Source organism: Elephas maximus, chromosome 1, assembly GCF_024166365.1.
Source record: "Elephas maximus indicus isolate mEleMax1 chromosome 1, mEleMax1 primary haplotype, whole genome shotgun sequence".
Taxonomy (NCBI): domain Eukaryota; kingdom Metazoa; phylum Chordata; class Mammalia; order Proboscidea; family Elephantidae; genus Elephas; species Elephas maximus.
Window position 1 is genome coordinate 197,160,344 of NC_064819.1, and position 1,153,433 is coordinate 198,313,776.

At 37.3% G+C, this 1,153,433-nt stretch overlaps 2 protein-coding genes, 1 long non-coding RNA gene and 1 other non-coding gene across 8 annotated transcripts; 1 reads left to right on the forward strand and 3 right to left on the reverse strand.

Moving 5' to 3' along the window:
• Positions 1-176,387: 176,387 nt before the first annotated feature.
• LAMA2 (laminin subunit alpha 2) lies at positions 176,388-893,566 on the forward strand. 2 transcript variants are annotated; one of them, XM_049901052.1, is made up of 63 exons: positions 176,388-176,775; positions 347,714-347,884; positions 351,749-351,861; positions 395,419-395,661; positions 462,189-462,368; positions 469,508-469,597; positions 470,992-471,109; positions 476,583-476,761; positions 479,124-479,223; positions 499,106-499,266; positions 516,128-516,268; positions 519,670-519,843; positions 593,496-593,597; positions 596,627-596,838; positions 607,425-607,536; positions 613,127-613,240; positions 617,716-617,843; positions 634,050-634,136; positions 639,613-639,824; positions 643,611-643,717; positions 648,636-648,816; positions 652,260-652,396; positions 657,718-657,954; positions 660,124-660,267; positions 661,307-661,486; positions 661,595-661,783; positions 661,867-662,000; positions 666,430-666,547; positions 674,944-675,078; positions 692,602-692,726; positions 701,542-701,628; positions 706,243-706,436; positions 718,019-718,161; positions 722,498-722,596; positions 734,641-734,752; positions 741,037-741,199; positions 742,493-742,703; positions 753,798-753,914; positions 754,748-754,911; positions 756,939-757,077; positions 780,406-780,508; positions 803,459-803,575; positions 806,113-806,295; positions 810,773-810,927; positions 825,332-825,475; positions 826,470-826,603; positions 828,728-828,887; positions 833,169-833,293; positions 837,941-838,103; positions 838,968-839,112; positions 848,530-848,668; positions 855,006-855,126; positions 857,823-857,999; positions 861,556-861,704; positions 866,004-866,180; positions 866,421-866,589; positions 880,235-880,347; positions 880,674-880,863; positions 883,137-883,292; positions 885,796-885,949; positions 889,169-889,299; positions 891,237-891,459; positions 893,217-893,566. In XM_049901052.1, exons 1-63 carry the CDS (start codon positions 176,658-176,660, stop codon positions 893,372-893,374), a joined length of 9,357 nt encoding a protein of 3,118 aa, XP_049757009.1. In that variant the 5' UTR covers positions 176,388-176,657; the 3' UTR covers positions 893,375-893,566. The 2 variants fall into 2 exon arrangements, with proteins under 2 accessions (XP_049757009.1, XP_049757093.1); XM_049901136.1 differs by lacking the exon at positions 176,388-176,775 and adding an exon at positions 208,761-210,284.
• A 52,497-nt stretch (positions 893,567-946,063) lies between these two features.
• On the reverse strand, positions 946,064-965,483 carry LOC126085285 (uncharacterized). The gene is made up of 3 exons (XR_007519234.1): positions 963,316-965,483; positions 951,912-952,193; positions 946,064-949,982 (listed from the first exon to the last, which is right to left on the reverse strand). It is a non-coding gene; the product is annotated as an uncharacterized LOC126085285 (long non-coding RNA).
• A 120-nt stretch (positions 965,484-965,603) lies between these two features.
• ARHGAP18 (Rho GTPase activating protein 18) lies at positions 965,604-1,122,129 on the reverse strand. 4 transcript variants are annotated; one of them, XM_049900518.1, is made up of 15 exons: positions 1,065,552-1,065,687; positions 1,038,434-1,038,633; positions 1,034,941-1,035,176; positions 1,027,550-1,027,613; positions 1,021,462-1,021,640; positions 1,009,378-1,009,543; positions 1,007,102-1,007,193; positions 1,000,872-1,000,949; positions 994,403-994,562; positions 992,732-992,814; positions 987,809-988,015; positions 986,248-986,388; positions 972,357-972,481; positions 968,570-968,631; positions 965,604-967,146 (listed from the first exon to the last, which is right to left on the reverse strand). In XM_049900518.1, exons 2-15 carry the CDS (start codon positions 1,038,609-1,038,611, stop codon positions 967,055-967,057), a joined length of 1,863 nt encoding a protein of 620 aa, XP_049756475.1. In that variant the 5' UTR covers positions 1,038,612-1,038,633; positions 1,065,552-1,065,687; the 3' UTR covers positions 965,604-967,054. The 4 variants fall into 4 exon arrangements, with proteins under 4 accessions (XP_049756475.1, XP_049756493.1, XP_049756484.1 ...); XM_049900536.1 differs by lacking the exon at positions 1,065,552-1,065,687 and adding an exon at positions 1,064,147-1,064,821; XM_049900527.1 differs by lacking the exon at positions 1,065,552-1,065,687 and adding an exon at positions 1,051,846-1,052,263.
• Positions 973,813-973,972, reverse strand: LOC126057904 (small nucleolar RNA SNORA57). Its single transcript, XR_007512983.1, has one exon. It is a non-coding gene; the product is annotated as a small nucleolar RNA SNORA57 (small nucleolar RNA).
• Positions 1,122,130-1,153,433: the final 31,304 nt, after the last annotated feature.

Genomic DNA, 1,153,433 nt, shown 5'->3' on the forward strand with positions numbered 1-1,153,433 from the left:
TAAATATGGTGAATGGATACAACCCTGACACACACCTTTCCTGATTTTAAACCACAAAATATCTCCCTGTTCTGTTCAAGTGATTACCTCTTGGTCTACTTACAGGTTCCACATGAGCACAATTAAGTGTTCTGGAATTCCCATTCTTTGTAATATTATCCATAATTTGTTATGATTCACAAAGTTGACAGTCAAAAAACACAGGTAAACATCTTCCTGGTATTCTCTGCTTTCAGTCAAGATCCATCTGACATCAGCAATGATATCCCTTGTTCCACATTCTCTTTTAAATCCGTCTTGAATTTCTGGCCATTTCCTGTCAATGTGCTGCTGCAACCACTTTTGAATGATCTTCAGCAAAATTTTACTCGTGTGTGATATTAATAATATTGTTAAATAACTTCTGCATTCTGTTGGATTACCTTTCTTTGGAATGGGCACAAATATGAATCTCTTCCAGTTGGTTTTCGAGGTAGCTGTCTTCCAAATTTTTTGGCATAGGTATGTGAGCGCTTTCAGCACTGCATTCGTTTTTTGAAACATCTCAATTGGCATTCTGTTAATTCTTGGAGCCTTGTTTTTTGCCAATGCCTTCAGTGTACCTTAGACTTCTTCTGTCAGTACCATTGGTTGAAGATCAAAGACTACAGCCTTCAGTGTAGATTACACCTCAACATAAAGAAAACAAAAATCTTCACAACTGCACCGATACGCAACATCACGATAAATAGAAAAGACTGAAGTTCAATGCCCATGGAAGCATCAATCAAGAAATCAAATGACATGTTGCATTGGGCAAATTCTCTGCATAAAAAAACCTCTTTAAAGTGTTAAAAAGCAAAGATGTCATTCTATGGACTAAGGTGCGCCTGACCCAAGCCATGGTGTTTTCAATTGCCTCATATGCATGCGAAAGCGGGACAATGAATAAAGAAGACTGAAGAACTGATGCCTTTGAGTTATGGCGTTGGTGAAGAGTATTGAATATACCACCGATTGACAGAAGAATGAACAAATTTGTCTTGGAAGATGTACGGCCAGGATGCTCCTTAGAAGCAAGGGTGGTGAAACTTCTCTTACAAACTTTGGACATGTTGTCAGGAGGGACCAGTCCCTGGAGAAGGATATCATGCTTGGTAAAGCAGAGGATCAGCAAAAAAGGTGAAAACCCTCAACTAGATGGGTTGACATAGTGACTGCAACAATAGAATAAAACATGACAATTGTGAGGGTGATGCAGGACCAGGCCATGTTTCATTCTATTTTACATAGGGTCGCTATGAGTCAGAACTGACTCGATTAACAACAACACGTATACATTATATAAATATATACTTTTATACATAAAATATTTATATATCTATGTTACTGATTTTGCTTCTCTAGAGAACCTAGCCTAAGACACATGTCAATATGCTGAAAAAGAACTAAAACTCCATGTGGTCAAAAAACTTGTCAATATATAAATGCTTGTCATATATCCAGTAAATGGTAGACTCTGCATTTAAAGTGAGGCCTTTCTACTTCCAGGCTGCATGCATGTTGTATGGTTATAGCAACGTTCTTACTGTGTTTTATGATATAATAGGCTTTAGAAAAGGTGCTCTAGGCTCTTCAAATGCCCTTTCTCTTTCTCCAATTTTTCTCTTAAACACAGAATGTTTTCTATGTAGTAGAGTTTCTTTCTATCTTTTTTCATTTTTGTAAAAATACAGATAACACAGCATTTGCCAATTCAACATTTTTCACATGTACAATTCAATAAAACCAGTTACATCAATCATGTTGTGTAATCATCACCAAAATCTGTTTCCACATTTTCCATCCCCAAAAACAAAAACTTGATACTACCTAAACAATGATTTCCCTACCTGCCCCCCACCCCCGCCACCTTTCCTCATCCTTCCCACCTCTGGTAGCCACAATTAAACTCTGTTCTCTATATGTTTGCCTATTCTAGGTATTTCATATTAGTGAAATTATACAATGTTTGTCCTTTGTCTTTTACATATTTCACTCACCATAATGTTTTCAAGATACATCCGTATCATACCAGGTATCAGGATTTCATTTATTTTTATGGCAGAGTAGTATTCCATTGCATGTATATAACACATTTTGTTTATCCATTCATCTGTTGGTGGACATTTGGGTTGTTTCCACCTTTGGGCTATTGTGAATAGTGCCGCAATGAACATTAGTGTACGTGTACTTATTTTTGTTGCTGCTTTCAAGTCTTTTGAGAATATACCTAAAAGTGATATTGCTGGGTTCATATGGTAGTTCTATGTTTAACTTCTTGAGGAACTGCCAAACTGTCTTTCATGCAGCTGTACCATTTTGCAAGGAGCCCTGGTGGTACAGTGGTTAAGCATATCACTGCTAACTGAGAGGTTGAAGATTTGAACCCACTAGCCGGTCCATGGGAGAAAGATGTCGTAGTCTGCTTCCTTAAAGATTACAGCCTTGAAAACCCTATAGGGCAGTTCTACCCTGTCCTATAGGGTTGCTATGTGTCAGAATCAACTGGATGGCAACAGGTTTGGTTTTTTGGGGGTATCATTTTGCATTCCCACCAGCAATGGTTGAGGGTTCTGTAGTGGGGTTTCCTATATAAATATTTCACTTTTTAATTCTACTTGAAATAAATATTTAAAAACTACTTTACTATACCTTTTCTCAGGAACCAATTGCTCCAGTCCACCCAATCTTTGTCCATTCTTGCTGGGGTTTCTTGTGGGCCTCCTTGACCTCACAAAATAATTTAAAAAAGTTGAGTTGTTTGTAAGAGCAAACCCAGATACTCCCAAATCACTTAGTCCAATCCCTAGATTACGTCCTTCTGGAAAGTTTAACCATATCCTCAGCTTATAATTAAGCAATTCAGTTAATGATTTTACATATTTCCTACCTTGGCCTGAGAATTCACTCCTTGCCTAATTTATACAATATTTGTAAATATTTAAGTAAGAAATTAACCATAAAGGAAAAATAGATGTTTACCATATAAATTTAAAATATTGTTTCAAAATGTAAAGCAAAGTAAAATCAAAATGATAAATTGGAAAAAATTATTTTTAATATAAATGATAGAACTGGGTGAAATTTGTATTTGACACTTGATGCTTTTGTCTGTCCACTAATGCTTCTCCTTTTTGAACTAGCCTCACATCCTCTCTTCTTTTGAAGAGCTGCTCCCCCTCCCAACTTTGACAGCATGGTGGTCTCCATGTCTTTGGTCCCTCCCTGAAACCCCCAGTCGCAGGCGTTGGCTCTTGACACAGGCCTGTTCAGCCATAACACTCCTTTCCTCATGGCCATTGAAGTCCAATGGGATTCTCAAGGCAGGTCAATGTGCAAGTCTTCCTATTTTTATTTATTAGTAGAAGTGAGACGGTGGAAATGAATGTGGGTGTGGAACACAGAATATCTCTTTTGGCTCTTGGGTTGCTGAATTAGGATAATATAAATCTGGAATGGCCAGTTGCAATACTTTTCTTCCCAAAAGTATGAAAGAAACTCTTTGAAGTAAAAGAGAATGAGGACACTGGACAAGAGAATTCAAGACAAGACAGAGCTCTGGTGACATCGTTTGGATGCTGAAATTTAGTAATCCTTGAAATAAATGCTTTTAATGACCTTGAATGTTTTCCCTTTTATGAAACCGTAAGTTTTCTCTCTGTCATTTTCAACCTGAAGAGTCTCTTAATACATAAATATTTATTTCAGTCAATAAGAAAAATATAAACAACCTAAGAGAAGTAGACAAAATTATGAACAAGAAGAAATTAAAATGGGGCAGTTCTACTCCATCCTCTAGGGTCACTAGGAGCTGGAATTGACTCTCGACAGCAATGGGTTTTTTTTTTTTTTTTGGTTTATTCATGTGAAATATCAGAAACAAAATTCATCTATATAGGACTGGTTGCATAGATTATGGTATTCGCTGTTCAAAATTTCTGCAGCTATAAAAAAAATGAGGTAGGTTTAGATCTCTGTGAATAGGCATAAAATATATTTGTGTATACACGTATTTACATTAGAGAAATTCTAGCACGATATACATGAAAATGGATTCCTCTGGAGGTGAAATTATGACAGACTTTCATTTCTTTATGCATTTCTAAGTGTCAACCTTTTTTTCCAATGGGTTTGTATTATTTATAAAATCAGAACTTAAAAAATGAAGTTTTAAAAAATACCTTATTAGTAATCAAAGATATGCAAATTAAAACAACAGAGCATTACCATTATTGCCTTCCAAATTGTTAAAAAACATTTAAAGTGAAAAATATGCAAAGTGTTAGCAAAGGTGTGGAGACATAGGCGCTATCATATGGATGTTCTACTGACACCACTTTTTCAAGAAGGTAGTACTTTGACTTTGACTAGGTCAGCTATAACTCAGGCTAGCTTGTGGTTTGAGGCAATATTGCCCCCTGGAGGTCATTATTCTCTGGTCATACGAACTTTCCAACTTCTATTGGACTTGGAAATAGACACCAACTCCATGCATGGGGCATTGCCAGACCAGGTGCCAAACCAACACTCTGCCCACCCCCTTCCCTGTCTTTGTCATCTGAGAAAGAGGCCAGTGATATCAAAAGAGAGAATTATATCGTCAGAGGTCCAATGCTTGTGAAAGAACAGAGTCCTGAGAAGGAAAAGCTTTCTTGTTGGCTGACAAGTGAAAAAAGCATCAGTATTGAGCCACCCAGGCTTGGAAATGGCAGAGCTCATTGTGGGCAGCTCGGTAGCTATACAGAGGAGTAGGAGGACAGTGAGATTAGGACAGCTCACCAGGGTACTGCGGAACTGTTGATATTTCCCTCTGCTCCTCAAACTCAATATTGATGGGGGGAGTAATTAGGAGAGTGAAACTGGAAAACACCCAACTCCCTCGGAATTTGTGTTAGTTGTCACTCTAAATTAGACACACTTGTATTTACAAGCAAGGAGACCAGTGACAAAGAAGCACATATCAAGGGCCAAAAGGCATATCCATTGACCTAATAATCCCACATCTAGAAGTTCACCCTAAGGAAAAATACTTGTCATGTCCACAGATTCATGTCAAAGGATGATTATTACAAAAAGTAGAAATAATTTAAAAGTTCAACAGTAAGGGACTGCTTAAACATATTATCATATGATTAGATACTAGGAAACCTTAAGAATGATCTTAAACAAGAATGCATATGTCAAAGGGCAATGTTTAAAAATTTCATTAAATGAAAAAATCAATATGCAAAATCATACATATCGAACTGTAAGGAATTTAAAAAGCATCTATATATTCATATGATTGAAAGGCTACATGTACCAAAATGTTAACAGTTGTTATTCTGGATAGGTTGATTTTTTTTTTTTTAAGATTGATGTTTTCCTCCTTATATTTCTGAACATTTCTAAATTTTTTGTAATAAACATGAAATATTTACTCTAGAGAAGTACCACTTCTTGAATTGCAGGTGCAATTCAAATTCTTCCTCTTATGCAACTTTATCTGATTATTCTCACAATAATTTTTACTTGCTTCATTAAAAGTTAATAATTTTAGTCAGCCTAATACAGGTCTTTAATACTGTCCACTTTTATTTAATCACAAAGAACATAATGATATAAATCATATATTTTTTTTTTAACTGAGATTTTTTTTTTTTTATGCGATAGGTGTAGTTTGGGAAGTATCCTGTTCTGTAAAATACAGCTAATCTCACATTATCATTCCGTAGACTGTTTTTGTGAAGTAAATAAAATTGATTTATGGAAAAAGCTTTAGGAAGTGCTTGTCTCATAGCAAATACTCTATGATATTATCTACCATCATCATTAGTGTCATGTCTATTAGATTATTGTTTCCTCCTGTGTCTTTGATGCTTAGCAGTGGTCACGTATGCTTTGTAGTAAGTTAAATATTCAGTGTCCCTCCAATAAGTTGGGTAGATACCTCTGAGCAACATGGCTACCAGTCAACAACTTTTATTCCTCCTCTTTCTTAGAAAATGTGTTAAGTCTTCGACATCCAGATAAATCAAGTCTGTTACCAAAATCCATCTGAATACAGTGCTCTTAAATTCTGTTTGACTCTTCATTTGCCCTTGGTGAGATTTTAATCAGTAGTTGAAGGAAAATGCCATGTTCTTGGTAAAGTATTCTGAAATCTTTTTGATTTTTGCTCTTTTATAAGCTTGTTTCTTGACTTAATCGGACTGCTCAAATTCATTAACTAAGTAAACAAAGTAGTTATACATTCTACTCAGATTCACACTGTGAATAATATGGGATTAAGGAAGGAATGAGCAGATACAAAAGGCACAGATAACTACTTCATATTCACAGTAAAAGATTCTCACATCTACACTCATACCAAGGAAATGCAGAATAAGGATGAGCTTCAACTGTTATTCATCTTATAATATTTCAGCAGTGCAATATTTCTAAATAAGTACCACGGTAAATTCTTATGAATTCCTCTGACATCTTACTACGTGGAAATGAGTTGAAAATGAATATCTAAAGGTATCTTTTTTTTTAGATGAATGAAGATCCAAAATCATAGTTTGAAGGATGATTTTTGTATTTACTTATTTATCTGTTATTTATTTTGCAATTCTTCCCCATCAAAACAAAATGTATAAAGGTAAATGAATTTATTAAAATGCAAAACTATACTACTATGTAATTATTGGTCTATTGAACCATAGTATATAGGTAGGAAATATATAATTTTCAATAGAATAAGTTATTAACTCTGAAAATTTGTCATGAGAATTAGAATGACAGAAATTTTTCAGGGTATGAATTATTAAGAAAAATAAAGTAGCCCCTTGCTGTTGCCATGTTTATGAAGTGATATTTTTTGTTAAAGGCAATATTTAAATTGCAAAGTGAAGTGGGAAGCTCAATTTAAGCTGTTTATCCTAAGAATTCAGGACTTTTGACTCTCATGATTGCTGATCTAGCATCTTTTAAGAATCAAGAAGGACAGAGGAATTAGTCTTGGCATGTGAACTTCAAAGTTACTGGCCTACCCAAGCAAGGATAATCCTTATTCTCGGGCCATATATTAAAACTTGCTTACTGTTTTGTAATGAATAGTTGGTTAGGCTGCCAACTGGAACTAATATAGTGATATCTAGAAAACTCACTCAACCCAGTTTATTTGAAATTTAAACTTACCAAATTGAAAGTAAGTTTCACTGGAAACTTAACAAAATTTTTAAAAATAATGAATTGATTTTAACCATATTATAAAGTATATGCAAGTTTGATAGTAGTTCCAAAAATATGGTGGGTGAAATACCCTAAACAACCTTTTTAAACAAAATAATTACAATGCTATTTAGAATATTTAAAACTCTTTAAAATGTATTGTTGAATTTGCACAAAGGAAGTGAATTTGAAGAGGACAGACAAATGAAAGCAGGAAGCCTGATGGTGATTTTCACCTTGATCTTATCCTTGGAGGAGCTTATGAAGGATGGAGAATCTAAAAGGGGACACCAGCACAAAGCTGAGAAAATAGTGAGTAATGGTGAAGGGAAAAGAAACCACTATGCTGAAGGGGACAGAAAGAAAATTTTCCCGCCTCAACCTTTGTTTTAGATAGAAGGGAGAAAAAGTAATATGAGAATTCAGATCCATAAACCAGCCCTCAATTTGGTCTGGGGTACAAATTCACAATGTGTTTATCTAAAACACTCAAATGGGAAATTCAATTTAAAGTTGTTTAGGGTTGATGCTGCCAGATAATTTCCAAAAGCAAACATAGTTCCTCTTTGGAGGGATATAACTACAAACAGCCCCTCAAAGAATTCTCTCCAATCAAGTTCCTAGAAGCATGAAGAAAAAGTAAAAAATTACACACACAAACACACACACACACACAGATATAAAAGACCATATGAAAGAGCCAATAGAACAATAGATTTCACAATCAGATTCAACCCTTTAGACCTTGTTAGATATGAGTCTTAAAATAACTAGGGTACCTACAAAAAGTGAATACCTACAGAGTATAATTTCCAAAGAGGCAGGGGGATAAATGTAATGAAGAAAACCAAATTCCAAGCTCAAAGAATACAAGAAATTAGTAAAAGCAAAAAGAAACAGAAAAACAAACTGAATGACAATAAAAACACATGATAAAGTTGTACACTAAATCCAAACAGCAGTAATCATAATAAATATAAATGATTGAACCATACTTTATAGTTAACACAAAAATAATCAAATTAGAATAAAAATTAAAATACCTTATATGAAGAAGGAGCCATGGTGATGCAATGGTTAAGCCTTCTGCTGCTAACCAAAAGGTGGGTGGTTCTAACCCACCCAGTGGTCTGCAGGAGGAAATATGTGGGAACCTGTTCCTGTAAAGATAACAGCCTAGAAAACCCTATGGACAGTTCTATTCCATCACATTGGGTCACTATGAGTTGAAAATTGATTCCATGGCAACTAACAACAACAATTTATATGAGATAAACAATATGATAAAGATAAAAGTTAAAAGATGAGAAAATTATATGACTAAAAAAGTATTAAACCAAAGAAAGCTATGTTATCATCAGACAATATAGATTCTTAAGGCAGAAAACATTGTTAGATATGAAAAAAGATGCTAAATTTGATATAAAAATGAGTATATTGTAAGAATAAATGAAAAAACAAAGCACTATATTAGATTTTAACACCAATCTCTCCAGGATTTTGATAGTTCAAGAAGATAAAAAAAGACACAGAACATCAACAATTTTGATCTAATAAACACATATGGAATGATGCCTCAAAGGTACCTTGTGGACAACCACGTGGACAAACCCTGTTTTGAGAAGCTTATAATTCTCCACTGACCTTTACTACCTCTGTTATGTGTCTTTCCCATATCGATAAAGATCTATTGCTAGGCTTTCTAATCTGCATGTGTCTATGTTTTTGTTCTTAGCTGCCTTGAGTAGCTCCTGACTCGTGGTGACCACATACACCATAGGATTGGATCATTGTGATCTCATAGGGTTTTTGTTGGCCGGTTTTTTGGAAATAGATTGCCAGACCTTTCTTCTTAGTCATCTTAGTCTGGAAGCTCTGCTAAAACCTGTTCAGTATCGTAGCAACATGTAAGCCTCTACTGACAAACAGGTGGTGGCTCTGTTGGTGTGCACTGGCTGGGAAGCAAGCTTTGGTCTTCCACAAAGAAGGCAAAAATTCTACCATTGGGCCAACACTGCCCCTTTATTTTTCTCTGTCTGCATTGAAATCATAATGATGTAATTATTACAGATTTTAATTTAAATGTTGGTAAAGCAGTAAGCCTATCATGAGTTTTTTCTTCAAAATTTCATTGCCTGTTGATGGCGCAGTGGTTCAGACCTATGGTCACTAACCAAAAGTTTGGCAGTTCAAATCCACCAACTGCTCCCTGGAAACCCTACCGTGTCCTATACAGTCCACTTGATGCCAACAGGTTTGGTTCTTTATTTGGATTGGCGAATCATTGATTTTCCATATGAATTTTAGGATTAGAGAATCAAGTTCAATGAAATTGTGTCACAACTGTAATTGCTTGGAAATTATAGGCTACTTTTTGTTGTGGTAGCAAATAAAATGTCTTTTCTATTATACTTCATAATGGGAGATTACTGACATATAAAATATAGGGAAGCTTTTTTTTTTTTTTGGAATGCCTCTTGTTTTACCAATATGTTTATGGATTCTCTTAGGTTTTCTATTTGAACAATCATGTTTTCATTTTTTCTTCTATGGATTTGGCAGTAAAAAAAGTATTTTTGCTTAGCCTTGAATTAAAATAACTAACTACAATGTTAAATTCAAGTCTATAATTATTTAGTATTCTGGTCCCACTGCACATAACAATAAAGACCTTAGCCCATTGAATAATTACCTGACACTTGTCTATCCTGTTATTTTAGTTAGGACTTTTATTTTCTCCTCTTTTAAAACATAAACTTATTATCTTTAAAGTGTAGTTAATTAAATTTACTATGGTGTTTTATCAATTTCGGAAACCCTGGTGGCGTAGTGGTTAAGTGCTACAGCTGCTAACCAAGAGACTGGCAGTTCAAATCCCCCAGGCGCTCCTCGGAAACTCTATGGGGCAGTTCTACTTTGTCCTATAGGGTTGCTATGAGTCGGAATCGACTCGACAGCAGTGGGTTTTGGTTTTTATCAATTTCAATGCTCATCTTTTTTTTTCTTTCTATTTTCTCTACCTCCTTATTAATTTTTTAAATAATTTTTATTGTGCTTTAAGTGAAAGTTTACAGATCAAGTCAGTCTCTCACACAAAATTTCATATACACCTTGCTACATACTCCCAATTACTCTTCCGCTAATGAGACACCCCACTCTTTCCCTCCACTCTCTCTTTTCTCGTCCATTTCACCAGCTTCTAACCCCTTCTACCTTCTCATTTCCCCTCCAGGTAGGCGATGCCTACATAGTGTCAAGTGTCCACCTGATCCAATAAGCTCATTCCTCACCAGCAGCCCTCTCCAACCCATTGTCCAGTCCAATCCATGTCTGAAGAATTGGATTAGGGAATGGTTCCTGACCTGGGCCTACAGAAGGTCTGGGGGCCATGACCACCAGGGTCCTTCAGTCTCAGTCAGACCATTAAGTCTGGTCTTTTTATGAGAATTTGGGGTCTGCATCCTGCTGCTCTCCTGGTCCCTCAGCTGTTTTCTGTTGTGTCCCTTGTCAGGGCAGTCATCGGTTGCAGCTGGGCACCATCTAGTTCTTCTGGTCTCAGGATGATGTAGTCTCTAGTTCATGTGGCCCTTTCTCTCTCTTAGGCTCGTAATTACCTTGTGTCCTTGGAGTTCTTCATTCTCCCTTGCTCCAGGTGCGTTGAGACCAATTGATGCATCTTAGATGGCTGCTTGCTAGCGTTTAAGACCCCAGACGCCACTCTTTAGAGTGGGATGCAGAATGTTTTCTTAATAGATTTTATTATGCCAATTGACTTAGATGTCCCCTGAAACCATGGTCCCCAAACCCCTGCCCCTGCTACACTGGCCTTCGAAGCATTCAGTTTATTCAGGAAACTTCTTTGCTTTTGGTTAAGTCCAGTTGTGCTGACCTCCCCTGTATTGTGTGTTGTCTTTCCCTTCACCTAAAGTAGTTCTTATCTACCAACTAATTAGTGAATACCCCTCTCCCACCCTCTCTCTCTCCCCCCTCTCATAACCGCAAAAGACTGTCTTCTTCTTACTTTAAACTATTTCTCAAATTCTTATAATAGTGCTCTTATACAATATTTGTCCTTTTGCAACTGACTAATTTCACTCAGCATAAGGCCTTCCAGGTTCCTAGATATTATGAAATGTTTCACAGATTCCTCATTGTTCTTTATCAAAGCAGAGTATTCCATTGTGTGAATATACCCTTATTTATTTATCCTTTCATCCATTCATGGGCACCTTGGTTGCTTCCATCTTTTTGCTATTGTAAACAGTACTGCAATAAACATGAGTGTGCATGTATCTGTTTGTATAAAGGCTCTTATTTCTCTAGGATATATTCCAAGGTGTGGGATTGCTGGATCATATGGGAGTTCTATTTCTAGTTTTTTAAGGAAGCGCCGAATCGATTTCCAAAGTGGTTGTACCATTTTACATTCCCACCAGCAGTGTATAAGTGTTCCAGTCTCTCCACAACCTTTCGAACATTTATTATTTTGTATTTTTTGGATTAATGCCAGCCTTGTTGGAGTGAGGTGAAATCTCACTGTAGTTTTGATCTGCATTTCTCTAATGGCTAATGGTTGTGAGCATTTCCTCACGTACCTGTTAGCTACCTGAATGTCTTCTTTAGTGAAGTGTCTATTCTTGTCTTTTGCCCATTTTTTAATTGGGTTGTCTTTTTGTAGTTGAATTTTTGCAGTATCATGTAGATTTTAGAAATCAGGCGCTGATTGGAGATGTCATAGCTAAAAACTTTTTCCCAGTCTGTAGGTAGTCTTTTTACTCTTTTGGTGACGTCTTTGGCTGAGCATAGGTGTTTGATTTTTAGGAGCTCCCAGTTATCTAGTTTTTCTTCTGCATTCTTAATAATGTTTTGTATACTGTTCATGCCATATATTAGGGTTTCTAACGTTGTCCCTGTTTTTTCTTCCTTAATCTTTATCGTCTTAGGTTTTATATTTATGTCTTTGATCCATTTTGAGCTGGTTTTTGTGCATGGAGTGAGGTATGGGTCTTGTTCCATATTTTTTTTTGCAGGTGGATACCCAGTTATACCAGCACCATTTGTTAAAAAGACTGTCTTTCCCCCATTTAACTGTTTTGGGGCCTTTGTCAAATATTGACTGCTCATATGTGGATGGGTTTATGTCTGGATTCTCAATTTTGTTTCATTGGTCTGTGTATCTGTTGTTGTACCAGCACCTGGCTGTTTTGACTACTGTGGCGGTATAATAGGTTCTAAAATCAGGTAAACTAAGGCCTCCCACTTTGTTCTTCTTTTTCAGTAATGCCTTATTTATCCGGAGCCTCTTTCCCTTCCATATGAAGTTGATTTGTTTCTCCATCTCATTAAAGAATGTCATTGGGATTTGGATCGGAATTGTATTAAATGTGTAGATTGCTTTTGGTAGAATAGACATTTTTATGATGTTAAGTCTTCCTATCCATGAGCAAGGTACGTTTTTCCACTTATGTAAGTCTCTTTTGGTCTCTTGCAGAAGTGTACTGTAGTTTTCTTTGTTTAAGATTTTTACATTTCTGGTAGGATTTATTCCTAAGTATTTTATCTTCTTGGGGGCTACTGTAAATGATGTTGATTTGGTGATTTCCTCTTTGATGTTCTTTTTATTGGTGTAGAGGAATCCAACTGATTTTTGTATGTTTATCTTGTATCCTGATACTCTCCTGAACTCTTCTATTAGTTTCAGTAGTTTTCTAGAGGATTCCTGAGGGTTTTCTGTGTATAAGATCGTGTCATCTGCAAATAGAGATACTTTGACTTCTTCCTTGCCAATCTGGATGCCCTTTATTTCTTTATCTAGCCTAATTGCTCTGGTTAGGACCTCCAACACAATGTTGAATAAGAACGGTGATAAAGGGCATCCTTGCCTGATTCCTGATCTCAGTGGGAATGTTTTCAGACTCTTTCCATTTAGGGTGATGTTGGCTGTTGGCTTTGCATAAATGCCGTTTCTTATGTTGAGGAATTTTCCTTCTCTTCCTATTTTGCTGAGAGTTTTCATCATGAATGAGAGTTGAACTTTGTGAAATGCCTTTTCTGCATCAATTGACAAAATTATGTGATTCTTGCCTTTTGTTTTATTTATGTGGTGGATTGCATTAATCGTTTTTCTAATGGTGAACCATCCCTGCATACCTGGTATGAATCCCACTTGGTCATGGTGAATTATTTTTTTGATATGTTTTTGAATTCTATTGGCTAGAATTTTGTTGAGGATTTTGCATCTACTTTCATGAGGGATATAGGTCTATAATTTTCTTTTCTGTGGTGTCTTTACTGGGCTTTGGTATCAGGGATATGGTATCTTCATAGAATGAGCTTGGTAGTATTCTATTCTTTTCTATGCTCTGAAATACCTTTAGTAGTAGTGGTAACTCTTCTCTGAAAGTTTAGTAGCACTCTGCAGCGAAGCCGTCTGGACCAGGGCTTTTTTTTGTTCGGAGTTTTTTGATTACCTTTTCAATCTCTCCTTTTGTTATGGGTCTTTTTAGTTGTTCTACCACTGTGTTAGTTTAGGAAGGTACCGTTTTTCTAGGAATGCATCCATTTCTTCTAGGTTTTCAAATTTGTTAGAGTACAAATTTTCATAGTAATCTGATATGATTCTTTTAATTAGAATTAAAAGAATCTGTTGTAATATCACCCATCTCATTTCTTATTCGGGTTATTTGCTTCCTCTCCTGTTTTTGTTTTGTCAGTTTGGCCAGTGGTATATAGGTTTTGTTGATTGTTTCAAAGAACCAGCTTTTGGTCTTGTTAATTCTTGCATTTGTTTTTCTGTTTTCTATTTCATTTAGTTTAGCTCTAATTTTTATTATTTGTTTTCTTCTGGTGCCTGTGGGTTTCTTTTGTTGCTCTCTATTTGTTCAAATTGTAGGGATAATTCTTTGATTTTGGCCCTTTTTTCTTTTTGTTTGTGTGCTTTTATTGATATAAATTTTGTGAGCACCGCTTTTGCTGTGTCCCAAAGGTTCTGATAGGAAGTGTTTTCATTCTCATTGGATTCTATGAATTTCTTTATTCCATCCTTAATATCTTCTATAATCCAGTCTTTTTTGAGCAGGATATTGTTCAGTTTCCAAGTGTTTGATTTCTTTTTCCTGCTTTTCCTGTCATTGATTTCCACTTTTATGACCTCATGGTCAGAGAAGATGCTTTGTAATATTTCAATGTTTTGGATTTTGCTAAGGCTTGCTTTATGACCTAATATGTGGTCTATTCTACAGAATGTTCCATATGCACTAGAAAAGAAAGCATACTTCGTTGCTGTTGGGTGGAGTGTTCTGTATATGTCTATGAGGTGAGGTTGGTTGATTGTGGCATTTAGATCTTCCATGTCTTTATCGAGCTTCTTTCTGGATGTCCTATCCTTCACCGAAAGTGGTGTGTTAAAGGCTCCTACTATTATTGTGGCGCTGTCTATCTCACTTTTCAATGCTGATAGAGTTTGTTTTATGTATCTTACAGCCTTGTCATTGGGTACATAAATATTTAATATGGTTATATCTTCTTGGTGTATTGTCCCTTTAATCATTATATAGTGTCCTTCCTTATCCTTTCTGATGGATTTAACTTTAAAGTCTATTTTGTCAGAAATTAACGTTGCCACTCTTGCTCTTTTTTGGTTGTGGTTTGCTTGATCCTTTTTTTCCATCCTTTAAGTTTTAGTTTGTTTGTTTTTCTAAGTCTAAGGTGTGTCTGTTGTAGGCAGCATATAGACAGATCTTGTTTCTTAATCCATTCTGCCACTCTCTGTCTCTTTACTGGTGGATTTAGTCCATTTACGTTCAGGGTAATTATGGGTAGTTGTGAATTAAAAAAATTTTTTTTTCATGTCTTTTTTTGTGTGTTGTTGACAGTTTCTTTTTCCCATTTCATTTTATGTGCTGAGTAGATTATATATTGTCCTTTCCTCATATTTTTTGTTGATTTTGTTCCTGCTGAGTTTGTATTTTTCCCTTGTATTTTATTTTGATAAGTACAATAGTTTGTCTCCCTCGTGTTTACCTTATTATTACCCCCATTTTTCTAAATTTAAACCTAACTTTTATTTCTTTTTATCGCCGTATCTGCGCCTCCATATGGAAAGTGTATGATTACATTTCTTAGTCCCTCTTCATTATTTTAATGTCGTCTTCTTTTATGTAATAACATTGCTGTTACCCTGTTTGGAGCTTTTTTTAAAAAAAATTCTTGCTTTGTTTTTTTTGTATTTTCCTGTTCTAGTCTGGGTTGATACCTGATATTATTGATTTTCTAACCAAAGAGCTCCCTTTAGTATTTCTTGTAGATTTGGTTTGGTTTTTATGAATTCCTTAAACTTGTGTTCATCTGGAAATGTCTTAATTTCACCTTCATATTCAATAGACAGTTTTGATGGATATATGATTCTTTGCAGGCAATTTTTTTCTTTCAATTTTTTAAATATGTCATCCCATTGCCTTCCTGCCTGTTTTAGTCAATAGACAGTTTTGATGGATATATGATTCTTTGCAGGCAATTTTTTTCTTTCAATTTTTTAAATATGTCATCCCATTGCCTTCCTGCCTGCATGGTTTCTGGCAAGTAGTCCAAGCTTATTCTTCTTGGCTCTCCTTTGTAGGTGCCTTTTCGCATATCCCTCGCTACTCTTATAATTCTTTATTTATCTTTGGTTTTGGCAAGTTTGATTATATGTCTTGGTGACTTTCTTTTCAGATCTACCTTATGTGGAGTTCGATGAGCATCTTGGATAGATATCTTCTCATCTTTCACCATATCAGGGAAGTTTTCTGCCAACAAATCTTCAACAATTCTCTCTGTGTTTTCTGTTATCCCTCCCTGTTCTGGCACTCCAATCACTTGTAGGTTATTTCTGTTGATAGAGTCCCACATGATACTTAAGGTTTCTTCATTTTTTTAAATTCTTTTATCTGATTTTTCTTCAAATGTGTTAGTGCCAAGTGATTTATCTTTGAGTTCAGAAATTATAGCTTCTACTTGCTCAATTCTTGTCCTCTGACTTTCTATTGAGTTGTCTACTTCTGTAATTTTATTGTTTATCTTCTGAATTTCTGATTGCTGTCTGTCTATGGATTTTTCCAGCTTATTAAACTTTTCATTATGTTCCTGAATAATCTTTCTAATTTCTTCAGTTGCTTTATCTGTGTGTTCCTTGGCTTGTTCTGCATATTGTCTCATTTCTTTCCTGATGTCTTGAAGGGTTCTGTATATTAAACTTTTGTATTCTGCATCTGGTAATTCCAGGAATGCACTTCCATCTAGAAGATCCCTGGATTCTTTGTTTCGAGGGCCTGTTGAGGTGATCATGGTCTGTTTCTTTTTGTGACTTGATATTGACTATTGTCTCCGAGCCATTTATGAGTTATTGTATTAGTTTATGCTTGCTTACTGTGTCATAGCTTCTCGCTTTGTTTTGTTTTGGTATACTCCATACGGGTTGCTTGAGTGAGCTAGCTTGATTATTTTCACCTTTGGAGCTCTGATGTCCTGTCCCCAGATGGCTAGAGCTGTTTTCAGGTATATCAGTTTAGGAGTCCATTCAGTTTTCTTGTATGAATTCAGCTCAGGTTTCCAGGTAGGAAGTGTGTGGTACAAGGTCTGTCCTACAGTCTTAGAGGGGTAGGGGTGATTGGCATATATACCGTATCTGATTGCAGCAGGGGGTCATGCTGTGAACAAGTCAGGGGGCTGAGGACCGACCCCTGAGTGCCTCTGAGGAAAGCACATCCCTGTTCCCTAGAGCGTGCAGGTGGGTGGGTTCTGTAGATGGACCATGGGCACCCAAAGTTTTTGTTGTAAGGACTGGGAGGTACCAGTTATCTTTGGACCCCTGTTGTGGGTGGCTGGGTGACCTGAGTAGAGCTACCAGTCCTTAGGCCCCTGATGTGGGTAGGTGAGGACATTGTTTAATAGGCAAAGCAATTTCAAACATCAAACACCCACCTCTCCACCACACAGCTGAAATGGTTGGAGTCTGCGAACAAGGGCCTATTCTCCTGAAATAGGCCCACACAGGTCCATGCAGAATGGAAAGGTGCTCAACGTCCATGGACAGTTTCTGCCTGGACAGGAGCCGCTTCTGTCCTGTGCTCCCCCAGTTAGTGGAGCTAGGAAATTATCTTTTCCCCCAGTTGCAAATTTTTTACTTCCCCAAGGCCTGGAGGATGGCTCTACGTGCTCAATGGTGCCTATCTCAGGCCTAGGGAATTCAGCCGCTGAAGCCAGCTTTGGCGTGGGGGTGTTCATTAAAATATACTCAAGTACTTAGCTTTTGCAGAGAAAGCCATTCTTCTTAGGTTCCAGAGGTGTAAGTAGGCTGTGTGGCTGGATGCTTCTCCCTGAGGAAGGTGCAGCCAAATGGTAGTACCAGCCCAGCACCACCACGGCTCTGGGGATGGTGCCTGAGGGCTCCCCACAATTCAGGTCTGGTAACCCCTCTCTACTTCTGAATAGTCTCTCCCCCGCTTCCCCTCCCCCGCCCCTCAGTTCATTTTCTAAGCTTGCCTTTGAAGCTCAGGGCTCCCAGCTTGTCAGGGCTCCCAGCTTGTCACAAATATACTGTTTTCACTTGTTTTTTCAGGTCTTTGTTGTATAGAGGGCTTGCCGGAAATGTCTGTCTATTCCACCATCTTGGCTCTGCCTCCTTTGTTTTTTTTAAAGTAACGGGTTTAATTATTTTTTAGAGAATCGTTGCAAAATGACCTTAGATATTGCATATCTGGAAATGTATTTTGCCCTCACTCCTGAATTAGAGTCTGATCAAGTATAAATAGTGACACATTGATTAAGTGCTCAGCCGCTAACTGATTGGTTGGTGGTTTAATCCCACCAGTAGCTAGGTGGGAGGAAGATTTGGCAGTCTGTTTCTATAAAGATTACAGGCTTGGAAACCATATGGGGCAGTTTTACTCCATCCTATAGAGTCGCTATGAGTCAAAATCGACTTGACAGCAATGAGTTTTCAAGTATAAATTTATGTGGACAGTTTTTGCTCCCCTTTCATTTGTCCTTGGAATATAATTATTCCACAGAATTTTTAAATACGTTATTGCAAATTAGACGTCTGCCTTCAATCTGTTTGCCTTGTGTAAGTAATTTGTCTTTTTTGCATTGATATCTTTGAAGAGTGTCACTTTATCCTTGCTGCTGCTCTATGATATCAGTACTGTCTCTGTGTAAGCAAGTTTCCTACAAATCAGAATGTACTTTTCACCTGAGGACTCACGTTTTTCTTTAGATCTGGAGAATTCCCAAGTAATTTTCTCCTGAAACAGCAAATCTCTGCCATTGTTTCATATTAGGCAATTGCTTTAGCCTTTCAAGCCATCCTACATATTTCTTAACTGAACTGTCATATTTGTCTTTACTACTCTGAACTGAATTCTGGATGAATTTCTTCCTTATGTTCATCCTCCTAGCCATTCTTTGGTTATTCCCATTTTCATGCTAATCCTATATATTGCATTTTATTTCAAGGACTTTTTTTTCATTGTGTTATTAAATAGATAATTAAATGATCTTTATATTCATGTATTCTCACTTAATTTCTTTAGATTTTTGAATCTTGTAACTTGTTAAATTTGAAAGGAGCCATGCCTCTTTTTTTCTCTTGAAAATATTTAGCATATTTATTTAAAGTTCTTGCCCCCATTTTTTTAATGTAAAAACTTAATCAGAATATTAGGATTTAGTTCTAGTTGCCCACGGTGGTAACTTGCTTGATGATGGAGTTTTATTGGTTTCCTTTCATTCTTTTTTCCTCTCTTCTATACGTATCTACCTGGATCACTTCCCTAACAAACTACTTATATTCCAACACTTTTCTCTGGAATTGCTCCTAGGGGAATTCAAACTCAGATACTGTCTTAGGGTGGGCTTTCTAGAGAAGCAAAACCAGTGAAGCATATCTTTTTTTTTTTAATACATACATAAAAAACAGAGATTTATATCAAGGAAATGGCTCACACGGTTGTAGAGGGTGGTAAATTCCAAGTCCATGGCTCAGGTGTCAGGCGGGAGGCCTCTCCTGACTGAAGAAGCTGCAGGGGCTGACGAATCCATAGTTAGCAGGTAAGACAGCACACTACTGGCCCAAGTCCTAAGAACTGGAGGTCAGATGCTGATGAGCCAAATGAAGAATCCACAGCAAAGGAAAAGCTAGTTAGCTTTGCCAGAAAGTGCACATGTATTGGATGCAGGCCATACCTCCAAGGAAACTCCCTTTCAACTAAATGGCTACTCACAACATGAAGGGGATCACATTATATCAGATCTCATCATGGAAGTGATTATATCATTATACAACTGCCAAACTACATCAAAACTGCCAAACCACTGAGAATCATGGCCCACCCAAGTTGACACACAACTATAACCATCACAGATACCAACTGTCTGGTCTACATACTCCATTTCATTAGTGTTCATCCATTCCTATTTGCTCTGTAGCCATTATTGATACCATGTTTTATCTAACTCATCTGAATGTTTTAGTTTGCTCTCTATGCATGGACCTGCTTTTCCTACGTGCTGAACTATTCAACTACTTAAGAGAAGTAGTTTTTAATTTTTGTAAAAGATTCTAATATTCCAGCAAGATCATTTAGAAAATGTCTCCCTCACCTACTCCTAGGGAGCCCTACTGCTCCACTCTTTTGCACATTTTTTTCTCCTCTTTCAAAACAATGTAAACTGCTGACAAAATAAAAAACTGATTCACAGTATAGTCTTTGCAACTAATGTTGCAGTTTGGGAGTGGGCGCAGGAAAACCTTTAAATTTCTCTTCACAAATTGATTACAAGAGTTGGCTCATCTTTGTACCAGCAAAGGAACGACTGTATGATGTGTTTGGGGGCCAGAAAACTAGAAGACCTATTTGTTAGACTTGAGAGTTTAAGATTACAGTGGTAAATGATGTAGATGAAAGCTGGGTATATAGGGTCAGATGACAGTGGTGTCTTAAATCACCACTACGTCACCTTATTCTCTTGCTCCTCCTGCTCTTTTTCCCTTTGTATGTTGTTGTTTGGTGTCCTCCAGTCAGTTCCTACATACAATAGAACCAAGCCCTGCCCCCACACTGCACCATCCTCACAGTCATTGTTATGCTTGAGCTCATTGTTGCAGCCACTGTGTCAATCCATCTCATTAAGAGTCTTTCTCTTTTTCACTGACCCTCTACTCTACCAAGCGTGGTATCCTTCTCCAGGGACTGGTCCTTCCTGATAACATGTCCAAAGTATGTGAGTTGAAGTCTCATCATCCTTTATTCTAAGGAAAATTCTGGTTGTACTTCTTCCAAGACAGAATTGTTCATTCTTCTGGCAGTCCATGGAATATTCAATATTCTTTCCCACCACCATAATTCAATGGTATCAATTCTTCAGCCTCCCTTATTCATTGTCTAGCTTTTGCCTGTATACGAGGTTACCGAAAATACATGGCTTGAGCCAGGCACACCTTAATCCTCAAAGTGACATCTTTGCTTTTGAACACTTTAAAGAGGTCTTTTGCAGCAGATTTGCCAAGTGCAACATATCATTTGATTTCTTGACTGCTGCTTCCATGGGCGTTGATTGTGGATCCAAGTAAAACGAAATCCTTGACAACTTCAGTCTTTGTTTATCATGATGTTGTTATTCTTCCAGTTGTAAGCATTTTTGTTTTCTTTATGTTGAGGTGTAATTCATACTGAAGGCTGCAGTCTTGTCCTTCATCAATAAGTGTTTCAAGTTCTTTTCACTTTCAGCAAGCAGGATGTGTCATCTGCATATCGCAGGTTATTAATGAGTATTCCTTCAATCCTGATGCTGCATTCTTCTTCATGTAGTCCAGCTTCTCAGATTATTCGCACAGCATGCAGATTGAATAAGTATGCTGAAAGGGTACAACCCTGACACACATCTTTCCTGACTTTAAACTGCGCAGTATACCCTGAAGGCCTTTTCCTGAGATGGTTTGAATGACTGCCTCTTGATGTATGTACATGTTCCTCTTGAGCACAGTTAAGTGTTCTGGAATTCCCATTCTTCTCAATGTTATCCATAGTTTGTATTGATCCACACAGTCAAATACATTTGCACAGTCAATAAAACACAGGTAAACATCTTTCTTGTATTCTCTGCTTTCAGACAAGATCCAGCTGACATCAGCAATGATATACTTTTTTCAATGTCCCCTTCTGAATCCGGCTTGAATTTCTGGCAGCTCCCTGTTGTACTGCTGTATCTACTTTTGAATCCTCTTTAGCAAAATTTTACTAGTATGTGACATTAATGGTATTTTTTTGTAATTTTCACATTCTGCTGTATCACCTTTCTTTGGAATGGGCCCAAATATAGATCTCTTCCAGTTAGTGGGCCAGGTAGCTGTCCTCCAAATTTCTTGGCATAGATGAGTTAGCACATGCAGTGCTGCATTTGGTTGGTGAAACATCTTAATTGATAGTCCGTCAGTTCCTGGAGCCTTGTTTTTCACCAGTGCCTTCAGTGCAGCTTGAACCTCTTCCTTCAGTGCCATCGGTTCTTGATCAAATGCTACCTCCTAACATGGTTGAACATTGACCAATTCTTTTTGGTATAGTGACTCTGTATATTCCTTCCACCTTCTTTTGATGCTTCTTTTGTCATTCAATATTTCCCCCATAAAATCCTTCAATATTACAACTCGAGGCTTGAACTTTTTCTTTAGTTCTTTCAGCTTGAGAAATGCGAGCATGTTCTCCCTTTTGGTTTTCTAACTCCAGGTCTTTGCATGTTTCATTATAATACTTTACTTTGTCTTCTCAAGCTGCTCTTTGATATCTTCTGTTCAGATCTTTTATGTGATCATTTCTTCTGTTCACTTTAGCTCAACCTTCAAGAGCAAGTTTCAGAGTCCTTCTGATATTAATTTTGATCTTTTCTTTCTTTCCTGTCTTTTTAATGACCTCTAGCTTTCTTCATGTATGATGTCCTTGAGGTCATTCCATAACTTATCTGGTCTTCAGTCACTAGTATTTAATGCATCAATTATTTTCCTAATATGGTCTCTGAATTCAGATGGGATATACTGAAGGTCAAAATTTGGGTCTTGTGGGCTTGCTATAATTCCTTTGGCTTCAACTTGAACTTGCATACGAGCAATTGATGATCTGTTCCGTATTGAGTTGTGACTGATGATATTGAGCTTCTCCATCGTCTCTTCCTGCAGATGTAGTCAATTTGATTCCTGTGTATTCCATCTGGCTTAGTGTTGGTGAAAAAAGGTATTTCAGTGAAGAAGTTGTTGGTCTCACAAAATTCTATTACACAGTCTCTGACATTTTTTCTATCACCAAGGCCATATTTTCCAACTACTGATCCTTCTTCTTTGTTTCCAACTTTCACATTTCAATCACCAGTAATTATCAATGCTTCTTGATTACATATTTGACAATTTTAGACTGCAGAAGCTGGTAAAAATCTTCAATTTCTTCATCTTAGGCCCTAGTAGTTGGTGTGTAAATTTGAATAATAGTTATATTAACTGGTGTTCCTTATAGGCATATGGATATTATCCTATCATTGACAGCATTGTACTTCAGAGTAGATCTTGAAATGTTATTTTTGATGATGAACATGATGTCATTACTTTTCTGTTTGTCATTGCATGTGTTACCTGATGGAAACCTCAGGTTTTGCTCAGTGGGACTCATCACAGCCAATTAAAAAGCAGCCAAAGTAGAGATTAGAAAGGCAGCTTTATTTCATTGTGCAAGGAAAGGGACAGTCAGGGCTGGTGCCTTCAAGGCTGCTCAAGGATAAGGTTTAGGGAAGTCACTTTTATAGAGCTGACAAGCAGGGAGATCATGTGAATTACATCAGCAGCATTCTAAATCATGCCACACAGGCATAGTAGGGGTTACATACAACTTCATAGGATGTATGTTTAGCAAATCACAATTAAACTCCTCTTAGGGGTGGAAAAGTTAAAATATATGAGACACTTAATGAGCCAAGTCAACTCTAGGTCTCTTGAACTAGATTAAACTGACTTTCACTGGCTTAGTCACCCTGCCTGAAAAAAGAAATAGAAGTTCTAAGGTGTTATGTCTTTCTTGGTTCATGTCCACACTTGCTGTGGGATTTTTTCCAGTACCATAGCCTGCTGCCTTACTTGCATAGTAGACCATATGATTGTCCAATTCAGAATGGCCAACACCAGTTTATTTCACCTCACTAGTGCATTCCATTTCATTTTTGACAACTTCCTATTTTCCTGGATTCATATTTCATGCATTCCACTCTCCAGTTATTAATGGGTGTTTGCAGTTGTTTCTTCTCATTTTGAGTCATGCCACATCAGCAAATGAAGATCCTAAAATCTTAACTCCATCCACATCATTAAGTTCAACTCTACTTTGAGGAGGCGTCTCTTCCCCGGTCGTATTTTGAGTGCCTTCCAACCCGAGGGTCTCATCTTCTGGCATTATATCAGATAATGTTCCATTGCTATTCATAAGGTTTTCACTGGCCAATTTTTTCAGAAGAAGCCTGTAAAGTCCTTCTTCCTAGTCCGTCTTAGTCTGAAAGCTCTGGTGAAACCTCTCCCCTATGGATGACTCTGCTGGTATTTGAAATATAGGTGGCACAGTTTCCAGCATCACAGTATCATGCAAGCTATCACAGTATCACAAACTCCCAAAAAAAAAAAAAAAAAAAAAAACCCTGTGCCGATTCTGACTCACAGCGACCATATAGGACAGAGTAGAACAGCCCCATAGAGTTTCCAAGGAGTTCCTGGCAGATTCAAACTGCCGACCCTTTCGTTAGCAGCTGTAGCATTTAACCACCATGCCACCAGGGTTTCCTATCACATACTCACAGATATAATAATATAGTGATATAATAAATGATAAATCTTTATAAATGTACTTTAGATACATAACTAAGTTATTATAATACAACTGGCAAAGGATTTCTAGTTTCCTGTGTTTGTTTATTGTCTCCGTTGTTTCCGTTCTTAGAGCAGGCAGGTCAAACTGATTCCTGCCACAGTCAGAAGGCTAAAAACTGTCACAAACTGCTCTAGAAGGCAATTTAATCTCAATAATCATCTAGGCGAGTAGATGTCATTCAGAGACAAAGACACTGCCATGCAAATCTAAGAGCATTTAAACTCAACTCATTTTTAACCTTTCCCCAGTTAACAATAGAGAAATACTTATTCTGGGTACTAAACTTTGTAAAACAAAAGGAAATGATTTTCACAGCTATTGAGAAGAGCCACTGGAGTCACTTTGCTAGTTGTTGTTTCTTTTTATCTCTTTGAATTGGTTTATTGTTTCAGTTTATTTGTCCCTCATTCAGAGGCAATTTATACAGAACAGAGATTTTCATTTGCATATGCTGTTGAATTTGAACATGTTTCCTTGGAAACTTTGGTTGTCTGAAACAATTATTTATCTAAGCAAAATCTTTTCATCAAAAACAAGGTTTCCAAAGAATAAGAATACTTATAGTTTGCCCCAGATAAATCGCAAGTTAAAACTAAAATATTTTGACCCTGAGATTCATTGTGATTATCAGAACTTGATTATGTTCATCAACTACATTAAATAACTACAGATAAAAATGACTTTCCACAATATATATTAGGTTATACATTCTATTATTAGACAATAGTAGCCCTCTTACCCAGTGCAGGACTTGTAGGTGGAAAGTTGGCTGAAATATTTGTGTAAATTGGAATATCAGGGAAAAAAGACATCTATAACTTAAACTTTTTAAAAATTAAAACAAATTAATTTATATTCACGTGGTAGTCTTTTGGTGGAGGCATAAGACCTTTTCTTTGATGTGTCTGCTGAGAAGTGTTCTACATTTTCTTCCTTGTATAAACACATCCATAATGCATTCTTTGTGATTTCCAGCTTCGGTTTCTTAAATTTAGAATGAGAACACATGTATATGCAAGAAAGAAAAAAAATTGAGTATAAATACCTACTAAGTTTTTTTTCAAGTCTCCTGTCAACTTTTCATAGTTTTTTTTGCCCACATTTCATACAACAGAGAATATATCCTAGTGACTCAATGTTTACAGTCTCTCAAAGCATTTAACTTAGTTTACATAGCAAATTCATCATCAATCATATTTCATCAATTTGCATAACATTTAATTTAATTACATAATTATAGTAACAAGTACAACTGGCATAAACAGTTTAGGAAATTCAACTGAATCTTGGTAAGCATACAGCTCTACTGGTGGGAGCATTACTTTATTCACTCAAAATAATCTTCACTGAGCACTTATGTGCACCAGGCTCTGTGCTATGTCCTGGATACTTACGGCACTGACTAAAACACACAAGAATCCCTGCCATGTCCTGGATACTTACGGCAGTGACTAAAACACACAAGAATCCCTGCCACCATTGAGAGACAAACACACCCACCCACCCACACACACACAAATATAAGTAAAGAACTATAACCTTTCTGATGATGAATCAGGGTGCCCTCTGTCTGACTGCCCCCCAACATTCACATCATGCGTATGGTCCTTTTGCCTGTCTGAGGTCCCTGTTGTTGAAGTTAAAAACTATCACAAAAATCACTCCTAAGAATACTTGTTGGTGCAAACTGTTAAGTACTCAACTGCTAACCAAAAGTCTGGCAGTTCAAATACACCCAGAGGCTTTGCAGGAGGAAGATCTGGCAGTCTGATTCTGTAAAGGGTCAGTTGTGACTAGATAGCACCTAACAACAACAAACCCTTCCCACATTCAATGCATTCAAAGGGCTTTTCTCTGGTATTTACTATGGGAGGCTGAAAAAAGGTATGAGATTTGGCTGAAGACATGACCACGTTCTTTTCATTCACCTTTTCTATCAGCCATGAATTCTCTGACTTTGATAAAGGTATATATTCTGGCTGAAGATTTTTTACAGCACAAACTCTCTGAGCAGAGGTAGGACACTTAGAGAATGGAAGGTAACATTCAGAATGCAGTGGCCATCAGTCAACATTTTTATATTAGTAATGGAGAGAGTAACTTCCTCTTTAAGTTAGTCAAGAGGACAGATTCTTCCTTATATATTTGTTTTTACATTGTGGTCTTTGGACATAGGAATATAATTAAGCATGCTCTACTATCTTTTTTTCTAATTGTTAGGTGTCACGGGGTCGGTTCTGACACATAGTGACCCTACGTACAACAGAATGAAACTCTGCCTGGTACTGCACCATCCTAAATCGTTGCTGTGTTTGAACTCATTGTTGCAGCCGCTGTGTTAATCCATCTTTTGGAGGGTCTTCCTCTTTTTTTGCTGACTCTCTGTTTTACCAAGCACAACGTCCTTCTCCAGGGACTGGTCCCTCCTGATAACATGTCCAAAATACCTGAGATGAAGTCTTGCCATCCTCGCTTTTAGTGAACATTCTAGCTGTGCTTCTTCCAAGACAGATTTGTTCATTCTTCTGACAGTCTGTGGTACCTTCAATATTCTTCACCAGCACCATATTTCAAAAGCATCAGTTCTTCTTTGGTCTTCCTTATTCATTGCCTAGCTTTCTCATGCACATTAAAAAAAAAAAAAAACACATAAGGAGATGGAAAATACCATCACTTAGGTCAGGCACAACTTAGTCCTCAGAGTGAAATCTTTGCTTTTCAACACTTCAAAGAGGTCTTTTGCAGCAGATTTGCCCAATGAAATTCATCTTTTGATTTCTTGACTGCTGCTTCCATGGATGTTAATTGTGGATCCAATTAAAATGAAATCCTTGACAACTTCAATCTTTTCTCTGTTTATCATGATTTTGCTTATGGGTCCAGTTGTGAGGATTTTTGTTTTCTTTATGTTGAGGTATAATTTGTACTGAAGGCTGTAGTCTTTGATCTTCATCAGTAAGTGCTTCAAGTTCCCTTTGCTTCTAATTGGTACATTGAAAATGTTTTTCTCCCTGAAAATATAAACAAAGCTCTATTTTTCTTACTTTGATATTTTGTTATTGTTTTATCTAAAAAGTAATATTGTAATAATAGGGGTCGTGTTTACTTTTAACTGTTTTTGTCAATACCACAAATCAGCATTCCAAAACTTTTTTTTTTGTTTTTGATAACTTGTTTATTAAGTTCATTCTTTTTTTTCCTACCGAAGTATGTGATAGTACTACAGAAATAAGTCATAAAGAAATTTAGAAAAAAATTATGTTTGGTTTATTTTAGCCTGTAAAGAAAAGAAACAAAAGACTGCAGCTCTTTTCAAATAAATACAAACACTAAACATATACAATGTGATAAAGCGTCCGTCAGAACACTCCTACTGTGTCACTAAATAAAATACTATTTTAATTCTGAACTTTACCTCTTCCTTTGCCTTTACTAAAGCAAACATAACCGTAGTTTTCCTTTTGCTGTTGTCATTTCTTATGGAATGATTTTAAGCAGAAAATATTTTTGACAGCATTTTTAAGTTGAACCTAACCTTTCTATTCATTCACTATTCACTAAATATTTACTGTCAGGCACAATTGTAAGCATAGACAAATGATAAACAAATCATAAGAAATAAGTAGATTATATAGTATGTATGCAATAAAGCCCTATGGAAAAAGAAGCAGAACAAAGTAAGGAGGATTGGGGTGTTAGGGGAATGAGGGAGGCAGAGTAAGTTTCATTGGGAAGGTGATATTTGGGCAAAAACCTGAAAGAGGTAGAGGGTAAGTCCTGCAGGTACAGTGGGGAGTAGGAAGGAAGAGCGTATCAGTCAGAGGAAATGGCAATAACAAGCCCTTGAGGTAGAAGTGTGCCTGTAGTGATCAAGAATGATTACGAAGCCAGCGGCGGAAATTCAGAGACTGGAGTGAATAGAAGTCAGAGCAGTAGAAAGGTATGATCTGAAATTTTTTAAGGAACATTCTGGTTGCTGTGTTGAGAAAAAGTTATTTGTGGCCAAAGGAAAAAGTAGAAGGAACAGTTGGGAGGCTACTGAAATAAAACAGACTAGAGACGATGGTGGCTCAAATCCTGTTTTCTGCTTGGGAGCATCTTGGTATATTTCAAAGCAGAGATGTTAAAATTTATATTATTGTATTTTTTTAAAGAATTTATTTTCTTTGCACAGAATGTAAATCAGCTGTTGGAAGTAATATTAATAAAAACACTTCCATTAATGTTTTGTAATAATTCTATATAAAAAATTTATTACTTTCTTAACATTAAAACGTTCCAAACCTATTTGGTTTATACACACACACACACACACACACAATGATGTTTTTTGATGAGAGTAATGGATTAGAAATACAGTTCAGAGATTATACACTGATTGGTTTCTCCTATGGTCTATCATTTCTAAATGCCTTGAATATAACAATGTCTACTAAATATACAAATATTACAATGAATGTGAAATTTTAAAAGTAAACACCAATGTTAAGAGACTATATATACACACATACATATATATGATATACATATATATACTTGACACAAAGTTTATAGCTCAAGTTAATTTCTCATACAATAATTTATACACATATTGTTTTGTGATGTTAGTTGCAATCCCCACAATGTGATACCACACTCCCTCTTCCCACCCCAGGTTCCCTGTGTTCATTCAATCAGTTCCTGTCCATTCCTGCCTTCTCATCCAGCTTTTGGACAGGAGCTGCTTATTTAGTCTCTTATATGTGATTAAACTAAGAAGCGCACTCCTTATGTGTTTTATTTTTTGTTTTATAATCCTATCTAATCTTTGAAGAGTGGGCTTTGGGAATGTTTTCAGTTCTGGGTTAATAGAGAGTCTGGGGGCCATGCCTTCGGGGGTTCCTGCAGTCTCTGTTGACATTAAGTCTGGTCTTTTTATATGAATTTGAGTTCTACTCCACACTTTTCTCCTGCACCAGGGATTCTCTGTTGTGTTCCCTGTCAGGGCAGTCATTGGTGGTAGCCAGGAACCATCTAGTTCTTTTGGTCTCAGGCTGGCAGAGTCTCTGGTTCGTGTGGCCCTTTAGTCTCTTGGGCTAATATTTAACCTGCGTTTTGTTTTCTACATTCTCCTTTGCTCCAAGTGGGATGGGACCAATTGATGCATCTTAGACGGCTGTTTGCAAGCTTTTAAGATCCCAGACGCCACTCACCAACGTGGGATGCAGAATATTTTCTTAATAAACTTTCTTATGCCAGTTGACTTAGATGTACCCTAAAACTGTAGTCCCCAGACCCCAGCCCCAGCCACTCTGTCCCTCAAAGTGTTTGGATGTGTCTAGGAAATGTCTTAGTTCTGCTTTGGTCCAGTTGTGCTGATATCCCCTGTATTGTGTGTTGTCCTTCCGTTTATCAAAGTTTATCCTCGTCTACTGTCTAGTTCGTGATTTTCTCTCCCACTCCTTCCCCACCCTTATAACCAATAAAGAATGCTTTTTTCTGTGTTTAAACATTTTCTTGAATTCTTATAATAGCGGTCTCATACAATATTTGTCCTTTTGTGATTGATTTATTTCACTCAGCATAATGACTTCCAGATGTTTCCCGGATTTATCGTTGTTCTTTATCTTTGCATAGTATTCCACTGTATGCATGTACCATAATTTGTTTATTCATTCGTCAGTTGATGGGCATCTGGGTTGTTTCCATCTTTTTGCTATTGTGAATAGTGTTGCAATAAACATGGCTGTTCATACATCTATTTGTGTGACGGCTCTTATTTCTCTAGGATGTATTCCAAGGAGTGGGATTGCTGGATCGTATGGCTTTTCTATTTCTAGCTTTTTAAGGAAGTGCCAAATCGTTTTCCAAAGTGGTTGCACCATTTTACATTCCCATCAGCAGTACATAAATTTTCTAGCCTCTCCACAACCTCTCCAACATTTGCTATTTTTTGTTTTTGGATTAGTGCCAACATTGTTGGGGTGAGATGGTATCTCACTGTAGGTTTGATTTGCATTTCTCTAATGCCTAATGGTCATGAGCATTTCCTTATGTGTCTGTTAGCCACCTGAATGTCTTCTTTGGTGATGTGTCTGCTTATATCATTGCCCATTTTTTAAAAAAATTTTATTGTGCTTTAAGTGAAAGTTTATAAATCAAGTCAGTCTCTCATATAAAAATTTATATACAGCTTGCTATTTACTCCTAGTTGCTCTCACCCTAATGAGATAGCGTACTCCTTCCTTCCACCCTCTATTTTTGTGTCCATTCAGCCAGCTTCTGTCCCTCTCTGCCTTCTCATTTCCCCTCCAGACAGGAGCTGCCTACATAGTCTCATGTGTCTACTTGATCCAAGAAGCTCACTCCTCACCAGTATCATTTTCTATCCCATAGTCCAGTCCAATCCCTGTCTGAAGAGTTGGCTTTGGGAATAGTTCCTGTCTTAGGCTAACAGAAGGTCTGGGGACCATGACCTCTGGGGTCCATCTAGTCTCAGTCAGACCATTAAGTCTGGTCTTTTTATGAGAAATTGAGGTCTGCATCCCACTGCTCTCCTGCTCCCACAGGGGTTCTCTGTTGTGTTCCCTGTCAGGGCAGTCAGCAGTTATAGCTGGGCACCATCTAGTTCTTTTGGTCTCAGGCTGATGTAGTCTCTGGTTTATGTAGCCCTTTCTGTCTCTTGGGCTCGTAATTACCTTGTGTCTTTGGTGTTCTTCATTCTCCTTTGGTCCAGGTGGGTTGAGACCAGTTGATGCATCTTAAATGACTGCTTGCTAGTATTTAAGACCCCAAACACCACTCTCCACAGTGGCATGCAGAATGATTTCTTAATAGATTTTATTACACCAATTGACCTAGATGTCCCCTGAAACCATAGTTCCCAACCCCTGCCTCCCCCGCCCCCGCTACACTGGCGTTTATTGGCGTTTGGTTTATTCAGGAAACTTCTTTGCTTTTGGTTTAGTCCAGTTGTGCCGACCTCTCCTATATTGTGTGTTGTCTTTCCCTGCACCTAAAATAGTTCTTGTCTACTATCTAATTAGTGAATACCCCTCTCCCTCTCTCCCTTCCCACTCATAACCACCAAAGAATATTTTCTTCTCCGTTTAAACTATTTCTTGAGATTTAAAATAGTAGTCTCATACAATATTTGTCCTTTTGAAACTGACTAATTTCATTCAGCATAATGCCTTCCAGATTCCTCCATGTTATGAAATGTTTCACAGATTCATCATTATTCTTTATCGATGTGTAGTATTCCATTGTGTGAATGTACCATAATTTATTTATCCACTCATCTGTTGATGGGCACTTTGGTTGCTTCCATCTTTTTGCTATTGTAAACAGTGCTGAATGAACACGGGTGTGCATGTGTCTGATTGTGTAAAGGCTCTTATTTCCCTAGGGAGCGGGATTGCCTTTGCCCATTTTTAATTGGATTATTTCTCTTTTTGTTGTTAAGGGGTTGCAGTAGCTCGTAGATTTTAGAGATTAGACCCTTATTGGGTATGTTGTAGCCCAAAATTTTTTCCAAATCTGTAGATTCCATTTTGACTCTTCTGGTGAAGTCTTTGATGAGCAAAAGTGTTTGATTTTTTGGAGCTTCTAGTTATCTAGTTTTTCTTCTGGTGTTTGTGCATTGTTAGTTATGGTTTGTATACTATTTATGTCAGGTATTAGGGCTCCTAGCACCCCTATTTTTCTTCCATGATCTTTATCATTTTAGATTTTATATTTAGGTCTTTGATCCATTTTGAGTTAGTTTTTGTGTATAGTGTGAGGTATTGGTCCTGTTTCATTTTTTTGCACATGAATATCCACTTATTCCAGCACAATTTTTTAAAGAGACTTTTTCCCATGTAACAGACTTTGGGCCTTTGTCAAATAGCAGCTGTTCATAGGTGAAAGGATTTATATATGGGTTCTCAATTCTGTTTCACTGGTCTATGTATCTGTTGTACCAGTACCAGGCTGTTGTGACCATGGCAGTATAACAGGTTCTAAAATCTGTGTGAGGTCTCCCACTTTTTTTTTCTTCAGTAATGCTTTACGTACTGGGGCCTCTTCCCTTTCCATATAAAGATGGTGATTTGTTTCTCCATCTCCTCAAAAAAATAGCGCTGAAATTTGAATTGGGATTGTGTTGTATCTGGAAATTGCTTTGGGTAGAACTGACATTTTTACAATGTTGTGTCTTCTTATCCATGAGCATGATATGTTTTTCCACTTAATGAAGGTCTCGTTTGGTTTCTTGTAGTAGTGTTTTGTAGTTTTCTTTGTATAGATCTTTTATGTTTGGTTAGATTTATTCCTAAGTACTTTATCTTCTTGGGGGCTATTGTAAATGGTATTGATTTGGTGATTTCCTCTTCAACGTTCTCTGTTGGTGTAGAGGAACCAACTGATTTTTGTGTGTTTACCTTGTGTCCTGATACTTTGCAGAAATCTTCTATTAGTTCCAGTAGTTTTCTTGTGGATTCTTTGGGGTTTCCTGTGTATAAGAGCATATCATCTGAAAGTAGGGACACTTTTACTTCTTCCTTACCAATTTGGAGGCCCTTTATTTCTTTTTCTTGCCTTATTGCTCTGGCTAGGACCTTCAGCACAATGTTGCATAAGAGTGGTGATACAGTGCATCCATGTCTTATTTCTGTTTTCAAGAAGAATGTTTTCAATCTCTCTGTGTTTAGGATGATGTTGGCTGTTGGCTTTTGTATAAATGCCCTTTATTATGTAGAAGAATTTCCCTTCTATTCCTATTTTGCTGAGTGTTTTTTCAAGAATTGGTTTTGGACTTTGTCTAGTGCCTTTTCTGGATCAATTGCTAAGATTATGTGGTTCTTATCTTTTGTTTATGTGATGGATCACATCGATTGCTTTTCTAATGTTGAACCATCCCTGCATACCTGGAATGAACCCTACTTGGGCATGATGAATAATTTTTTTTAATATGCTGTTGAATTCTACTGGTTGAAGTTTTGTTGAGGATTTTTGGGTCTATGCTCATGAGGGATATTGGTCTGTAATTTTCTTCTTTTTTTTTTTTTTGGTGACTTACTTGGCTTTTGTATTTGAGTTATGCTGGCTTCATAGAATAAGTTCGGGAGTATTCCTTCCTTTTCTATGCTCTGAAATACCTTTGGTAGTACTGGTGCTAACTCTTCTCTGAAAGTTTGGTAGACTTCTCCAGTGAAGCCATCAGGGAGAGCTCTTTTGTGTAGGGAGTTTTTTAATTACCCCTTAAATCTCTTCTTTTGTTACGGATTTATTTAGTTTTTCTACCTGGTTTGTATTAGTTTAGCTACGTAGTGTGTTCCTAGAAATTTGTCCATTTCCTCTAGGTTTTCAAATTTGTTGGAGTACAGTTTTTCATAGTATTCTGTTATTACCCTTTTAATTTCTGTTGGGTTTGTTGGGATATCACCCATCTTATTTCTTATTTGGATTGTTTTCTTCCTTTCCTGTTTTTCTTTTGTCAGTTTGGCTAATGGCTTACCGATTTTGTTAATCTTTTCAAAGAACCAACTTTTGGTCTTGTTGACTCTTTCAATTGTTTTTCTATTCTCTGTTTTATTTATTGCTGCTCTAATCTTTATTGTTTTTTTTTTCTTCTGGTACCTGAGGGCTCCCTTTGCTGCTCTCTTTCTATTTGAGTTGTAGGGTTAACGTTTTGATTTTGGCCCTTTCTTCTTTTTGGATGCATGCATTTATTGCTATAAATTGACCTCAAAATCACTTCTTTTGTTGTATCCCAAAGCTTCTGGTAAGGTACATTTTCATTCTTATTTGATTTTATGAATTTCTTTATTTCCTTCCTTGATTTCTTCTACAACCCATCAGTTTTTGAGCAAGGTCTTCTTCAGATTCCATGTATTTGGTTTATTTTCTTTTATTGATTTCTACTTTTATGGCTTTACAGTCACAAAATATGCTTTTTAATATTTCAATGTTTTAGATTCTGTTAAGAATTGCTTTGTTGCCTAATATGTGGTCTATTCTGGAGAATGTTCCATGTGCATTGGGAAAAAAGTATACTTGGCTGCTGTTGGGTGGAGCGTTCAGTGTATGCCTATGAGATCAAGTTGGCTGATTGCGTGTCTTAGTTATCTAGTGCTGCCATAACAGAAGTACCACAAGTGGATGGCTTTAACGAAAAAATTTTATTTTCTTACAGTCGAGTAGGTTACAAGTCCAAATTCAGGGTGTCAGCTCCAGGGGAAGGCTTTCTGCTCTGTCAGCTCTGGAGGGAGTTCCTTGTCCTCAATCTTCCCCTGGCCAAGGAGCCTCTCAGGCACAGGGATGCTGTGTCCAAAGGACACCCTCTGCTGGTGCTGCTTTCTTGGTGGTGTAAGGTCCCCCACTCTCTGCTTGCTTCCTTTTCCTTTTATCGCTTGAGTGATAAAAGGTGGTACAGGCCCCACCCCAGGGAAACTCCCTTTACCTTGGATCAGAGAGGTGACCTGAGTAAGTGTGGTGTTGCAATCCTACCCTAATCCTCTCAACATAAAATTACAATCACAAAATGGAGGACAACCACACAGTACTGGGAATCATGGCCTAACCAAGTTAATGTACACATTTTTGGGGGAACATAATTTAATCTATGACATTGTGGCATATATATCTTTTGTGTCTTTATTGAGCTTCTTCCTGGATGTTCTGTCCACCAAAAGCAATGTGTTAAAGTCTCCTACTATTATTGAGGAACCACCTATTTCTCTTTTCAATGCTGTTAGAATTTGTTTTATGTATTTTGGAGCTCTGTTGTTGGGTGCATAAATATTTATTATGGTTCTACCCTCCTGGTGTATTGACCCTTTAATCATTTTGTGGTGTCTTTCCTTATCCTTTGTGGTAGATTTTGCTTTAAAGTCTATTTTGTCAGAGATCAATATTGCCACTCCTGCTCTTTTTTGATTGTTTGCTTGATATATTTTTTCCATCTTTTGAGTTTTAGTTTGTTTGTTTCTTTAAGTCTAAAAACAAAGTGTGACTCTCATAGGCAGCATATAGACAAATAATTATTGATAGGCATGAGTTTAGTGCTGTCATGTTGACTTTTTTTGTGGTGTTGACAGTTTCTTTGTTTAATTTTCTGGGCTGAGTTATTTTTCTTTATGTATTTTCTTTTCATCATTTTCATCATTGTTGATTTTGTGTTTGTTGAGTCTTTACGTTTTTCTTCGTTTTTATTTTGTTGGGAAGGTTTATTAGCTTCCTTTGTGGTTACCTTAAAATTTACCTTTGTTTTTCTAAGTTTAAACCAATCTTTTATTTCTCGATATCGTCTTAACTTCCTCACCATTTGGAAGTTCTGTGGCTACACTATCTATTCCCTTTTTGTTTTGACATTGTCATCATCTACATATTAATGTCTCTGGTTCCCTGTTTTCAGTCTTTTAGCTTGGATTATTTTTGCAACTTCCCTACATGGATTGATAACTGGTTGATATGTCCTGTGTTCTAGTCTTGGGTTGTTATCTGATATTTTTGGTTCTCTAGCTGATGGATTGCCTTAACCATTTCTTGTAATTTTGGTTTGGATTTTACAAATTCTCTTAACTTCTGTTTATCTGGAAATGACCAAATTTCACCATCATATTTGATAGAGAGTTTTGCTGGATATATACTTTTTGGTTGGCATTTTATTTTTTCCTCAAGGCTTTATATATGTCCTTCTATTGCCTTCTTGCCTGCATGGTTTCTGCTGAGTAGTCAGAGTTTAGTCTTATTGGTTCTCATTTGTAGGTGACTTTGTTTATCCCTAGCTTCTCTCATGAGTCTATCTTTGGTTTTGGCAAGTTTGATTATGATATGTTTTTGGAACTTACTTTTGAGATCCAACCTGTGTGGGGTTCATTGAGCTTCTTGGATAGATACAGTCTCATCTTTCATGATATCAGGGAAGTTTTCTGCCAGCAAATGTTCAACAATTCTGAGTTTTCTGTTATTCCCCCCTATTCTGGTACTCCAGTCACTCACAGGTTTTTCCTCTTGATAGTGCCCAACATAATTCTTAGGCTTTCTTCATTATTTAAATTCCTTTTTTTCTGATTTTTCCTCATATAAATTGGTGTCAAGGGATTTATTTTCAATCTCACTAATTCTGACTTCCATTGCCTCAATTCTACTCCTATGACCTTCTATTGAGTTATCTAATTCTGAAGTTTTATTGTAAATTTTTGGGATTTCTAGTTTCTGCTGTCTGTGTGGGTGGTTTCTAGCAGCCTGTTAAGTTTGTTGTTTTGTTCTTTTATTGTTTCCCTGAATTCCTCTATTGGTTTGTCTGTACGTTCCGTGGCTTGGTCTGAGTTTTGCATGATCTCCTTTGCTATCTGCAGCTGCTTCAACAGAAACACCACAAGTAGAAGGCTTCAACAAAGAGAAGTTTATTCTCTTATAGTTTAGTAGACTACAAGTCCAAATTCAGAGAGTCAACACTAGGGAAATCCTTCTCTCTCTGCTGGTTCTGGAGGAAGTTCCTTGCCATTAGTCTTCCCCCAGTTGAGGAGCTTCTCAGGCACAGGGACCTCTCTGCTCTCAGTGCTGTTTTTGTGGTAGTATGAAGTCCCCATGTCTCTCTGCTTGCTTCTCTCTTTCATATCTCAACAGAGATGGGCTTAAGACACTATCTAATCTTATAGATCTCATCAATATAAAAAAAAAATCAATATAACTGCCACTAATTCATCTCAGAAACATCATAGTGACAGGATTTACAACACATAGGGAAATTACATCAGATGACAAAATGGTAGACAATCATACAATACTGGGAATCATGACCTAGCCAAACTGACAGATATTTTTGTGAGATACAATTCAATCCATGACATTCCACCCTTTGACCCCCCCAAAATTCATGTCCTTGCCACATGTAAAACATATTGACTTCATCATATCATAGCAAAACTGTTAGCTCCAAGTCCAAAATCCAAAAATTCCTCTTCATGTGTGAAATCTAGAATACAAGTCATCTTCTTCCAAAGGTGTAATGGCAGAACAGGGACAAGCTAGGTATTTTTATTACAAATGGGAGAAACTGGAAGGAAAGAAGGGATAACAGGCACCAATCGAGTCAGCAGAATGCATTACTTTACCCCTCAATGCTTTGAAAATAATCTTCTGTTCTCTGATACAATTTACACAGTAACCCTGCCCTCAAGACTCTAGGTACTGGCCACACGCTATGGACTTTGAATGGAGACCCTTCAGCCCTGGGCTTTAGCTCCTTCTTCCAGGCCCAATGGGACTGCAACTCTGCTCCCTTGGCTTTAGGCGCACCATTCTCCTAGTCTATCTGAATGGTGACTCCATCCTTAGAAACACCAGAGGCCATGGCTCCACCCTTTTAAGACCTAGAGGTTGTGGCCATACTTTTTGAGACCAAGGAAGCTCAGCTTCCTGTGTTCCTTTGTCTCTTTAGCTTCTGTTTCCTGGTTCCTTGGTCTCTTGGCCCCTTAGCCCTCTCCACCTGCATCTCCTCTGCTGGGGCAAGTGTTCCAAATCTCAGTAGCTCCACTGATAAGTTCCTGGAGTCACCCCACTTTGCCAGTAAACTTTGCCTGGAAGACATTCAGCTCTCTTGGTCCATTGGTCGGCAAGCCCAGCTCCACTGATAAGTACCCAGAGACACCCCACTCCACCAAGAAGCCTCCTGTGCACAGGTACTCAGCTCTCTTGCTCTGTGGGTAGGCTCCAGTGCTGTCTCGAGCTGGTCTTCTAGTTCTGCTGCTGGTCCTCTGCTGCTGCTGGCTCTCATCTGCTGCCGGTTCTTTGCTGCTATGGGTTCTCACGGTCCGTGTCATCTCTGGTGTAACAGATTTCCTCATTTCCTTCTGAGTCCTCTAACCATTCACAGCTTCAAAACTGCTTCCACATTTTAGGTATCTGTTAGAGCAGCACCCTACTCCCAGTACCAAATTCTGTCTTGGTTATCTGGGGCTGCTATAATAGAAATACCACAAGTGGATAACTTCAACAAAGAGAAGTTTATTCTCTCACAGCCTAGTAGGCTACAAGTCTGAATACAGGGAGTCGAGTTCAGGGAAAGCTTTCTCTCTCTGTTGGCTCTGAAGGAAGTCTTTGTCATTAGTCTTCCCCTGGTCGAGGAGCTCCTCAGGCACAGGGACCTTGCGTCCAAAGGATATGCTCTGCTTTCATAGTGGTATGAAGTCCCCACATCTCTCTGCTTGCCTCTCTCTTTTGTATCTCAAAAGAGATTGGCTTACAACACCATCTAATCTTACAGATCTCATCCATATAACTGTTGCTAATTCATCTCATGAACATCATAGTTATAGAATTTACAACACATAGGGAAATCACATCAGGTGACAAAATGGTAGTCAGTCATACAATACTGGGAATCATGACCTAGCCAAGTTGACAGATATTTTTGTGGGATGCAATTCAATCCATGACAGTGGGGTTCATTGAGCTTCTTGGGTAGATATTATCTAGTCTTTCATAATATCAGGGAAGTTTTCTGCCAGTAAATCTTCAACAATTCTACCTGTGTTTTCTGTTATCCCCCACTACACTGGTACTCCAATCACTCACAGGCTTTTCCTCTTGATAGTGTCCCACATAATTCTTAGGCTTTCTTCATTTTTTTTTCTGATTTTTCCTCAGATAAATTGGTGTCAAGGTATTTATTTTCAATCTCACTAATTGTGACTTCAATTACCTCATTTTTGCTCCTATGACCTTTTATTGAATCACGTAATTTTTTAATTTTATTGTTAATCTTTTGGGTATCTTCTTGGTTTCTCTCAATGGTTCCTAGCAGCTTGTTAAATTTGTTATTTTGTTCTTTTATTGTTTTCCTGAATTCCTCTATTGCTTTGTCTGTGTGTTCCTTGGCTTGGTCTGAATTTTGTCTGATCTCCTTCCTCATGTTTTGGAGAGCTTTGTGTATTAGTCTTCTGAATTCTATCTTAGGTAATTCCATTGCCTTGTCTTTCTCCAGAAGATTTCCTGGTTCGTTATTTTGGTTGCTTGCTGGAGCCATCTTGACCTGCTTCTTTATGTGATTTGATATTGATTGTCATCTCTAAGCCATCAATTAAGAATAAAAACCCATTTCCATCGAGTTGATTGCAACTCATAGCAACCCTATAGAACAGAGTAGAACTACCCCATAGAGTTTCTAAGGAGCACATGGTAGATTTGAATTGCCAACATCTTGGGTAGGAGCTGTAGCACTTAACTACTATGCCACCAGGGTTTCCAAGCCATGAATACGTTATTATATTTATTTATTGTGTTTGTTTACTGCGTCTTAACTTTTCATTTTGTTTTCCACATAGGCTGAGCATGTGTGCTACTTTGGTTATTGGCATCTTTGAAGTTCTCATGTCCTGTCTGCAAGTGGTTAGAGCATCTGCTAGGTGTGTGAGCCCAGCAGTCTGTTCACTTTTCTTGTACAGGTGAAGCACAGGTGTCCAGGTCGTCAACCCCCTCATGTGTGGTGTAGACTCTCACCTACAGTCCTAGATGGGCAGAGTGTTTGGAGAAGGCAAAGGTATCTGGCTGCAGTAGGGGACTATGTGTGGACCAAGGTACTGGGTGTGGCTGGAGAGAATGTGAGGCACCACTTATTCTCAGATCCCTGTTATGGGTGGCGAGGTGGAGTAGGCTGTACTGCCAGCCCTCACACCCCTGATATGGGTGGGTGAGGTCCTTGCCTAAGAGGCAGGGTGGTGTCAAACGTCATGAATCTGCAGCTCCCCTTTGGCTGCTGCAGTAGAAAATGGGCTTCAGTTGTTTACCCTGCTGTTTTATGCTAATGAGAGCATGTGGTGTTGAATTGGCCAACACAGGTTTAGGCAGGAGTGAAGGGCGCTGGAAGTCTGTGGACCCCTTATGCCAGTGGCTGGAAGAAAGGACAGGGCCTCCTGACCTGCTCTTAGTTCCTGGCTTAGGGAGCGTGGTGTTTTGTAAGGTCACAAGACTGGCGTGTGTACGGATAGCCATGAGTTTTGGCTTATGGCACATGGCAATTGTTGAATATTGGTGTTGGAATGAAATGGGCTGGGAAGTGGATGAGAGGAAGGAAGCACTTCTCCAGTGTGAAACTCTGTGGGGAAGGGTTTTTTTTTTTATTTTATTTCAGTATTTATTTTCCTTGTGCTTAAAGTAAAAGTTTACAATTCTGGTCAGTTTCTCATACAAAAACTTATACACACATTGTTATGTGACTCTAGTTGCTCTCCCTACAAAGTGACAGCATACTTATTCTTTCCACCTTGTATTTCCCATGTCAAGTCAACCAGCTCCTGTCCCCCTCTGCCTTCTCATCTCACCCCCAGACAGGAGCTGCCCACATAGTCTCATGTGTCTACTTGAGCTAAGAAGCATATTCCTTACCAGTATCATTTTATGTCTTATAGTCCAGTCTAATCTTTATCTGAAGAGTTGGCTTTGGGGATGGTTTTAGTTTTGGGCTAACAGAGAGACTAGGGGCCATGACCTCTGGAGTCCCTCTAGTCTCAGCCAGACCATTAAGTCTGTTCTTTTTACTAGAATTTGAGGTCTGCATCCCACTTTTCTCCTGCTCCATCAGGGATTTTCTGTTGTGTTCCCTGTCAGGACAGTCATCGGTGGTAGCCAGGCACCATCTAGTTCTTCTGGTCTCAACCTAATGGAGTCTCTGGCTTATGTGGCTCTTTCTCTTGGGCCCATATTTTCCTTATGTCTTTGGTTTTCTTCATTCTCCTTTGATCCAGGTGGGTTGAGGCCGATTGATGCATCTTAGATGGCCGCTTGCTAGATTTTAAGATCCCAGACGCCACTCACCAATGTGGGATGCAGAAAACTTTTTTAATAAACTTTGTTATGCCATTTGACCTAGATGTCCCCTGAAACCATGGTCCCCAGACCCCTGCCCCTGCTCCTCTGTCCCTTGAAGTGTTTAGTTGTATTCAGGAAACTTCTTACCTTTTGGTTTAGTGTAGTTGTGCTGACTTCTCCTGTATTGTAAGTTGTCCTTTCCTTCACCTAAAATAATTCTTGTCTACTATCTAATTAGTGAATATCTCTCTTCCTCCCTCCCCACCCTCGTAACCATCAAAGAATGTTTTCTTCTGTGTTTAAACCTTTTCTTGAGTTCTTATAATAGTGGTCTTATGCGATATTTGTCCTTTTGCCACTAATTTCACTCAGCATAATGCCTCCCAGATTCCTCCATGTTATGAGATGTTTCACGGATTCATTGTTGTTCTTTATTGTTGCGTAGTATTCCACAGTGTGAATATATCATAATTTGTTTCTCCATTCTTCGGTTGATTGGCACTTAGGTTGTTTCTGCCTTTTTGCTATTGTGAACAGTACTGCAGTGAATATGGGCATGCATATATCTATTTGTGTGAGGGCTCTTGTTTCTCTAGGGTGTATTCCAAGGAGTGGAAATGCTGGATCATATGGTATTCTATTTCTAGCTTTCTAAGGAAGTGCCAAATTGGTTTCCAAAGTGGTTGTATCATGTTATATTCCCACCAGCAGTGTATAAGTGTTTCAGTCTCACCACAACCTCTCCAACATTTATTATTTTGTGTTTTTTGGATTAATGGTAGCCTTGTGAGATAGTATCCTATGTAGTTTTGATTTGCACTTCTCTAATTACTAACGATTGTGAGCATTTTGTCATGTATCTCTTAGCCGCCTGAATGTCTTCTCTTATGAAAGTGTCTGTTCATATCATTTGCCCATTTTTTAATTGGGTTATTTGTCTTTTCGTTGTTGAGGTTTTGCAGCATCTTGTAGATTTTAGAGATCAGGCACTGACTGAATTTGTCATAGCCAAAATTTTTTTCAGGAAAGGGGTCATTTTGCCCCCATGTGTTAGGTTAGATGCTTGCACTTAATTTTTGCAAGTCCAGCACCACTTCTACCCAGCTCCAGAGGCATGTGCAGACTAGTGCTGCCCAACCTCACCCAATGTGGTGGGACATGTCCTAAACACTACTGCCCACCTCAGCTTGCATGCACCAGCTGACCCAGCTGATAGGGTGCCAGCAACCTCATGGCTGGCACTTCTTTACTGCTGTTAAATTGTCTCTCCTTCGCTCTGCTGCTCAGTCGAACTCTTCAGCTTTGTCTTTGATGATCACAGATCCTACATTGTCTAATATAATCGATTCACTTGTTTTTTCAGGTCTTTGTTGTAAGAGGGATGACAGAAAGCATCTGACTTCTCTGCCATCTTGGCCCTGCCCTATTCCATCTTTTTAAATGGGCTTTTTCCTAAACTAGTAATAATTTTATGTCTTTTTTATACCCATTTATTTGAAATGTGGAGGCTGACATTTTGAAATATTCTCAGATGTGTCTTACTTTGTCTCTTTTCTCTAAGCACCAGTTCTGTTCAAAAATTGAGAAACAAATCAAGTATCACCAACTCATTTAACATTGTTGTCAAAGTCATTCAGCTTCACATATTGCTCCTCTCTAGATCTTTTGCTCCCAATTATGACAAGGTATCTAGTGGTTTTCCTTTCAGTCTCTTACCCTAATTTCTTTTTTAGCAGCTTATTTTCTTGCCAAACAATTGAAAGTTATGTCATAACTAATTTATTGTTTTTCTACTGACAAAGATATATTGAAAAAATTTAGGTGATAAGTTGTGATGTGACAGTGAAAAAGGCAGAAATGGAAATGATTTACAGGAATACAAGAACAGGGAGTAGATATACTGCAGTGGTAAAATTCAAGTCAGCTTTCCAGGTAGAAATCTGAATGCTCTGAACATCTTAATATCAGCCTGAGTAGGTCTCCTTATTGTTGAGTAAATATACATTAGAGGTTTCAAAGTTTCAGTATTGAAGCTTATTCTGGCAAAATCAGCATTCTCTTTATTGGAATTCATGTGGTTTCCCTAGATCTTCATGGACAATATAGTCTACAAATGATGATGAAAATGGGGAAAAAAGATCTCAATAAATATTCTCACTTCCTAATTTGGCTCAGTGCACTTAAAAACTTTTATGCTTTATTTAGATCAATTTCATTGTCATATTAAATACCACTCACAAATTTCTCTCTCCAGCTGGATCATTCATCTGAACATCATACTTGTGTATCTATCTGCCTAAAATTGATGTTCTAGGGCTGAAATTAAAAAACTTTATGAAGATCAGAAACAGCAGAAGACAAGATTCATTTGAAAATATCAAACTTGAATCCTTGAAAGAAAAAAAGCATTAGAGATGTGTGGGATACTTGGAAATTATCTACAGTTCCAGAGGAGAGAGAAAATGTGATAAAGACAACACTTGAATAGCTAATGGGCAAGAATTTTCTAAAACTAATGAAAGACTCAATGAATTCAGAAAACCTCTAGCAGGACAAATAAAAAGAAAATCATACCCAGGCACATCATAGCAAAACTGAAAACCAAAGACAAATGAATAATCTTAAAAGCAGCCAAAATAAAAAAGATATTTCATGTTCAAAGCCTGCTAGCTAATTTGATGGCAGTCAGATATCAATAGAAGACATCTTGAAATGCTAGACAAAAGAAATACCTCCCTGAGTTTTCTATCATGCAAAAGAATTCTTTAAAAATGTAGGCAAACTAATTAATGACATTTTTATCCATTGCCACTGAGTCAATTCTGATTCGTAGTGACCCTATAGGACCAAGTAGAACTGCCGCATAGGACATTTTTAGATAAACAAAAAGCGAGAACTCACCACTAACAGACCTGAATAGAAAGAAATACAGTACAGAATTCCTCAGACAGAAGTAAAATAATTCAAGATAAAAAAAAAAAAAATTTTTTTGATAGAAACATGGAAATTCAGAGGGTAAAGTAAATATGTAAGTAAATTCAAACATATATTGTTAATGTAAAACAAACAAAATAGTAATGATTTGTGGTATTTAAAATATGTGACGAATTGAAATACATGAGGATACAAAATTTGGTAGAGTGGCAAACTTAACCTCGTAGCCACTGCTTAGGGACAACCATCCTACTTAACAATAAAGTATTATCATTTTGAGAATGAGGCTTAGATTTTCAGAATTTTCCTTGATGATTCTTTTATCACTTCCAATCTTCATACAATTCTACCACCCAAATGAATCTTGTATGAATTCCTTCTGTTCAGGTACCTAGTGCTTCTTATCCGGACTGTTTCAAGAGACTCCTACCACAAAGAAATACTCTGTCCTGTCTCTTTCACTTTGCAAGTTCAATTTGTAAAGTTCATAGACATAATTTCCCTAAGACCTTATTAGAGTCTTATGATCTCTGTGCTTAGAAACGCATATCATTCACTCTACTTATAAAATAAAACTCAAATATTCCATTTTGGCATTCTTCATTATAATGTAACCTCAAATTATTTTCTTGCCTTGAATCCTGTTACCACCTACATACCACCAAACTGGTGTTTCCCTGTCTCAAAACAAAATTAGTTTTCCCCACCTACCTAACATATAAGGATCCCCAGTGATGTGACAGTTAAGTACTGGGCTGTGAACTGAAAGATCAGTGGTCCGAATCCACCAGTGGCTCCATGGGGAAAAAAACCTGGCAATCTTCTCCCGTAAAGATTACAGCCTAGGAAACCCTGTGGGACAGTTCTACTCTGTCATATAAGGTTTCTACGAGTTAGAATTGATTCATTAGCACATAGTAACAACACCTAACATATATTTTGCCCTTACTTTTCTATATTTATGCATTTAAAATATGCTGGTTTTTCAAAACTGATTAACTTGCCATGAAGACTTCTGTGACCACCCCAACTTGAAGTAATCATCTAATCTTGTTTGATTGTTTTACTACTGCTTTTTTTCTTATTATTGGATGTTTCAAACTCTGCCTTGGGAGGCGTATGATTAGTGAAAAGTGTGTTGTTGTTGTGCGCCATTGAGTCAATTCCAACTCATAGCAACATTATAGGATAGACTAGAACTGTCCCATGGGGTTTCCCAAGCTGTAATCCTTACAGGAACAGATTGCCAGGACTTTTCTCCTGAGGAGCCACTGGTGTGTTCTAACTGCCAACTTTTTGGTTAGCAGCTGAGCTCTTAACCTTTGTGCCACCAGAGCGCCTGTGGAAATAGTATCAGGTTTAGATTTGGACAGGCTCAGGTTGGCTACCTACCTTTTTCAGGGCACTTAATCATTCAGCAAATATTTAATAGTTAGAATCTGTATGGTTTTATACAAATCTCTCCCTGATCTTTCATCTTCTCTTCTGTAAAATGAAAATGACTGTACCTATTTCAAAAAGACTTTAAGAGGATTACATGAGATGAGCTATATATTACTAAGTACAATTTTTGTAGTATAGTAAGCACTTACTGAAGAGTAGTTATCATTATTGTAATCATTCAAATATTTGTCTTTTCATTCTTACCAAATAATGTTTCTTGAGGACAGGGCTTTTGTAGTATGTCTTGTACTCCTACCTATTGATGAAAATAATGCCTTTCTCAGTACAGGTGTGTTAGTTTGGTTAAAACTAGCTAGTGTAACGATAAAACTCCAAAAATGTCAGTAGATTTTCAAAATAGTCGTTATCAGAGGCATAACTAAGGCAAGGCAGATAAGGCACGTGCCCTGGGCACCACTTGAGAAGGGACAATAATGAACAGTTTCTATTGACTATCACAGTTTCCATCCCCAGCTGTGAGAGATCATTTAGCAATTTAAAACTAATTGCCATAGGTGCCATTTTCCATACCCAAAACAAACAAACAAAAAAACCCAATGCCGTTGAGTCGATTCCGACTCATAACAACCCTATAGGACAGAGTAGAACTGTGCAATAGAGTTTCCAAGGAGCACCTGGTGGATTCGAACTGCCAGTCTCTTGGTTAGCAGCCATAGCACTTAACCACTATGGCACCAGGATTTCCTTTCCATAGATAGCCTCCTGTTATTTTTTCCTCATGAAAGTCTGTGATCTTTCTTTCCAGCAGTAAGTTTTTCTCTATGTAGTATTGTAGGGAATGGTTTTACCGTCTTGTTGTCCAATCATTCTGCAGAGCTTTAGAGCCCCCTGCTTTGAATCACAGATAGGGGAAGTTCATGTGGATAAAGCAAACCCACTGGTGGAGGAAGATGTCCCTTGGTTAAATCTTGGTTTTATATTTAGGATGAAATCCTTGTTCCTTGTTTTCTGTGGCCTCTGGGTTATTCTTTCTTGTAAATTATCGTTCACGATAATCATATATAGTGATCATCAGTGTATGGTCTCATGGCATTTGAACAACCATTGCAACCCTCTAATTGCTGGTTCAAATTTGGGAGACTGAGGGTCTTTTACAGTTATAGGCTTTTTTGGTCAGCAAAAAAAAAAAAATTTTTTTTTTTTTTTATGGTATCCTTGGAATTATAATTCCTTCAAAAAATCTTAATAAGCTTCTGATTTATGTGCTTTCATTTAGTTCCATGTGTCAATAACCATACTCAAACTATAAGGGACAGTTTTACCAAATGTCTTGCCATTGCATGATATGAATCTTCATCTTTTTTCTTTTTGTTTCTGATCTGTATTAATTAAGATAATGTCAGATGCTGTAAAATTAACCATCAAAACATGCACAAAAAACCCCAAAATGTTAGTGGCTTTGTATAATTGAAGATAGTTTTTGCTCACATGGTAGTCCAACACAGATGATCTTGGTTGATGAGTAATCTTGTATCTAATGATTCAGTATCTCAGACTCCTTCCATTTTACGTCTTCACCATCCCTAAGGCCTTGAAGCCCTCTGTATTTACTGGCAGATAGGAAAAAAGAGTGTGAATAAGTTAAAGTTGTTTCTCAGTCTTGGGTGATATACATCACTTTGAATAACATTACATTGGTGTTCCTGTCTAAAGGTGGGAAAGGACTGGAATTGTAGACTTTGGGTGGACAGCTATATCCCAACAGAAACTCTTATATTACTGAAGAGAGACCATGAATTTTTGTTGGATACTTTACCAATTTTGTCATGAGGGCCTTTTTGAATAAATAATACAAGGATTTTAAATTTATAAATGCAGCTTACCTCTCATTACAATAACCCTATAACACATTCATAATTAAATAGACATGATGATGTTTCTGGGACATGGGAATGGAAATGTCATATTTTGTATACTATTATATAAAAATATTTAAGTTTAATCACTTATCTGGGGGTACATATTACTAAAATAATTTAGTAATTACTATGAGTCAGAAAAGAATCGAGAGTACTCAACAACAACAACATGTGGATTTTGTGTAAATTCTCCTTTAATTTGTCCATGTTGCTCTTAGGCGCCTTTGAGTTGGTTCCGACACATATCGATCCCATTTACAACTGAATGAAACATTGCCCCTTCCTGTGTGATCCTCACAATCTTGGCAATGTTTGAGCCCATTGTTGCAGCCAATGTGTCAGTCCATCTCACTGAGGGCCTTGCTCTTCTGCTTACCAAGCACGATGTCCTTCTGTAGGGACTGCTCCCTCCTGATAATATGTCCAACCTCACATCTAAGGAGCATTCTGACTGTACTTCTTCCAAGACAAGTTCGTTTGTTCTTCCTGTAGTCCATGGTATATTCATTCAATATTCTTCACTAACACTATAATTCAAAGGCAGTAATTCTTTGGTATTCTTACTCATTGTCAAGAATTTTCATGCATATGATGCTATTGAAAATACGATGGCTTGGGTCACGGACACTTTAGTCCTTAGAGTGACATCTTTACTTTTTAACATTTTAAAGAGGTCTTTTGCAGCAGATTTGCCCAGTGCAATATGTTTTTTGATTTCTTTACTGCTACTTGCATGGGTATTGATTGTGGATCCAAATAAAAAGAAATTCTTGACTTCAATCTTTTCTCCATTTATCATAATGTTGCTTATTGATCAGTTATGAGGATTTTTGTTTTCTTCATGTTGAGGTGTATCCATACTGAAGGAAGTAGTCTTTGCTCTTCACCAGTAAGGGCTTCAAGTCCTCTTCGCTTTCAGCAAGTAAGATTGTGTCATCTGGATATCGTACGTTGTTAATGAGTCTTCCTCCAATCGTGATGCCGTATTCTTCTTCATATGGGCCAGCTTCTCAAATTACTTGCTCAGCATACAGATTGAATAAGTATGGTAAAAAGTTCCAACCCTGCAGCACACCCTTCCAGACTTTAAACAAAGAAGTGACCCCTTTTTCTGTTTGAATGATTGCCTCTTGGTCTATGAACAGGTTCCACATGAGTGCAAATAAATGTTCTGAAATTCCATTCTTTGCAATGTTATCCATAATTTGTTACAACCCATACAGTTGAATACCTTTGCATAGTCATTAGAATACAGGTAAACATCTTCCTAGTATTCTCTACTTTCAGCCAAGATCCATTTGACATAAGCAATGATATCCCTCATTCTGTGTCCTCTTCTGGATCCAGATTGAATTTCTGGCAGTTACCTGTTGATATACTGCTGCAACCGTTTTTGAATTATTTTCAGCAAAATTTTACTTGTATGTAATATTAATGATATTGTTCGATAATTTCTATGATCTGTTGGATCACCTTTCTTGGGAATGGGCACAAATATGGATCTCTTCCAGATGGGTTGCCTGGTAGTTGTCTTCCAAATTTCTTGGCATAGTGAGCACTTCCAGCATTGCATCTGTTTGTTGAAACATCTCAACTGGTATACCTTCTTTTCCTGGAGTCTTGCTTTTTGCCAGTGCCTTCAAAAAAAAAAAAAAAAATTTTTTTTTTTTCAGTGCAACTTGGACTTCTTCCTTCAGTCCCATCAATTCTTGATTCTTTGCTATGTCCTGAAATGGATGAATGTCAAATAATTATTTTTGCTACAGTGACTGTGTATTTCTTCCATCTTCTTTTGATGCTTCCTGGATCATTCAATATCTTGCCCATAGAATCGTTCAATGTTGCGATTCCTGGCTTGAACTTTTTCTTCAGTTCTTTCGGCTTGAGAAATGTCGAGTGTGTTGTTTCCCTTTGGTTTCCTAACTCCAGGTTTTTGCACTTGTCATTATAATACTTTGTCTTCTTGAGCCACCTTTTGAATACTTCTTTTCAGTTCTTTTAGTTGGTCATTTCTTCCATTCGCTATAGCTACTCTATGTTCGAGGGCAAGTTTCAGAGTCTCTTCTGACATCCATTTTTGTCTTTTATTTCATGTATTTTTGGTGACCTTTCGCTTTCTTCGTGTATGATGTCCTTAATATCGTTCCACAACTTGTCTGGTCTTTGGTCATTAGTGTTCAGTGAATCAAATCTATTCTTGAGATGGTCTCTAAATTCAGGTGGGATATACTCAAGGTAGTACTTTGGCTCTTGTGGAATTGTTCTAATTTTTTTCAGCTTCAACATGAACTTGTATCTGAACAATTGATGGTCTGTTCCACAGTCAGCCCCTGGCCTTCTTCTAACTGATGATATTGAGCTTTTCAGTTATCTGCTTCCACAGATGTAGTCGATTTGATTCCTTTGTATTCCGTCTGGTGAGGCCCACGTGTATAGTCACCGTTTATGCTGTTGAAAAAACGTATTTTCAATGAGTAAATTGTTGGTCTCACAAAATTCTATCATGCAATCTCAGAAGTTGTTTCTAACACCAAGGCTATAGATTCCAACTATAGATCCACCTTTGTTTCCAACTTTCACTTTCCAATCACTAGTAATTATCAATGCATCTTGATTGCATATTTGATCAATTTTGGACTGCTGAAGTTGGTAAAAATCTTTAGTTTCTTCATCTTTGGCATTAGTGGCTTGTGCATAAACTGAACAATAGTTGTATTAACAGCTCTTCCTTGTAGGCATGCGGATATTATACTATCCCTGACAGTGTTGTACTTCAGGATCTATCTTGAAATGTTCTTTTTTAATATAATTTTTATTGTGCTTTAAGCAAAAATTTACAAATCAAGTCAGTCTCTTACATAAAAACTTATATAAACCTTGCTACATAATCCTAGTTACTCTCCCCCTAATGAGAAAGCCCTCTCTCTCCCTCCACTCTCTCTTTTCGTGTCCATTTTGCCAGCTTCTAACCCCCTCTACCCTCTCATCTCGCCTCCAGGCGGGAGATGCCAACATAGTCTCCAGTGTCCACCTGATCCAAGAAGCTCACTCCTCACCAGCATCCCTCTCCAACCCATTGTCCAGTCCAATCCATGTCTGAAGAGTTGGCCTCAGGAATGGTTCCTGTCCTGGGCCAACAGAAGGTCTGGGGGCCATGACCACCGGGGTCCTTCTAGTCTCAGTCAGACCATTAAGTCTGGTCTTTTTATGAGAATTTGAGGTCTGCATCCCACTGCTCTCTTGCTCTCTCAGGAGTTCTCTGTTGTGTTCCCTGTCAGGGCAGTCATTGGTTGTAGCCAGGCACCATCTAGTTCTTCTGGACTCAGGTTAATGTAGTCTCTGGTTCATGTGGCCCTTTCTGTCTCTTGGGCTCATAATTACCTTGTGTCCTTGGAGTTCTTCATTCTCCTTTGCTCCAGGTGCATTGAGACCAACTGATGCATCGTAGATGGTTGCTTGCTAGCGTTTAAGACCCCGGACGCCACTCTTCAAAGTGGGATGCAGAATGTTCTCTTAATAGATTTTGTTATGCCAATTGACTTAGATGTCCCTTGAAATCATGGTCCCCAAACCCCTGCCCCTGCTACACTGGCCTTCGAAGCATTCAGTTTATTCAGGAAACTTCTTTGCTTTTGGTTAAGTCCAGTTGTGCTGACCTCCCCTGTATTGTGTGTTGTCTTTCCCTTCACCTAAAGTAGTTCTTATCTACCAACTAATTAGTGAATACCCCTCTCCCATCCTTCCACCCTCCCCTCCTCATAACCACAAAAGAATGTTTTCTTCTCAGTTTATACTATTTCTTGAGTTCTTTAATAGTGGTCTTATACGATATTTGTCCTTTTGCAACTGACTAATTTCACTCAGCATAATGCCTTCCAGGTTTCTCCATGTTATGAAATGTTTCACAGATTCATCACTGTTTTTTATCGATGCGTAGTATTCCATTGTATGAATATACCATAATTTATTTATCCATTCTTCTATTGATGGGCACCTTGGTTGCTTCCATCTTTTTGCTATTGTAAACAGTGCTGCAATAAACATGGGAGTTCATATATCTGTTTGTGTAAAGGCTCTTATTTCTCTAGGATATATTCCAAGAAGTGGGATTGCTGGATCATATGGTAGTTCTACTTCTAGTTTTTAAGAAAGTGCCAAATCGATTTCCAAAGTGATTGTACCATTTTACATTCCCACCAGCAGTTTATAAGTGTTCCAATCTCTCCACAGCCTCTCCAACATTTATTCTTTTGCATTTTTTGGATTAATACCAGCCTTGTTGGAGTGAGATGAAATCTCATTGTAGTTTTGATCTGCATTTCTCTAATGGCTAATGATCGTGAACATTTGATCATATATCTGTTAGCTGCCTGAATGTCTTCTTTAGTGAAGTGTCTATTCATATCTTTTGCCCATTTTTTAATTGGGTTATTTGTCTTTTTGTAGTTGAGTTTTTGCAGTATCATGTAGATTTTAGAGATCAGGTGCTGATCAGAAATGTCATACCCAAAAACTTTTTCCCAGTCTTTAGGTAGTCTTTTTACTCCTTTGGTGAAGTCTTTGGATGAGCATAGGTGTTTGATTTTTAGGAGCTCCCAGTTATCTAGTTTTTCTTCTGCATTCTTAATAATGTTTTGTATACTGTTTATGCCATGGATTAGGGCTCCTAACGTTGGTCCTATTTTTTGTTCTGTGATCTTTATTGTTTTAGATTTTATATTTAGGTCTTTGATCCATTTTGAGCTCGTTTTTGTGCATGGAGTGAGGTATGGGTCTTGTTTCATTTTTTTGCAGATGGATATCCAGTTATGCCAGCACCATTTGTTAAAAAGGCTGTCTTTTCCCCCATTTAACTGTTTAGAGGCCTTTGTCAAATATCAAGTGCTCATATGTGGATGGATTCTCAATTCTGTTCCATTGGTCTATGTATCTGTTGTTGTATCAGCACCTCGCTGTTTTGACTACTGTGGCAGTATAATAGGTTCTAAAATCAGGTAAAGTAAGGCCTCCCACTTTGTTCTTCTTTTTCAGTAATGCCTTATTTATCCGGAGCCTCTTTCCCTTCCATGTGAAGTTGATTTGATTCTCCATCTCATTAAAGAATGTCATTGGGATTTGGATCAGAATTGCATTAAATGAATAGATCGCTTTTGGTAGAATAGACACTTTTATAATATTAAGTCTTCCCATCCATGAGCAAGGTACGTTTTTCCACTTATGTAAGTCTCTTTTGGTTTCTTGCAGAAGTGTACTGTAGTTTTCTTTGTATAAGTCTTTTACATTTCTGGTAAGATTTATTCCTAAGTATTTTATCTTCTTGGGGGTTACTGTAAATGGCATTGATTTGGTGATTTCCTCTTTGATGTTCTTTCTGCTTGTGTAGAGGAATCCAACTGATTTTTGTATGTTTATCTTGTATCCTGATGCTCTCCTGAACTCTTCTATTAGTTTCAGTAGTTTTCTAGAGGATTCCTGAGGGTTTTCTGTGTATAAGATCATGTCATCTGCAAATAGAGATACTTTGACTTCTTCCTTGCCAATCTGGATGCCCTTTATTTCTTTATCTAGCCTAATTGCTCTGTCTAGGACCTCCAACACAATGCTGAATAAGAACGGTGATAAAGGGCCTCCTTGCCTGGTTCCTGATCTCAGTGGGAATGTTTTCAGACTCTCTCCATTTAGGGTGATGTTGGCTGTTGGCTTTGCATAAATGCCCTTTATTACGTTGAGGAATTTTCCTTCTATTCTTATTTTGCTGAGAGTTTTCATCATGAATGAGTGTTGAACTTTGTCAAATGCCTTTTCTGCTTCAACTGATAAAATCATGTGATTCTTATCTTTCGTTTTATTTATGAGTGGATTACATTAATTGTTTTTCTAATGTTGAAACTTCTCTACATACCTGGTATGAATCCCACTTGGTCATGGTGAATTATTTTTTTGACATGTTGTTGAATTCTATTGGCTAGAATTTTTGAGGATTTTTGCATCTATGTTCATGAGGGATATAGGCCTATAATTTTCTTTTCTTGTTGTGTCTTTACCTAGTTTTGGTATCAGGGATATGGTGGCTTCATGGAATGAGTTTAGGAGTATTCCTTTCTTTTCTATGCTCTGAAATAACTTTAGTAGTAGTGGTGTTAACTCTTCTCTGAAAGTTTAGTAGAACTCTGCAGTGAAGCCTTCCAGACCAGAGGTTTTTTTTTGTTGGGAGTTTTTTGATTACCTTTGCAATCTCTTCTTTTGTTATGTGTCTGTTTAGTTGTTCTAACTCTGTTTATGTTAGTTTAGGTAGGTAGTGCGTTTCTAGGAATGCATCCATTTCTTCTAGGTTTGCAAATTTGTTAGAGTACAATTTATCATAGTAATCTGATATGATTCTTTTAATTTCATTTGGGTCTGTTGTAATATCACCCATCTCATTTCTTATTTGGGTTATTTGCTTCCTCTCCTGTTTTTCTTCTGTCAGTTTGGCCAGTGGTTTATCAATTTTGTTGATTTTTTCAGAGAAACAGCTTTTGGTCTTGTTAATTCTTTCAATTGTTTTTCTGTTTTCTATTTCGTTTAGTTCAGCTCTAATTTTTATTATTTGTTTTCTTCTGGTGTCTGTAGTTTTCTTTTGTTGCTCTCTTTCTATTTGTTCAAGTTGTGGGAATAATTCTTTGATTTTGGCCCTTTCTTCTTTTTGTATGTGTGCTTTTATTGATATAAATTGGCCTCTGAGCACCGCTTTTGCTCTGTCCCGAAGGTTCTGATAGGAAGTGTTTTCATTCTCATTGGATTCTCTGAATTTCTTTATAATCCAGTCTTTTTTGAGCAGGCTATTGTTCAGTTTCCAAGTGTTTGATTTCTTTTCTCTGCTTTTCCTGTTATTGATTTCCACTTTTATGGCCTCATGTTCAGAGAAGATGCTTTGTAATATTTCAATGTTTTGGATTTTGCTAAGGCTTGCTTTATGACCTAATATGTGGTCTATTATAGAGAATGTTCCATGTGCACTAGAAAAGAAAGTATACTTGGTTGCTGTTGGGTGGAGTGTTCTATTTATGTCTATGAGGTCAAGTTGGTTGATTGTGGCATTTAGATCTTCCGTGTCTTTATTGAGCTTCTTTTGGGGTGTCCTGTCCTTCACTGAAAGTGGTGTGTTGAAGTCTCCTACTATTATTGTGGAGCTATCTCACTCTTCAGTGCTGAGAGAGTTTGTTTTATGTATCTTGCAGCCTTGTCATTGGGTACATAAATATTTAATATGGTTATATCTTCTTGGTGTATTGTCCCTTTAATCATTATATAGTGTCCTTCCTTATCCTTTATGATGGGTTTAACTTTAAAGTCTATTTTGTCAGAAATTAATATTGCCACTCCTGCTCTTTTTTGATTGTTGTTTGCTTGGTATTTTTTTCCCATCCTTTGAGTTTTAGTTTGTGTCTCTACGTCTAACGTGTGTCTCTTGTAGGCAGTGTATAGACAGATCTTGTTTTTTTTAATCCATTCTGCCACTCTCTCTTTATTGGTGCATTTTGTCCATTTACATTCAGGGCAATTATGGATAGGTATGAATTTAGTGCTATCATTTTGATATATTTTTTTTTGTGTGTTGTTGACAGTTTCTTTTTCCCACTTAGTTTTATGTGCTGAGTAGATTATATATCGTCCTTTCCTCATATTTTTTGTTGCTGATTTTTTTTCTCCTGAGTCTCTATTTTTTTCTTGTATTTTATTTTGATGAGTAGGACAGTTTGTCTCCTTTGTGGTTACCTTATTATTTACCCCTATTTTTCTAAATTTAAACCTAACTTATATTTCTTTGTATCGCCGTATCTTCCTCTTCATATGGAAGGTGTATGATTACATTTCTTAGTCCCTCTTTATTATTCTAATGTTGTCTTCTTTTATACAAAGCACTGGTGTTACCCTGTTTGGAGCTTTTTTTATAATCTTGCTTTGTTTTTTTGGATTTCCCTGTCTGGGTTGACTTCTGGTTGCTTTGCCCACTGTTCTAGCCTTGGGTTGATACTTGAATTATTGATTTTCTAACCAAAGAACTCCCTTTAGTATTTCTTTTAGTTTTTTTTTTAATCAAATTCCCTAAACTTGTGTTTATTTGGAAATGTCTTAATTTCAGCTTCTTATTTAAGAGACAGTTTTGCTGGATATATGATTCTTGGCAGGCAATTTTTTTCCTTCAATATTTCAAATATGTCATCCCATTGCCTTCCTGCCTCCATGGTTTCTGCCAAGTGGTCTGAGCTTTTTCTTATTCGCTCTCCTTTGTAGGTAATTTTCGTGTGTCCCTCACAGCTCTTATAATTCTCTCTTTATCTTTGGTTTTGGCAAGTTTGATTATAATATGTCTTGGTGACTTTCTTTTCAGTTCTACCTTATGTGGAGTTTGATGAGCATCTTGGATAGATATCTTCTCATCTTATACCATATCAGGGAAGTTTTCTGCCAACAAATCTTCGACAACTCTCTCTATATTTTCTGTTACCCCTCCCTGTTCTGGTTCTCCAGTCGGTCATAGGTTATTTCTCTTGATAGAGTCCCACATGATTCTTAAGATTTCTTCATTTTTTAAAATTCTTTTATCTGATTTTTCTCCAAATGTATTAGTGCGAAGTGATTTATCTTCAAGTTCAGAAATTCTAGCTTCTACTTGCTCAATTCTGGTCCTCTGACTTTCTATTGAGTTGTCTACTTCTGTCATTTTATTGTTAATCTTCTGAATTTCTGGTTGCTGCCTGTCTATGGATTTTTCCAGCTTATTAAGCTTTTCATTATGTTCCTGAATAATCTTTCTAATTTCTTCAATTGCTTTCTCTGTGTGTTCCTTGCTTCATTCCGCATATTGCCTCTTTTCCTTCCTGATATCAAGGGTTCTGTATATTAAACGTTTGTATTCTGGCTCTGGTAATTCCAGGAATGCACTTCTGTCTAGAAGATCCCTGGATTCTTTGTTTTGAGAGCCTGTTGAGGTGATCATGGCCTGTTTCTTCATGTGACTTGATATTGACTGTTGTCTCTGAGCCATCTATAAGTTATTGTATTAGTTTATGCTTGTTTACTGTGTCGTAGCTTCTTGCTTTGTTTTGTTTCCGTATACCCTATATATTTATTTTTATATATATGGGTTGCTTGATTGAGCTAGCTTGATTATTTTTGCCTTTGAAACTCTGATGTCCCAACCCCAGATGGCTAGAGCAGTTATCAGGTACATCAGTCTAGGAGTCCATTCAGTTTTCTTGTATGAATTCAGCTCAGGTTTCCAGGTAGCTGATCATCAAGTATGTGGTACGGGCTTTGTCCTACAGTCTTAGAGGGGCAAGGGTGATTGGCGTATATACCGGTATCTGACTGTAGCAGGGGGTCATGCTCTGAACAAGGCAGGGGGCTGAGAGCCAACCCCCGAGTGTCTCTGAGAAAAGCTCGTCCCTGTTCCCTAGAGCATGCTGGCGGGTCGGTTCTGCAGGAGGACCATGGGCACCCAAAGTTTTTGCTTGTAAGGACTGGGAGGTACCAGTTATCTTTGGACCCCTGTCATGGGTGGCTGGGTGACCTGAGTGGAGCTACCAGTCCTTAGATCCCTGATGTGGATAGGTGAGGACCTTGTTTAATGGGCAAAGTAATGTCAAATGTCAAACACCCACCTCTCTGCCGCAAAGCTGAAATGGTTGGAGTCAGCCAACAAGGGCCTATTCTCCTGAAATAGGCCCACACAGGTCCATGCAGAAGGGAAAGGTCCTCAGGACCACGGATGGCTTATACCTGGGCAGGAGCTGCTTCTTTCCTGAACTCCCCTAGTTAGTGGAGCTAGCAAATTTTCTTTTCCCCCCAAATTCAAATTTTTTCTTTCCCCAAGGCCTGAAGGATGGCTCTAGGTGCTCAACAGTGCCTATCTCAGTCCCAGGGAATTCAGCCATGAAAGCCAGTTTGCGGAGGGAGGGGGGTGCATTAAAATATACACAAGTACTTAGTTTTTGCCAAAAACATCGTTCTCCTCAGGTTTTGGAGGTGTGAGTAGGCTGTGTGGCTGGCTGCTTCTCCCTGAGGAAACTGCAGCCAAACAGTAGTGCTAGCCTGCCACCGCTGCTGCTCGGGGAGTGGTGCCTGAGGGTTCCCTGCGATTCAGGTCCAGTAACTCTTCTCCGCCTCTGAATGGTCTCTTCCTCCCCTTCTGCCTCAGTTTGTTTTCTAAGCTTGCCTTTGAAGCTCAGTGCTCCCAGCCTGTCACAAATATACTCCTTTAACTTGTTTTTTCAGGTCTTTTTTGTAAAGAGGGCTTCCCGGAAGTGTCTGTCTATTCTACCATCTTGGCTCTGCCTCTCGAAATGTTCTTTTTGAGGATGAATGCAATGCCATTCCTTTTAATTTGCGATTCTTGGCATAGTGGATCATATTACTGTCCAATTTAAGATTGCCAATACCAGCCCATTTCTGCTCATTAATGCCTAGGACATCAATCTTTATGTGCTTGAAAAAATGGCACAGAGGAAGGTGTCCGACCTCTAACTTCACCAAGGGGAAAAAGAACCAAGATCAGCAGCCCAAGGCTGATTCTTATGAGGTGGAGTTCAGACATGCCTCCTCTATGCACCATCTTTACCAATTCTGACACTAACAGTCCCTTCTGCAGCGCTCTCTACTTCTCTTTTGGGTTCTATAATTCATTGCAATGGCCACACAGAACTCACAGACACTATTCACAATTACGGGGTTTATTAGGGAATTAACAGGTTACAATTCAGGTTCAAGAACGCTCAGGATACAGTTTTTCCATCAGGACAGCATCTCCCTAGCCATACTCGCAGGCACGCCTCTCCCTGGCCCTAGGCCTCTGCCCAAAGGCACTCAGCTTTCTTGTTCCATGGGCTGGGAAGCCCACCTCATTGTCTTCTGCTACTGGGTCTATCCTGCTTGGTATCTGCTGCCAGGTCTCTGGTGCTGGGTCTCTGCTGCCACTGCTCACTGCCTTCAGTGTTACAGCTTGCTGTCTTCTGAGTTCAGGAGCTTCTTCGTGCAGGAATCTCAGGCCCAAAAGATGTGCTGGCTTTTGGCTGTTTTTTCTTGTTGGTGGTGGAGCCTTCTCTTTTCCCACCTCTGAGATGGCTCATTTCAAGCCCAGTGGGATGGCAAAACTGACCAATTCCTTTGATGAGCCACAATTACACTAACACACAGTCCTACCCAATCACTTTGGTGGGAGTTACAAGACCATAGCTAGAAATGCCATGTAAAAGTGATCCATCACACCACAGAATTCCATTTCATTTTTGATGTCTTCTAATTTCCTAGATTCATACTTCATGCATTCTGTGTTCTAATTATCAATGGATATTTGTAGGTGTTTCTTACCATGTTGAGTCTTTTCACATCAGCAAATGAAGGTCCTGAAAGCTTTACTCCATCCACATCATTAAGGACGGCTCTACTTTGAGAAGGCAACTCCTCAGTAATATTCTGAGTGCATTACAACCTGAGGGGCTCATCTTCTGGCACAATATCAGACAATGTTCCACTGCTATTTATAAGGTTTTACAGGCCAGTTTTTTAAAAAGTGGATTGCTAGGTCCTTCCTGGTCTGTCTTAACCTGGAAGCTCTGCTGAGACCTGTCCACCACAGGTGACCCTACTGGTATTTGAAATACAGGTGGCATAGCTTCCATCAGCACAGCAACATGCAAGTGACCACAGTAGGACAAACTGACAGAGGAATGGTGGAATGCCGCCATAGATAGAAGTAAACTCCTAAAATTATACCAACCTTAGAGATTTATAGTATCCTTTCAAAAATCACTCCTGCCAAACATGGGGAGGGGAAGTTTAAAACAAATAAAAGTGTTCATATTTAAAGACACTGTGCTGAAATACTTACTCTAATGCCCACATATCTCTAATTTAACGGTGGAAGGAATGTCTTAGGCTATGTTCTCTAGAGAAGCAAAATCAGTAAAGTCTATAAATATCTACATGTTGTTGTTGTTGTTAGGTGCCATCGAGTTTGTACCAGCTCAGAGCTACTTCTTGGATGACAGAACGAAACACTGTCTGGTCCTGCACCATCCTCATGATCCTCGTTATACTTGAGCCCAGTGTTGTAGTCACTGTCAATCCATCTTTTTGGAGGTCTTCCTCTTTTTCACTGGCTCTCTATTTTACCAAGCATAATGTCCTTCTCCAGGGACTGATCCCTCCTGAGAGCATGTCCAAAGTATGTGAGATGAAGTCTCACCATCCTTGCTTCTAAGGAGCATTCTGTCTGTATTTCTTCCAAGACAAAATATCTATATAGAGAGATTCATATCAAGGAAATGGCTCACAACATTGTAGAGGCAGTAACATCCCAAGTACGTGGGTCAGGCTGGAGGCATCTCCTGCTTCATGTAGCCACAGGGGCTAGCAAACCCAAGATTGGCAGGTCAGACAGCAGGACTCTTGCTCACAGGCTGCACAGACCAGCAAATCCCAAGATCAGCAGACAAAATGGCAGGTAAGCTGCTAGCTTGAGTCCCAAGAACTGGAGGTCAGATGAACAGGAGCCTGATGCAGTATCCAGTGCAAGTAAAACCCTGCTATCCTCACCAGAGAGTCCACCTATATTGGATGCAGGTCACATCCCCAAGGAAACTCTCTTTCAACTGATTGGCTACTCACAGCAGGTCCCATCATGGGGGTGATCACATTATATCAGCTCTCATCATGGAAGTGATTACATCATCATAGGACTGTCAAACTATATCATAACTGTCAAATCACTGAGAATTATGGTCCATCCAAGTTGACACATAACCTTAATGGTCACAAGAAACAAATGATAATTATAGTCCTCTCATTTGAACCCTAAGTCCTTACCTCCAGAGGAGGGAGGTAAGTGTTTTGACAATGTAAATTCTAACTCACAAGCTGCTTCACTTATTTGAGATACATGCTGCAGTATCAACACCAAGTAATTGAACAACATATTTTGTGAGATGCAGTAACAATATAACACATAAAAATGTGTCATGTAGTATTAAACCTAAATTAAATGCTTCTTTTGATTATTATATAAACCATGTATATGGAAGTATCTTAATTTTTTTAGGTCTTTAATTTATAAATAGCAACATTTAAAACAATTACTTTCTTCTATGGGTATGTTTATCTGCAACTCAGAATCAAATGAAATGGCAGTTTCAAAACTGCTCTATCTGATATACTAAGCTTATGCCTTCTATTAGTTTGATGAACCTATTTAGATTTAATGAAAACCTCTCACCAGTTATCCAATTTTCAGCATCCTCATTCAATTAGTGTTGAAAAATTGTGTCTATAAAGCATCGGATTAATTCACTTAAGTTCCTGTACAAAAGGCACCTTCCAGTTTGACACAATAAAGTTACCATTCAAATGTTTTAAACATTATATTAAATGATAATTAGATCTGATCATATATCTATTGAATTTTTATTGCAGTTCATTTTGTCCTTGATTTATTATTGAATGTAGTATTTGCATTTTTTTGCCTCCTAACAGATGAATTATTTTCAACTTTAAAGTAATCAGGAAAAATGCAACCAACCTGTTGATTTTTTTCTGTTTGGTACAGAATTTTATTTGAATTTCACAGTGAAGTTTGTCTTAATGAATGAGGTAGATGAAGACCTGTGTTTCTTATTTTGCCTTCATGGTCAACACTGGAAAATTTAATATACACATTTCATTGCAACAACAGGGAAACTGGTCTTTATAAAATTTGTAAATTAGTTGAGAGCGACAACTATGTCTTAGATATATTTCATATGTAGACTCTAGTTAAGCAGACCTGTAGCTGTGTCTAAAGAGGCCAGTGTCAGGTAAAAAATCTCATACTTCGCAAGAACCAGAGAGATGGATGAGAAACTGCCTCGTGGCAACCTCTCACAAAATCAATCTCCTCCTGATCATCGGCTATCTTTCTACTTATTTAAGGTTTCTTTAACTTCTCTCATAAAAGTTTTGTGGTTCCCACTGTACAATACTTTCATATCTTACCTTAAATTTCTTCCCAAGTATTCTGTGTTCTTCAATGCTAACATAAAAGGCATTTTAAACAATTCCCTTTCACAATTGTTTGTTGCTAATATAAAGAAATAAAATTAATTTTTATATTGGCTTTTTATTTTATGATCTTGCTAAATTCACTTATTCATTCTTGTAGTTTATTTTGTAAATTGTTTAAATTTTGTATGTAATGATGTAGTTTGTGAATAAGCGTAGTTTACTTCCTGTTTTCATATCTTTATTCCTTTATTTCTTTATTTTCTTGACTTATTGCACTTCCGTAGAAGTGTTGAATGTGGGAGTCTCTGCCTTGTTTCGTGTATTAAATAAAAAGCATTCGGTAATTTACTTATGCAGCTGTAGTTTTATTGTAGATGTCTTTTATTAGATTTTATTTGCTTTTAAATTTGTTGTCAGTTGTGGATTTTAGGATTATTCTGACCTGATCGAATGGATTAAAGTCTGATCCCTCCTCATCATTATTCTGAACAAAGTTTGTATAAATTCAGATTAAATGTTTGATGAAATTCACCATTTAAATCATCCAAGCCTGGAATTTTTCTCATGGGAATAATATTAATTTTTCTCTTTAATTAATATTAAATGTATCTTTAGTAGAAACAAAATTTAAAATTGCCGTTCCTTGCATCAATTTTGGTAAATCATGTTTTTCAGTGAATTTTCATCTCATCTAAAATGTTCAGTTTACTGACAAAAAGTTGTTTGTCATAATATCGTTGTCTTTTTCATGTCTAAAGGATCTATATAATACCACTTTTTCTTTAACAATATTGATAACTATTCTCTCTTTTGATCATTCTCACTAGGGGTATGTTTCTTACTTTCTTTTTCAGACAAATAATGTTCAGCTTTGTGGGTTCTTCCTATTGTATTTTTTTCTCTGTTTGATTTATACTCTTTATTATTTCCTCTTTTTTCTTTTATTTTAGGTTTAATTTGTTCTTCATTTTGTAGCTACTAAGATGAAAGCATATATATTCTTTTAAACTTGTATTCTCTATTACAAGCTTTTAAAGCTATAAATATCCATCTGATTATCACTTTGGTGCATCATATAAATTTTGATATGTAGCACTTCAATTATTATTCAGTTTTAAATATTATTCTCATTCAGATCTCATTTATTCTTTCATCATAAATCATTTTAAGCATGTTGCTTATTTCCAAACGTTTAGATATTTTCTAGATTCATATTTGTCATTGATCCTAATTTAATTCATTTGAGGTTCAAAGAACAAAATTGTCTGTACTCTGACTATTCTTAGCAGTTTATGGAAACTTGTTTTATGGCCCAGATCATGGTCTATCTTGATGAATCTCCCAGGTACACTTGAAAAGAATGCAGTCTTCAGTTGTTGTTGTAGTGTTCTCTAAATGTTCATTTTATCAAGTTAGTTGATAATGTTCAAATATTTTTTAACTTTACTGAATTTTTTGTGTAACTGTTTTATTAAGTCCTGAATGGATAATGTTAAAATCTATAACCATACATGAGCATTTGTCTGTTTCTTGCTTTAATTATGTCAATTATTACTTCATGTGTTTTGACATTTTATTATTAGGTGCAAATATGCTTAAGTTTATTATGTCTGTTTATCATTAACCTATTTATCATTATGAAGGAATCCCAACCTCTGAGAGGCACAGTTAAGAACTCAACTGCTAACTGAAAAGTTGGCAGTTCGAACCCATCTAGAGACGCCTCAGAAAAAGTCCTGCTAACCTGCTTCCAAAAGGTCAGAGCCATTGAAAACCCTGTGGAATGTAGTTCTACTGTGCAACACATGGGGTCTCCATGAGTCAGAATTGACTCCACCACAACTGTTTTATCATTATGAAAGGTCTCATTTATATTTGTCAGTACTGTTGTCTTGACATCTACATTATCTCAGACAGCCACACCTGCTTTCTTATTACTATTTGTATATCTTTTCCCAATATTTTATTGTAGCCTATCCATGTCTTTATATTATATGTGTCTTTTTTAAAGAGCATGTCTCAGTTATCTAGTGCTGCTATAACAGAAACATGCAAGTGGATGACTTTAACAAATAGACATTTATTCTTTTGAAGTCTAGGAGGCTAGAAGTCCAAATTCGGGGTGCCAGTTCTAGGGGAAGTCTTTCTTTCTCTGTCAGCTCTGGGGGAAGGTCTTTGTCATCAATCTTCCCCTGGTCCAGGGACTTCTCAGTGCAGGGATCCCAGGTCCAAAAGGCCACTCTGCTCCCTGCTGTGCTTCCTAGGTGATAAGAAGTCCCCCTGTCTCTATGCTCCCTTCTCTCTTTTATATCTCAAAAGAGATTGACTCAAGATATAATCTAATCTTATAAATTGAGTCCTGCCTCATTAACATAAAAAATCCATTAACATAACTGCCTCTAATCCTGTCTCATTAACATCATAGTCACACAATGTTGAGAATCATGGCCTAGTCAAGTTGATATACATTTTGGGGGGACACAATTCAATCCATAACAGAGCATATAGATCAATGTTTTGAAATCCAGTCTGGCCATTTCTTCTTTTAATCAGAATGTTTAGTTCATTTACATTTCATTTAACTAGTAATGGAGTTGGGTTACAGGCTAACCTCTTTCTTCCCCACCCCTCTTTTTATTTCATTTGTTCTTTGTCCCTTTGTTTCTCCTTCCTTGACAGCCTTTGGATTAATTTCTTCTTTTAGCTTTTTAATTAGTCCTTTGTTTTCTTTATTTTTGGTGGTTTCTCCAGAAATCACAATGTGCACATTTAATTTACCCAGTCCCCTTTATCAATGTTATACCGCTTAACCATAAGGTCGCTATGAGTCAGAATTGACTCGACGGCAACAGGTTTTTAACCATATGCTAGATTAATTAAGTCCATTTAATATCCCATTCATTGTGCTATTGTTTTTATATATTTTACTTCTATATATTAATAAATTCATGGTATATCCTTACTAGTTTTTGGTTTAAATAGTCTGTTTTCTTTTAAAAAATTAAACAAAAATATTGTTTTATATTTTTCATATATATATATATATATATAATTTCTAAGGATTTTTTTCATTCTGGTAGTTACTCGTTCCCATTAAGCATTATTTCTTTAAAGATTGACAAAACACTGTTTACAATTTTTTGTAAATCAGTTGTGTTTCTAATGAATTCTAATAGCTATTTAAAAAATTATGAAATGTGTTTATTTCACCTTCATTTTTGAAGTATATTTTCCCTGAATATGAAAATTTGGGCTAACAGTTTTCCTCCTTGGCACTTTACATATGTTGTTTAGCTGTCTTCTCATTTCCATTGTTTCTGATGGGAAGTCAGTTACTTTTGTTATTGTCCTTTTCTTCTACTGAGGTTTTTTAAAGACTTTCTAATTATCTTTGTTTCTCAGGAATTTGATTATGAAGTACCTAAGTCTAGTTTTCTTTATATCATACTGCTTGTGGTTTGCTGAAGTTCTGGCATCTATGTATGACGTGTTTCATCAAATTTGGTTAAAAAAAAACTATTATTTATTCAAATATTTTTTTCCTGCTCTAATCTCTTTTCTTCCTCTGGAACTTAAAATACACCTGTGTTATACTACCACTTGATATTGTCCCAATGATCATGTTCTTTATAATTTTTTATACTTTTAGTTTCTGCCCTTCATGATGAATAATTTCTGTGCACTTCACTTCAAGTTCATTGGTTTGTTTTCAGTGACTAATCTGTTCTTAAGTTCCATATGCACACAAACACATAAACATATAATGAATATTTAAATTTCAGATATAGTATTTGTCATTTCTAGAATTCTCATGTTTCTTTTTTTGGGGGGGGGGTTTCATTTCTCCTGAAATTCCTTTTGTCTTCACCTATTATATAGGTCTCTTTCTGCAAATTCTTTAACTTACTTAATATACTTGTTTTAATATTCTGTCTGTTAATTCAAAAATATGAATCATCTGTGGGTCTGTTTCTGTTAACTTTTAATTCTTGAGTATGTGTCACATTTTCTGCTTTCTAACATATCTCACAGTTACTATTTAATTTTAAATGTTGTGTTCCTTTCTCAGAGTGTGTAGGCTTAGTGGCTAAGATGAAGGACTTATCATTCAAATTCTACCAAAGTTTCAGTTGAGCTACTTTTGGGCCACAGTTTTCGTAAGTTGTTTTTTTTTCTTTCTTTTTTAAATCACTGTTGCATTCAATTCCTCCAAGGCTCTAGGAACCTTGCACTCCAGAAGGCCTATAGTGGACTGGATGAATTCTGTTTCATGCCCATCTTCTACTGCTACTCTAGCAAAATTCAGGGAGTTATGGATAAAATTCTCAGGCAGATTCATTTATTTTTACATCTGGAGTCCTTCCAGATTTTAATCCACCCTGCTAGCCCACTCATTTTATAAATGCTAGACTGGTTTATCCTCATTCCTGTAGAATTTTTCTAAGACAGGCCCACTTATTGCCCACCAGGACCCAGACTAGACATGTGCCTCCAGGAATGAAAGCTGTCCTGGCTTTCCGCTCCTTTATGCAACTTCCTGGGATTTTGTTCCTCAAGACTTTCACTATTCACTAAATTTTAGTAGCCCCACAAAATGTTATTTATATGCTTTTATTATTTATCACACTAAATTTTAGTAGCCCCACAAAATGTTATTTACATGCTTTTATTATTTATCTCATTGCTACCATGAAGTCAATTTTTTTTTTTTTTTTTTTTTTTTGCATCCTTGTACATTCAGGAAAACCCTGGTGGCGTAGTGGTTAAGTGCTATGGCTGCTAACCAAAGGGTCGGCAGTTCGAATCCCCCAGGCACTCCATAGAAACTCTATGGGGCAGTTCTACTCTGTCCTATAGGGTTGCTCTGAGTTGGAATCGACTTGACGACACTGGGTTTGGTTTGGTTTTTTTGTACACTCAGCTCAAATGCAGAAGTTCTGTCAACTATCAGATTCTTCTGTTTGTGCTTTTGTGGAAACACAGAATTATCCCTGTTGTCTCTCTTTGTTGACAGGCCAATTTTTTTCCTGTTGTTGTTAGGTGCCGTTGAGTTGGTTCTGACTCATAGCTACCCTATAAGACAGACTAGAACTATAGGATTTCCAAGGAGCGACTGGTGAATTTGAACTGCTGAACTTTTGGTTAGTAGCTAAGCTCTTAACCATTACACCACCAGGGCTACTCAATCCTTTTACTAAAGGTATAACCCTACAAGAATCCCAGTTATGTGTATGTCCGGGATCTTGTCTCTTGTTTTCCATTTGCCCCTTATAGTCCAAGCCTCTAGTTCATTGGAATCCACAAATATCTCATGAATAGCCATGATTAGGTTTTAGCATACAATGCAGGTTGTCAGAAATTTCCCTTTTCCTTTCTTTTCTTTGTCTTCTAAGGAGCCCTGGCTGACACAGTGGTTAAGCACTCAGCTGCTAAATGAAAGATCAATGGTTTGAAGCTACCAGCCACTCCATGGAAGGAAGATGTGGTAGCCTGCTTCCATAAAGATTTTTAGCCTTGGAAACCCTACGGGGCAGTTTTACTCCACCACATAGTGACCCCTGTAGAAGTCTCTTCTCTTTAAGTGAGCTAAATACTGCTCATAAAAGGTTGTTTGCTACATTTTATCCAGCATTGTTAGGTGCTCTGTGGCAAGACAATATCTGTGCCTTGTTGACAGAAACATGAATCACTTCTTAAGGCTTCAAATAGCTTTCAACCTCTCAACCATCCAATTTGGAACTACTCTTTTTCTTCTTCCGAAATCCTTTAGCACTTTTCAGTTCTGCATTTAAGTCATCAATCATGTTCTGTGCTATAGCATTACTAATTTGCATGCTTTTCCTTACTGTGCTACAAGAATGAGAGTTCCATGAAGAATTGAAATTTCTTATATTCTTTATATCATGTTTAGAGTCTATATAGTGTATCGTACATGCTATGCACTCAATGGAAGAACTGACGTATGAAGAGTGTGATAATGTGAATGACCTTCTACAGAGAAGAGGCAAATTCTTGTTTGTGGGCAAGGTAAAATTCTGTAGACTTTTATTAATTTAGTTGTAGATACAGATAAGAACAAATCTAAAGGCAAGAAGACAATGGTCCTTTTCTCAAAGCAATTACCCTAAAGCTATAGTGTCTTCACATTTAAGGCTGCCAGATTTAACAATTAATAATAATGATGATAATACAGAACATTTGGTTAAACTTGAATTTTAGGTAACCAATGAATACATTTTTAGAATAAGTGTAACCCAAATGGAAACCCTGGTGGTGTAGTGGTTAAGAGCTACGGCTGCTAACCAAAAGTTTGAATCCACCAGATGCTCCCTGAAAACCCTATGGGGCAGTTCTACTCCGTCCTATATGGTTGCTATGAGTCAGAATTGACTAAATGGCAATAGGTTTGGTTTTTTTGGTTATAGTCCAAACATTGTATTAGTCATTTTTTATCTGAGATTGAAATTTAACTAGGTGTTCTGTATTTTATCTGGCAACTCTATTCACACTGCAACTTGAATGTTCAGAGTCTCCATTGTTGAATACTTTCCAGACTTACATTTCTTGGACTATATCACATACTCAGGTATTTCTCTCTGAACCTCCACTTCCCTCATTAGGATAACTTCCTCCATACTCTTCCTGTTTTTCAAGATGACAATTAGCAAATTGACAAAATTAAGCTGGGTTTGCATGTGAATAATGGTGTCTTAATCCTGGAATTCACAACTTTTACATAACGTGAACTTTTCAAGTCACTGTAATAATAAATAGGAGATTCCATTAAAGGAAAATGCAAACCAGATAAAAAAGAATATTTCCAAAAAATGAGAAAGAAGCTTGTTGCTATTAAAACAATCCACTAGCATTGTAATGATCAGGACCCAGTGGCACTAAAGGAAGAAGTCCAAGCACTGAAGGCACTGGTAAAAAACAAGGCTCCAGGAATTGATGGAATTCCAACTGAGATGTGTTTAACAAACGGATGCAGCTCCAGAAGTGTTCACTTGTCTATGCCAAGAAATTTGGAAGACAGTTACCTGGCCAACCAACTGGAAGCAATCCATATTTATGTCTATTCCCAAGAAAGGTGATCCAACCGAATGAAGAAATTATCAATTGATAATTGATATTGATATCACACACAAATAAAATTTTGCTGAACCTCATTCAAAAGTGGCTGCAACAATATATCGTCAGGGAACTGCCAGAAATTCAAGCCAGAGTCAGAAGAGGATGTGGAACCAGGGATATCATAGCTGATGTCAGATCAATCCTGGCTGAAAGCAGAGAATACCGGAAAGATGTTTACCTGTGTTTTATTGACTATGCAAAGGCTTTCAGCTCTGTGAATCATAACAAATTACAGATAATATTGTGAAGAATGGGAATTTTAGAACACTTAATTTTGCTCATGAGGAACCTGTACATGGATCAACAGGCAGTTGTTTGAACAGAACAAGGGGAGAACAAGGCATGGTTTAAAGTCAGGAAAGGTGTGTGTCAGGGTTATATCCTTTGACCATACCTATTCAATCTGTATGCTGAGCAAATAATCCGAGAAGCTGGACTATATGAAGAAGATCGTGGCATCAGGATTGGAGGAAGACTCATTAACAACTGGCATTATGCAGATGACACAGTCTTGCTTGCTCAAAGCGAAAAGAACTTGAAGCACTTCTGATGAAGATTAAAGACTACTACAGCCTTCAGTATGGGATTACACTTCAACATAAAGAAAACAAAAATCCTCACAACTGGAGCAATAACCAACATCATGATAAGCGGAGAAAATACTGAAGTTGGAATTAATGGGCACGCTTTTGTTTATAAATTTAGATTTAAGGTACGCCTTGAGAGAATATTATTATTATAAGGGGGATAGAAAAAGGAATTTGTAGTGTTTTCAAGTATAATAAGATAAAAAATTATATTATTTTAGATACATATCTTATTTTTATTGGATAGTAGAGATTTTAATTTTAAATCATAGCATAGCAGAAACAATGGTTACATTAGATACAAGAAAATACTTACAATAACATAAATCAGGAAAATAGCTGAAAACTGCTCAATTTTCAGAGGAATGTCTATAATCATTTTTCTGGAATGGATATCTTCTTGATGAATCTGTAATTCTGTATAGCTAGAGCTGAAAATGTGTATTTTTCCTGTAGCCCTCAGCCATTTCCCCCCCTACTGAACACACTCAAGAGAAATAAGCAAATTCTATAGGTAACTGTGGCAAGCCACTGTGGTGGTTCCCCAAAGGGTGTGGTCTCAGAATCTTGGTGAGAGACCGGAGACTACAAAGAAGCATGTCGTTGTGAGTTGAATTGTGTCCCCCCAAAATATGTGTTGTAAATTCTAACCCCTACAATCATGAGGCAGCCCTGGAGGCATAATGGTTAAGAGCTCAGCTAAGAGCTTGGCTGCTAATCAAATGATCTACATTTTGAATCTATTACCTCTCCTTGGAAACCATATGGGGCAGTTCTATTCTGTTTTATGAGCCAGAATTGATAATTCCATTTGGGAATGGGTTTTCTTTGTTATGTTAATTAGGCAGGATTAATGTCGAGTGTGTTTTAAATCAATCTCTTTTGAGATATAAAAGAGCAGATTAAGCAAGCTAGCAAGCAAACAAGCAAAGATGAGGGACTATAGATGCCATGCCTACAAATAGAAGCTAAAAAGAGACAATGAACTCCTCCTAGAGCCAACAGAGAGAGAAGGTCTTCCCCTAGAGCCAAACCCATTGCCATCAAGTCAATTCTGACTCATAGCGACCCTACAGGACATAGTAGAACTGTCTGTCCCATAGGATTTCCAAAGAGCAGTTGGTGGATTTGAACTGCCGACCTTTTGGTTAGCGCCCATAACACCTAACCACTGCACTACCGGGGCTCCTCCCCTAAAACCAGTGCCCTGAATTTGGACTTCTAGCCTCCTAAACTGTAAGAAGATAAATTTATGTTGCTGAAGCCATGGATTTGTGATATTTTCTGTTATAGTAGCATTAGAAAACTAAGACACGTGAAATTTGGAAACCTCCCTCTTCCTCAAATTCTGATATCGTTTTCCCCTACTTAGGGTCTTGTAACAAATATAATTGCCTTTAAAATAAATAAATAAACAAATGAGGTAATTAAGGATCAGTTTCATCTAACAAGGTTCAGCAAATTAGGTGAGGAGCTAGAACTGGATCCCATGTCCCCATTTTCAAATAAGGTGCTTTCCTGATGAGTCTTACTAGTGTCTGGAATGCTTTATATTACCTTAGCTTTGTTAAATATAAAATTTTCACAATATTAAATTTGTGTATGAACTCACAAGCTTTATTTTTCAGTTCATGGACCAGAGAACATCTGATCTGGAAATCAGACAAGAGTTTCCAAGCACAATACAAAGTGGAAGGGCTTTAGTAAGCACAGACCCACAGCAACAAGGAAGCTATGCTGGACAAACTTTGAATTGGCTGGCGGGCCTTTTCTTCCCTTGTTTGCGATTAAGGGGAAATTTCAAACTAGGTTAAACTAAGAAGGCAAGCCTTAAGAAGCCCTGTTTCCAGAAGAGTCAATTGGTTACCTTGGATTTCGCCTCCTTGGAAGGTTAGGCATTTACAAGAAATAGAAACTCAGGTTTTGGTTTGTTGACCTGAGGCCCAGCACAAGTGATTTCTTTTGGGCATAGTATAGTCCGCTTAGCAGTTAACAAAAATTCTTGGATTTTTTTTACCTTTTTGGGGTTTTAAGTTGATTTCCCTTGACTTTAAAACAGAGAGTCTCCAGCAGATATACTCAAATGTGGATTGCCTGAGTTTTTCCTCCTTTGCTGCCTCCTGACAAAGTCAGAGGTATCAATATAGTTTTGCCAGCCTTTAAGCAGATTTTGTCTTCTTTTATTACTTTAGGATTTGGAACATGTTCTTAGAATGTCCAATCAAGGATGAAAAATGTCAGAGCTCTTGCCCTGATAACTAATTCTGATTAACTCATTCAACAAGTCCAGTTTATATTTCCATACTGTGGTTTCATTAATTTCATAGGTTCAGACACTACTCTAACTAGGAAGATAATCTTAGAGGACAGCAGACAGTGATGGTGCACACTGCGTCTCTGGTACTAAAGACACGTGGCTGAAAAGTCTTTGTTATACAGCTGCATCTGTCAATACCTGCTCATGGCACCTGCTTCTTGCATGAAACTTTGGGAGCTTCAATTCAGAAATAATCTGGTTAGATCAAAATTACACACTTCTGTTTTGTTCACATACTCTCTGTGTAAATTCTCCCCTGTCCCACCAATGCAGTTTCCGAGCTTTAAATATATTTTGATTTTTTGGAATGTCTTGAACTTTCTTTTTATCTACTAAATATGTATGTATATAAACTCTATCAGAGTTTTATTCTTTAGTAGAGATTCATTCATTCATTAAAAAAATATTCATTGAGTGCCTACTTTGACGTGCACGGTCCTAGGTCATAGAAACAATCAAAAAAAAAAAAAAAGTTGCCTTTGAGTCAATTCTGACTCATGGTGGCCCTGTGTGTGCAAAGTAGAACTACACTCCCCAGGGTTTTCAACCTTGTGACTTTTCAGAAACAGATCACCAGGCCTTTCTTCCAAGGCAACTCTGGATCGGTTCAAACCATCAACCTTTCAGTAACAGTCAAGCAGTTAACTGTGAGTGCCACTCAGGGACAAAGGAATCCATAAAACAAAACTTCCCTCTTGTAAAACTTACAGTTTGGTTGGAACTTGCAGTTTTACTGTCTGGTTGGGAAAGATTATACATACACACACATACATATATATATGATAAACCACCCACTGTTGTTGAGTCGATTCCGACTCATAGCGACCCTACAGGACAGAGTAGAACTGCCCCACAGAGTTTCCAAGGAGTGCCTGGTGGACTTGAACTCCCGACCTTTTGGTTAACAGCCGTAGCACTTAACCACTATGCCACCAGGGTTTCCATATATATATATAAATATATGTAAATATATATATATATTTACATATACATATATATATCATATATATATGATAGTAAGTGCTAATAAAAAATGTAGAGCAAAGTACAGGGACAGAATATCACAGGCGTGCTATTTTGGGTACGTAGGAAATGCCTTTCTGAGGAAGTAACATTTAAAGAGAGATACAGATGAAATGAAAGACTGAGTCATGGCAATGTCTGAGGAAGAGCATTTCAGGAAGAGGGAGAAGCTTGCTTTGCATGTTTGCAGCGTCACAAAGAAGGGACGTAGCTGACCCAACAGAGATGTAGCTGCAGCAGGAGCTGGAACAGAGAGGAGAGTGATAGGAGATGAGGTCAGACAAGTTGTTGGAGCCCAGTCTCCGTGGTACTTTGTAGGCCTTAATAAGGATTTTGAATTTTATTCTTTATAAGATTGGAATATATTGGAAAGTTTTGAGTCGAGGAAGGGTATGTGATATGCTTTATACGAAAAAAAAAAAAAAAAAAAAAACTAAGTGTGCCTGTGTGAAAAATAGGTTACAGGGGTACTAACATAGAAGCAGATGGAAGTGTTAGGAGGCTATTGAAATTGAAATAGTACAGGCTAGAAATTAAGATGTTTGGGCTTAAGTGGTTTCTGGAGAAGGGTCAGGAATGGTCAGAGTCTCTATATATTTAAAAGGTAGAACAAAGAGGATTTGCTGATGTTTGGATATAGAATGTTTGAGGAAGAAAAGCTAAGATGACTCCATGAATTTTGGCCCAAAAAACTGGAAGACTAGAAGTTGTCATTTTATTGAGAGGGAGAAATAATATTAGGCAAGCAATGATTCACAGTGTCTTCCGTAGTAATATAACAATCTCACTGGATATAAGTAAAAACTCCAAACCACTGAATTGGTTCAGTACCTCTTTATGTTGTTTCCTGTGTATTTTTCACACTTGCTAATGAAAGCCCAGGTTGGCAGCAGAGATAAAAATGATCGGTGGAGCTATTAGGGAAATATTCGCAGAGGCTAACGACTATCTTGCTTGACAGGCAGAAACAATGAGTACTTAAGTGGCTTTAGGGCCCAGGAGTGGCCTAAAAACCCTAGTTTAAAGGAATGTCAATCTTACTACCACCAGGCTAGAGTCCCTGACTTCCCTGTTTGCTACTTTTTAAGTAAGAGGGGTTTTCCATTTTGATTGGATTTTTAGTCAGTTCTAAATGTTTAAATGCTGAAAATTTAATGGTTCCTTTTTAATTAGCAGGAAAGGATTTGTTGCTTATTCAGTCAGTAAGAATAGAAAGAAGAAAATTTGGACCACTTAACAATATTGATACTTATAGGAGCCCTGGTGGTGCAGTGGTTATGAGCAGTTTGAATCCACCAGCCACTCCTTGGAAGCCCTATGGGGCAGTTCTACTCCGTCCTATAGGGTTGCTGTGAGTAGGAATCTACTCGACTGCAACAGGTTTATTGTTTTTTGGTTGGTGGCAGAGTAGTTAAGCTCTTGGTTGCTAATGAAAAGATTGGTGGTTCGAACCCACCAGTAGCGCCACGGAGAAAGCCGTGACAGTCGACTCCCCTACAGATTAAACCAAAAAAACCAAACCCATCATCGTCACATTGGTTCTGACTCATAATAACCCTATCGGACAGAGTAGAACTGCCCCATAGGGTTTCCAAGGCTATAATCTTTTTGGGAGGTGACCGGCTTGGATAGGTTCAAACAGCCAATCCTTCATTTAGAAGCTGACTACTTAACCACTGAGCCACCGGGGCTCCACTCTGCCACCAGGGCCCCTTTTGTAAAGATTACAGCCATAGAAACCTATGAGGCAGTTCTATTTTGCCCTAAAACCAAACCAAACCCACTGACGTGGAGGTGATTCCAACTCATAACAACACTGTCCTATAGGGTGGTTATTAGTCAGAATCTGCTCAATGGCAGTGGGTTTGGCTTTTGGTATCATACTGACAGAAAACTAATAATTAGACAAAAAATATAATTAGAAGCAGATACATAATAAAAAATTTCAAATAATATATAAATAATTCTTAAAAATTGTATAATGTACTGATTTTTTAATATACACTTTTCAATTTTTGTGTCTGCATTTCATAAAATTCAGAATTTTTTATTGATAAAAGGAAATACCTTTAAAAAGCAACCCAATTAAGCAGTACTTTTTAAAATACAACAGCGTACCATGATGCAAACAATTCCACTAATGACACAATATTTTGTGTACTGCATTAATATCCTACATGCTGGGTTCCTATAGCGATTTCTTTTTTTGTAAATAACAATGTTATGATCTCAGATATTTCAAACCAAATCTACAACTGATTCTAATAGGCCACAGAAACAAAAATTTCCAGGTTCCAAAAAATAGGTATATTTCCAAGAAAAGTTCTATTTTTTTTTTTAACCCTTTCAAGACTCAGTTATTTTCTGCTCTGAATTTTTTGCTGATACCATGTGTTTTCATTAATGGAAGCATGATGAATCATTGCGTGTTGTTGAATTTTTGGTAGGTAGTATGGATTTTTTTTTTTTTTTTTTTTGCTTCCTCCAAAAATCCTACCCTCTGAGTCCTGAGGGACATGTTTTGGTCCCCTAATCCTACCCCGGATGCCCCCTAGAGTCCAGAGGGACAAAGAATGTCCCAATGAAAAATTTTCAAAATTTCTATTTTTCCTGCCAAAAATACACACACCTCATACAACACCCTGTAGAAACAGTAGTTTGCTGCACATGCCTGTTTTTTCAGTTTCAAACAGTCATAAAACAGTCATAAAAGCATTGGTCTTGTGGGAAAAGCAGCTTCCCAATGAACCTGAGAGGCAGAAAAAGTGGGTGGGTAATGGTAAATCCCAATGGTCTGATTCCTGAAATACATGATACATAAACTGAGCATCACTTCTAATTCTTTGCCTCTCCTGAAAAAAAAAAAAAAGGACAGTGCTTATTCTGTCCCACAACACTCTTGTCAGTTATTAGAATTCTCCTCTTGTTGTTTACAAACCATTACTCTTCTAGCATCATACAATGCATCCTGCTTTTTTAAACCGTTACTATCCTCCCAAGCCACCTTCCTCATTTGTTTCATTAGCAGGGCTTTCTCAGTATTTTCCTCCCATTTACTGAAGATCTTAATACATGATTTACATTTTTCCACTTTATATTATATTCTCATCATCATCCCTGGTGACTGCAACAAACGTGTAATCTTTACACAATATTCTAACTTCTCAGTTCCTTGCCATCTTATGTCCATCCTTCTTCATTCCCTCAGTCATATAGTCATATCCAAGGTATTTTTAACACTCAAGACTTAACCACCTTAAAAATATTTAACTCAAAATCCCAATTCCTTCCACAGCCTCTTCCCGTGCTTTCTCATTCAGTTATTACAACTCTATCTTTCCTCTGCCTTCACTGGAATCTTCAATATTTGAACCCTCCAATTTTCCCTCTCGGCCTGCTCCTGACTTTATTTGTATCCTTATTTAGTGTAGATGTTTTAATATATTACTTCACTCTTTTTCTAGTATTTTCAATCCCATATCAAAATGCCCTCCCATCCTATCTTCCAGACAAAACCTGAGTGTTTTCATCAGGAATCCAGGTTGTAAGTAGCAGAAGCCACTCCAGATGATTAGAGCTGAAAAGATTTTATTGTAAGGATTTTTGGTAGCTCACAAGATAGGTGGGAAGAGAAGAGTAAAAGGCTCAGAAAATGGTCAGGCACCAAGGGATGCTCTTTAAAGAATTCACTAGCAAGATCAGGCCACAGGGACATCTAGTTAGGATGCTGTGATGGCTAATTTTGTGTGTCAACTTGGCTAGCTGTGGCACCCAGTTGCATGGTCAAATACTAGGCTAAATGTTGCTTCAAAGGTATTTTGATGATGTGATTAACATTTATAGGCAGTTGAATTTAAGTAAAGGAGGTTGTCCTTGATAATGTGGGTGGGCTTCATCCCATCAGTTGAGATCTTAAAAGCAAAAACAGAGATATCAGAAAGGAGAAGGGATTCTGCCTCAAGACTGTAATATATATATCTTGCTGGAGTTTCCAGCCTGTTCCCTGACCCATAGATTTTGGACTCAAGACTTCTGGAGTTCCCAGCCTATCAGCAGACCTATAGATTTTTAATTTGCCAGCCTCCACAATCGAGGGAGCCAATTTTTTGTAAATCAATCTCTGTCTCTCCTCATTCTTTTAATCTCTCTGTATATATGTGTTGGTTCTATCTCTTTGGAGAACTCAGACCAGTATGGATGGTAACACTGAAGCTACCAGCCCACTGACACTGTTACCTCTGAAGAGTGCTGCTGCAGAACAGCTGATACTGATACTGCTGGATTATCAAAGCTGCACTGCTGGTATGAATAGCCTCTAAACTGGATCTAAATATTTGCATCACTCTTTCAAGATTCAAAGTCTCAGGTAGGAGTTTATGTAAGACAGAACCTGGTTCAAATGCTTATACCCTTATTTTTGCACTGGAAAGTAGGAAGTTCTCTTTGCTTCATCTTCTTTAGTGGGAGGTGGGGCATTTTTCCCCAAATAGGTAACATGTTGGAAGTTAATTGGAAAAAACTTTTAGAAATGCCTGATATACAACCCTCATTAATCCAGTTGGCTTCCTCATTGCATCTATACATGAACACCGTTAGAGAAAAGTATATGGCCATGGAGATTGTATCATCATAAGTTCATACTCTTCAATCACAATTAGACCTTCAAAATTTTCTGAAGAATTCGTTCTATAGATTTCTAATCAAGGATCTTTTTTGTTCTCCAAAGCAGTTACTGCAATTTTTCTCAATCTTCTGACCCTTCCCCTTCCTTTCTTATTCTTAGTAGCTTCCATCATTGCCTTCTTTAGAGACAAAAAATAGAAGTTGAAAAAGAACTCCTTCAATTTCCTGTCACCATGCCGACAAATGCATCTTAGATTTCTGTAGGTTAGAAGTTCAAAGTGGGTCTCAACTGAGCTAAAGTCAGGATGGCAGCAGGGATGCATTCCCTTCTGGAGGCTCTAGGGAAGATTTCACTTCCTTGCCTTTTCCACCTTCTAGAGGCTGCCTGCATTCTTTGGCTTATGATCACCTTCCTCATCTTCAAAGTCAGCAATGGTGGGTCAAGTCCTTCTCACATCACTTCACTCTGACATCCTGTACTGTTTCCATCTTCCACTTTTGAGGTCCCTTTTGATTAAAGAGCCCTGCTGGCCCAGTGAACAGGGAGGAAGTAGCTCATTCACCTATGAATTGCAAGCTGATAACCAAAATGTCACTCTGTGGGAGAGGATGTGGCAGTCTGCTTCCATAAAGATTTACAGCCTTGAAAACCCTATGGGGCAGTTCTACTTTGTCTTATGGGGTCACTATGAGTCAAAACTGACTAGATGATGATAGGTTTTGATTACAATGGACACACTGGAATAATCCAGGATAATCTCCCCCTTGCAAAGTCCTTACCCATCTGCAAAGTTCCTTTTACCATGTAAGGTAATATATTCACTGATTCCATGGATTAGAAAGTGGATATCACTGCCTAGTACATACCTCAATTCCCCTGGTTGCCACTGGACTGATAATTATGGTCATTTATGAGAATTCTTCAGGGTAGTGGTTACAAGGAAAATGTGAACAGGAAGGAAATAGCTCATTCACCTATGAATTGCAAGACTTTTCTAATTAATATTGCAGATACTTGAGGAATAAATGTAAGAGCGCATTTTAAGGGTTTAGGCCAAGGAGGATAGATCATAACACTAGATTGGACTAATTTTTTGGAATGGATAAAATTACAAGTTATTCTAGATTTTATGTGTTAGCTTGAGAAGATGAAAATGGCTTTGTTTTGTTTATGACTGAAATTTTGATTGAAGAAGGTTATAGCCAGAACACCCCTAGCATAATGTAGAGGAAGGAATCTAAAGGCTAAAGAAATAGAAATACTGGAATATTTATCACGATGACCTGTGCATTTCCTATCCATTACATATTCTAAGAAGACCTAGAGGGCTCTGGCTTAACTAAGACATTGAGTACCAGTGTCCTTGAAAAGCTCTGCAGTGATTGTCTTCTATAGACCAGGCATGACCACTGGAGATGCTGCCAATAGGGATGATGGGACTCCAAAATGACAAAGGCCAAGCAATAGTGCTTAAAGCAACATCAAAGAATAAGTTTGACACATTTGCCATAATGATAATAAGGATGAGGTGGTAATCTGAATACTTTAACCCACAGGAATCCTTGGAGGTAGCTACTTAAAAAATATATACAGAAAAGATGTATTTAACTCATTAATGATGGAACCACCCAGATGGTAAAGCAGATTTAAAAACAAAAAACAAAAAACAACTATAGGATAGATAGAAGTATTTATAGCCAAGGAAAGAAAGAATTGCTAGAATAAGATTTCTAAATTACATACAAAAATTTTTAATTCCCTACAGGGTGATAAATAAGTGTCCAGGAATTGACAGAATTCCAATTGATATGTTTCAATAAACATATGCAGCACTGGAAGTGCTCACTCGTCCATGCCAAGAAATTTGGAAGACAGCTACATGGTCAAACAATTGTAAGAGATCCATATTTGTACCCATTTCAAAGAAAGGTGATACAACAGAATATGGAAATTATCAAACAATATCATTAATATCACACGCAAGTAAAATTTTGTGGAAGATCATTCAAAAGCTGTTGCAGGAGTACATCAGCAGGGAACTGCCAAAAATTCAAGCCAAATTTAGAACAAGACATGTAATGAGGGATATCATTGCTGATGGTCAGATGGATCCTGGCTGAAAGCAGAAAACACCAGAAAAATGTTTAACTGTGTTTTATCGACTATGCAAAGGCATTCAACTGCATGGATCATAACAAATTATGGATAACATTGCAAAGAATGGGAATTCCGGAACACATAATTGTGCTTATGAGGAACCTGTACTTAAGAACAAGAGGCAGTCGTTCAAACAGAGCAAGAGGATAGCTCATGGTTTAAAGTTAAGAAAGATTTGCGTCAGGGTTGTATCCTGTCACCATACTCACTCAATCTGTATCCTGTTCCTGAACTTGCTATTCTGTTCGTATGTCTGCTTGTACTAGGTAAATATCTATTAGTTTACCAATAGTGTCTTAGGCTGGATTCTGTAGAAAAGCAAAACCAGTAAAGTGTATAAATATATATAGAGAGAGAGAGATTTATATCAAGGAAATTTATATCAAGGAAATTGTAGAGGTTGGAATGTCCCGAGTCTGTGAATAAGGATAGAGGCTTCTCCTGATTCATGTAGCCGCAGGAGCTGGCTAACCACAGATCAACAGGTTGAAGAGCAGGGCTCTTGTTCACAGGCTGTGAAGATTGACAAATCCCAAGATCAGCAGGCAAGACCACAAGGCTTCTGATTCATGTAGCTGCAGGTACTGGAGAACACAAGATTGGCAGGTCAGAGAGCAGGGCTGTTGCTCACAAGCTGTGAAGATCTACGAATCCCAAGATAAGGGGGTAAGCTGCTAGCTCAAGCCCCAAGAGCCAGAGATCAGAACAGGAGGCACCTGCAGGATCCAGAGCAGGCAAAAGCTAGAATGTACACTTATATTCAGATGTAGGCCACTTGCCCAGGGAAATTCCCCGTTTGGCTTGTTGACTACTCACAGCAGATCCCATCATGGGGGTGATCACATATAAACATTGAGAATCATGGCCCAGCCAAGTTGACACACATTCTTAATTGTCACAAGCAGATTGAGAATATATTTTATTTTCATATGCTCCACCAGGAGGGGGAGCATATGACTAAAAAATAGTACCCCAAAGAAACTGTTTGTGGTAACAGAATAGATCTGTATCTTGGATGTCATGGTGGCTATGCAGATCTAAACGTGTAGTAAAATATTACAGAATTATACACAGGCATACAAAAAAGGATTACATGGAAAAAACTGGTGAAATTGGAGTAAGGTTTGCAGTCTATTTAAGTGTAAAGTGCTAATATTTATACCTAGTTTGGTCATTGTGTAATTCCCTCTAATTATTTTTCTTTTTAGTGATCGATTATGTATGATATGGTATGATGAAAAATGAAAATAGACTGTGTATATTTTCGGTTTTTAATATGTCATCTATAACATCTTTCTTCTTTCATTTAAAAATATAATTTAGTTTCACTTTGGTAAACCATAGGTCACACTGAATTTATTTGCTTATAAGGTATTAGAGTTGATGAAAGACAAGAAGAGATTAATTCTTATTAAACCAGTTTTAGTTTTTCTATGCTATGTTCATGATGAATGGATGACTGGTATATCATGTGTGAATGAACCAGTATATCTGAGCTATTAGTAAGGAAATTGGTATAAGTGCAAAGTGACATTAATAATGCTCAACTCAAATGTTAAATATAATGGTGAATATTTAAGATTTACAATCCTATATAAGGTATTGAGAATTTGATTTGATTCAATTTCATACCAATGAAAGTGTATTTTTGAAGATCAAGTAACTTATTGAGGATATTGAACTGATCTAAGTAAATAAAATAAACTTCAATAATAAGTAAAAATAAGTATGAGCTTTTAAAACTGAAGGTAATAAGATATAAATATATGAGAAATATATATATAAGCGACAGTTGAAATTAAGTTTGTAGAAAGAAATATAAGCATTAAAACATCATGTAAAAGCAGGAGGTATATTTGAAAGAAGACAAATTGCTCATTTGACTTTAGAAGAATTTAATCTTGTTCGTTCATAAATTCATCTATGATATAAATGTTTATTGAGTTTAGCAACTGCAGTATAACACACTACTCTGTGTTGGGAATATAAAATTACCTGAGATTTCTAACTTCCATGAAGTCACATGCAGATGTAGTGCATAAAATTCCTCTTTTTTCAACCTTTGGAAATATAATAAATGGGAACTGAATATAATGAAATGAGACTGATTTTTATAGCAGGAGTTTTGTATTTTGAACTACATTTCCCAAAGCAAATCCTGAGAATATCCTGTAGAATGATTTACGAAGACACAAAAGGTGTTATGGCTTAGTAAATGCATTATAATAAATACAAACTGTATCTTATGATATATATAGATTCAGTGCACATAAACATAATAATCTCTCTCACAAGTCCTATTGAAGAAATCTTCTTGGTATAATAATTCCCAGGCTTACTTGAAAAGTGTTTCAGTGTATTGGTTTGGTGCCCATAGTCTATAGTTGAAGAACCCAGCATCATATCCTTACTTTACCATTTACCAGCTATGTGACTATAATGGGTTGATTTAAAAAAACAAACCAAACCCAGTGCCGATGAGTCAATTCCTACTCATAGCGACCCTATAGGATAGAGTAGAACTGCCCCATAGAGTTTCCAAGGAGCACCTGGTGGATTTGAACTGCCGACCCTTTGGTTAGCAGCCATAGCACTTAACCAGTATGCCCCCAGAGTTTCCAATGGGTTGATTAGTGTTCACCAATCGTTCGTGTCCTCCCAGAACTTCAGAATGTGGCCTTAGTTGGAACATGGTTTTGGCGGATATAATTAGAGAAGGATCTCAAGATGAAATCACCCTGGATTTGGGATGGACCCTAAATCTGATGACTGGTATTCTTATAATAGAAAGGAGACGGAGATTTGAGACACACAGGGAAGAAGGTCATGAGAAGATGGAGGAAGAGAGTGGAGTTATGCTGCCATAAGCCAAAAAGTGCCAGGAGGGGGATCATATGACTGTAAAACAGTACCTCAAAGGAGCTCATTGTGGTTAACAGAATAGTTCCATATCTTGGATGTCATGGTGACTATGCAAATCTATATGTGTAGTAAAATATTAAAGAATTATTTTAGAGGCAAACAAAAAATGATTACATGGCAAAAATTGGTGAAACTGGGGTAAGGTTTGCAGTCTGTTCAAGTGCAATGTGCCAATATCTATATGCTACTTCAGTGTATGTACTGTGTAAGACCCTACTGCAGACAAACCTGGGTGATGGGCACATGAACTACCTATTCACTATTTTTTCAACTGATAGAGAGTCTATACTTTTTTCACAATAAAAAAAGATTCATATCTTTCGATAACATGGAGCCCTGGTGGCACAGTGCTTAAATGCTCGGCTGCTGATAGGTTGATGGTTCAAACCCACCAGCTGCTCCTCAGAAGAAAGATGTGGCAGCCTGCTTCCATAAAGATTACAGCCTTGAAAACCCTGTGGGGCAGTTCCACTCTGCCCTGTGGGGTTATTATTATTCAGAATTGACGAGACAGCAACAGGTTTTGCTTTTGTTTTGGATAAAATAAATAAAAATTTATAACTTTTGATAAAATGCTAATTTATTAAAATACAAATTAATTCAACTATTTCTGTGAGAGAATTTTTAACACATGATTCTTTGTTGTTTTTGATTGCAACCATTTTAAGGTTTGAATTGGCAAAAAAAAAAAAGTCAAACTAACTTAGTCTTTTCCATTACCAAATTAATTTAGTGGAAAAAACTCCCATAACACTTTCTGGAAGTGTGCCATATAATTGTGTTAGTTAAGCTCCTTTGGGTTGGAGGTAAACTTTTAGAATATGCTGATATGGGTTTATTTTAATTATAACAAGTATTCCCAAACCTTAATAGCCTGTGACTTAAAAAAATGGAGAGATTTAATTAAGTATAAACCATCAACCTCTGTCCTATCTGCCTAAGCAGAAATACACTCTGCTCAACTCATTCTCCAGGTTTTGTTTTGTTTTGTTTTTCCTGGAAGTGCTGAAAGGGTGTTTTAATTATGCCCAGAAACCAGTCTGTCAGCTGCAATAACCATGTGATATTTACGCTCTTCTTCAGGTCTTCTATTAGGATCCCCTAAGTTCAGACACCCTAATAACAGAACCCCTTAGAAAAGACTCACTGCTTCTAGTCATAAAAACTTCAAGGTCCCAAGATGTAGAACTATACAGGACTAGAGGGATGCTGTGTTCAGTGCAGATGTGGGAAGAATGGCCTTGTCACTCACTTTGGGCCATCCTTTGTGAGTATAGACACTGCTCTGCAGGACACATAGTCTTGTAACTTATAGGTGGCCGTTTTGGCAATTTAGTTATAATCTCTTGACTTGACTACTACACAGTTCTTTCAAAAGGATGGAGAAAATTATATCTCTTTACAAACACTTTTAGTTTTATTTTCCTGTTAAAGGGTAGTGGACTCAAAACTAAAAGAATCATTTTCTCAATCTTCCTGCTCTCACAAAGCTCCTGTCCATTATTAAAATTCTTCCTGCTTTCCTCTAGTTGGGAGAGTTACCTTGGATCTGTAGAAACTGATATCTGTGATATATAGAATTAGAGAAGGAGCCCTGGTGACACAATTGTTAAGTGTTCTACTATTAATCTAAAGGTTAGCAGTTTGAACCCACCAGCCGCAGCTCTGCAGGAGAAAAGACCTGGCAATCTGCTCCGGTAAAGATTACAGCCCAGGAAACCCTATGGGGAAGTTCTACTGTGTCCTGTAGGACCGCTATGAGCCAGAGTCAACTGGATGGCTCACAACAGCAACAACAACAGAACTAGAGAAAGCCTTTGTAGCATCATTATACCATCTCAGCCAGTCAAAAATGTCCTGTTTCATAAGAATGCATGGGAAGAAATGAGAATATGAACAGCAGCAGATCTAGGACTCATAGGCATTGCAACAAAGTGGTAGTCCTAGTCTAACAACTGTAACTCTAACAATGCACTCATATTGTTCTCTTAGAGGTGATCGTTCTGGAGTCTGGGACTTACTGGTAATCATTATGGTGAGTCAACAACGTTCTGTCTCACCATACAGGATCCGTGAGTCTAAAGACTCCCTCTCTCTCTCTGTGTCTGACATTCAAATGCCCTCAGAGAGAATTGGGATTGTTGACTTAATCACCTGTCATCCCAGTTTCACAGCACTCATCAGACAACTAACTATCCATTCGTGGGTCAGGCACCTACATCTGATCCAACCAACTATGGCAAACTGTTCTTAGCACTGTAGATGTGTTAGTTCTAAGGAGCATACATGTTCTTTATTATTATTTAATACTTGGGGCTGCCACAAGCTGGAATAGATGAGGAAGGCTCTTCCTCTGGAGTGGACAAAGAGAGCATGGCTCTGCCATGCCCTGAATTCAGACTTGTAGCCTCCTGAACTGTGAGACAATATATTTCTGTCCTTAAAGTGTCCCACTTTGTGATATTTTCTAGGCATCCCTAACCCCAAAACCAAACCCATTGCCGTCAAGTCAATTCTGACTCATGGCGACCCTACAGCACAGAGTAGAACCGCCCCATAGAGTTTCCAAGGAGCACCTGGTGCATCCCTAGGAAACTGAAACACAAGCAGACATATAATAAATATTTCTTGAATAAACTACTAAAAAACCCACTGCCGTCAAGTCGATTCCAACTCATAATGACCCTACAGGACAGGGTAGAACTGCCCCATAGAGTTTCCAGGGAGCACCTGGGGTATTCGAACTGCTGACCTTCTGGTTAGCAGCCATCATACTTAACCACTACGCCACCAGGGTTTTCTAAACTATTAAATGAATACACAAATCCTTTATCATATTTTACTTCGGGTAGAAGTGGGCAGGATGGAGTTGAAAATAGGCTAAATTTGGATGTTCGTGACATTTTGTTTTTCAAATTACATGAATTCATAATATAATAATATAATTTATGCTTATGTTTTCAACATCTTTCTACTTATACTGAATAGTTCATAAGTATGACTGTTTTCAATAACTCAAGTCTGCAGTAGAGTTTACCCACCTGCTCCCTTTTCTCATCATTTTTACTGAGTGATCTGGCCTTTCTCCAAGGCTCTCCTTTTAATGCCAGATTTCACCCAATTCAAGGTTGGCATAGTCATTCAATTTTATTCCAGGAAAGGCCTGTCCACTTCTTCTCCAGGCCAGCTGGCATCTTCTTAGAATCCTTTCCTGTATTCACAAGCTATCTCATGCTCCAGGCTCCCCTTGACTTGGCTTTTTCTCACAACACACCAGATTCTCTAATGAGGCAAAGGTTATTTGTCTTGGCTGGTAGTGGACATAATTCCTAGTTCTATTACAAAGCACCAGGCAGAAATTATTTAACTAGTAGAAAAAGATGCCATTTAGGGTGGCAAAAAATAAAAGGATGAAAATAAAGGGCAAAATCTTATTTCCATACTTTAGGTAAAAGTCTCTAAAACAGTATTCTCTTAAATAAATTGTAGTATTACTTTTAATTATTTATGTAAAACTATATTTTGGGACATGTTTCAAAGAATGCACACACACACATATATATAAAACAAAACAAAAATGAAACCCATTGCTGCCAAGTCAATTCCAATTCATTGTGACCCTACAGAACAGAGTAAAACGGCCCCATAGGGTTTCCAAGGAGCGGCTGGTGGATTCAAACTGCCGACCTTTTGGTTAGCAGCCAAGCTCTTCGCCACTGTGCCACCAGGGCTCTCTCTCTGTAAAAATATAGTTAAATGACTGAAAAGTATGTGTACAATAATGGTTTTTGAAAAATATAATTATTTTTCTCTGCATTTAATTTTTGGAGCCTTCTTGAAGATAGACTGGGTTTAATATTTGGATCATATTGCCTATTGTCATAAAATATTTGTTAAACACTGCTATGTGGGAAGTGCTGTACTTGATTTTGCGGGCACACAGGTCAGTAATGGACGTGTGGTCTCTGTCTTCATGCTATGTGTGAACAGATCTCTAGAAGGCAAGTTGTTGGTTCAGAGATGATCTACAAAATTTTGAGAGCATCTTCAATGTCTAAATATATTACATAATTTTTTTTCTAGTTTGCAGAAACTGTTACATTAATTAAAATTCAACTTCCTGTCTATTCTATTGGTTTAATATTTATCCTCTTTTTATCACATTCTCTCATCAGTATCTCTTGTATACCTTATTCCTTTATTTATTAGTGTTTTTTTTGTTAATTTGTTTGCTTTTTGTATACAATAACTTAACAAACACCAGTTAACTTAACACTCAGCTTAGAAACTAGAACATCTAAGAATGTGGTCCTTCGCATTTCTGCCCCTTAACTAACCTCATACCACCATGTGCCAATATTGTCCCAAATATGGATATTATATTGCTTTTAAAAATATGACTTAGTTATAGCTATGTATTCTTAAAAAGTATGTTTTATTTTAATTGTTGTAAACTTTATAAAAACATATTATGCAGTATTTTCATGTTTGAAACTTGTTTTCCTACTGAGTTTTAGATTGCTTATATTCATTTGTTGTGTATATGTAACTTTTTTTGCATTATTTGACATTATTGCATCTTGTGACTATACAATAATTGATTCATCCATTTTCCTGTTGGTGATCTTTTAGTTTGCTTTCAGACTTTTGTTATTACCAATAATGCTGATGTAAACATTTTGTATATATGTCCTGGCCTTTACAAGAGATTCTCTTTGGTATAAAAATATCTGAGTTAACTGTGAATTTTGTAAAAATTATTGGGAAAAATAGAAAAGTCCTAGACTTAATTTTGTTATTATATGAACTCATGTATCCCAAATTCTATTTATCCTGATGTATATGTTTGTGGAATATAATATTTATACTTTCCTGAAAGTTTATTTTTTAAGAAACCTCAAATTTGCTGCCCAAGGATTAAATTCAACCTGCACATGTTTTTGCTGCCAGCATTTAATTATTAGGATATAAAATACAAATTCTGATTTTTATCTCCTCTTGAAAAACAGAAAAATTTGGCAGCACTGAGCCTTTATTTCTGCACAAACACAATTAGCAAGAGCTGTGTAGTGACAGACAGTGGTATATCAGTTAAGAGGCTTAAGACCGTAGGTACCAGGATATCCAGCTAAAGGTGGATGGAAAAAAAGCAGTTTAATAATAAATCTAATTTAACTCCAGAGGTAGATGGCATTAGAAGTTCAGCTTATCTGTAATTTTTTTGGATTTCTCCACATGGCCACAAAATGACTCTGCAGCTGCAAGTGTTATATCCTCAAATGACAATGTCCAAAGCAGGTAGGAATAAAGTTGCTTTCCCCTCTATATGGAAGGACAATTTCCAGACTTCCCATCATGTTCCTTGATCAGGACTGTGGTATATGCCACGATCTAGCTGCAAGGGAGGCTGGGAAAGTGAATGTCTGAGATTTTTAATCCTTACAGTAGGAGGCAGGTTCTACCAGGCAGGAAGAAGAGACACATGTCATTTTCCATTGTTTCTTCATAGCCTACTTCACTGATATACATTTCCTTCAGGGCCCATGAAGGCATTTGGGATCCTCGCTCAACATAATCATTTATCAGATAGTTTTGAAACATCCTCAAGCTTATAAAATTTGAGCAACATTTTTAATTCGCCAGAGCATATAGCTGTTTCTCATTTCTATTGATATGCTCCTACTAAAAAGAGTGAATATCTTAAACATCTTTTGTGTAATACAATAGTAGGATTTCTCTCAGATCTCTATGAAAAGCAAAAAAACTAGCAACAAAAAGGAGTGGAGGATTTAGAATTTCAGGCATGTTTAAGATTATGAGCAAGTGAGTTGGTAATTATTTTCAGACATATATTGATACAAACTTTAAAACTGTATTAAAAGAATGTTTTGCTACAAATTATATACTAAAATAATGTTACAATGTGAAATAAGTTACAAGAAAGAAGACTTTAAACTTACAAGGTCTTGTGTTTTGTCGTCTTATTTTCAGAGATGAACCTGGTGCTCTTTTTCCTAAATAAAAAACATGTTACCTGCTTATCATGTTACTTCCCTCTGATGAGTAAAGCATCCATTTCTGTACAGATCAAGCATTTCTCATGTTCAGTTATAAAAGGTAAAGCAAGAGTCATGACCAGATTTGACAAATTGAGAGAAACTAGAGAGCATTGTCCAAATACCATTTTCCCATATGGTTGAGTACAGAAGGTTAAATAATTTGGAATAAATAAATCCACTGATATATGTGGAATATGTTTATATTATTCAAAATCTCTTCAATGATCTCTCTTACAGACTTTATTGAACATTATCCTTTTGCCCTAAACCTTATACAAATGCTTGATCTTGTATCTCCTTTTCACAAAGCAAAACTCACACTAAACATTTTTTCCCATGACCAGGTAGGTTTTAATCCCAGCTCAATACTTCCTGCAAGTAAGGAGCAGATAACTCACATTTGCTGCTCTTAAGGCTGGCTTTAAGCTTAATTTCTTAAGCTTGTTTTTGTAATTTATTACTTTACCACAAGGGTGCACTAATAAGCCCTCATAAACACAAGAAACAGCTATTTAATTTGCTATAACCCATTTACACAGAGCAGTAAAATGTTTCCATTGGATTCACTTAAAGGTTTTCATACTTACAGAACTTTTGTACATTGTTAGAGATATTGTGCATAGAGCAAAAAATATTCCCTTCACAAATAAATTACAAAAGACAGGCTGTCTTTTCAATAATTAATTATTAGGTCTTTACAAATGTTCCACAGATTGTTTCAGGCATGAAAATACATTTAGTCAAGGATTTTTTTTTTTTTAATTTCTTTGGTACTTGTAAGAAATAGTTTTTCTTTTTAAAAAGGATTTTTAATTACATGAGAGAAATAGTGTTGGGATTTTTAGCATCTATTATAATTATAAACTATGAAAACTTTAATACATTTTGTTAGCATTACACTAATTTTTCTTCATTGCTTGGATTGTTAAGTGAAATTGTGTTTTGGGCTTTTATAAGTCTAACATAAATCAAAAGACACTTCACATACTGCTTATAACAAGTTGGATTATTAAAGTAGATAACTTTTCACCAAACACACAAAAATACCAAGCCAATAACAGTGCCCAAACCTGCAAAAATAATACCACACTAAGTCTATACATAAGAAACACGTGACCTCTATGATCTCATTTGACAAAAAGTGGCAATCATTTTGCTTTTAGATAAAGCTTTGCAATTATTGACACATAGCCCTAGCACATCCTTTATTCTCCAGTGAGCATTTATTAACTGCCTATTGTATACCAGGAGTCACAGGGTGGTGCAAATGGTTAAGGAGCTCAGCAGCTAATCAGAAGGTTGGAGGCTCAAATCTACTCATAGGCACCTTGGAAGAAAGACCTGGTGATTTACTGCTGAAAAATCTACCATTGAAAATCCTATGGAGCACAGTTCTACTCTGACATGCATGGGTTCCGATGAATTGGAATCTACTCTATGGCAACTTTTTTTTTTTTTCTTACTGTATTGTTTTCCATCAACTGTGATAGATCCTGGGGGAATCAAGGATAAATAAAAACAGCAACAGCAAAGACCTCCTGGAAATCTTCACAACCTGTTAGGATGACAGGGGAGATAGAATTACTAGTGAGAAGCGTGAGAGGGCAAAGCCTTTTTCAATATCCTGGGAGAGTTTGCATTAGCAATAGTCAGAGTGGATTTACTTGCAAGGGACACTATCTCACGTTGTGTTTCTAGGTTGAGTAGTGAAAGGAGTGCTAGGATGAGAGGCAGAATGTCTAGGTTTTAATCCCAGCTCAATCAGTAATACCTTGGGAAGCTCAAAAATTTCTTCTCCTCTTCTGTACAATGTAGGAGTTAGAGTAAATGATCTTTCAATTTCCTTTGAGCTTTAGTATGCTATTATTCCACTTATGTCACTGCATAATTAAGAGATTTGGTCTACAAAAATGTGAAAGAAACTGAATTGCAAACTGAACATTTTATAGTAACAGGACAATAAATATATTGTGGGCTTTTAATTTTGAACATAAAGACATTATTCATTTTTACAGTTTAGTTCAGCAGTGGGCATCTTGCCAGTGTGATATGCACAAACAACCCCTTACATACAAAATAATTCCTTGAATACAACAGCTTTCCAGTCCATTGCTATTCATTACTGTAAATTTCTTGGTAGGCTAATTGTCTTGAAGGTGGAAAAATGTAGGATATTTACTGAAAAGAAATGGTATTTCATATTAAAGATTAAGTATTATAAAATTTTACTGTCTTTGGCCCTTATTTCCTGTCATACCTGCCACCATCTTTATTTTATATGTAAAAGAATTTTATAATGGAAAATGTCAGACATATAAAAAATGAGAGATAATGGTATAATAAATCCCCATGTATTCATACAGCTTTAAAAATTATCAACCTGTGGCCATTCTTCATTCCTGTAAGCCTTCCACCCCTAATTATTTTAAGGAAATCCTGGTATCATATCATGTCATCTGTAAATATAATCACAATACCATTATCACACTTCTAATAATTAACAGTAATTCCTTAATATCATCAAATATCCAGAGAGTGCTTAAATTTCTCAGAGTTTTTTATTTTCTTCCTTTTTAAATTTTTGATATAATCAGTATACAAATAAAGCCTAAGCATTGCATTTGTATGGTACAGGTTTATTAAGTCTCTTCTAATCTGTGGATTCCCTCTTCAAATTTTTCTCTCACACTTTGTCAAAGAAACAAGGTCATTTGTTGTGTAGAGTTTCCTAGTTTTTGCATTTGGCTGATTGTGTTTCTGTGGTGCCTGATAACCTGCAAGTTATGGATTGAATTGTGACCCCCCCCCCAAATTTTTGTGTCAACTTGGAGAGACCATGATTCCCAGTGTTGCGTGATTGTCTACTATCTTATTATCTGATATGATTTTCCTATGTGTTGTAAACCCTACTTCTATCATGTCAGTGAGGTGGGATTAGTGACATTTATGTTGTCATGGATTGAATTGTGTCCCCCCAAAATACCTGTTAACTTGGCTAGGTCATGGTTCCCAGTGTTGTATGTTTGTCTACCATTTTGTCATCTGATATGACTTCCCTTTGTTGTAAATCCTATCACTATGATGTAATGGATGTAATGAGATGGATTAGTGGCAGTTATAGTGATGAGATCTAAAAAATTAGGTAGTGCCTTAAGCCAATCTCTTTTGAGATATAAAAGAGAGAAGCCAGCAGAATGACATGGGGACCTCATATCACCAAGAAAGCAGTGCTGGGAGCAGAGTGTGTCCTTTGGACCCGAGGTTCCTTCACAGAGAAGCTCTTAGACCAGGGGAAGTCAAGGACCTTCCTTCAGAGTCAACAAAGAGAGAAAGCCTTCCCCTGGAGCTGATGCCCTGAATTTAGACTTTTAGCCTACTAGGCTGTGAGAAAAGACGTCTCTCTTTGTTAAAGCTATCTACTTGTGATACTTCTGTTATAACCACACTAGATGACTAAGACATACGTTAATGAGGCAAGATTCAATCTTCAAGATTAGATTGTGTCTTAAATCAATCTCTTTTGAGATATAAAAGAGAGAAGTGAGCAGAGAGAGAGGGGGACCTCATACCACCATGAACAAGAGCCAGGAGAATAGCATGTCCTTTGGACCTGGAGTCCCTGTGCTGAGACACTTCTAGACCAGGAGAAGACCGATGACAAGGACCATCCTCCAGAGCCCACAGAGGCAGAAAGTCTTTCCCTGGAGCAGGCACTCTAAATTCAGACTTCTAGCCTCCTAGACTGGGAGAGAATAAATTTCTTTTTGTTAAAGCCATCCACTTGTGCTATTTCTGTTACAGCAGCACTAGTTAAGTAAGACACTGCTCCTGTAAAGATTACAGCCTAGGAAATCCTATTGGGCACTTCTACTCTGTCCTGTAACACCAGTATGAGTTGGAATTGACTCAATGGCACACAACAACAACATTCATTTCTTAGAACTGTGATGGCAAATTACCACAAACTTGTCAGCTTATAATAATGGAAATTTATTCTTTCACAGTCTGGAGATCTGATATCCAAACTCAAGCTGTTGGCATGAACACACTCCCTCCAGAGGCTCTAGGGGAGACTTTTCCTTGCCTCTTTCAGCTTTTGGTGACTATTGGCATTCCTTGGGATTCCTTTTCCACATCTCTCCAATCTCTTGCTCCATAGTCTCATTGCTTACTACACTTCTGTCTGTTCTCTGTCAGCCTCTTACAAGGTTACTTGTCATTGAATGTGGGGCAGGGACAGATAATCCAGGCTGATCTCATTTTAAGACCTTTAACTTAATTCCATCTGCAAAGATCCTTTTTCCAAATAAAGTCACATTCACAGATTCCAGGGGTATGAAGTGGATATGTTTTGGGGACCAGTTTTGGTATACCGTAGTTGCTATGTTTCTGCCAAAATGCCAACAAAAACAAGTTAGTTTCTGTTCTTCCTCCTCATGTTACTGTTAGATGCTGTGAAGTTGTTTACAACTCATAGTGATCCTATGTACAACAGAATGGAACACTGCCCGATACTATGTGCTATCTTCATAATCGTTGCTATGTTCGAGCCCATTGTTGAAGCCACTGTATCAATCCATCTCATTAAGGGTCTTCCTCTTTTTCATTTACCCTCTACTTTATCAAGCATGGTGTCCTTCTCCAGGGAGTGGTCCCTCCTAATAATGTGACTTCAGTACATGGGAAGAAGTCTCTCCATCATCACTTCTAAGGAGTATTTTGGCTGTACTTCTTCCAAGACAGATTTGTTTGTTCTTTTGGCAGTCCATTAAATATTCAATATTCTTCGCCAACACCATAATTCAAAGGCATCGACTCTTCTTTAGCCTTCCTTATTTATTGTCCAGCTTTCTCATGCATATGAGGCAATTGAAAACACATGGCTTGGGTCAAGTGCACCTTAGCCCTCAAGGTGACATCTGTGCTTTTTAACACTTTCAAGAGGTCTTTTGCAGCAGATTTGCCCAATATAATACTCCATTTGGTTTCTTGACTGCTGCTTCCATGGCCGTTGGTTGTAGATTCAAGTGAAATGAAACCCTTGACAATTTCAATATTTTCTCTATTTATCATGATGTTGCTTATTGGTCCATTTATGAAGATTTTTGTTTTCTTTATGTTGAGGTGTATTTCATACTGAAGGTTGTAGTCTTTGATCTTCATCAGTAAGTGCTTCAAGTCCTCTTCACTTTCAGCAAACAAGGTTGTGTCACCTGTATGTTGCGGATTGTTAATGAGTCTTCCTTCAATCCTAATGTTGTGTTCTTCTTTGTATAGTCCAGCTTCTAGGAATATTTGCTCACCATATGCATTGAATAAGTATGCTGAGCAAATAATCCCAGAAGCTGGACTGTACGAAGAAGCACAAGGCATCAGGATCAGGATTGGAGGAAGACTTTATACATATTCTGTATAAAATAATTGTAGTGTATCTGTACTTTTAGAAAATATGGCTATTGTGATGATACCATTTTCTTTATAGCCACCATATAGTCTTAGTTCTACAGATAATTACTGCATTTTATGCAAATAACACACATCTTTTATGTTTGTTTAGCAACAGCATCCTCACCCCACAAGGTGTATTCATAAGTACCGATATACCATTTTTTTTATATGTTCCTGTGAAAAAAGTTAGCCTAGTGTGCTTATGAAAATACCTCATGGGGGGAGGGCATGGCTGGCAAACAAACGTAGAAGGTGTGTAGTATTCGTGCAAAAATACGGTATATACTTAAAGCTCACTCCAGACCTCCTTTTGATATCTTCCAATTTATTTTGATTGCCTGAAACTTGTTCCCTAATAGATTTCTCCAGAACTGCTTGTGGAAGCAATAGTGTCTGAGTCCTTGATGTTCCTAATTAATTTGTCTGGTAACTTTTATGCTTAAATGGAGTTTTCTTAACAATAAAATCATTAACTTACATTTTCTTTTATTGTTTTTCTCAAATATGTTTCTTTGTTGTCTTCTGGTATAAAGTGTTGCTGTCAAAATCTAATAACTATCCAATTTACTTTCCATTTTAAGTGTCTTGATATTTTCACCTAGCTTTTTTCTTTCTGTAAAAATCAGTATTTTTACTAAAATATATCCAGGTGCTCATTGTTCTGGATCATTTATTCATGTTTGCAGTGTGCCTTCCAATATATGCTTTTAAATTCTCTTCAGGAAAGTTTTTTGAATTGTAGTTTTTAGTATTTGTTCTGTTTCATGGTCTTAGTTTTTATACGTTGGATCTTGTCTTATCTTCTAGCTGTATCTATCATTTTCTTATGAATTTCCTTTTATTTCTGTCTTCATTTTAAGTATCAGCTTTTCCATTTTATTTTCTTCTTTCTTTTACAGCTTTTTTTATTGTGCTTTAGACAAAGGTTTATAGAGCAAATTAGTTTCTCATTAAGCAACTAGTACACAAATCGTTTTGTGACATTGGTTGCCAGCCACATGACATGTTAACACTCTCGCCTTTTCAGCTTTATGTTCCCGATTTCCATTTGTCCAGCTTTCCTGTCCCCTCCTGCCTTCTCATCTTTTTTCCTGAGCTGGTGTGCCCATTTAGTCTCATATATGTGGTTGCTCCTTTCCATTTTCTATTTATCTTGGGTCATTACTCATGCTGCTTATCTGTGCTTGTATATGTCCTTTCTAGTTTAATCATTATTTTTGAAGTAGTGATTTATTTTTAAGTTTTGTCAGCTCTCTTTTTAAATTATACTGTTTGTCCAGTTTATCTATTTATGAGTTTGTATTATTCTAATTTAAGCTGTTCATGCATAGCTCCTAGCATTTTATTAATTTCTTCAGACTCATTTTGAATGATTAGGTAATCGTTTTATAGGCATGTTTTTCTAGTGTGCCTTCATTGTGTATAGGAACATAAACTTTCTCCTTGTTCTCAGTTTTATTACAATATTTTTATCTGGGATTTGACTGGAGTCCTTTTACAATGCTCATGTTTAAGATGACTTTTTCTGCATTTTTAGGAGAGAAGAGTATGTCAGAATAAATTTCCAAGCATTCCAGAGCTTGGTGATCTGTGGGTTCCCAAGGTCTTGTGGCTATCCAAAGCTTATATGCCTTTTCTCTGCTTCCTCCTGCACATTTGGGTTTTGCTGTTGCAGTGACATACCTTTATTTATTAGCATTTTAAGGTTTGTGGAATTAGGAACCCTGGTGCTGCAATGGTCAAAGTACTGGACTGTTAACTGAAAGGTCGGCCAGAATGAAACCACCAGCAGCTTCACTATAAAGATTTACAACCTTAGAAACCCTGTGGGCTAACTATGAGTTGGAATCCACTTGACTGCAGTGGGTTTGGTGTTTTGGGGCAGAGGGGTTAACTTGTTAACTAGTATTGATGTAGAGGGTGTCCGTGGTTTTTGAATTTGCTATTCTCTGTGCCTTGTCTTTTTTTAAGGGAGCGTTGGGGAAGATTCAAAAACTAGATGACAGCTGCAGACATCTAATCCTCAACGTCTCATTTAAATTTTTATTTACAAATAAAAAATTAATTAAAGCTTTTTATTTAATCCATAATTTACATTTATATTATATACAAAAGTAGATATTTTAAGGAGCTAGCAAACAAATGGGGAACAATTACAACACTGAAACACATGGAAAATTGAGTAGTACGTAGATGCCTTAGAAGTTGAAACAAGAGAGCTCAATGAAAGTTTTATAATCAAGAAAGGCTTTCTTTGAACTACGAGTTGACATGAGACTAATGGATAGGATCTGATAAAACTGAAAAGAGCATGTTTCAGATATGGATCAAAGACCCAGAAGTGAGAGCATGCCTATCCAAATTGTCCTAAGAAGACATTTAGACTATGGTAGGTTTCAGGGAGTAATGGGGAAATGATTGGATCGGAATGAAGAGAGCTGGTTCTATTTACCTTGAAAGTCAAGCAGAAAGAGCTAGGCTACGTGAGAAAAGAAACTGAAAGCTGATCAAGGTTTTTGAGGTTTATTTATGTTAAAGTCAATTTTATGGAATTTAGTCTAGCAGAAAGGAGCCCTGGTGGCACAGTGGTTAAGTGCTTGGCTGCTAAATGAAAGGTCTGAGGTTTGAACCCATCAGTCATTCTTTGAAAGAACGATGTGGCAGCCTGCTTCTGTAATGATTTACAGCCTTGGAAACTCTATGGGGCAGTTCTATTCTGTCTTATAGGGTCACCATAAGTCAGAATCGACTCAACAGCAACTGGTTTGGTTTAGTCTAGCAGCAAAATGTTTTATGGATTCAGGTTAAAGTTAAAATTAGTATTTTTTTTACAGTCTACAGAATAGATTTACATTCTTTTTTTCAACACTTATGGAAATGAAGAAATGAAGACTTCTTTTCTTTTGATAATTTTCCAGGAGATTTGTACAACTACTGTCTCATTTACTTCCTGCAAAAATACCTTGATGTAGGGGAAAATTAGTCCAAAGGACTAATGGACCACAATTACCACAGCCTCCCGAAGACTGAGTTCAGTATAAATAGGTGGTGCCCGGCTACTACCACCCATTGCTTTGACAGGGATCACAATAGAGGGTCCCGAACAGAGCTGGAGAACAAAATTCTAACTCACAAAAAAAGAGCAGACAGAGACTGGAGAAACCCTGAGAGTATGGCCCCCAGACACCCTGTTAGCTCAGTAATGATGCCACTCCTGAGGTTCATCCTTCAGCCAAAGATTAGACAGGCCCATAAAACAAAATGAGACTAAAGGGGCACGCCAGCCCAGGGGCAAGGACTAGAAGGCAGTAGCGGACGGGAAAGCTGGTAATAGGGAAACCAAGGTCAAGAAGGGACAGTGTTGACGTGTTGTGGGGTTGGTAACCAATGTCACAAAATAATATGTGTATTAACTGTTTAATGAGAGGCTAGTTTGTTCTGTATGCTTTCATCTAAAGTAAAAAAAAAAAAAAAAAACTTGATGTATGTGTTAATATTCATGTCTTGAACAAATGACAAAATTGAGGTCCAGAGAGTTGAAATAACTTCTTAAAGGACATGTATTTGTTAATTATTAAAGTCAATATTTAAATTCAGATCTCTCTGGCTCCTAAATTCATACTCTTTCCACTATCCTGTTCTGCTTCAGAGGAAGTTGCTGTGTTTCAGAGATTTTATAAATATTTATTAGTGACATGGTAATGAGCTTGGAAAGGAAGGAATAGGCATGAGAGGTTTTGGGAAGGAGGAAAAATTAGTGGGGGAAATTCATTCTTTGGGGCCAGGAATTATATTTTGCTGACTTATTTTTGCATTTTTCTTTTTTTTTTTAATTCTCCCAGGTCTAACTTTGGAGCCCTGGTGGCACGGTGCTTAAGAACTCGTTTTCTAACCAAAAGATCAGCAGCAGTTCGAGTCCACCAGATGCTCCTTGGAAGCCCTATAAGTCAGTTCTACTCTGTCCTATAGGGCCACTCTGAGTTGGAATCAACTCATTGGCAACAAGTTTGATATAACTTTATTCTTTCTTTTAATTAATATTTTTAATTAATAGACTTTATTTTTAGAGCAGTTTTAGGCTTACAGAAAAAATTGAGCAGAAAGCACTCTTTCTTGCCCTGCCTACAGTTGTCCCTATTATTAATATCTTGCATTTCTGTGGTACAATAATAATGAACAACAATGAACAGTAATAATCTGCTCTTTGCAGATGACATAACCTTGCTTGCTGAAAGTGAAGAGGACTTGAAGACTTACTGATGGAGATCAAAGGCTACAACCTTCAGTATGAAATATACCTCAATATAAAGAGAAAAAAAAGACCCTCACAATTGGACCAATAGGCAACATCATGATAGATGGAGAAAAGATTGAAGTTGTCAAGGATTTCATTTTACTTGAATCCACAATCAGTGCCCATAGAAGCAGCAGTCAAGAAATCAAACAACACATTGCATTAGGCAAGTCTCCTGCAAAAGACCTCTTTAAAGTATTGAAAAGGAAAGATTTCACCTTGAAGGCTAAGATGTGCCTGACCCAAGCCATGATGTTTTCAATCGCCTCATATACATGCAAAAGCTGGGTGATGAATAAGGAAGACTGGAGAAGAATTGACACCTTCAAACAGGGGTGTTGGCAAAGAGTATTGAATATACTATGGACTGCCAAAAGAACAAACAAATCTGTCTTGGAAGAAGCACAGCCAGAATGTTCCTTAGAAGCAAGGATGGCAAGACTTTGTCTCACAGACTTTGGACATGTTATCAGAAGGATTCAGTCCCCAGAGAAGGACATCATGCTTGGTAGAGGTTCAGCAAAAAAGAGGAAGACCCTCAACAAGATAGACTGAAACAGTGGCTGCAACAATGGGCTCAAGCATAACAACAATTGTGAGGATGGTGCAGGACCAGGCAGTGTTTCGTTCTCTTGTACGTAGGGTCACTACGAGTCTGAATTAGCTTTACAGCACCTAACAACAAACAATATTGAACAAATAGTATATGTTGTTATGAACTAAAGTACATAGTTTATATTAGCATTATATTGTGTTGTACAATTCTATGGGTTTTGACAAATGTATAAAGTCATGTATCCACAATTGCAGTATCATGAAAAATAATTTCATTGCCCTAAATATTCTCTGTGCTCCACGTATTCATCTCTCCTGACTCCCCTCCTCTTAATCACTGCATTTGTACTGTCTCTATAGTTTTGATTTTTTCTAGGATGTCATATTGTTAGGATCATTCAGTACGTAGCTTTTTCAGACTGGCTTCTTTCACATAGCAATATGCATTTAAGGTCTCTCCTTGTCTCTTCATGGCTTTATAGCTCATATTTTTTATTGCTGAAAAACATTCCATTGATGGATGTACCACAATTTGTTTACCCATTCACCTTTTGAAGGACATCTTGGTTGCTTACAATTTTGGGCAATTATAAATAAAACTACTATAAATATTTACGTGCAGGTTTTTGTATAGATATACATTTTCAGTTCATTAGGGTAAGTACCTAGGGACTTGATTGCTGGATTATATGGTATACTTATGTTTAGTTTTATAGGAAACTGACAAACATCTTCCTAAATCACAGCACTGTTTAGCATTCCCACCAGCTATGAATTAATGAATGAGAGTTCCTATTGCCCCACATCCTTGCCAGTATTTGGAGTTGTCATTGTTTTGGATTTTAGCATTTCAAATATATAACTATTAGATTAAAAACCCATTACCGTCCAGTTGATTCTGACTCACAGTGACCCTATAGGACAGGGTAGAACTGCCCCATAGAGTTTCCCTGCCCTCCTGATATTCTCATCTTTGTTTTAAAGTAATTGTTGACCTTTTGGTTTCATACAGGCAATTTTTTTTTTCTTTTAAAGGAGCACAGTACTTATAGAAAATATTCATTATTTTTTGAGCCAATTTGTTATTTAGTTACAAGGTGACCTCAGGGGTTATTTTTGGTTCAAGGTTTGAAGAGTATCTCAGAGCAATAGTCTCTGGGAGTCCTCCAGCTTCAGCCACTCCAGTGGGTCTGGTTTTATTTTGTCTTCTTTTCTTCTTTTTAGATATTTGAGCAGCTGTTCCACATTTTTTCTCATTTTATCAGGATCCACCCATTGTGGCCCTGATTCTTAACAGTATCCTTTGGAGAACAATTTTTAATTTTAATGAGTTTCAATTTATCAACTTGTTCTTTCATGGGTTGTACTTTCTGTGTTGTATCTAAAAACTCATGGTCAAACTCAAGGTCACCTATATTTTTTCCAATGTTATCTTCTAAAAATTTTGTAGTTCTGCATTTTACATTTAGGTCTATGATCCAATTTGAGTTAATTTTTGTGAAAGGTATAAGGTCAGTGTCTAGATTCATTTTTTTGCATGCAAACATACTTTTGTTCCAGCATCATTCATTGAAAAGACTGTGTTTCTCCATTGAATTGTCTTAGCTCCTTTGTTAAAGATCAGTTACCCATATTCGTGTGGACACATATCTGAACCCTCTAGTCTGTTCCATTACTCTATTTACCTATTCTTTTGCCAGTCCCACACTGTCTTGATTACTGTAGCTTTATAGTTAGTCTTGAAGGTTGTGAAATGTCAGTCCTCTCACTTTGTTCTTCTTTGATATTGTGTTGATTATTCTGGGTCTTTTGCCTTTTCATAAAAATTTTACTTTGTCAATAGCCACAGTGTAACTTGCTGGGATTTTGACTGGGATTATGTTGAATCTGTAGATCTAGCTTGGAAGAACTGAGATTTTAACAATATTGAATCTTCCTGTATATGAGCATAGAATATCTCTTCATGCATTAAATTTGTTTTATAAATTTCTTCCAAATTTTATGGTTTTCTCATGTAGATTTGATACGTGTTTTGTTAGATTTACACATATGTATTTCTTTTCTTGGGAGGGGTTATTCATATAAATGGTGTGTTTCTAATTGCAGATTTCAATTGTTCATTGCTGGTATATAGGAAAGCAATTGATTTTTTTATGTTAACCTTGTATCCTGAAACCTTGCTATAATTGCTTATTCATTTGGGGATTTTTTATTGTTGTTGTTGCTTTTGTTCATTTTGACGGTTAATTTCATGAGCCAACTTGGCTAGGCCATAATTCTCAGTGGTTTGGCCAGATACTGGACTACTTGCTGTTCTATAATGTAACGTAATGCATTGCAATACATTGCAAAGTAACCCTTTTCCATAGTGTGATCAACCAATTAGCTGAAAGGGGAGCTTCCTTGGGTGTGTGGTCTGCCTCCTACATATAAATGGATATTCTGGCAGAGGTCACACTCTCTCTTGAAACTGCATTCTTCTTCTCACTTGACCTATGTATCTTGAAACAGAAGCCTGCAGAAGTCTCTGGCCTGCTACCTGATCTACAGATTTTGGACCTACCAGTTCTGCAATTGTGTAAGCCAATCCTTTGATGTAAATCTGTATCTCCACCTACTCCTATATCTATATCTAAATCACTATCTATATGTCTCACTGGTTTTGCTCCTCTAAAGAACCTAAGCTAAGTCATTGATTCTTCAGGAATTTCTGCATAGGCAATCATGTCATCTGAACGATGGTAGTTTTATTTCTTCCTTCTAAAGCTGTATACCTTTTATTTCCTTTTCTTGTCTTACTGTGTTATCTAGCACTTTCTAGTATCATGTTGAATAGGAGTGGTGAGAGTGAATATTCTTGTGGTTCTCAATCTTCGGAGAAAGCCTCTAGTTTTGCACCGTTAAGTATGATGTTAGCTGTAAGTTTTTGTGGGTGTTTTTTATCAAGTTGAGGGAGTTCTCTATTCTTATTTGAGAGTTTTTATCATGAATGGGTGTTATCTTGCTAATTTTGCACCTCCTGCACTCAGCATGTCATGTTGACACTTTAGCCTTTTCTTTATATTTTCATGGGAATGTGACAGAAGGCTATGCTGAAACTTATTATCAGTATTATGCAAGTCAAAATGGTGTTTCAGATACTTGTTTTCCCCTACTAGAGACAAAAAAGTGTTCAAAAAATCAATAGTATCTTGTTAAGTATTCACAGATTTAATTGTCCCATATATGAAAAGGAATCTTATTTTTCTAGCCATTTTTCTTAAGATAGTGGTCAATTATATCCTACTTATTGTAGGTCTGAAAGAAGTCTGACTATCTAATAGTTGAAAGTTTCAGAAGAAAATTGAGACACAGAAATGGAAAGCAGTAATAACTAGTTAAGTATTTCTTTTTGGAGAATAATATTTAGTCCAATAGCAATTCAATCATGCCATTTAACTCCACCATCTCTCAGGTTCTGGTTTGAGTTTTTTCTGTTTCTACATTTACAGTGGTTTTTTGGGCTCCTCTTAATTGCATCAAGTTATAAATAATGTACTGATGTTACTGTGTTATCTATACAAAACAGGGAAGTGAAAAAAGGGATTCTAATTACTGTGAAAACATGGTCAGAGTGTGGAATTTCTTGTATATAATATTTTAAGTTTCATTTTGTTTGAAAATATAAGCATTATGTTAAGAAAAATTGGAGAATACATATTTGAGTCACATGAATAGTTGTTGAATTGTTATTGTAGTTGTGACAGAGACTGCATGGTCCACAAAGCCTAAAATATTCACTATTTCATCCTTTACAGAAATGTGTGCTGACCTCTTCTAGCTCATTCTTCATACTGGCCCTGGTTATTCACTCTTGTCACCTCCCACTCATGCCGAAATTCTTACAAATCATAGTTGGCTTTGTACATGTTGTTACCTCCACCTGAAATATTCTTTACCCACCCTACCTCCCATCTCACTTGGTCACCTCTATTTTTATTCTTCAAACCCCAGCTGAGGTATTGTTTCCTTTAAAAAATCTTGCTAACCCTACAATCACATAGAGGTGCCTGACCCTGTCCTCTTATCAAGCTTCGTACATTTTCTAAAGTAAGAGTTAACACAGTGTAAACGATAGCTTCTAACTTTCTTTCCTGCAGGATGGTAAACTTGTATGAGGAAAGTATAATGTCTAAGTATTTTATTGGGCCTGGCACATAATAGCTGTTTAGCAAATAACAATTGAATGTGTTAACAAATAAATGACTGCTTTGGACCTAGATAACATGGTGAAAGAAAGCTTTTGTGAATATTACAGTGACACTGAGCATTGTTCTATTCCAAAAGAACTGTACGTCATTTCTCCTGGTTAGACTAGATTCTAATCTGAGACATGAAGTTCCAGTTCCCTGAGACTAACATTAAGAAAAAAAAAAAATTGAATCATGTTACAAAGATTTCTTCTATAAACATTTGTGAAATTAATAGATGACCTTCCAGGAGAGAGAGCGCTGATAGAATTCTGCCTAGAATATCACTGGAACTAGGATCTTCCAGCCCTATGATTTCACATTAAATGAAAATAAAAATCAGTCTATTGATCAATGTGCTAACATAGGCGGCACATTCCTTTGGCTCCCTTCCCAGACCAATCACTGACTTATTTTGTATTAAAAGGGCACATTATTATTTGCAGCCCAGCTTCTTCCTGTTTAAAGCAGTGAGACAATTGTTTTCTACATAATTCCTTAATGTGGTTGTTGATAGGACCAGCATCCCTGTAATATTTCAAAATAAAAATTAAGGGAGGTCTCCGCGTGTGCCTTCAAGTTACATGGAGGAAGAATTAGCACCATGGTACCTGGCTATTGGAAATGGGAATTGAGATCCGTGAGCAAAGTAAAGAAAGACAAGAAATTCCATTTCTGTCATATAAAGAACTATTGCAGTGATACTCCAAATACAGAAACCAAGTGAAGTTGCTTCAAAGTAAAAATAAAATTAGAAACTATTGTGAGATGGAAACTACCGTACGGCATTGACAAGTGAGGCAGATTTGCTGAAGTATTACCTGTGAAATTTAGAAATGCAATCTTGAATGCAAATGGTTGATTTAAATAGCCAGTTACCCAACCTAACCATCAAAAAATTTGACGGAGGACAGCTACACCGTGACTGATGGAGAGAGGACAAGATGGCTGGAATACTAAGTGCTCAGTAGTGCAGATTCAATACCATGGAAGCAACCCTGGGAAACTAGAAGGTACAGTAAAATGTGTAAACAATGAGGGGACAATATTTGAAGAGGAGAAAGAGACTCATTATTGGGATTTTTAAAAGTTAAAAGGGTGTTAGAAGTGCTGATTTTTAGATAAGGGTTTATGTCATAACCAAGTTTTGGAATATAAAGAAATATCAAAACTACATTGCAGTATATAGATTTTAAGTTGGTTAGAAAGAATACAAAGTGACATCAGTCATGTTGCCCCAGAAAAATAATGTTCTGAACACTTTCTCTATATTTTTTGCACATTGCATTTGGCCTCCACCTGTGCAGAAGAAAAGGTGATGAACAGAAGCTGCTATCATCCCTGCAAAACATTTTTGACTCAGCAGCTGAAAGTGACAGCTTAAGTTAGAAAAAACTGGTGGAGGTACAATTGGGTAAATAAGTCATTTTTTTTTTCTTTCAGAAGTTAGAGTACATAAACCAGAACCAGAAGTTTGCAAACCTTAAACCACCCAAATTTAGAGGAGAGGTAAGCAAAAACTGTTGACGTAGCCTGAAAAATAAAAAAAGATAGAAGAAAGAACACACAGTACGATTACTGGTGTTTCTTTGTTCTGAGTCATCTCTTAGCTTCCAGAGAGGAGGTAGAGATGTGATAGAAAGTAAGCAAAACAAGATCAACAAATTAAAAACCACCAGCAAAACCAAAACAGAGTGCAAAAAAAAAAAAAAAAATATATGAATAGTTGGTATAGAAAATTATTTGAGAGGGACTGAAATCTATCAATATGAATTAAGAAATCCTTTAACTAAAGACTCATGATATTAAAAAATATGTAGATATTTTTAATTGATTCGATAAAGTCGTTTTTTTTTTTGCAGGGAATGTGTCCTTAGAAGAAAAATAATAAGCTCTTTAGAGCTGGACTCAGGGCATTGATTTGTTAACTTTCAGATTCAGAAAATAATAATAGCTGGATTTTGAATTATGATATGTAGTAATAATGATAAAAAAAGATGTTAAAAGGTCTTTAGATATGATCTTTGTTACCTTGTGGCTTTGAAGAATGGAAACTTATTTCCTCACAGTTCTGGAGGCTGAAAGGCCAAATCAGGGTCTCAGTTGTGTTGATTCCTTCTGTGGGCCTCTCTCTGGTTTTTGGTGTCTGCTAGCAGTTCTTGGTGTTCCTTTACTTATAGACAGGTCTTTCCATGGTGTCTTCACCTTATTTCTGTCTCTGTGTCTATGCTGTGCTTTTTATAAGATGCCACTCAGAAGTGATTAGTTTTAAGACCTACCCTACTCTGGTATGGTCTCATTACAATAACAAAATAAAACCTCTATTTCTAAACATGATCGTATTTAAAGTACAAGGTTTAGGACTTCAACTCAACTTTTTGGAAAGCACAATTAAATCCATAACATATAGGAAAAAAATCCATGTGTCTAACACTATTCCTCCTAAATTGCCTGATGAGAGCATTGCTCTTAGGTGTCAAACAGCAGAACGATGTTCCAAGCATTTTGCTGGGCACTAGACACCTGGGCATTACAGTCATAGTCCTTGCAATTAGGAGCTTACTGTATAGTGAGAAAAATGCATGGCAAGAAAAAACTACACTACCCATGTTATAAGAGTTAAACTGAACAGGTGTACATGGTACAGTCCATGAAATATTAACAAAAGAGTACTTATATCTCAAATCCTCAGAATGGAGGCTTAATTTGTGGCGTAGAGGCCTTACCTGTTTTGTTCAAAACTGTACATCTCACTCCTAGATGAGACAATAGCACAAAATATTATTCAAAATGTTTTTAAAGAATGAAAAAAATTAAATCTGTCTTGTGTGTTTGGCTAAGTTTCAGAGTGAAGGATGTACATGAAATAATTCTTCAGAAAAGACAGAAACAAAAAGTCAATATACCCAGTGACACAGAAGCATAAAGCAGCTTGATTATCTATCTGGTCAACAGTCAATATGCCCAAATGGTTGCCAGCCTTGCAGGAGGAGATTGGTCTCTAAAGGGTGAAGAGCATGGAGTGAGGTCAGGGGACTTTTCAGATAGATTAGAAATGTGAAGGATATTGAAGATTAAATATGGAAGTTTGCTGAAATAATGTGGGAAGAAATCATTTGCCTGAAATTTCCTTCCTAAGGAAACTAATTGCAATGCCCTCTTAAGTCTGATTTAGGCAGAGTTTGAATGGGTACCCTAAACAGGGCAGAAAAATCTGTGAGACTTAAAGATGTCAGGAGAGTTTCTGAGGGGTGGGGTCTAGGTTTCCTCTGCCTCCGCACAGGGGCAGGCAAGGAGAAATAGCTGGACTGAGGCTACTCTACATCATAGTGTTAAGGCACTTTCTATGCGAGAATTTCCTTCTATTATCACCCAGTCTTTAATGGAAGTCATTTCAAAGTTATAACCTAGTCTCAGTTAACTATGTGATATTAAGAAAATATCTTGGGATACTCTCAGGGATATCTGAAGGACACTGCAATAAAGCCAGTGACGCCTTATGCAGTTGTAGTATGAATAAGACACTTAGCATATTGCTTGGGCATAAGAAGCACACATAAATATTAGTTGCCTTTAACTCCTTTGCCTCGTGACCTTGAATCACAAGCATTCTTTTTTCTCTCACCTAGCCTACATTAGCCAGCTTCCAATTCAGTGTTTGATCTTTCTTTTTTCCTCTGCAGATAACTTGTTCCTCTCCTCCCTGTACCCCATAATGCCTACACGTGTTCTCTCTAATAAGCATGTTACTCAACCCCATTAAGATCTGAAGATAATTGCAATCAGGATAGCTAGCTTCAATCTAATCCTTTGTGCCTATTTCCTATACATGAAATTGCCTTTCATTGTTGTTGTTTGGTGCCTTCGAGTCAGTTCTGACTCACAGTGCCCTATGTACAACAGAATGAAACACTGCCTGGTCCTGCACCATGTTCACAATCGTTAAGCTTCAGCCCATTGTTGCAGTCACTGTGTCAATCCATCTCATTGAGGGTCTTCCTCTTTTTCACTGACGCTCTACTTTACCTAGCATGATGTACTTTCTCCAGGGACTGATCTTTCCTGATAACACGTCCAAAGTATGTGAGACAAAGTCTGGCTATCCTTGCTTCTAAGGAGCATTCTGGCTGTGCTTCTTCCAAGACAGATTTGTTTGTTCTTTTGGCAGTCCATGGTATATTCAATATTCTTCGCCAACACCACCATTCGAAGGCGTCAGTTCTTCTTCAGTCTTCCTTATTCATTGTCCAGCTTTGGCATGCATATGAGGCTTGAGTCAGGTGCACCTTAGTCTTCAAGGTGACATCTTTGCTTTTCAACACTTTAAAGAGGTTCTTTGCAGTAAATTTGCCCAATACAATGCATCCTTTGATTTCTTGACTGCTGCTTCCATGGCTATTGATTGCAGATCCAAGTAAAATGAAATCCTTGACAACTTCAATTTTTTCTCCATCTATCATGATGTTGCTTATCGGTCCAGTTGTGAGGATTTTTGTTTTCTCTATGTTGAGATGTAAACCATACTGATGGCTGTGGTCTTTGATCTTCATCAGTAAGTGATTCAAATCCTTTTCACTTTCAGTAAGCAAGGTTGTGTCAGTTGCATTAATGAGTCTTCCTCCAATCCTGATGGCCTGTTCTTCTTCATATAATCCAGTTTCTCAGATTACTGGCTCAGCATACAGATTGAATAATTATGGTGAAATAATACAACCCTGACGTACACTTTTCCTGACTTTAAACCACACATTATCCCCGTGTTCTGTTTTAACGAATACCTCTTGATCTATGTACAGGTTTCTTATGAGCACAATTAAGTGTTCCAGAATTCCCATTCTTCCCAATGTTATCCATAATTTGTTATGATACACACAGATGAATACATTTGCATAGTCAATAAAACACACATAAACATCTTTCTGGTATTCTCTGCTTTCAGCTGGGAACCATCTGGCATCAGCAATGATATCCCCAGTCCCACGTCTTCTTCTGAATCCAGCTTGAATTTTGGGCAATCCCCTGTTGATGTACTGCTGCAGCCACTTTTGAATGATCTTCAGCAAAATTTTACTTCAGTGTGATATTAATGACATTGTTTGATAATTTCCACATTTGACTGGATCATCCTTCTTTAGAATAGGCAGAAATATGGATCACTTCCAGTCGGTTGGCCAGGAATCTGTCTTTCAAATTGCTTGGCATAGATGAGTGAGCACTTCCAGCACTGTATTCGTTTGTTGAAACATCTTAATTGGCATTCCATCAATTCCTGGAGCCTTGTTTTTCGCCAGTGCTTTCAGTGCAGCTTGAGCCTCTTCCTTCAGACCATCAGTTCCTGATCATATGCTACCTTCTGAAATGGTCGAATGTCAACCAATTCCTTTTGTAAAGTGACTGTGTATTCCTTCCATCTTCTTTTGATGCTTTTGCATTTTTTAATATTTTCCCTGTAGAATCCTTCAACGTGGCAACTCAAGGCTTGACTTTTTTCTTCAGTTCTTTCAGCTTGAGAAATACTTGAGCGTGTTTTTCCCTTTTGGTTTTCTAACTGCACGTCTTTGCACTTGTCATTATAATACTTTACTTTGTCTTCTCGAGCCACCCTTTGAAATCTTCTGCTCAGCTCTTATTTCATCATTTCTTCCATTTGCTTCAGCTACTCAACATTAAAGAGCAAGTTTCAGAGTCTTTTCTGACATCCGTTTTGATCTTTTCTTCCTTTCCTGTCTTTTTAATGACCTCTTGCTTTCTTCGTGCATTATGTCCTTGATGTCATTCCACAATTCATCTGGTCTTTGGTCATTAGTGCTTAACAAGTCAAATCTATTCTTGAGATGGTCTCTAAATTCAGGTGGAATATACTTAAGGTCGTACTTTGGCTCTTGTGAACTTGTTCTTATTTTCTTCAGCTTCAACTTGACCTTGCATATGCGCAGTTGATTGTCTGTTCTGAAGTTGGCCCCTGGCCTTTTTCCGACTGATGATATTGAGCTTTTTCATCATCTCTTTCCACAGATGTAGTCGATTTGATTCCTGTGTATTCCATCTGGCGAGGTCCATGTGTATAGTCACCATTTATGTTGGCAAAAAAAGGTATTTGGAATGGAAGAAGTCACTGGTCTTGCAAAATTCTATCATGCAATCTCCTGCATCGTTTCTATCACCAAGTCCATTATTTTCCAACTACCGATCCTTCTTCTTTGTTTTCAACTTTCTAATTCCAATCACGGGTAATTATGAGTGCACCCTGACTGCATGTTTGATCAATTTCAGACTGCAGAAGTTGGTAAAAATCTTCAATTTATTCATCTTTGGCCTCAGTGGTTGGTGAGTAAATTTGAATAATCGTCATAGTAACTGGTCTTCCTTGTAAGTGTATGGACATTATCCTATTACTGACACCATTGTACTTCAGGATAGATCTTGAAATGTTCTTTTTGACGATGAATGCAATGCCATTCCTCTTCAAGTTGTCATTCCCGGCATATTAGACCATATGATTGTCTGATTCAAAATGTCCAACACCAGTCCATTTCATCTCACTAATACCTGTGGTATTGATGTTTATGTGTTCCGTTTGAATTTTCACAATTTCCAGTTTTCCTAGATCTATACTTTTACATTCCATGTTCTGATTATTAATGGATGTTTGCAGTTGTTTCTTCTCAGTTTGAGTCACGCCACATCAGCAAATGTAGGTCTCGAAAGCTTGACTCCATCCATGTCATTAAGGTTGACCCTGCTTTAAGGAGGCAGCTCTTCCTCAGTCGTCTTTTGAGTGCCTTTGAACCTGAGGAACTCATCTTCTGGCTATATCAGACAATGTTCTGCTGCTATTCATAAGGTTTACCTGGCTAATTCTTTTCAGAAGTAGACTGCTAGGTCCTTCTTCCTAGTCTATCTTAGTCTGGAAGCTCAGCTGAAACCTGTCAGCCATGGGTGACCCTGCTGGTATTTGAATACTGGTGACATAGCTTCCAGCATCATAGTAGCACACAAAAACAAAAAAAACCAAAACACACAAACCCCCACAAATACAGCATACTGACAGACATGTGGAGGATATATATATATATATAATAGTATATTTTTCCAGTGTATACACGCACACCAAGAAGAAAACCAAACCTGTTGTCATCCATTCTGACTCATAGTGACCCTATAGAACAGAGTAGAACTGCCCCATGGATTTTCCAAGGAGCCCCTGGTAGATTCGAACTGCCAACCATAATTCCTAACCACTATGCCACCAGGGTTTCCATATATATACACAACCCAAAAACCCATTGCTGTCAAGTCAATTCTGACTCACAGCAACCCGATAGGACAGAGTAGAACTGCCCCATAGAGTTTCCAAGGAGCACCTGGTGGATTCGAACTGCTGATCTTTGGGTTAGCAGATGTAGCTGTTAACCATTATGCATATGTATATGTATGTATATTGGGCGAATTGTCACCATGAATAAAATTGGGGTTCTATCAGTAAAAAAAAAAATAGAAAATAGATATTGTGTAGACAGCTGGTAGTGTCTGCCAACAAAAAAAAAATCATTGTTTAAATTATTTTTTTCATTTGTTTGTATAAACATATTACCTAGGCAAATCCTAAGTCTGGATAGACTGGTGGCATAGCTTCCAGCATCACAGCAACACGCAAGCCTCCACAGTGCAATAAAATGACAGACACTTGGGGGTGCCTTTCATTAGGTCTCATCACATCCTATGTATCTCACATGTTCTACCTGGTCCATAAAGACACCTCCAACCCTATTTTGTTTGGGTTCAAACTACTGTTTCCTCTACCTTAGTAGGTCATTAGGTTTTAATGATTTTGTGTGTTAGTTATGATATAGTGGAGAGATTCCAAACTCCTTGAACATCAGTCATTATGTGTATTTCTATCCCTCACATGCTAAACGCAAAGCTAAGCCCATGAAAGATACTTAGAAAGGGCTTACTGACTTAAACAAAGGCTACATGTGGTGGAAGGTGGATTCCTGAGTCTCTGGACAGTACTAGCACATGTATATTTGCTAACAGGGAGTGGTTAGGTGATTAATCAGTGTTGGGAAGTGCCTCTTCTACTTCCCTTCCCTGTCAGGTGTCTTCACTACCTTTCTTTTGCCATTCTACTATTTCTTCTTCTGACATCAAAGATTTGCTCAGCTCTGCATCTTTGGGATCTTTATGAGTATAATATGACATGAGGTAAGCACGGAAAGAATTTGCTGCATATCACTGATTAAGAGATGTTTCTCGTCATGAGGTAATGTGATATGGCAAGCCCCTAATCACTGGAACTTTCTGGGTATATTATTGAATACAACAAAAATGGAACAGTTACACCATGCACATATGACTTTACAAATCTTATTCTCAGAATTGGTGAAGTAGTAACCATAAATAACTGCTTATATTTTGCTCTGTTATTTATAAATGTAACAACTAAGTATACATTTATCTCCAGTGTCTGGGTTAGTTCACTGGTTATCAAATATCCCAGGCTCTTTACAGTTATATAACTACAAGATGGAATAGTGTTTGAATGGTGCACAAAAAACATCTGTATAGAAAATTAGAACATTGACATAAAATTGTTATCCCTCTGAATATTTTCATATTCTTATCTCAGAGCCTTATGACTATATAATCTTGTAAGTTGTTCTAAACAGCAAATGGGAATCAAGTGCCAAATTAAATGGCTATTTCATTAATTCATCAATGGTAGTGTTTTTCTAACAGGTAACTTAGAATATTAGAAAAGGCAAAATGTGTTTTCAGTACTTGTTCTGTAGGCAGAGCTGAGGTTTTGCTTCTACTGACCATAACAGAAGTTTTCTCCTGGGTTGTGACAGAGGGGAAGACAGCCATTTTCTCTACGAATATCTGTGGTTGTTATTCCCAAGAGAAATTCCCTAAAGGCCCTCTTTCCAGTCATAAGCTTTCTCAGAGACAAAAAACTGTCTGTCAAAAGCCATGGAGAACTGTGAGCAAACAGTCTTTCCCTTTGGGCTTTTCCACAGTGCTTCAGGTCTAATGCTTCAGCTATGCCCCCTCAAAACACCTCAGTTGGTTCTTATTTGAAATTACATAGGGATATAAATTGTTAATACTAAAAAGGCTCTTTGGAAATACTTGGTGAGATCAATTCATTAGTGGCCAATATGTAGTGATTCAAATGTGAAAGCTGGACACAAAGAAGAAGGATTGGTAGTTGGAAAATATAGCCTTGGAAATAGAAACAATGCCAGAGATTGGATGATAGAATTTTGCAAGACCAATGACTTTTTCATTGTAAATATCTTTTTTAATCAACATAAACGGCAACTATAAACATGGAACTTACCAGATGGAATACACAGGAATCAAATCAACTACATCTGCGGAAAAAGACGATGGAAAAGCTTAATATCATCAGTCAGAACAAGGCCAGGGGCCAATTGTGGAACAGACCGTCAATTGCTCACATGCAAGTTCAAGTTGAAACTGAAGAAAACTACAGCAAGCCCATAAGAGCCAAAGTACGACCTTGAGTATATTCCCCCTGAATTTAGAGACCATCTCAAGAAGAGATTTGACACGTTGAACCCTAATGATAGGAGTGCAAGAACATCATACATGAAGAAAGCAAGAGATCATTAAAAAGACAGGAAAGAAGAAAAGACCAAAATGGATGTCAGAAGAGACTCTGAAACTTGCCCTTGAATGTTGAGTGGCTAAAGCAAAAAGAAGACATGACAAAGTAAAAGAACTGAACAGAAGACTTCAAAGGGTGACTGGAGAAGAGATAGTAAAGTAGAGTAATAACATGTACAAAGAGCTGGAGATAGAAAACCAAAAGGGAAGAACACACCTGACATTTCTCAAGTTGAAAGAACTGAAGAAACACTTCAAGCCTTGAGTTGCATTAGGGAAGGATTCTATGGGGAAAATATTAGACTATGCAGGAAGCATGAAAAGAATATACAGAGTCATTATACCATAAAGAATTAGTTGATGTTCATCCATTTCAAGAGGTAGCATATGATCAGAAACTGATGGTACTGAAGGAAGAAGTCCAAGCTGCACTGAAGGCTTTCGTGAAAAACAAAGCTCCAGGAATTGACGGAATATCAGTTGAGATGTTTCAACAAATGGATGCAGCACTGGAAGTGCTCACTCATCTATACCAAGAAATTTGGAAGACAGCTACCTGGCCAACTGACTGGAAGAGATCCATATTTATGCCTAGTCCCAAGAAAGGTGATCCAACAAACTGAGGACGTTACCAAACAATATCATTAATATCACACACAAGTAAAATTTTGCTGAAGATCATTCAAAAGCAGCTGCAGCAGTACATTGACGGGGACTTGCCAGAAATTCAGGCCGGATTCAGAAGAGGTCGTAGAACCAGGGATATCATTGCTGATGTCAGATGGAACTGGGCTGAAAGCAGAGAACACCAGAAGGATGTTTATCTGTGTTTTACTGACTATGCAAAGGCATAGTCATAACAAGTTATGGATAACAAGGATCATAACAAGTTATGGATAACTTTGGGAAGAATGGGAATTCCAGAACATTTAATTGTGCTCATGAAGAACCTGTACATAGATCAAGAGGCAGTTTTTCAGGCAGGAGATACTGCGTGGTTTAAAGTCAGGAAAGGTGAGCATCAGGGTTGTATTCTTTCACCATACTTATTCAACCCGTATGCTGAGCAAATAACCTGAGAAGCTGGACTATATGAAGAAGAACGGAGCATCGGGATTGGTGGAAGAGTCATTAACAACCTGCATTATGCAGATGACACAACCTTGCTTGCTGAAAGTGAGGAGGACTTGAAGCACTTACTGATGAAGACCAAAGACCACAGCCCTCAGTATGGATTGCACCTCAACATAAAGAAAACAAAAATCCTCACAACTGGGCCAATGAGCAACATTGTGATAAACGGAGAAAAGATTGAAGTTGTCAAGGATTTCATTTTAGTTGGATCCACAATCAACAGCCATGGAAGCAGCAGTCGAGAAATCAAATAGTGCATTGCATTGGGCAAATCTGCTGCAAAGGGCCTCTTTAAAGTGTTGAAAAGCAAAGATGTCACCTTGGAGACTAAGGTGCACCTGACCCAGGCCATGGTGTTTTCAATCACATCATATGCATGCAAAAGCTGGACAATGATTAAGGAAGACCAAAGAAGAATTGATGCCTTTGAATTGTGATGCTGGAGAAGAATATTGATTATACCATGGACTGCCAAAAGAACAAACAAATTTGTCTTGGAAGATATACAACCATAGTGTTCCTTAGAAGCAAGGATGGTGAGACTACATCTTACATACTTTGAACATGTTATCAGGAGAGATCAGTCCCTGGAGAATATCATCATTCTTGGTAAAGTACACAGTCAATGAAAAAGAAGAAGACCCTCAATGAGGTGGATTGACACAGTGGCTGCAAGGATGGGCTCAAGCACAACAATGATTGTTGGGCATGGCACAAGACTGGGCAATGGTTCGTTCTGTTGTACGTAGGGTTGCTATGAGTCAGAATCAATTTGACGTCACCTTTTTTTTTTTAACAACAGTATGCAGTCATTTGTTCTCTAAGTGTTATTTAAAGTTGACTAAGTATGATAAAGTGAGACAGAACCCTGGAAGGAAAAATATTCAATGCAATTAGACATAAGACTACTGTTTTTTTAATTGATTTTTTTTTTTTTTGGTGTTTTTACAATGGCGAATGTGATAAAGTGAGTTTTATGGGTGAGCTTTTTGTGTTTGCACTTACATGTGCTTTGTTACTGTTAATACAACAGTTAACTCTTCAATTCATTATGCACTGGTCCTTTGTTGAAGAAGTACTATCACACTGTCTTTTTCATGGCTGACTTCTTGTTTGTCAATTTATTTGAAAGGCAGAACAGAGCACTTTTTGAAATGGGGAACACAGTCTGAGAAACACGCTGGGACTGAAAATTTATTCTTTTGTCCTTTGTCTTTTTTAATCAGTCCTCAGGAGCTGGATCACACCAGCTTGCGTTAAGAGGCATCAGTAGCTAAACCTCCACCTAGCATTATTTCAGGAGCCTTCAGTCACTCTGCTGGCTTATGTACTTAAGGTTTTTGTTAGTCATTCTTTGAGAGCCCTGATAATCTTTTGCCTTGGCTGCTGCTTCTACTATCACTGAGAATCTCCTGAATGACTCTTAGTACAAGTCCACCATGTCTACCATTAAATATTAATTTGAACTTAATTTTCTCACCAATACAGTCTTCTCTCATCTCCAAACACTACCACACAGTATACTGAAAATACACATAGTTGGCAGAGATTTTCGTCATTGGTTTCAACGATGCATAATTTTTTTTCCTAGTGATTTCTGCATTTTCTCTTCATCTTTACCGTCCTTTCCCTTGAGTTTACAAAGAAAAGTAAAAATTAAATATAAGAATTTTTTTAAATCTTGTCCAAAAATGTGCTTTTGACAGCCATTGAGGTGGGCTGTTAAAATTTCTTTTCAGGAAAGAGCTTGCTGGTGAGCTGTAATTAGTACGGTGAGCTAACAGCCTATAGCCAAGGGTGCCTTCAGCATCAGTCCCAGCTTATGACTGAAGTCCATTCTATTCCCAAACAGCCCCTAGTCAATGACTGAGCATAGCATGGATACTGGTTCTGGCATTTCTGTCAAATACAGGACTCCACTAAGGAAAATCTATGCTCCAAACTCCTGTTGGTTTGACCGAGACTTGGTCGGATCTCTATGCCTATTGGAAGATCTCCCTGTCCAATTCTTCTTACCCCACTCCTTCTGTTTCATGAGCATCAGATTTTCATTTGCAGCCTCAAGCCTTTCCCTGCCAAATCCTACTTCATCCAACTTTTATCTTTTATAGGCATTACCCCTCAATAAAGCTGTTGACTTTCTATCTCTGCCTCAGAATCTGCTTCCCAGGAGACCCAAATAACCTAGTATATTAACTGGGTTGTTCAATATTTAAAAAAAATACACTGTAGTTTATAATCTCATTTTCCTCTTACTCTCCCCCAAGATGCATGACTTGAGATAAGGGTTTATGTTCAGGCAGCTTATTTTAACAGGTCATTCCAAGAAACAGGAGTGGGGTACTGGGCAGAGTGAAAAAGATAATTCAGGGTTACATACTGAGCTAATCACGGTGGACTACTGGGGCTCCATCCCACTAAAGATACTTTCAGAAGGCTGTTAAAATCCCTTTAAAATTGTCTGCTTGAGAAACAGAAAAAGGAGGCAATTTTTGTCAGGTCCTATTTGCCATCGGTCAAGGATTGTCCCTTGAGATATTAACTCCCCTGCACTGCTGGGCTTGAGAGGGTGAATGGATTCCAGTGGCAACCCAGCAATGTAGTACCAGATGCTCTTGCCAGCATGAGAGAGATTGGGGAGCAGCTGAAGCAAGATTTACACCAGTGCACAGCTCGTTGCTGCAATAATGGCTGGAATAAGCAGGTGGGTCAAGAGGTTGTGAGGTAGGGTCCAGGAGTTGTCCAATACGCACACCTTGAGCACCTTTAAATATTTCATTGCCACTTAGGTTACATTTTTTCCCATACGAAGGCCTTTAGGCAAATTAAAAAAAAAATTTTAAATCCGTTTCTTAAGAAAATATTGAAACGTACATAAAAGTATAAAGAATGATGTAATAGAGTCCTCAAGTATCAAGACTTAACAACTGTTAATGTTCTGCTACTTTTATTTCATCAATATCTTCCCTACATTATGTTTCTGGTATAAAAGCATTCATGTAATAAAAAATTACCAGTGAAGTTTGATTTCAGGGAGGCAATTTACCCATGAGAAAGAATTTTTAGATGTGTGTGTGTTGAAGTAGATTCTGATGTGTTTCTTTTGACAAGCCTAAATCAGTTAAAAATCATTGCTCACAAACTGTGTCACTTGGAGATGAAGAAAATAAAGAACAGTGAAAAGATATTTTCTTTGTTAGAGATAATTCTTTTTCACTATGCTATTTGAAGACTTATAAAAGTTCTTAAGCTGCTGAGAAGCATTCATCAAGTTACAGGTGACATAAAAAACATTTGGGATTCACATTGTGCTTAAATCTTTTCATACAATTATTAGGTGAGTAATTTTGCATTAACCAGAACTGCTAATAATGTTTGACAAATGCTAATAACAATGTATTGTCTAACTGCATATATTTTTTGAAAAACCACCCTAAATATTTTAAACAATACTTAAAAATTAATATATTTTTTTATATTTTATAATTAATTGTATCAATATATAAGTAGTGTAATAGTAATGAGTTTCTGTTAGTTATACTGCAAGATTTAGAATCCAAAAATGGAATGAAATGCTTTACATATCAATAAATATGAATTATTTTTAAAAATAACACCCTGAGGGTCTAATTCCATTTGTCTATGAGACAAGGCACTCTTCTTCCTACACACTTCTCCAAACTTGTTCATTTAATGTTGAGGCATGGGGTTTGTAGTGACTGCGAAGAAGTGGTTCTCAGTCTTTGGCCTGCATAAGAATTATGTGAAGGCCATGAAAACTCAGATAGCTGGGGCCGAGTCCCAGAGTTTCTGACTGAATAGGTGTGGGTTGAGTTTTGAAAATGTGGATTTCTAAGAAGTTCTTCAGTCATGTTGGTGCTGATGTTGATGGCCCAGAAACCATGCTTTAAGGACTCTATGGTAAAATATGTTTTAATTTAGTCATCGATTCACCTACTCAAAAAAAATTTACTTAAGTACCTACTATGTGCCAAAACTTGAAAATAAAAATGTAGAGAAGCGACATTGTATTTACTTGAGAAGCTGACTAAATGAGTGTCTAGGTTCAGTTTATACCATAAAATATTTGTCAGTGTTTAGCTTCTACCTGAAATTTTGTGTTTCCATGTCAATTTTTTTTACATCACTTAATTTTTTTTCTATATGAAGTAAATCAGTATTTTATTTAGCAAAAGAGCACAATTAAGCTCAAAGTTATATGTGATGGATCCAGTGTAAGCTACCTCACTGAATCTGAAAACAAGGTAGCCCTGAAGACCTTATTTTTGTTAATAATGCATCATAAACTCAGGAAAAATAATTAGGCCAGCATTAAAGAAATTGGTCAGTTGATCAACATGGATTTTTGTTAAAATATAAATTTGTCCTTTAATGATGAAACTCTCAATCAGTTATAATCATTCTTATTCCTCCAGAGCTCAGTATCATGGTAATTCCACAGCTGATGGAAGATATTTCTTCGGTCTGTGTGGAGGATGTGCCGTACTGGAACCTTTTTTTTTTTTTTTTGAGAAGGCTTCCACAGCAAGGTCTTGGCAATATTTCCAGAGTGACAAAATCTTTCTATCTTTAGAAAGAGTTGTACCATTTCAGAAAGTGCTAAGGTAGCTGGATAGAACTTAGATTCAATATATTTGAGTAGTATTTTCAAGACGTGTGAACATGGAATATATTGTGATAAAATGAATAAAACTTGTTAGAGTCATAGGAAATCACCAAATATTTATATACAATATACAAAGCACCAAAATTAGAAATAGGTGAAATATTTTTACCTAATTTTTCAAAATAGGTGGAACAATTTAAATATGAAGATTAATTTGATCAGTTTGCTCTGACCTGATCAACCTCCTCCCATCTCTGCTTAGTTTCTTGGATTTTGATTGGCAAGAAAATCTATCTTTTGAACAGTTTCTAAAACTTTATCTCCAAAAAATATTTCTAAGTTCAATCTAATTGAACATATAAATTCTGTAACATATTTCTTCCTTAGTGTATCAGTTACACAAAATATGCCACACTACTTGAAAAAATTAGCTTGCTTTGTAAAAACAAACAACAAAAAAAAAAACCTTGTTGCGGTCTAGTTGATTCCAACTCATAGCGACCCTATAGGACAGAGTAGAATTGCCTCATAGGGCTTCCAAGGAGCAGCTGGTGGATTTGAAGTGCCGACCTTCCGGTTAGCAGCAGAGCTCTTAACCACTGTACCACCAGGGCTTCAGCTTGCTTGCTTAATAGCTAGATTTAATTCTATTTGTATAATTGCTTGTTTCTCTTCTGCCTCTATATATATTTGTAGTAATTATTTTTTCTTTTCCTATATTTTAAACTGGAAAAGTACTGGTAACCTGGAAGAATTATTAAGTAGTTAATCCCATCAGCTTCAACTGAGAGTCCATGAATTTAAGCTATGGCTCCCTCCTTGCTAGCTGTTTACCTTGGGCAAGTTATTGAACTTCTATAAACTTTAATTCCTTCATTTGAAAAATGAGAAATAATGATAGTGCTTACCTCTTAGAATTATTATGAAGAATACATGAAAATGTATTCCCAACTGGTCAGCAATTTTAAAATTTAATTATTGTTATTATTTTTATTAGTGCATGTATATATATCATATTTTGTTGTTGTTAGGTGCCATCCATTCGGTTCTGACTCATAGTGACTCTATATATAACAGAAGGAAACATTGCTCGTTCTTGTGCTGTCCTCACAATCGATGCTATGTCTGAATCCATTGTTGCAACCACTGTGTCAATCCAGCTGGCTGAGGGTTTTCCCTTTTTCACTGACCCACTCCTTTACCAAACATGATGTCCTTCTCCAAGGATTTATCCCTCCTGATAACACGTCCAAAGTGAGACAAAGTCTTGCCATCCTCGTTTCTAAGCAGTATTCTGCCTGTACAGGTAGTCCTTGATTTACAAAGTATTTGAGTTAAGACAAACTCCACTTAACAAACTCTGGTTTTTTTTTTTTTTTTTTGTGCATGTTATCATCAGTGTTATATGCTACATAGAATGTTGTAGCTCATCATATGCTGATATTATCATTCTCAGAAGTTGACTCACAAAAGTTCAATGTTATGATTTACTGTTAAAACACTGGTGTATAGCAGGCTATGGTAATAATAATGAAAACTAAAAAAAAAATGGGATCAAATTGACAACAGCAACTGAGATAGGAACGCTAGTGGGTGGTGAATTTATGTTAATGGGGGAGGATCAACTCAGAAAAGGAGGGTGAGGACGGTTACATAACTCGAAGAATGTAATAAATGTTGCTAAATGGTACATGCAGAAACTGGTGAATTGGTGTATGTTTTGCTGTGTGTATTCTCAGCAACAACAAAATAAATAAAATCGTATAAAAATATTGTAAAAAATAACATATTTGACTTACGTCAGAACTGACTTATGATGGAGTTGTTGGAACAGAACCCCATCTTAAGGAGGTCCTACCTGCACTTCTTCCAACATATTTGACTTACGTCAGAACTGACTTATGATGGAGTTGTTGGAACAGAACCCCATCTTAAGGAGGTCCTACCTGCACTTCTTCCAACCGTGGTATATCATATAATATTATAGACACCTAAAATATCTAAAGCACATTATATATATTGCAACACCAGGGCTCCTCATAGACATCTAAAATATCTGAACATCTAAAGAATGATATACTTAGTTGTTTATAAGTATCAAATTTCTTTTTTTTTTTTTATTGTGTTTTAGGTGAAAGCTTACAGTGCAGATTAGTTTTTTATTCAAAAATTTATACATAAATTATTTTGTGACATTGTTTGCAGTCCCCACAATGTGTCAGCACTCTTCCCTTTTCCCTTTCCACCCTCAGTTCTCCTTGTTGATTTGTTCAGTTTTCCTCTCCCCTCCTGCCTTCTCATCTTTGCTTTTGTGCAGACGTGGCCCATTCGGTCTTGTGCACTTGACTAAACTAGGCAGCATGTTCCTCACACAGTATAGCTTGTTTTACAGGCCTGAATCTTTGGCTGAAAGGTGAACTTTGGGAGTGGCTTCAGTTCTGAGTTAACAGGTGTCCAGGGGCCATAGTCTTGGGGATTCCTCCAGTCACCATCAGACCAGTAAGTCTGGTCTTTTTGTGAATGTAAATTTTGTCCTATGTTTTTCACCTTGTCTGTCTAGGACCCTCTATTGTGATCCTGTCAGAGTGGTCAGTGGTGATAGCCAGGCACCATCTAGTTTTCTGAGCTCAGGCTGGTGAAGGTTGTTATTCAATTGGTCCATTAGTCATTTGGACGAATATTTTCCTTGTGTCATTGGTTTTCTTCATTCTCCTTTGCCCCAGACATGATGGAACCAATAGAAGTACCTTTGATGGCCGCTGGCAAGGTTTTTAGGCCCAAGACACTTACTCACCAAAGTAGGATGTAGAACATTTTCTTTGTGAACTATCCTATGGCCAATTGACCTAGATGTCCCCCAAGACCATGATTCCCAGCCCTCAGCCCCAGTAATTTAGTCCCTCAAGGTGTTTGGCTGTGTCTAGGAAACTTCCATGAATTTGCAACGGTCAAGTAGTGCTGCCTTCCCTTATATTGTGTGTTGTCTTTCCCTTTACAAAGTTATCTTGTCTACTAGTTAGTGATTTCCGCTCCCCAACTCTCTCCTCCCAGTAATCATCAAAAAAAATTTTTTTTTTTATCTGTGTGTCAGCTATCTAGTGCTGCTAGAACAGAAATATCACAAATGGATGGCTCTAACAAACAGAAATTTATTCTTGCACAGTCTAGGAAGCTAGAAGTTCTAATTCAGGGTGGCAGCTCCAGGGAAGGCTTTCTCTGTCAGCTCTGGGGGAAGATCCTTGTCATCAATCTTCCCCTAGTCTAGGAACTTCTCAGTGCAGGGACCCTGGGTCCAAAGGATGTGCTCCCCTCCTGGTCCTTTGTTCTTGGTAGCGTGGGGTCCCTCTATCTCCCTGCTCCCTTCTCTTTTTTATATCTCAAAAGAGACTGACTGAACATACAACTTAATCTTATAGATTTAGTCCTGCGTCATTAACATAATGGCCTCTAATCCTGACTCCTTAACATCATAGAGGTAGGGTTGACAACACATAGAAAAATCATATCAGATAACAAAATGGTGGACAATCACACAATGCTGAAATCATGGCATAACCAAGTTGACACACATTTTGGGGGGAAATGATTTAATCCTTAACACTGTGTGTAGACTTTTTCTTGGCTTTTTATAATAGTGGTCTCATGCAATATGTCCTTTTGTGTTTGATTTGTTTCACTCAGCATAATGCCCTTCAGAGTCACCCATGTTTTGAGGTGTTTCTCAGATTCATCATTGTATGGTATTCCATTGTGTATAAGTACTACAATTTGTTTATCCATTCATCTGTTGATGGGCACATAGGTCATTTCTATCTTCTTGCTGTTGTGAATAATGCTGTAATGAACATGGATTTGCATATGTCTATTTGTGTGATGGCTGTTATTTCTCTAGGATATATTCTTAGGAGAGGAATTGGTGGATCCTATGGTATTTAGGTTTTTAAGGAGGTGCCATACGTTTTTCCATACTGGTTGTAGTATTTTACATTCCCACCAGCAGTGCATAAGAGTACCAATCTTCCCGCAACCTGTCCAACATTTGTTATTTCCCCCCAAAATGTGTGTCAACTTGGTTATGCCATGATTTTAGTATTGTGTGATTGTCCACCATTTTGCTATCTGATATGATTTTTCTATATGTTGTCAACCCTACCTCTATGATGTTAACGAGTCCTGTGTTAATGACACAGGACTAAATCTATAAGATTAGGTTGTATGTTCAGTCAATCTCTTTTGACATATAAAAAAGAGAAGGGAGCAGGGAGATAGAGGGACCTCATGCCACCTATAATTTTGGGGTGAGATGGTATCTCACTGCAGTCGAAATTATGTTTACATTTTCATTTCTCAAATGACTAATGATCGCAAGCATTGCCTTATGTGTCTATTAGCTTCCTGAATGTCGTCCTTGGTGGAGTGTCTGTTCATATCCTTTGCCCATTTTTTAATTGGATTATTTATTCTTTTGTTTTTGAGGCATTGAAGTATTCTATAGATTTTAGAGATTAGATCAGCAGTTTGAATCCACCGGCCACTCCTTGAAAACCCAATGGGGTCCTATATGGCCACTCTGAGTTGAAATCCACTCAACAGCAATAGGTTTGGTTTTTGGTTTTAGTTGTTTTTTGTACGATTTCTAAATGTTTATTTATTTGATGTTTTGTTCTTTTATTATTTTCCTGAATTCTTCTATTGCTCTATCTGTGTTTTCCTTGATTTTGACTATGTTTTTTTGGTTCTGTCTGTGTTTTCCATGATTTTGCCTGTTTTTTCCTTGGTTTTCTTTGTGTTTTCCTTGGTCTCTTTTCTAATCTAGTGGAAAGCCCTTAACATTAGTCTTTTGAATTCCATACCAGGTAGTTTCACTGCCTTTTCTTCTACCAGGTCATTTGAGTCTTCATTTTGGTCACTTGCTGAAGCCATATCATCCTGCATTTTTTATATGTTTTGATATTTTCTGCTGTCTTTGAGACATTAACTTATTTTCTTTATTGATTGTATGTTCATTTCATATCATCATGCTTCTTTGTTCTGTTTTGATATATCAGGGTGGGCGGGCCAAGTGTGCTTTGCTGCTTGCTCATCTGTGAACACGATAACTCTCACTGCCTTGACTGGGTGGGCAAGGCAGCAGCAGGTATAGTGAGCCCACTTTGCTGTGCACTGGTTTGGAGTGGTGACTGAGGGTGGATTGAGTGGGAACTGTCTGCCTTCTCATGTTGATCCAGCTGTATGGTACTACTCATAGCCCCTTGCTAGAAAGGCTGGGGTGGCATATGGGGAGTGACATGGGCTCATTTCCCACTGTTCAGCAGCAGATTGAGTGATGAGAGTGGAGGGAGAGCACAGGCTCTGTGCGGAGGTGAGCCTGAGCTGGGGATGCTTTAACTGCAGTGGCACAGTGGAAAGAGGGAGGAGATGGTGTATGGGGCTAGATGAGGGGAAGAAAGAGAAGAAAAAAGGGTAACTGGGAGACAGGGGTGGGAGAGACCAGGGGGTCAATGGGAACAGGGAGAATGTGGCATATGGGGCTAGGTGACAGGGAGAAAGGAAAGGAACAAAGGAAAAAAGAAAAGAAAAAAATGGCATGGCAGAAGCCAGCGGTGGGGGCAAGGGGACCCTGGGTGGTAGCAGGCCAGTAGCTCTCTAGCTGAGTGATATGGTGTGGCTGGTAGGGAAGGGATGAGGGTGGCATATGGGCTAGGTGGGGGGTAGGGGGAGAAAGAAAAAGAAGAAAGGGAAAAAAATAGTTTGTCAGGAACGGGTGGGTGGGGGCGGGGCTGACCCAGGTGATGGTGGGCCAGTATCTTTCTAGCCTTGGAATGCAGCATGACTTATAAGGAAGGGGTGGGAGTGGCATTTGGGGTAGAAGGATGAGTGGTGGGAAAGCATGTTTCTCTGGTTATCTGGTGATCTGTCTCCTGCTGGGAGCTCCGTGAAGTTGTCTTCCTGTACTCCCTGTCTGGGGTCATTGTTAGATATAGATATGCACCTAGATGGCAACACTGTGCCGTGTTAGTTGTCAGGGAATTTCTACTCTGTCTTTCTCCTCATTCTCTGTTTTCCTTCAGTTTCTTCTTCCAGTCAGTGCTTAATCTAGTTGTTTATCCTTTCATTTGATACTTAGGGTTCCTGGATTGATGTTTGTATCTGTTTTACTTAGTTTTTTGGGTTTTCACTCCAGAGGGACAGCATGATGTGTCTGTCTAGGGTGCGATGTGGCTCTGCCTCAGTATTAAATTTCTTGATATTTGTATCATTGAATATTTTCAATCACAATAAAACAATGCAATATACAACGTTTTCATAGTTTATAATATCAACAACCAATGTATGATATTCCCAAGAATGGCAGTAAATTAAACATTTTAAAGACCTATGTTTCTCTGATACAGTTGTTATCTTTTAAAATAATTTATTACTAACAACTTTTGAGAGATGAGATTTTTAATATTAAATAGTTTTATTAATAACACTATACTATTAATAATTTTGTAAAAATATTAGATAGCTCTATTTAAAGACTTTTTAAATAGTTAAAACACATAATTACTTAAAAACTTAGGTGAAATTTTGGGGGAAAAAATGCTTTGAGTTGCCTCAAGTTAAATTCTAAGTTATTTTCACATATTGACATCTCCATCTCTTGTTTCCAACATAATTGAAGCAGGTAGTACATGTAATCTCCAGATGAAACAAAAATCATGTGGACTTCAACAACTCTAATATGCTTTTATGAGGAATTATTTCTGCTTCCATTTAGAGAATTGTTTCAAAAATGAAAGATAAATAATTACAGTAATTGATATTTTATATCTTACAACATAAAAATGATGCAGAGGTAAAGCCATTTGTGCCTAATGCCATATTTTAGAGGTGGAACCACTAGAGAAAGAAAATTCCAGAGCTCAGAAATCCATATACACAGTAAATATGTCTTGAATTTTCTACTACAGCAGAGGACGCTGTTGCAATATTGAAGAATTTTATGGGCAAAAATTGAACATCGCAGGGAGTATCAAAAGAAGATGGAAGGAATACACAGAGTCACTGCACTGAAAAGATTGGCTGATGTCCAAACATTTCAGGAGTTAGTATATGATCAAGAGCCGATGGTACTAAAGGAAAAATCCCAAGCTGCGCTGAAGGCACTGATGAAAAACAAGGCTCCAGAAATTGACAGAGTACCAACTGAGATGCTTCAACAAATAGATGCAATGCTGGAAGCACTCATTCGTCTATGCCAAGCAATTTGGAAGACAGCTACTTGGTCAATTTACTGGAAGGTATCCATATTGTGTCCATCCCAAAGAAAGGTGACCCAAGGAAATGAGAAAATCATCTAACAATATCATTAATGTTACACTCAAGTAAAATTTTGCTGAAGATAATTAAAAAATGATTGTAGCAGTACATTGACAGAGAACTGCCAGAAATTCAAGCCAGATTCAAAAGAGGATATGGAAAGAAGGATAACTTCGTTGATATCAGATGGATGCTGAAAGCAGAGAATACCAGAAAGATTTTTACCTATGTTTTATTGACTACGCAGAGACATTTGAATGGTTGGATCATAACAAATTATGGATAACATTGCAAGGAATGGGAATTTCAGAATACTTAATTGTGCTTCTGCAGAATCTGTACATAGACCAAGAGACAGAAGTTTGAAGAGAACAAAGGAATACTGTGTGGTTTAAAATCAGAAAAGATGTGCTTCAAGGCTGTATTCTTTCACCATACTTATTCAACCTGTATGCTAAACAAATAATTCAAGAAGCTGGACTATTTGAAGAAGAATGTGGCATCAACCTTACGTGCTGAAAGTGAAGAGGACTTGAAACACATTGATGAAGATGAAAGACTATAGCCTTCAGTGTGGATTACAACTCAGTATAAAGAAAACAAATATATCACAGTTGGACCAGTAAGCAACATGATAGATGGAGAAAAGATTGAAGTTGTCAAGGATTTCATTTTATTTGGATCCACAATCAGTGCTCATGGAAGCCACAGTCAAGAAATCAAATGACATATTGCATTGGGCAAATCTGCTGCAAGAGACCTCTTTAAAGTGTTAAAAAGCAAGGATATTATTTTGACGACTAAGATGTGCCTGACCCAAGCCACGGTATTTTCAGTCTTCTCAAATGGATGTGAAAGCTGGACAATGAATAAGGACGACCGAAGAAGAATTGGTGCCTTTGAATTATGGTGTTGGTAAAGAAAACTGAATATACCATGGAGTGCCAGAAGAAGAAACAAATCTGTCTTGGAAGAATTACAGCCAGAATGCTCCTTAGAAGCTAGAATGGTGAGACTTCTCTCAGTTAATCTGAGCATGTTATCAGAAGGGATCAATCCTGGAGAACGGCATCATGTTTGGTAAAATAGAAGGTCAGTGAAAGAAAGGGAGACCCTCAACAAGGTGTATTGACACAGTGGCTTAACAATGGGCCAAAACAGCCTACTTTGGAGTCCCTGAGTGGTACAGACAGTTAAACATACTCACCTACTAACTGAAAAGTTGGCAGTCTGAGTCCACCCAGAGTCACCTCAGAAAAAAATTCTGGTGAGTTAACCAAAAAATAAATAAATAAATAAACCCAAACCTCTTGCCATAGAGTGGAGTTCGACTCATAGTGAATGTATAGGACAGAGTAGAAATGCCCCATAAGGTTTACCATGGACTGGCTGGTGAATCCCAACTGCTGACCTTTTTTGGTTAGCAGCCTGAGCTCTTAACCACTGCACTACCAGGGCTCCTGAAAATTCAGCCATCAAAAATCTTACAAAACACAGTTCTGCTAAGAACACATAGTGTGTCCCTGAGACAGAGTTGACTCAACGGCAACCGGTTTTATGTAGGATATTGAATTTTTATATCTTTGGTGTAGAATACCAAAAAAAAAAAACCCAACAAAGAGTGGCTTAAATACTAGAGGATTTATTGGATTTCATACGTATATAAATCTGTAGGCATAGTGAGTTTCTGAGTTGGCTTTATTCAGCAACTTAATGGTATCCTCAAAGACCCAGTTTCTTCTTTTTTTCATTCTTCCTTCCATTGTCAACTTCATCTTGGAGCTTTCCTCATGAAGACAAAATAGTTTCAGTAGTTCCAGTCTTTATAACCACACTCTATGCCATTCAGAAAAAGGAGTGTTTCTTTCGTGGCATTCTAAGAGTCCTAAAATTCTTTACAGTTGCATCAGCTAAGGTCACTTGCATACTCCTAAACTAATCATTATGCAAGGGAATGAAAGTGTGCTTATGAGTTAGGTCAGTCAGGTATCACTCTCCTCAAATATAACTTCTCCCACAACATATAGCCTGCATGGTAGAATTATAGATACCCAAACTGAAATTAATACTGTTTTTAGTAAGGAGGAAGGAGTCAGTATATTCAGACTAAGCTACCAGCAAATCCATTAGAGACACTTTCATCAGTCAGCAGGAAGAATCACAAAAATCAGAGAAACGTAATCTTTGGATTTTTGTAAATATACAACACATCTTAAATCTATAAATGAATAAGAACATATCTATGGACATAACGGCAACAGCTTAATTTTTTTTTTTTTTCTCAAAATGAGCCCCTATTCCTGGAGGATTATTCATTTTCCTATCTAGGTCATTGAAACCCTGATGATGTAGTGGTTAAGTGCTACAGCTGCGAACCAAAGGGTCGGCAGTTCGAATCCGCCAGGTGCTCCTTGGAAACTCTATGGGGCAGTTCTACTCTGTCCTATAGGGTCGCTATGAGTCAGAATCGACTCAATGGCACTGGGGTGGGGGATCTAGATCATATAGTAGTTTATTGATCTGGAGAACCAAAAGTCTTAAATGACTGTGGCTATTGTATTGGCTAATGTGTTCTGAGTACATTATTGGTTATGGAAAATATATACTTGTTTTGAAAACATAACCCCTAGTAACTTAGCTCCTGATGGCAACTGGCAGACATTTGCCATGTGAATTCATTCCTCTTAATTCAGACACCTTTTCATCTGAAAGCATGAATAATATAGACATGAGAGGATTTATAAATCTAGTTGAATCCTAGAATGTTTTAAGAATGCTAGAGCTTAGTATACTTGCTCCTCACTTACTGACTATCTCGTTATCTGACATTTCACATTTACAACAAGAGTAAAAAATTTACTCTTCAACTATTTTGCCCATTAGTGATATACATCTTATGATAACGAATGCTGAGGTGTGAGGTGAGGGTAACACTGGCTGTGATGGTTAAGGTTATGTGTCAACTTGGCTGGTCCATGAGTCTCAGTTATGGAAGTTATGTAATGATGTAATTTGGAAGTTATGTAATGATGCAGTCATCCTCCATTTTGTGATCTGATGTGGTCATCCTCCAGTTTTGCATAATGACCTGATCTTTGGAACCTAACCATTTCAATAAATGAGGAGTGGGTACATAGTCTATAAAAGTTGTAAATCATTTTGTCTCCTATTTTTTGTGGAGCCAGCAGCAACTACACCTCTTATCTCCAACAGACCTCTAGGACTGACAACTGTGTCTGAAGAAGAAAGGAAAGTTCTATCTTTTTGGTTTAGTACAATCACTCTGGATGAGCTGAGGCAAAATTCCAGTTAAGACTGAGATTCAGAACACTAGGCCAATGTTTTGACACAAGCTCAGGATGGTTAGATGCCTTTTAAAAAGTTCAGAGATGCTTGAAGATCTTCTTTAAGGACTGAAAAGGTCAACTCTGTTTACAGTTCAACTGAATAAGACATAAAGATCTTCCCCAAACCTCTAAATGTTTCAGAGCTAAGATTTTTCAATTCTTTGTACATTTTTATCTACATGTGATGACCTACACTGAACAAATAAACATGAGTTTGGACTGTTTTTGAAGGAAAGAATTAGAAAGATTAGAAATATAAGAAGTTTAATTTATTTATTTAGTCTAGAAAATACTTCCGTGAAGGACTTCTTGATAGTTTGCCTATCTTCAGGTCAAATCATACTTAAAACTTTCTAGAAATGTTATAGTTCTAATATTTCTTAGGAGACGTGGCGGCTCAGTGGCTAAGAGTTCGGCTTCTACCCAAAAGTTGGCAGTTCAACTCTACCAGCAGCTCCTTAGAAACCCTATGGGGCAGTTCTACCCTGTCCTAACAGTTCATTATGAGTAGAAATCTACTCAATGGCAGTAATTTTCTTTTTTTTCGGGGAGGGGTGTCTAATATTTTTTAAAATCTTCCAGAAAAGCAGGCTCAGTGAACATTTCAATAGTAAAAGTATTGCATGCTATATGTGAAAGTGTTTCCTGCTTAATCAGGCTGTCCATGAGTTGATTTACATGAAGAAGATAAGGTTTGGAGGAAGCTTGTGGTTGGTTGAGGTAAGAGGGTGGAGTGGTGCAGATAAAAATCCAGGGACTTCACCAGAACCTACGCAGAGAGGAGTAGCAGCCAGAGGTTGAAAGAACTCCTTTTATAAAGAAGTCCATGAAAAAATGCAGGCACCAGCAATGTGGGCTCCGTGTTGGTTTAAAATGTCATGCACACATACGCACACAAGTGCACACACAAACGTGCATTCCATTTGTTTACTCTTTCTGAGAAACACAGCATGACTCAGACATGGTGAAGATGAAAGGTAATGCAGTATCCTTTAGCATTTTTGCAAACCTAGTGAATTTGTGGCTTTACAAACAACATGGCACGCTGCCCTTATCTGGAAATAATATTTCCTAGGAGGGAACAGATTGAAGTATCAGTGTGAGAGGTCATTCTCTGTTTGCCTTGGTAGATAGGAAACTTCAAGGAAATTCTGGACCAAGACCAGAGAGTTGTTTGTAAGCTCACATGAGACAAAACAACAAGGGATGGGGGACTTGGCAGGGGTGCTGAGTATTTTTCATGGACAAATGGAATCAAAATCCAGTAAATATTTGTGTTATTGCTGTTAACAAGATTGTTTCATATTGGTAATTCATGCAATACCCATCCGTTACTTAGCTCTATGATCTGAAAAAAATAAAATAAAAACAAATAAATTGAAGATAATTAGTGAGCTTTCATGGCAAAAAAAAATATACATTTATGCTATTATGTATTTCAAGAGGGCATCATTTCCCTCCTACATTGTTTTCGTATCAGTTATTTTTAACTTCAGTTGTCTAAAAAATAAAGGGTTACTTTTTTTTTTTTTAATTTAAAGGTTAGTTTGATCACCTGGGATATAGAGAATTAACTAAATAAAAAAGACCTAAATGCCCTCCTTTTTATTGTGGGAAACTAGCATTACATATGGAAACCTTTAAAGAGTAATTCCACAGATTGCCTAAAGTAGATTTCAGAAGTATTCACTAAGGAGAAGAACATGGAATGTCTTTGATGGGTCATGAAAATGACTTCTGTACAATGCCCTAATTACGATGTTTTTTGATGATTTTGTGGACAAATTGTATCAGCAAAGCAAATTTTGAGTGTGCAAATTATACAATATCCTTTCAATACATTCCTTGCTCTGCTTATGATAGAATATTGGTTTCAAGTAGTCAACAAAGAACCTTGTCTAGAACAACAGCTGTTGAAGTAAAATGGATCATATTTTCTGTGGAGTTTTTTTTTTTTTTTTTTGGGTTGGGGGGAGACATATAGCTTTAACAATTTTATTTTATTTGTAATAAAAATAGATTATTGAACTGAATAAAAATAGATTATTGAACTGAGTGTCAGAATCTGACTGGTTCTCTTGGCTCTGCGATTTGTCTTTTCTGACACTCATCGCCCCTTGACTCCATCAGTCTTGTTTTAGAATGGGCTTGACACAAGGTAAGAAAGTGTAAGGATCTCTTATTCAGTAGATTGAGGCTCAACATCATCACCATGACCACTAGCCCATCCCTCACCTTTTACTTTATTGATGAAAATTGGCATCCTGACTTGTTCCTGTTAGTAGGGCACATGGAGCAATAAAATAGGCTAATTATTTTTCATAAGTTCAAATCTGTCCTTTCTTCCAAACTCCCTGCCTCAGTATCACTGCTAACATTGGTGTCCAAGTAAGAAAGCTTGTCCTTGTCCTTTACTCTCTCCCTCAAATCTCATATTTACTTGTTCATAAAGTTTCTTGGTACATAATTTTTTGTTGTTAAAAATACGCGCAGCAGAACATACACTAATTTAACAATTTCTACATGCGCAGTTCATTGACACGGATCGCATTCTTTAAGTTGTGCAGCCATTCTCACTCTCCTTTTCCAAATTTTTTCTCTTTTATTAACATAAACTCACTGCCCCCAATCTTCCTACCTAAACTTTTGAGTTGATGTTGTCAATTTGATCCCATACAATTTTTAAAAGTGCATAATGATTAAGGAAGATATTATTTACAAGTTAAGCTAAACTGTTGTTTGGTTTTAAGAAGACTTCAGGGATACTTTTGGTTTAAGGTTTAAAGACTATCTCAGGGCAATACTTTTGGGGATTCATACAGCCTCCATGGCTCCAGAAGGTCTGAATTCCATGAGAATTTGAAATTTTGTTCATAAAGTTTTATTGCTTTCAAAAGTAGGTCTTATCTGTTCATCTCAACTATTATTTTCCTAGTCTAAGAATCCCATCATCTTTTGTCTGGTCATTTGTTATCGCCTCTTACTGGTTTCCATTGCTTCCAGATTTCCATTCATAATTTATCTTTGAAGTCACTCCCAGAAGAGTTGGAGTTAATATATGTGGTGGATCAGAGCCCTGACTCTGCAGCGAGTGCACTTGGGTTCAAATTCTGGCTTAACTAGAGTGAGTTGCTTAACCACTCTGTGCCTCAGTTTCCTATTCTATAATATGGAAATAATAATACCTATGTTGTGGATTTGTTCTGAGAATAGGAGAGAAAATATATGTGAGGCATTTAGAAGACAGCATTCCATGAATACTGTCATAAGACATGATTCTGATTTGAACCCTATGACGGCTGTCTTTGACCTATGGAGTGTATCTGTACCATAGCGTACAGGGATTTTCACAATGATCCCAGGCCACCTTTACAGGTTTGTCTCCACACTCCACAAATCCTTCACTCTATCTACAGTAAAATATATGCTATTTTGTAGATGCATACTGTATGCTCCACTTAACATATCTCCTCATTCTCTCTTCCTAGAAAGATTTTGCCTTGCTTATTGCCTGGGAGACCCCCATTTGTATTTCAAAGTCACACTCATATCCACCTCTTATTGTAGCTTTTTCTGACCCTCTCTACCATCTTAAAGTTCCTGGGTGGTGCAAGTGGCTTACGCCTGAACACTAAAGGTTGTCAGTTTGAACCCACCCAGTTGTGGCATGGAAGAAAGGCCTGGCAATCTGCTGCTACAAAATACAGTAGAGAAAGCCCTGTGGAGCTATTCTACTCTGTAACACATGGAGTTGCCAAAATCAACTCAATAGCAACCTTTCTTTTTTTTTTTCCCCCTACAGTATGAATAGCTTCTTGTAGTGAACATGGTTAATGTTTTACCCATATCTCCTAGGTTCTGTCCATCATTTCCACATACAACAGCCTTATTTCCAATGGCCATTTTTGGCTAATGGCAGCTTTTAGGATGTTTAACCCACTTTGCTATCCTGCTACTGAATCCATTTTATAAAATAAGAGTTGGGAGGAAGAGATAAAGTATAGAGGTGCCTGGGAATTAACATCCATCTCGGATATTAAATAATTACTAAATCTTGTGTTGATGCTATGTGGTGTGGAGCATGTATTTTGCTGGGATAATTCTGAGGTATGTGTTTTGCATTGTTTCCTGGATTTTCTTTCACTGTGATAGCTTAGCAATATATCCTTTACTGACTATCTTTCCTTCCTGAAAAAAAAACTTTTACATTTGAATTCTTGGCTCAGGATCTGCTGTTGGGAGAGCTCAAGTAACATACTCCTTCATCTGCATTTCCATAGCACTTTATACTTGTCCTCCCTATGTTACATAAAAAACAGAAAAAAACCAGTGCCATTGAGTCGATTCCGACTCATAGCGACCCTACAGGACAGAGTAGAACTGCCCCATAGAGTTTACAAGGAGTGTCTGGCGGATTCGAACTGCCCACCCTTTGGTTAGCAGCCGTAGCACTTAACCACTACGCCACCAGGGTTTCCCTATGTTACATAGAAGGGCTTTTTTTTAAAAAAAAAAAAAAAGAATATTTATTAGTATTTATACAGCCATCTCCTCTGACTGTGAGTTGCTCCAGCAAAGTGCCATATCTCATTTATCTTTGTATTTCTAGGGCCTTGGGATGAACTTGGCTCCTGATAGGCACGCAATAAATTGTTGGCTACTGAAATGAATTGGTCTTATTCTTTGTTTCATCTAAGTTTCTCATTCCTCTTTTAGCACTCTAATTCCTCTAGGACTGTGGAATATTCAACTGTCTTGACCGTAAACTTCACCTTCTTCGACTAGAATCTTGGCCCTTAAACCAAAACTCATGGATTTTGGTTTGTAGTTGATGACAGTTTTCTCCCCTTCCCCATTCTGCTTCTGTGCCTGGTTTTCCTTGACAGAAAAGGAAGGAAGAAAGAAATGAGAGAAGGAAAGTAATAAGGAAGTGAGAGAAAGAGAGGGAAATAAAGAAGAGAAGGAAGGAGTAAAATGAGAGAAAAAGAGAAGAAGGGAGGGAAGAAAAAGTAAAATGACATTAAAAAAATTGAAATGGAGAAGACTGTTGAGAACTCACATCAGATGCTGTTCCTCTTTTCAAAAAAATAGACGAGGAGATCAATTGCGGAGACAGAAGGAAGAAGATGTGGGCTTGAGTGGAATAGAAAAGGTTTGGAAAATCTGATGGGAAGAATAGGGTAGACAGATAATCAGTGATAGATCAGAGCTCCTGTAATACATCATGTCCTCTGCTAAACATGACTGAGGCCATTATATCTGACAAGTAATACGAATCTATTATCCTTTTATTCTAATTTTTTTTCTTTCTAACTCTTTGGCCAAATCACCCCAAAATGGATATAAATATTACCACTAATCTAAAAAAATAAAAGTAATAATCAAAAAAAAAAAAAAAAGAACAAACCAAACCCAGTGCCATCGCGTCGATTCCGAGTAATAATAAGATAACAAAAAATAAAACGTTAAACAAAATATTTAAGCCTTAAAAGTAAGGATTCCTTCATAACATAAAGATGCTACCTCTTCAAGAATCTATTATTTTGCTATACTGTTGTCTAGAAAAGGGAAAAGTACCTCTGGCAATATCACTTTCTTTATTATCTTTGCTGATGTTATCTAGAAAGTAAGATATTGAGTCATTGTCCCAAGTTAGAAGAAAAAAGATGCCTGCTGAGCTCTGCTTAGAAGTTTACAATATATTTTAAAGTAAGGTGTAATTTTATAACTAGAGTCTTCTGACCCAATTTCTCAATTCTAAGATCTTTTAGGCCCATGGCAAAAATCTTAATCTAATGAGGCAGATTTTAAATTCAATCACGATCTTACGTTCTTTTTCTTTCATATGACATTTCCTTAGCACCTCATCAGTTTTCTCCAAAAGATAAAGGAATATTACATGTCAAAATTGCTATACACTTTGGATTTTGTGAGAAGTTAATTATGTAGTTTTAAACAATGTACATAATGAATAAGAGGGTGCATTTGGCATCTGACTGACCTGAAATAGAATTTTTTCCTGCTACTTATTAGTTGTGACCTTGGAGAAGTTATTTAACTTCATTATGTTTTATTCTCCTCTCCAAAAATGGTGATAATGAAGACCTTGGAGTTGTAAAAACCAAATGAATAGATTCAAAGCTCATAAAACAGTCTCCAGCAATAGTAAGAACTTGATAAATGCTACCAATTTGCATTGAATATTTGCCTTTCTGATTACTTTTTGTTTGTTTTAAGCTATCCATTATATGGAGCACCTTACTGTATACAAAAAATTTCTCACTTAAAAACTTTGGGGGTGGGGTAGAGTTGGGGAGTCCTCTTTGACATATAGAAGTTGAAATGCTTATGATGCTTGCTTGTCTAGCCTCTCTCACACTTTGGAAACCAGGTGCACAGAGCTTTCACTTTGAATTATAAGATAGTGATTCAAAGAAATATACACAGAAATGAATTTGTTTGGCAGAAGACAGAGACAACTCTAAAAACAACAACCACTTTCTAGAGGCAGCAGCAGCAACAGTGCAACAGTGACATCCAGTTTCTCAGCAGAATTAATAGCGTATTCTGTGGCTTTGAATGTTTGTGTGGAAAACAATGGCATGAGGAGTGGCAAGTTTTAGAGTGTGATCCTGGCTGTTTTTCTGTCTGTGTGGTCTCTGTGTCTAGTTCTTCAACCCCCTTGTGATTTTTTTTCAATACATTCTTTTTTCCTTGAATCAATCAATGTCAATCTTTGTTACTATTGATAAAAATCTCTGACTGTTATAAAAATTAGGACCAGACATGTTTTCAAGTAACAAGCCTCAGGTAAAATGGGGACCAAGAGGGAGTTGGGGAATCTGGGATTTGTTAACTACCCTGAAGGCAGAAAAATTCTAGCTAATATTAGAGGATGGAACTTTGGTAGCCAATAGCCTGTGGTATCCAAACCACTAATTAAATTATACCCTGTGGTCACTCACTGCAAAATAACCATTTCAAGCAAGGCCCTTGAAAGCTACAGTGTAGAGTGAAGGATAATTCAAAGATATGGGGTGAGAGTTTTTTTTTTTTCCCCCTAACTGCTTGGGCATCTCAAAGAAATAGAGTGATTGGCTGAAATTCCAATATTCTTGGCCTAAGGCAGAGTCTAAAAAAAAAAAAAAAAAGAATTTCTATGTCCATTTTAAAAGAAAAAGAAGAAAAAAAAACTTATCTTTTTTGTATAGAGTTATGTTACTGAAAACTAAACATAAGTTTGAGTCTGTATTGCTAAGTTTTGTTGCGTGAATTCATTGCCTCATTAGTTTTCTTAGAGGAAAGTTAGAACACTGTGAAGGAGAAATTCATGAAGCCTCCTTGACCAAAGTAGAATGACTGAGCTAACGCGGACCCCTGCTGAATTCAGCAGAATCAAATTAGACTTTTAACAATCCCTGGCCTTTGGACTCCTTATTGGCTAGCAGCCGCTAGTAGTTAGGGAAATGTTTTCTCTGCGGTCAAGTCAAAATGCAGAAAGAACGTTCTTACGGGGGGGGGGGGCATCAGAGCCAATGCTTACCTTTCCCACAAGCCCCATCTAGACTTCCCCAAGAAATATTTTACATCAAATAAAACATTTTTATGGCCTATTCTGAAAAGTATGTATTTTAAACACCTCGTGACTATGATTATACTATCTGTGCCTGCACAAACTTCTGCAATTTTCCCCTATAACCAAAAGTTGTAACCCACCTATACACATGTATCCAATGGAAGTCTGTTTCCCACTTCATTTAACCCTCCATTTTGTGACCTCAGTTAAAGACTAGCCAATCAATGATTTTTGTTGTAACATCCTGTTTTCACTAGACTCACTAGTTTTCACTTGTGTGAATGGATGAAACCCACTCAAATGAGTCTTTAATGCTGAATAAATCCTCTGAACTTTTATTTCTAGGGTCTGAGTGACTTCTCTTGATGGCATCACTTATGGAGAAAAAATGGCCATGAAAATTGAAATTGAGATATTTGGACAATTTGAAGAGTCTCAGACCTCCAAAAACTTTCTGAGACTCCTTTGTCTCCTGAAAGGTGCTACCCATCCCTTTTTTAATGGCTGTGACTTTAAATGCTTTGCTTGGCTCACCTGAGGGAGTTACTTGTAGAAGGAAGTCAAATTCATGCTCCACCCCAATAAATTTTTCATCTCTAGATCAACGTGAAAAATTATATTCCAGCATGACCCAGGAGCACAATTAGAACATCAAACCTGAAGGCAGAAAAATTCTAGCTAATATTAAGGATGGAACTTTGTTAGCCAATAGCATGTGGTATCTACACCACTAATTAAAGTATCCCCTGTGGTCATTTACTATGAAATAGCCATTTCAAGCAAGACCCTTAAAAGCTACAGTGTAGAGTACCTGGTGGATTTGAACTGCCAACTTTTTGGTTAGCAGCCAAATGCTTAACCACTGCACCTCCAGGGCATATATATATATATATATGTATATATATATACACCAAACAAACCCATTGCCATTGAGTCAATTCTGACTCATAGCAACCCTATAGGACAGAGTAGAACTGCCCCATAGGGTTTCCAAGGAGTGCCTGGTGAATTCAAATTTCTGACCTTTTGGTTAGCAGCAGAACTCTTAACCACTACACCACCAGGGTTTCCTGCATGTGTGTGTGTGGTGGGGGGCGGGGGCGGTGTAAACTATATATATATCCATCTTTTTCGATATATATGATTGTCATTGTTGTTAGGTGCCATCAAGTCGGGTTCAATTCATAGTGACTTTATGTACAAGAGAACGAAACACTGCCCAGTGTGTTGATAAAAACTGGGAAGAGCGGAGGCTTAGGGAGGCGTGATCATTAAGGTTATGTGTCGACTTGGCTGGGCCATGACTCTCAGTAGTTTGGCAGTTATGATGTAGTTTGGCAGTAGTATAATGATATACTCACTTCCATGATGAGATCTGACATAATGTGATCCCCTTCATGATGGGATCTGTTGTGAGTAGCCAAACAGTTGAAAAGGAGTTTCCTTGGGGTTGTGGCCTGTATCCAATGTAGGTGGACTTTCTAGGAAGTCTTGCGGGCTTTTGCTTGCTCTGGGTCCTTCAGCTGATTACTGTTCATCTGACCTCCAGTTCTTGGGATTTAAGCTAGCACTCACTGGCCATCTTGCCTCCTGATCTTAGAATTCATCAGTCTTCACAGCCTGTTAACAAGAGTTCTGCTGTCTGACCTGCCAATCTTGGGTTCACCAGCCACTGCAGCTACATAAATCAGAAGAAGCCTCCAGCCTGACCCACTGACTTGGGATGTTCCAGCCTCTACAACTGTATGAGCTATTTCCTTGACATAAATCTCTTGCTATATATTTATATGCTTTATTGGTTTTGCTTCTCTAGGGAACCCAGCCTAAGACAGGATGCTAGATCATAAATGGAATTCTGACTCAAGTATACTTCCTACTATGCATAGATGAACCCATCTGTATTCACTAGAATTACATTTGCCTACAAGTGACAGAAACCCCAACTAGTGTGGTTTAAGCAAACAACCATTTGTGTTGAGCCTGTAAGAGGAAGTCTGGAGGTAAACATTTGTCAGTGAGTTCACAGGCTGCAGTGTCAGAGGCTATGGAATCAGTGTTTTCTTTGGTGGTCCCTCATGTGAAAAGATGACCACTGTAATTCCTGCCTCTACATTTGTGTTGAAGGCAGGATAATGTCAAGGAAAAAAGGCTACAGTTCCTACATATATCGCCTTTTATCAAAAGAGTAAACACTTTCCAAGAAATACAACTGACCCAACACAATTCTGCAAGGGATAAACTGGGAAAAGCTCTCTATGAATTATTGTGTGGACCTGGTTCCAGGTTACTTCTCTTCCTACCCCAACTCCTTTCATCTTCACCCCCAATTACATACAGGTACTTCAATTGGAGCTGTTAACTGATTCTACACAGTGAGTTTTCACCTACAGTATTGTTTGAAGAAAGGGCACCATTGCTCAAAGACTTTTTAAAAGCACTAGAAAGATCATGTTTAATGTCCATTCCGAATGTGAAATTTAATGGCTTGGTACTTAAAAACTCACGACTTATAACATCCTGCCAATTTTTTGAAATATGTGAAATATTTTGTTTTTATCAAAAATACTTGGTGAATTTCAGGGAAATTAAATAAACAGATTTTAAATTTGATCATAAATAAAATTTTAGAAGTTAATAATAGATAAGTACATTATATTTTAGAGTAAAATATAAAAGTAATTTTTTTCTTCTAAAGGTTGATATTGTAAAAGAGCTTTGAATCCCTATTCCACCACTTCTTAACAATGTGGACTAGACAATTTTATGAACCTTTTGTTCTTTGATTTTATCATCTGAAAAATGGAAATAATAATGGTATGTACTTCATGAGTATGGAAAAGGACATTTGAAAGCTTTTAGAAGAGTAGCTGGTGCCTAGTAAGCACTTGATACAATTTAGCTATTATTAAATGTGTTGCCTATATTGAAACGATCAACTCTCTATTACTTGTTTGACCACTGAACATTTGAATCATCAACTTATGCAACTTCAAAAAATAAAAATAAAAAACCATAGGACATCCAGAATAGCTTGAAGTAGAAACTCAAAAAGGAAAACAGATGGGCAATATCCAGAAAGAAAATTTTGCTCATATTACCCATCTGTTTCTCTCTGCCTGCATACTTTGCAGTAATATAAATTTTCAAACAGCCAAGTAATATAATCCTCACATCTAGTTTAATTTGTGTTTGTACCTCATTGGCTGCTGGAAAGGGAATGGTTAGATTCAGATTTGATGATAAAGCCACATAGTTCTCATGTTTATCTCATGAGAGGCGAAGCTGTACAAAAGATTAAAATTAGTAGGAGGCAATTATTCTCCTTATTAATCAATTCTAGATACATCTGGCAGCTTTTCTCTTGCAACACAAGCATTATTCAAGTAAAGGTGGTAGAGGCTCTTTTCAAAAGTGTTATTTTAATTGAAAGCATCAAGTCCTCTTCGGTAGGCCATAAACTTATTTGCCTAAGAATATGCCAAGATTAGTGTTTTTCATTTGAAAATTACATAGTTTTTTAAAATCACCACCATTATTTATTCTCTTATTAATTTAAAGCATGGTTATTCACAGTAAAAATAAATAAAAGCTTATTTGATTCAGGAATTAAAGAATAATAGATTTTCCTCCTAATGTGAAAAAAAGTGTTAGCTGCTTTCTATTAATAAATGGCCATTTATGTAGATCCCAATCAGAAATTAGATGGTTGTCTTTTTAAAGGCAGAACTAAAATAAGATCTCCTTATTTAGTAAGCAGATACTGGTTTTTACAAGCAGCCACTTAGGAATGACTACAGAAAAAAGGGTGTTTTCATTCCTTTAATCCAGAAGAGGAAGATAGGCTGAAGACTTTTTCTCTCCTCTCTCCTGGATGATTTTTGGTATCTGAAGGAATACGCTATGGTGTACCACAATCACAAATGACCTGAAATGTTAAATTCTTATAAGAGGAAATGTTTATATCTCACTTGCACTACATGTCACTCTAGGACTCAGGTTGATGGCATTGCATTACCTGGAACATTGCTAGTCCTCATATCAGAGAGGGAGAAAAGCATGGTGAAGCCCAAGAAAGTGACAGATACCACATTTCTTATTTCTCAGGCTAAAACAAGTCACATGGTGCCTTAGCTTTATAGTGCTGCTGTAACACAAATACTACAAGTACATGGCTTTAATGAAAAGAAACTTATTTTCTCACAGATCAGGAGGCTAGAAGTCAAATACACGTGCTGGCTTTAGGGGAAGGCTCTCCCTTTGTGATATCAGGGAAAGATCTTCGTCTCTTTCATCTGCTGGTTCTCGCTTCCTTGGTGATCTTAATGTAGCATCTATCTTCCCATTTGTCCTTGCTTCTGCGTTTAACCTGCTCTCTCTGTATCTCAAAAGTGACTGGTTTAAGACACACCCTACACTGATATAGTGTCCCTATGAGCCGCAATCACTCAAAAGCAATGAGCTTATTATTTTCCCCCCTACACTTATATGGCCTCATTAACATAACAAAGAAAATCCTATTCCCAAATGTGATTACATCCACGGGTTAGGATTTACAACACATATTTTTGGTTGCACAATTTAATCCAAAACACATGGCAAGCCTGAGTTTGGCTCTCAGTGAACACATTTGGCAATGCTCATCAAAAATATAGCTAGAGGTTACCTTGTCAAATCCCCTGAAAATCTGCCTCTTAAATGTGCAAATACCAAAAAAAAGAAAACGACAAAAAACCAACTAAGCCCAATGCTGTCAAGTCAATTTCAACTCATAGCGACCTTATAGGACAGAGTAGAACTGCCCCATATGGTTTCCCAGGAATGCCGGGTAGATTCAAACCACCAACCTTTATGGTTAGCAGCTGTAGCTCTTAACCACTTTGCCAACAAGAATTTCAGGTTGTGTTAGGTTGGTCATTTCTGTGGCGTGGGAAGAGGGAGAAAAGATGAAGGAAGAAATAATAGAGTAAAAATGACCTCTTTCCTGAGTATCGTCTATATTAAAAACCCACAACCAAACCTGTTGCCGTCAAGTTGATTCTGACTTATAGCAACCCTATAGGACAGTGTAGGACAGCCGCATAGGGTTTCCAAGGCTGCAATCTTTACAGAAGCAGACCGTCACATCTTTCTCTTACAGAGCATCTGGTAGGTTCAAACCACCGACCTTTCGGTTAGCAGCCAAGCACTTAACCACTGTACTGCCAGGGTTCTTTGTGTCATATGTAGCCATCCCAAAGTTACTCTGGTTAAGAGTGTTTGAGATTGAGTGTCCTGACATGAACACGGTACATGAATTTTGTAAAGGCAATTTGCTCTCTAAGTTAAAATTAAGAGGGTTCTGTCAAATCATTTTCTTTCTCAATACCAATACCTCTTTTGATGTAAGAATTCTTTCACTTAAAAATTTCTGCAGCATTTCCCTAGTTATAATGAATCTAGAAGTGCTTTGTAATTCTTTATATATTTCTTTTTATAATTTTTTCTTAATGCAGATTACGGAAACATTTTGATCTCAATTAAATTATGATATGATGTAAGGTAAAATAGTTTGGTAGGTTTTTTGGATTCTAAAGAGTGTTATTCAACATTTAAGATACGAATTTAAACCCCGTTTTCCTCCTTCAGAGAAGTGCTGATTCAGGGAACATTCTACGTTCTTAAACCTCTAAGGTGCGGTTAATGATGCATTTTATGTTTCGTATAAGGGCTTCAAGTTTATCCACTGCAGAAGTTACACAAAATTTTTTGAAATAAATTTCCTTTTAAAACTGTATAAACTGTTTTGTACTCTGTATAAATTTATATTAATAACTATTAGTTTGTTAGTTATGCTTTGAATTTCTTTTCTTCTTCTCTTCTGTGGTAGAATATCCATAATGATAAATGTAAATCTCCAGTCATTCTTCTTGTCTCCAGAAAAAGAGATTGGCTTCTCCTTTCCCCTGCCTTCTTGTTTCCACATGCAGGGATATCAGTTGGATTAACAGCTTTGGTCACTCTTAGTCTCTTCACTTTCTCTTCTTCATGGGAAACCAGTTACCAATGAGTCGATTTCAACTCATGACAGCCCTGTGTGTGTCAGAGCAGTACTGTGCTCCACAGGGTTTTCAATGGCTGATTTTTCAGAAACAGATTCCAAGTGTCTCTGAGTGGAATCAACCTCCAAACTTTTGGTTAGTAGCTAAGCCTGTTACCTGTTTGTACCACACAGGCTCCTCTTCTCCACGGGGAAAACAAACAAATAAAAAACCCAAACCTATTGCCATAGAGTCAATTCCGACTAATAGCGACCCTTTAGGGTGCTAGAATGGGCCCATAGGATTTTCAAGAAGCAGCTGAGAAATTTGAACTGCTGACCTTTTGGTTAGCAGGTGAAGACAACCACTGTGCCACCAGGGCTCCAGTTCTCCACGGGAGAAGGAGTAAATTATCTGGTTGAAAAACTGAGGCATGGGAATTGGGCATATGAAACTGAGGCTTTTTTGTCTTTGGTATTTGCCTGCCTGCTCAACTCTTCCAATCCGTAATAAATTTTATTTGAGTAGGACTTTGAGGGGAAGGAAGTGCTTATAGTTTCATAGAGTTGACTACAAGTGGGTGGATAAGTGTCTAACTCTGAATTTGTTTTTTGTTCTTTTTTTTTTGTAACTACATGCTTAAGCTACATTCTCCAACAGCCCTATCATGTATATTGATTTTTAAACTCCCTTTGCCTGACTTCTTTCCCTGTCTTTTAATTGATTCTGAATCCAGGCAAAGAAAAAATTTGTCCTCTTCAAACTCTAACAGTAAATCCCTCCTATAACTACTGTTCAGTGTCAAGGAGTAAAAATGTGTACTCTGTTAAAATAAAAGCAAAGAGATTTATTGAAGTTTCAGTGACCTAAGGTGTGAGCTCAAGTACATCAGAGAAATGAGTCTCACCTATATACATGACTCATCTCATAGGCATTATGTTAGTTTTCTGAGTAACCACATTATATGTAATTTCAGAAACATTTGATTGTTCCAATAATAATTACAACAAAATAAGTGTCATTAACCCAATTAGTAATATAGATCTAATCCAGGATCAGATCCTGGAAAGCAGCCAAGTAAAGATATCTAGGAAAGGGAATATTTGAAGCCAGGCAGCCTTTTGATGCACTTGTCTGATGTCTTGTTTGATTTCATCTGATGTGTCTACCCAAGTACCATAAGAAGTATTGGCAACTGCATATACTTTTCCTTGTTGTACTAAAATAATATCAAGAGCAGTTTTATGGTCTAAAACAACCATGGCAAGAGATTTTAGGGATTTTTGTTGGGCTTCAATGCTATCAGTGACTTCATTGGTTATTTGCAACATTGCAGCAGATGAAGTACGAATAGATTTTTTTCAAGTGCAGGGATACTAACAAGTGGTAGGATGCCTCAGAGGAATGACCATCCATCTCCAGGTCTGTCTAATATAAGTTTATTATCGGATCCTACAAGTTCTCTTTTGTATTTGGTAGGAACTTTTAAATTACTGGTTGGATGTGTGTTTTCATTATAAGAGCAGAGATTTAATGGGATTCTAAGAGCTCCCACCCTCATGTGTCTGTCAGTTTGTGGTACTGTGGGGTTTATGTGTTGCTGTGATTTTTTGTGTGTGTGTGTGTGATGCTGGAAGCTATGCCACTGGTATTCAAATACCAGAAAGGCCAAACATTATGAACAGGTTCCAGCTGAGCTTCCAGACTAAGACAGACCGAGCGGTCTACTACTGAAAAGAATTAGCCAGTGAAAACCTTATGAATAGCAGCAGGACATTGATGCTCTAGTGCCAGAAGATGAGCCTCTCAGGTTGGAAGTCACTCAAAATAAAAATGGAGAAGACCTGCCTCCTCAAAGTAGAGTCAATATTAATGACATGGATGGAGGACAGCTTTGGGGACCTTCATTTGCTGTTGTGGCACAACTCAAAATGAGAAGAAACAGCTACAAATATCCATTAATAATTGGAACATGGAACTTACGAAGTAATAATCTAGGAAAATTGGAAATCATCAAAAAAGAAATGGAACTCATAAACATCAATATCCTAGGCATTAGTGAGTGGAAATGGACTGGTATTGGCCATTTTGAATCAGACAATCATATGATATACTATGCTGGGAATAACAACTTGGAGAGGAATGGCATTGCATTCATCATTGAAAAGAACATTTCAAGATCTATCCTGAAGTACAACACTGTCAGTGATAAGATAATACCCATACGTCTGCAAGGAAGACCAGTTAACATGACTATTATTCAAATTTGCACACCAGCCACTAAAACCGAAGTTAAAGAAATTGAAGATTTTTATTAACTTCTGCAGTCTAAAATTGATTTAACATGTAGTCAGGATGCATTGATAACTACTGATGACTGCAATGCAAAAGTTGGAAACAAAAAAGAAGGATCAGCAGTTGGAAAATATAGCTTTGGTGATAAAAATGATGCTGGACATAGCATGAAAGAATTTTGCAAGACCAATGACTTCTTTATTGCAAATGCCCTTTTCAACAGCATAAATGGTGACTGTACACGTGGACCTCATCAGATGGAATACACAGGAATCAAATCAACCACATCTGTGGAAAGAGACGATGAAAAATCTCAGTATCATCAGTCAAAACAAGGCCAGGGGCCAACTGCAGAACAGACCATCAATTGCTCATATGCAAGCTCAAATTGAAACTGAAGAAAATTAGAACAAGTCCACGAGAGCCAAAGTACGACTTTGAATATATCCCACCTGAATTTAGAGACCATCTCAGCATTAGATTTGATGCCTTGAACACTAATAACTGAAGACCAGACAAGTTGTGAAATGACATCGAGGACATCATAAATGAAGAAAGCAAGAGGTCATTAAAAAGATAGGAAAGAAATAAAGGACGAAAAATGAAAGTCAGAAGAGACTCTGAAACTTGTTCTTGAATGTTGAGTAGCTAAAGGAAATGGAAGAAATGATGAAGTCAAAAAGCTGAACAGAAGATTTCAAAGGACAGTTCAAGAAGACAAACTGAAGTATTTTAATGAAATGTGCAAAGACCTGGAGATAGAAAACCAAAAGGGAAGAATACACTTGGCATTTCTCAAGCATAAGAGCTGAAGAACAAATTCAAGCCTCAAGCTGCAATACTGAAGTTTTCTGTGGGCAAAATGGAAACACTGGTGGTGTAGTGGTTAATAGCTACAGCTGCTAACTAAAGGGTCAGCAGTTCAAATCCACCAGGAACTCCTTGGGAACCATTTGGGTAGTTCTATTTGTCCTATAGGGTCAAAACCTCCCTTCTCCTTCCTGCCTACCTGCACCATGCACTGAACATCACACACTCAAGCAGCACAGGTATGGTCTACTGGAACCTGCCCTGCACTGATTCCTGGCCTGCCTTATTGGCCCTGGTACATGCTACAAACAGCCCATACCAGGCCTTCCCCTTCAGCTGGACCTGTCTTGCTGCACCATAGCTGAACAACTGGCCCTGCCCATTGCACAAGGAGGTGAAAATTGTCGTGCCCACAGATGAGCAAACAACAAAGAATGCACAGACTGCTTGCTTAGACATAACGTAATAAAACAAAAAACAGGATGAAAAAAACAGGATGAAACAAACAAATCTACAATCAATAAATGAAGAAAATAACTACTGAATGTCCCAAAGATAGCAGACAATATCAAAACATATATAAAAAAAAAGGACAGGATGGTTCCAGTAGGCAACCAAAATAAAACACCAGATAACTTTTAAGTAGAGGAAAAGACACTAGAACTACCTGATAGGGAATTCAAATCTCTAGTATTCAGTGCTTTTTTTTTTTTTATCCAAGAGTTGAAACAAAAAGCAGACAAAAATGAGGAAAAAATAGATAAATTCATGGACAAGGCAGACAAATTCATGAAAAATACATACAAAAAATGGAAGAATTCAGGAAAATAATACAGGAACAAAATGCCAAAATAAATTCAGAACTAGAAATCATACAAAAACAATTAGAAATCCAAAAGATAAACAAGATTTTAGAAATGGACAGTGTCACAGAAGGGCTGAGGAGCAGTTTTGAAACAATGGAAGACAGGATCAGCAAAATTGAAGACAAACACTTGGATATAACTCTGAGGAAAAATCAGAAAAAAGAACAAAGAAAAATGAAGAAACTCTGAGAATTATGTGGTATACAATCAAAAGCAAAAATCTCTGAGTGATTGGCGTTCCAGAACAGGGAGTGACAGAATGGATAAAAAAACAATTTATCAACATGCTGTCTACAAGAGGCATACCTTAGAAACAAAAATTTATAAAAAGCCAAAGGATGGAAAAAATATATCGAGCAAACAGCTACCACAAAAGAGCAGAAGTGGCAATACTAATCTCAGATAAAATAGACTTTAAAATAAGATACACCGTGAAAGACAAAGAAGGGCATTATATAATGATGTACCCATAATAAATATCTACAGACACGATGACAGGCTCCAAAATACATAAACACTAACAGCACTGAAAAGAGAAATTTATGGTTCCACAATAATAGTAGGAAACTTCAACACACCACTCTCAATAAAGGACAGAACATCTAGAAAGAAACTCAACAGAGATACAGAAGAGCTAAAGGGCACACTCAACCAACTTGACCTCATAGACATACATAGAACACTCCATCCAACAGCTGTAAAGGACACATTCTTTTCTAACACACATGGAATGTTCTCCAGAATGGACCACACCTTAGACCACAGAGCAACCCTCAACAAATCCAGAACATTGAGATAATACAAAGTATCTTTTCTGACCATAACACCATCAAGGCAGAAATCAACAACAGGAAAAGTAAGGGAAAAAAAATCAATTACATGGAAACTGAATAACACCCTGCTTAAATACCACTGGGTGATAGAAGAAATCAAAGATGGAATAAAAAAAATTCCTAGAATCAAATGAGAATGAAAACACATCATACCAAAACTTTGGGACACACCTAAGGCAGTGCTCAGAGGTCAATTTATAGCAGTAGATGCACACATCAAAAAAGAAGAAAGGGACAAAATCAACGTATTAGCTATAGAACTCAAACAAACAGAAAGAGAACAGCAAAAAAAAAAAAAAAAAAAAAAAAAAAACCCACAGGCACCAGAAGAAAGGAAATAATAAAGATCAGAGCAGAAATAAATGAAATTAGAGAATAGAAAAATAATAGAAAGAATCAACAAAACCAAAAGCTGGTTCTTTGAAAGCATTAACAAAATTCACAAACCACTGCCAAATTGCCAAATGAAAAACAAGAGAGGATGTAAATAATCCAAATGAAATGAAATGGGGGATATTACAACAAACTCAACTGAAACAAAAAGGATCATAAGAGTGTTAGGAAAAACTATACTCCAACAAATTTGAAAACTTGGAGGATACAGACAAATTTCTAGAAACACACTGCCTACCCAAACTAACACAAAATGATGTTGAAAATCTGAACTGACCAATAACAAGAGAAGAGATTGAAAAGGTAATAAAAACAACTCCCAACAACAATAACAACAACAAAAAACCCTGGCCCAGATGGCTTCACTGGAGAATTCTACCACACATTCAGAGAAGAACTTACACTAGTACTACTCAAACTATTTCAGAACATAGAAAAGGAAGTGATACTTCCAAATTCATTCTAGCCAGCATAACCCTGATACCAAAATCAGGCAAAGACACCATAAATAAGGGAAAATTACAGACCAATATCTCTCACGAATATAGATGCAAAAGGTCTCAACAGAATTCTAGCTAATAGAATTCAGCATCGTATCAAAAAAATAATACACCATGCCCAAGTAGGATTCATACAAGATATGCAAGAATGACTCAACATTAGAAAATCAATCAACATAAGCCACCACATATAAGTAAAAGAATCACATGATTATATCGATCCACACAGAAAAGGCATTTGATAAAGTCCAACACCCATTCCTGATAAAAGCTCTCAATAAAACGGGTATAGAAGGGAAATTTCTCAACATAATAAAGGACACCTATGCAAAACCAACAGCCAACATCATTCTTAATGAAGAGAGGCTGAAAACATTCCCCTTGAGAACAGGAACAAGACAAAGGTGCCCTTTATCACCACTCCTATTTAACATTGTGCTGAAAATTCTAGCTACAGGCAATAAGGCAAGAAAAAGAAATAAAGGGCATCCAAATTGGTAGTGAAGAAGTTAAACTGTCCCTATTTGCAGATGATATGGTACTACACACAGAAAACCCAAAAGACTTCAGGAGAAAACTGCTGGAACTAATAGAAAGATTAAGCAGAGGAGAAGGAAACAAGGTAAACATACAAAAATCATTTGGATTTCTATACACCAATAAAGAGAATAATGAAAAGGAAATCTGGAAAACAATACCATTTACAATAGAAAAAAAAATAGCCGCTAAAAAAATAAAATATTTAAGAATGAATCTAACCAGGGATGTACAAGACCTATACAAGGAAAACTACAAAACACTTCTGTAAGAAACCAAAATAGATTTACATAAATGGAAAAACTTAGCACGCTCTTGGATAGGGAGACTCAACATTGTGAAAATGACAGTTCTACCCAAAGCGATTTACAAATACAATGCAATCCTGATCCAAATACCAGCAACAATCTTTAAAAAGATGGAAAAACTAATCATTATCTTTATATGGAATGGGAAGAAGCCCCGGATAAGTAAAGCACTACTGAAGGAGAATAAAGTAGGAGAACTTGCACTACCTGACCTCAGAACCTACTATACAGCTACGGTAGTCAAAACAGCCTGGTACTGGTACAATGACAGATACTTTGACCAATGAAACAGAATTGAGAATGCAGATGTAAATCCATCCACCTAAGATCATGTGATCGTCAACAAGGACCCAAGCCCATTAAATGGGGAAAACACAATCTTTTCTTTTTTTTAAATCGTGCATTAAGTGAGAGTTTACAACTCAAGTCAGTTTCTCATACAAAAACTTACACACAGTGTTATGTGACCCTAGTTGCTCTCCCTACGAGGTGACAGCACACTCCTCCTCTCCACCCTGTATTTCCCATGTCCATTCAACCAGCTCCTGTCCTCTTCTGCTTCTCATCTCACCTCCATACAGGAGCTGCCCATTTAGTCTCATGTATCTGCTTGAGCCAAGAAGTGCACTCTTCACCAGTATCATTTTATGTCTTATAGTCCAGTCAAATCCTTGTCTGAAGAGTTGGCTTTGGGAACAGTTTTAGCTGTGGGCTAATAGAGAGCCTGCGGGCCATGTCTTCTGGGGTCCCTCCAGTGTCAGTCAGACTATAAAATCTGGTCTTTTTACTAGAATTTGAGTTCTGCCTCCCACTTTTCTCCCTCTGCATCAGAGACTCTCTGATTTTTTTCCCTGTCAGGGCAGTCATTGGTGGTGGCCAGCTACCATTTAGTTCTGCTGGTCTCAGGTTGGAGTCTCTGGTTTATGTGGCCATTTCTGTCTCTTGGCTCATATTATCCTTGTGTCTTTAGTGTTCTTCATTCTCCTTTGCTCCAGGTGGTTTGGGACCAATTGATGCATCTTAGATGGCTGCATGCTAGCTTTTAAGACCCTAGACGCCACTCAACAAAGTGGGAAGCAGAAAATTTTCTTAATAAACTGTGTTAAGCCAATTGACTTAGATGTCCCCTGAAACCGTGGGCCCCAGGCCTCCCACCCGTGCTACTCTCTCGTAGTGTTTGTTTGTATTCAGGAAACTTCTTAGCTTTTGCTTTAGTCCAGTTATGCTGAATTCAGCTCTATTGTCTGTTGTCCTTCCCTTCACTTGAAAAAATTCTCATCTACTCTATCTAGTTAGTGAATACCTCTCTCCCTTCCTCCCTACCCTTGTAACCATCAAAGAAAGTTTTCTTCCGTGTTTAAACCTTTTCTTGAGTTCTTACAAGAGTGGTCTTATACAATATTTGTCCTTTTGCGACTGACTAATTTCACTCAGCATAATGCCTTCCAGATTCATCCATGTTATGATATGTTTTGCAGATTTGTTGTTGTTATTTATCATTGCGTAGTATTCCATTGTGTGAATATACCATAATGTGTTTATCTATTCATATGATGATGTGCACCTAGATTATTTCCATCTTATTGCTATCATGAATAGTGCTGCAATGAACATGGGTTGTGCATATATCTAGTCTTGTGAGGGCTCTTATTTCTCTAGGATATGTTCCAAGGAGTGAGATTGCTGGATCATATGGTAGTAATATTTCTAACTTTTTAAGAAAGTGCCAAGGCGGCGTGGGACACAGCTGGTAGGAGAAGTCCCGGGGAGGCAGTGACTGATCTTGGAGCAGAAAGAGCAGCACCCGAGCCGGGGACCGTCCCGCAGGGATTTGGACTGGACGCAGCGGATTTTCTGGAAAAACTAGTTTCCCAATGATGGCTCGGAGACAACAATCCATATCAAACCACTTAAAGAAGCAGACCATGATAGCTTCTCCAACCCCCCAAACAAAAGAATCAAAATCTTTCCCAAATGAAGATACAATCTTGGAATTATCAGATACAGAATATAAAAAACTAATTTACAGAATGCTTAATGATATCACAAATGAAATTAGGATATCTGCAGAAAAAGCCAAGGAACACACTGATAAAACTGTTGAAGAACTCAAAAAGATTATTCAAGAACATACTGGAAAAATTAATAAGTTGCAAGAATCCATAGAGAGACAACATGTAGAAATCCAAAAGATTAACAATAAAATAACAGAATTAGACAACACACTAGGAAGTCAGAGGAGCAGACTCGAGCAATTAGAATGCAGACTGGGACATCTGGAGGACCAGGGAATCAACACCAACATAGCTGAAAAAAAATCAGATAAAAGAATTAAAAAAAATGAAGAAACCCTAAGAATTATGTGGGACTCTATCAAGAAGGATAACCTGCGGGTGATTGGAGTCCCAGAACAGGGAGGGGGGACAGAAAACACAGAGAAAATAGTTGAAGAACTCCTGACACAAAACTTCCCTGACATCATGAAAGACGAAAGGATAGCTATCCAAGATGCTCATCGAACCCCATTTAAGATTGATCCAAAAAGAAAAACACCAAGACATATTATCATCAAACTCGCCAAAACCAAAGATAAACAGAAAATTTTAAAAGCAGCCAGGGAGAAAAGAAAGGTTTCCTTCAAGGGAGAATCAATAAGAATATGTTCTGACTACTCAGCAGAAACCATGCAGGCAAGAAGGGAATGGGACGACATATACAGAACACTGAAGGAGAAAAACTGCCAACCAAGGATCATATATCCAGAAAAACTCTCTCTGAAATATGAAGGCGAAATTAAGATATTTACAGACAAACACAAGTTTAGAGAATTTGCAAAAACCAAACCAAAGCTACAAGAAATACTAAAGGATATTGTTTGGTCAGAGAACCAATAATATCAGATATCAGCACAACACAAGGTCACAAAACAGATCGTCCTGATATCAACTTAAATAGGGAAATCACAAAAACAAACAAATTAAGATTAATTAAAAAAAAAAATACACATAACAGGGAATCATGGAAGTCAATAGGTAAAAGATCACAATAATCAAAAAGAGGGACTAAATACAGGAGGCATTGAACTGCCATATGGAGAGTGATACAAGGCGATATAGAACAATACAAGTTAGGTTTTTACTTAGAAAAATAGGGGTAAATAATAAGGTAACCACAAAAAGGTATAACAACTCTATAACTCAAGATAAAAACCAAGAAAAACGTAACGACTCAACTAACATAAAGTCAAGCACTATGAAAATGAGGATCTCACAATTTACTAAGAAAAACGCCTCAGCACAAAAAAGTATGTGGAAAAATGAAATTGTCAACAACACACATAAAAAGGCATCAAAATGACAGCACTAAAAACTTATTTATCTATAATTACCCTGAATGTAAATGGACTAAATGCACCAATAAAGAGACAGAGAGTCACAGACTGGATAAAGAAACACGATCCATCTATATGCTGCCTACAAGAGACACACCTTAGACTTAGAGACACAAACAAACTAAAACTCAAAGGATGGAAAAAAGTATATCAAGCAAACAATAAGCAAAAAAGAAGAGGAGTAGCAATATTAATTTCTGACAAAATAGACTTTAGACTTAAATCCACCACAAAGGATAAAGAAGGACACCATATAATGATAAAAGGGACAATTGATCAGGAAGACATAACCATATTAAATATTTATGCACCCAATGACAGGGCTGCAAGATACATAAATCAAATTTTAACAGAATTGAAAAGCGAGGTAGATACCTCCACAATTATAGTAGGAGACTTCAACACACCACTTTCGGAGAAGGACAGGACATCCAGTAAGAAGCTCAACAGAGACACGGAAGATCTAATTACAACAATCAACCAACTTGACCTCATTGACTTATACAGAACTCTCCACCCAACTGCTGCAAAATATACTTTTTTTTCTAGCGCACATGGAACATTCTCTAGAATAGACCACATATTAGGTCATAAAACAAACCTTTGCAGAGTCCAAAACATGGAAATATTACAAAACATCTTCTCAGACCACAAGGCAATAAAACTAGAGATCAATAACAGAAAAACTAGGGAAAAGAAATCAAATACTTGGAAAATGAACAATACCCTCCTGAAAAAAGACTGGGTTATAGAAGACATCAAGGAGGGAATAAGGAAATTCATAGAAAGCAACGAGAATGAAAATACTTCCTCTCAAAACCTCTGGGACACAGCAAAAGCAGTCCTCAGAGGCCAATTTATATCAATAAATGCACACATACAAAAAGAAGAAAGAGCCAAAATCAGAGAACTGTCCCTACAACTCGAACAAATAGAAAGTGAGCAACAAAAGAATCCATCAGGCACCAGAAGAAAACAAATAATAAAAATTAGAGCTGAACTAAATGAATTAGAGAACAGAAAAACAATCGAAAGAATTAACAAAGCCAAAAGCTGGTTCTTTGAAAAAATTAACAAAATTGATAAACCATTGGCTAGACTGACTAAAGAAATACAGGAAAGGAAACAAATAACCCAAATAAGAAATGAGAAGGACCACATCACAACAGAACCAAATGAAATTAAAAGAATCATTTCAGATTATTATGAAAAATTGTACTCTAACAAATTTGAAAACCTAGAAGAAATGGATGAATTCTTGGAAAAACACTACCTACCTAAACTAACACATTCAGAAGTAGAACAACTAAATAGACCCATAACAAAAAAAGAGATTGAAACGATAATCAAAAAACTCCCAACAAAAAAAAGCCCTGGCCCAGATGGCTTCCTGCAGAGTTCTACCAAACTTTCAGAGAAGAGTTAACACCACTACTACTGAAGGTATTTCAAAGCATAGAAAAGGATGGAATACTACCCAACTCATTCTATGAAGCTACCATCTCCCTGATACCAAAACCAGGTAAAGACATTACAAAAAAAGAAAATTATAGACCTATATCCCTCATGAACATTGATGCAAAAATCCTCAACAAAATTCTAGCCAATAGAATCCAACAACACATCAAAAAAATAATTCACCCTGATCAAGTGGGCTTTATACCAGGTATGCAAGGCTGGTTTAATATCAGAAAAACTATTAATGTAATCCATCACATAAATAACACAAAAGACAAAAACCACATGATCTTATCAATTGATGCAGAAAAGGCATTTGACAAAGTCCAACACCCATTCATGATAAAAACTCTTACCAAAATAGGAATTGAAGGAAAATTCCTCAACATAATAAAGGGCATCTATGCAAAGCCAACAGCCAATATCACTCTAAATGGAGAGAACCTGAAAGCATTTCTCTTGAGAACGGGAACCAGACAAGGATGCCCTTTATCACCGCTCTTATTCAACATCGTGTTGGAAGTCTTAGCCAGGGTAATTAGGCTAGACAAAGAAATAAAAGGTATCCGGATTCGCAAGGAAGAAGTAAAGTTATCCCTATTTGCAGATGACATGATTATATACACAGAAAACCCTAAGGAATCCTCCAGAAAACTACTGAAACTAATAGAAGAGTTTGGCAGAGTCTCAGGTTATAAAATAAACATACAAAAATTACTTGGATTCCTCTACATCAACAAAAAGAACACCGAAGAGGAAATAACCAAATCAATACCATTCACAGTAGCCCCCAAGAAGATAAGATACTTAGGAATAAATCTTACCAAGGATATAAAAGACCTATACAAAGAAAACTACAAAGCTCTACTACAAGAAATTCAAAAGGACATACTTAAGTGGAAAAACATACCTTGCTCATGGATAGGAAGACTTAACATAGTAAAAATGTCTATTCTACCAAAAGCCATCTATACATTTAACGCACTTCCGATCCAAATTCCAATGTCATATTTGAAGGGGATAGAGAAACAAATCACCAATTTCATATGGAAGGGAAAGAAGCCCCGGATAAGCAAAGCACTACTGAAAAAGAAGAAGAAAGTGGGAGGCCTCACCTTACCTGACTTCAGAACCTATTATACAGCCACAGTAGTCAAAACAGCCTGGTATTGGTACAACAACAGACACATAGACCAATGGAACAGAATTGAGAACCCAGACATAGATCCATCCACGTATGAGCAGCTGATATTTGACAAAGGACCAGTGTCAATTAACTGGGGAAAAGATAGCCTTTTTAACAAATGGTGCTGGCATAACTGGATATCCATTTGCAAAAAAATGAAACAGGACCCATACCTCACACCATGCACAAAAACTAACTCCAAGTGGATCAAAGACCTAAACATAAAGACTAAAATGATAAAGATCATGGAAGAAAAAATTGGGACAACCCCAGGAACCCTAATACAAGGTATAAACAGAATACAAAACATTACCAAAAATGATGAAGAGAAACCAGATAACTGGGAGCTCCTAAAAATCAAACACCTATGCTCATCTAAAGACTTCACCAAAAGAGTAAAAAGACCACCTACAGATTGGGAAAGAATTTTCAGCTATGACATCTCCGACCAGCGCCTGATCTCTAAAATCTACATGATTCTGTCAAAACTCAACCACAAAAAGACAAACAACCCAATCAAGAAGTGGGCAAAGGATATGAACACACATTTCACTAAAGAAGATATTCAGGCAGCCAACAGATACATGAGAAAATGCTCTCGATCATTAGCCATTAGAGAAATGCAAATTAAAACTACGATGAGATTCCATCTCACACCGGCAAGGCTGGCATTAATCCAAAAAACACAAAAGAATAAATGTTGGAGAGGCTGCGGAGAGATTGGAACTCTCATACATTGCTGGTGGGAATGTAAAATGGTACAACCACTTTGGAAATCTATCTGGCGTTCTCTTAAACAGTTAGAAATAGAACTACCATACAACCCAGAAATCCCACTCCTAGGAATATACCCTAGAGATACAAGAGCCTTCATACAAACAGATATATGCACACCCATGTTTATTGCAGCTCTGTTTACAATAGCAAAAAGTTGGAAGCAACCAAGGTGTCCATCAACGGATGAATGGGTAAATAAATTGTGGTATATTCACACAATGGAATACTACGCATCGATAAAGAACAGTGACGAATCTCTGAAACATTTCATAACATGGAGGAACCTGGAAGGCATTATGCTGAGCGAAATTAGTCAGAGGCAAAAGGACAAATATTGTATAAGACCACTATTATAAGATCTTGAGAAATAGTAAACCTGAGAAGAACACATACTTTTGTGGTTACGAGGCGGGGAGGGAGGGAGGGTGGGAGAGGGTTTTTTATTGATTAATCAGTAGATAAGAACTGCTTTAGGTGAAGGGAAAGACAACACTCAATACATGGAAGGTCAGCTCAGTTGGACTGGACCAAAAGCAAAGAAGTTTCTGGGATAAAATGAATGCTTCAAAGGTCAGCGGAGCAAGCGCGGGGGTCTGGGGAACATGGTTTGCGGGGACTTCTAAGTCAATTGGCAAAATAATTCTATTATGAAATCATTCTGCATCCCACTTTGAAATGTGGCGTCTGGGGTCTTAAATGCTAACAAGAGGCCATCTAAGATGCAGCAATTGGTCTCAACCCACCTGGAGCAAAGGAAAATGAAGAACACCAAGCCCACACGGCAACTAAGAGCCCAAGAGACAGAAAGGGCCACATGAACCAGAGACCTACATCATCCTGAGACCAGAAGAACTAGTTGGTGCCTGGCCACAATCGATGACTGCCCTGACAGGGAGCACAGCAGAGGACCCCTGAGGGAGCAGGAGATCAGTGGGATGCAGACCCCAAATTCTCATAAAAAGACCAAACTTAATGGTCTGACTGAGACTAGAGGAATCCCGGCGGCCATGCTCTCCAGACCCTCTGTTGACACAGGACAGGAACCATCCCCGAAGACAACTCATCAGAAATGAAAGGGACTGGTCAGCGGGTGGGAGAGAGACGCTGATGAAGAGTGAGCTAATTATATCAGGTGGACACTTGAGATTGTGTTGGCAACTCTTGTCTGGAGGGGGGATGGGAGGATAGAGAGAGAGGGAAGCCGGCAAAATTGTCAAGAAAGGAGAGACTGAAAGGGCTGACTCAAGACGGGGAGAGTAAGTGGGAGTAGGGAGTGAGATGTATGTAAACTTATATGTGACAGACTGATTGGATTTGTAAACGTTCACTTGAAGCTTAATAAAAGTTATTAAAAAAAAAAAAAGTGCCAAATTGATTTCCAAAGTGCTTGTACCATTTTACATTAACACCAGCGGTGAATAAGTGTTCTAGTCTCTTTACAACCTCTCCAACGGTTATTATTTTGTGCTTTTTGGATTAATGCTTGCCTTGTTGGGGTGAGATGGTATATCATTGTATTTTTTATTTACATTTCTCTAATGGCTTATGGTTTGTTTAATGGCTAATGATTGTGAGCATTTCCTTATGTATCTGTTAGCCACCTGAATGTCTTCTTCAGTGAAGTGCTTGTTCATATCCTTTGCCCATTTATTAAATGTGTTATTTGTCTTTTTTTTTTTTGTTGAGGTTTTGCAGTATCTTGTAGGTTTTAGAGATTAGAAGTTTATCGGATTTGTCGTAGCCAAAATTTTTTTCCCATCTGCAGGTTGTCTTTTTACTCTTTTGGCGAAATTGTTTGATGAGCGTAAGTTTTTGATTTTTAGGAGCTTCCAGTTATCTAGTTCCTCTTCTGGTATTTGTGCATTGTTACTTATGGTTTATATTCTGTTTATGCCACGTATTAAGGCTCCTAGCATTGTCCCTATTTTTTTTTTCCATGATCTTTATTGTTTTAGATTTTGTATTTAGGTCTTTGATCCATTTTGAGTTCGTTTTTGTGTATGGTGTGATGTATGTATGGGTCTTGTTTCTTTTTTTGCAGATGGATATCCAGTTATGCCAGCACCATTCGTTAAAGAGACTGTCTTTTCCCAATTAATGTACTTTGGGCCTTTGTCAAATATCAGCTGCTCATAGGTGGATGATTTTACGTCTGGATTCTCAATTCTGTCCCACTGGTCTTTGTTTCTCTTGTTGTACCACTACCAGGCTGTTTTGACTACTGTGGCATATAATAAGTTTTAAAATCAGGTAGCATGAGGTCTCCCACTTTGTTCTTCTTCAGTAATGTTTTACTTACCTGGGGCCTCTTCCCTTTCCATATAAAGTTGGAGATTTGTTTCTCTATCGTTAAAAAATGTCATTGGAATCTGGATCAAGATTGCATTGTATCTGTCGATCTCTTTGGGTAGAACAGACATTTTCACAATGTTGAGTCTTCCTATCCAAGAGCAAGTTATGTTTTCCCACTAATGTAGGTCTCTTGGTTTTTTAAAGTAGTGTCTTGTAGTTTTCTTTGTATAGGTCTTTTACATCTCTGGTTAGGTTTATTCCTAAGTATTTTATCTTCTTGGGGGCTGTTGTAAATGGTATTCATTTGGTGATTTCCTCTTCAACATTCTCTTTGTTGGTGTGGAGAAATCTAACTGATTTTTGTGTGTTTATCTTGTATCCTGATACTTTGCTGAACTCTTGAACTACTTCCATTAGTTTTCTTGTGGATTCTTTAGGGTTTTTTTTTTTTTGTGTGTATAAGATCATATCATCTGCAAATAGAGATACTTTTACTTCTTCTTTACCAATTTAGATGCCCTTTATTTGTGTTTCTATCCTAATTTCTCAGCTAGGACCTCCAGCACAATGTTGAATAAGAGTGGTGATGAAGGGCATCCTTGTCTGGTTCCTGTTCTCAGGGGGAATGCTTTCAGACTCTCTTCATTTAGGATGATGTTGTCCTTTTTTGGCTTTGTATAATGCCCTTTATTATGTTGAGGAATTTTCCTTCTATTCCTATTTTGCTGAGAGTTTTTATCGTGAATGGGTGTTGGACTTTGTCAAATGTCTTTTCTGTGTCAGTTGAGAAGATCATGTCGTTCTTGTCTTATGTTTTATTTATATGATGGATTACATTGATTGTTTTTCTAATGTTGAACCATCCCTGCATACCTGGTATGAATCTACTTGGTCATGGTGAATTACTTTTCTGATATGTTGTTGAATTCTACTGGCTAGAATTTTGTTGAGGATTTTTACATCTAAGTTCACGAGAGATATTGGTCTGCAATTTTCTTTTTTTGTGGCGTCTTCACCTGGTTTTGTTATCAGGGATATGGTGGCTTCATAGAATGAGTTTGGGAGTATTCCATCTTTCTGTATGCTCTGAAATACCTTTAGTTGTAGTGGTGTTAACTCTTCTCTGAAAGTTTGGTAGAATTCCCCAGTGAAGCCATCAGGGCCAGAGCTTTGTGTTGTTGTTGTTGGAAGTTTTAAAATTACCTTTTCAATCTCTTATTTTGTTATAGGTTTATTTAGTTGTTCTACCTCTGTTTGTGTTAGTTTAGGTATGTATTCAGTTTCTAGAAATTTGTCAATTTCCTCTAGGTTTTCAAATTTGATGCAGTGCAATTTTTCATAGCATTCTGATATGATTTCAGTTGGGTCTGCTGTGATATCACTCATCTCATTTCTTCTGCAGGTTGTTTGCTTCCTCTCCTGTTTTTCTTTCCATTTGGTCAATGGTTAAATTGATTTTGCTGATCTTTTCAAAGAACCAGCTTTTGGTCTTGTTAACTCTTTCAATTGTTTTTCTATTCTCTGTTTCATTTAATTCTGCTCTAATTTTTATTATTTGCTTTCTTCTGGTGCCCGAGGGCTTCTCTTGCTGCTCTCTATTTGTTCAAGTCGTAGGGCTAATGCTTTGAATCTGGCCCTTTCTTCTTTTTGGATGTGTGAGATTTATTGCTTTAAATTGACCTTTGAGCACTGATATGTTTTCATTCTCATTGTATTCTGTGAATTTCTTTATTCCTTCCTTAATTTCTCTATAACCTAGTAGTTTTTGAGCAAGGTATTGTTAAGTTTCATGTGTTTTTTTTTTTTTTTTCTCCTTGCTGTTTCCGTTATTGATTCCTACTTTTATTGCTTTCTGGTCAGAAAAGATGCTTTGTAATATTTTGATGATTTGGATTTTGTTAAGGCTTGCTTTATGGCCTAACATGTGGTCTATTCTGGAGAATGTTACATGTGCATTGGAAAAGAAAGTGTACTTGGTTGCTGTTTGGTAGACTGTTCAGTATATGTCAATGAGGTCATGTTGGTTGACTGTGGCATTTAGATCTTCTATATCTTTATTGAGCTTACTTCTGGATGTTCTGTCCTTCACCTAAAGTGCTGTGTTGAAGTCTCTTATTGTAGAGCTGTCAATCTCACTTTTCAATGCTGTTAGAGTTTGTTTTATATATTTTGGAGCCCTGTCACTGGGTGCCTTAATATTTAATATGGTTATGTCCTCTGGTGAATTGACCCTTTAATCATTATAGGGTGTCCTTCCTTATTCTTTGTGGTGGATTTTACTTCAAAATCTATTTTGTCAAAAATTAATATTGCCACTCCTGCTCTTTTTTGATTGTTGATTGCTTGATATATATTTTTTCAATTCTTTAAGTATTAGTTTGTATCTTTAAGTCTAAGGCTTGTCTTTTGTAGGCAGCATATAGACAGATTTTGTTGATCCATTCTGCCACTCTCTGTCTCTTTATTGGTGCATTTATTCCATTTATGTTCAGCATAATTATCAATAGTTATGAGTTTCATGCTGTCATTTTGATGTCTTTTTTGTGTGTGTTGTTGACAGTATCTTTTTTCCACTTAATTTTCTGTGCTGAGTCTTCTTTACATATTTTCTTTTTGTCTTTTTCATTGTTTGTTGATTTTGTATTTGCTGAATCTTCATGTTTTTCTTGTTTTTCATTGATGTGCAGGGTTGTCAGTTTCCTTTGTTGTTACCTTAATATTTACCCCTATTTTTCTAAGTTTAAACCAGTCTTTTATTTCTTTATATCACCTTGCCTTCCTCTCCAAATGAATGATCTGTGACTACATTTTTAGTCCCTCTTTTTTGTTTTAATGCTGTCTTCTTTTACATAATGACATCTCTGTTTCCCTATTTTCAGTGTTTTAACTTGATTTATTTTTCCGATATCCCTATCTTGGTTCATATTTGCTTGCTCTGTCCTGTGTTCTTGTCTTGCGTTGTTTTCTGATGTTAATGATTTCCTAACTGGAGGACTCCTTTTAGTATTTCTTGTAACTTTGTTTTGGTTTTTGCAAATTCCCTAGACTTCTGTTTTCTGGAAATGTCCTAATTTTACCATCATATTTGAGAGGCAGTTTTGCTGGGTATATAATTCTTTGCTGGCAATTTTTTTTCCTTCAAGGCTTTATATACACCATTCCATTGCTTTCTTGCCTGGATGGTTTCTGCTGAGTAGTCTGAGCTTAGTCTTATTGATTCTCCTTTGTGGATGATTCTTAGTTTATCTCTAGCTACTCTCAAAATTCTCTCTTTATCTTTGGTTTTGGCAAGTTTGATTATAATATGTCTTGGTGACTTTCATTTGGGTTCTACCTTGTATGGGGTTCAATGAGCATCTTAGACAGATATCTTCTCATCTTTCACCATATCAGGGACATTGTCTGCCAACAAATCTTCAACAATTTTCTCTGTATTTTCTGTTATCCTTCCTGTACTGGAGCTCCAATCACTTGTAGGTTATTCCTCTTGATAGAGTCCCACATATTTCTTAGGATTTTTTCAGTTTTTTAAATTCATCTCTCTGATTTTTCCCCAAATAGGTTGGTGTCAAGTGCTTTTCTTCAATCTCAGTAATTCTGACTTCCATTGCCTCAATTCTGCTTCTACTAGTTTCTATTGAGTTGTCTAATTCTTAAATTTTATAATCTTCTGGATTTCTGTTTGCTGTCTCTCTATGGATTCTTGCAGCCTATTAAATTTGTCATGATGCTCTTCTCTAATCTTCTTAAGTTCCTCTATTGCTTTGTCTGTGTGTTCTTTGGCTTGTTCTGTGTTTTGCCTGATTTCCTCCCTAATTTCTTGAATAGTTCTGTATATTAATCTTTTGTACTCTAAAAAAAAAATTTGTACTCTACCTCCGGTAATTCCAAGAAGTTCTTTTCATCTGGAAAATTCCTTGAGTCTTTGTTTTGGTCACTTGCTGAAGCCCCTATTTTTCTAAGTTTAAACCAATCTTTTATTTGTTTATATCACCTTGACTTCCTCTCCATATGAAAGATCTATGACTACATTTTTTAGTCTACACTAACTCCTGAAGATAAGCTAGATAACTAAAAAAAAAAAAAAAAAAAACTAGGATCTTCTAAAATTTAAATACTGGTGCTCATCAAAAGACTTCACCAAAAGAGTAAAAAGAGAACCTACAGACTGGGGATAAAAATTTTGGCTATTATAAATCAGACAAAGTTCTAATCTCTAAAATCTATAAGAAAATCCAATACCTCTAAAACAAAAAGGCAAACAATCCTATTAAAAAAAATAGGCAAAGGAAATGAACAGAGACTTCACCAAAAAAGACATTCAAGCAGCCAACGGACTCATGAGGAGATGTTCTCGATCACTAGCCGTTATAGAAATGCAAATCAAAACCACAATAAGATACCATCTCACCCAGGTATTACTGATATGAATTAAAAAAAAGAAAAGAACAAATGTTGGAGAGGCTATGGGGAGATTGAAACTCTTATGCACTGCTGGTGGGAATGCAAAAGGATATAATCATTTCAAAAAATGATATGGTGCTTCCTTAGAAAGGTAGAAGTAGAAATACCATATGATCCAGCAATCCCACTCCTAGGAATATATCCTAGAGAAATAAGAGTCATCACATGAATGTGCACACCCATGTTCACTGCAGCATTGTTCACAATAGCAAAAAGATGGGAACAACCTAGATGCCCATCAACAGATGAATAGATAAACTATTGTACATACACACAATGGAGTATTACCCAATGATAAAGAACAATGGTGAATCTGCAAAGCATCTCATAATGTGAATGAATCTGGAGGGCATTATACTGAGTGAACTAAGTAAATCTCAAAAGAGACAAATATTGTATGACACCACTATTGAAAAGGTTTACATACAAAAAGAAACAATCTTTAATGGTTATGAGGGAGGTAAGAGTGGAGATGGAAAAACACTAAATAGACAATAGATAAGTGGTAACACTGGTGCAGGGTAAGACAGTACACAATACCGGGGAAACCAGCACAACCTGTACAAGACAAGGTCGTGGAAACTCCGTAGACACAGCCAAACTCCCTGAGGAAATGAATTGCTAGGCTGAGGGTTGTGGGGACCATGGTTTCAGGGAACATCTACCTCAATTGGCGTAACGGAGTTTATAAAGAAACTATTGTACATTCTACTTTGGTTAATAATGTCTGGGGCCTTAAAAGCCTGTGAGCTGCCATCTAAGATACTCCACTGGTCTCTCCCCTTTGGGAGCAAGGAAGAACGAAGAAAACTAAACATACAAAGGAAAGATTAGTCCAAAGGACTAATGGACCAAATCTACCACAGTGTCCACCAGCCTGAGTCCAGTACAGCTAGATGGTACCTGACTACCATGACTGCTCTGATGGGGATCACAACAGAGAGTCCCGGACAGAGCTGGAGAAAAAATGTAGAACAAAATTCTAACTCACAAAAAAGAGACCAGACTTACTGGCCTGACGGAGACTGGAAAAACCTGAAAGTATGGCCCGCAGACACGTTTTTAACCAAGTAATGAAGTCACTTTAGAAGCTTCACCCTTCAGCCAAAGATTAGACAGACCCATAAAACAAAACGAGACTAAAGGGGCATACCAGCCCAGGAGCAAGGACTAGAAGGCGGAAGGGGACAGGAAAACTAGTAATAGGGAGCCCAAGTTTGAGAAGGGAGAGTATTGAAAAGTGGTGGGGTTATTAACCAATGTCATAAAACAATATGTGTACTAACTATTTAATGAGAAACTATTTTGTTTTGTAAACCTTCATCCAAAGTACAACTAAAAAAAAAAAAGAAAGGACTTTGTGACTAAAGGGGGGTCTACAGGGACATTCCTTTTTGAAAACATTTTACCAAGATAGCATTTTTTTAGCAAACATTCCCTGAGAGTTTCTTCTTCAGATTTCTGATAAGAGGCTTGCTTCAAGGTCTCCCTTTTGAAACATTGTTTTCACATCCTTAGCTTAATCACAGAGAAAAACATTTCTGTAGTTGCACATTTAAGTCTGGTTACAAAAGTTAACAATTGCTGAGAAGTAGGCAAGGGCAAAAATAGAGTCAGGGCTCAGACCCAGGCCAGTCACTTTGACATAGTCAAAGCCCTCAATTTTGAAGCTATCGCACACAAGCATTTAGGGACAGATTAACCAGTAAGCATGGTACGCACAGGCTTACACTGGAGAATCCGTCCCTGTCTGTATTACTAACTCTTGTTCATTAGTATTAACTATTCTTCAACACTATTGTATTTAAATTTCCTGTTACTCCTTGCCAGGCATTGATTTGGAATTTCTGGAAAGGGGCTGGACATCTATATTTTCAAAGACCTCCACATATTTTTTAATGTACCCAAAAAACCCAGTGCTGTCGAGTCAATTCCGACTCATAGCGACCCTATAGGACAGAGTAGAACTGTGTAGTTCCAGGTAAATGAAGAGGTTGACCTATACTGGCTATATTTGTTGCATCTATTTTTTAAAGTTTGTGTTTGTGTTTTTATTTAATTTATTGTATTCCACACAATAAAACTTTGAATTTATTAATCAGGTTCATTTATCTCATTTTTTCTTTTTCAGTATGTGTCCCTTCTATCTTAAGACCTGAAATTTTTCTTGTAGATTTTTTAGTGTTTGCATTAAAATGGGTTACTTTAAAATCATTACATAAATAACCCATAAATACATTCACATTGTATAAAAATAGCTTTAAATTGTACAGTAAAACATGAAAATTCTTCATCAGTACCACTTCCATCCTTACGTGTAACCACTGGGAACATTTTAGTACACACAGAAGTAGATTCCTATTTCTAATTTTAACATAAAAATGCATATTGCTCAGTAACTTTTTAAACTTAATATATCTCCGTGAAATTTCAATGCCTATAGAGCTACCTCATTTTGATGATGGCACAGTATTCTATAAAACGGATAGATCATAATTTCTATAACCTTTTTCCAATTGGTAGATTTTTAGGTTTCCAACTATTTACAATTGCAAATACTTCTGCAATGATCATTATCCCTGTATTCACCTCTTTGTTCACTTGTGAAAGTACAGATACTATGTTTTTAAATGTTCCCGAAAAAAACTCTTGTTCTTCAAAATACCACAAGCACAATCACAAGGCACGAAACATGTTGGGGCAGGCTACTCAATAGCTATCCACCTTTGAAATCAGGGCACCAACATAAACAGAAATTGGTATGTGGGAGAATAACATGGAATGCCCAGGCAAGAGAATCTGTGTACAGTGGATGTAAAAACAAGTGGAAATGCTAAGAGTAGGGTTGATGATGTAAATAGAGTTTAAATAAAGTGGATCTCTGAGCTGAGTGGATGCCATTAAGGTGGACACAAGTGGCAGTGCAACCTGCCACAAAAAGAACACTACATAAGAATGAAGGTGATCCTTTATGGGGGGAAATTCAGGCGCAGTCACTCATTTAATAGACTTTATTTCTCAAGAGCAGTTTTAGGCTCACAGAAAAATTTTGCAAAATGTACAGAAGGTTCTCATATACCCCTTCTCCCCTCTGCACACAGTTTTTCTTATTTTTAACATATTGCTTTTGTGTGGCACATTTGTTGCAATTAATGAACCAATATTGATTGGTACCTTATTATTAACTAAAGCCCATAGCTTACAGTGGGGCTTATTCTTTGTGTTGTACAGTTTTATGGGTTTTGACACATGCATACTGTTTTGTATTCACCATTACATTACCACACAGAAGAGTTTTACTACCATAAAAATATCCTGTGTTCCACCTATTAATCGCCTGAACCTCTGGCAACCACTAATTTTTTTACTGTCTGTACGCAGTGGTTAAGTGTTCCACTACTAACCAAAAGGTTGGCAGTTCGAATCCACCAGCCACTCGTTGGAAACCCTATGGGTTCTACTCTGTCCGATAAGGTCGTTATGAGTTGGAATCCGCTTGAAGGTAACAGGATCTTTTTTTTTTGGTTTATAGTTTTAGGAGGAGCCTTGGTGGTGCAATGTTTAAGTGCTTGGCTGCTAACCGTAAGATCAGCAGTTCCAACTCACCAGCTGCTCTGTGGGAGAAAAGACCTGGTGATATGCTCCCACAAAAATTACAGTCTAGGAAACCCTATGGGGCAGTTCTTCTATGTCATATAGGGTCCACTGTTAGTTGTAATTGACTGGACGGCAAACAAGATAGTTTCAGGCACTCATTTTTAATTTTAGAAAAATAGAGCTGTAAGTTACTAGTGCGTGGACTTTTTTCTTCCATGCTGAAGATTATATTTCCACTCATGTTATTCCTTCTCCGCTTGTCTGGAAAAAAAAAATCATATATGAACCTATATAACTTCTGGGTTATATTTGCATCCTTTCCCATATTTATGAATTAACTATGAGTAATTCACATTTGGAACCTTGGTGGCATAGTGGTTAACAGCTCTGCTGCTAACCAAAAGGGCAGCAGTTGGAATCCACCAGCTGCTCCTTGGAAACCGTGTGAGGAAGTTCTACTGTGTCCTATAGGGTTGCTGTGAGTCGGAATGGACTCAATGGCAAGGGGTTTGGTTTGGTTTGTTTTTAATTCACATTTGAGAAACATGGGCTGAGATAAAACAGACTGTATTTATGAAGTACATGCTTCTAGGAGTAGAAAAACTGGGTCAAAGGCAATGCACATTTTAAATGTTGCAGATTTAGCTAAATATCTACCTAAAGAAAATAGTTTACCAACACAGGGTATGATAATATCTGTTTTCCTATGTTTTCACTGGCACTGGATTGGATTAACATTTACATTTTTGTTGTTGTTGTTCTACTTACTTCACCCATTACAGTGAAAATAGATACCGCATTTGCATTTCTGAGATTACTAGTGGACAAATTTTTATATCTTTTTTATTTTCCATTTCAATATCTGTTCTTGTGAACTATTGTTGATATTCTATTTTTATTTTTATATTGGATCATTTGCTTTCTTCTTAGTGGTTCACAGAAGCCTTTATAAAACAACATAGAAACCATGTGTCCATTAAATATTGTGAAAAAAATTTCCTCACAGCATTTTGCCTGTAATTTAACTTTGTATGTAATTTATTTCCACAAGATAAATTTAACCTCTTTATGTGGCCAGTTTTGCTAATTTTTCCCTTGTGGTTCTGAACTGTGTGACTTCGTTAGGAAGAACTTTCATACCACTATATTATCAACATAGACTCTTATATTTTCATCTACACTTTTCAAGTGCTTTTATATTGTTAAAATTTGAATCTACCAGGTATTTATTTTTATGTATAATATGCAGTAGTAATCTAATTTAATTTTTTTCTCAATCGATAGTCAAAAGTTTTAATGTCATTTGTTATTAGCTTATCATTTTATCAGTAATTCATGAAAAAATTTTTTTTTGTTTTTTTTTTACTTGTATATTTTAATATATGCTATTAAATAGATCTAGTTCCTATGGCTGCATTGTTGCCATACTATTGATGTTAAAAGGACTTAATGTCTCCTCTGGTTCTCTTTTTATTAAATCAAAATTTTGTTTGGGCTGTTTAAGCATTTTTCTTTTTCCTGGAAGAGTTTTAGAGTCAGCGTGTCATGTTTCATAAGTAATTCTTCTAGGATTGTAATTGGTATTGATAGCAATTTTAAGAAAAATTGATATATTTAGTATTTAATTTTTTCTTCGAAGAACTTTTCTGTGTCTCCATGCAGCAGATCTTCCTTTTCTCTCTTTTTTAAATTACTGTAAAAAGACTTAAAAAAAAAAAAAAACTCTTAGTATAGACTCAATGGCACCTAACAACAACAACAGCAATACACATGCCCTAGACCAATAAAAAATAAAATAAATGTCCACACTATGCCCCAAAGTCTTGTGTGTAGTTTTCAGCTTTAAGAACATCAGATGGGTAAGTGCTACAAATTTACAAAACACATAATTTAAAGGTTTAATTATTTAATTTCCTTTATACTTCCTTAGTTTTGAGAATATGAGTAACATATTTTTATTCAATGTTTGCCATTTTGAATCAGAAAGACTAAAACAAAATAAAAAAATTATGATTCATGAAACTAAATATATACACAGGAATTGTAAATAAATAAACTTTCAAATGATTTTTAGATAGTTTTATAGCATTTTTACTTCTGAAGTTATCAATGCTTAAAACTGCAACAAGAAATTTCTGGTTTCTGGTCCAACATATAGAGAGCTTGGAAGTCATCACTCTGCACTTAGAACAAGGAAAAAAAAAAAAAGATGAGACAAACTGAAATCAACAACTCTTATTTGATCCGACTTTGATCTCAACTTTGAGAGGTGAGGTCACAAGGTAAACTGCTACCCCCAAAACTGAAGAGAAAAACAGACAGATACAAAGAATCACAAATTACCAGGAGCAGAAGCCCACAGCTGAAGTCAGTACCAATAGAAACACTTTGTACTCTAGTTGATGAATGGCTGGAAGCTCAATGTAGACTAGCTTGAAAGTTAAAAATTCTGGAGAACCTGCTAATACCAGTACAAGAAAAAGACATTGCAAGAAAGGAGTAGTACCAACTACTATTTCTCATGGACATAGTTGCAAAAATCCTCAACAGAATACAGATTGGGAAGAAAGAAATACAACTGTTTGCAGATGACATGATTTTTTTATGTAGAAAATCTCAAAGAATTGACAAAAAAAGCCTCTTGTAACTAACAAGTGATTATAGCAAGGTTGCAGGGCACAAGTTTAATACACAAAAGTCAATTGTTCTCTTATACACCAGCGATGTGCATTTAGAATTTGAAATGAAAAGCACAACATTGTTAACTTTAGCACTAAAAAAAAAAAAACAAAAAACTTAGGTATAAATCCAACAAAGTATGTACTAGGCCTATATGAGGAAAATTCTTAAATTGTGATGAATGAGATCAAAGATCTAAATAAGTGGAGAAATACTCCATTTTTATGGGTAGGAAAGTTCAATATAGTTAAGATCTCAGTCCTCAACTTGATGTATAGATTCGACTCAATCCCAGTCGAGATCTCAGCAAATTACTTTGTGGATATAGACAAACTGATTCTAAAATGTATAAAGAAAGGCAAAAGACCAGATTAGCCACGTAATACTGAAGAAAAACAGAGTTGGGGGACTGACACTGCCTGACTTTAAGACTTATTATAAAGCTGCAATACTTAAAACAGTGTCGTATTTGTGAAAAATGCACAAATAGATCAATGGAACAGATGAGTGAGCTCAGAAACACCCACACAAATATACTCAGGTTGTCCCTGACCAAGAAGCAGTAGAAAGGATAGACTTTTTAACAGGTGGTGCTGGAAACCCACATATTAAGAAATTAATCTAGACATGACCTTATACCTTTAACAAAAATTAACTTAAAATGGATCATAGATCTAAACGTAAAATGCAAAACAATACATTTTCTAGAAGATAGCATAGGAGAAAATCTAGGTGTGCTTGAGCTTGGCAATAAGTTTTTAGATTAGTATGAAAAGTTTGTAGTAAGAAAATCCTGTTGGCTATACCTTCAAAAAGCGTCCCAAATCTGCTGTTTCTCTCCACCTCTCCTACTCTTCTGGATCAAGCCACCGCTTCAGGTTTTGGATTTTTGCAACAGCCTGCTAACTGATCACAGGAGACCTGGTGGTGCAGTGGTTAAGCACTCAACTGCTAATCGAAAGGTAGGCAGTTTGAACCCACTAGACACTCTGGGAGAAAGACATAGCAGTCGGCTTCTGTAAAGACTCCCAGCCTTGGATACACTGTGGGGCACTTTGTACCAACAGGGGTCCTCACATCTGCATTAGCTTCAGTTTATACACCACCCTAAATGCACATTGAAGGAGCCTTGGTGGCACAGTGGTTAAGTACTAGGCTGCTAGCTGAAAGGCTATTTAGCTGAGAAAAGATGTGGTTTAAAGATTTCACTAGGATACCTTATGGTGCAGTTCTACTCTGTCCTATGTATAGGGTTGTTATGTATTGAAGGAAACCCTGGTGGCATAGTGGTTAAGTGCTACTGCTGCTAACCAAAGGGTCTGCAGAGCTCCTTGGCAACTCTATGGGGCAGTTCTACTCTGTCCTATAGGGTCGCTATGAGTCGGAATCGACTCGACGGCACTGGGTTTGTTTTTTTTTTTTTTTTGGTTTATGTATTGAAATCGACTCTACCGCAAACAACCACAAATGCATATTCCCTGCATTCTACCTAGATGGCCCCAGGAGTGACTTGCTCTGCTCCCACAGCTCTGGAGCCAGGTTGTTGCTATGGCAGCTGAAGCTGTTTTAGATGGATAGGCCCAATGTTCCTGCCGCTTCTGGTCCCTTTTTAATGTTGGGCACAACTTGCCTCTTGTCTCCCGTTTTGGGTTTCCCCTTTTGACAGTGAGTTTCAAGATAGGGGCAGCTTCTCCCCATTAAGCGCTGGACCATGTACAAGTCCAAAGTGTTAGGGATGAACTACTGGTAAACTTTGACAAAAAGGGAATGAGAGTCAGTGAATAAATTCTCCCTTTTCCCTCCTTCTGCAGGCAGAGTAGCTGCATGTGAACTTTCTGAAAATGTTTCCTATAACCAAGCAATCAACTTAGCTGTGTCCAACTCAGTAATGCACCCTTATATTTGTTCTATCTCATTCCTTGCCATTTCTCTGGAATTCCTGCGTCCGTGTGATTGTACTCCCGATGAAATGGTAGCATTTGAGTATTAGTTTCAGGCTCTGTTTTATAGGAGACCATGACTAATACAAGTCTCTCTTAAAATGTCACCTTTTTCCCTGAGACCTATCCCAGTAATCCACTCCCAGTCCCCACCCCACATCTCTGTAACTTTGATCTATGTTTCCATTTGTTCCATTGCATTTATTATTTAACATAAAATTTACTTATTATGTCGATGTTTTTATTTTTCTCCTCCCAAATAAACATTTTAAAGCTATAGAAAAGTAGAGACCCTTGTCTGCTTTGCTCATAGCTGTATCCCCAGCACCTAGAACAATGCCTGGCACGTAGTAGGCCCTCAATAAATTTCAGTTGAATGAACTGAATGAATCATTGTCACTGCAATGAGTTTGAGCTTGTCTCTGCTTCTTTCTATTACAGATGTGGATTGAAAGGTCTGTGAAGGTCTGCTAAGGTGGCAGCATCTGAGGGGCTATCATTAACATCAAAGAAATCCTCTGGCTTTTTGTCTTCTGTACTGGGAGACAAGGCCTCTCTCTACTAAGTATCAAATGGTAGCTGAGTTCGCCCCAAAATATTTTTCTAAAGTACTAAATGGTCCTTAGAAGGCACTGAATTTAAGAATTAATTTTGAGGAACTCTATGATGTTGAATATTCCTATCCAAGATTACGGTATAACCCTCCATTTAAGTCTATTTTTATATTATTCAAATTTCTTGAAATATTATTTTATGCACAAATCTTATACATTTCTTGTTATAGTTATTTCAAGATAAGATTTTTCAAAATACACAAGTACTATTTCTTGTTTCGACAGTAATTTTGTATATGTCTTCCTGTACTTATTTTAAAAAATAAAATCTGTTTTACATATAATTATTAAATTTATTGAGAATTTTACGTATGGCGTTTAGTGAAAATCTAACTTGGTTTTATTTTCTCCAATTGCTTAGCCAATTGTCTAAACCTTTATAACTGAACATTTCTTTTTCTCCTCATCAGTTTATGATGGAAATGAGTATATATTAAATTATTGGTTATGCTCATGTTTGTTTCTAGGCTAGCTACGTCTCCCAATTATTCCCTCCACACTCATTCCTCATCTTCATAGAGAAATCCCCTTCACTGTGTGGTGTGTACATGGGATAACTATGAAATGCCTCCTTAAGAACTAAAAATAACCATCTGGCCATCTCCAATGGCAATTACCTCAACATATGCAAGCCACACCTGGCTGTCTTCCTGTATTTCCTATCTCAGTCATTAATGCTGCCAGACAGCCAGTTGCTCCAGTCAGAAACTTTAGCATAATCCTTAAATCTCCACATCCAGTTGGTTAACAGGTCTTGCTAATTCCCTCTCTCAAGCATTTCCAAAATATTTTCTCCCCCTGCTACTGACACTGTAACTGCTTCATCAGAGCTCTTTCCTTTGTCAGATATCAGATTAGATGTCACCTATTCAGAGAAAGTTTCCTGACACCCTATTTAAAGAAGTCTTCACCTTGTAGTCAATGGTCTATCACTTTATTTGGTTCCTCATAGGAATGCAATGATTCATTTAAAGCTTTTTACAAACAAATTTATTGTATGTTTTTCCACTAGAATGTAATTGTTATGACAACAAGGTCTTGTCTATCTTATTTTCTGTAGTAGCCATAGTGTCTAGGACAGTTTATAGTTCATAATTGTCGTTAGTTGCCATTGAGTTGAGTCTGACTTATGGCAACTCCACTTGTGCAGAGTAATCCTGCGCCATAGGGTTTCCAAGGCTGTGACCTTTTGAAGCCAGATTGCCAGGTCTGTCTTCTGTGGCACCTCTACTAGCCAACCTCTTGGCTAGTAGAATCAAACCAAAAAACCAAACCTGTTGCCGTCAAGTCGATTCCAACTCAGAGTGACGCTATAGGACAGAGTAGAACTGCCCCATAGGGTTTCCAAGGAGCACCTGGTGAATTCAAACTGCCATCCTTTTGGTTAGCAGCCATAGTCCTTAACCACTACACCACCAGGTTAGTAGTTGCATGCTTAAATATTTGTGTCACCCAGGGGATCCCCTAGTTCATAGTCAAAAAACCAAACCAAACCCATGACCATTGAGTCGATTCCAACTCATGTCATTGTTGTTGCTAGGTGCCATTGAGTCAGTTCCAACTTATAGCAACCCCATGTATAACAGAGTAAAACACCGCCTGGTCCTGTGCTATCCTCACAAACATTGTTATGCTTGAACCCATTGTTGCAGCCACTGTGTCAATCCATCTCATTGAGGGTCTCCCTCTTTTTCACTGACCCTCTATTTTCCCAAGCATGATGTCCTTCTCCAGGGACTGATCTCTCCTGGTAACATGTCCGAAGTACACAAGAGGTAGTCCCGTTATCCTGGCTTCTAAGGAGCATTTTGGCTGTACTTCTTCCAAGACAGATTTGTTCATTATTCTGGAATTCTGTGGAATATTCAATATTCTTCACCAACACCATAATTCAAAGGCATCAATTCTTCTTTGGTCTTCCTTATTCATTGTCCAACTTTTGAAGGCATATGTGGTGACTGAAAATACTATGGCTTGGGTCAGGTTCACCTTAGTCCTCAAAGTGACCTCTTTGCTTTTGAGCACTTTAAAGGGGTCTTTTGTGGCAAAAATTTTTTTTTTTTTTGTGGCAGATTTGCCCAATGCAATATGTCTTTTTATTTTTTGACTGCTACTTCGATGGGTGTTGATTGTGGATCCAAATAAAATGAAATTCTTGACAACTTCAATCTTTTCTCCATTTCTCATGAGGTTACTTATTGGTCTAGTTGTGAGGATTTTTGTTTTCTTTATGTTGAAGTGTAATCCATACTGAAGGCTGTAGTCTTTGATCTCCATCAGTAAATGCTTCATGTCCTCTTCACTTTCAGCAAGCAAGGTTGTGTCATCTGTACATCACAGGTTGTTAATGAGTCTTCCTCCAATCCTGATGCTACGTTCTTCTTCGAATAGCCCAGCTTCTCAGGTTATTTGCTCAGCACACAGGTTGATTATGATGAAAGGATACAACCCTGATGCACACCTTTCCTGACTTTAAACCATGCACTAGCCCCTTATTCTGTTCGAACAACTGTCTCTTGGTCTATGTACAGGTTCCCCATGAGCACAATTAAGTTTTCAGAATTCTTATTCTTTGCAATGTTATCCTTAATTTGTTATGATCCACACAGCTGAATGCCTTTGCATAGTCAATGAAACACAGGTAAATATCTTTCTGGTATTCTGTGCTTTCAGCCAATATCCATCAGACATCAGCAATGATATCCCACAATTCATATCCTCTTCTGAATCCGGCTTGAAATTTCTGGCAGTTCTCGCTGTCTGGTGCCATCTCCAGTATTACAGCTCTCTCATGTGTCTAAGAGGTTCTCAGAGCAGGGATCACGGATCCAAAAGATGTGCTCCGTTCCATATTCTTCTTGATGGTAGTGAGATCCATCTAAACTTTTGTACAATTAGCCCTTATGTAAGCCTACTTCTTGTCAATTTCAAGTCATGACCCTCCCATCAGACCATGAACCGACCAATCCCCTGGTAGGCCACAGTCACTTAATTTGCATAGTAATTGACCAATTCCTGCAAGGCCGATCAATTCTAATGGGTGGTTTTACGTACCCTATTTGCATAGTAGGCTGATGAATCCCTGTAGAATTGATAAAATAGACCAATCACAGGACAGGCTGTGGCCCAACCAATTATTTTTGGCAGAATTATAAACTCAAGGCCAGAAAGGCCATATATAAGAGAAACCTATTGCACTTTAGGGGTAATTTGTTATGCAGCAATAGATAACAGATTGAGAGCAATTTATAATATGTTAAATAGATTTGACAAAAGAATCTTCTCCAGAGTATATATTTAAGTCTTAGAAGTTAATGATATGATACACAAAGCAATTAAATAATTGGCAAAATATTTGAACAGCTATTTCAAAAAGAAGACATATAAATGCATATTAAGCTCATGAGAACATTTCCCCATCATCAGAGAAATGTAAATGACAACTCAAGTGAGATATCATTATGCAAACATTTGAGTGGCTAAAATTAAAAAAAGGCTGATAATATGAAGTGCATGCAAAAATGTGGAGCAACTGGACTGTTCATGTATTGCCAGAGGCATTATAAAATGATACGATCATACTGGAAAACAGTTTCACAGTTTCTTACACAGTTAATCAAATGCCTGCCAAACAAGGCAACAATATCATTCTCAGGAGATGAAAAATATAAACTCCATCCAGACAAATACTGCACTAAAATATGCACAGCAACTGTATTTTTAATAGCCCCAAACTGGAACAATCCAAATGCACGTCAACAGTTGGATGGATGAATAAATTGTGATATAGCCACTCATTCATACAGTGGAATACTATTTAGCAAAGAAAAGGAATGCACTACTGGTATAAAGCAACAATGTGGTGCCCCCCAAACACTATGCTGAATGAAAGAAGCTGGACACAGAAGAATATCTACTTCATTACTCAGTTTACGAGCAATTTGAGAACATTTAAAATGAATCTAGAGTGATAGAAATCAGATGAGTGGTTACCTGTTTCTGGGGGCACAGTTGGAGTACTTTCAGCCAAAAGGCAGAAAAAGAACTTTTGGGATGATAGGAATAGACTCTCTATTGATTAGTGTGATTGTTAGATGGGCATTCCTTTTTTTCAAAAGGTACCAAATGTGTGTATTTTTTGTTTGTAAATTGTACCATAATTAGCTGTATTTGGAAAAATTATACATAGCTCTGATAACATGGGTCTGTGTTTTAATTTTCATGAAGTTATTTTTATTTTGTTCCTGTGTTGAATCAAACGAGTTGACAGCAGAGATCATAGTTGTATTCCCAAAGCCTTTTATATAAAATAGGAAGCCCAGGCAATTGGAGTGACTCCACGAGGCTGGATTCAAATATTTATTATAAAAATTAATCTGTGTGTATAGAGGTGGGAAGGAGCAAAGGGAAGGGTGATAGGACAGTGGTATGTCTCAATACCATAGTTACCATTAGCAACTAAGCCACTCTCTTTTTGCTTTTCTAGTCATTTGAGTTGAGGTCTGATACAGTTGAGAGAAAGCAGTCACTCTGAGCATATAAGTAGATTCAGAAGCTTAACTTAGAAGGCCTCTCTGCTCTCAGAGGTGCCTAAAAAAACACTTGAAGCATAGCTAGAGAAAACTGAAAATACTAGAGATTCTACTTGACTGTTAACAGGAAGGGTGATGGTTCAAACCCACCCAGCAGATCCAGGGAAGAAAGACCTGCCCATCTGTTTCCGTAAACATTAAAACCCTATGGGGCAGTTCTACTCTGTCATATGGGGTCTCTGTGAGTCCAAAATTGACTCTACTGCACAGGGGAACAACAGCAATATATTGTAGAATTTACTATTGCTAATTATGATAATAAATTGTGTAGTATATAAGTATGCACACTTGGGCCAGACTCCATTTTGTGAATTTCCACAGGGGCTTGATTTGCGGTGTTTTCAAAGGTCGCCTTCTCTCCTCTGTCATGGTTTGGGATTCTTTGGAACTTCTCAAACACCCCAGACTTTGGGATGCTGTTGTCTCCAGTGTGCATTACCTGAATATACACTCCTGTACGCAGTTTTGCCAGGCTTTTGTCTGGTGGTACTTTTACCCAGCTCCGGTAAGTTCCTAGCTGAGACGCTTTACCACAAATAATGCTTTCCATGTGTTGGGATTTTGCAGATCAGGAGGCGCTTTCACATCAGTTACTGCCTTTTTACCCGAAAGAAGTTCAGCTAACAGATCAAGCCAAGGAGTGATCCTTTCTTAGAGGGAAGGAAGGCTATCGGATGGTCTTTTTCACCAAGGACCCTTTAAGGGCTTGTGCCTGGCCCTCAATGGGGCCGCATGCTTGGCAAGAGGGAGCGTGGGGGAGTGTCTCTTTTTACCCCCACCCTCAGGCGCAACTGAGCCAAAACCAGCGGGGGCTGTCTCCTCCTCTTCCCCAGCAGCTGCTGCTCACTGAGCTCAGAAGCCCAGGCCTGGGGACAGGAGGGCGGCAGCGGCTCCTTGGGCTCCTGAGAAGTGGATCTGCTCCCGGCCGCCACGATGCCAGGAGCCGCCGGGGGGCTACTCCTCTTGCTGCTCGCCGGGCTCGGGCGCCTCGGGGGCGGCCAGACACAGCGTGCGCAGCAGCAGAGGCAGCCACAGGCGCATCAGCAAAGAGGTACAGTCGAGGCACGGGCTCTTGGTTCCATCTTAGCAGGGCTTTGCGGCTCCTCGCTAGTGCCTTCTCTAGAAAGTTGCTGCCCGGGGACCGCTGTCTTGCCTTGCCCTTTGGGAGTGCGCTTTGGGGCCAGAAGGGCTACCCTTAATGCAAGTTCACTTTCAACTCCGTGAGTGGTGTGTGTGTGTGTGTGTGTATTGCTTGCCTACCCCAAAAGGAATTTGTTCATTGTTTATTCGTTTCTGAGAGGACTTGCTGTCACTATACGTCCTGCAAATAGATTTCTGAAGTCTTTCCAAGAAGCAAACTTTTTCAAATTAAAAAAAAAAAAAGTTTCTCCAAATCCAGAGGAAGGTTTCGCGTGCTATGGTTCTTAAAACTTTATGGAGGGCAGCTAATGAATCTTTTTCATTTTAAGGGGTGGGCTTTGTTTCTAATATAGTGTGGCACAGGAACTATTTTAACAAGATTTGTAAAGTAGTTAAGTGTGTAGATTTTTTTTTTTTCTCCCATGGGAACAGCGCTTCCAGCTTCACCTTCTCCTTCCCCACATCCTATGTCAAGTATCCTATTTTATTATAGTGAAATTTCTCCTCTCACTTCAATACAGACAAGACTTTTATATGGTTTGCATTTTAATTAAGACCACATTGACCAGAGAGACACTTAAAGGGAATTTGGAAAACAGTTGTAGTTAAGTGTAACTCAAATTATTCTTCTCAAAGCTCCTTAATGTTTATAGGCATATCATTTCTGAAACTCTTGGGAGACTTTGAAGAGTTATTTTATTATCATGAATTTTAAAAGAAACACACGTGCAGCGTTTTAAAACATGATTTGAAATAAAGTTTCTCAGCACACATTTCTGTAAGTTGGAAAACATATATCAAATTAAAAAAAAAATAAGACGCTACTTTAGATTTGGTTTCATATATCAACTTGCTTATCCTAGGAGTACCAAACTCTGAAAGTTAGCTTTTGAGTGTTTCAGTGAGGCGGAATCTGCTGAAGTTTTAAAATATACTTGTATTTCCAGTATTCTGTTAGGTTTTTTTCTAATAATCTAGCATTTTTCACAGTACTGTTTTTTTAAAAGTAGTAAAAATATACCCTAAGCTCATTGCTACCGTAATAACTGCCTGATTAAAATTCCTGGAATAAAAATGACCTTGAGTTCACTAAATAACTGTTTTCCTTCTATTTTTGCTTTTTCTTCTCTGTGAGGTAAAATGGGGTTGATGTGATTTAATTAATAGAATTTGTGAGGCAGTGATTGTGAGAACATCTCTGGCTGCTGATTTTTTAAAAATATTACTTTTAGATGTTAAATTTGCTCAGTGATATGATATATTTTAACAATACACAATACTCTAATACTGTTAGGCAGCTGAGAGTGAAGAGGGGCCAGGAGCAGTATAACTGATCATTTGAACAGAGGCTCAAAGCATGCAGACTAGGGATGAACTAGTTTCCTGAGAATTCTGTGTGTGTGTGTTGTGGTAAAAATAACAACGATTCCTATAGTCCAGCTGCAGGTTAGGTGAGTGCAGAAGAGAGGGGTTATACTGCCATCCTGTTGAGGAATCTCTTAGATATAATATACAACAAGGAATTCTATGCAAATTAACTATGATATAGTGTACTGTAGATTACTATATTTCTGTATTTTAGAATCTCCTGTAGTCTATTTTGTAGACCATTTACCATATACTGGAGATGGCTCAAGGACACGTGGTCAAAACCAGCTAATATTAAAAGTATACATAAAATATATTTTGTAATACCTTAAATTTGTAGAGTGCTTTATAATTTAAAAATGCCTTCTATGCATTATCTTATTTCACCTTCAGCTATTATTATTCATATTGGAAAGATTTAAAACCTGAGACTTGGAGTGGCTGTGACTTAAGTTCACGCAACTAATAAGAAATACCTTAATTTTCAGCCATGAAAATCACTTTCACTGTTGTTTATACTGAAGTTCCTTTATTTGTTTTTTTGCTTTTGTACCAAAGTTTCTTTCCATTTATTTCTTGAGGATATGCTTCCTTTTCAATGTTTCTCTGCTGAAACAAGCTCTCAGTGAAGGTCATTGAATATGGGTTTGACTGAAGAAGTGTTTTCTTGGCTGTCATCAACTTTGCTGTTTTTGATTTTCCCAGCACTGACCTTGCTGGTCAAGCACTAATCTTTTAGAAGGAGCTCTGTTTCTCTTGTAATATGGTGCCAATTTATTAGGAGTGCTGACACAAAGCAACCATTTTTAGAGGTTACAGTTGAGTTGAAAACGTAACTAGCTTTTTTGGTTTGGTTTTTATTTTTTCTTTAAAATCTTGTGTGTTTTATATAGAATATTGAATTGTAGTATGAATAGCATTGATTCAACAAGAATGAAATTCCAAGGGATTCTTTAACTAGATTTAAGAGTGATAAAAGAGGAGAATGATGTCGTCAAAGTGGTTTAGCATTTCAACAAGGCAGTGGATAAAATATTTTCTGATATACCTGGGAATAATATGTGGACGTTGAACTGTAGTGCTAGGTGCATTGCAACGGGTTGAAGAATCATTTTCAAGGAACACTGTCTGGTGGCTTAAGGTCACTCTGGAAAGAAGTCTGTAGGAGTGTGACAGAATTCCAGAATCTATTCAGGTGGCTAAGGTAGTTAATGACAGATTCAAGAATTTTAACGGTCTTTGTAGTCCAGATCAGGAACAGGATCTGTATGGAGTTTGTTTTATTCTTTGCATTCAGATATTAAACAATTCCACTTGTCTTCTTCTGTAAATTTGTTATACCCTTTTTTTATGTAGGAATGAGTGCAAAAGAAATACAGAATGAGAAAGACCAGTTTGAGTTGCAGCAATTTCAGTATGAACACGTAGTGTAACATGGCAACAGAAAAGTTAACTCACTCTCAAACAAAGCTTGCAGTAACAGAGGGGTCAATTGGGTAGACCACATTGTGGTGTTCCATTGCCAAATGGATGTGAATCCAGAGGAGGGGGAGAGAGTAGTTAATGGTTTGAAAGATTTTCAGAGGAGGAGTGTTCCAAGAGAAGCACTTTGATCTGGAGAAGGAAAGACTTAGGGAGAGGAAATCATGAGGTAGTTCAATTATTTGAAAGGGTTGCTATATGGAAGAGGAACTAAAATGTCTTTTCTAAAGGCTGAAGTGGGATCTATGAAATAATATGAAAAAGAGGAAGGCTTGAGTTCAATAAAATGGAAGGAAAGCTGCTCTCCACTCTCTGCCCTTCCCTCACTGTCCAGCCCTCCCCATGTTGAGCTGTTCTAAAATAACTGGGCTGTGTGTGAGCACTTCACATCTGAAAATGTTCACACAGTGATCAGATGTACGACTTGTTAGGGATGCTGTAATGTAGGATGCTTGTATTGAGAGGACTTTAAGGCTCATCAAGTCCTCTGTCCTTACTTCAAGTCAGAGATTCTAGTATTATATTCTTTTTTTTTTTTTGAGTCAGTACTTGTATTTAGATTTCTGAATTTGTAAAAAGTCAAAAAATATTAAATGCATATAAATGTGTTTTTTTAGATGCCTTCTGAGATTTAAAATAAAAACATAGTCTGAGAAAATCCTCACATATTTTTTGCAAGAATACTTTAAAAATTTGTATATAAGTTCCACATCACCATCAATTGCACAGTTCTGAAACATCCTGTGTTATAAAATGTGACAACAGTTTATAACTTATATGAGAACTTTTATTGTACTCATAAACTTGGAAAACTTTTTTCTGTAGCTACTTATGTAACTTGTTGGCTTGTTTATTAAACATTGATCTATGTTAGGTAAAAATTATTCATAACAGATAAAGTATATGGGTGAGAATAACAACATGTTGCAATACTGACTATATATGGTAGAATTTTAAAAAGCGGTACACATTTTATATTTTATTTTATTTTACTATCTTACCTATCAGTGTCTACAGATTGTTTGTCTATCCTTAAGATTTTTCTGTCTTAGGATTTCATGCAAAGTCATGAACAGAATCTGTATGAAGAGCTGCTGGGGATCATGAAAATATTATACATTGCTTTGCTAATTCTTCCTCGCCTCACTTCAGTTACACTAGTTCCTGAGATGAGGGCTAACCATCACCTACACTGTAATAATTCTTCAGTAGGTATAATTCTTTTGTAGATAAAGTTATTTTAAAACTCAAATAGATATCTCAAAATTTCTACCCAAATATGACTGTCGTCAAGAAAAAATGAGATTGTATTTTATGGGAGGAATTTAGTTAAACAGAGAGATGAATTTCTAAAGTAGTAAGATTTGAATTCTTAAACTTTGAAATCTAGTGCAATAGCAAGGACTCAAAAGAATTTACTTTTTGGTAGATTTCACATCTCAGTATTTTCTCAGTCCCCATTTATCTAAGGCAGAACCCTCTCCCTGTTTTCCCATTCATACATTTAATAAATACTGATTATTCACTGATAATGACTAATGTGCTAGACATTCCAGCTTGGACCCCTGAGATTGTGGCATTGTTACTTTTGGTCCAAACAGATTTAATAGTGGGTAATAGAGGATTTTTTTTTTTAAATAGAGGATAGAGGAAAAAAAAAAAAACTCGCTTAAATTTATGAGAACTTACATCTCTTTTCATAAGGAGCACAGCTCTGGACCACAATGGAAGGAGAAGAATTGGGGCCTATTGGGATCCAAAATAGGGAAACTGACCTCAACCTGTTTTATACATAACAAGGCTAGGAGGGTAGCTAGCTGTCTAAATTATAGAGTACAGAAGATACACCAAATGCAGATTTAATGAGTAGAGCATGACCAGAAGAGTTTCCAATAAGAGTGATAAAAAATTTTAAATAAAGATTGGTGACTCCAGGCCTCCTGTCCAAGTGTAGTAAATCCCTACCTAGCAGCAGAGACAGTGAAATAAATCAGGAAGAATAGGTTGGCAATGGCCACACAAATTGTTTAGCTTCCAGTCCAGAAGATTTGGGTTTAGGATTTGTGTATAGCCACAGTTTGGAACTGGGTTGCTAAGCAGGACATTAGGCAGAAGCCCAGTTGCAATGAATGAGAAAAAAGTGGAGACTAGAGAAAGACAAAATTAGATTGGCCCATGGTCCTCAAGACTTAACGCCAGGCTCACTGTATACCATACTGACAGACACAAGACCAATTCTGGGCTTTACCAGTTAGTTGGTAAGACTAAGTTAAATTGGTGGGGTTTGTCTTATGTGTATCAGAATGTGTAATAGAATACGGTTAATGAATAAAGCAGACAAAAAGTCCCGGGGCTGAGGAGAAGGGGGAAGAAATGAATAGGTGGACCTCAAGGCATGTTTAGGTCAGTGAAGCTATTCTGTATGATACTGTAATGGGGCCCAGATAACATCACACATTTGTTAATCCCATGGGACTGTACCATACAAAGAATGAACCCTAATATAAACTTTTTTCTACTGGCTGTTGAGTCAATTCCAACTTACGATGACGCGTGTGTATTAGAGTAGAACTGTACTCTATAGGGTTTTCAGTGGCTGATTTTTGAGAACTAGATTGCCAGAACTTTCTTCCAAGGCACCTCAGGGTGTACTTGAACTTCCAAACTTTCAGTTTTCAGCCATTTGCAGCACTTAGTGACCTCAATATAATTTATAGTCTTTAGTTAACATAATGTATCAGTCAGTGGTTCATTAATTGTGACAAATGTAGCACAGGAATAAATGATGTTAATAACAAGAGATACAGTATGCAGGGGAGCGAGGAGGTATATGGGAACTTTCTGTACTTCCTACACAATTTTTCTATAAACCTTAAACTCCATAAATGAGTTATTTTTGGGTGCCATCAAGTCAGTTTTGACTCATAGTGACCCCATGTACACAGATCAAAACACTGCCTGGTCCTGCACCATCCTCACAATCATTGCTATGTTTGAGCCCATTGCTGCAGCCACCTTGTCAATCCGTCTCCTTGAGGGTCTTCCTCTTTTTTGTTGACCCTCTATTTTAGCAAGCATGATGTCCTTCTCCAGGGATTGGTCCCTCCTGATAACATGTCCAAAGTACGTGAGACAAAGTCTCGCCATCCTTGCTTCTAAAGAGCATTCTGACTGTACTTCTTCCAAGACAGCTTTGTTCGTTCTTCTGAAAGTCCATGGTATATTCAATATTCTTCACTAACACCATAATTCAAAGGCACCAATTCTTATTTGGTCTTGCATATTCATTGTCCAGCTTTTGCAAGCATATGAGGCAATTGAAAATATTGTGGCTTGAGTCAGGTGCACCTTAGTCCTCAAGGTGACATCTTTGCTTTTGAACACTTTAAAGTGGTCTTTTGCAGAAGATATGCCCAGTGCAATACAATGTTTGATTTCTTGACGGCTGCTTCCATGGGTGTTGATTGTGGATCCAAGTAAAGTGAAATTCTTGACAACTTTGATCTTATCTCCATTTATGATGATGTTGCTTATTGGTCCAGTTGTGAGGATTTTTGTTTTCTGTATATTGAGGAATAATCCATACTGAGGGCTGTAGTCTTTGATCTTCACCAGAAAGTGTTTCAAGTCGTCTTCACTTTCAGCAAACAAGGTTGTGTCAATCTGCGGATCACAGGTTGTTAATGAGTCCTCCTCCAATCCTGATACCTAGTTCCTCTTCGTATAGTCCAGCTTCTCAGATTATTTGCTCAGTATACAAATTGAATAAGTATGGTGAAAGGATACAATGCTGACGCATACCTTTCCTGATTTGAAACTCCACAGTATCTTCTTGTTCTGTTTAAACAACTGCCTCTTGATCTATGTACAGGTTCCTCATGAGCACATTTAAGTGCTCTGGAATTCCCATTCTTTGCAACATTATCCATAATTTGTTATGATCCACACAGTCAAAGGCTTTTGCGTAGTCAATCAAACACAGGTGAACATCTTTCTGGTATTATCTGCCTTCAGCCAGGATCCATCTGACATCAGCAATGATATCCCTCATTCCACATATGCTTCTGAATCTGGCTTGAATTTCTGGCAGTTCCCTGTGGATGTACTGCAGCAGCTGGTTTTGAATAACCTCCAGCAAAATTTTACTTGGTCTGAAATTAATGACACTGTTCGATAATTTCCCTGTTCTCTTGGATCACCATTCTTTGGAATGGGCACAACTATGGATCTCTTCCAGTCCATTGGCCAGGTAGCTGTCTTCCAAATTTCTTGGCATAGATGAGTGAGCGCTTCCAGCATTGCATTCATTTGTTGAAACATCTCAATTGGTATTCCGTTAATTCCTGGAGGCTTGTTCTTTGTCAATGCCTTCAGTGCAGCTTGGACTTCTTCCTTCAATACCGTAGGTTCTTTGTCATGTGCTACGTACTGAAATTGTTGAACATCGACCAATTCTTTTTGGTACAGTGACTCTGTGTATTCTTTTCATCTTCTTTTGATGCTTCATGCGTCGTTCAATACTTTGTCCATAGAATCCTTCAATATTGCAACTTGAGGCTTGAATTTTTTCTTCAGTCTTTCAACTTGGTAAATGACAAGCATGTTCTTCCCTTTTGTTTTTCTATCTCCAGGTCTTTACACATTTCACTGTAATCTCTTACTTTGTCTTCTTGTGCTGCCCTTTGTTTAGCTCTTTTACTTCATCATTTCATCCAGTAGCTTTAGCTATCCTGTATCCAAGAGCATGTTTCAGAGTTTCTTCTACTAACATCTATCTTGGTCTTTTCTTTCTTTTTAATGCCCTTTTGCTTTCTTAATGTATGATGTCATCCTGCAACTCATCTGGTCTTTGGTCATTATTGTTCAACCTGTCAAACCTATTCTTGAGTTGGTCTCTAAATTTAGGTGGGTTATACTAAAAATAAAAAATGAAGTCTATTAACAAAATGCCTGCTTTTATACAACTTATTTTCTAGTCGGGCTTAAGGTAGGGAGACAGAGATATGATGAATATGTAAGGAATAAGTAATTATGCATTACCTATATGATAGAATATGTTGTGGATAAGTGTGCTGGACATACAAATCCATCAGAATAAGGGGAGTCAGGAGTTCTAGGAGTTGAAGGATGTTGGTTGCTATTTTAAATGGAGTGATAAAGGTTGATCTCATTGAGAAAGTCACACTTGAGCAAATACTTTAAGGTAGTGTCTGTGTTAGTCATACAGATACATGGTGGGAGAGTATTCTGTGCAGAGGGAATAGATTTGTAAGAGTCTAAGGCAAGAGCACTCAACTGGGTTTTTTTTTTTTTTTAAGGCAAGGGCACAATGAGAGATGCCAGAGAAGTAATGAGAGCCTGGATTACATGACATTGCTGGCTATTGTAAAATTTTGCCTTTTAGTTTGAGTGAGATGGGGAGGTATTGGAGAGTTTGAGCAGAGTTAGATAAAGGAACGAAATAATAGTTAATATGTCTTTTCTCAAGCAGACAGTAATCTAAGGGACTAGACCAATAGTCCAAAAATAAGTTTATTTTAGGTTCACTTCTTGCCCCAAATCTCTCATTCATAGAGTGAGTTTAAGTGATCGTAGATTCCAGAGAATTCTACCTGAACAATCTTATCATTATGAAGCTCAGATGCGTCTTACTGGCAATATTTTTCTTTTTGGCATCTCAATACTATTCCAATATTAAAAGTATATTAGTATCTCAAAATAACTCTGGCACAGGAAACTTCTACATTGACTTTTATTTTGCCCAGTGAACTTAGATATATGCCATAGATTTCTTAGAGTAATTTTAACTGGTGTACACTTTAAGATAAAGATAAGTTATTCACATTCCTACATGGATGTTTGTGTATTTTGGAGTTCTCTTTTTTATTATCCATTTTAAAATTAGAACTCAAGTTTAGATAGTATCGTTAAAAATGACAGAGTGATGTATTGACCTGATGACAGCTTTTATGAACTGAACTTTGAAATGTTACATATTTTTTAAATCAGAAACTTATAATATGATGTGTTTCAATTTTTGTAACTACTTTAAGGATCACTCTCAGTCCTGCAGTAAACTTTGGACTAAAGCAATGCAATTTTGTCCTAACTTAATTCTGTCATTTAGAACAAAAGTTTGGTGAAGAAAATTGCATAGCTTTCTCCTTCCTCCTTTCCTTCCTTCCTTCTTCCCTTTTCTCCTTCCCTTCTTCCCTCCCTCCTTTCTTCCCTTCCTTCTTTCCTTCTTCCCTTTCTAGCTCCTTCTTTCCTTCCCTCCCCTTATTCTTTCTATTATTTCTTCCGTTTTTCTTTTACCTTTAGTCTTCAGTTTGTGAATAAAATATGGTTTTAAAAGAGATGATTCTAACAAATACAACTTTTAAGAAGATACCTAAGGCAAACATTTTTCACTTAAATCTAAAGATGTTTGTTAAAGATAAATACGAGTAATAAAATAGCATTTGCTTTTTGTCATCTTGAATGTGGATTTTAATATGGGAGCTTATGCTATGTAGCTTTTTTTTTTTAAAGACACGTAACATTTAGAAAAAGAGCATGTAGGACAGTCTATTAGTGGGTTATTACTCATGACCCTGGGCTTCTGTGACAGGACTAATCTAGTTCAAATAACAAGGTAATCTATGCAAATTCAGGCTGATGAAAACCTAAGGAACTGTTCAGTGCCCAGCACTTAGAAAAGGCACCTTTTGCAATTCCAACAATGTCTCTCCATATATGGTCTTGTCAGTTGACCACTGAGCACCTCCACAGGGCTCTTCAGTTAACTGAGTCTTGAGAGAGTGCCAGGTGGTTTAGATTGCCTTAATAATATTTAGTGCATCGTGAGCATTAAGACACATTGATTTACATCGCAGAGCTGTTTAGTAGGTTAATGTAATTTTCCTCATTTCATAGAAGAAAAATAGGTGCCTAGCACCTTGTCAAGGACAAACAAACATTCCAATGGTAGTTTTAGAATTAGAAATTAGAATATAATCCTGCTCCTGATTTTATGGCTCATCTGTCATTTCTTTTGGAGTTTTAGGTCTTTATCTTTTAGAAAATATCTTCAAAAAATCACATCTACATTTCTGAGTTATGTTTGTAGGTCTAATTTGAAACTAGAGGTTTGTTTGTTATTATAGAAGAACAAGAAACAAAAGTAGTTTTTAAGGATCCTTTGTCGCATAAACAGACCGCACATCTATTACTTAAAGCTGTGCAGAAATTCAAAAGCACTCATTAAATTTAGTCTTAAATTCTTAGGATTTGGATTTCTAAATTTTGGACTATGAGTAATTACAGATTATTCATTGGCTTTTCTGAAGCCACCTTACAGAAGTTACTTCAGTAGCCTGGAAATGTAATGATTCTTATTATATAGTGAATTCCTTTAAAAAATATTTAATGACTAGAAGGCCCAAGAACCAACAAGTATTCCTGAAAATCATAGCAAAGATAATCTCAAAATTCCATTTTTTCCTGAAAAAATGTGAGCATCTTCATTGAAAGGTTTAAAGGGTTCCACTTGAAGTTGAACTTCCTAGGTAAGGCCAAAATTTTGCAACCCTCCCTAGATTTTGAGAGAATATGTATGCAGATGCATGTATTTATAGCAGCACTGTGTACATTGCATGTATGTACCATTTATATTTTACTACTTACAGTCCCTAATTCATACATTTTCTACTTGGTTTCTGTTTTCTTAAATTTTTATCAAAATCCTAGAATAAGGGAATCTAAAAATTGTGTTTCTAGAAAAGTCTAGTTTCCTTGATAAATGCTTAGGGACCACATAATAAATAGTAATTGGGATCATTATATTTCTCAGTCTGGTAGCTATACCATTTAAGCTGTAAGGTGTAACCCCTTTTAAGATACCTGTAACATATAAAGTCCTATTGTAAATGGAAAATAAGGCTAGTAGAATTTGCTATATCAAATAGCATTTTTCAAAAACCTATATATTTACCACAATTTTCTGGCTTATTGCCTACTGTGCATTTTTCTATTATTGAATGAAGCTGAAAGAATGAAGGAGAACATGAAACAATGAGATTGCCATTTTAGTTAGCTACCTTAGCTCATTGGTTTCTTGTGAGGGGGTATATAAAACAATGAATACAAGACAAGGAGCATCTTTTAGATCTTCAGTTAATATGAATTTTCAAAGTCTCTCAAGAATAATGAATTAAATATAAGAACTGTGTTAGTTCTAGAAGTTCTGTGGCTCAAAAAATCACATTTCTCTGGCACTGTGCCGTATATGAAATTCAGCTGAGGCCATTTGTGCAGAAATTTGCTTAAATACTTGAAAACTCAAATGAATGGATTCAGTTTAATTGGAATTGTGCAATAGTATTTTTAGTCTGAACTTCATGGCTTAACCTACAGTAAAAATTATGCCTTTAATTGCCCCATGCATTCCTGTGATTTGGAGTTAATGTTGAATATCAGAAAATGGATGGATTTAGAAAATGGCAGAAATTGGAATCATAATCAAGTCACTACTTAAGTAAAAGCAAAAACCTGAGTCAATAGAATTCAGTTTTCCTATCAGTAAAATAAGGTCCCTGGGTGTGCAAATGGCTTGCACTCAACTGCTAAGTGAAAAGTTGGTGGTTCGAACTTGCCCAATGGTGCCGTGGGAAAAAGACCTGCCAATTTTCTTCCCTAAAGGTTACAGCCAAGAAAACCTTGTGGAGCTCATTTCTACTCTGTAACACATGGGTTCTCTGTGAATCAGAATCCACTTGATAGCAACAGGGAAAACAGGGACTCAGTAAAATAGAATTAGGTTAGATAATGTATGTGGAAATATTTGGTAGCTAATCAGTTTTTTTTTTTTTTAATCAGTAGATAACTAGCTTGTTCCTCATTTCTCCTTTATCATTTGAGCATAAAGGTCAGAATTAATATTTCCAGTGTATATGGTGTTTGTCCCTTTTTTTAAGAAGAAGAAATTATTCTAAAAGTTTTGTTTTGCATTCAACCTAAGAGATTATAGATGGAGAATTGTTATCTCATTTGACAGAGGTTGAAAAATCTTGTCAAGGTCACACAACATGTCAGTAACAGAGATAGGAAGAAACCCAAGTTTCTATGATTGGCTAATAGTTATGTTAGTAGCTCAGTGTGAGAAGTGTTTTAAACAGACAACAGGATGGAAATTTTAGCAATACTTGGTAGCTATTTATATTTCAAATATGTTATATAAACCCATTGCTGTCGAGTTAATTCTGACTCATAGTGACCACTTTTTTCCTGTATAGGAATCTGCTGTTTTTGGTGGACATGCAATTATTAAGTATTGCTAAACTGTAATTTTTTAAGAATTTCTTTAACACATGTAATGTGTTTAGAACAATGCAAGGCACATAGTAAGTGTCCCATAAAGGTTAGTTTTTATTTTCAGCTTATGAAGCACATGTCCTCATTGCACCTGCCATTGTAGAGATGGCAATTCAGGATGTGTGATGCACAATGGAGACTGATGTCAGAATGTCCTTAAGTGAAAAGTCTTATTGGACTGTGTAAAAGCTCTCAATATAGACTGTTTACTTAGACTCTCCCTAATCACTAAGGTGAAAAAATAGTCTTAGAAGATATCACGTAGTAACAACCTGGATAGGGAGAATTTTTAGTGTGTCCATCTGTGTATTAAATATGGCAGATTTCTAAAAAACTGCCTCAGGAAGTCACACAGCCCCTAACAGAGCTCTAGGGAAATCTGCTTTCTCAACTTGGAAACATAGGATTTCTAAAACATTCCAGAAAAAGCACTTCCTGTAGGCCTTTTTGCTGTTCAAAAAGTTTCCATCATGCCTAACAGGTAATCTCCAACTATTTTGTTTTTCACTATGGTATGTTAGAGAAATCACTGCATTTTGTAATTGGAACTCCAGAATTTAAGTTTTGGCTCCAGCCCTTCCTAAAGATGTGACCTTAAACAATTGCTAACTCATTTAACTACTCTGAAACTCAATTTTCCATCTAAAAAAAGAAAATATAATGTTCAAATCTATCTATCTTATAGGGTTGTTATAAAGATTAAATGAAATATGTCAAACAAATACTAGTATTAATAATACTATTCATTATTATAACAAATGAGGGAGTTAGCCTTAGACATTGTTGATTTATGAAGTTTTTCTTTACTCCTTTCTTGATTCAGTGGCTCTTAGTACATTGTTTCTTTTGCATTTTCAAACACACATGGCATGTGGTACAAAGTATTTTTCCAGTAAACACATACACAATACTGCATCAGAACAAAAACTGGTGTGTGAAAATGTACTTCCATTCCCTACAAATAAATACCATATCTTAAATTTTAGTAAAATTATAAAAGTTAATCAGAATAGTCCAGTGGTTCTCAAATGTTTTGTGTCAAGGTTTTTTATAACTTTAAAAACAATTGAAACTTTGATTTTTGTTGGTTACATGTATTATTTTATTACAAGTTAAAATTGGGAAATTTAAAAATGTTTATTAATTAAAATAGCAATGTTGATAAAACAACATTGCTTTATGAATAATGATCATATAATCCAAAAAAAAATATATATATATATATAATGAGAAAAGTGGCATTGTTTTGTGTTTTTAAACCTCTTTAATGTCTGGCTTAATGGAAGAGAGCTGGATTTTCATCTCTGACTCTGTATTCAATGTATTATGACATGTTGTTTTGGTTTAAACATAAGAAGAAATATATAATAACATATACAGATATGTTGCTAGAAAAGGGAGAAGTATTTTAATGCCTTTTAAGATAGTTGTAAATATTATTCCTTGATACTGCACCAATACTCAATAAGTGGTAGTATTTTAAATATTTATTTCAATGTGATGTTTGAAACCATATCAATGTTCTTTTTTACTGTTATATTAAAATTCATTGGTCTTTCTTGTACTTCGAAAGATTTTAGTCATGTACAATGTTGTATGTTGATGCTATATCCTTGATTATTTGGAAAATATTATTTCACTGATCACCCAAATATTGACACATTTCATTTTAAAATATTTTCAAAAATTACATGTGCTGTATCACCACTGATCTAATCAGAAAGTCTGTAAATATCCATAGCTATCAACTTCACAGTGGCAGAAACAAATTGTCTAATTTTTTTGTTTTAATTTTCAAATTCAAATGTTATCATTGGCAGCAGATTTGCTGATTATTTTTATTAAAGTGATGGACTTGCTTTATTCACTTTCTAGAACATGTCTATTAAATACTTAAGTCTTAAACCATAGTTGGCTAGTCTTTTTTAAGAGTAAGAAGGGTATTCCATGAAAAATGTGGCTAGTTTAGCTTGCAACTCAAACAGTTGTACAAAGCGTTCTTTGTCAAATCAACCACCATTTTATAGTATGCGGTAGATATTAAAAAAAAAAGTACCCAAGGATCAAGATTTCATAAAATTAATCATTGTTCCTGCTTCATCAAGGATATTCTTATGTGAAACTAGGAGTTTTTGTTTGTTTTTTTTTATTTGTTTTTCTGCAGTGAGTATGTGGTGGTGAAGAGTACAAGGACTACCAGTAGAGTTTGGTGCCTCCCATCTTGATCTGTGCTAATATTACCCACCATTGCTTTTACACCATCAGTGTAACTGTCAACATAATGGAAGGCAAATAAATGACTTAGTCTTGTTGTGAAAAGAAGTTTGACTATTTGGACCCATTGATAGGGTCTTGAGGATGTCCAGGGATCTGTGGACAATATTTTGAGCACTAGAGGGTTAGGTTACAGTTGAGTTTTTTACCTCCTTCATCTTCGCTAATTCTTCAAGGACTACAGACATGTTAAGGTAAATTTTGTAATCAGAAAGAGCCAAAACCACGTTAGTTTTTATGCTAGACCTAGTCCAGGCCAGAGATACCATTTCCTTCAATGGACAAAAATCCAGAAAGAACTTCTCTGGGAAAAGTAGGGAATGGTTAAATCCAGCCAGGAACACTTATGGAAAATCAAAGTCTATGTCGTGGCATCTGTCCTACTTTCTTTCCTTTCAGTTGCCCAATCTAGAAATAGAAATAGTTGACTTGTTCAAAGTTAGAAATATTACGTTATCCCTAGTGGATTTAAAAAGTGAACCCATGACCAAGGATAATACAAAGGAACAATGCTAATATTTGGAATCCTAAATATTAGCAGTGAAGCTATCTAGGCCCTAGTTGAGCTCCTAAATTCACATCAGGAAAGGGCTGCCATGCTTTTCATGAAAAGAAACCTTGTTAGAAATACTGTATCTCTTGTGTTTCTCAGAATATGGAGATTCCTTCTTCTTCTTTTTTTTTTTAATTATCAGAGGATTTTTGCTTCTCAAAGTATTCTAAAGGTTTTGTAATATTCAGATCCCAAAACATGATCCTTTCCTCTGTGTCTGTCTCATCGCACACTGTTATGTGTATGTCAAATATAGATCTGATTTCTTTTTCTTGTTTTGTTATGAGATGCTGTCTAGAGATTTAAGGATCCACATTTTGACCAAAATTTCTCCGTAGAGTGGATCAGTCTCATGCTGCCCTGATAGCCAAGGCATTCAGATTTGTAGAGCTTGCTTATCAATTGCTGGTGTCTTAGGACATGAGTTGTGATGGAGTGTTTACAAACCAAGTAGATAAATTGCTCAGAATCATTTTAGTATCACAATTTAGAATGACTAAACTTTTGAGGTTCTTGTGTTTTGAGCCCAATATAACCTCTCCCTTTCCACTGTAATTTGTCTTTGTTCATCAGACTGGTTTTGTATTTTTCAGGATTTGTGTTTAAGAGACTTTCTTTTACACACACACACACACACACACACACACACACACATATATACATATATATGTAAATCATGTATTTATATATATATATCTATAAATTATAAAGGAAACCCTGGTGGCGTAGTGGTTAAGTGCTATGGCTGCCAACCAAAGGGTCGGCAGTTCAAATCCACCAGGCACTCCTTGGAAACTCTATGGGGCAGTTCTACTCTGTCCTATAGGGTCACTATGAGTCAGAATCAACTCGACAGCACTGGGCACTGGGTTATAAATTATAAAAAAAAAAATGTGTACATATGTGTGTGTGTGTATATATATATATAAACAATTTTTATGTTGTTAGGTGTCATAGAGTGGATTTTTGACTCATAGTGACCCTATGTTGCAGAGTACAACTGCTCCGTAGAGTTTCCTGGCTGTATCTTTATAGAAGATTGCCAAGTCTTTCTCCCACAGACCCGTGGTAGGTTAGAACCACTAACCTTTCTGTTAGCAGCTGAGTGCTTAACCATTGCACCACCAGGGCTCACTCCTTACTCATTCTCTACCTATCTATCTATCATCTATCTATGTATCCATCTATCCACCCATCTGACCATCTATTCTTCTGTTTTAGTTATAACAGAAATTCCACAAGACGATGGCTTTAACAAAGAGAAATTTATTCTTTCACACTGTAGTAGGCTACAAGTCCGAATTCAGGGCATCAGCTCCAGGGGAAGGCTTTCTCTCTCTTTTGGCTTGGAGGAAGGTCTTTGTCATCAATCTTCCTCTGGTTGAGGAGCTTCTCAGCACAGGGACTCCTGGTCTAAAGGATACACCATTCTACTGGCTCTTATTTCTTGGTGGTATGAGGTCCCCCCGTCTCTCTGCTCACTTCTCTTTTTTATATCTCAAAAGAGATTGGCTTAAATTGTAGAGTAATCTTGTAGATTGAGTCTACATAACTGTTGCTAATCCCATAGCATTAACATCATAGAGACAGGATTTATAACATGTAAGACAAGCACATCAGATGACAAGATGGTAGATAATCACACAATACTGGGAATCATGACCTAGTCAAGTTGACAGATATTTTGGGGGGACACAATTCAACCCAAGACACTATCTAGCTATTTTTTGGTTAAAAAGCATTCAGTTTTAGCCAAAGTGGACAGATAACTGTGGAATCCATGTCCTGCAAAGTCATGGCTGTGTGCAGTTTTAATGATACAACTAAGTCATCTGGACATTCAGCATAGTTTACCTTAAGCTGTTGTGACTCTTGAAAAATCATACAACACACTGGGGCTTTGCTTCCCCAATTCCAAGGAGACAGGGAGAGGTCAGTGGAGGCAAATCTTATTACATAATTCATTGATTGCATCTAGACAAAATAAAGGCTAAGAGTAGACAGCCAGAGCCTAAGTCATCACAATTTTCTAATTTTTTCATGACAGTCTACTCTAGAGGGGGTAGAGCTTTTGCTCTGAAGAAAATACTACCTTGTTTTTGTTAGGTGTTGTCCAGCAAGTTCCAACTCAGACTGACCCTATGTACTACAGAATGAAGCACTGCCTGGTCCTGGGCCATGCTAACAAGTGTTGTTATGCTTAAGACCATTGTTGCAGCTACTGTGTCAACTCATCTTGTTGAGGGTCTTCCTTTTTTTTGCTAATCCTGAACTTTACCAAGCATGATGTCCTTCTCCAGGGACTGATCCCTCCTTATAACATGTCCAAAGTATGTAAGACACGGTCACTCCATCCTTGCTTCTAAGGAATATTCTGGTTGTATTCTTCCAAGACAGATTTGTTAATTCTGTTGGCAGTCCATGTTATAGTCAATACTCTTTGTCAACACCACAATTCTAAGGTCTTCCTTATTCATTGTCCAGCTTTCGCATGCATATGAGGCGGTTGAAAACACCATGGCTTGGGTCAGGCTCACCTTAGTCTTCAAGGTGACATCTTTGCTTTTCAGCACTTTAAAGAGGTCTTTTGCAGCAGATTTACCCAACGTAATGTGTCTCTTGATGTCTTGACTGCTGCTTCCATGAGTGTTATTGTAAATCCAAGTAAAATGAAATCCTTGACAACTTCAGTCTTTTCTCCATTTATCATGATTTTGCTTATTGGTGCACTTGTGAGGACTTTTGTTTTCTTTATGTTGATGTGTAATCCATACTGAAGGCTGTGGTCTTTGATCTTTGACAGTAAGTGCTTCAAGTCCTCTTCACTTTCAGCAATCAAGGTTGTGTCATCTGCATAATGCAGGTCGTTAATGAGCCTTCCACCAATCCTGATGCCCAGTTCTGCATACAGTCCAGCTTCTCAGATTATTTGCTCAGCATACAGATTGAATAAGTATGGTGAAAGGCTACAACCCTGATGCACATCTTTCCTGACTTTAAACCACGCAGTATCCCCTTCTCCTGTTCAAACAACTGCCTCTTCATCTATGTACAGGTTCCTCATGAGCACAATTAAGTGTTCCGGAAATTCTCATTCTTCGCAATGTTATCCACAATATGTTATGATCCACACAGTCGAATGCCTTTGCGTTAACGATAAAACACAGGTAAACATCTTTCTGGTATCCTCTGCTTTCAGCCAGGATTCATCTGACATCAGCAATGACCTCCCTAGTTCCACATCCTCTTCTGAATCTGGCCTGAATTTCTGGCAGTCCCTTGTCCGTATATTGCTGCAGCTGTCCATATACTGCTTTTGAATGATATTTAGCAAAATTTTACTTGTGTGTGATATTAATGATATTGTTCAATAATTTCTGCTTTCGGTTGGATCACCTTTCTTGGGAATAGGCATAAATATGGATCTCTTCCAGTCAGTTGGCCAGGTAGCTGTCTTCCAAATCTCCTGGTGTAGACAAGTGAGCACTTCCAGTGCTACATCCATTTGTTGAAACATCTCAATTGATATTCTGTCAACTCCTGAAGCCTTGCTTTACCCCAATGCCTTCAGTGCAGCTTGGACTTCTTCTTTCAGTGCCATCAGTTCCTGATCATATGCTACCTCTTGAAATGGTTGAATTTTGACCAATTTTTTTTTTTTTTTTTGGTATAATGACTCTGTGTGTTTTTTCCTTTTTTTTCTGATGCTTCCTGCATAATTTAATATTTTACCCATGGAATGCTTCAGTATTGCAAGTTGAGGCTTGAATTTTTCTTCAGTTTTTTTCGTATTGAGAAATGCTGAGCATGTTGTTTGCTTTTGGTTTTCTCTCTCCAGATCTTTGCACATGTTAGTATAATACTTTGTCTTCTCAAACCACTCTTTGCAATTTTCAGTTCTTTTACTTCATCATTTCTTCCTTTTGCTTTAGCTACTCAATGTTTAAGAGCAAGTTTCAGAGTCTCTTCTACATCCATTTTGTTTTTTTCTTTCTTTCTTGTCTTTTTAATGACCTCTTCCTTTCTTCATGGATGATGCCCTTGATGTCATTCCACAACTCATCTGGTCTTCAGTCATCAGTGTCAATGTATCAAATCTATTCTTGAGATGGTCTCTAAATTCAGGTGGAACATGCGTACGGTGGTACTTTGGCTCTCATGGACTTGGTCCAGTTTTCTTCAATTTCACCTGAACTTGCATATGAGCTATTGATGGTCTGTTCCACAGTTAGCCCCTGGCCTTGGTTTGACTGATGATATTGAGCTTTTCCATTGCTTCTTTTCATAGATGTAGTCTATTTGATTCCTGTGTATTCCATCTGTTGAGGTCCACGTGTATACCATTTATTTCAGTGAAAAAAGGTACTTGCAATGACGAAGTCACTGGTCTTGTGAAATTCTGTCATGCTATTTCTGGCATCACTTCTGTCACCAAGGCCACATTTTCCAACTACCAATCCTTCTTTGTTTACAACTTTCACATTCCAATCACCAGTAATTATCAATGCATCCTGATTGCGTGTTCTATAAATTTCAGACTGCAGAAGCTGGTAAAATCTTCAATTTCTTCATCTGTGGCCTTAATGGTTGATGTGTAAATTTGAATAGTAGTCATATTAATTGGTCTTCCTTGTAGGTGTATAGATATTATCCTATCACTGACAGTGTTGTACTTCAGGATAGATCTTGAAATGTTCTTTTTGACCATGAATGAATGCAAAGCCATTCCTCTTCAAGTTGTCATTCCTGGCATAGTAGACCATATGACTGTCCTATTCAAAATGGCCAATACCAGTCCATTTCAGCTCACTAATGCCTAGAATATCAATGTTTATACATTCCATTTCATTTTTGATGATTTCCAATTTTCCTAGATTCATACTTCCTACAGTCCAGGTTCCAATTTCTAATGGATATTTGCAGTTGTTTCTTCTCATTTTGAGTTGTGCCACATCAGCAAATGAAAGTCCCAAAAGCTTGACTCCATCTACCCCATTAAGGTCAACTCTACTTTGAGGAGGCAGCTCTTAGTTGTCTTTTGAGTGCCTTTTAACCAGGGGGGAGCTCATCTTCCTGCATTTTATCAGCCTGTGTTCCACTGCTATTCTGGAGGTTTTCACTGGCTAATTCTTTTCAGAAGTAGCCTGCTGGGTCCTTCTTCCTAGTCTGTCTTAGTCTGGAAGCTCAGCTGAAACCTTTCCACCATGGGTGACCCTGTCGATATCTGAATATCAGTGGCATAGCTTCCAGCATCACAACAACACTTGAGCCCCCACAGTATGAGAAACTGACACACACATGTCAAATGCTACCTTAGCGGGTTTAAATCCTCCTAATGACTTCAGAACCTTTCAAGCCCTGTTGTTCTTGCAGTCAGCAGTCACATGAATCTCTGACATTACCTGGGATTGGGTTAAAACTGCCCAGCCTTTAGGGATGGGGCATATGGGTGTTGAGGGTGGACACAGGTCATTTAATGACTATCTAGTTGTGGCAAAAGGATGGCTAAAGACATTAACTCAATTAGTCATTAGTCATCGTCAGGTATGCTCACCACCAAAGTTGGAACTGAACTACTACAAAATGACTGCTTTGTTTTATATAAATAAATAAATAAATAAATAATTTAAGCAAAGGCGCGTATCTTTTTGTCAAGCAAATATCTTGTAGTAAGGTTCATGGTAACTCTCAGAGTAAAGAGTATCATCCAGATGGATGCACTTATGAGTTCCATGGATTATAATGGAAATTTTACTGGTTATATTGTTGATCAGCAGAAGCTGTAGTCCTTTTGCTGTGAATTTACATCTGAAGTCCAGCTAGTGTGTGCATTAAGCACAATACTTTTGAAGTCAGATTTTCTGAATTTGAATTCTAGAGTTACCCTTTGCTAGCTGAATGATGCTGGGCAAAATATTTAGCTCCTATTAATGCCGTTGCCCTCACCTCAAAAAGGATGATGATAAGAGTGTCTTAGAGGGTAGATGTAGGAATTAAATGGATTTAAGTGCTTAGTTGATATTGGCTTTTATTCTTATTAAGATGAGACTGGACTCATCATTCTAAGATTTTACAGTTAGTGGTGTTTTCAGCATGTCCAGCTAGAGCCATGACTTAAAATATAGTTTTAATATAATTAGATGTGGCCATGGGGTGGTCTAAATTGCCACTATCCTAGTTGCAGGTGGTAACAGGGCTACCCACTTCATGTCTTCATTTAGATGTCTACTAGGCCTCTAGAGCCTAACATTCCCAGTACCAAACACATTTCACTCCCTCCCTACTCTGCCATTCCTCAACTCTTCTACCTCTAGATTTTCTCAGCTCAGAAATGGTACCACCATCTATCCCTGAATCAAGTTAGACACTTAGAAGTTACCTTTAATTTCTCTCTTTCCTTCACCTGGCACATCTAAACTGTCAGCAAGTCCTTTTTATTTTAGGGGGGAAAAAAGATAAACTTAAAAAAAAAAAAAAACTACTTAGGCCTTCATAATGTGCCAAATAACTCATATACTGTGTCCTTCGATGTGATTTTTCCCTTGGAGTTATTATTAACAATCAAAATAATAATATAAAAAAATTAAAGAAATGCGTAATTCAAGAATCATTGTTCACGTATGTTCATCTCCTTATTTTAAGAATGGAACTCTACTGTAAAGTAAAGCTGTTCTTTCAGCAAGTAGGGGTTTTCTCTTATAGAAGAAAGATAGGACCTCTGAGAGCAGGAACTGGGTCTATTTTGTTACTGCTGTATCCTTATATACAAAAAAAAAAAAATTTATTTCTTTTTTCGTATCCTTATTGCATGGAACAGAGACTGATACATAAGGTGGTTTCAGTAAATATTGTATGTGTGGAATAAAAGGAAAGGAAGAGCTAACATTTACTCACAGGCATTGTATGGAGATGGTTAAGGTTCTGATGCCGTCAGAAGTAGGCAGTTAAAATTTCTATTGACGAATAGAAAAAATGGCCAAAGATTAAGAAGAATTTACAAGAACATGAAGGAAAAGGGTAAGGCTCATGAAATGTTGAAACATGATGATCTAATTAAATATTTAAATTTAAGTGATGAGTCTTAGAGTCTACTACCTATCATTTTAAGTATAATACTTCTAAGTATACACAGGAACTAATATTCAAAACTCCCTGCCTGTTTCTTCCTAGTCCTCCACACTTCCCAGACTCCTCCACACTCTCCATTTGGACAGGTTTTCCCTTTCGCTTTTTTTCGATTAATCTACTCTCACCCAGTTTTTGCCAAAAGACGGTTTCCCGCTCTGTGCCTCTGCTGTGGAGCCCTGGTGGTGCAGTGGTGAAGAGATTGGGTGCTAACAAAAAGGTCAGCAATTCAAATCTACCAGTTGCTCTTTGGAAACCCTATGGGGCAGTTCTACTCTGTCCTATAGGGTCTTTGCTGAAATATTTGAGTCCCCAAAACACCCTCCACCTTCCTCTGTATATCCTACTTGTGAACACCTTACCCATTCTTCTACTTTTGAAATGGGGTTAAAAATATTTTTCTTCCAGGTCCTTATTGATGAACCCACCTCTGTGTGAGCACTTCTGTCACTTTAACCCCACAAATCATTATATATAGTGTACAATTCTTCACCACGTTATGTACTTGAATTTCTTCACATTTTTTCTTGCTTTATTTGTGTGCTTATGTGGTAAGAGTGTGGAATAGGTGGTAGAATTTGTCTAAAAATAACATTTTTTTTAAATACTAATTGAAGCGCCCAGTGATTGAATTATATATGAACTCAATAGGCCATAACAACATTTTCAGTTGGGAATACCTAATGGAAATAGAAATGCGGCATGCTGCTTTAATTCTCATTCTCTTGGTATGTATTCTTCTTGGATAAAGAAACAGTAAAGTGATTGCAAAGACAATGTGACTCAAAAAAATGAAAAAACTCTACGGTCGGCTGTTGAATTATTAGCACACTAGCAATTTTCTTTCAGGTTAAATATTCTCCTGAGGCTGGGAATTAATATTAAATACTTTAAAAATTTCTGTTCAGCAATTAGCTGATATAACTTGCAGACAGACCAGATCCTATAAAGTACATGTCTACATTTAAGTAACTACATAACACAATCATTATGATTTCTGTGGAGAGATAAGATCTTGTTTGATGGTCTTAATTACAACCTCCTTTTCCACCATGTTGTTATCATATGCTGTACATTTACATAGCGTCTGGCATCTAGGATGTTTTATTGTTTCAGCACCATTTCCATCACTGTTCACAAAGTTTTAAATATTGTGGCATGTAAAGCAAAGCAGCACACTCATACATTTCGTGTAAAGGGAGGGGCATGCTTAAAATGAATGATTTAGACTGACAAAAATAAGAAGGGGCAGAAATAACATCCCAGATTTCTGATATCACAGACATAGATTTCAGTTCTATATAAATTCTTCTTTATAATACTGAACTCCTTAAAAAAAAAAAGGAGCCCCCTACTCGGAAAATTGCAGCATTGTAATATATTTAGAGATGGTAGGGCAATGGTTTTTGAAAACGGAATCTATAGATAATCTATGACATTTTTTTCAGTCAGTCAAAAAGATGATAGTTTTTCTTGTTCTCCAGAGGGAAACATCCTTTGTTTTATCAATGTATTTAAGGTCATTCTTACTCCTTTCTCCGCCTAATTAAAGTGTTTAAATCATTTTTATATTCTATTCATAAATATGAGCAAACAACTCAAAAGATGTACACTGATTATTTTATATTATCACACACATTTTTTTTGCCTTTCATGATTGATCTGCCTGTTGTTTGATATATTAGGAAATTATAAATTGAATTTATTGTAATTCATTCAGTAAAATACTGAAGTTAAAATCTAGCATGTTTATTTTGAATGTTCCCTTTCAGGTATATGAAAGACTTACAGTGAAATCATGGTTTCACCAAGATTTCTTTCTAATAAAACAGTCAATATTACTGGAATTGTGTTTTGCACATTACATTCCATTGACGTAATTTTAAACTTCCATTCTATTTCTCTATAAATGGAATTTCATTATATCTAACTCCACAGTAAATGGGTTCCAGTGTCACTGACATTTAGTAGAATTACAGATTTTAGTGTCTTTGTATATTTTGCATTAAAATGCATTATGTGTGCTTTCAACTCTGTTTCAAAGAAACTACTACTGATTTACATAGTCGTATAGAGGAATCCTGTTTAAGCTCCATTGCTTGATTTCATGGTGACTTTTTTTTCCCCCTTTCTGCAACCATTTGAAAATATTTCTTAATGTATTTGCAACTGTTGGATAAAAATGAGATAAAACTTATGGATTATAAATACGTGCCAATTTTCTCTCACAGTAAGTCTTTGTAATGTCTTTGTGGAATTTTAGCTGTCTCTCGAAACTTTCTTCTCTGCTATACTTTATTATCAAAGCCCTTGTCAAAAATTAAGTATTTTATGTAGTATTTAGAAGACTGAGCTTGAAGTATGTCTTTCATCTCAAGCTCGGGGGAGAAGGTTGATGAGAATAGGAATTTTTAAATGGATTACATGTTTCTGGGATTTGGTGGGAGAACTACTGCTTTGGAGTCTGAGAAAGGTGGGATTTAGGCTAAGGGAGGTGAGTTTTTGTTCTGAAAGGCCTGGTGCTTGCCTCTTTCCATTCCTAGAGGATCTTAGGAATAGATATCCAGCTGCAGGTAGGCCTGTTTTGGTTCGGAGGGGCCTTGAGAGTACCAGACCAAAGAAAAAATTGCTATAGAGGAGCCTTAATGCTTTCAGTCTAGAACCACATATTTTTTCAAGGGTCTGAGATCCAGGGATGACCAATGCTTAGGCCACATATACTCAGTCCACTCTGATGGAATGAATATTTTAAATTCACCCAGATCAAGATCACTCTCAAGATCAAGGTCTGTGCTTAGACCTCACCTCCTCCTCTTCTTTCTATTGTGGGATCTCTTTGCCTGGGAAGAAAAGGGTCGTGAAGTCAGTGACTACCTCACAAGACAGCTTTACATTTCATCATTATACCTCCCAGATCTTAGTTCTTCAGCTTGGTTTGGTGGCATCTCCTTTATAACATACAGTAATATATTTGGAATAGAAATGGCCTTGACAACAGTTTGAAGCATTTTTAATTCCATAATAAAGTGGTTCAGAGAATCATAGTCCTTTGCCTTTATTTCCCAAGACAAAAGTGTCTGGAGGTTGCATTTCCTACTGAGTTCCTTAGTGTTATTGCCAGGTCGAAAACTAGGCCTGTTAACATGAACATGTTGTTCTGTGTCTGGAAGCCAGAATATAATAAGCATTGTTAATTTAGTTAAGACAGCTGTTTAAGATTAGCCTTCTTGTATGTGTGGGAGTTAACAGAACAATGGCTCTTTCCCCAAGATGTGTATGCTTTTCCTTTGCTTATAGGCAAATTTTAAGCTGTATATTAATTAATCATTTAACAGAAATAATAAAATATATTTTTTAATGTTAGTTGGAAATTGGTTGAGCAGTACTCATCTGAATGGGGGTGTAAAGTCGTAGAAAGGGCAAGACCTCCAAAATCTTTCCATACTATGCTTTGTATTCTGAGGCATAGTTTTCAGCTAAAAAAAAAAAGCCAGAGAAAACAACCATATTTCCAAAATGGATCTCCATGGTGATCATTTTTTAGAGCCCTGGCCTAGCTGATGACTTGCAGATAAACCACTGGTGTTTTCTGATATGTATTTTGATAATTATTTAGATACCACATGTTTGTATAGATGCGTGTAATGAGATTTCTTTGGAAAACATAGTTTGAATATTCAGTTTAAACCTCTTATCTCCATTTAGCTTTCACAAACTTTATCCTTCTGTTCCATCGAAGGGGTAGTACCAATTATGTAAGGAATTTTATTTACCTTATTTCACCTCTTCCTGAGATACCTGAAAACTCGTATTAGTGCAGTTACCATCCTATAGACAAGGAAAGGAAGCTCTTCTGGACTATAAAATATTTACAATATGACAGAAAGGCATAATCTATTTTTTAAACATGTTTTTGAAGTATAATTTATATAAAGTAAAATTCATTTATAAATGTGAATCACTCATAAAATAGATGGCGTTTGACAAATGTATACACCCGTGTAACTACTACCTAATCCAGAAATAGAACACTTCCATCTTCCCAGAAGTTCCTGCTGGCCCTCCCATTACGCACCTTTCACCTCTTATCTGATTAGTTTTATCAGTTCTAGAATTTCTATATATGAATTACAAACCACATACTTTTCTGTTTCTGACTTTTTTTCATTCAGCGTAATGTCTGTAAAAATCATCCATGTTTTTGCACTAATCGGTATTTTGTTCCTCTTATTTGCCAGTGGTATTCCAATGTATGAATGTATCTCAATATTTTTTATACATTCACCTGTTGCTGATATATAGACTGTTTCTGGTTTTTAACTATTATGAATAAAGCTACTACATACAACTTGTGTGCAAGTTTTTTTTATGGCCATAAGTTTTCATTTCTCATTCATCTAAGAGTAGAATTCTTGTGTTGTATGATAAATATATGCTTGATTCTAAAAGCCACGGTCAGATTGTTTTCTAAAATGGTCGTATCATTTTACTTTTCCAAAACAATGGCATAATCATAATTGATATCTTTTCTTTCTACCTCTTCCTTTTTAATTTTCTTGGAAACTTAAAATAATAAAGATTAAACCACTTGTTTAATATGGTAAGATCTTAATTTTTAAGAACCTCTCTGGAAAATTTAAGATTTCCTTAACACTCTTCATAGTTATACAAAACAGAATAAATATATTTTGTTCAACTTTTAAAGTAAGCTATTAGTTACTTAGGTCCCTGGGTGAAGCAAACAGTTTGTGCTTAATTACTAACATAAAGGTTGAAGGTTCAAACCCACCCAACCACACTGCAGGAGAAAGGCCTGGCAATCTGCTTCCTTAAAGATTACAACCAAGAAAACCCTATGGAGCAGTTCTACTCTGTAACACCTGGGGTGCCATGAGTCAGAATTGACTCAACGGCAATAGGCTTGTTTCTTTTTTTTTTTAATTAGTCACTTAATAGCCAATTGTTTTATGTATTAGATAAAAAGAGACCCTGTTCTCTCCAAACAGGAGAAAGTATGAAAAAGAAAGAAAAAAAGAAAAGAAAAATGCCAGTTTATTCATTAAGTAAGAATGTGTGGAACATGTACTATTAGTAAGAAACTCTTTTCTATACTGTAGATAAAAAGATGAACAAAACATAATTTTCCCTCTAGAATTGTGTCAGTTGAGGAAAAAAAAGTATATGTGCACATACAAAGAGATTAATACAGGTGGTATGTAGAAAGAGCTCCAATGATGTTCTTAAAAATGTTTTTAGATTCACAGGAAGTAGAAAGATTTCCATCTCATATGAGTAACGACAGTTTCACAGAAGAGATGGAATTTGGGCCGAGCCTAACAGGAGAGAATAATTTTTATGGGGAGATTAGAAAAAGAGCAGTCAGGGAGAAGGAATGGTGGGTTATGGGGTGTGGCTGATTAGAGAGGTAAGTTAAAACAAGAGTGAAAAACTAGAAGAACAAAGGATGAAGGGACTCAGATTTAGTGTATGGATGAAGATTAGGTTGGTTATTAGTAAGGAAAGAGATGAGTTTGTGATGAGGGAATGGAAGCTCAAAATTACAATTTTGAAAACATTCATTCTGAGAGATTTTGAAAACTAGAGGTGTAGTCTGTTATTGAAATGGAGTGAACAGTTACTGGCCTTGATGAAGTCTAGAAGGTGTGAGAGAGCCTATCGCTAGATTAGCATTTTTAAGTACCTGGAGACTTATTAACTTTCAAATTTTAAATTTATTAGCAACTTTTCAAATTTGATTAATTTAGCCAAGGAAAAAGACACCACATCATTGATTTAACCAATTATTATAATGATTTGACTGTGCATCTTTTTCTCTAAAGAAGACATTTTTATGAAAAAAGATCAGTTTTACTGTACCCAGGTGTTTAGTTTTCTTAAAATAACAGTTGTTGTCAAGTAGTTTATGACTCTTGGCAGCTTCATGTATATCAGAGTCAGACTGGTCTGTAGGGTTTTTAATGACTGATTTTTTGGAAGTACGTCACCAGACCTTTCTTCTAAGCCACGGCTGGGTAGACTCAAAACTCCAACCTTTTTATTAGCAACCAAGGATTATTAGTTTCTTAGTGTTTGTTGCCTTAACAAAGTATCACAAATTGTGTGGCTTTAAGGACAGAAATTATCTCATGTTCTGGAGGCTGGGAGTCAGAAATCAAGATGTCAGCTATGTTGATTCCTTCTGAGCGTTCTGAGGGAGGATCTGTTTCTTGCCTCTCTCCTAGATTCTGGTAACTCCTGGCAATCTTGGTGTTCCTTGAATTATGACTCTGCATTCTTCAATCTTTCCCTTGTCACCTGACGGTCTTCCCTCTGTGTCTCCCTGTGTGTATGCTGTCCTCTTCTGCAAGGACACCATTCATATTTGGTTAGGACCCACCCTACTCCACAGCCTTCAGTATGGATTACACCTCAACATAAGGAAAAACAAAAATCCTTGCAACTGGACCAAGAAGGAACATCAGGATAAAGGGAGAAAAGATTGAAGTTGTCAAGAATTTCATTTTATTTGGATCTATAATCAACACCCATGGAAGCAGCCGTCAAGAAATCAAAAGACATTGCATTGGGCAAATCTGCTGCAAAAGACCTCTTTAAAGCGTTCAGAAGGAAAGATGTCACCTTGAAGACTATGGTGCACCTGACCCAAGCCATGGTGTTTTCAGTCACCTTTTATGGATGTGAAATCTGGATGATGAATAAGGAAGACAGAAGAAGTATTGTCATCTTTGAATTGTGGTGTTGGCAAAGAATACCAAATATACCACGGAGTGCCAAATAATGAACAAATCCGTCTTGGAAGAACTACAACCAGAATGCGCCTTAGAAGTAAGGATGACAAGACTACATCTCACATACTTTGGATGTGTTATCATGAGGGATCAGTCCCTGGAGAAGGACATCATACTTGGTAAAGTAGAGGGTCAGCAAAAAAGAGGAAGACCTTCAATGAGATGGATTGACACAGTGGCTGCAACAATGGGCTCAGGCATAACAACGATTGTGAGGATGGTGCAGGACTGGGCAGTGTTTCGTTGTGTTGTAGATAGGGTTGCTATGAGTCAGAATTGACTCTACAGCACCTAACAAAAACAACTACTACTCCAGTATGAGCTGGTGTTAACTAATATCATCTTCAAAGACCCTATTTCCAAACCAGCCACAGACACTGGTACAAGTGGTTAGGACCTCAGCATATCTTTTGGGGGGACACAATTCCATCCATTATGCCAGGCTTTGGTTATCACTTGTCATATGGGATAAACACTAGGATGAACTTATACTCTCTTTTCTTCACTCTTGTTTGGAAGAAGTTAATAATTTGATGTTACTAATCATAATTAACAAGAGATGCTTTAATATAAGATTTCTCCAAATGTTCTGCACTTGTAGCTTATTGCACCACAGTGACTAAGACTACTAAACTTTTACCTCTGGAATTTGATGTATGGACTTTGTCTACAGTATATTCTACAACTGCAGTATTAAAAGGATCAGAATTAATCTCTTAGAGAAGATTAGAGGGCGCTTAAGAGTAATGAAGTATTATCAAAATATATTAGGCATAAACATATTTGTATGTAATGGAATTACCTTAGCACATAGATAATATAAACTAAATGAGTTTATAATTGAGGTTGTGTGCAAGTGGGAAAGAAAATTCATCTGTTATGTGGAGTATATATGTTTTTAATACCACAGCCAAAGTCTTAGATATCTTTTGAGAGTAAGCATGGGTGCTGTTAAAATCCTTTAATAGGTGACAGCACGTGTAAGTTCCAGCTACATTTTCCACCCCTGGAGTTTTTTTGGCAGGAATTTGAGCCACTTTAGTATATTCTGGCTTCGTGGCAGATATTGGAACCAGTAGTCAAGAAATCCAAGGATGTTTTACATTGGGCAAATCTGCTGCAAAAGACCTCTTTAAAGTGTTAAAAAGCAAAGATGTCACTTTAAGGACTAAGTTATGCGTGACCCAAGCCATGATATTTTCAGTTGCCTCATATGCACGTGAAAGCTGGACAGTGAATAAGGAAGACCGAAGAATTGTTGCTTTTGAATTATGGTATTGGCAAAAAATATTGAATTATCAGGGGCTTCCAGAAGAAGGAACAAATCAGAATGTTCTTTAGAAGTGAGGATGGCAAGACTTCATCTCACATACTTTGGACATATTATCAGAAGGAATCAGTCCCTGGAGAAGGACTTCATGCTTGGTAAAGAAGAGGGTCAGCAACAAAGAGAAAGACCCTCAACGAGAGAAGATTGGCACAGTGGCTGCAACAGTGGGCTCAAACATAGCAACGATTGTGAGGATGGTGCGGGAGAAGGCAGTGTTTCATTCTGTTGTACATGGGGTCGCTATGAGCTGAATCTAACTTGAGGGCACCTAAAAACAACAGCAGACCAATATTAGAAAACTAAAAAAAAAAAGGGATTGTGGGGGAAAGAGAAAAAAAAAAAAGAAGAGATAAGCAAAGCTAACTTCCTCCTTATCCTGTTTTTTAAGATTGTTATCTAAAATATCTTTACCTTAATAACTGTGGGAAAATTGGGAAAGTGTTTTATTTCTATTTAAAAAATAGCTCTTTATGGCTCAAGTTTGCTTCAGTTCTTTTACTGTCACAACTTCCAAAAGCCACATGGTTTGAGGATGTTATGTTCATGTGATCCTTCGAACCAATGGTTTGTGCTCATTGGCTCCTTTATGTAATAGGGAGATGGATGTTACTTAAATAGTATTTAGGTGCATTTGATTTTGATCTTAAACACGTTGATGCATGTTTATTAGACAATGGGAATGCTGAAATCAGCAATCAAAATCTGAAGTGAACAACAAAGAAATAATACCTATGATAAAGAGCTGATCTGTGTAAGGATTAGTATGTAATCCTCTATAATAGATGTATTTAATCCTTGCTTTAAATTCAGCGTAGCTCCTGGGCCCAATACATACCAGTGTGTTCTCAAGCATGTCTAGTTTTAAAATATCTATGTTCATTTCAAAATAAAAGTTTGCTACTCTTTTGTCAAGTTGTACCACCTGGGTAGATACTGAAGGCAGTACTTATGGATATCCCTGTTTAGAAGAGCCTTACAAGAACTTTGTGAGATAAATGGAAAGTATATGTGCTAATCAGGTTTTTTTTTTTTTACTCAAATCTTAAACTGAAAATAATCCACTAAAACAGACATAGGTTAATCATTTTTAAGTTAAAGACTATTGAACCCAAATATACTTTAATTTATAACGTCTAAAGCATGTCCTTTTTTTTTTTTTAAAGCATGTCCTTAAATTCAGTACGATAGTCATATTGCATAGTATTTTTTTTAATTTATAAATTCAGTAGGATATTAATATATGGAACTCATTTTTATTTAACTTAAAATGTCAAAAACATTAGTTGCCCCTAAATGTATCTGTACCTAATATAAATTACCAATTTTGAGTAACAATTAGCAAGACCCAGTTATGAATAGCTATACTAGGAGTGAGTTGCTGGTAGACCTTACCAAGTGATAGAGATGAGGTTGAGATGGAAGGACAGTGGGTCTGATTTTGTATACTTTGGGTTCACATGTAACTTTGCCTTAATACCATTGCTATGTATTCAATATTTATCCAGGTTCTGAAAATCAACATGTATTTGCCTCTGTCTAAACATTTTGTAAACATTTCACTCAGGCATTCACATAAAAATGCAGACAAGCTAATGGAAAAAATATTGCTTTTCTTAAAAAAAAATATGTATACACACATACATATATACTACATATAAATTTTCCCCCTTTTAATTGTTAACTTGTTTTTTTAGATTAGTCTGTGGTTGCCTTTAAAGAGTTAAAAAGAGCACAGGGTAAGAACTAAGGAAGGAATGCTACCCTGAGCATTTCTGATCCTCTTAGTATTTTATGGAACAGTATGAGAGATGTCTTCCAATTGTGTAGGATAAGTACAGCCCACTGAACACTGCTTAATGGAAGTTTACTACAAGCCAGTTATAATGTCAAAAACATCAGAGCCTTTCCTATTTTCTATATTTGAATAATGATAAATGCCTTCATGCTGTGTGAAAACTATTGAAGTGTGCTTCTCTGCAGGTAAACTTTGCGGCGTCTTATATAACTCCGCTCTATGGAAGTATTACTTAAACAGTGTGAAATACATTGTCTGACAAGAATTGTATCACAATTTGGAATGATGTTTATGCAGGTGGGTAGGCTGCCAGTTATTCAGAGTTTTAAAAATGGACCTTTGAGGCCAAGATATAAAACCCAAGTCTTTATTTGGATATTTGTAGTGAAAACTGTAATTGTTCCTTGTGAGAGAATAATGTAAGCTCAGTTATTTGGCTGTAGTCCATCAAGTATATATGATGAGGGACAACTTGGCTGCTCTCTATTTCTTAAATACGATGTATAATATAATTAATTGGTCAGTTCTTTTAAAATACCTAAATATAATTTTCACTGAAATTTAATTGCATGTGTTCCTAATGCTTGGTTATCGACATGTTGGCCGTGGTTGTTTATTATCTGACTGCTGTGCCACCCTCCTTCTTTGCTGCAAGTCCCAGTTTGTCTCCATCAGTCTCCTATGGTGATGATAGTCTTGCTTCTCATGACAAGTTTCATGAGTGGCCTTATGGGCCCAGCTGGTCAGTATAATAGGTAACCAAAAAGCCTGATAAGCTAATTGGGATATTGGAATGGAGCAGCAAATTTTAAAGTCCTTGGCAAATTTTTGATAGACTTCAATTTTATTAATTCATATTTCCATTCATTGAGTTTGTCGGTGGTATAAAATAAATGTAATAATCACAGAAAATGCTAAATGTGGATAGTAATTATAGCAACTGAAGCCATTGGTATTTGGGTCACTGAGCTACAAATATATGAATCTATGACTAGCTATGTGGCTACTTGTGAACTGGAGTATGCAGTGCTCTCATAGTTGGACATGTCAATTGAGTACTATAAACTAAAAGATCTCACTACTCTGTTATGCTTTTGGAGAATAACTGGCATTTCAAGTCTTCCCTCCCTCATAGGTGTTTCGACTTTTTCCAATGATTACTTTTAAAAGGTATAATCTAGTTGCTTAGAGTCCCAAGGTTCTTTCCTATAGGGTGATGTTTCTCAAACATTGTGGACATTGGAAAGTCTGGAGGGCAACTTACAACTCTGAGAAGCTGTTTGGGTCATGGCAGCCGTGGCTTCAAGATCAGTCTATGAACTTAGGGCTAAAGGTGAGTCGTATCCTCCCTACCTAATTTCCTTTACGTTTGAAGTTTTACCAAACAAAATTGAAACCCATTGGCCCTTCAAGCTGGATCTTTCCTGTTTTAAAGGAAATGTTTTGGGTAGATCATGGTGCAGATGGTAAGAGTGGACTTGACAAGGTAGATTTTTGGGAAATGGAAGCTTTAAAAGCCCATAAAGCTTAAGATAAGTGAGGCTTGTTGCCTTTTCTGCTCCCCTGTTATCTTCACATTTGGATTTGCTATTCTCTCTTCTCTTCTCCTCCTCACCTGGTTCTTGTTCTTTTTTTCTTTCATTTTACTTGTTTTGGATGCCTTTCCATTTCCACAGTTACATAGTGGGCTAAGCTCCTCTTCTTGCTCCAAAATAAACCCTCTCCCCCGCCCAAAAAAAAAATAGAATGTGAAACTGTAGCCCATTCCTCTTTTTAAAAAATTAATTATTGAATCAGCATATGTTTGTTGTAGGAGAAATTAGAAAATCTAGGAAAAAGAGAACAAAAAGTCCCGTCATTTCACCACCAGAAATTGGTGGTGTGCCTTGAAAAGTTGTAATATGTACATAGAGAAGTGTATTTTACCTTATTTTTCGTAGCTGTTTAAAAGTTTGTTCCGTGATCTCAATTTAAAAAGGCATTTTATCTTTTACTTTCTCTCTTACACAAAAACTAAATTAAATTTTATTTGCTTTATATGTGGCCTATTAACCTCAATGGAGAAAGAGGCTCCCCTTGCTTACTTCAGAATTTATATATTATATTTAGTCCTTAAGGTGTGAGAAGAGCCTGACATCAGTACTAGTTCTTCAGCATGGAATTTTAATTCCACCACAACCCTATTAATGAATGTGTACAAAGTAATCTTGAGTGTTATTTTATTTTCTTACATCTATTATTCTCTTTGGAAACCGTGGTGGCATAGTAATTAAGTGCTACAGCTGCTAACCAAAAGGTCAGCAGTTCGAATCTACCACGCGCTCCTTGAAAACTGTATGGGGCAGTTCTACTCTGTCCTATAGGGTTGCTATGTGTTGGAATCGATGGCAGTGGGTTTATTTTTCTCTTTATTTTACTCTACCCCTATATTTGTCTTTTTTTGTTTTGGCCTTCTTACTATTCCTCATTTCTTCTCTTTATCCTCTTTCGTTCAAACTCCTTGTTGTAGAGTGGTATGGGTCAACCCATTGTGATAGATAGGTTAGAGTTTCATTATCATTTTTCTGTGAGTGAAAGGTTTGGAAGTAAGTACATGTTGTAATTATTTTCTCTAAATGATGATGTTCACCAAATAGTATTATTACTGTAAATTTCTAAACTTCTCTTTAAATTTGGTGAAGTTGGAATTCTGTATTAGATTTTAAAATATCAGAAACACACACTTGGTAGAATGAATGTCCATATATCTGCATTCTAGTAATGGTTATGTTTATCTGATAGCTTAATACATTTTATCATAAAAATCTACAAAAAGTTAAACTATCTGAAAAGGAGTTAGAATTAATAAAATAGAAATAAAGGAATGTTGGAAGCTAGAACTTTCATATTTATTGTCCCAAATTGAATTTATCATCTTCCTGTCCTGTACTAGCTCTCCTCCAATAAGCACTGTCTAGAAAAGCCATTACCACACAAGCCATTGTCCAACCAGAAACCTGGTAGCCTTCCTAATCCTTTATTTTCTTGATTTTTTTTATTATATCCAACAGTCACTTGTAACAAATATAATATTCACAGTATTGTGCAAAAAAACCCCATTAATTTCTAGGATGGAGCTTGGAGGACCTGAGTGGTGCAAATGGTTACTCTTCTTACTGCAAACCCAAAGGTTGGAGGCTCAAGTCCACCCAGAGATGCCCTGGAAGAAAGGCCTGGTGATCTGTTTCTGAAAAATCAGCCATTGAAAATCCTATGGAGCACAGCCCTACTCTGACACACATGAGGTTGCCCTGAGTCGAAATTGACTTGATTGGTAACTGGTATTAATATAGAAGTTAGCCTATGACTCCCAGTTGCCAGTTTCCCTAATACAAACAACTTAATCTAAATGTTTTCAGGTAATTTCAGTTCAATCTGGTAATTTTTAGGTCATTTTTCCAGTTAAAACCAAGTCAGTTCAAGGTGTGACCTGATACTCTTTCTCATTTTATAGAATCTGGGCGCAGGAGGGAACATACATAAAATCATTGTATCGGGACTGGGAAGTGTGCATTTTGGTCCTGGTTGAATGTATCAAAATTGGTAGTATACTGCTATTGCTTCAACTAGTGGAGATCAGAAATCTTTCCTGGTACACATTCAGTTTCCCCACAGTAAACTCAGCTGTCGCTTCAACCTTACCTTCCATCTGACATTGCTTTCTTCTGATGCTGGTCACTTTACGTTGCTCTCTGTTGGTCTCTAGCAAGTGAGATGACTTACATTTTGTTTCCTCAGTGATGGTTCCACAAGAGTTCTGGGTATTTTCTTCTGCCTCCTCTTTTGAGAATCATGAGGGAACTCATGGAGATTTTTGTTCTGGGTTGGTTCCCTGCTTGTGCCTATTTATGCATAAGCCATATACACTCAACTGTTCTCCTAATAACTAGAGGTAGCAATCTTGTTTAACCCTATGGGGCAGTTCGACTCTGCCCTCTCGGGTCACTGTGAGTCAGAATCGACGGTAACGGGTACTTTGTAAACTTTAAATCTGTTGCCGTTGAGTCCATTCCGACTCATAGCGACTCTATAGGACAGAGTAGAACTGACCCATATGGTTTCCAAAGAGCACTTGGTGGATTCGAACTGCTGACCTCTTGGTTAGCAACCGTAGCTCTTAACTGCTGCGCCACCAGGGTTTCCTTGTAAACTTCAGTGTACAATAATCTGTGTCAATCAATCTTGATAATAATAACACTCTTAACAACAACAGAAACACCAATATCATCCAACAATTATATAGTGGTTGATATTTGCCAAGTACTATTAGAAATGCTTGAAATATATTAACTCATTTAATTCTCAAAACAACACAATGATGTAGATAATACTGTTCCCATTTTGTAGGTGAGGAATCTGAGTCACAAAGACAAAGATTAAATGACTTGACAACAGTTACACTCAGTAAGTGGCTGACCCAGGTTATCTTAAAGTCTGCGCTCCTCATCTCGAAATCCTGAGGGGACCCCCATATGTTTGACGTTCCCCCTCCCATCTCTGTCAGCTCTTTTGTTCTCAGTGATCCAGGTACTAGGCTAGTTTAGGAATGCTGGTGGTAGATTGTGGAGGACCTTGTTCATTTTGAGAGTCAATTTTCTGCTTTAAAATATTCCAACTGTCTCTCACCTGAACTCGAACCTGTTTTATTTAGAAACCATAGATTTGGGATCTTCATTTGCTGGTCCTGTCCTCCTCACCCCCCAAACCCTGAGCCCCAGCAATAATGGATGCCCCCATATTCTAAGATTCAGCCAGTATTGGTCACATGGGAGAAAAACAGCACAGATCAGGTAATGTTTTAAATTGCTATTTTGCCTAGCACACACTGAGCAAAGAAGTAAAATCATCCTGTTTCTTGCAATCTAATAGTTGAAACTTACAAAACTTCCATTTCTGTAGGTAAAAAAACCAGTGAGTAGCAACAATTTCATATGGTTCAACCTGATACAACTTCATCAATTTCCTTGCAGGCTCACAACCATTACAGTTGTTCAGGCAACCATCATCTCACACCTAGAAGTCATCATAATGGTTTTTTAATGGATCTCCCTGCTTCCAATTTACCCTTCCCCCATTTGTTTGTTACACTTCAGCTAGAGCAAGTTTTATAAAATACAATAGTATGGAGCTACTCCTTTAGATAAATTGCTACAAATTGCATCCGATTGACCTTAGTATAAAATGCAAGCTTCATTTATGGGGTTTATAAGTCACGGAGCCATACATCCCAGTTAGTATCTGACAGCCCTGTTTACACCTGCTGCCCCAACATAATTATTAATGGTGTCCCCTTTTATTATCAGAAGTGGCCTGGTTTGGATGACGAATTATACGATCATCTCATTTATAAGGTAGTTCATGATCTGGCCTTTGCCTTTCTCTCCAGCCTCATGTCTCACCACATTTTACTTTTTAAATTATAATCTACGCTGTAGCCACTCTCAACTACCCTGGATTTATGGCACATGTCACATTCTCTCTCAGTTCTGATCTGGGGCTCATACTGTTGTTCCTGTCTCAAACATCCCTCTAGTAACATAATCAACTTATGCCAGTTGGTCAGGTTTGCATTTATATACTTCCTGCAGGAGGTGCTTCCAGGCCTCTAGACTAGTTTGAATTATCCTGTTTTCTGTATGCATATTTGAACCATACATCCCTAGTCCAACCCTCTTTCCACTTAACTATGTTTGTGTGTTAGCTTTTGTGCTTCTTCCTAAAGCCCAAGTTCTGGCAAGACAGGGCTCTCAGTTTATTTACAACCGTATCCTCAGTGCTTAATAAGTGCCTCTTACATAGATGGTACTAAACATAATACTTACTGAATAAATAAATAAGACAAAAAATAACTTTAAGGTGCTGTATTAGTTCCCCAGGCTTCCGTAACAAAGTTCCACCAAGTGGTTGGCTTATAAGAACCTAAGTTTATGGTCTCACGGTCTGGAGGCTAAAAGTCCAAAATTCGGGTGTTGGCCCTGTTTATTCTGTCTGAGGGCTCGGAGGAAGAATCTGTCCCATCTCTCTTGCCAAGCTTCTGATGATAGCCAGCTCTGCTTGGCATTACAATCTCTGCCTTTGTGTTTACATGGTATATAGTAAATATTTGTTATTCTTGTTACTACCGTGTCTCTCTGTCTCTACGTCTCTTCTCCTCGCCTATAAAGACACAGTTTGTATTGGATTAGGGCTCATTCTACTCCACTATGATCTTATATTAACTGATAACGTCTTCAAACACCCTATTTCTAAACAAGGCCATATTCACAGATACTTGGGTTAGCTCTTCAGCAATTCAATCTATACCCATTGTCTTTGCACTTTGACATCTGTCCTTGACCTGTTATGTTAGGAGAGAGAAATTGAGAGAGTATGAAGCACTAGTACAGGAGAGAACGAGAGAGACCAGAAGAAGACCAAGTCTTGAGTGTAAAGAAAAGAACAAAAAGAAAAACAACAACAACACAATGAGAGACTTTGAACACCTTCATTCTGCTTCTTTGAACAACTGTACCTTAGCAGGGACGCTTAAAAGCTTAAAACCCATTATATTTTATCTGCTGTGTTCAAACTTATTAGAACATCTTATATAGTATCATAATTATCAGTAGGTGTGGAAAGTAATGTTTGAATTTGAGGAAATATTGGACTAAGATAATCCCTCCTTTTTAAAGTTGGCAACAGCTAAGTTAAACAAAAACAAAATAATTTCTGAAATGGCGACTAAAAGTAAAAAAAAAAGTAAGAGCTGTTTAAATCCACTTTATAGCATTTACTTCCAGAAGTTGAAAGTGGGACACTGAAGTGGCATTTTTTTTGTCAGATATTTTAAAAGGGAGAAAGGTGCATCCAATGTATTGAATACAGAAAGAATGGAGATAGAAATGAGAGAATAATCAGATGAATAAGTATTTCAAATGTAAATTCTGTGATGTGCTTTCTTACTGATCTCAATCTAAGTCATAATTCTTTTAACAACTCAATAACTAATCTACTTTGCTAGTATGATCAGTGTAGGACATGCTTCGGGAACAGATAATCCCTGAAATCTCAATAGCTTAATACTAAAAACCAAACCAAACCAAAAGCTAGTAATTGCCATTGAGTCAGTTCTGGTTCACGACCACCCCATGTGTGTCAGAGTAGGACTCTGCTCCATAAAGTTTTCGGAAGTCGAATGCCAGGCCTTTCTTCTAAGGCACCTCTGAGTAGACTTGAACCTTCAACCTTTTGGTTAGCAGCTGAGTGTGTTAATCATTTGCATCACCCAGGGACTCCAACATAACACTTCATGCAATGTCCGATGTAGGTGCATCCTGTGATTCAGGATTTCTGGTTCCCCACCTCTTGTCATGTCTTCAGTTCAGCAAATGACTTCCATTGTTGCTGCAATAGAGGAAGAGAGGAGGATGGAAGTGGCACTTCAGAGCTTCATGCAGAATCTTACTTATTCCTCCCACATACATTTTTCTTGTCTGGAACTAGCCATATGGCCTCTCTTAGCTTCAAGAGGACTGGGTAAGTGTAGAAAGCACAAGGTTCCAGAACACTTAATTGTGCTCATGAGGAACCCGTACATAGACCAAGAGGCAGTCGTTTGAACAGAACAAAGGGATGCTGCGTGGTTTAAAGTCAGGAAAGGTGTGCATCAGGGTTGTATCCTTTCACCATACTTAATCTATATGCTGAGCAAATAATCTGAGAAGCTGGACGATGTAAAGAAGAATGGGGCATCGGGATTGGCGGAAGACATATTGACAACCTGAGTTATGCAGATGATACAATTTTGCTTCCAAAAAGTGAAGAGGACTTGAAGCATTTACTGATAAAGATCAAAGACCACAGCCTTCAGTATGGATTACACCTCAACATAAAGCAAACAAAAATCCTAACAACTGGACCAGTAAGTAACATGATAAATGGAGAAAGGTTTGAAGTTGTCAAGGATTTCATTTTACTTGGATTCACAATAAATGCCCATGGAAGCAGCAGTCAGGAAATCAAACAATGCATTGGGGAAATCTGTTGCAAAAGATCTCTTTAAAGTGTTAAAAAGCAAAGATGTCACTTTAAAGACTAAGGTGCACCTGACCCAAGCCATGGTGTTTTCAGTTGCCTCATGTGCATATGTATGCGAAAGCTGGACAATGAATAAGGAAGATAGAAGAAGAATTGACACCTTTGAATTATGGTGTTGGCAAAGAATATTGAATATACCATGGACTGCCAAAAGAAGGAACAGATGTGTCTTGGAAGAAATACAGCCAGAATGCTCCTTAGAAGCAAGGATGGCAATACTTCGTCTTACATTCTTTGGACATGTTATCAGGAGGGACCAGTCCCTGGAGAAAGACATTATGCTTGGGAAAGTGAGGGTCAGCAAAAAAGAGGAAAACCCTCAATGAGATGGACTGACAGTGCCTGCAACAAAAGGCTCAAGTATAAAAACGGTCATGAGGATGGCACAAGACCAGGCAGTGTTTCATTCTGTTGTACATAGGGTTACTATGAGTTGGAAGTGACTCAGTGGCACCTAACAACAACAACTATCTGTGCTTAGCCATAATGGCAAAAGAAAACATTCAAAAAAATCTATGAAAAATGTGTTATCTCCTCTAAGAATCTAGCTAAAAAATCCCAAAAAACCAAGCCCATTGCTGTTAAGTCAGTTCTGACTCATAGCAACCCTATAGGACAGAGTGGAACAGCCCTCATAGGGTTTCCAAGGCTGTACATCTTTATGGAAGCAGAAAGCCACATCTTTCTCCTGCACGAGTCTAGCTATTCCCCTTAATTTGATTTCTTTCTATCCCAGTGCTAGCCTTTTAAAAGCTTCTTTTCACACATATAAGTATCTCCATTAACATGGTGTTTCATTTGTCCTTATCAGAAATACTGACAACAGAAATTAACTTTTTCTCTTTCCAAAATCATTCTTTATTAAAATGTTCATTAATGTTCGATTCCAATGCGTTTGAACTACTTACAATGATGACAATGACTAAGAGGGAGAAGGAGAAAGATTCTGCACTGCAGTTTTTAAAGTAACCTGAAAGCTTTGTATTTTATGTATCATTTGAATTATCAATTAATAATTTAGAAAAGTGTACCTAAGATAAAAATCCCTCCCATGTAGCAAACTGAACCTGCACGCAGCATTCTTCCTAGTCCCTTCTATGAAAAACTTATACTCTTAGATGTTAGTAAAAGCTCAGTGCACAGATGGCTAGGGTGCCCCCACCTGCCCTGTAGAGTTGTAGGTGCAGCTCATGAAAGTGTTTCTTTCCCAGCAGGTACTTTACGTGAATCACTACCAGTGAACCACCCCTTCACACCAAGCCAGTTGAAATTACTCTTTATACAGTTACATCTTCTTTTAGAGGTAAGAATCATTTAACCAGAAAAAACAGCAGCAAGCCTTTTATGGAATACACTTGCTTGAGTCTCACAACATATTTTTAAGGTATTTATCTGTGTTCACAAAAATCATATAAAAATATATTTTGGTTGTAAAATATATAAGCATAGCATTCTCATTCCTAAAGCTCTACCCAGAGAAAACCACTTTCTTAATTCATCGATTATTGTTGTTAGGTGTCTTCAAGTCAATTCTGACTCATAGAGACCCCCCTGTGAGAGAAGTAGAACTGCATCATAATATTTTCTAGATTGTAAATCTCTATGGGAGCACGGTGCCAGATCTTTTCTTCCATGGAGCTGCTGGTGGGTTCGAACTGCCAACCTTTCGGTTACAGCTGTGAGCTTAGCTGTTGCTCCCCCAGGGCTCGCTCTTCAGTTATTAGGTCTGTGTATTTACATACATACATATTCTCATGTAGAAATACATGGCTTATTCTTTCAGTTAGGTTTTCACATAAATGTTTTCTTACTGCACGTCTTGTTCTGCTTGTCTGTCTTGGTTATCTAGTGCTGCTATAACAGAAGTACCACAAGTGGATGGCTTTAACAAACAGAAATTTATTCTCTCACAGCCTAGGAAGCTAGAAGTCCAAATTCAGGGCACCGGCTCCAGAGAAAGGCCTTCTTTCTCCGTTCTTTCTCTGTCAGCTCTGAGGAAAGGTCCTTGTCATCAATCTTGCCTTGGTCTAGGAGCTTCACGCAGGAACCCTGAGTCCAAAGGACACGCTGTGCTTCTGGCACTGCTTTCTTGGTGGTTTGAGGCCTCACTGTCTCTCTGCTCCCTTCTGTCTTTTATATCTCAAAAGAGATTGGTTTAAGACAAAACCTAATCTTCTAGATCGAATCCCGCCTCATTAACGTAACTGCCACTAATCCCATCTCATTAACATCACTGAGATAAGATTTACAACACAAAAAAATCACATCACATGACAAAATGGTGGACAATCACACAATACTGGGAATTGTAGCCTAGCCAAATTATATACATATTTTTCGGACACAATTCAGTCCATGACAATGTCCAACAATGTTTAAGTCCTGTTATTAGAAATGGGGCAGAGGCTTCTTGTTCCTTTCTCTGCCATGTTCTTCCTTGCCTTTTTTCTATTGGACTGAGACTCTCTATTGGTCCTTCACTAGTAAGCAAGTCTGACTGACTTTTTCATGGTCCAACTGATTTATAACTTATACTTCTATCATTTTTATATTATTTCTCATAAAATCTCCTCTTCTTGAAGATTGAATGTGGGTATATGTCAGAATTTATGTTTGTGTGTGTGTGTGTGTGAGGGCAGGTGGGGTGGAGTGTTGGGCTTCAAAGATGAAATAGCATCTTTTCACAACACTTCACGTTTCCTTAACTTTGAGTTTGTTCTGAATTTCTTTAAAAAGTTTTTGATGGAGGGAACAGGGATTGGAGGACAAAGATGGACTCTCCTTTAGGTCTCGATTATCTTATTTCTTTTTGAACCTAGAGCAATCCAAAATTACAGTCAGATACTGCATACATAACCATTTTTTAATACTAATATTGTGCCTTGTTTAATAAAAGGTATTATAGGCCACATTTTGAATTTTTATGCTCCTTTTTCATTAATAATTCTTTCTCTAAGATAAGTTCCCCACTTTTGGAGTAGATAAAGACCACATAGAAATATTCAGTATAGTGGTAAAACCCAGAGTTGAAAAGATGTTTTAGTATTCAGCAGATACAATGTTGTAGTTTTCTTGGTAGGGCTGTGAGACAAATCCCAGTGCACTTAAGCTCTGCTAACAAAGACAAAATGAAATGGAGAATTAAGTGGCTATATGCTGAATCTGATTAAAGTTGACATCCAGCTTGAATACATTCATCTTCTAAGTATAGTTTTGAGTATAAATCATTAACTAAGCTTAAGATGGTGAAGTTGAGAGCAGAAGGACACAAAGACCTGGTAGATTTTAATGGACTGAGAATGTTCTATGGTTATTGAAATAGAAGTGTGAAATGGGCTCCATAGCTGATATTTGTATGTCACTAATATTAAAGTGGTGAAAGAATTCTCTATGGAATTGCACATGCCATCTTTCTGGTCAACACACCAACCCCCCTCCTCTCACCTCACTCCTCTAGAGCAGTGGTCTTCAAACTCTTTTCTTGGTAAAAAAATACATTTAAACTGTGACCGGGTCCTCCCCGCCTCCCCATATCACTCTCTCTCTAGCATACACACACATGTCTGCACACATGTACACACACGGAATGTGTGTTGATTGACTAATTGATCACTTTACCTCAGTAGGCAAGTAAAAAGTTTCTGTGAGCTGAAATCTTTGTTCAGGATATATGCTTGAAAATCTTCATAAAGGATTCACCTTAGTCAGCCTTTACCAAAAGTTCATGCCTGTACATGATAAGGCAAAGGGAAAAGAAATCTCTCTTTAAAAAAAATAATAATTTTATCTTTTTTATTGTGCTTTAGATAAAGGGGGCCCTGGTGGTACCGTGGTTAAGTGTTTGGCTGCTAACCGAAAGGTCAGCAGTTCGAATCCACCAGCCACTCCTTGGAAACCCTGTGGAGCAATTCTACTCTGTCCTATAGGGTCCTTATGAGTTAGAATCGACTCAATGGAAATGGGTTTGATTTTTTTTTTTTTTGGTGAAGGTTTACAGAGCAAATTAGTTTCTCATTAACAACTAATACACATATTGTATTATGGCATTGGTTGCCAAACCTGCAATGCCTCAGCACTCTCTCATTCTTGACCTTGGGTTCCTCGTTTCCATTCTTCGAGTTTTCCTGTCCCCTCCTGCCCCCTTGTCCTTGCCCCTGGGCTGGTGTGCCCATTTAGTCTTGTCTATGTGGTTAACCTATTTGTATTATTATTTGTTGAATGGGCCTGCCTAATCTTTGGCTGAAAGGTGAACATCAGGAGTGACTTCAGTACTGAATTAAATGGTGTCCAGGGGCCATGCTCTCGGGTGTCTCTAGTCTCCATCAGACCAGTAAGTCTGGTCGTTTTTTGTGAGTTTGAATTTTGTTCTACATTTTTCTCCAGCTCTGTCTGGGACCCTCTATTTTGACCCCTGTCGGAGCAGTTGGTGGTCACAGCCACACTCGATCTAGTTATTTTGGACTCAGCCTATTGAAGGCTGTAGAACTTGTGGTCCATCAGTCATTTGGACTAATATTTCCCTTGTGTCTTTGGTTTTCTTCATTCTCCCTTATTTCAGAATGGGAGAGGGGGAGGGTGGTGCAGGGGAACCAGTGATGTATCTTAGATGGTTGCTTACAAGCTTTTAAGACCCCAGTACTACTCACCAAAGTAGAATGTAGAACATGTTCTTTATAAACTGTGTTATGCCAGTTAAGGTAGATGTCCCCCTCTCTTTTTAAAAACTCAAAAATTGTTATAATGCTTTGCAGAGGATCATCTTTAAATATGTACTTCTTAATTATTCTAATGGAGATCAACAGTCTTCACTTTTATTTATACTCTGACCTTTTAGGAGTGAGATACAAAAGCATTAAGACTGTATTAACAAAAGACTCCGGAAGGATTCACAATTCGTAACTATTACCCATTTTAATACTTACAAAATAGTTGTGTCCCTTATTCCTGTTGTAATTTCTAATCTACATTATTTTTGCCATCAGTATTTTATTTTTTTCTAGGACTATGAAGCCAGTAAAATAAAATCAGCATTCTCTCTATTGGCTCAAAAATATGACCAGGTCAATCATGATGTGAAATTTGGAATTTCATCTAAGCCCATAGATTAGAATATTACTTTTATGTCAAGGACTCCAAAATCTCTTACTTCCCTACTTGACCTCTTGTGGAGCTTGAGCTCCTAATTTTCAACTGTTCCTTGGGTATGTTTACTCATATGTCCTTGCCAGTACTTATTTGGCAGGACTTATGGAGTAACAGTCTAAATAGAGCAAGAACATTCTCTCTTTGACTTAATCCATTTTTGCTGCACCACCCTGGAAATTCACTCTTTTTACTCTTCTTTCCAAATTTCTGCTAAGGGCACCATCAGTCTTCCAGGCATAAAGCCTTATAGTCATACTAGATCCTTTTCTTTCCTCCCATTTTATATCAATTGACAAAACCTTGATTCTATTTCTACAGTATGTCTTATATTCTCTTATTTCTTTCCATTCCTACCTCTTACAGGTTCATTACCTTTCACCTGAACTATTACAACCACTCTTTGGGGTAGTCATTGGTGCTATTCATGGATATTTTCGGTTCTCCTTCTGGTCATATAGTAGGATTGTACTTGTCCACCCACTGAAGTTAGACATAGTCGATGACATGGTCAATGCAATATGAACAGAAGTGATATACGTTACTTTTAGACTGAGTACTTTAAAAGCCAGTTTGCAGTTCACCATGGTTTGAAGACATGATCTTTCAGATGGGTATCTGAGTGAGGAAGATATGGATGAGTGCCCCCCATGGACCCAAGATGCAGCTGGAACAGGAACAAGAAATAAGTCTTTGTTGGTTTAGTCTACTGAAACTTTTGTATTTGGGTTTATGCAATATCCTAGCCATCCTAGCCTGCCCTGACTGATTGCTATTTTGTGCCATCAAATCAGTTCCTACTGATAGCAACTTAATAGGACAGAATAGAACTGCGCCATAGAATTTCCTAGGCTGTAATGTTTATGGAAGAAGATCACCAGCCTTTTCTCCAGTGAAGCTGCTGGTGGGTTCAAATTGTCAACTTTTCAGTTAGCTGCCATGGGTTTAACGACTGCACCATCAGGGCTCCTCTCTCTGACTGATATAACCCTTTAAATGATTTTTCTACTCAGTCTCTTCCCCTTCCAGTTATTTTATATTACTATCATGTTAATCTTCCTAAATTACAAAACTAAATATATTAGTTTCTTACTAAAATCTTTCAGTATTACCCTTTTGTCTTAACTCTGGATTTCAAGACCTTCACAGTGTGTTTCTCAACTTCCTTTTCAAATAATCCTTGCTGTATCTCTACATGTATACACTTTAAATGTTTTCTGCCTCTTTTGCTTTTCTATTCCTATGATCCAGGATATCCTCCCGCCTTCTAGTACCATTTGTTGAAATGCTACCTATTCCTTAGTAACAATTCAAACACCACTGTCTTTATGAGGTCTTTTCTGTACTCTTGCGTAAAGGGAAAAGAGACATCTTCTTCCTCTAAACATCCAAAGGATTTTGAATCTCTATATTTCTCATCACACTTTGCAATATAGTTGCAATAATGAGTAGGTTTCTAGCTTCTTTCAAGTAGGAAATGGTCTTCTTTCATCTCCACATTATTGCAGATTCCCTTGCATAGTACTTAGTAGATGTCTACAAGTTGAATAAATGAATGAATAAATGTAATTAAGGTTACATTTGATTTTAAAACTGCCACTTGCTTTTTGGAATCCATTTGGTTATTGGTAACTACAATAAGACAAGTGCTTTCAATGAAATATTTTTTAAGCTAAAAAATGTAAATTTTGTGGCAGTCATTTTCTTTCAAATGATATTTAAAAAAAAAATATTTTCCTAAGATCCATTTTGGACTTTATTCCTTTCTCTGAATTGAATTTTAAGCATTTCTTTGTGGCTTCAGTTTTTAAAAATATTTAAACAAATAATTACATTAGAGAACTGGTATTTTCCAACTGTTACTTTCAAAGTGGTGCACTTGGACTTTTATTGTAGAATCGGTTCCTAAACTTTTCTTTCTAGATCTATTATATTGTTTTAAAAAATAACAGTAGTTCATTGAATTTTTTTTTCTCAAGCTGCTTTATATGCACCAACCATTACTTTCTGGGTAATATAAGCACCTAGGTCAATGAATATTCTTCTACAGTAGCCTAACCTTTATTTTTAAAAGAAACAAAAAACTTTTTATTCTACAAAGTCATACTTAAATTAACTCTGTCTTTTACTGTGAAAGCAATCATCACACTAATAGCCGAAAGAAGAAAATTAGGGCATTCTTCATCACTCATTGCAACACATTGCCTCTTCTTTCGTGAGCACTTTAGTGATGCTCCCACAAGTGGAACTCTACATTGTTGACCGCACTTTTGCTAATGTGAAATCTTCAGTAGGAGTGACCTGGTCTCATGCAAATCTCTCTGTAGTTGTTCTTTCTTTCAGTACTAACCAATCACTCAACAAGTATTTATTGAGAGCTTACTGATGTTTGGGTCCTAAACTATTGCTAAGAAGAATACTAAGTATGAGTTATAATACTTGCCTCAAGAGTTTATGTTTAAGGCAAGACTTACATATATAAAGAGAAATGTAAGAGTGAATGCTTGCATTCTAAATTGCACTATATAGGTTATGAGTGGAAAGAACTGACAAAGAGGAGAAATCAGTATGGGAAGTGTACAATACAGGAGAGCTGTCCTTGGACAGGATATCAGAAGGTGAGAGTTGATGACTGCTTATGAAATCAGGTGATAATGTATCTATCTAGTCCTGTAGTTAGGATCTCTGGCTCCAAAGCCAGGATGCCTGGTTAATAATTATAGCCCCACCACTTATAAGCTGTGTGACTTTAGGCAAGTCACTTAAACTCTTTCTGCCTCAGTTCCCTTATCAGCAAAAGTGGGAATGAGGGTGATAATAATACTCATATGAACACCTATATCACTGAGCTTTTGTGAGAATAAAATGAGTTAGAAGGTAGAAAATAGTTAAGACAGTGTGTGACATATAGTAAGTATTTGTTATTCTTATTATTACTAGTCCTTGGGTGGCACAAATGGTTAAGCACTTATCTGCTAACTAAAAGATGGCAATTCAAATCCACTCAGAGGCACCTCAGAAGAAAGTCCTGGTGATCTACTTCTGAAAGATCACAGCCTTTTGAGCACAGTTCTACTCTGAAACACATGGGGTGACCATGAGTTAGAATCAACTGGACAGCAGCTGTTTTCTTTTTGTTTGTTGATTACTGGTCATGTATAATTTCATTTGGTCTTCACAACAATCCTATAAAGAAAGTTCTTTTGTCTCATATTTTAGATAAAGAAGCACTTGGAGATGTTACAGTAGTTGATTTCAGTTACCACTTAGTATATAGAGAAGTGGGTATGCAAATGTGACTTTTTCAAATCTTAGATCCTGAGCACTTAATCACGACATCTGCCTTCCCAGGTAAGTATGATCATGTACTGCACCTGAGTTCCATGGGATTGTGTTGGTAGTACAATATGACCTGGAAGGGCATATTTAGAGATGCAGAATTTATTGTAAATATTAATGAGAGGTGTAAAGTATTTATATGGGTGCCTAATTATGTATTCCGGAAAGGAAGACATCAAGAGCAAGAACATGGAATAAGCATGGAGCTTTTAAGATAACAAGTCTGAGCAGAGGTTTGCTTTGGGTGATGGTGGAAAATAAGGATTGGTGGAGTGGAACAAGTTGAATGGAAAGCCTTCACAGTCAGGGAGAATAATTTAGATTAAATTAATTTAATTCAAACTTTCAAAAAACACTGACTGAATGTCTACAAGTTACCAGCCATAATGTAAAGTGCTGAGGAAATAGAGGTAATTAGAATGAGATAGGAGAGATTTATTGTGAGCTCTTAAAAAGTAAAGTTCATGATCAAAGTTTGAATTAGGAAGATTAATCTGAAAGCTTTGAAAAATGGACCTGGAAAGGGAAGGAGGTTTGTGGAATGAATGAAATTGAATAAAGTAGCCCGCTTTTGTTTAGGAAATATTCTGTGCATCATTGTTTACTTTGGTTTCCTTGACTGTGAAATTTGACTATTCTTTGGTTTATTTAAATTCAGATGAAAATATTTTTAAAATATATTTTGAAGAATCAAAAGCAAAAAAAATAAATGACATGTTGGACGAGTAGATGAGCTTAGAACTAAAAAGATAAAGGAGACATGAAGTATATAAGTGAGAAACATGATAATGAGTTTCATTAACAAGACTTATCATTAAGTACAAACATATTCTCATGTGGTAGAGGGCAGTTTTAGTCTCTGTCCCCAGTGGGTTGTTACCTACTGACAGTGATTTTTTGGATGCATGATGGAGCTAGAGGTCATCACATAACTCACTTACAACTCTGTCACTGAGAAGTTCACAGGTAGAAGATGAAGTGGACAGTGTTGGCCTCTGTTAATCTTAGCTTGAAAAGAGCATCTCTAGAGAACACCATCTAAATTTAGCTACGTTCAAAATGCTTCATCCCAAAAGAACAACAGAAAATGATCTCATTAAAATAAGCTTAGAAAACAATTCCAAGATATGTGATTAAAAGCAAACCAAACAACTGAAACACAAATAGTGTGACCTTCTCTTGACATCTGCTTTCACAGATCAACTTATTCAAGTTCTGCTTTGGGCATTAAGCTTTGTTCATTGCCATAACTTTTGTGGTTATTCACCCATCCCATCTACTATTTTTCCCCCTCTATTTTTTATTGAGTTCTTTCAGGAGAAGCTTGAAAGAAATCTTTATAAACAAAGGCTTTCACTCAACTGTTTTTTAAAGTAACAGTATGTCTACAATATAATTTAAAAGTGCCTGTTCCATCGTCACTTAAGTTACTGCTTATTGAAATTTAACTCAAGACAAGAAAAACAGCTTTTTTACGGTTAGCTTAAAAGGAAAAGCAAGAAGATGGACAGTAGCCAGAAATCCTGAATAAATTATTATAATTTTTATTTAATTTTTAAAGTTATGAGTCAATTCATTTTCTCTCTCTGTGTGTGTGTCTCTAAACAGTGTTGTCATAGAGATTGAAATATTTTTTTCAGTTGCGCATATTGGGAATAGCAGATTTCTACCTCTAGAGTGATGCTTCTGTAGAATAAAATCAGAGTCTAGTTAGGGAAGATATGTCTTAAAGGGATTGTTAACACATAGATGACATTTTAAAATCACTTTTTTTTTTTTTTACCATTGTATTATGAAGCATACTGAGCAATTTTCAGTTCCATTGGTAACTGCCTTAGTTGCAGTTAAGCCAAAGTACTTTTTGAAGAAAGCTCTCTTGGGATGGCAGGGCTAACTGCAAGGTATGGGAGATTATGGGCTATTCTAGACCTGTAGGAAATGTTCTTGCTAAGACTGCCCTCTTGACAGAGAGGAACACCATCTGCACAAGCTGTCCTCGGTTTGGTATATAGAGCTCTCATTGTCATTCAGTTCTACAAATTCTGATTTTTTTTTTTTTAAATCCTTTGTAACAAAAACTATTTATTTATTTATTAAGGTATCTAAGTTTTATTTCCCCCGTGCATCTGTCAGTTTGTCTTACTCTGGGAGCTTGTGTGTTGCTGTGATGCTGGAAGCTATGCCACCAGTATTCAAATACCAGCAGTATCACCCATGGCGGACAGATTTCAGCTGAGCTTCCAGACTAAGACAGGCAAGGAATAAAGACTTGGCAGTCTACTTATGAAAAGAATTGGCCAGTGAAAATGTTATGAATGGCAGTGGAACATTGTCTGATATAGTACTAGAAGATGAGTCCCCCAGGTTGGAAGGCACTCAAAAGATGACTGGGGAAGAGCTGCCTCCTCAAAGTAGAGTTGACCTTAATGACATGGATGGAGTCAAGCTTTTGGGACCTTTGTTTGCTAATGTGGCACAACTCAAAATGAGAAGAATCAGCTGCAAACATCCATTGATAATTGAACATGGAATGTAAGAAGTATGAATCTAGGAAAATTGGAAATTGTCAGAAATGAAATGGAATGCATAAACATGGATATCGTAGGCACTTGTGAGCTGAAATGGACTGGTATTGGCCATTTTGAATCGGACAATCATATGGTCTATTATGCCGGGAATGACAGCTTGAACAAGAATGACGTTGTGTTCATCATCAAAAAGAACATTTCAAGATTGATCTATCCTGAAGTACAATGCTATCAGTGATAGGATAATATCCATACACCTACAGGAAAGACCAGTTAATACCACTGTTATTCAAATTTGCACACCAATCACTGAGGCCAAAGATAAAGAAATTGAAGATTTTTACCAGCTTCTGCAGTCTGAAATTGATAGAACATGCAATCAGAATGCATTGATAATTACTGATGGTTGGAATGCGAAAGTTGGAAACAAAGAACAAAGATCAGTAATTGGAAAATATGGCCTTGGTGATAGAAATGATGGCGGAGATCAAATGATAAACTTTTGCAAGACCAGTGACTTCTTCATTGCCAATGCCTTTTTTCATGAACATAAATGGTGACTGGCCAGATGGAATACACAGAAATCAATTCAACCATACCTGTGGAAAGAGATGATAGAAAAGCTCCATATCATCGGTCAGAACAAGACCAGTGTCCTGCTGCGGAACAGACCATCAGTTGCTCAGATGCAACTTCAAGTTTAAACTGAAGAAAATTAGAACTAGTCCACAAGAGCCAAAGTACAACCTTGAGCATATCCCACCTAAATTTGGAGACCACCTCAAGAATAGATTTGACACATTGAACACTAATGACTGAAGACCAGACGAGTTGTGGAATGACATCAAGGACATCATACATGAAGAAAGCAAAAGATCGTTAAAAAGACAGAAAAGAAAGAAAAGACCAAAATGAGTGTCAGAAGAGACTCTGAAACTTGCTCTTGAACATCAAGTAGTTAAAACAAAAGGAAGAAATGATGAAGTAAAAGAACTGAACGGAAGATTTCAAAGGGTGGCTCGTTAAGACAAAGTAAAATATTATAGTGACATGTGCAAAGAGCTGGAAATAGAAAGCCAAAAGGGAAGAATACACTCAGCATTTCTCAAGCTGAAAGAACTGAAAAAAAAATTCAAGCCTTGAGTTGCAATAATGAAGGAATTTTCAGGGAAAATATTAAACGACGCAGGAATCATCAAAAGAAGATGGAAGGAATAATACACAGAGTCCCTGTACCAAAAAAGAGTTGGTTGATGCTCAGCCATTTCAGGAAGTAGCATATGATCAAGAACCTATGGTACTGAAGGAAAAGGTCCAAAGCTGCACTGAAGGCATTGGCGAAAAACAAGGCTTCAGGAATTGACAGAATGCCAGTTGAGATGTTTCAACAAATGGATGTCGCGCTTGAAGCATGCCCTCATCTATGCCAAGAAATTTGGGAAACAGCTACCTGGCCAACCAGCTGGAAGAGATCCATATTTATGACTATTCCAAAGAAAGGTGATCCAACCAAATGCAGAAATTATCAAACAATATCATTAATATCACATGCAAGGAAAATTCTGCTGAAGATCATTCAAAAGCAGCTGCAGCAGTACATCCACAGGGAACTGCCAGAAATTCAAGCCAGATTCAGAAGAGGAGGCAAAACCAGGGATATCATTGCTGACGTCAGATAGATCCTGGCCGAAAGCAGAGAATACTAGAAAGACCTTTACCTGTGTTTAATTGACTATCAAAGGCATTCGACTGTGTGGATCTTAACAAATTACGGATGACACTGTAAAGAATGGGAATTCTAGAACACGTAATTTCGTTCCTGAGGAACCTATACATAGATCAAGAGGCAGTCATTTGAACAGAACAAGGGGATACTGCACGGTTTAAAGTCAGGAAAGGTGTGCATCAGGGTTGTATCTTTTCACCATATTTATTCAATCCATATGCTGAGCAAATAATCCAAGAAGCTGGACTATATGAAGAGGAACAGGGCATCAGAACTGGAGGAAGACTCATTTACAGCCTGCGTTATGCAGATAACACAACCTTGCTTGCTGAAAGTAAAGAGGACTTGAAGCACTCACTGATGAGGATAAAAGACGACTGCCTTCAATATAGATTACATCTCATCTTAGAGAAAACAAAAATCCTCACAACTGGACCAATAAGCAACATCATGATAAATGGAGAAAAGATTGATGTTTTCAGGAATTTTATTTTACTTGGATCTGTAATCAATGTCCATGGAAGCAGCAGTCAACAAATCAAAGGAGGCATTGTGTTGGGCAAATCTGCTGCAAAAGATCTCTTTAAAGTGTTAAAAAGTAAAGATGTCACTTTAAGGACTAAGGTGCACCTGACCCAAACCATGATGTTTTCAATCACCTCATATGCAGATGAAAGCTGAACAATGTATAAGGAAGACTGAAGAATCGATGACTTTGAATTATAGTGTTGGCGAAGAATATTGAATATACTGTGGACTGCTGAAAGAACGAATAAATCTGTCATGGAAAAAGTACAGCCAGAATCCTCCTTGGAAGCAAGGGAGACTTCGTCTCACATACTTTGGCCATGTTATCAGGAAGGATCAGTCCGTGGAAAAGGACATCATGCTTGGTGAAGTAGAGGATCATTGAAAAAGAGAAAGACCCTCAATGAGATGGATTGACACAGTGGCTGCAACAATGAGCTCAAGCATAACAACGATTGTGAGGATGGCGCAGGATCGGGCAGTGTTTCGTTCTGTCGTACGTAGTCTCGCTATGAGTTGGTACTGACTCAGTGGCACCTAACAACAATAAGAACAACAACGTTAGATGCTGGAGGTCTAAGTATGTGATTTCAGCCCTCGAGAATCTTAGTTTATTGGGAAGACAACATAACAAATACATGTTCCTGAAATTACAGCTTGAATATTCAGAAGGCAGTTGCATCTATGTTTGGAAGATGTTTGTAGATGTTGAATTTTACAATGTAAAATCTGGGTATACCTTTTGGCTGGTAAAAGTATCACTCTTTTATATTAATATTTTATGTTAGTTGTTGTTTCGTGCTGTTGAGTTGGTTCTGACTCATAGTGACCCTATATGACAGAACAGAACTGCCTGATAGGGTTTCAGAGGCTGTAATCTTTATGGGAACAGATTGCCAAGTCTTTTCTCCCATGGAGCTGCTGGTGGGTTTGAACCACTGACCTTTCAGTTACTAGCTAAGCACTTAACCATTGCACCACCAGGCCTCCTTTTTATATTAATAATAATAATTATTATTAAAGTCTATAGTTATCTTCTATATATCATCCTAGATACTTGATTTATTCTTGAAATTATATAAGATAGGAGTCTTCTTTTTGTCAGTCTTTGCTTGCAAGTGATAGAAATCCAAATTTAGTTCCCGTTGACTCCTCCATTAATTTGTCCGTGGAAGTTCAAAGGCTAGCTGAGTTAGGCATCAATTGACCAAGAGTTGCAATCACATTATCAGAACTCTTTCCCTCTTGCCTCTCAGCTTTACTGTTTTTTGTCTTTATTTTCATTGGGCTCTCTCCACAAGGTGGCTAATATGGCTATCAGTCTGTTTTAGGATTCCAATATTTGTTTGTCAGTTTGTTATACTGTGATGGCTTGTGTGTTATGGTGATGCTGGAAGTTATGCCACCCTGTATTTCAATACTACCAGAGTAACCCATTATGGACAGGTTTCAGTGGAGTTTCCAGACTAATACAGACTAGAAGAAAGGTTTGGTGGTCTATTTCTGAAGATAAGCCAACATACTATTCAAGATAGTGTTGAAAGATGAGCCCCTAGGCTGTAAGTCACTCAAAATACACAGTGGGCGCAACAATTGACTTGAGCATACCAATGATAGTGAAGATGGTGCAGGACTGTATAACATTTTGTTTTGTTGTACATGGGGTCCGCATGAGTCAGAGCTTACGCCACAGCACCTAGCAGCAAGAGCTCTAGGGTTATGGGCCCCTGACACTTTAAATCTCAGAAAGACTTCTTAATGCTTAAGGTTCCCATTAATCTCTGAAAAAAGGGCTTTGGCCCTGTATGAATTACGTGCACAACCATGTGTTCACAGGGTCAGGGTATGTTGGCTAGCATGGGTTGCATTTCTGTATCAGAGAGGCGAATTTATCTGACCTGCATTCTACAGCTAGCGAATGAAACTGGGATTGGAATCTATGCTCCTTTCAAACTACCACTTCTACTTGGGGTACTCGCCAATTAAAACTGCTTCCTGGTTGTTTCTAACTCACCATCCTCACTTTTAAGTAAAAGTAGTAAAAATATCTTCTTGCAAATAAATTAATTCTTATATATAGTGAATTCCATTAGTAGGTCTCTTTAGGGAAGAAAACCATAGTTTGCAAAAAATGCTACCGTACTGTTTATTATTTAATGCTGTGTGGATTCCAGCTTAATTGAGAGCCTGTGTGATTCTCTTTCCATCCTCCAGAAATGTCCTTTCTAAGAAAACCTGTGTCTGTAGTATGTATGCATGTTTTTGCATATAAATGGGTGTGCGTTTAAATGTGTGTGTGTTAGTGTGTGTGCATGCATGTATAGTTTGTGTGTGTGAGGTAAGGTGAAGAGAGAACATGAGTGTGTGGTTTTAGCTTGTCAGTGTACTGTGATGATTTTGTTGTTCATTTCTTTTTCTAACTGATAAAAGGACAATTTTAGCTGTGATGTTTAAAGGACATGAACTTTTTTCCCTCTGTCTACTAAGGGCAATTTTATTTTATTTTTTATTGAACTTTAGATGAAGGTTTATAGAACAAACTAGTTTCTCATCAAACGGTTAGTACACACATTGTTGTATGACATTGGTCAACAAGCCAAAGACATGTCAGCACTGTCCCTTCTCAACCCTGGGTTCCCTATTACGAGCTTTCCTGTTCCCTCCTACCTTCCAGTCCCTGCCCCAGGGCTGGTGCGCCCCTTTAGTCTTGTTTTGTTCCATGGCCTGTTCAATCTTTGATTGAAGGATGAACCTCAGGAATGGCCTCATTACTAAGCTGAAAGGGTGTCCGGGGGCCATACTTTTTGGGGTTTCTCCAGTCTCTGTTAGGCCAGCAAGTCTGATCTTTCTTTGTGTGTTAGAATTTTGTTCTACGTTTTTCTCCAGCTCTGTCCTGAACCCTCTGTTGTGATTCCTGTCAGAGCAGTCAGTGGTGGTAGCTGGGCACTCTCTAGTTGTACTGGACTGAGTCTGGTGGAGGCTGTGGTAGATGTGGTCCACTGGCCCTTTGGACTAGTCTTTCCCTTGTATCTTTAGTTTTTTTCATTATTCCTCGCTCCTGAAGAAGTGAGACCAGTGGAGTATCCTAGATGGCTGCTCACAGGCTTTTAAGACCCCAGACGCTACTGAACGAAGTAGAATGTAGAACATTTTCTTTATAAACTGTGTTATGCCAGTTGAGCTAGATGTTCCCTGAGACCATGGTTCCCACAGCCCTTACCTGAGCAACTCAGTCCCTCAGGGAGTTTAGATTTGTCTATGAAGCTACCATGGCCTTGTCTTGTACAGGCTGTGCTGGCTTCCCCAGTATTGTGCACTGTCCTACCTACTACTAAGGGCAATTTTAAAAGAAGCTAATTTCTCACCAAAATGACAAACCTGTCAAGTGCATTTGCATTATTCTTGGTATATTTTATTGGCAGTGTCCTTGAAATACTGATTTTTTTTTCCCTTAAATCTTCAAAAAGTTTAGGGAGTATATTATATCCTGCAGATTTTTGTTGTTGTTGTGCTAAATTTTGTGTTTCATCTCTTCCTCTGCTTCAGTTCCATAGGGGTGTTAGTGTTAGGTTGAGATTGTTTGAGAGTGGTCTTGAGTCTGGAAATTTGTCTCCTTGACCAGTGGATTCTTTCCTAATTATTAAAGATGTAGCATGCATGTCGAAGAAGGTGTTTGTTTTGAGGGTCAGTGTGTTGCATTATTAACAGAACATATCTTTCAGAGAAAGAAAATACAAACTTTATATGCCTTATAATATTACTCTTAAAGATGGCCATCATTTTAGCTGTTATAAAACAGAAAGAAAACATCATGGAACACTAAAATCCGTAGTCACAGTAGCATACCACTAAATAGAGTGAAGGCATGAACATTTAAATTAGATTTTTTTTTTTAAGCTATATTATCTCAGGAAGAAATTGCAAACTCTGGAAATTATTTCGTGTCTTAGTGAAAGAAGGTTCTGGCTTTTATAGCTCTTTTGAAGGAATAACTGCATCAGCAGAAGATTGCTAACAGTTCATATTTTATTTTATTTAACATTTTTTAAATGCACAGCGGCTGTTTTTATGGGGTTGGGGTTTGTTGGCATTTTTGCATTACTGATTCCTTGATTTGGTTTTTACTATCAGTGCTGACCTGTCATGTAGGATAAATCTACACTGACACAGAGCACTATTATGCTCAAGTACATAGTCAGATATAATGCATTTGAATGAAAAAAAATCAAAATCATAGTGGAGGGCTCTACTTAAGAGCTTTTGAAACAATCCTATGGTTTAAGGCAGAGAAGTAATTCTGTCATCAAAAATAGATTACATGAGATGAGTTTGTGCAGGTACCATCTTAATTTTTGTTATCATTGTAAGTACTCTCCTTACATGTATTTAAATTTCAACAGTATTAATGGGCATTCTTCTGTGTGTCAGTAGAAGGATATTATGATTTCTAAGCCAGATAAGCCTTTAAGACACAGGACTGAGCAAGAAAAGTGCTAAGGTAAGAATCATTCCTCACAAAGATATGCTAAATAAAGTTATTATTAGGAAGTTTCACAGAGTTTTTTTTCACAGTATTAAGAGCTACTGTGTTTAGAAAGAAAAGATTCGATCTAAACATTGTATTTGTTCCATTAATGTAGTGATAAATCTTGAGTTTATTTTGTGTAAGAACTGGGGAATAATACCAGCAAAAGCTTATAATTAAGAACGAGAAAATGACATGAACTCTATATATATAATATATGAATTTTCTTAATAGCTACTATTAGTTAGGAACAATTCTTATTCCTATTCAGAAGAAGACACAGAAGCACATAAAAGTTAAGTAACTTCCCTGAGGCCTCGCAGCTGATAAGTTGCAGATCAAGATTTGGACAGATATAGAAAGGCCCTAGAAGGTGCGCCCTTAACCACTAGCCTGTATTGCCAGAGCAAAGGAACTATAAAGAGATAACAAGTTTTAGCTATAAATTCCTTTGTCAAAATGTAAAAACAAATAGTCAAAACATGTGGAATCACTCAAAATTGGTAATTTTTTTTTAAATCATTAATAAGGAAAAAAATCAGTAGTTTCATCATTATGTTACTTTTAGCACTCCAATTATGGATATTTGAATACAATTTGGGTTTCTAAATTTGTTTTTTATGAAAATAATATTAAATAAATCCACCATCTATCTATTGTATCTACCTTTGCGGGTTTTTCAAATTTGAGGAACATACATAGAGCTAGCTATAGAAACTTTGAAGGATTAAACATTTTTAGCATTAACTTGAGCCATTAATTACAAAGGTCAGCAGTTCGAATCCACCAGCCACTCCTTAGAGACCCTATAGGGCAGCTGTACTCTGTCCTATAGGGATACTATGAGTTGGAATCGATGGAAATAGGTTAATTACAAAAACATTTTAAATGCCTCTGTTTCTTGGATGAGAGCCACACACACTCAGGGTAAGATGTTGGTAGGATAGTGGATCAGTATATCTAAATGTGTAAAAAATTCAGTAGAACATACTTTCTGGACAAAAAGCAAAATAAAGACTCAGCTGATTGAAACACCTGAATTCATATGACTTAATAACTCTAAATTATACTTTTATTTTTATAATACTCTTTCTCGAGATGCCCTTTGAAATCTTCAGTTCTTTTGCTTCATCAATTCTTCCTTTTGCCTTAGCTGCTCAATGATCAAGAGCAAGTTTTAGAGTCTCCTCTAACATCCATCTAGGTCTTTTCTTTCTTTCCTGTCTTTTCAGTGACCTCTTGCTTTCTTCATGTTTGATGGCCTTGATGTCATTCCACAACTCCTCTGGTCTTTGGTCACTAGTGTTCAATGCGTCAAATCTATTCTTGAGATGGTCTCTAAATTCAGGTGGGATATACTCAAGGTCATATTTTGGCTTTCGTGGACTTGCCCTGATTTTCTTCAGCTTCAGCTTGAACTTGCATATGAGCAGTTGATGGTCTGTTCCACATTTGGCCCCTGGCCTTGTTCTGACTGATGATATTGAGCTTTTCCATCATCTCTTTCCACAGATGTAGTCAATTCGATTTCTCCATGTTCCATCTCATGAGGTCCATGTGTATAGTTGCCGTTTATGTTGTGAAAGAAGGTATTTGCAGTGAAGAAGTTGTTGGTCTTTTAAAATTCTATCATTCGATCTCTGGCATTGTTTCTATCACCAAGGCTATGTTTTCCAACTACTGATCCTTCTTCTTTGTTTCCAACTTTCGCATTCCAAAAGGGAAGAACACGCTCAGTGTTTCTCAAGCTGAAAGAACTGAAGAAAAAATTCAAGCCTCAAGTTGCAATAGTGAAGGATTCCATGGGGAAAATATTAAATGATGCAGGAAGCATCAAAAGAAGATGGAAGGAATACACAGTCATTATACCAAAAAGAATTAGTTGATGTTCAACCATTTCAAGAGGTGGCATATGATCAGGAACCGATGGTACTGAAGGAAGAAGTCCAAGCTGCTCTGAAGGCATTGGCGAAAAACAAGGCTCCAGGAATTGATGGAATATCAATTGAGACGTTTCAACAAACAGATGCAGTGCTGGAGGTGCTCACTCGTCTATGCCAAGAAATATGGAAGACAGCTTCCTGGCCAACTGACTGGAAGAGATCCATATTTATGCCTATTCTTGAGAAGGGTGATCCAACTGAATGCAGAAATTATTGAACAATATCATACACAAGCAAAATTTTGCTGAAGATCATTCAAAAATGGCTGCAGTGGTATATCGATAGGGAGCTGCCAGAAATTCAGGCTGGTTTCAGAAAAGGATGTGGAACCAGGGATATCATTGCTGATGTCAGATGGATCCTGGCTGAAAGCAGAGAATACCAGAAGGATGTTTACCTGTGTTTTATTGACTATGCAAAGGCATTCGACTGTGTGGATCATAACAAATTATGGATAACATTGTGAAGAATGGGAATTCCAGAACACTTAACGGTGCTCATGAGCAACCTTTACATAGATCAAGAGGCAGTTGTTCGGACAGAACAAGGGGATACTGATTGGTTTAAAGTCAGGAAGGGTGTGCGTCAGGGTTGTATTCTTTTACCATGCCTATTTAATCTTTTTTTTTTATTTAATCTGTATGCTGAGCAAATAATCCGAGAAGCTGGACTACATGAAGAAGAACGGGGCATCAGGATTGGAGGAAGACTTATTAACAACCTGCGTTATGCAGATGACACAACCTTGCTTGCTGAAAGTGAAGAGGACTTGAAACATTTACTAATGAAGATCAAAGACCACAGCCTTCAGTATGGATTGCTCTTCAACATAATGAAAACAAAAATCCTCACAACTGGACCAATGAACAACATCATGATAAATGGAGAAAAGATTGAAGTTGTCAAGGCTTTAATTTTACTTGGATCCACAATCAACAGCCATAGAAGCAGCAGTCAAGAAATCAAAAGACGCATTGCATTGGGTCAATCTGCTGCAAAGGACCTCTTCAAAGTGTTGAAGAGCAAAGATGTCACCGTGAAGACTAAGGTTTGCCTGACCCAAGCCATGGTATTTTCAATCGCATCATATGCATGTGAAAGCTGGACAATGAGTAAGGAAGACTGAAGAACAATTGACATCTTTGAATTGTGGCGTTGGCAAAGAATATTGAATATACCATGGACTGCCAAAGGAACGAACAAATCTGTCATGGAAGAAGTGCAGCCAGAATGCTCCTTAGAGGCAAGGATGTCGAGACTGCGTCTTATATACTTTGGACCTTTTGTCAGGAGAGATCAGCCTCTGGAGAAGGACATCATGCGTGGCACAAAGTACAGGGTCAGCGGAAAAGAGGAAGACCCTCAACAAGGTGGATTGACACGGTGGCTGCAACAATGAGCTCAAGCATAACAATGATTGTAAGGATTGTGCAGGACTGAGCAGTGTTCGTTCTGCTGTGCATAGGGTCACTATGAGTGAGAACTGACTCGACGGCACCTAACAACAACAGCAACAATAACTCCAATATTATCATAAATATAACTGGTACTTTTCTGGAAAAAAATTCACACAATTCACAATGTGGGAAGCAATTATCATAAAAGATACGTAAAACCCAAAGAGACATTCAACACAATTGTCTATCAACAGATGAAAGAAATATAATGTACAATATACATGGAATTGAATATTATTCAGGATAAAAAAATGAAGTTGTGATACATGCTATGACATGGATGAACCTTGAAAATATTATGCTGAGTGAAATAATTCAGACACAAAATGGTAAATATTGTATGATCCCACTTACATGAACAGGCAAATGTGTAGAGACCAATGTTTATTAGTGGGGACTGGACTGGGAAATGCCATTGAGTCGATCCGTATTCATGGTGACAGGGTAGAACTGCCCCATAGAGTTTCCAAGGAGTGGCTGGTGGATTTGAACTGCCAAACTTTTGGTTAGCAGCTGTAGCTCTTAACCACTTCACCATCAGGGGTCCACCAAGATTGGGAGGGAGGGGAGATTGGAGAAGTACTACCTAAGGGGTACTGATTTTCTGTTAAGGGTGATGAAAAAGTTTAGAAATGGATAGTGGTGGAGATCACACAACATGGTGAACGTAATTAATGTTACTGAATTGTACCTGTAAAAATGGCTGAATTTGCAAATGTTTTGCTATATATATTTCACTACAATAAAATTAAAAAAAAGTGTGTATATATATATGCCATGGGGTATGTAAAGCCACCACATGAACATGGCATGTTTTCTTGGGCCATCGGTTTTACTCTAGGGTAATTTGAAACAATATTTTATATTAAAATAAGCATATTGTAGAGTAGAATAAAATTTATTTCAATTTTTAAAAGATCCAGCCTGACTCTTTCAAGAAATTTCACCGTCATTGTGGCTGTCAAATTGGGCCTATAGCACCAGACTCCAGGGGATATCCATTCATTCACCTCTGCCTTTAGGGAAATTTTGAAGAAGAAGCTTGAGAAGCGCTGAGTTACTGCAGCTTTCCATAGTTAATTCTATTTGGAGTGTGGTAGTAAATTTTTGATAGTTATTATGAGCCCAAGAGTGAAGGTGAAACACAGTGTTTGATATTATTATGTGCCTTTGTGATCTTTGTTAACCAAATAGGATCAATAGATGAATAGTCTTGTTCATCAAAAAGAAACTAAACAGCACTTAATATATAATAAATACACATCAAATTTAGATAATATTTTACATAGCATAAGACTGAACAAAAATATGTGTCCAGTAATTTTTTCATCTTGGCAATTATTACTTTCTTTAATGGTTTTTACTTTCGTTTCTCTGCCTATAAAGATAGCTCACCTGTTCCAATTATTATCATCTACTGCTTTGATTCTGTTTGTCATAGTACAAATTCATGTTCAGTTCTCAAAAAGTATTTCAAGAGGTCACAAAGAAGGGAATTTTTATTTAAAAAAAGAACACTGAAATTGAGTGATGGTGTGGATGGATTTTATGTGTGACTGAGCTTGTGTAGAGTGAAGAGAAATTCAGAATAGAAAGTTCTGTAGCCACACTGGATGGCAATATCAATGCAATACAATTAGAGTTTACTTTTTTTTTTTGTCCATCCAGGAAGTGATCATTCTTTGACGGGGCCACAGTTCCTTCAGGCCACTCTTCTGTTTTTGATTGTGGCACCAAAAGACTTACCAGGAGGAAAGTATGATTTGTTTTCATAATGTCATATTATCAAATTATGGATGTTTCCCCAAACATTCATTCAAATTAAGAATGTTTGAGTGTCTGTTATGTGCAAGGCACCAGGCTAATTGCTGTGGTTGGATAGAAGGATGTTTGGACTCCAGTAATATTCTTGAGAATAGTTTTTCTTTTATTCTGTCAGTTTTTAAACCAGTGAGTCCTATGTGTTTAATACTTCAAATTCCTTTCTGTCTTAAGTTTACCTAGCCCAGACATTAAGGGGCTATTTCTAGTACTCAGAGGAGTTTGGTATTTGTTGTTAGGTGCCGTCTTGTCAGTTCTAACTCATAGAGGTCCTATGTACAACAGAGGGAAACACTGCCTGGTCCTGTGCCATCCTCAAATCATTGCTATTTTTGAGCCCATTGTTGCAGCCACTGTGTCATTTCATCTCATTGAGGGTTACTCTCTTTTTCGGTGACCTTCCACATTACCAAGCATGATGTCATCCTCCAGGGACTGGTTCCTCCTGGTAACATGTTCAAAGTGCATGAGACAAAGTCTCACCATCCTCCCTTCTAAGGAGCAATCTGGCTGTACTTCTTGCAAGACAGATTTGCTCATTCTTCTGGCAGTCCATGTTATATTCAATGTTCTGCACCAGCACCATAATCCAAAGGCATTAATTCTTCTCCAGTCTTCCTTATTCATTGTCTAGCTTTCGCATGCTTATGAGGTGATTGAAAGTACCGTGAATTGGATCAGACACACCATAGTCTTCAAAGTGACATCTTTGCTTTTGAACACTTTAAAGAGGTCTTTCACAGCAGATTTGCCCAATGAAATAGGTCATTTGATTTCTTGACTGCTGCTTCCATGGATGTTGATTGTGAATACAAGTAGAATGAAATCCTTGACAACTGCAGTCTTTTCTCTGTTTATCATGATGTTACTTATTGTTCCGTTTGTGAGAATTTTTTTCTTTATGTTGAGGTGTAATCAATACTGAAGCCTGCCCATGTTTTTTGTACTTACATCATCCTATAGATTTCAAATGTATATATTCCCATGTTTTTGCCTTTTGTTTGTTGCAAAAAAATCTTTTCAGAGTGGAATATTTATCTTTTTTTTTTTTTATTAACTTTTATTGAGCTTCAAGTGAACGTTTACAAATCAAGTCAGTCTGTCACATATAAGTTTATATACATCTTACTCCTTACTCCCACTTGCTCTCCCCCTAATGAGTCAGCCCTTCCAGTCTCTCCTTTCGTGACAATTTTGCCAGCTTCCAACTCTCTCTATCCTCCCATCCCCACTCCAGACAGGAGATGCCAACACAGTCTCAAGTGTCCACCTGATATAATTAGCTCACTCTTCTTCAGCATCTCTCTCCTACCCACTGTCCAGTCCCTTTCATGTCTGATGAGTTGTCTTCGGGGATGGTTCCTGTCCTGTGCCAACAGAAGGTTTGGGGACCATGCCCGCCGGGATTCCTCTAGTCTCAGTCAGACCATTAAGTATGGTCTTTTTATGAGAATTTGACGTCTGCATCCCACTGATCTTCTGCTCCCTCAGGGGTCCTCTGCTGTGCTCCCTGTCAGGGCAGTCATCGATTGTGGCCGGGCACCAACTAGTTCTTCTGGTCTCAGGATAATGTAGGTCTCTGGTTCATGTGGCACTTTCTGTCTCTTGGGCTCATAGTTATCGTGTGACCTTGGTGTTCTTCATTCTCCTTTGATCCAGGTGGGTTGAGACCAATTGATGCATCTTAGATGGCCGCTTGTTAGCATTTAAGACCCCAGACGCCACATTTCAAAGTGGGATGCAGAATGTTTTCATAACAGAATTATTTTGCCAATTGACTTAGAAGTCCCCTTAGAGCATGGTTCCCAAACCCCCGCCCTTGCTCCGCTGACCTTTGAAGCATTCATTTTATCCCGGAAACTTCTTTGCTTTTGGTCCATTCCAATTGGGCTGACCTTCCATGTATTGCGTGTTGTCCGTCGCTTCACCTAAAGCAGTTCTTATCTACTAATTAATCAGTAAAAAACCCTCCCTCCCTCCCTCCCTCCCTCCCTGCCTCGTAACCACAAAAGTATGTGTTCTTCTCAGTTTATACTATTTCTCAAGATCTTATAATAGTGGTCTTATACAATGTTTGTTCTTTTGCCTCTGACTGATTTCGCTCAGCATAATGCCTTCCAAGTTCCTCCGTGTTATGAAATGTTTCACAGATTCGTCACTGTTCTTTATCGATGCGTAGTATTCCATTGTGTGAATATACCACAATTTATTTACCCATTCATCCGTTGATGGACACCTTGGTTGCTTCCAACTTTTTGCTATTGTAAACAGTGCTGCAGTAAACATGGGTGTGCATATATCTGTTTGTGTGAAGGCTCTTGTTTCTCTAGGGTATATTCCCAGGAGTGGGATTTCTGGGTTGTATGGTAGTTCTAACTGTTTAAGATAATGCCAGATAGATTTCCAAAGAGGTTGTACCATTTTACATTCCCACCAGTAGTGTATAAGAGTTCCAATCTCTCCGCAGCCTCTCCAACATTTATTATTTTGTGTTTTTTGGATTAATGCCAGCCTTGTTGGAGTGAGATGGAATCTCATCGTAGTTTTAATTTGCATTTCTCTAATGGCTAATGATCGAGAGCATTTTCTCATGTGTCTGTTAGCTGCCTGAATATCTTCTTTAGTGAAGTGTGTGTTCATTTCCTTTGCCCACTTCTTGATTGGGTTGTTGTCTTTTTGTGGTTGAGTTTTGACAGAATCATGTAGATTTTAGAGATCAGTCGCTGGTCAGAGATGTCATAGCTGAAAATTCTTTCCCAGTCTGTAGGTGGTCTTTTTACTCTTTTGGTGAAGTCTTTAGATGAGCATAGGTGTTTGATTTTTAGGAGCTCCCAGTTATCGGGTTTCTCTTGATCATTTTTGGTAATGTTTTGTATTCTGTTTATGCCTTGTATTAGGGCTCCTAGGGTTGTCACTATTTTTTCTTCCATGATCTTTATCGTTTTAGTCTTTTATGTTTAGGTCTTTGATCCACTTGGAGTTAGTTTTTGTGCTTGGTGCGAGGTATGGGTCCTGTTTCATTTTTTTGCAAATGGATATCCAATTATGCCAACACCATTTGTTAAAAAGACTATCTTTTCCCCAATTAACTGACACTGGGCCTTTGTCAAATATCAGGTGCTCATATGTGGTTGGATTTATATCTGGGTTCTCAATTCTGTTCCACTGGTCTATGTGCCTGTTGTTGTACCAGTACCAGGCTGTTTTGACTACTGTGGCTGTATAATAGGTTCTGAAATCAGGTAGAGTGAGGCCTCCCACTTTCTTCTTCTTTTTCAGTAATGCTTTACTTATCCGGGGCTTCTTTCCCTTCCATATGAAGTTGGTGATTTGTTTCTCCATCACCTTAAAAAATGTCATTGGAATTTGGATCGGAAGTGCATTGTATGTATAGATGGCTTTGGGTAGAATAGACATTTTTCCTATGTTAAGTCTTCCTATCCATGAGCAAGGTATGTTTTTCCACTTAAGTAGGTCCTTTTTAATTTCTTGTAGTGGAGCTTTGTAGTTTTGTTTGTATAGGTCTTTTACATCCTTGGTAAGATTTATTCCTAAGTATTTTATCTTCTTGGGGGCTACTGTGAATGGCATTGATTTGGTTATTTCCTCTTCGATGTTCTTTTTGTTGATGTAGAGGAATCCAAGTGATTTTTGTATGTTTATCTTATAACCTGAGACTCTGCCAAACTCTTCTATTAGTTTCAGTAGTTTTCTGGAGGATTCCTTAGGGTTTTCTGTGTATAAGATCATGTCATCTGCAAATAGAGGTAATTTTACTTCCTCCTTGCCAATCCGGATGCCCTTTATTTCTTTGTCTAGCCTAATTGCCCTGGCTAGGACTTCCAGCACGATGTTGAATAAGAGCGGTGATAAAGGGCATCCTTGTCTGGTTCCCGTTCTCAAGGGAAATGTTTTCAGGTTCTCTCCATTTAGAGTGATATTGGCTGTTGGCTTTGCATAGATGCCCTTTATTATGTTGAGGAATTTTCCTTCAATTCCTACTTTGGTGAGAGTTTTTATCATAAAAGGGTGTTGAACTTTGTCAAATGCCTTTTCTGCATCAATTGATAAGATCATGTGGTTTTTGTCTTTTGTTTTATTTATGTGGTGGATTACATTATTGTTTTTTCTGATATTAAACCACCCTTGCATACCTGGTATAAATCCCACTTGATCGTGGTGAATTATTTTTTTGATATGTTGTTGAATTCTATTGGCTAGAATTTTGTTGAGGATTTTTGCATCTATGTTCATGAGGGATATAGGTCTGTAATTTTCTTTTTTTGTAATGTCTTTACCTGGTTTTGGTATCAGGGAGATGGTGGCTTCATAGAATGAGTTGGGTAGTATTCCGTCATTTTCTATGGTTTGAAATACCTTTAGTAGTAGTGGTGTTAACTCTTCTCTGAAAGTTTGGTAGAACTCTGCAGTGAAGCCGTCCGGGCCAGGGCTTTTTTTTGTTGGGAGTTTTTTGATTACCGTTTCAATCTCTTTTTTTGTTATGGGTCTATTTAGTTGTTCTACTTCTGAATGTGTTAGTTTAGGTAGGTAGTGTTTTTCCAGGAATTCATCCATTTGTTCTAGGTTTGCAAATTTGTTAGAGTACAATTTTTCATAATAATCTGATATGCTTCTTTTAATTTCAGTTGGGTCTGTTGTGATGTGGCCCTTCTCGTTTCTTATTTGGGTTATTTGTTTCCTTTCCTGTATTTCTTTAGTCAGTCTAGCCAATGGTTTATCAATTTTGTTAATTTTTTCAAAGAACCAGCTTTTGGCTTTGTTAATTCTTTCAATTGTTTTTCTGTTCTCTAATTCATTTAGTTCAGCTCTAATTTTTATTGTTTTCTTCTGGTGCCTGATGGATTCTTTTGTTGCTCACTTTCTATTTGTTCAAGTTGTAGGGACAGTTCTCTGATTTTGGCTCTTTCTTCTTTTTGTATGTGTGCATTTATCGATATAAATTGACCTCTGAGCACAGCTTTTGCTGTGTCCCAGAGGTTTTGATAGGAAGTATTTTCATTCTCGTTGCATTCTGTGAATTTCCTTATTCCCTCCTTGATGTCTTCTATAACCCAGTCTTTTTTCAGGAGGGTATTGTTCATTTTCCAAGTATTTGATTTCTTTTCCCTAGTCTTTCTGTTATTGATTTCTAGTTTTATTGCCTTGTGGTCTGAGAAGATGCTTTGTAATATTTTGATGTTTTGGATTCTGGAAAGGTTTGTTTTATGACCTAATATGTGGTCTATTCTAGAGAATGTTCCATGTGCGCTGGAAAAAAAAGTATACTTTGCAGCAGTTGGGTGGAGAGTTCTGTATAAGTCAATGAGGTCAAGTTGGTTGATTGTTGTACTTAGGTCTTCCGTGTCTCTATTGAGCTTCTTACTGGATGTCCTGTCCTTCTCCGAAAGTGGTGTGTTGAAGTCTCCTACTATAATTGTGGAGGTGTCTATCTCACTTTTCAGTTCTGTTAAAATTTGATTTATGTATCTTGCAGCCCTGTCATTGGGTGCATAAATATGGAATGTTTATCTTTTAAAATTAGTTCCATGATAGCAGCTCCATTGCAGTAATTACCCTTGCCTTTCTTTCTCTGAACCTTCCATTAGGCCATATCTTCTCAAAAACATTGTTGTGAATGGTAATTTTTTTTTCATAACAAGTATAGAATAATAGTCTCCACCTTTTTTTTTTTTTAGTTTTATTGTGCTTTAGGTGAAAGTTTACAGTGCGAATTAGTTTCTCATTCAAAAATTTATACACGAATTGTTTCGTGACGTTCGTTGCACTCCTTACAATGTGTTAGCACTGTCCCCATTTCCCTTTACATCTTGGGTTCTCCATGTCCATTTGTCCAGTTTTCTTGTCCCTTTCTGCCTTCTTGTCTTTGCTTTTGGGCAGGCATTGCCCATTTGGTCTCATATACTTGATTGTACTAAGAAGGACGTTCCTCACGTGTTGTTTGTTTTATAGGCCTGTTTAATCTTTGGCTGAAAGATAGGCTTTGGGGGTGGCTTCAGTTCTGAGGTAGCAGGGTGTCTGGGAGCCATAATCTTAGGGGTTCCTCCAGTCTCTATCAGACCAGTAAGACTGGTCTTTTTTGTGAATTTGAATTTTGTTCTACATTTTTCTCCCTCTCTGTCTGGGACCCTCTATTGTGATCCCTGTCAGAGCAGTTGATGGTGGTAGCTGGGCACCATCTAGTTCTTCTGGGCTTAGGCTGGTGGAGGCTGTAGTTCATGTGGTCCGTTAGTCCTTGGGACTAATATTTTCCTTGTGTTTTTGTTTTTCTTCACTCTCCTTTGCTCCAAACATGATGGGACCAATAGATGTATATTAGATGGCGTCTTGAAAGCTTTTAAGACCCCAGATGCTACTCACCAAAGTAGGATGTAGAAATATTCTTTATGAACTATGTTATGCAAATTGACTTAGATGTTCCCAAGACCATGGTCCCCAGACCTCAGCCCCAGTAACTCAGTCCCTCAGGTGTTTTAATGTGTATGGGAAGCTTCTATGACTTTGCCTTGGTCAAGTTGTGCTGCCTTTCTCTATTTTGTGTATTGTCTTTCCCTTTACCAAAGTTAACACTTGTCTACTACCTACTAAGTGATTTCCCCTCCCTACTGCTCCCCTCCCTTGTAACCATCAGTGATTTTTTTTCCTCTGGGTAACCTTTTCTTGGGTTTTTGTAATAGTGATCTCATGCAATATTTGTCCTTTTGTGATTGATTTATTTCACTCAGCATAATGCCCTCCAGATTCATCCATGTTGTGAGATATTTCCCAGACTCATCTTTATTTTTTATCATTGCATAGTATTCCTTTGTACGTATGTACCATAGTTTATCTATTCATCTGTTGATGGACACTTAGATTGTTTCCATATTTTTGCTATTGTGAATAATATTGCAGTGAACATGGGTGTGCATATGTCTATTCCTGTAATGGATCTTTTTTCCCTAGGATATATTCCTGGGAGTGGGATTGATAGATCATAAGGTATTTCTAGCTTTTTAAGGAAACACCATATCGTTTTCCAAAATGATTGCACAACTTTGCATTCCCACCAGCAGTGCATAAGAGTTCCAGTCTCCCTGCAGTGTCTCCAACATTTGTTACTTTCTGTTTTTTGATTCTTGCCAGTAATGTCAAGGTGAGATTATATCTCATTGTAGTTTTGATTTGCATTTCTCTAATGGCTAGTGATCGCAAGCATTTACTCATGTGTCTGTTAGCAACCTGAATGTCTTCTTTGGTGAATTGTCTGTTCATATCCTTTGCACATTTTTTGATTGGATTGTCTTTTTGTTTTAGAGGTGTTGGATTTTCCTGTAGATTTTAGAGATTAAACCTTTGTTGGATATGCCATTACAAAATTTTTTCCCAGTCTGTAGGTTCTCTTTTTACTCTTTTGGTGAAGTCTCTTGATGAGCATAAATGTTTAATTTTTAGAAGATTTCAGTTATCTAGCTTATCATCTAGTGATGGTGTATTTTTAGTTTTGGTTTGTATCCTATTTATGCCATGTATTAGGGCCTCTAGAATTGACCTTATGTTTTCTTCTGTGATATTTATACATGTTGGTTTTATATTTAGGTCTTTGATCCATTTCGAATTAATTTTTGTGTATGGTGTGATGGATGGGTCCTATTTCATTTTTTCACAGATGAACATCCAGTTTTGCCAGTACCATTTGTTAAAAAGACTGTCTTTTTCCCACTTAATAGCTGCGGTCCTTTGTCAAAGGTAAACTTACCGTAGGTGGATGGATTTATATCTGGGTTCTGGATTCTGTTCCACTGGTCTATGTGTCTGTTGTTGTACCAGTACTAGGCTGTTTTGAGTACAGTAGCTGTATAGTAGGTTCTGAGATCAGGAAATGTGAGTCCTTCTACTTCGTTCTTTTTCTTTAATAACGCTTTTCTTATCTGAGGCCTCTTTCTTTTCCATATAAGTTGGTGATTAGTTTTCCATCTTGTTAAAGAATGTTGTTGGTATTTGGATTGGGATTGGATTATATCTGTAAATCACTTTAAGTAGAATTGACATTTTCACAATGTTGAGTCTTCCTATCCATGATCATGGTATGTTTTTCCATTTATGTAGGTGTCTTTTGATTTCTTTCTATAGTGTTTTGTAATTTTATTTGTATAGGTCTTTTAGGTCCCTGGTTAGATTTATTCCTAAGTATTTTGTCTTTTTAGGGGCTATTGTAAATGGTATTGTTTTCCTGATTTCCTTTTTGAAGATCTCTTTGTTGCTGTGTAGGAATACAACTGATTTTTGTATGTTGATCTTGTATCTTGCTACTCTGCTGAATCTATTAGTTCCAGTAGTTTTGTGTATGTGTGTGTGTGTGTGTGTGTGTAATCTTCGGGGTTTTCTAGGTATAGGATCGTATCATCTGCAAATAGGGATAGTTATCAGCAGGGGTTCTAACCAAAATGAACTGGTTTGAAGCCCTGATTTTACTATCAAGAAGAGCTGCATCATCTGCAAAATTGAGGTTTCACTTGAAAATCATCTTATCCCATACCAAAAACAAACCAAAGGCATTACCGTCGAGTGGATTCTGACTCATAGTGAATTGATAGGACAGAGTAGAACTGCCCCAATAGGGTTTCCAAGGAGTGGCTCTTGGATTTGAACTGCTGAGCTTTTGGTTAGCTGTTGAGCTCTTAACCACTTCATTACTAGGGCTCCTCTTAGCCCATAGAGAGGATAATTCACCTCACCTTGAATAGATTCTTTTTATACCATCCCTATTTTCTGTGTCTAATCCACTTATTACCTATTACTAATCTACTTATTACTTTTTAAAATTGCCACATATTTCTTTTTTCTTATTACAAACTATTGTATATTTATACTAAAATTTGGAACATTCATACAGACAGAAATAAGTAATCCCACAAGTCAAAAATAATGTTTGCTAGTATTTAGCGTATAATTTTTTTTTCTTGGCAAATACAAGTATTTGGGATTACCCTTTACCCACCATTATAAGCATGCATTTCTTTCTTTGTGGCTTTCTGTCTGTCATCCAGTGGTATCACTATGAGTGTTCGAGGGGTATGGACCACACTGAGTGACACTGTCAGAGGGGGTGACACCAAAATGACTGCCTATAAAATTTTTGTGCAGTGTTTCAGCAGAAATTCATTTTTTTTTTAATAAAAAATATCCCTGGCGTTAGTTATAACAATTTTTTTTTTTTGCAAGCCAGGTTACACGTATCAGTATACCTATACAGTTAAAATCTTTGCTAATTTACTTTTTGAAACTTCTAATATGCTGTAGTCAGAGCTGTCATTATTACCCAATTACAGCAATGCTTCAAATCATGTGGTTTCATATGTATACTCCCTGCAAGCGTTTTTTTTTGTTGTTGCTCCTGCCGGTGTTTTTATAGTTGCTGATTTTGTCAAATTTTCTCGTGTTTTAGCTACAATATTGTGGTAATTAGCATGGGGGGGGTGACATCATGAGTTACCACACTGGGTGACACCAACCCTGGTGATACCACTGCTATCATCTACCTTCTTTTATTACTTGAGCGTGACTTGTATTCCCTGATTACCTAGCCATCTTGTAGAATTGCCAGTTAAGTTTTTTGTATGTTTAAGTATTATAATAATTAAACAATGTATCAATGCTCCCCTTCCCAAATTTACCTCTAGTTCTTCCCATTGTTACATAATTGCCAAGAGGCTTCAGAAGGATCATGGTTTGAGAGTTTTCACTTCACTTAGGTTATTTTCTTGTATTTTTTAAAGAAGGAATTCATCTTATTCCACGGAAAACTTGAAAAAAAATGACCTATTTGTTATTAAACAATCTATTCTTATTGTCAGTACAATGTTTCTTAATTACTATGGTTATTCACGCTCTTTGGTTTTAATTTTTCAGCAACTGGTCATCTTAATCTGCAGTATAGATTCTTCTATGACTTCCAAATGGTACTATGAAAGTCTCTCAGCTTTTTAATGGAAACTTATTAAAACTTTCATTTAGATGTTTAATGCATATTACTTTTTCTAAATTCACGATGAAGGCAGAAAATATGACACCTAAATACTGATGGTATTTATTAGATTATTAAGAAATAAAATATTACATGCACTGTCAAAACTCACTGTGTGCTATCTCATCATATTCCTCCTCCTACCTTCCTCCCCGAGAGAACCAGTTGTATTTTATAATTTGTGATCTTGAATGATTTTTAACTAATTTCTATGCTGTCTATATTTTTTTCTGCAGCTTTACCATCATCATCATCTTTAACCTAGAAATAATAGATACTATTGATGTGCTCTGCATTTAATCATCACCTTCCTCTTGCCCCAGCAAGTTCTAGGATGTATTTTAAAGGAGGTTATGTATTTTGTATCTTGACTAAGTTTGTTTGTATCTAAGTAATACCAGTTAGGAGCCCTGGTTGTGCAAACTAAGTGCTCCGCTGCTAACCAGAAGGTTGGCAGTGCAAACCCTCCCAGTGACTCTTTGGGAGAAAGACCTGGCAATCTATTTTGGTAAAGATCACAGCCAAGAAAACTCTATGAGGGCAGTTCTGTTGTGTCACATGGGGTCGCTATGAGTAAAAATAAACTCGGTGGCACCTAACAACAGCAGGCAACAAATATATTTTTTATCTTGATTCAGTTTATTTATAGCTACGTAATTCCAGTTGAAGAATGAAATAATAATGAAAAGCTCCTAACAAAAAAAAAAAAAATCACAATTCGTCCACTTCCCTTCATTCCCAGGGGCATGACTGATCTATTTAAGCTGATTCTTCTAGAATTTACCTCCAGATTTTTAAATAATGTATTCAACATGCTATATCTTGAGTTTTAAATTTTAGACATTATCATTCTCTTCCTATTAAGGAAGACAAAGATTGAGCTCTTATGCCCACTCTCATACATATTTCCTCTCCACATCCTCTAACATATATTTATATTTTAAAATAAATATTTAATGTTAACATTATTAAAACTATATGGCTGTTATTCACACTGATCTTTATGGTGCACTATGCCTACCTTTTTTTCCTTATACATGTTTTCCTAGCATTAATAATTGCCTTGTTTCTTTATTTTCTTAGTTTGCTATCCCAGAAAACCCAGTGCCGTCAAGTCGATTCCGACTCATAGTGACCCTATAGGACAGAGTAGAACTGCCACATAGAGTTTCCAAGGAGCACCTGGTGGATTCAAAATCAACCAAAAAACTAAAAACCAAACTGGCTGCCATGAATTCGATTCCAACTCATAGTAACCTGATAGGGTTTCCAGAAGCAAACTGCCACATCTTTCTTTCATGGAGCGGCTGGTGTATTCGAACTCCCAATCTTTTGGTTAGCAGTAGAGCACTTTAACCACTGTGTTAAAAAAAAAAAAAAAAAGTTACCAGGGCCCTAATCCTTGATTCTAAATCATGCTTTGTGACAGAGTTGTAAAACTCTCCTCAATATGTTCAGTCACATGAGGTTGTTGAAAACAACCCTCCTGGAGCCTTCACTCCTGCGTTTTCATGAATAACATCATTTTGTGGATAGCTTCATAAGAAACAATGAATGAAAGGTATATTCTTTTACAACTTGAATGTACACAACTATCTTAATTCTCTCCACTTTAAAATATTAAGTGGTTATAGAGTTCTAGGTTGGGAATAATTTCTCAGAATTTTGAAGGTATAGTTCGTAGTCCCCTCTGCTTCCCTCTGCACTCACATCATTCCAGCCACCCTGCTCTTTTAAGGTAAATTTGTTATTGGGTCCCTCCCTCTGCCCTCCCTAATCTGCTCTCTACCCCCTGTAAATCTTTATGAAAGCAGACTGCCACATCTATCTTCTGCAAAGTGGCATGTGGATTGGTTGAAACCGCTGACCTTTTGGTTAGCATCCTGGCGCTTAACTACTGCGTCACTAGGGTTCCTTAGTCTTGATCCCTAGTGTTCTGCAATTTGATGATGATATGCTTTGTGCTATGAATTTTTTGAACCTTGAAACTCATATCCTTCTGTTCATGGATTTAAATTTTTATTATTAATTTTAAACAATGTATTATTTCTTTATGAAACTTTTTAGTTTGATATTGTATTTCATACTCTAAATTTTTAACTTTTCTCTAATATTTTGATTTCCCTTTTCTTTTTTGTTCCTTTTTTTTTCTGAGAGACTTCTTCACCTTTACCTTCCAACCAGTCCATTGATTTTTTACAATAATTTCATTCTTAATAACTCTCTTGTGCTTTGAATGCCCTTTTAAAAATTATCATCTTGTTCTTGTTTCATGGGTACCGTATATTTTCCTTGTTCCCAGAGGTTATTATATTTCTTTTAGCGTTTTTAAATCTTTGCCTTTGCTTCCTCTCAGTTCCTTTTTTTTTTCTACCTCTCTGCATTGGTTTCTGTCTTTCATGGGGGCATCTTTCCTAAAATGTCTGGGGATTTTGGGCTGTCCAGTCATTATTTGGCTTAAGCACTAAAATAGTTAGAGCTATAGGTGTCAGAAAAGTTTGTTAACTCACTAGAGTGTGATCATGTTGTCATTTAATTGAGAGATCCCCAAATGCCTTGTCTCTAAACCACTTTTCTAGACAGAAGTTTGCCAATGTTTTGTCTTCTAGCATTACTAATGGGAATGGGATAAGGGTTGCAACGATCACACTGTTCAGTGTGTAGATTTTCATGTTTTTGTTTTCAATGTGGAACCTACTCTCATCCCCATCCTCCACTGCATGGGACTTCCCTGTCTCTGGAGACTTTCTGGTTCAGTTTCTCCGGAGAATAAATCCTCAGTCTCCTATCATGTCAGCAATAGGGTAGTAGCAAGACTTTTTGAGGTTCATGAGGACTTCTGGGTGTCTAAATTATTTTGCAGAGATTTCGCAGATGCAGTCATTACTTCTGCCTTTTAAGTTATCTAGTGCCTCTAGTTTCAGAAACTCTCTGGGGCTCAGCAGCTGAAACTAGCCCTCTTCTTGCTATGGTTTCCTCCTGCTCCTTTAGACATATACCCCCTGACCTCTCTGGTGTCTCGTTTTGGGTTAATTACCATTCATTCTTTCCACTTTCTTTCCATCCTCTGTAAATCTGTTGACATTTCTCTTCTGCTGCCATCTCTGTTATTTACTGGCTATATGTATCTTTATTACTTTGCTCTCAATTTAGAAGGCTTTTTGGGTATAAACTGGTGTCTGTCGAGTCCACTCTGATTCATGGCAACCCCATGTGTATTAGAACAGAACCGTGTTCTATAGGGTTTTCAATTTTTCTTCAGAAGTAGATCACCAGGCCTTTCTAACAGGGTGCCTCTGGGTGGACTCAAAATTCCAACGTTTTCGTTAGCAGTTATATATGTCAACTATTTGTGCTACCCAGGTTCTTAACCAAAAACCCGTTGCTGTTGAGTCAATTCTGACTTATAGTGACCCTATAGGACAGAGTAGAACTGCCCCATAGGGTTTCCAAGGAGCACCTGTTGGATTTGAACTGCTGGCCTTTTGGTTAACAGCTGAGCTCTTAACCACTACACCACCAGGGTTTCCACCCAGGGTCTTAATAGTATTTAAATATGCATTCACAGCCATCTTTAACTGAAGTTCCAGGTATGGGTACTTTAGTGTGAAACACAAACAGAGTATGATATTACTTCCATTCCTCTACATTTGGAGTCTATACTTTCAATCATATTTTACATACTAATAATGTTAAACTGCTTATTTAATTTTGTGTGTATTACATTGACACAGAGAAGTATATGGTGACTTAACAGGTTTTTCAGCTGCATAAGTACTGTGAAGAGGATGTTTATAAAATTTTCTTCATCTCTAGAGTGACAAAAACAGTGAAAACATAGTACAATTACATTAAAAATTTTGTTAAAAGTTAATTAATAGCAATAAATTAATGAAATCTCTCTTTAGGCATATACTTATCAGTACACAGGGCCCTGTTATGGATTGAATTGTGTCCTCCCCCAAAAATGTGTGTCAGTTTGACTAGTCCCTAATTCCCAGTACTGTGTGATTGTCTACTATTTTGTCATGTGAGGTGATTTTCCTATGTGTTGTAAATCCTACCTCTATGATGTTAATGAGGCAGAATTACTTTAAAAAAAAATACATGGTTGGGTTGGGGGAAGAAGATTGATCAGGGAAAGAGATGGCTTTGTTTTGAAACAGTTCTTTTACTAACTAGTAATTTTGGTTTTCAAATTATGAACACAGATAACCATAGGACTAAATGGTCTTTAAAGTCCCCTTCTTCCTGTTGTCCCTTCCTTTCTGTGCATTTGCTTTTCTTCCCTTTATGATACTGATATGATTGTTGTTGTCAACCTGCTCACATTTCAGAGGTGAAAATGATGGTGCAAATAGGAGTTGGATGGGAGACAAACATACCAATAAATATATACTATATGTTCATATTACTACTATAAAAATGTATGTAAAAAATGCTGTAGCAATATTGACTATTTTCTTAATAATCTTATTTCTTACCTAGTAAGTAGTTAGCACTTCTAATCGTGGAGATGTACTTCATGTAGTGTCTCACATGACTGAGAACCTTCTACAACACTGTCCAGTCCCGCGCCATCCTCACAATTGTTACTTTGCCTGAGAGCATTGTTGCAGCCACTGTATCCATCTATCTCATTAATGGTCTTCCTCTTTTTCACTGGCCCTCTACCAAGCATGATGTCCTTCTCCAGGGACTGGCCCCTCCTGACAAAATGTCCAAAGTATGTGAGACGAAATCTTGCCATGCTCGCTTCTAAGGAGCATTCTGGCTGTATTTCTTCCATGACAGCTTTGTTCGTTCTTTTGGCAGTCCATGGTATATTCAATACTCTTCACCAACACTATGATTCAGAATCATCAGTTCTTCTTCGGTCTTCATTATTCATTGTCCAGCTTTCGCATGCATTTGAAGCAGTTGAAAATACCATGGTTTGGGTCAGGCATGCCTTAGTCCTCAAGGTGACATCTTTGCTTTTCAACACTTTAAAGAGGTCCTTTGCAGCAAATTTGCCCAGTCCAACACGTCGTTTGATTTCTCGACTGCTGCGTCCGTGGACATTGAATGTGGATCCAAGTAAAATGAAATCCATTTTACATATACTAACTAGCTTCATCATTTTGGCCCTTGTATGTGTGCTTTTCTCGTGGCCAAAATGTCTGCAAATTATCAGTAAACACTGACAAAAGCTTAAAATCAGGCAAGCTATTACATTTTAGCTGACAAAAAATTCAGTGAAATACTACCTGTGTGAAGCACTGAGAAATTCATCACATGAATAGTCAAAATTATAGCACAAGGAGAATGTAACCCACTTGGGAGACACACTTTCAATGTTCTTCCAGGTTAATTTAAACCAATGTGCAGATATTTTATATAATTCGTGCTTAGTATCCCAGAAGGTTGTGCCTTCCTTTTGAGCTTTGAATGTGCTGATCACCTTTCATAAACCAGGGCATTCAGTGTACTTTAAAAAATAAATTTTTTCTTTGGAGATAAGTGGTGGGAAAGAGAAATCATTAATAACTGGAGTGTAGGATTGTTGATTGAAAGGATATCAAGTGAGTAGAATGCCCTCTGTTTTTAAAATGGAAGCAATCTCTATTATTACTAAAAGAATCTGCATTTTATGTGATACCTGACATGGAAAAGGAAGGCTTGGTGAGTAGTCAATGATGTTGAACTTGTTGCATTTTCCAACTGACTTGTTTCTCTTATAAAAGCAGTGTTTTAGTGAAATTGTGTTTGTTTTTCTTTCTGATGGGCTCTAATTGAAGTTTGAAGGTTCATTACACAGTGCCTGGGAATATGTTGTCAAATACAATCACCTCTCCCTTAGTGCATGTTGGCATAATTTTACAGGACAGGGGACCCCAGAGCACTCTGTTGTCATCTTATTTAGCTCTAATTTCATTCATCATGTATGGAGTATCTACAGTGTTTAGAATTTCTACTTTCAAATGTCAGTACACTGAAGCGAATGTTAAAGAACGGGCTCGAATGAAAAGTAGATGAACATTGACACTCAAACAATACTTTATATGCTAAATCTTATGTTTCCTTCAATTATGTTGAAATAATTCAACTTTAAATGCTTCATGGATGATTCATCTGAAATTCAAAAAACATACTACTGCATCAAAGTCATCTTCATTTAGGTTTAATAAGAAAAATAAAAGTCGAAAAAGTTGGCTGTTATTATACACACACTTTTCATGTAGGAGGACATTTCCGATTTTATTTGGGAAATTGAATATATGGCTGGTGGCTTTGCCCAGTAAATGAGTCTACTTCAGTCTGAGGACTGTTTTTATTAACAAATTTTATAAACTGGCTTGGTAGTTTCCAGCTTTGTGGCAAGGACAATCTATCATAATAAACCTGTAACATAAATGTACAGGATACATCCTTGTTTCAAGAGTCTGTAAGGAGTCCCCTCATGAACAATTTATACGAGAGGATCATAAAATGAAGTTCAGCAGTAGCACAAGCAACTGCAGTGAATGGTGTGTTGTTAAGTTACTTTAAACCGTGAAAAAAATACACTTTCAAGGATTTATTAATATAACTCCAAATATATATGTATATGAATAACAATTGAAAGGAAGAGCTTATATTTTTTAGAAGTGCTGAGCCGACCAGTTTATTAGAAAAATAAATAAAGCAAGGCAGTGATCTCTGTTCTGAGTGAAATATTTTGCTCTGTTTGACATCTGGGTGCAAGGAGTGATGGGCCAATGTCATTTTATTTTACTCTGGTGCAAATTTGATGAAATTTTTTTAAAGACTAGCTTGCATTTTAGAAAGCCTTAACTCTGTTATATTATGTTGTTGCTGTTGTTAGGTGGCGTCGAGTCGGTTCTGACTCATAGTGACCCTGTGCACAGCAGAACGAAACACTGCCTGGTCCTGAGCCATCCTTACAATCATTGTTATGCTTGAGGTCATTGTTGCAGCCACTGTGTCAATCCACCTCACTGAGGGTCTTCCTCTTTTCCACTGACCCTGTACTCTGCCAAGCATGTTGTCCTCCTCCAGAGACTGATCCCTCCTGACAACATGTCCAAAGTATGTAAGACGCAGTCTCACCATCCTTGCCTCTAAGGAGCATTCTGGTTGTACTTCTTCTAAGACAGACTTGTTCATTCTTTTGGCAGTCCATGGTATATTCAGTATTCTTTGCCAACACCACAATTCAAAGGCGTCAGTTCTTCTTTGGTCTTCCTTATTCATTGTCCAGTTTTCACATGCGTATGATGCGATTGAAAATACCATGGCTTGGGTCAGGAGCACCTTAGTCTTCAAGGTGTCATCTTTGCTCTTCAATGCTTTAAAGAGGCCATTTGCAGCAGATTTACCCAGTGCAATGCGTCTTTTGATTTCTTGACTGCTGCTTCTATGGCTGTTGATTGTGGATCCAAGTAAAATTAAATCCTGGAAAACTTCAATCTTTTCTCTGTTTATCATGATGTTGTTCATTGGTACAGTTGTGAGGATTTTTGTTTTCTTTATGTTGAAGTGCAATCAATACTGAAGGCTGTGGTCTTTGATCTTCATTAGTAAGTGCTTCAAGTCCTCTTCACTTTCAGCAAGCAAGGTTGTATCATCTGCATAACGCAGGTTGTTATTGAGTCTTCCTCCAATCCTGATGCCCCGTTCTTCTTCATATAGCCCAGCTTCTTGTATTATTTGCTCAGCATACAGATTGAATAGGTATGGTGAAAGAATACAAACCTGACGCACACCTTTCCTGACTTTAAACCAATCAGTATCCCCTTGTTCTGTCTGAATAACTGCCTCTTGATCTAGGTAAAGGTTCCTCATGAGCACAATTAAGTGTTCTGGAAACTAGAAGAAAATTGACCTGAGGATATGAATCATAATTTGATAACATGGTCATCAACCTAACTATTCTATTTATTTAATTATTCTAAATAGATAGCATAGCAAATGGCAATTGAGATTTGTCAATTTTTTATTTAACCCATCTTATTTCTTATTTGAATCATTATTCTCCTTTCTTCTCACAGGGACTATAGTTCTGAAAAGGAAATGAGAAGTAAATTAAGGTGTATAGATTTTTGAGTCCTGGTGTTTGTAAACAAACAATCATCAATGAAATTATAATTTTGTGCTACTTAAAAGCCATTTTTAAGCACTTTAAAAATACCTCCTATAAGTTATGTTTTTTAATAACGGGCTGCTAACTAAAACGTTGGCAGTTCGAACCCACTCAGGGGCTTCTCAGGAGAAAGACCTGGTGATCTGCCCCTACAAAGATTACAGCCTAGGAAGCCCTATGGGGCAGTTCTACTCTATCGTATGAGGTCACTATTAGTCAGAATCAACTCAATGGAAATGGGTTTGAAAGGGGGAATTTAAATGTCTTCCAACATTATCACCCCTTCAGACAGCAATATTTGAATACTTCCTAAGTCATATTTTAATCTAGTTTTCCCTTTCGTAAGTGTAGTTGTTGTTAGGTACTGTCTAGTCATAGCAACTCTATACGTACAACAGAATGAAACACTGCCCAGTCCTGTGCCATCCTCATAATTGTTGCTATACTTGAGCCCATCGTTGCAGCTACTGGGTCAGTTCATCTCCTTGAGGGTCTTTCTCACCTTCACGGACCTTCTACTTTTCCAAGCATGATGTCCTTCTCCAGAGACTGGCCCATCCTGATAACATGTCCAAAGTACATGAGACAAAATCTCACCATCCTGGCTTTAAGGAGCATTCTGGTGGTCCTCTTCCAAGAGAGATGTGTTCATTCTTCTGGCAATCCATGGTATATATATTCTTCTTCAACACCGTAATTCAAAGCATCAATTCTTCTTCAGTCTTTCTTATTTATTGTCCATCTTTCGCATGCATATGAGGCGATTGAAAATACCATCACTTGGGTCAGACACATCATAGTCCTCAAAGTAACATCTTTGCTTTTTTACGGTTGAAAGAGGTCTATTGCAACAGATTTGCCCAATGCGATACCACATTTGATTTCTTGACTACTGCTTTCATGGGTGTTGATTGTGGATCTAAGTAAAATGAAATCCTTGACAACTTCAATATTTTCTCCATTTATCATGATGTTGGAAACCCTGGTGGTGTAGTGGTTAAGTGCTACAGCTGCTAACCAAGAGGTCGGCAGTTCAAATCTGCCAGGCGCTCCTTTGAAACTCTATAGGGAAGTTCTACTCTGTCCTGTAGGGTCACTATGAATCAGAATTGACTCGACGGCAGTGGGTTTGGTTTTTTTTTTTGGTATCATGATGTTGCTTATTGGTCCAGTTGTGAGGATTTTTGTTTTCTTTTTTTTTTTTTTTTATGTTGAGGTGTACTCCGTACTGGATGCCCTGATAACACAGTGGTTAAGTGTTTGGCTGCTAACCAAAGAGGCTGACAGTTTGAATATAGTGGCCATTCCTTGGAAACACTATGGGGCAGTTCTACTCTGCCCTATAGGATCACTATGAGTCAGAATTGACTTGATGGCAACAGGTTTTATTTTCTTTTTGGTTACTCCATACTGAAGGCTGTAGTTGTTGATTCTCATCAGTATTTCAGGTCTTCTTCACTTTCAGCAGGCAAGGTTGTATCATTTGTATATTACAGGTTGTTAATGAGTCTTCTTCCAATCCTGATGCCATGTTCTTTTTCATATAGTCCAGCTTCTTCAATTATTTGCTCATGATACAGACTGAATTACTATGGTGAAAGGATACAACATTGACACACAGCTGTCCTGATTTTAAACCACTCAGTATCCCCTTGTTCTGTCTGAATGACTGCCTCTTGGTCTGTGTATGAGTTCCTCATAAGCACAATTAAGTGTTCTGGAATTCTCATTCTTTGTAACGTTATCCATAATTTGTTATGATCCACTCAGTCACATGTCTTTGCATAGTAAATAAAACACCGGTAAACATCTTTCTGGTATTCTCTGCTTTCAGACAAGATCCATTTCACGTCACAAATGATATCCCTCATTCCACATTCTCTTCTCAATCTGACTTGAATTTCTGGTAGCTCCCTATCTATGTACAGCTGCAATTGCCTTTGAATTACCTTCAGCAAAATTTTACTTGTGTGTGATATTAATGATATTGTTCAATAATTTCCACATTTTGTTGGTTCACCTTTCTTTGGAATGAGCACAAATATAGATCTCTTCTAGTTGCTTGGCCAGGTAGCTGTTTTCCAAATTTCTTGGCATAGACTATTGAGAACCTCCAGCACTGCATCTGTTTGCTGAAACATCTCAATTGGTATTCCTTCAGTTCTTGGAGCTTTGCTTTTTGTCAGTGCCTTCGGTGCAGCTTGGATTTCTTCCTTCGATACTCTTGGTTCTTGATCATATACTACCTCCCGAAATGGGTGAACACCAACCAATTCTTTTTGATTCAGTGACTGTATATTCTTTTCTTCTTCTCTTGATGCTTTCTGCCTTGTTCAATATTTTGCCCATCAAAAAAACCAAACCCACTGCCGTCAAGTTGATTCTGACTCATAGCAACCCTACAGAACAGAGTAGAACTGCCCCATAGGATTTCCAAGGAGCACCTGGTGGATTAAAACTGCCAACCTTTGATTAACAGCTAAGCACTTAACCACTATGCCACCAGGGTTTCCATTTTGCCCATAGAATCCTTCGATATTGGAACTTGAGGCTTGAATTTTTTCTTTGGTCCTTTCAGTTTGAGAAATGCCAAGTGTGTTTTTTCTCTTTTGGTTTTCTAACTGCAGGTCTTTGCACATCTCATTATAATACTTTGTCTTCTCAAGCTGCCCTTTGAAATCTTCTGTTCAACTCTTTTACTTCATCGTTTCTTCTTTTTGCTTTAGTTACTGGATGTTCAAGAGGAAGTTTCAGAGCCTCTTCTGACATCCATTTTGATCTTTTCTTTTTTCCCTCTCTTTTTAATGACTTCTTGCTTTTTTCATGTATGATGTCTTTGATGTCGTTCCATAATTTGTCTAATTTGTCTAGTCTTTGGTTATTAGTGTTCAGCACATCAAATCTGTACTTGAGATGGCCTCTAAATTCAGGTGGCATATACTCAAGGTCGTACTTTGGCTCTCGAGGACTTGTTCTAATTTTCTTCAGATTCAACTTGCACTTGCATATGAGCAATTGATGGCCTGTTCCATAGTTGGCCCCTGGCCTTGTTCTGACTGATGATAATTAAGCCTTTCGATTGTCTTCTTCCCACAGATGTAGTCGATTCGATTTCTGTGTATTCCACCTGGTGGGTCCATTTGTATAGTCACCGTTTATACTGTTGAAAAAAAAGATGTTTCCAATGAATAAGTTGTTGGTCTTGCAAAATTCTATTATTTGATTTCCCACATCGTTTCTGACCTTGTTGTTAGCAGCTAACAACAACAACAAGGTCAGAATTAGATAAAAACTATTACCTTTTCAGTTTGTAAGACTTCAGTGGGTTCAATCTAGTATCTGAAACAGAAATGCTTTGATATAATTTTTTCCTAACCAATGGTCTAAGAAATTGCTCACAATTTTAAAATGATACTAGCTATACACTCTGTGTTTGTGTAAGTGTAGAGGCTCAATGTTTGTTTTCAAGCTTTCAATATCTGAATTAAATTATTTTTAGGAAATACAAGTTACTTCTGTGATTTCTTTCTGTGGACATCTCCTTGAGGTCTATTCTGTTGTTCTAGGTTAATATACGGCCCTTCCACTTAAAAAACAAATAAATAAATAAGATAATACATGAGAATGGACCAAGGCTGGAAACAAAAGAAAAATAATTTAAACTGAAGGGCCTTTCCTGAGCAAAGCCTCAGAGAATGTGCCAGCTCTTCCTAAGAAAAGCATTGTATACAAAGGCCACATTTAGCTGTTTGAATAGATTGAAAATTCCTTATTATTTGGGTAAATGATTCAATTGTTGTCTCAATGCTAAATATTTATGAAAAGTATCTATTCACTTACATAATCTTTTTTAAAATGAGGTAAAATAAGGAAGAAGTAGGCAAATGTGCTGAGAAATCTCTTCTTTCCCAAATGGTTAATTCTGTATTCTTTCGAAAGAGCAAAAATCAGCTGAGCAAATAAGGCTTTTGGAATAATGAGAGTACTATACCCAAGAAAACTATCCTTTTGTTTTTAATCAAGAAGAGATTAATTAAATTTCACTTTAGATGTATCCCATAAAAACATTTCAAGGGCACAGTTCTTTCTCATTACACAATTAGTGAAGGTTCACATTTCAATGATTAACTCAAATGGAGGTGGGAAAATGTGATCACAAACTTTATGCAATTGTTAGAAAAACCTACATAAGATCCTTGTGAATACAGACTGTGGACATGCCCAGGAGCCAAAAGGCTCAATTCGTTTTTGCTGTTACAAAGCTTCAGGCCCAGGCTCTTTGCGCTGAGACAGAGAACAGCATCAGGGAAGATTTGGCTACCACTTGTGGCCTGCGAGATTTGCCCAACTTCCAATGGACCCAAATCCATTGACGCTCTCGACTCTTCCTGTTATTGTGTGCCATCAAGTGGATTCTGATTTATGACGGCCCCATATGACAGAGTAGAACTGCCCCATACGATTTTGTAGGCTGTAGTCTTTATGGAAGTAGATCACCATGCCTTTTTTCCGTGGAGCCACTGGGTAGGTTTGAACTGCCAACTTTTCTCTTAGCAGCTGAGCATTTAACCATTGTACCACTAGGGCTCCCTTGAATATTCTGAAAGACATACAAATTAAGACATGGATTAAAAAGAGATATACAAATAAAATTTAAAGGCAAAAGAAAACAAGAAAATGTTTTAAGAAATGCAGTTTTTGTGTGCTGTCAGTTATGACTCAGAGTGACCCCATGTGTCAGAATAGAACTGCCCCATATGGTTTTCTAGACTGTAATATTTATGGGAGCAGATTGCTAGGTTTTTTCTCCCATGGAGTGGCTTGTAGATCTTTCTGTTAGCAGTCCAGCACTTAACCATTAAAACGTATCACAGAAAAACACAAAAACCAGTTAATATAGATTATTTTATTAAATATTTATTGAATAAAATATTTATTCCAGGCACTGTTAGATTGGCCTTATGTTCTTTTTATGAGCACCAACTTGCTATCTGTCAGCTTCAGGAGATGCATCTCTGACCTCCCATAACACTAGGTATAATTTCTGTTCGACATTGTACTAAAAGCCCTGGTGGCACAGTGGTTAATTACTCAGCTGCTAACTGAAGGTAGTCAGTGTGAACCCACCAGCTGCTTCCCGGGAGAAAGATGTGGCAGTCTGCTTCTGTAAAGATTACAACCTTGGAAACTCTATGGGACAGTTCTCCCTATCCTATAGGGTTGCCGTGAGTTGGAATCGACTCGATGACAATGGGTTTGACATTGTACTGAGGGAACCATCAGAATCTCTATTGACCAATAGCTGTTGAGTATGTTTGTCAGGCATTTTAAAACTACTCCACCCTTAACAAAGAAGTGTGGGGGATTCCTGCCAACCAGGAACAGGAGGTTTGCAGGGCTCCCAGGAGGAAGGGATTGAGTAAGACCAGTTTTGCTCTAAGTGCCTCAAGGACTCAATTCTCTCCCCATAAAAGCACAGATTTACCACTTAAAAACCAAGCCTGTTGCCGTGGAGTTGATTTGGATTCATGGAGACCCTATAGGATAGAGTAGAACTGCCCCATAGGGTTTCCAAGTAGCAGCTGGTGGATTTGAACTGTCTACATTTTGGTTACCAGTTGAGCTCTTAACCACTGCGCCACCAGAATCCCTTAGTGGGTGATAAATATTTGAATCTGAGCTTTGCATCCCAAGCCATTTCCAAGTTATTAATTTCTAAAGGGCACAAGATTCCCTTCCCTGGGTCAACCGTTGCACAAGGATAGGATCCTAGCCCTAGTGCCTGCATTATTTTTCCCTTCAGCGCCAACTGTGCTGGTCAACTTTGCTCTTTAAAGATTTGCATTAAGTAAATCAATCATTCTAATTTGTTTTTCTACAGATGAAAATGGGTTTATTCAAGCAAACAAAAGGACATAAATGTGAGACAACTATTAAGGAAGAGCTCTCCCTCCAGAGTGGTGAGCAGCTGCTGTGCTGGCTGTGCTCTGGAAAGTCTTTACAATCACAGAAACGTAGCCTTAGTGACACTGATGTCCCGGATGTATTTGTTTGTTCCGAAGAATATGGCTTAGTGAATGCATTGTGGTCTAAAGTGTGATGGTTTCATTCATTCACTTATTACTTGTTCATTAATCCCTCCATTTATTCAACAAAGATTTTTGAGCTCCAATTATGTGTTCGGAGCCCCTGGGTGGTGCAGATGGTTAATACGCTCGGCTGTTAACTGAAGGATTGAAGGTTCCAGTTCACCCGGAGGCACCTTGGAAGATAGGCGATCTACTTCCAAAACCTCAGCCATTGTCAAAAATCCTATGGAACACTGTTTACTCTGACACACGTGAGGTTGACATGAGTGCGAATTGACTCAATGGCAAGTCATTTTTTTTTTTTTTTAATTATATGTTAGGCACTGTCCTAAGCAGTGGGAAGAGAATAGTGAACAAATCTCCATTCTCATGATGTTTTCATTTTAGTGGGATTGGGAACAGGAAAAGAGACAATGAATCAGGAAACAAATAAATCAACAAGATAATTTCATATAGTGATCACGATTGGAAGAAAATAAAACAGGTACGATGGCACTAGTTTTTTTTTTTTTTTAATGCTAGAGCGTGTGGGGTAGGGGCATTTCTAAAGAGGTGATGTCTTAGTCCAATTGAAGGACTTTCCAGCCACAGAAAGTTTTTAGATACAGATTTTTTCAGATGGACAGAAGAACGCAAAGATCCTAAGATGGAAATGAACTTCACATGTGGGAACGAACTTGTAACATTTGAGGAACAGAAATAAAGCCAGTAAAGCTGCAATATTGTGAGCCAAGGAAAGGGTGGTGTCAGGTAAAAGTCAGAAAACAGATAGGAGCTGGGTCATGGAGGGCCTTGTAAACTGTGCTGCTTTGCTTGAGTTTTATTCTAAGTGCATGGGACACCCATTAGATGATTTTTGAATAGAGAAGTGACATTATTTTAAAACTTCTTTAATCCTATCTCACTCTGGCTGCTGTTTAGAAAATGAACTGTAGGAACACAGGAGTTTGAATTAGGCAAAAATACTAGTCAAAGCCTCCACAGAAGACTTGGCCAAGCTGAATTTTTATGATTCCCAAACTCTGAAAAGAGTCCACTAGGATTTCTTCCTCAGTTTCCTCTTATTTGTTATGGGCCAAGACTCTTGAGCTGATAAATTTTGGGACCGACTACACTCTTAGTTCTGGACGACCCCTTTGCTAGTAGTAAAAGGTTTATTTAACCAGAGGGAAGATGAACAGAGGGGGTATCTTTTTAAAAAAATAAAGAAACAAAAAAACAAACAAAACCTTCTTTTCTGGTCCCCACAGAATGGAAATAGCACTTTATAACAGTTACATTTATACAATTTGCCATAAGTTTTGAAATCTTGTATTATTCACTGACGTTACAATTTCCAAAAGAAGTTCACCTGAATTCCCACAGCTGAGAATAGGTTTAAGCTATGATGTTACTACTTCCTGTGTAGTTTTAAATACTTGGGTTAGTATTTCCTTTTACTTTGAAGCATATTAATATATGCATATAGATGCTGTAACAGCAACTTCACTATTTGTATAAAAGTAGGAAAATGAAAAGTGCTATACAAACGGAGGGTATCACATGCTTTGGGAATAACTGGTATTCCTATACAAGTGGGCTCAGGTCTGATGGTGAGGCCTAGAGCTGGTGTTGCAGTTATTTTTGGGTCTGAAATGAAAAAATAAACATATGTACTAGGCAACTAAATATGGATAGAAATCAGTGGGCATAAGTTTACTACAGGATTAAACTAATTGAGTGAAATTGAGAATTTGGCTATTAGGGGAAAATATATTTTTCTTTAAAATTTTTGAGTAATTTTATTGAAGAAAACTAAAAATCAGTGGCATTATACGCTGGTAAATGACCTAGTTTAATTCTTATAAAAATTGAAATAATCCTCTATAAACCCTAGGTCGTATTTTAGCCACAGGTCTTTTTGTTTTGTCTTGTTTAATCAAAAATTCTTGGAATAATGCAAACTTACAGTGACTTTTATTATGCTACAAGGTATGTTTTAAACATTTGGTTTAAATAAAACACGATGGAGTCTGGATGCAAAGCACAGAGCCGGAAATTAAAGTGTGAAGACTCTTAAAAGTTCTTTCACTTTTAATTGTTTTCTTCTATATTACATGAGCTACCAATGTTAAGAGCCTGTAAGAGTTTTTTCAGCTGCGTTTGATTTTCCAACACCCTGTGGGAATAGTTAGGAAGAAGACTTATTTGAGGCTTTATAACTGAAATCGGATAGGGTTCAAAGGTTGAACATATATAAACAGACTTTAATTATAAATAATTTAAAAAATTGCTCTCAAACTTTCCCCTAAAAGTTATTCCTGAGTTTCCTCAAATAAACTTCTGTTACAAAATAAAAAATTCAGTTGTGGTGTATCACATTCTTATTCTGTTAATTTGTTTTCCGTAACTTGTCAGGATGTTGTTTCTTAAAGTGTGTTTTTGATTAATGACAGAATTGCCATCATTTAAGTTGGTCATTCCGTCTTTGTTTGTGTACGCTAGCTGTTTTTTGTGAAATCAGTTTAGATCTAATTTGGAATGATTACAACCTGTAACTATGAGCATGGATAGCTAAATGTACATCTGCTAATTAGGAATGGTAGCTTCCTTTTGCATGTCTCTTGAACCAGCATTCATTTAGGATTAAACCAAGAAAACAAACCAGTCTGTGAAGGTGATTCTGACTCATGGCAACCCCATGTGTGTCAGAGTAGAACTGTGCTCCATAGGGTTTTCAATGCCTTATTTTAAGAAGTAGATCACCAGACCTTTTTTCCCTGAGGTGCCTCTGGGTCGACTTGAATCTTTAATTGTTTGGTTAGCAACATTAAACATTTGCATCTCCTAGGCTCTCCTTTGGAAACTCTGGTGGCCTGGTGGTTAAGTGCTACAGCTGCTAATCAAAAGATGGGCAGTTTGAATCTACCAGATAGTCCTTGAAAACTCTATGGGGCAGTTCTACTCTGTCCTGTAGGGTCACTAGGAGCCGGAATCGACTCGACAGCAATGGGTTTGGTTTGGTTTGGTTTTGGTTAGGCTCTCCTTCATTTATGGTTAAAAAAAAAAAACCCAAACCCACTTCCTTCAAGTCTATTCTGACTCATAGCAATTCTATAGGACAGAGTAGAACTGCCCCATAGGGTTTACAAGGCTGTAAATCTTTACAGAAGCAGACTGCCACATCTTTCTCCCATGAATCAGCTGGTGGGCTTGAAGTGCTGACCTTTTGGTTAGCAGCCAAGCACTTTAACCACTGTGCCACCAGGAATCCTTCATTTAGGTTAGAGCTGGTTTTTTTGGTGGCCATGTGGGAAGGTTAAAAAAGGAGTCAAAACTATTCTTTTCCCCTCCTAGTGTGTGGCATTATCTTCTGTTCTGCCCCAGTCTCTCAGTTAACTCAAGAGGGTTGAGCTGCCCATGACTCTGACAATCAAGAAGAAGCCATCTCCTTTGTCCTCCTGTGCCTGGCACAGGAAAGGCACAGTGAAGACTTAGGAAAAATGTTTATTTTCTCACATATTAAAAACATTTCAAAGCATGTTATTATGTTACTAATATTTATAATTTAATATGTGTTATGGGTTGAATTGTGTTCCCCCCAAAATCTGTGTTGAAGTCCTAAGCCCTGTAACTGTGAATGTGACCTTCTTTGGGGAAATAGGATTTGTCTTTGCAGATGTTATCAGTTAATGAAGTCATACCTGACTAGGGTAGGACCTAATCCTAATCTCTTCTGAGTGGCATTTTATAAAAGAGAAGGATGGAGAGGAAAACAGGGTCACAAATGGGGAAGACAGCATGTGAGGGTCTGTCTACAAGCCAAGGAACACCAAGAGACACCTGGGGCTTCTAGAAACTGAAGGAGCCCACAGAGAAGAAGCATAGCCCTGCTGGTGCCCTGATTCAGGCTTCTAGCCTCCAGAATAATGAGAAAATAAACTTCTGTTCTTCAGAGCTACACACTTTGTGGTATTGTGTTATGGCAGCCCTAGAAAATCAAGACAACATGATACCTATATTGATAGGTATTGATAATTTCAAACTGAGAACATTATTTTTTCAAGTAATTATGAAGTTTTTTTTGTTTGTTTTTTAATGTTCTTAGTATTGTAGTAGGTATAAATGAAGTAGGTACCTGCCTCCAAGAAAGTGTATAATCTTATTAGGGTCAAAGTTAAGAAATGAGTGTTGTCACAAGAAAAAAAAGATTTAATGCCAATACAGAGAGCTTAGGCAAGTAGGTGATGTGAAAATATAGAAGAGAATGAGTAATCAGAGAGAGCTTTCTCGAAGCGGTGGGACTTGAGCTGGGACTCAGAGGGTGTGTTGGAATTAAATACGAGAGATTAGAGAGAAAACAGGCAGATCTTCCAGGTCGAATGTCTTAGGTTGTTATGCCTAGAAGCAGAGGCTGTGGCAAGGAATTTAGTGTAAATAATTTATTGGGAGAGTGCTCTAAGGACAAATCTATGAGAGAGTGAGGGAAGCAGTATGGGATAGTGGAAGAAACTAAGCAAAAGTATGATTGTAGGGGAAGGTAAAACTCAACTTACTCATGGAGAAATCTGGGAAGAAAATTGTACCACAGAAGTGGTTCCCCATTGAGACACAGGGTGCTGGGTTTTGTAGCAGTCAGTCATTGGCTTTAGGTCAAGAGGGCAGTGGGAGGCACAAGTGAAGTAACTTGCGAGGTGGCTCTCTTTCACAGGTGCCAATTCTCTGGAATGCCACAGCTGCAAGACATGAGTAGCCAGCCCTTGCCACAGCTGAGAGATGGGTACTCAGGCTTATTAAGGGGATCAGGGTACAGCAACAGTTGTTCTGCCCTACAAAATAAATGTTAGGAGCATAGAATACTCAGTGTGAGAGAAGAGACCAGCCTGGTGGAAGTATTCATTAATGTAGATCCATCAAGACTTCTAATTAATTGGTATTACTTTATTAACTGTTAGATATTGCAACTTTATTGTTGTTGATTTATGACTTAGGAGACCCTATATGTTAGGGTAGAACTGCTCCATAGGGTTTCCTTGTAATCTTTAGGGAAGCAGATTGCCAGGCCTGTTTCTTCTGTGGTGACACTTGGGTGGGTTCGAAACGCCAACCTTTTGGTTACCAGGCAAGCGTAAACTGCACCACCCAGGACCTTTGGAGATTGCAACTTTATTTATTCTGAAACAACGACACTGTTTTAAAAACAGTCTTTTGTGAAATATCCATTCCATTCTCTTCCTCAGATGCAGGTACAGTTTATTGGTTAAGAGCACTAGATTTGGAGTCAAGCTAAACCCTGGTATTGTCTCTTACTGTATATGTGGCTTTACAAAAGTTACTTAGCCACACCAAGCTTCAAAGTCTCATCTGTATTATGTGGGTTCTAATGTCTGTCTCATGCTTGTTGGGAGCATTAAATGCAATAATTCATGTAAAGTATTGAATGCAGTGCCTGGTGCATTGTTGTTGTTGTTAGGTGCCGTCTAGTCAGCTCCGACTCACAGCAACCCTATATAGAACAGAATGAAATACTGCCCTGTCCTGTGCTGTCCTCACAATCGTTGTTATGCTCGAGCCCATTGTTGCCTGGTACATAGTAAATGTTAAATAAATGGCATATATCACCTCACCTCACTAGCAAGGAGTAAAATTTTTATTCTTTCAATATAAGATGTTTGGGGCCATTGTTGATGCTTTTCTGGAGATAATTGACAGGCCTGGGACTAGGACGAGGTGAGTGGATTGCCTAGGGCACGCTTGCACTTTGCAAGCACCCGAGAGTAAGTACTTTCTTAAATTTTGTGCCTCAGGTATCACATTCCCTTCACCAGTGAAAAATAAATCTTTATGCAGAATTAGGAAAAAAAAATTTGATATTTGAAAAAGATGGTTTATAGAAATGTTAGCGTATCCATAAAATCTAGTATAAAGGAAAATCTATTAATAGTGCAATGATTTTAGTAATACCTAGAGAATGTCTCTCATTCCAAGTGAACTCTGTGTGTCTTGTAATGACTTTTCAATTACTATGAAAAGTATGAACATTGTCTTAATTATCATATTGGTTTTTTGATGTAGTTTTAATATCTTTTTATTCTTGAAATGTAAGATTTAAACTGAATGGCAACTCTGCGAGAGTTGGAAAGACATAGAAATAATGAATTATAAATTAATCAACCTGCATATTAATTTAAAAGCAGTTTCTAGCAAATTACTGTATTGTAATGGGAAAGAAAAGTTTCTTTTTCTAAGACTGGTGATTCAACAATTGCTGCCCTAATAGCTGATGTCGTTTTTTATGTGGAGCTATCCTAAATCAAAGCCATTGTAAGATGCCACAGGCCACTTAATAGCTTGGCTCCTGTGCTAATGAGCCCAGGACATTAGAGCTCGTTTGAGAGCGGAATTCATGATTCCTTTACTGTGCAGTACTCCCACCTCCGGCTTTGGCTCAAAGACAGAACCACACACAGCGAAGGACACTGAGAATAAGAGTTTGACATTCTTTATAATTTTTCTTCTACCATGATCATGTTGTAATCCTTGATCAAAAAGAATGAGAAAATTATTGAAAAAACTAAAAGCTTGATTTAAAATGCTTTGCCTTTTTCTTTCCTTGACATTTTCTTCAGAACACCTTTCTTTAGAAACTCCACTGGTGATTAAAATATTGCAACGGTGTTTATGACACAATTTTTAATATTTTCTTTTAACTATATGCCTCTCTAGCTATATGATTTAATATTTAGTTAATTGTCCTTATTGTTGTTGTGTGCCATCAAGTCAATTCTGACTCATAGTGACCCTACAGGACAAAGCAGAACTGCACCCTAGGCTGTAAACTATGCAGGAGCAAATCACCAGGTCTTTTCTCCTTAATTATAAAAGTTTGCTGGGCGTCTTCACGGGAAACTGGACAAAGAAGGAGAAAAGAAGAGATGGGTGGAGGAGAGATAACAAGCCCCCTTTTTCAATCTACCGAAGGGGGTTCAGATTGGCAGAAGAGCTGAAAGTTAACGTCACAGAGACAAGGGACTATTTAAGTATAGGGTTAAGACCCCATAAATAAATAGCTAAGACAGATCTTCACAAATACTTAGCCACCATAGGAGTGGTTAGAGTTGTTGCTTTGAGGATAACAATGCTATGGGACTTTTAGCCTATGCCCCTTCCATAAGGGATCCTGTAAATTGCTTCTAGCACAAATGCAAATTCACATTTCAAACAAACACATTTCCCTCCTCAATTGCTTTTCAAGTTTTGCATATTAACAGTGACCTAGAGCACCATTTAAAAGTCCTAAATATATCATGCAGTGGCTAGCCTAATCAAGCTAAGTAGCTGGACACCTTCATGCTCTGCACAGCATGTCAGCTGGCCTTTTGTGTAAGTCAGGGTACTCCGTTTATGCCCAGTTAACCAGGTGACCCTCTAAGTGCTTTATCAAGCACAGACTTGACTATCACAGGGGTTACATACACTAGGGACAAAAAGTATCCTTGCATCTCACAGAAAGAATTTCTTGAAATCACAGAAAGTTTCCTATTATTTGCTAATATTCAATTTCTACCAAAAGACAAGCCTCCATGTTGTGTGAGAAAAGTCAATCCTGGAGGTATACAGGATCTTGGGCTCCAGAACTCTTGCCTATTAGGGTATACAGTGGCATGCCAGGAGATAGGAAAAACTAGAATAAACAGTACTGTCTTATGGCACATCAATTTTACTTAATGATTTTGATGGCAAGGGGTGGGTAAGAAAAACACTGTTTTGCATTAAAATATATTTAAACATATCATGGGATAGAACTGAAACATGTAGTTTTCAGATAAATCCCAAAATGTTAATGTATATCCTGGGGTACTAGGTTGGGTAAGTGGTTAGGTATTACACTCAGATTTCTGACTTGGTTAAGAGAAATGACAGACTTGGAGAGGAAATAAGTTTTCTGTTGGATTTGTTTTTTTTTTTTCTTCATTTTCAGTGCTTGATAGACAATCATTTGCAAGTGTCTAGGAGGCAGCTGCTATTTAGAGTCAAAGCTCCGGAGGCAACTCTAGCTGCTGGTATGATTTGGGAATTTTCAACATCTAAATACTCACTGGAACCCAGGGGAGTGAGTGATATTGCCCAGAACAAATTTGCAGAGTGAAAAGAAGGGGTAGAATGAATGCTGAAAAAAACCAACATGGGAGTGGAAGAGATGATTTGCTTGAAGGTGTACTCACCATTTAAATTTTTCTCTTTGAAAGAAACATCATAACAGCAGAAGGAATTCAGTTTCTTTAACATTTCAGGCTTTTTAAGAAGTGTTAACTCATTAATAAAGAGTGTAAGATGTAAATAATGTTGACATTCTTGAGGAATGTATCTTGGGGCCTTCAAATCTGTAAATATCCTTTTGGTTCACACTAATCCCAAGAAATTCTGTGAAGCTTAGATTCATGATTCTGTGTTACCAAGTGGAAAAAAAAAAACAAAAAACCCAGGTATAGCAAAATTATAGCGCCTGTGAAACTGTTAGCCTTGGGACTCAATGACAGCACATGGTCAAAGGTTACCTCTGTTCTCCAAATTGAGGTTCCCAGACTAATGAAGCAAGCTACTGTGTTCCACTGAATAGAAGATACTGTCGAGATTTGTCCATCTTCTCTCACCTTTGGATATTTTCACCGATGCATTTTATTCTGGTATCTGTCTGTCAGAACTATTTAACTCTGCTGCTATAAGGGAAAAGTAGCCGCAGGCAACGTATATGTAAGTGGGTGTAGCCATGTTCCAATAAAACTTTATTTACAAAAGTCAGGCACAAGGAGTAGCTTGCAGATCCCCTCTTTAATCAATCCTAAAATTAATGCTATACTTCCAAGTTTCTCCATTTGAACTTGGAGAGGGATGCTTTGGGGACTTTAGCAGTGCACCGTCAGCAAGCATTATGTACTTTATACGTTGAAAATCGGGTTAGGAAAAAAAAAATTGAACTTCTTTGATTTTCCTTTGAAATATTGTCGCAAGAAGAAAGCAGCAGGCTGGTTCCTCTGCCAACAGGAAGAACATAAAAGACAAAATGAAATGCCAGAAACTGAATTACTGGAGGGAATGAGTGCTAAGAAAATGTTAAAAAGGCCTCTTGAAAAGCGAGGATCACAAGGGAGGTGAATTTGTTCAAAGCACACATTAACTCGCCTCTTCCAAGAACAAACTGTATTACAAGGCTCTGCTCCAGCTTGTCTGATGTACAGCACCTGGGGTCTCCACAGACAACAGACTCTGTACTTGAAATGTATTGAGTTTAGTGCTCAGGCTGTAGAGAATGATGCACTGCATAAAGGTGTTCAGATGAAATCTGGAAAAACTAAAGAGCCTTTGAAAAAGTGTGTTTTGCCCCCACTTGTAATCATGGTACTTACTTTGAGTAATTTCTTGAAACTTTTTAAGGCTGAAGTGATCAGTTTGTAAAATTAGTGTCAAAATCACATAGTATGTATATTTAAAGGATTTTGAAATTATAACGCTGTATGCAACTATATCATATTTATGCAACTTGAAGAAGCTGTTTCACTCAGGATGGGCAAAGTTAGGCTGCAGGTACAAACAACCGCAAAATATCAGTGGCTGTGAAAATCAATTTTTTTTTTTCACTCACGGTATATGTTCATCATAGTCCTAATAGAATCAGCAGCAGTGTCTACTAATTATAGTCCCTGATACGCTCATGCTAATGAATCAGTCACTATCTCAATGTTGTCAGTAGCCAGGATAGAAGACATAGCTCTGGGGCAATTAAATATTTTAAGTTTAAATTTTTTCTACAATGCACTGACCAGAACTAATCAATTAGTCCCACCCACCAATATTCGGCCAGGATATGCAGCCCTAACATGTGCCCAGAAGGTGGAAAGTTGGGAATACTTGGCAAACAGCACTAAAGACTACTACAGGCAGCTTTATATTTCCTTGTATGATTGTGCCTGTGTATAATTGCACCTGGATGGCACTAACAGTTAAGCACTCAACTACTAGCTGAAAGCTTGGGAATTTGCATCCACCCAGAGGCGCCTTGGAAGACCCATAAAACCTGTTGCCATCAAGTTGATTCTGACTCATAGAGATCTTTTAGAATAGGAATTGATTTGACAGCAATGGGTATAGAGCTGTCCCGTAGGGTTTCCAAAGCTGTAAATCTTTATGAAAGCAGACTGCCACATCTTTCTCCCATGGAGCAGCTGGTGGGTTTGAACTGCCAACCTTTGGGTTGGCAGCCCAGCACTTAACCACTGCACTACCAGGGCTCCTCACCTTAGAAGATGGGTCCCGCTATGTGCCTCCAAAAGATCACAGCCTTGAAAACTGTATGGAGCAGTTCTACTCTGCACACGTGGGGTCACCGTGAGTTGGAATAGACTCAACAGCAACTGACAACAGCAATAATCTGTTTGCCTAGATTAGGAGTAACATAAGAGCAGAAGATGTGATTGTTTTTGATCATGGTTTTCCCCGCTCTGTATCTAAAATAGTGCCTGGCATGAGGAGAGACTCATTATTTGTTGAGTGGATGAAGCTATCTGTCTAGTCTAGCATTTGATGCAACACTCAAGCCATGCAAGATAATCTCCCTTTCTTGTCTTCAGGATCTTCAGGAATATACATTCCATTCAGTGTTACCCTTTGAAATAGTTGTAAAAATTGCTGTTGGAAATTACAGCCAGAAAATGTGTCTTTAAAACTTTCATTCCGTTCAGAAGGAGCTGAAATATTATGGAGATGCTGTGCAGTTAAGCTTGAGGTTTTACTCTATTGGTTCATATTAATCAAGGTGAGTCTGCTGTGATAAACAATCCCTAGAAATCAGGGCAGTTTAACGCAAGAATTTTTTTACTTCTCTCTCAGGCTGAAAATATTCCCCCTGAGGACAGGAACAAGATAAGGATGCCCTTTATCATCACTATTATTTAACATTGTGCTGGTAGTCCTGGCTAAAACAATAAGGCAAGAAAAAGAAAGAAAGGGCACCCAAATTGGTAAGGAAGAAGTAAAACTATCCCCATTTGTGGATGATGTGATAGTATGGATAGAGAACACAAAGGACTTCACGAGAAAACTAGTGGAACTAATAGAAAGATTCAGCAGAGTAGCAGGATACAAGGTAAATACACAAAAATCAGTTGAATTCCTATACACCAACAGTGAGAACTACAGAAAGAAATCGGGAAAGCAATACCATTTACAATAGCCCCTAAAAAAAGAAAATACTTAGGAATAAGGGACATAAAAGACCTATACAAAGAAAACTACAAAACTCTACTGCAAGAAACCAAATGAGACCTACATAAATGGAAAAAAATACCATGCTCATGGATAGATAGACTGAACATTGTGAACATGTCAATTCTAACCAAAACAGTCTACAAATACAATGCAATTTTGATACAAATACCAACAACATTCTTTAAAGAGACAGAAAAACTAATTATTAACTTTATATGGAAAGGAGAGAGGCCCTGGATAAGGAAAGCACTATCAAAGAAAAAGAACAAAGTAGGAAGACTCTCACTACCTAACCTCAGAATCTGCTCTACAGCTACCATAGTCAAAACAGCTTGGTTCTGGTACAATGACAGACACATTGACCAATGAAACAGAATTGAGAACCCAGATGTAAATCCATCCACCTACAGTCACTTGATCTTCAACAAAGGCCCAAAGTCCATTAAATGGGGAAAAGACAGTCTTTTTAACAAATGGTGCTGGCAAAACTGGATATCCATCTGTAAAAAAGTGAAACAGGACCCATATCTTACACCATATGTAAAAACTAATTCAAAGTGCCTCAAAGACCTAAACATAAAACCAAAAACTATAAAGATCATAGAAGAAAAAACAGAGTCAACACTAGAGGCCCTAATACACAACATAAATAGCATACAAACCATAACTAACAATACACAAATACCAGAAGATAAGTTAAATAACTGGGATATTCTAAAAGTTAAACATTTATGCTCATCAAAAGACTTCACCAAAAGAATAAAAAAAACGTACAGACTAGGAAAAAAATTTTGACTATGACAGATTCAACGAAGCCCTAATTTCTAAAATCTATAGGAAAATCCAACACCTCTGTAGCAAAAAGACAAATAGTCCAATTAAAAAATGGGCAAAGGGTATGAACAGACACCTCACCAAAGAAGACGTTCAGGCAACTAACAGATACATGAGGAAATGCTTGGGATCACTAACCATTAGAGAAATGCAAATCAAAATTACAATGAGATACCATCTCATCCTGACATTACTGGCAGGAATCAAAGAAACAGAAAATAACAAATGTTGGAGAGGCTCTGGGGAGCTTAGAACTCTTAAGCAACGCTAGTGGAAATGCAAAATGGTATAACCATTTTGAAAAATGATACAGTGTTTCCTTAAAAAGCTAGAAATAGAAATACCTTATGACCAGCAATCCCACTCCTAGGAATATGTCCTAGAGAAATATGAGCCATCACAGGAATAGACCTATGCACACCCATGTTCATGGCAGGATTATTCACAATAGCAAGAAGATGAAAACAACCTAAGTGCCCATCAACAGATGATTGGATAAACAAACTATGGTACATACACACAATGGAATATTATGCAACAATAAAGAATTTGGAAACATCTCACAACATAAATGAATCTGGAGGGCATGCTGAGTGTAATAAGACAATCACAAAAGGACAAATACTGTATGAGACCACTATTATAAAAACTCATGGAAAGGTTTACACACAGAAGGAAACAATCTTTGATAGCTACTAGGGAGGAGAGTGGTGGGGAGAAAAAAATGCTAACTAGACAATAGATTTTTTAGACAATAGATAAGTGGTAACTTTGGTGAAGGGTAAAACAGTACACAATTCTGGGGGAGTCAGCACAGTTTGACCAAGGCAAGGCCATGGAAGCTTCATAGACACATCCAAACTCCTTGAAGGACTGAATTACTGGGTTGAGGGCTGGGGACCATAGTCTTTGGGGACATCTAGCTCAATTGGAATAACATTTTTTTTTTTTTTTTTTTTTAAAGTTCTACATCTTACTTTGGTGAGTAGTGTCTGGGCTCTTAAAAGCTTATGAGAGGCCAACTAAGATACACTACTGGTCCCACCCCATCTGGAGCAAGGAAGAATAAAGAAACCACAGACACAAGGGAAAGATCTGCCCAAAGAAATAATGCACCACAACTACCATAGCCTCCACCAGACTGAGTCCATCACAACTAGATGGTGCTCTGCTACTACCACTGACTGCTCTGATAGGGATCCCAGTAGAGGGCCCCAGACAGAGCTGGAGAAAAGTGTAGAACAAAATTCTAACTCACAAAAAAGGACCAGACTTACTGGTCTGACAGAGACTGGAGAAACTCCAAGAGTATGGCCCCTGGACACCCTTTTAACTCAGTACGGAAGTCACTCCTGAGGTTCACCCTTTAGCCAAAGATTAGACAGGCCCATAAAACAAAATGAGACTAAAGGAGCACACAAGCTCAGGGACAGGGACGACAAGGCAGGAGGAGACAGGAAAGCTGGTAACAGGAAATCCAAGGTTGAGAAGGGGAGTGTGTTGACTTGTCATGGGGTTGGAAATCAGTGTCACAAAATAATATGTGTATTGTTTAATGAGAAACTAATTTGCTCTGTAAACCTTCATCTAAAGTACAATAAAAAATAAAATAGGGACAATTAAATACGTAGGTAAAAAAAAAGTCAAAATAACAGAACTTAGAGGCAAGTCTTAATGATACAGTTTAGTCTTAGTAAAGGCTAAGATAAATTGCTCTGTAGCTGGCTGGAGGAAAAAAAAAGTTTACCTCTCTCTCATATTCCTTGTTCAACTTGTGTTGTTAGAGAAATGGGAAAACGGTCTCTGCTCTATATAGCCACATTAGGGCTGTGGCTAATAGGCACTCCACTGTATGGAACATTGCTGGCCATTCCTCTCCAGAGGAAGAGACAACTGGAGGTCGCACACCAGCTCTTCCTGCCTTGGCCAGGGAAATGACAAACACCACTTCTCCTCACAGTTCATTGGCCAGAACCAGTCGCATGGCCTCACCTTATGCAAAGGATCTGGGTGATGTGGGAGACCAGAAGGAGTGTATGGAGGGCACTGCTTTTTCCACCAGCCAGATATTCTAGACAGAATGAACTGAACAGCCTAAATGTTTATATGTTGAGATACGCAAAGGAGCCCCTTTGCGACTATGGATACGGAAATTACTAGTAAGCAAAGATATGTTGATATCATCAGGGTAAGTATAGCTCAGTCATAGCTTTCAGAAACAATCGTTGTAACTGATTTGATGATTAAACAATACAAAAAGTATCAAAGAAGTAAAAGCTTGCACTTGAGTCAAGTCTGGGCCCAATAAATGTAAGCTGTTACTGCTGTTGTAAGAACAAAACAACAAAGGATATATTAGCCTACTCCTAGGAGAAGTGTTTTATGAATTGGTATTAAAAATAATTTCTCATATCAAATAGAAGAACAGTGCAAGAGAAAAATGGTTCTTTTACTTTTCTAGATTGGTATCATACTTGGTGTAGGTTTTTAAATATGCCGGCTATTGTGTAAATACCTCAACTTTCTGCACTATGTACTGCTTGAAATGACAATACTCCACAGATCTGAATAGTCTTCATATTAATGGCTGTTAGCAGAATGTGTATACTGAATCTTTACAGAGTATACATGTTAACATCCACAGAAGACAGGAGGTTCTTTCTCTTTGGAATTTAATTTTCTGTGTGAAAAAGAAATCCCATTCTTTTTTTGAAGGACAGTTCTCATGGAACGATGGGTCATATTAGGTTAAATTGAGGAAACTCATGTTTATTGAGCTGTCCAGATAATCTGCTAAAGGAATTTCAGATCTATAAATAAATAAGCTTATTTTTCTATGGTGCCAGAGAAATAATGAGACTTTTATATAAAAATATTTCTACCAGCTGAAATATCATGATTGTTATTCTAATATTCCCTCTACAAATACGTAGTGAACTGTGTGTCTGTTTTAGAAAATTGGGGTTTTTTTTTTTTTTTTTCTTCTCAAGCACTACTTTTAACAAGAAAAAAAAATTGATTTTAATGTGCATATCTTAAGATTTCTTTGGATCAATACTAATAAAATGAAAATAAATCTGGGATATCAATCACTGGACAAATGTGCAATTTTTGCCTGAATTTGAGCCTAACTCAATGTAAGATAACATTTGGAAGGTCTTAGTACTCATCTTCCTAGTTATGATTATAATTGGTACTTATCCCAAACCACGCAATGTACTCTTCTCCTGAATTTCTCTGTTCATCTGGATGCGCAAGTTGGAAACCTGAGAGACGTCCTCTCATCCTTTCTGTCCCTCACTGTCACATATAATTACTCCTGTATATTTTAGTTCCTAAAGACTTGATTCCCTCCCCTTTGCCCTACTACCTTTACCTGACTTCACGTCATCATCCCTTTTCAACTAGCCCATGGTAAGATACCTATTTGGTCTCTCTGCAGTGATATTTCTATAATTTACATCTGATGATTAAAGATCTTGGCTGGTTCCCTGTCACTCAAGATAAAGATCAAACTCCTGAGAGCTGGATATACTTCTTTCAGCATCTCACCTTTACCTACCCTTCTGTTCTCAACTCTCACTAATGCTCCACCCACAGTCTGAATCTGGGCCATTAAAATGATTTTCAATTCCTCCCAAATAAATTTTTGTCTCTTGCTTGCTTTGTAAATACCATTCTTATTGCCTTCAACACTGAAATACAACCCTCAGCTCCCAGCATCAACTTCCACACATCTCTTAACTGCCAGTGTTCCTTCCTTTGAGAAGCTGTTTTCTAGTGTCCAGTCAGTTAAGCACCTAGCTCCTCTGCTCTCATACCATATAATCTATTCGCCCAACATGACATTAGTCACACACTGTCAAAATTGCTGTTTTTCTTGCTTGTCTCCTTCACTGCATTGTAAGTTCCTTGAGGGTAGGAGCTGTGAATTCTTTATTAGGTTTTTTATACTAGAAAATTAAAAAAAAAAATACAATAAAAAGAAATGATAAATACCCACGTTTATATCCTCTCAAAATAACAACTTCTGATATTTTGTCTTGTTTATTTATTTTTTTTAACCAAAGAAATAAAACATGACCAACCTTTATCCTAAATCCCACTTCATTTCTGTTTTTCTCAGAGGCAAATATCATCATGGGTTTGTTGTCATTTTCTTCTCCAATAAAAATACACTTTCACACATATTATATATCTGTAGCCAATATATTGTACTTTGTAATTTTTTTCAAATTTTAAGTGGTTTCATACCTTCCTTAACATATACTGCTCTTTGGTTTATCATTTTTATTTTTTTATTGTCAATATGCATACATCTCAAAAACATATTATTTAGTGAAAATGTCAAGAGGAGAATGTTACATAAAGTTTAATTTTTATCAATTTAAAATTAAAGTGATGTATCATGGTTACTTTCATTTACTTTTTTGACTAGTAATGAAAGTGAACTTTTTTCCATTGACTGTTGAGATGTCCTGGACTCTGAATTTCCTGTAAATTCTTTTTTTTTTTTTTCCAGAGAACAAAAGACCACATGCCTGCACGCTGGGGGAAGTAGGAATATTCTAGAATGCATAGGAAGGTATTGCAGTTAGTACTCACTTTAATGTGGTAGAGTGGTAGAAAGAGAAGATGAGGAGGCAAATGCCAGGAATACCATAATGGATTGTATTTGCCTTGCTAAGAGGCTTGGACTTTCTACTCCAGTGAGTGAAATTTATTGATGGACTCTTTTTTTTTTTTTTTTTAATCTAGGGAGCAACTGCATCAAAGTTGAGTTTTAAAGAATCAGCTTGTGAAGGATGCTTTGGAGGTACAGGTGGTAGGGAGAAGAAGATTTGGAGTAGGGAAATGACCAAAAATACTGCAGTAGCCTGGAAAAGAACAGTAATGGTCTGAAATGAGCAGAGGGACTGAAGATGGAGAGAAGTGGACATGCTTGACACTTATTTGGGAAATTGAATTTTAGGAACTTGGATTGTGCCAAGGGTAAATAAAGCTAGGCGTTATATGCATGATATTATTTTCCTTCATTGAACTGAAAATTAAATCAATTGGACTGTATTAAATGTTGCTCTGTGTTCATTATATCCTCAGTGCTAGAAATAGGAAATATAAAATGGATACAATGGATACCTATACATGACTGGAGCCCTGGTGGCACAGTGGTTAAGAGCTCAGCTGTTAACCAAAAGGTCAGCAGTTTGAAGCTACCAGCCACTCCTTGGGAATCCTATGAGGCAGTTCTACTCTTTCCTATAAAGTTGCCATGAGCCGGAATCGACTCAATAGCAATGAGTTTGTTTTTGGTATACATGACTACCTGCATAGAGTGTTTTTATGCTTGTAAATCTCACTCTCTTCTGTCATTCAGTCCTTCTGATTTCCCCAGGTACTAGATATGATTCCATCACTGAATATTTTGTTTCAATTTGTTTCTTGGGTGGTCCTGGTGCAGTTCCAAACTACAGTTGACTGTCCACATCCGAGGTTCCTCATCCTTGGATTCAACCAAGGGTGGATGGAAAATATTCAGAAAAAACTGTTATGTTGTTACTAACATGTACAATGCAGTTAGGCCTACAATAGTTGCATGTATACTGAACATGTACAGACTTCTTTTTCTTGTCCTTATTTCCTGAACAATATAACAAATATATACATAGTATTTACATTGTATAAGGTATTATAAGTAATCTAGAGATGATTTAAATTATGTGGGAGAATGCTCATAGGTTATATGCGATACTATGCCATTTTATATAAGAGAATTGAGCATCTGGGGATTTTAGTATCCACCAGTCCCTCACGCATATCGAGGGATGACGGTACAGGCAAATTCTCATTTTTCATCTGACTTCGTCTTTTTCTGCACGTGTCCTTGTTGTGCACTAGTCACTATGTAACCATTCGACTAACGCCTCCTCATTTATGGCAGATGTTTGAAAACTTAACTTTCTCATTAAGGACCCATTCTTATGAATTTAAACATGAAAATCATTAGAGACAAGTATCCAGATGTGAACTCCCTCAGATACTCTCCTTTTCACCTCCACTACTAATTTTCTCTGCTTAAAACATTACCATAATTCAACTTTCTGTGTACCTATAAAGAAATTGCTGTGTTGTACAAATTCTGCAGAATTAAATTACAAGTTTCCCATACTAAAAGGCGTTTTTCTATGAAACAAAGTTTCTTTTTAGAAAAGAGAATATAATTTTTTTTTTTTTGCAATGGGGAAGGGAGACATTTCTCACCAATCTTACTGTTTTCCATTTGAATTTCTCTGTAGTTTAATTTTGGTATTTACTTGGATAGTCAGACCAGGTTTAGTTAAATTTTACTCCATTCCTTGGTTTTCCTGGGGGAGTACCTGTGACTGTAAGTGTCTGTATTACAAAACAACATAAATTGTACATATATACCTTGGGAATCACTTGACAGCATTAAATCTATGTAATAAATAAAATAAAGTTTCATGAATATTTCACAGTTTACGACAAAGTACCACATTTTTTGTTCTTCTGTGTAAATCTTCTACAATTTAATTAGTTGTTAGGACTAAAATACATGATTTTTATTATGCATTCAAAGGCTGTATTACTTTTTATTCCTTTGATATAAACCATAATATAGTGACAGCTTTTTAAAAACTCTTGTTCGTAGCCTGCCTCATTCTTTTCAGATTTATATCCATGATGAGCATGGTCCTGAATGTGGAATGGGTCTCTGTGAAGGAAAGTGGGTCAGAGGGTTGCTTGTGCAGATTGGGGAGAAACTGATAGCTTTCTGGGTTCTTTTGAAGGGTGCTGCTTTAAAATCTGAATTAGTCAAGCTTTACAGTGCTGTTACTAGCCTGAACACGTCAAACTATCGTGCAATTTAAACTATTCAGTGCTTATGGCAAAATTCACTTCTTTTGATATTGAGGCAGGAGTAGTTTATTTTATTGTAAGGCCAAGCAAAAGTAGAGACAAGAAAGTTGTATGATTTTTTTTTTTTGGGGGGGGGTTGACTATCCTTACACGAGAATTTTGACACGTTTAATATCTAGAAATGGCAACAAAATCACAAACAAATACAACAAAGAAAAATTCCATTTGAGGCCCACTTAAGAATCTGGTATTAATCTTCCAACAATTTTAAAATGTTTCCTTATTATGGAGAATTTTGAACATGTAAAAAATACGGAATATAGTATAAGGAACTCCTCAAATACACATTGCTCAGCTTCAGCAATTACCTGCTTGTCGTCTAAGGGAGTTTTAATTATATTCTATCGAAGGAAACCTGCCGGGCCAGCACAAGAGTAAGGCCTTGGAATAATGTGCAGGACAGATGCCACTGTTGGCAAGAGAAGGGCTGGTGGGTAGAGAGCCCAGGCCCACGGAAGTACTACCTGGACAATTAAAGTCAGTTATTGGGATTCTTATAGGTTGTTTTACAATTTGACTAAAATAATTTTTTTTTTAATTTAACTCTATGAAATTATAGGACCAAGAGAAATTTATTTCTTCATTTTTATTTTCCAAGCTTGGTGGAGATTAAAATTCATCTGAGATGGGCCAAATGCATTAATACCAGAACATTTGATTTAGAAAACTCAGAAATTTCTTCAGGCTAAAATTGTTCATTTAAACAAGTCTATTGGATTCAACTCAGATTAATAGGCTACTGAATAAAAAAGAAATTGTCCCTTCTTGGATAATTAAATGAAAAAGAGGACAAAATAATTATTTAGTAGAGTTCTATGTGTGTATGTGTGTGTATGTATGAATTGTTGTTAATGCTCTAGAGTGGGTTTCCACTCATAGTGACCCTGTGTTCTACAGAACAAAACACTGCCTAGTCCTGCACCACCCTCACAATCGTTGCCATGTTTGAGCCCATTGTTGCAGCCATGATGTCAATCCATCACTTTTAAGGTCTTCCTCTTTTTGCTGACTCTATGCCTTACCAGGAATGATGTCCTTCTCCAGGGACTGGTTCAGTCGTGATGATTCCTGTTTTCTTTTCTTTGAGGTGTACTCCATACTAAAGGCAGTCTTTGATCTTCATCAGTAAGTGGTTCAAGTCTTCACTTTTCAGCAAGCAAGATTGTGTCATGTGCATATCACAGGTTGTTAATGAGTCTTTCACCAATCCTGATGCCATAGTCCTCTTCATATAGTCCAGCTTCTCAGATTATTTGCTCAGATTGAATAAATATGGCAAAAGGATACAACCCTGATACACACCTTTCCTGATTTAAAGCATGCAGTATCCTCTTGTTCTGTTCAAACAACTGCCTCTTGGTCTATGTACAGGTTCTGCATAAGCACAATTAAGTATTCTGAAATTCCCATTCTTTGCAATATTATCCATAATTTGTTATGATCCACACAGTTGAATGCCTTTGCATAGTCAATAAAACACGGGTAAACACTTTTCTGGCATTCTCTGCTTTCAGCCAAGATCCCTTTGACATCAGCAATGATATCTCTAGTTCCACATCCTCTTCTGAATCCATCTTGAATTCATGGAAGTTCCCTGTGGATGTACTGCTGCAACCATTTTTGAATTATCTTCAGCAAAATTTTACTTTTGTGTGATATTAATGATATCGGTTGATAATTTCCATATTCTGTTTATACGCCTTTCTTTGGAATGGGCACAAGTATGTATGTCTTCCAATCAGTTGGCCACGTAGCTGTCTTTCAAATTTCTTGGCATAGACGAGTTAGCACCTCCAGCATTGCATCCCTTTGTTGAAATACCTCAGTTGGTATTCTGTCAATTACTGGAGCCTTGTTTTTTGCCAATGCCTGCAGTGCAACTTGGACTTCTTCTTTCAATACCATCAGTTCTTGATCATAGCTATTTCCTGAAATAGTTGAACATTAACCATTCTTTTTGGTACAGTGACACTGTGTATTCCTTCCATCTTCTTTGGATGCTTACTGCATCATTCAATATTTTGGCCATAAAATCCTTCAGTATTGCAACTTGAGGCTTGAATATTTTCTTCAGTTCCTTCAGCTTGAGAAATTCTGAGCGTGTTCTTTCCTTTTGGTTTTCTAACTCCAGATGTTTGCACATTTCATTATAATACTTTACTTCGAACATTTCATTATAATACTTTATTTTGAATATGTATGTACATATTGAGTTTCTAGAGTAGCAAAAGATTTTTTGTCTTCAATAAAACATTCTATAAATAATGCTAATGGTAGTGGTATGTGGCATAGGGTATTTAAAAATAATGGTTGTCTAGAAGATGTCATGATTATGTTTGAGTATAGCTTCTCTCATTCTCTTATACTCAGTGGAAAGCATTTATTGAGATTACTGAAAATGAGGTTCTATCTTTCAAAGTTCTGACAACTGAATTTAGAGTAAAAAATGCACACATGAAATATTTATTCTTTGAATTTATAAAAAAAACTATAGTGTGAAGATTGGGTTATGCAGAGAAGTTAAATCATGTTTGCTGCTCATATCATATTCTCAGTTTGTAAAGCATAAGTTTAAGAAATAGCATTTGAATTCCCTGCATAGATTATGAAGGTATAGACTTTTGGATCTGTGTTGAAATTTCAATCTGCATTTTCTATCTGAGCTACTAGAAAGGAAGACACTTACCTCTCAGTGTCTCAGGTTCTCCATCTGTAAAATGGAAATAATAATACCTGCTATGCAGAGATGTCTTAAGGAATAGAGGTAATACATATAAAGGGTCTAGCACATAGTTGGTGCTCACAAATTGTAACATTGTTTTTCATTTCACCCCAGGCTTTGTTGATATTTATGTAAGTCAATTTTGTAGATAATTTCCTCAATAAAATTAAGAACAATTATAAATGTAAATAGTTTCAAATGCTTTCTGATTCTTTATTGTGGCCACGGTTAAAAACAAAGCCAAACCTAAAATTCTAGTGTCAGCCAGGAGCTCTTATATAGCTTCATTTTAGAAGACTGTTTATCAGTCACCAGAAGCATACACCATGTGGTTAGCTTTTTCTGTTTTTCAGGTCCTCGGCCTGTGCTATTTCATCAAAAAAATATTATTCTCTTTTGTATTGCTTATTGGTTCCCTGAAGGAAGCAATTATTTCAATTATTGATTATGGTTTAAATGGGGACCCATTTTATTCTAACTCATAGGAATAAAGCAACAGCAAATGGAATGCCTGTGAAGCATCTCATAAATGTATACCTAACAAAGAAGACATACATCTTCAAATATGAATATTTATGTAGAGCCTGGCTTGCTGCTTGAGCTTCTAACAAGTTGTTCTGTGTTTCAACTTCCTATTATAACAGATTCTGCAAATGGAAGCTCTGGGCCAACAGCTAGAGGTAATAGCACCCTATAGAGTTTTGTGTCTGGGAAGAAGTGGACTTCTTTGTGGTTAGGGGATTACATATTTATTATTTTGCCTTAAGCCAAGTACATGGTAAAAACTAGTTTGTATTTTTTGTTTTGTTTTCAAGTAGGCCAGGTTCACTCTTAGTTATCTTGCCCTAATCAAAGGGTTCATTGTTTGTCGAAAAGCTTTAATCTGAAATCCTTTCACTGTGTGTATGTATTTACCTAGAACAAATACGCTAAACATTTTTTAATTGAGTTGTAAGTGATGCCTTGTCAGTACATAAATCTCAGGATGCTGTATATGTCTTAGTATGTGTAAAGAGGATATTTTAATCACACGGATTTCTGTATTTAAAGGTTGAAAAAAATCACTGTCTTGAGCTAAGAATCCAGGTGTTTTTAAAATTATACTTCTAATCACTATAAAGAAAACCCTGGTGATGTGTCTTTAGTGTTGAATGTAAAATTGTGGTCTAATTAGTTCAAACAACTATGAACACAAAGATGATTATTTAACTTGGATTTTGATTCAAAAAGTAAGTTCTAAGGACTTGGTGTATTGTGCAATCTATCTCATACAGGAGGAAAAATCACATTCTTGTGATGGTTTCTCCCCTGAGAACAGCATACTGCTGAGAAGTTTATTTTATTCTCCCAAGATTTGCTTCCTTTTTTTTTCCTAGAATGACGAGCGGTTTACAAATAGAAATTTGTATCAACTGACACAGTCCTTTTTCCTTCTATTGTTGATCTCAAAACTGTTCTGCATTCCTAAAATACGAAATACTATTTTTTTTGGTACAGCTAGTGCTCTCAAAAATGTAAATGGAGAAAGCCCTTCAGCCTATTACGGAACCAGAAACATCTTCACATTTGCTTTTCAAATTTTTCCAAGTAAAATACAGCCAGGTTTGTAACATCACATAAAATCCCATTTTAGAGCTTTTCACAATGAATTGTGGCAGATAAAGCAACTGCTTCTTATATTAAACAGTGAAGCCGGAAGCATGATTTTAAAGAGCTAGTTCTGTTTTGTTAGGATTCAGAAAATCTGACATGCTTGCTAACTTTTTTAAGCAGCTCTATAAGTGAAACTCATGGTTTGCTATAAAGTGTGTTGTAGGAAAAATATAGTGAGATTGAAATTATATGTCTAATTAAATGATGAGATATTCAGGCAAAAGGACCATTCAAGTGAAAATTTTTATAAATACATCATATGTACTCTTAGTGCCGGTGCATGTATTTAATTCCCAGTGAACTGAAAATCCTAGAAGTTGTCTTGTTTGAGTATTAACTTGGGAAATAAATTCATAGCCTAGTAATTTACTTTTATATTCACAGGATTTTAAATCAGAGCATAGATCTGACACTGTGTTTTATGGCCAGGACACACTTATTTGTGAATTATTTAAGCCTTATTATATTTTTTTATTATATTATATTATAGCATATAGTACTGAAGAGCCCTGGTGGTACAGTGGTTAAGCACTTGGCCGCTAACCAAAAGGAAGGCTACTCCAATTCACCAGCCACTGCCCAGGAGAAAGATGTAACAGCCTGCTTCCATAAAGACTCCAGCCTTCCGAAACCCTGTGGGGCAGTTCTGCTCTGTCCTACAGGGACGCTATGAGTTGGCACATATTTAGTGGCAATGGGTTTGGTTCGGGTTTTTTATAGGATAATTAATATGATCACCTGTTAAGTTTCAATACAATTATAGAACCTTGGCATTTATAGATTTAACATTCACAGTTCCAATTCAGTTTCAGACATATGTGAGTAGTCTCAAAGGTGTGTTAAATCCTTTGAAATTTGAAAGGACAGGAATTGTGTTCTCACTCTGGTCATGGGTAGCCAGTGAGTGAGCCCAGATGACTACCCAGCATGAACATCACAATATGTTCTCTGTTTTATAGTAACCAGTTACTGTTGAGTTGATTCTGACTCATGGTGACCCCGTGTGTGTCAGAGTTGAGCTGTGCTCCATGGTCATGGTGTTTTGGAAGTAGATTGTCAGGCCTTTCTTTTGAGGTGCCTCTGGGTAGACTTGAACCTCCAACCTTTTGCTGAGCAGCCAAGTACATTCATTGTTTGTGCTACCCAGGAGATCTAGGTGCCTTGCAGTAACTTTTATGAAATAATAAAAACTTATTTCATAGTAGGAGCTGGTCTTTAACGTCCTTTATGATTTTTACGTGAAGGTCTCAAGATATATCTACCAAGAATATTATAGTTTTATCAAAGTTAAATTCCTTATTCTGTGGTAAGATCATTTCAGTAGAAGGAGCCTTGCATTAAGTAAGACATGCTGCAAATTAGCACTTTGTGATTAAAAACCTTTTCCCAGTCATGATCTCTGGGTATAGGGCCCAAGCATTGGCATTTAAAGATAACTCCTATGTATACACACACATACACACACAGAAACACATAATGTTTTCACACTTAAATTTGAATAGCATATCTATGTTTCATAGTATCCAAATACCTTCACTGTATAGTTGGGAAAATGAATTCATGACTAGCTAAGTCAGGGTTGGAAGATGCCTGCTGTGAATTTATTTTGTACTGTGACATTTCAGTTTTCCCACAAGGCTTTATCCTTTCTGTCTTCACTTCTAATTGATAGCTTTTTTTGTAGGTTCTTCACATGCATCATCTTGTTGAATCTACTGGCATGAAGATCCCCCCCTCCCCGCAAAAAAATAAAAAAACAAACCCATTGCCCTTGAGCTGATTCTGACTCACAGAGACCCTATAGGACAGAGTAGAACTGCCCCACAGAGTTTACAAGGAGTACGTGGTGGATTCAAACTCTGACCTTTTAGTTAGCAGACGTAACTCTTAAACACTACCCCACCAGGGTTTCTAGAAAGGTATAATATTAATAAGCTGTAACAATGCTGAGACAGTGTTAAACTAAGGCCTAATTCTCAGTTATGTTTTTTTATCCAACAGAAGAGTGGAAATTCCATTTAATATAAGTGGATCTTTTTTTTTTTTAAGTGAAAATATTTTGGATATCTTATGCCAAATACATCACATATTCTGTATAATTTCCCTACCTATCAGTGAGAACCATCCCTGAGATACACTGCAACACCATTCTGTGGATGAAATCACTTAACCCCAGCAGTGCCACAGATTATTTATTTTAAATGACAACCACATTTCCGTGTACATGTACCAATCATACCCAAAACTTTCTGACTGCAAAGCTCAGAAGAAAGTGATAAAGCACTCTCTTTTCCATATGAAGACATTACTGACTAGCAGAAACTGGAAAAATATCTACAAAGAACTTAGATATAGTGTAGATAGATCCTGACTTAACAATGAGTGAACAGTTACTTCTCACGAATTTCGGTAACATCGTCATGACAGTGGTTCATAGTGCCTTTGTGTTGCTAGGCAACCCAAAGGGGGATGGGGAATTTAAACTCAAATTTACTTATATATGTTTGATTTTATACTAGTATGTTGAGAGTGTATTATGCACATTATTACACGTTATTTGTAGATTTCTATCCTACCTTTTGTGTGCGCTACTCAGTATATACATGAAAGACACTGGCTGAATCCCTGTTTCCTTTTTCTAAAAATTTACGTGGCCCTAAGATATGCATTGCTGTGGTTGACTGTTGTGACTACGTGAAAGAAGATATGTAGGCTTTATTGATGCAGAAAGAATAGCTTTTAAAAAAAAACATAATCTATACAATATGTGTCTCTGTGGGTGTGTGTGTGTGAGAAAGAGAGGGTGGGAAAAAGAGAGTGCAGTGCTTCTGAAACAAAGCTTCCAAAGAAAGGAATAGTCTGTTAGTTCCACCTGCTTCTTGTCGTTTTAATGACTATAATTAATGGAAGCCAAAGAAATATTAACAGAGCCCTTAAATCCCTGGAGATATTGTATGTTAAAAATGTGGATATTTGAATTAAAGGCTAGCCATCTTGAGCTTTTTTAAACCATACATATGATGTTTAAGAAACTAGTAGCATCATAGTTTAAAATGAGAGTATTATACTTGATAATGGAGTGGTTTAAGAGTTAAACGTTATGTCAATGCCATAAGCCAGAGAATTAAATATTTATAACAAAGAGCTTTATGGAATGATGTATGATGGATTGTGACAGCTAAAACTACTGAAAAATTATGGCCTGAATCAAAAGACTGCATTATAAATCTTGTGGGATGATTACACACCTGTAATTTTGTGAGGAGCCCTGGTGGCACAGTGGTTAAGCACTCGGCTGCTAACCGAAAAATTGGCAGTTCGAACCCACCAGCTATGAGAGAAGGATGTTACAGTCTGCTTCTGTAAAAAATATTACAGCCTTGGAAACCCTATGGGGCAGTTCTACTCTGTCTTATAGAGTCGCTCTGAGTCAGAATGGGCTTGATAGCAGTGGGTCAGTGGGTAATTTTGTGAAGGAAAATCACTGTATCAGTCAGGGTTCTCCAGAGAAGTAGAACACACACACAAATATACATACATGTTGTTAGGTGCCGTGGAGTCTGTTCCCACACACAGCAGCCCCATGGAAAACAGAACGAAACACTGCTTGGTCCTGCGCTATTCTCACGGTCGTTATGCTTGAGCCCATTATTAAAGCCACCTTGTTAATCCATCTTACTGAGGGTCTTCCTGTCTTTCTCTGGCCCTCCACCTTATCAAGCATGATGCTGTTCTCCAGGGATTGATCTCTCCTGACAACATGTTCAAAGTACCTGAGGCTAGTATCGCCATCCTTCCTCATAATGAGTATTCAGGTTGTCCTTCTTCCAAGACAGATTTGTTCATTCTTTTGGCAGTTCATGGTATGTTCAATATTCTTCCCTAACAGCACAATTCAAAGGAGTCAATTCTTCCATCTTCCTTATTCATTGTCCAGCTTTTGCATGCACATCACGCAATTGAAAACACAATGGCTTGGGTCAGGCATGCCTTAGTCTTAAAGGTGACATCTTTCCTTTTCAACACTTTAAAGAGGTCTTTTTGGCAGTTTTGCCCAACGCAATGAGTCTTCTGATATATACATAGACACATATATATGAATATGAATTATACGTTCATGTATTTATATATTAATTATTTTTATTTCAAGGAATTGGCTCATTCTGTTGTGGGGGCTGGCAAGTTCTAAATTTGTTGGCAGACAAGTTTGAATCTATATAGCAGGCTGGCAGGCTGAAAACTCAGGCAGGAGCTAATGATAACGTTCATTAGGCTAACTTTCTCTCTAGGAAACCTCAGTTTTTGCTCGTAAGGCCTTCCGGCTGATTGAATAAGGCCCACCCACATTATTGAGTGTCATCTTCTTAACTTAAAGTCAGCTGATTGTTAAGCTTTGTCATATTTACAAAATATTTTCACAGCAACACCTAGATTAGTGTTTGAATAGATAACAGTACTATAGCCTAGTTTGAACTGACACTTATAGCTAACCATCACAATCAGTATCTTCTATTTCAAGGAGGACTTTGATGATTATTTTGGGGTCTACATCTTTGTATTAACTTAGTCAATTTTCAGCTATCTATATATGATTCAAATCTGTGAGTGAGGATATGTTTAGTGTGTGATACTGAGATTATGGCACTATTACTGATTGGTAGGTCAGAGTTTATAATCTCCAAATATAACATGCAAATCGATATGTGGGAATGCTAAAGGGATAGAATCTGATGTATTTAAAATATGATACGTTTTGAATTTCTTATGGGAGTTTGGATCAATATTTAGTAATTTTATTTATTTATTTGTTTCTTTTGTTTGCATTATCCTTATTTGATTGAACCTATATATTTCATCTTGTGAAACTCAAGGTTAAATTAAATATGTTTTACTGTATATTTTATTATGATTATGATTATTATTAAGTAGTTCTTAATACAGGAATTGCAGTCATATATCCAAAATGATTTTCTACCTTGTAGAAATTTAGAGATAATGAAACATGAGCCTATAGATTTGGTTTTCTAGGCAGAGATAATTATGAACCTATAAAAATGTATCATATTGAATAATATGGTCAATAGAATGTTCTTGTGGGTGAAAATTCTAATGAATAAAGTCACATGACATACCTGTTTAACATGGATTCTATCATATTTAGCAGAATATCGTTTATACCTGGTGGTTAAAAAAGATTTCCACAGGAGGAGGGTTAAAGATGTTGATAAGAACCAGATATTTAGTACAGAAATCTCCTGATTCCTTAGATTTGTGACTCTACGGTGATACATTTAATTACTTAGTGATCTGTGAATCTCAAAATTCATTGTAAATGTTGTGGTATAATTGTTTGCTTTTTTGTGATTTAAGAATTTAATTTCAATTCTTCTATATATGAGTTTCTGGGTTCTATCTTTCTTGCTACTCTGAATTCATTTTTTTTTTAATTAAGTTCAAATAGCATTCTGCATATTATGTTTTTAACCCATATTTGACTGATTCATTTTTCTTTTTAATTAATGAGCTTTTATGTACATAAAGGCAGTTTTTGCATAGATAAGCATTTATGTGGCTTAATTTCTCTTATTTAAATAAAACAAAATAAAAGCATAATTTGCAGACTTGGTGTATACTGATTTGGGGGAGTATGGATAGTTAAATGGAGCCCTGGTGGCACAGTGGTTAAGAGCTGTGGCTGCTAACCAAAAGTTTGGCAGTTCAAATCCACTGGCTACTCCTTGGAAACCCTATGGAGCAGTTCTGCTCTGTCCTATAAGGTCAATATAGGGTTGCTATGAGTCAGAATTGCCTCTACGGCAACAGGTTTGGATAGTTAAATAAATACAGAATATTTTTCTTTACTATTTTTAGATTTTTGAGAGGTATGCACTCTCTTACTTCCCTTTCTTTTATTCATTCTGTTTAATGCTCATGAATTCATTCTTTGCTGAGAATATAAACAAGCAGATGAGGCCTTTGTCCTCATGGAGCTTAGAAATCGAATGCTGAAGACAGAATGTAAGCAAATTAACAATATAATTACATATTGTGGTAAGTTCTATGAAGGAAATAAACAAGGCAATGCAATAGAAAGTAGCTGTGTCAGTTTCATTTTAAATGAAATGGTCAGAAAATGCTTTGTGTGGAGGCTGCATTGCAACTGAGACAAGAAGGATGAGAAAAAGCCTGGCATGTAAAGAGTTGGGGAAATAACACATCGGGCCAAGTGACAAAAAAAGTAGAAAGGCACAATGGAAAGAAAGAATTTGGTGAATTCAAGAAATAGAATGGCAGTGTGGCTAGAGTGAAGTGAAGGAGGGGAAGGATTCTATGAGTCAAGGCCGGAGAGGTAAATAGGAGTTTATACCTTTGAAATGAAGTTCAGAATTTTCCAGGAGTGATAGGAAGCTGTTGGTTTGTTTTTTCAGCAATTGAGTGAAACAGTTATTTTAGACAGTAGAGAAAAGGTGTTGAGGAGATTCACAATGAAATGATTTTAATGATGGATCATGGAATCATTAAGCCAGAAAAGGGGAAATGAAAGCAGGGAGAAAGTGACAGATGGGAGAAATAAATGTTGGGGGTCAATCAATTTGAGGACCATGAATTTTTGTAGTAGGGTATGAGAGTAAGTGGCCGAAAGGATGGTATGGTGTAGTGAATGCCATGTCTGGAGAGAAGCCATGAGAATGGATGCCTAAGATGAGAGGGGTAGGAGGTCAATGAAGTCAAGGACCTGAACTCTGGATAAGTCACATAAGTAGATTTAGCAGTTTAGCAGTTATACAAGGAGAGGAAGAAAGCAAGATGGTGAACAAAAAATCAGTCTTTTGTGAACGACCAGAAGGTGGTTTTATGGAAGCAATGGGAAATGTGATAGGTGGTATGAGAGAAGCTTCACATAAACTGAGATTTTCAAAGAAAAAAGGAAAGGAACTGATGCAGAGGTAGCAGCAAAGAGGAGCAAGGTAGAGCTGTATCTTACTTCTAGAGCTTGAAAAGCTTTTAGAAAATCAAGGTTTTTTTTAGAAAATTAAGTTTCTAAATCAGAGCTATGAAGATAGTTGTCATTTTCTTTCAAATTATGGCCTAATATTCACTGACTTGCACCTATATGTATTTCTTGCAATTTAGCAAGGTTGTATTTCTATGATGGCAGGGATTGTGTTTGTTTTGTGGACCATCAAATCACCAGAGCCTAACTTGTTGCCTTCTCAGCAAATATATGTTGACTTAAATTAATTGAATACATTGTTAAATCAATTTCTTGTTTTTCTGATTTTACTTTGCAAATTAAGGACAATACACTGTTACTATTTTCTGGCTTGATTTCTGATTCTTATACACTCATATTTTGACACTTTTTAATTATTATAAAATGGCAAATACTAGTAATTAATATCTTATTGACACTTTATAATATTCTATTAACTAGCATTTAGCACCTTCCTCCACTAAAGACATCTCATGGCATATTTATAGTTAGTGCTTGTTAACACTATCGTATTCTGGTTTCAATTTATGTGATCCAAATTTTCAAGTAAACTCTCAGGGAAGTATCAGATTCTTCACTAACACTCCAAATATTCATAAAACATCTGTTGAGTCTTCAGATAATTACTTTGGAAAGAAAAACATACTGGAATAAAATTTCTACCAATTATAAAGTATTTTATCTTGAATAAAAATTTCTATTGGTTATTATTATGCTACCCTTTTGAATGTGAAAATGCTTAGGTTTCTTTCCCAGAGTTTATTTTCGGCCACTGAGGTTAAATTTTTATAAGGGATTGATTTTAAACCCTCCTTTTCTCCTTCCTTCTTTTTATTGATTTTTTTCTATAAATTCATAGTTTCATAGGCTATGGGGTGGATGATGATTTCTTCATCCTTAGGTCACCTTACTTTATTACCCTAAAATTAAAAATATGTATATTTGCTAATGTTATCTGTCATTCTTTTTTATTAAAAAAAAATGAAGATAAAAGTGCTTATTTTTTAGCATCTTAATACTGGTATTTTGCCAAATTGATCATTATCAGTAATTTTTTTTTATTTCTCTTTACTTTAAAAAATCTCCAATAATTTGATAGTAATTGTTCAATTTTAATCAAATTCAAGATCTTAGGCTGATCACAGAGAGACTAATGAATTGTTGAGGGAGTGAGTCACATTATTTTCATATTTGAAAAGTTATTCAATTATTATAAAGCTCTACAGATTGATCCAATGTCAACTCCAATATTATTGTCATTATAATTTTTGGTTTAGAGAGATAGCGTTTTGTCTTTTTTTTCTCCTATTTTTTCTTCTTGAGATTTATTGTATTTAGAAGAAAAATATATAAGTTTGATATAATTATCTTTATTTCTTGGTAAAATGACTAAGGTTGAAAAGTGCCCATCACTCTCCCTCATGGCAAAACCTACTGCTAGGGAGTTTGCCACAAAGGTTAGATCAGTATCAAATAAATTCAGAATGTGGATTGCAGATGCTGCACGCTAGAAAGGAGTCAGCTTGTTAAGTCTTTTAAATGTGGGATTCTATAATCCGGACCAAGTGACTTACCATTTGATGTTTATTATCATTTGTTGGAAATGGCATTGTTCTATACATATCAATTTCATAGAATTTTTAAAAAAAATTTTATTGTGCTTTAAGTGAAAGTTTGCAAATCAAGTCAGTCTCTCACACAAAAACCCATATACACCTTGCTACAAACTCCCAACTACTCTCTCCCTAATGAGACAGCCCGCTCTCTCCCCCTACTCTCTCTTTTTATGTCCATTTCGCCAGCTTCTAAACCCCTCCACCTTCTCATCTCCCCTCCAGGCAGTAGATGCCTACACAGTCTCAAGTGTCGACCTGATCCAAGAAGCTCCCTCCTCACCAGCATCCCTCTCCAACCCATTGTCCAGTCCAATCCATGTCTGAAGAGTTGGCTTCGGGAATGGTTCCTCTCCTGGGCCAACGGAAGATCTGGGGGTCATGACCACTGGGGTCCTTCTAGTCTCAGACCATTAAGTCAGGTTTTTAAAAAATAAAATTTTTTTTTTTTTATGAGAATTTGGGGTCTGCATCCCACTGCTCTCCTGCTCCCTCAGGGGTTCTCTGTTGTGTTCCCTGTCAGGGCAATCATCGGTTGTAGCTGGGCACCATCTAGTTCTTTTGGTCTCAGGATGATGTAGTCTCTGGTTCATGTGGCCCTTTCTGTCTCTTGGGCTCGTAATCGCCTTATGCCCTTGGTGTTCTTCATTCTCCTTTGATTCAGGTGGGCTGAGACCAATTGATGCATCTTAGATGACTGCTTTGCTAGTGTTTAAGACCCCAGACACCACTCTTCAAAGTGGGATTTCATAGAATTTTAAAGTGAAATTTAAGTGTTTTTTTTTGTTTGGGTAGAGTTTTTTTCTGTCCAAATCTATTTGTATCAATAGATTTTTATTAAAAAGTGGGGAGGAATCTTAATTTTTTTTTAATCTAATTTAAACACACTTGCCTCAGTGTTTTTGTAGGAACTAGGCAAGAAGACCCCTCATCTCTTCCCCTATATTCCTGATGTTGGTGAATGGCATCCCGTTAACTCATCTATCCACATCGCAAGCCACACCATGGAGCCTTCCTTCAATTTTCACCCGCTCAGTCACTGAGTCTTGTAGGGGCTGCCTCAGTCTTTCTCATATCCATCTGCTTCTTTCCAATCCTACAGCCAGTACCTTCTTTCAGAATCTCAGTATTTCTTCATTTAATTTCTGAACAGCCTCCTAAGTTAGTCATATGCGACCCTCTTCTCATTCTTCCCATTCACATTATTCTTTTCCTCAATACTTTTCTAGGGATCCCCATGGTCTCAAATTTAAAATTTTCATAACACCTGCATACACTTCCTAAGCTTGTCACCGCTACCCAGTCAAGCCTAATCTTTGACACTTCTCCCATTGACATAAAACCAGGTGAAATTGTGCACTACAGATCAGTAAGCAAGCACAATTCAACCCATGCACAAAGCAGTGTGTACCATGCTTACTGGCTAATCTGTGTACCTGCATTGACTCACTGTATTACGGTCCTGCTGAACTATTTGCTGTTCCTGTGCAGTGTATTTGCATGTTTTCTCACAGGTTATTACTTCTTCCTCTTTTTTCCTGTTCTTCCCATTATTTGCTGTAATTTTCTGTGACACTCTAACCCCAAACAACAGCCTCCTTGTGCTCACAGAGGTCTTTGTACTTATATAATTTACCACTTGGTATTGACCCTGAAGGTTTTAATGCCTGTATCCCATGTGACTCCTGAGCAGCTGTAACCAAAGAGGCTCAGGGGAAGCAATATGGAAGGAAGGGGGGCAAGGAGACCTGTCTTGAGGTTCCTTTGGCTGAGCAATGTTTTGCTTAGATTATATTTAGTTGAGGTGGGGTTAGAGAGGTTTACAGAGATTATTTGGGAGAGAGGAGGTATGAGGGACCCTAAGCGTTCCTTTGCACCACCACTGCTATTTAATGTAAAGGGACTCCTAGAAGAGAGGAACTGTGTCTGCCATCTGTGTGTTCCCAAGCATGACATAGTGTTTGACAAATAGATTATATGCCTGGTACATGTTGTTGTTAGGTGCCCTCGAGTCAGTTCTGACTCAGCAAAACACTGCCCAATCTGCAACACCCTCACAGTCATTGCTATGTTTGAGCCCACTGTTGCAGCCACTGTGTCAATCCATCTCATTGAGTGTCTTCCTCTCTTTTGCTAACCCTCTACTTTACCAAGCATGATGTCCTTCTCCAGGGACTAGTCTCTCCTAATAATGTGTCCAAAGTACGTGAGATGAAGTCTTGCCATCCTCACATCCAAGGAGCATTCTGGCTGTACTTTTTCCAAGACAGATTTGTTCATTCAACATCCTTCACCAACACCATAATTCAAAGGCATCAATTCTTCTTTGGTCTTCCTTATTCATTGTCCAGCTTTTGCATGCATATAAGATGATTGAAAATTTTATAGCTTGGATCAGGCTCAACTTAGTCCTCAAAGTGACATCTTTGCTTTTTAACACTTTAAAGAGGCCTCTTGCAACAGACTTGCCCAATGCAATACGTCATTTGATTTCTTGACTGCTGTTTCCATGGATGTTGATTGTGGATCCAAGTAAAATGAAATTCTTGACAACTTCAGTCTTTTCTCTGTTTATCATGATATTGCTTATTGGTCCAATTGTGAGGATTTTTGTTTTCTCTATGTTAAGGTGTAATCCATACTGAAGACTGTGGTCTTTGATCTTCATAAGTAAGTGCTTCAAGCCATCTTTGCTTTCAGCAAGCAAGGTTGTAGCATCCGTATATGGCAGGTTGTTAATGAGTCTTCCTCCAATCCTGATGCCATGTTCTTTTTCAAATAGTCTGGCTTCTTGGATTATTTGCTCAGCATACAGATTGAATAACTATGGTGAAAGGATACAACTCTGGTGCACATCTTTCCTGATTTTAAACCACACAGTAACCCTTGTTCTGTTCGAACAGCTGCCTCTTGGTCTATGTACAGGTCACATAATTAAGTGTTCTGGAATTCCCATTCTTTGTGATGTTACCCATAATTTGTTATGATCCACACAGTCAAATAACTTTGCATAGTCAGTAAAACACAGGTAAACATCTTTCTGGTATTCTCTGTTTTCAGCTAAGATCCATCTGACATCAGCAATGATACTCCTTGTTCCACATCCTCTACTGAATCTGGCTTGAATTTCTGGCAGTTCCCTGTCTATGTGCTGTTACAACCACTTTTGAATTGTGCCTGGTACATACTAGGTTCTTAACAAATATTATAAATGGAGAATTCTAGATGCTATTTTTTTATACATGTATCCATATTAAACTCCTTTCAAAAAGTAAATCCTCTGTCTCATTGAAAACTATTGAAAATATACTTCTTTTCTGAAAGAAATGTCTTATCCTTGTGATTTGATTAAGATGTGTGGATTCAGATAGGATTGATTCAAAGAGTTGCCATGTAAATATAAATATTCCATGAGCAACTGGTCTAATATTCTATTCACTAAAGAAGATTTAGTAAATAAATTGCCCTCTTTGGTCAATATTTTCTGACTGAGAAATAAGTCAGCAATATTAAAATCCTGCTTTCCCCAGTTTAGGCTGCCATTCTTTTTCTAAGAACTGTTACACATCAAACATACCTAAATTGCCTTTCTGAAATACAGGAACACCAGTGTATTGTCAGCAAAGTAGTCTGTGTTGATTAATTTGTCTTTGGGGTGTAGTTGATTCATCAGATGATAGAGATACTGCTGGCTTTTCTTGCAACCTGCTATGGAATGTGGGCTTTATTGGCTTCCCAGCAGCGACACTGACACAAACTGTCAGATTTTATGGGCAATTTTAGACTTAATGAAATACATCCTCAAAAAACTTCCTTCACCATTGTAGTAGCTGTATGATTTGAGAGAAAAGAATCAACACAACACAGGATAATTCAGGACTGAAATCATAGAAGACAATGGCAGCATACTTATTTTGCTCTTGTACATGGTGTCATTAGCTACTCAATGGGATACTGATGCTGCCTCGGGGGCTGGTATTAATCTTTGTGCCAAAGCTTGCAGAAACTCTGGGTGCACTCACTGACGTAAGCATTGCTGTCCATCTTTTTGATTTCAAGATTATTCCTTTGGGGTGTAAGGTAACACCAGGCTGCTGGACTTTTAAAGAAACTCAAAGTTAGTGAAGATAAGAGATGTTCATTTTCTTCCAGAAGTGAAAATTAAGAGTACAAAGCCCCATGTTATTACACAAGAGAAAGTAGTCTTGTCCCTGTTAAGTACTTTGTATCCATTATCTAATTTAATCATAGCCTGTGAGAGTAGAAATGCTTTTACTCATATTTTACCAATGAGTGACTAAGTAATCTGCTCTTATTTGACCCAGATCTACCTGTATCCAAAGGACATATTCTTAATTAGTAGCCTATAAAGTCTCCCACTCCTACTAAATCTCTTCTCTTTATTAAGTCTTGTTGTTTTTGTTAGGTGCAGTCGAGTTGGTTCCGACTCATAGAGATCCTATGTACAACAGAACCAAACACTCTCTGGTCCTGTGCCATCCTCACAATTATTGCTATGCTTGAGCCCATTGCTGGAGCCACTGTGTCAACCCATTTCATTGAGGGTCTTCCTCTTTTTTGCTGACCCTCTACCATTATTAAGTCTAGATGCAAAAAAAAAAAAATCCATATTTCTACAAGCAAAGAACTGTTGACAAAATGTATTTATATTCAAGAACATCCAGTTCTTTCATCTTTTTTTCCCACCTCTTTAAATATTCCTGAAATGGTGGTAGAGTCAGGATTTGCATATTGGTGCCAGGACCTTTGGAAGATAAGAGATTATTTTTCAGAATCGCTTCCAGAAATTTTCCAAATGATTCCAAATTTTCCAAATGATTCATAAAGAGTCAACTTAATCTTCTGGAAAATGTTTTAGGAACCACAAATACATAGTGTACCCAGCATGTGGCATGTTTATTATAGCAGTGTGGTCTGTGATTTTTCTTTTAGCATGCATAATCTAAAGATTACATAGAAATGGTTGATTTTAGCACTTCTAGTTATAAAACAAATACTTTTTTAGAGGAGAATATTTTTGTTCATATAAAACATAATAGCAACTCTAACAAATATAATTAATCTGTTGAGAAAGACATCAGACCATTAGGATCTTACCTGGTGGGGATGAGGAAATAATCCTTTTCCTTGAGTGTTTTTGAAGTAAAATGAAGATGTAATTAATATTAAAAAACAAACAAATGCTCATAAAATATTTGAGCTATTATGTGGATAAGCTCTCTTCTCTCACAGAATCCAATCTCTCAAGTATTAACAATTTTCCCTGCCAAGTACTTTGGAAGTGTGGTTCAGATTCTCTAAAAACTGAGGGTTGTGATGGGTTTTCCCAAAACCTCACAATCTTGATAAATATTTCATATTTTCTTCTAATTAGGATGACCATTTTTAAAAGTCACAACCTACTTAATCAAAAAAATCCAGGCTGAAAGTCAAAATTTGAATGGGTCTTCAGAAAAATGAAGAAATAATTAAAATAAAAATTATGGAGTCATTAATCAAATATTTGACCTTTTGTGGTTTCTCAAGTGACCATCTTCAAAAAGATAGAAGTAATTAGAAGGAAAAGGCAGAGGATAAAAACAGCTTCAATTGCCTCGATATAGATCTGTAAATTACAAATGAGCACTTTTTAAAATTTAAATCCTTGAGTATGGTATCTCAGATGCCGATTTAGTTCTTTTTATACATAACACGGTTAGTACTGCCTCCCAGCTGTGTTCCATTTTCAGATGACCTTCCCTATAAGTTTTATATGTAACTCATAGAAGTCCTGGCTCTGGAGAATAATTATCATGATGGAAAGAGAGTGCTTCTTGATTTTACAGTGGAGTCCTGTTTCCCACCTCTGTTTTTGAAGGATATTAAAGGTAAGATTAAAAATGCTTCAGTTGTTCAGCTTGCCTGATTGTAACAGTGAAGGAGACAAAACTGATTCTAGCTTATGGCTGAGTATTTCAGTGTTATTCAACAGCACCTGTTGGCTGGCAGCTGTTGGGGATTATTGCAGGTTTCTTTGTCAGGAACAGTGTGGCAACAATGATGAATCAGATATAAACTGGCTGCTGAAGGGGTTTGTTTAAAAGATTTAAAAGTCTTTGTATAGTCAAAGCTCTTAATTCTAAGCAGTGAGCTAGAATGAACTTGCGTATATCTTGGGACCAACTTAATATTTGCTAAATCTAGGTAATGATCATACATGCGTGGAAGCTGGTAACCTCTTTCCCCAGAAATACAGCAACACAGAAAGACTCCCTAACAAACATGCACAAAATAATAGAAGGGTACATTTTTCATTGTTTTTTTTTTTTTTTTTTAAATCTTTGATTTAGGTGAAATAGAGGATACAGCTCTGATAATTAGAATTTCATATGGCAAATGTTCACATACGTAGTGGATTTGAAGAAATCGCTTTTCACTTTCCTAGTATACAGTGACACATCTTACATTGAGGCAAACTAGGGAGAAACATTCACGGGGGGAAAGAATGGGGAGGAGAGAAATGTAGCTTATTATTTTATTATTTGCCATGGCAATATATACTTTATACAATTCATTGCTGGTTGCCTAAATGTCAACCCTAGTGGCATAGTGCTTAAGTACTACAGCTGCTAACCAAGAGGTCAGCAGTTCAAATCCACCAGGTGCTCCTTGGAAACTCTGTGGGGCAGTTTTACTCTGTCCTATAGGGTCACTATAAGTCGGAATCGACTCAGTGGCAATGGGTTTGGTTGCCTAAGTATGTGTTTAACCTGAGGTAAAAATCTCAAAATTTCAGAAGACGATTTGGGGATTCCGTGGGTGATGTGAGTGGTCTAGAGCTAAAGCAAGTGCCATATGACTTTGTATTTGTTATATTTATTACGTACACATATGCATCTACATATTACGCATATATCCATATTTAAGGGTTTATTTTTCATATTCAGTTTTTATTTGTGAGAAAAGCAGATTTATTCTTAATCTCATTTATCTTTGTGGAGAATAGCCCACCTTACTCATTTTACCAGCTATTCTTCTATAATACACACTAGCTCTTCCTCTCACCTCTTTCCTTCTCTTTCTTTGTGTCCTGTCACTAATAGAGCCTTCAGTTCCTAAAACACACAATGACCTCTTTCTGAAGAGTAACTGAAATTAACCGCATACATGATTTTGGTGGTAAACCTTGGAGCCACCACAGTCATTTATAGTGCCAAGTTATCAGGGTTTTTGGTGACAGTAGGTAACGAATGCTACATAAACTCCTTATGTGGAAAAAAAAAAAAAATCAGCTGATAGTTCTATTTAGAAGCCTTGCACCCACCCCATATCCTTTGGATATTTATGAAATTTCTGTTATTTGTCCTTTGTCTTTTCAAGCATTCATACAGGTTAGGCTCTACCTGTAGAGCTCTTACTCTCTGTACGCGTGGCTTGTCCATCACAGAGTCTTTTTAAACGTTAATGGTTACAACACTGTGCTCAGCATCAAGGCTGAGCAAAGAAAAGACCTCCCCAGAGATTACTCTTAAAATCTTCCATTCTGAGCACACCTGTTTCTCCCTGCTGCTGATTACTCCAGGATTTTCAGGGTCAGTAGGAATGCTTTTCAACAAATTCGGTTTCTTTTTTAAATTATTTTTGGTTGCTTTTTTCCGTGTGTGTGGTAATTCATTTTAAGTGGTAAAAAAAAAAAAAAAAAAAAGGGATTGAAATAGTGGATATGTAGAATTCTGAATGTCCTGAGGGTTTTTTTAAATCATACTAATTATTTTTCATAAATTTTATCTGGTCACACATACAAAAACTATAAAAACAAGAATATTATTAGCTTTGCTGGATAACAGAAAATTTATTAAAAGGGGACAAATGTGGCATTAGGCTCCTCTACTACTGCTTTTATTTGACCTTTTGCTGTCTTCTACCCAGAACCCAACTGCAAACTTCCAGGATTAATTTTAGTCATTTTATGCAATTCTATACTGTACTTTGTCTTTCTGCAAAGTGAAGATAATATTATAGTTCAAAACTCAGCCATCCACAACATTTAGGGAAAGTGTTTTTTATTATTTTTAGCAGGAACATGTAAAATGTCTTTAGCTGTATTTTGCACTTGTCTGAATTCTTAAACATAGAATTGTTGTTGTTCTTAGGTGCCGTCAAGTCGGCTCTGGCTCATAGTGACCCTATGCACAACAGAACGAAACACTGCCCGGTCATGTGCCATCCTTCCAATCGTTGTTATGCTTGAGCTCATTGTTGCAGCCACTGTGTCAATCCACCTTGTTGAGGGTCTTCCTCTTTTCCGCTGACCCTGCACTCTGCCAAGCATGATGTCCTTCTCCAGAGACTGATCCCTCCCGACAACATGTCCAAAGTATGAAAGACGCAGTCTCACTGTCCTTGTCTCTAAGAAGCATTCTGGTTGTACTTCTTCCAAGACAGATTTATTCGTTCTTCTGGCAGTCCAAGGTGTATTCAGTATTCTTCACCAACACCACAATTCAAAGGCGTCAATTCTTATTCGGTCTTCCTTCTTCTTTGACCAGCTTTCACGTGCATATGATCCAACTGAAAATACCATGGCTTGGGTCAGGTGTACCTTAGTCTTCAAGGTGACGTCTTTGATTTTCAACACTTTAAAGATCTTTTGATTTCTTGACTACTGCTTCTTGTGTGTTGATTGTGGATCCAAGTAAAATGAAATCCTTGACAACTTCAGTCTTTTCTCTGTTTATCATGATGTTGCTCATTGGTCCAGTTGTGAGGATTTTTGTTTTCTTTATGTTGAGGTGTAATCCATACTGAAGGCTGCGGTCTCTGATCTTCATTAGTAAGTGCTTCAAGTCCTCTTCACTTTCAGCAAGCAAGGTTGTGTCATCTGCATAACACAGGTTGTTAATGAGTCTTCCTCCAAACCTGTTGCCCCATTCTTCTTCATATAGTCCAGCTTCTCGGATTATTTGCTCAGCATACAGATTGAATAGGTATGGTAAAAGAATACAACCTTGGCCCGCACCTTTCCTGACTTTAAACCAATCAGTATCCCCTTGTTCTGTCTGAACAACTGCCTCTTGATCTAGGTAAAAGTTCCTCATGTGCACAATTAAGTGTTCTGGAATTCCCATTCTTCAAGTGTTATACATAATTTGTTATGATCCACACAGTCAAATGCCTTTGCATAGTCCATAAAACACAGGTAAACATCCTTCTGGTATTCTCTACTTTCAGCCAGGATCCTTCAGACATCAGCAGTGATATCCCTGGTTCCACGTCCTCTTCTGAAACCGGCCTGAATTTCTGGCAGTTCCCTGTCGATATACTGCTGCAGCCATTTTTGAATGATCTTCAGCAAAATTTTGCTTGCGTGTGATATTAATGATGTTGTTGTTAGGTGCCGTCTAGTCGGCTCCGACTCATAGCGACCCTATGCACAACAGAACGAAACACTGCCCGGTCCTGCACCATCCTTCCAATCATTGTTGTGCTTGAGCTCATTGTTGCAGCCACTGTGTCAATCCACCTTGTAGAGGGTCTTCCATTTTTCTGCTGACCCTGTACTCTGCCAAACATGATGTCCTTCTCCAGGGACTGGTCCCTTCTGACAACATGTCCAAACTATGTAAGACGCAGTCTCGCCATCCTTACCTCTAAGGAGCATTCTCGCCGCACTTCCTCCAAGACAGATTTGTTCGTTCTTTTGGCAGTCCATGGTATATTCAATATTCTTTGCCAACACTGCAATTCAAAGGTGTCAACTCTTCTTCAGTCTTCCTTATTCATTGTCCAGCTTTCACATGCATATGATGTGATTGAAAATACCATGGCTTGGGTCAGGCCCACCTTAGTCTTCAGGATAACATCTTTGCTCGTCAACACTTTGAAGAGGTCCTTTGCACCAGATTTGCCCTATGCAATGCGTCTTTTGATTTCTTGACTGCTGCTTCCATGGCTGTTGATTGTAGATCCAAGTAAAATGAAATCTTTGACAACTTCAGTCTTTTCTCCGTTTATCATGATGTTGCTCATTGGTCCAGTTTTAGGATTTTTGTTTTCTTTATGTTGAGGTACATGTAATCCATACTGAAGGCTGTGGTCTTTGATCTTCATTAGTAAGTGCTTCAAGTCCTCTTCACTTTCGGCAAGCAAGGTTGTGTCATCTGCATAATGCAGGTTGTTAATGAGTCTTCCTCCAATCCTGATGCCCCATTCTTCTTCATACAGACCAGCTTCTCGTATTATTTGCTCAGCATACGGATTAAATAGGTATGGTGAAAGAATACAACCCTGACGCACACCTTTCCTGACTTTAAACCTTGTTCTGTCTGAACAACTGCCTCTTGATCTATGTAAAGGTTCCTCATGAACACAATTAAGTGTTCTGGAATTCCCATTCTTCTCAGTGTTATCTATAGTTTGTTATGATCCATACAGTCGAATGCCTTTGTATAGTCAGTAAAACACAGGTAAACATCCTTCTGGTATTCTCTGCTTTCAGCCAGGATCCATCTGACATCAGCAATGATATCCCTGGTTCCACATCCTCTTCTGAAACCAGACTGAATTTCTGGCAGTTCCCTGTCGATATACTGCTGCAGCCATTTTTTAATGATCTTCAGCAAAATTTGCTTGTGTGTGATATTAATGATATTGTCGTATAATTTCCACATTTGGTTGGATCACCTTTCTTGGGAATAGGCATAAATATGGATCTCTTCTAGTCAGTTGGCCAGGAAGCTGTCTTCCATATTTCTTGGCATAGACGAGTGAGCACCTCCAGCGCTGCATCTGTTTGTTGAAACATCTCAGTTGATATTCCATCAATTCCTGGAGCCTTGTTTTACGCGAATGCCTTCAGAGCAGCTTGGACTTCTTCCTTCAGTACCGTCGGTCCCTGATCATATGCCATCTCTTGAAATGGTTGAATATCGACTAATTCTTTTTGGTGTAATGACTCTGTGTATTCCTTCCATCTTCTTTTGATGCTTCCTGCATCATTTAATATTTTCCCCATGGAATCCTTCACTATTGGAACTCGAGGCTTGAATTTTTTCTTCAGTTCTTTCACCTTGAGAAACGCCGAGCATGTTCTTCCCTTTTGGTTTTCCATCTCCAGCTTTTTGCACATGTCTTTATAGTACTTTACTTTGTCTTCTCGAGAGGCCCTTTGAAATCTTCTGTTAGGTTCTTTGACTTCATGAATTCTTCCTTTTGCTTTAGCTGCTCGACACTCAAGAGCAAGTTTCAGAGTCTCCTCTGGCATCCATCTTGGTCTTTTCTTTCTTTCCTGTCTTTTCAGTGACCTCTTGCTTTCTTCATGGGTGATGTCCTTGATGTCATTCCACAACTCATCTGGTCTTCGGTCACTAGTGTTCAGTGTGTCAAATCTATTCTTGAGATGGTCTCTAAATTCAGGTGGGATATACTCAAGGTCATATTTTGGCTCTCGTGGACTTGCTCTGATTTTCTTCAGTTTCAGCTTGAACTTGCATATGAGCAATTGATGGTCTATTCCACAGTCAGCCCCTGGCCTTGTTCTGACTGATGATATTGAGCTTTTCCATTGTCTCTTTCCATAGATGTAGTCAATTTGATTTCTGTGTGTTCCATCTGGCGAGGTCCATGTGTATAGTCACCATTTATGTTGTTGAAAGAAGGTATTTGCAATGAAGAACTCGTTGGTCTTGCAAAATTCTACCATTCAATCTCTGGCATTGTTTCTATCACCAAGGCCATGTTTTCCAACTACTGATCCTTCTTCTTTGTTTCCAACTTTTGCATTAAAATCACCAGTAATTATCAATGCATCTTGATTGCATGTTGGATCAATATCAGGCTGCAGCAGCTGATAAAAATCTTCTACTTCCTCATCTTTGGCCCTAGTGATTGGTGCGTATATTTGAATAATAGTAGTATTAACTAGTGTTCCCTGTAGGGGTATGGATATTATCCTACCACTGACAGCATTGTACTTCAGGATAGATTTTGATATGTTCTTTTTGACGATGAATGCAACACGATTCCTCTTCAAGTTGTCATTCCCAGCATAGTAGACTATATGATTATCTGATTCAAAATGGCCAATACCAGTCCATTTCAGTTCATTGATGCCTAGGATATTGATGTTTATGCATTCCATTTCATTTTTCATGATTTCTAATTTTCCTAGATTCATACTTCGTACATTCCAGGTTCCGATTTTTAATGGATGTTTACAGCCGTTTCTTCTCATTTTGTGTCATGCCACATCAGCAAATGAAGGTCCCTAAAGCTTTACTCCATCTGCGTCATTAAGGTCGACTCTACTTTGAGGAGACAGCTCTTCGCCAGTTGCCTTTTGAGTACCTTCTAACCTGGGGGGCTCATCTTCCAGCACTGTATCAGACGATGTTCCTCTGCTATTCATAAGGTTTTCACTGGCTAATGCTTTTCAGAAGTAGACCTCTGGGTCCTTCTTCCTAGTCTGTTTTAGTCTGGAAGCTCAGCTGAAACCTGTCCTCCATGGGTGACCCTGCTGGTATCTGAATACCGGTGGCATAGCTTCCAGCATCACAGCAACACACGAGCCCCCACAGTATGACAAACTGACAGGCACACAGGGGATACATAGAATATACATAATAATTTTATCTATTTTTGTGAATTCTCCTGTCTTAGGTTGGGTTCTCTAGAGAAGCAAAAACCAGTATATAAATACATAGAGAGAGAGGTTTACATCAAGGAAATGGCTCATTTGAATGTAGAGGCTGGAATGTTCCAATTCTGTGGGTCAGAATAGAGGCTTCACCTGATTTTATATAGCCGCAGGGTCTGGTAAATCCAAGATCGGCAGGTCAGAGAGCAGGGCTCTTGCTTACAGGCTGTGAAGATCTATGAATCCCAAGATCAGCAGGCAAGATCAGAGATAAGCTACTAGCTCAAGTCCCAAGAATTGGAGGTTAGACGAACAGGAACCAGAGGCAGGATCTGGAGCAAGCAAAAGCCCAAGAGCCTTGCCAGAATGTCCACTTATATTCATTGGAGGCTACACACTCAAGGAGACTCCCTTTCAACTAATTTGCTTCTCACAGCAGATCCCATCACGGAAGTGATCACATTATGTCACATCTCATCACGGAATGGATTACAACATCATATGACTGCCAAACCTCTGAGAATCGTAGCCCAGCCAAGTTGATACACAACCTTAACCATCACATCGCCATTATTATAATTGCAGCTCTGATTTGAATACAGTGATAAACTATGTCCTGTTAAGTTATTCAAAACCGTTTGCTATCTGCAAAGAATTCCAAACTCTTATACTGTAATCACCCTTAATTTTCTTTTTAAAAACTGCTGTAATTAGGAATTAACATTATAAAGCTCATTGTAACTATTTAATAAAATGTTTTTTCCTGTGGATGAAGTGCACATTTATTTTGGATATTTAGAAGACATTTGTGTCTTTGTTTTGGCCTACTTCCTTTTTCTTGACTATTTACTTGAAATGGCCAGTTGTAATTTTAATGTAAGTCTCTCAAACATACTGAAGTTGCCCTATCGATAAAGGCTTTTTGTTGTAGCAGAGTGATGCTTGCTCACTGAAGGAAAAGAATAAACTTTATAGATTTTTGGTTCATCCAGGTGATGGTTCATAAAAAAAAAAGGTGTTCCATTGACAAAAGTTAGTTATATGCTTTAGCTTATTAAATGGATTAAAGGACAATGAAAAGAAAAACATTTTAAAATCTGCTATTCTTGACCTTCACTAATTATGTTTTTGCCTATGGGATTTTGGATTTATTTATATTAGAATTAGTGACACATACACCATTCATGTGTAATAAAAGATAAAATGTTTATCTTAAAAAGGGAAGTGCTGTAATTTTCCTTTAACATAGTTATACTCACTCTTTAAAGAATGGCTGAATTTCCATCTCTTCTTGAAGCATAACTTATTTCCATCAGTAAGTGAAATCCACTTTTCACTTTTAAAGATAAATATATATAGAAAATGTTAACAGTTATTGAACATAGGTATCATTTGAGCTTACCTCTCGGCTTTTCTATATGATTTTTAATTTTTAATTTAAATATTTGAAAAAATATTATAATTTGGTAATAAATGACTGGGTGATCTATTAAGATGACCAGGAGAGATCCGATAGATGAAACCAGCATGACATGTTGTAGGAGCTGAAAGAATGCTGGTGTGACTGGAGTATAGAAGACAGACTACATGTGGAAGCTTGACCTTTGATCCAAAGAAAGAGTATAGTTTTATCTATAGCAACAGGAAAGAAGGCAGAGAGTATGGTACAGATGCTGGTAGGTTGGTATATTGTTCTTGAAAATGAGGAAGTTTCTATCTAATTGCTTCTAGTTCCTCAAAAGAATATGAGGCAAGGCCATCAGTGAAGAGTAAGGCAGGGGAGAGAGGCATGTAGTAGATTTGGATAGCAAGGAGAAGGTACAGATTTTTCATCTATACTCAAAACTCTCAAAACTCAGTGCCGTTGAGTCGATTCCGACTCATAGCTACCCTAGAGGACAGAGTAGAACTGCCCCATAGAGTTTCCAAGGAGCACCTGGCAGATTTGAACTGCCGACCCTTTGGTTAGCAGCTGTAGTACTTAACCACTACACCACCAGGGTCATCTATGCTGCCTTTCCTCTTATGTTTGGATCCTGTGTATTTTTTTTTTTTTTACATTTCCCTGGAGGACTTCGCAAAACCTGTACTTTCCCCACATTAGTTTCAGGCAGATCTAGACAGGTCTAGTTCTAGATTCTTCCCTTTCATTGTATTTCTTGCAAACGTATTTATTGAATGTCAGTTTGTTGGGTACCAGAAGCTACATTTAATCATTCTAAGCCTTAATTTTTTATTGTCCCATCATCTAGATTTCATCTGCATCATGAGAAGTCATGTAAACATGACTTCACATGGCCCATTAAGAATACCAAGATTCTTAAAAGTTATACATTCTGTTATGGATTGAATTGTGTCCCCCAAAATGTGTTTCAGCTTGGCTAGGCCACAATTCTCAGTATTGTGTGACTGTCTACCATTTTGTTATCTGATGTGATATTCCTATGTGTTGTAAATCCTACCTTTATGATATTAATGAGGCAGGATTAGAGGCAGTTATGTTAATGAGGCAGGAATCATCTGCAAGATTAGGTTGTATCTTAAGTCAGTCTCTTTTGAGATATAAAAGAAACAAGCAGAGAGACAGGGACCTCATACCACCAGGAAAGTAGTGCCAGGAGAAGAGATCGTCCTTTGGCCCCAGAGTCCCTGTGCTGAGAAGCTCCTAGAGCAGGGGAAGATTGATGAGAAGGACCTTCTTCCAGAGCCGACAGAGAGAGTAAGCCTTCCCCTGGAGCTGACACCCCGAATTCAGACTTTTAGCCTCCTAGACTGTGAGAGAATAAATTTCTGTTAAAGCTGTCCACTTGTGGTATTTCTGTTATAGCAGCACTAGATAACTAAGACACCTTCTCTGTATAAAGCAGAAGAAAACTGTCCTTCATTCTGTGCAGGGTGCTACATTGTGGTTTCGTTTATTGATGAACATAATTGAAAAAAATGTACATCTTTAAGTTTGCGTTTTCAATTCAGGTTAAATATCCTTTACTCCATAACTCTTTTTAATCGAATAGACATGTATTCAAATCCCAGCTCCCCCACTTACCAGATATGTGTTGTTGTTATTGTTGTTAGGTGCCATCCAGTCGATTCCAACTCAGAGCTATCCTTTGTACAACAGAGTGAAACACTGCCCGTTCCTGCGCCATCCTCATAATCATTGCTGTGTTTGAGCTCGTTGTTGCAGCCACTGTGTTAATCCATCTCATTGAGTGTCTTCCTCTTTCACTGACCCTCTTCTTTACCAAGCATGATATGCTTTTCCAGAGACTGTTCCCTCCTGATAACATGTTCAAAGTACATTAAATGAAGTCTTGCCATCCTTGCTTCTAAGGCACATTCTGGCTGTATGGGAATATTATTTAACCTCCCATCTTTAAAACAAAGAATAGAAAATCTAACTAATAATAGAGATGATAACATGATTATAAAAAAATAAGAATATAAGGATTATGAAATAATAAATGCTCAGTATGATCATTAGACTTTCATCAAGCATGAGTGTATCAGTTATTATATTCCGGCAGGAAAAGGTATCTAGCCAAATACTTTGAACTGTAACTCAGAAATCTATTCTGATTATGTAAACTTTAAAGTAGCCAGTTGATGCTTTTTAAAATAAGTGAGAACACTTTTATCTGAAGTGAGTTAAATATAGATCATTTATTAGTAAAAATGTAAATGAATTACCAAAAGGATACAAGCAGTATTAATATTACTTTGGAGCTGGAAAATAAACAAATGATATCAGTTGGGTGCATTTTAAAAATCACCATTTTTGTTTTGTGTTTTTTTGGCTTTTGACTGTAGTGGGAATTTGGATTGGAGACAATAGGAACTGTGATGTATGATGTATAAGAGCGCTTCCAACTGAGGAAAACCACCACTCTTGTCTGTGCTTCAATCAGCAGGAGGTTCTCTTTTAGTTTGTTTAGAAGAACTAGGGCCTGTCATCTGCATAGCATACAATATTTGACTGGAGATTTTCTTTTGCCCTTTGTCATTTAAATGCCCAATGCCACAGAAATTTCTGTCTAGCTGGAGAACAGCTGAAGATATCATTTATGACAATTTTAACAATAAAGCCAAATAAAATTTTAAACTATTACACATAAGAGACCAAGGACCATTATCTGAATACCAAACAGAGCTAAATCATTGTCTGTGATTCAGATTAGACACACACAGAAATAAATTTAAAACACTTTGGAGAACAGTTTGGCATTAACTACTGAAGTTAATGTATGCATTCTCTATGAACCTGCAGTTCAACTTGTAGGCATGTACCCAACAAAATGAGTGCATCTGTGCACCAAGACACACGTCAAGAGTGCTCATACAAGCAGTATTAATATTACTTTGGAGCTGGAAAATAAACAAATGACATCAATTTAGCATGAATAGGTACTTTGCGGTATAGTCACATATGGTATGTGAAATTCTTCAAGCAATAAAAATGAACAACTCCTACACGCAACAGCATGGGTGACTCCTGTAACATAATGTTAACTGGAAGAAATTTTCCCAACAAGAATACGTACTGCATGATTCCATCTATATAAGATTCTAAAACTCAACTACAGTTTCAGAAGTCAGGATAATAATTATCTTTAGGGAGGGTGAGGAATCTTCAGTTTGGGAAACGTTTTCTTTCTTGACCTGGAGGTTTTTATTTGTGATAATACACTGAGCTATAAATTTATGTTTATACATTTTTCTGTCTATAAATATTGTATACCAATTTTTAAAAATTTTTTAAAAAGAGAAAAAAGTCTTAGGAAATGATAATAATAATAAAACCCTGATTTTCTCTTTACTGGGGTGCATAACTAGGTTATGTACAAGCCATGTATGAAGTGTGTTATGTGAATGTTAAAATATGCTGAATAAGCATTTCAGCATTACCATGTAGACTTGCTTATGGAACAGAAAGCAGGTATAGGTTTAGCTACATTTTATTTAGCCACTAAAAGAAAGAATTAAAGTGAAAATCGTATTTTTAAAAATAAATTATCTTCAGGTATATTAACTGTAACGTAAATTTAACACAAGTGATTATTTTAAATGTTTTGTAACTCAGGGATTGTTGAATCTATCTTGGTTTTCATCATCCAGTTCAACAATTCATTTCAATTTTGGATTAAGACATTTTATTTTGCTCCTACACTATGAGAGTCATTAATGTTTTTATAAATAAATGCTCCAGACCCTGCCTCTCAGTTAGAAAATTTTATTCGTAAGAAGTAATATTGATTTTAGCAAGTAAGCAGAGAAAAATCACTTATGTAAATCTATAGATTACTTATCTGCTGCTGAAAAATCGCATTATGAAAGGTGAAAGACTTGCATTACATCCCTGGCATATGACAGCTGATCTTTGGCAACATGAAGTCTAGCAAAAATTTATTATTCGGCAGTACATTACTTTCAAAAATTTATTTTTCACATTTCCTCGGGGTGTGTCATAAAAAAGGTGATGTTAAAGATGATACTAATGCTACTAGGGTCGCTATGAGTTGGAATTGACTCGATGCCACAAAACAACATCAACAACAATACTAGGCATGAAAGAAGCCCTGGTGACAGAAACAGTACAGTGCCTGGTTGCTAACCAAAAAGTTGGTGGTTCCAACTTACCCGGCCACTCCATGAGACAAAGATCTGGCAATCAGCTTCCATAAAAATTACAGCCAAGAAAACCCTATGGAGCAGTTCTGCTCTGTCACATGGGGTCGCTATGCGTGGAAAACGACTTGACAGTCCCTAGCAACAACATCAATACTGGGCATAGGAGTCCCTGGGTGGTGAAAACGGTTAAGCGCTCAGCTAGTAACTGAGAGGTTGGTGGTTCAAACCCACCTAGAGCCGCCTTGGAAGACAGGCCTGGTGATCTGCTTCGAAAAAGTCACAGCCTTAAAAACCCTACGCTGCACAGTTCTACTCTAGCATACATGGGTTGCCACGAGTCAGAATCAACTTGATGGTAATATCATGTGATTTGAGATTTTTTTTTAAAGGCTCTTTCTACTTTGCATGGAAGAAATATATTAAGAATTTTTTTTTTTTTGGTCATAGCTAGTTGTATTGAACAAGAATAAAAGAGAGGAGAAGTGTTAAACATTTTAAAATGTTTTTGTTATTTCAAGTTGGAATTGACTGTGAAATACTGTCATACTGAGTAAGAAATTTTCATTTAAGGAACAAAAATGAAGTATTTTAGAAGGCTTAATAAAAGAGTGGGCATGATGATCTTGTATGCTGCTTTAAGAGGCATATGCAGTAATTCTAAGGGGATTGAAAATCAGGAAAATAATTTGAAGGTAAACTTGTGTATATGAGAAGAATCAGCAAAGGTGACTCAAGTCTTAAAAATGAAAAATTATCAAGACTTGTTAAAAGTGATATAAAAGTAAAACATTGGTGAGATTATTATGAATTTTTTTTAGTTTTTTTAAATATAAAAATAATACAAATACAAGTTAAATAGCACTAAGAAGCTTGAGATAAAAAACAAAAACACTTTTATCCCATCCATCTACAATTCCCAGTCATGTTCCTCTTAGGTAACTAATGTTAACACTTTTGGCTGTTCCTTCTGATATTTCTAAATAATATGCTTCTATTTCTGTTTCTCAATTTGTTGATTTTAAATATTATAAATTGACATTCTATTTTTACAAATCACAATTTAGCTTTCTTATACCACATCATCTCTTCCAATCCTTCCAATATAATTACATCACAATTTTGGTCAAATAATAAGTGTACACCTTTTATCATGATATAAACATTATCTGATGTTAAACTATCTACTATTCCATGTTTACATTTCCTGTCTTGAGAGCTTATTTTTTGTTTGTTTTTCCTGGACTTCCAATTACTTCTTTCACTATTTGCCAATATTGTATCCCTTTTTCCCGTCACAAATATTTCAATATATTAGTTACTCTTAATAGTACCACTTTTTTTTTTTTTTTTAAGCCTAAAGCGCTCTGTGTTCTGTCTGAATTTGGATTGATTGCTCCCTAGGTCTGCTGCACTGCTTTCCTACATCATTTTCACCTTGTCAAGGAGCCCATGTCTTCCTCTTTCTTGGTTTACTTCCTCATTTTACTGGAGCATACTCTTTAAAAATTTATTAAGAATTGTTGCATGGGCAGTAAATTTTCTAAGTTCTTCTAGGTTTAATTTGTTTTGTTTTAGAATATGGTAGATCTTTTGAATCTATGCACTTATTACTTCACAAGAGTCCCTTGGTAGCACAAACAGTTAAGCACTTGACTATAAGCCAAATGGTTGGCAGCTCAAATCCACTCAGAGGTGTCTTGGGAGATAGACCTGGAGATCTGCTCCTGAAAAGCCATAGCCTTGAAAACCTTATGCAGCAGCTCTACTTTGCACACATGGGGTCACCAGGAGTTGGAATCAACTCAGCAGCAACTAGCAACCACAGATTCTTCACATTGGGTCATTTCTTGGGTTGTTATTGTTTTTTAATATAAATACATTCTCTCCAGTTTCTCCTTTCTGTCTTTTAGGAATTTCTATTAGTCAAATTTGGCCTTCTTGTATTGATGACCTATGTTATCTTTTCACTCATAGCTTTAATCTCTTTCTCTTGTTTCTCTTTTCTAGGCAACGTCTTCAAATTTATCTTCCATAACTTCTATTGAGATTTTATTTTAGAAATATTTATACTACTCATTCTTCATATAATCCTACTATAGTTTCTCTCCTTGACTCTCTGAGAATATTAATTAGAAATTGTTTTTAAAAATGATATTGTCAGTACTTTGTATTATGTTTTATCTTCCAGATATCTTTTTTTTTTCCTGTTTATGATGGTTATTTTGTCCATGAGGACTCTTTGCTCAAGTTTCTACATATTCTTTACTCCTTATTAACATTTAGCTTAGCCATTATAAAATTTTGATAGCGTTTATTCATGAGGTAAGGGCTTGTGTGAGGCTTTATATCAGAGTGATTAGGTAAAGAGAGAGCTGTTTGGCTGTTTAGCTGTTTTGCTAAATTCATGCACATTTAGCATCAAGTGCATGAATGTGGAAATTTTTCTGCAATTCTGTAAGAATCACATTTTCCAGAGAGAAAACTTCCATCCTGTACCTGTGGTAGAGGTGGCTACAAGAATTATAGGGCCACAGATATATTTGGCCACAGGTGGAAGAAGTTATTAAGAAAAGTTTCCATTACTTTTGTGAAATCTTGTCTCAATCATATCATAAGTTTTATTTCACATAATTGATTTGTTGAAGAAAACTTTGCAGTCTTAATTCTTCAGTAACTCTTTGAACTTTCTTTTGGATTTTCATTTCAATGTATACTCACTGGTTGCCGTCAAGTTGATTCCGACTCATGGTGACCCTAGAGGACAGAATAGAACTACTCCATAGGGTTTCCAAGCTGGAAATGTTTATAGAAGCAGACTGCCACATCTTTCTCCCATGGAGTGGCCAATGGGTTCAAATTGCTGACCTTTTGGTTAGCAGCCAAGTGCTTAACCACTGCACCACCAGGGCTCCTTATTTCAATGTATAAAACCAAAAACCAAACCCATTGTTGTTGTCAATTCCGGCTCATGACAACCCTGTAGGACAGAATAGAACTGCCCGATAGGATTTGGTTTGAACTGCCAGCCTTTTGGTTAGCAGCCAAGTTCTTAACCACTGTGCCACCAGGGCTCCGTTTCAATGGATAGTAGGTTTAAATCCCAGTGTTTGAGAAAAGGCCCAATTTTTGAATCACACATCACTTGCTTGTAGTAGATCCTGGTCGCTAATCACAATAACTCATACACGAGGCAAAATGTTGACTTGTTTTGCCCATAATACCTATTTATTTCAAAATTAAGCTATTTACTTTTCCCATGTATTCAATTTCCCCTATTAATCAACTTCTAACCTATGTTATTTTTTCTTATATGTACATAAACGAAAATAATTTTGAAAAGGCAAATTATTCTGATGATAAAATAAGATTTTCATGGATTTCAAATAGAATGGAGGCTGGTAGAATTAGTTGTATGTTTTATCTAATATAGCTTATTGCTTGGAAGTTATAAAGAAAATGCCCATAATTCCGGAAACAAATTTAAAAAGTTTTTTTCAAGGGCTAAAAAGCCCTCTCCAGTTTTTTTTTTTTTCTCCATTTGCTGCAAACCTTATATGTATAGGTATATATATGTTTGTGTGTGTGTGTATATATATATATATAAATGGAAAGGAGAGAGAGAGAAATCAGTTATTTCTATAGCGATAAGAATTAGCAGCTTTAGAGAGAAAAGTTAGAAAGAATGCCCTGAGCATCCCTTTGAATAGCTCAGGCAAGAACAGGTGCTATTATCCCAGGAGGAAACTGTAAGTGACTTTGTGTAATTGGAAGTGTGTCCTGCCCTGATAAGAACTTGTGGATAAGGATACAGGAGACTAGTAAATAGCCAAATGGAAGAAAGCCAGAAAGGCTTGCTGTATTCTTCCACTTAAGTATATATCATTTCTTTAGGGACTGAAGGTTTTACAAAGAGATGAGAACTAATTTGGGATGCTACTTACCTCTCTTTCGGAAACAAAAGCCTCCTCTAGAATGTAGTTTTAAATAGGCCATGGACCAAAAACAGGCCATGAGGCATGTCAGCCAGCTTTATGAACTTCAAGATTCTAGGGAATTTTGTCCAATGGACAGTTCTCTAGTGCTTTAAACAACATTAGAAAGGGAACAGCAGTAAAAAATCAACCATGCTAGTAAACAGCTCTTCTGCAGAAGATTACTGAGTGGTTAAACTTTTTTAAGTGATTGTTGTTTTGTTGGTTGGATAGTTTACTGTGGATATTTGCTTGCTTCCTTGCTCACCGATTTTTAGTAAATAAATCTTGACAAGGCCAAGAAAAGAAAATATTCTTTCAGAAGACTTTAAGATAACATCATACATCTTGGGGATTTTTTAAGATTAAGATTCTGTTCTGTTTTATTTAAAAGGAATGTTACAATGCACGCATTTTTGCTTATTCCACGTTTTTGCTTATTCATGAAACTCAGAAGAAATTCTGCTCATTGACAAGTGCTCAGTGTGTATTTATCACCACACTAAACCCTCATTTGCACCAAAATTAAGTGTTCAGTTATATGGATATTATAAATTCATTCTTAGTTGTAAACTTTTTTTGATGCTTAAGGAATGGTACTTTGATTACTCTTAGCCCAATTGTTTAGCAAAAATATTACTTTGATGTACAATGTCAGGATGTTCTTATATTTTGATAAATGTGGACAAAATCAATAGGTAGATGCATGAATGAAGAGTGCCCAGATAAAATCATGGTATTTCAAAAGGTTTTCCTAACTTAACTTACAGCTGTAGACTTTTCCTTTCAATAAAGAGAGAAAGCAGTTTTCATAACTAGAGAGTACCTACTCCACTTTCTATTCAAAGAGTACTTATTTGCAAGAAGTAGAATAATAACCCAACAAAATAAATAGAACTGTTAACTTCAAAGCACTATGGTACTCAAAAGTTCTGTGAATTTTAGAAATTATTTAGGGTTTCCCCTTTACATATTTGGGGACACTACTTGCATCTACCTGCCATGTTATATAGATAGATTCTTTCAGTTTGAATATTTCCCACATCAGAGTCTACTCTGTCCATTATCTTTCTTCTCTCTTAGTTATATTTTTAATATACCACTGTATTAGCTCTTTCCCTTCAGCATTTCACATGCTTAATTCTCCCACTCTTTTAAAGGTAAAACAAACAAAAACTTATGTACCACGCCTCCATCGCATCCGCGTCTATGCCTGCTGCTTGCTCTTCCTCATATTCATTCACTCCTCATCCATCAACAATCTGTATTCAGTTTCCATCTCTTTATAAACTGTTTTCATTAAGGTCACCAATAAGCCCTTAATTTATGAATCCAAGGAAGAATTTTCTCTGTCTTTGAGTTCTCTGCAGCATTTAACAGTTGTGAGAACTCATTCTTAGAGAGCTTTTTCCATTGACTGCTGAGACAATGCTTTCCTTTAATTTTCTGTTCTCTTTGGTTTGTCCTTTTGGGTAACCTTCACTGGTTCTTCTGTATAATCCTTAAATGTACAGAATCTTCTGAGTTCTATACTGCTTCTCTTTATCTGTTCCATTGTGTCTGTCTGTTGTCTGCATGCTCTTCTATGGTATCCATTCCAGGTGTATACTGGAGACTCCCAGGTTTCAACCTTCAGCCTGCCCTGTTGCTCTTTCTATATTCCATACCTCAGTTCTAGTGAAGAAACCTGGGGAACATTCTTGGGTCCCCCTTCTCTCTTATACCCACATTTATTGAATTATTAAATCTCATTGATTTTACTTTTTAATATCTCTTATATTGTTTCTCTTTCTTTATACCTATTGTCAGTTCTCATCAGCCATGGTTATATCTTGACCATATTGCAGAAACCACACCCCAATTTTCTATCTTCTGCCTAGTTTTACCACCTCCACTCAGCCCACACCTCATCTTCTTTCCTTTTTATGTTCTTCGTATCATTTATCATTTGTATAATAAGTTTAATTTTACTTGTGTGCTTATAAGTCTTAGTTTTTTGTAACCTTTTTAAGTAGCAATCCTAAATGCATATTAGTTTTGCATATCACAGTACTTGTTTAAAGTACTCAATATATATGTGTATATAGTTATATATATATATATATGTATATATTTGAGAATAGATAGACAAGTAAAGACTGCTGCTAAGCCAGATGATTATAATTAAATGAGCAGTGGGGCATAAAGAAGAGTTAAAGTCATTGAGGTTGGAGTTGCTTTAGCAACATTCTGGGAGAAGTTCTCTGTTTCTTCTTTGCATTTGTTAAAGTTAATGTGTAATAAAAATATGGATACCCTTGAGTGGAGCAAATGGTTAAGTACTTGAAAACTAGCTGAAAGGCTGGCTGTCCAAACCTACCCAGAGGCACCTCAGGAGACAGGCCTGGCAATCTGCCTCTGAAAGGTTACAGCCTTGAAAACCCTATGAGTGGTTCTACCCTGCACACATGTAGTTGCCATGAGTCAAAATTGACTTGCTGATGGTTAACAACAACAATTCAGAAATTTAACATAGAACTTAAATACAACCTCAGTGTTGGGTCTATTTAAATACTATGTTATGTATCCAAAAAAACCAAACCAAACCCAGTGCCGTCAAGTCGATTCCAACTCATAGCGACCCTATAGGACAGAGTAGAATTGCCCCGTAGAGTTTCCAAGGAGTGCCCGGTGGATGCGAACTGCCAGCCATTTGGTTAGCAGCTGTAGCACTTAACCACTACGCCACTTATGTATGTATAAATGTGAAAAAAATTAGGAAGCATGATCAAATTATTTGATAAATTCTTGAGGAAATATGTTATTATCCAAGGAAAAGTTTCAACCCAGTCACTGTTCAGCTGCAGATGAGTCTAGACAAATTAACTTTATGCTATAAGAGTAATAATATGTCTAGATATCATCCCATTTTTTTTTATTATGCAGAAATGTGCTTAATGTTGATCCAAATAAAAGATCAAGGACTATGAGAAAGATTTTCTTATGACTTCAGAAAATTAAAAAAAAAATAATTTAAAGCTAAATAAGTTTGTGGGTCATAATTTATTGAAATTAATCTTGAAGCAATAGCAGTTCTCCTATACACATAATAAGTGTCCATATCTGAGTGAGTCAAGCAGAGAGTGTAATTTAGGTTGAATTATAGGGAAAAGAGATAATTGAGTTATTCTGAAATGTGAAAAGTTTAGTGAAATATGAACCTCTGCTATTTTTTTACATAAATTAAACCTTCCACTTTCAATTATAAAAAATAAATCTTTTTTTTCTCAATCCCTTCTTGTTGTCATCCATACAGAGTAAGTAAATTTCAGAAAAACATGCAAGTATTTCATATCCATTGTCCTTACATCTAAAAGAGTATGCGTTTGGACACATTCTACTGTTGCAAAAAAATAAAAACTTAAATCTTGATTTTGTGCTTGTATTGAGGATTTTAAAAAAATATTAGAGCATGGCTATTGTTCTTTAGCAAAAGTGGAAATATCCCATTTTGTTTTAATATAGCTGTGAGCACCCTTTTCACCAATAGCTTTGTTAGTAGGTCAAGGAGAAATCATACCTAAATAGATGGGTCCGTGGAGAAAAGAGACCAAGCATATCAGAATTAAAATTAGATTGAAAAAATTTAAATCAAGGAAACCACTTTTGGCTTCCTCTGTATGATGTGCAAATTCATGCATTTTAATGGGAAATGGGAAATTTCATAGCCGCTGAACGGCGATGATGTGAGCTTTCTGGTCAGGGTGGATGCAAGGTGCAATATACTTGTGGTAGCTTTTGCTCATTTAAGGAAATTATGTTTGAAACATTCTGACTACATTATGGAGCCACGAGAAAATGTACAGTGATTTGTTTTTAGTGGAACAAAGTACTTGCTCTTTTTCAGCCCAGAATCATTTTCCAATCTTGCTCCACTTAACAAGCAGTGCAGACTGAGTCACAGAAATGTATTTGTTGTGCATATACCTGCATGCAAGCACTGTCATGCGTGAGGGTTTACTAACCTTCTGTGTATTCCTCTGTGCCTGTCAAACTTAGCCATCCATTGAAATGTGGGTTATGTCTGAATATTCATTTCTCTCATCAGTCAAATGCCCTTCACTTACGCTATACGTACAGACTGTTTTATAGATGTGTTCAGGATTTCATAGTTAATTTGATATGGAATAGACTAGAAGGCTGTGTGAAATCAAAATCAGGATATTAATTATTTTTCAATCATTCAGAATAAAATAAGTACTTGACCAGTTTTAAGAAGTATCTATGATAATTAAGAACATTTATACTATCCCAGCTAAATTTGTTGAATATTGATTTTGCGAGTTAAAGTATATAACATTTTTATTAAAATAAATATATTATCAAGTTGCAAGTGGCACAGTGGTAAAAAAAAATTTTATTCTAAGAGAGTTGCATAAATGTTCACAAAAATTGAATCTAACTGCAAAGATGAATGCGATATCTACACATTTACAAAGAAATGCCAAGAATAAAGCTGTTTACAAGCAATTAGTGTATATATGCGTTCTTAGAGAAAGGAGAATGGATCGTGAGTGGGTGTGCATTAACTCCATCAGACGTAAGGGTTCCCCTGCCCAAATAACTCCATTCATGTAAGCAATACACTCCCTGCAAATCGGGTTTCTGCTTCCAGCTGTTTTCTAATGTTGGAAAGTTAAACACTAGGATTTGAAATAGTTATGGGGACACAGACTTTCCTGTCAGGGATTCTAGCAGATGCTGATATAATTTAATATTCGTGGAAGACAGAGCAAATTTAGAATAGCATCAAAATGATTTTGCAGAATTTTTAAGCCAGATGTCCCTTGGCATTTACAAGAAAGAAGTCTACTGTGTACGAAGTTGCATATTTTCGTGTGCAAGTTCTCAGCCATGGTAAGTCATTGGTGTTTTGACAGCCATCTGCTCAGACCTTACTTCTGCTATTCAGCCATAGCTAAAATTGAACATTTTTTGAAATGGAAAATTCCAGGTAGTTTTGATTATAAAAGAACAAATCTAGTACTTAAACAAAAATATATGTATTTTTTCCTTAGTGATAAGCTCTGAATTGAAATATAATGCCTTATAAATAACTGCACAATAAATAAGTTCTTTGAGAACAGAGACCTCACCATCTTCCCTATTGAGTTTGTTCTAACTGTGTGGAAGACTCACAGCTAGACACCAAGGGAGTTACAGAAAAGAGTAACTCCACAGTGACTAGACAAGCCAGCCTTGTCTTGTACACAACAAGCACTCAGTAAATACTTGCTGAATGAACGAATGAATCAATATGTTAGAATACACACATAATAGCTTGTTTACTCGTAGAAAATTTCACCCAACAATTGACAGGCTTTAATATGTGCAAGTGCTTGTGTGTGTGTTTGTGTATATGAAATACGTGTTTATATACTGTAAGTGAATGAAAGTGTGTTTGACTATAGATCTACCAATATGCTAGTCATTCAGGAGATTCAAAAGAAGTATACAACATTGTTTCTAACATCATGAGTATATCCACATAAAAAGAAATAAGAAAATATTTTTAAAAAATAGATTGTGTGATATAGATTAATTGATAAAGGACAGGAAGCGGTGGGAATTTTTATTTTTTAAACAAGAGGATTAATTTTGAGCTGATCTTGAAGGAAACATAAACGTTAGACTCAGAGAATTATTAAGGCAAAATAACACAACCAAGGTGAGGTGGGTAGGGGGTTGGTGTGTTCAAAGTAAGATATAGTGGAAACTATTTGACTAGAACATGGAATTTTAATTGAGAATAATAAGGAATAAATTTATAATAAAATTAGGTAGTGAAAATAGATTAGACTGAGATTATGAAATACTTGAGATGTCTACACGAAGCGTTTATGTTTAGTTTAAGAATAAAGTGAGAACTCTTAGATATTACTGAGCAGGGCAGGAATATGAGGAAAGTGGACTTCTTTGGAGCTTAATCTGACAACAATGTACAGGAAGAGACTTGATGCGGAGGGAACTAATCAGAATTTATAATAATAATCTCTGATTTTAAGGAATGAAGAATGATAGAGAATAATGTGAATGTAAAACATACTTTGAAAAACAATAGCTAAGACTTAATGTCGGGAAAATAAAAGAGAAGGACTTGTCTCAGATAACTGTAAGACAATGTAGAAGTCCTCCCATTTAAATGATAAACTATTTGTGTAGTTCTCTAAAGTATAAGTTTTTCTGATTCGTATTGAAAACCAGCCTTTTATGTTGTATTCATACATTCCTTGATTCATTTATCAAGTATTTCTTGAGCACTTTCACGGGCCAGGCATTACATTAAGCAGATTTATTACTGAGAAAGGCTTACAATTTAGTATAGAGAAATAGAGACAATAAACAAATATTATGAGTGTCTAAAAATTTTAAGTTTCTCAAATCCATGTATCAGTTTCATAAACATGAATTTCAAGCCTGCTACGTTACTGAAAGGGTATGCAAAAGAATTATATATCCAAAAAAAAGAAAAAAAAATCCATAGTTTACTGGGTATGTCTGTTGCAGCCAAGAAAATATGTATTTTTCTGGAAATGTTTAAATCTCTTGTTTCGACATGCTTGGAATCAGTTAATGTTTTCAGTTTTGTGAGTGAATAAATCTACATACTGACACATGTCATTCAGTAAGTTGAGCTACTTGAGTTTTTGATAAGTTTTGGAGCCTGAGGAAATCAGCTAGGGTCTTTAAGTTTAATATTCTTATCTGTGTCTAAACTTAATCTCTTGGTATAGCTATCAACTTGTTATTAATATTTTCAATAAATGAATTGTCTTTTGAAATATTTCATGTGGCTAGTAACTTCTAGAAACCCTGGTGGTGTAGTGGTTAAGTGCTATGGCTGCTAACCAAGAGGTCAGCAGTTCGAATCTGCCAGGCGCTTCTTGGAAACCCTATGGGGCAGTTCTACTCTGTTCTATAGGGTCGCTATAAGTCGGAATCGACTCGATGGCAGTGGGTGTTTTGGTTTTTTAGTAACTTCTAGCCACAAACTAATCTGGTGGCAATCGTGAGATTCAACACCAATAAGAAAATATAACCAACCTTTGGCTGTCTACACATGACTGACTCTACCAAATATACTATGTATTTCACTTCCGAAATAATCTTTGGATATATTATCTCAATATGAATTAGATGGTACAGCATATTGTTAAATCACCCAGTAGTACAAAAATAGGTAAAATGTGATTAAAGATACAAGGAGAAAGGAATAAGGGAAACAGGCAGATACAACTCAGAAGTTTCATGTAGAAAACTACAGAGCAGTTTTCTTTGGAGGCAAAAATCTCGTGACACTAAAACATGATGATGAACAAATTATGTGCAAGTGTGGAGAAAAAATAGCTTTTGATACCACGTGATCTGAGAGCTCATTATGCATCCACATGAAAAGCCCTAACTACCATGCAATTATAATAAAAAAAGAGTATAAATAAGGGTGTGCCATGCGTGATAGCATATAAAAACTCACAAGTGGATGGCATTTTAATGGTGTAATACACTCGTGAAAGCAACCTGATTAGGAATATTTAATTGCATTACAATTATATAGACATCTTCTGTATCATCTTTCAATCAAGAATGTTTCATTTTGACTGTCTTACTAATTGTGAGACCTATACTCCAAATATGCATCTTCCCTCCTTCACCTCCAGTAGTGCATCCTAGATCCAGCCAGCTTCACCTGTCAACCTGAGTGCCAAGCCAAGCGGGATTGGGAACTGGGTAGGGTGCAAAATACCCATTGAAAAACAAACCCATTGCTGTTGACTTGATTCTGACTCATAGCAACCCTATAGGACAGAGTAGAACTGCTCCATAGGGTTTCCAGGGAGCGGCTAGTGGATTCCAACTGCAGCCTGAGCTATTAACCACCGTGCCACCAGGGCTCCACTGGTGATCCAATATGGACAGCTAGTAACCACGCAAAGTGATAACTAGATATATTCCTCTCTTCTCTAATTATATCCCAAACTTACTGACTCCAGTGAAGGTAAAACATTTTGTAAAAATTTGGAAATTCTTGAAATGGCATTTATTCTAGGAAAGTCTAAAGAAAATTAGAAAATTTAAAGATGAATGAAGTTATGAAAAGACATAAAGCTGGTGATTATGAGTGATTTCCTTAATGCCTGCTAAAAGTCAGAGAAAAGAGACATGCCCCTATGTATATATATGAGCTGTGAGAAAAGCTGGGGGAAAAACCTCATAACATTTTGAAAGCAGTTTTTCAGACATTTTCTGAATTTGAATATCTTACTTTGATTTTTAGGAATGGCTTGGTCACTTCTTCCTTAGACCTCTAGGGCAATCAATTGTAGATCCTTATTGGCTCTACTCATTGATTCCAGTGTGCCTGCAGTCTGAAAGCCACTTCCGCCTCCAGGCTGCAAAACAGAGTTCTTCCCTTAGGAAGTAGGTGATTCAATATCAGAAACTTTCTCTAAAACACTTATCTTTAATTTTATCATCTCCAAGCTGAGATCCCTGATACTTGCATAGGCAGCTAAGGTAAAGCTAAGATAAGCTGAATCTGGTCTCTCTGAATTTGTGTCCACCTTTACCTTAGCTGGAAACCCTTGTGGCACAGTGGTTAAGTGCTACCACTGCTAACCAAAGGGTCGGCAGTTTGAATCCACCAGGTGCTCCTTGGAAACTCTACGGGGCAGTTCTACTGTGTCCTATAGGGTCACTATGAGTTGGAATTGACTCAGTGGCACTAGGTTTGGTTTTTTTGGTTTTGCCTTAGCTAAACTCTTAGCTGGACCTCTGGTCAAACTCACTTTAAATATTTGTGAAACGTTCTCCTTGCTGACTTTCTATCAATTTTATTTATTATTCCCAGTATGGAAATAATTCTCATAAAAATTATGCGGAAGGCACATAAGCGTGTGAAGGCAGGGTCTTACCTATGTTGTTAAAAAAAAAAAAATCCAAAACCATTGCTGTCAAGTCGATTCCGACTCATAGCGACCCTATAGGACAGAGTAGAACTGCCCCATAAAATTTCCAAGGAGCACTCAGTGGATTCGAACTGCAGTCTTTTTGGTTAGCGGCTTTAGCACTTAACCACTACAACACCAGGGTTTCCTGTGTTGTTGACTCATGTGTAATAACAACCTACTTGAGCACCTTTTCAACTGGAGAAATTTAATGACTATGTGTTGTGTATACTATAAGGAGCACTAAGACTGGATTTGAGACACCCAAGTTAAATATTTAGGAGATCATCTATCATTACTGTTCTTCCATTTCCTTCTCTATAAAATTGAGCCAAATAATGTCTATCTCATCTTAGAGGTTTGTTGTGAGAATCAAAAGATAAGTGAAAATAGTTTGTAAACTTCTGTGCAACATATTTACTGTAATCAGTAAACTACATCACTCACATAAACATTACTACACCATGTGACCAAAAAAAAAAAAGTTCATGTCTTTCTTGTTTTGGTTTTGTTTGCATGTTTTAGAAGACCAGATAAACTAGAATGAATATACTCCATGCAGAATTTTAAAAAAGGAGTTAAAACTGTAGTGACTTGAATCACATAATCTTTGAAGTCATTCCCTAATTTTATGAATATTTATTAAGCACCTATTTTATGTCAATAACTCTAGTTGTCCCTGAGAATAATACTAATAATAATAATGAATCACGGACACGGCCTTCAAGGAACTTAGAATTTAGTGGTCAGAAAATGTGGTTTAAAGGCAAAAATGAAATTGTGACAAAAAAACTCATTCTACCTGAGAGCTTATACGTGTTTTGTAAATGAAGAGGATTATTAGCAACACTATGCTAAATGACTGCAAAATGCTGATGTTTAGTTCAAGTATTTACAAGAGGGAACAGAATATCTGTGAGTTTTCCTGCATATTTACGTGTGTGTTCAAACAGCTGCTAGAGAACAAAGCGTTTTGCTATAAATACTCTCAAATCTCACTTCCAGAAAACTTTGTCTATAAAACAAGTTATTTCCATAGATACACTGAAGCTGCATAGAATTTGCTTTTAAAGCATAAAATAGGATTAGATGCTTGAGTCAGCTGTGAAGTATTTTTTTCATTCAACTCACATTCTAATTCTTCACCCTGTGGATCAGGCTGAGGCCTGGTACACTTTGAAAGTGATAATGCAATTTAAAACATGCAGAAGCAACCCAGTGGGGAGCATAACTTTAACATTATATTTTCCAGAGCTTCCCATGTGTACCTTCCAGTGAAATTTTTTTGGGCGGTGGGGAGGATAGACTGGGAAATACATCAATCCATCATTCTAACTCCTCATGTGTCAACCAAACCAACCTTATTCCAGAGAGAAGTGAACGTGTTTCACAACAAAATGTAAACAAAGTTTTATTTCTTTTCCAAGATGGAAGATGAAAAACTACATAGAGACTAGGGGTTTGGGTTTAGGGAGCTAAGTTACACAAAAACTTTAAGAAAGTTGATTTTAACCATTGACGTTAAAATTATCTCTATGCTGCCCAGTCACTAAAGCAAAGAAGGAAAAAAGAAAAAAAAATATAGCTGTGTTTCTATTGTATGTTGTTTTTCTTGTGTTCCGCTTTCTTTGTTTTTTTGACAAAAGGGAGTTTACTACTTCTTTAGAACAGGCATACAATTTATACACTAAATTCTGAGATGACTTCCTCATTTGAGAATAATTTTCAGCACCATCGTGTGCCCAGCCCTGTACTAGGCTCCGAGAATACAGTGGTATTCTTCCATCATGAAGCTTATGTTCTAGCAAGGAGGATGGACCTTGGGTAAATAACCACCATTTAAAAGTACATATTGTAAACAGTGCTATACAGAAAAAGTAAGACATGATTAAGGATCATAGTGGGAGACCTGTTCAGAGAGAATTAGGAAGGCCTCAGAGAAGTGAGACTTAAGGAAGAGATACTATGAAAGATAAAAAGGTGTAAAGAGTGGAGAAAAAGTGAGAGCAGAAATTTCTAGGCAACGTCTCGAGGAAGGAAACATCGTAGCCTTGTTCAGAAACTGACTAAAGTCAGCATTCTTTGAATATGGCAGGAGGATATTGAAAACCAGGAAGATAATTTCGAATTTTAATTTAGACACAATCTGAATCCATTGAAAAGTTTTTAGAGGTGTGACCTGAATCAGATTTGCATTTTTTTAATTTATTTTGTTTTTGTTGTTGAGAAAATACACAGCAAAACATAAACCAATTCACCTATTTCTACATGTACAATTCAGTGACATTGATTACATTCTTCAAGTTGTACAACCATTCTCACCCTCCTTTTCTGAGCTGTCCTCCCCCATTAACATAAACTCATTGCCCCCTATGGTTTCTATCTAATCTTTGGAGTTGCTGTTGACCCTTCGTTCCCATATAGATTTGCATTTTAAGAAAATCCATTTTGTGAAAAATGGATTGAAGAAAGGCAAAGGGTAATCAGGAGTCCATTTTAAAGGCTGTTGCAGAAGTCCAGATGTTAAAATGCTTGTGATTTGGCTCAGAGTATTGTCAGTGATGATGGAGAGAAATGGGTGGAACTGAGGTTTATCTTGGAGTTAGTGATGGAGTGGTGTCTGCAGTGGCTATCCGGTTTCTGCATGAAACACTGGGTGGGTAAATTACAGTTGGAGCTAGAGAGAATCAGATTCAGGAGTGGAGTACTGAAAAATCACTAGCTCTGTTCTGGATAGGTTAAGTTTGAGATGATTTTGAGACATCTAAGTGGCGGTGTCAATGAGACATTTGAGTAAATAGGTCTGGAGCTTCAGAAAAATATCTGGCCTGCAGATACAACCTGGGAGTTGTTGACTATACAGATGGTGTGTAAATGGCTCGAAAGTGGATGAAATTTTCTGAAGAGAAGAATGAAATAAAAAAAGATCTAGGATTAAGGCCTGAGGAATTCTAATTAAAAACAAACAAAACAAAGAACACAGAAACAAGCTGCTGTCAAGTCAATTCTGACTCATGGCAACCCCAGCGTGTCAGAGTAGAAATGTGCTTCATAGGGATTTCAGTGGCTAATTTTTCAGAGGTAGATTGCCAGGCATTTCTTTTGAGGTTCTCCTGCATGGGCTCGAACTTCCAACCTTTTGGTTAGCAGCTAAAGGCGTTAACTCTGCACCACTTAGAGACAAGTAACTCTAATACTTACCAATAAAAATAAATAAAAAATATAGAAGTAAATGAATGTAACTTTTCATTTTATCCAGGCTTTTTTATCAGGGGAAGCAGGATGTAGGGCAGCATTTTTTATGTTTTTAATCATTAGAGGTAAGATTAGTCCGGCAGTCCTTCAAGAGTAGGACCCACAGGGCAACTGTATATTTCCTGATGCAGTATATTCTTCACTGGTATGTAAGCCCCTTCTGATATTGTTTGAGGAATGTAAATATAAGCTCATGGTCCTAGTTATGTGATGTTACGGGGGTATCAATTCCTTTTGAGATTTATCATTTATTTTCATCTTTTGGATTGTTAACCGTAGACATAGGCACAAAGTTGTCAGTTTATTTTCTCTATTACAGACACCTTTGTTGTGGGATCATTGCCAATTCAAGGCTCTAAATTTAATTTTCAGTTACATAAAAGTGTTTTACATTTTCTCCCCTTTGTCTTTTTTACTTCTCATTTTGAGTTTGCATACAGACCTGCCAAAGAGACACTTAGTTTATAGGCTCAGTTTGGAAGCCAAGCGGAAGAGAGCACATACTGAACATATGTTCTGCTGATACTGATGAAGTGAGGTTGGAAGAGGCTTTGAAGCAGTCTATTTCTTCCCAACTACCACCCCCTCAATGAATATTTTGGCTACGCTCCTGCTACCCACTAAACCCACTGCCATCGAGTCGATTCCACACTCCTGCTAGAATATTCTAAATAAGTACCCCAGCTACGATAGTGATTTTGTATCCCAATGGTTCTAAAAACCTTCAGGGTGATTCAAATTGCTCTACAAGTAGAACATAATAAAACCAAACAGAGCACTGGGTGGATTCTAGTTTTAGTAGTGGCATTGGATAAGATTTCCGTGCATGTTGCAAGGACTGGAAATTTTGTGACCAAGCAGTGCCCACCAGAGAACAAGTGCTCAATAGATGATGAAAGCAGACAGGAAGGGGGAGCTATATCTTGGGGAGATAGATTTGAATTTAAATAATCTATTCAATCTAGCCTTAGAGATGATATTTTGCTAAATTATGCACACATGCACACACGCACACACACACACACACACACACACATACATGAGCCCTGGTGGCACAGTGGCTAAGAACTTGGCTGCTAACCAAAAGGTCAGTTGTTCAAATCCACCAACCACTCGTTGGAAACCCTACTGGGCAGTTCTACTCTGTCCTATGGAGCCATCATAAGCCAGAATCAACTCGACTGCAATGAGTTTAGTTTATAAAAATGAACCATCATGTCCTTCACAGCATACCTTTAGTATTCCTACCAGAAATATGAGTTATAATTATAATAGCATTTATTTTCTTACATATGTCTAAATTTTAGGTCACTGTAAATTTATAATTCAATGCCATCTTAATAAAATGAATGATGCACTTCATCAGGAATTTAAAATAATCCTATAGTGCTTTGCTGGGCCAAGTGGATAAGACAACATTTTAGTTCAGAGTGTATTTCCTTTGGAATACCTGCTACATAATGTAAATGTGGACGTTCTATAAGCAATTCCTGCTAAGAGCCGCTGGAGTATGGTACATCTGTTTAATTTTTCTTGAAAATAAAAATATGTACATTTTTTCTTAGTTATGGAAGAAAGATAGGAAATAATTTTTTTTAACTAATTCCACAGAGGAATTCTCTGATTAAAAAAAAAAAAAAAATGACAGGAGAGCATATGTCTTAGTCATTTAGTGCTGCCATAGCAGAAATACCACAAGTGGATGGCTTTAACAAAGAGAAATTTATTTACTCACAGTAAAAAAGTAGGCTAAAAGTCCAAATTCAGGGTGTCCGCTCCAGGGGAAGGCTTTCTCTCTCTGTGGGCTCTGGAGGAAGATCCTTGTTCCTCAATCTTCCCCTGGTTGAGGAGCTTCTCAGGTGCAGGGACCCCAGGTCCAAAACTCTGCTCCTGGTGCTGCTTTCTTGGTGGTATGAGTTCCCCAGCTCTCTGCTTGCTCCCCTTTCCTTTTATCTTTTGTAAGATAAAAGGTGGTGCGGGCCATGCCCTAGGGAAACTCCCTTTACATTGGATCAGGGCTGTGACCTGGTAGGGGTGTTACAATCACACCCTAATCCTCTTTAACGTAAAATTACAATCACAAAATGGAGGACAACCACACAACATGGCCCAGCCAGATTGATACACACATTTTTGCGGGGACATAATTCAATCCATGGCACCATATCAAAGCAGAAGCCTCCAAATTAACTTTTTTGTCTTTGAATGTGCAAAGGGCAGAACGAAGTAACGGTACAAAACAAATTTGCAAGGCCTGTGAACATTCCTGAGAACTGGTGTGTGTGCTCTGCTCTCCTTGATTTTTTTTGCTTCTGAACAAGTGGATTTGGCTTTATTTATTTATTTACTTTTCCCAGCTTACAAGCATTGTTGTGTCTGGACAGCTATTAGTTCAAATTGAACTGATTTTCCAGTTCTATAAAGCTCTTCATCTGCATCGTGGATCAAGTACATTAAGTTACTGCCTGCGGTGCACAGTTGGAAATCATTCTCTTCGGCAGCATTCTGTTTTGTCTCATTTTTATTTTATATCCAATGTTCCTATACACTCACATAGCTCAGACTTTCAACAGACAAATATCTTCTATTCTTCCTTGACTCTTCTTAGAACATTTTAAATTGGCATGCTCTCTTTTGTCAGTTAAATACCGAATCACTTGCAAACAGCTCTGTTTGCTTGCATGAATATTTTTAAAAATGCTCCACAGACCTAGAAGATTGAAATGGAATGTTGGAAACATTCAAGCACAGTTTCCTCTAATTCTCTTGAGAGGGGAGAGGTGTTTGGCATGAACTAGCAAGAGAAATATTGTGTACCGAGACCATGATAACAGAAAGAAAGAGAGAGAGTGGGTGGAAGTAGAGATTGGCAATATATCGCTGTAAACAGTGTAGAAAGATTTTTTTTTAAGTTATTAAAAATTGAATGTATTGAAGAGAGTTATTTCATTGGCTGAATGATTTTTCCGTGTTAGGCCTCCAAGTTATCAGTTACATTAATGGTGATCTTCATAAGCCTGAGTATATTTCCTAACAAAAATTATTATTTGAGACATGAAAATGCATACTTATATGTATATGTGTGTATGTCTATACTGCTATATAAATATGTTTTAGTATCTTTGAGCACTAATAAGAAAAAATAAATATAATAATATGTGAGGAGCAGGCAGTGAAGACAGCTGCTTTTCAACATTCATTGTTGTGATTAGTGTCACTATTATTTTATGATATGCTAGTGTCCCTGGGTGGCTCAAGCAATTTGTAATTGGCTGCTAGCATGAAGATGGGTGGTTTGAACCCACCCAGTGGTGCCACAGAAAAAGAAAGCCTGGCTATCTCCTTCCACAAAGATTAAAGCCAACAAAACCCTATGGAACAGTTTCTACTCTTGGGTCTCCATGTTTTTGTGTGTGTGTGTGTGGGTGTTCCTTCATATTTTATCCTGTAGATGTTTAAATGAAGCAACTGCCTTCATTTTTTTCAGTTGTAATAAAGCTGCTGCCTTTTGATCTTCCTATCTTTGCTCTATGTGTTTATGTGTATGCATGTGTGTGGATATGGTAGTGTGTAGACGTAGATACACCTTCTCCTCACTTATATACTGTCAAATTAGCTGACATTTCATGTTTATGACAATAGTAAAAAATCTACTCTCCTACAATTTTGTGCATTAATGAAGTATGCCTCACAGTAACAAACACTGAAGTGCAAGGTGAGAGTAACCCTGGCTTTGATGGTTAGGTTATGTGTCACCTTGCCTGGGCCATGATTCTCAGTGGTTTGGCAGTTATGTAATGATGTAATTTGCCATTTATGTAATGATGTAGTCATCCTCCATTTTATGATGTGATGTGGTCATCCTCCATTTTTGCATAATACCAATTTTGCATGATGACCTGGTGTTTGGAACCTAACCATATTGATAAGTGAGGAGGGGGTATTTGATCTTTATATTAATCTAGATTCTTGGTCACAAGCGACAGAAACCACTAATATTATTTAAATTAAGCAGAACTTTATCTGAAATATATCACATAGCTCATAGAATTGAAGGAAAGATTTGAGAACCAGCCTCAAGTGATGATAAACATCAGGGTCATTCCTAGGTTTTAGTACATGAACAATTTAGGCACAGCCCCTTTACAGCCGTGCTATCAGTTTCCCCTCCCCCTGGTACTGCTGTTCCTGCCACTGTAATGATCTTGCCTTCCTTGTCTCCCCTGTCATTGCTTCACATGCTCAAGATTCAGAATCCAGGGCTAAAGTCATGTGCACACATCCTAAATCCTTAAGGGCAGGGAGAAGGAAAATCTCCCCCATTTCTGATTCCTTGGTGAGAGGTAGGACACTGCATGCCATAAGTACTAAACGCAATGCCAATTATGCAAGAAAAGAAATGGAGGCTGGGTGTTGAACTGCAAGAAAGGACAAAAGTCTACTACATTTTTCAAATAGGTTAGATTTTTCTTTGAACTATTTCACTGAGCTGTAATACCAAAACTCAGAATCTATACTTCCACTAAATCAAGGGTTTGATTAGCTTAATAACCTTTGTTTGCCAAATTGTCTTTCCAGAAAGATTGTATTAGTACATATATTTATTCCTACTGAATAAATTTGAATCTGAGTGCTGTTATATGCCAGCTAGTGTTAGTTATTAGGAAACCAGGAGTGCAAATGATGCTATCTCTGTATTCAATAATTTTATACACTAGATATCCACTGTAAAGATATTAAAGTTAACAGTATGATGAGGCATCTAATAAAATATCAATGAAGTACCAAGAAGGAAACAACTAATTTTGTATAGCAGAGTCAGGAAACACTTTCAGAGAGCAAGAGATATTTGAGCTGAGTCATGAAAGATGAAGAGATGACTATGTAACAAAAAGAACACTTTCTATGTAGGAAGGACAGGATAATGTCATGACAAAGAGCTTCCAAAGCACCTGATACATTTGCAAAGAGTAAGATGTCAGGACATTGTACATGTAGGAAAGCATGGAGGAGTATGGTAACAGATGAGTTAAGAGAGGTATATAGGCCGCTGATTATAAATGTTCAGATTACTGAGGAGTTTGGCCTACCATGCTGTAGGCAACAGGGAACTCACAAAGGTCTTTAAGCAAGAAGGTTACGCTATTGATTTAATTTTAGGAGGATAATTTCAGTGGCAGTGCAGAAGATCAGTGGGCATGGAGTCGAGGCAGGAAGATTAGTAGAGTCTCCTTGCAATAGATGTAAGATAAGAATAAACTGGTCTACTCCAATTCATGGTGACCCCATGTGTGTCAGAGTAGAACTGTACTCCATAGCGTTTTCAAATGCCTGATTTTTCAGAGGTAGATCACCAGGCTTTTTGTCTGAGGCACCTTTGGGTAGACTGGAACCTCTAACCTTTCATTTAGTAGTCGAGCGTTAACGATTTGCAGCACCCAAGGACTCCCTATCTGTATACATCTACCCATAAACTTATATTTTTTGATGTAGCACAAACTTCATCCCTAAACATTTCATCATAAATATCAGTAACTAGAGTTCAATATTGGTTTACTTTTTTTTTTTTTTAAGGTAAAACCTACAGTGAAGTATACAAATACTCACTGAGTATAACATTCACTCACTGAGTGTAACATTGAGTGACTTTTAACGAATGTTGTTGCTGTTAGGTGCCATCGAGTTGGTTCTGATTCACAGCAACCCCATGTACAACAGAAAGAAACACTGCCCGGCCCTGCACCATCCTCACAATCGTTGTTATACTTCAGCCCATTGTTGCAGCCACTGTGTCAGTCCATCTTGTTGAGGGTCTTACTCTTTTTTGTTGACCCTCTACTTTACCAAGCATGATGTCCTTCTCCAGGGACTGATCCCATCTGACATGTCTGAAGTATGTGAGACGTCATCTTGCCATCCTTGCTTCTGAGGATCATTCTGGTCATACTTCTTCCAAGACAGATCTGTTTGTTCTTTTGGCAGTCCATGGTATATCCAGTATTCTTCTCCAATACCACAATTCAAAGGCGTCAATTCTTCGGTCTTCTTTATTCATCGTCCAGCTTTCGGATGCATAAGAGACTACTGAAAACACCAATTTGAAATTGAAAATACGAATTACTATCAAGCATAATAATCCCAGAAATTTCCTTTATACCTCTTCCTAGTCAGTCCCCACCCTCAATCCTCCAGAGGCGACCATTCTTCCTGTTTTATTTTCTCCATAGATTAGGTTTGCCAAATCTAAGAGTCCATATAAATGAATAATAGAGTATCTATTCTTGTGTAAAGTTTCTATTACACCAATTAACATAAAACCTAAGAACCTTGTAAATATATATATCATTATCCACCCACCTACACTATTCCTTTGTTATTGTTGTCCCATGCATTACATTTATATGTATTGGAAATACCACAAAGCATTATTTTAATTTTTGCTTTTAACATTCACATTTATTTTGAAGCACTTAAGAGGACAAAAAAAAATCTATTGATTTTTCTTCAAGTTCATCTATACTTTCTTTTGTCTTCTGCAATTGTATTTTTCTTAATCTCATGCAGTAAATTGCTTTTATTCCAGATATTGTACTTTTCAGGTCTAGAATTTACACTGAGTATTTTATGTGATTTCTATTTCTCTGCTGAGATTTTCTATTTTTCTTTTCATTACACACATATGTCTTTGTGGTATGCTTGAACATAATTTTATAAAGCTGCTTTAAAATATTTGTATGCTAATTCCAACATCTAAGGTGCCTTGGAAGAAGTACAGCCAGAATGCTCCTTAGAAACAAGGATGGCAAGACTTCATCTCACATACTTTGGACGTGTTATTAGGAAGGACCGGTCCCTGGAGAAGAACACCATGTTTGGTAAACTAGAGGGTCAGTAAAAAAGAGGAAAACCCTCAAAGAGATGGATTGACACAGTGGCTACAGCAATGGTTGCAAGCATAACAACAATCCTGAGGATGGTGCAGGATGGAGCAGTATTTCGTACTGTTGTACATGGGGTCACTATGAGTCTGAATGGACTTGATGGCGCCTAACAACAACAACAAATTTCAACATCTGGTCCACCTCAGTATTATTCTCAATTGATTGCTGTTTCTCTTAAGTATGGGTTACATTTTATTGTTGCTTTTTATGTCTGGTGTTTGCTTTTTTTTTTTTTTTTTAATTCTATTTGAATATTCTCAGTGATATATTGTAGAAACTCTGGATTCTGTTACCATCCTCTGGAGAACTAACCAAAAAACCTGTTGCCCTTGAGTCGTTTCGGACTCATAGCAACCCTACAGGACAAAGTAGAACTGCCCCATAGGGTTTCCAAGGAGCACCTGGTGGATTCGAACTGCTGACGTTTTGGTTAGCAGCTGAACCCTTAACTACTATGCCACCAAGGTTTTCCTCTGGAAAGCAGTGACTCACTTTTCTTTTTTGTTATATCAGTTAGTTAACTTGGCTGGATTCAAACTCCAGACTCTTGTCTTCGCTGTGGAGTGCAGCATCAGTAATCTCTACTCAGTTCATTAAGCCCTTGCTGGGGTGCTTGGAGTCTGCCTAGGGATGTGTAGGTCTAGGATCAGTGAAAGATTTGGACAGTTTGTAAACGGATTTGGAAACTCCCTTTCTATGGCTCTCTCTTTTCCAGTATTTTTCCCCTGACTTTACAATTGCTGTGGTTACCCTCAGTTCCATTCTCTGATTCTTCAAGCCAGTAAAACTGTGGGTTTCTATTTTAATTTCATCCATTCCATATGATGCAGTCTGGGGCTCATCTAGGGTATTTTTTTTCTTTCTTCTAAGCATACCCAACCCTCACGGCTTACCATTTTTTCTTGTTCTCTAGTGTCTTCAGGTATGTGTTTTTAATATTATGTCCAGAGTTAATAGCCGTTTTTTTTTTTTTTCTGGGTTTGAGTGTCTTCAGGTATGTGTTTTTAATATTATGTCCAGAGTTAATAGCTGTAGGAAGTTTGGTTCAATAAGATCTACTCCAAAACTACTAAAAATAGACCTGGTATTATATATAATTTTAGATAATATATACTTTAAAAAATGCTTCTGCCACTTAAAACTAGAATGTGGGGTTTTCAGAATGAAGATCATCAAAATCATGCAAACACGTATGAATCTACCACGTTATCTGAGCGAGCAAATATAGAAAAAAACGTAGCCAAATAAAAATAGTAAAAAATTTGATGAATTTTCTAAATGTTTGTCATATCATTGCAGAATGTATTTTTCACATGAAATAGACTCAGCCTTTTTCTTTATTTTCTATTTACCAAAATTATTATTACCAGATATATTATCCTATATATACCATATATTCTAAACTCTAATAAAATCTACACAGATGTTTAAAAAAAGTATTGTTTTTTGTTCAGACTTTGTTCCTTGTAACCACAAATCTAACTGAATTTATTTAGTCTAAACCAAAACCAAATCAAACCCTTTGCTGTCGAGTCGATTCTGACTCGTAGTGACCCTATAGGACAGGGTAGAACTCCCCCAAAGGGTTGCCAAGGAGAGCCTGGTGGATTTGAACTGCCAACCTTTTGGTTAGCAGCTGAACTCTTAACCACTACGCCACCAAGGTTTCCTTGTGTAGTCTAGGTACTATTAAAAAATATCAGTCACAATTATATGGATATTGACCACTAGCTTTTATGTCAGTAACATTACAATTAAGAGGCTGTAAGTCAATACTCTATAAAAGCTCATCAGCTATTTGCAGTTCATTTACACTTGCAATGTTTATTTTGTTGTTTTTGTTAGGTGCCTTCAAGTCACTACCAATTCACTGTTACACTGTGTACAACAGAATGAAACACTGCCTACTCCTGTGCCATACTCACAATCATTGCTATGTTTGAGCCCACTATTGTAGCCACTGTGTCAATCCATCTTATTGAGGAACTTCCTCTTTTTTGCAACCCTGTCTTTAACCAAGCATGATGTTCTTTTCCAGTCATGATTCCCTCCTGATAATACGTCCAAAGTATGTGAAATGAAGTCTCTCCATCCTTGCTTCTAAGGAGCACGCTGACTACATTTCTTCCAAGAGAGACTTGTTGGTTCTTCTAGCAGTCTGTGGTATATTCAGTATTCTTCCCCAATACCAGGAAACCCTGGTGGCATAGTGGTTAAGTGCTACTTCTGCTTACCAAGAGGTCAGCGGTTCGAATCCGCCAGGTGCTCCTTGGAAACTCTATGGGGCAGTTCTACTTTGTCCTACAGAGTCACTGTGAGTCGGAATCGACTCGATGGTATTGGGTTTGGTTTGGTTGGTTTCCCCAATACCATAATTCAAAGGCATCAGTTCATCTTCAGTTTTCATTATTCGTTGCCCTACTTTCGAATGGATATATGAGGCAATTGAAAATACCATGGCTTGGGTCAGGTGCACTTTAATCCTCGAGGTGACATCTTTGCTTTTCAACACTTTAAAGTGGCCTTTTACAGTGCATTTGGCCAATACAATACATCCTTTGATTTCTTGATTGATACTTCCATGGGTGTTGATTGTGGATCCAAGTAAATATAAAATCCTTGACAACGTCAATATTTTCTTCATTTATCACGATGTTGTTTAAAGGTCCAGTGGTGAGAATTTTTGTTTTCTTTGTGTTGAGGTGAAATTCATACTGCAGGCAGTAGTCTTCAACCTTTATCAGTAAGTTCTTCAAGTCCTCTTCAATTTCAGCAAGCAAGGTTGTGTCATCTTCATATCACAGGTTCTTAATGAGTCTTCCTCCAATCCTGATGCCCTGTTCTTCATATAATCCGGTTTCTCAGATTATGTGTTCAGCATTAAAAAAAAAAAAAAAATCAACATAGAGGTTGAATAAGTACGGTAAAAGAATAAAACCTTGATGCTCCCCTTTCCTGATTTTAAACTGTGCAGTATCCCCTTATTCTGGTTGAACAACTGCTTCTTGATCTATGTACAGGTTCCCTTTGATCACAATTAAGTGCTCTGGAATTCCCATTATTCCCAATGTTATCCATAATTTGTTGTGTCCCACATAGTTGAATGCCTTTGCATAGTCAATAAAACACAGGTAAACATCTTTCTGATATTCTCTGCTTTCAGCCAAGATCCATCAGACATCAGCAGTGGTATCCCTGGTTCCTTGTCCTCTTCTGAATTCAGCTTGAATTTCTGCAGTTCTCTGTCAGTGCACTGCTACAACTCTTTTTGAATTATCTGCACCAAAATTTTTCTTGGGTGTTATATAAATGATGCTGTTTGATAATTTCTGCATTCTGTTGAAACAATTTTCTGTGGAATGGGTACACATATGTACCTCTTCCAGTTGGTTGACCAGGTAGCTGTCTTCCAAATTTCTTGGCATAGACAAGTGAATGCTTCCAGAAGTGCATCCATTTGTGGAAACATTTCAACTGGTATTCCGTTAATTCCTGGAGCTGTGTTTTTGTCTGATGCCTTCAGTGCAGCTTGGACTTTTTTCTTCAGTACCATCGGTTCTTGGTCATATGCTACCTCCTGAAATGGTTGAAATTGACCAATTATTTTTGGTTCAATAACTCTTTGTATTCCTTCCATATTCTTTTGATGCTTCCTGCATCATTTAAGATTTTCCCTATAAAATTGCAACACAAGGCTTGAATTTTTTCTTTAGTTTTTTCAGCTTGAGAAATGCCTAGTGTGTTCTTCCTTTTTGGCTTTCTAACTCCAGGTCTTTGTACATTTCATTATAACACTTGACTTTGCCTTCTCGAGCTTCCCTTTGAAATCTGCTGTTCAGTTCTTTTACTTCATCATTTCCTCCATTCACTTTAGCTGTTCTACATTCAAGAGCAAGTTTCAGAGTCTCTTCTGACATCCATTTTGGCCTTTCCTTTCTTTCCCATCTTTTTAATGACTTTTCACTTTTTTTCATGTGTGATGTCCTTGATGTCTTTCTGCAATTTGTCTGATCTTTGGTTATTAGCATACAATGCGTCAAATCTATTCTTTTTTAATCGTGCTTTAAGTGAAAGTTTACAGAGCAAATTCTTTTCTCATTAAACAGTTATTACACATATTGTTTTGTGACATTGGTTGCCAGCCCCATGATGTGTCAGCCTTCCTGTCTCCTCTTGCCTTCTTGTGCTTGTCTCTGGGCTGCTGTGCCCACTTAGTCTTGTATACATGGTTGAGCTATGTGTGCTATTGTTTGCTTTATAGGCCTGTCTATTCTTTACATGGCTTGTAAATTCTAGTGGGATATGCACAAGTTCTTATTTGGGCTCTTGTGGACTTGTTTTAATTTGCTTCAGCTTCAATTTGAACTTACATATGAACAATTGATGATGTGTTCTGCAGTTGTTCCCTAGCCTTATTCTGAATGATAATATTGAGCTTCTCCATTGTCTCTTTCCTCAGCCGTAGTCGATTTGATTTCCATATTTTCCATCTGGTGAGGTCTGTGTGTACAGTTGCCATTTGTGTCGTTTAACCAAGGTATTTGCAATGAAGACGTTGTTGGTCTTGCAAAATTCTGTCATGCCATCTCTGAAGTCATTTCTATCACCAAGGTCATATTTTCCAACTACTGACCTTCTTTGTTTCCAGCTTTCACATTCCAATCACCAGTAATTACCAATACATCTTGATTGCATGTTTCATCAATTTCAAACTGCAGAAGTTGATAAAAAGCTTAAATTTCTTCAATTTTGGCATTATTGGTTGGTGTGTAAATTTGAAAAATCACCATATTAGCTGGTCTTCCGTGTAGACATATGGATATTGTTCTATCACTGATAGTGTTAAACTTCAGGATACATCTTGGAGTGTTCTTTTTGACAATGAGTTTGATGCTGTTCCTCTTCAATTTGTCATTCCCAGCATTGTAGACCGTATAATTTTCTGATTCAAAATGACCAATACCAGTCCATTTTAGCTCACTAATGCCTGGTAACCCTGGTGGTGTAGTGGTTAAGAGCTATGGCTGCTAACCAAAAGGTCAGCAGTTTGAATCCACCAGGCACTCCTTGAAACCAAATAGGGCAGTTCATTGATCTTCAAGTGTTCCTTTTCATTTTTGATGACTTCCAATTTTCCTTGATTTATACTTTGTACATTCCTTTCCATTACATTATATAGTGTTTACATAATCTTATATCATGTAATGTTTACATAATTTTAATCAAATATCACATTTAATTGAGCAATAAATATTGTACTAAATATTATAATGTAAACATTACATTGTATAGTGTTTACATCATCTTAATCAAATATCCCATATTGAATATGACAGTAAATATTGTTCTGCTACTGTTGAAGGGGAATAAACAGGTATATTCTAGTACACTAACATTTAATGAAAATGGTCTGTAATCTATAATACAACACACTGAAGAGTCAGTAAAAGTTCAGATACAGATGAACTTTTCAAAATGATCATTAGTAATTAATTGGGGACTTTCCTGACCAATGTACTTTACTAATTTTAAAAAATAAACAACAAAACAATTGATACAATTTTAAAAAAGGACTGTTCTCTGACCACAAAGCATGGTAATTAAACTGTGAAAAGATCAATTTTGAGCACCAGATCAATAAATGTAACAGAAACAAAGTGATGGAAAGAAGTGAAAGATAATAAATGTATATTTTATTAATATCTTTATAGGCAGCAAACTCAATGAAGCAATAGTGGGGTGATGATTTGGTAAATTAGTTCCTTTATTAAATATATAAATTGATAATCTTTGTTGAGGACTAGGTTCTGGCTCTTCTTCATGCCTAAAAAAGGCATGAATCTTCTGAGTTCAAGAGTTGAGTTTAGATGTTAGTTATAAATCTTACTAATTCATAGTTTTGTGAAAATTGTTTATCTTCTCTGAGCTGCAATTTCTTTGTTAAATGGAACTAAAATCTACACAAGGGGCCTACTGGGCATTAAATAATATGAAGAATATGAAATAAGTTTGGAATCAATGCAACTTCCAAACCTATAGTCTTGTTGTGTTGTTGTTGTTGCCATCGAGTCAATTCCAACTCATGGTGACCCCATGCATTATGGAGTAGAACAGCTCCATAAGGTTTTTTTTTACTGCAACCTTAATGGAAGCAGATTGCCAGGACTTTTCTCCTGTGGTACCACTGAATAGGTTTGATCTGCTCACCTCTAGGTTAGCAGTCAAGCACAAACTGTTTGTACCACCTAGGGACCTAGTCCTTTTATAGTTAGGTCATTTTGCTCATAATCCATTCATTTTATTCTGTGGGTAAATTCAGATGTAATTCAGTTATATATTTTCTGTACATACAATGTAGAGTAAAATAAGTTCACCAGAGATCTTCACATATTGATACCCTGCTATGATTACTCAGGCCTGGAACGGTACAAGTGTGGCTGGTTCAAATCACATCCCACAGAGCTGCAGCAAAGCAGGGCATGGGGAGACTTACCCAGATCTGTAAAACAAAACCCAAGGTGAGGGTCAGAACTAGGCCAGAGGTCGAGAAAGTGTCAAAGATCACTGAATGAAACTGAAAATGTTCTGGGGCAGTTTTTGAGATGTTCACCTGTGTCTGAGATGGCTTTGCTTGAAGGGTTTGGAAAGAGCTTGACTACTTAATCTCATTCTAAAATTGATCTTTTCACAATTTAATTACCTTGCTTTATGATCAGGGAACAGTTCTTTTTTAAAATTGTATCAATTGCTTTGCTGTTTATTTTTTAAAATTAGTAAAGTATATTGGTCAGGAAAGTCCCCAATTAATTGCTAATGATCATTTTGAAAAGTTCATCTGTGTCTGAACTTTTACTGACTCTTCAGTGTGTTGTATTATAGATTATAGACTATTTTTCATTAAATGTTAATTAGGCTATGCCTGTTTATTCCCCTTCAACAGCATCAGAACAATATTTACTGTCATATTCAATGTGGGATGTTTGATTAAGATGATGTAAACACTATATAATGTGATGTTTACATTATAATATTTAGTACAATATATATTGCAGAAGGATGAGAGGTAGAGTTGTGACCTCTTAAAAAGATGTCCAGCACGTATTTTCCTTCTTAAATTTTTTGATATTATAATGAAAAAAAATACAATAAAACAAATTACTAATAGTAACCAATCAGTAGTTGCGTAGGCCTATATATGAATTATTATGTATACTCCATGTATGTAATCTATCTCTATTTCTATATCTGTATAGCTATGTAACTTTGCAGGTTAGAACCATTACAAATTCAAGTACTCTGCTAGTCACTCAACGTCGACACAAGCTTTCAGGGTAAAATCCATACCACATACTGTTCACTCTGCCTATTTTGTTGGCTTTTTTTCTTCTCTTTTTTCCCTACCTGATAAACTTCTGTTTATCTTTCAAGATTCAGCCTAAGACCACTTCCCACAATAAGCCTATCTTAACAGTCTTTTCATCCCCCAAATCTTTTATGCTCTCTGGCATATTTTGAGCATGTCTGCATGTGCTCAAAACGTATTTGCTGAAAGAATAATTGTATAGCTAAATACAAAATGCTGATGAATATCACAAGAGAAAGATACACAGACAGGCCTTATTTATTTAATCATATATTATTTACCAACTTAGAGAATAAAATGTCTAAGGTAGAGGGATAATTCTCTGGAAACAATTTAATTATTTTTAAATGTGTAACCTGACAAATTTTGCAAATTGTTTGAAGTATTTTAGAATAAGCCCTGTATACATAGACTTGATTAAAATAATAATAAAAAAAGATACTAGCCTTGTATAGTACTTTACGCCTTATAAAACACTTTACATTTTCTCATTAAATAAAAATAGTTTTATGAGTGGCTAATGTTTTTCTAACCAGTAATCATATATCACATCAGCAGAATGTCTCAGAGCTGGGGGCCACAGAACATAGAAACAAAGGGGGAGGTAAATTTATCAGGAAGAATGAATGGGATAGTGACTGCAATTTAGTAAAAAAAAAAAAGCTCTGGGAAAAGAGGCAAAAATGGAAACCTAGAATACCATAACTATTAGCAGGAGAAAAGTGCAAGGCAGGGTAATTAATGAGGGGCCGGACTGGAGCGACAATATTAGAGGGAATTTAGGGACTGATAAGGCTGGGGAGGAAGAAAGAGAGAAAAGATTGTGCACAGCTTTTTGGAGACCCTGAGAGTGACTGAGACAAGAGATGAGGTGTTGCTTGGTCTTATGAATCTACTTACTCCTTTGACATTTTTGAGATTGATTTCAATCAAGATTTAAATCTTTTTTTTTTTTTAACTTTCTGTGTGATTGTTTCTTTCAATGCAAGTTTAAGGTCAACCAGGTTCACAAATTAGCATTAGACTTATGTAGGTTTCATATAAGATTGGAGAGACTCTGCGGTGTAGTGGTTAAGAGGGTAGATTCTGGAGCCATACTACTTGAGTTCAAAGTACAGCTCTGTGACTTGCTAGCCATGTGTAAGCTACTGAACATCTCTTTATTTTCTTAATAAAATAGGAATAATAGTAGCATGTAACTGATATGGGTTTTGTGAATTGCAAATTAGTCAATGCAAATAAAAACTGACAGAATAGTGCTTGGTACCTTATAAACATTCAGTAGTGTTGGCTGTTATTGTCATCATCATTACCCAAATGATAGAGAAGAATGTTTCATGAGGCCAACCTTGGTTATTCATTCACTAACTTAGCATATGCTAAGTTCCCAGGATAAGGCAGAATGCCTATATGAACTCAAAACTCTAGGGATCTCAGTAAAAGATGAAGACATATGATCTGGTCAGTGAAGAGCTTTCTGTCAGAGGCTGAATTGATACAGAACTACTTGGCACAAGTATAGAATTCAGACAACTTATACTATTAGCATGTTCCTGGGACAAATCCTGACCCACCCGCTGCCGTCGAGTTAATTCTGACTCATAGCGACCCTATAGGACAGAGTAGAACTGCCTTGTAGAGTTTCCAAGGAGCACCTGGAGGATTCGAACTGCTCACCTTTTGGTTAGCAGCTGTAGCACTTAACCGCTATGCTACCAGGGTTTCCACAAATTGTGACAAATTATCTATATTCTCAAGTATACTTTCTCCAAAGGAAAGTGTCAGTTAATTAAAGAGTGGTTTCTAATGAGTGACTATATTGTCAATGAAGAGAGATCTATACAATACAAATACTAGATGTATAAAGCAGAACTGAAGTTAAGTTATGGAAGGTAAACAGACTGAGTTGGGTTCTCATATGCAATGAAAAGCCTAAGCAGAAATGGCTTCTGAGATTGTGTTTAAGCAAGTCAAACACTTTCAGTTAATGTAAGAAATAATTTGTGCTATGTGATCACGAACTACTGTGATAACTTGTTTCCAGTGAGATGTTGCTGTATAATAGGGCTTTGTAGCACAGAGAGCAGTGAAGAATGGTTTTCCAAAATCTTTTATCATTCTCTATCTTCTCCAGTCTAGATATATAAAGGAATTGTAACAATCATTCATGCTAAAGGGTTATTGGAACATAAACATAACCATGAAAAACACAGTTTTGAAAGAACTTTACAGGTGATTGTAGTTTATTACATGACATAAAGGACTGAAATGGAAGATGGAGGTAGTTCTTTGAAAGCTGCTTTAGATTTTTTGCCAATAATGTGAATACAGAATTTTTTAAATTGTGTAGTAGTGACAAGACCTTTCTAATTAATTATAGAGGGTTAAAAGAAAAAAGATAGCCTTAGATTCCAGATTTAATATTCGGTAAAGAAGTGTTCTTTTGAAAACACATGCTAGTTATGTATTCTACTGTATTGTCATGTATTCAATTATTACTGATCATTTCATTTTGAATTAGTTGGATGCTGTGAGAAATATCATACCTTAATTGCATTTTAAGATACACCAGAATCATGCCACTTTGTTCTGGACCACACGTATTCACTTGTCTGTCTTTTTTAGGTTTATTTCCTGCTGTGCTGAATCTTGCTTCTAATGCTGTCATCAGCACCAATGCAACATGCGGAGAAAAAGGACCTGAAATGTACTGCAAATTGGTAGAACATGTCCCTGGACAGCCTGTGAGGAACCCTCAATGTCGAATCTGCAATCAAAACAGCAGCAATCCCTACCGTATGTATTTTAGTTTATGTGGTGTTGGGTTCGTTAGAGAAGAAGATGAAGCCTGATGGGAGAGACTGCCATTGGTTCAGGGATTAGTGGCTTTTTGATTTCACAGAGAATGTGAGAAATCCTGCAGGCATGGAAATGATGCGGGGGGAGGAGGTGGGTTAGTGGTTGAGACTGTGTGGACATGCATTTAAGATGAATTGGGCAGAGGGGAGGAATTAAAGAGAGATATAAAGTTTTACTTTGTCTTACAGGGTCGCTATGAGTCAGAATCGACTCGACAGCACTGGGTTTTATAAAGTTTATATATGTTATATATAATTATGTATATTATATTATATATGATTTCCTGCCTCTGCAAGTAGAAAGTTAGAGCAAACCAGACTTGGAACACAGAAAATTAAAGGACTATTCAAAGCAGTAAACTCAAGGGCTGAACTTTGTGGTGCATATAAATGATATGGAATCTCTGAGAAGGAAAACATCAGTGGGAACTGAAGTAGCAAGGGAAAGTTCCAAGAAGGTGGTTAGACTTAGCTGAGCATTAAAAAAACTGATTTGCCTGAAATAAGAGGGAAGACATTTCAGGAAAGGAGAGAAAGAAAGGAAATGTGTAAAAAGTCATAGAGACAGAATGGAAGGAAGATGTAAGGGTTAGAGTGGAAAACAATTGAATGGGTGACTCTTGGTTGGAAAATGGATGAGACACATTTGCCAAAAAGAGTCAAAGAGCTACATGGTTGTTTATCCTCTTCTGAGTTCTCTATTCAGGGTCTCTTGTATCTCAGTGGAAGGCACCCATATTTAGGCATCCCACCCAGGTTTTGACATTGAGATGAAAAGTAAATAAATTGTTTTAGTAAAGCAAGATGCATAAGAGGTATGCTCTGTATTTTGCCATTTTTATTTAATATGCTTTTCTAAAACTTGTGGCAGCCCAGATTTTCTTCGTGTGTTTTATTTATTTATTTATTTACTCATCTCCATTACATTTTAGAATCATGTTTTGAACAAGAAGTTTAGACAGGGTAATACTCCACAAGAATAAAAACCTGGCAAGAAACCACATGAATATGTTTTAGTGAGAGTTGGAGCAACAGACAATAAAATCCTATAAATTCAGTGAACTCCTAGATAAAGCTAGAAGCCTGTACCTCATTACCACACAAAGATTAAACCTGAACTTCCTGTTAAAAACCAGCAGCTGGAAGATGTTTACTTCATCACCGATTTCCCTGTCAATCTTCAGATGCAGTTAGTCCTTGGGTTGACTTGTATAGTGATCCCTGTTGAGGATGTTCTAAGTTTTTCTCTCTTATTAAGTAAGGGAACTATGCCAATTCGTCAGTATTTGCAAATTAATTGTGATTAAACTTTCATAATGGGGATTATGGTTAATTGTTGATGCATCTCCCAACCCTCCTTTTCATGACTAATTCTCATATCAATTTGACCTGAGGTAGTAGATATCAAAATTTCCATTTAGACAGCTTTCCTCTCAATTACCTAAGAGCCAGAAATTTGATTTGGAAATGTGGCTTGTGTGCATGTTTTTCTATCATATATTACATGGTCTGTAAGGAAGATTCAGGAGGATGTTTGGAGAATGTTTCCTGTGATATTTATTTCTCTTCAGAACCAATGCCAGCAATATTTCATTAATGGTACCAATTCCTAATGTGCTAATTTCAGCACCCACTCACACCCCCAAGTGCATTTATTTGGTATTTAGTTATGGTTCTGGTATTTGGTGGTGCTATAGGGACCTTGATACCTTCCCTAGCTTTGACAGACTAGTGGTAATTATCAAATATACCCAGCAATTTTTATTTTTCATTAATGAGACAGGAAGCCTGATCTCAGTGGACTGCTAATGTGATATCATTTGGTACAAAACCAAATCTACCCAGCCGTTTAGTTAAATAATCACCAGCAAAAATGGAATATTGTCCAGTCCTGTATACCCACAATCCTCTAAGTAACTCAGACATAAACATTTACATTTTCAGTTAAACGGGCTACAGCTGACTCTATTTTTAATTGAATTAATATTAATAAAAATGCTCAAAATTGGAAATTTTAAATAATATTTAAATTACATTTAATATAAATTTAATTTTTAGTCCAGATTTTTCTTTATAAGATGATTTTGCTTTACTATGGTGCTGCAAGGATATACATAGCCCTTCATATTACGTCTCTTCATATTCCAAATTTTATGCTTTTTCATTGCCATTATATTTAGAAGAATGCTTAGATTACTACATTATATAGGCAAATTAAGAGTCCATGGTTCCTCATACTGATGTGATTCGTTCATTATTTGAGGTATTTCTTCAATTTACAAAAGGATTGCTTCCTAATCTAAAAGGTTATTCATAGCCATTCAAAGTAAGTGTTAGGAATGTTTCCAAGACTGACACCCCAAAGCATACTTAATCCAAAATGAACAGAAGAGTACCAGGGAAGCTACCTCCAATTTTCTTTTTTTTACATTTATACGGACAAGCATGCTGACTTCCAAGTGGGTTGTTGAGAACTTAATTATCCTTATTGCAGTCCCAGAAATAGAGATGAGAACATCAATAACCTCTCATCTCTGCCACCCTCACCTACTCATGAGCTGGGCGTATTTAGAGGAGGAGTAAAGAAGCAGAACTCGTATTCCTTGAAAAACTAGAAGCAAAAATTTTGGACAAGAACCAGTAATTGCGAACCCAAATAGAATGAGGGCTTTGACAGCACAGGGGTAATGACTATTGTTATGAGACCTGAAAAAACCAAACCCGTTGCTGTCGAGACAGGTGAAGCTAAATTGGAGGAGATGAGGAAATCTGTGAGGTTTAAGGATTATAAGAAGAGGAAAGGGAGCCAGAAGACAGGAGTGTGGGGTAGCATTGATTGTTTACACCTCCTTTTTTGTTTTATCTCCAATCACCTTTTAATTTTCACTCCACAGGAAATCCTCGTGGCTTAGTGGTTAAGTGCTATGGCTGCTAACCAAAGGGTCAGCAGTTCGAATCTGCCAGGCGCTCCTTGAAAACTCTGTGGGACAGCTCTACTTTGTCCTTTAGGGTCGCTATGAGTTGGAATTGATTGAACGGCACAGGGTTTGGTTTTTGGTTTGGTTAGGCTCTAGTTTTATCCATCTGGAGTAAAAGTGAGGGAAGATCTGTGTTTGATTGGCAGTTTTATGTGCCATCCTCTCCCTGCTTGTCGTTAGTGTCCAGACTCCTCCATTGAGTAGGGAATAGGAAAATATTGGATGGAAAGTTTGGGGTGTCTTTCACTATAATTTTAAATAGTAATATAACAGTGGCAAGTTAAGGACTGGTTGCAAAAGGATGGATTTGACAGCATTTTATATTAAAAACAGATTATATATTGGATTGCTCAGGTCTCAGTAATAATGAATGTGCTAGAAGGACAAATCTTCAAGTACCTTTCACCACAATTCAGGATTTTAGTGTTTCAGTTAACAAAGTTGATGGCATCCTAGAGTTGCCTCTCATTGTTTCTTTGAATGACTGACATATCAATTAGATTTCAGTATGATTTTTTCACACTTAATATCTATAGTTATGTTTAAAGTTGCCAATTTTAGTTGATTCCCAGAGCGCTATGCAGCCTCTTCTCTTACAGACTAAGCATTTTACCATTTTACTCTTCCTTACACAGTGCCATGAAAAAGTTATCATTCAATAGATTCTATTGAAAATAGAAATTGCTGTCTTTTTATATTATTTTGGTATGCACATGATGATCATTTTAACCTAGTTTTCCTTTTTTTTTAAAAAAAGAAACAGCTATAAAATTTAGTAATATGACCTTTTCTCTATCTTTCACGTGCTGTTGATGACTCCACAGAGAGACACCCGATTACAAATGCGATTGATGGAAAGAACACTTGGTGGCAGAGCCCCAGTATTAAGAATGGAATTGAATACCATTACGTGACAATTACACTGGATTTACAGCAGGTATGGTGCTGCTTTCTTTTCCTTTTCCACTTTTGAAGTTAAATCTTGGATTTGCTATTTGTTTAGTTAGTAGTTCTTGGGTGAAAGGATATCCTACCTTATCACCTCCCATTATTTTCTTGATCAATGAACAAAAGGGCCTATTCATCTAGTACATTGCCATTTTTAAAAAAGGTATTTGGCATTAATTTCTAAAGCACAAATAAAATGAATCTACATGAAGGGTTTAGTGCTGAATTAGGAACTGAGTCTGTTTTGATTAATTAGACTTAATGATGCGAATATGCATCAATATGATTTTGCATAAAGAAAATGTAATAGTGCCATTTTTAACTTTTAAAGGAAGACAGTGCTCCCACTCTGCTGATAGTGTGTGTACTTAAAGGTTTTTGGATAACAAGGCTCTTGAGTAAATTGCCGCTCATTACTGGGGGGTTGAGCAAACTGTGACAGTTGATTCTTAAATTAAACTCGGTCCACTAAACGAGGTAACAAGCCTCGTAGTTGTACAAAATTGACGTTGGAAGTTGTTAGAGGTTGTGTTGTATAGGCCTGGTTACAGGGGCGGATTAACCAGTAAGCACGGTATGCACTGACTTACAGTAAGTGAGTTATGTACGTGTTTAATTGTGTTTACTTACTCATCTGTAGTACACAGTTTCACCTGGGTTCCACCACTTCATCAGCCATATTGCTTATTGGGTAATCCACTATTCCCCTGGTTGCCTTCTACTCTTAATTTCTTTCTTCTTTCAGTTCACAGTATTCAGATCAGGCTGAAGTTAATAATTAAGAATCAACGTCACCCCAAATTATTTTAGCTTGTAAATAAGAAGGAAGGTAGAAAAACGGTCCTTTATTTTACTGTTATTAGAAACACAAAGACATTTTTAATTGACTGAAGGCTGGGACTGGAAACGTTGGATTTAGATGGCCTCTTTCACTTAGCCTGTTTCTCTCACTCTCTGAAACCAAGGTAGGAAAGATGCTCAGCTGCTCTTCCTTAGCCCAGTATGGAGATAGAGTAGCAAGGAAGTTTGGGATTAATACGGGGGTGGGGTGGGGGATGGTAATAATACTTAACAGCTGATACTATACATTGTCAAGATTATGGTTTCCACAGCTGGCCATTTCGTAGGGAAGCACCAGCCAGTGGGGGTTAGTCCCATTCTCAGGGGGCCAGATAGGCACCAGGCATTTCCATAATGGTGACATTGCTCCCATCAGGAGTACCACTTCCTTCCTCCAGAGTCTGAGCCCACTTTGACCAAGGCTGCACACATTCAGGCTGGCTAGTGGACCAGCAGGCCAGTGAGTCTGAGGACAGACCCTACTTCTACCCATTTAGAATTCTTCAGCACCTGCACAACTGGATGGGAGCAGGGGATTTCTGGCATATAGCAACTGCATGTCAGCCCTCAGTTAATAACATTTCCCAAGAAGTCTCAGTCCTGTGCCTGGGAATGGCAGGACAAACTACCACACTGAGAAATCATGTTTTAGGTCATGAATTCCCTGGGGACACTAGACCCAAAAGGGACTTCATTTCCCTAGTGAAGATAGCTAGTTCTTTACGGGTCACAGCATTCTCCCACTTCGATGTAATCATTGAAAGTCAGCCTTCCCCATCAAAAGTGAGTCTGTTGCTCAGTGCCTAGGGCTATCTCCTGGAACAGGGAGTCAATAAATAGTGATCGAGTGTTCTGGTTTACTCTCCACTTATTCTTTTAGACCACACAGGGAGCAAGACAGTCAATTACTGATACAATTTGCGCAGATCATTTACACTACTCTTTGAGCCTAGCCACAAATTTATCTTGTTATCAAACATAACCTCTTTTTCACTTCTAATTTATAAATGGATAGTGCAATCACAAGGTTTTCCTAAATCATTTCTATGCAATTTCCCTACCATCATTAATTCAGCAGGTCACAGAATTTACCTGCAAGCCCATTTATCAATGAAACCATTTATATTCTTCTAAGTTTCCATTGTATCCCCGTGCATCCATTCCAACAGTGTAGATCTGGAGCAGCACAGTAAAACCAATAAAAAATAAAGATAAAGATAAAATCTTTAAAGAAATCAGAGAAAAGTTTCTTCAAAAGACAATAGATGGTTATCTTCTCTGCATAACCAATGGAATCCTAAAGACAATAAAATGTGCTAAAGGAAAATAACTGCAAACCTAGAATTCTATATCCAATAAAAATGTCATTTGAGAATGGAGATGAATTCTGTAATACAGCTAATTACCAACAGGCCCTGTTAGTGATGAATTTACATATTAGTCTTGAAAACTTTCAAAATGCTAAGAGTTGTTGATGGTTTCCCTGTATTCTCGGAAGTCATCTCCTCAATGTGGCTTCTTCTACTCTCACAGCAGGGAGAGGTGTTACCATTTTAGGAGCTCTGGTAGTACAGTTTTGGGTAGTACAGTACTTAAGCATATGGCTGCTAATTGAAAGGTCTGCAATTCAAACCCACCAGCTGCTCCGAGGGAGAAGGATGAGGCAGTCTGCTTCCATAAAGATTTATAGCCTTAGAGACCTGATGGGGAAGTTCTACTCCTGTGTGTAGAATTTCTGTGAGTTGGAATAAATTTGGAATAAACTTGATGACAAAAGGCATCTTAAAGTTACGTGAATTTGTTTCTCCTGTTCTCTCTTCTTTCCATTTTGTTTAATAGTCTTAAAATGGGTGAAAACTTCTAAGATAGCTTTTATAGTAAGCGGTAGAAGCTGTGTTTATAACCCATATCTACTTGACTGCAAAGTCTGGAATACACCAAATGGAAGTGGTAAGGCAGATATGACCTGAAGAATTTCCGGGATATTCCCACACTTATCTACTCTCAGCCCTCTCCTATATTCTGCAAATCAACCTACTGTGAGTTCAACAGAATGGGAACATAAATAATCTATAAATGGAAGAAACCCTTATTTCCACTTGTTTCACAACTTTAATTTATTTAATGATTTTAATAAGGAGGACTCTTGGCCCAATGGTTAAGTGCTTGGTTGCTAACCAAATGGTCAGTGGGAGAAAAGACCAGGAGACCTGCCCTTTAAAGATCATTGTTGTTGTTAGGTGCTGTCTTAGTCATCTAGTGCTGCTATAACAGAAATACCACAAGTGGATGACTTCAATAAACAGAAGTTTATTCTCTCACAGTCTAGTAGGCTAACAGTCCGAATTCAGGGCATCAGCTCCAGGGGAAGCCTTTCTCTCTCTGTGGGCTCTGGAGGAAAGTCCTTGTCATTAATCTTCCCCTGGTCTAGGAGCTTCTCAACTTAGGGACCTTGGGTCCAAAGGTTGCGTGCTCCTGGCTATACTTTCTTGTTGGTATGAGATCCCCATGTCTCTCTGCTTGCTTCTCTCTTCTATATCTCAGATGAGATTGGCTCAAGACACAATCGAGTCTCATAGATTGAATCCTGCCTCATTAACTTCTGATAATCCCATCTCATCAAGGTTATGGAAATAGGATTTATAACATATAGGAAATCACATCAGATGACAAAATGGTAGACAATCACGCAGTACTGGAAATCATGGCCTAGCCAAATTAATACACATATTTTGGAGGAACAGAATTCAGTCCATGACAGGTACCATCTAGTGGGTTCTTACTCATAGCGACTCTATGTACAACAGAACAAAACACTCCCTTGTCCTATGCTATGCTCACAATCCCATTGTTGCAACTACTGTGTCAATCCATCTACCAAGCATGATGTCCTTCTCCAGGGACTGGTGCCTCCTGACCACATGTCCAATGTATGTGAGAGGTAGTCTCGCCATCCTCACTTCCAAAAAAGCACACTGGCCGTACTTACGCAACATAGACTTGGCCGTTCTTCTGGCAGTCTATGGTATATTCAGCATTCTTTGCCGACACAGTAATTCAAAGGCATCAGTTCTTCTTTGGTCTCCCTTATCCGTTGTCCAGCTTTTGAGTGCATATGAGGCTATTGAAAGTATCATGGCTTGGGTCAGGAGCACCTCAGTCCTCAGAGTAACATCTTTGCTTTTTAACACTTTAAAGAGATCTTTTAGAACAGAGTTGCCCAATACAATATGTCATTTAATTTCTTAAGTGCTGCTTCCATGGGCATTTATTGTGGATCCAAGTAAAACGAAACCCTTGACAACTTCAGTCTTTTCTCCGTTTATCATGATGTTGCTTATTGGTCCAGTTGTGAGGATTTTTTTCTTTTATTGTGCTTTAGGTGAAAGTTTGCAGCTCAAGTTAATTTCTCATAAAAAACTGTATACCCACATTGTTATGTGACCCTAGTTGCTACCCTTATAATGTGACAGCACGCTCCTCCTTTCTACTCTGAAATTCCCGTGTCCATTCAACCAGATTCAGTCCCTTTCTGCCTTCTCATCTTGCCTCCAGACAGGACCTTTCCATTTAGTCTCATGTATCTACTTGACCTAAGAAGCACACTTTTCACGAGTATTCTTTTATGTCTTAAGATTTTTGTTTCCTTTATGTTGAAGTGTAATCCCTTCTGAAGGCTATAGTCTTTGATCTTCATCAGTAAGTGCTTCAAGTCCTTTTCACTTTCAGGAAGCGAGGTTGTGTCATCTGCATATTGCAGATTATTAATGAGCCTTTCACCAATCCTTATGCCACGTTCTTGTTCATATAATTCAGCTTCTCAGGTTATTTGCTCAGGATACAGATTGAATAAGTATGGTGAAAAGATATAACCCTGATGGACATCTTTCTAGATTTTAAACCATGCAGTATCCCCTTGTTCTAGTTGGTTTTTACTCATAGCAACCTTATGTACAACAGAACAAAACACTGCCTGGTCCTGTTCTATCCTCACAATCATTGCTATGTTTGAGCCCATTGTTGCAACCACTGTGTCAATCCATCTCATTGAGGGTCTTCCTCTTTTTCATCGACCATCTACCAAGCATGATGTCCTTCTCTAGGGACTGGTGCCTCCTGACCACATATCCAATGTATGTGAGATGTAGTCTCGCCATTCTCACTTCCAGAAAAGCACACTGGCTGTACTTACCCAACATAGATTTGGCAGTTCTTCTGGCAGACCGTCTTTTGGTCTATGTACAGGTTGCACATGAGCACAATTAAGTGTTCTGGAATTCCTACTCTTCTCAATGCTATCCATAATTTGTTATGATCCACAAATGCCTTTGCATAGTCAATAAAACACTGGTAAACATCTTTCTGGTTTTCTCTGCTTTCAGCCAAGATCCATCTGACATAGGCAATGATATCCCTCATTCCATGTCTGCCTCCGAATCTGGCTTGAATTTCTGGCAGTTTCCTATCAATGTACTGCTGCAAGCATTTTTGAATTGTCTTCAGCAAAATTTTACTAGCCTGTGATGTTAATGGAGCCCTGGTGGCGCAGTGGTTAAGAGCTAAGGCTGCTAACCAAAAGTTCAGCGGTTTGAATCCACCAACCAGTCCTTAGAAACGCTATAGGGCAGTTCTACTCTGTTACATAGGGTCACTATGAGTCAAAATGGGTTGGACAGCAATGGGTTTGGTTTGGGTTTTTTGGTGATGTTAATGATATTGTTGCATACTTTCTGCATTCTGTTGGATCACCTTTTTTGGAATGAGCTAAATATGGATCGCTTCCAGTCGGTTAGCTAAGTAGCTGTCTTCCAAATTTCTTGGCATAGATGAGTGAATACCTCCATTACTGTATCCAATTGTTGAAACATCTCAATTGGTATTCTGTCAATTTCTGGAGCCTCAGTTTTTGCCAGTGCCTTTGGTGCAGCTTGGACTTCTTCCTTCAGTACCACTGGTTCTTGATCATATGCTGCCTCCTGAAATGGTTGACAGTTGACCAGTTCTTCTTGGTGCAGTGACTCTGTGTATTCCTTCTGCCTTCTTTTGATGTTTCCTGTGTCATTAAATATTTTCCGTAGAATTCTTCAATATTGAAGAACTGAATTTTTTCTTCAGTAGTTTCAGCTTGAGAAAAGACGAGTGTGTTCTTCCCTTTTGGTTTTTTAACTCCAGATCTTTGCACTTTTCATTATAATGCTTTACTTTGTCTTCTTGAGCTGCCTTTTGAAATCTTCTGGTCAGTCCTTTTACTTCATCATTTCTTCCATTCAGTTTAGCTACTCTACGTTCAAGAGCAAATTACAGAGTCTCCTCTCACATCTGTTTTGGTCTTTCTTTCTTTCCTGATTTTTAATGAACTTTTCCTTTCTTCATATATGATGTCTTTGATATCATCTCATTACTCATCTGGCCTCTGGTTATTAGTATTCAATGCATCAAATCTATCATTGAGATGGTCTCCAAATTCAGGTGGGATATATCTAAGTTTGTATTATGGCTCTTGTGGACTTATTTTAATTTTCTTCAGCTTCAAATTATATTTGCATATGAGCAATTGATTATCTTTTCCACAGTTGCCCCCTGGCCTTATTCTGACTGATGATATTGAGCTTTTCCATAGTCTCTTTCCACAGATGTAGTTGATTTGATTGCTGTGTTTTCTACTTGGTCCATGTGTATAGTTAATTTATGTTGTTGAAAAAACGTATTTGCAATGAATCAATCATTGGTCTTGCAAAATTCTTTCGTGCAATCTCCAGTGTTGTTTCTATCACCAAGGCCATATTTTCCAACTTCAAACCCTTCTTTGTTTCCAACTTTCACATTACAATCAGCAGTAATTATCAATGCATATTGATTGCATGTTTGATCAGTTTCAAACTGCAGAAGTTGGTAAAAATCTTCAATTTCCTCGTCTTTGGCCTTAGTGGTTGGCGTGTGATTTTGAACAATAGTTGTGTTAACTGGTCTTCCCTGTAGGTGTATGGGTACTATCCTATCACCGCCATCATTATACTTCAGGGTAGACCTTGAAATGTTCCTTTTGATGGTGAACATTAGGACATTCCTCTTCAATTTGTCATTCCCGGCATACTAGACCATATGATTTTGTGATTCAGAATGGCCGATACCAATTCATTTTAGCTCACCAATGCCTAGGATATCGATTTTTATGTGTTCTTTTTCATTTTTGATGACTTCCAATTTTCTTAGATTCATACTATTTACATTCTACGTTCCTATTATTAATGGATGTGTGCATCTGTTTCTTCTTATTTTGAGTCATACCATATTAACAAATGAAGGACCTGAAAACTTTATTCCATTCACGTCATTAAAGTTGACTGTCCTCTGAGGAGCCAGCTCTTCCCCGACCTGAGGGGCTTATCTTCCAACACTGTCTCAGACAATGTTCACTGGTCAATAGTTTCAGAAATTGAGTGCTAGGCCCTTCTTCCTAGCCTGTCTTAATCTGGAAGCTTTGCTGAAATCTGTCTGCCATGGGCACCCTACTGGTATTTAAAATATCGGTGGTGTAGCTTTCAGTATTACAAGAACACACATATCACCACAGTAGGACAAAGTGACAGACGTGTGTTGGCTATGAAGATTAAGCCTAGGAAATGCTAGGACAGCTCTCCTGTGTCCTGTAGGGTCTCTATGAGTCAGAATTGACTCAACTGCACATAACAACAGCAACAATGATTTTAATAATGTAAAAACTTAAGTAGATTTTATAATGAGGTTTGGGATGGAATTTCTCAGACAGAAGGGACTTCAGATCTCTCTGTAGTTCCTGAGTAACAAACTGTGGGACATGTTCATAGTACTTATTCAGCTAAAGAGCAAAACTACAGGTAAGCATATTTCAGTGCACTGGCAACACAGACAATGAGGACACCTGTATTATTTCATTTATTTCTCATATTAATTCAATGAGGCAACTAGTGTTATTATCGCTATTTAATAGCTGAAGAACAGTGAGGCTTAGACAAGTTCAGTGATTTGGCCTCATTTACATAGCTTATTAAGGGCAGAGCTATGATTTCAACCTGATCAGTGTGAATCCATACCCCAGACTCTTAACCACTACACAGCATTATTTCCTGAACTGTGATCTGAAGACCTAGCTTAAGTAGTGCATGAGAATTTTATATATAATATTTTCAATCATCTGTACGTTGTTCAGGTTCAAGAAACACCACATTGTGCTCTCCAGGCTTCTACAGAATATCATCAACATCTGTTTCATCATAAAATGGACCAAGTCTCTCATTTTCTAGTATACTCTATTCTGCCTCTCAAATGTTTTTTTCTACTTACACCATGAAAGATTAATAGGTTATTCAGCACAATATGAAATATTATTCAGTTAGGAATCAAGGGCAGTAGTTACAATAAATAGGTGACTATCACTAAATGTTTATGATGGATTCAATAGAGTTTTGATCATTTATTAGTTCTTTTTATTTTGTGATGTATGAATTTCAACAAGTGTCTGTAATTTTGTTGATATATACCTGGCTTCTCTTTAGAAACTCTTATAATAAATTAGCCTTTTAAGTAATTGGCTTTCCTTTATTAAATCATTAGAGATTTCACTGCGTTATTTCTTTTATATTTTAATATCCAAGGTAAGCACTATAAAAAATATAACAATTTATTTACAAGAAAGTAGACGCTTATTTTATAATAGATTATTTTTAGACTTTATTACTAAGGGATTATTAACTTTTCCCAATTCAGCTATTTACTCACAGCATATGTGGAGTAAATGATTTAATCATGCTGTGCCCCAACTTGTAGATTAGCAAAATAAATATTATAGTAGCATGGAAATATCTGAAATAAAGGTAATAGCAATATAACAGCTGAACTCCATCTGGCAATTCAGGCCACTATAAGAACGTTGTATCAGAATAACCTTGAAGAGAAGCTTAACTGTTTCCAGTGGTGTGTGTGCAAAAACCCAGTAAAATGGCAAAGAAAAAATACAGCAATTTAAAAGACAATAATAGAGACTTGGAGGTTAATAAACGGTTTAGAACATTCTGTTAGCCCTCCTTCCACCAGATTTTCACCACAAAATATGTTATGATGCCTGACCTCATTTTTTTTTTTTCCCCAATCTGACCATTTTCTTAGGCACATTCTTTTGTTTAGGGAGAAACTGATTGGTTGGTGGGGTAAAGCACAGAAGGGCAGCATTTTGATAGACTCTGTAAACATATTCTGAGTTCATATATATTCCTGGATAATCCAGGTACGTTATGGAATTAGTTATGCTTATGTGTACGTTCACCTTCACCTCAATCTACAATTCACTTTCTCTTCCTAGTCTATCCCCCAAAACTAAAAATACATTTATTAAAAAACTTTGTCTTATAGCTACAGAGATCACATTCCATGTGTTTTTGACCTAAATATTTTATCCATTACCCTTATAGGGACATATTTAGTGAGACCGGTTAATAGTTTAATGTGGGAGGTATGATTTGGAAGAAGCTGGGATTAGCATTTCTATTTAAAAATCAAAGAACCTGAGTAATGTAAAAAGCACTGGGCTGCAAGCTGCAAGGTTAGATGTTCAAGTACACCCAGAAGTGCCTTGGAAGAAAGGTCTGTGATCTACTTTTGAAAAAACATCCACTGAGAACCCTGTGGAGCACAGTTCTACTGTGACACACATGGAATCACTATGAGTCTAAATTGACTTGATGGCAACTGTAAAAAAAAAAAAATACTGATATACTTTTAAGAATCTATGTAAATATCATAGAAGAAATTTTTTCTAAGCTTCGAACCATGATGTAATGATTGAACCTGCACAATAATAATACTTCATATATTCCAGTTTTTTTTTAATGAATTTTACTTAAAAGTATTAAGGGTAACAAATTTTCAGTCTTGAAGGAAGGTCTTTATTCTTTCATATCAACCTTTTTTTCACATTTTCTTCTTTATCATTCTTATTAAAAGGCTGTATTGTTTTACAGATTAGAGAGCATGATTAGCTCTGCCATATTAAAAAATGAAAAGAAGTATTTTTTTTATGAACTTTTATTAAGCTTCAAGTGAACGTTTACAAATCCAATCAGTCTGTCACATATAAGTTTACATACATCTCACTCCCTACTCCCACTTGCTCTCTCCCTCTTGACTCAGCCCTTTCAGTCTCTCCTTTCGTGACAATTTTGCCGGCTTCTCTCTCTCTCTATCCTCCTATCCCCCCTCCAGACAAGAGTTGCCAACACAATCTCAAGTGTCCACCTGATATAATTAGCTCACTCTTCATCAGCGTCTCTCTCCCACCCGCTGACCAGTCCCTTTCATGTCTGATGAGTTGTCTTCGGGGATGGTTCCTGTCCTGTGCCAACAGAAGGTCTGGGGACCATGGCCGCCGGAATTCCTCTAGTCTCAGTCAGACCATTAAGTATGGTCTTTTTATGAGAATTTGGGGTCTGTATCCCACTGATCTCCTGCTCCCTCAGGTGTCCTCTGCTGTGCTCCCTGTCAGGGCAGTCATCTATTGTGGCCGGGCACCAACTAGTTCTTCTGGTCTCAGGATGATGTAGGTCTCTGGTTCATGTGGCCCTTTCTGTCTCTTGGGCTCTTAGTTGTCGTGTGACCTTGGTGTTCTTCATTTTCCTTTGCTCCAGGTGGGTTGAGACCAATTGCTGCATCTTAGATGGCCTCTTGTTAGCATTTAAGACCCCAGACACCGCATTTCAAAGTGGGATGCAGAATGATTTCATAAAAGAATTATTTGGCCAATTGACTTAGAAGTCCCCTCAAACCATGTTCCCCAGACCCCCGCCCTTGCTCCGCTGACCTTTGAAGCATTCATTTTATCCCGGAAACTTCTTTGCTTTTGGTCCAGTCCAATTGAGCTGACCTTCCATGTATTGAGTGTTGTCTTTCCCTTCACCTAAAGCAGTTCTTATCTACTGATTAATCAATAAAAAACCCTCTCCCACCCTCCCTCCCTCCCCCCTTCGTAACCACAAATGTATGTGTTCTTCTCAGGTTTACTATTTCTCAAGATCTTATAATAGTGGTCTTATACAATATTTGTCCTTCTGCCTCTGACTCATTTCGCTCAGCATAATGCCTTCCAGATTCCTCCATGTTATGAAATGTTTCAGAGATTCGTCACTGTTCTTTATCGATGCGTAGTATTCCATTGTGTGAATATACCACAATTTATTTACCCATTCATCCGTTGATGGACACCTTGGTTGCTTCCAGCTTTTTGCTATTGTAAACAGAGCTGCAATAAACATGGGTGTGCATATATCTGTTTGTGTGAAGGCTCTTGTATCTCTAGGGTATATTCCGAGGAGTGGGATTTCTGGGTTGTATGGTAGTTCTATTTCTAACTGTTTAAGATAACGTCAGATAGATTTCCAAAGTGGTTGTACCATTTTACATTCCCACCAGCAGTGTATGAGAGTTCCAATCTCTCCGCAGCCTCTCCAACATTTATTATTTTGTGTTTTTTGGATTAACGCAAACCTTGTTGGAGTGAGATGGAATCTCATCGTAGTTTTAATTTGCATTTCTCTAATGGCTAATGATCGAGAGCATTTTCTCATGTATCTGTTGGCTGCCTGAATATCTTCTTTAGTGAAATGTGTGTTCATATCCTTTGCCCACTGCTTGATTGGGTTGTTTGTCTTTTTGTGATTGAGTTTTGACAGAATCATGTAGATTTTAGAGATCAGGCGCTGGTCGGAGATGTCATAGCTGAAAATTCTTTCCCAGTCTGTAGGTGGTCTTTTTACTCTTTTGGTGAAGTCTTTAGATGAGCATAGGTGTTTGATTTTTAGGAGCTCCCAGTTATCGGGTTTCTCTTCATCATTTTTGGTAATGTTTTGTATTCTGTTTATGCCTTGTATTAGGGCTGCTAGGGTTGTCCCTATTTTTTCTTCCATGATCTTTATCGTTTTAGTCTTTATGTTTAGGTCTTTGATCCACTTGGAGTTAGTTTTTGTGCATGGTGTAAGGTATGGGTCCTGTTTCATTTTTTTGCAAATGGATATCCAGTTATGCCAGCACCATTTGTTAAAAAGGCTATCTTTTCCCCAATTAATTGACACTGGTCCTTTGTCAAATATCAGCTGCTCATATGTGGATGGATCTATGTCTGGGTTCTCAATTCTGTTCCATTGGTCTCTGTGCCTGTTGTTGTACCACTACCAGGCTGTTTTGACTACTGTGGCTGTATAATAGGTTCTGAATTTAGGTAGAGTGAGGCCTCCCACTTTCTTCTTCTTTTTCAGTAGTGCTTTGCTTATCCGGGGCTTCTTTCCCTTCCATATGAAATTGGTGATTTGTTTCTCTATCCCCTTCAAATATGACATTGGAATTTGGATTGGAAGTGCGTTAAATGTATAGATGGCTTTTGGTAGAATAGACATTTTTACTATGTTAAGTCTTCCTATCCATGAGTAAGGTATGTTTTTCCACTTAAGTATGTCCTTTTGAATTTCTTGTAGTAGAGCTTTGTAGTTTTCTTTGTATAGGTCTTTTACATCCTTGGTAAGATTTATTCCTAAGTATCTTATCTTCTTGGGGGCTACTGTGAATGGTATTGATTTGGTTATTTCCTCTTCGGTGTTCTTTTTGTTGATGTAGAGGAATCCAAGTGATTTTTGTATGTTTATTTTATAACCTGAGACTCTGCCAAACTCTTCTATTAGTTTCAGTAGTTTTCTGGAGGATTCCTTAGGGTTTTCTGTGTATATAATCATGTCATCTGCAAATAGTGATAACTTTACTTCCTCCTTGCCAATCCGGATACCTTTTATTTCTTTGTCTAGCCTGATTGCCCTGGCTAGGACTTCCAGCACGATGTTGAATAAGAGCGGTGATAAAGGGCATCCTTGTCTGGTTCCCGTTCTCAAGGGAAATGCTTTCAGGTTCTCTCCATTTAGAGTGATGTTGGCTGTTGGCTTTGCATAGATGCCCTTTATTATGTTGAGGAATTTTCCTTCAATTCCTACTTTGGTGAGAGTTTTTATCATAAAAGGGTGTTGAACTTTGTCAAATGCCTTTTCTGCATCAATTGATAAGATCATGTGGTTTTTGTCTTTTGTTTTATTTATGTGATGGATTACATTAATGGTTTTTCTGATATTAAACCAGCCTTGCATACCTGGTATAAATCCCACTTGATCATGGTGAATTATTTTTTTGATGTGTTGTTGGATTCTATTGGCTAGAATTTTATTGAGGATTTTTGCATCTATGTTCATGAGGGATATAGGTCTATAATTTTCTTTTTTTGTAATGTCTTTACCTGGTTTTGGTATCAGGGAGATGGTGGCTTCATAGAATGAGTTGGGTAGTATTCCGTCATTTTCTATGCTTTGGAATACCTTCAGAAGTAGTGGTGTTAACTCTTCTCTGAAAGTTTGGTAGAACTCTGCAGTGAAGCCGTCCGGGCCAGGGCTTTTTTTTGTTGGGAGTTTTTTGATTATTGTTTCAATCTCTTTTTTTGTTATGGGTCTATTTAGTTGTTCTACTTCTGAATGTGTTAGTTTAGGTAGGTAGTGTTTTTCCAGGAATTCATCCATTTCTTCTAGGTTTTCAAATTTGTTAGAGTACAATTTTTCATAATAATCTGAAATGATCCTTTTAATTTCATTTGGTTCTGTTGTGATGTGGTCCTTCTCGTTTCTTATTCGGGTTATTTGTTTCCTTTCCTGTATTTCTTTAGTCAGTCTAGCCAATGGTTTATCAATTTTGTTAATTTTTTCAAAGAACCAGCTTTTGGCTTTGTTAATTCTTTCAATTGTTTTTCTGTTCTCTAATTCATTTAGTTCAGCTCTAATTTTTATTATTTGTTTTCTTCGGGTGCCTGATGGATTCTTTTGTTGCTCACTTTCCATTTGTTCAAGTTGTCGGGACAGTTCTCTGATTTTGGCTCTTTCTTCTTTTTGTATGTGTGCATTTATCGATATAAATTGGCCTCTGAGCACTGCTTTTGCTGTGTCCCAGAGGTTTTGATAGGAAGTATTTTCATTCTCGTTGCATTCTATGAATTTCCTTATTCCCTCCTTGATGTCTTCTATAACCCAGTCTTTTTTCAGGAGGGTATTGTTCATTTTCCAAGTATTTGATTTCTTTTCCCTAGTTTTTCTGTTATTGATTTCTAGTTTTATTGCCTTGTGGTCTGAGAAGATGCTTTGTAATATTTCGATGTTTTGGACTCTGCAAAGGTTTGTTTTATGACCTAATATGTGGTCTATTCTAGAGAATGTTCCATGTGCGCTAGAAAAAAAAGTATATTTTGCAGCAGTTGGGTGGAGAGTTCTGTATAAGTCAATGAGGTCAAGTTGGTTGATTGTTGTAATTAGATCTTCCTTGTCTCTATTGAGCTTCTTACTGGATGTCCTGTCCTTCTCCGAAAGTGGTGTGTTGAAGTCTCCTACTATAATTGTGGAGGTGTCTATCTCACTTTTCAGTTCTGTTAAAATTTGATTTATGTATCTTGCAGCCCTGTCATTGGGTGCATAAATATTTAATATGGTTATGTCTTCCTGATCAATTGTTCCTTTTATCATAGTGTCCTTCTTTATCCTTTGTGGTGGATTTAAGTCTAAAGTCTATTTTGTCAGAAATTAATATTGCTACTCCTCTTCTTTTTTGCTTATTGTTTGCTTGATATATTTTTTTCCATCCTTTGAGTTTTAGTTTGTTTGTGTCTCTAAGTCTAAGGTGTGTCTCTTGTAGGCAGCATATAGATGGATCGTGTTCCTTTATCCAGTCTGTGACTCTCTGTCTCTTTATTGGTGCATTTAGTCCATTTACATTCAGCGTAATTATAGATGAATAAGTTTTTAGTGCTGTCATTTTGATGCCTTTTTATGTGTGTTGTTGACAATTTCATTTTTCCACATACTTTTTTGTGCTGAGGCGTTTTTCTTAGTAAATTGTGAGATCCTCATTTTCATAGTGTTTGACTTTATGTTAGTTGAGTCGTTAGTTTTTCTTGGCTTTTATCTTGAGTTATAGAGTTGTTATACCTTTTTGTGGTTACCTTATTATTTACCCCTATTTTTCTAAGTAAAAACCTAACTTGTATTGTTCTATATCGCCTTGTATCACTCTCCATCTGGCAGTTCAACGCCTCCTGTATTTAGTCCCTCTTTTTGATTATTGTGATCTTTTACCTATTGACCTCCATGATTCCCTGTTATGTGTATTTTTTTTTTAATTAATCTTAATTTGTTTGTTTTTGTGATTTCTCTATTTGAGTTGATATCAGGACGTTCTGTTTTGTGACCTTGTGTTGTGCTGATATCTGATATTATTGGTTCTCTGACCAAACAATATCCTTTAGTATTTCTTGTAGCTTTGGTTTGGTTTTTGCAAATTCTCTAAACTTGTGTTTGTCTGTAAATATCTTAATTTCGCCTTCATATTTCAGAGAGAGTTTTGGTGCATACATGATCCTTGGCTGGCAGTTTTTCTCCTTCAGTGTTCTGTATATGTCGTCCCATTCCCTTCTTGCCTGCATGATTTCTGCTGAGTAGTCTGAACTTATTCTTATTGATTCTCCCTTGAAGGAAACCTTTCTTTTCTCCCTGGCTGCTTTTAAAATTTTCTGTTTATCTTTGGTTTTGGTGAGTTTGATGATAATATGTCTTGGTGTTTTTCTTTTTGGATCAATCTTAGATGGGGTTCGATGAGCATCCTGGATAGATATCCTTTCGTCTTTCATGATGTCAGGGAAGTTTTGTGTCAGGAGTTCTTCAACTATTTTCTCTGTGTTTTCTGTCCCCCCTCCCTGTTCTGGGACTCCAATCACCCGCAGGTTATCCTTCTTGATAGAGTCCCACATGATTCTTAGGGTTTCTTCATTTTTTTTAATTCTTTTATCTGATTTTTTTTCAGCTATGTTGGTGTCGATTCCCTGGTCCTCCAGATGTCCCAGTCTGCATTCTAATTGCTCGAGTCTGCTCCTCTGACTTCCTATTGCGTTGTCTAATTCTGTAATTTTATTGTTAATCTTTTGGATTTCTACATGTTGTCTCTCTATGGATTCTTGCAACTTATTAATTTTTCCAGTATGTTCTTGAATAATCTTTTTGAGTTCTTCAACAGTTTTATCAGTGTGTTCCTTGGCTTTTTCTGCAGATATCCTAATTTCATTTGTGATGTCTTGAAGCATTCTGTAAATTAGTTTTTTATATTCTGTATCTGATAATTCCAGGCTTGTATTTTCATTTGGGAAAGATTTTGATTCTTTTGTTTGGGGGGTTGGAGAAGCTGTCACGGTCTGCCTCTTTAAGTGGTTTGATATGGATTGTTGTCTCCGAGCCATCACTGGGAAACTAGTTTTTCCAGAAAATCCGCTAAAAAAAAATGCAGTCAGACCCCTATCAGAGTTCTCCCTCTGGCTCAGGCTATTTGGATGTTAATGAAGCCGCCTTGGGAGGGTGGAGGAGGGAACAGAGAGATAGGAGAGTAGCACCTCAGAATATAGCCAGAGTTGCTTGTCTTGCTTGGAATGACTATTATATCTGAGATTCCCGTGGGGCGTGTCGCCTATGTGTGCTGGCTGTGTGGAGATTGCCCCCAGGGGGTCTGGCCCGCTGGTGTCACTGTCAGATCCTCCGCTTCCAGCCCCAGGCCCAGCGTCAAGGCTCCCCTACTGGGACCTTGCACTCTTGACTCCAAAATCAGTCGCTGCCTCCTGGGGACTTCTCGTCCCTCCAGCCGCGTTGCCGTTCCGCCTCCGAGAACCAGTTGGGCCCCCTCCCGGGGTTAGTTCAGGTGGGTGGAGCAGCTCCCCGAAAAAAGTATTTTATAATTAATAATTTCACAGGGAGAAAGGAGTATAAACAATATCCCTACCTTTAATACTTCATTATCTAGGCAATGAAAGAAGAGAAATACACAAAATGCACTTATAAAAAAGCCGTACAAGGTTTAAATAGCCCCTGTTCAATATATTTTATATAACACAGTCTTATTTGATGTAAAGGTTTCCTCCTGGAGATAGGTCTCTCTATAAAGGCATTAGCCCATGTCATGGGGATTAGGTATTTATTTCCCTGTAGCCTCACTAGATGGTGAGTTCTTGAAGGCAAAGGTCTCTAACTATTTCTACCCATCATAGGTTCAGATTTTTCCTACTATGTATGTTTTACTTATTTAAGTTGTATGTTTTACTCTTTCTTACTAAATGCAAATTTCATGAAGGTGGAGATATTTGTCTGTTCTTGTTTTTTAGTTGTAGCATTTTAAGTACTTAGAATAATGCCCAGTATGTAGAATGCACCCAATAAATGTTTAGTGAATGAGTAAATGATTGAGTGAATGAGCAATGAAAAACATCATTCCATAATTTAATAATATTACAAAAAATGAGAATTAAACAAATTCCTATGTAATCTTGTGATGTTTCTAAGGATGGAATACATTGTGCGTTTTTTTTTTTTTAATTTATGGAATTTCTTTCAAGTGTCAGCTGGAATAGCATTAAGTAAATTTTCTCATAATCTCTTTAAACATGATCTGAACATCACTCATATTTGTCTCTGTATGACTTTACCACATTTATAACTTTATTTATGAAAAGGAAATTTGAATTTAACTTTTTTTTTTGTAACAGAGAAGTCTGAGACTATAATTTTTTTTTTTTACTGATTATTTTATTAATTCCTTGACAAAAGATAAGGACGTATAGGAAAAAAAAAATTCTATGTCTAAAACAAGAGTTTAGACACAGAATTTTACATATTTGGATATACAATGCAGATAAATTAAATTCTAACAACATCATGAAAATACAAACATCGTGGCAATACAAATTCTATTTCAAATAGCGTCAAGATGACTGCCTTGGAAAATTCTTCTGGAAGCCAGGGAACAAACTAGAGAATTGCTTCTCTAAAACAGACACAAGAATACAGGGGGGACAGATCTGTTAAAGCTCTGTGGGAAAAGATCTGTTAAAATTTTAAATTCATACTAATTCTGTTATGGAATGTCTGAATAGGACTGCCTAAAATAGATTGAATGTGGGCAATTTTCACAGCTGTCTGATGATTTCCACACATAAAACACAACTGCATTTCATTATTTTGATGAAATATTGTGCATTCTCCAATTTTATTCTTGGAGTCTAAATTTTCACACATACACACACAGAGAAATCTTTTATTAAGATTTTTTTTCTTTTCTTTGATGTAAGATGTTTACCACAATGAACCTAGGAGTGATTTTATTTGTATAAATACTGCTTGGGATTTTAAAGCTGCTGCATTCTCTGGATTGATGTCTCTTACCAGGTTTGGAAAATTCCCTGCCAATATTTTCTCAAGTATTGTTACCATCCATTCTTTCTCTTCTCTATGTCTGGGAGGACTTCTTTTACACATATACTGGAGTTTTCACCATGTCTAGTATATATTTTATGATTTTCTTTATTTTCCTTTTCTCTCCCTCTCCCTCCAGTCTTCATCAGGTGACCTGTCTTTCAGCATACTAATGCTTTCTTCTGCTGGATGCAATCTCCTATTAAACACATTTACTGAATTCTTAATTCCAATCATTATATTTTTCAGTTCTAAAATTTCCATTTGATACCATTTTTTATATATTCTGGATGAAATTCCCCATTTTATCATATTAATTACAGTTATGTAAAGTTCTGTGTCTGATGACTGTAACATTTGAAACACCCATGAGTCGGTTTCTAATGTCTTTTTTCTCTTTTTTAGATTACTGATTCATGGCAAGCCTAATAGTTTTGAATTAAATAATGCATTGTGTATGAAAAACTGTAGAAAATCTGTATGAAGTTATTTTTCTCTTAAAAGGATTCATTTTTATTTTGGCAAGAATTAGAGTAATGCCAAATTGCCTTGATTCAAACAGCAATTAATAAGTTTATGTCTTTCCTTCAGATTTCTGCTTCTGGTCTGCCCTTATCCCTAGTGGTAGTTCTTCAGCATTCCCAACAGAAAACCTGTGTCTTTCCTTCTTGGCTGACCCTGAACTCCAAACATTGTGTTCTCAGATCTGTTTTTTTTTGTTGTTGTTGTTAGGTGCCATCTTGTACGTTCTGGCTCATAGTGACTCTATGTGCAACAGAATGAAACACCACCCAGTCCTGTGCCATCCTCACAATCATTTTTATGTTTGAGCCCATTGTTGAAGCCACTGTGTGAATTCATTTCCTTGAGGGTCTTCCTCGTTTTCACTGACTTCCTCACTTCCAAGAAGCATCTGGCAGTACTTCTTCCAAGACAGACTTGGTTATTCTTGTGGCAGCCTTTGGTATATTCAATATTCTTTGCCAACACCATAATTCAAAGGCATCAATTCTTCAGTCTTCCGTATTCATTGTCCAACTTCCACATGCATATGAAGCGAGTGAAAATATCATGACTTGGGTCAGGTGTACCTTAGTCCTCAAGGTTACGTCTTTGCTTTTCAACAATAGAAAGAGGTCTTTTGCAGCAGATTTGCCCAATGCAATGCATCTTTTGATTTCTTGACTGTTGCTTCCATGGGTGTTGATTGTGGATCCAAGTAAAATGAAATCCTTAACAACTTCAGTATTTTATCATGATGTTGCTTATTGGTCCAGTTGTGAGGACTTTTTTTTTTTTTTTTTAATGTTGGGATGTAATCCATACTTAATCTGAAGTTTAGGGGAGAGACTAAAACTGGCAATATAAATTTGGATATCACTGGCAAAGACATTGTCTCTAATACTATGACTGTCCTTAAGATCACCTAAAAAAGGATAGCATTCAAAGGATGGCCTACAGTGTAATCCTAGGCATTTCTCATTTAGAGGGTGTATGGAGAGGGAAGTTGTTGTTAGTTGCTGTTGAGTCCAAATCATGGTGACCCCATGTGCAGAATAGAACTGCACTCCATAGGGTTTCCAAGGCTATCATCTTTCAGAAGCTGATCACCAAGCCTTGTTTCCAAGGTGCTTCTGGGTGAGTTTGAGCCACCAACCTCTTTGTTAGTAGTCCAGCTCTTAACCATTTGTGCCACCCAGGGACTTGTGGAGCAAAGGAGTAGAAAGTTGAAATCAGAGAAGCCATCATAAAATATACCAGGAGGAAGGGAGTGGTCACCTGTGGCAATGCTGTTAGTGAGAGAAACAAGTTAAACCATTCATATATTGAAAATATCAGAACATAGAAAAACACGTATTGAACTTCAATGAGTGATGATATTTTTAAAAACTCTTTTGTTAAAGGCGAATATCTATACATATTGATATTTAATTTGTACGTTTCCACCACAGCAACACCTACCAGTGTTCAGTTTATTTATTTAAACACACAAATGTTGATTGTGCACTTTTTAAGGTAAGGTAACAACCAATAAAACTGTAAAGAAGAAAAAAACAGAGGCAATAGAAGATTATAGCATTCTTTCTTATTAGGTTGCATCTAAATATTAAAAATAATATATTCCTTTGTCAAAATACCTCAGCTATGTTTGTTTTTACAAGTATTTTAATGTGGCTTTTCAGGCAAGTTTGCTGTAGGAAGGTCGTAGTAGATTAATCTCAAATTAGCTGAAACAATGAAGACAACGGAAAGAAAAATCAGCTTAGCAATACAATACAACCAAAAAAACCATTCCAAAACACTAATAGCTGCCTGTCAGCACTGGGTCATTCTGATTATGCTAATAAGCCAGGCTGGAAAACAAAGATGAGTAATCTTCAAAATACACAGTAATTAATTTAGCTGTCTGGCTTCATAGCATTTACTATTTCTCTACTAAAATCTTGCATTTCTGGATTAGAGTGCATGATTTTTGGTATAATACTATTTAAATACAATTTCAATTTCTGCTTTATTGTCATCATCACTGCCACACTCTTAATTAAGTCACTTCAGTTGATAAGCTTTTCCATTCATCAACCTTGAGAGTAACTTGTTTAATTAATGATTCTGGAAATAGGGTGATGTTGATAAAATTAGATGCAAAAATAAAGAAATAGAGTAAGAAAAAAAGAGAAGGGATAATTTTTTTCCCTAATTTTGGAATCTACTCAAGAAAATTAAGTAGTGACAAAATAGATTTCACTCTAAAGCTAGACACATTTTATTGTAGAATAGTACACATAACTGAGACTTCAACTAATATTTTTTTTGTGTGACTAGATAATACCTTAATATTAGCATAACTTCATCTTCCATTATTAGATTTCAGGTGGCCCTGCTACCATTTTATATATGTGTCTAGATAAACATGGGTATGTACTTAAGCACAGAGGAGAAGATATGAGGTGTGTTATTCTATGTGGTTATGAGTCGGAATCGACTCGACAGCAGTGGGTTTTTTTTATGTGATATAGAGTGCCCCATGTAATATGCAAAACACCTCTTTAAGGTATTAAAAATCAAAGATGTCACCCTGAGGACTAAGGTGTGCCTGATGGAAGCCATAGTATTTTCAGTTGCTTCATACGCATGTGAAAATTTTTCATATGCATGTGAAAGCTGGACAGTGAATAAGGAAGACTATAGAAGAATTGATGCCTTTGAATTACAGTGCTGGTGAAGAATACTGAACACACCATGGACTGCCAGAAGAACAAACAAATCTGTCTTGGAAGAAGTACAGCCAGAATGCTACTTAGAAACAAGGATAGTGAGACTTTGTCTTGCTTATTTTGGACATGTTATCAGGCGGTACCAGTCCCTGGAGAAGGACATCATGCTTGGTGAAGTAGAAGGTCAGTGAAAAAAGGAAGATGAGATGGAATGACAGAGTGACCCAACAATGGACTGAAACGTAGCAACAATTGTGAGGACTGGACGGTGTTTTGTTCTGTTATACATGGAGTCGCTGTGAGTCAGAACTGACTCAACAGCACCTAACAACAACAACATGTAATATATGGCTCCTAGTGGCACAAATGGTTAAGCACTTGGCTGCTAACCAAAAGGTTGGTGGTTCAAACCCATGCAGATCTGCCCTAGAAGAAAGGCCTAGTGATCTGCTTTTGAAAGGTCACATTTATGAAAGCTCTCCAGAGCACCGTTCTACTCTGATATATATGGGATCACCATGAGTCAAAATCGACTCTGTGGCAACTTTGTTTTTTATGGTTTGGTTGTAATATATAAAACCCATTGCCCTCAAGTCAATAGGACAGAGTATATCTGCCTCATGAGGTTTCCAAGGAGCAGCTGGTAAATTCAAACTGCCAACCTTTTGATTAGCAGCCGAACGCTTAACCACTGCACCACAAGGGCTCCAGGAGCCTATGTATCTTTCTTTTAAGAGAACCTCATAAAACGTAACCCACTGAGTACATTCTGACTCATAGTGACCCTATAGGACAGAGTAGAAGTGCCCCATATTGTTTCCAAGGCTCTAATGTTTACAGAAACATAATGCCACATCTTTCTGCTGCAGAGCAGCTGGTGGGTTAACAGCGGAGTACTTAACCACTGTACCACCACAACTTCTTAGAGAACCTCATCAAAAAAACCCAAACGTGTTGCCATCGAATCGATTCCTACTCATAGAGACCTTATAGGACAGAGTAGAAGTGCTCCATAGGGTTTCCAAGTCTGTAATCTTTATAGAAGCAGACTGCCACATCTTTCTCCCACAGTGCAGAAGGTGGGTTCAAACTGCCAACCTTTGAGATAGCGGCCAAGCACTAAACCACTGTACCACCGGGGCTCAGAGAACCTCATAGGGGTTCCCAATTCACCACTGAAACAGTTCCCACTTCTTAGATTGCCTTTTGACATGTAAGAAAGATCCTTTTGACAAGCTGTTGTTTTTATCTACATCACTGCACTCTCTGACATCAACATTTTTCACTTTCTTTACAAAGAAACCTTATGTTCCTCAGTTACTCTGTTAAAGATTTTCATTTTCTTCTCAACCCAAACAGTGTTTAACAGCCTGGACCTCATTTGCACTTATGGTCAGTATCTCAGAGTATGCTGTTATTCACATTTTTAGTCATAGTTCTCTAATCTTTCTTGATTTGATTTTGGCATATTCTGAATCATATGTAATAACTTTTGGACCATATGCTGTTGGGGAGAATAGCTGTGAAGCGTGCTCATGTAAAATTCGAGACTCTTGAAACATGACAGATACAGGCATTCTGTTAAAGAAAGTTAAATCCTGGACACTTGCTCAGCTTGCTGAAATGTGTCATCAAGGAAAGACTCATGATAACTCAAAAATAGTCAGTCAGAAACTATTTTATTTGTTATTTGTATAAATTATGGCTTATAAAATTATATTATAAACCATTTTATAATATGATATGTGAGAGTACTAATGTCTGGAATTACAACAGAGATATTTTTGTCTCTGAAGAGTTACCACTGGCACTTTTTGAAAGCCTACTTTGCCCTAGACATTGGGTGAGATATTTTGCATAAATCATCTTATGGAATTTTTTCAACTCTACAAGATGCTACTACAAATAAGAAAATTTTGTGTCAGAGAAATTAAGCCACTTGCTCAAAACGTTGTAGTTGGCAATCAAGAGCCCAGATTCTAACCCATTTTCTCTGCCTGCAGGGCCTGCACTGTATATCCCAAAGGTGGTTTTGTTGTTGGGTGCCATGGAGTCAGTTCTGACTCATAGTGACCCTATGTAAAACAGAACTAAACACTGCTGGGTCCTGTGCCATCCTCACAATTGTTGCTATGCTTGAGCCCATTATTGCAGCCACTGTGTCAATCTATCTCATTGAGGATCTTCCTCTTTTTCACTGACCCTTTGCTTTACGAAGCATGATACTTCAAAGATATATTTATGCAACTTAATTCCTGACTTAAACCTTAAAATAAGAATAGTATCAGGCTTTCTGGGTTTATGATGGTTAAGGTTATATATCAACTTGCCTAGGCCATGATTCTCAGTGGTTTGGCAGGTGTCATAGTCATCTAGTGCTGCCATAACAGAAATAACACAAAATGGATGGCTTTAAAACCCAGTGCCGATGGCTTTAACAAAGAGAAATTTATTTTCTCAGAGTCTAGTAGGCTACAAATCCAAATTCAGGGTATTGGCTCAAGGGAAGGCTTTCTCTCTCTCTGTCAGCTCTGGAAGAAGGTCCTTGTCCTTAATCTTCGCCTGGTTGAGGAGCTTCTCAGACTCAGGGACCCCAGGTCTGAAGGACGTGCTCTGCTCCTGGTGCCGCTTTCTTGTTGGTATGAGGTCCCCAACTCTCTGCTTTCTTCCCTTTCCTTTTATCCCTTGAGAGATAAAAGGTGGTATGGGCACACCCCAGGGAAACTCCCTTTACATTGAATCAGGAAGGCGACCTGAGTAAGGATGGTGTTACAATCCCACCCTTATCCTCTCGACATAAAATTACAATCACAAAATGGAGGACAACCACACCATACTGGTAATCATGGCCTAACCAAGTTGATGCACACATTTTTGGGGGGACATAATTCAATCCATGACAGCAGGTATTATGTAATCATTCTACATTTTATGGTCTGATATGAGCAGCTGATCATTTCAAAGGGAAGTTTCCTTGGGGGTATGACCTGCATCCAATGTATATGGATGTTATGGCAAAGCTTGTTTTCTCTCGATCCTGCATCCAATGCATCGTTCTCTCACCTCTGGCTCTTGGGACTTGAGCCAGCAGCCTGCTGCCTGACCTCCAGATTTTGGGATTCACCAGCTTGCATAGCCCCATGAGCCAAGAACCTGACACTTGACCCATGAATTTGGGCCTTGTCAGCCTCCAAAACTGTGTAAGCCATTTCCTTGAAATCTCTCTCTTGCTCTCTCTCTCTTTCGCTGTCTCTCTACACACAAACACACATATTTGATACTACTCTACAATTTTGTCAGAGTGAGACATATAAGGAGGCTGGTTGGTTGGTTCTAATTCCACTAGACAAAGGGGTAAAAGAAAGGGATGAGCTCAAAGCTTCAGAGTCACAGCTCAAGTGTTGCATACAAGACCTGAAAGTTGCCAACTTGTGTCCTGAAGAAAGCATTATTTCTTATAGTAACAGAGCTGATACTGCTGAAAACCAAGCCCAGAGTCTTACTGTAAGATTGCTTGAATCACAACACCAATTGATTCCTAACCTCAAATGGTGTCTGAAGTTAAAGCGAGGGCATTGATAGGGAAGAAATGGGATCCTAAAACTTGGGATGGGGACATATGGGCAGATAACCAGGAATCTGTGGACATTGAACCCCTAAATTCCATTGAATCACCCCTGCCAACAGAACCAGTCCTCTTAAACCCAGTGCCATCGAGTCAATTCTGACTCATAGCGACCCTATAGGACAGAGTAGAACTGCCCCATAGAGTTTCCAAGGAGTGCTGGGTGGATTTGAACTGCCGACCCTTTGGTTAGCAGCCGTAGCACTTAACCACTACGCCACCAGAGTTTCCACCAGTCCTCTTATTCCCATCTAAAGACTCCATCTTTGCTAAACCACCCTACCCAGTAAAACCATTATCCCTTCCACCAATATCTGAAAAGATTAACCCAGTTGTACCTAAAGAGTCTTTGTTTGAGATATCACCTGGGGCAGCAACTAGGGAATTGCCTGAGTCATGGCCTGTGGCAGATGCCTTACAAGACAGTGTTGAATATCCCTAGGATCCACCACTACCACTACCCATTTTTGCTGAATTTTCCCATCTCTGAAATTTCTTCTGTGTTATTATGACATTACTTTCTTAATATATCTCTCTCTTCTCTATAATTAGATTATACAAATTATTCACTGCTCAGTAGTAGTATAAATTGCTATTCCAATCCCCGAGACTTTTTAGTGATCTAAATATTTTAAACATCCAATAAAGTTAGGATGTAACATGTTACTTCTCCAGTAGGAGGCCACTTTCAAGTTTCCGAAAGGGTTCAGTTTCAATTAAAAAAAAAAAGTATATTTTTCTGTTGATCACGTAATTTGGGGGTCCTTTTTTTATCTTGATTTATTTTTTGTGATTTCCCTATCTGAGTTGGCATCTGATTGCTCTGTCCAGTGTTCTAGTCTTGGGTTGATATCTGATATATTATTGGTTTTCTAACCAGAGAACTCCCCTCAGTGTTTCTTGTAGTTTTGGTTTGGTTTTTACAAATTCCCTAAACTTCTGTTTATCTGGAAATGTCCTAATTTCACCTTCATATTTGAGAGACAGTTTTGCTGGATATATGATTCTTGGCTGGCAATTTTTTTCCTTCAGTGCTTTGTATAAGTCATTCCATTGCCTTCTTGCCTGCATGGTTTCTGCCAAGTAGTCCAAGTTTATTCTTACTGACTCACCTTTGTAGATGACTTTCTTTTATCCCTAGCTGCTCTTAAAATTCTCTCTTTATCTTTGGTTTTGGCAAGTTTGATTATAATATGTCTTGGTGACTTTTTTTTAAGATCTACCTTATGTGGAGTTCAATGAGCATCTTGGATAGATAGCTTCTCATCTGTCACGATATCAGGGAAGTTTTCTGCCAACAAATCTTCAATAATTCTCTCTGTATTTTCTGTTATCCTTCCCTGTTCTGTTAGTCAAATCACTCGTAGATTATTTCTCTTGGTAGAATCCCACATGATTCTTAGGGTTTCTCCATTTTTTAAATTCTTTTATCTGATTTTTCTTCAAATATATTGGTACCAAGTGCTTTATCTTCAATCCAACCAATTCTGCCTTCCACTTGCTCAATTCTGCTCCCCTGACTTTCTATTGAGTTGTCTAATTCTGTAATTTTTTTCTTAATCTTCTGAATTTCTGATTGCTGTCTCTCTATGGATTCTTGCAGCTTATTAAATTTTTCATTATGGTCTTGAATAACCCTTTGAATTTCTTCAACTGCTTTATCTGTGTGTTCCTTGGCTTGTTCTGCGTATTGTCTGATCTCCTTCCTGATCTTGTTTCTGATGTCTTAAAGAGTTCTGTATATTAATGTTTTGTATTCTGCATCTGGTAATTCCAGGAATACACCTTCATCCAGAAGATCCTTTGATTCTTTGTTTTGAGAGCTTGTTGAAGCAATCGTAGTCTGCTTCCTTATGTAATTTGATATTGACTTTTGTCTCTGTGCCATCTGTTATCATATTAGTTTATTTTATGTTTGCTTACTGTATCCTAGCTTCTTGATTTGTTTTGTTTTGATATGTCCAAATAGGTTGCTTGAGTGAGCTAGCTTGATTATTTTTGCCTTTGAAGCTCTAACGTCCTGTCACCAGATGGCTAGAGCTGTTATCAGGTATATGAGTGTAGGAGTCCATTCAGTTTTCTTGTATGGATTCATCTCAGGTGTCTAGGTAGCTGATCATCAATTGTGTGGTACAGGCTCTGTCCTACAGTCTTAGAGGGACAGGGGTGATTGGTATAGATACCAGTATCTGGTTGCAGCAGGGGGTCATGCTCTGAACGAGGAGGGGGCTGTCAACCATCCCCCGAGTGTCTCTTAGGAAAGCGCGTCCCTGTTACCTAGAGCACACAGGTGGGTGGGTTCTGCAGACAGACCTTGGGTACCCAGTACTTTTGGTTGTAAGGACTGGGAGATACCAGTTATCACTGGACACCTGTTGCGGGTGGCTGGGTGACCTGAGTGGAGCCACCAGTCCTTAGGCCCCTGAGGACCCTGTTAAATAGGCAAAGCAGCGTCAAACATCAAATACCCACCTCTCCACTGCACAGCTGAAACAGTTGCAGTCTGCCAACAAGGGCCTAGCCTCTTGAAATAGGCCCACACAGGTCCGTGCAGGGGGAAAGGTATTCAAAGTCATCGGATTGTTTATGCCTGGACAGAAGCCGCTTCTGTCCTGAGCTCCCCAGGTTAGTGGAGCTGGAGGATTATCTTTCCCCAGTTGTGAATTTATTTCTTCTCCAAGGCCGGGAGAATGGTGCAGAATGTGCAACAAGACCTATTTCAGGCCTGGGGAAATCGACAGCCAATGAAGCTGGCTTCGGGGCTCGGAGCGTGGTAAAATATACACAAGTACTTAGCTTTTGCCGAGAGCAACATTCTTCTCTGGTTCTGGAGGTGTGAGTAGGCTGTGTCTCCCTGAGGAAACTGTGGGTGAACACTATCACCAGCCCACCACAGCCTGGGGGTTCCCAGTGATTCAAGTCTAGCAATTCCTCTCCACTTCTGAACCATCTCTCCCTCTCCCTGCTGTGCAGTCTGCTTTCTAACTTTTCCTTTGATGTTCAGAACTTCTAGCTTGTCATAAATGTAATAGTTTCATTTGTTTTTTCAGGTCTTTGTTGTAAGAGGGTTCACTGGAAACGTCTAACTACTCCGCCATCTTGGCTCTGCCTCCTCCACATTTTGCTTTTTTCAGTGTGGTTTAAATTTATTACTCCATTTATTTTATTTTTTAACCATTTGGTTTTTCCATTGCTACTTTTTTATTGATTGTTTTTCCCATATAAATCTTGATATTTTTACTTACGTTTGATAAGAAGCATGGGTATATTTGTTTTTGTTAGGTGTCATAGAGTCGATTCCAACTCATAGCAATCCTATGTATGACAGAACAAAACACAGCCCACTACTGCACCATCCTCATGATCATTATTATGCTTGAAACCATTGTTGCCGTCACTGTGTAAATCCATCTCATTGAGGGTCTTCCTCTTTTTCACTGACCCTCTGTTGCTAAGCATGATGTCCTTCTCCAGGGATGATCCCCCCTGATAACATGTCCAAAGTATGTGTGATAAAGTCTCACCATCCTTGCTTCTAAGGAGCAGTCTGGCTGTACTTCTTTCAAGACAGATTTGTTCATTATTTTGGCAATCCATGGTATATTCAATATTCTTCACTGACCACCACAATTCAAAAGTGTCAGTTCTTCTCTCTTGCTTATGCATTGTCTAACTTTCACATGCGTATGAGTTGACTAAATAATCTGGCTTGAATTTCTGGAAGTTCCCTGGTGATATACAGCTGCAGCCAATTTTGAATGATCTTCAGCAAAATTTTACTTTCATACGATATTAATGATATTGTTCGATATTTTCTGCATTCTCATTGGATCACGTTAGGGTGACAGGAAATTTAGGGGGCAGTCAATTTATGTCAGTGGGGGAGGAACAACTCAGAAAAACAGAATGAGAATGGTTACACAACTTGAAGAATGAGATAAATGTCTCTAAATGATACATATAGAAAGTGTTGAGTTGGTGTATGTTTTAGTGTGATATTCTCAAGAACAACAACAACAAAATAAATAAAATTTAAAAGAAATTAGTGAAACTATTTGGGAAAGGATATTGAGAAAGGTGCCACAACTTGAAGAATGTAAATAATGTCACTGGATTGTACATATAAAAATTGTTAAGTTGATGTATGTTTTGCTGTGTATATCTTTACCCTCCCCCCAAAAAATTAATTCATGAAAATAAAACTTCCTAAATATACCCATATAAATAAATAGAGAAAAGATTGAAGTTGTCAAGGGTTTCATTTTACTTGGATCCACAATCAATGCCCGTGGAAACAGCAGTCAAGAAATCAAAAGACATTGCGTTGGGCAAATATGCTGCAAAAGGCCTGTTTAAAGTGTCATAAAGCAAAGATGTCACCTTGAGGGCTAAGGTGTACCTGACCCGAGCCTTGGTGTCTTCAGTTGCCTCATATGAATGCAAAAGTTGGATGATGAATACAGAAGAACAAAGAAGAATTGAAACCTTTGAATTGTGGTATTGGTGAAGAATATTGAGTATGCCATGGATTGCCAAAAGAACAAACAAGTCTGTCTTAGAAGTACAGCCAGAATGCTCCTAAGAAGCAAGGATAGCGAGACATTGTCTCATATACTTTGGACATGCAATCAGGAGGGACCAGTCCCTGGAGAAGGACATCATGCTTGGTAAAGTGGAGGGTCAGCAAAAAAGAGGAAGACCCTCAATGAGATGGACTGACACAATGGCTGCACCAGTGGGCTCAAGCATAACAGTAATTTGTGAGGATGGTGCAGGACCCAGCAATGTTTCGTTTTGTTGTACTTAGGGTTGCTATGAGTCGGAAGCAACTCGATGGCACCTAACAACAACAAAGGTTTCTCTCTAATTTTTGAAGTTGCTTGTGTCAATTTGATCCATATAAATCATTCTTAAAAGAGCATAATGCTCAAAGCAGACAGTTTTGGCTAGTAGGACTAAACTATTGTTTGGTTTTAAGAATACTTCAGGGGATATTTTTGGTTTAAAGATTATCTCAGGGCAGTAATTTCAGGAGGTCATCCAACCTTCATGGCTCCAGGAAGTCTGGAGTCCATCACTAATTATTTTTAATGTAGATTTTTTTTTTAATCTTATAAGAGTTAGTTAACAGCACTAATATTTCAGTTTATTTGCTTCCAGTTCTCTTCTACATGCACGCATGCACATACTCATTCACACTTTAAACTGGTAGCATATTGTAGATAAATTTTTATAGCTTTTTTTTAAACTTGATATTAAGTTGTGAGCATTTTTCTCCTTGTAGTTGCTTAGTCTTTTGAATTTGGTTATTTAAAAATTAAGTTGCAAACATACGGTTTTATATACTATTTTCCTGCTACCAGACCTTCTTGCGCTTATGGATTCCCTATAATGCAAGAGTAATGTAAGTAAGACAATGGAGCTAGCAGAATCTGAAGAAACACTGTTGCCTTTATGGCACCTGCCAGTATCATGAAGGCCAGCAATATATTTCTAACCAAGTAATAAATTTCTATAAATAAATTAATTAAAAAATATTCTACAGTTACATCATTTTTAATCCTTTTTCTTCATTCTGTATTTATTACAATAATAAAAATCAAACAAAAAAATGAATATCAATAGGGATAGATGGGAGTGGAATCCATGTGGACTTCACCCTGAATTAGAATATATTTATCCAATAATCTAGTTTCTATTTCTCTCTCCTTTCTCGGTCTGCTAAAAGTTCCAAAGTAAATCTAGATTCTCTTGCCAACTTGATGTCCAATTGTATTCCCTTTTTCAAGATTATATAAAATGCATTATTGCTTAGTATTGCTACCAATTAGAATAACTAATAATGAATGCTTACTATGAGCCAGAAACTGTTCTAGACATTTCATTTGTATTATTCTTTGTAATCTTCATAACTTTATAAAGGAAGCGTATTATTATATTCTTTGTCTAGATGGATAATTTGAAGCACAGAAAGGTTAAGAAACTTGCCCAAGTGGCAGAGCCCATTTAATGCTACATTGCATCTGTCTCTCAACCAACAAACTGCATTTGAATGTCTAATGGAGCATTGCAAACTTTACAGATGAAAACCAGGAATCTTGATTTCCTTTTCCAAAACACACCTCTCTCAGTGATAAATAGCACCAGTCTTAATCCAGTTGTTCAGGCAAACGAGTACACAGAAACCCCTGTGGATTATCCTTGATTATTCTTTTTTCCTTATGACCCTTATCCAAGTACTACAAGATTCTACTTTCAAAATATATTATGAATCAGACCATGTCAAGAATATCTAAAATTCAAATTATGACCTTCTTTTGTTTTATATTCTGATTTTAAAGTTTATGACCTCGACACGCAAAGAATTCTACTCAAGAATTGAAGTAGTTGTATTGCTATTCTTCACTTCTGTTGGTGATGATACTTGATAGTGTATTGAACTGAACAGGCAAACAATTGAAGAAGAGTCTCCTCTACAGAAGTTAGAGTCTACCCACAGGTGCCTCAGAAGAAAAGCCTGGTAATCTACTTAAAAAAAAATCCTTTGAAAGCCCTATGGAGCAGAGCTCCACTCTGATACACATGGGTCACCATGAGTCAGACTCAACAACAGTTTTTTTTTTTTCTTTGTAGTAGTAGTCAATAAAACTAGTCAAGAAACTTCATGGATTTTGTTTTGTGCCTACCAACAACAAAAAAGTAGAGATTTGAAGACGTTTGGTTTGAGGTAGAGCTTAATTTCATATTGGTGAGACATTACTTTTATTTCCCAAAGATACATTGTTCTTTAAGGTTTATTTCCTTACTTTGTGATGAAATGTTCTATTGCTTAGTGATTTAGGAATCAGAATTTGGTGACAACATTTTGTTGTACTTTAAGTGTATGTAGGTTTAAATGTGTGTAGTATTTCTCTAGTGAAGGTTTTTACATAAGTTAATCATGTTAAGGCTTACTGAATGCTCACAGCAGGACACTTGGCACTACAAAAAGTATCCAAAATCAATTTTTTTTTTTTTCTGAGCAACTATAAACATGGCCGTATGTCACACTCATAGTTTGTTGAGTTGGAAAACTTCCAATTTTAGAAATTGTTATGTCACTTTTTAAGCTTTTTGTTTGTTTGGCCTTCTGTACCATAAGTCCTGGTTTGATGAAACTAGGCAGTCTTCAGATTCCTTACTGGTGGGATTCAAACAAAGGGCTTTTTACTCTGGTGGAATTAGTTAGGCATACATGGAGAGTCTTTGAAAGTTTGAGCAGTCAGTCAAACTTGCTAACAGAGCGAAATGCTTATTCGTGAAGACAGCATAGAGGAATCAGTGGTGCTCTCTAAGTGTAGTCGCTGTGTGCTACGGGCCCTTTCAGAGCCTTAGAAATCTAGCTCTCAGCACTTCATAAGTCAGTTTTGAGTTAACATCACCAAAGTTACAATATGATTATGTGAATTTCTAACTCATAAAGAATCAGGAGAGATCTAGGCAGAATACAAAGAGCAAAGAAATTGTAGGGTGGTTGTTGTAATAACTTTTTCATATGTCCTCTTAAAATTTTAGCCTTTTAGAAATACTTGTGATAACTTTTTGGCACTCAGTGTTCAGAAAATGTCTGTATAGTTATATAAGTGTCATCTCCCATCCTTATTTTTAAATTTCAGCTGAAATGACATCAGGCTCTACAGCTTTCTCATTTTTCATTTCATTTACACTCTTCACACTTCATTGGTGGGTGAGGTCATCTCTTTAAAATTTGGAGTAAAGGCCAAAACCTTGGCAGAATGGTCCATTTTGCAAACTTTCATTTCAGGAGGAGAATATATGATTTAGAAAATATTTAAGATTGTTATCTTGGTAGAATTCCCTCTCTGACAATGACAAGGGAGGAGCCATCTGTACTTACTGATGTTGTGTGGAGGGTGGGTAGATTCACCCTTCTAGGTCCTCGTAGAAATCTTTGATGTAGTCATTGAGTCCCTTAAATCACCTCAGAGGTGACAATCCATTTTGATCAATTACTCAATTGAATTTAAAAAATAATTGATCATGTATTATATAAGGAATTTGCTAGATATTTTTTAAGTATTCTGTACTTTCCCCCGCACTGTTGCCATCGAGTTGATTCCAACTCATATTGACCTGGTAAGAGGAGAACAAAATTGCTTCCTTACAAAGCAAAATAAAATAGTTGTAAGAGATGTTCACTTGTTACTTTGAAATATAAAACCGGCACATGAGAATTTGGCCAGGGTTAGAAATTAAGATGTAGAAGAGATCTTTATAAAAAAGTTAGTGGAAGTAATCATAGACATAGAAGGTATTATTAAGCAAAAAACAAAAGTTGACAAACTGGATCTAAAAACTTGCTCCATAACTTACTAGTCATGTGAAGTAGAACAAGTTACCTAATGTATTGATTTTCTATTGCTGCCATAAAAAATCGCCATAAACTTGGTGCCTTAAAGCAACACACGTTTATTGTCTTGCCACTCTATAGGTTAGAAGTTTGACATGGATGTCACTGAACTAAAATCCATGTGTGGGTATGATTGCATTCCCTTCTGGAGGCTCTAGGGGAGACTCCGCTTCCATGTCTTTTCCAAGTTCTACAGGTTGTCCACATTCCTTGGCTTATGGCCCCACACTTCATCTTCAAAGCCAGTAATGTCAGGTTGAGTCCTTCTTTCTCTGCATCTCCCTCTCCCATTGTTAAGAACATTTGTGATTACATTTAGGGCCCATCCAGATAATCCAGGATAATCTCCCCATTTCAAATTCTGTAGTTTAGTCATATCTGCAAAATCCTTGTTACCATGTAAGGTAATATACCCAGAGATTTCAAGGATTAAGATGTGGACATCTTTGCAGGGGGGTGAGAGGGGCTTTATTCTGTATAGGGAGCCCTGGCGGTACAGTGGTTAAAGTGCTCAGCTGCTAACCGAAAGGTTGACAGTTCAAACCCACCAGCTGCTCCATGGGGGAAAGAAGTGGCAATCTGCTTCTGTAAGGATTTCAGCCTTGGAAACCTTGTGGGGCAGTTCTGCTCTGTCCTGTAGGGTTGTTATGAGTTGGAATCGACTCTACAGCAATGGATTTATTCTGTCTAGCCTCTCTTTTCGATTTCCTAATTACCTATGTCAGACAGTTCCTGTTAGTAGAAATGAGCTTTTGGACAATGAAGTAGCTGTCAGAAAGTATACCAGTATACCATACACCAGTTTCTGTCAAGCCGATTCTGACTCATGGTGACCCAATGTGTGTCACAGTAGAACTGTACTCCACAGGGTTTTCAGTGACTGAATTTTCAGAAGTAGATCACCAGGGCTTTCTTCCAAAATGTCTCTAGGTGGACTTGAACCACCAACCTCTTGATTTTCAACCAGGAGCATTAACTGTTTGCACCACCCAGTGACTAGTACTATAAAAAAAAAAAAAAAAACACCCATTGCCGTGGAATCGATTCTTACTCATAGTGACCCTGTAGGACAGAGTAGAACTGCTCCATAGAGTTTCCAAGGAGCGCTGGTGGATTTGAACACTGACCTTTTGGTTAGTAGCTGTAGCTCTTAACCGCTATGCCACCAGGGTTTCCAGGGTCCTATAGTAGATGCTAAATAAAATGCCATTTTCCCCAGGGAAAAGACATTTAAGAAATAGGACAGACCATTGGGACATACTATTTTTAGGGAACTTAGATTGAGAAGAGTTAGAGCAGGAATACCCATAGAGGGCTTAGAGAGAAAATTAGGTTAGTGTTGTCTTCTGAGCACCCCTTCTGTCTTTACTTTCTCCTCTCCTATTGTTTATATTTTAGGCAAAGAACTAAATTAAGAACTTTTTTTTTTCTTTATGCAAATCCTTACATTATAAGTAAATATTATCTTTCAAAAATGGAAAAGCATGTCAGAAAGGGATAGGACAGCATAGTAAAAATCTATGGAGACCTCCAAGAAAGCGAGGATGGAGAAGAAGAATATGTATTTTCCAACCAGGTCACTGGTGGCTGTTCCTAGGGTGATTACAGTGGCATGGTGGGATGGTGCATAGCTGCAGGGGGTTAAATAGTGAAAAGTGATAAACAACGGAAGGTACAGACTATTCTTAAGAAAGTCCTTGGAGAAGGGCAAGATAGTGGGCTAATACATAATCACGAAAATAACTGAAGCAATTTCAGTGATACTAGCTAAAATAGAATAAGTGTTAAGTGACTGATCTGTTGAAAGAATTCATGAACCAAGATCAGAAAGTCTCATTCTGTCTTTGATTTGTTATTCTACAAATGTTAACATTATATTTCTACCTTTTTTCATCACTACAAATCTTTGCTATTGTTCTTCAAATGCTTTGAGCTAGAGTGATTGATTCATGTCTGTATTGTCATAAATTGGGGAACTTGTAGGTTCTTCTAGCCCTGGTAACTTAGAAGCACAAAAACAAAAACAACGCTGGGTATATCTCCAGGGTGAATGATTTTTAGAAGGCAAGCTTTGAACTATCACATTGCTGATTGTCTGTGATTCACACCAATATTGTGCTCTCTGATGGCTTCATTGAACAGACTGTCATGTTCTACGTGGGACTCAGCCTAACTGCCCTTTTACCAGTAGCTGGTGTGAAAGCCATGCTGTGCCAATGACTTGTTCACAGAAGGCAGGTCAATCTTTTGAAACCATAGATTGTTTCAAACAAGAGAGAAATATGTGAGAAGAGAGTAGGTGTCAAGGGCAGTGCTAAAGAGAAAGAAAATGCTTGCCTGACTTTTACCTGCAGCTAACATTGTTAAAAGTGATAGTAATTTGATGAAGCATGGAGTGCTAAATTCATTAACAAGCTGAGGGAGAACCTAATTCATTTCAATTTGGATTACATTTGCTTGGGTTACTACTTTTCTTAAAACTGGACTAAAATTTTGATACCTTCTGGGCCAACAATGCCCTTTAGAGTTGATAATTAATTCGAAGGAATTATGAACACATATTTCTCGAGTTTAGAATACAGTGTAGTCTCAGTTTGAGGCGGAGTTAACCATTCATCAAGATAATTAGGAAAATACATTAAATGTTTGCTCTGTAAGAGCAAGCACTAACTTACCAGTAGTTGTAATATTATTACATGGAAGACAATTATTTATTAAAATGAGCTGTAGTAGCAATCATTTTTATTCTCATTGTGAAAATTTGGAAACATACGCAGAAGTATAGAGAAAAGTACCTGGATTCGGATGTACGCAAAACCCACTTCAGGAATGAAATAATGGTCCTTCTGCATCAGCTCTGCAGTCGTCAGTATCTACCTACCCTCCATCCTCAATTATTTTCAGGCAAATCTTGTATGTATCATTTTTTCCATAAATATTTTATTATGTATCTCTGAAGGATAAGGCTTTTTTTTTTTTCTTCCTAAACAAAACCATTGTCATACCTAAAAATTACAACTACTCCTATTTTTAATATTAACATATAACCAGTTAGTGTTCAGATTTTTCCCAATTTCTTTGATCTGGCTTTATACCAGTTGGTTGATAAAATCAGGATGCATATGGAATTACGTATTACATTTCTTTGACATACTTCTTAATGCGCTCTTAATCTATAACCTCATTATTTTTTATTGCCTTGAAGTTTATTTTTTGAAAGAAAAGAAGAACATTTTTGTCCAATTGAGGTTGTCATATTCTTGATTTTGCTAATTGTATCCCTGTGGTACTGTTTAATATGCTCCAATGTTACTGTATTTTCTGAAAACCGATAGTTAAATTTAGAGACTTGCTCTGACTCAGGTTCACGTTTTTTGGCATGAATACTTCATAGATGATGCTATGTGCTTCCATCACAATGCAGAGAATATCCGGGTCTCCCTTCTGGGGATACTAGTTGCCGCTGAGGAGCATTGCCTACATCCACCATTTTAATAGGTAAATAGTAAACAGCGTTGTTTTTGTTGCCATGGGTTTGGCTCCAACTCATAGTGACCTTATGTATAACAGAATGAAACGGTGCCTGGTCCTGCACCATCTTCGTGATCTTTGACATGTTTCAGCCCATTATTGTTGTTATTGAGTCAATCCATTTTATTGAGGGCTTCCCTCATTTTTGCTGATCCTCTACTTTACCAAACATGATGTCCTTTTATAGTGATTGGTCTTTCCTGAAGATGCGCCCAAAGTAAGCAAAAGTCTTGCCATCCTCGTTTCTAAGGCACATTCAGTTGTATTTCTTCTAGGACTCATTTGTCGATTCTTTTGGCAGTCTACAAGATATTCAATATTCTTCCACAACACCATAATTCAAATACATCAATTCGTCTTCTATGTTCTTATTTCATTATCCAGCTATCACGTGCGTATGAGGCGATTGAAAAGACCGTAGCTTGGGTCAGGCACACTTTAGTCATCAAAGAGACATTTTTGCTTTTTAGGACTTCAGAGAGATCTTTTGTGGAAGATTTTCCCATTGCAATTCACCATTTGATTTCTTGACTGCTGCTTTTGAGGGTGTTGATTGTTGATCCAAGTAGAATAAATCCTTCACAACTTCATTTTTTTCCTCCATTTATCATAATCTTTCTTATTGGTCCAGTCTTGAGCATTTTTTTGCTGTTGTTGTTAGTGTTCAGGTATAATCCACACTGAAGGCTGTGTAGTCTTTGACCTTCATCAGTAAATGCTTCAAGTTGTCTTAATCTTAGGCAAGCAAGGTTGTGTCATCTGCACATCACAGGTTACTAATGAGTCTTCCTCCAATCCTGATGCTGCGTTTTGCGTATAGTCTGGTTTCTTGGACTATTTGTTCGGCATACAGATTGGATAAGTATGGTTAAAGGATACAAACCTGTCACACACTTTTTTGAATATTGAAGTAGGCAGTATTCCCATGTTCTGTTCCTGTGACCGCCTTTTGATCCATGTGTAGATTCTTCATGAGCACAGTTAAGTGTAAACAATTAAAATTTTTCCATATTGCTTTTTTCATTTAACATTGTATCCCTCCATTCATTGCTCTTCCATTTCAAGGCTTTCCTGGCTATTCTTGGTTGTTACTCCTTCAAATTAACTTTATAGTCAATGTGTCTCACTCTAGTAGTGCTATAAGGTTTTCTTGGCTGCAGTCTTTATGGAAGCAGACTACCAAGCCTTTCTTCTGTGGCACTGCTGGGTGAGTTCAAACCCACAACCTTTGCACTACTCAGGGACTTTTAACTGTGTCCAGTGGTACTCAAATAATCAGTACAATCTCTGAAAAACAATACTGACTGTTTGCATTTTTCCTAATCTGTGATTCTTTTGAGAACAGAGGAACTGGGATAAATTTAGTTCCTCAGAATCATAGCAAAGAATAGTATTTTTGAAAAATCCAGACACAACAATGCATGTCCTAAAAAATCTGGTTTGTTAAATTTATCCGCATGGGTTAGAGGTGAGCTATAATACTTAGCCCCAGGGTAATGTTTGGAGTGGCCAAAGCTCCTAGCTTTCTTACCTCAGCTCACGAGGACTCTCTCTTTTACTCAAGTGCTGTACAAATATCATTTTATAGCAGCCATGAAGTGAAAAACTTGAGAAGCATAGCTCTACGTGACTGTCATTGTATGTTATTCGTTACTTGGGGAATGAAGCATTCTTTAGAAAGGCCTATTTTCCAACTCCAGCCAAAATGAGAGCAAGTTCTTAATACTGTGCTTGTGACAAAGGGAACATCCACTTTAATGCTTCATCAATGAAGTAAAATAAAAAAAAAAAAAATTGAAGTAATTACATGATATTTGCTAGGTGAGTAACGATGGGATATGAAATAGAAAGTTTCATGTGTTACAGTACAATGTAAAACATTTTATATTAGCTCAAAAGTGATTTTGGAATTTTGGATGTTTTTTTTTATTTGTTTGTTTTGGGTATCAAATTTATAAAAAGTACCCTCCAACAGAAAAATGTCTGGGCATCATGTGTTGATATCTTAGGTTCATTGAAGTCTTGCTGTTGTTGTTAGGTGCTGTTGCGTCAGTTACCTCTTGTAGAGACCCTATGTACAACAGAACAAAATACTGCCCAGTCCTGCATCATCTTCACAGTTGTTGCTATGTTTGAGCCCATTGTTGCAGGCACTGTGTCAATCCATCTCATTGAGGGTCTTCCTCTTTTTCACTGACCGTCTACTCTACCAAGTATGATGTCTTTCTCCAGGGACTGGTCCCTCTTGATCACTTGTCCAAAATACATGAGATGAAGTCTCACCATTCTTGCTTCCAAGAAGCACTCTGGCTGTATTTCTTCCAAGACAGGCTTGTTTGTTCTTCCGGCATTCCATGGTATATTCAGCATTCTTTGCCAACACCATAATTCAATGGCATCAATTCTTCTTCAGTCTTCTTTGGGAGTTCATTGTCCAGCTTTCACATGCCTATGAGGTGATTGAAAATACCATAGCTTGGGCCAGGCGTACCTTAGCCCTCAAATTTGCTGACATCTTTGCTTTTTAGCACATTAAAGAGGTCTTTTGCAGCAGATTTGCCCAATGTAATGTGTCATTTGATTTCTTGACTGCTGCTTCCATGGACATTCATTGTAGATCCACGTAAAATAAAATCCTTGACAATTTCAATATTTTCTCTATTTATAATGAAGTTGCTTATTGGTCCAGTTGTAAGGAATTTTGTTTTCTTTATGTTGAGGTGTAATCCATACTGAGGACTGTGTAATCTTTGATCTTCATCAGTAAGCCCTTCAAGTTCTCTTCACTTTCAGCAAGCAGGGTCAAAGCCTAGCAATCAGCATTTTAGTACTTCTTTTAAAGGGGTGTTTACTTTGTTGCATACTACTACAAATTGGGGTTTTATTCATCTGAAAATAAGGTTTTAGAACTTTTATTGAAAACACAAGGCATAATTAAAAAAAAAAAAGAAGCATAGACACATTAGATAATTTTTCCATTAGGTCCATTAAATTTTTGTAGTACTTAGAAAATTACTGTTAAAATTTTCACATTTTCTGAAGCCTACTCTTCACTGTGTATTTTAATAATGCTGTTTACTACATTTTAAAAAGTTTACTCAAAATACTACAGGCTAAGTAATTTAATTTTTCATGGAATGTGAAAGAATCCATAGAAAATAAAGAGAGGGATATTGTTTTGGGAAGAAATTCCTGTAAGATTCTCTAAGACAGTGACTACTTTTCCATGTCACTTAATGCTGGCTGTTCTACTGAATTATACAAAGAGTCTGTGAGGTTTCTAGTACAACTTCTGTCATGGATTTCATCTATTATTCCAGAACCTACATAGTAGTTCCTATGTTATAAATTCACACTGTAGCTCCAAGAGAATTTGGCCTCTTCCTATGTTTGCTGCTTCCTAAAGAAAGTTCTTTACCCATAACCTCAGTGTATCTTAATTTTTCTTACTGAGTACAAGTGATTTTCAGTGTACTTTTATTTCTCCTTTTGTTTTCTATCTTTTAAAAAATCTGTGTATTTTTTTTTCTAGAAGGAAAGATGCTAATTTAGAATTATTTGGATTCTTTCTATATTATATAATGTTTTATGTATATTATCTCATTGTCTCTTCCATGATTTTGGCTTTGGAAAAAAAAAGACTGAGAACCAGAGAACAAAAGAGTTTAAGTAACTTTCTCAGCTCATAGAGACATGGTAAGATGAACACCCAAGCAATGTAGTCTTTATTTCCTGCGAGTGACTAAGTATTATCAAAATTTGGAAATACACCAGCATCGTCTGGGATTCAAACTCCAACAAACAAAAAAGACCTGTGTTAAGCTAATAGGAGTAACATGGAAACATGTGACAGTGAAGATTGGGTTATTCAACTAAATCTAATAAACATTGAAGGAGCACTATTTCAAAAGAATTGTAGCATCTTTAAAGATATAAAAGCTATGGTCCCTGCCCTCTAAGAGCTCACAATTTAGTTTTTCGTATTCTTTATCATTTTATAGGCCTTGTCAGGAATACTTTAGGATTATCAGTAATTAGAAACAGAGTGTTTCATATTTTACAGTAGAGAGAATGCTGTCTTTGTGTTACCAGATTAATCGATCAATATATTTCTCAGTGAATTTCTTTATCAAGAAGTTCCATGTGGGTAAGAGGATCACAGAATTTTGAATATAAAATGTCTAAAAGGCATAATTGCTTATAAATAACATCTAAAAATGCAGGAATAGCCAATATTTTAAATAAAGATAGTATATTCCATCTTACTCCTACTCTTGTCCTTTCTCTAATATTTGAGTTTAATTTTCATTTATTTAAAAAATAATTTTATTAAAGCATAGGACACATTTATTTTAATTCAAAGAATATAACAGGGTACTGGAAAAAAAATAAACCCCTCCTGCTCTTTTCCTGGCTCCTCATCTCCAAACCCTAGAGGTAAGAGCTTTAATCCTTTCATGTGTATCCTTTCCATATGTCTAAGCATATTCAAATATATATATATATATATGCACCTAGCTAGACATGTGTATATATCTACATTTATACTTATATTTGTACTTTGTAAATATAAATTCATTAATATTTTACTCCAGGAGTGATATTTAATAAGACAGAATGGTGAAAGCCCAGACCAGGCAGAACAGATGTCTTTTGACTGTTCCTCACTATACCAGGGTTAACCACATGGTCTCAGGGAAAGGAGGTATTTGGGCAGCAGAGATTTACCAACAGGTACAAAAGCATTTCAGTATTTTAACTACTCATTTCTTCCACCTGTGCCTCCCGGCCAAATACCAGCCCTGTTTTCAGTCATTTAATGGCTGATGATTTTCCCCTCACTACACTCAAGTCTGCCCGCATTCTAGTGAAGATTTCAAAGGACCACCATTAGGGCCATCTGTGTTATGCCCCTTCTGTGCCAACTTTTCATATTTTTAAATTGAGTCCCTTAGAATTTACGTAGATACCAGTACATTAGCCAGTTGCCTTTGAGTAGATTCCGACTCATGTGCATCAAAGTGGAACTTTGCTCCATAGGATTTTCAGTGACTGATACTGTACACATATGCATGAAGATCCCATGTCAAAACTGTGAAAGTAATACAGTTTACTTACAGCACCTTCCTTTCTTGATTCCTGCTATGGCCAAAAGGTCCTTTAATCACATCATAATGGACCTGTCCTCCCAGATGTGCCTGTTCATGGACCCCCAACTACCCAGGGCTTATTTATAGCTGTCAAACTTCCCATATCTAATAACATTTAGTAATCAGTAACATATATTGCTTTATTAGTCTACTTTTCATGTTCCTCATGGAAGGAAAGGACTTTGTTTAAACTAGTACATACATATATGTATACATACATATATATGTGTGTGTATATATATATTTTATCTAGAATATTGCACATAAATGTCACTTCATAATGTCTGTGCATCATTCTTAGTCACTAATGACTTTTGGACTTCCGTGGCTAAAGACACACATATGCGCTATCACAAAACATCCAGGATATTTCTTTTTCATGACTTCAAATTCTATGTAAATTCAAACATAGAGGATTGTCATATTTCCCTCAATTGCAACTCTGCTGACTTATAGTAACTTGTTGCCCCTTTCTTCATTTCTCTTTCTTTTCACGTTTACCTCTTGTCTGGCTCAAGACAGAAAATCTTCATTTTCATTTAATATGTTCTAATTTCTGTCAGTTGTCTGGATATCATTCTAATTTCTTTCTCTATTATTTTCTATTTTGGGACATAGAAGAGTTAACACTTATTGAGCATTTACTTCCAAGAGCTGTGCCGGATGTATTATTTAATCTAAACTCTCTTCAGTAGTGTACTCATTATTGACCTTAATTTGCTGAAAAAGGGAGGTAGTAGTTGGAAATGTAAATAACCTGCCCAGAGTAGTATAAATCCTGGAATCATAATTTGAACCCATGACTGTGCCTCCAAAGCTCCATTTACCGCATTGAATCCATCTAAATGGTATAATTTTTACGAGGATTAAAGTGATATAGGAAACCCTGGTGGTGTAGTGGTCAAGAGCTACCGCTGCTAATGAAAAGGTCGGCAGTTCAAATCTGTCAGGCACTCCTTGGAAACCCTATGGGGGCAGTTCTACTCTGTTCTGTAGGGTCGCTACAAGTCGGAATCGACTCGACGGTAATGGGTTTGGGTTTTTTTGTAAGTGATATAAATAAATTTGATTTCTAAACTATCAAGCTCTATCCACACATGGAATTTCTACCTCATATTTTATAGTCTTTTTTTTTTTTTAACAGAGTAGGGTGAAAAAATTGGTATGGAATAAATGTTTTAGGTGATAATGGAACTTTAAAAATCAGGTTAAACTATGTCAAGGAGTTGTTAGAGAATTAAAGTGCAGTCTTAACCCATTTCTTTAAAGTCGTGGCTGTCAATATGAAACATCTCTTTTTAGCAAAAAATTGACTGTATTTTAGAGATCAAACAAGGCTAGAGAATAGTCTGAAATAAAATCTACTGTAGTATTTAGCCTTATAGTTGATGGACAATGGCAAGAATACTCTGGAATTAAAATTTGTTGTTGTTATTCTTCCCCAGGTGTTCCAGATTGCATATGTGATTGTGAAAGCGGCTAACTCCCCTCGGCCTGGAAACTGGATCTTGGAACGCTCTCTTGATGACGTTGAATACAAGCCATGGCAGTATCATGCTGTGACTGACTCGGAGTGCCTAACCCTCTACAATATACATCCCCGCACAGGGCCACCGTCATATGCCAAGGACGATGAGGTCATCTGCACTTCGTTTTATTCCAAGATACACCCTTTAGAAAATGGAGAGGTAAGATGAGAAAACTCACCCTAAGTACATTTGAGATGGCAAAATAGGCCTGTCAGACAGATTGAATATATCAGTAATTAATGTCAGGGAGAGTTTGAAATAGGATTTAGTGTAAGTACATTTAAATGAGTTATTAAATAAAAAAGAAAAACCCAAGGTGATTAGAATTTTAACTACCTTCATCAGATATGTGTCTCCTATCTCCAATAAAGATCAGAGAAGAGGAAATGGGTTTAAGTCGGAAAGTCAATGATTAATTTTACATATAAGGAAGATTTCCTGACAATTGGGTTTGTTAATGATTAGAGAAGGGTTGGAGACCTTACAGGAAGCCAAAGCTTTAGATTTGTGGGTACTCTGGTCTGAGGATGTAGATGAAAATTTGTAAAGAAATACACTCCACACAAAGGATCCCAATAAAAGTTACCTGCAAGAAATTGGTCAGTCTTTGAATGATGTTCTGCTGTCACCACGTAGGGTTACCGTGGGATACATTCCCTTTTGGTCAGGCTTTGCTGAGTAGTCATGTGTAGTAAACCCCAGGTCTCAATTATATGCAATCTGTATTATATACTTATTTCAAATGTGTTTTGTTTCTCTGTAGCATCTTTTATCCTGTGGCTAAGAGTTTAGATGCGTTCATTGGTTTTATGCCACAGACTCAAAACATGGCTTCACCTCTTACCAGCTGTGCGATCTTGAGCTAGGTATTTAAATTATCTATGCCTTGGTGTCCTTTCCCATAAATATGGGAACAGTAACAATAATTATTATCTCAATAGTTATTCCTGATTGTCAAGAAGATTAAATGAGTTATTATATTTAAAGAACATAGACCAGGGCTGACACAAAATGCTTTGTACATATTAACTACAGTTGATCCTAATTATATGAAGATTTCATTTTTGCAAATTTGCCTACTTGCCAAAATGTATTTGTTATCCCAAAATCAACACACACAGTGATTTCAGTCATTCGTGGGCATGCACAGAGTGGTGAAAACTTTGTGTTGCCCAGCATGCACGTTCCCCAGCTGAGGTCAAACAAGGTGATGGCTGACTTCTTGTTTCAGCTCTCATATTGTAAACAAGCTTCCTTTTTGTGTTCTATTTACTGCCATGCTTTTCACATTTTTGTGCTTTTTGTTGGTGATGTCTCTGTTTTAAATGGCCCTTAAACATAGTGCTGAAGTACTGTTCAGTGTCTCTAAGCTCAAGAAGGCTATGATATACCTCACGGAGAAAATATGTGTGTTAGATAAGTTCGAGCGCTGTTTACCACGAGTTCAGTGTTACTGAATCAACAATACAGTATATCCAGAAAGAGGAAGAGGAAATTCACCAATCTGTTTGTGAGGCTGCTCTGAAAAGTGCTAATGTATGGTGAAGCTATGGAAAAGATGAGAAAGTCAATAAACGTGTGGATTCATGAGATGATGACAGGTTTAAAAAGCATAGTGGACGGCATTGTTGTGAGGGTGAAAGGCCAACAAATTTACGGTCATGTTACTCAGTATTGGAAAATTTTAAACCCTTCTTGGCTAGTGTTTTATTATAAAGAAATACTGTGTGTAATTAATTATCTGTAAGAAATAGACGTTAAATAAAGTATCTTTAAACAGAAACACACAGAAAACAAGGTTATGTTTTGATTGGTTGATGAAAATGTTTTGACCAGAGTCTCACAAGAACTTAACCCTGTATCTCCCCAGGATCAGTGGTGCAGTGTTCACTAATTCAGTGTGCACTGTGACTTTATAGAACATACCTGCCACGAAGGTGGAGAGTCGACCATATTGACTGTATTTGTTGTTGCTGCTGTTTTTGTTGCTATTTTGCTATTTTTGTACCCTAACCTTGACTTTGTGGCTCTCTTGGATTCTGTAGTACCTCTTTATTATGTTTCTACAACCTGTCTCCCTTGAGTATATGTGCTCTAGCTCTTCTCATCCTACCTGCTTATGTACATCTCTCTTTATACTCACCTGATATTCTCTCCTCATTAACCCACACATCTGAAGCTAGAATCATCTTTTATGTTAACATTTTAAGAAAACCTGTATTCATATTCTATGATGCCCACCATGTCCCATTTAGGGATATTTCTTTAAACACTATGGAGAGAAAGTTAGGTTTTGGACATAAATCTATCAGATTCCATTTTGACAACTCTTAGTCTATGAATGTATACCATTGCCTCACTATATTTCAAATCCAACATTCAAAAATACAGTTTTGGGAAAAATAATTCCAAATGGTATGCTCAGCAGAGATCTCAATCTGCCAAATGACAAAGAGTCAAATGCAGTGAGTCAAACAGCTGTTCCACCTGCTTTATGCCCAGAGGCATCCAATTCCTGGCCAGATTGGCGTGAGGATATGAGAGTAGGGAGGGAATGCAGAGAGAATATATTTGAGTTGAATGTTTATAATTTTTCTCCTGGTCCCAGTGTTTACCCAGGACTAATAATTATCTAATATTTTTAAAGCTATCCTTTATCTTTTAAAAAAAAGGTCCAATTCAGAAATTTATATTGCTTAAAGTAATATAAATATATATGGAGAATATAAAGTGTATGTTACATGCAAATCACCAATTCATACTCTCCCTACAATGATAGTGGTTCTTCATTCTTTAGACTACACTAACCTACCAACATGGAACAAGCAGAAGTATGTGTGTGTTTGTTGTTTAACTGGCTATATTGTTTTCATTTCTAGACAACATTCACTAAAAGGAAACCCTGGTGGTGTAGTGTTTAAGTGCTGCGGCTGCTAACCAAGAGTCGGCAGTTCAAATCCACCAGGTATTCCTTGGAAACTCTATCAGGCAGTTCTACTCTGTCCTATAGGGTCGCTATGAGTCGGAATCGACTCGACGGCAGTGGGTTTGGTTTGGTTTTGGTTTTCACTAAAAACAATGAATTGATGGTGACTATTAAGAACAACTTTTTCAACTTTCTCTGTGACGTGTTTTCTTATGTCTGTCTCTCCTAGGGAAATGGAAGAGTGAGGACCAGTAAGTAATTCAAAATATTTAGAAGTAGAATGATAGGATTTACGAATAAGAATTAAATTCAAAACTCTCCAAGGCTATCACTTTGCTTTATATAGCTTATTTATAGAACATATCATTGAGAATAGTACTAGAATAAACAGATCCCAGAGAAGATTAGTGGTATTCTCCAAGTCTCCCAGCTCAACAGGTAAGAGCCCTGATCGCCAGGTAATGCTGCTTCTACTACTCTGGAAAGACTGGAAGTTGATAGTTTGAATTGATAGCGAAGTTTCTAATTGCTAAACTCAAAATGGTTTAGAGGAGCCATAGTGATGCTGAACCTAGTATAAGTAGAAAGAGTCGCAATTCTGAAACATCACGATATAGAATAATGTATATGGAATTAGGAATCAGAAGACCTGTGTTATAGTTCTGGTGCTTTTCTTGGTGTGACCATGGTCAAGTCACATAATCTATCTGAAATTGAATTTCCTTAATACATTAATCAGTATTATAGTTGAATTGTACAAAAGCATCTTTCATTTCTCAAGTAATGTAGCTTTAGATATCACCAACAATATAACATTTGGGAATATTGTAAAAGTTTGCGGTGCTTGTTTCCAATATTTTCTAGGCAAGTGACTATAAAATAAATCTCATTAATTTCGAACTGATGTACTTTTGTACTGCACCTGAAATATATTTATTAGGTGTTTATGTCCAAAACTTCCCAGAAAAGTGACATTCAAGTAAGAGAAACAAACATATAAGCTAGCTAGTACAACATATTTTAAGTGCTACAGCCAAAATGTATATGAAAAAACCACTCCTGTTGAGTCGATTCTGACTCGTAGTGACCATGTAGGGCAGAGTAAAACTGCCCCACAGGGTTTCCAAGGCTGTAATGTTTACAGAAGTAGATTGCCACATCTTTCTCCTGAAGAGCAGCTGGTGGGTTCCAGCAGTCGTCCTTTAGATTAGCAACCAAGCACTTAATCACTGTGCCACCAGAGTGTAATAACCCTCCTGGGTGAGTGGAAGAAGCCACATTGCAGAGATCAGGGAAACCATCAACAACTCTTAGTATCTCAAAAGTTTTAAGACTAATATGTAAATTAATCTCCAATAAGGCCTATGGGTTAAACTGGGTGTATTACAGAATTCATCTCCATTCTGAAAGGATATTTTTATTGGGTATAGAATTCTAGGTTTCCAATTATTTTCTTTTAGCACATTTTATTGTCTTCAAGGTTCCAATTGTCCTTTGAAGTACCTTTTATCTGATTTCCTTAAAAAAAAGATCTGTGTTTTTTTAGTATATAATTTTAGTATGATGCTCCAGATCTACACTGTCCAATACAATGGCCTCTAGCCATATGTGGTTATTTAAATATAACTTTAAATTAAATTAAAATTTAGTTACCCTGTTGAATTAGCCACATCTCAAGTGCTCAGTAACCATATGCGTCTAGCAGCTGCTACACTGGACTGTGCAAAATAGAACATTTCCATCATTCCAGAAAATTTTATTGGTCAGTGCTCTAGATTATACTGTTTTTTTTTTTCTTAAAATTTTTATTGTGCTTTAAGTGAAAGTTTACAAATCAAGTCAGTCTCTCATACAAAAATTTGTATACACCTTGCTATATACTCCTAATTGCTCTCCCCCTAGTGAGACAGTCTGCTCCCTCCCTCCACTCTCTCTTTTCAAGTCCATTCCTCCAGCTTCTGACGCCCTCTGCCCTCTTATCTCCCTTCCAGATAGGAGATGCAGCATAGTTCAATAGTCTCAAGTGTCTGTTTAATCCAAGAAGCTCATTCTTCCCCAGCATCTTTTTTCTATCCCATCGTCCAGCCCAATCCCTGTCTGAAGAGTTGGCTTTGGGAATGGTTCCTGTCTTGAGCTAACAGAAGGTCTGGGGACCATGACCACCGGGGTCCTTCTAGCCTCAGTCAGACCATTAAGTCTGGTCTTTTTATGAGAGCTTGGAGTCTGCATCTCACTGCTCTCCTGCTTCCTTAGGGGTTCTCTGTTGTTTCCCCTGTCAGGGCAGTCATCGGTTGTAGCCAGGCATCACCTAGTTCTTCTGGTCTCATGCTGATATAGTCTCTGGTAAATGTGGCCCTTTCTGCCTCTTGGGCTCATAATTACCTTGTGGCCTTGGTGTTCTTCATTCTCCTTTGCACCAGGTGGGTTGAGACCAATTGATGCATCTTAGATGGCCGCTTGCTAGCATTTAAGACCTCAGATGCCACTCTCCAAAGTGGGATGCAGAATGTTTTCTTAATAGATTTTATTATGCCAGTTGACTTAGATGTCCCCTGAAACCTGGGTCTCCAAACCCCAGCCCCTGTTATGCTGGCCTTCAAAGCATTCAGTTTATTCAGGAAACTTCTTTGCTTTTGGTTTAGTCCAGTTGTGCTGACCTCCCCTGTATTGTGTGTTGTCTTTCCCTTCACCTAAAGTAGTTCTCATCTACTATCTAATTAGTGAATACCCCTCTACCTCCCTCCCTCCTTGCTCCCTCTCTTGACCATCAAAGAATATTTTCTCCTCTGTTTAAACTGTTTTTCGAGTTCTTATAATAGTGGTCTTATACAATATTTGTCCTTTTGCAACTGACTAATTTCACTCAGCATAATGCCTTCCAGGTTCATCCATGTTATGTTTCACAGATTCATCACTGTTCTTTATCGATGTGTAGTATTCCATTGTATGAATATACATATATCTGTTGATGAGCACCTTGGTTGCATCCGTGTTTTTGCTATTGTAAACAGTGCTGCAATGAACATGGGTGTGAATTTATCTGTTCATGTAAAGGCTCTTATTTCTCTAGGATATATTCCAAGGAGTGGGATTGCTGGATCGTATGGTAGTTCTATTTCTAACTTTTTAAGGAAGCCCCAAATGGATTTCCAAAGTGGTTGTACCATTTTACATTCCTACCAGCAGTTTCAGTCTCTCCACAACCTCTCCAACATTTATTATTTTGTGTTTTTTGGATTAATTCCAGCCTTGTTGGAGTGAGATGGAATCTCATTGTAGTTATGATTGTTGTTTGCTTGATATATTTTTTTTCCATCAGTTGAGTTTTAGTTTGTTTTTGTCTCTAAGGTGTGTCTCTTGTAGGCAGCATATAGACGGATTGTATTTTTTTTTTTTTTAATCCATTCTGCCACTCTCTGTCTCTTTATTGGTGCATTTACTCCATTTACATTCAGAGTAATTATGGGGGAGGTATGAATTTAGTGCTATCATTTTGATGCCTTTTTTTGTGTGTTGTTGACAGTTTCTTTTTCCCACTTAATTTTATGTACTGAGTAGAGTATCTTTATATGTTGTCTTTTCCTCATATTTGTTTTTGATTTTGTTTCTGCTGAGTCTCTATTTTTTCCTTGTATTTTCTTTTGATGTGTAAGATAGTTTGTCTCCCTTGTGGTTACCTTATTATTTACTCCTATTTTTCTAAATTTAAACCTAACTTTTATTTCTTTATATCACCTTGTTTTCCTCTCCATATGAAAGTTCTATGACTACATTTCTCAGTCCCTCTTTATTGTTTTAATGTTGTCTTCTTTTATATAATGCATCACTAATTCCCTGTTTTGAGCATTTTTTAATCTTGATTTATTTTTGTGATTTCCTTGTCTAGGTTGACATCTAGTTGCTCTGCCCAGTGTTCTAGTCTTGGGTTGATACCTGATATTATTGATTTCCTAGCCAAAAAACTCCCTGTAGTTTTTCTTGTAGTTTTGATTTAGTTTTTACAAATTCCCTAAACTTGTGTTTATCTGGGAATTTTCCTAATTTGACCTTCATATTTGAGAGACAGTTTTGCTGGATGTGTGATTCTTGGCTGGCAATTTTTTCCCTTCAGTTTTTTATGTAAGTCATCCCATTGCCTTCTAGCCTGCATGGTTTCTGTCAAGTAGTCCAAGCTTATTCTTATTGACTCTCCTTTGTAGGTGACTTTTCATTTATCCCTAGCTGCTCTTAAAATTCTCTCTTTGTCTTTGGTTTTGGCAAGTTTGCTTACATGTCTTGGTGACTTTCTTGTAAAATCTACCTTATGTGGAGTTCGATGAGCATCTTGGATAGATATCTTCTCATCTTTCATGATATCAGGGAAGGTTTCTGCCAACAAATCTTCAACAATTCTCTCTGTATTTCTGTTATCCTTCCCTGTTCTGGTACTCCAATCACTTGTAGGTTATTTCTTTTGATAGAATCCCACATGATTCTTTAGGTTTCTCCATTTTTTTTAATTCTTTTATCTGATTTTTCTTCAAATATATTAGCGCCAAGTTCTTTATCTTCAAGTTCAGTAATTCTGCCTTCCACTCACTCAAATCTGCTCCTCTGACTTTCTACTGATTTGTCTAATTCTGTAATTTTATTGTTAATCTTCTGAATTTCTGATTGCTGTCTCCTTATGGATTTTCCCGGCTTATTAAATTTTTCATTATGTTCCTGAATAACCTTTTTAATTTCTTCAACTTCTTTATCTGTGTGTTCCTTGGCTTGTTCTGCATATTGGCTCATTTCCTTCCTGATGTCTTAAAGGGTTCTGTAGATTAATCTTTTGTATCCTGCCTCTGTTAATTCCACTTTCATCTAGAAGATCTCTTGACTCTTTGTTTTGCCAGCTTGTTGAGGTGATCATGGTCTGTTTCTTTATGTGACTTTATATTGACTGTTTTCTCTGAGCCATCTATAAGTTTCCGTATTAGTTTAGTTTATGTTTGCTTACTGTGTCTTAGCTTCTTGCTTTGTTTTGTTTTGACATCCCCATATGGGTAGCTTAAGTGAGCTAGCTTGATTATTTTCGCCTTTGGAGCTCTGTCATCCTATCCCCAGATGGCTAGAGCTGTTATCAGGTATATCAGTCTAGGAGTCCATTAGCTTTTCTTGTATGAATTCAGCTCAGGTAGCTGATCATCAAGTGTGTGGTACAGGCTCTGTCCTATAGTCTTAGAGGGGCAGGGGTGATTAGTGTAGGTACCGGCATCTGCTTGCAGTAGGGGATCACACTCTGAACAAGGCAGGGGGCTCAGAATCATCCCCCCAAGTGCCTCTAAGGAAAGTGTGTCCCTCTTCTGTAGAGCATACATGTGGGTGCGTTCTGCAGATGGCACCCAATGTTTTTGGTTGTAAGGACTGGAAGGTAACAGTTATCCTTGGGCCCCTGTCATGGGTGGCTGGGTGACCTGAGTGGAGCCACCAGCCCTTAGGCCCCTGACATGGGTAGGTGAGGAGCCTGTTTTAGGCAAAGCAGTGTCAAACATCAAACACCCACCTCTCCACTGCACAGCTGAAACAGTTGTAGTCTGCCAGCAAAGGCCTATTCTCCTGAAATAGGCCCATACAAGTCCATGCAGGAGGGAAAGGTATTCAAAGTCCACTGACCATTTATGCCTGGACAGGAACCGCTTCTGTCCTGAGCTCTCCTGGCTAGTGGAGCTGGCAAGTTATGTTTTCCCCCAATTGCAAATTTATTCCTTCTCCAAGGCCAGGAGGATGGCTCTAGGCACTCAACACGGCCTATCTCAGGCCCATGGAAATCAACAGCTGCTGAAGCTGGCTAAGGAGCGGAAAGCGTGGTAAAATATACACAAGTACTTAGCTTTTGCTGAGAGCACTGTTCTTATCTGGTTCTGGAGGTGTGAGTAGGCTGTGTGGCTGGCTGCTTCTCCCTGAGGAAAATGCAGCTGAACACTAGTATCCACCTGCCACAGCTGCTCCTGGGAATGGTGCCTGAGGACTCCCTGTGATTCAGGTCCGGTAACTCCTCTCCACTTCTGAACCGTCTCTTCCTCCCCCGCTGCTCAGTTTGTTTTCTAATTTTGCCTTTGATGTTCAGGGCTCCTAGCTTTTCATAAATATACTGTTTTCACTTGCTGTTTTGGGTCTTTGTTGTAAGAAGTCTCTCTGGAAACCTCTGTCTATTCTGCCATCTTGGCCTCGCCTCCCTGTTTTATTTTCTTGATTGGAATTTATTTGGTTTGCTAGATATGCAGAGCCTTTCATGAGTTCAGGAAATAATTCAGCCAGTAACTCTCTAAATAATGTTTCTTCCCTCATTCTCTCTCCTTTATTTCTCCCATTAAAAGAGTTTGGAACTTCTTACTGTTTTCCCTATGTATCTTACCCTTTCTTTTGCAGAAGTTTTCACCCTTTTGGCTTTCTGTTCTTCAGTCTAGATATTTTGTTCTGGCTTACATCCAGTTCACTCATTCTCTCTCTATGTAAAATATGATAAAATTGCTGAAACCATATAGAATTCTTATTTCTAATTTCTAGACCTTCTTATTAATTCATTTCCAAATTGAAGTTGAGTTTCTAGTTTTATATTGAAATTTTCAGTATTTTTCATCTTGTCGAACCTATGATAAGAATTATTTTAGAGTTTTTGTCTGATAATCCTAGTATCTGAACTTTTGGGTATGTTTTATTACCTGTTTCTTCTGCCAGTTCTTTTTTACAAAGTCTTATATTCTCATACGCCTGATTATCTTTCTGTGCTGGGTTGTGTTTGAAAAAGTATTTGTAGAAATAACTTGAGGCTTAGGATGATATTATCTTTAGCTTGTATGGATTTTCCTATGCTTCTGCCAGGTAATGCCCATCTGGTAATCTTTATAAAATTTCAGGGATTCACATTTCTGGGACTCTCAGATGACTCAAAACTGTGCTGTATCCCAAAGCTGTTGTTGTCATTAGTTGCCATTGAGCCAATTTTGACACATGGTGATCCCATGTGAGTCGATTTTGACTCCTGGTGACCCCCAGAGTATAACTGCCACATAGGATTTTCTAGGTTGTAAACTTTATGCAAGCAGGTCACCAGGTCTTTCTCCCGCAGAGCAGCTGGGTGGGTTTGAACTGTCAACTTGCAGTTAGCAGCCAACTGCTTAATGGTCGCACCACGAGGACCCCTTTAATTTTAATTCACACTCGTACCTAGGCTACCTGTCTTTGAAGTTCAATCAAAGTGTGTGAGTTTTACTAAAGTCACCACCCATGCAGGTCCTAGAATCCTATTTTTGTCCTCCTTAAGTGACAGCAAGGCTGTCAAAAGTGCTGTTGCATCTGTCTGCCATGTCTCCTGGACAGACAAATATCCACAGGACAAAAGCTGTCATAATGCATAGATCACCTCTCTAGATGTCTGCCTTCTCCTTGACATTGAGCAGTTTTTGTTTTTTTTTTAATTATCTTGAGAGCTCTCAGATGACTTCAAACAGGAGATTTTTTAAATAAATTTTATACCACTTTAGGTGAAAGTTTACAGCATAAATGTGTTTCTCATTTAAAAATTTATACACAAATTATTTTGTGACATTGGTCACAATTCCCACAATGTGTCAGCACGCTCCCCTTTTCCCTTTTTACCCCTAGCTCCCCATGTCCATTCATCTAGTTTTCCTGTCCCTTCCTGCCTTCTTGTCTTTGCTTTTGGGCAGCCGTTGCCCATTTGGTCTTGTATACTTGATTAAACTAAGAAACATGTTCACCATGTGTGTCATTGTTTGTTTTATAAAAAAAATATAGGCCTGTTTAGTCTTTGGCTGAAAGGTGGCCTTCAGGAGTGGCTTCAGTTCTGAGTTAGCAGGGTATCCAAGGGCCATATTGTAGGTGGTTCCTCCAGTCTCTGTCAGACCAGTAAGTCTGGTCTTTTCTTGTGAATTTGAATTTCATTTTACATTTTTCTCCTACTCTGTCCAGGACCCTCTATTTTGATCTTGTCAGAGCTGTACGTGGTGGTAACTGGGCACCATCTGGTTCTTTTGGGCTTTTGCTGTTGGAGGTTGTGATTCCTGTGGTTCATTATCAAACAGGAGTTTTTATATATTTTGTCTAGGTTTTCTCTAGTTGTCAATATTGGGAGTCTTGGCCCAAATTATGTAATCTAGTACAAACAGAGGAAACCCTGGTGGTGTAGTGGTTAAGTGCTACAGCTGCTAACCAAAGGGTCGGCAGTTCAAATCTGCCAGACGCTCTGGGTTTGGGTTTAGTACAAACAGAAGCAATGTTTCATATGCATTTTAAAAACCTTTTTGCTTTGAAATCATTTTAAATTTACATAAAACTTCTAAGAGTGGTACAGAGTATCTCCATATCCCTTGACCCAGCTTCCCCTAAGGTTAAAATTTTACATAATCACATTGCGTTTGCCCAAACTAAGAAATTAATATTAGTGCATTACTATTAACTAAACCACAGACTTTATTCAGATTTCATTAGTTTTATCACTAACTTCTTTTTTTCTCTTCTAGGATCTAATTCAGTACATTGCATTTAGTCATCAAGTCTCCTTAGTTTCCTCTGGTCTGTGACAGTTCCTTAGTATTCCTTTTTTTTGAAATTACATTGATCATTTTAAGAGTACTAGTCTGACAGCACAGTGTTTAAGAGCTCGGCTGCTAACCAAACAAGTCGGCAGTTCAAGTATACTAGCTACTCCTTGGAAACTCTATGGGGCAGTTCTACCCTGTCTTATAGGGTCACTATGGGTCAGAATCGACTCAATGGCAGTGGGTAGTATTCTGTAGCATATTCCTGAATTTGGGTTTCCCTGATGTTTTCTAATGATTAGAGGGAATGTCTGAGTTTTTGGGATACCACAGAGGTGGCGTCACTCATGTTTATTTTTCTATGCACAACTCTTTTGTGTATTTCCAACTACTGATCCTTCTTTTTTGTTTCCCACTTTCATATTCCAGTCATCAGAAATTATCAATGAATCTTAATTGCATGTTTGATCATTTCCAGACTGCAGCATTTCATAAAAATCTTCAATTTCTTCATCTTTGGCATTTGTGGTTGGTGCATAAATTTTAATAATAGTTGTATTAACTTCCTTGTAGGTGTATGAATACCATCCTATCACTGACAGCATTGTATTTCAGGATAGATCTTGAAATGTTCTTTATAGTGATAAACACAATGCTGTTCCTCTTTATCATTCCTGGCATGGTAGACCATATGACTGTCAGATTTAAATGGCCCATACCAGTACACTTCAGCTCACTAATGCCTAAGATATCGATCTTTAAGTGTTCCATTTCATGTTTGACAACTTCCAATTTTCCTTGATTCGTACTTTCTACATTCCACATTCTAATTAGTAATGGATGTATACAGCTGTTCCTTCTCATTTTGAGTCATCCCATAGCAGCAAATAGAGGTCCTTTTCTCCATCCATGTCATTAAGGTCAAGTCTACTCTGAGGAGCCAGCTTTTTCCCTGTTGTTTATGAGGGCCTTCCAATAGGAGGGGCTCATCTTCCAGCACTGTATCGGACAGTGTTCTGTTGTTTTCCATAAGGTTTTTACTGGCTAATTTTCAGAGGCAGATTGCCAGGTCTTTTAGTCTGGAAGCTCTGATGAAACCTGTCCACCATGTGTGACCCTACTGGTGTTTGAGATACCAGTGACATAGCTTTCAGCATCGTAGCAACATGCAAGCCACCACAGTGCAATACGCTGACAGATTATTTTTGACTAACCAGTGGATAATCATTTGCTTTCAGACCTTCATAATATCTTTTAAATAGAAATTTAAGTCAGCTAATAAGAGAAATGAAAGTAGAGCATTTTTAAGGGCATCTGTGAAATAAGACATTCTGAAATAAACATGTCTCAATTATAACACAGTAATTAAGTAATAATTATGTTTCAGGGGTAGAACATAAATAAAAATTAGACTCCCTTGCAATAACATAAAATCTACTTACTCCAAAGTTTGTTACATTGTCACTTTTTAAGAGAATTTTGGAGACAAATCCAAAACTTTTGAACATTCTACAATGTTATATTTCAGGTGATGTCCAGAAGTGTACCATTTTAGAACTGAGAGGTACCTTAGATAAATCCCTCATTTATACATCCTGACGCTGGACTTCAGCCTCTTTACCAAACTCCAGTAGTGCCGTCCGTCCATGTCATTGAAGAATGTCTAGCCTTTCCTTCTGATCTCTTGCACCCTAACAGTATCACATCTTTGCTTATTTCTTCAGCATTATTTGTTGATCCTGCCACCCCCTCACCCTCTTTCTTCCGCCATCTGGCACAGCCCTTCTACTCCCCTTCATTGCACATTACCTGCCACTAGCCAATAAATATTAATCATGTGGGTTCAAGAGATGTTGCTCTTCAGTCTAGAATCCTGGGCTTCTACCTGAAGGGAGAAGAGGAGCTCACTCTGAGCTATGACATAATTATAGAGTATCAGGTCTCAGGGCCTAGCAAAGAATGGATAAATGGAGGACTGATAGTATGATATTACATGTATGTTATCCATGCTAGAAACAGAAGGAGGCTTTGAGCAAAAACCTTAAAAGGGTTTCATTTTAGAAATGTAATTTTGTATGATCTATGTCAATTTTTTTTCTTTTTTTTTTTTTTATGTCAGGACAGGGCTCAACAGGAAGCCTGATTTGCCCTGCTCTCAGAGAATGGTACCCAGCTCCCTAATAGGAGTTCAGAGTGTGAAAGCATCATACTGCAGAGGTCTTCATTATTTTGAGGCATCCAAAGGGAACAGCTCTGTAGGAGCAGCTACATGGAGATGCTTCTCCAGTAGCAGCACAGGGAGTCAACTGCATCAAGAGCTACTGTTATAGCCCAAGTGCTGCCTCTGCTAAATGCAGTTGCCCCAGGTAGGATTGAGAACTGCCAGCAAGACCTGCCACTTGGAGGCACCACTGAGAGCTATGGATAGAGCCATGGTTCTTCCCAAACTTGGTTTTACTTGGAAATCACTGGAGAGCGAGTAAAAGACTTTTTATGTTTTATTTCTGGAACCAGAGCTTTTAATTGAGTTGATTTGGGAGGGGCTTAGAAAGTCATACCTATATTTTTATATTATAAATAGGTAATCTTTGTGATTCTGATGCCCCTGCTCCTGGCTTATTATTCAGATACGTCCACTGTCCTCAAACCCACGAGGGAGAAAGCTAGAAGACCAATTATTTAGGGAAAGAGCATCAATCATTCTAACTACCTCTAACTGAAAAGACTTAACAGTTTTTTTTTTTTTTTTTTTTTTTAATCAGGAAGCGTGATAGGCTTTGATGGACAGAAACTCTGGTTGTGTTTGAGTAAATAAACTTTGAGCTATAACTAGGTTGTCAAACTTATGATTGAAGAGGTGGCAGAGAGTGGAGAATTGTGTCAATAATATTGAGAAGGATGGGGTTGTACAGATGGCACTGCTTTAGGGGCCCTAGAGTTCAAATGGCAATACATGCTTTTCCATTATGTGAGATTCTCACCTTTCTGTTACTGGGATTATTAGTTTTAATTCATTTAGGTTGTCACTAACTACTGACATGGTTACCATAGAGATCTTTGCTTCAGTTCCCCATACAGAGACCTTCAGTTATTTACATAAGATTTCCTCTCCTTACTACAACCCTTCCTACTCTCTTGGACTGCAACTCAGACGGAAGGTAGATTACTTTGATTCTGCTTTTGAAACATGGCAAGCTTGCATAAAACCCCCTAGAGAAACCATCATTAATTCTTGAACACACATTTTTTTTTTGTATACTGTGTAGAGCTTTGATATTATTTTGATTTCCTATGTGACAGAATTTTATATATAAAGACAGAATATTTTTCTTTCTGTTTTCATCACCTGGCATTTTGGTGATTCTTAGAATTGCAAATACTTGAGAAACAAATCCAACACTATACTGGAATATGTTTCAGAGACTCTCCTTTGATGTAATATTGTTAAGGATATAGCATGATTGCATGTGTTAGTTTGTATTGAAATAAGGAAATGGAAATTAGAAACTAGCCTTGGAGTTGCTTCTTTAGGGAGAAGCAGCAGGGTATTATTAATTCCTATCAATTATAAACAGAGATTTAGGGACATAATTGTTAGAGATTCAGACTTTCTCTCTCTAGAAATAATTTGCACATTGATCGACATGGGGCCAATCAGTACCTGGAGCAAATGCATGAAAGTGCCTTATTATAATGAGGTTTTCACGGTATCCTCCAAAAAACTAAATGTTTTCACTTCAGTTGAAGTACACAAAGCACTTGCAACATTTTGGAATTACAGACCTGGAATAAATAATTCATTTAAAGCATTTATATTTTTGCATTTGAAAACTATACCTTTGTAATAAAATAAAAATAAACTTAAGATGATTCTTATTCCTCCTGTCTTAGTTATCTAGTGCTGCTATAACAGAAATACCACAAATCGATGGCTTTAACAAAGACAAATTTATTCTTTCACAGGGTAGGAGGCTAAAGTCTGAATTTGGGGTGCCAGCTTCAGGGGAAGGCTTTCTCTTCCTGTTGGGTCTGAGGGAAGATCCTTGTCATCAATCTTCCCCTGGCCTAGCAGTTTCTCAGTGCAGGGATCCCAGGTCCAAAGGATGTGCTCTACTCCCACTGCTTCTTTCTTGGTGGTATGAGGTCCTTCTTTTCTTTGCTCCATTCTCTTTTTTATAACACAAAAGAGATTGACTCAAGATACCATCTGATCCTGTAAATTAAGTCCTGCCTCATTGACATAACTGCCTCTAATCCTGCCTCACTGACATCACAGAGGTTAAGATTTACAACAAATAGGAAAATTATAGCAGATTGGAAAATGGAGGACAACGCACAATACTGGGAATCATAGCCTAGCCAAGTTGACGCACACTATAAGGGGACACAATTCAATTCGTAACACTTCCTTTCTGTTAACCAGTTTATAACTGTTGTTAAAAACTGTCAAATCAGCTGACTCATAGCAACCCTATGTATAATGGAAGTTGCCAGTCATGCTCCATCCTCCCAATCCTTGCTATACTTGAGCCCGTTGTTGTAGCTACAGTAGTGTCAATCCATCTCATTGAAGGCCTTCTTCTTTTTCATTGACACTCTGCTTTACCAAGCATGATAATCCTTCTTCAGAGAGTGATCCTTCCTGACAACATGTCTAAATTACATGAGATGAAGCCTCGCCATCCTTACTTCTAAGGAGCATTTTGGCTGTTCTTCTTCCAAGATAGATTTGTTCGTTTATAACTACCTTCCCTCCCCAAAATAAATGTGTTTAGAAAGTATCAGCAAATTCTTGTTAAACTAATACAGTATTGTTGAGAAACAAAGACGGCAAAAGAAACTAAATGGGAATGGAATCTGAAGATGATAACACAAAAATTTAAGCGACCTAGTTCTCTAGAGCTATGGAATAATGTCTACCAGGATCTAATAAAATGGAGCAGAAGGGTCAGTTTCTGTTAAGCTGTTTAAAGAAGTCCAGAGCTGTAGAAGACTGAAGGATACAGCATGTGGAAGTTTCCAGTATTCACGAGATTTGGCTTTCAGATAATGCTCTGCCACTTATTAACCACAGAAACTTAGACAGAGGGTTTAACTAATCCTGCCCTGACCAGTTCACATTGCTATAGTGAATATTGAATTATGCAATTTCTGGCAACAGATGCCCTTTGTAACCTACTAAATATGGTGGCAAATTTTCTGGGTTTAATTGCTAGCACTGTCTTAAACCCATGCAAAATAGTGGAATGAGTGATCTGGCTTCGCTGGGATGAGAGTAGGGGCATGGAAGGGGTAGACTCAGGCCATACTGTTCTGTGAGATCAGTGCTAGGGGTGTCAGGAATTACTCAACAAGACAGAGAGAATAAACAAAGCCAAAAACTGCGAGCCTGCTGAAGTGCAAAGGGCCAGAAGGAACCAGTGAGAGCCTCGGGTGCTGAAGTGGGCTTAGTCCAGGCCAGGAAGGTAATTAATAATAATTTTTTGAACATTTACTTTATGGCAGGCACTGTCCTAATGGTTTTACCAGTATAAACTTTTGTGTACTAATAGTCTTCCCATTTTTACAGCTGAGAAAAATGTGGTACAGAAAAGTCAAGTACCAACTGGTAATTTCTGGAGCTGTAATTTGAACTCAGGTGTTAGGCTTCCAGAGCTCCAGCTGAGTACAGGTCAAAAGTTTTCTTCTGTGTCGGAAGATTTCTTCAGGAAAACTTTCTGGGCACCGTAAGCCCAGAAGTCTCCACCCCACCCCCAGCAGTCCCTGTTTTGACTATCCTAACATCTTTGAGTTTATAGGGCTTTTAAAGCAAATTAATTTTCTTACGTTTTTTCTTTTTCATAGGTAAACTACTTCCTTTTTAAATCTAGTTAATTTTGTAAACTTCACTCTAACCCTTATTTCATATACTCTTTATCCTGTTTTAGGAGTTTTATGTTAGTACATTCACATTTTTCAGATTTCTTTTTCCTTCTCAAACTTTATCCTTGTAAATAATTTTTACTTCTTTCATAGAGTCTTTGTTTTTATAAATTTTGTTTTTGCTTCTGGAATTTTATGGGTTCCAGTTGTGCTTGTTATTGTTGTTGTTAGGTGTCGTTGAGTCGGTTCCGACTCCTAGTGACCCTATGTACCACAGAACAAAACACTGCCCGGTCCTGCGACATGCTCACTATCGTTGTTAATGCTTCAGCCCATTGTTGCAGCCACTGTGTCAGTCCACCTCTTTGAGGGTCTTCCTCTTTTCCGCTGACCCTGTACTATGCCAAGCATGATGTCCTTCTTCAGGGACTGATCCCTCCTGACAACATGTCCAAAGTATGTAAGACGCAGTCTCGACATCCTTGCTTCTAAAGAGCCTTGTGGTTGTACTTCTTCGAAGACAGATTTGTTCGTTCTTTTGGCGGTCCGTGGTATACTCATATTCTCAATATATTCAGTGTTATTTGCCAACACCACAATTCAAAGCCTTTAGTTCTTCTTTGGTCTTCCTTATTCATTGTCCAGCTTTTGCACACATATGATGTGACTGCAAATACCATGGCTTGGGTCAGGCACACCTTAGTCTTCAAGGTGACATCTTTGCTTTTCAACACTTTAAAGAGGTCCTTTGTAGCAGATTTGCCCAATGCAATGCGTCTTTTGATTTTTTGACTGCTGCTTCCATGGCTTTTGATTATTGATCTAAGGAAAATGAAATCCTTGATGACTTCAATCTTTTCTCCACTTATCACAATGTTGCCTATTGGTCCAGTTGTGAAGATTTCTGTTTTCTTAATGTTGAGGTGTAATCCATTCTAAAGGTTGTGGTCTTTGATCTTCATGGGTAAGGGCCTCAAGTCCTCTTCCCTTTCAGCAAGCAAGGTTGTGTCACCTGCATATCTCAGGTTGTTAATGAGTCGTCCTCCAATTGTAATGACCCTTTCTTCTTCATATAGTCCAGCTTCTCAGATTATTTGCTGAGCATACAGATTGAATAAGCATGGTCAAAGGATACAACCCTGACACATACCTTTCCTGACCTTTAAGCCATGCAGTATCCCCTTGTTCTGTCCAAACAACCGCCTCTTGATCTGTGTACAGGTTCCTCAAAAGCGCAATTAAGTGTTCTGGAATTCCCCTTCTTTGCAATGTTATTCATAATTTGTTATGATCCGCACAGTGGAAGCCTTAGCATAGTCAATAAAACACAAGTAAACGTCCGTCTGGTATGCTCTGCATTCAGCCAGGATCCATCTGACATCAGCAGTGATATCCCTGGTTCCATGTCCTCTTCTGAATCTGGCCTCAATCTCTGGCAGTTCCCTGCTGATATACTGCTGCCACTTTTGAATGATCTTCAGCAAAATTTTGCTTGCCAGTGATGTTAATGATATTGTCTGATAATTTCTGCATTCGGTTAGATCACCTTTCTTGGGACTAGGCATAAATATGGATCTCTTCCAGTTGGTTGGCCAGGTAGCTGTCTTCCACATTTCTTGGCATAGACGAGCAAGTAATTCCAGCACTGCATCCATTTGTTGAAACATGTCAGTTGATATTCTCTCAATTCCTGGAGCCTGGTTTTTTGCCAGTGCCTTCAGTGCAGCTTGGACTTCTTTCTTCAGTACTGTCAGTTCCTGATCATATGCTACCTCTTGAAATGTTTGAACATCAACCAATTCTTTTTGATATAATGGCTCTGTGTATTAGTTCCATCTTCTTTTTTTATATATATATAATTTTTATTGTGCTTTAAGTGAAAGTTAACAAATCAAGTCAGTCTCTCACACAAAAACCCATATACACCTTGCTACACACTCCTGATTACTCTCTCCCTCCACTTTCTCTTTTTGTGTCCATTTCACCACCTTCTAAACCCCTCTACCCTCTCGTCTCCCCTCCAGGCAGGAGATGCCAACATAGTCTCAAGTGTCTACCTGATCCAAGAAGCTCACTCCTCACCAGCATCCCTCTCCAACACACTGTCCAGTCCAATCCATGCCTGAAGAGTTGGCTTTGGGAATGGTTCCTGTCCTGGAGCAACAGAAGGTCTGGGGGCCATGACCACCGGGGTCCTTCTAGTCTCAGTCAGACCATTAAGTCTGGTCTTATGAGAATTTGGGGTCTGCATCCCACTGCTCTCCTGCTCCCTCAGGGGTTCTCTGTTGTGTTCCCTGTCAGGGCAGTCGTCGGTTGTAACCAGGCACCATCTAGTTCTTCTGGTCTCAGGATGATGTAGTCTCTGGTTCATGTGGCCCTGTCTTTCTCTTGGGCTCGTAATCGCCTTTATATCCTTGGAGTTCTTCGTTCTCCTTTGATCCAGGTGGGTTGAGACCCATTGATGCATCTTAGATGGCTGCTTGCTAGTGTTTAAGACCCCAGGAGCCACTCTTCAAAGTGGGATGCAGAATGTTTTCTTAATAGATTTTATTATGCCAATTGACTTAGATGTCCCCTGAAACCATGGTCCTCAGCCCCCTGCCCCTGCTACACTGGCCTTTGAAGCATTCAGTTTATTCAGGAAACTTCTTTGCTTTTGGTTTAGTCCAATTGTGCTGACCTCCCCTGTATTGTGTGCTGTCTTTCCCTTCACCTAAAGTAGTTCCTATCTACTATGTAATTATTGAATGCCCCTCTCCCACTCTCCTCCCCACCCCCCCATCAAAACCACAAAAGAATGTTTTCTTCTCAGTTTAAACCATTTCTCAAGTTCTTATAATAGTGTTCTTATACAATATTTCTCCTGTTGCAACTAATTTCACTCAGCATAATGCCTTCCAGGTTCCTCCATGTTATGAAATGTTTCACAGATTCCTCACTGTTCCTTATTGATGCATAGTATTCCATTTGGGTTTTAGTATTCCATTGTATGAATATACCATAATTTATTTATCTATTCATCCATTGATGGGCACCTTGGTTGCTTCCATCTTTTTGCTATTGTAAACAGTGCTGCGATAAATGTGAGTGTGCATGTATCTGTTTGTGTAAAGGCTCTTATTTCTCTAGAATATATTCCAAGGAGTGGGATTGCTGAATCGTATGGTAGTTCTATTTCTAGCTTTTTAAGGAAGTACCAAATCGATTTCCAAAGTGGTTGTACCATTTTACATTCCCACCAGCAGTGTATAAGTGTTCCAATATCTCCACAGCTTCTCCAACATTATTTTGTGTTTTTTGGATTAATGCCAGCCTTGTTAAAAAAAAAAAAAATTTTTTTTTTTTTGTTGGAGTGAGGTGAAATCTCATTGTAGTTTTGATCTGCATTTCTCTAATGGCTAATGATCGTGAACATTTCCTCATATATCTGTTAGCTACCTGAATGTCTTCTTTAGTGAAGTGTCTATTCATATCTTTAGCACATTTTTAATTGGGTTATTTGTCTTTTTGCATTTGAGTTTTTGCAGTATCATGTAGATTTTAGAGATCAGGCGCTGATCAGAAATGTCATAGCTAAAAACTTTTTCCCAGTCTATAGGTAGTCTTTTTACTCTTTTGGTGAAGTCTTTGGATGAGCATAGGTGTTTGATTTTTAGGAGCTCCCAGTTATCTAGTTTTTCTTCTGCGTTTTTAATAGTGTTTTGTATACTGTTTATGCCATGTATCAGGGCTCCTAACGTCCCTATTTTTCTTCCATGATCTTTATTGTTTTAGATTTTATATTTAGGTCGTTGATCCATTTTGAGTTAGTTTTTGCTCATGGAGTGAGGTATGGGTCTTGTTTCATTTTTTTTGCAGATGGATATCCAGTTATGCCAGCACCATTTGTTAAAAAGACTGTCTTTTCCACATTTAACTGTTTGGGGGCCTTTGTCAAATATCAACTGCTCATATGTGGATGGATTTATGTCTGGATTCTCAATTCTGTTCCATTGGTCCATGTATCTTTTGTTGTACCAGTACCAGGCTGTTTTGACTACTGTGGCAGTATAATAGGTTCTAAAATTAGGTAAAGTAAGGCCTTCTGTTTTTTTCTTCTTTTTCAGTAATGCCTTATTTATCCGGGGCCTCTATCCCTTTCATATGAAGTTGTTGATTTTTTTCTCCATCTCGTTAAACAATGTCCTCGGGATTTGGATTGGAATTGCATTAAATGTATAGATCGCTTTTGGTAGAATAGACATTTTTATAATGTTAAGTCTTCCTATCCACAAGCAAGGTATGGTCTTCTGCTTATGTAAGTCTCTTCGTTTCTTGCAGAAGTGTACTGTAGTTTTCTCTGTATAAGTCTTTTACATTTCTGGTAAGATTTATTCCTAACTATTTTATCTTCTTGGGGGCTACTGTACATGACATTGATTTGGTGATTTCCTCTTTGATGTTCTTTTTGTTGGTGTAGAAGAATCCAACTGATTTTTGTATCTTTATCTTGTATCTCGATGCTCTGCTGAAGTCTTCTATTAGTTTCAGTAGTTTTCTGGAGGATTCCTTAGGGTTTTCCATGTATAAGATCATGTAATCTGCAAATAGAGATACTTTTACTTCTTCCTTGCCTATCTGGATGCTCTTCATTTCTTTATCTAGCCTAGTTGCTCTGGCTAGGACTTCCAGCACCATGTTGAATAAGAGTGGTGATAAAGGTCATCCTTGTCTGGTTCCTGATCTCAATGGGAATGTTTTCAGGCTCTCTCCATTTAGGGTGATGTTGGCTGTTGGCTTTGTATAAATGCCCTTTATTATGTTGAGGAATTTTCCTTCTATTCCTATTTTGCTGAGAGTTTTTATCATGAACGAGTGTTGAACTTTGTCAAATGCCTTTTCTGCATCAATTGATAAAATCATGTGATTCTTGTCTTTTGTTTTATTTATGCGGTAAAAAAAAAAATTACATTAATTGTTTTTCTAATGTTGAACCATCCCTGCGTACCTGGTATGAATCCCACTTGGTCCTGGTGAATTATTTTTTTGGTATGTTGTTGAATTCTATTGGCTAGAATTTTATTGAGGATTTTTGCATCTACATTCATGAGGGATATAGGTCTGTAATTTTCTTTTCTTGTGGTGTCATAGTGGTTAAGTGCTACGGCTGCTAACCAAAGTATCCACAGTTCAAATCCACTAGGTGCTCTGTGGAAACTTTATGGGGCAGTTCTACTCTGTCCTATAGGATCGCTATAAGTTGGAATCGACTTGACGACACTGGGTTTGGTTTTTGTTTTTGTTTTTTTTGGTGTGGTGTCTTTACCTGGTTTTGGTATCAGGGATATGGTGGCTTCATAGAATGAGTTTGTCAGTATTCCGTCCTTTTCTGTGCTCTGAAATACCTTTAGTAGTAGTGGTGTTAACTCTTCTCAGAAAGTTTGGTAGAACTCTGCAGTGAAGCCGTCTGGACCAGGGCTTTTTTTTGTTGGGAGTTTGTTCATTACTTTTGCAATCTCTTCTTTTGTTATGGGTCTATTTAATTGTTCTTTGTGTTAGTTCAGGTAGGTAGTGTGTTTCTAGGAATTCATCCATTTCTTCTAGGTTTTCAAATTTATTTGAGTATAGTTTTTCATAGTAATCTGATATGATTCTTTTAATTTCAGTTGGGTCTGTTGTAATATCACCCAGCTCATTTCTTATTCGGGTTATTTGCTTCCTCTTCTGTTTTTCTTTTGTTGGTTTGGCCAGTGGTTTATCAATTTTGTTGAGTTTTTCAAAAAACCATCTTTTGGTCTTGTTAATTCTTTCAATTGTTTTTCTGTTTTCTATTTCATTTAGTTCAGCTCTAATTATTATTATTTGTTTTCTTCTGGTGCCTGTGTTTTTTTTTTGTTGTTGTTGTTGCTCTCTTTCTATTTGTTCACGTTATAGTGATAATTCTTTGATTTTGGCCCTTTCTTTTTGGACGTGTGCATTTATTGATATAAATTGGCCTTTGAGCACCGCTTTGCTGTGTCCCAAAGGTTCTGATAGGAAGCGTTTTCATTCTCATTGACTTCTCTGAATTTCTTTATTCCACCCTTAATATCTTCTATAATCCAGTTTTTTTTTTGAGCAGGGTATTGTTCAGTTGCCAAGTGTTTGACTTCTTTTCCTTGCTTTTCCTGTTATTGATTTCTACTTTTATGGCCTTATGGTCAGAGCAGGTGCTTTGTAATATTTCAATGTTTTGGATTCTGCTAACGCTTGCTTTATGACCTAATATGTGGTCTATTCTAGAGGATGTTCCATGTGCACTAGAAAAGAAAGTTTACTTGGTTGCTGTTGGGTGGAGTGTTCTGTATATGTCGACGAGGTCAAGTTGGTTGACCGTAGCATTTAGATCTTCCGTGTCTTTATTGAGCTTCTTTCTGGATGTCCTATCCTTCACCGGAAGTGGTGTATTGAAGTCTCCTACAATTATTGTGGAGCTGTCTATCTCACTTTTCAATGCTGATAGAGTTTGTTTTATATATCTTGCAGCCGTGACACTGGGTGCATAAATGTTTAATATGGTCGTGTCTTCTTAGTGTATTGTCCCTTTAATCATTATATAGTGTCCTTCCTTATCCTTTCTGATGGATTCAACTTTAAAGTCTATTTTGTCAGAAATTAATATTGCCACTCCTGCTCTTTTTTGATTGTTGTTTGCTTGATATATTTTTTTTCCATTCTTTGAGTTTTTGTTTGTGTCTCTAAGTCTAAGATGTGTCTCTTGTAGGCAGCATATAGACAGATCTTGTTTTTTGATCCATTCTGCCACTCCCTGTCTCTTTATTGGTGCATTTAGTCCACTTACATTCAGGGTAATTATGGATAAGTATGAATTTAGTGCTGTCATTTTGGTGTTTTTTTTTGTGTGTTGACCGTTTCTTTTTCCCACTTGACTTTATGTGCTGAGTAGATTTTCTTTATATATTGTCCTTTCCTCATATTTGTTGTTGTTGATTTGTTTCTGCTGAGTTTGTATCTTTCCTTGTATTTTATTTTGATGAATAGGATAGTTTGTCTCCTTTGTGGTTACCTTATGATTTACCCCTATATTTCCAAATTTAAAACTAACTTTTATTTCTTTGTATCACCATAACTTCCTCTCCATATGGAAGGTGTATGATCATATTTCTTAGTCCCTCTTTATTATTTTAATGTCATCTTCTCTTATATAATAACATCACTGTTACCCTGTGTTGGTCATTTTTTTTTTTTTATAATCTTCATTTTTTTTGGATTTCCCTGCCTGGGTTGACTTCTGGTTGCTCTGCCCAGTTTTCTAGTTTTGGGTTGATACCTGATATTATTGATTTTTCTAACCAAAGAAGTGTCTTTAGTATTTCTTGTAGTTTTGGTTTGGTTTTTATGAATTCCCTCAACCTGTGTTTATCTGGAAATGTCTTAATTTCACCTTCATATTTAAGAGACAGTTTTGGTGGATATATGATTCTTGGCAGGCAATTTTTTTCCTTCAGTTTTTTAAATATGTCATCCCATTGCCTTCTTGCCTGCATGGTTTCTGTTGAGTAGTCTGAGCCTATTCTTATTGGCTCTCCTTTGTAGGTGACTTTTCTTTTATCCCTTGCTGCTCTTATAATTGTCTCTTTATCTTTGGTTTTGGCAAGCTTGATGATAATATGTCTTGGTGACTTTCTTTTCAGATCTACCTTATGCGGAGTTTGATGAGCATCTTGGATAGATATCTTCCCATCTTTGAGAATATTAGGGAAGTTTTCGGCCAACAAATCTTCAACAATTTTCTGTTATCCCTCCCTGTTCTGGTACTCCAATCGGTCATAGGTTATTTCTCTTGATAGAGTCCCACATGATTCTTAAGTTTTCTTCATTTTTTTAAATTCTTTTATCTGATTTTTCTTCAAATATATTAGTGCCAAGTGATTTATCTTCAAGTTCAGAAATCCTAGCTTCTACTTGCTCAATTCTGCTCTTCTGACTTTTTATTGAGTTATCTAATTCTGTAATTTTATTGTTAATCTTCTGAATTTCTGATTGTTCTCTGTCTATGGAATTTTCCAGCTTAATAAACTTTTCATTATGTTCCTGAATAATCTTTCTGATTTCTTCAGTTGCTTTTTCTGTGTGTTCCTTGGCTTGTTCTGTGTATTGCCTCATTTCCTTCCTGATGTCTTGAAGTGTTCTGTATATTAAACTTTTGTATTCTGCATCTGGCAATTCCAGGAATGCACTTTCATCTCAAAGATCCCTGGTTTTTTTGTTTTGACAGCTTGTTGAGGTGATCATGGTCTGTTTCTTTATGTGATTTGATATTGACTGTTGTCTCTGAGCCATGTAGAAGTTATTGTATTAGTTTATGCTCACTTACTGTGTTGTAGCTGCTTGCTCTGTTTTGTTTTGGTATACCCCTATGGGGTGCTTGAGTGAGCTAGCTTGATTATTTTCACCTTTGGAGCTCTGGTGTCCTGTCCCCAGCTAGCTAGAGCTGTTATCAGGCATATCAGTCTAGGAGTCCATTCAGTTTTCTTGTATGAATTGAGCTCAGGTTTCTAGGTAGCTGATATCAAGCGTGTGGTACAGGCTCTGTCCTACAGTCTTAGAGGGGCAGAGGTAATTGGCGTATATATCGGTATCTGATTGCAGCAGGGGGTTACGCTCTGAACAAGGTAGGGGGCTGAGAACTGACCTCTGAGTGTCTCTGAGGAGAGTGCATCCCTGTTCCCTAGATCGTGCAGGTGTGTGGGTTCTGTAGATGGACCATGGGTACCCAAAGTTTTTTGTTGTAAGGACTGGTAGGTACCAGTAATCTTTGGTCCCCTGTTGTGGGTGGATGGGTGACCTGAGTGGAGCCAGCAGTCCTTAGGTCACTGATATGGGTAGGTGAGGACCTTGTTTAATAGGCAAAGCAATGTCAAACATCAAACACCCACCTTTCCACCACACGGCTGAAATGGTTGAGTTTGCCAACAAGGAACTATTCTCCCAAAATAGGCCCACACATGTCCATGCAGAAGGGAAAGATGCTCAAGGTCCACAGACATTTTATCCCTGGACAGGAGTTGCTTCTGTCCTGAGCTCACCCAGTTATTGGAGCTAAGAGATTACCTTTTCTCCCGAGGTGTAAATTTTTTCCTCCCCCAAGGGCAGGAAGATGGCTCTAGGTGCACACCAGGGTCAATCTCAGGCCCAGGGAATCAGCCACTGAAGCTGGTTTGTGGGTGGGGTGAGCAGGCTAAAATATATGCTAGTACCTAGCTTTTGCCAATGGCGCCGTTCTCCGCAAGTTTCGGAGGTGTGAGTGGGCTGTGTGGCTGGCCGCTTCTCCCTGAGGAAACTGCGGCTGAATGCTAGTACCAGCCTGCCGCTGCCGCTGCTCCAGGAATGGTACCTGAGGGCTCCCCATGATTCAGGTCCGGTGACTCCTCTCCACTTCTGAATGGTCTCTTCCTCCCCCTGCCCCTCTGTTCATTGTCTAAGCTTGCCTCTCAGGGCTCCCAGCTTGTCACAAATATACTTGTTTCACTTGTTTTTTCAGGTCTTTGTTGTAAAGAGGGCTTGACGGAAGTGCCTGTCTATTCCACCATTTTGGCTGCACCCTCCCTTCTGTCTTCTTTTGATGCTTCCTGCATTGTTTAATATTTTCCCTGTAGAATCCTTCACTATTACAACTCAAGCCCTGAATTTTTTCTTCAGTTCTTTCAGCTTGAGAAATGCCAGGCATGATATGCCCTTTTGGTTTTCCATCTCAAGCTCTTTGCACATGTCATTATACTACTTTATTTTGCCTTCTCGAGTTGCCATTTGAAATCTTCTGTTCAAATCTTTTACTTTGTCATTTCTTCCTTTCGTTTTTTAGCTACTCATTGTTCTAGAGCAACTTGCAGAATGTCTTTTGACATCCATTTTGGTCTTTTCTTTCTTTCCTGTCTTTTTAATGACCACTTGCTTTCTTCATGTATGATGCCCTTGATGTCATTCCACAACTCATCTGGTGCTCGGCCATTAGCATTTAATGCATCAGAATTATTTTTGAGATGGTCTCTGAATTCAGGTGGGATATACTCATGGTCATACTTTGGCTCTTGTCAACTTGTACTGATTTTCTTCAACTTCAACTCGCATATGAGCAGTTGATGGCCTGTTCCACAGTCGACACCTGGCCTTGTTCTGACTGATAATATCGAGCTTTTCCGTTGTCTCTTCCCACAGACGTAGTCGATTTGATTCCTGTGTATTCCATCTGGCAAGGTCTATGTGCATAGTGCCGTTTATGTTTATGGAAATAGGTATTTGAAAGAAGTTGTTGGTCTTGCAAAATTCTATCATGCGATTTCTGGCATCGCTTCTATCACCAAGGCCATATTTTCCAACTACGTATCCTTCTTTTTTGTTTCCAACTTTAGTGGAAAAATCACAAGTAATTATCAATGCATCTTGATTGCGTGTTCCATCAATTTCAGACTGCAAAAGTTGGTTAAAATCTTCAATTTCTTCATCTCTGGCCTTAGTGATTGGTGGGTAAATTTGAGTAATAGTCGTATTAACTGGTTTTCCTTGTAGGCTTGTGGATATTATTCTATCATTGACGGAGTTGTACTTCAGGGTAGATCTTGAAATACTCTTTTTGATGGTGAATGCAGCACCATTCCTCTTCAAGTTGTCATTCTCAATATAGTAGATCATATGGTTGTTCAAAATGGCCAGTACCAGTCCATTTCAGCTCACTGATGCTTAGGATATTGATCTTTATGCATTCAATTCCATTTTTGACTATTTCCAATTTTCCTTGATTCATACCTCATACGTTCCACATTCCACATGGATGTTTGTAGCAGTTTCTTCTCACCTTGAGTCATGCCATATCAGCAAATGAAGGTCCTGAAAGCTTGACTCCATCCATGTCGTTAAGGTCAGCTCTACTTTGAGGAAGCAGCTCTTCCTCAGTCATCTTTTGAGTCCCTTCCAACCTTGGGGGCTTATCTTCTGGCACTATATCAGACAGTGTTTCACTGCTATTCATAAGGTTTTCACTGACTAATTCTTTTCAGAAGTAGACTGCTGGGTCCTTCTTCCTAGTCCATCTTAGTCTGGAAGTTCAGCTGAAACCCATCTGCCATGGGTGACCTTGCTGGTATCTGAATACAAGTGGCATAGCTTCCAACATCACAGCAACATGCAAAACCCACAGTAGGACAAACTGACAGACAAGTGGGACCCAATTCTGCTAAGTATCAAAATTTTTCATTTCTCCTTTAATTTAATTTTTTTGAAATGTTTTTACTTCTCAATTAACTTTCTCTCCATATTTTATTCTAGCTTAAATTTTAAACCATTTTTACCAGATTTTTAATCATTTTATTTTATCTTGTATTTTTATTTTCTAAGTATTACCATATGTCTAGTGTTTTATTATTTTTATTCATTGCTTTCACATGATCTGCAGATGTGGTCATAAAGACCAGAGTGAGGCTAACCCGCACAGAGTCCCTCATCAGTAGCCCTTCCCTTTTGGTAGCCTTTCCCTTTCAGTTGTCTCCAAAAGAGCTCTCCCTAAACTTACAGATTCTCTTCAAGGATGAACCCTAAGACACAGAAGATTCACTGACCAACGCTTCTTCCCAATGTAAAAATATTAATTTATGTACATGACTGTTAAAGCTTTATTTTTTTTTTTATTACCCAGGTTCCTTAGATATGTAAGTCCTCTAAATTTCCCACTGTATAAAACAGTTGAATATAAAGCAACTATTTTAAATAGATAAAGAGGGTAAATTGGAGAAGGATCTTAGAAGTACATATGTGATTTGATTTTAATACGAATCAGATTTCAGTAGACTCTGTAGAAGCTCTGTAGTTTTTAGAGACTGTTTTCTTGTTTTAATTTGTATCCAATATGTGCATTAGCTATAAGATTTACCTTCTTTTCAGGCATGGTTATGGGATGAGTCTTCTATTATATCAGTGTCCCAGGGGCACATATGAAATAGGCCAGTGAATATTGAGTGTTGTTAGTTGCCATCCAGGAGATTCCAACTCATGGCCACCAGAAAAATGGAGTCGGAAAAGATTTTTTTAACAGGAGAGTCTAAATGGGTTACTTTTATAAATTAACAATAGAAGCCCTATTGGGTAGCTCAAGTATACTTAGAACTACAGAATTCTCAAGAATTATATGTATGTGTATATATATATATATATATTTATATACCAAAAAACTCATCATCAAGTCAATTCCGACTCATAGTGACCCTATAGGACAGGGTAGAACTGCCGCATAGGGTTTCTAAGAAGTGGCTGGCGAATTCAAACTGCCCACCTTTTGGTTAGCAGCCAAGCTCTTAACCACCGTGCCACCAGGGTTCTATGTTTGTATGTGTGTGTGTGTATATACATACATATAATGTATATATTATATGTATATATTTCATTTCTTGACCACAGCTTTAATGCCCCACCAAGAACCCCTGACTCTCATTTCTTTATCCATCTCTGCCTCTCTGCAAGGGAGAATATACTGCCGTGCCAGACAGACTTGAGACCCTTTAAAATAACATGATTTAGGTTTAAAGTAAATTTCTCAAATACCCTGATAAATAAATAAATCCTTTTCTGAAGGCTTTAAGTATGACTATTAATATCATTAACAAAATTATATTTTTGGAAAATAGTTACCGACTGTATGTATGTAGTAAGAAAGGCTGGGAAAACCAGAGTTTTAAATGACTTCTAAGGGATTTATTTCTCTAAGCTGTAGATGATTGTATCAAACAGAGATACGGAAATTCCTCACGTTACAATTTTATTAAAAATGTTAATTAAAGCACCAGGCAAATACATTTTTTGTTTCTTCAACACTTTTATATAATTTTATTTATTTAAATTATGGCTCATGCTAATTCTTTTTAATTGTTATTTTAATTATTAATTAGTTAAAATTTTTTTTTTTTTTTACTTAGGTAAAATTCTGTCTGGAGTGAATTGGCAACATCTACCCCACTGTTGAAAGAGACAGCCACCTATACCCTTAAATTTGCTAAGCTAGTAATCTTTTAGGCCTCCATTCAAAATTATGTCAGTTTTTATTTAATAATGAATTTCAGGTTTCTTTTTTTTTTTTGGCATGAGGATCAGTCAGTATGTTGTCATACACTTCACTCTTTGTCATTACTAAAATCACTATCATCTTTTAAGGAAATCCTTAAAGGATCAAATAAGACAATACTATATAGAATCTTCATTTATTGTAACTTATACATCTGATAGGGCTTTTCTCACTCATAAGTATTCTAGAGTAAAACACACAAACATTTAAATATGCTAGTGACTTATAGAAGAATAGCAAGAAAGTTGGGTAAAACAAGTTCTACTTCTTAGAGTCATTGTGACTTATCATAGCAAAAGCTCATGGTAAAAGTCTCTGACTTGGAATCATATACACTGTTTATCAGTAATCTGGATCCAAATTGGAAGGTGAATTGAGAGCACAAAATTATGAAGCAGAACAATATTTGTCATCTATGAAAACAGGTAAAAAAAAAAAAAAAAAAGAACAATTAAATGCACTCGATGATATAAAAAGCATTTAAGACCATTGAAGTCATCATGTGGTTTTTAAAATCAAGTCTGAAGTTCTCAGGAAACATCCCGTGATCAGATAGCAGGTCATGACAGATTTGATGGTGCCGTATCAGTTTTATTTCAAAATTACTAAAATAGAGACTAAACTCTTCAGTTAATATGTGAACCCCAAGGGAAGGAAGAAGATTAATGGGCTAACTTTTGTCATTGTTATTAATAATACTGGAAATAACCATTATGACCGTGGTGCTTTGTAAGTTACAAATCATGTTTCCATACATTGGCCCAGTTGATCCTCACCACAGCCTTGAAGACATGAAGCTGAAATTTTTGTTATCCTCATTTTATAGTTGGAAGTTAAGTAACTTGCTTGAGGACACTTAGCTGGTAAATTTTCAATGATAATTTCTGGCCCCAATTCTGTCTAAATTTTCTGATTGAAAATCTTGTAATCACCCCAATTTATAAAATGAACCCTGAGGTCCAAGAAGCCATCTTCTAAATTCGTACCTACTATTGGTCACAAGAACTGAAGAAAAAATTCAAGCCCTGAGTTGCAAAATTGAAGGATTTTATGGGCAAAATATTGAATGATTCAGGGAATATCAAAAGAAGATGGGAGGAATATACAGAGTCACTGTACCATAAAGAATTAGTCAATGTTCAACTATTTCAGGAGGTATCATATGATCAAGAACTGATAGTACTGAAGGAAGAAGCCTAAGCTAAACTGAAGGCATTGACAAAAAACAAAGCTCCAGATATTGACAGAATACCATTGAGACATTTCAACAAAAAGATGCAACACTGGAAGTGCTCACTCGTGTATGCGAACAAATTTGGAAGACAACCAACTGGAAGAGGTCCATATGTGTGCCCATTCCAAAAAACGGTGATCCAAAAGAATGCAGAAGTTATCAAGCAATATCATTAACATTACACACAAGTAAAATTTCACTGAAGATAATTCAAAAGTGGTTGCAGCAGTACATCAAGAAACTGCCAAAAATTCAAGCCAGAGTCAGAAGAGGACATGGAGTGGGGAATATCATAGCTGATGTCAGATGGACCTTGGCTGAAAGCAGAAAATACTAGAAAGATGTTTACCTGTGTTTTATTGACTATGCAAAGGCATTCGACTGTGTGGATCATAACAAATTTTAGATAACATTGGGAAGAACAGTTTAAAATCTGGAAAGGTGTGCATCAGAGTTGCATCCTTTCACCATACTTATTCAATCTGTATGCTAAGGAAATAATCTGAGAAGCTGGGCTGTATAAAGAAGAACACACATCAGGATTGGTGGAAGACTCATTAACAAGCTTGCTTGCTGAAAGCAAAGACGACTTGCAGCACTATACCTTTCAGTATGGATTACACTGCAACATGAAGAAACCAGTAATCCTCACAACTGGACCAATAAGCAACATCATAATAAATGGAGAAAATATTGAAGTTATCAAGGATTTCATTTTACTTGGATCCATAATCAATACCAATAGAAGCAGCAGTCAAGAAATCAAATGATGTATTGAATTGGGCAAATCTGCTGCAAAAGACCTCTTTAAAGTGTTGAAAAGCAAAGATGTCACTTTGAGTACTAAGTTGTACCTGACCCAGCCCACGGTATTTTAAATCGTCTCGTATGAATGTGAAAACTGGACAATAAATAAGGAAGACTGAAGAAGAATTGATGCTTTTGAGTTATGGTGTTGGTGAAGAATATTGAATATATCATGGACTGACAGAAGAACAAACAAATCTATCTTGGAAGACGCACAGCCAGAATGTTGCTTAGAAGTGAGGATGGTGAGACTTTGCCTTACATACTTTGGACACATTATCAGGAGGAGCTGGTTCCTGGACAAGGACATCATGTCTGGTAGAAAGTCAGTGAAAAAGAGGAGGACCTTCAACAAGATGGATTGACACAGTGGCAGCAACAATGGACTCAAACATGGCAATGATTGTGAGGATGTCACAGTACTGGGCAGTGTTTCATTCTGATGTACATAGGGTGGCTATGAGTCAGAACTGACTTGACAGCACCTGACACCAAGGCAAGAGTTTGTGTGACATTATGTGGATCATTAAATGCCATACACCATGTCTGCTGGAAAAACCCTGAGGGCTTGTCAGTTAATCAGCCTCACGTAAGAAAGATAATGTACTATTACCTTTATTGCAGAGGTATACTTGAAAATATAACAAAGGATCAACAAGCTATTAAAATAAGCTTTTGATCCTTAGGGAATCTTTTTCAACACTAGAGCTATTATCAAAAGTCCTTGAGACAAGTAACCCAGGAGTCAAATGGTTATGATTACACTTTACAAGCAAACTTAAAAAGATACCAGGTGCTGATTTACCAGGGCCTCTGCTATAAAATGATAACTGGAGAAAAATCTACTGCAAAGCATTTCAGCCTGAGGATGTGTACTGTTTTGCACCGTGGCAGACCAACATGCAGTCAAATATTTTCACTGGAAATACACAAATGAATAACTTTTGCTGAATTCTTCTACCTGGGATCATATAACACATACAATTTAAATTCTCATCACAGGTGGCAAAAATCCTGTGATACTCATTTTGCAAAGGAGAATAGCAACCCTGGCTAGATTACAAGTTAGAAAATTATATTTCCTTTGTGTAATTTGTTCTTTGGCTTCATTCAGTAGTAAGAATTATTTGTTTTCTTATTCAATTGATAAGTGCCTTCTAAAACCAAACTTAGTATTAGACTGAGTCATATTAAATTGCCAATACTTGATTATTTCTAGCAAAGAAAAATGGCAATTTCATATGCTTCAAACTAATATATGCGAATGCATGCATAGATATACTTGGAGAAATTTAAAGTGTCTTAAACATAACCTTAGCTATACACAATATTTTAGCAAAAGCACCAAAGGGAAATGAAGTGTCTTTGTTGAAATGATAATTTATAAAACCATGCTAGTTATTTTGTAACAGCCTTTCCCTTACTGTGTTAGTGATATGCTAAATATTGATGAGTCATACTGCATTTGCTTCTTAACTTTTTGGGGTAGGGGAAATAGCAAATAACATTTTGGTATGAATAATCTGACATTCCATGGGGTGCCATGGGGAGCTATGTGGATGTATATTGGTCACTAAAGTTAAGGCTGGGATCTGTGTTGTTTTGGTTCATACAATGGAAACCATGTATATGTATGTCTGCATTTCTACCTAGACATATTCCAGTGCCCTTATACATGCAGCATAATCGCATGTGTGGATGTTAGTTGTGTCAGGAGTGACCACAACCACCTTCTTAGAGGCACTACATAAATTGTAAAGCTGACATCCAACTTAGAGAAGAAGTCATACACTTTTCTCCTAAGGCTAAATTGCCTTATTGCAAGACTATTGGTGGAAAAAAAAAAAAAGAGAACAAAACTTTACTGCCTTTTTTAAAGAAAAAATATTTGCCTTCTTCCTTATCTCCACACTTTTCCCTTCTATCAGTGGATGAGATATATTATGCCCTTCTTTCCTACTATCTGTTATGTTACATTCATTTATCTTATAACAAGATAATCTTTGATGTTGAATTAGCTACAGTGGAGCAGCTCACACACTAAACACTACTAAGTAAATGGATTGCCAAAGAGATAGCACAGCAAATATGGATGGGATACAGTTTCAATTCATTAAATCCAAAAAAACCAAACTTGTTGCTGTTGACTTGATTCCAACTCATAGCGACCCTATAGGACAGAGTAGAACTGCCCCATAGGGTTCCCAACGGGTGCCTGGTGGATTCGAACTGCCAACCTTTTGGTTAGCAGCTGTAGCTCTTAACCACTATGCCACTAGTTCATTAAAAAAAAAAAAAAAAAATCGTCGTCGAGTCAATTTCAACTCATTAGCAACCCTATAGGACACAGTAGAACTGCCCCATAGAGTTTCCAAGGAGCGCCTTGTGGATTCGAACAGCTGACCTTTTGGTTAGCAGCTTTAGCACTTCACCACTACGCCACCAGGGTTTCCACCAATTCATTAGTATTTGGTATCATGGATAATAATATAAAATACTAATATTTGTTACTAATATTACAGATATTATGCCATGAGTTTATACACACAATAAATAGTCCTCAACTTTTAATTTTTTTTTTTTTTTTTTTCTCATTTGACACATATTGAGAACTTCCTATGTGGCCAACACTGTTAGGTGCTGAGGATAAGCGATGAAATATATCAGGGACAATATTTCAGAGTCTGGGAGTAGGTGGTAAAGGCATTTCTAGTAGAAGGAAGTTTCGGTTACAGGAAGAAAGAGAGACACAGAGAGAGAGAGAGAAAAGCAATGAATCATCTGGGAAACTGCGTGGTTGACCCATAAAAAAAACATGGGAGGGAGTGACGGCAGACGGGTTGTGTTCTTAATGATCACTTTGACTCACCATGATTATTTCGGCTACTGAAGATGTGAATAAATTGAGCAGAGAGGCTGCTGTACTGGGCTGTAAAACAGTTTCAGAGTGAGCAAATTTAATTTTAAACTTAAATTTAGAAAGGAAAAAAAAACCTATCTTGCAGAAGTTTGTCAGAGAAACAGATTTTAGGGGAGCAGATTTCTCTCCCTGTATAATAATTATGGCTACGTGCTTGTTAAAATAAAAATAAGAATATTTATCAGCATAGGGACAGAAAATATTTTAGGTTCATGCTATAGTTTATAAAAAGTGTCCTGTTTTATAATTCTTTTCCAATGTTGTTGTTGCTGTTTGGTGCTGTCAACTCAGTTCTGACTCATAGTGACCCCATGTACAACAGAACGAAACACTGTCTAGTTCTGCACTATGCTCACAATCATTGCTATGTTTGAGCCGGTTGTTGCAGCCACTGTTTCAGTTCATCTCGTTGAGGGTCTTCCTTTCTTTTGGTGGCTCTCTACTTTACCAAGCATGATGTCCTTCTTCAGGGACTGGTCCCTCCTGACAAATGGCCAAAGTATGTGAAACAAAGTCTCGTATAATGTGGAATTCGCTTTTTAGCATGAGGGACTCTATTACTAGGGTTGCAGTGTTTCACCACTCATTTTTTCCCAGAGTTTTGATAAGTATTTCCACTGAGGCTTTTAATTAACCTTTAGTAATTCCCAGTACAAGCATGGGATAATATATGACTTCAAAGTTACTGTCACAGAGAAACCAGTCCAGTCTGCAGAAGATAGGTAGAGTTTTATTTGCTAGCACTCTATGCTAAATGAAGCACACAAATTTTTCTTGAGACAATGGCCAGCTAAAAGCATCAGAGCACTGATGGAAACCAAATATAAAGAGAAAAGTCAAAAGGAAAGCAACCGGTTTTGTCTTCAGCACTTCCATTGTGTTGTCTAGGTGCTGTGACATTGTTTCCACTAGTTAATTCAGTTAAGCTTGTGATGCTTGCTAACAAGGCCAAGCTACTTACACAGGTCATTTAAATAAAGGCAGAAAAAACTCTGTGACCATGGATTAAGAGCATCAAAATTTGGGCAGAGGCCTGTGAATGGTGCTTTCAGGAAGATAAATCATTTAGATAGTAGCAAAATGAGGAGAAATGGTATTCTGGGCAATATAATGTATTGACATCCTTCTTTCTACTCACAGAGCCACTCTGCTAAAATTTGCCAAGACTCGCTAGTGTCTTTGAGGGACACCATAGAGGGGAGTCCAGGGACATCAGTTACCCTTAGCTCTGTTCTGGTAAAAGCCCTGCATTAGGACTGAGAGGAGAAAGGGTTCCGGACATTTTTATCCCTATCATTGGAAAAATAGAACAGTTGGTGCCTAACTTTTTTTTCTGAAAATGCACAGGTAATTTTTCAGCTGAATGAGATTTTTATCAAAAGAAGAAACAAAGGCAGAATGGGAAGAAGGAGCTATGTCAGTTCTTCCAATGATACTAACATTTGTTTTAAAATAATAAAAGAAACAGTATCTCCAGGAACTTTAGACTCCAAAATTGGAGGCAAATCAAATAATAATAAATAGGATATTCATATAACCCCCCCCCCGAAATTAGGGGACTTTTACAGCATAAGATAAATGCAAATCAAGGTTGAAAAGATATAAAATAATTAGGTCAAGGGCAATCAGTAAACTATATGCTGAGCAGAACAATGCTTTGATATTCTGTTCTGGAAAGAAGATTTGAAGTTTTTTTGAAAAATAACATCACTACAACTCTGTCCAGAACTCACAGCTGCAGAAACAGAAATAAACAAGTCATCCCATTAAAAGACTGCCAGGTTGAAGAACAACGAAAAACTCAAAACTAAATGACATTCTTTTTTGTTCCCATTGATATCATTATAGGTCATCCAATTCTCTAAGGAAGACTACAAAAGGATGTCTTGAGATAGAAATACAAATGACTTGCTTGTTTATTTGTTTTTAAATCAAGCAATAAGAATAAGGATTAGATACAAGATGTTTTCTGTATTTGCTGTTAAAAATATGTCTCTCTGTTTTACGTGTAGTCATTTCACAAACAGCCAGGGCCATTTACTAGGCGTTGCTAAAAGCTATTGAGTGCCTTTAGTCACAGGGAGAGGACCATGACTTACTTTTTTACATTCCCCCATGTATGTGTAAGGCCTTCCATGTTGTTGTGGTTGTTGTTAGGTGTCATGGAGTCTGCACCATTTTATGGTGACCCTATGCAAATAGAATCAGATTGTTTTGACCCATCAGGTTTTCATTGGCTGATTTTTTGGAAACACATAGCCAGACATTTCTTCCTAGCCTGTCTTAGTCTGGAAGCTGTGCTGAAACCTGTTCAATATCACAGCAGCATGCAAGCCTCCACTGACGGACAGGTGGTTGATGTGCATTGGCCAGGAATCTAACCCGGGCCTCCCATACGGAAGGCGACGACTCCACCACTGAACCACCAGTGCCCTCAAGGCCTTACATGCAGGCAGCCAAATGAGATCATTCATGCTTGGGAGTAAAATGTGTTACTTGACGTATTTAGCTTGACTCTCCATCAATAGACCTGCTAACTTTAAAATATCTATTACGTTTGCGACAGGAAATTAACAGCTTAGAATTTTATAGAATATGCATGGTGGCATGTATTTATGTGCTAGAGCCAAACCAAACTCCCAGGGAAGTCAAGAACGAATGGCAACCTGTTATTTTGAATTCAAACTTAAATATTCACGTAAGGATACGAATAGACAAAAATTATTTTTATGACAAATATTGTTATTTTGTGACTCTCATCTCCTGGATACCTAGGAGATCTATTCTTCAATCCAAAAACAAGTATGCAAAATGTTACAGGGGCCAAGGAATGTTGCCTCAAAGAGTGTGTTTTAATTACTCAAACCAGGAAACATTTAATTTTGCAACCTTATTCCATCATTTAGGGAGTGCTTTCCACATGTGTGTACCAAAAAGACAATGAAATAATCTCCTGTAACTTAGCGAAAAATCGGGTTGGTGTCCCACTTTGAAATTAATTTCCAGTTTGATTTTCTTTTGTCTCTGGTGTTCTGTATGATCCTTATGAAGCATCTGGCTAATTTTATGTTAACATCTGGAACTGAGAATTTTTTATTTGTCTGATGCGTGTAGAATACTGCTGTAAGAAATATATTTTCCCAGCTGCTAATTCATTTCAGAGAGACATGGTTAAGTGAGTGTAACAGCCTCTAAAACTCCTTGGGAAACAGAAAGCATGTTCAATACGAAGTCTTGTCAGTCTGTTTTCTCTCCTACTTGCTTTTCCCATGGCAGAAATGGTTGAGATCTGTATAGAAGGAAGAATTCAGAATGTAACAGGTGGTGGTATCATTGAGTGCAAGACCCTTTGAAATGAGGCCTGGCTTGGAATCCCAGTCTGGCAGTCAGTAGCTGTGTAACCTTGGGCAGCTCTTTGAAGTTCAGTTTCCTTATCTCAAAATGGGGAAGTATAAATATGTGTCTCCCAAAATTGGTCGTATTAAATGAGATGATTTATGTAAATTATCTGGCTCACTATGGGAACTCAGTCAATGGTAGCTATTATTATCCTGTGTTTCAGTCTATTTCAGAATGCAACTTGCAGTTTCTATTTTTCCTGACCTCCTAGAGCTTTCGTGTTTGCAGTCAGCAGCTTGGCTGTTTGTTCCTTTTCCCAGAGTAGAAGGTTTTTAGAACTGAGACTGAATCTTGTCTTTTAAAACTTGAGTCTGAGTAGAATGAACAGGAAAGAGTTAAGCTTGCTACAGACATTAGAGAGGAAGCCAGAGAATTTCCTTCCTGAGCTTCTGTAGAAAAGTAACTTGAACTTCCAGGCAGAGCTTCAGCATTCACATACTAAAATAAAGCCTACAAACACAAGCGATTGTGGTGGTGGAATGAAAAGAGCCCCACGTCCATTATAATGAATGCGAAGTTGTTCAAAATGATTTTGGAGTTGGTTGTTTTTATATCCATGACTTGTTTGTCAGCCTTTAAATGACTTTATTTGTAAAAAAAAAAAAAAAATTCCCCTTCAAAAGGTGACATTTTATTACAATGAGGTAGTCAGAGGAACGTACTGAAAGTCCTGAACACACCTCTGAACGGTTCTAAAATGTCTTAAGTGTTGTGGGAAAATGTGTAGAGCCAAGGTGATTAATGTGAAGGATTTTCTTTTAGTTTGCTTGACATAAAAATGTATATGGTAAGGTATATATAACATCGAGTTTGCCATTTCAGCCATTTTTAAGTGTACGATTCAGTGGTATTAATTACATTCACAATGTTGTGCACCCATCATCATTATTTGTTTCCAGTTCTTTTTCATCACCCCAAACAGAAACTCTGTATACATTAAGCAACAAATCCCCAACTTTCCACAGCCCCTGGTAACTGCTAATCTACTTTCTGTCTCTATGAATTTACCTATTTTTGGTATTTCATATAAGTGGAATCATACAAGTCCTTTTTTGTTTGGCTTATTTTCAGGGTTCATGCACGTGGTAGCATGTATCAGAACTTCATCTTTTTTATGACTGAATAATATTCCATCGTATGTAAATATACCACATTTTATTTGTCTGCTTATCTGTCGATGGACACTTGAGTTGTTTCTGCCCTTTTGCTATTGTGAATAATACTGCTGTGGTTTACAAATACCTGTTTGAGTCCCTGCTGTCAATTTTTTGGGAGTTCTATACCTAGGAGTAAAATTGCTGGGTCATTGCTTTAGTTGTGTGGTTTTTTATATCTTTGTTAAAAATTAGCCACTTCATTTTATATTCACAGATTAAAAGGCAGTTTTCCCCAAAGAAGCATGGGCTAAGAGTGCCAAAGAAATGATTTTATAGCATGTATTTCACTATTTATTCTGAAAACTCAATATTGAAAATATGATTTTTCCTGTGCTCTTAGGCCATTTTAAAGAAATTGAAGGATTGCAGATTGTTAATTTTTCATTGTTTTGTACTTACTAGGATTGGTGCTGGATAACACTCATAGTAAATGAGTAAATGAATGAGTAGATAACATGATAAAGGAATTAATTACCATTGTTTGTTAAGGAGATGTCCCTTTTTATACCTCCACTTATTTATAAGACAAGTGTCAAAAACTGGCACTTGTAACAAAATACAAATTTAAAGGGACAACAAAAAATGAAAATTTAACTGCACAAAAAGTATTGAAGAGAAATGCCTTTCTGTTGCTCATCTGGGTTGCATTAGTTATTGCAGTTGCACTCTTAATTTGATTCAGAATTTCTAGACAATGAGGGCAAACAAGGATAATGTTAAATTATATAGTGTCCTTGTCTGACAAAGGAGAATTTCCGAGTTTTCAGGACAAATATTTCCCTGGCAGTGAATTCTCCCAGCAATGTTTAATGTAGACCCTACATAATGACTTTAGATAGCAAAAACTACAAAAAGTATAAGGTTTCTAACCGTAACTAGAATAGAGGGCAATATTACTAGTTTATTTCTACCGCATAAGAAAGCTAAGGACAAATCTTAAATTTGTCACTCAGTAATGGTGTAGGTGTCTCTGAGGAACTAAGATAATACGATCCAATGCCATAATTTTCTGACAGTGTAACTTAACTCAAGAAGGAGCCCTGGGAATGAATGGTTAGTGTGTCCTTTTGCTCAGGAAAGTCCTCTCAAGGTTGAATTATTTGACAGAGTCTTAAGATGAATATTCTGTGTTGCTGGGTACTCACTTGTGTGATCAGCATACAGATTGTACTCCTACCCAAGTGAAGAGCCAGCCCACTCCCACAAAGAAATACTGTGTTAGATGGCCTATGGTTACAGTTAATGTTTTTTCCCCAACACACACTTTGAACAATATTAACTAATATTTGTTGATCACTTGCCATGTTCCAGCTACCATTCTCAGTGCTCTCATCTCCTGATTCATCAAAATTTCATAATGACTCCACGCAGTTGGTATTATTATTGTTCCCATTTTATGAGTGAGGAAACTGATGCGCAATATTAACTTCCCTGGGATTATACAGCTTGTAAGTGGCAGAGCCAGGATTTGAACCCAGAGTGATGCTACAGCCTGATTCTTAGCCACAGAGATGAACTTTCCCTCAACTTGCTTACGAATTTGTATTAGCACATGGACAATATGAAATGGATACTTTAAACTGTTTCATGTAATATGGAAGGAATACTGATTTGAATAGTAATAATGGGAAGAACAACTAAAATCCACTTGCCTTAATCTTGAAGGAACATCAATGTGTCCCCCTGCTTAAATATCTGATTATGGAGTCAGTTGCGTTGTGAACAGCAGGTCAAGATGGAGAAAGTAAAAATATACCGGAAATAGATGAGTGAATGAATGAACCTATTCCATGGCAACATCCTGGAAAAGAAAGTTCTTACAGAAGTGTTTGTGTCAAATGGAAAGTGCACAAGATTGGAAGTAAAAAGCAGAAATAAAAACAGAGTTTGATTCCTAAATCTACCACTCATAATCTCTACAACTTCATAGTATCTGCTTCTCTGTAACCTCATGTGTGCCTTCTTGGTTTAAAGTTCTTGTATCTACCTTCCAACTTTGTTATGATACCAAATAAGACACGGTATGCATCATGCCTTTTGCACATTCTAAAGCAATTTAGAAGTGCACAGCATGCAGACATACTTGTCATAGATGATAGACATGCATCCAATTAATGTAAAAGCTGTACCAAGTTATTTTAGTTCAGTTAAAAAAGACAAGTAGCTTAGCTATAGGCCCATTTCAAGGCATTTAAAATTGGAATTTCATCTGTTATAAATCTGTTTCTAACTATTCTGATATGATCTTTGAGAAAACTTTGATATACTAGAATCTATGCCAAGAGTATATAGAAGCAGAAACTCTCTAAGTATCAAAGACTGATGAAAAATCTCTGAAAGCTGTGAAAAGTGCTTTGTAGCTTTCAACTCTTTCTCTGAAAAATGAAAGAAGTGAAACAGGGACCAGTAGTGTCAGAGATGGGTTCTTTGGTCCTTTCAGGTGATGTGAGAGTGAGGGACTGTTATGGATTGAATTGTGTCCCTCCAAAATGTGTGTCAACTTGCCTAGGCCAGGATTCCCAGTATTGTGTGATTGTCCACCATTTTGTTATCTGATGTGAGTTTCCTAGGTATTGGAAATCCTACTTCTATGATGTTAATGAGGCAAGATTAGAGACAGTTATGTTAGTGTGTCAGGACTCCATCTACATGATTAGGTTGTATTTTGAGTCAATCGTTTTTTAGATATAAAAGAGACAAGTTGGCGGAGAGACAGAGGAATCCTATGCCACCAAGAAAGCAGTGCCAAGAGCAGTGCATGTCCTTTGAACCCAGGATTCCTGTGCTGAGAAACTTTAGACTAGGGGAAGATCGATGACAAGGACCTTTGCCCAGAGCCAACAGAGAGCAAAAGCCTTCCTCTGGAGCTGGCACCCTGAATTCAGACTACTAGCTTCAGCACTGTGAGAGACTAAATCTCTGTTAAAGCCATCCACTTGAGGTATTTCTGTTACGGCAGCACTAGATAACTAAGACAGGGACATATTGTGAAAATTGCTTTAGGGCACAAAACGTGGTATAACATATTTAAAGTTTTGGATAAATATTTTTAAAATGCCATTAAATAAATAGTACAAAATAATATTAAGTAATAAAGAAGAGTTCTCTCTTCTCCCCTGTTCTTTCCACTGCTAACAAATATTAGCATTTCAGGATATATCTTTTCAGATATTTTCTATGCATATACAAACTTGGATATATAAAAGTATATTATATTTTTTTTACACAAATGAATCTACATTGTGTTTCTACTTGATTTTTCGCTATTATGGTACTTTTTTTTTCTTTTTCAAGTTTTCCGTAGATTTAGCTTGTTGTTGTTGCTTTTTTAACTGGTGCATAGTATTCTATTAAATTGTAGATATACTATAATTTATTTAATCATTTCCTGACTGATGGTCCTTTAAGATATTTTCAACTTTTCATGACTATAAGCGATGCTGTGATAGACATCTTGTACAAATATATTTATGCTCCTTTATGAATATATCTTTAAATACGCCTGGTAAGAGGAATCGCTAGGTCAAATGACATATACATGTTTTTATTTTGACAAGCACTGGCACAGAATTGAATGAATAACTAATAATTAAATAACCAATAATTAAATATGTCTGGGGCCACAGTGGTTACCAGCTACGACTGTTGACCAAAAAGCCGGCAGCTGGAATCTATCAGCCACTCCTTGGAAACCCTGTGGGGCAATTCTACTCTCTCCTAAAGGGTTGCTTTGAGTCAGAATCAATTCAACAAGCAAAGGCTTGGTTTTTTGGTTTTTAGGGACTATAGAAGCTTTCATTGTTTTAATTAGAAAATTATCTATCACTTATATTGGTTTTAGTTATACCTGTGATATGGCCAATATAAGAAACTTTTAAGTATAATTTCTAGTCCTTGTATACTAATGCCAAAAAGGGAAGTTTTATCTATAATCAGAAACTGTAAGGTCCACAAGAGAAACGAATATGTCAAGAACATTTTTAATGTTGTCAGTGCAGGATTAGTATATTCCAGCCTGATTCCCTCAGATACATATTTCGATGTGTTCAAAAAAATCAAAAGAAATTATTAAACTATCCAAAATTCCATGCAGTTTAGAGTGATGATGCTATAATGTAAGGTTGAAGATTTAGTCTTAAATGTTTTGGAATTTCTGAACAGTTAGTGGAAATCCATAACATAATCATTTGTAATTTTTTAAAATACATCATTAACAACATCCAAAAGGAAAAGCCAAATTCAAATGAAGTTAAATGAAAAGCTTTGTTCTATGGAACATTGCCACACGCAAAAATTGGCATGATTGGACTGTAATACATTTCTGAACTTACAGGGTTTTATGAGGATCAGACTAAGTAAAATGTATAATTTCTTGTAAATAAAAATGTTTTGCAATTTCAAATTCAAAATTAAGAAAACAGAAATCATTCACAGTGCTTAAAAAAAGATTGATTAACCCATTGCTGTCATCAATTCCGACTTCATAGCGACCCTATAGGACAGAGTAGAACTGCTCAATGGGTTTTCCTAGACTGTAATCTTTAAGGGAACAGATTCCAGGCTTTTTTTACTTCCCCATAAAGCCTCTGGTGGGTTCAAAATGCTGACCTTTCAGTTAGCAGCCGAGCGCTTAACCACTGTGCCATCAGGGTTCCTTGGCTATTGATTAGTACACCATAAAACATCTGGAGTTTAGATATGATTTGTATGGCTTTAGAATTCAGACCTTTCCCTGCCAGTGACTTTATTTCTGTTCTGCCTCTGATGCTATTTTGTTTAAAGCCTTGCTCACTTATCTACCCTGTATCGACGTACCATTCTATGACTTTTCAGCGTGTCTCTTTCCATTTGTCTGAAAAATCTTAAAGGGAATTAATATCCTCAAAATTCTACAGAGTCTTTTGCTATTGCATTTGCTAAGACTTGAAGCTAAGGCAAAATAAATGCAGGGAAATGTAGACGTGACTACCGCAGAAGAATCCAAATGTGCCTAATGTCTTCTCAGGCTACTTCCTTGAGCCTTTAATAAAATATAACTTCTGAATGGCAAGGATATTTGTAAGCCACATGAATCAGTATGCAGCTTCAGCTGGACTTTTCAAGGAGACTTTTTGAATGCTGAAATGATTAACAATACCTGAAGCCAAATTGCACAGAACAGTGTGGTGTGGTAATAGTGGGTGGGAATATATATTAGTCTAGAGGCCCCTACTAAGCACAAGACAAAGACCTCCTTCTCATTGTCTCTCACTGATGGTGGGCCTGGGACTTATTTGCAGAAATAATTATTTACAGAACACTTATAAAAATAAATGAATCAACCTCTTCACTGTGCCTGTTCCGTTTGAGGATGTTTGTCTTCTAGGCTGTTAAATTGGGAGATTTAGCAGTTTAATGAGAATAATATTTACTATTTCTTTGAGGACCTCATAGCTTTCTGCAAATATGCTTTCAATTTTTAATACAAACCCTCTTGATGCTCTTGTTTACCGTTGTATTTTGATTTAATTTGAATATTTTAATTTAGTATGAGCCATTCTGGTGAATTAACAGCTTTCCATTCAACTTGTATCTAGTGATATCTTAGGTTGCTGTGTGTTTTCCATGGTACATCTGCTATGCCAAAGATCTCCCGGAATTTTACGTATCAAAACTAGCAAAGCTTAATGACACCTGAAATAACAGCTGGAAGCTATAGAAGAAAAAAAAGGTGCTAATAAATAACCTCAAATCTGGAAATTATATGCTTTTTAAGGAAAATCTTCTCATTAGTGATGCTCTAGATTAGCCCTTCTAATACCATTATACATGGATTTTAAGAATTTAATTATATTGATAGCCTCTGAAAAGTTTAGAAAACCCAACACCCAAAAAGATCAAAGAAATTATAAGGCAATAGCAAATTGTAAACAACATATTTTGAAATTAAAATGAACCAGAGTCAGTGTTCTGAAATGTTGAACAATTAAAGATTTCTGAGTTGCCTAAACTCTCAACTCTCCTGAAATACAGGAAAGTTGAGATATAGGGAACATTTACTGCCTAGTTGATTCTGGCTCATGGTAACCTAATGTGCGTCAGAGTAGAGATGTGCTCCATAGTGTTTTTAATGGTTATATTTTTGGAAGTAGATCACCTGGCCTTTCTTCTGAGTCTATAGGTTAGCAGTTGAATCGTAACCATTTGCACCCAGGGACTCCTGGAGATGTCTCTTAATTATGGCTTCACTGCCTGATCCAATATGCAAAAAAACAAATTTGTAATGATTACTAATGATTGTGATTTCTATTGCTGAAATTATGGTTAACCCTTAAAATTATGTGGGGAAAAAAATCACTAAATCTTATTTTAGTATTTTCCAACTTAAACAGAATTTATAAGCTCTCTAGGCAAATTAAGTTCTACCTATGTGTGTAGCTAAATGTTCTGTGAACAATGTAGGCTTAAATCTATGTAAATCTTCCATCATATCAACAGAAAATTTGTAAATAATTAATAAGATACTAACGGAAAATGGATTTAATTTTCTAATATCACTTATAAATCAACATTTATAAAGTGGATTTTGAAAGGTCTTATATTGGAATTTGGAAACCTGGTAGCATATTGGTTAAGAGCTACGGCTGCTAACCAAAAGGTTGGCAGTTTGAATCCACCAGGTGCTCCTTGGAAACTCTATGGGGCAGTTCTCATCTGTCCTATAGGGTCACTGTGAGTCAGCATCAACTTGATAGCAGTGGGTTTGGATTTTGTTTTTTTGTATCAGAATTTATTTCTTGTACACCCGATGTTTCTTCCTGAGATAGCTCCAGTATAAACTTCCACGTCTTCCCTGCGTTACTGGATTTCATTCTAGGGAGCTTCAGTGTGTAAATTTGCTCGTTATCTCAAACCTAGACATACTAATACTTGTGGTCCAAAATGAAAACTCAGAGAAAAATGACTCAAAAAGCCCTCATACTGTTTGCTTCACACCCTGGGGAATCTATGGGAGGCTGTATCACTAGACAGAGCACTGAGAAGCAGAATTATATTCAAACTTTACTACCCAATTTCTCCCAAATAGAGCTTATGTTAACATTTGTAATTTGTGTTTTGTGGGAACTGAACAAAGAGATTGAGACCTAAATTCAGATAACCTTTGCAAATGGCTGTAGATTTTGAAACCAGAGGCACTGATTGTCTTTGTCCCAGACCATCTTTTTAAAGGTGTTTGTAGAGTCAACAAGCTGGAAAAGTAGAAAAAGGGTCTCCCTTTGAAGCAAAGGGCAGATGTGCTTACAAACGTGGAAGATAGAAACTGTACCTCCCACCAGAGCAGGGGCAGGTGTGCTTACCGCCCATTATAAAGGATTTGGGTACCCTAAAGGAAGGGTTTCTTTTCTCTAGCACAGCCACTGAGAATGCAGTTGTCTGCTGACCTTCTCTGTATCTTCCTGGGGAAGTGGCACTCAGGGCTCTGGCACCAAATATGCTGATGTTCACGCTGCTTCCTGGGCTGTGAGTCATGAAGTCCTTTTTCTCTGATGTAGAAATCTCATATGTTCTACCAGCATCCATGAAACAGTGGCAGGCTAACTTGTTAGTTTACTAAGGGAGTAAAAGCTCAGATTCCTTACAGTTCTTTTTTTTTCTTACAATTTTATTGAGATATATTTCACCTGCCATAAAATTCACACATTTAAAGTGTACAGCTCAATGATTGTTAGTGTATTCACATAACTGTTCAACCATCACAACAATGTAATTGTAAAACATTTTCAGCATTCCAAAAAGACACCGATACACATTAGCAGTCGTTCCTTCTTCCCACTTCCTCTGCCCTCCTCATCCTAAGATTAAAGCATAGGAGAGAAGGGTGGAAGCTAGAGACCAGTTAAAAGGCTTTTGCAGTAATTCAGGGGATAAATTATGGTGGCTTAAAGCATGGTGGCTGCAGTGAAGGTGATGAGAAGCAGCTGAATATAAGATGTATTTTTAAAGTAGAGCCAATAGGATTTCCGGACAGATTGGCTCTGCCAAGTGGATTTGCTGATGGATTTTCCACAAGGTGTGAGAGAATGAGATGAGTAAAGGATGAGTCCATGGTTTTTTGGCTTGAACAACTGGAAGGATTGAGTTCCCATTAAGTGGGTTGGGGAAGACTGTAGGTGAAGCGTGTTTTGACAGGAAAGAGTAGGAATTCAATTTTGGATATATTAAGCTTGAGATGTCTATTAGACATTGTGGAGACGTTGATTAGCAGTAAGATGTAATAATCTAGAGTTCAGGTGAGAAATACTACTTAAATATATGAATTTGAGAATATCTAACATAAAGATGGTGTTTAAAGTCAGCAGACTGAATGAGATCCCAAGGAAGTTCATGAAGACCAAAAAGAGAAAGAGTCCTAGAACTGAGCCCTGGGGCACTGCAACCTTTGGAGGTCAGAGAGATGAGGTAAAACCTGTAAAATCAAAGAACAAATACACATAGTTTGGGGCAAAGAAATTTCTTGCAAGAACATTGCAAGCATTACATATTCTCTTTGTTGAAGGATGTGAAAATAATCTTTTAGGAAATGTGCCCTCAGACTTTGGTATGATTTATACAATAAGCAACTGACAATTTGCTAATCCCATTTGTTTCCTAAGACAAAGAAAGTGTTATTAAATAAACAGTGTCAGGGAAAGGGGCTCCAGGCCCGTAAAGAGGAATTTAATCATAGTTTTTCAGGAAAGGTATAGAGAAGCCTAAGTTTCTAATACATAAACTTATGTATATTATTTTATGTCTTTCAGGATCCATATTACAAATTATCATATGAGATCAGAAATATCATATAATCAAGGACCTAACACAATTTGGGTTCACAAGGTGCATTCTTGAAATAAAATCTGAAGGTTAACCTCTGGATGTAGAGACCTGCTCTGAAGGAATTTAATAACATATTATATTCAGGAGCCCTGGTGGAGCAGTAGTTGAGAGCTCGGCTGCTAACAAAAAGGTCAGCCATTAGACTCCACCAACCACTCTTTGGAAACCCTATGGGGCAGTTTGTTCAACTGTCTTCTATAGGGTCACTGTAAGTCAGAATTGACTGAAAGGCAATGAGGTTTTTTTATACAAAATTAAGGAGTTTCTAGGCAGTATAAACAATTAAGTGCTTCACTACTAACTGAAAAATTGGCAGTTCAAACCCGTCCAGAGGCGTCTCGGAAGAAAGGCCCGTTGATCTGCTTCTGAAAGATCACAGCCTTGAAAACCCTATAGAGTGCACTTCTACTCTGTAACACATGGGATCGCCATGAGTTGGGATTGACTATACTGCAACCGGTTATTCAAAATTAGGTTTCAATTCTGGCTTTTCTTTGTATTTTGTAAAACACTGAAAAATATTTATTGATAAGTGAAATTTTGTTTATGATATCTTAAAAGTCTTGCCAAGTAGAAACGAATGAAGCTGTCACCACTTCTTTCACACTAGAGTTCTCTCTAATATCGTGTTACAGAACTCAAGAAAGATTTTGTTTTTATGTAAAAGTAAGGTGGTGTCTTACGTGATGCCAAACATCTGGGTGGAACTGAAAAAATATGGTTAGTCATCGATGTTTATTACTATCTGGGTATTTGATGTCAGGAAATGATAAATTATAATTAACATTTCAGTCTGTCAAACAGATGTTCATTGAAATACAAACACAACCTTATTCCACAGACTGAAAGGGCATTTTAGATGGCCCACCTGATGATAATTATACCCCTGTGTCTCAAAGTGAAAGGGAAACACATTCAGTTTACTTAATCCAGTCAATGATTTGTAAAGATATAGTATGTTATTTTGTAAATATGATAAAATATGATAGTATACTAAAATGATAATGTGTTGAAATTTAACTGTTGTGTTTTAATGATATTAATAACTGAAGACAGCAGTATAGGCAGAATCATAAGTTATACTTAAAATCAAGCATGCTTCATATTTTTGCCAGGTGCTTTTTTTTTTTTTTTGGTGGAGGGGAGGGGAACTCTTGGTCTTCTTTTTTTATAATTGACATCAACATAGTAAAACCCTTTCCATAAAAAAAAAAAAATACTTTCCATAGGGACTAATTATTGGTCTTATATGGACTTGAAGGATGTGATTTCACATAAGTGAAAATATTTCTTTGGTAAACTAACCCCTTGGTTGCCAGTCTCTTCCTCAAACTAATATTTCCAACAGCTCCCTCTAGTTGGTTCTTAAGGAATACTCAGGCTAAGAGTAGACTTGGAATTCTGGGTGGTGGAAGAAATAGGTAGGCAGGTTCTACTATCTATAGCATTTTTAGCTTGAATTTTCTATTCTGTTCGTGACCTGTTTTCCTTTTTTTTTTGTTGTTTAATAACTTTTATTTTTGGAATTGTCTTCCTCCTACAACTTAAAGAAAATTTCAGTAGTAATGAAAAACATAGGAGTAAAAACAAAAGGAGCCCCAGTGGCGCAATGGTTAAGCTCTTGGCTGCTAACAGAAAGGTCAGAGGTTTGAACCTACCAGCAGTTCCACAACAGAAAAGACCTGGTGATCTGCTCCTATAAAGATTACAGCCTAGTTCTTCTCTGTCCTATAGTGTTACCATGAGTTGGAATCAACTCAACAGCACATAACAACAACAACTACAACAATAAGATGGTTATAGAAATAGGAATATTGTTATAAATGGAGCACCCCAAAATAATTCTTCTGCAAGGGCTATACTCATTTGGATGTATAAATACACATATAAATTTAATGATGTTTATTTTAAAATCGCTTCTTAGTTTGTTGACCCTCCAACATACCTGTATTTTTACTTGAGGAAGAAATAGGATTTTTGGTGGTATATGTGTACTTCTACACAGATCGTTTAAATTGATGATGATGTTAATGTCATAAGAGAATATTGTCTTCTGTCTTTGTCAGTGTCATTGTGTCGTTTCTCAGACATACAACTGGGAGGAAATAGGGATATATAAACATAAGGGAGGGAATCAGGTAAAGACAGTGACGAATGCCTTTGGAATTAAGAAGTTATTTTATTAAAAACAAAACAAAAAATGCCACAGAGACTCCGTAAAGGAATTTAAAAGAAGCAGGGATATAGATGTGGCATTTAAGAGGAATGATTATTTCAGTTGAAGTACCTCATTGGAGAACAGTAAAGTCATGAGATATTCCAATGAAAGGGCTCAGTTATGACAGAGAAAGAGTTAGAAACAGAGAGATAGAAAAAGTAAGTTTTCAGGAATGAAGTCAAAGAAGGGACTGAATATTTAGATCAGATTTTCAGAAAAACCCATAACAAAACCCAACTCATACCAATGCCAGTCATAGACCTGAGGGTTTTCCAAATCAGCTTTCTAGGGTTACACTCAGTTCCTTGTATATAAAGGTGGGCCAAGCTTGGAGTGTGGCTATTGTGGTCCCTGGCCCTGTGCTATGGGATGAGATGATTTGGTTAAGAGAAGTCTGTCCGTCGTATCTCCACATAGGTAATAGAGCCCTTTGGGGGTGCCTCTAAACAAGATTGTAGAGATTCACACTTCTATTTCTCAAAAGCCTACCATGCCTAGACATCTAATATGGGAATACATCTTCTATTAAGAGGTCTGTGTCTGTATTAGCACCTCATCAGATAGAGACATTGAAGATGGTAGTGGTGCTAATAGTGGTGAGACACGGGAGTCCTAGAGGAAAGCTACAGGGAAGCCTGAGATGGAAGAGAAAAAGTAATTTTTAGAAATGGAGATATTGGAAGCATCGCATTCCAGACAGTGAAATTCACTGTTGTTTTTGCTCTTAGTTGCTGTCGAGTCAGTCCTGACTCATGGTGATCCCATGTGTGCAGAGTAGAACTGCTCTGTAGGATTTCAAGGCTGTGACCTTTTGGAAGCAGATCGCTAGGTCTGTCTTCCAAGGCACCTCTGGGTGGGTTCAAACTGCCAGCCTTTCAGCAAGTGGTCGAGCACTTAACTGTTTGTGCTACCTGGGGACTAGGCGAATACTTATAGGACTTAACACCTCTTTTTTCAAGGAACCAAGTTCTCAGTTTTTAGGACTACAAAAACATTAGATAGTTGTACATATGCTTATATTCATTTTTCATAGATGTCATTGTTATAAAGAGCCCTGGTGGCACAGTGGTTAAGACCTACGGCTGCTAACCGAAAGGCCGGTAGTTCGAATCTACCAGCTGCTCCTTGGAAACTCTTTGGGGCCGTTCTACTCTGTCCTACGGTGCTGGTATGAGTCGGAATCAACTTGACGACGGCAACAAATTTCGCTGTTACAAGCTATCTCAATGAAGTGATTCACCTTACCTTCTTATTTTAGAAATAAGCACTGTTTGTGAGAAAAAGAAATGAGACAGTTTTGTTGCCCTTTCTTATTGGAGCCAGTTTGGAATGAAAACAAACAAAAAATCTTAAGCCCAACAGCAACATTGTAACAATTTTCCTAATTTTACTCCTTTTCTCTTTACTAAGATGAACAGTTGTAGTTTTGTCATTAATAGAAAAGGGAACAGTGTCTAAACAGTCTATTATAAATTCTTCTGGGAAAGCATATTACAAATAACTGAAAACAAACCTGATTCTGTGAACTTGGCAGTGAATGTATAACAGAAAGCAATTCGGCCCTGGCCCCTGGATGATTGATTAAACATTTTCTTCCCTTTACCTTCCATTCATGCTGTGTTTATCAAGAGGAAAGAGAAAAGATATGTTAGGAAACAAAGTCCACTTTAGACTAATAACTTACAGTAGTAATCAACGACCTCTAAGTGGTTGTTTATTCATTTTTCTCAGGTTTTAATGTTCCTAAATATTAACTATTCTACATGGGTTTCTGCAGAAGACGAGGCCCTGGCTTCATCATATTCCCAAGCCCCACCAGCTAAGCAACGACACGAGATGTATCTGAGCTTTTTTGAGGGCACATTCCTGCAGCTTCCTGTGGACAGTTATTAGTCTGAATTCAGTAAAGAAACAAGAACTCTGTGTACTCAGTAAATCTACGGAAAACTTCATCTCCTAGCTTGTGTGGGAGGAGAGGTCCCTGTGAGCATGCTGTTTCTTTGAAAGGACTAGAAATCTGTTGGTTCTGTACAGATGTCGAAAGCACCCAGAGCCAACATCCTACAAACCTAGTAAATAAATAATTATGATCCAACCCTATACAAGATAATGGTGGGAATCTGAACTTAGAATATTCTTGACATATATCGTATTTGTTGTTATTCTATAAAAACTCCAGAAAACCCGCTTCTATAAGCATGTAAAATTAACACCAAACCTCCTCAATGAAACACTATTTTAATGCCTTGATGTTTTTGAGAAATATCTAGTGTACATCACAGTGATGAGCTGCAAAACTAGTGCCTCCAACGATATTTGAAGTATGAATTTGAATTTAATGAGGGCCCTTTCTCAACTCTCACTCTTATTTTTTTTTTTCTTTCTCTTCTCAAAAACAACTACTCAGATGTCAACAACTCTATAACCTCCTATTCCTGCAGCCCTTGTACTAGTACTTGGTTGTCTACTCTGAGTTCAGCCCCTAAAGTTGTTGTGTCAGTGGTTAAGAACATAGGCCATCCCCAGAACAATAGCCCCAGCATAGATCTAGAGGGAGTTTGGACCAGGAAGTCTTCTAATACTACTTTCTCTTAAATGCTGTTGGGAAATTGAATCCGGATAAGGAAGCAAACACAGGAGCATGTCCTCCCTCTCTCTCTCTCTCTCTCGTTCTGTCTTTCTCTCCTTGATGCTCAGCCTCTTTAACATTTCCAGAATCACCTCTCTATCATGGGTGGGAACTCGTCACTGCTGCTCGTGTTGTCTGAGGCTGTCCAGGTTGGTAAAAGGTGACTACTGTAACAGTCAATTGTATAATTTTTCTTATTTGCTCAGGAATAACAATAACAAGTAACAATAGTTTTTTTCTGTGTGGTAGGCATTGTTCTAATCATTTCACACTTGATGTCACACAATAACAACAACAACAATCCATCAGGTAGCTTTATAAAGTATTATTATTATTATCTGCCTTTACAGAGGATACTGAGGCACAGAATGATTAAATTGTCCAAGGTCACACAGGCAGTAAATGGCACAGCCACTCTGAACCCAAGTAGCCTGTCTCTAAAGTGTATGCTCTTAAACATTCTGAATATACACACAAACGCACACTCACACACACAATTATACAAAGCTCCGGGCACATTAAAAAAAAAAAAAATGAAAAGACCAAACCCACTGCTGTCGAGTTGATTCTGACTTACAGTGGCCCTTTTTATAGGACAGAGTAGAACTGCCCCATAGAGTTTCCAAGGAGTGCCTGGTGGGTTTGAACTGCTAACCTTTTGGTTAGCAGCCGTAGCACTTAACCACTACACCACCAGGCACTACATAGGTGTAGATTTGGCTACATAGGTGTAGCCAAAATCTGAGACACATACATGTAAGAACAGATTTACAGGATTACATGTACTCACTGGTACCCAGATTTATAAACTTACTGAAATGAAAGCTCATTAGTTGTGCAAATATAAAATTTCATTTTGGGGAAAAAAAAACACAAACATTTTCAAAAGTATTTTTTTACTCCTCGTACAATGGAAAATCATAAGACTGGAGCAAGGAGACCTATAGTTTCTTCTTCAAAAGCTAGTCCAGGAGACATGGAGTTACAGTACACAGATATTAGATCAGCTGTAGAAGTACAGTTTTACTATAAAGATGCAATGAAATGACACAGGACAAGAGTAAAAAATAAAAAAGAGGGTGTGGAAAAGAAGTAAAGACATGGAAGGAGGCACTAAAAATTAAAAATGAGCAAAAGGTGACAAATGAAGGGAATATTCAAAGAATGAGCCTGTCCCTGTGTTGGCAAGAGTAGGGAGTTGGTAGACAAGTGTCAGAGGGTGGGGTTATATGGACAGTCACCCTAGGGACCCTAGTTTGTCAATCTACATATAATGTTAGGGATATTAGAAATATAGCTAGCCTATGAGATGTGTTTGGAAACCCTGGTGGCATGGTGGTTAAGAGCTATGCCCGCTAACCAGGTGCTCCTTGGAAACCCTATGGGGCAGTTCTACTCTGTCCTGTAGGGTTGCTATGAGTCAGAATTGACTCAACAGCAATGGGTTTGTTTCTTTGGTTTATGAGACATGTTCAGTCTTGGGGAGCTCTTGTCTATTATCAAACCTTTTTCTAAATATTACTATGACTCCATAATTTAAATTCTCTAACATTTTAGGGTTTGAGGTTGAACCTTTCCAAACACTAGATCAGTTGGGATTTCCAACAGCCACACTAAAGTGATGCTTCTATGCAAATGGGAAAACTTCAAAATAAGGTATCTACACAGATTTTTATTTAGATACTTGCAAAATCCACCTCTCCCTCCGAAAGAAAGAAATTCTCTCTGAGGCTCCCTTGAGACAAAGAATGAGAGATGGATTTTTTTTTTTTTTTTTATGAGTACACGTCTAGGTTTTGTTCCAATAGAATGACACAGAATCTGGCCCTGTATTTAGACCTCCTGCTCCAAGATTTTATTTTAATTCTAAACAAGTGTTCCCACATGGGGACTGAAAACAAAACAGGAAAATGTTGCTTAAGTTTTCCTTTGTGCTGTTATTATATGTCTTTCAAGTGTACTGATTGCCCTGTCCTACCGATGTAGGTCATTGTACTCTCCATTGCTTTTTTTCCTCTTCAGGACTTTTTCTAACAGCTCTCCACATTAGGGAAGGACATGTTAGTCTTATACATATTTTTGATATTAACATATTATTTTCCCCTTCTCCCTAAAATTTGAGGGTTTTAGTACTTTTTGTTTAGTAGAATTTACCATAAACTACAAATTCTTTTTTTGCACACCATTATTTTAGTTACTAAAATACTTAAGTACTAAAACTGTTGTAACCAATTTTGTGTATTATACTCTTAGTAAGACTTCAGGGCTGGTGGTTCTTTTCTGTGTAGTTGATTGCTTAGCTCTTGATTCATAAACATATTCTAGTTGTGGTTTTGATCAGTATGTAGGATCACCAAGAGGGTCTACTAATACAGATCCATGCCAGGAGGCATTATCAAGTCTGGAAGTAACCCTTGGCTTAGTGATCCTTAATGCTCTCATCTTTCTCACACCTTACCCCTTCCCAGAAGGCCAAGACCCCTTCTGATCTGGTGATTAGTCCTGAGTTGTGATTTGGAGTATGGTAAGCAGTCTATCTTAGGAAGTCTAGAACGGATGGAAATGCTTGGATAAATCTGACCCAAATTCATGAAGAAAATCCAAAAGCTGGGGAAGTCAAAGACTAAAGATAATTCCAGAGGAGCAAGAGCAGGACAATAAACAGGAAACGGAGTTAAATTACCAGAGTAAGCCATAGCCAGGGTGAGAATGGAAGCAAGTCAGGAGAAAGGAATGGAGGAAGGGGTACATGAAATAGGAACCGTGGTAAAGTTTCTGTCACTAGAAATCTTCAAATAGTGCCTAGCACACCACTATTATTTATTCAACAAATGCTCTGTGAGGTAGTGTAGTGATGAGATGAGAACAGCCCAAAAAGTCTGTCTAAAACTGAAACACATCCTAGCTATATGAACTCAGCCATGTTTCTTAAAATTTCAATGTCTATTTTCTCTTGGAAAAGCAGAAATAAATATAGCACCTACTTCACGACGTTGTTGTAGGCACTAAAATGAGTTAATACTATATGAGTTATTACGTTCAGCTCGCCCATAAGCGTGTCTAGCACCTAGTAAGTCTTCAATAAGAACAGACATTGTTTTGATGTGCAAGGTCTTGTGTATCGTAGAGGATTTTCTGAAATAAGTATGGACTTGGAATAGATGACTAATAATTCTATTGTCTTAGGCTGTCTCTGGTTGAAGCGCACCAAAAACAAAATTTGGAGCAATGCAAATGTTTGAAGAGAGTGAGTGAACTTTCCTTTTGGTGATTTTCCCACATGGCATGCTCTGAAGCTGCTTCTGTGAGATTCTTTCCTGGTTCTGAATTTCAGATTAGGGCTGTACCCCTTAGCATGCCATGACGGCATGAAAGTTTAGCAATGACATCTGCATTTGATAAAAATTTCAATGAGAAGTTACCCCAAAAGACTAAGAAAACATGTTTTGACAATTCTTCTTTTACCTAGGTGTTATATACTTTATCATATTATATACTTTAGAATGTAGATATTAAATACTTTAACTGGAAAAAAAGAAAAACACAATGATAAAAAAAGTTTCAACTTGGCATATTTTTTATTATTATTTGAAGAAATTTAAAAATGTAGGTAAAATGAGCTCTTGTGTGTCAAGCTCCTTTCAGAACAAAAATGGGGTGAGGGTTGAGTTTTGCATTTAATAATGTTTTTCTCTCTTTAAAAATTTCCAGCACTTGGTTGTCATTCTATAAGGGTTTTATTCATCATGACCAAAGGGAATGATAACCAGATCTTCCATTCAATTATGCTGGATTATTGATCACCCATCTGGGCATGTTTCAGATGAAAATAACCTAAGTCCATCTTGAACAAGGAGCTTAGAAATCAATGCTTTGCTGGATTGTTTTGAGTTGTATGAGGCAAGAGCACCAGAAGCTTTTTGAAAAGGAGCATACCAATTTTGAGACTTTGAGGAAATTGAAACTCCTAAAGCAGCTGAGACTTTGCTTCTATTTTCTGACTGTTCTAAAAAACTTAGCCCTCCTATGTGTTAAGTAGTTCCACAGGAGTTAGAAAGCACTGCCACATGAAACCTGCTGTTGGTACAAAGAAATGGTGCAACTAAGTCTGATGTAAAATAAAAGACAAAGAGAAAACAAATCTATATTTACTTAAATTAGAATTTACATGCATGCTAGCCATTTAAGACTTTGTCCAGTAGAGAAGTTATAGAAACGTTTGAGGCACGTTATTTTAACTAGCTTCAGTAGGAGGAAAAAAAAAACAAAAACTACAGACTTTGGATGACAAATACACTTTGAAAAGCAGATTTTTTTATTATGCTGCAGTTTATTAGTCATTATTGCTTTGACAATGAAGAATCTGTTTAAATATCTTATGGAAGGCAAAGCTGTCATCAAGGTGTGACAAATGCAAGAATTTTGATTCTAAAGAACAGGGGAAAAGCAATTTAAATTTCAGGAACAATTGGAACCAAGTAGGTGTCAAAAGCAAAAATATTGTCTTCTGGGAGAGTGAAAGATCTGTTAAGACTAAACCCGAGGGGTAGAGTTGTTGTTGATAGAGCCATATATTGCTAAACAGTTCATTAAGCTGACATTTCCTCGTATTCTTGGAGTAGATTAGTTAAGGAAATTAAGGACATGCTACAGTCCTTGACATTTTATGTATTAAAGCATTACTTTTCAAGCAACTGAGCAGTCAGCCATGTTTCAGCAGTTGCTTTAGTTGGGCTGGTAAACTTCTGATAATAGTTGGATAGTTATTAAAGATGTTCCAAACTAATTACAGTGCATTGCACTCTACATAAAAATAAGGTCTTTTTAGTTCTGTTTAGTAGGAATACTGTGGCACCTGAAGGGATGCATCCTTTTATACAAGTATACCCCATTATTTTTCTCTTGAGATGGGCTCTGCTTGTGTTTTAAATAATTTTTAGTTGCTTATCCAAATATCGAGGCTACAGAGATACCCATATAATGTCCTTTTACAAGTACTAAAACCTTTGCAGCTATAGAGAGATTTATTTGATTATGGAAAAAAAATGTTAAAATTCATGATGTACTTCCTATACATGGAATTAAAAATATAGACAAAATATTGACCCTATAGGACAGAGTAGAACTGCCCCATAGGGTTTCCAAGGAGCGTCTGGTGGATTCAAACTGCGGACCTTTTGGTTAGCAGCCATAGCACTTAACCACTATGTCACCAGGGTTTTCACTTAAAATATATACAAAAAAAAATACAAAGTCACTTTTAAAGGTTTTACAGAATATGCAAAGTATGAATCTTTTATTGAGGAATGAGTTAATTAATTAGTTACTGGGAATCTACCATGTGTTACTCATGTTAAGTACTGAGGCTATATGTAGATGAGACAACTTTCCTACCCTCATTGAATTTATAGTCTAATAACAAATACTAGCAAATAAACAGGCAATGGTAATAGAGGAGAGACACGGGAACTTGGAGAAATCATAGCATGAGCTCTTAGATATAGCCTGAAGGTATTTCTGAAAGGTAGGAATTTTCATCTCAGCTGAAACCTGAAAGATGTGTAAAGTATATCCCTGCAATGGGAAGCACTGGGGAGACAGAGAATGTGCTTGATGAAGAGACACAGAGATGAGACAGACCATGGACAAAAGGAAAAGTGAAAATGATTCAGTGACCTGGAAAATTGTAGACATCCAATAAATATTTTTCCATGAATGAGCAGCTGATGAGTGAATGAGAAATATTGGAACATGAAGAAGGGAACCAGAGATAAAGCTTGAGAGATAAATGTATTATTTAAGTCATCAGAGTACCTCATTTTTAGGAATTGCAAATGCAGTTTTTGGATTGATAAAAATAATTATAAAAATGATAGTTGTCACAGAAAATGGTAAAATATGGAAGGGAAAGGAAAATGGAAACTTCAAGTAAACTGTTCCTGATCTAACTGGAAATGATGGACTGGAAAAGATTGATTCCCTAATTTCCCAGTTGGTCAATAAGGCAGTAAAGAATCTTAAAAGATAGATAAATGTCTCATCCTAAATGTTTAAATATTAAATTTTTTATTGTCTCATAATATCTTGGTCATCTAGTGCTGCTATAACAGAAATACCACAAGTGAATGGCTTTAACAGAGAGAAATTTATTCTCTCACAGTCTAGGAGGCAGAAGTCTGAATTCAGGGTGCCACCTTCAGAAGAAGCCTTTTTGTCTACATCGGCTGTGGCGGAAGGTCCTTGTCATCAATCTTCCCCAGTCAAGGAGTTTCTCAGCACAGGGACCCCAGGTCCAAAGGGCGCACTATTCTCCTGGCTCTTGTTTCTTGGTGGTATGAGGTCCCCATGTCTCTCTGCTCACTTCTCTCTTTTATATCTCAAAAGAGATTGGCTTAAAACATGACCTAGTCTTATAGATTGAGTCCTGCCTCATTAACATAACTGTCACTAATCCCAGCTCATTAACATCATATAGATAGGATTTACAACACATCAGAAAATCATAACAGATGACAAAATGGTGGACAACCACACAATACTGGAAATCATGGGCTAGCCAAGTTGATATACCTTTTTTGGGGGGGACACAATTCAATCCATAACACATATTATAAATGACATATTATGCAACTTTCATTGTTTACCCAATATAATTTTACTACTCATGCATTTATTGTCCCATATATTTATGTATTTTCACATTTTTATAACATTTAAAAAATCTTAGTATTGCATTGATTTAAAGGCTTTTAAAAGTGCAGTAAAACCTTTCTGAAAATGTGAAGTTATATTTTAATTACTATTTAGTTACCTATAATAAAATTAGTGGCAATCCCTAAAGATAGTAATCAAAATAAAGATAGTAATACACTTAGTAAAAACTTTTTTTCTAGAAATCAGGTACCCTATAACCTTTAATTAGCCTTGTTGATAGTTGTTGAATGCCCATAGGGTTAAAGCAGTGTACTCTATAATTCTAATATATTTTATTGTTTTTTCATTGATTCTTTTGTAAATAATGGTATATCAAATTTATGGGTTGGGCAATGATAGTTAGGAGATGATATGACCAAAGAAGGAACTAACCAGTGGATAAGGCCCACTTATGCCTCCATTTCTTATGTAATTCTCCTCAGCTGAAAATTATCTGTCAAAATGAAATTGATATAATAGAAAATAAAGTTAATTAACATTTAACGAATATTAACAAACATAGTAGGATTGAATATAAGGAAATCATGGATCAAAGCTGGTAATTTCCTAATATTCACTAAATCATCTTCACTCAGAATGCTTGGGTGGAAGATGATATGAATGATTACTAAATTTAATTTCATTTTTTGAAACTAGCACACTCAAAAATTTACTTATAGGCTAACAGAAAAAATCTTGTCAATTATTCTGTGAAATTCTTTTTAGATAGAAGGCTATTTGAATTCATTAAATATTTCACTTAATTTTTACCAGACACTGTCCTGTTGCTGGGAATTGTATCAGTGAACAAAACAGATAAAAATTCCTGAAGTCTTGGGGCTTATGTTCCAGTCGGTAGAGAGAAACAATAAAAAAGGTAAATAAGTTAAGTCATATTAGTTATATGTTGTAAGGCAAGTATAACATCAACTACGGAGAAAAATGAAGCAGTTAACAGGAAATGAGTGCCAGGGTAGCATTTATACTATGAATAGATAGTCATGAAAGAACTCGCTGAAAAGCCATCATCTAAGCAAGGCTTGAAGGAGATGAGGAAGTGAGCATGTGATATCTGGGAGGAAAACATTTCAGTCAGTGAAACCCCAAGTCAAAAACCCTGACGTAAAAGCCTGTCTGCATGTTCTAACTAAGATGGCTGCCTGGCTGGAGCAGTGTAAATGACGGTGAGATTAGGAAAAGAACCTGAAAAGTAATTGTTCTTATGGCACTGGTGGTAGAGGTTACAGATGATTTAGGTTTTCATAGTTCATTGTAAAGATTTTGGGTTTTATCAGGAGTGGGATAGAACAGCACTGGAAGGTTTTAAGGAAGAGGGTGACATGAAATATTTAAATATTTTAAGTATTTAGCTGTTGTGTTGAAAATAAACCCTAGGGATGTAAGGGTGGTAGCAGAAAGACTCATTAGGAGGCTATTGTAGTGACCCAGGTGGACTATGATGAAAGCTTGAGCCAAGATGGTTTTAGTGCAGGTTGTGAGAAGTGGTTGGATGCTGGGTAAATTTTGAAGGTTGAGTCAAGAGGATTTGTAGACAGATTGGATGTAGAATGAAATAAAATCAGAGGAGTCAAGCATGACTCCAAATTGTTGGTCTTGAGTATTTGGAAGGATGAAATTGCTATTTAGTGAGATTGAAACACTGGGGGGCTGAAGAGCAGGACCTTAGTTTGAGATGTTTTAGATGCCTACTAGATGTTGTTGCTGTTGTTAGGTGCCGTCAAGTTGACCCCTATGTACCAGAGAACAGAACACTGTCCAGTTCTGCGCCATCCTCACAATCATTGTTATGCTTGAGCCCATTGTTGCAGCCACTGTGTCAATCCATCTTGTTGAGGGTCTTTCTCTTTTCTGTTCACCCTGTACTTTACCAAGCATGATGTCCCTCTCCAGGGACTGACCCCTATGACAACCTAGTCAAGTAAATTTATCAAGTAGGCAGTTTTACATTCTGATCTTGAGGGGAGATAACAGGCCTAGGGATTTAAGTGTAGAAAACATCAGTATAGATGGCATTTAAAGCCATGAGCTTTGATGGTATCACTAAGAGATAAGTGTAGATAGAGAAGAAAAGGAGGCCAAGGGCTGAGCAGCGGTGGACTACAATATTAGAAAGTTAGGGAGGAGCGAAGTTGTAGCAAAGGCGATCATGAAGAGGTAGCCAATAAGATAGGAGGAAAACAGACAGTGTGGTACCCTGGAAGCCAATGAAGTTATCAACTGTTTCAGATGTTGCATATAAATCAAGTAAGGTGAAGACTGAGAATTGGTCATATAGTTACTTATGGGATGGACCTTGGTGACCTTCCCAAGAGCAGTTTCAGTAGATTGGAGAGAGCTCAGCAGAATAAGAGCCCAGTGGAGTAGACCAAAAGATTCCTAAAGGCTAGCCAGAGACAAAGCCAAAACCTTTGTCCTTTGATAGAAAGACAATGATAAACTTTTATGTTGTCCCTTGTCCTCGCTATTTCTGGTATACACTTTTTCATACAGCCCATCCCTCTATTCCTAATATACAGTTTTTCCACAGATTAAAATTAAAGTGATTAGGTTCAGCTTTCAAAGCTATCATCATAATTTAACTTTCTCTCTTTTTTTTTTTCTTTGAAATAATATATTAAGCATGATTGGATTTAAGAGAGCCCCAGATATCTCAGCCACTCATGTGTATAGAAGTTCTTTGGCCACACATAGAGGTAATTAATCTCCTCCTACATATATGGATTTTATTGTTCCGTCTCCTGGGGTCAACGTACTTTCAAGGTATTAGACCTATCTCATAGGTAGGCTCTCAAAGACTGATAATTCAAGTGAGATTTTTTAAATGTTTTAAAAGAACAGCAACTTGTCAACTCCACCCACTTCTACTATTCATTTCAAAGTTTCTGGTACTGTTAACACTCGTTAAGCAGCCGTCATTCTTCCATAGATCCATTCACTCAATGAACTTCTATCACTGGGGTAGGTATTAGGACTGTAGCTCAGGAATCTAAAGCAGTTGTAGTTATATAAATATAAAAGCATAATAATAAGATGCAATTGTCCACACTAGAAATATTATTTGCTGCATAAACTATTTTTTAACTGCATTCTAATAACAAAAAAATACCATGACATTACAGAAGTCTTCTTTATGTACAAGGGAAATACGATTTGCACAGTATGCTTGCACAAAACAAGTTATTTGGGTGAGTAGAGTGTTATATTGATTTACATATTTGGTCACAGAAAGGAATCTCATGAGGGTTCCCCTCCCCCCCCCCACTTTATCTGTTGTGAAAGCTCGTTTCAGAAAAGGGGGTATTTTTGAAAATCTAAAAAAAAAAAAAAAAAAAACAACAGATCAGTAAGCATAGGCTGATATCTTCAGTTGGAATGATTTCCTGTGACAGCATGAGCCAACACCCACCAACATGTGTATAATGAAAACATGTCAGAAGACAATAGACTGCCACAGTTTTCCCAGGGCCTCACAGCAAGCCAGTGGTGGGCTTGGGGGCTGACACTTTTCATCTTCCTTGAAGATAGACACCCCCCAGTTGTCACCCCATAGGAAATCAGGAAGTATGCTAACTATCCAGTGGACTTGGAATTAAACAGCATTGTGCCAGTGGAAATATTCTATCCAATGTTATGATTTATTTTGAAGGAGAGTGGAAAAAAAAAAAAAGATGGAAGGAAGCTGCATACAACATGGCCAAACAGCTGGCTGGTTTTATATCACAGAAACAGCTTGGGACTAACTATACTCGAAAGATCTGTTGGCAGAGTAGCTTGATGAAAATACCAAAGCTGTGAAGAGCAGTGTTCTTTTTCTGAACCCTTTATATAACCAGCGTATAGTTTATTAACCTAAATGAGAACATGTGCACCATTTTTTAAAGTTCCTACCTGTTTTTTTACTTGTTTAAATGGAGAACTTACTGATTCCGTACATAGCACAAGTGTGGTTCACCATGGCATGAATACCCAATAAGCCTTAATAATTCAGAAACTTTAATCCTTGACATGTAAAGATTTCCTACTCTCTTTCAAATAGTATTTTGTTGGGCCTGTCAAAGGAGAACCTGATAAGACAGAAATTTAAGCATGGATTCAAAATTAATCTCTAAGGGAAACAATTTAATTGGTTCATGCATTTATTTATTCATTTTTTTAACATTTAATTGATACCTCCTTAAGCAAAAGAGACAGTTTAATTTTAAACATATTTCTATCTCACATGCTAGATGCCAGACTACGGATTATATAAGATCTGCTTTGCTCTTTTAGAATTTCCTTTATTAAAGAGTATACAGTATTTGGAGATTCCATATTTTAGGAGACTGCATTCTATCATCCCAAAATGTGTTAATTAAATGAGTTTATTCTTTACTAAGTATCCAAGATAGATTTAATTAGCTGGGAAATTTCGTATTTTTATAATGAGGCATTTTAAGTCTATTCTTTGTGATGCCAGAATCAGCTTCTCGTTTCAAAGTTGGCCATATTTCTCTACTGACTTAAATAGTTTATTGGCACTCAGTTTGTAAAATGCTCTCTGGGGTTATCTAAGTGCAGGATTTTAGGAATGGAAATATGTACTGTGGCTTCTCCTGTCAAAAAATGTAATTAACACACATGATATATCCTCTTGCGAAAGTGGGTAAAACTTTCCAGTGAGTCTCTTCAAACCACAGGCTCCCCAGGCACACCAGTGGCTGCCCGTGTGTCTCCCTCCCCAGCACAGGACTTCTCACTTCTTGCACACACACGCTAATGTCGCGTGTGTGTGTGTGTTTTCAGTTCAAAATCTACTATTCAATTCCTATTTCTTTAACAATTTTGATTTTATTTAATGTGTTGCATAATAATCTATTTACAAGTTACAAAAAAGTGTGTACTATTTTCTGTAAATGTATATTTACCTCTTCTTTTTTTTTTTTAATGGCTGCACATGAGCCACTATCTAGTCATATAATTTATTTAGCCAGTCCTATGTTGATGAATATGAAGGTTGTTTCCAGTCTCTTGTTATTAGAAGAAAAATCCTGTAAGAATAACTTATACATTTGTATATTTACATAAATTGAATATGTCTGTAGAATAAGTTCCCAGAAGTACTTTTGTTGGGTTAAAAATTCCACGTGTTTGTAATTTTGATAGTTATTGCTAAATTGACTTCCATAGGGGTTTGTGCCATTTGACACTCCCACCTCTAAGTGTGTGAGAATGTCTTTTCCCCCTCAGTCTTGCCGTCAGAGAGTATTACCAATATTTGAGAACTTGAAAAAATGGAAAAAAGGACATCACTGTTGTTTTAGAGAACACTTCTCTGATTATGAAGTTTAGTATCAATTTTTTAACAACTATATTACCTTTTTTTTGAACTGTCTTCGTATCTTTTGTCCATTTTGGTGTTATTTTGCTGGTCTTTTTTCTTACTGATTTATAGGAGTTCTTTAAGTATTAGAGAAGACTCTTTTACTTGTGACAGGAGATTTTTTTTATTGTTTGTTATTTTATCAAACACTTTATACCTCATTAGAATGTTCTGTTCTTGTGAAATCCCTGTGAGAGCATGTGGGCCTGGTACTACTCTCCAGGGGTAGTTCCTTGGTATTTGATATCCTGTTTACATGGAAAATGGTATGATTACATTTTATCATCTGGTATCAATTGTGTTAAATTATTTTCCTATAGAATTAGCCATCTCATCCATGTTTTAATGTATTTTTACAGAGGGTATTTTTCAGAGTGGCTTATACCCTTGGTAAATTTTTATTGTCTTGATCTATCAATTATTTTTAAAAAGCCTATTGAAAAATCTATGATTGTAGATTTGTCTAGTTTTCCTTGTAATGCTACCAATTTTTTATCTTTATATTTTAAGGCTATATAATTAAATGCTTTCAAGTTGAAAATCTTTTTAAGTTCTTGATGGGTTTCTGATTTTGTCTATAATTTTGTAACATTTTTTAAAACCAAATTTTGTGGTTTCCCATTAGCTATATATCAGATTCTTAAATATTTAGGGCACAATTATTTTCAAAAAAAGAGTGATCGGAAATCCTAGGAAGGTGAAATTGATAAAAGTACCTTGGAGCAGAGGAATATGGGTAGTTATAGTATATAGACAATACCTAAGATGTAAACAGTTGAATTGCAAAGACAAGTATCAGACGTCCATAAAATGCCTCAATTATTTCATTGCATTCCAGCCAGTAAACATGAGCCTGTATCTGCCTAACTAATTGGAAAAAGGGAAGCTTACCTTTTTTTTTTCTCCAAGGAAAAAAATCAAATTAAAAACACTCATTTATTTAATTTTGGTTAATTTAATTGTTAAATTGTTTTTCACATTATTTAGATTCACATCTCTTTGATCAATGGAAGACCAAGTGCTGATGACCCTTCTCCTGAACTGCTGGAATTTACCTCAGCTCGCTATATTCGCCTGAGATTTCAGAGGGTCCGCACCTTGAATGCTGATTTGATGATGTTTGCCCACAAAGACCCAAGAGAAATTGACCCCATTGTCACAAGAAGAGTAAGTTATGATAATCACTTTGGCACTTGTGAGTGAAATTACACCCATCATTTTCACTGTTGGTTAAAGGGTAAAAGAATTTAAAAAGAAGATTTCTGTAAGCGATCTGTGGAAGTACGTATTGTCAAAGACTTTAAAATTAGACCTTGGTTCAGACCTAAGCTCCGCCACTAATTAGGTATGTAACAGTTGTCAAAGTTTTTAACATTTTTAAATTTCAATTTCTTCCTTGTAACAATGAGGTATAATAATTTTATTTTTGAGAATGAAATTAGATAGTTTCTGGTGCTTGAGGTGATCACTACTACCATACAAGTGACTTCGAGGAGTTACTACTGAAGTGCGGGAGCTTGAAACATTTTTGGCCATAACCTACACAAAAATACATGTTATATCTTAGCCCACTGCATACGCATGTGCACACATACACAGAGAGAGAGAGAGAGAAACGTAAAGAGAGATGTCTTAAATTTTAAGATACGTGCAATCAGCTGGTGATCTTGTGGAAATACATACCCTGATTCAGCAGGTGTAGGGCAGGGCAGGGATCCTGCACTTCTGCAATTCCCAAAAGATGTTGGTGCTGTCCGTCTGCGGACCATTTTGGTTTTATGCCCCATTAATGAGTTACAACCCATAGTTTGAAATAGAGCTGTTCTAGGGGAAAACTGATTCTATATACTGTTGTATTTTCCATTACAAATAGATTATCAGAAGAAAAAAAGGTTTAAGCTTATTTTCAGTATATCTTTGAAATGAGGAAGTAGCTAACCTAAGCTCTATTTTCCAGTTGTTTTTGTTGTTAGGTGCCATTGAGTTGGTTCCAATTCATAGTGACCCACTGTACAACAGAATGAAACAGTGCCCAATCCTGTGCCATCCTCACAATTGTTGCTATGTTTGAGCCTGTTGTTGCAGCCACTGTGTCAATCCATCTTGTTGAGGGTCTTCCTCTTTTTCACTGACGCTCTACTTTACAAAGCATGATGTCCTTTTCCAGGGATGGTTCCTCTTGATAACATGTCCAAAGAAACTAGCAAGAAACAAATTTTCTTCCAGGGAGCACTCTGGCTGTATTTCTTCCAAGACAGACTTCTTTATTTTTCTGGCAGTCCAAGGTATATTCAATATTCTTTGCCAACACCAAAATTCAAAAGCATCAATTCTTCTTCAGTCTTTCTTATTCATTGTTCAGCTTTTGCATACATATGAGGTCATTGAAATACATGGCTTGGATCAGGTACACCTTACTCCTCAAAGTGACATCTTTGCTTTTTAGCACTTTTAAGAGGTCTTTTGTAGCAGATTTGTCCAATACGGTACATAGTTTGATTTCCTGACTGCTGCTTCCATGAGCATTGATTGTGGATCCAAGTAACATGAAATCCTTGACAACTTCAATCTTTTCTCTGTTTATCATGATGTTGCTTATTGGTCCAGTTGATCTTCATTACTAAGTGCTTCAAGTCCTCTTTGCTTTCAGCAAGCAAGGTTGTGTCATCTGCATATCGCAGGTTGTTAATGAGTCTTCCTCCAATCCTCATGCCACATTCTTCTTTATATAGTCCAGTTTCTCAGATTATTTGCTCAGCACACAGACTGAATAAGTATGGTGAAAGGATACAACCCTGACGCACAGGTTTCCTAAATTTAAACCACTCAATATCCCCTTGTTCTATTCCAACAACTGCCTGTTTGTCTATGTACAGGTTGCACGGGAACACAATTAAATGTTCTGGAATTCCCATTCTTTGCAATGTTATCCATAAATTGTTATGATCCACACAGTCTAAGGTGATTGCATAGTTAATAAAACACAGGGAAACATCTTTCTGGTATTCTCTGCTTTCAGTAGTGACATGAAATTTGTGGGAGTATGATGTAGATGATCAGCCCAGGTTCCTATGAGTGATAGTTCTGTTTCCTTCATGGTCATGAGTCAGGAGACAATTCAACAACAGCTAAAAACAACAGCCTTACTCCCCACCACCGTATTCACTGGCTCACATCACCTTCCACATATACTACTACACACCAAGAAATTACCAAGAGATTCAGTTGGGTCATAAAGCCATAAAGCAAATCCGTGCCAACACAATATCTACCGGATAGTGAAAAGTGTACTTGGGAAAGAGGATTGTAGGGAGAAACTAAGATTGTGTGTCAAAGCACTTAGTTATAGAGTGATCCTACTAAGTTCAGACCAGACCACTACCACCAAATGCCAAATTGCTGAACTAGTAAGCTAAATATTGAAGGGCAGCCCTTCTCAAGGTTTCTGAATACCGCTTGCATGTTTTCTCTCCTCATTATTTAACTCTCCCACAACTAACCTCTTCATTATCACAAAATACAAATTTTAGTTATCCCCATGGAACATATGCCAGATGTTTTAATGCCATGGATTTTCTGATCTTGAAACAATCTTACCCTGTATTATATTTCAGCATATTGTAGATAGTCTCATGCAGAAGTAATCATTATTTTATAGCAATGCTTTAGATTCTTTGCTTGTTTAAAAAAAATCACTTTTAATTCTAATTTTGGCATGACTTTAAAAATATACTGTGGAAGGCTAAATAATATTGAAGTGAAATTTAATTTTTCCTGACAGTATATCAGAGGAAAAAAAAATCAATGGCAATAAATACTATTCCTTTTTTCATCTTTTACAGAAGACAGAAGTGGGGGCTGGGGTGTACATCTGTTATTTATGACTGCATGTACATGAGCCTATAAGACAGTGCAATAGAATTCAACATATAAACGTATTTTTGAAAGTACTTAAGTTCACTAAATAGTCCATGTAAATTTAAATACATATCTTCATGATCCAAAAGTGAAACATTATACAATTCATATACAAAATGGATTTCCCAGTTTTAAAAGCATCTACAAAAACTACTGTATCAGCTTTCTGAACAACTCACTGTATATGTATTTATATTATTAACTGATGAAGTTAAAAGCAGATTTTTACATTACCTAAACCTTCTAGCTAGTTCTACTAGTTCAAGGTATAGCAAATAAGATAATGTAAGAAAAAAACAGGTTTTAAAGGGCACTGTATCTAAACAACAAAAAAAGTAAAAATAAAGGGAGAGAGGGAAAGGAAAAAGGGAATTTGTAGTCAGGAAACTCAGATGTTTGAACCTACTTAACCTTGCTAAATCAGTGATTTTCATTTGTGTAAAGTGGAATAATAGAGCTATCTACCACGAAGGTAGTTATTTGGATTCATACGCAAATATGAGCTGCTCCAACAATTATAAAATTTCATACACATATTAATTAGAATTTTAAAAAATAGTACGGTTCTGTAATTATAAATAATCATTAAAAATAGCTGGGTAGATTAAAGTAATTAGGAACATAGTACTGCATTAACTACAGACAGGAAGGTAATTGCATAGACATTTTAACTAATAATGAAGAAAAAAAGCATGTGTACTGAACATCTTGTTTATTCCTCACATTACTTTAAATCAAACTTTCAGCTACTTTTTGTTTCCTTTTTATATGATTAAGGAATGTATTGTTATGAGCAGCTTTTAATAATTGGTTGATTCTTTTTGAATTCATCAAGCAAAACAGTCTGCATGTGATTTGGGAATATTGAGGTGCTTATATTGATGTTACTAGGTGCCTTCAAGTCAGTTCCAATTCACAGCGACCCTATGTACAGCAGAGCAAAACACTGCTCAGTCCTGTGCCATCCTCACAATTATTGTCATGCTTGAGCCCATCGTTGCAGCTACTGTGTCAATCCATCTTGTTGAGGGTCTTCCGCTTTTTTGCTGACTTTGCCAAGCGTAATGTCCTTCTCCAGAGAATGATCCCTCCTGATAACATGTCAAAAGCACGTGAAATAAAGCCTCACCATCCTTACTTCTAAGAAACATTCTGGCTGTACTTCTTCCAGGACAGATTTGTTTGTTCTTCTGGCAGTCCATGGTATATTCAGTATTCTTAACCAACACTGTAATCCAAATACATCTATTATTTTCAGTCTCCCTTACTCACTGTCCAGCTTTCACATGCACATGAGGCAGTTGAAAACACCATGGCTTGAGTCAGACGTACCTTAGTCCTCAAAGTGACAACTTTGACTTTAAACAATTTAAAGAGGTCTTTTGAAGCAGATTTTCCCAAAGCTATATGTCTTTGATTCCTTAACTGCTGCTTCCATGGGCATTGATTGTGGTTCCAAGTAAAACGAAATCCTTGACAACTTCAGTATTTTCTGCATTTATCATGAAGTTGCTTATTGGTCCCAATGTGAGGATTTTTGTTTTCTTTTCTTTTATGTTGAGGTACAATCCATACTGAAGGCTGTGGTCTTTGGTCTTTATCAGTAAATGTCTTAAGTCCTCTTTGCTTTCAGCAAGCAAGGTTTTGTCACCTCATACAACAGGTTCCACATGAGCACAACTAAGTGTTCTGGAATTCCCATTCCTTGCAGTGTTATCCATAATTTGTTATGATGCACACAGTCGAATGCCTTTGCATAGTCAATAAAACACAGGTAAACATCTTTCTGGTTTTCTCTGCTTTCAGCCAAGATCCATCTGACATCAGCAGTGATAGCCCTTGTTCCATGTCCTCTTCCAAATCTGACTTGAATTTCTGATATTTCCCTGTCATGTACTGCTGCAGCTGCTTTTGAATGATCTTCAGGAAAATTTTATTTGTGTGTGATATTATTCGGTAATTTCCACGTTCCATTGGATCACCTTTCTTTGGAATAGGCACAAGTATAAATTTCTTCCAGATGGTTGGCCAGGTAGTTGTCTTTCAAATTTTTTGGCATAGATGAGGGAGCTCTTCCAGCATTGCATTCGTTTGTTGAAACATTTCAATTGGCATTTTATCAATTCCTGTAGCTTTGTTTTTCACCAATGCCTTCAGTGCAGCCTAGACTTCTTCCCTCAATACCATTGGTTCTTTATTATATGCTACCTCTTGGAATGGTTGAATGTTGACCAATTCTTTTTGGTACAGTGAATCTGTGTATTCTTTTCATCTTCTTTTGAAGTTACCTGTGTCATTCAATATTTTGCCCATAGAATCCTTGAATATTGCAACTTGAAGCTCGGATTTTTTCTTTAGTTCTTTCAGTTTAAGAAATGCTGAGTGCATTCTTCCTTTTGGTTTTCTAACTCCAGATCTTTGCACATTTCATTATAATACTTTGTCTTCTTGAGCCACCCTTTGAAATCTTATGTTCATCTTTTTAATTCATCATTTCTTCCTTTTTCTTTAGCTACTCTACATTCAAGAGCAAGTTTCTGAGTCTCTCCTGACATTGATTTCATTCTTTTCTTTATTTCCTGTTTTGTTAATGACCTTTTATTTTCTTCATGTATGATGTCCTTGGTGTCATTTGGCAACTCATCACGTCTTCGGTCATTAGTGTTTGTTGCATCAAATCTATTCTTGAGATGGTCTCTAAATTCAGGTGGGATAACTCAAGGTTGTACTTTGGCTCTCTTGAACTTGTTTTAGGTTTTTTCAGCTTCAAGTTGAACTTGTACATGCACAATTGATGGTCTGTTCTGCAATTGGCCCCTGGTCTTGTTCGGAGTGATGATATTGAGCTTTTCCATCATCTCTTTCCTCAGACATAATTGATTCGATTACTGCATATTCCATTTGGCAAGATTCACGTGTATAGTCACCATTTATGTTGTTGAAAAAAGATATTTCCAATGAATAGGCAATTGGTCTTGCAAAATTCTTTCATGAGATTTCCTGCAGTTTTCTATCACCAAGGTCATATTTTCCAACTCTGGTCCTCCTTCTTTATTCCCAGCTTTCACTTTCCAATCAGCATTAATTATCAGTGCATCTTGATTGTATGCTTGATAACTTCAGACTGCAGGAGTTGGTAAAATTCTTCAGTTTCTTCATCTTTGGCATTAGCAGTTGGTATGTAAATTTGAATAATAGTCGTTTTAACTGGTCTTGTAGGTGTGTATTGTCCTATCACTGACAGTGTTGTAGTTCAGAATAGATCTAGAAATGTTATTTTTATGGTGAATGTGACTCCATTTCTCTTCATTTTTTCATTTCCAGCATAATACACCACTTGTCTGTCAGTTTGTTCTACTGTAGTTGTTTGCATGTTGCTATGTTGCTGGAATCTATGGCACTGATATTTCAAATACCAGCAGGGTCACCCATGGTGGGCAGGTGTTAGTAGAGCTCCCAGACTGAGACAGACTAGGAAGAAGGACCTGGTAGTCTACATCTGAAAAATTGACCAATGAAAACCTTATGAGTAGCAGTGGAACATTGGTCTAATATATTGCTGGAAGATGAGCTCCTCAGGTTGGAAAGCAATCATAATACAACTGGGGAAGAGCTGCCTCCTCAAAGTAGAGTAGAAATTAATGGTGTGGTTAGGGTAAAGGTTTCAGGACCTTCTTTTGCTGATGGGTCATGACTCAAAATGAGAGGAAACAGCTGAAAACATCCATTAGTAATTGGAACATGAAATGTATGAAGTATGAATCAAGGAAAATTGGAAATTGTCAAAAATGAAATGGAATGCTTAAAGGTTGTTACCCTAGGCATCAGTGAGCTGAAATGGACTGTTACTGGCCATTTTGAATCAGACAATCATATGGTCTACTATGCCAGGAATGAGGTTCCTGTAATGACAATAAAAAGATTTTCTTTGAAGGTACTAAGTAAGACAACTTTTATGAAGAATTATAGCCCTTGGCCCCAGATAAAAACTACTGTCAATAACAGGTGCTGTCTGTCCAATCGAAACTTCTAAAATGCCCACCTATCATAACATAAATTATTGGGCTCAAACGTAACAACAATTGTGAGGAAGGCACAGGACCAGACATCATTTCCTTCAGTTGTGCATAGAGTCACTATAAGTCAAAACCAACTTGACAGCACCTAACAACAGCAACAACATATATTATCCTTTCTTTGGCCTACTATTATCATACTAGGAGTGACTGCATCAGTTTTGCAAAGTGCTAAATTTCTTCGAAGAACACAGACTTGCTTCAAACTAAGGGTAAAAAAGAGTATAAAGTGTTTTAACTGACCATTTCTCTTTTTTTACTTTCATCTTGGAGTCTTCGTAACAGGATTTTTCTCTGGATTGCTTTTTGCAGTATTACTACTCCATCAAGGATATTTCGGTCGGAGGGATGTGCATCTGCTATGGTCATGCCAGGGCTTGTCCGCTTGATCCAGAGACAAATGTATGTATATTTATAGGATGCTTACACGAAACGCAGCCTTGAACTGTAAAATGCTTCATGTGAGGCTTTGCTGACAGGAAACGCTGTGAATGGGTGTCAGCTCCGTACTTCAACAGTGTAACAGAAGGCTGCGCCAGGGTGAAATAGAGCTGGCAGTTAGAATGATAGACTTTAAAGTCAGCCATCACGGTATCAGAAAACAGATTAGTGTTTTTTCTAAAAAGGTTCCAGACTGGTCTATTTATTTTGAAACTTCTGTAGCTATGACAGCCTGCTATATGATTTAGCTTTAGAGAATGCTTACCATCACTCAACCTGGCCATTTCTTTAAAAATTTTAATAAAAAAAATTAATGCAAAATAATGAAAATGGACATGGAAGGAAATACATAATGGCCATGAAACAGGATGCTGAGGTAGGGCAGGGGCAATAGGGAATGGGGCGGAAGAAAATATTCAAGAGAGAGTTGAAATTGCCAGGCCAGAAAATGCTGGAATGCTTTCAGGAAGAATTTTTCATTAATGCCAATGTATTATGTGAATATAACCTAAAAGAAGAAGACGAATGAGTGTCTATTTTTTTCAATCATAAACAACCTGGTGAAGTATAAAATCATCTACTGTGGAGTAGATGGAAGAAGTATATTGAATAGTAAGATCATTGAACGTAGGTTGCGCTATGAGTTTTTTTTTTTTTTTTCTCTACCAAAAGTGTAACACAAATGATATTACATTCAAAGCTAGTTTTCTGACTAATGGATTACAGTGTTATTTCCCAGGGAAGTTTCAAATACCCCGGTGTATTTGGAGGGGCAAGGTTCTAGTGCTGCTTTCTGCAGGGCATCGCAGCTCTCTATCAATTGTATTGATGGGCAATATTTCCCAAGCTTAGAGAGTCCACAGGAAGCTTAGGAGGGTCAGGTCCATGCAGCACACACAGACAGGAGGTTTAGTCCTGGGGGACATTTAGTTTCTATTCCACCTGTGCACCTCCATGCCTAGGAATCAGCTCCCTTCTTTGTTTACACGACCTAAAATGTTAATAATACTTTGAGGGAAGCCTTAAAATAAGACACATCCAGAAAACCTTCATATCCGAGGCATCAGAGAAGGAGAATCTAGCCTTCAACAGCAATCCTAATTGGGCTCCATGTTGTATTCCAAGCCTAAGCTCAGTGATTCCAGAACCAGCCTGGATCTCCCTAGGCTGGTGCTGGTCACATATACCAGCCCCAAGGCTGGAACCACTTTCTTCCCAGACCAACAAGAATTTTTACATAGTGGTACATAGTCTAGAGGTTTTTCTTTTTTCTTCACACTAAATTTAAGGGAAAGATCCTCATTTATGGTTTTATGTATTGCTAAAATTATGCCTTTCCCTCCCTCTTTGACTAGAAATCCCGTTGTGAATGTGAGCATAATACATGTGGTGATAGCTGTGATCAGTGCTGTCCAGGATTCCATCAAAAACCTTGGAGAGCTGGGACTTTTCTAACTAAAACTGAATGTGAAGGTATGTTCTTGAGAAGTCATAGAATATGTAATTCCTTCCTTCCTTTGAAACATATATTTTAAATATATTGTGATTTTAAGAAAATTCATATTTCTGATATATACGTTTTATCTGAGGCAATAGTTTGTCGATTATTTTTTTCTGTTATCTTCATTAATGAACTTTTCAAAGTTTTTTTTTTTTTGAAAAATGTTTGCCAAACACCTATGAATTTACCACTGTGTTAGGATTGTGAGAAATAGATAAAAAAAAAAAAATTAGTATACACTTTTTGTCATCATAGAGAAACTGAAGCTTATAGCAAAATATGTATATAGACTAATAGAAATGTAAATAAACCTTCAGCAAAGCAGAGACTAACCTTCTAAACACATAGGTTTATAAAATGGTTCTAACACCAGTGTTAGCTCCAGCTCCTTCTGTCTACTCCCTTAGCAACCCCCTACCCTACTCCCTCTCTTAGTAAATAGATCTGCACACTCATCATCAAATAAAGGGAGAAAAGTAAGAGGTGAGAGATTATACCGTACTTGTTAGAGTCCATTTATTATCTGAAAAACAAAGAATACTGTGATTCATTACCTACCCATTGCCATTGAGTTGATTCTGACTTATAGCAACCCTAGACAACAGAGTAGAACTGCCCTATAGGGTTTCCAAAGAATGGCTGGTGGATTCAAACTGCTGACCTTTTAGTTAGCAGCTGAACTCTTAACTGTTGCACCACCAGGGCTCCATGATTCATTAGTCATACTTACTAAAGGACGGCGTTTGAGAGCAATAGCTGGGAAATTGAAAAGGTGACAAAGAAGGCAAGAAATAAAATTTGTGGAAAATGAATACTTTTTATAATAATAAGCATTAATATTTTAAACACACAGCTTCATATTAGTAACAACTGTATAGAACTACTAATATTAGGAGTGACATCAATGACAACTGTTATCATTGAACTATACTGTAACAATTTATTGGACAGAAACAACTGAGAAAAAACCAGTAGTGAAAATAGTAAGAAAACTGTTTCTGCAAATGTGACAACAAATACTTATTTATACTTTAAATTATTTACTTTCGAAGACAACCCATGTCTAGTTGTCCTAAAGGGAAATACTCAAGGAGTGTAGCAGATGATTTTATAGCCCAGTAGTGCCAAATGGCTTTACATGGTGACAAGGATGCTGGAGAAATGTCTGTTTCTGGTGATCTCCTCAGGCCAAGAAATGACCAAAAAACAGAAGCTTGTGCTGAGCTATAGACTCAGTGTAGTACGAAGCCCAATACAGTTGAATTCAGATATTCATGTTTTAATGAATCAGCCCTAACCAAATTTTTTTTTCAGTTCAATAAATATATATCGCCTCCAAAAAAGGTTTGGTAGACATTTCAAACTAATACGAATTCTATGCATTTATTGACTAACAAATTAATTCAAATAATATGTATACCTATCACATGTCAGACATGATACGTCTTTAAAACGATTATAGCAAACTTTGATCATAAAATATTTCCCACTATGAAATATGTTTGTTTGTTTTTTACATTTAAGATTCTGATACACTATCAATGTCTTGTCTCTTCATTTTCTGGATCTTCTTCCTTAGCTTTTTGGCTTGGGTCTGCCTGCTTATAGAGAGATTTTGGTTTGGAAATCTCCCATCACTACGGGACATAGCTGGAGGTTGGGCCACCACTACCCACTGCTGTAGGAGACTATTAGAAGCTAAACCTTTATGTTCTTCAATGCCCCTCGCCCTCATCTTGCCAAAATCTCAGGTGCTTAGCAACTTCTCACACAGAGAGCAGATATTCATTCCGAACAATGCATTTAAATCAAATGCCACCCAGGGGTATTTGCTCTCAAATCTCTGTAAATTTTAATTAAATTTCTCTTCTGCATGTAGAATATCAGCAATCACAGTGAAAGAGGCATTTGAAGGTAGGGGTGCTTCCTGTTGCTTCTGACATTATATCAGACAGTTATAATTTTGAATACACAAGCAGCAGTGTAAGTGGATCTCTAAAATCCTTCACCACCCTCCACTTGGGTACATATTTTAACACAGAGAACAAAAAGACAGATGGAGCTTGTTAGCAACAGGGGTGGACTAAGATAAGGGAGAGGAGATTTTTCACTTGCTATTATGACATTTTAAAAATAGTGGGATTATGAAGTATTTTCTTTATTTCTTTACAGGGCAGAGAAGAGATTGTATTTCCAAATTGAAAAATAAACATTTAAAATACAGAATTAAAGATGGGGACTTAACCATAAAATTGTATATAAATATTATGATTTTGGCAACGTGTGCATTTCTAAAAGCTTATGTGAGAATTTTCCTTTCCAGGTTGAATTGCACTCCAATCACCTTAATTTTTAGAAAAATCCTTCTGTGACATGACAAATCCCTCTGTAAAATGACTAGTCACCTTAATTCATTTGAGTTTAATTTGGATTGTCATCAATCCAGCTTAGTTAAAGGAAGTTATATCTCCAAAGAGCAAAGCATATTCATTCCATTACTAAGCCTTTACTAAAGAACAGTTTCCTATCGTGTGTCTTGTATGTCCTGTGAAATGGCAAACTGCTAATGACAGAGCAAAAAGTGGCTGTTGTGATCAGGTGTCACTCGTGTCATCTGAGGCTATCCAAGTAGAGCTGTACAGAGAGCAGGCCCCATAGACAACAACCAGTGCTGCAGGCTGAGGGTCCTTGCTGCGTGGAGTTTGATAGGAATGCTTTTCTAACATCAGTATTTTACCAGCATTAGCGCATGGCTATAAATATTATTAGTAAAACTAACTCTAAATAGTGTGAGATTAAGTTTGTATTACTTTATATTTCCCTCTACTTACACTGACAGTAGAAATTTTGACTGTTTCTTACAATATATTTTTACATCAGGGTTTTTAAGAATTCCTGCGTATTGTCCTAAAGATAAAACTACTTATACACCTGTTGTTGTCGAGTTGATTCCAACTCATAGCAACCCTATTGGAAGAGTAGAACTGCCCCATAGGGTTTCCAAGGAGCTGCTGGTGGATTCAAGCTGCTGATTTTTTGGTTAGCAGCCTATCTCAACCACTGTGCCACCAGGGCTCCAATACTGCTTATAACTCCTAGTAATTTATACTTATTATTATGTGTTTCCTAGAATAAAGTTTGAAAACTCTCCAATAATATAGAAAACTATTATATTCTAAATCAAAAGTCAATAGATTGGGGAACGTATTTGCAACAAATATGACAAGACTATAACATCCTTGCTATATTAATAGAACTTACAAATCAAAAAGAAAAAAGATCAATAACCTTTAAATGATGTTCAAAACAGGCATTTCTGAGCAAAAAAAAAAAAAAAGACTTATAACCATACAAAAATATTATCACACTTATAATTAGGAGTTGTTGAGTGGTACAAACAGTTAAGTGAGCCAAAAATTTCCAATCCACCCAAAGTGCCTCAAAAGACAGGCCTGGCAATCTGCCTTGAAACCCTATGGAGCAGCTCTAGTCTGCATACTTGGGGCCTCTAATGAGTCATAATCAACTCAATGGCAGCAAACAAGAACTACAAGAAGTCATAATTAAGGTAAAAAACAATTAAAACTACTAAAATTGCTATTTTTAACTTATCGAAGTGTTCACTCATTCAACAAATACTTAAATGCTTTCTATGTTGAAGAACTGGTGTCTTTAGGTGGGCGGTGCAAAGGTTAACATGCTTGGCTACTGACTGAAATGTTAGAGGGTTGGGCCCATCCAGAGGCACTTTGGAGAAAAGCCCTGGCGATCTACTTGGGAAAAGTTAGTCATTGAAAACCCTGTGGAACACATTCTACTCTGACATACATGGATGGGCTCCTATGACTTGGAATCAGTTCAATGGCAACTAGTTTATTTGTTAATTACTATTGACCACCTCGTGTTTCAAAGGGAAACTGACCCTTAGCGAAATTAAGAAGTTGGCCAAATCACATAAGTACCAAGTAACAAGGAGGAGAAGCCCTGTCCGCGCAGTGGTTAAGTGCTCTTCTGCTAACGAAAAGACTGGTGGTTTGAACCAACCAGCTGCTGGTCTGTGGGAGAAAGATGTGGCAGTCTGCTTCTGTAAAGACTTACAGCCTTGGAAAGTCTATGGGAAAGTTCTACTCTGTCCCGTAGGGTTGCTATGAGTCGGAATCAACTCGATGGCAATGGGTTTTTTGTTTTAACGGAAAGGACACTCAAATCCAAGACTGGTGCAAATGAGCATGATCTTAGCCACTAAGTAAACCAGTTCTCATTTTGTCCTGATTATTTGACATCTATCATACATCTGGCCTCCCTGGTTGGTACTGATAGTTAAGGCACTTGGCTACTAACCAAAAGGTTGGTGGTTTGATGAGTCCACCTAGAAATTCCTTATAGATGACTCGTAAGAAAGTCCTAGTGTCTACTTCCCTCAAAAAATGAACCATTGAAAGCCCTATAGAGCACAGTTACACTTTGACACTATGAGGGTCACTATGAGTTAAAATCTAGTCTACTGCAAATGGTTTACCATACATTTATCTCCCTCATCAGGCAAAACATGAAGGGATGTAGAAACAGTTAGTAGTACTGACTGTGGAGCTTGATTTCAGAATTTCCTTCCCAATATTTATTATGTTACCCTGCACAAGTTACTTCACTTCTCTGTGCCTTAGGTTCCTACTATGTAAGAAAAGTTAATAACTAACCCATAGAGCTATTTTGAGGATTAATGGTAATATAAAACACTTAGAACAAAGCCCAGCATAAAAAAGAAAACAATAAAAAAGTTTTTGTTGTTATTAGTAGTAAAAGAGGGGCGACTGTAGCCTACACATTTTTACCCATAGGATCTAACATAGAGATTTATGTGGAGTCACAGGGTGGTGCTGAAGGCTGGCAGTTGGAACCTGCTTAGAGGCATCTAGGAAGTAAGGCCTGGCAAGCTGCTTCTAAAAGGTCACAGCCTTGAAAACTCCATGGAGTACAATTCTATTCTGAATAAACACAGTGTTGCTGTGACTTTCAATTGACTCAGTGGCAGTTAACAACAAGGACAGCAATTATTTATTACAGATTATTTGGGTATTAATCACTTAGTGCCACTGTTCAATAATTTTTGCTTAGGTTTGTCGTAATTGGAAATTATAGGTTGAATCATATGAAATTGGAATCTTCTTAGTCAAAATCAGTCAGATATTGTCAATTTTACATGATTCAACTGCATTTGGATTATTTCGAGTTGCATGAGGAGGTGTGAATTTAGTAACGCATCCAATAAATCCAAACACTTTGTAGAAACTTCTGTAGTGATTGATATCATATATGTGCGTGTGTGGTAAATATAATGTAGTTTGCCATATAGTATAAAACCTATTCATGTATAACAGAAAATAATTTTTAAATATATCTGAAACCTGGAATGAATGTTTACTAATTTATTTTGCCCTGATGCAGCATGCAATTGCCATGGGAAAGCTGAAGAATGCTATTATGATGAAAATGTTGCCAGAAGAAATCTGAGTTTAAATATACGTGGAAAGTACCTTGGAGGGGGTGTGTGCATTAATTGTACCCAAAACACTGCCGGCATAAACTGTGAGACATGTATTGATGGCTTCTTCAGACCCAAAGGGGTAAAGTCTGCTCTTTCTTTTATGAAGTGGTATTATAGCTTTTTCATACAGAGATGTAATATACAGAAAATTATTTTGATAGCTTCTCTAATAAGTTGAACTTCAAATTCCAAAAGGTGACTAGCAGCTTTTTCCCAGCTGAAACTGATCTAAATCTTTGAGAATGTGATATAAACATTTCTATCAGTAGAGAAAGTTCCCTTGTGTTTTATTCCAGTCAATTCCTCCCTCCACAGTCAAAAATGGTTCTGATTTTCAGAACATAATTTAGTTTTGCATGTTAGTGAACTTCATAAAAATGAAATCATACAGTACATACTCTTTTGTGTCTTCCTTCTTTCACTTAGCATATATTTTGAGATTTATTCATGTTGTATGTATGAGTAGTTAGCTCTTTTTTATATACATATATTGCTAAATAGAATTTCATTGCATTAATATACCATAATTTTTCATTCTTTTTGCTGGTGATGGACGTTTGGATTGCTTACAGTTTGGGTCTAACTCCCACATACAATTCTATACAAGTCTTTTTGTGGTCATGTTTTCATTTTTCTTTTATAAATACCTGGGAGTGGAATCCTTACAAAAAAAATCAGCCATTGAAAACTCTCTGGAGCCCAGGATAGTGCACGACTGGGCAGTGTTTTGTTCCGTCATACATAGGGTCACTGTGAGTTGGGACTGACTCCACGGCACCTAACAACCTCAAGAAGTACACCAGATTTATTCTGCTTTTGAAGATTGTTTCAGTTCTTTGTGCTCAGAATCAACTTGTCAATTTCAAGAAATTGCATTTAGGATTGTCATACAGAATCTACAGACAAATGGCAAGAGAACTGACATCTTAATAATATTGACCCTTCCAATCAATGAGCATATAATATCTCTCCATTTATTTATATCTTCCTAAATTATTCACAGCAGTGTTTTCAGTGTAGCGATCTTACATGCTGTTTGTTAAATTTAATCCTCAGTATTTTGCACCATTTAAAGAGATATTCTTAAAAATAACTAATTATTTGCTACTATAATATAGAAATAGTTTTTATATAATGACTTTGTATCACATATCCATACAATTTTCACTTATTAGTTTTAGTAGTTTTAAACTACATTCCTTAGAAGCTTACACACTAATCATGTTGTCTGCAAATAAATTCAAGTTTCTTCCTTCTTTATGTTAATATTAAATAAAAATGGGCAGAGCAAATGTTATTTGTTTTATTCTCAATCTTAAAAGTAAATGTAATATTTCACCATTTAGTATTATGTGAGCTGTAGATTTTTCAGAGATACCTTATATCAGATTCAGGAAGTTCCCTACTATTTCTGTATTGCAGAGAGTTTTTATAATACTGAAGTATTGAGTTTTGTGAAATGCTTTATTAAAAAAAAAATACACCTACTAAAATGAACATAGGGGTTTTCTCCTTTATCCTGTTAATGTGATGCATTTAAACTGATGGATTCTGTAATATTAAATCAACCCCGCATGCCTGAGATAAACCCCTTAGTTATAAAATATTATCTTTTTAATCAATTTGATGATTCAGTTTATTATTTAAGGATTTTTGTTCTTTTCATAAGGAATATTGGTCTGTAATTTTAGTTTCTTGAGACATCTTTGTCAGGTTTTTGTGTTGGAGTATAGTAGCCTCAAAAATTAATTTTGAAATGCTAGTTCTTCCTCAATTTTTTAAAAGAATTTTTGTAATGTTGGAATTAAATATTTAAAAAATGTTCAACAGAAATCCCTGGTGAAACTATTTAGGCCTCTAATTTTTATTTTCAGAAGGGCTTTGATAATTAATTCAATTTTAATACATATAAGGCTAGATAAGTTTTGCTTTTTTTCGAGTCAGTTTTGCTACATTGTGTTTTTAAAAGAGGTTATCCATCTAAATTATCAAATTTATTAGCATAACATTTTTAATGTCTTTGTTATTTTTTAAAATCCTGTAGTATCTATACCCGTTTAATTCTAAAATTGTTAATATTTGTTATTTTCTATTTTATTGATAACTCATAATAGAGATTGATCAATTTGATGAATCTATTAAAAAGATGTTTGCCTTTTTTATTATTATGTCTGTATTCTATTTTTTTTTTTTTAACCTGCCTTGGGTTTAAATTACCTGTTCTTTTGCTGCATTGTTTTTGTTTGTTTGCAAATCTGATAAACTCTTAGAAAAAATGGATTTTTAAGTTGCAAATACACAGTTTTTATATTATGAATTTTACAAAAATAATGTATCATTATGTATTATTAAAATTAATTGGTCCTTAAAATTTTTCAGAATAGAAAAATATTAGCGTTTTTAATACCCTTGATTAAAAGCATTTTAAAATTTCTTCTTAGGTGTCTCCAAAGTATCCAAGACCATGTCAGCCATGTCATTGTGATCCAACTGGTTCCTTAAATGAAGTCTGTGTCAAGGATGAGAAACATGCTCGACGAGGTGAGAGAGGCACTGTTCTGACAAAAGGAGAGCTGAAAGCAAAATACGATTATTTTCAGGAGAAAAATTTATAATAAATTTCATTTACATGATAAATTCGTTCTTAAATCTATTGGTGTTCCTCCAGGAGACAGTTTTTTAGTCATCTAAGTGATTAATTGTGTGTTTTACTATAATGCTGTAAAAGCAAGCGTTGAATCATTTGTTTGCAGAAGGCATGTATGTATGTATGTATATTTAGGTCTATATATGTATCTTCTGGTCAATCACAAGTATGTGGTATATGTATTTTTTAATGTCTTTTGCTGTTTGTTAGGTTGGTTTCTAGTGTGAAATGACAGCATTCACTGAGGGCTGTGTGTGCTGCAGTGGGCAGAATGAATAGAGGAGATCATATAGTAAGGAAGAAGTATAGACAATAATGTAGGTAGAAAGAAGTGTTTAAAGGACTAAAAAAAAAAAAAAAAGCTAATAGCAATGAGTTAATGCTGGAAAAAAGGCTGAAATTGATTTAAGCCAAATACTTTGAGGAATGAGATTCATGATAACTCCAAATACAGAGACATCAAATGCCAACATAACTCCCTGATGTAAAATGTTGGGAGCTACTTCCAGGGTAGTTGCTTGCCAAATTTAAGTGTAAAATTCATTCATAGAATGTATCTGGAACTGTTACTTTTTATCTCTAAGAGTGGATTCTTCTGTACTTTGGAAAGATTAAAACAAATCAGGCTACAATGTACGTTTCTTCCCTTCAATGACTTTAGAATTAAAAGACTAGCAATGTCTTTTAACTTACTTACTTTCTTGATAAAACTGTAGGATTATCAATTTGAGCCTCAGGGTCAAAAATCTTGAAATATATATATATAAAGATATATTTCAGTATTCAAATATTACATTACCTAAGGTCATTATTCTTTTTATGGCCCCATTTCTTTTTTAGAGGAACAACAGTCATGTTATTTTCTGTAATGTCACTTAACTCCCCCTTTTTAAAATGATAACTGTATTATCAGTCAAAAGTTAGAAAAAATTGAAAATAGAAAAGTGGCTCTACAACATAGTGGCAATTCAGCAGAGGTACCACTATTAACATTTTTGTGGATTTTTATTATAATACATAAATAACTTTTTAATTTTGTTCCTTTAAATTTTCCATAATGAATCTTTCCCCATATCTTTTTTACCAAGTTTCTCTGCAAATCTGATTTTAGTAGCTGTTATAATATGTCATTATATGGGTATAGCATAATTTATTTTCCCCCTTAACTTTATAGTGGCTTTAACATTATTTCTAGTTTTTGTTTATAGTTATCAATGCTTTAATGGAGATCTTTTTGTAACAATATTTTTAATTAGTATAAAACAATACATAGTAAAATAAAATTTAACATTAAAGAGGGAATAAAATAGTTCCTTTCTCCCTAATCAATTCCAGTCCCATTTCCATATTTAACCATATTGGACCTTTAGTTTTATTCAGTTCTTTAGGGATTTACCTCCAATATCTCAATAATATTCTCATCAATATTTTTTACTTTATCAACATTAAATATTGCCTAATGACTCTTCCTTTTTGAATGGCAAAAAATGTTACATTAATACCACTTCCTTCCTCTTCTCTATCATCCATCTCAACATTCTTATTAACTATTTCTTCTATGGCATTTTTATTGTGTTAAACAGGAACCTTAAATATCTGTTTCATGACCTATTAAATTTGGACTGTATCTCTTAAGGTTCTACTGGGCATGATGAGAAAAAGACCATCCCTAACCTCCCCTCTGATCTTCCAATTGACTTAGCAATGTCTATCTATTGTGTCTTTACATTTTCAAAGATTGTAACAGTTATATTTGGTTCTGAATCAATAATTAATTCTTCTAATTTTAAATTTAATATTCAAGATTTACAATATTATGATAAAATATACACTATTCAGTATAAAGAAGATTTCAAGATCCTTCCTGAAGTACAACGCTGTCAGTGATAGGATAATATCCGTAGATCTACAAGGAAGAAGACTTGAAGCACTTACTGATGACAATCAAAGACTACAGCCTTCAGTATGGATAACACCTCAATATAAAGAAAACAAAAATCCTCACAACTGGACCAATAAGCAACATCATGATAAACGGAGAAAAGACTGAAGTTGTCAAAGATTATTTTGCTTAGATCCACAATCAACACCCATGGAAGCAGCAGTAAAGAGGTAAGAGATGCATTGCATTGAGCAAATCTGCTGCAAAAGACCTCTTAAAATTGTTAAAAAGCAAAGATGTCACTTTGAGGATTTAAGTGCCCCTGACTGAAGCCATGGTGTTTTCAATTGCCTCATATGCATGCAGAAGCTGAACAATGAATAAGGAAGACCAAAGAAGAAGTGACGCTTTTGAATGATGGTGTTGGCAAAGAATATAGAATATAAAATGGACTGCCAAAAGAACAAACACATCTTTCGTGGAAGAAGTACAACCAGAATGCTTCTTAGAAGCAAGTGAGACTTCATCTCATATACCGTGGACACGTTTTCAGGAGGGACTAGTCCCTGGAGAAGGACATCATGCTTGGTAAACTAGAGAGCCAGTGAAAAAGAGGACGACCCTCAATGAGATGGATTGACACCGTTGCTGCAACAATGGCCTCAGGCATAACAACACGCATGAGGATGGTGCAGGACTGGGCAGTGTTTCATTCTGTTGTACTTAGGGTCTCTATGATTTGGAACCGACTTGATGGCACCTAACAACAACACAAGGAAGACCAATTAATAGACTATTATTTAAATTTACACACCAGCCACTAATACCAAAGATGAAGAAACGGAAGATTTTTACCAACTTCTGCAGTCTCAAAATTGAGCAAACATGCACTCAGGATGCACTGATAATTACTGGTGACTGGAATGCAAAAGTGGGAAACAAAGAAGAAAGATTACTAGTTGGAAAATATGGCCTTCTTGATAGAAAGGAGGCCGGAGATCACATGAGAGTGTTTTGCAAGTCTAACAGCCTATTCTTTGGATATACTGTTTTTCAACAACAAAAATGGTGACTATATGCCTGGACCTTCCAGGTAGAATACACAGGAATCAAATCGACTACACCTGTGGAAAGAGACTTTGGGGAAGCATAGTATTATCAATCAGAACAAGGCTGGGGGCAGACTGTGAAACAGACCATCAATTACTCTTATGCAAGTTCAAGTTGAAGCTAAAGAAAATTAAAACAAGTCCACAAGAGCCAAAGTACAACCTTGAGAATATTCCACCTGAATTTAAAAAACATCTCGATAATTGATTTGACATACTAAAGAGTAAGGAACGGAGATCAGTTGAGATGTAGGATGACATCAAGGACATTATACACAAAGCGAAAGGCCATTAAAAAGACAAGAAAGAAAGAAAAGACTGAAATGGATATCAGAAGAGACTCTGAAACATGCTCTTGTGTGTAGAGTAGCGAAAGTGAGGAGAAGAAATGATGAAGTAAAAGAACTGAACAGAAGATTTCAAAGGGCAGCTCAAGAAGACAAGGTAAAGTATAATGAAATGTTCAAAGACCTGGAGTTAGAAAACCAAAAGGAAGGACACAATCAGCATTTCTTAAGCTGAAAGAACTGCATAAAAAATTCAGGTCTCAAGTTGCAACACTGAGGATTCTATGTGCAGTAATGAACAATTCAGGAAGCATCAAAAGAATATGGAAGGAATACACAGAGTCACTATACCAAAAAGAACTGGATGATATTCAACTGTTTCAGGAGGTAGCATATGATCAAGAACTAATGGTACTGAAGGAAGAAGTCAAAGCTGCACTGAAGACATTGGCGAAGAACAAGGCTCCAGGAATTGATGGTATAACAATTGATATGTTTCAACAAACGGATGCAGCTCTGGAAGTGCTCACTCATCTATGCCCAAGAAATTTAGAAGACAGCTACCTGGTCAGCTGAGTGCAAGAGATACGTATTTATGCCTATTCCCAAGAAAAGTGATCCAGCTGAATTCATAAATTATCAAAAAAAAATCATTAGTATCACACACAAGTAAAATTTTGCTGAAGATCATTCAAAAGCAGTTGCAGCAGTACCTCAACAGGGAACTGCCAGAAGTTTAAGCCAGATTCAGAAGAGGACCTGGAACGCAGTCAGATAGATCCCGGCTGAAAATACTAGGAAGATGTTTACCTGTGTTTCATCGACTATGCAAAGGCGTTTGACTGTGTGTATCATAACAAATTATGGATAACCTTTTGAAGAATGGGAATTCCAGAACACTTAACTGTGCTCATAAAGAACCTGTACATAGATCAGTTTGAACAGAACAAGGAGAAACTGCGTGGTTTAAAGTCAGGAAAGGTTTGCGTCAGTGTGGTATCCTTTCACCATACGTGTTTAATCTGTGTGTTGACCAGATAATCCGAGAAGCTAGGCTATATGAAGACTGCTGCACCAGGATTAGAGGAAGACTCATTCACAACCTGTGCTATGCAGATGACACAACCGTGTTTGCAAAAAGTAAAGAGGACTTGAAGCACTTACTGATGAAGATCAAAGACTACAGCCTTCAGTATAGATTACACCTCAACATAAAAAAAAACAAAATTCCTTACAACTGGACCAATAAGCAGCATCATGATAAATGGGGAAAAGATTGAAGTTGTCAAGGATTTCTTTCTACTTGGATCTACAATCAACCCCCATGGAAGCAGCAGTCAGGAAATCAAACGACACATTGCACAGGCAAATCTGCTGCAAAAGACTTCCCTAAAGTGTTAAAAGGCAAAGATGTCACTTTAAGGGCTAAGGTAGGCCTGACGGAAGCCATGGTATTTTCAATTACCTTATATGCATGGGAAAGCTGGACAATGAAATAAGATCAAAGAAAAATTGATGTATTAAATTATGGTGTTGGTGGAGAATATTGAATATACAAAGGACTGCCAGAAAAATGAACAAATATGTCTTGGAGGAAGTACAGCCAGGATAGGCTTTAGAAGCAAGGCTGGTGAGACTTCGTCTCGTGTATTTTGGACATGTTATCAGAAGAGACCAGTCCCCGGAGAAGGACATCATGCTTGGTAAATAGAGGGTCAGGGAAAAAGAGAAAGACACTTAATGAGATGGACTGACACAGTGGCTGCAACTTTGGGCTCAAACATAGCAAAGATTGTGAGGATGGCGTAGGACCAAGCATTGTTTCGTTTTGTTGTACCTAGGGTCGCTATGAGTCTGAATGTGCTGGAAGGAACCTAACAACAACAATAACCTTGTTTATGAGAATTTCTGATATATAGAACTTTAAAATTTTTATGTAACCAGCTATCACAAATCAGATAACGTTCTTTAGCTATAATAATGACACTGTGCTAATTATCATATATATATTAATATTTTCTTATTGTATTTATTTCAGGCCTTTGTAATTCTAAATCTCATTGTAAGATAAGGCAAACACATTTATTTTCTTGGTTTCTATGATTCATTTTATTATATTTAATTCCTAATCCATCTGAGATTTATGTAGGTATATTTTATAAGGAGAGTTTCTAACTGTATTTTGTTTTTCCAAATGGTTAATTTTCCCAACTCCACAAGTTACCCTCCCTTCCCAGTGGTTTGTGATGTTTCTTTTAATCTACATTAAGTTTTAATTTATATATTTATTATTGTATTTTAGGGATATATATTATTTCTAGTGATCTATCTTTAACCTGTAGTAGTTCTACTATGTTTTAATTGTATTAACTTTGTAAAACATTGAAATACCAGTTAAAGCAAGAACCTATCCAGTTATCTTTGTTTAATTTTGATTGTTTGAAGTATTCTTGCCTGTTTTTATTTCCAAATAAATTTTAGAATTGCTTCTTTTTTTCCAAAATCTCATTGAGATGCATCACAAATTGAATTGTGTCCCCCAAAAGTATGTGTCAACTTGGCTAGGCCATGATTCCCAGTATAGTGTGGTTGTCTTCCATTTTGTGATCTGATGTAATTATCCTCCATTCTGTGCTGTGTTGTAAATCCTAGCCTCTATACCTGTGGTTGAAACCCTGGTGGCACAGTGTTAAGAGTTTGGCTGCTGATCAAAAGGTCAAAAGTTCGAATCCATCCGCCACTCCTTGGAAACCCTATAGGGCAGTTCTAATCTATCCTATAGGGTTACTGTGAATTGGAATTGACTCAACAGCAATGGATTTGGTTTTTGTGTATGCCTGTGGTTATAATCCCATTTGTGAATGGGTTGTGTTCGTTACGTAAATGAGACAGAATTAGGTTATGTTAATGAGGATTAGGTTATGAATTTATATTAATGAGGCAGGATTAGGGTGTATTTTGAGTCAATCTCTTTTGAGATATAAAAGAGATTAAACAATCACACCAGAAAGCAGAAACAGCAAGATTGAAGACCGCCCAAGAAAAAAAGCTCAGAGACAAGCACCTTCCTCCAGAGCCACAAGAGAGAGAGAGCCTTCCTTTAGAGCTGGTGTCCTGAATTCAGACTTCTAGTCACCTAAACTTGGAAGAATAAATCTCTGTCAGTTAAAGCCATCCATTTGTGGTATTTCTGTCACAGCAGCACTAGATAGCTAAGAAATGTCGTTGGGATTTCATAATACCTGAAAATTAATTTGGTAATAAGTAGCATCTATATAATTTAGACTTTCCAGACAGTAATATGGGGGATAGAGTTCTCCATTTTTTTTTTTTTTTTTTCTGTAGCTTGCATATAGTTTTCTTTAAAAGTACCTACATATTTCAGGTTAGGTTATTCTTATTCCAGATTGATTTTACTTGCAAGCTTGCTAGTTTGATATTTAATGCTTCTTTTTTGCAGATTTTATTTAACACATTTTCATTAGTGTATCCGTTTAATTTAGTTGTGTAGTATTTTTTATGTAGCTATTTTTTTTTTTTTACCTAGTTTTCAATTCCAATATTATACAGTTGGCTCATTTTTTAAAAAAGATATACAATCATATTGTTTGCAAATAATAATGGCTTATACTCTTGCGTTCTCAGAATTATACCTCATAAAGTTACTGTCTGGTTGTAGTTTCCATATATTCACAAATAATTTTCCATCTTAGTCACAACGTCATCCACCATTTTATATTTTCTGGGTACTATACAGCAATAAAAATGATTAAATTATAGGTGGACAAATGAACTAGGTTGCCTCTTAATGACATAATAGGAAAGTGAGAAAAGACAAAAAAGAGTAATTTTTTTAACAGATACATGCCAATGTTTAAACTACAAAGAACAGTAAACAGAACGTTCTGGGTGGTAGTTATCTCTGGGGGAGGCATGGGGAGAGTGAGGCTTCAAGAGTCCTGGTTGTATTATCTCTCTTAAGCCAGGTGATCGATACAGTAAGCACATGTAGTTTACAAATAGCTGTTAGTATGTATGATACATGAAAAAATATATCTTAAAAAATAACTCTTAAAATATTATCTGACAGTAAAAGATGAAGAAAAGCATCCCACAAAATTCTGCCTGGTAAATTTTAATAGTCTCTTTTTCCTTCATCTGTATTTATTTTTTCTGCTAATTCAATTCAAGAATTGTTTTCTTATGTGTTTCATAATTGTATGTGTGTATTTTTTCTACTTTAGCCCTGCAGGAGCACTGAGCTTTCATGTGGTTCTCTGCTACTACCTCTTAACTTGTGCAGGACCTAGGATTTGTCTTTGTTCCATAAAACCAATGTACCATACTCTAGTCTAATTCATCAGAATTTGGCTGTTAGCTCCATGAAAGACAACAGTTTAAGAGTTGGCTGACCTCCCTAGAACTGCATTTTCTTGTAGCTTCGGATCTCCAGGGACTTTCTTTACTTTTTATTAGCAAAACCAATTTTTCTCTCACTCTTTCTCTCCATCCATTCATCCATCTGTCCATCCATTTGGGTTTTTTTTTATACTGCATCTTGAAGTGTTCTGAAAAGAGGTGTTCTTTAGCTGTCTAAACCCAGAAACACAGTGCTGTTGAGTTCACAGTATTTCCAAAAACAAAAATTACGATGGTCATTGTTTATTGCATGGAGTATTTCTACATTAAGTCTCAATTTCTAGAGATTTTTACATCAGAAATGAATGTTAAATTTGTCGAATAATTTTGCAAACTTTATTGAAATTTTCAGATTTTTTTCCATTTGATCCTGCAACTATACATCAAATGATATGTTGAAAAATGTATTTATTAATATTAAATATTATTTATATTACCAGAATAAATTCTACTTGGTCATTATGGAAGGCACTTTCAATGTACTTTAGAATTCAGTTGGTGTTTATTTTATTTGGGATTTTCTCATCTGGAATCAAAAGTTAAATTGGTGTGACTCTGATACTTGCTACCTCTGCTACCTTGGCAAGCAACTTAATTTCTCCATGCCTTGGTCTTTTCTTCTGTGAAATGGGAAAAAATAATAGCCCTACTTCATGGAGATGTTTTTAGTATCTGCTGTGTTAATTAACTTCTAGGGTGCAATACTTATATAATGCCTAGGACAACATAAGTATTGTGCTATAAGTGTTAGCTGTTATTATGTTTATTTTGAACTACCTTTATAAAGATTCTTGGAGCCCTGGTGACACAGTGGTTAAGCTTTACAGCTACCAACCAAAAGGTCAGCAGTTCGAATCCACCAGCCGCTCCTTAGAAACTCTATGGGGCAGTTCTACTCTGTCCTATAGGGTCGCTAGGTGTCAGAATCAACTCGATGGCAACAGATTTTTTTTTTTTTTTTTTTGGTAAGATTATGATATCAGGCTTCTAAACTGAATCACATAGCTCTCTATTTTTTATATGTCCCATAAGAGTTTTAAACTTTTAATATACTCTGTAAAAATTAACTGGTACTAAAACATTTTTGGGGGGTAGTTCTTTGCTAATTTTTCCTCCTTTAATATCCGGATTATCTTTGTTTAAGTCTTTCTTATTTGGTTACTTTTTTTTCAGATCTTTTTGTGTATGTGTGTGTGTTCATTTTTTTGTCATTTTTATAATTACATGAATTAACATTTAATTCATTTATAAAAAAAAAAAAGGTCATATAATAAAGAAGTATTTAAACATACAAGTTTGGTTTTGACCACATTGCTAAGTTCCATTCTCACTGCTAGTATTTTAGTTTAGGAAACTACTTAATTTGCAACTGATGTCTTGATTTCCTCTTTTCCCGATCAGTTATTAAGAAAGGATGTTTATTATTAATTTTAGAGTAGTTGAATTTTTTAATAAAATTTATTATGTTTTATATTCATAATTTATTTTATTTCTAATTTTGTGAAATTTTATAAAAATGTAGTGATTTATGTTAAGAGAATAAGTCTTCAATAATTTCTGCTTTGAGAAATTGAACATTTTCTGGATTAGTCAAGTAAATATCTATGTTTATATAAAAAAAAACTAGTGCAAAAAAAAAACTAGTGCCATCGTTTATATAGCACTATATATATAATTTTTTTATATAGCACTAATATATAATTCAATTTTACTGGATTATTCAAGTTTCTGCCTTTTTTCTAATTTATCTGTAAGTATTTTGTGTGGTGAGATTGTCGTCCTTAATCATTGATTTTGGGATAATATTTCTTTGATTTCCAACACTTTTTGTTGGCTATATATTTTTGTAATTATAATTTGTACTTATTTGGAGCATAAATGATAAAACTGTTATGAGTTTTTTTTTTATTTTACCTTTATTAATATATAATGACAGCTTCTCCTATTGAGTCCACATTCTACTGTGGCCATAATGATGATGCATCTGCTTTTCCTTTCTGTTTGCCTTCTAATTTGCATTCACCAGTTGTTGTTTTTAATACTTTTAGTTATTTTGTGTGTCTCTCACACGTCACATGTTCATGTTTTTAATAACAACATTATGACTATTTAACTCTTTTGTATATGTATAGTATGTATGCTTGACACTATTTCTGTCATTTTGTTTTATGCTTTCTCAATATTAAGCTTTTGCTTTTTGCCTCCCCTTTTCCTTTTGTGAGTGGCCCATATTTTATTGATTTGTTCTTACCTTTTTCCAGATTTAAAAAAAAAAAAAAGCCCTGTTGCCATTGAGTCGATTCAGACTCATAGTGACCTAGAGGACAGAGTAGAGCTGCCCCATAGGGATTCCAGGGAGTGGTTGGTGGATTCGAACTGCTGACCATTTGGTTAGCAGCCATAGCTCTTAACCACTGTACCACCAGGGCTCTTTTTCCAGATTAAGATTAGCAAGCCGATAATTTGAATTCATTCCTACTGCATTTAGTTACTATTTTGCTGATTCAAAGACAAGAATAAACATTTTTAATGTATTTTTCTGTTAAAAAAAAAATGGAAATGTACACTACTTTCATTTCCTTGCACTGTTTCTTCTTATCCCCAAAATATATGCACATCCCCTGCAAACACCTTTTGTCTTTTCTTTAGTAATACTGCCAGTGATGTAGTACTTGGATTATTGTTGTTAAATTGTTGTCTTCAGTAATATATTTTCACTACCAATGCTCTTTTCTTTCTTTTATTGTGCTTTAGGTGAAAGTTTACGGCTCAAGTTATTTTCTCATACAAAAACTTGTACACATACTGTTATGTGACTTTAGTTGCTATCCCTATAATGTGACAGCACACTCCCCCTTTCTACCCTGGATTTCCCACATTCAGTCAACCGGCTCCTACCCTTCCTGCCTTCTCATCTAGCCTCTAGACAGGAGCTGCCCATTTAGTCTCATATATCTACTTGAACTAAGAAGCATACTATTCATGAGTATTATTTTATGTTTTATAGTCCAGCCTGGTCTTTGTCTGCAGAGTTGGCTTTGGGAATGATTTTAGTTCTGGGTTAACAGAAAGTCCAGGGGCCATGTCTTCTGGGGTTCCTCTAGGCTCAGTCAGACCATTAAGTCTGGTCTTTTTACGTGAATTTGAGTTCTGCATCCCACTTTTCTGCTGCTCTGTCAGGGACTCTCTGTTTTGTTCCCTGTCACTGCAGTTATTGGTGGTAGCCAGGCACCACCTAGCTCTTTTGGCCTCAGGCTGATGGAGTCCCTGGTTTTGTGGCCCTTTTGTATCTTGGGCTAAATATTTTCCTTGTCTTTGGTATTCTTCATTCTCTTTTGCTCCAGGTGAGTTGGAACCAATCGATGCATCTTAGGTGGCCGCTTGCTGGCTTTTAAGATCCCAGACGCCACTCACCAAAGTGGGATGCAGAACATTTTCTTAATAAATTTTGTTATGCCAATTGACCTAGATGTCCCCCAAAACCATGGTCCCTAGACCCATGCCCCTGATACTCTGTCCCTCTAAGTGTTTGGTTGTGTTCAGGAAACTTCTTAGCTTTTGGTTTAGTCCAGTTGTGCTGACTTCCCCTCTGTTGTGTGTTTTCCTTCCCTTCCCCTAAGATAATTCTTGGCTACTATCTAGTTAGTGAATTCTGCCATCCTTCTCTCCCCACCCTCATAACCATCAAAGAATGTTTTCTTCTGTGTTTAAACCTTTTCTTAAGTTCTTATAATAGTAATCTCATACAATATTTGTCCTTTCGTGACTAATTTTACTCAGCATAATGCCTTCCAGAGCTGTCCATCTTGTGAGATGTTTCTCAGATTCCTCATTGTTGTCATTGCGTAGTATTCCATTGTGTGAATATACCGTAATTGATGCATTCATCCATTGATGGGCACCAAGGCTGTTTCCACCCTTTTGCTATTGTGAACAGTGCTGCAGTGAACGTGGGTGTGCATATATCTATTCCTGTGATGGCTGTTATTTCTCTAGGATATATTCCAAGGAGTGGGATTACTGGATGGTATGGTACTTCTATTTCTAGTGTTTTAAAAAGGAAGTGCCAAATTGATTTCCAAAGGGGTTGTACCATTTTACATTTCCACCAGCAGGGTACAACCTCTCCATAACCTCTCCAGCATTTATTATTTTGTGTTTTTTGGATGAATGCTAGCCTTGTTGGGGTGAGATGGTATCCCACTGTAGTTTTGATATGCATTTCTCTAATGGCTAATGACCATGAACATTTCCTCATGTATCTGTTAGCCACCTGAATGTCTTTTTGGTGAAATATCTGTTAATATCTTTTACCCATTTTTTAATTAGGTTATTTGTCTTTTTGTTGTTGAGATGTTACAGTATCTTATAGAATTTAGAGACTTGACCCTGATTGGACATGTCATAGCCAAAATTTTTTTTCCCAGTCTGTAGGTTGTCTTTTTACTCTTTTGGTGAAGTCTTTTGAAAAGCATAAGTGTTTGATTTTTAGGACCTCCCAGTTATCTAGTTTCTCTGCTGGTGTTTGTGCATTGTTAGTTATGGTTTGTATTCTGTTTATGGCATGTATTAGGGCTCCTAGCATTGTCTCTATTTTTTATTCCATGATCTTTGTCATTTTAGATTTTATATTTAGGTCTTTGATCTATTTTGAGTTAGATTTTGTGCATGGTGTGAGGTACGGGTCTTGTTTCATTTTCTCAAGGATGGATATCCAGTTATGCCAGCACCATTTGTTAAAGAGGGTGTCTTTTCCTCATTTAAAGGACTTTGGGCCTTTGTCAAATATCAGCTGCTCATAAAAAAAAATGCTCATAGGTGGATGAATTTACTTCTGAATTCTCAGTTCTGTTCCATTGGTCTATGTATCTGTTGCTGTACCAGTACCAGGCTGTTTGACTACCATGGTGATACAAAAGGCTCTAAAATCAGGTAGTGTGCGGCCTCCTACTTTGTACTTCTTCAGTAATGTTTTACTTATCTGCCCTTTCCACATGAAGTTGGTGATTTGTTTCCCCAACTCAATAAAAAATGTCTTTGGAAATTGGATCGGGATTGCATTGTATCTGTAGATCGCATTGGGTAGAATTGATATTTTCACAATACTGAGTCTTTCTGTCTATGAACAAGGTATATTTTTCCACTTATGTAGGTTTCTTTTGGTTTCTTGTAGTAGTGTCTTGTAGTTTTCTTTGTATAGATCTTTTACGTCTATGGGTAGATTTGTTGTTGTTGTTGTTAGGTGCTGTCGAGTCGGTTAGATTTAATCCTAAGTATTTTATCTTCTTGGGGGCTATTGTAATTGGTATTGATTTGGTGATTTCCTCTTAGAAGTTCTCTTTGTTGGTGTAGAAGAATCCAACTGATTTTTGTATGTTTATCTTGTATCCTGATACTTCATTGAAATCTATTAGTTCCAGTAGTTTTCTTGTGGATTCTTTGAGGTTTTCTGTGCGTAAGGTCATATCATCTGCAAATTGTTATTGTTGTTGTTAGGTGCTGTCCAGTGCATGGCTGGTTCCAATGCATAGTGACCCTATGTGCTACAGAACAAAACACTGCCCAGTCCTGCGCCATGCTCACAATTGTTAAGCTTGAGCCCATTGTTGCAGCTATCGTCTGCAGATAGGGATACTTTTACTTCTTCCTCACCAATTTGTATGCCCTTTATTTCTTTTTGTTGCCTAATTGCTCTGTCTAGGACCTCCAGCACAATGTTGAGTAAGAGTGGTGAAAAATGGCATCCTTGTCCAGTTCCCGTCCTCAAGGAAATACTTTCAGACTTTCTTAATTTAGGATGATGTTGGCTGTTGGCTTTGTATAAATGCCCTTTATTATGTTGAGGAATTTCCCTTCTATTCCTATTTTGCTAAGAGTATTTATCATGAATGGGTGTTAGACATTGTCAAATGCATTTCTGCATCAATTGATGAAATCATGTGGTTCTTGTCTTTTGCTTTATTTATATGATGGTTCACATTGATTGTTTTCCTAATGTTGAACCATCCCTGCATACCTGGTATGAATCCCACTTGGTCATGGCGAGTTATTTTTTTTTGATGTGTTGAATTCTATTGGCTAGAATTTTTTTGACAGTTTTTTGCATCTAAGTTCATGAGGGATATTGGTCTGTAATTTTCTTTTTTTGTGGTGTCTTTACTGGTTTCATAGAATGAGTTCAGGAGTATTTTTCTATCTTTTCTATGCTCTGAAATACCTTTAGTAGTAGTGGTGTTAACTCTTCTCAGAAAGTTTGCTAGAATTGTCCAGTGAACCTGTCAGGGCCAGGGCTTTTTTTTGCCGTTGTTGTTGTTGGGCGTTTTTTAATTACCTCTTCACTCTCTTTTTTGTTACAGGTTTATTTAGTTGTTCTACCTCTGTTTGTGTTAGTTTAGGTAGATAGTGTGTTTCTAGAAATTTGTCCATTTCCTCTAGGCTTTCAAATTTGTTCGAGTGCAATTTTTCATAGTAATCTGATGTGATTCTTTTAATTTCAGTTGGGTCTGTTGTGATATCACCCATCTCATTTCTTATTTGGGCTATTTGTTCCCTCTCCTGTTTTTCTTTTGTCAGTTTGGCCAATGATTTATTGATTTTGTTGATTTTTTCAAAGAACCAGCTTTTGGTCTTGTTAACTTTTTCAATTGTTTTTCTATTCTCTATTTCATTTATTTCTGATCTGATTTTTATTATTTCTTGTGGGCTTCTTTTGCTGCTCTCTTTTTATTTGTTTGAATTATATGACTAATGTTTTCATTTTGGCCCTTTCTTCTTTTTGGATTGTGTGTTGCTATAAACTGACTTCTGAGCACTGCTTTTGCTGTGTCCCAAAGGTTCTAGCAGGATGTGTTTTCATTTTCATTTGATTCTGTAAATTTCTTTATTCTTTCCTTGATTTATTCTATAACCCAGTAGTTTTTGTCCAATGTGTTGTTCAGTGTCCATATATTTGATTTTTTTCCTTGCTTTTTCTGCTATTGATTTCTACTTTTATGGCTTTGTGGTCAGAAAAGATGCTTTGTAATATTTTAGTTTTTTGTATTTTGTTAAGGCTTGCTATGTGGTCTATTCTGGAGAATGTTCTATGTGCGTTGGAAAAGAAAGTATACTTGGCTGATGTTGGATGGAGTGCTCTGTATATATCTATGAGGTCAAGCTGGTTGATTGTAGCATTTAGATCTTCTGTGTCTTTATTGAGATTCTTTCTAGATGTTCTGTCCTTCACTGAAAGTGGTATGTTGAAGTCTCCTACTATTATTGTAGAGCTGTTTCTCTTTTCAGTGCTGTTAGAGTTCGTTTTATGTATTTTGGAGCCGTGTTGCTGGTTGCCTAAATATTTATTAAGGTTGTGTCTTCCTGGCATATTGACATTTTCGTCATTATATAGTGTACCTCCTTATTCTTGGTGGTGAATTTTGCTTTAAAGTCTATTTTGTCAGAGATTAATATTGCCACTCCCTCTGTCTTTTGATTGCTGTTTGCTTGGTATTATTTTTCCCACTCATTGGGTTTTATATTGTTTGTGTCTTTGAGTCTAAGGTGTATCTTTTTTAGGCAGCATATAGAGAGATCGTGTTTTTTTATCCATTTGCCACTTTCTGTCTCTTTGCTGGTGCATTTAGTCCATTTACATTCAGTGTAATTATAGACAGGTATGAGGTTAGTGTTGTCATTTTGATGTACTTTTTGTGAGGTGCTGACAGTTTCTTTGTTCCACTTAATTTTCTGTGCTGAGTCGTTTTTCTTTATGTATTTTCACCTTTTTTAATTGCTGATTTTGTATTTGCTGAGTCTATGTTTTTCTTGTTTTTTATTTTGATGTATAGGATTGTTAGTTTCCTTCATGGTTAATTTAATATTTGCCTCTGTTTTTCTAAGTTTAACCAATCTTTTATTTCTTGATATCGCCTTGACTTCTTCTCCATATGAAAGACCTATGACTACCTTATTTAGTGGGTCTTTTTTGTTTTAATGTTGTCATCTTTCACATATTTAGGTCTCTGTTTCCCTATTTTTAGTGTTTTAGCTTTTATTTTTTTTTATGACTTCCCTATCTGGGTTGATATCTGGCTGGTTCTGTCTTGTGTTCTAGTCTTGGATTGTTATCTGATGTTATTGATTTTCTAACCAGAGGGCTCCCTTGAGTATTTCTTGAAATTTTTGTTTGTTTTTACAAATTCCCTAAACTTCTATTTGTCTGGAAATACCCTAATTTCACCATCATATTTGAGAAACAGTTTTGCTCTCTATATATAAAATCTTTGGCTGGTTATTTTTTTTTTTTTTCCTTAAAGGCTTTATATATTTCATCCCATTGCCTTCTTGCCTGCAAGATTTCTGCTGAGTAGTCCGAGCTTAGTTTTGTTGACTCTCCTTTGTAGGTGACTTTTTGTTTATCCCTAGTTGCTCTTAAAATTCTCTTTATCTTTGGTTTTGGCAAGTTTGGTAAAATGTCTAGTTGTCTTTCTTCTGGGATCTACCCTGTGTGGGTTTTGATGAGCTTCTTGGATAGATATCCTCTCATCTTTCATGATATCAGGGAAGTTTTCTGACAACAAATCTTAAACAATTCTCTCTGTATTTTCTGTTATCTCCCCCCTCCCCCCATTCTGGTATTCCAGTCCCTCCTAGGTTATTCCTCTTGATAGAGTCCTATATAATTCTTAGGGTTTTTTCTTTTTTTTTATTCTTTTATCTGATTTTTTCTTCAAATAAGTTGGTGTCAAGTGCTTTGTCTTCAGTCTCACTAATTCTGACTTCCATTGCCTCAGTTCTACTTCTATGACTTTCTATTGAGTTGTCTAATTCTGAATTTTTTTTGTTAATCTTTTGGATTTCTGTTTGCTGTCTATCTATGAATTCTTGCATTCTTTTAAATTTGTCGTTATGCTCTTGTATAACCTTCTTAAGATCCTCTGTCGCTTTTTCTGTGTATTTCTTGGCTTGCTCTGTGTTTTGCATCCAGGGGGTTTGTTTGTTCTTTGTTTTGGTCACTTGCTGAAGCCATCATGGTCTGTCTCTTTATGTGACCTGATACTGACTGTTGTTTCCTAGACATCAATAAGTTATTATATTTATTAATGTTATGTTTCCTTTCTGTGTCCTAGCTGATTATATGAGCTACTTTGATTATTGGTGTCTTTGAAGCTCTCATGTCCTGTCACCAGGTGGTCAGCTTTGTTACTAGGTATGTGAACACAGGAGTCCATTTACTTTTCTTGTGTGGATTCAGCTCAGGTGTCCAAATTGTTGATCACTGAGTGTGTGGAGCAGGCTCTCACCTACAGTCCTAGATATGCAGGGGTGATTGGAATACGCACAAGTATTTGACTGTAGTAGGAGTCCATATGCTGATCAAGGCAGGGGGCTGACACCTGCCCTTGAGTGATTAGGTGGAAGACATATCCCTGTTCCCCACAGCGTGTAGGTGGGTGGGTTTTTCAGCTGAACTTTGGCCACCCAATGCTGTTGGATGTAAGGACTGGGATGCACCATTTGTTCTTGGAACCCTGTCACGGTTGGCTAGGTGGAGTGGGTGGAGCCACCAGTCCTCAGACCCCTGGTGTGTGTAGTTGAGGACCCTGCTTAATGGGCAGGGCAGTGTCAAATGTCTCCCATCTGCCACGAGGGCTGCAGCTGAAAATAGGCTTCGGGAACATACCCTCTTTACTGTGCTAATGACGGCCTACACTGTTGAAATCGCCCCACATAGATCTAGGTAGGAGTGAAAGGCATTCACTGTCCATGGACTCCTTATACCTGTGTCTAGGCAAAGAAGCTGTGCCTGTCCTGATTTCCCAGCTTAGAAGAGCTGGCAGCCTATTTTTTCCTGTTTGTTAATGTGCTCCCTCTCCAAAGCCAGGAGAATGGCTCAGGGTACATGACAGGTCCTACATCCACCCCATTTGGGCTCAGCAATCACTGAAGCCAGACCAGGACACAGAGCAGAGTGGGGAGGGGGTAGGTTAATGAGAGATAGGTACTTCCCAAAGGGGGGAAGGTTTTTTTGATCCATGCAGTAGGTTAGATGCTTGTACTTAGATTTCGTTGATCCAGCACCACTTCTCCCTGGTTCTGGATGCCTGAGCAGTCTCCCTGCTGCTTGATTTCTCCTGACATGGAAAATGCATCCTGAGTGCTACTGCTTACCTCAGGCTGCAAGCACCTGCTAATCCAGCCTGCCCAGTGCCTGCCAGATCAGGTCTGGGAAATCCTCTCTTCTTCTGAACTGTTGCTCCCTCCCCTGCCACTCAGTCTACTCCTCAACTTTTCCTTTGATGTTCAGGGCTCCTTGTTGTTGTTGTTGTTAGGTGCCGTCTAGTCAGTTCTGACTCATAGCAGCTCTATGCACAACAGAACAAAACACTGCCCAGTCCTGCGCCATCCTTACAATCGTTGTTATGCTTGAGCTCATTGTTGTAACCACTGTGTCAACCCACTTCGTTGAGGGTCTTCCTCCTTTCCACTGACCCTGTACTTTGCCAAGCATGATGTCCTTCTCCAGGGACTGATTCCTCCTGACAACATGTCCAAAGTATGTAAGATGCAGTTTCGCCATCCTTGCTTCTAAGGAGCATTCTGGTTGTACTTCTTCTAAGACAGATTTATTTGTTCTTTCGGCAGTCCATGATATATTCAATATTCTTCACCAACACAATTCAAAGGCATCAATTCTTCCTCGGTCTTTCTTATTCATTGTCCAGCTTTGACATGCATATGATGCGACTGAAAATACCATGGCTCGGGTCAGGTGCACCTTAGCCTTCAAGGTGACATCTTTGCTCTTCAACACTTTAAAGAGGTCCTTTGCAGCAGATTTACCCAATGCAATGTGTCTTTTGATTTCTTGACTGCTGCTTCCATGGCTGTTGATTGTGAATCCAAGTAAAATGAAATCCTTGACAATTTCAATCTTTTCTCCATTCATCGTGATGTTGCTCATTGGTCCAGTTGTGAGGATCTTCATTTTCTTTATGTTGAGGTGCAATCCATACTGAAGGCTGTGGTCTTTGATCTTCATTAGTAAGTGCTTCAAGTCCTCTTCACTTTCAGCAAGCAAGGTTGTGTCATCTGCATAACACAGGTTGTTAATGAGTCTTCCTCCAATCCCGATGCCCCATTCTTCTTCATATAGTCCAGCTTCTCGGATTATTTGTTCAGCATACAGATTAAATAGGTATGGTGAAAGAATACAACCCTGACGCACACCTTTCCTGACTTTAAACCAATCAGTATCCCCTGGTTCTGTCCGAACAACTGCCTCTTGATCTATGTAAAGGTTCCTCATGAGCACAATTAAGTGTCCTGGAATTCCCATTCTTCGCAATGTTGTCCATAATTTGTTATGATCCACACAGTCAAATGCCTTTGCATAGTCAATAAAACACAGGTAAACATCCTTCTGCTATTCTCTGCTTTCAGCCTGGATCCATCTGACATCAGCAATGATATCCCTGGTTCCATATCCTCTTCTGAAATCAGCCTGAATTTCTGGCAGTTCCCTGTCAATATACTGCTGGAGCCGTTTTTGAATGATCTTTAGCAGAATTCAGGGTTCCTAGATTGTCATATATAATCAATTCACTTGTTTTTTTGGGTCTTTATTGTAAAAGGTACCGCAGGAAATGTCTGACTACTCCACCATCTTGGTCCTGCCTTTGCTCTTTTTCATCTCTGTTCATCTGGGGAGACAGGCTTATTTCATGAGCCTCCATGTATTCATACGTTATTGCTTATTTTTTTTCCAATCCAGCATCATCAGTGTTAGAATTTATGGAATTTCTTCCTTGATCATTGTTTAACAGTTTTATGTAGCCTTAGTTTTGGTAATATTTTCTCTTTTCTTTTTCCTTTTTAAAATATTTTTAAAGTTGCTCAGAAGATTCTGTGTTAGCAAATGGTAGCCAACTTCTAATTAAGCCCTATTCTTTTTCAGTTTTAACTTTTGTTTACTAAAGTGCATGTTATATCTAATTTTTATGGCAAAATAGATTTTTAAAGGTTATTTTTGTTATAATTTTTGGAACTAAAGCATGTATGTGTTTTTAAAAATTTTGATATGTGTTCGGTCTTTTCCTAGGTCTGGCACCTGGATCCTGTCATTGCAAAAGTGGCTTTGGAGGGGTAAGCTGTGATCGATGTGCCAGGGGTTACACTGGCTACCCCAGTTGCCAATCCTGCAACTGCAGTGGCATAGGAAGCAGAAATGAGGACCCTTGTTTTGGACCCTGTAACTGCAAGGTACATTGTTTATTCTAGTAATGTCCTACTGCCAAGACAGAAGGTCATTTTCTTTGACTTCTCTGTTATGTTTGCTGACATTAAGCAATTGTAACAACTGTAAATATTCACTATCGACCTGACATTCCTATAAGTGTCTTTTAAATGGCTACCAGGTTCATTGCAGCAAGACATTTATAAGTCACCTACCATTTGTCTAAACACCTATGCATACACAGAAGAGAAGTCAGCTTTAGAGTCTCTTTTATTTTATAGCAGAAACATTTTTTCCATTACTAGTCTAGTCTATGAAATTAAAAACATATGGCACTAAATATAACAACACTTTAAAACTACAGCATACTAAAATCTACTACAGCATTGCATCTCATCCTGAAAATATTTATGTCAAGTGTCTCATTCTGGATTTTTAAATAATCTGATATTTGGGACTAGGTAGATATTCAAATACTCACCATGTTTAAACTTTTCTGTTTATCGAAAATGTAAAAAGCCCCAGTGGAGTTGATTCAAGTCTCAATATTTCCTCCCAAGACTACTTTTAGATATTCAACTTTATTTGTTGTGTGCACTCAACTAATAGCTCATCATGTTAACAGCAAGTGGTGGATTATACCTGCAGCTTATACATACAGAGGAAACATAGAAACATTAGCAAGTTCTAAGACTGACCTCCTTTTGCTGTGCTAAATCAGTCCCGTAACATTCTGATCAAACAGTGTGCAACTAAATTTACTGAGAAAATAAGCAATTTATTGAAGAAGCTAGCATGCCATACTGATGTGGAAATGGATGTTACTTCTTTTTTTTTTCCCCCTTTATTCTCATTGGTGGATAGAATCTTATTAAGAGTCCTTCCATTATTAATATTTTAATCTTAGCTAGGTGGCTATAAAGTATTATATGCTTACAGTTGTTATATGTGTGTATAAACAAACATTAAACCATCATGAATTGTAAATATTGGTATTATGGTTGTGTATTAATTGGAATAATACCTGAAATAACAAGCTAAATATTATTATATTTCTATAACAGGGATATGCTCTATCAGGAGTAATTCAGGTACCTACCTTATAGTATTGAAAAATATAAAACTTTTGTCTAAACAAACAGGCATAAAGTCAGCAATCCCTTGGTAAAGAGTTCTCGTGTGCTGTAATATAGTACATTTCTAAATCTAGCACTTTTCATTCTAATATTATCTGAAAAGAAAAAAAAAATTGGTCTACAAGACCAAGTCTTTTTTTCACTCTGTAAGTGATTGCCTGTTTAAGGACAACTACTCTTCTTCATCCTGTATGTCTTTTGGGGCATGCTGTAGACTCTGGAAGCTCTGGTGGCATAGTGGTTAAGTGCAATGGCCGCTTAACCAAAAAAGGTCAGCAGTTTGAATCTACTATGTACTCCTTGGAAACCCTATGGGGCAGTTCTGCTCTGTCCTATAGGGTCACTATGAGTCAAAATTTACTCGATGGCAATGTTTTTTTTTTCTTTTCTTTTCTTTTTTTAATAGGATCTTAGGTCATCCTTTCTTATGTTAACAAAACATATCCTGTGTGTGTTTTATTATATCTCCAAAACTCCACAGAAATCTCTAACCTTTACCATTTGATCAAATAAAAGACAGGCAAAGCTAAGCTTAAAATGGAGGAGAAACTTTTGAATATCTGGTATATTGGAAATCAAATTGGAAAAAAAGTTTTTATACATGTAACATTCACAGAACAGAGATGCCTCGTATTTGCAAGGAAAGAGTAACAAATCAGTGAGAGAGGCAAGATTCATTTTGTTCATTTTCACTGGTAAATATAGCAAGAAAGGCTAGAACAAGATTGCTTCAACCATCAACAGCTCTGAGGGAAGCTGCTTGAGCTACTTACTGTGTGTTTTCTGCCTGACTGAATATTGTGCCCAGAGTGATTGTGATCCTAATAAGAAAAGTGCCTCCCTCAAAGACACTTGAAGCATACGAAGACAATTAAAACACAACAATAAATAACAATTAAGAAATCAAAAAAGGGAATGAAAAATTAAATGAATAGCATCATTGAAAGAGTTGCCTTTATGTGATATTTTAAATTGACCTCTATAAACTTTTATACAGTAAATGTTTTTTGAAGACAGAAAGCAAGTTTCATTAAAGTTCGTCATAGTTTCTGAAATCACAAATTGCGTGCATATAACGTATTATATCACAATATGTGAGGTATGAAATTTATTACAATTGTATATATAGTTTCTTGTTTATTAGAAGAATAAATAGCCTGGAATTACAACAAAAAAATTTAATTTAAATACTGAAAAGACATTTATAAATAAGAAAATGCAGTAAGTCATTCTGTTTAACAAAGCCATGATTTGACATAGGTGTTTGAAACATTATTATTATAAAAAGCAGGGATGAACATGCTATTTAGCAAGAATGATTTTATTGAGAAGATGATATTAAAGAATTAAATTCAAATGAAATGATAGATTTTGGGCTGAATAGAAGAATATATGCTTATATGTCCATTCAGAGTAAATTACTTAAAATTTTTTTTTTTAAATATCAGGAATATAAATTACATGTAAATTTTTTTATATAAGTGTTCATCTCCAAAATGAATATTATTATAAACATTTGTGCATTAATTCCCTTATATTGTATTACATAATAAATATTCATAACTTCCGTTAGAAATTTCTTCATTTACTGAAATGCATAGGCATTTTAAGGAAGGCTTTTATTATGAAGTCTTGGACCAACATTTACTTCTATTGTAAATTTCCAATATTTACATTCTGATAAGATGCTGTAGTGAGCTGATGTGGGCACTTTTCCGATTTCTTTCATTTTACTTTTGTCATATCCAGCATTTATTATATGCTGGATAAAACATAGAAGATAAATTTATAAACATTCCAATTCAGAAAAGAAAGGGAAATTCCTAGATATCATAACAAAGAGGGAAATCTAAGCATAAACTGAAAAAAAGTAGGGTTGTAGAGTGGAGGTGGGGGTGGGGTGGTAACCAGTTGTCCTAATACAGCAACTAAAGTTTGAGATGTTAATGCCCTCAGTAGGATTTAAAGCTAGAATTTAAATCCATAGAGAGAAATTGGGACTGAACTCACTTAAACTGATTGTTGTTGTGTGCCATCGAATCTGATTCATAGCAACAACATAAAACAGAGTAGAAGTGCCCCTTAGGGTTTCCTAGGATGATGGGTTAGAACCACTGACAGGCCGGTTAGCAGCCCAGCGCTTAGCCATTGTGCCACTAGTACTCCTTCACTTAAGTTTAGACTCCTGAAATGCTCCCTGACTTTCAATAGTAGACTAGAAAAGTCTCACCTCCAAGTCTGGAAGGGCAGCTAGAAAACTTACTCTTTACTTTGGGGGTCAGGGTGATGAAATATTAGTGTTTTGTGTCACATGGGTATGAAATGAATTTTATTCTCCCTTTATGCTGGAATTTGCAATCATGTTTAATGGCTATGTTAGATCCATGATGGCATGGACCCTATATATTTCCTTCATCATTTCACAGTAAGTAGTAACAGTGACTCATACATAAGAAAGAAGGAAGGAAGAAAACCAAGAATCTATGAAGCTTTCACAGTTGCTTGCCCTATCTGATTCCTGTTTCTAAATCTATGAAATAGTAATATTACATCTTTCCTATCTAACTCTCAATAGCTGTAATCATAACAGTGAAGCCCCATTCAACTATAAAGCGTAATCATAAATAGCTTCTGGATTACACTTTGTTTATTTATATTGCTTTTCACAGGTAGAAATACATTCCCATTCTTTTTCCCCAGTAGGATATTTATAGGGAGTGCTAACATTTCTGTTGGTCTTCCATTTTCCTTCTCTTTTTCCATTTATGTACAGTAATGGTCATCTTCTTAACTATTTAGGCTTGAACAAAAAATCAAATCTATAAAACCAAAAAACCAAAACCATTGCCATTGAGTTGATTCTGACTCATAGTGACCCTGTAGGAAGAGCAGAACTGCCCCATTGGGTCTCCAAGGAGCCACTGGTGGATTGAAACTGCTGACCTTTTGATTAACGGCCAAGCTCTTAACCACTGTACCACCAGAGCTCTGTTTCTACACAGGGTCTTCAATTCATATTCAATACTGAGTATTATAAATGTTAAATTTTTAGCATGAGAAGTACACACAGTTTATCTTTTGCAACAGCTACAGTTGTTAAAATGATATTATGTTAAGCAATGTTTTGTGTTGAAAACTAAGCTTGTGAAAGCAAAAACTAATTTTCATTTAATTTCTCCTCTCTCTATATATTTCTTTCTCTCTCCTTTTGTCTCTCCTACCAATTATTTATTTTCTGCCCAAGTCAAGATACTTGGAACAATATCTTTAAAGAGTAAGCACTCAACGAATACTGTGAATTACCTAAATATCCTGCCCTTTCTTAACTTTAATACTAGTATGCGTTAGAATGAAGGTCATAACAGAGAAAAACTTGTAATTGACTACAAGCACCCATAAAACTGAGCATGACTGTAAAACGCCTGAAGGAATTATCGCAAAAAAACTAACTCAAATGTCACTGGAGATAGTTCTGGTAACATTGTCAACAGAATTCCCAGTTGACTAACAATCACGGTTAAACATGTACTGCTGAAGTTGTACCTAATTTATAATAAGGTAGCTTCATGAGAAAGAATTCAAGGAAACTATTGTGACTATTTCTCTAGAGAGAGACTGTACTGAGGAAACTATAGGAAAAAGAAAATTGGTGTCAATCCAACAGCATCTGACTTCAAGAAACCAAAAATAAAAGAACTTAGTAAGGCTTTTCTAATTTAACTTTGTTTTGAGGGGAAGAGAGTACCAAGAGAAAAAAGGACAGCCATTATAAATATTTTTGTAAGATGGGTCATGACATATTTGACTAGACACTTAGCTAAATATATTCATTACAAATATGTGTCTAAAGCACACAGTTCTCTTAGGGGTGAAAATTGGTTCTGGTAGGGCAAAAACATCATACTCTTTATGTATAAAGCAAACATATTCATAAAATTATACAAAATTTCACGGTAGAAATGATTATGAGAAAAACAACTTAAAGTGGTTCCTTAGGGGCATGATAATGAAAAGTGGGTTGAGAAACTGATCTAAAGTGCAGCAACACTTTAATATCACAGCATGTGAGAGCATGAAGACATTCATTATATGGATTAATAATTGACAATGGAAAAGTAATTGACTATTATTAGTTTTTATTTAATTTTGGTTAATATAATGAATTAGAGCAATGGTTTTAAAATAAACAATAAAAACAGAATATTTGACTTTAAGAAAATATGGTGATATACAGGAATATTAATCTCTAAAGTGAAAGTCTGGAGCATTCTGAAAATTACCCTATTTCATAGGCTTAGGTGTGAACATTATCATCACATTTGTAAATTAGAAGAATCACTAATGGGCTCTCAACAAATAAAACATTAAAATGAATTTACTGGATTGCAGAAGCTACCCAGTTGAAATGCTGAGAGAGTACACTAGACTTCATTTTGTTGAGATAAACAGTTAAAACAAGGTTTTAAAAATAAAACCATTAAATTATATGTTAAATCTTTTAATGTTAATCAGTACAGAGAAGTGATGGACTATTATCTAAAGAAAAGAGAAATTTCATAAATATAAAATAAATTCACGCTGTAAGTTCTGAACTCTCACCATCATGTTTAGGTGTTTAGGATCAATTATATTTTCATCTGTGCTTTAGAGACTGAGTTGGGTGGTAAGAAGGTAGAAGGTATGATCTCTGCCTTCCAGAAACTTATAAAAGGCAAGATAAAGTCAGTTCTGATTCACAGTGACCCTGTGTACCACTAAATGAAACACTGCCTTGTACTGCACCACCCTCACAATCATTGGTATGCTTGAGGGATTTTTTTTTTTCCTCTACCCTCTACTTTACCAAGCATGATGCCCTTCTCTAGGGACTGGTCCTTCCTGGTAACATATCCAGTGTATGTGAGATGAAGTCTCATCATCCTTGCTTCTAAGGAGCATTCTGGTTGTACTTCTTCCAAGACAGATTTGTTCATTCTGGTAGTCCATGGTATATTCAATAGTCTTCGTCAACAGCATAATTCAGAGGCATCAATTCTTCTTAGGTTTTCTTTATCCTTTGTTCAGCTTTCACAGGCGTGTGAGGCAATTGAAAACACTTTGGCTTGGGTCAGGTGCACCTTAGTCTACAAGGTGACATCTTTGCTTTTTAACACTTTAAAGAGGTCTTTTGCAGCAGATTTGGCCAATGCAACGTGTCATTTGATTTTCTGACTACTGCTTCCATGGGTGTTGATTGTAGATCCAAGTAAAATGAAATCCTTGACAACTTCAATCTTTTCTCCATTTATTGTGATGTTGCTTATTGGCCCAGTTGTGAGGATTTTTGTTTTCTTTTTGTTGAATGCAGTCTATACTGAAGGGTGTAGTCTTTGATCTTCATCAGTAAGTCCTTCAAATTCACTTGATTTTCAGCAAGCAAGATTGTGTCCTCCGCATACCGAAGGTTGTTAATAAATCTTCATCCAATCTTGATGCCGTGTTCTTCTTTTTATAGTCCAGCTTCTTGGATTATTTGCTCAGCATGCAGATTGAATAAGTATGGTGAAAGGATGCAACACTGATGCACACCTTTCCTGACTTTAAACCATGCAGTATCCCCTTGTTCTGTTCAAAAGGCTGAGTACAATTAAGTGTTCTGGAATTCCCATTCTTCCCAATGTTATCCATAATTTATTATGATCCACACATTTGAATGCCTTTGCATAATCAATCAAACACAGGTAAACATCTTTCTGATATTCTCTGCTTTCAGTCAAGATGCATCTAACATCAGCTATGATATCCCTTGTTCCATGTCCTCTTCTGAATCCAGCTTAAATTTCTTGGAGTTCCTTGTATTATATTTGTATTATACTTACTTAAGATACTTCTCTTACTTCCTTTGCTATAAGCCTCTTAAGGGCATTTTTGTACTCCTTCCTGCATCTCATATAATGCCTTGTTTATCATAGCTCAGCTATGATTTGATGAGTGAATGAGCAACATAGAGAAAAAAATAATAAAAAGTAAATATAATAATGTGAAGAGCATTTATTCTTAATTTGATAGTGATAGAAAAAGAAATTAATTTTCTCAAGGAGCTCACCCAGAAAGCAGATGGTTTATTTTCAAGCTGGATATTGAAATTTTAAATCCTGGACCATTCATATCAAGGTATCTTCCAAGAATGAATAAGACGTACAATCAAAGGTTGATTCATGGATGACAGTAGTTGATGGGTCAGAGAACAGTTTTGAAAAGCGATTATTCACCTGGGAAGCCACAGAAAGAATTGGTATCCAGACTGCCAAGATTATGTCGATTTGTAAACTAACAGAAGGTGGGTAACATTTGTTTCAGTGAAGGTACACATAAAAATCCTGGAGCACTATACTTCTTTGTTTTGAATTGTACCACTCTAAAATATATAAAATATACCCACTGCCGTCATAAAATTATAATGTTTTCTAGCTTTAAAACCAAATGAAAAACAAAGGAAACATTTGAAACGCAATCCTCTAAGGAAGGAATTGCTTACATATAAGCACTTCGATACGGACTCTCCCAAGGGAGGTTGACAAGGATGGATTACCCAATAAGCAAGGTATGCATGCGTTTACTTGAGCTTACTTATTAATCTGTAGTGTACAGTTCCACCTGTTTTTCAGCATATCAAAGATGTGGTGAAACCCTGGTGAAATTGTGCACCACGAATAGTAAGTAAACACAAGGTAAACCTGTGTATACCTTGCTTACTGTAAGCCACGCATACCTTGCTTACTGGTTTATCTGCCCCTTGCAGGCTGAAAAAGAAAAGAGCAAGTAGAATCTGATCTGCCTAGCTAGTTCTCTACATGTTAAACTACGTCCAGAAAGCAGAGTTCTAGTGAGCTACATGTATTTTCTCCTTCTTCCCTCCAGTCTCAAAAGACTCATTAACTTAGTCATAAGGACAGATAAAAAGCATATGTTATATTTATTGTATTTACTAATCAGTTGCCATTGAATTGATTCTGATTCATGGCAAATTCATGTATGTCAGAGTAGAACTGTGCTCCATAGAGTTTTCAATGGTTAATTTTTTTTTTTCTTGGAAGTAGATTTCCAGGCCTTTCTTCTGAGGTGCCTATAGGTGGACTCCAACCTTTTGGTTGGCAGCCAACTGCGTTAACAGTCTGCACCACTGAGAGACTTGGTTGTAGTTTAATATTAGTCTGTAGCAGAGCCTGAGAAAAACCAGAACCCAGAACTTTTAGATTGACTTAATCTAGCTAGCACTTACGGATGAAGATCAAAGACTACAGCCTTCAGTATAGAGTACACTTCAACTAAAGAAAACAAAAATCTTTAACACTGAACCAATAAGCAATGCCATGATAGATGGAGAAAAGATTGAGGTTGTCAAGGATTTCATTTTACTTGGATCCACAATCAATGCTTATGGTGGCAGCAGTCAAGAAATCAAGGAACATATTGCATTGGGCAAATCTGCTGCAAAAGATCTCTTTAAAGTGTAAAAAGCAAATATGACACCAAATTTGAGGACTAAGGGTTACGTGACCCAAGCCATTGTATTTTCAATTGTTTCATATGCATGTGAAAGCTGAACAATGAATAAAGAAGACTGAAGAAGAACTGATGCCTTTGAATTGTGATGTTGGCAAAGAATATTGAATATACTGTGGACTGCCAGAAGAATGAACAAATCTGTCTTGGAAGAAGTACACCCAGAATCCTCCTTAGAAGCAAGGACGACGAGACTTTATCTCATGTATTTTGGGCATGTTATCAGAAGGGACCAGTCCCTAGAGAAGGGCATCAAGCATGGTAAAGTAGAGGATCAGTGAAAAAAAGGAAGACCCTCTATGAGATGGATTGTCAACAGTGGCTGCAACAATGGGCTCAAACATAGGAACACCTTTGGGAATGAAGCAGGACCTGACAGCGTTTTTGTTGTACATGGGGCCACTACGAGTTGAAACTGACTCGACGGCACCTAACAACAACAGCAACACCAATAAAACTGTGGTATAGTCTCAGAGCTAAAATGTAGTACCCTAGAAATTCAAAGTTGTGGCATTAAGCTGGCATGCTGTGCAAATTTATGTAAGGTCTATGAAAATGTCAAAGAGATGATAATTACTTGTGTCTAGGGTTGAAGTGAATGGGAACTGGGGAGGAAGAACATGTTAACTTGAGGACCTATAACAGGTCTAAATTATTTTGGCTCAAAGATCTGTCACCATAAGCAAAGCAGAACTACCAGTTGGTTAACCTATTTTTATAGGTGTAAACATCCTATCATTGTTTCTATGGTAATGAAAGTTTTCTCTGTTGCAATCTCACACATTTCATGTAGTACATTTTACCTACTACTTACAATTTAATTGCTTCAAGTAGAGTTCTCTTGGTTTATCTCTTGATGAATAACCTTTAGTCACTTACAAATTCCTTCAGGACTAGGTCTATATCTTAGGGTAACCATACAGGTTCATTATCTGAGGGGTAAGGCTCTGGATCTCAAGCACCATGTTAAGTGCCTAACAGATAGAACACATTCAATACATATTTTTGAAAGAATAAATAATGAATGAACTTTCTAATTTGAAATGTTCTTATTCCCAATATCTGTGCGAACATAGGCCCCTTTCTCTATCTCTGCCAATAGGTTGAATTTTTATCCCATGCTTCAAGACTTAGGTCAAATTCCTCTCCTGCCGTAAAGTTTCCTGAGTCTTTATAACAAGAATTAGTTCATCCTCTTCTGTTACCGTAATTCATTTTATTTCTGAGATGTACTTATCCTATTCTACCTTGCATTATAGTTGATTATGAATGTGCCATTTTACCCAAGTAGTTCTTGGCTTTTAAATAGAGATATTGACCCATCCATTTTTGTTTAATTCTCTAGAATTCTGATCCTAATGTGTTGCATAATGTTATTAAATGAAATTGAATATTGCAATTATTCAACATAATTTTTTCAAGGTCATATTACAAGGCTAAAATGCAGTTAAGGAAAATAACTGATGTTTAAAATTTTCTAATTGTTGAATTCAGTACGAATATCACAAAAGTGGTATTAGAAGCTTTCAAATTAGAGCAAATGAATAGTAGATTAGACCAACCACATTAGAACACAGTGTACAGCTGTCCTGTGTCCTCAATGGGATAAGCTAAATTATAATTATAGATATATTTCATCTTTCCAGCCTGTGTACTCTTCCAAAGATGCTCTCAACTTCAGTAGTTTGGGGATTTGTTTGTCACCATAGGTCTGAAATGAGTGTGATTAGTTTTGCTGAAATTTATCATCTCAAAATATATGAAATCTACCTTAAAAATAAAAACTAGCAAGAAGGTTAATGGCAATACTTCAATTTGTTTACATATCAGGATGCTAAAGTTTAACAAATGAAACAAGGAAGAGGTTGAGGTTGTAAATTCATCATAGTGACAAAAATTAAGACTCAAAAAGAAAGAAAGGGCTTTTCAAACTAATTATTTTCTGGGATAAAAAGGTAACTTCTTTGTTTATTCTAACAATTTCTTTGCACTCCATTTTCTCTCTTTTTATTTTCTACATTTCCCTACATGATTTCAGATTTTACCATTCCTATCTAATGTCCAATCTTGGTTTATTTACAAATGTTTTTATTAAACATCCACTATTTTTATGTGCATACCCCCACATGTCTGTCAGTTTGTCATACTGCATGGCTTGTGTGTTTCTGTGATGCTGAAAGCTATGCCACTGGTATTTCAAATACCAGCAGGGTCACTCATGGTGGACAGGTTTCAGCTGAGTGACCAGACTTAGACAGACTAGGAAGAAGGTCCTGGCAGTCTATTTTTGAATAGCATCAGAACATTGTCTGATATAGTGCCAGAAGATGAGCACCTCAGGTTGGAAGGTGCTCAAAATACAACTGCAGAAGAGCTGCCTCCTCAAAGAAGAGTTGACCTTAATGACATGGATGGAGTCAAGCTTTCAGGACCTTCATTTGCTGATGTGGCACAACTCAAGGGGAGAAGATACAGCTGTAAACTTCCATTAATAATGGGAGCATGGGATGTACAAAGTATGAATCCAGGAAAATTGGAAACAGTCAAAAATGAAATGGAAGGCATAAACTTTGATATCCTAGGCACTAGTGAGCTGAAATGGACTGGTATTAACCACTTTGAATTGAACAGTCCTGAGGTATACTATGCCAAGAGTGACAAATTGAAGAGGAATGGCATCACATTCATTGTCAAAAAGAAAATTTCAAGACCTATTCTGAAGTACAATGTTGTCAGTCATAGGATAATATCTATACACCTACAAGGAAGACCAGTTAATAGAACTATTCTCCAAATTTATACACCAAACACTAATGCCAATGATGAGGAAATTGAAGATTTTTACCAACTTCTATAGTCTGAAATTGATCAAACATGCAATCAAGATGCATTGATAATTACTGATGATTGGAATATGAAAGTTGGACACAAAGAAGAAGGATCAGTAGTTGGAAAATATGGCCTTATTAATAGAAAGGATGCCAGAGATAGCATTGTAGCATTCTGCAAGACCAACAACTTTTTCATTGCAAATGATTTTTTTCTTTCAACAAAATAAACAGCGATTATACACATGAACCTCACCAGATGAAATACACAGGAATCAAATCGACTACGTCTGTGGAGAAAGAAAATGGAGAAGCTCAATATCATCAGTCAGAACAAGGCCAGGGGCCGACTGTGGAACAGACCATCAACTGCTCATATGCAAGTTGAAGTTGAAGAAAATCAGAACAAGTCCATGAGAGCAAAAGTATGACCTTGAGTATATCCCACCTGAATTTAGAGACCATCTCAAGAATAAATTTGACCCATCGAACACTAATGACCAAAGACCAGATGAGTTGTGAAATTACATCAAGGGCATCATACGTAAAGAAAGCAAGAGGTCATTGAAGAGAAAGAAAAGACCAAAATGAATGTCAGGGGAGACTCAGAAGCTTGCTTTTGTACATAGAATAGCTAAAGCAGAAGGAAGAAATGATGAAGTAAGAGAGTTAAACAGAAGATTTCAAAGGGCAGCTCGAGAAGATAAAGTAAAGTATTATAATGAAGTGTGCAAAGACCTAGAGATAGAAAACCAAAAGGGAAGAACACACTCAGCATTTCTCAGGCTGAAAGAACTGAAGAAAAAATTCAAGCCTTGAGTTACAATTTTGAAGAGTTCTACAGGGAAAATATTAAACGATGCAGGAAGCATCAAAAGGCAGATGGAAGGAATACACAGAGTCACGTACAAAAAAGAATTGGTTGATTGTCAATGATTTCAGAAGGTAGCATATGATCAAGAGCCAATGGTACTGAAGGAGGAGGTCCAAGCTGCACTGAAGACATTGGTAAAAAACTAGGATGCAGGAATTAATGGAGCACCAACTGAGGTATTTCAACAAATGGATGTAGTGCTGAAAGTACTCACTCATCTATGCCAAGAAACTTGGAAGAGAGCTACCTGGCCAACTGACTGGAGGAGATCCATATTTTTGTCCATTCCAATGAAAGGTGGTCCAACAGAATGTGGAAGTTACCGAACAATATCATTAATATCACCAAACCAAAAGCAAACCTGTTGCCGTTGAGTCAATTCCCACTCATAGTGACCCTATAAGTTTCCAAGGAGCACCTGGTGGATTTGAACTGCCAACCTTTTGGTTAGTAGCCATAGCTCTTAACAACCGCACCACCAGGGTATCACACGCAAGTAAAATTTTGCTGAAGATCATTCAAAAGCAACTTTAGCGGTACAGCAACCAGGAACTGCCAGAAATTCAAGCTGGATTCAGATGAGGACATGGAACTAGGAATATCATTGCTGATGTGAGATGGATCTTGGCTGAAAGCAGAGAATTCCAGAAAGATGTTGTTGTAGTCATCTAGTGCTACTATAACAGAAATACCATAAGTGAATGACTTTAACAAAGAGAAATTTATTTTTTCACAGTAAAGTAGGCTAAAATTCCAAATTCAGGGAGTCAGCTTTAGGGGAAGACTTTCTTTGTGTCAGCCTTCTCATAAATCTTCCCCCGGACTGGGAGCTTGTCTTTGCAGGAACCCTGAGTCCAAAGGGTGCACTCTGCTCCCATTGCTTCTTTCTTGGTGGTCTGAGGTCCCCTCCTCTACTCACTTCCCTTTCCTTTTTATCTCTTGAGAGATAAAAGGTGGTGCAGCCCATGCCCCAGGGAAACTCCCTTTATATTGGATCAGGGATGTGACCTGGGTAAGGGTGGTATTATAATCCCACCCTAATTCTCTTTTAACATAAAATTACAATCACAAAATGGAGGACAACTACACAATACTGGGAATTGACATATTTTGAGGGGACACAATTCAATCCATGACAATGTTTACCTGTGTTTTATTGACTATGCAAAGGCATTTGACTATATGGATCATAATAAATTATGGATAACATTGCAAAGAATGGGAATTCCAGAACACTTAATTCTTCTCATGAGGTATCTGTACATAGACCAAGAGACAATAGTTCAAACAGAAAAAGGGAATGCTGAGTGGTTTAAAATCAGGAAAGGTGTGTGTCAGCGTTGTATCCTTTTATCGTATTTATTTAATCCTTATGCTGAGCAAATACTCCAAGAAAGTCGACTATATGAAGAAAAACAAGGCAACCGGGTTTGGAAGAAGTCTCATGAACAACCTGCGCAATATGCAGATGACACAACCTTTGTTGCTGAAAGTGAAGATGACTCGAAGCACTTACTGATGAAGATTAAAGACCACAGCCTTTAGTTTGGATTACATCTCAATGCAAAGAAAACAAAAATCCTCACAACTGGACCAGTAAACAACATCATGATCGATGGAGAAAAGATTGAAATTGTCAAGGATTTCTTTACTTGTATCCACAGTCAACACCCATGGAAGCAGCAGTCAGGAAATCAAAAGACACTGCAATGGACAAATCTGCTGCAAAAGACCTCTTTAAAGTGTTAAGAAGCAAAGATGTCAAGTTAAGGACTAAAATGCACCCGATCCAAGCCATGTTGTTTTCAAGTGCCTCATATGCATGCGAAAGCTGGACAATGAATAAGGAAGATGGAAGAATTGATGTCTTTGAATGATGGTGTTGGTGAAGAATACTGAATATACCATGGACTGCCAGAAGAACGAACAAATCTGTCTTGGAAGAAATACAGCCAGAATGCTCCTTAGAAGCAAAGATGGTAAGACTTCGTCTCACATACTTTAGACATGTTATCAGGAGGAATCAGTCCCTGAAGGAGGACATCATGCTTGGCAAATTAGAGTGTCAGGGAAAAAGAGGAAGACCCTTAATGAGATGAATTGAAACAGTGGCTGCAACAATGGGCTTAGGCTTATCAATGATTGTAAGGATGTTGCAGGACTGGGCTGTGTTTCGTTCTGTTGTACATAGGGTCTCTATGGGTCGGAATCAACTAGAAGTCACCTAATAGCAACAACATGTGTGTAGTGGAGGCCTGGTTGCACAGTGGTTAAATGTTCAGCTGCTAACCAAAATGTCAGCAGTTTGAATCCACCAGCTGCCCCTTGGAAACCCTGTGGGGAGGTTCTACTCTTTCCGTAGGGTCATATGAGTCAGAATTGACTTGATAACAATCACTTTATGTGCATAGCACTTGGCTATGCATGAAAAAACATAATCAGCAGGAGAATTGTTTAATTTTAACAAAATTTTATGAAGCTAGTGGTCAATGTGGTTGTTCCTGGAACCTTGCTTGTTTCTGGGACTGTAAAGATAAGTAAGAGAAAGTTTCTACCTCAGAATAGATTGTGGTATAGTTGGAGATACCATTTTTAGAAAAAAATAGCTATTTTGTGTGTATATGTGTGTGGGGGGGGGTGGTGGTTATAATAGAGCAATGTATAAAGAGGCTTTGGGAACACCGTTGAGACAGTTCTCTAAGGAAGAGGAAAGCTTCATAAATGAAGAAATAAGGGAATTCAAAGGAAGAGGGGAAATGTGGACCCAATGCATATTAAGGGAATACTGAGAATCAGTTTTGTGGAAAGCAGGGAGTCATCATTTAGCTGTTATTAGATAGGATTAGCCATTCTCTAAATTGAGAGTTTACACCCTTCCCAGGTTTTCATTATAGTCAGCTTTCATTGTCCTGAGTTCACATTATAGGCCCACCCATAAACAAATAATTTTTATGTATATCGAAGTAGAATTAATGAAACCAATCTAAGGGGCAGTTACCAAATTAAAATTATTTTTTCCTATGATATTACTATATGATTGACTGGCTATAGCACTGTGTTAAAGGAAACACTGTAAAAGTTAACCAGGAAAAACGTTTATCCTTTTCTACTTAGCCTGAGCAGGGAGGTGCTGTAAGTATTTGCCCCCGTTTCTCTGCCTGTCACGTTCCTAGGCTTACCTCATATGTACGTATTTTAAATGTTAAGGTGAAAAGAATTTTACAGTCTGTATAATATCAATATTCTATTGTACATTCATGTATTAATTTCATGTTTTTAGTTTTATCATATGTATATGGTCTAAGATTAGGTACTTAACAAAGATTTAATGAAGACTCTGTTAATCAATAGTGAACTAAACTGACCACATTTTAGTCAGTCTGATTTGTTAGCTTTATCATGACATTTACTCTACGCTTGTGACATAGATGAAGTTCATCAAAATTGCTACTTTCAATACAACAGATTACCAACCAAAATTATTTCCCACTAATCTGGTTAGGAAGAAGGTAGTTTAATGAGAAGTTTTTGAGCTGTCATTATACTTTAACTATGGTTGTTGAGACGGTAAAAGGAAGATTGGACAGTGAATATTTTCCTTATCCCTTTCAGGAATGGCAAAACCAAAAATATAACCAAAAACCAAAAACCAAACCCAGTGCCACTGAGTTGATTCCGACCCTTAGCAACTGTATAGGATGGAGTAGAACTGCCCCATAGAATTTCAGTATATATAACCCCAAAAAAACCCAACCCAGTGCCATCGAGTCGATTCCAACTCATAGCGTCATAGCTACCACTTATTTTAGTACCTCTGGGATTCATTGGGAAACCCTGGTGGTGTAGTGGTTAAGAGCTGCGGTGCTAACCAAAAGGTCTGCAGTTCGAATCCATTATGAGTAGGAATCGACTAATATGAATGGGTCACTCTGAGTCGGAATCAACTCGACAGCAGTGAATTTGATTTTTGTTTTTGGGGCTCATTGGGAAGTCCCTGTCCCACTGACAGTATGTGCTCCTGGCAGGCAGAGCTCTCTCTCTGTATATATAGATATAGATATATATGTATGTATATATCTATATATAACAGTTTGCAAGGGAAAAAACAGAAGTGTGCCACAGATTACTGTTTTTACAGGGTGTTGTATGAGGTGGTCCTAAGTCATTGAATTTTTGGTAGGAAAAACGTGAATTTTGAAAATTTTTATTTGGTACTGGACTCTGGGGGTGGAATTTGTGTTCACAAGGGGTACACATATGTACCTCCAGACTCTGAGGGTACAATTTGTGGAATGAAGCATAAAGCAAAAATCATGCTACCTACCCAAAATTCAGATACATTCAATGATTCAACACGCCCTCCATTATTGAAAACATATAATATCACAAAAATTAAAAGAAAAAGCTAATTGAGTCATGAAAGGGCTAAGCAGAAATCAATGTGGAAAACTCTTAATTTTGAAGGGTACCTCTGTTTGTTTCTAACATACTTCTGTATTTGCAGGAGAACGTTGAAGGTGGAGACTGCAGTAGTTGCAAACCTGGCTTCTTCAATTTGCAAGAGGATAACCGTAAAGGCTGTGATGAGTGTTTCTGTTCAGGGGTTTCAAACAGATGTCAGAGTTCCTACTGGACCTACAGCAATGTAAGCAACAGCTTTTAACTTTGTGCACTGCTTCATGGGTCTTTTTGCTGCTGTTGTCATTTTCTTTTGAAGAAGTTAAAAGAATTTTTTTTTTTCTTGCCTTGACGATCTACTCAAAGTTGGCACAAAGAAGTGATGGAATGTTCTTTCACATGCTATTTGTGTATCTGTGCTCAAAGCTTGTAAGGTTTTATCCATGACAATGTGTTGTCTGGAATCTCTTAGAATATTTAGACACTGTAGGGTCCCTATAGTCTGAATCAATACTACAGCAACAAATTTGGTTTGGGTTTAGAATATGTAATGTCCATGATCAAGATGTGAAACAGTAATGAAATTAATATTGTTTTGACCTCAAGGGGAGATGTTTCAATAGAAAAAACATGAAATTGCTGTTTGAAGAATTCCATTTCTCATTTCACTGCTGATGATTGCACACAGGTTAAGAAAAAGCTTTTCATCTATCTATGTAATGCATAGCGCACATCAGTTTCTTCTTACAATTTGAAGTCTCATGAGCTCTTTCATTGTTAAATGGGTCCTAAATTCGAATAATATCTTCATTCTTAATTGATTTGAAATTTTCCAAATTACTTAAACTATTTAATAGCTACTGGGACTTTCTTAAGGAGCCCTGGTGGTGCAATAGTTAAAGTAGTCTACTGCTAACCAAAAAAAGTCGTCAGTTTGAACAGACCTACCACACTGTGGGAGAAAGATATGGCAGTCTGGTTCCATAAAGATTTATAGCCTTGGAAACCCTATAGGGTTGCTATGAGTCAAAATCAACCCAAAGGCAATGGGTTTGGTTTGTGACTTTCTTACTATAGCATAAAGATGTTTACCTTTCTCCAGCCACTCCCCACTCCCTTTTCACTTTGAGCAAAGTATGAGAGGCAAATGGGACCTCTGGGGAATTTCAAATACATTCTGTGGCTGGAACTTAAGACTGCCAAGTGGCAGATGCATGCTAGAGAAAGAGGAGCCCAGAGGAGGAATGAGAAACCATACCCTATATGGCTGAGGATGCTAAGAAGTCGGAATCTTATTCTTGGAGAGTCATTTAAGGATTTTAAGCAGGGGAGTGAGTGACATGAGTAGATTTATGTTTACAAAGATTTCTATTTGAATAAACTGTCTTGCAAAATGTCTCCCTTTCAACTTTAGTCAGCTAACTAATTCTTACAAAAAAAAAATTCTTACACAATTATAAAATATTTTTCTTTGGCTATGTGGCTTTTAAACCCAGTCTGAAGCTTACAGGTAGTTTCTCACTGTATTCTCAGGCTATTATCTAAATTTGAATCTATATAGACTTTACCAAATGTGTTGCTTTTAGAACCAACTTCATAGAATCGATGAATGGACATCTAACCTGCTGATTCTCAGCCTACCCTATAGACTGTTCCATTAATACTTCAAAGTGTCATAGGTAGTAAATGGCAGAGCTGGCGCTCAAGCCTTAGCCCTCAGAAACTTCAGGCTACTAATTTTTGCATTTCAATAAGTCTTCTGGAAAGAATTCCCCTGAATATCACCAGACTTTCTTAGAATGCCTGAAGGGTGAAGTTGAGAAGAAAAGAGGAGTAAGGAATATATTACTTTATGTCTGTTTTCCAACATTTCATACTGGAGAAAATTATCAGAATGGCTATAACCCTACCCCATTCTGTACCTCTCCTGTTCCTTTTTAACCTGGTCTCTTTTTCTCACCTGACCAGGGCAGTTTCCCCAAAAAACCAAACCTGTTACAGTCGAATTGATTCCAACTCATAGTGACCCTATAGGACAGAGGAGAACTGTACCACAGGGTTTCCAAGGCTGTAACCTTTACTGAAGCAGATTGCCACATCTTTTTCCTGCAGAGTGGCTGGTAGGTTTAAACCACCAACCTCTCAGTTGGCAGCCAAGCACTTAACCACTTCCCCACCATTGCTCCTTAGAGCAGTTCCAGTGATTCCAAAACTTTGAAAGGTACGAAATCAACTAACTTCTGCGTAACATAAACACATCATGGACTGCCCAATAACATTTGCTGGCCAATAGTATTTATCAAGGGGCAAATTTATCAAAATAAAAGTAACAATTTATCACTTGAAATTGGTATAAAATCAGTGTCCCAGATAGTTGAAGTTTTTTTTTTTCAGATCTTTTTTCTATTTTCTCTGTAAGTTTTACTTTTCACTTTAACAGAAGTACTGTTCACCGTTATCCTTGCATATTTCTCCTGCAGATTTTATCCTTAACTCTGCCCATTTTAAAAGAAATTCTAAAAATATTTCAGACACATTATCATCATTACCATTCTGCTCCCACCATCCACAAGACCAGGCAACTAACTAGTATGCCTCTGCTAACTCCAAACCTGACTAACCAGTGTTTTGTCCCGACCGGGTGGGACAGTTTAAGTTAGATTTGTAGCTGCATGTCTGACCTGGGCTGGAGTGTAAAGATGGGACGGCAAATACTATTGTATTCCTTTATTCCTCCTTTAAAGCTCCTTCCTTTTTCTGGGCCAGGGATATAACCTATGGGTCCCCACCGCACTTTTGACCCAGTAGGAAAGATTAGGTAAAGGATCGTAAACTGCGGCCATAGCAACAGCCTAGTGCATTCAATTGTCCTTAAGCTTCAAAATTCAAATTTAAAAAAGTGGGAAGGAAGGAAATACTAAATGAAAAGCTATCTGTCAGGCACTTACATCTTTTCTTTCTCTGCTTTATAAATACATATGTAACAACTTTGGAAAATTTTTCATAAGCAAAACTACAAATGTAATGAAAAATATGAAATTCAACTGGATGAGAAATTGTATAATTTTACAACCATTTTGTAACTTTGAATACATTTCTTTTTAAAGTGGTATTTGGAACCACATATTTAAAAAAAAAAATCATTGGATCAAGAAAAACAGATTATTATATTAAAAAAACCCACTGCTATGGAGTCCATTCTGACTCACTGCAACCCTGCAGGATAGAGCAGAACTGCCCCATAGGGTTTCCAAAGCCGTAAATCTTTACCGTGGCAGTGAGCTGCCAACATTTTGGTTAACATCCTGGAGCACTTCAACCACTGTGCCACTAAGACTCCAGATTATTAGGGTTGCTCTAAGTTGGAATCACTTGACCACAACGAGTCTAGTTTTGGGTTTTTATTCAAACTCCTAGTTATAGCAGAGGAAAAAACAAAACAAAACAATGGGAGCTTGTATGAATACATATGCTAAGTTTAATGATATTTTCAACTCATATTTTCCTAACTTGTCTTTTTTTTTTTTTCTCCCCCAAAAGGGGCACCATAAGGAACATGAAAGAGAAAGGAAGCTGATGTCTTTTTTTCCCTCTGCCCCCAACCCCCCACCCTCGCCCCCAACTAATGATGATTCTGTTTTCTTTAAGATACAAGACATGAGTGGCTGGTACCTGACTGACATCTCTGGCCGCATCCGAGTGGCTCCGCAGCAGGACGACTTTGATGCACCCCAACAGACCAGTATCAATAATGCAGAGGCCAGACTAAGGTTGCCACAGAGCTACTACTGGAGTGCCCCAGCTCCCTATCTGGGAAACAAAGTAAGTCCATAGTTACTTGCTTCTTGGAACTTTAAGTGACAAATAATGAAAACAGTTTTTATTCAGTATTTTTTTTTTTAAAGAAAAATTAAATCAAATACACACTACTGTACAGTATTGTCAGAATCAGCTGATCAGAACCAGTTTGGCGTTTCTCCTGTGTTCCGAGGAAGTTCAGGGCCTGGCCCCACTAGTAAAGATACTTGATATAATCTGTCTTTTATGTAAACTTTTTGAATGAATGAATAAATTAATATAGCCTCTAGGGTATTTGGTGAGACAGATTATGGATACAGCAAGAAACTGTGTTGTGTTTGCTTGAAGTACCAGTTTTTCTAGACTTGCCTGTGGTGGTATACTTACTGAAGTTTTCCTCATCGGTTCCTATTTCTTTTCAAAACTGATATTCAAGAGAGCTACTTTTTCTTCTGCCTTGTCTGACTGGTAAATGGAATTGAAAATTATTACATAACTAATTTAATCTCTGCCATAAAACATAGGTAAACAACATATTTCCCAGAACTTAGAAAGTGAACCATCCTAAAAGCAGTGCCAGACTGAAAGCACGTTTGTTTTGAAGCCCACTCCCAGATATAGAAAAACATAACACAGATAAACAAATGCAACAGCTTCAGAAATGCCGGCTTCCCGCCACCTCCCCCCCGCCCCCGCCATCTTCTCTTGTGGATTAACTCTGTCTAGGAAGGTGCCTTTTTTAGAATTTTCTTTTATTTTAGTTTGTCCAATAAATTTTCAGAAGCAAAATTTAGTTTATTAACTCTAAATGTGAATACTTGCTTGTCCTGTGAGGATTAATACCTTATCATCTGATAGTTAAATTAATTACCTAATCAGATAACAGAAAAAAAAAAAACTTAGTAAATTGATGGAATTTAAAGCCTAGTTTTCATCTATAAAAATAAAATGTTACTTTCTTTAAAGAAACCTTCACTGACAAATAAAAATGCATTTTCAGTTAGTGGTTTTCTTGCATGGCATGTGAGTATTAATACTGAAAAACTTAATAGTTCATATGTACTCAGTGAATAGGAACTGGCAGTTTTAGCTGATTGAAATGTTTTCACCTCATGGCCAGCTTCTTATTTTTAACAGGCTTCTAAATGCTGTTATGAAAAAATATGTAAACAAATAAAACACGTTTTCAATGAATATGTATTTTAAAGAGACAGCGTATGTTGCATAAAATTCAATAGCTGTAATAAAAATCTAACTAAACTTTTATTTGCAAAGCACTTTATGACAAGAAGTAATTTTGCTCTTTTATATTTAGGAACCTCCTGTACTCCCAATAAGAATAAAATAGCACATAAGACTTCAATAAGACTGTTTAAAATTGAAAGGGGGAAAAATGTTAATTTTTCTTTTTTTTTACTGTTCTGAGGAGTTCAGAGAAGAGCCTTGAGTCAAAATTGGATTAGTTGCAGAGCTCTTATTATTCTTTTGTGAAATTTATTTAAGAATACCTATTAAAACTTTTTTTTTTGCCATGTTTTTTCATCATTTCTTCTTTGGTTATATGGTTTTTCCTACTGTTGGCTGAAAATCAACCCAACAGAAGGAAAGCAAGCATATGGGATATTAAATAGCATCAGAGCAAAGAATTTGGACATTCTGTTCGTAGTTATTGGTTCCCAAAGATAACTTCCCTTATCCTGGCTGACCTGTTTCTTATAATCGCCCACAATGAAACACTTCATATTCCCCAACAGATCATTTTCACATCAGAAAGCTGTGCTTGTCTGTGCTCTAGTTTCCATTCAGTGAACAAAATAATGGTAACAGGGTGTGCAAAGTGTTTGAATATGGAAGACATTTTTTAATGTAATATGGAAGCCCTTGGTGGTTTACTGTCAGACATCTCAGTATGAAGGAAACAATTTGCCTTAATAACTGAACCATATAAATTTTTGATACTACAATAATACGGCAAGCTCTCACAAATTACTGCCGTACATCTTAACTGTCATGTCGCATCACGTAAATTATAGTCATGATGACATGCTTAGCTTGGTTGATTTAATATCTTGCTAAGGAAATGGAAAATTGTAGGCCCTTGTTTGTAAATTCAATAAAGCCACTTTTCTAAATAGTTGAGCCTAAATTCTTTACCAGTAATTGCTGTTAGAATCAGAGCCATTGCCAGCAACTGACAGAAGTAGTACATCAAGATACTAGTGCATCTGCTTACATACTGAACTACGTTTATATCCATCACCTAGAGGCTATGGGTACACGATCCCTCTCCTGCTTTTTTACTGTTAATTTTTAGGTTGAAAAAAAATACTTATGAGATGCTAATAGTGTTTCCAAATATTTGTATACCCAGTTTTCAAACATTTTCCAAGTAGCTAGGTTATAAGGCTACATGTAACAGGAGAATGACGTACTATGCTGCTTCTATTCTAATGAGGATACCACATGCCTACCCTTCCTTTTAGGACCTAATACCAAATAAGAAAAGGGCTCCCACTTGCAACACACTTAGATCAAATAACAGAGAGTTCTGCCTGATCATCATAAAACTGAAGAATACTAGCTACTTTAGCAAAGGAGTACTCTTTATCCTATGAAGCATTATTATTTATTGCAATTCCTCTTTGGAGTAATGAGATATAAATAAGTGATCATAAATGTGTGTAGATAGTGCATGGGATCTAGAAAAACTTAGCACATTTTTAGCACATATTGCCTGTTTGCAGAATTCTCATAATCTCAACTATGAATTAATTCCTCAATAACAATTTCAAAAAACATTTTTTTTTCCATACACGAGTGAATATGTGGCACAATTGGTGCATTAAGTGCTAATATCATCCCCACCCCTCATTCTAGATAGTCAATGAGAATTTATTCAAGCACTCATGGGGCTATGCTCGACAGCATTTCATTTTCAAAATGCTTGGCAAATATAAATGCTTAGTTTTAGGGTATTTTTAAAATCATGGGACTAGGCCGGAGTAGAATGAGCTAGAGGACAGAATCCGGCTGGTTTGCTATAGACTTTAGCTCTTCAGAAACAGTTTGGGAATTTCAGAGTTGGGATAATTTACTGCTTTAGTAAACTAAGTGCTGTGGGAACATTGCAACAGTCATTTACTTAGGATTACCCCAGTGGTCTGAAATAGTGCAGCTTCCAAAAGCAATTCTCTTTGCATTGTAAAGTTCCAGGGGATCTGGCTGGCCCTGTCTCCTGTGCCCACATTACTATTAAGGTTTGAAATTTAGTCTCTGAGCACTAGTAAATTAATCCTATGTGATGTTTTATTTACCAAACAATGTGTATTTTCCATATCATGCTGTCTTTTTCTGTTCCTAACTTAGAGGAGCTCTTAAATTGTTTCACGTAGGTGCCAGGAATGCCTACAGCCTCCCTTAAGATGCACATTATGATATTCTGCTGACATAATAGCATCTGTCCTCTAAAAGTCATCTTTGGTAAACTTCTTGGATGTGGTTGCTTGACTTTCGGTTCTACCTCACAGATCCCAAATTCAAAGTGTGAATTTGAAGGAAGAGGCTGCTGTTTGAGATTTGCAGGACAGGGTAGCACTTGCCACATAAAAGGAGGCTCAAAAATACAAAAAAAAAAAAAAATGCTGCTGTTTAGGTTGCTCAGAAATGATCCTTGAGGTTGGATTTATGTAAGAGTTCAAAGATTATGTCAATCTTGTTAAAAAAAAAAAAAAAGGTAAACACCTGCTAACACACAAGATTCAGTCTCTTTTAAGCAGCATAATTTGTACTTGTGACTTCTTCCTCCATCTTTCTCACAATGATTCCAAAGTGAAGTTCAGTACCCTCTCATCCATCCTTAACTTCCTCCAATTTAAGTGTGGATTAGATGGCTTAATTATGAAGGTCATATGTATGTGGAGAATGGCATGGCCATAAAAGTGAATAGGGTAAATTAAGTGTGGCTAAGTTTTTATTCCATACATCCGATCCCATCCAAAAAAAAAAGATTTGGTAATGGAGCAGTACCAAGAAGATTTGCTACCTAGAGTAAACCAAATGAATTATTAGTGGTAAATGAGAAAATAAATATTAAAAACAAGATATGCCACGGACTCATTAGTCATGGTAGAATCTGCTTTGTAAAACTACTCCATCTATGCGGATTCACACTCAAATATAAAAATCGGTCAGTCTTACATACCCGTGGCATAACATTATCTTGATATTTTCCCTAATTAGATTTTTAAAGGACTAATTTTGATATTTCAAATTATTATATAAACAAACATTTTAATACTCATATGTGCTTACAATGTCTTATACATTATAAATGTAATAAGCTTTGGTTATGGCATAATTTTTTTAAAAAAACAAATCCTGAGAGAAAATTTTATACAACGAATACATGAAGTTCTATTTTAAGTTTGCGTGTTTTGTTAATCGTTCTGTAACCATTCTGCTAGGTTCTAGGGTTAAAACTATGACTGAGTTGAGGTCCAATATTAACTGGCAGCCAGTGAAGAAAGCATTATCATGCTATTTCTGAACCTAAAATGGCCAAACTGTCCTATATGTTCTGGCCTTTTTGTTTACAAATTGTTTTGGGTAGTGGAAGAAGAGCAAGAAAATGGAGAAATATGAGAAAGAGTGTTGTTAGTTTTCTTGTTTCAGTTTAAAATTTAATTGGATTTTTTATACAGCCCTAGACATGAGGTGAAGATGATAAATTGAAAACAAATGAACAAAAACTAATTCCAACCAGTAGCCATACAAAAATTAATTTCTTCCCTATCAGGAAACATTTCCATAATAGGGACCATCAGAATTTTCAAACAACATATTCTCTCTCATGTGAACCTGATTAGAAGATATAATATGAGCACTATTCCTTATTTTTTTAAAGTGTCATTCTAAACATGTCCTTTTTTTTTTTTTTTTTAAGTATCTACAATGGTAATAAGGATAGGAACCAAAGAGGGTAAGAATTACAAGTCATTTTTACTTTTTATTTTAAAATTTTAAGTGTTTAAAAATCCAGTGAATATTTCCTCAAGTAGAACTGGGGGGAAAAAAAAGACAATGTATTACGATATCATAATGACCTTAAGGAAGAAAAATATCTCTTAAAGAAGACAAAAACTAAAAACAATAAAAGAACAGACCAACCACAAATACTACATTAAAATTAAGACTTGTTTAACAAAACACAGTGCAAAGAAAGCAAAAAAAAAAAAAAAACCTAAACTAGAAGATGTTTGAAAAACTTAGAATGACTAAGAATTCATATTCATAACGTGTAAAACTCCTATAAATCAGTAAGAAAATGCCAACACAATAAAAAAAAGAACAGGAAAAAAAAAAAAAAACACAGCATGCAACATGAACATGCTTTTCAGAGGCTTAATAACGTAAATGGTCCTTAAATTAATAGAAAGGTATAAACTCTTTGAAAATTAAAGAGTAGAGAAATACCAACTATTGACAAGGATCTACACCAATAATTATGTCCATCCACTGCTTGGAGGAGGGAAACAGATAAGCCAGTCCAATTACTTTAAAAAAGAGTTTGTTCTTATCTGGTAATAAACCAAAATTTTGATACCCATAAATACCTATTATTGTTAGAATAGATGATATAATAGGGACTGAATTTGTTCCCTGCCTTTGCCTTAAACAACTAGATAACTGGACAGAATACGTGACACATAGTTTTCAGATATACACATTGGACAACAGAAAGAGCAGTAGTATGATCCTTGAGGGCAGGAAAAAAGAAAAAAAAAAAAAAAGCAGGGGCATCCTTAGTATTGCACCAAATTACTGCCTCTATTCAGATTGCAGACTACAGCAGCGGGAAGATAAGCCTAAGCAGTGCCCAGTAGCCTTGCTGGGTTTAGGAGACAGAGATTGGTGCTCTGGGTACTAAAATGTGTAGAGAAGAGTTCCAGAGATGAGGGACCTGTACAAAGAGAGCTCAGATATCTTCAGAGGGGTCTCTTTATATTTTTGATTAAGTATAAATCTGGGTATTATTGAGAGGCCTGGGAAAAGACTCCATAAAAGAAGGCAGAAGAGTTCCCAGAGCTGAGAGCTTATAATAGGATATATTCCCAGCATTCAAAGTGGGTATACCTGATAATATCTTAATTTACACACCTAACAAAATTAAAAAAAAAAAAAACTTGAAAGGATCCATTTTATGACAAGAACTTATGTGCACCAATAAATAAATAAATAAATAAAAATAAGTCTATAATGCTTTAAAGATTAAAACAAACTCCAACCAAAAATTTAAATGACAATAGAAATACCCGGCATCCAATAAAAAATTGTTACTCAAGCAAGGAAGCAGAAAAATATGAATCATAATCAGGAGAAAAATCAAACAATATAAACAGACACAGAAATGACAGAGATAGTAGAACAAGTACACAAGCATGCTCAAACAGTTGTTTTTAATAATCTCCATAAACTAGAGGAAAAAAATAATCTCTGTAAGCTAGAGGAAAACATGAATATGATGAGGTGAGAAATATGAAGCAAGGAGAGGGGACAGGAAAAACAAAGCTGGTGAACAGAATATCGGAGAACTGTGAGTGTAATCCCAGAGGGAAAAGAGGCAAGTGGAGACAGGGAAAAAAAACAAAAAACAAAAAATATATATGTATATAAAGGAACCACTGTATATAAACTCAAATTGCTAAAATTTTTAAACCCAACCAGAAAAAAAAAAGACACATTACATATAGTGGAATAATGACAGCCAATTTCGTGCTGAAAACAATGTAAACTAGAAGACAATGGAGCCACATCTTTTAAAATACTAAAGAAGAAAAACTGTTAACCTAGAATTCTATATCCAGCACAAATATTGTTCAGAACCAAAGATAAAGAAGAATTTTCAGACATACAAAAGATAAAAAAGTCATCCCCAGGAGGTGGGGCCAAGACGGCAGAATAGTCAGATGTTTCCTTTGGTCCTTCTTACAACAAAGACCCCCAAAACAAGTGAATTGATTATATATGGGAAGGTCATAGATAAAGTCGAGAAGTTGGACTGAGCGGCAGAGGGGAGGGAAAAACAGTTCAGAAGTAGTGAGGATTTGCCAGACCTGCCCTGGCCAGCACCCTGCGGCTGGATTGGCTGGCATGCGCAGGCTGAGGCAAGAAGTAGCGCTTCGGACACGTTTTCCACATCAGGAGAAACAGATGGTGGAGAGTCTACACAAGACTCCAGAGCCAGGGAGAAGTGGCGCTGGGTCTGCAAAAGTTAAGTACAAGCATCTAACCTATTGCTCAGGATCAAAATAACCCTTTTCCCTCTGAAAAATGCCTCTGTCTTCCTTCACCTGCCCCCTCTGCACTCTACTCCAGTCCTGGTCTGGCTTCAGCAATTGATGCACCCAGTTGGCCAGAAGTGGGACACTTAGCGTGCACCTGAGCCAGTCTCCCAGCTTTGGAAAGGGAAAAGCAAATAAACAAACAAACAGGAAATAAGAATCTGCCAGCTCCCTTAAGCCAGGACCTTAGGGCAGGCACTGCCGCTTTGCATAGGCACAGGTATAAGGGTCCGTGGACTTTGAATGCCTTTCACCCCTGCCTAGACCCATGTGGGCCTATTTCAGTAGTGTAGGCCCTCATTAGTATAGTACAACAGGGTACCTGAAGCCTATTTTAAACCACAACATCTAAGGGGGAGTGGCAGATTCATGACATTTGACACCACCCAGCCCATTAAGCAGGGTCCTCACCTACCCATATCAGGGGCCTGAGGACTGATGGCTCCACCCACTCTACCTAGCCACCCATGACAGGGATCTGAAAATGAGCATCCCCTCCCAGTCTTAAAGCCAACAGTATTGACTGTCCAAAGTCAATACCTGCCTACGCGCTGTAGGGAACAGGGACATGCCTTTACCCCAGGCAGTCAGGGGCAGTCATCAGCCCCCTACCTTGCTCAGCATATAATCCCCTACTGCAGCCAGATGACTGTGCCTGCTCCAGTCACCCCTACATAGCCCTACCTGTCTAGAACTGTAGGTGAGAGCCTGTAGCACACAGTGACCAACGACCTGGACACCTGAGCCAAATGCACACAAGAAAAAATAGACTCCTAGAATTGCATACCTAGTAGCAGCTCTAACCACCTGGTAACAGGATGTCAGAGCTTCAAAGACACCAGTAATCAAAGCAGCTCACATGACAAGCCTATTTGGACATACCAAAACAAAACAAGACAAGAAACTAGGACACAGTAAGCAAACATAAAATAAATAAATATAATAACTTACTGATGGCGCGGAAACAACAGTAAATATCAAATCATATAAAAAGGCAGACCATGATGGCCTCAGCAAACAACCAAACAAAGAGCCAGGAAAACTCCCAGAGGAAGAGAAAGTCTTGGAATTACCAGATGTAGAATTCAAAGGATTAATATACAGAGCTGTATAAGAGATCTTTTTTTATAAGACATCAGGAAGGAGATCAGGCAAAATGGAGACCAAGCCAAGGAACACACAGACAAAGCAGTAGAGAAATTTAAGAAGGTTATATAAGAGCATAATGACATATTTATCAGGCTGGAAGAATCCATAGAAAGGCAGAAACAGAAATCCAAAAGATTAACAATAAAATTTCAGAATTGGACAACTCAATAGAAAGTCATAGGAGCAGAATTGAGGCAATGAAAGTCAGGATTAGTGACATTGAAGGTAAAGCACTTGGCAGCAATTTAGTTGAGGAAAAATCATATAAAAGAATTAAAAAAAAAAAAGAAAAAACCCTAAGAATTATGTGGGACTCTATGAAGAGGAATAACCTACAAGTGATTGAATACTAAAAGGCAGCAGGGGGGATAACAGAAAATACAGAGAGAATTGTTGAAGATTTGTCAGCAGAAATATTCCTTGATATTGTGAAAGACAAGAAGATTTCTATCCAAGAAGCTCATCAAACCCCACACAGGGTAGATCCAAAAAGAAAGTCACCAAGATATGTTATAATCAAACTTGCCAAAAGCAGAGATAAGGGAGAGAATTTTAATAGCAGCTAGGGATAAATGAAAAGTCACTTACAAGGAAGTGTCAATAAAACTAGGCTCTGACTATTCCACAGAAACCGTGCAGGCAAGAAGGCGATGGGATGACATATATAAAGTCTTAAGGAAAAAGATTGCCATCCATGAATTACATATCCAGCAAAACTATCTCTCAAATATGAGGGCGAGATTAGGGCATTTCCAGATAAACAGAAGTTAAGGGAATCTGTAAAAACCAAACCAAGATTACAAGAAATACTAAAGGGAGTCTTCCGTTTAGGGAATCAGCAGTATCAGATTACAACCCAAGACAAGAACACAGGACAGAACAACCAGGTATCAACTCAGACAGGGAAGTCACAAAAGTAAGTGAAAACTAAAAATGCTGCAAATACGGAAAGAGAGACATCAATATGTAAAAGATGACAACATTAAAACAAAAAAGAGGGACAAAATAGTGTAGTCATAGAACTTTCATATGGAGAGGAAGTTAAGGCAATATCAATAAAAAAAAGATTGATTTAAACTTAGAAAAATAGAGGTAAATTTTAAGGTAACCACAAAGGAAACTAATGATCCTAAACATCAAAATAAAAAACAAGAAAAGCATAAAGACTCAGCAAATACAAAATCAACAACAATGAAAACGATGAAAATAAAATAAAGAAAAATGATTCAGCACAGAAAATTAAGTGAAACAATGAAACTATCAACACCACACAAAAAAATGGGTCAAAATGACAGCACTAAACTCATACCTATCTATAATTACACCAAATGTAAATGAACTAAATGCACCAATAAAGAGACAGAGAATGGCAGAATGGATAGAAAAATACGATCTGTCTATATGCTTCCTATAAGATCCACATCGTAGAGTCAGTGACACAAACAAACCAAAACTGAAAGGATGGAAAAAAATATATCAAGGAAACAATCAAAAAAAAGCAATATTAATCCACCACAAAGGATAAGGAAGGACACTATCTAATGATTAAAGGGTCGATACGCCAGGAGGCCATAACAATAATAAATACTTATGCACCCAAAGACAGGGCTCCAAAATACATTAAAAAAAAAAGAAAAGAAAACTCCACCAGCGTTGAAAATAGTCCGCTCCACAATGGTAGTAGGAGACTTCAACACATCACTTTCAGTGAAGGGCAGGACATCCAGAAAGAATCTCAATAAAGACATGGAAGATCTAAATGCTGCAGTTAACCAACTTGATCTCATAGACATATACAGAACACTGCGCCCAACAGCAGCCAAGTATACTTTCTTTTCCAGTGCACATGGAACATTCTCTAAAAGAGACCAAATAGGCCAAAAAGCAAGCCTTAAAGGAATGCAAAACATTGAAATATTACAAAGCATCTTCTCTGACCATAAAGCCATAAAAGTAGAAATGAGTAACAGAAAAAGCAAAGAAAAAAATCAAATACATGGAAACTGAGCAACACCTTCTTCAAAAGCTACTGGAATTAATGACAGAATAAAGAAGTTCATAGAATCAAATGAGAATGAGAACACATCCTACCAGAACCTTTGGGACACAGCAAAAGCAGTGCTCAGAGGTCAATTTATAGAAATAAATGCACACATCCAAAAAGAAGAAAGGGCCAAAATCAAAACATTAACCCTACAACTTAAACAAATAGAAAGAGAGGAGCAAAAGGGGGCCATGTGCACCGGAAAAATGGAAATAATAAAAACTAGAGCAAAATAAATGAAATAGAGGATAGAAAAACATTTGCAAGAGTTAACAAGACCAAAAGCTGGTTCTTTGAAAAGATCAACAAAATCAATAAACCACTGGCCAAACTGACAAAAGAAAAACAGGAGAGGAAACAAATAACCCAGATAAGAAATGAAGTGAGTGATATCACAACAGACCCAACTGAGATTAAAAGAGCCATAACAGAATACTATGAAAAATTGTATTCTAACAAATTTGAAAACCTAGAAGAAATGGACAAATTTCTAGAAACTACCTAGCTAACAAAAACAGAGGTAGAAAAACTAAATTAACCTATAACTAAAGAAGAGATTGAAGAGGTGATTAGAAAACTCCCAACAACAACAACAACAAAAAACCCTTGGTCTGGACTACTTCACTGGAATATTCTACCAAACTTTCAGAGAAAAGTTAAACCACTATTACTAAAGGTATTTCAGAGCATAGAAAAGGATGACATACTCCCAAACACATTCTATAAAACCAGCATAACCCTGATACCAAAACCAGGTAAAGACACCGTGAGATGAAAAGTACAGACCAGTATCCCTCATGAACATAGATGCAGCAATCCTCAACAAAATTCTAGCCAATAGAATTCAACAACCCAGGAAAAATTCCCAAAAAATAATTCACCATGACCAAGTGGGATTCATACCAGGTATGCAGGGATGGTTCAACATTAGAAAAACAATGTAATCCATCACATAAATAAAACAAAAGATAAGAACCACATGATCTTATCAATTGATGCAGAAAAGACATTTGACAAAGTCCAACACCCATTCATGATAAAAACTTTCGGAAAAATAGGAATACAAGGGAAATTCCTGAACATAATGAAGGGCACTTATACAGAGCCAACAGCCAGCATCATCCTAAATGGAGAAAGTCTAAAGATATTCTCCTTGAGAATAGAAACCAGACAAGGTGCCGGAAGTCCTAGCCAGAGCATTTAGGCAAGAAAAAGAAATAAAGGCTATCCAAATTGATAAGAAAAAAGTAAAAGTATCCGTATTTGCAGATGATATGATCTTATACACAGAAAACCCCAAAGAATCCACAAAAAAAGTACTGGAACTAATAGAAGATTTCACTAAATGCCTGGATACAAGATAAACATACAAAAATCAGTTGGATTCCTCTACACCAACAAAGAGAATGTCAAAGAGGAAATCACCAAATCATTACCATTTACAATAGCCCCCAAGAAGATAAAATACTTAGGAATAAATCTAACCAGAGATGTAAAAGACCTATGCAAAGAAAACTACAAAACACTACTGCAAGAAACCAAAAGGGACTGTGTAAGTGGAAAAACATCTTGCTTATATATAGGAAGACTCAACATTGTGAAAATGTCAGTTCTGCCCAAAGTGAACTACAGATACAATGCAATCCCGATCCAAATTCCAATGACATTTTTTAATGAGATGGAGAAACAAATCACCAGCTTTATATGGAAAGGAAAGAGGCCCTGGATAAGTAATGCATTACTGAAGAAGAAAAACAAAGTGGAAGGCCTTACACTAACTGATTTTGGAACCCATTGAACTACCATGGTAGTCAAAACAGCCTGGTACTGGTACAACAATAGATACATAGACCAATGGAACAGAATTGAGAATCCAGACATAAATCCATCCACCTATGAGCAGCTGATATTAGACAAAGGCCCAAAGTCCATTAAATGGGGAAAAGACAGTGTATTTAACGAATGGTGATGGCATAACTGGATATCCATTCTGCAAAAAAATGAAACAGGACCCATACCTCACACCATGCAGAAAAACTAACTCAAAATGGATCAAAGACCTAAATATAAAATCTAAAATGATAAGAATCATGGTAGAAAAAATAGGGACAATGCTAGAAGTTCCTAAAAATCGAACACTTATGCTCATCAGAAGGCTTCACTGAAAGAATAAAAAGACAACCTACAGACTGGGGAAAAATTTTTGGCTACAACATACCCGATCAGAGTCTAACCTCTAAAATCTATAAGATACTGCAAAACCTCAACAACAAAAAGACAAATAACCCAATTTTAAAAAATGGGCAACAGATATGAACAGATGGTTCACTGAAGAAGACATTCTGGTGGCTGACAGATACATGAGGAAATGCTCATGATCATTAGCCAATAGAGCAGTACAAATCAAAACTACAATGAGATACAATCTCACCCCAACAAGACTAGGATTAATAAAAAAAAAAAAATAGTAATAAATGTTAGAGAGGTTGTGGAGAGACTGGAACAACTATATGCTGCTGGTGGGAATGTGAAATGGTACGACCACTTCGGAAATCGATATGGCACTTCTTTGAAAAGTTGAAAATGGAAGTACCATATGAACCAGTAATCCCACTCCTTGGAATATATCCTAGAGAAATAAAAACTGTCACACAAATAGATACATGCACACCCATGTTCATTGCAGCACTGTTCACAGTAGCAAAAAGATGGACACAACCTAGGTGCCCATAAACAGATGAATGGATAAACATACATACAATGGAATGCTATGCAACCACAAAGAACAATGAAGAAACTGAGAAACATCTCACAACATGGATGAATCTGGAAGGCATTATGCTGAGTGAAATTAGTCACAGAAGGACAAATATTGTGTGGGATTAACATTATAAGGACTCAGAAAAGGTTTAAACACAGAAGAAAACATTCTTTGATGGTTATGAGGGGTGGGGAGGGAGGGAGAGGTGAATTCACTAACTAGATAATAGACAAGAATTACCTTAGGTGAAGGAAAGGACAACACACAATACAGGGGAAGTCCACACAACTAGACTAAACCAAAAGCTAAGAAGTTTCCTGAACACATCCGAACACTTTGAGGGACGACATAGCAGGGGCTAACATCTGGGGACCACGGTATTGGGGACATCTAGATCAATTGGCATAACAAAGTTTATTAAGAATATGTTCTGCATCCCACTTTGGTGAATGATGTCTGGGGTCTTAAAAGCTTGTGAGCAGCCATCTAAGATGCATCAATTGGTTCCAACCCACCTGGAGCAAAGGAGAATGAACAATACCAAAGACACAAGGAAAATAGTAGCCTAAGAGACCAAAGGGCCACATAAACCAGAGACTCTATCAGACTGAGACCAGAAGAACTAGATGATGCCCAGCTATCACCAATGACCGCCCTGACAGGGAAGACAACAGAGAGTCCCTGATGGAGCAGGAGAAATGTGGTGCAGAACTCAAATTCATGTAAATAGACCAGACTTAATGGTCTGACTGAGACTGGAGGAACCCTTGAAGCCACAGCACCTGAATGTTCCGTTAACTGAGAACTAAAACCATTCCCGAAGCCTGCTCCTCAGAAAAAGATTAGACAGGCTTATAAAACATAAAATAATACTCATGAAAACAGCGCTTCTTAGTTCAAGTAGATACGCAAGACCAAATGGGCAGCTGCTATCCGAAGGCAGGATGAGAAGGCAGAAAGGGACAGGAGCTGGTTGGATGGACACAAGAAATCTGGGGTAGGAAAGGGGAGTGTGTGGTCACATTATAGGGATTACAGCTAGTGTCACATAACAATGTGTGTATTATTTTTTGTGTGATAAATTAACTTGAGTTTTAAACTTTCATCTAAAGCACAATAAAAATAAAATAAAGTCATTCCCAGCAGATCTACAATACAAGAAACATTACAGGAAGTCCTTCATGCAAAAAGAAAATTATAACTGATTGCAATATAAATACGCACAAGAGAATAATGAGTACCAGAAATAGTAAATATGTGAGAAAGTATAAAATATTTTTACTTGATAAATATTTTCAAAGATAATCAATTTTTAAAACAAAATAAAATATTTTGGGTTTTATATCAGAGTAAAATATATAACATCAACAGCAGAAAAGTAGAAAGGGGCAAAATAGAAGCATGCTTTTGTAAGATTCTTATGTCATATATGAAGAATATCTTGAGGATAGTGATAAGGATGTGTATTGTAAAGTGTACAATTGCTTGTCAAAAATAAAAATAATTTAAAAAATAAAACTTGTCTTCAAGTTGATTCCAGCTCAAAGTGATCCTATAGATGGAGTAGAACTGCCCCCATAGGGTTTCCAAGGCTGTAAATGTTTATGGAAGCAAACTGCCACATCTCTCTCCCACGGAGTGGCTAACAGGTTGGAACCACTGACCTTTTGGTTAGGAGTCTAACACTTTAGCCACTGCACAACCAGGACTCCTCAAAAATAAATAAAAATAAATATTGTTAATAAAAAACAATAATGGAGATAAAAAGTAATCATAAAAATTGTTAGTCAAAAAGAAGGAAAGGAAGAAGAAAAAAAAAAAGCAAGATGGTAGACGTACACATGACCATAGTGATAATTACATTAAATGTAGATGACTTACATACTTCTAATAAAAGGGAAACATCGTCACACTGATAAAAAAAAAGCAAGATTCAACTATATACTCTCTACAAGTAACCTCAGTTAAAGTAAAAATGTAGATAGTTTAAAAGTAAAAGGAGGAAAACATAGAAGAATCCTGTACGTAATAAAAAGAATCATGAGCTGGCTATGTTAATATTAGAAGAGTCTAGTACAAGGATTATTAATGGAATAACGAATGTCAATTAATAATGAAGGGTCAGTTCATTAAGAGAAAATAAAACCAAACCAAACTTGTTGCCATCGAGTCAGTTCTGACTCATAGTGACCCTATAGGACAGAGTAGAACTGCCTCATGGGGTTTCCAAGGAGGAGCTGGTGGATTTGAACTGTTGATGTTTTAGTTAGCAGTCGAGCTCTTACTACTGTACCACCAGGGCTCCAAGAGAATACAACATTCCCAGACATGAGCCCTGGTGGCACAAGAGTTAAGACTACGGCTGCTAACGGAAAGATTAGCGGCTCCTTGGAAACCTAATGAGGCAGTTCTACTCTGTCCTATAGGGTCACTACGCATTGGAATTGACTTAATGGCAAAGATTTTTTTTTTTTTTTTTAATAGAAGAGCTTGGAAATAAATACTGATATAACTTTTAAAAAGGTATAAATTGACAGTTATATTTGAGATGTCAATACTTATCAATAACTGATAACACAAGTAGAAAATCAATAAGAATAAGAAAACACTACCAACCTACATAACCTGATATTCAAAGACTATCCCATCCAACAACAGCAAATTATACATTATTTTCATGTGTGCTTGGAGTACTCAACAAGATAGATCATATTCTGGGCCGCAAACCACATTTAATATATTAGGATTAAAGTCACACACAAAAAAGTAAGTTCTCTGATAACAACATAATTAAACTAGAAATAAGTAGTGAGGAGTTATCTGGAACAGAGTCCAAATATTTGGAAATTAAATAGCACCCTTACAAATAACTGTGGAGAAAAAAAAATTCACAAGAGAAATTAGACCGTATTTTGAATGGAATGAAAATGAAAACACAGCTTATCAAAATCTGTGATGTGTAACTAAAAAGGAGGGCTTAAATGAAAATTTATGGAACCAAATGCTTGTACTAAAATTAAAAAAAAGGGCCTTACGTCAAGAGTCTAGGCATCCATCAAAACACTCAACAAAAGGAAGAGCAAAGTAAACTCAGAGTAAATACAATAAATGAAAAAAAAATAAGATAAAACCAGAAGTCAATGAAATAGAATAATAAAAATAGAGAAAAATCAATAAAAACAAAAGCTTTTTTAAAAAAATTTCATAAAAATTAATAAACTTCTTGTCAAAATAATCCGAAAGGAAAAAAGAGACACATACCACCAACATCAGGAATTAAAGGCATGTACATCATTACATTATTATGGATTCCACAGCCATTAAAAGGATAATAAGGAAATATTATGAAAAATTCTATGCCAATAAATTCTTCAATTTAGGTGAAACACGTATTCTTTTGAACACAAAAACTAACACGCTCACTCAGAAGCAGTAAATAACCTTAATAGGTATAATTTATTAAATATATTGAATTTGTAGTTATAAACCTTCTCCTCAAAGGAACTCCAGACCCAGATGACTTCACTGTCAAGACTGCCAAGTAGTTAAGGAAAGAATAATACCAATTCTACAGAAATTCTTCCCGAACATAGAAGAGAAAAGAAGACTTCTGAACTCATATTGTGAAGTCATTATAACCTTCATCCCAAAACGATGAATTATAAATACAACAAAGACATTAGAAGAAAAGCAAACTAAGACTAATATTCCTATGAATGTAGGTGCTATAATCCTTAACAAATGAAATCCAGCAATATATCTAAAGGATAATTCATTATGACCATGAGGAATTCATCCCAGAAATGGAAGATTGGTTTAATGTACAAAAATGAATCAGTGTAACTTATTTTATTAACAGGCTATGAAAGAAAATCTGTATGATCATTAAAAAAAACAAAAAATATACATATAATTAATGAAATTCAGCACCCGTTGATGATACAAGCTCTCAGCAAACTAAAAACTGAGTAGAACTTCCTCAGTCTAGAGAGACCATCAACGAAATATCTATAGCTAACATCAGACTTTAATTATGAAACACTGAATTCCCTCTCCCTAAGTTTGGGGAAAAAAAGCCAGGGTATCCACTCCCACCATGTTTATCCAACAATACAATGGTATTCCCAACCAATGCAATGAGACAAATATTTAATCCTTGTACAGATTGTAAATGAAGAAGTAATGTTGTCTTTGTTTGAAAATGACATGATCATCAGTGTAGAAAATTCTAAGAACTACTAGAATTAATAAGTGACTTCAATAAGGCCACACAATACAAGATCACTATTCAAGAACGAATTGTATTTTTATGTATAGCAATAAAATTTGAGAACCGTGATTACAAGAACAATCTTTTTTAATAGCATCAAAATGTGAACTGTTAAATGATTAGTGTAACAAAATATGAGCAATACTTGAATACTAAACACTAGGAAATATTGCTGATACTTAAATAATTGGGAGATACTATGCTTCTATATTGGAAGAGTCAATATTAAGATATGAATTTTCCCTAAATTGATCTGTTTAGATTCAGTGCCATCCCAGCAGGTATATTTTGTAGAAATTGACAAGGTTATTCTCAAACTTATATGAAAAAGCATAGCACATAGAAATAGAGAAAACAGCTTTGAATGTGAACGCATTTGAAGGACTGAAGTATCTACTTTTAAGCCTTATTATAAGAAATCCAGACACTGTGGTAATGGTGTAAAGATAGGCATATAGATCAATGGACCAGAATAGACAGACCAGAAATAGTACCACTCACATGTGGTCAATCAGTTTTTAACAAAGGTGTTAAAGTAAGGTAGTCCCTGACTTACGACAGAGTCCCTTTCCAACGACTCCATTGTGAATCGATTCTGACAGAAGTTGAAGACCTCGATTCTGACAGAAGTTGAAGACCTCATTTTTTTTTTTCCTTTGGCTTTCATTATTATTGCCTTTTATTATCAGTATCTTTATAAATCCAATCTTTATTTGTCTTTGGGCTTGGAAAATTACATATAAACTTATAGATATATTTTAATACATATATACATGCATAAAAAATTACATAAATCATAAAAGTTTACTCTGATGTTGAAGAAGAATTGGACGAAGTTGACATTTTATCAGTTGTGGTGATAAGTCCACTTGTGGAAGGTCCAGGATCATCTGGATTATCCCTGGGAATGGGGATGGCGTTTCTAGTCAGAAAATTAATGAGAGTTGTCAGTATGGTCCTTCCAATTTTTTCTTCATATATTTCATGGTAACATCTCACTGTGTCCTGAACCTACCTGTTGCCTTGAGTAAAGCAATCAGAGTTTGGGTCCCAAGGTTTCAAAAAACTGAAGCCTCTGGTTTAGTTTAGAAGAACCTTCAGCTAATCCTTTCACTGTAAAATTTTTTGACAGCTTTGCTCCTTCCTCTTCCTCATTATTTCTTTCTTCTTCAGCATTTCTTTCTTCTTCAAATTCCCTTAAGTCCTGATATGGGCCTTCCCCTATTTCATTATCTGTGAACTGATCAACATCGGCAATATCAAATTCGAAATTCAGCTTTCTGGCCATATGGATGATTTTTCCACTGATCTCTTCCATCATATTATCCTGATTAAATGCTTGGAGAGTGTTTCACATAGCTAAGCAAGTCATCACAGCCGCTGGGTACATGCACAGTTCAGTTGCCATATGTCATTAGTGTTGAACATTGCCCAGCTTTCTATCTGTTCTGACTCCTAACGCAGACACTGACTTCATTGGAGACCAGGCTGTAGCCTGCTTCATGGCATTGTTTTGAACAGCAAATCATAAAATCGAACATCTGTGAATGAATAACTGAGAATGATAACATCAGCAAACATTGTATGTGGTACATATTACTAACAATAACCAAAAAAAAAAAAAAAATCCATTGCCATTGAGTCAATTCTGACTCACAGTGACCCTATGGCACAGAGTAGAGCTGCCCCACAGGGTTTCCAAGGAGCACCTGGTGGATTCAAACTGCCGACCTTTTAGTTGACAGCCGTAGCTCTTAACCACTACATGACCAGGGTTTCCATTACTAACAATAAGATGTTAAAAAAATAAAAATGAAGAGTCGTAGGTGTGGTAATTTGAATACGTTGTAAGTTGGGGACTTGTTCTTACTGTTGTTAGGTGCCATCAAGCAGGTTCTCACTCGTAGCAACCCTGTGTACAACAGGATGAAACACTGCCCGATCCTGCACCATCCTCACAATCGTTGTCATGCTTGATCCCATCAATGCAGCCACTATGTCAATCCATCTCGTTGAGGGTCTTCCTCATTTTAGCTGACCCTCTACTTTACCAAGCATAATGTCATTCTCCAGGTACTGATGCCTCCTGATAACATGTCCAAAGTACATGAGACAAAGTATCTGCATCCTTGCTTCTAAGGAGCAATCTGGCTGTACTTCTTCCAAGAAAGATTTGTTCATTTCTTTGGTAAACCATGTTATATTTGATATTCTTTGCCAGCACCACAGTTCAAAGGCTTCAGTTCTTCACTGGTCTTTCATATACACTGTCTATATTTTGCATGCATATGAGGTGACTGAAAGCACCATGGCTTGGGTTAGGTGCACCTTAGTCTTCAAGGTGACATATTTGCCTTTTAACACTTTAGATTAGTCAGAGACTACCTGTAATTAAATGTGGATGAGTAGCCTTTTTAACGAAAAGTACTGAAACTATTGGATATACATGTTTAAAAGTATGAAACTTGATTCTTATATCATACACAGAAATTATCTTGAAATGGATATGTAAAAGTTAAATTAAAAACAAAAAACAAAAAAAACCCAAAAGCAAAAATTGGAAAGGCAAGCCACAAATTAGGAGAAAATATTTTCAAAATATATATCTCAGAAATGATTTTTTTTCCACAATACTTAGAGAACATATACAATATTGAAAAGGCAAATCTATTTTATCTATTTAAATGAATAGATTTTTTAACTGGTTTTGTTTATCTTCAATGGCAACAGGTTTTCATGAAATAAAGTATACCAATGACAAGTACGTAAAAATGATGCTCAAAATTATTATTCAGTAGGACTAAGGTAAATTAAAACCATATTGGGATGCCGCACACACCCAGTAGAAGGACTAAAATTTAAAAGACTGATAATACTGAGTGTTGACTAGGATGTGGAATAACAGTACATCTCAAATTGTACAGCCACTTTGGAAGCAGTTTTGCAGGTTTTCTAAAAATAAAATTAAACATACATTTACCATACAAAACAACAATTGCCTTTCTAGATATTTACTCAGGGAAATGAAAGCATATGTTCACAAAAAGATCTGTTCTCAAATGTTGCCCCAAACAGAAACACAAACCAAATCAAAAAAATCAACTGGTAAATGGATAAACAAATTGGGTTATATTCATGTGATGAAATGCTACCTAGCAATTGAAAGGGAAAAAAAAAAAAATTTTTTTTTTTTTTTAATTACTGATATGACAACATGTATGCATTATGCTAAATGATAGAGTCAAACTCAGAGGACTACGTATTATATGATTCCAAGTGTATGGAATTCTAGAAAAGATAAAACTATAGTGACAGAAAACAAATCAGGGTTGGTTTCCTGGGACCAAATGGTTCTGGGGAAAGGACTGACTGACTGCAAAGGGGCACGAAAGCATTTTGGGGGAAATGAGAATGGTTTAAATCATGATTTGTTGGAGTGGTTACATGACTATACATTTGTAAAGGGAAGGTAGAAAGTAGAATGAAGTAGAAGGGGAGAGAGAATAATTAGTTGATAGGAAAAGTACCCTGGAAATAGGAAGGCAGTGGAATTCAGGACAGAGGATTTATGTAAAATAGAACAATTTCTCTCTTAATGGAGTAGTAAAGGAAGTAAATATGGACACAAGAGCATTTAATTTCTTTTCTTTTTTTTAAATAAGAGGATAGAAAGTTGAGGATTTCCAGTGGATGGACTTCCCACACCCCCAATGGTGTGGGGACAAAAAAAATTGTACAACCTGGATTCAAATCCTAGCTCTGCTACGTTAATATATAACTATTGTCTTATGTTTAAATATGAGCTCTAGTTTGCTTATGTGTTGTAAGAGTAAGATGGCATTAAGTTTATTGTGAAGATTGAACAATATAATAAATGAAAAGCCCTAATGGAGCAGTTCTACTGTGTCCTATAGGGTTGCTGTGAGTAGGAATCAACTCGATGGCAATGAGTTTATTTTTTTATTTGTTTTATTGGGATTAACATCTGAGGGAGAAGGGAAGAAAGGAGTATTGGTTGGACAGAGGGAGATATTGGACTATTGTGAGGCAGTCACAACAAGACCTCAGTCAACTCCATGGGAGTTCTGAAGCTGACATAGTCCCTTAGAGTTATCCTGAGATGGGGTGAGGCGCCAGGCCTTTTCATTTCCTATTGACTAGTCATTTTTTTTTTAGTCATTGGATATAGGTTTTCCTGGGAAGAGGGCAAATCCTTGGAGAAGATGACTGTCTTCAGTTAAGGGCAATTCCTAGAGTGGGTTGACAACTGAAGGCTGTAAGTTGGCAGTGCTCCTAGGAGCTGGGGGAGTAGTGCCTACAGTTCTGAAGTGGGCATATCTGGGAAGAACAGCATCATGTCCACTACAAACACGTGCTTAGTAATACATTTTGAATGCTTAAAAAGCATCTAACACAGAGGTGCTCAGAAGATGTTAACTATTATTATTCTTTCATCACTTCTTATCATGCCCGTGGTTCAAGCTGCATTCATTGTCTGGTCCTCGTAACATATGATGGTCTTACCAATTTTGGCAAAGACACTGATGGAAAAATATTATAGAATTTAGTTGTTCATGTTTGTCATCTGGCTATAATGGAAACTTTTCTTGGGAAACGCTTATTTCCCGTTGCATTGTATGGTGGCTGACTGTACGATGTTCAATTACAGTTGTCGATTAATGTAGAATAACCAAAGCCATGCTGAAAATTGAATTGGCATCTGTTTGCACTTACAACTGTGGCAGATTCTACAGTATTCGGGGACATTTTCTGAAACCAGAAAATGAACAAATGAAATCAGATATGAAAAAAACTTTGTTATTAGGTGAAAAAGTTGAGATCCTATACTATCAGGAGATATGATATGCCCAGTTCTAATGTATTAAGAATGGCATCTCAGCCTTTCACTTTGCTCAGTCTATTCACTATATCTTTTTAAGATTTGAAGGTTTAATGTAACCTACTCATTGAACATATATAAAATTAACGAATCTAAGTGTCAGATATTTGGAGTGTACCTCTTGAGTTCTTTTGATGGTGATTGTAAGGGTTCTCCAAAAATGTGGTATTTGTGGCGTTCATTTTAAAGCCAGTCATTTTCTTTTATAAAAAAATATAGCAGGGCCTTAATTTGGCTATTTAATTTAATATACAAATTTCACCGAAGTATATATCATCATGTAAATTCATCCTCAATTATATAAACTAAGAAATTTCCAAAATTACAATTTTGAGACAGTTGATACACTTCTACTTTATAGCTGCAGGATATTGATGATATTTATTAAATTTACTTTTCTAATCAGTTACTGATGGGCAATAATCCCAAATCCCCTTAAACGTCCAGATTCTCAGTGAGGCAGAGTTCATAAGATATTTATCATTTCATTTTCTTGGTAAAAGATATGAAGAAATACATGTTAGTTCTATTTTGTCACCTTTAAGATAAAGTACGAAACACTCTGCAGGTATCTCAAAAAGCTACCTAACTGATATTAACTGTTTCACTTTGCAGCAAAGCTGTCATTTAAGTCACATAATCTACTTATTGCTAAAATTAACTTTCAGTGATTGTCCCTTTTTTTAGTGATATTTTTCCTTACCACCTATGGATGCTATGTTAGACAGCAACAAATAGGCAGGGGATAAACTTTCCATTAACAAGTGTCTTTTATTGATATAAAGATTACCTCAAATATAAATTATTGTGGCATACAACTACAGAAAACACAATGCAACTGGCAGTTTATTGAACACGTTCTGCGTGCTAAGGACATTTCTTAGTGCTTTGCACAAATCTGAGGAGGTGCTGGCACTCTCATTTTGCAGGCAGGGAAAGTGAGACTCAGATAGATTAAGGCATGTATCTAAGATCACAAAGCTAATAAGATAGAGATCCAGCATTTAAGTTAGGCCTGTGAAAAGCACAAGGACCAAAGCACTAATTAAATGTAATCACAAAAATAATGGAATCAGGGCATCTCCTTGCTTAAATAAAAAAAAAAAAAAAATTAATTAATTCTCATGGAAATGAAGAAAAATAATAAAATATTAATTCTTTTTATAACCTCATAATTTTCATTCTTGTTATAATTCATAGCAAACAGAGGAAATCTTTTCATACTTTTTATAATTCATAGCAAACAAAATCTCTCTAAACTCTAAAGAGCTTCTAGAATTGATAAGAAAAAAGCCAACACTCTGATAGAAAAATAGGCAACAGACATGAACAAACTATTTACAGAAAACAAAATACATATGGCTCTTAAATATACGAAACAATGTTCCACCTGACTCATAAGATGATAACTATAATGAGAATTCATTTATCATCTATCATATATCAAAGACAATAAGATTGAAAGCACATTCTGTTACTGAATACAAGGATCCCATAATTTGGTGGTAGGGATACACATTGATGCAATGTCAGAAATTATTAATTTAGAAATTTTCCACAAAAATTACAAATGCGCATATTCTTTCACCCTCTAATTTCTTTTACAGAAATCTATTCCTCAGGTATATATAAACATATGTGAAATGACATATATGCAAAGTTATTCATCCCAGAGTTATTTGTGATATTCACAAAAGTATCTACCAATGAGAGCCTGATTAAGTGAACTTCGGTACATCCATACAATCAAATACTATAAAGCTATAAAGAAAGAGGAAGCCCTTTGATGCTATTGTGGAATAACACAAGATATATTGTTATATGAAGTGATTAAACCTAGAACTAGAACAGTGTGGGTGTTTGTGTGTGTGTGTATATATATATATATCACCATCATTTGTGTAAAAATTGAGAAAACATATTTATATTTGTAATTACAAGATTGCTATTTAAAGTCAAATCTAGCATTTGAATTGAGATGAGTTTGCCTCAAAACCCCTCTTCTACTGCCCCATTCTAGAATGGAATACTTTCGAGGTTATAGAACAAGAAATTTTAGCTAGAAGAGTCTTTATTTTTATTTCTACTTTGATCTATAACAAGCTGACTTATTTTCTATCTCAAACATTGTTTTAAAAATGATTTCTTGTGGTGCAATCACTCAATAAGCATTAAGTGCCCAAGTCTATAAGCTAAAAATTGGTTGACATGCTTAATTAACCCCAGAGATTCAAATAGAATGCTTATCTTTCTAGAGAGTTTCAGTAAGTTATGTTGTCGTCACAGAGTCTGTTGGAGAAGCCTCAAGCTTACATTTTAATTCCTGAGTTCTTCTCATAACTTCTAAGAGTCAAGGCAGATGCTCTGTTAGCTTATTTTTTCTAAAGCTCTCCCTCAATTACCTGGGTCTGAGATTCCAAGCAGTTAAAATCAGACATTCGCCACATTGCAAAAGGAGCTATGTGATAGGACCCCAATTTGAAATGTGATGAATTATTAAACAGGTAGTTTGTTGGGTGATTGAAAATTACCTGCAAAAGAGTGCTTATCTCCTTGAGGCACATCGAAAGCTAATGGAATTGAGCCAATTAGACTGACTGTCTCTTCAATGAGTTGTGACCTATCAATGGTAATAGCTTATTATGATGATAAATGAACCCATCTCTCAAACTGAAGCCTGAGTACACACTTCAACAGTTTTCTAGAATCCTGAGGCCATTACCTTTCAACTTCAGATCGACAGCTGTGACAGCCACAGGAGCGGAAACCATGGATGACTAGACAAAGATGATTGTTTTACTCAGATGAATATATTTACAGCTATTTCCAAAGAAATGGGCCCTCCTCATACCCAAAATATTTACCATGAGATATTCTCTACGTTAGGAAACGGAACCCCTTCCTGGCTCCATTGTTCTGAGGTAACTGAGAGGGTTTTGTTATATTGTTTTTAAGAATTTTTTTTTTTTTGGTTGTTTTTTGCCAATCTTAAATTTCTCATTCTAATTGACCTTCTGGTTGAGGAAAATTTCAGACTAAAAAATATTTGTTTACACTGAATATGTTTCTACTGTACAAACAAGGGTTTTTTTTTTCTTTTTTTTCTTAATAATTTATTTTATTTTAATAAATTCCAGAGTTGATGCAGGTTGGGAAACCCCTCAGAGACCCCTTTTTGTTTGTGAGGAAGTTTCATAAAGAACAGTAATTTAAGTCCTGTAAGTGTAAATACTTGTGGATTTTTTTTTTTTTTTGCTTTGTTTTGTTTTATAAGGAAATAACAAATTCCTTTAAGTAGTTACTGAAGTTTTATAATTTCCTTATTCTGCAATAATGATGTCTTTGGCTTTAGGAAAATTAGGAGAAAAAGGATATTTGTATTCCAGAATGAACCCTTCTAATTCCTAATAAGTGTTAGATATTTCCAAAAATAGTCCTAGAAAACCTATTGATCAAGTAAAGCTGAGTTTGTTCTTGATAGATACTTAGTATTGTCTTAGAAGGGAATGGTCGGAGGAGGATATTTATAGGCTTTTTTAGGGGAAGGATTGAGTGATTTCCGGGGGAGGGAGGGATTAAACCATAGCGGACAGGTTGGGGTTGGGCAGTGTTTATGACAAAATAGCTTTGAGTTTGTCTGCAGAGCAAGGCAAAGGTCTTGAACCAGTTCTTGAAAAGCATGCAATTAGTCTGATAAGTAAGCTAGTTTAGTTGGATCAGAGTCATACAGGAACAAGGTTTTTCTGAAGCTTTTTGCAGCATCGTTAAAAATAGGATTAGAAATTATGCTTGCATCCAGCATTGTTTAACATGGGAATGGGGAATTGAGCTGGTTTTATTTCTTACAGGCAATAGCTGTGTGATCATAGTTAAATGACTTGGTCTTTTGTGCCACTGTTTTCTAATCTGCAAGTGTAGGTAATATTAATGACTCCTTCATAGAGGTTTTTTTTTTTTTTTTGAGATTAGATGAATTAATGCATGTAAAGACTCAAGACAGTGCATGATAAGTAATAAACACTCAGTGCTAACTATTATTGTTAACTCCAACTGGGCCTACTTTAAGATCACATTATTTTGCTGAAACCTTAGAAAGACTCCCACAAACACACACCAAAAAGAAAGAAAAACAAAACAGAAAGAAATGAAAAAAAGAAAAAGAATATTCTCACTTATATTTAATTTTTAGTGTATTTTGATTAAGAAAGTAACTGTCAATCAGGATCTCTCTCTTATAGTCCAAATCCAGCAGGAGGTGGTCTAGTTGGGGAGTAAATGCCTTTTCTCAGTTATCGTCTGGGGCTGAGTTAGAAGTGATCATTGGTCTCAATGATCTGGCAATAAGTCCCTTATAATGAAACGCAACTGGAAATAAACCACAGGCAAAAAGTTTTGCAGGCCATCAAAGGTCCCTAGACCTTTTACTGCCTTAGGCTTATTTTTACTCATCTCAGGGGTGAGGAGGGAAGAGAAAGGAGTTGTTCTTATATCAGATAATTTTAAATTCATATCTGTTGGTTTTATATAAATTAAACTGCTTTATTTTGCTTGTCCTTTCAAAACATGTGTAGAGACAAAATTTAATTTTGTCAATATCTAATCTCAATTCTGCTCTTGATGAGAAATTCTTTTGAAAATGTAAGCTGGAAACAATAGGGCAATTGAATGTATTTCACCAGCTAGCAGCTATTTAGAGGTTGAAAAGTGGCATAAGTGTTTAGAACAAGAAGTACTTTTCTTTATGCCAAGCTTGGGGATTTTGTGGCTGGTGAAAGATATTTAGGCTAAGGAAAACATGAACTATTTGGGGAATTAAACTCATGTCAGCTTAATCCCATAAGATTTAGCATGGGCAACCAAGGTTGGACTCCATATCCTTGACTCATGTGGTACAATATGCTTATTTAGAGGAGGCAAGTCAGGTTAAGGAGGTTAGTAGAACCATTAAACTAGCTCCTTCTTTCAAAATCTAGTTAGAGGTACAATACTGTCTCTCTGAAGTGATGTTTAGGCCAATCTGTACCAGAATCATATGGAGTCTTTATTAAAAATGGAGATTACTGACCCTTCCTCTGGATTCATTTAGTCAAAAGATCTGCAGAAATGTGTGGAAATCTCCATTTTTAACAATTTCCCAAAATGATTCTTCACACATAAAATTTTGAGCACCATTCTTTTGTCTGAATTCAGAGGTTGACTTTCTTATCCAATAGTTTAGCCTGTGCAAAAAAAAAACAAAAAAAACCCCTTTTAAGCTACCACACACACACACACACACACACACAGCCCAACAACTTGTAGATCTAAATCTATTTTTCAGTCTCATTACAAACAGAAAAACACATATACAAACACACATTTACATAGGAAAAAAACCTTAGCAGCTTTTTGTTTTGTTTTGTTTTAGTAGGAATTGTAAAATCCACTGTCATTAATATCTGGAATGAGAAAGAAAAGACACTTGGCAAACCACAGTACCACCTGGGGATGGGTGTCAGGTTCAGATTCTAGATGAGGTGCCAACTCTCCCTGAATATGGTTTTGTAGTGTTTTTACACAAGCAAGATCTTTGACTTCACTGGGCTTCAATTCCTCACCTGTAAAGTTGGTAGCTTAAAATGTCTTGCGGTAGAACCTGTTTTTCAAACAAAATTTTTCTCAAAACACCAAAACAACCAACCAACCAACAACCACAGCTAAAAACAACTGCAAGAAAAATGGTTCAAGTGTTCCACAGACAAGAGCTGGTTACAGAGGGAAACAGGGCAGATGCTGGTTACAATGGATGGCAGGACTAGTTTTGGTTAAAGTGAGTCATAGGCCTGTTGCTGGTTCAAGCAGATGATAGGGCTGGTGACAGGGCTAGTTTTGTTTCAGATGTGAGGCAGGACTGATTCTCATTACAGGGCGGGACAGGTCTGGTGTCTGTTCCGTCTTTACAGGAATGGTCCTGGTTACAGTGGGAGACAGGGCTTGGAGCTCTGCCTGCCGTATCTCCCCACGGCCTCATCTGTGGTTCTCCCTTAAGCAACCTAGGTTTTGGAGAAACATGGTATAACAGACTAGGTATATTAGAAAGTCACCCACAGTTTCAAAAATTTGTGTTTTTAACACCAAATAGAATCATGCAATCAGATGATTATTGGCAATGAAATAATAACTCTAATTAAAGAATATAAATGATGGTAAAGTAACTACATGACTCCATTTGAAAAGAAAAACTTTTACTTAGCTGAGCTGATATCCATAACCAGATGTGTTGATGATATATATACAAGCCCAGCTGTTGAAATGTGGGATAAATGAGAGCAAAAGCAGCTAAAATGATTCAAAACACTGAATAATTGTTTAGGTTTCATCATTTCATACCTAGATTAGGAAAAAAAATCTTTCTTTCTACCTCTAGCCTTCTCACTCTAATACTTCATTCACATACTTGACAGAGGACAGTCTTTATAAAGCTCAAATCTGATTACCTTAGTTCCCTATTTCAACTCCCGATATGTTAAGGTAACAATGAAAACTCTGAGGCTATTCGGATTTTTACCTCCCTTTTCCCACCTCCAGAAGGAACTGTGTCTTACAGCCATTAATATGCTCATAGATATCTCATGTTCTCTCATGCCTTCCTGTCTTTGCACATGTTCCTTCTGTCTAGGATTCGCTTCTACCTTTTTCCTGAGTGACTTCCTTCTATTCATCCTTCAAAATACAGATCAAGCATTGACTTTATCAGGAATCTTTTCTGACCACCCCAACCCCCGACACTGCTGAGTTAGGCCCTTTCTTGTATTCTTCCTGGAGACATCTCACCCCGCAACATAGAGAAATATTCCTTTCTGACCCTCTCTCTAAACTGAGTTCCTGGATGGTTGCAGCTGGATTCTGCTCATTTTTGTTTTCTACATCCTAGCAAATTGTTTTGGATAGCTTAGGTAGAGAGCTAGATAGATGGCAGCTGTCAAGTTGACTCCAGCTCATGGTAACATTATGTTCAACAGAATAAAATGTTGCCTGGCTCTCTGTTGCCCTCACAGTCACCAGCATTGCTGCAAGCTATTGTACCAATCTATCTCAACAAGAGTTTTTCTTGTTCTTGTTGGCCCTCTACTTCACCAACCATGATGTCGTCCTCTAGTTGTTGATCCCTCTGCTTTTCTTCATAGTTTGTCTCAGTCTGGAATTCCAGTGAAACCTGTTCACCATGTATTTGAAATACAGGCAGCATGGCTTCCAGAATCACACCAACACATAAACCCTACAGTACAACAGACTGACAGATGGTTAGACGTCATAAACAAAACCAAACCCACTACTGTCAAGTTGATTCTGACTCATAAAATGCTATAGGAGCTTAATAATTCCTGGTGTGTGAAGGAATGGATGCTCTGTGTGAACAGTAATTATTTCTGTTTCCAGAGAAGATGAACAAGAGAAAATATAGGTAGAACCATCCTAAATGAAAATTTTTTGAAACCTTAGAAAAAGTACTTGGCTAAAATTTATTCAGAAATGCCTGTATTTCCTAAGGATTAAAACAAAACAAAACTTCTGGGATCATTTAAGGCCACATCTGTTCAGAGCCAGGGGGATGGTCTGAACAGTTTGCCAAATTCTTTTGTAGTCGTCAAATTTTATGAGCCTGAGCAACATTGTTTGGGTAAAACTCTTGTTTTTTTGTGGATTAGGAGAAAGTTAAGACAGTAAGGATATTTACATAGAAACAAAGAATTTTAAAGCTGGAAAGAATTAGAGTAATATTCTATATAGAATATAGAATTCTACATTTTCATACTGTGTTCTGAGTGGTCCTCCCATGCTTGGGAAGAAGTAAGATGGAGCAGGCAGAGCCGCCCTTTCTATCTTACACTAGGGTATTTTCACCTGCTCTGCATGTTGGGAGTCCATGGAATGGAATGTAGAAACTGAGACCTGAGAGACTTAAGTCACTTGGACAAAGATATACAGTTTCTTCAGAGAGCAAACTAATACAGGATTTTTGGTCTCCTGACTTCCACTACAGATCTGTTTCTATTTTTCTATGCAAAACATAATAAAATAGTAGGCTAATTTATTTTATGGTCAGGGTAGGCTAAAGTTGGGGTACTTGTCAAACATCAATTTAGAGTTCATGCTATCAAATTTAAGAAGTTGGTTAACTAAGCTTAACTTGCTTTTACTTAGGAAGCAGCTTTCTTTTAAGATAATAAAATAAACAGATAAAATAGTATTTGGTCAGCTGTGGCTTTTAATTTAAATGTATTTAGTGTCATTTAGTCTTCTGGATTCCAAAATATTCTCCACTAGAAAGCACTTGAAATATTTATGTTGATGTTGTAGGTCTGGCTGTCTTTCTATTGCTCAGTGTTCCCTGTGTTATCCGTGCCGTGACTCTGCTTTGGCAGTACATATTCTACAATAAACATGGTAGTTTTACGATCTAAAAAAATTTAGAAGAAGCAACAAATATGGGATAGGCCATTTTTCTTTAAACAGTTGGAATCAAATGACTTAGAAATTGACTATGCTGCTCTAGCTAAGAGGAATATCTTGAAAATTCTCTGTTTGCTCCTGAGAGCTGTAACCTAAACATCTCAAGGCTTTGGGTAAAATAGCCAGTAGCCAGTTGGAATCAAGTTGAATCAACCCCAGTTCATGGAGCCCCCGTTTATGTCAGTAGAACTGTGCTCCGTAGGGTTTTCAGTAGCTGATTTTTTAGAAGTGGATCACCAGGCCTTTCTTCCAAGGAAGCTTTGGTTGTACTACAACCTCCAACTTTTTGGTTAGCAGCATTAACCATTTCTACCACCCAGGGACTCTTATGGATAAAACACTTCTTACAAACATCCTAGTAAGGCTTATGGCCTAAGTGACTGAATGGGACCTAAAGAGGTGAATCAATATCAGAGTTTTGGGTTCCCAGTGGATTTATAAAGGGCTATGTACAGTATGTTAGCCGCAGCTCTAACCCAATATCAAACCTTCTGACTTAGACCTCTTCCCCATATCCAGCGGGGTAATTCTCCTCAGTGAGAAGTAACAAGGGGCAATGCTTTACCACTCTATGCCACAATAAAGGCTTTCTGGAGAATGTAGAATGCTGAGGGATATATATTTCTTCCCAGCCAGTGAACACTGTATATTATCCTATCAATGAGGGAGTCAAATAGAACTGATCTTGTTTCTAGAACCTTACATTTACCAGATGTGAGATATTGGAAAAATTCCTTGACCTCATATGATTGACCTCATACCCTCAGTTATTTTATCTATAAAATGGAAACTGCAAAAGCCACTTCACAGAGTTATTCTGATGGCTTAATTAAAAGAGACAACACATAAAACATCTGCTATATAAGAGGAACTAGATAATTATTAGCCCCCTTGCTATCCATTTATATTTCCAAAATAACTTGATTTGGTATCCAAGATTATATGATAGATTCCAGTAGTTGTTGTTGTTGTTAGGTATAGTCAAGTTGGTTCTAACTATAGAGACCCCATGCACAACAAAACTAAACACTGGCTAGTCCTGCGCCATCCTCACTATCGTTGTTATGCTTGAGCCCATTGTTGCAGCCCCTGTGTCAATTCATCTCATTAAGAGTCTTCCTCTTCTTCGCTGACCCTCTACTTCACCAAGCAAGCATGATGTCATTCTCCAGGGACTGATTCCTCCTGATAACTTGTCCAAAGTATGTGAGAGTAGTCTCACCATCCTTGCTTCTAAGGAGCTTTCTGGTTGTACTTCTTCCAGGACAGATTTGTTCTTTTTTTTTTTTTGGCAGTTCATGGTATATTCAATATCCTTCGCCAACACCATGATTCAAAGGCATCAGTTTTTCTTCGGTCTTCGTTATTCATGGTCCAGCTTTCACATGAATATGAAGCTATTGAAAACACAATGGCTTGGGTCAGGTGCACCTTAGACCTCAAGGTGACATCTTTTCTTTTTAACCCTTTAAAGAGGTCTTTTTCAGAAGATTTTCCCAGTGCAATATACGTTTTGATTTCTTGACTCCTGCTTCTGTGGGTATTGATTGTGGATCCAAGTGAAATGAAATCCTTGATAACTTCAGTCTTTTCTCCATTTATCATGATGTTGCTTATGGGTCCAGTTGTGAGGATTTTTGTTTTCTTTATGTTGAGGTATAACCCATACTGAAGGCTGTGGTCTCTGATCTTCATCAGTGTTTCAAGTCCTCTTCACTTTCAGCATGCAAGGTTGTGTCATCTGCATAATGCAGATTGTTAATAAGTCTTCCGCCAATCCTAATGCCTCATTCTTTTTCATGTACTCCAGCTTCCCAGGTTATTTGCTGAGCAAAAAGATTGAATACGTACGGTGAAAGGATACAACCCTGATGCACACCTTTCCTGAGTTTAAACCACACAGTATCTCCTTGTTTTGTTTGAACGACTGCCTCTTGATCTGTGTACCGGTTCCTCATGAGCAGAATTAAGTGTTCTGGAATTCCCATTTTTCACAATGTTATCCAAAATTTGTTATGATCCACACAGTCAGATGCTTTGCATAGTCAATAAAACACAGATAAACACCTTTTTGGTATTCTCTGCTTTCAACCAGGATTTACCTGACATCAGCAGTAATATACCTGGTTCCATGTCCTCTTCTGAATACAGCTTGAAATTCTGGCTTTAGCTGTTTGAAGTTACATATATATATACTTAGTACTTAATCATATTTATTAAGCAGGAGTTACCATTTATTATTAAAAATTCATAGGTAAGACCTCAAAAACTAACATATATCTTAATGGTAGTATATTGATGAAAGTATCCATGTATAGTAGATATTTAGAAGTCCCTGGGTGGCGCAAATGGGTAAGTGCTCAACTATGAGCTGAAAGGTTGGCAATTCAAACACACCCAGAGGTCCCTCAGAAGTCAGGCCTGGTGATCTGCTTCCAAAAGGTCACGGCCTTGAGAACCCTATGCAGTATACTCTGCACACATAGCGTCATCATGAGTCAGAATCTACTCAACAACAACTAGTGATGAGAACAAATAGTAGATATTTGCCAATTTTTTATCCCTCCAAGAATCTTTGATAATATGCTAGTTTTCATGAGTTTGTGTTTATATCCTAATAATGCCCAAAAGCATGTTTGTCAAAACATATGGACCTAAAAAGATACACTTAGTCATAAGCCTCCAAGCACCCAGGATATACATGATTTATAGGAATGCTTTTGGGGGGTGAATATCAGAACTCCATATACCTATCTTATTGAACCTAAAAAATAAGAAAGAATATGAAGGCTCATGTCATATTCAGTGTGTGGATTGACACTAGCCTACTCACTTGGTTCTTGTGTGCCTTGGTCAGGTTCTCCAGAGAAACAGAACCAGAACCAGTGATTGATATAAATATATACAGGCATGTACATATATGTACATATATATATACATACATATATACAGAGAGAGAGAAAATGGGAGGGAGGGAGGGAGAGATTGATTTATCTCAAGACACTGGTTCACACTATTGTAGAGGGCTGGCAAGTCCTAAATCCAATGGTCAGGTGACAAGTACAGTAAAAGTGTTTTGGAAAAATGTCTACTTATAGTCCGGAGGCAGAACACACCCAAGGGAAACTCCCTTTTTGGCTCTTAAGGTCTTCAGTTGTTTGAGGTCTGCCCACACTATGGAAGGTAATCTATTTTACTTGTGGTCAATTGACTTAATCAAATATAATTACTTTATAACAGCAACTAGACTAGCATTTTACCAAACAACTAGCCTAACCTAGCTGACACCAAAAATTAACCATCATGTGGAGGAAATACAGGGATTTACAATGTGGTAGGGGTTACAGTGTTTACCTCCTTGTTTTTAGCTTTTAACATGTTATGAAATATTTTACTTTTTTTGGCCAGCTGAATTGATTTATGGATTATATCACCTAGCTTTTCACTAAATAAAGCCTCACAAAATAAATATGTGGGTTTAGTATAGATAGTATTGACAATGCAAGTACAAGCATAAAAAGAAAAAAACCCAGGGCTGTCGAGTCAATTCCAACTCATAGCGACCCTATAGGACAGAGTAGAGCTGCCCCATAGAGTTTCCACGGGGTGCCTGGCGGATTCAAACTGCCAACCCTTTGTTTAGCAGCTGTAGCACTTAACCACTATGCCACCAGGGTTTCCAGTACAAGCACAGAGTACAAAAAATACTAATTCTTAACCACTACTCCTATTAAGAGTTTTACCCTAGTCCCAAAATGAGGTGAAAGTATGACAACCTTAAGCCTGAGAAGATGTTGGTCAATGAGTGAGAAATTAAATGCCTTGTAAAGGCAGGTTTATTATGGAGAAACCATTTCAAAAGCAGTTGTTCAGAAAGCTCCCATCGTTTTATTATTTTGTAACTGAAATTATTGTGAACCTATCAACCGTGAATACTTTTTTTCCTGCACATTTGGAACTAGAGAACAGAATTATCTAACCTAATTTTTAAAATCTTCTGAACACAAAGTTTCAGTGAGCTTTGGACCTTTTTATTAAAAATATTAAAATGACACATTTTTCTAGATAATTTTCAAGTACAACCAGTTAACATCAGGACATTTATTAGCCACATTTCAATAAGAATCTCAGGATAATTGGTGAAGAGTATTGAAAAGTGAGTATCATAATTTAGTGTGCTCAAACAATGATATAATTCTTTTTTTTTTTTTTTTTTCCTTTTCTGGTATTTCTTGTCAGGTGTAAAACCAGTAATGCTGAGAAACAAACTGTATCTGGAATCAGAACTTCCAATTTCAATACTTAGTAACATCACTAAGTATTAAACCAAGATTCTCAAAAACGGACAAGAATATTCAGTTGCCTTGCTCTTTCTAAAAAAAAAAAAAAAGACAGTAATATATTATTGTATACATACGCCCGTTGCCGTTGAGTTGATTCTGACTCATGGCAATCCTATAGGACAGTGTAGAACTGCCCAAAGGGTTTCCAAGGAGTGGCTGGTAGATTCTAACTGGTGATCTTTTGGTTAGTAGCCAAGCTCTTAACCACTGCGCACCAGGGCTCCCCATATATATATATATGTTGTTGTTAGGTGCTGTCAACCACTCCATCAGATTTCCTAGGCTGTAATCTTTACAGGAGCAAATCATCAGGTCTTTCTTCCACAGAGCCACTGGGTGAGTTCAAACTGCCAGCCTTTCAGTTAGCACCTGAGCACTTAATGGTTTGTAACACCAGGGCTAGATATAGATATAGATGATATAGGTATAGAGACAGAGACGTAGAGATTATCTATCCATCTACAGAAAGAAAGTACGTTTATATGCTGTCAAAATAGTTTTACTGATAAGATTGTAAAATTAAAAGTCTAGCAACCCCCCAATTCTAGGTTTTTGAGTAATGCAGTAAATACAGCTCTAAGAAAAAATGAATACATGAAGTTTACCTTTCATGGATAATTAGCATCTTCCTCCAGATGCTATTTTCTCTCACTCTCCTGATGGTTATCTAGCTATCTGCTATTACTTTTAATTAATCCCTTATAAAGTGCTCAAGATAGACACTTAAGGAAATAACCACTGCAAAATTAATTGCATTTAAGAAGCGCATTTGATCAGCTTATTTATTCATTCATTACACATATACTAATAGACACCCAGCCTCTGAGCAGTGAATAAAACCAGACAAAAAACCTGCCCTCATGGAACTTACCTTCTGGTGAGAAGACAGAAAATAGATAAATAGCTAATACGTATACTATGTAAAAAAATGATAAATGCTAAGGAGAAAATAGAGTAGGGAAAGGAATAGATGGAGTGCTGGTGGATACATGGTTTTGTAATTTTAAATAGAATATTTAGTTTAAAAAAAAACTAAAGGTGATACAGGTGCAAGCTATGTGGTTATCTGGGGGAAGAGATTCTTATGGCAAGAAAAAAGCAAGTTCAAATGTCTTAAGACATGAATGTGTCTGACATGTTTATGGAACATCAAGGCAGGGTAGATGTCATGGACTGAATTACATACCCCCAAAAATGTGTGTATCAACTTGGTTAGGCCATGATTCCCAGTATTGTGTGGTTGTCCTCCATTTTGTGATTGTAATTTTATGTTGAAGGATTAGAGTGGGATTGTAACACCACCCTTACTCAAGTCACCTCCCTGATCCAAGGTAAAGGGAGTTTCCCTGGGGTGTGGCCTGCCTCATCTTTTATCTCTGAAGAGATAAAAGGAAAGGGAAGCAAGCAGAGAGTTGGACACCTCATACCACCAAGAAAGCAGCACTAGGAGCAGAGTGCGTCCTTTGGATCCAGGGTCTCCGTGCCTGAGAAGCTCCTTGACCATGGGAAGATTGAGGACAGGGACCTTCTTCCAGAGCCAACAGAGAGAGAAAGACTTTCTCTGGAGCTGACGCCTTGAATTTGAACTTTCAGCCTACTTTACTGTGAGGAAAAAAATTTTCTCTTTGTTAAAGTTATCCACTTGTGGTAAATCTGTTATGGCAGCACTGGATAACTAAGACAGTAGTGTAGAAGGAGACAGGATGGGAACGGGCAAATATTGTAAGTCTTTGGCCCATTGTAGAGTCTGCATTTTTTTCACAGTGAAATTAGAAGCCACTGGAGGGTTCTGAGCAGAGTAGCGTAATGATTTGACTTATGTTCTAACAAGACGAATGTGACTGTTATGTTGAGAATAGACTAAAAGGGAACAAGGGAAGAAGGGCAACCAGTTAAGAGACTTTGCAATCATCCAGTCAGTAGATTTTATGGCTTAGACTAGAGAAGTGGCAGTGGCAGTGGTGAAGAGAGGCTTGATTCTGGATATATTTTGAATGTGAAGCTAAAAAAATGTGCTGACAGATTGGATGTGAAACATGAAAGAGAGATAGAATCAAGGATGATTTCAAGGTTGTGGGCCTGAGTAACTGAAAGAATGGAGTTACCATTTACTGAGGTGGGGAAGACTGAAGGAAGAGCATATTTTGGAAGGAATATCAGGAGCTCAGATTTGGATGATGCCTATTAGACATCCAGGTGGAGATGTTAACGTGATAGTTGTCATTCAAGTCTAAAGTTCAGTGACGGGGAAATCTGTACTGAAGATAAAATTTTTAAATCATCAATTTATCTGTCATTTAAAGCCAGGAGATTGTCTTAGTTTTTTTAGGGCTGCCATGGCAGCAGCAACAACAACAACAAAATAAAACAAATGGCTGACTTTAAAGAACCGGAATATATTGTCTCACCGTGTTGGAGGTTAGAAGTCCGAATTGGGGAATTGACTCTAGGGGAGGGTCCATCTTTATCGGTAGCCCTGGGTATTCCTTGGCATTGCTTTGTTGCTTGTAGATGTATCATCACATGGTGTCTGTCTTATGTGCCTCTCCATGTCTGTTTTACCTTTTTATTAAGACACCACTCAGAACGGATTAGGTTTAGAATTAGGTTTAGGACCCATCCTACTCGGGTATGATCTCATTAACCTAACAGACAAAAACTCTATTTCGAAACAAGGTCATATTTAAAAGTACAGAGGTTAGGACTTCCACACATATCTTGGGAGGGGTGGGGTCACAATTCAATCCATATCACTAACCAAATGAGTAAAGATAGACAAGATCAGAGGTCTGAGGATTGAGCTCTATGGCACTCCAACATTTATAAGTTAGGAAAATTAACCTGAAAGAAGATATTTAGTGGCAGAAAGGTAGAAGGAAAACCAGGAGAGTGGTAAATGTAAACCAATGGAGTTAATCAAGAATGATCAACTTTGTCAAATTCTATTGATGGGTCAAGTAGGAGAAGAAATAAAAATTGTACATTGGATTTAGCAATAGATGTTCCTGATGACCTTGATGACCGCATTTTCGCTAGAGTGATGGGGCCAAATGGAGTGAATTTAAAAGAAAATAAGAGTTAAGGACATGAAGACAGCAAGTAAGGATCCCTCTTTCTAGGGAGAGTATATGAACAGAGATGCTTTCAAGTGGGTTGACGTGCTGCTGGGTCCTATAGAAGTACTCTTCTGTTGAGCTTCATTTTCCTAGAGAAATAGAGAATAGATATGAGGATATTGGAGGACGTCTTTGGAGTTTTGAGAAGAAAGGGGAAAGTATGAAATAGCCTTCTAAGAGCATGGGAGAAAGACTGGACTGGGCAACATCGAGTATCTCCTTGAGGTTAGTAATTATGAATTTGAAGCAAAGTCAATCAACAGGCAACCAGGTGGATGTATTTCTTTAGACAAGTCCAGCTCAAAAGTTGCAGGTGCAGAGAAGGTGGAGAGTTGAATTTAACTAGGGTCGTGATTTAGCTGGGAAGGTACAATGAAACTAGAGATGGAAAGAAAGTTGAGAGTATATGCAAATGAGAGATTAAAAAGACTGACCCTGGAATTTAAGCTGTGATGGAAAAGCCTCAGGCTGTAACAGTTCCCCATTCTTCCCTCCTGCTAAAATGGCTTTGGCATTTTAGCAAACATGTCTTTCTTGTATGGGACTATACATTCATTACAGAATATTTAGAATCCTTGGCCCCCAGGTACTAAGTACCAGTAGCATTTTAGCAAAAATTAAAGGAACAGCATGTATTCTTTGACAGTATTTGACCCCATTGCATTTTCTTCTTTCTTGAAATGAAATTTTTTTCTACATACCCCCCAAAGCAAGACTAGTTTATGTAACATTAAAATACTTATGCAAACATAGAAACCAATCCAATCATGCAACTGTTATGTCCAGTACAAAATATGACAACAAAGAAAAAACAAAACAAAAAACAAATCCTTTGCTGTCGAGTCAATTCCAACTCATAGCGACCCTATAGGACAGAGTGAAACTGCCCCATAGGGTTTCTAAGGAGTGCCTGGTGGATTCAAACTGTGGACCTTTTGGTTAGCAGCCATAACTCTTAGCCACTAGGCCACCAGGGTTTCCAGTAACAAGGAAAGCATTGGTTAAATATTTGCAGTTATAATTAATTGAGCACAAGAATTTCTACCATTTCAACACTTGTTTTATTTCTTCGATATATTAAAAACAGCAGTAACTGAAATGTATTGCATATTCATATGTATATCTGGCATGCACTGAGTGTTCATATTTATACCTGGCACAATGCTAACTGGTTTACCTGAGTTATCTGATATGGTCCTCATATGATGTTGTGAAGTATGTATTATCATTATCCCCATTATATAGCAAACAGTATTAAAATGTGCTCGTTACTTGGAGAATGGTTAAAGAGAATGTTTTATAATATTACAGTATGGTTGCTCACTTTTCATCCATATATGCTGACATTGAATAGTTTCAGGCTGCTCCGGCAGCACTGTCAGAATCCACCCTTTTTCTAGATATAAACACACTGTATTCCTTTGTCCTTTAGTTCTTCCAAATGTTCATGCACTTTTCCCTGTTTCTTTTAACATGGATGATTAAAATTTCAGGCTTGAGTTTTGTTTTGTTTTTTAATAAAAAACAAGCCGGTGGAACACATGTTGAGTGTACCTTGATCATAAAATGATTCAATTGTTCAAAGAAAATTTTCTGCTTCCAAAATGGTGTGGGAAACCCTGGTGGCGTAGTGTTTAAGAGTTCAGCTGCTAACCAAAAAGGTGGACAGTTTGAATCCACCAGGTGCTCCTTGGAAATCCTATGTGGCAGTTCTACTCTGTCCTATAGCATCACAATGAGTTGGAATCAACTCGATGTCAGTGTTCTTTTATTTATTTATTGTATATCCTTGTGTCTCCATCATAAATGTATCAACATAATATATATGAAATTCCAAATGCGTTGCAAAAAAGGGTCTAGAAATAATGGTGGTCACTTGGGTTCTCTTGATTAAGATTGCATCATACAACATTCCTCACTTTCTAGTCAATAACCTGAAAAATATAGCTATTTAAAGAAGACCTTTGTTTGGCATTTGGCAGAGTGTTATCATCATACAGAATATGTGCAATACGGTCCTAATTTGTGTCTCTATGTGCTAGGCTTAGAAAAGTTACCTTAATTTTTATTGAATTTAGTTTGGAGTTTAGCACTTAGTTTTGACATGATTTATATTCTAAGGAAATTTCAGCTTCTTCCTACTTGAAACTCAGCGAAATGACGTTGGATAGACAGAGAAAGGTGTATGCTCTTTTTATAGCAGTGTCTGTTAGGGCTATAGTCCTGTTTTAAAAGCTTGTCAGAATTTTCAGTGTAAGCTTTTCTGTTCTGAGCGTTATGATTTAATCTTCTAACTTCTTTTGCTCCCTGAAAACTGGACAGCCATTCTGTATCCCAGAAAAAAATCCATATATGCAAGCTCTTGTTTCTTTCTCCATACCTACCCTTCCCCAAATGTTTGGACTTTAATATTTCAAAAGTTTAATCACAGCAACTGATTACAAATTGGAATTCTGGATCTGTTTTTGGAACTGGTGGCTAATAATTCATTCAGGAATTTTTTTATATTGGTTTAAGTGTAGGCTGGATAATTACTTCCTAAAAATGGTTGTGTAGTAGTTAAGATTTTGGCTGTTAACCAAAAGGTCAGCAGTTTGAATCATCAGCTGCTCTTGGAAACCCTATAGGACAGTTCTACTCTGAGTCAGAGTCAACTCGATAACAATGGGTTTTGGTTTTAAAAAATGTCCATGCTCTATCCTCAGAGCCTGTCAGTATATTAACATGTATAGCAAAATAGACTTTGCTGAGGTGATTAAGGTTAAGGACTTTGAAATGAAGAGATTATCCTGGCTTATCCAAGTGGGCCGAATCCAAACATGAGCCCTTAAAAGTGGAAGAAGGCAGGGGAGGGGGTCAGAGAGGAGTGACAATGGAAGAAGAGGCAGGAGAGATTTGAAGTATGAAAGAAACTTAACACCTCATTCCTGGTTAAGAAAATGGTGATCCACAAGCCAAAGAATATGGGTTAGCAATGTGGGCTAGAGGTTAGGAATGGGCCTTAAGGGGTAACCAGCAAAGAAATAAAGACTGCATGTCTGTCACAAAAATCTGTAACAACCTGAATGAGCAAGCAAACAGATTTTTCCCTACAGCCTCCAGAAAGGAACAGAGCCCTGCGGACATGATTTTAGCTCAGTGAGACCCATGTCAGACTTAACATCTACAGAGCTATGAGATCATAAATGTGTTTTGCTTTAAGCTGCTAAGTTTGAGGTAATGTTTTATGGCCTTAATAGGAAATTAATATCATAATATAGATGCTTCAGTCTTTGGACAGAAGGAGATGGGAAGTATTTTGTGTACAAAATTGGAAGGAAATAACAAAATGAAAAGTATCTGTGGAGAAGATGTCATGGTATTTGACAACTTTCCCCTTCTCTCTTTTTCTGAGAGTCTGAAAAGCTGATTTGAAGCCTGTCAGTAGAGAAAAATGTGGAGGACAGAAAATGGAGGGGATATTTTGTTGAAAAAACGTTAAGACAAATTGTGACAGAGGATAAAGGAAAGACTGATCTTCCCCCAGCTCTAACAAGAGCAGGCTGATACTTGGAGGGTTAAGGACAACTGTGGATGGAGCTGGGTTCCCACTAAGTGAAGCGACTGCTGAGCAGCGAAAAGATGTCTTGATGAGTGGCAGGAATAGATTTGCTTTGGAGATGTAAGGGCTCCTTACTGGACATCAGTGTGAGACTTCATTTTTATCCATAGGTTTGTGAGACCTGGGGACATGTGCATTATGTAAAAATATTATGTTTATAGTTAGGCAAGTCTCAAGTTATTCATGAGGAGTATTCGTGTCCAAATATTCAACCATTTTAAATGGTGGCTACAAAATGCCACAAATACACATGAGAACCAAAACAGTGACTCATTCATCATCATAATTTTTCCAATCTAATTGTTTGTAGTTATGTGAAAGCATCTCAGAGGGCACTGGGTTTTGTGACTTTTCTGAGTAATTTACTTTTATCACAGAGTCAGGATGTTAAAAATATAACAAAATCAGAAGATAAGATGAAAAAGAATGTAATAAGAATATTTCTTCTCCCATACACATGTTATAGTGTAGTTAGCTTTTTGTAATAAGAAATCCATTAGCATAAAAACAGTTTAAATTGAATTAGTAAATTTTATTAAAGCAACAAAATGCTTATTTGGGAAGATCCATTTTATGAAAAACTGTAAAATCAAAACTACATTTTTTTAATTAAACCTTATTAATGCTTTTTTTTTTTAATGCAAATAAGTCAAAGTAAATTTGTTCACTGTTAATTGTATATGTACTGTTTATACTATTTGGAAAATTTAATTACAGGGATGATGTTTTAAATATTCAGTTGATAAACCACCTTGGTATTAGGGAACATAAAACTGATAATCTACTGTTTTTTTTTTTAATAATTTTTATTGTGCTTTAAGTGAATGATTACAAATCAAGCCAGTCACATATGAGCTTATATGCACCATACTCCCACTTACTCTTCCCCTAATGAGTCAGCCCGCTCCCTCCTTCCAGTCTCTCCTTTCGTGACAATTTTGCCAGTTTCTAACCCTCTCTACCCTCCTATCTCCCCTCCAGGCAGGACATGCCAACACAGTCTCAAGTGTCCACCTGATACAAGTAGCTCACTCTTCATCAGCATCTCTCTCCAACCCATTGTCCAGTCCCTTCCATGTCTGATGAGTTGTCTTCGGGAGTGGTTCCTGTCCTGAGCCAACAGAAGGTTTGGGGACCATTACCGCCGGGATTCCTCTAGTCTCAGTCAGACCATTAAAAAAAAAAAAAGACCATTAAGCCTGGTCTTTTTATGAGAATTTGGGGTCTTCATCCCACTGATCTCCTGCTCCCTCAGGGGTTCTCTGTTGTGCTCCCTGTCGGGGCAGTCATCGGTTGTGGCCGGGCACCATCTAGTTCTTCTGGTCTCAGGATGATGTAAGTCTCTGGTTCATGTGGCCCTTTCAGTCTCTTGGGCTCATAGTTATCGTGTGACCTTGATGTTCTTCATTCTCCTTTGATCCAGGTGGGTTGAGACCAATTGATGCATCTTAGATGGCCGCTTGTTAGCATTTAAGACCCCAGACGCCACATTTCAAAGTGGGATGCAGAATGTATTCATAATAGAATTATTTTGCCAATTGACTTAGAAGTCCCCTTAAGCCATAGTCCCCAAACCCCCACCCTTGCTCCACTGACCTTTGAAGCATTCAGTTTATCCCGGAAACTTCTTTGCTTTTGGTCCAGTCCAGTTGAGCTGACCTTCTGTGTATTGAGTATTGTCCTTCCCTTCACCTAAAGTAGTTCCTTCCCTTCACCTAAAGTAGTTCTTATCTACTAACTAATCAGTAAATAACCCTCTCCCACCCTTCCTCCCTCCCCCCCTCATAACCACAAAAGTATGTGTTCTTCTCAGTTTATACTATTTCTCAAGATCTTATAATAGTGGTCTTTTACAATATTTGTCTTTTTGCCTCTGACTAATTTCACTCAGCATAATGCCTTCCAGGTTCCTCCATGTTATGAAATATTTCACAGATTCGTCACTGTTCTTTATCGATGCGTAGTATTCCATTGTGTGAATATACCATAATTTATTTAACCATTCCTCCGTTGATGGACACCTTGGTTGCTTCCAACTTTTTGCTATTGTAAACAGAGCTGCAATAAACATGGGTGTGCATATATCCGTTCGTGTAAAGGCTGTTATTTCTCTAGGGTATATTCTGAGGAGTGGGATTTCTGGGTTGTATGGTAGTTCTATTTCTAACTTTTTAAGAAAACTCCAGGTAGATTTCCAAAGTGGTTGTACCATTTTACATTCCCACCAGCAGTGTATAAGAGTTCCAATCTCTCCGCAGCCTCTCCAACATTTATTGTTTTGTGTTTTTTGGATTAATGCCAGCCTTGTTGGAGTGAGATGGAATCTCATCGTAGTTTTAATGTGCATTTCTCTAATGGCTAATGATCGAGAGCATTTTCTCATGTATCTGTTAGCTGCCTGAATGTCTTCTTTAGTGAAGTGTGTGTTCATATCCTTTGCCCACTTTTTGATTGGGTTGTTTGTCTTTTTGTGGTTGAGTTTTGACAGAATCATATAGATTTTAGAGATCAGGCGCTGGTCGGAGATGTCATAGCTGAAAATTCTTTCCCAGTCTCTAGGTGGTCTTTTTACTCTTTTGGTGAAGTCTTTAGATGAGCATAGGTGTTTGATTTTTAGGAGCTCCCAGTTATCTGGTTTCTCTTCGTCATTTTTGATAATGTTTTGTATTCTGTTTATGCCTTGTGTTAGGGCTCCTAACGTCCCTATTTTTTCTTCCATGATCTTTATCGTTTTAGTCTTTATGTTTAGGTGTTTGATCCACTTGGAGTTAGTTTTTGTGCATGGTGTGAGGTATGGGTCCTGTTTCATTTTTTTTCAAATGGATATCAAGTTATGCCAGCACCATTTGTTAAAAAGACTATCTTTTCCCCAATTAACTGACACTGGGCCTTTGTCAAATATCAGCTGCTCATATGTGGATGGATTTATATCTGGGTTCTCAATTCTATTCCACTGGTCTATGTGCCTGTTGTTGTACCAGTACCAGGCTGTTCTGACTACTGTGGCTGTATAATAGGTTCTGAAATCAGGTAGGGTGAGGCCTCCTACTTTCTTCTTCTTTTTCAGTAATGCTTTACTTGTCCGAGGCTTCTTTCCCTTCCCTATGAAGTTGGTGATTTGTTTCTCTATCACCTTAAAAAATGTCATTGGAATTTGGATCGAAAGTGCATTGTGTGTATAGATGGCTTTTGGTAGGATAGACATTTTTACTATGTTAAGTCTTCCTATCCATGAGCAAGGTATGTTTTTCCACTTATGTAGATCCTTTTTAGTATCTTGCAGTAGTACTTTGTAGTTTTCTTTGTATAGGTCTTTTACATCTTTGGTAAGATTCATTCCTAAGTATTTTATCTTCTTGGGGGCTACTGTGAATGGTATTGATTTGGTTATTTCCTCTTTGATGTTCTTTTTGTTGGTGTAGAAGAATCCAAGTGATTTTTGTATGTTTATCTTATAACCTGAGACTCTGCCAAACTCTTCTATTGGTTTCAGTAGTTTTCTAGAGGATTCCTTAGGGTTTTCTGTGTATAAGATCATGTCATCTGCAAATAGAGATAATTTTACTTCCTCCTTGCCAATCTGGATTCCGTTTATTTCTTTGTCTAGCCTAATTGCTCTGGCTAGGACCTCTAGCACAATGTTGAATAAGAGTGGTGATAAAGGGCATCCTTGTCTGGTTCCCGTTCTCAAAGGAAATGCTTTCAGGCTTTCTCTATTTAGAGTGATGTTGGCTGTTGGCTTTGTATAGATGCCCTTTATTATGTTGAGGAATTTTCCTTCAATTCCAATTTTGCTGAGAGTTTTTATCATAAATGGGTGTTGGACTTTGTCAAATGCCTTTTCTGCATCAATTGATAAGATCATGTGGTTTTTGTCCTTTGTTTTATTTATATGGTGGATTACATTAATGGTTTTTCTAATATTAAACCAGCCTTGCATAAAAAAAAAAAAAATTTTTTTTTTTTTTTTAAATCCCACTTGGTCGTGGTGGATTATTTTTCTGATATGTTGTTGAATTCTATTGGCTAGAATTTTGTTGAGGATTTTTGCATCTACGTTCATGAGGGATATAGGTCTGTAATTTTCTTTTTTTGTAATGTCTTTACCTGGTTTTGGTATCAGGGAGATGGTGGCTTCATAGAATGAGTTGGGTAGTATTCCGTCATTTTCTATGGTTTGAAATACCTTTAGTAGTAGTGGTGTTAACTCTTCTCTGAAAGTTTGGTAGAACTCTGTAGTGAAGCCATCCGGGCCAGGGCTTTTTTTTGTTGGGAGTTTTTGATTACCTTTTCAATCTCTTTTTTGTTATGGGTCTATTTAGTTGTTCTACTTCTGATTGTGTTAGTTTATGTAGGTAGTGTTTTTCTAGGAATTCATCCATTTCTTCTAGGTTTGCAAATTTGTCAGAGTACAATTTTTCATAATAATCTGATATGATTCTTTTAATTTCAGTTGGGTCTGTTGTGTTGTGGCCCATCTCATTTCTTATTCGGGTTATTTGTTTCCTTTCCTGTATTTCTTTAGTCAGTCTGAAAAATGGTTTATCAATTTTGTTAATTTTTTTGAAGAACCAGCTTTTGGCTTTCTTAATTCTTTCACTTGTTTTTGTGTTCTCTAATTCATTTAGTTCAGCTCTAATTTTTATTCTTTGCTTTCTTCCGGTGCCTGATGGATTCTTTTGTTGCTCGCTTTCTATTTGTTGGAGTTGCAGGGACAGTTCTCTGATTTTGGCTCTTTCTTCGTTATGTATGTGTGCATTTATCGATATAAATTGACCTCTGAGCACTGCTTTTGCTGTGTCCCAGAGGTTTTGATAGGAATTGTTTTCATTCTCATTGCATTCCATGAATTTCTTTATTCCCGCCTTAATGTCTTCTATAACCCAGTCTTTTTTCAGCAGGGTATTGTTCAGTTTCCAAGTATTTGATTTCTTTTCCCTAATTTTTCTGTTATTGATTTCCACTTTTATGGCCTTGTGGTCTGAGAAGATGCTTTGTAATATTTCAATGTTTTGGATTCTGTAAAGGTTTGTTTTATGACCCAATATGTGGTCTATTCTAGAGAATGTTCCATGTGCGCTAGAAAAAAAAAGTGTACTCTGCAGCTGTTGGGTGGAGTGTTCTGTATAAGTCTGTGAGGTCAAGTTGGTTGATTGTAACAATTAGGTCTTTTGTGTCTCTACTGAGCTTCTTACTGGATGTCCTGTCCTTCTCCGAAACTGGTGTGTTGAAGTCTCCTACTATAATTATGGAGGTGTCTATCTCACTTTTCAGTTCTGTTAAAGTTTGTTTTATGTATCTTGCAGCCCTGTCATTGGGTGCATAAATATTTAATATGGTTATATCTTCCTGGTCTATTGTCCCTTTAATCAGTATGTAGTTTCCTTCTTTATCCTTTGTGGTGGATTTAACTTTAAGGTCTATTTTGTCAGGAATTAATATTGCCACTCCTGCTCTTTTTTGCTTGTTTTTTGCTTGATATATTTTTTTTCCATCCTTTGAGTTTTAGTTTGTTTGTGTCTCTAAGTCTAAGGTGTGTCTCTTGTAGGCAGCATATAGATGGATCATGTTTCTTTATCCAGTCTGAGACTCTCTGTCTCTTCATTGGTGCATTTAGTCCATTTACATTCAGCGTGATTATAGATAAGTATGTGTTTAGTGTTGTCATTTTGATGCCTTTTTGTGTGTGTTGTTGAAGATTTCATTTTTCCACTTACTTTTTTGTGCTGAGACTTTTTCTTTGTAAATTTTGTGTTCCTCATTATCATAGTAGTTGAATTTATGTTTGCTGAGTCATTATGTTTTTCTTGGTTTTTATTTTGAGTTATGGAGTTGTTATACCTCTTTGTGGTTATCTTAATATTTACCCCTATTTTTCTAAGTAAAAACCTAACTTGTATTGTCCTATATCGCCTTGTATCCCTCTCCATATGGCAGTTCTATGCCACGTGTATTTAGTCCCTCTTTTTGACTATTGTGGTCTTTTACATATTGACTTAAATGATTCCCTGTTTTGAGCATTTTTTTTCTTTTTAAAATTAATCTTAATTTGTTATTGTGATTTCCCTATTTGAGTTGATATCAGGGTGTTTTGTTCTGTGACCTTTTTTTGTGCTGGTATCTGATATTACTGGTTTTCTGGCCAAACAATTTCTTTTAGTATTTCTTGTAGCTTTGGTTTGTTTTTTGCAAATTCTCTAAGCTTGTGTTTATCTGTAAATGTCTTAATTTCGCCTTCATATTTCAGAGAGAGTTTTGCTGGATATATGATCCTTGGCTGGCAGTTTTTCTCCTTCAGTGCTCTATATATGTCATCCCACTGCCTTCTTGCCTGCATGGTTTCTGCTAAGTAGTCTGAACTTATTCTTATTGATTCTTCTTTGTAGGAGACCTTTCTTTTATCCCTGACTGCTTTTAAAATTTTCTTTTTATCTCTGGTTTTGGCAAGTTTGATGATATGTCTTGTTGATTTTCTTTTTGGATCAATGTTATATGGGGTTCAATGAGCATCTTGGATAGATATCCTTTTGTCTTTCATGATGTCAGGGAAGTTTTCTGCCAACAGATCTTCAACTATTCTCTCTGTATTTTCTGTTATCCCTCCCTGTTCTGAGACTCCAATCACATGCAAGTTATTCTTCTTGATAGAGTCCCACATTATTTTTAGGGTTTCTTCATTTTTTAAAATTCTTTTATCTGATTTTTTTTTTCAGCTATATTGGTGTCAATTCCCTTGTCCTCCAGATCCCCCACTCTGCATTCCAGTTGTTCGAGTCTGCTCCTCTGACTTCCTATTGAGTTGTCTAATTCTGTAATTTTACTGTTAATCTTTTGGATTTCTGAATGCTGTCTATGGATTCTTGCAGCTTATTAATTTTTGCACTATGTTCTTGAATAATCTTTTTGATTTCTTCAACTGCTTTATCAGTGTGTTCCTTGGCTTTTTCTGTAGATTGCCTTATTTCATTTCTGAGGTCATCCCTGATGTCTTGAAGCATTCCGTAAATTAGTTTTTTTATATTCTGCATCTGGTAATTCCAGGATTGTATCTTCATTTGGGAAAGATTTTGATTCTTTAGTTTGGGGAGTTTTAGAAGCAATCATGCTCTGCTTCTTTATGTGGTTTTATATCGACTGCTGTCTCCGAGCCATCTCTAAGATATTGTAGTGATTTGTTTTATATTTGCTCCCTGAATCTCATCTTCTTTTGTTTTCTTTCAATATACGTAGATGGGCTACTAGATTGCGCTGTCTTGATTGTTGTAGCCCTTGAATCACTTTTGTACTATTACCAGCTGGTTTGGGCTGTTACCGGATATATAAGCCTAAGAGTCCGTTCACTATTCTTGAGTAGAATCTGATTTGGGGTCATCAAGTGTGTGGTGCAGACTGTCACCTATCCACCTAGAGGAGTAGTGGTGATAGTTGTGTGCACCAGATTCTAGTAGCAGCAGGGTCTCACACCCCGGTGGGGGCAGGATGCTGACAGGCTTCCCCCAAGTGCCAGTTCGGTAGGTGTGTCTCTATTCCTAAAGCACTTTGGTGGGTGTGCTCTGCAGCTGTACCTTAGGCCCCCAATGCAAGTACCTCTACAGATTGGTAGGTGTCACCCTCCTTAGACCCCCAAGGCAGGAGGCTAGGTGTTCTGGGGGGAGCTTCAGCCCTCAGTTCCCTGTTGTGGGTCAGTGAGGGCTCTGTTGAATATGCAGAGTTATCAGACCTGGGAAACTTGTCCTTCCAATAATCTGCTAAAACAGTTACAGTCAGATCCCTATCAGAATTGCCTTTGCATTATAATAGCGACCTTGTTCCCTGTAGGGATGAAAGCCCAAGACTGTGGATCACATATGCTTGGCTGTAGCTGGTTCTGTATTTTTAGTCCAATTAGGGAAGGATTTTTGGTCCCTGGTTTTTTTTTTTTTTTTTTTTGTAGCTGCTTCTGTCAGGCCAGGAGAATGGGTTAGGGGAAGACTAAAACCAAAAAAAAAAAAAAAAAGGAAAAACTGCAGCACACTTCACTCTTTGGCTCAGGAAATTCCAATGTTAATGAAGCTGCCTGGGAAGGGGAGGGGTGGGATCAGATAGATAGGAGGGAGTAGCACCCCGGAATATAGACAAAGTTTCTTATCCTGTTTGGTGATGACTGTTTTATCTGAGATTCCCGAGGGGTGTGTAGCCTGTGTGCATTGGCTGGGTCAAGATTGCCCCCGAGGATCAGGCCCGCGTCCCGTGTTTGTGCTGTCTCAGAAAGCTGTGGTCAGTTCCTCTGCTCCCAGTCCAAAGCCCAGCGCCAAGGTTCCCTGGCTGGGACTCGCCCTCCAGGCTCCAAAATCAGTCACTGCCTCTTGGTGACTTCTCCTCCTGTCAGCCCCGTCGCTGCGCTGCCTCCGTGCACTGGCTGGACTTCCCCCGAGGTCACTTCTGGGGGCTAGGGCTGCAACCCCTGTTTGCACTATCTCTGGATGCCGTGCTCAGCTCCCCTGTGCCCAGTCCAAAGCCCGGTGCCAAGGTTTTCTGACTGGGATGCTGGCTCCAGGCTCCGAAAGCAGTCTTTGCTTCCCCATGGTTGTTCGTTCTCAGTCTCTGTCACTCAGGTCAACTCTTTAAATCTGTGTTTGATGGTCAGCGTTCATAGATTGTCATTTATGTGATCGATTCACTTGTTTTTCCGAGTCTTTGTTGCAAGAGGGATCCGAGGTAGTTTCTACCTAGTCAGCCATCTTGGCCCCAGCCCTGTTTTTTTTTTTTTTTTTAATGGACTCAACCAAGTTCATTTAAGTAGCATATTACAAATTGAAGCCACTGAGGTTGAATGAATGGAATATAGTGATTTAAGTTAATCTTATTTTTTTCTAATTTATCTTAGACGTTAATGTTTGATTTAAATGAATTGGAAATGAAATGTTAAACACATTTCTAAAATGTTAAAGAAGGTAATTTCATAATTCAGACTTTAATAAGAGCTTTGTTGGTCCATTTGAGCATGTATGTTCACATTGACTTGAATGATAAGCAGGAAACATCCAGTGACCAAAAAGCTTGGAGCTAATCTAACTGGTACAAAATAAATATTAAGTATTTCAGTGTTTAGAGTTTATAGACAAAAATAATTGGTTTTTACCAATTATTTTGCTACTAGAATGTCCACAGCTTTGTTTTGTTTTTACCAAGCCTTGGCAAGGAGCCAATGGGCTCTACTAAAATGACTCAAAGACCCTCAGTGTCCTGCTTTCATGCCTCGCTTGCTGTGTGTGATCAGCACCTCTCCAAAAAAGCAAGCTTTGTTTTGCCCGGGTGTATTGTCATCTCTTCCATCACCGGACACAGCCATCAGGCTATTCTTTCTGCCTTGAAAGAAGGAAAAAAGAAAAAGTTTTTGTGAGTTGCACCAAAATAGAAACACATCATTTCTCTTTGCTATACTCTTAAATATATACTTGCTTTGCATATGCCCAAGTTTAAAACCAAAATATGCTTATTGAATTACCTAATAATAACTAAAATTATAACAGAATTTTATTTGGTCTAGAAAAATGACCAAATTTTTTGAATGTCATATGTATAAAATATTAGAAAAAGTTAATAATATGATGTGTGTGCTTGCCTAATGATTATGATATACATTAACATTTCTTCAGTTCTCATTAACTAAATGTAATGTAACTATAAAAATGTCTATTATGGCATTAATTTGCTAAAAATGTATTATGTAACTTACCTTGCATAAAGAATACTTAGCTTGGGTGTTCTTTTCTCTCTTAATAAAAGTCAATTTAAAGTATGTTGCCAGAGTTAATCTCTTTTCTAGAATAAGTGAAATTCCCAGTTTATCTTATATCATTTAATTATTTTATTCTTAATTTATTAATTTGAATAAATTACATGATTTTATGGGAAGGAACTATTTTCTTCTTAGTATATTTTGTTAGAATTAGCTGCTAATTAGGTACGTGTCTAATTTGTCTGTAGCTATGAAACTATTCACACCATTAGTTCCCCCAGTATTTTCTTGTTTTAGTTAAAAACTATGATAATAGATCATATATTTATTCTTCATTATTTTGTCACTTCATTACTTTAGTTCTTTCTTCAGTACTTTATTATTGATATGCAAGCAAACAATTATAATAGTGGTAGGCTTCAACTCATGACTAAATCTTTGAAAAGTACAGAGATAGAATTTTAAAAATTAGCAAATAAAACATGGAAGATAAAAAGTTATGAAAAACATTTTAATAAAGTTGTTAGTTTTATATTCATATATAAGATCTATTCCTATGGAATATTTTAAAAACTAATAAACCAATGTCATGGCAGGTCACATGAGCACATGCATTCACACACACACCTTTCAAAAATTCTAAAACCAAAAAATATTCAGGTACCATTCTCTGAGTATGGAATGATGAAAAAAAAAAAAAATGAAGCAAGTATAAATTAGAAATAAAAATGCAATACGTTAATTAATAAAATGACCACTTAAAATCCCAAGAACATGCAGTACAATAGCTTTTTGGCTACAACTATACCTAATTTAGAAAGCTACAACTATACATAATTAATGGATGTTTGTAGCTGTTTCTTCTCATCGTGCTCATGAGGAACCTTTACATAGATCAAGAGGCAGTTGTTCAGACAGAACAAGGGGATACTGATTCTTTTAAAGTCAGGAAAGGTGTGGGCCAGGGTTGTATTCTTTTACCATACCTATTTAATCTGTATGCTGAGCAAATAATTGAAGAAGCTGGACTATATGAACAAGAACAGGGCATCAAGATTGGAGGAAGACTCTTTAACAACCTGCATTATGCAGATGACACAACCTTGCTTGCTGAAAGTGAAGAGGGCTTGAAGCACTTACTAATGAAGATCAAAGACCACAGCCTTCAGTTTGGATCACATCTCAACATAAAGAAAACAAAAATCCTCACAACTGGACCAATGAGCAACATCATGATAAACGGAGAAAAGATCAAAGTTGTCAAGGATTTCATTTTACTTGGATCCACAATCAACAGCCATGGAAGCAGCAGTCAAGAAATCAAAAGATGCATTGCATTGGGCAAATCTGCTGCAAAGGACCTCTTCAAAGTGTTGAAGAGCAAAGACGTCACCCTGAAGACTAAGGTGAGCCTGACCCCTGCCATGGTATTTTCAATTGCATCATATGCACGTGAAAGCTGGACAATGAATATGGAAGACCGAAGAAGAGTTGACGCCCTTGAATTGTGGTGTTGGTGAAGAATATTGAATATACCATGGACTGCCAAAAGAACGAACAAATCTGTCTTGGAAGAATCGCGGCCAGAATGCTCCTTAGAGGCAAGGATGGCGAGACTGTGTCTTACATACTTTGGACATATTGTCAGGAGGGATGAGTCCCTGGAGAAGGACATCATGCTTGGCAGAGTACAGGGTCAGTGGAAAAGAGGAAGACCCTCAACGAGGTGGATTGACACAGTGGCTGCAACAATGAGCTCAAGCATAACAATGATTGTAAGGATGGCACAGGACCGGGCAGTGTTTTGTTCTGTTGTGCATAGGGTTGCTGTGAGATGGAACCGACTCGACGGCACCTAACAACAACAACAACAACACAACTATACATAATTTAGAAAATAAAAAAAGTATTGTAAAGTTAAACCTCTAGGATGTGACCAAAGAAGTAAATCCAAATTCTACATGCTTTCTTTAAAAAGAAAAGACATTTTAGAAAGAGGAAAAGGAGGAGAAATAAGAGAAATCCTTACAATCATTATTCAATTCAGGAATTTAGAAAAATGTTAAACAATACTCGTCACACTCTTTGTGACTATTGACCATGACCTCTTGCTTCTCCTCCCTGCAAAGCAGTTATTCTGTTTATCTCTATTTTTAAGCCTATCAATTTTTAAAATGTGATTTACTTGTTCAATAGATTTTAACAAATGAATGAATAAAATTAAAGAAAATAAATAAATAGATTTGACCAAAAATATGTTCTGGTGCAAAAGCATGCTATTTTGTGTCCGCAAAAATAATATATGAAAAGACTGAATAATTATAGGTAGGTCCCAAAGAAAGATCATTTTCTGGAAAGCAAATCTACAGAGCAGTATATCTTTTGATTGCTGGTAGCTGAACTTCCCAAACTAGCTAGTGTACTCAGTATCATTTGGGAGAAAAATAAAACCTAAGAGTGTTCCAGTTATTTACTGCTGAGTACCAGTCCCCCTCAAAATTAGCTGTTGTAAAACACTTATTTTCATATGTTCACACATTCTGTGAGTCAGCAATTTGGACAGGGCACTGTAAGGAAGTCTTGTCTTTGCTCCATGATATCTAAAGTCTTAGCCAGGCACACTCGAATGGAAGTAAAACCCAAAAAACCAAACCCAGTGCCATCGAGTTGATTCCGACTCATAGCGACCCTATAAGACAGAGTAGAACTGCCCCATAAAGTTTCCAAGAAGCGCCTGGTGGATTCAAACTGCTGACCTTTTGTTTAGCAGCTGTAGCACTTAACCACTACGCTACCAGGGTTTCCAAATGGAAGTAAGTGAATCAAATATCTGGAGGCTTCTTCATTTACACATCTGGTGTCTAGACTGAATAATTCAAAGGCTGGTCTTAGCTAGGACTGGCAACCAGCATACCATATATGAACTATCTATGTAGCTTGGGCTTTCTCTAAGGCCAAGGGTAGTTGTGCTTCCTTCATGGAAATTCAGGACTCCAATAGAGTACATAACCAGGAAACAAGACAAAAACTTCATGGCCTTTTATGACCATCGCTCCGAAGTTGCAGAGCGTCAATACCACAGTATTCCATTGGCCCAAGTAGTTATAAGTCTATCCCATTACGAGAGAAAGGCCAAAGATGCAAATAATACTCACCGGGATAAGTATCAAATCATTTGTGACCACGTTCTAAGACCACCATGACAAAATTAAATAGAACAGAAAACATGTATCAATGAACATATGTAGAGATATAGAACCCAGAGTCGAGACCCTAGTTACCTGTTGTTATTTCAAATCGGCCTTGGGCAGCCCATGTTTTTTTAAAGATAAATTAAGTGGCTTGGGGCTTAAAAAAACCTACAGTGTTTTGATAGTTGAGGAAATAAATGTAATCAGTACGGTTTTCAGTCAACTTCTTGATAAATGATTACTTTCAGCAACATATAAAAAGTAATATTTGGCAGTAGATTCTAAAGTAATGGGAGGTTATTCGTATTATGAAAATAATGCTTATTTTTCATTGAATAAATGACTATTAAAGATCAGATGGTATTCGTGAAAGTAGGTTTTCTTTATTAGTCTTGCTCAGTGAATTTTAAAGGAATTTCTAGTATTATAAAGTTAAATCAGTTGCTTCTAAGAATTGCATGAGTGGCCTAATTGATTTGATTTGGGAAAGAGATAAAAGTTAGTATCTCTGTGTTTTAGCAGTTAGTGCGGATTAACTCAAGGAGATGTTTCCATTCTTCTCCCTCATTTGGAGAAGCTGCTGTTAAATGGACCAGAAAGCTTCCGGAGCTTTGAATTAGAAAACACTGTCTTTGCTCTTGCTATTTACAAAGTATATGAGAAAATGCACATTTAATTGGAAATATTTTTGCGTTAGTCTTTAGTAGCTGGAGATCGTGTTCTGTTTTAACTAATAACGCAGATCCCATGCTTTTTTCACATCCCAAGCTCTAAATTGTATCACAATAAGAAAAAATGATGAAGAGCCTGAAAAATCAATGGGACATAAAAGCTTTTGATTATGACCTTGAGATTGCCATTTGGTATTTATGGTGTTAAATTAATGTGCCTTCTTTTAAACAGAGAAACAGCTGGTCTGTGTGGGAGGGATGTTCAGTTATGGCTGAGGAGAAAGGGAAACAATTGAAACTAAAAAAAAAAAAGAAAAAAAAACTTTAGAAATAGCATTTAAAATAAAGTAAAAAATATATATATACTACAAAATCCAATGCAGTATGCCAAAGCTTGCAGAGTATGTAAAGTTGCCCCTTCCCCCCAGAAGAATACAATTGCTGTGCTGGTATGAAAGCATATGAGGAAAATAAGTGTCCAAAGCTGCATAAATATTTGCATCCCCGTGAGAGTGTGATAAAGTGTGTGTTTCATGTTGTGATTGATACAACTGCTTTCACACCCCACTTTGAACTCTTAGCAGAAACTTTGTAGTGTCCTGAGGGCCCGTCTGCCTTTGTATGGCAGGAACTCTGTTTTCTTAGAAAATAGTAAAGAACACTGTTGGTACTCCCTTTGTTCTAAAAAGGTACCTACAGTTTATGGGAACTGGGGAACTTAGTAGAAAAAAAAAAATCACAAACTTCCTCATATGCCTCCTAAGAAATACTCTGCTTTACCTTCAAACTACAGGTAAAGTTTCCTTTTCTTTCCTTCTTTTTTTTTTTTTTTTCTTTCAACTGGAAACTCCACAGACTAACATACTGATAATATATGTGTGATGAAATTTGCGGACTCTGGTGAGGCTACTTTATTCTAATGATTTATATGCTGAAATTAAAAAAGGTATACAGTGAAGGCAAATCTGAAATGCAGTATATTATGTATTCATTAAAGCAATGGTTTTTGCATATTAGAGAATTTCCCTAATGAAACAAACATCTTGAACACTTAATTGAAGCTCTAAATTCTCTAACTTAAATGGCATCGCATTGCCGTTGCCATTTAAGTTAGAGAATTTTAGAATGAAAGGTGTCAAAAAATAAAAGTCTACATATTTGTAGTCTCCAAAATATGTTAACAAGTATTATTTCATATGAAACTTAAAATAATACATTGAAGTATGTAGGACAGTTATTGAAACTTGCACAGAAGACGTGATGATTTTAAGGCTCACAAAGGTAATTAATGTCTTTGAAGTCATATTTCCATGAACTACTCAAACCGACACATTCCACATTTTCTTTTTGGTTTTGTCCTTAAAAAAAAGTTTTTGAAGTTACACAGCTGGTCTAAGGCAGCCCAGGCTAACACTCAGATCTCCTGACTTTCTTTTCATTATGTTTTCTGTAGTATCTGTATTCCAGGAACCTCTCTGAATACATGTAAGAGCCCTTTATAAAAACACATTTTCTGATCGGTTGCGAGTGACATTTTGCAGATGCAAAAACCACAAATATTTCACTTAACTCAGATATCTAGATAGCAATGCTGATTCTTCCTATTTGAATCATTTCATTTTAGAAAATAAATTTAAGCATAAATTGTTGTTGTCATTAGGTGCCATCGAGTCAGCTGTGACTCATAGCGACCCTATGTACTACAGAAGGGAACACTGCCCTATACTGTACCATCCTCACAACCATTATTATGCTTGAGCCCATTGTTGCAGCCACTATGTCAGTCCATCTCCTTGAGGGTTTTCCTCTTTTTTGCTGACTCTCTACAAAGCACAATGTCCTTCTCAGGGATTGATCCCTCCTGATAACATGTCCAAAGTATGTGAGACAAAGTCTCAACATCCTCACTTCTAAGGAGCATCCTGGATGTACTTCTTCCAAGACAGATTTGTTCATTCCATGGTATATTCAGTATTCTTCACCAACACCATAATTCAAAGGCATCAATTCTTTTTTAGTCTTCCTTATTCATTGCCCAGCTTTCACACGCATATGAGGCAATTGAAAACACCACGGCTTGGGTCTGATACACCTTAGTCCTTAAAGTGATGTCTTTGCTTTTTATCACTTTAAAGAGGTCTTTTGCAGCAGATTAGCCCAGTGCAGGAAACCTGGCGCCATAGTGGGTAACTACAGCTCTTAACCAAAATGTTGGCAGCTGAAATCCACCAGGCATTTCTTAGAATCTCCATGGGCAGTTCTACTCTGTCCTATAGGGTCGCTATGAGTCAGAATTGACTCAACAGCAATGGGTTTGGTTTTGGGTTTTGCCCAATGCAATGTGTTTTTTGATTTCTTGACTGTTGTTTCCATGCGTGTTGATTGTGGATCCAAGTAAAATGAAATCCTTGACAACTTCAGTCTCTTCTCTGCTTATCATGATTTTGCTTACTGGTCCAGTTGTGAGGATTTTTGTTTTCTTTATACTAAGGTGTAATCCATACTGAAGGCTGTAGCCTTTGATCTTTGCCAATAAATGCTTCAAGTCTTTTTCACCTTCAGCAAGGTTGTGTCATCTGCATATCACAGGTTGTTAACGAGTCTTTCTCCAATCCTGCTGCCCTGTTTTTCTTCATATAGTCCACCTTCTTGAATTATTTGCTCAGCGTACAGATTGAATAAATATGGTGAAAGCATACAACCCTGACACATACCTTTCCTACTTAAAACCATCCGATATCCCCTTGTTCTGTTAGAATGACTGCCTCATACTCTATTGGTGAAAGGATTAGGGAAACAAGTACTCTTATGCATGGTGATAGAGTGTATAAAATACATGGGATCAATTTGGCAACATATCAAAATTACGGGTGCATATACATTTTGACACAGCAATTCCAGCTCTAGAAATGTATCATATAGTTATACTTGAACATAGTGGCTATAGCTATGCATATGCTTATTCATTGTAACAATATTTGTAGTAGAAAAAAGACAGAAAGCAACCTTATGTCCATCAATAGGAATTGATAATAGACATAATAACAATGATAATGATGGAGCTAACATTTATGCTAAAATGCCAGTCACTCTGCAATGTGGCTTTGCATATATTTTAACTCATTTAATTGTACCCTAGTTTTTTATCCATTCATCTGTTGATGGGTACTTAGGTTGTTTCCATCTTTTTGTTATTGTGAATAATTCTGCAATGGTACTTTCATTCCTTTGTAGACAAAAAGCAATCTATGCTTCCGAGTTAAATTAATATACCTAAGGTCTCATAGTAAATATATGGACTAAGATTAGAGTGTGGTTCAGTTTCATTATGAATCACATGATCCATGCATGACAGACACGTGAATATGCGAGAATGTGTGAGTGTATATTTTTGTGTGTATATTCTGTGTATGCATATTTGTGTGTTGAGGAGGAATGGTTAAAAAGGTAAACATAAATCAAGACTGCATCTCAATCTTGCTAAATTAGTGATGTAGCCTTGAACAACTTAGCCTCTTAGAGCTTCAATCTGCTCATCTATAAAATATAGTGATAACAACAAGAACAAACACCTACATAAACAGATCTTTATAAATTAAATAAAATGATGTGAGTACTTTTTAAATTCTAAGTTCCCTGCAAATGTTAGCTCTGATTATGTATGGCTCAGTTCTATTAGTTTTGGAGGCCTACCATATTTTTTATGTTATCTGTATCTTTTAAACAAGTGGTGTATGTTTTCATTTTTAAACTTAAGAAATTCAGATCATACTGATTTGTTGCAGTAATATGGCAGTGAGAGAATCTTGTTCAAGACAGGTACAAATTTTGAAATTTGTTTCACATAATGGCAGCAATAACAAGAGCAATGATAACAGCTAACCTGTATTAAATATTTAAAAACTGTTGATGGTTACTCTAGATTGTTGAATCTTCGCAACAACCCTGTGAAGTAGCTACTGTTGTATCATTTCTGTTTTCCAGATGAAGATTTGAGACAAAGAGAGATTATGTAATTTAGTGTAGTCGCACCAGCTGAACAATCATACCTGCAAGGCTGAGTGTTTTACCCAGAGATTTAGGTCTACAGCCTGTATTCTTTTCAGCTATGCTATACTGTCTCTCTGACCCTGTTTGTATAAACAGTTTTCTCTTAATGAAATTTATTGTTTTGTCCTCTATGTGCTTTGTCTTTAAAATCACAGTCACAGAGCAGGAAGCCATTGTATATAAAGCTAATTACATACTTTGAACATATTCTTGTGTTTTACAGTAAGATTAGGTAAAAGACTACAGCGTTCAGTTTGGATTACACCTGACCAGAAAGAAAACAAAAATCCTTCCAACTGGACCAATAAACAACATCATGTTAAAAGGCAAAGAAATTGAAGTTGTCAAGGATATCATTTTACCTGGATCCATAATCAATGCCCATGGAAGCAGCAGCCAAGAAATCAAATGACTTATTGCATTGGGCAAATCTGCCACAAAAGACCTCTTTAAAGTTTTAAAAAGCAAAGATGTCACTTTGAGGACTAAGGTGTGCCTCATCCAAGCCTTAGTCTTTTCAGTTACTTCATATATATGTGAAATCTGGGCAATGAAAAAGGAACCCTTAAGAAGAATCAGTGCATTTGAATTGTGATGTTGGCGAAGAATATTGAATGTACCATGGATTGCCAGAAGAAGGAACAAATCTCAAATCTACTGTGGAGGAAATACAGCCAGAATGTTCTTTAGAAATGAGGATGATGAGACTTTGTCTTGCTCACTTTGGACATATCATCAGGAAAGGTCAATTGCTGGAGAAAGACATCATGCTTAGTAAAGCAGAGAATCAATGAAAAAAGAGAGACACTCAATGAAATGGATTGAAATAGTGGCAACAGTGGGCCCAGACATAGCAACAATTGAGAGGATGGCACAGGAATGGGCAACGTTTCCTTCTGTTATACATAAAGTCACTATGAGTCTGAGCTGACTTGACACCATCTAGCAACAACAGTAGAAACTGCAAAGGATTAACCCTAATATTTACACAACCAACTGTTAATAAGTTAGCTGTAAAACTAGCATCCTGGCCTTGTGAGTTTCCCAGTGAGATCATCTAGTCCAGCCTCTCAGCAGATGTAGGAAATCCTTATCCATTACCCCAGACTTGTGGACCTCTATTCATACATCTTCAGGGATATGGATACCCTATGAGTTAGTTCATTCCACTTTCAACAATTTTAGATATTAGAAGTTAATTCTTACACAGGATTAAAAAATACCATCTTGATACTTCCTTACGTAGATTTTATTTCTGTCCTATGAACAGAGCAAGTTTTCTTCCTATTATAAGACCTTCAAATGTTTGAAGAAAACAATCATGTTTTCCCTTAGTCTTCTCTTTTTAAGCTTTAATACTCCCATTTCCTTCCTACACCTCTTGTTTGGCTTTTAGAGCCATCAACATCTTGGTCACACCTCTTCGGATGAACTTCAGTTTGTCAACTGCTCTCTTAAATGGTGGTGTCAAGAATTGATCACGACAGTCTGAATGTGTTCTGACTAGGGAAGATTGCAGTTGGATCATTGCCTCCTATAATCTGTACACTAGGTGTCTTCTTAATGTAGAAAGTATTGAGTTTGCCAATATATCAGAACATACTGAAAATGTATTTATGGCTCATAAAATATCTATTAGTGGGTGCTCAAATTTATTCCATGATCCTAGCACACAGAAGCTGATGAAAAGTAATGCAGTATAGTTGATTTATGTGTGTAAATGTCTAAATGACTTAAATATTGATTTTTCCCCTTCAACTGTAGGTTGAACTTCCTAAATGCTAAAGGTTCTTTATTTTAAAACAAATTCATTTGTGGTTTGCCAGTCAGCAGCACAGTAAGCTCCCATAGTATGACTGAATCACCAAAAAGCTCAAACAGACATATTTCTTTTGATCTGTGTTTAGGACTGATAAAAAGAAGAATAGAGAAACCAGTAAAGACATATTTTAAAAACAACTGCAAGGTACCTCATAGGGGTAGAACAAATTTGTCCATTTTTTTTATACTATATATATGTATATATATAAATACATTGCAATGATACACGGTTTTGAGTTTGATTAAAATTCAGCAAATATTTATGCACGATCTACTATCTGTAATATGCTTATGAAAAGTACCATAGAGAGACATAAAAGCATGAGTAAGATCTGAATCTTGCCATCACTATGATATCTCTAGGAAACACTAAGATTTCAAAGTGCATTTAGAATCATAGAATAAATATTGTCATTAGGTTTTTAATATTAAGTGTTTATGGTATTTTAATTTTGAAAACTCTCCTTATTAAAACTGTATGACTGACAGCGTTTGTTGAATACATAGTATGCTAGATACCAGGTGAGGAGCTTTATGAGTATTTTCTTATTTCATGCTCAGAAGTTTGTAATTCAATATACGTAATTCAGCTTATTTTAGTGGAAGTTAAATGAGGATCTGTAAGCATAAATAACTTTCCCAAGAGTCAAACAGCACTTAAAGGCAGAACCAGAATCCAAATCCAGAGCTGAAAATTTTCCAGGAATGGGCTTGATCTTTCCAGGACTGGGAGGGGAGGGGAGTGATTTATAAATGACTCCTATATTGATAGACAAGTTGTGTTAGGTAACTAACAAGTTGTGTTAGGAAACACAACTCTTTGCCTGTTCGTTCTGCAGAAGGGCATTGGAATGTATTTTATAAGCCTATTGATTCTTCTCTGGGGTGTGACTTCTTTTCCATTGCACCTTTGAGGATCCTATCTTCTAAAATTCACGACCATCTTCTACTGGTGTCATAAAGAGTCATCTGCAGAGTTCACAAATGAGTGACGAGAGAAAGGGGAATAGTGATAGATCAATAACATTGAGCATCAAATTAAAATAGTAGTCTAAAAGGCTGGTGTTTTGGCTTTTGTGGGAAATAAGTTGACTGATATTCAAAATACCTTCTATCTAAATTATGTAACCTGATATTAATTGAACTCATTTTAAACATACAATATTTCAGGCCATACTCTGTGTTACTGCATTGAGGATTACATTTGGGCAAGATGAAAACTTGTTTTCTATTTCTTGTCCCTCCTTTACAATAAAGAGGAAAAGAGCTGTACAATAGCTGTGCACTGTGCAAGGCAGTGAATATCCTCAAACAGTGAGAAAAAGGTTAACTAAAATTCTCATTCAAATAGAAAATAGCAATGCTTGTATCTCATTTTTGCAGTGTTGTCATGAATTTTCCGTAAAGACTGTAAACTTTGTTTTTATGCACTTGACAGTTATGTGAAAATAAGAAGTCTGTTTCTCTTTAACTTAATGGAGCTTGGATTAAAATGTGTCCTGTTATTTTAATCAGCATCTATGTTGTATATCATGGAAAATATAGTTTTCCATTTTCCTGGCATTTTTTTTTGAAAAAAATTTAAGCCCTATTCAATTAAAAAAAAAAATTTGTATATATAAAATCATAATTTATGGTTTATTTGATTAGATGAATGTTTAGTTATGAATTGCATGTATATTTCTGTTGTATTGAATATTTACACAAAAATTAATCCAGCCCATAAAAAGACTACTAGTGGAACATTCCATCCAAGCATGAGTAAGTAAACAGAAGACAAACAGCTGTTGCAAAGACCCTGTTTTTCAAGTCTGGGCCTGATAACACAAAGCAGTTTAGAGAAGAATTTGGCTGCTACCATTTATCCACATCTGCTGATACGGCACTGTTTCAACTCAGTACTTGATCAGTATATGTCAAAGCAGGGAGTAGTTTTCTAAGCCAGAAAACTTACAGTAAACATTCAATACTAATTTATTGTGTAGAATATAGCCTTTCTCACATTTCATCATCTTTAAAATGTTAAGCAAATCTATTCATAGGGTGTGTCTTGGTTATCTAGTTATGCTATAACAGAAATACTACAAATGGATGGCTTTAATAAAGAGAAATTTATTTTCTCGCATCCTAGGAAATTAGAAGTCCTAATTCAGGGCGCCAGCTCCAGGGTAATGCTTTCTCTCTTGTCGGCTCTGGGTGAAGGTCCTTGTCATCAATCTTTCCCTGGTTGTGGCGCTTCTTGGCACAGGGACCCCGGGCCCAAAGGATGCACTATACTTCTTGTGCTGCTTTCTTGGTGGTATGAGGTCCCCATTTCTCTGCTCACTTCTCTCTTTTATATCTCAAAAGAGATCGGCTCAAGACACCATCCAAATCTTATAGATTGAGTCCTGCTTCATTAACATAACTGCCAATAATCACATCTCATCAGCGTCGTAAAGACAGGACTACAACACATTGGAAAATCACATCAAAATCAATAATACTGGGAATCATGGCCTAACCAAATTGATACACATATTTTGGGGGGGGCACAATTCAATCCATGATGCAGTGTTTATATTTTTATGTGCCCCCAAATAGATTTAAGTGTTTGCAGAAGATATGTGAAATAGGAAAAAAAAAAAAAAAAAAAGAATTTGTTGTACTTTAAAATTTGGCCTTTCTTCCTCTTGACTTCTTGTTACATGTGAATCACTAATTGGTTTTCATTTGCAAACAAAAAGCATTATTAACTGATCAGACCCCTACAATTCCATTTGCTTTGAATCATAACTGACTATAAAAAAATTTGGCTTCTGGAATTTCAGAACACTTAAATGTGCTCATAATGAACCTGTATATAGATCAAGAGGCTGTTCTTCCAATAGAACAAGGGGATACTGCATGGTTTAAAGTCAGGAAAGATGTGTGTCAGGGTTGTATCCTTTTACCACACTTATTCAGTCTGTATGCTGAGCAAATAATCCAAGAAGCTGTACTATATGAAGAAGAATGTGTCATCAGGATTGGAGGAAGACTCATTAACAACCATCGATATGCAGATGACACACCTTGCTGGCTGAAAATGAAGAGAATTCAATGCACTAACTGGTGAAGATCAAAGACTATGGCTTTGGTATGGATAACAGTTTAACATAAAGAAAACAAAAATCCTTACAAAGGAACCAATAAGCAACATCATGACAGATGGAGAAAACATTGAAGTTTCAAACAATTTCATTTTACTTGGACCCACAATCAATGCTCATGGAAGTAGCAGTCAAGAAATCAAAAAGTGCATTGCATTGGGCAAATCTGCTGCAAAAGACCTCTTTAAATTTTCAAAGCAAAGATGTTACTTTGAGGACTAAGGTCCACCTGGCCCAAGCTGTGGTATTTTGTGCTGCCTCATATGCATGCAAAAGTGGGACGATAAATAGGGAAGTCTGAAGAAGAATTCATACACTTGAATTATTGTGTTGGTGAAGAATATTAAATATACTGTGGACTGCCAGAAGAACAAACAGATTTGTCATGGGAGAAGTATAGCCAGAATGATCCTTAGAAGTGGATGGCAAGACTTCAACTGACGTGCTTTGGACATGTTATCAGAAGGGACCAGTCCCTGGAGAAGGACATCATGCTTGGTAAAGTAGAGGGTTAGCGGAAAAGAGAAAGACCCTCAACAAGATGAATTGACACAGTGGCTGCAACAACAGGCTCAAACATAGCAACGATTGTGAGGGTGGCACTGGGCCAGGCAGTGTTTTGTTGAGTTGTGCTAAAGGCCACTATGAGTCATAACTGACTTGATGACACCTAACAAAACAACATAATTCGGTTCTACTTCATTACACAGAAATCTTATGTTAAAGATAGATTAGCTTTATTCAGGTGAATAAAAAATTAAGTGAATAACAGTTGTATGGGGAACTCATATTGGCCCCTCAATTCCTCTAGATATATGCCTATCACAATTACTTTTTTCTCTCTGTTAATCTAAACACTAAAATGAATATTCCTTATCATTACTAACAAGAAGCATTGTGTGTAATTATTGAGTAGGAGGTAGGTTGTCAGAATTTGGAGAGTTATGGTGAAATGTGGGAAGAATGAATATGGTTGAGGAGTTCCGTGAGCAGTTTAAGGATTGGGCTGCAAGGATATTGATCAGTCAATCAGCGTTACAGTTAGGGAATCTCTGATGAGCTGCCACAGAGCTCTGTCCTTGACCCTGTCACATTCTTAGTTGTCATGACTGCTTTGGATACTTGTGCAGTTTAGATGACACCAAATATGGAGGATTGCAAAGCTATCTTCTCAGGATGGACTAATTATAGTGGCCACATCCAGCAGGAAAGAATTCCAAACTCAGATGTTTCCCCAAGCCAATTCTAATAGTTGCACATGTGAAAAGGACTTAGTTATTGTTGTTTAAAATAAATACTATCAAAACTGTGCTGTGGTTACCTAAAAAAAGGAGAAAGAAAAGGAAGACATAGGTAAAGGAAAGGAAAGAAGGCAGGAAAAGCAGGTAGAAAGAAAGGAAAGTAGAAAGGGAGGACTGAAGGCGGGCAAGAAGACAGGCAGGATACTTCCTCAAAAACTGTCATCTTTGTATCCTCTGCACTACACAGCCTGGTCTCTTGCCTTCCAAACCAATTTTTTAAAATCCATTGTCTCTGCTCGTCACTCACAACTCCCAGTCCATTTTCTATGCCTTAAAGACAACGTAACGTTAATACCTCTCATGTAAATTTAGTGTGTACTCTAACTCAGTATCTCCTTCTGTCTGTTCTATTTAACAATTATCAAGCTTTTAAGAAGAGAAACATGCTTCTATCTTTGTGTTATAAGTGTATGGTTGAGCATAACAAAACCTGAAGTGGAGTACTGTTTCAGTGTTAAAAGAGAGCTCTGTGAATAAAAAAAAGATGCATTAATAAACACTTTCATGGGAGAGATCCCTTTTCAGAGTCTAAGGCTCTGGGGCTTTGGAATTCAGAAAGAAGAATCGCTTGCCCTGTTTGTAATTCCAAATTGAAATTGACAGATATGTTTGATTTATCTGCTCAGTATCAAAAGCCTTTTTCTCAGTGGATTTTAGTGTTATTCCTCCTGAAATATTTGTACTAGTAAGCAAAAGCAAATATTAGGTTTTACACACCATTTAGTGAAATAAGAGTGATGATAATCTGACAAAATCAGAGGACCAAATATTCCAGGCTTACATATAAAAAACTTTTCCCCTCCAGATATTTTATCCTCAATAGGGTACCCATCCTTCACTCCGCAATTCCTATTTCTTGACTTGGGGGGCAGGGGGAAGAGGCATAAGTACAAGTAGCCTAATACTAAATAGTTTTGTAAAGCTTAGTTTTATGAATTACCTTTAGCCTTTTCCACTCACGAGGGAAAACTTTCCTGCCTCATTAAACCTTTAATGTCATCTGCTGCATACACACTACATTATTATGTATGACATGAGGTTATATATTGCATAGTAACTGTAATGTTACTTGCAAACAATCTGTTTTGTTCCGCTGAAGGTAGAATTAAAACAGGTACTCATGGGCAACAGCTATTTGTATTGTTCTTTTATTAATGGGGTGAATTTGAGGATCAGGAAAGTGAAGGGCCCGGTACCTGCACCATCTCCAAGAATGGATGGGTGCTTTTCCCTTCCCTTGCAGTGCCTTCTCAATTTGATCTCAGAATCTCTCTGAAGAGAATTTCTCTGAATAAATGTGGATAAAGAGGCAAAAAGTCAGGCCTTTTGGGACCCTTATGGAATGGACTACTTTCACTAAATTCATCTTCTCTTTTTATCAGTAAATATAAGAATTGCCTCAAATTGAACTAAAATTGTACTTTCTTCTACCTGGGAAAAACTGTATTCCTCTATCCAGTGAGAGATAATAGTTTAGTTTCTACAAAACAGGAGGATATAGAATGTTCTATTGGCTGTGCATACAATGCTCTGTAAAATTACAGAAATCAAAATTTTCCCCATAATGGACTAACTCGAAAGTTTCAAAAATAAAATTAATAATTGAGTTGCAAGGTAGGAGATTGTTAGAAATTAAAATCATTCGCTGGATGCGTAACTTACCAATAGCATGTTACATGTTGTTAGAACCCAAATTTTTCCTTGGTTGCCACTGACTTCAATAGATTTTGGGGGTATCACTTAAAAACTTTTTCCACAGTATTCTGACTAGAGAGATACCAGCCAGGCAAAGAAAGAAAAGCAAGATTGGAATGGTTGGACGCTTGTAGGGATGAAAATTCCAGCAGAAAAAATAAGCAAATATAAGTAGCAAAAATAATAGATATTAAGGGAGCCCAGAAAAGAGGTTTCCAAAATTTCATAGTTTATAGTACTTTACCCCCCAAAAAACTCACTGTTATCAAGTCAATTCTGACTCACAGTGACCCTACAGGCCAGGGAAGAACTTCCCCATAGGGTTTCCAAAGAGTGGCTGGTGGACTTGAACTGCTGACCTTTTGGTTCACAGCTAAGCTCTTAACCACGGAGCCACCAGGGCTCCTTATAGTGCTTTAGTTTCTTCTTAATTTTTTCGCAGTGCTTCCTAGACCAAGTGACATATCCAACAGTACATTTATTAAGTAATTATGCTCAAACAAATTAATAATATTTATTTTCTAACAACTTAGTAACTATTTGAAAACATAATGCCTATAAGTATAAATTTAAAGACAAAATAATATTTTATTTCCTTCTTAAATAGCCACAATTACTTCCTAATAGGATCTGTGTGTCTGTTGGGCAGCATACCCTCTCTCTAACCTTAGAGTCACTTTGGATAACACTACCCTTATTTCTTGTTCTCCACTGAGTCTTGTGCAATGCTTGCTTTTTATCACAGCAACCACTGAAAACCCTGCTTAACAAGGATATTATGTGACCAAAAATACAAGTAAACAAAAACATAATTTGTGAACTACCCTGAGCTAGATGTTCATGCAGTGTCCAACAAATATCCAGTATTACTCTTTTCTTTAAACATTTAAAATATTATGTGGCACCTATGTGTTTTGTTTTTTTTTTATGTGAGTTTGGCACCTCTGTACAGATTGTTAACATAGGCCTAGTTTGATCCTGGAGGGTATTGAAACCACATAGAAACTTTAATAATCTTATATAGCCCAGAGTTATTGGAGGTTCCACATTAAGAAAGTGCAAAAATGCAAGTAATAGTTAAGCTTCTCCCAAGAAGAACACTGAAGGCAGAGAAAGAAATTCAGATGCTTCAAGAGCACTTAGTAAGTTTGATGTGGCGGTGGATAAGGAAAGTTAGACAAAAAACATTGCAAGAGATTAGGATTGCTTGCAAATCTGATATAAGGGATAAAGGGAATACAATATTACATTGAACCTAAGTTTTCCCATTTCAAATAGAGAAATAAAGCAACTGGCTTGACTCAATCATGAAAGTTAGGAAAAGGATCAAGTTTAAGATCTGGGAAGATCCAGATATTGAGGTTAATTTGGGACAAGTTGAGTGTTCGAGACATTATTACACAAATACTCAACAGGGAATAGAGCACAGGACTGAGGATGTAGATTGAAGAACCAATTGTAAATGTAGTTGGACCCATGAGAGAGCAACGAGTTTTCTAAAATAGTCGATATGAATGGGTAATAAAAAGAGACGGAGAATAGAGCCTTAGAGACATCCAAACAGGATGGAAGGAAAGGGGGGTGGAATATATATATTTATATTCCGACTCACAGTGACCCTATAAGACAGAGTAGAACTGCCCCATAGGGTTTCCAAGAAGCGGCTAAGGGATTATGTATGTGTGTATATATATATATATATAATATATGTATAAACAAGGCAGAGGTATGACCATGACAGAGAAAGTTCAGTGGAACAGAAGCCAAGGGAGATAAGAGTCATAAGTAGTATGGTATGTCATGTACTGATTAAGAATAAAACTGATCGAAAGGGCCATTAGTGGTTGCTAGATAGAGCTTATAAATGACCTTTCTAGAAACACTTTTTAATGGAGTGCAAAAGGTGAAAGACAGGTTGCAGGAGATAAAATAGGAAAAGGTGGCTAGGTAGGAATAAAGAAAAGAACATAATGCTCATGTCTCAAAATTTGACAGTGAGATGAATAACTAATCATAAATAATAGCTAGAGGAGACAATAAAGTCAATTGATGATTGACAGCCCTGTGCGCTTTTGATTTGATGGAGAGAGGAAAGATTGGGACACAGAAGGAAATATGGGACAGTGGGGAAACAAGGACATAGAGGAGCCAAGTAAAGGTGGCATCTGGAATACGGAGGAGTAGTTAGATGGAAGAGAGGCAGATAATTCTTAATCTAAAGCTATAGGAAAGGACAATTTATACTCTGAATATAATCAAAGCTTTTTACCCCCCAAAACCCAATATCCCTCAGAAAAAAAGTGTTGTCTTACAATTAGCTCATTACAAAGTCTCTCATATTATAGGACATTGTCTTTGGGAAAGAGTCATTAGCTGGAAGCATCATGGAATGCTTGCTTTTATTGATTACAAAGAGATTACTTTATGAAATTGAAGGAAAAATGAAGCAAAGGAATTAAACAGAAAATATGGAATTATTCTTAGGGATTAAACCTCTAAATATCTTAAGCAACCCTTTTCAGAACTCACTTAAGTAACCGACTAAGTCGTTATGCAGAGGTAGTCATAAATACACACCTTTAGGATGAATACAAAAGACTATAATCCTAATATTATAAACATGGGTACTTGTGATTTGGGAAAAAAAAACATCGGATAACAGAATCCTGCACATTTTAAAAATAGGGCAGAGTAGAACTACCTCATAGGGTTTCCAAGAGGCAGCTGGTAGATTTGAACTGCTGACCTTTGGTTAGCAGCCAAGTTCTTAACCACTGTGCCACCAAGGCTCCAACAGAATCATGCACATTTTAAAAATGGTCCTTTTTCCATAGTCTCAGGGAACATCTAGCTCAATTGGTGTAACATAGTTTATAAAGAAAATATTCTACATTCTACTTTGGTGACTAGCATCTGGGGTCTTAAAAGCCTGTGAGCAGCCTTCTAGGATACTCCACTGGTCTCACCCCTTTAGGAGCAAAGAATAATGAAGAAACCTAAAGACACAAGGGAAAGATTAGTCCAAAGGACTAATGGACCACCTTTACCACAGCCTCCACCAGGCTGGGTCCAGTGCAACTAGATGGTACAAGGCCGCCATCACTGACTGCCCTGACGGGGATCACAATAGAGGGTCCTGGACAGAACTGGAGAAAATGTAGAACAAAATTCTAACTCAGAAAGAAAGACCAGACTTGCTGGCCTGACAGACTGGAGAAACCCTAAGAGTATGGCCCCCAGACACCCTTTCAGCTCTGTAATGAGGTCACTCCTGAGGTTTGCCCTTTAGCCAAAGAATGAACAGGCCCATGGAACAAAACAAGACTAAAGGGGCACACCAGCCCTGGGGCAGGGACTGGAAGGTAAGAGGGAATAGGAAAGCTGGTAATAGGGAACCCAGGGTTGAGAATGGAGAATGTTGACATGTTGTGGGATTGTTAACCAACGTCATACAACAATGTATATACTAACTGTTTGATGAGAAACTAATTTGCTCTGTAAACCATTTCAAGTTCAATAAAAATTTTTAAAAATCATCTTTTTTTCACACAACCTGGGAGTAAAATTGATTTACTCAGGTAAGTAGAGCAATCAAACAATGGTTCTAATGGTGTCAAAGAATGACTATCAAAGATTTATGAAAGAGTTGGAAAAATCTTTTTCGTGAAATGTAAGAGTAAAAAAAAAGTAATTCATCATCAGCATTATTATTAGCCCTCAGGAGACTGGGTTGAATTAATTCTACTCCCTTGTTCATGTTTTCTTTTTTTTTTATTATTGTCATTGACCTACATAAGGCTCCTCTCTTGTTCTGTATGTTTATTCGTTCATTTTTTCCACATTCCCACCTCTCATTTCTGTTCCATGTAATATTACTTTATACGCTATGCGATTTTATACCTATTGTAAATAGGGTCGCTATGAGTCGGAATCAACTTGACAGCACTGGGTTTGGTTTGGTTTTGGTAAACAGGCATGTGTTTGATAAATACATTACTGAAACAAATATTAGAAGTGAACATTTTTTAATTTCATTTGTAGTCTTAAAAGTTTAGATATTCAAATTATACATACATTTATTCCTTTTATTGCTAAACTGAGATAAAAAAAAAAAGAAAAAGCACCTTTAATTCAAATTTCCTTGTATTTAGGTACATGTAGCAATTTTTTTAAGAAGCCCTGGTGGCACCTGGTAAAAGTAATCTGCTTCCATATAGATTTACAGCCTCAAAAACCCTATGGGGTTGCTAAGAGTCAAAATCAACTTGAGGGCAGTGAGTTTGGTGGTGCAGTGGTTAAGAGCTCGAATGCTAACCAAAGTTTGGCAGTTTAAACACACCAGCAGCTCCTAGGGAGAAAAGACCTGGTGATCTGCCCCTGTAAAGATTATACAGACTAGGAAACCTATGGGGCAGTTTTATGAGTCAGAATCGACTCGATGGCACGCAATACAACAACAACAACAACATGGTAATTTTTAAAATTAAGAAATTAAGAATTAATTGGATTTGATCTTTTCCTTTCTTTTAATGGAAACATATTTCAGAAAAATAATGACATATACACATTTTAAATAGCCAAAATATCTTTGGCGGTGCAAAATCTTTGGAATGCTATAGACCCATTCTCAATGTCCTTCTCTAACTCAATCCCTACCTCTCCCTCAACATTTTTATTAATTTAGAAAATTCTAAATAGATAGTCCCCTTTAAGATATATAAAATACTCTTTCTTTCTGACTTTCTAGACTTGTCTTATTGAGAAAACATTTAGCTGATTTGAACTCTGTGAAATTTCAGATGCTTATCTTAATAGAACCAAAAACCTTTTACATAGGTTTACCCTTCATTACTCACAATAATGCCAAATGCTATAGCCCAGGGAGATATTTATTATTTTATATATGAAAAGACATTAGAGTAGGGCTGTTTCTCAGTGGAGCAGGGGAATAAAAGTTTTCTGAGTTTTAGTTCCTTACAGAGCTCCATGTAATGAGCTCTTGTAAGGCATTGTGGAGCTGCAATTTAAAAATCCTGTTTAATAAGCCGTAACAAACTGTGTGCCATTCCCCAAGGAACAACTCTGAGAGGAATCGGGGTTCCTCCTGCTCCACCCAGTGCATGGCCAGGAATTGCCTCCTGATCAGGGTCTGCCTTTAAAGGACACAGGGAGCCAACTGCTGCGAAGCTGGGTCTCCGCATGTCAGCATGCAGGAAACAGAATACAGATCATCTTTGTTTTATGAATATCTTTATTTACAGTGTTGCAGTGGAATTAAAAAAAAAAAAAAGGACAGCACCATTCACATTGAATCTGTCACTCAGAGTCCTAATTCTGATTCCTGTTCTATAAATGATCTTGTTTTCAGATTTTTTTTTTTTCCTACAAGGTTACTGTCAATGACAAAGTATGTAAACCTCAAGCATACATTGCATCATGTCTGGTATGCATCTTAGGTAAGGAAAATATTTACTTAATGAAAAGAGAATAATAACATCCATTCAAACTAAGTTTTTTGAGTGCACAGGGGAAGTATACCTTCCTTGGCGGTTTTGATTAAATTTTATCAGAATATAAAATTGCTGCTACGCTTTTTATTTGACTGACAGTATGTCCCCGCTTACCTTATGGTCTATGTAAAGTGCCCGTCAAATGGAGTGATGTCTTTTTTGAAAGCATGCAGGCCCACAGAAAGTCAGTGACCCTCAGGGATGGGTAAAAATCTCCCAATTTTGACACAGATCCTTCTCTGTTTGTAAAACTCAAACTATAGACTAGGGAAATGACAGGAGGGGCTGTGTTTAGTTTCATGGAACTTAACCTATTTCAACAAGACTGCAATACTGGGGGAAATAATACATGAATTTATATTTGTGTCAGGCTTGCAGTTGATGGGTAAGGTTTGTAAAAAGTTACTCCTAAAGAAATGCCTATCATTTCAACTCCGTACTCTAGTGATTTCTGTTTCATCCAAATGCCATCCTCTGGAATACTAAAATTATTTTAGAATAGTAAGTAAAATGTGATTGAATAGCCCATCTCCTATCCTCTAATAACTATGTGTCTCCTCTCTTCTAGCTCACAGCAGCTGGAGGACAATTGACATTCACCATATCATATGACCTAGAAGAAGAGGAAGAAGATACAGAACGTACACTCCAGCTTATGATTATCTTGGAGGTACAGTATGGAGAATGTCATTTCTGTTGGCTACGTTATACCCTTATGTTACTTGAGGTCACTCATGCTACCTTCTACCTGTGTGGATTTGATATTGATTTACATACTACTAAAGAAAAACATACCTCAGGAATGTTCTTTTACTTATGCCAGTCTTATATTTCCCTCTGAGACATATCTAGAAGACTCAGCTTATTCATTGGGTTTCCAATGATAAAGGACAATATTAGGCAAGGCTTAGAGTTTAAATTGAAAACATAATGGCCATGTTTCCAAGACAATAAGTTTGATGAAATTGTCTGGGAAAATTCTGATTTACATAATTATATTTTTCCATCTCCCTTTACTCCAAGTAAATTTTATTGTACATTTCCTTGTTTGAATTGGACAGAAGTAAATGAAAAAGGAAACTTATGTATTAAAAAAAAAAATAGTTAAATCTTGACTTTAAAATTTTAATTTAGGTAAGAAAGATGTAAAAGAAACTGCTCTCAGAATCTGGGGGACCATAGGCAATTCCAAAATGCTGGAAACCTAAAGTTGCCTTAGAGAACCTTTCCCTCTCCTTCCTGTAACCTTCCTTTCTAATAATGCATGTCCCACCTGCCCCCCACCCCACACACACTCACAGGCTTACACACGTTTGCACATTTATGATACGAAATTGTTAGGTGCTGATTTGTTGCCAGACTCTATTTGTCTTTGTGCATGTGACTCAGTGTGTGATAATAATCAGCATGAATCTAGCCCCCCAAATATGGAGATTTATCCAGTGTCCACCTTCCCACTTTTCCATCCTCATTACCAGCTGCCCTTTTGGCACTCACTCTCTCTCTGACTCTTGTCACCCAGAGCTAGTTCGGAGAGCACAAGTTAAAAAAAGCCTCTTCTTCAGACTGCCAAATAGGCAGACATCAGCCACAAATTTGGAGTCTACATAACACCTCAACCTTCTGATCTTCTGGTCACAAATTTGGAGCTGGTTTCCCACTACCCTTTCAGGATTCCAGCCACAAGCTTGGGAATCCACACTATACCCTTACTTTTCTGACCTATTGGTTCCTACTGCCCCTTTGGGTTCTATAGTTCACTGGAATGACTCACAGAATTCACAGAGAGAATACCATACTTATTATTACAGAGTTAGTATAAACAAAAAGAATACAAATGAAGAAATGCATAGGCTGAGGTCTGGGAGAGCTCCCAATATGAAGTTTCATTTTCCAAGAGACATGATACACTTCCAAGAGCAGATGTTCTCATCAATCAGGAAGCTCCCTGAGCCTCCATGTTCAGGGTTTTTATTGGCCAGTCCTGAGTGATGGGCTAAATTATACCCCCTGAGACTAGTTGATATTGGCCTTCCAGGTGAGTCTTTTCTGGCCTGGTCAACTTTCACTTACCAGCACAAATTCTTAGATGTGGCCTGAAAGTCCAGACCAAGGCACCCTAACTACTCCAATAGTTATTTCTCTAGAGCCAAGACAAAAGCCTCCTTGCTAAAGGTAAAACTAGGACCTTTACCCAAAAATGAGTGACAATATTCTTTCCATAAAATGAATATTTGCAGTATTGGATGAAGTAAGTGGTCTGGATTTTATATATAAAATAAATAAATGATTTGAAACTAGAATTATAACTAGATTCTTCTGAAAAGAAAAGGGTTCTCTAAACAGAAAATATAGAGAACTTATATACAGGCAGTCCTTGGGTTATGAATGTCCAGTTTACATACAACCTATAGTTACAAACCAACCCCTGTAAAGCCTATTATATTAAAAATTTGAGGTACATACTGTGGTTTGTAATAACAAACAACTGTTACTTTGCAACACGCATCAAAACATTATCATTATTGTATTATTATGTTAAAGATACTTTAGTGTATCTGGAAGTGTTCCTTTAATGTCTTTTATGCAAAGAGAGGTACACTATGTACTATATACTAAGACAAGTATTTGACTAACTGACATAAAATACAATAATTGTCCTTATATACAAATTTGACTTAAAGACAGATTTAGGAATGGAACTTATCGTAATCTGGGGACTGCCTGTATTATAAATATGAATGAATGAAAAGGGATGACCTAAAGATGATAGATCAGTCGATATGCTCCTTCTTATGATGCCATTATCCTCTTGTGAACATTAGACTACAGGGTTTTTACTGTTGATTTTTTGTGTGTGTGTTTATGGCTTGTTTTTGTATTGCTACCCTATAGAAAAATTCTTTAAAACAATAGCTGAAAACATTTTTCTAAGTTTTCTTCCTTATTGTCTGTGCAACCCACAAACAGATTTGAAATATGCAATTTTTGACTACTTATGTAAAATCAAGGTGTTCGTAATCACATATATGCTTATGAGCAGCTGGGTATGTACTATCTTAGTTAATTGAGGAAGCAAGGACATGCATAACCAAAAAGCTTATACTTTGTAATGCATTTGGTTAAGGCTGATATTTAAGTTACACTGCCTTGCCTTCATAAAACAAACCAACCCACTGCTGTCAAGTTGATTCTGAGTCATAGTGACCCTATAGGACAGGGTAGAACTGCCCCATTGGGTATCCAAGGAGCAGCTGCTGGATTCAAACCGCCAAGCTTTTGGTTAGCAGTAGAGCTCTTAACCACTGTACCACCAGGGCTCCAAACCCACTGCCGTCGAGTCAGTTCCGACTCATGGCAACTCTACAGGACAGAATAGAACTGCCCCATAGGGTTTCCAAGACTGTAATCTTTATGGTAGTAGACTGTCACACCTTTCTTCTGTGGAGCAGCTGGTGAGTTTGAACCGCTGACCTTCTGGTTAGCAGCCAACCTGCTTTAACCACTGTACCACCGGGTTTCCCTTCATATATACGAGAAATATGCTGTATGACAAGGGAAGCCAGCCTGAAATTAAAAGCCTACTGAGAATATAAATACAGATACTGAGAAGCTTTCTGTATAAGATATTAATGCTTTTACCCTTTTGTACCCTCTTTTCACAGTTTGACCCCTTTATGTCTTCTTTTCATTCTTTAGGGAAATGGCTTACGCATCAGCACAGCCCAAGATGAGGTGTACCTGCTACCATCTGAAGAACATATTAATGTTCTGTCACTTAAAGAAGAATTATTTACCATACATGGCACAAATGTCCCAGTCACCAGAAAAGAATTTATGTCAGTGCTTGCGAATTTAAAGAGACTCCTCATACAAACCACATACAGCCTTGGGATGGATGCCATCTTCAGGTAAAATCAATAACTGCATCTCCCGTTGTCCACACCTTTGCTTCTGGCAACCATGCATGTGTCGGGAGGGTGAATTTGAAGCTCTCTGGGTCAGCAGTTCGAATCCACCGGGCGCTCCTTAGAAACTCTATGGGGCAGTTCTGCTCTGTCTTACAGTGTCGCTATGAGTTGGAATCAACTAGACGGCACTGGGTTTGGGTTTTTGGTTTTAGGGTGGCTATAGGTTTTTTTGTTTTTTTTTTTTTTAAATAGGAAACTCTCATGGCGTAGTGGTTAAGTGGTATGGCTGCTAATCAAAGGGTTGGCAGTTCGAATCTGCCAGGTGCTCCTTGGAAATTCTCTGGGGCAGTTCTACTCTGTCCTATATGGTCACTATGAGTTGGAATTGACTTGATGGCACTGGGTTTGATTTTGGGGTTAGGGTGGCTATGAGTTGGAATTGACTCGAAGGCAATGGGTTTGTTTTTTTTTTTTTTTTTCCTGGTTTAGTGTTATCGTCAAGTAGTACATGGAAGTGAAGCACTAGTTTACTGAAAGATGCTTCTGTTAAAGCTTGAAAGTTTTAAATACCCAGAATAAATTTGTGTTGGCCTTCTGATAGTATCAATGATTCCTTTGCAGTTCTGCAGAACACGTGATAAATGTTGATGCCTATGCTGAGCCTGGTGGTGCAGTGGTTAAGAGCTACAGCTGCTAACCAAAAGGTCGGCAGTTGAAATCCACTAGCCACTCCTTGGAAACTCTATGGGTCAGTTCAACTCTGTCCTATAGGGTTGCTAGGAGTCAGAATTGTCTCTACAACAACTTTTTTTCTTTTGCTGAGCCTTAGTAACATAAACGTTAAGTGCTTGAACGCTAACTGAAAGGTTGGCGGTTCAAAACTACCCGGTGACTCTGTGGTAGAAAGACCTGGTGATCTGCTTCTGTAAAGATCACAGCCAAGAAAAGCCTACAGGCAGCTCTGCTCTGTCACACGGAGTCACTGTCAGTCAGAATTGACTCAATGGCACCTAACCACAACATGTTGAGAAATGCTGTATGGGCAAATAAAGCCCCCTTTATGGCTCATACAGTGGGAAAATAGAGATATGATTTCAGGGTAGTTATATTTGGAAGGTGGTTTAAAAAAATATTCTTTCCATTAATTAATTAACTAGTTTCTACATAGTAATATACAGTTTGTAATAAGAAATTAAAAAAAATTTTTTTTAATAAGAAATAAAGAATCTTTAAATAACCACAAATATCTTTATAAAACTCTCTAAGGCTACACTGGCTAGCATGGTGTAAAGGTAAGTGTGTGAGCTTTGAGCAAGACCTGACTTGAATTTCAAGATTGTTGCTTATTATACGTGTGACCTTCAGCCAATGATTAGTCCTTGTGGAACCTTGATTTCTTCACATGTAAAGTGGAAATAATAATGTCTGTCTTTCAGGGTCATTGTGAAAATAACGTGATAATTATGTAAAATGCTCATTACCTAGAACACTTTTATAAGTTAGTTCCTTTTTATTCTCCATTCTTTTTTCTTTAAAGAGAGAACTTCTTGAACCAAATAGTCCCATATCTGAATGACTGCAGGTTGCCATCCTTTCCATTTTTAAAATAATGTCATTTTTTTCTGACAACGTTTTTACTTCAGCTATGTCCAAGTGAGCTCTTTTCCCTTCTCCTTTTCTACCCTAATAATAAAAACAATAAAAGTATCATGGCATCTTCATTCTAAATCATATTGAGTTAGATGGTCAAATATACCCAAAACCGACAACTTGACTTTCTCATAATCAAAACAGTGTCTCTCAGTATTGGTTCACCTACAGAAAGATTTTTTAATGCTGATCCCTGCCCCCTGTGATTTGCCTGAGCTGCTTAGTTTGTCTTTCACTTGTAATATTTCAACTAAATGTAATCATCATTATCATCTCCCAAAGGTGGGAACTGCATTCAAAAACAGGTCCATTGCCAAGCAATGTACTTCTTTTGCACAGGCAATTCTGATAGAAGCTGGGTTAAAATGCCATGAAGATGAGAAGCAGCACTTAGGAATTAATTATGTTTTTTTTTTCCCATTTAGTAAATAGAGATTGTCATGATGTTTAAACAGTGCAAAGGAGATGAATCCTCTAGCTTTCAAAATGAGTGACAACTAAATTGACAAAAAGTAGCTAGGGGCTTATTTATTTTTGGCAGCATTGCTTCTCAGACTAGTTAGTCCAAAGGCTTTTCCTCCTGATTTATGTCGGGCAATTTCACTGTCTACCCATCTTAAAATCATTGGTTTCATTTGAAGTCTTCTGCAGCTTCCCCATTACATGAGTGACATGTTCACCGAGGGTGGTTATGTGAACAGACACAAGAGCTAATCCAAGTAGGTGGCTCATTTTTGCTGCCTGCATTATCTAGAGAATGTGGCTCAAGAAGTAAAAGCCGGTGTCAGATCTGAAACTCTTATGCACTTCAGGCGAGGTGAAAATCAGCATGAATCCAGAGTTAGTAACCTTTTTTATATTTTATTTATCTATGATCTACTGGTAGATTGAGTCATATTTGTAAAACATCACTTGAATTGATTTCAACTTGTCTTGCTCAGTAGGCTTCTGACTTGGTATACAGTCTGTGTGCAAGCACAAGTAAATTGAAGCTATTTTAACAAAAAAAAATTCATGCTTAGATTTATTTAAGGAAGATTTACTTCCATGGAAGTTGCTTCAGCAAAGGGGCTTAGAGCCTCCTGTAACATGATTTGATGGAATTGCACAGTGCAACGATTACTGGATTGGAGGTTAAGGATTTTGACCTCTGTTTGCAACTCAGTTATTTAATAGTGGTAAACATAAGTATGGCTTTGACCTCTTTGGACTTATCTCTTATTCTGTAAAATAAAGATGAGGACAACTGCCTTGCCAACCTCAAGAGGTCACTGTGAATTGGAATTAGAAGTCTGCAGAAGCACTTTGCTAATGACAAATCACCACACAAATATGAAGCGTTTCTATCCAACTTGCATCATTCCAAGGAATAACATTTTTTCCAAGTACCTTTAAGACTTGGAGAAATCTAGAAGAGGGCACATACTGATGATTCCTCAACCGTGACAGTTTTTGCTGCCATTATTTTCTCAGAATGCTGTGAGCCCAGACAATAAAATTAATTAATTTCTTTTTCATCATCCACATTGGTCAGATGAAGATAAAAATAGCAAACTTTTTCTTCTCTGTTTAAGAATGCAGGCGAAATCAACTTAACCTCGCTGCCCATCTTTATCCTCTACATTTTCTAAACCTTAGATTTCTTAACATTGATTTTTAACTCAAGCAAGGAGACTATTCAGCTTTTTTAAAACATCTATTAGATAAACAACTCTGCGCGAAGTATGTTTTTTCTTGTACCTTCTAGTAGACATTTGTGCAGTTGACCAAATTTTTCCTTCTTCCCTGATACTGCATTTCCCTAACATTCGAGGGTAAGTATGGTCATGTGATTTGTTTTGGCCAATGTAATGTGAGCAGAAGAGATGTGTGATTTTTCTGGGGAAAAGCACTGAATTGCCAGTGTGAGGCACTCTGGCATTTTTTGAACTACGAGAAGATCAAAGCAGTCTGAATGCTGGCAACACATGGAACTCAGCTGCCCTGGGCAGTCACCCAGACTGGAGGAGATTTTACATGACAAGCTTTAGTTTTAGTTTTTCACATTATTATTAATTGTAAAATGTTTTATTATAGAAAATATTAAACATAAACAAAAGTAGAGAAAAATGGCATAATTAGCCCTCAAGTACCCATCAGCCAGCTTCAACAGTTATCAACTCAGGAATAATTTCATTTCATATACATTCTCACCTACTTTCCACCCCATGCCAAATTGCCTTGAAATATAGCCCAGATATCATTTAATTCATCTGTAAATATTCCAGAAACCCTGGTGGCGTAGGGGTTAAGAGTTCAGCTGCTGACTAAAAGCTAGCGGTTCAAATTCACCAGGCACTCCTTGGGAACCCTACAGGGTAGTTCTATTCTGTCCTATATGGTCGCTACGAGTTGGAATCAGCTCAGTGGCATTGGGTTTGGTTTTTGGTTTTTGGTTTTTCATAAATATTTAAGTTTGTAGCTCTGAAATGTAGAGAGTCCTTTTGCAAATGTAACCGTTATCACCTGAAAATTAATTTTTCATATTGTTTGATTTTTTTTAACCATACAATACACAAGGCAAAGAACTTTGGTGTGTTATAAATGCCATTCATTTGCTTTATCAACTTTCTTGATAAAATATTTGAAAAGCTTCCTTTATTATAAATGGTTTCTAGTGTGATTTTTTTTCCTCATTGACAACACATTTTTGTCTTTTAACTATGAGTTTTAATACAAGTGATTGCCGTTCTGAGGAAATACATACTTTTAGTATTTTCAGCTTGAATGAATCAAAGTTTATGTCACTACTAATACTAAGCCATTCATTTTTTGTTGTTGAAATGATTATTTTTTAACCCACAGGTAAAAATTTAAGGAAATGAAGACAAATGTATATGATATTAGTTTGTTTCATTTTGTTTAGTTTTAAAAAAAAGAAAGCCATTGCCGTCCAGTCAATCCTGAATCATATCAACCCTATAGGACAGAGTAGAACTGCCCCACAGGGTTTCCGGGAAGCGTCTGGTGGATTGAGCCTATCAGCCTTTTGGTTAGCAGCCAAGCTTTTAACCACTGTGCCACCAGAGCTTGTTTAGTTCAAACCAAAAAAAAAAAGACCAAACCCAGTGCCATCGAGTCGATTCCAACTCATAGCAACCCTACAGGACAGAGTAGAGCTGCCCCGTATAGTTTCCAAGGAGCGCCTGGTGGATTCAAACTGCCGACCCTTTGGTTAGCAGCCACAGCACTTAAACACTATGCCACCAGGGTTTCCTTGTTTAGTTCAGCTACTGAGAATTTGGAGTTGTTTGTTACCACAGCATAAGTGAGCGCATCCTGACTTTTGCCTATTTACTCTGAAACATATCCGTGTGTCTTTATTGCTTGAAAATAAATACAGAATATTTTCAAGACATAAGGAGACTTCTGGAGCAAATTTGGATTTTTCGTATCAAAAAAGATTACACAGAATTACATAAATTATCTAGAAAAACTCAACAGCAAAATCTTTTAATAATCATAGAAGTCATGTTGTTAGGTGCGGAGTAGGCATCTATCTTTTGTAATTAATGATATAAATAACCACATTTCAAAGAAATTATACCAATGTGGAAACTTAAAAATATTTTTTAAAGATAAGGGCTTAGAAAGATTTATACAACTGGCTTGGCATCAGACTGTTGGTAAAAGATGCAGCCAGATGTTAACCCATAGGTGTTTCCTTATCATTATTGTAAACTACCTCCCAATGCTATTCTGTTAAGTATTGGATTTATTCATTCAGCAAACATTTACCAAGCATCTTCCATGAATATCATTTTAAGTCTCAGTTTCCTCTTCTATAAAATGGCAGGAACAATATCAAAATTTCAAGATTGAAGTGAAGGTTAAATAAGAAAACAATCCACATAAAGCACCTTATGTATTATCTAGCATGTACTGGGAGGCAAGATGATTACTGGTTTGGAGTCACACTTAGGTTTCAGTCTGTGCTCCGTCAATTGCTAACTGTGATATCTTAGACAAGAGCCTTTGCTACTCTGAGTTTCTTCGTTTGTAAATGTGGGTATGAATGGCTACTGTATTAGGTTCATGGATACTTAAATGAGATATAATGTTTGTCAAGCCCCCATTATAGTGCAGAGAAGATAGTAGATACTCAGTAAGCAGTAATTATTATGATTTGATAGTCTTAGGCTAAGCAACAAGGATACAGAGGTGGGTACATGATCACTTAATTCAAGGAGATCGTAGTCCAGTAGGAAAGCCAGCCGTGCACATCTGCGACAGCATAATAAATAGTACAAGTGTGCACAATGTACGTTGATAGAAATAAGGAGGAAGAGATGAACTCTTATATTAATGTTTAATATATTTTTGATGAATGGCAGCAACATTATCAGAATCTGTCAGTTGTTTTCCTTACTTGTTGTGGGATTGAAAATGCTTACAGAAAGTGTCTAGCTCTTTCCCAGATGGCTCACTCACACACTGACTTGCCACTCAATTATTCTGTTGCCTTTTTAGGAATGCTGTAATAATTGTCAGGCTACTCTATGAAAGGTACTTTCCAGGAATTCAAAAAGACAGAGGCCAGAGGTAGTTCTGAGTCATCATCTTATGTTCTGAAAACAAAACATAACATGTTTCTATGGTGGCTACTCCCAAGTAACGTTCTTTTAAGTAGAATGAAAGAGAGGTCTTCAGTGTGAAAGAAGGATAGAAGAAGAATTATTTAAAAGAGTATGAAGGTTAAAGTATTAAAATGTCTTTGTTGTTTTACAGTACATCTTTGCTTTTTAGTGTAGTATAGCCTATATAACTCTGGTGGAAAATATGTTAAACAAATAGATTGAAAAGAATCTCCAAGTCAAGAGGAGGACAATGTTTCCAATAGGGTTGTGATATTTTCCATGGTAGCTGACATGACTTTCTCTTTTTCTCTTCATGGATCATTTTATCTGTATTTTCAAGTCGTACTAACAGTGAGAAACAGCTAAAACATTTGACTTAGTTCACAAATCTTTGATAGTCCATGCATCTCCAAAATCCAGTACTTTATTACTGCCAGCATTATGTATTTAAATGAATGCAGCCTGGTATCAAGAAAGGAAAATGACCATATTGAAGGGGGGGAAAAAGTAAACTGCTGCCTTCTTCATGAGTGACACTTAAACTGTTAAACGCATTAAAATCCCATTTAACAAATAGCAAAACCTAATGAACATTGGGCCTGCTCAGTGAATACTAATGTAGAATATTACTAGGAAAGATGCTTGAGTGTTGAAATTTCTCATAGCTCAAAATGGTTACACAGACTAGGGAGAGGAACATCTGTTGTTCAAAAGACAAATGAAATGTGGGAGTTTGCTGAAAATGTTTTTGTTTTGGAATCTTTATTTTTTAAATCATTCCCTCTTTAATTGCTTATTCTTCTGTTTTATTTTGAAAAATTCAAATACTCTTTCTTTAAGTTTTGCTTATCAAACTTAATACTGAAAATGCTAGGATTGTATCTACATACAGTTGACAGGCCTGCTTTTTTGTAAATTGTGACTGTGTGTTATATTATAATCACCTAGTAGATCAACCATGAAATCATCTAATTCTACAATTAAAATGATCAGAAATACAGGCTCATCATGTGACAGTTCATTAATTCAGGTCGTTAGATGGCACAAGACATTCAGGTGAACTCTGACCTCTGCCCTTGACTCCTAACTTTGTAACATTTCTTAATTTATTTTCTGTATCCAATCAAACAAGTAATTTGTCTTAAACTTATCTGATTTTATTCATCTGAAATGTGGATGCCAGCCGCTAGTGTATCATTTGTCATGGAGTATGTTAGCCATTGTTTATAATGTAACTACATTCCTTTCATCTGTTCATTCATTCATTCACTCATTTATTTAGTCTTATATCTATGTATCCCTCTATCCATCCCTCCCTCCATCCCTCCATCCCTCCCTCCATCCCTCCCTCCCTCCCTCCCTCCCTCCCTCCATCCCTCCCTCCATCCCTCCCTCCATCCCTCCCTCCATCCCTCCATCCCTCCCTCCATCCCTCCCTCCATCCATCCATCCAACCATCCATCCATCCATCCATCCATCCATCCATCCATCCATCCATCCATCCATCCATCCATCCATGTATTTTAGGAAAGTGCATTAAATATATATTGAGACATTTATGACACCTCAGAGTCTCTATTCTCAAGGAATGGCTCATAAGCTCAGGTCAGCATAAGCAAATGCTATGCTTAGTTTAGTAACTCTTTGAAACCCTATGTTGCATTAAGAAGAATTGTCAGTAGCGGTGCAACTCTTCGTGTACAAGTTTACTTGGCGGTGCTGAGGGAGGAGTGAAGAAAGGATTAGTTAGAGATTTTCAAATGATATGTGTACCCTTAACACTGTAAAAATAGTGATTTTTTAATACCTACCAGTCTAGGACATTCTGCCAGGTGGCACAAGCTGTACCCCCAGAGAAGAAAACATTTAAGAAAGTGTGGTTGAGTAACCTATAGATAATGGTGATCATCCTTAGAGAGCGCCAGCTAGCACTCAGCACCTGTAATGATTATACCCAACTGCGTATTTTATGAGATTTTAAGCCAGCTTTCCTTTTCTGCTGCTTCTTGATCTTGTATGAACTCATACATATTCCAAGGTGTTATCAAGGGTCTAAGGTTAGTAAAGTGGGGGTGAAAGCAATAAAGATTTCAAAAACTTGTTGCTAAAATGCGTACAACTTCGTTAAAAATTGTGACTTTTCTGAAAGACATAAAATGATACTGGTGAGGAGTGAGCTTCTTAGCTCAAGTACACACGTGAGACTATGTGGGCAGCTCCTGTCTGGAGGCAAGATGAGAAGGCAGAGGGGGACAGGAGCTAGTTGAATGGACATGGGAAGTACAGGGTGGAGAGAAGGAGTGTGCTGTCACATTATAGGGAGAGCAGCTAGGGTCACATAACAACATGTGTAAAAGTTTTGTATGAGAAACTAACTTGAATTGTAAACTTTCACTTAAAACACAATAAAAAAAGAAAATATATGTATAAAAATCATCACTTTTCCAGATACATTTTAACCTCATTATGAGCCCATTTGCTGTGTTCTCCAGATTGATTACAACATAGATTCCCAAATCTGGCAAGCAATTTGCTAAATGTGAATCAGTGATCAATAAAAATCTACCACCTCTCTTGAGAAAGGAACTCAAAACATATGCCCTAGGAAAAGTCAGTTACACCTTTCTCACAGTTAAAGGATGGCATATCGTGAGTTATAAAGGTCTATCAATCATTAAAAAATTAATTATTATTGAGTCAATAGCAGTCATTTCATTTTGTGTTCTTGTTTTAATACATCAAAATGATTTTTTTTAAAAAGCCAGTTTTTTAGAAGACAAACAGTATTTCTTCCACTACTCATCATATTTATCTTTTTTGACAGTTAACGAAAATATGTTAGTAAGATGTGTACCTAATAATTGCCTACTATATTTTTTTGATGTATTATACATTATATCAAGAACTGTACATTCTTCAGTTTCTTTAATCCTTTAATCAAGGTTTGGATTAATGGATTATAAGATTATCTACATAATCCCACTAACCCACTGCCGTCGAGTCAATTCCGACTATGAATGATCTACATAATAGAGGCTTAATATATGTGACATAAATGAGATTAAGTAATTTTTCCTAGGTTATATGACTAGTATCAGAAACAGGGTATGAATCCTAGTCTGACTCCTGAGTATGTGTTCTTAACAATGAAGCTTGTAAAATTGTCTTTAAAAATATATTAGGAAAGGTCAGTAAGACTTCTATAGCATTTAATTTGTGAATTCATATTGAGTTTGCAAGATCTTTTGAGAACAAGTACATGTCTTAAAAAGAAAGAATCAGCATATATGTGTACACACACACACAAACATACATACATATATCTGACATATGTAACCAATGGGTTAATTCAATTCTGACTCATAGCAACCCTATAGGACACAGTAGAACTGCCATGTAGGGTTTCCAAGGAGTGGCTGGTGGATTCGAATGGCTGACCTTTTGGTTAACAGCCGTAGCACTTAACCACTGTGCCACCAGGGCTCCAGTATATGTAGTAGAATTTTTTTTCCAATTTTCAATTTGGCCAAACCAATTTTTTCTAGAATATTAAAATGTATGAATAAAAAGAAAAGATCAGATCCTATACACACACATGCACGCACACACATACACGCACACACATACATATATCCAAATTATGTAACAGCATTTGTCTCCTATTTTCAATTTGGCCAAACCAGAGTTTTCTAAAATACTGAGTTACGTGAAATCACTCTGCTGAAGACCCCAGATTTTATAGACCTACAAATAAAATGAAATCCAGAGATACAGAGAACAATGAATTTAATTAAGGCCAAAAAACGTAAGAGAATTAGTTCTCAGTAATTCAACTGATTATCTGAGAAAGTTTTGCTTGTACTTGCCTGCATGCAGGTTTGTCTCTGAGACAAAGAAACAAAAATAATTTCTATTTTTCTTTCAGTTTAAAAGTTCAGATGGAATATTGTTTCCTGCTTTTCTAGTGTAAATGTTAAAAGAAATCAAGCAACCATGGGGTATTTTCTGTTATAAAAATCCCTTCAACTATATAGCTGCCCATCTGTCTTCAAAAATGGAAGTCAAAAACATAGACTAGAACCAAGTGATTGGCCAAAACATTCATATGTTTTCAGCATGTGATGGTGGTGGGTGGCTGTGACCACTTTTAACTGAGCAGGCTTTCTTTACCTAATGTAATGAGTGACCAGAGCGTCACTCATTCATTAGTTTACTTTTTATACAGATATTTTGCTGATATTTATAGCTTTGTTACTACATAGTTATGTAATACGTAAGAGCTTATTTACATTTTACCGTCTCTTTTTCCCTCTGTCCCAGGTTGAGTTCTGTTATCCTTGAATCCGCTGTTCCCTATCCTACTGACGGAAGCATTGCAGCAGCTGTGGAAGTTTGTCAGTGTCCACCAGGGTATAGTGGTTCCTCTTGTGAAGTAAGTTTGCAAGAATGTATCCTCAGTGCATTTTAAGTTCCTTCAACCTTGTTTTCAATATGTTGTTGTATTGTTGCTGGGTTCTGTGGAGTTGGTTCCAACATACAGGGACTCTGTGCACAACAGAGTGAAACACTGACCAGTCCTGTGCCATCCTCCCAGTCATTGCTATGTTTGAGTTCATTTTTGCAGCCACTTGTCAATTGACCTCATTGAGAGTCTTCCTATTTTTCACTGATCCTCTACTTTACCAAGCATGATGTCCTTCTCCAGGGACTGGTCTCTCCTGTTAATATGTACAAAGTAAGCGAGATGAAGTATCACTGTCCTCACTTCTAACCAGCTTTCTGGCTGTGCTTCTTCCAAGACAGATTTGTTCGTTCTTCTGACAGTCCACAGTATAGTCAATATTCTTTGCCAAGACCATAATTCAAAGACATTAGTTCTTCTTAGGTCTTCCTTATTCATTGGTTTTCAATATCCTGTTCTAAAAAGACTTTAGTTTTCCCATCAATGATTACACCGATGATAGTATATCATTAAAGAAGAAACTGGAAGTTTTGCCAAAAAGTTACAGCTTTTGAATAAAGTGTTAACCACATTATGTCTTGAAATTATTTTTTTTTAGATGTCTTGCCTTAATATAACAGAAAAATTTGTTCCCATAACTGTCTGTGTTTAGAATCTAGATATTAAGCTGTTTGTTGGTATCTCAATATTATAGGTTTATAATTAGATGAATGTCTTTTAATTAATACCACTCTGTCATTTTAAGGTAATAATTTATACTTACTTCTGTATTTTTTTTTCTGTATATTTTATTTTAGGTGATTTAAAAACTGGTTTTGCTTGAAACCTGGTCAAAAGATGTAAACAACATTTCTCTGATAGAGGGCGTGGCTTGCAGATAAATAGGAGCTTAAATTCTTCAAAAGCGGTGCCTTTGAGGAATCATTTGAGTGCTCCAAGATGTTCCACTTCAGAACACTACGGCATTATGCCATTTGTAGAAATACTCCAGGCATTGCTATGTCAGTTCTCTTGTACTTGAAAATAATGCATGCTGCGAGAGGATATGCAGGGCTTAGAGTCAGATTCGTGACAAATGTGTTTTTGTTAACTGGACTCAGGTTCACCAATCTAGATATAAAACTAAATGTAATTCATTGTGCTTGCTTATCCAAAATTCATGTAGAAGAGAAAAAAAATAATCCTGGGTATGGACTACCTACGCCAAACCTGATTTGATTTTACATGTAGTGCCATATTTGATGAAACATATTTTTTTATTAAGAGCCTTGTGGTTTTGATTTTAAACCAGGAAACTCCCTTTGAGCCTTTAAGTTCCTATTTCAACTGAAATAATAAATACCTTGATTCTACTCCTGCTTTCATACTTATTCCTACATTAGTTATTCTTAGCTCTCTTCATCATCTTTGACACGAGCTCTGAGTGTGTGCCCATTGAATATAAAACTGTCCTAATATTAGAAATATTTAATTAGCTGTGCTTATTTTTGCTTCCTTCTTTTCTTCAAAGATATTTATTGAGAATCTTTGATAAATTCTGCACTAGATGTTGAGGGAAGTATCAAAAAATATACAGCATAATCCCTGTCCCTAAAGAGCTAACAATCTGGTGAGGGAGACAGAATACCTATGAAAAATTAAATCACAGCACTATGTAATTAAGGGACCAGTAATTTTTTTTTTTTTTAAGTGGTACCAAACATAAGTGCCATTATCATTCAAAGGAGTGAGCTGTTCCAGTGGAGAGCCATGTCACGGAAAGTATGCCGTAGTGGAGAAATCTCAAACTGGATGCTAAGTAATGGCAATGATTAGACAGGAGATAATAAAAGAGAAGCACGCAAATGTGAAAAAGAATTGTAACAGAAAAGCGGAGATGGGATAATGGAATCATCCTGTAGCTGTCATACGATAATTGTTTGATAAACAAACTTACTTTGAAACCTGTAAAAGAACTTTATCAAATCAGGAAACAACGAATTCTGGAACTCCGGAGTTTCTCTCTGATTTCTTCACTACTTCTCACTCTAATAACCCCTGCTTTCCTTTATCAAAACTTCTTACCCTAGACTCACTGTTCTCCAATTCTATCTTTCCTGATTTCATTTGCTTTCTTTATTGAGCTTGGTTCATAAGGTCAGTCACTAGGTGGCTTAGTTTTTACTAATATTCTGGCATCTCTTAAAAGCTGAATAAACTCTAATGACAGTTAATGTCTTAATTCTAAGTGGCTGAGAACATCTAGCTGAAAACAGACTAAATGACCCAGTTATAAAGCCATTCTCTTTTACTTCATTTGGGCCACAATACTGGTTCTTTTGATTTTTCCTTTTCCTCGTTTGTACTTAACTTCTTGTAATTCTCTCCACAGTTAATCTTTTAAATATTTTTCTTACTTTCAGAGTACCGTCATAATTCATTTCACTTAACAGGTGGTTCAAGTGGGGAAGTGAAAGCAAAGTGAGGGGCTAAAAAATAAAAGAAAAAGAAAATGGTTCAATCAAAATCTCCATTTTCTCGTCTATATGATGGAAATAATATTAACCACCTCAGAAAGTGTTCATGTTTTCATTTAGCTAAGAAGTATTTGATGAGCATGATCTTTGTGACTACTAAGATTCTAGGCAGGTCTGTGAGTTACACAAAAGGCTTATATTCGACTACTAACCTAAAAGCTGGTGGTTTAAATCCAACCCAGTGCCATTGCAGAAGAATGGCCTGGTGATCCGCTTCCATAAAGATTACAGCCAAGAAAACCCTGTGAATCCACTGGCCCAAATGTTGATGGGGGGTCGGACAAGATGTAATCATAGAACTGTACATTGGATTTGGCTTCTTGGTGTTTGATGACACTGACAAGAGCAGTTTTAATAGTGTGGTGGTGACATAAGACAGATTAAAATGGTATGAAGTGTGAAAGGAAGTGAGGAAGGAAAGAAAGCATACAGTCACTTCTTTTAGAGTAGTTTTATTGGCAAGAAAAACAGGTAACTGAAATGTGATATTAAGGGAGTATTTTCGTTGTTTTTCTGCTTAGTTTATTTTTGATGAGAGATACTAGATCACATACATATATACACACACATGCATATATATATATGTACACACACATATTGTGCTGATAGTAATGACCCAATAGAAATACATTTATTACTGATGCAACAATAGGAGAATATTGGGAAGACAGCAGATAATGGAATTCAGATTACGAGCCTAGTGGTATTTCTTTGAAAGGAGAAAAATATCTTTACACACAGACATTGTTTAAGAGGGAAATATGACAAAGATGCTTGGAATATGAATATGCTTATGCACTCAGTAACTGAATGATGGAACTTGCCTTCTGATGGCTTTCATTTTCTCTTTGACTAATGAAATGAACCACCACCTCTCAGTGTGTCACTCTGGTGGCTTGTGTGTTGCTATGATGCTGGAAGCTATGCCACCAGTATTTCAGTATCAGCAGGGCCATCTGTGATGGACAGATTTCAGCCAAGCTTCCATACAATGACTTGGAAAAAAGGCCAGGAAGTCTACTTCTGAAAATTAGCCAATAAAACCATGAATCACAATAGGATATTGTCTTATGTAGCACTGGAAGATGAGCTTCCTAGATTTGAAAGCACTGAAAATATGCAGTGGCTGCAACAATGGACTCAAGCATACCAACGATTGTGAAGCTGGTGCAGGACCTGACAACATTTTATTCTGTGGTATACATGGGGTCATCATGAGATGAAGCAAACTTGATGGTAACTAACAACTACAAATGAGATGAAATCATTGGCTGAGATGTGTAAGGAGTTGGAAAGTTTGAGGAAAGAGGATATGGGATGAATAATTCACTTGCAGAGTGTGAAATCGTATTAAGGAAAACTCCATGAATATGTGCTACGAAAAGAGATGACTTCTATAAATGAATTTAGGGTGGCAAAAATTTTAACGGAAAGAATTTATTAGAAAGAGATAGAAAATCTACACCTTTTGTGCACAGCCAAATTAAGAGGAAAGTTGCTATTGCTTTCCTTTCAGATATGAAGTCTCAGCACATTCCTTTTTATGTGTTTGTTACTGATGTTCCAATTTAAGGCTCCCCATATCCTGAGGCAGGAGGAACATTTTCAACAATACACAACACAATTCTATATACTTTATTACTTCAGTGGTTTCTCTCGTGTTTCCATTTTCAACTGAAAAAGAAGCCCTTTCATGATATATTTTGTTGTACTTAACCATCCAGAAATATAGTATATAACCTAAAAAAAGTGATTTTAACTTGAGAAGGAGCAAAGCCCCTAGAGGACAGCAACATTTTCCTGGCACATATTTGTCATTCCCAATCAGTTTGGAAAACTTGATTAAGAGTGACAGAGGACTAAGAGCAGGCACTAACGCACAAGTAATCTAAGACACAAACATCCTGTCTTAATCAGAATTCCTTTTTTATAGAAGAAAGAATTTCACATTTTAAATTTGGGGTGATGAATATGGGCAAAGTTATGTAGTAGCATAATGCCATAAAATGAAATTTTATGGGACTGTGTGATAAATGAATCATAAATTATTTCGTGAAATTTGAGAAAGCATAATAGCATGCAGGAAATTTAGAATGAAAAATATGAATTATGTACACTTAGGCATCAGCCATTTATAAGGTCAAACGTAAGATCAGAGTGCTGCCTTTCTTTGAAACAAGTTCAGAGATTTTGTATCAATGATAGAATTAAGGGCAGTTGTTAGCTACTGTCCTATCAGCCCCAGAATGATGGGGACTCCGTGCACGAGGACATGAAATGCTAACTGGTCCTGTGCCATCCTCATGATAGTTTATGCATCAGTTGTAAATCGGACCTTTATGATCCCGAGGATTTTCATTGGCTGTTTTTCAGAAGCAGATTAACAGGGCTTTCCTCCTAGTCTGTCTTAGTCTGGAAGCTCTCCTGAAACCTGTTCAGTGTCATAGTAAAACACAAGCCTCCACTGACAGATGGGTGGTGACTGCACGTTCAGTTCATTGATTGGGAATTGACCCCAAGCCTCCCACATGGCAGGCGAGAATTCTGTCACTGAATCACCACTGCCCCCATTCAGCACAGCTAGTACCTAAGAAAGGGAGCGTATGCCAGAGAATCAAAATAGCTTGGGCTGATGTTGGGTACTCTCTTCGGCAAAGATTTTCTCAAGAGTGTGTGTGTTTGCTGCTTTTTTTTCAGTACTTTTTCTACTATTTTCCCAACTGTGCTTTTTGCTTTGACTGTCATATTTCAACTCTTTATATCTCTGCTTTATTTTACCATTTCAGAAGAGAAACCAAGCTAATGCTTCCTCTAATCTCATGCCTGCCAGTAATGCTAAGGTCAGTACAAAGCCCCAGTGTCAGGAAGAATAGCTCTGTAGCAACGTTTCAATAATGTCAACTCTTTGACAACAACATTTGCTGAGTTTTCTAGCTACGTTATCCTTTTTTATCCCAAAATGAAGCAAACAAACAAAAAAACACACTTTTTTTTTCTTCTTTTTTTAATCCCTAAGGCTGATAGAAACATCATTTTTCTTTCAGTCTTGTTGGCCTCGGCATAGACGAGTTAACGGCACGATTTTTGGTGGCATCTGCGAGCCATGTCAATGCTTTGGTCATGCAGAGTCCTGTGACGACGTCACTGCAGAATGCCTGGTAAGTGTTTTCACCTTTGGGAATGCTAATTGACGAGGCTGAAATCAGTTCAACAGACCTTGCAATTCACTTACTACCTTTGAGATCTTAAGCATTTGAATCAAGAAGTGATTTGACAGAGATCTTTATGTTGAACTGAGTTGGAAGCTGAGAATGCCCTTTCATATGTGAGCTCCCTGACAAACAAGTATTTAGGACGTGTTTATTCATATTAGTCTAAGAAATGAATTAGAATCAGATACATCATTATAAGCTTGAGTAATCACTGGGGTATGTATCTATCATGAATATATATGGTTTTGCTCCCTTCCATAAAACTATGAAAAATAGACTACACTTCTTGAAAGGAAAATAATTTGTGTCTTCATAATACGAAAAGTGTAAAATATAACATTTGTAATACACATCGGTCAATTTTATTCACATTAAAAATGAGAGCATACTGGGTGATTTTTATTTAAGAATTTGAGCATTTAACTAAATGCAAAGCTTTGCAAGTAGATTTAAAATAATAAATACATCCACTACGTATTCACTAGAGTTGCTTATTTCCTCTACAATCGTCTCTAATTTTAAGGGGGACAAAAAGCTCTACAAAGGGCAGAACACTTCCTATCCCATTAAGAAGCCTTTGGATTGGTGAATTACGCTGAATAGACCATTCTGATTAACTCAAGGGCATTTTAGTTTTATATTGTCTGACATGGCATGAAGCTTGAAACAACAGTTCTCGTTTCATTAGCCTTGCAGAAACACAATTTGAAACAGTGCCAATCTAGGAGGATATCATACTCTAATTTCCCTGCAGAATTTAAGGCAGACTCTGTTATCTTTATTTCTTAATGTTCTTTCTTTCTCTTACTCATTTTTTTTTTTTTTTCCTTTTTCGTCTACTAAAAGCTTCTGGGAAAAGACCAAAATGAAAATTCAAGACCTTCTCTTTCAGTGTAATTTGGTATTTAGGTTTATTGATGCTCTTTCTGTTTTCTCTGTATAGGATTTTGTTTAATTTCATTGCAATGCAAAGCATGATAACCTTAATTCATGGATCAGTAGATTTTTCAAATGGCATTTTTATGAATAGAAAGACTAAGTGATTTTTATTTTAAATTATACCATGAGTCTTTTAAAATGTACCTTGGGAAAAATATTAAGTAAAACACTTTGCTAATAATATGCAATGGGAAATATTCAGCCGAACATTAATATGGATTTGCTCAGCTTGAACCTAAAAATACAAAATAAATATGCTGTGATAACCCATAACCTGTTGCTGTGCAGTGGATTCCAACTCATAGCAACCCTATAGGACAGAGTAGAGCGACTGGTAGATTTGAACTGCTGACCTTTTTGGTTAACGGCTGTAGCACTTAATCACTGTGCCCCAATAGTAGTCTCTCATATTGAATTAATTAGAATTAAATCAATATCGTGCTGATTATCCAGTTGAATATTTGATATTTCTAAGAATGAAGCCATTTTAAAAGTAAAAGTTTTTTTCTAGGATAATTTTGGGAGAAAGCAAGGAGGAAACTGTGATACCTGAGGCCTTTTTAATAGTGAACATAGCTTATTATTGACTATTTCGTGGACAGGGAGGTAGGAGTCCACATCCACCTTCCCATAACAGGGAGAATCTTGAGGAAACCACAGAGAACTCAGTGATAGAGACAGAATCTGGTGTTCCCTGGGTTTTCCATTGTAGCTGGTAGATAGGTGATCACGTAGGATATTTTTTGCAAATGTTCAAACGTCCTTTATCTGAATGGTATTTATAACTATGTGCCAGTATCCAGCGTTGAACAAACTGATTCTGATATGATTCACAAAGAAAAAATGTTTAAATTTTTTACACTACAGGATTTTTTGCTTTTCCCTTGAACCAGCATTTTGCCTTCCTTTTTATTCTTCATGTTATTTTTTTCCACCCAGCATTAATCAGAAAATTTATGAATAAACCTTTTTACCTTGGTTGCCTTTAAAATATGATTAGAAATCAAATGAAATATTTTTTGACATCAAATAAAAATCTGAATCTGCGCTGTAGTATGTATTTACAGGAAGATCATCTTAACTCCCATTTTGAAGTGACCCAGGGAACTTTCAAAGCCACCTTGGAAATTGCACAGTTGTTCCTTCTCATTGTTCTTGTGATATGTGATGCAAACAGACATTTGGAAACACTTAACCAGTCCCTCAGAGTGGACTTTCATCTTTTTCAGTTTTGATTTATGTTTCATTGGTTTTCTAATGCCATGTTAAAGTTTCATTTGCAAAAAGCGTGAATTTTAAGATTATTTTGATTATTTCCATTTAATGAAATGACATGCAGAAAATGTAAGAAAATAAAGTGTTGTTTCTCTTTTGGTTCAGTGGCTAAAGAAAAACAGGGTCTCTGAGTTTTAGAAATACCTTTTCCGACATGGTTATAGTGTAATCAATTTATGAGCCTCTATTTTAAATACCTTCAGTCTTTGGAGATGTAATTTAGATTATGCCAAAATAACAATATGCAAAGAATTTTGCAAAAAAAAGAAATTCTTTGATTATAACTAACTTTTTTTTGGGTAAACTTGGAACCTGAAAGAAGCAATATGAAAATCAAAGGAAAAGTTTTCTTCATACTGATTTGTATTTGCATGGTTTATCCCAATATACATGGAAACCCTGGTGGCATAGTGGTTAAGAGCGATGGCTGCTAACCAAGAGGTTGGCAGTTCGAATCCACCAGGAGCTTCTTGGAAACTCTAGGGAGAGGTTCTCTGTTCTACAGGGTCGCTTTAAGTCGGTAATCAACTCAACTGCAGTGGGTTTGGTTTTTGGTTTTATCCCAATATACCATGTTGTTTAGACAATTTGTAGTAGTCAAGCTAACCATTATGCTGCCTTTGAACCTAATTTGCTAAAGGAATTTGAGAGACATTTTAAAATAACTTGAAGAAAAACTTATTTTCAAGTATCATCAGATATTACTGAAGTGCCTATTAATTAATAGTTGATGAAATGGTATGAGATTTTGGAATATGGAAACTTTATAAACCATTGACTTTAGTTCCCTAATTTTACAGACTGTAGATCAAACGGGAGGCTTAGAGAGTTAAATGACTTGATTATAATTCAAATATCTTCTACTCAGTAAAGAATTTTCCCTCCCAAAGAGCCTTTACAAACCATATTAAAAAATATGTCTATATTTGTATATTTTAAAATAGATTTACTATATTTAATTGAAATTTAACTTCTTTAAAGATATATTGAACTAAATAGTAATTCAAAACTTTTATTAGCTTAGGCTGGTATCCCGAAAGTCATCCAGATGAATACATTCTTACTCTATATTTATAGTGAATTTGTATTTATTAACTTTCTCCACAAATTTGGTTACTGCCCATAGAAATAAAATTTGTGTACCCCTGAGTTCTGCTGAACTCTTTGCAACATGGCAAAAATGCAATTTTATATACTTATTAAATTAAAAAGTGTATTTCTCATAACGAACCATACTATATTATTTTAATAGGAATTAGATGTATTTCACTATGCCACTGAGCTTGCAGTTATGTCTGTATGATGCAAAAACATCATAAAAATCTATCAAGTTGTGCTATCAGAAGCTTTACAGACAATTCCGCTGCTTGAAAAATGGCACCGTTCCATCTTTATGCCGGTTTTCCTGAGTTTTGTGAACACAGCCTGAGTTGATTCATATGAAGAAATCAAGACTTACCAGTAATTTCATTTTGCTTCTGTATTTTTTAAAAAGACATAGGTCTTTTCATAAAATAGTAATGGGCAATAAAATGCCATTTCGATTTTCTTTTAAATGAGGAAAATTGTTGTATACCTTGTGGTTTCATTATATGTTGGTACATGGCTTTCAATTTTTTCAATTTTCTCAATGTTTAATTATGAGTCAAGCAAAACCTTCACAGGTATAATATATTAGTGTATTGTCAAAACCATCAGGGTGCAACAAGGTCACCATTAATGTCTGAGTTAAAAGGGTGATAATCCCAAAGGGTTTGTATGATTAGCCACCATCATCATGAAATCAGCAGTTTTAAGCAGAACAATTGATTTTACCTAGAATCATCTACAATTTCCACTGAACATATGTTATTAGGGTCCCATGACTACACACACACACACATACACACACACAATCATATTATTTTCACTGAGAAAAAAAAATTAAAAACTAAAGAACAAAGGAGATAAGATTTGCAAGTGGCAACAATATATAATGAATTTAAGTCATCTTTTCGTAAGTATGTATATGCTGAAACTAACATGTAGTTTATGAGCTAGATAATAAGTTAACTTTCCATGCTATTTCTCTGCTGTAAAATTGGCCATTTAATATGGAGAAATTGTTCTTCCTGGCAGGCAGCAGACTGACTTTCTAGACCAATTTTTGCAGCATATTGATGCTTGAGACCAAAATGATGAGCTCTGATGTGCATTTTTTTCCTCAGAATTGTAAAGACCACACAAGTGGCCCATACTGCAATGAATGTCTTCCTGGTTTCTATGGTGATCCTACTAAAGGTACCTCTGAAGACTGTCAGCCCTGCGCCTGTCCTCTCAATATCCCATCTAATAAGTGAGTAACAAACTTACCTCTTTAATCACTTTGACATCCACTTCTGCAAATGTACTTTTGATATACAGCATACTGTTTTTCTTGTCACATGTACATAAATAGTAAACACATACATGAATTTCTCAGGAGGGTAGTATGAGTTTTTCTAAACGAAATATTTAAAGTTATGCTATTTGTTCTGCAGAACTATAATATTTTAATTCCAGTTTTGGTGATTTAATATCTAAATGAGAGAACTCAAATAGAAATTCTTAAACTAGTCCCAAAGAAAGACATAATTTTGGAAACACAAACATATGCATACAAACACCTTAAAGGAGCGATAAAAAGACCGCTGATTTAAAATGCTGGTCATTTGGGTCATAGTCTTACATTTCTTATTTGTGAATCTTGGGTGAGTCTCAATCTCTCCAAAGGTAAAATAAAGGAATTGATCTAGCTAAGCTTTCAGTACCTGTCCTTTCCCTTATTTGTAACAGTTTATATATTAATATGTGTGGAATTACAATCTTAATTTACATAAACATTTTTGAACTTGAAAAAGTTTAATGCAAATGTCATACAATTTTTCTAGTCATCCAATTTTGTTTCTAGTTGTTTTCCTAGAGTAATAACCTCTTGGAGCAGATTTTTTTTTTTTTTAATTGTGCTTCAAGTGGAATTTTACAATTCAAGTCAATTTCTCATACAAAAACTTATACACATATTGTTATGTGACCCTAGTTGCTCTCCCTAAAATGTGACAACACACTCCTCCTCTCCACCTGGTATTACCTGTGTCCATTCAACCAGCTCCTGCCCCCTCTGCCTTGTCACCTTGCCTCCGGACAGGAGCTGCCCATTTAGTCTCATTTGTCTACTTGAGCTAAGAACACTCCTCACCAGTATCACTTTATGACTTACAGTCCAGTCTAATCTTTGCCTGAAGAGCTGGCTTCGAGAATAGTTTTAGTTTTGAGCTAACGGAGAGCTTGGGAGTCATGTCCTCTGGTGTCCCTCCAGTCACAATCAGACCAGTAAGCCTGGTCTTTTTACATGAATTTGAGTTCTGCACCCCACTTTTCTCCTGCTTCATCAGGGACCCTCTGTTTTGTTCCCTGTCAGGACAGTCGTTGGTGGTAGCCAGGCACCATTAGTTCCTCCTGTCTTAGGCTGATGGAGTCTCTGGTTTATGTGGCCCTTTCTGTCTCTTGGGCTCATAGTTTACTTGTGTCTTTGGTGTTCTTCCTTCTCCTTTGCTCCAGGTGGGTTGGGACCAATTGATGCATCCTAGATGGCCACTTACTAGCTTTTAAGACCCCAGACACCACTCACCAAAGTGGAATGCAGAACATTTTCTTAATAAGTTTTGTTATGCAAATTGACCTATATAACCCCTGAAACCATGGTCCCCAGACCCCTGCCCCTACTACACCATCCCTCAAAGTGTTTGGTTGTATTCAGGAAACTTCTTAGTTTTTGACTTAGTCCAGTTTTTGGAGTAGATTTAAAAGAAAAAAAAAAAAAATACTTTGTCAATTCCTCTTATCTTTTAGGAGAATGCTGTATTCCAGCTGTGCAGATTCAAATTCCAGCAGGGTGGCCATCCCTAAGTAAATAACTAAGAACTATCTTGAAACAAAAAAAAAAAATTTTAATTGGGATATATTATATTGAGCCCAAATCAACATGTTTTACTACTAAACAATTTTAAATAACTATACTTTTAAATAAAAGGGATTTTTTTTTTCCTTCAAAGAGCCCTATTAAAATTAAGGTTAATTCATAATAAAATCCATATTATATTAGGCAACTTCTACCTATTTTCTGGAAACCCTGGTGGCATAGTGGTTAAGAGCTATGGCTACTAACCAAAAGGTCAGCAGTTCAAATCCACCAGGTGCTCCTTTGGAACTCTATGGGGCAGTTCTACTCTGTCCTTTAGGGTCACTATGGTCGGAATCAGCTTGACGGCAATGGGTTTTTTACAGGAGCTTTTATTTTATTTTATTTTATTTTATTTTATTTTATTTTATTTTATTTTATTTTATTTTATTTTATTTTATTTTCTAAATGCTTTCATAATACTTGCAGAGCAGAAATTTTTAATAAAATCTGTCAGCTGTGGTCTTTCAATGTGAACGTGTGATCAACTAGATCATATTCCAGGTCTTACCTGAGATGCTGCTAGTGAAAATGATCTTTTGTTAGTACATTCAAATGAATACTACAAACTAAAGATTTTGATATTTATTCTTTCATTAAATTTAAAAATTTTTGTTGAAATGGTGGTTTTTACTCTTCAACCCATATGAATTCGCTTTCCTCCAACCCCAAACCAACTCAGAATTTTCCACCTTAGTCATTGTTCCCTTCCCACCATCTGACTATCAATTGGTCGTTCTGGGGTGGTTTGCATTTTGCTGTGATATCAGAAGCTTTGCCACCAGTATTTCAAATACCAGCAGGGTGACACGTGGTAGACAAGTTTCAGCTGAACTTCCAGACTAAGACACACTAGGAAAAAGGACCTGGTAGTCTAGTGGGAAAAAATGGCCAGTTAAAACCTTATGAATAGCAGAGGAACATTGTCTGATATTGTGCTGGAAGATGAGCCCATCAGGTTGGAAGTCACTGAGAATATGACTGGGGAAGAGATGCCTCCTCAAAGTAGAATCAAACTTAATGACGGGGATGGAATCAGGCTTTTGGGGGCCTTCATTTGCTGAGGTGGCATGACTCAAAATGAGAAGAAACAGCTGCAGATATCCATTAATAATCGGAATGTGGACTGTACAAAGTATGTATCTAGAAAAATTGGAAGTCATCAAAAATAAAATGCATAAACATCAATATCCTGGTCATTAGTGAGCTGAAATGGACTGGTATTGGCCATTTTGAATCAGGCAATCACATAGTCTACTATGCCCAGAATGACAAGTTGAAGAGGAATGGTGTTGCATTCATTGCAAAAAGAACATTGCAAGATCTATCCTGAAGTACAATGCTGTCAGTGATAGGAGAATATCCTTACACCTACAAGGAAGATCAGTTAATACAAATATTATTCAAATTTATGCACCAACCAATAAGCAGAAAGATGAAGAAATTGAAGATTTTACTAACTTCTGCAGTCTGAAATTGATTAAACATGCATTGATAATTGCTGGCGATTGAAATGCAAAAGATGGAAACAAAGAAGAAGGATCAGTAGTTAGAAAATATGGCCTTGGTGATAGAAACGATGCTGGGGATTCCATGATAAAATTTTGCATGGCCAATGACTTTTTCATTGCAAATACATTTTCTCAACAACATAAGTGGTGACTATACATGTGGACCTCACCAGATGGCATACACGTGAGTCAAATCAACTACATCTGTGAAAAGAGATGATGGAAAAGCTCAGTATCATCAGTCAGAACAAGGCCAGGGGCCGACAGTGGAACACAGCACCAATTGCCCATACGCAAGTTCAGTTTGAAGTTGAAGAAAATCAGAACAAGTCCTTGAGAGCCAAAGTATGACCTTGAGTATATCCCACCTGAATTTATAGACCATCTCAAGAATAGACTTGATGCATTGAACACTAATGACCAAAGACCAAACGTGTTGTGGAATGGCATCAAGGACTTGATACAAGAAGAAAGCAAAAGGTCATTAAAAAGACAGGAAAGAAAAAAAAGCCCAAAATGGATGTCAGAAGAGACTCTGGAAGTTACTTTTGAACATAGAGTAGCTAAAGTGAAGGAATGATGAAGAATGAGAGCTGAACATAAGATTTCAAAGGTTGGCTCAAGAAGACAAAGTATTATAATGAAATGTGCAAAGACCTGGAGTTAGAAAACCAAAAGGGAAGAACATGCCAGGCATTTCTTAAGCTGAAAGGATGGAAGAAAAAATCAAGCCTCGAGTTGCAATACTGAGGGATTCTATGGGGAAAATATTAAACGAGGCAAAAAGCATCAATAGAAAATGGAAGGAAAACACAGAGTCACTGCACCAAAAAGAATTGGCCAACATTCAACCATTTCAGGAGGTAGCATGTGATCAAGAAGTGATGGTACTGAAGGAAGAGATCCAAGCTGTACTGAAGGCACTGGTGAAAAACAAGGCTCCAGGGGGCGGAGCCAAGATGGCGGACTAGGCAGACGCTACCTCGGATCCCTCTTACAACAAAGACACGGAAAAACAAGTGAATCGATCACATACATAACAATCTACGAACCCTGAACAACAAACACAGATTTAGAGACGGAGAACGAACTAATACGGGGAAGCAGCGATTGTTTCCAGAGCCTGGAGCCAGTGTACCAGTCAGGTACGGCACAAGCACAGAGACCTGCTCCACCCCCCTGAACTAACCCCGGGAGGGGGACTAGCCGGTTCCACGGGCGGCGTGGGACGCAGCCGTTAGGAGAAGTCCACGGGAGGCAGTGACTGATCTTGGAGCAGAAAGAGCAGCATCCGAGCCGGGGAACCGTCCCGCAGGGATTTGGACTGCACGCAGGTACGCCATAAACACGGAGAGTTGCTCCACCCCCTGAACTAACCCCGGGAAGGTGACCAGCCGGGTCGCGCGGGCGGCGTAGGACGCAGCCGGTAGGAGAAGTCCCCGGGAGGCAGCGACTGGTATTGGAGCGGGGAGAACAGCGTTCCAGCCGGGACACTCGGTCGCGGCACAAGCACGGGGAGCTACTCCACCCATCTGAACTAACCCCGGGAGGGGGCCCACCTGGTTCACGGGGGCGGCACGGCCACGTGGCTGGAGGGACGAGAAGTCCCCGGGAGGCAGCGACTGATTTTGGAGTCGAGAGTGCACCGTCCCAGTAGGGGAGCCTTGACGCTGGGCGTGGGGCTGGAAGCGGAGGATCTGACCGTGACTCCAGCGGGCCAGACCCCCTGGGGGCAATCTCCACACAGCCAGCACACATAGGCGACGCGCCCGCGGGAATCTCAGATATAATAGTCATTCCAAGCAAGACAAGCAACTCTGGCTATATTCTGAGGTGCTACTCTCCTATCTCTCTGTTCCCTCCCCCACCCTCCCCAGGCGGCTTCATTAACATCTGAATAGCCTGAGCCAGAGGGAGAACTCTGATAGGGATCTGACTGCTGTTTTTTTTTAGCGGATTTTCTGGAAAAACTAGTTTCCCAGTGATGGCTCGGAGACAACAATCCATATCAAACCACTTAAAGAAGCAGACCGTGACAGCTTCTCCAACCCCCCAAACAAAAGAATCAAAATCTTTCCCAAATGAAGATACAATTTTGGAATTATCAGATACAGAATATAAAAAACTAATTTACAGAATGCTTAATGATATCACAAATGAAATTAGGATATCTGCAGAAAAAGCCAAGGAACACACTGATAAAACTGTTGAAGAACTCAAAAAGATTATTCAAGAACATACTGGAAAAATTAATAAGTTGCAAGAATCCATAGAGAGACAACATGTAGAAATCCAAAAGATTAACAATAAAATAACAGAATTAGACAACACACTAGGAAGTCAGAGGAGCAGACTCGAGCAATTAGAATGCAGACTGGGACATCTGGAGGACCAGGGAATCAACACCAACATAGCTGAAAAAAAATCAGATAAAAGAATTAAAAAAAATGAAGAAACCCTAAGAATTATGTGGGACTCTATCAAGAAGGATAACCTGCGGGTGATTGGAGTCCCAGAACAGGGAGGGGGGACAGAAAACACAGAGAAAATAGTTGAAGAACTTCTGACAGAAAACTTCCCTGACATCATGAAAGACGAAAGGATATCTATCCAAGATGCTCATCGAACCCCATTTAAGATTGATACAAAAAGAAAAACACCAAGACATATTATCATCAAACTCACCAAAACCAAAGATAAACAGAAAATTTTAAAAGCAGCCAGGGAGAAAAGAAAGGTTTCCTTCAAGGGAGAATCAGTAAGAATATGTTCTGACTACTCAGCAGAAACCATGCAGGCAAGAAGGGAATGGGACCACATATACAGAACACTGAAGGAGAAAAACTGCCAACCAAGGATCATATATCCAGCAAAACTCTCTCTGAAATATGAAGGCGAAATTAAGATATTTACAGACAAACACAAGTTTAGAGAATTTGCAAAAACCAAACCAAAGCTACAAGAAATACTAAAGGATATTGTTTGGTCAGAGAACCAATAATATCAGATATCAGCACAACACAAGGTCACAAAACAGAACATCCTGATATCAACTCAAATAGGGAAATCACAAAAACAAACAAATTAAGATTAATTAAAAAAAAAAATACACATAACAGGGAATCATGGAAGTCAATAGGTAAAAGATCACAATAATCAAAAAGAGGGACTAAATACAGGAGGCATTGAACTGCCGTATGGAGAGTGATACAAGGCGATATAGAACAATACAAGTTAGGTTTTTACTTAGAAAAATAGGGGTATATAATGAGGTAACCACAAAAAGGTATAACAACTCTATAACTCAAGACAAAAACCAAGAAAAACGTAACGACTCAACTAACATAAAGTCAAACACTATGAAAGTGAGGATCTCACAATTTACTAAGAAAAACGCCTCAGCACAAAAAAGTATGTGGAAAAATGAAATTGTCAACAACACACATAAAAAGGCATCAAAATGACAGCACTAAAAACTTATTTATCTATAATTACCCTGAATGTAAATGGACTAAATGCACCAATAAAGAGACAGAGAGTCACAGACTGGATAAAGAAACACGATCCATCTATATGCTGCCTACAAGAGACACACCTTAGACTTAGAGACACAAACAAACTAAAACTCAAAGGATGGAAAAACAAGGCTCCAGGAATTGATGGAATACCAATTGAGATGTTTCAGCAAACAGATGCCGCAATGGTGCACTCAGCACTCATCTGTGCCAAGAAATTTGGAAGACAGCTACCTTGCCAACAGACTGGAAGAGATCCATATTTGTATGCATTCCAAAGAAAGGTGATCCAATAGAATGTGGAAATTATCAAACAATATCATTAATATCACACACAAGTAAAATTTTGCTGAAGATCATTCAAAAGTGGTTGCAGTGGTACTACAGGAAACTACCAGAAATTCAAGCTGCATTCAGAAGAAGACATAGAACAAGGGATATCATTGCTGATGTCAGATGGATCCTGGCTGAAAGCAGAGAATACCAGGAAGATGTTTACCTGTGTTTTGTTGATTATGCAAAGGCATTTGACTGTGTGGAACATAACAAATTATGGATAACACTGTGAAGAATGGGAATTCCAGAACACTTAATTGTACTCATGAGGAACCTGTGCACAGACCAAGAGGCAATCATTCAAACAGAACAAGGGGATACTTCATGGTTTAAAATCAAGAAAGATGTGTGTCAGGGTTATGTCCTTTCACCATACTTATTCAATCGGTATACTGAGCAAATAATCCAATAAGCAACATCATGATAAATGGAGAAAATATTGAACTTGTTAAGGATTTCATTTTACTGGATCCATAATCAACGCCCATGGAAGTAGCAGTCAAGAAATCAAATGGTGCATTGCATCGGGCACATCTTCTGCAAAAGACCTCTTTAAAGTGTTAAAAAGTAAAGATGTCACTGTAAGGACTAAGGTGCATCTGACCCCAGCCATGGAGTTTTCAATTGCCTCGTATGCATGTGAAAGCTGAACCATGAATAAGGAAGACAGAAGAAGAATTGACACCTTTGAATTATGGTGTTGGTGAAGACTACTAAATATACCATGGATTTTTTACTACTGAATATACTAAGAAGAGCTAACAATTCTGTCTTGGAAGAAGTACAGTCAGACTACGTCTCACATACTTTGGACATGTTATTAGGAGGGATCAGTCCCTGGAGAAGGACATCACGCTTGATAAAGTAGAGGGTCAGCGAAAGAGAGGAAGACCCTTAATGAGATGGTTTGACACAGTGGCTGAAACAATGAACTCAAGCATAACAATGATTGTGAGGATGGTGCAGGACCTGGCAGCATTTGGTTATGTTGTACATAGAGTCACTATAAATGGGAACGAACTTGACGACTCCTAACAACAACAGTCATTGTTCAGAGAGGAAGGGAAAGAACTTATATACAGTAAAAGCATACTCCTGTAAATAGGCATCCCAGTGCCGTCGAGTCAATTCCGACTCATAGCATAAGCATAGGACTAAGTATATTTGATATAATTTTACCTTTAAAAACAACCCAGTAAAGTAGGTTATTACCTCCATTTTACTGATTTTTCCAAGTGAAAAAATAGCATTATAGGGTCAATTCTGGAGCTATATTGCCTTGATTTATATATAGCAGCATGACCTTTAGCAATTTACTTAAACCATCTGTTCCTTAGCTTTCTCACTAGTATTTGTGATTGTAGAACCTTTCCATCAGGTTACTGTGAGGATGATATAAATTAAGATACATAATATAAAACAGTGATCAGAGAAGATGAGCCCAATACAAGGACCGATTGTTATTAAGTAACTTGCCTAGTCAATCTACAGTCTATAAAGGCCATCTAAAAGAAAAAAAAAAAAAAACACACACACACAAAGCATTTTAGGTGACAACACTAAAAGCAGTTAACTGATCTACCAGATAAGTGAAGTCCCTAACAAGGCCTTGAAGAAGAGGGAAATGGGTGTAATGTATAATTAGAGGTCAGACCATTTTCAGAGCCTAGGGCAGGAGCTTTGATGGGCACCAAATGAAGATCTTTTGGCAACCAAAAGTATCAAAGAAGAGGACAAAGCCAAGAGGGAAACACAACAAAATAATGAATAAAAAACAAAAAAATTAAATTAATTCCCTCATAATGAATGCATAGTCAGACCGATATTAGCCATAACCTGACAGCAAGACTTGCTCAGGTGCACATGTGAAGGGTTAACTGACCCCTGGATGACCTCATTCACTGTAGCTGAAAGGAAGTCTCAGTAACCATCAACACATCACAAAAGGTGTGACTCTTGATTTCACCAAGGAAAGTAGACGGATTACATCTACTCTTATTTACATTGCATCATATGCATTAGCACAGTTGCCCACCCAGTAGAGTAACCATACATTTTACCATGTGAATTCTAGCCTAATACATTTTTAGAACTAGGTAATTAATTGGATGTGTGGACATTATGGATTCACTTTCCAGTGTGACCAACATTACTATAAAGATAGAGGAGCCATTAGGGAGAGAACTTTGCTTGGGTAATTACAGGCATCCGTGACCCATTGACTCATCCTTGTGTCTATGTTTACTGTGCTTTCACTTTGATAACGGCTTCTAACTGAAAGAAAAAAGGAAGTCAGCAAGCATTGAAACATCATCTATCAGTGCCAAAAAGATTGTGGTCCCAGTGTCCAGTGTTGATGTACCTAAAATATACGTACTCCAATTTGATGCAGTTATGCTGATCTTGCTTTTTTAAAAGAAAGATGCTCAGTAATAACAATATCAATTACAATGAGTATTTAAAGATGCTTCAGTTTCCAAGGTGCTTTCCTTACATTATTTAATATTATCCTTATCAGTAAAACCGGTAATAGTTTATGACCTGTTTTACTTTCCAGATCTAAATGTAGCATTTTCATAAGTAGAGAGAGGGGACAGTGATAATGCACTTATAAATCCTAGATGTTTTGTGTTTACAGGTATAAAGTCTTTTAAATTTATGAAAACATAGAAAATTATCATAGTTTAAGTGCTCAGTCATGATGGGAAAAATCCATTTTAATCTAAAAACTTGAAATGTTTTTTGAAAAAAATCATTGAACAGTGAGACACATAAAGAACTAGAGAAACTATCAACCATTTAAAAAAAGAAACTTAAAAAACATTATTTCTGTTGTAAACTGAGTTAGAAACTTTGAATATTCACATATAGTCAAGAAGTGGAATTAGAATTTTCACAGGTTATTCAGAAAGAAGAGCTAAAGGTTGCTGCAACCTTCATCTAGAAGTGTATGGCTTAGTGATAAGTTTGCCTTGGTGATTTATCTATTTAATCCTTGGTCATAAATCTTATAGATCACAAGCATTTTGGCTGCAAATTTCTTAAATAATATTGCTAAATAAATCAAATGTGTAGAGAGATAGAGATAGATTGGTATAATTATTATGATGTATGAATACAGACAAGCATATAATATTTAAGTTATATATATATATCAACTTTGTCAAACATTTACAGTGTCGACTGTTTGCTTGGCTTTCTCATCTTGCTGATGTATATATTCTAGCTATATATTGTAACTAGGTAGTGAAATTCACCTCTGGAGAAGCAAATACAATTGTAAATGTTTCAAATGTTTTAGATTCATTAATTTTTGGCCTCAAACAGCTTATAGCTTAAATAGGGCATAAAGCCGACACATGAATTTCTGCCCTTGAACACTTAGAATGTGCTTGGATAGATAGTATTATTGAAATGTTACAATTTTATCAGTTGTATAACAATAGAAATATTCTTGGTGTAAGACTGGTTAGCAAGTAAACCTTCAATAAATTCTGTCAACAGCATTGTAAATACTACTTCTTTACATGGGACAGGAATCCTAAAACTTAACTTTTGGAAAAAGAGAACACTTGTACAGCTGACTTTGGGGCTCACTCAAAGGGTCACATTGAATTACTGTTAATATTAATACTTAGAGAAATATAACTATTCTAAGGCAAAAGATAAATATGAAGAAACATTTAATACAACAATATTCTTTAAAAATCATAGTACTTTAGATATCTTAGAGTAATTTCCTACCATTGTTTTAGGTCCACACGGGTGATTACAATGAATCTTATTGATCCCGTATATCAAAGAGGAAAACTGAAGTCCAGAGAAATTAAATGGCTTGATTGTGATCGTACGGCTTGCTTGAGGCAGAACCAATATTAGAATCTATGTATTCTGATTCACCTCTCTGTGCTTCTTCCACTGGGACTATAGAAATAAAACTACAGAGATATTGAAAAGAACCAAAAAAAAACAAACAAAAAATAAATAGTAATAATAGAACTTAGTAGACAAACTGTAGATATTCAGTGTTAAAATGAGTCTAGAGTTTGGCAAGTTATGCTAACCCAGATCTCAGAGACTAGAGCATGGTGAGATAGTGTAAACTGGATTATTTAACTTTCACTAAATGACTTAAACCCTGGCAGTGTAGTGGTTAAGAGCTACGGCTGCTAACCAAAAGGTCGGAAGCTCGAATCCACCAGGTGCTCCTTGGAAACCCTATGGGGCAATTCTACTCTCTTACAGGGTCGCTGCACGTCAGAATTGACTAGACAGTGACGGGTAACAGGGTAAATGCCTTAAACATTAAATAAATTCACATGGTGTTGATAGTTGCCAATGAGTTGACATCGACTCATTGCAATCCCATGTGTGCAGAGTAGAGCTGCTCCATAAGGTTTACAAGGCTATGACCTTTTGGAAGCAGATCACCGAGCCTGTCTCCCAAGGCACTTCTGAGTGGGCTCGAACTGCCAAATTTTCAGCTAGTGGTCAAGTACTTAATCATTTGCACCATTCAGAAACTCCCAAATCCACATACCCTGGTAAAAATTCTAAAATATTACTAAATTTTAGCTATAATTTACTGTTGCAGCATGCTGAGTATTCGCCTTCATACTTTTTAAGTATGAAAAGGCTTTTCATATTATCCCCATTTTGCAAATGGGAAATTCAGGTTTAATTTTAGAAAAATATACACAGTCAGAAAAAACCCATTTAATTACAAAATCCACTTGCAGACATTTAAATCAGATTTCATAGTATTCGAGGATAATTAAAGAAATAATGTTTTTCCTTAATGAGTGTCCTATGAATAAGTAGAGAAGAGACTGAACTGAAGAAGGAAACACAGAGAAAGTTCAGAAATTTATGTGTCCCAAGCCAAAATCATGAAGTAAAAGTTTTTACTTCATTTTTATGCTTCTCTTTTCAGTCCTCTCCCCCTTTAATAGTTATTCTTGGGCATCCTTATTATCCTTAATGGTTAAGTGTTACAGCTGCTAACCAAAAGGTCGGCAGTTCAAATCTACCAGGTGCTCCTTGGAAACTCAGTGGGGCAGTTCTACTCTATCCTGTAGGGTCACTATGAGTCATAATTGACTTGATGGCAATGGGTATAGCTTTCTCACTGACATTTAGCAGCAACTCACCTGTTTTAGCTTCTCTTTCCCTACCCCATGTGCCCAACGTAACTGTTAGTTAAAAGAAATTCTGCTCCCCTATTATATATGCAAATACCCTGATCTGTCTAACCCTAATGATTTTTTTTTTTTAATGATGGAAATTTTTTGCCTGTGACTAGAGGAGTGGTTGTTTCATATCAAACCAAGAGGTAATTCAGCATTTTGTATCCCAAATACATGAGAATTAAAGAAATATAAAATACTTTCACACAATTACTTAATATGTGTTTCATTTTATCTTAAGGGTATTGGAATAGCCATACATGGGACCACTTTATGTTAAGACTGAATTTGAGGATGCACACGTCTTATTATCAGTAATTATTGAACTACTATTGAACAATTGATTTGCTTTTAGCTTTTGAGTTCTCTGAATCATTTACCTGTTATTTCCTCTTACATTGGCTGCAACAAAGCCCAAGGCCCTATGCTGACCCACTGCTATCAAATGAACTTACTTTACAACATGTGTTTTGCACTCTGAATAAACCCTTGACTTCATCTTTTTTTTTCTTTTTAGTGTTATTTTCTCTTAGCATTATTGAATCAGTTTTACCTTAATGTATATATTTATTAATAAGAAACCTGTTGCCGTTGAGTCGATTCTGACTCATAGCGACCCCATAGGACAGAGTAGAACTGTCCCATAGGGTTTCCAACGAGAAGCTGGTAGATTCGAACTCCCAACCTTTTGGTTAGCAGCCAAGCTCTTAACCACTGCACCACCAGGGCCCCGTATTTACTGATAAGTTGAATTAAATTATTTTTGTAACAAAACTAATTTTATCTGTGTGTATATATTCATATACCTATCTATATATATTCATATACATATTTACATGCATACGTATATTCTCATACATACATAATTACACATGCACACATATATAAATGGATCAGTATACATATTAAAATATATTTTCTACCATTTAAAGGGACTATTTCCATGTGCAGATTCTTACTATTTTTTTTTTCCAGCAGTAACTTCTTTTTCTTTCCCCTGTTTGTGAAAATACGTGCTGTTCTTGGATTTCTTGTGTCCTATGTGGCATTGGGTAGATAATCCGGAAGGAGAACATTCTCTCTGATGGTGCGGAGCTGACCCATTAGAGTTAAATGACATGATCTTGGAATCACTTGAAGTCAATGGTGTTCTCAAGTTCTCTCTTCCTGTCATAGGACAGCTAGCTTCATGTTTTGGCCAAATTCAGAGACAAGTCATTACATTTGCCAATTGAAATTTCGTAGACATTTCTCAATGTGCATGTTTATTTCCCATTCTAATTTTACTGTTGTTGAATGCCATCTTCTGCCAAGGGTATAACTGCAGTTGCAGCTATAAGGAAGTGAATCTTTATGTCATTAAAGAATGTTGAAGCACAAATACAGACATTTTATGAGTAGGTTTTATTTAGATGCATCAGATCAAGTATTTTTAGTAATAAAAGCTTCAAGTTGCTTAATTCCTACTAGTGGACTTAAAGACATTTTTGGATGTAGGGGGTGTATCAGATTACAAATCAGAAATCCTGTATCCCATTCAAAACTTTGCTAGTATATAACTTTGGACAAGGAAAATGGTGCCCACCCCAAACAGCTCATAGTATTATTGTGAAAATGAGATGGAATTATTTGTAAAAATACTCTGAGATTGTAAAGAGCTAGTCAAATCTAATGCATTCTTATTCCTTAATTTTTCCTGAAAAAAGTATTGATTTTTGTCAGTGAGCACATTTTACTTTATTTCTGCCATTTCTAATTGACTCGTGAGTATATTTAAGAATTTGATTTCTATTTTTATAAATGGAGTTAAAGTGTCAAGAGCCTTGTCAACCACATTTGATGTGACTTATGGTAAATTGACTTAGGATTTAGAATAATAATAATAATTATCATTGTTTTCTTTCAGTTACTGTTGTCCCACAGCGATGGGAAACCCCATGTTTTCAGTTGGAGTCACTTTCTCCATAGATGATGAGATAGTTCTAGAATGCCACTTTGTGAAGACATACATGTACTTTCGATATTTGTCAAATAGATATATTAAATTCAGTCTTCTCTTTTTGCATCTGAAAAGAATAGCAAATAACTGGATGAAGATGGGGGAAAACATCCTGTTTCTATTCATTTTTACATGTGCCTATTTTTTTATTCTCTTCAGTAAGGAGCCCTGGGGATGCAGTGGTTAAGCACTCAGCTGCTAACTGAAAAATGGGAGGTTTGAACCCACCAGTAGCTCTGCAGGAGAAAGATGTGGCAGTCTGCTTACATAAAGACTTACAGCCTTGAAAGTCCTATGGGGCAGCTCTACTCTGCTTTACAAGCTTGCTATGAGTTGGAATCAACTCAGTGGCACACAAAAACAACAACATTCTCTTCAGTGCATTCACCCTGCTGCCAGGAAAATCCCCCACAGTGAGTCCCTTTGGGTCATGGGTTCCAAGGCCAGGTGTGCCTTGGCTTTGTTGCTAGTGGCAGCCACCAGAAGCCCCTAAACATGGAAACTTTTATCTGGAAAATAGTTGTAAGTTCAAAATATCCCCAGCCATGCTTTTTCTCCTTGCCCCACTAGTTCATTTAGATTTTCCACTGAGTTGAGATGTTTAAAATAATGGACCTAGTTGGTTCTAATCACTTTCTACTATCAAAAAGTAAGAATCGTTAAATCTTTGCATGAGTTACTAAGCCAGGGGAATATTATTCAAAATTAGCACACGTGATCTGACTTGTACAAAAGCTAAGAAAATATTTCAGAGTCACCTAGTGTCAGGAGCAGAATGAGATCAGGACTAGAAGTACTTAATTTGTTGTTCCCTCCTTAATTCATTTAGCCATCAAGCAAGCCCCTACTGAATTGTCCTGTCATATATAATAGAAAATAAATCTATTTAGGGAAAACATAATGGGAGAAAGAGTAATTGGGGGCATTTTCTTTTAAAATGGTGGAGCAGCAGATCTCACAGAATTCAAATTGTCGATGGCTCTTTGGAGAGCCAGCAGATGACCATATTACAATGTGTCAGTCTCATGGTAAGGTTCAGACAGGAAAGGCGTCTCTCACAAGACAAAGCAGTATGACCAGAATTGAACATGTTGTTGAAATCTTAAGCTACTGCATAATTACTCCGCAGGTTCTGACTTGGTGTTAACTCTCTTAACTCAAACCCGAACTGGAGATATGTGCAAAGAGACAGACAATTTTGACACATGCCAAATAATCAAACCCATTGCCTTTGAGTCAATTCTGACTCATAGGGATCTTATAAGACAGTAGAACTGCCCTCAGAGGGTTTCCAAGGAGCAGCTGGTAGATTCAAATTGTCAGCCTTTTGGTTAGCAGCCAAGCACTTAACCATTCCACCATCAGGGCTCCAAAATACTCCAGAGGTATGAAATGGCAAGGTGTTTTGGTTTATTTTGTTTATTGTAAGTTTAGGCAGAGTATGCACACTTGATCTCTTCTGGAAGCTTTTCCAAGGATTCATCAGCATAACTGGTATGCTTATGAGTACACACATGCCTGCACACACCCAGCCATGGTAGTGGTACTTACTGCAAGTCGGGATGCCCCACCTCCGCTGTCACCACCAGTACCATGTACTGAGTGTTCCAGAATCTCTAACAAATTGCTCTGGGCTGCTTTGAGCTCAGAGGGATTTGGCTACTACACAGAAAGTATGTAAGGCTATGTCTGGCCAGACCTGGGGAATCCCTAAAAAGCAACTGTACGTTTCCACTTGTTACTGATGATCAACGACCCAGAACAGTCAAAAGTCAGTTAATAACATGTCACAGGAATATAGCTCTCCACTGGGCTATCTTTACGTCTGCAGAAATAGCAGTGTCATTTCATCCTCTATTGGCCAGATTCTAATGTCTCTCTGTGAGACGAGAATGACCAGCCTGTACACTTTTGTCACAGCAGTGCTGGTGAAAGAGAAATGAAAATATGCTGCTAATGACTTTGTGTACGTGCTTCTTCCTTGTCCCTGTTGTCACCCAACAACATCAACATAGCTTTAGCCCGACGTGCCATTTAGACCGGAGTCTTGGATTGATCTGTGATGAATGCCCTGTCGGGTACACAGGCCCACGCTGTGAAAGGTAAGCATGCACTCCACTGTCTTTCAAAATGATTTCTACCTTGGGACTTATAAAAGCATTATCATCCTCTGCACTACCCCAGAAAAGCTGCCACACTAGTGAGGTGAAATAAAGTTTCTCACCATACTTGTCAAACAAATCCATTATATTTTTGTAGTTTATTTATTCTGTAGAAATTGCTCTATAAATCTCCATTCACCTAAAGAATATTTGATTAATGTTTTAATTTTAAAGGTTAAGCATTAACCTACAATCTTTTTAGAAAGTATTGCTCAAGTGGAAAGTCAGGGGCTTTAAGATTTATCTTACTGTCTATGTTGGCACCATTTATTTTTCATAATTAGCTTTTGTCCTTAAAATGTGGCTTAAATGTATAGTTCATAGTTCAGCAAGTGGTCCATAATTTACCTTTAATATATTTGAAAATAGAAACAAAATGTAATTTATTATCATGATTTATATTCTCTTCTAATCACTTCTCAGCCAATATATCCCTGTAGATTTTACTAGATTGCTTTGCAGTGGAACCGTGGATATTAGTTTATGTAATTTGTGTGCTTATTTTTCCTCCTGAAATGTTTTTGAAGAAATGGTTCTTCTCTATATTAAGTGTCAGTATGAAAATGCTACTAACTTCCCCTTGATATCTTTGCCAAACATGACAAGCTTTGCTTTACCACTGAAAATAGTTGCCTTTGCTGCCACTGCTGTGGAAGCGGAGGAAGTGACCTGCTTTCGCCCATCATCACCAAGGCTAACCCTGCAGGAGTCTATTTATGCCTATCCACTCCTGTGTTCTTGGCAGACCTCACCCCGTTTCACCCAGGGTGCATAAAATTAATGAAGCAGGAGCCAATCCCCCAGAGAGAATTTAGCTAGCAGCCAGTTGTCTTCGAACCAAGTGCCAATGACAGTTTCTAACAGCAACAAGTACTATTTGTGAGTATGACAGCCTCTGTAAATTAGTATGGAAGAACAGAACTGGAATAAGTAGGATTTATTTGCAGTGAAACACATGGAGAAATGGGAGGTCTTTAACTGTGTTAAAGAGAGAGAGAGAGAAAGAATGGAGAAGGTGTATTTTACTACTTACTATAATGGGAGAACGTATAATTGCCAAGACAGATTTACATCAAATGCCTCATCCCCCAGCTCACTACAGGCAACCCTTTTTTTTTTTAAGCAAGTAGAAAATGACAACTGCTCTGTCATACAAGGCCATTAAATCTGCTTATCTAGGTGAGCATAGTCTCTGATGCATTTATATCGTTTTGCTTCATGCCCTGTATTTTCTGTACATGTTAGACAATAGTTTGTGAACCATCTACAGTTCAGTATCCTACATTTTATTAAACAAACATCTGTTTAGCAACTACCACGTGCTAGTCATGGAGCTGGATGTCAGATATAAGCAGAAGCATCATATCATCCTTGCCCTCAAGTAGCTCACATCTTTATTTAAAGTGGGTGAGAATGGTCACGTGAATTCTGGAGAGAATCTTAATCTGAATAATAAAAATCACAAAGGAAGGGAACACCTGACAGAAGCACAATTTACTGTCTAAAATCCTTATTAATCTAGTTAAGAAGAAGATGGAAACATGCATCTGCAGTTTAGCAAATGGCACATCGTATCTCCAAGTCAAATTTTTCAATAACAAATTACCTTAAACTATTAATATAGAGAAGACGATGCTATATTTTGCTAGCCAGTATTTGGATTAGAGCTTTCCAGGAATATTTAGGATTCATCATTTCTCTACGTTTATATGACCCAAAAAGTCCATAAGATGGATCCAAAATATTAGGAGAAACATTTTTTGGATTTGTATGTCGAAGTAGAAGAAAGGGAGAATGTTCAGGGTAAGGAAAAGACACTGGGTTACATTGAAAAATCTTGTCGTCAAAACTATTCTAAGTCATTTGTGGAACCAGTTTATGTGTCTCACACAGATTCAGCATTTTAGAAACTAAGGCAGGTAAATGTTGCAGCTGACTAGTTGTAAAATAAATCATTCCTGTATATAAAGCAGGAAAATATAAAACAAATAAATAAATAATCCAAGGCAAGGCTTTCCAAACTGTAAATGTTCCTAGAATAATGAATTCTGTGAGAATTCCTTGAGAAGTTTGAGAAGTCCTTATTGTCATGTTAATAGTTCTAACATGTCCAGTAATACAATACGTGCAATGTGTTAACTTAGCCTTTCCTAAACTTATATGACCATAAATTTAAATTCCCTGTTTCTCTTAGGTAGCACGTATATCAGACTATAGGGCAGGTGAGCGGTGGCTAGACCTTAGAATCATAATCTCAGTCAAATTTAAGTTTTTTTTTTTTTCCTTTTCTCCTACTACCCTGGCTGGAATCAAAGCTCTACCAAACGTACCTAATACCAAAGTGTGTGTGCATGTGCGTGTGTGTGTATTGAGAGGACAAATGGTTGGGTCAACTAGTCCTGAGCCATTTATCCAAGCATGTTTCTGCTTACATATTTCTTTCTTCTGTCCTACTAATAACCTCTCCCTTCAGACCTATCAACTCTCTCCACTACCTTCATAGCAGGCTTAGGGATACAGGAATCATTTTGCTTCATTCATTCCACACTGAGATCCTATAGCTATACTCTCCTCACTTCTCCTGCATTGGTTTGCTAGGTTGGCTAACAAATTACCAGAAACTGACTGGTATAAACCAGCAAAACTTTATTCTCTCTAATTCTGGAGAATGAAAGTTCAAAGGGAAAATGGAAACACGCTGTCGGCAGAACCATGCTCCCTCTGACAGTTCTAGGAAAGAGCCCTTCCTTGCCTTTTCCTAGCCTCCGGTTGCTGGCAATCCTTGGCGTTCCTTCACTTGAAGCTGCATCACTCCAATTTCTGTCTCTGTCTTGACACGGCTGGCGTCCCTCTTGTGTGTCCGTGTAGAACACAGGTTTTAGAACGTAGCTACAGATTTTAGCCAAAAGTTGATGAAAAGACAATTGATCAAATGAGATAAAAATCCCATCAATGTTGTTGCTTCCTTTTCTTCCCGCTGTTCCCCTACTCTGTCATTTTCTTTTGCTCTCTTCTTCTAATATTGTTCCTAAATTATCAGTAGCAACCAACATGTAATATAATTACGTGTGTTATCTGGAGTCCCATTTACGTTTAAGGTGTCACTTTATAAAATATGACAACTTGATTTGAAAAAAGTTAAGAATTGTGGCAAAGAACTTTGATTTTGCTTTATCAAAATGTTTATCTCTAGCAAGGAATTCATTTAACTATCTATTTAAACTGTCTTTATTCTGCCTTCCACATGAAAATGAGATGGCTTGAAATTTCAAATTGCAATTGGTTTTTGGTAGAGTGAAAAATCTGAGGCAGTAGAAAGGTCGAAAGGACTCTGATATATACTCATTTTTTTAAATTTCAAATGAAATGTTTTCATAAGTTTCTAAGAATATTATTTTATGGTATAAATGCATGCACACACATACACCAGGAATAAAACCTGAATGTATGGTAGAGAATGGTACTTCCAGTAAAGTGGCATATGAATTATCTATCGTGTATATTCACAAGTTTTCATATGTCCTACAACAAAAATAAAAGACACATGCCTCTTCAGTTTCTCCCCAAACTTTTTTTTTCCTGTAATGTATGAGAATTTTGGCCTGTATTAATTAGTATTTATGTTAAGAAAAACTCCCAGAGCTTGTTACATAATGCCATCTCTCCTGAGGGCGATAAGTCATTTTGAAGAAAGTGAGCTGAAAATAATGGGTTTTCGTTGGCTATAATAATGATCATTTTATGTCTTCATTCCAGTGGAGCAAAATCTCAGCTCCTAGTGGTAAACAAAATGAGATGTGGATATACATGTACGTGATCATAAGTCCTGAGTATCAAATAAGGCAAGAAGGATTGGGTGAAAATTCAAAAGGATATTCTTATTATCTATTGAATACTGCTTCTGAAAGTATTGTGGGGGAACTTGATGCATTAAAATGTTAGTTCATATTTTATGATAGAGAATTAACAAGCAATTCTATTTGTGAGCGACATTATGCTTCCAAGTAATATTATAGAAATGTCTTCACAATTTTGTAACATGTTTTGTGAATATAATTAAAATCTCCTCATTGAAAAAATTATGATAAAAGCTTAAGCCTATGAGGTTATTATGGCACCTACAAATTTTCCAGAAAAGTTAGAATAATCACTTTATCTGTCCAAAATTTGTGGCTTTGACATATAATTGTGATGTTATAGAAGTTTCTCCAAAATAATGTACCGAATTTAAACCATTTCTATTTTAAATGGTAGACAGCATGTCTCAAACCAGTGACTTCCATACCTGTGACTACATGAAAATAAAAGTAGTTTACTACTTGAGGGAATTATATCCCCCCATGTTGTTTTTGTTTCCCTTCAGTTTTGACCCCTCCTGCAAAAGACTTTGTATTCTGATAAGATGGTAGAGATGACAGAGCTAGGCTGACTATAAGACTTTAGATACCCTGTTTTATTTCTCTGTTGGCAAGTATGGCTTAATATGAAGCATGAACAAATGCAACTGAAAGAGAAGACTGACCAGAATATAAATAGGTGCTGCCTATAAGGGTGCATTTTTATACGGGCACATCTATACATTGGTCACTTTGAGTGTCATTTTAAAACATAACATTGACTCAAGGAAAATTTGACACTATAATTTTTTAAATCTCCTCTGCCATGCCTTAAAAATGAATGAACTTCTTATGTTTCAATATTATGCAAAATAGTATTTGGTCATTAAGAAAAAGAAAAGACCAAGAGTTTGCTAATATGGGGTTGTGGGCACAATGGTACAATTAAACAATGGCATATTACCTCAATATGCTGGCATACTTTCTCCAGCTTCCCACTAGTAAAGACTCTTCAGTGAAAATCTGCAGAGATATTATTTTGGTGAGGACTCAGATAATAATGAGAATATTTTTGAGTCATAATTTTCTATTTAATAAATTCAGAAGTCTCACTACTGAATTTTCTTGTGAGCCTGTTTCCTTATAACAAGCTCTTGCTGCAACAACAACAAAAAAGAATGAACTTTACATATTTGTACAGAAAACACCCAATTGGAGTGGATCCTTATGATGTGTTGTACTACAAAGGCTTTCCAACATGGGCCTGGATTCCTCCCGAGTGTCAGGAGCAGATTTCTTATTATGCTTCAGTCTCATCTTGAGTGCCAGTGACAAGATTTCTCTTTTTTTTTCTCCTGGCTGAAATCTAATTACTAAAGGGGCTGGCAGGATTTCATCTTGTATCTACGCTGCAGTTTTCGGGAAAAAAAAAAGAAAAAAATTTTTTTTAATCACCTTGCATTTGAGAAAAGGAACCCTTAAAAGAAAAACCTAGCATCTTGGGAGATGGGTAATGTGAAGAGTCTGTAAACATTGTCAACGATGGATCTCGTGACCTTCCCCCTAATTTTTCACCTTAGGTGTGCAGAAGGCTATTTTGGTCAACCATCTATACCTGGAGGATCATGTCAGCCATGCCAATGCAATGACAACCTTGACTTCTCCATCCCTGGCAGCTGTGACAGCTTGTCTGGCTCCTGTCTGATATGTAAACCAGGTACAACAGGCCACTATTGCGAGCTCTGTGCCGATGGATATTTTGGAGACGCGGTTGATGCAAAGAACTGTCAGCGTAAGTCCTGAACTATTGATGCCCCTGACAGAATTGATGAATTTTACCTCAAAGTAGGTGACGAGCTCTTGAGTGGGGACTGAAGAGTAGGAAATTATGCATAATACATATATGATAGATGCATAGCATAAATACAGAGTCTGCATATTCTAAAATATTTCTTGACAATGGCTAATAGACTAAATCCTCTGAAAATTACTGCCTTGCTGAAGTGTTTTTCAAAGGATACATATTGGAATGGAGATTTTAAAATGAATTTTATGACCATAGCAAGAAGAAAAATTGGAAATTAGGTAGGCCCCATTTTCACTTTTCTGTTTATCTCAACTCCAAACCTTTCTTTGAAATAAATTTATTTGCCCATACCTGTCAGTGGGCGATAATGGGTTATGCCTTCATATGTGCGCTTCGCATTCTTGTATTTCATAACAGGTGTAAACATCCTGTCTATAATTTCACATACTGACATTTATATATTGTTGAGTGATTAATCTTCACCTTAGGACTATTCATAGAATACTACTTCTGTGCTTTCTTTCTATAAAATTAGCTACCATACAGCTTTGTCAGTATTAGTAGATTCCACCCCTCATGTTCACCCTCTTAGCTGTATTTTTCAGTGTTCCATAGAATTGATAAATCCTTTATACTAGTGATAATACAATATGTAAAGGAGATCTTGTCATGGAAAGTCTAATGGAATGCAAGTCCACATTAGCACACAGTGAGTTGGAATCGACTCGACAGCAGTGGGTTTGGTTTTGGTTTTGGCCGTATACCACCACCACCAGACCATCTACTGTTGTTATCTCTAGTCAAATTAGTTTATGAGACCACCCAACAGTTTATTTCTGCCAATGTCATTAAGTAAGAAGAGGCTCTCTAAAGCATCCAGTTCTATCCCAGGACCTGCAGAATTGTGGAAACTGTTAAAAATGTAGTCTCTCTTATAGTCTCTGCTGTAAGCACCAAACATCTGGTAGGATACCACATTTCAATAAGAGGACAGGAAGTTGAGTGCCAGGTTTTTTGTTTGTTTTATTTTATTTATTTTTGTCATTTAAAAATGACTTTGTTGAATCAAAAACAAAACACTCAAGGTCTGTGTTCAGCCATGGGATCTCTCAGGAATAATTCCTGTCTATTAATTCCTGTAAATCAATACATTTTTAAAAGCAAAGTTTCCAACAGGCTCAGAAGTGCTTTTTGAACACCGTAGCACCTGCGTAAAATCATAGGGAGCTTAAGAAACTCTTTCACTCAAATAGCTCATTCAGAAGTGACCCTAGGCAAGATACTTAACCTCACTAAGACTCAGTTTTCTCATCTACAAAAAAGATCATTAATTTTCTGTGAGGATTTAAGGACCTAGCACATAGCAAGTACCCAGTAAGCCTCCTATTACCTGAGGATACTCATCCATGGTAGCTGTATTGGTAGTAGTACTTGTAATAATCATGAGTATCAAGGTTCAGTAATTCTAGGGCCGTGTGAATCATAACATGGCCTCTTTCTCAGTTTTCCGATGAACATCTCCATAAAAATTGAGGAGATAGTTCCACACATTTTATTATGGTGAACTGGTGATCTGTGGCATAAAGTCATAAGAACATGTGGAAGAATGTGTGAAACATTTTTTAAACCAATATCAGTTTTTATAACATTTAAATAAAATTTAGAAATATAAGAAACATATTTATTATTAATTATATATTTTTTCTATATTTATAATAGCTGTTCTATGCATAGGTGGTAAGCTCTCAGAAAAGAAAATTCATAAAATAATCTATTATTTTAGTTGCCTTTAGGTTTGTTCATTAAAAGTATACCACCACAAAGAAATATGGTTTGCTGTATAAATTTATGCATATTGTTTGTGCCATACTTTTAAACTTAAAATGCCACTAAGGTAATTCTATATTACTTTTTGCCAATATTGCATTCATTAATTGCCATGATATTTATGGTAAATTTAATATTATATCTGCTACTTTAAGAAAAAGTGACTTCTAAATTCTAAATTATTTAAGAATTCTAAAACGTATGTGTAGTATGCATAAGAAACTTTCATAAAGTAAAACAAAAAAACTTGTCGCAGTCAAGTCAATTCTGACTCATAGTGACCCTATAGGACAGAGCAGAACTGCCCCATAGGGTTCCAAGGAGCGCCTGGTGGATTCGAACTGCCGACCTGTTGGTTAGCAGCCAAGCTTTTAACCATTGCGTCACTAGGGCTCCCATAAAGTACATACAAAAATTCTAGTTTCCAAATACAAATGTATATTTTTAAAAAAAAATCTTTTTTTTGCCTTTTCTCACACCCCAGCTATAAACTAACTACCCTTAGGCTGTCACCTGAGAAAAACGTCTGAGTGCTCTAAGGCAAGTTCTCAATGGCCAATGCATTGGCATCAAGTTAGCAGTCACTAAAGGCCAAAATTTCCTGCAAGAAAAATCGATCAGTTTTTCAAAAAACAGAAAAAGAAAGTGAAACCTGGATCCAGATGAACAGAAGAATAGGATAGGCTGAAGGAGTAGTTATTTATAGTGTATTTATAAGCTGTGGCCAAATCAAAATATTCAGACATTATACAAAAATTACCAAAGCCATCTATGAATAGTCTAAACCCCTATGTCATCTCTCCCTTATATTTTTATTCTGGTATTAATATAAGTATAACCAAAAAAAAAAAAAAAAAAGCCCATTGCTGTTGAGTTGACTCCAACTCATAGCAACCCTATAGGACAGAGTAGAAGTGCCCCATAGAGTTTCCATGGAGTGGCTGGTGGATTCGAATTCCAGACCCTTTGGTTAGCAGCTGTAACACTTCACCACTACGCCACCAGGGTTTCCAACGTACCACTAAAAATACACTTGTAGAGTACAGGGCAAGCCATTAATTACTGTTCTCTTTAAAAAAAAAAAAAATTTTTTTTTTTTTTTTTTGTGAACAGGGCACTTAAGTTTTAGGCTGATTTGTTGTATTTCAGAATAACATTAGACAACTTCACCACAGAAAAATGACAAAAAGATTTCTTAAACTGCATATAGTTTCTATCTTTGGAGATTATATATAATTTTTTTTTAAATAAGAGTTTTTCCCCCCTCAAATTATAATGCTATTTACCTATTACACTAGAAAATATGTATTGTTTAACTTATATACTTTTCTAATTTTAAAGGTATATATAGTTATTTGGCCTCAAGCTCATTTTTTTGAACTTAAAACAAAAACTGGTACATAGTAAATAATCATTCAGGTGAAGAAATTAATTAATATGTTGCTTGAATAATGGTGATATTAATATTATGCTATGGGTTCTATTAATTTGGATAATTTCTCAAAATTATAATTTCAATGTAATTATAATATTTAATATTTTACTCCATTCTATCTATGAAGAAGTGTAACAGCTTGAGGAGTGATAGAAAGGGCAGGGGACTGGTTTTCTAGACTCAGCTATATCACCTACTATTCATGTAGCTTTGTATAAATTACGGCTGATTTGAGCTACACTGTCCTCATTCTCAAAACTGGAATCATGATGATATTAATATTTCCATAGCATATGACGTGCCAGACATGGTGCTAAAACTTTCAGTGAATTATAACTATGGCTTGTAGAGTTGTTGTTAAGGATCAAATGATATAACACGTAACACAGCATTTAGCAAAGCAGAAAACATAGCTGTGAATGTTGTATTTCGAGAATGCTATTATTTAACAAGCCTTCTAAGATGATTAGGAAGTTTTTCCTGACCACAGATCACTGCCCTCTTTGCAGCCTGTCACTGTAACGTCAACGGCTCCTTCTCCGAGGTTTGCCACGCTCGGACAGGGCAGTGTGAATGCAGACCCAATGTGCAGGGATGGAAGTGCAATGAGTGCAAGGTATGGATGGAGGAGGCGCTGACCCGGAAGTGTTTCCTCCTTGAGATATTTTAATGGCTGTCAGTGGCATGTTTTATATGCCTTAGTGTATTGAAAGAAGAGTAAAAAATTATCTAACTTTACATGTGAAATTACTGTCATCGGCGAAAATTTTTTCAAATTAGAACAAAATTTGCCACATGTTATCATTTGACCTTCATCCTATATTTCCCTGAGAATGAATTCGTATAATATTTGCTGTAAGTCAGATGTTTCTGAAATTACAGCAAAAATGCCATTCTACAGAGAATAAGCACCCTTTGCTTTTATATGTTTGGTAGAATACAATGTTTCTCCTTTTGCTTTTAGCAAGCATGTTCTTCTACTTCTATCCTTTAAAAATTAGTTTCAAAGAGTATTTTACTTAATAAAAGTTTTTGTAAAGAAACCAACGGAGGTATTTTTTTAGATACATCATTTTGCTAAAATGAAATATTTAATTAAACTATGTTGCCCTTCATAGAAGTGATGGATTTGCACTTGCCCTTTCATTTAAATAAGTGTTATTGGTGATAAGGATTGTTAAGGAGAAGCAACAATTTCTTAGATGTTAAACTAGCCTTTCTGTAGGCAAATTTGAAAATATCAGTTCCTGTCTCTTGAATAATACCTTATGCTCTCATTTTTTTTTTTTTTTCATTTTGTTTTCCTGTTGGCTTTGAAAGGCCAACATGTGGTGGGACCCAGAAAAGCGATTCTGTGTGTTATGTGACTGCGATCCCGTTGGCTCTGTGTCACCGCAATGTGACCTGACAGGACAATGTGCCTGTAGATCAGGCTTCGTAGGCAAACTGTGCAACCTCAGCAGGCAGGTGCACCGACAGAAGGAGCAGCCACAGAGAACTCAACGAGTGCTGGGGTCTCCTCAGAGGTGGGGTTTCCACAGCTCCAGCGGGTGCCCACGGGGAGCCTATCGGGCCCCGGCTCCGGTAATCCCAGAGGCACTGCATGGCTCATGCCTCAGCATGTTGTGCTCAGTGTGTGGCGGCTGACGTTCCCTGGTGGCATTTTACCAAATGACAGTTGCTAAGTGTGCAAATAGCAAATGCAAAAATTAGACTCTCTCTGATTGAAGCCTTGCCTTTTAAAAATAACTCTCCATATGCTTTAAAGGTTATTCAGTTTCATAGGTTCATGAAAGTTTCAGTTACCCATTGATTTATATAAATCAAAGGAAAATTTATTTGTTGGAACATATATTTTTAGAAGTGGAAGGGTTTTCAAGCATTATTTGCAGCAAACTCGTTTATATGAAAGAATAAATGAAGGGAAGTCTGGCAAAGAAAGTGACTTGCCCAAGGTAATTCAGCCCGTTGCTCACAGCTGATTTTGTGCATTTTTTCCTTTCTTCATTCCATTTTTCTTCACCATTTAGACATTGTCCACATATTTTATATTCTCACGTTACTGCCTGGCATTTCATCATATTTAATGATTTGATACATTTCCACATCATAATTTTGCTCCTGTATACAACAAATAGGGCCCTGGTGGCACAGTGGTTAAGAGCTTGGCTGCTAACCAAAAGGTCCGAAGTTCAAATTCACTAGCCGCTCCTTAAAAACCCTATGGGAACCTCCAGGGCAAAAAAAAAAAAAAAAAACCAACTCTGTGGGGCCAGTTCTACTCTGTCCTATAGGGTTCCTATGAGTCGGAATCAATTTGAAGGCAACGGGTTTTTTGTTTTGTTTTTGGTTTATATAATAAACACAAAAAACACATTTTCATACACCATAAAAATGTACAACATACATGAAGTTAAAAAAAAAAGACAAAAACCAAACCTGTTGCCATCTGGTCAATTCCAACTCATTGAGCAGGAAGGTTCTAGTTCCTTGTAATATCAGTCATTGGCTGGAATAAGCATGACCTGGTTTGTGCTCCTGTGGTGAACCTGAAGAGATGAAACTAGGTTGTTAATCATCTACCCTCCCACTGCAGGTTCTCTTGCAGGGAAATCTGTTGAGGTATCTCCAGGGGTGTTTCAGAGTAGTAGTGGGAACAGCGCATAAGACATGCACATGGAAAGTTCTTAGTAAATATTAGGTATTATTACTATTGTTATTACTATTGTTATTAAATGAAAATATTTTAAAATCGTTTGTTTCTCTTAAAACAACAAATGAACTTAAGGTAAAAGAAAGGGCAGTAACTGATCAAAGCATCTCCAAAGTATGAAATTAGCAGAAAATAAACCCCCTCGTTCATGCCCGTTTCCTACTTTGCACAAAGCAATGTTTTGTCCTGACACTTTTTTTATCCCAAGGAAGTATCTTTAATAAAGGCCACACAGACTTTGAAGCCAGGCTGTCTGATTTAGAATTCTGACTCCACAACTGACTGGGTGACCTTAGGCAACTCACTTACCCTTTCTGAGCCTCAAATGGTGGTGATAATAATGCCTGTCACAGGGTTTTCTTCAGGATTAAATGAGTTCATATTTGTAAAGGGCTTTAGAACAGTGCTTCGCATACAGTAAGCACTATATAAGTGCTAGTTATTATTATTACTCTGAGTAAGAAGAATTTCCTACTGAGACTTGACTGGCACTAATACCTCATTAATATCAGTTAATCTCAGTTACTGACAAGGGATGTTTGCTCCTTAAATTTATTTACCAAGTGTGTTTTCCATAGCCTTGGAAATAAATTTTTGAATACCAAATATATTAAAATTTTGATATTTCTGTAGTATTTAGTTTGTTGTGACCAGCTTTTAAAACTACATTATTTAAATACTTGAAAAGTATGGTAGAGACATTTCTTCTTATGTACTTCCTTACATAATTTGCTTTGGATTTTTTTTTTTAATGATAACTATGACTTAGAAGCTCCTTTAGTATTTTCTTGGTTGATACATTTTATATATGCATATATATTTATGCATTATACATATATTCTAAGTGAAGAAAATCTAGGAAATAAAGACTAATGTAAAGTAGATATCTGCTACTCAGATTAAAAGTTTTAACACATGTTCTAGTCACTTTTCTATGATATATGTTTCAATTTTGTGTCTATGTGGGATTTTTGTTTTTATAGGTATGTAATTAGAATCATAGTATGTAATTGGAATCATAGCACATATATGATTTTGTATCCTGCTTCTAAAAGTTTTACTTAATGCTATATCCTAAACATATTCGTATCATTAAAACAGCTTCAAAACAGGATTTTAATGATTATATATCATTTCATAGCATGAATGCATCATAACTTATTCAACTTATAATTATAACATTGACCATGGAAGTGTCCCTACAGTTTCTGTGATAAATAATGCTGCAACGGCCATGCATGTGTGTTAACCTTTGTCCCAGTTTCTAACTATTTCCCCAGGACAGGCATCTGGAATTTTACATTGATTTCCATTATATAAATAAAAATGCTTTATTTTTTTATTTTGCTTTATGCAGTTGAATTTAATTTCAAAATAATGTATTACAGCATTTGTTACAATACTTATACAATTTCTTATTTTATCATATAATGAAATCTGGATTAGAATTAGAAATAAAAATGAGTCAGCAGTAAATGTAAAGACTGAATGATTCTAAAACTCCATCAAACCATTTACTTAAAGGAAATAAAACTATTATTAGCTATGGTCATTTTAAAAGCCTAGTTTTGAGTGTGATTTTGTTTTCTATCATTTATGTTGGATAATTAACACGAATGGCAACAGCACAGAATGAGGCTTATTCGGTTCTCTTTGGGTGGTTCCCATTAGGAGGCAAGATTTATTTTTACCATGAAGTAATTATTAAGTCTAATTTTCCAAAATAGGAATTATTTTTTACAAAGAAGTAATTATTAAGACTAATTTTTCGGATTAAAATATCATAATAATGTGACATACTTTCTATTTAAAAAGACCTACTTTACATAGAATATAAGCTTTTCATTGTTCTTCTAGGAGTGATTTTTAATCCATCAGCATTTTTAAACATAGTCACTCTAGGCCTGATAATATGTATTGCAAGAGACTCAGCCCAAGCTAGTCATGCAGACCTGACTATAGCTTGTTACAAACATATACATAAGAGGAAGTCATAAGAGAATGAAAGTTTCCCTTCACCTCTCTCAATCTGGTGCTTTATACACTTTCTCACAAATCAGCTTGCATTGTTAGCAATAAGCTCCTCAAAAACTAGATGTTTGTGTAACCAATTGTTTTGTCAGTGTAGGCGTAACCTGTGAGTTACATTTATAATGTGATTCCTATGATGGCAGCTAGAATTATTTATAGATATATGGCAAAAAGTAGATAAAATATAAGGGGAAAATAAATTTTAATTTTAAGCTGCTGGTCAATAATATTGAGAACATTTTTACCAAGTAGAAAAAGTTAATATGATCTGAAAGTAATCAGTTCAGATAATTAGGGATGAAGCAAGTAAATTTTTCAAATAAAACTGGGATTACCACCCCATAGATTATTTCCAAGTTGCTGATAGAACCTTGGGAAGTATAGGGAAATGCTGGTGAAAATCTAACAGAAGGAAAGATAGTGCCCTACTTCTGTCATTAGCCCCAATGGGATTTTAAAGTAATTGAACGCTTCTTTGGTGGCCCAGTGGTTAACGGCTACCACTGCTAACCAAAAGGTTGGCAGTTCAAATCTACTGGACACCCCTTGGAAGCCCTTTGTCCTGTAGGGTTGCTTTGAGTCAGAACTGACTCGAGGGCAATGAGTTTTTTTGGACATACTAGAAAAGTCCATTATATTAAGTGACAACCCAACTGTAATAACTTCAAAGAAGAACCCTGATAACCCATAGATTCTTCTTTTTCTGCCTGATCTTTTGGTGCTGTGCATTGTATTTTATTGCTAATTAATTAATTTAAATGTAATTTGTCTCCGTTGTCTTCTACGCCAGCCTGAAACTTTCGGCCTACAGTCAGCAAGGGGGTGTGTGCCCTGCAACTGTAATTCCTTCGGGTCTAAATCTTTTGATTGTGAAGAGAATGGACAATGCTGGTGCCAGCCTGGAGTAACAGGAAAGAAATGTGACCGTTGTGCCCATGGCTATTTCAAATTCCAAGAAGGAGGATGCACAGGTCTGTAAATAAGACTTAACTCCTATGTACTTGTCCTCTGGGTTGGTGTCTTGTCTTCTGTAACAGTTTGTTCTTCATAGTTCCCAGAGGCTAAAGGAAGTGCACATTGGCAACAAATGTATGATACAAAATATTCAACTAGATAAGTAATTATATACTTAATAATTCAAATTAATTAACAAATGTAATACATTGCAATTTGAAATGTTGTTGTTATGTGCTGTTGAGTTGATTCCAACTCATAGTGACCCAATAGGACAAAGTAGAACTGCTCCATAGGGCTTCCAAGGAGCAGCTGGTAGATTTGAACTGCCAACATTCTGGTTAGCAGCCAAGCTCTTAATCACTCTGCTACCAGGGCTCCAGCAACTTGAAATAGTGCCTTGTAAGTGGGTTTTTTGGTTTTGAAGTAACTGTGGTTGCAAGTAATAAAAAACTGATAAAAAGCCTCAGCAAATCCCGATTTGTGTCCCTTCCTGACTATGACCTCGATTCAGCCAGTCCCTCAAGGTGGCTACAGCTTAAAAGTCAAATATTCCTTTTTTTCTGGGTGCTAAAGCTAACTTGGAAAACCTGGTGGCATAGTGGTTAAGTGCTACAGCTGCTAACCAAAAAGGTCAGCAGTTTGCATCCACCAGAAGCTCCTTGGAAACTATGGGGCAGTTGTACTCTGTCCTATAAGGTCACTATGGATCAGAATTGACTCAATAGCAATGGTGTTTGTGTGTTTGTTTGTTTGCTTGCTTGCTTGTTTGCTTGTTTGTTTTTAAAGCTTTCTTTAGCTCTACTCCTAAGCTATTACAGTTAAATTTTTCCCTTTCCTTTTGGGGAAAAAAAAAAAAAATTGGGATAAGGAAAACAGAAGTTTTTTGTTTTTCTAGTTAAAAAAATGTTTTCATCTATTTTCAGGAGCATTGAAAACTGTGATGTTCTGAGAGAGAAACAGGTTGGCTCTAGATAGTTTTTAGTTCATGAGAAAATGCAGGCAAGGGGGTCTCCAACCATGATTGCCTTAAGCAGTATTTTCATATGTCTAGCCCCAGCCTTCCCATAAATATTGACTGAAGAAAATAAGAAATAGCACACTATAGATGGAATAAAGATTGAATGTTAACCTTAATTTATATGCTGCTAACTTAGAACTGAAAGCCCTGGTGTCATAGTGGTTAAGTGCTACAGCTGCTAACCAAAAAGCTGGTAGCTCGAATCCACCAGGTGCTCCTTGGAAGCTCCATGGGGCAATTCTACTTTGTGGTATAGGGTCACTATGAGTTGGAATTGACTCGACAGCAATGAGTTTCACTTAGAGCTGGCCCTTATTCCTACAATCACTAAGTTGAATGTGACCTTTGCTTACTAAACTCACTGATTCAGCCTTGATAATTCTCCTGTACCCTCAGCAACATGATAAACACTTGATAAGATTTTAAGACATTGTTGTCGACTATTGTAGCATAAAAAAAAAAAAAAAAATTTATTGTAGCAAATTTATGTCAGAAACAGCAGGAATAACGCTTAAAATTACTTGAAGAGCCAGTACTACTCAGATATTCTCAAGAACTTTAGCTATACTTTTTATCATAAAGTCACATTACAAATTATTCTACATGTCGTAAACGTAGATCCTCACGGAATCCATTTGTAATCGTCAATATCTTATATATTAAAAAATTTTAAAGCTGCATTTTAAAATATACTCTGTTCTGTTCTTTAAACCAAATTCTCACTAACATTTTCACTTAATGTGAATTAATGAGATGGAACTTTATATTCAAATAATATCCACTACAAGAAATTAATTAATGAGATGGAACTTTATATTCAAATAATATCCACTACAAGAAATTATAAATGGGGCCAAAATATTATTTAAAATTATGAAATGGTGATAACGTGTGGACTTAGTAAGCATTCTAACCCATAGAAACAGAACAGGAAAAAAAAAAAAAAGCATGAAACAAGCAGAATAGCGTAGTTGAGGCCATGACTTGAGACAGACGACCTGGATTTATCTAGTGGCTCCACCAGGAAGTGGTTATGTCGCCTTGACTGGTTGACTTAGCCTTGCTATCCCACTGCAAAATGCATCTATTAAATTACGTATCTACTGCATATGGTTTGGTGAGAATTAGTTTAATTAATGGCTATAATATTTTTAAAATAGCACTTGGCACATAAGTGTTATGTAAGTGTTTATCGTTATTTCTGTATGAGTATTATTAATCCTAGTAAACATTCTATCTTTTGGCAGGGAGAAACTAGCTAATTAATCAGATCTTTTTCCCATTTGGTATTATAATTCCAGTGAAAAACTATTCAGAGAATTTCTATTCGTGAGTAATGATTTGAACTCTCTTAAGACATAAGCCATTCTTCAACACATAAATTTAAATATAAAGTTAACTATTTTTTCTTCTTAATGAATGGTACATATAAAATAAATCCTTTGACTTAAAATTAGCAATGACAATAGTAGTAACAAAAACAACAATTACTAACATTTATTTAGTGCCAATTTTTTATTATGTGTCAAGCATTGTGTTAAACATTTTTCACAGCTGGTATGGAATGCTGTGAGCAGTGATAACTGTGATCCCTTAAAAAGCTAACTTAATCAAATATCCTAATGTATTCAGTTAAAACGATTTAATCATTATATACCAATCAAAAGGTCTATAGCTTAGTAGCTTGGTCAGTTGTAATGAATAAGTGAAATACACTCTTTATCTTGGATGATCTTGACTATCTCTTCGAACCTTACCTTTGCATCCTTTGAGGAAATGCAGTGAATAATGATGAATTTTGCCCTCTTCATGTGTCACAACATATCAAAGTAAATGAAGAAGGTATTGGAAAGAAATAAGGCAGGTGGTAAATAAAACTCAACAGATATCTTTCATATACTGGTGGTGTCTATAACCTATTTTTAAATATTTGCAAAACTAGATTATCCTGATGTGTGGCATTTGTGATTACATCCATGATATTGTAATTTAAGAAACCTATTAAGCTTATTGACTTTTTGTTGCAAATAAGGGCCATCCACAGGCAGGAAAAGTTAGTCTATATAGCATAGAGACTTTAGTAATGAACTTAAACATAGAAACAAAATTTTAACTTTCTAGCACCTAGGTAATACAATTAGCATGGAATCTGATACACTGGTCTTTCTTTTCCTAAACGTATCTGAAAAACTGGAAATGCTTTAACTTTTGAACTCATTAAATTAAATACAACATGCATCTACTGAACAACTCCTTTGAGAAATACACTGTACTATGATATAAAAGATGAATGAACTTAGTTTTTTATTTTCAAGGAGTCTTAAACGTAGTGTGGAAAATAAGATAACACAAACCTCCACAATAATATTTTATGTCAAATGTTGCTTTTTTTTTTTTTTTTTTTTGCTCTTCTTTGTTCTCCCCTTTCCACCGGTGAAGCTTGTGACTGTGCTCATCTGGGTAATAATTGTGACCCCAAGACTGGTCGATGCATTTGCCCTCCCAATACTGTTGGAGAGAAATGTTCTAAATGCGTACCCAACACCTGGGGCTACAGCATTATCAGTGGATGTAAGGTAAGTAATCAACTTTATTTCTCCTGGTAAGACTTTAAAGTTCTCTGCTGGCAGAGTTTTGCAGTTGGACATCACAGAACTCAAATTATATTACACCATCGTATAAAACTATGAATATCATGTGATTGTAGTAGAATTATGTCCATCTTTCTTTGAGATCTGGGAATTTTTTCAGTTTAGAGTTTTCCAATGTTTTTTCCCCCAACTTCATGGAATTTCATCTCGTACATTCACACATTAGTACTCAGCTAAAAACTCAAAAGAACCTGTCTGCCAACTTCTGGAGTTCTGTCTATGTGCAAAGCCCTCCATTTTAGACACAAATTCTCTTTGCCCCGTAAATTCTAGCTACCTCAGCCTCTCCAAACTTCACTGTCTGACTCTCCACTCAGCTGTAGTGCTGGGTCTTGTTCCAGTTCTTCCACTCTGAGTTGCAACCTAGAAACAGCCCCCATTTGCAACTTTGTTTCTCTTTAGTCAGAAATCACAGTCCTGTGCTTCCTAATATCCTGCCTCTGAAAACTGTTGTTATTTTTAAAATTTACTCCATTATTTATATTTATTTGGTTTACCATTTTTTATGGCAGGAGAGAAATTATTCTAGGAGCTAATTCTTCACTGACAGAAGAGAAACAGATATTTAGCTTTTCAACATCCTGAGTGTAGGGTACCTCTGGGACACTTGCCTAGCAGGAAATTAGAAATGTGGAATTAGAGTTCAGCAAGGATGTTTGTGTTAGAAATTTATATACATTGATCATATGTAAGTAATTAGAATCCTCCGGGAATGTATAAATTTCAAAAAAAAGAGGGTCGAAATGGAGCACTTAAAAGATGGCCAAGGAATGAAGATCCTTCATGGAAAATTGAGAAGCAACAGCTTAAAAAAGAGCAGGTAAACCATGTAAGTGTTGTAAAATCTAAGGAGGAGAGAATGTTCAGAGGAAGAAACGCGTTTCAGTGCCAAATGCAGTGCCGAAGGCCAATAGGATTAGGGCTTAACTGTGTCCATTAAATTTATGAGCTTTAAATAAATCAGGGCATTGCTGATGTGAGAATCCTTCCAACTGATCATATTTGGCTGAGGAATATTGGAACGTGATGAGCAAATGTAGCCTCTTTGGACCCATGGTAATGCTCTTTAGAGATTCACACTAGTTTTCTCTGCTTATCATATACGAAACAGTAGAATCCAACCATTTTTACATGTCTGATAAAACATCTGAGTATGGTGATCTAGAAACCATGGAGGAGAGCAGGAATACCGGTGATAGGGCAAGTTCAGATATTTGACTAATTAGACATGTGATTAGAGAAAATGAAAACTAGAAGGACTCTCATTTTTTTGTCATCAGTGGCAGTATGGAGCTTGAAGTTCCACCCAGCAGTATTTTTAGAAACAAACAAAATTCCTCAAGATATTCAGTTTTTTAGTTGAAAAATGCCATAAGTTACTAGGGCTGACTTTTTAGATTTCCAACTTTGAAGCCAAATATCTCTCCTACTAATTTGACTCATGAATAAACATAAAGAAACTTAGGAGGCTTCCATTCTATCGTCAAAATCCTAGTCACATGGCCAAACTCTAATGAACTCCTAAAAGTGAAGCTGATGTCTAATTTTCATAATGTAAATCAGAATGGGATATAGAGCAAATTCCCCAAAACAAACAATCCCCCACAAAAAAGAAAAACCCTAATTATGTGCTTAACGTTGTTAGTTTTCCAAATCGTCGATTAAGCATTTATATTATTGAAGTTGATTAAAATGTCTTGGATTACTTTAAGCCACTGTTAAAAATCTAAATTTCTGAATAGCTAGACACTATGAACAATAAGAAAAATATTTATGAGCATATATTCTACTCTTTAAAAAACTAGGGTGACTATAATCTAAATGAACAGTGATTTGAGTGAGATTTATACCTTCCCTTTCTTTGTGTCATGGATAATTTCTCTGTGCTGAGCTCTGAGCACACACATCATTTGAGCTTTTATTGAAGTAGAATACAAAGCCTGCCATCCTGCACTAGCAGGGGAATAGTGCATAAATTCTCTATTGCTAAACAAACACTATGTCTAATTATGATTTAAGTTTTCATGTTGGTTATAGTGCTATCTAAACATATGGTTAATGGTCTCATTTATCTTTCACGATATCTTCCCAAGTAAACTTTCTGATATGGAAAGGTCCCAGTGTCTGTTTGTACCAACCATTCCTTAAGAATTAGTGCTTTGGTTTATGCAGTAAATTGTGGGACTGACATTACAAATTTTAGTTATTCAAAGGATGCCTGACAAGATTGTTTTTATTTATTACTTGATACCCTGGTAGTGTAGTGGTTAAGAGCTACGGTGCCAACCAAAAGGTCAGCAGTTTGAATCCACCAGGCACTTCTTGGAAAACCTATGGGGCAGTTCCACTCTGTTCTATGGGGTAACTATGAGTCAGAATCGACTAGAGAGCAACAGGTTTGGGTTTTTTTGGTTTGGTTTATAGTTTTCACAATGTATCATAGTTTTCATTTCTGATTATGGCCTATTTTGTTTGAGCCAATACATACTCAAAGTGATTGGCAAGGAAAATTTATTTAAGTAAATGAGTCAATAATTCTAATTTTGTAATCTTAATCTATATTTGATATTCTATAAGGAAGAGTTATTCGGGAGACAGCAGTGAGTTATTCCATACCTTAGAAGGTATGTCCACTTTTGTAATATAATAAATAATCATGTTTTGGATCTATGGGTTTAAAATAATTTCTAGCTAGCAACTCACACTTCAGTCTTTTTACTAGATATCAGTGAAGACAAAAAATACCAAACCTAAAAGCATCAAAAATTAAGCCTGACATTCATTTTAATATTAGAATGTAAGAAGACATTTCACCAAACATTTGAGCAGGAAAAAGTAGAGGAGAAACAGGTGGTCGTATATCACATCCTAGAAAGAGTAGTTCCATAAGTAAACTACTGTTGTTAGGAGCAGAAGCAAGAATACCCCTGGTAGTGGTGGATATAAGAATTAAGGTGAGTGGTAAAAGTGTGAGATATACAAAGTGAAATTCAGCCAGATTTGAATCTGGGAATTTGGCAAGTTACAGTACTGTGAGGATGGGGTTCCACAGAGCTTAGATCTGAGAGGGATAATAAGCAGCAACATAAAGAGTTGGGTTATGGGCAAACTACACGGAAAAAGTAAAAATAGAAATTTCTAAACAGGAAGATTAGAGTAGAAGTAATTGTTAGCTAGTAGAAGCCGATTAGTTGCTATAAAAGGGTATAAGAGGACTATAAGGGGCTCAGAAGTAACAGATGCAAAAGAACAACTATACCTCAAAGAAGGCTGTGGGAATGGATGTAAAGGAACTAAGGACTAGGAGAGGCCATTCCCCCCACCTCCCAATCTGAGATTCAGACCTCTTTGAAGAGGGCGTGGCTACCATAGGACCATACAGCCTAATGGTGGTAAAAATAAATAAATAAAACTTTCCAGAGTTTGTGGGTGGGTTCTGCTCTATAAATGCTGCCCACTGTTGTTGAAAGGTTTGAGTAGACTGGAGCTCTTTGGAAGCAACCTGTCATTGTCAAAGAGTACGTGCAGGCTAGAGCTACTCAGAAGCTGGCTATAAGTAGAGAGTGGCCTGAGGGCACAGATAGAATTTTTTCCTGGGTCACTGGGCTTCCATGCTAAATATTATAATAATAATAATAATGTAGAACTAGAACCCAGAAAGGAGGTGTCTTTCACCAATATGGCATTATTGGTCCTTCCAGGACCCTTTATCAACTAAGCCTAACATTCCATACCTGGCCATGGAGAAATGTTTATAGGGTCCAGCTACAATATCATGAAGTAGAGCGAGGAAGGGTAAATTTGGAACTAGGAGACAATGGATTCTTAACTGGCATACTTGGCCTCTGAAAACAGTGTATTTCAAGATCTTATATGACATTTTAGAAATCTACTTGGCATTTTCAGTAAATTACAAGAAGATATAAATTCTATCAATCAAGAACAGAAAGCCTTAAAAGGAGAATATGAGATGAATATAAGACTAACCAGAAATTCAAGATGAATGAGGTGAAATTAAGGAAAGGATTAAAAAGAAACTAAAATACACTAGTGTATTAAAAGAAACACCAGTGGTATATACATACAACAGAATTTTCACTCTATAAAATAGGAGCTATAAAATGAAGAACAAATTTGAAAGGAAAATAGAAGAAAGTTAAAGCAAAGTAAGATGATTACAGAAGACATTAGGACATTATAGATTTGGCAGTCAGACAAGAGGGATGTACTTTAAGAATTATAGATGTTTTTGAAGAAGAAAGTTGATAAATTAGAACAGAAGTAAAAATCAAAGACAAATTTGAAGAAATAGGACTGACTTAAAACAATTATGTTTCCAAAATGAAAGAACTCACCATGTTCCAGTAAATTAATGGGAAAAAAAGACCCACACTTGAACAAAATTCCAGCAAAAAATCAAATTACATAAATAACGAGGAAATCCTATGTATATCTGGGAAGAAGACATGCTTACCTGCAAAGCACCTCAAATCAGGCTTGTTGACAAAACAAAATGTCAAAAGACAACCTGTTAGATCTCACTTCTCCTGCAAATCCCCCCTGGTTTCTCCGTGTCTGGTTTGTACAACTTATATGTTCTCATAGCATCTTGCCTTCTCCTACCATACAATGCCTGTTACGGCGTATTCTATTTAGATATTTACTTGCCTCCCTCCACAAGACTCTAAGATATCTAAGTTTCAGTAAAACTGAAATGAAATAACAATGAGATGATATGGTAAAACTGACTTTGTCTGAAGTTCAATCTCTGAAGCAAAAAGTGATTGAAAAAACCCTTGGCTAAATCCTTACCAACACAAAAAGACAGAGAAAATACATTTTCTTTCTTCTGCACGTACCATTGTGGTTTCTGGACCATCATATGTTTTAGTAAAGTCAGGAACCAATTTTTATGTTATTCTCACTGATGTGTCCCAAGTTACTTAGACTAGAATAATGCAAAGCATATAATGGCCACATGATTAATATTTGTTTAATTAAAAACAAAAAAGCTCAGGTTGATTCTGACTTATAGCAACCCCACAGGATAGAGTGGAACTGTCCCATAGGGTTTCCAAGGAGTGGCTGGTGGATTCGAACTGCCGACCTTTCGGTTAGCAGCTAAACTCTTAACCACTGCACCATCAGGGCTCCATTTGTTTAGTAGAGGCCTAGAAGCACCAGAATGAAATTTTTAAGCTTACCAAATGGAATTGTGTTAATATATGCTATTTTATCTTCTTTAGGTTTGCAATTGCAGTTTGGTGGGATCTCTTGATATCCAGTGCAATATAAACACAGGCCAATGCAAATGTCATCCAAAATTCTCCGGTGCAAAATGTACAGAGTGCAAGCTAGGTCACTGGAATTACCCTCATTGCGACCTCTGTGACTGCTTCCTGCCTGGGACTGACGGCACGACCTGTGACACAGAGACTAAGAAATGTTCATGTAGCGATCAGACTGGCCAGTGTACATGCAAGGTACGTGCTGCCAGAACACAGCAAGGAAATTCCTACTTGATTCTGTGTTACTTGTTCTCTTTCAGCTTCATTCGGTGTTCATTATCCTTGCTTCCGTACGCTAAACCAACAGATAAACAATAATAAAGAAAAATTGTTGCTAGATACTGAGTTTTCATTGATACGTACTCATTGACATACAGCTAAGCACTGCTTTTCAAGAACTTATAGTCAACCAAACCCCAAAGTTTTTCCTAGTTCATAGAAATAGTGTATTTTCAATGGTAAAATGAAATTATTTCTCTATATATTTGCTTTGCTTAAACAAGAATAATCTGGAAAAAAAAAGACAGTTCTCAAGTGTCTGTCGTTAAGGAAATCACTGCTGAATAATGTTAGAAAGTTTTTTTAATTAATCTGCAGTCACTGTACGTGGAAAAATACATTTACTGCTGTGAAAATGCAGTAAAATTTCATCATTATAAACACTGACATTACAAACAGAGACTATCTGCAAATTTCAGCCTTCATTAATATTGCTAAATGATATAAAAAACAGCCAATTAAAAAGGATAAAAAGGAAGTTTTCTCCTTAGATATTTCTGAGAAAATCAATCCAGTATAAATGCGGTAAACACTGTATCAGAGGTATCTTTTCAAGATAAATTCTGTGTAAAAAAAGGATGGAGGAAATAGGAGGATAATATCTGGGTACTAGTAGTTAATGTAGTCTTGAAATTTAAGTAGATAGCAGTTTCTGCCATCAAGGAAGGGTGTCAGTTACAACAAAAGTACAATGCTGGCCTAGGGTGTATTATAGTTACAGCTACACATTCTATGTAACTGTGTGTGTGTGTATAAGGAGCTGGGTGGCACCAGTGGTTTGTAATTAGCTGTTAACCGAAAGGTTGTCAGTTTGAACCCACCCAGCGGCTCCACAGAAGAACAGGCCTGGAGACCTGCTTCCATAAAGATAACAGCGAAGAAAATCCTATGGAGCAGCTCTCTGTAACACACAGGGTCGCTGTGAGTCAGGCGCTGAGTTGGTGGCACAATTAACAAACAACGTGTGTTTGTGTGTACACATCAAAAAAAAAACCTAACCCGTTGCCGTCTAGTTGATCCCGACTCATAGCCACCCTACAGGACAGGATAGAACTGCCCCATAGAGTTTCCAAGGATCGCCTGGCAGGTTTGAACTGCCAACCTTTAGGTTAGCAGCTGTAGCACTTAACCACTATGCCACCAGGGTTTCCTGTATACACATATATCTATACATATATATCTATCAGCACCCTGGTGGTGCAGTGGTTAAGCCCTTGGCTGCTAACCGAAAGGTCAGCGGTTCGAACCCACTAGCCATTCCACAGAAGAAAGATGTGTCAGTCTGCTTTCTGTAAAGATTACAGCCTTGGAAACCCTATGGAGCAGTTCTGCTCTGCCCTACAGGGTCTCTATGAGTCGGAAACGACTCTACGGCAATGGGTTTTTTGGTTACACATCAATCTATCCATCTACTTATCTACCTATCTGTTACTATAACAGTTGTTGTTGTTAGATGCCGTCAGGTCAACTCCAACTCCTGGCGACCCCATGTGTGCAGAGTAGAACCACAGAGTTTTCAAGGCTGTGAACTTGCAGAAGCAGATCACCAGGCCTGACTTCTGAGGTGCCTCTGGGTGGTTCGAACTGCCAACCTTTTGGCTAATAGATGAGCCTTTAATTGTTTGTGCCACTCAGGGACTCTTTACAGTAACAATTACATAAATATATATTTTAACCTTCTGCCTGAGCTTTACAAGTTTGCCTGGCATCAGTCTAGGAATCAATGTTTTTATTTTGTTTCTGAAATTCTCATGAGTCGTTCATATTGCTCACATTAGAATTAAGCAATTCTATTGCTCACAGTAGAATTGTAGGAAATGCGCCACATAGATTTCAAAAACAATATACAATACCCTGGCAATATACTTGTTTATAAATAAAGCATTTCGTAGACCCATAAAAGCCTAACAATAAGATTAACTACATATGCCGTTTGAGATGTGAGTCTAATATTCAGTTTCTTGTGTTTTGCTTTGTTTTGTTTAATTAAAAAAAAAAAAGTGTGCTCCTGTTATTTCTTTTCAAGTTTATTTCCCTCATAACTTTGCCGTTATAAACTCCTGAGGCACTCTCGTCTGTCTTCAGATGAACGTGGAAGGTGTCCACTGTGACAGGTGCCGGCCTGGCAAATTTGGACTTGATGCCAAGAACCCACTTGGTTGCAGCAGCTGCTATTGCTTCAGTGCTACTTCTCAGTGCTCTGAAGCAAAAGGACTGATCCGTACGCGGGTGAGTAACGAACTACTGAGCCATGTAATGGTATAATGTCAGTTCCTGCTGGAGTCTTTTAGTCAGGCACTGAGGGGCAGAAGGAAATGGCAAAGCATTTAAGCAACCTTTTCCCCCGTACACGTGCAGAAATTGTAAAGGGGCCATCTGCCATTATGTGGTAGCAATAGATGCCTTTTTTATACTTCCTTAAAACTAGTTTTTTTATTGTTGATAAGATTGTTGTTGTTAAGTGCCGTTGAGTTGGTTCTAACTCATAGCAACCCTATGTACGACAGAATGAAACACTGCCTTGTCCGCACCGTCCTCACAATCATTGCTATCTTTGAGCCCATTGTTGCAGCCACTGTGTCAATCCATCTCACTATAAGATCTTCCTCTTTTTCACTGACCCTCTGCTTTACCAAGCAAGATGTCCTTCTCCAGGGACCAATCCCTCCTGATAACATGTCCAGAATTCGTGAGGTGAAATCTCCTCATCTTCACTTCTAAGAAGCATTCTGGTTATATTTCTTCCAAGACAGATGTGTTCATTCTTCTGGCAGTTCCTGGTATATTCGATATTCTTTGCCAGCACCATAATTCAAATGCATCAATTCTTCTTCGATCTTTTTTATTCATTGTCCAGCTTTCATGTACATATGAGGCAATTGAAAATAGATGCCAAGTGAAAAAAAAAGAAGGACTGTAAGGGAACCCTTATGCTTTGGGATGGGAAAAGGCTGCATTCTGAAGAGCAGGAGTACCAGGACATGAATGGAATTTTAGGGGGGAAAGCATGCTCGTTTTTTACCTTAATTTTCTATTAGTTCTTCCTACTTTTAGTTATTTTCAGTGACTCAGATTTTCACCAGATGTTATGATTTTCACAGTGCAAACATGCAGAAACATTTATCCATTGCCCTCACATGCCCAGTATGCATACGCTCTGTTTCTTATGAGAACAGTGTGGCAATAGGCATGCGGTTCATAACTTAGTTTTCAAGGAGTGCTCCCAAAGACTTGAACTTGGCCCCTGCTATGTCTTGACCCCATGCAGGTAACACTGAACCCTGAGCAGACCATTCTGCCACTTGTGGATGAGGCACTGCAGCACACAACTACCAAGGGTATTGCTTTTCAGCACCCAGAGATCGTTGCACACATGGGCCTGGTGAAACAAGATCTCCATTTAGAACCGTTTTATTGGAAACTTCCAGAACAATTTGAAGGAAAGAAGGTAAGAACAGGAACTTGAAAGCCACGTGAGAACAAAGTAAAATATGTTTCTGGGAGTATGTCATTTGGAGATTCAACTAACTCTTCACTCCTCATTGTATTTTGCTAGTTGATGGCCTATGGTGGCAAGCTCAAGTATGCAATCTATTTTGAGGCTCGGGAAGAAACAGGTTTCTCTACTTATAATCCTCAAGTTATCATTCGAGGTGGGACTCCTGCTCATGCTAGAATTATTGTCAGACACATGGCTGCTCCTCTAATTGGCCAATTGACAAGGCATGAAATTGAAATGACAGAGGTAAGGTTATTAGTTGTTTGGTGTAAGGATACCATTTAGTCTGCATTCAGTTTTGTCAGGGTGGTTTCTTTTCTTGTTAACAGAAAGAATGGAAATATTATGGTGATGATCCTCGAATCAGTAGGACTGTGACCCGAGAAGACTTCTTGGATGTACTGTACGATATTCATTATATTCTTATCAAGGCTACTTATGGGAATATCATGCGACAAAGCAGGTAACTACAATAAAAAAATCCAAGATAAGTTTTCATACTAGGGTCTATAAGCGAGATCAGTCAGCCAAGAAAGATTTAAGTGGTTGGTTTTAGAATTTGATGATAGAAGACAAGTCAAGGATTGCTTCCATGTCACGTAGTAGAAGTTACTGCCATTCATCAAGAGTAAAATACGATGAGAACGAGATTAGGGGAAAAGATATTGAATTCACCTTAGACATGGTGAGTTTAAAATGATAGTCAAAAACTTGGGTAATTGTATTCTATAAAAACCAAACCCCTTGCCGTTGAGTTGATTCCAACTCATTGCAATGCTATAGGACAGAGTAGAACTGCCCCATAGGGTTTCCAAGGAGCACCTGGTAGATTCGACCTGCTGACCTTTATGGTTACCAGCCGTAGCTCTTAACCACTATGCCACCAGGGTTTACAAACAGTATTTTATAGGACAGAGATAATTAACAATTATGCTATACATGGATGAACAAGGATACTGAGAAAGTGACCTCGCTCAGATCTCAGGGAACCAGGCAAAATCGTCTCCTCCAACCTTGAATAGTCTCATTTGTTCACCACAGTATGCCATACAATATTGTCATTTTCCATACAATATGATGGAAATCACTATGAAATATAGGTAGAAATAAAGTGTAAAACTGTGTAAAGAGGTCAAGGGTAGAGATCGCTATGTGGTGATCATCAACAGAGTTGAGGTAGCTGATGTTAAAGAAGTAGATGGGATCACCCAGGGAGATTACTAAGAAGAGAGTAGAGTACAGAGCATGAAGAACACCAATATTTAGTTAAAGACTGTTAAAGAAGAAATAGCAAAGGACATTAAAAAGAATACAGAAGAACAGTGAGGATGAATGTGGTTTCATGGAAGCCAAAGAATGAAAACACTTCAAGAAGGGAGTATTCAGTATTGTCATATGATCCAAAGATGCAAATTAAAATGAGACCTATTGAGCATGTCACTAGTACTATTCTTGTGACATTAATAATACCAGTTTCAGGGAAGTCCTGAGGAAGAAATAATCGCAAAGTTTTGAAGAATGAATGAAAAGGGAAGAACCTAATATTGTGAATATAGACTGTTATTTTCCAAGAATATAATTGTAAAGGAAGGAAGGAGATAGTGTCAAAAGTCAGGAGATGGTTTTTTAACTTGGAAGAGAAGGAAGCAGATTTACAGACCATGGAGAAAGGAATTAGTAACAAGGAAAACTTTAAAAATATAAAGAGAGAATAACTAATGAAGAAACTAGTAGACTTCAATATTGTGTTCATTCATGTGCTTTGAGTGGAAGGGGGGAACTCCTCCAATGAGATAAAATGAGGAAATATGCAGATGTAGGTAAGTTTGATACCATAAAGGCAGGAAGTTGAGTTGAATTCATACATACAGTCTAGTTTCTCTGTCATGTCTTATAAGAACATGCAATCAATATATATATTTTTAATGGTGTTATAAAATGAATTAGTAGACCAGGGCAGGAAAACAGAACAAAAAAAATCAGAATAATTCTCTTTGTGAAACTAATGAATATAACCAAAAAACCAAACCTTTTGCCACTGAGTCAATTCTGACTCATAGCGATCCTACAGGACAAAGTAGAACTGCCCACAGTATTTCCAAGGCTGTAATCTTTACTGAAACAGACTTCCACATCTTTCTCCTGCAGAGTGGCCTGTAGGTTTGAACTGCCGACCTTTTAATTAGCAGCCAAGTGCTTAACAACTGTGTCACCAGGGCTCCTAATGAATATAAACGTACCATATTTTAAATGTTTACACTGTACTACACACATAATAGATCAGAAAACTCTCTTATTTCATGTGGAAGATCCAGGTTGCTTCACTGATTGATTTAGGAACTTTGGGTAGAAGTAAAAATCAGTAACTAAAATTCACTTTCAAAACTGTATTTGTTTAGTTTCCTTCTCATATATAGTCACTTGTAATAGAAGTGACACATAAAAGATTACTTTTATATGAAATAACAAAGAAGTGTATACCAAAAAATGTGCTGTCAACCACATTGTTAATTATTTTAAAATATCAAATGTAAATCAGGTGGCAGAAGCCATAGCAAGCTTGCACTTCATAGAACAGGTAACTTTGTAATTATGCAAATATTATTATGCAACTTGTCCCATGCTGCAATAAGATTTTGGTGTACACAGAACATTTTGTTAGTAGAATTGATAGAAATTTTGTTATTCATTTTTCATTAATATTTTTTTCTCTTCTTCCTCTTTTTTCTCCATAAGTCTCTCATCACGTTATGTTATAAAAAAAAATATACCTCACTAAACATAATATCCTTGATTTCAGTGACCATATTTTGAAGCTTTAGAGTAAATAAGATGTATTTTACTTTTTTCTAAATTCAATAAGAACTAGAGTCATCATCTAACAATGATAAGAACAAAGAAGTCAGGGGCTCAACCCTTGATTTTGTAAGACAGTGTAATTGTGAGAAAGATAAATATATATATATATTTTAATTTTCCCCCAAAGTAATTTGGACATAACCTTGCTTCTTTATTTATTATTCAGTTATACATTTTAAATAATTTCAGAAGTAGACTTTAGGAGTTGTACATGTTATTTGAAATTCAGACTTTGTAAATTTTGTACTTTGTATGTTTTTGTCTTTGCTTTTGTCATCTGTTTATTTGAAGGAGATAACTTTTGCATTTCAGTATTCTTTTAAATAGAAGCCTGAGTTTGGTCAAATACTTGATTCAGGCAAAACTACTGCTGCCTAACCCCCTGAGAAAAATGGTGTATTACAGAAATATCTGCTGCTGTCACCCTTCATGTTTCACTTGCTTTTTTAAACACTTGCTGGTCTGTTGTGTGCATGCAAGGGTGGAAGAGGGAAAATGACACTGGTAACCCCCTGGGCTATAAAATAACAGGGAGATGCCAATGGAGTCAACTTGTCAAGAAACACCAAGTCACCTTCTGACTCCTACATGAAGTCCAGGGGAAAAGAAGAGCAGGGTCTTACAGAAGGGGAGTCGTTTGTTCATAGCTCACTATCATTACTTGGTCTGTAAGGAAAACCAAACCAAACCCATTCCCTTAGAGTCAATTCCGACTCATAGTGACCCTACAGGACAGAGTAGATCTGCCCCATAGAGTTTCCAAGGAGCGTCTGGTAACTTTGAACTGCCAGCCTTTGGGTTAGCAGCCATAGCATTTAACCACTAAGCCACCGAGATTACTATACTATAAAAGCAAAAAAAAAAAAAAAAAACCCATTGCCGTGGAGTTGATTCTGACTCATAGCAACCCTATAGGACAAAGTAGAACCGCCCTATGGAGTTTCCAAGGAGCGCCTGGTGGATTCAAACTGCTCACCTTTTGGTTAGCAGCTGTAGCACCTAACCACTGCACCGCCAGGGTTTCCTACTCTTAGGAAGGGAGAATAAAATTTGAATTTTAACTGAATGTGTGTTTCGTAAAGGCTGGCTGATCTGCAGAGTGCAGATGACAATGTCAGTGAAGCCAGAAAGCACATTCATAATTCAGTTTCAATAAAACCTACTTGTGCTTGTTATCAAGTTTGTGGATTAAACTCCTTAAGCTCCTGGAGGCACATCTTATTGAAGCGAGACTATTCATTGTCTCATTTAAAAGTTTATTTGCAGAACATTTTTGTGTTACCAGTCAGAAATGAAATAATCTGAGTTTATGGATTACATATATTTTTAATGTATAACTTCAAATTGATAAAAAGGGTGTCAACAATTTCCAAGTGAATAATTTCTTTTGTCAATTTTAAAGACCTTTCCACCAATAGGAAGGGTGAGTTAAGTTACTTGAAGGATTTATGTAATATAGTTAACAAAATACTAATTTGAAAGGTTTTATTTGCCTCAAAATAGATTGATATTATTAGATTATGTTCGTTACTTGTTTTCTAGATGGTTTTCTAAATTTCTTAAAAGGGCACTCTGACTGAAGAGAAAGAAAGTAGAGATGCTAGTAAATAAAGAGAAATTTCAGTAGTGACTATGGGAGATATCGAAGCAGGCAATAACCTTAGATTGTCTGTTTGAAATAATATAAAAGTCTAATTAATTGGCTGCGTTTACCCGAAGCCACTCACATTTCATAAAGTGAAAAAAAAAAATCTTATTATAAACTTCTCATCAGGACATCAGACATCTAATTTACTACAGTCTTATGACTTATGTGGATATTTTGCTAATGTGTAATCTCAACCTTTGGGGAAGCCAAGATGCGGTAATAAAATGTGGCATTTGAGTCCCTGAAATTTGGACAGTTTCAAAACAATACAACAAGCTTGAGGTTATTGACAAAAACTTGAGAAGTTTCTTTCTGTAGGACTGAGTGTTTGAGGTGATCTTAATCTACTGATACAATATTGTAAGTATATGCTCCATGTTTCCAGGATTTCTGAAATCTCAATGGAGGTAGCTGAAAAAGGACGCGTGACAGCAGTGACTCCTCGAGCTCACTTGATAGAAAAATGTGATTGTCCCCCGGGCTATTCTGGCTTGTCCTGTGAGGTAAGCTAATTCCCACAAAACTGCTTTACAATAAAATAAAAGCTCAACTCACTTAACAAGACAAATGAAAATACTCCCAGAACTAGGTTTGCTACAATCTACTTTCATGCGAACCCTTAGCCTGTTTTCTTTGATCTTCCTCACAGTGTGAAAGGCAGTAGGATGATATTATTGCTGACTAGTTGTAGGGATCATAGAAACCCTGGTGCCATAGTGGTTAAGAGCTACAGCTGCTAACCAAAAGGTCAGCAGTTTGAATCCACCAGGCACTCCTTGGAAACCCTATGGGGCAGTTCTACTCTGTCCAGTAGGGTCACTGTGAGCAGGAATCAACTCAATGGCAGTGGGTTTTTTTTTTTTTTTTTGGTTAGTAGGGATCATAACAGAAAAGAAATGTCTGACAAAAAATTAAAAGATTTGTAAAAACTTAGAACAATCAGAAAATAAGAATGGTTTTATAAGGCCCATTCACTGTAACTAATCTATTTCCATAGCACCACTTCTGAAGAATTAGAGATATGAAAACCACAGAGATTATGAGATAGGATTACACTAGAACCTGAATGAATGTTTTCATACTGAACATGTCAAAACTTATGCATAGTGAGCTGTTTCCTTCCAAATAGGCACCTGTGAAATATGTGTATTTATTACAACAGTGCTACTCTTATTCAGACATTACATTTTAAAAATTGCTTTTTTTTTATTTTATGGGATACTCTTTTGACTATTTCCAGAATTAGAAAATTTTCTTGACCTTTTTCTTCTGGAAATAGACTTAATTTCTACGAATATGAAATATTAATTGGATTAATAAGATACAGGGAAAGCTGGCATTTGAAATTAAACAGCCTAAGTTTGAATCCCAACTTCACCATATACTAGGGCTGAGACCTTGCACGGGTTACTAAACCTCCTTCAGCTTAAGCTAGAAAGTGTTCAAGCCCCTGAGGTACCCTGACAACACTTGTCTGTCTCCTGCAGAACCCACAGAACTCCTAGAGTCTGACAAATAAAACCTGGCATGAGAGGGGCGTCTGGTACCTTCTCCAGCCCTATAAAACAGATTCTTTCTCATTAGTCATAAGGATCTTTAAACCTAGGAAGACTAAATGAATTGTGAACATAACATAAAGCACTCATCACAATGCCTGGTGTGTAGTCAGTTGTCGTGGTGAATATTATTAAAGTGATCACTAGTTATATACCCATGTATTGATTTATTTATAAGTAATTTTATACATCTTATTTTATAAATAGGATTTCAGAAGTTTTATTAAGTATGGCACATGAGACAGGCAGTAATACTAGATCAACACTGAAGTAAAACTTAAAAACAGTGTAAATACGTTTCTGGAGAGGAAGCATGGCATAATGGAAGGAAAAAGGAGTTTGGTTTCAGTGAAAGCTCCCTAGCTCCACCACTTCGACAGGTTACTTAACTACGTGCCGAAGCCCGGGCTCTTCATCTACAGAATCATCATAAGGGATAATTTAAATTAAAAAATATGTGTGAAAGCCCCATTGTAAACTGAAGTGCCATTCAGTTTAGTTACCATCCTATGGGTTCCACATTGTTAGAAGACAGTTTTGTAAGAATAACTGCAAATATCTTGTGAAGCATCTTTGGCTTCATAGCCTTGTGTGTGATTGCTCTAAAAGACAATATTCATTAGAATGTGTTCACTTTGATCTAACCACTAATTAAATAAGTCACTTCATTATTAAATCATAACTCCTATATACTCCTGTAGACACCTACATATACATTTATACACACATCAATAAGTATATGTATATGTATGTGTATATGCACACTCCCAGATGAATATACGCATATGCAGTGTATATGTGAAAAGTGAGAGAGAGTTTGGCACATATTAAATATGCTGCCTTCCTAGTGAGCATGAAAGATTAAAAGATAAAAGACAGACAGAAAAAACTTGGTATTTTTCTAGATGTGAAATGAAATTTTCTTTATCCCAAGAATTGTCTTCCTATATGGTAAACTAACCATATGGCTTTAGTTAATCCCTTTAATTGCTATAAACCAAAAAAAAAAAACCCAATGCTGTTGAGTCAATTCTGTCTCACTGTGAAACAACCATATAGGACAGAGTAGAACTGCCCCATTTGGTTTCCAAGGAGAGACTCGTGGATTCGAACTGCCGACGTTTTGGTTAGCAGCGGAACTATTAACCACTACGCCACCAGTGTTTCATTTAATTGCAATAGGCCTTAGTTATTATATAGTTATTCAGTCTACAGAATGACTAGTTGGATTTTGAAGCTCTAAAATTCTCTGATTCTGCAATATTATTGTGTTATGGAAGATACTGCTTAAGAGCTCAGCAGCTAACCAAAGGCTGACAGTTCAAATCCACCAGCTGCTCCTTGGAATCTCCATGGGGCACTTCTGCTCTGTCCTACAGGGCTGCTATGAGTTGGAATTGGCTTGATGGCAATGGGTTAAATGGGTTATGGAAGATATTCAGTAAGTAATCAAAGTCGATCTTTAGAAATATTGGAGAAAGTTACTACAGCTATTTTATTCTCTATTCATTTAAAATAATACTGTTCACTTATGAACAATAAATATTAGTAAAGTAGAAAATTATTTTAACATGGTCTGCTTTTCATTCCAGACTTTAAATGTTTAAAACTCTTCTTATTGTGATCGATAGGCTTTTTAAATAGTATATTCTAGAACATGTTTTTGCATTAAGTTTTAAAAAAAATTAATTAAAATTACTAAACTTTATTTCCCATTAATTTTAGTAATTTATAATTTACATCTTATATGAAAACATAAATTAGCAAAAATAAAGCAAATATTAGATGAAAGAAATTGGGAATACATACAAATTATCGTCTACATTGGTGGCCTCACCTATGTTCTGTGAAATTCACTTAAGCTTCTATTTACTGACAATAATTACAGTGATATCTTAGTGGAGAGATTATGCAGATAAAGCCTGATCTCTTAGAATAGGCTACTTGATGTGTTCTCCACAACTCATTGCCTCTAGTCCATTACGCATCTTATTTATAATTCATCTTGATTCTAAAGTGTAATTACCCAGGCATAAAATCTAATCATCAAAGCAAGAGCTAAGGACAGTTTTGAAATAATAAATCCCATTCCAGTAACATATGCTTTGGGTCATGAATACCCAAAGCAATTCCTTTGCAATATTTTCACCAAATGTATGGTATTCTAGAGGCACCTGCGTTTATAAGCTATTCATTTCCTATTTTTACCCAAAATGTGGTAAGTAAACAAAATTAAGCACTAGTTACCATTAAAAATATAGCCAAGTGTGAAGATGCTTAGCCTGTTACCTGTAGCATCAGGGCACTACAGCCCTTTTCGTGGAAGATGTTAATTCTGCTGTATGCAGATTCTATTCTTATTTATAACTTTCTTTCTGAAACATGAAAAGTGTGCAGCATTGAATATGTGGCTCTCTGCAATAATAGCATGGAAGTCAGAAATTCACTGATAATCTCTAAGTCAAAATGGGATAGTTATAGTCTCTTCTCTAACCCTCTCTCCCACCATATCTTTTTTTTCCTCCCACTATTTTTTTTTAAATTTTAGTAGCACTTCTGGCTCATAGTTTCATGGCTGGTGTCTACTGGATCATCACTCAGAAGCTGTCACTTGGGTCATTAAAAATAATACCGTAAAATTCCCAAACAATATATACCTATTAAACAAAAAAAACCCAGTGCCGTCGAGTCAATTCCGACTCATATCAGCTCACAAAACCCAAAAAGCAAAATTGTAGAAAGAGACTTTTCTTCTTACACGTGAACAACTCTCAGGATACCCTTTACCACTTCTTTTATACATGTAACACCTAAAGGCTTTTTGTATATGTAAAAATAGAAGAACATGGCATGAGTAAGTGGCACACATTGTAATTCTGTTTCCCAAACATAAATACTGCTTAGAATAATCACAGTCGCCTTCGGTTTTTAGTTTGTCTTCAACGATTACAGCTAAAAAATTATCTGAGATGAAAGAAACCGTATTGATTTATCGCATGGCAAGCACTAAACATACATTATCTCATATAATCCTTACAACCACCCTATTAAAAAATGTACCATTTATTGAGTGCCTATTGTGTCTTACCCAATGCCAAGCATACAGTACTAACACCAGCACTGCTGGCTGTGTATTATGATCCCCATTTTACAGATGAGGAAATTGAGGCCCACACAGATTTAGAAATCTGCTTATGGTCATACATCTAGGAAGTAGCAGAACTTCAATTTGAACCCAGATAATTCTATTTTGGAAACCCTGGTGGTGTAGTGGTTAAGTGCTATGGCTGCTAACCAAAAGGTCAACAGTTCGAATCTACCAGGTGCTTCTTGGAAACTCTATGGGGCAGTTCTACTCTGTGCTATAGGGTCCCTGTGAGTCGGAATCGACTTGATGGCAATGGGTTTAGGTTTTTTTTTTTTTAAGTCTGTTTCAAAAAACCTAGATAAACTTTACACTTGACTATTATTTTTATACAACATTATGTTCTAGGTGAGGAAACTGAGGTCTATAGTCCTCAAAACCTGTACCAAATCATATATATTAAGTGGTGGAACAGGAATTAAACTCAGGCTTGCTTGATTGCAAAACCCATGCAAAGATACAAGATAGTGTTTTTATCGACTCCAGCACAAGTATCTATTTTTATTATTAAACTCTGAAGACAGAAAAACACAGGAGGGTATTAAATCTGCACATGGGGCGACTTAGCCCTTTACTCTTTTTGTCTCCTATTCCTTCTCTCCACCCATCTGCATTTTTGTGTGAATCTAATGTTTTGATGCAATACCATATTATGATATTAAAGAGGGAAGGAAAGTGAAGAAAATTGAGCTGTGAATAATTTCAGCAGATGGAAAGAAAATTTTCAAAAGTTTAAGTTAGGGAAAAAAAGGTAAGAGGAGCTCAGAAACACGTTTAATATTTATTTCTTTTTTTTAGTCATCCATTTTGCTCCCAAAAAGGTTTTAGTTGAGACTTAAATGAGCTACTATTATCCTTGCTCATTTGTTACCAACTCAGTGTAATCATTCCCATGAATTTTACCTCAGCCCACTGAGGGGAAAAACACCCAATCTTGAAAACTACCCTCAGTAAAAAAAAAAAAAAAAAGAGGAGGGGAGCAGAGAATAGATACAAAAGGATCCAAGAAAGGAGGAATTTAAAGTGGAATAAATAGGTAGGCCCTATTCCTGAAAAAAGAAAAAAAATCAAATGGAATAGATTCTTTTTCTTTGCTAACTCTTAGAAGTTCAAGCATCCATCAGGACACTTAAAAATAATCTGGAGTGTTAGAACTAAAAGAAGCTTTAGAAACCTTTCAAAGCAAGTGCTACTCTCTTTTGAGATGAGGAAACTGAGTCTCAAAGAGATTAAATTTCTTGCCTAGATTCCTCAGACAAAAATAACGTATGTAAAATCAAGGCTCCATAGTCAGCATTGTATGTTCATATGCCTTTTTCAAGACACACATTCATGGCAGAGAATGAGGAGTATGCCCATTATTTTGGCATACTTATTAACGTGGTAAACATACATTGACTGCATATTAGAACCTCCTAGACGTTTTCAAACAAACCCTGGCCCAACTCTCACCCAGTTAAATTAGAATCTCTGAGGAGGGAGCCCAAGTGTCAGTATTTTTAAAAGCTCCCCAGATGATGCTGTGTGCAGACAGGGTTGGGACCACTAGGGCACACCTGTAGGTTCTGCAGAGAGCTTCAGCTGGAGCTCCAGGCACAGGACTCCCATGAGGAGTCCTTTTCACTGTATCCTGCTGTCTTCCCAAGGAAAAACTGCAGTCATAGGAAATATTGGCTGTATGTTACAGTAAACTTCCCTTGTAGTGCCTACCTTTAAATTTCTGTCTATAACATTGAATTTCATAAGGCTCTTCAATTAAATGTGTTTTGTTTTGTTTTAACTTTATTCTTCTGAGACTTGTAAGCTTTGGGCTGAGAAATAAAGTGGACCCAGAAGCTCTCTCAATTTCTGTGATTTTTTCCACACGCTTAGACATTACCATCACCATCACACACACACCAAGTAAATATACCAGTAAGATAATAATAATTTCATAGGTATCCACGATGAAATTCAGGTAAAGAAAGTCCAGTTTTATTCAACAGTGAGCATGCTAAAGAATTGGAGCAACCCATATTGTGAAACACTCTTAAATATATCTTGAATGGTTTCCTCAATTATGCTTAAATAAGTTGCTCAGCCATAATTTCCAGACCTTATTCAGTAACAATGTTAAAAATGAACCTTAATTTTAAATAATATGAATACATTTATTAATATAGATGATAACATCTACCATAAGACAAATGAAACTCTAAATATTTTGAATACTACTTTTGGTTTCCTTATCAGCTTGCTCAAGGCTAGGGCATTATTAAATCTCATTAGAATTTCTTATGGGCTGTGATAAAAGCAGGGAAACTTAATTGAGTGCTTAATTGAGGTACTTAAGCATTATCCAAATCAAAATAAACAAGGAGAGTGCTGAGTATTGATCTTTTCTGTCTTTCTAAAGAACAGCTTTGCATATTCCACTCTGGACTAACCTAATCCAGAACCAAAAAAAAAAAAGCATGCAGGGGCATTAGGAAGTACTTATCCAATTTTTTTTTTTTTTCGATTAGCCCTGGTAGCATAGTGGTTAAGAGCTTGGCTGCTAACCAGAAGGTCAGCAGTTTGAATCCACCAGCCATTCCTTGGAAACCCTATGAGGCAGTTCTACTTGGTCCTATAGGGTCACTATGAGTCGGAATTGACTTGATGGCAATGGTTCTTTTTTTTTTTTTTTTTGTATTCAGCAATTTTCTTTCTTTAGTGAGAGCAAAATATCTTGTGAAGAAATGTACTAAGTGACTAAGGTGGTAAAACAGTCCCAGTACAGTCTTCAGTGAGATCTGAAAAACTGACCCCTACAGATAAGCACTGGGCTGCTAACTGAAGGGTTGCTGGTACAAACCCACCAGTCGCTCCCAGGAGGAAGATGTGGCAGACTGCTCCTGTAAAGATGGCCAAAACCAAAAACCAAACCCACTGGCACTGAGTCAATTTCAACTCAGAGCGACCCTATAGGGCAGAGTAGAACTGCCCCACAGGGTTTCCAAAGCTGTAATCTTTATGAAAGCAGACTGCCACATCTTTCTCCACGGAGCGGCTGGTGAGCTCGAACCACTGGCCTTTTGGTTAGTTAGCAGCCGAAAGCTTAACCACTACACCAACAGGGCTCCTTCTGTGAAGATTACTGCCTTAGGAACCGTACAGGGCAGCTCTACTTTTTCCTATAGGGTAGCTGTAGTAGACTGAATCAGCCCAATGGAAACTGTTTTTTTTGTTTTTTGTTTTTTTTCCTTAAACCTCTTCTTCGGAGTCCCTGGTGGCAGAAAGGTAGGTTTGAGTCTACCCAGAAGAGAGGCCTGGTGATCTACTTCTGGAAAATCAACTATTAAAAAAACCCTACGGAGCACAGTTATACTCTGACACACATGGGTCGCTGTGAGACACAATTAACTTCACGGCAACTGGTACCTCTTACTCCTAAGTCAGGAAACCTGATAAAGGCAACAACTTTGCTTCCTATGAATTGTGAGCCTGAAACAAGTCTGCCCTGATCCTTTGTACACAACTGTGGGCTTCCAGAAAGCCAAAGAGATATTTTTTGATACATTTACATAATAAACCACAATGACAATGGGAGTCTTGATTTTGAGTATGTCAGCTTTGCTAGCAGGTTTTGGGTTGCTCTCAGATTTTTATTAAAAAAAGTAAAAATCTAGTAGAATAAATCTTATTTGTGGCCTAACAGTCCGAAGGCATATAGAGCTGTTATTATTTTGAATTTCTTACTTTTATGGTCTAAATTATATCGATATAAATAATGTGACCATGACACTTTTTTTTATCAATTTAGCTTTTTGCTGTGTTTCACTGGGGATTCGCTAGTTATCCATCAAGCAGAGAAGCAGATTTTAGCTTGTCAAGCGCATTAAAACTCTCTCTTTGGTCCATATGACAGTTTTATTTAAAAACAAACCTCTTTTTCAAAAAAAAAGAAGACCATCGAAAGCTTTTCAGGCTAAGTTTTATATGCAAATAAAAGCTTTCCTTTGCAAAAGTGTGATTACAGAGTGCTGCCTGTGCTCGCCAGGGACTAGGCAGAAATACACACATTAGGCATCAAAATTGGCACTTGCATTTGTAAGTGGTATTGTCCTCAGCACAGGCGGGAGGAAAGAAGTCATTCTTTTCAAATGCTGAAGAATCCAAGTGTTGCTAAAGCAAGATTTCTGCCTTGGCTGTCTTAATTGGTTCTCTTTTCTTTCAGACATGCTTGCCAGGATTTTATCGACTGCCTTCTGAACTGGGTGGCCGCACCCCTGGACCAACCCTGGGCACCTGTGTTCCATGTCAGTGTAATGGACACAGCAGCCTATGTGACCCTGAAACGTCCAAATGCCAGGTATTCACCTGAGTCTGTCCTTTCCAAGGCCCATGTTGTTTCCCTCTACACAAGCTCAGCTACTGTTTGCAGAGGACAGCTAAACTGCAGGAAATATAACTTCTTGGATGAGTGAAATAAAATATGGAGGAAAAAAAGACATCTGCCACATTATACTTTTTAACAAGTTATTTCAAAGAGATAACCAGAAAAACTACTACTAATGTCAAGGAATAGAATATTAACAACATCTGAGAAGAGTACCGGAGGACACGACTATTTAAATATCACATGTATTGCCTCTCCCCAATTATAAACAAATATAAGCTTTTTATAAAAATTAAAAAAATATAGGAAACTATTAAGAAAAAGATAAAAACCACTGCCTTAGTTATCTACTGGTGCTAAAACAGAAATTCCACAAATGGATGGTTTTAACAAACAAATTTATTTTTGCAAGAGTCAGAATAGACTTAACGGCAACAGGTTTTTTGTTTTCTTTTAAGAGCTTAGAATTCCGAATTCAGGGTGCTAGCTTTAGAAGACTTTCTCTCTCTGTCAGCTCTAGGGGAAGGTCTCTCCTGAGCTTCTGTTCCTGGGTGATCTTTGTGTGGCTTGACATATGTCTACCCCATCTTGCTTACTCACTTGCGTCTTTAATCTCTTTTATATCTCAAAAGATATTGATTTAAGACACACCCTATACTAAATCTGTCTCATTAGCATAACAAAAACCAACCATTCACAAATGGGATTATAACCCAAGCAAGTTGTTGTTATCCTTAGGTACCTTCCATTCATGTCCAACTCATAGCAACCCATGCATAACAGAACAAAACACTGCCAAGCTCTGCGCCATCCTTACTATCATAGCTGTGTCTGAACCCATTATTATAGCCTTTGTGTCAATCCATCTCATTGAACGTCTTCCTCTTTTTCTCTGACCCTCTACTTTACCAAGTATGATGTTCTTCTCCAGGGACAGTCCCTTCTGATAACATGTCCAAAGTAAGTGAGGCAAAGTCTCACTGTCCTCCCTTCTAAGGATTATTCTAGCCGTACTTCTTCCATGACAGATTTGTTCATTCTTTCGGCAATTCATGGTATATTCAATATTCTTTGCCAACACTGTAATTCAAAGGCATCAATTCTTCAGTCTTCCTTTAATATTGTCCAGCTTTTGCATGCATATGAGGTGGTTGAGAGCACCATCACTTGGGTCAGGTGCACCTTTTTCTTCAAGGAGACACCTTTGCCTTTCAACAGTTTAAAGAGGTCTTTCATAGAAGATTTGCCCAATGCAATACATCCTTTGATTTCTTGACTGCTGTTTCCATGGGCATTGATTGTGGAGCCAAGTAATATGAAATCCTTGACAACCTCAATCTTTTCTCCATTTTTCATGATGTTGCTTATTGGTCCAGTTGTGAGGATTTTTGTTTTCTTTATGTTGAGATGTAATCCATACGGAAGGTTGAAGTCTTTGATCTTCATAGGTAAGTGCTTCAAGTCCTCTTCACTTTCAGCAAGCAAGGTTATATCATCTTCATATCGCAGGTTGTTAATGAGTCTTCCTCCAATGCTGATGTTGCATTCTTCTTCATATAGTCCAGCTTCTCAGATTATTTGCTCAGCATAAACAGTGAATAAGTATGGTGAAAGGATACAACATTGATGCACACCTTTCTTGCCTTTAAACTATTCAGTATTCCTTTGTTCTGTTTGAACAACTGCCTCTTGGTCTATGTACAGGTTCCACATGAGCACAATTAAGCGTTCTGGAATTCTCCTTCTTCACAATGTTATCTGTAATTTGTTATGATCCACATAGCCAAATGTCTTTGCATAGTCAATAAAACACAGGTAAACATCACTCTGGTATTCTCTGCTTTCAGCTGAGGTCCTTCTGACCTTAGCAATGATATCCCACATTCCACATCCTTTTCTGAATCCAGCTTGAATTTCTGGCAGTACCATGTCAATGTACTACTGCTGTAATCATTTTTAAATTATCTTTAGTGTCATTTTACTTGCTTTAGATATTAATGATACTGTTCAATAATTTCTGCATTCCTTTGGATCACCCTTCTTTGGAATGAATATGAATATGGATATCAATATATATTTTTGGAGGATACAATTCAGTCCACAACATTCAACTCTTTGCCCCCCCCCCCCCCCCATTTATGTCCTTGGCATCTGCAAAGCACATTCACTGGTCACATCATCCCAAAAGTCTTAAATCAACAAAAGTCCAAAATCTCATCTTCAGAATCATCTAAATCAAATATGATTGAGACATTAGGCATATTCCTTCCTGAGACAAAATACCTGCTCATCTGTGAACCAGTGAAATCTAGAATACAGGTTATCTACTTCCAGAGTAGAATGATGGAACAGGCACATGGTAGACATTTCCATTACGAATAGGAGAAATTGGAGGGAAAGAAGGGATAATGAGCACCAGGCAAGTCCAAAATCCAGCAGAATAATTTACATAGGCTCTCAAGGCTTGCAAATAATCCTCTGTTCTAGACCATCTGGGCAATGGCTCTGCACTCCAGACTCTCGGTGTTGGCCATACACTCAGGATTCTGGGTGGAGGCCCCTCAACCCTGGGCTTCAGCTTCACCTTCTAGGCCCAGTGGTATAGCAACTCTGCTCCCTTGGCTTTGGGGGTCCCCATTCTCCCAGCCCATCTGAGTAGTGATCCCACCCCGTTGGCCCCAGTAGGCTTCATTCTTCTGCCTCTTGGGCATGGCAGACCCACCCCCTCAGCTTTGAGTAGTGGCCCCATCCCCCTGTTGTTGTTGTTGTTAGGTGCCACTGAGTTGGTTCCGATTCATAAAGAACCCATGTACAGAATGAAACACTACCCAGCCCTGTGCCTTCCTCACAGTCATTGTTATGTTTGAGCCCCTTGTTACAGCCACTGTGTCAATCCATCTCATTGAAGGTCTTTCTCTTTTTCTGACCGTCTGCTTTACCAAGCATGGTATCTTTCTCCAGGGACTGGTCCCTATTGATAACATGTCCAAAATATGTGAGAGGAAGTCTTACCTTCCTTGCTTCTAAGAAGTATTCTGGGTATTCTTCCAAGTGAGATTTGTTTGTTCCTCTGACAGTCCATGCTGTAGTCAATAATCTTTGCCAACACCATAATTTAGAGGTATAGATTCTTCTCTGGTCTTCTTTATTCATCATCCAGCTTTCGCATGCATATGAGGTGACTGAAAATACCCTGGCTTAAGAGTCAGGTGCAACTTAGTCCTTAAAGTCCTTAATGGCAGCCCCACACTCAGGAATCAAGTTGGTCAAGATCTGACTCTTTGAAACTAGGAGAAAGTGGCCCAACCCTTTGAGATCCAGGAGACCCTGGCTCCACCCTTTGAAACCGAGAAGGCCCTGCTTCCCGTGATCCTTGGAATTGTTCTACTGATCTCTGAGCTGCTCCAGGGATGGTCCCTTTCTTTTCTTGGAGGACAACAGATATTGCTCCTTTAGCCTATTTCCTGACTGTAGAATTCCAAGAGGCAGACAATGTTCTTTCCTTTCATTCATTCATTTCATTTCAGTAAGTCTAAGCCAATGGGTTCTGCTATGGTAGTTGGTTAGATCCATCAGTCACAGGCTTAATCTTTTTAATAAAAGATTGTGTATCCACATCCTTGGTGAACATTCTAGGAGACATGTCCTTAGTTTGTATAACAGAATTTTCCATATCTTTAAGTTTAGTTTAGTTTTCATTTTGCACAGTTCTTTTTTAAGTCCATCTTTTTCCTCTCACATTTTACTATAAGCAGTAAAGAGAAACCACACACCCCGTTAAGATCTTGCTTCAAAATCTCCTCAGCCAGATATTCAAGTTCATCACTTACAAGTTCTACCTTCCATCAAACATTTGAACATAATTCAGACAAGTTCTTTTCCACTGCATAAAAAACATCACCCTTTCTCCATTGTCTGATCATATGTTTATCATTTTCTTCTAAAACCTCACCAGAAGCACATCTTTTTTAGTTGTGCTGTAGTTGAAAGTTTACAGCTGAAATTAATTTCCCATACAAAAATTCATACACATATTGTTATGTGACACTAGTTGCAATCCCTACAATGTGACAGCACACTCCCCCTTTCCACCCTGGGTTTCCCATGCCCATCCAACCAGCTCCTGTCCCTTTCTGCCTTCTCATCTTTCCTCTGGACAGGAGCCACCCTTTTGGTCTCATGTCTGCTTAAACTAAGAAGCACACTCTTCATGAGTATTATTTTATGTTTTATAGTCCAGTCTAGTCTTTGTCTGAAGAATGGGCTTCAGGAATGGTTTTAGTTCTAGGTTGACAGAGCATCTGGGGGTCATGGTTTCAAGGGTTCCTCCAGTCTCAGACCATTAAGTCTGGTCTTTTTACATGAATTTCAGTTCTGCACCCCATTTTTCTCCTGCTTCATCAGGGACTCTGTTTTGTTCCGTGTCAGGGCGGTCATTGGTGGTAACTAGGCACCATCTGGTTCTTGTCTCAGGCTGATAGAGTCTCTGGTTTATGTGGCCCTTTTTGCTCTTGGACTAATATTTTCCATGTGTCTTTGGTGTTCTTCATTCTTCTTTGCTCCAGGTGGGTTGGGATCAATTGATGCATCTTAGATGGCCATTCGCAAGCTTTTAAGACCTCAGACACCGCTCACCAAAGTGGGATGCAGAACTAGAAGTACATTTAATGTCCACATTTCCAGCAACATTCCGTTGCTTGTGCCATGTATATTCTCTAAGATGATAGAGACTTTCTTTATAGCTCTCCTCACTTCCTTCTAAGCCTTACCAGAATTGTCTTTGACATCCATAATTGTACCAACAGTCTCTTCAATCACCATAAGAAATTTAGGTTTCCCATGTTACCACTAATCCCCCAGACTCTAATCCCCACATAGCTCTAGACATCTTTGCTAACTACACCTCCCACATCTTCTGAAACCCTTCTATTGAACCTGTGGAGTTCACAGTCAGACATCAATGTAATTTCTCTGTTGCCTGAAACTTGACTCTTCCAGATAGACCTCCTCTCCCCCTGTAAGCCTCTCAAGTGGTAACTACTGTTTTCTCCCATAGTCTTCATCCCCCTGGCCCTGAAGATAGGGAAGTTGTCCTTGCTCCTCACTGCCACTTTCATATCATCCTTCTTCTCTCCTCCCTGAAAACACCCAGCCTAGATTCTCATGCCATTTTCCTTGTGCCCACTAAACCAGCTTGTTGATGTTGTCTACTAAACTGTCAGATTCAGGCATCTCATACCTTGAACATTTTTCCCCTGAATCATTGCCATTATCTCCAGCACTACTTCTATGATAATTCTTTGTTGTTTTAATAACTATAAAATTAGATCTTACATACCTTAATGCTCAGTTTCTTATCCCCACTCCATGATCATATCCTAGATCTTGTCATTACTAATAACTGCAACCGATCTATAATGTCAATTTTAAGTACTCAATTATTTGGCTACTGTTTTAGTTTCTAGTGCTGATGTAATGGAAATACCACAAGTGGGTGGTTTTAAAGTATAGAAATTTTTTTTCTCACAGTTTAGGAGGTTAGACGTTCAAATTCAGGGCACCAACTCAATCATTCTGGGGAGAGATCTCTTTCGGTTTCTCTAGACTCGGCATTTCTTGATTCCTCGGTGATTTTCATGTGGCATGTATCTTCCTCTCCATTTGGACTCACTTCTTTGTGCCTAATCTGCTCTTTTTATATCTCAAAAGTGAGTAGGCTTAAGATACACGCTACACTGACATGACCTCATTAACATAACAAAGAAGACCTTCTTCCCAAAATGGATTATATCCACAGGTATAGGGGTTAAGATTTACAACACATATTTTGAGGGACACAATTTAATCCATAACAGCCACTGTCTTAGTCCTCTAGTGCTGCTTAATAGGAATACCACAAGTGGATGGCTTTAACAAAGAGAAGTTTATTTCCTCACAGTAAAGTAGGCTAAAAGTCCAAATTCAGGGCTTCAGCTCCAGGGGAAGGCTTTCACTCTCTGTCCACCTTCTCATCAATCCTTCCCCAGACTAGGAGCTTCTCTGCACAGGGATTCTGGCTCCAAAGGACATGCTCTGCTCCTGGCACTGCTTTCTTGGTGATATGAGGTCCCCTTCTCTGCTCCCTTCCCTTTCCTTTTTATCTCTTATGAGAGGTAAAATGTTGTGCAAGCCACACCCCAAGGAAACTCCCTTTACATTGGATCAGGGATGTGACCTTCATAAGGATGTTACAGTCACACCATAATCCTCTTTAACATAAAATTACAATCACAAAATGGAGGACAACCACACAATACTGGGAATCATCACCCAGTCATGATTGATGCACACATTTTTGGGGGGACATAATTCAATCCATGACAGCTACCATCTCTTACCCTTCAATTCACTTCTTCTTGGTTGTTCATTTGGTTGTCAACATTTTAAATATTTTTGTTTATTGATTATTGATGCTCACATTCCTTCATTGTCATTCTCTTCCTCCTGTCTTGCTTTCTTAAACAGCTTGATATTCATGACATTCATTAATATCATTGCTTTATATAACCCTCATCTCCTTTACCACTTTCTTATTTATTTGTACTAATTTTACCCCAACTCTGGTTAAGTGCTGCTCTCTCTCTTCTCTACATCTGCATCTTCTAAGCTGAATGTGGCTTAAGAAAAACAGACAGCTACTCTGTCTAGTCTCACTTTGAATTCATGATCACTCACTTCAAATAGACCATTAGTGTTACTCTGTAATCTTACACCATTTCTCTAGCCCATTTCCTCTTCTTCATCCCTGGATGACTCTTCTGTAACTTTTGCTCACTCCTCAAACCCAAAATCTCTCCTCCCCTTTCCATCTTTACTCTCAGCTAATAGCACTGTATCTTATTTCATTGAGAAATTTTAAGCAATCAAAAGAGAACCAGCACAAGCTCCCACAACCACATGTACACCCACCTTTCTTCCTCTATGCCAGTTATGCTGACTGTTTCCATTACTTTGCATGAACTGTTTTTGTTTCTAGAATAGACTAAGTCTCCCACTTACACTCTAGATCCCACCCCTCTCTCTCATTCAAGTACACTACTCAGGCTATTGTCCCCTCCTCTCCTACATCATCACTTTTTATTTCTTCTTACACCTTAAAAGAAAAAAAAAAAAAAGACTTTTGATTCTGCTTCCTCTCTAAGTACTGCCTCATTCTTCTTCTATACAGTGAAGTGTTGTCTATACTCTGTCTATATGTTTTCTCCTTCAATTTGCTTGTGAATACTAAATTCAGGCTTTTACCTCTGCCACTATATTGAAACTAAATTTCAGCTATCAGCCTTCATCTTACTTGATTTATCAGCAGCATTTGACAGTGTGAATCATCTCATTCTTCTTGAAACTCTTTGTTCAGTATGCTTCCCAGGCCGTGGCATGATGAGGGTTTTCAAACTCAGTGGCTGCTCCTCCTCAGTCTTCTTTGCTTTGTCCTCCTTATTATCCTGACTTCTACGTAGGAGTGTTTCCAAGACTTAATCCTTGGAGAAATTTGCTTTTGTGACACAGTTGTTCTCATAGTGATCTCCCCCACTCACATGACTTTTAGTACTATGGTGAAATGGGTTCCTTTATGTGGCATTTTGCCTTGGTTATTTGGAAAAACACCTTGAGGGATTTTTCCCCTAAGTCCTGAGAAGTTACCTTTGCCCCAGTTTTCTATAGTAGAGGATTTGTTGTTTTTGTCCAGGTTGATTGACATTTCCCGGGTAAGCTGTAAACAACATGGTTTTGATACTTTTTGTCTGGTTCTGTGATTTGTGTGCACCTTACAGGGATTGGTCAATAGATTATGCAAATAAGGTGAGTTGTAGCTTATTATGCAAATAAATTGTCTATGGCCTACCAAGAATTGGTCAATTTGTGGTCCCTGCTGGGAGGGGCCATGCCTTGTAATTGACAAAAGTAGTTTTGTATATAAGCAACGAATCCCACAGAGGTTTTTCAGACAGAAAGAAGCAGGAAGAAAGATTAGAAGAAAAAAGAAGCAGAGAGAGAGGATGCAAGGAAGCTCCTAAAAGAGCTATAACACGGGTCAAGGGCTGTAACAGTAAAGTCAACAAGAGGCTTTGAAGGGGCCTAGTGGCAGAGCTGGTGGTGACAGATGGCAGGGCCACAAGGAACCTGCACTGAGGGGGCTGAGAGGAGCCTGTCCTGAGGGGGCCAAAAGGAGCCTGTCTTGAGGGGGCCAAGAGGAAGCCTGTCCTCAGGGGGCTGAGAAGAGCCCTGCACAGTCAAGAGGAGCTCAGAGAGCTGTCCTGCAGTGATTCCGATTTGTAGCCTGTTGATCCTGATCCTGAGTTGTACCATGTTCCTTAATAAGCCACTTACCAGTAAGTATGGTCCACGAGTTCTGTCTGGCCTTTGCAGTGGATTATCAAACCCAGAAAAGACTAGAGAATGCCGTGGGAGGGATTAATGATGCTAGAATTGGTAAAAAAGTTGGAGAGTGGAGTTATGTCTGACCTCTACCTCATGGGAATCAGCTTTGGGCTGATCTTGATTTGCATTATCCCCCCTGAAGTTGGATAGGTCCTGATGCTGTTACTATTTACTACCACGATTTCACAAATACCTATGCTGAGATCCTACAGTATTAGCCATTATTTTTATTATTTAATTTTAGATGTAATACTCCTGTTTTTCACATGGGGATATCAAAGTCTAAGCTAGCTGAAATAAAACTTCCTTAAGATCCCCATAGTTTGTAGAAATATTATTTTATCTCAACCACAATTTTTATTTTAAAAAGAAGATATAAAGCAAATCTCCATCATTGACCTGTCTTGCTGCCTGAAAACACCATCAGTATCTATGGTTAAACAATTAGCTCTATCTTCAGAAAATATATCAATTCATAACTATAGTCTACTGTGTTCAAGGTGTTTTATAAACCTTATCTTATTTAATGTTTTGGCTAATAGCCTAGCCAAAACAGGAATTATTAGTATCTTATTACAGCTCTAAAAATTAATGCTAAGAAAAATTGTAAGGAACATACAGAGTCTTGGCTAGAAAGTATTAGAATCAGATTTCAAATCTACTACAAAATGCTGTCTCAGACCTTGAGAGCAAGTAAACACATGCCTAGCTAGTTTAATGGGTTTGATTTTTAAGGCCCAGTTGAGTTATATTCTAGGGTACTAATAGAATATGTAAATATGATTGAGTCATATATGAAAAATATTTGAGAAATTGTGAGAATATGGAAACTCTTATAGTATGGAAAGCAGTGAAATGTCATTCCAGGTTTTATAAAACCTATAAAATGTAGGAAGCATTGATTTTGATCTCCAATAAGATTTAAAGATTGCTTATTTAACCAATATCTGTCAACTGTAGAAAAAAATAAACTATGCTTATTAGGAATTTGAATAGGCTCACTCACAATAGCTCATATCAAACTAATTGCTAGGGTTATTATATAACTACAACTGATAGCCAGATTTCCTGAATCACCAGTATATTATCAAATTCATCAGAAAGTGTAATGCATCTGTCTTGGTTATCTAGTGCTGCTATAACAGAAATACCACAAGTGGATGGCTTTAACAAAGAGAAATTTATTCTCTCACAGTCTAGTAGGCTAGAAGCCTGAATTCAGGGCATCAGCTCCAAGGGGAGACTTTCTGTCTGTGTTGGCTCTGGAAGAAGGTCCTTGTCATCAATATTCCCCAGATGAGGAGCTTCTCAGCTCAGGGACCCCAGGTCCAAAGAACCCCAGGTGCTTCTTTCTTGGTGGTATGAGGTCCCCCTGTCTTTCTGCTCACTTCTCTTTTTTATATCTCAAAAGAGATTGGCTCAAGACAAAATCCAATCTTGTAGATAGAGTCCTGCTTCATTAACATAACTGCCACTAATCCCATTTCATCAACATCATAGAGATAGGATTTACAACACACAACATGTAGGAACATCACATCGGATAATGAAATGGTGCACAGTCACACATACTGGGAATCATGGCCTAGCCAAGTTGATACACATATTTTTGGGGGACTCAGTTCAATCCATGACAGCATCCTACCTCAAATTCATCAAAGATAATAACAATGGCAACTATGTGTCCAACTCTGTGTATATACCAAGACTGGGACCGACTGCTGTAAATAGGTCATGACATTTGTCTGCACAATAAACTTATGAGGTATACAAGATTATTCCTACTTTTCCTGTTGATGAACTAATACTGAGAGAAATTAAATAATTTCTTTAAGTCATAAACCAGTAAGAATCAGAGCTATGATTCAAACCTTGCTTTGTTTAAATAGGCATTTGACAGAATGTTTCATGATATTCTCACAAACAAGGCTGAAAATATGGTCCAGATACAATCAGTTAATAAGTTTGATGAGTGTGTAACTTGTTGAACAACATGAACCAGAGTAAGACCTAGATATGTCTCTAATGATGAGACATAGGCTCTATGCCTGATCCTGTCATGTTCAAATCTTCATCCACGATTTGGAAGAGATCTACCAAACATTCAGATAACATAAACCTGGAAGTGATAGATACCCAATGCATTGGATGGTGGTCAAGAATGAAAGATATCCTGGCAGGTGGAACTATAAGCCACAATTAACAAGATAAAATGAATAGAAGAGGTTTTATATTTAGGTAGGCTCACTCTTCATTCATTCATTCACACTTTCACTCATTCATTCTGTGGCATTTGTTATTATTTCCAACACAGGCATTGTGAAATACAGTCAAAATATTTGAAAAGCACAGTTAGAGACTTAAAATCCACTGTATTTTAGGAGAAAATCTGATAAATGAAGACTGCTAAATGTTTAGCTTGAAAAAAGATGTTTAGTTTAAAAATGATTTGGTAAGCAATAGTATTATTTAAATATATGAGCACCTTCCCTGGGAAATGGGAATTAGTCTTATTTATCTAGCTTCAGAAGGCAGAGCTTGGGTCAGTGGCTGGAAATAAGAGTGAAACAAGTTTTCATTCGGCATATGGAGAAGTTAATGGCATAGTTGTACAAGATAAACATGATTGCTTTGCAAGAATTCATGCATTTAGCAATAATATCTCAAGGGAAGTGTGGAAGACATCCCTATAAAAAAAAGTTTAGGTCAAGTAACTTCTACCTTGAATGTAAGATACTGTAATATAAATGTTCTTTATTTGATTGTGGAGAAAGAATGTATACCACCAGTTTTCAAATATGCAAAAAATATATATAAATCTCATATATTCTAATCTATTATTGGAAAGATACTAGCATGTAACACTTTTCATAATATAATGAAACTTCTCATTAGGCATCCAAGATACCATTTTTTTTTTTTCTTTAAAAGTCAATTTCTATACAATTGAAAATATTATGTCCACTATTTCAAAGTAGACAGGAAAGTCATAAGAAAAGTCTATATTAAAAAATTTCCAAAAATAGCAATATGTTTTATGTGTTGTGTTTATGGGCTTAACTAAGACATTTGATTCAGTTAACTTAGTATATCAGCAGCCCTGTGAAAGATTGTATATCCAGAAAAGGCTAAAACATTTGTTTGCTCTGTGAAGAAATTATACAAGTTTATAAGAGGCAAAGTCCATATTTTTGAATCCTTGTGTTTTTAGTATTGATCAACATTATCTTTAAGTATTTTGATTCAGTTATTAATATTGCATTTATATTAGATAAAATAGTTCATTATGTAGTAGTTTTATTACAAAAGCAAAATGCTGACAATTTTTGTCCAAGATCTTGTGTATTTTTGGCACATGTTCATTTCTATAACTATATAAAAAATGTTTTAAAAACACTCCCCAGTTAACACTTACCCATCATTTGATACCTTGCCGAATGATTTGAGACTGAAATTTGTAGATAATTATTTTATCTTGGAACGATTATCTCCCATAAAGCTACTGTTAAATATGTAATGTCTATTCTATTGTGTAAATATGATGATTCCTTAGATGGTAGAATAAGGGATGATTAGGAGCCCTGGAAGGCAGAATGGTTAAATGTTTGGCTGCTAACTGAAAAGTTGGCAGTTCAAACTCAGCCAGCCACTCCACAGGGGAAAAAGCTTGGCAATCTGCGCCTGTAAAGATTACAGCCTAGGAAAAGCTATGGAGCAGTTCTACTCTATTATATAGGGACACTGTGAGTAGACTTGATGGCACACAATGAGGTACTTATATCAGTGTCAAAATATATCAGATCATCTTTCATTGCTATCCACTTTTCTGTAGTTATTAGACTTAAAACTCAGCCTATTTAATTTTAAGAAGTTGGACCAGTTTCACATACGCTGCTTAGAACTTGTGTTCATTCAGTCATTCAAAATATTGAATGTCTACAATGTTACATTCATTGTGTTGAGCTCCAAGGGAGATTTAATTCAGCCATAGGGCATCAAGAGATGTGTATCAGAGAAAAAAATAAAGCCTGTTGCTGTCGAGTCGATTCCAACTCAGAAATGAGAGTTGAAGTGAATTTGCGTTAGCCAGATTCGGTCTAGTTGCCGTGGAGTCAGTCTTGACTCATTGTGATGCCATGTGTGTTACAGTAGAACTGTGTTCCACAGGGTTTTCAATGGCTGATTTTTCAAAAGTAAATTACCAGGCTCTACTTTCAAGGAGCTCTGGTAGCACAATAGTTAAGAGCTTGGCTGCCAGCCAAAAATTTGGCAGTTCCAATCTACCAGCTGCTTGTTGGAAACCATATGGGGCAGTTCTGCTCTGTCCTGTAGGGTCACTATGAGTCAGAATCAACTCCAAGGCAATGGATTTTCTTTCAAAGCACCTCTGGGTGGACTTGAACCTCCAACCTTTTGCTTAGTAGGTGGGCATGTTAAGGGTTTGCACTGCCTTAGCCAGGTAAGAGGAAGAAAAAGCATTCCAGAACAAGGAATTTGTGTATGAAAAGTCCCAGAAATGAGAGAGAATTGCATATTCTGGGAATTTAAGACAGTCCAATATGGCTACAGCATACTGTGCTAATGAAACAGTGGCTGGAAGTAAGACTGGAGGGTTAACAGACCAGATTATGAGGGCCTTTTATGCCATGTGGTGGAGTTTGTGTTAATCCTGAGGGCAATGGGAAATGCGAGTAGGTATTTAAACAGAAGAATGGCATGGTTAGATATGTTCTATTGAATGATCACCATGGAGTTGGTGTGTGTGGAGATAGTGTGGAGATACTACTGCAAGAGAAAATTTGGAACCAGAAACTTTAAATAGGAGGCAGTTGTAATAATTCGGATAAAAGATAGTGGCCAGATAAAAATAGTAGCACTAAAGAAGTAAAAAAATAGAGTTTACTGGTTTGAAAGCTTAGGACCGTAGATTCATGGGACATCTCAGTCAATTGGCATATCATAGTCTATAAAGTTTATGTTCTACATCCCAGTTTAGTAAATAGTGTCTGGCATCTTAAAAGCTTGTGAGCAGCCATCTAAGATACAACTATTAGTCTCAACTCATCTGGAGCAAAAGAGAAAGAAGGAAACCAAAGACTCACAAAAGAAACCAGTCTATAGGACCAATTGCCTACACAAACTCTGCCCTTATCTATCAAGAGACTAGGAGAACTAGATGGTGCCTGGCTACCACTACCAACCATTCTGACTGGGGCCACAATAGATGATCCTGCATAGAATTGGAGAAAATTATAAAACAAAACTCAAAATCTTAAAAAAAAAGGCTAGACTTACTGGGCCAGCAGAGACCTGGGGAACCCCTGAGATTGTCACCCTGAGATACCCTTTAAACATTGAACTGAAACTACCCCTGGGGGTACCTTTCAACTAAATAACAGATTGGCTGATAAAATAAACAATATCACTTCTGAGCATTGTGCCTTATATATATATATATCATCTTTTGGAGACCTAGTGGTCAACATTTACCCTAAAGCAAAGATGAGAAGGTCAGGGAAGGCAGGAAAGGAAGAATAATGAAAACAGAATAACTAGAATGGAAATGAGAATGTGAAAGCAGTGTGGAAAATGTAACCAATATCACTGAAAAATATGTATAACCCCATATGTATAGAAATTGTCAAATGGGAACTTAATTTGCTGTTAACCCAACTGTTAAATGGGAGCCTAATAAGCAATGTGTGATAAATGGAGAAAATATGGAAGTTGTCAAGGATTTCAGTTTATTTGGAACCACAATCAACACCCATGGACCTAGCAGACAAGAAATCAAATGATGTATTGTTTTGGGCAAATCTGCTGCAAAAGACCTCTTTAAAGTGTTAAAAAGCAAAAATGTCACCCTGAGGCCTAAGGTGTGCCTGACCCAAACCATGGTATTTCCAATCACCTCACATGCATGTGAAAGCTGGACAATGAATAAGGAAGACTGAAGAATTGATGCCTTTGAATTATGGTGTTGGCAAAGAATATTGAATATACCATGAACCGCCAGAAGAATGAACAAATGCCCCTTAGAAACGAGGATGATGAGACTTCATCTCACATACTTTCAACATACTATCAGGAGGGACGAGTCCCTGGAGAAGGACATCATGCTCGGTAAAGTAGACAGTCAGTAGAAGGATTGACACAGTGGCTGCAACAGTGGGCTCAAACATAGCAACGATTGCATGGATGGCACAGGACCAGGCAGCATTTTGTTTTGTTGTACATGGGGCTACTGTGAGTTGGAACTAACTCAACGGCACCTAACAACAACAAATTGCTGTGTAAACTTTCACCAAAAACTCAATAAAATATTAAAAGTAATAATAAAAATGTTTTAAAGAAATAAAAAGTAATAGAATCTTGGGACATGGTGATGAAATAGATATCTGAGGTGAGAGAGGCACCTAAGTTGATAGCTTGGTTAGTTGACTAGGTGAATGATATTGATACATTACTATAGAATGTGTGGGAAGAAAAAAAGAAATGAGATCTAAGATGAAAATCAAGGACGCCAATGTAACTAAACACAAGAGAGACGTGTTCATGAAGGAGAATAAGAAAGAGTAGCCATAGAGGTATGAGAAAAAGCAACATACTGTACTATCAAAAAAAAAAAAAAAAAAAAAAACATGGGAAGAGAAGATTTCAAAGCAAGAGTAGCCAGAAATGTCAGCTGCTGTAGAAAATTCACATGACAACTGATTATTGTCAGTAAATTTTCATTAGCATCAAAAATTTTATGAATGAGCCTGGAATTACATTTCAATGGTAGAATCAGAAGACTGGGAGATGAGGAAGTAGAGACCAGAAATGTAGGCAATACTTTTGAAAAATTTTAGCAAAAACAGAATAGAAGTTGCCAAGAAACTTGAGATTCCAGAGCTTTTCTTTCTTTTTTTTTTTTTTTTTAAGATAGGAAATGCTTGCCTGACCTGGAATGGTAATGGGAATAAGCCAGCTAAGAGACACTGAAGATTCAGGAGAAAAGGAGACAGGAGGGCAAGGGGACCAGAGTAAAGAAAGAATAGATTTAGACAAAGGCCAAAACATTACCACTTTCCTGGGAAGGAAATAAATATTAATAGGATGGGATATAATGCAGGCAGGATAGTGAACGGTTTGGAACAGGGCTTTGAATTGGTTTGTTCCGGTTCGAACCTTTGCTGAGAATTTGCATTTCAACCCCAGATATACTGAATCACAATCTACAGTTTAACAAGATTCCCAGTGTTCCTTATGTGTGACAAATCTTGAGACCCAGGGCTCTACTAGTCATTCTCAGAATTGGTCCCTACCCAGCAGCATTAGCATCACCTGGGAACTTGTTAGAAATGGAAATTCTCAGCAGAGATTTGAGCCTGAAGGAACCAGTTCAAAGCCCTGCTTTGAAAAGAGGCTGAAGGAATATCTCAATGAGGGCTCTCCTTTCTCTGAAAATAGAGGGCAGTCATCTGCTGAGCATGAGGCAGAGAATGCAAAGCTTTGAGATTTGTCCCCGTCATATTGGAAAATTAGATCCATTTTACAGTGTTATAAAATGCGTTTGTAAACTACATATATATTTTCAAATATAGAACCAAAAATATAGAAAAGTCGGTGGTCTTAAATTCATTGTGAGAGTGTCATAATTTTACCCTAGATAATGGCATCAGATCTCGAAAACAATCAATAGAATTTCTAAAACAAAACAAAAAGAATAGTAAATCTCATGGCCATGTGGTGGAAGTGACTTCAATTACAGTTTATCATAAATGACAACACATACGACACCACACGCTGACCATTAGAGAACACAGGAAAAATAAATATGTACTTCTTGATTGATTGAATGAACCAAAGCCGGGCATATGGAAGGTCTCCCAAGTTCAACACAGAGCCTGCAGGTGGCTCTGTGGCTCCAGCTCAGTTGATCAGATCAGTTCACTAATATATATGTATCTATTTTGTTACTGGCTTTTTTGCTTTTCAACTTGTATTTTGATATTAAAAAAAAAAAACCAGTGCCGTCGAGCTTAGAAGTAAATCACACTCTGATGTCTCCAAATCCATTCTTATAAAATCAAGCTAAAGTATAACTCCAAATTCCCTCTGTTCCTTCCTTTTTCTCAACACCTAAAGCCAAGGATCAATTTTCCACTAAGTAATAATCCAGTATTTTTTCCTTGCTGCCCTGTTTCTTATTGATCATTTTTTTTTTCCTAAAGTGGAATTTTTCCTAAATAGGAAGATGCTATTTTATCTTTTCTCCCTCCACTGGCTTCCTCTCAGTGACTGTGTCCGTGCCTTGCATGCAGTACCTCATAAGCCCTTACAGCACGAATGATTGTTGTGTTAAATATTGCTCTACTGTATAAGAATTTTAATTTCTGAACTCTTTACACACTATTCTGAAACGGTTCTCATTTCAATATGGAAATGTCTTAAAGGCATATTACCTAAGTGCCTCTTATTATGCAAGTATAAAAAATAAAATAGTGACTTGAGATTGTTAATTTCAGATTGCTTCCTTTATGTCTTTAAAGAACTACCAACCCTTAGCTAGAGATGAAAACCATTTTTAATGTGGTAACTAGGCTGACCTTTTTTTAATTTATTTTCTTACTCTTATTGCCTCTTAAAACATTTATCCTTTTCACCTTGATTTGGTTTCCACTGATGGGCAGTGAGAAACGTGCTTAGGCTCCAGTGTTTTTCTCTCTCTTTTCTAGCACCTTGCAGATCTAAAACCCGGGATGAGATGAAGCATAAATTGTCAGATGATATACAAAATTTTAGAGATTCTTGAAAATCTACCCCCCAATTTATAGTAAAAGAAGAGTTCACATGGCAATTGATGTAGGAAAAAACAGAAACTTAATGTCAGTATAGCTACAATGACACAGTATTCCTTTCTTAAGTGAAATAGCTACTTTAAAAATATATGTATCAAAAACCTAGTCCTGTGTCAATGGCAAGGTGCGTGTGTGTTCATCCACTCATACTTAGGTAACTATATGATAAATTACATTCTGTATTTTATTAAATCAAAAACGAATGTTGTCTTCCCCCTTTTTTGTTTTTTTACAGAATTGTCAGCATCACACTGGTGGTGACTTCTGTGAACGTTGTGCCCTCGGATACTACGGAATTGTCAAAGGATCACCAAATGACTGTCGGCAATGTGCTTGCCCTCTGATTTCTTCCAGCAACAAGTAAGACTGAGAAATGTAACCATATTTTTCAGTCAGTAGCACCATCTGTCTGGCACTTGGCCTGTCTAAGATTTGGCTCTTTTTTTCCATATAAACAAAGTCTCAATTTAAAGATTATTTTTAACAACATAAAAACATGACAAAAATATAAAATGCTATATGGTTAATTTTTCTTTTAAAACCCTGTCTCAAGTCATAACTTATTAATTAACATATAAACCCCAATATTTACAGGAGATTTATAAAGTAAATTATATATGTACGTATATATGCATAATTTCATAAATACACTGGTCTTGGTTTGCATGTAGTTCTGCTCCATTCTTCAGCTATGAAGGACTGTTTGGGTTCATATTATGTCCCTTTTGTGCCTGTTGCCATTGATTGTTCATGTTTAATTTAACATTGATAAAAAATTATCAAGAAAATAATTGAAAAAATAGTGCAATGAAAGCAGCGTGGATTATTGTTCAGCTGCAAAATAAAGCAGTGTCTTTCCGAATCACAGCCCCTTTTCTGTTAAAATGGTCCAAGCTTGGTACCATGGAAACACAGCCATAAGGGGAAACCAAAGCTGGAATATTTTATATCAGTGCTGTCTGAACATTCTGCATTGGTTTATGTATTGATGAAAACCCCTAGGTGTTTTCATTTACCTTTTCACTAAGCTGGCTATACTTTCTGCTAAGAGATTTATAGACTTCAATTTCTACATGATTGGGCAGTTTTTCTCTAAGAGTTTGCTTTGAAAAGTATGTATAGCAATTTTTTCAGTATTAGAATCCTGGATACCTTGCCTTCAATATAAAAGAACCAGGAAGCAATTCAGGCAAAGTGACCTTCCCACCTGGTCCTGCTCAGGTTTCTTCTTCATCTTCAGCTTTGTATACGTTCTGAAAACATTTTAGACTAAATTATCTTCCTTTTCTCTGTAAGATCCTCTTTCTGTTAGCCAGAATTACATCCTTTTAGAGGGTGTCAAATGGAAATTTTTAGGTAAGTTGGATGTTGATGAGGAAAATAGACATCATGCTAATATGCTTCCAAACACTAACTGACATGTATATGCAAAAGAAATGATATTTTTTATCTTTCCTTCCCTAATCTCCATGTGATTCCCAGGTTTAAATAAGGGAATGCTATTTATTTGTTGTTTATTGAAACATGAACTATTTGGATAAGAAAAATTCAATAATTAATTACTAAGTCCTTGTTAGGTACATGGCACTGTACTAAAATCTACAGACAATATAAAAGATAAACCTACAATTTCTTGGAGAAGCTCACTTTCAAACTAGTATCTTAAAAGAAGTCACATAAAGAGAATTCAAAGTCATAAAATACCATACTTAATTTGGGAAGATCCAAGAACATATTGGAAGACATCATAGTATTTATAATAGTTCTTAAACAGTGGTTTGAAGTGTTTTCCTTGTGAAGATATGGAAATTATATGAACAAAAGCTTAGAAAACAGAAAAAAGGCAGATTTAGGAACTAGTAAGTAATAGAGAATGAAATTCAGATGGAATTTAATAATGGCAGATGACAATGATGGGGAGTATAGAGGGTGTATTATAGAAATCCTTGAATACCAGTCTAAGAATCTACCATTTCGTTTTCTACATAATGGGGAGCCACTAAAAGTTTTTATTTAAAAAAAAAAGAAGGAAACTTTAATGTGAAAACAGCCACGCTTAAAGAAAAACTATGATGATAGAATTTAGTATAATGAATTGAAATAGGCTGTGAAGAAAAGCAAAGAGACCAGTTAGAAGCCCTTGTGTAGGCAAGAGATAATTAGAACCTGAAGGCAGGTAATGGTAACAAGGTTGGAAATAATAGGATGCATGTGAGACAAATGTTCAATACAGCTCTACAAAACTGATGACTAATTAAATGTAAGAGGCGAGGGTCAGGTAAAAGTTGAAGACTGAGGTTTTTAGCTAGATTGCCCCTAAAAACGGTGGTGCCAATAACTGAAATAAGAAAACCCAGAGAGAGAGAGCTGCTGAAGAAGAAAGACAATTTATATTTCAAAAAGGATCAAACAGATATGAAAGGCCTATATGAATGAAAATATGCAAATAGCTCCAGGAAGTGGAAATCTGAAAACTGGAGCAGCAGACAAAGGAAGACATATGTTAATAGATGAATGAAAGCTTCATAAGATTTCCCAGGGTAACATTACCCAAGAAGAGCAAATAGAAGGAAAAATAGTGCTACCAAATTTAGAAAGCAAGAAGAAAAACAAGAATCAAGATAGGAGTAGTTGGGGAGGCAAGAGAACAGAGACAATGCTGAGTCACAGATACCAAGAGAGAGAAAGGTGACAGTGAACACGCATCAAATACTACAGAAAGCTCAAGGAAGTAAATACAGTGTCAACTAAATATGATGGTCATTTGAAAATCAATACTAGCAATGACATTAGGTTGCAAGGGTGTGAGTTTACAGGTTTAAGAAATTTCTAAGAACAAAGATAAAGTATTATCTTGATTGGCTAGCACAATCAGTAAAAGTGTGTGTTTCCATTTTTGTTTTATATGATTTTATATAATCTAAGTATAATATTATGCAAAAGATGCTGTAAAAATTAAAATTCCAAAGGCTCAAATTAAAGAGGCTAGTTCAGTGGCTTTCAAATTTTATTGATCACAAAACACTTGGAAGTAATACTTTCTTTTACATCATGATTTTATATTCAGAAACTTCTATGTTTATGTATCTGAATATATGTGCATTTATAAATATGTTTTATATAATATATACTATACACTGGGTTTTGCGTTATGTATAATATAATATATAAAATACATGTAATTGTGATAAGTTCTCAGGAAATGTACTGTTATGCTATGCATCTTCACTGTTACTTTTATTCAATTTTAGTTTCTTACTTTTTAAAGAAGAATTGCAATCACAACCCACTAAAATGATTTCATGACCAACTAAAATTTGGAATATACTGGGGCAATTAACAAAGCAAGACCTATTTGTGGTGAGAAGGATTAAGATGAGAAGTGAAGAAATCAGCAAGGGCAAAGAACAGAGGCACTTCTTCCTAAGATATATAAATACGGATTCTGAGGTATAGACGGAGGAGGCTGAGATATTTCACTTCAGTGACTAATCTTTCAGTCAATGAAAAGTCAGTGGTAAGGTTTGTTGAGTAATTATCAACTGACTTTGAGGCATTAGTTCAAGCCTTCATTATCTCTTACCAGAGCAAATGTGGTAAACTTCTTTAAATCATGACAGTGCAGCATTGCTCATATACCCTCAGGGGTTTGCCACTGCCTACAAAGGAAAGGGAGTCTGACCCTGAGTGATGTAAATGATTAGCTCACTGGACTGCTAACCAAAAGGGTGGAAGTTCTAGTCCACCCAGAAACACCTCAGAAGAAAGTCCTCACCATCTACTTCTGAAAAATCAGCCATTGAAAACCCAATGGAGCACAGTTCTACTTTGACATTCATAGGATTGCCATGAGTTAGAGTCAACTCCACAGCACCTGGTAATATCAAGGAAAGGTCAGACTTTTAGCAGGGTATAAAACTCTGCAGTCTGACACTTACCTACCTTTCCAAGCTAAATGACCTCAACACTCTTCTACAGTGATGCCGAGTTTAGAGTTACTTGCACCTCTCTAGTTGTGCTCAAAAGCCTTTGCTTATGTGTTCTGAGATAATTCCTCTAAAATCCAATCTATTTTTTAAAAGGCCCAACTTAAATAGTACCTCTGCCAAAAAAATCTTCCCTTAGCCTGGCATTTTTTTGTACTTTTAGTATACTATACATTTTACCTCATAACATTATTTCAATCAAATATTCTTTCAGAAATTGAACAGTTAGTAAACATCTACTCTTCCACAAGAGTGTAATAAAAGATATGTGTCCTGTGCTATATTTGCACATTCCTGTCCCTCACACAAAATTATAAATTTCTTAAGGCTAAACATAGTATCTTATTCTTTTATTCAATAACTCTATGCCAGGCATGGTTCTTCAAGTGAACAAAACAGTCCAAGTGTCCTGCCTTCTCAGAGCTTACACTTAATAAGACAGTAAGATGGTAAACAAATAGATATATAATATCAGGCAGAGACAAGTGCAACTAAGAAAAATAAAGCAGGCCAAGTGAATTTCGAGTGACTGAGGTACCATTTTAAATAGAGTGGTGAAGGAAGATCTCCACAAACAGGGGAGGTTTGTGCAGGGACTTGAATGCAGTATGAGCTGTGTGAATATCTGGAGGTAGAGCAAGTGCAGTGGCCCAGAGACAGGTCCATGCTTGGCCCATGCTTGGTAGACAGCAAAAGGCCAGAGTGTCTGGAGCAGAGTGAGTTAGAAGGTGGGTTGCAGTATATGAGACTAGGGTAATTCCAATGGCTAATTCATATCCTGAGGACAAAATATAATAGGAAGCCATTGGAAAACTTCAATCCAGAGGTCAGATAATGGATGATGGGATCTGACTTACGTCTTAAAAGCTCACTCTGGCTGTTGTATTGAAAGTAACCTGAAGCAAGGACAGGTAGAAGCAGAGACACTAGTTCCAAGCAAGAGAGGGAGCGGTTTGGTACAGGGTAATGCAGTGATGTTTGTGAGGGCATCACCAGAGGTATTTGAAGATGGAATATATGAGGAGCGTGAGAGAAGGGAGATAAAGTTGACTCCATGTTCTTTAGAAAAGCAAAGAGAAGAATAGAGTGACCATTGACTGGAATGAGAAAACTATAGAAGGGACTTCTTGGAGGTGTATATCTGGAGCTCAGTTTTAAATCTGTTAAATTTGAAATGTTTATTAGTTACTAGAGATTTGAGTATAAAATTAGATATCCAAGCCTGGAACTCAGATCAAGAGAAGGACTAAAGATGTAAATGAATGAGTTATCCAGGAGATATGATATTTAAAGCCTTTAGGACTAAATAGGATCATTTCAGAGTGAGGCGGGAAAGGAAGGGAGTGAGAAAGGAAAGGAAGGAAGAAGGAGAGAGGAGGAGTGGAGAAGAAGGGCTGGAAGACTGAGCCATGAAGCATATTAAGAGAACAAGGGCATGAGGTAAATCCAGCAAAGAAGAATTAGGAAAATTACTACAATGGAGTGGTATCCAGGTTGCCAGTTCATCCTGTAGTGCCCACAGGGGATGACACAGAGTAATAGAATATGAAATTTTGAAAATTCTGTTGAAGGGAGTTTGGAATAAGCAATGATAGAGAAATGTAAGAGATGGTCATCAAGAGAAAAGCACAAGGATTTCTGAGTGGTCCCACACACAATATGAGGATTGAGAGCAGATGAGAGAGTTGTGAACAGAAGGCATTAACTCTGACATCAAGCAAGATGTGACTCCTACTTTTCATAAGTCCTGTTATGTGGTATGGTCCCTGGATGGCACAAATAGTTTGCGCTCAACTACTAACCTAAAGGTTGGAGGTTCAAACCCATCCAGCAGTGACATGGAAAGAAAGCCTGTCAATCTGGTTTTATAAAGATTACAGCCAAGAAAAGCTATGGAACAGTTCTACTCTGTAACACATGGGGTCGCCATGAGTCAGAATCAACTTGATGGCAATGGATTTTGTTTTTGATTTGGTCATGTGAGATAAGTAAAAACACAATTTGTCATAATATCGTAATCATAAAAATTATGACTATCGAATATTCAGGGAAAAATACTGCATTTTTGTGCAATACTTTGAGATAGATATTTTACCATAAAGGATTGTAATTCAACTATGTAAGTGCTCAAGAGTTTCATTTAATATGTCTAGAATCTGTTTCCAAGGGCTTTTATATGTATATGTGTTTTTGTGAGTGTGTGGGGGAGGTGGTGCACACACTCAGCATAAGCTTTAAAGTGAAGAGCTAAAAACTTGGCAGAATGTGTCAATTATGTCTTTCTATTTTTATGAAAGCAAAAAATAAATTTGTTACATAATGAGTTTGTGAGTAGCATTTGTTCACATATTTTGCAAAGGCTAGAGTTCATTACTCATTCATGTACTATTGATTTAATACATTAGAAGACAGCTAAAGTACCATCCTCTACCACTTGTCTGTCAGTTTGTAGTACTGTGGGGGCATGTGTGTTGCTTTGATGCTGGAAGCTATGCCATTGATACTTCAGATACTAGCAGGATCAGCCATGGTGCACAGGTTTCAGCAAAACTTCCAGACTGGGAAGAAGGACATGGCCATCGACTTGTGAAAAAAATTGGCCAGTAAAAATCTTATGGATAGCAGCGGGAATTCCAGAACACTTAATTGTGCTCATGAGAAACCCGGACATAGACCAAGAGGCAGTTGTTAGAACAGCATAAGGGAATAATGCATGATTTAAAATCAGGAAAGGGGTACATCAGGGCTGTACCCTTTCACCATACCTATTCAGTCTTTATGCTGGGCAAATAATCTGAGAAACTGGACTGTGTGAAGAAGAGTACAGCTTCAGGATTGGAGGAAGACTCATTAACAACCTGCAGCATGCATGCAGATGACACTGCTTTGCTTGCTCAAAGTGAAGAGGACTTGAAGCACTTACTGATGAAAATCAAAGACTACAGCCTTCTGTATGGATTACACCTCAACATAAAGAAAACAAAAATCCTTGCAACTGGACCAATAAGCAATATCATGATAAACAGAGAAAAAATTGAACTTGTCAAGGATTTCATTTTACTTGGATCCACAGTCGACACCTATGGAAGCAGCAGTCAAGAAATTAAACAACAGATTTCAATGGGCAAATCTACTGCAAAAAAAAAAAAAAAAAAAGACCTCTTTAAAGTGTTAAAAAGCAAAAATATTACCTTGAGGACTAAGATGCACCTGACCAAGCCAAGGCTTTTCAATCAACCCATATGCATGTGAAAGCTGAACAATGAATACGGAAGACCAAAGAAGTACTGATGCCTTTGAAATTATGGTGGGGGTGAAGAATACTGAATATACCATGGACTGCCAAAAGAAGGAATAAATCTGTACTGGAAGTTTCCAAACACACTCAGAATACTCCTTAGAAGCGAGAATGGTTAAGACTTTGTTCCATGTAGTTTGGACACGTTACCAGGAGAGACAGTCCCTGGGGAAGGACATCATGCTTGGTAAAGTAAAGGGTCCTAATGGCACCTGACCAATAGGAGTTCTAAACCAAAAAAAAAAAAAAACAGTGCCGTTGAGTCGATTCCAACTCATAGCGACACTATAGGACAGGGTAGAACTGCCCCATAGAGTTTCCAAGGAGCGCCTGGCGGATTTGAACTGTCAACCCTTTGGTTAGCAGCCATAGCACTTAACCACTACACTACCAGGGTTTCCAGCCCTGGCTTATTCACCTTATTGCTTTTTTAGCATCAGCTGATTTAGCTGGACCAGCAAAAAGAAAAATGATTTTGAAAGCATTGCAACATTTTTCAACAAATATGTTTTTTTCTTCCTAAATTCCCAGTGCACCATGCAGTTTTATCCAGTGGGAATGCAGCCCTACGTACCTTTTAGAGAAGTCTGTAGCCACCCAAAACTACATGTTAGGTATAACTTCCAAGTCTTTCTAAGTCTATATTTTGTAAAGTGAGATAATCAGAAATCCAGGAGCAAGGCAGACTTATTGTGGTCTACCAGTATTGCAGTGAAGACACAAGGCAAGTTATCTAAGATTTAATTATTGGAAAAAACATAAAATAGACAGTAAATCTTATTCCTTTTCAAGTTAGAAAGCTTTTCATCTTTCTTTGCACTAAATCACATTACTCTGTGTTTACAGTAAAATGTAGTTTGAAATCTGATGTAAATTAGAAAAGTCACTCTTTTAAGTGAGATGTTTATTCACACTTCATGTGTTGAAATGCCGGTGGCAATTTGGCTGAATTTTCAGAAAAAAATTACATAGCTTTTATGCCACACCTTTTTTTTAAGCTGGAAGAAAAAAAAATTTTTTTTTATTCTACTATCAGACAAATGTTCGTTCTAATCATTTTTTTTAATGAGCAAAAAGCAGTATGTATTTTCTAGGTGTTTAATATTTTCATGACTGTCTTATACTTATAAAAATTCCAAATTTTAAGATGTTTAGTGTAATGCACTGTGAATATCTGAAAAACAAACCAATATTTATTTACTGGTTGTAAGTATTGAAAGTATTAACTCATTTATTTTCAGATAAATCTGTACATGGGAACTTTATACACAATATCCAACATTGATATTCTACCCTTCAATAAGAATGTTTTCAATAATTATATATATGGCATTTATGACCACCTATAAGAAGTCCTAATCACCTTGATAATGGATACTAAAAAAAAGAAAAAGACTGGTGCCACTGAGTTGATTCTAACTCATGGTGACCCCATGTGTTTCAGAATAGAACTTCACTCCATAGATTTTTCTATGACTGTAATCTTACGGAAATAGATCACCCGGGAGGTCTTTTTTCATGGCACCACTGGGTGGATCTGAACTGCCAGCTTTTTAGTAGCCAAGTGCAAACTATCTGCACCACCAGGGGACCTTCTGATGATGGATGTTGTTGTTAGGAGTTGTCAAGTCGATTTCAACTCATAGTGACCCCATATACTAAGTAGAATTGTCCCATAAGGTTTTCTAGGCTGTAATCTTTATGGGAGAAGATCAATGGGTCTTTATCCTACAGAGAAACTGGATGGGTTCCAACAGCCAACCTTTTGGTTAGCAACTGAGCACTTAACAGTTGCATCACTAGGGCTCCTTTATAATGGATGGGTATACCTAATTTCATAAAGAAATAGGTTAAATTTTTTTTTACAAAAAAATTTTTTTTTCTGATTTAGTTTCAGTCCTACTTGTGTCATGGAAGGCCTTGATGATTACCGCTGCAGTGCTTGTCCACGGGGATATGAAGGCCAGTACTGTGAAAGGTACGAATGGCAATGATACACAGAGATAATGCTACATAGAACGTAATGACACATAGAGATCATAAAAGGTCTCAAGAGAAAAGTTTTCATTATTTTCATAATTTCATTATTTTCATATCTCTAGTACTTTTAATTTTTTTTTTTAGTACTTTTAATTATATGGTTTCAAAACCATTTTTCTGTATTTAGACTTTCTGCAAAGAAAGATGTTGTTTGCTTCCATCTTATGTTTAGATTTTCAATGATTCCAAATCATTTCACAATTACCTAATTTATATTTTAGTGTGTGTGTATTCTTTCTCCTCACTTATCCACTATCTCATTATTTGACATTTCACATTTACGACAAAAGTAAAAAATCTACTCTGTGACTAATTTGCACATTAATGACGTACAACCGGAAGTAACAAAAGCAGAGTTACAAGGCGAGAATAATGCTGGCTTTGATGACTACGATCGTGTGTCAACTTGACTGGGCCCTGATTCTCAGTGGTTTGACAGTTATATAATGGCATAATTTGGCAGTTATGTAATGATGTATCTTGGCAGTTATATAATGATGGATTTGACAATTATGTAATGCTATAATTTGGCTGTTATGTAATGATGTGGCACAGTGATTAAGAGCTTGGCTGCTAACCAAAATGTCGACAGTTCAAATCCACTAGCCATGCCTTTGAAACCCTATGGGGCAGTTTTACTCTGTCCTATAGGGCTACAATGAGTTGGAATTGACTCAGCAGCAATGAGCTTTATGGGTAATGATGTAGTCATCCTCTATTTTGTGATCTGATGTGGTCATCCTCCATTTTTGCATAACACTGGTTTTGCATAATGACCAGGTCTTTGGAACCTAACCATGTTGATAAGTAAGGAGAGAGTATATATATAGTATATGTGTGTGTGTATACGTATATCTGTGTATGTATATTTATATATATATTTCTATAAGAACAAATAAATTAATTTCCAAAAGCTCATCTGTAGTTACCAATAGTAAAAAGCTGGTCACATAATTCTCATTCTAATTTATTGCTAAATACTGTGCTGCAATAACTGCATGAAAGCACAAAGGCACTACACTAGTAAGTGTATACATAATTCAGAATATGAATGTTTTCAAGAATTTTAGTGCAACCCAAAAAACAAAGTATTTGTTGTTCAGTTCTCCCTTTCAATAGGCAAGCAAAATTATTTACATGCTTCCTTTCACCATATTTCTTACAAATCTGATAATACATGTATTATAGCTATTAAATTGAATAATAAATTTAATACAAATGGTAAAATAAGGAATACATTTCCACACTATCTGCTAAGGGTACAAGTAATATCTTTCTGATCCATATTTTCTGCAAATAAGCATCCTGTATATTCAAACTTATCAAAACTCACTTTAGTATTTTTATATTGCCTCTATGTAACAGAGTAACATTAATTATTAAAATTATTAATAACACATGATGATGTTGTTGTTGTTAGGTGCCATCGAGTTGTTTCCGACTCATAGCAACCCTGTGTACCACAGAACGAAACGCTGCCCAGTCCTGCGCCATCCTCTTAATCATTGTTATGCTTGAACCCGTTGTTGCAGCCACTGTGTCAATCCATCAATCATTTGCACCACCAGGGCACCTTTTCCTCTCCCTGAGAAAGGCAAAAATGCCTGAGAATTTACCCCCCTTCCTCCGGTGACCCATAGCCATGACTTCCTAGTGTGGGAATACAAAAGTCCAGCTCCTTTGCCTCAAAGCAGAACAAATTCTGAGGTGTTATTTATGATTTAGAGCTCTCCTTGGAATCAGACTGAGGCTAGTACTTTACCTGAAATCACATCCTTGCTGGATTCTTTCTTTTCCATGTCCTGCTTAACCTATTTCTTTGTGGGATTTTCCTGGGTATACTTTCTTAAATAATGAGTGTCTTTGAAAATATAAACAATATTAATTTTATCATCACCCACTTAAGGCTCTTCTTTTGATACAACCATCAATGACTATATTAATAATGGCAAAAATTAAGTAAATAATAATAAAACCCAACTTTTGTACATTCCAATTCAATCATGGTCTCTATAAGCTTTCAAAGTATATTTCCAAATAACTCTGTATGTGGGCACTCTGAACACAATATCCAATACATCCATATATATATAATATTACATTTACAATGTCCATGCCAACAGAAATGAGCAGCAATTAAATAACCCAAAACAATACAAAATCCAAAATTATTTCCATTTGTCCTGGAGACATATATATATATTTTAATATTATATATATATATGTGGTATTGAGATTATATATTATTATGTGTATTTTTACAATATATATAAAAATCATATCTCCACCAGTGTGCTTTGGTATCTGTGTTTAGGCTAATATATATTTTGTGTCCTTATAAAAATGATTAAAAGCATCTCTGGACACCAAGGGGATTATATATAGTAATTTATGAAAAAAAGTGATGGTATAGCTACATTTAAATTAGAGTTACCACTATCAAAGAAAGCATGTATACATGAGAAAAGGCTGGAAGGGCGCATTGAAATGACAGTTATTACCTTAAGGCAGCATGATCACAGAAAATGTATTTTTTCTAATGTTCATTAACATTTAATCAATACGAGTTGACAGTTCGTATAGCATATAGATGAGGGCCCATACACTCTCAGTATGAACGGCTTGAATTGTTTTTGCAGTTCTCAAACGTTGTTACAGCCCTGCATTCATCCTCTCAAACAGATAAACCATCAGGTTATATTTCCCGGAAAAATTGCTTTTATTCAGGTAAATTAAAGCAAAGGTCTTGGTTAAATTTTTTATTTTAACCTCAAATAAATTTGTTCCAGTTCTGAGAGCTTCTTCAGTCATTTCAATCACCTCATGACCTGTCAAAACTCATCAGCCCTGGCCCAAAACTGCTAAAATGTCTTAAGTACCCCTGTAATGTAGAAACCTTCCCTATACTTTTTCTTAGTTACTCTTGTAATAAACCATTTGAGCATTTAAGCAATCTGAACCTACTTTAACAGAATTATTTTGCCTGCAAATTGAAGTATACTCATTTCCATTATTCTTTTATTGAGCATTTTCAATTTATATATACAAGCCTAATGTTACAAAGACTTCTCTTCCTTCTGTGCCCTTTCTCGCCATCACAGGGTGAATTACTGCCACAATTGTTGTTGTTCTTAGTTGCCACGGAGTTGATTCTGACTCATGGTGACCCCATGTGTGCAGAGTTGAACTGCTCCATTGGGTTTTCAGGGCTGTGACCTTTTGAAGCAGATCTCCAGGCCTGTCTTCCTAGGTGCCTCTGAATGGGTTCAAGCTGCCAACCTTTAGGCCAGTAAAATGCTTAAACTTGTGTGCCATCCAGGGACTCTCACAATTAGCCATGTAGATCCTAAGCTACTAAAAATGGTCCAGAATTATCTAGCCAATGTTTATAACTTTTGACCCCAGCTCCCTACTACTTATCAACTTCCTCCCATACTTATTTCCTGAACAAAAATTCTACCTGTTTGTTGTATTTAAGCTGAGCATATATATAGTTTATTGTCCTATACAGGACACTCTCAAGAGGAACAGGAAGCATTTTTATTTATTAAGCCAGGGCAGCAGATGAACTGGGACCGTCCTGGGAAAACCAGAACATATGGCCCTGTTAGCATCTTGTAAGTTATCAAACTTCCAGTATCATAACCCACTGCAGTCCGTACTTAGATGAAGGATGCGTGAATGGGTAGAGAAGCAGATGAGTACATTGTATTTTGGGTTAGTCCAATTGGATTTCTTTTTCTAGTTTCTCAAATCGGTGTTTTAATAATTTATTTGCATAACACTAACTTTCTCCCAGAGAAACACAATGAAAAGATCCATCTTGAGGAACATGTGGTAGAAAGGAAAAACTGACAGAATGAGATAGGAAGCCTGTCTTCTTGCCACTTATATCCATCTTTTTGTTCATTAGTAAAACTGAAGGATTGTATTATTTAGTCATTTCGATTTCTAAGATACATGAGTCTAGGAAAGCCCAGGAGTCAGTATGTAATTTTATTCATCACTAATGAAGGGGAAAAAAAAGAGGACTTTAATGAAAAATTTATGAACCAGAGCAATGGTTGGCAAACAGTGGACCGTGAGTCAAATTGGGCCATTGTCTTGAGTGCCCATATGGCACTCAAGCTAAAACATTTGAGTTTACAGGTGAAGGTTTATAACCAATTTGATGATACGAAACCCTAAAGTTGCACCTCAATTAATAAAGTTTTATAACTCAAAAATAATTTCTCTCTTCTCATATGTAGATTGACATTTACAAAATAATTTGTACTCATTTATTATATTTTGTATCCCATCAGTTAAAAATATATGTGAAAATTTGTTTTCTCTCCTTTCTATAAATACATGCATAATAGCCTTGATTTTGCCTCTTGGCTTGCAAAGACTAAAATATTTACTATCTGGCCCTTCAAGAAAAAAAAATTTGCTGACACTTGATCTATAGACTCTTGATAACATTTTTGTTTCATTCAAAACAAAACACCCACACAACATAGAAACACAGCTTGTCAGTAACCTCTTTTGCTTTGTTACTGTTTAAATCCAGGTGCACCCCTGGCTATACTGGAAGTCCAAGAAGCCCAGGAGGTTCCTGCCAAGAATGTGAGTGTGACCCCCATGGCTCACTTCCTGTCCCTTGTGACCCAGTCACAGGGCTCTGCACGTGCCGACCTGGAGCCACAGGGCAGAAGTGTGACGGCTGCAAGCACTGGCATGCGAGAGAGGGCATGGAGTGTGTTTGTACGTATACTAACTTAACTATCAGCTCTGGGGGCCTCGGTTCCACTTCTGTCTCATTTCCAATGAGAAAGAGTGGCTTTCTCTCTCTCCCTCTCTTTTTTGAAATAGCTAGTGCTACTCTTCATTCCTTCTGACACTGTCTGTCCACCTTCTGCTGTTCACCTGCTGTTCTTGTCTCCATCCTGAGAAAATCCACAGTATGCTTCAGTCAGTTCACTGAAGACCTACAACAAAGCTCCTGAAGGCATAGTTTATTTATTTATTTTTTTGTTCATCTCAGGGTTTGCAGTTTTGCCTACATTGCCTTTGTGACAGATTAAAGGTCCGAGTATAGTAATTTTTCTTAGAATCCTCCTGAATTTGTAATCAGCTGGACAGGCACTTTATACCTTCAATTACAATGGCCTTTTTGTTTTCCCAGCTCTTACAGAAATCTATGGGTCTACTGCTCTATAACTTTTCTTGGACTATAAAATCTAGAAGCAGCAAAAATGAACTCAAGTATTTTTATACACATGGATGATAAGTGAAGAACATTCTGCTCATTGATTTTATTGTTTCTGGATTCAGTAACGCCATGTGGAAAATGCATCAAATATCAGTAATTAAATATAATTCCTGGATCTTACATAAATTCTAATAAAAAATAGTTTATTTATAAATTTAGGGAGGAAGTGTTATACTATGGTATTCTTTTCCTTAAGGGAATTTATATTAGTTATCATAATTACCTTTAACAAATAAAAATGTAAAATATTTTAAAAAATATTTTAGGACCTTTTATTTCAACATTTGCCAATTTTAATGTATACATGTCAGTTTTTTTTTTGTTTCAGCATCATATGTGTATATAATTCTTAATAGCACTTTAATTAGAAAAATTTTTGTTACCTCTAAGCTAAGGCTGGCTAAAGAAATACACCATAAGTTAAGACCAAGTTTCTTTGGGAAAATCCAAAAACTCATTGCCATCGAGTTAATTCCAACTCTAAGAGTGATCCTATAGTCAAAGTAGAACTGCCCCATAGGAGAACTCCAAGGAATAGCTGGTAGATTCGAACTACTGGCCTCTTGGTTAACAGCCATAGCTCTTAACCACAGTGCCACCAGGGCTTCTTTGGGAAAACAGGTTTTATAAGTTATTTTTCTTTGTATTTTAATCACCTCTAACAATAAATGCATTGCACTTAATTGTTTTTTAAAGTCAAGGTTAATGAGAGAGATTAAATGTAACATTTAATATACATTATTATATTCAGTTATTGGTATATGCATATTCACTCTTCCCAACTATCATATTTTAAAAAAAAAATTTATTTTTTTTTAAAGAGATGGACTAATAAAGTAACCTAATTAGGCTTAATATTGCTTACAAGTTAAATTATTAATATGTATAAAAATATATATATATTTTTTTATACACATAACTGTATCATATGTAGGCACTTCTAATATTAACACTAATATACATGGTCCCTAAATTTTTAATCATTAATTTTAATGATTATTTAGTAGTAAACTTGAAATAAAAAGATCACATTTAATGTGAAACACAAAAATTAAATAATAAAACATCAAAATCTGAGACAATAAAATGGTGGGATAATTTTCCGAACATTTCTTTTTTAAAGAAAATTGTCCTTCTGCCCATCAATTTTAATTTTTCTTGAAATAGCAATCATGCTAATTTCATTTTCTGCTGATGGTCAATGCATTTTAAATAAATTTACTGTAAAAAAACTCATTTTTTTTCCTGTCATATATGTGAATTTCTAATACCCAGTTACCACAGGTGATAACTGGCAAAAGTGCCAGTCTTCTGGTTACGGTGTTAGAGCAGTCTTATTGTGTTCATGGGACGTTATTCTTGTCCGACAGGGCAATGTATTTCTAACGGCATCCATGCTATTCTTCACTTGCTGTGTCCTGGAAATTTTAATATTCTTCTGGAGGATTAAATAATAGTAATTTTTCTGCTATAAAAGGTGTTAAATTAAGGGAAAGTTTTTGATATCTAGACCTCTTTCTAAAGCATTTATAATTATTTTATAATTATGCTGTATAGATTTCTCTTATGCTGCTCTTGAGATATAGTGATTTTCACTTATTTCTTGAAATATTTTCTCTTTACCCCTTGTGAGGTTAAATGTGAGAATTATGCTTGTATGCTTTTCTTCTCATCTTACCCATTTTCTCATAATAGAACAATATGCATGGTTCTATTACGTTCACCTTTCCAGGACTCAGTTTCTACTCCTACTTTTGAAATGAGATAACAAAATGAGGCACAACTAGGTGAGGACACAACTCTGGCTTATCTTCAATTCTCTTTTTAATGTATTTCTATATCCTTAAACTAAATCAGAATTCATTCAAAGAATGAATTCACCTGGTGTGTTTGACCTGCAGGGCTTATTTTATCACAAGTGATCATAGTGGAATTTTATAAGGCCTGGAGGTGTGAGTGGGGGAAGGTAGCCTGGCTCAGGCCGGAGAGTGTATATATTGTAACAGAAATGTCTCTGGCGCTGGTTGTTAATGGTGCAGACTGTAGGAAATAAGATGTTTCTCCTATTAGATAAATATAAATTTTAACACTCAGTGTGGCAACATGTAGCTACACTTTTAATTTTACTCCCTTTAGTTAATTCTCTGGAGCCCTGGTGGTGCAGTGGTTAAGAGCTAAGGCTGCTAAACAAAAGGTCAGCAATTTGAATCCACCAGCCGCTCCTTGGAAGCCCTATGGGGCTGTTCTACTCTGTCCTACAGGGTTTTTACGAGCCAGAATCGACTCGACGGCAATGGCATTGGTTTAGTTTTGATTGGTTAATTCTCTAGGAAATACAATTTAATTTGACTCACATCATGGATTTGTATAAATATACCCATGCTCCCCCCCACCCCACACACACACAAAAAGTCTGAGAAAAGACCTAGGCATGATCATTGCATATCGTAAGTGAGTTGAGTATTGGTAGAAAGAACCTATCACTGTAACATTAGATTAAGTTCTTAATTTATTGAAGAAAGGATATAAAATTGTGCTGAAGGGATCTCACACAGAGCAAATAAAATAAATCATAGAAGAGCTTTCCTTGGCCACTAAATCCCTGAAAGATACTTGTAGCTTCCAGGGACAATAGCCAGTGAGCAAGGCAGGGTCTTACTGCATCCAACATGGTGAGTTTCGTACAGGACACAGGCCTTTTTTAAGTGGGGTTTTCATTACAATTGTGAAGAATTTACACACACACACACACATACTACATATATATATGCCCTTATTAGGAAATATTTATAGACACCGTAGTCTCTCATAATTAGCCAAATTCAACCCACCAAAGCCATCTTTATTCAGGGAAGAAAGCAGAGTTAATGCCTTGTTGCCCCTAAGAAATATAGGTGCCTGCCTTCAGATTGCAGGCACCTACACATAGTTTAACCACAATAGTAAGTTTTTGAGAGCTTACCATTTGCCAGCAGCCCTGATGGCACAGATACTGTGTTAAGCACCTTATCTACTGTTCTTGTAACACTCAAAACATCCATATATGTTATTATCTCCAATGTGTGATACAACTGAACTTACGTGGTTTAAGTCACTTTCCTAAGATATACAGTGATTTTTCTACAGAACCATGATTTGAACCTAGGTCTGTCTTGCAAATCTTATTTTCTTAACACCTATGCTGGCTGCCAATGCAATATGCAGAAAGCAAACTTGGTTTTGCCAGTATATTCAATGTGAACCAATGCAGTTCTTTATTCATTTACTTCTTCTGGGCTTTGTGCCTGTTTTACCTCTATGGAGAATAAAGATTAAATGGACTAAAAATAGAAAATGATAAATTTTAAATATGTATATAAGGTCAGTAGGAAACCCTGGTGGCATAGAGGTTAAGAGCTACAGCTGCTAACCAAAAAGTCGGCAGTTCGAATCCACCAGGCGTTCTTTGAAAACCCAATGGGACAGTTCTACTCTGTCCTTTAGGGTCACTATGAGTCGGAATCCACTAGACTGCAGGTTTTATAAGGTAAATAAGTATATTTTTTTTTTTTTTGTCTGCTAATCAATGAGGCTTTTTTCTTTAAGATTTAAACCATTATGATAGTCATGATAGTTTTTTATTCACCAGAGATTGTCCAGTGGAGTCCTGTTCTCTGTTAGGTAGAAGACACACTAGCTGGATACTCAGATTTCCTTCAAGGCCCTTTTGTTTTTTTTCTAATGGGAATTATTTGGGGCAGCTGTACAATGTGTTCTTCCCTTATGCATGTTGGTGAGTTTTGAATAGATATTTTAGGGGACTTCTCAAAAGCAGGACTTCTTATGAAGATAGGTTAATAAAAATGCACCCTCCTTTTTCAACCCTCATTCATAATTTACGTGTCATTTTATAAAATAAGGACAGCCACCTGCTTTTCAGAAATTTGAGAATGAGTAAGAAAGCAGTTATTTAAGGATAAAGTTTCGTATTGCGAAATACAAAACTTGGATTTGTTCATGTCCCATTTTCCGTAGACCTAATAGTTAACCCAGAAAATAAATGCACGTGATGTTTAAAATAGTTTGTGAGTAGCATAGTAAAATATATTACTCTCCGAGAACAGAATTAAAATTAGTAGCTGTTGGCACGATGTTACTCCTAAAAGAGTGCCTGAAATAGCATTTTATAAATACTAAATTGCTGGTTCATATTTTTAATCACTGTATATGAGGCATTAGGGATCTATCAGTTTCATTATTTATAGTCATATTTTTTTAACAGAACATATAAGATGGTGCTTTGTGTTCCAGTGTTGCTAAAGTGATCATGAAATGTGTGTGTATATATATATTTTTGTTGTTGTTGTTTGTTTTGTTTTTTAACTTGCAAGCCAAGATACACCCAGCCAAATGGTATAACTCACCTTGGCTCTGTGCAGTATTCACATTCCAGCCACTTGGTGAATCCTTAGGTCTAAACTTCCATCTTACCTTGATACTAAATTAGCAAAGATGCAATCAAGATTGTTGTTTTTAATAGACAGTTGCCTGCAAGAATTTTATCACAATAATGCAGAGGTCCTTTGATATTATCACTAGAATACTACTGCCCATTTATGATCAAAAATGACTACTAGTGGCAGTTATTGCTCCCCATTTATGAAAGCAGGGACAAAATAGTGGAATGTGGTTGATAGTTTTAAGGGAAACAGGCCTTTCTATGGTAAAGATGATGAAAAAATATCATTTAATCTTCAACTGCTATTTAAAGAGTTATGACCACTGGTTGGACATGTCATCACCCTCTATCTTAGCCCCCTAAATGTTGTCTTCTCTTTGCACCCCCTTATTCCCTAAGTACTAGTTTCTATTCAACAGCAGGTATGTAAGGCATAGTTGCCTAGGACTCTAAGATATGCCCTATTGTTCAAAGACAGGGTTCAAGGAACCCATAGAAGCAACTTCAGCTCACCCTGTCTGCACTTTCTCCTTATCTGTTTTGTTAGAAAAAGATGTTTGAATTACGTGTTGTCCACCTTCTTAGTGCAGGTCCAGGCAAACAATACTATGGTACAGTGAGCTGATTCAGAAATAATGTTCTTAGTTATTGGGGATCAGACAGTAAATCACACTAAGAAAGCTGCTCCGTTAGCAGATTAAGAAACAGCCAGGGTTTAAGAGTTAAACCAAACCCCCTCTACTTTTAGTTCAAAGAAATAGCAGGCCAAAAGGCCATTTTAATGGGTCTGAAAGCAATAATAATAATAATAATAATAATAAATAATTAATTTCTATTTATTTAAAATAATATAGACTAACTAAATCCATTTTCTAAACCCTAAATACATGTTCATATAAAAATTTCTTATTGAAGGCAAAAGGGGAAAGAGAGGAATTTAAAATCCAGACCTACAAAACTAACAATGGGATTCATGTAAAAGACTTAAAACACACACACACGGAGACATAAATTTTACCTTCTGTTAGAAATGTATATTTGCTCATTTTACCTCTGTGTGATTAAAGCAGACAATTTGTGTATCTTTACCTAAAATTGGTAAATAGTTTTGGCCTTTTCAAAAATATCCCGTGTCCTCATTGTGGCTTCAGCTTCTTTCTTTGGATGCAGCGCGGGAATTTTCAGTGCCAGTAAGCCAGTAGTTATCATGCATGGGGGACTCCAGTAGAAATGCACTATTTTGCACTAATTGCTAGCACAAAGATCCGTAATACGAGCTGCATGATTTGCCCCTTACGTGTGCCCAGCTATAACGATCTGAATTTAGCACTGCATTTGTTAATACCAGACACAAATCTATCCTGACACTTTTATAGGCAAAGCCTCGGAAACATTTAGTCATGGAAAATATAATCATAGTCTTGAAATATTTATTTTTGCTCCCATACATTTTAGGCAGGATATCACTTTACAACCTTATCTGGATTGCTGAAATGGGAGAATGGTATGGAAGGGTCTTTTGGGGGTCTTGATTATAAGATAAATGTTAATTTTCACTGAGCAGTTGCTGCACCCTTATCAAAGAACAGTTGTTTACATAATGTGAATATTGCACGTCTTTATACTCTTCACATCTTCCCTATCATAGTGCATTAAATTTGGTTTCAATTTGTATCTCATTTCCAGTGTTTGTTGCCAGACACTTCACACTTCTTGAGGGCAAATAAAAATAGATTCTGGTATAAGTAAAATATTTTGTGTCAAAATAAAATAGCAAATCATTAAGTAAAGGTCAAATTTACCTCACATATTTATCTTATAACTGCATGAACTAGGCTTCTTCAGAAGCTTTAAAAAAATCCCCATAGCTGTCATAATCATAAGTCTTTCTGACCAGTTTAGACAGATGTTAGCATATTACTTGGAGCATGCTATAAAATTTAGCTCTCACTTATGGAAATATACTTGTACTTTGTTCCCCAGAAAGCAAATGCAGAGACGTGGGATGATAATAGACCTTTGGACACAGAGACATAAAATGGAATCTATGAGTCTTTGAAAGAGCAATTAAATACACTTTCATTTCAACAACTGAAGATGAGGAACCAAAACAGATGGGCAGGGGGTAGAATAAATGAGAGAAAAATCAGTATTCATTATGCCTCTTGGCACTGTAGCTCACCAATTTATTCTGTAGTATATTACAGTAAATCAGATCTATTTCTGCATTCTGGTCTCTGGTTTATTCTTGTATGAAGTAAAAACTGAGAAAACTGTAGATATATTTCCCTGGAAATTTCTAGAACCATCATCAAGGAGCCTCTACCCAGGTCATTATCAACAAGTTGACTCAATTCTTTCTTGGAAATAGGTGGGATATAAATTATAGGAAAAGTAGAGGGAGGAGTAGTAAAGGATTCCTGGAGAACACACTGCCCTAAAAAAGTGTTGTGAGACTTCATATTACCAAGTATCTTTCAAAGTAAAAGATCTTCAAAGTGAAAAGAAAGCAAATTGCTTGCTTACATCCTGGGAACATCTGCCAAAACTATGTCTTCACTAGAAGTCAAGTGAAGTTTTATAAACAGTGCAGTACTTGGACTCTGTGGAGAAAAGACCCTTCATAGTCTTCATAATTTTTCATATAATTAAGAAGCGTTTCTAGTGCTTATTTTTTACCCTATGAGTTGCAACTTGAAAGTCTTCAATCTGAACATGCACTCTAAATCACACATGCAGAACTTGGGGGAAATCTGTCAGTTATCTATGGCTGCTACTCTGAAATTTAGAAGCTTAAAACAACTACTATGTATTTCTTTACAACTTAAAAGCTTGGTTGCTAAGCAAAAAAAGGTCGGCAGTTCGAATTCACCCACAGCTCTTTGGAAACCCTATGGGGCAATACTGCTCTGTTCTATAGGGTCACTATGAGTCGGAATCGACTCAACGGCAACAGGTTTGGGTTTGGGTCTTAGGCTGGCAATTGAGACTGGGCTCAGTTGGACAGGCCTTTTGTTGTCATGCCTGGGGGGCAGGGGGGTTCCAGATGGACTCATTCACATGGTGAGGCCTCAGCGGAACCTGCTTCTCTTTCTCTGCCACATGGCCACATGTGGTATCTAGACTGGGGTTGTTCACAAGGCAGTAGGGTTCCAAGAGCATGGAAGCAAAAACTGCAAAACCCCTTGAGACTGAGGCTCAAAAGTCATACAGTGTCCCTCTGCCACATTCTGTTGTCAGAGGAAGTCATAAGGCCAACTCAGATTCAAGGGAAAGGTAAATAAACTCTACCTCTTAGCGGGAGGATCAGCAAAGAGGTAACCTTTTTTAATCTACCCCAGAGAGTTAGCATTGGCTTTGTCAGATCAGTAACCCCACTGCATTCTTTCTTTCTTAATGTTTTGTATCTCTATTTTCTGTTCCTCCTTTCCAACCTCTCTTCCCAGGGTCAAAATTGAATTATCTCATGTGAGTACCATAGTCATCAGCTCCAGAACGCAGTCAGTCTCTGCCTTTTCCAATCACAAGCCAGTTTTCTTCCTCTGTCTCTAACCACTGCTTTTATCCTGTTACCCTGCTCCTCACACAGTTGTGTGGTTCTCCTTTGCCTGTCCTCATCAGATCACCTATCTCCTTCTCACATTCAGAAGTTTCCTGCTCAGTCAACTTCCTTCTCTCTTTCTCTCTCCTCTCCTCTTCTTCCAGCAATCTAACTTCCTGATCTTCTCACCATCTCAAGTACATGTGTATATTCCATGCTTGAATTTTTTTTTTTTTTTTTTTTTGCTTTTCTTTCACAAAGATAGTGTAAAAATATTTACTGTGCAAGACACTGCCTTAGGCACTGTGACAAAGGTGCTTTAGGTCCCTTCTCTAGTGAAGGACAAATAATAAATAAATAAGATTATAACAAATGGAGCCATGGTGGCGTAGTGGTTAAGAGCTCAGCTGCTAGCCTAAAGATTGGCAGTTTGAATCCACTGGTCACTCCTTGGGAACCCTATGGGGCAAACCAAAAAAAGAACCCAGCACCAGCTCTACTCTATCTTATAGGGTTGCTTTGAGTTGGAAATAATGGTTGTTTTTTTTGTTTGTTTATTATAAAAAATATAATTAAAAAACAATAAGGTAGCTCATGTGCACATGAGAAGATAACACAACAAAGGGAATGTGATAGTGACTGATGGGAACAGGTAAGTTCAGAGTCATCAGGACCTTCCCCTCTGATGAAGTAATATTTGCACTAAGACCAAAGTATCCAGGAGCCAGTGGGGTGAAGATGGGGGGTTAGTGTTTTAGACAGAAGAGACAACAAATGAAGCAGCCTTCTCCAAACTTTCCTTTAATATTGAACATTCCTAAAGTGCATCATCTGGTCTAGAGGTTCTAAACCCTGGCTGCGTAATCGAATCATCAGGAATTTTTTAAAAATACTGGTGCCTGTAGCCTATCACAGACCAATTAAATCAGATTCTCTGAAGGTCAGGAGGAGAAGGACCCAGGTACCTGTATTGTTTAAATTAGCATAAGATTCTAGTGTGAGCAGGTTGAGAACCTCTGATCTAGGGCAGTGCGTTCCAATCTGTGAAGTACACAGGAGATCTTACTAAAATGTAGATTCTGACTTAATAAATCTAGGGCAGGGCCCAAGATTATGTAAGTGATGCCAATAGTCTTTGCCCAGTTGCTACTCAAAGAGTGATCCCCAGACCAGCAGTATCATTGTTACCTGGTACTTGTAAAAAATGCATTTTCAGACCATACCTCAGACCTCTGGAATCAGAAGCTCTGTGTGCTTCAGTCATCTGTGATTTAACAGAATCCTCCAGGTGATTCCGATGCCTGCTAAAGTTTGAGAACCAGACTGTGGATGGGTTTTGGTGTTTAGACATGGTCAGTTTGGCACCTAATTGTGTTCTATGGTGTGTTTTCTATAATTGTTTCTTTTAAATAGGGATGCTGAAGCTTCTCAAGTACTGGGAGTGAACTAAGGATATGGGAATTAGAGAAGGAATAGCCACAATATTCTCTTCCTTTTACTTACTTTCTATTCAGAGCAAATTCTCCTTAATCCTGATCAGAAGAGTAAGAGAGTAAGAGGCTCGAGTTACAGATGTCAGCACCTCCCTCCAAAGCTTCTTTGTTCACTGGGCTACTAAAGCAGCCGGAGCTTGCAAAGCCCCTGCAGGTGACACTCTACAGTTGCAGGTGTCACCTGCAAGGAGCTGATTTATAAAAAGCTGTGCTGGGGACATTTAATCCCCATGAAGGGATATTGTAACTCACCTCTACTGCTGTTCTATCAAAAAGTCACCCTCTGAAGTACTTCTCTTTGTTTACAAGCTTTAGTTAATGGTTTTCTCTCCATTAGGCAGCACAGGGGAGTGCTACTTAGAGAAGAAATTGAATTCTTGCCAGTTTGGGGCATGATCCAAAGCCGTTCCAAATCTCAGTGTTTTCCGTCATGTATTTTCCTCCCTTCTAACACGCATATGGCTCTGAGACCTCCACCTGCAGAATATAAGAAATGGGAACTGTGTACATGGATGCCTATCAGAAGTATGGTGGTACATGCCCCTTGGCATGGAGAAGATCCAAAAAAAAACTTTTTTTTTTTTTTTTTAAGATAGAGCTCATTAATCCGGGATGCAAAACTGAAAAGTTTGGACTGAAGTCTATACATTTTTCATATCCTCCGAAGAACGAGTAGATTTCACTTTTAGAAACTGGACTCCTGTTTATGAGGTTAATCTCATCATGAAGAGACAGCAATCCATTTCCCAGTCCACCAACTCCGCCACCAGCCCCCACTTAGGCCCTCCACACTAAATTTGAATAGTTCTTTCTCTAATCATTGAAAAAAGGATAGGTCAGAAATTAGCACTTTTGGCTACTTGAGGAATGAAATTGTTCCCGGGCCTTAGCAATTATCCATAAGACTGGATTTGTGGGACTGCATCTAATCATGGGTAGTAAGGTGCTGGGAACTGAAGAGGAAAAGTTGGCAAGTACGTAAATAAATAAATAAATAAGCAAATATCATCATGAGAAAAAAAAAAAACTTAAATTATAAAGAAAAAAACTTTGTAGTTTTTACTTAAAAAAAAAAATCCTGCCCCATAAATGTTAAGTTAAAAAGCTACACAGTTTTTCGACATGTAATACATGAAGGATGTGGAGGGCAAATTACAACAGATACTCTACGGTGTAATGTAATGTAGCACTGCACATATTTGCATACATTTTCAGACTCTGAAACATTATTCACTCTTTGCTGGTTTCCTCTAGATTGCTCATGTGAAATATTTATCATCTGTTATATTTTAGGTATCCTCTTTCCCCCTGGTACTCCTGCAATACATTATTTTTTCACAAAATCTATTTGCTCCTCCTTGGTTTCTTGGTTGATATCATCATCCCTATTTCAGGTTCTGAGCAACAGGCATGTCTATTCTTCTGTTCTTTTCATCTTTTTTCAGCTGTCATTCATTTGATTGTGTTAATTATCTGAGACGAGTAGCATCATCTTTCACAGAAGTATACATGGACCATAAAATATTTCAGAGCTGAAGTCTTTGAACATCTGCCTGGGATGTTTAGCAGAAGTAAATATTCTTTGTCACTTTCCTTTCACAGTTTGTGGAGATGAGTGCACGGGCCTTCTTCTCGGTGACTTGGCTCGCCTGGAACAGATGGCCATGAGCATCAACCTCACTGGTCCGCTGCCTGCTCCCTATAAAATGCTGTACAGTCTCGAAAACACGACTCAAGAACTAAAGGTAGGTTGGTGCAGTAACAGCAAGAGCCAGGGGACAGAGTGACAGTTCTTTCCAAGCAGTATTGGCCATAATTGGTGAATGTTCTGTCCACTACCTCAAATCAAGGGAAGCAGCAGTTTCTTAACTGTCTCATTCAGTGTTTTTCAGATTTGAGAACTGTTTTTTAATACACAGTTTACTACTAAGGGACGAGAGTCTTATGCACCCCCTAGTGTTGACCTAAATTCATTTTATTATGTTACATAAATATGTACAAACATAAAACCAGGCATGAACTTCTCATACTTATAGCTCTTATAAAATCAGATGAATTAATCTTTAAAAACACCTATAAAACCAATAAAATTCAAATTAAAAACATTAATATAAAGCAACAGATGTTGTTTGCTGAAAGTAAATTGCTGCTTACAACAAGAATATGATACTAACTACTTCCACACAGGTTCCCTCATCAGCACGAGACACGTGGCACCTCAGTTCTCCCACCTTCCCACGATTTGAACTAGAGAGCCCTTTGCAACATGACATTTGACATGACATTTGACATCACTTGGCATGTTCATATGGCTTATATACCCAGTATGCCATGTGATCAAACACACGTGCACAGGTAGACACTGAGCTCAGGTGGCAACATTTATCTCTTAGGTGCCCACCCAGGGTTCCAGAAGTGCTTGCATTAATAAACAAGGTTATTATCAACATGAAAACACATCATTAAATTTTTGTATCAGAGCACTAGTAGACTCTTGAAAGTACTTTAACAAGTATCAATTTCAGAAGCACTACTCTAAAAAAATAGATACCACATTCAGTAGTTAATGGAATAGAGGAAAGGTTAAGGAAATTGCATCTATTTCACCTGATGAAAAATTTATGTGAGGTGGCTACTTATTTACTACCAGGCAGTTATCAGGTATTTATTGAGAAAGAATGCCAGTTATTGCACTTGGTACCCTGGTAGCTTCATGACTCCTATGAAATGGTCATTGTCTTAGAGAAGCAATAGTCAAGCAATTACCAAAAACCGCATACATAATTACCATGTGCTTTCTAAAAATTGGAACCATGGTACAATTCACAGACTGGAGAAACCATTCAGACTAACCAGGATACACACCACTAACAAGGGCGTAATATAACTTGGGACTTACAGGAAAGACAGACACCCTTTTCTTAGGCGGAGAAAAATGTGTGGGGACCAAAAGGAGAAATCTAAGATTTATTCGTTAGGGATTGGCAGACACTCTTATAGGGAACATGTTATTTAATCCTGACCATAGCCTTTGAGGTAAGTATTATATTCTCTATTCCCAGAAGAAGAAGCCAGTAATGATGATAGCAATAATAAGGAACATTTATTGGACACTCTGTGCTAGCTAAGCATGTGACTAAAGCCTTATGTGGATTATTGTCCATAAACTTACAGAAACTCCAATTAGAAAAGGAATATGGCATTATTCACGTTTTTCAGCTTGGGAAACTGAGGCACGGAGCACTTACATGTGAGGCACAAGGTCACATGGCTACTAAGTGAAGAGCTACAACTTACAAAGAGGCAGTACAACTTCAGGGCCTGTGGGAATGAAACTGCCTTTTGCAAAGTTCAGAGAGAAAAAATAACCTACCTGGGAATACCCAGCCAGCATGTAGTGAGGTCTCCCTGACCTACAGCCCATGCATGCTCTTGCCACTGAATCGTGCTTGAGAAAGCCACGAGCTGAGTCAGAGGTGTGAATTAGCCAGGCCTTTCTGGCAGACATTAGAATTCAAGCCTGCTAGTGAAAGATAAGACTGAAGACTTAAGTGGGGCAAGGTGATATGAAGAACAACTTTGAAAGCCAGGTAGAGGAATTGGAGTTTACCTTGTAGGCCCAGTATTCAGGGATGTGAAGAGTTTTAATAAATAAAATGCTGACCAGTTATTTTTTTTTGTTTGTGGAGGGAATACAAAAAAGACATTAAATTAGAAAAGGAAATATTTCAGTTGGATATAACAGATTAAAATAAACAAACATAAGAAATAGAGGATGCAGCACTTAAGGGCCTTATGGAAGAGTCTAGGAAGTTCTAGCCTGTGTACATCATCTAAGCTAATAGATTCAGTCATGCCTGAATCTTAAGAAAAAACAAGATCATTTTGATCAACGATTCCAAGATTTCTTGATTCTTTGATTTTTTTTTAAGTTCATTTGATATCTGGATAATTAAGATCCCGTATCAATATTTCAAAGCCCTAAGTAAGTTTTGTAACCTTCTTAAAGCTCAGTTCCTTTAACTGTGTCAATGCTCTCCAGGTTCCAACCAAAGACCACCAAGAACAAAGGTGATGGAACCGAGTTGGGTTTATTAATTCCTTGCAACAAGAGCACTGTACACCCTGGGGGATTGGGTGTCTCAATAAGAGGTGTTAGGAATAACATCTTAGAATATTTTGGTTGGTACCGGACAATTTTGGGTAAGGTTCAAGGTAGCAGGGGTTTTCTCTGAATAAGGTGTTATCAGGAAGTGGGGTTAATTCTCTGATTGTATATTCCAATGAATTTTATGTAGAAAGAGGAGAGAACAGAGGGAAGCCAAAGCTATGATTGGTGAGGAAGCACAGGAAATGAGGTGTTTTTTGTTTTTTGTTTTGGTGTTTTTGTTGTTTGTCAGAGGCCATGTTCTTGTTGTACTTAGACAGATTACAGTTTAGTTTTTTGTTTCATCCATCACTGTCACAGAATGACCTTGTCTAATGTTCGTGTCTTAGGCTGAGTTCTCTAAAGAAGCAAAACCAGTAAAGCATATAAATACACACAGAGAGATTAATATTAAGGAAATGGCTCACTTGGTTGTTGAGGCTGGAACATTCCAAGTCCATGAGACAGGCTGGAAGCTTCTCCTGATTCACGTAGCCAAAGGGGCTGGTGAACCCAAGACTGACAAGTCAGACAGCAGGGCTCTGACTCACAGGCTGCTGAAAACAACAGTTCCCAAGATCTGCAGGCAAGATGGCAGATAAGCTGCTGGCTTAAGTCCCAAGAACCAGAGGTCAGACAAACAGGAGCCAGCTGCAGGATCCACTGTGAGCAAAGGCCCATGAACCTTGCCAGAAAGTCCAACTATATTAGATGCTAGCCACATCCCCAAGGAAACTTCCTGTCAACTGATTGCCTACTCACAGTGCATCCCATCATGGCGGCGATCACATTATATCAGATTCTATCATGGAGGTGGTCACATCGTCATATGACTTCCAAACTACATCATAACTACTAAACCACTGAGAATCATAGCCCAGCCAAGGTGACACACAGCCTTAACAATCACAGTTGGAATTCCGTGAGATTATGTTCAGCAGAAGAAGACCGTTACCTAGCTGTGAATGCCAGACCAGCTCCTACAACAGTGAGGCCAGGCCAATTAGTTAGTGCCTGGCCAGATCCTGATGTCAGGGGCTGCTTTTCTCTTTTTTACTTGCAAACTGTGTGTCATGGATCGAATTATGCCCCCCAAAAATGTGTATCTCAACTTGGTTAGGCATGATTCCCAGTATTGTGTGGTTGTCCTCCATTTTGTGATTGTAATTTTATGTTGAGAGGATTAGGGTGGGATTGTAACACCAGCATTACTCAGGTCACCTCCCTGGTCCAAGCTAAAGGGAGTTTCCCTGGGGTGTGGCCTGCTTCACCTTTTATCTCTCAAGATAAAAGGAAAGGGGAGCAAGCAGAAAGAGTGCCTCCTTTGGACCCAAGGTCCCCTGCATGAAGAAGCTCCTAGTCCAGGGGAACATTGATGAGAAGGCTAACGAGAAAGGCTTTCCTTGGAGCTGACACCTTGAATTTGGACATTTGGCCTACTTTGCTGTGAAGAAATAAATTTCTCTTTGTTAAAGCCATCCACCTGTGGTATTTCTGTTATAGCAGCACTAGATAACCAAGACACTGTGTCTGTTGATTGGAATGCTAGGCTTAAAGAGTCAAACAGAAGAGTTACTCTTGACTCTACCCCTTATGAACTGTGTTCTTGTACAGATTTTTAACCCTCTTCCAACCACAGTTTTCTCCTAATAAAATGTAATAACATTTACCTCACAGAGCTATTGTAATAATTAAATGACAAAACAACACAAGACAAAAAAAAGCCTGGTATATAGTAATTTCTCAATAAATTATAGCTATTGTTATTATTTGCCTGAATATCCAGTATGTGCTCAATCTTAAAACAGTCTCTTTTCTTTGAAAAAAAGGTTAGGTTCTTTGTATATAAAGGAATAATATGTTCTGTTAAATGCACAGCCCTGTGGTCACTGTGAGGCCATTTACTAAACTCTATGGAACTGAATGTTTTTCAGCACTTGCTCTCACCTCAACGGGCCCCAGAAAGACTCATTCAGTTGGCAGAGGGCAATCTGAATACACTCGTGACAGAAATGAATGAGCTTCTGACCAGGGTAAGTTGGCAATATCATGAACCTTCTTAAAGTAGACAGGTAATACAAAGGAAATTACTTCAAAATTCTGAAAAGTAAGACTTGTTCTCCCTAATTCCCTATTTAGTGCATGAGATATATGAATTTGGACTTGCTACTTCTGCCTCAGTTGAAATCCTATAACTCAATACCACACAAAAGTTTGGGATACTTGGGGAAGTGTCAAGAACAAGGAATACGTATCACAATGACAGTATATTGTGAGAATATTATTCTGGAAGCATCCATGAGAAAGTTTTATTAACTTTGAATTCAAAAAGCACAGTTCTGATTATGTAAGAAATAGAAAACCAAGCCAAATCCATTGCCATGGAGTCAATTCCAACTCACAGCGACCCTATAGGAAAGAGAGGAAGGGTCGAATCACTAACTTTTCAGTTAGCAGCCGAGTGCTTAACCACTGTGACACCACGGCTCCTTAGGAAAAGAAAACCAGATGAAAATACTTGTAGTCTCCTTTATCTCATCTTGGCATTTTTGCATTTGTGTACAAATACAGCCCAAATCACTGTTCCTACCCAAAAGAGGAAGTAGTCTTAATTTGAAAACCCAAGGTATTTAACACATTTTTTAAAGCCAGAATTTAAAATTCATGTTGCATTCATCAGATTTTTTAGGAATCGGGATTTTAAAATTGTCAAAACTGCAAGGTTAAAGGTTCTTTCTTGCGGTTGGAGAATGAAAACAGCATAAAGTCCGCCATCTTGTGGCCAGAAAAATGAATGCACAGGGATTCTGGCCTGAGACTATCCATAAACTACTGCTGCTAGCCAAATGGTCAGTAGTTCGAATCCACCAGGCGCTCCTTGGAAACTATGGGGCAGTTCTACTCCGTCCTATAGGGTTGCTATAGTTGCAATCGACTCGACAGCAACAGGTTTGGTTTTTTTTTTTTTTTTGGACAAAGAATGTTGGAGCCGGAAGGTTATTTGGATTTTAAAGACAAGCTGCCTCAAGCTGTGACAATAAAATGAATTATCAATGTTCATACAGTTTGTGAAACAGAGGGACATGGCAGCAGGACTCAGGTTCCTGATTCCCACTGGCCCAGTACTTTTTCCACCCTAACCTGCTGCTGCTTTAGGAAGATTTCCACCGGGAAATCAAATGGCTCTGAGCACATAATGCTAAATAACTGCCCTGATGTTACGAATAGCATATTAAAGACTTTTTTAGAATCTCACACGAGCAATATAGAATGCACAGACACAGCTTGCTAAATAGACATTGAAATACTATGAGTGAATTTATCTCACGTTAATTTAATATTTAACAATTTTGTATTTGTTACATGAATACAAGTAAATACAAAGTTAGAAATTTTAAACCGATTACAACAGGGTAAACTCAGTTCACAAGCACATAGGATTTTCATCACATACAAAGCCCAAGCTAAATGTTAGCAGATGAAAACTATAAATAAGGCTCAATCTCTGACTTCAAGGAGCCTTCAATGCAGTGTTTGTGTATATCTGTGTATGGCGGAGGGGTGCACATTTGGGTGTGTGAATGATAAAATGAGATATTTGCATAAAAATACATATTATAAAGCAAAATGAATGTGCCTGAAAAAACATAAAAATGGAACAACTTAACTCTGGTTAAGGGTAATCAGGAAAAATTCCGTAGAATATGTGGCATTTCATCCATTTGATTAATACTATTGGAGTTTTGGAAACCCTGGTGGCATACTGGTTAAGAGGTACAGCTGCTAGCTAAAAGGTCAGCAATTCGAATCCACCACGTGCTCCTTGGAAACTCTATGGGGCAGTTCTACTCTTTTCTGTAGGGTCACTGTGAGTCAGAATCAATTCTATGGCAATGGGGTTGGTTTGGTTTTTGACTGGAATTTACCACGTTCTAGGCAATGTGGCCAACACCGGGGATATAGGCATAAGCAAAACCCACACAGGCTTTGCCCTCATTGAGTTTATTAGCATAATGATCTGCACTTAGAAACACAAGAAATATTTCACTATGAGAATCAGCTCTTAATTATGTCTTAGACTAAGCCCTTTCATCTTTCCAGAAGATTCTCCAATACTATTTTTAAGTAAACTTTTTTTTTATTTTGGAGCCCTGGTGGCACAGTGGTTAAGAGCTATGGCTGCTAACCAAAAGATCGGCAGTTTGAATCCACCAGCCACCCTTGGAAACCCTATTGGAGCAGTTCTGCTCTGTCCTATAGGGTTGCTATGAGTCAGAATTGACTCGACAACAATGGGTTTTTGTTTTTTTTTTTTTAGAATAGTTTTAGATTTGCAGAAAAGTTGCAAAGATAGTATGGAGAGTTCCTAGGTACTCCATACCTAGTTTCCTCTCTATTTTAATGTGGTGGATTTGTCACAACTAATGAACTAATATTGGTACATTATTATCATTAACTAAAGCCTATACTTTATTCAGATTTTCTCAGTTTTTACCTAATGTCTTTTGCTCTTATTCCAGGATCCCATCCAGGGTACCTCATTACATTAGTCTTCATGTCTCCTTTATTCAGATTTCCTCAGTTTTTACCTAATGTCTTTTGCTCTTATTCCAGGATCCCATCCAGGGTACCTCATTACATTAGTCTTCATGTCTCCTTACACTCCTCTAGACCATGAGTATTTCAAAGACTTCCCTTGTTTTTGATGACCTTGACAGTTTTGAGGAGTACTGTTCATGTGTTTTGTAGACTGTCCCTCAGTTGGGGTTTGTCCCATATTTTTCTCGTGATTAGATTAGAGTTATGGGTTTTTTGTGAGAAAGACCACAGAGATAAAATACCATCCTCATCATATCATGTCAAAGACACATTCGATCAGCATGACCTATCACTGTTGATGCTAACCTTGATCACCTGACTGAGGTAGAATTTGCCAGATTATTTTTCCACTGTCACTTTCCAATACCATTTTTATCTGCCCATTTTTCAGATTCTGTAACACAAAAAGTCTGGAAATAAGACTTCCCAAAGCAGAGAGCTCCTTTATGGGGTAAGGACAAGAAGGAACTGTAAATACTTATTAATTAGCCTTGTCCCTCTCACATTTTTAATTAGAAACATAATCGTCATGGAGCCCATACTCAAATCAATATGATCAATTATTTCTTGCACTGTAGTTCAGCTGTGTGATAAGCAAAAGGTGAATTGATCCACATGGACTCGTAACTAGAAGGCTAGATGACCTAAAGAGCCAATGATATTAGGCTAAGACCACCGATGCCTCTGTCTCATGGGTCATGAATGATCCTGCAATTGAAACCACATTACATGAAGTGATGTAGCAGTAGCTCACATCACCAGTATTACCTATGGCTATATATATATATTTTTTTATATTTAAATAGACAATGCCTTAGGCTCTGGTCACACGTTGGAATTACCCAGTATCAGGTCCTGCCCCTAAAGGTCATGATGTCATTGGTCTGAGGTGCATTCTGATCTGGGCATTAAGAGTTTCAAGAGCTCCCCAGATGATTCTAATGCTGGCGAAGGTTGAGAACTACTGGCAGCCCCAGGGTTACGAACGGGATCCATTCCTAAATGTGTCTTTAAGCTAGATTTGTGGGTAAGTTGGAATAGGTGCATATGGTTCTTAGTTAGCCTTACTTTAGTGCAAAAAAAGGCTCAAATTTGTCTCAACGATTTAAAAGCACATATGCAGCAAGTGAAAGCGATTGTGATGAAGAATTTATTGCAAGTAGGGGCTGGTTTAATTGTTTCAAAGTGAGGGCAAATTTACAAAACACTAAAGGGCAAGTGACCGAAAGTCGGACCTTTGCAACCAGGGGACTTATTGCACTTTGATCCTATAGTCACCTAATGGTTAAGGCTTAATGCTTTGATTGGTACTGCCGATCTTTGTGATGCTCCATTTTCTCTGCTTTGTTGACTGATGAGTTGCTTTACGACTAATACACCTTTCTTTAGATTTGTTAAAACATTCAGTAAGTGTCATCCAGCATAACAACTATAGGAACTGCCCTCTCTCCTTCAAGTGCTTTTATATTTTGTGCTCATTTTTTCATGGTGTGATCTAGTTCCCTAATATCCATTGGAGACCCTCGTTGGGTAGTGGTTAAGAGTACAGCTGCTAACCAAAAGTTGGCAGTTCGAATCTACCAGATGCTCCTTGGAAACCATATGGGGCAGTCCTACTCTGTCCTGTAGGTTTGCTGTGAGTTGGAATCAACTCGACGACAATGGGTTTAGTTTGGGTTTTTAACATCCATTGGTAAAGAGAATAATATACCTCCCAAGGACTGAACATTTTATATGCATTTTGATATATTTTAATGTGTACAGTTTAAGTAAGCAAAATATCACATAATCACATATCTCAATATATTTTGATTTATTGTTGCTTTATTTCCCCTGCTGGAATATAAATTCCTTGAATGTGGGAATTGTATTTAACATATCCGAATTTTCCTACAATAGGTATGCAATATTTTGATGCTTTTTGATAATGATGCCACATCCTTCTGTAGCTACTGTCCTTAGCTCCCTCTTCTGTATCACAGCAAATTTTAAAAAAAGAAAAATTGTAGATGTGTCTGCATTCATTTCTCACTCCACTATAATCTGGATTTTCACTCCTGTCCCACTGCTGAAACTATTTTTACCAAGACAACCTGAGACAAGCTAGTCACTAAATCCAACAGACTATTTTACTTGAACTCCCTGCAGTCATTGCTACTTTGTTGCTTCCTTCCTTTTGACACACTCTCCTCTCTTGGTGTCTCTCACAGAGCTCCATATTTTTCTCTGAATTCTCTGAGCTTTCATTCTCAGGCTCTTCTCCTGCGCACCCATTAAAAGCTGATGTTCTCTGGGGTTCAGTCCTCGCCCCACATCTCCTCTCATTCCTGACTTGCTTTACTCTCTCTGGGCTTCAATTGTCTTATATAAATTGATAATTCATAAATCTGTATTTTCAATACAGACCTCATTCTCATGTTTCAGTCCAATCTAACTTCCTGCTGGGCATCTCAAATTAAACTCATCACCTTGCTCTTAAAATCTACCCTTTCAGCTCTTTAGACATCTCAGTGATTTATCTTGCAGTATTTACCCAGTCTTCCAAAGTGGAAATCAGTGGACTGTCCTTTGCTCTACCCTCTGTTTTACTCCCCATCCAACTCTGTTCTTATCTATGGTCTCTCTGTCTAAGCCTTATCCAATCTCAACCAATTATTATTCAAATAGAAGACTTATCACATCACTCTTCTCATTAAAGTATTACAATGGCTGTCCATTTTGTGCAGAATGACATGTGATGCTCTTCCATCCTGATATGACCCCTGTGTAGCTTTCAGCCTCCGCTCCCCTCACACTCATGGTCTGGTTGTCTGAACCCCATGCATTGAACTCATAAACCAGAAACCTAGATAAACATCTCCTTAATGTCTCTTTCTTCCTCATTACCCTTCTGCTTTTCCAATCCATTCCCAAATACCGTGGGTTCTCCTTCTTTGCGCAGCTCTCATCTCCACTACCCCACCCTCATCTGATCTGCATAATCCCTACCCTAGGATTATCACATTATCTTTCTAACTAGTCTGTCTGTTTTTGCTCTTGTTCTCCTTCAAATTTGTTCTCTATAGCGTAACGAAAACCAGCTTCCGATATTCCACAAATTTGATTATGTCACCCCAATGCTTAAAATCTTCCCCTGATTTCTCATTGCTCTTCTGCGAAAAGCCAAAATCCTTCCCTTGGCCGCATCTTTCACCACTTGCATCCCTGCCCTCTGCACTCCAACCATATTATCCTTCAGTTTCTCTGCCCCATCATGGAGCCTTTTCACACATTTTTTCCTTCACCTTGAAAGTAATTCACCTGGCTTATTGTCAAACCTCAGCTTTGACTGCCTCATAACAGCCTTCTGTGACATTCCAGACATGCTGAGATTCCCTCAGTAATTGTCTCATACCACTGTTTGAATAATTTGTATGATCATGCGACTAATACTTCTCTACCCCACAAGACTATAAGCTCGAAAAAGGCAGATGGTGTGTCTGGTTTTGGTTTTGGTCATTATGATATCAGCAATTGCATGCACATAGTAGGTGTTCAATCAATATTTTTTGAATTAATTAGATGAGAATCATTTAAATAATAGCATTTGAACAACCAGATGAAGGGTAGAGAAACCCAAGATGAAAATAGATTTTGAATTTCTCTAAAATGCTTTAAAACCAGGCATATATTTACAATTATATTGAGCTGGATATTTTGCTGTCTTTGATAAACACTTCGTAACATTCTATATTCTGTAAGAGGAGAATGCTCAGTAATAGACTAAGCCATATAAAATACCAAAATTTAGCTTTCTTATTTATCTTTTCCTGCCTATTGAAAATCAGATTTAAATGGATATGAAGCATTTCCAAAATGATAAAGCTAATTTTTTAGATAATCTGGGTATTTACACTGTCTACAGTAGTGTCTACAGTGTAAACATTGTTTGTTGTTGTTGTTAGCTTCCATTGAGTCTACCCGACTCATGGTGACCCCATGCACAACGGAATGAAATGCTGTCTGGTCCTGCACCATTCTTATGATCGCTTGCCTATAGGACCATTGCAACCCATGGAATTTTCACTGGCTGATTTTTGGAAGTAGGTCCTCAGGCCTTTCTTCCTAGTCTGTCTTAGTCTGAAAGCTCCACTGAAACCTATTCAGCATCACAGCAGCGTGCAAGCCTCCACTGACAGGTGGGTGGGTGGTGGGTGTGCATGAGGGGCAGTGGCCAGAAATTAAATTTGGACCTTCCACATGGAAGGAGAGAGAGTTCTGTCACTGAACCACCAATGCTTCATAAACACTGTTTATACTTCTTTATAGCTTTTAAAGGATTTAAGTTGCCAACAATATTTTTGTTTATGTTGTTTTATTTTGAAAGAGAGAGAATATATAGCAAATCATATTTGTTTAGCTTGGACTTTTCAAAATTGATACCAGAAATATTTAGGGAGAAGTTTCACACAGAGCTGGCTCTTTATCATTCCATGGGTCAGTTGTCTGCTCCCTGTCTCTGTCTTTAAGGGTTGTCTGTCCTGATAGCTTACCTGAGGAATACTTTATTGCCACTTAGATATGCAGAACTGGCAGCATTTGAAGATGACCCTTGAGACTCTCATATAAATGATTAGATCTGAGATTTAATTTTAGCAGGAAACCGTATGAGTCTGAAAATGCAAAGATGGGTAGTAAAAGCATTGTTGTCTATTCAGTAGTTAGATTTGCTCCATTAGATTCCAGTTTTAACATAAAGAAAGTAGAAAATGAAAGACACTAGTGATATCCAACCAAGAAAATTATGTGCAGATTTCAAGAGGCACAGTGAGAATTGCTTGAGCTAAAGCAAAAAAGTAACAGCTACGTTGTTCAGAAGTAAATTAATGTGTGCCTAATGGTAATGCATGCAGCCTAGATATAAATACTCTAAAAAACAACAAAACACCCTCCTCAAAAAGAAAAAAAGAAAGAAAGAGACCTATTTGAGTGAACTTGAATGTAAAAAAAAAAAAGTAATCGAAGGTAAGAGAGATATGTACAAGGTATTGTAAGGAATTATTTGCAAAGAGACACCAGGAAGATTACAGAACAGAAGTAAAAGGATGTACAAATAAGAAAATCAAAGATAGAGAATGAAAGGAAGATTACAGAACATATTAGGATAAATGAAAAGACATTTGTCAAATACACAAAGAACAAGATTATAGTGAATTAGAGGGAGGATGACTAAAGGATGGACTTGGTAATTTAATAAAACATGGAAAGAGCCAAATTAAATCAGACAGATAGCTCATATCATGTACAGGTAATCCCGGACTTATGATATATTCCAGTTACGATGAAATGCACTTAGGACTGTCTTTTTTTTTGGGGGGGGAGGCACATTTTATCATTAGTAACATGTACTACATACAACGTTGCAGCACGTAAATTGCTGATGTTATCATTGTCATGCCAACCCCCAAAGACAAAGATCAGATTTTTAAAGATACAGATAATAAAAGGCAATAAAAATAAAAAGAAAAAACGAGGTATTCAACTTATGTCAGAACCAACTTAGGACACAGTCCTTGGAACGGAACTCTGTCATAAGTCAGGGACTACCTGTAGTATTTAGCATCTGTCTATAACATTATCAATAGTCTGTCCTAGGTGAAACTGGTGTTCGTGAATCTCATCCTTACAATGATACTGCTATCTATCACCACTGCCCATAGGTGAGAGTGCATTTGTCATAGGTTTCCTTTATGGAGTCCCTTATGAATGGTTTTGACAAGGGTGACTCTTCAAATGAATTATTGTGTAATGAGACATGCTTAAAAATATCTATATGATGTTCTCATATGGTATCTGAAATGCACAAATTTACTAAAGCCCGAGTTTATGCACCTAAAATATTACATAAGCTAGAACAATGTCCTTCTTACCCAGAATGCTCAACATTTTCATGTTTTGGATGTGAGTCAAACATAATTTAGTGTTTCGTTATCACAGAATGCAAAGCTGTGAGGCAGAACATTTGTGTTTTGTCCCCAATTCCCAGTATGTGTGAGTTCAGATAGGTCACTTAACTCTTCATACCTTCGTTTTCACCTGTTGTAAGAAGAATCATGCCCTGTATGTATTTCCAAGGCAGGAAGAATAAATGAGACACAAAGAGTGTTGTAGGTTTGTCTTCATACACATATCAATCTGGGGTACAGCTGAACCTGACTGTGTAACCCATCTTTTAGAGTGCAAATGCATATAAGCCAGTCCAATTATGTGTCTTTTCATACCAAGAACCTTGCATCTTCTCCTCTCCTAGAACTCAGGCAAGAGAGGAAGCTCTTCTCCTGGTATGTGCAGACAAAGGGGCATCTTCTTCCCTAGTAAGCATCATCAGTAAGTTGTCTCTGAAGAGTTCTGCCCACCTGCTACCCTCCGACCCCCATCGACATCCTACTTGGAGTTAATAAGTAGCCCAGTTTTGAGTTGCCATGAGGCCAGTAGCTAGAATACAGTGTGGCTGGGACTAGAGGTGCTCATCCCTAGCTCTCCTCCCAAGCATTTAGCTACAGCTCTTGAGTAAGGGCTTCCTATAAGGCTCTGCAAACTTTGCAGAAAATTACCCAGCCATCCACTTTCACTGACAAGCATAGCCCCAGCACATGATCAGTTTAAATGATATTGGAAAGGCATATGGAGAGACTTTTTTTTCTTTCCTTACAGAGGCTTTAGAACTCCAAAGGCATCGTTGGTTTGATGTTCATCACATTATGCAAACACAGAACATGTTTGACCACCTACAATTTGCCAGGCTCTATGCCTGGCACTTCGAAGAATAAACAGAAATAAGACATAACGCCAGCCTCCAAGGATGGAGATTAGATAGATATGGAGAAACACCTAACAAAGTGATTACCCATTACAGATATGAATGGTGGTAATGATAACTGTTTTGGAAAATTTAAAAACGGAAAGCGTGTGCTAGAATAGTCAAAGAGAAGGTGGAGTTGAATCTGAGTCTTGAAGGCTGGATTTATTTTGGATAACAGGAGAGCAATTAAGAAGCAATGATGTGAACAAAAGCTTTTCCTGAGAATGTTCAAGGAAGGGTGGGGAATAAGTAGGCAATAAAAGTGGTAATGAGATTGGCAAGATTAGTTAGGAAAATTGTTACTTAGTCATACACTTAACAACATTCATTGAATATATACTATATGGTAGGCGATGTACTAGGAGCTGGACATAAAGTGATAAACAAAACAGACCGAGTTCCCACCCTCTTGGAGCTTAACTTCTAGTCGGGGAGATAGCAAAAAAATCAACGCACAAATAAGCAATTCTAAAATGCATGCTGCTATGAAGGAAATGTTCTGCCATGGGTAGTGTGAGAACCTAGATAGGTGCCCTGGGAATGACCACACTAAGGAAGAGACACAAGCTGAAAGCTGACGGTTGACAAGGATTCAACCAGGTAAAGTGTCAAGAATGAGGTCATTCCAGGCAAAGGAAGGCTACAGGAAGGCCCAAGAAGGGAAGATTTTGGCATGTTTACTATATTAAAAGAGGACTGGGAAGGATAGGGTCTTAGGGATCACTTTTTTAACTTGTTTCTTGTCATGGGGCATTCAAGATTCATGACATCTTAATATTCAAGTGCTCATACAATCAGTGCTAATAGCAAACATTTGCTAGTGACGACTCTTAAAAACTACCAAATAAATCCCTATTGAAGGAGTAGAATACGAGTAGAAGAGAGTCAAGGCAATTAATATCATCTATATCATCCAGAATTTATAAGAGACAGTATTAATACATAATTTATAAGAGAAATGTATTAATATACCTTTACTTTCAATAAGTTAGATGCTTTGAGCTATTAACAAGAATTGGCAAATATGGAAATTTTGTACAGTATGACTTTATCCACTTACACAAACCAGAATTCTTGAGCTATTAACAAGGATTGATAAAATCATATGGCCTGGATATTAACATAAATTATGATCTTTTGGTACTGATAAAGTAAGAAATAAATTTTAAGTTCAAATTATAATGTACATTTTCTGTATAGCCAGGATACTAGTGCTGGTGTTATATGAATTCTTAAGATAACAGAAGATGACCATAACATAGATCAAGTCTCTTATAATGATGTTCATGTGATACGTGACAGTAGGAGTGGTACCATAGAGCACAATGTGTACGTATATACTACAAACTGTAAAGAGGAATTTTTTAAAAATTCCAATGGATTCTTAACCTTTCATGCTATAATTTGTGATGCTAACACTTGTGGGGTGAGAAATGATAATAGTTGAATATTATATTCTACTTTTTATGCAAGATCTCAAAAACTTGCATAAATTAAACCTCTTGCTGCCCTTGGGAAATCACAAAATGTGATACAATTCCTGTAGCATCTTCTTACCATGTTCTGTGCTGGCCAGACATTTAATTCTATTTAAAATCCATTTATGTATAAAAATAATTTCGGTTTTTCTGGGCATGTCCAGAATGTAAGCACTCTGGTACAAAGATTGTAGAGTATTAATCCTCTGCTAGTTTGGACATTATTCAAAATTATATTGACGCAGTTTGCAATTCTCTAATTTATTAGATGTAGTTAGAATATCTACATCTTTTTAATAAAAGAGAATAAGTCACTTATTAACATATATATACACATCAACAAATGAAGAACCCATTTCAATGTGCTTTAAACCTTGTAGTACTTTTTAAAACTTTTTAAACTGCATCTATCATTCTTAAATGACTATACACACATTAAATTGATTCCATTGTGTTAAATGGCATTTTCAATGTAAATTAAAGGCAAAATAGTATGAGGATACTTCTCAGGGGTGGGGTCTGTGTTTGGGCTCTGTTTTGTTGACAATGATATGTGGTTCTGTGATTGTCATCTTTCCTGGTAATGTCATATGGGAAAAGTTAGCATTTATTCTTTCTTAATGTTTCATTGGCATCTTTAAAGTGTTATAAAACAAGGATTTACTACTTAGTAGCTAAGCATTTCCCCGTCTTTGTTTCTTTAATTAATGTGTTGATCTAAAGTGAATCTATAGGATCAAGCTTATTGAGACAGACTGCCTCAAGAGATCGTTGCTGAACTCCATACTTTCTCAGTAAATAAAATAAGAGCAAAACTACAACATGAGGAGGCTGAAGAATCTATTAAAGACTTTTGGCAAGAGTACCTTAAAGATATTTCAAAAATAATTGTACTTTATCGGTTCTTCTATGCCATTGCATATAACAATGATTTTTAAAAGACCAAGTACAGCTCTCTGATTTCCATTTAATGGAAGAAGTAATAAAGTTTAATTGTATACTTGAGCACAGGGTGTCATTTCCAGTACATCTGATCAATAATTCATTGATTGCCTTTGGCTCAAAGTAATACTTGAAAGAAAATGTAGCCAGGGGGAGCTTATTTAGCTGTAGCTTCCTTATCCCTATTAATTACGCTTTTCTGCATTTGGATCATTAGGCTACCAAAGTGACAGCAGATGGCGAGCAAACTGGACAGGATGCTGAGAGGACCAACACGAGAGCAAAGTCTTTAGGAGAATTCATTAAGGAGCTCGTCCAGGATGCAGAAGGTATTGAAAAATCACCATTTAGTACTTATTTCTCCCAGCAGAAAAATAGAGAAAAGGATTGCACAGAACTAGAATTTCTCTTGTAAGAGATGGCATTTCTAGATTTGAGGGTTGGATTTTAAAAAGTATTTTGGTCAGGAAATCCAAGGATATTATCTGCCAAGAATCTACAACCTACAGTGTTGAGTTAGTGACAACAGTCAAAGAATTTGTAATCATAGGCTTCAAATAGTAGTAATTTGAAGGCATTCTCTTAGGAATGCTCCAATTCTTGAGGAACGGCTGTTGTGATTAAGTACTTAATGGACAACTTATGCTTTGCTATTGTTTTGATTCAAAACAATTTTTAAAATTTCTTAAAATCTAATTTTATCATTCCATTTGGTACATTAAATCAGCATTTTAATTTCTCATAATGATTTTGCTACTGGTTTTTAATGAACATCTGTTGCTTGGGATTTGGATTTGCTACCTTACCAGAAGCTGTACTGCATTTAGTCCACAATTCTCTTGAAGTTAATTCTTGGCATCTACCAATCTGATTTTCAAAAACAGTTGCAGCAATACATTAGCAGGGAACTGCCAGGAATTCAAGCTGGATTCAGAAGAGGACGTGAAATAAGGGATATCATTGCTGATGTCAGATGAATCCTGGGTAAAAGCAGAGAATACCAGAAAGATGTTTATCTGTGTTCTATTGTCTATGCAAAGGCATTTGACTGTATTGAGAATAAAAAAATTATGGCTAGCATTGCAATGAACAGGAATTCCAGAGAAACCCTGGTGGCATAGTGGTTAAGTGCTATGGCTGCTAACCAAAGGGTCAGCAGTTCAAATCCACCAGCTGCTCCTTGGAAACTCCATGGGGCAGTTCTACTCTGTCCTATAGGGTTGCTATGAGTCGGAATTGACTCAATGGCACTGGGTTTTGGTTTGGGGCACTTGTGCTCATGGGGAACCTGTACATAGACAAAGAGACAGTCATTTGAACAGAAAAAGGGGATACTCCGTGGTTTGAAGTTAAGGAAGGTGTGCGTCAGGGTTGTATCCTTTCACCATACTTATTCAATCTGTATGTCGGGTAAATAATCAGAGAAGCTCAACTATATGAAGAACAGGGCATCAGGACTGGAGGAAGATTCATTAACAACCTGCACTATACAGATGATACAACCTTGCTTGCTGAAAGCGAAGGGGACTTAAAGCACTTACTGACACAGATCAAAGACTACTGCCTTCTGTATGAATTGCACCATAACATAAAGAAAACAAAAAATCTTCAAAGCTGGACCAATAAGCAACATCATGATAAATGGAACAAATATTGAAGTTGTCAAGGATTTCATTTTACTTGGATCCACAATCATCCACCATGGAAGCAGCAGTCAAGAAATCAAATGGCGTATTGCATTGGGATAGTGCAAGATTGGGCAGTGTTTCGTTCTATTGTACATAGAGTTGCTATTAGTCAGAACCACCCTGATAACAGCTAACAGCAACAACAAACAGTCTGATTAAGAATCAAAGTGGAAGCCATTCTTGGATGAAAGCCCAGATTAAAAAACTCTTAAAGAAAACATATAATGCCAAAAAAAAAAAAATTGTTTCTTAAATACCTACTAATATTAGTAAAGAAAATTTTATAAATATTAAACATGCATGCATGTTTAGAAAGCAGGAAAAAGTATTTACTTTTTTTTTTTTTTTTGCCCAACAATGTTATGCATTTTACATACTTTGATTTGTAATATAGCCAAATGAATCAGGACTAGAGATAACCTTCAAGGCAGAGCCTAACTGGTAATTCTTAGTGATCACTGACCGAGGAGACAGAAGCTCCCAAAGGTTCCCTACCGCAAGAAACAATGAGTTTTGATTTGAGGCGTAACCTGAGGCAAGACCTCTCAGGATCTGAAACAGAAGTTAGCCCACCAGAAAAATCTCTGTTACTTTGTTGTGGCTTATCCTCTGCTAGACGCAGTTGTACTTTCCCTGATTTTATTTTCTATTAATGCTACTTGAAAATGCCAACAGCAAAACAATAAACTCCCATTGCAGTTAGATCAGCTTCGCTCTATCTGGAGGTATTCGTCTATACTCCAGTAACTTTCCTTTTCCTTACACCTCAAATCTCAAACACTGAACACTCAGCAGCCTGTCCTGGGGACTTATTTTTAAATTGTTAGAAACGAATATTGTTTTAATACATCACTGCTTTTACTTCCTTCTCTATACTGAGCCCTCCGCCTCCCACCACGGAACCATATTCATGGCCATCATGTTGGTACCTGAGTCTTCTTTTTACCATGTCAATAAGATTTTATTTCTGGGTACCTCAAGACTCTGGGTAGGGTCAGTTTGTGCACCACACGAAGACACTGGCAGAGCGGGCAGAATGAAGATGATAATAAACCCAGCCTTTGCTCACTGTTACGGTTGTCAGTCAACTTGGCTGGGCCATGATTCTCAGTGATATGGCAGTTATGTAATGATGTAGTTTGGAATAGTCACCCTCCATGATGTGATCTGATGTAATCAGCCAATCAGTTGTAAGGAGAGTTTCTTTAGGGGTGTGGTCTGCATCCAGTATATATATATGAACATTCTGGCAAAGCTCACTTGCTCTGGATCCTACATCTGGCTCGTCATCATCTGACCTCTGATTCTTGGGACTTGAGCCAGCTGCCTGCCTTCTGACCTGCCGATCTTGAGTTTGTCAACCCTAGCAGCTATGTGACTTAGAAGAGGCCTCCAACCTGATGCCTGACCCATGGACTTAGGATTTGCCAGCCTCTATAACCGTGTGAGCCCTTTCTTTGACCTAAATCAATCTCTGTCTCTCTCTTTCTCCTTCCTCTGTCTCCCTCCCTCTCTCTCTGTCTCTCTCGTATACATATATATACACACATATATATATATCTATATACATATATATGTATATATGCGTATATATGTATACACTTTCGTATATATATGTATGTATATATATATACGTATATACATACATATATATATGAAAGTGTATACATATATATACGTATATATACATATATATATACACTTCCCTGGTTTTGCTTCTCTAGAGAACCCAGCCTGAGACACTCACCAACCACAACCCCTGGCCTGTCCACCCAGAGAAAGGGCCTACCTCTCACAAAGGATATAGCCCATTCCCTGGTTGTGTATCAGTCAGTCGGGCAGCTGGTTGTGTTTGCCAAGATGGGGATCATGCTTCTAATTCACAAAGTGCCATGTGGGACATCGGTGATCCTGTACCTGAGGAAAATGGAAAGACTAATCACTATCTCCCACGAAGCAGCAACATAAATGATGACAAAGATGATAACCATGACCTTTATAAAAGAACTTCAGCAGAATGAATCCAACTGTTAAAATCTAATGAAAGTTTAAGTTTTGAACATGCCAGAACTAAACTAAATTCTCCATGAGACGTGTACGTGTGTTACAAGTTTGGCTCTTTAAAACAAAAAAGACAGAGAAAGAGAGAGAGACCTCATCAGAGACTTTAAGTAGGTTATGCAACATGTTCACATGTTTTTTTTCCTCTCAAAACTACCATAATGTTGGATAATCATCGGTCCTCTTAGGTTTTGTTAGTGGCAATAAATTACTGTGGGAAAAGTGAATGCTTCAGCCTGGTATTTGTCTATCTCAGTTTTATTTTTAGATAGATGAAATACTTTACTCATCCCATCTTCCATTATAAGTCATGGCCTCTTTATAGATAATCAATGTCTATTAATCTAAGGCATTCTTATCTCATCATAATTTTATGACATCTACTGTGCCATGACTCCTGATTAGATCATGAATAAGCTACGTTTTAGTCTATGCATTATTCAAATTAATGAGTGGACATATATAAATCCATTAGTGTGTGTCCTGACATAATAGGACTTAATAAATGCTAGACACCATTCTTTCCTGTGTCTCATGCCAGAGTAGTATTTGTTATTGCTAATAAATTTTACCCATGAGAGAATATTTTTTCCAGGTTCAGTATGAAAAACAGTTTTGTTTCTCTTAAGAAATTTATTTATTTTTTATTTTTTGGATGCTGTATACCTTTTAAGTACCCCTTTCATCTCCCCACTATTCATTGGCTAGAGACCTTTGGTGGTGCAAACACTTTATGCTTGGCTGCTAACCAAAAGGTTGGGGGTTCAAGTTCACCCACAGGCACATTGGGAGAAAGGCCTGGCAATCTACTTCTGAAAAATCAGACATTAAAAATCCTGTGGAGCACAGTCCTACTCTGACACACATGGGAGTGTCATGATTCGGAATCAACTCAAAGGCAGCTGGTTATGCGTTGGCTACTAAGAATGAGTGATGCAAATCGTTAAGTACCTGGTCAGCTACTAACCAAAAGTTTGGCAATTGAGTACACCCAGAGACACTGTGGAAGAAAGCCCTGGTGTTCTACTTTTGTAGGATTATAGACATTAAAAACCCTAGGAGTGAAGTCCTCCTCTGAAACACATTGGCTGGCCGTGAGTCCGAATCAGCTCCGTGTGTGCTGAGCATTACGGCGTGCCTCTGTCTAGTAATGCTCGCTCTGATCTGTACTAATTTTTACCTTTACCTTTATTTCCTTTTCTATTAATTTTACCTTGTTTTAAAGGTATTTTTAAAATACCTTAAATCTCCTTTGAAATGAGGTAAAAGTAGGTGATAATTAAATTCAATAGATGTATTTATTTGGTAATTATTTTCAATACTATGGAAAAGAAGACATAGTGAACTGACAGTGTATACCTACGAATAAAAGACTAAGTAATGCATTCATCTTTAGTTTAAAAATACTCTGAGAAGTTCCAAGTCCCATATATATAAGCAGTGGGGTAATCAGAATTTGCCTATTAAAATGATGCTTGCTTTCTTAACACAGCTTGATTTTGTGAAGACGTTTCTCTGTGTGTATAACCTTAATAATTTCTTCTAGTTGCTTACGTGTTGCTTTAGTTTTAAAAGAAATGCCACGTGCGTTCCAAAAGGTACAGCCATCTTTGCCTTTTTCCTTACTCTCTGTGTCATTATTCTTTTTCTGCCAGATTATTCTCAGCAGAAGTTTAGCTTTTAGAATAGACCATAAGAGAAAGACTGAGGCTGTATTTCGCATTCCTCCCTTCTTCAGGACCACGTAGGCCTAGGACCTATATTGGATCAGATTTCAAAAAATATTTCTTATCAAAGCTCATTTATATATTTAACAAGTGAAAAACACACAGCATTGGCAGATTGGGAGTAGACTTTATCGCTTTAATTAAAAATAAGTAACGCAAATGATATCAGTGATTACTTATATGCTACAACTAGTTAAAAACAGCTGTACGATCACATACTTATACGCCCTAGCTATAGCCAAATTTGCTGCTACTTTTCTTGAAATCTAAGAAGCAGAAACCTTTTTATGCATAGTCAGAGTGGCTCTCCAGCATGATTCCCACATGGTCTGCTGGACCAAGGAACTTTCAAATAAATTAATCCATGGTCCGTGGTTCCTTAACAAACATAGCAGTCTGGGCGATACCTTACTAATAATAGTGGTGGAATCCTGGGAAGGTCCTTTGGCATATATCAAGGTATGACTAATTATAACGCAGTGAACAAAGAAGGTGGCACCCTCACCATCTTCTAGAAATACAGCCTCTGAGTAATACACTTAACACGGCGCTAGGCATGGCCACATTTGTTCTTTACAACAACAGATTCAAACTGTTCTCTACATAAAATTCCAGCAACTTGACTAACCAAAGGCCACAGAAACTTTCTAACCAAAGACATTTCTAATGAAAAGAGAACCATAAAGGTACCTTTTGGGAAAATATAGATTGAAGATTGAAATTCAATTCCTTCTGCTAACCTTGTTGTTGTTGTGGGTCATCAAGTCGATTTCAACTCATAGTGACCCTGTAGGAGTTTTCAGCTTCTGGGTATTTTGCTGCACGTCTCATTTTTTACCTCTTACCTGAAGAAGGTTTGACCCACTTCTTTATGTGTAATTCTTCCTTTTGAGGTAGAAACATCATGTTTTAATTACTGTGACTCTAAAGAAATACAATAAAACTCTGGAGACGTGTCACATTTTCCTACTTGTTACTGATTGCTGTATTTACCACCGCTCTGTTTCCCAGCAGGAATACCCATGGCAAACTACGTTTCATTTGGAGATGGTGGTGAAGAGCAGATGCTGATTGCCATTTTTGCATGCAGTGTTTTTATTTACTAATTTGCAAAATTATTTGTTTTACCCCCTGCAGCTGTAAATGACAAAGCTGCAAAACTAAATGACACTCTGGGAGCTCAAGACAAGGCCTTTGAGAGAAATTTGCAAGGACTTCAGAAAGAGATTGATCAGATGATGACAGAATTGAGGAGGAAAAATCTAGATACACAAAAGGAAGCCGCTGAAGATGAGTTGGTGTGAGTAGACACTCTGTTATTTTTTCAGTTGATAAACTGAGCTCTCTAAATTGCTGTTTACAGTTTTCTAAATTTTCCGTTACACATGTGAGCAGAAGATACTTCGTTTTTCTGACCTGGAGATGTTTACTATTTATTTATGCTTTATCTTACTCCTAAATGGATTGATAGAATGTTCTTTCCTATGTATACTTAAGTGATTTTTTTTCTCATGCTGTCTCTCCTATGCTTAGGCTAATGGGCTTGCTTTTTTAATCACCTGCGTTAGGGGCTTTTGCCCTACCAGTAATTTTTGTTTAACAAAAATAACTTTGGATAAATATAATTATTAATTTTCCAGGCTATCCTATACAGTTTACCATCTTTAAAAATGCTAAAAAGAAGAGTTTTTTCAAATCCTTAAACCCCTAATACTTTGAAATAAGTATTGAGGTTTGGGAAAAGTGATAGTAGTTTTTCTCACACTGATAAACTCTGTGATCATACTCTCAATAAAATACTTTTTTTTTTTTAATATAGCTAACTTCAGAGTGATTCTGTTATTAATACTTAAATAGTATATACCAAGCCAGCAGCATCAGGAACACCTGAGAACTTGTGAGGAATGCGAATTACAGGCTCTACCCCAGACCAACTGTATCAGAAATTTGGGGGGATGGGGCCCAGCAATCTATGTTTTACCAAACCTTTCAGCAGTTAAGATACATGTTAGTTTGAAAACTACTGCTTTTCAAGTATTTAGCCTTTTTTAAGTGCTCAGGTGTTATCACTTTATGAAAGCTATTAGGTTAAACTGCAAAAATTCCCAGATCATTCAATTGGAAGGAAAAGAAAAGTAGGTCAAAATAATATTATACTATCATGGCAATAACATAGATTTCTGTTCAGTTTCTAACCAGACGTATCAATATTCAGTCCCTACGTTCAAAATGATAGAAGAAATGTCTCATTATGGTGACTTTTTTTTTTAACGTGAAGTAAGTCATAAAACTAATTTCATCAGTCAGAGTATGTGAATGACTTGAGACCTTATCCAATTGAAAATGTTATGCCACTAATGAATAGAAGAGGTTTTTGTTGTTGTTGTTGTCTTGAATTTTAACTATAAATGGTCTTACCACTTTTCAGGTAATAGTTTTCAACTTGTCTTAGTACATAGTGAGCCTACTTTAAGTGTTTTCTTATTTTTTCATTCTTTTAATGTTAGCATCTCTTGGTAACACAATTTCATACCAATGGTTCCTGAGGCAGTGGCCTGGGCTTATTGTCCATTATTGGGTTGGGTGGTTGCAGAGCTGCAGAAGCCCTTCTGAAGAAAGTGAAGAAGCTGTTTGGAGAGTCTCGGGGGAAAAATGAAGAAATGGAGAAGGATCTCCGTGAGAAACTGGCTGACTACAACAACAAAGTGGATGATGCTTGGGACCTATTGAGAGAAGCCACAGATAAAATCAGAGAAGCTAATCGCTTGTCTACAGCAAACCAGAAAAACATGACAGCTTTGGAGGTGAGTCTTAGGGGCATTTTCATCAGAATATGGGAGGGTAGGAAGGGGATGAGGGGTGTTGAACATGGCTGGAATACATCAAGTTGATTCGCATTTAAAAGGTCAAGAATGACTGCTCTGAAAAGAGACCTTTAAGAAGTGAACCAAAAATTATCTTTTTTTTTGGTCCTCAATGTCCATTGCCCATTGAATCCAATAAGATTTAGATAAACTTTTGAATATTTCTAAAGACAGTGTGAAACAGTGGAGGGAGCTCTTTACTGGGAGTTGGGGACCCTAGTTTTAATAAAACTGTGCCACAACTAGAAGTGCAAGCTTGGGCAAATCATTTAGCACCTGTAAGTATCAGCTCCCCAACCATACAAGGAATGCATTAAACTAGCATACCTAGGGTATCTTCAACTATTAATATGATGTGATTTTACAGTTCAACTCGCCTAATCCACAAACCGTGGCTCAGAGACATGGCTGCCAAAAACCACAGAAGTTCCTTCTATTTTCAAATGGAATCTGGGCGCATGAGAAGGAGCTCACTGAGAGATCAGAAGTTGGGGAAATTTTGGTTCCCTTTTTCCTTTGCAATATGTTTTTTGGAAATGATATTTTAATAGGAAGTAACACGATTTGGTCAAGTCTGAGTTTCATATTTTTCTTTCCTTTTCCTCACAAACAAGTTACTTCTTTCTTCAAGAGATAATGGGCAGCCTCTGCCTTTTCCCCAGTGCTGATGCTGCTAGAACTAAAACAGATTTTCCCAGTTTTCTTTTATTTTCTCAGTTTCTTCCTTAATACTTAACATAGCAAATCGGTTTCTTTTCCCAAGAGTAAATGCTTCACCTATGAGAGCACAAACCTGTATATCGTGTTTAAAAAAACAGCTTTCTCCCCAGAAACAAAGCTACCTTGGCCTTTTCAAAGTATCTGACCCCGACGGATCTGAAAGCAGCAGTGGGCCCACATCTCTTCTAACATGTAATTTCATCTTCCACTATAGCTGACCTCTCTTTGGCATGTATTATGCTCTCAGAAAATGTTTGCGGAATGACAATTAATTCTTAAAAATACGGACTTTTTTAAAGCTTCTCATTTCTTTCCATTTTCCTTTGGATTAAGAGGTTAGAGGATGAATTAATTTTTTTTAAGTTTTGTGTGTGTATGTATATGTGTGTGTACGTGTGTGTGTGTCTTTCCTTTTCTGGGTCTCTCTCCTGGGACTTAGCCTTGTCATTCTGGTGGAAGATTGAGGAGGCTCACTTTTTTCTAAAACTAGTGTATCTAATCTTAACCAATTTGGAGTCTGCTGACACGCTAGCAGTATTAAAGAAAAAGCACTGCCTTATGAGGCAGGATGCTGGGCCGCTGTCATATCACAGGCTCCAGCATGATTCATCTTTCTCCGTGATGCACCAGCAGTGTCTCTCACCCGGAGGTACATGTCTCTATTTTATGGCAACAGTTTAAGAAATTAAAATTACCTGTGTGGAAAGCTTAATAAGCATTTGGGAAGTATTTCAAGAAGACTTACAGTGGCGTAGTAAATAGAGCTTTCAGCTATTCCTTCCTTTTCGTAATGCTTAAAACCAGAGGCACCATTCTTGGGCACCCCTAGAGATGCCTGAAGCTTATGTGGTCAGTACTAAAGATCTAAATGGTCCTTTTTGTATTTTCATTTAATATGCCATGCTTAACTATAGGCTTGTTAAAAACTTACTGAAGAAAATAAATTGACCAAATTAACACAAGTAAGGTAGAGCTTCTTTAAGGTTGCTTAAGTCTGATTTAAAGGTTAGTGCTGTTAAAAACAAAACAAACCCATTGCCATCGAGTCCGTTTCAACTCATAGTGACCCTATAGGACAGAGTAGAACTGCTCCATAGGATTTCCAAGGTTGTAATCTTTATGGAAGCAGATTTATACATCTTTCTCCCACAGAACAGCCATTGGTTTTTGAACCATCAACCTTTTGGTTAGCACCCCAGAGCTTAACTGCTGTTCTACCAGGGCTCCTTGCTTGGTTCCATATTGGCTGAAAAAAGATCAACAGGAGAGTTTGCTATGCAGATTCCTCAGCCCCCACACCCAGAAAGTCTGAGTCAGCTAGCTGGTCTGAGGAGCAGCCCAGAGTTCACAGCCTAAGACTCCTCAGGTCAATCTGATCTGCATACAGGTTTGAGAAAAACTGATACATTGTATCCAACTGATTGAATAATGAACTATTTTTTAAATATGATTTCATTGTACCTGTGCCCCAAAAGATGACGATATAATTAAGACCCAACTCAAATTATTTCTGTTTATTTTAAAGGGGGTAAGAATGTGAATTTTATTACTTGAAACGTTTATCAAGCACCTAAGAACAGGTAGTATACCAAATACAAAAAATGTGATGATATCAAATACTGGTCTTCATAATGTGGTTCTCATACCAGTAGCATCACCATCACAGAGAATGTGTTAGAAATACGAACTCTCAAGCTCACCACAAATCTATTGTCTCAGAAACTCTAGGAGTGGGGCCCAGCAACCTGTGTTTTAAAAATCCCTCCTGTGATTCTGATGCAGCCTTAAGTTTGAGAACCATTGATAGAAAGAACAAAACACCATCTCTGATGACCTCAAGTAACTTGTATTTAGTGGGAGGCACACACAAGTAAACCACTTTCTACACTATAGCAATTGTCATGGCAGTAACCCCAACGGGGGCATCTAAACCACACCTGGATTCAGGAAGGGCTTCATCAAGGATCTGACACTTGTGCTAAGTTCTAAAGCATGAGTACCAGTTAGTCAAAGTCGAAGGGGAAAAGCAGTCCAAGAATAGGGAAAAGCATTTGCAACTTCACAGAGGAAAAAAGTTAGAAGTTTTGGGAAAGATTTCACTGGTTTGATGACAATGGAATGAAGGCTGAGAAAATACAAAGCCAGCAAAAGTAGGTCAGAGAACTGCATTCTAAGGCTAAGCTAGAGGAATTTGGTTTTATTCTGAAAGCCTTAGGAAGCAATTGAAATAATCGAGTCATCGATTAGAATTACATTATGGGGAACTCGTAGTGGTTCATGTAAACTGGAGACTTGGTTTTATACTGGAAAATAGTGTGATACAAGTCTAGGAAAGTAGGTTGGGATAATGTTTTATTATCTGTCAGGCATTTACCATATCAAGGTGCTGTTGCTAACGAGGGTGTTTGAGGTCAAATGGGAATGATTCCTGGCCTGAAACGCTTACAATCTCCTGAAAATTCTGGCATCTTAACCTTTCACTATATGTAATACCATGATTAATATTGACTGAAAGAATTAGCAAAAGATTCATAAAAGTGATGGCATCCTGGCAGAAATTGAGCAGAAGAGTGGAGAAGCATGAGTGCACACACCAAGATTTAAAAGTGCAAGATATTTTTAAGAAATGCCAAATGGAAGTAGCCAGGAAATCAAACAACGTATTGCGTTGGGCAAATCTGCTGTAAAAGGTGTCTTTCAAGTCTTAAAAAGCAAAGATGTCACTTTGAGGACTACGGTGCGCCTGACCCAACCCGTGGTATTTTCAATCGCCTCATATGCATGCGAAAGCGGGACGATGAATCAGGAAGACCGAAGAAGAATTGAAGCCTTTGAATTATGGTGTTGGCAAAGAATATTGAATATACCATGGACTGCCAGAAGAAGGAATAAGTCTGTCTTGGAAGAAATACAGCCAGAATGCTCCTTGGAAGGGAGGATGGCAAAACTTCGTCTCACTTACTTTGGACATGTTATGAGGAGGGACCAGTCCCTGGAGAAGGACATCATGCTTGGTAAAATAGAGGGTCAACAAAAAGAGGAAGACCCTGAATGAGATGGACTGACTCAGGGGCTGCAACAATGGGCTCAAATGTAACAACGGTTATAAGGATGGCGCAGGACGGGCAGTGTTTTTTTATGGTGTACATAAGGTTGCTATGCATTGGAATCGACTCGATGGCACCTAACAACAACAGCAACAACCAAATAGAACAATAAAGCTCATTCATAAGCTACATAAAAGTCTGTAGCAGAAAATGGCTCAGGAAGTGGCATTTGGAAGCAGATGGTAGAAGGCTTTGAACGTAGCCTACTGGAAGAGGCCAAGGTAAGAAGGGCATTTCCAGAAATGGAGAGAAGGCAGAAGGAAACTGGCCCTGCTAGGCAAAAGAGAGTAGATGAGCAATCTGATTAAGCAAAGTAATATGTATTTAACAGTTGGTCTCAATGCCTACCACTATAATCTTGCAAAAGTAGGGATTGCAAAGGAAATAAAAGTTAAGTTGCTAAGGAGAAGCAACAAGATAGCTATTGTAGGCTCCTCAAGAATCCACATGCACCAACCATAGAAAAAGAAAAACTGTGTTAAACATGAAAAGCTTTGGAATGCATTAAGATCTAATTAATTTATAATCATCCTTGGTATCCAAGCAGAATCATTTAAAAATTATACTTATGGGGTACTTTTGGAGTATAATTCTTTTTATACATAGGCCTTCCTTTCTGTTCCTCAAACCTTCTAAACTTCCTACCTTAAGTACGTTATATCCTGTATCGTTGTCTACCCATTTCCTTTCTTTATCTTTACAGTACTCATGTGTTACTTAAAAATATACATCAATTTACTCATTCATTTTGTCCATCTCCCATACAAGCTGTGAAGAACATATCTTCTGTATCTGCAGAACCTAGAATAGTATCTGGCCCAAAGGTTGACTGATTTTTTTTTTTTTTAATGAATAAATAAATTGCCACAGAGAAAACCAAATAAATATTATCTCTATACTGTGATCAATATTTGGGAGCTCCAAATTTTCATCATTCTTCAGTGTAAAGCTGGATTCCATTGGTTCCTAAACTGAAAATGTATTACCTCTGGAATCTCCTTAATCTCTAGATCATCATTTCTGCTTTCGTGTAAAGAACATGTTTCGATTTTTGGATGACCTTTGGCTCCCTAAAGTGACTCATTTAGGCCTTTTATAGAACATTCTAACTCACTATTTTATTAAGACCAAAATGTGTGTAGCTTTATCTAACAGGGAGTCCAGGTGACCCAGTGTTTAGGAGCTCGGCTGCTAACCAGAAGGTTGGCAGTTCCAGTCCCCCAGCTGTTCCTTAGAAACCCTATGGGGCAGTTCTACTCTGTCTTATAGGGTCTCTATGAGTCAGAATCGACTTGATAGCAACGGGTTTGGATTTATTTATTTGTTTGTTTATTTTACCTAACACACATGAAAATATTCTCCTCCCTCCTCTTACAAACAAGTCACGTTGTAAAAAAAATTCTTGGATTTCTGTACATGATATAACTTTAAATCAGTTCACACAAAAGCTAAGAGCTGAAATTGGCAGTTATATAAAAGAACGTCAGAAGTTTGGAAGATATGACTTGTGATCAAGGACACAGGCACTGCCCTACATTTGTTGTCTATGAAGAGGTATCGACATATCAAGACAACTTTCTCTGAATTAACCAGTGTTGGGAGTAGTTGAACAAGCCCGTGTCACCAGTATAAGTCCCTGGAATGGACTCTGTTTTCATTTAAAAATATTTCTTGAGGAACCTCTTCCAGGCCTGAAAATAGAGTGATAAATAAGACTATTTTTATGGAATTTACATTATAGAGAAGGAGTTAGCCACTAAACCAATAAATAAATGAATAATGTGGTCATAAAGTCTGAAAACATAGGCTAATATACATAATAAATAGTTTATTCATGTAAAATACATGATGTAGTCAGTGATATTATATGAGGCATTCAATGTGTTATCCTTCATCAGCAATGTACAGTTCAGCAGGCTGTGCATTTCCACTAACCCCTGCACAGGCATCTGTGATGTGTTGCCTGAAATGATTGGTGTCTTTGACTTTCATTAAACGACCCATGCTTTTAGCAAATCCCAGATGTAACCAAGTATGTTTCGTCTATTAAAAAAATAATAATAATATTATCTTTTTTTCTGTAGTTTATGGCCACACTGTAGAATATAATTCAGATAAATCAGTGCTAGGAAGAATAAAATAAGATAATTATGATAGTTAACAAGAGTTTACTGTGTGCCAGGCAATATTCAAGGCCAGTTCTTCTCAAATTTTAACGTGTATATCAATCTCAGCCCTGGGTTTTTTTTAACAGTCTCTTGAGACTCTTTTTAGAATGATAATTCTTAGTCATTAGCTCCAGAGAAGGGAGTAAGATTTTGCATTTTTAACAAGCTATCAGGTGATTCCAGTGCTGCCAGTCAGTGGGCCACACTTTGTGTAGCATGAGACTAAGCAATTTACCTAAGGCTAAATTATTTTGTCAAGGTTTTACAGCTGGGATCTCAACCCAGGTAGGCTGTTGCCTGAATCCAGTTTTTAATCATTGTGCTCTAGTATAAGAGAATGATTGGAATGGGGATTGGGATGTGTTTTTTTTTTTTTTTAAATAGGTGGTGAGAGAAGTGGAAAATGGGGGGAGGAAGCAAGCCATACAAAGAACTGGAGGAAAAGCTCATCGTGGAAGGACTTGCAAGTACAAAAGCTCAGAGGCAGGAAGGTGTGTGTACGTGGACACTTATTGAAGTGAATAGTGGAGAGCTACAGAAAGATAGGCGTGAAATAGTGCTAGCCCAGTGCAAATAAGAAGGGTGCTGTCTGTAATAGGAGAGGCAGGGTATTCATAGTTCATGACACAGACTCTGTCATTAGGTGGATCTGAGTTCCAATATTAACCCGACTCTTTACTGTGTAAACTTTGGGTAAATCACTTAACATATTCAATTTCGTACTTATTTAAAAGGTGATAAAACAGGGCCCACAGAGTTAGTGTAGAATTAAATGAGAAATACTTATAAACTGCCCAGCACATATTGAACTCTAATGAATATAAACTAGCATTGATATTTATATAAAAAGCATAAATGCAAAGACAAAATTATTATTGAAGCAGTTATATTTACAGTCATAAAGGTGATTGAATAAATATGAATGAGTCAGAAGTATAAAGAAAAAAATAGGCAAACTTATGCTTCAAAGGGAGAAATAACAGAATTCTCTTTCTTTGGTTTTGATCTCCTAGACCAAAAATGAATTTTATATAGTTTTGAGACAAGCTGTAAGTTCAAAACAAAATTAAAATCTTATATATTCTTATGAAACAGTCCATTAAATATGGTCTTCCATATCACAGTTTTGCTTTTCCTTCAAAAGCACTTACCCCTGTGGGTGGAACAAGATGATGAAGTGAGTGGACACTCCTGTTGACTACTCCAGCAACTAACCCAGTGAACAGATAAAAACAAGCACAGACTGAGATCTCAGAAATCCAGACAGTAGCTGAGGTGGTGGAAAGTCAGGGTAAATCCAGAAGTGAGGAAGAGGAGGAACAGGAACTGCACAGAAGCTGGAAGAACCTACTCACTAACATTGGGAGTGCTTGCTCATCACATCCATTTTGGGACAGGGTTGGGCAAAACCCAAAACAGGCAACACAGAAAGGGAGCTAATCTGAGGAAGCTGTAGCCCAATTTTGTTTAAGGAGAGATTGTTCATGGAAGTTCATGAGCTGTTCACTTATGAGGGGGCAAAGACCATGGTTCTGTGAGAGAGTGCCGTTGAATCTCGCTGAGACTCGAGATGGATGGGCACTAGATCTGGGAGGAACTGCAAGGGCAGCAGGGTGAGGAAAAGACTTCAGAAGGCTCCCTGCCCACAGTGGGACACCGTGAGAGAGCCCGTGCAGGGGTGCCCGTGAAGAAGAGACATAGAGCCCCCACCTTTGCCACAGGAAAATTGATCCCCACTGTTTATGTCACCATCTGTGACTAGCTAAACTGCCCTCCTCCCCCTATGAATGCATATTGAATTTCAGAGATCAAGCATCCCGAACTCCTAAATCAGCACTGAAAAAAGGCTAAGGATAAGAGTACCTTCCAGTGGTACTCAAGAGAAGATTCCAGGCCCACTGCCACTGGGGCAATTCTGACTTATGGAGACCCTGTGGGGCAAAGTGGAGCTGCCCTGTGGGATTTCCAGGGCTGTGGGCCTTTATGGAAGCAGGCTGGCAGACCTTTCTCCCGTGCAAGCCCTGGCCTTTCATTTGGCAGCTGGGAGCTTGGCCACTGTGGCACCCAAGTGCCCAATCAGAAAATTTTCCCCCCAAAAAACAGAATACAAAATTTAAAGTTAAAAAAAAAGATAACAAAATGGCCCAAGTTTAACAAGAAGGGTAAAACACACAAAATCACAAAAGAAAAAGGACCAATCAAAAGTAAAACATATAGAAGAGGAAATTTCTCCTATAGAGGCCAGACTAACAGAAAGAATTGAAAAATTTCAAACTATCATGCTCAATATGTTTAAAGAGAGCAAATAGCATGCAGTAAACAAACTGTCAGAGATCAGGAAACAAATGAAGGAACAAAATGAGAGACTCAACTAGGGAACTGAAAACATCAAAACAGACAAAGAAAACGAGAAATGAAAACTAAAGCAACTGAATTAGAATAATTCTAATTCAAGAGAAACAACAACAGGATGGCACTGATTTTTTTTTTTTTTAAGGAGATTAACAATGGCATTGGCAAGGATGTGGGGAGATTGGGACCCTTATCCATTACTGGTAGGACTGTAAAATGGTGCAACCACTGTAGAAAACAGTATGGTACTTTTTCAAAAAACTAGAAATAGAACTATCCTATGATCTCATAATTCCACTCCTGGGTATATAACCTAAACCTAGAGACCTAAAAATAATGACACAAACAGACATGCACAACTGTATTCATTGCTGCTTTATTCACAATAGCAAATAAATTGAATGAATGAATGAATAAGCAAATTGTGGTACAAAAAAACAATTGAATAGTATGTAACCATAAAGGACAAATGACGAGTCAGTGAAACATAATATGGATGGACCTAGAGGGCATAATAAAATAAGTCAAGCATATAAGGAGAAATATTCTATGATCCCTCTTTTATAAGAAGACAAGAGTAGATATAATAGAGAGACCAGTGTTCATTGGTGGTTATCAGGGAGAGGAAGGGGGGAGTAGAAAGTACACTTTAGATCACAGAGACTTGTTATTTTATTTTATTTTTAATTTTTTGGTGATGGGAAAAGTGGCACTGAATGTGGACGTAGGGAGCACAGCACAAGAAAACTATTTGCGCACATATGGATGGGTATAGGCATATTGGTATGCAGGTAGGTACCGGTCTGTATATAGGTGAGAACAGACAGAATTATCTATGCCCATTGCCGTCAAGTTGACTCCAACTCATAGGAACCCTACTGGATGAGTAGAACTGCCCCCATAGGGTTTCCAAGGATTGCCTGGTGGATTTGAACTGTCGACCTTTTGTTTAACAGCCATAGCTCTTAACCACTATGCCACCAGGGTTTACAGAAGTATCTATCCCAAAAAAACCAAACCCAGTGCCATCAAGTCAATTCCGACTCATAGCAACCTTATAGGTCAGAGTAGAACTCCCCATAGAGTTTCCAAGGAGCTCCTGGTGGTATGTGTAAATACAGATATGTGGGTGAAGGCACAGATATTCATTGAAGACACAAATACACATACTCCAAGACATAAAAAAAAAAAAAAACCTTTACACATTGGTTTTCTGGGTTTGAAAGCTTAGGATCATAGTCTCATGGAACATGAGACCACAGTCCCAGTCACTTGGCATAAAATAGTTTACAAAAATCATGTTCTGCATCCTAGTGAAGTGAGTAGTGTCTGGGGTATTAAAAGCTTTCAAGCAGCTATCTAAGACACAGCTACAGGTCTCTACTCACCAGGAGCAAAACAGTAAGAATGTAACCAAAAGCTCAGAAAAGAAATAAGTCTACACAAGCCACAACTTCATCTAACCTGAGACCAGAAGGATTAGATGATGTCTAGCTACAAACACTGACCGTTCTGGCCAGAGTCACAATAGATGGTCCTGGATAGAATGAGAGAAAAATGTGGAGCATAATTCAAATTCTTTAAAAAAAAAAGAAGAAGAAGCCAGACAAACTGGAGCGATAGAGAACAGGGAACTTCCTGAAACTATTGCCCTGAGACATTCTTTAAGTCTAGAACCAAGCCTATCCTCTGAGAGCTCCCGTTAGTGAAATAGCAGAGTGGCATACAAAATAAAGGATATTACGTAAGATCAGAGTTCTACTTAAAAACCATCAGTATGAGACCAAAAGGTCAACAATTACTCAAAAGCAAAGATGAAAAGAGAAGGGGGCAGATAAACTAGAGTGCTGGAAATGGAACAAACAGAACATAATTAAAGCGAATGTTGAAATGCTGTGATGAATGTAACTAATGTCACCGAACAATCTGTGTGGAGATTGGCAAATGGGAGATTAATTTGCTGTGTAAACTTTCACCCAAAACTCGATTAAAAAAGAAAGATTACAGAAAAAAAAAAAGCAGCACTCCCCGTTGTTGTTGTATGCGATCGAGTCAATTCCAACTCATAGTGACCCTGTATGAGAGAGTAAAACTGCCCCAGTAGAGTTTCCTAGGCTATAATCTTTGCAGAAACAGATCACCAGGTCTTTTCTTTTGTGGAGCCACTGGTAGGCTTGAATCAGCGACCTTTCCATTAGCAGCTCAGCCCTTACCCATTGCAAACCACACCCTCTAAGTAACCTTAAAAATCCTTCTTCCAGTTATACAGAATTCCTGTAAAACAAATCTACTTATGTTTATGCTCACAGTCAATGTGTAGTCCCAATATAATTCAGGATACTACCAGAGAATCACTAGTACATATTTAGCACTTACATTTTCGTTAAAAGTGAATGTCCGTATAGTTTTAAAAATAATTTTAAATCTTCAGCCACTATCACATAACTTTCCTTCACTTGGATGACTCTCTCACAGTGGGAGGAAGAAATTCCTGTACAGGCATCTAAATAGAACAATTCTTGGAATACTGGCTGGTAGATTATATTGTTCTCATCTAGCCACACTGTCAACATAGTATAGCTTGTTCATGAAGCTTTTTTTCAGTCATCTCAGGAGAGTCAGGAATACAGGGCTGGATGGGGTTTTGCCCAAATGGCATTTTGATGCTTTGTTCACACTTACGACAGAAAATGAAGGAGGCTCTTGAAAGTGGCAAACGGCAAACTGAGAACACTTTAAAAGAAGGCAATGACATACTTGATGAAGCCAACCGTCTTGCAGATGGAATCAACTCAGTGATAGAAGTAAGTATTTGATAAAGTGCAAAGTTAAAAGAGCAATGATAACAGCATTGTTGTTGTTTTGTTGTTATGTGCCGTCAAGTGGGCTCTGACTCAGAACAACCATATAGGACAGAGTAGAACTGCCCCATAGGGTTTCCAAGGAGCAGGTGGTGGATTTGAACTGCTGACCTTTTGGTTAGCTCCTGAGCTCTTAACCACTGCACTACCAGGGCTCCAGGGATAACAACATAGGTGCTCATTAATGGGAAACAATAATAAACCTCAGTATTATTAGCAAATACTAATATATTTTGTTTGGATACCTACTTTCACTTTGTTCTCCTTTTGATCTCCTGTTGTCCCCCCCTCCCCACACACACACACACAAACCTGTATTTTTTTTTTAACCATATTAATGAAGGATGTCTATTTTTTCTAGGGCAGCACTTACAATCTGCTTCAAAATTTATATAACCTTAGTTAAAAGAAAAATGTTAATTTGCAAATAAACTTGTTAACAAAGTGTCTAATGTGCTACACACTGTGATAAATGGTAATAGAAATGCAAATGGTCTAAAAGTTCCTAACGACTATCATTTATGCATTTATACCTAAGAAGCAGAAAATATTTTAGAGAGTTAGGTTCTTCCTAGTGTAAATTGGCTTCACAAATTTCCTAATTGCTATCATTAAATAGGTGCTTTATTCTTTGTTCTCTTTTTGCCATGTTAGTAAATTCAAAGGTTCCTTTAAAAAAAACTAAGTATATGTAATCATGTCTCATATAGAAATTAGTAAATGAGAGGAAGCTTGGAGCTGCTTGCTTAAAGTGTCCTCTCTCCCGTGCGTATTAGTATGTTGAAGACATTCAAACTAAATTGCCACCAATGTCTGAAGAGCTTAAAGATAAAATAGATGACCTCTCCCGTGAAATCAAAGACAGGAATCTTGCTGAGAAGGTGTCCCAGGCCGAAAGCCATGCTGCTGAGTTGAATGACTCCTCTACTGTCCTAGATGGGTATGTCATTTGTTGTTGGAAAATGTCTATGTGTGTTGACACTTGTTCAAAAGTTTTGAATAAAAAAAAAATGCTAAAGAATTGCTTTCAAATCTTGATTCTGTAATTATGAACATACAAGCTACATGGCCTTTCTGTGGAAGAGCTTAATTAGGCAGGTCTGGGCAAAGCTCTACTGGAGCAGTATCAAAAATCCGAGTTAAAAGTGAATGCAAATGCAGCTTGGTAGGGAGTGAACATAGCCCTAGGCTACACATAGAAAAAGTATATTTTCTCTTCTTTATTAGAAAGCACAGTGGTTGTCTTATTAGCATTTTAAATCATGATATGTAAACACACATTCTGCTTCAAGTTTCAGTTGTATATTTCTAGTGCAATCAAAATAATTTATTTTTTAAAGGCTAGCTTTGGAAAATAAGGCCTCATATAATAGCCTTTAGCCAGTGAGTTTTAATCTTTCTTTTCTGTTCCAAATTCCAGGGAGATACTGTATACTCCTATAGCTTACTATAGCTTACTATAGCTGGGATTCTTAAATGGGTTAGAGGAGGGAGGGGCAAGTGGAAAGGGCATGTGTGGTTTGTAAACAGCTCTCTAGATTATTCTGATATGCTTCTACTTAAGTATATAGAGCAATTGGATGTTTGCCATGATAAATATTAACCCTCAAAATAATTTTCCAAATATATTTGTATTTAACATCCACCATGTGCAAGGCTTAATACTTGTCTTAGTTACCTAGTGTGCCATAACAAAATAGACCATAAGTGGGTGGTTTTAAAGAAAGAAATTTATTTTCTCACAGATCTGGAAGTTTAAATCCAAATCAGAGTCTTGGCATGTGGATTCCTTCTGTGGGCCTCTCTACTAATTTCTCGTGTCTGCTCACCATCCTTACGGTTCCATTGCTTGTAGACAAGTCCTCATATGGCATCTGTCTTCCCCCGTTATGTGTTCATGCCTATTCTGCTGTTTTCATAAGACATCACTCAGAAGTGATTAGGTTTAGGACCCAGCCTACTCTGGTATGACCTCATTAAAATAACAAAGAAAATCCCTATTCCCTACTTCTAAACAAAGTCGTATTTGTAGTGACCCTACAGGACAGAGTAGATTCTCCCCATAGGGTTTCCAAAGCTATAATCTCTACAGAAGCAGAATACCACATTTTTCTCCCATAGAGCGGTTGGTGGGTTTAAACTGCTGACCTTTCAGTTAGCAACTGAGCTCTTAACCACTGTGCCACCAAGGTTTCCACATTTCTTTCTGAGAAACACTACTGAATCCATAAAATACTCCTACAATACAAAGAAAAATGTTAATATTGGAAAATTATGGGAATGACATGCACAACACATTTTATAATTGAGTAAAAAAAGGTGGTAGATCAAGCAGTAAGCTAGAAGTCAGAGGACCCAGGCTCGCTCTAGCCCTTAATCAGTTACCTATTATTGGTTGTGTGACCTGAGGCAAGCCATTTAACCTTCCTGAGATTCCTTTTTCCTTCTCTGGGAAGTATGCCTACCCCGTAGAGATTTTGTGAAAATTCAGTCCGACAGTGTGGAACAAGTGGTATGAAACCTGCAGCATGCTCACAAATTAACATAAAGGATTGTCTTATTCCACACACCTGAATGGTACCCATGGTCACAGAACCTTTTGAAGGATGCTGTCGGTACGTAAGACATGTTGGTAGTGGTGGTTAAACAACATGATTAATGTAATTGATATCATTAAATTATATACCTGAAAAATGTTGAATTGACAAACGTTATGTTATATATATTTTTATAACAATAAAAAAAAGATATGTTGGTAATGCTCACAGCTGGGTTATTTAGGAATGTGAGTTTGAGTTGTAAACTACAACACAATATGATAAGTAAATACCTCCTCACTGTGATTTGGAATTAGCACAATTATATTGTCAGTGATCACTTGGAAGTCATATTCATTATAGGTAAGATGTTTTTCATTGGAGGACCAACTGCTCTGTTTTTTTTTTGGGGGGGCGGTTATCCCAACAGAATCCTTGATGAAGCTAAAAACATTTCCTTCAATGCCACTGCGGCCTTCAAAGCTTACAGCAATATTAAGGACTATATTGATGAAGCAGAGAAAGTTGCCGAAGAAGCCAAAGGTCTTGCAAATGAAGCTACAGAACTGGTAAGAAAAAAATAGTTATTTGTAGGGAATGGAAGTTAAGCTATTTAAAAAATTATCTAAACTAAATTTCCTTAGTGAGCTCTGGAAAATCCCAGTGAATTAGAATATTTGTTTCTAATTATTTTCAAAGTCCTCTTTAAACTTTAAACTTTACCCAAAACTTTTTGTGGTCAAAAAAAAAAAAAGACTTTGCCACTGAGTCAATTCCGATTCATAGCAACCCTATATGATAGAGTAGAACTGCCCCATAGGGTTTTCAAGGAGTTCCTGGTGGATTTCAGCTGCCAACCTTGTGGTTAGCAGCTGAGCTCTTAACCATACAGCACCAGAGTTTCCATAAGAGAATTCTTTTCTCAGTCAGCCCACTACTTACCACAGTCAGAATTTTGAAATTATCACAGATGCTGAGCAGGTCTGTGCCACCGATTTACAGAAGAAAAGGAGGTAAACAGGAGACTCTGGACAGGGGAATTCACCATTATTCCAAACATCATCAGTAAGAAAGATACCTTGAAAATTAAAACTGTTGCTTGTGGGCTTGTAGTTGCACACACAATTCGGTTTTATATGAAATTTCACTGTAAAAGTGTACTTTCAACAAAACATATAAGGTCATATGCTTCTAAACTATTTACACTGTCTTTATCCATTGAAAAGCTCTGAACTTTTGCCACTATCATTGCTCAAATACATTTATATCTAGTATTTTAGAATTTTTTTTGAGTTCTGAGTTACATCACCTTCTTTGAGTATTTTCAATAGTGACAAATGCTCAGCCTTTACTTATAAGTAACATTTCGTAAGTAAGTCATATGATAAACTGTGGTAATACTATTTTAGGTCAAAAAACATTTCATAAGGCTCACACCATGAGTTAAACAGTTCAGAACTGCTCCTTTGCTTCACACAGTATCCCTTAAATGCATCATAATTTCTGGAAGAACAAACCGACCAACCTTAATCAGGCATTTGACTCTGAATGAAGTATGCACAAACAATTAGGTGTTGAAGAAACAGATCAATATCTTCTTTGTTTTGGTGTTTGGCACAAATGTTTTCTTGGCTCTCAGAGATATTAAAGCCTTTTAACCACAATCACAGAGGTTTTGTTTTTTGGTTATACTGAAAAACATCATGTTCCACCAGCAATTACTACTGTGTTTGGCTTCTTTGGAAAGAGCTCTACTAATGCCATGTATTCTTGTTTTCTCCTTACTGAAAATGGTGACACAATCATTGCAGAAATTTTAAAATGAACCCAATTTCTTATATCTAAACTGAGTTATTTACCCATCTTCTTATAGATTATTTTTCTATTTTAAAGACCCTAATTTTTACCTTTAACATTTTCAACTAACCTATGTTTTATTGGATGATCTTTTTCAGCATCTAGTACAGTGCTTGGCAAATAATAGTCGTGGATGGATAGATGAATGAATGAATTTCGTTCCTCTTAATTAACATCTCTTCGTGCCTATTTACAGTCTTGTGTACCAACAAAAATATTGCTTTTGTCACTGTTTCAACCTTATAAACGTCCTTTGACATTTTAAGTTAAGGAGTTGTTTGATTTTATCCAAATTCAATACTATCATTTTATACTTAACAGACTCTCACTTTTATGCCAGCATGAAATGTAAACTTCTCCTCACCACCAGTGTTTATACTTGATAAACTAGCCAGCCTTAAACATAGAGCTATGGTAAGTCGTAATCTATTGCAGCATGTCCCCCTGTTATCATTATTCCTTCTCTCTCTCCGTGTAAAAATAATTAAATTTCTGAAAAATTACAAGACAAATGATAAAGAGAATCATTGATTTATTAAATGATTATCAGTGAACACAAAGAAGACGAATTTGTCCCAGTAAGTTTTTGGACTGTGTTTCATGAACAGAATAAAGTTTTTATTTTAATAATTCATGATATTATAGTTTTATTTTACTGGAAAAAAAGTATTTACTAAATATTAACTTGAGCAATCACCTAGACAGGCCTAGCATCCTATGGCTATAAGATCTGGTTTAATTGCCAGAGCTATAAACACAGATGAGCTAGATTATGTTTATCATCCATTAGTGAAAGAATTCAAAGGATGATGATACAGAAGAGTACTCCAGTCCTTTGAATCTAGCTCTACAGAGAAGGAACAATGTTTTCAATGATTTGTAAAACAAAAAAGATACAAAAACAAAGTAGGCATTTGTGGGAAATGGGGGGAGATCTATTAAACAAGGAATAAGTCAATCAGCTACTACTGTGAAGAAAATGGAGGTGAGATAATTTAAGAGGGGAAAAAAGTATAGAAAATACCTTAGGAAAAGAAACAACTGAATGAGCAGATATAACCTCTAAATATAATGGAGACCTCATTTTTAAATTAACTTCACTCTGGTAATTAACTTTATTCTGCCTATTTATAAGCACATAACACAAAACCAAGAATGGAATTGAAAGGAAAATGTGAGCGATAAGAAAGCTGATCCTTAATTTTAATTAATTAGCAGGAGGAGGATCTATACAACTTAAGTTTGAAATATTTCCATGTAAAGAGTAACAGATACTGGTTTTGCAAAGATGAGTTCTTTAAATATCAGGATAAAATATTATTTTTAAGAACTTAGGAATTATCAAGAAACAGACGCTATTCTATTAGCATTTGATGGGAACAAACACAATATATAGCTTTTTTTTTTTTTCCTCCTATACGTAATCTCTAAGACAACATTTCATTTAATACCTCTCTTAGGTAGGTACAAGAAAAAGGAGATAGAAAATATGTCACTGTTTGGAAAATTGAGTATGGAGATTCAGTAATTTTTTTTTTCTAATCTTAGTTGCTTAGATCCTATAAATGACAGAAAATCCTCAGACTCTAAAATGATAGAGTTAAATTTTTTTTTAAATTTCCACATCACAGGTTCACTTGATACCTGCATTATCAATCAGATCAGATATTAGAAATAGTTGAGCAAATAGATATAATGTATTTCATATGTTCCTGGTACATTTGGCATGACCACCAGTCATAGTGGTCATGTTTCAGTACCATTGGGATCTGAGGCCTTCTTACACTGTTATTTCCTAGAAGGGACTTGAAAGTTGTATACTTGAAACTGCTATATCCAAACACCAAATAATAGAAAAGGATAAGATGTCATGAATTCTATAGTTATCGATCTTTATGATGAACAATCATCATACAACAATCCTTACACAATCTCTCCTTATCCTGAAATATGACCTTTCTTCCTTCTCTGGTGGCATAGTGGTTAAATGTTTGGCTGCTAACTAAAAGGTTGACAGTTCGAACCCACCAGCCACTTCTTGGAAACCCTATGGAGCAGTTCTACTTTGTCCTATAGGGTCGCTATGAGTTGGAAATGACTCTATGGCCACAGGTTTTTGGTTTTCCTTCCCTCCTTCTTCCATTTCTTTCTTCTTCCCTTCCTTCCTTTTTCCCTTCCTCCCTTTTTCCCTTCCTGTCTTCCTCCCTCCCTTCTCTAAGTCAATGAAATGTGATACTGTGGTTTATATACTTTGAGGTGGAAAAAATTGAGGCAGTCTTCAACTTCACTAGGTATCGTCTGTTTAAAAAATAATCACCTTTCCTCTTCCCACAGCAACTGAAGGTTTTCTCTCTTCTGTCCTCTCTTCTTCACCCCTGAAGTTACTTCCATTGTCTCAGTCTCTCTCCTTTTTCCTCCCTCACTCTCTCTCACACATACAAACACACACACACTCATGCAAACACATACCGTGTTAATGTTCCATAATGCCATCTAATACAAAATAATAACAGAAAAGGAAATTGGTTTATTTAAAGAGTTTAACAGATTACCCAGAATGGAAGAAATATGGTAAAATACAAAAAGACTTTAAGATACAAGAGCGATAACCTAAGTCTATTAGGAATTAGAGAAATTGAGAAGACTGAGAATGGGGAGAAGCAATACTAAGAGACCATATGGAAAGTTTTAGAATTAGTAAAAAATATGATTCCTTAACTTAAGGAAGCCCATCATAATAAATAAAAATGAACCTGTTCCTAAAAAGAGCATTGTTAAACAACAGAAACCAAAAAGAAAAATAAAACAAAACCTTAAAATAATCTAGAGAAAAAAAATGTCCATTATCTGCAAAGGAATTAGATTAGACAGTATATTTCCCATAAAAGCCTCAATAGAAGTCAAAAGACAGTACAGTAATAGCCTAACCATGCTAATATAAAATGCCTGTCAACTCAAAATTCTATACCCAGTTCAACTATCATTCAGAGGGAAGGACAAAATAACATTCTATTTTACCACTCATAAACTCTTCCTGAGCTATTCTAAAATACACTTCAAAATAAAGACAAAGATGTCAGAATAAGAAAGAGAAATCAATATATAATAGTGGGAGATTTACCATCTCTCTCTCTTTGAACAATTTATTGTGTTTTAGGTAAATGTTTACATGGCAAATTAGTTTCCCATTCAACAATTCATACACAAATTGTTCTGTGACATTGGTTGCTATTGTTCTGTGGCATTGGTTGCTATCCCTGCAATGTGTCAACACTCTCCCCATTTCCACCCCGCCTTCCCCATTTCCATCCTTCCAGTTTCCCTGCCCTTCCTTGCCTTCTCGTCTCTGCTTTAGGGCAAATGTTGCCCTTTTGGTCTCCTATAATTGATTGTTCTAAGAAGCACATTCTTCATGGGTGTTATCATTTATTTTATAGGCCAATGTATTATTTGGCTGAAAGGTAACCTCTGGGACTGGCTTCAATCCCAGGTTAAAATGGTGCCTTAGAGCAGTTGTCTCAGGGGATCCTCCAGTCTCTATCAGTCCAGCATGTCTTATCTTTTTTTATGAACTTGAATTTTGTTTTACATTTTTCTCCCATTCTAACCAGGACCTTCCCTGGTCAGAGTGGTATAGTGATAGCCGAGCATCATCTAGTTCTTCTGGTCTCAGCCTAGAGGAGGCTGTGGTTTGTGCAGCCTATCCATTATCCTGTGGACCAATTGCTTCCTTGAGTTTTTGGGTTCCTTTACTCTCCTTTGCTCCACACAAGCTTTTAAGACCTCAGGTGCTACTCACCAAACTAGGATGTAGAACATTATCTTTCTGAACTATATTATGCCAATTGACCTAAATGTCCCCTGAGACTATGGTCCTTAGCCTTCAAGCCCAGTAACTCAATCCCATGTACCATATCTTTCTTAAAAATTGATAGATCAAACCAAGAGATGTAACAATGTAAAGATTTTAAAAATCCAATTAACAAACTTAACCTAACAGTTTTATAGAATTCTGTATCAACTAAGTAATTAATTCTGTATGGCTTACTAGATAAACCATGAAACTTAAAAAACTTAACCAAAAATAAGGTCACAAACTAGACCACAAAGCAAGTACCAGCAAACCCCAATGATCTAATAGCACTCAGACTAGTTTCTTGACCACACTGCAATAAAATTAGAAATTGGTGTAAAAAGACTGGCCAGAAAATGTTCTAAAGTAAAAGAAACACACTTATTGTACTCATTGAATAAAAAATAATAATAATCGGAAATTACAAAGTATTTAATAACTTCATGAAAATAAAGCTATGCTTCTAAATTCGTGGGGTACAAATAAAGTGACACAGGAAAAATATATCATTTTAAGTGTACATATTAGGTAAGGAGAAGAAATAATTATTTGAGGTATCTGCTTTAAAAGTTAGAAAACAACAACAGGAAAGTACAAGGAATAAAATAATAAAAATGAGTGCAGAAATTAATAACCTAGAAAAAAACATTAGACAAGGTTGACATAGTAAAAAGCTGATTCTTAGAATAAACAGGCAAATAAACACAGAAGATAAGAGCAATTAAAAAGAGAAATGGCACGTATAAGCAGTATTAGGAATGAAAAGAAGGACGTAATTATAGATACAGTATAAATTAAAAATAAATATGGATATAGTAGAGTAGATGGGCAACTTTATAAAGTGGACAATAAATCTAGAGCAAAATGTACTCAAAAAGAAATAGTAAGCCTGATAACCATTAAATCAATTGGATCAATAGTTCATAATTTACCTGCAGCAACATATCAGTATCTACCAAACTCAAAGACCCATTCCCAGAACATTCCAAACTATACCAAGAAAGAAAGGTTTTCTGGCTCCTTTTAATACTCGTAGGGGCGAGAGCGAACAGTATAGAACAGTATAAAAACTGGTCAATCATAAATTCAGATGTAAAAAGTATAAATATTAGCAAACCAAATCTAAATATATATTTTAAAGATTTGTACAAATATAGCAAAATGTTAATATTCATCAACTGTGGATGATGGTAATAACGGTATTTATCATTAATTTCTGTTCTTATCTGTATGCTTAAAATATTTCCCAGTTAAATGTTTTAATCAAAATGAGTGAAAGATTTTTTTTTTTAATCAGTCATTCAGGAAGATCTGTCCTGAAAAATAAAGGAAAGTGTCTCTAGAAGGGGCCTGGAAAAGAAATAACTGTCATCTTTTACACAAAGAGACCCTAGATATCTTTCTTTCTTTTTAAATTCATGATGCATGTATACTTTAATTTGTTTTTTAAATTAAGAATCAAAGCTAATAATTTCAAGCAACAATTCCCTGACCTAACTTTTTCACTCCTTAGCTCACAACTGAGGGGTGACCATTTCTAAATCTTTCAACTATTTCTTCTGCTACCATATCTTTTAATAATATTATCATACTGTTCTTGATTCATTAATTTCATTAATCACTGCCACGATGAATGAAATGTAGTTCACTTAGAGTGTATCACATCACATTTCCCTCCCAACAATTTCCAGTATAAATACCATGTTTAGATCCTTAACTATTTTCCTTTTAACCGTAAGTGATACATTTGGAGCTTTAGAGTTTTATTTCCAGTTCATCTGTGAGATGAAGGTATTTGTGCTCTCATGCTTCCCTTTAGCTCCACTTCTTCCCTTTTACCTCCAAACTTCTACCCTTTTTGACTTTCATATTGTCGCAGTCAATAATATTTACATTTTATATATAACTATAGATAAATGTTCTGCGGAAGAATTCAGAATTCTTTTCTCTGGAGCCATTGTGTTTCCTTAAAATTTTGATTTTCCAGAAGGGGTGGAGGAACTGATGCCTGGTTGCATGAATGAAGGAAAAGGGGGCACTGTGTTCTATTAGAGAACTTGCAGCGAATTGTCTATTTTGACTCACAAGACTAACACTCATCTTCTACCTTACCTGTTGTTTCTGAGGCCTGGCCTTTTCCAGTTTCTGTCCAACTCCTTCTGGACCCATATTGCACAGTGCAAAGTGTGTGTATGATAACTGCAAAAGAGTAACCCTTTTCCATCCAGTCAATTCCGACTCATGGCAACCCTGTAGAACAGAGCAGAACTGCCCCATAGCGTTTCCAAGGCTGTAAATCTTTACAGAGGCAGACTGTCGCATCTTTCTCCCATGGAGTGGTTGGTGGGTTCAAAATACTGACCTTTCTATTAGCAGCGTAGTGCTTAACAATTGCACCAACAGAAATCCTCTCGCAAAAGATTGAGAGGGAATTAATCTTTTGCAGTTATTGCACAGTGGGATATGGGTCAGGAAGAAGATGGACAGAACCTGGAAATTGTCAGACCTCAGAATTTGAAGGAGTCCCTCGTGGTGTAAACAGTTAACACACTCAGCTTCTATTGGAAAGTCTGGAGGTTCAAGTCTACTTGGAGGTGCCTCAGAAGAAAGGCCTGTCCATCTAGTTCCCAAAATATCAGCCATTGAAAACCCAAAAGAGCACGGTTCTACTCTCACACACAGGGTTGCCATGAGTTGGAAATGACTCAATGGCAACTGGTTGGTTGGTTGTTGTTGTTGTTAGGTTCCGTCAAGTCGGCTCCAACTCATAGTGACCCTATGCACAACAGAACAACACTGCCTTGGTCCTATGCCATCCTCACAGTTGTTACTATGCTTGTGCCCATCGTTGCACCCACTGTGTCAGTCCATCTCCTTGAGGGTCTTCTTCTTTTTTGCTGACCCTTTACTGTACCAAACACGATGTCCTTCTCCAGGGACTGAGCCCTCCTGATAACACGTCCAAAGAAGGTGAGACATAGTCTTACCATCCTTGCTTCTAAAGAGCATTCAGATTGTACTTCTTCCAAGACAGATTTGTTTGTTCTTTTTACAGTCCATGGTGTATCCAATATCCTTCGCCAGCACCACAATTCAAAGGCATCAATTCATCTTCAGTCTTCCTTATTCATTGTACAGCTTTTGCGTGCATGTGAAGCACTTGAAAACACCATGGCTTGGGTCAGACACACCTTAGTCCACAAAGTGACACCTTTGCTTTTCAACACTTTAAAGAGATCTTTTGCAGTAGATTTGTCCAAAGCAATACATCTTTTGATTTCTTGACTGCTGCTTCCATGGGTGTTGATTATGGATCCAAGTAAAATGAAATTCTTGACAACCTCAATCTTTTCTCAGTTCATCATGGTGTTGCTTATTGGCCCAGTTGTGAGCATTTTTGTTTTCTTTATGTCGAGGTGTAATCCATACTGAAGGCTGTGGACTTTGATCTTCCTCAGTAAGTGCTTCAAGTCCTCTTCACTTTCAACAAGCAAGGTTGTGTCATCTGCATAACCTAGGTTGTTAATGAGTCTTCCTCCAATCCTGATGCCCCATTCTTCTTCATATAGTCCAGCTTCTCAGATTATTTGCTCAGCATACAGATTGAATAGGTATACAACCCTGACGCACACCTTTCCTGACTTTAAACCAATCAGTATTCCCTTGTTCTGTTCAAACGACTGCCTCTTGATCCATGTACAGATTCCTCATGAGCACAATTAAGTGTCCAGAGTTCCCATTCTCAGCAGTGTAATCCATAATGTGTTATCCACACAGTGAAATGCCTTAGCATAATCAATAAAACACAAGTAAACATCTTTCTGTTATTTTCTGCTTTCAGCCAGGATCTATCTGACAGTGGCAATGATATCCCTGGTTCCATGTCCTCCTCTAAATCCAGCTTGAATTTCTGGCAGTTCCCCGTGGATATACTGCTGCAGCTGCTTTTGAATGATCTTCAGCAAAATTTTGCTTGCATATAATATTAATTTTTTTTTTATATAATTTCTGCGTTTGTTTGGATCACCCTTCTTGGGAATAAGCATAAATATGTTTTTTTTTTTTTCTGGTCATTTGGCCAGGTACTTAACGTCTTCCAAATTTCTTGGCATAGACGAGTGAGCACTTCCAGTGCTGTATCCAATTGTTGAAACATCTCAATTTGTATTCCATCAATTCCTGGAGCCTTGTTTTTCAGTGGAAACCCTGGTGGTATAGTGGTTAAGTGCTACGGCCGCTAACCAAAGGGTCGGCAGTTCGAATGCACCAGGCGCTCCTTGGAAACTCTTATGGGGCAGTTCTACTCTGTCCTATAGGGTTGCTATGAGTCAGAATTGACTCCACGGCGCTGGGTTTGGTTGGTTTTTTGGTTTTGTTTTTCACCAGTGCACCATAGACTTCTTTCCGTACCATCGGTTCCTGATCATATGTTGCCTCCTGAAGTGGTTGAATGTCGACCAGGTTTTTTTTGGTACAGTGACTCTGTGTTTCTTCCATCTTCTTTTGATGCTTCCTGTGTCGTTTAATATTTTCTCTGTAGAAAACTCGAGGCTTGAATTTTTTCTTCAGTTCATTCGTGTGGTTAGAAAAGGGCATCCCTCCTGCTAGAACTATGATTTCTCTGCTGAAATCAGGCATGTTCTTTGATCTACTTTTCTTTACTCCATCTTAGTTTTATTCTCCACTCATCAGCTTTGAGCAGTTATTTCATTTTATTGGATCTCTTGTTAGTAATTTGTCTTTCGCTCAACATTCAAATTCTAAATTAAACAATCCATATTTCTTAGGAGGCTTTATTTTCTTACTATACATTTTATTTCCTCCATGGGGATGATATGTTCAGGGCCTCCACTATCCTATCAGTATTTGAGTGAGTTAAAAAAATGGCACCCCTACTGGGTGAGATACACCAGGGCACACAGTTTGTCTAGCAGTACCCTGACTGGTTAGTCCACCAGCCCTCCATACAAACTTTGGGTAATATAGGACTGCACAGCCCCAGCATTCCAGGGTTTCTGTATCAATTTGGAAGTACTGAGCCTCTCTGCTTCTCACTAATCAGTTCTCTGTGACTCATGGCCTGTTGTCTCTCTGTCTTCCATGCTGGGTGACAGTGGTGTTTTGTTTTGTGTTCCTACTTTTTTTTTTTCCGGAAAAGGATGTCTCCAGACTTAAACTTTGAGCTGGAAATAGAATGCACATGGGAATAAACGTGATAGCTACAAATTTCCCCCTAAAAATTTCACATACAACATCTTGTGATTTTCTTATAGTTAACACCTGATACATAGTAGTTGTTCAGTAAATGTGGAGAGCCTCTCCCATCTTCACACACACGCTAGAGATCTAGAATGGCTAGGAGTCTCCAGGTTTTCAGAGTTAACCAAATATTTATGTTGCGGTGACAGATAGGGAAGTTGAATAGAGGAAGTTTTAAAAGAAAAATAAAATTACAATCTTTTTCTATTTAGTTTGAAATCATGCTAGAATATCTGATGTAGGTTTTTTTTTAGTTTTGGTAGGATTTCCTATCATGTAGGATTTTTTTTTTAATGGATCTAAATTTGGTTCAAGTATTAGGCTGACATTTCCTAATCAAGTTGGTCAGAATCTGGGAATAAAAAATCGGTCTCCAGTTTGAATGTATGTTGTCTATGTATTGAGCTGAATTACTACCTCTTCCAAGAAACATTGTGTAGTCCATTCTGCTTAATTTTTACTATGAGTTAATGTTCAATCTCCAATTACATAAAATCATGCCTTACCCGTCTTTGGTACAGTTACTGGTGCTGATAATAGGTGCTTATTAACTACTTACTGGTACAAGGCATTAAGAATGTCCGCATGCTTTCAATTTTCTCTTTAAATTTTAAAACCATTTTTAGCCACATACTCACTATACTTGACATGCCAATAGCATTATGAAACAAAGGGTAATCAAAGATAAATAGAAATTCTTCCCTGGCTTCAGACCTGCAATAATTATTTATGTTTTTATTATTTGTCACACTCATAAAAATAATGTTTTCACAACTTTTATATCCTAATAATTTATTCTTTTCCTTTTGAGCCCTTATATTAGAAAAATTCTTTGCTATTGGTCAATAAATCATGTAGTTAAACACCAAATCTTGGCAATAGTATGATTAAAATTCAGGTATTTCTAATAAGTATTTGTTTAGAAATGTGGCCATATATTCTCTTTAGTCTGATTTATTTAATATTTGTTTTTTGTAATTGGATAAACCAAAATACATAAAGAATACTTGCAAGGTGATTTTTGAGTTTTTATGTTCTATATAAAGGACTGTATAAATATTAGCAGAGTATATATTACATTCAAAAGGTCAAACAAAAAATATGGTGTCAGCCATGCTGTAAAACTTTAACTTACATATACTTTGTATTTTATTCCGTAAGCCATTACTTAGTAGTCATTCAAATATGAATTTTAACTTCCTATTAATATCTACAGTCATTGGCATTGTTGGGTTTTTATAATGGGAATAGAGAAATGATGTACAACCATAATTGACTTGAGAATTGAGTCTGGCACTAAAACTAGTGAGCATTTCTTCTCCTTCATCAGCAGTTCAGCAACATAGCTTGGAACTGAGTGATTCATACAATAGCAAATATGAAAATGTCAATGTAAATCTAAGTTACATAGAAAAATATTGAATCTGTGTGTGAAAACAGTGTTCATTAAACCACCATGAGTTTAGCCATTTTCTTTGTATCTGATACATGCATTTGAATCAAAAATGAAAAATCCATTGAAAGCAGAAAAGCAGACGTTTATTTTATGACCTGACATTACCTTACCAACGCATAGTGACCCCGTAAGAACAGAGTAGAACTACCACATAGGGTTTCCAGGGAGTGGCTGTTGAATTCGAACTGCCTACGTTTTGGTTAGTAGCCAAGCCCTTAACCATTGTGCCACCAGGGCTCCGGGACCCAACATTAGACATATTTTTAAAAAATTAATGCATAAAATGTTAAAAATCAAAGGGTTGTTTCATCAGACAAACACAAACTCTTTGGGATAATGTTATAATTCAGTATGAGTTTGAAATAATTTTCTTCAAGGCAGCAGTGCTCTCAATGTCATTATACCTGCTGTTTAGGATTTCTACCTGTAGGTGGAATAATCAAGTACTGAGATTGCCTTGTTGGGTTTGGGCCTGGACATTAACTGGAAAGAAAAATCTATGCCCTGTGAGGATGTTCTTGTACTCAATATCCACTTCTCCGTTGCTTTTATTAAAAATCAAGACTCCTTGTAGTATCTGCCTACTACCCCTATTGTCTAGAAGCTTGTGCAGTCCCTGCCTCATTGCAGCACGCTTGTGTCACCTGCAGGTGCTAAAACAGTTAGGGCTGTTCTGTTCTCACTTACCAGTGCCAGTTGCTGTCAGGTCTATTCCGATTCCTGGTGATTCTGACTCATTTCGATTCATGGTGTCAGAGTAGAACTGTGCTCCATAGTGTTTTCAATGGCTGATTTTTCAGAAGTGGATTGACAGCCTTTCTGCTGAGGTGCCTTTCAGTGAACTTGAACCACCAATCTTTCATTAGTAGCCAAGTGTGTTAACCATTTACTTCACGAGGGACATTCTGAGATATATCTATATCAATACCAATATGTGTCTGTACATCTATACCTATAGATATATCTATATCTATGTATATTTTATTCCTTTCTTGATATTCTTAGTGTTCCCATCAAGCTGAAAATTTACAATCACAAAACCCAAGTTCTCATAAGCAATTTTTAGGATTTCCTATTTTATCCCTTAGTCAGCTGGTGTGCTCAGTTGTTTTCTGTCTTCCACAAAAACTCATTGTATCCCCCTGCAATCATCCAAGGACGTACTATGCAATACCAGGAATCAACAGCCTTTCTCAAATTTCTGACCAAGGCCATCTCTTTGAGTGGTTTCTTTTGTCATTTTTGATTCACTATTTCATTTTAAATACCTTGTAGCATTTTAAAAATATAGATTATTTTTAAACTCATTTAAAATAAATACATAACAGTTTCTTTACTTTGAAATTATGTATTTTTTAAAATTATTATAAAATAAGTTCATGGTCATTATAGAAAAATAGAAAATCAAACAACAGGGAGAAATATAAAATGTGTGTAATTTGTAATTATTATTAAACCAACCACAAACTATTAATTTTATAATATTGTAATATCTGTCCAGACTTTGTCCTGTGCAAATAATTTTTTCACAAATGGCTGATATTTTACATAACTGTTTTTTAACTTAATGTATTGATGAACATCACGTATACCTTATTCTCAAGATATTAATTATATCATTTTAGATGTACTTCGAACTAGATTCCACCATTTCCTCTGAAATTTTATTTTATTATGGTAGGAAAATTCTCCCTGATTTTTAACAGTGGTCCAACATACCAGAATATAAATTTCTCTGACGTGTATTTTACATAAACACATTGCAGCCAATCACCAGCGCTCACATATATTCCTGCACATTTTGAACAGTTTTCTTTATTGAAAACATTTTAGTTTCAAATCATTTAAATTACATATTATCTTGGCACAGTAAGCCCTGTGAAAATACGAGACTTGCCTTCTGAAACAAAGTATTTCATAAACAGAAAGTAATGAAATAGGTCATAGACCATGCTGATGAGTTTTCAGTTACCACTTTCTTAAAAAAACACAAAAAACAAAAACTCTGCATCCTTTCCTAGGGCCAAGTCTCAACAAAGTCAGAAAATGTATCCCTACTAAAGGAGTTACTTAAATGTTTAAAAAAATAATGAAACCATAATATAGAAAGTAGTCTAAATAATAGCTTTAAACTTGCTTATTTAGGTAATAAATCACCAGGCTGCAGGTTTACCAGCTTCACAAACTGTCACCCACCTTCAGGTCTCACCTCCACATCTCTTGGCCCTTGTAGAATCTTCTCCGATAGCCACATGTTTAGGTGCTTTGTGCTCCATTATGGAAGTGATCATTTTCTTTATAAGTGATTTTTCTGTCTCTCTCTCCATACCACCACAGTTCCATTAGGGAAGGTCTAGTCTTTCTATCTTGGAATTCAGAGCTTAATGTGCTACTTGAGACATCTAAAAACTTTTGTTGGTTAAACCAATTCATCAATTGATTTATCAATTAATCAATGACTTGATGCTTTAACAAGAGTTACTATGAATATTGAACAGATCATAGGAAGAAAAATTAACGTTTATTAAAAGCCAGTTAATTGCCAAGCACTCTGTAAAATGCTTTAGACTTTATCATTTCATTTTTTTCTGTACCTTTCCTCTGAGTGAGCGAAGTTGTAAATTATATCATATAGTCAATAAATGATTTGTAACTAACAAAAGCATACAGCAACTTACATATATCTAAGCTTCTATTTTGTAGGACTTATTATAATAAAAATGTATATATAATTTGTATATATATTCATATATGTGTACACACAGAGCACCAAGAACGTATAATTTATAAAAATACAACCTGTGAGAAGCAAGGAACAAAATATCTTGCAATTCTCAGAACCTCATTTATATTTCACATAAGCTGTAGACACAGCTCGGAAACTCAGACGTGCTGTTTATGAATATGTATGATTTTTTTTTTTATGAAGTATAATTAGCTTGGAAATTCTGCTTCATCACCTGTGTAGAGATTGCTAATGTGCTTCAGCGACTTACTAAGCAATGTTGGAAAAGGGTCTCTCCAAATTTCAGTGAATTGAAACATTTCTGTTCATCCATAACACGTTAGTGTTTTCCATTCCATTACCATATGATAGGCATGTCTTTTAAACCTGTATTGTTGGGAGACTTATTACTGATGGTGTATGCCATCAGCACTTTTCTTTCTTTTTTTTTTTTTTTTTCTTCAATTTTAGACAGGAATGAGACCTATCTGATTCCTCCACACCAGTGGAATCCAAATGTCTTATTTCCCTGCCCTTGCCCAAGGTCGCAGCTCTCTTTTCTCTGGCCTACACTATTATAATAGCCCACTTATGGCTTCTTCCCTTCCACACAGCTGCCCAATTCATCTTCCTGGACTACAACGCTGATATTCTCCTGTTCAGAAATTTTCAGTGATCCCATATTGCCTTGCCCAGTTTTTCTTCTCACATTCCAGAAATTGAGTCCAACCTACATAATCGCCTCACCTTACTACAATGCCCTTCACAAACTCTATAGCCCCGAAACCCAAAAAAACCAAACCCATTGCAGTCAAGTTGACTCCAACTCATAGCGACCCTATGGGACAAAGTAGAACTGCCCCATGTGGTTTCCAAGGAGCACCTGGTGGATTTGAACTGGTGGATTTTGGTTAGGAGTTATAGCTCTTGACCACTAAACCACCAGGGTTTCCCTGCAGTCCTGAGGAACTGAAATACTTGAGTTCATGCTACAAACTTCTCTGCATCTCTTTGTTTTCTTACCCTGTTACTACTGTATCTCCCACCCCTCCCCCCAGGACTGAGGATCCAGGAGGAAATAATTAGCTTCCTGAAAAGCAATAAGCATAAGAAACAAAAAGCAAGCAATATTCAGAAATGCAAAAAGATAAGACATTAAGCAGCAAGGAAGTCTATCAACCACTCAGGTGTGTTGCTGAATGAAAGTACAAGGATCCTATGAAAGATCAATACATTGATAAACATCCAGCTGGACTAATCAGAAAAAATCATAAAAGCCATAAATTACCAATATCAGCAATAGAAGAGGGGAAATTATTATGGCTTCTACAGGTAGTAAAGGATAATAAGCAATATTATGAACAACTTTAAGCCAATAATTCAATAAGTTAGATGAAATTGACAAATTCTTTGAAAATCACGAACTACCAAACCTCACACACAAAGAAATTACTTGAATAGCTAATTTATTAAAGAAATGAATTTGTAGTTGAAAACCTTAGACACACAGGCAAATACAAATTCATTTCCAGATAGCTTCATTGATTAATTCAACCAAGCATTTAAGGAAGATATAATAAATTCTTCCAAAAAACTGAAGAGGATAAAATAATTTCCACCGCATTCTATAAGGACAGTATTACTCTGATACAAACCCAGACAAAGATAAAATCACAGACCAGTATCCTTCATGAATATCGATGTAAAAGTTCTTAGTTATAACAAATTTAACACAACCATATCTAAAAAGGATTATATATTATGACTAAGTAGAATTCATCTCAACAATGTGAGATTGGTATAATATTTGAAAATCAATCAATGTAATTTACCATATTAACAGACTAAAGAAAAAATATAGTCATCTCAACCAAAGCAGGAAAAACATTTGACAAAGTGAAATGTTGTTATTTCACTGCTTGTTGCTGTTTTTAGTTGCCATCGAGTCGGTGCTGAGTCATGGTGACCTTATGCTTGACAGAACAAACTTTTGCCCAGTCCTGAGCCATCTTCATGACGATTGGTATGTTTCAGTCCTTTGCTGTGGCTATTGTGTAAATGCATCTCACTGAAGGTTTCCCCCAGTTTTGCTTACCTTCTACTTTACCAAACACAATGTCCTTTTCCAGTGATTGGTCTTCCTGGAATAAGTGTCCGAAGAAAGTGAGCCAAAGTCCCACCATCCTTGCTCCTAACAAGTGTTCTGGTTGTATTTCTTCTAAGGCTGGTTTGGCAAGAAAAAAGAAATAAAAGGAATCCAGATTGAAAAAGAAGTATAATCGTCTTTACTTACAGATGACATGGCAGTCTGTGCATAAAATCCAATGGAATCTGTAAAAAGCTACTAGAACTAATAAGTGAGTTTAACAATGTTACAGGATATGAGATCAATGTATAAAAATAATCATGTTTCTACATACTAACAAAGAGAAATTGGAAAGTGAAATTAAAAGTTATACCATACAATACCATCAAGATTATTAAATATTTAGGACTAAGATTGACAAAAAAAAAAAATGTGCAAGACCCATATAGGGAATGCTGCAAAAGATTACTGAGAGAAATTAAAAACACCTAAATAAAATGAAGAGATATGCCCTGTTCATGGATCAGAAGACTCAATATTCTTAAGATGTTCATTTTACACAAATTTATCTACAGATTCAAAGCAATCCCACTCAAAATCCTAGCAAAATCTTTTTTTTTTTGTAGAAATTAACAAGTGGATTTTAAAATGTATATGAAATTGAAAAGAAGAAAAATGATGGAAGAGTAAAACTTCCTGGCTTCAATACTTATTATAAAGCTACATTAATCAAGATAGTGTGGTATTGACATCAATATAGCCAAATAGATAATTAGATAGAATAAAGAGTAGACCAAGACATATAGGGTCAATTGGTTTTTCAAAAACGTACAAAAGAAATTCAATGGAGAAAGGATAGTCTATTCAACAAATGCTGCTGGAATAAAAAAAAAAAAAAACTTAAGTCTGTATCTTGTACCACATACCAAAATTAATGCAAAATGGATGATAGACCTAAATGGAAAATCTAAAATATATAACATTTCTAGAAGAAAACATAAGAGAAAATCCTTATGATTTTGGGTAAGACAAAAATTCTTACATATAACACCAAAATCATGGTCCCTAACAGGAAAAAAAAAAAAAAAATTGATAAATTGACTCCATTAAAATTGAGAACTTCTGCTTTTCAGAAAACATTATTAAGGAAATGAAAATAGAAGCCACAAAATGGAATAATGTATTTGCAAATTGCATATCTGATAAGGAACTTGTAACCAGATTATGTATCAAGGTCTTTTTAAGCTCAAAAGAAAACAAATAAATCAATAAAAAAATTGCACAGAAGTTTTAAATAGTTTCCCAAAGAAGATGTCAAATAAGCACATGAAAAGCTGCTCAACATTATCAGTCATTAGGAAAATTCAAGTTAAAAATCAAAATAATGTATCAACCAAACCAAACCCACTGGCATCCCATCAATTCCAACTCATAGCAACCCTTTAGGAGAGAGTAGAATTGTCCCATAGGGTTTCCAGTGCTGTAAATCTTTACAGAAGTAGACTGCCACACCTTTCACCAGTGGCTGGAGGTTTCAAACCACTGATCTTCCAGGTAGCAACCCAGCACTTTAACCACTGCACTTAAAATGATGTACACACACATCAAAATGTGTAAAATTAAATAAGACTGGGTATATCAAGTACTGGCAAGATGTGGGGCAAATGGAACTGTCATGCACTACTTGTGGGAATTCCCTGGTAGTGAAGTGGTTAAGAGCTTGGCTGCTAACCAACAGGTCGGCAGTTCAAATCCGCTAGCCACTCTTTGGGTGCCCTGTGGGGCAGTTCTACTCTGTCCTGTGGGGTCAGTATGAGTTGGAATTGACTCAGCAACAATGGCTTTTTGTTTTTGTTTTTTACAACAACTTTGTGAAACAGGTTGGCAGTTTATTAAAAAATTAAATATATACCTACCATATGACCATATGATTCAGCCATTACACTTTTAGGTATTTACCCAGGAGAAATTAAAGCATATGTCTACACAAAGATTTGTATAAAAATGTTTCTAGCAGCTTTATTTATAAAGCCAAAGCTGGAAATGACCCAGATGTCCATTAATAAATGGAGTACATCCATACAATGAGCTACTACTCAGCAATAAAATAGGAATGAAGTATTAATGCACACACAACACTGATAGGTATCAAAATAATTATTCTGAAAGAAAGAAGCCAGGTAAGGAAGTGTACATACTGAATGATTTATATAAACTTCTAGGAAATGCAAACTAATCTATAGTGATGGCCAGTAGATCACTATTTGCCTGGGGATAGAGGAAAGACAAGGAGGGGTGGAAGGAAAGGATTGAAAAGGAGTGATGGATATGTTAACTGCCTTGATTATGGTGATAGTTTCATGGTTGTATATATGTTTTTAGTTACCTAGTGCTGCTGTAACAAAAATGCCACAGTGGGTGAGTTAAAGAGCTGAATTTATTGTCTCACAGATTGGGAAGCTAGAAGTCTGAATTCTGGGCCATGCTTTCTGTTGGCTGTATGGGAAGGCCCTTCCTGGTCTCATGTGGTTTCTGTGGCCCCAGGAATTCCCTGGCTTGAAGATAAGATTCTCAAGTGGTGGAGTCTCCCCCAACCCCTCTGCGTGTGTCTCTCCCTGTCTGTTTTCCCTTTTTATAAGACACCACTCAGAAGGGATTAGGTTTAGGACCCACATCCTCCATGATATCATTAGCATAACAAAGAAAAAACCCTATTACGAAACAAGGTCACATTGACAGGTACAGGGGATAGGGCTTCAGTATATCATTTTGGAGGGCACTCTTCAATCCATAACATATGTCAAAACTTATTAAATTATAGATTTTGAAAGTACATGCTTTACTGTGTGCCAATTATACCCCAATAAAGCTGCTGAAAAATATAAAAAAAAATTTTTTTAATTGAATATTGGTTTTCACTGTTCATAGGCCCTCAACAATTTCCACACCTCAGGCCTCTTTCCTTGTTGTTTGGCCCTTCTCACTCTTTTCTGTCTTCTTCCACTTAATATTCTTACATGCAGTAAGTCAGTTCTCTCTCCCTCTTAAACCTCTGTGCTTCACTTTGCATATCCAAGATTAGCTTTAAAAGTATGATTTTTAAGTGCTTTCCGGCTTATGTTCTTACAGAAAAGCTTGTACACCCCCAGGTGGTGGGGAAAAGTGTTTTTGTTTGTTTGTTTGTTTTGTTTTGTTACCTGGTTTCATCTACCATTATGAATGTCCCATGTTTTCTTGATGACTCGGGATCATCATTGTTAACATTACTTATTTTATTACTGTAAAGTTGGCATCTCCTGAGACCTGCAAAACCATTTTACTCCTACCTAAATTGACTTGGACTTCAAAGCTTTAAAAATTCTTCTCTCTGCTTTTTAGAGTTTTCTTTTCTTTCCTCATTGTCAGACAGATTGTCAGCTGTCACTTCTGCTATTTTCATGTGCCTGCTTAGAGAATCTTCACCCTTCTCTCTTTATAATTTCCTGTCTGTAATCTGTTTTGATTCAGAAAACCTCTAACCAAGGAAGTAAGAACAATGTATAAATTTGGTACATATATAGAACCTGAAGCATACTTTTTCTAGTAAAGTGCATTGACTATGTACTATTTTTACACTATTTTTTTTTCAAGATAAATGATATTTATGTGATGTTACTATATCTAATACCTTAGGGAAACTGTAAGACTAAGAATTCCTATGTTCTCAGATGAAGGCACTGCCAATTTTTCAAAGAATAATTTGCCAAGTTGGTAAGAACAGCTCTTTTTGCAAGTACTGGGTATTGATGCACAATGCCTCTTTTTATTCATCTGTAGATATTGCCAATATGTCCTATAGCCGATCTCATACTATTGTATACTCATCTGTTCTTTGGGCACTGGACTATTTAAATGAAAGCTGTTGGTATACTACCTTAAAATAAATTTGACCAAACAGTAGCAAGTTTTATAATCTTTCCTAGTTTGTGACTGACATCAAAAAATGTTACTAAGGCACATAACGAAAACAAAAACCCTCACAACTAGACCAATAAGCAACATTATGATAAATAGAGAAAAGATTGAAGTTGTCAAGGATTTCATTTTACTTGGATCCACAATCAACACCCATGGAAGCAGCAGTCAAGAAATCAAAAGATGCATTGCATTGGGCAAATCTGCTGCAAAAGACCTCTTTAAAGTGTTGAAAAGCAAAGATGTCACATTGAAGACTAAAGTGCACCTGACACAAGCCATGTGTGTTTTCAATTGCCTCATATGCTTGTAAAAGCTGAATGATGAATAAGGAAGGCTGACGAAGAATTGATGCCTTCTAATTGTGGTGTTAGCAAAGAATATTGAATTACCATGGACTCCCAAAAGAACGAACAAATCTGTCTTGGAAGAAGTACAACCAGGATGCTCTTTAGAAGCAAGGATGGTGAGACTGCATCTCACATACTTTAGACATGTTATCAGGAGGGATCAGTCCCTGGAGAAGGACATCATGCTTGGTAAAGTAGAGGGTCAGAGGAAAAGAAGACCCTCAACAAGATGAATTGACACAGTGGCTGCAACAATGGGATCAAGCATAGCAAGGGTTGTGGGGATGGTGCAGGACTGGGCAGTGTTTTGTTCTGTTGTACATAGGGTCACTATGAGTCGGAACTGTCTCAGCAGCACCTAACAACAACAACAACAAGACACCTTTATAATGAAATGTGCAAAAGACCTGGAGTTAGAAAACCAGAAGGGAAGAACATGCTGGTCATTTCTCAAGCTGAAAGAACTGAAGAAAAAATTCAGGCCTTGAGTTGCAATATTGAAGGATTCTATGGACAAAAAACTGAACGACGCAAGAAGCATCAAAAGAAGGTGGAAGGAATATGCAGTCACTATACTGAAAAGAATTGTTCAAAGTTCAGTCATTTCAGGAGGTAGCATACCATCAAGAGCCGATGGTACTGAAGGAAGAAGTCCAAACCGCACTGAAGGCATTGGTGACAAACAAGCCTCCAGAAATTGATAAAATAGCAACTGAGATGTTTCAACAAATGGATGCAATGCTGGAAACACTCATTCATCTATGCCAAGAAATTTGGAAAACAGCTCCCTGGTCAACCAACTGGAAGACATCCATATATGTGTCCATTCCAAAAAAAAAAAAAGGTGATCCAATGGAATATGGACATGATTAAATAATATCATTAATATCACACTCAAGTAAAATTATGCTGAAGATAATTCAAACACAGTTGGAGCAGTACATGGACAGGAACTGCCAGAAATTCAAGCAGAATTCAGAAGAGGACGTGGAAAGAGGAAAATCATTGCTGATGTCAGATATCACATGTCAGATGCTTACCTGTATTTTATTGACTGCACAAAGGCATTCAACTGTGTGGATCATAACAAATTATGGATAACATTGCAAAGAATATGAATTCCAGAATGCTTTATTGTGCTCATGTGCAACCTGTACATAGACCAAGAGGCAGCTTGACTTCAACAGAAAGTAATTAGCATTTCTGGCCTTTCTTGCAACCTGAAAACTTTTCCAATTTAAAATTTACACATTAAGTCTTATTTGATTTATACCTTAATATAAATACATTATATGATGGGTTACCAAGGAGCAAACTGTATTAAAATGGATTACAAGACACTGAAGCTAAACAATCCATTTCTGACATTAATCTGTTATCTTTGTGTCACCTCTTTTCATGTAAACTTCAACAAATACATCTTAGTTAGAAGATAATCTGGACTCAGGGATTGCCATTTAGAAGTTTTTGTTTTGTCTTAGTAATTTGAAATGCAGTTAAAAGGAGCAGTGTTCTTTCTCATTTCAATACCTATGATATAGAATATACAGAAAATCTACCCCTCCCCGCTCACTTTCAACTTCCTCCACTCCACTCCACAACACGACTGAAATGTCTTTAGGGATAAAATCAGAAGACATTTTTAGTTAATAAATGATAATACTGATCAATTATGTTTGGTAAGGTAGGAAAAAAAACCATTGCCATGGAGTAGATTCCAACTCATAACGACCCTGTAGAACAGAGTAGAACTGCCCCATAGGATTTCCAAGGAGTGGCTGGTGATTTCTAACTGCTGACCTTTTGGTTAGCAGCCAAGCTTTTAACCAGTGCACCACCAGGGCTCCTTGACAAGGTAGAGGGTCAGCAAAATTGAGGGAAACCCTCAATGAGAATGGCAGACCCAATAGTAAAAACAATGGTCTCAAACATACCAACAATGATTAAGATAGTGCAGGTTCAGGCTTACATAAGGTTGCCATGAGAAGGAGTGAACTCAGTGGCAACTAACAACAACCTCCTTGCAATGCAGCCAACCATCATCATGTATTGAGCCAGTTGTAGATGACTTGACTTCTATAATATGCTCTCCTGGTTTTTCTTTTACCTCTCTGAAACCTTAGTTACTTTGCCAGCCCCATTCCTCTGCCCACCTCTTAAACGTTGGTGTTCCTAAAAGTTCTTTTCTAGGTTCTTTTCTCCCAGTAAACAATCTCACTAACTATACTTATCAACTATGTGCTGAAATTTTACAAATGTAAATCTGGAGCCCAGAACTCTTTCTTACTCAATAATTGACATCTCTACTCAATAATTTTATGTTGTTAGATATATGACACTTCTTTTTCTGTCCACAGGCAACAGGTCCTCAGGGCTTATTGAAAGAAGGTGCCAAAGCCTCTCTTCAGAAAAGCTTCAGGATTCTTAATGAAGCCAAGAAGTTAGCAAATAATGTAAAAGGTTAGTGTGGCCTCTGTTTATTATTATTTTCAGGTTAAATGTAGTTGTAATTGGTAGGAGATTTTACCACACTATCGAAGGAATATAATTGTTTCTGCATGATTTTTTATGACTATTTTATTATCTGGATTTAACACAAGTAATAACCTTTCTCATTAATTTTACAGTATTTTGTCTTTGTTTCTCATTTTGCATCAGGTAATATTTCATCATTTTTAAACCTAATTTCTATAGCATCAATTCACCTATATTTAAAGTATAGTAATTTTTAAAATGAACTATAAGTGTTTATGAACACAAAAACCTGCTTTGTTTTGGCTTCAGATGTAAAAAGTCAATGAGAAATGGATCAGGCAGATGTAGCATAAATGTCTTCATGAAACTTTCAGGTTTCTTAGTGCAACACATTTCCTGAAAAGTTTTCAAAGTTTTTTAAGTACATACATTTCTTTCATGTATTTTTTTCTCAATTCAAGGATTAAAGTCCATAAAATATCTACCTTGATATTGTATGGGTTTTATGTGAAGAATATATTATTAAATGTGGCTGTTTTATAAATTTATACATAGCAAATTTATACATGTGAATACCTAGAATTGCCTCTTGTTTCTCCCTCCATTCTCATCCCTTACCATTTGCTGGTATGCCCCAATCTCTCTATCCTTACCTAATTTTCATGAGCCCTCCAAAATATCCTAACATTGCAAGCCACCTTGCTTTCATGATGTTATTCCTTTTCCTTGGAATGCCTTATCTCCCGTCCTCTTTCATCTAACTCCCTTCTACCAGTCTTTAAGATTTAGTCCAAATGTAATCTTCTCCAGCAAATTTAACACCCCATTCAATTTACATGGCACCCATTCTGTGTGTAGGAACCCTTGATGGTCCACTGGTTAAGCTCTCGTCTGCTATCCAAAAGGCTGGCTGTTCAAACCCACCAGTCACTCCATGGGAGAAAGATGTGGGAGTCTGCTTCCATAAAGATTTACAGCCTTGGAAACCTTATGGAGCGGTTGTATTCTGTCCTATCCAGCTGTTATGAGTCAGGATCGGCTCCACAGTAATGGGTTTGGTTTTGGTACTCTGTGAATACCTTTCTCAGAGACTTGCCAAACCACCGTAATCATGGATTTATTTTTCTGTCTTCCTGAAGACAGAGAGAGAGTTTTTTGACTTTGTATTTCTAGTGTGTATCATAGTGACTACACAAATTAGGAAATAATTATAATTTTTTTTCTGTTTTACATAAGGAATGGTATTGGTCTTATCTTAAGAAGATATTTTATAATCATTTTTATGTGGCATACTTTAAACTAGTAGCCTTTGGTCTCCAGTAAAGGCTGATGTGAAATTACAAGATCTGTTTCCATTATAGATGGCACTTTGGTAGTAAAATGTTTTGGACTGTGTATTACAGGTAAAATAAGACTCACTATGCACAAATTCTGTGTAAGAGATAGCTCTAATTACAACCTGAAGAGTGTCTCAAAAGAGTGAAAACCTGGTTTCCTGTTGGATGGATGGAGTAGATCTCATTTTGTGATCACTCCCTTCTATCCAAAGAGTCCTGGTGGCACGATAATTGAGCATTCCGCTGCCAACCGAAAGGTTCACTGTTCAAACCCATCCAGTGGCTCCACGGGAGAAAGACCTGGTGATCTGCTTCCATACAGATTGTTTTTGTTGTTGTTGTTGTGTTCTATCCAGTCGATTCTGACTCAACGGCCCCATAGGGTTCTAGTCTGTAACCTTTATGGCAGCAGACTACCACATCTTTCCCCCCTGGAGCACCTGGTGGGTTCCAGAACCTCTGGCCTTTAGGTTAAGAGCTGAGTGCTTAATCACTGTGCCACCAGGGCTCCAAAAGATTACAGCCTAGGAAACCCTATGGGGACATTCTTCTCCGTCACATCAGGTCACTATGTGTTGAAATCAACTTGACAGTACTCAACAACAACCTTCCTATCTATAATACCCTTACCCAAGGCTGAGAACAGTGTCAGTGAGGCACATGAAATGAGCAATTCAGGTGCAGGGATGAATCCTGTCTTTATTTAAAATTTTGATTTCTTTTTTATCACAAATTTTTTTGCATTAATTTTTATTTTTTTAAATAATCTTAAGATATTATCTTGACTACTGAGTTTTTTGATGTCCCTTTCAATTTCATGGAAACCCTGGTGGTGTTTTGGTTTTCAATTTCGTACTCTATTCCCATCCCTTTCCTTGCCTTTATTTCCCCCCACAAGCACTGGTATTATAAAGATAAAGAATTCCATTTTAAGGGATTTTTTCCAAGGGGAAAAAAAACTATTTTTTCTAAGGGAAAAATAAATCTAATGACAGCCATGGTAGAAAGGGTTAGGTAACAGAAATTTTCATTAGTTTAAATGTCTTTTTTTATACTTCAGGTAGTACATTATTTAAAGTAATGAAAACCCACAAACTCCTCAAGTAATAATTCCTCCAGAAACCAAGCCAAGGCTATGACAGAGATGGGAATGTTTTCTTGCTACATTATGACATTTCCCTGATTTGTGGCCAATTATACAAGTTCTAAAATGGCTGTTAATCAGGAAAATACCATATATTACCACCAGGAACTGCTGAAATAGGCCCTACAGAGCAAAACTCCTGACAGCAGCTATTAAAATAGAGATTTAGTCATTTTTCTCTATATGGTGCCTGGAGTTAGAAGGAATTAAAATGGTGGGCCCAGTATACCCTCCATATTTCTAATTCTTTGCTTGGCTCAATTCAGTACAGTTCAGTTAGGTAGTTCATGAGCGTTAGCCGTGAATGACTTAGTGCTGCTTCTTGCCATTTTTATTCTGTCCTTGCCTTGAGGGAGACTGAACTTGCCAGGAGCAATTTGTTTTGCTTTTTAATTTTTGAATATACATCTGTTAAAGGTAAATTTGCCCTTGTGCAAGTCTGAGATTTGAAGCTAATCTACAATACAGTGATGGACTGTCCATGGAGATAAAAATTATTTTGCTGATGAATGTAGGCTTGGTGCAAATTGATGATCAAAAGAGTTAGAAGATGAATGGATGCCACTAAATGAATTAATACTACTTTGTAGACAGATAAGAAATTTTGTCAATAAAATAGCCAGTTGAGGTTCTCATGAAATGTGTATAGGGCAAGGAATGGAGTACAGGATAGTATATTAGAAGTCTGACAATACTAAGGTTTTAAAATCAGACACCCAATCTTAAAAAATCTTACATAGTGTAAATTTAGAATTTTTTTTTAACTTCTTAATTTACTCCTAATTTTTGTCTCTGCCCAAAATAAGTGAAATTATTTAATTACTTCGGAACAAATGCGTAACCTTTCTGTAAAATGGATGATACTCACATGAAACAAAAGACCAATTCCCAAGCTCAGAAATATTAAATCAGTGTATTGCATGACATACAGTGATGCTCAACACACAGAACAGTACCAAACACTATTCCACTCGTTAATTTTTGGCAAACCAATCAACACTTCCCTCGTATACTGTGGTTCTCTAAACACTCAGTCATTTAGTCCAGAAAGGTGTGTCAAAAGAGATCTGTGATCATGCATGTAATACACTTGCAATTACTAATCTGTTGAGAGTCCATGTTATTATTTCATATTACGAAAGGAGAATAAACAGGAATACTATATGCTGTTAAACCAAAGTATGATACAAGGGTTAAATTTTGACTAATGCATGATTTTATTATCAAAGATACACCTTTTGAAATCTTGTACTACTGATTATCCGAATCAGCTTATCCATAGATAGCTGTGTGAAAGACAAACAGAAGCTTCTCCACTGATGAATAATAATGGACTAAATGGGTGAAACCAAGCCAGAGTTCCCTGACCTACCATAGTCTCGAGAACAAAGCAATATTTTTCCTGTTGATGAAATTGCTAATTCCTCCTATAGAGTTTTTGTTCTCCCTTTGGAGTGTGAACAGAGAAAGTCAAAGTAATAAAACCAAGCTGGGCTGAGTTTAGGAGGAGAAATGAAAAGTAACAATATAGTGGTAAACATGGAAAAGCAGGAGCTATTGAGATCTCTGTGGCTGTGCTTGTCATATCTAACCGTACGATGTGAGTCAAGCACAAGACACAAACCTTGCAGAAAGTCCCTTTGTATTGTCTGAGCAAAACACAAAGGCCTGTGCTATGAAAGATTAGCAATGCAGCTAAAAACTCATCTGTTTTGTTTGTGCTCATAATCAAAATTTAAGAGTGATATTTATGCAAGTAAGTGCCTGTATACTGGAGATAAATATAAATGCCTTCAAGAACCTGACAGATAAGGTCGTGGAGACTGTGTTAAACCAGAGAGCACTTTTCTTAAAGGTATTACAATTGAATTTCTTTTAAAAAATGCTTTGGGGACCAAAGCAAGCAAGCCTTCAGGCCTACAGTCCAGCTTTAAATCTTATCCAAGAGAGACAAAAGATGGGTTTCATTATCTAGCCATTTTGGTACCTCATTCCAATGGCTGCAAACATAATTCCCCTCTATCTTAATAATATAAGCCTTTGAAAAATCTGTCAGCAAACATGTGCCCCTTCACTCCTTTCTGTGCTTTCTACTACAACCCCTAGCAGGAGGAAAAGGATATTGAGATGTAGGTGACAGTCACTGAGTGTCTGTCAAGCACTGGACCTATCCCAGACAAAATCTAATTTGACATTTGAGATCAGGGTAGGCTTTCTCAGTAACATGCCTCCCTGCAAAGCATGGGCTTGATTTGAGTGATACCAGGGGTTTCCATGAACAATAATTCATGAAATTATTTTCATATCTGTGAAAAATAAGTAATAAGATATAGGACACTTCCCAAATGGTGACAGCAACTGGGGAAAGGGAAGCGGAGGAATACCATCAGGAAAGAAAGCTAGACTGGTACAGAAGGTTAAAGAAAGGATGCTGTCCCTAGTCATTGTCACTAAAGTTAATGATTGCCTACTTAATGCAGACAATTTGAGGGATTAAAAAAAATGGGGGGAGGGAGAAAGACTGGGTGTAGGAACTTTAACAAGTCAACTGGCAGGAGCTAGGGACAGGGATACTGTTCTAGATTTTGCCTAGCTCTCTTCCTTGTGCAGCTGCCCATCCCTCCTCCACAGATCCCAGGATCCTGCATTGGATAGCGGGTTCAATATAGGGGCCAGATTCTTTAAGAATCTCAATATTAAAAAGACAAAGGACTATCCAAGTGGATAAGAAATTATAATAAAACTTCAGTGAAGTACCTCTTATGTCAAAATATCCCAAGATGAAAATGTAATGTAATAAAACTGTATTAATACTACAAATGAATAAAGTTATTAACCTCTAGTATGTAAAACAAAATCATTAAGTAAAACAGAATTGAAGAAACGGCTATTAAATTATTTCTGTATTTTACTTTTATCATAAAAGTGAATTATACCCATTAACATAATATAATCATCCATAATGAACACAGACGGATAGATGATTTTGTTCATCCCAATTTCTTTTTTGTTGTTATTGTTTGTTTTGCAAAATACTTACCCTTTTCATGACTTTGTTATTTTTAACTCCTCTCCATATATCACTTTCCACATCCAATCTGTCTCCAAATCCTGCCAAATCTTTTTTTCCTTTCATTTTTCAGATCTGTCCTTTTTGTTTACACAGTCACTGCTACAGCCGCATAGCTAATCTACTGTTCTATCATAAACATAGATTGTAGCAAACTCCAAGCTTGTCTTCTCTTACCCATATTCACAACAACCAGAGTGATCTTCCACTAAAATTTGCCCCTGCATCAGAATATAAACTGGCTCCCAATTCCAGGGCTGCTGCGTATGATGTATAGATTGTGCATAGCACAACCCTAGTGGGCATCACATACATTTGATGTCATTGTAGATTTGTGTATTTGATATAGAAGTTTTTCAGCAGATACTAGTAAACTGCCTTGGAGAAGGGATGAAATTTTCTAATTTGCACCAAGGCACTACATATTTGGCTTAGGGCACACTGCTGTATAAAATCTAAACACTTACATTGATCCTTAGGCCAAAGGTCCACCATGAATTCTCTCCCACACAGTGAGCTGCGTGCCAGCTCCTGCTCCAGGCCAGCACTCTCCTCTTCACACTAGTCTTCTACCATCCTCCACTATAACCATCCACCACTTATGGTATCCCCATGCCTCTCCTTTTTTTTTAATTCATGCCTTTGTAAAAGCTAGCTTAACCTTAGATTTCTCAATTAACCACACTTTATTCACATTTTTACCATATGCTATTTTAAAACAATCTTATAAATGTAAATACATATACGGAATTGTTTGATGTTGAGTTATGCTGTTCTTCTTAGTATATGACTTTGTAACTGTTCCTATAACTTATAAACTCCCCAAGGACAGGTGCCATATTTTCTAATTCTTCTATATCTCTCCATCGACCTAATAGGAGTTTTCTAAATTTGTCAACCAGTGCTTTGTAAGTAACCTGAAAATATATAAATACTCACATGTATATATATGTCCAATTTTCCTACCGAATTTTGGGAGTACATTAGATTTAAAGGAAATTTTGTCTCCAAAGAAGCCAAGAACTAGACTAAGGTTGTGATGGGAAATCCATTTGATATTTTCTTCTTTGTTCAGGAAGCAAACTCTGGAATAGGCATGCCTAAGAAAGCAGCAGTTCCAATCTAATTCTCTTACAGGGGAGCCATCAGAATCCTTGCCATTGACTTCTCTGATTTATTATGACAACTGATAAACTGATGGACAGCTTATCAGATGCAAACTTTAGAAGGTTACCAAATTGGTTCCACATGTCTGAGATCATATAATCATATATCATATATAATCATATAACTATATGATTATATAAAATATATTTTTTAATAAATTATTATATGTTTGATATGCAAGGGGTTGGTTAAAAGAGGCTTAGTCAATATCAGCTTGGAAAGTCACTTGACCTCTTGGGTTGGCTTATATCAATATGAATATATCCATCTCTCTACTAAAATTATCGTCTAGGTAGCTGGATGGGAAAAAAATGAAATACTGAATATGTAGTCATCAATTTACTAAAAGTAAGGAGCACTGGTGGTGCAGTAGTTAAAGCAATTGACTGCTAACAGAAGGGTTGGCAGTTCAAAAGCACCAGCAGCTCCGTGGAGAAAGATGTGGCAGTCTGCTCCTGTAGAGATTCACAACCTCGGAATCCTTGTGGGATCTCGTGAGTGGGAATCAACTCTACAGCAGTGGGTTTGGTTTGGTTTTTGTGTAAGGTTATTCTGGGCAGATTATGTTAAAACTTTCAAGATTAGAATATTGTGGGTTTTACATTGGCTTTCCCATCCCACATTTCAAATTGGAATTTTAAGTCATTGATAATTATGGTTTAAAACATCCTCAGAGGAATTAATAAAAAAGACGTACCAAAAGAAACATAATCATAATACACAACTTGGCTTGACAGCAGACAATATTTATATAATGATGTAAACAGTGAGCAAGGACAATGTAGAATGTTTACACTGATTTAATGTAAGAGTCAATTATATTGAAAGAAGGGAGTAAGTGAATGGGCATATAAGAAAACTAAATCCTCTCCAATTATAACAATGACATCAGTGGATAATTTATAATTTTAAAACATCAACAAACAGCAGCTTAAACATATTTAAACATTTAATTCAACATATCCAGCAGGAACAGCTACAAGGTTAGTGCCTTTGGGAAAGGGCAAGTTTTAAAGGAACTGAAACAGCAGGCCACCGCCTTTGTTGGTAGTCTTTTGATACTGTTTAGCTCTAAAACTTTGGGCATTGTTTTGCTAAAATTGCTTAATGTTAAATAAATGAATAAATACTCTCAGAGTCAGAAAGTTCCATCCATTTGCTTCTGCTGTTTCAATTACTTAAGAGCAGTCACTGAGGCAACTGTGGGCAAAACTGGATTTCTGCATGGAGAGCCAGCAACCATTTGCTGAAAAGTCATTTCTCCCTCCTGGCAACTTCCTGTGTGTTAGAATAGAATTGTAATCCATAGGGTTTTCAATGATTGACTTTACAGAAGTAAATCACCAGACCTTTCTTCTGAGGCACCTCTGGGTAGACTCGAACTGCCAACTTTTTGGTTAGCACCTGAGTGCTTGACCATTTGCATGGAGAGGACCCCTAGGTCTTGGCCAAATAGCAAGCTAAGGACTCTAAGCAATTTATATATATATCGTATTCCTTCCTTACAACTCCCCTATGTGGTAGGCATCAATATCCCCACTTCAGAGATGAGAAAAATGAGATTCAAAGAGGTTAAATGACTGGTCAAAGCCTGAAAGCAGATACATCGTGGAGTCAATGGTTCAGCTTAAGTCAATCTAGTTCTAGAGCTGATGCTTTTAACCACCCTGGACAGAAATTTTGGGCTTCTGGCATAGGTTAGAAGGTGTCACATTATTGTCCATGATTCTAATAAATGTTTGATAAATGAATGAGTGAGTGGATGAATACCAGAAAGTAGCAGGGGATTGCCCGTTCTGAGGAAGATGAAAATCTGTTTTCACAAAATGACCTCATGTAGATTCCATAACTATCCAGAACTTCTTGCTTCAGATTAAAACATTTCAGGGATTAACCTATCCTCTAACTCTGAGGGACCCTTTAGAACCAAAGGTGAAACGTATTTGTAGGAAATAGAAGTTATGTGGCTTAAGTAATTTTTTTCTACAAAGAAATCTTAAAGAGAGGATTTCTTTCATCTTCTGGAAAAGGAGCAAATCAGAAGTGATAATGAGCCTATGTAAGTGGTAGTTCATAATAAGATAAATGTCATGATAAGGAAAAAGTTCATTGCAAAATGTTATCTAGATGATAATTTGGTAGTTGATTCCACTTAGCCAGATCCCTTGAAGATTAATACAAGTTCAGGAGAGGGTGGAGCAAGGTGGTGAAGGGAGAGGACATTCCCATTTACTCTCCCAGCAACTAACCTACTGAACAACAAATAAAAATAGGCACAGGCTGAGATCTCAGAACTCCATACAATAGCTGAAGTGTTGGAGAGTTGGGATGAGTCCAGAAGCAGGGCAGGGGAGGTGCAGAGGTGGACAAAAGCTGGGAGAACCTCACTGCTAACATGTGGATCACTTGCTCATTGCAGCCATTTTGGGACAAGGCTGGGCAACATCCCAAACAGGCAACACAGAAAGGGAGCTAATCTAAGGAAGCTGTAGCCCAATTTTTAAGAGTGCAGATTGGCCGTGGGACTTCACAGGCTGCACAGGTGGGAGGGGATGAAGGGAGGCTGTAGTGATGTGAGATAGTGCTGTTGAATCTGGCTGAGGCCTGAGATGGATGGACAATAGGACCAGAAGGAACTACAAGGGCAGCAGAGCAAGGGAAATATTTCAGAAGGCTCCTTGCCCACAGCAGAACTTTGTGGGAGAGCCAGTACAGGGACGCCCATGAGAGAAAGTCATAGACAGCCCCCAGCTTTTGCCACAGAAAACTCAAGTCCCACCACTTACATCACTATCTGCAGTCAGCTAACCCCTCCCCCCCATGATGCATATTGAAGTCCAGAGATCAAGTATCGAGGACTCCTGAATCAGCACTGAAAAAAAACCTAAGGATAAGAGTGCTCTCCAGTGATTCTCAGGAGAAGGTAATGGACCCACTGCTGCTGGGTTGATTCTGACTCATGGAGACCCTGTGGAGCAGAGTGGAGCTGCCTTGTGGGGTTTCCAGGGTTGTGAGCCTTGTGGTGCATCTTTCTTCCATGGAGCAGCTGGTGGGTCTAGGCCCTGGCCTTTTGTTTGGCAGATGGGCACTTGGCCACTGTGCCACCAGAGCACACAATCAGAAAATTATCCCACAGAAACTAGAACACAAAATTTAAAGTTAAAAAAGAAAACAACAACCAAAAAAAAAAAAAAAAAAGAGAGAGAGGGAGAGAGAGAAGAAGGACCAATCAAAAGCAAAACACAAAGAAAATGAAATTTCCCCTATGGAGGCCAGACTTAGGGAACAAATCAAAAATTTTCAGACTATAGTGGTAAATATGTTTTAAAGAAAGCAAAAACCACACAAAAAAACAAACTAACAGAGGTCAGGAAACAAATGGATGGACAAAATGAGAGACTCAACAAGGAAATTAAAAAATTATTTTAAAAAAGGGAGAGAGAGAACTACTGGAACTGAAGAATAAAACAAAGTAAATTAGAAAAAGCAAGAGAAACACTCAACAATTGAGTCAAAGAGATAGGAGATAGAATAAATGGACTAGAAGACAAAATAACTGAACTTATCAAGTTTCAGGAGAAACAAGAGAAAAGAACAAAGAAAAGTGAACAAAGCTGAATGGAAATATGGGATTCAATTAAGAAATCTAACATTAGAATTATTGGAATCCCAGACACCATGACAACAATAAAGTCATAGAAACAAATTGCAAGGAGAAAATCAGAGAGAATTTCCCAGACCTGAACAGAGAACCAAGCCTGCAAATACAGGAAGCTACATGAATCCCAATTAGAAGAAATACAAAAAGATCAACTCTGCATACCTTAATAAAATTCTTGAAAACCAAAGACAAGGGGAGAATTCTGAAAGCAGCAAGAGAAAAATGCAATATAACATACCAAGGGCCTTTCATAAGCAGAGGTGTGAATTCCTCCTCAGAAACTCTAGAGGCAAGAAGACAATGGACCTATTACTAACCAAGAATCCTTTACTCAGCAAAGTTGACATTCAGAAACTGAGAGGGAAATCAAGACATTCCTAAACAAAGAGAAGCTCTCGAAATTTGCCACTACCAGAAAAACTTTGTAAGTATTATTCAAGGGAAAACTTCAAATGGAAAGGCAAGAGCATTAAATAAATACTTGTATCTACACATGGGAAAAAAATACATAGATAAATAAATACAATAAGAGAGAGAGCGAGATCTCCAAAAAATGCAACAACATGGGCGATCATCAGGACCAAGTATAGTATAATTTCAAGGAATAAACTCAGTTAAATCCTGTAAACAATACAGCATCAAGTTTATAAGAAATAAGTACAAAGTAAACTTACCAAATATAGGTTTTATATTGCTGTTAATGGAGACACATCAGCACAAATGGGGGAGGGAGGAGGATATCAGGAATAGATTTATTATGCTAAGGTTGTATGTTAACTGTTGTTCATATGTTACATGTTAAAACATATGTTACGTGTTATTGCAATTTTAAGTTGTATAATGTAATATATGTGGTAACTACTAAGAAATCACCAAGAAAACACATTCTGAAGACGAGAAGGAAGAAAGCAAAAAGGCTTATCACAATAAAGCAGCCAAATACAAACAAAAACAGGAAAATCAGAATAAAACAAGGAAGATACGAAACACTCAATAAACAAATAAAATGAGTGAGCCAGACACTTCATTTTCAGTAATAAGCTTAAATGAAAATGGTCTAAACACCCTATGCAAAAGGCAGAGAGTGGCAGAATGGATAGAAAAACATGATCCATTCCTTTGCTGTCTACAAGAAACACACCTTAGACATAAGGACACAAACACAGAAAATAAAAGAATGGAGAAAAATATTCCATTCAACCAGTAATAATAAAAGGGTTCATCTAGCAAGAAGACATAATTATAAACATAAAAAACAAAAAAAAAAATTTTTTTTTATGTTTATAATTATATCCACCTAAAAGCGATGTTCTAAACTACATAAGACAATTACTGACTAATATGAAAGGAAAAGTAGACAACTCTACAATAATAGTCGGTGACTTCAATGCACCACCTTCAATTATGAGTAGAATATCTAAAAAGATCAGTAAGGTCACTGAGAACTTAAATCAAACCATAAGCCAATTGGATCTAACAGACATATATAGAACACTCCATCCATCATCAGAACAGTGCACATTCTTCTCCAGTGCACATGGATCATTTTCTAGAACAGACCATATGCTAGAACACAAAACAAGTCTCAACAAATTTAAAAAGATTGAAATCACACAAGCCATCTTCTCTGACCGTAACGGAATGAAGCTAGAAATCAATAATAGGAAAAATAAGGAATAAAGTAAGTACACAGAAACTAAATAATACACTACTTTAAAAAGAACCATTGGGTCATAGAAGAAATAAAAAGTAAAAAATTCCTTGAATCAAACAAAAGTGAAAATCCAACACATCAAAACCTTTGGGATGCAGCAAAAGCAGTACCCAGAGGGAAATTCATTGCAATAAATACCTACATTTTAAAAAAAGAAGGTCCAAAATCATTAATTTAAACTGACAACTTGAACAAATAGAACAGGAAGAACAAAAGAAGCCAAAATCTACCAGAAAAAAAAAGAAATAATGAGGATCAGGGCTGAAATAAATAAAATAGAAAAAAAAATAGAATCAACAAAACCAGAAGCTGATTCTTTAAAAGGATCAATAAAATACATAAACCACTGGCTAGATTGACCAAAAAAAAAAAAAAAAAACAGAAAAGGCAAATAACTAAATTAAGAAATGAAATTGGCAACATTACAACTGATCCAACAGAGGTAAAGATCATACCAGATTGAAAAATTGTACTCTAACGAATTTTAAAACCTAGATGAAATTAGCAAATCCCTTGAAACACACTGCCTACCCAGACTAACACAAATGGAGGTAAAAAATTTAAACAGACCCATTACAAAAGAAGAGATCGACGATGTCATCAAAAGCTGACAACAACAACAACAACAAAAAACCTCAGGACCAGATGGCTGCACTGGAGAATTTTACCAAACATCCAGGAAAAAAGTTGAAACCAATCCTACTCAATCTCATCAAAAATATAGAAGAGGAAGGGATGTTATTGAATTCTTTCTGTGAAGCCAGCATAAACCAAACCAGGCAAAGACACCACAAAAAAATTTAAAAAAGAAAATCACAGACCAATATCCCTTATGAAGGAAACCCTGGTGGTGTAGTGGTTAAGAACTATGGCTACTAACCAAAAAATGGGCAGTTTGAATCTACCAGGTGCTCCTTGGAAACCCTATGGGGCAGTTCTACCCTGTCTTGTGGTGTTGCTATGAGTCGAAATCAACTCAATGGCAATGGGTATGGATTATCCCTTATGAACATAAATGTAAAAATTTTCAACAAAATTCTAGCCAACTGACTTCAGCAATATATCAAAAAGGTCATACCATGATCAAGTGGGATTCATACAAGGGTTATAGGGGTGTTCATCATTAGAAAAGTGATCAGTGTGATCCACAATATATTATAACATGGATGAACCTGGAGAACATAATGCTAAGTGAAATAACTCAGCATATAAGGACAATTATTGTATGATTCCTCTTTTTATAAGAAGATAAGAAAAGAATAGATATAGAGAGATTAGTGTTCATTAGCGTTTACCAGAGAGAGGGTTGTTGGGTGGGTCGGGGGTACACTTTAGATCATAGAAACTTGTAATTTTTGGTGATGGGAAAATTGACACTGAATATGGATGTAGTGACCACAGCACAACCAAAGTAAAAATGAGTGTTTGAGCACGTATGGATGGGTATAGGCATATTGGTATATGGGTAGGTTCAGGTAATAGAAGTATTTATAAAAACCAAAAACCAAACCCATTGCCGTCAAGTCAGTTCCAACTCATAACGACCCTATAGGTCAGAGTAGAATTGCCCCATAGGGTTTCCAAGGAGTGCCTGGTGGATTTGAACTGCTGACCGTTTGGTCAGCAGCCATAGCTCTTAACCACTACAACACCAGCATATGTGTAAATACGAATATGTGGGTGCAGGCACATATATTCATTGAAGACAAAAATACAGATACTCCACAGACATAACCAAATACCTGCGAAGATTGGTTTTCTGGGTCTGAAAGATTACGACCATAGCTTCATGGGACAGTGCAGCCATTTGGCATAACAAAGTTCACAAAAGTCATGTTCTGCATCCTAGTGAAGTGAGTAGCATCTGGTGTCTTAAAAGCTTATGAGTGGCTCTCTAAGACAAACTATGGTTCTCTACTCACCAGAAGCAAAACAGTAAGAAGTTAACCAAAAGCTCAAAAAAGAAACAAGTCTACACAAGCCACAACTTCATCTACCCTGAGACCAGAAAAATTAGATGGTGCCCAGCTATCACCACTGATCATTCTGACCAGGGTCACAATAAATAGATGGTCCCAAATAAAATGAGAGAAAAATGTGGGACAGAACTAAAAATCTTAAAAAACAAAAGAATAAGCCAGACAAACTGGAACAAAGAACAGAGGACTCCCTGAGACTATCACCCTTAGACACTCTTTAAACGTAGAACCAAGCCTATCTCCTGAGAGTACCTTTTTATGAAATAGCAGAGTGGCACACAAAATAAAGGATATTGCCCATAAGATTGGTGCACTACTTAAAAACTATCTGTATGAGACCAAAAGGTCAACAATTACTCAAAAGCAAAGATGAGAAGATAAGGGGACAGGGAAACTAGAGTACTGGAAATGGAACAAACAGAACACAAAGAGAATGTTGACACATTGTGATAAATGTCACTAATGTCACTGAACAATTTGTTTGGAATTAGTCGAAAGGGAACCTAACTTGTGTAAACGTTCATCAAAAACTCAATAAAATATTATTTTAAAAGATTAATATTAGTTCTATGAATTTCACCCTTGAAAACTGGAAATTCTCTCACGTATTTATTTGTGCTCTGTTTGCACAAGGGAAAAGTAAAAATTTCATTTGAGGAGCTGAACTAGGTGATGCTTGAGTAGTAAAATTCAACATTTTCAGGAAGACTCAAACATTAAAATTTATAAAAATGATATTGAGTTGAAAAGTGAGGCATATATGTATATATGTAGGTATACATATAACCCAAATTCTTCAAAAATATAAAAGAGAAATTAAAAATTTAGGTTCAGAGCAAAGGAGAAAACAAGTCATAAATAACATTATTTAAAGCTGATAAAGCATACCAGGGCAGTTATGAAACCAATATAAATTCATTACCATTTATTAAGCACCTATAGTTAATCCCTACTACCCATCTACCAGTTTGTGGCTTGAGTGTTGCTATGATGCTGGAAGCTATCCCACCAGTATTTCAAATACCAGGGGTCACCCATGATGGATGGGTCTCAATGAAGCTTCCAGATTAAGACAAACTGAAAAGAAAGGCCTTGTGATCTACTTCCAAAAATTAGCCAGTGGAAACCTTATTGTCCAATTCTCTTGCTTTGGACACATCAGGAAGGGCCAATTGCTAGAAGGAGACATCTTGTTTGGTGAAGTAAAGTGTCAGTAAGGGCAAGGGAGACCCTGAGTGAAATGGATTGGCACGGTGGCTGCAATGGTAGACTTGAACATGTTAGTGATCATGAGGATGACCTAGGTCTGGACAATTTTTTTTTCTGTTGTACATAAATAAGAAGTAAAATGATACTTGAATCTATAGTCAGCACCCATGGAAGCAACAGTCAAGAAATAAACAAAGCATTGCGTTGGACAGATCTGCTGCAAAAGACCCCTTTAAAGTGTTAAAAAGCAAAGATGTCAATTTGAGAACTAATGTGTGCCTGACCCAAGCCATGGTATTTTCAATTGCCTCATATGCATGTGAAAGCTGGACAATGAATAAGGAAGATGGAAGAATTGATGCCTTCGAATTGTGGTATTGGCCAAGAATATTGAACGCACCACAGACTGTGAGAAGAACAAACAAATAGGTCTTGGAGGAAGTACAGCCATAACGCTTCTTGGAGGCAAGGATGGTGAGACTTTGTCTTGCATACTTTGGACATGTTATCAGGAGGGACTAGTCCCTGGAGAGCAACATCATGCTTGGTAAAGTAGAGGGCCAGCGAAAAAGAAGAAGACCCTCAACAAGACGGATTGACACAGTGGCGGTAACAATGGGCTCAAGCATGACAACAATTGTGAGGATGGCACAGGACCAGGCAAGATTTCATTTGGTTGTGTATGGGGTCACTATGAGTCGGAACCGACTCCACGGCACCTAATAGCAACAACAACTCATAAATAAGGTTGCTGTGATTCATAGTCAACTCAATGGTATCTACGTATCTATCTATGGTAAAATCAGTATTTCTCATACATCGTTTGATTTATTTCTCGTATCGGCCACATGAAGAAAGGTGTTATCTTCATTTACACACATAAACAGGTTAGAAATGACATTTAAACCCATATCTAACTCCAAATCCGATACTGGTTTAATTGCACCACACTACATTTTTAGTGACTAGAATTTTGAAAAAGACACTGCCATATTTTTTTGCAAATAATGTGCCCACATATACAATGTGTGAAAATGATGAAGTTAAGTTAAACATTTCTAGCACAACCCACTGTGCATATACCGCACGTGTCTCATGACATTTTCAGAAGTAAATTTCAGCCTCATCCACCCATCCTCCCATATTACAGGTAAATCATATTATTCTGTTCATTTTCTTTCATTCTGTTCACTTTATTTAATCTCCTGCTTATGCATATAAAAATAGTGTAAAAATGTTACTTTTGATCATAATTATGTTTCTGTTTAAGATTAATGAAAGCAATAAAATATAAACACATCTTGTTCTTTTAGTTTTAAGCCTAGGATGATTCTTACTTATTAATTTGTAGCTCTTCATGCATTCATACTCTTTGGTTTCAGCAGGGTGTCCCACTGCTCCATTCACGGGAATGATGATGATATTTTATCAGGAAATTACAAAGGTTAAATTTTGTATATCATTTTTGAACTACCGATAAACACTTTTTGCTTAAATTTTGAGTAATATAAAATCAATACCTACCTTAAGTGAAGCTCCTGTGTGTCAGAAATATAAATTAAAGTCAGCAACATGTAAAAAATATTGAGATAGCACACTTACAAAAATAATCTGTGGGGGGATTGCATAGTTGGCAAAAAAAGCAAGCACGTGTTATTTTCAAAAAATACATTATTAATGATCAAAGAAATGACTTAGATCTTGACATCTTACTGTTTTAGGCTGGGTTCTCTAGAGAAGCAAAACCAGTAAAGCGTATAAATATATAGAGAGAGAGATTTATGTCAAGGAAACGACTCATGCAATTGTAGAGGCTGAAACGTCCCAAGTCAGTCTATTAGGATAAAGGCTTCTCTCAATGCACGTAGCCGCAGGGGCTGGCGAACCCAAGATTGGCAGGTCAGAAAGCAGGGCTCCCGCTCTCAGGCTGTGAAAATAGACGAATTCCAAGATGTGCAGATAGGATGATAGCTCAAGTCCCAAGAGCCAGAGGCCTGACGAACAGGAGGCAGTTCAGGATCCAGAGTGAGTGAAGAAGCCAGAAGGTCGGCTTGTATTTGGATGCAGGCCACACCCCCAAGGAAACTCCCTTTCAATTGATTGGCTGCTCACAACAGATTCAATCATGGGAGTGACCACATATAAACACTGAGAAGCATGGCTCAGCCAAGTTGACACATAATTTTAACCATCACACTTACATAGCATAGTTCAATGTTACCAACTATCATTTAACTAAACTGTAACTCATATCTGAGTGTCAGAAACATGGAAAACAAAAATTTATTATTAATGGCAGTGACTTAGAAATCTGTGTAGTGTTTTGCATTCTGGGTATGTCTATCTTGTACAGTTTTAAGGGGTATGTGGCAAAGGGAAATTATTTTAAGTCAGAAAGGCTCAGTCTATACTTATTACTCTCTTTCTTCCTTCCCTCACCTTATGAGCCCTCTCTTTGCCAAATCCATTCCTAGACATTTGTTTTCTAGTGAGTGAGAAGACTACGAGAAAAGGACAGCCAGAACCAGAGAGATTGTATGTGCCTATGTGTGTGTGTGTGAGAGAGAGAGAGACCTTTGAGATTTGTTGGGGGTGATATTTACAGAAAAGAAAATGACTTGGCTATGGCTATTGGGCATGAGAGCTGAATAAATAAGAAAGGGAATCCTACAAAATGATGGTATGAATTATAAATTGGACACTCGTTGTTGTTAGGTGCCATCGAGTTGGTTCCAATTCATAGTGGCCCTATGCACAACAGAGCAAAACCTGCCTGGTCCTGCACCATCCTCACGATGCTTGTTATGCTTAAGCCCTTGTTGCAGCCACTGTGTCAATCCATCTCGTTGAGGGTCTTCCTCTTTTTTCTGACCTTCTGCTTTACCAAGCATGATGTTCTTCTCCAGAGACTGATTCCTTCTGATAACATGTCCAAAGTGTGTGAGACGTATTCTTGCCATCTTTGCTACCAAGGAGCATTCCGGTTGCACTTCTTCCAAGATAGATTTGTTTGTTCTTTTAGCAGTCCATGGTATAATCAATATTCTTCCCCAACACGGCTATTCAAATACGTCAATTCTCCTTGGGTCTTCCTTATTCATGGTCCAGCTTTCACATGCATATGAAGCGATTGAAAACAACATGGCTTTACTTATTCCCCCAAACTTACAAGAATTGATTTGGATTTTCTTCTATTAATAATTCTGTTTCTTTGATTATGTTCTAACTCAAACTGGACCACATGGTTATATATATCCTATGTCTCGTATGACTTTTAATTTCAAACCAACCTTGGTATGATTATTTTTCTAGGTTCTCATTGCTGTTTCATTTCAAGGCTTTCCTTTAAAAACTGCAATTCTCTGTGCACAACTTCTACTCATCTAACTCTATCGCCAAAGCTATAAACTTTTAGACTGGGCTTGACAAGTTCCAGAAACTACTTTTTAAAAAAATAAAAATGACCAGAGTGTAGGAAAAGGATAAATTAGGAAGGAAATAGAGTCAAGTGGCTGAAATGTAGGAATAGGAATGAGGTCAGAATATATATGTTTTGACATTCTAGTACAGAAAGCAGAGGATCAAAATTACTGCTTTGGAACTTGAAGGACAGCACTAAAAATTCTCTTCAGATCAGTCTTTCTTCTGAATAATTGTTCAGCCAGTATTTGCTATCAAAATGCAAGAAATAGTATAAATCCAGTGATGCCCTTTAAATTAATGATTTTTTTTCACTGTAAGTGAATATCTTGCTTGCCAGAACATTTTGAATGCTTCGTTATTTAAAAAATCAAATTCAATCAAGAAGCTAAGAAATAAAATTTACACAGTTCCATTTCCTTAATTGAGGAATACTTCCAAGTTAATATCAAAAGACCATCCCTTTAACTGTAAGTATTCTCAAGGAATTCATATAGATATCACAGTCATAATCAGACTGGTTTTATTTCAGAAAATAAGCTCATGATAAACTATCCAAAGATTTTATTTTAGTGAAAATAACGAAAGTATTGAAAGAAAAGTGAACTGTGATTGACAGAGGAGAAAATCGAATTACTCAGAAAGTATATTTCAAAGGGCTAGAATTGAAAATAGTAATAGTGACTGAAATGGACATATTGATGTTTTTGGAGGCACACTTTACTGGAATATTTTATGCCTTGTTTTTCAATAATGTTGGGTCGTTGGCTTGGAACTTAAAAGCAGATACTTTAAACAATAGTATGTGCATATATTACTACTGATCTGTAGTACTACAGTAGTTAAATCAGCCTGCTTGTAATATCCTTTATATGAAATGGATGGATCATTAATTAATATGTTCAGCACCCTTTTTCACATCTAGAACACCGTTAGTTAAGAACCCTCAGCCTATCTTCCTATCTTCTTTCCTTTTCCTATTCTTCCCATATGAGAACCAATAAAAACGCAACCGAATGCCATTGAATCTATTCCGACTCATAGCAACCCTAAAGGACAGAGTAGAACTGCCCCATAGGGTTTCCAGGGAGCACCTGGTGGCTTTGAACTGCCAGCCTTTTGGTTAGCAGCCATAGCTCTTAACCGCTACACCATCAGGGTTTCCAGAGCCAATAAAGGCAAGGATTATTCTTTAGCTGCTGGTGGCCTGCACAGCTGCCCTAACAAGGCAGCCGCACTCCTGTAAAAAAGGGTGGGCACACAATCAAATCAAGGCTGAGCTGGCTCTACTGTGAGCAGTATTCTCTCCTGGTCTACTTAATCCTAAAAAAAAAAAAACTGTTGCCGCTGCGTAGATCCTGACTCATAGTGACCCTAGTCAATTCTGACTCATCGCAACCCTACAGGACAGAGTAGACTGCCCCATAGAGCTTCCAGGGCTATAATCTTTACAGAAGCAGACTGCCACATCTTTCTTCCCCAGAGCAGCCGGTGGGTTCAAATCACTGATCTTTTGGTTAGTAGGCGAGTGCTTAACCACTATGCCATTAATCAGGGCTCCTTCTCCTTACTCTATGTACCAAGCAAGTGATGGAAAATATCAGTTTTCCCCATTTCAGGTTGCTTACATCTATTTTTAGCTGTTTTAACTAAACGAGCAGTAATATATGCACAGAGCAAACAATTTAGCCAGCATAAGATATAATCAGGCATAATCTCTAGAATAAAACTCCTGGATTTGAATCCCAGCTCTGACATTTACTAATCATGTAACCCTGGGAAACTTACTTACATTCTCTAAGCCTCAATTAACTCATTTGTAAATTGGAGGTGGCAATAATATATACACAGTCCCTGAGTGGCACAAACAATTTGTGCTTGGCTACTAACCAAATGTTGGCAGTTTGAATCTACCCAGTGGCAGCCTGGCAATCTACTCTCATAAGATTTTTGTTGTTGTTGTGTGCTGTCAAGTCAATTCCAACTCATAATGACCCTATAGGACAGAGCAGAACTGCCTCATAGGGCTTCCTAGACTGTAATTTGTTCAGGAGCGGGACACCAGGTCTTTTCTCCCAAGGAGTGGCTGATGGGTTCAAACTGCCAATCTTTCAGTTATCAGCAAGCACTTAACCATTGTACCACCATTGAAAACTCTATGGAGTGCAGTTCTACTCTGACACACATGGGGTCACCATGAGTTAGATTTGACTCAATGGCAGTGGGGTTTAATACTATATGCATCATGAATGTTGTGGTAAGGATTAAGTAAAATTATCCACCTAAACTGACAAGCCCTAAACTTGGCACACAGCACACAGTAACTTGCTGGCCACTGTTATCGCTAAATGTTGACCAGTCCAGGAGGATCTAGGGCACCGTCTCTTCAAGTTTCTTGCTCAATTCTGTTCATTACTTGGAGGCTCTGCCTTTTATTTATATTTTCATTTCTGTGGAGCTAATGAAAACAATTAGCATGTGTATCTCAAGGGGGCAAATCTTATGGCATAATAAGCTATTTAAAATATATTCAAAAATAGCCCGTGTTATTCAGTTAGAACAGTTAAAAATTCTTGTGGAAAGAATAGAGTTTTATATCTTTTATTTTTTTTAATTCTATTGTTCGCTAATAAATGATGTAAGAAAAAGAAGACAGATGAACTCTATCTCAATCTTTCAAACTCTATTTCAATCAAAAGTTGCAGTTTTGATGCATAACTAAATAAGATTGCTAAACTTAACATTCTCACATCAGCAGATATTTATTTTCTTTCCCCTAAATGATCTCATAACTTTTACTCTTTATATTGTTAGAGTCAAACTCCAAACTTTGTAGCTAATATTACAGCATAAACTTACCTGTAGTGTCTCGGGTCTTAAAAGCCTGTAAGAGGCCATCTAGGATACTCCACTGGTGTCACCCCTTCAGTAGCAAGGAAGAATGAAGAAAACTAAAGACACAAGGAAAAGATTAGTCCACAGGACTAATGGACCACATCTACCATGGCCTGTACCAGACTGAGTGCAGTACAACTAGATGGTGCCCAGCTACCACCACTGATTGATCTGACAGAGATCACAATAGAGGGTCCTGGACAGAGCTGGAGAAAATGTAGAACAAAATTCTAACTCAGAAAAACCAGAGTTGTTAGCCTGACAGAGACTGGAGAAACTCTGAGAGTATGGCCCCCTGACACCCTTTCAGCTCAGTAATGAAGTCAATCCTGAGGTTCACCATTCAGCCAAAGATTGAACAAGCCCATGGAGCAAAACAAGACTAAAAGGGAACACCAGTCTGGGGCAGGGACTGGAAGGCAAGAGGAAACAGGAAAGCTGGTAATAGGGAACCCAGGGTTGAGAATGGAGAGTGTTGACATGTTGTGGGGTTGTTAATCAATGTCATACAATAATGTATGTACTGTTTGATGAGAAACTAGTTTGTTCTGTAAACTTTCATCTAAAGTTCAATTAAAAAAGTATATATATGTAAACTCACCTAAAACTGAGGGAATGTTAAAAAAAATTAGAAGAAACTGGAAAATGTGTTATTTCTAGTAAAGAATACTCCATAGTGTTGAAGAAAGTATGCTAAAGTAGTAAAAAAAAAAAAAAAGTGTGGTAAAGTAATAAAACCTTAGTATAAACCCTATTTGAAGGCAATTTGTTTTTTTATGAGGAAAAATAACAGTTTTTTTTCAGAAAATGTGCTAAAAGTTGTTTTTCTATTTCTGTGACTTTTCTTTGTTTCAAATGAATTTTAATAAATTGTTTTTACTGAACTTGGGAGATTCTGCTTAACAAACGTATCTAATTGAGATTTTTAAAAACTAATCCAATGATCCATTTTGGCAATAATTTTTTTTAAATAAGTGAAATTAGTGGAAGTGCTGTCCAGGGGAGTGTCGTTACAAATGCAAGAAAATGTTTCTTCTTCTGAGCTTTTATTTCTACAGGACACCATCAAATTAACTCAGTTAAAGATAAGATACCAAGAAGAAAACATAATTGTTGAACGTGTTGGAGTATCAAATGATCATATAAGCACTTATTTTATATTATAATTTGAAGTATCTATGGATAAAAAAAATAAGTACCAATAAATTAAATAAATTACATCAATTTTCTTGCTTTTTATTAACTTTATATGAAAACGACCTGAAATTGTATATCCAGACGTAAGAGATAATTAAAATTCAATATATTGTTTTATTTATTTATTTTTTTCTGTTTGCAGAAAATGATGATCACCTGAATGGCTTGACAAACAGGTTAGAAAATGCCAGTGTTAGAAATGGGGAGCTCCTGAAAGCCTTGAATGACACTTTGGGAAAGTTATCAGCCATTCCAAATGGTAAGCATTCAGGGTTCTGCAAATATTGTCAGTTGACTTGAATTTCTGAAGAATGCTGTAACTTTTACTATTCTGTCTAACATTACATTTGTACTGATGTCAGGAAATTAGATATCGGGTTTCTTACTTACCTGTTACTCTTTGTTACTTACTATAGATTTAATTGGAAACCCTGGTGGTGTAGTGGTTAAGAGCTATGGCTGCTAACCAAAAGGTCAGTAGTTCAAATCTACCAGGTGCTCCTTGGAAACCCTATGGGGCAGTTCTACCGTGTCCTATAGGGTCGCTATGAGTCAGAATGGACTCAACAGCAATGGGTTTGGTTTTTTGGTATAGATTTAATTGTGTCTCCCCACCAAAAAAATACTGAAGTTCTAACCCCAAATGTGAACACGAGCTTGTTTGGATGTAGGGTCTTTGAAAATGTTATCAGTTAATATGAGGTCATACTGGAGTAGGGTAGGTCCTAATCCAATCTGAGCTGGATCCTTATAAAAGAGAAGAGACACAAACACAGGGGCACAGAGAGAAGATGGTCAATGTGATGACTTGGAATTATGCTACAGGTGCAAGCCAAGGAATGTCTGGGGCTACCAGAAGCTGGGAGGGATGAGGAAGGATCTTCCCCTAAAGCCTTCAGAGAGAGCATGGCCCAGTCTGCACCCTGAATTCAGAATCCTAGTCTCAGAGCCGTGAGACAATAAATTTCCTTCCTTATAAACCTCCCAGTTAGTGGTACTTTGTTACAGCAGCCCAAGGAAACTAATAGTTATCTTAGCTGGCATCTGTAGAAATAGGTTTTAAAAAAGGAATATATAGCCATTCTATTAGTACAGTGTTCTTCTACATTTCAGCCCATGAAGCCTAGTATTAGTGAAAAATAATAACCACACAGACGCTACTTTCTAAAATGTTAATGTACTACAACAAAGTCCCACTTTATCAGAGTACCTGCAGTAATAGGTGAGAGCCAACTTCCTTTCAGCGTATCTCTCCTGGCAAAGTTCAATTCATTAAATATTCTAGCTCTCATAAACATTAATGGCTGAGCTATGTCTGTGATATCTTTCTACCAATTAGAATTACTTGACGTTATTGCTTGGTGTTAGTCCCTGAAAGCACATACTCTTTTAGGTATACTATTTTGCAATTTTACTAGCATGTTATAATAACAAGAGTTGCTAACATTTATTAAGTACTTACTTAATATGCTTTCATCAACTGTATGTACTCCACATACCAATCCTACAAGGTAAATGGCACTATTATTCCCACTTTACAGGTAAGGAACTGAGACATAGGATATTCAAGGCCATTGTTAAAAATGGCATAAATGAGATTTGAACCCTGCAGTTTGACTGCAGAGCCTTTGGCCTTAACCACCAAGCTCCACATCATACTAAAAAAAAAAAAAAGTGCCATTAGGCATCTGTATATACAATATATGTTCTATATTTATATAGTTTACGATCAAGGAGATAAATACATACATTTATACAACACGAGACATATTAAAATCTAAGTGGGTTTTATATTTTTTAATATATGAATTAAAAAAAAAAAACCTGAGTAACTATCTGGATTTTCATGTCACCTGTTCAGTAGTCATTAAGGAACTACATAGAAAATGTCCAATGCTCAAAACAAATGCGAAGTACGCATGCTCCAACGTACCCAACGAAGTCTCTTTACCCTAAAACTGAAGAACTTTCTCCCTCCTTCCCCCGCTCCCACTGCCAGTGTAGATTAAATCTTAAGCCAAGTTTTGATGAAGTTATATGGCTCATAAGGAGCCTTGCTGGCACAGTGATCAAGCCCTTGGCTGCTAACCAAAAGGTAGGTGGTTTGAATCCACCAGCCACTCCATGGGAGAAAGATGCAGTAGTCTTCTTCCATATAGATTAAAAAAAGAAGAAAGAAACCTTTTCCATCAAGTCGATTCCAACTCACGGCAATCCTATAGAACAAATTGGAACTTCCCCATAGGGTTTTCAATGCTGTAGTCTTTATTGAAGCAGAGTGCCACTTCTTTCTCCAGGAACAACTGGTGGATTCTAACTGCTGACCTTTTGGTTAGCAGCTGAGCACTTAACCACTGTGCTACCAGGGTTCCTTCCATAAAGATTATAGCTCTGGAAATCCTATGGGACAGTTCTACTCTGCCCTATAGGGTTGCTATGAGTCAGAATCAACTCCAAGACCATGGGTTTGGTTTTTATATGGCTCATATGGGTAAATTTCTATCTTTAATATGTTTAGCCACAAATCACAATATATCCTTATACACTGGACCTTTAGAATAATCACTTTGCTTTTTTAAGAGCTAGTCAGATATTCATAGCAAAGGCCTTTGAGGAAATTAAATCTAGCTAAAAATTTACTTGATTTCCTATAACTGAATGAGACAGAGTTCAGCCTTTTCCCTTTGTATATGTATCCCTGAAGTCAGCCAGCCACAGCCTTGCTTTGACAAGCATGGATTAAGCCACTAACCCCAGACCCTTTGTTTTGTTTGTCATATGCTGTTCTACCGACAGATACAGCCGTGAAACTGCAAGCTGTTAAGGACAAAGCAAGACAAGCCAATGACACAGCAAAAGATGTACTGGCACAGATTAAAGACCTCCACCAGAACCTCGATGGCCTGAAGAAAAATTACAATAAACTAGCAGACAGCATAGCCAAAACAAATGCTGTGATAAAAGATCCTTCTAAGAACAGTAAGATCACCTTTTTCAATTTGACTATGACATTTATTTCTTGATACTGAAAAGGCATTCTAGAGTCATAAATGCTAATGCTGGAGAAGACCCTCAGTCCTTGTTTCATGGACTGAGTTCGGGAACTGTGTCTGTAGATCCAACCCTACAATTCAAGTCTCTTAGCTTGTACCAGGGTATTTTTCACCCAAGTATTGTTTCATCTAAGGAAAATTAGAAATCCTTAAGGCCTGCATGATGTTTTGTATAGGAATGCCAGACACTTTAATTCTTCAATATGCAGTTGGACTTGGGGAAAATATATCCTCAGAGTTTGTAAGGTTTCATGGCACATAGAGGTTAAGGCGAATACTCATCAGCAGGCCTATTAGAACAGGGTATTAAAAGGGTGTTGTTGTTGTTGTGTGCTGTTTAGTCAGTTCTGTATGATAGAGTTGAATTGCCCCATAGGGTTTTCCAGGCTGTAATCTTTATAGGGGCCGATCACCAGGTCTTCACCGTGGAGCAGCTAGTAGGTTCAAACCTCTGACTTTTCGGTTAGCAGCCTAGAGCTTAACCATTGCACCACCAGGGCTCCTTTCATTAAAAGGGGTAGCACCTTGAAATGCATTAAAATTTTTTAAGTCTTGATATTTTATTACATAGGTTTCTATTATTTAACATTCCCAGGAAATAAAAATGATAACATTTATCTAGTTTATAAATAAGAGTATTTCTTCATCTTTTATTATATTATATAGACTCATAGGGATTTAATGAGGATTTATTGAAAATAAACTCAGAGAAAATATGGGAGAACTTAATACAATGATAATTTAAATTATTATTTAAATATAGTAGATAAAGATTAGGATTTTTAAGTATATTTTTTCCATCCTAACAAATGATAAAACATTGTCTTGATATATTTTTTCACCAAAGGAGGCACTTGATGTTTTTGTACTTGCCACTCTCAGTAGACTAGCCCTCTTTATATACTTACATTAACTGGGTATCAGAATATTTATAGAGTGCAATAACAAAAATATCATTACTATTGACATTACAAGCTATGAATTCAGATGTTGTTTGACTGGGAAGCAGAGTCTGATTTCAGCACCTTAGACTCAAATTAAATGCTGAGAAAGCTATGAAATGATGAATACTGTTGCATGACTCCTTCAAGAGCAAGGTAGAATGCAGACACATATAATATGCATGTCAGAGCTAGGGATAGGAAGAATTCATTCCTTGACATTTCTTTAAGGAAGAAGAAGGATGTTTGGGTTTTTGTTTTCCCATATGTAAGCTCTGAGCTTTCCCCAATAGGTCAAAGATTTCATTAGAATAACTGGTTCTGATGCATGCCAAATCACAGTATTTTACCCCTGAAAGTGTGGAAATAAATCTTTAAGGTAAATATCACTCTCTTTTTTACTTATTTTATGCTTTAAGGTATCATTTCAGTCAACTTCTGATTGGTTATCAACTGATAGTGGCCTTTCATAATGTGTTTAACCCCACCCTGTATCCAGAGAAATAATTATTTGTAAATATTAATTAAATTCAATCTGTTTTCTGAATTAGAACATTATAACAATGTTCTTTGAATTTAAGCAGTGCGTTGCTAAGTGACATATTTTTGTACACCTTCATTTGATAACATTTGTTTGTCTTAAAATTGGGTGCAGTTGTAATTTGTACCTATTGTGAAAAGTACCATTTTTGATAGTCACCAGTTTATAATATCTATAAAAACATTTCCTCATTGATTTTCTAATTTCTTTTTGTTTTATTTCCATATGAAATTACCTGCAGAAATCAGTATGTATATGTTTACTTGCATACATTTTAGTAATTTTTATGCTTAATTGCCTATTGCAAAAAGCTTTAGCTCTGCATGTTACTGTGTTTTGATATTGCTTTAAATATCATATAGCTATTCTTTCCAGTGTCACAGTATTAATGCTTTGAATTTTTCTGTATAAAGAAGGTGGTATATGCCTTTGATGTAAAATGTTTTCAATTTTGTTGTGAAAATTAGTGAAATATCTGTATAATACCCACATAAAAATGGACAATTAATTCCCCCACAGATTTAACTAAATTTATATATTTCTGATAACTCAGACTCAGCCATTGAAGTTCATATTACCTACTTCTTTGCTGTTGGACTAAAACAATCTTGTCTATGGTGTTGCTCCTTCTCCCCCCAAATCTCATATTTACCTCTTCCTTAGAGTTTTAATTGGAGAATAACAAAATAAAGTTAAATCTTAGCAAATATGCAACTGCTATGATAGAAAAATATCCTCTCTTAAAAATTGCATATTTTCAATTGAATGGAAAAAATAAAACTTCAAAATAAATAACCCACTACCCAGTGCCATCGAGTCAATTCAAAATAGATAGAAAATAATAATAATAAACCATATCAAAACCAGAAAAAATATGGCCAAAACTGTCCTTAGAGGAAAATGAGAGAAATTGCATTACTAGATAAGCACTGAAATAAACAATTTAGGCAATCAACTCAATAAGTTAGAAAAAATAAAATTTGCCTAAAGAAAGACTAAATGAAAGAAAACATTAATGAATTAGAAGACAGAAAATAATAGCCTTGATAAATAAGCTCAAGAGGTGAATCTTTAGGAATATAAAAATAACAAAATAAGAGATCGACAGGCTTAATCAAGAAAAATCAGTACAAATAGACAAAATTCAAAAGAAGATATAACTAGATAAGGAGGAAATTTAATACTTTATAAGAGAGTATAAGGTCTATGCTAATAAACCTTTAAGTCTAAAAGATATGGATAATATTCTAGCAAAACATTGTTATTTAAAATGATCTCCAAAAGTGATTAAAAAATCTATACTGCCAAATAGTTAGTTTTAAAAAACTACCCGACAAGAAAGCATAAGACTCAATATCACAGATTAAGTATTATTGAGGAAGATAATTTCTATGTAACTAAAATAAACTGCTCCAAAAGATATGCAAGCATAGGGGGAGGTAGACAAAATGATGACACCCAGATTCCATCTTGAAGCATTTGAAGACTCATGGGAGCTTTAAAAGAAATGGATTTGTTACTTGCTTAAAAAAAATTTTTTTTTTTTTTAAGCCTAAATTGTCTTTGCTTAATCCTTTTTATCTTTATTATGAATTTAAACTGAAATCATTTTTACCCAATTCTGGAATGGTTTGTAGAAAATTACAGTAATATTGCATAATTAAAAGAAGGAAGAAAATGGATAAATGATTTGCTAAAAGTATACAAAACAAAGTGGCAACTGTGTCTATGTTGAAAATCTATACAATTTTTTATCAAGATTTTTTACCATGATTGCATGCATTTCAGGAAGAAAATACTCAGTTCTTGATCTAGCCACTGTATTAATTAGAGTTAATAATATACCTATATTTTTTTAAATACAACTAACAATATAACATATTTATGAGCATGAGTTCAAAAAAAAAATCAAAATACCTACTTCAAAACCTAGTCTAAAAATAATAATTTACTTCCTTTGAGCACATTTGATTCATTCTTGAGGATAGTTCTCAATGGTTCAATGTCAGCCAGAGAATAAGTCAGTCATGGTCTAGCAAGGCATGTAGCCTTGAACTGTGAGCACTTTAACTTTTTCATCAGAGTCACAATGACAGAAGGCAGAACAATACGTGCTTGATGTAGTTTGGATAAGACTGCCAGCATCCTTGGGATGGAATAATTGGATTTCCATGTGCTGTATGCCCTCCTATGAAAAGTACATGCTGGAAATTTGTGGATTAGTCATAGCCTTTCGAGTATTTTAGAGTTGAACCATTTAAAATTGCCAATATTTGACCTTTTTTGATCTATAAAAAGAGCTGGTTGATATGGTTCAACCTCATACATAGAGAAGAATAATGAACTGTTCTTCAAAATGAAATTGAACTGCAACATGAGGATTTCATTAAAGTCTAACATAAGCCCCAAGCGTAAGAGTTGTTCAACATTGAAATGTTTTACACAAGACATTTTGCTAGCTCCTCTATTTAAGTGTGGACAGAAAGACAATGAGAAAAAGGAAGAAAATCAATTTTTTGTAAGAATTCTGATTCATGTATAGCTCTGGTTTGGACAGACTATGTGATATTTTAAAGACTCTTCCAGAATTTTCTTAATTCTATGACTAAAGTTCTAGAAAAGGTAGCTTTTTGGCTGACGCTAGAAATTAAATATTGAATTAAATTCGTCATTTTCTCTAGTTTCAATTCTATTTTCTACCTTAACCACAAAGCCAAAATGTTGCCCCTATTTCTCTAACATTTCCTCCACCCTGCTTGAATCCAAGCTAAAATATTCCCATTTGCCATCACTTTGCTTTAGCATTCGTGGCCTTGCTTTGGATTAGATGAAATTCCTTCCATTGTTTAGTAAAGCCTACTGCTATTCTAATTCTTTGTGAATATATGTCCTTGTGTGTGTGTTGATTTTGTTCCATGCAGTTGCAGATGCAGACGCCACTGTGAAAAATTTAGAACAAGAGGCTGATCGACTAATAGATAAACTCAAACCTATCAAGGAACTTGAGGATAACCTGAAGAAAAACATTTCTGAGATAAAAGAACTGATAAACCAAGCTAGGAAACAAGCCAATTCTGTAAGTTCCTCATATTTTCAGTGTCAGTAACTGATTGTAATTGTTGGGTGCTAGGGTCACTATGAGTCAGAATTGACTCAACAGCACTACGTTTGTTTTTTTTGGTGGGGGGGATCACTGTTGAATGATCTCTGGTTCTTTTCCTTTAACTTGAAACTATTCAGGGAGGATAAAAGATTATTTCTTTCGGAAATTTCAGTAGAAGGTTTATGAGAAAATAATTACCACTTATTGTTTAAAAAATGGAACCTCTGGTACATTTTATTATTGGTTGAATAGAGTAATACAAAGAGATTTTCTAATCCTTTTATGGTGGCAGCCTGATTGGCTCTCAGGCTGGGACTGCTTATGTGAGGCCTGTGGCGGTATCCATGCATACAAGAGTGTATCTAGAGCCTTCACTGAGGGGCATAGTGCTATGTAGTCAATTTGCTAATTACACATAGGCTAGGAGCTGTGATGGATATGAAAAACCTTTGTTGTTGTTGTTAGGTGCCATTGAGTCTGTTCCAACTCATAGCAACCCTATGTACAACAGAATGATATACTGCTTGGTCCTGTGCCTTCCTCACTATGATTGCTATGCTTAGGTCCATTGTTGCAGCCACTGTGTCAGTCCATCTCACTGAGGGTCTTCCTCTTTTTCGCTGACCCTCTCCTTTACCAAGCCTAATGTCCTTCTCCAGGGACTGATCCCTCCTGAAAACATGTCCAAAGTATGTGAGATGTAGTCTCACCATCCTTGCTTCTAAGGAGCATTCTGGTTGTGCTTCGTCCAAAACAGATTTGTTTGTTCTTTTGGCAGTCCATGGTATATTCAATATTCTTCTTCAACACCACATTTCAAAGACATCAATTCCTCTTATGTCTTCCTTATTCATTGTCCAGCTTTCACATGCGTAGGAGGTGATTGAAAACACCATGGCCTGGGTCAGGCGCACCTTAGTCTTCAAAGTGACATCATGGAAAACCTCTATCGTATACTAAAAAAACAAAGAGGGATCACTGTTTCTTAAATATATATGTTAAAGGATATATATAGAGAGAGAGAGAGACAATATATTATACATATACTTTTGTCAGCATATAAGCAACACCAAAAAGCATTTTGGTTAAAAACAACCTATATATTTTCTTTTTTTTATCATGGAGTAGATACAAGGAACATTTCATTTGTCTAAAATTTTGCTCGTTATTAACCCAATTAGAAGACTATTAAGATAGATACAGAACTTTCTAGAAAGTAGCATCCTAATAATGAGTCAGGACAGAGATGTTGACTACCAATGTGAAATTTTATATAACCTATTAACATGTTATGAGGTTTAAACTCAAACCTTTTTGGAAACCTAAGTCTTCTATCTCAAAACTTTCATTGGCCTAACAACCTTGAAGTTAGCTAGGATGGCAAAAAATGCCCTTTTTTAAAGTCCATCAATTTAGATTGTTTAAATAATGACCCGGAATATGATTCCAAATGACAATACAGCCCTTCTCCCTTATACATATCTCATACCTCTAAACATGGCCAAAACAATGAGTTCAAGGTCAACCATGAAAAGGAATTCATGACTGATTAAAGAAAAATTTAGAAAACAATAAAAAGATTGGTACAAATGATGTTTCAGATCAGAGTAAATGAAGGAGTGATAGGGTCTAAGAAGACAGACATTACACAATAATATGAGGACCATGTAGCCAGTATAACAGTTGGTCATTATATATGTCAGGCATAAAGTGAAAAGAAACCAGGGTTTATGGTTTTATCTAAGATTTAGCCAGTGTAGAAAAAGCATTCCTGGTTGGTGCAAACCATTAAGGTGCTGAGCTGCTCATCAAAAAGTTGGAGGTTCAAGTCCACTCAGAGGCACCTCAGAAGAGAGGCCTGGTCATATACCCAAAACCCACTGCCATCGAGTCGATTCCAACTTATAGTGACCCTATAGGGTGAGTAGAACTGCCCCATAGAGTTTTCAAGGAGTGCCTGGCAGATTTGAACTGCCAGCCTCTTGGTTAGCAGCGGTAGCATTTAACCACTACCCCACCTGGTCATATACTTCTGAAAAATCAACCACTGAAAACCCTATGGAGTACAGTTCCACTCTGACACACATGAGATCACCATGACTGAGTCGACTCAATGGCAACTGGTTTTGGTATGTTTAGGGCTACCTGCCGTGAGGTACACAAGATGAATGCGGCAGTTCTGCTCACAAAGTTTATAATCTAGTAGAAGAAATAAGACATGTATGCAAAGAACTCTAAGATAATGCAGAATATTGTACATTACATGAGAAATGAGAAGTACTACAGAAGATGAGACAAATCACCTACTGGTAGGTACTAAAAAATTTCCTAAAGGGAACAGTTTGAGTCAGGCTCGAAGTGGGATGTTAGAGGGGAATGTGGTGGGGGAGAGAATTCTGAGAAGAGGAAATGGCTTGAATGGCTTATTTTCTTGAACCAAGGCAGAGAGCAAAGATGAACTTTCAGGGTTGGCTCATGAAAGAACAGTCTAGTTTCCCAAGAGTAATTGGTAGAGTGAACATTGAACTGGAAAGATCAATGGAGGCCAGTTCTTGTCAGGCCTTGAATGGCAAGTTAAGCAGTTTCATTTGGCAGCAACTGTATCTGGGATAAACTTCATTGACAAGGATAAGCTGAAAGTTACTGACCATGAAATGTGGTGTAATCAGAGCTGTGCTTTTTTAATATGAATCTCAAAGTAGTTTGTGGGCTAGATGAGAGAAACTAGAAAGAAGGAAGCAAATATAGTTAGATACCAAACCTTAGCTGTGGCAGTGGCAAGAGAAAGGAAGAGACTGATATACCACTTCTATATTTTGCAAAGTTAACTCTGAAGAAGCAGGAACAGCAAATGTTCTTTGTAAATCACACTTTTAGCTACATTTTCTGGCTTAGTCATCAAATGGGAAATATGAACATTTTTATTATTTCCTCTTTTTAAAGAAATCTAAAAATATGCCCATATGTTCATCAGTTGTAAATAATCCCCAATGATAAAATTCTGACATATATAAAATATAGAATAAAAAATGAATGAAAGGTATAAAAGTAATTCTAGAAAAATTAACCATGGTCCATGCCTTTCAAGGAGATTTTTGATCACTCATGGAAATGGAAGTTACAACAAAATCCCTTACATTTTATAAGATATTAGAAATATGCAGGCAGACTTTTTTTTTTTTTAATGAGCTTTGTAGTAACTGAAGATCACATTTGTCTATTTTATAAATATATTTTGAAACCTGGCGCAAATGTCTGCATGTAACCTTAACACATACGGAATATGACCAAGAGAAAGAAGACATTGATTTTAAAGTGGATTTCTTCTGGTTTGTTGACTCTGTTATTGAGCGGTTGATAATATTTTTAAATGAATGGATAGAAAGTACAGTAAAAATTCAATAGGTATAGTAATGGGATACTCAATAATGTTTAATTGCATTCATGATAATGAACTGGTAAGTAATGTTACATGAAAAATGCCTTAGAGATACCTAATGCTGAATGATTCATTTGGAAGGCACACTGAAGATTCACATTAAAAACAACAATAATTAATAGAACCAAACATCCTATGAATATATTTGTATTTCAGAAATTCGTCCCTTCTTATAAGAGGGATACATACTACAGATTTCTTCTAAAGAAATTTATATATACTATACTGAGATTTATAGGGAAAGTGGTTAAAAGAAGTAGCTGTAATCGAAAATCAAAGCACAAAGAAAACAAAACAGGAAATCCAGTGGGTTTTCTATATGAATGAGTAAGAGTTGAGCAATAGTTTATTTGACAAGACTAATTGCTGGCATATCGGGCATTACATCATTTTGTTCAAAGAACCTTATTTTCTAGATATATTAAGTGCACCACAAGTAAATTAATTGTAACTCCTGGTAATGTTTAAAAAAAAAAAAAGTGCTATCGAGTCACTTCCAACTCATAGCGACCCCATAGTGTTTCCTAGGAGTACCTGGCAGACTTGAACTGCCGACCATTTGGTTAGCAGCCATAGCACTTAGCCGCTACGCCACCTGGTAATGTTAGATACCCTAATTTTATAATAGCGATTCTTTTAGGCATGCAGTTCTTAAATGAAGTTTCATCAGTTTGATTAGATTTCAGTCCTGGTGCTCTGTCTTTTCCTATTTTGGAAACTCTCCTTTTTAACACACCAATCATATAATTCCCTATCATTTCTATCCGGCATACCCAGCAAGGGTTGAAACTCTTCCTTTGGCCAAATAGTCATGCGTTCTACTCATATTCAGTTATTTCTTCTCTAAATAGCAACTGAGGAGTGTCATTAATTGTATTCTTAAAACAAACAAACAAACAAAAGTGGCTCATTTATGATTAAACTAGCTATAATATGGTCCAGTTTATAAAGCATTTATGAAGTAAAGATAAGACAAACTATACACACAGTTACATTTGACTACTCATCCAGCCCCACTAGGAATTTGGATTTGATTTCCCACCAGGGATAGCTGTGTCTATTACTCAATGGCACTCGTGAATTCTAGTCAGATCTTGATTTTTTCTTTTCTTTCATTTTCTTTTGATGTCAATGACACAGCTTACTTCAGGTATCAGATTTGCTCAATGTCAAGATCTTTTCTGATAACTGTTTTGGTTCACATGCCGTAAATTCCTAAAGACTTGGTGTCACCTGTACCTGTTCCTGAACATTAAAAACATTTGAAAAATGCATTCCCCCTACATCCCCTCTAATATATTTTCTTTCTCTTGCTTTGCTTTATCTTTTTTTTTTTTTTAACCTCTAAGCCCTCAGGTAACTCTTTGTATAGCTACTACTCTATCATGTAACAGCCTTCGCCAACCCCTATCACATATCTGCTTTCTATTATTAACATCCAGAGTTAAAGTTGTGCATTTCCTGATTCAGATTTTCTGCAATTCATTTCAATTCACTTGTTCTGAGCACTGTACAGAGAGGGGGGAATCCCTTCATCTACAGAGCAAAGAACTAATTCCCTGTATGAAAACTGCATAACCAGGAAGACCGTCACCCCAGGACACAGAGGAAACCCTCTAGGGACCAGAGTTGCTACAGTCCTGGAGTCCTCAGTTTATAGGCTGCGCTGCAGCCTCCAGGGGAAGGCAAGATCAGAAAAAGCAGCCTAAGCAGTAGGCTTCCTAGATGGTTCCAGCCCCAGGTTACCACACACAGGGCTCCAGAAGAGTGAGCCTCTATCTCTTTCCAACACCTAGTTTCCTTTGCATGGTGATGCAAGTTGTTAGTCAGTTAGGTAATGTAGCTGTGGTGTACAAATACTTGACTTATGCAGGGTCTTGGAGTTCCTGGGTGATGCAAATGGTTAATACACTTGGCTGCTAACCAAAAGGTTGTCAGTTCAAGTCCACCCAGAGGTACCTTGGAAGAAAGGCCTGGTAATCTCCTTCTGCAAAATCAGCCATTGAAAACCCTATGGAGAAGCAGGGCCAAGATGGCGGAGTAGTCAGACACTTCATGTGGTCTCTCTTACAACAAAGATCAAAAAAAAAAAAAAAAACAAGCGAATCGATTATATATGACAATCTGGGAGCCCTGAACATCAAAAACAAAGATGCAGAGTCAGACTGAACGGCAAGGGAAGGGAGAGACAGTTCAGAAGCCATGAAGATTTGCCAGACCTGATCTGGCCAGCACCCTGCAGGCTGGATCAGCTGGCATGCATGGGCTAAAGCAAGTAGTAGCGCTCGGGATGCATTTTCCTCACCAGGAGGAACCAAGCAGCAGAGAGTCTGAACAAGCCTGTGGAACCAGGGGAAAGTGGAGCTGGGTCTGTGAAAGTTAAGTGCAAGCATCTAACCTGCCTCACGGAATCAAAAAAACCCTTTCCCCTCTGGGAAGCACCTCTGTCCTACCACCCACCCCCTCCTCACTCAGCTCCAGTCCCAGTCTGGCTTCAGTAATTACTGCATCCCCTGGGCCACAAATGGGACCCATTGCACTCCCCTACTCATTCTCCCAGCTTTGGAGACGGAACAAATTACCACACAACTAACAAACAGGAAAAAATAACCTGCCAGCTGCCCTAAACCTAGACATCAGGCAGGCACAGTCCCTTTGCCTAGACACAAGCATAAGGAGTCCATGGACTTTGAATGACTTTCACCCCAGCCTAGACGTGTCAGCCCATTTCAATAGCATAGGCCCTCATTAGCATAGTACAACAGGGTACATACCTGAAGCCTGTTTTCAACTGCAACAGGTAAGGGGGAGTGGCAGATTCATGACATTTGACACGTCCCTGCCCATTAAGCAGGGTCTTCACCTACCCACATCAGGGACCTAAGGACTGTTGGCTCCATCCACCCCATCTAGCTACCCAAGACAGAGGTCTGCGAATAAGTGATGCTTCCCAGTCCTTACAGCTAACAGCACTGGGTGCCCAAAGTTTCGTTGCAAAATCCACCCACCTATATGCTCTAGGGAACAAGGACACGCCTTCTACCTAGGCATTCAGGGGCAGCCATTAGCCCCTTACATTGCTCAGCACATAACCCCATATTGCATCCAGATACTTGTGCCTGCTCCAGTCACCCCTATGTAGCCCATCTAGGACTGTAGATGAGAGCCTGCACCACACACATGGTAACTGATAACCTGGATACCTGAGCTGAATCCACACAAGAAAAGTAAGTAGATTCCTGAGCTCACATACCTAGTAGCAGCTCTGATCAGCTGGTGACAGGACAAGAGAGCTTCAAAGACACCAATAATAAAAGTAGTTCACACAACCAGCCTACTTGGGTATGTCAAAATGAAACAAAACAAGCTAGAATACAGTAAGCAAACATAAATAAATATAATAACTTATTGATGGCTCAGAGACAACAGTCAATATCAAGTCACATAAAGAGTCCAATCATGATGGCTTTGGCAAGGAGCCCCCCCAAAAAACCAAGAAGCCTCCTGGAGAAAGATAAGGTCTTGGAATTACAAGAGGTAGAATTCAAAAGATTAATATACAGAGCTCTTCAAGAGATCAGGAAGGAAATCAGGCAAAATGCAGACCAAGCCAAGGAACACACAGACAAAGCAATAGGGGAACTTAAGAAGGTTATATAAGAGCACAATGAAAAAATAACAGGCTGAAAGAATCCACAAAGAGACAGTAAATAGAAACCCAAAAGATTAACCATATAATTTCAGAATGAGACAACTCAATAGAGAGTGATAGGAGCAGAACTGAGGCAACAGAAGTCGGAATTAATGAGATTGAAGATAAAGCACTTGACACCAACTTATTTGAGGAAAAATCAGATAAGAAAATTTTAAAAAATGAAGAAATCCTAAGAATTATGTGGCACTCTTTTTTTTTTTTCTATCAAGAGAATAACCTACAAGTGATTGGAATACCAGAACAGAGGGGGATAACAGAAAATACAAAAAGAATTATTGAAGATTTGTTGGCAGAAAACATCCCTGATATTGTGAAAGACAAGAAGATATCTACCCAAGAAGCTATCCACACAGGGTCGATCCCAAAAGAAAGTCACCAAGACATGTAATCAAACTTGCCAAAACCAAAGATAAAGAGAGAATTTTAAGAGCAGCTAGGGATAAACAAAAAGTCATCTACAAAGGAGAGTCAATAAGATTGAGCTCTGGCTACTCAGTAGAATCCATGCAGTCAAGAAGGCAATAGGATAACATATACAAAGTCTTGAACGAAAAAAAAATTGCCAGCCAAGAATTATATATCCAGCAAAACTGTCTCTCAAATATGATGGTGAAATTAGGGCATTTCCAGATAAATGGAAGTTTAGGGCATTGGTAAAAACCAAACCAAAATTCAAGAAATACTAAAGGGAGTCCTCCAGTTAAAGAATCAATAATATCAGATAACAACCCAAGACTAGGAAACAGGACAGAACAGCCAGATATCAGCCCAGATAGGAAAGTCACAAAAATAATTCAAAGCTAAAACACTGAAAATAGGGAAACAGAAATGTCAATATACAAAAGATGACAACATTAAAACAAAAAAGAGGGACTAAAAAATGTAGTCATAGATCTTTCATTTGGAGAGGAAGTTGAGGCTATATCAAGAAATAAAAGTTTGACTTAAACTTAGAAAAATAGAGGTAGATTTTAAGGTAACCACAAGGGAAACTAACAATCCTACACATGAAAATAAAAAAGAAGAAAAACATAAAGACTCAGCAAATATAAAATCAACAATAATGAAAAAGATGAAAAGAAAACGCATAAAGAAAAATGACTCAGCACAGAAAACTGAGTGGAACAAAGAAACTGTCAACAACACAAAAAATGCATAAAAATGTTAGCACTAAACTCATACCTAGCAATAATTACGCTGAATGTAAATGGACTAAATGCAACAGTAAATAGAATGGATAAAAAAAAATGGTCCATCTATATTCTGCCTAAAACAGACACACCTTAGACTCAAAGATACAAACAAACTAAAACTCAAAGGCTAGAAAAAATATATATCAAGCAAACAACAATCAAAAAAGAGCACAAGTGGCAATATTAATCTCTGACAAAATAGATTTTAAAGCAAAATCCACCACAAAGAATAAGGAAGGACACTATATAATGGTTAAAGTGTCAATACACCAGGAGGACATCACCTTAATAAATATTTATGCACCCAATGACACGGCTCCAAAATACATAAAACAAACTCAAACAGCATTGAAATTCGAGAGAGACAGATCCACAATAATAGTAGGAGACTTCAACACATCACTTTCGGTGAAGGACAGAACATCCAGAAAGAACCTCAGTAAAGACACAGAAGATCTAAATGCCACACTCAACCAACTTGATCTCATAGATATACAGAGAACACTCCATCCAAGAGTAACCAAGGATACTGTGTTTTCCAATGCACATGGAACATTCTCCAGAATAGACCACATATTAGGCCTCAAAGCAAGCCTTAACAGAATCCAAAACATCAAAATATTACAAAGCATATTTTCTGACCGTAAAGCCATAAAGGTAGAAACCAATAACAGAAAAACCAAGGAAAAAAAAATCAAATACATGGAAACTGAACAACACGTTGCTCAAAAACTACTGGTTTAGAGAAGAAATCAAGGACAGAATAAAGAAATGCACATAATCAAATGAGAATGAAAACACATCCTACCAAAACCTTTGGGACACAGCAAAAGCAGTGCTCAGAGGTCAATTTATAGCTGTAAATGCATAATCCTAAAAGCAAAGGCCAAAATCAAATCATTAACGCTAAAACTCAAATAACAGCAAAAGAAGGCCAAGAGCACCAGAAAAAAGGAGATAATAAAAATTAGTGCAGGAATAAATGAAATAGAGAATAGAAAAAGAACTAAAAGAGTTAACAAGACCAAAAGCTGTTTCCTTGAAAATACCGACAAAATCGATAAACCATTGAATAAACTGATAAAAGAAAAACAGAAGAGAAAGCAAATAACCCAAATAAGAATAAGATGGACGATATCACATCAGACTCAACTGAAATTAAAGGAAACATAACAGAATACTATGAAAAATGGTACTCCAACAAATTTGAAAACCTAGAGGAAATGGACAAATTTCTAGAAACACACTACCTACCCAAACTAACACAAACTGAGGTAGAAAAACTAAAGAAACCTATAACATAAAACATTGAACAGGTAATTTAAAAATTCCCCTCCAAAACACTGACCCTGCCAGCTTCACTGAAGAGTTCTAGCAAACTCTCAGAGAAGAGTTAAAGCCAGTACTACTAAAGGTACTTCAGAGCATAGAAAAGGATGAAATACTCACAAACTCATTCTATGAAGCCAGCATATCCCTGATAGCAAAATCACACCACAAAAAAAGAAAATTACAGACCAGTATCCCTCATGAAGATAGATGCAAAAATCCTCAATAAAATTCTAGCCAATAGAATCCAACAACATATCAAAAAAATAATTCACCATGACCAAGTGGGATTCATACCAGGTATGCAGGGATGGTTCAACATTAGAAAAATAATCAGTGCAATCCATCACATAAATAAAACAATAGATAAGAACTATATGATCTTATCGATTGATACAGAAAAGGCATTTGAGGAAGTCTAACACCCATTCATGATAAAAACTCTCAGCAAAATAAGAATAGAAGGAACACAATAAAGGGCATTTATACAAATCCAACAGCCAATATCATCCTAAATGGAGAGAGTCTGAAAGCATTCCCCTTGAGAACAGGAACAGACAAGGATGTCCTTTATCACCACTCTTATTCAACGTTGTGCTTGAGGTCCTAACCAGAGCATTAAGGCAAGAAAAATAAGTAAAGGGCATCCAAATTGGTAAGAGAGAAGTAAAAACATCCCTATTTGCAGATGATATGCTCTTATACACAGAAAACCCCAGAGAATCCACAAGCAAACTACTGGAATGAATAGAAAACTTCGTCAAAGTATTAGGATACAAGATAAACATACAAAAATCAGTTAGAGTATTCTACACCAACAAAGAGAACTTTGAAGAGGAAATCACCAAATCAATACTGTTTACAATGGCCTCCAAGAAGATAAAATACTTAGGAATAAATCTAACCAGAGACGTAAAAGACCTATACAAAGAAAACTACAAGACACTACTGCAAGAAACCACAAGAGACCTACATAAGTGGAAAAAACATATCTTGCTCATGGATAGGACAACTGAATATAGTGAAAATGTCTTTTCTACCCAAAGGGATCTACAGATACAGTGCAATCCCGATCCAGATTCCAATGACATTTTTTAACAAAAGAGAAACAAATCACTAACTTCATATGGAAAGGGAAGAGGCCCCAGATAAGTAAAGTATTACCAAAGAAGAAGAACAAACTGGGAGGCCTCACACTACCTGATTTTAGAACCTATTATTCTGCCACGGTAGTCAAAACAGTCTGGTACTGTTACAACAACAGATCCAGAGACCAGTGGAACAGAATTGAGAATCCAGACATAAATTCACCCACCTATGAGCAGCTGATGTTTGATAAAGGTCCAAAGTCCATTAAATGGGGAAAAGAAAGCCTCTTTAACAAATGGCTCTGGCATAACTGGATATCCGTCTGCAAAAAAATGAGACAAGACCCATACCTCACACTGTGTACCAAAACTAACTCCAAATGGCTCAGATACCTAAGTATATAATCTAAAATGATAATGATCATGGAAGAAAAAATAGGGACAATGCTAGGAGCCTTAATACATGGCATAAACAGAATACAAACCACAACTAACAATGAACAAACACTGGAAGAGAAACTAGATAACTGGAAGCTTCTAAAAATCAAACTTATGCTCACGATCATTAGCCATTAGAGAAATCCAAATCAAAACTACAATGAGATACCACCTCACTCCAACAAGGCTAGCATTAATCCAAAAAACACAAAATAATAAACATTGCAGAGGTTATGGAGAGACTGGAACACTTATACATTGCTGGTGGGAATGTAAAATGGTAGAACCACTTTGGAAATTGATTTGGAGCTTCCTTAAAAAGCTGAAAGTAGAAGTACTATACAATCCAGCAATTCCACTCCTTGGAATATATCCTTGAGATATAAGTCATCACATGGATAGATATATGTATGTCCATATTTATTGCAGCACTATTCACAATGGCAAAAAGATAGAAACATCCTAGGTGCCCATCAGCAGATGAATGGATAAACAGATCATGGTATATACACACAATGGAATACTACACAACAATAAAGAACAATGATGAGTCTGAGAAACATCTCATAACATGGATGAATCTGATAGGCAGTATGCTGAGTGAAATTAGCCAGTTGCACAAGGACAAATATTGTATAAGAGCACTATTATAAGAACACAAGAAAAGTTTTAAACACAGAAACAAACATTCTTTGATGGTTATGAGGGTGGGCAGGGAGGGAGAGGAGAATTCACAAACTAGATAAAATCTTAGGTGAAGGGAAGAACAACACACAGTACCGGGGAAGGCAGCACAACTGGACTAAACCAAAAGCTAAGAAGTTACCTGAACATAGCCAAACACTTCAAAGGACAGAGTAGCAGGGGCGAGGTCTGGGGACCATGGTTTGGGGGGACACCTAGGTCAAATGGCATAACAAAGTTTACAAAGAAAGTGATCTGCATCCCACTTTGGTGAGTGGCAGCTGGGGTCTTAAAAACTTGCAAGCGGGTGTCTAAGATGCATCAATTGGTCCCAATCCACCTGGAGCAAAGGAGAATGAAGAACACCAAAGACACAAGGAATTAGCCCAAGAGACAAAAGGGCCACATAAACCAGAGACTTCATCAGCCTGAGACCAGAAGAACTAGATGGTGCCCAGCTACCACCAATCACCGCCTTGACAGAGAACACACCAGAGAGTCCCTGACGAAGCAGGAGAAAAGCAGGGTGCAGAACTCAAGTTCACGTAAAAAGACTGCACTTAATGATGTGACTGCAACTAGAGGAACCCCCAAAGACATGACTCCAGACTCTCAGTTAACCCAGAATTAAAACCATTCCCGAAGTCAGTTCTTCAGACCAAGATCAGACTGGACTATAAAACACAAAATAATACTCAGGAAGAGTGTGCTTCTTAGTTCAAGTAGATACACAAGACTAAATGGGCAGCTCCTGTCCAGAGGCAGGATGAGAAGGCAGAAAGGGATAGGAGATGGTTGAATGGACACGGGAAACCTGGGGTGGAAAGGGGGAGTGTACTGTCACATCATCGGGATTACAACTAGGGACATGTAACGATATATGTGTAGATTTTTGTGTGAGAAATTAACTTGAGCTGTAAACTTTCACCTAAAGCACAATTAAAAAAGAAAACCCTATGAAGCACAGTGCTACTCTGACACACATGAGGTCGCCATGAGTTGAAATTAACTTGACAGCAACTGCTTACGCAGAGTCTGCAGGAGACACAACAGATCTACTGTAACCCCAGACATTCTCAAACATCCAAACTTACTTATTTGCCAGAACTGAAGTTTGCACCCAGCACCCCCTCTGTGTAGTCTGCACCACCCTTGGCAAAAAGGCATGGTGCTACCTACACTTACACCCTATTTAGGCTGTTGGAGACATCCCTTTGTGTCATCATAATATGGAGACTGGTTTGGTGACCTAGGCTATCTTGTTTGGAATCTAAGAGACCCTTCCATGGGGGTAACAATAATGTTAGTTAGCTTTTTTCCAAGCTATCTGGCTAAACTATATTTACTATATTTGCGAACTATATGAGTAGCACAAAATGCTAGAAGAAATAAGAAAATGGAAATTCATGGCTAGTAAGGGTAGCACAAAGTGCTCAACTACTAGCCAAAATGTTGGTGGTTCGAGCCTCCCGGAGGCTCTTTGGAAGACAGCCCTGATGATCTGCTTCTAACAACAAGGGGCAAGAAGCTTCCTGAGGATGGGCATTTGAGCCCGTGGTGGAGAGGCTGTACCTCCTTCTCTGTCTCTGCCGCCTACTGTAAGCACTATTACTGAGCAAAGTAACACTTTCTCTCAGAGTCCCAGCAATTACATTACAGTCCTGAAATCGCCCTGATGAGTTGATGGAGTTTTGCACCTCACCTAAGGAAATTAGCTCAAATAATCAGCTAGTGTTATTTGGGATTGAAGGAAGGCTCCCCAAATGTAAGTAAAAATTGGTCTGAGCAGTGTCAGTTCTATTCCTGAAGGATTCCTTTTTTAGCAATTTATAATAAATTTTGAAGTACTAGTCAAAAGAAAAAAGGAGCTGTTAAATACATTAGTAGTGATAGCCACTGGAAATCATTTCCATCTCATTTCCTAGCAACTTAATAAAAAAAATGTATAATTTATTCTGAACTATATGTTCTGAGTGGAATGATTAATAGTATTCTTTCAAAGCTAAGAACATGGGGGGTAGGTAATTTTCCTCTTGAGAACTCAAGGAAAACAGTTTCCTACTTTAATCGATACCCAAATCGCCGAAATTTCAATCTTAAGATTTCATTAAACAGCTTTAATGAAGATCATTACCACTAGATTCATGTAAAATCATCTTTTGAAGATGTTTCCTCTTTGTTCCCATTTTTGTAAAGGAGAGAGGTATGAAGGTAAGTATTTGTTAGGTGCATGTTTCAAAAAAAATAGTAGCGCGCTAACAAGACATGGGACATTGAACAGCTCATTGTCAAAAAGCTAGTGAAAACTCGCTCTTCTGTGCTGTCATTAATGAGCATAATGGTGTCTGCCTATGGGCATTTAATGATACTATTCGGTGATAGAAAAATAACTTCAAAGAAGAAATGATGACAGCTCTGTGCTTGTTTGGAAGCTACTTCAAACTTTTTGAGAGATTTAGTTTTGGTTCTTTGTACCTTGTTTTTCTTAAAGATCAAAGTATCTGTGTCTTCTGGAGGTGACTGCATTCGAACATACAAACCAGAAATCAAGAAAGGAAGCTACAATCATATCGTTATCAATGTCAAGACAGCTGTTGCTGACAATCTTCTTTTTTATCTTGGAAGTGCCAAATTTGTAAGTCTGATATTCAGTTTTTCTTTGGCCTACTGTGTATGGTATTGTCAGAGGTTCATTCCTGGAGTAGGGGAAATGTGTAGAATCCAATAACATGTCCCCCAAATCATCTAAGGTAGCCTTCTAGAAATGAAAACCTTGGAAGCTTACCTCACAGAGTTCTGAAATGTCAAATTAAGGCTTTTTTTTTTTCCTGCATGATTTAGACACATTTGCTTTCATATGTGAGTATGCCAACATTCATTTATTTAATTATATTTTTAGATCCCTCTGTTTAAGAAGGTTTTGTTTTTTACTTTTCTCACACAAAGAATTAAATAACTTTACAATATACTTTCATGTTAATGAGGTGAAAGTGGCAAATTGTGTGCTAATCTCTGACCAAAGAAAACTCTTCTGATTCGTGTTGAATTTATGACTCAAATGGATGTAACAGAAGTTGTGTCTACAAAATGCCACCGGAAGAAAGTGCTAATTCCTTCCATTGGCATCGCGTTACTTTGCATTCATCGGATGTTCCAAAATAAATTAGATTTTTTATACGTCAATCATGGTATCAGTCAATACTTGCCATTCAAGTGAGGAGTTCTGGGTCACAATGGGTTAAAAAAAAAAAACAGCTACACCCTCAGAAGTATCAGTGTCCTTGGTAAAAACTACAATGAATTTTTAATTCAAAGATTTGCTTTTATTTCTGCTACCAGTACCAGAGTGAGAAAAGTCTTTTGTCTCAAAGTCAGACCTAATTAGAATTGGTGAAATTAACACATAGGCCTCTGTGGTGTGGACATATGTGTTGCCTTAAAGTTATAATAATAATATATAAGTTTAATCATACATAAAAATAGAGCATATTGTTTGAGAAGTCTTACTGTGAGGCTTTCAGTTATTTAACGTAGCTGTAAATGTCACCAGTCAAAAAGAACTCTACTGGCCTCCTCTTTCAGGGTGATTTACATATGGTATCTATTGTTTTTGTGTTTCTGTGTACCAGATTGACTTTCTGGCTATAGAAATGCGTAAAGGCAAAGTAAGCTTCCTTTGGGATGTTGGATCTGGAGTTGGACGTGTAGAATATCCGGATTTGACTATTGATGACTCATATTGGTACCGTATTGAAGCATCAAGGTAACTAACTCAGTAAAGATTAAGATAATTGAATACAACATAACTTTGAAGGAGTTTTCCAGTTGATAAGAAAACTCCTATTTTCATTTCACAAGGTAGCCGTGTATGCATGTATGGACACGTAGGTGAAAGCACACACACACATACACACATGCATATATGTATGTGGAGGGAAATGGGTGTCTTTGGAGTGCCTGCTAGGAACTGACAGATGTTCAAGGTATTGACAAGAGCAACAAGTCCGTTTCTAATCACTGTAGGAATTCAGGAATTTAGACTATTTTTAGGCATCCTCTCTCACCTGAAGAAGAAGTCTCTGATGCTTGCCCTCATTCAACACAAACCGAGTATAAGAGTTGCCATTGCTGCCTGTCATTGGTGTGCACAGCACCCTCTCCTCAGCTTCATAGCGATATGGCCTGCAGGCATATACAACATCAAAATACTGCATGAATATGTAACATTTTAGGTCCACACACTATCTTAAAATGGGCAGTAATAGGAAATAAATTCAGTAATTCTATTAGTTGATAAGTAACTCCACTTTGAAGCTTTGATTCAATTATCAACTTTTAGTGTATAGATTGCTTATAGTACTCATACCTATCCTCAATACCTCTCTCTCATTTCCATTTCTTCTTTTCCCAATTCGCAAATCCTACTAAACCCAAAGCAGCTAACAGTTCAAAGGTACGGTTAAGGCCCCAGAGTTACAGATGAGGCTGGTCTATTATTTGGGCGAAGAAGGCTTCCAGTGATAACTGTTGAATCTAGGTGATGGATACAAAAAGTTCCACTCTATTTTTGTATATGCTTAAATTTCCCCGTAATAGAAAGCTTTTATTTAAAAAAAAAAAAAATTGAGAAGCAAAGGAGCCCTGGTGGTTTACTGGTTAAGTGCTCAGCTGCTAACGGGAATGTGTCGACTGTTTGAACCCAGTGGTTCCAAGGGAGAAAGACCTGGCAATCTGTTCCCAGAAAGATTGCAGTCTAGAAAATTCTATGGGGCAGCTCTGCTGTTACGTGGTGTTGCTCTGAATTGAAAATTGGCTCAAAGGAAACTAACAACAAGAAACAATATTTTCAGCTCCTTTTAGGATCATCAGCAAAAGTGTGTGTGTGTGTTTTGCGTGTGTGTGTGTGTATAAGAGAGAGAGAAAGAGAAAGAAAATGTGATAAGGAGCAGCGGTGTTGGAGTAAGTACTAAAAAGGATGTTTCTGCTCAACAGAGTGCAGTTCTATCAAAAGATGAACATATTTGAATAAATTCATTCAATTGTTTTCATGTATTTCATTTAGTACTGCACCCTCAAAGAAAAAAAATAATTACCAAAATGAGACAGCAGGAAGAGAAATATGACACTGAAATTTTGTTTTGACTGTTTGCTTTAAAAGAGGGATCAGATTTTCATCTTTAACAATCCATGGAAATCAGTCACTTGAAAAAAGAAAATGAAATAAAATAATAGTAGCTTTCAAAATGCTATTAATTGAATTTAAAAGGGAAGTTGTTCTATGCAATTTGTACACACAACTCTGAAGATTAGATTTTACCCTATATGCATTGAGATGGTGTGCCAAACAATAAAAGACGGTACAATTCCGAGAAGACTCCATCAGCAAATTCGGATCCAAAATATAATAAGGGATTTTAGGAAAAATTGCACAATGTATAATGCGGAAGGGAGGCTCTTTCAGGGTTTACTTGCTAAATTAAATTGAATAACATGCTAAATGAAGTAATATTAACTTGTTTAAATAGCATGTGTTGGTAAATATTAAATTATTAGGCAGAGCAATAGGAAAAAGACTTTCCACTTAACCAACACCAATTGTTGCTGCTCTTGTCATTTCACATCAGTGGACAGCTACAGGATCAGGGTATGTTGCTCTCTGGCACTGGCCAAGTATGACAATAAGCCTTCAGTGAAGATCAGATTCTGAGTTTTGACTTGAGATTTAATGAATCTGGAATACTTGAAGCTAAAAACTCAGTTAATTCCTAAATATTCCAGAACAAGCCTCTTCGTTTTATCCGCCTTAAAGTCGTAGTTCCCAGAAATGTGATACTTGTTTCATTTTCTATATTTTCTTTCCCTTCACTTTAACGAACAACTCTGGAAGAACTGGGAGAAATGGAACAATTTCGGTGAGAGCCCTGGATGGACCCAAAGCCAGCATTGTGCCCAGTACATACAGTTCAGTCTCACCACCAGGGTATACTATCCTAGATGTGGATGCAAACGCAATGCTCTTTGTTGGTGGCTTGACTGGGAAGCTAAAGGTAATGCGCTCTTCCCCATTCTGTTGATTTCATCTTTATAGACAGGCAACAGCTGATGTTGATTACTCTCAGAGAAAGCAAGATGAAGCTCTGCAAAGACTCGACCACTTGGACCACTTGTGTTCCTCTAACCTTGTGTTACTCAAAAACATGAATTTATTTTGAGTAAAAATTTCCTCTCTTGAATTTCAGTCTAGAAACACATTGTCTTTAAGCCTAAAGTATATTTACCTTAAACAGTTGCTGTTTTGCCCTTATCTGTGACATCATTTTTTTGTCATTCTCATTTAAGTCACTTTCAGAGCAAAGTGTTTTTTTTTAAATATAGCTTATTCTCTGAATCAGTTTACAATTTATAGATATGAAGTGCTATAAAGTTCATAATCACATCTAATTAAAAGATTTATGAATACCTTGGGAAATACCACAGGAGCCATAAGCTTTCAAATCATGATCTGGTTTTAAAAGTCTTCAAGTTGTGCTTCTCCTCATTCTTACAGGGTAATGCACTTGATATTCATAATCGCTTCATGACAGGTCCTTGTGCATTTCAAATTACAAAGTGCCTACATTTTAAAGGAGCTCATGTTGATTAAATAGAATTAGATGTTGGAAAACGACCTGGGGGTGAGCATAACCAAATATCATAGATAATCCTGGGCTTGTCAAAATCATCCCAGGATGAGATTAGCCGGAAAATGTGAAAAGCCAGGGTGACCTCAAATGTATGAGAACTCAGCCTTCATATAAAGTTGTTTTATTTGTTTATGAGTTGTGGATCTAAAGTATTAGAATTAATTCTACAACTGTACACTAAAATCATCCTCATTTCTTAGAACTGCATATAAATATGTATGGTACACAGTAACATATAGGCATATTATCAACTTTCTCTTCTCTCTAGAAAGATAAATATAGAGGTAGCATTTTGAAATCAAATCTGGGTTGGATTCCCTATTTTAGCATTGACTAAAATGTGACCACAGGCAAGTAACCTAACTTCTCAGGCTTCAGTGTTCTCAACTAGAAAAGGGAGATAAAAGTATCTACTTTGCTTGCATATTGTAGGACATAATAATAAACTTTTATAACATTAATGCAGCCCTGCTTATGTGCCAAGTACTATTTTAAGTAATTTCTGAGAATTAATTTACTTAACTCTCACAACAATCCCAAAAGGTAGATAGTTATATAGTCTCCATCTTATAGTTGAGGAAACTGAGGCACAGAGAATGTAAGTGACTTGACCAAGGTCACACAGCTAGTTAATGGTGGAGCCGGAATTTGAACACAGGTAAACCAGCACCAGTAAATCTCCACTCTTTACCAGGAACCACCATGCTTTATTGCCACAATGAATAGTGAGATTATGTGTATAAAATACATGACTAATACCTATGACATGGCAGTAATCGCACCTTAAATCCCAAGAATTGTTATTATTCAGATGTCACTGGTACAAAGTAACTCTATTTTGTCAGTCTCAGGGAAAAAGAAAACATAGACAAATGAAATCTACAGAAATCTTTAAAAATCATTTTGACCAAGAGTTTCTAGGCTCCTGCCACACCAGAATATGAACCAAAAGCTGAAAACAAGTAACTAAATGAACTTGCTAATAAACTTCAAATTAACAGGAACATATTCCAAGTATAGTCTTTCAGGGTGAAAAAAGGAGAAGCATAAATCAAGTAGAATCCAAAAGTAGGATAATCAACCTCTGGAAAATTAAGACTTTGAGTGATGACGGAGAATTGCAAGGACCATTCTGACTTGTAAATGTCAGTGGCTGTAATCAGCATTCCTTCTATTTAGCAAAGTTATAACTAGACATTTTTAACTATTTAGTGACCATCTTCTTACATTAGTTCTAGAACTCAAACATGGTGATTCATTTTTTTCCCAAGATTATTCAGATAAATGTGGATTAGCTGTGGCATGGAGTTTCTAAATGTATAAGGTACCAGAATATAGTATTTATTTGTCATATAGAACTGTCAAAATCAATAGCTATTTGAATTATAAAAAGATGCTCTGGAAGGGAAAGGCAATACACAATATAAGGAAGTTAGGACAACATGACCAAGGCAAAAGAAGACACTGAGAGGTAAGCAAGAATGAAGGACAACTACAATAAATACGGAAACCCTGGTGGCGTAGTGGTTAAGAGCTACGACTGCTAACCCAATGGTCAGCAGTTCAAATCCACCAGGCGCTCCTTGGAAACCCTATGAGGCAGTTCTACTCTGTCCTATAGGGTCGCTATGAGCCAGAATTGACTCGATGGCCATGGGTAATGGCTAACAATAAATACTATAGCATATATAATCCTGCAACAACAGTAATAACAATAATTTATGAGTGAATACTTTGGTAGATATGTATGCTAAAGAGGTGTGGGAGGCCATATGGCAGTATGCCTGAACACATATATATGTATGGTTGTGGCTATTTCTACATACATATTTATATGTGCTGCATGTATATTCATATATATAATAGAGTACATAGGTGGCACGGTTATGGAAACTTTCAGACATAACCAAACACCGCAATGGACTAAGATACTGGGATTGAGGGCTGAAGATTATAGTCTTGGGAGACATCTAGGTCAACTGGGATAACATAGTTCATAAAGATAATGTTCTACATCTTACCGTGGTGAGTAGCGTCTGGCATCTTAAAAGCTTGCCAGTGGCCATTTAAGATACAACTATTGGTCTCTTTCCATCTGGAGCACAGGACACTGAAGAAAACCAAAGACTCAAAGAAGCCATTAGTCAAAAGGACTAATGGCCCACATGAACTGCAGCATCTGCTAAACTGAGACCAGAAGAACTAGATGGTGCACGGCTGCCACTACTGACCGCTCTGACCTAGAACACAGTAGAAGGTCCTGGTTAGAGTGGAGAGAAAATGTAGAACAAAGTTCAAATTCACAAAAAATGATTCTGGTCTGATAGAGACCGAAAGGACCACCGAGACTATAGCTCTAAGACACCCTTCTAGTGTAGAACTGAAGCAACTCCCAGAGATCACCTTTCAGCCAAATAATAGGCCTGTAAAATAAATAACAGCACCTGTGAGGAATGTGCTCCTTAGAACAATCAACAAAATGAGACCAGAAGGGCAAATTTGCCCAAATGCAAAGATGAGAAGGCAGGAAGGGGCAGGGAAACCAGATGACTGTAAACTGAGAACCCAAGGTGGAAATGGAGATAGTACTGACCCATTTCAGGGATTGCAACCAATGTCACAGAACAATTTGTGTATGAATTATTGAATTGGAAACGAATTTACTATGTAAATTTTCACCTAAATCACAATAAAATGTTTTTTTAAAAGAAAAAAAAAAAAGATGCTCTGGAGTAGAACAGGTCATTCCACTCCTTCAATGATAGTGACAGGTATTAAGTTTCAGATCTTTCCCCGTAAGAATGATACCAGCGTTCTCATTCAATGAATATTTATTGGTCTCCTATTAGAAAGATGTGGCAGTCTGCTTCTGTAACGATTACAGCCTTGGAAACCCTATAGAGGCAGTTCCACCCTGTCCTATAGGGTCACTATGAGACTGGATTGACTTGACTGCAACAGGATTTTGGTGATTAGATGCAAAGCCCTTTGCTGTGTTTACCAGCAAACAACGCCAACAAGGCCCTTTATCTTACAATATCAATCATTTTCCCTTCATGTCATAAACTGGAAAATTTCTTGGTACTAAAGGAAATAAAAAATTGGGGGCAGAACTATCCTAGGGAAAAAATATATATATATATTTGTGTACTCCTTTTCATGATCTTTGCAGAGAAATCTTCTTAATGTGTTCAGTGGCCTAGATTTGCCTAAAGAGAAGAGATACGGAACAATAATGTTTATTAAACATCTTATCTATGCCAGGTACTGAACTTAGTACCATAAATAAATACTCTATTTCCCACAATAATCCCAGTTCACAGATGAAAATGTGAAATCTCAAAAAAGATAGGCAGTGCAATAAAATCACAAGGTAGGGAAGTGTTTGTTACTAATGGTGATAAACTGGTAGAGCACAGAATAATCAGAATCAGTTAATGAAGTGTTTGAGCTTTCCTCTTTTTTGACCCATTCTGTAGTAGCTGTGGGGATGTAACACGGTTAAAAGTTGAATATGTCAAGCTAAGAAAATCTGAAAGAATGGTTAGTAACTACTCCAGATTCTGCTGCCAATAACTCTCACGGGTACTCCAGGATTATTTATGAAACTCTAAATCCTAACGAACTTATTATTTCTCTCTGCAGAAGGCCGATGCCGTACGCGTGATCACATTCACTGGCTGTATGGGAGAGACATACTTTGACAGTAAGCCCATAGGGTTGTGGAATTTCCGAGAAAAAGAAGGTGACTGCAAAGGATGTACAGTCAGGTTAGTTGAGATGATGACTCTCCCAAGGTCTTCCCTGTGCATCACAAAAGCTTTCATTTTATCAGTCAATATTTTATCAGCATGTAAATGATATGGAGCAGGCTTGAAGCGACTATACTCAAAGGTGGATTTACCATAAAGCTAATGAAACTTCATGTTCCCTTGCAGAAATTTTTACCTCAGTCAGTTAAGACCACTGTCTCTCTCTACTCTCCCGTCCCTTTGTGTCCAGGGATTTTGCATGTCCATGGGTAGCTCATAGCCATAATTTTTTTTTTTTCTCTTAAGAAGAGACCACTCTAAGCTGATTGAGCAGATTAAGATTGTTATTGTTTTTGTGAGCCGTCTCATTACAAAATTGTGTAGGTTTTGAGTGATCTACCCCGAATGTCTTAGGCTGGGTTCTCTAGAGAAGGAAAACCAGTAAAGCATATAAATATATACAGAGGGAGAGTTATATCAAGGAAACAGCTCACGCAGTTGTAGAGGCTGGAATGTCCCAAGTCCATGGATCAGGATAGAGGCTTCTCTCTATTCACGTGGACTCAGGGGCTGGCGAGCCCAAGATGACAGGTGGGAGAGCAGGGCTCCCGCTCTCAGACTGTGAAGATCCTTGAATCCCAAGGGCTGCAGATAAGCTGGTAGCTCAAGCCCCAAGAGCCAGAGGTCAGATGAATAGGAAGCAGCCAAAGGATCCAGAGTAAGCAAAAAAGCCAGAGCGTCCACTTATATTCAGATTCAGGCCACACCTCCAAGGAAACTCCCTTTCAGCTTATTGGCTAATCACAGCAGATTCAGTCATGGGAGTGATCACATATAAACACTGAGAATTATGGTCCAGTCAAGTTGGCACATAATCTTAACCATCACACTGGACTAGTTTCCCATAAGCTCTAGTATTTGTAGGGATGATTTTTTACAGTACTCCTGGTTGCTTTTTATTTGTCTGTTTGCTTGTTTCAGGAGACTATATATTTTAATATAAAGACCAGTCAGTCATTTCAGTTGAAGAGCAGACATGATTATGGGAGGAAGATTTAAAAAATGAGGCTACAAACAGCAAACTGGGAAAATTTCATAGAAAACCTTAAAATGTCAGTTTTAGAAATTTGTATTTATTCTGCAATCAGTAGAAGAGATGTAGTTGTTGGCAAGCTTTAGAACAATTAATCTGTCTGTGGTATAAAAAAGAAGTGTATCTTATTCCTTATACTCCTGAGAGTCACATTAAGACTAAAATAGGGGGAAAAAAATACTTCTATAAGTAGAATGTATTTAGCTCAACATTGAAATGATAATGAATTTTTATTTATTTTTTTTTTTAGAACCTCAATATACACCTAGTTCTATAGTTTTTAAGTTATATGTGGAAGAGTGTGGCTATCCCAAAATAACATAATTAATCCTCACTTACCTAACCCAATGTCAAGGTTCAAAAGAGAAGCAAAAGGGCAAGTTAAGAAACAGCATTTACAAATAAAATAGTAGTAATTTTTTTTATTCCTGGAAAATCTATTCAAAATGATATGAAAATTCTAATATGTTGTTGTCGACTGATAGTGACCCTATGCACAACAGAATGAATATGATGTTAGATGTTGAAATATCTATTACATCTGAAAGGACTAATTTTTTTTTTCCAATTCAAATCCAGATTTACTTGGCAATGACTCATAGCTACAGTATTAAGTGAAGTAGGCTGGTCTACATCTGTATGGTTAGCTGTACCCAGCACAAAACTCTGTCCACAGATCTGCCCTTTACTTGAATAGGAGAATCTCCTATAGTGTTGGATCTGGAAAGGTCCTTAGAAATGATGCTGTGATCTAACCCTTTCCTCTCACAGCTGAGAAGCTGAGAACTGAAGTGTTAAGGGGCTGGTAGCAAGTAACACAGGTCCTTAGTAACATTCCACACCAGACCCCAGGGCATCCGCCATCTAATCCACTATTGTTTTCCCATTATATGTTGAGGGAATTGATAGATTCCAGTCATAAAAACATCAGGGTATAAATGTTCCAGAGATTTATACGAGGAAAAAAATGTGATATATATTTTTTTTTATTCCAATACTTACTCTGACGTTGTGTAGTGATATTTTATGTTTTGTTTGTTTCGTTTTTTACATTAGTAAGTAGCACTGTTTGGGCTCAGAGCGTCTGGGGAACTGTCAACGTGACTCCCATAACCTCTTCTTGGGTTGTCATTGGTAGTATGACTGTATGTAATGTAGAATCCTAGTGTTCGATAATGTCAAGGAAACTTCTAAGTAGAAAACAACAACAACAAAAAAAAAAAACCCAAAGCCATTGCCGTCGAGTCAATTCTGACACACAGCGACCCTATAGTAGGCTCTACACAGAATTTTCATACATCTAATGTAAGAACCAAAAACCAAACCCATTGCTATCAAGTCGATACTGACTCATAGTGACCCTATCGGACAGAGTAGAACTACCCCAAAGGATTTCCAAGGAGTGGATGCTGAATGTGAACTGCTAACCTTTTTGTTTAGCAGCCGAACGCTTAACAACTGTACCACCAGGGTGCCAGCATATCTAATGTAATGCTCCAGAAATTATGGTACCTGTAAGGATGAGGGAAAGCTAAATAATAGTCAACTTATTCATTATGAATTACAGTGTTATTGGACTGCTTTAGTTCCTTAAAATTTCAGTTAGTGTTTTTCATCAATGCTGAAAAGTCATCTTTATATATATAACTTTATATTAGAAAAAATATCTTCCGATAGCACCATGTGTTGTTACACATTAGATGTAACTTAAAATTGCAAAGACTTGGCCCTGAAGTACACAGGCCAAGACTTCTCCTTCCCCTTGTCTTCAACACGTTGTTCTCTCTGGTCCAGGAACAGAGAGAAAGCTATTTCATCTAAAATGTGTACAGTCCTTCTTCCAGAAGCCCATAATATTTGTGCACTATTATTTTTCTCAATAGACAAGATTTCATGAAAACTGTATTCTAGTGGCCTATTATTTTATAATGGCATTACTGCATTATTTCTCAATATCCCCTTCCTTCTCCAAAGTTAATACCACACTCTAACCTTAGAGATTCTAAAATATACACTAATATGCATACTTAAAGTTTGAAAAAATATCCTTACAAATTGAGATTTACTCTACAACGTCAAATAGATAGATACATAGAGAGATAACTTCACATTTGAAAAAGAAATCTTTTAAAATGTTATATACACTACAAATATATTAAAAACAATTATTCAATCAATATTGATTGAATATGTGTTCTCTGTGAGGCAATTTACTACACTAAAATTTCCTTCATTCCATAAACACTGATTAGGTTCTACTATGAGCCAACCATCACACTAGATGTTGAATTTGTGCCTGGAGCCCACAATGCTTAATAGTTCTCGCAGAGCTTACATTCTAGTGAAGGAGACAGGCAAATAAATACACAGATAAATGCAGGCATCCTTCATTATCTAAATCAATTTGTCTTGAAAAAATGTGTTGGAAGGTGACTGTTCAGAGTACCAAGACCTATATTCTTGTATGTTTAATGGGAAATATAATGCAACCCCATTCTATCCAAAAAACCCATAGTTTCCCACAGATACCACTTAAACATTAATATAATCATTTATCAAACACTTCTGCAAAACATAAAGCATTTAAATCACCCATGACCTGGTTATTAAACACTCGATGAAATCTTTAGTGGATATGTTCTGCACAGTACCTAACAAGACTATACAGAATCAATTGTAAATTACATTTTCCTTCTAGATTGCAAGGAACATTTACTTTAATGTACAATGAAATAATGTGTTAAAGATGCTATGAGACTATCTAAATTGAACCTGAGGTATCAATACCCTCAGGCATAGCAAATGCTGAGATCCATAAAGGCTAAATTTTCAGGGAAAAGAGTGGAGGAAATAATAAGAATATAATAGATTATGTTTAAAGCCTACAAGTAGGAAATGGGAGAAAAATTGAGGTACTACTGGAGAACATTCCAAATTCTCCCATCCAGATTCACATAAACCTATATTTTTTATACCATTCATATAAATTTATTATATCAGGTTTCAGAAAATTAAAGCAAAAAAAAATTGTACCTCATTATAGCAAATATTTAAATAATCAGGGATAACTAAATGTAATTACATAATGTCTTGAGTTTTAGAAAGGAAAAGACTGGCCTGCTTGTTGAGTAAGAAAACATCAGGTAACTATATGGTCTGGGAAGTCCCCTTTGGAGAAATGGTAAATTTAAACAGAAACATAAAAGTAAATGGTGGAGTAAAGAAACAAAATGATTCAAGGTCCTATGGCTGGAAAGAGTCAATTACTCTGCCTGTGAATAGAGCTTAGAGTTCAGCAGGGCATGAGTGGAAGTGAGCAGATAAATTAAAAAGTCCAGGTGAGAGATGATTGTTAATTGGTCCAGGATGGCGGCAGTGGGGATGGAGAGAAGTAAAAGGGTCGAAGATATATTTGAGATAGTTTCCGCCTTGAAAACCAAACCAAACCAAACCCACTGCCATCGAGTCAGTTCGAACCTTGTAGCAGCTTACGATCTAGTTCTAGAGGACAATTTAATGTATGGACTAAGTAGACGATGTCTAGTTCATGTGAAATGTCTCTCTCTCTTCAGTCCTCAGGTGGAAGATAGTGAGGGGACTATTCAGTTTGATGGAGAAGGTTATGCATTGGTCAGCCGCCCTATTCGCTGGTATCCAAACATCTCCACCGTCATGTTCAAGTTCAGGACATTTTCTTCAAGTGCTCTCCTGATGTATCTTGCCACACGAGACCTGGTAAACACACGCATGGCAGCTCTTCCATGATTGAAAATGTGCTTGCTTCTTTTCCTTAAGATTCCAATAAAATTATCAGTTGTTAACATTACCAATTATTGTTTAAAGGAGTCTGGGGTGGCTGCCTGATAGCCAAGTGTGGGTGTACAGAAAAAGTGCTTACGTATATTCATTCATAACTTTACTCACAGATACAATTTAATTACTATCTATTTTCAGTATAAAAAACTGGTAAACCCTTTGCCATCGAGTTGATTCCGACCCATAGAGACCCTGTAGGATAGAGTAGAACTGCCCCATAGAGTTTTCAAAGAGCATCTGGTGGATTTGAACTGCAGACCTTTTGGTCAGCAGCCTTAGCACTTAACCACTACGCCACCAGGGTTTCATAACTCCCATGTAATTCCTTAAGAGAAGCACCCAGTGAAGATTTTCCCAGTATGGAATCATGCAGCAGCAAACCTACTTCTTCAGTCTTCTTCCAGAGACCTAAATTAAAAGAAGATTCTAAATACCCTTTTTCTTATTTCTTTCCAGATCAATGGTTATTAGTAAATGCTTTCAGGAAACATACCTTTTGGTTTACTTAATATGTTTTCAGAAGAACCCATCTTGCATTACTGTAATAAAAGGATACAATCTAGAAATTTGGTTGTGACCATTTGCAACACAACATCACACCCACAAAAACACACAATAATAGCAACACCAATTCTATTTCCAAAATGGCTTTCTATTACAGGGCAACACATCCAATAATTTAGCCATAAATCCCTATTATAAACACCAAAGAAAAGCAAATACCCATGTATTCCTTGGTGTATCTAATCACTGATTTTTTTTTTTTTTTTGCCCTATTAATAGAAAGATTTTATGAGTGTAGAGCTCACTGATGGGCGCATAAAAGTCAGCTATGATCTGGGCTCAGGAATGGCTTCCGTTGCCAGCAATCAAAACCATAATGACGGGAAATGGAAATCATTCACCCTGTCAAGAATTCAAAAACAAGGTGAGTTTTTATAGCAGTAATGCATTATGAAGCTTAATCATACTATCCAAAGCTCCTGTGTATCTAATCATGAGGAAGACCACCCTGTCTGCAATTTTAGGTACTCACAAGTTCTTTGAAAAATTGATACAGTCATTTCTTTTACTTAAAGATTGTTGGTGGTGTGGGTTAGACATGACTGATTGAAGAGCCAAATGGTTCTCTGTCATTTTCTTTTGAAACTGAGCTTAATTTGAAAGCATAAAACTGTCTGACAACTTGTAAAATTATATCCTGTAATAGATTTGAAAAATGTCGTGTGCTTTTTTTTTTTTTTCTTTTCCTATTTTGCCAAGATGTTTCCTATAGAATGGCCCAGGGGTAGAATTCATAGGGGTGATAGGGCACGGCTACCTGTGCTTTACTCTCTAAAAATGGCAAAAGTGGGTTTGTATGCAAGTAAATAACTGATTAGTAATAATTTGATATTTTCATGGTTCCTGGACATTTTCAAAACATTTTCACATACATTACTTCATTTGCTCATATAAGCAGATTAAAAAAAAAAAAAATCAGATACCTGGTGTTAAAGAAAGGGAAATGTAGACTCAAACTTATACGTGGTCACAGACAGATGTAAGATCTCACCAAGACAGAAACCCAAGTCTGTTAGGTCCTTATGTGGTGCTATAACTATTCAAGTATGAGTCCCCTAATTCTGTGTAGTATGACATTATAATATTTGCAGATGAAATTTTAATGTCTCTGCCACTATAAATAGAACTAATTAATTTTGACCATGCCAATGTGAAATTTCATGAAAATTTTTATTTAATTTTGTATCATCTTTCATTCCTACATTTAACAAATATTTGCTAAGAACCTACCAAGTACCGCATTAGAACTAAGTGAAGCCTAAGATAGGTCATTGCCTTCAAGGAACTTGCAGTCTAAGGGAGAAGAGAGACACGTAAATCAATGGTTAGAGAACAGAGAGCTGATTGCTGTGATAGAGCCATGCATAGCAGGCTATCAGCCTCAGAAGAGAGTCAAACAAAGAGGTCAGTTCCCCCCGGAGGGTACTCCTGAGGCACAAGCAGCAATTGATGGGCTAGCTGGATGAAAAGCGCGTTTGGACTTTTCAGGGTGATAAAAGATGTGAAAAATCATGAAAGCGTCAGAGGGCATAATACAATATTTTCCAACTGTTTTTCCTTGGATCATGAAACCATGGAGAATCTCCTCAGTAGGGGCCCAAACTGGTTTTGCACTTCTATCAGTTGGAGGACTGCTCCATACCTTACTCCCCTGTAAGCGGGGCACAATGCACATCTCTGTGTTAGAGACTCTGCACAGTAGCTCAGTAAGAAGGATCTGGTTAACTCTATTTGACCAGTATCTCTCAACCTTCTTTGATCACAGAATTCTTCCATTCCTGCAATACTAACATTCTACTGAACCCACTTTGTTGTTGTTGTTATTGTCAGCTGCCGTGGAGTCTTCTCTCAACTTCTGGCAACCTCACACACAAGAACACACTTGAGGAAATCCTTTAGTAACTACAAGTAAATCCGTAGACAAAAAGGATTAAAGTTAGCAGAAAGTTATCAAGAGATGAGACTAGAGAAATTAACAATCAATTCATAAAGGGCGTTATGAGCTAGGCTAATGAGTTCCAGCTTTATCCTGAGAGCTATAGAGAAGCACTGAAGAGTGTAAATCAGGGTATGACACCATCAGATTTGGCTTTAGTAAAGTTTCTCAGCAGCAGCTTAGAGGATAGATTTGTGACAATTCAGGATACTACTGAGGAAACCCTGGTGGTGTAGTGGTTAAGTGCTACAGCTGCTAACCAAAAGGTCAGCAGTTCAAATTCACCAGGCACTCCTTGGAAACTCTATGGGGCTGTTCTACTCTGTCCTGTAAGGTCACTATGAGTCGGAGTCAACTTTGGAATCAACTCGACAGCATTTTCAGATATTTTATAGCTGAAATATTTCAACAATTCAGAAACCTCTTTCACCCATTGGTCTGATTTTCTCAAGGGTTTCTATAGCGACTTTGTTACTTCTCTGTGGTCTGGAAATTGTAAACAACTTTCAGTTTCAGAACCAGATTATTGCAGAACATTTAGAATCTTCTGTGCCATTCATATTCTCTTGTTCAATCCCTTTGATACCATTGGCCGATAGTTTTTCCTAAGTTTTCTCCTTGGCCTTCAAATAACTCTAGACTCCACTTTGCTTTTCCCCTTCCTGAACACCCCTGTCAAGTGCACCAAGCACTCATTCTCACTTTAATTTTGCGTCTTAGTAGCATGATTCATCCTCCTTACTTCTCTCATGCGTCTTTATAGTATTGCAATTTAAGATATCACGTTTAACCCTATGGGGTTCAGTTGTTGGGTACCTTGATCCTGAAATTAGTCTGGGACCTTCTCCATTTTCCTGCCCCTGGTTGTGCCCGCTCTCTGTGACCTATGATGCTTCACCACCAACTTCTCAAGTCAAATAGATGAAAACCTTATTAAAATGAATTCTCTGGAGCTGTTCAACTTCCCCCCGTGTGTTCTCATATATTCTATGTATTTTCTTAGCTACTTTTAAAGCATTTTATTATTCTAGCAGATCATTAACATGTACTAATGTTTACTTTAAAAAGAAAAGCGTGAAAGTCACAATAGAAAAGAAAGATTATAAACAGATAATTCATGAAGGAAAAACAAATGCAGATTCCTAATATGTAGGAATATTACAATAGAATACAAGAACATAATAAGCTGGAAATACAGGTTGGGCCCTGATTTTGAAATTATTTAAAGCCAAAATAGGAGGTACCTATTTTGTTGTTGAAGTCTTTGAGCAGTGCAATCAGATAACATGCTCTGCTGCTAACCAAAAGGTTGGCAGTTCCAGTCCACCCAGAGATGCTTGGAAGAAAGGCCTGGAGATCTATTTCTATAAACTCAACTATTGAAAATCCTATGGGCCTCAGTTCTACTCTGACATGCATGGTGTTGCCCTGAGTCAAAACTGACTCAGCAGCACCTGGATGATTGCATTGTCTACTCAGTTCCCTTTTTCTGGGTCTTGCCTCTCTTCATCCCCATTTACATACACCCAGCTTTACTGAAGTTTGTTGAAACCTGGTACCATCCTCTCCCTCCTAAGTGCTCCCTTGGGCACAGACAATAATGTTGGGGGAACTACATTGTCCAGATGCCCTGCCAGTAGAGCTACAATTAGAACACTCCAGCGAAAGGCACCGTCTCAAAGTTTGAAAGGGGGCAGGAAAGAGAAGTCACTACTCTCTGACAGCAGCAGACGGGGAGTCTTGCCCTCCATCTATCCCTTCAGCACTGCCAGCACTGAGGTCATCACTTGTGGCTCTCAGGGACTTGAGGTGTCCTCCTGAGGCTCTTTCACTTCACTGTTGCTGGCAGCTGGGACCACTGGTGGCAACTTCCCTGAAATCTTTGTATTTCTAGATTTCTTAAAATACATCTGTTATAGATTGAACTGTGTTCCCCAAAAGGTATGTTCATGACCTAACCGTTGGTGCCTGGGAAGGGGATCTTGTTTGGAAATAGTGTCTTTAAAGATGTTATCAGTTAAATTATGCCAGAGTAGGGTGGGTCCTGATCCCATCCGAGTGGTGTCCTTATAGGGGAGAGGAGAAGACACAGGGAGACAAAGGAAGAAGGGCCATGTGAAGATTCATCTATAAGTCAGGGAATGCCTGGGTCTACCAAAGGTTGAGAGAGACAAAAAAGGATGTTCCCTTAGAAACTTAAAGAGCCTTAAAGCCGTCATGGCCCTGCCAGCACTCTGAATTCATACTACCAGCCTCCAGAACTGTGAGACAATAGATTTCTGCTCTTATAAGCCACCCCGTTTGTGGCACATTGTTATGACAGCCCTAGGAAATATGACAGCATCGTCCCTGACTTTTGCTCCCAATCCTTGTATCAAACCTCTTCCTACTCTAAAAAAAAAAAAAGATTATAATCATTTACCTGCAGTAGCAATATTCAAAGGTCACACTTAAAACAGTGAAATCTAAATTAAAAGAAGGAACATTTGGGAAAATAAGCACTTCATAAGTTTAAAACCCAACCCAGTGCCATCGAGTTAATTCCTACTCATAGCAACCCTATAGGACAGAGTAGAACTGCCCCATGGAGTTTCCAAGGAGCGCCTGTCGGATTCGAACTGCCGACCCTTTGGTTAGCAGCTATAGCACTTAACCACTACACCACCAGGGTTTCCTTCATAAGTTTACCTCTAATAAAAAACATGTATTGAGTACCAACTGTGTATCAGATGCAGTGTTGAATCTGTGAAGATGAGCGCACTCCACCTTTGAGTAACTTACATTCTTTGATGCAGAAGTAAATAGATACGCTCAGTGGGATGCAGTAAACATTGTGGAAACACAGAGGTAGGGCACTTAACTGAACTCAAGGATACTTTTTTAGAGGTGAGGCAGTTGCAGGGTGATCCAGGCTAAGGAGCATTCACAGGAAAAGACAACAGTATATAAAAGCATAGTTTATTTATGGATTGAATTGTGTCCCCCCAAAATGTGTATAACTTGGCTAGGATATGATTCCCAGTATTGTGTGATTGTCCACAATTTTATCATCTGATGTGACAAAATGTAAATGTGTTGTAAATCCTACCTCTGCGATGTTAATGAGGCAGGATTAGAGGCAGTTATGTTAATAAGACAGGACTCAATCCACAAGATTAGGTTGTATCTTGAGTCAGTCTCCTTTGAGATATAAAAGAAAGAAGCCAGCAGAGAGACAGAGTGGAAGGGTGGGGGTGGGGAGGTAACAGGGGACCTCATTACCACCAAGCAAGGAGAGCCAGGAGAGCTCCTGTCCTTTGGACCCAGGGTGCTGTGCTAAGATGCTCCTAGACCAGGGGAAAAATGATGACAAGGACCTTCCCCCAGAGCCAACAGAGAGAGAAAGCCTTCCCCTTGAGCCAGTGCCCTGAGTATTGACTTCTAGCTTCCTAAACTGTGAGAGATTAAATTTCTCTTTGTCAAAGCTATCCACTTGTGTTATTTCTATTATAGCAGCACTAGATAACTAAGATAGCTTATTTAGGGAAAATTTATAATTAGTTTAAAGCACTAGATCACTAAGACAGCTTATTTAGGGAAAATTTATAATTAGTTTAAATCACGAAATCACTTTCAAGGAAGTGGTAGAAGATAATGCTGGGCACCTTGACAAGGACCATTTCACTGGGGGCATTTATACTGTGCTAAAGAGGATATCTCTCTCTTTTCTCTCTCAAAGAGGAGCCATTGGAGGGATTTAAGTAGAGATGTGACACGGTGATTTCAATTTTAAGTAAATGATCCTGTGTGTCAGTGTGAAAGGCTAAACTGGATGTAGAGTGACTCATTAGGTTCAATAATCATCTAGGCAGGAGATGAATGATAACTTGAAGAAAGCAGTGCAGTGGGATTAGACAGGGAAATGCAAAATATATCCACAATGAGATAGCACTACACAGTTATTAGAATGGCTAAAATTAAAAAGACTGACAATACCAAGTGCCAGTGAAGATGGAACTGGAAATTTCATACACTCCTGGTAAGGATGTAAAATAGTATAATCACTTTGGAAAACTGGTGAGCACTTTCTTAAAAGGCTGAATAGATACTATCACATGACCCCACCCTTCCACCCCAAGGTATTCACCAAGCCACATGAATGCATACATCCATACAACAGCTTGTACCAGTATGTTTCATAGCAGCTTTATTTGTGAGCCTCAGAAACGAAAAACAACTCAGATGTACACCAACAGGTGAATAGATACACAAATTGTGGTATATTCATACAATGGCATACTACTCAGCAGTAAAAATTAATGAACTATTAATATATATACAAAATGGATCAGTACCAAAATAATTATTCTGAGTGAAAGAAGGTAGACAAAAAAGAGTCCATTTGTATAAAATTCTAGAAAATGCAAACCAATTAGACTGACAGAAAGCAAATCAGAAGTTACTTGAGGATGGGTGGGGAGGAAGGGGCAGGAAAGAGGGATTACAAAGGGTCATAAGGAAGCTTTTGGGTGATATTTATGTTCATATTCTTGATTGTGGTGATGGCATCTTAGATGTATACATGTCTCAAAACTTATTAAATTGTACATTTTTGATATGGTTAATTTATAGTATGCTAATTATGCCTCTGTAAAGCTGTTTAAAAATTAGGACAGATATTAGAGTTATTTAAAAGAAGAATCAGACGGCTGTTGACTTATTAAATGTGGAACAGTGAGGAGAAAACCCAGGTTGACGTTCTAGTTTAGGAACTTGGCTGAGGGCTATAGTGCCAACAAATAAAATAGGCATAATACAAATTGGGTGCAAAAAGATCATTTAGATTTCTAATATGTTTTGTTTGAAGTACTAAAGGGAAATACAGATGATGGTGTCTCATTTATTGAATATGGATTTTTAGGCAAAAGTCAGGTCCAGGCATGCTGATTTCTGAGTTATCCTAAGTAGGTGAAAACTGGAATTTACTCAGACGGTTAAAACCTGAGAGGTGCGTAAAGAAAGGGATAGTAGGGAACATCAGCATTTCAGAGGTGTTCAAAGAAATAGCTTCGAAGAAAGGAGACTGAGAATGAGGTTAGAAAGGTAAGGAGAAGACGTTAGAGAACATGGCATTATGGAATCCAAAAGAGGAAATTTCCAAAAAGAAGGGAGATAAACTAACACCATCATATAGTACATAAGAATCTGCTAAGTTAAGGAGAGAAGTTCTCCGTTAGGTTGGTTATAGGGGAGTCACTGAGGACTTTGGCAAGGTCACAGACCATGGAGTAGTGGGATAGAAATCCAAATAAGACTCCTGCAGTGTGAGTCTTGGCTCTTTTCCAGGGGCCAAATTAGTTGTTTTAAATGAATTATTCTCAATAAGTTTGTGAAAGAACTATCTCTTGAAATTCAAATCCACTCCTTCAGGGGACATCCCTGTTGAGAGTCAGTAAAACCACCAAAAAAAAAAAAAAAACCCATTGTCTGTCCTATAGGATGGCTATGAGTTGGAATCGACTCATAGCCATCCTATAGAACAGAGTAGAACTGCCCCATGGAGTTTCCATGGAGACCCTGGTGGAACCGAACTGCTGACCTTTTGGTTAGCAGCTGAGCTCTTAACCACTGCACCACCAGGGCTAAAATGTGCCACAGCCCCCAAGTGCACTGATACGGAAACAAGGTTCAGAATGACCGTTTATTTTCAATGAACTAACAGTGAGAAGAAAAAAATACCAAAGTAAAAACAATTAGCTTATAAAAAGTCAGCATTGATTATATTTATTAAGCCCCCACTCCATGTTTAGCATTTAATAAAACCCCTATTTCCCTACGCAGCCATAAATGATGTCTGTACTCATCAACTCTGAAATTGTGTGTTAATAGCTTATTTCTCTATTCTGTAAAGGAAAAGAAAAAAAGACTGTTAGTATTCCATAGCAGAACCTACTTCATGGCTATCACTCATGAAGCGTAGAGTAAAATCTGCCCTTTAAACCGGTAAAAATATTCCATTCAACATATCTCTGCCAGACTTAACTCCTGGGCCAATGAGTTTCAATTCAATTGTGTTGCCACTCTTTAATCAGTTTTTCTTAGAATGATTTCTAAAAATGCATATATTCATTCAGGGATAAGGAGGAAAACTACTTCCAGCCATTGGCTTGCATGTGATAGAGAGGCAGAATCTCATTTTCACAGACACTATGAAAATAGCGTTCGGTCTGTAAAAAGAGGCTATTACCATGTTCCACTCAACAGCCCCACAGGAAAACTTCTTTGCTGATGTGGATAAAAAGAAATTTGTGTGAAAAAAGTCATAAAAACAGTTTTATCAACCCCTTTTCCTGTAGCCACCAGTCCATGTTAAAGATGTAATCTTTTTAATATACATGAAAAATAATTAATTTTTTAATCTTAAACTTGCGAAATATTTTTAATAGGATGATTTTCTTTGGAGTTTTTCGTTTGTTTGTTTTAAACTTAGCTTTGAGGGTCTGAGGTATTAATAGGTTTGGGTATTTCTTTCTTTCTTTTTTTTTTTTACAAGGTAACTGTGTCTGGTTTCATTGGAGATTCTTTAGGAAGAAAAGTGCTACGGACTACAGCCGAATTTTGGTGTTTGATATTTCTGTGTTTTCCAAAGAGCACTAGTCCTAAAAGGTGATGAGTTGAGGGAAAATAATAATGTCCCATGGTCAAATATATTTGGGAAGTAACTATATTTCCTTCCCTTTAAGCATTACATTGCATATTAGCATGTTAAAAGCTCTGGAGAGTCATAAAATTAAGATGTCTTTAACTTTAACTCAGTGTTTGTCAATTTTATTTGACCTATGAAACTGGTGTTTTAAGCAATAAACTTTTAGAAATGTCCTTATAATTGATTGGTTCAAACGTTCATTTTCAGACCCTTATTAATTCAGATCCTGTATCAGACAAGGATTTAGAGGCCAAATTTATCATGTTAATGAACTGATACCTCAATATGCATCAAGGATCCAAAATATATGAAGCAGTTAAAGCCTAGGCCTAAGCAAATATTGTAGGGAGAAAGCCATAATACCGTAAACAAACCTTGCTTGACCCTTCGTATTGAGGGGGGAAAAAATCAACGAGATAAGAGTTCCCCATCTGCTTTCTGTACAAAGCAGTTTAAGCAGAAAAATGCCTCTCTTCTTTCTCTTTCCTTTCTGTTTCTGAGTTCTTATCCTCATCATATCAGAAATACCTTTGGACACCTGAGAGAAGAGCAGTAATGGAAGAGAACTATGCCTCTCACTACACTTGGCGTCTCAGCCTAAACTGTAATTTATAGTGGATGTGGCTTCTGGCATCTGGCAGGTTCTCGTCTCCCCACTGCCGGGAACAATCATCTTATGCAGGGGCTAGTGCTTTGCACGTGAGCCTAAGTCCCCGTAGTTCTGTGGATACTGAAAGTTTCATGAAGAGCTACAGACTCAGTGTATCTCTAGTTAATTGTATAATTCCTAATTAGATATCTATTTTAATATAAAACTAATTACCTTATTTCTAATTGTTTCTAACTCCCTACCTACATTATAGAAAACTTGACAAAATTGCTTTTTGACGTACATGTAAGCATCTCTCTCTTATCCTCATGGGTGTTGCCTTGAGAAGTGACTATTTTCATGCTCTCTTATTGTGGATGATTTAATAATGTATTTCATTGATATTATTGTATCTACGATTATTAAATGACTGTGTATAGTACCAATGTTGGAGAAAGTCAATGTTAATTTGAGAATTAATTAAACTAAATTCATCTTGAACTAATAGTGATGACATATATGTGATTGGTATTTCTTAAGTAAAATATTAACCTTTCTATCTCCTTTACAGCCAATATATCAATTGTAGACATAGATACTAACCAGGAGGAGAACATAGCAACTTCATCATCTGGAAACAACTTTGGTCTTGACTTGAAAGCAGATGACAAAATATATTTTGGCGGCCTACCAACACTGAGAAACTTGAGGTAATCTAGTTTATATTTAGAGCTAAGGATGAAGTTTTAAATAAATGCCCACTGTGTTCACTAGAGTTCCAAAGTTTAATTACAATAGGAATGTCATATGACCTTTATTGCAGAAAGACTTAATCAAAAAAAAAAAAAAACATGTTGCATGTTAAAGGACTGATTTGATATCTTTGTAGAAGAGATGGACTGGAATCACTGTTTCCCTTATAGTCACCTAATGAAAAGTATTATGAAAGTAATTAAAGGTGAAAACCAGAGTTGAATGTGGATCTTGTAATTTTTGTTCTCTTTACACATTAACTGGAAATAATGGCACACTGACATTGCTTAGTGTTCTGAAAATTAGTCAGTATTCCAGGACACAGTGACTACGACCTATTCTATTGCTAAGAATTAGCATCATTATGGTGTATTGGAGCTTGCCTCTATGCCTAATACTAGAGCTATTAGTTATTCTCATGCCCGTGCCAACATGTTTTTTCAATTTTGCATACGCTTTTTAGCTAGCAGGATGGGGAGACATTTTTAGTTCATAGTTTAATTAGTTCAAAAAATAAAATACAAATAACTAAACAATTTCAGAAAATATTTATCTGACATTTAATTAATTTACTGCTTACTATAAAAGAAAAAAATTTCTTTTTTCTTTTATAAAATATAAGAAGTGAACATCTATGGACTACTTAATGCCCAATAAATGTTCAATGAATTTAATTAAATTGGAATGAATTGATTTGGTTAAACCATAAGAGTTTATTAAAAATACAGACTACTGTGTTTTTAATTTTCTGTTGTGTTTTGTTATTTAGTTAGATTTTTATTGGGACAAAAGTCCTGCCTACGTGTTTCTATTCTAAAAAGTCACATTACATTTGGAGGGATTTCAGAATACCCACTGCCATCGAAAATAGCTGAGAAATATGGTGACTAGTTATTTTCATATTTCCCAAATGAACAATGGAACTTCAGTCTCATTTAACAAGCGACAGCATACGGATTGAGACTTACTCTTTTCCCAATATGTACACTCATAGACCACGCAATTCTAATAACCAGTCTTTCAAGAATAGAAGTTGATAAGTTTTATGGTACAGATAAACTAGTACTGTATTCTTCTACATTATAAGGTATTTTGGGTTAGAAATTTAGATTTAAAGTGCCTGGTCAACATGTATTTGAATAGTGACAGAGCTATTACTTGGAAATTAATTTATTCGGCATTCATTTAACAGATATTTGTTGAGCATCTACTCTGTGCCAGGCCCCATACTAAATGGTAGAAATCCAGAAGTGGCTTAAGTCGTTAAGATTTACTTTGCAATATCAATAACTATATTCTATGAGTGAAATATAGCCAAAATAAGGTTATCTAAGCTTAAATTCACTTCTAGTAATGGCCTGGCTTTAATTATCATAAAGTATTTTTTTTTAATTAACTACAAAGGTATCCATGTTAATTTCATTGAGACGAGTTTATGTTTTACTTGGCTAGCAAAGCACATATCGTATCTAATGAGTCTTTGCTTTATCATCACTAAGATGTTTTTACTTTCACAGTACATTTCACAATGATAACGCTGCTATAGTAGGCTACATTATTTCAGAACAATCTGTAGACATATATTTGTGACTGATCAAGAAGCCAAGCACTCAGTTACCTTCTGTTTTGCTCTCAGACAGGGTCGCAATATGATAAAGTGCAAAAGACATAGCAAAACATAGATTATTTTTATGGATTTCATTAAATTTAAGCTCTGTGATGGACAATATTTATAAACTACTTATGGGAACTGCAGAATAGAGACCTATGTATTTTCCCAGTCATTATAATGATAAATATAAGTTCTTAAATTCATAACCCAGTGCTAAAATAAAATTTTTCGAAGAGAATTGTATATAGGAAATGGTCATTTTTAGATTCTATTTTCACTGAAGAAACCCTGGTGGCATAGTGGTTAAGTGCTACGGCTGCTAACCAAAGGGCTGGCAGTTCATATCTGCCAGGCACTCCTTGGAAACTCTGTGGGGCAGTTCTACTCTGTCCTACAGGGTCACTCTGAGTCGAAATCAACTTGACGGCACTGGGTTTTTGGGGCTTTTTATTTTCACTGCAGTGAAGGGCGTATGTCTGTTTTTCTGTTCTGTCAATTTTTTGCACACCTTTGCTTTGTGGATCCCTATGAGATGTTTTATTTGGGGGTTTATCATTAATGTCTATTGTTTTGCTAAATGAAAATGCAACTATAAGTAAATTGTTTTGTTTTGTTTTGTTTTTCTCTTTCATGTGACCTAGTATGAAAGCAAGGTAAACTTTAAATTTATGCATGCCTTCTTCGAGTGCATGGGCTGGGTAATTGTGGCTTTAGATAAAGCAGCAGTACAGAAGCAGGGCGACCTGTGCAGCTTTGTCCATAGTATATTTCATGAGCAAGTCATGGATCCTGAGATGTCTCTCATGCTGCCCTTTACTTACAAAGATGCTGCTGCTTACCCACCATCAGTTGGACTTGCAATTTGGGTTGTTTCACCAGCGGTGATGATGGATTTGCTCTGCTTACTTGTTCAACCGCTCACGCACAGTGCCCCCTGGCAACCAGCAGCACACTCAGGCTTATGGGCACGGGCTAGTTCCGGGTAACAGAGCAAAGCGATCTACCCATCTCTGGGATTGAACTTCTGACTCTGGCCTCCCTAATACCATGCCGTCTACTGAACAATCAACTGGCGCTCCTAAACGCTTACCACTGCATTGTTGCTTTTTGCAGGGCTGCAAATTTGCAAACGTTTACACGGCCTTTGCACCTCATGGCAGAGCTGCTTATATATTTCTGTGTTTATTTAGAATTAGCTCTAGAGCCAGATGAAAAGAATCTCTGGAAATATGATATTTTAAAAAAGTGTTTGCATTAATGGTGAAGAAGTTTGTGGACGGTCCCCCTAGCTTCTCAGGAGCATTTGAACTCTAATTTGCAGACAAGGATTAGTGTGAAAGCTGTGAGCAGCATGTCCCTGGAAAGTGACTGGTCCAAAGCTAGAGAGGTGCAATCTGGCACACTCTGGCTAGCGCTAAAGACTGGTGTTTTGGCATTTCAGAGCCAAACTGTGCCAAATTTTTGGAAAGGAGATAATGAAGCTGAACTGATCCAAGAAATTTTAAAAGCAAAGGCTAGAATTTTAGTATCAGAAACTAGAATATATAGAAATGAAAGTGAAAAAAAATAAAACAAGTTATGTTCTCACAATACTGTAATGAGGATAGTCCTACTGTGTTTGCTAGGATGGCTAAAAGACAAACGCTGGCTTTCAGTGGAAACAGGTACTAATAAAACTCTGGATGACACTGTGTAGCTTGGTAATTTTGCCCTTGAGTGGTGAGCTTCAGAATTCTATGGTTACATTATGAATCTGATCATATGTGGTTACTTGTCTTCTGTGATTTTCATAACACTGGACTTGCTAAATTGTTGTATTTTGAAGTGGTTCTTTGTGTTTCCATGAAATAACAAACTATATAACTGGTAGGAGTGATAGACTTTATTGACAAGACCTCTGGAAAAATCGTGATAGATAAGCCTTCCCCTAAAGGCAAATATAGGAGCAAATGAACACTGTGAAAGAAATGCACCCATTCCCTTTGCCTTATAGAAGGACATAAGCAAGACCCTCACCCTCCCTCTGGATGTGTTCTTCTGACGGAGCAGAAGGGGGAATCCTTGGGAACAGGAGAAAATGATGGAAGAAAGTAAAGCAGTTACAGAAAAAAAGAAAACAACAAGTATCTGGCATGAAATAAATCACCTGGCACACACCACACTGCCAGGGCCTGATTTGCTTCCCCGCCTGTCTTCCCCGGTGCCATGCATTTTTTATTAAGACAGGAAAAAAAAATAATAAAAATGGATCCTGGAACCATGGACAGTGATAACAGAATTAATCATTACCTTAATAAGTTCAATATTTTGGTGAGACTGGACAGTTTTTACAGAACCTTATTAACATCTCTTAAAGAAGAAAGTATTACTTTATTTAGCCCTGTAGGGTCACTAGGAGTCGGAATTGACTCGACAGCACTGGGTTTGGTTTTGGTTTGGTTATAGACCTGCACTTTTCAAGAGAGTAGCCACTAGCCACAGTCTGAATTTAAATTAATTAAATTAAATAATTAATAAGTATTCAGTTCCTTATTGGCACAAGCCACAGTTATATGTGGCTAAAAAAAAAAACCAAACCCAGTGCCGTCGAGTCGATTCCAACTCATAGCAACCCTATAGGACAGAGAAGAATTGCCCCATAGAGTTTCCAAGGAGCACCTGGCAAATTCGAACTGCTGACCCTTTGGTTAGCAGCCATAGCACTTAACCACTACGCCAGCAGGGTTTCCTATATGTGGCTAGTAGCTCCCAATTTGGACAGCGCAGAACAGATTCTTTCCATCATCACAGAAAGTTCCATTGGACAATGCTTCTATACATTCAAGGAGTGCTATCATAGCTAACAACCTCCTAGCTTACATTTATGGAGTATTTCTACGTGCTAGGGATTATGTTAAAGTGCTTACATTCGTTGTCTTGTCCAAACTTCACAACTCAATAATGCATATAATAATATTATTACATCCATTTCACATATAAGGACACTGAGTCTCAGAGAAAAATCACTTGCAGGATGTCACATAATAAACCAGAGCAACATGCTGGACTCAAGGGCGAGGGCTTCGTTTTCTAATCTGCTGGAATATTTGCCCTGTTTTGAAAAGTGATGAGCAAAAGAAATAAACATTCAAGAGTAATTTGGGTATAAAAAAAAAAAAAAAGAAAAATCCCATTACCATTGAGCTGATTCCAATTTATGGTGACCCCAAGTATTACAGAGTAGAACTGCTATATAGGGTTTTCTTGGGCGTAATCTTTATGGAAGCAGATCACCAGGCCCTTCTTCTGTGCCACTGGGTGGGTTCCAAGTGCCAACCTTTAGGTTATTAGTCGAACACAAGCTGTTTGAGGCCACCCAGGGGCCTTAGTTTGGGTATGGAAACCATTTTTTCAACTCTATTGGAAAAATTAAATATATCTTTTGTGCTTTTGAGGAGCCCTGGTAGCACAGTGGTTAAAGTGATAGACTGCTAACTGAAAGATTGATGGTTTGAAACCACCAGCAGCTCCATGGGAGAAAAGATGTGGCAGTCTGCTTCTGTAGAGATTTACAGCCTTGGAAACCCTGTGGGATCGCTATGAGTTGGAATCGACCTGATGGCAGTGGGTTTTTGGTTTGTGCTTTTGGTTGCTTTATGTTGCTACTGCTCTGGCATAAAATAAGGACTTTTGGGTCAATCTGTACACTCAACTTTAAAACATCGTTTTTTTTTTTTTTTTTTTGAAGTTGTAATCCAAATGCGTTTCTTGAACTTTGCTTTAGTTAAAGCTTTAAAGCAAAATATAATATTATTCTTTAGCAACTATTCCCCTTCAAAAAAGTCTCAATGATAAAAATATTTTCTAGAATTTTTTTTTTAATTTTTGAGCAAGTTATTATTTTTACTTCTTTCTTATGTAGTTTTATGCTGCTTAAACAATTATCTACTTTTTGGAGGAAAAGGAAACTTTTATTTCATTATACACATAAAGCATTTAATACAAAAAAAAAAAAACCATTTTCAAGTCCATTCCAACTCATAGCAACCCTATGGGACAGAACAGAACTTCCCCACAGGGTTTCCAAGGAGCAGCTGGTAGATTTGAACTGCCACCCTTTTGGTTAGCAACCGAGCTCTTAACCACTGTGCCTCCAGGGCTCCAAAAGCACTTAATACAAAAAAAAAAAAAAAAAACATTGCTGTCAAGTCGATAACCCAAACCAAACCCATGGCCATCAAGTCGATTCCAACTTATAGTGACCCTATAGGACAGAATAGAATTGCCCCATAGGGTTTCCAAGGAACACCGGGTGGATTTGAACTGCCAACGTTTTGGTTAACCGCCGTAGCTCTTAACCAGTATGCCACCAAGGTTTCCATTGAGTGGAGAGAAGCCAGTAATTCCTGTACCTAAATTTAAATGCTGTGGGTGAGATTACTAAAAAAAAAAAAAAAAAAGGGAGGGGGCGGGGAGAAGAACTGCATAAAGACTCCTACAGGATGCTGTTAACATCTCTTAATCTCACCAGTAGATAAGGGAAAGCACAGTTTGCTGGGTGCCTGTGTGCGCCTGTGCACGAGTTGATAGATGTGCCTGCCTGTGAGTCAGTTTGCTCCTATGGCTTGCTTCCAATAGTTACAGGAACTACACTGTCATTGCCCTAATGCTATTGCTTTTGTTTTCCATTTAACTTTCAACAGGCCAGAAGTAAATTTGCGGAAATATTCTGGCTGCCTCAAAGATATTGAAATTTCAAGAACCCCATATAATATACTCAGTAGCCCTGATTATGTTGGCGTTACCAAAGGATGTTCACTGGAGGTTGGTCTGTTTTTAATGGTTCCCTAAATACATTCATGTCAAGTTTTACTTATATCCTATTGGTGCTTTTAGAGGCACCAGTCTCTTGTTAATCTATTTTAAGATCCTCCTTACCCTCATCAGAGCTGTTCATAAGTGATCAAGCAAGACTGAAGTACTTCTACAAATTACCATGATCAACTGAACTTAGCATATGTTTTATGAAGATCCAAAATTGTGATCCAATTTCCCACATGTATAGAATTTCATAGTATATATTTTTAATATAATCTCTTTTCTGGTTCTATTTATTTCCAATGGTATTTACCCTTTTCCTTTTTTCTGCCATCTATTTTAAATTTATTTTATCCTCATGTATTGTAATAGCTTTATTAGCAGCCCTATTTTTTTCCAGAATGTGGTAGGAGTTTACACAAACAGCAAGTAGTAGTTTGCACCATAATTATTAGTGCATATCATCTTGTCTACAGCTTGAAAGTCAAACCCCCTTTTCTTTGCAAATGGTGCAGACTAGGAACTATGGCATCCACTTTCTGAAGACTTGTCTTTGACAACACTGCAAAGTTTCTTATTACCAACAAGTTAAAGCTTAACCGTAGGCCCAAGCATCCTCTGTATCTCTTCTCCATCACCAAAGCAGCCCAGCAGCCCCCTGATTTACTTGACTACTCTGCACTGAGTCTTCAACAGGGGCTGACCCATACACGAGAGAAACTCAGGTCAGAGCTCTCCTCTCTTAAAATGTCTATAAACCAGAGCCAACTGTCATCAGCAAGTGTTAGTGAGAATTTTATGGGATCTCAGAACTGATAAGCTTGTTTAAAAAAACAACATGTTAAATATACTTAGAAATTTTAATTACTCTGAGATGATACAACTGTTCATTTTGATTTCTTTCTCCAATTAAAATTATTTTAAAGCACTCCTATAGAATTCACATCCCTGGGTGGTGAAAACTGCTAACAAAAGGTTGGAGGTTCAAGTCTACTCAGAGACAGCTGGGAAGAAAGACCCGGGGATCTATTTCTGAAAAATCAGCCATTGAAAATCCTATGAGCACAGTTCTGCTCTGACACACATGAGGTCGCCCTGAGTCAGAGTTGGCTTAATGGCACTCAGCTTATGGCATTCAGGGAAATGGAGGAAGGATAGGGAGAAAGAAAAAAGAATAAATCCATCATATGAGCCATGGGGTTTGAAGGCTGGAACAGAACTGTCAGGGCCTTTATTGTTTGTAGCTACATGTTCCATTTGAAGTTCCTACCCTGAGAAGCTTTGGAATAAGGAAAAAGGAAATACATAAAAAATTAAAATTCTAAGGACTGATATTGGCTTCTTAAAGAGCATTTCACTGAGAGTTTTAATCTTCCAAGCATTCACTCATCCACATTCAAAAGATATACATGAGGGTGAAAACTGTCTAGAAAATGAATAGCCTATATGTGTGGAAATGATGATTCTGTAAAGGCACTTTTCAGTAACCAGGAATTATTTTGCAACTAAAACATGTGGCAGAAATTTGGTATGACTAAATATTGAAAAGTCTGCACAGTAGTTTTATCGGAACTCTCCAAAACTCCATGATTTGGAAATTGGAATAGAAAATAGATTACACACTTTGCCCACACTTTGTGCCACTTAACTGGACCTGAAACACTGTGTGAAAAAAAAAAAAAAATAGCTTACATTAAAGAAATCCTTGCTTTTATTCCGGCAAAATCTGGGATTTTAAAAATGAACATTTTAAGCTGTCTCAATGCCCAACTATATGGGCTTGCTTAAATAAATTATATCACAGTCATACAATGGGATGCCCTCCAGCCATTAAAATTGATGATGAGATCTGTGTTTGCTGACAGAGAGGTATCCCCACATATTTAAGTGAAAAAAGAAGTTACTGATGAACGTGTCTATCATGATTCAGTTTAAATATAGGAGGGGAAGGTGGAGGAAGAAGGTAAGGCAGAGATAGATAAAATGAATGAATGAGTACATCTGGAAAATCCACATACAGCTATATACAGCTTTGGTATGGGAATAATTGCTGATTTCCCTATTTTTCACTTCTTATTGTCTGAAATATTAGTGTTTTTTTTTAATTTTATAATCAACAAAAACAATGGAACTGTTTTTATTTTGAGGAAAAACTGGACTATTAAATGTTTGGATTGTTGATTTTAAAGGTTTAAATTTTATCTGATATTTCTTAAATCTTATACCACACATTTATATATTTGATAGCAATGAACATGTTTACATTGGGCTCATCACGAAGGAAGAATGTTGAAAAAGACTATGGTCATACCCATAAAACAAACAATTAGTTGATGGAGTGTATTAAGGGGATTAATGTCAAGTATTTTCAAGGCAGATTTAGCAAGGTCAATTTAAACCAAAAGAAAATGTTATTTATCAGTAATAACCTTCTGTATTTTAAACCAGAAGTTCTAGAATAAAAGCAGAGGCCACAATGATGAATTTAACCTAAGCTGCTAGGAAAATTCAAAGTTACGAATGGAGATATACTTCTTTAACTGCTCTTAAACTCTCCATGTGACTGTGGGTTTTCATCCTTTCTAAAATTACAGTGTATTTTATGATAACATTGAGAGCACTGAAGAGGGAGAGTGAGATGGAGAAATTAATTTAAATTTTCCTTTCTAATGTTTTTTTCTCTTCTTTCCTTTTACCCACAGAATGTTTACACCGTAAGCTTCCCTAAGCCTGGTTTTGTGGAGTTGGCCCCTGTGCCAATTAATGTAGGAACAGAAATCAACCTGTCCTTCAGCACCAAGAATGAGTCTGGGGTCATTCTCTTGGGAAGTGGAGGGACACCAGCACCACCTAGAAGAAAACGAAGGCAGACTGGTCAGGTACTGTTGCACTTAGTTAATAATGCATTTCTCTAATATTTATATAAAACAGTTGTTTTACAAAGAACCAGTGAGGCATCTAGGGTTTATAAATTGCTTTTATATTTTCATATTTGCATCATTTATTTCCATTACCATATCAGCCAGCCAGGACTGAACATTTCTATATCCACGCTGACCTCCTATTTCTCTCATTTCTTCTTCTTCATTAGAATTTTCCCATTGATCAATTCCAGGTGCACAGTCACACTTGTATTTGCCCTTATATTTCATATCAGTTTAGCATATACATATACACAGAAATCTTAGAATATGTTCAAAATTATATTAATCTTTTCTTGTCTCCAAGTTCAGTTCCTTACCAGATCTGTAGCGATCCAGGGATGGCCTCTTAAATTTAAATTCCTTTTAGGGTCAGTTTCTCAGTTTCACTAGCCAAGGGGATGTGTCTGTTGGAACCTGCCCTGCCCCACCTTCTCTAGTCACAGTGATGACCAGAGAGTGGACCTGGAACTAGAAGTTGCAAATAAAGTACAGCCAACACAGACTTGGACAGTATGAAAAAGAAAACTTATAACCCAAACCCACTCACGGAGCTAAAATTAAGTCTGAACAGTGTGTACTTTCGCAAAGTTGTGAATCTCCAATTTTTAGACCCGTTAGCCATTTAATTATGTTAAAAGTTCTTTGGCAGCTTCCCAGATCTAAACATTATAACTCTTTACTGCCTTAGTATCCCTCCAGTACCTTCAATTATATTTTTAAAATTTAATTTTTCCTCTTAATCTAGTTTTTCTCAGTGAAAGGGGTAATAGAAATTACCTAATCTGCCATGACCAGAAGATTAGAATGCTTTGCAAATATGTCCATATTCACACTTCTTTGTAAACTAGGTTGTGTTATTTGTGATTGTATGTTTTAATCATTTTTAACATGTAATTTTTAACAATAAATAGTATTATGTAGTCTTATTCATTTCCAAAAAAAAAAAAGCTTAGCAAATAGAATCCAAAGGTGTACAGCAGTGTGTAAAAAAATATTACATCATGAGTAAAGTTGGGTTATCTCAGGAACACAAGTGTCGTTTAATATTAGAAAATCTAAAAACCATATAATCATCTCAGTCGATGAAGAAAAACATTGGATAAAATTTAACATCCATTCAAAAAACAAAACAGAAAAAATGCTTAGTAAGTAAGAAGAGGAGGGAGCTTCCTTCACCATCTGTAAAATGACTTATAACAAATTCTCCTGATAGAAAAACATTGGAAACATTTCTTTTAAAATCAGGACCAAGAAAAAAATGAATATTATTACTGCACTGGTCTTAGCTGTTGCAATAAGAAAAGAACAAGTATATAATTTAAGAATAAATATAATGAAACAGATGTTAGATCCATATGGAGAAAATTATAAAATTTTATGGGAAGACATTAAAGTAGTCCTAAATAAATGGGTGTATTCAACAAGTTCATTGATAGACTCAATACAAAAAAAAAGCAGTTTTTAAAAAAAAGATATGTAGATTCAATTTCAGTAAAAATGCCACCTTTTTGATATCCACGAGATACTAATTCTAAAGTGCTTATGAAAGAGCAAAAGGCCAAGAAGTTCCTGAAGTAGAAAAAGTGGTACAGCTGCCCCACCAGACACCAGCACATTTGAAACTAGAGATTTGGATTGTAGTAATGTGGTGTTAATTCATGGATAACACTCTGACTATAGAGTCCTGTATATACCCAGGCGTTACAGCTCATTAGGAAAACAGTGGACCTCTCAGTGAATGATACTGGGGCATTTAGTTATCGCCATGGAAAAAGTAAACTTGATTTCTACTTCACACTCAACAGAAAAATCACTTCCCAATGAATTAAAATCTTACACATGAAATGCAAATCTTTAAAAATTTTAGAAGAAAAGAGAGGATAGTTTTTGACCTTTGGAGATGGAAAAGATTTGTTGAACAAAACAGGATAAGTGTAACTTTATGAAAATTAAGAATGCCTGCTCACCAAATGACACAAAACATAAGCTTCATCCTGGAAGCTTATAACAAGTACACCAAAACCAAACCTGCTGTCGTTGAGTCGATTCTGACTCATAGCAACCCTATAGGACAGTGTAGAACTGCCCTGTAGGGCTTCCAGGGTGCAACTGGTGGATTGAAACTGCCAGCCTTTTGGTTAGCAGCCAAGCTCTTAACCACTGGGCCACCAGGGCTCTTTAAGTACCATGTTATTGTTCTTGTTAGGTGACGTTGGGTCGGTTCTGACTCATAGCAACCCTTAAGTACAATAAACCATTGCCATCGAGTCAATTCCGACTCATAGCAAACCTACAGGACAGTAGAACTGCCCCAAAGGCTTTCCAAGGAGTGTCTGCAGGATTTGAACTGCCAACCTCTTAATTAGCCGTTAGCCACTGTGCCACCAGGGTTTCCTTAAGTACTATAGTCCAAAGTAAATTAGAAATAACATTTTTTAATATTTTCAACACTTAAATGATGAGGAATGTCTACTTTTTAAAATATCATAGTAAATGCTATTTGAAATGGGAAACAATGTCAGATAGTTCGTAACTGTTCTGGAATCAACACTGGTTAAATTGGAATATTTTATTTTTCAAAGTGAAACATTTTGATACCCGTAAGGTTCTTTGTGATTATACTGTGCTCAAATGATATCAAATGATCAATTAGCTAAGCAATTTTAATTATTTTACAGTTGCCCCTTCATTGGATGGTGAGTATTAATCCCGTTCCTCTGAACATTTTGTGTTGGACACAAAGCCGCATAGCTAATTAAGTAAATGATTGGAGACATTACGATGTTTGACTGAAACATTCTCCACCATCACAGATGATGCCTGGAGGACCAAGTGATCATTGTGCAGCAGATACTCCATGCTCCACCAGAAATGGAGCACACATGGCATCGGCTTTGGGGACAAGGACTGCATTCACACTCCCTGGGTTTCAAATCAGATATCAAAGCCATACTGGTTGCTATAGTAACAGTAGCAAGAAGAAAGCAGGCATGTTTGTGGATGAAAAACCGTCTTCCTTCTGTCAGAACGTGGGCGACAAGTTACATGTCTGTGATAGCAATCTAGTCAACCAGCTCGGAGAACAAAATTGAAGACTAAATCCTCAAAATGCCATGAGGTTGAGAGTCAGACCTAATTTCCAGAAGCTAACTGTCCACTTGTGATTATAAGGGAGAGGGATTTTGTTGGCCCCGTTTGTTTCCTGATCAGTTTTGTAAGTTAGAAGCTCAATGTGAGCGCAGCTATTACTTTCAGTGGCTCAGATCTGCTTGCTTTGCAGAGAAATGCTACATTACTACATCTGCTTCCCATATCATCTAACTAGTAAAAAATGGTAAATTATTAAAAGGATATTTCCAGCTCCCTTAAATACCCTGCTTAAGAAAATATTGAGTCTTACTTCTCCCATAAGATCTCAGAGAGCATGAGCTGCAGTTCTGACTGAGAACCTGTAAAGCCAGGTCACAGATGAGATTCTTGTTTAATCTTCAATAACCATTTGCTCTTGCAGGCCTATTATGCGATATTCCTGAACAAAGGCCGTCTGGAAGTGCATCTCTCCACAGGCGCACGAACAATGAGGAAAATCGTCATCAAACCAGAGCCGAGTCTGTTTCACGACGGGAGAGAACATTCCGTTCATGTTGAGAGAACTAGAGGGTAACAATAGCACTAGAGTACTTACCGTTAAACAACCTGTAAACTAACAAGAACATCTTTCCCTCACATTAGACCCTACCTGAACCTTCGTATGTGCAGGTACATTATGCGGTACAAAAACAGAAAGCAAAAAGCAGCTTAATTTCCTCTTCTTTACATTTTGTACTTCAGGCACTTCATTTATCTTGGCCCTTAGAAGTTCTGCTTAGAGCATTTTTATCCTGTACAGTTCCCCTCTCCACTTGTGGAAAAAACCAAATGCATCTTCTACAGCTATTGATAAGAGAACCCCCACCCTCTGTGCCTCTCAAAAATTCTTTTCTCAAATAAGGTGTACGCATAGTGAAACACACCGAAGAGCTCGGCTGAGGCCAGCAGCCTTTGGCAACTGCTATTTCATTCAGGTTCCAAAGCAGTTACGGCTGCTGTTTAGACATCTGTCATAGAACAAGAGCGTGGCAGCAGCCGTAAGACCTACTGAGCACTGTTAGGTACCTCATTCCTGTCCCTCTCCCTAAGGTGTGCAAAGCCCCTGTGGAGTAACTCCATAAGGAAACAAAGTTGAGAGAGAAGAGAAAAGCTGGCTGCCCTGTGATCTATTCATGCAGGACACCTTTCTACAGATCCACCAAGCACGGGCTTCCAGCCACTGAATAAGAGAGTTGACTTGTATAAGCTGATTTCTCTTTATTGGGAAAGTGATTTGAATTTTTCATCAAAATATCATATGACAACTCAGAGAGGTCATTAGTTTAGAAGGACAATTAGAGGAAAAAAATAAGCTCAGAGATTTCAGGGGTCTCAGACTCCCAAACCAGCGATTCATTTATTAGACTGAAGACATCGAAAAAAACTGGAAATCAAATTTAATGAAACCTCAAAACACAAAGACACCTTTAAATGTGATAATGATATGAATATGTAGCAATACTTCAAGTAAGCAACTGTTATTCTGTATCTCATTATCCTCTTGTGTGGATAATTTAGTTTAGATGAAGAGTAAGGATTTCTTATCTTCTAAGTAAACGATAAAGCTTTCCATGGGTCATATTCTTACTATTATATAGAGGGTGAGGCTGACGGCTGAAGCAATGCTAAGTATTCATGCAGAGTGTCTACCAACTAAGATGTTTAGAAACCATGATTAAGACAAATGAAGGATCAATATTTGGACAAAGAACTTTTACTAATCTAATAGCTAGATATTGCCGTCAGTCTCTGAGGAGAAATACAAACTGAACTTTCTCATTCGAATCTTTGGAAATGCTTTAGAATACTGATTTTACATTTCTTCTAGAATAGATTTCAGGCCCTTTGCCAAATTTTAATCCTTCTCGTTGTGGGGAAAAGTTTTAAAGTCTTTAAACTTTAAGAATTTCAATAAGCTAATGACAACTGGAGAAATATAGTTGACCAAAAATCATCAAAAATATGTTATTTTGTAGAGAGAGAACTCTGAAATTCCCAAATGTATTAGGATGTTGTACTAAGGTGTCCTTTTAACAGGTGTTCCTTTAAGAAGGACATTTTATTATGCCAACTTCCCAGCTGTTGGCCATCAATCCAACCTTTATTTGATTAAGCTCAGTGTACAGTACATCACTGAAAATTGGTCATTCAGTTAATTAGCCATGTAAACAAACAGTATTGCCATTCACCGTTAATTACAGGATAGTGTATTGGGTATATTAGTGTGTAGCCACTGCACTCTGTGCCAAAACCAGAACACATTTGCTACCATAAAGTCTCAATTAGCACTGTAAGGTCGAAAAAAAAAAAAAACACATCATCTTCTCTTTAAGCAATTGCTACCATAAACTAATTAAGCAGAGATCACTAATGACCTTTAGAACTTCACCCAGAAGCATTTTTAATGCTTCATATACCTAGTTATGGCATGTTCTCTGTCAAATACTAAACAAATATTATGTTCTTTAATCCTTATGGATGTATTTTATATTCGTATTAATATGCATTCATCACAGATAAGGAGATATTAACCAACCTGCTCCAAGTCATACAGCTAGTAAATAACAGAGCCAGGATTTCACACCTCCATCTATGTTCAGCCAATTATTTATCCTTTCCTTTTATTGTGACCTTAAAGATTGGTATTGCTTCATGTTGATTATGATATTATGATTAGATTTGGAAGTATTTGCTTTCTTTCAACACTTTTCAGACTATAAATGTCAATTATGTTTTTTTTCCTAGAACCCTGGGTAAGAGTAGTAACTTAAATACCACCTCACAAAAGCATTGGATTTTTACCAAATTCAGGGGCAAACTTCTCAAGATTGTTCTTGCTCTTCTCTCTCCCCCTTTGCCTTTCTTTAATCTCCCTCCTTCTCTTTCCTTTTCTACCCCTTCCTCCTCAAAATTCTCACATCAGTCCCTTCATTATCTAATTTCTTGGTACTTCAGTGACTCTTGCCTTCTGTATCTGCTTTGCCCTCTGATCCTTCTCCTGAGTGCATCTCAGTGGCAAGCAGTTCTAATGGACTAAAACTCTAAACCCTTAGAGCCTAGAATAGCCACTGAGGCAAGTAAGAAAATGACTAAGTTGGGCTTCTCCTCTGTGAGAGCGAAATTCACACATGCATAGAATTAATGCAGTCACTTAATGTTTTCCATTGTCTGAAGTAGGTATTTTTTTCCCATTTTATAAATGAATGAAATGAGACTGAGAAAGATTACATAACTGGCCCACGATCCCACAGCTAGTCAGCTTCTAAAACCAGTACTTAACCTCAACCAGTTCCTTTTAAAGCCCATGTTCGTTCTACGTCATCACCCTATGACCTGCTGTGAAAAGACCACTATTATGATCCTTGGGGCAGAACCAGACAAGAGGGAGTCCACACCAAAAAGAGGCAGGCTCTTGGCTTCTCAAAAATTCTAATCAAGAGCAGAGATTTGCTGTTCTTGGATGATTTTTGATAGTGGCTTGAAGCCTGCATTAAAACTCTAGGGACATTCCTGTTATCATGGTATTAAGAGGTTGCTTTTAGCAAAAGAGAGAAGGGTGTTAGGGTAGGATCAACTTCTCAGTGAGTCACACATGTCCAGAAGTCAGTGGTTGTCTAAAAGTCGTACAAAACCACTGACCCAGTTAGCAGTGAGGCTGAACCTTCTGACTTTTGCCAAAACATTCTTCCAGAACCTGGTGGAACACCAGTATGTTGGTTGCCTATACGTTCCTTTGAAACTAATCTGACCCACCCCTTCTCCATCCCCTGAACAGTAACATTTCTGAGCCATAGTGACATCTACCTTTTGTTCCATTCTCTTACATTTGAATTGTCCGAAAGTGTACAAGTGCTCAATGCCAATTCAGAGTATCTTTTCTCTGGTTTATTGTTTCTAGTTCTGCATGCTGTTTTTCTTCTTTATAAAATCACGTAAGATGGTAGTTGAGGGGTGAGTTTTCCACCCAAGTACTTTTGTTTTCTCCCCAGATATGCAGTAAGTTTTCAGTAATCCGTTCAGGATCCTCAGGCTAGTGACTAATACTTAGGACTGATAGTGTCACACTGTTGGTATTGAAGCTGAAAACTTGCTCCTATAACAAAAGAGAAAATCCTTCTGGTCATTTTCATCATCAGAACTCTTTGTCTCCTTCTGATTCTTTGCCCCAGGAGCCAATGATTGTTATGAAGAAGTAGCCTGAGTTTCTCAATTAGTAATGTGTGAGTTATCTCTGATAAGCAAATTAGGGAAATTAATGAAAGAGCCACTAAGGACAATCATTGCAAGGAACAATTAACATGATGTTCTTTCCTGCCTCTTCTATTCAAAAGCCAGCAGCTACATTCTTTATAAATGGTACGGTATGTGTTTGCTGTTGATTGCTGCAATCTAAGCTCTCAGGAGTACAGTTTGTCCCCTAGCAAGAAGATAATAGCTAGCACAAACCAAGAAATAAAGAGCCAAACAAAATGTGACCCCATGCTGTGCTAAACCCACTGAGCCTTACAAGATTAGACATTACTTCACAGTAGAGAAGCCTCAGCTCTTACTGGCTCGTGTTGGGCTGCAGACCACTGATGTCAGCTCCACCAGAGGCTAATGTTGCAGCTACACCATTGCCTGGCTTCAGTGAGCTCTTGGGGAGAGCTAACAAAGGAGGCCGAGGGACGAGATTCTGAGAAACAGCAACATTTGCTTATCGTAGAGCTCCTAACCATTACACTTCCAAGCCACCGGAGGGAGCAAGGAGGGGTAGCAGGAAAGAGTTTGATTTCCAAACATATTGAACATTATGTGTTTTATACTTATTTATTTTTAATATTTCATCAGCATCTTTACTGTTCAAGTTGATGAAGACAGAAGACATGTGCAAAACATGACTGTGGAACAGGCTATTGAAGTTAAAAAGCTTTTTGTTGGGGGTGCTCCACTGGAATTTCAACCTTCCCCCCTCAGGAACATTCCTCCTTTTGAAGGCTGTATATGGAACCTAGTTATTAACTCCGTGTAAGTCAATCTCCTTGTTACTTTTTTTTTTTTTTTTCCTTTTGGTATGAGGATCCCTGTTGCTTTCAAAAACATGTAGTCAAAAAGCTAGGAAGGGAATTGATGATCTTCAAGTCAGATTTAGAAAATTGGACTGATGGCCCTCAAAAAAAAAAAAAGTGGGGGACAGGGGAAGAATCTGACTTAGTTGTAAGCTGTAATAAAACATTAGATAAAATATTATAAATTATATTCCATTAGCCCCATGGACTTTGCACAGCCTGTATCCTTCAAAAATGCAGACATTGGTCGCTGTGCAGATCAGAAGCCCCCTGAGGATGAAGATGGAGCAGTTCCTGCTGAGATACTTATCCTCCCAGAGCCAGTTCCCACACCTGCCTTCCCTACACCCACCCCAGTTCTGGCACATGTAAGTGTTTATCATCCCCTCGCTTTCGGTTCTTTATCCAGCATTTTTAGTCATTATCTGAAGGATTGTCATTCAGGATATCTAGTGTATTCTACTGCTAAGATTGAAAGAAGAGGAACCTGTCCGTGAAAAACTATTCTCTGCACGTCTTCCTTAGATTCTTTTGTTTATGTATCTGTTCTGCTATCAATTTTCTATAAATAAAATAGTACGTTTTCAGTCGAAAAAATTGGAAAGCACATAAACTTCTAAAGATACAAGAATAAAACCCACCCATAATACCACCACGCAGAGGCAACCATTTTTCAGTCTCTCTTATGGGCATTTTACATAGTAGATCTCATACATAATACAGCTTAGTATCCTTTTCTTAAATACTGGTAACCTATAATTAAAACTGTTTCTAAACCTCATGTAAGTGCATGTGTATGTATATATGTAAAATGAACATATTAACAGCACCTATGTCAAAGAGTTATTATGAGGATTAAAAAAAGATAACTGTTTTAAAGTACACTCCCATTTCCACCAAGTTGATTCCTACTCATAGCGACCCTATAGGACAGAGTAGGACCAGTCCACAGAGTTTCCAAGGGGTGCCTGGTGGGTTCAAACTGCCAACCTTCTGGTTAGCAGCTGTAGCTGTTAACCACTATGCCCCGAGGGTTTCCTTAAAGTGCACAGTGCTTGGCATATGTTGTTGTTGTTGTTAGGTGTTGTCGAGTCGATTCTGACTCATAGCAACCCTATGTACCACAGAAAGAAACTCTTCCCACCCTATGCCGTCCTCACATCCGTCGTTATGCTGGAGCACATTGTTGCAGCCACTGTGTCAGTCCGTCTCATTGAGGGGCTTCCTCTTTTTTCGTTGACCCTCTGCTTTAGCAAGGATAATGTCCTCCTCCAGGGACCGATCCCTCCTGATAACATGTCCAAAGTATAGGAGATACTGTCTGGCCATCCTTGCTTCTAAGGAGCATTCTGGTTTTATTTCATCCGAGATGGATTCGTTCGTTCTTTTGGCAGTCCATGGTATAGTCAATGTTCTTCATACAGATGAAGTTATTTTAAGAACTAAATGAGATAAGTGAACATGTTTTTGAAAATTGAAAGAAGTGCACACGTGTAGATAATGTGAGGAATCCCTGCATTTACAGTCATGTATCCAGTACTCTGCTGGGCATGTTGTATCTGTTATTTGATTCTTGCAAGCTATTTTTTTAATACATATAATTTATATTATTGGAAGTACTATTAGTCCCATTTCAAAAAGAATATACCTAAGATCACCCAGATACCACCTGAAAGGCCATATGTCACATGGAATTTAGCTCAAGGCATTGATTTTCTCACAGGCCAGGACTAAGATCTACCACACGGATTTCAGAATGTTTATTCAGCTATTTTATGATGTCATCTCAGGCCAGATCTTTCCCCCAGCAAAGGAAAGCTAATGATCCTCCTTCTTTCTCTCTATATACCTTAAAGCCATCTGTTCGCTAGACTCAAGAATGTGTTTTCAATTGAAGAATTCAAAAATATCATGAGTCTTTTTTGACCTGGGATTCTAATGTCCATTTGTAAAAGTTTCTATAAAAAAATAGCTCTCAAGTTTTAAACTAACTTAGAATTACAAATTATCATTCACATGAGCCCTAAAGATCATCTGGTCCAACTGGTATCTTAATAAATGAATTCTTTTTATATGACACTTGATATGGACTTGCAGCCTTTGTTTGAACACTCGTAGGGACTCTAGCTGTTAGAAAGCTACAGGTCATATTGAAGCAAAACTGCCTTGCAATAAAACTCTATGTAATGATTGTGTTTCTGTAGCCAAACACATTAAATTTATATCTTCTTTTGACTGACATCCCTTTAAGGACTGAAAATAGCTAACTCGTCTGCTTCCCCACATTAAATATTCCATTAGACATTCTTCAGATGACCTGATTTTTAACTCCATATCCCCACCAATCAATATTCTTTAGTTTGAAATATTCCTTTGAAAATATGGCACCTAGAATAGACCATAATACCCAAAATGGAGTGACAAATACAGGGGAGTAGGAACCTCCCTCCCTTGGTCTGTCATCATATTTCTATTAAAGCACCTGTGCATTCATTAATGTTTTCAACAGATAAATCACATGTTGGATAGTAATCAGGTACCATATTCAGTCAATCAAAACCTCAAGGGGATTTTTATCACTTCGGCTTCTCTTGAGTCAGGTCTTTGTTTTGGTTGGCTGTGTTTTATCTGTGGAAAACCCTGCTGGCCTCCAGTTTTCACCTTCCTTTTCTAAGTGCCCACACAGACTTTTTAATATGGTGTCTCAAGCATTTCCCTCTGTTGTTTCTAGAATCCAGATTTCTCCCTCTTTCTGAAATGAAGATACTTACCCATCTGGAACTGGAGGTTTTAACTCATTTAAGTTTTCTTATAACCTTCTGTTCTAATTCCAACTTCCATTTTCTCTCAGCAGTGTATGTTTTAACTTTTCCAGCGCAGAGCATTCTATTTGTTAGACAAGACAGAAGCAAAAGAGAAGTGGAATAGCAGCCCAATTGGTTCGTTTAGAAAGAGTCATAGAACATTAGAGCTAGAAGAGACCTTAAAGATCCTGACAACTAATTTACACATGAGGAAAAAAGCCCTGAATCTTAGGGCATGACCCAAGGTTACACACGTTAGTGATACATGGTACTAAGACGCAGATACCTAAATTCCAGAGGCTTACCTGGCACAATGTGATTATTTATAAGTGTGTCATCAGAAATAAAATTTTTTTTAGAATTTTCCATCTCTACCAACTTGTATAATATTTTAGAATTTCAATCATGGAGCTATACTGACCTTCTCTCTGAATTTGTGTTCTTTCTTTTTTGAGGGAGGAGTGTCTACTTTTTAAAAGGTTACTAAAAGTTAAAGGCTTGGCAATTTGTTTTATACCAAACATTTATGAAGAGCTTACTAAATGCAAAGATGAATAAGATAGCATCACTGCTAGGAACTGAATAAGAGTGAGAGAGAGAGAGATTGACTTGAGAAAGACAGACATGGTCATGAATAATACAAGTCAGCAAATATGTGTCGAGGGTGGTCAGGGTAAGTGCTAAGTGTGGGCTATGAATAGAAGCCACCAGCTTTCAAGGTTGAAAATTAGAAGCATGGGAGGGGACACCATTAAAATGGTTAGTGATACCTAGAAGCACAAAAACAGGTCTATCAAATGCAAATCTTAATCTGTCACCACACTCTTATGCCAAATAGCTTTTAGTTCAAACAATAGAAAATCATGAAATGCTTATGACGGTATATCAAGTGGGAAATGTACCATATAAAATATACATACTGTGCATTGTCGTTGTGTGTCATCGAGTCTATTTCAACTCATAGTGATCCTATAGGATGGAGTAGAACTTCCCCCATAGGGTTTTCTAGGCTGTATGGAGCCCTAGTCACTGGGGTTGGGGGATGGAGCCCTAGTGGCACAGTGGTTAAGAGACATGGCTGCTAACCAAAGGGTCAGGAGTTCAAATCCATCAGCTGCTCCTTGGAAACCCATGGGGCAGTTCTACTCTGTCCTACAGATTTGCTATGAGTTGGAATTGACTCAGTGGCAATGGGTAACCTTTACAGAAGATTGCCAGATCTTTTCTCCTGAGGAACGGCTGCTGGGTTTGAACCACTGGTCTTTTGGTTAGCTTAACCATTGCACCACCAGAGCTCCACACCCTGCATAGTCACATCTGTATCAGTAGATAACAAACACGTAAGAAAAACTTGCAAGAAATATACCATGTGCGAACAGCAGATGTATTATGGACAAGTGATGATTTTTATCATTTTAAAAACTAGTCTTAAATAGATTAAATAAATAATTAAATAAATTGTAGGAAACCTTTATTTTCAACCTTTGTTCCTTCCCAACATTCCTCCCCAACACACAGCTGTGTTTCTCAACCCCTCCACTTTGAGAGCCACTAAGGAGACATGAATGGCATCCTTAGAACAAGTGCTCCGTTTTGTGGCCCTGCCTGGCGTTCCACCACAGGAAAGGCACCTGCCTTTACTCAGTGAGCTCAGGCAGTTACTTGTCTTCTCTAATTGTAAGAAACCCATTGACAAATAACGATAATAACATTGACCTCCAAGTATTATTGTGAGGGGATAAATCATATAGTGTATGCAAAAAAACCAGCACAACAGCTAGCTTATAATAACCCTCCATCACTCAGATGAACTCTTTTTCAAAAACTAGTCAGTTAAATCTTACACAATTTTAGGGTGGGGACAAGAACAAAGAAAAAGATAGCCTTGAGTAATTCCATTTTTAAGCAATTACAAATCCAACATGATATAGTTATTATCTGTCAAGTTTTCCATTATTTTCAATTCTCACCCATTTTCTTTTTGATCAGAATTTGGACTTTGAAGAATATCTTTAAGAAGTAAGACTTAAAAGTTGATTCCTGAAGTGAGAAAGGCCCGTATAGGAGAGCCTCATATTTGTTTTAGCACAGTTGACAGGGATGATCTCCTATTCTCAGTGTCACCCTGTTCTTCTTTACACCCATCACACCCCGCCCCACCCACAGCACCTTATAGGAAGAGGATGATATTCACTTAAAAGTATCTTCAGAAAGCCCTGCCCTGTAAATTTGATTATGCCAACCCTATTATTAATTTTTTTTTTTATTATTAATACCCCCACGAGTCTGTCAGTCTGTCATACTGTGGGGGCTTGTGTGCTGTGATACGGGAAGCTATGCGACCCAGTATTTGAATACGAGCAGGATTACCCATGGTGGACAGGTTAAGCTGAGTTCTAGAGTAAGGCAGACTAGGAAGAAGGGCCTGGTGGTCTACTTCTGGAAAGAATTAGTGAAAATCTTATGACTAGCAGGGGAACATTGACATAGTGCTGGAAGATGAGCACCTCAGTCTGGAAGGCACTCAAAATACCGCTGGGGAAGAGCTGCCACCTCAGAGTAGAGTCAACCTTAATGACATAGATGGAGTCATTCATAGATGGGACCTTCATTTGCTGATGTGACACGTCTCAAAATGAGAAGAAACAGCTGTAAACATCCATTAATAATTGGAACCTGGAATATATGAAGTATGAATCTAGGAAAATTGGAAATAGTCAATAATGAAATGAAATACATAAAGATCAGTATCGTAGGCATTAATGAGTTGAAATGGACTGGTACTGGCCATGTTGAATCAGACAATCATATGGTATGCTATGCCAGGAATGACAGCTTGAAGTGGAATGGCATTACATTCATCATTAAAAACAACATTTCAAGACCTATCCCAAAGTACAATGCTGTCAGTGATAGGAGAATATCCATACGCCTACAAGGAAGGCCAGTTAATACAACTATCATTCAAATTTATGCACCAACCACTAAGGCCAAAGAAGAAGAAATTGAAGATTTTTACCAACTTCTGCAGTCTGAAGTTGATAAAACATGCAATCAGGATGCATTGATAAGTACTGGTGATAGGAATGCAAAAGTTGGAAACAAAGAAGGATTGGTAGTTGGAAAATATGGCCTTGATTATAGAAATAATGCTGGAGATTGTATGCTAGAATTTTGCAAGACCAATGACTTCTTCATTGCAAATACATTTGTTCACCAACATAAATGGCAGTTATACACAAGGACCTCACCAAATGGAACACACAGGAATCAAATCAACTACATCTGTGGAAAGAGACAATGGAAAAGCTCAATATGATCAGTCCGAACAAGGCCAGGGGACAACTGCGGATCAGACCATCAATTACTCATATGCAAGTTCAAGCTGAAACTGAAGAAAATTAGAACAAGTCCATGAGAGCCAAAGTACAACCTTGAGTATATCTTATCTGAATTTAGAGACCATCTCAAGAATAGATCTGACACGTTAAACATGAATGATTGAAGACCAGATGAGTTGTGGAAGGACATCATATATGAAGCAAGCAAGAGGTCATTAAAAAGACAGGAGAGAAACAAAAGACCTAACTGAATGTCAGAAGAGACTCTGAAACTTGCTGTTGAACGTTGAGTAGCTAAAGCAAAAGAAAAAAATGATGAAGTAAAAGAACGGAAATGAAGATTTCAAAGGGCAGCTCGAGAAGACAAAGTAAAGTATTATGATGACATGTGGAAAGACCTGGAGACAGAAAACCAGCGCTCAGCATTTCTCAAGCTGAAAAAACTGAAGAAAAAATTCAAGGCTTGAGTTGCAATACTGAAGGACTCTATGGGGAAAATATTAAATGACACAGGAAGCATCAAAAGAAGATGCCAGGAATATACAGTCACTATTTTTTTATGCCAAAAAGAATTAGTTGACATTCAACCATTTCGGGAGGTAACGTATGATCAGGAACTAATGGCACCGAAGGAAGAAGTCCAAGCTGCACTGAAGGCATTGGCGAAAAACAAGGCTCCAGGAGTTGATGGAACACCAATTGAGATGTTTCAACAAATGGACGCAGCGCTGGAAGCGCTCACTCGTCTATGCCCAGAAATTTGGAAGACAGCTACCTGGCCATCTGACTGGAAGAGATCCATATCTATGCCTATTCCCAAGAAAGGTGATCCAACCAAATGCGGAAATTATCAAACAATATCATTAATATCACATGCAAGCAAAATTTTGCTGAAGATTATTCAAAAGCAGCTGCAGCAGTGTATCGACAGGGAACCGCCAGAAATTCAAGCCAGATTTAGAAGGGGTTGTAGAATCAGGGATATCATTGCTGATGTCAGAAGGATCCTGGCTGAAAACAGAGAATACCAGAAAGATGTTTACCTGTGGTTTATTGACTATGGTAAGGCATTTGACTGTGGATCATGACGAATTATGGATAACATCGCGGAGAATGGGAATTCCAGGACACTTAATTGTGATCATGAGGAATGTGTACATGGATCAAGAGGCAGTCCTTCAAACAGAACAAGGGGATACTGCATGGGTTAAACTCAGGAAAGGTGTGCATCAGGATTGTATCCTTTCACCATACATGCTGAGCAAATGATCTGAGAAGCTGGACAATATGAAGAACCGGGCATCAGGATCGGTGGAAGACTCACTAACAACCTGCCTTATGCGGATGATAAACAACATTGCTTGCTGAAAGTGAAGAGGATCAAAGACCACAGGCTTCAGTATAGATTACACTCTACATAAAGTAAAAATTCTCACAACTGGACCAATAAGCAACATCATGATAAACAGAGAAATGATTGAGGTTGTCAAGGATGTCATTTTACTTGGATCCACAATCAACACCCATGGAAGCAGCAGTCAAGAAATCAAAAGACGCGTTGCATTGGGCAAATCAGCTGCAAAAGACCTCTTTAAAGTGTTGAAAAGCAAAGATGTCACCTTGAGGCCTAAGGTGCTCCTGACCCAAGCCATGGTGTTTTCTATCGCTTCATACACATGGGAAAGCTGGCCAACAAATAAGGGATGACCAAAAAGAATTGATGCCTTTGAATTGTGGTGTTGGAGAAGAATATTGAATATACCATGGACTGCCAAAAGAACTAACAAATCTGTACAACCAGAATGCTCCTTAGAAGCAAGGATGGCGACAATATGTCTCACATACTTTGGACATGTTGTCAGGAGGAATCAGTCCCTGGGGAAGGACATCATTCTTGGAAAAACAGAAGATCAGCAAAAAAGAGGAAGACCCTCAACAAGATGAATTGACACAGTGGCTGCAACAGTGGGCTCGAGCATAGCAACAATTGTGAGGATGGCGCAGGACCAGGCAGTGTTTCATTCTGTTGTGCATAGGGTTGCTATGAGTCGGAACCAACTCGAGGGCACCTAACAACAACAACAACGTTATTAATACATGTTAGAGCATTATAGATTAGAGAGCATTTCACACATAGCAGCTCATTTGACAGTGTGGTAGCCTGTATTTTCTATTTCTCTCTTATTCTTTAGCCTATTTAAAGCTAGAAGAAACACTTCTATGAATTATGTTTGTGTATATTTCTCACAGAGATGGCAGGGGGTGAGGGGTAGATAACAGTCTTCACTTCAAATATTACAGAAATTTGTTGAAATCCAATGAGTTCTTTGCAAGTATGTGCAATGTTTATACCAAGTCTTCATAACCAGCATGACCTGTGTAGATTTGTATACAATGAGCTGGCTGCATGTTTTTTTCTTGAATTTTATTGGAAAGTTGAACTTTGAACTGCAGAGTTTAAAAATGTGAAAACTAAGACAAGAGATATGAGTAATCATCGAGAGTCCCTGGGCTGATAATGGGTCTTTGGGGCTTGGGCAAAGGAGTATGCAGACAAGGAAAGAATAGAGTCAAAGAAATTATTTTTCTAGCAGCTTTCATATTACAACTTTAATATCTAAGTACAGTTTAGGCCACAGGATAAGTGGATTGGATACTGATACCCATATAAAGGGAAAATACACATTTTCCATACTGCAAGAAATCGCTATTCAAGCTTATACAAGCTTTAAACCAAAAACCAGCTGCCGTTAAGTCGATTCCCACTCACGGCAAACCCACGTGTGTCAGAGTAGAACTGTGCTCTGTCGGGTTTTCAATAGCTGATTTTTTAGAAATAGAACGCCAGGCCTTTCTTTTGAGGTGCCTCTGGGTGGACTAGAACTTCCAACCTTTCAGTTAGCGGCCAAGCTCATTAATCATTTGCACCACCCAGGGACCTCGTTTGGGCTTTAGTGTGTCAATATTACTACAAATGACCAATACCCACCAAAGAACTCATATGCAGAGAATTAACAAAATTCAGTTTGTCAATAAATGGCATAAGTAGGAATTTTATACCTGAGAACATTAAAGTTAGTGCTGTAAAATGTGTCTTCTACTTAGTATTCATCTATAAAAAGAGCCTCACCAATACACGTCCAACTTCTCAGATGTAATTTTAGCCAACATTTGTTAGAGGGATTATTGACCCAAGAAGGAAGAAAATTATGCAGTTTTTATGAGCATTCTTTTGTGGTGCTTTCAATGACAAAGATTCAGTTTTGATAAATGCATTTTAAACTTGTGCTCTGAATTCAAAGGTTTATTGACCAATCATATGCCATGTTGAATCCAGCAATTTCCAAATGCTAGCCATCGATTAGCCAGTTGCAAATGACCACGGCTTTATTCTGACCTGAAATTAAATGCGTAACAGTGTGAGGGTGGGAAAGTGTTCACCCCTTACTAGTTTACTGCACTATTCCACCTCCTTTTTTTTTTATTCCACTTCCTAAACACTTCCCTAAAAGAAACATGACTTCCTTCAGAATCCCCTCCCACTCTTATCAACAGGTGCACTGCCACATGTAGACCCCCACCCAGTACCTATCTGACCACAGCTAGTTACCTGCCAAGCAGAGACAAACAGCTAGTACCTCGTGTCCTTGTTTTATATCACATTTCCCCCAAGCATACTGGTAGTGAAGGACCTCTCGCGGTGCAGGGTTTAAGCACTCGGCTGCCAACCAAAAGGTTGGCTGTTCGAACCCCCCAGCTGCTCCGTGGGAGAAAGATGTAGCAACCTGCTTCTGTAAAGCTTACAGCCTTGTGAACCCTATGGGGGCAGTCCTACCCTGTCCTGTAGGGGTCTTTATGAGTCAGAATTAATTCCGGGGCAATGGGTTTGGTTTTTTTTTTTTTTTTTTTAAAGCGTTTGGTAGTACTTTAAAGAGTCGCCACCAGGTGGCAGAATTGTAACGTGTTAAGATTGATGCGCTTCAACTGTGACCCTGATTTTTATTATTGTTTCAGAAATCAGTGTTTCCAAACCAACACAGGTTAAGTATCATGTCCGTAAATATGATGACTCCCCTCAAGTTCACATCACCTTGAAGGAGGAAGGTTCATCTTGCGGTGACCTTGTAATTACCTCATTTGAAGACTCTTCCTCCTATCCCTCTTTTTTAGTTTAGATGATTGTAGGAAGCAGGGTTGAATACGTCCTTAATTACAAGATCGTTTTATTCTTGTGTGAACCGAGGGGCACTTTCTATTCCATCTCACATGTTCCTCTTTAAAATGTTAGAAGTAGAAACAAAAGCTTGAGAGCCAGGGCGAGGAGCTCTACCCTCGGAGGGACCTGAGAGAGGGGGAAGAGAATACAGCAGCGGGTGAAACGCTGGGAAATGGCGCTGTGTTTAAAAAAAAAAAAAAACTTACGTACCCTAAAATCAGGCACGTTTTCGGATACACCAGCGAACAGTGTTGCTATAAGCAGACATGATCCACGTTCGTCTCCCTTTAACCAAGGGAGAGAGGAGGTCTATATTTACACCAAAAAAATCTACCAGATTAGAGGCTTGAGAGTTTTATTCCCTATATAAATGGTAAAGTAGGTTCATACAAAAGTATTCCTACACAGGCACTTCTCAGACCCTTTTTCAACTGTTAGTTTTATACAGGAAGGTGGTAGTTTTATTAAAGGAATATCCATAAGCTCCATCTTATTGCAGATCAATAATAGTAAACATCTGTTCAGGATGTTATGAAAGAAAAATGAACTTACTGTACTGGTTTTAGACTTTGTCCGTTGCCAAAGGGAGTGGTAAATTGTTACTCTATTCTGTATCATTGGTCCATCTGAGAATATTGTTTTGTTAACCACTGCTTCCGCCTGTTTCTCAAGATCCACCTGTTGCAGAAGTCAAGAAGCCACACTGGAGGGCGCTTTTCTTCCTAAATTTTAAGTGGGTATTTCACACAATGGAGCCCTGGTGGCGCAGTGGTTAAGAGTTTGGCTGTGAACCAAAAGATCAGCAGTTCGAATCCACTAGCCACTCCTTGGAAACCCTATGGGGCAGTTCTACTCTGCCTATAGATAGAGTCGCTGTGAGTCGGAATCAACTCGATGGCACTGGATTTGGTTTTTGGTTTCAGGCAGTACTTCTCAAAAGGACCCTTACAAAATCCCTGTCCTTTTCTGGTCAGAGGTGTTCTGGACATGACTTAAGGAGGGACTTTTCCATCTAGAGTATCTGATACCAAGTGATGGAGAACTACTGCTCAGCTCAGGAGCAGTTCTGGAAATACCGGTACAGTCGAGCAACAAGCAACTTGATCACAGCATTAGGGCCATGAGGCAACATATAAAGTCAAAAGTTCTCCGGACATAGAGCTGCTAACAATAAAATATCTAATCTTTGCAGCTGCTACCTTGATAATTTTAAAAATTATATTAGAAAAGTTATTTTATATTAACATTTTTATGTATTAACTAGGAGTCCCTGGGGGGTGCACACGGTTAATATGCACAGCTGCTAACCAAAAGGTTGGAAATTTGAGTCCATTCAGAGTTGCCTCCAAAGAAGGGCCTGGTGTTCTGCTTCCAAAAATCAACCACTGAAAACCCTGTGGAAGCCAGTTCTACTCTGAGGCACATGGGTTGCCATGAATTGGAACCCACTCGAGAACAACTGGTTTGTATTGGCTTATGAAAACTAGAGAAGTGACCACAGTGTTAACAATGAGATAGAAATAATCTGGTGGTAGTTTTCTTTTAGACTGTGCATTATTGTTCCCTAAATCTTCAACATTCATTGACCTTTTCAATCCCTCAGTTTTCAGAGCTGAGGGTTTAGAGAAGTTTTAGTCAAATTCTTCCCCCAGTGGGCTCATATCTGGAAAGGTTCTTTTAGAGATTTCTGAGGGGAGATCACAGGCTACCTATGTGTGTTACGATGGCCCTCTGTACAGGAAATGTCGTGAGAGCTTGATAAACGTTCCCAATTATGTTAATAGCAACATTGACTGCTGAGACACTAAGGCTCCAAAGCCTTTTCCTTTTGGGCTCTCTTTGCAGGCAGTGTAATAGGAAAGGTGCGCCATGTGGTCAGCTCTCCAAGTGAACATTTTCCTGTCCTCCCCACTGGGTTTGTGCATATCTCAGGAATTTCAGCCACAGCCTGCTTTTTATAACTGACCATAACCTGGGGAGCAAGAAAGAAAATACCCCCATGAAGACCAATTTCATAGCATTTCAAAACACGTAAAGCCTCTTACCTGCTGTGGCAAACAGCTCAGTATGATTAAGCTCAAGAGAAAGGAGAATGAGGCTTTTCCTCACCGAGTAGAAATTGTCTATGCACCAATGAGTCATATCTGAGGCACACTATTCAGAAAGAACACTTCTCATCAAAGAGGCTGCCTTGAGCTGTTCGGGCACCAAGTCAGTGCTCCCTGGGGCAGTGGCCTATTGAGAACTATTCAGTGCAGATGTCAAAAACAGGTGGGTTGGTCAGAGTACGCAGGTTATTTATTTTCTCATGTACTACATGTTCTACAAGCCTTTCTAACCAACCAGTATATGGAGCTATCTTGTGAAAATAGAGAAAAGGGAAAAGAATTGTGGCTTTGGTAATTTAAGAAAGCTTAATATTCTGTTGAGCTGAGGCTTACAGTAGTCAAATATGGGCCACCTAGCGAGGACTGGCTATATAATTTGCAGGGCCCAATGCAAAATGGAAATTCAAGGACCTTTGTTCAAAAATTATTAAGAATTTCAAGATGGCGACAGCAGAGGCTTAAACCAAGTGACTGCACACGTTGCACTCCTATGAAGCCGGCCCTACACCTGACTCTCTCTCTTAAGCACGCTAGGATCCTAATCTTTGAACAGTGGCAGTTGAAATGGTGTATGATGGGTTACATTAAAACATGTGCTTGGTTGCCTAGCAACTGGCTAAGGACTTGAATGGGCTGACTTGCAGGTTTAGATACACCATCTTGAAAGTCTAAATTCATGGAAACCTTCTAGTGGGCCGATAATTTTCAAGGAAAAGTAATATAACAGGAGATGGGAATGGGGAGGGCAAGAAGAAAAATGTTTTTCTACTGTTATAATCTCCTGGGTAGCTAGCTTGTCATTTTCCCTGTTACAGTCTTCTAAGACTGAAACTCTTCCTAAGCGAAGTAAAAGTAAAAAGGAAATTCTGATTTCCTCAGAAATATAAGCAATGTTTTTCCTTAGAGGGTAATGAAAAACATTAGTTAATAAATATTTGTTGAACACATTCATTTGGCAATTCAAAAATATATGAAAACTGATTCACATTCAGTAGACATTTAATAAGTACTTTTTTTTAATAGAAGGAAACCCTGGTGATAGAGTGGTTAAGTGCTACAGCTGCTAACCAAGAAGTCACCAGTTCAAGTCCACCAGGCACTCCTTGAAAACTCTATGGGGCAGTTCTACTCTGTCCTATAGGATTGCTATGAGTTGGAATCGACTCAACGGCAGCGGGTTTGGTTTGGTTTTTTGGTTATGCAGTAGAATACAGAGATAAATAAGAGTCAATTTTTATTCTCAAGGAACTTAAATAAGACTATACAAAGACACCAAGCTAGTTTTTGAGAAACAATTAAATACCAGCAGAGGGGCAGCAAAAGAGAGGAAGATGCTCAACCAAACAGACTGACACAGTGGCTGCAACAATGGGTTGAGCATAACAACAATTATGAGAATGACACAGGACCAGGCAGTGTTTTGCCCTATTGTACATAGGGTCACTATGCGTTGGAACCCACACGACCACACCTGACAACAACATTACATTTTCAAAGAACAGAGTCCATAACTTCCTTTTTCTCTCTCCCCTTGTATTTTACAGGGTCCTTGTGCTGTAGATTCAGAACCAGCCCTTTTGCTGGGGAGTAAGCAGTTTGGGCTTTCAAAAAATAGTCACATTGCAATTGCATTTGATGACACCAAGGTTAAGAACCGGTATGTATTAGTCTGAGATGTTTTGCAAAAACTGATAAATCAAAGTACTGGGTATTTGCATTTAATCAAGTTTAATCAACTGTATGTATAAATTAATGAAGTGTGTGTGTGTGTGTGTTTTTTTTTTTTTTAAATTCATGGTGTGTAGTAGAGAATAGAATTATATTTTTCTGAGCCTGAGCAGCCCAGGTTAGAAAATCAGCAGACCTGGAGAGTCCTCACCTCGGAGAAGGTTTGCTCTACTTCTGTGGAAGTACACTCATAATCTGCCATTATTCTATCTTAGAAGAATGCCTTGTTTTATTTTGTATGCTTTGATTTCACAGCCTCACAATTGAGTTTGAAGTGCGAACCGAAGCTGAATCGGGATTGCTTTTTTACATGGCTCGGATCAATCATGCTGACTTTGCTACTGTTCAGCTGAGAAATGGATTGCCCTACTTCAGTTATGACTTGGGAAGTGGTGACACCAAAACCATGATCCCCACCAAAATCAATGATGGCCAGTGGCACAAGGTATTATAGTCCCCAGGACATTGGCGGTGGCCTCTGATGTGGGTACAGAGTATGGGTGGCAGCCATCGGCCTTCCCCTGGTGCCAGTACTCTTTTGCCAGTGCAGACACTGTGGGGCTACTAGAGAGTGGCAGAGACTATAATAGAGCAAGAGCCTTATACAATTGCCACAACCCTGGAAAATGTGATAAGACCTGGATAGGTTTATGTTTAACTAGTTAAATGCTTCATCATGGTACTGTAGGGTTCTATCATGCTCCATGACTGAGGTTCCCAAACATCTGCCCACAGTCTAGGGCCAGGCAACTGAACACATTTTTGCTACTGGAAGTGAGGAATATATGACATTGGAGTGTATTAATCAGGAAGCTCTATTTCTTCCATTTAAAGGGATAATATTTATTCTGAGATTATGTTGACCTAGTTTTAAGGTACTAAAGTGACCTCTCTTTTATGAAAGAATGTTTGGCAAAATTAAAAGTTGCCAACACTAGGCTGGGCCCAAAGAGTTAGCCCCCACACCCAACCGCTACTGTTCTGTGAAAACCAGAGTCTGGAATCTCTGCTATATTGTATTTAAAGGGCTCTGAGGTATCGTTTCCACCTATGTTCATTTGGAACAACTTAAAAAACTTTGGCCTTACACCCAGAAACTGGTACTATTATGGTCACAGGAGGCTCATTTGCCAGCTTATTGTCCTCTTTGGCATGATTGCAAGTAGATAATATACTGCCTAATTAAAATAAAATCTCAGAATTTGTCTCTGCACCTGTGATAGCCTATTAAGTAAAGCTTCCCAAAATAGACCAATAAAATGTTTTAATTTGATATATTAACGTACTTGGACTTTTCATATCCTATAGAAAGCCAAAGAACCTGAAATAAAAATGCAAAGCCTACCAGTTTGTTATCACGAAAATAAGAAATGGAATTTTCTTATTTGCTTGGAACATTATCACTTTCAAAGATCAGTCGTCATGAAGGAACTCTCATTGTGGGTTTATTCTGATCTCTAGCTAGTAGAATAAAAAATATAACACTTGAAAGAAAGACATATTGTTGGGCCACATAAGGGTGGGATTAACGACCAACCAAAACCAAACCCACTGCCACCAAGTTGATTCCAACTCATAGCAACCCTATAGGACAGAGTAGAACTGCCCCATAGAGTTTCCAGGGAGCACCTGCAGATTTGAACTGCCGACCTCTTGGTTAAGCAGCTGTAGTACTTAACCACTACACCACCAGGGTTTCCGGGATTAAGGAAGGAAATTTAAATATCATAATGAGCCAAATTAAAAAATCCTTTTATTTTAAAGGTTTTTAAAAACTACTTCCCACACCAGAATAGCTTAAGGTAAAATAAGATCTTAAATAACTCTAATTCTGATCTAGACCCATTTTAAAATGATCATTGTAAGCTAGCATTTCAGAGGCTCACGCACTCATTTCCCTAAATTCAGAGTCCTGGTTGCATACTCAGGAGCCCTGGTGACACAGTGGTTAAAAGCTCATCTGCTAACCAAAAGGTCAGCAGTTCAAATCTACCAGCTGCCAACTGGGGCAGTTCTACTCTGTCCTGTAGGGTCTCTATGAGTTGGAATCAACTCGATGGCAGTGACTTTAGGTTTTTTTTTTTTTTTTTTTTGGTTGTATGCTCAAGCCAGTATTCACACCCCTTGTTTTACTCTATCCAAGAAGATAATTCATGCCACTGCCATAATTTCAGCATCTCATCAGTCAGCTTTCCCCTCCCTCCCTGGCTTGGTACTAATCAGGTGCTACAGAAATGGCACTGCAGCTTGGTTGCACTGCTCTTTGTTTAGTTCTGTAGAGAGGGGCGTGTAGATTACCTAAAATTGTGTTGACTAGCCCAGGCTTTGCTCAATCAAACTAATACACTTTTAAAACTGGACTTTGATTTTGTAACCCAGTTAATTCATGACATAGCCATCAGTCTCCGAGGTTCCTTCCAACATGTCTGCCTCTTGATACAGATGCACCCTTGGCAACCTATAGAAGAATCTTCAATCTAAAACTTAGCCAGAAAAATTTTGTATTCTTTTGTAGATAATAGTAATGAAGAGGACAGAATTTGTGATAAGCTGCAACATAGGCCTAATTTCACTTATATTATGGGCTTCACACACACTAGGCACTCAGTAAAAGTTATTTCCCTTTTTCTTAGGTATCTGATAAAAGTCCATGTCTTATACTCTGTGTTTGAAATTTGTCCAAGATTGGTATTGATGGCGCCTCTTGTTTTTTTGTAGATTAAGATTATGCGAATTAAGCAAGAAGGAATTCTTTATGTAGATGATGCCTCCAACAGAACCATCAGTCCCAAGAAAGCTGATATCCTGGACGTTGTAGGAATGCTATATGTTGGAGGGCTGCCCATCAACTATACTACCCGAAGAATAGGTCCAGTAAGTGTCTAATTTGTTTCTTTCTTGTCTAAATAACTGGCTGAGTTATTTATTCTTGTATTTTGAATTATTAGGTCACATTTGCCCACAATCACTTACAGGTGGATAAGAAATAAGTTTTCTGAAAAGTGACAGAAGATTTCATAGGCAGATCTGACTATGAAAGGCAATATCACAGAGCAAAGCATGAACTCTGCAGCCAAACTCCCTTGGTTTGAATAGCTCCTTTACTATTGACTAGCTAGCTGTGTGAGCTGGAGCAAGTTACTTACTTTTCTTTGACAAAGTTCCCTCATTTATAAAATAGGATAATAATGTTGTGTTGCTAGCTGCTGTTGAGTTGGTTCTTGACTCGTGAGGACGCCATGCACAACAGGATGAAACCCTTGTGATCAATACAATTTTCATTGGCTAATTTTTCAGAAGTAGCAGGACTATCCTCCTAGTCTGTCTTAGTCCAAACACTGCTGAGACCTGTTTAGCATCATAGCAACATGCAAGCCTCTAATGACAAACAGATGGTATGTTGGGTAGGAATCGAACCTCGGTCTCCCACATGGAAGATGAAAATTCCACCACTAAACCACCACCAAACAAATAGGGTCACTATAAAGGTTAAATGAGGTAATATATTTAAAGTGCTTGAAATAGTACCAGTCATATAGACAGCAAGGAAGATGATAATGATGGTGTTGATGTTCATGTTTCAGGATTGGAAACCACATATATTGAGAGATGCAGCATTTAGAGTATAGTTACCCAATATTGGATTCAGAATTTAAAGTCCCCACAGTTTTGTAAATCAATATTCACAAAATAATTTTCTGTCAAACTGTGTGTCTTGGTTTGCTTTGGATAGCATTATTCCAAGAGCATAGAGGATTAGTGTTTTCAGAGAACACACTACATGTAAATGTGATACATTTCTATTCTGAAATTAGAACACTTGATAATACACATAGATTTGTTTATTCATCAAAAACAATTGCCCATTATAGTGTGATTCTCAGTATTTGGCTTCTCTGTGTACGATCAGTATTACTCTTCTTTTATAGCTGTTGGACTGTAAATGAGAGTCTCTGAAGTGAGAGTGGCAAAAGTGATTAATGTGAGCCCCTGAAACCCGAAGAAGTATAATGGAGCAGAGTATGGTTGATTTCTTTCTAGAGTTCCTGAACCCCAGATGTTTAATGCAAACTTTCAAGTGTTACGTGTATGTGCATTTCCTTAGGGAAGGGTCCACTGCTTTCATTAGATTTTCAAAAGGAAGAAACCCTGAACCAAACCTAATTACCTTTTTCAAGTGGAATTGAATATAGATTATGGCAAAATGTATACATAATAAGGTTAATAAGCTATTAATGGAAACATGAAATCAGAAACATGGAGACTAATTAAAAGTTATGACATCCAATGGAGTATCTCAGATGGCCACTCACAGGCTTTTAAGACCCCAGACACTACTCACCAAAGCAGAAAGTAGAACATTTTCTTTATAAACTATATTATGCTGATCGAGCTAGATGTTCCCTGAGACCATGGTCCCCACAGCCCTCAGCCCAGTAATTCGGTCCCTCAGGGAGTTTGGATATATCTATGGAGCTTCCATGACCTTACCTTGTGCAAGAATGAAGAAAGCTAAAGACACAAGGGAAAGATTAGTCTGAAGGACTAATGGACCACAACTACCACAGCCTCCACAAGACAAGTCCAGTACAACTAGATGATGCCTGGCTACCACCACTGACTGACCTGACAGAGATCACAGTAGAGGGTCCCAAACAGAGCTGGAGAAAAATGTAGAAGAAAATTCTAACTCACACAAAAAAAAAAAAAAAAAAAAAACCCAGACTTAGTGGCCTGAGAGAGACTGGAGAAACTCCAAGAGTATGGCCCCTGGATACCCTTTTAACTCAGTAATGAAGTCACTCTTGAGGCTCGCCCTTCAGCCAAAGATTAGACAGGCCCATAAAACAAAACAAGAGGAGCACACCAGCTCACGGGCAAGGACTAGAAGGCAGGAGAAGACAGGAAAGCTGTTAAAAGGGAACCCAAGTTCGAGAAGGGAGAGTGTTGACATATCATGGAGTTGTTAACCAATGTTAAAACAGTATGTGTACCAACTATTTAATGAGAAGCTCGTTTGTTCTGTAAGCCTTCATCTAAAGTACAATAAAAAAAGAAAGAAAAAAAAGTTATGACATCCAAGTGGAGCCCATAGCTCTGTCAAGCCAGTGGTTCTGTTACAGATATAGGAACCACCGAAAATCAGAAGGATCATATTCCAGGCTAGATACATTCTAGTTGAGAGGCACAACACAGGAATCTCTGCACCATGCTGTGAAGCCTGGAGTAATAGTGCAGACCCTGACAGCCTTTGGGGCTGCCATATGCAACTGGCTAAGAATTACATCCGTACAGCTCCTTACAAATGATTGCATTCCACATAAAGGCAAAGGTCTGCAGAAACCTGACGTTTATGTCTTCTAACTTGAATATTTAGGTCACCTACAGCATTGAGGGCTGCATCAGGAATCTTCAGATGGCAGAGGCCCCTGCTGACCTTGAAAAGCCAACCTCCAGCTTCCATGTCGGGACATGTTTTGCAGATGCTCAGAAGGGAACATACTTCGATGGAACAGGTTTTGCCACAGCAGGTAAGGTTCTTCTATTCCCTTCCCTTTAAATATTAACCAGTTACAAACATGAATTTCTCGCTTTTACCAAAAAATAAAAGTCCCTGGGATCTTAACTAGTATCTTTTATTTAAACCAAGAATGAAACTTACAAAAGTAATAAAAATACCTCTTGAAAGTTAATGTATCTAATTCTGATAAGAACTAATAGAATAAAGTAAAAGTCTACTTGGAGAGCTTGTTCTATCCATTTCCTTCCCTGGAAATCAACAGTAAAACAAGTGTAATTCTGCCAAATCGTTCATCAGTTTATTCCATGCAGTTTTATCTACTTTCCCATTTTTCCATTTCTACTCTTCTGAAGATGAAATGCCGTTTTTCTTTCTTCTGCTCCAGTGTTTTGCAGAACTCAATTTCATGCCTCTCCCCCACAATGCACACATACTTATACCCATTTCCTGTTGATGGTGATGAATGTACCTTTCCCAGGCTTTCTTTAAGTATTCCTGCCTTTCCAATGAACATTTCTAGGGCAAATCTGGATCACTGATAGTGAGTGTACAATGTGGAAAGAAAAATATGAAATAACCTCTATATAATACTAAAATAAATCTGGCATTAACCTAATTTAAGGTAGGATATTTAACCATATAACTAATAGGCACATTCATCTGTTCATTAAAAAATAGTGAACATATAGTATCTACAAACTATTATGGGAAACAAGTAAATAAGGCATATTTCTCTCCCACAAGACTATATTATCAAGAAATAAGATTCTGTATGCTGCGAAATCACAAGAAAACAAATAGGAATGATTATGAACTATAAAAGACATACAGCAAAATTCTGTGACTATTTTAGAAGAAAGATTAAATTTGGTTAGGAAAATCAAGAAAAGTTTCCCAGAGGAAGTAGCATTCAGCTAGGATTTAGAAGATAAGTTTAACACTCACATGCAAACGGTGTGGGAAGTGGAAGGGCAAGGTCCTCCAACAAAGAGTACAAGTAGAAAACCTCACCGATGCATAAGCAGAAAAAAATAGGATGGTTATAAAAAAAATTTTTTTTTTTTTTAATAACCATATTGACCCTCAAATTCTCTGTGCTGTGGAAGTTTCAAGCCTTTTCCAAGATTTCTGCAAATTCAAAAATGGCTATTGTTCTCTTGGGTAAATTTGATGGCAAACTTCAGCTTCTGGAGTCAATGGATTGATTTGCGATCCCGCCTGGGCTCTTCAGGTTCTACATCACTCTAGACCAGGAAATTAGCCACTTTCCCAGTTTCTAACATCCCCTGCCACCCCTCGACATGGAGTGTAATACAATCTATATAAGACTTGGGTGGTCAGAGGAGGTTACTTCACTGGAAAATGCACAGCTTCAATTTAAACCTTAGACATCTTTGTTTTTAAAAGCTTTCCAGTCATCCCAACACTGTTCTTTTTTTTTTTTTTTTTCTTTTTTAACTGACCTCTTTGCTCCTCACCCTGTCCTCAGCTGAACTACTTCACGTCTGTCATTCCTCTGTTCTCTTTTCCCACAACTCCTTTTCGGAACAGAAACCAAGTCTTTCTGTTTTATTTTCAGAACAAGTTAGCTTCTTCTACCCTTTTCTTTTAAAATCTTTTCTAGGCCCATTTTTGCCCCAAAAAGCCTTCCACATAACAGGTTTCCCCCTTCTTTGGAGACAGTTGTGGTTACCCATACCATGTTTTTCTTGTTGTGTAATAAATAAAAGACAGGAAGAAAATTTTCTTGAGGTTCTTCCCTAACACTCTATGCAGTCGATGTAGTATAACATGGAATTTAATAGATCATTTTGTTTTCTTTTTAATAATATTTTATTTTTGGTGCCAAAATATACAACCAAACATGTATCCATTCACAATTTCTACATGAACAGTTCGACAACGTTAGACACTTCACGTTGTATTGCCGTTCTATCTCTACCCGTATTGTTTCATCACCATTAAACTCTTCAAGTGCTCCTCTGTGCTTTGACTGTTGTCAGCTTACACTCACATAGGGAATTCTTTATAAAAGTGCTACGCTCGAGGCAAACATTCGTTATTAATTAGGCTAAAGTGTCCTTTAGTTAAACGATGGCTTCTTGGAACAGTTCAGTATCACTTTGTTTCTAAGAAGCGTGTCTTAAATATTTGCCAAAAACTAAATAAATGAATGAATCAAATGCGAAAAGCTCTAGGGAAAAGACTGAACTGGATGAGCTAGAGAAGTTTATTAAAACCCAGAATCTTCCCATTCAGATAGTACTTGTATTTTCTTTCTTTATAAATAAAATGGGAATTTTTTAACTCTTTCAAATCATTGTACCTTTTAGAATGTTCTAGTGACATTTTACGAAAGAATCACTTAATCCAACAGAAAGATTTCTAACATAATCATACCTGGCTGTGAGATTCTTTGAGTCAGTCTCTGTGTATGTTTATTTATTTATTTATTCAACAAACATATAGTAAACCTCCATTATGTATGGCACAATGGTTAAGGTGATCAGTTGCTAACCAAAAGGTCGGCAGTTCAAACCCAACAGCCAGCCCATGGGAGAAAAATGTGATGGTCTGCTTCTGTAAAGATTAAAGCCTTGGAAACCCTGTGGGGCAGATCTCTGTCCTATAGTGTTGCTATGAATAAGAGTCAACCAACACCAACGGTTTTTTTGGTCTTTTTGTTTTTGTTTTTTAATGCCAAATAGAGATCCCTGGGTTGTTCAAATGGTTTGTGCTCAACTACTATCCTACAGGTTGGCAGTTCAAACCTAGCCAGTGACGCCACAGAAGAAAGGCCTGGTAAAGTGCTTTAGTAAAGATTAAAGCAAGAAAACCCTACAGAGCAGTTCTACTCCGTAAAACATGGGGTCTCCATGAGTCAGAGTCAACTTGACAGCACCGGATTTTGTTTTGTTTTTTTATGTGCCACATAGTTTGCTATACACCAAGAATCAGTTTGTGAGCAATAAAGACCCAGTCCCTGCCCTCAGAGAACCTACATTCTAGCAGGGAAGGTAGCCACGAAAATAAGCAATAACCAATAAAGTGTCAAGTGATATGATGGTGGACGTGAAGCCCATATGGGAATCCATAACTGACATTCCTCATTCTAATTGGTTAACATATGAACTGAAATCTAGTAAAACCATTGCATTGTACAAATTTGAAGTAACATTCCCTAAACTCTAAACTGCAATTTAAAAAACAAAAAATCTTCATTTTACAGTTGGTGGATTCAAGGTGGGCTTGGACCTTCTTGTAGAATTTGAATTCCGCACAACTAGGACCACTGGAGTTCTTCTGGGAATTAGCAGCCAAAAAATGGATGGAATGGGTATCGAAATGATTGATGAAAAGGTGAATGTCAGCAGTGCGAACATTTCTGGATCTCCTCATCGTAATATCATTCATACTTAGAGAAATCTTATGAAGTCTTCAAATTGAAGCCCCACTATATTCTTTGTTTGGAGAAAGCTAGTTTGTATCTTTTTGATCCTTCTAGATTATTTCAATTCGTATGTGTTTTTGCACAATTATTTTGTGGACCCGTGTAAACTTTAAAAGTGCTCATTCCAAAGCAAGCCAGTTGTATTGACTAATATGACACCAAATGGTTTAGATCTCAAGCTCTAATCATGCTGCTAAAAGAACACTGTTATTTTCCTCTTTATAAAAACAGTTTATAAAACTATGGATTCCAATGGAGGAAGAGACTTGCATCATTGAAAATCAGTCTTTGCCTCTGATAATAGGGTAGACACCTCTCAGAATCCAGGGTATCCAGCTGACATGATATTTTAAAAGCATTGAGATACCATTATAAAAACAGCAAATTAGTAGCAAAAGTATTTTATCAATTTGCTTACCAAAAAAAAAAAAAATTGATAATCTAATTCAACACATGTCTTTAGTCCCTGCCTGCCTGTCACCAGCGACCTGCAGTGATAGGATCTGTTTGTATATACTTTGTACTATAGGGAACAAATAAGTAGAGGAGGCAAAGCAAGAAGTTCCTTAAGTTTCCTATTTGGCTATTAAATAGGAATCATACTTCAACTCTGTATTTCACTGTTAGGGTGTTATTACTGCCTTCCCAAGCCCAGCAGTGACTTAAAATACTCTTTTCCTTGCCTTCTACCAGCCCCTCCTCAGGTCCCAAGTCATCCTCAAAGGCAATATAACAAAAAAGATCCAGGATCTCAGAGACAAAAGGGTGAACAAATAAGCTACACTTAATAGTTTTGCCAAATTTTTGAAACACACTGTGGCTGCATCTTTTTCAGAGCGAGCCTCATTTTATCACCTGCTGATAACTGCTGTTACTATCAACATGCCAATGTATAAGTTCCTTTACAGGGCATGTGGATTTCTGTTTATTACAAACCACACTCTGCATAGTAAAGCTATTAATTAATATTTACAACACTATATAGTTTATGAACTTTTCACCTATTGCACTTTAAATCTTTTTTTTTTTTTTAATGCTATTTCTTTTCTTTTACTTCGTCAAATGTGTTGGCAATTGTATTAAATGTTTTTATTGTTTCAGTATGTTTCTTGTCTTCATCAGCTTCAAAAGAATTCTGTCATCTCAAATTTCAGGGACCTTTCCACATTACTCAAAGCAGATTGTTTTTTTTTTTTTAGACAAGAACTTCCAATCTAATTTATTCATTTTTAGGACGTTAACTAGCCTTCTGGCTCAAAGACTTTGGCACCTGTGAAATGAAGTTTGCCCCCCAAAAGTCATTTATGTAACTTTCCATCCTGTGTGCAGATGGAACCCATGTAGGAAAGAAAACTACAATTACAACATCAAAAGTTTAAATTTAAAAACAATGACAATAATCCTTTACCATGTATTTGTAAATGGCATTAGTGAGTCAATTTAAACAACATCTTTTAATGTAAGGTTATAAGGTCCACCAAGAGCTCTAACACTCTAAAAAGAACTGTGGCAGAATTTTTCCCCGTGTATACTAGGTCTTTTTGTTGTTATTTGGCCTCAAATTGTACTTCACATTTTCTGAAAGCAGAACTATTATCTACTTCATACCTCTTGTCTATTTCCCCCGGTAATGCTTAAATACAAAAAACATAATTTATAACTACTGGTGATTACATTTGTATTTTAATTTCTGTCACATTTTAATTTTTTTAATGTGACCCAGTTATATTCACATCAAACTCTTCAGCCAACATCTTTCCTAGAGACCTAATAATTGTACTATGTGAACCATTATGATATCCCTCTAATGAAACCGTCTGTGACCGTTCAATTCCCTACTTTCTAGCTCATGTTTCATGTGGACAATGGAGCTGGCCGATTCACTGCTGTCTATGATGCTGGGATCCCAGGGCGTTTGTGTGATGGACAGTGGCATAAGGTCACTGCCAACAAGATCAAACACCGCATTGAGCTGACGGTTGATGGGAACCAGGTGGAAGCCCAAAGCCCAAACCCAGCTTCTACATCAGCTGACACAAATGACCCTGTGTTTGTTGGAGGTTTCCCAGGTGAGTGCTGGCTACCCCAGCAAGAATGCCTTTGCTCTGTTGTGTTAGTGGTTTTGAAAATATTTATATTCATATAAATATGTCCAAGAATGTGAATTTAAGTGTACTTGGGCCCTAGCTTTAGAATCTACTTCCATAAATAACGCCTTAGCTAAAATTTCCAATGTGTAAAATGAGCATATTATTTATATAAACCACATGGGACTAACCTTTTCATGATAGCCCCCCAAATTTAATTTGTAGGGTGATTGAGGCTAGAGGAAATGAATTTTGCTTATAAAAGATATGAGACATTTAACAGAAATTGGCGCCAGAGGTAGTGTTCTTTGTGATTATTTTAAATTAATATACCAGAGGAATCATAAAATGTTATGGAATGTATTTCCTCAAGTTCTGGAAATCATTGGGTTAAACCTAACTAATTTCTCCCTTCAGTTATTATAGAGTTTATATTTATATTACAAAGAAACCCGAGCAATAAATCTGCATTCAAAAATCCTTCTCCAGCATATTAAGTATAGCATTCGAGCCATAGAGGGTTACCTAAAATACCCATAAATACGAGTGACCAACTTGATGAGAAATAAGCTAAGCGCCATTTAATAAATTTTTTTCTTTTTTTTTGTAAGAATACGGACTTGAAATGCTCTTTCATCATTTAGGCAAGAGAAACTTTTGTCCCCAAAGCTCCTTTGCTTAACAAAACACTTACTCGGCAGTGTTGACAGAGAAAAAGATACAGGCAAAATGGGGACCGATTTAGAGCTCCTCTTTCCAAAGTTGCTTCTGAGTTTTAAAAAGACCCTCTTCTGCTTCAATCAGGAATAACACCAAGATTAGGAAGGGTATAATGTACTCCTCCATTGCCAGTCTACCTCACTTAAGAAACAGCAGCCTAGTTAGTACCTAGCAGGCCTGCTGAAAGAATAGAAGGAAGAAGGTTTTGTATGAGTTTTCAACCCATTTAACCTTTTAAGAAGGTAATAAATCCGCCTTTAAAAACTCATGTCCTAACTGAGTATTTAGAGTATTTGCTTAATTGCTGTGTTTTATTAAATAAAATTTAATGGTTTTATATCACAACTCTAAATTAGTTCATTCCAAACCAATTCTTTGTTTGCTGCCTTAAAATGTATACTTCTAGATGTTTTCATATTTCATAATATATAACTATAAAAAGTTGATATTTCTTTATAGGCTTAACTTTTAATAAAGACAGCCTTCTAATTTAATCTCAAGCTAACAGCTGGCTTTGAGACGTGCTCTTAATTGCCATTGAGTCACCTGTGCCTCGTGATGACCCCCATGTAAAACAGAATGAAATGTTGCCCAGTCTTGCACCATCTTCATGATCTTTGAGATCCTTGAGTCCATTGTTTCGGCCACTGTGTTTTATGAGTGCCTTCCAACCTAGAGGACTCATCTTCCTGCACTGCGTCGAACAGTATTCTATTATAATTCATGGGGCTTTCGTTGGTTAATTTTTGGAAGTAGATCACCAAGCCTTTCTTCCTAGTCTTAGTCTGGAGGCTCCACTGAAACCTGTCCACAGCAGGTATTTGCTGGTATTTGAAATAACCGTGCCATAGTTTTCAGCATCATAGTAGCATGCAGGTCACCACAATAGGACAAACTGACAACTTTACATAAGACAGCCTTCCAATTTAATCTCAAGCTAAGAACCGACATAGTCTTAACATAACAGCACCTTTTCTAAATTAAGCCCTCTCACCCTTTTTTTTTTTTTTCTTCTTTAGATGGCCTCAATCAGTTTGGCCTGACAACCAACATTCGGTTCCGAGGTTGCATCCGATCCCTGAGGCTCACCAAAGGAACTGGCAAGCCACTGGAGGTTAATTTTGCCAAAGCCTTGGAGCTGAGAGGTGTTCAACCTGTATCGTGCCCAGCCAACTGATAAAAATAAGTTTAACCCCAAGAAGTGTCCTCAAAACAAGTATAATCAAGTAAAACAAGTATATTTTACCTACGTATGTTAATAAAACTAATTGGTACACATATATTAAATCCTTTCTGTATTCAGTTGGTGCTAATTCAGATCTGAGACTGAATTTAATTCCGTTTCTTTCTCAAGTCCATAAATAATAAACCAGTTATTTCATTCTAAATAACAGCTTGTTTTGTTTGACTATGTCTAAGTACAAAAGGCAACTGACCATAAATTGCTGAGTTTGCAACACGCCCTGCAGTCATTACAAGAAGAGCTCTGCTCTGATGGAATTCGCGAAGGCAACTGGTGGCACAATGGTTAAGAGCTTGGCTACTAATCAGAAGGTCAGCAGTTTGAATCCACCAGCTGCTCCTTGGAAGTTCTATGGGGCGGTTCTACTCTGTCCTATGGGGTTGCTGTGAGTTGGATCGATGGCAACATTTTTTTTTTTACTCCTGTTAATACTTTTTCTCATCCTTTTCTGTGCACATTGGCTTTGGCTCTGGCTTCGGCTTCCCGTGCAGGCCACTAAGAACAACTGTGGATTTGGTGTGTAGGGTAGGGAGAAAATCAGCTCCCATACTCCCAATGTTTGTGAAAGCATTAGCAAATCATTTCCCTGATCCAAGTTCATTATTACAGAGTTTAACTAGCCATTTGAATGAATACCCTTTTATGCTGAAGTTAGTGAGTATAGATCAGATTCAGGGCGGAGAGCTTAATTACTTGATTTTCTTGTTTGATAATGATTTATAGGCTTTGGGAACATAGCAGTCCCAAGCTCCAGAATAACAATTAAGCACACATTTGATCCTACAGTACTGAGACTTTGGGCTCTTTTAAGTTTACAGTGAATATCACAATCTACACTTAAGTAGAAAGAAATAATGCTGAAATGTGTTTTGACCTAGCAGGAAACAAAAAGCCAGAAACTTAAACATCATTGCCTTGTATCTTTTTGAGTTGTAATTTGACCTAACAAATTAATTTCCTTAAAAAATGTTTTGTGCTCTTTTTCCTCTGTATTTCAATCACCTGCAAAAGGACCTCTGAGAAAACTGGCCTAGATTTTATTCATCAACTCAAGCAAAAAAGGAATCATTTGGCATTTTCAGTATAAGTAGTTGTAGTCTATTATTGTAAGACATTTTTAAAAAGCAGGAGACTGCCCTCACAATGGAATTTATAGCAAAAAAAAAAAAGAATAATCCTCCCTGACAATGTTATCCACTGGGAAAAGAAAGGTGCTGTTTCTAATCAGGGTGATGGCTAACACACTCTTAGCATCTCATCTTTGGCCAGTTGCTCAATAGAACTTGGCTGTACTTCATTCTAGAACAGTGTCTTAGGCTGGGTTCCCTAGAGAAACAAAGGCAGTGATGCATATATACAGAAAGGGAGATTTATCTCAAGGGAATGGCTCATGTGATTGTAGAGGCTGGCAAGTCCCAAGTCCATGGGTCAGGCATTAGGCTGGAGGTTTCTCCTGACTCATGTAGCTGTAGGGGATGACAAATCCAAGATCAGCAAGTCAGATGGCAGGCTACTAGCTCACAGGTTGCAGAGGCTGACAAGTAACCCTATAGGACAGAGTAGAACTGCCTCATAGGGTTTCCAAAGAGCAGCTTGTTGATTCGAACTGCCATATCATTTAACCACTGCATCACCAGGGCTCTCACAGGCTGCAGGTAAGACTGCAGATCACTAGCTCACAGGCTGCAGAGGCCAACAAATTCCAAGATCAGCAGGTAAGATGGCAGGCTGCTGGTTCACAGACTGTGGAAGCTGATGAATCCAAGATAGGCAGGTAAGACAGCAGGCCAGTGACTCAAGTCCCAAGAACCAGAGGTCAGATGATGGCAAGCCAAATGCAGAATCTAGAGCAAGCAAGCAAGCTTTGCCAGAACATCTATATATATATTGGATATAGGCCACAACCCTGAGGAAGCTCCCGTTACAACGGATTGGCTGATCACATCAGATCACATCATGGAGGATGACTACATCATTACATAACTGCCAAATTACATCATTACATAACCACCAAACTACATCATTGCATAACTGCCAAACTAGATCATTACATAACTGCCAAGCCACTGAGAATCATGGCCCAGTCAAGTTGACACATAACCTTAATCATCACTGTCTACCCCTTGTCACCTTGACACTTGTACTCATCTCTTTAAATCATACAGTCTCTAAAGGCATTACAAACTCATACTTGCACCTAACATGATACAACTAACATGTGTACAACCAAAAACACACTAGCCCTGTTTACATCCTATATTTTATAATATAGTAAAGAAAACAAAAATATTTGATCCACACATACAAGGAAGAAATACTCATAACAATTACTGTCCTTATTTCTGCAACAGGTCACATGGTCATAATTGATATTTAGAACCACCTTCATCCACTACTCGTTCCATATTCCCTCCACTCTCAGCAAGCCCCTTATCTGGTGATTGTTCTTTGCCTGGTGGAGTAACCTTCATCCCTGAAGGATCTGGGCCATCACTATTCATTTTGAAAATGGGTTGCTGTAGTTTTCCATTGACTGTACTACCATACAGGACATGTAGTACTGAGACACCTAAGGGATCTCCTATATTTCAGAAATATCTTTTTTACCTCTATTATGCAACATCAAACTGGTTTCCCCTTGGTAGTCAGGGTCAATCATACCAGCCAATATAACTCCCTTCTTTGCCTGTTGATCCAGAGGCATAAGGAGCCCAAAGTGGCCAGGTGGTGTTCTTAACTTCCAGTTCAATAGAATCAATATTGTATCTCTAATTGGGAGCATTCATCCTATTAAAAATAAGACCTCTAAACATGAAGAGCATAGGGTCGTGGGGACAGGTAGGGCAAAAATTTTGCTAATGATTCAGTAGTGAAGTCACTCCCAAGGTTCACCCTTCAGCCAAAGATTAGATAAGCCCATAAAACAAAATGAGACTAAAGGCACAGCAGCCCAGGGGCAAGGACCGGAAAGCAGGAGGGGACAGGAAAGCTGGTAATAAGGAACCCAAGGTTGAGAAGGGAGAGTGTTGACATGTCATGGGGTTGTTAACCAATGATGTAAAACAATATGTGCACTAACTGTTTAATGAGACGCTAGTTCTGTAAACCTTCATCCAAAAAAAACCCATTGCCGTCGAGTCGATTCTGACTCATAATGACCCTACAGGACAGAGCAGAACTGCCCCACAGAGTTTCCAAGGAGCGCCTGGTGGATTTGAACTGCTGACCTTTCGGTTAGCAGCTGCAGCACTTAACCACTATACCACAAGAGTTTCCAAACCTTCATCTAAAGTATGATTTAAAAACTTTTTTTTTTTTGCTAATGACCCACTAGGGGTAGTAGTGGTTCCAGTCCCATCTCTACGCCTTGATTCATGAAATCATGAATCCTGGCTATACGAGAAACAGCACCATATGTTGGACGCTGGTTTAGAGCACATACAGCCCCCTGGAGAACATTACCCCATCCTTGCAAAGAGTTGCCACCTAGCTGATACCATAATTCTGTCTTTAGAAGGCCATTCCATTGTTATATCAATCCAGCTGCTTCAGGATGTTAGGGAATATGGTAAGACCTGTGAATTCCACAAGCATGGGCCCATTGCTGCACTTCATTTGCTATAAAGTGAGTCCCTTGATCCGAGGCAGATGCTGTTTGGGATACCATGATAGTGGATAAGGCATTCTGTGAGTCCACAGACAGTAATTTTGGCAGGGGCACTGCGTGCAAGGAAGGCAAATCCATATCCAGAATAAGTGTCTCTCCCAGGAAGAACGAAATGCTACCCTACCCTTTCCATGATGAAAGCAGTACAGTGTAATAAATCTGCCACCAGTTTGCTGGCTAATGACCTTGAGGAATGGTGCCATATCAGGGACTCAGTGTTGGTCTCTGCTGTTGGCAGATTAGGAATTCAGCAACGGCTGTAGCCAACTCGGCCTGGGTGAGTAAAAGTCCATGTTACTGAGTCCATGCATCCCTGCCACCATGACAGCTGCTTTTTATGAGCACATTGGGCAATGACTAGAGTGGCTGGGGAAAGAGAATGACTGGTTTTCACAAAATGTGTCATCCTATCCAATTGACTGTTAACAATTCTCAGCTGAGGTCACCTTTCAGTGAGCATTCACGTGAGACACAAATATCTTCACGTCTTCGGCCCATTCAGAGAGGTCTGTCCACATACCTCTTCCCCAAATCTCCTTTTCACTAATTTTCCAATCATATTGCTTCCAAGTCTTTGCAGCCAAACCATTGGCCACAAACCGTGAATCAGTACACAATCACACATCTGGCCATTTCTCCTTCCAAGAAAAGTGAACAACAAGGTGCACTGCTCAAAACTCGGCCCACTGGGAGGATTTTTCCTTCGGCACTGTGCTTTAGGGAGGTTCCAAAAATGTGCTGCAGTTCTGCCACTGTCCACTTTCAAGTGGTGCCTGTATATCGTACAGAACCATCTGTAAACAGGCATGAATTTTCTCTTTCTCAGTCGGCTGATGATAACGAACTCCCCAGGATGCCATAGGTGCAGACTGGGAGAAGGCAGGTAATGTGACAGGCATGGAAACCATGGGCATTTGGGCCACTTTCTCATATAATTCATCTGTGCCTTCAGGTCCTGCTCAAGCCCTATCTCATATATACCACTTCCATTTAATGAAAGAATGCTGCTGTGCATGTCCAACTTTATGACTCCGTGGGTCAGAAAACACCTAGTTCATGATGGGCAGCTCAGGTCACATGGAGACTTGGTGGCCCATAGTTAAGAAGTCAGTCTCTACTAAGGCCCAGTAACGAGACAAAAGCTGTTTCTCAAAAGAAGAGTAATTATCTGCAGAGGATGCCAGGGCTTTACTCCAAAATCCTTCTGGTCTGTGCTGTGATTCACCAATAGGGGCCTGCCAAAGACTCCAAGTAGTATCTCTATCTACCGCTGACACTTCAAGTACCACTGGATCAGCCAAATTATATGGCCCAAGTGATAGAGTGGCTTGCACAGCAGCCTGAACCTGTTGAAGAGCCTTCTCTTACTCTGGGCCCCACTCAAAACTAGCAGCTTTTTGAGTCGCTTGATAAATAGGATGGAGTAGCACACCCAAATGAAGGATATGTTGCCTCCAAAATCCGAAGAGGCCCAACAGGCACTGTGCCTCCTTGTTAGTTGTAGGACGGGCCAGATGTAACCACCTTTACTTTAGACTACCTCATTACATAACTGCCAGACTACGTTATTACATAACCGCCAAACTAGATTATTACACATTTGCCAAACCAGATCGTTATATAACTGCCAAACCACTGAGAATCATGGCCCAGCCAAGTTGACACACAACCTTAACCATCACAAATAGCAATTCGCAATCTTAGCTCCATTTTGGAATTACTTGGAAAGCATTAAAAAAAAAAAAAAAAAAAAAACTGGTGCCTGGCCCAGTGATTCTGATTGGGTCTAGGCTTATAGCCTGGCCACTGAGGTTTTTAAAGTTTTTCAGATCATTCTAATGGTCATCCAGAGATAAGAAGCATTGTTCTAAAGGCAAAAATTGTCTACTGTGCCAGAAAAGAGTTGTATAGTCATTTGAGAACCCTACTGTTATCTTTGACTTAGCCATGTCGACACACATAAATATAATATTGAATCTAGTTAATGCCTTTTGAGCAACTTTTAAGTAATAAAACGATTTGAAAGCTAATATGCTCTGAAAATGAAGACATTACTTCTTCACTGAAAACTCTCATGGCTTTTTGGGCTTATCCTGGATACTGAGCGGAATAAACAGGAATAAAGATGCTAGAGTCCTTAAATCAAAAACTTCCCTTCCTAGTCCCCACAAAAGATACATAACAAATTTGAAATCAAAAGTACTTAATTAGCATCTCTAATAGAATCAAAGGAGATCTGGTAGCACAGCTGTTAAGCACCTTTGTTTCTAACCAAATTGTTGAATGGTCGAATGGGATGGCTCAAACCACCAGCAGCTTCAGGAAAGAAAGATGTGATAAACATCTTCTGTAAGGAGTACAGCCTTGGAAACCCTGTAGGACAGTTCTATTCTGTCTTATAGTGTCACTATGAAGGCAACAGGTTTGTTGTTGTTTTTAATCAGAGTCAAGTCCAGCTGAAGTCAATTTGTAGGTAAGAGCCTTGAATGGTAGAGTTGGAAGGGGCCTTTGAAATTATTCAATACAGTGATTGTCAACTGTAGCTGAAAACATTAGAATTACCTTGGGTGCTTTAGAAAATACTTATGTCTGGGTGTATCCCCAGACTAATTAAATTACAATCTCCAGGTGCTGCCCTGGCACTGGTATTTTCCAAAAGATTCCTAGTTGATTCTAAAGTGCAATTAGGGCGAAGAAGCCCTGGGTTTCTACATTTTCCACATTTTATGTAAAGGAACTGGATGGGAACCCAGAGAGACATGATGGCTTGCTCAAAGTCCCATATTGTCCAAGTTTTCCAATGTAGTCCCAAGAAAAGTTGTCTCTTAGACCCAAGCAGAATTTACTGAATTCCAGTTTTGGCTAAATTAGTCTCATACAACATCCAAATTCCATAGTGGCCAGTGAATTTGTACAGACATTGTCCAAATTTCAGGATCATAAATAACGAAATGTTATGAAAGGAGAAAGTCTCTCTTGTTGTTGTTTTTAGGTGCCATCAAGTTGGTTCCAACTCACAGTGACCCTATGTACAACAAAATGAAACACTGCCTAGTGCTGCGCCATCCTCACAATCATTGCTATGTTTGAGCCCATTGTTGCAGCCACTATATCAATCCCTCCCCTCGAGGATCTTCCTCTTTTTTGCTGACTCTCTACCTTACCAAGCATGATGTTCTTCTCCAGGGAGTGGTCCCTCCTGATAACATGTCCTAAGTACATGAGACAAAGTCTCACCATCCTCACTTCCACAGAGCACTCTAGCTTTAATTCTTCCAAAATGAGACTTGTTCATTCTTCTGGCAGTCCGTGGTGTATTCAATACCTCTTCACCAACACCATAATTCAAAGGTATCAAGTCTCTGTATTTAAACTCATTTTCTACCTCAAAAATCAAATTAATTTTTACCCCAAAACAAGGTAAAATGCTTCCTTCCAGCCAGCCTTATCCCTTCAATAATCACTTCACAACCTGCCACATACAATTCGTGAAGAAAGTAGAATACTTTTCATTTATTTTTCAAACACCCACTCCTACTTAAGTTGTCAGCCTTCTTCTTTAAGAAGGTGTTTTACACTTTAGAGAAAAAAACATTGCAAGGGGGCTTTTATTGACGTTACCATGGTGAACACTGCTGACAAAGAAAAATAAAGAACAGAGCAGATTTCAGCCCCAAATCTCCAGAACACTGCCAGACACTTAAAGCTTCACTCAGTGTTTTAAAAATCATAATTATTTTCTCCTACACTGATTTAACCTATTTTCTCCAGGTACAGAACTCTTCTGGATTCTCTATATAACAGAGGAAAAGACTACTTTGACAAATTGAAAAAGTCTTGATTTTATGTGGGCTATCAAATTATCTTGTGTGTAAAATTGAAAGCTAGGATTAACATGAAACCAAAACACATTAGTCAAGTTTCGCAAGTATAGAACATAGTCTTCATTTCCAGTACCACTTGCAAAGGATACAATGACTTATTGCTGATGCAACTTTTTTTTTTTTTTTTACTTATTTATTGTTCTTTAGGTGAAAGTTTGAAAATCAAGTCAGTCTCTAATACAAAAAGTCATACACACCCTGCAGTGCACTCCCAGCTGCTCTCCCCCTAATGAGACAGCACATTCCTCCTCTCCACCCTATATTCCCTGCACCCATTCAACCAGCTCCTGTCCCCCCTTCCTTCTCATCTTGCCGCCAGACAGGAGTTGCCCGCATAGTCTCATGCGTCTACTTGAGCCACGAAGTTCACTCCTGACCAGCATCATTGCCTATCTTATAGTCCCAGGCCAAACCCTGTCTGTAAATTTGGTTTCAGGAATGGTTCCAATCTTGGGCTATCAAAGGGTTGGGGGACCATGACCATTAGGGTCCCTCTGATCTCAGTCAGACCATTAAGCCTGGTCTTTTTACAAGATTTTAAGATCTGTGTCCTATTATTCTCCTGCTCCATCAGGGACTCTCTGTAGTGTTCCCTGTCAGGGCAGTGATTGGTGGTAGCCAGGCACCATCTAGTTCTTCGGGTCTCAGGCTGAGGGAGTCTCTGGTTTATGTGGCCTTTTCTGTCTCTTGGGCTCATATTTACCTTGGTTCTTTGGTGTTTTTCATTCTCTTTTGCTCCAAGTCGGTTGCGACCAATTTATGCATCTTAGGTGGCCTCTTGCTAGCATTTTAAGACCCCAGACTCCTCTCACCAAAGTGGAGTGCAGACTGTATTCTTGATACATTTTCTTATGCCAGTTGACCTAGATGTTCCCAGAAACCATGGTCCCCAGACCCCCATCCCTGCTACTCTGGCCTTTGAAGATTTTGGTTGTATTGAAGAATTTTATTTGATTTTTATTTAGTCCAGTTGTACTGACTATCCTTGTGGTATGTGTTGCCCTTCCCTTCACCTAAAAAATTTTTTGTCTGATATCTAGTTAGTGCATATCCCTCTCCCTCCCTCCCCACCCTCATAATCATCAAAGGATATTCTCTTCTGTGTTTAAACTTTATCTGGAGTTCTAATAATAGTGGTCTCATACAATATTTGTCCTTTTGAAATTGACTAATATCACTCAGCTTAATGCCTTCCAGGTTCCTCCATGTTATGAAATTGATGCAACTTTTTTTTTATCTTTGTTTTTCAGTCTATTTTAATCTCTCTTTAATCAAGATAGACATACAAATTTATGTATTTTACTAACTTGCTTGACTGAGATTAGTACATACCTCCAAAACCCAAGGGGTATCTAAAATGGAGAGATGTCCCAGGCTGGGCCCTGAATGCCAAAGTTATTTTAAAATCATGACATGCAGAGTGGTGGCTCCAATGTACAGTCTGGCATTTGTGCCAGTTACCAGTGTCAGCATGACATTTGTGCCCATTGCTTAAGTGAGTCTGCCCTAAAATACTTAAAAAATAAAATAGCCAAAGCACCAGCACATTTCAGGAAGGATGACATGTACATTGGCAAAATTAATTCTTTTGAACAGTGACTATTATCACTTACGTAATGACTAGAAAATGTTTAAGACTGAAAAAATACAAGAATATTTATAACATGTTTTACTTGAGTACATGTTTTTCTTTGGGGATATTAGAAATAGGTACAAAGTAACTATAAATTGAAAAATAATGTTCTACTCAACAACACCATTTCTTGAACTTTTCAGTAGAATGGATACTCTTAAAAGCTGATTTGGAGATTAAGGTTTGGAGAACTACTTATTCATCTTGGACAAATTAAGTCTCTGCTTTATCTATGAAGGTTGGCTCTCTGGAACTCAGCACATCTGCAGGGACATGCCTAGTGAGGGCATTGGGGGTTCAGTGGTAGAAACCTCGCCTTCCATGCTGAAAACCTGGGTTCAATTCTCAGCCAATGCATTGTTCTGTTGTTTGGGGCCAGCTTGACAGCCGCTAATAACAGCAAAGCAGTGGAGGTAGTAGAAGTAATCAGATTCTGGATATAATTTTGAAGGTAGATAAGTATTTCCTGAAGGATTTCATGTGGAATATGAGAAAATAACATACAGATAACTTCTAATCATCTGAAAGGATGAAGTAGCCATTACTGGGCTGGAGGTGGGGTTGGTAGAATAGGTTTTTATGGAAAGAAAAACCCAGAGTTTAGTTTTGGACCTGTTGAAATTAAAATTCTCATTAGAAATCTAAGTGTATTATAACCATACCAAACCAAACCCATTGCCATCAAATCAATTTCGACTCATAGCAACCCTACAGGACAGAGCAGAGCTACTCCATAGAGTTCCCAAGGAGTGTCTGGTGGATTTGAACTGCCAACCTTTTGGTTAGCAACTGTAGCACTTAACCACTACACTACCAGGGTTTCCATTATAACCATACCAAACCAAACCTAGTGCCATCGAGTCAATTCCAACTCATAGTGACCCTATAGGACAGAGTAGAACTGCCCCATAGGGTTTCCAAGGAGCACCTGGAGGATTCAAACTTCTGACTCTTTGGCTAGCAGCAGTAGCACTTAACCACTAAGCTACCAGGGTTTCCATTATAACCATAGGCAGTTGGATATATGAATCTAGAACTCAGGAATGAGATTTGAACTATTGATATAAATATGGGAATCATAAGAATACTGATGTTATTTATAGACATATCACGAATGAGATCACCAAGAAGTGAGTGTAAATAGAGACTACATAGAACTATGGACACACTACAAAATTAAGAGTACAGGTGTCAGAAACATTATTTAAAACTTGGAAATAGGCAAAAGCAATTACTGAGTATTTTTTTAGTGCAATATTACACTTGACTTTCTATTGGCTGAGCTAGTTAGCAACTCTATAAGGGCAAAGTTTAACTTGTAGACTTCTGTCTAGTGCAAATAATTTTTGTCTGGTGGAAGAGATAATCCTAATAGTAACAGTTTTATATCTTATCCTAATGTCCTTTTATGAAAGAAAATATTCTCAAATGCTCTTTGAACTAGTTTTAACATTTTATTGATTCCCTCATTAAAAATGAATAAAATTAAATCTTTGACATGTGTTCATGTTATAGTTTCATGACAGTAATAAATTTTTAACATTTTGAAAATTATACTTTAATAGGGAGAGTGAGGAACTAGGTGAGTTTGTCCAGCTTAATTCAAAACTAAATATCAGGTCACACAATTTGCTTATTTAAAATTGAATTCTCTCAACTCCTTAACCCTGTTTCCATTTCTGCACTTCATATGAAGTAAATGTTACTTTAGAAACTTACTTCAAAAGTAATTGTTGAGGGGAAAAAAAGGTTAAGAAAAGAACTATAGCTTTTTATTTCTCTTTTTATTGAAACTGCCCTTTCCTGCTAGTTCAGCCTCTGCTTTTAACACACACACACACGCGCACAACACACACACACACACACACACACACATCTAGTCTTACCTGTTCAGTAATATTAGAGCCAAAAACAGATTGTTTGTGGCCACACTATTGACTTTTTATATCGCTTTAGAGAAGTTTGGCCCAACATTTGACAGTCATACTCTTGGATACAAACAAATAATCTCAAAAACATGATAGAATTTTTAATCATTTTGTCACTTCTGCATTACCTAAGACAAATGCATCTGTCAGTTTGTCATACGGTGGGGGCTTGCATGTTGTTGTGATGCTAGAACTTATGCTACTGGCATTCAAATATCAACAGGGTCACCTATGGCAGACAGGTTTCAGCTGAGCTTCCAGGCTAACACAGACAAGAAAGAAGGACTGGGCACTTTACTTCTGAAAAAAGCTAGCCAGTGAAAACCTGGCAGCAGAACATTGTCTGATATAGTGCCAGAAGAGGAGCCCCTCAGGTTGGAAGTCACTCAAAACACAACTGGAGATGAGCTGCCTCCTCAAAGTAGTCTTTAGTGACATGAATGGAGTCAAGCTTTCCGGACCTTAGTTTGCTGATGTGGCACAACTCAAAACGAGGAGAAATAGCTGCAAACAAACATGAATAATCTGAACGTGGAACATACAAGTATGAATCTAAGAAAATTAGAAATTGTCGAAGATGAAATGGAACACATAAACATTGATATCCTAGGCATTAATGAGCTGAAATGGACTGGTAGTGGCCATTTTGAATTGAACTATCATATGGTCTACTATGCTGGGAATCACAGCTTGAAGAGGGATGGTGTTGCATTCATCATCAAAAAGAACATTTCAAGATCTAGCCTGAAGTACAGTGCTGTCAGTGATAGGATAATATCCATTTGCCTACAAGGAAAACCAGTTAATATGACTATTATTCAAATTTACACACCAATTACTAAGGCCTGAGATGAAGGAATTAAAGATTTTTACCAACTTCTGCACCTTGAAATTGATGGAAGATGCAATCAGTATGCATTGATAATTACTGGAGATTGGAATGCAAAAGTTGGAAACAAAGAACTATCAGTAGTTGGAAAATATGGCCTTGGTGATAGAAATGATGCCGGAGATCACGTGACAGAATTTTGCAAGACCAACAACTTCTTCATTGCAAATACCTTTTTCACCAACATAAACAGCAACTATATACATGGACCTTGTTAGATGGAATACACAGGAATCAAATCAACTATGTCTGTGGAAAGAGACGATGGAAAAGCTTGATATCATCAGTCAGAATAAGGCCAGGGGCTGACTGCAGAACAGACCATCAATTGCTCCTATGCAAGTTCAATTTGAAGCTGAAAAAAAAATTAAAACAAGTCCACGAGAGCCTTAGCGAGACCTTGAGTATATCACATCTGAATTTAGAGACCATCTCAAGAATAGATTTGATGCACTGAACACTAATGACCAAAGACCAGATGAGTTGTGGAATGACATCAAGGATATCATACATGATGAAAGCAAGAGGTCATTAAAAAGACAAGAAAGAAAAGACCAAAATGAGTGTCAGAAGAGACTCCGAAACTTGCTCTTAGACACTGAATAGCTAAAGCAAATGGAAGAAATGATGAAGTAAAAGAGCTGAAAAGAAAATTTCAAAGGGCGGCTCTAGAAGACAAAATAAAGTATTATAATGACATGTGCAAAGGCCTGGAGTTAGAAAACCAAAAGGAAAGAACACACTCGGAACTTCTCAAGCTGAAAGAACTGAATAAAAAATTCAAGCCTAGAGTTACAATAGTGAAGGATTCTATGAAGAAAATACTGAACTCCACAAGAAGCATCAAATGAATATACAGAGTCACTGTACCAAAAAGAATTGGTCAATGTTCAATCACTTCAGGAGGTATCATATGATCAAGAACCGATGGTATTGAAAAGTCCAAGCTTCACTGAAGACATTGGCAAAAAACAAGGCTCCAGGAATTGATAGAATACAAATCGAGATGTTTCAACAAATGGATGTAGTGCTGGAAGTGCTGACTCATCAAAAAAAATTGGAAGACAGTTACCTGGCCAACTGACTGAACAGATCCATATTTATGCCTGTTCCAAAGAAAGGTAATCCAGCCAAATGTGGAAATTATCAAACAATGTCATTAATATCATACTAAGTAAAATTACACTGAAGATAATTCAAAAACATTTGTAGCAGTACATTAACAGGGAACTGCCAGAAATTCAAGCTGGATTCCAAAGAGAATGTGGAACCAGAGATATCATTGCTGATGTCAAATGGATCCTGGCTAAAGGCAGAGAATGCCAGAAAGATGTTTACCAACAGCATTCGACTGTGTGGATCATAACAAATTATGGAAACAATGAGAAGAATGAGAATTCCAGAGCATTTAATTGGGCTCATGAGGAACTTGTACATAGATCAAGAGGCAATCATTCAAACAGAATAAGGGGATACTGTGTGGTTTGAAGTCAGGAATGGTGTGAGTCAGGGTTGTATCCTTTCACCATGATTATTCAATCTGTATGCTAAACAAATAATCTGTGAAGCTGGATTATATGCAGAAGAATGGGGCACCAGGATTGGAGGAAGACTCATTAACAACCTGAGAATATGCAGATCACAACCTTGCTTGCTGAAAGTGAAGAGGACTTGAAGTACTTACCAATGAAGATCAAAGACTACAGCCTCAGTATGGATTATACCTCAACATAAAGAAAACAAAAATCCTCACAACTGAACCAATAAACAATAACCTAATAAAAGGAGAAAAGATTGAAGCTGTCAAAGATTTCATTTAACTTGGATCCACAATTACCCATGGAAATAGCAGTCGAGAAATCAAATGACACATTGCATCGGGCAAATTTGCTGCAAAATACCTCTTTAAAGTGTTAAAAAGCAAAGGTGTCACTTTAAGGACTAAGGTGCACCTGATCCAAGCCATGGTGTTTTCAATAGCCTCATGTGCATGGAAAAGCTGGACAAGGAATATGGAAGACCATAATTGAAGTCTTTGAGTAAAGGTGATGGCAAAAAATGTTGAATATACCATGGACTGCCAAAAGAATGAACAAATCTGTCTTGGAAGTAGCACACCCAGAATGCTCCTTAGAAGCTGGGATGGTGAGACTTCATCTCACATACTTTGGACATCTTAACAGGAGGGACCAGTCCCTGAAGAAGGACATTCAGGCTTGGTAGAGGGTCTTTGAGAAGGAGGAAGACCCTCAAAGAGATGGATTGACACAGTGGCTGCAACAATGGGCTCCAGCATAACAACAATCATGTGGATGGTGCAAGATTGGGGAGTTCTGTTGTATATAGGGTCGCTATGAATTGGAACTGACTCAACAGCACTTAACAAACAACAAGACAATTATTTTAATTAAAAAAAAATTAGACAGTATATTATTTTATAAAATTTATATTTTATTTTCTAATGAAGTCCATTGCCTTACATGTAACTGAAATGAAATTATTGAAAGTTAAAAATAATAAAAGAGGAGGTGGAGCCAAGATGGCGGAATAGACAGGCGCTTCTGGCGAGCCCTCTTTACAACAAAGACTGGAAAAAACAAGTGAAAGGAGTGTGTTTGTGACAAGCTTGGAGTCCCTGAGCATCAAAGACAAGCTTAGGCAATGAACTGAGGGGCAGGGGGAGGAAGAGACCGTTCATAAGGGGAGAGGAGTTAATGGACCTGAATCATGGGGTGCCCTCAGCCACCATTCGCAGAGCAGCGGGGATGCGGCAGCAGCGGAGGTGGGCTGGTACTAGCGTTTGGCCGCAATTTCCTCAGGGAGAAGCAGCCAGCCACACAGCCTACTCACACCTCCAGAACCTGAGGAGAACGGCGCTCCCAGCAAAAGCTAAGTACTGGTATATTTCACTGAGTATATTTTACCGAGCCCCCCACTCCCCCAAGCCAGCTTCAGAGGCTGAATCCCTGGGCCTGAGATAGACCCTGGTGAGCACCTGGAGCCATCCTGCTGGCCTTGGGGAAGGAAAAAATTTGCAACTGGGAGGAAAAGATAATTTGCTAGCTCCATTAACCAGGGAAGCTCAGGACAGAAGTGGCTCCAGTCCAGGCATAAACCGTCCGTGGACCCTGAGCACCTTTCCCTTCTGCATGGACCTATGTGGGCCTATTTTGGGAGAATAGGCCCTTGTTAGCATATTCCAACCATTTCAGCTGTGCGGTGGAGAGGTGGGTGTTTGACATTTGACATTGCTTTGCCTATTAAACAAGGTCCTCATCTACCCACATCAGGGACCTAAGGACTGGTAGTTCTACTCAGGTCACCCAGTCACCTGCGACAGGGGTCCAAAGATAACTGGGACCTCCCAGGCTTTACAACCAAAAACTTTGGGTACCCATGGTCCCTCTGCAGAACCCACCCACCAGCACACTCTAGGGAAAAGAGGTACATTTTCCTCAGAGACACCTGGGGGTTGGTTCTCAGCCCCCTGCCTTGTTCAGAGCGTGACCCCCTGCTGCAATCAGATACCAGTATATATACTAATCACCCCTGCCCCTCTAAGACTGTGGGACAGAGACTGTACTACACACTTGATGATCAGCTACCTGAAAACCTGAGCTGAATTCATACAAAAAAACTGAATGCACTCCTAGACCAATATACCTGATAACAGCTCTAGCCAGCTGGGGACAGGACACCAGAGCTCCAAAGGTGAAAATAATCAAGCTAGCTCACTCAAGCAACCCATAGGGGTATACCAAAACAAAACAAAGCAAGAAGCTATGACACAGTAAGCAAGCATAAACTAATACAATAACTTATAGATGGCTCAGAGACAACAGTCAATATCAAGTCACATAAAGAAACAGACCACGATTACCTCAACAGGCTCTCAAAACAAAGAATCCAGGGATCTTCTAGATGAAAGTGCATTCCTGGAATTACCAGATGTAGAATACAAAAGTTTAATATACAAAACCCTTCAAGATATCAGGAAGGATATGAGGCAATACACAGAACAAGCCAAGGAACACACAGATAAAGCAACTGAAGAAATTAGAAAGATTATTCAGGAACATAATGAAAAGTTTTAATAAGCTGGAAAAATGCATAGACAGACAACAATCAGAAATTCAGAAGATTAACAATACAATTACAGAATTGAATAACTCAATAGAAAGTCAGAGAAGCAGAATTGAGCAAGTAGAAGCTAGAATTTCTGAACTTGAAGATAAATCACTTGGCACTAATATATTTGAAGAAAAATCAGATAAAAGAATTTAAAAAAATGAAGAAAACTTAAGAATCATGTGGGACTCTATCAAGAGAAATAACATACGAGTGATTGGAGTACCAGAACAGGGAGGGATAACAGAAAATACAGAGAAAATTGTTGAAGATTTGTTGGCAGAAAACTTTCCTGATATTGTGAAAGATGAGAAGATATCTATCCAAGATGCTCATTGAACTCCACATAAGGTAGATCTTAAAAGAAAGTCACCAAGACATATTATAATCAAGCTTGCCAAAACCAAAGATAAAAAGAGCATTATAAGAGCAGCTAGGGATAAACGAAAAGTCACCTACAAAGGAGAGCCAATAAGAATAAGCTCGGACTACTCGGCAGAAACCAAGTAGGCAAGAAGGCAATGGGATGACATATTTTAAAAATTGAAGGAAAAGAATTGCCTGCCAAGAATCATATATCCATCAAAACTGTCTCTTAAATATGAAGATGAAATTAAGACATTTCCAGATAAACACAAGTTTAGGAAATCCGTAAAAACCAAACCAAAACTACAAGAAATACTAAAGGGAGTTCTTTGGTTAGAAAATCAATAATATCAGGTATCAACCCAAGACTAGAACACTGGGCAGAGCAACCAAAAGTCAACTCAGACAGGGAAATCCAAAAAAACAAAGCAAGATTAAAAAAAAAAAAAAATCCCAAAACAGGGTAACAGCAATGTTATTATATAAAAGAAGACACCATTAAAATAATAAAGAGAGACTAAGAAATGTAATCATACTCCTTCCATGTGGAGAGGAAGACACAGCAATACAAAGAAATAAAAGTTAGGTTTGAATTTAGAAAAATAGGGGTAAATAATAAGGTAACCACAAAGGAGACAAACTATCCTACTCACCAAAATAAAATACAAGGGAAAAATACAGACTCAGCGTCAACAACAACAAATATGAGGAAAGGACAATATATAAAGAAAGTCTACTCAGCACATAAAATCAAGTGGGAAAAAGAAACTGTCAACACACAAAAAAAGACATCAAAATGATAGCACTAAATTCATACCTAGCCATAAATACCCTGAATGTAAATGGACTAAATGCACCAATAAAGAGACAGAGAGTGGCAGAACGGATTAAAAAACAAGATCGGTCTGTATGCTGCCTACAAGAGACACACCTTAGACTTAGAGACCCAAACTAAAACTCAAAGGATGGAAAAAAGTATATCAAGCAAACAACAATCAAAAAAGAGGAGGAGTGGCAATATTAATTTCTGACAAAATAGACTTTAAAGTTAAATCCATCAGAAAGGATAAGGAAGGACACTATATAATGATTAAAGGGACAATACACCAAGAAGATATAACCATATTAAATTTTTATGTATCCAATGACAGGGCTGCAAGATACATAAAACAAACTATCAGCATTGAAAAGTGAGATAGAGAGCTCCACAATAATAGTAGGAGACTTCAACACACCACTTTCGGTAAAGGACAGGACATCCAGAAAGAAGCTCAATAAAGACACGGAAGATCTAAATGCCCCAGTCAACCAACTTGACCTTGTAGATATATACAGAACACTCCACCCAACAGCAACCAAGTATACTTTCTTTTCTAGTGCACATGGAACATTCTCTAGAATAGACCACATATTAGGTCATAAAGCAAGCTTTAGCAGAATCCAAAACATTGAAATATCACAAAGCATCTGCTCCGACCACAAGGCCATAAAAGTGGAAATCAATAACAGGAAAAGCAGAGAAAAGAAATCAAACACTTGGAAACTGAACAATACCCTGCTCAAAAAAGACTGGATTATAAAAGACATTAAGGATGGAATAAAGAAATTCAGAGAGTCCAATGAGAATGAAAACACTTCCTATCAGAACCTTTGGGACCCAGAAAAGCAGTGCTCAGAGGCCAATTTATATCAATAAATGCACACATCCAAAAGAAGAAAGGTCCAAAATCAAAGAATTATCCCTACAACTTGAACAAATAGAAAGAGAGCAACAAAAGAAACCCACAGGAACCAGAAAAAAAATAATAATAAAAATTAGAACGGAACTAAATGAAATAAAAAAGAAAACAGAAAAACAATTGAAAGAATTAACAAGACCAAAAGCTGGTGTTTTGAAAAACTCAACAAAATTGATAAACCACTGGCCAAACTGACAAAAGAAAAACAGGAGAGGAAGCAAATAACCCGAATAAGAAATGAGATGGGTGATATTACAACAGACCCAACTGAAATTAAAAGAATCATATCAGATTACTATGAAAAACTATACTCGAACAAATTTGAAAACTGAGAAGAAATGGATGAATTCCTAGAAACACACTACCTACCTAAACTAACACAAACAGAGGTAGAACAACTAAATAGACACATAACAAAAGAAAAGATTGAAAAGGTAATCAACAAATTCCCAACAAAAAAAACCCCTGGTCCGGACGGCTTCACTGCAGAGTTCTACCAAACTTTCAGAGAAGAGTTAACACCACTACTACTAAAGGTATTTCAGAGCATAGAAAAGGATGGAATACTATCAAACTCATTCTAGGAAGCCACCATATCCCTGATACCAAAACCAGGTAAAGACACCACAAGAAAAGAAAATGATAGACCTATATCACTCATAAGTGTAGATGCAAAAATCCTCAACAAAATTCTAGCCAATAGAATTCAACAACATATCAAAAAAATAATTGACCATGACCAAGTGGGATTCATACCAGGTATGCAGGGATGGTTCAACATTAGAAAAACAATTAATGTAATCCACCACATAAATAAAACAAGAATCACATGATTTTATCAATTGATGCAGAAAAGGCATTTGACAAATTTCAACACTAAGTCATGATAAAAACTCTCAGCCGAATAGGGATAGAAGGAAAATTCCTCAACAGAATAAAGGGCATTTATACAAAGCCAACAGCCAACATCACCCTAAATGGAGAGAGCCTGAAAACATTCCCACTGAGATCGGGAAAAAGACAAGGATGCCCTTTATCACCAATCTTATTCACCATTGTGCTGGAAGTCCTAGCCAGAGCAATTAGGCTAGATAAAGAAATAAGGGCATCCAGATTGGCAAGGAAGAAGTCAAAGTATCTCTACTTGCAGATGACATGATCATATATATATATATATATACATATATATATATATATATATATACGCAGAAAACCCTAAGGAATCCTCCCGAAAACTACTGAAACTAATAGAAGAATTCAACAGAGTGTCAGGATACAAGATAAACATACAAAAATCAGTTGGATTCTTCTATACCAACAAAAAGAACATCGAAGAGGAAATCACCAAATCAATTCCATTTACAGTAGCCCCCAAGAAGATAAAATACTTAGGAATAAATCTTACCAGAGATGTAAAAGACTTATACAAAGAAAACTACAGTACACTTCTGCAAGAAATCAAAAGAGACTTACATAAGTGTAAGAACATACCTTGCTCGTGGATAGGAAGACTTAACATTATAAAAACGTCTATTCTACCAAATGCGATCTATACATTTAATGCAATTCCGATCCAAATCCCAACGACATTCGTTAATGAGATGGAGAAACAAATCACCAATTTCACATGGAAGGGAAAGAGACCCCGGGTAAATAAGGCATTACTGAAAAAGAAAAACAAAGTGGGAGGCCTTACTTTACCTGATTTTAGAACCTATTATACTGCCACAGTAGTCAAAACAGGCTGGTACTGGTACAACGACAGATACATGGACCAATGGAACAGAATTGAGAATCCAGACATAAATCCATCCACATATGAGCAGTTGATATTTGACAAAGGCCCCAAAACAGTTAAATGGGGGAAAAACAGTCTTTTTAACAAATGGTGCTGGCATAACTGGGTATCCATATGCAAAAAAATGAAACAAGACCCATACTTCACTCCATGCACAAAAACTAACTCAAAATGGATCAACGACCTAAATATAAAATCTAAAATGATAAAGATCATGGAAGAAAAAATAGGGACAACGTTAGGAGCCCTAATACATGGCATAAACAGTATACAAAACATTGTAAAGAATGTAGAAGAAAAACTAGATAACCGGGAGCTCCTAAAAATCAAACACTTATGCTCACCCAAAGACTTCACCAAAAGAGTAAAAAGACTACCTACAGACTGGGAAAAAGTTCCTAGCTATGACATTTCTGATCGGCTCCTGATCTCTAAAATTTACATGATACTACAAAAACTGAACTGCAAAAAGACAAATAACCCAATTAAAAAATGGGCAAAGGACATGAATCAACACTTCACTGAAGAAGACATTCGGGTAGCTAACATATATGAGGAAATGTTCACGATCATTAGCCATTAGAGAAATGCAGATCAAAACTACAATGAGACGGGCGGAGCCAAGATGGCGGACTAGGCAGATGCTACCTCGGATCCCTCTTACAACAAAGACACGGAAAAACAAGTGAATCGATCACATACATAACAATCTACGAACCCTGAACAACAAACACAGATTTAGAGACAGAGAACGAACTAATACGGGGAAGTAGCGACTGTTTTCAGAGCCTGGAGCCAGCGTACCAGTCAGGTACGGCACAAGCACAGAGAGCTGCTCCACCCCCCTGCACTAACCCCGGGAGGGGGACCAGCCATTTCCGTGGGCGGCGTGGGACGCAACCGGTAGAAGAAGTCCCCGGGAGGCAATGACTGGTCTTGGAACTGGGAGAGCAGTGTCCCAGCCAGGGAACCATCCTGCCGGGATTTGGACTGGACGCAGGCGGCTTCATTAACATCCGAATAGCCTGAGCCAGAGGGAGAACTCTGATAGGGATCTGACTGCATTTTTTTTTAGCGGATTTTCTGGAAAAACTAGTTTCCCAGTGATGGCTCGGAGACAACAATCCATATCAAACCACTTAAAGAAGCAGACCATGACAGCTTCTCCAACCCCCCAAACAAAAGAATCAAAATCTTTCCCAAATGAAGATACAAGCCTGGAATTATCAGATACAGAATATAAAAAACTAATTTACAGAATGCTTCAAGACATCACAAATGAAATAAGGCAAACTGCAGAAAAAGCCAAGGAACACACTGATAAAACTGTTGAAGAACTCAAAAAGATTATTTAAGAACATAGTGGAAAAATTAATAAGTTGCAAGAATCCATAGAGAGACAGCATTCAGAAATCCAAAAGATTAACAATAAAATTACAGAATTAGACAACGCAATAGGAAGTCAGAGGAGCAGACTCGAGCAATTAGAATGCAGACTGGGACATCTGGAGGACCAGGGAATCAACACCAACATAGCTGAAAAAAAATCAGATAAAAGAATTAAAAAAGAATGAAGAAACCCTAAGAATCATGTGGGACTCTATCAAGAAGGATAACCTGCAGGTGATTGGAGTCCCAGAACAGGGAGGGGGGACAGAAAACACAGAGAAAATAGTTGAAGAACTCCTGACACAAAACTTCCCTGACATCATGAAAGACGAAAGGATATCTATCCAAGATGCTCATCGAACCCCATTTAAGATTGATCCAAAAAGAAAAACACCAAGACATATTATCATCAAACTCACCAAAACCAAAGATAAACAGAAAATTTTAAAAGCAGCCAGGGAGAAAAGAAAGGGTCCCTTCAAGGGAGAATCAATAAGAATAAGTTCAGACTACTCAGCAGAAACCATGCAGGCAAGAAGGGAATGGGACGACATATACAGAACACTGAAGGAGAAAAACTGCCAGCCAAGGATCATATATCCAGCAAAACTCTCTCTGAAATATGAAGGCGAAATTAAGATATTTACAGATAAACACAAGTTTAGAGAATTTGCAAAAACCAAACCAAAGCTATAAGAAATACTAAAGGATATTGTTTGGTCAGAGAACCAATAATATCAGATATCAGCACAACACAAGGTCACAAAACAGAACGTCCTGATATCAACTCAAATAGGGAAATCACAAAAACAAACAAATTAAGATTAATTAAAAAAAAATACACATAACAGGGAATCATGGAAGTCAATAGGTAAAAGATCAAAATAATCAAAAAGAGGGACTAAATACAGGAGGCATTGAACTGCCACATGGAGAGTGATACAAGGTGATATAGAACAATGCAAGTTAGGTTTTTACTTAGAAAAATAGGGGTAAATAATAAGGTAACCACAAAAAGGTATAACAACTCTATAACTCAAGATAAAAGCCAAGAAAAACGTAACGACTCAACTAACATAAAGTCAAACACTATTAAAATGAGGATCTCACAATTTACTAAGATAAATGCCTCAGCAAAAAAAGTATGTGGAAAAATGAAATTGTCAACAACACACATAAAAAGGCATCAAAATGACAGCACTAAAAACTTATTTATCTATAATTACGCTGAATGTAAATGGACTAAATGCACCAATAAAGAGACAGAGAGTCACAGACTGGATAAAGAAACACGATCCATCTATATGCTGCCTACAAGAGACACACCGTAGACTTAGAGACACAAACTAACTAAAACTCAAAGGATGGAAAAAAATATATCAAGCAAACAATAAGCAAAAAAGAAGAGGAGTAGCAATATTAATTTCTGACAAAATAGACTTTAGACTTAAATCCACCACAAAGGATAAAGAAGGACACTATATAATGATAAAAGGGACAATTGATCAGGAAGACATAACCATATTAAATATTTATGCACCCAATGACAGGGCTGCAAGATACATAAATCAAATTTTAACAGAATTGAAAAGTGAGATAGATACCTCCACAATTATAGTAGGAGACTTCAACACACCACTTTCGGAGAAGGACAGGACATCCAGTAAGAAGCTCAACAGAGACACGGAAGATCTAATTACAACAATCAACCAACTTGACCTCATTGACTTATACAGAACTCTCCACCCAACTGCTGCAAAATATACTTTTTTTTCTAGCGCACATGGAACATTCTCTAGAATAGACCACATATTAGGTCATAAAACAAACCTTGGCAGAGTCCAAAACATTGAAATATTACAAAGCATCTTCTCAGACCACAAGGCAATAAAACTAGAGATCAATAACAGAAAAACTAGGGAAAAGAAATCAAATACTTGGAAAATGAACAATACCCTCCTGAAAAAAGACTGGGTTATAGAAGACATCAAGGAGGGAATAAGGAAATTCATAGAATGCAACGAGAATGAAAATACTTCCTATCAAAACCTCTGGGACACAGCAAAAGCAGTGTCCAATTTATATCGATAAATGCACACATACAAAAAGAAGAAAGAGCCAAAATCAGAGAACTGTCCCTACAACTTGAACAAATAGAAAGTGAGCAACAAAAGAATCCATCAGGCACCAGAAGAAAACAAATAATAAAAATTAGAGCTGAACTAAATGAATTAGAGAACAGAAAAACAATTGAAAGAATTAACAAAGCCATAAGCTGGTTCTTTGAAAAAATTAACAAAATTGATAAACCATTGGCTAGACTGACTAAAGAAATACAGGAAAGGAAACAAATAACCCGAATAAGAAACGAGAAGGACCACATCACAACAGAACCAAATGAAATTAAAAGAATCATTTCAGATTATTATGAAAAATTGTACTCTAACAAATTTGAAAACCTAGAAGAAATGGATGAATTCCTGGAAAAACACTACCTACCTAAACTAACACATTCAGAAGTAGAACAACTAAATAGACCCATAACAAAAAAAGAGATTGAAACGGTAATCAAAAAACTCCCAACAAAAAAAAAGCCCTGGCCCGGACGGCTTCACTGCAGAGTTCTACCAAACTTTCAGAGAAGAGTTAACACCACTACTTCTGAAGGTATTCCAAAGCATAGAAAATGACGGAATACTACCCAACTCATTCTATGAAGCCACCATCTCCCTGATACCAAAACCAGGTAAAGACATTACAAAAAAAGAAAATTATAGACCTATATCCCTCATGAACATAGATGCAAAAATCCTCAACAAAATTCTAGCCAATAGAATCCAACAACACATCAAAAAAATAATTCACCATGATCAAGTGGGATTTACACCAGGTATGCAAGGCTGGTTTAATATAAGAAAAACCATTAATGTAATCCATCACATAAATAAAACAAAAGACAAAAACCACATGATCTTATCAATTGATGCAGAAAAGGCATTTGACAAAGTCCAACACCCATTCATGATAAAAACTCTTACCAAAATAGGAATTAAAGGAAAATTCCTCAACATAATAAAGGGCATCTATGCAAAGCCAACAGCCAATATCACTCTAAATGGAGAGAACCTGAAAGCATTTCCCTTGAGAACGGGAACCAGACAAGGATGCCCTTTATCACCGCTCTTATTCAACATCATGCTGGAAGTCCTAGCCAGGGCAATTAGGCTTGACAAAGAAATAAAAGGTATCCGATTGGCAAGGAAGAAGTAAAGTTATCACTATTTGCAGATGACATGATTATATACACAGAAAACCCTAAGGAATCCTCCAGAAAACTACTGAAACTAATAGAAGAGTTTGGCAGAGTCTCAGGTTATAAAATAAACATACAAAAATCACTTGGATTCCTCTACATCAACAAAAAGAACACCGAAGAGGAAATAACCAAATCAATACCATTCACAGTAGCCCCCAAGAAGATAAGATACTTAGGAATAAATCTTACCAAGGATGTAAAAGACCTATACAAAGAAAACTACAAAGCTCTACTACAAGAAATTCAAAAGGACATACTTAAGTGGAAAAACATACCTTGCTCATGGATAGGAAGACTTAACATAGTAAAAATGTCTATACTACCAAAAGCCATCTATACATTTAACGCACTTCCGATCCAAATTCCAATGTCATATTTTAAGGGGATAGAGAAACAAATCACCAATTTCATATGGAAGGGAAAGAAGCCCCGGATAAGCAAAGCACTACTGAAAAAGAAGAAGAAAGTGGGAGGCCTCACTTTACCTGATTTCAGAACCTATTATACAGCCACAGTAGTCAAAACAGCCTGGTACTGGTACAACAACAGGCACATAGAACAATGGAACAGAATTGAGAACCCAGACATAGATCCATCCACATATGAGCAGCTGATATTTGACAAAGGACCAGTGTCAATTAATTGGGGAAAAGAAAGCCTTTTTAACAAATGGTGTTGGCATAACTGGATATTCATTTGCAAAAAAATGAAACAGGACCCATACCTTACACCATGCACAAAAACTAACTCCAAGTGGATCAAAGACCTAAACATAAAGACTAAAACGATAAAGATCATGGAAGAAAAAATTGGGACAACCCTAGGCGCCCTAATACAAGGCATAAACAGAATACAAAACATTACCAAAAATGATGAAGAGAAACCCGATAACTGGGAGCTCCTAAAAATCAAACACCTATGCTCATCTAAAGACTTCACCAAAAAAGTAAAAAGACCACCTACAGACTGGGAAAGAATTTTCAGCTATGACATCTCCGACCAGCGCCTGATCTCTAAAATCTACATGATTCTGTCAAAACTCAACCACAAAAAGACAAACAACCCAATCAAAAAGTGGGCAAAGGATAGGAACACACATTTCACTAAAGAAGATATTCAGGCAGCCAACAGATACATGAGAAAACGCTCACGATCATTAGCCATTAGAGAAAGGCAAATTAAAACTACGATGAGATTCCATCTCACTCCAAGAAGGCTGGCATTAATCCAAAAACCACAAACTAATAAATGTTGGAGAGGCTGCGGAGAGATTGGAACTCTCATACACTGCTGGTGGGAATGTAAAATGGTACAACCACTTTGGAAATCTATCTGGCGTTATCTTAAACAGTTAGAAATAGAACTACCATACAACCCTGAAATCCCACTCCTGGGAATATACCCTAGAGATACAAGAGCCTTCATACAAACAGATATATGCACACCCATGTTTATTGCAGGTCTGTTTACAACAGCAAAAAGTTGGAAGCAACCAAGGTGTCCATCAACGGATGAATGGGTAAATAAATTGTGGTATATTCACACAATGGAATACTACGCATCGATAAAGAACAATGACGAATCTGTGAAACATTTCATAACATGGAGGAACCTGGAAGGCATTATGCTGAGCGAAATTAGTCAGAGGCAAAAGGACAAATATTGTATAAGACCACTATTATAAGATCTTGAGTAATAGTAAACCTGAGAAGAACACATACTTTTGTGGTTACGAGGGGGGGAGGGAGGGAGGGTGGGAGAGGGTTTTTTATTGATTAATCAGTAGATAAGAACTGCTTTAGGTGAAGGGAAAGACAACACTCAATACATGGAAGGTCAGCTCAATTGGACTGGACCAAAAGCAAAGAAGTTTCCGGGATAAAATGAATGCTTCAAAGGTCAGCGGAGCAAGGGCGGGGGTCTGGGGAACATGGTTTGCGGGGACTTCTAAGTCAATTGGCAAAATAATTCTATTATGAAATTATTCTGCATCCCACTTTGAAATGTGGCGTCTGGGGTCTTAAATGCTAACAAGCGGCCATCTAAGATGCATCAATTGGTCTCAACCCACCTGGAGCAAAGGAAAATGAAGAACACCAAGGCCACACAACAACTAAGAGCCCAAGAGACAGAAAGGGCCACATGAACCGGAGACCTACATCATCCTGAGACCAGAAGAACTAGTTGGTGCCCGGCCATAATCGATGACTGCCCTGACAGGGAGCACAGCAGAGGACCCCTGAGGGAGCAGGAGATCAGTGGGATACAGACCCCAAATTCTCATAAAAAGACCAAACTTAATGGTCTGACTGAGACTAGAGGAATCCCGGCGGCCATGCTCCCCAGACCTTCTGTTGGCACAGGACAGGAACCATCCCCGAAGACAACTCATCAGACATGAAAGGGACTGGTCAGCGGGTGGGAGAGAGATGCTGATGAAGAGTGAGCTAATTATATCAGGTGGACACTTGAGATTGTGTTGGCAACTCTTGTCTGGAGGGGGGATGGGAGGATAGAGAGAGAGAGAAGCCGGCAAAATTGTCACGAAAGGAGAGACTGAAAGGGCTGACTCAAGAAGGGGAGAGCAAGTGGGATTAGGGAGTGAGATGTATGTAAACTTATATGTGACAGACTGATTGGATTTGTAAACGTTCACTTGAAGCTTAATAAAAGTTAATAAAAAAAAATTAAAAACTACAATGAGATTTCATCTCACTCCAACAAGGCTGGCATTAATCCAAAAAACACAAAATAATAAATGTTGGAGAGGCTGTGGAGAGACTAGAACACTGATACTCTGCTGGTGGGAATGTAGAACGGTATAACCACTTTGGAAATGGATTTGGCGCTTCCTTAAAAAGCTAGAAATAGAACTACCATATGATCCAGCAATCCCACTCCTTGGAATATATCCTAGAGAAATAAGAGCCTTTACATAAACAGATAGATGCACACCCATGTTTATCGCAGCACTGTTTACAATAGCAAAAAGATGGAAGCAACCAAGGTGCCCATCAGTGGATGAATGGATAAATAAATTATGTTATATTCACACAATGGAATACTACACATCAATCTGTGAAACATTTCATAACATGGAGGAACCTGGAAGGCATTATGCTGAGTGAAATTAGTCAGTTGCAAAATGACAAATATTGTATAAGACCACTATTATAAGAACTTGAGAAACAGCTTAAACTGAGAAAAAAACACATTCTTTTGTGGTTACGCGAGGCAGGAGGGAGAGGGGCATTCACTAATTAGATAGTAGATAAGAACTACTTTAGATGAAGGGAAAGACAGCACACAATACAGAGGAGGTCAGCACAATTAGACTAAAGCAAAAGCAAAGAAGTTTCCTGAATAAACTGAATACTTCGAGGGCCAGCGTAGCAGGGGGAGAGGTCTGGGAACCATGGTTTCAGGGGACATCTAAGTCAATTGGCATAATAAAATCTATTAAGAAAACATTCTGCATCCCACTTTGAAGAGTGGCATCTGGGGTCTTAAACGCTAGCAAGCAGCCATCTAAGATGCATCAATGGGTCTCAACCCGTCTGGATCAAAGGAGAATGAAGAACATGAAGGACACAAGGTAATTACGAGCCCAAGAGACAGAAAGAGCCACATGAACCAGGGACTACATCATCCTGAGACCAGAAGAACTAGATGGTGCCTGGCTACAACCGATGACTGCCCTGACAGGGAACACAACACAGAACCCCTGAGGGAGCAGGAGGGCAGTGAGATGCAGACCCCAAATTCTCATAAGACCAGACTTAATGGTCTGACTGAGACTGGAAGGACCCTGGTGGTCATGGCCCCCAGACCTTCTGTTGGCCCAGAACAGGAACCATTCCCGAAGCCAAGTGTTCAGACATGGATTGGACGAGACAATGTGTTAGAGAGGGATGCTGGTGAAGAGTGAGCTTCTTGGATCAGATGGACACTTGAGGCTATGTTGGCATCTCCTGCCTGGAGGGGAGATGAGAGGGTGGAGGGGGTTAGAAGCTGGTGAAATGGACACGAAAAGAGAGAGTGGAGAGAGAGAGTGGGCTGTCTCATTAAAAAAAAAAAAAAATTTTTTTTTTTTTATTTTTTTAGGGGGAGAGTAATTGGGAGTGTGTAGCAAGGTGTACATAGGTTTTTGTGTGAGACTGACTTGATTTGTAAACTTTCACTTAAAGCACAATAAAAATTATATAAAAAAAAACCTCTAAATAGACTTTCATCAAATTTGGTTTGGCTGACTTAAAATGCAAGCTATGCAACATACAAAGAATTCACCAGGGGTTGCCTGATAGGCAGGCAATCCGGGGAGATAGGCAACTACTCTGAAATTGAAGTATCAACATTAGGGACTGTTGAGTGCTGATGGAAAAAGACAGGCCATACACGCTAAGCCATTTATAGACAAAAGAACAGTATTAAGGATGAACTCTAAATCAAAACTCACCAAGATGATGTAACAAATTGGAGATGCTGATGTGTTACTGAGCTGTATTTTCATGGGCAACTCTGTAGAGTATGTTCCAGGATAAGAACCATCAAGGATTTAGTTAAATGTGTACCAGCATACCAAAAAAAAAAAAACAGTGCCGAGTCGATTACAATTCATAGCAACCCTATAGGACAGAGTAGAATTTCCCCATGGAGTTTCCAAGGAGCACCTGGCGGATTCAAACTGCCGACCCTTCGGTTAGCAGCTGTAGCGCTTTAACCACTACACCACTAGGGTTTCCTACATGCATACATGTATATATAAATGATGGTTCATGATTCTTCCAACAGATGTAGCATAGGCCAGGTAACTTCTTTCTACATAAGCAGATAGAGAGGGCAGAAGGAGAGAGGGATAAAGAAGCAGAAAGAATGAGAGAAAAAGAAAGATTAAGACTTTTCTCATTCTAATGGTGATAAAAAATATACCTGCTTTAAATACTTAAGTAAAAGAAAATTTATTTATAAATTCTTTTTCTTAAGACTTAATAAACTGAATGTATAATAATACTTGGGCACACTGGTGGTGCAGCAGTTAAGAGCTCAGCTGCTAATCAAAAGGTCAGCAGTTCGAATCTACCAGCTGCTACTTGGAAACCCTATGGAACAGTTATACTCTGTCCTATAGAGTCACTTTAAGTCAGAATCGACTCAGCGGCAACAGATTTTTTTTGTATAGTAATACTCTAATTAAAAATTTAGCAATGTAAACCTACATGTGACAGACTGATTGGAATGGTAAATGTTCACTTGAAGCTTAATAAAAATTAATTAAAAAAAAAATTTAGCAATGTCTCTACTTTGGTGAGTAGTATCTGGGGTCTTAAAAGCCTGTGAGTGGCCATCTAAGATATTCCACTGGTCTCACCCTTTTGACAGCAAGGGAGAATGAAGAAAACTTAAGATACAAGGAAAGATTAGTCAAAGGACTAATGGACCACAACTGGTATGGCCTTCACCAAACTGAGTCCAGTAAACTACATGGTGGTGGTGCCCGGCTACCACCACTGATGCTCTGGCAGGGATCACAATAGAGGGTACCAGACGGAGCTGGAGAAAAATGTAGAACAGAATTCTAACTCATAAAAAAAGACCAGATTTACTGGCCTGACAAAGACTGGAGAAACCCTTAGAGTATGGCTCCCAGATACCCTTTTTGCTCAGTAATGAACTTACTCCTGAGGTTTGCCCTTCAGCCAAAGATTAGACAGGCCCATAAAACAAAATGAGACTAAAGGGGCACACCAGACCAGGGGCATGGACTGGAAGGCAGGAGAGGACAGGAAAGCTGGTAACAGGGAAACCAAGGTCGAGAAGGGAGAGTGTTGACATGTCGTGGGGTTGTTAACCAATCATAATAATGTTTATATGATTGTCACTAATTGGTACGTGTGCATGCTCACTTGATATGCACTAGTGGGCTCTCAGCTATGCAGTTATTAGGGGTAACATTTTAGTAATTATTTCATTTTTGTATAAGACCCTTTTAAATGGAGATAGAAATATTTTCTATCATTGCCTTTTGAAAACAGGGGCTCTCTTGAACACAGTCATAAAACCCTGGGAGTACAAAATTACTAGTGAGAAAGTACTGCTTTGGGCATTAATTTTCAAATTGCATTGTGAAGACACATCAGTGGATCATGAAATCAAATTATAGGATTGTAAAAAAGCAATTTATTTATTTAATAGACTGGGATAAAAGCAATAGATTACATTTGAAAACAAAGATTAGGACAGATGTTTCTAGAAATGATAGACATGAAAGTCCATTATACAGAATAAGTATTGTTTTTGAAACTTTTTTAATGTATATATGTGTTCTTATGAGTCTGTGTATATGCTAAGTCATAATGTAAAATGTATTTATTTCTACAGCTTAAAATTTTAAAAATCTGAAATAGAAATAATAATTGACGTTAATGGGGAAAAAATGAAAAGGAATCATTAAGGAAACTATTTTTTTTTTCTACAGGGAAATTAGAAGAATAAATTTGTAAGTTATGTGCAAACCTAAATCAGATTAGTTTAAACCAGTGTAAATGGGTACTGTTAAGCTGAATTCCTCTCTGACTGAACTGCTTTCACTTTATGTCAAGTAGTTTTGCAAAACTACATTAAAATGTATCAAAAAGTGTAGCTTAATAAATAGATCCCCAGTTGTGATTGCTCCCACTCTACCAGATACCAAGGGCTTTAAATTATCTAGTTTCTAACTTATCTCTGAAAAGATGCGGTGACACTGGAGAAGTGTCACAGGAGAAGAAAGTTCTAGAAGGAATGATTAAACAGAAACATAACAGAAACTGAAGCAGGACATTAAACTAAAAAATGTTCTTTTTCTAAATAAAAACATCACCAAAATCCCACTACTTTATCAGATTTGGAAGAGTAGGTCCCCATAAAAAGGAAAAAAAAAGGACAAATAATAAAAGAAGAAAGAACAATTTGTTCAAATCAACCTTTCAGTTAAGATAAAATATTTATTAGATTCCAGTTTTTAAAACTACATTGAGAGATAAGCTAACGAAAGATTATGCAGCAGTTGTAATAGCTTATACATAATGAAATACTAAGAAAAATAATTATAATTTGTGTTTTTTTTTTTAGGCCCTCTCCAAGGTGAAAGGAAGGTACACTTACTGAGTTTATTGAGATGCAGAGGACATCTACCCAAAAACTCTTCCTCTTATATCTGGGAAGAATTCTCTGCATTTCCTTTGGGATAGGTCCTCCCACTTCTCCAACTCCAAAGATAGGTCCTGATAATTCAGTCAGTGAATTCCATCCCCATTCCCCCTGGCCAAAATGCCTGGGATAAGGAGTCCAATCAGAGCCAATTAGCTTTCTGTGAGGCATATTTGAAAGATACACTCCTCTTCCAGCTAATGCATACTGTGCCTAAGGATACAAGGACTGGAACCCTTGAATCCAATTTGTTACTGTGTAGGGAGAGCCCAAGGTCCCTAGGTGGCTCAAACAGCTTGTGCTCAACTGCTAACCTACAGACTGGTGGTTTGAACCCACCAAGTGGTACCACAGAAGAAAAGTCTTGGTGATCTGCTTGCATTAAGATTAAAGCCAAGAAAGCCCTACTGAGCAGTTTTAGTCTGTAACGCTTGGGGTCACTAGGAGTAGGAATCAACACAAAGGCAAGTAACGACAACAGGAAAAGCCTAGATATGCCAAGGGATCATGGGATGAAACCAGGACTTTCAACTGGCTCTTCAGGTTTGGACTTCTGCTGAGAATTTGCGTTCTCATCCAAGATATACTGAATCAGAATCTACATTTTAACAAGATCCCCAGATGATTCTTATATATACATTGGATTCTAACTGATACACAGGCTCTGTGTTAGGCACTAAGAGCACAATATCCTAGTTCATTCTCACAACATATTTCAAGGTAGCCCTGTTGTTATCCCCATTATATAAAAAAAAAAAAAAGCCGAAAACTTACCTAGAATCATCCAGCCAGGAAATCCTGGAATCATGAGATTTAAATTTAAAACATTCACATTAGGTTCAACACTCTCTGAAAGCAAAAGTACTAGATTATTATTTCCTTACACTTAAACATTGTTAAAAAAACAAAACTGGAAGAATTATGGTCAAATTAAAAAGTAGTTATTGTGAGCTCAGGGCTGTTCACACTAAGAGAGGTAAAGATCATCAACCACAATCCATCTTTCTTCCCACAAATATTTCTTTAAGTCCTAAAATACACAAGTCCTGTTGAGATAAGAAACACATATCTTATCCACGGTTTTATTTATTTATTTATTTACTTATTTTTACTTTGTAACTAATAACCTTCAAACCAGCCAAAGCAACCCAAGGGAGTTTATTATTAGAATATCAGGGTTTTTCATAGAACCCAAGGAAAGAACAGAAGCTCATGAGGGCGTGCAAGCAAGGACTGAATGTTATCAGGTTCCCCGGTATCTATTCTGTCTCCATCTCTGATTTCCACTGTGTTACTGCTTCAGTCTTCTCTCTCTCCAGACCTTATTCCTGCTTTGGATGTGTGTAAATAGACAAGCTTTGTTGATAAAAGTTTATCTTCAAGTGGCACACAGACAAACTGCTCTCAATCCAAATCCTAATCTCCCTAAAAAGAAAGCATGATTGGCTGGGCATGAATCAAGTGTTGATCCCTTGTGATCCAAACAGTATGGCCATGGAAAGGACTGGCCTGCATGTAGGTAGTACTGCCCAGTGGGTGAGAGGCAGGGATATTCCTAGGGAGAGAGGAGATTGGTGAGATCCAAAAAGCTGTTGCCTATAGCATAGCATCAAAACAAAACCAGGGCTAAATTCAGGGTGCAGAGAAGTTCAGGGGAGAAAGGCTTTTGTGGGACGAGCAGGAGAGGCTTTGAATCTGGGTAGAACTTGAATTGGGTCGTAAGGGATTTGGGAGAAATGGAAAGGTAATACAAATTGGGAAGCCTGAAACATGGACTTCTACAGAAAATGATATGATGAATGAGAGTATCATTTGTTATTAAATCTGTAACAACAGAAATGGACACTGGAGAAAAAAAAAAGAATGAATCCGTTGAAACTAGAGCTTTTTTCGTATTCCTGAAGAGGCTGAAAGAAGTACATGGCGTCTCTTAGAATTCTTCCAAAAAGACATGATAAATAAATTTTTAAACTAAGTGCTGGTTTTAAATGAAAGCTTTATCACCACAACTAAAAAATAGCCATCGATTAAATGATAATGAGTTTTTAAAATCCTTTTTTCTCCACCCTCCCACACTCGCTTCTAAACAACCTCAATCTGCCTGATAAATCAATTTAAATTGCACCATAATTTAGAGGTCTAGTGTCTACTCAAAAATGTTTGGTTTGTGTGTTTATTGCAGTCCACATAGTGCAAATATGAAAAAAAAAAATCTAGTTTTCTTAATGGAAGGGCTATAATTGATTCCATCTAATATATTTCTGAAAGATTAATAAAGCTACTTTTCTTCATTGCAATAAGCCAGACATTAAATAAAAATATCTCTCAAGTGTAATTTCAATAGTAATCCCAGTGACCTCTTTCTCATTATCTGGAAATACTTTATAAACATGTACAAGTGGAACGTGGTCACTGGATACACAGTTACCATGAGGGAAGTAAACTAGATGTTTTTTCCCCATTTAAATGGAATAAAAATTGCAAAATTCACATAAGCAAGTAAATAAATGCTTTCTAGGTCAAACATTATGATTCTCAGGAGTGATTTTTCAATTAATTTTAATTCGAGGTAACATAATTCATAGCTTGATAAATTCTAAAATGCCTCTTGTAGCCCTCTTCTCTTACTCTGTCTTCTCCATTTTTCTCTGCCTTTTAACTATAACATTCTCATTTAAAAAAAAAAAAGTCAGAACTTGATGAAAGCCAGATTGAGGCCAATGGACATGGCTATTAAAAATAAGAAAAAAAAAAACTTAATCATTCCTCACTCATCCAGCACCTAATATTGAGGGGTATGGCACACAAAAATAACAAGCAAGGCAATGGCTAGGTGCTGGAGACACAATGTTGAATAATACAAACAGAAGCCCTTATCTCTTCTATTCTTCTGGGAGAGGTAGCTAAATAGAGTACTAAATAAATTAAAATCTTGCACTATGTTATAAAGGAAATAAACAAGGAACAAAAACAGAAGTATTGGGACCCAACTTTAGAATGGGAGCTCAGGGAAGGCTTTTCTGAGCAGATGACCTTTATCCTGATACCTAAAAGACGAGAAGAAGTTAATTACATGAAAAGTATGTGCCTATGTGTGGAAAAGGTGAGTGTCAACTGTCAGAAAGCAATCCAAGCAGGAGGAACAGAATGTGCAAAGACTCTGAGGGAGGCATTGGAATAGGATGTTTTCAAGGGACCGGAAAAGAATCAGTGTGGCCAGAGAAGGATGGCATGAACTGAGGTTAGACAAGAGTGACAGGGGTCACATCATGTGGGCTACTACAGGCCATGGAGATAAGTTTAGGTGTTAGCTTAAGAGAAGTTAGAAGCCACTGAAGGGTTTTAATTAATTTAATTTTGATTATTTTCTCTTGCTGCCCTCTGAACCCAGGACTGGAGGGGCATAAATGTAGCAGCAAGATTCCCACAGTAATCCTAGCAAAAAGGTAATGAAGGCCTGGACAAGGGCGTGTTTGTAGAAATGGAGAGAAGAGAGTAAATTAAAGAACATTTTGATGAAGCATCTGGACTTACAGATGGACTTGGAAGGGTAGAGGAGATTCCTGAGGGAGCAGGCACGGAGAGAGTAATCGAGGATAACTCTTAGATTTCTAGCTTGAGTGGGCAGGTTGATGATAATGATGGCATTTGGTGGACTAAGGAAGATTGGGAAGGGAAGGGAAGTGGAGGGTAATAATGAGGATGCTTTTGGCTAACAGCACAGACTTAATTTGCCTTAAATCATACGGGAATGTGTTCTATAACATGACAAGAAGTACACAGAAGGGCAGGATCAAGATGCCGTACTTCTGTGTAGTCCTCTTAACTCTGCCCTGTTCATGTAGAGGGTCTGTCCTCTGGCACATTAGCTGCAGCCACTTTCAGGCATCATATCACATCCAGAGATGACAGCGGCCACTCGACGCACTGGGTTGGGTTATCGCCTTCTTAGATCTGAAGAAAATTTTCCTAGAATCTCCCAGCAGGCTCTACTCAGGTCCAATTGGCCAGAATCTGACCACCCTAAACAGTGTGCAACGGAAAAAGATCCCCATACCATCTTGTATCAATCAGGATATATTACTGAGACTGAGACTGAAGATAGAGCCCTCTTTCCTTGAATTATGTGAGAAAGTTGTAAATAATAAAGTCAAGGTTCTGCCTACGAGGAGTATATGATAGACAGATTTGCATAGGTTGCTAATAGTATCTGCTATGGGTGAGGGAAAGAACTAGTGTTTCTTTTCGAACATATTTAACTTAAGATGTATAGCATCATGGAAACCCTGGTGGCATAGTGGTTAAGTGCTACAGCTGCTAACCAAAGGGTCGGCAGTTCAAATCCGCCAGGCGCTCCTTCGAAACTCTATTGGGAAGCTCTACTCTGTCCTATAGGGTCGCTATGAGTCAGAATCGGCTCAATGGCACTGGGTTTGGTTTTTTGGTTTGTATAGCATCATGTGGTTGTACCAAGTAGGCAGTTAGATATGTGGACCTAACAATCAAAGGCAAAATCTGGGCTAGAGATATGATTTGGGAGGAAAGGATACAAGAAATCCATGGAAATCAAAAAGATCTCCTAGGGAGAGAGTGTAAACAGAGAAAGAGAGAAGGTCCCAGGATGAGGTTTGAAGAACCACCACATTTACAAGTTGGACATAGAGGAGGTAATGTCAACAAAGGAGAATTAGAAGGAGAAAACAGTGAGATTTTAGGAAAATATGATGTTAGGAAAGACAAGAGGAGAGTGTTTCAAGATAGAGGAGATGGTCGAATGTGTGTTTTTGAAAGGTAAAGGCAGAAGAGTGTCCTTTAGTAAACAACCTGGAGGTCAAGAAATTATAACTAGTGGGGTCACATATGCCATCTTACCCAGGTATGCCTAGATTCTGACTTGGAAACTGAAGCAAGGCGGAATGTTTCCGGATTTCTAGAGCTTAAATAATTCAATTAAAAGAAATTACTCTCCATCTATCAATATGTAATAAGACCTTACACACTTAATAAAATTTATTATAGAGTAGAATAAAAACAAAACAAAAAATCAAAATGAAAGACAAAACATAGAAAACCTAATAGAATATAGTAGAAAAAATATAAAATTAAGTAAAATGCAAATCGCTGCTAATCACAGTCCCCACTCCCCCAACACATGCACAAAGGTTGTTAGGACCCTTTAAAGGTTACTGGTAGATGAGCCTACCACTCACATTTTCCTTGCCTGGAGGTGAATTGGCTTGGCGGGCACTTGAGCCACCTTAGTATGTTCTGGTTCCGTGGCAGACACTGGTGCAACTGTCTAGGAAACAAGGAGTTTTTAGGCAGTTGGTCTGTACCACTTTTAAGTGTTGAGAGACATCTGTATGATGGAATGCTTTCCGGAGGAGTGATTCTGTGAAAGTTTTGTGTCTTTTGGCTTCTGCAACAATGGGCTCAAACACAGCGATGATGGTGAGGATGGTGCAGGGCCAGGCAGTGTTTCATTCTGTTGTACGTAGGGTCACTATGAGTCAGAACCAACTCAACGACACCTAACAACAACAGTGAGATAAGGCTTGCAAGTACGTTTACTATTTTCCTTGTGTTATTGGGAAGGCACAGTTATTAGCATCTGGAAGAATTCAAGTAAATGAGTTATCTTTGGGGTGAAAATAGTTTGTGATGGACTTCCTGGGCCATAGTACTGATATGTGCAACATGTGTGATGTGCTTTATGGAACATGGTACCAAAATAGTCCACTCTAAATCAAACTGATAACAGTAATGTGCAGCAAGTGCAATGTTTATTTCATATTTTGTGTGTATTTTTGGAAAGCTGAGTGAGATAGTATATCGCTCAAATGTAACCAGGAAGTGTGATGCACTTCCTGAGCCATGGTACTGATACATATCACATTTGCAATGTACTTCATGGAACACGGTACCGATATGGCCTTCTTGCAATTGGCATGCTGTTTTTCAAATAATAAAAATCTACCGACAAACAACGATTTGGCATCCATTACATTGGTGAAAAAACATGGCATCACCAGAAATTCCAAAAAACAAAATTATTTACCCATGAAAGGGTTAAGATGAGGTAGTTGTGGAGAGTGAGCCAGACTACTGAGAAGGTTCCCCAGCTCAAGTGCTTACTGGAAACGACATCTGATAATTGGGGTTTTAGGAGAGGACTCCATTCTTAGTAAACTCCAATATGGCTACAAAATCCAACGAAAATCTCCTTGGGAAACCTAAAAAAGCAGTGAATATAATTGAGTTTATAAGCATGGGCCTTAATTTACATCGTTTATATTCCTTCTTGTTTTACTTGAATGAGAGGTATGAGAATAACTGTATCTGTTTGGGGCAGGTATAGAATACAGGGACAATAGATTTCTGCCTTATGTGCAGCATTCAGATAATTATGTCAACCATAATGAATCTGAGATTAGATATCAGGTGGAAAAAAATATATATTTGGATGGAGTTTTTTGCTATGAGATCCATTTTGAAAGCATTCAAAGGTAACTATCTGTCCGATATATTATAGAGAAGGTTGTCTTAGAATTGGAGGGGATATTATAGCCTAGTGAGATAGAAAAATAATTTATGTAGAAGACAGGCCAGAGTTTGGTTTCTAACACTTAAACCCAAAAAAACCTACGGCGGTCGAGTCGATTCCGACTCATAGCGACCCTCTGATTTTAGGTGAATCATTTAAACTTTTTGAGACTCATCCACCTCATGTGTAAATAAAACTAATACCTTCTGCCCAGCCCATCCCGGAGGCTTCAATTTGACATCTCTTCTCCTTATATTCCTAAATTATGTTGAATAAGTAATTCTCCGCCTTTTTTAATCTCTATTGTTTTTTTTTTTTTTATTGGTTTGGCAGTTCTATGTTCTATTTTTATTCTTTTACTTGTTACTCTTAAATACATAAAACTAAAGTCTAAATTTCATTTGATAAAACAAAGTCTAAGAGAACTTAGAATGCTTTATTTTCATCCTTTTGGTCCTTCACTTGGAAGGGGCTTGCACAAATGAGGAACCGGGAGCTTAACTGTCATTACTTCATGGTCATTATGGAAATATGTCTCTATACGTTTTCCATTCTTTTATCTCTTTCTGTTATACAGTGATTTTTTCACTTCTACTTTACGTTTCACTAATTTTCATTTGGAGCCCTGTTGGCTTAAGAGCTCATCTGCTAACCAAAAGGTCAGCAGTTCGAGTCTACCAGCCACTCCTTGGAAATCCTATGATGCAGTTCTACTCTGTCCTATAGGGTCACTATGAGTTGGAATTGACTCAGCAGAAACAGGTATACAATTTTCTTTTGAATGGAGTTGTGAATCGATCTGACTACCATTTAATACATCTTTTGACCTTCATTTTGATGGGTTTTTTTTATTTCTAGAATTTCTAGGTTTTGCTTTTTCTTTTTTATACCTTTCTGTAATTAAAAATAATAATCTTCTTCTTGTTTTTTTTTCAATTCAATTTACTTTTTATCTCTAAACATTCTGCATATATTTTAATTCAGTCTAGGTTGCTCTATTACATTAATTCCTTTAGTGGGAATGTTCCCAATTATTGTGCCTGCTAACAATCTCAGGGTGGTAGAATGCCTTGTGTGTTTTTTAATCTTTGATTGTATGCTTATCGTGATAGGAGTCTCACATGTGCCCTGGGTTGTGGAAGCACCCCATGGGGCAGTTTCCTGTTTTATGAGTAGAGTCCAGGTGTAGTGCTCTACCACATTTGAGGGCTGCATCAACACCATCTCTGCACTGATATTAAAACTCCATCCCTTGTTGCAAATGGATAGAAGACAATTCGGTCATTCATCAAATATATATATATGTGTAAATGTTGTGATCTTCCTGTGGATCGAGGTTAGGTATCAGCTGATACTACACACACACATACACACACACACCCAACCTGTATAACTCCAATGCCAAGTGCTGTATCACATGAAAGCAAGTCATGATCCTCAATACCCCCACCAAAAGAAGGAAACATTGAGTACAAAACTAGTTACATGCTTGTAGTCTTTGCCTTCTAGTATCTTGCATGAAAAGCTTGCTCCAATATGGAAGTAATACTCTGATAACAGAACAAGCCATCCTTATAGTCAGGCCAGGCGACTGGATCATTCTTGAACTAGAGGAACATAGGAACAGTGGTGCTGTCGACCTTAAGCACTATAGCAATGGTAGAAGTCTACTGGGCTACTTGGATTTTTATACATTGTACTTGTACAATGTTCCTAATCCAACATCTCTTTTGAGCATGACTGACTCATTTATCGATGAAGAAATTGTTTCTAATCCCTCATTCTAATTAACAAAGCCTCTGGTGAAGATTTTGATAATGATATTTGAAGTGCTAAACATCACCTCTAATGGTATAGATCTCTGATGAGGATACTTTAAATACTAACTAACCATATTTGTCTCCATATTTGTCACCTTTATTCTTTCATGTTGCAGAAAATTCTCTCCATCTAGCAGGAAAGATGGCCACCAGCAACTCCCAGTATTTCATTCCAAAAGCTGCACGACAGGAGTGGGAAAAGGACTTTAGCCTTCCAGACTCAGCTTGAAAATTCCAGTGTAAAACATTCTTCTTAAATGTAGTGTTCAGAACCAGATTACCTGATATGGGTCAAACATCATCAAGGAAAACATGGCTCTTATACCATTGAGATAAATTTTTTTTTTTTTATAGACTCCTCTTATTCTGTTAACGTAATTGTAGGTGTTTTAGCAGCTATTGGTTGATATTGGGCTTTTAATCACCTGTTTATTTTATTCACACAGATGCACTCAAGGTAGGGATCTTCCATTCTGTAATTGTGTAATTAATTTGTAGACCAAATTTTAGGGTTTATATGCATTCCTTTCACACTTAATCTTACAACTTTCCCTATATAATGTCCAAGTTGTTGTTTTTTTTTTTAAATAGTTATTCTGCCATCTGGATGAACAGATGGATGGATGGATGGATAAAACATCTAACATTACTCCACTCAGTAGACTATGTTTTCCAGTCAGCAGTGCTGTCCTAAACCTATTTCAAGCTCTGGATCTTGCTTCTATTATTTCCCTACCCTTGCTTCACTTTCTCACTTTTTTGGATATTGCAAACACTCACTACTAGCAGCCAAGGAAACTGCAACTGAAGAGAAAAGCTTGTCATGAAGAAATAGCAATTTATGAAGTGGCACCCCAGTGGCCTAGATTATTACAGGCTCCCAGTGAGCCTGACTCCCTTCTGGGGAGCAACTTATGCAGTAAAAGAAGCTGATTCGACACATTTCTGATTTCGTGTCCTCCCCCGGTGCTGGGTATGTTATAACCAACTCTGCTAAGTGATCAAGTTTCATGGCACATGTAATAGCACAGGGAGACTTTAGTAAACAACAAAAATTAGAGGTAACAAGGGAAAGCAAACAATTATGGAAGAGAAAAGTTAAGGATTCAGGAGAGGAGGATCTTAAGGCAGAAAATTCTTCCTGTTTCAGGCTCGAGCCTAGGGAAACATAAATACAATGGCCTATTGTACAACAGTCCAATAGTAATGGACTTTGGTCACTACCAGCTTGGGAATGTTTATACCAGGCAATCATAAAAGTAATTTGGTCAATTATTAGTCCCTGCAGCCATCCTGTCATTTTATGCTAAATAGTAATAATATTTATTATTATCATTTCGAAAGTATTGCATACAATAAGGTTTTTAAAAATAAGCACACTCTAATTCATAACAAAATAAAATGTGTTAAGGGATATAGTATCAGATTACTCGTCTCTCAAAAGCTCTTGAGGAATACAGTGTTATCCAATTGGATATCTGAACCTACAATTTCTATTAAATGAATTACCTCCCTAGAGATGAGTTTAACAGGTGCGAAAGATTTGACTCTTTTATTCACTGACTTTTTCTGAAATTTTAAGGACCCCTTTGTGTATATTTAAGCCCTGTAAGAATCCCTTCATATAGCTGCCCATAAGAAAAAAAATGCCTATAAAACCAACAGGAGTTCTCTGTTTTGGCGTCTTTGCTCTTGATGTCCCCTCCTCAACTCAAAAACCTCATTCTCCATGCCAAACTGTCCTTTCATTTTATCTTCACTTATTCATATAAGGGAAATTGGCTTTTTAGGATCCCGATGGTGCTTCATCCACCCTTTTAGGTTCTAAAAACAAATTGTTTGTCCTTTGTTATGTGTGGATATTTCGAACAGCCTCCTCATGGATCCTGTTTCCTGTTTGAAAGGTACTAGCCAAATGTCCTTCTAAGGAAAGAGGAAATTACCTTTAGGCCTTGATTTTTGATTATCTTCTTCATCCTCTTCAGAAGTAGTGAAAGCAAGGAGCCTGACAAGTCAATCTTTGTGCTCAGGCCAGAGAATTCCAATTCATATGTAACTGTCAGCTTTAGCTCTGACATGTTATCCTTATAACCCTTTCTTGGGGGCTTAACTAAACTGCAAAGTGGAGTCCTTGGGAGGTTCAAATGGCTAACGTGCTCAGCTGGGAAACAAAAGGTTGAAGGTTTGCGTCCATCCAGGGCGTCCTCGGAAGAAAGGCCTAGCGAACTACTTAAGAAAAATCAGCCATTGAAAACCTTAACAGGCACGGTTCTACTCTGACACACATGGAGTCGCTATGAGCCGGAATCAACTCCAGGGCAACTGGTAGGCAGCTAATCGATGCCTGGGCTGTGGAGCCTCCCTCAATAGCAAACATCTGCGTATGCGCATCTCTGGTCAGAGAAGTGATTACTAGTGTACCGTTTTGTGTGCTGGTGATTATGTTTGAGTCTGGGGTCGAGGGAAATTTTTAGCTCAGAAAATGGTAAATCAGCAAATCTCCACCCACTCCCCCACCCCCCCCACCCCCCCCTACCCCCCCACCCCCGCAAAAAAAAAGTTGTCTGTTTTCCCGAAGCTAGTGAAGAATTGTAAGCTCTGGTCTGATTTCAATTCACTGGAATCCCATTAAAAAAGATAATCATTTTTTTCTGTGTTAAAACTAAGTGCCTTTTCTTTTACATTGCTTCTTAAGAAATATAACCACAAAGTAAACAAATACAAAAGCTTTGCTGACCTGAATAACAATTTGCCTTGTCTTCAGCAGATGTAATTTGAAGGAGTTGATAAAGAAACTAAGGTTCCTCAGAGGCCTCTGTGTAATTACAAAGGAAACACTCCAGAAAACTAAAATGGCAAATATATTTAAGGTAATTCCCTGTGAATAGACTTTGGCCACCACCATCCATTTTATTATTGCTTTTCTAAATTGCTTTCTTGCTGCTCTCTACCAGAGTCTCAGATCAATCTCTAGGTATTGCTGTGAGGACTTGTCCAAAGTAATGACACCTGGCACGGAGTTGTAATTGTTTTATGTGCAGGGCATGTTATGCTGGGCACTAAGTCTTTTTCTTCATTAAGAGACTTTGAATCTCATAGCAGGCTTTAAGCACAAAAGAGGGCACCTTGCAGCAAATGCTTTAGTTTAAATAGAATTTCTCCAGAAAGCAAGGACACAGGGTCACCTCATTCAAGGAATGAGAAGTGGTGGGGAGACTTCTAGAGCACTGTGTCAGTTACCAATTTGTTGCCTCCCAACCTCAAATCCACACTTCCTTCCAAGCTCTGCAGTAATGGAGCTGAATTCTATAAATATCTGTCTGTTGACAGCCGACTCAATGTTAGGTATTGCCAGCAGAGTGACACAGGAGGAGGAGAAAGAGGTTTCTCTTTCCAGTTTCGTTCCAGTATGCTCAACTTGTGGGCTCCCCAGAGTGTCCAGTTCTTTTCAGCAGTGCCTAGGGGCCACAGCAAGTAACACCTTCCCGTGGGCAGCTTCCCCAGCACACCCCCTTGGAGATGTCACAGTGGGGTGTCCTTGATGGTGTGCCTAACTCTGACAGTCTGCCCAGCATGCTCCGCCCTTGGGCAGTTTCCTAGGGGAGTGACTTGTGTTAGGCACCTCCCCATGAATGCCTTTCCTACACCCCCCTTGGAGACTTTACCCCAGCGCCAGTGGGTGGGGCTGCTCCTCTTAGCTTCACCTGCACCCCCCTGCAGCCTGTAGGGTTCCGGACAGCACCTCTGCCTGAATGGCTTCCCTCTCAGCAGCCCAGAGGGAAGATTTCCAACTAGTCCAGCCAGGGCAGCACCACAGAGAACTTCCAACCATGAAGCCAAGACTGTGCCCTCTCCAAGAAGGTCTGGATCTCTGGATCTCAGCTCTGGGAGGGGGTGACCTTTTTCTTGGATGTTCTATCTCAGCCCCAGGGTGGTGGGTGCTCCCTATATCTGCTATTCCTATATTTGTTAGCATTCTTTTTGCTCTTATTAAGCAATCCCCCACTACTATAATCTCCTGTTAATTCTTTACCCTAATGGTGCAGTAGTGGTTCACTGGTAGAATTCTCGCCTTCCGTGTAGGAGACCTGAGTTCTATTCTGGTTTCAAATCTAACCAATGCATCTCACATGCAGCCACTGCCAATTTGTCAGTGGAAGCTTGCATGTTGCTGTGATACTGAACAGGTTTCAGGGGAGCTTCCAGAATAAAGAAAGACTAGGAAGCAGAAGCAAAGCCTGCCAATCTACTTCTGAAAATCTGCCAGTGAAAACCCTATGGGTCACAATGGCCGCATCTACAACCCATCATGGGGATGGTACAGGACTTGGCAGCATTTTGTTTCATTGTGCATGGGGCCACCATGAATAGGGGGCCAACTTGACAACAACTAACAACAATTGTGGCTTCTATCTTCTGATTGGATCCTGCCTGATATAATCTCTCAGTGGAGATGGTGAGAGAGGGCACCTCAATACCTCACAGAAAGAAGTGATGCTTTGTCCCTGAGCATTTCTGCTCCATTTGTCCTTCTTCCTAAGAACACTCTTCCCTCCACTGGCTGTTCTCTACAGATAATAAGCACTGCCTTAAACCCGTTGAACACTGACATGTAAAGGCTCCTACCTTCCCCACCCCAGGGTTTCTCCCAAATCCCATAGTAGATACATCTGTAGATACACCTTTCTTGGGGGGCGAATAAGAAGAATCACTTTAATTTCTGCATGAAATGTACTCAGGTAAAACCTGTTCCTTGGCCTTTAAAAAAATTCACAACTTGATACTTTGGAACAATACTTGAATAAGGACTCTGATTCGATCAATATTACAAATTGACAGTTTGTGAAAGTCCCTGAGAATCATGCTGAGAAACAGCAGAAAGTTCTTCATAATGTGAAGGGTTGTCAGGAATGCCTGAATTGCATTGGACAGTATCACAGCCACAATGGTCTGGTTTTGACACTCTAATCCATCTCAACCATAGCACACAGAAAATCAGTGATCATTATACAATTTTCCAGTTCATGACCAGACTAGTGACAAATTGACTTCCCCTGATGACTATAAATTAAAGAAATGCACTGTAAGGCATGCCTGTCTATGTTCTAGCATAGTAGATTCTAAAATGTATGCCACAGTTATTTCTTTGATCTTATTCCTCCACTGGCCTTTATCCTCTTGTCCCAAATAGAAATACACTCCAATTATTCCTTAAGGTGTAGACAATTCTACTCTCAGCTGAAAAAGAGTGATTCATCTGAAAAATTAAAATCTGAGCACAAAATCTGTAATAAACAATGAACTCTTGTCTTTTAATAATTTTCATTAATAGTGGAGTCTAGGACTTGACTGACAGCAGTGGGTTTGGGTAACCTCTTAAAAGAGTCTTGTTGAAATGACAGACTAGTCCTCGACTACTAGCCTAAAGGCTGGCATTTCAAACCCACTCAGCAGTACCACTGAAGAAAGGCCTGGTGATCTGCTTCTGTAAAGGTTACAGCCAAGAAAACCCCACGGAGCACAGTTCTACTCTGCAATACTTGAGGTCGCCATGAGTCCAAATTGACTTGACACCAATGGGTTTGGTTTTGATAATGAAAAAGGAGTCCTGTTTCACAATATATGTATCAAACATTACTCATTACTCCCCAGCACACTACAAGATTGAACAAGATGAATAACAGAAATAGGTTCTAAAATGGTTTAAATTCACCGACCCCATAACCGTAACTATGGAGCAATTGAAGACACAGCCAAGATCTCTGAGATGACAATAAGAAACAGGGAGGAGACACACAGAAACCTGAAACAGGTCCTCGTTAGTACCTTGCAATGACATGTATTTCCTTAGTTCATTCTCTCCTACTCCTCTGAATGACTATTTCACACCTTGTGCTCCTTCCTCCAACACCTTCCCCTGCTCAGTTAATGATCTTGATACCTACTTCACAGAGAAAATGGAAGCCTTCAGAAGAGGACTTCTTAGAGTCCTATCATCACACCACCTACCCAGCATCTGTACTCACATCCTTTGATTCCCTTCTAGTGTTAGAGAAGAACTATTCATGTACCTATGTAAAGCCAGCCTTTTAATTATGGTGTTGGAGAAGAATATTAAATATATCACGAGCTGCCAGAAGAATGAACAAGTCTGTCTTGGAAGAAATACAGCCAGAATGCTCCTTGGAAGTGAGGATGGCAAGACTTAGTCTTGTATGCTTTGCACATGTTATCAGGAGGGACCAGTCCCTGAAGAAGGACATCATACTTGGTAAAGTAAAGGGTCAGAGACAAAGAGGAAGACCCTTGATAAGATGGGCTGACAGGGTGGCTGCTACAATGGGCTTAAAAAACAGGTATGATTGTGAGGATGGTGCAGGACCAGGCAATGTTTTGTTCTGTTGTACATAGGGTCGCTATGAGTGGGAACAAATTTGGCGGCACCTAACAACAAACAACTCATAGCGACCCTCTAGGACAGAGTTGAGTCAGAATCAATTTGACAGCACTGGGTTCTTTTGGTTTTTAACAACAACATGTAAGGCCAATCCCTCATTCTGGGAACATCCTATCCTTTCCCATCTGCTAAAGAGTATCTCTGCAGCAATTCTCTCCTTACCTACAACAGAATTCCCTTTTCTGGATAATTTCCCAAAACAGTAAAATATTGTTATTTCTCCTATGCTTAAGAAACAAAAGAAAAACAATCTTCCCTTGATGACGATGCTTCTCCTGCCAGCTATTACCGTATTTTTCTGATCTTTATAAACAAAACTTTATCAAAGTGTTTTCACATACTTTCTCCCAATTCTTTTCTCCCTAATCTCTCTGAAATCCTGTCCAGCCTAGCTTTTTCCCTCTTCCTTTCTGTCAATCTGCTCTTGTCAAGAGAACCAATGATCTCCATGTTGCTAAATTCAATGATCAATTGTCAGTCCTGCGTTTACTTGCTCATGATATTTGATAACTTACAGCTATAGGTTGACACAGTTGGTCGTTCCCTCCTACCTGGTACACTTTTTTCACTTGGCTTCCAGACCCCAAACTCTGTAGGTTTTCCTCCTGTCAGTTGCATTTTCTTATTTTTCTTGACTTCTTTTTTTTTTTTTTCTTAAAAGTTGGCGTGCTCTGGGTCTGTTTTAGGCCCTCAACTCTTTTCAATCCATATTCATCCTTTGGGTGACAACACCAATTTCACAGCTTTAAAGATGTTAATGATTCCCAAATTCCTATCTTCACCCTAAACCTCTCTCCTGAACTTCTGATTTACATCTCTTAACTGAAAATTAACATCTCCATTTGGAAGTCAAATGGACATTTCAAATACAGCATACCTAACATTGATGTATGTATGTATGCTCTCTCCCACCCCATTCCCAATCTTCTCTCCCTGAGACTTTTCCCATCTTAAATGTTGGCAAACTTATACTTTCAGTTTCTCAAGCTAAAATCTTTGGAACCATCTTTGAATTTTACATTTTTCTATTATATCTAAACCACTAGAAAATCCTATTTGTTCTGCCTTCCAATATACTCCCTGTTGCATTCGGTGTTTTGGTTGTGAATCTCTGCCATTGAGTAAATGGCAGATATGACACTTCCCCGGCACTACCTCCTGGCAGTTTCCCTCCTTCAGCTTGGGTATTTTCAAAATAATAGAAAAAGAGAGAAAGCTAATGAATAAAAGGGTATGGTGTGGGTGTGATACTCTAATTGCTTCTTAGAGTTTCTTTGTTTTCAAGGAAGTTATGTTTAGAAACACAAACAATTAACAGGAGGAAAAATTAGAAGCAGAGTAAGAAGCAGAGTAATTTTATATTCTCCACAGGGTCTATGACATTTTCAGTGCTTAATGAATGTTCCCTGACACAAATAATACCACCTTACATTTATATAATGGCTTACAATGTCCACTGTGTTGCTATATGCATCTCATTAAACCCATTTACTATTTACCAATATCCTACCAGACTCTGCAGTCCTTGTGGCCAGAGATTGCTTTGCATTTAAAGATTAGCACAAGGCCTGACACATGGTGGTTACCCAGGAAATGTTTGATGAATGGGTGAACCCACTGGCATAGGTTTATTATCCTCACTTTATGAATAAAAATAAAAAAAAATAAAAACAAAAACTCAAAGAGATGGAGTAACTTCCTCAATTTCACCCAACTAATAATATGGAGTAAGCCTGTCTTCTAATTCCTAACTCAGGACTCTGCATTAATCACAACATACTTTTACTTCAAAGTGAGTTATGAAATCTTGATAAAGTAGAATTTAACATATTAGAGCAACAATCTAACACATTATGATTAGCATAGTTCGGTGGTTTTGGTATAGGTCTATACTACCAAAACAGAGCTAAACATTGAGACTGTATTTTGAATGAAACCTTAATTACTTACTTTTACAACAAATTTCTACAGAATGTGAGAATCTTATAGGGCCTCCTGACAGATGATCATCTCATCGCTATTTGAATACTTCCCTAGGACAGTCCGCTCAGGGTTGGGATTTTTCTTTTTTTATAAAGGTATTGATTATTTAATATAAAAAGTGTCTACTGAGTCCCTACACTCTGCCAGAAATTTCTACTCAGTGGTCTGTATTCCATTCTTTGGTCAAGCACAGACTACATCTCATCTTTGCTCACATACACCTAAATCTCTTTAAATATCTGAAGACTGCTCTCGTGCCTTCCCTAAGTGGCCCCATTCCCCTGGGTTATTTTCAACCTGCATCTTGTGATATCATGTCCACATTGGTCCTCATCCTCTGAATCCTACTTTACATTATCAAAAGTTCTCTTAAAATATATTTATCAGAATTTAATATAATTCCTTAGGAATGGTCTGAAAATTGAGGTTTCAAAGGATGTTGATCTCTCTACTTGAGTTGACAGAGTTTAAGATTATTGCCCTTTTTACCCCAAATGGGAAACCCTGGTGGTGTAGTAATTAAGAGCTATGGCTGCTAACAAAAAGGTCAGCAGTTTGAATCCACCAAGCACTCCTTGGAAACCCTACGGGACAGTTCTACTCTGTCCTATAGGGTTGCTAAGAGTCAGAATCAACTCAATGGCAACGGGTTCATTTTTTGTTTGTTTGTTTGTTTGTTTTTACCCTAAATGTACTGCATAATGTAGAGTATATTAAAATGTGGCTAACTAAGGGTTTTTTGTTTTTTTTTTTTAATTTACTGGAACTTTTGCCCAGAAAGCTATACCAAGCTTGTACACTTGTAACTTTTCTTAATTCTAATAAAGAACTTCATAATTTTGCTGTTTTAGTTCATCTTCCTTGTTTTAGTGCAGCTCATTTTTCATTTGATTTAGACACTGAAGGCTTCAGTTTGAAGGCTAAATACTCAGTTCATAGGCCAATTTGACCAGGCTGGACAGTAATGCGAGTCATCTTCCATTCCATAGGATGAAATGGAACTTGTTTATTTATTTATTTGCCTGTGGATCTTAACACCCTCACACGGTTCAGGGCTTTGATCCTGAATTATATTTCTCACCCATCTTGCAAAATACTTCTTGATCTTTTAACTTCTAATCTCATAATCCATCTGACCTTCAATGTTGTCACTTCATACCTTGTATCTGATACATCATATCTTCTCTTCATCTTATATTTTTGCCATCCTCCTCAACTGTAAGTAGAGTCTTGGGCTACTCTACCCAAGCAGCTCTCGGTAAGCTCTCTGCATTATTCAGCTCAGCCTTGGGACCTCATATCTCACTGGGTTTGTCGCAGCAGGACCCATTGAAAATTTGATACTTCATTAAATTCTCCTTGTGTTGTGTTGTTGTTGTGTACCATCCAGTCCAATCCAACTCATAATGACCCCTAAGCCTTCCTGAAATTAATCATTTGTATAACCTAACTTCTGTCTTGTTTTTCCAGTTGCTAGCCACTGCAGGAGATAGGTTCTACTTCCATTACCCTTAACTGTTGGTTGGGATCATGTTTAAACTGGTACAATACTTAACATGTCATCAACTTCCTTCTGAGTATCACCTCTGCATGAAAATTTTACTAGTCACATTTCACACACCAGATTGGAATGCCATCAACACTGATAGCAGCTCAATCAAGGCCAGGATGACAGGGTCCTTTTGCACAGGCATCTGGACTGCAGTTCTCTCTTTTCTTAAACTAGTTTTACATCTGGGTCATTCCCCATGTTCTGGCTTCACCCCTACTTCCAGTTTTCCATCTGTCTTAATCTGCCTGTCTCTGCCTAAGGTACACCAGCACACCTCACTCTAAAGCCAAGCTTGTTCAAACTCCTGAAGCATTTTTAATTTGACTGTGTCATTCAGACCTAGTTCTCTCACTGCTTATTTGATAAGCATGTCTTCTTCTTCATTCAAGTTGTGAACAAAAACAACAAATCTTGAATTGAACTGTGTCAACTAGCTTGAGACCCCTCTCTGGTTTTAAAAATGATCTACCAGTTAACACTGTTAGAGTATTCACTGCTTAAGCATGATATAATTAAACTCACATCCTGCAATTTTTCTTAAAAAATGAGAGACATGTGGTAAAATATATGCCTAACTGAATGCTATGTCTTTGACAGTCTCCTAATCCACCAAACCTACTTTTAAAGAGATAGAAAAAGAAAATGAGATTCTTTTGACATGTGATTTTCTAGTAGTTCCTCATAATCGTACTTAAAGATTTACACTTTTTACAACTACAAATAGATGGGAACAGCCTTGGATTAGTCAAATGGTGGCATATAACTTAAGCAAACTGAAGCAAAATACCTTATAATTTGGTCATGAGGATTAAACCAAAATGTAAAGCAAGTAGGACTTAAGCATGTAATAAAAGTAAGATCCTTTTCTCTTTACCCTCTTCTCTCATATATTGATCTAAAGCTTCTTGTTCATTTTCCTCCTTAAGATTTGGTTTCCTGTTCCTTATGGTAGAACAGACTTTTTATAGAACATCTTGATTGTCTGCCACTATCTTCTTTCACTATCTTCCAATTTAATCTAATTAGATATCAGTTTTCCATTTTTTCCAGCCATAAATAAACCTAAGAAAAACAGTAAAATTGGTATAAGCTCACTGGTGACTGTAAATGCCACAGAGTGCCAATATTAATGCTTTCAGGAATGTTGTTGTTGTTGTGTGCCATCGGGTTCATTCTGACTCATAGCAACCCAATAGGACAGAGTAGAACTGCCCCATAGGGTTTCCAAGGACTTGCTGGCGGATTTGAACTTCTGACCTTTTTTTGATTAGCAGCCTGAGCTCTTAACCACTCTGCCACCAGGGCTCCAATATCCTACTTTAGTTAGATTGGTCATATTGATTATACCAAATCAATAGTATTCTCCCAAAACATATATGCTGTTTACACTTGGGGATGGAAGGTGGGATAAGAAGCAGATAAACAGTAACACTCAACATTAAGTCTATCTGAAACCAGAAACAAACAAAAACAAGCTCATTGCTGTCAAGTTGATTCTGATCCATAGTGATCCTACAGAACAGAGTAGAATTGCTCCTACAGGGTTTCCAAGGAATAGCTGGTAAATTCAAACTGCCAACTTTTGGTTAGCATCCAAGCTCTTATCCACTGTGCCACCAGGTCTCTTCTCTCCACTAGCACATTTCTCCCAACTATTCTCTCTAATCATTATTCCTGAGTCACTGAACTCTAGAATCTTTCTTCCATATAGAAGTATATAGTTAAAACCACCGCTATACTGCTATTTGGGGTTTATTGTTTCATCTCCACTTATATGTATGTGTACCTTATTAATAAATATTGTTTCCATTTTCCAGCCACCTTCCAGATTCGTCCTTTGCAGACTACCACATATTGGGGTCTCAACAATCAGTACTAGCTTTATCTGTTCTTCCTTTTGGCTCTTCAAAGCCTCTCCCTTTTTTTCAGTATTCTAAGGTAGCACCTGCAATAGACCATTTTGTCATACTTCATTCTCATAAAGCCAAACTTCTCATCCATGGCAGCATACCTCAATGCCAACATGTTTATAATAATAACAGTAAGCCCCATCCCCAAATACTCTCTTGCCTTCTCGGCAATACTTGGAAAATGTATCCAAGATTTCTTAAGATAATTCACAAGGTACAGATTTTAGAAAATATAAGAGAGAAAAGTGACAGGATTTAAGAAAGAAACGTAGGGGGTAATTGGGGCTTTTAACACAGCCCATTGCAGTGAGCCAGACCACACCAGTATTTTCTAGAAGCCATTACATGATGCATTCCAATTATAATCAATCACAAGACAGCTTTGGAACAATCAAGAAGCTGTTATACCCTATATGCAAACTAATCTGTGAAACAGCACACACAGACTAAGAAAAAGTAATGTCCTAGAAGTGTAGAAGTGTACCATTTACAATAGGTTAATTTTTATATACATTACATTGTACACAATCTTTCACAGCTTTACTGACTAGTAGAATCCATTTCTAACTAGCCTAGAAAATGTCTACCGACACTTAACCTGAGCTGACATTAAAAAAAAAACAAAAAAACTCACCACCATCAACAAAAACAACTAATAAATTTAAATACTCTTGTGTATCTTAATGAAGCAGAAAATGCAGTTTCTACTTAGGAACTGTTATGGATTAAATTGTGTCCCCCAAAAACGTGTGTCAACTTGGCTAGGCCATGATTCCCAGTATTGTGTGATTGTCCACCATTTTGACATCTGATGTGATTTTCCTATGTGCTGTAAATCCTATCTCTATGATGTTAGTGAGGCAGGACTAGAGGCAGTTATGTTAATGTGGCAGGACTCAATCTGCAAGATTATGTTGTATCTTGAGTCAATCTTGTTTGAGATATAAAAGAGAGAAGTAAGCAGAGAGACAGAGCAACCTCATGCCATATTTGGACTGCGGGTTCCTCCACTGAGTAGCTCCTAGGCCAGGGGAAGATTGATGACAAGGACCTTCCTATAGAGCTGACAGAGAGAGAAAGCCTTCTTCTGGAGCTGTCATCCTGAATTCAGACTTCTAGCCTCCTAGATTGTGAGAGAATAAAGCTCTGTTTGTCAAAGCCATCCACTGGTGGTATTTCCGTTATAGCAGCACTAGATAACTAAGACAGGCAATAATGGAGACGGAAAGAAAACCAGTAATGTCAGGTTAAAGAAGTTTAGAGAGAAGTGGGACGATGAGAAGCCGGGAACATGGTCAGGTAAAATATTGCAATTTTAAGCCATTCTAAGGATTTTGGATTTGGTTCTAATGGAAATAGAAAACTGCTGAGGAGATTTAAATAGGGAAGTGACCTGATTTACTTCTTAAAGCATATCATTCTGGGAGTAATATGGAGACAGGATGAGAGAGCAGAAGCATATGTGAAAAGAAGAGGTAGGCGAATGATGCAGGTGATAGTGCCTTGTTATTTTAGAATGGTTAAAAACAGGATTTGAAGTCACATGAACTGTATGCTAATTCCGTTTTAGCCAAGTTGGTTATTCTTCTCTGAGTCTTGGTTTCCTCTCTGTAAAATGAAGATCATATTGTCATCCATCTTGCCCATCAATTGCAATGGCTCAATGAGAGTACACATAAGTGCTGTGCTGGGCACATAGACAGTGCTGCTGACTGTTGTAACTCTGAATTAGACTTGAAATATCCATTCCTGAAACAAAATTATGGAGGTAGTCTTTAAAAGGAAAGAAGGCATTGATTACATCTAAAACAAAGTATTTAAAACCAATAAAGCATTGTCATAAATGAGCACAGTGGGATAAGGAACTGGTCTCTGCACAGTCTGATTAGGTTGTGAACTGCTCCCCCTAGAGAAGGGAGGAGATAGCTTAGAGCTCAGTGTCACGGATTGAATTGTGCCCCCCAAAAATATATGTCAACTTGGCTAGGTTATGATTCCCAGTATTGTGTGATTGTCCACCATTTTGTCATCTGATGTGATTTTCCTGTGTTGTAAATCTTATCTCTGTGATGTTAATTAGGCAGAATTAGAGGCAGTTATGTTAATGAGACAGGACTCAATCTACAAGATTCAGTTGCATGTTAAGCCAATCTTTTTTGAAACACAAAAGAGAAAAATGAGAAGAGATGGGGGAGCTCATACCACCACGAAAGCAGTACCTGGAGCAGAGCTTGTCTGTTAGACCCAGGCTTCCTGCACAGAGAATCTTCCAGATCAGGGGAAGATTGATGACAAGGACCTTCCCCCAGAGCTGACGGAGAGAGAAAGCCTTGCCCTGGAGCTGGCACCCTGAATTCATACTTCTAGCCTCCTAGACTGAGAGAGAATAAACCTGTTTGTTGAAGCTATCCACTTGTAGTATTTCTGTTATAGTAGCGCTAGATGACTAAGACTTTCAGTGAGAACTTTGGATTCCAGATTTTAATAACAATAAAACAATGAGAAACAAAACCACCACTGGGATGTTTGGTTCCCAAAGATTGAATGCGATGAAAATGAGTAAGGTTGAGGATTCTCAGAATTGCTTTTCTTAGTGTCACCAAGCAATGAGGTAGAATAGCATTTTGTACAGAAGCATAGATTTAGGCATGACAAATGGGTTCAATTCCTGACTGTTTCACTAACTAGCTTTATTACTGGGAGAATTACTTAAAGTCTATGACCCTCAGTTACCACTGCTGAAAACTGAGATATTGATAGAAAATATGGCACACATGGGTCTTCACCAGAATTCAATAAGAAATTGACTGTACAGTCAGTGTATGGCACAGGGTAAGTACCCAAATGTTTGCTGTTGTTATTATTAATGTTATTAATTGCTACAGTCTTTTTATTCTTCTTATGTATTTATCATTTCAATGGCTTTCAAGGAATTGTGAATAGCATCCTGCAAGTTAAGGGAGACAGGAGAGAGGCCAGCAGAGAGACAGCAAGGGGAATATCAGGGCCAATACCATGTCATACCAAACAAAGAACATACTTACTTGCCTACGACTCAGGCAAGGAAGGGGAATTGTGTTCCAGTTGAAGTGTGTGAGCAAGGAGCAGACTGAGGAGCAATCAAGGGAAGATGTAGGCAGGCACTAATGGGAGAGAGAACCACAGTGCACCAAGAGGCACTCATCTGCTGGAGTCCTGGCTCACTTTCATCCCGCAGGGAGGAGGATAAATAAGAATACTGGCCATGCTCTCAGGCTGCAGCTACCCTCTCTGTGAAAAACACAGGCACATTAACCCTCCTTAAATGAAAGGGGTGGAAGAAACTGTTTGGTTACAAACTACTCCAGAGGGCAGTAAGTGTCTACTATTGGAGTGAGAAAAAGAACCACTTAAAAGTAACAAGACAGCTGTTGTCAGTAAATAAAATCCTGAAGACACAACCTCCTCACATATTATCAAGACTAAGAGTCCAGTGTTTCCGAGCTTCCCAATGGGTTTGGTTGCCAACATTTGTAAGTTGAATGTAGTTAGGAAAAAAAAAAAAATAGATAAACTAATTTGCAAAAAGCCGATGAAGTAAGTGGAAGTCAAGGTCAAGAAATGAAAGGAAAGTCTCTCTGACTGAGCCTCCTGAGGAAGGGAGGAGAATGGGAGAGTCACCAGGCCGATATTCTTCCCTTTTGATGCTCCACAAACTTAGGCTGAGAAAAGTGTATCTAATGCTATTGAAAGGGAGTACTTTGATTTCATCTCAGCAAAGCACATTAGAGCAGACACTTGGAATGGCTGGCATAAGATGAATTTAGCAATTTTCAGAACTAAGAAGCATGAGATGTCTTCGGCAAACTAGATATGATTGATTACATGTCACTCCAATACTAAAAGATTTCAGTGCCTCCCCATTTCCTACCAATTACAAATTCTTTACCCTGGTTTTGAAAAACCTTCACTTTCTCTCCTTCAGTCCCCATGGTGAAATAAGAACACCCTGAGTCTCCCAAGTGCAATCCCAACCATGTGTGGAGACTAACAAAATGAAGCAAAGTCTAATTTCTAAATTCCATGGGGGGGAAAAAAAACTGTCCATCTCAAGTATGCACTGTGGTCCAATTAGACATGGTGAGTCCACTCACACAATATGGCTGCCCGAGTACCACACATGTGCATCAGGAAAGGTGAATTGAAGCTTTGGTAGAGATTCTATAGTGTGTCCTGCCTACCTGTCTCCTCTCTTTACTTCCTATTCCTTACCCTTGGCCACGTTAGACAGTTGGTCATTTCCTTCCACTCCCTTCCTCTGGAGTTACTTATGATTTTTCCTGGGGTGAAATGCCCCTTTCTATAAGTTTGCCTGTTGGGAAAAAAATCAGACACAGCCTTTAAGGACTGGGTTTGGAAATTGGTCAGAATACACATTCAGACCCACAGATCTCAAACCAATTATATTTCCCTGCAGTAAGTTTAAAAGAGATTCTGAAACTTGTTCTTGAACATAGGGTAGCTATTTGAACATAGAGTAGATATTTGAGTACATTTCTTGTACCTAGGTAGAAGAATAATAAATGAACAGAAAAATGGTCACTCTGGGACAAATCCTCCAGCCACCTGATCCAGGGTCCTGTGGATAAGCTCGAGGTATTTATTAGGTGCAAACGTTCACTGAGTACCTACTACATGCCAATTACTGTATTAAACACTAAAGACACCAAGATAAGAGAAGATAGATTCTGTCCTCAAAGTGTTGGCAATCTCACTCCTGGATGCATTATCTACTTTAAGACTTAGTTTAATGTTGCCTTCATGTTCACCTAGCCACAATTTACACAACATATGGATTGGTTTACAATAACTCTATAGAGTATAATCTGTATATAATCTGTTGGTTTTTAGTATCTCTTTTGGTAAGACTAGATGGTTAGCATGCTTTTTCCCCATGGCTGGTTGTTGGCCCTTGTCTTCTTGGTATGACCTATATAGTGTTTACTAAGTTTCTATCATAAGTTTAGACTCAGGGTCATACATTTTATGTTTTAAATTTGAATAAGTGTCACTCCCAAATATATGACTGTACTTAACATCCTTGAAGGTCATTCACTATCTTCCTACCCATTCAAAGATTTACAAGTTTTTATAGTCTGAGCTCAGATCTCAAATGATTGTCATTCCAGGATGATTTTATGTTGCCCCAGGATAGAAAGTTTTTAAATTTATTGTTTTACTAATTTTTACCAATAAATTTGTATCTCTGGAACCTTAATCATTACATTGATCCATCTGCGAAGTTCATTATCCTTATTTTTTATTATTGTCTCAATAAAAATTACCTAACTGACTCTCATAATTCTATAGAAATTACATTTGTACATAAATATATTTCAGCATATAAGTTTGAAAAACATTTTAGATCTCAAATACATATACCTGTTTCCATCTATCCTAATGCCTCTTCAACACCACTCTGGATGATTTTCAGTTAGTATACACTGGTCCAGTACACTACCAGGCCTACAGTGAAATATCATGCCCATTTGGTTTGGTTGGTGCCATGGAACACCAGTTATTAAAATTTAATTGCACTCCTTCCTCCACAGAATTATTTGTAGGTATTTTGATATAGCATAGACAATTTCTAAATATTGTCTAACGTCCTAGAAAAAAGACAGATAGTTAGGAAGTCTCAAGTTGAAAGGAAATGGATGAAATTCCTTTTGTCTAGCAATTCCTATACTTAAATCAACAAGTTATAGGAATGGGTGAGGATGAATTATTCTTAACACTATTTTTCCAGGGATGGATAGTTCATAATTCCTAAGGAAACTTTCTTTACTGAATAACGACTTCTCCATTCACAAGAACTCTGGAACACCAAGATAAAAAAGATGAAATTTAATATTTAAAGGCAAAAATATTTTAAATATTTAAAAGCAAACTAGAGGAAAGGTTTCGCACTGGTAATAATGATGATACTGATGATGATTGACAGATATTGCTTTCTAGGGGTCAGTCAGTATTCTACACACACACACTCCTTTAATAAGTGAATATAATAAATCTAAGTATTACATTTATATACATAAACTAATACTGCAATAGAGAAATGAGGGACAAAGAAGGTAAAGAGATAACTTTTATAGGTTTATTAATTCAATAAGAAACATGATTAGCCTCATTAACTATCCATGAAAAGCAAATTAAAACAGCAAAATATCATTTTTTTACCCATGAAATCAATGAAACATTAAAGAAAACAATGGTAAGGATGCATTGAGATTACACTCACCTGCCATTGGTGGAAGAATAAATTAGTACAACTTTTTGAAAAAGCAATTTGGCAATGGATGCAACAAGAGCTTTAAATATTTTTATACTCCTTGAGGCAATAATTTCACATCTATCCTAAGGGAAGAGGACTTAATGCTATGGACAAGCCGTAGAGATGGGGACTCTGGCTGACCGCCAGCATTTAGTTGCTGCTCTGAATTTACTAGCTGTGTGACCTCGGGCAAGTGACATTATCTCTCTATGCCACATTTTCTCCTCTTAACTGGGTTAGTGTCAGGTTCTGAAAAAAAAAGAAAAAAATCCTTGTAAAGCAAGGAGCTCAGTACCTGCACCATAACAAGTGCTCAATAAATGTAAGTTATTATTATACATTCAAATCCCTCATTCACAGCAATATTTATGAGTAAAAAATTAGAAACAAACTGAATATCCAACATGAGGGGAGTAATTATATAAACTCTTTTTTTTTTTGACATCCATTCAATGAAAAACTTGGTATCACTCAAAATAGTTTGTAATAATATTAGAAACACAGTATATTCAATGGGGGAAAAACATGATACAAAAGTGTGATCTCAGGGGCCTGATATATATATTTGTACAGAAAACAAAAGGAAATAAAATATTAACTGTGGTTCTTTCTAGGTGTGACATTTTTCTTGCTTTTGACTTTTTAAATTTTCTATAATGAGTACATATTTATAACCAGAAAAAAATATTTAAAAATAAACAAAATCATTAGACGTGAATACTTCCTCCTTAAACTGTCATTTTAAGAACTGTAGAAAATTCAATGAATTTTTATGTATTTGAAGGCAGTTCATAATTGGTACATCCACATTCTGGTTTACATTAAATAATCCCAACTTCAACTTCAATTGGCCCCATTTTTTAAATTTTCTTTCATCAATTTTGTTGTTTCCTATTTCTCATCATGTGAAAACCAATATTAGTTATGGTCCCTCTATTACTGGCCTCATCAAAGCCTTTGAATGCGCAAAGATTGCTTTCTCATCCAGAATGTCGCTAGTATTAATATTATCTCCTGGCATCATGGTAATTAAAACATACACACACATGCTAAGTTTATGGCACAATTGCTGTTGTTAGGTGACATCCAGTCCTTTCTAACTCATAGTGACCCTATGTGCAACAGAATAAAACACTGCTCCTGCACCATCCTCACAACTGTTGCTATGTTTGAATCCATTGTTGCAGCCACTGTGTCAATCCATTTCATTGAGGGTCTTCCTCTTCCTCACCAACCCTCTACTCTACCAAACATGATGTTCTTCTCCAAACACTGACCTCTCCTGATAACATGTCCAAATTACATAAGATGAAGTCTCGCCATCTTCGCTTCTAAGGAGTATCCTGGCTGTACTTCTTCCAAGACAGGTTTGTTTGTTCTTCTGGCTGTCCATGGTATATTCAATAGTCTTTGCCAACATCATAATTCAAAAGCATCAATTCTTCAGTCTTCCTTATTCATTGTCCAGTTTTCACATGCATATGAGGTGACTGAAAATACCATGGCTTGGGTCAGGTGCACCTTAGTCCTCAATGTGACACCTTTGCTTTTTAATACTTTAAATAGTTGTTTTGAAGCATTTTGCGCAAGAAAATACATTGTTTGATTTCTTGGCTGCTACTTCTCAATTTTTTTTTTTTTTTTTTACTCCTCAAAATAGAGTAGACCTTATTGATGTAGATAGAGTAAATCTTTCTGGATCTTCATTTACTGATGTGGCATGACTCAAAATGAGAAGAAAGAGTTGCAATCATCCATTAAAAATCAGATCATGGAATGTATGAAGTATGAATCAAAGAAAATCAGAAGTTGTTAAAAATGAAACAGAATGCTTAAAGATGGATATTTGAGGCATTAATGAGCTGAAATGGACTGGTATTAGTCATTTTGAATTGGACAATCACATGGTCTACAAGGCCAGGAATGAAAAATTGAAGAGGAACAGTGTCACATTCATAGTCAAAAAAAAATTTCAAGATCTATACTGAAATACAATGCTGTTAATGATAGGATAATATGCATAAGCCTACAAGGAAGACCAGTTAAAACAACTATTACTCAAATTTATGCACCAAACACTAAAGGCAAAGATGAGGAAATTGAAAATTTTTACCAACTTCTATAGTCTGAAATTGATCAAACATGCAATCAAGATGCCTTGATAATAACTGGTGAATGGAATGAAAAAGTTGGAAACAAAAAAGAAAGATTAGTTGAAAAATATGGCCTTGGTGATAGAAATGACACTGGAGATCCCATGGTAGAATTCTGCAAGATAAATGACTTAGTCATTGCAAATACCTTTTTTCAACAACATACAGGACTATACACGTGGACCTCACAGTATGAAATACACAGGAATCAAATTGACTACATCTGTGGAAAGAGATAATGGAGAACCTCAATATCTGTCAAAACAAGGCCAGGAACTGCCTTCAGAACAGACTATCACTCAAAGGCAGTGTTCAAGTTGAACCTGAAGAAAATTAAAACAAGTCCACAAGAGCCAAAGTATGACCATGAGTATATCCCACCTGAGTTTAGAGACCATCTCAAGGATAGATTTAATGCATTGACCACTACCGAATAAAGACCAGACAAGTTGTGGGATGACATCAAGGACATTGTACATGAAGAAAGTAAAAGGTTATTAAAAAGGGAGAAAAGGAAAAAAAAAAAAAGGATGTCAGAAGAGACTCTGAAACTTGCTGTTGAATATAGAATAGCTAAAGCAAATGAAAGAAATGAAGTAGAAGAGCTGAATGGAAGATTGCAAAGGGTGGCTCAAGAAGACCAAGTATTATAATGAAACATGCAAAAACTTGGAGTTAGAAAACCAAAAGGGAAGAACATGCTCACCATTTCTCAAGCTGAAAGAACTGAAGAAAAAATTCAAGCCTCGAGTTGTAATACTGAAGGATTCTATGAGGAAAATATTGAACGACACAGGAATACACAAAGTTGCTGTACCAGAAAGAACTGGTCAATGTTCAATCATTTCAGAAGGTAGCATATGATCAAGAACCAATGGTACTTATGCCTATTTCCAAGAAAAATGAACCAACCGAATGCAGAAATTATCAAACAATATCATTAATATCACATGCAAGTAAAATTTTGCTGAAGATCATTCAAAAGCAGCTGCAGCAGTACATCGACAGGGAACCACTGGGTATTCAAGCTGGACTCAGAAGACAATGTACAACTAGGGATATCATTGCTATGTCAGATGGATCTTGGTTGAAAGCAGAGAATACCTGAAAGATGGTTATCTGTGCTTTTTTGATTATGCAAAGGAGCTCCACTGTGTGGATCATAACAAATTATGGAAAACATTTAAAGAATGGGAATACCAGAACACTTTAATTGTGCTCATGAGGAACTTGTACATAGGCCAAGAGGCAGTCGTTCAAACAGAACAAGGGGATACTGCAAGGTTTAAATTCAGAAAAAGTCTATGTCAGTGTTATATCCTTTCACCATACTTAATCTGTATGCTCAGCAAATAATCTGAGAAGCTGGGCTATATGAAGAAAAATACAGCATTAGGATTAGAGGAAGACTCATTAACAACCTGTGATATGCAGATGACACAAGAGGACTTGAAGCATGTACTGATGAAGATCAAAGATCACAGCCTTCAGTATAGATTACACCTCAACATAAAGAAAACAAAAATCCTCACAACTGGACCAATAAGCAATATCATAATAAACAAAGAAAAGAATGAAGTTACCAAGGATTTCATTTTACTTGGACCCACAATGAACACTCATGGAAGCAGCAGTCAAAAAATCAAATGGCGCATTGCATTGGGCAAATCTGCTGCAAAACTTTAAAAAGCAAAGATGTCACCTTAAAGACTAAGGCCTGTCTGATCTAAGCCATGGCATTTTCAATCATCTCACATGCATGAGAAAGCTAGACAATTAATAAGGAAGACCAAAGAAGAACTGACACCTTAGAATTGTGGTGTTGGCGAAGAATTCTGAATATACCATGGATTGCCAGAAGAATGAAAAAATCTGTCTTGGAAGAAGTATAACCAGAATGCTCCTTAGAAGCAAGGGTGGTGACACTACATCTCACATACTTTGGGCATGTTATCAGGAGGGATCAGTCCCTGGAGAAGTCCATTGTACTTAGTAGAGGGTCAGTGAAAAAGACGAAAACCCTCAACAAGATGGATTGACACAGTGGCTGCAACAAGGGACTCAAGCAGAACAACGATTGTGAGGATGGCACAGGACCAGGCAGTGTTTCGTTCTGTTGTACATAGGGTCGCTATGGGTCAGAAGCAACTTGACAGAACCTAACAACAACAAAAAGCTCTTCCTATCATTTTCCTATGTGCCTGTGGCAATGCTTTTCAAACTGTGGTAAGCATGCTGCTGAGATACATGAAGACTTTTTAAGGATCAGAAGTGGAGAGATCACTTTATTAGAGTCACTATCCAGGTCCTCAACTTCAACAGACTTATATGCTTTCCTAAAATGTCATCTCTGTGATGATAAGCCATAGATGAAGTTTAAAGTTTAAAACAGAGTATGTGGTCTCTACTGGGGCCGAATTCTGAATTCACATATTTTGTAGTATAGTGTGGCAGAAGTGACACAGTTTTCACTGAGAGACCTCACCTTTTCCACCTACTGTTGTCAAAGAACACATCACCCCTAAAGGAGAGTCTCATAAAAGGAAAGCAAATAACCATCAGTAAGTAACACTGCAGTTGGTGCCTAACTTCATACTGAGGAGAAACTCATGGTATGGCTTCCTGCCTCCTCTTTCTCTCTCTCCCCTTCTCTTTCACAATTAGATCAGTAGTGAGATGGTTGTCATGAGGTCACTTAGTAACATGCTAATTGCATGGAAACATGAAGCTGGACTTTTTCTGACAGAAAGCAATTATGATTTGGCTGATTAGTTTGGCAATGAGAACTGCTTTGCCAAATTAAGTTACATGGTAGACAATGTCTGTAAATTGAATGTTCTAAATCTAAAGCATCAAGGTTTGATATATATATATATATATCTATACATGTATAGATATACATATATATAAACCATTGCCGTCGAGTCATATATCACATAAAATAGATTATCAAATGGTCAAAGATCTTATCAATACCTAAAAAATATTTTAATGGCCAAAATATACTGGAATATATACTATTTTAATGTTCTCTAGCCATTCTGAGTATATCAGGTTAAACAAAGTACCTCAAAGCAGAACAGATAAAAGGAGTGTTCTTTTGGTAATCACTTCATAGCATACTTCTCAGAAATTGACAAAATAAGTAATCATAGTAGCTGGGTAACAGATCTTTACTCAAGTCTGATTGTTTCAAATTATTTGTTTTCAGCAAATATGAAGAAGGGTCTTTTAGCCGATACATCACCACAAATAATTTTAATGATAGATCTCTTTGCTTGGAACATACAAAGAGCTTTAAGGGAGGTTTAATAAACTAAATATGGCTGCTATAACTAGATTGTCATTCCCATTTACTTTTGTATGTGAGGAGGTTGCCCTGTGTGTAAAATAAAAAAATAAGATTGAAACTGAACTTACGTAATTTTAGGAACTTATATAATTTTAGGAATAAGTAATATCCATCCACTGATACTTAAATTGAGAAAAAAGCTAAAAACCCTGTTTTTCTCATTAAGAAGTTCATTTTCAATAAAATTTAAATTTTTGTGTTTAGTAGCTACCAAAATTTGTGATATATTTTTGTCATTTTGGTCAATTTCATACTAGTAATATTATGAAAATAACTTTAATTTATATACGTATTTTTGTTGCAAAGAAATGTAATAGAATAACCAATTTGTAGCATGGAATATACTACTTTACGATAAATTTATAAGGGGGAAGTACAATAAAAAAATAGGAGTTCCAAGGGAAAATAAGGAACAAATGTGAAATTTCTTGCTATTAATAAAGAAATTTTATATATATATATATATATATATATATATATATATATATATATATATATTCCCAAGCAGATGAAAAAAAAAACAAAAACCAAACCCATTGGTGTCTAGTCAGTTCCGACTCATAGTGAATGAGTAGAACTGCCCGTAGTTTCCAAGGAACGCCTGGTGGATTTGAACTGCCAACCTTTTGGTTAGCAGCAGTAGCTCTTAACCACTATGTCACCAGGGTTTTGAAGCAGATGGAAGAGGGTGTCAAATCACTATGGTATTAAAATTCCACTTGAAATATTTTAAAGTATTAAAATGTCCTCTGCAATTATTTAAACTTACAATAAAAAATTTTTAGATTTCATTTTGAAATTATGCAAAGATTTTAAAAGTTATTTTAGGAAGAACATGAACAAAAATTTTGAAGAACAGAGTTATTTATAGAATACTTCAATGTATTGTTTACCGTTCAATAATTACAGTTTGGAAGCAAAGCTTTCCTTAACTCTTGTCCTAAGTTTTGTTTTTACATACCATCCTGTTTTCCAATTTATTTTTTATATTTCTCAGGTTTTGCTATATTATATTCCTCAGGTTTTGCTATACATATTACAGCTGGCAGAGTAAAATATACTCTTCCTGTACGTGGCAAGGCAGAAAACCAGTGAAAGAGAGTAGCATCTCCCTACCAAGAGTATTGTCTTAGCTAGTGCTACTATAACAGAAATACCACAAATGGTGGCTTTAAAGAACAGAAATTAATTTTCTCACAGTTCTGGAGCCTAAAAGTCCAAATCAGGGTCGTGGCCTTGTCGATTCCTATCTTGTTGGTAGTCCTGGGCATTCCTTCATTATTGGCAATTCTCATGTGGCATCTGTCTCACCCAGTGTGTGCCCATTTCTGTGTCTAACCCACTTTTTTTTTATAACTCAGAAGTGATTAGGCTGAGAACATACCCTACATTGGAATGGCCTCACTAACATAACAAAGAAAACTCTATTTCCAAATAAGGTCATATCCACAGAAATAGGGGTTAGGATTTCCAACATGTATTTTGGGAACACAATTCAATCTATAACAACTATCATCAAAAAACCTGCTAACATGGAACAAACTTTATTATATCAGAGTTGTCAGGCCCTTCTTTAACATCAGCTTCCAATCAAACTTATTTTAAGGTCATTTGATTTAAAATTGGGGAAGATTCTCAATGAAAAAATCAGAAAAATAAAATTTAAATTAATATTAAAAGGGTTGGCTTTAATATGAGACATGGCAGCATGGGTGGATGCCATATTGACTCATTATTTTCTATGCACGGGTGTCAAAAGGACTGTGACGTTCCTAGTTGGAAAGGTGAAAATGATCTTGCATAAGATCTAGCAAAATTCTTGGGGAATTTTTCACCTTTAGCACAATTTTAATCAAAAACTTCTCACTTTATTTTCTTGAGCAATATTTCATCACAAGGACCAAGAAGCTCTTGAATTAACAAAATTAAAATACAGATAATTTCAGATATCAGAAACTATGTTTGTAATTATGATCGAGTTTCCCCTCTGCAAAATATCAAAGAAAACCTCACTCCTTCTGTTCCTATCCTCCCTTCCCCCCAACAATCACAACTGCTTTCAAAGTTTCCAGTTCTGGTTTACATCTTGGACTACTGCAATAAGGTCCTGTACCCACCGCTCTAAAAACCTTGCTCTTTATAAGGTTAGCCCTGAATTTATAAACCTCAGGTCCAACGGTCTCTACTCAACCCTCATCTGGCTCACTCCTCTGAATTATTTGACATTGTTGACCACTTCCTCCTTGTTAAAACTGTTGTCTCCCTTGATATCTGTGATTTTTACTCTCCTGACAGTACCCCTATGGTTTGAACTGCTACTTCTAAGGCATATCTTCCGTTATACATACCTTAAATGGAGGGAGGCACATCTCCAAGGCAACCGTAGCCCTCTCTTGGCCCTACTCTCAGTAGACTATCCCTTTTGCTCCTATGGATTTAACCATCACCTTCACTCAGATATTTTCCAATTATGTATCTTTCAAACAAGTGTTATCTAAAAGAGGTCTCATTTCTACTGTTCAGCCTCTTCACACATCTTAAGCTCTACATATTTTAACTTTCTCTCCCTTCTACACCCATAATACTTCCCTCTCTCTTCCTTCAATTCCTTTATTCCAAACCAGTACTTCCCCTTATTCCATAAGTCTGTGAAAGTCACCATCATCTTCTCCTCCCTCTCTCACTCCTATGTTCAATGGAATCACCAAATCCTCTTGACCTCCAACTCCAAACCTCATTCTAACCCACTCTTACTCATTTTCATTGCCACAGGCCTAATTCTGAGCCACATGATTTTTGACTGGCCCTTGTGTTTGGTATCCTACCTGCTCTTCCAACTTAAATTTCACTGCCTCCATTAATAGTTACCCAATTAATGGTGTCCTTCCTCTATACTCCCACTATATTTTATCCCTTTGGTTAGCTGTACCCACATCTGCCTCCCTCAAATCAGAGTTCACTTGCTAAGAATACATTTCCTGTCACCTGTTTATATCAATGTTGTTGTTGTTGATGTTGGAATAAGAATAAGGAATGTTAATTTCTCCTCCCTCTACCACTTGCCTGTCAGTTTGTCATACTGCAGGGGCTTGGTTGTTGCCATGAGGCTGGAAGCTATGCCACTGGTATTTCAAATACTAGCAGGGTCACCCACGGTGGACAGATTTCAGTAGGGCTACCAGACTAAGACAGACTAGGAATAAATGCCTGGTGATCTCCTTCCAAAACTTAACCAATTAAAATCTTATGGATCACAACAGAACATTGTCTGACTCACTTGCTTTGTACATGTCATCAGGAGGGATCAATCATGGAGGAGGACATCATATTTGGTGAAGTAGAGGGCCAGCAAGGGTAAGGGAGATGTTCAGTGAGATGGATTAGCACAATAGCCTCAACAATGGACATGCCAGCAACAGTGAGGATGACTCAGGATTGGGCAATGTTTCATTCTGTTGCATATAAGGTTGCCATGAGTCAGCAGTTATCCACCTCTACCTCCTTAACAGGAAGACAAGGCATGAGGGTGAGTGAATGAGGCATGTCCTAGAATGCATTCAAGATTCTTGGACAAAAGGTGATGTACACTTAACAATTAATTCTTTATGTTCTTAGTAGAACTCTCCCTTGCCAAATACAACCTCGGTGATAACCACAACCAGACCAAAGATGCCCCAAGAGCCCCCAATTGAAAAAAGCATTTTTAAAGCCACAGGTAATGATTTTAAATCAATGCTTTTTTATATGTGTAACAAGATTACTGTCAGGTGAGAGAATGAAAATCTTAATTGTTCAGAATGAGGCCACTCTTGGTGACACTCCTATGAACTTCCATCTAGGAGCAATTTCTTTGCTTTGTCCCTGGCTGTAGCAGAACGTGACTTAAGGCAGAAGTTACATGAAAGCTGTTATTTTGTAAAGGTTAAAGTAGATGCAATAAGAGACAGAGGTGAGTTGCCAAGGTACAATGAGGTGAACCTCAAAAGAGGAGTAAAGGCAGCAGAGAGTGTGGCTGCTTTCTCTGAAGCTTATCTGAGCTCCTTAGGCTGAGAAATCAAGACTTGAAATCTTAAGATAAAAAGCTTGCCTGTGACAAAGCTAGCGTGGCTTGGTCTTAGGTGAAAATACCATAAGAGCGACTTTTCAGGCAACCAATCTGTGTCTCTTCTACAGAATGCAGTAACATGTGCAAATAATACATAAAGCCCTTCAAAGAAATTTTGAGTTTAAGAAATGGTCGTATGGAAGGAAAAGGGTTCTAACGTTTCAGATGAATCCCTTTCTATCAGAGCCAAGTCACGCCATACAATATGTGAGACCAGAAAGTAAGAGAGAGAGGCTGGATGTCAGGTCCAGATTCCAAGATGTGAAGCCAATAGAGATGGAGGAAAATTACTGGTACTTAGTATGGGATGAAAGAGGCCAAGGGCCCAGAAAAACCAAGACAAATGAGTAAATGGATGAGGCTATGACAGTAGAATAATATTTTCAGATAATTCATAAGGTATAGCTCTGATACTATTGATCATAATACCCTAATTTAAATACTCATGTTTATTCAATACTTACTATGAGGCAAGTTCTCTGCTGAGCCCTTTACGTGGATTGACTTACTTATAGAAAATCTCTAAATAAAATAAACCACTGCTGTCAAGCGGATTCTGACTCATAGCAACTCTATAGTGTTAGTAAATCTCTAAGAGGTAAACAGTCTTACTATTCTCATTATACAAAGTAGAAAATGAATCACGGGTTAAGTAACTTGCCCAAGGTCACATCAGTTAACCCAAGTAGTTGGGCTCCAGAACCCTTGTCACCTCTTCTCAAAATACTGCTTAACTTCAAAAATTCCAAGCCCAGCATTCAAGCTCCTCTATACAAGCCTCACTACCTACTTCTGCTGCTAGATAGTCTCATTTATTTGCTCCCTTTTATAACAGAACCCCTTGTAAGAGATGTCCGTACTCACTGTCTTCAATTCTTCTTCTCCCCATTCTCTCTTAACCCCACTGCAATCTGGTTTTCAATCCTATCACTTTACCTAAACTGCTCAGCAAGTTCAATAATGACCTCCATATAGATAAGTTCAATGGTCAATTCCTAGTCTTCAGCTTGTTTGAGATATAGGTAACACCTGATATTATAATCATTCCCTTCTTTTTTGACACCTTTCCTTCAGTTGGTTGCTTGCATACCACGCTTTCCTAATTATCTCAAAAGTCACTTCTTTTCAATCCCTTTGTTGTTTCTTCTCGTCTTCCTAACCCCTAATGATGGGTAAGGAGTTCCTGGGTGGTACAAACAGGGTCACCGTGAGTCAGAATTGACTCCATGCAACTAACAACAATGTTGGGTAGCTCCAGGACTCAGTCCTCGGTCTTTGATCTTCTATATCTACACTCAATGCCTTGATGATCTCAGGCTCATGGTTTAAGTTTAAAGTCCATATACTTCCCAATGACTCCAGCCCAGGTCTCTCTGCTGAACTCCTAGACATTGCCACTTGGATGTCTAACAGGCACCTTACAGTCAGCATGTTCAAGATTGAACTCCTGAATCACTCCTCCCCCAGAATACCCGCTTCACCTTCACCTTCACTATTTGTTGTTGGAAACTCCATCCTTCTAACTGCTCAAGTAAAAAGTCTTGTTATCCTTGATTATTCTCTTCCTCTCATACCAGAAACCCTGTAGGTTATACCTTCAAAAATACGCCCAGAATCTGATCACTTCTTAGTATTCCACCACTACCACCTTCGCCAACAGTGCCCGTTTCACTGGAAGAGACATCCTGAACTGAACCATCAATTCTAGATACCCTAGTACGAGGCCCTCTCCCATGCTCTCACCCCCTACATTCACGTTACCTCTCGGACCTCCTTTGCTATATCAGCTGGCACTCATTCCACTCCAGCCACACTGGTATCCAGGCATGCGCCCGCATTTGGACTTCTGTTCTAGTTGTTTCCATTTGGAATGCTCTTCTCCCAGATGTCTGCATGGTAATTTCCTCATTTCCTTCAAGTTTTGTTCAAATGTTACCTGTTCAATGAGATCCCTTGTTTAAAACTGCAAAACACTTACCCCTTCATCCTACAAGTCCTGGTCCCATTTATCCTGGTCATCTTTCTGTGTGTGTGCATCTCTATTGCACTTATCACCTTTTAATACTATAAAATGTTATTTACTTATGAATTCATTTTATATAATTCATTCTGTGTCCCTCCCCTAGAAGTGTAAAGTCTATATAGCTATGAATGACACCAGCCCTGACCTCTCTCCTGAATTCCTGCTCGTACAAATGCTACTTGACTTTGCCACTTGGATACCTAATCAACCCAAAACCAAACCCACTGCCGTCAAGTCGATTCCGACTCATAGCAACCGTATAGGACAGAGTAGAACTGCCCCGTAGAGTTTCCAAGGAGCACCTGGTGGATTTGAACTGCTGACCTTTTGGTTAACAGCTATAGCACTTAACCACTATGCCACAAGGGTTTCCTGGATACCTAATAGGTACTTAAAACCCAATATGACCAAGACTGAACCCCTGAATTCCTTCTTTGAGGGAGGCATTTAGGAGCTCCATGAGAACAGGGTTCTTTTGTTATTTTGTTCACTGAATGTATTCCAAGGGCAGAGCGTGCCTTCCACATATATCCCACTACCCACTCCACATATATAGACACCCAATAAATATTTGCTGAATGAATAAGTGAACATGTATACATTAAAATAAAGACAGAGGTATGTTATACACTCTTACCTTAGTCATCCTTTCAATTTTTCTGGTTCACTACCTTGCTTCTTGTCATAATCCTTCTTCTTAAAATAGACATGGCCAGAATGTCTAATTTTGAGTCAGAAAAATCTTCTCTCCCTCCCCCTCCAATGGGTTAAGGATAAAAGACTAAATGTAAAAACACTGCAATTAAATATGATTTATTATTTCAGAATCGGTGATCCAGATGAGAGATCTGCGGTGTTCTTACCTAATTGCCTTGCAATTACCTATGAACTTATCTATGAACTCAAGTTCACGGTCAAAACCTCCCAGGTTTTAGATGCAAACAAATCCCTTACCAATACTGCCACCTACTGACAAATCGGTGAAAATGCAGGAGAATGCAATCAAGTTTAAAAATCCCTTGAAGTCAGTAAAACGAACTGCTTTTCCTAAATAGTGTTAGCAAGGAATTTACATTGAATTCCACAGCAGCAGTCAGCAAAGATTGTGTAACTGTAAAGAATTATAATGACCTTCTTCAGAAAAGAGGAAGTAACTGCAAAATAATAAGTCTTCTCTGGTAAATACCATATAGCCAGGTCTTCTACTTTTCACGGAAACTCCCTTAAGAGTTAAACTGTTTGAGTCTCAAAGCAATATATTTGTTGTTTTTATTTTCCCTCATACACTAATAAAAACAAATTTGTCCTGAGACTATACTGTCAATTTTCTCTTCTACAGACCTGTAGACAGACACCTTTCTTGGTTATTTAAATGCAATGTTGTTCAATGACAATGAATTTGGGTCCTGAGTTTCAAGAGGGACTCAAAGTTGCATCTGGAATTTTACTTACCAAAAGCTGCTACTTTTTTGTTACTGAAAATCTCGTGTGTTTGTTTGTTCACACCAGCTAAGTAGTAAACATGGTGAAAACTAGCTGGCATACATTCTAGAAAACCATTTATTTAAAACAGCGTATTCATTCCTGCTTTGTTTTTGAAGTTGTGCTTGCCTAAGTGTTTGAAGCACTAGACAGGGTCTCTATGAGTTGAAATGGACTCGATGGTAGTGTTTTTTTTGTTTTTTTATACTCTTTTATATTGCTACTTGCTTTCATTAAATTCAACCTTTAATAAAACATAATTTTGCTATTTGGGAAATTAATACCTATTTTCAAAATCAGGAACCGTAAACAGTGTGTTTTGAAAAGCCCTAAAGACTAGCAATGAGCATAAGGACAAAACTAAGGAGGGAAACAAGTTGATTATCTCCCACGTGCCCTCTTACTTTAAAAATTACCCAGCAGCAAAAAGTACTAGAAATGACTTTCACCCTCCCACCCCCCCCCAAAAAAGTCCATTAGTAAACTCATGAACACATAGGATTAAAAGTAATAATTCCAAGAGAAGATAATTTAGAAAAATGCTTTTAATTACAAAATTTCTCTTTAAATAAAAAAAAAAGCAATGGCACTAACCACGACCAAGTTACTTAAGTGGTCATATCCACAGGCTGCTCTTGTAATTATACGCTAAAAATTTACGATTGTTCTCATTAACAGCATTTTTCCCCCTAATGAGAGTGACATCAGGAGCATCTGAGAATGTATAATTTTTCCTAAAGTACTACTAAAAGTATCATAAACACAGCTTGTATAGCATGAATTTACATCACCTTTTATTTACTAATTTTTTTTTTTATTTACTACACTCGAAACTCATAAAATATTTAACATTTCTATCTCATTTCATTCCTCTTATTTACAGAACAGAGGCTCATCTCCTGTCACAATATGGTTTGTGCATTAAAATCCCTGGGAAGAGTACTTTTCATGGCATTTTAATAAATCTGTTCTGATTATTTAAATAAGTACACCAACAAAAGCTTATTCATATGAGACTGTGTCTGACTCAGAAGAATAACCCTTCTGGTAGACTTATGTATGAGTTAAAAAAAAAAAATCCCTCTTTAAGTAGAACACTTTCTCTAACCACTACTGAATTATACTATGATGCATATTTATAGAGCTACTATGACAATCAGTAAAGCCAGCTACGACTTTTTAAACTCCATTTAGAAGAGAAGAGCATACACTAAGTGATTTGGCTTTCACTCTCTTAATATCCGTAATCCAGTTATTCCACATAGATACCGTTTATTTATGCTTCATATAGAAGTATTTTAGGGTTCAGTAATAATTGGCAGTTTCTGACAGTTCTATTTTCTTGACAGCAGATACAGTTCTGTGAACCTATGTCAGATGAGCTGAAAAAGATCCCAATCATCTCATCTGAGACAGCGGGAAGGAGGAGGGTGTTCCTGTCTGAAGAAACACTTCAAAGAGATGAACATTAACATTCTACAGTGACAGGAATACTATTGAATTCGGTGTACTTTAAGGTGTGCTGGCTTAACAGCCTGCCACACCTGATATTTGTTATTAGGAGGAAGACTTTTTGGTCAAAGCAAACCTCACTGGTGGAATGGAGAGATGAGGAAGAGGGACAGTGAGACAGCATATATTACAGAATATGCTATTTTGAAAAAAAAGTGAGAGGGAAGAGAGTTTATTTTCAAATGAGGAAAAAACGATGTCACATCTGGGCACATTTCACAGAGTACAAGTAAATAGTCCAAAAGCCAAGTGAGTCCCTCTCTTCTCACTCCAGAGATACTGGTGTTCTAATAATAATAATAATAAAATCAGCAATTCTGGCAGCAGCACAAAGCTATCATTTTTTAAGGTTTGGGTGTCACATTTTAATAGTGGGGTACATTTGAACAATAAAAGAGTCCTGCCATTTCTTTTATTTACAATCTTGAGCCAGCAAGTATTATTAAGTAAGTCCTCGTGGTTATCGGCAGCTTGTTAAGTCTTCTATGATGACTTTGACTTTATAACCCACTCAGCATTTGGGTTGAGCTGATATAAGTCCTTCATGTAAGTGTCATCATCAAGGCAGCGTTCCCCTATTAGAGAGACATTTTATCAGCTTAATTGTGGGTAAATTGGAATGTGGTTTTGAAACTTAAGCCTAATGGTTTATCCCTGCTGTCCTAGACTTCAAAATACTTCTCATCCTTTCTCATTTCCTGTAATAATACTGTAGAACTTGGTCAAAACATTAGAAAAGTCAATTTAGAAGTCTTTCTCTAAATGAACAGGTTTAAAATTAATTCATAAAGTAGAAAATACTTTAAGGACTCCTGGCAGTGTATGGTGCAGTGGTTAAAGCGCTCAGCTGCTAACTGAAAGATCACTGTTTCAAACCCACTAGCTGCTCCCTGGGAAAAAGATGCGGCAGTCTGCTTCTGTAAAGACTGCAGCCTTGGAAACCCTATGGGACAGTTCTACTCTGTTCTATAGGGTCACGATGAGTCAGAATTGACTCAATGGCAGTGAATTAGAAAATACTTTGGGTAATGGGCTTTTCAACAATTTCTTAAAAGTTTATTCACCTTTATTAAGAATGGCAACAGTTTTGAATCCATCTAAATAAGAAATCACACTAAGTTCTCAAAATCTAATAGCAAAATGAAAAATAAAATACATAAATATTTAAACAATCTTTACTAATAGAGTTAACAATTTCAGGTTACTCATGTCATTACAGTTTATTTGAATTTTAAGAAGGAGCCTTCACAATCCTGTATTCAGCTTTCAATATTTACTAACATTTTTAAGTCCTGGGGTCGGGGGGGGGGGGATTCTACAAAACTTATCTTAAAATATTTTCAACGCTATTTTGACTTTAACATTGTTTCATGACAATATCACCATTACCATGTTCAAGAGTCCAAAAAAAAAAAAAAAGAGTGAGAAGCCAGTTTACTTTAAATTTAAAAAAGAGATATTAAGATCCACTATGATGATAATTTCAAATGGGCAAAAAAAAAGTTAAATCCTGGTCAAAATTTATTCATTTATTCTATTTGTATTTCCTAAGTTACCAACGTATATACATTATTTAGTAGGAAATCAACTTAAGGCAAAAGTAATTTCTGCTTTTACAAAATATCTAGTATTGCATCACGGTAAAAGTGTTATCTTGGCCTTAAATAAGCTCTAGCACTTCCTTAATTATGATGTGACTTAAGCGTATAAGAAAGTAGTTTTGAAAAACTTGCATCATTAACCATTCGAGAAGTAATTCCTTTTAGAGGGAACTTGCCTTTGCAAAAGTTGAACATAGTCATTTGTGCAGAGGGAGCTCAAATAGAGCCTGAGGAAAAAGGCCAGACCATTAAATCTACAGTTTCATCACCTATCTATAGATTGTTACATTTTTATATGTTTTACTTCTAATTTCCTTTTTTCCTCCAAAGACATAAATAATAACCATTGGTAATGTCAAATCAGCATACAAAATGTAATAGAAAAATTTGCGCTTACCAATATTTCCTCCAATTTCATACAAAAAAACTTCCCCTTTCTTGAGAGTCTGGGCAACCCCACTATTAGGGACAAAAATAAATAGATTAGTTCTACCATCACAGAGCTTTTGAGTAAATCACTTTAATGTGCTTGGGGAATTCCAACTTGCATAGAAAATGCACAACTTAGACACACTGTAATTATCAGCACATTTGTATTTTCCCATCTGTTAAATGTGCCTAATAACTAATAAAAACGTCACACCTGTAAATTAAGGCAAATTGAATCATAGAGCTGAAGGCAAAAAGTAAGTATCTAAATTTATAAAGTTAAAAGGAAAAGTAACATTTTTCTTTCCATTAAAATTATTAATATGATCATCTACTTTGCATAAAGGCCAAGAGGGTCCTCATAAAACTATAAAAAGAAATGTTTCCACCTTAGTTTTCACCTTGCATTTATTCAGTCAGTATTTATAATGTGTTTGCAGTGCTGACAACTCTAATGGTGTATATGGTGTACCAGATGGATGTAAATAGGAAGACATGGTTCATAACCCTCTTTGTGTTGGATGTTGAAATGTGGGAGGTGCATACACTCAGAGAAGTAAACACTTATTATGAAGATTGCAACAAGTGAAATGTATTTACAAATTTACTGTCTTCAGAAAAAAAACTCTTCCAGAAACTAGGTTAAAACAGTAAAAATTAGTAGAGTTCAGTGGCTTTCAAAACTTTCTGTATAAAGATTTCCTGGCAAGCCTGCTAAAAATTCAAATCTAGAGCTTTAGGGATTCTGATTTAATCTGTCTAGGATAAAGCATGAGAATTTGCTTTAAAAACGCTCTGTAGTAGATTGTGATGCATGGAAAGTTTCATAAACCACTCATACAAGGTCCTGACCATATGCTCTCTGGAATTAAGAGAAAACAAGGTCCAACTCTTATTCAAGTGGCTAAGAAAAATACAGTACAGTAGAAGCTCTCCTGATCGATATCCATCCAATTTTATGATCATCTGGTTCTACAGCTTTATCCACTCTGATGTCCTTGACCCAGTAGACACTTAGGACTGTGTATATGTATATATACCCATAACCTCACACGTAAGCTCTCACCTACTGAGTCGTATTCTAACCAAGAGTCAACTCGGTTTGATTCCAAACCAGTTTATATTTATTTTTCAAATTAAAAAAAAATTATTATTTTTACTTGTAAAAGAGGAAATAACGCAATAAACCATAAGCATAAAAAAAGTCATTGTCTCTATGAAAACAAATTTGGATGTTTTGGGAGACTTGATTAAAAAAAAAAAAATCAAGCCAGGAATTGTCCTCAGATTACTTCTCAAGTGTCTATGTTATTACTCCACTTTAAAGAAAGCTAAACTGAATTTTCTGGTAGATACAAGCCTTTGCATGGTAGTAATCAACAAATCCATAATCAAAGACTTTACCAGAGACTGGGGAATGAATGTAGAATTTATTGTACACTTACTTTTTACGTCATGCATGCATTCATTGGCTTCATTGGAGAAAGTTGGGGAGGAAAAGAATGGAGGGAAATAGGGTTTCCCACTGCCTCCCCACTGGTGTAATCTAAGTGGGAAAAGCTTGAGAAGGTGGTGGATGAAAAAAATATATTTGCATTTATTGAGGACTTCACTTACTATGTGGCCCAGACAGATGATGCTAAGTGCTTCACAGTCTGTTTTCTAGTTAATTATCACAAAACTATAAGGTAGGTTCTATTATGGTTCCCTTTTACAGATTAAAAACTTGAGAATTAAAGAGATTATAAAAATTAGACTAAGGCAGCACTGGGATTTGAATACAGATGATGTATCTCCAGCCTCCCCAAGCATAAAGAAAAAGGCCGAGGATTGGGAAGAAAAGATGCAAATGGAGGGGGAAATTTACCAGAGCAGGTAGCTTAGGGTTGAGTAGGATGAGGGAAAGGGAGGAAGTAGAGGAGAAGATATAGCTCCAGGGGGTAGCAAATGCTTTAATAAAAGCACCATTGTAAATGGAAATCCAAATACATGGAAAGTACTGGTGCTGTCTATAACAATATCTCTCCTATTGTATCATGCTATACCCTAAGTATTAAAGTTACATGAATATATTGTACAACCTCATAGTTACATCTTATAGTATCAGCATAGAGAAACCAAAGTACAGAGTTCACCTGAGCACCTGGATCACAAAAGTAAATGCTGTGTACATATCTGGGTCTATCATGAAAAGCCTGCTTAGAACTGAAACGGGCCAGACCTTAGGTACACGCTCATCCCTGGAGGGAAGAATGGCATAGAGTTGGTATCTACTAAGTCAAGGCAAAGAATAGAGAGGAAATGGACTGACTTTGTTTAACCAGAGAGACATTTCAAGTGCAAAGACATCCGAGAAATTCCAACTACTCCCAGAGCTTAATCCTGAGAAATTCCAACTGCTCCCAGGACTTAATCCTGAGAAATTCCATCCATCTACTCTTAGGCTATAGCAATGGCTCCCAGATTTGTGATGATCTCTATACCCTGTAGCCAGTGTGGAGGGGCTGCTTTTGGAAACAGAAACCAAAGATTTAGAATCCCGCCCCACCATCTCTGAAATGTGTGACCTTGTGAAGTCTCAGTTTTCTTATCGGCAAAGCAGACATTTTAACGGTGCTGACTTCAGAGGTTATGGAGAGGGGCACTTATCACGGCTCACTAGAAGCCCCGATATTACCAATCAGCTTCTCTTTCATTTCACCACCATCTGTTAACAGCACAGATTCATCTCATCTCTGAATTTATAAACCCTGAGGGAAGATACTTTAAAATTAATTTTTATATCCATTCCAACACCTAGCAGAGGACTTTAAACAGGCACAGATTCAATACTTGTGGTACTGTTTTAAAATTAGACAGGTTTCAGCAGAAAACTTTATTGAAGGCCTAAACTCAACGGAAGGCCAAAACAGAGTATTCATAAACCAAGATACCCCTGATTTCACTGACTTTTTAAAAAATTAGACTAGTTTATTTCAGGGGGTGAGGGGAGGCTGGTAGGGGAGGAAAGCACTAAGAAATATGACCTTAGTTGATAGTAAGAATTCAAAGGGTAAAAACTGAAAACCCAACACATTTGTTTGACCCTCTAAAATTCATAAATAGATATTGAAAAATGTCCTAGAAAGCACACACTCTAGTATCATGAGAAGGAAGCCCCTGGCTTTCAAAGGACTCCACGGCTCCATGAGCCCCAGAATAGAGATGAAAGTCTTGGTTGTCTCTACAGAGGGTGGTGAGCCCTGCTCTTGTACCTCAGTGCCCCAGAGACTGGTGTCCTCTCTCAGTCCTTTACACCTTCTACTAGATTTTGCTCTTACTTTGTGTATGTGTGCATTACTTTTTATTCATTATCCTTAACAGAAAAAGTTGTGTTTTTGTATCAGTTTGTTTGAATCCTACTGTACCATCATCAGTAATTTGTTAACAGCTTACAAACAGTAATTAACCTCCAATCAACATATTCTGGAAAGAATACTGAGTGGTCTCATGTGCCAAGTGCATTGCAGGCCCAGTGAAGGAATCCTTAGACATCCTGCTTGAAACAGGTTCAACGTAAAAACAAACTACATCAAAGAAGCTCAACTCATTCCAAGGGTTTCATTAAGTCTGTTCTTCTTTTTCTGCTGGGAAGACACATTTTTTAAGTACTTCACACCATTCCGTACTTTAAAAAAAGGTGGGGGGGAGGGTCACGGGGGAGGCAGAAAGTGAGTTTACACCATGAAATAATTAAAACAGAAACAGGCCTCTACCTTTCTTGGCTGAGAAACCTGGCAAGAACATCACTGGCTTTTAGTTCTTCAGTTAGCTGTATTGCCATGGAAACTTTCGAAAGATGGGGAGCTTGCACTCGAATCACTCCCTGAGGAACGTCAGCCTGCAAAGCAATAATGACACTGGAACAAAGCTGGCGGCAGCTGGAACATGTAACTCTGTGCAATGCATTATATGGTAAGTATGCTTAACTACTCCGCCTTTTACTTCACTACATAAAAACCTTAACTACTGTATAATGTAATTTGCTAAATTACATCAAACCTCAAATATCCTCTTAATGGTGATAGGGGAACTTTATAATGCCCATGCAGTAATGCTTAATTATTTTTAAAGATGTAAAGAATGACAGCCATAACCATTACTGCCGTATTAAGTGCTGATTTCTGAGTATTATCTACTAGAGGGTGCTTCTTCATGCAGCAATTTATGAAACTGAATCAGAAAGAAGGGGCTTCATGGGCTATCACAACGTATGCATTTAAAAAATCTTCCCACATATTCACAAAATTTCACAAAAATTATTTTTTATTCCTTGCAAGTCTAAAAAATGAAATACACTTTTCTAATATATGTGTTTTATGTCTGCTGTCCATTTGGTTAATGATCTTACACTTTTGACCAATTTTAAGCCCTTTGCCCATGGATGATAAGTACATTTTATCTGTGCTTTGGGGATATCATGAAAGATCTTGAGGTTAGTAATATCAAAATGTCAGCTACAGCATTTGAAATATTAGTTCTGTGAAAATAAATGCTAGTTTATTATCTATAAGCGTATGTCTTAAACAGACCCTAGAACAAACAGCATGCACAAATGAAGTTTAGGGATGATGCTCTAAACACTACAAAGACAATCCCTTGCTTAATTCAACCAAAATGGTCTAAAGCAATTACTGCAGACCAGGCACTGTGCTAGGCCTACTTAACTAGTAGATAAATACAACACAAGTTTTTTACCTCACAGTATTATTTTTGTGCCCACAATATCAGATCTTATGTGTACCTGGTGGTGCAGTGGTTACGGCTCTTGATCGCTAACCAAAAGGTCAGGGTTTCAAAACCACCAGCAGCTCTGCAGGAGGAAAATGTGGCAGCCTGCTTACCTAGAGGTTACAGCCCTGGAAAACCTATGGGGTCACTATGAGTTGAAATGGACTCAAGAGTACTGAGTTTGGATTTTTTTTTTTAATGTACACGGTGGTCTTGAATTATTATTATTATTATTTTTTTTTCTGAGTGTGAATCGACTTGATGGCAATGAGTTTTTTGGTTTTACATAAAGCACAGATACATCACCCACACCTGTCAAGGTGGAATCGATGCTGACTCATAGCGACCCTATAGGACGGAGTAGAACTGCCACACAGGGTTTCCAAGGAGCGGCTGGTGGATATCATTAATTTAATATCTTCTTTTTTTGTTGTTTTGGTCCCTTGTCCCTGCACTTGAAGATACAACCACTGGACTGGGAAGCTTCTGACCACACGACACCGAGGTGACCGGAGCCCTTATCATCTGCTTCTGTATATAAAGGGGACCCGGACAGCACACTCAATGCCCACCTCCCTCCATCCCTACCAAGAAAAAGATGGTCTGCCTGCTCAGCGCCCCCTCCCAGCCTCCACTGAAGCTCACACTCACTAAGTGACCACCTTGGAAAGCTAATCTGGTTTCTTTCAAAGTTCAACAAAAATAACACGACTTTAGAATCAGGCTGCAAAGAAACATATGTGCTCTCAAAAGGTTTAAAATTCCTTTTCAGTAATATCTGAGATTAAGTGTGGAAGGGGAAAGAAAAGAAGCTACACTGTGTAAGGCTGTACAGGGAGCAAGAGGTTATGTGAGACCATGGCTTTCTCCTCGATGAACTACAAATGCCTGTCACACCTGCCAGGAGACCCCAGAAGGCCCGCCACCAATCAGAAATTCAGCCATGGACCAGGCGTGGCCCTCACCTGCTAGTCCTCACCTGCCCATTCAGTGAAGAGCCACGCTGCGTACTTACCCACAGACAGATAAAAGGATCTCCAGCCCTTAACACTCCTGATTCTGCTGGATGAAGGACTGCCTTTTTAGTGTTCTAACCTCTCTTTCTGGGTGCATTAGGTTAAACTTAATCCTGATTCCAATTTGTGCCCAGCCTCTTCAAGTCCTGCCTCATCTCTACTGTCCAGTCTGGGCCCTTGGCTTGGCTTTGTGACTTCTACTTTCTGGGCCACGTGATTTGGCCTAATACCTTAGTCTAGTCTCTGAACTTGACCTTGCCTCTAGGGTCTTGATTCTGTAACAGACTTTAATTTCATTTGCAACACTGTTGCTTCTTACAAAAGATGTGCATTTCATGTGGTAGTACTGTTACCTTTTTCCTTTCAAAGCAATTATTAAATCAATGGCATATCTTGTAACTGAGGGACTATGCTACAGGAACTTAACCCTTGGATTTAATCTCTAGCTTATATCTTGCTGTGGTTATTCTACCTGCTGACCTGGCCTCACCTGTTTCCTCACAGGAAGTGGAAAACAATAAAGCAGCACAGACAAATGTCAGAGTAAAAACTGTAATAGAAATTGTCTTAGTCACCTAGTGCTGCTATAACAGGAATACCACAAGTGGATGGCTTTAACAGAGAGAAATTTATTTTCTCACAGTCTAGTAGGCTAAAAGTCCAAATTCAGGGTGTTAGCTCCAAGGGAAGGCTTTCTCTCTCTGTCCACTGTGGAGAAAGGTCCTTATCATCAATCTTCCCCTGGACTAGGAGCTTCTCCATGCAGGAACCCCAGGTCCAAAGGATGTGCTCTGCTCCTGGTGCTGCTTTCTTGGTGGTATGAGGTCCCCACTCTCTGTTTGCTTCCCTTTCCTTTTATCTCTTGTAAGATAAAAGGTGGTGCAGGCCACACTCCAGGGAAACTCCCTTTACATTGCATCAGGGATGTGACCTAGTAAGGGTGTTACAATCCCACCCTATTCCTCTTTAACATAAAATTACAATCACAGAATGAAGGACAACCACACAATACTGGGAATCATGGCCTAACCAAGTTGATACTTTTTTGGGGGACACAATTCAGTCCACGACAGCAATGCTCAAAGAATTGAGTTTGTATGCATAATGCCCACCAACCCATCTTATCCACTCAGGAAAGACAATGGATACTGGTGTTTTGTATTCTTTTAGTTGTTATTATTATTATATTGTGGAGGGCCCTGAATGGCAGGCTGGGGTTTTCAGAGAACCATATACTTTATGCTGGTGTTAAAGTTAGAAAAACCTGATCAAGTCAGAGTGCCAAACACACTTACACATAGGTATTTTCTGATGAAAGTAATAGTGACAGAAATTGTTCCCATAATTATGTTTTAACTAGTCCCAGAATATCAAAAAAGACAGGCAAATCTACGCTGACATTTAAAAATGAGGTAGGATGCTATGGTTAAGTTTTATATAGAAGGTACACAATAAATTTGAGTTATAAAACCAAAATGATGCAGAAAAATAATATGTTATCATGAAGAGTTCAGGGATATGCCAGCTATAGTCTGTTTTCTGCCTTTTTATCCCACTGTTCCTTGTGACACATTCTACTGTTTGGGCAAAAAAAAAAAAAAAAAAAGGAGTCATAATTTCCTAAAACCACTCCATGCTTTCCTATATTTGTATACGTTCTTCTCCCCATCTGAAATATCCTCCTGCTGCCCATTCTCTAAGGTCCATGTCAAATACCTCAAACTCCACGAAACCTTCCATGATCCCCAGTGTTAAACGGAATTTCCTCCTTCTACTGACTTTCATAAACTTCTGAGCCTCTTTATGAGAAGTATCCTAACATATGATAACCATACTTGTATGCTAGTTACATCCGTCAATTATTATCTGTAGCCACCCACTGATGTTTATTGATTAAATGAACCACTCAAAAATATTTCTCACTAAAAATTGTATGCTAAGGCTAATAAATTTTTTCTAGACTAAAAGTATATATAATATACCAATGTTTATTTGCTTAAAGGCAAAAAAGTATCATCTAAGAACACTGATTAAAAGAAAAAAAAGTTAAGTTGCTTCTATCACATGGTATTCCCTCTATTAATGACAAAAAACAGGAAGGGAAAGAGAGTGGAGGAAAGGAACAAAAGATGCTAGAAGAGATAGTGCAGTCATTTACTACTGCAGTGAGCCAAGGAGAAAAGTCAGGTTTACCAACATGAGCGTGCACCTGCTTAAAGATACAGCCATTTCCACCATCCCACTCCCCACCCCCCAACATCTCATGAACAGCTGAAGGCCTCAAATAATATGGCCACAGGCCTCCGCTTTGTAGATCAGCTCAGGATCGTAAATACAGAAAGTACAGCCATGTTCCTCATAACACACGGCGTTGAGTTCAGTGGGGACAGCACTATTCAGGGTCTTTCTGACAGAGCTTGAAAGAAAAGAGTTCTAAATATAAGCTTCTTAGAGCATTTAGAGTTCTTATGCATGTATGTGTGAAAGGTCAGATAACTGCCATATTGTGGGGCCCAGGGGCTGGCTTTTGCCAACATAAGAGGAGTAACATGAGTATTTTCCCACAGCTTCTTTATGGCTGTGAGGTTAAACAGTACCCTCATCCCTTTCCCTCAAAGAGCAGGGGACGAGGCTGGGCCAGCTCTGACTCAGCTTTAACCCTACCCAAGCTACAAAGTGTGAAAGCCTTGACTCATTTCACATAGAAATGGAATATTAATGTCCTTGAAAAGCCTTTAATTAGGTCAACAGCTTCCACATGGCATCTTCCTAGATGAACACCAGGCTGACTCACCACATCCCCTGACAACTTGGGAACTTGTATTCTAGTGGATGTGTATGCCTGGATGTGTGTTCACAGGATAGGAACAATTCCTAGCCTATTTATTTCTGGGTTAATCAACACGTCTGAATTCTCACAACAACATACAGATTGACAGTCTAACTCCACATGAATCTACCACACTCTTTTCCTTTGTAGAAAAAAATTAGCTTAACCAGTAGATGTAATTGTTAAAGACCAAGAGTTCAGAAGTTGTTTATGGAAAGTTTCTGCTGGGTATCTTGACAAGGTGGCCAAATGATACTTCCATAAAAATAGTAAACAATAAGCGATTCCAAAGTTCTTGTTTAAATGGTGTATGACAACCACCACTAAGCTTCAAAATCATGCTGTATCAAATACTAAAGCTATTAGGATACTAACTGCACTGATCTGCTAAGCTTTCAAAAGATACAACATGTCTGATCATTAAGCCAGTCTGTTCTCAACTTAAGCCATAATAATAAGTGAATAATACAAAGTATAATCTTTATAAACTTTCTTATTTCTCATTTTGTTATCTAACAGCTGTGACTTTGTTCCCTATATTCTTTTTTTTTTTTTTTGCTGTGCTTGTGAAATGAAGCCATACAATGTGCAGCAGGGTTAGAGAAGAGCAGTAGTTAACTAACACACCATTAATCTTTAGTCACAAAGGGGTTTACAACTTAAAAAATGTTACAATTTCTTATCCATGCAAAGACTACTATAACAGAAAACTATCTCATATGGTCTTCCCATGCTTTATATATTGAATTAAAGTAATATTTTTTTAAATCTGATTTTATTTCTCATTTTTCAGTTAAATAAACAAGGATTTTAGTCTTCTTTATAAGGTGCAGATAAAACACCGCATTGCTCATATTTTTACACTCTGGAGATGAGAAATTTAAATCCTCATTAGACCTTTAGAAGATACAGACTACTTTATTCTAGTTTTTCATTAAAAGCTAATTTAAATGTAAAACTGGGGTCTTTAATACTACAGAAAAACTTTTTTATGGCCAAAAGGGCAAATTGGAAATACAGCTTTCAAAAAAGAAGCCCAGATATAAGATATATTTTGCAATTAAACAAGGACATTTTAGCAAGGTATCTTAAACTAAAATGGCATATTCATCACCCTAGTCTGAGCCAAAAATCCTGGAAGGTGGACATATAGAAGGAATTCTCCAATATCTGGAACTGTCTATGTTCTGACTATAACTGGGCCTTTGTTATCCAAATGCCTTAAACTATTACCCAGTTCACAGATTCAGAGAATTTGAAAGAAGCACCTTAAATTATTTCCATAGTTAATAGACATTTAATTTACAGTGAAGTTCTGATTTTTTTCTTTAATATTGCATCATTTTATGCACCATAAAAAAAATCAGAGAATGTCTTTAAAAGAAACAGGGTTTTATGCTTGATATTGTAATTTGATTTTCCACATGGGGCTCCCAATTAAATCCAGACACTGCTCCTTGTCCTGGAGCAGATGGTTGAAACAATACCTGCAATGATGCTCCAGGGTCAGAGCTGTTAAATGAAACCAGCAATATAATTCTAAATAGAGCTGTGACTAAAGACAATCCCAGCTACAAACCACCAGAGCCTACACGCACTGCTGACAACTCCAGGGTTCTTACAGTAGCACCAACCCCCAAACAACCAAACCCATTGCCATCAAGTCAATTCCGTCTCATAGTGACTATACAGGACAGAGTAGAACGGTATCATAGGGTTTCCAAGGCTGTAATCTTTACAGAAGCAGACTGTCACGTCTTTCTCCCATAGGGCGCCTGGTGGGTTCAAACCTCTGCCCTCTCAGCAGCTGAACGCTTATCCACTGCGCCACCAGGACTCCTATGGCACCAAGAGGTATCTTAAAATGTTACAAGATCATTTTGGAACTTTTGCCAAGTCGTGTAAGTGCTCTAAAACTTGAGTTTCTCATCTGTACATTAAGGGTGTGACACTAGATCCTCTTGAGTTAACCATGAAGTCAACCATATGAGAGAGAGCTTCTGTTCCCTCTACTCATGAGATGAGATGGGCTATCAGCTTGGCATATTTCACAGAATCTCACAGAGCCCACACCCTGTGCACACAGTCTCTCAGAAATGCACAAGCTTTCTTTCACTGAGAGGTGAGTCTGGATGACACAAGGAGAAAAATCATATAAATCTACGTCTACAATGGATCCTGAAGGCTGGAATGATTCAGCAATTCATAACCAGATGCTCTTCAAAGCCATCTCTAGACCTTAAATAATAAGAGATGTAATCTGAGGTATTTAGTGCCCTGAGTGGCACAAACAGTTGTGTGCTCCGCTACCAACCAAAAGATTAACAATTCAAATTAACCTAGAGCCACCTTAAAAGAAAGCCTTGGCAATCTACTTCCAAAAGGTCATAGCCACTGAAAACCCCATGTGCAGTTTTACTCTAAAACACATAGCATAAGGTCATTGTGAGTCGGAATCGACTTGATGGCAACTGTGCCTGTGTACTTTAATGGGTAAAATGATAGGATATCTGTGGTTGCTCAAAAATATGAAAAGAAAAAAACATGGGGGTGAGTAGAAGAAGAAACAAGATCCAAAAAGAATGTTTTAGTGGCGATAGGAATATGGGGGTTCATATACTATTTTATTTTTGTGCATGTTAGAAAAATTCTATAATAAAATTAAATGTGTGTGTGTATGTATACACACATTATACAGACCTACCACACAGGAAAAAAAAAAAAAAAAATCACTCTTACAGTTTTTATAAAAGGCATAGGTCCAGACCTATCCTGGGAGATTCTGCTTCAGTGAATCCAGGGAGTGGCCCAGTCATGTATTTTTTTTCTTTTTTGAATAATACTACAGATCCTCTACTGCATACTCATGATTAAGTAGTATTAATCTAGCCTTACCTACTCATTTTACGAGGAAACTGAGGTCCAGAAAGACGCAACAACTTGTCACATTCATTAATGGCAGATCTGCTTTCAAGCCACCTGAGTTCTGGTGTGTATGTGTGTGTGTGTATGTGTGTGTGTGTGAAAGAGGGAGAGATAGATTACAAGTTAAAGGCTATCATAAAATAGCTATTTTTAATGATCTACAATTTTGTTATTTTTCACCAAGTGTCTCTTCCTGCTGTAATTAACAGGTAAGCCTCATTAGTATTTAAGTACCTCCACATTTGGACCAAACAACAGGCTGTGGTCATTAAAAACATTTGTCTTATTAGGAAGATTGAATATGTCCCTTACAACCTAAACTATTAATTTAGCTAGTCAAGCATGTCTTAATAATCTGCATGCCCGATTACACAAACCAAAACCAAACCCACTACTATCAAGTCGATTCTGACTCATAGCGACCCTATAGGACAGAGTAGAACTGACCCATAGGGTTTCCAAGGCTGTAAATAAATGCTTCACAGAAGCAGACAGCCACATCTTTCTCTCCCAGAGTGGCTAGTGGATCTGGACCATAGAACTTTAGGTTAGCAGCCAAGTACTTTAACCACTGGACCACAAGAGCTCCTGCCCAATTATATAGTTAACATTAATAGCATACAAAATACTTTGGGAAATATTACCTTAATAAATTTTCATGACTACAATCTCTGCTTTCACTATTCAGTCCCCCAAAATCTGATTTCTTTTATCAAGCCTCACTGAAAGTGTTTTGGAGAACATTACACGTATCCTTCTAAGTGTAAAATTCAGTGAACCTTTATCTAATAGTAGTCTTACTCAACCTCTCTTTAGCATTTGATATTACTGAAGAAGTTTTTTTTGGAAAGTTATTTCTTCCTGGGTTTTCAACATACTACATTCTTACTAGCTATTATTATTTCGTGGTTTTTACCAGGTCCTCTTCCATTGCCCATTATTTAAATATTAGTGCCCTCCGAGATTTGTCTTTTACCTTTTCATTTTGTTACCCACACAGCCATCATGTGTAATCTGAAACATTCTGTGGCTTCAGCTACGATCTCTGTGCTGATCCCAAATGCATACCCCCAGCCCTGGCCACACCCTGAGTTTCAGGCCCACATACCCAACATTCACACAGGCATGTCAACCCAAAATGTCAAAAGCTAACTCTCTCATCTTTTCTTTCAAGTCTGTTTCATTTTTTTCATGCTTTATTATCTTGATGATGAAGCAACCAAGGCAGAATTCTGCCCATTATTCCAGAGTCCTTCTTTTCCCTTGCTCCCCACATTCAGTCAGTTCCACATTTTATGGGTTCTCCTATCTCATATTCAAAACTCCTTTTCCATCCCCACTGCTGGGTCTAGCTATATATGAAACAAATGGAACCCTGGCAGCACAGTGGTTAAACCCTCTGGGGGCTAACCAAAAGGTCATTGGTTGGAACCCACAATCCGATCCATGAGAGAAGATGTGGCAGTCTGCTTCCATAAGATTTACAGTCTGTAAAACTCTATGGGGCAGTTCTACTCTCGCCTATAGAGTTGCTATGAGTTGGAATACACTTGATGGCAACAGGTTTATATTAAATGAATTTTATAATGGCAGGAATACATGTTCATCGTATTACCATCCGTAAGCCTGGTATTTTCATATATATACATCTTAAGAGTTTTTCCATGTTCTATGGAGAAATAGAGGATAATGGTGGAGGCACAAATGGTTAACTCACTTGGCTGATAACTGAAAGACTGGAGGTTTGTGTCCTACCACAGGCACCTTGGAAGAAAGGCCTGGTGATCTACTTCCAAAAAATCAGCCATTGAAAACTCTTCGGAGCACTGTTCTACTCTGACACACATGGGTTTGCCATGAGCTGGAATCAACTAAAAGGCAACTGTTTCATTTTATTTTTAGATTTGGATTCAAATTCCACCTCCACCATTTCCCACCTAAATAACCTTAAGTCATTTCAGATTGCTGAACCTCACTTTCCTCACCTGTAAAAAACTGAGACAATAATACACTCCAACTAGAACAACTATGACTGTTAAATGAGATAGTGTTTGCAACACGTTAAGTATCATGCCTGACCTCTGGTAAGTGTTCAAAAAATAAAAGTTATTATTACCCCTTAAAAAATACAGGAATATACTATTCACTGATTTCTACCTTTTTTTTCTTTTTTTCATATAGTAACATATCAATATCTTTTGGTGTCAATTTATAAACTTCTACATTTTCATGGTATTTCATTATACGGATATGCCATGACATATTTAATTAACTGCCACTATTTTTTTTTTTATTCTTTTTGATTATTTCTAATTTGGGCCAGTATAAACAAAATGACAATGAATTTAAGTGTAAATATTTACATGCCCCCTTTGAAGGAATTTCTGAGTCCAATGAGTAGCAAGACTTAAAGGGCTCTGCCACATGCCAACTGCTCTCCAGGAGGGCAGTATAGCAATATATGAAATTAGCCAAAGTCTCATATATTACCTTCTATTCTACACTCTTCCAATCTTTCCTTCGGCCTGCCATCACAAGGACTGTTGTGAAATGCAAATTTGATTGTGTAACTCCTGAGGTCACAATCTTTCAGTAGCTCCCTGTCATCTACAGGATGGAAACCTCACTTTTCCTTGATTTCCTGTTCCTGCCTTCCCTCCTCCCCTGTACCTCCATACCGTGGGCCAGTCAGGATGAACTGATTTGCCATCCAAACACCTTCAAACATTGTCACCAAGATGTCTAGTAGACATCTCACATTCAGCAAGCCCCAAATGGAAATGGCACTCTTTTCTATCTTAGTCTCAATTTCATACTTCCAGTTTCTGAAGCCAAAAACCTTTGAGTCATCCTTGACTTCTCTCTTTCTCTTGAAACTCACATCATTTTCTTCAAGAAATTTTGATGGTTCTAACTTCAAAAAATGTCCAGAATTCAACCATTTCACCTGCAAAGCTAACACTCCGGTCTGAGTCACCATCATCCCTTGCCTAGGTTATGACAAACTGGATGCCATAGAGTCGATTCCAATTCACAGCGACCCTAATGTCCTCATTTCTATCTTTACTCCCCTACACTCTGTTTGCAACACTACAGCCTGCAGGATCACTTCAAAACATAGCATAGATTGTCATATCTTTTCTGAAAACCTTGCAATGACCCCTTATCACCAAATTCCTAATGATGGTCTACAAGATCCTATGTAATCTAGTCTTATGGACCTAATGACCTTACTTCATACTACCACCCCCCTTGATCCCTCAACTCCAGCCACATTCACTCCTTGCTAGTCCTCAAATACCCCAAGCAAGTTCCTGCCTTAAGGCTTCTACAGAGACTATTCCCTCAACCTGGAATGTGCTTCCTCAGATATCCACACAGCTCAACTCCCTGACCTCCTTAACCAAACCACCCAATTTAATATTTAATAGACTCCTCCACCCAATTTCCCTTTTCCTGCTGTACTATTTTTATAGTTTCTACAGCAATTATCACATTCTAACATACTATATAATTTATTTATTGTATTTATTTTCGTTTATAGAATTTAAGCTCTACAAGGGCAGTGATCTTTGTCTGTTTTTTCCAATAATGGATCTCAAGTGCCTAGAACAATGCCTGAGACATAGTAGACACACATCAAATAGTTGTTGAACAAATGAATAAAATATCGCAGGAAGTTGCATGCATGCCTTAGTGGGTTGCATATTGAAATTATTCAGGGGGAGAGTCAGGAAACATAAACCAAAGAAGTAGGATGAAGCAGGGGAGGGCATACAGCAAAATAGGTTGTCCATAGCCATCCAAAGGTAACAGCTGCTACTCAGGTCCAGTCAATTATGACCCTGCAGGAAACTAACAATACCTCTATCACCCCCAACCCCATTATCAAATTTGCCAAGTTAAGATGGAAATCTAGACTTTTACATTATTATTATTTTTTTAATTCTGTCCATTGATCAAATATTTTAAACCAAAATTATAGGTCAGACAAACCTCCACCGTGGGCCATGGCTACCTGCAGGGGACCATTCAGTCACATAGCTTCCTCTGCTGGCTAGGCCTTCTCTTCCTCACTGCCTGAATAGCACTGACTTGTTTTTCACAGCTCAGCTCAAGAGTGTCCCAGTGAAGCCTCTCTAGTGTCCATAAGTCAACATTTACTCCCTCTTTTGTGCCCCCAGGGTACCCTGGGTCACGCTTCCATCGGGACATTTTCAGCGTCTCTGAGTTCAACTTCTTTCCTTGCCCTCCTTTCTCCCTGGGGATGAGTTCCCTGCTTCATCTCCCTTTGAATACCAACATAGAATGTGTGCTAAGCACCAAGGCAGCACTTAGTAGCATTTTGTTAAATGAATAACTGAATTTCACTAGAGAAAACTAAAACTCAGAGAGACTAAACAAGGGCTAATAAATAATAAAACCAAGATTGCTATCCAGATTTAAATTCCAAACTCCTAAAATGACACTATAGCTTTTAAGCAGTACAGAGACGATCCTTAGACCAACTTATGTCTAAGTAACCCAAAGTGTAAAGAGATCCAAGTTAATGCTATTTTTCTATAATGACAAAATTATTTAATATTCTATCTCCAAAAAGATAACCTTTAAATTTTTTAGTCTAAGGATATATAAAATGTATGCCACAATTTTGTTTCCTTAAGTAGACACTATGCCTAAGAGCATCACATTATAACTGCCTTATATGAAAAGACAAGGCTATAAAGTCACCTAAGTTAATATGAATAAGCAGGGCTATAAAGCAAGAAGATATCTACATATCTACAATGTTTACGGGACAATGGAGCATTCTAAACTTAAGCAAATTATTATATCTCAAAAATCCTTTCTAAATGTATGATTATAATCATTTTTTCAAAAAAATAAATATTTATCATTTCCATTTAATATACTACACATTTTTAAAGATACTTAAAAATTGATTTAAAAAAATTTACAAACCCACGAAAGTGTTATTTTGTAAAAGTGAGAGCTATTTCCACCTTAATTCAGGAAAAATAATTTTTTATAATTACTAGGTCCTTAAGCCGACCCTGGAAACCCCTGGTGGTGTAGTGGTTAAGTGCTACGGCCGCTAACCAAAATGTCAGCATTTCAAATCCGCCAGGCGATCTTTGGAAATTCCAAGGGGCAGTTCTATTCTGTCCTACAGGGCCGCTGTGAATCGGAATCCACTGGATGGCAGTGGGTTTGGTTTTTGGGGGGCGGGGGGCGGGGGTAGGCTGGCCAGAGCGAAAATTCAAAGGCTGATAACTGCATCTCCACAATATTCCACAAGATGTCAGCATGTAACTGAACAACCTCAAAGTGGTGTTACCGGTGGCGGTGGTAGGGTATATTCTCCGTAAACAGAACAATAGAAAGGCTTTCATTTCAGGATCTGAAGTGACGGCTTTGGTAACAGCTCACTTCATAAATGTGTTTCATGCATATTCCACTGTTTTTCTTAGCATACTTTTAGAGCAGTTTGTAAATACTGATATTTAGAGGTATTTCTTTATTGAAACATTTGTCTTCTTTCCAAGAGAACTCTTTCCAAATTCTTCCTCTGATCAAATTAAGAATTTTTAAGTACGCATGGAAGTCCAGGAATTATCCTAGAAGCAACAAAAACACTTGCCTATTTGTTTATCTGAGTTATTTAGTTTTTGTCCCACTCTGTCCCCTCCCCCCGTTTTACAAAAGAGAAAATTGGAAAAAATAAAAAAAGATCAATGGTTCACAGTGGTTCACCCAGGGCGTTCTTTCCACACTACACATTTGGTGGGCAACTGGAGTCTCCATGGGAGTCCTTTGTGTGTGTGTGTTTTCAGACATGCCTGTCTCATTATCTTCCATTGTTTCCCATTATCAGCTGACACCCTGAGTCACCAATACCTGACCAACTGGCAATCCTGATCATTACTAGGGCAGGAGTGTAATTATTACTGCTGACGCCTTTACCTATGAACAGTACCAGGGCCTAGTAAGTGCGTAGAAAGCCAAGCCATACTCAGAACACATAAAATTCTTTTTGGGGGGAAAAGAGGGTATTATAAACAATACTGAAATCTATATAAATACACATCATTAAGTTTTTCTTACATCATTTGGGTTCTTCTCTTGCTTTTCATATTTTTCTCGGTCATAAGCCATTTTCTTCAGCAATTTCTTCATGGCTTTTTTATCCTTTTTATGATTTTCGGTGTTTTGTTTCCTCACTTGGTTTACAATAAACTTGGGAATCTAAGAAGAAATGAAATTAAGTTTGGGGAAGAAAATGAAAAGGCACCATTTTAAACTACAGAAATAATTATCTTGGTTTCTTAAATTTCGGGAGGAGTAAAAGTTTTGTCTATTTGATAAGACCGTGTTGTTTTACATCCACTATTCATTAAAACTGTGAAGAGAGAATGTATCATATTATTCACTGACTATGTGTACAGGGCATCCAGGTGATGCAATTTACTACCCATTGTGTAGGGTTCCAAAAGAGACTTTTCGAAGTTCAGGGACAGAGTGGCCATTCTTCCATGCCATGTAAGCCAAGAAGCAGAGACTGCCTGAGTGGCAGTAAATGGTTCTTCCCTTTAGCAGCCACCTATCCACAGTCCCTCTGACTAGCCTAGAGTTCTCTTTCCAATAACTAGCTATCCTCTACTGTCAAAAAGAGAAAGAAAAATTCACCAATAAACAAACGTTGACAAGTATTGAGCAATGAACCAGGAAAAAAAAAATCTCAGAAATTACATGAGCAAAAATAAAATATTTTAAAGCTCCTATAATGAAACCATAAAATAATACTGGCATTTTAAAAATTGAGATTTAATAAACTCAGATTAATTTAAAACACACACATACACACACACACATTAGAAATCACTTGTGTCACTTGCTTTTCATAGAGCATAGAAAAATAAAAGACTTTAAAATCAGATTATCATCATTCTGTCTTTTCAACGAATTATATCGGGGCTTCCTCAAATAAAAGACTGTGATATTCACTAGTATATTCTACTTGGAATGTCTTTAGTTCATTTTTCTAAATGCCTATAAAATGCTTCTTTCAAAAATTATAAATTTCACTGGATAATGAGACTTTCATCAACTGAGCTCTCATCCACCATCTTGTTATCGTGCCAAGAAGCAGGCCACTGATTATGTGTCAAAACTCGAGCTCAAAATAAGGCTAAAACGGGGAAATCATTTTCAAGACGTTCCCAGCAAGTAGGATGCAAAATGTACATATCCCTTTAAATAAAGGCTCTAGGAAAAATAACTCTGAATGATCTGATCCCAAGATAGTATGAGCTTTTAAAAAGACTACAGGTCTAAATATCAGGAGAAAGGAAAATGTACAGAAGCAAACAAGTACTAATTTTTGCAAAGCTTGCTTGTTTAATATAATTTCATGATTTTAAAATAACAATTCAAAGCCTCCTTATGTACGTGAATAAAATGCCTTTACTATTTTCTTCACTCACAAGTTTTAAGCATAATTGTATAAAGCCAATAACAAAAATGTGATGTGCTTTTTTAAACCATTCAGGAAAAAAACCACATAGAATTTTTATACCAGTTTTATAAAATTAAGTTTAAAATTGCTATAGACAATTATGCTAGGAAATTATATCGTCATTAACAGAACTTAAAAATAGATACTTACTGTCCACAGAAGTTTCTGATACTTAATCAATAAATGCATGATATTAGCTGTCCCAGCTGCCATTACAAATTCTCGCTGTTCGCTGGACTTCAAACCCAATGCATGACACATAAAGAGATTGGGGGCCATGACCATTGCTACATTCATGACCGTCATTTTATTTTTCTCTTTATTGTCTATTACTCTTTGGAGAAATTCAAGCAGAGCCTGAAACAGAAATGACTCTTTGAGATTTGTGCTGTATGTGAAGAAAAGAGATTTAAACATTATAGCACACAGGATATTTATTTAATTTAAAAAATCAGTCGCGCAGCTAGCTGCATCCAACAGGCCTTGCCATCAAAGCTTTTCCATTAGGGCAACACACTCTGAGATGGCATTTTGTTTTTGTGAAGGACCGTGGCACTGAGGGATGAGGTAGAAAGGGTGCAAATCTAAACCAGCTGGCAAGGAGAGGAATGGAAAAATATCCCCTCTAGCCTACAGGAGCCATGGAGCACTGAAAAGCATTTTAAAATATCATACAAATGTTTACTTGTTTCAGGAAGACTTATTTTTATCCCTAGGGATTAAAAAAAGAGAGAGAAAGCACAAAAGAGAGAGAGAAGTTCTCTTAAAAAGGCTCATTCAACTTCAATTTCATTTGCTTCAAGGTAATAAATAGCTGGGTGACCCAAAACCAAACCCATTGTCATCAAGTCCATGCCAACTCATAGCAACCCTATAGGACAGAGTAGAACTACCCCATAGAGTTTCCAAGGAGCGCCTGGTAGATTTGAACTCCTGACCTTTTGGTTAGCAGCTGTAGCACTTAACCACTACACCACCAAGGTTTCCAGCCGGGTGACATAAAACTTAAAAAGAATGGAAAAGAAGTGGGATAAGGAGTGACCCAGGAGAGGAGCATTTTTAAAAATGAATGAATGAATGAAAAGGAACTGCTCATCAGAAGAGGTCAGGTTATGCTGAGCTTGATGCTACCCAGTCCCCACCTCCACTGTGAGCACCCACCCATGTATTGACTGAGCCTACCCTCCACAAATGCCATAGGCTGCTGAGACCACCCTACTCCTGACAGTTACAGGCTTCAAGTTCATCTTTTGTTTTATGTCCTCTATTTTTATGGGTGAGGCGCTGCATGAAGAGAACATCTCACTTAATCCTTACTCTATCTCGAGGAGATCTATTAGATGCCATAATTATCCCCATTTTGCAGATGAGAACACAATGCCTTAGAGAAATTAAGTAGCTTACCAGAGGTCACACAGCTAGGAAATGGTAGAAAAGGAATTTAATTGCAGGTCTATCTAGCCTTTGGTTTGGAACTTTTAGCTAATAGGAGTCATTATTTTTCATATTTTGCCCAAAAGTCCTACCTTAAAAAGGCCAAATAAATTATAACAAAATGGGAAAGAACCATACCAAAAGGGAAAAAAGGTGCCTATAACTCACTGGATATCAGAAGAAAAAAAAAAAAAAATCCTCCTAAGTGCTAACAGGTTGATCTTGGACAAATTTAGCTGCTATATAGACCTCAAATTTTGAAACAAACTAAAGGCATAGCGTTTATGAGATTTATCTATCTAATTTCTGGTACAGTGCTTAGAAAGTTAAATTGTAATCCAAGCATAAAGTTATATAGAAACAACAGATTATCAAATGAGGACAAAAGATTAATTGGTGAGGTTTGGAAGAAATATTTAATTTTGTTCCACAGGGACTAGAATAATTATCTGGGGACCAGTGTATCTCCTTGTTTATGGGCATAAATTACAGAGATTAGATAATAAACCATTTTAATTGTGGCATGCATATGCAGTAAGGTTATTCAAAACATTACCATTAGAATCCTAGAATGCATGAGTACATGTATAGAGATATGAAATAAATAATAAGATGCAAGCCTAGCCCTGGCTGGAGAACTGTAAGAAGCCCTTGTTTTTTTTTTTTTTTAATGTATTTATCACCAGTCTGCTGTTGTCAAAATATCACTGGATGCGCTCTTTGAAATCTTGAGTCCCAGCGTGGTTACTTACTAGCTATGTGTGATCTGATCTTGAAATTTTTCTCATTGGTAAAATGGGAATTCTGATTTCATAGCCTATGAGGATGAAGTGAGATGACGCCCATAAAGAACTTCCTAAAACTACAAAAAGGGTAAACAAATGCCAATAATTATATTAATGTGGATGCTTTGCTGACATCTTAAAATCCTCCAAGTCAAAGGTAAGTATGATAATTGGTCCAAATACACAGCAATAAAGGTAAAAGAATTCTGGCTAAGCAGTTTAGCCAAAGACACCTGTACCTTTGCACTTATACCACGACAAGGCGTTTAACATGGTGCCTTATCACCTGTAGGCCACACAACTCATGATCCTTGCCCTCCAAACGACAATCGAATGCGTGGTCCTAGCACTTGATAAGTTGCAGAACTTTGTGTTAGGCTGCCCAAAATTACTTTGCAATGGAGTGTCCCTTCTCTTCACAGAACTAAATTTAAATGGTTTATTCTCTTGCACATAGGGCATATTTATTTTAATGATTCTATTATTAAAATTCTCATTTAAAACCTTCATCAGAACTACTTAATTAACCCACTAAAGCTTAAGTAAAAACACTTTTTTGCATCTGCCAGTTTTTGACAAAAAATAAATAACATCCTCCATCTTAGTTATAACATTTTGCTCCCATTAACCTAATCTGCAAAAAACCAACACTACCCCCAAAACTTCAAAATATGTTTTTAAACAGAGAATGCTTAAAAGAACATACCTGAGACTTGGAAGGCCATGCCCAAATAAGAGCACCATACCAGCCCTGCCCAGTGGTAACCATATTGGAACTAGTGTTTCCTCCTACAGCTATTTGAACACTTGAATACAGGTAAATTTTAAAAGCAGTCCCTAGGACACAAACAGGTAACATGCTAGGCTGTTACCTGAAAGCTGAAGGTTTATATCTACCCGGAGGTGCTTTAGAAGAAAGGCCTGGCAATCTACTTCCACAAAAATCAGCCATTGAAAACCCTATGGAGCACCATCCTACTCTGACGCATGGGGTTGCTATGAATTGGAACAGACTTGATGGCAACTGGTAAATTTTAAAATAAGTCATGTGACTTTCAATTCTAACCTGATACGGTAGTACCTCCTTACCCACGATTTTGCATTCCACAGTTTCAGTTACCTGCAGCCAATCACGGTCCAAAAATATTAAGTGAGGAACATGATGAAATCTCACACCATTTCACTCTGTCCTGCCCAGTGACCACATTCACATAACTTTTATTGTTATGATTGTTCTATTTTATTATCAGTTATTGTTATTAATCCACTGTGCCTAATTTATAAATTAAACTTTATCATATCATAGGTATGTATATATACAGGTTTGGGTACTACCCGTGGTTTCTGGCATCCATGGGGGACTTGGAATGTATCCCCTGCGGATGAGGGGGACTACTGCAGTGGTCATTCACAGGGCCATCACCCAGAAAGGCATCTTTATGGGAGTAAGAAAAAGATGTTCTTTTTTCTTTCCAAGTAGATGTAGCCCTGGGCCACAGGCACAGCTGGCAAACAAGCTGGAAATCAGTCCCCACTTTGTTCTGGGCTGGATGTCCCTGTTTAGGTCACAACCTATACATCCATACATAGCAGCTCTGGTCACACGATGTATGAATGTAACCCTTTCTACACCTGGTCACTGCATCAAAAATAGATAAAAATAAAACCTAATGTTACCTGGTTAGTTATTCATTTGACAATCAGTGGAGCAAAAGACTTTTTCTGACTTAATAAAGTCAGGAAGTTCTCCCGTAGCAGAGATAATGCTTTCATTCCAGCCTTCCTCACAGACTGCGTCACCCAGAAAAGTTGAGTATTAACATTCATTCCGTGGGCATTCAAGAACTATTACTCATGTAATTATACAGTTCAAGGAGTATTCATAAGCTACAGGAAAAGTTTTTACAAATAACAAGGTTTTGCTTTCATTTCTTGACGTGAGATTTCATTTGAAACAGCAAGAAATGTAGAAGATAAGGAGGCAAGGGTATCACCCTCACCCGTATATTAAAAAAAATAATAAAAATAAAATAAAGAACAAAATGTAAATATTCTTTCTAGATTAAAAAAGTGTTTTTTTTCTTTTTCCTTTATAAAATTTTATGATTAAAACTTTTACAAGTATTCTATACACTTTGCCCTTAAGGAAAATAAAATCAATGTGGAGCAATCCAGTGGATATTATGAGAACCACTGACAATGCTTAGAGTAAATGATATTAAAGTATATTAATATTAGAGCAAATCACTTTGAAATGATAATATATACCAGAAACTCAGAATGTGACTTAGTGAAACAACTAGAATTTGTTTAAGTTGGTCTAACAAGCATTTCAAAATCACCATTATGCTTATTTCAAACTCTGATCCCTGGAAGCTCCAAACAACTGTAAGTTCTTAGTTGAAGGCAACAGTGGGTCACAACTGATGAGTCTTAGGATTTTTTTAAACATTTATTTTTAACTTCATTAATACATGTTTGCTAAACTTCGAAATATATGCTCAATAAAATTTGGAAAAGGCAGAAAAACAGAAAGAAGGAAAAAACAAAAATTACCCATGGTCCCATTTATAAATGAACCTCAATCATCTGTTAGAGTATAAGAAATGTTCTAGTGAAAACCTAAAAAAAAAAAAACCAAAACCTAAGAACGCTAATAACATAACCTACCTAATAAATAAATAAATAAACTTTGAAGACTTTCTTTCACCATTTGTCCTTACAAATAGGCCTTTTCTCTGCAGCCTGTTATGTTAACATTTCCCAGATACACATCATATTGGGCTGCCGCAAAGAAAGAAAAATTCCTCTGCTTCGTTCTAAGGGATAGTTAACGTAAACCAACCCAGCTGACCTTCAGTGTGTCCCTGTTCGCGTCAGGTAGGAGGATGACCAGGAGATTCAAAGCCTGTAGTTGCTGCTTCTTGGTTGGAAGATCTGCAGATAGATTAAATAAACCTGAACTCTTTTCTTTACTGAACATTTTTCTTTACTTTCTTTTTTTCATTTCTTTAAGACAAAAGTTATTTGGCGCAAACATGACTGTGAAATGTAAGACACAGCCACTGAGCGGCAAGCCTTGTTGAGCGTGTTTGTGGGAGATCAGTAAAAGCAGCTGCTGTTACAGTGCTGCTCTCTCAGAATGCTCACTTCCAACTGCGATCATATGACGAGCTGCCTTATGTTTGCAGACACTCAACAGTGCTTTGGAAATAATTTTAACTTCTGCTTGTTAATTATTTCCCCATGAAAAGACACAGAAGATGGCACCGTCCATGATATGGTGTCAGGGTGCATCCGTAACACTGAAGCTTGCTTCTTTTAATGGTTAATGAACAAACTACATGGTAAGAGTCTGTTAATTCCAACAGGAATATGTGAAACAGGGCCTGTAACACAACAAGTGCTCAATAAATGTCTGCGGAATAAACTGGAAGTCAAGATCGACTTCACGGCACCTAACAACAAAAGGTGTATTATTGTGGTTGGTACACATCATTTTCAGTAGCTTTTATTCCATTTATGTGACATGCATGGATATTTTAAATCATTCCTGTATTAGTTTTTCAGGGATGAATTTAGCACTTTAATCCATATCCAATGCATATAGGCAAAATAACACAATGAACCACTAAAAAATGTTTTAGGTAGAAGATAATTTCAGTCATTTCTCTCCTAGAAATTCTAAAGAAATGTTCTGATACCATGTAGCTCATGAGAACCATCTCAACATTGTATAGTTTATGAATGAATGGTCTGGAAGAGTTCTGGTTGACAGTAACTCACCGTGATCATTAATAGTGATCCTTTTTTACTCTCACTAGTGTCTTAGTTTGGATGATTAATTGTATAGTCAAGTGAGTGTGGTTATGGCGATTTTTTTGGATGGCCTCTAAGGGTAAAAGGGATACTCATACCAATATGCAAACCTCACAATATCTCTTTGTTCCTCTGAAAAGAAAGCAAGGACAATTAGAGACACTAATTTGGAGCTTGCCTAAGACCACAAAATGGCAACACCTAAGGTGTTTGTTGCCTTCCACCAAAATGCTTTGTTCCATGTTTCTCCACGATAATTTCAGAATTTAATTTCTCAATAAATGCTGACAGACTCTGCCACATCTCTGTATGCTTCTATGATAACTGTTAATCCACAGCTTCTCCAGTAAGTGTTGCTTTTAACACTTGGCAAGAAAAAATGTATCGGAGATCTTACGTGACTCATTCTACTACAAAAGAAATGTGAAGTTTCCAGGCTTCGACACTAAAATATATTGTATTGCTTAAATGCCATACAACTAATCTGTATTCAAAGAGAACATTCTATTATCTACTTAGTCAGAGATGTATATTCATAAAGTAAAAGGAAAACAACGTGTGGCATTTGAGCGCCTGTTGACGTCAGTGAGTCAATACGTCTATTTCAATATATCTGGTTATATTCCTTGTCATACAAAATGTCATTAAAGCAATTAATATGGATGGCAACGGTACCAGGACTGCTCCAAAGTGGGATGTCACTTACTTTGGACAGCCTGAAAGGCTTTGAGATATTCTGTACTGAGCAACGGCTGGGGCAGCTCCCGAATGAACAGCTTCAGAAGGCTGGCTGCATCGTGCTGCTTGACACTTTCCCAATTAAAAACCCCTTCATAAAACTTTGCTTCAAGTTCTTGGCAAAGATTCTGAAAGGCAGAAGAAGAAAGAAAGAAAAAAAAAAAAAACTACCAGTAAATGCATTTTTTCCTGCTCAGGGTTTGATATTATTTCTTACTTTATAAGGGATGTTTTTTCAAAAACACACCTGAAAGTACCAAAAGCCAATAGTTCACTGTGACTCAAAAGAATATTCTTAATTGGACTGGACTAAAAGCAAAGAGGTTTCCGGGATAAAATGAAAGCTTCAAAGGTCAGCGGAGCAGGGGCTGGGGTCTGGGGAACTTGGTTTGAGAGGACTTCTAAGTCAATGGGCAAAATAATTCTATTATGAAAACATTCTGCATCACACTTTGAATTGCGGCGCCTGGGGTCCTAAATGCCAACAAGCGGCCATCTAAGATACATCAATTGGTCTCAACCCACCTGGAGCAAAGGCAAAGGAAGAACACCAAGGTCACACGACAACTAAGAACGCAAGAGACAGAAAGGGCCACATGAACCAGAGACCTACATTATCCTGAGACCAGAAGAACTAGTTGGTGTCCGGCCACAATCGATGTCTGCCCTGTCAGGGAGCACAACAGAGAACTCCTGAGGGAGCAGGAGACCAATAGGATACAGACCCCAAATTCTCATAAAAAGACCATACCTAATGGTATGACTGCGACTAGAGGAATCCCAGAGACAATGCTCCCCAGAACTTCTGATGGCACAGGACAGGAACCATCCCCGAAGACAAATCATCAGGCATGAAAAGGACTGGTCAGTGGGTGGGAGAGAGATGCTGATGAAGAGTGAGCTAATTAAATCAGGTGGACACGGGAGAGTGTGTTGGCAACTCTTGACTGGAGGGGGGATGGGAAGATAGAGAGAGAGGGAAGATGGCAAAATTGGCACGAAACGAGAGACTGAAAGGGCTGACTCAATAGGGGGAGAGCAAGTGGGAGAAGGGAGTAAGATGTATGTAAACCTACATGTGACAGACTGATTGGAACTGTAAATGTTCACTTGAAGCTTAATAAAAATTAATTAAAAAAAAAAGAATATTCTTAGTTGTGGAGAGACTGCAGTACTTACACACTGCTGGTGGGAATGTAAAATTGTACAACCACTTTGGAAATCGATTTGGCGCTTCCTTAAAAAACTAGAACTACCATATGATCCAGCAATTCCACTCCTTGGAATATATCCCAGGGAAATAAGAGCCTTTACGCAAACTGATATATGCACACCCATGTTCACTGCAGCACTGTTTACAATAGCAAAAAGATGGAAGCAACCAAGGTGCCCATCAACGGATGAATGGATAAACTATGGTATATTCACACAATGGCATACTACGTATCAATAAAGAACAATGATGAATCCATGAAACATTTCATAACATGGAGAAATCTGGAAGACATTATGCTGAGTGAAATCAGTCAATTACAAAAGGTCAAATATTGTATAAGACCACTATTATGAGAACTGGAGAAACAGTTTAAATAAAGAAAATATTCTTTGATGGTTACGAGAGCGGGAGGGAGGGAAGGGAGGAGGGGGCATCCACTAATTAGATAGTAGGTAAGTTTCATTTTAGGTGAAGGAAAAGACAATACACAATACAGGAGAGGTCAGCACAACTGGACTAAACCAAAAGCAAAGAAGTTTCCTGAATAAACTGAACGCTTCAAAGGCCAGCGTAGCTGGGGCGGGGGTTTGAGGACCATGGCTTCAGGAGACATCTAAGTCAATTGGCATAATAAAATCTATTAAGAAAACATTCTGCATCCCACTTTGGAGAGTGGCATCTGGGGTCTTAAATGCTAGCAAGCAGCCATCTAAGATGCATCAATTGATCTCAACCCACCTGGAGCAAGGAAGAATGAAGAACACCAAAGACACAAGGTAATTATGAGCCTAAGAGACAGAAAGGACCACATAAACCAGAGACTACAACAGCCTGAGACCAGAAGAACTAGATGGTGTCCAGCCACAACCAATGACTGCCCTGACAGGGAACTCAACAGAGAAACCCTGAGGGAGCAGGAGAGCAGTGGGATGCAGACCCCAAATTCTCACAAAAAGACCAGACTTAATGGTCAGACTGGGACTGAAGGGGCCCCAGAGACCATGGTCCCCAGACCTTCTGTTAGCCCAGGACAGGAACCATCCCCAAAGCCAACTCTTCAGTCAGGGATTGGACTGGAATAGGGGATGGAAAACGATACTGGTGAAGAACAAGCTTCTTGGATCAAGTGGACACATGAGACTATGTTGGCATCGCCTATCTAGAGGGGGGATGAGAGGGCAGAGTGGGCCAGAAGCTACCTGAATGGACATGAGAAAGAATGGAGGGAAGAACTGTGCTGCCTCATTGGAGGGAGAGCAATTAGGAGTGTATGGCAAGGTGTATGTAAATTTTTGTATAAGAGACTGACCTGATTTGTAAACTTTCACTTAAAGCACAATAAAAATTAATTTAAAAAGACTTAAAAAAAAAAGGAATATTCCTATCCTCACCCACCCTAATTGTACTTTACCAATGAAAAAATGAAGCAAAGACCAAAAAATTAAAAAACTTTCAAATTTTTCTTGGACATTCAAGAAGCCTTAGTAAAGGCTTAATTAAAATACAAGATAGTCTTTCCTTGTGGGGACTTTACCTAGAGACTATAATTTTCAAATTAAAAAAAAAAATTACAAATCTATGTTTTAAATGATACAGAAGTACATTATAATCAGTCTCTGGGCCTAAAGCAGAAGGCTACTTTTGATTAGTCATCTCTGGGAAATGCAAAACCAAATCCTACAGCAAATGAGGCATTAAAAAACATCCATACACTTCTCTTAAATGCACAGGCTGTAAGTGACATAGCAATTTTGTCGTCACCTGCAGAAAGTAGTTTGAGTCCAAGCAGGATTAGAAATACCTAGTTCATTTACCTCAAGGACTCTACAAAAATTTGCCAGGCAAGTTATTACTAATAAATCAATTTAGTTTCAAAATTATTTTCTGTATGTTTTCACTATGGCACAAATCCTAGTATGTTAGAAATCCTTCCAAGGTTCTGTCACTTCCTTCTATTATTTGAAACAGTTCTCACAAAGAATGTTCTTTTTTTTTTTTTTTGTAGAATAAATTTATTACATTTTCTGTCCCCAGCATAAATTTATTACATTTTCTGTCCCCAGCATAACCACAAACCTCTACCCCAATTATTTTTGTAATACATGAACATAACCCCAGAGATAGGAGAAAGACAGAAAGACATACAGCGACAGAAAGACAGAGACAGAAGAGTACAAAGAAAATTGGTGGTGGGGGTAGGGGAAGACAACCAAAAATTGTGTGTATTATCTTTAAATTATTTATAATGAACCAGCTGGTGCATAATTTGGTGTGTGACAACAGGCTGGGTTGAAGAGTTGAGCCAGCTGAATTCACTTAATTGGGCTTTTTGGCAATTACACTTAGTTGAACTTGCCCTTTTGACAGCCTTCCTGTGACAACACAAAATGTGCATTACACTCACTACTCGGTACTTAAGTAAACATGTGTTTATCACTTCTGCGAGTTGGTCACCATGCTCTGCTATTGAGAGTCTGACTGCTTTGAACAGTGAACTGAGAAGCAGTGTTCTTTCTGATATATAAAAAAAAAAAAAAAAATTTTTTTTTATATAGGTAATATGAAATCACATTGCCTCTTTCTGAGGGAATATGATATTTTTTACGCAAATAAGGTGCACACTCTACATTTTATTTTATTTTATTTTTGCCAACTGCACCCTCCCACGAGGTATTTTCTTAAGTGTGCTATGTCAATTTTTTTTTTTTTAAATGTCACTTTTAAAAAAATGGGCATAGTGAACTTTACGAAAATACCTCACAGGGGAGGGCACAGTTGGCAAAACAAATGTAGAACTTGCACTATTGGCATAAAAATACCATAATCCTTTAAGAAAATGTGCTTCTCAATAAAACTCATCCCAGAATCACGCCCAGTGTCCATTATTGACTGGGGGTGGAACTGCCTTACCAAAAACCCAGTGCCATCGTGTCGATTCCAACTCATAGAGACACTGTAGGACAGAGGGGAACTGTACCACAGGGTTTCCAAGGAGCAGGCTGGTGGATTCAAACTGCTGGCCTTTTCGTTAGCAGCCTGAGCACTAACCCACTGCACCACCAGGGCTCCTGAAAGTGCTATAGGTGTTAGTAAATGAAATGAGACAATGCCAAGTTATCGTACCTACAGGCACACCAAAACTCTTTCAGGGAGCTTTATGCATCAGATACCAAACCCAGGAGACACAAGCTGCAATCTGTAAGCAGGGTATATCAGGTTAGTCAAATACTATTAAGCTGAGATTACTATGAAGTAAGAGCTAAGTAGGCCAAAACCTGTGTCATACACTGGAGAAACTTATCAAAATAAGCAGGTGATGCAAAACTGTTGAATGTATACAGCAATTCCAATCCTGGCAGCATCGGAGCACATTAGTCACTGGTGAGGAGAATATGAACCCACTAAGAGCCTTTCCCCCCTGCTCCAGCTCTAAATATTTCATATAAAATAGGTCTGAAGTAAATGAACAGAATTATCTTCGCTTTCTATCCTATTTTCTTTTGGATATTAAAATTCAGGAAGACATATACTGAATGTGGGCAGCTACTAGTGTTATCTCAGTTTAGAGATCAAGCTGAATTTGGAAGGTAACTAAGGTAACAGAGGTAGTTAACGACCACTAACCAAAAACATTTTCTGGGTACTTTTTCCAGATTAAGCTGTAATTCCAAGTCTGAGGCTCCTTTAAACTGCAAATCCCCTGAGAGGCACACCATTATGTATTATGTATAACCTGTAGGGTAACTTCACTTTATCCTATATTTACTGGAAACTTGCAGGAGTTAGGCAAAAGAGATGAAGCCAGGAGGGTACACACTACAGGAAGAAAATGTCATTCAGAGAGGAAAAAATTGGGGAGAAAAGGGTGTAAAATTGGGAATTCTGGGGGTCATCATACCTCTTTCACAAACCAGACTCATGCTGCTTGGATACAGTGGGACAGGGAACAAAAGACAGGGGAAGGAGCTCTACTCAGGAAAGTGGTTGAAACAATCTTATTTTGTCACCTCAAAAAAGTGTTTTTTAAAGGTTTTTTTTTTGTGGATTCCTGTCAAGGCTCCTAGTCTGACCTAGGAAAGTCTGTCCCTGCCTTTCTTTTCTTTTAACTCAACTGACATAGCTCATCCTGACTAAATCCATCACCAACCAAAACCAGCCGTCATCCAGTAGCAATCCCCTGCGTTGCACTTCACAGGGTTTCCAGTGGCTGTGATCTTCTGAGGCGCCTCTGGGTGGATTCAAACAACCAACATTTTGGATAGTAGCTTTTTTTTTTTTTTTAATTGTACTTTAAATGTAAGTTTACAGAACAAACTAGCTTCTCATTAAACAATTAGTACACATATTGTTTTGTGACACTGGTTACCAACCCCATGACATGTCAGTGACCTTGGGTTCCCTATTACCAGCTTTCCTATTCCCTCCTGCCTTGTGGTGCTTGCCTCTGGGCCGGTGTGCCCCTTTAGTCTTTTTATTTTTTTTAATGGGCTTGTCTAATATTTGGCTGAAGGGGGAACCTCAGGAGTGACTTCATTACTGAGCTAAAACGGTGTACAGGGGCCACACTCTCAGGGTTTCTCCAGTCTCTATCAGACCAGCAAGTCTGATTTTTTGTTTGTTTTGAGTTAGAATTTTCTTCTATATTTTTCTCCAGCTCTGACTGGGACCTCCTATTGTGACACCTGTCAGAGCAGTCAGTGGTGGTAGCCAGGCACCATCTAGTTGTGCTGGACTCCGTCTGGTGGAGGTTGTAATACTTGTGGTCCATCAGTCATTTGGACTAATCTTTCCCTTGTGTCCTTGGTTTTCTTCATCCTCCCCTGAGTAACCTTTTGTGCCACCCATGGAGTCCACTGCCAGCCCCCTATTAATATCTTGACTCATCCTGTTCTCCGTTCATCAGAAGAAAGGAACTACTTTTGTTTTTTACTTGTTCACTTTTGTTCCTATTTTATTCCGCACCATACACAGATTGAAATCATTTGCATGTTTATTTATTATAGTATTATTATAGATAACATGGTGATTTTTAAAACACTAAAACAAAAATAGAAGGGACATTAGAAAAGCTGAATTCAAGCTGAATTGTAAGAGGTTTTATTGCTTTTATTTTATCCACTTTACTAGCAATGGAGAGAGAGTGTAGAGGACAAGTTAACTTTTAAAATGGAAAAGTATAATTAAACAATAAAATGTTACATTAGTAGGGCCAAGAGATTACCTTGATTCTAACAGCAGCTCCAGGTATTCGTAAGAGGCCTTCAGTTTCCAAACCTCCCTCTTCAATTCGAGAAATCAGCTGTGTATAAACAGAGGAACATTCTGATTTTGGTATTCATAACAGGTACAATTCCAAATTTAACATCTGTTTCACATATAAATAAAGGAAAACTGATTACAACGACATGCAAACTGGATTTTATGAGGTTTTGAATGCTATTGCAATATCACTATCCTTTAAACCAACAAGTCCCAAAACTTTAGTTATAATTTAGAAAAAAGTTAGGTCTTATTCTCCTTTATAACAGAAATGTGTATCTTCACACATCAGCTGTGGTACTCCAAACAAAGGGAGAAAGAAGACGTTCATTTTTTAAAAGCAACTAAAAACATCCATTTCTTCTGCTTTTCCAGAAACATGCATTCTGCAATCAAATAAATCTTACAAAATTCTAGTATTTACACATCTACATCTCATTTTTAGTTTGTTCAAAAAAAAAAAAGAATTATTTATGATATAAAGTCAAGAACTATTTGCAAATATTCATGTGTAAGTCTTAAGCTTTGGGTAGTAAAGAAAAAGCAATTCTTGTATAGGACTTCTAAATCATGTCCAATGTCTGACGAATACATATAGGCCTTGCTATGTCCAGAAGCCCACTAAGTTAACAATTAAGGATTTTTTTCTTTTCTTTTTTTTTTTTTTTTAAGGCAGAAACTCACAAGGAAAAGGCCAATGGAGACAATTTAATGACAAATTGTTGGAAGCAGGGAAGAAGATAAAATAGTGGTTACTTTCTTGACGGAATGGTCTTGAAATGGGAATATAAGTTCCCCTGGTAGTATACAAGGACTTTATAGGGGTGCTCTGCTATTTTAAGGGAAGCCATTTCCATATTCTCAATTTAAATATGAAGCATTTATTAGTATCATATAGGGTTTCCTTCCTCTTCACCCATCTTCCTTTCACAAGTCTTCTCCTAATTTTAAAAAGATAGACCTACCCTTCACTCAGTCCAAATCTTACTATAATACTCCCTGCAGGCCCTAGAGCATAAAATCTTCCAGAGCGCCAACAGAATGTAAATTTTTATTTTCTTTCAGGGAAGCTCCCTTTAATGATTAACTAAGGCTTTATAAACTACATAAAGCTTATTCTTTTCCCCTTGCTTATCTGTTAGGAGCAATGCACAGCTTATAAAAGAGGCTTTTTGACCTTCGTCTAGATGTATGGACATCAAATACATGGTATCATGTAGATACTGAAAAGCATGATAATTTTTCTTAAATGATCTCATTTCTATCCTTGGATTACTTCCAAAGAATGCAATGATCTGGAGGGACTCTGGTAAGACTAAAATAAAGAGTATTCTCAAAATTACCCCAGGGATTTATTATTACTAATAAAGGCAAACATCTTTGACCAGTCAAAGCAGTACATGACTTTTTTAAAATTCAACTGGAATATTTTTCAGGACCGTATTTTTCAAGTTACACTGGATAAAACACCTTGCAAAGAGTTTTACATGAGTTATTTTAGATTAAATAGGCATTACTCAATAAAGAATTTAAAATTTATCAAATTATACCTTGCAAAATGTATTCAATGTGCAGACAATTTATAAGATGCTATTTCATCTTATAAAATATTTAAAATGTTTCTCTCTCTTCTTAAAAAAATAAAATTATATGCTAGCTGCTGGAACAAATTAGTTTTCAGCAGTATGTGCTTTTAACTTTCATTAAATACACAGGAAAAATTGAATGTGATTTCTAAATAACTGAATGGGAGAAATTTCCAGGTTTATATTTGAGTCCTTTCTACCATTATTATTCTCCAAAGCTGAATCGTAGTCGTCAATGAGATATGTATAGAGGCTGAAGGAATGCCACTTGTTTTCTCATATTTTTCACTTAGAAAATAACATTTTTAACTACCCACATTACATTTCATTATCAAAATATAATACAATATAATAAGAAATATATAATACTAAATACTGTATAGTTTTTCTTATTGTTAAGATTTAGAAATGGAAAATAACTATATTGATCTATATGTTTTAGCTGAGCTGCTTTCAGTTAATTCATCTTACAAGATGCAGTCTTTAGTTTATTGGTACATGCAATCCTCGGGCTACGGATGTCCGACTTACGGACAACTTGTACTTGCACTTTAATCTTATGCAAATCTGTCCTGACTTTGATTGAACCAAACCCTAATCGTAAATCTTCATCACAATCACGTTCACTTACCACATGTGTAGTGTAGCTTTTAAATCACTGAAAAGGCTTCGAGACTTTTCTTGCATTAAGGTAAGGCTAAATAAGAACTGTACACACCTGTTCCGACTTACCCACAACTTCCACTTGAAGACACAGTGAGGAATAGATCTGGTTCTTAACCCAGGACTGTCTGTAATATTCACACCATTTCTCAGAATAAATATACTTACATGAACTGAAAAATTAAGTCAGACGGTTTGGATGTAAAGTATGTCTGATTTGGCTGACTAATTTGACATTAAGATTTACTAATTAGCTTAAAAGGCAGAATCTTTCCATAGATTTAAATTTAACAATATTTCTATTTTCCCAAACCTTTCTGATCTTTGTAATAGTTTGAACAATGTGCTTCTGAGCATAAATAAATAACAGATACAATTAATAGATGCTGCATAAGTTTTATTAATACCCTTTGCTTGTGTATTTCTCAAAAGTTGAGAAAGTGCTATCATCTTATTGGTAATGAATATTTTTGTAACTCAGTGGTTTCCAATTCTTTCATTGCACAAAACTGATGGACTTAATTGAGCTGTCAGCTGATAGGTTAAAAAAATATTTTTCATGCTAGATCATTGTAATGTTGGCTTATAATTCAGAGAGGATGCGAATATATACGAGTGTTATCTCAAAGTAAATTTCTATTTCCCTTTATTTCTCAGGGAAACAGAGTTGTTTGGTGATTACGCCAATAAAAATTAGAATGAGACATTGTTGAAACACGTGTCAACCTAGGAATAACGACATTCATTCATAGGTACAGTAACTAATATTTTTAAAGCCACATCATCTCGTTATGAGATGCACATATTTCCAACACAATTTTACCTCTTCCTTTCTTTTTTCTTTTATTAATTACCATCAAAGTTTGCATCTATTGGCCCATGTATAATTACAAAGTTACAAAGATAACTCAATCCAAAAGAAATATTATTCACACTTAAAAATATGTTTGTAAGAAATGTTTTAGAAATTAAAGTTTTGTTTAAAAAATTTTGTGACATAAAAGCATGATAAATGATCCTTAGAAAAACTAAAACTTGAATATGTAGTATGTTAGTACAAAATTCTATGCAGGAAAAGGAATGAAATATAAGTTCAAGGAAAGAAAAAAAAATGATGTAAAATTTCCCACTGATAAAGAAGAGCTACTTTGTACTTTACAAGGCTGATGCTGAGTATCAAATTGCTGTGGTATATATATTCTATTGGATACATTTAAAAGAACGATATAAGAGTTTCATTCCAAAATGTCAGTATTTATATTATGCCAGAAATTATATCTTTTGCATCTATTTAAACTTGTTATAATTTCAAGTGTCAAATTAAAAATGTATAACTGGGTATATATATTATAAAAATCCATTTCTCCCAAAAATTTGAAGACCACTGACTCAGTGGATGCAAGAAGGCCGAAAACTAAAGCCAGCAGTAAGGAAGTCAGAAGCAGCCTGATTTACAACAGAGAGTAGCCAAAAAGTAAGTACACTTATTCCTCACTTAACGACTATCTCATTATCTGACATTTCACATCTACGACAATAGTAAAAAAAAATCTACTATCCTACTATTTTATGCATTAATGATGTACATCTAGCAGTAACAAATGCTGAGGTGGGAGGCGAGAGTATTACTCACTGTGATGGTTAAGGTTATGTGTCAACTTGGCTGGGCCATAATTTTCAGTTGTCAGTTACATAATGACGTAATCTGGCAGTTGTGTAATGATGTAGTCATCTTCCACTTTGTGATCTGATGTGGTCATCTTCTATTTTCACATAATGCCAATTCTCATATAACGACTTGCTCTTTGGAACCTAACCATGTCGATAAGTGGGGAGTGGGTGTATTTCTATATTTTAAAGACAGAGAAGCTACAACTAAGAAATGTTATGAAATTACCCAATATTTAAAGCCAATAACCCTTGACAAGAGGTATTCAGGGCTCCTCAATAGGGCCATAGGCATCAAGGTGATAATTAAAGATACTGCAAAGGTACAAACTTAGGAGTTTACAAAATACGGTTCACAAAGTCAGTCAACAATAACTTCAAGATGACTAACTTCAGCGACTCCAATGATACAAATTCCATTCACAGAAAAACATACAGGAATTTCAATGGGGATGATTTCACAAGGCCATTGATTAAACAAAATTGAGTTTTATGAGGAAAGACCAAGGATACACAAGATTATTTTCATTCACTTAGCACTGTTTGTTCAGTGTCTATGAGTTTGTTTACAACAGCAATGAAACAAACTTTAGGCAGACATAAAGCCAATGATCATGAAGATGGCACAAGACTAGGCAACATTTTCTTCTGTTATACTTAAGGTCCGCATGAATCAGAGCCAACTTGATGGCAACTAACAACAACAAGGCCAGGGCCTACTGAGGGTGAGAGGATTAGTTCTTTTGGAAAATTAATTCCAGGAATTGATTTTTAATTAGCCCTGGAAGTAAGCAGTGGAATCAACTGAGGTTGTTATCCATTACTTCAATCTAGTGGGTAACCAGAGTCTCCAGAATACTGGAAAGTTCAACAATTTAAAGGAACTAGCTAAATAAACAAATAAGCAAACAATTCCAAGACAAAATAACAAAGAGAGGTTTTCTAGGCCTGGGTGGAATCCTCAGCCTGGTCAAGAGGTACCACTGACTCATGGGGACCTAAGCTTGCCCTTTATGGGATGATCACTGCTGTGTATAGTAACTCACAAATTTTATCTACATTAAAAGAAGTTGAATACATGGCACATATTTGTTGCATCTCTGTTAGTTCTAGCTACTGTTGATAATTATCCACACAGGGAAGTGTTCTATGTCAGTGGCTAGCAGAGGAAGATGAGTACGATAAGTTGTGCCGAACAAAGCTCATTAGGAGAAATAATGAGATACAGCATTGAGTGTACAATGGTGGGCATGAGGAATAAAAGAACCAGACGTCAGTAGTAGACAGTAAGTGACTGGTTTGGGAAGGGGATAAATATCTGCCAAGAGCTTTAGTATTGGATGAGTTTGCTAATAAGCCAATCAACTCCAAGGTTCCCATGTTCATGCTTGCTGTGCCTGGAAATTTCAGAAGCTGTGATACGCTAACCAAAGGGTCGGCAGTTCGAATCCACCAGGTGTTCCTTGGAAACTCTATGGGGCAGTTCTACTCTGTCCTACAGGGTCGCTATGAGTCGGAATTGACTCCACAGCACTGAGTTCAGAGTTTACTGAGTGATATGTCTGAGTTATTGAAAAGAATCTTTAGCTTGGGTAGTCTACAACTGATTTGATTCTAGAAGCCATGAGGAGAAGGAAGCTGACTTGTTTTCCTCACAGTGCACTGACTGGCTATTAACAAATACAATCTGTGTTTCAAATAATGATGGCTCAGAGGTTGGAATGAAATGTTTATATTGCCATGGATAATCCCCTTATGAATAATTGAGTGTTGACTACACAAGTGACTCGATAGTTTAGCAATCATTTTCTAATTCTACTTTTATGGTTTCTTTACCTACTTTGGAAGTAAAAAAAAAAAAATTAGGCACTGGTAAATTAAATTGGACATCCTCACTGTAAATAGGAAAGCTTGGGAAATACATACAGGCATAAAATATTCATGAGGATTCAAATTCCTAGAAATTTATAAGCAGTTCCCTCTACTACGTATTGTAGAATCGAAATCTCATTTATACAAAGCGAGCTAATATAAGACAGGAAAATGATTCCAGGTAATCACAGTTACAGTAATAACACTGAAAGCATCACCATGAAATAAAAATTATGAGCCCTTGAAACAAATTTGTTTCCTGAATAGAAAATCAAAGTACAAAATAAAAGAGCATATCAACTGGAAAACTGTATTATAATAATATGAATGCCAGAAAAGACAAAAAAACAAACTATTAGCTAAAGCATGTTTCTTCCAAGTTCACTCACTCAGGTCTACTTACTTTTTGAAAGATCAAGGGTATTCGAGTTCCCGGCACTTTCTTCTGGTCTTGTTCTAGCAATACTGTCAATGGAACACCAAACAGGCCAGAATCTGCAAGAAGAAAATAAAATTTCTTCACTTCCCTCAATCTATAAAATACAAACAAGAATTTTTAAGGCATAAGATTTCTTACATTGTCATTTAATCAGACTCTTTATTGAGCATCTACTAAGTGAATGACACTGTCCTAGCCATTAGGCATACAAAGCCCAACAGGATGACTCTGGCCCTACCTTACAGAGCAGTCTAGCAATAAAAGACAACCGTACAACCCAGTGTAAAAAAATCACTGAAATAATTAGAAAAGTGCAAACTGTTATACCAGAGAAATGGAAGGCTGTGGGAGTAAGAAAAATATGTAAATAATTTACTAAATGTAATCAGATTAAAAGTTCTGGCTTAAAGCAAATATCTCTCATCTCTTCTACACTGAATTAACATCTAAAATTCTACAGTACAGCAAAATATATAAATAAAATATCTGCTTTTAGAAAAATCAGCCAATATTATGATCTTGTTCTACAAATGTTTCTTTTTACAAAGTATAGAAGACAATTGGTATTCTTGAATTTGAATCTGTAGTGTTATATATTTGTGATTAACTCCAGAAGCAATGAGAGGTAATAACTTATGATTTTTCTAAATTGAAATCATAATCCTTGAGTCTCGTGCAAGCATAGTTTCTACCCAGCACCCCTACCCCATCCCTACTACTGGGCACAGAGTTAACACAGAAGTGATAATGATCGTTTCCTTCACGACAAACATCATCAGGGTAGATATAAGTCACTTTCAATCCTGGAAAAGGAAATTACCTTGTGGTATGAGGACAGGTATTAGAAATCATGACAATCATGATGTCATTCAAAATAACGTCAGTAACCCAGGAAATAAGAAAAGATATAATCCTCAAGAATGTCAAGGGTCTAGTTTATAAGATAAATATACTGGGTAAGACACACAGATATATATATATATATATATAAAGATGGAAAAATCTATTAACAGTGATACGCTTAATAAGAATGACAATATTTCTCTCTCTGCTAGGATGCAATACTAAAAAATCACATTAAAAACCCTCTCTAAGCCACTTTAAAAGATTCAAGCAATGACTCATGGCTATTTAAATTATTTTTCTATTTTACATTTGGAGAAGGCTTTGTCAAAGGCTTCTAAAAAGGCATCTGAAAAACAATAAATAAAAAGGCATCTGAAGTCGTCATTATCCATAACGGACTTTTGGAAAATCATAATCACTGTTTGACTCATAAATTCACCATCCCAAGTCTCAGGGTAAAATGCTCAAAGGAACTGAGCACAGAAAGAGACCCTCTGGGGCTCAGCATGGAACAGAAGACCTGAAGGGAAGGTATACCTCAGCCCTACAAAGAAATTACCTCTAAAACATAAATCGGGCGAATGCTTATCTTTGCTAAGGTTACCATAGCAACTCAATAATCCTCTTTCTTGGTTTCTCTTTAGGAGATACCTTTAAGGTTAAACAAGAGGACAGGGATTCCTAAACAGTACAGCTTTGTCAACAGAGAATATCTGAATTTCAGGCCAATAAAGTCTAGGAAAAACAAAAACTGAGGTAGTGTTTGTTCTTTTGTCATATTAATAAAGATGAATTCTGTTTATATAGTGGGTAAAGCAAGCTGCTTATAAAAGGAAAACTATACAAATGCATGACAAGTATAACTTGGTGGCATTGTGCACCACAATGGCATATTCTTAAGAGGGTGAAGAATGTTTTTGCAAAAAAGTTAAAAGCTGAACATAAATGAACAAAGGGAAAGTCTACTGACTACCCATTAGATGAATTTCCTTTCAGATGAATAAGAAAAAGTAATTATTCAGGATAACATCTGAAAGTCATTTTTCAAGATCTAGTATTGTAAATAAATAAGTAGATGCACCAAATATATCTTTTTAAATATATGCTTTTTCAAGGAGAAAGCACAAGAGCTAAGACGCCTGGACTCAGAATTTTCTTCCAGAGGAATTAAGTTATTTGATTATCCTTTTCTTTCCTATAGTCTAGGGGACAGTGACTTTTATCCAGTTATATAATTTTTGGAGGTAATGTTTTAGAATCTGAGATTTAGATGTATTCAATGGTTGGGGTTTTTTTTTTTTTTTGTAGGTGTTTTTATCTTCCAAAAATACTGATATAAGCCGAGTCTATCCTTTCTACTTTAGAAGTCAATCTGGTTTTCATTTCAAGATTACCTTTTGTTTTGATTTTCACAGCTTTTTCTTGTTTCAATTCCACACCCAATACATCATAGAGGGCAGTCAGCTCAATTAGAGCTAAATAGCCAACTTTCTTCATGTCCTGGGGTGCTAGATCACCAATCCGTGTGGTGCCCGTTTTGTCTTTTGGCAATCTGAAATTCTAAGATAAACATCATTAATACGGTGAAGGTTTACAGTATCTAACCCTCCCTTTTGTAATAAAAGAAGAAAAAAATGTAACTATAGAAAGAAGCTATACTCAAAACAAGTGGCAAAGAAAGCCACTGCAGAATTTCTCTAGTCAGAACTAAGAACAATTCTGTCACACTGAGGAGCCTCAAACTTGTGGGAAGTTTAAGAGTTGATACCCAAAGTTGAATAGTGAATGGAACCAGACTTTGTACTAGGAGTACTAATACTGGTAGCTCAGAGGACAAAAGAAACAATAAGCTCAAAGGAGAAAAAGAACCCTAGTTAACTGACCTTCAAAAATCAAGAAAGACTAGTAATCAAGTACAAACCATGAGGAAGAGGGGAAGGACAAAAAAGAGAGAGATAAAGTAGAAGAAAGGGAAGAAGAAAAAGAATAGTAGCCATGAATGAGCACTTAGAAGGGGCCAGGTATACTTTACACACATAAACAAACAAAAAACCAAACTCATTGCCATTGAGTTGTTTCCGACTCATAGAAACCCTATAGGACAGAACAGAACTGCCCCATAGGGTTTTCAAGGCTGTAATCTTTACGGAAGGGGGATTTGAACCTCCATCCTTTCAGTTAGCAGCTGAGCACTTAACCACAGCACCACCAGGGCTCCTGGCTACATACATTATGTACCTTTTAAATGTTTTGGAAATCCAAATGAGACAGGTGCAGAAAGGCTGATTAGGAAGGGGAGGGGGCTAACAGCATGGACTTTCAAGCCAGAAGGAACCCTTACTAATCATTGAGCTGCTTGCTAGTTGTATGACTTCATGCAATTTTTTAACCTTTCCTTCTGTAAAATGGGATGATAACGATGACATCACATAATTCAGAAAGCTGTTGTGAAGTTAAGTGCCCAGCACTTGCCAAGCACTTTCATGTGGCTGCAATTATTATTACTTTTACCACTGAATAGATAAACTGAGATTTGGAGAGGGTACCAGGACCACAGGCAAATAAGTGTCAGCACCAGGGAAGAATCCAGAATTTACTTTTTTAGCACCTCCCATCCAGTCATTATCTCCCCTTGTTATACCACAAATTCATACCTTTGTGTTACCTGTATAAAGAGACCCTTTCCTCTTCCAAGACTTGTCTGTAATTCTATGGGTGAGAGAGGATTCCAGAAAGAGAGCCAAAAAGACAAGTTTTGGACATATTCTAATCTTTTAATCTACAGCCTAGATAAAATTTAATGAACTCACTCTTCACCTCCACTTACCAATGGGCCCTTATGTCAATGACAGGGCAAAAGACAGAAAGGGGTATAATTAAAACATAAGAACTATTTTTTTCTTAGTAAGGAACTCAGTTCTCTGCTTCCTCTGTTCTTGCATCTCCCATCTCATCCAAATGAACACACACAAATATGGAGATGGGAAGATAGTAAAAAACAAAACAAAACAAAAACCTATACCTTCTATACCAACTCTGTACCACTGAAAAGCTTCAGTGACATAGTTCACAAACAAAATAGTCTATTTTGAACTTTCCATGTTACCGTGTTACTTCAAGTTGCAATAGTGAAGGATTCTATGTGGAAAATATGAAACAACACAGGAAGCATCAAAAGAAGATGGAAGGAATACACAGAATCATTATACCAAAAAGAATTAGTCAACATTCAACCATTTCAAAAGGTAGCATATGCTCAGGAATCGATGGTACTGAAGAAAAAAGTCCAAGCTGCACTGAGGGTATTGGTGAAAAACAACGTTCCAGGAATTGACAGAGCATCAATTGAGATGTTTCAACAAACAGATGCAGCATTGGCAGCGCTCACTTGTCTATGCCAAGAAATATGGAAGACAGCTTCCTGGCCAACTGACTGGAAGAGATCCATATTTATGTCTATTCCCAAGAAAGGTGATCCAACCGAATGTGGAAATTATAGAACAATACCATTAATATCACACACAAGCAAAATTTTGCTGAAGACCATTCAAAAGTGTCTGCAGCAGTATATCCACAGGGAACTGCCAGAAATTCAGGCTGGATTCAGAAGAGGATGTGGAACCAGAGACATCACTGCTGATGTCAGATGGATCCTGGCTGAAAGCAGAGAATACCAGAAGGATGTCTACCTGTGACTATGCATTCGACTGTGTGGATCATAGCAAATTATGGACAATATTGCAAAGAATGGGAATTCCAGAGCACTTAATTGTGCTCATGAGAAACCTGTACACAGATCAAGAGGCAGTTGTTCGGACAGAACAAGGGGATACTGAGTGGTTCAAAGTCAGGAATGGTATGCATCAGGGTTGTATCCTTTCACCACACCTATTCAATCTGTATGCTCAGCAAATAATCTGAGACACTGGACTACATGAAGAAAAACGGGGCATAAGGATTGGAAGAAGACTCACTAACAACCTACGTTATACAGATGACACAACTTTGCTAGCTGAAAGTGAAGAGGACTTGAAGCACTTACTAATGAAGATCAAAGACCACAGCCTTCAGTATGTATTACACCTCAATATAAAGAAAACAAAAATCCTCACAACTGGACCAATGAGCAACATCACGATAAATGGAGAAAAGATTGAAGTTGTCAAGGATTTTATTTTACTTGGATCCACAATCAACAGCCATGGAAGCAGCAGTCAAGAAATCAAAAGACACATTACACTGGGTAAATCTGTTGCAAAGGACCTCTTTGAAGTGTTGAAAAGCAAAGATGTCACCTTGAAGACTAAGGTGTGCCTGACCCAAGCCATGGTATTTTCAATCGCATCGTATGCATGTGAATGCTAGACAATGAATAAGTAAGACTGAAAAAGAATTGATGCCTTTGAATTATGGTGTTGGTGAAGAATATTGAATATACCATGGATTGCCAAAGAACAAACAAATCTCTCTTGGAAGAAGTACAACCAGAAAGCTCCTTAGAAGCAAGAATGCGTTTTACATACTTTGGACATGTTGTCAGGAGGGAACAGTCCCTAGAGAAGGACATCATGCTTGGTAAAGTACAGGGTCAGCAGAAAAGAGGAGGACCCTCAAGACTGACACAGTAGCTGTAACAATGGGCTCAAGCATAATGATTATTAGGATGGCACAGGACTGGGCAGTGTTTTGTTCTGTTGTGCACGGGGTCGCTATGAGTTGCAACCGACTCGACAGCACCTAACAACAGCAACGTTACCATTATTTTCTGCCCATGAACTATGGCTTAGTTACTGGTCTTGTATCCTAGCACAAAGAGAATGCAATATACCTTTTTTTAAAAAAAAAAAAAGTTGCCGGGTGTTTTTGTTGTTTACCTTTCTCGAATATCATCCTCTTTTTACATTAACTATAATAAGCCACAAGAGGCTACAAGCTAAAAGCATGAATTTTCCTAACATTTAATATAAATAACAGTCATATTGAGTTTACCCAAGGCCAAACCCATTGCCACTGATTCGATTATGACTCATAGGGACATTATCGGACTGAACAGAACTGCCCATAAGCTTTCCAAGGCTATAATCTTTACGGAAGCCGATTGCCACGTTTTCTCCCACTGAGCAGCTGATGGGTTCCAACTGCCAGCCTTTTGGTTAGCAGCCAAGCTTTTAACTACTGCACCACCAGGGCTCCTACTGAATTTCTAGACTACTAAAACTATGATCGTTCTCTGAGAGCTTGATAAAAATCAAGCTATCATGACATACCGTATTTTACAGAAATAACGCGCCTTCTGTGTTTGTTTGCCTGTCCTGTTCCCCTGGGAGGTCTTTTAATAAGCATGCCATGCTAATTTTTTTTATAGGAACATGTGAACAGGACTGGCATGGCAGCTTGGGAGGGCACCTTTTTGAGGGGAGGATGCAGTCAGCAAACAAGTGCAGAAGGCACACGTTATCTGCATAAAAATGTGGTTTCCTCATTTCATTTAATGCCCAAAGATGTTCAAATGATCCCTTTTTTCTCTTTGCTTAACTATTTTGCACCTAATCATAAACACTTCATGGACTAAATATTAGTGCAAGAGACATGTCCTAGAGCCGCAGAACTCAAATTGTGGTCCAGGGACCCAGGAGGAGGAGTACTCAAGTCTCATAGGTCTAAACTATTTAATAGTATGACATTATTTGTCCTTTTGACGGTCATTCTCTCATGAGTGTACAGTGGAGTTTTCCAAAGGTACATGAATGCAGGTGCAGTTATGAGTATACTGTCTAGTAAAACTAGACATTAGGAAGTTGCTAAAACATAAAACCATAGCTCCTTTCTCAATAATTTCTTTGTTTTAGAAAATAGTTATTTGCTATTAAAACTTTATTTATGTTAGCTGTATTGTTATTTTACATGGATTAATAAATACTTTTGTTTCTCAAATTTAATTTTAAATATAGTAAATACTGATAGGTATAACCAACATAAAAGATTTTTGAGGTCCTCAATAATTTTTTAAGAGCGTGAAGGATTTCTGAGACCAAAATGTTTGAGAGTTCCCGCTGTAGAGAAATCCCTAAAACCTACAACTTTTGTTACCTGAACTGCTAATTCCTTTTAAGCAAACTCAGTTTCAATAGAGAAGCTTCAAGTTCACTACAGGAGAAAGGGATCTGTCTTAATTCTTAGTAATACATTTTTTTCCCCCTATAAGAACATTAAATAAAACAGCAATAGAGAAAATTGATGATGTAGCCTAAGTAAATTTCCAGCATAGGCATTAATGGCCTCTGTGGTACAGAGAAGCCCTGGGGCACAATGGTTAAAAGCTATGGTTGCTAAACAAAAGATTGGCAGTTCAAATCCACCAGCTGCTTCTTGGAAACCCTATGGGGACAGTTCTACTGTGTCTTATAGGATCACTGTGAGTCAGAATCCACTCCACAGCAACAGGCTTTTTATTTATTACTATTATTTTTATGGCACAGTGCAGAGGGTTTGAGAATGTGCAGTCAGGCTACTGGTAGCAAATCCTGTCTCTGTCACTTACTACTTCTGTAATGTTTTCAAATTATATCACCTTCTGTGCCTCAGCCTTTTCATCTCTAAAATGGGAATAATAACAATAGCTATCTTTTAAGGGTATGGTGAAGATCAAATGGCACATAGTAAGCACGCAAAAAGTATTTTAAGTATTATTGTTAAGTTTTTTCACAGACCTTTTTTTTTTTTAAATAATTTCAAGATTTCAGTGAGACAAGTCACTCTGATTCCTGCACGATGAAAAATCACGCTGCCATTATTCATGGTATTCCTTTTCTTCTAAATATTATGGGAAGGTAAGAAAAAACAGTAAGGATCATACTTATTTTTGATAAATAGTGTCTTATTAGAATCTCCAAAAGTCCCAAAGGGGTAAGAATAATCATACTCCAGATAGGGAAACTGAGGCTCAGTAGAGTTATGAGGCTTAAACACGGCCATGTCACCAGTGATGTAATAAGAGTGCAAATTCAGGTTCTCTAAATCCTAAATTCAGTAACCATTTTGTTCTAATGCATTTTTTCCTAGTGCATCACAACAGGCAGAGAAGAATCTGGGTTGGCAGGAGTCTGTCTGGAACTGTGAGCCTCTCAAGGAAAGAAGCCATGTCTTAGTCCCTCTGTAATCCTGTTGTACTGCAGGCCTGGCACACTACGGCTGCTCTGTCATGGTCTGGTCAACAAATGATGACACATACTTCATGGAATGTATCCACAGAATCAAACTCAGTTGGGGGGTGGGGACACTGTCTTGATGTTCCCCTCATTACCTGTGATTTCTATTGAGATTTACGTTTAAAATCATACAACACTCGTCTCATCTTTCTCATGCGTGGTCCCATGGCTTTGTTTGAAGCCGTGTCTGAAAATGGCTTTGTTTTCTGAATGGTTGAACAGTATTTATCAACCATTTTTTTAAATTAGTTTTAAATGTTTTATTAAAATAAGTTTATTTTGGTCTAATAAAGCAAACATGTAACATAATTATTTTAAGTGTTACTCAAGGGAAATGTTTAGAGAAACCTGAAATATTAGTTCAAACATCTGATTTACCTAGCATTGCATTCCTGAGCTTTACTTATTTATTTAAATATTGTCCTTAATGAAAGGAGTTTGTTCTTTATCCCAATGTTTAATTCATAGCAGTAGGTTTAAATATTTATGAGGTTTCCTGTCATTTTTATTTAGTTAATAGACTGGATAGTTCAGTTTGCTAGCTAAGAGAAGGCAGTGCAATTCCAGCAAAAAAGCTCTTTACCTTTTGAAAAATTGATTAAAAAAAAAAAAAAGAGTGAAATGAAAATTTAAAAAAATAAATAAATAAGGTCATTAGTTCTTATGTGTTACCATAAATCATTCAGGTAGCTCTCTCTGATGGCACCCCTCTTTTTTAAGCCCTGCAATGTAAAAGGGGCCCCTTAGGTACTTGATCAGTAATGATGAACTGGACTTTTGTTTACTGATCAAATCATTCTAGCTTTAAACTGAAAAGCAAGACAATCTACTCATAACTGGCCAACTTCTACAGGTTACTTCTTCATATCATCTACTAGGAAAGTCATTTCTTACCTAAGATTTTCCATATATAACTTCATTATACTATCTCATTCACTGTCATTTCCACAGGATGAATACTTTTCCAGACAACCAAGGCTTTAGAAACCTTCCAAATTTTCTGTTTTTTTTAAGAAAGCAATAACCATAATTTAAACTTTTCTTAACAATTCGGGATCATAATCCTAAACAACTATTTTTACACTATATAAAATACAAGTTTGCATCTTCCTTAGATTTTCTGTCTCCTCACTCAATCCTGAACCAGTCTTTCCTCAACTGTCCTTCTGCTTATTTGCCCTCTGGTATGCAATGGCCCTGCTACCAGGCAACCAAGGTTATTATAAAATACAAATTTAAATGAATTAAACATAACTTAAGAGGCCAAAAACTCTGAATAAAGACCTAAGAATTAAAATATAGGCATGCATCTAGGATATGGACTTTATCACAGCTACATTTCAAGGCTATTATAACTTCCTGAATAAAGCTTTAATGAAGGAGTATTATTAAGTTTCTATTGCATATGATGGACCCAGAAAACTAGAATCTTATTTATATGACATCTCAAGCTATCCTGAACAAGTTGTCAGTAGCTCTAATACAAAAACAAAACTCGCCGTTGAGACAATTCCGACTTGTAGTGACCCTATGGAAATGCTGGTGGCGTAGTGGTTAAGTGCTATGGCTGCTAATCAAGAGGTCAGCAGTTCAGATCTTTCAGGCACTCCTTGGAAACTCTATGGGGCAGTTCTAGTCTGTTCTATAGGGTCACTATGAGTCAGAATCAACTCGACGGCAGTGGGTTAGTGACCCTGTAGGACAGAGTAGAATTGCCCCATAGAGATTCCAGGGAGCGCCTGGAGGATTCGAACTGCTGACCTTTTGGTTAGCATCTGTAGCACTTAACCGCTATGCCACCAGAGTTCAGCTCTAATACAAAGACACTTATATTCACACCTAAATCAAGTGCACATATACCTTTAGGGCACATTAAGTAGAGTCAACATGAACTTCAGGAAAAAGCTCAGGCTTTGACAGCTGCCACTGAAGCCAGGCTCAGCAGGCCATGTAGTCTCCTTATCTGAATAGTAAAGGTAAAAATATCTACCTAGCAGAGATTATTTAATAAATAAGTGACATATCCACAAAGTATATTTTCTGAGATATAGTGAGTACACAGTAACTAGTAGTTAATTTTTCAAACTAAAGCACATAAAAAATTATAAAAACCAGTCTCCAAGTTTAAGAAGAGAAATTTGAATCCACTGTGAGACACTATCGAGAATTAAAAAGGCTTCCCAATGCTGTAAAAAAAAAAAAAAAGGAAGTGAATATGAAATGAACAATGAATTCCATAAAGGCTCCTGCTTATTTACAGAAGTAGGGGAACATGGAGTAGAACTGGAACTTTAGGCCTTATTTGCTTAGACACCTGCCTCAGAGTGCTGAGTATAAATTTTCATGTCTTCAACTAGGCTAAGGGCTTGGTAAAAAGCTTGTAATATGTCCCCGGCTTTGAAAAGATAGATGAATAAATGGTTGTATAGATGAACAGATGCGGATGTGCATAAATAAATACATGGATTAATAGTAATCAACAAAAGCACGGGGTCCAATAGTTTTAAAGGTGATTTCACGTATTTTACCTAACGTAAGTTTACAGTCTCAAAAGACTTAATAGGAAAGTTAGACATTAAGCCAAATATGGAACAACAGAGGCATGGAAATGGGGGGGGCGGGGTGTTTCACTTTAGGCTTGGAGGGCAACGTGCACAAAACCAGGAAGGTGGGCAAGCACAAATTCATTTGTTACACAGAGAGGAAGTATTTTTCAAGCCTCCCAAGTGGAGATTAATTTATATTTCATTCAATTGTTTTAATCAACAACATAGAAGCCAATAATGTCTTTATTTTGTTTAATCAGACACGACTATACTTTAAAAGCTTTCCATCTGTTGAGATGATGACTTAGTGTCACTTTTAAAAATTCTTTTGCTAAGGATTGTCTGGGTACAGGTATCATCTCTTTAGGCCAAATGATGCATGCTTCTTTTCTTTTCTCACAAAGTATATTTATATAAAAATATATTTTTTAAAGTTTATGTTAAAAATATAAAATAAAGCCTGGAAACAACCCAGGTGTCCACCATTAGGGGAGAGGTTGAATGCACACCTTCACGATGAAATGCAACGTATCTATTTTTAAAAAGTGAGAAATATTTCTATATACTTTTATGGAGTGTTAAGTCAAAAATATTAAGATAGAGAAAGGTATATATAGTGGGCTATTATCTAGGAAGAGAAGGGTAACTTAAAAAAAAAAAAAGTTTACCTGTAAAGGGAAGGAAAGGATATGGTCATAGCTCAAGGATAGCAACTAGACTTTTAAAACAATGTATTTTTTTTTATTTGGCTTTTCAGACATGTAAATATTATACATGCTTATTAAACTTCAAAAAAGCAATCCCTATAAACTGAAAATAAAATTAACCCAACCAGGTATGTACTTGGTAGTTTAACCACACAGACAGTCAGTTTGTGGCTTAACCCCATAGGTTCCAGCAACCAAAAAGAGTAATTTTGCTGTGCATTACTTTTGGGACACACTCATTAATTATTCTGGGAATGCTGTGCATTGTGAAGGATAAAGAAAAGAACTTATTATGGGATATTCTAATCATATCATCCACTTTCCTGAGAACCAGGAGTCTTAGCATAGAAGAAAGAGATACAGACGTACTTCTGCCCTCTGAAGAGGCTTGAAAGCAATGACCAACTCAAAGAAATGAGTAGTCCTAATGTCCTGATTGTAGTCACGAAATTGTATTCTTATGAAAAGAACTAGAACTTCCTACAAAAATGGGCAAGTCTAGGTCTGGAGCAGAAAATAGCCAAGATAATCCTGGGAAATTTTGTCTAGGGTCATGTCAAATATGTCTAAATTCATGAGTTAATATAATGTTTTTATAAAAACAAACAAACATGAATTGGTTATTGATGAAGGATGCTAAGGATCCAAAAAAATTCTGGAAACTGGCAAATAAAAGGAAAGAAATAAACATATATATTTTCTTTTCTTACATGAACTGTGCCATTACAACATAAATGAAGGAAAGTTTTTCTTAAAAGAAGTATTCCAGATAATAAATGAAAAAGAGAAAAAATGGAATATCATCATTTTGCAACAATTAATAAATTAATGGATGAGCACTGATCAACAATAGTGGCTAATATTACAAAAAGAGAAAGACCACCAGATATTATGTCTCCTGATAGAAGATGACACTATCCCATTTGAAGTAATCTTGACAAAAAAAGAAAAAAAATTGAACCTGAATCTGATATAACCTATAGAGTCAACCTAGAAACAGAAAAGGCATGTTAAATTACACCACAAGAATAGAATCATCCAGAGCAGGAAGATTCTCTGCAATTTAACAACCTGGTTTCTTCAACAACATGGCAAGGGAAGGAAGAAGAGATGGATGGATGCAGAAGGCAGGGCAGGAAAGAAAGAAGAGAAGGAGAAAAAGGAGGAATGAGGAGGGAAATTACAGATTAAAAGAGACTTAAAAGACATATGAACTAATTACAGTGCATGGGCCTTATTTTAATCCTGATTTAAGTAAACTGAACCAAAAAAAATCATAGAATTTGTGATAAATTTGAAATGCAAACACTGATGAATATTTGACATTAAGAATTATTAGTATTTTTAAGGTATGCAAAAATGTTTTTTTAAAAAAAACCTTTATTATAAATACATACTGAGATATTTATGGCTGACGAAATATAATTCAGAGATGTACCTCAAAACAACACAGGATGGGGAAGTGGATGGGGGATTGAGAGGCCAGGTTTGGCCACAGGTTAGTGAATATTGGGGCTCGGTGATGAGTATTTGAGGGTTCGTGATATTATCTAACTTTTGCATGTTTGAAATTTGGCATTACAAATAACTGAATTTTGGGTTCTTTGTTTTAAGAGCATGACATTCAGCAGCAATAAGACCACTCAATACCCAGAGCTTGGTTTCTAAATACAATTTGCCACTGAAAGGAACAAGGGCTCCTAGCAGAAAGACACTTACAGGTCTGAGGGGAAAGAATATAAAGTGGGCCAGGGACATCTTTTGCTAGAAAGCAAAGAAGTAAAAGAAAGGGTCTTTTAACATGTGGCACGCCAAAATGGCATAGAAATCAGCTTAAAGGGGCTCCCCACTGGTCAAATTTGGGTAAATTTGATTTAAAAAAAAAAGATAATAATGATTTATAAAACACTGCATGAAAAAAGAATCCATCAATCTGCAATGATATTCAAAAATGAAAAGACAGGAGGAAAAGCAATTACTGTAGAAGAATACCTGCCAATAAATGTAGAAGGAAAAATAGAATTGGAAGATTGCCATTTTTTTAAAGTTACTTCAGGATATTAAAAATATCAGGTGCTAGCTTACTACTGGCAAATAGGATATTCACACAATCTCAAGAATCACCCCACAGATTAGTATTACTTGCAAATAGAAAAAGATATCTTTATAATGGAGAGCTCTGGTGGACATTTTAACTAAGTGATCAAACTTCATTGCCAATTATGGTATCTTCTGACACCATGCACCTCTTGGTAGGCGGTGTAAGCATCATCTATGCAGTAGTTCAACCGAAAAACGTTTAACCTGACTCCAGTCATGAGGAAACAATCATACAAATTCAGAAAATTGGCTTGGACTCTTCAAAATATTAAAGACAAGAAAAAGTTAGGGGGGTAAACTGAGATTCAAGAAAACCAATGCAACTCCATACAACTTATGACCCTTGATTGAATTCTAGATCAGGAACAGGCAAAGGAGAAGCTATAAAAGACAATATTGTGACAACTGGGGAAATTTTACTTGTCTGTACATTAAATATAATTATACTAGTATTCAATTTCTTGAGTATCATAACTGTGTTGTGCTTTATATGTCCTTCTCAAGCTATTGGAAAAAAAAAAAAAAAGGTGGGTGTATATCTACCTGAGAGCACAACACATAGAGAGAGAGAGAGAGATGATAGATAGATCAAGCTATTAAAAAAAAATGTGGGTGTATATCTACCTGAGAGCACAACACATAGAGAGAGAGCGAGAGATGATAGATAGATCAAGCTATTAAAAAAAAAAGGTGGGTGTATATCTACTTGAGAGCATAACACGTAGATAGATACAGACAGAAAACAAAGGTTGTAAAATGTAAATAACAGGTGAATTGCTCTGTGTGAGGGTTGCAGAGGTGTTTGATACACTACTCTCTTGTCAAACTCTTTAATGTTATTAAATTTTCAAAATAAAAAGCTGATAAAAAATACTATCTACTTATGTCTAGTGACATCTGAATAGTAAGTTACGTACATGTAACTGGGTATCGTCCCCTTTGCCCTTCTGTGTCCTATCCTTTGAACTCTCTTTCTGATTGACGGCTTGCTCTGCAAATGAGACTTCCAAGTTGATGTCTGTTTCAGAGACGGGCGACTCCTCAGCCACCAGTGGGCTCAGTTCCTTCTCACCAACAAGAAGCCTAGGTGCTTGGTCTGGGGAAAAAAAACAGAGAGATCAAATTCACATGATTTCTTTTTTTCTCTTTTTACTTTTAACTCATACCTACCCCCACTGCCGTCGAGTTGATTTTGACCGGACTAATTTTTTTTTTTTTTTTTTAATGTAAAAACCTGTGGGAAGAGTACTATTTTCTCTGGGCAATAATTGTTGCTGTTGGGTGCCGCCAAGCAGATTCCGACTCATAGTAACCCCATGTGACAGAGTAGAACAGCCCCATAGGGTTTTCTTGGCTGAAATCTTTCTAGGGGCAGATTGCCAGATCTTTCTCTCATGGAGCTGTTGTGTAGGTAGGAATCACCAACCTTTTAATTAGCAGCCAAGCACTTAACCACTACACAACTAGGGCTCCTTGGGCAATAATTAGTTATTTTAATAGAAAAAAAGTATATTCATAGAACCCTAAAAATGGTGTGGGAGCTGAGGAAGGCAGTGGAGCAGAAGGTGAACCCATAGTTCAATCGCAGAATCTTTGAGATCACAATTCTTAAACTCCAATTCCAAAACGTTGCTGGAGGCTATAAAATTCTTAATGAAAAAGTCTCACAAATAAGTAAGCTTAATTTTGTTATTATATTCTACACTGAGAATTGCAAAAAAAAAAAAAAAAGTAGGGGATTGGTTATAATCACTCGTAGAACTGGTGATAAATCATTTCATTTCCTCACCGTTGAACAGATTCCTGGAAAAAAAAACTTTTCTACACCCTGCATTTCCTTTATGGAATGTTACTTACCTATCATAGTGAAAATCCCAAAACAAGAGTTTAATGCCAAAAATTTATCACTGTGGGAGTCAGGTCTGGACGTACCTGGTACAGGGACCAAAAGGTTTTATGCCTGATTTGATATCAAAAAGTATAAAAAGTCTTTATAACTATAAACACTGATCAAATAAACTTCACATATTTTTATCAACATTTCATGGATAAAATAATTTTAATGTTATTTTGGTTCTTTTGGTTGGTTGGTTTACTGTTAATCGTCCAGGAATGAATTGATATTCAAAACCCATTTGAAGAAAATACTTCTAGATTCAATTATTTAGTATTTGGCTTTTAATGCAACTGATTTTTTTAAAAACTCTGGAACCGATAATAGGGATCATTGATTTTTTTTTTTATTGCATACCATTAATTCATAGTGAGAAGTTCTGAATGACAAGATAAACTTACATGGTGCACTTATTTGCTCATAGCAAGATGGTGGAAGGCAAAGGGCCTAGGACTGTTAGGGGCAGAACTTCAAACAGTACTGGTTTCAGAAGAATATCATGCTTAGAGTTATTTAAATTAAAAAAAAAAAAAAAAACTTTCTTTTAACCAAAAGAAAATTAAGAAGTAATTATAAATCTAATCTTATTCACTCCCATTCAATAAGGAGGTGTGGCTTCGTGGACCTGCCACCTGTGTAGTCACACAGGGCCCCTGTGTTCACAAGGGCTTGGTTTAATGCTCTGTTGTCACTGTCTTGAAATCTGAATAAGCAGCCCCGCATTTTCAGTTTGCCCTGGACCCTGCAAATTACGTAGCTGGTCCCAGTGGCATCTCAAAGTTAAGAAAGTAAGCAACAGTTACTTATGTCAATTCCAAAGATAGGGATAAATTTGAAGCTCCTTAATATCCCGGGTTTGATTCCTGGCCAGCGCACCTCAAACACAGCCACCACCTGTCTGTCAGTGAAGGCTTGCTACATTGCTATGATGCTGAACAGATTTTAGCAGAGCTTCTAAGACAGACTATGAAGAAAGGCTTGGCAATCCACTTCCAAAAATTAGCCAGTGAAAATCCTATGGATCACAATGGTCAGATCCCATTGTACACACGGTTACCAAGAGTTGGGGCCAACTCAACAGCAGCTAAACAACATTATTAATAAATATTTATCTTCTGCTTTCCATGTCATATTTACGTTTGTTAACAGCCTGTGACAATTGTTAAAAAAATTAGAATACCTATAGGTCCTTTATGACTAGTTCTTAAATTATTAACATGTCAAAGCACAATTTTATTTTCCCACTAATTTGTACTGTTTTATGTTTTAGGTGAATATGTACGTTGGTTTCCTAGGAAACCATGCTAAGGGAGGGGGGGAATGATTAGCCATTTTCTTAAATTAGAAGCTGCCTTTCCAGCAGCTGTTTGTGGATAAGAATTCTAAAAACACTTCCTTCTTCTGCTCAAAACCCCCATTTGGATTCCAATAAACAGCACCACTACCTCCAAACAAGTGGACTATGCAGAGGAGTTTTATTATAATTAGGTTAGAACATATTTAATACATAAAATTTCCAACAAAAACAGCAAATATTTTCAGCACAATTAAAAAGGGGGGAAAAAAAAAAAAAAAACATGGCAGATAAAAATATGGTAGATAAAAGCCTAAAAGTTCAACTGGCAAATTGAGTTAAGACATATACTAGGAAAACTCATATATCTGGGGTGTGGGAAGTTACTGCTACAAGAAACAAGGGAAATGGATGGTTAACTAGCTAATAAAGACATCTAACAAATCAATTATATACTCTCAAAGAGAATAGTTAACAGAGAAGGCTGAGATAAAAGCTTTGGCTCTTAAAGTCCTAACGTGTAAACCATATAATTTATTTCATTTATTCTCCTTTGGTTTTGAAGTGAACAGTAGCACTGGGTTACTAATATTTGATGGATGTCCTTAAAGTTCTTTGTCCAGACTATCCTGAATTGCTTGTATCTTACAAGAGATCTCCCTTCCTCCATGGAAATCCAAAAAGAAAATAATAAAATGTGTGCATCAATATGAAAGGTTAAAAATGCCTATGTGGGTGTTATTAAGTGTAGTAAGCACTGGACATTTTATATGGGCAGAATTGTACAGTTTGATGAAAAGTTAAGATTAATACCTAGTGGATTAATTATTTGGAAATGTGAAGAATAACACAAATAATATTAAAAACTTTATAATTTTTTTCATTTAGAAAAAAGCACATTTAATTAGATATGGATAAAAACTCAAGTGTGGGAAAAACACTGAAAACAGACCATGTTGCCCACCCCTTTGGATTTCAAGCAGAAACGGCCTCACTTCTGAACTTCAGACAATTGTTTTCCATGCATTTCATTCTGAACTTTCCAATGTTTGCATAACACTGGCTAAGTCACTGGCTAGTGAAAGAGCATGGCATCGCCCAGAACAGGTGCAGTAGTAAATACTGTGATTTGGATGGCTTTACACAGACTCTCTTGTTATTCTGATTTGAGGCTCTATGCCCACTTCATAACATTCTAGCAAAAGCAGATGTAAACCAGGCAGCAAGCTTGTCACATTTCACTTGCCTGCTGCAAGCTAGGCTGAAAAAAAGCACTCATATAATGAGCTTGTCTTCCAGAACTTCTGTTTATATAGCCTGCATCATGATCTCTGGCAAGGGAGGAAAACACCAAGAAAGAAACAATGTTTCCCTCAGTATCTGTTTAGCAATTGCCACTCTTCCCCAAAGCCCAAAGCATATTGACATTGGCACAGAAGGCTCATCTCGCCTGATGACCCAGCAGGCCAGTGCTGGCTAGTCAACGTTGCTTGATTGCCACTTAAATGCTTGCTGGTATACAGATCTGGGAAACACCCAGTAATTTCAGCCTGATATAAAACATGTAACTAAAGAAACCTCCACAGAATAATAGCAAATGGCAAGTGCTTATACAGATAAAAATACATAAATATATGTGTATGTATAGGGTTGGGTATATGCAGAAGCCCTGGTGGCTCAGTAGCTAACAGGGGTTTGAACCCACCAGCCGCCCCATGGGAGAAAGATGTGGCAGTCTGCTTCCCTGTGATTACAGCCTTGGAAACCCTATGGGGCAGTTCTACCCTTTCTTACAGGGCCACTCTGAGTAGCAATTGACTTGACAGCATACAACAACAAACGCTTGAATATACAAACATACAAGCATTTACATATCTATTTACTATCTATACATATGTAGGAACAGTGGTTCAATTTCTGGGTAATGCACCCCATGAATGACACCACCCATCTGTCAGTGGAGGCTTGCATGTTGCTATGCTGCTATCAGATTTCAGGGGAGCTCCCATACTTGACAGACTAGAAAAAAAGGCCTGGAAATCTACTCCCCAAAAATCAGCCAATGAAAACCCCATGGATCACAATGGTGTGATCTGTCACCAGTCATGGGGATGGCACAGGACCAGGCAGCATTTCATTCCGTTGTACATGGGGTCCTAATGTGTTGGGGACAAACTCAACAGCAGCTAACGACAACAAAGTATAGACAGGTAGATATATTCTGTTTTGTTTAAAGCCAGGGGTACGAAAGAGAAGTTCTGAGAAAAATACAGAAGGAGAAATAGAGATACTCCAAACTATCCCATACAATCTTGGACTAACATGTGATTCTTACAGGAAGGTTGGGAACACCGCTCAGTCCTTCACAGTTTACTGATAGCCATTTTCCCACTAATCTCAATCCAAACACAATCCTACCGATGACATGATCAGTCCAGGTACCATGTTTCAAAAATGTAAACAAGAGAAAAGGACAAGTTCCTGAACTGGAATCCAGTAGCCGCAGGCCAACTTTGTCATAATTTTTAAAATAACAATATATAAAGGGCTAAATTTATAAGCTTAACTCTATGACCTTAACTTAGAGCGTTTTTCCTTTTCATAAACAAATGAAAATAGCTATAATTTCTTTCTTGATAAAATACTAATAAAGTCTTCATATTTATTTTCATCCATGCTTTGAATTTCTAAATCATTTCTGAAATACAAATTATGAAAAAGGAAAAAAAGAAGAATTGTAATCAATTATGCAAGAAACCTCTGAAAAGCATTCCATTTATGAATTAAGAGCTTGTGATCTGAGAACAAGGTTCCAAAATCCATTGAACTGCACACTTTCAATGGGTGGTTTATGTGGTATGAGTGGTTATAAAACAAAATTTAAAATAAAAATTATAGGCTGCCATATAGGTAACAAAACAATTTCTTTAAAATAAACAAAAAGCTAGCAATAAATGTGAGATAATTAAAGCTAAATTCCTCCCTTGCTAGAAATCATGATGCAGGCTATATGAATAGAAGTTCTGGCTCCAACCACTAGATGTGTGACCTACGGAAAGTGACTTCATATCTCTAAACCTCAGTTCTCTCATTCATAAAATGGATTAAGAATAGTACTGTTATAGATTGAATTGGGTCCCCCCAAAATATGTTGTAAATCCTAACCTCTATGCCGGTAGTTATAACCCCCTTTGGCAATGCGTTGTTATGTTAATGAGGCAGGATTAGTGTAGGGTGTATCTTGAATCAATCTTTTTTGAGAAATTAAAGAGTATAAACAAGTGAGCAGAGAAGAGATAGAAGAGAGGTGCCAAACCACATGAAGATGGCCCAGGAGCAGAAGCTCAGAAGAAACAAGGACCTTCCTCTAGAGCCGACAGAGAGAAAAAGCCTTCCCCTAGAGCTGGTGCCCTAAATTCAGACTTCTAGCCCCCTAAACGAAAATAAATTTGTTTGTTAAAGCCACCCACTTGTGATATTTCTGTTACACTAGCACTAGATAACTAAGACGAGTAGCTACTAGGTTGGGTACTTGAGTATATTCAATAAGGTAAACCTCTCTGTACAGTATCTGGCACATGGTAAGCATATGGAAGGGATATGAATATGCATATGGATGTTGTAACAAATAGAGATCCAAAAATATTAAAAAAGTGAGGGCCCACTATATGCTGAGCCTCACTTAATTATCCATGTAATGCACTTTACCATAGTACTTTAATATAATTTGTTTACTAGAATTGAGGATGTTTTAAAAGGTTGTATCTGTTTGTTATAGTAATAAATGGGAAAATATAAGAGAACAGGTCCAACATACCATCTTTTCCTTGGTGTTTGTTTTCATTTGTTCTGACTGACTGAGATTCAGTGCCATCTGGAGCCTAAAGATAGAAAATGTTCCATTTAGTCATTTCCAACTTACAACCAGAGAAAATGGTATTGTAAATAATTCTATTACCAACATTTAAAAAGACCAAACCCACTGCCGTCAAGTCGATTCCGACTCATAGCTACCCTACAGGACAGAGTAGAATTGCCCCATAGAGTTTCCAAGGAGTGCCTGGTGGATTCGAGGTGCCGACCTCTTGGTTACAGCCGTAGCAGTTAACCACTATGCCACCAGGGTTTCTTACCAACCTTTAGAGTATATACTAAGATATATACTAAGAATTAAAAGAATCACAGTGGGGGAAAATATGGCTATGATCAACAAGCAATCATCTGACAAATATTTGATTTGCTATGGCTGGTAAGACACAGCCCTACTAAACCCTGTGGAGAATATGAAAAACATCAAGAATGCCCATCATCAAGGGCATTGCCAGTGGAGGGGGAAAAGCAAACATGTTCAAAAGTCAGTAACATCCATCAACTGATGAACGAGTAAATAAAATGTGATGTATCCATATAATGGAATGCTGTTTGACTTATTTGGCAACAAAAAGAAATGAAGTTCTGATACACGTCACAACATGGATGGACATTGAAAACATTAAGCTGAGTGAAAGAAGCCAGTCACAATGGCCCACATATTGCATGACTGCATTTACATGAAATGTCCAATACAGGCAAATCCAAAGAGACAGCAAGTACATTGGAGGCTGCCTAGGAGGAGCTCAACTACTAATTTATGTACCAGCTACTAATGGCAAAAATGAAGATTTTACCAACTTCTGCAGCCTGAAACTGATCAAACATGCAATAAAGACACATTGATAATTACTTGAAATTGGGATGCAAAAGTTGGAAACAAAGAAGGAAAGCAACAGAAAATACAGCCTTGGTGACACAAATGATGCTGGAGATTGCATGACAGGATCTTGCAAGACCAACTACTTATTCATTGCAAATATCTTTTTTAAACAATATAAATTGTGACTATACATGTGGACTTCACCAGATAGATAACACAGGAATCAAATCGACTACAGCTGTAGAAAGAGATGATGCAGAAGCTCAGTGTCATCAGTCAGAACAAGGCCAGAGGCCGGGTACAGAACAGACCATCCATTCCTCATACGCAGGTTCAAGTTGAAGCTAAAGAAAATTAAAACAAGTCCATGAGAACCAAAAAATGACCTTGAGTATATGCCATCTGAATTTAGGGACAATCTCAAGAACAGATGTGGCACACTGAACACTAATGATTGAGGACCAGATGACCTGTGGAGTGACATGAAGGATATCACACATGAAGAAAGCAAAAAGTCATTAAGAAGACAGAAAATACCAAAATGGATGTCAGAAGAGATTCTGAAACTTGCTCTTGAATGTAGGGTAGCTAAAGCAAATCGGAAAAAAAATGAAGAAGTAAAAGAGCTGAACAGAGGATTTTAAAGGGCAGCTGAGATTATAATGAAATGTGCAGAGAACTGGAATTAGAAAGCCTAAAGGGAAGAACACGCTTGGCATTTCTCAAGCTGAAAGAACCAAAAAAAAATTCAAGCCTTGAGTTGAAGGATTCAGTAATCAAAATATTGAATGATGCAGGAAGCATCAAAATATGATGGAAGGAAAACACAGAGTCACCGAACCAAAAAGGATTAGTCAACGTTCAATCATTTTAGGAGGTAGAATATGATCAAGAACCGATGGTACTGAAGGAAGAAGTCCAACCTGCACTGAAGACATTGGCGAAAAACAAGGCTCCAGGAGTTGATGGAACAGCAATTGAGATGTTTCAACAAACCAGGACAATGCTGGAAGTGTTCACTCATCTATCCCAAGAAATCTGGAAGACAGCTAACTGGAAGAGGTTCATATCTGTGCCCACTCCAAAGAAAGGTGATCCAACAGAATGCAGAAATTGTCAAACGATATCATTAATATTACATACAAGTAAAATTTTGCTGAAGAGAAAACAAAAACCGTTGCAGCAGTACATTGACAGGGAACTGCTGAGAATTCAAGCTGGATTCAGAAAAGGACATGGAATGAAGGAAATCATTGCCGATGTTAAATGGATCTTCACTGAAAGCAAAGACTACAAAAAAGATGTTTACCTCTGTTTTATTGACTATGCAAAGGCATTCTACTGTGTGGATCATATCAAACTATGGATAACATTGCAAACAATGGGAATTCCAGAACACTTAATTGTGCTCATGTGAAAGCTGTGATAGACTAACAGACATTTGTTGGAACGGAACAAGCAGATACTGCATGGTTTAAAATCAGGAAAGACGTGCATCAGAGTTGTATTATTTCACCATGCTTATTCAATCTGTATGCTGAGCAAATAATTTGATAAGCTGGACTATATGAAGAAGAATATGGCATCAGGATTAGAGGAAGACTCATTAACAACCAGCGATATGCAGATGACGCAATCTTGCCTGCTGAAAGCGAAGAGGACTTGAAGCACTTATGGATGTTACACCTCAACATAAAGGAAATAAAAATTCTCACGACTGGACCAATAATCAATATGACGATAAATGGAGAAAAGATTGAAGTTGTCAAGGATTTCATTTTACTTGGATCCATGATCAACGCCCATGGAAACAGCAGTCAAGAAATCAAAGGGCATGTTGCACTGAGCAAATCTGCTGCAAAAGACCTCTTTAAAGTGTTACAAAGCAAAGATATCACTTTGAGGTCTAAGGTGTGCCTGACTCAAGCCATGGTATTTTCAATCACCTCATATGCATCCAAAAGCTGGACAGTGAATAAGGAAGACCATAGAATTGACGGCTCTGAGTTATGGAGTTGGTGGAGAATACTGATTATACCATGGACTGACAGAAGAATGAACAAGTCTGTCTTGGAAGAAGCACAGTCAGAACGCTCCTTAGAAGGGAGATGGCAAGACTTTGTCTTGTGTACTTTGGACATGTTATCAGGAGCGACCAGTCCCTAGAGATGGACATCATGCTTGGTAAAGTAGAGGGTCAGTGAAAAAGAGGAAAGCCACCAATGAGATGGACTGACACAGTGTCAGCAACAATGGGCTCAAACATAGCAATAATTATGTGGATGGCAGAGGATCGGGAAGTATTTTATTCTGTTGTACATGGGGTTGCTATGAGTTGTAACTGATTTGATTGCACCTAATCACAACAAAAGGAGCCCTGGTGGGGCAGTGTTTAAAGTGCTCAGCTGCTGATTGAAGGGTCAGCAGTTTGAACTCTCCAGCTATTCCATGGGAGAAAGATGCGGTACTCTGCTTCCGTAAAGATTACAGCCCTGGAATCCCAATGGGGCAGAATTCTACTCTGTCCTATAGGGTCGCTATGAGTCAGAATCGATTCAACAGCAACAGGTTTGATTTGGGGTTTTTTGGGTTAAGGCTAGGGGTAAGGAGAGGGCTGCAAGGAAATGAGGAGTGTCTACTAACCATTAATGGAGCTTCTTTTTGGGGTAATAAAAATGTGCTAAAATTAATTGTGGCGATGACTGCACAATAGTGAATATACAAAAAAATCACTGAATTGTACACTTTAAGTGGGTAAACTGTGTTATGAGAAAGCTATCTCAATAATGCTGTTATAAAAAATAAGCTGACATAAAGGTAACTAAATAGAATTTCTTTAAAATAAAAAAGAGCTAGCAGTAATAAATGTGAGATAATTAAAGCTAAATTATCAAACAGGCAATAAGAGCTATGATATTTGAAAAAAACTCCTTTTTCAAGGGTTGCAGCAGTAACACCCAAGAATGCAGCCCTCCAAGCATTTATGGATATGATAAAACATGGCTGGACTCTCTCCCTAGTAAGTGAGGCCTCCTTTCGAAGCATGGCTTCAAAAGGAATCCAAGGATGAGAAAGGGGAGTCTGGGCGAATCATCTGAAGAGGTCTATTTGAATGAAAGATTTTTTAAAAAATAATCACTGTACTGGATTTTCATCTCTACACAAAACACAGAAAATAGCCTTTGTCGCCACATTTTTAGCCTCAAGCTGTTAGCCAAGAAGAACTCCCCTCTCCAACTCAAGTCTAAGAAGCATCTAGAAAAGCACTGAGGCAGGTGTGTATAGGCCATTAGTGTACCACTTAGAGACTGGCAGTACACGGGATAGTGCACAGCAGCTACCAAATCACAGAACTGATAGGAGGATGCCCAGCACCACTTTAATCACCTCAGGGCAGAGCAATACCATTCTCCTGCCCTCTGCCCATAAGCCTGCAGAAGGCTCATCCTCCATGGCACAAGGAGCACAATGAGTGATTCCAATCTTACATATGAACACGTATTTTGGAGCATGTGGTTAGAGTTGTTTTTCTCAGCAATTGAAGATGACAGTGCAGATGGTATTCATTTCTGTATTGTATTTCCTAGTGTCAGCAAGGGATTCATGAAGAAGCATTTAAAATGGAAGAATTGAATATATTCTTACTCTGAGAACAGAAGAACCGCACATGAGGATGGTTAGCCCATGTTTGCTTGAGGGATTGGGGATGTAAAGCAAATTTCTAATGGGTGGCAGTGTTTCAGTTAAAGGCATGCAGTGTAAGCAAGTTAACATTATTTTAATTTACTTGTGCTATTTCTCTCAAAGACTCCAGATGATACAATCCACCAATTACCTTGACTCAACTCACGTGGTTTAGACATTACCAGGAATTTGCTGGAAAATGCTGTTTCTAGCACTGAATAACAACATTCTCTTGGAGACTGGCAGGAATCCCACAGTATATATTTTGCCCACAGTATGTATTTTGTGGTTAAAAAGCAAAACTGTCACCTTGAGGACAAAGGTGTGTCTGACCTAAGCGACGGTATTTTTAATCACCTTATATGCATGAGAAAGCTAGACAATGAATAAGGAAGACCGAAGAAGAATTGATGCCTTTGAATTAAGATGTTGGTGAAGAATATCGAATATACATGGGCTGCCTGAAGAACAAACAAATCTGTCTTGGAAGCAGTACAGCCAGAGTGCTCGTTGGAAGGGAAGATGGCAAGATTTCATCTCATGTACTTTGGATATATTATCAGGAGGGACCAGTCCCTGGAGAAGGACACCATGCTTGGCAAAATAAAGCATCAGTGAAAAAGAAGAAGACCCTCAACAAGATGGGCTGACACAGTAGCTGCAACAATGGGCACCGACATAGCAACAGTTGTGAGGATGGTGCAAGATGGGGCAGTGTTTCATTCTGTTGCACATGGGGTTACTATGAGTCAGAACTGACTCGACAGCGCCTATATATATATATTTTGCTTAGGCTCAGCTCTCTGCCCCTTCCCCATTTTCACTTCCTTTTAACACACTTAGGAACGGTTCTTTAATTGGGAAGGAAATGCCATAATACTATATTTCCCTATCACTCATTTTTCTATAGCTGGAAAGCTAGTACAGTCCTTCAGCTCTAGTGGATGTCCCAAAGAGACTCCAAGTGGTAAGCGAGTGCTTAACTGCCTCACAGCAGCAAGAGATCTGCTTATAGAAATCTAGTGATTCCAAAACTCCCATAAATGGATGGGGCTTGATCCACAACTGACCATGCAAATGGAGTAACAATCTGCAGCTATAAAGAATTATTCTGAAGAATGAAATATCAATAAAAAGTGAAAAAACTCTGACAGAAAGATACCTTAAATATAAGCCCTTTTGTTCTCACATTCTTTGTAAAGAATCATAAAATTTTTGTTGTCCTGTATCTACAGTATAAATAGAATCTCATGTCCAGATTGCTTAATATCAGAATCATGTATAGAAAACCCAAATCCTAATATAGCAGGACAGAGAGTGGTTAAAGGCACATACTTTAGAGTCAGACAGATTTGGGTTTACTATCTATGGAACACTGAACAACTTGAAGTCTGTGAGCCTCAGCTATAGAATGGAAATGATAATGCCTCATTCACAGGATGGCTGTGACAATTAGAGATAAGTCATGTAAAGTAGTTAGCACAGTAAGTGTTCTGTAATGGTGGTGGCAATTATAACTGTTATTATGGTCAAAACAATAGTCACCAAGGCTCCCTTCCTTTAGTCTCATTCTAACCACTCCATTGAGTCTCCAAAGCTAGAGTTACTGAAAGTGTGGCCTGTGGATAGACAATGAAATAAATCAACTTTGACCCTAAGTGCATTCTTTAGGTTCGAGTGACTTCTTCTTCCCACTCTCCTTTGCGGGCAGGGGAGTCGGTAGCAAGATTTTCTCAATGTGGAAAGAAGGTTAATTTATATTCCAGTGCAAGCTCCTTGTCTCCTCCCAGACAAGTAACAAATAGTTCACCAACTGGCTGTTTTCAGTGGCACTGTTCTAGGTCATGAAAGCCTTATACTTCTACCATACCTTCCCTGGTATCTCTTCACCACCATCTCTACCAAATTTCATTGGTTTCCATTAATAAACTAATAATTTTAGCAAATATGTGCAGAAATCTTCTATATGATATGCACTGTGCTTAGTACCAGGCATAAAAGGGAAGTTTCTTCATGTCTCAGGGTTCCTACTTTGTAATTTAGCTGCAATTAGTTCCTTCACACTGTACTTCCATTTATTCCAAAAAAAAGTCTATGAAAAATTAAATATTCCTACAAGAATTAATAGATAACAACCATCTACATCCTACTTTTCTATGAGAGCCAATTGGCACTCACATTGTTTGAGAAGCCTTCCCTGTCACCCTGATGGGGTTAGGCCCACCTCTAATGCACCAAGGGCACCATCTTCCCCTAACACAAGACATATCACACTGAATTTTTTTTTTTTTTAATTTTTATTGTGCTTTAAGTGAAAGTTTACAAATCAAGTCAGTCTCTCACACAAAAACTTATATACACCTTTCTACATACGCCCAGCTGCTCTCCCCCTAATGAGATGGCTCATTCCCTCCCTCCACTGTCTCTTTTCATGTCCATTTCGCCAGCTTCTAACCCCCTCTACCCTTTCATCTCCCCTCCAGGCAGGAGATGCCAACATAGTCTCAAGTGTCCACCTGATCCAAGAAGCTCACTCCTCATCAGCATCCCTCTCCAACCCATTGTTCAGTCCAATCCCTGTCTGAAGAGTTGGCTTTGGGAATGGTTCTCATACCAAATTTTAAGTTGTGTAATTTTCTGCCCCATCAGCATAGCTTCTAGAAAGGGCAGGGATTAAGCCACTTGTTCACTGCTAGCTTGGAGCTTCAGTGCCTGGAATATAATAGGTGTTCATTAAGTTTTTAATGATTTGAATTAAACTGGATTGGCCCTGTTGATTCTAAGCAATAATTCCTTTGCCTTTAATATCAAAATAAAACAAAAAAACCTACCTTTTCCTTTGACTCTGTCTGTTGAGCAAATATGTCTCTGACGTCAGGAATCTGGTACTGTTTGTTTTTCTTTCTCAAGGTCTGGGAGACTGTTTCTACCCGTTTCTGAACAGCTGCTGCCTGAGTCCGAGTCAGTGTTGATAAAAACACCATGCTTTCTTGGGAATCGCCAGCAGACTCTCCAAAGAGGTTGGACAAGCCAGCCTCTTTCAGCCATTCTTCTTCCAATTCTCCCTCTAAGACAGTAGAGAAAAATGGTATTCAAATTATTAAAAATGTGAGCACTTTTACATTTTTCAAGCCGTTAAAAATTCTTACCTAAACTCTTCTATTACAACCAAACCGCAATGCTAAGAATCATTATCTGATGCTTGGACAACTGCCATAAAGTCCAGCCACAAAGATATCAAATTTTAGATCCATTTCATATATACTCAATTAAAAAAATTAAATGACTTCACATGTAATTAACCTCTATAACTTCTCTGCAGATTAACTAGGGAAGATGATCCTGTTTTCCTTCCAAAGATGAGCAAGCAATGAAAAGATAACTTACTTCCATTGAGTTACAGAAGGAAGTTAATGCTAGGGACATGCATTAAGCCCAGTTTCTTGGCTTAAATTCAGCCAGAGTCTTAAATACCCCAGAGTCCAACACTAATTTATGGGAATACTTGTGTTCTGTTCACTGTGGCTGACAGGGCGTATGGAAAGAAGGAAAGAGCTTCTGGACATCAGGAACTAATCAATTCCAAATTAATTTTTTAATCCTCCTAGTCAGCACACCAGATTCATGTTATTTTAACGAGTTAAGAAAAAAGCAGCAGATGATTTTTCTGCAAAGAGCTTATAATAGGAAACTAATTAAATAACTGAATCAATTCAAAATACTGAAAGCAGGAAGTAAACAGTAAAGCAAATATACTGTAGGGTCTAATTACGGCAAAAGAGAATGATAGCTAGAAGTGATTCACTGCAAGCACCACGTTTATAAGTAAGGGAAGAAAACTCAAAGACTTAGGACACAGAAGGCCCACCTCTGTACCTTGATAGCCATGTTGCTTTGTACAAAGTCACTTAGCCTCAAGCAGGCTCCATTTTCTCATCTGTAAACTCAAGCATAGCTGCTCTGGCTACCTTATAACCAAATGCGAGAATGTTATGTGGAAGAGCTTTCTAAAACACTATTATAGCCCATATCATTTGGTATAACACTGATTGGTTTGCCTGTCTATCCTTCTACCGATAAACTTCTTGAGGGCAAAAATCAATTATTAATAAACTTGGCTTCAAAAACCATAACCTGGGGCCAGGTATTCTGTGCGTAAGGCAACAAAAACTGTTTATTGAAATGGAAAGTCATTGTTATCAATGCTATTAAGGTAGAATTCAGTACACACATATAAAACCAAATTGCCAGAAAAAGCTGGTATTGCCAGGACAACGGAAACAAAAAAGATTACTATGATAGTGGCTTGTTCTGTTAAAAAATAGAGGTAAAACTCAATGAACTTAAAGCTGAAGAAAAGGCCATGGCAGGTAGGATCATTCCCAGTCTTTCTGATGGCCACACTGTGAACAGTAATACGTGCATTTATTTTAAACTCAAAGAATTATGAAACAGCTAAAGACAAACAGTAATGTAATCTAAGTCAGACTTGAACACCGTTTTCTCTAATGTGTTCTCCGCTTATTCAGCAGACCACTTGTATACTGCGTTTCTCTTGAAACAGAGACAGAAAATTTGGTACCACTGCTAACCAAAAGGTCAGCAGTTCAAATCCACCAGGCACTCCTTGGAAACTCTATGGGGCAATTCTACTCTGTCCTATAGGGTTGCTATGAGTCAGAATTGACTCGACCACAATGGGTTTTTTTTTTTTTTTTTTGCAATTAATTATCACAAATAAGCTCGACTTTACTGATAATGTATTTGAGAAAGAATTAAAATGAAAGGGAATCTAAACAAAAGAATGAGATTATATATATATATATATATATATAACTATAGGGTTGCTATGAGTCGGAATCAACTCGGGGGCACTGGGTATATATATATATATATATATATATAAACCCTGGTGGCATAGTGGTTGAGTGCTATGGCTGCTAACCAAAAAGGTCGGCAGTTTGAAGCCACCAGGCGCTCCTTGGAAACTCTATGGGGCAGTTCTACTCTGTCCTATACAGCCACTATGAGTTGAAACTGACTCAATGGCAACTTTTTTTTTTTTTTTTTTTTGGTATACACACACACACACGTATATAGGTGTTTTTTTTAAAAAAGAAATTTTAAATCAAGGAAAATTCCCAATTTTTCTTTTTAAAATATCATTGGTAGATTTTTATACCATTGTTGTAACAAGGGAGAAAAACCTGTTTACACAGATTTAGCTCCTTAAATGACAGGCTCTAAACCATTTAGTTAAGTAGGCATTCTTTTGAGAAGTAGGCCTCTATTAGTGGGTCACGAGGCATTGACAGTAGCTCTTTTCTGTTTGGAATTTGTATAAATTTATATAAAAAAAAGTTTAAATTTTATGGATGACAAAACATAGAAAGAGACCTAATAGAACAGATGATAGAATGGAGTATAAAAAACCTGGTGACTGCTTGAATTTAAGTGGTTGAAAAAACAATTTGAAATTTCAGAAAAGAAATGTAAAGCTTTGCATTTTTCTTCCAGAATGTCAAGTATAGTAGTGGAGACTGTAAGAAATATGGCTGAGGAGAGACTTAGGAGAAATTATGGACAAAACAGAAGAAAGAAGCAAACATAGAGGTTAAAAAAATTAATACCATCTTACACTATCCAATTCTATAGCCTTGAATAGTTGGCCAAACCTGTGGCATTTCACCCAGTCTGGAATAAGGAGGCTTTGAAAGATAGGATGACCAGGACAGGGATATCTCTGAAAACCACCCACAAAGATTGGTTTATGTGAATTTTCCTTCTAAAAAAGACTTGGCTAGAAACAAGATAACTTTTCTCAAATATTTAAAGTAGAACAGGCTTGTTCTGCTCTTTCAGAAGGTAGGCTATGGCACGTAAGTCCTAGTTGGAGAAAAGTAGATTGCCAAGTCAATAAAATAAAGAACATTAAAACAACTCAAGCTGACTGACCACTGGAAAAATGGCAAAGTACTGAGCTTTTCATATCCATCTGTACCCCAAAGAAGCACAGGCTAGGGTCTCACAGAAGGAATTTAAGGGGCAATTAAATAATCTCAACCATCAAGTCTAACCCTAGGAGTCTATGATTCAGTAAGTTTCACCAGCAAGACCAAGTGATTTTACTCACGTCACCTTTATTTGGCAGCCGTATTCTTAAATCTGCCATAAACAAGTAATTTTCAAGGTGAAAGGTAACTAACATTGCCTTTTATGTTACTCTAGTTTCATTTTTTTTTCTTTCTCCTCTTCTTTCCATGCATCATTGGCCATAGGTACGTATGCCAAAAAAAAAAAAAGTTTTATTTAATTAGTTATTACCATCAGGCTCTTTGACAACAACCACCTCTTGATCTTCTTGTCTATTCTCATTAGATTTCTTGATATTTTCTAGTTCTGTCCAATAGTCTTCCATAGATAATTCATCCAAAGAATCCTGGGAGCTTGATCGATCAAATGGTAGCTTCTCCGTAACTTTGGTTGTGTCTTCCTGGTTCATAGTGTACTGGCCATATCTGCGACTATAAATTCAAAAGATAACATAGCTCATTTTAGTACATAAAGACCTAGAACAATCTCAAAAATATCACAGCATGGAGTTAAAGAATTTGGAAACTCCTTAAGCTCTCCTTATTAAAACCAAAGAAATAAGTATTTTGAAACACTTTAAATTGAGGTGCTGCTGATTATAACATGCTCTAGAAAGAGCTAAGAGTTTCATTCTCCGTAGAGAAGTATAGTAAAGAACAATTAGCAATATGGTAAATTACTTTTCAATTTCTATTTCAGTAAAATTGTTTTAAGACTTAAATTTGAACTTGGTTCTTGGGAAGCAACAGGATGGATCTTGATTACAGACTAGTAATTAAATTTTGGTTGCGTTTCATACAGCATTTAATATTTATCAATTACATTTGTAAAACAAACTCAGTCAACCCTTATACAGCAAACATCTGTAATGAAAGAAGCATGATTTGAGCTTCCATTTTATTTTTGGAGCTGAATTATAAAGAGAAGGACAATTTATTAAATTTGTTGTTACACTATTATAGAGAAAAACTTTTAATCTTTACTTATAAATGTATCTAATATTTAAATGTATCAATTTTTAAATATGATAAACTCTCATTTATTTGGCAATTCTGAATAGTTAGGAATTACCTCTTAATCATTTACCTTTTAAATATTATCAATGAAAGAAAAATTTGAATAAATGAAAACATTTTCAAGATTTCAAGTAAAACATTTTCTTTGTAATTCACAACCTACCCACTTCTAAAACGGAATTAAAGGAGCTTAAAATAAAAACCCATATACAACAGAAATATTAAGTTTATTATTATTTTGAGATAGAAAAATGATAATTACTTAAAGAGGAAAATTTTCAGCTATGGTACCTTTCTTCTATATTCAATAATTTTTAAAAATACAATTTAAAAGGGCCAATAATTGGTAATCTAGCATTTTGATACTATGATTTCAAATTGGTCTTTTATCTTCCAAGAAGAACTTCTAGGAAGTAATATTTTGCTATATTTGTTTTACTGATTGCACATATTTAAAATAAAACAAAATGCAACAAACAGAAAAAAAGTTTTAATAGTGAGTGAACATTTTCACATTTAAACTGGTCTTTCCCACAATTAATTGAAAACAGAATTTTAAGACTATATAAGGCAGATAATCACTTTACTCCATCACTTTTAATTCCAATTGATTTGTTAGAAAAAGTCAAGAATTTAATTGGCTTTTGCAAAAAATAAATGTAACATAACTGAGTAGCTGTAATTACTAATAAACCAGCTTTGTCCCATTAAAAATGATTCTGTCTTGACTTCCCGCTTTACCGATTCTGGTTGTATGAGTGAATGAACAATTGCTAAAATTTCTCCCCAATGGCAATCCTAGGATGACGACTGGTGGGTGTTGGGACTCGGGCCAACAGGAGGAAGTTTAGACATGTTTGTGGAAAATCTCTTTTCCTCAAATCCCCATTGTCCATTGTTTGCCTCCTCCATCCCTCAATTCAAGGGCTTCTTCTTGGCCCTAGTCCTCCTGTTTATATGCCTGCACCTCACCCTCCTTCCCTTCTCTCCCTTCCATGGTCATTATTACAGCCAGTGTTTTGATTTGAAAGTTTACACCCCAGAATTTTAAATTACAATGCGAATGAGAAAATTATTTCTCACTCTCAAAAAAAAAGCAAATTTTATACATACATGCGAATGTATGTATATATATATATATACATATTTTTTCTGTGATTAGCAGATCAATAGAATAGCTAAGTCCAATTTACAGAATGTCTGCCAGACGCATTTTGTTTTTTCATGTCAAATATGTAGATGCCTAATTCTTGTTTCTCTTTTAACTTGCACTATACTTCAAGACTATCTACCTTATTTGTGTCTCCCACAAATCTCAGCCCACGGGAGACTACAATAAGTACTGTGGACTGAGTGAAGTATAATGACTAATGACTAATTTGAATTATCTGCTCACAGGAAAGAGATTCAGTTGAACCAGAAAGTACATTCAACCTTTCCCTCTTGAAGGAATGTGTTTATTCTGGCCAGAATTTTCCTGTAAATTTCCATTAAGATAGCATGTGTCGAAAAATGCCAGGGCATGGCGTAAGAGCACAGTTATGTAAATATACCTTCTATATCAAGCCTGGCTTTCAAAACCTGCACAAAACAGAAACCTAATACCTTAGTGCTGATGAATTGACTCAATATTTTGACTTTAATAAGATTCAGAAGCTGAATAGGCTTGTGATAACCTGAAGATACTTAGTCATGAAAAGCAGGGGTTTGGGGGGGTTTTTTTGCTTCTTCTTCTTTTTTTTTTTTTTTTTTTTGATCACAGGCAACTGTTGCAAGAAAACATTTTCTTTTTGAAATATTAGGGAGTAGAGTGGAGAGGAAGCAGCCATCTAGTAATAAACTACCCTCATTAGCCAGCCTGCCACGGAGTCTATATTTCCTACAAAAATGCAACAGAACACTCTTTAATTACAGTTTACATCAGTAAACATGCACGTCACCGTCTTTTCTTCTTAGCGTATACTCTCCTTTTGTATTCCAGACAGGCTATGACTAAAAGTCTGGTCCTTCTTAAAGCTGCCTAACGTCACCGGTCCTGGTAGAGGCCAGCTAACTAGTTTCCTCTCTTCTGTTTTAAAGAGTATGTTACATGATAAAATCTTCATTAGGCAAATTGGGTTTAAAAACATAAAGCAACATCTGCTAGACATAAAGAACTACTGAGCAGAAATACTGGATATTTCCAAAAGAAAGATCCAAGCAGACACATGGTACTGAAATCATTCAAAGAAACACAGTTTATACCACAGGCAACTACCAATTACTCCCACCTGACTTACTGGCAAGTGATGCTCCATGTTCTTTTCTCCTCACCCCCCTTTCAGAATCCTACGTGCTAATCATCCCATGGGTGCTCTTCACAAACTCCCACATCTCTCACCTTTTACAACCCTAATGACAGAACTAAACACAGTCCTCTCAAAAAAGCTGCCGGTGTTGCTTTATAAAGAACTACTTCCTAGCTAATTGCACATGTTACACCCTTTCTAATACCTTACAGTATTATCACTTTACTTTTTTCATAGCGCACTAACATCACCAGAAAATACTCACTTTACAGACTTTATGGGCCTTTAACGGAATGCCTCTTTTATTTTGCATCTTGCTAGCATTTCATCCTTGCTGTGTTTATAAAAATTAGAGCTTTGTTTCCTTAGATATATTTTATCTCATCTTTCTGTGATAATTTATCCACCTGGTCAGTGAATTTCCAAAGTGTTAATAGCATTCAGGTTATTGTTCTTGTTGTTGTTAGGTGCCGTCAAGTTGTTTCCGACTCATAGTGACCCTATATACCATAGAATGAAACACTGCCCGGTCATGCACCACCCTTACAACCATTGCTGTGTTTGAGCCCATTGTTGCAGCCACTGTGTGAATCTATCTCATTGAGGGTCTTCCTCTTTTATGCTGACCCTCTACTTTACCAAGCATGATGTCCTTCTCCAGGTACTGGTCCCCCGTGATAACGTGTCCAAAGTATGTGAGACAAAGTCTCCCCATCCTTGATTCTAAGGAGCATTCTGGTTGTGCTTCTTCCAAGACAGATTTGTTTGTTCTTTTGGCACTCCATGGTATGTTCAATGTTCTTCACCAAGACTATAATGCAAAGGCATCAATTCTTCTTTGGTCTTCCTTATTCACTGTCCAGCTTTCCCATGTTTATGAGGTGATTGAGAATACCATGAATTGGGTCTGGCGCATCTTTGCTTTTTAACACTTTAAAGAGATCTTTTGCAGCAGATTTGCCCAGTGCAATACATTATTTGATTTCTTGACTGTTGCTTCAATGGGCATTGATTGTGGATTCAAGTAAAATGAAATCCTTGACAACTTCAATCTTTTCTCTGCTTATCGTGATGTCACTTATTGATCCACTTGTGAGGATTTTTGTTTTCTTTACTTTGAGGTGTAAACCATACTGAAGGCTGTAGTCTTTGATCTTCATAAGTGCTTCAAGTCCTCTTCATTCTCAGCAAGCAAGGTTGAGTCAACTGCATATCAGTTTGTTAGAGTCTTCTTCCAAACCTGATGCCCTGTTCTTCGTAGTCCAGCTTGTCTGAATATTTGCTCAGCATACAGATTGAATAAGTATGGTGAAAGGATACAACCCTGATGCACACTTTTCTTGATTTTAAGCCATACAGTATCCTCTTATTCCGTCTGAACAGCTGCCTCTTGATCTATATTCAGCTTTCACATGAGCACAATTAAGCATTCTAGAATTCCCATTCTTCGCAATGTCATCCATAATTTGTTATGATCCACACAGTAGAATGCCTTTGCATAGTCAGTAAAATTCTTTCTGGTATTCTCTGCTTTCAGCCAAGATCCATCTGGCATCAGCAATGATATCCCTCGTTCCACATTCTCTTCTAAATCCAGCTTGAGTTTCTGGCAATTCCCTATGTACTGCTGCAACCACTTTTGAATGATCTTCAGCAAAATTTTACTTGTGTGTGGTATTAATGATATTGTTTAATAACTGCCCCATTCTGTTGGGTAACCTTTCTTAGGGATAGGCATAAATATGGATCTCTTCCATTTGGTTGGCTAAGTAGCTGTCTTCCAAATTTATCAGCATAGACAAGTAAGCACCTCCACTGCTGCATTTGTTTGTTGAGACATCTCAACTGGTTTTCCATCAATTCCTGGAGCCTGGCTTTTTGCCAATGCCTTCACTGCAGCTTGGACTCTTTCCTTCCATACCATTGGTTCTTGATCATATGCTACCTCTTGAGTTCAGGCTATTAGGTTATTTATTTTGTCATTTTTTACCAGTTGCCTCTGAGTCAGCCCTGACTCATGGTGACCCCATGTATGTCAGAGTAGAACTGTGCTCCATAGGGTTTTCAATGGCTGATTTTTGGAAGTATTTTTATGCAAATAACTCATGCCTTCTATGTTTGTTTGCCAACCATGCCCACGCCTCTCCTTGAGGTATTTTCGTAAGTGTAATATGCTGATTATTTTATTTACATACTGCTATAAAAAAAAAAAAAAGCATAGCATGCTTACAAAAATACCTGGTCAGGGGAGGGCACGGTTTGCAAACAAAAGTAGAAGGAGCTCATTATTTGCATAAAAATATAGTCAATAGCCAGGCCTTTCTTCCAAGGCACCTCTGGGTACTTGACACTCCAACCTTTCAATTAATTAGTAACCAAGCATATTAAAAGTTTGCACCACCCAGGAACTCCTGTTTTGTTGTCATAGAAGATATTAAAATGGTCAAACAGCTCATTCTTCACAAAAAAATGGTGACTGCCATGCACTATGTTGTGGTCTACTAGATGGATTCAAACTGATTGATGATTCTTTCTAGTATCAATGCAATCATTCTTGGTGTCAGCAAAATGAAATGGAAACATATTAGACTGGGAGTCATAATTATCACCTATCTCCATAATCTTTCGAAAATCACTTAACTTCTCTAACTCTCACTATTCCTATCTATAAAATGGAAAGAATAACAACAGCCTTGACTACTGCTCTCACAGATTTGTTGTGAGTTATTGTCTTAGTCATCTAGTGCTGCTATAACAGAAATACCAGAAATGGATAACTTTAACAAAGAGAAATTTACTTCCTCACAGTCTAGTAGGCTAGAAGTCCAAATTCAGGGTGGCGACTCCAGGGGAAGGCTTTCTCTCTCTGTTGGATCTAGAGGAAGGTCCTTGTCATTAATCTTCCCCTGTTCGAGGAGCTTCTAAGGTTCAGGGACCCCAGATCCAAAGGACACACTCTGCTCCTGGTGCTGTTTTCTTGGTGGTATGAAGTCCCCAGCTCTCTGCTTGCTTCCCTTTCATCTCTTGTAAGAGAAAAGGTGGTGCAGGCCACACCCCAGGGAAACTCCCTTTACATTGGATCAGGGATGTGACCTTAGTAAGGGTGTTATAATCCCACCCTAATTCTCTTTAACGTAATGTAATCTTACCTCAGTAACCACAGGCAGAGACTAGGATTTACAACACAAAGGAAAATTACAATCACAAAATGGAGGACAACCACACAATACTGGAAATCATGGCCTAACCAAGTTGACACATATTTTGAGGGGACCCATTTCAATCCATGACAGTTACCAACCTAAAATTTCTATTGAATTGTCTTATATGCCAACTATTAAGAGGGTACTCAAGCTAGTATCTTTACTAATACTCATACTGCTGACTATATATAACTGTCTCTCCTAGAGTTGAATAAGATCATCCTTGCCTCCTTCCAAGGTTCAGAGGAATTACTTACCCTCTAGAACTTTTTGGTCACTGAACACTTTTACGCTCTTAAAAATTTCTAAGGACCCGAAACAGCTTATGCTTATGTTGGTTATATCTATTGATATTATGTTATTAGCAATTAAAACAGAAAAAAAATTAAATATCAATTTATTTAAAAAGAGTGATAAACATGTTAACATAAATAACATATTTTTGGAAAAAAATAACTCTTTCCCACCCTCCTCCAATAAAAATACTGCAGTGAATGGCATTGTTGTACCTTTTTAAAAAATATATCTTTAATGTTTGGCTTTGTAGAAGACAGCTAGATTCTTTAAATCTGCTTCTTCATTGAATCTTTTGCAATATCACATGTCATGCAGTCTCTGGGAAAGTCCACTGTATTCTCATGAGAGAATAAGAGTAAAAATGGCAAATAACCTCTTAGTGTTGTTATGAAAATAGTTTGTATCTCTTAGACCCCTTAAAGGGTCTTGGGGACCCTCAGATTTTCATAGACCACACTTTTAAAAGAATTGCTCTAGAATTTTTTAAAAACACTACCTAATGAATCCGAAAAACTACTTTTCATTTCTGTGGGCAATGCTCCAGCAAGCCCTACTGAGAGACAAAGACATGTTTTCCTACTGACTCTTGACCTACTTTTTTGTTTATTTTAGTTCAGTTTTGCAGCCTTCCATCAAAACTGGGACTTATTTCAATGGCATATCCATCTTTAAACTATAATAATGGAAATCATCATTGAAAAACTCCTGCCTTGCCAAATGTTGGCAGAAGTTCTCTGTAGGTTTCTTTTTGGCCAATGTATTTGAAGACATGCATTTTCTTTAATGTCCCTTTGTTATCTGTGCCCTCGGTCTGCAACCATCTCAAGGCAGATTTTTTTGCAACTAGAATGTTTCTTTGAACTCATATTTAAGTATCTGGCCTAACTTCTACATTTTTGTACCCTATCTTAACAAAAAAGGGGACAGTGGCAGTTCAGTGGTAGTACTTGCACCTTCCACGTGGGAGACCTGGGTTCAATTCCTGGCCAATGCGTCTCATGCTCAGCCACTACTTGTCTGTTAGTGGAGGCGCGCGCACTGCTATGATGCTGAATAGGTAACAGCAGAGCTTCCAGACTGAGAGGAAATGGGAAGAAAGGACTGGTGATCTACATCCAAAAATAAGCCAAAAACCCTAGGGATCACAACAAGATCTGGCAGTTTGTCTTTCCGTTGTGTGTGGGGTTGCCATCAGTCAGGGGCCAAATCACAGCAGCTAAAACAGCAATCCTATTAAGAGTTCAGTTGCTACACTTCATATCCAGCTTATATCCTAATTCTGTCCCTTTCATAGGCATTTTTTGTGTGTGTCCCAAAGTCAGCTTCCTTAAAGTCCTATTATGCAAGAACTTATTTTTGTTTGTTTTGTTTTGCTTTATTTTCCTTATAAGATTATTTCAAAAAAGGCTATGCTTTCTTTCACACTTCTATCCTACATCTATCTCCAATGGATGACAAACAGTGACTGAGTCGGGAGATGTAAAGACAGAATAAAGATTATTTTTGTTTTGTCTTTGTTCTGTTTTTAACTTGCAAAAAAAAAAAAAAAAAGTTCTTACCCAGATCATGACTTATCATCAACCATAATGACTAAGTATATTTTAGAGAAAGCCACATTTATTGAAGCATAAACTTTAGAATGGGATTGGACCTTAGAGATTCAAACCTATCCCATCATTTTCTAGATGAGGTAACCAGGCCCCAGGATTAATTCTTCCCCAAAGTCACAGAGCAAAGTCATGGTAGAACCAAGGTCAGTGTCCTTATTTCTTCTTCAGTGGTCTTTTTATTATACCAAATAGACAACAAAGGGTAGAATTTACTTTTCTCTCACTAAATATTCCAACCATTCTGAGTCTGTACTGTACATAGCAAAACCAAAAGACATTTTCTTGATGTAATCTATGATTAGCATTTTTAAATGGCCCCTACACTTCTCTAAAAAAAAAAAAAAAAAGTACATTTAGGAATCAAACCATACCTCTTTAAAATGCAGGAGAAACCTTTTCCAATGCACTTTTTAAACAATAGTTTATATCATGCCCCAGCATGACTTCAAATATAACCCTTTTCTCAAAAATTTTTTGTTTTGAAAAAAATTAAACTTTTAAAATCATTTAAAAAACTCATTTGGCTTCGCCATTTACATTATCTCTACGTTGCAAAAATAAAACAAAACAAAAACAACACATTTCTGATGTGTAGATTTTTCTCTTTCATTTCTGCAGTGTTATTAAAGAAGCAATCACTGTCATCATGAGATGGTGAAGCTATTAATACTGTGTAATGGCCTGTCAGTCAGAATATGCTGAATTTGAATGATTATGAAAAGCTGTAGCCTATGAATGACCAAAGTCATCCCCCTCCCCCTTGGAAGTAAATGCCTACTATTGTTTAGCTGAAAGCAGTAATTATTAGAAGTAGCTCTGACATCCAGGAAAAAAGAACATGGACAATGCCTGAAAGCAGTAAGAAGTTGATTAGAAAGCAATACCACACCACCCTCCCCAAACCCAGGCAGCCACCAAAGCCCAGAGAAAGGAGTCCTAATCTCTTCCACCCAACACAATGACTATCGCTTTAATTGTCACATTTCATGTAAGCTTACTTCTTGCCTATTTTATCCGTTTCTTTTTTTTGGAAAAATAAAATTAAATATACTAATTCTTTCAGCTTTCCTTTTCCTTAAAAATAAGTCACTTAGCATCTTGTATACTGCTTTGTAATCTTTCAAAGAGTGTCCATCTGCTTTTGATCATCACAATGTAAGGGAGCCAGTGGGGTGAAGCGGCAGTAATAAACCCAAACCAAACCCACTGCAATCAAGTTGATTCCAACTCATAGTTACCCTATAGTACAGAGTAGAGCTGTCCCACAGGGCTTCCAAGGCTATAATTTTTTTTTTTTTTTTAGTTTTATTCATTTTGTTGTTGAGAATATACACGGCAAACCATACACTAATTCAACAGTTTCTACATGTACGATTCAATGATATTGATTACATATTTTGAGTTGTGCAACCATTCTTTTCTGAGTTGATCTTCCCCCATTAACGTAAACCCACTGCCTCCTAATGAAGCCTCCACAGAGACTTCCCCTGCTCCACTGCAGTCCACCCCAAGCCCGCCAAGCCACGGCTTCTAACTGCAGTTTGACCCATCCATGCTGCTGCCCTAACTGCAGTTTGAATTTGGTGCCAGAACCAGCGCATGCACAAACCAGGATTTTGGAGCATGCAGGACCTGAAGAGCTGTGTCCTCAATCTGCCCTTGGACCTGAACATCACCAACATGATTTAACATCCAGACCTCCAAATGTGGACATGGGAGGGCTAAGCGTGGAGAATTCTGGGCACCAAACCCAACCCCCAGATGCCACTGGAAATGAAAAAGCTCCCCAACCCCCTCAGACAGCTAGCACGTGGTCTTTGGCTGCTAAGCCCCATGTTGCTCCTTGTTTGCACAAACTATACATTTCCACTTTCTGTTTCCCTTGCACCTGGTGGTGTGGTGTCTGTCTTATTTCAATCAGCTAATAGGACAGGACAAGAACCCTCACTTGGTTACACTAAGTTTCCCATTTAATCTTTTAAGTTGCTGTTGTCACTCTGATCCCATATAAATAGATCTTAGGGAACATAATGCTCAAGAAAGACATACTTTATTAGTTAAGCTAAACTATTGTTTGGTTTTAAGAAGACTTCAGGGGATTTTCTTTTTTTTTTTTGGTTTAGGGTTAAAGATTATCTAAGGGCAATAGTTTCAAGGATCTCCAAGGCTGTAAATATTTGAGGAAGCAGACTGCCACATCTTTCGCCCACCTAGCAGCTGGTCGGTTTGAACTGCAGACCTTTCAGTTAGCATCCAGCACTTAACTACGGTATCACCATGGTTCCAGAGGTGGTAATACTGCTATTTTGCATATGAGGTAGCTGGTTCAGAGGGATGGATATTATATGTAAGGAGCACTAGAGCACAAAGCCAAGAGGGACCAAGGCCTGTCAAAGTGAAGAGAGGGGTACATAAAAGCAGCAGCTAGCTCTGCCCTGCAAGTCTAGGTCTGGTGGGGAGGGAGAGATGGGTGAGCAGACCCAGGTTGCCTTTTGCATCCATTTCCATATGTGGGGCTCCCTTTTATCCATTTACACAGCGAGCTTTGGTTGTGTCCTCCAATATATCCAAATCCCATCACAAGGATAGCAAATGGTAGTAGTGAGAGCTGGGGTTTCTCAGTTCTTCTTGCCCTAGGCCATATTTCCTCAAATGACAAATCTGACTCTTAAAGAAGGCAATAGCAAACATTTATTGAACACTTCCTAGGTAGCACAAATCGACACCTTTCAATAACTTGCACGTGCTCTCTCTGTCCCATCTTTCCTTCCCAAAATGTCTTTTTGAACTTGCTTTTTTAAAACACAGAGAAATTGGAAACATGGGAAAATGTATTCTGAATTCTGTCACTAATTCCTATAATTAAAATTACGTGTAAAAAATAAATAAATGAATAATGAAAATTAATAAAAGACACTAGGGCAAGCCTTGCTGTTTCCCCATCAGTCTCTGAAAGTTGGTAGGAATTATGAAAATAAGTAGTATTTTAACATTTTTCTTAAAAAAAAATCAGACTTGACACTTGCACAACTATGCTATTGTTGTTGTGTGCCATTAAGTCGATTTCAACGCATAGTGACCCTAACTGCCCCATAGGGTTTACCAGGCTGTAATCATCATGTGGGCAGATCACCAGTCTTTTCTCCCTAGGAGCCACTGGTGGGTTTGCTCTGAACAACTGACTTTCCATTTATCGGTGGAGCACTTAACCATTGTACCCCCAGGGCTCCTTTGTACAACTATAGACATTCTTTTTAACATTTGGCAGCCACATTACAAGTTTTAGTTCATTACTGATACACAGCAAAACAATGTGCAAATGAACTGACTAGTCTCTATTTATGCAACATTACCTAAGCAAACTGAGAAAGGAGAAGCCCATTAGTGATATTCTCTTGAGAGCTAGGTTTGAAAACTTCATCACTTTTAAAGAAAGGAAAACATAGCAAACCAGTTTATATATATATAAACACTATGTGTGTGTATATATATATATATACATATATATATATACACATACAAAAAAAAAAATCCATTGCCATCGAGTTGATTCCAACTCATAGTGATCCTACAGGACAGAGTGGAAGTGCCCCAAAGGGTTCCCAAGGAGCTGCTGGTGGATTCAAACTGTGACCTTTTGGTTATCAGCCAAGCTCTTAACCAGAGCACCACCTGGGCTCCATATATATATATATATATGGAGAAGCTGAACTATATGATGAAGAACAGGGCGTCAGGATTGGAGGAAGACTTACTAACAATGTGCATATGCAGATGACACAAACTTGCTTGCTGAGAAAGAAGACTTGAAGCACTTAGCAATGAAGATCAAAGACTACAACCTTCAGTATGGGTTACACCTCAACATCAACTGGACCAATAAGCAACATCATGAAAAATGGAGAAAAGTTTGAAGTTGTCAAGGATTTCATTTTACTCGGATGCAAAATCAACACCCATGGAAGCAGCAGTCAAGAAATCAAATGACATATTGCACTGGGCAAATCTGCTGCAAAAAGACCTCTTTCAAGTGTTAAAAAGCAAAAATAGCCCTTTAAGGACTAAGGTGCACATGACCCAAGCCATGGTGTTTTCAATCACTTCATGTGCATGTGAAAGCTGGGCAATGAATAAGGAAGACCAAAGAAGAATTGACGCCTTTGAGTTATGGTGTTGGTGAAGAATTGACGCCTTTGAGTTATGGTGTTGGTGAAGAATTTGACTATACCATGGACTGCCAAAAGACGAATAAATCTGTCTTGGAAGAGGTACAACCAGAATGCTCCTTAGAGGCAAGGATGGTGAGACTTTGTCTCACATACTTTGAACACGTTATCAGGAGGAACAAGTCACTGGAGAAGGACATCGTGCTTGGTAAAGTGGAGGGACAGCGAAAAAGAAGAAAGCCCTCAACGAGATGAACTGATATAGTGGCTGCAACAATGGGCTCAAGCATAACAATGATCACGAGGATGGCACAGGATTTCATTCTGTTGTACACAGGGTCACCATGAGTCGGAACCAATTTGATGGCACCTAACAACAAAATATATATGTATGCGTGTGTGTGAGTGTATGTATATGCATATATGTATGTGTGTGTGTGTGTGTATATGTATATATATATAAAAGAGAGAGAGAGTTACTGTTTTAGCACACTTATTCAACATCACTAATTGAATAGAGACAAGGTAGCAACCACCATTATGTCTGGTAGAAAAGAGAGGGAGGGCTCAAAACAGAAAGAAGTAGGAAGTCAAGAGTCGGGCAAGGCAAATCAAAAATAAACTCACTCCCATTTAAGCATATGGGGCAGTTCTACTCTGTCCTATAGGGTTGCAGTGAGTTGGAATCAACCCAGAATAATAGATTTTTACATAAGCACAGACACAGGGTTCACACACACACAAAGTTCCGTATTATCACTGGCAACGAGGCACAGGTCTTTTCCTTGTTTGATCTCTGGTCCTGGGTAGAGTAAAATCCTCTTTGGTCCTGAGCTCACCTAATCTCTCTCAGGAGGCTGTTTTTTTCCCCTCATTTGGAGAGACAACTCAAAGTGGCCAAATGGGAGCCGCAGGTTCTTAATGTCAAAATCATCTACGATGAGGGTGAGGGTATCTTCAGTAGAGCTTTGACAAAGGATCTCAGAACACTGACTCAAAGCATATCAAATGGAGTTCTCATACCTATTTCATTCAGTTAGCTGTCACCATGACTTGCACCCACCTGACACGTGTATCTCCAATTCTTCTCCAGGACTCCTTCCTTTCCTTCTTCTGCTCAGCTGCAGAGCCACCAGTAGATGAAACACCAGCAGCTACTTTGCGTGTTAAGCACAAGCTCTCTAATTTGGTCTATTTTCCAGCTGTCACTACTAAATTTCATGTCTAGGTACCTTTCCCCGTGGGGGTTGGAATAAAGAAAGACATTTCCTCTCTTCTTCAGTCTCCCCGCAACCTTGACCACATCCTGCATGGTGATGCCCTGCCCACATTTGTGTCTCCACCAATAAGCTGTACATTCCTGGGGGCAAGAATCCACGTTTTGTTTGTTTTTTGTTTTTTTTTCATCTTGGTGTCCCTGGGTTGAGAAACTGCTTGCCATAGCAGATGCTTGCGAACTGTTGAATTATTAATTACTGAATTATTGCTCTCTCTGAAACAATAACCTCATTTTCATTTCAAAGTTTTTTTTTAATTGCACATAACCACAAAGGAATAGACAGGGGCATTAAAAGTAGACAGTAAAGAAATATCAGTCATCAGGAAACCCTAAAGCTAACAGGGTAATTGTTCTATGTATCTCTGACTCAAGTCTTGGCTATTTAGTCTGAAAGTAGGAGTCCTTATGAGGGAACAGAATGATAGATAACAAAAGGAAGGGCTGATTTTGTATCAGATGATAACTAATATTAAGTCACAAACAAGTACACATTCTCTGGTTCCATCCTGTTACTTTAGTCTCTGAAACAACTAAAAGATATTTATCAAATGTTTATTCAGTGTTTGGCATCTTATTAGAGATGTCTATTTGACCAAGCTCTTCAAAACATTTGTGTGAGGTTGATCATAAATAACACTACCAGGTATGGGTGGAATTTTCCAGTTCCTCTCAGTGGCCTAGACAACTTTCCAAATTGGGTCTCCTGGTCATAAACCCTGCTTTAGCATTGCCCCACACTTTTAAGGTCCTACTGTGGTTCACCATCCCTTCTCAGTAAGAATTTCACTTCCTTCTCTTACTGCTATTGCATCTGCCACCAACTCGCCCCCATACCTCCTCCACTTCAAATAATAATTTCTCTAGATTCAGGCCAATAATATGAGGTTGCTTCTCTACCTCTTCCTAGAATACCACCCTTTCCCTGGCTTGTTTCTGATAGTCCTCCTGGATTTGCCTGAAGTCTACTCACTGGTCCATTATACCCAGGGTGTTCTTCCCTGAGACGGAGCCCAGTTTCTTTACCATATATGTCTAGTACCTGGTTCTTGTTTCACAAGAGTCATGTGGCTTAAAGGCAGGTATCAGTCACCCAAATTTTTGTCAGTCTTCTACTCACTTATTTTTATTGCTCCTGTAAAATCAAATTTTTGCCTTCTCATTTGAAAGCTGTGATCCTGTTTCCATTCTGAGGAATCTATCAAGTTTTCAACACATCTTCTGTGATATAATAAAGAACTACATTCCCTAATCAAGACAAAAGGTCTTCATATCTCCCCTGATTCTTTTGAACTCATCACTTACAAGCCAACTCTCATGCCTATTATTTCAGAAGCTCATCACTATGGTTTACCAGTATTCCCTAAACATGCTGTTGTTGTTGTTCGGTACTGTCAAGTTGGTTCTGACTCATAGCAACCCTATGCACAACAGAATGAAATACTGGCCTGTCCTGTGCCATCCTCAAAATTGTTGCTATGTTTGGGTCCACTGTTGCAGCCACTGTGTCAATCCACCTCATTGAGGATTGTCCTCTTTTTCGTTGACCTACTTTATCAAGCATGATGTCCTTCTCCAGGGACTGGTCTTTCTTGATAACATGTCCAAAGTACATGAGATGAAGTCTCGCCATCCACCCTTCTAAGAAGCATTCTGGCTATACTTCTTCCAAGACAGATTTGTCCATGAGCTATTCAATATTCTTCACCGACACCGTAATTCAATGGCATCAATTCTTCTTTGGTCTTCCTTATTCATTGCCCAGCTTTCATATTCATATAAGGTGATTGAAAATATCATGGCCTGGATCAGGTGTACCTTAGTCCTTAAAGTGACAACTTTGCTTTTTGATGCTTTAGAGATGTCTTTTGCAGCATACTTGCCCAAGGCAATACGTCATTTGATTTCTTGACTGCTGCTTCCATGGCCATTGTTTGTGGGTCTAATTAAAACAAAATCCTTGACAACTTTTATTTCTTCTCCATTTATCATGGTGTTATTTACTGGTCCAGTTCTAAGGATTTTGTTTTCTTTATGTTCAGGTGTAATCCATTCCCTAAACATATATTACTGTAAACAGATAAACCAAGGTACAAAATTCCTGGCATACAAAATTAAACAATATGCTTCAAAATCTTGGGTTCAGGAATGGCATTTAAACGTCAGCCAGGAATTTCATTCAGAGTACTGACTGATGACAAACCATAATTTTATAATATCCCTCTGCTCATAAAGAAGATTTCTATTGATTTATAATGCCTGCCATGACACAGGCAGTAACAAAATACTTATTGATATAACACAAAATTATGAATATTAATATTTCTTAAAATTTAATGTTGTGATAGTGCTGTGATAAAACACTATGATAGTTAATGTTATGTGTCAACTTGGCTGTCTCATAATTCTCAGTATTATGTAGTTATCCTCAATTTTGTGATTGATGTAATTATCTTCCATTTTGTAATAGAATGTGAACCACCTCTAAGATGTGATCTGATGTTATCAACCAATCAGTTGTAAGGGGAGTTTCCTCGAGGGTATGGCCTGCACCCTATACTTATATATACATATATGGATATTCTAGCAAAGCTTGCTTGTTTGCTCTGGATCCTGTTTCCAGCTCATCAACAGTTGACCTCTGGTTCTTGGGATCTGAGCCAACAGCTTGTCATCTGACCTGCTAACTTCAGTGTTTATCCGCTTCATAGCTCTGCCAGCCTGCAGCCTGCCATCTGACCTGCCGATTCTGGGTTTGTCAGCCCCTGCAGCCACGTGAATCAGAAGTTTCCAGCTGACGCCTGACCCACAGATTTTGGGATTTACCAGCCTCCACAATAGCGTGAGCCATTTCCTCGCGATGAATCTCTTTCTCTCTTTTTTTCTCTATCTATCTGTATCTATAACTGTATCTATAGCTATCTATTTGCTTCACTGGTTTTATTTCTCTAGAGAACCCAGCCTAAGCCAAGTCCTGAACATACTATTGGTGTTATTTATTTCCTATGAACAAAACTCTTGCCCTTCAGCAAGATTTTTATATACAAATTAACATCAACTTGCTGATGCTAAAAAAAAACCACATGGACACAAGGCAAAGTAAGATTAAAAAAAAAAAAGGCTCTTGGATAATAACTAAAGCTCAATACACAGCAAACTGTGGAACAGACATGGACGTTATTATTAAATTCTTCTTTGTGATTATTGCAATAAAGTAGAGAAATCATCTCAAATCTCATTGGGGCTGCAGAGGAATAAAACCAACCTCCCACTGGCTAAAGGAAGGCAGTAAGCAAAGACGGGAAGAAAATGTTAAAAATGAAAGCGTGTCTGTGTGCACATTAGACAATAAAAAAGAAAAGGATATTTATAATGGTAACAGAACAATTAAAACAGCAACAGAATGGCAAACACCTGAATGGCGGGAGGGGAAACTGCTTCCCTTAGGCTGCAAAGTGCAATTTTATGGGTAGCTACAAATGACCTTCAAGTACTATAAATGTTCCAGTGATAAGTACTGAAGGCCAAGAAGTATTTTTATAAGCCAGGTGCTCAATATCAGCTCTGTTGTTGTTAGCTGCCATCAAGTAGGTTCTGACTCATAGTGTCCCTATGAACAACAGAATGAAATACTGCCTGCCTCTGCACCATCCGAAGTCAGCGGTACCAGGGGTTAAAGGAGGTAGAGAAATAATTTCCACCTAATCAAATAATTTAGCCAAGCTTAGAAGCAATTCATCCATAATGTTTTCCACTAAAAGTCTTTAGCAGTCATTCACAAGGAGAATATCTGAATATTACAGGGCAAAGTTTCCTTTTAAAATGAGATTATCTAAGGCTACTTTTATCTTGGCATGTTTTAGAATCTGAGCTAAGCAACACAAGACAGATGTGAGTCCAAGTAGCCTAAAAAAAACATGAAATATAAGAGAAGAACATGGGCTAACAGTTATAACAGTATACTTGACCCAGAAAAATGAAAGGTTACTTCCAATCTTTAAATGCTGCTTGGGGTGCAGGACTTTAATCTTAACATCTGAAGGGGAAAAAAAAAGTTTTCAGTAAAAGTCACTGAGCTTTGTTTAGAGGACAGGATCAGGGCCCACAAGTTTTTAGGCCATGAGGATTAGACAAGGGCTTTGTGGAAAGGAATTGCGGGAACCCCCGAGGGGTGAGGGGAGGCAATGTAGAAAGTAAAGAAAAAAATAATAAGGACGAAACATAACTAATCCTATTGCTTAGCATTATTACATTACCCAACAGTTATGCATCCACTGGAAGAAATATTTTTCTCTGGGCTGTGGAAAATGCTACCTACCAACCAAACCCACTGCCATCGAGTCGATTCTGACTCATAGCAACTCTACAGGACAGAGTAGAACCGCCCCATAGGGTTTCCAAGGTAGTAAATCTCTATGGAAGCAGACTGCCATATCTTTCTACCACAGGGTGGCTGGAGGATTTGAACTGCCGACCTTTTGGTTAGCAGCCAAGAGCTTTAACCACTGTACCACCAGGGCTCCTTCATGCTGCTCACAGACACATCAAATTCTGGGAGGAATAAAGCCCCCAAGCTGGAAGTTTCTAAATCTGTCCTAGTTTAATCCTTGCCCCAGTTCTTTTAGGAACCCCCTGGGTCTCTGGATCATCACCAGGCTCCTGCTACCCTACTGCTTACTTGTTTACATGGAACAGCAAAATTCCCACTTAACCGAGAGCAATATGGAGTCTGGTTCTAAAATGCCATTACATGTGGGAATTGTAAACAGGTCAAGTTCACAAGAAGTTAATGTTTAGAGTTCCCTCCCTAGACACAGCCAAAGCTATTAGCACTATTTAAAAAAAAAGAAAAAAAGCTGATGCTAAATTGACATCCAGCTCAAGGATTTCTACCTCTTACTCTCCTCTAGGACCCTGGGTGGCGCAAACACTTTGCTCTGCTGGCTTAACGGTTAAGCTCTCAGCTGCTAACCAAAAGGTTTGTGGTTCAAAACCACCCAGCAGCTCTGAGGGAAAAAGACTTGGTGACCTGCTCCCATAAGGATTACAGTCAAGAACACCCTATGCGACAATTCTCTCACATAGGGTCACTATGAGTCGGAATCGACTTGACAGTAGCCACTGGTGCCATGGAAGAAAGGCCTGGCAATCGATTTCCATAACGATTAACCCAATGACATCGAGTCGATTCCGATTACAGCCAAGAAAAGTCCTGTGGAACAGCTCTACTCTGTAATGTATAAGCTGAGGTTGCCATGAGTCAGAATCGATTTTATGGCAGCCAGTTGTTTGTTTTTTTTTTCTGCTGTTGTTTTTTATCTCTTCTCTAGGAGTACCTGAGTGACACAACTAAGTACTCAACTATTAACTGAGGGGTTGGTGATTTAAACCCGCCCAGAGCTGCCTAGGAAGAAACAAAACCAAAATCCACTGGCGTCAAGTCAATTCCAATTCATAATGACCCTACAGGACAGAGCAGAATCGCCCCATAAGGTTTCCAAGGAGCACCTGGTGAATTTGAACTGCTGATCTTTTGGTTGGCAGCTCTGGCTCTTAACCACTACGCCACCAGCATTTGCCTAGGAAGAAAGGTCTAGCGATTTGCTTCCGAAACATCATAGCCTTGCAAAACCCTATGAAGCACATTTCTACTCTGCCACACATGGAATGGCCATAAGTCGGAATCAACTCCCCTGGTTTGGTTTGTTTTTGTTGTTAGTGTTCTCTGCTTTCCTCATTGCTCCATACATAGCCATATTCTTTGTGCCCAGTCCCTACAATGAAACAACCCAGGCCGATTGATTTCTATTCCTCCCCCAGAAGTTGCCTGCTGGGTCATCTGCCTGAGCCCACATTCTGCACTGGCCAAGGCTCACAGCACTGCACATCCCAGACAGGTCTGGTGCCCGTGTCCCGACCTGCCAGAAAAGAAAGATTAAAGAAAGAACTATGTTGTCTCAGAGAGGCACATCAGACAGCTAACAGTTCAGAATAGATTCACTGGTAGACTACTGAATAGAGAGCAGAGCCTCTAGAGACAAGAACAGGGCCTGCATAAGTTCTAAAAGGAGAAGTTGAAAGAATTGAGAACATGTAATGCTCCCCAGGGCAGAAGGCACTATTTGTGCAGTGCGCACCACATGCACAGGGGCCCAGGAAGCATGTGGATGGCATCAAAGATGAACTTCCTTTACTATCTTGCCAAGACAAGTCTTCAAAAGGACCTAGGTTGTCAGATGATCCAAGGTAAAAATTCAAGGCTTACAACTTTTTCCTATTCTTCTTCTTTTTTTTTTTTAAACTCAGGCGTTTAAGTGCCAACTCTTAAGGGTTCCCGCTTAATAAAGTATCTCAGTTGTTTGCTCAACCCAGTTCCATAGAGTGAAATGCACAGCTTTTATAAGTTAAATATTTGTGAGACCTCTAAACTTACTTTCAGATGACAATCTAATACAGGAATATTAATTTCTTAATCCAATGGCTTTGTGATTGGAATGTTACACTGAACAACTACGTATAGGTTTATTCATTGGCCTTCTTTCATCATGGATATCAGTAGGAATTCTGTACTCATGTACAGATTTTAATTTTAAAAAATAATTTGCAGTTACTCTTTAGAAGTAAAATCAATCTATATAATGAAGTAGGTTCTCAGTGTCAAGTGATGAAGTAGACATTGAAAAGAACAATGGAACTGGAATGGAGTCTGTACTTCAATCTTTTGTTTGAGCGAGATGAGAAACTTTGAGCTCTTGCTTGTTAATAAGGAACAGATCACAGAGTTGTGATTCATACATTCATCCAACAAATACTGAATCTTCATTTGCAAGGCACTATACATATTGATGTCCATAGTCCGAAGAAGCACTGAGCTTCATCTCTGACCTCCAAAAGTCTACATTCCAATGGAAGAGGTAAATCATATAGAAAAACAACAATACGGGCCAGCATTTGCTTCATGCTACATGAATGCTGGTGGTACAAATGGTTAATGAGCCCAGCTGTGAACCGAAAGGTTGGAGGTTCAAGTCCACCCAAAGGTACCTCAGAAGAAAAGCCTGGTGATTTACTCCCCAAAAATTCAGCCATTGAAAACCCTGAGTAGCAAAGTTCTACCTTGACACATATGGGGTGACCATGAGTCAAAATGGGCTTGATGAAAACTCGGTTTTATACGAGTAATACAGACAGCAGGGGATGCAATAATGTTTACTTCCAGTTAAATAAACATAGGCAAAGGCAGTGTAAAAAAAAAAAAATTCTGTATAAGTAAGAGGAGTTAAGAAGGGAGATTCCAGTCTCTTGCTAAACTCCATTCTAATTTTATAAAACTCTCCCCAGAGCCAATGATGTCTTCCTGTTGATTCAATTCTATTTTCCTCTAATTTAAGCCCATTTCCTCTGAGTAAATAAAGAATTAATAGTGTCCTCTTTATATTAACCCCTTTGCTGGGAATACTTCTAAGTCAGTCCTTTATTATATCTTGAGTTGGTTAATGAATATCAGCTCCTTGATTTTTACTCCTATATTTTAAAAAGCATTTTTTTTTTTAAGAAATACATGTTTGGTACACATGCTTAATGTCCTTAGCATCCACGTCATGAGGAACTACCAACAGGTGACAGCGTATCATCCTTGTTTTGAATTTTCTTCCTTTGGGCCTTTTTCAGGTTGGCTCTTGCTCTACAAATGAAACCCTCAAACCGACATCAGTTTTAGAAACAGGTACCCGTTTAAACCCAGGCGGGCAATCCTTGGGACAGATAGCAATGTTCAAAGCCTAATCATAAACGTTTTTTCTTCCTTATCAAGGAAATAAGCACTGTTAATAATTGCTTTCCATGGCTCTGCTACCTTTTTGAAAAAAGCCTTTGCTGATCATTTGCTTTAATATTATGCTAATAAAGGTAAGGAGAGGCTAACTAATTCAGTCTCTCCAGTAGTAACTAAGGATCAGAGAGAGAAGTAATTTGCATGTTTGCTTGATTGGAGTGAACTGGCATTTAAACACTCATTGTCACTATTCTTGAAATAAAAAATAATAACACATGTTGGGTCAGACCAAACAGAAGTAATTTCTCTAGTGGAACCATCTCAAACTCAAGTATTTCAAGAGATAATTTGCTTCTAAGCATGAATCTCATGACAAGGATGAGCATTCAAACACAGGGAAACCATCTGCATCATAAATACATTTCAGTTCCTCTCTCCAGAAGAAATTCATTTACTGTTGAAGGCCATTCACTTCCACTTCTGAGTGCTTATTCCTCAAAAAGCTTCCAAGTGTTGTGAGAACAATGATTAAAAGAGGATCTTTCCATCTGCGCTGTATTAGACTGCAAGACACCACCCCCCCCCCCCCCCCCGCCGACTGGACAGCAGCTAACAATAAGCAATGACATGAGGACAGAGGAGGGAAGAGAGATTGACACTGTAAGTTATCTCCTGAGCATCCACCTAACTCTCCCACATTGGGCTATTGCTCCATGAGTCATAGAAGACATACCTTCACTTATCTCTGACAGGTTCAGGCAACACCTGAAGCCTTGCCATCATTAAGTCATACTAGTGTCCCAAGAAAGAATATTTCTTAGGCTATTATCACAGAATAGTGTAGGAAAGAAGATTTGACTGGAAGACAAAAGTATTGGCCTGTCTCCAGTTCTATGATCCTTGTGGGAGCGCTGTACATTCACCTCAAGTCTTTCCCAGTTTTAAAAATTATAGAACTCGAATGTGTTAATGAAACAGTGGTGGTTTAGCAGTAGAACTTTCATTTTCTATGCAGAAGACTCTGGTTTTTGATTCCCAGCCAAGGCACCTCACGCATAGCCACCATAGCATTTGCTATGATGCTGAACAGGTTTCAGTGGCGCTCCCAGACAAATACGAACTAGGAAGAAAGGCCTGGCAATCAGCCAGTGAAAACCCTATGGATCACGGTGGTACAATCTGCAATGGGGATGGCACAGGACCGGGCATTTTTTTCGTTCCATTGTGTGTGGGGTTGCCATGAGTTGGGGACCAGCTGGACAGCAGCTAACAACAACAATCTGTTAACACTGATTTATCACCTATATAGCCTTGTTTAGCCTTTGACAGCAATGGGTTTTATGGGAGCCTTACACTTTGCTTTAGTGCTGCATTTTTAAAATAATGTCTCAAGGTGCCTCAGTGGTTATGGTGGGAAAGAAGCAGCAGCTAAGGTGGCAGGGAGGGGCCTCTTTGAGTCCCCCACTTACTCCTCAACCATAGCAACCTGGCTCTGATTTGTTTATATTTGAAGATCCATTTAAGGATGTACCGGGAAAGGATTCAATGACTACAGAAACTTAGAAAAACAACTACCTTAGACACTTGACTTTTTTTTTTTAACTTTAAGTTATAGAATTTTTATGCTTTGAACACTAAAAATTTGATGAAACAGAAGGTTTTAATGATGGCATGCAATGTGTATGAGTTTGCACCTACAACAGCAGTAGAAACTATGAGGGAAGCAGGTTTGAGGATGTGAGTTCTACTTTTTTTACTAAAATACTTCATTTTCCATTTCTTATTATTCCTTAGGTCATAGGAAAAAAAATTGTAATAAAACAACATTTTGAGTTTTATATCTACAGGTAACAACAATATCTGAAATATGGCAAGGGTCCTGAGATTTATTTTGGTTACTCAGTAAAGACGAGATAGTAACTTAAAGAACTGAATTCAGTAGTAATATATTTACATTGGGAAACCCTGGTGGTGTAGGGGTTAAGAGCTATGGGTGCTAACCAAAAGGTTGGCAGTTTGAATCAACTAGGTGTTCCTTGGAAGCCCTATGACGCAGTTCTGCTTTGTCCTTTAGGGCCGCTATGAGTCGGAATTGACTCAATGGCAATAGATTTTAGATTTTTGGATCTTTACATAAATTAATTTCTAATTTTTTGAACTCATTCTTACTAATTTATTCTAAATTAGCATACTAATTTATTCCTAAATTAGTAACTTAAAATAACGGAGAACCTAACTCTATACAATAAATACTCGACAGAATCTTAAAAAGCACAATATGGGGCGGGAGGGGAGTAGAAGAAAACGTCCCTGAGCTGTTTTAAATTTTATAGGTAAATTGTTATTTTAGAACAGTACTGTCCAAAGGAAATAAAAGGCGAGCCACAAAAGTAATTTTAGATTTTCCGGTAGCCATATTAAAAAAAAAAAGAGGTGAAATGAATTTTAATAACATACTTGAGTTAATCCAGTATACCCAAAGTATCATTTTGACACATAATCAACATAAAAATTATAAGAGCTTTTTTTTTTTTCATTTCGAGTGTTCCAAATCCAGTGTGTAATTTACACATGCTTACATCGCAATTCAATTTGGACCAGTCACTTTGTAAATGTTCAGTTGCCACAGGGGGCTGGTGGCATAGCATGGCAACAGAGCACCAGAATGAATGAGGCGGTAGGCATGTTTTCCTTGTATACTCCAGTATATACAAATGATGCAATTCCCTCCCACTTCTAACATGCAAATTTAGTGCCTGTTTGTCTACAGAATATTTGTGTCCTCATTGATTCAACAAATATTTAGAGAAAGTCTACTTTACTCCACAGTATGCTAAACTACAAATCCAGATGTATTTAGTCTAGATAAGCACGGGGTTTAGAAAGCAATAAAAATACACATACAACAAACTCCAACACAGCATTGTAAGTGTTTACTGCTCCAGGAGCACAAATTAGGAAAATCAGAGGCTACAACGGAGAGACTTCTTAAATAAAGGGTTCACGTAAAAGTGATATGAGCTGGAACTTGAAGCCTAAGCAGTATTTTGCTAGGTAGAAAGTGACAAGGAGACGGAAGCATCTGAACAAAGAGAGAGAAGCACTTGAGTGTGCGGAGCTGTGAGTGGACACACATGCAGAGACTGCACTGACTTTCAGGGGGTTCAATCCCATGAGGGATATTTGGATTAGCATCTGGAAAGCAAGGCTGGAACCAAATTGTGCAGGGCCAAGCCTTGCTTGCCAGAGTGAGCAATCTGGAATGAAAGCAGTGAAACGTGAAGCCATTTAAACAAGGAAATGTGCAATCTAATGAGTATTTTAGAAAGATAACTTTAAGAAGTGTAATCTAACATCTCTACAACAAAAAGACAAATAATCCAATTAAATAATGGGCAAAGGATCGGAACAGACATTTCACAAAAGAAGACATTCAGATGGCTAACAGACACATGAGGAAATGCTCAAGATCACAAGCCATTAGAGAAATGCAAATCAAAACTACAATGAGATATCATCTCACCTTAACAATACTGGCACTAATCAAAAAAACAGAAAACAATAAATGTTGGAGAGGCTGCAGGGAGACTGAAACTCTTACGCACTGCTGGGGGAATGCAAAACGGTACAACCATTTTGGAAAATGATATGGTGCTTCCTTAAAAAGCTAGAAATAGAAACACCATATGATCCAGCAATCACACTCCTAGGAATATATCCTAGAGAAATAAGAGTTTTCACACAAATAGACATATGCATACCCATATTCATTGCACCATTATTCACAATAGCAAAGAGATGAAAACAACCCAAGTGCTCATCAACAGATGAATGGATAAATAAACCATGGTCCACCCATACAATGGAATACTATACCACGATAAAGAATGTTTATAAATCTGTGAAACATCTCACAACATGGATGAATCTGGAAGGAATCATGCTAAGTGAAATAAGTCAAACACAAAAAGGACAAATAACATATGAGATCACTATTATAAAAACTCAAGTTTTTCAAGTTTATACACAGAAAGAAACAATCCTTGGTGGTTATGATGGAGGGGAGAGGTGAGAAGGAAAAAACACTAACTAGACAATAGACAAGCGGTAACTTCAGTGCAGGTTAAGACAGTACACGATACTGGGGAAGTCAGCACAACTTGACCAAGGTAAAGTCATAGATGCTTCAGAGATACATCTAAACTCCCTGAGAGACTGAATTACTGGGCTAAGGGCTGTGGAGACCATGGTCTCGGGGAACATCTAGCTCAATAGGCATAACACAGTTTATAAAGAAAATGTTATACATCCTACTTTGATGAGTAGCATCTGGGGTCTTAAAATCTTCTGAGTAGCCATCTAAGATACATCTACTGGTCTCACCCCATCTGCAGCAAGGGAGAATGAAGAAAACCAAAGACACAAGAAAGATTAGTCCAAAGAACTAATGGACCACAACTACCACAGCCTTCTCCAGACTGAGTCCAGTACAACTAGATGGTGCCCAGCTACCACCACTGACTACTCTGGCAGGGATCACAATAGAAGGTCCCAGAAAAAGCTGGAGAAAAAGTAGAACAAAATTCAAACTCACAAAGAAGACTAGACTTACTGATCTGAAAGAGATGAAAAAAACCCTAAGAGTATGGCCCCCATGCACACTTTTAGCTCAGTTATGAAGTCACTCTTGAGGTTCACCCTTCAACAAAAGATCAGACACGCCTATAAAACAAAATGAGACTAAATGGGTACATCACCCCAGGTGCAAGGATGAGAAGGCAGGAGCAGACTGGAAAGATGGACGAATGGAAATGGGGAACCCAAGGTTGAGAAGGCGAGACTGTTAACATTTCATGGGGTTGGCAACCAATGTCACAAAACAATATGTGTATAGTTCAATGAGAAACTAATTTGCTCTGTGAACCTTCACCTAAAGCACACACACACAAAAACCCATGGGAGTGAAAAGGTCTTACAGAAAACGACATTTAAATAGAATAAAAGAATCTGTGTGTAGCTAGGAGGAAGCTGTATGTTTGGAAAAAAAAAGAGAACTATAATAAAGGTAAACAATGGTTCTTAAGTACATTAAATAAAAACTGAACCAAGAAGAAAAAGAGGAAGCAAAATCTTTTAAAAATAACTATAGGGTCGCTATGAGTCAGAATTGACTCAATGGCACTGGGTTTGGTTGTTTTGGATTATAGTGAATCCCATTAAAGATGTAAAGAACTTGCATTGATGATTAAGAGAAATTCACATTTTCCTTAAAACTCAAGGATGCTGACCAACAGAAACAAATTTGTTGTGAACAAACGTAGCATAAAATAAAAGCCCAAAAGAGGCTACTGCTGGCAGGGGCAGAGGTCACCAGAGCCTCGAGGGGGTCAGAGGCCTGAATTTTAGGCTGGCCTCAAAAAAAAAAAAAAAAAAAAAATTTTTTTTTTTTTTTTTTTCCACCAAGCAGCTACTGAACTTTAGGAAGGCCACCTTTTCTGTGTGTGCCAGTCTTTTCAGCTATATGATGAGGGGGTTGAGAACAAGGTTTTCTCTCCTTAAGGGCATTTCCAGCTGTGACTGTCTATGATTTGAATTGGTAGCAAGATGAGATTCATCTGTTGACTCCAAACACTCCCCAGCCAATAGCGCAAAAAAGGTGCAGGGCATCATTCCATTCTCCACCCTCAGCCCATCCCAACCTCCTCATCCCCCATCTCACCCAGTGAATAACTTTCCTGAAGTTTGGTGCAGAATTCAGGGCCTGTTTAGAATTGGTTTCAACCAAGCTTGATGAAATATGCTGTTTCCACCAAGCAGTCTTCTGTGTCTTCTGTCTCCCAGGTGACACTGACGTCACTGCCCAGCGTTGCCAAGCACACACCCAGAATGCAGACGCCTTGCAACCAAAAGCCCCTCCCAAGACCTATGCAAGCTGTTGCTCCCTAAGGCATAAGGCCCTCTGAACGTGTTTTGCTAAATTAGATGGCAAATAATTAAAAACCATTGTGCGTAAGTACCATCCCATGTAAAAGCCTTAAAACACTTTAAAAAAAAAAAAAAAATACTTTTAACGCGGGTCTCAGAAGCAAAAGCCAGGAATATCAAGCTGTGCTTTCTTCTGTGGGGGATAGTGCACATGAATACAAATATGGCAAAAAGATGAAAGCGCAGCAGACAAGGACAGGCTGCTCTTCTGGTAATGACAGCAGCTCAGTCTGAAGGGCCCATCAGGGCAAGATGCCTGCTTCTCGGCTCCTTAGAACAAACACTCAGTGTAAACTCGAGCTCTCCTTTTGAAGTAGATGCAATTTGTCTATTGTCATCCTCTTGCCTTAAATTCTGCTCCAATATGTCTCTGGTGCGATGTTTTGTTTTTCTAGTGCAGATGTCCTTCACATTAGCACACAGAAACTGTTTCGTGACCCACCGTACATATAGTTACCACCTAATTTTTTCTGCCTCTGGGGTTCATTGAGAAGCTATTTTACCACTGACAGTACACACTGCCAAACAGGCAGGGCCCTATATAACAGTTTGAAACTGGTAGGAGTCGGGGGTGGGGAAGGGTATGTGCTGCAAAGTACTGTTTTTACAGAGTACTACATGAGATGGTACCAAATCATTGAATTTTGGGTAGCAAAAACATGCATTTTGAGATTTTTTTATTTGGTATACATATGTATCTCTGGACTCTGGGGGTAGAACTTATGTTCACCGGAGGTACACATATGTACCTCTGGACTCCACGGGTATGTATGATTTATGATATGAGGCATAAAACAAAAACCGTATTACCTACCAAAAATTCAGACACACTCAATGATTCAGCATGCCCTCCATTACTGAAAACACATAGTATCAACAAAAAATTAAAAGGAAAAAATAATTGAGTCACCAAAGGGCTCGAGCATCTTCATATGTAAAAAACGCCTCCATCTACAGCAAAGGTGCAGTCAGCTGTTTCCTTCTAGTGACACCAAATTCATATGTGCAAGACTTCTTTCAGCTTCACGGGCACATCTACCAAGTCCCATTTAAAGTTAGCCCTTTAGTTAACATCATGACCAGGTCACAACCATCTTACACAAGATTCATTTCTCTTTGCCTCTGTGCCTTAATCAGCTGGCACCATTTAAATACTGAGAAGCACGCAAGGCTACACTGAACGTATGAATGAGGCACAGTACTGATGAGCTCTGACAGCTCTTAATCTCAACATCTCAGTTTCTTAAAAAATATATAAATAAATTAAAAACTCCAAATGTACTGAAAAGGCAGGGAAATTCTCACGCTGCATTTCCAGTCTAAGTGTTAATTAAATTTTTATTATCTATGCCATCCAGTTGTTCCATTATAATAACAAAAAGAATATTTGTTCTTGCTAGGAACAATTACTGCAACAAGACTATGACGCAAGCACTACTATTATCCCAATTTTAAGGCTCAGGGAACTGATGCACAGAGATATTCATCAGCATACCCAGGGTAACCAGGATGCAACCCAAGCCATGTGGTCCTAAAGCCCATGCTCTTAGCCTCTACATTATAAACGGCTTTGAAATCTGTCCTCAGAAAGGGTAACTCTAGTTGTGATGGAGTTCAGAGCTTCATTGGTGGCTCACAAGAGGAACACCAGCAAATACTCTACCCATTGCCAACAAGTGAATTTTTACTCATAGCAACCCTATAGGAAAGAGGAGAACTGCCCCATAGGATTTCCAAGGTTGTTTTAACCTTTATGGAAACAAACTGCCACATCTTTCTCCCACACAGCGTCTGAAGGTTTCAAACCACCAACCTTTCAGTTAGCAGCCAGGTACTTAACCACTGCACCACCAGGGTTCCTTACTCTAAAATTACTAATTACTATTGACTCTACCAGCATACAACAATGTGCTTAAAGCCACAAGTAATAAGTACAAACAATCCAATCCAATTCCTGCTTTTCTGTGACTTTTTTTTTTCTTTCTTTTTTTCTAGAGACAAAGATAAAGAACCAGGTTCAAGTCCTACATGAAATCTTATCCTTTGTTTCCCAGGCCTGATACAGTTCAGCCCTTAATTATGCCAATGTAAATACTGCCAATGAGAAAAACTGGATGATTTGCCCAGTAACATAATCCAATGCCGTCAATTCCGACTCATAGCGACCCTAAAGGATGGAGTAGAAGTGCCCCATAGAGTTTCTAAGGAGTGCCTGGCGTATTCAAACTGCCGACCCTTTGATTAGCAGCCATAGCACTTAACCACTACGCCACCAGGGTTTCCCGCCCAGTAACATACAGGCAGTTAATCCACTGCGCCAGTCCTACAGAACAGTTTCCAGATTCCCAGTCACGAAATAGCATAACCAAGTACACTCCATTAGGGCAGAAGCTATTATGACAGAGAAGACACATTACTCTTCAACTTTATCACTAGGGTAATAAAAAAAAAAGGGGGGGTAATAAATACTCCCTTATTGATAATTATTTTCACTCTGTGAACTTTGACAGCCCAACCTACTAATCCTTCAGCTAGCCTAAATAACAAACCACAACGATACCAGTTACTGAAACTTGCTCCTTTGGAAAAAAAAGAGTTACTAATAAGACTTTAGCAGTTATAAACCAGGCGCCAACCTGGGATATATCTGACTGCAGACGTGTTTTATTTGGCCAGCATGCTGTTTTAAACATTTTTTGAGTGGTTTACCACATTTTTCTCTTGTACTTGTTTCTCTGAGCAGGCAGCAGGTGCTATGGGGCTGGACCCTTTGAACAGGTGGTATACCTTCCAGATAACCACAGTCCCCACCAGTCCCACCTGATATGCTCTCTGCTAGACCCTGGGGGCATCTGAGTTTGCAGCTTCTGCTTCACTGCACTGATATCATGGCAATTACAATAACATGACCTACTGTTTCAAACCCATCTCCAATAAATGAGATCTACATCCCACCTCAAAATAATCTACTTTATCAAGAAGAAAGTGGGTAGGAGAAACAGGACTGAACTGGAAGATGGAGTACGTTGATTTCTGGTCTTACCTCTATCAGTAAAGAGCAGTATTACTTTGATGAAGTCATCCAACCTCAGTGCATCCCTGGTTATTTCTTCATTTGCAAAATTGGAAGGTTAGATTGGCTGTTTAAGATTATTTTTACCAATTTGAAAATTCTGTACAATGCCTGTCACTCAAATCATGTACAAATATAGGAATTTTCCCAGATAGAGAGACATTAATCAAGGGCAGATATGGGGACGTTGGAAATCTGATAGGCTAGAATTTGAAACCTGGTTCCATTACTCTCCATGAGATCTTAAGCAAGTTATCTAAAACTCAGTCTCCTCAGCCATTCACATACTCACAACGACTTACCGAGCATTTGCAAGTATATATATATATATATATATTAACCAAAAACCAAACCCAGTGCCATTGAGTGAATTCTGACTCATAGCGACCTGGTGGCGTAGTGGTTAAGTGCTACAGCTCCTAACCAAAGGGTCAGCAGTTCGAATCTGCCAGGCACTCCTTGGAAACTCTACGGGGCAGTTCTACTCTGTCCTATAGGGCCGCTATGATATATATATACTAGGTATGCCCAAAATGCTGGGGACTCAGTATTAAAACAAAATAAAACAAAGCCCTTATTCTCATGAAGCTCACATTCTAGCAGTAAGGAGACAAAAAATAAACAAAAGGATTTATAATCTGTCAAGTGGTAGAAAGTGCTGTGAAAATGAATTAAGTGAGTTAAGGGCATTTTAGGGGAGAAACAGACTAGTATAGATGAAGGAGAAGATGACTCTGATAAGAAGACACTTGAGACCTGAATTATGGAAGAAGGAAGGAGTAAGCCATGCATGTTTTTCAGGCAAAACACCCAGTCATTGTACAAATTTAAAGACATGACAAAGAACCCCTGACAGTGTCTTGGCACTTTTTAGGAGTGTGGTAAGTTCCTGTTTTCCCTACCTCTTCATTCCTTACCTTCCCTCCTCTAGAAGGTGTAGTCTTCAGGACTACAGTCAGCCTTTAAGTCAGCACCAAACATATCAAAGTAGATCAAGGTTCAGAAAACCTCACCTTTGATTCCACATTCTAATCAATGACAACTACACTTGTCAAATCCTGTTTTTGATAACCAACTGTGTTTTGAGTAAATTCATTTCATAATAAAGTACTCCAAAATAACCTGGAGTAATTTGTTTAATAGTTATGACCAGCTCACCTTGGATGGTGATTGGCAGAGCATAGAGGCTAAGTTCAAAGCTTCTGCGTCCGACAAGCCTGAGTTCATAGCCCAGCTCTCTACTTACTGGTTGTATGATCTTAGTCATACAAGGTCATACTCAGTTTTTCTGAGGCTCCGTTTTTCTCATCAGTCAATTAGGGCTAGCAACTTTCCCTCCTTTCAGAGTCACATTGACACTTGAATGAGATAATGAACATAAAACACATAGGACCTTCCTGGAAGAAGAATTCCAATGATGTGTATCTATTTGTATCAGGGCTCTTAATTGCAAGTAACAAATCAACTCTGATTAAACAAGAAAAATTTATTAAAAGCTCACTAGTGGCTCCTAGAATATCCATAAACTGGGATAATGCTCCACATCATGCCAGAGAGTGATCCACAAACACCCTGGAACCACAGATGATGTACCTCAAACCACCAATCCCTTTAGCACCAGATCCAAAAATAAAAATAAAACCATTTGCCATGGAGTCAACTCCCAGGCATCCTAGGCATCTCTAGGTGGACTCAAACCTCTAAACTTTCAGTTAACAGACAAGCGTGTTAACAGTTCGCACCACCCCAAAAAAAAAAACCAAACCTGTTGCCATGGAGTCCATTTGACTCATAGCGACCCTATAGGACAGAGTAGAACTGGCCCATACGGTTTCCAAAAAGCACCTAGATTCGAACTGCCAACCTTTTGGTTTTAGGGATTCTCATTTTTTCCTGTAGGAAGAATTCTCCAAACCAGAATGGGCACTCAGGCCAGGCAGCCAAAAGACAAAGCCCCTGCTCTCGTGAAGCTTACTTTCCAGCAATAAAAAGACAAAAAATAAACAAATAACAGGACTTGTGTTTGTTTTTTTTTTATTTATTTGGATGACAGGGGTCCAACAACACCATTATTAGAACATACAGCTTCCTCATCCAACCTGCTTTGGAGCATCTCCTAGTTTGCTCATGCAACTTCCCTCACCAAGAATGCCCCTTGGCACTTCTAAATCAATTGGCAAAATAATTCTATCATGAAAACATTCTGCATCCTACTTTGAAATGTGGCATCTAGGGTCTTAAATGCTAACAAGCGGCCATCTAAGATGCATCAATTGCTCTCAACCCACCTGGAGCAAAGGAGAATGAAGAACACCAAGGTCACACGACAACTATGAGCCCAAGAGACAGAAAGGGCCACAGGAACCAGAGACTTACATCATCCTGAGACCAGAAGAACTACATGGTGTCCGGCCACAACTGATGACTGCCCTGACAGGGAGCGCAACAGAGAACCCCTGAGGGAGCAGGAGATCAGTGGGATGCAGACCCCAAATTCTCATAAAAAGACCAGACTTAATGGTCTGACTGAGACTAGAGGAATCCCGGCGGTCATGGTCCCCAAACCTTCTGTTGGCCCAGGACAGGAACCATTCCCGAAGACAACTCATCAGACATGGAAGGGACTGGACAATGGGTTGGAGAGAGATGTTGATGAAGAGTGAGCTACTTGTATCAGGTGGACACTTGAGACTGTGTTGGCATCTCCTGTCTGGAGGGGAGATGGGAGGGTAGAGAGAGTTAGAAACTGGCAAAATTGTTACAAAAGGAGAGACCAGAAGGGCTGACTCATTAGGGGGAGAGTAAGTGGGAGTATGGAGTAAGGTGTATATAAGCTTATATGTGACAGACTTGATTTGTAAACGTTCACTTAAAGCTCAATAAAAATTATTTAAAAAAAAAAAAAAGAATGCCCCTTGGCTCACCATGCAGTTCAGTCCCCTCTTGTCTTCCAACCTGCCTGACCATTCCTCCCTTCTCCAGCTAATTCCCTACAAGGCACCTTATCACCAGTTGATTTACACCCTAACTATACATATCCACAGGTAAACAGACATAAATCTGGTTGGGAATACACAGGGTACAGATTTAAAACAAATGCATATGCAGTTATAAATAACAATGTCTGCTCACTAATCATTCTGTGAGTGTATATCTCTCATCTCACAAACGAGGTTATAACTTCAGGGTGATAAAGAACACCATCTTCTCCTCTTATACCTGTTAGAGGCCTATTTCCTGGTCTTTCCCAATGCTAAATACCTCCTATAAATCTGCAATGAAGTATAGTTTTTATATTGAGTATCAAATATCTAATGTATCTACAAATATTTCATAAATTGTTGAAGTATTTTAAAATTATCATTTTTAAAAAATCCTTTCTAATCCTTACTTTCAGATTTAAAAAAACTAACTTCCCACTCTGGAAAGTGGGGAATCTCACACTGCCCCAATTTTACAAAGTAAAAAGGAGGCTTTTTTCATGGGATAACATCCCCATCTTGTGGGCACTATTACTCAATGTTTTCAAAAATTACGGTGACATTTTTCAGAACTGTAAAATCTCTTATTACCTTTAGAGGACAGATAGAATTGAACTACAACCTATATGGGGCCTATAAGCTAGAAGTTGCCTTGTTTATACTAAATGCATATCCACAGAGCACTTAAAATTTTAAAATAATTTTAAAACCTGCAAAATTGTATCAGGCATTAAACATGTCTTCAGGGAAAAAAAAAAAATTGGATCCACCTAAAGAGGAAGTCCTCTCATGAAAGATTTCTCTCCTCCCCATATGCAATGAACTCATTGAAAAAAAACATTTATTGAGAACCAAAGTTTCTAGCAAGGTACTGGGCATTATGCTCAGGTCAGGACCTGCCAAGCAGAAAGCAATACACACCCATAAAGCCAACCATTGCCGTCAAGTCGATTCCGACTCATAGCAGCCCTATAGGACAGAGTAGAACTGTCCCATAGAGTTTCCAAGGAGCACCTGGTGGATTCGAACTGCTGACCTTTTGGTTAGCAGCCATAGCTCTTAACCACAATGCCACCAGGGTATCCGCAATATATACATTGAGGGAAAAGAGGAACCGACAAGACCTCAGTTGTTCCCAGCAGGATTTTGGCCAAGGGCGGGAGACTGATAATGTCTGCCTGGGCTCTTGGCCAAGAGGAGGCATTCAGGAATATGTGTGTACAAAAGGGTAGAAAAACAAGAAGGGAAGGGATGGTGGTAAAAGAAGGGAACAATGGAAAAGCATAGGGAAGAAGTATCAGTGGTGTCCTTTTCATCAAGGAGAAGGAAAGACAAGCACATCTATCAAAAGGAAGTAAAAATGGAAGGCAAGGAAAAAGCTGACAACAGCTCACAAACATCTCCTCCCTCTGTATTTCAAAAGCCCCTTAACAATTCCAGTAAGCCTATCACTTCCAGATACCACAGATGTTTAAAGTTCCCCAGTCATTACCTTCCATCTTTCTAGAATTATCACGCAACCAGCTTATCTGGGCTTGGTTTATGCTCACGTCTCCTCACTCAGTCTTTTTTTTTTAGAAAAAGAGGGAATTGTGCTTCCAAGCCAGGGCATGATGTAAATCCACTGTTTTCAGCTGTAATTTATTTCAGAAGACCTTTTTTACTGAAGAAGGTTATCACTGCATGATGGAATGCATGTGCAATACAAATGTAGCATCATCCTCTACCATTTGTTTCCAAACAACTGGTGAAAAACTAAATATTCACCAAAATACATGTAAACGTATTCTATGGATTCAGTATGTCTCATCATCTATAAATTCACTTCTAAATCTCTTTGTAAAGCATAAAAGCAGGCGCACAGGAGCAGCCTGGTTCACTGGGTCCCTAGATGCTTCGCTCTGATGTTCACGACCCTATAAGCTCCACCCCAGCTTTTCACCCTTCTTGGCACGAGGCTCATCTATCTCTTCTCCCTTCAAGAACCCCACACTCTGGCACAACAGTCCTGGCTTGCCAGGTCCACAGGGACCCAGGCACATTTCTCACCTCAAGAGCATTGTCTGCACAGTTTCTGCCCCATGTAATACCTCTTCTACTTTCCCTAACTCCCATCACAAGGAATGTTGTCATCCCCTCAATCTCTCAACTTCTGGAGCTCTGTGTACCACTTTTATGGCTCACTCACTGAATGACTCCAGAATTATACGACATCCCTGTAGCAAGAGAGCCTAGTACTGTAGAAGAATTGCAGCCTTTGGAGTCAGTCAACCCTACTTTTACTGGATGTAGAACTTTGGCCAAATCACCTAACCTCTTTGAACCTCATTTGTAAAATGAAATAAAAATACCTACCCTTCAGAGCCATTATGAGGATTGGAGCTAATTTATGCAAAGCGCCAAACACTACACAGTAGATATTCAATGGAAGCCCTGGGTGGTGCAAATGGTAACGCACTTGGCTGCTAATCAAATGACTGGTGGTTCGAGTCCACCCAGGGGTGCCTGTTTGTCTGCATCCAAAAGATCTGCCATTGAAAACTCTATGGAACACAGTTCTACTCTGACACACATGGGGTCGCCATGAGTCAGAGTCAAGTCAACAGCAAGTGGCAGTGATAGATACTCAATACATGAGAATCCCGGTTGAAAATGAAGCAACACTGTAGCCTCAATTCTGGAAAAATGAGGCAAGTACAAGTGGCTGCAGTAAAATCTCGGGGCTCCCTGAGAGCAGGTCCATGCCTTACTCTCCTCTCTGTACTTAGAGCTCTGACCCTTGTGCTTAGCATTTAACATTTAATTTTATTTAAAAAGCAGCAGGGAAAATGAGTAAAATAGTACATATGAAAATGTTAATGCAACTATAGCACTGGTGTAGGCAATCTATTGTTTATTTGCACTTTTCCATATTAACTAAGAGAATTAACAATGATTACAAACGTTATGGTAAATGTATTCAAATCACACCCCAGTCAAGTACTAATCCCCATTACACGTTGCAAATAAAAGTTACATGAAGAGTTGTTTTCCTTTTTCACATGACTTTACATGTTTTCATACTTTGTCTACTTTTTCTCCTTAACCACTTATACAACATAAAGCAACTTTTCTAAATTAAAGTAAAAAGAGTTTTTATTAAAATTTCCCTAATTTGATTCCAAAATATCCCCTCAGAATTTCATTTGCCACCATAACGAGTGTTAACCTCCTATATAAATTTCAAGTTCAAATTTTCTCTGGTTTGAAATCAACTTTTAAAAAAGAAAGAAACTAAGCCTAAGAAATCCCATCTTATTTTTTTAAAGTATGTCTTATTATTTTGACAAGATTCATACTTTCTCAAGTGGCAGATGTCTACAGTCTCCTGCAGTTTTAATATTTTAAATATTCTTTAATATATTATTCAGGCTTACAAATGAAAGAGAAATGCTCTCATTCAAACCTGAAGTGGCAGCACAGAGTGCATGTTAAAATAAAAAGGAAGACTGTACATCGCGGAGAACTTTCTTCCCCACGTTCTGGTAGAAGGCATGTACGCTAATGATGATGATGGTACCATTTCATAATTTTAAAGGAAAATTTACTGCCAGAGGAAAGAGATACATTGGGTAGGTCAATAAATTCTCTGAGAAATCTCTTACATCACTCACGTCATATCAAAAGGAGATTCATCCAGATATAGTTCTCAATAAACGATTGTGAAGTCATGAATCCAATATTTTTTAATTCTTTTTCCCCAAAAAGGAGCTCTGGTGGTGCAGTGGGTAAGCACTCAGCTGCTAACTGACAGGTAGGCAATTTGAACCCACCAGAGGCTCCACAGAAGAAAAATAAGGCAATCTGCTTCTAGAAAGATTTACAGTCTTGGAAACCCTGTGGGGCAGTTCTGCTCTGTCCTATAGGGCCACTGAGGAATTGACTCAACAGCAATGTTTTTTTTGTTTGTTTGTTTTTTGTTTTTTTTCTGTTTTCCTTTTGGTTCATCTCCTAAAGAGCCCTCAGTTTGCTGCTCGTCTCACTTGTAAGCACAGCCATTGCCTCTTTATCAGCAGGACTGTGGCTCTCCCCAGCACTAATCATGTCCCTCCTCCTCCAGACAGATCTCAATCTCTCTCAGGCTTCCTGGATTCACAGGAGGTATCTACCCCCCTCCCAATTTCCAAGCCTACACAGTCAGTTAAATACTTCCAAGTATTAGCAAAGCTACTTCTTTAAACCATCATGTTCATACCAAACCAAGCCCATTGCCCTGGAGTCAATTTCAACTCACAGCAGCCCTATAGAACAGAGTGGAACTACCCCATAGAGTTTCCAAGGAACAGCCGGTGGATTCGAACTGCTGACTTTTTGGTTAGCAGCCATGGGGTTCTAACATGATGGGCTCCACCACGTTCACAGAACCGCAGTATTTTAGAGATGTCTGGAGTTAGAAACCTTGCCGGTTAAATGGTTCTCAATCTTATCAGACTTACTTCCCCTTCATATAACACAAATTTTATAATCTCCACCTTTACTATTAGAAGTGAAAGTCAGATCATTTATCTACATATAATTTTAATAAGCTTTGTGTCTATGTGTGCATATGCACAAATGTCCTTTATCATAATATTAGGGAGAAATAAAATAATTCAAAAGAAAATATTGTGTATTTCAAAAACTTAATGTTTGGGCACTAATGACATAACGAAGTGGTCACCTGCGTGTATCTATTTGTAATGCATGAGTTTAGATTCAGTGAAAAATGAGATCAGAATATATTCCTCATAAGAAATGCAGAAAATAAAAGAACAAAGACGCAGATGGTGCGTAGAATAAACGTGACTGAGGACACGCAAAGATGAACTTATTTATATATGACATCCTTCAGGAACACCAACTGGATCACTGTAAAGTCATACAGGCCACCAGACAATTCTTTGTTTAGAAAAACCATCCTGAAACTGTAGGACTTCCAACACAACCAGAACCTGTCCCTCAAACAAAGCCACAACATAAAACACCCCCACAAAATTCCAAAATGTCCTTTAGTAGGCAATACTACCCCCCGCTGAGAACTGCTGATCTAGTTCGACTTCATCCACCCATGCTGTCTTTGAGAACACAGAAACCCTGAGAGGTTCAGTGATTATACTCACAGCAGGTTGCTGACAATGACATGGCTGGTTTCAGAAACAAGCTCATAATCACTACGTGCACACATACACACACGTACACACTGTCTATTGTCTTCTCTCCCCCACTCCCTCAAATGTTTCGCCCTTGCCCTCTGTAGTCATAACCCTTAGAATTTAATCATGTGTGTCCTTCAGACCCCACACCTCATTCATTCTCTCCTAATTGTGTAGCTGACTTGACTATTCCCTGCACATCACGTCTCACTAACATGGTCACAGCCTGAGCCTCATTATCTCAAATCACAAAGATCTCCAATTCATTGTTCCTCTTCCTGAAACACAGTCAATGTCCTTCTTGTCTTCTAGACCTTCCAGTTCACAACCAGGCCATTAGGTCAGTTCCTTCCTCCCCACAACAGACTCTCTCAGCACACCGGAGAAGTAATCAACCCTGCTCCCTCAATGCTGCCATTCATTTGTATCCTGAGCCTTGATTTACACACCCCAATGTGGGTTTTTCCTTAGTCCTTACTGCATGAAACTAGAAAAAGAAAAAAGTCACCATCGAGTCAACTCCAACTCATGGAGACCCCATGTGTATCAGAGTAGATCTGTGTTCCACTGTGTAGTCACCATCGAGTCAACTCCAACTCATGGAGACTCCACGTGTATCAGAGTAGATCTGTGCTCCACTGTGTAGTCACCATCAAGTTAACTCCAACTCATGGAGACCCCATGTGTATCAGAGGAGATCTGTGCTCCATTGTGTAGTCACCATCGAGTCAACTCCAACTCATGGAGACCCCATGTGTATCAGAGCAGATCTGTGCTCCATTGTGTAGTCACCATCGAGTCAACTCCAACTCATGGAGACCCCATGTGTATCAGAGTAGATCTGTGCTCCACTGTGTAGTCACCATCGAGTCAACTCCAACTCATGGAGACTCCATGTGTATCAGGGTAGATCTGTGCTCCACTGTGTAGTCACCATCAAGTCAACTCCAACTCATGGAGACCCCATGTGTATCAGAGGAGATCTGTGCTCCACTGTGTAGTCACCATCGAGTCAACTCCAACTCATGGAGACCCCATGTGTATCAGAGGAGATCTGTGCTCCATTGCGTTTTCAATGGCTGATTTTTAGGAAGTAGAACATTAAGACTTTCTTCTGAGGTGCCCCTGAGTAGACTTGAACTTCCAACCTTTCAGTTAGGAGCTAAGCTTGTTAATTGTTGGCACCACCCATGGATAAAATATGTTAAATTCCATATCTAAGCCAACCTGTGATATTTCATATTCATCAGCAACAATAAAATTCTATTCAGTGTAGTTCCAGCTCCTTGAAAACTTCTTTCAATGGCTGCCTGAAATTCGCTGAGCCAACCCCAAATTTGATCCACCTAAAATGACTTTGCTTTTTTAATAGCCAGGCATTTAATAGTCAGGATGCATCTTCCAGTCATGTCTTCGTTCATGCCTTTGTATCGAGTGCCCTCTTTCTAAAAAACCAATTTCTATTTTCTTCAGAAGGATCCCTGGTTGCACAATGGTTAAGCGCTAGACTGCTAATCAAAAGGTTGGGGGTTTGAACCTAGAACACACCCAGGCCACTTTGCAGGAGAAAAGGCCTGGTGATCTGCTCCTGGAAAGAGTACCCATTGCTGTTGAGCTGATTCTGACTTGGTAACAACCCAATGGGACAGAGCAGAAATACCTTATAGGGTTTCCAAGGCTGTAATCTTTACAGAAGCAGACTGTCACCTTTCTTCCATGGTGGGTTCGAACTGCCCACCTTTTGGTTAGCAGCCAAGCACTTAACCACAGAGCCACCAACACACCTCCTGAAAAGAGTACAACCTAGGAAACCGTATATATACACCCATTGCTGTCAAGTCGATTCTGACTCAAACCCTGTGGGGCAGTTTTACTCTGTCACATGTGATCACTATGAGTCAAAATTGACTCAACAGCACCAAACAACATTTTTTCTGCAAGATCTGGTTCCTGTTAATATCCTCAATAAAGCTTTCTAAACCTTGGCTCAAACACTGACCTCTGAATTCTCAAATTAATCATTAAATTGCAGAAATGAAAGAAATCTTTACATCATCTAGTTAAATCATTTTATTTCACAGATAAAGACAAGTGAGACTCAGGGAGGCTAGGAAATCATCACTGGTCACATAATCAACTACTTGTTTGCAGACCAAGTTGCAGCTCAGGTTCCTCCATTTCCTGCCCAATGTCTTTCAAATACACCAGTGGATAATTTGATTATATTTACATACCTTTGAAAAAAAAAATTTAATGTTCTTTCTTTAAAAACAGTCTTTTGGATAAATTTTACAAAGATAATTTTACTATGCTTCATACTGTCATTTACTTAAAAATGGAAATGTTTTTATTTGCTATATATTTGCAGAATGCAAATATCCAGTTCCTATTTCCCTTGTTAATTTCGATTTTTTCAAGTCCAAAACCCGTCTTCAGCTTGCTTCCAGGACAAAATATTCATGCCAAAAAAAAAAAAAAAAAAAAACCTAAATGGAGTAGTTACATTAATGTCACAAGTGAAGGTTTAAAAATTTTATAGCAGTTAGGTTTTTTTTATAGCAGGTTTCATACCAGGTTTATGTTATGCGTATTCTTCCGCTTTATTTTATGACTATATAGGAAGGATGGGGTAAAGGAAAACATAGTATTTAATCTGAAATCATTTCTTAAATTTCCAAACTATGTCTTGCATTCTTTAATATTATTAATTAGTTAAGTAATGATTCACACATTCTTTAAGCACCTTGCTCTCAACTATTTAGTTAGGTGCCAAATATCGTGAATGACCAGATAAGATTATTTCTATTCGTTTCACGTACTTATTTTTACTATTTGTCTTACATTAATGTTTCATCAATCAACGCTTTCCAATGATGTCTAAAAGGGAGAAAGCAGTCAAAATCCAGAATGCCAACCCATTTCAGGCCTCCAGGTACATATTACCGCTGTGTGGAATGTACTCCAGCACCTTCGAAAATCTGATGTTTCTATCCTTTGAAGAATAGTCATTTTATACTCTATTTTGAACACCATCAAAACATGGAAAAGAAAAGTGGATATATTTTCCCAAAGCCACTCTACTGAATGACAACATAGAGAAACGATTTTAAAGATACGGACTCAAATTTCATTTTCTGACATGTAATCCCACAGAGAAATTCATACGCACACGCGTATGGGTCGCCACAGCCTCTCTGAAAATGGTGATAGTCACTCTGTTTTTAGCTTCTTCTCAATTCTGCCTGAAGATTTTAACCTCCATTAAGGAAATACACTTCATTGAAGTATTTTCGAAACTGTCTCAAAACTCCAATTAACTATTTTTATCTACATGAAAACTGTTCGGTGAGATTCTCATTATCACAAGTACTCATTATTGAAGAGAACTAGAATAAGATATTAGCTAAGCAGGTAATGTGTACATATTAAGACTTATGATGCATTTCTACAACTTCAAGCAAACAGACCACAGACTGTCTGCCTGGTGCTCTCATTAACTATGTAATCTTGAATACGTAAATTAATCTCTCTGATCTGTTACCTTCCTTATAGATTAGGGGAGTGAAGAATGTGAAAATAAAGTTTCAGCTTTAAAATACTACAGCTTTGGAAAACTACAAAAATTTACTGTTAGTTTCAGTAATGTGACTAAATGAAAGGTTAAAAATATATGTATTTATTTAGCCCCTCAAGAGAGGCATTTCCTGAAACGCTGATGTTCAATACTATTAAGCAACAACAGTCCATTGTCACATATTAAGTGTGGCCAACTGAATCTATAAATAACCCAGAAATTTTATTTTCATAAAGCATCTGTCACCTTTACTTTTCATTTTAAAAATTCTGACAAAAATGCTAACAAAAGAGCAAAATAGCCAAGAAAGAACAGAACAACAACAGTGATACTGGTAGCTCATACCTCCTGAGCTCTTACCATCTACCAGGAATGATTTTAAATACTTTTACAGGTATTTTGGCATTTAATTTTCACAACCACCTGACTGTACTGATTCGTCAGACGAAAAACAGAGACCCAAAGTAGTTAAATAACTTGGCCAAACCCACTGTCTACAAATAAATCCTGACTCACTGCGACACTACAGAGCAGAGAACCGTCCCCTAGGGCTTCCAAGGTTGTAAATCTTTATGGAAGTAGACTGCCACATCTTTCTCCTGCAGAGCGGCTGGTGGGTTTGAACCACCTACCTTTTGGTTAGCAGCCAAGCACTTAATCACTTCAGCACTAGGGCGCCCCAACTTGGCCAGGGTAGCGCCATATGTGGGGGAGCTGGACTTGGACCCCAGACAATGTACCTTCAGCACATTCAGGTGGTTAACTCCTTCACCTTGTAGGCCCTAGTTAAGAGGCCAACTGGCAGTATGGAGATTAGTTCTGCCTGACACAAATCGGCTACATAACCCTGAAACTCATTTTCTATATCTACAAAATAAGGATTGATGTTGGAATAGCTCTAATGTTGCACTATCTGGTGGTGTAACCAGGAAAGCCCATACAAACATTTGCTACTGACATCTGAAAAGGCTCGCATTTCTCTCTGGAGCATCTCTTCTATCATAGCCACCTGCCCCTTGTCCTACCTAATAAATGGATCTATAATCAAAAAAGCAATGCTGGTTCCCAGTCCTAAGAGATTATGAAAAAATATGTCAAAAGAAATAAGGAACACAGACTTGTTTTCCCCCATCTCCTGTTCCTTGGATGATACATGTAATCAATCCCTTATGTTCCCACGCCCACCTGTGCTGCCAATCAAACAGCTCCCAATTCCAGACCAACCCCCGCTCCAACTCCATCCTACCCTATTCCACGCTTTCTGGAACTTTGGAGAAGCAACTGTATGATGCATAATGACTGGCCAATAAGTGGCCAGGGGTCATTTTAAATGGCCACTTTTATTTCTACTGAACCATAAAATACCCACCAGTGCCATTGAGTTGGAAACCATAAAATAGACCCACCAAAAAACCTGGTTGGTGTCATCAGGGTCAGGCACTTGATCTGTATGTCAGACACCAGACTCTGATTATTTCCTGGCTATATTTCCGAAGAGTCTGTGCAATGGTGAGAAAAGCAGAAGGGATGGGGGGAGGGGCAGCAGCTGACTAACCAAGCCGCTTCACCTGTGTACCTGCAGTAGATGTAAAATACATATGCAGCAAAAGTAGTCAATGTCTTCTTCTGAGTAGAAGTGGTAAGGACTGTGACTTCTGTTTTCTAACCATCACAAAGGCTAAATGACTGCATGGCCTGAAAAGAAGGCAGCAGGTCAAATGCTCTGCCTACAACACACATCACTGGGTAACCCATTAAACAGGGCTTCAATTTACTTGTATATATAGTCAGCCCTTCGTACCCACCTTTTTTGCATCTGAGGATTCAAACAACCGTGGATCAAAAATATTCGGAAAAAAAAATTCCAGAAAGTTCCAAAGAGCAAAACTTGAATTTGCCACGCACCAAGCACTGTGCTGAATCCACACGAATGAAGTGATGTGTAAGCATACCCTGTGGTAGCCTCCCACCATTTCACACACCCTCAGTGTCTCTCCAGCACTCCTTTGAACCTTGTTCGCCTTGCGTCTCATTCATTCACTACGTGTGTCATGTGCACCCTTTGTTTCTGTCACAAAAAATGGCTCCAACAAAGCAAAGAAGTGGTCAAAGCAATCGCTCAAAGGCTAAGTGTGAGGGGGTTGAAGACAGCAAGAGGAAGGTGTTTCAGGCTAGTAAGGGATAGCTGGCTGGCTATATAAAGCGCTACAGCCTTCAGAACTTCAAGATCACAGCTGAGGCAGCATCAGCTTCCCAGAAAAGCTCAAGAAACTCATAGAGGAGAATGGCTACCATCCAGAGCAAGTCTTTGATTGTGAAGAAACAACTATTTACACAGTATTTACATTGTATTAGTTATTATAAATAATCTAGAGATGATTTAAAGTACACGGGAGGATATGCAGAGGTTATATGCAAATACTACACCATTTTATATAAGAGACTTGAGATTTTGGTAACTGCAGGGGTCCTGGAACCAATCCCCTACCGATACCGAAGGACAATAGTATTCACAAGTATATGAACCACCGAATTATCCATGATCAACCACTGAGACTCCAAGAAGGGATGCGGGTGCCACGTACACCTCAATCACCCCTACTGTCTCAAAAGTTAGAGGTCATACAAAAAACATTTCTCTTCCATTCTTGAAAAAATAGAATGAAAAGATTCCATCTACAGAGCACAGCATAAATGCTACATTTTATAGATCTTCTATATTGATTGTTTTCACAATACTCTTAAAAATGCATGGAAAGTAAAAGTCATGCAGTAGACACATCACTTAATAACATCCATCACAGATTCTAGACTCTGTTCCTGCTTCCGTCACCAGCTGGATTTGAGAAATCCTATGCAGTCATTTTACCTCTATGGGCCTCTGTCTCCTCATGTGTAAAAGAAAAGGGTTAAACCAAATGATACTTAAAATCTCTTCAACATAAAAATCTATGATTACAAGATAAAGGTAATATCCTTGAAAATTATCTAGGAATCAGTGATTAGAGAAAACAAATGAAGAATTGCTTGTACATTTTTGCAAAAAGGAAGGAAAATGAACACGCAGGGACAATTACTCCACTGAAGTTTTACACTGCCAAACCTAGATAAGAAAATTACAAGGTCATATCTAAACTGTAAATCAATAATCTAGAGATGATTTAAAGTACACGGGAGGATATGCAGTCCTGTGCCGTTAAAAAAGTAAGGTCTTGCTTTAAAGCATTGGAAACCCTGGTGGTGTAGTGGTTAAGAGTTCAGCTTCTAACCAAAATGGCAGCAGTTCGAATCCACCAGGCAATCCTTGAAAACCCTATGGGGCAGTACTACTCTGTCCTATAGGGTCTCTGTGAGTCAGAATCTACTTGAGGGCAATGAGCTTAAAGCATTTAGATTCTATCTCTTGGTTAGATTTCTGTGGACTTTTTGGCAAACTTCTGAAGCTTTCCCCAGTTATAAAACTCTTGAATTTTGATGTTTAGAGAATATTCAATGAAAGGCACAAAATAACAATGGTTAAAATATTTCCAAGAACTTTTGTCACCACTAAGACTCCCCTGAAAGGCTCACTGGCTCTTTTCCTAGACACACATTCACAATCCTCTTTTACCAATGCCATTCCCAAGTCTCTTCTTCCTATCATCATTCTTCTGGTCTTTGCAGAAGCCTTTGCTACCATACTGCACCACTCCCACCATCAGCCAGAATTTAAGCTCTCTACATCAAAATAACACTGCCACCAAAGCTATGAGTATCGTATTTTAAGCAAATAATGCATGCATTATATATTTTTTGTCAGTCATGCAACCCCCTTGCATGTTATTTTCCTGAGCATACTATGCATGTCATATGTGTGCGTAAATTATTTACATGGGCACGTTATTTGAGAAAAATGCAGTAATTTTAATATGTTCAAAGGAAAAGAGGATGCAAGGTAGCAAAAACTGAAAGTTAACAAATAAAACTTGCGTATGAGTGTCATCTGTATCTTAACCAACTATTTTCACATTTCTACCAAAGTGGAATTATTACAAGATAATGGGAAGATGATTATGTGCATAAAAGTACACTAGCTCACCCTATCAGGGAAGAGGGTGCTTTAAGTCAGTAGTTTTCAAATTGTGCCCATTGAATCCTAGAGATCCATATAGGTAAGCCTTTTGGGGTTTTGAGCAATGGTTGCACAAATTTCTACCTTATATTTCTGTGCACATATTTGAACCTAAATGCAGCATCAATTAGAAACTTGCAGTTCCCCGTTGGTCTCTTTTCTAAAACCCAGAGTGACACATGTATGCTCAAGAAAACTATACAGGCAAGGCCATTACTTAGACATATACAACACACTCAGCTGGTGCCAAGCTAAATCCTGGAGCCATTTATAAAATTCATTCATCACCTAACTTGCACCAGTATGTCTTCTAGACAATGGAGATACAGCATGGAACACACCACAGACAAAACAAATCCATGGTCTTTACGGATAAATGTTGTTAAGTGCCGTTGAGTCAATTTTCGACTCAAAGCAGGCCCATGTAACAAGGGTAGAACTGCGTCTATAGTGTTTTCCAGGCTATAATCTTTATGGGAGGAGATTGCCAGGTCTTTCCGCCACAGAACTGTTGGGTGGGTTCCTACCTCCAAGCATTTGGCTAGCAGCCAAGTGCTTAACTGTTGCACCACTCCGGTTCCTTTTATGGAGACATAGCAATCATGATATTTTGGAATAAAAAACAGCAACAAAAGACATGCAGGGAACAGTTGTGGACCAACTCTGACCTGGATTGCATATTAGACAATAATTATCTTTGGTGTGATAATAGTAAAATACAGTGATTCTACAACATGTCTGCCCGCTGAGATCACCTGGGGAGCTTAAACGAAATTACTCATGGCTGGGATCCATCCAGGGATTGTAACTTAATTAGTCCGGGGTGTGATCTGAGCCTTGGAATTTTTAATTCTTTGATTTAAAACTTTGAATCCAGATGAAAGATTTATGTGTATTTATTAACCCAATCTAAAAACATTTCTAAGGGCTTAAATTGTTCACAACAAAAAGCTGGGGAAACAAAATCACCAATCTTGTTCACTTGATCGTCTTAGACAGAATATTGTCCTGAGTACAAAATTCAGTATATAACAAGCAGAAAACTACTTCCAGATGATGGAAAATGTTTTAAGAATTCATCGAGTAGTTTCATTTTGACTTATTAAAATAGTTTTACTATAAACTTTTTGTTTCTATGCTTATCTTAAAATGTAAAAAAAAAAAAAAAAGTTTTAGTACAAAATCATCCTGTCTTTAGAGTGCCTCATGGTCATTATTACAAACATCAATTGCCTCTGTAGAATACTGCAGGCATAGAATGCATTTGAATTCTTATCTCTACTAACCTAAAAAACATACTTTAAAGTACATTTTAAAATAAATCCTTAATATATATTTGATTTGTTCTGGTTTGCCTCTTTCTCCTAAGAGGCATAGCAAAAAAGTTCCGGTTAATATTTATTATACAATCAGTCTATGCTAGTGCCATCTGTCATCTGGAAAGTTATTATTCATAAGGGAAACTATAGTTATTATTCATTATTTATATCTCACCAACTTGATTTTCTTTCTTTTTTTTTTTCCTGGCAAGAACATAAAAAGAATAGTAAATATGAAAAAGCAGACTGAAGCCTTAATTAGAAAGATATTCATACTTAAGCATGTATTCATTTGGGAAATGTTTACTAAGAACCTACTATGTGACAAATGATGTGTATACAACTTTAAGCAGACCAAACGGGGTCCCAAGTTTATAGTCATATTGTTGTTGCTGTTAGGTGCTGTCTAATCCATTCCGACTCATAGCGAGGCTATGTACCACAGAACGAAACACGGCCTGGTCCTGCACCATGTTCACAATCGTTGTTATGCTTGAGCCCATTGTTAAAGCCACTGTGTCAATCTATCTCACTGAGGGCCTTCCTCTCCTTCGCTGATCTTCTACTTTACCAAGCATGATGCCCATCTCCAGGGATCAATCCTTCCTGACAATATGTCCAAAGTATGTAAGATGCAAGTCTCGCTCTCCGTGCTTCTAAAGGGCATTCTGGTTGTACTTCTTCCAAGACAACTTGTTTGTCATATTATATATATATATATATATACATATACATATACACACACACAATAGTCAAATTACAAATAAAAATGTATGACAATTAAATAGTGTTGCTTTGAGATGATTAATCTGAAGACCAGAATTAAGGTAAATTAAATCAGGCTTGTATTCTTTTTTGTATTAAGAATACATACTACGCACAAGTAAATTAAGAAAAGGAGATTCTTTTTATAAAACATTAAGTTTGACGGTATGGTTCTCTTGACCCAGTTGCTTTGCATTCATTTTCTCTCTGGAGCTGTCTGAGTCTGAACTCAGTATCACTGGAATGAAATCAAGGTTTCAGCAGGGTCCCACTCCCTCTGCAAGCTCTTGGGGAGAACTGACTTCCTGGTAGCTGTCAGCATTTCTTTGCCTGTGGCCACATTATTCCAATCCCTGCCTCCGTCTTTACAGGACCTTCTCCTCTGTGGTGTCAAATCTCCCTCTGTGTCACTCTTATCAGGACACTTGTGATTGCATTTAGGGCCCACCTATATAATTCAGGATAATCTCCCCATCTCTAATTATTAACTTCATCTCATTTGCAAAGACTCTTTTTCCAAACAAGCTCACATTCTTGGACTTCAGAGAGTACAACCTGAAATCTTTGGTAGCCATTATCAAACTACCACACCTACATAGAAAGCCTAATAAAGAGTAAAAGGACAACAGAATAAAACCAATCTGATTTAACCAGAGAATGTACAGGTCTGCTCCAAACAAATCTGATGAGTTTACCTGCTCCTAAACAGGGACCCAAACCCTCTGCTATTTTACATGCTTATTATAAGAATGCAATTAAATGAGACTGGGAAGCACCATACAAATAAAGCTCTTTCTTCTTCTTCTTCTTTTTACTCTTCTTCAGTCATAACCTCAAACTTCCTCACAAAACAGCTCCTGTTACTTTCATTTACCCATTTCAGCCCTTTTGCTTGGTTTTTCATTATATTAAGTACTGGAAGAAAGACACCAATGAAGCTTAGCAAGGCAGCCCAATTCAGGGCCAGTTCCCAGGAGTCTTTAGGACCAGAAGTGAACCTGGGTAAGACTCAAGCCTGGTCTGGTAGAACACGGGAGCTAGAACCTTTCCAGTCTTTAGAATGAAACAGTGACGTGGCATTCATCCTGAGGACATTCTAGGTGTAGTCATTTTTCCAAAAGTAAGTCTTAGCTAGAGATGCTAAGAAGCATAACAGCCAAAATTATATGTACAAGAATGGTGGTGTAGACAGACCTCAAGATTCCAATCATAAATACTAAGTAGCCATTATTCCTTTTGTACTTCAGCAAACCAAACCCTGTTGCCATTGAGTCGATTCTGATTCATAGTGACCCTATAGACAGAGTAGAACTGCCCCATAGGGTTTCCAAGGAGCACCTGGTGGATTTGAACTGCCAACCTTTTGGTTAGCAGCAGTACCTCTTAACCACTACACCACCAGGGTTTCCACAATGGGGAAAGCTAAGTCAAATCTTTGACTTCCTGACCTAACTATTTGCGAAGAACCAAACTGGGACCACCTGACCTGCCTCATTCTCTAATTGCAGGAATATGGAATACTGCACCCATTCTGGAATCCATTAAGCCAGGAACCCTTTGCTAAAAGTCTTACTCAGAAGTATTTCTTGATATTGTTAATACTAAAGGCCATCCTCCAAAAAAAGAAAACTTCTTGATGTAGAAAACTCAACATGAATCAACAATTGCTTATATACAAGCCCCATCTATCTTCTTCCCATTCCACATCTGAACTAGTATATAAATTTAATAGACTCTCAAGCAAGAATAAGAATACTAACTCACAGACTATGATGCCACTACAAAGAAATTTCCATATTTGGGGGTGTCATGGATTGAATTGTGTCCTCCGAAAATATGTGTCATGGTTAGGCCATGTGTGGTTGTCCTCCATTTTGTGATAGTAATTTTACGTTAAAGAGGATTAGGATGGGATTGTAACATACCTTACTAAGGTCACATCCCCGATCCAATGTAAAGGGAGTTTCCCTGGAGTGTGGCCTGCACCACCTCTTATATTACAAGAGATAAAAGGAAAGAGAAGCAAGCAGAAAGTTGGGGGCCTTATACCATCCAGAAAGCAGCGTCGGGAGCAGAGTGTGTCCTTTGGACCCGGGGTTCCTGAACTGAGATGCTCCCAGACCAAGGGAAGACTGATGACAAGGATCTTCCTCCAGAGCTGACAGAGACAGAAGGCCTACCCCCTGGAGCTGGCACCCTGTATTCAGACTTCTAGCCTACTGGACTGTGAGAGAATAAACTTTTCTTTGTTAAAGCCATCCACTTGTGGTATTTCTGTTATAGCAGCACCAGATGACTAAGACAGGGGGCTATTGACATTTTTTGCTTTTATAAACAGAATAAAATAATCCATTTCATTGTTGCCCTGACTTAAAATACAGCAACATGAAGGCAGATATAAAGTGAATAACAAACTAAAATCCATGGGTCAAGGGTTTAGTCAAGGGTTAGTCAAGGGTTATCTGATGTAAGCACTGTAGGACAGACCAAAGACATAAAACAGTGAATTCTACCTTCTTGTTTTCAAAGAGTCTGAGAAACAAACTCACAAATCAGGCGATCCATTATCTCCTCTTCCTCATTTATAGGTTGCCTTCTTTTTTTTTTCAGGTAGCAGATGCTCCAGGCAGTTTCACAATAAGTCTATTGTTTCTCTTCTACTATCTTACCATGCAATAGCCTTCCACTACAGTGAAAAGCCTATATTCTCTTTAGAGCTCATTTTAACTTATTAAATTTATAATGTAATAAGTATGCCACGAGAACACACTGTAAGTACAGAATCGTAGAATTTTAAAAGAGGAAGAGACACTGGAGGCCCAGTGTACGAAAGCAGACATTGCATCAATCCTTTGATCAGACTTTCTGGAAAAAATCCATCCTTCTTTCGGCCCCTCAATTTTGTCTAAATCAAGGAAAAGACAATATTGGTGTGTCTGTAAGTATGAAGGCATGCCAGGGTCCCAGAAGAGATAACGCCAGCTTTGGATTATAAAACAACTCAGGCAATTTCTCTTTACCAAGCCATAATCCTCACATGACCACTGAAACATACTTGCCTCATTTCCATGTGGCCTCAGGCTAGCTTCCTTTCCTGGCTCCCAACCCCAAAGCAAAACAAGAGGTCTCAGAGCCAAATAGCCGCCCCGATCCAAGAGGAATAAATCCATGGCTGTCATCAACACAGGATGCAAATGAAATCTCCTCATGGACAACCGGATGCCATTATTGGTGGGTAGTTGATGAAACATGGACTTCTGACACCTGGTGTTAACACAGTCAAATTCTTAAGTTCTATCTGGTTAAAAATAAACTACAACCCTGGAGGTACAAAGAAAGATTATTATGTCTCAAAACATCGCCACATAATCAGTAAACATTTATTGACTGTGCACAACATGCCTGGCCCTAACTAGATACGGAGAATCAGAGACAAATTAAGAAAACAACATGTTGAGTGCTTTTACAGGTTTATACTGTAGGATGGATACAGTAACGAGATACACGTAATTGGGAACAAAAAAGAAACTGAACGACAATGAGAATATGGTTTGTTTATTGAAAAAATGGCACACATAATACATTTTTATCCAAGAAAAACATGCTCTTAATAATGTATTTTTATCAAAGGACATAACTTGATAAGATTGAGTTCCTGCTAGCTGTTCTATTTCCTTCTCTCCCCCACGTCTTTTCTCCATTTCTTTTTTACTATTATGCTTTAGTTTATTCCCACTTATATACTTACATACTGTATATTGTTGTTATTATTATCGTAATTTTTGTTTTTAATATGGGAAATTTGTGGTAGAAGGAATCAACACAGGATTGCAAACTTTTCATTTGCCAAATGAGGGTTTTTTTTTTTAATATGAAAAACTGTATCCACTTGCATTAGCTTTTATCTATTAAAGACACTTGATCACACAAAAGAATACGTGCCAGAAACACATTCACATTGAAGTATAAACAACCAACATTAGAGGTTTTCAAATTTTGATTAAAAGTGTTAATTACAGAACAAGGGGAGTACTAAATGACAAAGAGGAGAGAGAGAGAAACTAATGAAAGTAGAGGCTAGACATGGCAGAGACTTTGCTAATTTTAAATTTTCACTAGGACCAGCTCAATTTACCTTTAACGATGCAATAACAAAGGACCATGGTGTATTTTGTCTTGCATGGGATGCATAAGGTGAATGAAGACACCATTAAGATTCTTAAAACGATTCAGGGATAACTGAAAGCAAGGCAGAGGTGTTACCATGGAGAAAATTATTTTTTAAGTGTGGATTGAAAAGAGAAGAGGCTAGAGGCTGAAAAAAAACAGACAACGACAGCATGAGATGACTGAACTGCAGATTAGGGCTGTGGCAATTGAAAAGTAAAATACAGATCTGAGACATTTTAAGGAGGAAAAAAATAACAGTGCTCCCTATCAGGCTCCTTGAGCAGGCCTGAGGTGAGAGATGTCAACGATGACTCAGATGTCATGAGTGGAGAGCCAGCAGGCCAGCAGCAAGACGGCCCATGACACAGAGGAAGTTGGAGAGGAAATGGTGCATAAGATAGCTAAGAAACACTATAAATAGTTGTATATCTGTGGTTTCTCCAGCTAAAAATGCATGTGTGAAGTTTTGCATTCTAGACCTTGGTTACAATTTAACTGGAAGGGTAACATATTAACTGCACGAACTGTTGCCTTAAGATAGCATGTCTAAGAATGTGTTTGTAGGAAAAAGAAAAAACACTAGAGAATGTAACTAAAATTTAATGGTGACTAGTTCTGGAGCTTTAGTTCTGGAGCAGTATTATAAGTGACAATCATTTTCTTTCTACTTTTATTTATTTTACCAAATTTTCTCTAATGAGTCCATGTTATTTTGTTGTTAGAATTTTTTTTAATTTCGTAACTGAATATTAAAAAAAAAAAAAAAAGGATTTTTTTTTTATTGCCTGTGATTTTGCAAGTTTCATGGACATACATACACAAAAAAATGTGTGCATCTGCTTTAAGCATTAGGAGCCTCTAGCACATTGGGGGAGCCCTGGTGGTGCAGTGGTTAAAAGCTTGGCTGCTAACCAAAAGGTCAGCAGTTCGAATCCACCGTCCACTCCTTGGAAACCCCATGGGACAGTTTTACTCTGTCCTTTAGGGTCGCTATGAGTTGGAACTGACTCAACAGCGAACGGGTTTTTTGGTTTAGCACATTGGGGGTACCCCAAAACTTCACTAATATGTCCATAAAAGTTAAATGGATGATCGTTGTCTACCATCTAGTGATTTTCACATACTTAATATATATATCAGAGTTATACAGACTGACTGTAATTCAGCCAAAGCTTACCAGGAAGACCAAGAAATTTTAGCCCAATAAATAAGTTATTTAAACTAAAGCCTGACATTGCCAAGGGTCAATATCACATTGACTTTTTTGCTAAGCATCTGTGAAAAGCCCTCCAGAATAATAGAAGATAGCAGCAATAGGATTTTGTAGTTTAAATAAGGAAATTCATGGTCACAAAAAGTGGAATGGGAACTTCCAAAGTAAGTGGACATATCTAGTATCTAAGGTCACTGAAACAGAGAACAATCAAAAAGCAGTCCTAACTCCCACCCCAGAGTCAGGCTGTGGGGACACAGCACACAGCAGTAATTAAGAGAGTACACTCTCAAACCAGACAGCTGGGGTCTGTAACCTAGTTCCCCTACTTCTCTAGTGTGTTACTATCAGCAAGTTACTTAACCTCTGTGTCTCAATACACCTAACAGTAAAACGGAGGTAATAATTATATTACCCCATAAGATCACGGTGAAGTATTTATGAATCTAAATATGTAAAGCACGTAAAACAGTGCCAGGCCATATAAAATACATCTACTTGTCCCACCCCATCTGGAGCAAGGGAGAAGGAAGAAAACCAAAGACACAAGGGTATGATTAGTCCAAAGGAATAATAGAACACAACTACCACATCCTCCATCAGACTGAGTCCAGCACAACTAGATGGTGTCTGGCTACGACCACTGACTGCTCTGACAGGCATCATAACAGAGGGTCCTGGACAGAGCTGAAGAAAAATGTAGAACAAAATTCAAACTGATAAAATAGACGAGAATTACTGGTCTGACAAAGACTGGACAAACGCCAAGAGCATGACCCCAAACACCCTTTTAACTTGATAAAAAAATAAACTAAAACAGTGCCAGGGAGAAAGAAGGTACTATGTAAGGGTCAACTAACCAGTGCTTGCTGCCATTCCAAAGAAAGGTGACCCAAAAGAATGTAGAAATTATTAAATACTATCATTAATATCACACACAAGTAAAATTTTGTTGAAGATAAATACAAAATGGTAATAGCAGTACATTGACAAGGAACTGTCAGAAATTCAAGCCAGATTCAGAAGAAGACAAGGAACAAGGGACATAACTGCTGATGCCAGGTGGATCTTGGCTGAAAGCAGAGAACACCAGAAAGATGTTTACCTGTGTTTTATTGACTATGCAAAGTCATTTGACTGTGTGGATCATAACAAATTATGGATGACATCGTGACAATGGGAATTCCAGAACACTTAATTATGCTTATGCGGAATCTGTACATAACCCAAAAGGCAGTCGTTCAAACAGATATTGCACGTGGTTTAAAATCAGGAAAGGTGCGTGCCAAGATTGTATCCTTTCACCACACTTACTCAATCTGTATGCTGAAAATAATCTGAGAAGCCAGACTATATGAAGAAGAACATGATATCAGGATTGGAGGAAGACTCGTTAACAACCTGTGATATGCAGATGACACAACTTTGCTTGCTGACAAAGAAGAGGACTTGAAGCACTTACTAATGAAAATCAAAGACTACAACCTTCAGTATGGGTTACCTTAACATAAGAAAACAAAAATCCTCACAACTGGACCAATAAGCAACAACATGATAAAGAGAGAAAGATTGACGTTGCCAAGGATTTCATTTCACCTGGATTCACAATCAACGCCCATGGAAGCAGTAGTCAAGAAATCAAACAATGTATTGCATTGGGCAAATCTGCTGCAAAAGACCTCTTTAAAGTGTTAAAAAGCAAAGATGGCACTTTAAGGGCTAAGGTGGGCCTGACCCAAGCTATGGTCTTTTCAATCACCTCATATGCATGAGAAAGCTGGACAATGAGTCAGGAAGACTGAAGAAGAGTTGACGCCATTGAATTATGGTGCTGGCAAAGAATACTCAGTATCCCATGGACTGCCAGAAGAAATCTATCTTGAAGAAATACAGCCAGAATGATCCTTAAAAGTGAGGTGGTGAGACTTTTTCTCACGTACTTTGGACATGTTATCATGAGAGACCAGTCCCTGGAGAAGGACATCAGGTATGGTAAGTAGAAGGTTAGCAAAAAAGAGGAAGACCCTCATCGAAATGGATTGACACAATAGCTACAACAATGGGTTCAAACATAGCAAGTATTGTGAGGCAGTATTTCGTTCTCTTGGTCATAGGGTCAGTATGAGTCAGAGCTGATTTGATGGCACCTAACAACCTGTTGCCATGGATTCAGCTCTGACTCATGGCAACCTCATGTGTGTCAGAGTAGAACTGTGCTCCATAGGGTTTTCAAAATGCTGACTTTTTTGAAGTAGATTGCCAGATCTCTCTTCCAAGGCAGTCAAGCACATTAACAATGTGCATTACACAGGGACTCCAAGGGTTAACTACTATCAAATATTTTTCATCATAAAGTCAGTTCAAAAAGCCCCAATGTGGCGGTTACCGTTGTGTGTCAGCTTGGCTGGGCCATGATTCTCAGTAGTTTGGCAATTATGTAAGGACGTAATCGCCTCCATGATGAGATCTAATACAATGTAATCACCTCCGTGATGAGATCTGCAACAAGCAGCCAATCAGCTGAAAGGGAGTTCCATTGGGCATGCGGCCTACATCCAATAGGTACGGACTTTCTGGCAAAGCTCATGGGCTTTTGCTCTGCTTTGAATCCTGTATTTGGCTTGTCATCATCCAATTTCCAGTTCTTGGGACTAGAGCCAGCAGCCTGCCGTCTAACCTGTCAATCTCAGGTTAATCAACCCTGCAACTACGCGAGTCAGGAGAAGCCTCCAGCCTGACACCTGACCCACGGACTTGGGGCTTTTCAGCTTCTATAACCACGTGAGCCATTTCCTTTATGCAACTCTTTATATATATATACATTGTTAGGTGCCATCGAGTCAGTTCCAACTCTCTCTCTTTATGTACATGTGTGTAGATATACACAGATAAAAAATATATATAATTCACAGGTTTTACTTCTCTAGAGAACCCCACCTAAGACACCCAGACTTCTCAAAAAAATATATTAATACCATAAACTCTGCTGATCACTTGGTAATCACTTGATACAGCCTTTCCATATTCAAAGATACAAGGGTGCTTTTTCTCTCTTCTACTTCCTGTTATTTTTCCCTCTGACTTACATACAAAGAGTAACATAGCTGATATTAGAGTTCCTCAAAAATAACAGCATCCCAAGAATGAGATGCCTAGATATTTCTTCCACCGTATCACATTCTTTCCTTCACAAACTCTCCCCTAAAAAACCAGGAAAAGAAGCCCTGAGCCTCGCAACAACTTTCATAAATAAAAACAAGTGGACCCCACTGTAAAAGAAAAGGCTTATACTACAGAACAATTAAATAAATATATAGGTATTTTACAAAAGGCCAATTATGATAACTAGATACCCCATACTACAACACAGTCTCTCAGAACCCAACTACGAGTATTTCTTAATCACCTCTCTGGATAAAGAACCTCTTCTCAGCAGAGTTGTGCATTTGTGTGATAAGAGCCAGCACAGCCTGAAACACTAATTTCCACTGGTGCCAAACCTCTCCACGGTGGTCTACTCACTAGCCTCCTCCTGAACGCTCTCATTTTCACGGCAGTTTGGATTGCTCACTTCATAGCGAGCTTGTCTTTTCCCAGCCGTCCAAGATGAGGCACTCTGAGTATTCTAGACATAATTATTAGGGAGTCCAAGAAAGGCTACCCAAACCCTAATCTAACCAATGAGAGTAGCTTCTAGCCTAGTGCTCCATCAATAGTTCTGTTAGATAAGCTGATAAATGCCAAAGGCTTACCCAGAAGTCCATTCAGAGGGAACTAACTTTTTCAAAGCTCAGGCTTTTCTCTAGACTGTAGAGAATATATACCTGGTTATTCTGAAGAAATACGGGCAGAGGGCTTCCAGAGCCCTCATACTTGTAACTATAAAAGTGCTTATACAGGCTTCTGGCTTTTTCCAGATTCACATTTCTTTTAGGAGTCAGGAAAGTCACCTTGTAAACTTTCACTGCATTCTCTCCCATAAAAATTCATTCTTTATAAGCACCCAGTTTTATCACTTTAAGAAGACAACCAGATGGAGGTGGTGAGCAGGTACTCAGCTTATTTGCTAGGGACGAGATTCTATACACCACATACTCAGGATTTGCATTCTATTACATGGGCCTCAGAGAAATCATAAAATACCACAGGTCTGGACTTTCCCAATTACTGCAAATAGTGTTGTTGTGAGGTGCCATCGAGGGTAGGTCTCTACCCTATATACAACAGAATGAAACACTGCCCAATCCTGTGTCATCCTCACAATCATTACCATTTTTGAGCCCACTGTTGCAGCCACCACGTCAATCCATCTTGTTGAGGATTTTCCTCTTTTTCACTGATCCTCTACGTCATCAAGTATGGCGCTGTTTTTATCACCAAGGCCATATTTTCCAACTACTGATTCTTCTTTGTTTCCAACTTTTACATTCCAGTTACCATTAATTATCAACATAGCTTGATTGCGTGTTTGATCAATTTCAGACTGCAGAAGTTGGTAAAAATCTTCAGTTTCAAGCATTTCCCTTGAGAACGGGAACCAGACAAGGATGCCCTTTATCACCGCTCTTATTCAACATTGTGCTGGAAGTCCTAGCCAGGGCAATTAGGCTAGACAAAGAAATAAAAGGTATCCGGATTGGCAAGGAAGAAGTAAAGTTATCACTATTTGCAGATGACATGATTATATACACAGAAAACCCTAAGGAATCCTCCAGAAAACTACTGAAACTAATAGAAGAGTTTGGCAGAGTCTCAGGTTATAAAATAAACATACAAAAATCACTTGGATTCCTCTACATCGACAAAAAGAACACCGAAGAGGAAATCACCAAATCAATACCATTCACAGTAGCCCCCAAGAAGATAAGATACTTAGGAATAAATCTTACCAAGGATGTAAAAGACCTATACAAAGAAAACTACAAAGCTCTACTACAAGAAATTCAAAAGGACATACTTAAGTGGAAAAACATACCCTGCTCACGGATAGGAAGACTTAACATAGTAAAAATGTCTATTCTACCAAAAGCCATCTATACATTTAACGCACTTCCGATCCAAATTCCAATGTCATATTTTAAGGGGATAGAGAAACAAATCACCAATTTCATATGGAAGGGAAAGAAGCCCCGGATAAGCAAAGCACTACTGAAAAAGAAGAAGAAAGTGGGAGGCCTCACTTTACCTGACTTCAGAACCTATTATACAGCCACAGTAGTCAAAACAGCCTGGTACTGGTACAACAACAGGCACATAGAGCAATGGAACAGAATTGAGAACCCAGACATAGATCCATCCACGTATGAGCAGCTGATATTTGACAAAGGACCAGTGTCAATTAACTGGGGAAAAGATAGCCTTTTTAACAAATAGTGCTGGCATAACTGGATATCCATTTGCAAAAAAATGAAACAGGACCCATACCTCACACCATGCACAAAAACTAACTCCAAGTGGATCAAAGACCTAAACATAAAGACTAAAACGATAAAGATCATGGAAGAAAAAATTGGGACAACCCTAGGAGCCCTAATACAAGGTATAAACAGAATACAAAACATTACCAAAAATGATGAAGAGAAACCCGATAACTGGGAGCTCCTAAAAATCAAACACCTATGCTCATCTAAAGACTTCACCAAAAGAGTAAAAAGACCACCTACAGATTGGGAAAGAATTTTCAGCTATGACATCTCCGACCAGCGCCTGATCTCTAAAATCTACATGATTCTGTTAAAACTCAACCACAAAAAGACAAACAACCCAGTCAAGAAGTGGGCAAAGGATATGAACACACATTTCACTACAGAAGATATTCAGGCAGCCAACAGATACATGAGAAAATGCTCTCGATCATTAGCCATTAGAGAAATGCAAATTAAAACTACGATGAGATTTCATCTCACATCAGCAAGGCTGGCATTAATCCAAAAAACACAAAATAATAAATGTTGGAGAGGTTGCGGAGAGATTGGAACTCTCATACACTGCTGGTGGGAATGTAAAATGGTACAATCACTTTGGAAATCTATCTGGCGTTATCTTAAACAGTTAGAAATAGAACTACCATACAACCCTGAAATCCCACTCCTGGGAATATACCCTAGAGATACAAGAGCCTTCATACAAACAGATATATGCACACCCATGTTTATTGCAGCTCTGTTTACAATAGCAAAAAGTTGGAAGCAACCAAGGTGTCCAACCACGGATGAATGGGTAAATAAATTGTGGTATATTCACACAACGGAATACTACGCATCGATAAAGAACAGTGACGAATCTCTGAAACATTTCATAACATGGAGGAACCTGGAAGGCATTATGCTGAGCAAAATTAGTCAGAGGCAAAAGGACAAATATTGTATAAGACCACTATTATAAAATCTTGAGAAATAGTAAACCTGAGAAGAACACATACTTTTGTGGTTACGAGGGGGGGAGGGAGGGAGGGTGGGAGAGGGTTTTTTATTGATTAATCAGTAGATGAGAACTGCTTTAGGTGAAGGGAAAGCCAACACTCAATACATGGAAGGTCAGCTCAATTGGACTGGACCAAAAGCAAAGAAGTTTCCGGGATAAAATGAATGCTTCAAAGGTCAGTGGAGCAAGCGCGGGGGTCTGGGGAACATGGTTTGCGGGGACTTCTAAGTCAATTGGCAAAATAATTCTATTATGAAATTATTCTGCATCCCACTTTGAAATGTGGCGTCTGGGGTCTTAAATGCTAACAAGAGGCCATCTAAGATGCATCAATTGGTCTCAACCCACCTGGAGCAAAGGAAAATGAAGAACACCAAGGCCACACAACAACTAAGAGCCCAAGAGACAGAAAGGGCCACATGAACCAGAGACCTACATCATCCTGAGACCAGAAGAACTAGTTGGTGCCCGGCCACAATCGATGACTGCCCTGACAGGGAGCACAGCAGAGGACCCCTGAGGGAGCAGGAGATCAGTGGGATGCAGACCCCAAATTCTCATAAAAAGACCAAACTTAATGGTCTGACTGAGACTAGAGGAATCCCGGCGGCCATGCTCCCCAGACCTTCTGTTGGCACAGGACAGGAACCATCCCCGAAGACAACTCATCAGACATGAAAGGGACTGGTCAGCGGGTGGGAGAGAGATGCTGATGAAGAGTGAGCTAATTATATCAGGTGGACACTTGAGATTGTGTTGGCAACTCTTGTCTGGAGGGGGGATGGGAGGATAGAGAGAGAGGGAAGCCGGCAAAATTGTCAAGAAAGGAGAGACTGAAAGGGCTGACTCAAGAGGGGGAGAGCAAGTGGGAGTAGGGAGTGAGATGTATGTAAACTTATATGTGACAGACTGATTGGATTTGTAAACGTTCACTTGAAGCTTAATAAAAGTTATTGAAAAAAAAAAATCTTCAGTTTCCTCACCTTTGGCGTTAATGGTTGGTACATAAATTTGAATAATAGTCGTATTAACTGGTCTCTCTTGTAGGCGTATGGATATTATCCTATCACTGATAGCGTTGTACTTCAGGGCAGATCTTGAAATGTTCTTTTTGACAATGAATGCAACACCATTTCTTCAAGTTATCATTCCCGGCATAGTAGACCATATTATTTCCAGTTTAAAATGGCCAGTACCAGTTCATTTCAGCTCACCAATGCCTAGGATATCGATCTTTATGTGGTCTATTTCATTTTTGCCAACTTCCAATTTCCTAGATTCATACTTCCTACATTTTATATTCAATTATTAATGGATATTTACAGCTGTTTCTTCTCATTTTGAGTCATGCCACATCAGCAGATGAAGGTCCCAAAAGTTTGACTCTATCCATGTCATTAAGGCCAACTCTACTTTGAGGAAGCAGCTCTTCCCCAGTTGTCTTTTAAGTGCCTTCCAACTTGAGAAGCTCATCTTCTGGCACTATATCAGACAATGTTTCACTGCTATTCACAAGGTTTTCATGGTCAATTTTTTCAGAAGTAGACCACTAGACCCTTCTTCCTAGTCTGTCTTAGTCTGGAAGCTCAACTGAAATCTGTCCCCCATGGGTGACTCTGCTGGTATTTGGAATACCAGTGACATAGCTTCCAGCATCACAGTGACACATAAGCCCCCATAGTACAACAAACTGACAGACAAGCAGTGGACTACAAATAGTAGAAACTGCAAATGTTAATTCTGGAAATGCCAAGAGTCTAAGGGTCTACTGACAAACCATGTAACTGAAATTTCACCCCAGAGTTAAGAAAGTGTTTCCTGTGTTTTCAAGCCGTAAACCCCTTTCTTCTCCTGAGATATCTTATAGTACTTGCCAAAACACCCATAGCTCATACTCAAGGCACACCAGAGAAGGCTTGACCTGAGGGCTCTCTAATTCTCTTCTCTGAGCATAGGAAGGAAGTAGACAAGAATCTTTGCTCTAGGAAGGCATGCTTCATTACAGGAAACAACAGCTATACAAAGAGCCATCTCTTCTTCTAACCTGCACCTTTACCTGTGTTGACCATCTCTCTATCTCTTCATTACACTTTGTCTATCTAGTCTAGATTCACCCACAGACTTATCGTATTCCACGCTCATGACAGGACACAGGGGGAGGAGACTATCTCAGGTGGTATAATAAGTTCATAGGGACCAAGCTTTTTTTAGTGATTTACAACGTGCCTATGTATTTTACACTGAATCCTCACGACTCTTTTAATCCTCACAACACCACTGAGGCACAGAGGGGTTTAATGACTTGTCTAAAGTCACGTAACTAGTAAATTTCAGATCCAAGATATGAAGCCACACAATCTAGGGCTTTCTGTACTCACCACAGATAGATACAAGGGTCCACAATGGAGTAGTTGGGTATTATGAAAACTGGGGAAATCACAACCAGACCCTGATGGGAAAAAAAAAATCCCAATTCTTCATTTAAAATTGACTTCAATCTCCCCTTCCGGCCTCTTCTTCCTCCTCCCTTGAGTGTCTTATCTAGCCAATTTCAATCTTCATAATATGTTAATCCCCAGTCAAACCTCCCTCTCTTCAGAAAGATTTCTTCCTCCAAAGTCAAATCCTTCCCAACTACACCAACACGATGAAATTGAAACTTTCTCTGATCCCCTCATTTGATGTAAGATGGCCTTCCTCTGTAAACACTCACAGCAGTTTTTTTTGTTTAACTCTATAATGTCGACTATAATTTCCAGTCCTATATTATGGATATGTGACACAGCTCACTATCCTTTACAGAAATCTGAAATCTCCTTCAAAGAGCTTATCTCTATAGAGTACAGGGAATCTAGGACAGGATAGTACACAAAGTACCTTGCTCAATGAAGTCCCAGGGGTTACCACATCACAGCTTTTGTAAAAAGATTCCTTATCATTGACAGCTTCTACACTAGGTAATGAAAACCAAATAAGGGTGGCTGCCTGTGACGATAACTATTTTTTTTTAAGAGATTCAGCAGACTAATTCTAAGTGCACTGCATCTAAACTATTGTCTAATATAAAATCTGTATTTTCTTTCTAATCTACCAGCTGCTCCACAGGAGAAAGATGTAGCAGCCTGCTTCTGTGAAGATTTCAACCTGGGAAACCCTATGGGGCACTTCTACTCTCTCCTACGGAGCTGCTGAGTCAGAATTGATAGAGCAGCAATGGGTTTGATTTTTTGGTTTATTTTATTTTATGTCTGTTCCTTTGAGGATCTCGATATCACCAAGCTAAGAGCTTCTTTAAGATTCAAAAATGTATGTACAGTCACTCTTCTTTGTCTGCTATTTATTGAACAAACAGAACAAAGGGCTCTACTCTGAAATGTCTGGAGGAATATATGAGCGCTACCACTAGTGGTTATTCCCCAGCCAGGCCTCTGAGACCTCAGCAGAAGCTTGGAAACAAATTCATCAGTCTCTGATCATGAAAGACAAGGAGAAATCTAAAAGCTAAGAGGCAGCAATTTCCCTCTTAGATAAAGATGGGTGCTTCCCCTATGAAAAAGAAATGTGCACTTTTTTTTTTTTGCATTGGAGAACTTCACCGAAGTACTTCATTCAAGGATAAAACAAAAAATAAAAAATAAAAAAAAACCCATTGCCGTCAAGTCGATTCCGACTCATAGCGACCCTGTAGGACAGAGTAGAACTGCCCCACAGGGTTTCCAAGGACTGCCTGGTAGATTCGAACTGCCAACCTCTGGGTTTGCAGCCAAACGCTTACCCACTACGCCACCAGAGTTTCCTCATTCAAGGATACAGACATAATTATCAACTAACATATTACAGTTTTGCACTGATATCCTTTTTGCATAGTTTCACATATCACTGAAATTATGAATGCAGAATGCATACACAAGGACACCCTTCTGATATGTCACCTTCCCTCTATTTTATCACCTGGAAAAATGATACACTTTTACATTTGCGTTTCATGGGGACTGTAGAAAAAACATCCCAGGGAAACAATTCTTTCTCTACCCACCAGTCCTGGCATCGTGGCCTTCAAATGCCCATTCTTAATTCTAAAACTACATAGAGGTTTGACTACCTAAGCCAACTTGTCATTTAATTTCAAAAGGAGGCCAATCAATTTCCGTTTTATAATAGTTATGTAAATTTAAATCACCAGCCTAGTGTTAACGGAAGATTTACAAGTACTTTGGCTAAACAGTCCATTTTTAACACTTCATTCATTACAAAATCAGTATAAACTCCCTGTCCATGTAAACCATGTGTGCGTGTGTGTATGTCTGTGTGAAATGATTTTAATGGATATTATAAGTAAAAATGCACCAAATTGTTTGATAAAATACCAACATTATCTTCACACATGTGCACTACCTCAAATGACACATGCCATGAAAATGAATAAAACCACTGCTGAACTACATACACAGGTCCATCAGATATACCCCCACTTAAAACGGGAAACATTAAATATCTGCTACAGCAAAAAAAGCCAAACCCGTTGCTATCAAGTTAATTCTGATTCATAGTGATCGTACAGTATTGCTATAATTTAAGCAAAAGTGGTAGGCTTTTACTCTAATTTCATGTCATTTATCATTATGTACAAATTTTTCAAAATGCAAAATGATTCATGTTTCAAATACAATAAAATGTGACAATTCAGACAGCAAAAAAAAAAAACAGTTGATTGTTCACATTACTCACAAGTACAACTTTAGAATCTCTAAATAAGGTTCATTTTCAAACAATTAATATTTTTCTTATTTACTTTTTATCAAACATGTAATGCAAATAAAACATTTAAATGATATAAATATTCACTTTGAAAATATTTATGCATAAAATAGAGAAGAGGCTATGTATCAATAATACAGATTAGATACATTTGTAGCATTTAATATTCCTCTCAAAAAAGAAAAATATTTCATACTATGATTTTACAGCCTGAACAACATATGTCAAAACCTAGAAGATTCATGAGGGATCAAATAAATTTCATAAGCTTTTACAATATTAGAAAGTTTTCTTAAAATCTCTAGAACTGAAAATTCCCTGCAATGGTATCATCATTTATTCAATACAAACTACTTTTGAGTTATTTTAAAAAGATGCTGGTAGTATACAAAAACACAGTGCAACAGCTGCTATAAACCTTGGTCTCTGCATATTGGGCTTAGTTTAAAATGTTCCTTTGATGAGTAACATAAGGCATGTCATATTATTACACAAAATCCTTGCAATTTAACAGATTATCCCACAATTAATTTAATCCACTAATAAAAATGAGATGGGGGGAAAAGGCAGTGAGTATGATCAAAGGGGAGGCAAAGGAGTGAAATGACCCAGAAACAGTCACCTTCAACACAAGGACACTAAAACTTTCCCTAACCCCAATCCTTGATAAAGGATACAGAGACTTTGGCCTAGCCTCTAATCAGCCTGGGCCCTTAGAGCCTGGGGAAACTCCACTTAAACAGCAGTGAGATAGGGATTGGGGGTGGGGAGACATTGAATCAGGCAGATCTTTTGCTTTAGCCAGCTCTATAGAAAGATCCAGCTCAGCCTAAAATGAATTTTGTACACTTTACCGTTTTGCACAATTCACTAGCAATTTTTATACAGAACAATAATAAGCTAGTTTTTCATGATAAAAATTTATTGTTTCAATCATTTCTTCAAGATGCTTGGGTAATTAGGAATTTGGATGAAAATCTGAAGAGTGCCCTCTCCATACATTAAGACTCACAGGCCAAGGCTCCACAAAACAAAATTTTATGAGACTTTTTTTTTTCTTTCAGTACTTTCAATTAAAAAAATATAACAAGTTACACCTATAAGGGGTACTTCCCTGGCTACCCACCCCACGATGACAACAAATAGTCTCTGGCTGAGACCCCAGCCACTTAATGTGGGAATGTTTTCCTACCCAGTCTTGTGTTCAGGACCCCAAAAGGCTGCCAAGGGGTTACATCCGCTCCCCACTGTAGCCGTTAACTCTAGTAACTGCTCTGGCCGCATGCCTCATATCCTCACTTCTGATCAGCCTGCAGTGACCTTCTCCAGTCCTTGGCTGGTTCTGCAGGCCACCTCCATTGCCACGGGTGCCTCGGCGGCAGCCTTCCCCCATGGCCATGTGGGCCTTCCTTCCACAGGCTGCCTCAGTGCTGACCCTGCCAACAAGCACCTCTGTAAAGCAACAGGAGTAACGGTCCTTTCCTTCCCTAATGTTCCTCTCTTCTAGGCCTCTGCCCGTTATTACCGTCCTTCACCTCAAAGCCTAGGGGTCCTTCTTTTCCCTAGACTGAGACTTCTGTGCCCACTGACCCAAGACGAGGACTGCACGGCCTGGACTTTTTTTTTCTATTTCACTTTTCCATTGTGAAATGTTTTACTCTTTACAAAATGCATGCTTCCTTCCTTCTCTCCAAAGACACACAGGTTGTCCCCTTACCTCGACCAGGCCCCTTTCTCAAGACAATTCTATCAGGCCCTGTTCCCTGGCAACTCGAGGGCATATTTTCCTTCATCCTCCCCGACCTCTATGCACTGGTTCTACAGACTTGACAGCCTCAGGTAAGCCCTCCATGCCAACCATTTGCCGGGTAAAGAATAAGGCTATACTGTGAAGGAGCCTAAAAAGGCACAGAATTTGGAGAATAAATACAAAAGCATGCAGACATCACCCAAAGAACTCTCCTGGGTAAAGGCAGCCCAGGGGTGGCATCCTAGGAAAGCAGGAACGATTTAAACGGCCACCAAATTCTATTTTTGCTAAGATTGGCAATTTGTGGCAGCAAGACATTTATGGGAACATGTCATGCAGGGACACCTTGGCCTGGAAATCAACTATTTATAAAACAGGCTTACATTTAGGACCAAGAATAAGGCAATCTCCATACTTTTGACTCTCTGACAACTTTCAAATTATTTTGCCTAGAAATGAGGAAGCCCCTGAAAGAGCTGCAGTAAGTTGATCACTTGGTTAATACTTATAAACTAAGAAAATTAAAATGGTCTGAAAAATATCCATGGCTAAGAAATAGTTACAAATATATGCTCGCCAGCCAGCCAGCCCGCCCTCACTCACCACCTTTTTAAATATTTTCAAAATTTAATCAAAAGCGCTTTGAAACAGCCAATATGTCATTTTATTTTGAGACCTTTGGGTCTGTGGTACGCCAAGGCTCTAATGTCCTTGTGGGCCCCTAAAGTGTTTGGATGACTTTACTGAGTGAAAAGTAGCTACTCATTAGTAATGGTGAGAATTCTTCAGTGTTTCACAGCCAAAAAGAATTGCTCATCTGGATTTCAGTGGAAAGTTATCATCGTACAGAAAGGGCACTGAAACAATCTAGATTGTTGGGGAAGCCCTGCAAACAATGGAGACTCGTAGTCTTTTTATTGTCCTATTTTTTAGATTAAGGAAAATCTGATTAGTCAGGCTTTTTAGAAAAATACAACCATTTATTGTCAGTGAAAGAAGGCAGCGGTGGTTCAGCGCTGGAATTCTTACCCTCCATGTGGGAAACCGGGGTTCAATTTCCAGCCAATGTACTTCAGTACAGCCACTACCCATCTGTCAGTGGAGGGCTGCATGTTGCTATGATGATGAACAGGTTTCAGTAAAATCTCCAGACTAAGACAGACTAGGAAGAAAGGCCCGGAGATCTACTCCCAAAAACCAGCAAACGAAGACCCTATGGACCACAGCAGTCCAATCTCATTGTGTATGGACTTGCCTTGAGTCAGGGCCCAACTGATAGCAGCCAACACAACAGTGTCAGCAAGGATGGTGATGGTGGTAGTGTTTTAAAGGCATATCTTGTGGCTGTGTCATGCTGATTCCAGGAGATTTTCAGTGCATTTAAAGAGTTTCCAGTTTATAAGGGCTTACTGATAAAAAAGGAGAGAGGTCCCAGTCTGAGGCTTTCTCCTCTGCTCTATCTACAGACCATTATTTCTCCCATATGTTACTGCAGCCCGCAACACAGTCATGGCACACCCAGGCTGTTGGGGGGCATAAATATAAACTTTCTCTGTAAAAGCATAACCCAAAAACTGTTGTACTGAGAGTCTTGTGTTTTATGAACCTTGGGTATTAAAAATCCAGAGGCATTCTTACTGGAAACACATCCACCAAGGAAAGATTTGGCAGGGAATGCCTGTATATGTAAGATGCTTAGAATAGTGGCTGGCATACAGGAAGAAAGAAGGGCATTTTAAAATAAACAGCAACTATTGTTAATACTACTCCTAGTAGTAACAATACTAGTAGTAGTATTACTCTACTGCTATTAAAAAGAGCCCAAAAGGTCTGACTGGTTCAAAAGCATGTAATTTTTAACATTTTTCCATGTATAAAGAAGCAGCAATATCTTGGGATTTCACAAATTGTGTTTTCTGGGACATCAGTAATAATTATTCTGCAAAAGATGAGAACTCCAAGGCCAGCTAAATTTGGCATCTGCTACTTACTAAAAAAATCTCCTAATCTGTCTTTTAGGGATTCATAATACACACTAGGACACTATATGCTAGAAGTAAACTTTGTTTACACCAAAATGTTGGACCACAGAACACTTCTTATGAACAACTATAAACAGTGTTCCACAGGTAATTTGGGAAACAGGAATCTAACTCTTAGGATTACTTACTGAAGAAATTTTGCTTTAAGAAGATTAACAAAGTATGAATCTCTCCTGAGACGTGTAAAAGCAGTTATTAGAATGGTCTTTCATTGTAAGGGTCCCTAACTTAGACTTTACCTTCAAGCTTGAGGCTTCAAACTCAACTCAAAAGAGATTAGTTGCTCTCCTTTGCCTGAAAAATGGAGACGACACAATTTCTGATCTATAGCATATGGGATGAGAAAATTTATTTCTCTAGATTACATCAAATTCTTAGGAATTAAGTAATCTGACAAAATAAATCATTATGAGCATTTTTAGAGACAAATCATTTAAATTTATGCATTAGGTTCCCACAAAAATACTGGCTGTCATAAACTGCAGATACAAAGTATTTTTAAAGAAGTGTAAACATATAATTCTCCAGTTTTATCTTAGAGTACTATTTAAAAAAATAATTTCCCTTAGTTATTTAAAGGCAAATCACTTTCCCCCCAGAGTTCAGAGAATTTCTAGTTACTTTTCTTCTTCCTCCTTTCTTTGAGGTAAGTGTAGCAAGAAGGAAATACAGTTTAGTAATAGGTACTATAAAGCAAACATTTCTACATGAGAAAGAAAGAAAATCCTACAGTGAGGCTATTTGGGTCTGTTAAGGCTCAATGATAACAATTACTGGATGATTGCTGAATCTAACTATTGTACTGGGAGTAGCAAAGCCAAGTAACTCAAATACTGACAATTAATTTTTATATACCCTCTGGGATCTTTTCCATGTATAATATGTGGTCTCAAAATATTATGTATTCTAAAATACTACATCGGTGTCCAATGGTCCCTTAGAATAAGTATTACTGGATATAAACAAACAGCCTTTAATAACACTGCTGCCATCAAATGGAGGGAATTGCTTAATTTATTATATCACACAAAATAGCTAGCTACCTGACATTTCATAGGAACCAAGAGGTCCCTTAGATGAAAAGGCTGACAATCTACTTCTGAAAAATCAGCGATTGCTAGACCCTGCCACGTTCTTTACAAGGAGTAACTCATTTTTCAGTATTCTATTCTTCCCAACTTCAAACTGACATTTATGCCTACAAGCAATTTTAGACCCCTTTTTGAAGATGTTTTGTCAGAGTTAAGCATAATTTTTTGACTAGAAGAATAAGCCTCTACCACATACCGTCCTGCAAATGATCAAAACCCAACCCTTCTAAAATATCACGTATCAATCATTAACAAACACAATTGTGCTCTGACTATGTGTGAAGCACTTGAATCCATCTTAGCACTTAGAATAAATAAAAAATTAACACTAGGCCTCTGAATCCATCTTAGCACTTAGGATAAATAAAAAATTAACACTAGGCCTCTGCTTGAGGCATTTATATTCTTGAGGGGTAGAAAAACTTCCTCAATATAGGCTGACCTTCCAAAACAAGGCTGCAGGATTAATGCACGCAGGATACGTGTACACCGATCCAGAATTGTAAAGTCAAGCACCAAGGAACAGAGGAGTCTATATAAAAGCAGTAGGCAAAAAGACAAAGAAAGCCAGGTAGGGCCAGGTACAGAGAGATGGTTATAACTTCGGCAGCATGTTGCCAAAGATGGCCACTATCAACACCTTCCAAGCTGGCCACCTCTTGAATATGAGATGACCTATGATTGAATGGCCAATAGAACATCCGAAGTGATGCTGAGTAACTTCTGACGCTAGGCCATACATAAGAAAGAAGCCTTGCAGCTTCTACCTAGACCTCTTGGAATGCTCACTCTGGGATAAGCCAGCCACACAAGAACTCTGACTCCTCTGATACTGCCATGATATGAGGAAGCCTCAGCTAGCCACATGGAGTGGCTGAGGCAAAAAAGACAACTGACCAGGCTCAGCCCATCTAGCTTGAAGAACCCTAAGGAAGAACTTGATCACGATTCCTCAAATTCATGAGAGAAAATTATTTAAGCCACTCAGTTTTGAGATGGTATATTACATGGCAATAGATGAACTGAAACAACAACTTTGTACTTCATGCTAGGGGTCACAAAATGGCGGTGCCTGGGCCAGGTCCAACCTACACGCAGGTTTTGTTTGGCTTGCCATTGTTGTTAGGTGCTGTCGAGTCAATTTCAACTCAAAGGGACCCCATGTGACAGGGCAGAATTGCCCCATTTTTTGTAAAGATTACAGCCCAGGTTTTCTTGGCTGTAATCTTTACAAAAGTAGATTGCCAGGTCCTTCTCCCAGAGTGCAGCGGGATGGGTTTGAACTACCAACCGTTCAGTTAGCAGCCAGGAACTTAATCATTTGTGCCACCAGGGCTCACTGTCTGTTTGGCTTACTCAGTGTGTTTTAAAAATTTTAGCTAACATTTTCAACCAAAACCTAAATTTTTCTGAAGCCTGCACTTCCCAGTCATCCACTTTACTCATTTATCATATTGCCTGCCAGGACTCTATTGATTTTTCAATATATAAAACTTGCTCTAAGAAATGAAGAACAAAGGGATATAATTACCTAAATATATCCAGTGTGATGATCTACACTATAATATAGCATGCTTCAAAGATGCGATAATTCAAAAGAATTTTACTCTGGATATACTAATATATATCATAATTTTAAAAAATCAATGATTGAAAAAGAGGCACTACACAAATTTACTTCTTCTTCTTCTTCTTGTTAGGTGCCGTCGAGTCGGTTCCGATTCATATCGACCCTACGCACAACAGAACGAAACACTGCCCAGTCCTGAGCCATCCTTACAATCGTAATTTTACTTCTAGTCTTACCCAGATAACCTCTTCTATCAATGAGGGACCTTAGCGTTCAGAAATTGACCACGTTATTTGGGCCAGAGATAAATGAACAGGCACATACTTAGTAACTCTAGTAAAAACATTAATTATAGAATAAGTTGATCAAGTTACATGTTTCTAGACCACCTATAAATAGCCCAAGTTCCTTCCAACATTCAGTAGCCAACTTACCTTTTATTACTCAAACCAAATCTCAATTACTCAGCAACAAATTATTCTGATGTTTTATACAAGCAAAAGAGAGATCTATGCCAACCAAGGCTTTCTAAATGTAATATTGAAAAAGTTACTTTAGAGTCCATTTGAATTACATGGCAAGCTCGTTCAGAGCAGAAACATTTATTTTTATTCTAGTCTTATTTATACCCAGTAAGGACCACCATATCCCCACAGTTATTTAGCTAAATAACATATTAAGAGTTTTTAATAATCAAATTTAAGCTATTCCATATTTATACATCCTTAATACATTTCTAGTAGCCCTGGTGTTACAGAAGTTGAAGCACTCGGCTATAAATCGAAAGGTCAGTGGTTCAAGCCCGCCAGCCACTCCATGGGAGAAACGTGTGGCAGTCTGCTTCCACAAGGATTTACAACCTTGGCAACGTTATGTGGCAGATCTGTCTGTCCTACAGGGTCGCCATGAGTCAGAGCTGACTCAACAATAGTGGGTTTGTTTTTTGGTTTTGAATACCCTTCTCAGTTACCCAAATCACTTTCTAGGCAGTATTTAAATTTTATGTTGTTTGTCAACAATATATATTTTTTACTATTTTCTTCAAAATATAGATGGTATATAACAGCAACACTCCCATTAAGAAGCAAACTAGGTTTCTATGGCTGAATCCCCCCAAATTTGAAATTGTGGCTCTTGTGAATTCCCATATTTTTCTACACAGTTCTAGTTTTACAACGGCGTGGTGTTAAAGCATTTCTCACAGTAAATTAATTAAATTACATGGCTCTAATCTGATTCAACTGTAATCACGAGAGCATATGTCAATTTCCGCCTTTCTAATCTTCCAAAATAAATGACAAATTTAAACAAATACATAATTCCTAATGGAAAACAGGCACGTTTAGAAGACATGGAAAAACATGGTTACTGGGGCATACAGAGCTACCGAGGATCTTGGGAAGGACACGGTGCTATATACTAAGATACAACCACCGGTTGCCCTAGACTTGGTGGTCACTCATGGCCGCCCCACGTGTGTCAGAGCAGAGCTGTGCTCCATATGGTTTTCCATGGTTGATTTTTTTGGAAGTAGATCACCAGGGATTTCTTCTGAGGTGCCTCTAAGTGGACTCTAACCACCAACCTTTCAGTTGACAGCCACAGTTGTATTAACAATTTGCATCACCCAAGGACTCCAAAATAAAAGTAAAGACTGGAAAAACACAGCACTTTTATTTATCAGTGAACAATGGTCCTGACAGGCAACAAAGAAACATGAATCCATAATCCCCAATTTAGCTGAGGATTTTATTTGGGTCTGAAAAATTTATTTCTGAACCTGTTGCTGGGAACTCAATACTTTCCCATAGCAACAATGCTGCAAGTAAACAGTTAGTGAAAAGTTTCTGGGCAGTTAGAAGAAATCTTTTTAACCCAAAATATGACCAAATTGGAGAATTTACAGCATTACGGTATTTCAATAACATTTACACCATTTTTCCCCTATGGAAAAAGACTTCTGCACTTTTAATTGGCACTTGTCTCTCCCCATCCTCCAGTTCACCATCTCAGCTCATCCTCTAGTTTCTTCCACTTCCATCAAAAACTCTCCAGTCTCTTAGAAAAACCAAACCGGTTGCCATTGAGTCAATTCATAGTGACCCTATAGGATAGAGTAGAATTGCCCCATAGAGTTTCCAAGGAGCACCTGGTGGATTTGAACTGCTGCGCTTTTGGTTAGCAACCATAGCTCTTAACCACTACTCCACCAGGGTTTCCCAGTCTCTTAGAGGTAAAAGCAAAGCAGCCTGCTCCTGTGAGCTATTTGTAAGCAGCAGCGACAGGGATTGTTGAAACGCGGAATGCAGGTTCAGGGAGGGATTTGCGAAAGTTTTAAGAGGATAGAGTAGGGACACAGTCAGCCATTTCCTAGCATAGGGACTAATGCACAGTAGGCATTTAAAGTAAATGTATTCTGTATGATGCAGATGAAGAGAAAAACTAACAGAACAGTTTACAAAAAAAAAGTTTACAGTAAGTGGGAAGGGATGGAGGGCAATTACTCCAAGCAAGGAGTCAGCTCAAAGTGAACTGGGTGAGAGAACACATCCTCCCAGATCTGTACTATGGACATCATATCTTCAGCTTAGCTCTGTCTCATGAAACAAATTCATGTCTGTGAGATCAATAGTTGTCCATAAGATACATAAATATATTTTAGAGGGGAAAAAAGGCAAAAATTATTTTCTGAAATACTTTACTAGACCCACAATGATATATTTTCACCCTCAAGTCTTCCAGTAATCGGAGGTCTATTTGCTCTTTGAAGAACACGTACAAATTACTTTTCCTTCCTCTACACCAGATGATTTTTCGTAAGAGTACAAATGATTTACAAATTTACATCTGTCCAAACTAAACTCCAAAGGTATTCAAAACAGTCACCTGGGTCTAACGAGCGTTCAGTGTCTTTCAGCCTTTTCTAAGATTTATGTTTTAGTATTTTTTTTTTATTGTTACTAAAATAAATAATAATCTGAGGTATTTTTAACTTATTTCCCCAAATGTTAGTTTTTAATAAAGAAATTATATACTACACAGGTACTAAAGCAAACATTCTTTTACAAATTAATCTCAAAAATGCTTTCTAATACTACTTCTGAATTAATTCACCAACAGGTGACAGTCTTTGATTGCCTTTCATCATCATAGAAAATATATTTTCCTATCTTCATGCGAAGTACTCTTCTAACCATATTAAAAACCAAAGAACCAAACCCGTCGCTGCCAAGTCTATCCCAACTCCTAACAGCCCTACAGGACAGAGTAGAACTGGCCCCCGGGATTTCCCAGGCTGTAATCTTTACGGGAACAGACTGAAGCAGACTGCCATGTCTTTCTCCCGTTGAGCAGCTGGTGGTTTCAACTGTCGACTTTTCAACCAGCAGCTGAGCACTAAATCATTGGCACCAAATTCTAGTACATTACATACATTAATTCATTTAATAGCTCATAATAGCACTGTGAGGTAAGTACTGTTGTCCCCATTTTGCAGAAGAAAAAAGAAAAAACTAAGGTCCTGAGATGTTAAGTAACTTGCCCAAGTTTACACACGGCTACTGAACAACAGAGCTAGAACCCTAACTCAGGCAGCCTGGCTCCAAAATCTAAGCGCATAAGCATAAGACCCTACTCCTTCTCACACTCATTCATTCATCAAATTTTATTAACTGCCTAGAGTGGGCCGAGCCCTTTGCTAAGGCCTAGGTGTAATAAGACAAAAATAAAAAGGCAAAGTCAGTACTCTCAAGGAACTCACAGCCTAATATGTACTAAATAATCAAATGCAAATTAAATCAAAAGATCAATATGACAACTCTGCTTAAGGAAAATGTCTGGGGAAATTTTAAGATATTGTATAGAAGAGGATTTAATAATGACATTCCTTATCTGTATATATTTTAAGTACTCTAGAAAACTACACATTTGATCTTTAATAATAAACCTTATGAAGCAGAAGGACACTGTTAGGCCAATTTTATGGATGAGGAAACAGATAAAGGTATCATGTCCTAAACATCTTAGCAAGGATGCCACACCTCCTCTACAGGAATCCGCTCTAATCACAGAGCCTATTTCTCTAAAAAGACCCCAAGACAGATAATTTATAGGCTTCTTGGGGCTCTACCATGGTCTGCTCAAACAGATTACCTCGGCCAACCAGATCCCCTTTGAAAAATTTGAAATTAGGAACCAGAGGGATGGGTCAGTTAGCTATGAAATGCAAGATGACAGAGCAAGAGAGCTGGGGCATCCACTGGGAGCCATGTGCAAGCTGAAATGATGAAACAATAATGCCTATGGGTAGAAAAGAATACAACAGTCTCATAGAGAGAGCAGACATTCCATGAGTGACACCATGCAAACAGTCTCTGAAGGAAGAAGACTGGAGGTACTTCCTGGCCCTAAGGCTTTCTGATTCGGTTCCAGTCTACCCAGATCCCTACCATAAGCCTCATTTCCCTAAAGAAACTTAAGTGTTCTTTACAGCCAAAAAGCAATTCCCCAAATAGGATGTGAAAAGGAGATGATGTTTCACACTCACTTTCAACATAGAAATTCAAATATATAGTGGACGTAGTTACGGAAAAGACTCCAGATGGGATCCACAGTGTAACTAGTAACTAGGCATCGAACCGAAAAAAAAAAAAAACAAACAAACCCACTGCCACCGAGTTGATTCCAACTCATAACGACCCTATAGGGGAGAGTAGAACTTGCCCCATAGAGTTTGCAAGGAACACCTGGTGGATTCAAACTGCCAACCTTTTGGTTAGCAGCCATAGCTCTTAACCACTACGCCACCAGGATTTCCAACTAAGCACCAGTCACCACGACTTCTGTTTACCTCTTACAAAGAGGATAAACTTGACCAGCTCAGAGCAAACAGAGAAGTCAAAAAAATATGTCTTCAGAATTATCCAGACATTCTTTCTGCCCCCTCTGCCCCACTCCAGTTCAACACCTTTACCCATCCCCACTCCCAAATAATGTTTCTTCTCACTATCTCCTCTTCTCAAAAGAAAAAACTAAGACTTTTACAGCAAACCATTCCATCCCAAGGTACTTATACAAAATGAAAGGTTTGGATCCATTATGTATGTTTCAGGACAGGAATCACCTAGAGGCGGAGAGTTCAGAGAAGGGTTGTCATCACGCCTAGTCTAACACACGTTCTTCCCCAAACCAAGGGTGGGGATCATGCAGTTAACCATCACCATCACCACCACCTCACAAGCTAAACCTTCGAGTTTCTGCAGTTCTGAGATCTCTCACAGTAATCCCATTAGGGTGACAAGAAGAGAGGCTTCCAGGACTCTTGAGCAGAGACAAGTCAAGAAGAGGCAGGAGAGAAAAGGCAGCCACAGGGAGTGAGACCCACAGATGCATGAGCATGAAGCACAGGGGACTTCCACCTCTAGCAAGTGTGACATTGGCTTCTAATGTGTGAATGACACTGATGTTTACAGCTAGAGGGGAAGTCCAAACAAGAGTAAGAAAAGATAATTCATCTTGATGGACCAATTATTAAATACCTGGTGGTACAGTGGTTAAAGCACTCAACTGCTAACCAAAAGGTTGGCAGTTCAAAACCACCAGCAGCTCCTCCAGAGAAAGATGTCACAGTCTGCTTATGTAAAGATTTACAGCACTGGAAATCTTCCGGGGTTGCTATGATTTGGAACAAACTCAACAGCAGTGTGTGTTGGGTATTTAAGCCTAAGTGCCACACAGACCAATAGCAATCATGTGATTATGTCAGTTTTGGGGAGCTCATTTTGCAGCAACACTGTTAAAGTCTGGTAAGTACTAAGAACATAACACATAAAAGGAATAACGACAAACAACTGTGCATGGTACGTTAGTACTGTGAAAAGAGGTAGTTACATATGCCCCTGAAAACGAAGTTTTCAGCAGGTTTTTGTGGTTTTTTTTTTTTTTTTTTGGTCGGGGAGGCTCTTTTTTCTTGTCGATAAATCCTTCTATTTGCAAGGTATAAGCCTAGCATAAATTCCACAAAGATAACTTTAAACAGACCCATGAAAATCACAACCCTCACAGATGAGGTCAATTAAAAAGAACATATCACCCACCCTACCTCTAAATGAAGACCTGACCAGGTGGAATACTGGGTGATCTTTTAATAATTCCAGAGAAAATTGTAGATAGGCTTCTAAAAATCAACACAGTAAAAAAAAAAAAAGTTTTACAAAAAGTATTTATATCAGGAAATCAAGGGACTAGATTAATCTAGCAACAACTACCCATATGGACAGCATAAAAAATGTATTTGGTCATCACTAAACTCTACAAAATTAGAATGAGGAACCATGCCTTCAAAGCAAAGTTAGGGAAAATAAAAGGAAATGTTACTTCACATATTACAGAGCCATGCTGTAAAAATCACTACTATTCCTCCCTTCATGAAAAAAAGTACATAATTTCAGAAAATACACAAATTTGGAAGGAAAAAACTATTAATGAGAGAGTATATAAGTTTTTTTTTAATGCTACGTGATTCATGTAAAAACGCTAACCTCATCAAGAAAGACAATCATGTCCCTCCGTAAATGCCGCTCTTAAAAATATGTTTCTGAGTTGTATGCCCAAAACTTTGCTTAAGCTCATGTCTACCCACCATCCACCCCCCACCACTTGCACTTTTGGAAATCTTCCCCAGTTACATAAATGGCAATGTTATCCTCACAAATTGTTTAGGCCAAAAACCATGCAATCATGTTTAACTAATCTCATTTGCTCATATCTCACAAGCATCAGGAAATGGTTAAGTGCTACGGCTGCTATCCAAAGGGTCGGCAGTTTGAATCCACAAGGTGCTCCTTGGAAACTCTATAAGGAGGCAGTTCTACTCTGTCCTGCAGGGTCGCTCTCAGCCAGAATTGACTCAATGGTAATCGGATTGTTTTTTTTGTTTTGGGTTTTTTTTTTTTTTTTGGTCTAATTGGGAAACCCTGGTGGCATAGTGGTTAAGTGCTACCGCCGCAAACCAAAGGGCCAGCAGTTCGAATCCACCAGGTGCTCCTTGGAAACTCTATGGGGCGGTTCTACTCTGTCCTGTAGGGTCGCTATGAGTCGGAATCAACTCGAAGGCACTGGGTTTCTGGGTAATTACAAATTATTTCACGGCTTGCCATCTCTACTATCATAACTACTAATACCTGAGTCCAAGTCACCATTGCCTTAACCCCCTGAGTAAATGTCTAAAGTCCGTACCAATGCAGCAATCAGAGCGACTTTTTAAACCTAAACCTGCTCTGTTCCTCCTATGTTCAAAACCCTCCCCAATGGCTTCTCATCTCATTTTGAGTAAAAACCAAGTTCTCAAATGATCTGCAATGTTAGCAGATCTGCCTGCCCAACCTTGTTTCCTCCTACCTGGCAGACCTCTTTGCTCTTCCGTGGCTTGATCTAAGCTAAAGGCTTCTATACTCCCTACTTGTTCACTCTGCCTGAAAAGCTCTTCCCCTAAATCTTTCCCCGAGGTATCTGTGCGGCTCACTCCCCTCACCTGCTTCAGGTCTTTATTTTCCACTCTGCAGCACCCCCCCAACCACCCTCCCCCCCAACCCCAGATAAACACAGGTATCTGTTTTGTTCCTCACCATAGCGCCAGCACCTGGAAAACTACCTGACCCACAGTACCAACCCAGTTGCCATCAAGTCAACTCTGACTCAGGCTAACCCCGTGTGTGTCAGAGTAGACCTGGGCTCCATAGGGTTTTCAATGGCTGATTTTTTAGAAGTAGACTGCCAGGCCTTTCTTTCTTAGCAGGTGAGTAAACCATTCAAGGACTCCTGATACATAGTAAACCCAGAGCTCAATAATTACATGTGGAATGACTGAATTCATAGAACTGATGAGTGAGACTTGGAAAAGTCTAGAGCTAAGCTAAGTCTGGGAAGATGCCAGCCCTCTTCCTTTAGACACACTGGACAGTAGAAGCTCTGAATGGAAGAGGAGGAAGCATGGAGGCAGCAACCAATCTGTCTGCCAAAAAGGACCCACCCACATTCCTTCTTGCCATAAAAGCACGTGTTTATAGACCTTAGCTTGGCCCATCACTACCCCTGGGCAGGTCTGCTATATGCTGCTGTCACTAACTCAAATCATAAATGTTGCCATGGACCAAAAGAACATTCCAAGGTCTTTCAAACTTCAAAGGCTTGAACTTTTACATTATGGTGAATTTTGAGTTACAGTACTTCTAAATACATGGAGTTTGGCCATATTTCTTAACAAATAAAAAATTATATTGATGAAAATGCTCCTGAAACTAGGAAGAATATACTATAAAGATCAGTAATTTCTTTATCTAATGTTTAGGAAAGCAACAGCTAACTATGAACCAGGCACTGTTCTATGGGCTTTGCATGGATCATCCCACTTAATCCTCCCAATGAGGTAAGTACTATTATGAAGCTCAACTGACAGAGAGGTAAATCGTCCAAGGTCACACTGGAAAACAAGATGTGAAGGCAGGCAGACTAACTTGAAAGCCCAGAGATTTAAGGCTATGTCAACAGGTCATGGTGCTTCTTGGTTCCCTCTTGGCTCTGTTTACCCAATACCAAAGGCAAATGGGATCAACAAAACAAGAACTTACACACTGAAACTGTTAATTTATTCATAGAAGACAAAAAATATCTCACCCAGGTAGCTGGGTTATAGAATGAAAAGATCTAAGAGAAAGGGAAATTTCATTTGAAGTTAACATTTACCAAAAGAGAAAAAAAAAGATACAAAACCATCAGAATGATATTTCTTAAAATAATGGCAAAATCAAGAGATAACAATAAGAATAGATAAAACACAGTATTCTTTGAAAAACTGCTTTTCAAAAGGAATATTAAGAAATCCATTTGAAAATTAACATGTAAATAAACCCTTATAAATACAGCTACTCAGAGAAAAAGTTATTTCCTTTAGGAACATTTGGCTGTGTACAAGTCAGTCAACAACTAAAGTTAATATTATTTCTTTAAATCCTGATGTGTTGAGAAGGTAACCTTACCTACCCACCCCCCAAAAAAAATGGAAATAGAATTCCTCAAATATCTGAGATGCTCTAACCAGGAGTGGGGCAGGGGGGAATTCCTTAATCTGGCATTCAATGAATGTGTCTTGATAAAGAGGGATAATGGAATGGAATAAAGGGAACTTTAACGGATTACTTATGAAAATATTAATTCCCTAAAATTCCAGCTGTTCAAAAGACCAAAACAACAAAAAGGACTTGGACAGGCAAGGCTAAAAATCATAAACACTTTCTATGCGTGCTTTAAATCATATACACAGTCCTTCACACTTTTTAAAAGGCATGATACATATATTAATCTTATTGAACTAAATGTTTGAGTAAATAGTTCATCAAAGTACATATTACTTAGAAAACACAAAACCTTATGATAAGCAAAATTAGACTTCTGCACTTTCTCTGGCCACTTTTAAACAGGCAGAGGGAGCCCAGGTATCTAACTTTGCCTCTTTTAAGAGTTTTGTTCGTTTTGTTTTGTTTTTGCATTAAGAGCTTTCTAAAAAAGGCATCAACCATCACCTTGCACTTTGGAGCAGCCACCGCCCAAAAGCTTAAGTACCAGCTGACCAATCCAACCCGAGTCAAAGCCCTTTGTACCACGGCCACCCCTCTCCCATCACCATGATTATTTGGTTATTACCCACCTCATCTGACTCTCAAACCTCTCCTCCTTCCATCCAACCTGTTTCCAGTATCTCAACCCTTCAAGTCTAAACAAGGTTCCTCCCAAAGTAATGATAAGCTTATCTGATAAATTAGTCCATGCTTAAGGGTAAAAAAGTGGTTAGGCAGTTGACCGCTAACCAAGAAAGCCTGATGGTTTGAACCCACCAGCCGTTCCACAAGAGAAAGATGTGGCAGTCTACTTCTATAAAGATTTACAGCCTTGTAAACCCTATGGGGCAGTTCTACTCTGTCCTATACAGTCACCGTAAGCTGGATGGCAATGGGCTTGGGTTTTGTAAGGCTAAAAGCTAACGAGAACACTGCCCCTCCTCACTCTTCTTGCCTTCCCTCCCAGCCTTCAAGCCAGGCTCCCATCTTGTTCAGTCAAATAAAATAACTCTGTCCCTAGGATGGAGTCCCTGGGTGATGCAAAGGGTTAACGTGCTAGGCTGCTACTGAAAGGTGGTTAGGGTGAAGTTTACCCAGAGGCACTTCAGAAGAAAAGCCTGGCGGCGATCTACTTACAAAAAATCAGCCACTGAAAGCTCTGTGGTGCACAGCTCTACTCTGACACACGTAGGCCGCCATGAGTCTTAATTGACTCCAAGGCAACTGCTTTTATGTGCAAGCAATATGGCAGCTGGTGGGGAACGGGCAGCATTTGGGAGCATACCTGATGCTACAGTCCCCATAGAGAGCACTGTGTGGGCAGCTGCCAGCCCTGCCCCTTTTAACATGTTTTAGCATGGGTTGAGAAGGATCTGTTCCTCTCTTTTGTTCTCTCAATCCACTCAAGTATAGGACACCCATAACAAGCTGCAGACCTGCAAACACAGGATGAGGAACCTCCAGGCCTAGAGAACTACAGACCTTGCAACAATTTAATCCCCAGGGTTTAAGACCTTCAAGGTGAAAATGAGAGGTTTGGACTAAAAGTTCCTAATGTTCCTTCAAATTCTTACTATCTAAGACCCAAGATTCAGATCCTCAGGCCACCCTAGCCTAAAGTCATTTGAGAATGTGCTGAGTTTGCATAATTCTGGCAGTACTGTGACTGCCCTTGGAAATCAAGTTATGAGGTTGCTGTTTCAGGCTCCATACTCCTAAAGGGTTACTAATATATTACTTGATCTACAGAAAAACGGATGAAAACACTATGATTTTTCACAGAAAACATGCTAATTCTCCTTTAAAGAACAGCATGTAAAATGCTAGCACAGCTAGAGAACAAGTAACAATTCACTTTTATCTCTGGAAATGAATCAAGTCAATGGAATACATGCTAAGGTTGCTATGTGAGAAAACAGTTCAGGTCATCCAGAGGGTCTAACACAGAGTATTACAGTCGTTCCTTTGATTTTTACCCTCCCCCGTATTTGGGGATTTTTAAAACAAAGTGAAAGAGGGCATTATCTATCTCAGCTTAAGGCAAGACATAAGTCACATCAGAACAAAGGAGGCTTTATTATCACATTAAACATCAAGGAGGAAATGCGCGCGCTCACTGAGAACTAGGGTCCTAGGCTCTTAGGTTAGCATTTGCTTTCCTAAGCTTCCAGGCCAATATTTACAGTTTATATCTAAGACTGGAGGTAAAAATGTTCTGCTAGTGGCAATATCATCAAGGACAGAAAGAAAGGGAAAAAAGCCCTTGGAAAACAGAGCAAAGTACAGAGAGAGAGAAAGGTACTCTTTGCGCCTCAGTTGCCTATAGAACATTTGCCCTCTGCGCCTATAAAACGATTTAACATTAACCACCTTTCACTCGGGCAGCCGAATACTACCTCCTTACCAAAACTCCTTTTTGAAAGCCTGAAAAAAATTCCACATACACAAAAGATTGTGAAACATACTGCCACAGGCCAGTGTCTTGAGCTTTTTCCCTAAGAGGTTTCCTTTCAGCAAGAAGGAAGAAAGAAAAAAAAAAAAAACACCACTCCAACAACAACAGCTCATACAGTGAGCCGCCTCCCTGCGTTTTGGCAGACTTTTCCAACTAACAGTTCCAATTACTGTGTCCTGAGCCCATTCAAGAATTCCACCTCTTAGGAAGTGTTTCAAATATAGTCATTTGATCTTTCAGCATTTGCACCTGCACCTGCTAAGCAACAAGTCTGATAGCCATACCTCCAGTTCGTTATTCCCCGCCTTCCCCAGTAACCATATGGGCTATTTCAGACCTGGAAGGGGTGAGACCAAAAGCACGTAAAACCCATGCTACACATTTCTGCAGCTGCTGGAGTTTAGGCTCTATGTGCCCCTATTGTTCCTTTCTCCCCAGACCAACTTCCCTGTTACTTTTTTCCTGGGGCATGTAAGAAGGTTTTGTTTTGTTTTGGCGTTCCAATGCCAGGGCTTACCTGGAGGTGGCTTCCTCCCCTCCCTTGGCATGGGTGCCCCCTACGGCCTGGTCCTTGCCGCTGGGGTGGTAGGCAGTCAGCACAACTCCCTGCGAATTGGAGAGCCAGTTCATGGTGAGAGAAGGGGCATAATTTTCTGCGATGCCGACACAGAGAAAGGGAATGAAGTTCCTGTCTCGCCAGGCAACTCCGCTCATTAGCGTCCGCCAGCTCCTCCTCCCTAGGACGGCGATTCACACAGGGAGGGCGGGGTCTCTCCCATGAAGGGCTGCCCGGCTCTCCAATTAGAAGCTGTGACTCAGGGTATTGTTTAAACCGTGGGCAATTCCAGCCTGAGCTGTTGCAGTCCACGCTGGAGGCAGGGAGCTGTTTGTTGCTCCCCCCGCCATTTGTTATTGTGATATTACACTACCGAACTGTGTTCTCAAATCATTAATATAGATACAAGCAGTCTTGGTTAGGAAACAAAAGGCTACTGTAGAGCCTTTTTTTTTTTTCCAATTCCTGTTTCCATCTGATAATCTCTACTTCAAGCGACAGGAGTAAGGGCATTTCTTAACCCCTTCACCTTCAGCGTTAAAACTGGCAAAAACCAGTGAACCTGAGGCAAAACTGCAATGCAGCTGACAAGAAAGTCTTTACCTCTTGTATTCAGTTAAAAAATGACTGTGTGCTCTGTAATGGCTTCTTCATTCATCTAAAAGCCAATGCCTAATTTACCTCTTGCTGTATCAAAATACCCTTCAGGACCCAAAAGACGCATCTACCACAGATCTGTCAAATGTTACTGCTGTGAATAAAAATAGTACCTACCATTTATTGAGTACCTACTTACAACATGCCAGGCACTGTGCCAAGGGCTTTAAGTATTTCATCCAATTCACTTCTCCCTTCTCCCTTTCTCCTCTCTGTCACACGTGTGCTCGCGCATGCACACACACACACACCCTGCAAGACAGGTGTCATTATTATCTGCATCTTATATAGTATAAAGAAAGTGAAGTTGAGAGATATGCTAAGTAAGTTGTCTAAGTGCCAGAAGTTGGATTTAAATAGAATTTCAGAGTAAATTACATTCCTTTTAACCACCATGCTATTCTCCCCCTTGTTTGTAGATTAAGAAACAAACTAAGAATTTATGAAAACTACAAAAAAGGTTTCTGTTCCTCCTCCTCTGAAAAACCTTTATTCTCTTCTACTCTCCTAGTGTTTGCTGTTGTTATTGTTAAATGTTACCTTTATGACCGACCTATTGATCTAGCTAAAATTCCTCATAAACAAGTTTTCAATCCGTAATTACGTTTTTTTTTCCATTATTTAAAATGATCATGAAAAATAAGTAATTTATTCATACTTAAACACTCTTCAGGGATCTAAAACGTGTTTTTAAAAATTTCCTCTCTTTCGTATCTACATTGAGCTCTCAGTTGCAAAAGCCTTCCTGAAAAAGGGCCAGGTATTATATTTTCCTCCTCTCTGTCCATAATTAGCTGCAGAACCTTTCCATTTTCACCTCCATAGGGTTCTACCTGCTGTCTCCTTTGTACTCCATCGCCCACCACAAGTTGGGCTAAGGATCATGTCTTAGCTCTACTATTAAAATAGCCCTTTTAGCTCATCCCATTGTCTCCTTCTCCAAATTATTCTGCACATTATTATCATACCCAAGCAGAGTCTTAATAACGTCTCTCTGGGCTTAAAAATGGGAAACCCTGGTGGCGTAGTGGTTAAGTGCTACGGCTGCTAACCAAAGGGTCAGCAGTTCAAATCCGGCAGGCGCTCCTTGGAAACTCTACGGGGCAGTTCTACTTTGTCCTATAGGGTCGCAATGAGTTGGAAATTGACTGGACGGCACTGGGGTTGGGGTGGGTGGGGGGCTTAAAAACCTTCACTGGGTCTCCACGCAAACAGCTAGTTCCAAACTTTTAAGTAGATCATTGAATGACCTTTGTCTTAGTTATCTAGTGCTACTATAACTGAAATACCACAAGTGGATGGCTTTAACAAAGAGAAGTTTATTTTCTCACAGTAAAGTGGGTTAAAAGTCTAAATTCAGAGTGTCAGCTCCAGGGGAAGGCTTTCTCTCTCTGTTGGCCTTCTCATCAATCTTCCCCCTGACTAAGAGCTTCTCTGTGCAGGACTCCCAGGTCCAAAAGACACACTCTGCTCCTGGCACTGCTTTGTTTGGTGGTATAAGGTTGCCCTGTTTCTCTGCTCACTTCTTTTATATCTCAAGAGATTGGCTCAAGACACAATCCAATCTTGTAGGTTGACTCCTGCCTCACTAACACAACAGCTGCCCATCTTCCCTCATTAACATCATAGAGGCAGGATTTAGAACATATAGGAAAATCACACAATACCAGGAATCATGGCCCAGCCAAACTGATACATACATTTTTGGGAGGACATAATTCAATCCATGATGTTATACCCTTTGGCCCCCAAAAAATCACATCCTTGCAACATGCAGAACATATTCACCCCATCATATCATAGCAAAAGTCTTAAGTCCAAAATCTGAAAATTCCTCTTCTTCCGTGAAATCTAGAATACAAATTATCTGCTTCCAAAAGTACAATGGCAGAACAGGCACAAGCTAGATATTTCCACTACAAATGGGAGAAACTGGAGGAAAAGAAGGGATAACAGGTACCAAGAATGTCAACAGAACACATTACATCACCGCTCAAGGCTTTGAAAATAACCCTCTGTTCTCTGAGACCATTTACACAATAGCTCTGCCCTCCAGACTCTAGGTATTGGCCACACTCTCCAGATTCTGACTGGAGGCCCCTCAGCCCTGGGCTTCACCTCTGCCTTCCAGGCCCAGTGGGACAGCAACTCTGCTCCCTCCGCTTTAGGGGCACAATTCTCCTCTTCCATTTGAGTGGCAATGTCACTCTTAGAAACACCAGAGGCCATGGATCCACCCTTTGAAACCCCTGAAGCTGTGGGCATGCCTTTTGAGACTGAGGCACCTCAGCTTCTTGTGTTCTCTTAAGCTTCTGCTTCCTGGTTTCTTGGCCTCTCAGCTCCTCTGGCCTCACACCAGCATCTGCCCTGCTGGGGCAAGTGTTCCAAAGCTCTGTAGCTCCACTGATAAGTGCCTAGAGGCACCCCACTCCACCAGGAAGCCTCCGGCGCACAGGCACTCAGCTCTCTTGCTCTCTGGATTGGCCCCAGTGCTGTCTCTCACTGGTCTCCTGGTTCTGTTGCTGTTGATTCTCTGTCACTGCTGCAACTCTATCCATTCACAGCTTCAAAACCGCTTCCACATTGTAGGTATCTGTTAGAGCAGCACCCCACTCTCTCGGTACCAGATTCTGTCTTAGTTATCTAGTGCTGCTAAACAGAAATACCAGAAGTGGATGGCTTTAACAAAAAGAAGTTTATTTTCTCACAGTAAAGAGGGTTAGAAGTCCAAATTCAGGGTATCAGGTCCAGGGGAAGGCATTCTCTCTCTGTCAGCCTTCTCATCAATCTTCCCCCAAACTAAGAGCTTTTCTGCGCAGGAACCCCAGGTCCAAAGGATGCGCTCTGCTCCTGGCACTGCTTTCTTGGTGTTATAATGTCCCCTGTCTCTCTGCTTGCTTCTTTTATATCTCAAGCGATTGCCTCAAGACAGAATCCAACCTTGTAGGTTGAATCCTACCTCACTAACACAATCGCTGGCCATCCTCCCTCATTGACATCATAGAGGCAGGATTTAAAACACATAGAAAAAGCACACAATACTGGGAGTCATGGCCCAGCCAAATTGATACACACATTTTTGGGGGGACATAATTCAATCCATGACATCCTTGCTACCTTCGTAGTTGTTGTTAGGTGCCATCAGGTTGGTTTTGTATCATAGTGACCCTACGTACAAAAGAATGTAACACTGCCCAGTCCTGAGCCATCCTCATGATCGTTGTTATGCTTGAGCCCACTGTTGCAGCCACCGTGTCAATCCATCAGTTTGTCATACCGTGGAGACTTGAGCGTTGCTGTGATGCTGAAGCTATGCCACTGGTATTTCAAGTACCAGCAGAGTCATCCATGGGGGAGAGCTTTCAGCTGAGCTTCCAGAATAAGACAGACAAGGAAGAACGACCCTGTAGTCTACTTCTGAAAAAAATTAGCCAGTGAAAACCTTATGAATAGCAGCAGAACATTGTCTGATACAGTGCTGGAAGATGAGCCCCTCAGGTTGGAAGGCATTCAAAAGACAACTGGGGAAGAACTGCCTCCTCAAAGTAGAGTCAACCTTAATGACATGGATGGAGTCAAGCTTTTGGGCCATCATTTGCTGATGTGGCATGACTCAAAATGAGAAGAAGCAGTGGTGAACATCCATTAGTAGTTGGAACGTGAAATATATGAAGTATGAATCTAGGAAAATTGGTAGTCATCAAAAATGAAATGGAACGCATAACATCAATATCCTAGGCATTAGTGAGCTGAAAATGGCTTGGTATCGGCCATTTTGAATTGGACAATCATATGATCTGCTATGCTGGGAATGAAGAATTGAAGAGGAATGGTGTTGCATTCATCATCAAAAAGAACACTTCAAGATCTATCCTGAAGTACAATGCTGCCAGTGATAGGATAATATCCATATGCCTGCAAGGAAGACCAGTTAATATGACTATTATTCAAATTTACACAGCAATCACTAAGGCCAAAGGTGAAGAAATTGAAGATTTTTACTAACTTCTGCAGTCTGAAATTGACGGAGCATGCAATCAGGATGCATTGGTAATTGCTGGTGATTGGGATGTGAAAGCTTGAAACAAAGAAGGATTGGTACTTGGAAAATATAGCCTTGGTGATAGAAATGATGCTGGAGATCACACGATAGAATTTTGCAAGACCAACAACTTCTTCGTTGCAAATACCTTTTTTCAACAACATAAATGGCAACTACACACGTGGACCTGGCTGGACGGAATACACAGGAGTCTTGCTATCTTACCCACGTATTAAGCCTTTTCATCTCATCTGCCAGACACCAACCCCTCAAAGGGGCCACTGACATTCCTTTCCCCTCCTTCAGTTCTAACTCCTTCCACATTGTAGTCCTTTGATGAAAGTTGAATGGGTGAATAATTGAATGAATAGGTGTCCTTAAAAAGTATATTAATTTTTTTCACTAATATTGGTAATATTAGACAAGTAGATCCCATGGAAAGACTAGGGCTAACCTATGATGAAACATTCACCAGTTCAGGCACGATGAAAAACATTAGAAGAGAGACAAAAGGCGAGTAGAGAGTATTATGAGTTCTAGTTTTTTAATAATCTTGTATGGAAAAAAAAATGGTTAAAGTCCCCCATATTCACCAACTTTTTTTCTTTAATGTCATTGCTCTAAAATGCAAAGATACATGAATCACTAACTTATACGATTACTATTGGTGGCAGCCCATACACTCTATCTTTTGAAAACTCTTCTCTTCCTTTGTTTTCCTCTCCACCCCAACCCCGACTTTTCCCTTGCTTCCCTTGACCTCCTTTTATCATTTTCCTTTATTTCTCTTCTATTTCTTCTTCCTTTGCTCTGTCTTCAGCCTGTCAGTGCCATCCACCCTCACTGGCAGCCATAGGCATGCCAACTCTCATGACTCAACTCATGAAAAAGAGGGCATCTGTCCAGTCTTAGCCAATATAGTGATTAAATTATATCTTTGTCTACTTACTCTCTCTTTGCTTACTTAGCAACAAATAAATCATTCGATATTTAGGCTGAAATGTAAATATTTTATAAGTTCAAAATAACATTTGGGTTAAGAATAATCACACTGTTTAATATCTGTGAGACAGAAAATAGAAAATGATAATAAGATACAAATTGATTTACATAGCTCCAAAACACAAAATTTGAATCTTACTCATTTAGCATCCAAATACATGGAAATTCCCTAGGCTGCTTCTCTTTTCCTTCCAATAAGCTTTGCCTTTACTGGTCTGATGGAATCACCTGTCATGTGCAGACAGCTGGTAGGGTTCTGTGTCAGTACACACAGCCTCAAATACGGACACACATAGATTATAAATGGTTTTCAGAATTTTTCTGTGGCCATCAGGGAAACAAACCTTTCTACCTACCTTCTCCTTGGAAAAGCTATTTTATTCCACAACTAAAAACCCCAAGATTCAGCGAGGGTCCATGCCGTATACTACGTCACCCTTTCACATAAAGACACATTTTTATGAAAAAAGCACTATTTTACTCCCTTCCATAACAATTTTAAACAAACACCGAGAACCTAATGTCCTTGAAGATGTTAGTATTTTAGACTGTTGATTGCATGCCACTTTCCTGTTATGAAACATCTGAAAAAGTAATTAATAACATCAAGACAGTTTAAACGTTCATTTTCACTCATTCCTTTCCAGCAGGGTGTCCTAGATGACACAGGAAGGAAAACGGAAGCAGTGATATCTGTACCGAAATAGATTGATAAAAATAGGCCAGAGATAGTACTTGAAGCCACACACAATTTGAAAATCATGTTTAAAAATAAATGAAAAAAAAAAAAAAAAACAAGTCTTAGGTTCACTATGTGTAGGACCAGAGTTTATTAATTGGTTTTCATATTTTGATTTAGAAGCATAGTTGCAATGTTAAAATTGGAGGGGAAGTAACATACTTATAGAAATTCCTCTCAAATGATTTATTTTGCTTTTAAAGGAAGTAACTAAGGATAATGTGTACACTCAAACAATTTCTATAAGTTGAATGAAAGCCTGTTTAGGAACAAGAAGCCATGTGAAGCTATCCTTTCAATTGTCAAAGTTAAACCAACTTTACAATAATATAACAAGAACTTGAATAAATTAATCATCAACTGTGAAGTTAAAGTTTTACATAGGTGATAAAACCTAGATTTATAAAGTAGTGTTGGCTAATGAAAAGGGAGTGTTTTGACATTCCTTACCTTGTTTTATCAAGGCTTTGTATGAACAGATCTTGTGAGCTTGCCAGATAGCCATTCTGTGTTGGGAAATGGTGGAAAATTATTCCGTATATGGAATCTAAACCTACTTTCTTGGAAATTGCTTTCATTGTTACTAGTTTTGCCTTCCAGAGCAACAAGGAATAAGCCTTTTCCCTTTTTCCAGATAGCTCTAAACATTTTTGCATTATTCTCAAAGCTATTTTGTGTTTCCCCAGAGCGAAAATATTAGCCATGCTTGGAATAATTTGGAACTTCCATTATCAGAGGCTAATTTAGATTTCTTGGCTAACATCTGGAAAAGACCTTTCTTACAGTTAAAGAGTTTATTACCCATAAACAATAATAGCTCATATTTGAATGCTTACTCTTTGCCATAGTTCACACAGTCTCTCATTTAATCATCACAGCAACAATAAGGGATAGGTATTAGAATTACGCCAACTTCAGAGATGAGGAAAATGAAGTGACGCAGCTAGTAGGTGGCAGAACCAGGGCATGTAGGCCCAGGTTTGTGTGATCAGTGAGCTTGAGCTCTTAAACATTATAAAGGTTAATCTGTCCTGGAACGAACTCCATTGCTTTTATGAAAAGAACCATATGAATAATTCATGAAGTACAATTATCTACAGCAAATCTAAAGTGCTTCACCAAATGAAATATTGATGTAGCGTAAATGCAATGCTATGGAGGTGTATATTCACCCAGGCACAGACATATTAGTTTCTTTCCTGGAACTTTGAAAGTTCTTTTTTATGTCAAATTACTAGGCTAGTGTGGCATAGTATGCATACTATTGTGCGAGATTATCATCATTATGCCACCATATCTAATGATTTCTACTGGTAGAAAAGAAAGTACTCTGGCCATTACGATTAAAAACATATTTTTTAATTTAATTTTGTTGTTGTTGAGAGTATACACAACAAAACATACACCACTTCAACAGTTTCTATACGCACAATTCAGTGACACTGATTACATCCTTTGAGTTATGCAACCATTCTCACCCGCCTTTTCCAAGTTGTTCCTCCCTCAATATAAACTCGCTGCCCCCTAAGGTTCCTATCTAATTTTTCAAGTTGCTCTTGTCAATTTGATCCTATATAGTAGATCTTAAAAAAGCACAACACTCAAGGAAGATATTCTTTACTAGTTAAGCTAAACTATTCTTTGAAGAAGACTTCAGGGAATATTTTTGGTTTAAAGTTTAAAGATTATCTCAGGGCAAGTGTTTCAGGGGTTCATCCAACCTCCATGGCTCCAGTAATTCTGGACTCATGAAAATTTAAAATTCTGTTCTGCATTCCCCACTTTTGATCAGGATTCTTCTATAGAATCGTTGCTTGAAATGTTCAGTAATGGTAGCTGGGCACTATCCAGTTCTCCTGGTCTCATGGCAAAGGAGGCAGTTGTTCATGGAGGCAATTAGCAGTGTATTCCATTTCCTTCTCCTATTCCTGACTCCCCCCTTTCCTCTGTTGTTAAAGGCAAATAGAGGCCAATTGTTGGGCCTTGGATGGCCACTTGCAAGCCCTGACACATGCTACAATATGGATGGAGCTTGAGGACATTATGCTGAGTAAAATAAGTCAATCACAAAAGGACAAATAGTATATGGCCTCATTTATATAAAAAGTCAGGAAAAAGCAAATGTATACAGACCAAAGTTTATTAATGGTTAGCAGGGGTGGGAAGGAGGGGAAAGGCAGGGATTGGGGATGGTGGTGGTAGTTATTGCTTACGGAGTACTGAGTTTCAGTTTACAGTGATGAAAAAATCACATTGATTAAGGGCTGGGTTGCATAGTCAATTATTATAACTGATATCAGTAAGTTGTACTCCTGTAAAAAGTTCAGTTACCAAAAGTGTGGTAGACATATTTACAACAATGACAAAAAAAAAAAAACATAGCTGCTGAGTCTACTTATGTACAACCAAACATCTTATGGGATTTGGTTCCTTGGTTTGGAGTTTTAGGGTCATGGTTTCATGGGACATCAATGTTAATTGCCCTTATAACATGTTTAGTGCTTCTATCCTACTTCCTAGTTTGTCATGTAGAACATACTTTTTGCGGAGAAAAAAAAATATACATGTATATATATATATACCCAGACCCAGTGCCGTCAAGTCGATTCCAACTCATCGTGACCCTACAGGACAGAGTAGAGCTGCCCCATAGAGTTTCCAAGGAGTGCCTGGTGGATTTGAACTGCCAGCTCTTTGGTTAGCAGTCATAGCACTTAACCACTACACCACCAGGGTTTCCATATGTATATATCAGATAAGGACTGATCTAGGTTTGTAGACCCTGAAGTTTATAGAATTTGTTAGATACTAGACCTGGCCAAGAATGGGACTATGAAGGTTCAACTTCATTTAGCTTCTTGGTAATCTACACCTATCTCAAAAAAGCTAGCCTAAATTGAAAATATCCAAGAAAAGAAAGTACAGCGATCCTAACTTTTCCTTTGGCTTTCTTTTCATTGCTGAATACAGTGGGACCCATTTGCAAGCACTTGCCATTGGGAGCATGAAGTCAGCCAGGCTGAAGGTCACGTGGCACATTGTGGAAAGGTAGAATTTTGCTTATGAACAAAAGCTAAGTTTGAAAATCTGGAATTTTACCAATACTTACATATGCTCTCATACAAAAGCTTTGAGCTAAAGTAGATTACAAGGGATGCTCATCTCCTTGCCAAGTAAAAGAAGCTCCCTGATTGGGGAGGACTTGGTAAAGCTGTATATCTAAAGAAAGGGCTGAGCTGATTTGTGGCTTAGAGAAAATGAAGGAAATGAAGCTGTGGGTCTAATGGGGAAAAAATGATGGTTATCCACTCTGTTGTGAGTTGAATAGTGCCCCCCCTCCCCCCCACAAAAGATATATCCAAGTTCTACCCCCTGTGAATGTGACCTTATTTGGAAATAGGGTCTTTGCAGATAAAATTAGGATTTTGGAGAGATCATCCTGGATTTAGTGTGGGTCCTAAACACAATGACTAGTGTTCTCATAAGAGAAGGAAGAGAAGATTTGAGACAGACACAAAGTAGAAGGGATGAGAAGATGGAGGCAGAGACTGGAGTGATGCATCTACAAGCCAAGGAACGCCAAGAACTGCCAACAGCCAACAGAAGTTAGGAGAGAGGCACAGAACAGATTCTTCCTCAGAGCCTCCAGAAGGAATCAACCCTGCTGACAACTTGATTTGGGATTTCTGGCCTCCAGAACTGTGAAAGAAAAAATTTCTGTTGTTTTAAGCCACCAGATTTGTGGTAATTTCTTGTGACACCCCTAGGACACTAATATGCACTCCAAAATAAAGGTGTTTCTTCTAATATTTTAGAGTAGTTTCTGAAGAGGTTATCCCATTTCTTTTGACCAAGATACTTGATGAAACTACACAGATATCATCAAAGAAAACTTTCCATTTTTTGTGTCCTTTGGTAAATTTCTGAGACCAAAAATGTCTTCACAACACACAATACAGGAAAGATCAGCACAACTGGACTAAACCAAAAGCAAAGAAGTTTCCTGAACACAATCGAAGGCTTCAAAGGCCAAGGTAGCAGGGATGGGGGTTTGGGGACCATGGTTTCAGGAGACATCTAAGTCAACTGGCATAACAAAATGTATTAAGAAAACATTCTGTGTCCCACTTTGATGAGTGGCATGTTGGGTCTTAAACGCTAACAAGCAGCCATCTAAGATGCATCAATTGGCCTCAACCCACCTGGAGCAAAGAAGAATCAAGAACACCAAAGACATATGGTAAAGATGACCCCAAGTGACAGAAAGGGCCACATAAACCAGAGACTACATCAACCTGAGACCGGAAGAACTAGATGGTGCTCAGCTACCACCAAAGACAGCCCTGACAGAGAACACAACAGAGAATCCCTGATGGAGCAGGAGAACAGTGGGATGCAGACCTCAAATTCTCATAAAAAGACCAGACTTAATCGTCTGACTGAGACTAGAGGGACCCTGGAGGTCATGGCCCCTGAACCCTCTGTTAGCCCAAGACTGGAACCATTCCTGAAGCCAACTCTTCAGAGAAGAATTGGACTGGACTATAAGACAGAAAATGATACCAGTGAGGAGTGAGCTCCTTGGCTCAAGTAGACATGTGAGACTATGTGGGCAACTCCTCTCTGGAGGCGAGATGAGAAGACAGAGGTGGACAGGAGCTGGTTGAATGGACCCGGGAATACAGGGTGAAAAGGAGGAGTGTGCTGTCTCATTACTGGGAGAGCAGCTAGGAGTACATAGCAAGGTGTGTATAAGTTTTTGTATGAGAGACTGACTTGATTTATAAACTTTCCCTTAAAGCACAATAAATAAATAATTTCTAAAAAGTCTCCGAAAATGGTGAAGCAAAATTTTTCTGTTAAAAAAAATCTTATTACTCTATTAACAGATGGAGCACCTAAAATCCTTGGTGACATGCCTGGTTTTGCTTTTCCAGTGAAAAAAAAATAGATTCACATGTCATCACAGATCAAGGCTCTCTACAAATGCAAAACACCAGTGGCAAAGACAACCATGCAAGTTGTTAACATCATCAGATGGACCTTAATCACTGGCTTTTCCAAATAGGGTATCAAGAAGCAATAGAAAAATATTAGTATCATCGCTATTACACAGAAATCCACTAGTTTTCCTGATGATGTCTTAGATGTGTTTATACTTCATGGAGAAGTCTGAGTTTTTAAAGAGAAAAGAAAAACCAACTCACAGGATAATTTCAAAGAGGAATCTAATGGAGACTTGGTTTACTTAATAGTAATTATTTTTGGTCAACTAAATGAGTAAATATTTTTATTTTTTAAGATACAGAAAAGGTAGAGCGACCACCATGTCAGTGGAGGTTAGAAATGGAAATAATGGACACATTCTCTGAATGCTAGCATAGAGAGGGACAACTTCTCAATTTCCCTGCAAGCAAAAATCTCTGGAGAACTCTTTTTCAAGTTTGCTTCTACTAGCCAAATGCAGAGTAACAATTCATAACTTCCAGACATGACTTCAATTCAGAGTCTTAGGGGGCTCTACCTCCCTTGACATCACTATCTGTGTCTAGCAGAGCAAGTTATGTGAATTTTAATTTCCTCCACTACTGCATACTTCTGGGAATGAGGCTTTTCAGCAATCATTGTTATCAAAACAAAATAAAAATAAATGATATATAAAAGAAAATTTGTGCACTGCTTTGTGAAAAACAACCTTTTTATTAGAATTTATTTTGGAAATAATGTACTTTGGTCTTGTTTGATGGTTTTAGACCCATCCTTTTTCTTTTTTAGAAAATAACCATCGTTTTCTTTTCAAGTAAATGAGACAATGCTTTACAGAAAATGTTAAGAAACAGATTTTAATAGTTTTAAAATAAGTATATACCTTAAAATCAATCAGACTATTTTATATGGTGGCAATACTTTTATTTCCCAAAAATCTATTTATTTGATTGCTGTCTTGTAATGAATGGCAGCCTAGAATTAAACAACTAAAGTATTCCATCTCTACATCATTTCGGTGTAATTTACTTATTTCCCTTGGTACAATGTATTTGCTTCATTGGTTATAACTTATTTCAGTGGAAATTTATTTCTCTGTTCAAAAACAAATTTCCAGTTAAAGAAGGATACTACTTCCAAAATTTTGAGTATTATTGTTTATACTGATTTTTGTTTGTTTATTTTTAAGGCAGAGTCCATAGGTTTCACCATATTAGCAAAGTGCATCCAGAAAAGATAAAGAGCTATTATTCTAGACCTTACTATAAAGGTTTTCCAGCCAAATGTCCCATGTCCCACTCTAATTTCCTAAGATTTCCTTATATAATATCCTAGTCTCAAATTGTTTGTGCTCCTGAAATACGCTCTGGAAATATCTAGAAAAGTTGTTTGCTTTCATTTTATTTAATAATTTGGCTAGCTGGTTTGTAACAAAGGCTCAAAGAGCTCAGTTATAATGGTGAGGACCTTGGCCTTCTGAAATTTTAAAAACACAGAAGCTCTGATTTATAGGATTAAGGAAATCCAAAGGTTATCTAGTGCAACCTACTTTTTTTTTTTTTTTAATAGAAGCAGCTGCTACGGAAGGAAATTAGGCAATACACAATCATGCAGATGGTTACAGAGGCAAGACTATAAGATTTGGCACCAAAATACTTTCTTCCAGTATAAACTGCTGAAGATCAGAGATTGCCTCAACACACAGTCCCTGGCTCAATTAAAATGTCTACTGTAAGAACAGACGTCAAAGCTCACAAGTCGCTTCTAAATAAAATCTTCAAAATTTCTATCCCCCTCTCAAAAAAACCCCAGAAGGTTCTCTATAATCCAAACAGTCAAACAGTAAAAGAATGTACATTCCACTATATACTCTGGGTAGAAAATGTATTATTTTCCATCATGCTGTCTTCTCTACAACTATGTTTTATCTTTGTATTTTTCTCTAAAAGCATATACCTCTCTTCACAATAATGAAATTACATGTTTGATATCAGATATATCATTAAAAAAATTAAATAAAATTCCTGTAGGTAAGGATTAATAAGTAACAATAAAAAAAAAAAAAACTCATTGCCTTCAAGTCGATTCCAACTGATAACAACCCTACAGGACAGAGTAGAACTGCCCCATAGGGTTTTGGACTGTAATCTTTATGGAAGCAGACTGCTACATCTCTCCTGAGGAGCAGGTGGTGGGTTCAAACCACTGACCTTTCAGTTAGCAGCTGAGAGCTTAACCACTGTGCCACAAGGGCTTCTTAAGTAACAATAAACATAATAAAATTCCATCCAGTCATCATCCATCCAAGCACCAATCACAATACATTTTAGACATACATCAAATACCCACAAACACTGTAGAATGGATTTAAAAAAAAAAAGAATGGATATAGTCATAAAGAAAAGCTTTTATCACAAATTGGCATGAGAGAGAAGAAAAGCAACCTGATATGACAAAGGTAGATTATTCTTTCAGAGTTTCCATACACACATTAAACTGTATTGACTTTTACCCTACAAGAGAGTTTTTAACATTTTTCTAGAAGGTGACTATAACCTTCCAAGTTTTTTAGTTTAAATCACACTCTGTGATGTTCTGGGAAATTTATATCACAATAAATTATCAAGAATTCAAATCAAGGCAGTAGAGCCACATTTTTGGCCATGGAAATGAAACATATATCATGTATATGCTTACCAGAAGTCTGCCTCTCTCAAAAGCAATACTAGCCTTACCTTGCAAAGATCATCAAAATAAAGTCTGTGGTGAACAAATGAACACATCACATAGAGAAAACAAAGTGATGCAGAGAGAACCCTCTATGATTTGATTTCTATGAAGAGAGATTGCTTTAGTGTACACCAGGTAGCCTATTATGAACATTCACATATTAGAGAAATATAAAAAAAATTCAGTAGAGTTACCATTAATAAGAGAAGAAGAAAAGACTTTTTCAAAAGCTTTAGGCCAGAGCAAAAATTCCACCACCTTGTTGGAAAAAGAGGCACAAGTGTGCCCATCTAAGACACTTTGTCTGTCCCAAGAGCAGAAACTAGGCACCGGCAATGGCCTACTCAGGGTGCTTTGAAGGGAACTAAGATCTGCCTCTAAAAAACCCCAAAATAATAACCGCCCCAACAGCCCAGTTTCCCTATCGAAGGTACATGTAGCATTATATTGCATAGCCATTGGTTCACTTCAAACAAATACCTGAGGAAGGAAATGTGCGTCAGATACTACCCCAGCTCCCAGCGATTTACACTCAATTGGGATTAACAAATGTATATCTAGTTACAATATCAAGCATTGCATTAAAAATGCAAAAAGTATAACCTAAATGCTAAGGGGAACAACTAAAAAGAGATAAATAATTCTTAAGGGAAGATCCATTCAGGTTTCAGGGGTGAGGTCAGTCATGATTAAAGTAATGTGTATAGTACATGATTTCCCCCCAAGCTTTCCGCATTGAACATTTATTATTTTATAATTATAATGCTACTAAACATACTCAAGTAATAATAATACATTAGGCCTTGAATCAGGGAGGGTAGAGCAGGGCTTTTCCCAAGGGGGGAACAAAGGAAGCCAAGGCGCAGATTCAGGAGGAGTGTTTACACAAAGTCAAGGTGTCTTCATGGTCAAGGTGTTGAGAAGAATCCAAGATGAGGAAGGGAGGCAGGATAGGTAGACCCAATATAAAAACATGTAAATTTGTACCAGATATTAGGGACCTCCAGTGTCTTGCAAGAATTTAATCTATATTCCACAACAAGAGAGGAAAAGTTATTGAGCAAAAGAGTAACATAATCTCATCCATGTAAAGAAAAAACACTATGGTGGTGGTAGTTGTAAATAGTACAGATGGTAGGAAAAAATGGAGAAGAGAGATCAGTTAGGAAGTCACTATAATAAATCTTATTACAGCATCAGGAGGTTGCTGTAGTGTTACAGTAGTGGCAGATCTGTCTCTTCATCTCTTCCCCAATACGTATAGCAAGACCAGTACAAAGAGACTGACCTGGTACCTATTTTTAAGTGGGAAGGGAAAAGGGGAGTCAAAAATGACGCCACGGTTTCTAACCTACATGAACAGAGATGACCAGTATATAGCTAGAAACAGAGTTGTGTGAGGACAGGTAGGAAGGCCTCAGGCAACATGGAGTTATGAAGGACCTGGTGGCAGATGGTAAAAAAAAAAAACATTGCCGTCAAGTCGATTCCGACTCATAGTGACCCTGGTGGTGTAGTAGTTAAGAGCTACGGCTGCTAACCAAAAGATCAGCAGTTTGAATCCACCAGTCGCTCCTTGGAAACCGCACGGGCCAGTTCTACTCTGTCCTATAGGGTCGCTATGAGGCAGATGGTAGGTAAAAAAAAATGTTGAAAACTCACTTTTCAAACTTGTAGTCTTGGATCACTAGCCAGTCCTCTCCAAGAAACCTAATTGTCCAGAGGGTTTTTTCCTGCACCTGCCTTTGATCCAAATGATGCATTTACCTTTTTCTCGAAGATGTTTAATTTCCACACTGAAAGTACACTTAAAAAAAAAAAAATTTTTTTTTTTTTAGATCCCCTAAATTCAAAACTGCTCAGTCAATGAATGTTTTGAATTAAGGATAAAGAAGGAGGGAAGACGAAAAATCAGAAAGGTAAGTTTACCACGCATCTGAAGTTCCAGGTGCTTACTAGCCCCTTTAAAACGTTTTCTCTTTCTCATCCTCCTTCTTATATATAAGGTTGCAGAAGTTTTAAGATCCCCCAGAAAACTGGCCAATATCATCCAGCTAGCCCTTGCAGAGTCTGGAAGGCTAGCTTCCAGTAAGTGCCACCTATCTCCTCTTCTTAAGTTTGATGATATTTTATTACTGAAATAAGCCTATTTCCTTGTTATTTGATCTAATTAAAAATGTGATTACTAGACAGAAAAAAGAAATGCTGAGTTGAAAAAAAATTTTTTTTTTTTTGGTAATTGAAATTTTTCAGGTTAGACTGACAAAATAGGAAAGCAGTTTCTACGGCATCTACCAGTCAATTCACCCCAGCTCTTTAAAAGCCTGAAGGTGTACATTGCATTCTCTATCACTGTATCTTAGAGTACTACTGATAACTTGCTTTTGGTTGTGCACCAAAAGGTTTTAGTATCAATTTTTAATCTTCCATACCTTCTCATAGTTTCGTTCTATTCAAGAAAAAGAAAAGTATGAATTGATTTATGGATCACAGTAGTTCTGAACGTTTGGTTTATACCATCGTGAACTGATTCTCCACGAACAATGAAACAAGGAAAACATCTGCTCCTAAAAACTCTAGGCCAGGTGATACAATATCCTTTTTCCTCTTCCTTAAATGGAGGTCATCCTTATTTACAGGATGAGGGCAAGCTGTAAAATCCTTTCCGAAAAGGATGTAGTGTGTGCAATTGTTATTCAACTCTTGTCTAAAACTGTTACACTGAATACCTGAGGAGATTTAGCAACAAAAGAGTAACTAAGCTCTCACCAATGTCTATGTAACGTGTGAGAAGGCTAGTAAGAACACTGAGGGATACTGGGAAATCAAAGGCTCCAGAGAGCTCTCTCTCTTACCTTACTTCATACCACTAAACCTCTGTTTCTGAACCTGTAAAATGGAAATTACATGTTCCTAAAAAAAAAAAAACTTCTTTTTTTTTTTTACCTAGCAGGGCTGTTCTAGGAACAGACAGACATTCACGGAATTTTGTTTGCTGTATGTATGCCTATGTAGTGCAGAACGCTATCATGAATGCTTTATTTCCATTTTACTGGAAAGAATGCAGTAACTCAAAGATTAACATCAGGGCAAGTTCTTTTCTCAGATTGAAAAAAAAAAATAGCAGAGTCAGGGTTCACAACAAAATGCCTTTATTCCAAAACCCACGCTTTTCTCATTACTCTATCCTACGTATAAACCACTATACGTATTGTTAAGGTGAGCCTAGTCTTGTTATTACAGCTTATCAAATTTAAGAAACCTATTCTTTGTTACACCCACCTTTCATTTTTTTTAGAAACTACTGGAAAAGAAAATAATACTGTCAATAAAGCTATGAACACCACCACCTGTAAGTTGCATTCTAATTTCAGAGATGTTCAAATGTGAAGTATACAAATATATCTCTTAGTATCAATGAAATACAGAAATAGTATCACCAAATAGAACTAATTATTTAATATAACCCAGAAGTTACCAAGTTGGTTCTTTTAAGATTTATCAGGTATTTCAAATCTTTAATAAATGATATGGATATAGTCATTTATTTGGTCAATTAATTAGAAATTTATTTCACTACTATGGGCTTAACACTATCTCGGACCTCAAGAAGGATAGGTATGCTACAAAAAACGGCAGTCAAGTGCTCTGGTTATGGGAACAGAAGACTGCATTGGTTAGAGTGGACACAAAGCATGGAGTAGTTAATTCTGCCAGAACTAGAGCAAATCTTCAATCTTTTTATGGCAAACACAAAGCTTGGGTCAGTTACAGGTAGTCATTTTTCTCCTTGTCTTTTTTATACACATGTAACTGACTTCAAATGCAAAGCTCTCAATTATAATGTGAAAACCATTACTCTGTTGTTGTTGTTAGTTCCCATTGAGTTGGCTCCAGCTGGTGGCGACTTTCCATATAATGGAACAAAAACTTGTCTGGTCCTGTGCCATCCTCATGATCATTGGTATGTTTGGGTCTACTGTTGTGGCTATTATGTCAATCCATCTTATTGAGGGTTTCTCTCACTTTCGCCGACCTTTTACTTTACTAAACATAGGTTCTCTTCTAGCGACTCATCTTTCCTGATGATGTGTTCAAGGTAAGCAAGATGCAGCCTTACCATCCTTGCTTCTAAGGAAAATTCTAGTTTTATTTCTTCTAAGACTAATTCTAAATTTCTATACTTGATTACCTGTTTATCCCTCTTTACCTTTAAGAAGGTTCATTGGCTTTCAGAGCAAAAGAGAATTTCCAATGGACAGTTTACTTGGAATCTGCCCCAGGCCTAGATTTCTCCAGACTTTGGATGTCACCACCATCACATTCACTGGCTTGGTTTGGGGCTCCTGGAAGACTCTGAGATTGTCTGTTGGCTCACCCAAATCTCAGCATTTTCTCTGAGCCAGTCTCCTGCTGGGAAAGGTTTCCATGTTCTTTTGGAGTACACATGAACCCCTATGTGTCCTGGATCCCTTGGCAAGGACACAGTTCACTTTCTTTCAGATTTCTGATTTGTACCACTCAAGGAACTTGTAGCCTGACAGACTTCAGTTGGAAACACAGCCAATCACTTCTGAACACCAAAGCCTCTTACTTGCCCCATAATTGATATAGTAAACTAATTAGTAAAAGAAGAAAATCCCTAAACTACCTTTTGATAGCTGAGGAATTTCTCCAAACTCTCCAATTCCTGGGGTAATGCAAGAGTCACTGAATTGGCCCTAAAAAAGAAAAAAAAAAAAAATCCATGGCACAAATGTTTTGAGTTTATTTGTTTATTGTTCTACGAGGATGCTTCCCTTGGCCACTCGTTATTTATTCAGTGAATACTTCTATCATGCACCTACTAGCACCAGGCACTGTATTAGTTAATAGTAATAAATTGATAAATATGATGAAATACTGATCCCGCTAAAAAGCTAGCGGGCACAAATTCTTAGCCTCTAGTTGAAAAAAACATGCATTTAATAAATGACAACTATATGTTATTTTATGTGTGTGCCATTGAGTTGTATTCCAACTCATGTTGACCCTGTGGTTGTCAGAGTAGAACTGTGCTCCATACAGTTCTCAATGGTTGATTTTTTAGAATTTCCAGGTTTTTCTTCCAAGGTACCTCTGGGTAGACTCAAACCTCTAACCACCAGTTAGCAGCCATATGTGTTAACCATTTGCACAAGCAAGGGACTTCACATGCACAGCCTAGCATTTAAAAAAAAAAAAAAAAAAAGCCTCCATTTCCCACAGAGAAGAGCTAGATATTGGCTTAGATCTCCCTTGGATACCACCTAGGAAGGTTCAACTACTGAAGTATAAAAAAGTACTCGATTATGGGATAATTTCACCTGTAACAAGTTCCCATAGAATATGTCTAGCCCCTACTCCACTGTTATACTGAAATGATATAATTTTTATTTCTAACAGCCCCCCCCCCCCACACACACAATGATTGTAAGTTCATTGATGGCAGTAAGTTCTCTGAACTCTAAATATAAATTCTGGTACACTGTCATTCATCAGTTTTTATTGACCAGATATCCCCAAATAAAAGCTGCTCATCTAGCCAATGACACAAGTAAAAGCCTCAAAAGCCCTGCTTCCCCACAGAAAAAGGTGAGTAGGTTGGTGGGATTCCCAAGAATAGCATCATAGAAAAATGCAGGAGATTTGGAACCACATCAGAATAGGTTTTCTGACTGATAAGACAAATTCTGGGTGTCAGTGGTAAGACTAAGCTATTGTACTGAATCAGTCATTGTTAATACAACCTTATATCACCTGTGATGGAAAAGTAATGGTAACTATGCATTCTGAAATGGGAAGGAAAAAAATGATCATTTTCACTCTTTTACCTCCTCCCTACTAAAGAAACCAGAATTGCTATCACATTAGAATTGACTAATTTATCAATAGTCTCAACCTGTCTTTATCTTACTGAGCTTTAGAAAACATGATAAAATGTATCAAGAGAACAGAAAATCCATAACGTTCTGCAGCATAGCATTAAACTACCATTGGCATCACTAATCAACAACTATAATTAAGCCCAATTATAAATTTCAAGTATCTAATTTTAGAAGACCTTTGCTTTATAAATGTTAGGCATTAGAGATGCTATTAACTCAGTTACTTCAAATTATTCAAGGGCCAGAAACAGCCTTCAAGTTATTTATGTACTCTTATCTGGTGTATCTGGCCTAGAAACAGTATTGTAATTAGGACCTTGTCCTCAGGTTTATAGGGATCAGGGTCAGTGACCCAAATATCTCCTCTCCTCATACCTGAAACCTCCCCTTGGGCTTCAGATTTTTCTTTACTTGCTCCCCTGAGATTCTGGTGTATTTTTTCATATAAGTGGTCCAAAAAACCAAAAACCAAACCCATTGCAGTCGAGTTGATTCCAACTCACAGCAACCCTATAGGACAGTGCAGAACTGCCCCATATAGTTTCCAAGGAGCACTTGGTGGATTCAAACTGCTGACATATGGGTTAATAGCTATAGCTTTTAACCACTACACCACCGAGGTTTCAAGGAAATGTGGAAACTTCAGTTCCTATCAGTTTAACAAAAGAACCTAAGTGGGGGAGACCCCTGCAATGGGAAAAGAAGTCTCAGAGAAAAGAAACAAGTCAGCCTGCAGAGTACACACGAGTGCCTTGCAGAGTGCGTGAGCCCCTTGCTTCCAGTTTTGAGCAGCCATCACTTACGTTTCTGCTGGGTTGTGAACTTTTCCAGCTATAACTGACATGACCAAAGTGTTCTCTTTGCCAGGTGTACCTACTGGTATGAAAAATGAAGGAGAAGTCACAGTGGTCGTTTTGGAACTTGATGGCCCAATGGCATCCTGCTGAGCTTTCTGATTTGTGAAATGAGTGCTAACGCACAGTGGTGATACGGAAATGATGGCGACAGCCAGTGGCCGATACAAGGCACAATGTCCCAAAATCTCTGATCTCTGGAAACACTGGATGGTCAAAAGTGGTGAGCAGCAAGCTATATGGGTGGAAAATCTTTGTTCCTCTGGCTTTCTACTCCTTGAAAGGCTTTTTCAAAGAGGCTATGTAAATCACTAAAGGCAGCTGCAGGGCTGCAGAACAGCAGCTTTAGCAAGTGAACGTCCACAAGTCTTCCCTGTAACATGGACAGTGGTGGTGGCTAACAGCCATTTTTAACAGTCACAGCACATAGCATGTATCATGTACAAGTAGGTATGGTCTTCCTGTGGAGAGAAATGTGGTCTGGTAATGACTTGCTTTGGAAAAGCAAGCTAGCATTAGGGGTTTACCTTACCTTGTAGGGTTGGCTTTATCCAAAAGATATCAGTTACATCAAGCATACGACAGGGGATCAATCATCACACCCCTAAATGCAGTCACCAGTGTGACTGCTACACCCACCACTCTGCCCATGGTCCCAAGAAAAGGGGAGAGCTAGTCTACAAAAGCCATGTTCTGTACCATCCACCTCCAGTCAGAGCTGATTAACCCAAGGGTTGGTGGTTAAGAAAGATCTGCAGATTCAGGAGACCTAGTTTTGAGAAATGATGTTGACTTTAATTAGCTCTGCAATATTGTGCAAGTTGATTTTTCTACGCCTCAGTCTCCTCTTCAAACCATGAAGGGATTAGTTAGATTATATGAACTCTCAGATTCCAACTCTAGTGATTCTGTGATAATAATATCAGTCCTCTAAATGGAGCCATGTATGATTCTTGCTTCCTGTGTACCATGCATCATACTAAGCACTTTTCAAACATCATGTAATTTAATCCTGACAACAATATATGATTTCGATGATAATTATTCCCACTTTAGAGATGGGGGAAAAAAAAAAAAAAACAAGACTCAGAGGTATAATGTTTACAAAGGGTCTACCCTACTTATGTCTTTAATTTTTAGTCAAAGGGTATGCTTTGTTTAAAATCACACACAAATTAGCAGTGGGTAAACAAACAAAAAAATCACATTAGTCATATTAAAAACAAAATGTGATCGTATTTTTATAACCCCTTTACTTTATCAACTGATGACTTTACTTTTTACTCTGCTTTTTAAACTGCCAAATCAAGTAAGTAAATTCATTATTTTAAACACAAAAAAACACCATGTTGCATAAATCTCTATGAGGCCTCTGACAAGCCTCTAAGAAGATGTATGACAGTGAAGCTCACACAGTGAAATCAAAAGCAGTCTTAGAAAAACTAATCTTCTCTATCTGAGGCCTCATGCTAAAAACACCTTAGTCAGGGATGACTCCACCTCACTGCCAAATGTTTTTCATTGACCTGTCATTTCCACCAAGCATTAATATGAAAAAGGAAATGTTTTTACCTGTTACCATAACGAGGTGAACTTTTAGCTTTCATTTGGTTGCCACCTGCTGGCTGAAAGACAAAAACCTTCCTTCTGCAGCAAAAACCACTTGGTTTAAAAAAAGATCAAATGCAAAAAAAATAAAAAGCAGTTCTATGTACCAAAAAAAAAAAAAAAACTCTTGGTAACTCAGAGGACAAATGTAATTCCATATCGTTAGCAAACCATGTTTGGGTAATAGGAAGTGATCTTCTAAATGTGGAAAGGAACCAATATTTAATGGGTCTGTTGTATGCCAGGCACTCTGCTAGTTGCTTCTCGTGTATTAGTACATTTAATTAGCTGCAAACTACATGATATAAGTATCAGTACTATCATTTCCAGGAAGAGACAGCAAGGAACTGACTTCAGGTTACACAAACAAAAAATGGCAATGAATTCAAAACCAGGTCCCACCTGGACATCAATATATCCTATTTTTATTATTCCATGATGCTACTTTACACTGGTGTGTCCAAGTGATCTCATATTAGACATAAAATATTGATGAATTGAGGCTTAGAAGTGTAAGAAGTGGAGCTACAATTCACTGTATAGGGTCATAAAGCCTTCATAATATTATACAAGCTAAGTAAAAAAAAAAAAAAAAAAATTTTTTTTTTTTTTTTAGAGACCAAAAAACCAGTTAATTCCAACTCATGGTGACCCCATGTGTGTCAGAGTAGCACTGTGTTCCATAGGGCTTTCAATGGCTATGACCTTTCGGAAGCAGATCACTAGGACTTTCTTCCAAGGTGCCTCTCTGGGTGTCCTCAAACCTCCAACCTTTCAGTCAGCAGCCAAGCGTGTTAACCATTTATACCACCCAGGGACTCCTTAAACAGAGACAGGCCAGATAAATATTTCATACCTTCTGCAGGAAGAACCATCAACAATTGGTCAAAGTAAGGCATATGAGAATATTGTGAGAGCCATTAATAAAAGTGATCTCAGGGGATCTGAAAAAATAAAGTATCATAAATGTGAAAATGGGAAAAAAATGTGACCATGTGAAAAAAATGGGGAGATGGGGTATTTTTCTTTTGCGCATTTAGGAAATAGTCATCTTTGCACCCTTCTCCTCATTGCCTCCAGGGTAGTGGGTGCCACACCAGCACATACGCAGTCCAGCACCTGGCCTCAAAGAGTTCACAATCTGGTTGACTAGACACAAATATAAAAGACCTTCCTACCTTCTGAAGTAGCCCTAGACATCCTCATCTATCTTCCTCGTGATACATCTCTTTTTGTTTTTGAGAAACATGTCTTAAATCATCTAGTGCTGTTATAGCAAAAACTCTGCAGTGAGTGGCTTTAAAGATCCGGAAATTCTTTTCTCACAGTTCTGGAGGCTGATAGTCTACATCAGGGTCTCGGCTGTGTCAAGTCCTCTGTGGGCCTCTCTCCGAGTTTCTGGTGACTGCCAGCAATCCTTAGCGCTCCTTTGCTTGTAGACATATCCTCACATTGCATCTGTTTTCCCCCTGTGTATGGGCGCATCTCTCCATGTCTGCATTCCTCTTTATAATCCTCAGAAGGGATTAGGTTTAGGACTCGCCCCACCCTAGCATGGCCTCACTAACACTTAAGAGAAGAACTCTATTTCCAAACAGGATCATATCCACAGGTACAGAGGCCAGGGCTTCAATACATATTTCGGGGGCAACACAATTCAATCCACAACAAGGCTCTATCTACCACTGCTGATAAAACGGCTAGTATTTGAATGATAACTCTGTCATGCACAGTTCTAAGCACTTTGCATACATACTAACACTCTCCACACAACCATGTAAAATAACTGGTATCTTTAATCTCTATTTTACAGATACGAGGTTAAATAATTTGCGTACGATCACAGAGATCTATGAAGTGATGGAATCAGTGTTCGAACCCAGGCACTTTGCTCCATAGTTCATATGTTTAACCACTAGACTATACAGCCTCTTAAGTAGAGTATGCTTGTCCTGGTTCCACGGAAGAACAGGAATAGAAAGGTCCAGTGGCTTATCCAATGCTGTACAGTTTAAGTAGCCAGCAGAGCCAGAAGGGGAATCTAATTCTCCAATCATTAGTCCAATTCTCTATTACTACATGATGCTGCTTCTTCAAATAAGTGTAAGAATAATGACACAACAAGCACAAAGGAAATTCATACATGTCACCTGAGAGAGTTCAAAGCCAAATTTTTGGGAACTGAACCTGTAGCAGTGATGGCAATAGAGTAGTCTTATTCCAGTCAAGACTGCTTGGAGGCTGTGAGTTACTTCAAGACCCAGCTCAAAAATAATAGCCACTGAATTGATGGGGGAGGAGCAGGAATAGAGGAGAAAGTTCTGGATAAGTAGAAAGGCATATAAATAAAACAGCATATTCGTAAAAGTCAATTCCCAGAGAAGACCTCCAAAACCTGTTTCACAGTTACAGCAAAGAAGTAAAATAAATGTATAGCCTCCAGATGGAATCAAACTTATTTAGACATATAAAATGTGAAATCACTTGATTAAAAACTGAGCTTTGTAATCACAGCGTGCAGTTTCTCTCCAGGGGCTTCATGGGGCCACTTGCAAATGTTCAGGTAATAAAGAACTCTAGCATCCTGAGCATGAATCATGTTATGTCTGAGTGCTTCCTTATCAGCAGAGTGAGACTGATGTTTGAGAGGTGGGACACCTGGCTAGGTGGTAACTCAGAGAAGCTCACTCCTTACCAAAGCAAACCAAACAAACCAAACCGGTTGCTGTTGAGTAGATGTCAACTCATAGCGACCCTATAGGACAAAGTAGAACTGCCCCATAGGGTTTCCAAGGAGCAGCTGGAAGATTCGAACTGCCAGCCTTTAGGTTAGTAGCCGAGCTCTTAACCACTGCACCATCAGGGCTCCCCTTACCAGAGCAGTAATGCAAAATCAACCGGCCAAATAGAGACACCCCTGCATTTATTCTGGCCTAACTACATGAAAATAATTCCATTCTAGGCAGCAACTTTTCAGAGACATCTACCACCTTTCATGAAATAAGCTCTTTTTTTCCCCAAATAGTTGTACATTTCTCTCTTCCCAGTCTGTCAGAGAAAGCAGAAGTATGAAACTCTAAATTCCTTGGGGGCAGAGTCCTTGGTTTTTCACAGTGTGGAGTATGTGAGAGGTGTTTAATAAACATTTATGCAATGAATGAAGAATGATAATCTCTGGCCCACCCCATCCCCCTTGGCAATAAATCCTTCCTTCTCTTTTTATTTTACTTTGTCCTCCTCCAATGACACCATTCTGCGGCGTGATCCCCTGTTTGTCTTCCTCATTAGGCTGTGCACGCCTTCCCATCTTGGAAGCCCAGCTTCCCAGAAGGGCCTGACAGAAAGCTACAATTCTGTGAGGAGAAATGATTAACTAGACATCTCAGATAGTCCTTATACTTTGAGAAAGGGTCAGCAATGTGAGCTTCCATTTACATGGTTTATCAAGTTACAATGATAAACCAACCTCTGGGACAAATTTAAAAGTCAGCATCTTTATGTTCTGAAATCAACTGGAAAGACATGAGAATTACAATCCACTCCTAACACTCCTCTGGAAGTAACACCTACACACAATCATTATCCTCAGATGAAATTTTACCTGCACGTTTTAGCAGAAATAATCATCGTTGTTTATAACCATTTCTCATGTTCATCTAAAACTGCTAGAATTGGAAGATAGAGTTCTAACAAGTATTTACCACCAATCAAACAAAATGTTGACACTGAAGGCAGCGTATGTACAATGATATAGATGGTAGGTAGACAGATAGCTAGAGGAGGAAATTAACCTATCCAGAATTAAAAGACATCAAATCAAGGCTACTGGTCACCAAAGAGTAGATCCAAAAGAATTTGATAAATATTCCTTCTTTGTTGTTTTTATTCCGTTTCTCAAGGCATGAATGCTAGTATGTCTCCATGTATTTATCTACCATAGAATGATGGATTTGTTTTCTTTTATGGGAAAAAGGAAAAAAATAATGCAAGTGGAGAAAGGAACACTGGTAATATAGGTACTTCTATGGAGAATTTTATGAGCGAGTTATAATTTTCATTGTTTTAAAATACTCTATAATCATTGCCATTGGCTTGAAGATGGATACATCATGTTCTGTCCCTGAGCTGAATAAGACATACTTTTTTTTTAAGCTGTAATACCACATTTTAAGAAAAATGTATATCTGGAGAGGATGATTGGGAGGGTATGAAATTCTCCAAATATATCTTATGAGAAAAGGTGGAAGAAAATAGGGATGCTTGTCCTCAAGAAGGAAAAAAACGTTCAGAAAAAATAATAGCAAACATTTACTGAATGCTCATTATATGCCAAGCATTGTGCTAAATATATTTACAGGCATTATCTCACTCAGTCTCGACAACAAACATATGAGGTAAGTATTACAGATGAAGAAACTAAGGCTTGGAAATATTCACTACTTACCCAAGGTCACAAGTTAATAAACAGGAAGGTAAAACCTCTCTGCAGGTCACCTTACCTTTAAGCCTAATGTCTTGTTCAGTCTTCTGTAGTATAAGACACAACTACTCAGTAGCTTTTATAGAGATAGTGTTAATAGAAGTTCTAATGTCACTGCTGCCCCCTGGGAATATGATCTTAGAGAAATTATTATCTCAGTGGGTCATTATTCCACTGCCTTAAAACAAGAGTTGGTATGATCATTAAAGTTTCTTACAGCTCAAATTCTGTAACTCCAAATATTTGAAAGTATATTGAATATGGAATGAATTAATTTTATGTTGCTCTAGATAGAAGAACTAGAACAAATGGAAGTTACACAAAGGCTGATTTCTACAATCTATGGATTCTTTTTGGCACTGTTCAAGAATAAAATGAAATAGATTCACAGAAATGGAGAACAAATGAGTGAAAATACAGGCCTCAGATTTCTTTTATTCTATGTTGACTATATTTATATTTTTGCAGTATTTTATTTATTTTGTCATAATGGTATAGCAGAACCAAAAGTAGACTCTGAATTCAACTTTCTTAATAAGAAATTTTTAACATTATATTATGTGGACCTTCTAATTGCTATTATTTTCCTATATCTAACCGCTACTCTACCAGGGTTCCTTATATCTAAAACAGCACCCCTCAAAAGAATTAATCAAATGCTGAACCCCTTAAATGCTAAAAGGATTAATGGTTTGAAACAGTTTTAGTATAATTTGGTAGTAGTAATGATGGAGTTCCTGGTTGGTACAGATGGCTAATGGGCTCAGCTGCTAATGAAAAGTTTGGAGACTGGAGTCCATTCAGAGGCCCGGTGGAAGATCTGCTGGTCTACTTCCAAAAAAATTGGCCCTTGAAAACCTTATGGAACACAGCTCCTCTGACACACATGGGGTCACCAGGAGTCATAGTCAACTCAATAGCAACTACTTTTTTTTCTTTGAAAATATACCCATAATCAAGAAGCAAACTTCATATTGGCACTATTTATTCCAACAATCCGATCTCAAGTATGAACATATTTTAGATGACATGTTTAATTATTATCTTATCCAACTAAGTTTGTGGTAAAAAAAAAAATTTAAGTGTTGATAGAAAATCCATGTTGTATAGACATTCTACTTTAAAAATTAAAGTGTCACTTCTATGCACGTAACTTGCAGTCGTGGTTTCTATTCCCCATTTTAATGCTCATCTTGCACTTCTGCCTACATGCTGGATATTCCTATTAGACATCTCTCCCTCATTTCAACTCTATATGCCCGTGGTGTCAGTCTGTGGACATGGCTAAAAGGTACCTCCAAACAAGTTTAAAAAATGACGGCAACCAGCAGTCCTCAGTCTAACGGGTCAGTGCAGAGCTATACGAAGTAATCTGAAGGACGGATCAACTATTAGGACAGCAGGACTACGCCAGCGAGACTAAATTATAATCCTAGTGAGTCAACACACCTAAAAACAAGCTATGTGGATGAAAGGGTATGGGAGGTGAAGCATAGGCACAGCAGGGAGAGGTGACAGGTGTATAGGAAATAGCCCTATCTATATAAATCCTGTCCAGAAGGCCAAGAGTCTTACCCACTGGACATAAAGGCTTGCTAGACTTGTCACTGATACAAGCTTCCCTGCTGGGTCATAGGATACACATATCTTCAACTTTAATGCCAGTTATCCACAGGACTTGTACCAATACATTCTCTTGGCAGTACAGAAGAGTTCCTACTATTCTACATCATTGCCAATACTTGATATTGTCAGTTTTTAAAAACTTTATTCAATCTGTTAGTTGAAATATTTTTTAAGTATAAACAGAGTTGATTTTTTCATTTTATCAATTCAGACATGCCTCTATTTAGACAATCAAATAATTTTTTTTTCTATTGATGTGGTACGTTGTAATGATTGATTTTTCAATGTTAAATCAATGCTATATTTCTAGAGTAAGCCCAATTTGGTTTTTACATACTGTATTTTTATGCAAATAACGCATGCCTTCTGCATTTGTTTGCTAGCCACGCTTCCCCTCCCCCTCAAGAGGCACCCTCATAAGCTGACACGCAAATCCTCTTCCACGTGTTGCTGTAACAACAACAAAAACAATTAGTATAGGGTGCTTAAGAAAATACCTAGGGGTAGGGGTGGGGAGTGGAAAGGAGTAGGTTGCCACTGGCCAACAAAAGCAGAAAAAAAAATTTTTTTTTTTTTTAAGGCAGGCACTATTTACGTAAAAATACAGTACATATGTAACACACACATTTCACATATTGTCAGATTTAGTGTGCCAATATTTTGTTAAGGACTAGCTTCATGAAGAAAATATGGATGTGTGCTATGACAGGTATGCTAACACCCGTGTCACAGATGTCCACGTCCTAATCCCTGAAAACCGTGGATGTTAGGTTATACAGCAAGGGGAGTTAAGCTTGCTGATGGAATTAAGGTTGCTAATCAGCTGACCTTAAAATATGAAGATTATCCTGTATCATCCAAGTGGCCCAGTGTAGTCACAAAAGTCCTTAAAGGTAGAAGAGAGGGGGACACAAGAGGAGGTTAGAATGAGGCTATGTTTTCTGGCTTTGAAAAGGGGAGAAGAGGACCACATGCCAAGGAATGTGGTGACCTGTAGATGTGGAAAAGGAAAGGAAATAGAATTCTCTCTAGAGCCTCCAGAAAGGAACAGAGCCCTACTGACACATTCATTTAGCCCAGTGAGACCTGCATTAGATTTCTAACCTACCGAACCATAAAATAGTAGATGTGTACTGTTTTAAGCCATTAAATTTGTGGTAATGTGTCACAGCAGCAACAGAAAAATAATGTATATGCTTAGGTGGTAATTCAACAAAGAAAAGCAAGTAATTGATTATTATATGAATTCTTCAATGTCTTTGTCAGTGTTTTGATATCAAGGTTATGCTGATCTCGTTAAAAAAAAAAAAGCTGGAACTATTTCTACTCACTCAAAGAATTTGAAAGCACTCACGTTATCTTTTCTTAAATGTTATGTAGAATTCCCCAGTGAAGTCATATGGGACTAGGTATTCTTCATGTAAAGGTTTTAATTACAAATCCAATTTATTTAATAGTTATAAGATGATTTCAATTTCATATTTCTTCTTATGTCTATAGGGTCACTATGAGTCAGAACCAACTCAACAGCAACGGGCTTTTTTTTTTTTAACAAGGGATTTGTTCATTTCAGCGGAATTTTCAAATATGTTGGTATAAAGTTATTCATGTTATCTTTAGCTGTCATGAGTAGTCCTCAACTCAGGTCAACCCCACGCACAACAAAATGAAACGCTGCCCAGTCCTGTGCCATCCCATGATCAATTGTGGATCACACTCTTGTGATTCATAGTGTTTTGGCCGATTTTTGGAAGTAGATCACTATGCCTTTCTTCCTACTCTGTCTTTAGTCTGGAAGCTCCACTGTAACCCGTTCAGCATAAAGCAATACACAAGTCTCTACTGCCAGAGGGGTGGTGGCTGGGCATGAGGTGCAATGGCCAGGAATCAAACCCAGGTCTCCCATGGGAAAGACAGGAATTGGACTACTGAACCCCTGCTGCCCCCTAAAGCTTCCCTCGTTATCTTCATGTCTTTAAGATATATAATGATGTCATGTTTTCTTTCCTGAAATCAGTTATTTGTGCCTTCTCTTTTCTTAATCTTAGCCTCACCAGGAGGTTATACATTTTATTTCACCTTTCAAAGAGTCAACTCTAAGATGTGTGATTCTTCTTTATTGTATTTTTATTTTTCATGTTATTAACTTTTGTTATTTTTATAATTTTCCTTTTATGTTTTTAGGTTAAATTTTCTTGTCTTTTCCTAACTTCTCATTGTGAATGCTTACTTAGTTCATTGATACTCAGACTTTTTCTTTTTCTAATATATGTATTTAAAGCTATACATTTCCTTCTAAACAGGGCTTAGGCTTGGCTGTATCTAACGAATTGTAATATGCAGCACTTTATAAGCATTCAGTTAAAAATATTTTCTAATTTTATTTGTGATTACTTAGATATACACTTCTTTATTTCCAAACATATGGGTTTTTTCTAGTTATCTTTTTGTTGGCTTCTAGCGTATTTGAATTGTGATCAGGAAAAACACTCTCCAGGACTTCAATCCTCTGAAATTTTTTGAGACTTGTCCTTAGCCCAGAATATAGTCAATTTTCATAAATGTTTCGCATATGCTGGAAAAGGGGCAGATGCTACAGTCACTGGGCTCTATATATGCTCTTTAAGTCAAGTTTGCTCATCCTACATTTTCACTGTTTCTCCTGTTTTTTCTATTAGTTCCCCAGGGAGGTGTGATCCAATCTCCCACTATGATTCTGGATTTGTTCACTTCTCCCTGTAATTCTGTCAATTTTATGGTGCAGGTATCAATTGTGGCAAATTATTTGGCTAGCATTTTAATCTTTATCAATTCATAAGTATCATTTAAATAGAGTGACTCAGGCTGTGAA

Bases quoted from the DNA above. Each gene is read 5' to 3' on its own strand.
- LAMA2 (XM_049901052.1), top strand. From the start codon at position 176,658: ATGCCAGGAGCCGCCGGGGGGCTACTCCTCTTGCTGCTCGCCGGGCTC. The intron at 661,784-661,866 runs GTAAGGTTATTA...TCTTGTTAACAG, and splicing joins ATGAAATTGAAATGACAGAG to AAAGAATGGAAATATTATGG. The intron at 889,300-891,236 runs GTGAATGTCAGC...CCTACTTTCTAG, and splicing joins TCGAAATGATTGATGAAAAG to CTCATGTTTCATGTGGACAA.
- ARHGAP18 (XM_049900510.1), bottom strand. From the start codon at position 1,122,110: ATGAGCGGAGTTGCCTGGCGAGACAGGAACTTCATTCCCTTTCTCTGT. The intron at 1,000,950-1,007,101 runs GTAAGTAGACCT...GTTTATACACAG, and splicing joins TACCCTTGATCTTTCAAAAA to CTGATTTCTCGAATTGAAGA. The intron at 988,016-992,731 runs GTCAGCTGGGTT...TTTCTGTTTCAG, and splicing joins CGAACAGGGACACACTGAAG to GCTCTGCTTGAATTTCTCCA.